We start from the raw sequence: 1,153,433 nt of genomic DNA, 5'->3' as shown, positions 1-1,153,433 counted from the left end.
AAAAAAAGTGATGAACAGAGTCAAATGCTGCAGAGATGAGTTGAATGAGGACCAGAAAGAGGCATTGCTCTGGATTTGTTGGTTAGGAGGTCACAAACGACATCTGATAAAGCCATTTTTTTTTCAGTGTGCTTATGGGAGCCAAAGCTGAATCCTAGCTGAGAAGTTGTGAAAAGGAAATATAGAAATTAAATATAAACTCCACACTTTCCCCTAATTGTTTTTTTCCTTTCTTATTCCTAGCTTCCTGATTCTTTCTTTGTCTCACAGATTCTGCATCACTCCACCCAAATCCCATGGATGTTTTGGAGCAGTAGTGACACAATGCCAGTAAATATATTCAGTGTACACTATTTCCAAGGTTTAACAACAGATCTCCTTAACTTCATATCCCATCCTCTCATAAGAAAGTTACTCAGTGCCTTTGGATCTTGACACTACAATGACAAAGACTGAGCTTAAGCCAAAAAATTCTTTTTCATATCATATCAATCAATGATATAATTTATAACTCATCTTTATCCCCAAACACCAAAACACTTATGTAGTACTTTTTAAAACTAACTATATTTCATTTATCAAATATGTATATACAAATATACATACTTTACAAAAGTGAATCCAATTTTGTTTCCCTTTTCTACTGTTGTAAATACTGTAAATGTAGCTATTGTAGATATTTTTCAGACTGTTAGGAAAATGAATAAACTACTAAGAATTTTATTCTATATTATTGGTATGCATAATACAATTTGAAGGTATCTGGGGTTAATTTTTCATATGTTTAGTATGTAAGAGGTACAATGCTTATGTATATCTGATTATGTAATTGGATTATGAGCTGGAGTTCTCAATGATGACCAAAGTTTAATCAGGCAGTTTAACAATTATTATTAAGAGAGGTTAGTTCACTGCAATCCAGATGTCCTGGCTGATGATATTTATTTCAAGTATAACTTTCAAAACGTTATCCAGGTAACTTAACATGGTTTCATATTTAATTAATATTGCAGAAGAAAAACAGTGAACTTGGATTGTCTGAGCAAAAACATGAAATTCCTAGTATGTAGGAAAAGGTCCTAAGTACAAGGTAAAGCACTAACAGTGGAATATTTTTAATTAATTCTGATCCTGTGTTTCCCAAGGTTCAAAGAGTGTATTGAAAAGTGAAGAAAATTAGTCAAACTGATTATTTGATATCTAACATCTCTTTCTACCATTGAAGCCAAATTGGCTTTTAAACTTATTTCAATTATTTTTTTACTTGAAAAATTTAATCAAGCCTCTTTACTTCTTACTTGCTTTATTATCAGCACATAGGCACACTTTTCTATAATTGTTATTGATTTTATTTTTGAATATTGTTGATGTGTTCAAAAATAACTAATAATGATTTAGAAAGTCTTTATTCTCAGAAGTGACAGAATTTCATCAATAGTTTATTGATTTGTTCTCTGATAATATTTCTATTTTGTGGACATGGCATATATAACATTTCAGATTTCATTTAACTCAGATGAAATGACACATATTTGCATATGTTGGACAGAGCAAACTTTCACAAGGGTGTTTTTTACGGTAACACACTTTTATTGAGAAACTGAAAAAGGTGTCGAAAAGTATGTTTTTTGTAGCATAAAATGTCCCAGGGGCGCAATTGCAGGTGAGGGCAGTTAGATTTTAGAGTCCTGTAAACAGGACAGCTCTAACTCAAAATGACTTTTCAGATTAGTTATTGATAGATGACTTTGGGAACCCTGAGAACTGATGACAAATTGCCAATCTACTTAGAATAAAATTTAACTGAAATATTAAACACATATAATATAAACAAGATTTCCAAAAGCAATCACCTGCTTTTTCTATCACTGTAAAAAAGGTATTGAAAGCTAAATTCAAATTAAATAATATTTGCCAAAAACATAGAGGTCATTTGGGTTTCTTCTTTTCTCTCTGTACACTAGCCTCCTGTTCCTTTACTCACTCCATAACCAGTAATGGTAAAAAAAAAAAAAAAAAAGAAAAAGAAAAACACAAAAACACCATCTATTCAACAGACTTGAAACTAAAATTTTAAATAAGCAGGTTAATGTTAATATAAGACAAAATAAAATTAATTGGATACATTTTATTTGAACATATAATGATTAGTGCGCTTCACAGTAATCAGGCATAAAAGATAAGCACTTTTTGTAAATGTTTACTTACTATTATTATTTTTCTTATTATAGGGCTATGTTTTGCTGTGGTCAGACTTTTTTGCTCATATATCCTCCACACAGTTTTTTTTAAACTGTGTATTCCTCATTATATGATATATAAAATGATTTTTTCACACCTTATAATAAAAAACTAGAAACTATTAAACATGTCATGAGATGAAATGTAAAGGACTATAATTATAATCAATATATTTTTTTTTTTTTTGCGCTACACGGGCCTCTCACTGTTGTGGCTTCTCCCGCTGCGGAGCACAGGCTCCGGACGTGCAGGCTCAGCGGCCATGGCTCACGGACCCAGCCGCTCCGCGGCATGTGGGATCTTCCCGGACCGGGGCACGAACCCGCATCCCCTGCATCGGCAGGCGGACTCTCAACCACTGCGCCACCAGGGAAGCCCTATAATCAATATTTTATAACATGATTTGATAAAAATAGGTTTACTGAATAAGGCACAGCAAGTCTGAAAAAATATCCTGTAAAATCTTAATCTATGGATTTTGTCTAATGCATCTCAAAATCTTGTAATCCCTCAAAGCATTTTATTTCCATTTAAAAAAAAATAATTTAAAAAATAAATTATACAACTCTATTTCTTTGACTGTTATGAATTCGAAAAATTCTGACATGGACCAAGATACCCTTGTCTCTCCTGAGGACCAAACAATGTTATTAGTCAATGTGGGAACTACAAACTCCAATGCCTTCAGAGGCCAAGCAGGTTATTTATATATGTGAAGCTCCTGGTGAAAGATGACCTGAACAGTAGAATCTAATAGATCTGGAGAATTTAAGCACCAGCTAAATACATTCCATATAAAAATTGAAAAAGCTGGAGGTGGGCCAAGGAAAATCCCCGTGCAACTGGCTGAGCGCAAAGTTGCCATTTCGTGATAAACACTATGTCTCAGTCTAGCCCCAAGTAACACCTTTATTTCTATACAAACTTTGATGAAAGATTTATTTGCTCTACCAAGGAAAATCTCCAAGTAGACAGGGGCATAGATTTCAGAATACTCCCATGATTAGGATGGGTGTTTGCTTGTCTAAACAAATTAAATTCTAACTAGCTTGGAACGTCCAAAATCTGAGAAGAAAAATCAGTAAGCAGCCGGTATTGCTATGGTAGTAATAATTAGCCTTGTCTGACCATCTGTGGTTTATTTCTGAGGACTTTAAAGTGGTAGTTTGAGAACAAAGTGACAAAGCAGGCAGTGAGGTTGGGAGGGTTTCTTCCTTCCTTCTCTAGAGGTAGAGGATGGCTGGGAAGAAGAGATCTGGAAATCCTTCCCTGGGATATAGAATATGAGACATTGCAGGAGGCCAATTGGACACAAATCTGGCCCAGTTTGTTCTACTGCTGCCCCAATTGCTCCGCCTCCCCCTGTCAGACCACCCCCATCCTTTATAAGAGAAGTGATAAAAAGTTTCTTATCCAGAGTATAATTTTAGCTTGGTTTTAGGAAATTGATGGCACCCGTAAGCAGGGACCCATAGTTCGTTTTAGGACTATGTAAGAGCAATATGATGTATGCTGAATTCTGTAACTGCTGATAGGAGCTGAATTACTATTACTATTCACAATATTTATGAATTTAATTAAATCTTTATTTTTATCAGTACATTAACTTCTCAAGTTTTCTTCTCAGCACACATTTTTATTATTATATCCCGTGGATCCTAATCTGAAATAGAGCCTTTAATTAAGAGATTTGCTCTCTCACACTACTCACTATATATAATAATCTCTGAAATTTGCTTCTTACGATCATATTTTTCCTGTGATCATGCATATACTAATTTCTATTAATATAATTAAGGTTGGATATAATAAATAGGGCATCTTATGTGAGCTAAAAATGTGGAAGCTACATATTTTATGATTTTTATATGCATTCAGTATTTGTCACTTGTTTGCATTTGTACAAAACATCTTGCACAGTTTTAAGAAAAATATATACGCCTAAAGAAATGGTTTATAAAGACCTTCATAAAACTTGCATGCAAGTTAGTTTTAATTCATGTCTTCATTTGAGTATTCTATCTATGCATTTAGCTTTCATACATTTCATAAATTTCTGTATTTTTAATAATTTTTTATTTAGGAAAGAGCACATGATTCCTATAGTAGTTTTTTAAAAAATAGCAGCTTCTTTCAGGCGCGTTTCTACACTAGTTTTGCCACAAAAGGTCAAATAATTTGGCCTATGTCATCTCATGAGTTTATGGAGAATGAGGGATCAAATAGCTTCTATATGGCTGCCAGAAATGTCACCTATATTTAATATACTCTGTAAGAGTCAGTCAGCAAGTGTCAAAGCAGAGCTCTAAACCCAAAGCTCTCAAGCTCCATTCACTATGTTTTCTACCCCTCGGGCAAATCTGCATCCTTAATTCATATTGATATATTATATACTGTAAGGGGTACGTAGGGGTGACTAGTCCTGTCTTACTCACCATTGTGTAACTGGAGCCTTCTACAGTGTCACAATGAATTAATAAAAGTATTTCACTATAAGGAGGATATGTGTTTATAGTATTTAGAAAAATGGTTGTTTTACACTTCTATTTATAAATTAATTTTATTCTTCAATTCTTGTATTCGGTCGGTAGAGATGATTTTGTTGTTACTCTGCTGTCGTTAAAAATTGGCCATTTTATTTTATATGGTTGACTTGTAAACCCTGAAATTGAATGATTTGTTTTAGATAAACTAATTTTTTTTTTTTTTAATCTACTGTTCGGCTGTATTCTAGCTATTCTTGGCTCTTTTCTATGGGAAAGTCACAGGAAATATAATACATCTTTTTTTTTTTTTTTTGCTGTACACGGGCCTCTCCCTGTTGTGGCCTCTCCCGTTGCGGAGCACAAGCTCCGGACGCGCAGGCTCAGCGGCCATGGCTCACTGGCCCAGCCACTCTGCGCATGTGGGATCTTCCCGGACCGGGGCACGAACCCGTGTCCCCTGCATTGGCAGGCAGACTCTCAACCACTGCGCCACCAGGGAAGCCCTATAATACATCTTTCTTGTCCTCAGTTTATACACTTGTTGGAGAAATTAGGCACCGATAAATAAAAACTTAAGAAATGCTGTAAGGCATTAAACAACCAGTTGACATACCTTTTTAAAATAGGTAAATCAGGAATAATAAATGGGAAACCTCTGATTGAGGAGCTTTAGATATAAGATTTCTCCATTACAACGGTATCCTGAAGAATAAGTAGACGATGTTTTAGGCATATATTTATTTAGGGCATTTTTCCCCCCTCATGCCATCCAGGACATCTAATAGCAGGTGCTTATGGGTACTCAGAGAACAATGTTTACCTTCTCCCACTGTGGAATATAAAATTTAAACTGAAACTCACCTCTTATTTGATATTGAAGCATTAGCCAAAATGCCTGCTGATTTGAAAAGCTCTTCACTTCACTTAAATGTGTTTTAACATTTACATTGTCATTTGAACAGCATGCCTCACACAATACCTCTCAGGAAATCTACTTGTGATTTCGAAGCATAAATCTGAAAATTCTAGGCATTTATTCTCATAAATTGCTATCTTGTAATTTTAAAATTACTCTGTCCTTGAAAATTTATTTCAACAAAGAAAAGCAATTGAGGCTCCATAAACTCAGTAAGCAAATGAATCTGATCTATGCGGGTGTGGGCTTCCCAGCATCCTCCTCCATTTACTCAGTTCCAGCTTCCTGTCAGTGTCTATGGGTCTTTTCTAAGGGATGGTTCACGTCTAATCTCCTGTCTCAGGGCTTCAAGATTGGATGTAAGCCCTTGAAAGCTACCTAGAAAAAAATATTACGATACTGTAATCTCTCAGTTAATCCCATAGTTCATCTCACCCCTCTGTGGCCATATTTTGCATCTGCCACCCCTCTGATGAAGTTTCGTCGGAGAATGAACTGCAAATCGTCTACGATACTGACAGAGAGTAAGGTTGGGTACCTGAGGTTCTAATCGCTTTTTTAAAAATATATTTGCAAATCATCTATTTTTATCTTTATTCAATCTTTGGTGCTTACAATTCTTGAGAATATCTAAGATCTGCTGGGCTTGCCAGCTTGCTTCTCAGCAATATTTCTTCTTCTCAAGACCCTGAGATTCCACCTTCCTCCTTTTTGTGAAGTCATTTATCATTCTTCTCAGTCTTTTATCTCCATATATTTTTGTTCATAAAAGCTGAAGACTACTGCTCCGTGTTCTTGGGTTTTTTTGTTTCTTGGAGTGGTTTTCAAAAGGGAAAGAGAGAAATAAATGTCTTTATTTTTATAATCCTACAAGATGAAGAGCCGTATAACCTTAAATGTTTATCATTTAAGAATACATGATGTGCTTCAGACAATACATGATGTGCTTCAGACAATACTAATTAGATGGTCTATTTAACTTTTCAGTTTTTCATAGAGCTATGCTATAGTAAATATTCTAAGATCCCTGCTTCCTGAGATACTTCTTTGTCATTGTTCTTGTTAATTGATTTTTCAGTTTTGTTTTTTCTTGAATTTTGTATATTTGTTTTGTTTTGCTTTTTTGTCATTTCATGAAACCTGTTAAAAAAGTGAAAGAACATGTGTATTCTTGCTTGAAACCCTTGAGCCTTCTTAAGATTACAAATGAAATTGCTTAGCGATACAGCACTGAGATGTGGAAGAGGAAATTCTAAAGTAAAGCTAGAAAGCATACAAGATTAATAAGAATCTGATATTTATAAAACATAAGTGTGTAAATATTTCATTTAGAAATAGGTATTTGGGAAAATATTTTTAAAAACAGTAATTAATACATGACATTTTGTGTAAGTATTGAAAGACATATTCACAGATATTAGTATTTTAAAAAATAATTTTCAGTGAACTATGAAAACCAAATAGAACAAAATTTTGTATAATTCAAACTTCCTAAAAATTTTAAACTTTAATTTAGATTTTGATATAAAAATCTAGAAGTAGCTAGTAAAGATAGTGCTTCAAAATGACTTTTAATTTGGGGTTGCAGATGGATCCCAATTTCAAATTGATAGCAGTCACTCAAGTCCTTGTAAAGGAAATGTCAAACGTTTACAAAGATAAAAAGTGAGAAAACTCTGGTAGAGACTGACTATGCCTCCTAACCATATTCTTCCTCCCCAGAATACACACACACACACACACACACACACACACACACACAGAGCTGTGGAAAATGCAAATTAAATAGCATAAATAGTGCTTCTCAAATTTTAATGTGCATACAAATTACCTAAGGATCTTGTTAAAAATACTGAGTCTGACTTGGTAGGACTGGGGTGGGACCTGAGATTCTGCATTTCCAAGGACACCAAGGACTGCTCCAGGCTGTGGAAACACACTCTATCTAAGTAGCATGGCCTTGACACATGAGCTCAGTTTTTGAGGAAGTCTGGCTATTTCTTTTAAATCAAAATTCGTTGAAATTTAAATTTCTGGTGTAGAGGTTGCGTGAAAAAAGCAGCCGACTTTTTATTGTCTAAAGGAAGGTTTGATAGCTCCTTTTGAGAGTGCTATAAAATATGTATTGTGTTTATTCCTTGAGAATAAATGTGGAAAAGGGCTAAAAGTGGCCTAAAGTCACAGACTGTTTTTCAAAATATAAAGGCACATCACCGGCCATCTTTAGTCAAAATCTCTAGATTTGTTCTGGGTTCATTTTACATGCCTCTGCAAAGGCTCCTGAGCTTCCTCTGGTGGACAAGTTTCCTGAAGAATATGAAAGATTAACAAAACCTTTCCCACCTGATTTTCCAAGGATTAGCCTGGGAAGCAGAGACTCAAGGATGAGTTATGTCCTCGCCATAATTCTCAAGTAGAAATCAGAGCGCAATTTACATACTGTAGAACACAGCTTCTTACATTTTTCTAAGGTTATGGCTCCCTTTGAGAGAAATGATTTTCTTACTAGAAAAACTCACATGTACAAACACAGAGAGTTTTGTATTTAACTGCACGTAGTTCATGGATATTCTGAAGTCCACATCATACAGGGACCCCCAAATTAACCCTAGTTTAGAGCCTTCTATACTCGAAGTCTACCTAGACTGGGGCTTAGCTTTGAGAAACTTGGACAGATCTCAGTTTTATAGTGTGCCCTACAGGAGTTTGGATCAACTTCAGGGTTTATTCAGACCATACTTTACAGAAATGCTGAGGACAAAGGTTTGTAGAAGATACAATCTAGCTTCAAGTAAAAAGAGACCCTCTTTCTCTTCTAAGTCTCAGAATTTAAACGCCTCAAGAGAATTTGTTTTCTTAGTATTCCAAAAGTACGAAAATCTTGGGGAGACGTAAATTCATGCTTGTTTCTACACTTACTGGAGGCAGTTTTCCACAATGCTCATTGAAGGAGTCGTAAGGCCATCAACTTATGGCTTGAAAGTATGGTGAGGTTTGTTTTTAGTTGTTTCAAAATTAGTTATTTAAAAGGTACCTTTGCCATTAAATGAATGTAGTAAATTCATTTACACATTAACGTGTTTACAGCATGTACTATATTGTTAAGTTTTGAAAAGGGAAATTTAGAAAGCAAAACCATAGACTGTAATTATATCTTCGGATTAAAAAAATATGTGAACAAAGTCTATCCTGGCAGGTAGAATTGCAGGTATTTTTTTTTTTCTTTTGGCTTTGTGTGTGTGTGTGTGTGTGTGTGTGTGTGTGTGTGTGTGTGTGTGTTTCTAAGCTGAACTAAAGCATCTAGATATGCTCACGCTCTCCAGATTTCAACCTTGGTCATTACTCTTCCCTTTAACACCCAAGTAGCAACATCCTGACTTATCTCATGCTTCAAGTGTTCTGCTTAACCTATATTTTGAAAACCTCTGAAGACTGCTGACATATTACATTTTGGTGGTGTTTTTTCACCTCAGCCAACCTCTGGCTCAAGGCCACTTCCAGCTTCTTCTGGGTCACTTTTCTTATCATCTGGGCTTTCCTCTTTGGGTTTATGCCAATCACCCATACCAAGATAGGTACCAAGATATCTACCTCGGACTAGATAGAGAAGGTGCTTCCTGACTTCGTCACACCACAGATTAATTTTACTATATTATTTAACAAAATGTTAATGCCCTGAAATAGCAGAAAGAAATTATAATATTGACAAGAAAATTTAAAACTGATGCTGTATGCAGCTATTCCTAGGGTTATTAGACTTTTTCCCCCTCAGAGTTTGTTTTCTTAGTGTTTACAGGATATAGCTTAACATTCATTAATGGTAGTGTCCTTGACCATGCACCATGATAGTGTACCCAGGGGAAATCCAGACCCCCTAATTTTCTCCTGTTTTTAGAAAAAGTGACTCAGTTTTCATTTCTGTAAAATGGGAATAATAAGTGAGATTAAATGGGGTAATGTATATGAGTTTTTTTATGGGATAATTCATGAAAGCCTTTAAAATAGTATCTGACATGGAGTAAGCCCTGATTATTTGCTATTTACTTTTCTTACAAGAATGATTACTGTTGTCCTCATAATCAGGCTAGCTGTAGTCACATACTGTGGAATGTACTGCAGCAGCTCTACCTATTAAGTATAATTAACTCCGTTTGACAGATGGGACTAAGATGGCCAGTGGTCACCAGGATCATAAATGGTGATTCAAAACTTTAACAGAAGTCTTTTTTTTTTTTTTTTGTGGTACGGGGGCCTCTCACTGTTGTGGCCTCTCCCGTTGCGGAGCACAGGCTCCGGACGCGCAGGCTCAGCGGCCACGGCTCACGGGCCCAGCCACTCTGCGGCACGTGGGATCCTCCCGGACCGGGGCACGAACCCATGTCCCCTTTATTGGCAGGCGGACTCTCAACCACTGCGCCACCAGGGAAGCACAACAGAAGGCTTTTTGACTCCAAAACCTTTTCCTGTACATGATACTTTCAGCTTTATTCTTTATTTTCTTAAATAGTACTGTCATTTCTAAATCATTGAATCTTTCCATTTTGCTTTTAGAAAATGTTATTGGTTGACTAAATTATCTGTTAAGAAATAAAGAAAAGCTCAAATTACCTCTGTCAAATAAAACCTTTTTAAAATTTCCGAAGGTATTTATATTTTATCTTATTTTATAACATCTTATGCATATATTAATTTTTGTACCTCATTTATAATCAACTCTCCTTTTTTAAATATCTAGCCTGAGTTACACTGAACTACTTTATATACTAAAATCATAAGCTGTAGAGAAAGTTGGATGTATGTTTCTGAATAGTTCCGTAGATCTAAAACTGCATATAAAATACTTTATGCTGCTTGCTTTACAATTCAGTGCTAAAATCTATAAACCTAAATTTGGAAGGAAACAGCTATTTTACTATGGAATCTTATTCTGCTTCCTTAGCCTGCGATTTGAATATTTTATTTTAAAAGCTGTTAACAAAAATAACACATTAGTCCACTTGGTGGGGTAGGAGGCATTGAAATCCAGTTAGAGATTTTGCTGCTTTAGATACAGTATAATTACGTGGTGAAACTCTTTTTGTCCTTTTATTTTATCCTAACTTGTGCCTTGCAAAATTAGCAATTCCACATAAGAAAGTTGTGGTAATTATTTTCTTAAAATTGTCAGAATGTGTGCTAATCTGGGGATAGTTATCTTTATTCCTTCTTTGGCTTATTACAGGTTTAAATTAAGCTGAGGTTTCTTTAGTGTTATTTTTCCAGAGCCACTGGGATTAGAGATGATGGATTTTGTGGTGCTCTGAGTATAGTTAAGCTCTTGTCAACATAAGTATAAAATTATTGCTGTGTGCAGTTGGTATGTTTTCGAAGGTAATTAAAGCTAAACATTGTGCAGAGAAAGATGATTAGACATCTTCAATTCACAAAGAAATCCAGCTTTGCTTTGCCACCTAAAACCTCACATTCTTTATATTTAAAAAATCTTCTTACACTAAAGAACTCATAGAAAATTCTTGGTGATAATTTCAAAATCGACTCAAATACTGAAAATTATTTTCTATAAAATGTATGTTTCTTACCTCTGACAGCCCAAGCACTATCTGGATATTTTAGAAACTTATTTGCTCTTTTTGTATTTTCACTTTAGTTATAGAATGATCTTATATACTTTTTAATAGGGATATATTTAAAAAACAAACGGGAAATGACATCAGACTTAATTACCTATTATCTTTTTTCTTTTTTTCTAAAACTGTCAATTTAAAGTTTACCTTTTTTTCTTTCTGCTGACATTGCTGACATCACCTTTTTATTAGGGATATGGATGTTGATAAAATGCAGGAGAAAGTAGGTTAATGCCAAAAGCTAACATACATGGCATAAACAGGTAATTTGGGTTGCTACTGGCTTCTCCTTTTCATCTTCCCATATAAAATATTCTCATTCTCGTGTGATATAGTTTTTTTGTTTGTTTGTTTGTATTTTCTTAGTACCGTTGCTTTTAAAATCCTAAGAAGAAGGTTAGAAATATGACTGTCGATATCATGAACTTAAAAATATACATAAAGTAAGTACCTCATCACCATTTAATACAATAGATTTTATATTTTAAATAAACTGGATTATTATTATCTAAAACTCTCCAAGTGATAACAATGATATTAGAAAAGATAATCTAAAATCAAATTTTAACAGAAGATGTTTTGGTGTTGGGAGGGAAAATTAGAGAACCCAACTATAAACCCACCACTGTTGGTTGAGTGCATTAGAGGAAAAAAAAAAAAAAAAGTGGATATGTTGATGAAAGATAAATAAAGAGAAAAAGAGGCAAGATAATAATACAATGTCTGAGTGCTTACCGTACAACAGCTATTAAATATTAAGCACTTTTCACATATAAACTGCTTATATCCTCTCAACAACCTTATGAAGTACATAGTTATTATTCTACTCATCTCACAGATAAGGAAATTGAGGCTCAGTGATGTGTTTGAGCTTGCCCAAAGTTACTTAGCAAGTGGTTGAGTTTGGCTTAATAACCCTGTTTGGGGTCAGGTGATCAACGGAGGCTTTTCTCCAGAGTGAACATTTAAACTGAGATATAAAGGACAAGAGGGGGACTTCCTTGGTGGCACAGTGGTTAAGAATCCACCTGCCAATGAGGGGGACATGGGTTCAAGCCCTAGTCCGGGAAGATCCCACATGCTGTGGAGCAACTAAACCCGTGCGCCACAGCTAGTGAGCCTGCACTCTAGAGCCCGTGAGCCACAATTACTGAAGCCTGTGTGCTCTAGGGCCCATGTGCCACAACTACTGAGCCTGAATGCCACAACTACAGAGCCCATGTGCCTAGAGCCAGTGCTCTGCAACAAGAGAAGCCACCGCAATGAGAAACCCCCGCACCACAACAAAGAGTAGCCCCTTCTCGCCACAACAGCAATGAAGGGAAAGCCCGCACAGCAACTAAGACCCAATGCAGCCAAATAATAGTAATAATAAATTTTTTAAATAAAAATTAAAGATAAAGGACAAGAGGGAACCAGCCACATGAAAGGCATGGGGAATGGAAGAGCATCCAGGAGAGGAATAACTTGTGCAAAGACACTGGAGCAAGCGACAGTGTGGAGGTTTGAGTAATAGGAAGAGGGTGCCTATGGCTGGAAGGGCGTGACTTCGGGAGTGAGTGGTACAAGAAGAGGTTAGAGATGTATGCAAAGGCTAGATTATTTAGAACCTGTAGTCTGTACAGAGAATGGGTAGTGTTTGAAGTACAATCAAAAGCCATGCAGCCGGGCTTCCCTGGTGGCGCAGTGTTTGAGGGTCCGCCTGCCGATGCAGGGGACGCGGATTCGTGCCCCGGTCCGGGAGGGTCCCGCATGCCGGGGAGCGGCTGGGCCCGTGGGCCGTGGCCTCTGGGCCTGCGCGTCCGGAGCCTGTTCTCCGCGATGGGAAGGCAACTTAGGAGGTTACTGTTTTATTTCACATGTGAGATAAGAGGTAGTAGCAGTGATAAAGGACAAATTCAGGAAATATTCTGTAGGTGGAATCCATATAAGTCATAGATGAATTTGAACAAGAGATGAAGGTGGAGATAAAAAGGAGAAATCAAGAATGACAGTTATACATTTGTCAAAACCCACAGAATGTAGAACACATAGAGTGAACCCTAATGTAAACTCTTGATTTGGGGTGATAATGATGTTTCATTGTAGGTTCACCAGTTGTTAGGAAAGTACCACTCTGGTGAGGGATGTTGATAATGGGGAGGCTGTCCCTGTGTGAGAGCAATAGGAACTCTGTTCCTTCCACTCAGTTTTGCTGTGAACCTAAAACTCCTCTAAAAAATAAAGCCTGTTAAAATTTTTAAAAATAAGAAAGAATGAGAAAAAGTTTTGGCTTGAGTAACTCAGTTGCAAGTGATGCCATTAGCTGAGATGTGGAAGACTGGAGAGGCTAAGAGTTGTAACAGAAAAAAAATTAAGTGTTCCATTATTAGCATGTTAAGTTGAAGATATCTGCTGGACATTCGAGAGAACATGTCAAGTAAGCAATTGTATAGGTGGACAGGAGCTCAGAAGAAAGGTCTGGACTGAGGATCTAAATTTGGGACTTATTATCATAAAGAAGGGATTTAAATGATTCTATATGAGATTAGTGAGGCAGATAAATCAGATAGAGAACAGAGGAAGGCCCAAATCTGAGCTTTGAAGAACCATCTACATCATTAGATAAATGATCTAAACAAATATTTCAAAAAAATTAGGTTAAGTCTTATGTATTTTACAAGGAAAATGAGCAACAGAAAGATTGTGGTATTCTGAGGAATATTTAAGAATCTTAAACAAGCAAACCTGATTACCAATGGCAGTTAAATTAGGTAAAATAATATTTCTATAATTTAATTAGTTTAAAAATAATCTAAGACACATATTGAGCAATTGGAACCAACCCATACTTGATCAAAAAACATTTCATTTTAATTTTACAAATAACTCCTTGGTTTTTATAGCTTCCTGATTTCTTTATAGAAGGTAAGCTGTTTAAAATTCCAGTTGCTTCAGTATAATACAATTCTGTTTAATAAAGATTTGGATGATAAAATTATTTTTAAAAGTTACCCCCAAAAAACTGGAAGGAACACATGCATATGTCATCTGGTGTCTATCAAGCATTAGGTTACAATTATTTCTCCAAATTCATTTCTTTGTGGTTCTCCAGTTGATTACAAATGCTTCATTTATGTACATATTCTATAATTTCATATGACTGACTTTTCTGAGACATATTTTTGAAATAGTTTTTAAGTCCTTATACATTTGTTTGGACTTGAAATAAACCAGGAAAAAAGATTAAATGTGGGCTAAATTCTCTAGTGGTTGTGAGAGCCTCTTTTCTCGAATCTCCCAGGATTTTATCTATTTCTTTGGGTACTTCCATTAAACAGTGAAATTATATAGCACTCTAAATAAAGAATTAGGCAATACAGGAATAAAATTTAGTCCCCATTTGGAAAAAAATTTAATTTTTAAGTGTTTTTTTCATTACGAAATAAATCATATTGAATTCTACTTGTTTCAAGAATTTATATTCTGAAAGTCTGAGAAAATCATAATTCTTTTTCAAGAGGCTGTTTAGAATTTACATGCTTTCTCAAAGTGATTGAGAAGGAATGTATTTTAGGACATCACTAGATCTGTCTCTAGAAAGAGAATAGTTATAATTAGGAGAAGGAAAAATGAGTCTCTTGATTAAACAACAAACAAACATTATATTGTGGAGTTTCTTGCTACAAAAGTACTCAGCCCATTTTCTGCCTTCCTTCTCCCTATTTTTTTGTTTCTCTGCTACCTCTAGTTTAGAAGTTATATGACCTTGTCAGAGATTCAAGAAGAGCTATTAGATGAAGAAAGTGTAAAGGCTTTTGACAAGAAAATATCTCGAGTATTCAAAATTGTGAGTAATCTACAGCAGTCTTATTCAGCTAGATGTATAGAGTTCATTAATTCTACTCAAAGCCCACATGGGAGTAGGGGAAGTTGAAAGAAGAAAGAGGGCAATAAAAACTGTTTTGTAATTGGTAAGTATTAGTGGGAGAAAAAAAAGTTGTCTATTACTTAGGTCCTTTCTTTGAATTCTGCTTTAATCCCATATTAATTTTACATTACAGCAAAGGTTTGCATAAACAATATATAAAGGTTCTGTCATGAAGCAAAGAACAGAAGAACTCATTCTAGCTCCAGGAATATCCTTGACTAACTACATATTCCATTATACTACTCTCCAAAAATAGATAAAAATGTTTTCTTAAAGCTGTGCTCTCATACTGCTAAAACTGATGGCATCAATTTAAAAAGTTTTTTGTCCTTTTAAAATTCTGTCACTTTTAATCAGTGTTACACACATTTATCTTTCTTTATTCTTTACCATGTTTTCAGGTAAAGGAAATTACTTTATGTGTATTTATTTTAGTACCACTTGATTAAAAGAGAATTAAAAACCTCAGGCCAGGGCTTCCCTGGTGGCGCAGTGGTTGAGAGTCTGCCTGCCGATGCAGGGGATACGGGTTCGTGCCCCGGTCCAGGAAGATCCCACATGCCGCGGAGCGGCTGGGCCCGTGAGCCATGGCCACTGAGCCTGCGCGTCCGGAGCCTGTGCTCCACAACGGGAGAGGCCACAACAGTGAGAGTCCCACATACCGCAAAAAACAAACAAACAAAAAAACCCTCAGGCCAAAGTTTGTTATAGTATTTTAAATAAATTGTAACATTTGCACATTTGCACAAATGCAGGCTCCCCACCCACACATGGAAAGGAAAAAAGTTCCCACACTCCCAGAAGGAAAAGTCTCCACATAGGACATTTGTCCAATAAAATTTGTATAGAACAGTCAAAAGAGTTAATTGGTAAAACCATAACTAATTTTTGAAATCATAGACCACCAGCCATGAAACTGTTCATGGGTTTTTGTTTTTGCCAGTAATTTTAGTTTAATGAGTACCAAAAAGTATCTGTGACAAAGGAAGACATGTCCCAGAGAGGTTCTGAAGCACAGTGGGTACTCGAAAAAGGAAATGCTAGTATATAGCCTGTTCCTTAATTTTGACATTGTGTTTCAGATTATCATAAGTTCAAATTTTAAGGTACAAATATTTTTAGTAAAACACAAAAGTTTAGAATTATTGGAAATTTTCTCTCCGATAAAATAGGAGAAACAGTCAAAACTTTGAAAAGTAAGAAAAAAAACATGGTAGTGAATCAGATTTCTGATTTTTAAAAGTGCAGACACATCATCGACTTTTGATGACTTAGTTATTTTTTTATTGAAGTATAGTTGATTTACAATGTTGCACCAATCTCTGCTGTACAGCAAATTGACTCACTTTTACACATACAGATATATATATATATATATATATATATATACATACACATTCTTTTTTTTAATATTCTTTTCCATTATGGTTTATCCCAGGAGATGGGATATTGTTCCCTGTGCTATGCAGTAGGACCTCCTTGCTGTTTATCCATTCTGAATGTAATAGTTTGCGTCTACCAACAACAAATTCCCAGTCTGTCCTTCTCCCTCTCCCCACACCCACCCTTGGCAACCACAAGTCTGAACTGTATGTCTGTGAGTCTGTTTCTATTCTGTAGATAGGTTCATTTGTGCCATATTTTAGATTCCACATGTAAGTGATGTCATGTGGTATATGTCTTTCTCTTTCGGACTTCACTTAGTATGATAAACTCTAGTTGCATCCATGTTGCTGCAAATGTCATTATTTTGTTCTTTTTAATGGCTGAGTAATATTCCATTGTCTATATGTACTGCATGTTCTTTATCCATTCATCTGTCGATGGACATTTAGGTTGTTTCTATGTTTTGGGTATTGTGAATAGTGCTGCTATGAATATAGGGGTGCATGTATCTTTTTGAATTATAGTTTTGTCCAGGTATATGCCCAGGAGAAGGATTGCTGGATCATATGGTAATTCTATTTTTAGTTTTCTGAGGAACCTCTGTACTGTTTTCCATAGTGGCTATACCAACTTACATTCCCACCAACAGTGTAGGAGGTGATGACTTAGTTATATTTTCCTATTTTGTAGTTTTATTTGATGGATTTTATCTTCTTCTCTGTTCTTTAAAAACTTTTAAATTAATATTTGGGCATCCATTTGGCAACAAAACTTGGGTAAGTAAAACTAGTGTTTTTTTATAAAACAAAAAGGTCACTCAAGTTTATCTTAAAAAATAGAAGGTTCATACTAAGTTTGAACTTGTAACTGGAGCCTGAATATTTCTTTTACAATAAGTCCTTGGACAAGGTAAATGAATACTGATGTAAATTAATAATAAATCATGAAGGAAGTATTATTTATTGAAGTGGCTTAGATAGACATGATTTATAACTTAACATTTATCTTTCCTGGTTCGCAAGTTTTAACAGGGAATACCCATCCTTTTGTGGCCTTTCTTAACTTTGAACACAAGGTAGATAAATGGCCTTGAAAGAGTAAGCAGAGGGTTAATGAAAAACTAGAGCTACAATGAACCTTCCCCACTCCTCCCAGAAGAAGTCTGGGTGTTCATTTCCTTATCTCTAAAATCATGTGATAGTGATCCAGTTGGGGGGAAAAGACCATCTTCAGTTAAATGAGAAGATATAGTCATATCCTATTTGATACAATCAAAGGTTTCCTATTAGTTTTCTGGTTGAATCAGTCAACTTAGAGGGAAAAAGGAGTTAACAAAACAGTGAAGTGCTTACTGTGACTTTAAAGCCCACTGATATTCCAACATACTTTCCCAATAAAATAATCTTTGACTGTATGTTGGGCTTTAGAAAACCCAAGGTTTGGTGTTAGTCTATTCTATTCATAAAGAAAAGCAATAAGCTTGCTTACCAGATAAACTTCATCAGATAATATTTTACTTAAAATCAATCCATGAAAAAGTAAAATGCAACAGTATCTAAAACTCCCAGGACTGATGGTACTAATAGTTTCCTGGCCTCAGATCCTGCTCTGAGAGTCTCACTTAGCCATGTATCCTCTCCTTCAAAAAAGCAAGTATACTAAAAATTTGCTTACATTTTCAAGGTCTTCATAAATTCCATAAAGTCTACAAGGAAACTTCCAAAATCCCATTTGTTCTAGAGATCATATTGGTATTTGAATACTAATTGTTTTAAAAAGAAAGAAATCTCCATATCAAAAATTATTTTACAGTAAACACTGTAATATAAAAGCTACAGCTTTGTCTTACCAACAAGGAATTTTTAAGAATCAGATAAACTCCCCCAAATGATTGTCTAGCAGAACAGTAAAATTAATAAGTAAATGAAAATGTATACCTTGACGTAGTACATTTTTCCTTCATTTTGGACTCAACTTCGTGCTTTCATCAAAGTAGCCCTAAGAATCCATGGTTTAACATAACTGTCCTGTTCCCAAAATTTAAATCACAGGGGTTAGCCTAAAAGCATTCTAACTATTCAGATTAATCTGAAGTACTTTTAAAACATTTGCTTCAATTTTAATTTCCAGCTCTTTGTAGATATAACCAAAGAGTAACTGATATATAAGAAGTATATAAAACTTATAATTATTCATAAATTTTAGTTGAATATTGTACTTCTTAAAAGATAAACATCTTGAGAAGAGTATATAAAATGGTTACTTTATACGAAGATAGAGAAAAATATTTCACTTTATGATCCAAAATGTTCACAGTAGTTATTTCTGGAATCTGATATATCCCCTTGCTCCATGTTCTATGGTTCCCCATATTTTCCCTTTTCCAACACTAATGGCATTTTAGTGGAACCCATTTCTGTTTTGCCCGTTACACTATTAGTTCCTTGACAGTAGGGACAAAGTCTGTATTGCTCCCACTTTAAAGCTTCCTGATATACACTCAGTGCTCTATAAATTTGTGTTAAACTAATGCATATTAGTTCTAATTGTCTTCTTTTTTATGTTTCCTTCGACTTCTAAAATTTTAATATGACAGTATTTTTTATACACATTCATAATATAGTCTAAATTTTTCAATACACATTTGCCTAGGCATCATAGCACAAGGATTAAAACCACAGTCACTAACTGGGGTCAAATTCCTACTAGTCATGTGATATTGGGCAAATATTTTAACTTCTCTGTGCCCCCATTTCCTCATATGCAAAATAGATATAACCTCGTGTGAGGAGTAAATGAGTTAATTCATACAGAGAGCTTAGAAAAACATCTCATATATAGTTTACATTCAATACATATGTATTATTGTTACCTCAGCATCAGTAGAAAATAAGTGTAAACATTCCCTAGGCCTTAAAAATGACAGTCATGCATCAAAAGAAAAGACGTAAGATTTACTGAAACAGACATTTAAAAAACTCAAGAAACAGACAGGAAAATAGACCTAAAGGACTCAAAAACTTCTGCAGGTATCATTACTTAACATAAAAGGACAATAAAATATTCATAATAAGAACATGTTGAATTTTATTCCTCATGATCACTTTTTAAAAAGCCGGAAATTATAACAAGATACTTTTTGGCCATATTACTGGAAATTTATTCAAATTAGTAATTTTTTAAAAAGCTTTAGTTTTCTGAAAGAAATCACCATGAAATGTCAAAAATCAATTTCAGCTAGATGAAGGGTCTTTGCATTCTTATCACCAATATTTAGGGCAAAGGAGAGTCATGTGTTCTTTACAAAAGAGTATTCTAAATTTCTTAAACACTACAGTTTTTAAAAGGATATTTTTAATTGTGGGCTTGTATATATTGAATTTATGCCATCTTCCATGATGATATTTAATCGCTACTAAATAATTGCTAAAATGTTAAGATTATAGTTCTTTCTCTCCTTAGTAGCTTTTAAACACTTCATGAAGAAGGTTACAGGAGAACCATATCAATGGCTCTGAAAATCAAATAGTCCCCACAGAAAAGTATTAATCATATGAAGGAAATATCTTGCGTAACAGTTTATGGTGTATCCACGTTTTCACATTCGTTATGTTGGCTTGGCAAATAAGAGTCTGCCACAGCATCCATTAAGGAAATGCAGGGTAAGCTCCAAAAAATGGCAGAAAGTTCAGTGTGACAGAATTATTGGGGAGAATTCATTATAAATACACTATGGCTGAGATGGTTCTTAGATAGGATAGTGATAAGTCACACAAGCAGCGCAAAGGATATCAAACCTGAATGGGGAAATTGTAAGGAGTTAAGAGACTAATTAAGCAAGGAAACATGGTGTCATATTTGGTGTTTAGGAAGGTTCTGGACTCTTTTGTCTGCAGGAACATCTAGTTAATTATTGAAGATATTTAGTAATCAACATTAAAATTTGAAATATATATTAGTAGGCTTAGAAGGGAAAAAAGAAAAGTGCAATAGCCAGTGGCAGTGTACTGGCCAATTAATCATGATGCCTGCTTCCATGGAGCTTAAAATTGATCAGGGAAAACAGTGAAACAAACAATTATAATACACTGCACAAATAATTAAAATATAGCTCAAATTCCTCCAGCCTGCCTTTGCATGCAAACCTCCCCTTCTCCTGTCCCCACCAAAAGAAAATGTAAGAAACACAATTCAACAGCCAGGAGCCTTTAAGCATAACATAAATCTTTTTTTTTTTTTTTTTTGCGGTACGCGGGCCTCTCACTGCTGTGGCCTCTCCTGTTGTGGAGCACAGGCTCTGGACGCGCAGGCTCAGCGGCCATGGCTCATGAGACCAGCCGCTCCACGTCATGTGGGATCTTCCCGGACCGGGGCACGAACCCGCGTCCCCTGCATCGGCAGGCGGACTCCCAACCACTGCGCCACCAGGGAAGCCCATAGTATATGTCTCTTTTTGAATTATGGTTTTCTCAGGGTATATGCCCAGTAGTGGGATTGCTGGATCATATGGTAGTTCTATTTTTAGTTTTTTAAGGAACCTCCGTACTGTTCTCCGTAGTGGCTGTGCAAGAGGGTTCCCTTTTCTCCACACCCTCTCTAGCATTTATTGTTTGTAGATTTTTTGATGGTGGCCATTCTGACTGGTGTGAGGTGATACCTCATTGTGGTTTTGATTTGCATTTCTCTAATGATTAGTGATGTTGAGCATCGGGAGAAAATATTTGCAAACAAAGCAACTGACAAAGGATTAATCTTCAAAATATACAAGCAGCTCATGCAGCTCAATATTAAAAAAACAAACAACCCAATCCAAAAATGGGCAGAAGATCTAAACAGACATTTCTGCAAAGATATACAGAGGCCGTGTTTTGGCACAACACACTTTACAACATTTACAGACCTTCTGAGCTGATCGGTTTACTAACTTTTGGTTATAAATGCATCTTTCAGGCAGATTAGACATCTGAGTAAGCTTGACAAAGGCCATCTCTTCCTTTGGTTAGGTATTTGGGAATCCATGTTTTCAAAAGGAGGCAGGTCAGATCAGTGATTCAACTTTTGTTGATAAATGTGGAATTTTCTGGAATCTATGATTTGGGTCATTGAGGGGTATATTCATATACATTCTCTCTGATAGATGAAGATTATGAAGGTTTTTAACTTGCCTACAATTTCTGTATGTTAATGCAGTTTGTCTGTGTATAAAATTTTCCAAATTGTTTATCCGAAGAGAAAGGTTTGTTGCCTGGATAATAGCACATTTTCCTAATGCCTCACTTTTATAGATCATGCATTGCTGTCCTTTTGTGCTTGCTCACCACTAAATATTACCATGATGAATTAAATGGGCATTTTTCTTTATTCTAAATCAGTGCCAGAGATCAAAAAGCTGCTAAAAGTTCTTTCCACAAGAATGCCTTCCAGAAAAGGATGAGTTATATTCTCGCCAAGAGATGCCTCCTGTTGTACTCTATCACTTGCTACGATCCAATAGCTTGCAATTGTGCCAAGCTAATTATCTAGTTCAGTGACTGTTATATTGAGTCCAAATAAGCCAAAAGAGGTCATCCTTTTCATACTCAAGTGCAGCTTTATTACTTTTCTTACCAATCAGAAAGTGGTACAAAGTCTCCCAACAACTAAACCCAATATATTATCTTCATGTAGACACATTACGGTGTTTTTCTGTTTTTTTTGTTTGTTTGTTTTTTGGCGGTATGCGGGCCTCTCACTGTTGTGGCCTCTCCCGTTGCGGAGCACAGGCTCCGGACACTCAGGCTCAGCAGCCATGGCTCACGGGCCCAGCCGCTCCGCGGCATGTGGGATCTTCCCGGACCGGGGCACGAACCTGTGTCCCCTGCATCGGCAGGCGGACTCTCAACCACTGCGCCACCAGGGAAGCCCTACAGTGTTTTTTTAAAAAACTTTTGTCATTTGTTTTAATCAGGAACATCATAAGTATTCCTAACCTGTAAAAACAAAAGACATAGGTTAGCTATTTCATTTTAAAATTTGCTTTTATCAACTTAGTAAATGTAAGTAAGGTTCTAATCTGTGTAAGGCACACAATGCTAGGGGAAATAGCCCTTTAATGAAGCAGAATAATTTATTATTTTCTCCTGTCTTATTAGGAACATTGCCAGGGTTGGCCTTTTACAGTTAGTATGAGATTTCTTTGATTTTATGTTTCCTTAATAATTATTTTAAAAATATGGGCCAGTCAAACACATATCAAAACCGTAGGCCCTGAGGTTTTGTTCTGGCACGTTATAAACCACCAAACCTCTGCAGTGATGAATTGTTCATCTCTTTGGAGAACCCAGTGTTCTGGTGTCAGTGCGGAAATAGTGTATAGAGGAGGTAATGATGCTCAGAGACTCAGAGACCCAGCCCTGTTTTTAATGCTTGTCTGGCATCTCTATGAGGTAAATAGATGGAAGTTTTGTTATTGTCTGCTTGTTTATTTGTTTAGTAGGCCATTTTCAAATATATCTGTATTTACTTTTAAAATTCTGACTCATTTCTTTTTAATTTGAAAAAATATTGTGAACTTCCTCTGGAAAATGGTTGTACTATGAGCATCTGCTGATAAAGAAGAGGCATACTGAGAAAAGGCTACTATAAATATAATAATTCTTTAGAATTAGTTTGTATCTTATGATCAGTTTGTATTGTTACTATTAGTTTGTATGGTGTTGTATTTTACAATTGCTAATTGTCCTGTAAGTATACTAAGAGCAGACCCTTTTGGAGTATTTTCTGTGTAACAAGTGCTATCCCCAAACCTTTAGATGTTGTAACTCATTTAGATCTCTTAACAATTCCGGGGGAGTTACTCTTCATTCCCTTATTTGTATAGGAGAGGGAAATGAGATTCAGAGAACTTCATGTAACTTGTGCAAGTCATATGGAGAGGAAGTGGGATTTGAACTCAGGTTGTCTGGCTTCAGTCCAAGTGCCTAATCACTGTGCTACCCAGCCTCTATGTGTGAGATGCATACTGACAACTCCCTACCTCCTAGGTGCTCCATGGTCCAGAGTTTGGGAAGTATAGTTATGTAATTCACTAATAGATACATTTGAGCTTTTCAGTTTCTTTTCCCTTAAAATGTCTTCTCAAATTGCTTTCCAATGGTTTCTCACATCTTTAATTCTGATCCAGTGCCTTGACTTTGCTCTATGACCCAGTTATTAATGGCTTTGATAGAGAAATAGTAGCCTGTCTAGCTTTCCCAAAATTGTAGTGGAGACTTTTTTTTTCCTAGACATTTCTATTGTGTAGATTTTAAACTAGTAAGCAATGAAGAGGCAATATTTGTTGATTCCTGCTTCACCTTTTGTTCATCCTAGTTCCTCCAGGACATTTTTTTTTTTTTTTTTTTTTTTTTTTTTTTTGCCAAACTAAGCACAATTTTAAATGGACCTGTGTCTTTAACAAGCCTTTAGAAATCATTAACACCTGTCCTTAAGTGTGTCAGTGCACATAGCCACCTTCCTGGAGTTCTTAGATAAAGTGAGGCATTATATTCTATTTGTTTTGGTTGAACTTGTTGCCCTGACCTGTATCTCTACTATGATATGAAGTGACAGAATAAAATGACTTGTTTGTGTATCTCAAAGCTAAAATCAGAGCAATGATAGGGATCTTCCAATTAAAGTCAACATGGCCTGTTGCAATTTACACCTATTGATATGGTAACAGCTAACTCAAGAGCATTGCCTGTCAGTTTCCACTTTAGGCCACAGTTTCAATTGTCATAAGCAAGAAAGCACAATTCTTAATTGCCTTTCTTCTGTCCACAGGGCTGCTACATATTTTATATTTAGATGTGTGAAGTAATTTTCCCTGTTTGCTTCTAGGTATCTTGTTCTGCTTTTTCTTTACCTTGATAAAGCAAATGTAGCTGGAAAAAGTAGGTTGGTATTATTGATAGTAAAAAGCAAACTATCCAATTATATGTAACGTTTTGCTAATTTGTAGGTCAGTAGTGCTAGACTGGGATATTGGGATAAAGTATCTATTGATGGTATTCCAAGAATATGAATGAAATTCTGTTATTAAAACTTTTCATAACCGTTTTAATGTAGATGCTGAGCTATAGCTAGAAAGTCATGGAATCTATAAAGGGCTACATGTTTATTCGACAGAATAAGTAGACTGTAAATTCACACTTATCCATATTAATATCATGGACAGATTGTATTGTTAGCCTTGTCCTAGCCAAACATATCAAGTATGTTCAAATGCATAAGACTGCAAAGTGTTGGCCGTCTTGACACTGAGTCGGTTCTATGAACAGTGAGAATGGAGAAGGAAGTCCTGAGGCACTATTAGGCTATGGGCTGAAAAGGAAAATCAACATTGACCATTGACAAGGTGTCTTATTGACAAGTTCCCTGGCAATGTGTTAATGAGTTACTGTGGCACTGTTCAGATAGATGATAAAAAGCAGAGTGAGTAGAGTGACAGTGGTGTGTTGGTAACTGTTTAATACAGGTGGGAGATGCCCTGATTTGTAGCTTTTGCCTATTTCAAAGGTCAATTTTCAGCTACTAACCTGGTGGCACAAGACATAGAGCTAGGAAAAATGTGCACATTCTCACAGCTCCAGCAGGCTTGAAGTGGTGGCTATTTTTCCTCAAAATAAAGTAACCATTATGAACCCTGGTTGAGAGCAGTCTGTTGAAGTGCACGGATGTCATTAAATCTGTCCTATAAGCCCTGTCAGATTTATGATGTTTCCAAGATCTATCTGGAGTACTGGTGTGGAGACGACTCCAAAATTATTTTTAACCGTGGTGGAAAACCATTTATTTACCTCTCCGTTCGCTACAGGTTTTATGCCACTTTCCTGCTCCTCCTGAAATAAAAACAAAACAAGCAAAAAACACTCTCTTTTTTTTGGTTATCAATGGATGCATTTTAAAAGAAATTGTTTATATTTTGTATTTATAATAAAATACACTTTATTCCATATTTTCATAACTTTTATGTCGAGTGTTAGCTCCATTCTAGAAAGTAATTGTTAACTTTTCAAAAAGTGTACAGATTGTATCTCTTCAGTGAAAATTAAATAAGGTCCTCGGGACATCTTTCTGAGTTCTTATAAGACACAGAAGACATGTACAGAAGTTTAAACACAAATACAATTGTAATTTAAATTCACTAAACATTTGTTTGCTAGACTGTCAATTTGAGCCACACTGAAAAGAAATATAAAGACTTAACAGTTGCTGTTATCATCTTAATTATTGTATTAAGATCTTTTCAAAACTCTTAGCAGCAGCAACCATAGTACTTCGTTTATCTAGCTACTAATCAGATCTGCTGTTTATCCAGGTTTTGCTGAATCAACAAAATTTGCACGACACGATTTCTCCATCTGGGAAAAGTTCTTTATATGTCAGTTATCTTTTGCTAAGGGATGAGTTTATGAGAAGGGAAGTCTCATAAACTCAGACTTCTCCAGGCCTTCACCAAGACTTTTTCTCTTTTATTTGGACTTTCTGATATCCAGATTCCTTTTAGTCCCCATCAAAGCGGATGTGTGTATGTCTGTACTAAAGATCTGATACTGATATTAAATCTCCTTCTAGCCCTTGCCTTTGTTTTAGATCAATGTCCAGACCAAGGCAATGTAAGCTGAATAACGTATTGAATAGTTTTCTTGTTTTTGTCCCATCTGCTCCATCTGCAAATGTTTAAATGTGCTCCCAGGTTCCTTTTAAAAACACATATCCATTAACACAATGCACATCATTTTATAGCCCGGAAACACTGATGCCTTTTAAAGGCAAGACTTTGCAAGGTGGTATTGATCACTAACTAATGCCAGGGCTCATTTTCTATACGTACCTTCCTCCCTCTGTTTCCACTTTGTTTTATATCTAACCCTGTGCTTGAAGATGTGCTGAGCTCTGCCATGGATTTCTCCACACCAAAGCCTGTTGGGCTATAGGACAGCCAATACTATGGGTATTGCTCCCAAGTTAATCCTTCTTATTGAGGGACATAGCTTGGTAAATGTCACTTCTGGTCTCCTGTTCCTTTTGGGTGAATCATATTTTGGGAGAATAAGAGGAGAAAAAACAAAAAGGACATGCACCTCAGGCACTGCCTTGTTCTAATGCTAGGTCTATAAATGCTTTCAACAAAGAAGCTATTCTTGAGAAAAGGATGCAGCAATGCCCACTCCCTTTTCCAATATCACTATTCTATTATTTTCCCAAAACTTTCCTCCCCCCCCCATTCTTTTTGTCATTTTACTTTTGTCCATTACAAATTCTTTCCCTGTTCTTATCTTCATTAATATTGTTTCCCAGGCTTAATTTATACTCTTGACTCTATTTGACAGTATTGTCACTGTATAATCTCATTTTATATTATTGAAGTGAAGAAAACTGTCTTCTCTAAGATTTGTTAACTCACCACTTTCTCCTCTTCCTTCATCTTTACTCTTTAACCACAGACTTCCTTTCTTCTATCTAAACTTTATGCAATCGCCAACTGAAAAACCGTCCAGAGAGCTATAAATATATCAGTTGGGAAAGAAAAAGTTTAACTGTGTACTTACCTGCTTTTTCTCCTAACCTCAGGAAAACTCTCTGAAGGCAGCCTGGGCTCCAGCACTCTTGATGAGCACATTGTGACAATGTAAAGATATACAGTGTAGCATCCACTAAGACTCCCATCTCACCCTAGAATCCACATTGGAAACTGCTTCCTTCAAGGGTATTCTTGACCAGCTTTTTCTTTTTTTTTAAATTGGGGCAGAGTTGCTTTACAATGTTGTGTTAGTTTCTGCTGTACAACGAAGTGAATCAGCTATATGTATACATATATCCCCATATCCCCTCCCTCTTGAATCTCCCTCCCCCGCATTGCACCCATCTAGGTCACCACAGAGCACCGAGCTGAGCTCCCTGCGCTATACAGCAGGTTCCCACTAGCTGTTTTACATATGGTAGTGTATATATGTCAATCCCAGTCTCCCAATACATCCCACCCCCCCACCCGTGTCCACATGTCTGTTCTCTATGTCTGCGTGTCTTCCTACCCTGCAAATAGGATCATCTGTACCATTTTTCTAGATTCTACATATATGCATTAATATACGATATTTGTTTTTCTCTTTCTGGCTTACTTCACTCTGTATGATGGACTCTAGGTCCATCCATGTCTCTACAAATGACCCAGTTTCATTCCATTTTATGGCTGAGTAATATTCCATTGTATATATGTACCACATCTACTTTATCCATTCATCTGTCGATGGACATTTAGGTTGCTTCCATGACCTGGCTATTGTAAATAGAGCTGCAGTGAACATCGGGGTGCATGTGCCTTTTTGAATTATAGTTTTCTCAGGGTATATGCCCAGTAGTGGGATTGCTGGGTCGTATGGTAGTTCTAATTTTAGTTTTTAAAGGAACATCCCTGTTGTTCTCCATAGTTGTTGTATCAATTTATATTCCCACCAACAGTGTAAGAGGGTTCCCTTTTCTCCACACACTCTCCAGCGTTTATTGTTTGTAGATTTTCTGATGATGCCCATTCTAACTGGTGTGAGGTGATACCTCATTGTAGTTTTGATTTACATTTCTCTAATAATTAGTGATGTTGAGCAGCTTTTCATGTGCCTCTTGGCCATCTGTGTGTCTTCTTTGGAGAAATGTCTATTTAGGTCTTCTGCCCATTTTTGTATTGGGTTGTTTGTTTTTTAATATTGAGCTGCATGAGCTGTTTATATATTTTGGAGATTAATCCTTTGTCCATAGATTCATTTGAAAATATTTTCTCCCATTCTGAGGGTTGTCTTTTCATCTTGTTTATAGTTTCCTTTGCTGTGCAAAAGCTTTTAAGTTTCATTAGGTCCCATTTGTTTATTTTTCTTTTATTTCCATTTCTCTAGGAGGTGGGTCAAAAAGGATCTTGCTGTGATTTATGTCATAGAGTGTTCTGCCTCTGTTTTCCTCTAAGCATTTTATAGTGTCTGGCCTTACATTTAGGTCTTTAATCCATTTTGAGTTTATTTTTGTGTATGGTGATAGGAAGTGTTCTAATTTCATTCTTTTACATGTAGCTGTTCAGTTTTCCCAGCACCACTTATTGAAGAGACTGTCTTTTCTCCATTGTACATCCTTGCCTCCTTTGTCATAGATTAGTTGACCATAGGTGCGTGGGTTTTTCTCTGGGCTTTCTATCCTGTTCCATTGATCTATATTTCTGTTTTTGTGCCAGTACCATATTGTCTTGATTGCTGTAGCTTTGTAGTATAGTCTGAAGTCAGGGAGTCTGATTCCTCCAGCTCTGGTATTTTCCCTCAAGATTGCTTTGGCTATTCAGGGTCTTTTGTGTCTCCACACAAATTTTAAGATTTTTTGTTATAGTTCTGTAAAACATGCCATTGGTAATTTGATAGGGATTACATTGAATCTGTAGATTGCTTTGGGTAGTATAGTCATTTTCACAATATTGATTCTTCCAATCCAAGAACATGGTATATCTCTCCATCTGTTTGTGTCATCCTTGATTTCTTTCGTCAGTGTCTTATAGTTTTCTGAGTACAGTTCTTTTACCTCCTTAGGTGGGTATATTCCTAGGTAGTTTATTCTTTTTGTTGCAATGGTGAATGGGAGTTTTCCCTTAATTTCCCTTTCTGAACTTTCGTTGTTAATGTATAGGAATGCAAGGGGTTTCTGTGCATTAATTTTGTATCCTGCAACTTTCCCAGGTTCATTGATTAGCTCTAATGGTTTTCTGGTGGCACCTTTAGGATTATCTATGTATAGTATCATGTCGAATGTAAACAGTGGCAGTTTTACTTCTTCTTGTCAAAGATACTACAAAAAAAGAAAATAACAGACCAATGTCACTGATGAACATAGACGCAAAAATCCTCAACAAAATACTAGGAAACAGAATCCAACAACATATTTAAAGGATCATACACCATGATCAAGTGGGATTTATCCCAGGGATGCAAGGATTCTTCAATATATGCAAATCAATCAATGTGATACACCATGTTAACACATTAAAGAATAAAAATCATATCATCTCAATATATGCAGAAAAAGCTTTTGACAAAATTCAACACCGATTTATGATAAAAACTCTAAGGTGGGCATAGAGGGAACCTACCTCAGCATAATAAAGGCCATATATGACAAACCCACTGCAAACATCATTTTCGGTGGTAAAAAACTGAAAGCATTTCCTCTAAGATCAGGGACAAGACAAGGATGTCTGCTCTCGCCACTATTATTAAACATAGTTTTGGAAGTCCTAGCCTCAGGGAAGAAAAATAAAAGGAATACAAATTGAAAAGAAGTAAAACTGTCACTGTTTGCAGATGACATGAAAGTATACATAGAAAATCCTAAAGATGCCACCAGGAAACTATTAGAGCTAATCAATGAATTTGGTAAAGTTGCAGGATACAAAATTAATGCATAGAAATCTCTTATATTCCTATACACTAACAACAGAAGATTAGAAAGAGAAATTAAGGAAACTCCCATTTACCGTTGCAACAAAAAGCATAAAATACCTAGAAATAAACCTACTTAAGGAGGTAAAAGACCTGTACTCAGAAAACTATAAGACATTGACCATCTTTTTGAATGAAATGTTGCCTTTGGTAATGTGATGTGATGAAGCGTCAGATGTATGTTTATAGCTTCTGTAACACTCCTAAAGAAAAAATTCTCCCCTTAAGAAGGATTTTAAGTATAACTTTATTTTTTCTTAAAAGCCAATCTCATCTCTACCAAAACACTCTCACAGTTTTAGACTGTGCTATATCCATAACATTATCTTTTCATAGTAATTCATGCACTCAATAAATAGCACTGTAGTGAACACTTACATTTGAAAGAATATTGTGTCATTTCTCTCATTTATTATGCACAGGAAATTATTATACAGTATAAGAAGAGCTATGTTATAAATTGCCAAGGAAACCCATAAGAAAGATACCTAGAGCCAGGTGACAAGGTGTATGATCTGATTGAATGAATGTTATATTTAGGTCTTCCATACTAGCAAAGAGTGAAAAACGGCTGCTTTTTGCAAAAGAAATGCCACAGAAAGGGATAAACCATACTAATATGCTGATGCTTGCAAAGTTCCTTAGGTTTGACATATTTGTTGAATGGATGAATGCAACCTATTATTTTAATTATTCCATTGAGTTTAAGAGCATAATGAAAAGTAGTTTTGTCCTCTGCCTCATCCTGAGAATGCAATGAGCATTTAATTCTAGTATATGTCGGTATGTTATTGGCTTTTCAGAGTTGAGTATATAAAATGTCACAGTCAGATGTGTGTTTTGACTCCCGTAGAAGGAGTCAAAAGCAATCTAATTCGATTATTAACTTTGTGCTTTAGGTGATTGGATGCCACTTGATCAGAAGAGAGGAATTAAATTGATTTGACAGCTCTCCAATTTTGCTTTTACTGTTATTGATTCATTGGATCCAGGCTTTTCTATTCAAGTCTTGCTCTTGAAAAAGGCAGTGATGGGCATATGTAGCCTAATCACATATCATTGTCCGTTTTCTGTGGGTAATGATAAATTTTGCTACCCAGATCAATTCTGGTCCAATTTCCTCTAATAGAATACAACCTAAGGAAGGCCATCAGATTAAAAGCAGTTTCTTTTACAAGATGTAATAAAAGGGGAAAATGAACTAAAGGCACTTTGCTTTATAATTTTGGTTTAGATTTTATTTGAGCTATACTATCAAAATAATCAGTACTTAGGGTAGTATGTGGGAGTCTAGGGGGAAAAAAAGATTATTTTTAGGATTAATTAAAGAACTTGTTCAGAAAACCATATATATTTAGAAATTGGCAATATTTTAGCTACCAATAAAGTTAGTCTCTTCGTTTCTCAGACAAGGGGTCAAAGTCATATAGATCAGAGTATGAAATACACATTTTTCTGGGCCAATTTCTACATATCTTGTCAGTTTCTCATGCAGAGTGCCCCAACTTAATACTGTACTAGCAAATGAATGGTATATATTTTTCTGAATATATGACTTCATATTACAATATTTTATATATTTAACTGGGAACTTACAGTTAGCTTTTCAGTGTTTATATTTGTTCATGTCTTTATCCTTCCAATTAACACATTAGAAACATAATTGCTTGCCAAAATGCACAGTGAACTGTTTAGAGGGTTAATACTTTGCACGTTCCCAGAAGCCAATTACGTTTGTAGGATTTGGTGATTGTGATGAACTGGACCCAGATTGATGCATGCAATTAAAATCTTTCTAACCTGTGTGTCAAGAGAATTGTTTAAGTATTGAAGAGTTAATGCTGGGAAATGAGTTTCATTTAATGCATATAACTCCAGTGCCATGGAAACACAGGGGGGGAAATCGACTGAGGGTCATATACAAGGAAAAACCCTTTTTCTAAGATGTTATTTATTGTGTTGATTTGTGTGTGAGAGAGAGAGAGAGGAGAATTAGGAATTATTGTCTATTCTGAGCAATATGCTGTATGATATAATATGATGATAGATATTGAATCAAAGTCAAACGTTTGTCAAAAAACACGATACATGTTAAATAAAAACAACAATAATAAAGATGTGGATCTATTCCAGGACTGGTTAGGTGGAAAAGAGTCACAGGAAGGAATGAGGGGAGAAAGAGGAGGAAAAAATGAGAAACGTGAGACTCAAAAAGTGCTAGAGTAGAGAAGATGAGATAGAGGGTCAGATATTAGGATTTTAGGTGTTCAAACCCTAAACCAGGATGTTACTGCTATTGAAATGATAATTAGTTTACTCAATCCCTAGAGCTCTTCAACTGCTCTTTGACTTTTAAACCTTACTATGCCTCTAAAAGGGATAGTCTCTTACGCACTGAACAGAGCACAAAGTTTAAGTTCATATGAAAATCAGACTCTAGTCTAGTCAACTCTAGTCAGAGGTCCTCCTCAATACTTTCTACCTCCCAAATGGTTTATAATGGCATTCTACTATTGTATGTGTTGAAACTTCTTATAGGATATATTCAGTAAAATTTACTGAAATTAATACAGGCAGTCCTCACTTTGCCAGATGGTAAAGAACTGTAAAAATAACCATGCAAACTGAAATTGTGCAGAAATCTTAGTAATCAATGGGAAAAATTATGATTGTTCCATGACCTTTAAATTTTGGAGTCAAAACATGAAAAATCCTCTTACTGTCTGTTATAAATGAATAGGGAAATTTTTTAAATAGTAAAATGTATTTATTTAGTATGCTGTGATTTAAAACATCAAAAACACTGAGAATTAATGTGTTTTAGTTATTTATGAAAACTCATCAAGAACAGGCCTTGCCCTCTTATTACATGAGTTATGCTATGAAACAGGCATCTTTTTGATGCCTTTTAAAGTGTCATACTCCTTTCTAAGTTTGGATTGACTTCCAACAATCTGTTTTTTGTGCTTTCAGTGTAATGAAATATCTGTGAGAGTTCCTTTAATGTGAAATATTTTGCCAGCATCACTTCCTCTGGGACATCTTCATCATTTTCTTCATAACCACTTTTCTCATTTATGTCAGCAAGTTTGCTTTCACTAAGTACCTTTGGCTGCATGTTGCAAAGGGTGGAAATGTTGACAGTCACACAGATAGCTTTTCCTTCTAAAATTCCATTTATGTTCAATTTGAGTTTCACTTCCAGCATCATCACTTTCCAATTCTTTACTACTCATTTTTTCATTTAATTTTATTTTATTGTGGTAAAAACACAACATAAGATCTCTTCTCTTAAATTTTTAGTGTACCTTATTGTACAGTGTTGTAGAGAAGAGCTCTAGAATGTATTCATCTCGCATAGCTGAAACTTTATACACATCGAACAGCAATTCCCCATTTTCCCCTCTCCCTATCCCTTGGCAACCACCGTTCTGTTCTCTGCCTTTATGACTTTGACTACTTTAGATACATCATATAAGTGGAATCATATAAGTGGAATCATGCAGTATTTGTGTTTCTGTGACTGCCTTATTACACTCAGTATAATGTCCTCAAGATTCATCCGTGTTGTTGCATATTGCAGACTTTCCTTCATTTTTAAGAGTTGAATAGCATTGCACATTATGTCTATATGCCAATTTTCCTTATCCATTCATCTGTCAAAGAATCTTTAGGTTGTTTTTACCTTTGGCTATTGTGAATAATGCACCTGTGAACATAGGAGTGTTAATATCTCTTTGAGATCCTGATTTCAATTCTTTTGGATAAATATTTAGAGGTGAGGTTGCTGGATCATATAGTAGTTTTACTTTTAATTTTTTGAGGAACCTTTATACTCTTTTCCATAGCAGTCATTTTTCCATAGCAGTCACACCATTTTGTATTCCCACCAATAGTGTCCAAGGGTCCAACTTCTCCATATCCTTGTCAATATTTGTTGTCTTCTGTTTTTTTGATAGTAAACACCCTGACAGTTGTGAGGTGATTTTTGTTGACTAAATTCCTCTCTTAATTATCCATTTTTGTAAAATGGCACCTGGATTTATCACTGGGAGACAGAGGGTCAGCACAACAAGCTAGCTATCTATATATGAATTTAATAACAAATGCACGGTGACCAATCACAGACTTTGAAAGAAGTTACATAAATTGTTATTTATCGTGATGCACATCTTTCGTTTATGTAGTGACTTGTGCTCAGAAGAGCTAGCAGTGAAGTTTGCACTTTATGGTTTACTCTTGGTTGATATACCATGGAAACTGAAATTTGAGCCCTGTTGTTGGGACACTGGAGTTATTTAACTAAACTGTGATAAATCTCTGCATTTCAGAAATATGCATAACAAGGACTGCCTGTACATAAAATGCCAGTTGAAATGTTAGATAGAAAATCCTAGTAAAACTCTTTATCATTTCATCAAATTAGAGGCACAAAATATTGGAGTTTTAGATGTTGATGACTTGAGCTACTGTGAGAAAATTGACTAAGGTATGGTAACTTATTTCTCTTTTGTTGATGATGTCAATTGAAAAACTGTATAACAAGCTTCAGAAAACAGTAAATCTTCAGGTCAGATCATTATTGAGAGTCTTCTATCAATTATGAGATTTTATAGCTTGAAAGGACCTTTGAAATAATCTCATTTCATTTAACTGCTGACTAAGCCTCTTTCTTGAGGGGTTCTGAGTATTGTTCATGGTTATAAGGTAGGTAGATATACAGTGGGAACACATTTGACTTCTCTAACCTATTTTTCACAAGATGGAATGTCAATTATTAAAGAAAAATTTTGAAATATATTTTCAGGAATAAGAGAATGTAGTCTCATAGGGTGAAGTGAATTATTGAATTGTATTATTTTTAAAATGTTGTTTCTGCCAGACTTCTATAGATACAGGAGATTGTGTTTTTAATATTAAGTCTAAAACATCTCAATTAATATACCTCAATTTTTTAAAATTATATGTTTTTTAAAAAATATATTGTGATTTTATATATATATGAACACAAACCTAGACATTCAGCACAAAATCAAGCCCTCTGAAAATCTCTAATGGGGTTTTACTTATATACCATAGAAATTCCACTGAAAAAAATATTTTGTTGGATAACAACAATTGAACTAACACATATCTGGATAATCTGATGACAGATATTGAATCAAAGTGAAAGTTTCTCCATGAATGTTGTTATAGGCTAAACATTTATGTCCCCCCAGATTTCGTATGTTGAAATACCAGCCCGCAGTGTGATGGTATATAGAGGTGGTACCTTTGGGAGGTAATTAGGCTTAGATTCGGTCATGAAGGTATGGCCCTCATGATGGGATAAGTGCCCTTTTAAGAAGAGGAACACAGAGTGATCTAGCTCTCTCCCACTCACTCATGTGAGTAAGGAAAGGTCATGTGAGGACATAGCAAGAAGGTAGTTGTCTACAAGCTTGAAAGGGGGCCCTCACCAAGAACCTAATCTGTTGACACTTTGATCTTGCACTTTCTGACCTCCAGAACTGTTGTTTAAATGACCCGGTCTATGGTACTTTGTTATAGTAGCTTGAGCTAAGACCAGTGTGAAAATACTAAACTTTTATTTGGGTTAATTTTTTTTTCATATCCTTATGTATAAAGTGGACCATGTAAGAGCCTGCTCTGATTCTTCAGTCTCCTTTGTGTCAGTCCAAGTTCATTTATGTCAAATATCTTTTGGTTATAAGGGAGACAAGCCCACCTAGGCTAGCTGAAATAATGGTTAGGTGGAAGGATTGGTTATTGTAAGAATGTTGGAGGTATGATAGAATCCTGGAAGAAATTAAGTACAACAAAGCTTGCAGAAACTTCACTACGGCAAGGTTTCTAGCACCCTTTTTGCTTGGAATAAAGTAGATCAGTTTTACTCACAACATAGAGATTCTCAAACAGACTAATTTATTGGGATGCAATAGTTATAAGAGAAGGCACCATACATCACTGTTCCTTCCTTTTCTTCCTCTCAACACTGGGCTTCCAAGGATAAGGCACCTTCCCCAGATAAGGCTCTGCATGCTTGTGTGTACTCTGGAAGCCAGAACAGTGGATGAGATGGTATGAGGTCTTCTAGAATCTTTGTAGATAACTAATTATTCAGGGTTCTCACATTTATTCTTGAGGGAAGGTGCCAGAAAGGAAAGTCATACCTTAACAGGCATCTCTAGAAGAATCTTGTGCCTACAACTAGTTCCACACCATCCTCTCATATTGGCATGAAGCTTTATAATAACGATGCCTTTTCTTTGCATCAAATGTTGGTTAGTTCCTTCTCAGGTCATTTAATTAATCCTCTAACCCAGGGGCCTGTGAACGTTTTCTGCGTGAAGGTAAATAGTAATATTTGAGACTTTGCATGAAATTTGGTCTTTATGGCAATTGCTCAGTTTTGCCCTTGTAGCAACAAAGCAGCCACGGACAGTGTGTAAGTGAATGAGTGTGGCCATGTTCAAATAAAACTTTGGTTTACTAAAAAAGGCAGTAGACTGGATTTGGCCCGTAGGTGTAGTTTGCCTGCCCTGAGCTAACTCATTACCTCTGTAGTTTCCCATTTAATTCTGTGATAAATCCTCTATGATTGCTCATATTTGAAAAGGAGACATCCCAAATGCCTGAATACTACAATAGCTAATTAACTCTTCATGAATTCCACCTAGTCTATGCTTACATTTATCGCCAAAAGGATTCCAAAAGGACAAAAATAATACACCCAGTGAGGCATTTCTAGAGGGGTACACGTCTTGAATTCATTTTATTCTGTAACATAGAGTATACATTCAAGAAAGAAGATGTGAGTGGTGTCAAATAGTGCAACAGTATCAAAGAAGATCAGTTAAAGAAAGGCCATTGGATTTGGCAATTGGGAGGTTATAGGTGACCTTTAAGAAAGCAATTTCCATAGAATTGTTGAGGCAGAAACTAAAATGCAAAATATTTAGGCCTTATACTAATGAGCTGTTGGAGATCTTCTCACATTTAACACAGGTTAATTTAAAATGCACACAACCCAAATATTATCTTCACTTAAACACATTTCCAGAATAATTTTAAGCCTGTTTAAAGAAGTGTATTACTAAAATAGGTTTGCTTGCATCATATTGTCTTCCATGTGCATACATACATTGATTAAATTCCCTATGCCACACTTGAATTTAAAGCTGTGACCTGTGATCTCAAATTGACTTCCTGACAATAGTGATTAGGCTGGTGGGTGAGCAGCACAAATTTACGGATAATCTCTGTAGGAGTCAATGTCTCTTTTTCCCAAAGAGAGAATCCAGTTATTTAAAAAAAAAAGAAAAAGAAAGAAAAGGTTCTCATTGACATACAATACTTTCTTAATCCACTTCATTTCCTAGTCATGGATGTAAACATATGTTAAATTTTTGTAATAATCCATAAAAGAAAGTAATAATAATATTTATATCTAATTACGTTTGCATGACAGTTGGCATTTGATTTTGAGTATCACAAAAGCCACCTCAAGGTAGAATAAAAAGAAAATGATTCTACCCTGATTTCTACTTTGCATGAAAATAAAAGAGACTTTTTAACTTGAATACGGGAATATAAACAATTATAAAGAAAGAAATGTTTGTAATCTTTTTATATTGTTTACAATTCTTTTGTTCCAGTGATTATTTCAGTATTTGATATTACTGAAGATAATTTTACTACCTTGTCTAGAAGGTACCGTCTTTCTATTTCTGCCACCCTAAATTCAAAAGTGAAAATGTTTTCCTACTTTTACTTTTTTTTTTTTTTTTTCGGTATGCGGGCCTCTCACTGTTGTGGCCTCTCCCGTTGCGGAGCACAGGCTCCGGATGCGCAGGCTCAGCGGCCATGGCTCACGGGCCCAGCCGCTCCGCGGTACGTGGGATCTTCCTGGACCGGGGCACAAACCTGTGTCCCCTGCATCGGCAGGCGGACTCTCAACCACTGCGCCACCAGGGAAGCCCCCCTACTTTTACTTTTGAGGTGGAGTAGGAAGTATTATTTCTTTGCCTCTTCTTGTTCATCTTGATCACTCCCTCACCTAATCCTCCATTTTAGCTCAGAATCATAGAATGTCACATGGTTGATGGATTCTTGTTTTCTGAGTTTTATAAAGAAATGAATATAAATTCAATATGTTTCAGTTATAAATAAATTTAATAAAAATTTAATAGAAACTTTGGTTTTCTATGGGAAAAAATGATGGGCTGTAAAGGTATATGATGCCAATTTTATTTTTATTTGGAGGCACTGTAGAATATTTCCAAGGAATTAAATTACACCTGAATATTTGTTTCCTTTTGTTGTGTCAGTAGGAAACACACAAGTAACTTGTGACTCAAAGATTAATAGATGACAGCTTCTATTATCTTGTAACTCACATTTAAAGGGCAACAAATAAATCAGTGTGATAAGTTTTTGTTAGAGGTATGAATAAGTACCTATGGGAGAATAGAGGAGGAAGCATTAATTTGCTCAATTTAATAAATTTCTAATATCTATATTTATCTATACTATCCTGAAAGCAAAATGACGTTTCTGGATCAAACACAGACTATTTCTCTAAACCCCAGTACTCAACCCGAAGCAAACAGATGAGAGCCAGTTGGTTATGCCTGTGTGTACAAAGGGAAGGGATTTATACCAGAGGAGAGGAACTCCAAAATTATGAATCATGAAGTTTAAATGGGAACCGCTGTACAGCTGCCACCCTCCTCTCTTGAGAGAGGGCAAGAAACCTATCCCTCCAAAGTTTTACAATTTGTAAATGTAATGTAAACTTGACTTTGAAATGTAAGTGAATGGCTCTTGGGTTTCATTTCTCTTTGAAATAGAAGCACATAGCCCTAGGGAGATAAATTTCTACATATCTCTAAATATGTCCATCCTTTAACTTTCAAAGGCATATACTTTAACCCAGGCTCCAGTTTATTTGCTCAGAATACCCTAAGCATAGAGAAACATAGAAGTATTTTCTCTACAATTCCACACAACCGAGGAAATGTCCTTTTGTAGAGATGTCATTAGAGCCTAGACTGTTGGGTTTGTGAGTTCACTATACTAAAGGGGAAAGCCGGGCTTCCCTGGTGGCACAGTAGGTGGTTAAGAATCTGCCTGCCAGTGCAGGGGACATGGGTTTGAGCCCTGGTCCAAGAAGATCCCACATGCCGCAGAGCAACTAAGCCCGTGCGCCACAACTACTGGAGCCTGTGCTCTAGAGCCCGTGAGCCACAACTACTGAGTCCCCATGCCACAACTACTGAGCCTGTGCCCCTAGAGCCCATGCTCCACAACAAGAGAAGCCACCGCATGAGAAGCCCACACACTGCAACGATTAGCCCCCGTTTGCCGCAACTAGAGAGAAAGCCCACGCGCAGTAACGAAGACCCAATGCAGCCAAAAATCAATCAATTAATTAATTAATTCATTCATTTAAAAAAAGGGGGGGGAAGCCATTCCTGGCAGAGGGAACAGAAGAACAGTAATCAGGAGGTAAGACAAAACATGGTAGAATTCACATCCAGTGTTTGATAGCTGTTATTTCTAAGAAATAGAAGGTGAAGAGGAATTCAGTTTTTAAGGGTATCTTACCAAGCTTACTCTATTTAGTTGAATTATTCATATGAAAACTACCTTCATATATTATATGTATAATAAACTTCAAGTAAGAAAAGACAGCAAAATGTCATCTAGAAGACCTGTCATTTGATCAGGTGTTAGGTGAAGCTATAGCAGAACAAAAAGCCAATCACAGATCACAAGAATTTGCATGCCATACGTAGCAATTTGAACTTCATTCTGTAGGTACAGAGGTCCCCTTAAAGTTTTCAAGAAGGGGATGATGGGATTTTATCCAAGTTTTAGAAAGATCACTATGATATAATAGGTTTTAATAGATGAAGATGAGGAGATTTGAAACAAAGGGACAAATTTGAAGTTTCAGAGATGAGCCAGAAGATTCAAATGATAGCAGAAGGAATAGAGATAGATTAGGTAGATACAATCATCAGGCCTTTGTGAGTAATAGGTTATGTGAATTACAGGGACAGTGGGAGTCAGGATGACTTCTGGGTTTCTCATTTAGGCAGTTGTGTAGATGATGCTGCCATTAGCTCCAAAAGGAAATATAGACATTTTGGTTTTGATTTTGAGAGGTGAGGATAATGGATTTATTTTTATACCCTGAATTTGAAATTTCTATGAAATATCTTTATAAAAATGTTTAATAATACCTTGAAAAGATGGGCATAAAAGAGTCATTTAAAATTAGATACGCATCTTCCTAGGGAGAATCGAGAGATAGAAAATGAATTTACCTAAGAATACAACTGTGTGTTACAAAAACCTTAAGCACTTTTAGGTCATTTATTGTGTCATTTATCAATAGTCTCACACTCTTTGTTTTCCGCTACTGGGCTTTCAAAATTATAGAAATTAAAAAGATATTTTAGGTTTGGGTTTTAAACTTGTTGAATGGTCCACAGGAAACTGAATATTTACATCATTATTATCATTGCTTCTTCAAGTTTGATTACTTTCTCTGTAATTCAGATTATCTGTTGCTTAAAATACCTGCATTTAGGCAGATAGACATAGAGAAAGGTGATTAGGATCACCAGCTGGAAATATAAATTTTAAAACAATGAGGGACCATTTCTTACACATCAAGGTTGAGCACCGACTTTGCAGCAGGCAGTGTGCAAGACAGGTGAAGGTAAGGAGAGCAGGAAGCCTGGCAGGTCAAACATCCGCAGCAGTGTACGCTAAGCAGATCACAGGTGCTGGTCAAGAGTCAGATTGCATCTAACATCATGCTTTTTCTTGCCCATCTTGAAACCACTTTTCTCCCTCTGGAGTCTTTCTCTGTCTCACTGTTGGACACTTTGGAAACTCCTAATGATTATTACTAGATTTTATGTAGATGTCACTTCTTCCAGGTTTCAGTTCTCCAAGCAATACCCAGGGCTTCTTCCTCTTTCTGGCATAGTATCTTGTTCCCATTTCCATCACTGTAGTAATTACATTGTTCTGATTATTTCTTGACTTCTGTGTTTCCTCCAAGTAACGGACACTTCTAGAGAATGGGAATTTTGCTCCATTAACTTTTATACTTACAGAGCTTAGCACACTTCTTAGAATAAAATAGACTCTAGCTAATACTTGCTGATTAACTATATGAATGAACAAAAACCACTTCTACTTTTGCCTCTCATAGCCCTATCATTCTAATAAATTTTGGGTTGCTGCATGATAATGATTTATAGAAAGGATAGTAAACGTGGGTCCAAATTAAAGGTTTTGTCCCCATAACATTAGGTAAAAACTTTTAAATCCAGTATGCATTACAATGGCATCTTACCGTTTTATTATTTTTTCTTAATTTTGCTAAGAACTTCTACTAGGATGAAGGTAAAAATTAAAATAATATATCGTCCTATTAGTCTGGAACATGATTACCATTGAAGGAGAATTGTGAGGTTCAAGAAGAGACAGGAGAGAAGAAAATGTAAAGGGAATTAGAAAAGACAGGAGAGGTAAGTGACAGCCATCATGAATAAAGGAGCCCAAGTGCTGTTCTGATCATGGCTTTACTTCCTTTCAGATTTAAGTTCTTAGAAGACCCTAACAAAAAGCAAATCAACAGACAGACAGGAACTAGAATGAGTGGTTCACTGTGACTTCTGGGTGCCCTCCTTACCAGGGTTTTTGTTTTGTTTTGTTTTTTTGAGCTATGCGGGCTTTTCTCACCCTTGTGGCCTCTCCCGTTGCGGAGCACAGGCTCTGGACGCACAGGCTCAGCGGCTGTGGCTCACGGGCCCAGCCGCTCCGCGGCATGTGGGATCTTCCCGGACCGGGCACGAACCCATGTCCCCTGAATCGGCAGGTGGACTCTCAACCACTGCACCACCAGGGAAGCCCTACCAGGCTTATTTTAGTTAAGAAAATTGACAATGTCTTTATCTTCTACAGTGCTATGACCCAGAACCTGTATTTAAATAATGGCATTCACTCTATTTTTAAAGGAGAGTAAAAATTCATGGAAATAGCTGTAAAATAGTTTACTCACCACAGAACTCTTTTTCTTTCTTCCTTCCTTCCTTTCTTTCTTTCCCTAACTTTCTTTCTTATATTAGAATGAAGTTATTTTAGTTAAGATTTCCAGTTTTTAAGGTAACTCTTCCACATTAAACATCTGTCATGGTAACTTGTTATTAAAGAAGTCATCTTTGGGATCCTGTCCACAAGACGTTCCTAACACTGCTACTTTTTCTCAGATTCATAAGGAATATAAGCATATTAAAAGTTTTGACAGCCCTAGAATAATAAAACTCAATAAACTCTTCAACAAAAAAATGTAATAAGTAGAGTCTTTTAAAAACTAAGATTTTCCAAATTAATTGGCTCGGAGCTACTTTCTAGCATCACATCTGTAAATATCTTATGTAATGAGTGATCCATCTAACAAGCCTTGGGAAAGTATTCTTTTACAATGCATGGAGAAAATCTTTCCAGCAATTTTGAGCTCCTAATGAAGAGCTTCAAATCTTTATGCCATTTTAAACTTGTTTATTTTAAGGTTGCTTCTGATAATCAGATGATTTACTTATGCTTCTTTGAATTAAATACTTTCCTTCTAGTTTTAATCAGTGATTCTCATACCATAAGCCCTCTGTGCATCTTTTAAAGATTTCCCTAGTTTATCTGAGATTTCATCTTGATATTTAGTTATGTCTCCCCCCACTGACAGAGCTTCCATGTCTATATTAATAAGATATTCCCGACAAACTGTTTGGATGTGGTTTAACATTCAAATGAATGCAAAGTGTGATTTGGTCAGAAATGAATAATTCATTAAACAAAACAAAACAGAAGACACTTGCTTTTGACCAATTAGTTCTCCGGGGATTAGTGCAATAACTATTAAATGTCAATATTTCTTAAGAAAAGCTGGTAAGTTTTCATTGTGTTACCTGTTTGAAAAAGAAAATTGCCTCTTTTTCTCTTATGATTTCTACTTCCAACCAATTGGTAGGCTTTAGTTAGCCATCTTTATTCAAAACTACGCACATGTTTAAAAATGCCCTCCAGGGCTTCCCTGGTGGCACAGTGGTTGAGAGTCCGCCTGCCGATGCAGGGGACATGGGTTAGTCCCCCGGTCCGGGAAGATCCCACATGCCACGGAGCGGCTGGGCCCGTGAGCCATGGCCGCTGAACCTGCGCGTCCGGAGCCTGTGGTCCGCGGCGGGAGAGGCCACGGCAGTGAGAGCCCCGCGTACCGCAAAAAACAAACAAACAAAAAAACCACAATCTTAAATATAGAGACTGATGGTTCTACCAAAGATTCTATTAACTGTATTCAAGCCTTTAGCCTGTTCTTTTCAGTGCCTAATGAGTGTGTTGGGGAAAAAAAAAAAAAAAAAAAAAGGGAGAGGTTAGCTCCTCATCTTATAGACCTTAATTTGCAGTAGGTGACCCCAAGCTCATAAACACTATGTCTTTCTTTCTGATACCAGTGTAGAAATATTTTAAGCTTTTGATTTATTTTATTTTATTTTTAAAATATTTATTTATTTATTTTTGGCTGCATTGGGTCTTCGTTGCTGCGCATGGGCTTTCTCTAGTTGTGGCGAGCAGGCTCTTCATTATGTTGCCAGGCTGCTCATTGCGGTGGCTTCTCTTGTTGTGGAGCATGGGCTCTAGGCGCACAGGCTTCAGTAGTTGTGGTTCACAGGCTCTAGAGTGCAGGCTCAGTAGTTGTGGCACACAGGTTTACTTGCTCCGTGGCATGTGGGATCTTCCTGGACCAGGGCTCGAACCCATGTCCTCTGCATTGGCAGGCGGATTCCCAACCACTGCACCACCAGGGAATTCCCTGATGTGCTTATTTTAAATGATGGAATGCAATGTAATTTTATACTTGTACAATTATTAACGATAAAATAGATTTTCCAATGTATACTTAGGCATAGAGAAAGAGAGGTTCTTTTCTATTGCCATCTAATAAATGGTTAGAAACCCAGGCCCAGATTAATAAGTATTCTCATAGAATCTTATTTGAATCCCTGCAAACAACTTTGCTGAAATTCTAAGAAAAAAAGTTACTAATCTTCCAGGCAGCTTATGCTATGCTTTTGTTAAAAACACCACCACCACCAAAAACAACAAAAACCCTTGTAAGCCGATCATAAAATACACATTCAGTAAAGGTGGACTCAGTAGAATTGTAAGAGATGAGAAATGGAAGTCTCAAAGGCTGACCTCTTTCTGGTACAGTCTAGCTCAGTAGCATGGACAGTGTGGTATTTGACAGCTGTCACATTTCCTGTGGTTCCTATTGCATCGCTTAAACCTAACTGCATTTGAACCATCATCTTGGCCCCTGGTCTGTAATGTGAGGATGTTAAATGTGTGTTGTATGGAAAGTACCCGATGCTGTGTTGTACATTGTAATAAGCTATTAAAGATTAGAGCCATGAGAACCAAAGAAACCAAAACCTATAATTACTGGCATTTGTGGGAATTGTTCCAAGAACATTTAGCCATTTTAATCCAGTTTTCTTTCTTTATGGTCCTTAATGAAAAAAGAATATACAGAGAAGGGCTTTAATCCACAGCCCCCTTTTTCTTTTTTTTTTTTTTTTTTGCGGTATGCGGGCCTCTCACTGTTGTGGCCTCTCCCGTTGCGGAGCACAGGCTCCAGACACTCAGGCTCAGCGGCCATGGCTTACGGGCCCAGCCGTTCCGCGGTACGTGGGATCTTCCCAGACCGGGGCATAAACCCGTGTCCCCTGCATCGGCAGGCGGACTCTCAACCACTACGCCACCAGGGAAGCCCCACAGCCCCCTTTTATTCTCTCTTATAGGAGAGTATAAACCAGATCTATGGCTTACCTCATATATAAATCTTATTCAACATACAGCAAAGGAGACATTTTTAAAGGAGGTTTAAGCTTGGCTTTGTCTGCAAAACAATTGTATTGTTCACTCTTGGATAGAAGCTTTGTTTTAAAAGATTTTATCTGAATTATGTTCTCATAAAGGGCTAGTTTGTAAACAATACTTTAATGACAGGATTAGTCATACTTAAATTATGCATCTTTGGGCATTACTTTATTCTGGTTTTATCACAGTTTAGCATATGAAATATTACCATAAGGAAATGCAGTTTATTTATTTTATTGTCAAATTAGATACATTGATGATACATTCATTCGGGCGATCCTGCTTTAGATACTGTTGTGGCATCTCTTTCTTTGAAATTGTATTTAAAGCTAGTTTAATAACTGCAAGAAAGCTGGCATTATTGCCTTAGTGAATATTTGATCTTTACCCAAAAAAGAAGAAAACAAATATATATCTTGGGTTATTTGTCCATCTGTTTGTTTACTTATTAGTTTTTAGGTTTTTTTACAGATAGATATGGTTCCAAACACCATTTGGTTTACTAAAAAAACCAAAAAACAGAAAAAAACAGGCTCTGTCATAGAAATTGGAGATATTCCACACTGAGGTTATTCAAAAGTATCTTGCTACAGATTTTGAAGAAAACTGCAGTTTAAATGAGTCTAGATAAAAGTTGCTTAAGTCAGAGAACAAATACAACCTAAAGTGCTAAAGCAAGAAACAAAATTAACAAATGAATAAATGATCCCTTGTTTACAAGTCAAACAACAAACAAATTGGTTGTTTACCTATCAGGTTGAGCCTTGTTTACAGGCCACTAATGACCATTAAAAATGAGACAGTTGGGCTTCCCTGGTGGCGCAGTGGTTGAGAGTCCACCTGCCGATGCAGGGGACACGGGTTCATGCCCCGGTCCGGGAAGATCCCACGTGCCGCGGAGCGGCTAGGCCCTTGAGGCATGGTCGCTGAGCCTGCACGTCCGGAGCCTGTGCTCCACAACGGGAGAGGCCACAACAGTGAGAGGCCCGCGTACAGCAAAAAAAAAAAAAAAAAAAAAAAAAAAAATGAGACAGTTGAGCCATCATGTGGAATCTGTTTTCATTTCTGACGTCCATGACTGAGCTCAGATGTTGCATGTGCGTACATTTGCCTGTAGAGAATCTTTAAATTGCTTAGTGGAATATCCAATGGCAAGCTCCACCTTAACTGTCCCACATTAACTGACATAGCAAATCCTTGTGAGTAACAAACATCCTCCAGTTGTAAGTCATGTCTACCCTCATGAAAATGTACTAACATCACACTGTAGTTTATTTCAAGGATGTTATACATGGAAATAACTGCCACATTTGGCATCACATCCGTCCATTTTCTATATGCATTTTTGCTTAAAATGTGGGTGTAAAGCCATTCAACCTTGTTGACATGAAGGTGATGTCTGACATAAGTTGTATAGCCACAGAGCAGACTGGCAAGCATGATATACTGTATATTTATTTTGTTTTCATTACTATATAAATCTTTCACAAAGACCCCATCCACCATTTCTTCATGAAACATAGCTTGACTAAAACCCCCATAATCGATCTAGCAAGAGTTGTAGATAGTGTAAACATGACTATTATACATTTCATCATGGAGCATCAGCTGAATTTGGTTCATTACGTAGGTGATTAAACTAGGTACACCAATTTTATTTTAAGAAAGGAAATGTAATCAAAAGGTAAGAGCTTTGATATTCTTCTGTAACCCATGAACTAACTTCATAGCAAGTTTTCAAAAAGAATCTCTACAATTGGCAGAGGAATCAAAAGCAAAACGTTCTTCTGATGTAAAGAGCTTTACTGGCTCTGTAAGTTTTATTTGGGCACAATTAACAGTCTTTGAAGGTAACTCAGAGGATTACAAAACCATTTTTAATCTCCCAAATGATTTTAAAATGGAAGCATCTTAGATACTAACTGGTAATAAAAGACATTTTACAATTCCTATATATATTTCTGACCACCAATATTTAAATGTCAACTGATGTAAGCATAAAATCCATTAGTAGAATGGTTGTAATCTTGGCCTATTTGTTTTACTACCATTACATAACCTACCCAAACTGATTGGTAGTTCACCATTCCCTAAAGAAAAGAGTGAATTAATGATGTTTGTATTGGGATGGCCAAAAAATTTCATTCGGGATAGGATTCTATAACAATTTTATATGGAAACAGTAACTGACAACAGATCTCTGCTAAAGAATTTTTATGACATCCATCTAATTTTCACAGAAGAGCAGATACAAGTTTAAGCCTAAGAGTTATATAAGAACAGCTATCCCTACCATCAGTTTAACATTAGAAACTACATGGCAGGTTATATAATGCTAGTACAGTTAATAGGCTAGAATTTACTACCATCCTACTTGATAAATTTTATGCATACACCAGCTTAAACTTAAATTTTAGTGGTCAGGGTAGGAAAAGCTTCATCAAATTCTGTTCCTTTTGCCAATGTTATTTTGATATATTCCCAAAATAACTGTAATCACCCTTCCTTAGTTGAGAGGCACAGTTGTTTTCTGAATTTTCATCTTGGAACAATTTACTAAGGGAAAACTTACCATGAATGGGCTTAAAGATCTTAGCAACTTAAGCCTAAAAGTCATTAAATTAAGAAAGCCTCTCTGTGATTATAAATAGTCATGGGGCATTAAAGATATATGTCTGAAGAGCTCTCATCATTTCAGGAAGTATCACAAGAATATTCCCTTTGAGACTTTGATTTGTGAGCAATGCTATTTTACAGTTAGAGGTACTGAGCCTTTACATTTACTGTTATATAAATGTAGATTGAAAGAATGTACTTGCAGTAAAAAGGTCACATAATAAGGACGTTATTCACCTGAAAATTCAAAACCATTGCCTAGAATATTTTAGTCACTTTTATTACAAAACATTTTATTGGCTGTTTCCATGGACATGTGTCCTTTCAAATGGCACAAAATACAATACTCAATACAGGCACATTCAACAAAGCATGAACAAATTTTCCAGGCTTTGGGTCTTTTTGCTTCATTACATTATCCATCACTCCTTTGGCTTTTAAAAAAAATCATTTATGCATTCTCCACATGCAGCACAGAGGAAATTTTAGTGTGGTCATACTTTTTAAATTTTAGGGATATAATATTAAAGTAGATTTATTTTTTAAAAGGTTGCTAAGGTTTTGTTTAGCATACATTCGGTGTACTTACAATGGAACCTATACTTTAAACTTAATGGAAAAAGTGAATTCATTGATAACATAGATAACTGGACATAGAAGGAATGATTTATTTAAACATACGGACTTGGCTATTTTTTCAGTTATCCAGACAGCAAAACAATATTTACACTGCCTCAGATGAGACTTTTTAAATATTAGTTAAATGGAGTGTTTGATTGTATCTATTTTAATTTTAACTAATTTATTAAAATTTTATCTGACTTTATTGTAATTGTCATCTCCCATTTGAAAGATTATTTTTTATTTTCTGTGGATTAATATCTGTATATTTTAAAGTAAAAACATCTACATGAAATACTTTTAATGAATTCATCCTGAATGGTGTCATTTAACAAAATTTTCTTGATAAAAATCTGCCAATAAAAATGTAAAAGTTCTGCTAGAGAAAATGATTTCTTAAAAACTTCAATTTACCTCTTTAACTGAGAGCTTATCAAATAGGTCTCTACATAAGATAATGGGGCACTCAACTGATAACTTTGTTTGCCAGAGTTATTAGAGAGAAATGTTTGCCTTCCTTTGTTTATTCATGTAGAAAAAGTCTGAGAGGCTTATGCATCGGCCTGAAGTTTCAGAGACATCTGTTTTCCTGAAGGAAAGCAATGATAAAAAGAAGAGATGGAAGAAATCTTACTTGTTACAGATCTTTTATACTTTACAAGTTTGTCATAGGCAGGACCAAAGAAAAGCAATATGCTTATGTTCAGTATTTTACTTTTTTTCTGGTGGGGGGGGAAGAGGCTATAGACTTGGGTAACATAAAAATAACATCCATTTTTAGAGTCAAAATTAGTCGCTTAGCTGAAAGAATATGGTGAGAATAATTCAGCTTCATAAAATCCTGATTTAGGAGACCAGTGATTTGCAGCTCTCTCTTGCAAAGTCTGCCACTAAAGGATAATGTTAAAAATACTGAAATTTATAATTCTCTTCATTGAGGGAATTTGTTTAGCAACTATATTTTCTTAGCACAATAATCAAATTCTGGTAGTATGGAAGTTGGTTACTAATTTCCTTTCATCCACTATGTCACAAAAATATTCCAAGTTGTGTATCAAAATGCTTTTTAAAAAAAAAATATATATATATAATTTGACAAAACCCAGGATTTTCAAAACTCTGGCATAAATCATAGAACAGTTTGGATCCTTCAACATGAGTCAAGATGCATATTTGCAATTAACCAGGAGAGCTCACAACTTCCATTTAGTACAAATTATCACCTTTCAAAAACATAATCAACCCAGATTCTCAAGTTTACTTGATATCCCAAATCAAAAATCTCTATATTTCAAAAGTAAAGTTAAAAATATCAGTTTTTTTACAAAGTTTCCCAACTTCTACATAAAACCTTTTCCTTCACTTTTGAAGTATTCATATTTTATACTTCACCTAGCTTTCTGTGATAAGAGAAATAAACAAATTATTATTTGCCCTTCATCTATTGTTTCTCATTAATTATAAAGTAGCATATTTCTTATGAGTCTTTTGACTCTTCAGTTTTATTACCTTCATAATATAATGCAAGGAACTGTCATTATGATATATTTTCCCTCAGAAACGGTTTTCAGTTTATTAAGTACTTTATACCATGTTTCTCTGAATCTGATTACTTCCTGCATTATTTACTCATTTTTTTCATCTTCTTTTGACCAACCTTATTCTGTTGTGCTGCTTTTTGCCTTTCATCTTCAAAGCCCCATTTCTGTCTAAAGTTAGTTGCTGGTATAAACTTCAAATTTAAGTTTAAAAAAAATTCCAGCTGAAGTTTATCATTCCTGAAAATGTACAGCTGTTTCTACCACATTTATTCTTTTTATTGTCACGATCATAAGACTGAAGGCTAGATGCAGGCTGTTTTCATTTCAAGTATGCTAACAATCCAGGGAAATCAGACTTTGATCTTTGGGAAGAAGATTTGGGACAAAGATTTGGGACACCACCCAGTGTGTTACAGTTGGCTTTGGAGGTTTATTTTACAAGAAACTTGCGATTGTGTTCCAGAATGTGTTTTATATTCATTAGCATGGGAAAAAGAAGGGGTAGGAAGTCATGCTGCTGTCAGCTATGAAAAAATCAAGTTTAAGTGATTTGAAAACTGAAGACTTATGATTAGTGATGTTATGCATAGCACAGGGAGGTCAGCTTTGTGACCACCTAGAGGGGTGGGATAGGGAGGGTGGGAGGGAGATGCAAGAGGGAGGAGATATGGGGATATATGTATATGTATAGCTGATTCACTTAGTTATACAGCAGAAACTAACACAACGTTGTAAAGCAATTATACTCCAATAAAGATGTTAAAAAAATACAAAAAAAAAACTACACAAAAAAAAAAAAAAGAAAAAGACTTAAGTGGGACTCATGTTACTTTGAATGGAGTAGGTCTCTGTGTTAGTAGCAATGCCTCTGGCAGTGTTCTATAGAAACTAAAGGCAGGGAAGTGTGAACTGACTTGAAGTAGCACAACAGAGGGAATGAGATACGAGGAAATATTGTTGGAGACCTTTTCATACAATGGACCACAGGTTAACCTAGAGGGAGAATTTAGACAGAAAGCTTTTTATTTTTTAAACAGTTTTATTGAGAAACACTTTGCATAGCACAAAACCTACCATTTTAAAGTGTGAAATTCAGTGGTTTTTAACACAGTTACGGAATTGTGCAACCATTATCATAAGCTAATATTAGGATATCAACCAAATAGAAACTTTGTATCCTTTAGCATTCACTACCCATTCCCTCTTGCTACACCCTGAACCTGGCAACTGGCAACCACCAATCTACTTTCTTTCTTTCTAGATTTGTCTGTGCTGGATATTTGAAATAAATGGAGTTATATAATATGTGATCTTTTGTGAGCAGTTTCTTTCATTTAGCATGATTTTTCAGTTTATCCATATTGTGGCATATTATCAGTACTTCATTCCTTTTAATTGCTGAATGGCATTCCATTGTATGAATTTTAGTTATCCATTCAATGGTAGTTAATGGACATTTGGATTGCTTCTACATTTTGTCTATTAATAATGTTGTCATGAACATTAAACAAATTTTTTTCAACTTAAATTTTTCCTTGTATATTTTTGTTGCTGCCTTACGACTGAAATGTGGACATTCTGTTAGAGAAATACATCGTGTTGACATATCTCAATAAAATGGGAAAATAAGAAATACATTGCTTTTAATTACATACACTAAAATTAGAATACAATTACTGTTAAAAGTGAGAAAATGTATAAATATTTGTGTATGTCAGTATATCATTTTTGTATTATAAATTATTGCTGTTTGAATAGAAAAACATAATGTTTCAATTATCAGAATTATTCCTTTGAAGTATCTATTACAATAATGTACATTAATATCATAACATTGTGTTTTGAAAAGAAATATGCTATTAAGATAAGTATCTATAGACAGTTTTCTGGCCAAATTGGTATATAAAGAAAAAAATAAATACTATTTTAAAATTATAATTGAGTTTCTTTTACATGCAAAGAGAACGTGGTAAATAAAATGTGAGTAATATACTATCTATGAGGGATAAATCCATATACACAAGTGACGAGATTATTCCTTTAGTTTACTTGAACCTTGGCTCTTTCTTGAAGACAAAGGGTAAGCTGGGACGAAGTGAGAGAGTAGCATAGACTTATATATACTACCAAATGTCAAATAGATAGCTAGGGGGAAGCAGCCGCATAGCACAAGGAGATCAGCTCCATGCTTTGTGACCACCTAGAGGGGTGGGATAGGGACGGTGGGAGGGAGACGTAAGAAGGAGGGGATATGGGGATATATGTAAATGCATAGTTGATTCACTATGTTATAAAGCAGAAACTAACACATCATTGTAAAGCAATTATACTCCAATAAAGATGTTTAAAAAACTTCTTTTGAATGGCCCTTATGTAGAGACAACACACTTTCTTACCCTTATCCCGCCCAGGGATGGAGATGGCATTCTCCTTGCCCTTTATTGTAAATCTCAACCTATTCCACTCTTATGCTCATGCAAAAACCTTTTTATCCATTTTTGTCCATCTCATCCAATGCTTTTTATCCCCAGTACTATTTATTCTAGTGTTATTGACTTCTTTATCACTCACCTGTATTGATGACTGGTTTGACACACCTTTCTCTCTCATCCAAAATCTTGCTTCCATACTACTTCAGCAATATTTATATAAGCTATAATTCTAACATCCTATGGCAGTTTCTCAAAGTGTGATATGTCTGCTACCTTTATCCAAATTGTCTTCATTACAGATACAAGTGCATGGACCCCACACCAGACCTATTGAATCAGAATCCTCAAAAGTAGAATCAGGGTCTTCCCTGGTGGCGTGGTGGTTAAGAATCCGCCTGCCAATGCAGGGGACATGGGTTTGAGACCTGGTCTGGGAAGATCCCACACGCCGTGAAGCAACTAAACCTGTGTGCCACAACTACTGAGACTGTGCTCTAGAGCCCACGAGCCACAACTAGTGACCCTGAGAGCCACAACTACTGAAGCCCATGCACCTAGAGTCTGTGCTCCAGAACAAGAGAAGCTGCCGCAATGAGAAGCCCGTGCACCACAAGGAAGAGTAGCCCCCTCTCGCCGCAACTAGAGAAAGCCTGCAAGCAACGATGAAGACCCAACACAGCCAAAAAAAAAAAAAAAATTAATAAAACTGCCTTAAGAAAAAAAAATCAGGTCTCCAGACAATGTTTAGACACATTAAAATTTGAGAATGACAGTCCTTGCCCTCTCACTTCCTATTCTATTCAACAATAATATTCAACATTCACACTATCAAGTCACCCATTACCATGTAGACACTGCTATCTGTTATTCTCCCTTTGAACATAAACTTTAATCTTTTACTTCCTATTAATCATGTTTCAAATTTTTTTCCTCAAGTATTTCAGCATTCTCCTGAGTTTACTTGCTTTTTCATCTGGCCTAAGTCCCATCATCCAACACTTTAACAAATTTAAACAGTACTTCTGACCCCAACTTCTCACTTATCTTTTTCAACTGCATATGGTCAGCAAGCTCGAGCCTCTGATTAATCCAACTACTTGTCATCTTGTGTCCTACATCCAGCCATCTGAAGGTGACTGGGAAACATTTCTCCAACTCATCAGATTATTGCCACTGCCATATTTGCGGCTATCTGTCTTTCTACTCCATCCAAAACACTGCTTAGCTGATTAAAGACATTGAAGATGACACAAACAGATGGAAAGATATACCGTGTTCTTTGGATTGGAAGAATCAATACTGTGAAAATGACTATACTACTCAAAGCAATCCACAGATTCAGTGCAATCCCTACCAAATTACCAATGGCATTTTTCACAAAGCTAGAACAAAAAATTATTAAATTTGTGTGGAAACACAAAAGACCCCAAATAGCCAAAGAAATCTTGAGAAAGAAAAACAGAGCTAGAGGAATCTGGCTCCCTGACTTCAGACTATCCTAGAAAGCTACAGTAATCAAGACAGTATGGTACTGCCACCAAAACAGACATATAGATTAACAGAACAGGACAGAAAGCCCAGAAATTAACCCATGCACCTATGGTCAATTAATTTACTAAAAAGGAGGCAAGGATATAGAATAGAGAAAAGACAGTCTCTTGAATAAGTGGTGCTGGGAAAATCAGACAGCTACATGTAAAAAAAAACACCATACACAACACCATATACAAAAATGAACTCAAAATGGATTAGAGATGGACACTATAAAATTCCTAGAGGAAAACATAGGCAGAGCACTCTTTGACATAAATTGCAGCAGTATCTTTTTGGATCTGTTTCCTAGAGTAACTAAAATAAAAACAAAAATAAACAAATGGTACCTAATTAAACTTAAAACCTTCTTCACAGCAAAGGAAACCATAAACAAAATGAAAACCTACAGAATGGAAGAAAATATTTGCAAATGATGTGACTGACAAGGGATTAATCTCCAAAATACACAAACAACTTATACAGCTCAATATCAAAAAAACACAAATAACCCAATCAAAAAATGGGCAGAGGATCTAAATAGATACTTCTCCAAAGAAGACATATAGATAGCAAAAAAGCACATGAAAAGATGCTCAACATCGCTAATTATTAGAGAAATGCAAATCAAAACTACAGTGAGGTATCACCTCATTCTGGTCAGAATGACCATTGTCAAAAAGTCTACAAATAAATACTGGAGAGGATGTGAAGAAAAGGAACCCTCCTACACTAAAATTGGTGCAGCCACTATGGAAAAAAAAATATTGAGGTTCCTTAAAAAACTAAAAATAGAGCTACTGAATGATTCTGCTATTCCACTCCTGGGCATATATCCAGAGAAAACCATAATTGGAAAAAGATACATGCACCCCAATGTTCATAGCAGCACTATTTACAGTAGCCAAGACATGGAAGCAACCTAAATGTCCATCGACAGATAAATGGATAAAGAAGATGCAGTGTGTGTGTGTGTGTGTGTGTGTGTGTGTGTGTATGTATAATGAATATTACTCAGCCATAAAAAAGAATGAAATAATGCTATTTGCATCAACATAGATGGACCTAGAGCTTATCATACTAAATGAAGTAAGCCAGACAAAGACAAATGCCGTATGATATCATTTATATGTGGAATCTAAAACAAAAGGTTACAAATGAACTTACATACAAAACAGAAATAAACCGACAGTCACAGAAAACAGACTTATAGTTACCAAAGGGAAAGGTGGGGAGGGATAAATTAGGAGTTTGGGATTAACATATACATACTATTATATGCACAAAAGATAACCAACAGGGACCTACTGTATAGCACAGGGAACTAAGCATTTTGTAATAACCTATAAGGGAAAAGAATCTGAAAAAGAATAGGAAAAAACCAAAAAAAACCCCACTGTTTAGTAACTAGTCAGCTGTCTGCTACATTCTCCCGAACAGCTACATCAGAAATTGATGATGCCAAGAATCCAGTGTCACTGGCACTATCTTCTCTTAGCAAATGATTCTGCTTCCTATTTCATACCTCCAGTCCCTGATTCCTGCAGCCACTTAAAATTAAATGTCTGTAGTAGGCTGAACAGTAGCCCCAAGGATATCAGATCCTAATCCCTGCAACGTGTAAATGTAACTTTATGTGGAAAAATGGTCTTTAGAGATGTGGTGAAGTCAGGAATCGTGAGATGGGGTGTCAGTCTGTTTTTCCTGAATTAATTGAAGTACATTACCTCACGGAAAATGTCAAGACCCAATTTTCTGCTTTTTATGTCTCCCCTTCATATCATTCTCCACACAGTTTCCAAGCTGATCTTTCACTCAGGCACCTGTTACTCATCACTGAGGTCTCTTAAGACCTCCTGGGCAGGTGTTGATTTCTGTCTGCCTATCCAGGGGCTCTTTTTACTCAACATATCAATCGTATTTCAGAAATACTTAATTAGTAGTAGTTCTCAACATTTTAGAAAGAAAACTATAACTTTTCTTGGCATATGACTGCCTCTTCGCCCTCTCCAACTTGCTCCCTGCTTTTCCTCATTCTTCAGATATGTATTAAAGAGATAGATCCTCTGGGGAGCCGCCATATTTTTCTGGGTACCTTAAGTTCCCCTTTCCCCTGTCTTCACTTTTCTGAGTTTATAACGTCATCTTCTGACTTTGTTAGCATTTGTTAAGTGGAGCACAGGGTGCCAGATGGTGAATCTATTCAACAAAAGACCAAAAGAGAAATTGAAATAGAGGTTTATTACTCACAGGTCCCAGAGGTGGTATTCAGCACACCTCAAGGGGCTATTTGGAGAGGTCAAGGCAGGGTGCAGGCAGAGAGAGTGACAGGACCTGGTGCACTTGCTTTATTAGCATCTGTAGCTAGAGTGCTTTGGGGTTCCTGGGCTAGGGTTGGATTGGTCAATTCAAAACAAAAGAGTGGGGTTTTCCTAAGTCCCTTGAGGTTCTTATCCAAGGGCCGTGAAAGGCATACAGGTGCTGGGAGGCAAGAGAGAATGTTGATCTCAAGGGATGTTGGGGAAGTCAAATCAGGGACTTAACATTTGCTTGTGACTCTGTAGCTGTTATATAAGCAATACTCTTGCATGAAGGGTCTAGTGTCAGTTTAAAGACTCTACAGGCCACTTGGACACACAAAATGGATGCCCAGGCACCAGTACCATGGAGTAGCTTAGCTAAACTATCTACACCTTATATTTTTTGCTGAATACTGCATTGTAGATATTTATAAGTCCATGCCACTCCCAAGTCTGTAAGCTTCCTGAGAGTGGTTTCCAAATCTGTTTCAAATGCAGAAGACTTGTTCTTATTGGCTATTAATAAATCTCTGACAAATTTTAAAATAAAGAGGGAATGAATGAATATAAATGAATGAATTCCAGAGCCAAAAAAAATTCTTTGTTAGTTCATAGGCAAAAGTGTCTCTTGCAGCTGCAGAAAAGACACTTATGTAATTTTTAGGCCCTTTGATTTTGAGGGTAGTAAAAGATATTCAGATGTGGGTTATTATAAAGTGAATTATTTATGATTGGCATGTGTAAACTGGAACAGATATTCCCAATGACTGAGTCATCGCGTTCTCTGATCATGTCTCTGGTCTATGTTAAATTTAAAAGCTGAAATGTCAGAGTTAGATTTTTTAATATTGTATATGCATATATTCATAGTCCCAAAGAATATAAAATGACAGTATTTTTAATGTTGAAAAAGCTACGCTATATATTTCTACATATGTATGCCTTATATATTTCTACATTTATGATATTTTAGCTGCTAGGCTCTAAGAATAAAGTTACTGAAATCAGAAGATCTGGGTTCTGATCTGGGTAGTCCTGAGACCACCACTTAATATTAAAATGACCTTGAGTAAGAAGATATAAGGGACACAAAAAGAGGGGGGAAAAAAAAACAAGGAAAGACAAAAGTATCAAAATGGAAATATTTGAAAAGTACTGATTTCTGATCTGTTGCTGTAAATTCCTATTATTCATCTTTATTTGGCTAATTTCTTTTAAGCGGTACACTTTCATTCATTTTCATTCATTCAGCAAATACTTATTTATCCCTCACGTGTATCAGACTGTGATGTGGGAAGAATAAAAACGAAGAGCACCTTATAGTACAGGGAACTCTGCTCAATGTTATGTGGCAGCCTGGATGGGAGGGGAGTCTGGAGGAGAATGGATACATGTATACGTATGGCTGAGTCCTTTTGCTGTGCACCTGAAACTATCACAACATTGTTAATCAGCTATACTCCAATATAAAATGAAAAGGTAAAAAAATAGGAAGAGCACATGGCCTACTGCTGGAGACAGATAAACAAATCTGCCTAATTGTACACATGTGCTGTTACTACCCAAGATATACAACATAATCAGTTTTATGCATAATACAAAAATACATAATATAAAACAGTATATACATTGTATATAGTTACCTTTCTTTTCCCCTACTAGCAGAGTAATTGTGTTCTATTATTGCACCAAAATTAGTATTCCCAAGGATTGTTACATTTCATGTTTTAGAAAATAAGCAAGACTTTGGTTTATTGTTAATTTTAAAACTGAGTAATAAGTGTATTAAATTTCCTGAACATTGGCCTATATATTTTCCCAAAGTTAATTCTTATAATACTGGATGTGACTGCAAATTCTATTTTGTAGAGCCTTGTTTATTTATTAGTTTTAAAATCATAAAATTGAGGTCTTCTTTTGCTGCATCTTTTTTATTTAGTCCTGTCAGTCCCATAAAGCACAGTAGTCACTGGAAACCATGATGCTAGAAATTCATATATTTCTATTATGTCTCCCTACAGGCCAGTAATTATTGGAAAAACAATTAACTGGCTTTATGGTCAACCTTTGTCTAGAAGTTCATCCCTATGACCTACAATCCTTTCTCCCTATCTTTAAAATGTGAATGCAAAGTAGAAATTGTAACTGAAAAAGTAAAATATGCTCATGCAAAATTCATTATTTACTTGTAGAAAGTGTGCCAGAAGGCATTTTGCTAAAAATATTTCCCCTTGAGTTAAAAAAAATGATGATTTTTGCTTATAGGGTAACATTGTTAAAAGTATTCCATTCACTACAATATTTCCTTTTTTCTCTTTATTTTTTTCTTCTTTCTCTATTTTCCTTTCTATCTTTCATACTCAGAGCATTTTCTTATCACTCTTAGTAAATGTTGACTTTCCTAGTAATTCAGTGATGATTTCTGTGTTGCTCATCAGTTTTGACCCTGCTCGAATAAAATCATTACATTCCCTCTCAGAGATTTGTTTATTACTTTGTTCATTATCCAGAGGTGTTTTCAGTTCCCAATAAACAGATTGAACTCTATAAATGGATTCTGCCTATTATACCAGAGTAACTGTCTTTTTCATCTGAAATAAGCAAAACAATTACCAAAGTTTCCTGACTGTTTTCAAATGAAGCCAAATTCTAGGATGTAGCATTAAAAATTATCCTCGAAATTGACTCTGAAAGCAAAGTGGGGGTACTCTCTCCCCTTTTGTGGTAACACACTGGTCTAATAGTTATAGTTTATTAAAACAAAATCATTCTGTAAACCTATGACAGCTGAGGTTTAATATATGTATTTTTATGACTATAATAAGATTACACCATGAAACGATGCAATATTGAAAAGAACAAGAATGGTGTATACTGAGGTTTATTTTCAGTGTTCAGATTTATGTTTAAATGTTCTAAATGTACTGTCTTTTTCTGTTGAGTACACATGTATTTCTAAGACGTTTCCATTAGTATATTCTTGACAGGTATATAGCCTGGTATCTGACTTATTTCCATAGTCTGGGTATATAAAATAAATATTTGAAAAGCATCAAAGTTTGTCTTCAGTAAAAATAAAAATGAATAAACGTGAAAAAATTGAAATATTTGTCATGTCGGTTTAAATATTCATATATATGATTTAATGAAAACACCTAGATTTCGTTTGCTACTTCAATAAAAGTTAGGGGATCCCTGAGAAAAACAAAGTGGGATGAGTTTCTTGGGCATGGAAAAGTGGGCAGGAGGAGAGAATGAAATGGAAGGTGGGATACTGAAGAGTGAAAACCACGAGCGATGTTGAAAAGGGAATGATCTGGGCAGGTAGACAAATCAGTACCTGCCCTGGAGGCCATGAGTCCTCAACAATGAGTAACAGGCGTTCTGATGCCATAGTCCAGTTTATTGGAAGATTTCCTTAATTCATGAAGACCAAGGAAAGTCATTGAGTACCAGGGAACTCCTTTTCACTGTTGCATGATTATAAGAATCCTTGAAAGTCATGTTTTTTCAGGAGAAAATATGCTTTTTCTCCTAAAAATCATGATCAGTATATCATTGTGACCTTACCCTGCTTTTCTACTTCAAACCCTCAGTTCTAGGCCACAACACAAATTTTTTTCAAGCCCTTTCTCAAAGGTAACTCATAGTAATACAGTATTAATACAGCTGTTCACTGTTGCCTAGCGTTGAATGATCAGGTGCACAAAAGACACCTTGTCAGTAAAACCAACTCATGGGGAGTTGTGCGGCTTTGTCACTCTTCACCACTTCCAGATACTTCATTAAGTAAAATTGTCATCTTTTGGGGACTAGGATTTGGCTGTCCAGAGAAGACACCATTACATGGCCTTATAAAGAGCCACATAAACAAAGATCAGCTCCCAAATACCATGAAGGTGTAAGAATAAGGTTTAAAATAAACCTTTGATATAATTAATTTACTTTATCCCTCTTCATAAATTAGATGAATCTCAAGAAGCCAAAGCAATTGTGTAGCTGGTGCTTTTTGACATAAGTAACAACACAAATAAAAACTTTTCTGCAATCCCATCAGTAGACACTGAACTTCAGGTGGGTAGAATTTAGTGTTGTTCTATTTTGTGTGGTGTTAGGCATTTTCACATTGCAAATGCTCAGTGCATTCATGGTTAAAGGAGGCTGTTAAATGTTGTTAAGTACTCCCTACATAAAGGCAGTTTTTATACACAAAATTGGTTATATAGCAGAAAAAAATTCCCCTTTTCACCAATAAATGTTTTGTCTGGAACATTGGCTTCGGTGGATAGAGGAATACAGAACTCTAAGATCAATGAAAGAAAGTCTGCAGTAATTAATAACTCATAAGTAGAAGTGCAGACTCAAATGAAACCTGCCCATCTTTTATGTAAACTGGGCTTTGAAAAATCACTTGAAAACAGTCATGTAGGCTTATTACCTAATGGTATGATTTTAGCTATTTTATTTTGAACTTGAAGAATATAATTTGCATATTGAATCCATGAAAATTTTTTTGTAAACTCTAAGGTAAAATCATTACTGTATACTACTGGTTCTCAGTAAGAATTTACAGCTTTCTGTTTAAAGAAAGTACCTTTCTATATCGTCGACAGTAAATGGTAATCTGAAATATGTAAGGCAGAAAGGAATGGTAGTATTTCATTGTTATAGCGTACTCCATCCTGCTTTTATGTGCATTCCCAAGATGTGCATACACAAACTCTTTCTAAGGAGCAGGCTCTGAATGGTTATTGAGAATGACAAAGAATGAAGCTTACAGGTTTAAATATTTGATGTTAAGAATGAAATGTTTTGGGCTTCCCTGGTGGCGCAGTGGTTGGAGTCCGCCTGCCGATGCAGGGGACGCAGGTTCGTGCCCCGGTCCGGGAAGATCCCACATGCCGCGGAGCGGCTAGGCCCGTGGGCCATGGCCGCTGAGCCTGCGCATCTGGAGCCTGTGCTCCGCAACGGGAGAGGCCACAACAGTGAGAGGCCCGTGTACCGCAAAAAAAAAAAAAAAAAAGAATTAAATGTTTTTACATGCAATAATTGTAACCATATTTTGCATATTAGAAAGTAATATAGTGGCTTTTTTTCCTCTTTGAAATATAATTAATTCACTTCTAGATGAAATTTATGTATGAATAGTTTATCAGGTATTATTTATATCTGTGTTATTTTCTAGTGAGAGGGAAGTTCACATTATTTTTATCATCTAGAACAATTTTCAATGTTGACCTTTTCATTATTCACTGATTTCTTTTTCTGGTAATCCCTGTTGTGGTTTCTGCTGTAGATATTTCTCAATGTTCAAAAGACTGATTTTCTCAAATCCATTTGCAAGTTATTTTCTGAGACTTGAATCCATTTCTTCATATGAAACAATTAAGCAAACAATTCAAAATGTTAAATGGTGATTGAGATTCTTGACCAGTTCAAAAAGGACTATTTAGCCTAAAATGCTCTATAATAACCTAAATACTCATCAATGGTAACAGACTTGGATCCAAGCTACCTTGAACTCTATTTCTTCTTAGCTGTAAGTCTATAAGTTTTCTCATCTCATCTCCCAGCATACAGGTAGAAGGAAGGGTGGGAAGCAGCAAGAACTTCATCTTGAACCGCTCTGGGGAAGTTGTACTGTGGAGTTAGGTAAACAGTTCTGCAAGGGTGAAACCAATCTGTTTTACCATTAGTCCAAGATTTAAACAGATTGCTAAATAAAGCAATAATCACGTAAGAGAAGTTTGCTGATGAAATGTAGAAATTGCCTGCCTAATATGAGGCAAGTCACTTTTCTACACACAATGAAAACAATAAAAAATAAAGGCTTATGTTCTTAGTGAGAGACACAGACAAGTGTTTAGAGCTGCGGGATGTTGTTGAAAGGTTGAGATGTTTAGGGTTTCTCAACCTCAACAGTATTGACCTTTGGGACTAGATAATGTTTTGTGGTAGGGGGGCTGTTCCATGCACCGTAGGATGTTTAGCAGCATCCCTGATCTCTGTCCACCAGATGCCAGTAGTAGCACACACACCCAGTTTTGACAACCAAAAATGCCTCCAGACATTGCCAGCTGTCCCCTGGCGGAAGGAGAGGTAGGCAAAATTGTCCCCAATAAGAGCCACCATGCTAGATGAGGAGAGAAAATTGGTCTTTGTATATAGTAAGATAGAGGTCATTAATGATCTTGATAAACACCCTTTGAATAGGAGGGCTGAAAATGAATTTTAGAATGGTGTGGATGAGTGAATGAGAAGAAAGAAATGGAGACAACTCTGGAGAGAAGTATTTTCTGTGAAGAGGAGGAAATAAGAGGTACAAAAGCTAGCGGTGGATGTGGCATCAAGTTAGGCTGTTTCTGTTATTTTTATTTCTTGATTGTTTTCTCTCTTTAAAAAATGAGAGATGCTCCTACATATTTGTAAGTGTTTAGGTGAGATTCACTAGGGTGGGAAAAGTTGGGACAGAAGAGGGTAACAGTCCCTGAAAAGGAGGTTGGGTGAGGATTCAGCCCAAAAGTAGAGGAGTTGACTTGATAAGTTACTTTTTACATTATAGCAGAGCATAGAGATTTAGCAAAAGTACAGCACTGGTGATACATTTGCTTACTGAAGTGGAGAGCAAGGTCATCTACTGAAAAAAAGATAAGAGTAGGTTGTGGAAGTAATAAAAGCAGAGTTCAACTTTATATGCATCAAAAATGGGTAAGGTCCAGAAATTCTCTGTCAAACTCTCTGACACTGATCTTGAAATAATACCTGAAATAAAACATTCTCCTAATTCTAAGTTTTATTGCTAGAAAAAATATACTTTATGTAAAATTAATCACAATTCCCGTTAAAAACTTTTTCTACTAAAACAATTTTATTAGCCTTGTTCTTGTAGTAAATAAAAACATATTATTTAAGTCTTCGACTTCAAAATTAAGAGCAAATACATTTTTGTAGATCATTTTGCCTGTACAACACTGCATTCCAAACAATAGCAATGGTATAAGGAAAATTATAGTTAAGGAACAACTTTATCATTAAATCAGTATGGTCTCTGACTTGAAGTCAGTTGGCTTAGAGTTTTATATGGGTTTATTGATTTGAGTCATAAAAGATACAAAAGAGGATACATTTGTACAAGTTCAATAACATAAAAAGAAAGTGTCCCCCATGAGAAAAACTCAAACTCATTGTGTTGATGAGTGCACAAATTTGGGAACAAAGTAAATTATTTCCTACTTTGTCACAAACTTGGAAGAAATCTGCAGTCAGTCTGGTACCTTAGCCTCTCTTCTGACCTAGATAATTCTACATAGGATATATACCAGTGGCTCATTCTTTAGAAAGTAGTAACTCACCCCAGAGAACTGAACATAAATTGAGGAAATGTTCACTTTGACCTTTATTTTAAAAGCTTGACCAATGCTTTAATTTCATCTTTAGTTGAAATTTTCTGACCTGGAAGAGTGAAACATATTTATATTATGAAACATATTTACATTTATAAAAAGCTCTGACTTTCATGACTAATGGATGTTAATCGCTATGACAGTGACCTTTTGTATCTTACCCGCATTTCTGTGTTACCTTTTATGGGAAAATCTTTGAGAACTAAATTACCAGGGCTTTTAGAAAAACTAAAATATACTGCTTTGTAAAAATACCAAATTATTGCTAACATAAAGCTTCATATAAATCACATGAGATTCTAAGACTTTTTATAAATTTCTTTGAAATATATTTTACTTTAATAAATTTGGCTTTTTAAAAAAGGGTAAGTAAGTAGCTACATGTACAAAAAGGGTTATTCTGTTTTGGGTGTTTGTAGAATCGTTATTTTACCAGTATTCTTGCCTTATTCTGGTCATTCTAAAGAAGTATAACCCTTTGAACTAGCAAACAGTATTGAAAAACCAGTGGCTTCCTTCTGATAGTATTTTATAAATGCTGTGGTGTTTTATTATAATCCTTTCTAGCCGGTTCTGCTTAGCCTGTTCTTCTCTGTAGGGCATTCCTAATCTCATTACTTTGGTGGGGACTCAGTTTATAGGCTAAGACATTTAAGGAAGTATCTGAAATGCACTTCGGTCTCTACCAGAAATACCTTGTCTATCTACTGTTGCCAAATGTGTTTAGCTCAAATCCAGGGAGAAATTTTCAATTTTGAAAATTATAAAGAGAAGTAAAATAAATAAAGGCTGTTCAACTTGATGATTAAGTAATAATTAATGAAAAGCAGCTAAATGGGACTTCCAAACTTTTTAATTTTGTGTACCCAGATTTTAAATGTCAATCTGCCCAATCTTCGCTTTATTAGGGTGGCCAGATAAACTCCACACGTCTTTGACAATAAGTAAAGATTTCCTTGCCAGTAAATAGGCCTAATATTTTCTACAACAGAACTAAGCAAGAATCATATTTTATTTATTTATGAGTATAAACTTTTCTGTATAGTTTTAAAAAACTTAATTCATAGCATGACTGCCAAGTATCAAGATTAAAAACTTTATACTGATTTCTAGAACACGAGGTTGGGAATTTAAGAATTACAGGTAAGAATGACATTGTGTTTCTTATTCTTTTCTTTTGAATGTCCAGGTTTCATTCTTCAGGGCACTGCGAGGTGAATAGCATTCTTTTTATCCATCAGTATAGTAGGGTAAGGCCTATATAGGAGTTATAAATATAGTTATCTGTGAATGGTGGATGATGTATCACAATTCGATGTCACCTCTCATAAGTGATGTAATTTATTTTTGGTAAAATATTTATTTTTATTAGCTTATTCTTGAATCAGGCACCAGATAGTAAGTGAGTAACTAATGTCATTACATATGGAAAGTTAATGCTTTCACGACAGTAGATACAGGTCTATCTCTTTAGATTCCTGACAGTGATCAAATTCTTCAGAGATGCTGTGTACAAAGATATAGATGTTCTGCATATTTTAGCTAAGAAAGGCACTCCCTAGAACTCCCTCATACCCTTAATTTTTGTGTATTTCTAAAAGATGAAAGGCTAGCTGATGATCAGATCTCAGTCAGAATTAAAATTTGAATTCTTACAGTTTAGGCAAGTGAATGTTTCGCAGGTAAAAGCTGTCTTTGTTCTACCTGAATAAAATAGAGTCATTTTTAAAAATCTACTCTACCTGAAAATACAGGGCAAAGAAATTTGTAAGCACACGCACAATGGAAACATAAAGGCTGAAAGGATGATGTAAAGAAAGGTTCTCAGGATCTCTATGAACTAATATTCCATTTAGTTCACAGAAGAGATGAGACCATATTCCTCTTACCTCACCCCAAATAAAGATTAAAAAGACGTGTGAAAATGTATGTGCTGGGGTGATTAATTACAACTGTTAAGACTGATTTTCATGTAAGCCTTTGGAAGCCGGTTAGCTTTTTATAAGCATTTCACACCACATTAGAGTTATTTGGTTTTACTGTTATTCTATTTTTGAGGCTGAATAAGACTTACCTTCAGCAATTTTTATTTGTTAAAAAAGGATTTGTTTTGGAACACAACACTTACACTCAAAATCAATGTCCTCATTCATTGCATAATGAAATTATTTTAACTCCTTAATTAACCTTGTGATGAAATCCAAGGGATGGGGATATATACAATTAAATACAATCAGCTCTCTGGCCAATAATATTATGCTGAGATCTTAGCAAATTATTATGCACTTTTTATTAGCACACTCTTTTAGAGAAATCCTGTGTCAGGTAAGTATTTTCTGACTCTCTTTGGCATCACAGGATGGCTGCCAGGAGCAACTGGGACAATATAATCTAGGTCATGAACAAGGGCAAACAATTTTTCCCTCAAACTTAGAACACAAGTCCTGCACTCCTCTCTGATTGGATGACCTTAAATCAAGTGCCAGTCTCCCAACCAATCACTTTGGCTAAAACGAAGAATTTCTCAAATTGGTTTAGGCCCAAATCAATAATGAAATAAAACTTTAATGAAATAAAAACTGAGTAGTTACTCATAAATGAGAGAATGGATCAGGTCAACTAAGAGTGTCATGCAAATTTTGCTGGTGATATCTGAACAACTGTGGATAGTATTTGAAAATTAAAAAGTTTTACTCTGAGCAAAGAACTTATATTCTACTTTCTGAGAATCATGTGAACATAAAACAATTTAATGGAACAAAAGAATGAGGTAGAGGACAGAGAAGAATTAGATTAGATTTTTTTTAAGAAATATTGTCATTTTTGAGACTTTTATTCTCTTTCATGATCCATTTTTTTCCTCCTATGCTATGTAAGTCTAGTATCTATATTGCTTGAAACATCATAGAAACTCAATAAATTCTGAATTATTAAATATAAATTAATGATGGAAAATCTGTGTAGTAACAAGTTGAGTTTTAATGTAGCCTTTAAAAAATTCAATTAAAAATTTAAACTCAAGTAAATATTTTAAAAGAGAATGGTTGGTTGTCCTACTTTTTTTCTCAAGGAAGTATGACTTTTTAGCTTGAATAAAATTTGTGCTATGAAAAAATGCATATGTTCATTCTGGCCTATTCAAAGAGTGCCACTTTTTCTCTTCCCTGAAAAACAACTTTATACATGATTTTTTCAGCTTTATACATGCTTTATTGTCTACTTACTTTTAGCTTTCCCTGCAAAAGACAAGGGACTCAGATTAATGACCTTTTCTCATTCTACGAATGTTCTATAAAATGATCCCTTGCCTTTCAAATTACATTGGAAATCAAAAGTACATAAAACTTTGAAAAGACTTACCTTTCCTTAATTTATCTGAGGATTTATCTTTTTGCTGTTAATCTTATTTGGATTCTAAAAAGTTAATGTTGATGTTGAGCTGCTGTATTTTGAGGAGAAATAAGTATCTACCATTCCAATCTCTCTCTCTCTCTCTGGATATAGATTCTGCTTTATGAATATATTGATGGATCCCTCAATGGATAGATATAGATAGATATTATATAAGTTAATCACAGAAAATAGAAGTTTATTATCTCTGTCTCTGTCTTTATCTCCTCAGGTTTCCAGTGACTAATTTTATCTCAGGTTCTTTGATATCAACAGTTAGCATGTTTTTCAGTAGTACACCTCTTCATCTATTATATATGAGCCGTAAAAGACACATTGTAATAAGATACAAGTCCAGATTTTTATTCTAGATCATCCTGGAATTACATTGTTTTGGATTATGCCATGTTTTTCCTTCCTAGGGGGAAAGAGAAGGAACAAATGTGTGTATGTATATTTTCTTAGAGCTGGTAAAAAAAAAAAAAATGGCGATAAAAATCAAAGTGGCCCATTTCCATTTAGAATCTTTCTTACCTCTATTCCTGAGGGTAACTTTCTTTGTGTCCTGGGGCAACTAGGTCAAGTGTATCACATTACAGCTCCATGGCAGTTCTTTTGTATGTGTGAGGATAGCTATTACATTTTCTTCGAGCCTTCTCTGCATTTCCTGCAAACTCCCTCTTCATCCCTGAGGAACTCTCCACTAGACACACTCAAATCTATGTCAGGTCCTTATTAAAACATGTGATTGGTTTTTTATCTAGGAATATATGTAAACACAAACACCACCTGTTCAGTTTATTTGGCCAATGAAATGATTTGCAAAACAGTGTAAGAGATAATTTCATATGGTAGCCGTAAGTGACTCTGAAGGAATTTATGGCAATTTTCTTGTTCAGTCTATTTTTCATAATGGCATTGTTTGAGTATGTGTAATTTTTAAAAACTGACATCTCTATCATTCATAGATGTTTTAAGTTTTTAACTGTAATGTATTAAGACTCAGGTTTGACCGAAGAAAATGGAAGGAATTTGTGTTAATATTATGACTTAGAGAAATCTACTTTTATACCTTGTCATGAATAGGTGAATACAACTGCATTTGAATGGTGGTTGATTACAATCAAAAATTAAAATACAGTTAATTTTAAATAAAGGGATCAGATTTTATTGCTTTGAACACTTCTCTTTATAATTTTACTATCAAGTAGCTTTTCTTAAACATGACTAAAAGCTAACACATTTCTAAGTACTATAGAAAAAAAATTTCAGCCCTTGTCAATATCCTGTGTAAAAAGATTGTCAATAAGCATTTTTATAATAGTTGATTTCACACAAGTAGAATGCTCAAACATCTTTGTATCTAGTTTAAATAATTTAAACACGTATTTTCCCTCTGAAATTAGCTTGTGGGTTTAATTTAACGCAGGTGTCAATTTAATATTTGATTTTTGGAGGGAAGGACAAAAAACATTTTTATAGATTTAGGGCTCTTTTTTGGAAACTCTGTCCCCTGTGATAACAGGAGAGAATTGATGGCTATAAGATGTCCTAAACTCTATATAAACAAGTTGCTATGGGGCCATCAAATAGATCTCCTATTTATCACATTCTTAAAATTCCTGAAACCTGGTGATACCTTTCAATGCATATAAATTTAATGTGGCAGCATATTTACCCTAAATATTTGTTAGTAAATTAACAGAAGATCCTAAAATTAAAGGTCAGGATATTGGATTGTTGTCTCCTCCCCACCATAGTGGCTTGACTGATAAATAATATGCATTAAAATATTATTTGTATAAAAAAAAAAGCTGAAAATAATAGAAGAAAATATAAATGATGATTAATATTACGTTATATTGATAGTTATTTCTAAGCCTAAAATTAAAGATAAAAGTCACAAAGAAAAATATTAATTAATGAGCCTTCTGCATTAGAAAACATCTTAAAAATTTTTAAAACCTGTATATTTATTTGTAATACGTATAACATGCTTGATTATAAAGTTTTAAAGATCAATTAAAATATGAATGAAATGCTAAAAATAAGAACAAAATACTATATATAAATATAGTTGTTAATATGGAAATAATTCAATCTCACTAAAAATAAAAGACCATTAGAACACGTATATATATTTTCACCTATTTTTAGATTTATTAATGATATTTACTTGTGACATTTATTTGTTCTTTTATTTTTAAGTACAATACCCAGGGTTAATAAGCTATGGGAAATCATATAGTAGGGCTATAAATTGTTAACAATTTTAAAGGATAATTTTAAAAGTACACCTGAGAAGTGTTTAAAATTTGCATAACTTTTGATCCAGTAATTCTAATTTTAGGCATTTGTTTTAAGGAGGGTAATCACAGATATACCTATATAAATCTTTTAGGATGTTCATCACTTTGTGATTTGTAGCCCTGAAAAGAAAACTAAAAGTATCTAAAATTCAACTGCATAATTCTGATTAAATACATTTTGACTTATCTTTCTCACAATAAAATATTTATGCTTCTTTTAAAGTATTGTAATTATTATTTTACAAATACTGTATGATATCACATGTATGTGGAATCTAAAAAATAAAACAAAGTAGTGAATATAACAAAAACTAATTATAATAAAGTTATAGTAGAATATTTAATGAGGTATATTGTACTGTATTATTAAATAAAAACAGTATACAAAATGTATAGTATGATACATTTTTATAAAAGTCTGTACATATGGAGAGATTCAAAGACTGAAAAAATACAGACTATGTTAATAGATGTAATTTTTAGACGTTTAGATTGTGTATGATTATGTTTTTATTTCTTAAATATTCAAAAATAGTCATGTATTATTTGAAACAACAACTAAAAATAAACAGTGAAGGTATTCTGTATGATACTTTAATGGTGGATACGTGTCAGCATAAATTTGTCTAAACTCATAGTATGGACACCACCAGCATGAACCCTAAGGTAAACTATGGACTCTGGATGATTATGATGTATTAATGGGGGTACAACAATTCTTAGAAATGTACCCCTCTGGTGGGGGATGTTGATCATGAGGGAGGCTGTGCATATGTCAGGGCACACAGCTACATGAGTAATCTGCTCAACTTTTCTGTGCCTCTAAATCTGCTTTTGAAGATAATCTATCTCAAAAGAAAGAAATAGAAATGTTTATTTTCTTTTCCAATTGTAAACATACAGCTACTATACAATCATACCTTAGAGTCAGCCCAACTTACATTTAAATAGATGAAACTCGATGTAATTATTCGTTTTTTTAATTGAAGTATAGTTGATTTATAATATTGTGTTAGTTTCTGGTTTACAGCAAAGTGATTCAGTTTTATATATATATATATTCTTTTTCATATTCTTTTCCATTATGGTTCAGTTCAGGACATTAAATATAGTTCCCTATACTATACAATAGGATTTCGTTGTTTATCCGTTCTCTATATAATTGCATCTGCTAGTCCCAAACTCCCAATCCGACCCTCCGCTGCCCCTCTCCCCTAAAAAATCAATGGGATTATTCTTAAAACCAAATTGAATAGACTCAGAGAATAAATTTAAAAATATCAGAGTACTTTTCTTGCTGTTCCTGTCCTCAGTTGCTCACAGTTTATTGGGTAAGATAAACATATCATCACAAATTCTAGCTTGAGTAGAATTTATCAGGAAAGGATGTAAGATATGGATATTCTAGGCCGAAGGACCAGCATGAGCAAAGTCATGAAGGTTGAAATAAAACAAAAAAATACATACCATTAGGTGTTCAAGTTTTGTTGGCAGGGCATAGGCCAAACTATGTGCCTTGGAAAGATGACTGAACTTTCTTCTATAGACAATAGTGGGATATCAAAAATGTGGTATTGAGGCTGTGGGTGATTGGTGGTCACTAGATAAGGGCTTGGTGGGGCAGAGTCAAGAAAGTACAGCCCTGGGGATGTGGCCACAACAGTCATCTGTGATACAGTCTTTTTCCTCTGGATCAGTCTTGAATGTCCTGAAGTGCCTAAGGATGAGGAGGTTTTAGGAATTAAAGTACACTTAGTGGTCCGCCTCAAAGAATTAGAATTGTGTTACACAGAGTGTTCCTCAGAAAGATAAGTTCCACCATATCTTGCTAGGTTTGCTATGAAAATGAGTTCCATGTCACCGAAAAGTCTGATGAATCCTGAATTAGAAGTTAAATATGTTTCTCTACTAAAGGATATAGCAAAGAGTTTAATACACTAATTTACATTCTGAATCTTTAAGAGAACATAGTATGTAGAATTTTTTAAACCTCTAAGGCTATAGAGACTTTTTTTCTTATGTGTTTTGTGTATTTATTTATTTTTTGGCTCTGTTGGGTCTTCGTTGCTGCGTGCAGGCTTTTCTCTGCTTGGGTCGAGTGGGGGCTACTCTTCGTTGTGGTGCGCAGGCTCTAGGCGTGTGGACTTCAGTAGTTGTGGTGCATTGGCTCAGTAGTTGTGGCTCACAGGCTCTAGAGCGCAGGCTCAGTAGTTGCGGCGCACGGGCTTAGTTGCTCCGTGGCATGTGGGATCTTCCTGGACTAGGGATCGAACCCATGTCCACTGCATTGGGAGGCTCGCTCATAACCACTGCGCCACCAGGGAAGTCCCTATTTATTTGTTTTTAAGTAACATCTTATAGAACTATGATTCCACAAAACACACTTTGCAAAACACTTAGAATGCAAAGAGAAGGAAAATTTGAAAATCCAGTGTTAGTGAAGAATTTATAATGGCATCAAATTAAACAAATATACTAATGTTTATGGTTTGGTTATTAATTCAAAAGAGTTAAGCAAACATCTATGATTTTTTTTTAAAGGTAGATGTAACATGTATTTACAGACAAATCATCTCAGATTTTTATTGGAATATAAGCCAAAGACTTAGGTGGACAGAGAACTACTGTTCTGGAAATAGGTGGAACATATTTGAGAGGACAAATCAAGGGAAGACAGGAAAAATATAAAGCACAAAATTATTTCAGTTTGTTTTAACTCTTTTTGTTATTATTTTCCCTATTTACTCCCCTGCAAGAAGGAGTATAGTTTTTAAATATTTTAAACCAACTTTTGTTTGTCTTGTTTCATTTATAGAGCCATAATTAGAAGCTTATATTTTATTCTGTTATTTTAATATGACTGTATTATGCACTTTAAAAATAATGATCTAATGAAGTGTGAATCTAGTAAAGTCATACTTTTAGTTCAAACTACAAATATGTACCCACAATAACGCTTCCTTAGTTTTCCTCTTATAATCGGTGAGTTTTGGGGAGTCAAGGGGTGCTGATTTGGGTAAACTATTAAGTGAGTGGTTGTTTGAGCTATTTTTTTAAAAAGATTGCTTCAAAGGAAAAGAAACTTTCAGATTTAGATATTTGATAATTTATATGTGATTTGTGGCAGACATTGCAGGTCACATACTGAAAAAGTGTCAAAGGAGAGATCATGTGTTATCGAAAAATGAAGAACTCTCCAGTATCTTCTGTTCTTACTTCAACTTCTTTTATGAAAATTTCCCATGACTCAATTATATGACAGTAACCAGCAGGGGCTGCTCTTAGCATTACAGGCAAACTAATTTTCTCTGTAATCGAATTATTTTCAGTCCTTGTTCTGAATGTAACTGAAACAAACTTAGCTTGTTGAGCATTTTACGGTAAAACTTCTGGGCTTTTATTTTCCAGTCAATTTTTTTGTTTGTTTGTTTCTTTACCTTTATGCTTTGTCTTCAATCTTCCTCTATATGAGGCCCACATAAATTAATGAAAATAATACCACTTCTTAACAAATCTTTGTAAATTTTATGGGTACATATATAATTAATGAAAGACAAATTAGGGAATATATGTTCAAAAAAATAAACAATGCATTTTTAATAGAGATAGCAGGAAGGAGAACAAAAATATACTTTCATTGATAGTTGTGATTTCAAATAAAAGCTGGCTTAGGGCAGTTCACAGTAATACACAAAGCTTTTTCTTTTTCTTAAGTGAGTTTCTTTTCCCTAGGTCATTGGAGAAATTAGAATTTAAGATGGTTCTGAGAAATGGCTTTTGAACGTGTACTTGGAAAGATACAGAAATAATCTGTGTATTAGTATCTGGACAGAAGTGGTGTTATTTGTCAAAGGTTAACTGCACCATGTTCATTAAAACTTCTACACTGCAGGTGGGGGGAGTATAACCCTTTCACAATTCATAAATTGTATTGTCTTGCTACTCTTCTGTATTTGATTTATGTCCCATCTTTTCTGGAAAAGCTCCAAATAGTTGAATAAATCACCTGTCTTATGATGTTTAAGTATCATAACTAAGAAAATCTGATTACTTGTGATAATGCTGCTGCTTTTATTACTTCCAATTAAGAAACAAACTGCTGATCAGATGCTATTAAGACTTTCTAAGTGCCCGAATCATATTTTTGGATAAGACCTCCCTTTTTTTTTTTTTTTTTATGCGTTACGCGGGCCTCTCACTGTTGTGGCCTCTCCCGTTGCGGAGGACAGGCTCCGGACGCGCAGGCTCAGCGGCCATGGCTCACGGGCCCAGCCGCTCCGCGGCATGTGGGATCTTCCCAGACCGGGGCACGAACCCGTGTCCCCTGCATCGGCAGGCGGACTCTCAACCACTGCGCCACCAGGGAAGCCCAAGACCTCCCTTTTAATAACTCACTCATAGAGCCCTCAAGGTTATTGCTAATAACATGTTTGAGATTGTTAAATTTGAGACAGCACTAATTAGGGAACTTGGTGCTTTGTCATTACACGTATGCATTTGGGTATCAGCTTGTGACACTGTTGTGTGATAGGTGGGGAGCGATGGGGAGGAATTACAAAGGAAGTTCAGGGGTTTTAAAATCTAATGGAGAAAATATTGAGCACGGATGTATCCAGTCTGAATTCTACACAAGTAAGCACCTTTAAATGAAAAACCAACAAATGCTATTCAAGTATTCATATTACGTAAAATTCATCTGTAGTAGCTCTGTACATTATAAACTTTTTCTATAGTCAAATTTCATGAGGAAATTAAACAAATTTTATGATTAATTTTGTTTCTTGGAAATTGACAATTCGTCTTTTTATATTCAGATGATTGATTTCATGAATCGTTCAATAAAATAAATTCTAAGAAATATCAAAATCTGTTTATTTTGGTGCCTAGTGTTTATTCATTTATTCACTGAATACTTACTAAACAGTTTCCATGGGACAGGCACTTTTTAGGTTCTAGAAGAGTACTCATTCAAAAAAGACTCATTCTTTACCTTTGAGGAATTTTCAGTTCTTGTGTTATTCTGGAATCAATAAGTGTTGTAATAGAAGTGTCCAGAGAGTGTTATGAGAGCCTAGCTAAGAGACAACTACCCTAGAGTAAAAGTTAGTAACCATAGGTACTTGGGGATTTATGTCATAAGCTCATTTTCAAGTTTTATCCTGAGAAAAAGGCATGTATGAAGATTTGTGCTAACAATATTCAGATTAATAGAAACACAGAGATACTAGAAGCATCAATCAATTGGTGTTAGAAAATTAGCTAGACTTCAAGACATAGCCCTACCTCCACACTTGTACCTGCCCTGATTCCTCTCTCCTCTCATCTTTTCTAGGGTCAAATATTTGCTTTCTCATGCCCCTACCACCCAGCAAACTGTAACTTCTTTGTTGTAACGGATTATATCTCTCTTCAACTCTAAATGAAACATCTAGAATAATGACTTGTACATAATTGTCCTCAAAGAGTGAATAAATCAATGACTTTGATTCCATTTTGCCCATCTGGGTTACTATTTCTGTTTATCTCTACTTTATTTGTGGGAAAATCAGTTTTTCCTCTTTGAATTTGCTTGGATTAGATCAGAAGATCTCAAAACTTGTTAATATAAAAACTCCCTAATCCAACCATTGTATCCCGTTTTCTGGACACATGATCAGCAAAAGGGGAGACTACCCTACTTACCCAGTGATAGTGAAAGTAAGAAATCTGTGTTAAAATTGAGAATTTCTTTAATTTTTAATAGCCTATATATAGTATAGGTTATTAATTAGCTGTGAATATATGAAATTTGAATCCAATAATAACAGTATTTATCTAAGAGTCTTAGGCCTTATGCTATGAAAATATAAGCTGGATCTTCACTGTCTATTGGCCAGGCTTAGGAAGAAACTCTTGAATCAATCAAATACGTTACTGGGTTATTTTTACTCTTTGCAAATGTTTCTGGCTATAAAATATAAAAGCTTTTAATTATCAATATGAGAAATAAATGAAATCATGGAAATTAATCATAAAATAATAATCCACAATAGAATATCTATAAAACATTTGTACAGGAGGACGTATGAAGCTACGGATTGTTTTTACATTTTGCTCCATTCCTAAATTTGGGAAATTTTTAAAATAAGCTAGAATAAAGTATATCTGTAGTCAAAACTCTGAACATTCTATTGCAGTAAGCTTAGAATGATTTGGGGGGTGAAAAAATAATACATTGTTTCAAATGGCCAATGGAAATGTAGTTTATTATTCCATAGTCATAAGAGTATATTATTTCAAGATGTTTGGGGACTCAAAAGGAATAAAATGCAGTGGATATAGTTACCACAATTTCCATGATAATTTCACTAAACCAGATGATCCATTAGGGTTAACATAGTTCTTCACTTTTAATTATCTACTTTTCTTAGTCTGTTTTCCTAACTGGATAAGTGGTCCACATTATGCTCCAAGAATGCTCCACCTATGATCAAAGGAGATACCAAGTTGTTCCCAGCAAGCTTTATAATCTGTTTACATCCTAAGTAGCCCTGTCCACAGGCAGATATGGTCCTGCCTTCCGAGGCCATGTAGTCTTATTGAAGGAGGTGGAGTGGGTTTTTATGAAGTTCTCTGAATTAAAACAGCAGCATGTCAGTTATATACACCGAATACACCCAAGAGGAAAGGAAGAATGAGGGAATTATTAGTGATGAATAGGTAAGAGAGCTCAGTACATAAAGCCGTTTGGGCCTGATCACGTTGATGTCCAGAGACCTTTGAGATTATGATCGCTACACCCTCAAGTAATTGCAATTATTTATATTTTTGTGGTGCTTTGGATTTTGCAGGACATTTAAGAGCATGTTTTTTTGTTGTTGTTGTTTTTCTTTCTGTGCTATGCACACAACAGCCCAGTGAGGAAAATAAGGTGATTGTCCTTATTTTGCAGATAAGAAAATGGAATAAAGAGACATTAAATTTAATTAAAGTTCACAAAGAAGATATTAGGTCTTACAGTTCTAATCCTATATACATGGGCTCACAGTTTGTAAAAGGTAATTTCATGAGACCCAGAGGCATAGAACTCTTAGGTTGTTCACCAGAAATAAGGGTAGGAACAATTTAAGTGGAAGGGAAAGAAGGTTGTACGTACCTTCAGATCCTTAATCATATTAGTCCTCTTCCATGTTTGAGTTATGTGGAATCTGTGTGGTCATCAAGGAAAAGAAAGAGAGGGTTGGGTTGATATTTCTGCTGCTTAGAGGTAGGGCTGGCGGCCCTGGACTGACTTGAACTTCTGGGAGATGTCACAATGTAATGAGAATCGTCAGTTTGACCTTATAACTACAGCACCTCTAGTAGGTGAAGAGTTGATCACTTACAGAAAAATAGTCTATGTTATTTAAAACCATGCTTCTTTGTTGATAAGATAAATCATGCTTTTATTTTTTCTGAAACACATAATAAAATGAGTGATTCAATTATTGGGAGAAGGAAGAAGAAAATAAACATACTAAATGATATGCACTTACACAAATGAGTTTTTAATTCTCATCCAAAGAGAGATGATCAAACCTTCTAAGCCAAAGAGAGATTTCACTCAACAGGACAGGGTAGGAAGGGTTGGAACTAGACGTGATTAACCAGTATCTCTAGGGAAGTTGTCAGTCCTTTCCATAGTAAGGTTACAGGAACAAACTTTTCTCCTAAAGACACAATATGTTAAAAAACAAAAACAAAAACAAAACTGCTTCTAAGGGAGAACCAGAATTATAAAAGCAGGAAGAATTAGAGAAGGGTGGTCTCTCCTAAACTAACACTAACACTTCCATTCTCTTTGCCCATTTATCGCCTTCCTCCATCTACTTTTCCTGACAAATTTGCCTAACTCCTCAGTTCTCCAGCATTATCTTATCCCATTCACTAGAAACACTCATCTAACACTGCTACCCATGGCTGCCCCAATTAAGCTATTTCTGTCAAACTTAATTGTCTTCTATTTACTTCCCTGTTTGTCTCTTGTAAGTTTTCTGGAGGGCGTTGTGTCTTTAGTATTTGGTATACTGCCTGACCCAGATTAATTGTTCAATAGATAATTGTTAAAGTCATAAAGATATAGTACTCTAGTATTTTACTAAAGGCAGACTAGAAACAGAGCCTTAAAAGTTAACTTGTTACAAAAGCAAATAAATGGATTTTTAAATTAACCGTTGTCAAGGTGCATAAAATTAATATTGACAAAGAAAAGTACATAGATAATTTTGTTCAATGGGAAAAAAAGTAATACCCATTCCTGCAACACTCTTACCATTTAATGCCTTCTACTACTTGAAAGTAATTATCAGGAATGTCTCCTGTTGAGCAAAGATGTTGGGAGGAGACCTTCAGGACTAGATGAAGAAGACTTGCCCTGTGCTGAAACAGAGGAATTTTCCTCTGTTAAGGAAAACTGACAATTAAGGGGGAGGCTCTTGGTTGCACTTAGTTTCATGGACATGGTGTGAGGTCTGCAAAAGTATATGCTCAGGTTTTCCTCTTGACCACCATATCGTTCATTCACCTTTGCAATTCTCTTTGAGGAAGTGCCTTTACAATCTCTAGTGCTTTGAAAGATGGAGCAATGTCCTTGATCCTCCAGAAATTCCCTAAGGAGCTGAAAATATCCTACCTGGTTCTTAAGGATTGCACCAACCCGTCACTTTCTCATTAGTTGCACCTCTCCGTTGGGAAAACGAACCCCCCCCCCCGGTCAAAGCTGATATACAGACATTTGATTGATATAGGCCTTAACACAAATTATACCGTCATGTCTGTTGGCAGTTCACTTTATTGTCCACTGATGTCTATTTTCAATTAAAAGAATGAAGATCACATGCTAAGGAATTATACTGGGAAAGGCTTTGAATATAAGAATACATGTTCTGGGCTTCCCTGGTGGCGCAGTGCTTGGGAGTCCGCCTGCTGATGCAGGGAACGCGGGTTCATGCCCCGGTCCGGGAGGATCCCACATGCCGCGGAGCGGCTGGGCCCGTGAGCCATGGCCGCTGAGCCTGCGCGTCCGGAGCCTGTGCTCCTCAGCGGGAGGGGCCACAAAGATGAGAGGCCCGCGTAACGCAAAAAAAAAGAATACATGTTCTTTGTTTCTATTAAACTACACTATTGAAAGGGAGTAGTGTGTGTGACTTTAAAGAGGTATATTATCTGCCCCCTACATACACACACACACACACACACACAAAGGACTTCTGTCGCTGCATTTCGCTGTGTATATTATGGACAGATAGAAAGGGAGAAGAAAATGTGAAAATGGAGGCATGTATCAGAGTGATATGGCCACAAGCCAAGTAATGCCAGTAGCGATAGGAAACTAATAAATATTCAAGAACCCCCCTCCCCGCAAAAAAGGACGGAGCACACATATTGCTCTAAAACGGATGTCAGAGTAGTTTGGTATCTCTTGAGCTATCCTTTGTGTAAGGAAACTGTCAACTACACAAATTATATTTACTCTTTTAGGTCTCAATCATGTTAGACCTACAAGAAATCTTAGATAATGAATCAAATTTTCTCATCTTGCTAATAAAGAAATTGAAGCATAGGTAGGCCAAGCGGTTTGCCAGACTCAAAGCTAATAAATAGAAAAGTTAAAACTAGGAGTCATCTAAGTGTTTGGTCCGATGTTTTTTCTAATAATGCTTTTTTTCCCTCTAATCTGACCTAGTCCCTAAAGTCTGATCAAGAGTATAGCTCTTATATTCAGTGACATAATTTGATCAAATATCAAAATTTAAAGAATAAAGAACTCAAATCTTGTTTTACAACAATTTTAGTGCTTTGTCCCTTATACCACTGTTTCTCTTTAATCATGAGTCACGACTATGACGTGGAGTTTTTTGGAGTGTGCCTATAAAACTTAAGAGTGCTAAACTTAAGCATATTTTAATACATATTTGAGGTTGGCAATTTAATAGACAATAGAAGTGGTAGATGCAGTTGTGGATTTGTCTATAAAAACATTTAAGTATGATATGCTACCTAGCACATAGTTGAAGCTCTGTAACAGTCTGTTAAATAAATGTATTCACTAAGTAGGTGCAGAAACATGAAAAGCAACCATGTATTCGACCAAACCATGAACAGTAAACGGAGTTTCTGAAATGTCTCTTTCCTGGGACGAAGGATTTCTACAGGATATTTTTTGTGTTTGGGTTTGTGTATGTGAGACATAGCATGGAGTACTGGAAAGTGAGTAGCTAGCTTGGGAGCTAGAAACTTGGATTTCTAAGTCTGTTTTTGTTGTAAACCTGGAGAGGTTGCCTCTCTTGGGCCATACATAACTTTGTAAAATATAAAATAAAGAATTTGGAATCAGTGCGATCAATCTTGTGAAAAGAAATTCTTTTCTCAGCAATGGTTGCATAATTCTCATTACCTAGTCCTTTGTATTAGTTTGTTATAAGGTGGCCAGAACAAAGTACCACACCCTAGTTTCAGCTTTTCCACCTTCAAGCGGTGTGATCTTGATTATGTCACTTCCTCTCTTTAGGCCTCAGAATTCTACTCCATAACATGGCCAAGTTGAACCAGATTGCCTTTTAAATCCAATCCAACTCTGACATGTGGAAGAAAGAAAATAAATTAATACAGATTCCAAGGAAGTAGTAGCTAAAGCAAAAGGGTGGAGAGGCCATATGGAATAAAACTAACCTGTGGTACTCAAACCGAGATATCAGGTTCCTTCAATGATTTGATCTGGAGAGTATGATTCTAACAGTAAAATATTATTGAAACTGTAAGTTGCAAGTGACTCTTTTAAAACTTTTTAAATGCTTATGAGTATACTAAAATAGACTCTTTCCAAATTACTGAAAATATTATCCTCTCTTTCCCCTTATAAAATAGTTTCCTATTACCTACAGACGAATTTAGCCTCTGAATTTTTTAATAGGCACACCATGGCTAAAAATAAATATCTGGCTTTAAAAGAAATGTGGTTTTTAAAAGAAAGAACAACAAAATGCCAAGGACACTTCTATAGCCAACTTCATGCTTTGCCTGCTTCAGGAAAAGACTAGTAAAAAACAGGTGTCGCTAATCACCGTGCAATCTGGGATCTCCAGTTGGAGGTGGAAAGAACCTCAACCAGCTGCTTTCCCCTCTGATTAAAAATTCCTTCATATTAAACTCTTAACCTTTTGCTCTTATACTCTCATGCGTTCTGTACTTTTTTTTTTTTTATGGGCTTGGGGAAATGAACGGATTAGCGGCATCTTACCTCTGAGTCAGTAAGTTAATTAAAGAGTGTGTATATAAAATGAAATAATGAATTATTTAGCTGATAACAAACATCATATAAAATTCCATTTATTGGATAGTCAATTCGATTTTATTAGTTTTAGAATTACATGAATTATTTTTAACACAATGCGAAAACATTTAGTATTGATTTATTTTTCATGTGGTATGTTTGTTGTTTTACAACCATATTTTTTTGTACTTTATGGACTGTTTTAAATATCTGGTTGAAGAAGGGTGTAGTTTGATTAAGAAGGAAACGATACAGCTACTGAATCAGGAAGACATAAAAGGCTGAATGATTCTGGCATTTTTCCTTCCCTTTTTTCTCTAACCTGGAACAGTTGCTGACCCTTTTAAGAGTATCCTTTTCAAAGTTAATTCATTATATCAGATCACTCTAACTAGGAAACAATTTGTTAAACACAAATAGCATTGGACAAATTTTCCTAACCCTCATTTGGCATGCCTCTTGCAGAAGACAGAAAATTCTATGAGGTATATACAGTTACTTAATTCAAGCCTTAAGGAATAAGGCACTCCCGATTAAGAGTTCAGGTTAGTCTCAGTTCTGTTTCTCTCCTTCACCAATTCAACTTTATCAGCATTTATCACTCCTCTGTGTACAGGATGACCATACATTCAGATTTTCCCAGGACAGTCCCTATTTAAACCTGCTGCTCTGCCATCTGTCTGGAGATTATTCCCTTTCACTCTCAAAAGTGTCCTGGTTTGGAAAGTTATACGGTCCCTTTACTACCATACATATACTCTATAGGCCTTCCACAAAGTTATCCCTAGCTGACTTTAAAATGAGGATATTCTCTACCATTGCCTTCAAATTTGAATATTTCAGAACATGCTGTCTTTTCCCCTCTGAACTAGACCTTATGATGTTATTGTGTAATTGTGTAATTATTGAGTAATAAGGTATAGTAATATTGTGTTATCACTTCTCCTTACCTACAGGAGTATTCTTAGGAGATTTACAGAAATGCAAAGCCCAGTGACCTTCTGGAAATGCAAACACTATCTTGTTAAAGTTGTGACTTTGTATAATGCAATAAGCTAAGCAGAGCATGGTAGGAAGAACACAGTGGCTAGAATATAGTCTGGCTGAGTTGTGATCTTGGGCAAATTTAACTTCTTTAAGCCTCCATTTCCTCTTCTGTAATTTGAGGATAATGACATTTTTTTGAATGATGGTTGTAAGAGTTGAGGCATTATATATTAAGTGTTCAGAACTGTGCCTGATGTACAACCAGTGTAGAAAACATGGAAGCAACTATAATTATCATTTTTTGTTGGATAAGATCACTGGACATTTATGGCTATCGATGGAGTAAAAGAGTTTCTTTTCCATCTTCAAGAGAAAATTCTCTAAACTATGTAGTTTGGTAGAGTTCAATCCAAGTTGAACTTCGTAATGTGGTTGACTCTGATTCCAGAGATAAGTATTCAGTTCAAATGTTTAAAAAGTATGGATTTTAAGCACTTAACCAATTAGAACTAATGATGGAACAAAAAACCTGAATTATCCTTTAAAGAGATTATCCTTTATGTAATTACTTTGCTTATGATGAATTTGAGCAAATTTAAAATGAACAATACATTGGAAGAATCAGCTTGTAAAATAATTAAAAAAAAAAAGATCTTTGATTTGTCAAGTAACAAACTTCTGTCCTCAACAACAGAAAAAATTTTCAATATCTTAAGAAAGACTTGCTCATTTAATAAAATGTATAATTCAATATACCTTTATATAAGTCAAATATTTATCTCATAAAATAAAGCCTCATATGTTCTTTAATTACTTTTGTTCTTTCTCTACAACAAGAATTCCAACTTTTATTTGTTCCCTTAACATAAGCAAGCTGTTTTGAGAGGCAAGTTATGTTGAAAATATGTTCCAGATTTACGCTGATGTTCAGTATGAACTGCAAACAACCATCTTTTGGTCAGATCACACAAATTACACCATGTGTTCCAAGTTTGGAATTGAAAATGAGGGTCATTATGGAGGAACATTTTTTCAAGTTTTAATCAGAAAGTGTGACTTCAAATCCTAGTCTCACCTGTGATTTTGAAAATTTGTTACTTGTCTGCATTTCAGCATTCTCAAGATCCTGTTTTTTATGCCTCATGTTAAAGCACATTTCTTTTTGGAGGTTGTACAGGCTTAATGCCCAAATGTTCTACACTGAGGAAAAAAAGATGCAAAATGTGTTCCCAGAGTCACCTACAGCATCATGCTCTTTTCATTTGTATTTCAGTAATGACAAAGTGTGGTGTGTTCCCAGCCTAGCTCCCTCCCTGATATATTTTTAAATTGCATTGTTCATGATGCCTGTTTTAAATCCTTGATGTAACAATGTAAGATAATTTGGTAAATTAATTAAACTGAGTGAATTCCCTATTCAAAGTTAGTTAGCATTTACATAGCAGTTAACTATCCTAGGCTTTCTTAAACAAAGGCAGTAACATGTAAAAATTATCCTCCTTCAAAGACAATTGAAAATGCTGTCTTTAATGCATGAATATTCTTAACATCAATTATACACTAAAAGGTTTTGTCATACCTGTTGATTTTAAGTTATTACAAAGCAGACAAGTTGAAAGCATTTGTCTAATGATACCAACTATTCATTCTGTCTACTTTACAGAGATGTTGTGAGACTCAAAGTGAAATAATGTGTGCAAAATTACTTTGTATGATAAAGTGATATATGTAAAGCTTATTCACTCCATATTAATATTGAATGTCTAACATGTGCCAGCCACTGTCGTAGGCACTTAATAGTAGTCTACAACTACTACTTACTGTCCATTATTTAATTCAAATTCAACTGTATAGATATAGATATGGATATAGGTAGCAATTATATGTATGAGTTGCTACTCCTTCTTCATTACTTATTCAGTCCCTACCATTTGAAATTTTTCTCACCTTTATTCCTTTATATGTTTTCCTCCTGTTCAAGATTTGATTCATGCTCTTTAAACCAACTAATGAAAACAAATGCAAAGGTCTATACTACAGTTTTCAAGGCTTATCCTAAGCCTACAGTGTCCTGTCCCCAAAATCTGTGCTTCCCAGATTTTAATGTCCATAGGAATCACCTGAGAATCTTGTGGCTTCTGATTCAGTGGGATGTGAAATTCTCCATTTCTAACAAGCTGCCACCTGATGCCCATGCTTCTGCTCTAAAGAGCACACTTTGGGGAGCAAGCCTCCATTGTATTGAGACTGAGGATTGGTGCCCCACTTGGCCTGTAAAATTATTTTCCTGCATCCCATTTATTTTCAACAGACATTCTTATTATAAATAATTAAATCTTTGAGCTGCAAACAACATCCTGCATACTTATCCTACTTTAACACATGCCATGTGCAAATAATTTTAACCACAAAGGATCTTTGTTTCATACCTGATCTAGGAAACTCACACTCACTTTAATTAGCTAGTTCACATGCAGTAAAAGCACAGGAGCCAGGTGAATTGAACTCCATGTGTTTTGTCCCTGGAGAATTAACATGTAGAATCCATTCTCCTTGCTGCTTGCCCTGCCTTGATTACTCTATGTAATGCAAATACTGGATGATTCCAACATACCCCAACACATGCCATGGCAAAGTTAAATTAAGTCAACACCGGATTTCAGTCTAGTTCCGTTTATGTTGCCCTTTGTATTAAGCATCCATGGTTTGTTTCAATATGCTTCCTCTCTGCTCAAAATTCTATTTGTAACTTTATGTAGTTTTGACTACTTTTAAATATTTTAATTGCACTGTTTCCATTGTTTAAAAGTATCACCAAAGAAATGTTAGAATAACAACTTCCGCTTTTCAATTATTTCAGTTACATCATTAATATAATATTAAATGACCAGATAAATATTTTTATATACAAAATATAAATATTTTTATATACAAACTCCTGATCATGATAGAAAAGGCTTCAAATTCTGGCTCTTATTTAATTTTCCACACTCATCTTCTTTAACCACATATGTATCTTACACCTTAGCCTTATAAATTTAACTCGATTTTTTAATTTAAACTTTTCTCTAATGTATGTGTTGGAATGCCGTGTGTTTGGTCAGGGAGAGGTCTGGCCATCTTGTTAGTCAAAGATCCCTCCAGATGCTTCTCTAACCTCAATTCTCTGCAGCCATTTCTTTAACCCCATTCTTTAACCTTCAGTAAAGCCCTTCCATAGCCAACCCTGTGCATAATTCAGTTATAACAACTTAGCAACATTTTTTCCAACTCTGTTATTACTTTTTGCCTTTCTTAATAGACTTGAGGGCAGTCTTTTTCTTTAATAGTTGTACTTCCAGTACTTAGGTTTGGGACTCTCACGTAGCAGTACTCAGTTATATTTTGTTTATTTTTTAATGAATGATATGTACCTAAATTTTAAGTATTAAATATATGACACTTTTCTTATTTCCAAGTCCAGTGTAGTTCTAGCATGAAAGCTATATACCTGGCTGTCCAGGAAAACATAGGGAAATGATAACTTTTCATAAAGTTTCAGAAGGAGTGACAGGATATAATAGGGTATACCAGAGCCAGACTGAACCCAGATTATGGTGTTTATTTTAAATGGTTATAAATTCTTTGACACTCCTACCATTGAGATACGGTGTGTACGTCACCTCCGTTTGAAATCTGGGCAAGATTGTGAATACTTCAACCAATAAAATATGGTGGTAGTGATGCTGGATGATTTCCAAGGCTAGTTCATTAAAGGACGTTTAGCTTCCACCTGTTTTTTTGGCACTCTCACTCTGGGGGAAGCCATACAGCACGTAAGAAATCCAGATACCCTGAGACTTTCATGTTGGAGAGGCCATGTGTAGGTGCTCCAGTCGAAAGCCCCCAGGTGAACTCCTAGCCAAGAACCAGCATTACCTGTCAGCCAAGTTATGGGACACTTCGGAAGCCCAGTTAGGTAAAATTCATTTGACTGCAGCCAACCACAACTGACATCAGATTACAACTGCATGAGAGACTCCAAGAGCAAACGACCCAGCCAAGCTCTTCTCCAATTCCTGCCCCACAAAATAGGGAGCAAATTAAACTGTTTTAAGCCACCCAATTTAGGGGTAATTTGTTACACAGCAATAGTATATAGAACCATTCAGAGTCACAACCAGGACCCTGGGCCCTACTCTATCTGTATGCCTCCAGGAAAGTCACTCTTCCTCTTTAAGTCTTAATTAATCTTGGTAGCTATCAACAATAATGACTTGTATTTTCAAAAACTATTATCAGCATTATCATATTTCTAAATTGAGAGATAAAATAGCTATCATTATTATCTCTCCAACTGTGGCCTGACATTTCCGGGGTAGGCTTTTGCCACATGAGAACTTGAACATAAACCTTACTCCAGGTTCTCTTTAGCCAAAGGAAATTCTGACCTAGACATTTGCATACACCTTGCCTCTAACTCACTTCACCTGTAAGTGAGAATTACCAGTTCAATGGATGATCTCCAAAGTCTGATCTAGCTCTATGATTCCAAGATTCTATAATCTTCTAATAATAATATCTTTCTACTTGAATCTATGAACTTAGAGTAGGAAGTAACAATGTGAGCGTGGAGGCTAGCAGTTTTTCAAAATGGAATATTGCTATAAAGTATGGGGAAGAAAGTCACAGAAGGGAAATGTGAGTGATGGCTTCCTTGAGAAATGAAAAGACAAGCAATAATTCATTGAAAATAGGTGAGCGAGACAAGGTGGTGGCATTTTTTCCCAGTCGTTATTTTTATAATGGGAAACATGACGCACATTTCCCTACTTTGGACAATGTGCTTGCCAAAACTCCTGAACTGTCGTGATTTTACTGATATCCTCAATGGATATTTTCCTTAAAAACAAAGTGGGGGTGAAGGTGCAGTAATTTCTAAATAGGCTAAGTTCTCGTTGGGATAAATGGATAATGGGACAATAGCTAACGATTTACCATAAATCATTTATTAATATTTGCCATTGCTCTCTGGTGGGTAATTGAATACTCTGAGGACACATATAGGACTAGGGAACTATAGACAATGTATCTTGGCTCTAATATCGACTCATTGAATGACAATAGGAGAGCAACTGAGCCTAATAGCTTGAAAAATGGAAGAATTTCTATAAGGTGAAATATCATTCCCATTTCACATTGTTTATACAGAGATTAATGAATTAATACTTAGAGAAAAGATAAGTTACCTATATGATAAATATAGGAAAATTAACCGTATTAACTGAAACTCAAAACAAAGGTGATTAAAGACACCTAAAATAATTGACATCATTTGAATTCTGCTTTCAGCTTATTTTCTTTGTATTAACTCATCAATCAACAAGTATGACAAAAACCTTTTAGTTAAGTGATTGAAGTTCAGAATATTTATGCATTAAGAATGATGTTTTCAATTATCTTCTAAGAATGGATGAGTTTTATATTTTATTGCCTTTGTTATATTAAAAAACCCTGAAATATGTAACTCCTATGTAAATACTTATTAAAGTATCTAGATTAGCGGGATTATCCAGTCAAGATCCATAAAGTAATTAGTAAGCAATTAATTATCTAATCATACATCTTCTTCCAACAATGATTTAAAGTAGGCATCATGAACATTGTTATTTACAACATATGGATGACATAGATTCATAACATATTAAACATTATAATTAAGTAAATAGAAATGGAAATAAAATTTTGTTTTAAATGACAGAAAGAATAAACATATCCTATATTTCTTTTTCTTCCATATACTACTTTGGACCAATTTAGTCCAGAGCAACCTCCATAAAGAAAAGTGCATACAAAGTTGATTTTTATAAAATACTTTTCAGGGTGTAATGCTGGTTTTTGTTTGTTTATTTCTGTTTTTCTCTGTTGGTTTTTCTTTCTGAATTAAACTTGTCATTGTTCTAGTTTTGAAGTAATATATCATATTGGCATGTATGTATGATGATATAAGAGAAGTGCATCTCATAGATATTTTAGCCTCCACTTCAGTATGTCCATTCATAGATACAGAATGTCATTGAAGTGCCCACATTATCAAATAATGGTAATCAAATACTAATTTTCAGTTGCTATTTTGAGCACATTAGCTTTTGATGAACGTGGAATCTACTTTTTTGGATTTTTTTTACTGAAGATAGGCAAAAGGGACAATATTTTTGGTAGCAAAGAAGTATCTATTTAAATTGGTACACTAATATATTATAATAGTAAAATTTGCTTTTATCCCATTGGAACTGATACAATAGGTATTGATAACTTCTTATAGCAATCCCAAAAGTGTTCTATAATCAGTATATTTATCAGTATATCAGTATTTTACAATAAAATCTAAAGGAACACAATGGAATAAGTTTGAAAAATGCAGATAAAAAATAGTTATGTGTATGTTTCTTTTTAATTGGAGACCTCATAAATGTGATATACTAATCTTCACTGAACTTCCTCAGAGTGCCCCAAACGTATTTTGTTCAGTGCACACTTTTTCTCACACCTTTGTGAGGTCAGAGTTCTGCAAAACACAATTTGGAATAATCTTCTCTATGCAGCATTTTCTAATGCAAACAATCTCATTTTCCCATTCTGTCACAAACAGATGGATCTCACTATCATTTTTCAGTGTTTCTAGAGTTTCACTGTCTTGTTTTCCTTTCTTGATTTAAATCAAGTTGAAGTTGACTTTTAATCTTTTCTTTGTTCTAGAAGTATTTATTAGATAAAAAGTTACCTGAAACTTTAGCATGTTTCATTGGTAAATGACAGAGAAATACATTAGAAAACTATAGACTATGTAGTATGAAGTAAAAAATTACTTTATATTTGAGATGAAAAGTTTTCTAAATAAGTGACTTGTCAAGATTTAATAGAATCAAAATTTAGTTGAAATTAATAATCATGTTAAACTACAGGCTAGTTCAGTTAACTAAATTGTATCTTATAAATCTAGGTAGTCATTTTAAATATAATTTATTTTCCTTTTTTTGAAGCATCTGTGAAATGATGTTTTATTTCAGTGTTTAGCAACACAGACACACAAACAGACACACATATCCATAGATAAAGTCATTTTTTTTGCATGGCTAAACATATCTATATGTCTAGATAAGATTAAGGAAGTTTCCTATATAGTAACTTTATATATTTGAAGATTGTTAAATAAAAATTAAATTTGTTAATCTAAATCTTCAGTTTATTACTTGTTCAAAATTTTATAGATTAAGTAGAAAAATATTAGCAAAAACATCTAAGTTAAAAGCGCATCATAGACATTGTTTTTCCTCTAAATGTGACTTTCCACCATGGCCATAGAGACTCAGCAAAACTTATGGCAACGCTCTACAACCAAAAACCAAAGTCTTGTTGACTGGCCCATTGTTCATCTTCGTTTGGTACATGTAATGGTCAAAGTATAGCTATATCTAGCTATACTCAAAGAAATGGAAGTGAAAACCAATATATGTAGCAGTTCTTCTCATTTAATATACATTCAAATCACTTGGGAATCTTGTCAAAATTAAGATCCTAATTCAGTAGATCTGGAGTAGGGCCTGGGAGTCTTCCTTTCTAACACCCAAATGATGATGGTGATGTTGATGGTGATGATTTAGTTGGTCCGCTGTCCAGCTCAGGGCTCTATCAGTGATCTACATTGACCAATTCTGTACATACGATTTATCATTTATTGTTTATAATCAGTTATTGTTCACCTGTAAATCATAATTCAGAACAAAAGCCAAAATAAAACCACAGTGAGAGGCAAAAAGACAATGGTCGTTTCTTATTAACTAGCAATCATTTATTGTTATGATTGAAATCTGTATTTAACATTTGCTTCATACTCTTCAAAATGTAGTCTTCACGGTGAGTTCCCCATCTGTAATTTCTTTGTTGTCTCTTACCAAGTAGTTCAGACCCTGCTAAAGTTCATCCCTGATGTTTCAGTGTACATCCAGGTAGGTAAATTATTCTCCCATGCTGTCCATTGCAGGGACATATTCTTTTCTTTAAAATTAATTTTTATGGAAGTATAGTTGCTTTTCAATGTTGTGTTAGTTTCTACTATACCGCAAAGCGAATCAGCTATACGAATACATATATCCCCTCTTTTTTGGATTTCCTTACCGTTTAGGTCACCACAGAGCGTTGAGTAGAGTTCCCTGTGCTATACAGTAGGTTCTCATTAGTTATCTGTTTTATACATAGTATCAATAGTGTATGTATGTCTGAATTGGGAGGTTGGGACATATTCTTTTATTTAAAGTAATCTAGCTTTAGAAAAAGATCTGCTCGATAACTTAGTCATGTTTGCTCATCTCTTCCATGGTTAGTTTAGTGTCTAGATACCTATCATTGTTCTCTCCATCCTACCATCTCTCTTAAGTGTCCACTTTCTATTTTTGAATAAATACTGGAAGCTTCCAAGGAAGACAATTGCCATTTAAAAATACATATTTTCACTTATTGTCAACTTCCTATTTTATTCAAAACTAATTTTAATAAATTATTATCTAAGTATAGCAGTTTTTTTAAAATGATGATCATACCATGTTTTACCTCATTCCTTTGACTGAATATTATTCCAAAAATAACTAAATCGGGTATAATTGTAGAATAAAATATTCACAGATTTTGTCAATTCACAGGGTTTTACTAAGTGGATGGAAAATTCAAACAGCTTGGGAGTATAAACTATGATTAAATTATAAATCCACTTGCCTAACTTTCTGCTCATATTTTCTCTCTTCCTTGCTCCCTCTTTTTCTCTTCATTGTTTCTCATTTGAAATATTCTATTTATTTAATGTACAGATGGAAAATACAGCCTCTCATCATGGCGTTGTCCTTTTTTTCTAGATGATGATGATGATTAATCAATTAAGAATTTATGAAAAAGAAACACCTGGCACACTTCCATAAACAAACAGGTTTCCTGTGGTTTTCACAGCAGCTGAGGGTATTTCAAAGGGTCAGGAGCCTCTGTGAGTAACACTCTCTTCACAGTGTGACTTCCCCACATGGCTTGTTCTCATAAATATGCACCCTTACACCCAACATACAAGTATGTATGTATGTATGTATGTATGTATGTATGTATTTATTTATTTATTTGGCAGGCACATGTTGCAAAGGCTACAGAGGAACAAAGAATGTAAGGGAGAGAGGGGAAGGATTAAGTTTAAAACACATGGGTATTGACAAAGTTGTTTTTCTAAAACTGTACTTTTTTCGAATAACCATAAGTGTGAACCAGAGAAAATAGAAATAGATGCTATATGGTAAGAAACATACAGCACAGTGCCTGTACCTCAGGTGATTTTGTCTTACAAGTTAATGGCAGCGATCTGTGTTGGATACAGGGCACCAATAAAAGAAGTATACTACCATGCCTCCTTCAGCTGTTCTTCCAGACCTACTTTCTTGCCCTAGACTACACTTCTGTGGAAATTTCTGTTGGTATGTTTTCACATCCAAGGGGGTTAATATCATAAATATTAAATTTATGGTACTGTGATATTTTCTTCCTTTTGATACCTTCTATATATATTTTACCTTTCTTGCCTTAAATGCCAATTTCTTTTAAAAGGTAGGGTCCAAGAGCATTGCCACCCAGTCCTTTAAGGCTTTGTGTTTAGTAGAGCAGCTAGTAATCACATGTCCAAATTGAGATGTGTTGTTAGTATAAAACATAACCAGGTTTTAATGACTTAGAACACATGAAAGAATGGGAAATATGTTATTAATATTTTTTAGAATGATTTTATGTTGAAATGATATCATCTTGGGTATATTGGGTTAAGATATATTGTTAACATTAGTTTCACCTGTTCCATTTTAATGTTTTAATATGGTTACTAGAAACTTTAAAACTACATTTGTGGCTCACATGATATTTCGTTTGGACAGTACTGATATAAGGTTGTATGTTTTTTAAATTCTGCAGTGCACAATATTGTTTTCTTATTTGGATAATGTCATTCCCAATCAATCTGAATCCTAAAAAAACCTCCTCAAACATGGTAAAAACCTCACAATAAAGATCATTTCCCCGAACCGTGTATTTAAGTCAAACTCAAAGTCAGCATCTGTTTTCTAAAGCACTTAAGTATCATAAAGTATTCAAATTTAGAAAAGTGATTTTTCATTCTTAGCCTTAAACAGTAATCAACATTGTGCAAAATGACTATATGCCTTTTATAAATTAAAAATAATTGTTTGAAAATAAGTTTAAAATCGAGGGGGAAAGTATAATAGAAAAATTTTAAAATACTAAATTCTCTATTTTTAAACTTACGGCATTTTCTAATTAATTTATAGCTAAGTATTCTCTCATTTCTTGTAAAATGCTTAGTATAACACTAATTTTTACTCTCTTACTTTGAAAAAATATATTAATCCTGATTTTAAAATTACAATAGAAATGTTGAAGATACTCACAAACATGTATTGCCACTAGCATATTAATACATGCCTTAATCATAGTAGGGTAAAGAGGTATTTCAACATTATTTAGTAAACAACAGAAATCAGCATAAGACAAATCTGCTCTGGGCCCTCTCCTCTCCAGGCATGTAGAGTGAGACAGCCTCATATAATGTGGACTTTGTTTATAAGCCAGCCTTATTCCATACATTTTTTTTACGAGATCTTTATATTTAACTTAAAGTGTTGTTCTCCAGAATCCGTAATAGTCATATCTAAAGAGATACTTTGACAAAGGCAGAGTGCTTTCTCAAGATTATTTTGTTGTTAGTCACCAAATAATCATGAAGAGTAATAAAAACATATGTATGTATATATATACATATATACATACACACACGCAGGCACGCAGGTGCACACACACGTATATTTTTAAAAACACCTATTTGGTAAATTTTTCCATGGTTAGTGTAGTACAACCCCCAGCACAACATCATACCTCATAATTTTTAAGTTATCTTTCAGGATCCACATTAAGGAAATAGATCTTGATTTTTCTATACACTCTGATTTTTGTTAAGAGTTACCTTACATTTACTTTGTTCTTAGTGGACTATTGAGTTAGCAGAGAAGTGAAGTGAGCACAGAGTGGTCAGTGCATTACAATTTACTACCTTAAGGGGTGCTATAATCATCGTCTCATGGTGATTTGCCAGAGTGGTCTATTGCTGAATCATGTTAATGATTTTTGTACCAGCTCCAGAGGATTCACCTGGTTTCCATTTTCATTAGTGAGAATCTATGTCCTTAACAGTCAATGATTTATACTTAAGTCAACAACTGACACAAAGAAATTTGAATTAATGCAGTAATGGGATGAGGCTAAAATTTCTTCGTGTGCACAAAGTCTTTAGAATAGACTGAAATTCTGAAGGACTGTGATGATGAGAGCCTGCAATTCTGATAAAAATCATAATAATTACTATAATCATTGGAAATTAAGGCAAAAAAATTTAGATACAAAATAAATGTGAGAAGCCACACATATACTTGATAAATGTGCATTGTTTTCATGTAATGAGAAATGGAATCTGATGAATGAAATGTCATGGTCAAACCCTTTTAATCAGTAATAAAATGCAACATTGTTCATACCATGATTTTATCTGTCTTGAAGGTTTCTTTTATTGTGAAGCAAACTTCTTTTCTTTTAAAACTAAGTTTTATTATATTATTGAACTGTTACATTTATTCTTTTTTCTTTTAGAAATGAACTTGTGATTTCATAAATGACCTTTTTCTTGGAAACTTCCAAGACTAGGTTAATTAACCATATTAGACAGATGGACAGATGTATTTTATTCTTTCTTCACATACAGTAGCTTTTATCTGAACTTGATGAGACTTCCATATGCATATGCCTAGCTTTCTGCTTTGATCTTTACTACTTCTTCATTAACATATGCTATTCTTGAGTCATTTTTTGGATCTTATTATCTATGAAGGGCTTCATATTTGAGGGTTTTTTTAAGATTATTTTTCTTAAAATTCTGTAACACAATAAACTTTAATCTTTAATATAAACATTGCCAAATAAATACACATACCTATATATCCATATCTGTCTAGCTATCTATAGAGAGAGTCATGTTCTTATATATAGTCTTAGTTGGATATTTTGAGAGTACTGAGATCAGATTTTGACCTTCGGATTAAATAAAGATATCTTAAGAGCCATCAGTAAAGAATGCGGGGAAAAAAGCTTGCAAAATAATCCTAGGCAGAATACAAAGAAACTGGATTTATTCTGTCTTAAACCAAGTCAAAGATCGGGATTGTAATAACATGACTAATGAATTACCAATTGAGGCATTGAAGCTGTGAAGTTTTTCCATTGGACATTTTTAATGGAAAATATGAACAAATACTGATTGCTTTTTTCTCAGCTCATACAAATGTGCTCCTTTTTAGAGACACATGGCTGATGTAGCTTTTTTTTTTTTTTTTTTTTTTTGGTACGCGGGCCTCTCACTGCTGTGGCCTCTCCCGTTGCGGAGCACAGGCTCCGGACGCGCAGGCTCAGCGGCCATGGCTCATGGGCCCAGCCGCTCCGCGGCATGTGGGATCTTCCCGGACCAGGGCACGAACACCGCATCCCCTGCATCGGCAGGCAGACTCTCAACCACTGCGCCACCAGGGAAGCCCCTGTAGTTGTTCTTTTGATGGGACTTTGAGGCACTGAATAATTGAGAAAGCTGTAAGTATGTTCAGATGCTAAAACAGAAACACAATTCAGATTATTATATTCTCTTTGAAATGAATGAGCCTTCATCCGATGGATATATTGTGTAGCTTATACTGTAATTCTCGAATTCTTGAGTCATTGTTTTATCTCCAATGCATTTGTGAATAATCAATCAAAAATATTAAATTAACGCTAATGCTCTAAATTGCAAGAAATGATTCCTTGGTCCTGGCATAATACCTAAATGATTGTTTCTTCTTTTAAATATAAAAATGATTTTATAGTCATGGAATATCAGAGTTGGGAGAAAGATTCCATCTGGTAACCTCCTTCTTATTTGTTTGAAAGAAAGGTTGTTCTATACAGAAATACTTTTTTATCTTGGTTTAATTTACAGTATATCTTAGTTTAAATCTTTCTATTTTTAGGTAAATCACATTTTTAAGAGAGAAGACCTGATATAAATCATGATTTTTATTAATTCCTTTAAATTGGTGCTTGTTAAAGCCCCTTTAACAGGCAGGCTATAAAAGTGCCAGATACCTTCAGTTAGTAGGAATAAGGAAAGGGAGAGGGATGGTCAAGCTCAATGACAAATAGAAAGTAGGCTTTGTTTTTAGTTTTGAATTGAAAGAAATCTTGCATAGTTTCAAAAACAGTATTTTCAGTGGCTGCTTAAACTTCATATTTTTTGCATTCAATGAGAAATTAAGAAAGCTTGGAAATTAGAATATCCTTTTTTTCTGAGAAGTAATAATTGTAAAAATAAATATTTCTTTTATTATGAATCGAAAACTTTATGAAATAATTGAAAGAGATTTTGATGCAAAGCTGGCACGAAGACTCAAAATACAAGAAAGGATGTAATTCATCCAAAGGAGTTTTGGAACAAATTGGATTTACTTTGGTCTTGCTTCATAATCAAGGTCAAATTCATGGAAAAATAGAATTGATATAAAATATCTAAAATAAAACTATAAAAAGATCCAAAGTTTTCTAAAAACATCTTTCTCTAAAATGAGAAACTAATCTAAATCTTAATATGGTTATTAGGGAAGAAATTCCCCCCGTCTATATGTAACTATGTAATTCTGTTTAATACCTACTACTTAACCTTGCATACATGAAAATAGAATAGGCTTTATTGTTTTATCCTGGTTTATTACTGTTCTGCATCTGAAACCTATAAATAATTATCTGTTCATAAAGACTGCAAAAAAGAAATATTATTTATTTTTAAACTCTTCAAAAGAATTTCCCCCCGATTTGCAGAATATGACATGTAAATTATAAATAAGCCTGTGGCTTCAATTTTTGAAGTAGCTATTAGATATTAAATTTATTTTATAAGGGATTTAAGTAATTGACAAAATGTTGGTAGACAGAAGAAATGTAAAGTGAAATCTAAAATTAATTTTTTATGTACTTCAGTCTTTTTACTGTTGGTGACTTATTGTACTTAGCAGTGGATAAGTTGGTTTTAAAACAACTGCACAGAAAATACTAAATATAGAACTTATTCATATCCTAGGTTTTTTCTTTAGAATCAGTTGAACTTAATTCCATCCATAAAATTAACATCTTTACGGAAGGAAGTGTTGATGAAAATATTGGTCTTTTGACAAAATCCATTTCATGGAGTAATATTGATGCTATTGTTCAGTCATATTAACTAGGTTTTCAAATTATTTTGTGTAGCTTAAGAATTTAGCCTAAGTGAAATATAAAATTGAAATAGGATTTTTTATTTATAGTGATAACTAAATAAATTAAAAATGTATTTATCTCCTAAACACCTAGGAAACAGGGGTATGGTATATATTATCTATTTATGCGGTTAAAATTGTCTTACAATGTAGCTCTTCTCTACTATCCCAACCCATAGTATCACTGACTTTTTGAACGTTTGCCCTCGGTCTTTGTTTAATTCATGTAATTCAATTTAATACTTAGTGTAAGCTCTTTGTATATCCATCTATCTAGAATATTTCCCACCCTTAACAGAACATTGATTTCAAGAATATGACTAAAGCTGTGGATTGTCTCCTCCAAAGAAAAGCATGGATGGACACTAACACAAATGTTCAAAATTTTGGGGTCTCTACAGTTATAAACTACCTTGAAGAGACTTCTCTTGATTGAAGCCACACTAATTGTATGCTAGTGTTAGTCTCACTAAATTTGGCTACACTGCTGATTCTAACATTACCAATAACACTTGTGAAACTTTCATTTTCAATGGCAGATTATAATATTATCATAAAGTAACCCATAGGGAAAACTCTTAAACTGCCTTTTACCAGCTGCCTTTCCCTGTGGATTTAAGTTTTCTGTTGCTGCATTGCATGGTAACTGTTTTGCAGTTAACTTTTGTCTGAACATCCTGTTAAAAGTAACTTATTCAATGCTAGAAAACCACACTGGCATTCCTTTAGTTCTGCAGTATAATCCTTCATTTGAAATGAAGTTTGATTGTTTTAACTACACAACATAAAGGAGCCTGCACTACATCAAGACCTTTAATGGAAACTAATGGAATTTTTGGCATAAAATAGTAGAATTAATTAGATCCAGCAATGCACACTGTTTAACTGCTAGCCTGCCATTTTACACTGATTTGAAGTCATACGTACGTAACAAAAGACACTGGGTTGATTGCACAAAGAACTTGAACACTCTTTTCACATTCATTGTGTAAGTTATTATCCACTGGGAAAATATTATTGACATTTTTTAAGGAGATATTATGGAGAGAAATGATTGTTACCAGGATGACTGGTACAATTATGTATGAGATAAGTAATAACTCTTAATTTCTCATCTTCTGAAAAAATGACTTTACTTTTAAAATACTGGTTAGTGCATATGCGATTTCTTCTGAAATGAGCAGAAATATCAAAGCTGGGTTTGAAATGTAGCGGACACTGAAAGTGAAGTGGACACTGAAAGTGAAGTATAAAACAAAACCTTTTATGTATACCTTTGCATGTTTGATGGCTACACATCTCAGATTGTTAGTGTTGTTTCCTGTATTTTATCTCATCTTGAAGGTTGATCTGAAAAAAATTACATGTATGTGTCTTATCCTGGACTTATACTAATAGAGTGTAGAAAATGCCCATGCCCCTGATTCTTATATAAAGGTCGATCATACTTATTGATAGTTGATGGCAGTTTAGTTATCTGAAGAAAAGGATAAATTATATCCATGTAAACATAAATAAAGAGTCTAAGGGTTCTTGTGTATTCTCCCTATAGTGTTTCTTTCCCATTATTGTGATTTTCTGTAACAGTGTTCCTCAACCATGCATGATCACTATAAATACTTGAAAAACTTGTTATAAGATACAGATGCACATCATGATTAGTGACCAATCAATTACTTCTTTGAAAACCTGTCAGTGATTGGCCACCACATACCTGGTATTCAGTATGCTCACAGACAGCAACAGCGACACATGTATTTGTGTTGACTCCTCATCTCCCAGTGATATCCTGTAGCACTTGAAAAAATGGATAGTTGAAAGAGGGAATTGACTGACAAAGATGAAACTGCAGCAGAAGAATGAAAGGTGATAACACTGGAAGTGAAAAAATTAAATGGAAATGAAGTTATAGAAGAAATAGTTCACCCTGGGAATGGTGACACTGTCACCATTCAAGAAATCCCAGATATTCAGCTAGAGGAACTGAGAAGGTGAACTTATCAACATAAATTAGGAAAATGGTTGTGATGAAAAAGCTAAAGATATCCCAGAGGAAGTGCTCTGACAAAATACTTGACATTAAAGGAATTCTCAGAGATATTTCATGACATTGAAAGTGTGAAAGATAAAATGTTTGAAGCTGATCCAAACTTAGTAAGGAGTATGACAGTTCACCAAGACACAGCAAAGATACTCCATATCGCGTTATATGATGAGAAGGAGGCAACTGTTCAAACGACTCTTGATAAGTGTTTTTTTACAAACAAATAATATACTTCAATTCTTGATTTTTCCAAAATTTTAAATTAGTATTTTAAATGAAAATTACTCTTATTTTTATTTCCCTATACATTTTTAACTGAGAGTAAGAGAGGTTTTAATATTTTGTCCAAAATTTTGTAGTTACAGAATATCTTAATTTTCCCATTAATATTAAAATTGCTTTTCATGGTTTCAGCTTGCACAGTCCTGCACTACCATGCAAAGTGAAGATTGCCTGTATCTGATTAGGAGTAGTTCATTAACTAGGTAGATGAATGAATGGTAAAATATCTGGGAGAGAATGTTAATGGTAGCATCTTTAAGTATGTCTTAAATCATCCTGTAGTCAACCATCTACTCCACATTCAGGCTAGCATTCTATAAAAAATAAACATAGCTCCTATTTTCCTCTTCCATCTTGTAATATTTCTCTGCCCTAGACATAACATCCTCCTTTCGTTTCCTCACAGTCAACATGTCTCTCTTCACGCATGCTCTCGCCTACGCTTTTGTTTTTCTGCGTCTCTCCATGTGGTTACTCCTGTTCCCTTTCAGATATCAGCTGAAGTCTCTTCATCAGTGCAGCCTTCTCAGGTGTCTGTATCAACCCCTTCTATTTTACCACCTCACATAGAATTTGTATTTATACTTTCACTTACAACAGTTACTGCAGTACAGTTTTACGTTTAACAAAATAATCATTTCACCAATGCCTGTCTTAGCCACTCTGTTGTGTTTCTTCATGGCAATTTTCATGTCTAATATGCAAGGTAGGTGCTACGTAAATTTTATTGATTTTAAAAAATGAATATGAGGCAATCTTGTCTTCTCTCCAAAATATTTTTACATTTTTTATCCTGGGTGACTAATAATTCTAAGAGTCAGGAACTTTTAGCTGGGAAAGGGACATTGTGAGTTACACTTCTCAGATGTTCACATTATTTAGGAATTATTTATACCCAGCTAATGGTTATTATTCCTTTGGTCAGGGTTAATGAGTGCTTGACTATTCAAGATTTTTCTCTTTAGCTCTTATAGTGGCTAGGTTTTAGTAATTAAACGTAGGGACATTTGGGGGTGTAAAAAATGGAAATATTAGCAAGTAAGGGAAGAGAGGGGACTGAAAAATGCCAAGAACACACACACACACACACACACACACACACACACACACACACAAAGATTGCACACAGAAAAGGCAATACATTAGTATTTGTCATTTTTCCTAATTTCAAGAACTGCATTTGAAACTTCACGTTATTTTTTTTAACATTTATCCTGTTGTGTAGGTATTTTTCCCAATTTACTTTTGTAGAAAATAAGATTTAGAGAGTTTAATTTGTACAAGGTTATAGGGCTAATAGGTGCTTTATAAAGGATTAGGATCCAACTCTGTTTGGCTCCATAATCCATGCCCTTTCTATCATTCCAAGGTGAGTCCTAAAGGAAAGAGACCCCAGTGTTAGTTTGTGGCACCATGCAGAAGTTTTCTTCATTGGCATATCTTCTTTTTTTTATCCTCTTTATTTTTGGCTAATTTTAGTTCCAGTCCCTTTTAAAGCTCCCAGGTCTTCCTTCTGTCTTTTATTACTATTTTAATCTCAACAGGAAATTAAAACTGAGCTTCAGATTTGGCATGGCATTGTATAATAAGTAGCCTATATTTTTATTGTTTATATGCTGGGAAATCTCAGGATCTGAAAACCAATCAACCTGAGGCTTCACTGAACTAGGACTGTCTTGTTAAACTGTTAAGAAAACTTGGCCCAAGTTCATCAGTGAGCATGTCCTCCTAAAGCATGGTATTATGCTAATAGCTCATCTAATAGTACACATACCAAGGGTATATCTATTTTATTTATTAAGTCATACATGTCTGGGGTTCTTGTTGTAGTTGACATGGCAATGGACAGTTTGATGGTACTTTTTTTAAAAAAGAAATACTAATAAAATTAGCATGAAATCAATACTCATTTCATATTACATATTGTTCTAGAAATTAAAATAACCTAAACTCAGAGCCAACCGTTTGAGAGAGAAAGAAGAATTATATTTTGGCAGTCTATCTGCACACAACATTATACCTTCTCTCATAAACTCCATCCCCTCTCACCACCAAAAATGTCCTATAGTGACAAGTAAGCCAATCCTACTTGCCTACTGATTAAGAGCAGAGTAGAATGTCTCATCAAGACGCCCTCTCTCTCTCACACACACACACACACAAATTCCTGGACTTCAGATCCTGTTCTGAGATCAACAAAATCTGTAACTGTTCCTTAGCTCCTCTTTCTGTAGCAATAATACTGTTTGTACCTACTTCATAGGATTGTTGCAAGGATTAATGGACATGATGTATATAAAGAGCTTAGCACAGAGTCTAGGACTAGAGAAGTGCTCCGGAAGCATTAGCAATCGTTATTTACTAAGATGTTGCTATCTCTCTTCTCCTAGGTATTTCTTCTGATTTACGGGACACTTCTAGCTCATTGTTTCCAGATGTTTTCTATTAGTCTGAACAATTGGCTTTAATGGAAACAGATGGCCAAAATGGCTGCTACAAAGTGGATATTTCAAGATGATGAAACCTGGGCATTTGATGAGTGTCAGAACATAATGTTAATTGGGCAGAATCTTTTGATGATGTACAATTATGCATTTTAAGTGACCACCAATAGACTGGTGCTACATATCGATGAAAGCTATCTGTGGAGACATTATGCCTTATCTTAAAAGGTTGTTGGTCTTTATGTCTAAATTATTATGGATCTGTTACAAGCAGTTTCATAAATGCTTAATTGTTTCTCTAAATTTTTACTTTCATTAGAGTCAGGTTTAGAGAGCGTGTGGAGAACGAGGAAGCCACCCAGTTGAATTTCAGTCAGTGAGCCCTAATCAAGATCAAGTTCCTGCTCTAACATTTACCCTTTTAACCACATATATGTGTATATATGTGTGTGTGTGTGTGTGTGTTTGTGTGTAAATCAATCTGTATCAAGAGTTGGAAAACCCATATGTCTTATTGGTACAATTCAACTCTGTCCATCTGTTTTTCATAATTTTCCAGGACACAAATCTTTCAAGATTTTAGTCTCCAATCTAATGTACATTTTTCCAGCTTGTCTCTCTGATCAATGTATACTTAATGACTGAGATATATTCTACCCTATTTGATCTAGGAGAGTACTAAATTGTCTCAAAATGTTAATGATTCCTTAGGCCAAGAGTAGACAAACTTTTTCTGTAAAGGGCCAGATTGTAATTATTTAGGTTTTGTGGGCCATATGGTCTCTGTCACAATTACTAGACTCTACCATTATAGCATGAAAGAAGTCACAGACAACATGTAAATAAGTGGATGTAGCAATGTCCTAGTAAAATTCTACTTATGGATGCCAAAATTTGAATTTTGTATAATTTTCACGTCACAAAATAGCATTCTTGTTTGAATTTTTTCAACCATTTTAAATTTAAAATAAGCTTTTTAGCTTGTAGGCCACACAAAAACAGACAGCTGCCTGGGTTTGGCCCATGGGCCATAGTTGGCCGAACCCTACTGTAGCATTATTGGTTATTTTCTCTAGAGTGTAAGGTTTAAATTTGTTTCATCAGCCACCAAAACCTCACGCAGAAAGAGATACCACACAACCCTCAAATGATAAAGTGCATGCAACTTTCTGCAATATGATTGCAATTTTATCTTTTGATATCCACAAATGCTTTAAATGCATATATAGAGTTGACCCTTGAACAACATGGGTTTGAACTGTGTGCATCCACTTATACACAGATTTTTTTGAATAGTAAATACTATAGTACTACATGATCTGCTGTTGGTTGAATCCTCAGATGCAGAACCAGAGATGTGGAGGAACTGCATATACAGAGGGCCAAGAGTAAGTTATACCCTGATTTTTGTCATCACGTCTAATCCCAACGTTGTTCAAGGGTCACCTGTATCTTCAGAAATGGTAAATGGGATACACGTTTTCATTCTGTCTCAGAAGTGATAAATCTAATGACTCACATACCAGCCAACAGGCAAAATATTTTAAAAGTCCAAAAATGTCCCCAAATCCCAAAGTATTTAGGTCTATGACAAGTGTCACATAACAAGAGCAACTGGCATATATTTGGATGTTTACATTGTTAGCAAAGTATTTTCACAAACCATATGCCATTTGCTTTCTATAACAACCCATCATGATATTAATATTGCAATATATACAGCAGAAATGTAACTAAGCACCCAGATAGCAAGTCTCAGGTGCTATAAAAATAAATCTAATGTTGACAACAACTTAGAACAAACTTGAAAAAGTGGTTATCCAGCTTCTGTTTTAAACCGGTCCAAATAGAGGACAGAGTTAAAGGAATAGGATTTTCTTTTATCTCACCAACCCTCCCTCCTTATTTGCGGAAGATTCTCATTCCATTATCAATAAAACAAAAGGGAAGGAATAAAAAAGGGAAATGTGGGTTAAAAACAAAAAAGGAACTATCTATTGAGTGCCTAGATTCTGCCAAGCAAGTAAAAATATTAGTAATAAAAATAGACTTAGGGCAAACTATTTGGGAGAAAAGGAAAGGATATTTTCAGCAGTCTACCTCCACTTGATACGACACATACTCAAAAACACCACCCCTCCCTGCTTCTACCTGAAATGGTGTAGAGTGCTAGCTGAGCCTACCCTACTTAGCGCTTACTATAACAGGTGTATTGTTTAAAGTTCTTTTAATTGCTCTTAACAAACCTATTATAACTGTTTACCAGTGGGGAAACTGAGGATCAGAGAAGTTAACTTGTCCAAGTTCACATATTTAATAGAGCCAGAGACAGGACTTGGACTAGAACAGACTCCACTGTCTTCTAATGCCAATTTAGTATTAATTTTATAACAAGAAATTAGACTATGAAATTATTGCAGCTTGGCATGAAAGTTATTTCTTTATATTATATCCACTTTGTATGATTTTATAATGACAAGAGAAATGATATAGCATATCTGTATAGTGAAATTTTTTTAGTAATCTTTATCTGAGCTTCTTAAGGAGAAAATCATCTATTATTGGGGACACAAAAGCCTCCACTAATATTTCAATAGTAGGAGCTTTGATATAGCACAGTTCAGTAAGTTTTTTTCCTTTAGCAAGCTAGGGGACCTAAGAGAAAGTTTAACCATGATAATCAAAAGAACCTGAGTGTTGAACACTGATCCTATTATAGCAAATGATTAGGACAGGTGGACCTTTCTCCATGTTCAATGACTGTTGGTAATGCTTAAATAATCAGGCAGCTGCTAGATAGCAAGAAAATGTCAAGTCGAGCACCTGGGTGTTAAACATTTATACATGCTTGTAGGCCACTTTTGATCTATCTCCCAACATGCCAAATGTCAGTGGCTTCACATAGGTTAGGAGGAAAGCACCTCATTAGAGCATGGCTAGAGTTTGCTTGGCATCAAAAGGCACAAAGAATCCTGGACCCTTAGATGCAGGGTGTTTATTTCTCTGTGCACTCAGCTTGCCGGTGTTTTGAGTAGCCCAGGTCCTCTATTGTCTATATGTCTATAGATTACTCTTTCCCCATTTCTCTTTAAAGAGAACATTGCAATGGCTTCGTTTTTCCAAGCAGAACAATATAAATTACTATTTAATGACCTAGGGTGCCATTATATGAAGGAGCAGCCTGCACTGGCGACTCCAAATTGCACTTGGAGTTCTTCAAGGAGTTCATGGCCGGTGGCTACACGCTGTATACAGGGGTAATCAGCAAAAGATAAGGCAGCATCCTGGCTCGCAGGATGCTGTGCAGACAGAGCATGCTGTCTGATTGCCTTCCCTAACCTTCTGCTAGGCTCTGTTCCCCTTGCTATTGTACTGCAGATGTAGTAATTAGTTTCCAGAGGGCTTGGGGAGAAAACAGGCTCACAAGTGAACTCATTTTCTTTTTTTTCAAAGAAGCTGTCCAAGTTCATAAGCTGTGGTGAGTGCCTTACTAAAATCAATGTAGAGTTTATAAGTGAAAAAGGATAAAGAGCATAACACAAAATGAAACTTGATTTTTCCATCCAATTTAGAGGACGGCAAATGTGATTTAAGAAACAGAATGTCAGAAAAAGGAATGTCATGTATTAAGTCAAGGGCCCAGACGCAAAAAAAATAGCAAGTCCATGGAGAGCCTTTTGATTCTACCATAGCTCCCCTGTTATACAACTCTCCTAGCTACATAAATTGAAAAGCTAATTTAGAGCACAGTCTAAATAACTCATTTAGCCACTTATAAACTATTGATATTCTTATATTTTCTATGATTATATAAAAATGTTAAAACTAAATCTTTATCTTAGCAACTGGTTATAAACTATGGCTTAAAAAAAATATTGGTATACACATTCAACTAGAATTCGGAATTGGCCTCAAACTGTTGAATCAAAATATCCACCCACTTTGAAAGTTAATATAGCTTGTTGTATCAAAGATGTAGATGGCTCCTTAAGAGATAGTGACCCCTAAACCTCATCAGTATCCTGCAGCTGTCCTCGGTAACGAGGATTTCCAAGTAATATGGGAAATTGTAGCCAGTCTTGAGCTTTAGGGCTATTACAGGAATCTGCTGCTAAGCCACAGAAATTGATGATGGAGTTGCAGCGTACATTTTTAGGTCTTAATAATGTGCAGTGCAGTCCCAAGCACTACTGCTATGGCATTGCCTTTCTAGTGATGCTAATTTGGCTACATTTATTTCTAATATTTGAGTGAAGTGTCTCAAAAGCAGTCAAAAAATCAATTATCAACAAATTCCTCCTCATTTACCTCTTCCTACTCTGTATCCCTTGGCCCTCACTACACTTGGGATTACAAATTCTGACGGCATCAGTCTCGACCAGAACATAGTTAAGAGAGCTAGGGCCTTGGTAAACTGACTTGTATATATTGTGTATTTAGAAAGAGCTCCTTATTCAACCTTTTCTCTAGTCAATCTGGTTATCTCCTATATGTAAACTAACATCTCATCATCGATGGTGAGTTTCTAAGTGGAAGTCATGGTGATATTTGTATATATGTAGATGTTGTCACAGACTGTGATTAGTTAACTAGCAGAAATGAAAGGTGATCTTCATTAACTGTGCTAAAACAAATCTGTACTTGCAGGATAAGATATGGTTTATTATGAACTTTCTACTCTGTGACATAGACACCAGAAAAATATTAAAGAGATAAATATTAAAATGTAGGAACGTATTTTTCATAGTATTATTTTGTTAAAAGTGAGGAAATACAATAAGGAATAAATTGAGTGAATGGTAATATTCTACATAAGAACAGATAAATAAATGCACTCATTTAAAATATATGTCAAATTTAAGTTAAATCAAATTTGCAAATGTCCTGTTTTGCCTTTCTTTAAAATGTCCTTTGTTCATAAGGCTGTAACATAAGTGCCATTAAGCCTTTTCAAGCTAAAACTATTATATGCATTATATTTTAAGCTGAAAACATAATATATATAATATATATTCCCAAATTAAATATATCACTATTTAAAAAATAATAATATTGTAAATAAATACTTAGGTAGTAAAATCAAAACCAAAAAAGTTCATTACTGAATTCAAGCTATTTCTTAACTATAGCTTTAAATAATATAGTAAAATATTATAACATACAAAAAGAGTATGTGATCTCATGACAAATAGGACTGGGTTCTTTCCAGTCCTAACAGTTACTACCTGAGTAACCTTGGACAAGTCATGTTTCTTTAGTTCCTTTTTTAGTTAAATAGGAATAATAATAGCTCCTACCTCACAGAGTTGTTGTAGGATTACTTGAGCTAAACCATAAAAATGCACAGAAAAGGCTCATCAAATGTTAGGTTCTATTACTAGCATTATAATCTCCAATAATCATCATTATTATTTGATGAGTAAAGGGCAAAAGCCCATTTTTTTCCCCAGTGTGATGAAAAAAAGTCCCAGAAATGTACCTTGCAGAGTAGTGTACATGATGTAAGACGTGGATTGCACAAAAGAATAAGTACAAGTAGAGCAGAACCTGGAAAGGCTTGGTGAAAGTAAAAAATAAATAAGTGGATAAGTAAAATATCTTGGTATTACATGTGGTAGCCAGCCTCCAAGATGGCCCCCAATTATCCCTGTTCCCTGATATTCACAGCCTTTTGTGTAATCCTCTCCCACATGGTACCAAAGTTAGTCTGTGTGACCGATGGAATGTGGCAGAAGTCATGGGATATCACTTCTGAAATTGTTTTTAAAAACATTGCTGATTCCGTTTCTCTCTCCATTGCTCTGAAAGTATTTAGCTGCTTACCTTGTAAGAAAATCTGTGAAGAGACCCCCATGGTGATCAATTAAAGCCTCCTGGTAATAGCCACATGAATGAGCCAATCAGACATTTACAGGCTGTAACCATGATCTACAGCTTGATTACAATCTCATGAGTCTTTTAGCCAGAACTACTCAGCTAAACTACTCCCAGATTCATCACCCTCAAAAACTATATGAGATATTTGTTTTAAGCCCCTAAGTTTGGGGTAATTTGTTTTGTCACAGTAAATAACTAATACTCTATAACCTGTTATCTAAATGTAAAAATAGATCATTATAATTTATTTTCCATTATAGCCTCTATTATTACATCCTGAGGTTCCCTTTATTTATTATTGAAAGCAATTTTTCTTCTTCAATAATGGAAAATATTTTTAGCCAATATTACATTAAAATTTGAAAATGTTTCACCTAGATGGAAGCTATCATGTAACTGTTTATGATTAAAATATAATTAAAGCATTTGGAACCAAGGGACTGTATTGTTCTCCTTAAAGGAAAAAACAGTGCCTGGTAAAAAATAAGTTTTTCAAACAAAATGTTCAAACAAACGTTGTAGGACATGAGTAGCTGCAGTAGAGCTAGTTTCTAAAATAAGACTCAATAATAAAAGTAATGTTAATGTTCAGAGCTCTGATGTGTCACGAAGTCTTTTAAAATGTTAAGAGGGTATAACATTTTAAAATGTTTACCTATTTAAAATTTCTTAAATTCCATTCTTTTGAATATTTTCATTTTCATATAAAAATTACAAAAATTTTAAATGTATAAAGGCAACATAATACTAAATAAATATAAAAATAGAGACAAAAACATAATCCCATTTTCCTACCTCTCAAATTTCTGATGTTTGTCGAATTCTGTCCAAAATATGCCCATATGTAAAAATTTACATTTCTATAAGCATATATTTATATTTACTCTGATTTCTTTTACTTTTTAAATTATCAGTAGCACATAGAAGGTAATTAAAAATAAAATCTCTAGAAATACTAACTCAACAGTAACCATTATTAATATTTTGTTATCTATCCTCCCATCCTCTTTATCATTTCATCCTATCATCTGTGTGTGGTAATAGGAATACCCAATCCCAAGATCCACATTTCCAGTAGGGAGAACATGAATGGTATTAGCTTGGGTCACATGCTCCCCTTTAGGTATGGGGTTTGGAGGGGAAGAGATAGAAAGTAGATGAGAACACCTTAACAAAATTCTTACAATGCCTAAGGGAGCCTGGAAGAAACTGCTCCCAAATGAAAGTGTTCCAGGAAGTCGAAAACATAGTAGCTGTCAAATCATGTAAAATCATGATAGTAAATTCTCAACAATGCCTCCATTCTACTAATTCCTCAGCTTCCACAAGATCACTCTCCCATGTGTTTACCACCAAATCTTGCCTCCATTTTTTACCTCTTTCTCTCCCTAATCTACCTTTCTTTTTTAAGGAGCCATAGAAACAGCTCAAGGAATACATAATGCCCACACTCTGTCCAATGATGTTGTAATAATATAATATTTTGGTTATCAAATCCTTAGTCTACCTGGTCTCTTCACAGAATTTGATATCATTGTCTACCTATTCTTATCTTCCTTCTTTAAAGTGTTCTTTTCTTTTATTTAAAAATTTATCTCCTTTTTAAAAATTTGTTCAATATGCTTTCTTTTCTTAAAAATTATTTATTTTTGGCTGTGTTGGGTCTTTGTTTCTGTGCGAGGGCTTTCTCTAGTTGCGGCGAGCAGGGACCACTCTTCATCGCAGTGCACGGGCCTCTCACTGTCACGGCCTTTCTTTGTTGTGGAGCACAGGCTCCAGACGCGCAGGCTCAGTAGTTGTGGCACGTGGGCTCAGTAGTTGTGGCTAACGGGCTCTAGAGCGCAGGCTCAGTAGTCGTGGCACATGGGCCTAGTTGCTCTGTGGCATGTGGAATCTTCCCAGACCAGGGCTCGAACCCATGTCCCTTGCATTGGCAGGCGGATTCTCAACCACTGCGCCACCAGGGAAGCCCTAAAGTATTCTTCTTATTTGCTTCAGAAGTGCTCCTCTTTTCTGGTTCTGCCTCTCCCTGGATTAGGTCTCTTTTTTGGCTCTAATAACTTGAATGACCTTGAAATATTGTAATGATGTTTAAACAGAGTAAGGGTTTAAAAAGAACACATTTTTATTAAAATACATTATAGAGAAATGTGCACAAGTCATCCCTGTACAGTTTGATAAGTTTTTATGAAACATACCTATATAATTAGCACACAGATAAAGAAATAGAGTATTACCGGTATCCCTGAAGCACTAATCATGGCCCATTCCTGTCATTGCATACCCCTAAAGGTTCACACTATCATGACTTCTAAACTATAGATTAGTTTTGCATTCTTTTGTATTTCATATTTAAAAAATCATGCAGTATGTAGTCTAATATTTAGCTTCTTTTGCTCAATGTAGTATATGTGAGATTCATTCGTGTTGTTGCATATTGCAGTTCACTTATTCTCATTGCTGTATAAATTTCCATTGTATGAATAAACCACAGTTTTTATCAAAGTATAGTTGATTTACAGTATTGTGTTAGTTTCAGTGTATAGCATAGTGATTCAGTATTTTTGAAGATTATATTCCATTATAGGTTACTACAAGGATATAATTCCCTGTGCTATATAGTATATCCTTGTTGCCTATCTATTTTATATATAATAGTTTGTATCTGTTAATTCCATACGCCTCACTTGTCTCTCCTCCCTTCCCTCTCTCCTTTGGTAACAAGTTTGTTTTCTATATCTGAGTCTGTTTCTGTTTTGTGAATACATTCATTTGTATTATTTTTTAGATTCCGCATATAAAGTGATATACAGTATTTGTCTTTAACTTATTTCACTAAGCATAATATCTTCTAGGTCAATCCATGTTGCTGCAAATGGCATTATTTCATTTATTTTTATGGCTGAGTAGTTTTCCATTTATGTATCGATATATATACCACATTTTCTTTATCTATTCTTCTGTCAGTGGGCATTTGGGTTGCTTCCATGTCTTTGCTATTGTAAATAGTGCTGCTATGAACATTAAAAGTGCACATATCTTTTCGAATTAATGTTTTTGGTTTTTTCCATATATATACCCAGGAGTGGAATTGCTGGGTCATAGAGTAGTTCTATTTTCTCATTTTTTAAGAAACCTCCATACTGTTTATCATAGTGGCTGAACCAATTTGCATTCCCACAAACAGTGCAAGAGAGTTCCCTTTTCTCTACACCCTCCCCAACATTTGTTATTTGTAGACCTTTTTAAAAATTGATTTATTTTTGGCTGCATTGGGTCTTCATTACTGCATGTGGGCTTTCTCTAGTTGTGGCGAGCAGGGACTACTCTTGTGGTGCACTGGCTTCTCATTGTGGTGGCTTCTTTTTGTTGCAGAGCACGGGCCCTAGGTGCATGGGCATCAGTAGTTGTGGCACGTGGGCTCAGGAGTTGTAGCTCGCAGGCTCAGGAGTTGTAGCGCACGGGCTTAGTTGCTCCCCAGCATGTGGGATCTTCCCAGAACAGGGATCAAACCCGTGTCCCCTACATTGGCAGGCGGATTCATAACCACTGCTCCACCAGGGAAGTCCCTTGTAGAATTTTTGATGATAGCAATTCTGACAGGTGTGGGGTGATACCTCACTGTGGTTTTGATTTGCATTTCTCTAATAATTAGCGATGCTGAGCATCTTCTCATTTGCCTATTAGCCATCTGTATGTCTTCTTTGGAAAAAAAAAATCTATTCAAATCTTTGCCCATTTTTTTTCCATTTACTTTTTACTTATTTTTTTTAACTTTTTTTGGCTGTGTTGGGTCTGCGTTGTGTGTGGGCTTTCTCTAGTTGTGGCGAGTGTGCAATACTCTTCATTGTGGTGTGCAGCCTTCTTATTGTGGTGGCTTCTCTTGTTGTGGAGCATGGGCCATAGGTGCATGGGCTTCAGTAGTTGCAGCACATGAGCTCAGTAGTTGTGGCTCGCAGGCTCTAGAGCACAGACTCAGTAGTTGTGGTGGATGGAGGGCTTAGTTGCTCCGTGGCATGTGGGGTCTTCCCAAACCAGGGGTCGAACCTGTGTCCCCTGCATTAGCAGGCTGATTCTCAACCACTGCGCCACCAGGGAAGTCCCGTTCTGCCCATTTTTTGATTGGATTGTTTTGTTTTGTTTTGATATTCAGTTGTATGAGCCATTTGTGTATTTTGGATATTAAGCTCTTGTCAGTCACATCATTTGCAAATATTTTCTCCCATTCCATAGGTTGTCTTTTCATTTTGTCAATGGTTTTCTTTGCTGTGCAAACGTTTTTAACTTTAATTAGGTTCCATTTATTTATTTATGCTTTTATTTCTTTTGCCTTGGGAAACTGATCCAAGAAAATGTTGCTACAATTTATGTCAGAGTGTTCTGCCTATGTTATCTTCCCAGAGTTTTATATTTTCAGTTCTTACATTTAGGTCTTTATCCCGTTTTGAGTTTATTTTTGTATATGGTGTGAGGAAATGTTCTAATCTTATTGTTTTGATGTGTCTGTTCAGTTTTCCAAGCACTACTGTTGAAGAGATTGTCTTATTTCCATTGTGTGATATACTATATTTTACTTTTCCAGTTTTCTTCTGTTGGTGGACATCTGTATTGTTTCCTGTGCTTCACTGTTGTAAATTATGCTGCTGTGAGATATTTATTAATTAAAATTGTACATAAAATTTTTTAAACAGTCCTTTAGCAGTCAACTTTTATTCTTTGCCAATCTGTGTTCCCTTACAATAGGCACAAGTAGCAAAATATTGAACAGTTGTTGAACTTTTGTGGGAACATATTTTACTTTATATAAATTCTAGAAACTTTCACCTTCAAATTGAACAGTAATAGATTTGATTCTAAACAAACTAGTCAGAGTAGACTTTAAAGTCATATTTTTAAACTTAAAGTTTATGTTAAATTTAGAAACAATTGCATTTTGTACTTTTGTAATAATGGCTCTTTGGTTTGTTTTGTAAGTGAGAGTAATAAAAGCTATTGAACTTTCATAGGGTTTCTAACTTTAAGGAAAATTCCTATAAATATACTATATGTGAAGGTAATATATCGAGTACTTTGAAATTTGGGATAAAGCTGTAAATGGGTTATTATCATTAAAATGGTTTTCTATATCTGAAAAATCTATATTATTCATTTCTATATATCATGTTCTGATTGTGTTTTAAGCCATTTTTTGACCCTATAGCAAATGGGTTTCATTAAAATTTATTATAGCTTTATTAAATAAGGGTAGCAATATATCCAGACTAAGTCACTTGCGGCAATTCCTGTGCCAGTCTACTTAAAATAAAACGAATGCCCTTATGCTAACTTACTAGACCTTCTAGTGAAAGTATTGTCACTAGCGTTTCTATTCTGGCTAACTAATCAGTTTTGGTAAAGCGAATAATTTTTCCAAGACACAATTTCCTTATTGGCAAAATAGAAAAAACAACTAACTCTCAGGATTATTTGTAAGCGTTTTTCCAACAGTCCAAAACAAATATTTTATAGGAAAAATTATTCTGAGTATACACTACTTCAATTGTCTTGCAAATCTACTTAGTAAATCTGCCATTCTTAATACCTGACCTTTCAGCACATTGGGGCTCATAGTGGGGTGATTAAAACCACAATAAGATACTACTTTCAGAATTGTTTCATTTGACCTAAAAAAAAGGTTTTCTTAGGATGATGAGTGCTGATGGTAAAGCAAATGCCCTTCATAGTGATTTGGACACTATTTGCGTTAGCTTAGTAAATATTTAGCTATATGTCACATGGGTGAAGGACAAGGACAAATGTGTCTAAGGCCAGTAGAGAAGCAGAACACGGATGTGTGTGATTTATGTAAAGTTATCTGGGTAGCTGTTTTCTTTACTGCTTGCAGAGAATAAACTTCAATACCATGGATAAATACTCAAATTTAGAGATTCTTAAAATCTCATTTCATAGATGGAACAGAAATAAGGGCATAGAGTATTCTACTAAAGACAATTTTATGAGGTCTTGAAAGATACAGCTAACACAGTAATAAATATTAGTAATATTTGTATAATTTGTCACCTACTTGATAAAAGAGATACTGTAGTAACAGTTGGGGACTTCACTTTTCTGCTTATTTTGAAGGAATTCAGAGGAGACTATCAGCTTTCATCTGATTAAGTTGAGCACACTTTCTGGAACAAGGAGACTCTCTCCCAGACAGTAAAATATCTCTTCTTCTTTTTCTTTCTACGTAACCAAAAAGAAGAAGGAGAAGGAGAAAAGGAGGGCCTGCTGGAGGGAGGGAGGAGAAGACACACACAAAACAAACAAAAACCCTTATCGTTCTCCACTTTTCTTAAATTATTGTAGCAGTTTTGCTTAGTATTCTAGGTTAACTTAATTGTTAAATTTTGTGTGTGCACTCCCAAATATTAAATACATATTTGTGTAGTACCATATTTTGTACATTTTTATAGGTTTGTCTCTAACCTGGACACCTAAAACAAATGTATAAGTGTTTTTAACAACTTTCAGAACAAGTTAATGTCTAGAAGGACTGTGGTAAGCAGAGAAGGTAGAGTCATTTTGGCTAAGTTGTATAAGAGTGTCATCCTTAATATTGACAAAGGACATATTTAAGGGAGTTAAGATATGAAGCTATAGAAAAATTATGTATTCACTCGAAGTGAGGAGTTTTTATTCCAACTTAGCTTCTATTCAAATTTAGGTGGGCAAGCAGAGTGATGAATTAACATTTATGGGACACATTCTAGGAATAAGGAAATGTCCTAGTCACTTTATGCATTCAGAAGGTATTTACTAAGCTCCAATCTTGCGTGGATTCTGAGGTGAACAAGAGTGGTGGTGACATATTCTTGGGGAGATATTAAAAATAAACAAATGAGAGAGTGATGAATGGTCAGAGTTGTGTGGCTCTTGTGAGGGGCTGCACAGGAGGCGGGCTCGTGTGGCATTAGAGAAGGTGCTCAGGGGAAGGTTCTCAGAGGGGACAATTTGAATTTAGACCTAAATCTCAGGACAAACTCACCCATGTGAAGATCAAAATGGAAAAAAGAAGCATTTTCGGCAGCAGGAACTGTAAGCACAAAGGCCTTTAAGGAGACTCGAACATGGTATGTTTACAATACAGAAAGAAGGCCAGTAATTGATAGCAGGCTGTTGTCTAACAATGATAGGTACCCAAACTGAGAAATGATGTCATCAATAACTTGGCAGGATTTTTATATTAATAGTAGTAGCTAATATTTGATGAGGACTTTACTTTGTGCCTCGAGGTCAAACTTTTTGTATAGATTACATTGAAAAACAACTATAGTATGATGTTAAAGTTCACATTTTGAGGGCAGACAGACCTTGGGTTTGAGTCCTGGCTCTGCCAGTTATGAACTTTGCGATTGCTATGAAATTTCTTAATCTCTCTTTATCTTTTCTATCCTTTCTTTAGAATGGGGATAATAACGGTGCCTACCTCCTATGGTTGTTCTGAGAATTAAAAAACAAAATGATAACTGACATTTTCTGAATACTTACTATGAGTCCACCCTTTAATCAGAATTCATTTAACTCTGCCAGGAATAATCCTCGTCAGTCTACTGTCAGAGCATATGCTCTTTTTAATAAGCAGACTAAAGCATTTATATTAATTCTTTATATGTGTTCACTAGCAAAGTACTACAGGGGAAAGACATTAAAATAGTATAAGACCTAATTCCCTCCAATGAAGATCAATGATGATAAATATTGCATCGTAGTTATCATTTTGAGAGTTTGGAATTGTGGTCTATTCATTTTCAAAGCTCCATATTATAGTATCCGACAAACAGTACGTTCATAATAAATGGCTGTTGAATGAGCAAATAAGCTTTAGAATTTCTGTGGGTAGAATCTTTATTTTTAGCTGACTACCTTCTTCTTTTCTTCTCTTAACTCCGTCAATATAAACGACCTTCCTTCACACTTTCATTTTTGTTATTTCTGCTCCACTTCACCTTTGATTCTTTTTTTCCAACTACGTGTTCCACTGAACACTTCTACAGCTGGGAATATCTGCTTTTCTCTTTAAAGCCTCTGGTTTTACTTCTTCCCTTGAATGCTTTCTTTATATCATTTTAAATATATCCTGCCACCGAGATGTCTTGAAAAGAGAGCTAAGCATCTTTTCTTTCAACCATTGCTTTTACTTTGATTTCTTTTTGTTCAAAAAAAAATATATGTATATCCTATATATGTGTATAAATGTCATAGCTTTTGAGATAGTAATTTTTAGCTATTATTGTAGCATGATCAAAAACAATATTATATAAATCTCTATTGTTTCTTGCTCATGAAGTTTCTTAGTTCTACTGACTTATTCTCGTGTGTGTGTGTGTGTGTGTGTGTGTGTGTGTGTGAACTGTATTCCAAATTGTTGGCAGTTATATCTAAATAAGCATCTTTCAAGTCCTACAAACTGAATCTAAATATTTGGCCTGTGGGGTCATTTTCTGTTCTCTGTAATCCTGTCTTTGTTTCCTAAGACACAGTGGAAAGTCTCTGTGTTCTAAAAGACACATCATGCTGGAATGTGTAAGAACATTAAATCATTTTTCTCCTTCATATTTCTTTAGAGATGGTGGAATGTTACACATCCAAAAGTCTAATATTTTCTCAATTCGTTTCGTGGTCATACATCTTCAAACTTGTGTCTTGTACATCTCCAAACTTAGCCACTGTTGTTCTAAGCTGAAGTCCCTCTCTGTATATCTTTTCCATTTACAGACCAAAGAAAGAGCCCCAGTCCCTCCCTTGATGTGAAATCAATTTCCATCTTTATATTGAGGCTTGTTTCTCTTGTACTAAGATTACATCTAGTCTTCTTCCTCTAGCTGTCTGTGTTCTTAATGCATTACATGGTTCTGCTTGAAGGTCTGCTTTCTCTGTATCTGGGTGATTTTAATTAGTCTTTGAAGTTTCTTTTGAAATCCTTCTTCTCTTTCCCTTTTGATTATTTACTGTCTATAATTTCCCTTATCTCCATCTCTGTGTTAAATTCTTCTATGTTATTATTTCCTCTGGAATTTTAATTCCAGTTATCAGGGTATTGGTCTGCTTATTTTCTTTGTGCCCACATGTGCATGCACTTGTGTGTGTGTGCACGCATGTGTAGGTACACACACACACAAATATACTTTTCCCCTATTCAGATTCTTCTCTACCTTCCTCTTGAATACCAGGTGGAACAGAAATGAGCCTCTATTCTTGCACTAGGATTCAAGATATCTAGATGAGTAAACCAGTGTTCTCTAAATAATGAGGTAAATTCTGTGACACAGAAATCCATAAAAGAAGTATATTTTAGCCAACTCTTTCAAGTTTTTGAAAATAAAATTCCTTGGATTTTGCTTTGAAAACTGAAAAGGAGTGTGCCAGAAAACATGGATAAAAAATGAAACACTTTAGTAAAAAGTAGCTGCATCTTCTGAAAGAAAGCACCTCAGCTTCTCAGAGATGCCAGCCATAATGGTTGGCATATTCACCATTTAAAAGTACACAGTAGGAAAAAGTAAATAAATGAAACTACACAGTAGATTTCCTAGCAGCATTTAGTGCTTCATTAGAAGAGCTTTGTAGCACAGGGAACTATACTCAGTACTCTGTAATAATCTATATGGGAAAAGAATATGAAAAGGGATAGGTATATGAATATGTATAACTAAAACATTTGGCTGTATACGTGAAACTAAAACAGCATTGTAAATCAACTATACTCCAATATAAAATTTAAAAAAAATTTAAATGCACATTACAAAAAAAGAGGAGCTTTAGTCTACAACAAAGAAAGTTATGGTTAAGGTGTCACATTTGGAACCCTAAAGATAAAATTTTAGTACTCAAATGATAGATTTTTGTTTAATATATATATCTAATATTATTTCTGTAAAATCTTATGGAAAAACCCGAAAAAACTTTTGGGCCAACCCTACATATATATATATATATATATATATATATATATATATATATATATATATATACACACACACATATATATATATACACACACACATTCACATATGTACCTATACATATGTGTATATATATACACACATATATATGTAAACTTTTATATATGTAAATTTATATATATAATATTTGCTGTACCTATTATATTTACTATATATTTTATGTACTTATATATTAATATATAATTTATATACTATACATATATATATTTATAATATGCCCTACCTATTTCACGTAATAAATTTGTGACTTGTGCATATGATGAGAAAACGTATTATTAGCTCTCTTGTCTCAGTAACACACTTTGGACTCAAATTGTGAGCTGTACAATCACGCTTAGAATTGAGTAGTTACTGACTTATGATTTGTGGCTGAGCTTTTATGATGAATTTATGAGAAATTTGAATCAATACAACGAAGCTGCGTTTCTCTACATTAAAATTGTGGAAGAAGTCTTTTAAACTTCTGGTTACAAAGGAATTACACTACTTAATTATTGCAATTTAAAATGTTAGTCTTATATATGTTGTATGTGAAATGGTTGTATATGCTGTCATTCAGATGTATTATAGAATGATACATCTGAGTTCTTTGCAAGTGGTTATTTATTATTTTTCCCTCTCCAGATGCCAGGAATAGAATCCTTTATATCAAACTGAACTTGCAGATTTTTGCTTATAATAGAAGCTGTAATTGTGGTTCTTGCAAGAAATTAGTTCTCAGCTTCAGTATTTTTATTTCCTACTGTGTTCATCCCTGAAAATAACCTATATAAACACACTTTTAAAAATGCCTATTTTCCATTTAGTGAAAATTTTCAGCTCCTTCATTTATTGACAGACCATGATGTGGAAGACTCCCTACAGATATGTTCATTGATAAGAACCTACTAATGTATTTTCTTTGCCACCTACTTCAAAATTTATTAACTAATTAAAAATTGAAAATTCCTTCATTATCCTTTGGGTTCTAACTATTTATTTAGCTCCTGGTGGTGATATTTTAGAGAAGTAGAGTGAGTTCTGTGTGTGTTTATCCTCCTTTAAATAACATCACAATGAAGAATGTTAGTAACAGATTGGTAGTATATTTTCAGTCCTGTAAAGAAGTGTGCATGATTTTGTTTTTTAATCTCTGACATGAGTGCACCAATTATATGTATTCCGAAGAGGTGTTGCCTGTTTTAAAACAACTGAATATATGAAAAATATCTAAATATCTGGGCAGATAAGTTATGATGAGTTTCTGATCACTAAAAACACATTTATTACAAAATTATTCACTCACACAAATTTAGGACAATTAATGCCTAAAGGATTTAATTATTATTTTGCAGATCATTTAATTACCTGACCAAAAATAAAAACTAGGTGGTTAAGCTGCCAAAGTCAAAATGTTAAAAGCTGTTGTCCATAGAAGATGAATAAATTGCAAGGAATTAACATTCACAATTATCATCTGAATCATTAAAACTATAATTTATTTGAATAAAACTTTGAAGGATATGCTGAATATATAACACTACTTACAGTTATAATACAAAGATACAATGTCCAACTTTTTCTTTTCTATTCAGTCCAAGGATTTTTGTTGCATTACTTAGGCTACACTGGCCTTATTCTGGGGATGCACTGCAATGAGCACTGGTTCCTGGTCCTCAATCCAGATGAGGACATAATATGCATACCCACAAATTAAATGATAATAAGCTAACATATGAGATTAGTTATGGCTTTATAAATTCAACACTAAATAAGTGATACGGACAATAAGTGTTACGAATTTATTCAGCAAATATTTTTTGAGCACCTCCTCTGTGCCAGGCACTATTCTAAGTGCTAAGGATACACTAGTTAACTAAAGTAAACATCCCTCTCTTTATGAGCCTGACAAGGAGAAGAAAGGTCTCTAAGAAAAAGAGAAAAAGTAGAAAAAGGTCACTAAGCTTTAAACTAATCCAAAGAATTATCAGAATTTCAAAGAATGAAGAGAATAATTTGAATGAGAATGATTAAGAATGTCTAAGGGGGACAGAGGGAGGTGGCTCGCATATGGGTATTAGACTAGTATGTGCAGAGGACAGTAAATAGTTGACAACGATGGGAGACATTTGTGTTAGAAAGGAATGAGTAATGAGGCTGGCTATAGAAGTTAGAGCCAAAGGGGCCATGTATGGTCTTTATATTGTCAGTGATTAGGGAATGAACAGATTAGTGAGAGTGTGTTGGGAAGACATTAGTATGGAAGGGATGGTATAGGGGGGCGGCTATGTTTTGGAAAAAGAGCCCTGATCTCAGTCATACTACCCAGGTGGGCTTCTGGTTCTCCCAATGATCACCTTGCAAGAATAGACACTCTAACCCCTCTAAAGGACAATTTGCTTACAGAAAGTAAAACATTTGTTCTAATGAGTTAATGAATGAATGGAATGCTTTACTAGTTTTCCGTGTTGCTTATTAAATGACCACATACTTAGTAGCTTAAAGCAACATCCATTGATTATCTCAAACCTCATTTCTGACCACTTTTTATGACTCCACTTTTGATGATGATTATTTCTGCTTTTTTAAAATTTGGAGAGGAGGTGTTCTTTTTTTTTTTTAACATCTTTATTGGAGTATAATTGCTTTACAATGGTGTGTTAGTTTCTGCTTTATAACAAAGTGAATCAGCTATACATATACATATATCCCCATATCTCCTCCCTCTTATGTCTCCCTCCCACCCTCCGTATCCCACTGCTCTAGGTGGTCACAAAGCACTGAGCTGATCTCCCTGTGCTACGAGGCTGCTTCCTACTAGCTATCTATTTTACATTTGGTAGTATATATAAGTCCATGCCACTCTCTCACTTCGTCCCAGCTTACGCTTCCCCCTCCGCGTGTCCTCAAGTCCATTCTCTACATCTGCGTCTTTATTCAGAACCTTTTTTTTTTTTTTTAGATTATCACCTTATTCCTTGTTCCTTTGGAATAAAATAAGGATGAAGGGAAGAAAATTAAGAAAAATAGAAGAAAACAATTCAATGAAACAAAGGAGAGGGAAGGAATGGGAGAATAAAAATTAGAGACTAGTGAACAGTTAGGATGATTTTTGATATTATGTCAGAGGGGGAGTAATATCTAGATCATGGACAATACAATGAAAATAAGAAGGGACAGATGTATCTGAGGAATATTATTGTGTAAGAATCAAAAAATAAAGTGTGAGTTGCCAATACATTTTGAATGGCAGGATTTAGAGTTCAAAATATCAGGACATTTTTAAGATGATTCCAAACACCTGGGTGAATGGAAGAATGAGGATATAAATCATAGAAATTGAAGATTCGTGAAGAACCAAAAGGGCGGGAGAAAAGATGATTAGTTTTAATCATCAAATGACATTACATTGGAGAGTAGAGGAATAAACAACATTCTATCGTAATATCATTCTTTTAGAGATAAGGAAGGTATTAAGTGACCCTAAGGAAGGTCACACAAACAATCAGGGCACATTCAGGACCCCAACCCAATTTTTTAAATTATATGTAGTCTGTAATGAGCTTTTACTGGACCAGAGTTACAGTCCAATATTGAATTTTGGGCTAAAGAACAATATCAAATAGACATAACAAATAATGAAAATATAGACATAACAAATAATGAAAATATAGAGATAACAAATAATGAAAATATAGATATAACAAGACATTTGGGAAAGTAGCTGCACTAGAGGAAAGGATTTGGGTGTTATTGGGTGGAGATAAAGCATTTATCAAGTGAATTCTCCAAGAGAAAAAAGAAAACGATAACCAGCTTACAATGAACCATAGGCAACATTTGTATTTCAGAGGTAGAAGGAGGAAGAATAAATAACAATCAAAGACACAATTTAAAGGGACTAAAGACTATTGCATATTACCTGACTATTTAGCATGGAGGTTTTAAGTACAATGTTTTATGAAACTTTCCCCAAGAATGGTGAAAATTTTGCCTGAGGACAAAAAAAAAATCTAATTAAAATTTTATTTTGTAAGTGTACTAAGAGACTAGCATTTTGAAATTAAGAAAGATATTAAGAAATAAAGAATTACTATTTGGAGGATTTAGAGAAATTCCTTTTAAGACTAAACTAATGACAGTTTGTGAGATGAAGATAATTTTGTTGTTTATTTATAAGATGCAAGTTACTTCCCTAATGAACCATTTTAATCAGTGATCTATCAGTTAATCAGTGTTAATCAGCGTTTCATTACTAAATAAGGACTTCATGATGAGGTGGACAAACTCATAGTGTTGCATGACTAATAAGTAGACATCATTTTTGAAAAAGATTTTTCATTATCTTGAATTCTATAATATTCAAAGTTTGGGGAAAAGACTACCTTTAGGCTAACATAATCCGGCAGTTTCAAGAGAGGAGTCCACCATTTGTGATCAGATGTTTCTGAGATGTACGTAGTCATTGGTAAGCGTGCAGCTTCTCCAAGTATAAGAGCCTGGAAAAAATGGTGGTATTGTTTATTTTAAGTAAAAAGAATAGTCACAGAGAAATTTTTCTTTTGTGTTAGTTCTTGCTCCATTTTCTTACCAATAACGTAATACTGCTTGTGTAAGATCTTAAAACTGATGAGATTCTGGAATGTTGAGATAAAATCAAAACTCTAGGAAGGTAATCCTTCGACCATTTTCTTGTCAAAACATGCCTGGAACATTGGATATGGATTTGACCATCATATTGTAAATGTTGGTTAGGTTATATCTCACCTAGGGTCCTTGTGACCAAATTGCCTTTATTGAAAGTTTTGGTGAATTGTCACCCTATAGACAGTTTCAGCTCCAGGGCCCAGACTTTTCAGACCTGGAATACCAAATACCAATCTTTGTCACATCAAGAAAGGATTGAGGGGCTTCCCTGGTGGCACAGTGGTTGAGAGTCCGCCTGTTGATGCAGGGGACACGGGTTCGTGCCCCGGTCCGGGAAGATCCCACATGCCGCGGAGTGGCTGCGCCCATGAGCCATGGCCACTGACCTGCGCGTCCGGAGCCTGGGCTCCGCAACGGGAGAGGCCACAAAAGTGAGAGGCCTGCGTACCACAAAAACAACAACAACAACAAAAAAAAAAAAAAAAAGAGAAAGGATTGAGAAGAAGATTGTGCTGTAATTTCAAAACTTTGTCCGTATTTCTGTTCTCCAGACTGCTTTCCTGGCTTTTTGTATAGTTTCTTGTGCTTCATTTTTTTCTTGGCTCAGGGGACAAGATATTATTCAAAGGCTTTTTTTTTTCTAAACTGTCTAATTTATTTTGTGTTAAGTAATTTACAGCATATTTTATTGTAGATTTTATCTATACATTTTTTAATTGTAAAATTGACATATAACATATTAGTTACAGGTGTACACATAATAATTTGATGTTTGTATATATTGTGAAATAATCACCACAATAAGTCTAGTTAACATCTATCACCATACATAGTTAGAAAATTTTTGTTTTGTTGTGATGAGAACTTTTTTTCTTCTTTTTTTTCTTTTTTGCAGTACACGGGCCTCTCCCTGCTGTGGCCTCTCCCGTTGTGGAGCACAGGCTCCGGACGTGCAGGCTCAGCAGCCATGGCTCACGGGCCCAGCCGCTCCGCGGCATGTGGAATCTTCCCGGACCAGGGCACGAACCTGTGTCCCCTGCATCGGCAGGCAGACTCCCAACCACTGTGCCACCAGGGAAGCCCTCAATAAATCATTTTTAAATGATCACATAATAGCAATATGGGCAAAATATAAGAAGGTCATTCCCAAAAGAAACACAAATGCTTGGTAAACAAAATAATATTCACTCTCATTAGTAATCGGAAAATTACATAAAAATATATTACAAACTAGATTGGCAAATTAAAAACAGACTCTGTCTAGTTAGTATACGAGAAAAAGAGCATTCTCAAGCAATGCTGATAAAAATATAAATTCATTTAAGTAAAAAGTTTCTCTCTGCTCCAACCCTGAGCAAGGCACACATTAATACAAAGGCTAGATGACTGTGGCGATGGAGTAAATTATGAATTCTGTTTGTATTCAGAGATGATGCAGAGAAAATGAGATAGAAGTGAGTAGAAGAGAAGGCGTGAAGGAAACTAGGAGTTTGAAGGATGTATCCCTTCCCACCTCTCCACTTCTTATTTATCTCTACCAACAAAAAGAACAAAATCCTTCACAGCTGTCATCATGAAGACTAAATACGGTACATGTCAGTCTGTCCATTGTATTGGAAACATCCATTTCCGTGATGAGTTAAGATGAACCTCTTTGGTTAATAGGAAGCAGCTAAACTTGGTTTGGGCAAAATAAATATATTCTTTTAATTAAATTAGTTGGAGCAGTAAAATATATAAAAAAGGTAACAGTTCTTTCCCATCAACCAATTAAATATTTATTGTGAAAAACATGCACTTAGGATGTCTTCGTATATTTTAGAATAAAGTTCCCACTAAGAGATGAGTCTGAAAACCATGTAATACAAAAAATAAAGAAGGCACTTTAGATATTTCACCTGGTATGTGCCCTCACAATTTCACATTGTGCCAAAAGGGATAATGGATAAAAATAACATGGAAAAAAATTTTCTGGAAAATATAAGAACTTGGTAATAAAGGAGTTTATTACTATTTTCTGAACCAGACCACTAAGCAACAAAGAAAAACGAAAAGCCTCATCTGCTGAGGATTTGCTAGTGTTGAGGATTCAGAGAGGAAAACACACAACGCCAATGCTTGAGGAGTTTATATTCATGTTTTCTCTTCAGTTATGATTTTCAAGCATGAATTGTTAGTCCAGTGGATCTGAAATAAGGAACAGGTAAATAGGCTACTTATTAGATTCTTGTCACTTGATAGGGTAGCCAAGCTACTGATCCTATTGTCTGACAATAATATTTATGCTGAAGGATTTTTTTCTAAAAAGTTCAGTATCTAATTTTTCATAAAGGATCCACCAGGATGTTTTTTAACATCAAATGTATTAATAGTCAGCAAAGAATTTGATAGCAAATATCACCTCTTCTCTAGTAGATACTTTGAAAGTCATCAATCCTTATCTCTGTGCAATTAATGTAAGTTATGGTAAAGATTCATTGAGCTCTTTAAGAACTATTTTAAATTTAAATTTGCACAAATATTTGTGTTTGCAACCTCTCCGCAGTCAATAGCAATAAACAATGACCAGAAAAATAAAAAGTGTCAAAATCAATAATGAGAAACTTACAAATTCTATTAAAAGTACTAGAGGTGGGCTTCCCTGGTGAAGCAGTGGTTGAGGGTCTGCCTGCCGATGCAGGGGACACGGGTTCGTGCCCCGGTCCGGGACGATCCCACATACCGCGGAGCGGCTGGGCCCGTGAGCCATGGACGCTGAGCCTGCGCGTCCGGAGCCTGTGCTCCGCAACGGGAGAGGCCACAGCAGTGAGAGGCCCGTGTACCGCAAAAAATAGTAATAATAATAAAGTACTAGAGGTGATTCAAGATTGTCCCAAATGATAAATATTGTCTGTAAGTTGCTAAAACTGTAGTCACACAATACTTTTTTCTTCTTCTTCTTTTACTTTTTTCTTTCTTCTTCTTCTTTTGTTCTTTTTCTGTTTTAAACAGAAGTGTTCTGTAAGGGCTAGAGATGGCCTGTCTTCTCAGAAGTTAAATTACATGTCAAACATTTCAGAGTTTAGAAGGCAGCTAATAAGGGTGTAATATTAAAAGGTTAAACGTGCACATACCATCTTCTTCCTCTTCGTGACTCTGAAACTCTCTGGTAACAACTATAATGATTTGTTTAGGCTTCGGCCCATTGTTCCCTTTCGTCACTTATATTTAGTAGTTACTTTCTCCTCAAGTCTGCACTTTTCTTGAGGAAAGTAAATTTCCAAAGTGGTGTTCAGTTGTGAATTAAATTCTGCTTGTATGACAGCAAAGACACATTAGGGGAGTGAATTCACCAGCCTGTAGTTTCCGATTTATTTCCATCTTTACAAAGTCCCTTACAAAATATTTAAGCATGTTTTTCTGTGTTGGGGAGGACTTTTCCTTCGAAAGCTATCTGACTAACTGCCTCTGGATAACATCAGTGAGGATTTTAGGCTGCCTAATATGTGTTACACTCTGTTACTCAAACAGGGAGTGAGAAGAGAGAAGGAAAAGATTTGTGCAAGTGCTGAGTAATTGAAAACAAAGTCTCTAATGCAGAGACAGGACACTGGTGTTTGAAGACCAAATGTAGATTGGGAATTTTGTTATCAGTGACACTCTAAAGAAGAATGTAATATGATGCAATATGTTTGTTAAAACACATTCCTTCCGATTCTAGTTAATGTTGAAAGTGAATTTACATGACCGATTTTAGTGTCTTGCAGTATTCAATTGAATGAGTACAGAATCCTCATCAGGAAATGCTCCATGAATAAGTGTAATCATTGAGTGAGCTAAAGTATGTGATTCTGAATTTAACAGTAACCATAATTGCTTTGCTATTGTTTTTAAGTGCAAGGTCAGTCTAATATGTGAGATAGCTACGATACTAGCAACACTTTTGATATGATGTTTATCATGCTCAAGTGTACATGGTTTGTTCTAATGTCAACCATTAGCTTATTAAAAATAATTCTAAGCTATTGGCAACACCTGGAGTCTCCAAGTACATAAGCAAGGAATGAGTCGAAGACTCAGATGGCTGCTATATGGTCCATTCATTAAGCTAGTAAAAATTATTTGTAGCATTGTAGCATGTGTACTATAAAGTTAAGGATGTTTGTGTTTCTCAAGGCATCGAGTTAATTGTATTCCTTATGCTAAAATAAGCTGAGAGCTGTGACTCCAAACCAGAGGAAGAAATTATTGAGAAGTGATAGAGGAAGATGGTCCAGTATTGACTTATCAAACTCAAACTGCCTATCTTAAATTTTCTCCCTAGAAGCCCAAGATAAAACATAACTGCTTTCACTGATCTCAGTTATTTATTCATTCTTTTAACAAAAAAATTTGGGTACCTGTTATAGGTAAGGAACTAGAAATTTAGATAAAAATTAGATAAACACAGCCAAACAGATAAATAAGTAACAGTGAATTATACAAGGGAGAAGTGGAGAGTAGTGTGAGTGTATAATAAGGTACTTTAACCTAGTTAGGGGGTCAGGGAGGACATCTTTGTCCAAATGATATTTAACTAGAGATCTGAAGCATGAGTAAGGGTTAGCAAAGGGAAGAAAGAAGTAGGGGTTAGGTAGATTAGGCCATGAAGGAATCTGTTATCCCCTTGAATACATTCATCTAGACAAATATTGTCTCCCTGATCCCTTGCTGAGCTGAATCTTCCTTTATGCTACTGGGCTTTCTCTGGATGTTGTACTTCTTGATCCCAGTGATGTCCTGAAAGGTGTCAGACACTCTGGAAAACTCTTTCCTCATCCCCAGCCGCTGAAACATCACTAAAAATGTGTAATCTCAGGAAGGGAATGGAGAGTATCATCATGATCTCTAGAAAACTAACAAGAGAGAAAACATGGCAGTCTTTTGTTGAGAGCCTTTTATGTTGGGGTTTGGGGGAGTCTGTTTAAACCTCTAGGCTAGTAGATCAAGTTCTCTAGTAGAGAAAAAGTTAATATATATTAATTAATTGATCTTTTTTATGAATAAGATCTAGTATACCAAAAAACTGCAAAGGGAAATAATCCAATTTGTGTTGTTTTGTTTTAGCGGTTTAAAGTACATTCAGAGCAATAACCTGCACTCTCCTATTATACTGCAACTTCAACTATGACCTGTGTTGTATGAGCCTACATTGGGAGAATGAGGATAAATACTGGCTTTGGTTCAATAGAAGTTTTTAAGCAACTCAAGCTCTATTCTGTCTGTCTGATGACTCTATTTTTCTGTATGTTCTAGTCAAAGACATTACTCACTTTCACTCAAACAAAATGCTCCACCAGGTAAATCATGACTGACAGCCTGACTTGAGTTTAGTCCTGGTTCAGTATTGCCCTGCTCACATGTCAGTTATTAGAGAGGGCCTGTTGATCGATTTGTTTCATGTACACATTATTTTGATTCACAGTGATTTTAAGCATCAGAATTTCAAGTACAGTTATACTCCGTCTAAATCAACACCTCTAGCATTCTCAAGCACCCACTCTTTCTTTCATTTCCACACATATGAACATGCATGTTTCTTATCGTGAGACAGGAATTTACCTATAAAACTTTTTCTGGCATGGTACTAGTTTCAATATGAAAAATGTCCTCTTACGTACACAAAAATCCATTCCATATTCAGTGGTGAAAGCCTATTTATTTTCTCTTATAATTTGAATTCAATAATTAAAATATATAATCTTATATTCCTATGATTATATGTAATTTATGCCATTACCGTAGTCCATAATAAAGAGGAAGGAAAATGTTACATATTCAGTTTTCCTTTAAAAATCTACGAATGAAAAACTTTAGCTATGGCCAAATGAATTACACAAAATAATAATAATTGCTTGGTCCGAACTAGTTTATATCAGGAAATTCCAATGGGAAGTAGACAAAATTCCCCGCACTAATGTACTTTGAAAGTAGAGTTACTTGAGGTGGATTGAAATATGGGAGTCTAAAAATATGCAGCTATTGTTACAATATGTAGTGTAGTATGGATTATTATGTATCTGTTTCATTATGAATCATTACCTCCAATCAGCTTCATTGGGAGTTATGTCGTAAGATTTTCTACCAAGAGAAAATGTTTTTTATTAAAATCGTAATTAAAATTATAACAGAATATACTGATAGGAATATGTAAAGCATAAATGACGTTGGACTTACAAGAATGAACACTTGGAAGCTGGTGAAAATTTTAAGTTCTTAGGCTCACAGAAATCATTCAATTATTTATTTGAAAGTTTTCTAGTCTTTAAAATTCAGGAAATAGTCCTCTGTGTATTGTCAAAACAATCCCAATAACAAACACTACTATATAGTTAAGTGTCATATGTTTTCCATGTATTAGTATTATTTTGTTCTATTCCTACACTTGGGACAGAACTTAGACCCAGAATAAAAGTGACTGTTTCTTTTTAGTTATTTCATTCAACAAATGTATTTTATCATTTCATCAGCCCTATGGATTTTATAGTTCCTTTATATATCTCAACAATGCAAATATTGGGTTTGTAGATAAGAATTCAATTTGCATTTCAAAGAGGTTAAATTAATTCCCTCTCAGACAGTAGCTGTTATTTCAGTCTACAAGGTAAAACTCAATTCTATAGTACAAAACAATTGTAAAATCTTACCAATATCTTTACTCATAGAAAAGCAGTAGTGACTCTTTTTAAGTGAAGTTTTTGAACTAAAATACTTAAGCTATTTTTAAAATATTTTGATCTTCATTAAAAGGTAGTTATGAGGGATCTTGAAGTTAATATATGTGAAGTACTTCAGACTACACCTGGTGTATAATAAATGATCTACAAATATAAGAATAGATAATAAAATACCCAAATTCAAATGAATCATTATTGTTTATAGTATTATTGCTTACATGATTCCAACATTATTGCAGGAAATCCGTGGCATAGCAAGGGGTACCGATAGCAGAGAACGTTCTGCCCCAGGTGCCTTCAATATTGGGCACTCTGTAGATGGGATAGGATATAGATTTAAAACGGTAATAAAACTGACTAAAAGTTGGTCAGCCTTTGAACTGTAACTATGCACAGGCAATTCTAAACAATATCGGTGATAAAATATTCCCCTCTGCCGGGGTCAACCACTCGCACAGCCCTATCCTGTTTGGTATGCAGCTGCAGAAACTGATAATAAAAGGGCAAATGTTGTTTGACTTCTTAAGTGATAAAACTATAGTTTTAAGTCATAAACTTTCATTCTCTAATGTAATACTGAGAGAACTTCCCAGTTCTATTTTTTAGTTCATGTGCTACTGACATGTGGAATGCAAAGTAGGAATTAGTAACAAGAACAATAATAATATTTAACATTTTTTTGAGTATTTACTATTTCTAGGCAGTGTTCCGTGCACTTTGTATGTCTAGACTTATTTAATCTTCATACCTGTCATCCCCAATTAATAGAAAATAAATCCTTTTTATGAATAATCATTTTCATTGATGAAAAATTATAAATAGTATAAGAATAGAACAGGGCTTCCCTGGTGGTGCAGTGGTTGGTGCAGTGGTTGAGAGTCCGCCTGCCAATGCAGGGGACAGGGGTTCGTGCCCCGGTCTGGGAAGATCCCACATGCCGCGCAGCGGCTGGGCCCGTGAGCCATGGCCGCTGAGCCTGCGCGTCTGGAGCCTGTGCCAACAGGAGAGGCCACAACAGTGAGAAGCCCACGTACTGCAAAAAAAAAAAAAAAAAGAATAGAACAACATGTTCTGCAAAGATAAACAGTGTGGCAGAATATGGGTTAAAGAAAAAATAAATGAGTTTGGATTGAAAGGTCAAATGAAGGAACCTCTACAAATATTCATGGACCCCTAAAGATTAAGAAGATAGGATGTAGATTAAGAAGATAGGATGTAACTTCATTTCTTCTTCACTTTTTTTTTTTTTTGGCTGCATTGGGTTTTCATTGCTGTGCACAGGCTTTCTCTAGTTGCAGCGAGTGAGCGGGGGCCATGCTTCCTTGAGGTGCATGGGCTTCTCGTTGCAGATCACGGGCTCCAGGCGTGTGGGCTTCAGTAGTTGTGGCACACGGGCTCAGTAGCTGTGGCTCTAGAACTCAGGCTCAGTAGTTGTGGTGCATGGGCTTAGTTGCTCGGCGGCATGTGGGATCTTCCCAGACCAGGGATCGAACCCGTATCGCCTGCATTAGCAAGCAGATTCTTAACCAATGCACCACCAGGGAAGTCCCTACTTCTTTTATTTCTAAATTTCTTTGTCTTTTCTTTATTCTCCTTCCGCCCCCAAAGTAGCAGTGATATTCTTAGAATAATTAGAGCCAGAAAAATGTATTTCTTCTTATAGCTCTGCACTGAGCCTATAAAATTATGGAGAACGGTGGTTAAATAAGAACTTACAACCTGCAGGAACTTGGATGAGTTACCTACTTTTTCTGTGCCTGTCTTAAATATCTTTATCTGTACACTAGGGAGAAAAATAAACATGTGTGCCTCTATTCATTGCAAATTTTTATGCATATTGAGGCTTAAATTGTCTTATTTTTGATAAGTGGGGACCTCTTAAGATTGGTTTCTTTTGACATATTGCTAGTAATACTTGATGGCTTTCTAGCTTTCTGGTATGTCAGCAAGTTCCAGGCTTATCTTTTATATTTATTGACCCACACGATGAATCCATTACTCCACAGAATGCTGGTTCCTATTAGTTCAGAATAAAAGTTAAAACAGTAAGCTTTTTAATATTTCCTTTGTATAGAACACTGGGTTAGACTTAATGAAAGTTAGAAAGATGCTTTATTTTCAGAGAATTTATAATCTGTTTGATGAGATTAAAATTAAATACAAGAAGGATCCTATTATAAAAATAAATGCATATCTTAAGTGTTCTAGACAGGAGACATTTCATTTCGGAATTGATACTTAGCCTTGTGACTTGTTCAGAAAATAATTGCATTCATAGTTAGAAAAAGTAGAATTAATCTGGTCAAAAAAGTGTTATGGGTGAGATGAGATAATTTTTGAAAGGTGGGAGGTATTAGAAATTGAAGCGATAGAAAGAGTAAAAACATTCCAGGCTTATAGAATGACAGAGAAGACCAAGATGATGTTCTAGAGATTGGAAATAATTTTTTTGGATTGAAAAGACATTTGGATATGGAAATAGGGGAATTATAGTTTAATATTTCTGAAAAAGTATAATTAGATAATGACATCTAGGCTGGAAAGAGACATGAGACACAGAAACAGTAGTGATTTCCCTGATTGGCCGTTCTGTTAGGGTAAAACCCAGCTGCTATAACAAACAGACCCTAAATTACAGTAGCTTAAAATTATTTTATTCTGTGAATCAGATTTGAGGTGAGTGGTCCAGTTTTGTAGGGGCATCTCTGCTTTTCACAGTCACAGGAACCAGGTTCCTTCTAAATTGTTGTCCTACCGTGCTTTAGATCAACGTTGTCATCTGCATGGTAAAAGCTGAGTCACTTTACATCTGGGTTGTCACCAGAAAGCAGGAAAAGAATGTAGTAGAGACATTCATGATCTCTCGAGTCCCAGAGAAGGATGTGACGTGTTACTTCCACTCATACTCTATTGGTGAGAACTTGGTCAGATGGCCATACATAACTGCAAGGCAGCAGGTAAATGTAGACCAGCTGGGCAGTCATGTGTCTGGCTGTAATTCTGTGACTATCAAAAAGGAAGATGGCAGATTTTAGCAAAGAGCTAATAGTTTCTGCCATACTGGTCTCCTTTTTCTTTGTAACTTTCAGCTGCTTCATTTGTTTCTTTAATTAATATGTCTCTTTATCCTCCTTCCTGAGTATTTTAACTAACTGAATGTATCACTCAGGGTCCAATTAGGAGACAGAATCCACACCAGTAGTTTGAACACGGGAATTTTAATATTATTATTAACTAGTATCAGGATATTAACCACTAAGGCGTAAAGAGAACTCCAAAGAATTCAGAATTAGCAAATATAGAGTCAGCTACTATCCCTAGGGTGGACAGAAAAGACCCAAGGAAAAGACAGACTTGGAAGAGCCCCCTGCTACCTACTTCCCACCCTCCTCCCCAAAGCTGAGATTCAGACTTTGTTGGAGAGGGTGTGGGAGTAACCCCTGGATGGTAGAGTTTGTTGAGGTGATGCAGACCAGCAGTAGCTAGCATGAAACCATCTGCCCGGCTCCTACTGAGACTGTCTGGGGAAGCTGCCAAATCAAGGACCCGCAAAACTCACTAGGCAACTTCCCTCGTGGGTGCTGGTGAAACTTGCTGGAATATGAGTACCACTGGATATCCTTCTCTCCACTGGTGATCGTGCACTAGGAGAAAGAATAATAAATTGCACCTGAAGTAAGAGGAAGGCCTCCCTCCGCCCCCTCCACCAGCTTCTTCCTCAGTAAGGGTCCTCTTCATACCTTCTACCACAAAGCCTGACCATGCTCCCGGCTGGCAAAGGAGATGTGTTTACAGGATCCAGCTCCACTATTATAAAACAAGGCAGAGAAAGGTGAAAAACAAACTGATAACTGACACAGTAGCCAAGACATAAAATTGTTGTATTATTTCCTTATTGTTTTATCACAATAAAGTTCCTTAGTTTAGAACTGAATGAGATGGAAAATGTCATAGTACATCAACAGTGCACCAGGGTTCCCTTTTCTCCACATCATCTCCAACATTTGCTATTTCTTCTCTTTTCTATTAATAGCCATTCTAACAGGTGTGAGGTGATTTCTCATTGTGGTTATGATTTTCATTTCCCTAACAATTAGGGATGTTGAGCATCTCTTCATTTGCCTGTTGGCCACCTGTTTGTCTTGTTTGCAAAAGTGTCTATTCAGATCCTTTGCCCCCGCTTTTTAATTAGGTTGTTTGTTTTTTTGTTGTTGCGTTATATGAATTCTTTATGCATTTTGGATGTTAACCCCTCATTGGATATATGATTTGCAAATATTTTTTCCCATTCAGTAGGTTGCCTTTTCACTTTGATAATGGTTCCCTTGCTGTGCAGAAGCAATATGAACAACAAAAACTCTCATAAAAAGGAAGGTTGTTTTTAATTCATGGATAATCTTCAATCTGCAAACTTCCCCTCCTATTTCCCCCAGTGCTGTAATGGCCCTCAACAAGTTCCTCACCACTATGTACAGGAATCATGAAGGAAAATTTTGTCAATTGGCTAAACAATGATGGAAGTCCAATTTTGTATAGTCTCAGCTAAAAAAATCTTAGGGTTCATTTTTTTCCTATTTTCACACAAGGCAGTGTCTGTTTCATAGGATTGCTGTGCCCATCTCCTCAATGACCCTGTCATTATCAGTGTGAGTAGTGAGAAAATGAAAACCAAAGCTGCAGATGTGTTCCTAGAGCCATCTGGCTCCTTTTGAAGGTAATTTGCTACCTAAAAATAATCACATGCATTCGGACTCCCCCCATCTGCCCCCCCCACCCTTACCCTAACATATTCCTAAAACAGTTAACATTGTTGAGTTTACAAAAAAGCATTTCTCCCGTGCATACTGTTCTTTTGTTAATATTCACATGTGGTATCTGAGGAAAAGAAGCAACTCACACATCCTAGGAAGCAGGAAAAAATCTGTTGATGAGTTTTTTTTTTTTTTTTTAAATCAAAAGCGTTCTTTTAGGCACATTCAATCAGCGAGTTTGTGTTTTTTCTTTTAAGTAGCTGTAATAGTGTCATATTTTGAAGTAGCAATTTAGAGTTTGATTCCAAACTCATTTCTTCATATGCAGAGTTCTGAAAGGTGCGTTTCCAATAGGCTATGATCATCTTTGAAAATTTCAGGCCGTGTGTAGCCCAGCCAAGCACTGGAAATTGGAATTCCTTGAGCATGACATTACAATCCCCCATGGAGATAGAATAGCGGAAGGCATACCCTAGGCCCTCGTACATCATCCTTTTGTTCGGCTGAATAACAATGAAGACAGTTTATGTTTGTGGGTGCAGTGCTGTCCACGGCTACAGTGATACGACTGTGGTAGCCATACCAGATTTCCTTCTGGTAATCAGAGGAGAAGGTAATTTATTATCATGTCATAACTTTTTTTTTTTTTTTTTTTTTTTTTTTTTTGCGGTACGCGGGCCTCTCACTGTTGTGGCCTCTCCCGTTGCGGAGCACAGGCTCCGGACGCGCAGGCTCAGCGGCCATGGCTCACGGGCCCAGCTGCTCCGCGGCATGTGGGATCTTCCCGGACCAGGGCACGAACCCGTGTCCCCTACATCGGCAGGCAGACTCTAAACCACTGCGCCACTAAGGAAGCCCCATAACATTTTTATACTGTGAAATGCTGATAGTGATTGTTGAGGTAATTCCCATGCACATCAGCTGAGCCGTCTTCAGCTTGAGTGGTGTGACCCATAATGCTGTGGGCATGCTTCGTAGGGCTAATTATATGGAGGACCACCCATGGTGGTGGGTTCTGCTCTTGTATAGGCTCAGTTTTGAATCTCTTAAGATTGAAGCTATAACACATTAAACACCAAGCATATTGCCTGTATTCCAAAATATAAGCTAGTTGTCTGTTAGTAAAATTGGCTTAAAAAGGAAACTATTGATTTTATGCTAGTCTCCATAATTTTACCTGACTTGCTTATACCCTAAATTATAAAGATGATGCTCTTTTACAACTTTAACTTGTCAAAAGTGTTTTCAAATAGCATAGAAGTAAGAACAAAGTGGAGAAACAGCTGTCCCTTGTTATTTTGTTTCCTGAATACAAATAGTCTTAAATTGCTGTAAATGGAGAGGCTGGAATGAATTCAAACACTGCTTGTTTAAATACACTCAGCCTGATGTTTGTGTGTTGGAACCTTTGGAGAGGGCAGCGCTAGAAAACGCTCCACATTAACTTGTCACACACGACAATATACGGTTATAGCTTCTCTTTTTGTTTGTTAGGTAGGGTTGCTTTGGTATCATTCAGAAATTTTTGTGACAGTAAATCACAAGAGATTTGAGCTAAGATATCTGAACAGCAGCATTAACTCCTGAGACATTTGGTGTGATTTTAAGTTTAACTCCTCTTAGGAAAACAAAAGCCCTTTTGAACTTAACTAAGTTCAGGTGGGTATTTTGGATTTTTATAGTATGTCAGGAATGAATGGATACAGCTAGTCTTTGCTTTTCCCTTCTGGCTTCTGATGGCTTGCCACTTGAGAAGTTAGTCTATACGTAAAAGGCCAAAAGAAAGTGATTTGTTTTTTCTCCCTCCATAACCCGTTACTTTAAGGAAAGCCCTACTCCTAAGATGTTCTTAAATAGAGCTCGATCCAACAGCTTTATTGACTAGGTGGGGTCTGAAAGATTGTTTAATGAATTCTTTCTTCAATATTTGAGGAAACAGCAGCACTGAACATTTAAGGAACTTGACAAGGTCACATTTACTGGCGCAGTCATAACTTCTTGGTGTTCAGACTCATGGTCCAGTAGGTTTATCACAAAACCATTTTCACAATTCACTTTAAGGATTCTTTCTGGCGAGGGTGCATACTTTGCAGAGTATCCTCCAAATTCATTATTACACTGTTGCATAATATTGCAGATTTTTCTTCTGTTGGTCTCACCCACAAACTCACTGCCTAACTCAGGATGTGGGAGCTTAGGGGAAAAGTTGTTATGGTTGGCCTTTTGTAATTAAAACTGCCATGATTTGAGGACCTCACAGACTTCTGAAAGATGATAAAGTGACAGTACCAACCAAGCAGAAAATAAATAAAAGATTGAGGACCATTAAGAAATTAGATTTGTAGCAGAAACTGACACACCATTGTAAAGCAATTATACTCCAATAAAGACGTTAAAAAGAATTAGATTTGTTTTTTGGAGAAAATAATAATAAGTGGTGAGTCAAAGGGCTTTACATCAAGAGTTGCAGGCAGAAGATAAGGATCAACTGTTTTCTACCCCTAGCACAGATCAAGAAATAAAATTATGTCACTAGACATGGTCACAGACTATTTAAAGCAACACCCTGCATGCAGTATTGTGAGACCTGAGTTCATGTCTTGGCCTTGCTGTGTGCCTTTGGATAAATTGGTGAACCTCTGTGAGTCTCAGTTTCTACTTCACTGTGTGACTGGGAGGGTTAAATGAAATAATGTGAAAAGACCCTACCTAGCACAAGGCTGGCACATGGTAGGTGGCCAATAAAAGATTTCTGTTTTTATTTTATTTATATATTATTATTTATATTATATAATTATGACATGTGGTATATAAATATTGAATTACTACATCATTTAAGTAATTTAATTATAGGAGAATGATATATTAATTAATATATATTTAATTAATTTAATTATATTTAATTCATATTACCCTCCCACCTAGACCTAGACACTATATAAAATTATATATAGAGGGCCTCCCTGGTGGCGCAGTGGTTGAGAGTCCGCCTGCCGATGCAGAGGATACAGGTTCGTGCCCCGGTCCGGGAGGATCCCACATGCCGTGGAGTGGCTGGGCCCGTGAGCCATGGCCGCTGAGCCTGTGCGTCCGGAGCCTGTGCTCCGCAACGGGAGAGGCCACAACAGTGAGAGGCCCGCGTACCGCAAAAAAAATTTATATATATATATATAGTTCTTTTTTATTTACACTTAGCACAGACAATGCTCATTTTACGGTATAGAAAGAGAACAAACACTCAGTAAAACTTATCAGTGAGCAAAAATGAATAGAGCAAAAGGTGTGTGTTAGTGAAAGGCAAGAGACTTGTTTGAAAATTCATTCATAAATTAGGTCCTTAGAAGCACTCTCCCATTATTAGGTAATAATTTCCTAGGCTCTTTTAAACATCATAAAATATTCACTTTCACAATAAAAATTCACATTATGGGAATATCTATTTCTATGTAACTGACATAAAATACATCTAAGTATATCCAATCACATTGATATTCTTAGCATCCCTTGTAATCGATAGCTTCCCAATAAAGCTCACATTGCCATCCCTGTCAAAATTACAGAACACTTTTTACCTCTTCTCGCAGAGAAAAAAGTCATTGTTCCCCTTTTACAATCCACGACTCTTGAATCCCTTTCTTTTTTTTCTGATCTACATTCAATCTTATAATTTTTTTTTTTTTTTTTTAAGTTTTATTTATTTATTTATGGCTGTGTTGGGTCTTCGTTTCTGCGCGAGGGCTCTCTCTAGTTGCAGCAGGCGGGGGCCACTCCTCATTGCGGTGCGCGGGCCTCCCATTATTGCGGCCTCTCTTGTTGCGGAGCACAGGCTCCAGATGTGCAGGCTCAGTAGTTGTGGCTCACGGGCCTAGCCGCTCCGCGGCATGTGGGATCCTCCCAGACCAGGGCTCGAACCCGTGTCCCCTGCAATGGCAGGCAGATTCTCAACCACTGCGCCACCAAGGGAAGCCCCAATCTTATAATTTTTTTCCCTAAATGCATTTTACAGTTCAGCATCCTCTCTGTTTCCTCTTAGACTGAAAAACAGCCTGATTCCCTTCCATCCCAATAAAGACCCTCCTCTCTTTTTTTTTTTTTTTTAACATCTTTATTGGGGTATAATTGCTTTACAATGGTGTGTTAGTTTCTGCTTTATAACAAAATGAATCAGTTATACATATACATATGTTCCCATATGTCTTCCCTCTTGTGTCTCCCTCCCTCCCACTCTCCCTATCCCACCCCTCCAGGCTGTCACAAAGCACCGAGCTAATAGCCCTGTGCCATGCGGCTGCTTCCCACTAGCTATCTACCTTACTACGTTTGTTAGTGTGTGTATGTCCATGACTCTCTCTCGCCCTGTCAAAGCTCACCCTTCCCCCTCCCCATATCCTCAAGTCCGTTCTCCAGTAGGTCTGCGTCTTTATTCCTGTCTTACCCCTAGGTTCTTCATGACATTTTTTTTTTCTTAAATTCCATATATATGTGTTAGCATACGGTATTTGTCTTTTTCTTTCTGACTTACTTCACTCTGTATGACAGACTCTAGGTCTATCCATCTCATTACAAATAGCTCAATTTCGTTTCTTTTTAAGGCTGAGTAATATTCCATTGTATATATGTGCCACATCTTCTTTATCCATTCATCCGATGATGGACACTTAGGTTGTTTCCATCTCTGGGCTATTGTAAATAGAGCTGCAATGAACATTTTGGTACATGACTCTTTTTGAATTTTGGTTTTCTCAGGGTATATGCCCAGTAGTGGGATTGCTGGGTCATATGGTAATTCTATTTGTATTTTTTTAAGGAACCTCCATACTGTTCTCCATAGTGGCTGAACCAATTCACATTCCCACCAGCAGTGCAAGAGTGTTCCCTTTTCTCCACTCCCTCTCCAGCATTTATTGTTTCTAGATTTTTTGATGATGGCCATTCTGACTGGTATGAGATGATATCACATTGTAGTTTTGATTTGCATTTCTCTAATGATTAATGATGTTGAGCATTCTTTCATGTGTTTGTTGGCATTCTGTATATCTTCTTTGGAGGAATGTCTATTTAGGTCTTCTGCCCATTTTTGGATTGGGTTGTTTGTTTTTTTGTTATTGAGCTGCATGAGACCCTCTCTTAATCCTACCTTCTCTAAATTACCCTCCCTTTCGTTTTCTTCCTCTAACCTTTGGAATTCATGTAGTCTCTATATGCAGTTTCTTCTTCCTCACCTTTTAATAGGCCGCCAGCTCTCATCGTTTCTCTTAAAAATGACGCTCAAAAATGTGCTCAAAAGTACTCAAAAATGCTACTAATTGCTAAACCCAGTTGTGTCTTTTCAGACTTCATCTTGGTTAATCTTCCTGCAGCATTTAACGGCATCTCTTTCTTCCTTCTACAAAATCCTTCTTCACATGACCCTCCCTATACTTTTTCCTCATTCTCCTCTTACATGGAATTCCCATGTTGGTTCCTTCTCAGATTCTTTACCCTCCACCACCCCTTAGATACTATGTTTTCTAAGGAACTATCCTCAGTCATTCTTGTTTTCAAGTATAATGAAGAACTTTAACAGACATTATTTCTCCAGTCCTGGACTCTCTTGTCTGAAGTCTCAGCCTAGATTTTTCAGTGGTTCCCAGAACACAGTTTCCAGAACACCTACAACTCTGTTCCCTTGTGCGTGTTCTTCCTTCACTGCAGCCATCCCTGGGCATCCATGAGTGATTGGTTCTAGACCCCCACAGATACCAAAATCCTCTTCTCTTTTGTAAAATAACATAGTATTTGCATATAACTACAAATCTCTTTTGTAAAGTAACATAGTATTTGCATATAACCTATACACATCCTCCTGTACACTTTGTCATCTCTAGATTACTTGTGATACCTAATACAATGTAAATGTTATGTAAGTAGTTGTAAATACAATATAAATGCTATGCAAATTGTTGCTGGTGCATGGCAACTTCAGGTTTTGCTTTTTGGAACTTTCTAAAATATTTTCAATCAGCAGTTGGTTGACTCCAAGGATGCAGAACCTGAGGATAAACAGAGGGTCAACTGTATTCACTTTCTTGATTATTGCAAGAAATATCTGCGTATTTGTGTACCTTGGTCACTGTAACATTCATTTTTCCCTCATCCTCACAACTGACTAGCATCTATCAGTTCTGTCAATATTAGCTCAGAAATATCTGTTACACATGTTCCACGACTCAGTTTTTGCTGATAGTCTTCAAATCCTATGTGGAAGATTCTCTCTTATCTAGTTTTTTTTTTTTTCTTTTCTAATCTAGCTTTCATAACTCCAACAGGATATCCTCTTCAAAGAAAAAATCTAATATTATCTCCTAGTCAAAAAAACATTTGTTTGCTCCATACTGCTTACATAAGAAAATGAAATATTTTTAGCATTTTCCACAATCTGAATTTTGCCATATCCCAGTTCTAAAGGCAGTTCAAGAATTTTCTCCCCTTCGTGGCTTTGTTCATGGCATTTCCATTTTCCACCTATTTATTCTACTCATACTTCAAAACCACTGGTCAGAATCACACCATGGCATGCCCTAATTAGAATTACTTACATTATCTTATAGTCTTTCTTTCAGCACTCACCACAATGCACTTGGATCTTCTTCACTAGATATTAAGCCCAGTTACTACATGGTATGACAAACTAACACCTAGAGATATGGTGTACACCCAGAAGTGTCCTATCCTGGGTCAAAAATATCCTGGAAAGTAAGAATTAGGGTGGGGGTTGTTTTATTTTATCTTTAAATCGTGAGTGTTCTCTCCATGCTATTTAGGGATATAATAAAATTAATATTTTCAAATAAAAAATACGAAATTTTATAAGTCCAACTACCTATTTAAAGAAAGTCAAAAACACTTGCTGATTTTAACAAATCTACAAGGCAGGCTTAGCACATAAACAATATGGATTATTGTGAAAAATCTACTAGAATATCTAAAAGTGAAAATTTATATAGGGTTATATTTTTAGGCATAGTATTACCTGAAGTGTTAAGTATTCCTTAAAGTGAAAAAATGAGACTGGTTTTTAAGCTTCTTTAAAATTACATGTAATATTAAAGGCATTCATTTTGCCCCAAGACTCAACTTATTATAGGAAACCATTGCAACCATTTGCACTTGTTTCACATTTATAAATTTGTGTTACCTATTTTCAATCATTTGTTTCCCTTTTTAGCACATATTTCCATATGAGATAAAACATATTAATGTCTTCTCAAATTATTCTCTTAAAGCATCACAAACAAGAACTGTTAGGATGCTTTGAGTTATATTTAGTGGAAATTCCAACATAAATTACCTTAAACTTTTTAGAAGACCTTTTGGACCATGTACCTAAAAAGGAAAGGATTTGTGTTGGCCAAATTAGCTAATCTTTGTGCTGAATGGGTCAACTCGGAACCAGTTTTGTGGCCAGGGGAATACCGTGTGCTGACTGTTTTAGGACAGAATTACTGGAATTTACCAGAATAGAAAAGAATACTTATTTGTTTAAACCAGTCAAAGCAATCCATGAAATAGAGAGAGAAAGGAGAAATCAGTCCCTTCCAAATTACAGGATTGCTGTACATGGGGAAACGGTGAAATTGATAAAATGAATGTTGGGAAGACAAGTACAGTGATCACCAATATGATTAATTAATAACTTTGACTTCATTTAATGCCTTCACTTTGCAATGTTCTACATAAGACTGTGAAGAAATTTAACACAAATCAGTGAATTAATTAAAATCCTTCCATGATATATCCAAAGAAAGTAAAGACTTATTGAACTAATTTTCAATTAATGTGTCTCTAAATAAGCATAGAATTTGAGGACTGTTCTATATTATTCCAGACTGTTTCCTGCTCTCTGTTACGAAGTTATAGCACACTTATTAATGACAAGGATTACAGAATTTATATAAGCTTTGGTCTTTGCCCTCAAGAAATTAACAACTTTGGTTGTGAAGGCAACACCTAAACACGTAAAACAATTGACGAGTGACACCATTTAATGCATCCTAAGGTGCGATAGAGAATAGAATCATGATATAAGATAAACGCTCCCTCAAGGAGAGGAGGTGTCTTCATTGACCAGAAGTTATGGAGTAGACTTCTAGAAACAGTTGGGAATTAAGATGACTCTGGAAGGATGGTATAATTTGGATAAGTAGAAAAAGGCAGAAAAATCCATTCAAAATAAAGAAAACAAGATAAGTAAGTGCAAATGGTTTTGGAAGACGTTCACAAGATGTCAGTGTGTGCGGGAGTGGGGGAACTTGAGACAGGTAGGCAGCGAAGAACAGGAAAGATTGTCTGCCCTGAGAAACAGGTCCTTGTTTAAAATAACAGTAGAGGGCATTTTATAGTTCTGGTGAGGATAGATTATACCTAAAATTCTAGCGTAAGGACAGGTTTCAGAAAAATTGGTTAGTCTTTATCTGAGGGAGAACATGGTCAAAGCAGTAGTCTAAAAATTCATCTGTCTTAGACATACAAATTCAGACACAGCGAGAACAAAGAGATAGGCTAAGTTTCAATCTTGGGGAGAAAGCACATATACTTAAATCCAACGTGACAGGAAAGGGTAAATAAAAGTACTTTAGCCAAAATCAGTTTCAGATCAAGAAGTGCAGAAATGAGATTAGGACCTTTTAACTCTTGCAAGGTATGGAACCTTGAACAAGTACCTCTTGACATTTCAGTTCCCTCGTTTATAAAATGAAGGGGGGTGGATTTCAAATCTTTATTAGGTCTGAATATATAGTTGGCAGATAGCAAATATGTCAACAAAATAATTTCCTTTATTCTCCTCTGTTGCTCCCTGTGAAACAGGTGGCAAAGGTTGTTGGGATCCCACATGTATCCAAAAAATAAAAAAATTAGTATGTAGTAATGTGTGATTACCACCAGGTGTCAGATATTTCAGCAAAAGTGAAACACTTAGAGAGAAATTAAAGTTTGTCAGATAGAGTGTTTTGTCTAAGAATTATGAAGAAATAAACTATTTAAAAGGTGTAATATTATGTGGGAACGCGCGTGGAAGAGAAATCTATAGTTTTCATTTAGACTTTGATTGGTGTTGTATGGATATATTTAATAGAGATGTCAACGATACGTTGACATGGTAGTGGGAAATACCAAAATTGAGCTTATAAAGAAATTTATCTGTATTCCACAACTGCACATAAGCACTTATGCACAAATACTCATTTACTGTCTCCTTCCTAGCTCTTATCCAGTTCTTCCCTTCCCCCCATCTTCCCCCATCTTCCCTCCCCTCCCTCCCTCCCTCCCTCTCTCCCTCTTTGTCTCTCTCTCTCTCATAATTGCCAGTGCACACACAGACACATACACTCTCAGGGAAACATAAGTTTCAAATCTACTTCTTTCAGTTATTGAAATTAATTGAAAGTGCCTACTGTGTTCTTGGGCTGGCTAGATTTAGATCTCCAATGATAATGGCATTGTTCCTATTGTCTTCTTGATAGTAGAGATACCCAAACACCCACTGGTTATTTTTTTATGGAATTTATCTAGACTCTGAATTTAGTCTACAGTGTTTAATATATCACCCTCCTTAATGAGAAAGCATGCATATATACGTAAATACATGTAATCCCTTCATTGACCAAAACATTACATTCTTCAAATTCTTGAGGCAATCCAAATTATTAAATACATATAAAAGTTTGTTTAGATGTGTTTTGGCTTTTACAGAATTCTTGTAAACCAAAAACTTGAAAATTTTACAATTTTACAAAAGAAATTATATCTCATAAACGATAAGAAACCATTTTACAATGATTGTCAATGTACAATGCAAACTTCTTGGCATAAATGAATGCTCAATAAGCAAATGATTGAGTTGAGCACAAAAACAAGGTACAAGTTACATTTCCTTGATAGTAAAGAGTCCTTTTAACTTATCTCTTCTAAATGTTTACAACTGACAACAATGAAAATTGAGAATTTGTATGATGAGAAATCTAAAAATAATCTTGAAAAGTTGTTTCTTTTAATATGGCAGTATTGGCAATACTTAAATCGAATTTTTTTTTCCTATTACATTCTATATGATGCAGTGAGTCATTTTTTAAGAATAAGGATAAACTTCTATTAATGTATATAGACATAATATACATATATATTTCTACAAACACAATAATATATAATACATTAATTATAAGCAAACACTAATAGATATACACACAGAGTCACACACAGAAATATATACTCAGTTTTTGGTTTTTTTTGCAAAACGATCACTGATATATATGTTTTATTTGATATGCACCACAGTGACTCTTAGTTATATTTTTCCCAGGACAACATAATTTGCATTCAACATGTTAATTTGTTTTCATTTGTCCTGAACTATATTCAATACAGGTATTATTGATACTTATTCAGTGTGTTGATAAACTTTTCAATGTAGCTCTCTTTGCAGTCTCTACTTTTGTCCACTTAAACTGTTTTCTAAAAATTCATGTTTCCTAATATAAAGAATAAATTATGTTTTCCCTGGAATTGACATTCCCAAATCAAACCCTATAGGTATAAAACACACATAAGTTTTGTAACTTATGGGAATTTCATTTGAAGCAACATGAGTAGACACTTTGGATTCTTGAATTTCATACCAATGAGACTAAGCAACTCAGAACCAGTTTTGGTACCAGCTCTGCCCCACCTGATAGATGGGTTGTAAGAACAAGCTCTGTTAATACCCTATATGTAGTAATGAGAATACCATTTGAGGATTTTTTTTTTGTACTTGGTTAATATTTATTTGAGCAGGGACTGAGTCATTCAGAATATATTTGTTATGTGAGTGAAATAATGAGTTTGACGATTTCATTAATACATCATATATATAAATATCAATGAGGGATTCTCTATATGATCTTCTACTGACTTCAGTTCTACATGGTCTACTGCTTATTTACTACTACTTCCTTTATTCTAATATGTTCCTAATAGTTAAACAAATATTTTATGAGATTCTCCCAAATGTCAAGTTATTGAATTTATGTATTCCCAGTGCCATATTTAATTAAGAACTAGTCCTCTCCCACTACCATATTTGCTCCTACACATTCTTGATTTTGGCCCTTTTCTGAGTGAACTGCTATCCTGTTAACTGAATATTTTGTTCATTCCTTTGAAACTGTGTGTTAATTTGTTAATTTGTTTACAGTCCTTAAAAAAATAAAACTTTGGATGGAGAAAGTATAGATTTTTTTAGTAGCTTCATTTGTTAATCTCTTCACTTCTACATTGTGTTTTCATTTTTATTGAGTCCACATACTTTTTAATTTCCCTTAGACAGTCCAAAGCCTTTATAATTTCTCCTTTGGTTTTCATTTGACCCATTGGTTGTTTAGAAGTGTATTACTTAATTTCCTAATATTTGGGGATTTTCCAGATATCTTTCTTTTATTGATTTCTAATTTAATTTCATTGTGGTCAGAAAATTATTTTGTAAGACTTTAATCCTTTTCAATTTATTTATACGTGCTTTATGAACTAGGATATGATTTATTTCAATACATGCTCCTTGCACACTTGCATGAATGTTTTTTCTTCTGCTTTTGGGTTGAATAGTCTATAAATATTAATTCAATCAACTTGGTCAATAGTGTTACTCAAATCTTATGTATCTTTAAAGATTTTCTCTCAATATGCCCTATCAGTTGTTAAGAGCAGAGTTATAATTGTGGAATGTGCTATCACTGCAGAATGAAATATAATATAATATGATATAATATAACATGACAAAGTATGACAAAATACCTTTCCCATGTCAAGATGTTACCAAGTTCACGTTACTGACTACATGTATTGTTCTGGATAGTGTGTTTTTATTACAATGTTGTCCTGTAGCTTGCCATGCTGCATTCAAGCAACTTCATACAATCAAGGAAAATTGAGTTGAAGACGTTGAATCTTACTTTATACCAAATTTTGCAGGTGATATATATTTCAAATGCTTTAGATATATAGAATATTTAAGACATTACATACTGCATATCCTAAAAACCATTCACTAATATGCTAAGTTATTTTAAAAATCACCATTAAAGAATGTATAAGAGAATACTTCAGTAAGAACCAACTACCTATATAGGTATTTGATTCATATAAATGTAAGTATTTATAGTAAAGAACTTGAGCTTTTTTAGAATACCTCTTATACCCAAAAGAGTAAAACCGATTTAGAAAGCGTACTTACCATTTTATATGGTTATTTTTTTTACTTTTAACGTTTCTTAATGTCCCAAACGTTAAAAACACAGAAACATTTGCAGTAGTGCCATAAGCTTACATACAACTTTCACCTGGATTCACAAATTAATATTTTACCATGATTGATTTAACGTCCTCTATTTATGTATATTATTAATATTATTATTATTGTTTGCTCATTTGGTAGAAAATTGCAGACAGAATATCTTCTTACTCTAAATAATTCAATCTTTACCTCCTGAGAACAAGTACAATCTGTTTCTTTGTAGTTATCAAATTCAGAATATTTAACTTTTATGCCATACTGTCAAATATACAGTCCATATTCAAGTTTTGCCAATAATATATCTTATGGGTTTTTTTTCCACCTTGTCTCCTTTTGTTCTTTAATTTGGAGCACATCCCCAAAATATATATGCAGTGTTCTTAGAGTTAAAGTGGGAATATTCTTTCACTTAATGAAACATTTCATTATTCTATACAACATTTAAGAAATATCTTAGCTGAAGTCCACTTTTTGAGATTTGGCATAAAGATGCCACATACTTTGCGGAGTAGAAAAAATCTAGCATTTAAGTAGTTAGAATACGTTCTGAAAAGGAAGAGTTCTAGTGGGAACCTTTTAGAGCATTTGACCATGGACCTGCCCTGGTGTTTCATGAGCAATCAGTCCTTTAAGGTCTTCTCAAAATCAGCTTGTATAGGTGACCACATAACCTAAGTTATTCTGTAATCATTAGGAGCAGCTTTACATTACTGTGTATATTTTCTAAAGTTTCCTTTGCTGATCTGTATCCAGAAATTGCCACAATGCCATTAGAGCATTGTTGTTCAGTGTTAGAGTTCTGAAGGCAGAATCCTTTTTAACTCTTACTTTACTTAATACACATGGTTACAGAGCACAGGGAAGTAGTCACTCAAATGATTACTTTCTTTTCTTTTTTTTTTTTTTTTTTTGCGGTACGCGGGCCTCTCACTGTTGTGGCCTCTCCCGTTGCGGTGCTCCGGACGCGCAGGCTCAGCGGCCATGGCTCATGGGCCCAGCCGCTCCGCGGCATGTGGGATCTTCCCGGACCGGGGCACGAACCCATGTCCCCTGCATCGGCAGATGGACTCTCAACCACTGCGCCACCAGGGAAGCCCAAATTATTACTTTCTAAAGTAGAAAAAGGAAAACATATGACAGTAAGAATTTTCCAAAAGCAAAGAGGAATTCAATGTTGAGAACTAAAATGCTAACTAAATAAAAAATTATTTCATGAGACAATATGCTGAACACTGTAGGAAATCAGTGAAATTTATCTTGGACCCATCCACGATAACTGGTGAAATAAAGCATGCAGGAAAATATAATAATAATCTGAGTTAATAGAGTACTCAGGAACCTTATTGAATGTTAGCGCTACACAGTAATAATCCTTATAAAATCTGAACAGAGATCCCATCGTGGGTTTAGTGCTGAACAAAGGCCCTATAAAGGACTCGCAGAATTGATTTGGGCTTTGAAGATAAGATTCAAATAAGAGGGGAAAAGCAGAAGTTAGGAAGGGATGAGTACCGGGTATTCCATTCAAGGAAGTGAAGATAAATACACACTCTCACACACAAGCACACATAAATAAATTAGTCCACCTCAAGTAAAGCATTTGTTTGGGTAAAACTGGCAATGTTGGAGAGTAGAACTGAGCCAGATGCAAGGTAATTGATATCTCATTCTTTAGACTGAAAAGTTTTAAAGTAAGAAAATATAATCATGCACAGTTCCTGAGTTGCAAGCATCCAGAGATCTTTGAGTAAAGTCTTGCAAAAATAAGCAAAAGAAAATACTGTAATTGTAGTCAGAGCTCAAGTATTCCAAGGGAATTTAGGAGACAAAGTGACAGAATTTGGGTTGCCCCAGGTAAAGGACCGGTAGGGATTGTAGGAGATTACTTATAATAAGTATGTTTATTGAGACCTTCCTTTTGTTTGGGGCTTTTCTAATTAAGAAAACAGACTTCCAACTATTTCTTTTAATTTTATGGCACTCCCTCAAGATTCTAAGTCCCTGAAGGGAACATCTGAGGGACCAAATAAATTCTCACATCTACTCCCTGGCTATATCTGAGTAGTGAGTAGAAGACTCTGATCCTTCCTGTTACAGTAGTAAAAGGAAAACGCCTGCATTTCCACAGTACCAAGACTACACACAGTAAGGCAGAGCTGATTCTCCAAACAGAAATAGGAGTGCTGTTAGGAACAAAGGAGAGGTGATGTTCACCAGATGTCCAAAAGAAAGGAAAGAAGATGTCTACAACATAACGAAAACAACATTTTAGGGAACTAAAGTCTCGTGGCACTGTGCAAGAGCCATTGGATCAGGAAGAATGAGAAAGAAACAATTACAGACTTGTACTGTCCCAGATATGTGGTAATGATGCTGTGGATTCAAGGACACATGTGGCTCCAGATGACTGACAGAGCTTCTACTTTCAATACACAAATTTCTAGCACTCCCCTGTGCACCTGAACAGGGTTCCTCTGTATTTTTTCAGTGTCCTTAAATTGTGGTCTTTCTAATTTATATAAGCTAATAACACAAATATAAAAAAAGAAGCAAGATATATAATATATGGAATGCATATTTTTAGAAAAAACTGTGCACTAAACTGACCAGCGTTCATGGAATTTGTTTGGGTGAGGGTTGGTAAATTTCTTTTTTTTTTTTTTGAGAGAGAGACAGAGAACATTAACAATTCTGACATCCTTCTTCTCTTTTTACTCTACGTGTAATAAATCCAACTTCGTCAGCCTGAAGAGTGCTAATAAAAGATAAATTGTAGCTTTGTAAAAGGCACCACTATTAAGAACATAGAAAGGGCCATTGGTGTTTCTTTTCATGCCACCTATTTCAGCACATATGAGAAAAGGGAGGATTTATTAGACATTTCTAAATACTCAAGAAGGAAGGACATCTTTTGTACATAAATCTAGAGATATTTTCTTAAGGAGAATTAAAAGTACAGTTTAATAGAAATCTGTGTCCGGCAGCTATAGCTGAAGCAGAAATTGTCTATTTGCTGCAGCTGATGCCTATCAGAGTCCACAGCGCAGTATGTACCAGCTGAAGTCTGTCAACAGGGAGACCAGCATAAGGGCAACATGATAGTCAAAACAGGATGAAACCACAGTCCAAACAAGATGACATGAGCGTTTGTGCAATTAACAGCATCAGCAAAAGGAAAGTTGTGTTTGGATAGCATTCTGCCAGGAATCAAAAAAAAAAAAGGCAGAATGCTTATTTTGCCGCAACAGTGCTATGTTATATCTGGCTAAATAGAATCGATGGCTTGATGGAAAACACTGCGTAGACAGGAGTAAAGGATACAATAGAAGCTGGTAACAGAGTTGTAAGATGGAAAACCTTACCGTGCTGTTGCTACAGTAAGCAAAGCCCATCTCAAAACTAATGTTCACTTGATTACAACTCCGGAGCGATGAGTATTACCTGCAGTGATGGCTGTGGACAGGGACTGTGTATTTGTTGCTAGCTTTGTGCCAGGCCTTATGTGGGTTTTTCAATACTCATTATTTGGTTCAATTTTTAAAGTGTGTGTGGTCTACATCATTAATCCCATTTAACCGATGACAACACCCCAGGGGACAGTTTTATACATCACTGTAGTGGAAAGACCAGTAATTGTGAAGTTAGAAGCTCTAAGCTGAAATACCAGTTCTGCTGTTAATAAACTCTAGGGACTTTAGGCAAACCACTTAATTTTTCTGGACTTGATATTCTTAAATAATATATAAACTTCAGATATGTACCAGGATTGAATGAGATTATTTACTGCTTTTCACACAATACTTGACATGAAATAGGTATTCAATAAATGGTGGAATCAATATTATTATTGTTGTTATTAGGAGTGGTACGGTGAAAGGTGTTTTGTGAATATTTTCTCATTTATATGATGTTCGCAGAAACTCAGATTATTAAGAGTACTAATATTTTAAGCTAGTAATTGTAGGTTGCCAACTGTGGGCAGACACAGTGCTGAGGATCTTCCATGCATTATCTCATTCCTTTGTCCCAGCTCTATATGTATGCGTTATTAGCCTCAAGGAGCAGAGGTTCCTGGAAGTTTAGATTACACAGGTAATGATTTTACTTCAGAGCTTCTCATTCTCCAACCCAATGCTCATTCTACTATTTCATCCTTTCCATGGATTTAAAGGTAACAAAAATAAATAGCATTGTTTTCTACTAATCTAACAAGCAGAAGGTGAGTCAGTCTTTATGGCATTTCCACTTGAGCCATATAAAAGTATGTTATAATTAGTTATTTTGCTTTGTAAATGCCATCAATCACAGCCTTACCTCACAATTTTGTCCTTAAAGATGATTCATTAACTGTCATGTTTTAAATATATATATTATTTATTAATATCACGTGCTATTCAAAATCTACTTCCAAGTTAAGATTTGAGAGGTACCATGTGACTCAAAATAGTGCATCTATAGTGCATTACGTTGTTGGTATAGTAAATATTTTATGAGTATTAATGAGGAACTTAAAGCATTACTACCTCTTGACAGGAATATAGGGACACTGACCTCTGTGGTTGGTGCCGTTTTCCTTAGCTCAGTTTCCTTAGCTACTTCTTGGGGACCACAGTCATAATTCCCACCACATTATATTTGTGTTATTATTGAGCTATTCATGGTTGCAGGATTTAAGAAAAAACTTTTGCTATCGTTTGAAGATTTGGTGAAATATTCCTTCTCTGTGTGTTTCAGGACCTTGCTGCTACTTGAGAGCAGAATGGACATCATCTGGTGGTTTATTAGAAATGCAGAATCTGGGCCCTCATGCCAGACCTGCTGAATTAAAATCTGCATTTTTATAAGATCCCCAGGTGGTTTGTCTATACATTAAGGTTTTTAGAAGCATTGTTCTAGAAACCACAAGCAGTAAAAAGCTATGATTTTGCTGGACGTATCTTTCATACATTTTGAGTAGAAGAGTTAGGTTACCTTGATCTTATATAAAGAGGAGTCGAATTGCAGGAGAAAAAAGAAAAAAAAAAGAGCTGGCATCCTTTCAAGTGAAAAAAATAAGGTGGAATTACTGAATTGCATCATCATTAAATATAACGGTTCTAAATTTTACTGGGTTTAAGTTATTTTAGAGGTTAAGCGATGTTAATCTTTTTAGAACCATTCAAGTTCTTTGTTGCTAAGGGACTTTGGCATCAGACATTTTGTTTCTCCAACACTTACATATTTGAATAAACAGTATGTTTATTTGGGGTTAAAATGCTTCATGCAACATTGTTTGCAATTGGGTAAATATGAGCTTGTTTTGATGTAACTGTTATAAATGCTAGTATAATCTATTGGGAATATAATATGGTTTTCCAGTCTTCCTGAACAGATTTCACATTACCAAGCAATCTTAATGTAATTTTTTCTGAATTGGTGAGAGTTTCACACCAATAAATTAGAATATATAGAAAGATCTGTGTATATAGTAAGCCACATATGCAAATTAAACTACTTAATCAGGGGAAATGGTTTCTTACATCAGTTGTGAGTTTCAGATCAAGGAACAGTAGTAAGTGAAAACTATGAATTTTTTTTTTTAAGAAAAATCCTTCAATTATCTGTTTTAACATTATAACATAGTTAAGCCCCTACCTTTTCCTTAGTGGTTTTCCTCTGAGCCTCATTTTTGCCTGGACCCCACCAAAACTTAGTCCCACAGGTGTTATGGAAAGAGATATTTGGGATTCATTTGCATATACTTTATAATAAATTGTCATCTATTTGTGTAGAATTCTATATTCCTGTCTTAGCACTCAAACCAGAGGTTTGTCTTTCCCACTATCATCTCCTTCTGCCTAAGACCAAAGGAGAAATAAAAAACTAAGTCTCTATACACTAGCAAAATAAAGATGTATTTACTGCATTAGAAAAATCAATGGAGTAGTGACTTCAGGCTAGTAAAAACAATGAATTGGGGATACCAAATTTAAAAAAAGAAGGAAAGAAAAGATGTACTACTAAACCAGGAAGGCCTTTTGAAAGATCTTTTAAACAGTATACAAACTGTTTTTAGCCAGGACTTTATCTAGTTTTAGATTGATGAAAATGTAGTCATCTCATTTTTTTTTCTTTTGAAATGTACAAAATCAACCGTTTCATAGCCTGCCAGAATCTAATAACCTTGGCTTAAAATTAAAGTTAAATCTTCACTACTATAGTTAACAGAAAACAACTTCTGGGTTAATTAGCAATTTAGAAATCCTTACTTCCCATTTGTGTTCTAGAAACGTTGGAATTATTACAGTTTGGTTAAAACAATAAAAAATTCAAATGCAATTTTACATCTTCTAATAGAAAATGTTATCTAAGTCCTTTAAGTTTTTCAGCCCTCCAAAAATCCTATAAAATGTGGATAAAACATCTGTAATTTGAATGTTGTTGCCTTTACAAAAATTATTTCCAAAAACCAACATTAGTATAATGATTTAAAATTCGCTATGTATTTTTACACAGATTATCCCAATTATTTTTATTGAGCTCAAGACTAGTATCACCTCCATCTTTCAAATGAGATTCAGAGATATAGTATGGCTCAACCCAAGATCTCAGAGTTAGTAAGTGTGGAGCTTGGAGTCAGTCTCATGTCTTCTGTCCCAAATCTTTCGTCCACAGTGCCATGCTCTTATTACTTCATTCAAGTAACTGAGTCTCTTTCTCCCTTTAAAACTTGAAGTACATTGTGTACCCATATTTGACTTTTTAATCACTTTCTCTGTGGTGCTTCAGACTTTCTTCAAATATGTTTATGCATAGACAGCATTTCCTCACTCATATTTCCTTAATTTTTTTCAATCAACATGATAACCTTTATTTGTGCCTCTTGAATTTCATTATAATTAATTCTGAAAACTTGTGGAATTTCCTAAAGTTATTTTATATTCTCATTCTTTTCCTCTGAAGTGCTCAAGATGTCACTCTCTGCAACTTATCTGCAAAATTAATGATCGTGATTCAATCATCAAAGTCCCTGATTAAAATGCTCAACAATAAGCCTGGGACCAACCACTGTGAAACATTACTTATGTCACCTGAACTTGGCAATGGCCCATCAAATACAACTCATTGACTATAATCCTATAGCTCTTTGCTGTAACTTAATGGTGGTTGAAACGAGACAATATATCTCAATTTATTGATGACTTCTGACATGTGGTACAGAACCAAAACCTTTATGAAATAAAACTGTATTGGATCTGCTGCTTTCCCTCAATTGGTCATGTCTATCATTCTGTCAGGGATGAATTTGATCATAAAGGATATATATGCCTTACTGGGAATTAACAAAGTAATTATTCTTCCACACTGGTAGTTAACAGAATAGTTATTCTTTGCACATATACTTGTCCTGAAAGAAATATTTTACATAGATTTTCATAGCTTATTGCAATGAATATCATATTCTGCCCAAATTTCACTATGCAGACATTTATACCTTCTGAATTATGTTCATAATGTACATATAGTAAATGTCTTCACATTTTTAGAAATCTGAAAACGTGAAAGATGAATGAATGTCCTGTGTTTCTACTTCGGTATTTCTAAATGATGGTTTGAAGAGTCAGTACTTCTATTTACTATCAATGCTGGTACCTTGTTATTCTCAATACTCACTACTGTTGTCTGGGCTGGAAGTGGTTTTGGAAAAACTTTCCTCTATATTTGTACCTGTTTACTGTGTCTTCTGAGATCACATAAGCTAAAGTACCTTATATGCTTACATTCACTAAACTCTTCATGGTCCCTTAGTCTATTTTTAAGTCATTTTAATTCAAAGGTTCAAAATTAGTTTCCACATTTTCACTTGTAAGTATACTAGCTGACAAAGAGAGTCAATCTATATCACACCCTCAGTGATCGTTGCAGTCTGCCTTTTGACCAGTACTTCTCTGTTTCTATAATTCAGTTCAGATGCTGGCTGACCTTGTGATTCACATCTTTCCTGGAACTTAATTAAATAACTGAACAACAATCAACTTACTCACTCTCAGTAGCCCCTCAAGCTGAAAATGTCAATAATAATTCTCCTTTACAAAAACAAATTCGTGGTTAATTTACAGCTATTGGTTGGTTTTGCTTTGTTAAATATGCCAAACACATACTTGACTGTACCTCCTTGCTTGATTTGTTATTGTACATGAGTTTAGTTTTTTCTCAGGTATCAATCTTTTGATTGGAAAAAGAGGTGACATAAAATACACTATTCCTGTTACATATTCAGAGGTAGAAAAATAACATTTAAATACATTGGCAGTTAACTTTGTAGAAATAATTACATACGGAACAATGATATCTGATCTCACTTAAAAGTAAGTGAACATTTTTCAAATAAGTTGAAATTACACTTACCGTAGTTTGAAGGACATGGGGTAGTGTTGATGCCAGGGTGTCCTGATCAGCTATCACAACAGCAGTTGATCAGGCCAGGCTTGAACCTACTCACCTTGTCTCTAGTTAGGGTCCTCCTTTTGCTCATTATAAAACTACATGTGATACCCAGGATGATCAAGTTCAGTGAAACGTATTAGAGACTAACAGATGATTCGGAGTAAGAGATTATAGAGCTTATTAATTTTTCTGAAAGACAGCTCGTAAGGAGACCACATAGTTGTGGTCACATTTTCTCTGTAGAAAAGTTAACACTGAAAAAACTTTTCTTATGAGAAATCTACTTAAGTGAGTATAGATAAGGAAGCCAGGAATTTAGATAATCTGATAACTCCTCAGCTAAGAGATCCATGGGCACTCTATGATTTTTGTATTACTGGGTACTCTGTCTGGCAACCTCAACCCTCTCAACATTGTTCAAAGCTGGATATAATCATTTTTCAGGATATTGTTCCTACTATCTATTGTGCTCGTATTCCAGAGTTCCTGTTCAGCTTGTGACAAAGCTTTTACTGATACGTAGTAAGATGGTGGTGAAAGAATGGAAATTTTTCTTTCCTAGGAAGAATTATAATTTATTCTGAGATTATATCTTTTTAATTGTTTTTTTACTTTTTTAGTATTAAATGTTCTTTCAGCTGTGAAATTAAGATGAGAAGAGATGGCAATATATTTTTTATGATTTCATTAACAAAATGAAAATTGGAAACCTTGTGATGGTCTCAGAATTAAAGGAAAAATTTTAATTGCAATAAAAATCTAAATATGAAAGCTACCAGTCTAGACCATTAGTTTCTCATGCTCTAGAGCCAGTCATTATATAAAGCAACACCTCAGCTCTAGACTCATGATTTTTTTGTTCCAGAAACAATTTGGTCACCTAAGTATGATGTATCACACAGGTGAGGTGCTTCTACAAATAAATTTTATGTTGAGTTAAATTAGTTATGAGTTCCGAGGCACCTCATAGGCTTTGCTCTACAGTGGCAAACTGGTAAATGATGGTGCTAAATGTTTACCAGGATCGGGGGGCAGAACGACTTGATTTGTAACATGTACAATTTCAGTGGTGTAAATACTCCCATGAAAACCATGATGGATTTCAAGCTCCCAAGGTGAAGTCTCTTCACTGAATTTGGAATTGAGAAGAGATGCTGCACATCCCGGCACACGATCAGCTAAGTAAGCTAGTTGGTACAGGCTTTTCAGTAAACCACTGCCCCTGCCCCTATATATCTCACTATTGTAGTTTTATCAGAAGCATATCAACATTCTCCATTTGGTAACACGCATTGATACTGGACTTAAAAGAATGGAAAGAATCCAATGTAAACAAACTGAAGTAAAATCATAGAAAGTATTTTAATTGTTCCACTAAACAACATTTTTACCCAAGTTTCAACCAATCTGTTTCTTAAGTGACTCTATTTCTGCGGCAGTAGAATTCTAACAGATATTTACCATCTTACTACTTTCTGGTTAGTAAAACTGTACATATAGACATATAGACATGTACATATAGACATCAGATATGCTCTGCAGATGTTAATTTCTTAGTAGACAAATAACTTAGAAACCTGTTCTAAAGTCAGGGAAATGGTTTGTCCTAGGTAATCACATTGAATACACCTAGTGAGTGCTCAGTGTTTATTGTTGGGGTGTTATAGCAAGTATCTTGGAATCTCTTATTTGGAAAAAGAAATTTAGGGGAGAAGTAGTATATGTTCCTTTCCAGACCCATATGCTCCCCTAAACTCTGGTTTTCTTTCATGGCCATGTCTGCATTGCATGCTTCAGAATACCACTAGTTTTGCAGCTACATTTAAATACAGAGATGCATAAGAAGAACCAGAGTCCTTAGGCTTCCATCTCCAGATTTCAAAACCAAAGAGATTCCAAAATAATAGATCTCCCAAATTAGAAATAATAATAATGCATTAAATTATAAATGGAAAATTTGAATATCATAGTTTATGTATCGTTTAAAATATGCACAAAAAATCCTACTTATGCTTTGTTGTGGTATTTTACGGTGAGAAATAGTACATACAGCTTAGAATTAAGGTGAGGAATAATGAGTTAATATATACAAAAATTATTTAGAAGCAGATAGTTGATACAATTAGTATTTACTGTTAAGAATAGTAGGAGGAGTAGAGTATTAAAATATTATGTTGTTCTTTTGTGTATTATGTTGACAAGATTAAGTTATGGCAATCATTCGAAAACCATTTATTTTGTGCTAATCACTGTGCTAGCTCCTGGGATACAAAGATTAGTATCTCTGTCTGTCTTTAAAAACTCTTAGTCCATTAAGATTTTATGGCTAGAAAAAGCTATTTTGCACCTTATCTCTTTATGGTACATAACATCCTTCTCATTATATGTATTCAATAAAACAAATATTAATTTAGCAACTACTATAGCCTAAGCCTGTGCTAAGTACGAAGTGGTCAGAAGCTGGAAAATCCTCATCATTGGGATCTGCTGACTTCCACATGTCCAGGAACTAATGGGAGCTGATAAATAAATATTCTACCTCTCTCACTTGGTACCACCCCACCCTCCCAAATGGAAATAACTCTGAAGTATGCATGTTTAAATTGTATCCCAGAATTTTCTTCATGAAACTAAGCTCTGAGGCCCACATTTTCTGGCTTGATATTGCTCTTTCTTGCTACCTAGCCTTCCCTGCCGGTGTTCTCCACACCTCCCAAATTAACAACCTGTATTTTAATCCTGGCTTTACAGTCTACTTTCGGGTAACCCCAAAACAAAACACTAAAATAGGTTTACAATTTTACAGATAATGGAAAAACAAAATGTCTAATGACCCCGAAAATTTCAGAATATTATGGCAAAAATACTACCCTGAGAAACTGACAACTGAGCTCTAGCCCTTGCCTCTTTACAAACTTGTTGAAACAAAGACTCTTGTATTCCCTGGACTCAGTTGTCTCTTATTTGTCAAATGAAGGTTTGGATTGTTAAATGATCAAGAGTCTCTCCCTAGGCTAACTTTATGATTCTAAGATTATTTATCCCTAGAATTTCTGCCTTCATAAATGATTTGTAATACTTTCCAAACTAAAAGTTTGGGTTCAGATAGGTATTTCCTAAGAACCTGAGAACTTTTATGTATGCATTCATTCATTCAACAAAATTTATTAAGTATCTGCTCTACATTTATCACTGTAGGTCTACATTGTCTAATAGGCAGCCACTAGCCACATGAGACTAAATTTAAATTTGAATTACTTAAAATTAAAGTAAAATTTCAATTGTTCTGTCCCTCTAGGCACATTTCAGGTCCTCAATAAACATATGTGTCTAGTGGCTACTATATTGGACCACACAATTATGGAATATGCCTGTCTCTGCAGAAATTATATTAGAGCTGCTTTTAATGACAAAAAATTAAACCAGACAACAAGTCTTCAAGAAATAATAGCTAAAAATTCAGTAAAATGTTAAGATGTGATTGGCTATAGTTGATACCAAGTGAGCATTTCAACCACATACTTTAAATCATTTAGATGCACATTTTCAGGGAAGACTTCATGGTAGATAGAGAATCTGAAGGTTAATCAGAAAAGTAGATTGTTACAGGCATTATACACATTTGAATAGAAACAGGTCAGAGAAATTGTTTGGTGACACTGATTAGACTTAAATTAATAGGAAAAGAAAAATTGCATAGAGTATAATCATAAAATAGTCAAATAACGCTTCTTTAAATATATCCTTACGACCATTTTATTTAAAGCTCTTTTAAATATAGTGGTTGTAAGAATACATAGATGAGAATTACAGAAACAATAGAAAGTTTTTTGTCTCATATTTTAATTTGCTTACTTGATGTAATTGGAAACTAGTTAGAATAGTAAAATGTTTTCTAAAAAAACTTACCTTTGTATTGTTTCTTCAGCTTCATTTTGTTTGGCATTCATATCTTTCTTAGTTGCATCTACCACCATGCCTAACAGTAATAAATATCTGTTGGATGAGTCCATGGATAATCATCACCCTCTCTTCCTGTGACCTTTCTTTTGAAAAAAATATAAGGTGATTTAAAACATCTCTTTAATGTTCAGTGTAGTTTAGTAGTGTTTAAATGTGAAAATTTCCTTGGTTTTGATTCAAATTCCCCACCCAGCTCCGTGACCTTGAGCAAGATAAGTAAACGCCTCTTCACCTCAAATTCCTCATCTGTAAATGAGTTAATAATACTGCCTATGTCGTAAGGTGGCTGTAAAGGAGTAAACAAACTAGAGAGTCTGAAAACACTTAGAACAGTGCTTGGCACATAGTAAGTGTTTATGGTAAGTGTCATTGTTTTTATTGTTGTTTTCAGATACTCATTAGGGTATCTGGGCTCCATTAAATATAAAACCTGGGTTAAGATTTCCAGCTATATAATCAGAAGAGCCAGTAAAACTATTATTGATAATGAGAGAGCAAATCCCTTTGTCCCCCAGTGGGACACTTATTAGGAAGCTCTTCACTTTGCCTGTCAGCTGCATTATTTCCTTTTAAAAACTAGAAAAAAGTATTTTGGTGAAGGCGTTGATATCCAAAATAGATATTATAGAATATTCTTTCCCACCATACCCTATGGATATGAATTTCATTGCCTCATGTTCCTTCATTTATTAATTAAAGGGAAAGCATATTTTTACCCAGATATTAAAGTGCTGAATCTAGGACCCTAAGCCATTTAAACCTATATTCTGACCCCTTAATAGCAGAGGCTCTGCTGCTACCTTTGAGAAGGATCTCTGTAAGTTCTAGTTGTGTGGTAATTATGTTGATTAGCTGAAAGGAGTGTTATTGAGATCATGATGTCATCTCAAGGGTAATGGATGCTTGAGGGTTGTTGAATATTTAATTTGTCAGAAGAGGTCAAAGGAAAGAGATGTTATGCTACTTTTCAAATATTTTAAGAGAGAGAAAATGAGACGCTCAAACAAATCCATGAAAACAACTAATGAAACTCTCCAAATACAAAACCCAATCTGAATGAACAGTGATATTATGTTAAGAACATATCTATGGGGTGATAAAATACCTTTCATTAGTGTTTAGTAATTACAAAATTTACATTAACGAATCTTCCATGTATTCTGCCTATGTGCTTAGCAGTTAGACTTGTATTCACTATTATTTTACAATAGTGTCATGATTATTGTAAATACTAAAAAAAAATCTGTATACATATGCATAAAAACATTGTCATAGTTACATAAACAACTGACAGTAATTGTTGTGGAATTTTATGTATTCAGAGAGGTAGTATCTTAGTGACTACTCTTTTAGGCAATACTGCTTATTTTTGAATTGATATTGAGATTTATATCTTAAAATAACATTAGGCCTCATCACACCCTTGAAACTAGTTTCAAATAAATATTTTAATGGCAAAAACACCCACATTGTTATTATTTAGCTCTTGAAATATAAGAGCTCTTGAAAAATTTCTTAATATTTGCTTACTATTTTTCCCTTAGGCAAATATTTTAAAAAATATTTCAATAGTGATGAAAATGCTGCCAAGATACAAAATAACTAAAAAGGGGGTTGGTGAGATGGCCACTTGGGACTATATATATTGCTTTTCAAGGCTTAGATTATAATCACAAATTTCAATCTAACACATGTATTTATTTTTAAGGTCTTGTTCAAAGTGATTACTAGAGTCTTTCTCTGTGTATGATTTGAGAATGAACAATATGTATTGTTCATTCCACATTTATATCATTATTAAAATAAGGAGTTGTTATCCCAATATTCATAGAATATTAAAGATCCATGGACGATGGTCTTGGGGTGCACGTAATAAATATTGATCAGTCCCCTGGGCTTATTGCACATTTGTGGGTGTGGGCATGTTTGCAGTTTGGGGAGGAGAGGGCCTGTAACCTTAACCAAACTGAAAAGTGTAGCATTGACTGTAACATTTTAAGATATAAAATGTAGCTGATTGGATAGAAACTCAAATAATCAAAGTCCACTCTAAGAATATTCCCTAACTGTACCTAGTATCCAACACTTGAACCTTTAGGATATGATCATTTATTCTATGTATACACTAAATCATACTTTTCGTAATGTGGTATAGTTTTAGAAATGAATTATTTGCAATTAAAATTTTATTTCTTAAACCTATTTACTTGATACCTTCACATGATAAATATCTTTTAAAATGCAAAGAGATTTAGAGTGAAGAGTGTGTATTCCCACCCTAGTCACCTATAGAGAGAGAATGACTGTTTTGAGTCTCTTATATATCCTTCTGAATAGATAAATAGATTAAATGAATAAACAGAAAAATATATTCTCTCTTTTCTCTCTCATGTTAAAACTATAGCATAGGGCTTCCCTGGTGGCACAGTGGTTGAGAGTCCGCCTGCTGATGCAGGGGACCCGGGTTCGTGCCCCGGTCCGGGAAGATCCCGCATGCCGCGGAGCGGCTGGGCCGGTGAGCCATGGCCGCTGAGCCTGCGTGTCCGGCGCCTGTGCTCTGCAATGGGAGAGGCCACAACAGTGAGAGGCCCGCGTACTGCAAAAAAACCGCAAAAAAACGATAGCATATTATATACAGAATTTTGTGCCTTGTTTTTTTTAAATTTAAAAATACACTTTAAAGATTAGTCCACATCAGTACTTATAGAATTACGCCATTCTTTTAACATCTACAAGTCATCCACTGTATGGGTGAACCACGGTTTATTTAACCTGTCCTCCACTAATAGACATTTAGATTGCTGTCAGTCATTTGCTACTACAACTCTGATGCAGTTAATACTTATGTGGTAAACTTTTATAGGTTCAATGCCTGGAAGTGGAATTACTGGCCTAAATGGTGCATACATATTTAATTTTCATATGTTAGGTGAATTATCCTCCGTAAAAATGTTAACAAATTATCGTCCATAGACAGCACTAATCTACACTTCCACCAACAATTAGTGAGTGTGATAATGCAAACTTTTGAGAACTCAGCACCATTTACTTTTGTTTTGTCAACCAAGCCCAGTAGACTGGGGATACAGTCTTCTTGTTTAACTTCTTGGCGTAGTTGAGGAACAGTAACTGGGGGCTTCTTGTTTCAGATCTCTGCAGGTCTCTTCAAATGCCTCTTCTTGTAGAAAAATGCAATGATTATTTTGCCAAATAATTCACTTGAAATCTTATGATTATTGGGTAAAATACAACCCAAATTCTTCTTGGCCTCATAGTTCCATTACTATTTTATTCAGTTAATTAACGTAGAAATGTCCATTAGTATTAGCTATGTCTTTATTTAAGCTATAAACTAAAAAAGAAAAACCTATACCTATTTAAAAGATTGTATCAAACATACCTAAAAGGTAAGCCAAAAATATTTGAACCAAGTAAGAACTGAATTGTGTATGTGAGAATAATCATATGTTCAAAGGATAGTTTTTATTGCTTCTCTGCATCCTTTCCTTGCCTATAAATGAAAATGCTGAACTGCTTCAGGAAATCTTATGTTTTTGTAGCATTTCAACCCTGGTAGTAATCAGGAAGCACTAAAAATGCTCATGAAAACTGTATTCCACAAATTAACTGAAATTCACACATGGCTTAATAAGTAACTTAACACACCTAAGCAAACATTTTATATGGTTTCCCATTACTCAACCTTCCAAACAAATCCATAGTCATAGTTTGTTATCATCCATTTAAATTATACCCTCAAATTTAATCAGAATCTTTTCTTTAGGGCAAAATAGTCCAATGTGTTTGGATACTGATGTAAATGGTGCTGAAGGAATGGGGCAGATGTTTATAAAGTACAACTCAGACTGTTAATGAGTATCTTTACACACAGCTATCCCATGACAAGTTGATAGATGTTTTGTTTCACTGTCCTTCATAAATCACAAGAGAGGGTGCTATAGTAGATACTGAGTTCAAATCTCAGACCTTTGCAATCTGCATGTACAAAACAAATGTTTTCACAAAATAAAAGAAATAGGTCTTTTTTTGATAAGATTGCATAATTCCAAGATCAGCATCCATCTGTGTATATATATTTTTTTCCCTTAGCTTATGTTAATGGCTTTATTTGGCAACTTAATGTTTTCCTTTTCCTCCTAACAGCAGGTGAAAGAATTCATAAATCTGCCATGAACAGTTGCCAATGAATATTCATATCTGGGTTGTCTGATTGCAGCAGTTTGACATTTTTATTCGATTTCCATCAAGAAAAAGAACTACTTCGTTTCTTAATTCAAAATGCATTCTAACAGGGTTCAGCACATTATACCACTGGTTATTGTAATTGTCAGTACCAAACAACTAACTTATAAAATAAGAATATTTGATATGATCCAGAAAAACAAAGTGACTAAGAAATATCTCACAAACTCACCAAAAACAGTACACCTTTTTTATAGGAAATTTATTTAAAAAAATTATCCATACTGAGCACCTTCATTTTCTGTCCTAATATAGTCTAAAAAATTATCCACACTGAGCACCTTCATTTTCGGTCCCCACCCTTTCTTGCACCAGGGACCATGGAAGACAATTTTTTCACGGACGGGGTGGGGAGTTGGGGGGTGGGGTCGGGGGAAGATGGTTCAGGCGGCAATGCGAGCGCAGATGAAGCTTCGCTCAGCAGCCAACCACTCACCTCCTGCTGTGTGGCCTGGTTCCTAACAGGCCGTGGACCGGTAACAGTCTGTGACCCAGGGGTTGGGCTATATACTGGTATTCCTTGCTGGTTGAGTCAATCAGGTCTTGGTGATGTAGGAGTCCCATGAACAGACAACATGAGCTTAATGGGGTATATTTTCTATAGGTCATTATTATATGAACAAGAAGACATAATTGGTTCAATGGGAGGCAACACAGGCTTGGTACAATTTTAGTGGATATTTGTGTTTATCTGCCAAAAGTGAAGACATTTGTAGCAGCAAAATTAATTTTTTAATTAACTAAACTCTGCCTTTAGATTGACCGTTTACTACAATCCTTCTTAAATTAAGATATATAAGAATAATTTGGAAAGCTTACCAAAATACAGTAATTTTCTGGACCATAGCACAGGTTATTCTTAATCAGCATATCTGTGGTATGCCCCAATAATTGTTTTTTCTAACAAGTTCCTAAGTAGTGATGATGCTATCCTACCACACTATCTATAAATATTTTATAGTATTGGCTATCTATTGGTCTTCCGCAAAATATGCACAAATCTTCCAGAAAAAACAGAGCAGCAAATCATTAAGAAGCCTGTAATGGCAGACAAGTTGCAGAAATTATGGGGAGAGGACAGTTCAGAACAGCATACACATTCAATAATCCAACACAGCAAGTGTTTTCTCTAATCCTGGTTTTGTATATTACGCTTGCGTATGGTATATATTATATGCAAGGAGTTAAAAACTAAGCAAGTATTTAGTTTTTTAATCCTCTCACGATGTGGAATCTGAATTCCCCACCTTTTTATTGGAAAGTGAAGTATAATGTGACAGTATATTAATGCATCCCTAATCTTAATTATCTGTAAATAAAATACTGGAGAAAAATATCTAAAAGATTAGAAAGCCATGGGAATTAGAGGATATTTCCTTAATCTGCTATTGAACTCAGTGGGTTTATTTTTACTTGCAATTTATGAAACACTGATCTCTGTGTTTTGCAAAGTAGGCACATGTTTTCTTGAAATGTTTTTTATTTTAATACATCTTCATTATCAAAAACAGTTTTGTTGGCCTCTAGGGTTTCAGCACTGATGGTGAAGAAAAGTGTGTGGTGGTGGTTTTTAAGCAGCAACTGTTTTCTCAAGACTTTATGAGAGGCCCAAACTTTCTAACTTTTTTCTATTTCACTCATTCCCTTCCAAGCATTTTCTACTTTGCTGCCAGGCATCTTTCTGAAACACAAATATGATCATGTGACTCATTAACTTAATTAAAATCTTTTGACAGCTTCCCATTGCTTTCAGCATGAAATAAAGATTTCTTACCCTTACTTACAAGGCCCTTCATAAACTGACACCAGCCTTCCTCTTTAGTTTTATAGCTAAATCTTTTAATCCTGCCATCAAAAACAACTTAGGAGTCCTTAAATATACAATGTGTTCTCAAGCTACTTATCCCCATGCCTAAAATATCTTCATTCCTTATCTTTTCCACTTCATTCTATTTGTCTTTTGACCCACCTCATTTATCCGCTTCTTCTGGGAATTTTCCTCTGTGGTCCCTATTCTCAAAATCCCCATTTAATACCCCTGAGATACTTCAAACATACAACTGGGGACACTAGGCATTGGCCTTACTTAAGCCTTAAGCTCTTGGAAAACAGGAACTGTGCCATCTATATTTATGTTTATCACAGAGTCAACATGTAACAGCAAATAAGTAAAGAGCTTTAAAAAAAATAATTTACTAACCATATCATGAGTAATGAGAAGTCAGATTTGATATCTAAAGCAAAATTGTGGAGGACCTACTAATCCAGGCAGAGAAGTTTGATTTTTAGCATGCTAATTAGTAGAGAACTATTATCAAATTTTGAATTGGAAAGTAACACAATGCAAACATTGATTTAGGAAAACTAACAGAAAGTCTTTAAGCTTTTACAGTAGTTCAGATGTGGGAGGAGTATAATACACATTTGTATGGTGTTAATGTTGGTGAAGCAGTGAGAGATATGTTTTATGCAAGGCTTGATAACCCCAAGATTTCTGTCCTAGAGGATAAAAAGTGTGATGGTAGTACTTTGGAAATAGGGTGATAATAAGGAAAGCCATATATTTCATGGAGGATGATGGGATTTTGGAAACATCACGTTTAGGTAAAGGTCAATGGGAAAGCAGAAAAATCTGTAAGCAATTAAAAGTAAGAGTCCATGGTGTGAATGAGGTCCTGAGGCCCAAATTCTGAAAATGGGCATTAGCTGCATAAGTCGGGGGATTGATTCTATGAGTGTTGAACGTTCACTTTGTCAGAGAGAGAGAGTAAAAAGAGAAGTCGGAAGGTGAGGAAATGTGGCAGAATAGAGAGAAAAGAGATACTGACCAAAAAGCGTGTGATTTCAAGAGAGGACATTTCAATATTATCATCACAGATATTCCAGTCCAAGCAGAGTATGTGCAACTGCCCCTTCTGATGATTCATGCCTCTCTATAGCTCTACTCCCGCCCTTCCATTTCAATCTCTTCCTCTTGCTTGACACCTCTTGGCTTATCTCTCTCTACCCTCTGTCTGCTTTCCTGCCCTGCCTATTCCTTTATTTCTCTCCAGAGAACCCCACCATGGAGGTCCACGAGGATGTGGTGAGACCACATGGGGAAAGCAGAAAAATTTCCCATAACTGAACAGAAATTTCCTCAGCCACAACCTCTGGCAGCATCTCTTTCCCACCCCTCTGGGGGTGGCCACACATCTCTCTATTCTGCTGGGTAGCATATGGCAGCTAACCATTCACTGTCCAGCAGAGTCATGGTCCCCTGGACCACTTCCCTTGTTCCCAGTGCTGCCTTGCTGTTTAAAATTACGTGTGACTCATTGGAACACAAAAGAAACCAGATGTGACTTCTGTGGCGTCTACCTCTAACCTCCACTGAGCTATCTGGGCATGAATGCCGTTCATCGTCTCTTAATGCTATTATTATCTTCGGTTACAGATGCTCTGTGATGATTCTCAAAAGAAGTGCTTTGTGTGGTGATTTGTATTATAGTGTTTTCATATAAATTAGTTCGATCCTTGATCAGGTCTTTGATCTAAGGGCAATTATCCTTATTTTACAAAGGAAGTGACCAAGATTCAGAGTGCCTGCGAGATTTGCTCAGAGACACTGTAGATGTGGCAGAGCTGACCCATGGCTGGGACTATTCCCATTACAACAAATGGTGACTTTCAGTTTCTTCATGTTTCTCCTGATAGTGGTAAATTCATGAAACATATTCTTACCTCAAAGCCTTTTTATTTCAATTTTTCATAAAAAGTATACTGTTTCAACAGAACTGTTTTTCAAGTAAGAAAATTAAGATATCATACTTCTAAAGAAGACGCGTTCTGCCAATGAATTTGTGACAGAGCTCATACTAGGAGCCAAGCTTTTTAATAATGATCCCCATACTGTTTTATGATGGATGCTGTCGTCTGGGTCCTTTTTGGTTTTGTTTCTCTTCTTTGTTCTCAGATGATAATTAAGAGTGCATTACTTTCAGGTTTTCTTTATTTTCTACTAACTTCTACTGAACCATGAGGACATTTACATCCATGTGCTCCAGGCTAATCCTGCCACATGACCTACTGATGGCATTGTCTTCCACAGTTTCTTGCAACTTGGCCAATTAGTTTTCCATCTTCCTTCTGTATTTTTGAACAGTACACCTACTGAGCTCTTCACTACATAGGATAAATCACACGTGTCTCTTCTAACAAGGAACAAACCAAAAAATCCCATTGTCCTTAGTTTCTTCTCATAGACTCTCACCTTTAATGCACATATGAATGGTATGCCCTTTCTCTCCATTTTCCCACCTGCCCTTCACTTCTTAAAAACTGCACTTATAGTGTGTGTGTGTGTGTGTGTGTGTGTGTGTGTGTGTGTGTGTTAAAAGGAAGGTGTGAACTTACTCTTCAGTCCATTGCATCCGTGTCAAACTTTGACCATTCCACTAAGGGGGTCTCAGCTAAGTCACTGGTGACATCCAATATTTCTAGTCTGGTCAGCTCTACCTGGCCCTCTTCCCCTAACATCTCTGAACATTAGTAATAGCCAACAACGTCGTCATTTTGAAATTCTCAACCCTTCTCTGCCGTGATTCCATTCTGAGTTTCTTCCTAACCCTTTGAACTTCTCCATCTACTTTGAGGAAGTAGGGTAGAATAGTAAAGAGTAAGAGCAGTGGAACCAGCCTCCTGGACACCACAGATAATCGTGTAATAGTGTGTCAACTTACCTCTTTGTGTCTGTTTCCTTTAATATGGGGATAGTAGGGCTTCCTTGGTGGCGCAGTGGTTGAGAATCCGCTTGCCGATGCAGGGGACACGGGTTAGTGCCCCGGTCCGGGAAGATCCCACATGCCGCGGAGCAGCTGGGCCCGTGACCCATGGCCACTGAGCCTGCGCGTCCGGAGCCTGTGCTCCGCAACGAGAGAGGCCACAACGGTGAGAGGCCCGCGTACAGCAAAAAAAAAAAAAAAGGGGGGGGGGATAATAACGGTACCTACCTTATGAGTTAGATAATACCTTAGAGGATTGTTTTGAGGATTGAGTGTTAATACATGTAAAACTCCTATGACAATGGCTGGCATATAATAGTTGCTTAGTAAATTATTGTTTTACTGTTAACAGCTACTGTCGACCATTACCAGCACCACTCCTATTAATCCTCTAACTCTTGCTCCCCCTATTTTCTTTCACCCACAGTCTAGGTATTGATGCTCCCTACAGTTCTTTTCTCAGCTCTCTTACCTCTGTGTGCTCTCGAAGGGCCATTGTATACATTTATCAAGTCTTCACATCACCACATATATTTTTATGCCTCTCAAGTCTTTATATCCAACCGCTCACCTGAATTCCAGGCCAATATACTTAACTACCTGCTGGACAAAATTTTTTTTTTTTTTTTTTGCTGTACGCGGGTCTCTCACTGCTGTGGCCTCTCCCGTTGCAGAGCACAGGCTCCGGACGTGCTGGCTCAGCGGCCATGGCTCACGGGCCCAGCTGCTCCGCGGCATGTGGGATCTTCCCAGACCGGGACACGAACCCGTGTCCCCTGCATCGGCAGGCAGACTCTCAACCACTGCGCCACCAGGGAAGCCCTGGACAACATTTTTTGATGTCACTCTGGTATTTTAAGGTCCAAATTTCTAAATATGTCAGTATCTTCTCTCAATACATGCTTTTTAATTGCCTTCTTATTAAAATCAATAATCTTCCAAGCCAGAAGTTTCAACCTACTTTTTCCCTTCCCTCAAATTCTGATTCCTGTATCATTAGAACAAGACTTTACTACATGTAACAGAGACCTCAGGTAGGAATGGCTTAAATATGATCATTTATTTTGTTTTATTTATATCCCCAGATACTAAGGCTCTTGTAGTTCACTGCTCTTCCTTCCTAAAATGGAGACCTCAAGAGAGCAGATAGAATTCCAGCAATCATGCCCATAGTTTTGGCAGCAGTTAAAAGGAAGATTTTTTTTTTTAAAGGCGCATACCCTCCATCTTATAGGGAATTGTTCCCTAAAGCTGCTACACAATATAATTTTTCTTACATCCCATAACCCAGGACTTAGTTTTACATGGTTACGGGTAACCACAAAGAGGCTAGGAAATGATGTCTTTATTCTGGATGCCCTTGTTCTCATCTAAAATTCAATACAGAAGAAGTTTTTTTTTTTTAATTTAAGCTTTATTAGGAAGTATAATTGACATGTAAGATGATAAGAAATTGAAAGTATACATCATAGTAATATGTATATACTGTGAAAGGATTCCTCCCATCTAGTTGATTAACAAATCCATCACATCACCTTTTTTTGGTGATTTAATGAGTGGTCTCTAATATCTATTGTTTAATAAATTATAATTCAACAATTTACCATCTTTTGCCTCTTCTCTGTTGCCATTGCCACTGCCCTAGTTTAATGTTATCATTCCAGAAAAGCAAATGCTATGAATGTTAGTCTCCACATTGCTGATAGAGTCAACTTTCTAGAACACAAACCTGATCATTTAACCTCTCACCTCAAAACTTTTCCTTAACAGTCCCAAACTATAACATCTGCAAGTTTTTGTTAAAAAGGGCAAAAACTGCACTCTGTACAGCAAATCAACCTAATTATATAACGTTTCCTCCCAACAGTCTTTCTACCTTATCTTCCAGCCACATCAAATTATTTGCAATCTCTTGTATTTGCTGCTCATTTGTTTGTCTTTGTAGGTTTATATATGCTGTTTCTTTTGCATGAAATATTTTCCCTCTCCTTTCAATCTTGTGAATATATGTCCTTCAAGGTCCAACTCAGATATTACTCTCTTATTAAGTTTTTAATCAGATTGAGTTTTCTACTAGCACCTTCATACTCCTATAGATCTGTATCTTGTATACATTATATATTCTAGTATAGAACTTATTCTTTGTCTTATAAGAAGAATTTTATATATCTGTCTTCCCTCATAGACGGTGAATGTCATGGGACATAAGCTTATCTGTTTATCTGCAATACTGATAGAAAAGCATAGGTACTCAATAAAGCTTTCATGAATTGCTAAATATATGAAATTAAAAATGTTAGTATATATAATAATTATTTTAAGAATGTATGTTGGGACTGTAATGACGATAACCATCTCCACCAATCAACATCTCAAGCAATAAAAACACTAAACTTTATAGGCTATCAAAATCTATATTTGAAAACTGTGAATTAAATGACATTTTGCTAAATAATTGTCTTTTGTTGATGTTTAACAAGATGTTTGTTCCTTAAATAAAAATAATCCTGACAAGACTTAAGGAATTCCACTGTTGTGAAATGTAAATTTTTCTAGTACAGAAGAGTGCAGTATTTCCAGGTGAGTGAGCATTTCCCAGGAACCAGTGTGTTCTCTGGTGCAGTAATTCACTGCATGTCATTCTATTGAGTTGAACGAACTCCTCTTCCAGAATGGGCTCTTATTTAATAGGAACTGGGCCATAGATTTAAAAAATTATAAATACTTAAGATACATCTGGGAACTCTGTCATTCACAATATATTTTATTTGATGTCTATAAATCTGTGTTTTTTTCAGTTTACAAATCTGAATGTTGTTTTATAATATTGGGAATATATTCCTTGATTTATATTCCCATTAAAATATTCCTCTCTATATGAAAGAAAATAGATTGAATAATTTTTCACTTCAGTCGTTTCGTCCCAGAATATCAGTTAAGGCATCAAACTTCCGTCACCTTACCTTGATGAATAGGAAAATTATTCCACAGACATCACAGAACTAATCACGAGAATTCCTTAGTCTCTGCATTTCATATCTCATGTTCAGTTTTTTCTCATCCATTATATCTCTAAGGTAGAACTGTCAGAAACTCAAGTTGACATCATAACATTTCTTACTCCCAGGACATGCCTTTATTTTGGCATTCATCAAAAACTTTGTCACTGTACATCTGTAAGTACATGCAGGTCTTTAGGCATGAGCATCAGTTTGCCATAAAGAGAAGCAGTTTATCTACACCTTGATAGCAATTTGTGTTTAAGTTTAACAGCTGCAGACAAAAAATAATGTTTTGTTGCCTAATAATTAGTCGAACAGGTTATCAAATTATGTATATATGGGAATATAAACAATGAAAATCAGTCTTTATAATGATCTAAATTCAGAAAAAGTACTTTCCATCTGAATTGTTAAAATGACCTAAGAATAGACTTGTACTAAAATAACTAAGAATGGCAAGTGATACAACATGGAACTAGTCTGCACTTTTTCGAAGGTCAAGATAAATTTAAATAATGTACAATATAATAGTTGTCTAACAAATTTAGCGTAGAAAGCACTGTTAGAATGGCAGAAAGTCAGAATTTAAATTATTGAGCAATGGAGCTGTCATTTAAAATGTCAAGTGTGACATTTATTTTCCCTAAGGATATTTCACAGAATATTCTATTTCCACCCTGTGCTTTTTCTTTTTTTTTTTAATATATCCAAAAACGTAGACAAGCATATCACCTACTTCTTTGTGTGCAATTTTGTTTTCTTTTGCATTATGTTTTGATTCAAAATTTTCATATAATAAAAATGAATTGCTAGAAAAATAAAAAGACAAAGTCATACAATTTAAAACCACCAATTCTTAAAATGATTATTAGACTCAATAGTACCAAATAGCTGTCAAATTGCTATCAAAGCTTACTCTTAAGTTCTGTACTTGACACGCCGTGGACTGGTAACAAGCACTTTGTGGACCAGCACTGGTCCAGGGACCACCCTTTGAGTAGCACCGCTTTACGCTATCACAATGTACCAAATTGAGTCGGTCTTCTATGTTCTACCATAGTCTAGGTTACTTAAAAGTGTAGATTGTATTTCCAAGGTCATAACCAGATTTGTTACACTAACTTCACGATGTTAGTCCAGATTACCAAATTAAGGTCACTGATACTTTTGTCACTAATATTAATCAACCTGGCCCATGGTAGGTAAATAAAATTGTGTTTAATTGCAAGTATTGAATGAAATTTTAAAAGCTATAAAGGAATATCTTGCTATACCCACAAAGAATATCTTAAACAGGACTGATCTAATTCATTCCCGTTCAAATGCCATGTTACATTTTGAATTAAGAGGCATTTTATTCCTGCAGGTAGAATTTTAGGATCAATTATAGCTGCCTTGTATTTTAGTAGGTACTTCAACATGATTATATTAATTTAAACATAAAAATCAGGCTACTTATGCAGGAGTTGAAGTATGAAAGAGCTTCTCAAAAGGCTCCTTATTTTAAGTCTTACCAGCCAAATTACAGTGTAATTGCTTTTATTTGATCTTTTCCTATCTAAAACCTGCCTTGGGGGGTGCATGTTTCACTCCATTTACTTTGATCAAAGAAAGAGAAGTCCATGAGTTTTTCAAAGAACTTCCAGATTTGAAGTGGTAAAGAATATTCTATATAGTTTTACTACTCCATATGGACAAGTAATTTATACTGCTTTTAAAAAAAGAAAGGAAGGAAAAAAATAAAGGATGTACATAGTGTTTAGCTTTGCCATAAAGTTATTTAATTTTATATTTTTAATATAAAACATCATATTTGGAAGAACACTGTTTATATTTGCTATGATTCTGTTATTATCAATTACATAAAGTGTGTGCCTTAACCTCAGTTTACTTAATTTTTTACTCCGAGATGATATTAATGATAATAGTTACGATGATAATGGTGATTTTTAAATATTATGGCTGCCAGACCTGAATTATATGCCAAAAAGTTGGTTTTATTAATTTACATTAAAACAAAATTAATCCATTTGGGGAATAAGATTGATAAATTTAATGCTATTCAAGACTCCAAGTTTAGAGAAATATTTGTGATTGTCTTTGTTAGTTAACCATTCAAGTTTCTATTCTATATCTCTTCTTTCCATTTAATTCTCAAATAATATTTTGTTTTTAAACCTTAAACCAGTACTTATGCTATAAATTTTTTCTGCTATAAATCTGGCAGTTATTTTATTTAATTTTAGTGTTTTATTTTATTTTTGGCAAATAAGAAACAAATGAAAAATGAGGATGATTGTTTATACATAATCAGGTTGAATAACAGAAAAGTAAGATGATTTTCACAATCCACACTAGTTCTAATTAGATGCACCTGCACATCTCAACTGCTACTTCCTAGTGTGCTGGGATTTTCTCAAGGGCCTGATCTTCCTCATGTAATGAACTATATGTTAATTGTTCAGCCATTTCTAGTGACTTACCAGGGTAAAGTCATTAAGTGACTTGGAATATATAATGTACTGTGTCACAATCAGATAGTAGCTACATTTTAACCGAAAAGTGTGACCACCACTTATTTTTAAGCAAGGAGAGAGAGAGAGCGTTGGTTCAGTTCAACAGACATTTATTAAGTGTTTATATGTTGGAGAGTATTAACCCAGCCTAGATTACTGTTATTTTGTAAAAGAGGACGAAATGGCATATAATGGACTATCAGCTTGACCTCTGTTCTCCAGAGAAGTCTTGTTCAGTGAAAAACTTGTCATTTGGGCTCTCATAAGGCATCTGTTACTTATTTTAGTAAAGAACATAGGTTAATCGGGCATTTATACATTATACAGACAGCATTCTTATTCCAGTGCTACTGACACATGCATGATCAGGGATCATCTTCAAGAAGAGAGTATTTTATGGGAGGTTTATGTACATTTTAGGATGTTGTGCATTCATTTTGCTTTGTTTGTTGGGTTTTGTTTTAGCTTAGATTTAAGAAAAATTTAGCCCACAGAAATTGACTTTTAAAGCCCACTATTACTGAAGCTCAATGTTGAGGGCATTTTTATTCAGTGCTGCTCAACAAGATAGGAAGACAACCAAGAAGAACTTGAGTATCCAGTTTCTTTCTTTTTAAAAGAAAGTATCAGCATCAATTTCCAGTGGAATGCATTAGCAGTTTCATTCTTCTATTTAAACTGTTTCAACTTAGAAAGGAATTCTAAAAATAAAAGAAGTGTTTATTCAAGAAAAAAACACATGCTCATTCTATCCTGGAAAATGCTTACATTTTATTCGGAAAATTTAACTCATTGCATGAGAAAGGGAAAGGTAAAGTGCTTCCGAGAAGCCAGAACATTGTTTTCTCCATAGAGTTTTAGATACCACAACAAGGCTGCCAATAATACTTGAAGCAAATGATCAAAATATCAGGTATGTACTTCACGCCAGGGACTCTGTTGACACACTCTGCCCCTGTCACCACCCAAAGGTTTATACTTTCTCATGGTATTAGATGCTTGGCAATGTCATCCCATCCCCTGACACACAAACTAATCTTCTTCATTGTAAATTATCATATGATATACATTCAGTTCCATTTTAGGACCATCCTACACAGATACTACTATAGGTTTTTATAGGAGGTGGGTATAAATGTAGAAACAGCAAATATTCAGACATGGTAAAACAAATGCATACATATATCAATTTTATAAGTTACAATTATGTTTTTTATTCAACATGGATTCTTTTTGGCAACCTCCCTAATTTCTGAATCTTTGTTTCTCCTGAATCTTTGCTTCTTCTAAATATCTATAGTTCTTCTTGAGTTTCAGATTATAAATTTATTATCTGTCGACCCAATGACTATGCTCTTCCATATACTTTTTTCTCATCCTCTCATCTTCCACTTTGTTCTTTTTTTTAGCATGTTTGTCTTAATTCACTGCCCCTTAATGAACAAGAGCTGACCACCAATTCTCTTTGGAGATGGAGCTTTCCCTCTCATGTACATACTTGTTACATTCATTAATACATTAATACTTAAGAGTTATCTCAAGACAATAAGTAATAACTTTCAATTTTTAAAGTAGGACAAATTACTCTGGTTTTATTCTAAGTTTCTGATAGAATCTTATGAAAGTATATCCAGACAGTTATCAGATAACACTCGAAGTTGCCTCTGTTGTTTAAATCACTAAATAAATTGAATATAAAAATCCCAGCTAAAAATCTCGATAATAACTCATTGGAACCAGATTCTGTCTTACAGAAATAAACGGATTAACAATGATGACAATACAGAAATAAACGGAAAGTATCCAAATAGCCTTTAAATGTCATATCATGTTTATGAAACATCTAAAATCACTCCTTGCTTTCGCAACATAGATTAGTAGGAACTAAAAAAGCACTTCAGAAGAATAGCATGTATTGTGCTAATGTGTGTTTTCTCTCTTAGATGTATCACTAAATAATATTAGGAATAATTATCTCTATCGGTAATATTATGCCTGTGTGAAAACTTTCCATTCTAACCAGAGTATTTTAGTTCAGTATAGATAGATAGATAGATAGGTAGGTAGGTAGATAGATAGATATGCCAAAGAAAGGAGTCAGAGAAAAGATATCATAATATTTAATAATCTCTTATTCTGTGCAAGTTTTTTTTTTTCCTTCCTCAGTGCTTTGCATTTCTTAACTCATTTAATCCTCTCCAAGCCCTTGGAAATAGAAATCATAATTCTGTTTTTATAGATGAAGAAACTGAGGCACAGAGAGCTCACGTACTTTGTTGAGAGTGACGTAAGGGATAGAATTAGGAGTCGAAACCAGCTATTCAACCATTGTGTGCCCTGTCTCTCTGTTAATGAAGACATAGATCTGAACAGTTGCAATGCTATTAACTTTTTTTTCAACAAGGAATGTTTATAGCATTTGGAGAATATTTTGTGCGACTAGTAGATATTGACCTTTTTTTAATATCACGAATTTTATCACTGAAACTGAGAATATCAGAGTTGGAAGAAACCATACAAATAATCTGCGTCATTGCTTTCATTCATATTGAAAAATAAAGTCACTTCTCAGTCAAATTTGTCACTTTCTATTTATAGCTACTGACCATATACTGGGAGCAAAGAAGGGCAATGAAATTTTAGTGGATTGGTTTCAATTTCATTGGTTCTAATTTAGAGGTGTCCCTTAACAATTGTTATTCTGTTCCTTCCACGCAGTCTTCATGCTCAATGCCAAATAATTATGACACACTTAAGCTTTCCTCCTGATTTATTAAACTCTCAAAGGCATTTTAAAAATCCCTCAAATATCACATAACCCAACCAATCTCTTAGGACCTGTTGAATTAGGGCAAACCTGAAAAGAACTTCAACCTCCTCCTTGGATTAGGATATTGTTCTCCTGATCCCCTGGCTGGAGCAATGTGGTCTGATAGCCCCCACGTCCCCAAGCAGTATGGGTTTCTACTAAAATCTGCAAGTTCCAGCAGCTTTGGCAATGCTGTGAGTTGAACAAATATTTGGCTTCTTGTAACATTACCGGAAACAAACTGAGAGGTAAGTTTAGCCTTCTAGTACAGAGAGATTAGGAGCAAAATGGTCTTAAAATGTACCTGTAAGCTGTTATGTAAAAAAAAAAATCTACTTGTTTAAAACTATTTAGAGACTCATGTGTTGAAAAACATTAATATACATACACAAAGGTATATTTAGCAAGATAAATGGTTTTAAGTGTATTACTGATGGTTGTGACAGGTACTAAGGCATATAATTGTGGAGAAAAAAGATATTAATTTTTCATGGACACAAAATGGTAAGTTAAAAGATTTTTTTTTAACTGAAATTCTTTGGAACTGAGCAAATGCCCGGAGTTTGTGCAAGCTAAGCGGTGAGCGGTATTTGAAATAGATAATGTCACTGAGCTAATGGCAAACACTACTTTCCCATTCTAATTTAGATAGAAACTTGTCTCTAGGTATAAAAAATGATAGGAAAGAAGAGATAAAACTCTCTGTATACCCAGCAAGACACAGTAGAGAAACAAAAAGACTAAACATACTCCTTAAATATCATATCATTTTATATTATTATGAAAAATCTAAAATCATGCATTGACTTTGCAACACAGAGTAGCAGGAATTCCAAAAGCCTTTTCCAGAGAAATAACTTGTATTGTGCTCATGTGAAGTTTTTTTTCCCCTTTGGTGCATCACTGAATAATATTACTTTCCATATCGGTAATACTACAACTGTGTAACAACAGCAATAATGTGCAAATGACTGACCTCTTAGGATATATCCCCCCTGCAAGAGTAGATTTTTAACCTTACAGTTATTCACAAACTTGGCTTTCATCAGAATCACCTGGGAGTACATTTTCAATTATAAATTCACACCCCATCTCCAGAGTCTGATGCAATCTCCATTTTTATAAGTTCTTCCAAATGATTCTCCTGTTGAATAGCCAAGCAATAGACTGTATATTTAGAAACATGTATTCAGATGATCTTCCAGTTTCCTAGGAAGCCCAGGTTTCCATGAGGTATATCAGCTTACCTTTGAAAATTATCTCTGGTGGACATTCAAGTGAGTTCTCTGCACTAGGTTACAGTTTCTCACTAGACTCTGAACTCCTAGAGAGCATGTCTCATTCATCCCTGTCACCCAGGGTCTAGGAGAGTGTCTGGCATTCAGTAAATATTAATTTAATAAATTAAATATACCAACAAATCAACATAACTTCTCACATTAATTAAAAAGAAATGCATAAGTAAAACATTTTATGTAACAGAAAATGAATCTTGTTAACTGTCAGTTGTCTCAAGGATAAGGCAAAATGATACAAGATACACCAGATCTTAAATGTCCATATGCTGAGTCAAAATCGTTAGCCAGAAATCAAAAAAGAAGAAAAAAATCATGAGCCTTATAGTACATTTAAGGATATGAAAAACTATAGAAAGTGAAGAGAGACAAAAATCAGGTTTTTGTTAGAAGAAAAATCAGATATTAGATGGATGAGGAAAGTTAACATCTAAAAAGGTCAGTAATATGCTAGGCAGGAGAGAGCTGGACTTGGAGCTGTCAATATTCATCTATAATACAGTATTTAAAGTGAAAGTAGTTGTGTGTGTTAATCATTAAAACTAATACCCAGTATATAAATTTCATAAATAGACAGACATATATCAGTTGTGTATGCAGTAAAGTGACTGAATTTGTTACCTTTTTTTCCCCACCAACTGACCTTAATAAATCTAAAGTTTATTATTAAGCAATTTTTAAATTGAAGTATAATTGATTTACAAGGTTGTGTTAGTTTCAGATGTACAGCAAAGTGATACATATGTGTGTGTGTGTGTGTGTATACTTCTTCAGATTGTCTTCTCTTACAGGTTATTAAAAAATTTTGAGTAGAGTTCCATGAGCTATACAGTAGGTCCTTGTTGGTTATCTATTTTATATACAGCAGTGTGTATATGTTAATCCCAACCTCCTAATTTATCCCTCCCCCCACCCCCCCTTTCCCCTTTGATAACCATAGTTTGTTTTCTATGTCTGTGAGTCTCTTTATGTTTTGGAAATAAGTTCATTTGTATCTTTTTTTCTATTTTAAAGACACAATATAAAAGGTACGTTTCTTTGGGCATTTAAATGAAAAAAAAAACATTAAAGGAACTCTGCCAGTTGCTCCCTCACCCACCATACCTAGAAATAAAATTGGGTTATAAAATATATTTAGTTTTCACTTTATTAAGTATAGGAATTATAACTAGGGGAATGTTTGTAGACTGGAACAGAATATATGGACATTTCTAAATAACGGATTTACATCATCAGGCTATGTGAACTTAATCCATAGAGACAAACAACAATGATGAAGGCATTAAGCTTATTCAATAGTTTTTGGGTTTGAAATGACATATGACTTGGTGACTGTTTTTGTTTTGTGACATGTGGCGATCTGCTCTTCTCAGGAATTGGGAATGTTTTCTCTAATATCTTTGGTCATCAGCCACTATTTTGAATTCTCCAAATACCTATCTTTTTTAGTTTAGTTTCTTCTTTAATTACTCTGTACTCTGTGGAGTTTTATCTAACTTAATCCAAGATTTAGTCTTTGAAAAATATCTATTTAGCTAAAAATTCAAGCAATCACTAACTCACTTCAGGAGATGATTAGTAGAATCTAGGAAGATAAAACACATTTTTCAGGGAAATGAAGGAAATTGGTTGGGAGCTGAGAAACATGCCTGTGATCATCACCTGTTATCTGGAGATTTGTGATTGTGAATGGCAGCCAACTTGTTTCATGGAAAGTCTGTGTCTGGCTAACTGTGACAACAGTAGATCCGAAAGGGACTAGCTTTTGGTTACATCAAAATTGAGCTGACCATGGATATAATTAGCACTGAAGGTCTGTGGCTACAGATGACCGTAGGGATGTAAACCTGGCAGAAATAATGACAGGGCTGCAACTCAGCAGTAAGTCTTCCCAGTTTTTTAAAATTTTTCTTTCATTCTTTTTTAAATGAAAGCTCTAAACTTGGAAAATTGTAACACCTGGAGATTTGTCATAAATGTCACTGAAATATTAATCGAGGCACTAATAGAAAATAACAACTTTTGATTTTCTTGTATTCTGCAAAGATCTTCTATCTTAAATTTTAGGAACATAATCCAAAAAATAGTATTTTTAAATTGAGCAGTAAACTCTGCTCAACTAAAATATTCCTGTAATTTTTTTTTTTTTTTTATCTTGCAGACCAGAAGCCAGTATGTTCTTACTGGAAACACTTAAAATATGACTAAAATAGAATGTTTGTATAGTAACCTAAAAAATCTAGTACAGAAGCAAATCAGACGTATAGAGAACTATAAAAATATAGAAAATACAATGAAATTACAAATTATTCATAATCCTAACACTCAGAAAAAAAAAACTTTTTTGTTTCTTGAAGTTATATTTATGGATTAAAAATATTTTATTTTCATTTTAATCTTTATAAGTTAAGAAACTCCACATGTTAGCAAGAGATATGTAAACTGCTCAAGATCATCACTTTTTAAATTGCTTATTTATGAACAAATTTAAATATTTTCAAATAATTTATTACATTCTAGGAAGAGATTTTAATAGTCAACATCTTTCTGAGTTTATGAAATTTAAAACCAATAAGGTCACAATCTGTGTAAGCTTTGGTGAGAAATAAATTCTATGGCATCAGGAAATTTTTCATATGCTTGCTACAACTTTTAAATTAGAATTAAGTGAACTTTTAACACCAAGATTTTTGTGTTAAAAATATTCATACTTGTAGATCTAAGGTTTGGAATTACATGCATCTCTGCTTTTATAAAATAAATAATTTACCATTAGGACTTCCTATATGTTTTTTTATGTTGCTTTTCTTTATACCTGTCAAGTATTTTATATTTATGTGACCAGAATCATCAATGTGCCTGGCTAACAAAAAAAAAAAAAAAAAAAATCACATTCATTATATCAAAGTGAACAACAGCAACATGAAAGTCCTAAATATCTTAGATGCTGACAATTTCAAGAATGTATAATATAAAATTGGTGTTCTGCTCTGTCCATTCAAAGCATTCATATGAATTTTGATACTTTAAATATCTTTTACAGGAAAAACAAGTCTTGTATTTTTAACTCTTACTTAACTAAAAGATAGCCAAAAACTTCTTACTCTTCAGAAACATGTTAAACCAAGATTACTTTTAGTGCACATTAAATGTTACAAAGATTAATAAATGTCACATTACAATGGATCAGTCAATACTTAAGCCTCTTCTAAGGCAAAGTTCACATGCTCTAGGCCAGGGGAAAAGCTTCATAAATATTTTAATTATTTCAGATCTGGAAGAAGGGTATATTGAATGACTTGTAAACCATGGAAATTATTTTATTTTTTATGTAGTGTCTGGAATCACTATAGACTCCTGAGGACATTCAGCATTTTAGAAACAGCAAATCCCCTTCTATAATCAGCAAGCAAAACTTTTTGTTTGAATTTCCAATTTCTTTTATAAAATGTTCTTCGAATTGGGAGATGAACTGAATCATTTGCTTTCTGGACACTTGTGGCACTTCTCACTTCCAAGGATCGCCTTGTACTGCCAGTTGCAGAAATGGAAAGAATTGAAACAACAGAAGCAGCAACACACATTTTGAATGTAAGCTTTGCCCTGAAAGCTTTCTGGCAAGATTTGTTCATTTGGCAGAAGAGCTGCCAATGCTAGGAAAGAGTTTCTCTTTCCATTCTTCTTTCCAATTACCAGAGGCAGACTGGGTAAAGTTTACCACCCAGAAAGAAAAGGCTTTGGTTGCCTCCTAATTTGATTATTGACCCTGGTGACCTTGAAATAGAGAATGGCACTAGCTAAGATAAATAGAATGGAGAAAGAACCAAACAGAAGCATAACAGAAGTAAGCCAAAGAATGACTGTTTCCCTGAGACCCCCAAGTTAGAGAGGAGAGCAGGATAGTGGGCCACCCCAGTTGATTGACTGAGGAGATAAGTCACCCTGGGAATCTGACAAAAGGAATTTAAGTGCCATTAGGTTAAACAAAGGCTTTAAGTTAAAGACTCTATGTAAAAGTCAGTTGTTTGTTTTCAGACCAATAAAAGAAAAAGTACCTTTGACTTCTAAGAACCATTAACTCTGTTTCTGTCAGACCATACTTCATCTCACCCATTAAGAATCTTCCAAAGCCAAATTAGGGACAAGTTATTTTGTCCTCAAGCTACCATCAAGTTTCTTGAATCTTTTTTTCCTTTCAATTAATTATTTATTATTGCCCAGAAATCTTACTAAGAAATCCTGAGGGTGCTCCTGATTTCTTTTTAAGCTACATAAAAGTTCCGGGAGTTGGGTTGGCATGGTTTTATTTTAAATCAGATGGTCAAAGCCAAGAGGGTCTTTGTACTCTGATTCCCAAACCAGTGGAGAGCCCACGCTGTCCCCACTTTCTCCATAGCCCGTCACAGAAGTTCATATCCAAGGCTCAGGGGTGGGGAAGAAATGATAATTATTTGGAAAGCATTTTTAACGTGCCTATTTTCCCATAATCCAAGCAACCAAAATTAAAGTTTAATAAAATTTAAATAGACAGGGAAAACCTTAAAAGGGACATGGGATTAGTAAAGAAAATTTGGGAGATGATGATCCTTCTTAATTCCTTCACAGTCAATACAAGAAGAAGGAATATGGTCCAGACAGGTGAAGTGACTTCCTGGTAACCCAGTTAGTCAATGACAGAGCTAAAACAAAAACACAAATCATCTGACCCAGTGGGAACACTTGATTGAGATGCTACATGTGTAACAGAATTCATTCTTTCTGTGATTTAATTGCTTAATGATTTAACATGAGCATCCTTTCCTTGCTATGCATAGTGTATTAATTTCCTATTGCTGGTATAATAAATTATTCAATGTAATAAGACCCTAAACAGAAAAATTACATGCAGGAAGTAAAATTCACGGAATTCTTTCTATTTCACTGTATCTAGAAATTGCTAGCACTTTCTCCCAGAATGATAAATTTAGCATAATCAAAGCATAAATAGTTGCTGTTTCATATCCTAAAATGTCAAGAAATAGATTTCTACCAGATACTGCTATTTTATAAAACATTCAGACTCAGAAAAAAAAATTATTCAAAATCCTAAGAGCATGTTTTATATTTTTATAAAAGTAAAAAAAAAATCATGTTTTCCAAGACATTCAAATTACACAAATATTTTATACATGAACATGTAACATAAAATAGTATTATTTTATTAGTATTTGAAAGTCAGAGCTTCTAATAGCAGTGTCATAGAATAGGAAATGTAATAACGAAGTTCCTCTGCACAGACTAGCTTGATGTTAGCTTAAAGGTTGCTCTTAGAAATATTCTGGTTCTGGTCAAAGGATAGTAATCTGAATTACGTGCAAACAATGCACACCTAATTTCTTTTTTTTTTTTCAGGATAATATGTTGTTAGGCCAGAAACCAAGCCTAATTCATTTTGTATTCTGTTTTCCAAAGCTATGTAGAAGTTCTGGAATACTGAGCAGTCAAGACGGAAAGAAAACAAATGTTTTAGAACTATAAGGCTGTGGGAGGAAAGGAGATAAATAGAAAACTGGTAGCTGATGTGCAAACCTAGGGCCTTGTTACTCCTAGTATGAAGTAACTTATGAGACAGGTTTGTTTGTTTGTTTTGCTTTTAAGCACTATTTTCTACTTTGTATGTTCAAAAGTTCTGTAACATACAATAGATATTCTAGAAATATCTGGTGTCTTAGCTCCAGCTGCCATAAAATCCCATAGATGAGGTGGCTTAAACAACAAAAATTTATTTTATCATAGTTCTGGAGACTGGAAATCTGAGATCAGAGGCCAGCATGGTCAGGTTCTGGCGAGAGCTCTCTTCTGGCTTCTAGACTGCCATCTTTCCCTTTGTGCTCGCGTGGCCTTTCCTTGGTGTGTACACAGGAGGAGAGAGCGTGATCTCTGTCTTCCTCTTCTTAAATGGCCACTAATCCTATTGGATTAAGATCTTACCCTTATGACCTCATTTCACTTTAACTACCTCTTAAAAGCCCTATCTCCAAATACAGTCACATTGAGGGCTAGGGCTTCAACTTGTGGATTTTAGCTGAGAATTCAGTCCATAGTATTCCACCCCTGGCCCCCCAAATTCGTGTCCTTCTCACATACAAAACACATTGACTCTAACCTAACAGTCCCACAAATCTTAACTCATTCCCCCATCAACTCTAAAATCTAAAGTCTAAAGTCTCATCTAAATATCTAAGTCAGTTACAAGTGAGACTAGTGGTATGATTCATTATGAGACAAAATTTCTCCCCAACTGTGAACCTGTGAAATCAGACAAGTGATTACCTCCCAAATACAATGATGGGACGGGCGTAGATTTGACATTCACAGTCTGAAAGGGTGAAATCAGAAGGAAGAAAGAAACAGCAAGTCCCAAGCAAGTCCAAAAACTAGTAAGGCAAATTCCATTAGATCTTAAAGCTCAAGGATAATCTTCTTTGGTTTGATACTCTGCCCTCCAGGCCCACTGTGACTGCAGCATTACCCCCCAGATTCTAGGCAGCGGTCTCACTCCTGCAGCTCTTCTAGCCTAGGGTCCGTACTCCAAGGCAGAAGCTATCTGGCCTACTGAAACCAAGAAGGTAGCCTTGATGATCTCTGAATCACCTTCAGGGTCATGTTCCCCTCTTATTTAAGAATAGAGCACATTCACCTCCAAATAGGTCTATTGTTTTTTCCCATCAAATCTTCCAACAGTCTTCCTTCATTTTGTCCTATCTCTAACCCCTTCAGTTCAAACTGGCTCTTTATCAAGTTAAATCTTGTAAGCTCTTTATCAAGTGCTAGTCCAGCCATATCCTTGTTGTTTTCTTCACAACATGCTTTCTCATTTTTTTGGACCAATATGGGTCAACTAAGAATTTTCCAAATCTTCAAGTTCCAGTTCCTTTTAATAATTCCTTCTCAATTTCACTTCTCTCCTTTCACATTTTACTGTAAGCAGCCATCAGGAACCAAGCTGCTACTTCAACATTTTGCTTAGAAATCTCCTCAGCTAAATATTCAGCTTCATAGCTTGCAGTTCTATCTTCCACAGTAATACAACACAGTTCAGCAAAGTTCTTTGTCATTTTATAACGAGGATCACCTTTCCTCCAGTTTCCAATAACATTTTTCCAGATCTCATTTCTGTCTGATATCTTACCAGAATTACCCTTAACGTCTATACTTCTAGTATGAACCTCAGAATTCATCCAGCCTGTGCCCATTACCCAGTTCTAAAGCTGCTTCCACATTTTAAACTTTTGTTACAGCAGCACCTCACTTCTCAGTACTGAAACCTGTCTTAGTCTGTTCAGACTGCTGTAAGGGAGAAAAACATTTTCTCTACCCTTTTAGGTCTTTTTCTTTTTCTTTCTTTTTTTTTCTTTTGCTGGTCTAATAATTAAACTGACATAAAACAGATCAACAGGAGAAAACTGTCAAATTTAATTCTGCACCTACTGGAACCCCAAAGATATGAGGTTCAAAGAAGTGACCAAAGCAGGCAGCTCTTATACCTTTTAGACAGTTATTTTTGAAGATTTGACAAAACAAAGGATTTTTTGCTTGGGGTAGCAAAGTAATAAAGTTTGTTTATACAGCCTTGAATTCCCTATCTCTGGCAATAAAATGCCTCCTATCCTCCTGGTATAGGGAGGATAGCTTCAGATGAGAAATTTATTTCCTGCTTTCAGGAGGACAAAGAAGGGTCAGAGTGTTCTTCTTGAACTGGCCATTTCTCAAGTAACTTTAATTCAAAATAATCAATATGTCAAAATGGTATATTTTGGGGTGGCCTGCCCTGAACCCTATCACTGACATATCAAAATACCATAAACTGGGTATCTTAAACAACAAAAATTAATTTTCTTGCACTTCTGGAGGCTGAAAGTCCAAGATCAGGGTATCAGCATGGTTGGATTCTAGTGAGAGCTCCCTTCCTGGCTTGCAAACATCCGCCTTTCTAATGTGCTCACATAAACTTTCCTCACAGTGTGTGAGTGAAAAGAGAGAGGTCTTTATCTTCCTCTTTTTAGAAGGCCACCAATCTTTCAGATTAGGATCCCACCGTCATGACCTTACTTACCTTAATTACCTCCTAAAAGCTCAATCTCCAAATACAGTCACACTGGTGGTGAGAGTTTCAATATATAAATTTTGAGGGGATATGATTCAGTCCAGAGCATTCCATCCCCATGATTCATGGAACACTTTATACATTCCCTTATTTAGGGAGCCTTCAAGAAAATTTATAAGAGATGGATACAGAATTAAAGGAAAGAAGCTTTTTAACTCTGGATGACAATAATTTTACTAAATCAGTTTTAACAATTGGGGAGACTTCCCTGGTGGCGCAGTGGATAAGAATCCACCTGCCAATGCAGGGGACATGGGTTCGAACCCTGATCCAGGAAGATCCCACATGCTGCGTAGTAACTAAGCCTGTGTGCCACAACTACTGAAGCCCGCGCGCCTGCAACCCATGCTCCGCAACAAGAGAAGCCACTGCAATGAGAAGCCTGTGTGCCGCAACGAAGAGTAGCCCCTGCTTGCCACAACTAGGGAAAGCCCACGTGCAGCAACAAAGACCCAACCAAAAAATAAATTAAAAAAAAAAAAAAAAGCGGTGTTTGTGGAAAGTCCCTTAAGCAGCTACTCTTAGATAAAATAAAGTAAAAATTGAGACAAAGGAGATTTATTCGTTATTGCCTATCAATGGCTGTTCGAAAGAAGAGGAAAAGCAAAGAAAAAGCAAAATGTCATTAAAATTTATTCATTTAACTCTAATGGTATGTTACTGGCTTACAATGGAAAGGATTTAGGCTCTTTTTAAATATTTCCTATGGAAATAAGTATAAAATAAAAGAAATATGATCTGATCTTTGTTTTATATTCAATAACATTTAAAGCATTGCTAGAATGTAACACCAAATAACAAAATCTGAGCTAAGACCAATATTAAAAATTGTAAACCAAGATTGCCAAGTAAAATTTTGCCAACCACCTCTATTTTCTTTTATCACTTATTCATCGGGGAGAAGAAACCTCTTGTAATTGGGGAAGGAGTCTAGGACTTCATCCTGTACATAAGCATCCTGTGCTTATCCAGATACCCACAGACACTATGAAAATAGAAATAAAGTTGAAAAAGGAATGTGGTTATGGTTTCAAACATTTTTTGAAAGAATTAAAATATTAAGCTGGAATAATAAAACTGTGAGGGGGAATAATTTAATAATATTCTTAAATATAAAGCTAATTCATTTAAAATGTAAATTTCAATTGAACCAAGCCACAAGATTTATTCAGCAAAAGATCCATCAGGTGATTCCTCTAGCTCTACTTGTATGTAAACTTCCATTGCTTTATTGAATTTCAATGCCATTTCTACTTGACCCTTTTATACTGAAAGTTCAGTCAAAGGAAATGTGCAGGAGAGAGGGGACAAATCATGTCTTCGTTTTCAAACCAGTACAGGCACACCTTGTTTTACTGTGCTTCCCAGATGTTGTTTTTTATAAATTGAAGGTTTGTGGCAGGGCTATGTCCAGCAAGTCTATTAGCACCATTTTCCCAACAGCATTTGCACTTTGTGTCTCTCTGTCACATTTCAGCAATTCTCACAATATTTCAAACTTTTTCATTGTTATTATATTTGCTGTGTTAATCTGTGATCAGTAGTCTTTAATGTTACTATTGTAATTGTTTTAGGGCACCACAAATCGTGCCTGTATAAGATGGTGAACTTAATCAATAAATGTGTGTGTTCTGAGTGCTTGGCCTACCAGCTGTTCCCCTGTCTCTACAGCTCTCCTCAGGCCTCCCTATTTCCTGAGACATAATATTGAAATTAGGCCAATTCATAATCCTACAGTGACCTCTGAGTGTTCAAGTGAAAGGAAGAGTCACAATCTCTCACTTTAAATGAAAAGCTAGAAATGATTAAGCTTAGCATTGAAAATCAGGATAGGCTGAAAGCTTGGCCTCTTGTGCCAAACAGTTAACCAAGTTGTGAATGCAAAGGAAAAATTCTTGAAGAAGATTGAAATTACTACTCCACTGAATACATGGATAATAAGAAAACAAAACAGACGTATTGATGGTTAGGAGAAAATTTTACTGGTCTGGATAAAAGATCAAACCAGCCACAACCTTCCCTTAAGCCAAAGCCTAATCCAGAATAAGGCCCTAACTCTTTTCAATTCTGCAAAGGCTGAGAGAGGTGAAAAGCTGCAGAAGAAAAGTTTGAAGCTAGCAGAGGTTGGCTCACAAGGTTTAAGGAAAGAAACCATGAACATAACATAAACCTGCAAGGTGAAGCAGCAAGTGTTGATGTAGAAGCTGTAGCAAGTTATCCAGAAGATCTAGCTAAGATAATGAATGAAAATGGCTGCTCTAAACCATAGATTTTCAATGTTGGTGGAACAGCCTTATATTGGAAGAAGATGCCATCTAGGACTTTCATAGCTAGAGAGGAGAAGTCAATGCCTGGCTTCCAAGCTTCAAAGGACAGGCTGACTCTCCTGTTAGGGCCTAATGCACATGGTGACTTGAAGTTGAAGTCGGTGCTCATTTACCATTCCAAAAATTCTAGGTCTCTTAAGAATTATGCTAAATCTATTCTGCCAGTGCTCTAAAAATGGAACAACAGAGACTGGATGACAGCACATCTATTTACAACACGGTTTACTGAATATTTGAAGCCCACTGTTGGGACATATTGCTCAGAAAAAAAGATTCTTTTGAAAATATGAGTGCTCATTGACAGGGCACCTGATCACACAAGAGTTCTGATGGAAATGTACACAAGATTAATGTTGTTTTCATGCCTGCTAACACAACATCCATTCTGCAGCCCGTGGATCAAGGAGTAATTTTGATTTTCCAAGTCTTATTATTTAAGAAGTACATTTCATAAGACTACAGCTACAGTAGATATTGATGCCTCTGTTGGATCTGTGCAAAGTAAATTGAAAACCTTCTGGAAAGGATTCACCATTCTAAACACCATGGAAAACATTCATGAAACATGGGAAATGGTCCAAACGACAACATTAACAGGAGTTTGGAAGAAGTTGATTCCAACCCTCACAGATGGCTTTGAGGGGTCAAGACTTTAGTAGAGGAAGTCACTGCAGATGTGGTGGAAATAGCAAGAGAACTGGAATTAGAAGCGGAGTCCGAAGATGTGACAATTGCTACAATCTCATGATAAAACTTTAATGAATGAGTTGCTTCTTATGGATGAGCAAAGAAAGTGGTTTCTTGAGATGGAATCTACTCCTGGTAAAGATGCTGTAAAGACTGTTGAAATGACAACAAAGGATTTAGAACATTACATAAACTCAGTTGATAAAGCAGCAACAGAGTTTGAGAGCATGGACTCCAGTTTTGAAAGAAGCCCTACTGGGGGTAAAATGCTATCAAACAGCATTGCATGCCCCAGGGAAATTTTTCACGAAAGGAAGAGTCATTCCATGCAGGAGACTTCATTATTGTCTTACTTTAAGAAATTATCACAGCCACCTCAATCTTCAGCAACCTCTACCTGATCAGTCAACAGCCATCAGCATCAAGACAAGACCCTCCACCAGCAAAAAGATTATGACTCACTGAAGGCTCAGATGATTGTTAGCATATTTTAGCAATATTTTTTAATTAAGGTGTATACTTATTCAGACACGATGCTGTTGCACATTATAGACAACAGTGTAGCGTAAACATAACTTTTACATGCACTGGGACACAAAAAATTTTGTATGACTTGATTTATTGTGATATTTGCTTTATTGCTGTGGTCTGGAACCAAACCCACAATATCTCCGAGGTGTGTGCTTGTGTCTATGTGGTGCCTTCTACAATGCTTCTAAAACTTTAATGTGGGTTTGGATCACCTAGAATCTTGTTAAAGTGAAACTTCTGATTAAGTAGGTCTGGGGTAGAGATCTAAGGATCTGCATTTTAACCAGCTCCCAGGTGAGTCCTGTAGAACATCACTTTGAGTATGAAAGTGCTAGAGAACGATGACAGTGGGGAAAATCTAAACAATTCCGGTAATTGTAACATCTTCCTTGGAAAAAATAAGAAGAGAAAAAAAAATCAAATTTAAGCAACAATAAAAAAGATGTAGCATTAGAATAAACCCAGCGAACAGAACGCATCTTTAAAGGTCTCTGACCTTATTTCAAATCTAGAAGATTAAGACTAATGAATGCATTTGAGAAGCCAGAGCTGTGGTAATAGAACAAACCTTATATGGACTGTATCTGAGGGGTATCTAAACAGTTGTTTAATAATAATGATTCTGTGATACCAATAGTAAAGCTAATATTTTATAGCATCTGTACTGTCTACATTGTTTATTCATAGTTGACTTGGATTATAATTAACAGAAATCTGAACCATTGTGTTCTAAACTGTTCAACATCTGCCTCATGAACAAAAGATAATACTAGTAAAAAGATGAAATCAAAAACAAATTGAAAATGGGATATGATACCCTTCATATTTGACCAAGTAAATTTTGCTGTAGGATATAAATGTATTGGGATTCTGATGCAAATTATTCTTTCTTTATAAGACAAAGAAAAATAATGGAAGTAGTTCTCAAAGTAATGATTTAAGGCTTGAATTTTACATGTTTTCCAAGGGCCTTTATGACTATACATAATTCATGAATCTGTATTTCTGTAATGTTTGAGAGTTTTTTCCCCTGGAAGTGTTTTTTAATGATTAGGTCACATGGCCAGAACAGTCCTTTAATGTCCTTTAATGTCTCTTTTTTTCCTGGTTTATCATTTTTCCATTTTGCTTAGGAATACATTAGCCTTTGCTACATACCCTCAAAACATCTACTTTTGCAATCAGCTTGGAACAGAAAATGAACAGTGGGACCTAATTGAACATTATGTGTTTAACATGGCTAAAATGAACAAAATTTTGAAATATAAAATGCATATACATACACACAATAAAGAGCAAAATGTGATCAGCACTAAATAGAGGAATGTATGCCAGCCAAACATATTTTGGTGTGTACCAAAAATACTTATTAAATGTAAAAGATCTTGCTGTGCTGAAATGATCTAATGTTCCTATGTAAGATGGAAGCAGTTTCACACTTTAAAATTTTGAACATTTTCACTTACAGATAGTTTACTTGACATGTTAGTATGGTTTTAATTTGAAAAAAATAGGTTTTTGGAGGCTTTCATTTTAAAAATTCTAGAAATTTAGATATAAATTCAATGTTGGTGGTCTTTGTTTTGCCTAGCAAATCATTACTACTGGTTATCATACCTGATACTGAAGACTTTCTAATTGTTTGATACTCACTTGGTAAATGGAGAAAAACAATCATTTCTGATTACATTGAATGAAAACATCTATGCGTACAGTGAATTTAAAAGCTATGCTACAGAACAAACTAAATATAAGTACTTTAATGCATTCTTAAAAGTTTGGTCTTGGTGACACTTTATTAACACAGGCTTTTTAAAATGGGAATTTGAAAAGAACTTTATTTTGTTTACTGCTCAGCCTTTTTTCCTGGGAGAGTTTCCCTATATTAATTGCTTCTGTGCTCAGATGCTTCTAATTATTAACCTGCAGGTGTCTCTAATCACTGTGTCTTCCAGCAGAGTTTTGTTTGAGGGCCATTAGCTGTGATGCTTAATTACAACACACTGTACCTAGTTTTGTGTACTGTTTGATCTTTCCGATGGCTTCCCAGACCTCAGAAAATAGTCATTGGCAATCATTTTCTACAATTAACCACAGTGCTCTGTATCTCTCTCTCTGTTATTAAATTGGATTGGAGCGTATAGAATTATCCAAGAGCTAATTCTTAAAACTTGAGACTAAGCTCTAAGACATGCCTAATGATCCTTAGTCTCTAGGATATTCAAACCAAAGAATATAAATTTATTCCTACGTTTTAAAATCTGAAATCTGAGGTATGTATAAAAACATGTAGAGTCACTGAATCTTTAAGTGTTCAGGGTTCTTAGAAATACTCTAGTTCTTGCATTTTATTTATTTATTTATTTTAATATCTTTATTGGAGTATAATTGTTTTACACTGGTGTGTTAGTTTCTGCTGTATAACAAAGTGAATCAGCTATATGCATACGTATATCCCCATATCCCCTCCCTCTTGCGTCTCCCTCCCACCCTCCCTATCCCACCCCTCTAGGGAGACACAAAGCACCGAGCTGATCTCCCTGTGCCATGCAGCTGCTTCCCACTAGCTGTCTATTTTACATTTGGTAGTGTATATATGTCAGTGCTACTCTCTCACTTCATCCCAGCTTAGTTCTTGCATTTTAAAATGAGAAAAGCATAGTTGCAATAGACTTCTGCCTAAAAGAGACTTTTCTGTTTCTGAGCCTCATCTGCTACATGTTTGACCACTTACTTCCCATGCGCCACTTTCAAAAATTTCAGGAATATGTCAAGTTGGAATAATGTCAATATTAGAAATATCCTGCTGCAAAATTATTCTAGAACTACAGACTATGTATCTACCATTTCAAATCAGAATAAATTACATGTTGAATAAAAATCAACATGCAAATAAAGATGTTCATAGGTCAATAGTTTGCTCCTACTCAGAGTGCTTATTTGGATCTCTGAATATGTCTTTTGACCCAGACGTAGCATCTAAATGGGGCACTATGATTATGGCCCTGAATACGGCAGAAAGCATGGAGGCAAGGGCTGATGTGTGATCAAACATAACTCTGTCTGCTGGTTTTCATGCCCACCCTTGTAATTACTATTTGGTTTGACTTAGCAGGATTACCAGGGCATTTGTTGTGTGGCAGGTTGGTTTTCTTCGTGGGCAATATTTATTTTGTTTTGTTTTTGATTTGTTGGTTGTAGGTTTGGGTTTTGTTATTGCTGTTGCTGTTAGTTAGAAACGCTTCTAAAAATAAGCAGACTAAGTCACAAAGAGAAAGACAAATACCATATGATATCATTTATAGGTGGAATCTAAAATACAACACAAGTGAACCTATCTATGAAACAGAAACAGACTCACAGATATAGAGAATAGACTTGTGGTTGCCAAGGGGGAAGGAGAGTGGGGAGGGAAAGACTGGAAGCTTGGGATTAGCAGATGCGAACTAGTATATATAGGATGTATATAAACAACAAGGTCCTACTGTATAGCACAGGGAACTACATTCAGTATCCTGTGATAAACCATAATGGAAAAGAATATGAAAAAGAATATACATATATATGTATAACTAAGTCACTTTGCTGTACAACAGTAACTAACACAACATTGTAAATCAACTATACGTCGATAAAATTTAAAAAATAATCTTGGAATTAACAATACAAATTCTTGTAGAGGTGAAATACATGTGCTGGTAGTCTATCACATTCAAAATCAGAATTATCATAACCTATGAGGTTACATAGCTTCATTTTTCTGCCTGGATTTTACCTCCAGATACAAAGTTAATCTTCAGTACATTTGAAAATACAATATCATCACTCCTCCCTCACAAATAACTCACTTTTCCCTCCACAACACCGCCCTCACCTTTGCTGCTGCCAGCCACCCTATATTTCAAACAGAGTATCAAAATAGCTTTTAAAAACATTTTGCATTTGTTTTCCTTGAAAAAGGGTAGCATTCATATTTTTAGCACTTTCAGCATCTGTTACCTATAACATGCTAAGCAAAAAATACCTTCAAGTAACAAAAATTAAAATTAGGAAAAATAATTCTGATATAAATTTTAAAATAAGGTATGATTATATGATTTTCAAAACTTATTAAGACCTTTCTGGTAAAATAAGTTACTTGTATTAATTTATTCACAATTATTTACTGCATTTATTAATTGTTAAATTTTTCTGCCATCTATGAATTTGAAAGAAATTTATTCATTCTATGCTAGGAAACTAAACTTGTATTACACTGGAAACTCAACTCTTGCATAGAAGCTCTAGGCTACTCTGCCAATGAAGGAGAATTTTGATGATGAATGACTCTTAAACATGATACTTCAAACAGGGTTGGCTTCACAGTCTTAATTGGTTTCCAATATCAATTTGTTTTGTCCGTGTTAGGGAAACTCATATCTGTAAAAGGATATTAACCTGGAGTTCTGCCTACAGGAAGGAGAATGGCCTCTTTTGTTTACATAATCCCAATCAAAAATATTATCATCACCCATTAGATTACTTATTTTTAGGGTTGCTCTAAATTTTATAAAGCCTTTATCAGCCATATTATAATGAGTTCAAAGGAAACAATTCAGTCTTCCTGAAATAATTGCCTAGAATCATGAAAGATCACATGTGTAATTTATCATATGTATAATTTACTCCATAATACATATAAATATAAATGGCTGAATTAAAATCATCATTGAAAATTTCTTGTATATTGTTTTTAAATTTATTGTGTAAGTCTACAACGCCAAATTCATTACTTCATTGGCTTGCAAGAGGAAAACTATTATAAGTATGGAAGAAATCTTAAAATATTATTGAAACATATTTCTAATCACTTTACACCACTATCATGTTCACATTTTGTGGTTTATATAAATGATCCTAAACTTTGTAGTCATTAGCAAAGCCCTCTAATATGCTAGGAAAACAATCTACAGACCTGTTATCTCAGTTCTTTATTCTAATCTTCCTGAATAATGAGGTGACTTCAGTATATTAATAGTATCATTTTCTGGTTTTTATCCTGAACAGAGGCATATGATAGAAACCATTTATCTCAAACCAATTTAGTATCACACTGTAGATGACAGTAAATGGAAGAAGTCTTTTATTATGATTTATTTCATGCCATATGATCTAAGGTTGCTAACTATCCATTTACTTTATCTGGTGTCTAACACTAGATTGCCTAATTAAATTCTGGTGTCCGAAGAGTAGCTATTATCAAACCAATGGTTTCCTAAGATTGTTAAAAATATTCAGTGTAGAGTTTGTGATGGAACTTGTTGTTCAACAATGTTCTCTTTCAAGATTGCATTAGAGAGTTCTGCTTAAGAGAGTCTTGGATTTAATTATTCAAGCTGAAGCTATATTCAGGCTATGGAGCAATGCAATGAGAAGAATTCAGCTTTAGAGCTAGACACCAGCTGATTTTAAATGATCCAGTATATATTGTCTTTTGTTAACTTTAGCACATCCATAATAATTAATAAACATTTATCAACCCTCTGTATGAGCACAGTAGGGGATTTAATGATCTCTTCTTGCTTAGTATGGCCATAAACAACATTATGAATCATCTAAGTGGCACATATTTTTTAATGATAGATAAAACCTTCTGATTAGGAATTAAGTTTCAATTCATCATTATTCTGTCTTAAAATATAACAATTACAAATACGGAGTAAGTACAAATTGTCTCCACTGTCAGTTAATGAAATTTAATCTAATATAATATATTTTAAGAGAATTGTAAGAATTGATAAGATTTTATGTGGAAACATGCAAAATTAAAAGTTATTTTTTGTTATTGTGTCTTCAAACATTTTTGAGAACCTATTACCCACTAAACTGTGTTGGACATCAGGGATACAAAGATAAGAGAATCCCTGTTTTCATGGAACTCACTTTCTAGTAGGGTGGATGGCTCTGGGGAGAACCAACCACAATGCTGTTACGGCTGTAGAGAACTGTAGCAGAGAAGCCTTTCCAGAAGGACAGCTGGTATGTCAAATCAGGATGTACTAAACAGGCCTCCCTTAAGACCATGACCTCTGTTAGCTTCGGTTCTCAGCTTTGTGATCCAGGAACAAGTTGTCTACAACTAAAAGATCAAATCAAAGGAATGGATTTTTACTTAGCAAATCACTAGAAACGTAGAGCTGTTGCAGTTTTTTCATGTTATTATTCATAATACTTTCCTATTATATTCTATTTTAATCTTTCCTAGTTTTAATTCTAATATCATTGCCTATCTAGGAAGACAAAAACATTATATCCAAATGGGAGATGGCTGTAGGGAATGCCTCACATCTCCCCAAATAGAAATGATAAATATGATAAACTTCCTGCCAATGGCATAAAGAGGGTGAAATAAAAGCACAGAGAAGAGATAACATCTTTTTGAGAAGGTCTGGGTCAATGGAGTTGAGTCAAACACCTAATTTAATTCTATTAAATAAACAATTGATATAAGTAAACCTGAAACTCAAGAGCAAAAATGATAGAAGAAATGTGTGACTGATTTTAAGGCTTTCTTGAGACTTGGAGCTACACAGAAAATACTGACTAGCCAACACCTAGTGGATTCCATTTGGTTTGTATAAACAGACTATATACATAGATATATGTATGTATTTGTATATATTTAATACTGTTCCTAGTGGGTGATTTTAATAATTTTTATGGGTAATTTTGACTGTATTCATTTTTTTCCTTAAATAGGTACTTTAAGAACTTAAGCTTTAGTAAGCTTCAATATACAATATCATCTTTAGAGAAAAGGTGACTTTTGAATTGAGTCTGGGGCATTCATGAAATTTTGCTAGCTCAAAAAGGCAAAAGGCCACGTCAGGTTGATGAAGTACATTTTTTATCAAACAAATATAAAAAAGATTTGTCTAGAGACTATAGAATTTCAGCGGTCAAACTATACAGAAATAAAGCGGGTATGAAAATCACCATAATTTATCAATATCAGAGTTAATAAGCAAGTCAGACCACCATTCCTACTCAAACTATCCCAGGATGTGTATTATCTAAAAATATCAGTGTTCACACACTTGTACATTCACTGTCTATAATTACCCCATCACAAAAATAGAACTCAAATTAGAGGCTGTATGCAAACCACCCTTGAGTGCAAAGGCCAGAGAAGACAGAATAAAGTGGCTGGTACTTGTGAACTATATCAGATACCTCTTAGTGCCATCTTAAAACCTCTTAGCAGGATCTCTCTGAGACCACTGGACACTATATCACTCCAGATACTGTAACTACCTACTTTGCATTGGCCAACATGACTGCATCTTGCTTCATGCCCACATGGTACATTTAGCCTTCCTCCCTGATGCTTTCTTATTGCTTCTGAGACATGAGATAGCATGGGACACATTAGAGATGTTTGCATGCAACCTAGCAGTGTGTGTGTTTGGGTCCGGGGAGGGTGTGTTAATAGCCATGAAGCAAACCTGTGACAATTGAAATGCGAAATGACAGATGCATTTTTCTCCTTTCTTTACCCCAAGGTAGACTGAGATGTAGTAGTTCATGCTGCCTCTTAAAAAGGGCAAAATTGTGCTTGATGCAAAGTGTAAGGAGTTGGCAAAGCGCTTCCATGTTTTTGCTCTCCCCCGCTTCCTTTTTCCCTCATTGTGACTTCCTTGGAGGAGCACTTCCTAATATAGGAATACTATAGTATTAGTATTATAGTATTAGTATAGGAATACTAATACCTAATATAGTATTAGCACACAAGTTTTTGTGTGTCTATGCCCTAAGGGCTAAGAGAATAACCTATTACAAAAAAATTCTTATATAGACCCTGTAGATTATGGATCCTTTTTATTTAAGCACCCAAGGTTTTGTAAAACCAATGACAAATACTCTTCAAAATTATTTATATTAAGTTTGAAGGGGTAAACTTTTAGCAGACCTCAGCCTTCCATCTCTTTAAAAAAATAAAGATAAAAAAACAAAATTCCTGGTCCCAAACACAATAAAGAATAGTAAGCCCTGTCTCTGAATTTATTGTCTTATATCTGGAGCACAGTCCTCTGGCCACTTGAGAAGTATGGAATGTCAATATTTCTTCTTTGCACTTTTATACACGGCATAAGAATGACAGCTGTCTCAAAGAACATCCCCTAAGACTTTTTCTATCCAAATTTCATTTTTTTCATGTCTTTCCAATTCAGTTTCTCTTGGGAAGTCTATACTTTTAACTATGCCCCCTCTCCTTAAAACTCTTACCTTTTAATTTTTGTATACTTCTGAATAGTCTACTGGCATTCCCACTTCCTTTTGTCTCTTAACTTGGATGTATTTAAATACTTATTCAGTTTTATCTTCCAACACTGATTTCCATCAAAAGCCCAACCAATCATATGGCTCTAATATCTACAACTTTCAGCCTGATTGTCCCAATACAGTCTCAATAGTCACGTATTATCAATTGCTTGTGCAACTTAGACATTTCACACTTTGATATTCCTCAGAATTTACTAGCCCATCATCATTCTTATCGTGCATCACCCAAAGTTTTATTTAGCTCCCAAATGTAATATCTTTGTTTGTTATTGCTATTCTCTGTATTTCTTACAAAAGGCACATTGAATTGTTTCTGGTTACTCAGTTTCCTTCCATTTCTATTCAACCGAATTCTCAACATGTCTTTTAGATACACACCTTCTTTTCCATGATCACTTAAATGACTCTAGTCCAGACCATCATGACATCAGTGCTGACTATTGAAATGGATTTCTAAACACTATTCCATCTAATCAGTTCATCACACTACTGTTGGACTTAAATGTGGAGTTTGTCATTATTCTGCTTGAGAGATGACAATAGTTCTCCACGTTGCATCCATTTTTTTCTGCCTAACTTTCAGAAGTATACTTAAAACATTTAAGCAGACATTTCAATATTCATTTATTCATTCCTATATTAATTTGTTCAAAATACATGTGGCAAGTCATGTGCTTGTGGCTAACACAGTTTTTTTCCATAGAGACTCTTAAAATCTCATAGGTGGAAAGGGATAGTAAAAATATAATTGCCCTAATGTAGGTTAAATGCTCTCTACCTTAGGTGGATGCTGTAAATATGGGGTTAAGGGAGAAGAGGGTTAGAGAATTAAGACAGCTTCTTAAGGAAAGCTTCATTTCATCAAATACAAAAGGTGAATAGAAGTTAGCAAGTAAAAGGGAAGTGAGGAATTAGGGAGTGGTACTAACAAAACGTTTAGAAGTCAGGAGAGAGCAGGTGAGTTCATAAAACTGAAATGTAATATGGACAAGCCATAAAGTGGTAGGTGAGGGTGTGGTGAAAGGTGAGACTAGAGGGGAAGGAAAGTACTAGGCCTGGGCTGTCTGACATGGTGGCCCCCAGCCACATGTGGCTACTTAAATGTAAACTAATTAAAATTAAGTATTTCATTCCTCAGTCACACGTAAGAAGCACATTTGAAATGCTTCATAACCACACGTGGCTTGTAGCGACCATGTTGGACAGAGCAGAAATATCATAGGACGTTTTATTGGGCAGTACTCGTCTAGGTCTTGGAAGGTGTACTAAGGTTTTCTTAAGGAGCAACCATCTGTAATGGCTGATGGGTTTTAAGTAGTAGTGTTTCCTTCAAAATTATCTCTTTAAAAAGAAAGGTATGACATTTTATTTGTTAATGTGCACTCTTTGAATACTAGTGAGGTTGCTCTGCCTTTGCTTCAGGAAGCATTTTGTTAAGGATTGATGTAGTAAGAAAAGCACTGGACTAGATTTCAGTCTAAAAATTAGCCATGTGATCCCAGGGAATCACCTGGCTTCGAGGCTTCTCTGCTTTTTTCAGTTTGCAGTAAGTTAGAGAAACAAGTATCATATGATATCACATATCTGTGGAATCTAACAAAATGGTACAAATGACCCTATTTACAAAACAGAGATACAGTCACAGATGTAGAAAACAAACTTATGGTAACCAAGGGGGAAACAGGGGGCGGGAGGGATAAATTGGGAGATTGGATTGACATATACACACTGCTATATATAAAATAGATAACTAATAAGAACCTACTGCATAGCACAGGGAACTCTACTCAATACTCTGTAATGGCCTATATGGGAATAGAATCTAAACAAGAGTAGATATATGTATATGTATAACTGATTCCCTTTGCTATACAGCACAAACTACCACAACACTGTAAATCAACTTTACTCCAATAAAAATTAATTTAAATAATAAATAAGGGCATTAAGCTGCCACACCCACTTGTTCTTACCACTTGGCAATAATTTAAAATAAAATAAATGAAATTAAAAATGAATTTTTAAAGGGGTTAGAACCTTTTCTCAAAGTAGCCTCAACTGAGCCCAAAGGTGTAATGGAGGTGTCAGAGACAACACAGTGGCACATGGTGTTGGAATGGTGATGGGATGGTCTTAACCCTCTGCTTTCTCCACCCATCTCCACACTTCAGTGAAAGAAGCTTGGGTTATTACATTGAGATTGCTAGTATTGCTGCATTAAGAACTATTCTGCTACTAAAACCAATAAACCCAGTTCTCTCCAAAATCTTTTCTGAGATACTCTGATTCAAGGAAACCTGGATTCCAGCACCAATATTCCCCTGCAGTCAAATTATGGGTAAACTCAAGTGCATGCTTTCTATCTGGTGCATTTATTTGTCAAACCTCAGGAAGCCGTATTAGGCATATAATCTCAGGCTGAGAGTCTTGTAATACTCCCACTCCGATTACTAACTGTATAAGATGGAACTAGTGAGTAATTTGAGGGATAAAGTATTATTTACCTAAGGGTTAGATCAAATCCTGAGTGTTGGAAGTTCTAACAATCAATTATATCTAAAAGCCTATAACTATAGATTTATATTCCTCTGACACTAGGGAATTCAAAATATTTTGTTGACTTTACCTACATTCAAATCAAAATAGTATGGTTACCGGATAGTAAGATCCCAAACAAAAGCTTGTAGGTGAATCTAGTTAAGTACTATGATGGTGAACATCAGTAGAACCAGAGTTAACACTGATTTTCTAACATCCTAATCAGAAAATGGGTATGAGAATCTAATTAGGGCTTCCCTGGTGGCGCAGTGGTCGGGAGTCCGCCTGCCGATGCAGGGGGCGCGAGTTCGTGCCACGGTCCGGGAGGATCCTGCGTGCCGCGTAGCGGCTGGGCCCGTGGGCCATGGCCGCTGGGCCTGCGCGTCCGGAGCCTGTGGTCCGCAGCGGGAGAGGCCACAGCAGTGAGAGGCCCGCGTACCACAAAAAAAAAAAAAAAAATCTAATTAAAATAATTATGAATATGAATTAGATAAAATTTTATAACTTCAACCAAACTAATACATGTACTCCATCAGGATTATAACTGAAGCAATATATGGGAAGAATTGTGTTATCTAGGTTTTGTTTACCAAATAACATGGCAATCTTTCCGGTTTATAAATCACCATCTACACATCACTCTAAAAAAATGCCTTTGATTATCTCACACCACTGGAGGACTTTGGCTCTAGTTTTTAATCAGTTCCAGTAAGAGTTAAGGAAGCTGATTTATTGGCTCATTTCTGGTGTGAATGTTCACATGTGTATAATGTTTAAAATCCTCTAATCTCTGTGGAGCCTCTTTAGTTCAGACTTCCTCCAGAAAATATTATCTGTTGACTAATAACCTTTAACATAAAAGCCAGTTTTTCCTGGATCTCGTAATCCCCTCAAAAGTTGACAGATTGTTTGGTCAGAATTTTGAGAAAGTTCTTCATCATTTTTATTCATTCTTCACACTGTTTATACACTTCAGTGGCTCCTCTGTTGGAGCCAGGCCTACACAACTTCCTATGAGCTTCTCCAAATCCTAGCTGTGCCCCCAAGGTTTGACGGATGCTAGGTGTTGAGAACCTGATTCGTATTTACAGTGATAGAGAGAAGCCTTTACTGAGCCAAATTGCTGACTGAGATTGGACTGGCTCACTTGTTCAGTGTAGGCATTGTGGCAGGTTTTTTCAGTCTTGGAATTTGATCTCAAAGTAACTCATGGGAAAGATATTTGAAATGAGGCATTTTTAAAAAAGATTTGTAGCTTGTTATAGTACAGGATCCTAAATAAATGGATATCAAGAGATGTTCGGGAGAGACCTATGTGGGATATTAAAAAAATCATAGACCAGGATAATCAAGGACCACTACAATTAGAAGGTAGCTTTCCTGTAGTAGGAACTACAGGGAGCAAAATGAAAAAGAATCACTCTAAAATACGCTGATGAAATACAATAAAAACTTTTATTTTTTATTTATTTATTTATTTTGTGGTACGCGGGTCTCTCACTGTTGTGGCCTCTCCCGTTGCGGAGCACAGGCTCCAGACGTGCAGTCTCAGCGGCCATGGCTCACGGGCCCAGCCGCTCCGCAGCATGTGGGATCTTCTCGGACTGGGGCATGAACCTGTGTCCCCTGCATCGGCAGGCGGACTCTCAACCACTGCGCCACCAGGGAAGCCCAAACTTTTAATATTTTACAGTCAGCATATTAACACATGGAAATAAAATCAGTAACTCCATTTAATAGTGTTATTGTTATAATAATAGCAATTATAATCATGCAACAAATATTTATTGAGTATATATTGTGTGCCAGGCATTGTTCTAGGTACTGGGGAAAAAGAAAATAGATGAAAATCCCTGCCCCCGTGCAGATTACACTGTACTAGGGAAGACAACAAAAGACACTTTTGTAAACTATAATGTAAACTATAACGCTACATAGTGGTAATGGAAAAATAATTTTAAAAGGAAAAGGGAAAAGGGAGTGATCAGAGTGAGGGTTTTGGGTTTTGTTTTTCAATTTTAGATAGGATGGTCAGGGAGTCTGTCTACCAAAGGATGACATTTGAGAAATAAGACGAAGGAGCCGAGGAAGCAAACTTAGGGCAGAGTGCTCCAAGCAGAGGGAACGACAGATTCCAGTTCCCTGAGAAGGAAGTGGGAGTGGAGTAGGAGAAGAGAGGGAACAAGGGACTGAATAAAAAAAGGGCCATCTAGGCCACTGTAAGGGCTTTGCTTTTACTCTGCCTACAATAGGAAGTCATTTAAGGATGCTGACCCAAAGATTATCATCATCTGAATTACTATTTGACAGGATCACTCTGCGTTGGGAACCGAAGGAGCCGAAGGAAGCAACAGAGAGACCAGTCAGGAAGATATTGTAAGAATCCATGAGAAATATGATGGTGGGTTACTGAACTATTAACACATGCTAGACATTGCACCAAGAAAGTTATACACATCTCAATTCTAACTACAGTCTAATAAAGATAGATATTATTGCCATCCTTTTGTTTAAGCATATTGAGGCTCAGAAGAATGAAATCAACAAACATGCTTAGTACATTGTACAGTCAGGATCTGAAGCCAGTGTTTTCTGTTTCCAGAGTCTACAGGATTCACCACTACATTTTATTACCTAACATCAGGTGAAAACCACTATTACACTAAATCGTTTTAAAGTGGGACTGTCGTGGGTGTTTTGCCCCCATCATGAGTAAGTATTCTTAAGAGTTGGTCCTTCCTTTGTTCTAGACTAGCCTTTCCCAAGGTTTTGATATAGGGCTTGGAAATATGTTAGGATGATTTCTAGTTATTTCATATTTACTTTGGTTGCTATAGTGAACTAAATATTTTCTATCATATTTGTATGATCATTTATAATATTACTTTTTCTATACTGTCCTTATCACTCTGCCACTTACTGGACACTCCAACCAGTTTCAGTAAAATATTTTTTGCATTAATTATTTTGTGTTATCTAAGCAGAAACTATCATTAAACAATGACAGTGCTGTGTGTTTCTTTTTACAACTTGCCTGTCTTATTTATTCCTTGCATTGGTAAGTCAGTGACAGAAGCATCCTTATCTCATTGCTCACCTTAGTGGTAATTATGTCTAATACTTTCCTATTAAGTATGATGTCTGCTGAAGGTTTCTGATGGATACTCTTTATCAGATCAAGGCAACCCTTTCTTTTCCAAGTTTGCTAAGCAATTTTGAAAGCCTGGAATGGGTTTTGAATGTTACCAGATGCTTTTTTTGACATCAGTCAAAGTCTCATGGTTTATTTTTTCACTTTTTACTCATTAATATGACTGATGAAATGTATATAACTCCTAATATTTAGCCACCTTTATATACCTCATGGTATATTTTTTTAACATCTCTGGATTTTATTTGGTAGCACTTCATTTAGAATTTTATACTTATCTTCTTAATTCACATGAGTAATCTTCATAATATTGAACAATAGATTTCCTTTGTGCTAATATTCGTTATTAAGAATATACTATTTTGTAGACTAAGTTGGAGAGATCTCTATATTTTTCTATGCTCTGGTCCAGTTTAAATAACTTAGGAACCATCAGTTTTGATTTTTAATAAAAATCAAAGTAAAACCATTAGAACTTAACATCTTTTAGGATTGGATAACTGACTCCTTTTTGATGTTTTCTGTGATTGTAGGCCTGTTGGTTCTTTCACCTCTTCTTGAGTTGATATGGATATTAAAACACGAGAATTATGACAGGAGTGGTGTTGGAGGGAGGGAGAGTGTTTGAGTAGGCTCCAGTTGATAGTATTTTAAGACACTAAGAGAATGACAGAAAGGTCCCAGGATGACCAAAACAACTGCTGGTGGATGGTTAGATTTAATGGTATAAGCGTCATAAAACTAAAAGAAATTGGGGAGGAAGAGGAGAAATAATGGTCCAGATCTCGCTGGGGATGCCATCTAAAGCACCTTGAGCTCAAGAAAGAAGTTTGTGGGAGGTGAAATTTCCTCCACTTAGCAGGGTATCAGCAGAAGCAATATTCTCACCAGAAATAGCTATTTTAGTTCTGTAACATTCAGAGAAGAAGGTGATGACCCCGAAGGATTTGGGTGATGGTTGGGGGGCGCATGAGTTCCAGAGAGTGCAATAGAAGGGACTGGGGGTCAGGAGAGGTAAAAGAGTTGGTGAGTTTAAAGTATGTGCATATAAGGATGAAAGTCTCTGTGTTGGAAGATGACCTGGGAGCTGAGCTTCTGGTGACATGGATGGGATCATACCTGATAGATTTTTAGGAAGAGTGTGACAATGAAGCTATAAATATTGGCATTTTTAAAAGGGATACAGAGGTGGGAAATGTTTTGTAGGACATGGAGAACTCTGCTTCAGTCTCTGGTTTAGTCCCCCAGTCCCTGGGTGGAGACCACAAAAGGGAGGAGGACCAACCATACACAAAGATCTGTGCTCCTAGGCAACTTCACCAAGATCATTTATGGCTGTCTTGAATCTCTGCAATATGACTTTCTACAAGCACGATACATCCTCCACTGTAGCATTCTGGTTTCTTGGACTCACTTCAGTTATTCTGACCTCTTGTCCTCTCTGCCTATAGTCATCACCATAATCTCAAGTCAAGCATTCTACTCTTAACTGTCATTTTCTATCTGTCCTGTACACTCCATCTACAGCCCAGATGAAAGCAAAAATTCCAGTTCTTTCAGGTTTTCAATTCGTTGTCTGACACTCCAAACTGCCTTCAATTCTCTCCTTACTTGACTGAAATTTCCTTCTCTAACATAGTAATCAGTCCCTCAAATACATCCTCTCCTGGTTTACCAAGTTTTCTTTCATCTGCCCTACTCTTCTGGCAAAAACACAACTCTTGCTAAATTCTTCACTTAGTCTTCACCTGCATAGTTGGAGAGAAACACACAATCAGACTGGTTTGACACATTTTAGATTCATGACCATTTACCTCCAGTGGAGCCAAAAACTCCTCCTCCATTTCTTGAGCCAATTCATTTTCTCTCTTTACAAGATGAATATTTCAAACCTTTCCCACTCTCCTCAAACCTATATGAGCTCCTCTTCCCTCCTTCTCGAAGCTGGTTATTTTGCTTGTTAATTCATTGAAGAAATATAAGCAGTTAGAGAATTGCCACATGCCCCAACAGCTCTTCAACCTACCTTCCTCTTTACCTGTATACTATGACCAACCTCCTACCTCGAAAGGTAACTATTCTGGTTTCTGTCTAAGATCATCTCCTCTAATTAAAACACTGGACTCTGTCCCATCCCTAGGTAGATCTGACAGTTTTGTTAATTAAATTTTAAAATTTGGCTGCCTTTTTGAAAATATATAATAAACATTATCCTTTGATTTATTATTGCAGTGCTTTCACAGTTTGACCAGACACTTGCATGCATGAATTCATTTCTATATCATTTGAGAGGAGAAGGATAATCAAGGTAACCTTAAAGATAGGAAAGAAAAAATCACTCAAAATCATAATAATGTCTCACTGAACATACTGATTCATTCCTCATGAACTCTTTCAACTAGCTCATTTTTATAAGCAAAAATTAAGTAATTATCCCAGTATATGAACCTACAAGTAGATAAAGGGTTCTGTCTAACTTATATGAAAAAAGTTAAATTTTTCAACATTAGGGATTAGTAAATACTTCCCTTGAACAGTGGTTTTTCTTTTAGAGGTCTTGGTCTATACTTTGTTATTTAGGGAATAGTGCGTCCATTATGTCTCAGGAGAAAAATCCCTTTCTCCTCTTGCACTAAACTTATTACCATACTTGCATGACAACTTGCTAATTCAATGCATTTCAGATTCCATTAGGCTTTTCGTATACAAATATGTTTTTGGCATGTTTGATATTTCGAAATTTCATCTCTGTGGATCAGAAATGTGATAATTGAATTACCTAGCAAATTGATATTTCTGTAGATCCGTTGTCTTCTTAAACTAATAAATGCCTGTTTAAATCATAGATGCCTGTGATTTAGTATATCTTACTATCTTGGATTGGTATGTCAAAATAAGGAATATTATTGTTTTGATGTATTTTTGTAGGTAATGTAATCTCCAATTATTATTATATAATTTTCTTCCAATTAAAGAATGATGCATGGTGTCTTAAAAAACAGATCTATTTATACTACTATGTTTGGCCTGCCATTAGCAGTGTTGTCTTATGAAAGAGATCTCTGCGAATGAAATATTTTATGATTTGTGCTGAAGTAGTCATAGTAAATTATCATAGCTAGTTTGCATTTGAATAGTTTAGCCTTCTGAGTTGCTTACTAACTAAAAGTGCTTCTCGTCAATTTTAGTCTTGTTCATAGATATGAAAACTTTTCTCAGTACATCAGAGTCAGAGTTTCTGGAGAAAACATGCTCATCCAACTCTAGTCACTTAATTTTTTTCTGAATCATTTGACAGGGTGGACTTAATCCAACTGAATTAACTCAGAGAAACCCAGTTTTTTCAACCAAAACAAATGGAATTGCAATTGTATGGAAGAATTGGGATAGTTTTCTTTTACTTAACTTAGTTTTGTTTTTTGTCCTTTTAGAATTATATTTAAAAATATTATGTTAATTCTTTTCATAATGAGGTCGCTAGTAAAAATTAAAACTCTGAAAGTGAAAAAATAAACTTTTAGCTCCAAATTGCAGTATCCCTGCCATAGAAAAATATTTTTTATTCTTCGTTCATTTTTTCCATTTCCTACACGTCATCGTCATTTTTATCTTCCTCCTCTTTTAGTTATTCTCTTCTTTTTTACATAAATTTATTTTTATTTTTGACTGCATTGGGTCTTCGTTGCTGTGAGCAGGCTTTCTCTAGTTGTGGCAAGCGGGGGCTACTCTTCGTTGCGGTGCGCAGGCTTCTCATTGCAGTGGCTTCTCTTGTTGCGGAGCATGGGCTGTAGGCGCATGGGCTTCAGTAGTTGTGGTGTGCAGGCTCAGTAGTTGTGGCACATGGACTTAGTTGCTCTGTGACACGTGGGATCTTCCTGGACTAGGGCTCTAACTCATGTCCCCTGCATTGGCAGGTGGAGTCTTAACCACTGTGCCACCAGGGAAGTCCCCATCTCTTCTCTTCTTGAAATATCTCGGTGACCAATTAAATTTTCTAATGTGTTGGCCCTGATACTATTTAGCTTTAAAAAGTAAAAGTAAAAAATACATTTACTAAACAAATCTCTCAAGTAAAATAAATATGTGCTCTTGGTAGTATGAAAAATATCCACTTGATATTTTTCCCTAACCAAAAGGCATTGTACCCAAATAAATTTTCAACGAATTTGAAATTTGTGAGAGTTCAAACAGGGGTTAGAGCATTGTATTTTTGGTGCCAAAAACATATATTTCTATTGTATTTATAATTATTAAAATTAACTTATAATATATTCATTATCCATTAACCTTTATCAGAGCATATATTTTTTATATAGCCCAGTGCTATATAATTCCTTTTTTTTTTTTTTTTTTTTTTTTTTTTTTGCGTTACGCAAGCCTCTCACTGTTGTGGCCTCTCCCATTGCGGAGCACAGGCTCCGGACGCACAGGCCCAGCGGCCATGGCTCACGGGCCTAGCTGCTCCGCGGCATGTGGGATCTTCCCGGACCGGGGCACGAACCCGTGTCCCCTGCATCGGCAGGTGGACTCTCAACCACTGCGCCACCAGGGAAGCCCTATGTAATTTCTTTAGTGATTATTGGGTGAATCTATTTATTAGGGCCAACTACATGTTTATATAATAATAGTGTTTTAAAAACAGCTTTGAGAATTAGTAGGAGTCTTCAGAAAAGGAAAAATCACTTTCTTTGGGTTCTTAAAAACTCAAGTTCTTGGGAGTCTGCAATATCATGCTCAGAATAGCTAAAATAATTTCAAAAGATGATTACATCATAGAGCACTTAAGAATAGGTGTTATGTTCCTGTTTGAGCATAGTTTTCATTTATTCGAGTTTGTTTGCTTTTTGGGTATTTTATTTTCTGATTTGGAATAAAATGTTATTAAGTAGCTTGAATTCTCCCCAGACTGCTGTATGGATTCCTCAGTTTGGCCAAACTGCATCTCTTGCTCCCTTGAACTTTTGTACTTAGGAACAAGAAGAATCTTTCCTTTTGCTCCTGGGACAGCTTGACTTGCCTTCTAATCCATCATAACCACATAGGGGAGGCCTCATCTCTGGTTGGAATCCTGTACCTGATCTGCCCCCGGGAGTTCAGTGCTTTAGTTGCAATGTCGCTGCCAATTTGGTATATTTAGAGAGAGGACTGTCTCCTCTATCTCTAGAAGGTCCATTCCTAACCTTTCACCTACATCAAAACTATTGTTCCCTACTATAAGCATTATGTATACTGTCAATTTCTGAGGGTAAGACATCAATATTTCTACCTGGAGAATACTGTTATGTCATTTAATGTTGTCTGTCTTTAAATACGAGGAACTAAACTGCTGTATCTACCAGCAAAACTGAACAAAAAGATCTTTCCAGTCAAAATAGTAAAAGCAGCTTCAACCTTAATTTTTTCTAGGACTTGAACCTAATGATTTTGATGATAAATACTTGAGAATATTCAGGAAAAAATTTTAAACTTTTAGGGAATTTCTGGGTACATTTAAAATATTATTTCTTAAGCTTTAAATTTTGAAATATGCAGAAGTCAAATCTTGACCTCTTTCTGTAAGTCACTATATCATTGATGAGTGAGGCAGGGGTGCTAAATTATACTTAGTCCACAGTGTGGACAGCTGTCACCACTACATGTGAAAACTAAGCATTCTACTCCTAGAGTCCTTTCAGGTCTTTTAGCTATAGATGGGTCTAAAAATATGATGGACAAAGTGTTCGAAATCTGAGAACCTAGTTTGCATATATACATAAACCATATGCAAAGCAATTTTCATTTTCACTTCATATTTATGATGGATCTATCAGTAATTGGAATAAGATTGAAATTTAGATACACATTACAAATGCTAATTATATTCTTGTGTAACTGCATAACAACATCAGGAAACAGCTGCCTTCACAAAAATGCTGGCTTTAACTTACATTAAAGAGAGTTTCAGCAATTTTGTAAAACTTCGGAACATCCCAACGCATTTTTTGATGATTTGTATGAGGCCTGGAAAGTTTATCCATGAAAATGTCTAAGGCATAGGAGGCTCATCTTCTTAAAAGAGCAAAACAGAGGGTATGATACTGACATCAGTACTAAGCACACTGAAAAATCATTCCCTGCTACAGTTTTAAAAATGATTTAAAAAATTCATCTAAAATAAGTATTAGGGCTTCCCTGGTGGCGCAGTGGTTTAGAGTCCGCCTGCCGATGCAGGGGACATGGGTTCGTGTCCCGGTCCGGGAAGATCCCACATGTCGCGGAGCGGCTAGGCCCGTGAGCCATGGCCGCTGAGCCTGCGCGTCCGGAGCCTGTACTCCGCAATGGGAGAGGCCGCAACAGTGAGAGGCCCACATAACGCTAAAAAAAAATAAAATAAAATAAAATAAGTATTAAATTATAACTGTAAAGCACCTTACTTAAGAAGGTGCATAAAATTTATAGGTAATACTTAGTAGAAATTTAATACACATAAAATCAAATTCATTATATATATGTCAATTGCTATGTTCTCAACATTGTGAAATAATGGGCTAAGATCTTATATTTGGTACTCATACTCTTGTTTTGCCATTTTTACTAATGAACATTAACAATTCCCAACTTAAGTTTAGACAAAATATATATATATATATATATATATATATATATATATATATATATATACACACATATATATATATGTCAACAGACACTCTCCCCCCACCCAAAATTCAGTTTTAGGAGAAATTTACTTAGTCTTAATCAATTCAGTTATTCTCTCTAAATTTGTTTGAGAACAGCAAATTTTCCTCCAGCAGTATGTAAGTGGTGGGAAGAATCATTATTACATTAACCTAAATTTCTCTGTATATTTAGGGTCATCTCAAGGTCTTTAGTAATATATATATTTCTTAGAAGTACATGCTCTACCATATACAGTATAGAAAGGAAAAATACAGTATTTCTAGCTGGTGTTAATTACATTCTAATTATTCCAAGCCAGGACAGTGGACATTCACGTACAGAGCCCTGTCTTCCATGTGTTTGTCAGGAGAGAAGAACGGATCGTGTGATAACCCCAGAAAGTGGAAGAAGGGTAATTGGACACCAGTTCCATGTGTTTCCAAGATCACCAGTGCCAGATGCAGGATGTACTCAACCATTCCTCTGCTTTCCTCAAAAGAAAAATCTCTTTTTTATAGCCAATCTAGTGTAGCACTATAAATAAAACCAGATTTTTTTCAAAGCGGGGGGAGAAGTTTTGATAGAGCTCTTGATCTGGCATTTAAATGTCTGTTCACAATTTTTTTCTCAATTGTTATCTTTAAAAAAGTTAGAGTACTTAGAAAAGCAAAGATCTAACCCAGTTCCTGTGTCAAAAGTATGCAAGTTCAAATATTTGGAGATGTATACTAAGTAAGTGAAGAAAATACCACAGTTTTAATAACTAATGTAAAAAATGTATTTGGATTTAAATGCCTCCTACGTAAAATCTGAAAATCAAATTCTCTTAGACTTATGTTTTATTTCATAAACATTTGATGAAGATTTTGCTATGTAGCGCTGACATTTTAAAGTTATGCTTTTTAAATGAGTCAGTTTATTTGATAGCCATTTTCTTTCCATAGAAAGGATGAACCTTTAATTTGCAAGGGTATGACCTTGACATCTACATAGATTTTTTTGACATGGACAGGTACCATTTCTTCATTTATTAATCAAACATCTGTTGAACACCTGTTGAGTGTGAGACACCGTTCAAGGTGAATTTCTTAAACAAAACCCCTGCTCTCATCACACTTGCATTCTCTTCTCTTCTTGTCTTTGGGGTGTGGATAATTTCACATCTTGTTACTGAATAGTCACATACTTAAAATTATTTAGAATTATATGAATATTAATGATTATAATTATACTCATTAGTATGTATGTATGTATTTATTTATTTATTTATGGCTGTGTTGGGTCTTCGTTTCTGTGCGAGGGCTTTCTCCAGTTGCGGTGAGCGGGGGCTACTCTTCATCGCGGGCCTCTCACTGTCACGGCCTCTCCCGCTGCGGAGTACAGGCTCCAGACGCGCAGGCTCAGTAGTTGTGGCTCACGGGTCCAGTTGCTCTGTGGCATGCGGGATTCCCCCCAGACCAGGGCTCGAACCCATGTCCCCTGCATTGGCAGGCAGATTCTCAACCACTGCGCCACCAGGGGAGCCCTCATTAGTATATATTTTATACCCATTAGTAACTATTTTTGAAGTGTCAGCGAAAATAATCAATAAACAATCAATAATAAGAAAAGAGTTTTATTTGAGCCAAACTGAGGACTAGCCCAGAAGCCCACTTCCCAGATTACTCTGGGAAACTGCTCTGGAGAAGCAGGGTTTTCAGCACAGTTTTATATCTTGTCAGAACAAAGAACATTTAACAAGTCAGGGTTACATGTCTTCAAGGTTTAAAGACAAAACAAAACAAAAAACAGTCCAGCATGTGCACAGCAAGTCAGCATGGCCTTGGCACCCAGGAAGGGTGTCTTATCATCAAAGGAGGACCAACATTTGCATCCTAGGAAGAGATATTTTATTTTTATTGGGGTATAGTTTTTTTTTAATGGTGTGTTAGTTTCTACTGTACAGCGAAGTGGAGTTCCCTGTGCTATACAGCAGGTTCTCATTAGTTATCTATTTTATACATATTAGTTTATATATGTCAATCCCAATCTCCGAATTCATCCCACCCCTCCCTTTCCCCCCTTGGTGTCCATATGTTTTTTCTCTACATATGTGTCTCTATTTCTGCCTTGCAGACCAGTTCATCTGTACCATTTTTCTAGATTCCACATCTATGTGTTAATATATGATACTTGTTTTTCTCTTTCTAACTTACTTCACTCTGTATGACAGTCTCTAGGTCCAGTAGCAAGAGGCATTTAATCTTTATTTTTAACATGGACATTCTTTACTTTTGGCCAATGTGTCCTTTTCTCTAATAGTTAAGCAGATATACAGTGTATGTTTGATAGGTCACAAACAGGCTATTTTAGTTAGCATAAAATTCAAGTTAACTCATGTACAAGCCAAAATGACTTTCCTATGTCTCAATATATGAAAATGTCTTTTGTCAGAAGGTTAAGGGAAAGTTTATACCTCTGGAGCAATGTTAATGGCAGATTTCATGACCATCTATCATGGAATGGAAGTGGACCCTTTTCCCAAAGTTTGCCTGCCTAATTTAAAATTTGACTCCAAGCTTAGACTGGTTGGAGACCTTTCTCTCACAATTCATTAGAAGGTATGTCACTTAAGGTGGTGTCATAATGTGACAATATGCATAATAAGGACGTTGGGTCAAATCATTAAAAGCATTATCAATATAAATAGATCCTGGATTGTCATATTTTCTCAAGACTCTGGAAGATTTTTTTTTTTTCCATAGCCCTTGACAAGAGTTACAAACAATTAGCTTAATATGGTGATTTTAAAACTCCCATAGGGAAGGTAGCCCACCAGCTAAGGCTAAAATTTGGGACCAATGCTGCTAGCCTATACGTAAAAACAAAACAAAAAAAATACATTACAAGAGAAGCTGTTGATTATTAAAAAAGAAACATTCCTGTGGTTCATTTGAAGGCAAATCTGTAGTAGTCAGCAGAGGATACATGTGACCACATCTGAGGCCTGGAATTTTCAAGGTCCCGTGTGCAATGAGAAACTGAGTGCCACGGCAATGCAGATGAAGAAAAGATGGTATCGAACTGTTTCCTTTCCATCTGGAGTTTTACAGCAGCTATGCTTACAGTTACTCTTAAAGGAAAATAGACTAAAGGAAAAAAATTCATTCACAGTCTTGTGTTGTTTAGAATGAATGGTCTAAACCAAATGATTGCTTAGGAATAAATTAAATACTGGATAAAACAGAGTCCAAACATAAATAATATACACTCAAGGGAAACGTCTCACAACAACGAGAGCCTGAGCTAATCTGACTTACCTGGGAGGAAGAAGCTAATAGTACCTGTCCCAAGAATGAGGGTTAACATGTATTTTGCCATTTTCACATTGTATTCAATTGCAACACTCTCAGTATTCTCTATCACTGTCCCTAATTAATTTTTATCTATGGAATGTATTCCCAAATAGCATATTATATATTTAACTTTATTTTTGTTTATGTTATTTCTCTGGCACTGGAATATAAGCTTCACAAGGGCAAGGACTTTGAAATATTTCATTCCATTTTAAATCCCTGGCTCATAGTAGGCACTCAACACATATCTTTTAAAGAAATAATGAATTAATCTTTTAAATTTAAATATGATACAAGGGATATGATCGCTTATGCAACAAATATTTATTCCAGATGCATTCTAAATAACGAAAACAAGTTTGAGTCCTAAGAAGAGGTTTGTTAATTAATTATTCTTTTACCCAGATGCTTGAGAAATATAACTATTTTAAGATATTTTAATATAATTAAAAATCTTAAGAAATATGTTCACGTAGGTAATTTATATATATGCATACATTTGATCACATGTAAGTTTTTAGTACATTTTTTTTCTTTTTTCTACATAGTTTGACTCAACACTAAACTTTTTCTTACTCTTCCCTCCTCGCTCCCACCACAGGCACCTAAGAATACCCATGAAATTCATCTTTCTCCCCAAAACACAGGATAATTTCTATGGAGAAGAATCATGTACCTATTGTTATATTTCAAGTTTTTTTTAAGGATTGACGTTTAAATGAATTTGCTGAAAGAACTGTACTATATTCTTAAAGACATATGCATATTTATGCTAGGGTAAACTCATGACTCAGTAATGGAATGATTGATAGGAATTAAAGGAATTATTCATCATATGGAGACTACAAGGGGCTGTAGGTTATGTGGGTTATGGAAAAAGCAATTCTTCACATTTGTTTCAATGCGTTTTCTCATAGTAATATTGCTAAATATAGCAATTACATTTATAGGGAAGCTGACAAAACCTATCGAACCAAGAAATAATTGAGATATTTTACTCTCCTAATGAGATTTTAGACTTAAAGTCTATCAAAAGGAATGATTCTGTAAAAGATTGTTTCATGGTTGTTTTTTCCCAGTTGGGGAACCAACTTTGTACATCTCGAGTCATAGATCTGGACAATTCCACACCTTTCTCGCTGCCTCCACCTGCTGGCAAGTGAGCTTGACAGTTCTCCATCCCTTAGCCCTTACTTAGTCCGGTCGTCCTTTTAGTCTAAGGATACATCTTAGTTTGGTCCTGAATCTTTGATATGCCTGTTCTTCTCCCTGCATTTACCCCTCTGCCTTCAAGGGCAGAGAAAATCTCATGCTTCATATCCTCAAGAACATTATCTTAGCCCAGTGTGAGTTTGTGACTGAATTTCTTCTGCCACCAGCTGTTATTTCTGCCTTGTGTTTCTTTTACCCATGACTAAGTCTGGTAGAAGTATCCTTTATACCTCTTTACCCTTTCTTCCAAGTGCATTCTTTGAGAGTTTTGAAATATTGCTTATGTAAGTAACGAAAAGTATTTTTTTAGAAATATGTAAGCTACCTCCAAATCTTTTTTTTTTTTTTTAACATAAATACCACCAAAAGAAAGGCTGAATTCCAGGGTTTCACTTAATTCTAGGTTATCCTAGACAATACTTGCAAGAATTTGGGTGAGATAAATGAAATGGGAACATATTGAGGAGACCAATGTTACACCCCAGCTGCTGTGTAGGACAACAGAGATAGGAGTCACAATTTTCCTCTGTGCTCTTTAGTTGCTCCATCACAAGCCCTACATGCTGGAAGAGGAAGGCATTATAGCTGGGATAAACTGAGAGTAATGAGAAGAGAAAGGGCAAGACAGGCGTGTATTGGTGACACGTGAAAGATAAGGAGTAGAAGAATGCCAGGTGAGACTAGTGTAGAGTTAGAGAGAGTTTCATAATCTGACACTTGAATATATAATATGCATTTTTAACATTTACATTTTCAAGTCTCAGATTATCTTGAGAATAGTAGTCAATTTTCACTAGTCCAAAAAGTAAAATCCTACTTTATTCCAAAAGCACGGACGGGCCACAGTCAACCTAGAAGAGGAGCTGTGACCCAAACCCCTATTTCCAGATTCCTATTTCGGTGCCTTTTCACTGCTTTTTCAATGTCGCAGTTTGTAACCAATAGCAGATCTATTTATCCAAGTTAATGAGGGTAAGAGATGCAGTCTTATATCATGGATAAATAATAGGGATAAAATAAAAATTATTGACTTTTCAAAGATTCATTTAATAATTTAATAATATTCTGAGTGCCTACTATGTGCCAAGGATTCTATTGGATACTTAATCTAGAGCCAGGGGCAAAAATTTGCAGTCTAATGGGGAATATAGTCATTAATTAAATGGCTAAAACGAAATGGCCCTCGCAGATGTTGGGACATGGCCTTTCTGTTTTAATACTGTTTCAAATTAGTCAAAAGTCATAGATAAATTGTCAACCCTGAAAGTTTATATATATATATAAATTTATATATACATATATAATATGTATATACATATATATACACATATTTGTGTGTGTTTCTTTGTAAGATTAATTCCTTTGGATAAAGTTGAATATTCGTGTGAAAAATCAGCATTGAAACGTTAATATGTAGCTCCAACTTGCCAGTCCAGACATTCCAGTATTGTTCCAATTTTAATTCTTTACTAAAATGAGGTTCACCTACAAAGAAACATTCTCAGTGTAGACCCAGATATATTAGTCGTTGGTCTGACACCATTTTTTAGGAAAAAAGTAGGTGATTGGTTTGACTAAACATCAGAGTAGAATGGTTCTCACACCCACAGCCATGTCAGATTTGTTAACAGGCCTCATCCTGTCTTCTGTGGTACTTACATCCAATACTGTGCATTAAACAATTAGATGATCCTTTTATGAGCTGCTGCTATTCAAGAGGCACTGAGATGTCACTAGTAGAGGTGAAAGGTTAATTTGGGGAAAAGAACACTAGATAAATGACAAACACAAGTGAAAAATATAATTAAAAAATACTATCAAGATAATTGATTTAGTCCTTCAGTTTGATAACGCTAAAATTATGTGCAAACTTACTCGTCTTCAACATTTATTTCTAGTTTGATTTTATAAATTTTGAATTTGGAACAATAACGGACTACTTTACCCCTGTGTAGTCTTATCTAAACAGATATTGACCCTGTGTAGTCTTATCTAAACATATGGAAATGAATCCAACAAGATTTTCATTTATTAAATCACATGCAGAGTGACAATAATATCTTGGGACAATGAAACTGAAAGTATAAAGATCAATGGGATCTGACTTCAGCTAAATTTCATCTCATTGCAACAACCTTCTCTATTCAGTGATTCTTCGTGGATTCTTTTTTAAATTGACACTTTCACCTAGCATCTTTTGGAATCCTTTCAATACTTGAGTTTTCTTATTCAAAATTACAGTTTTACAATTCTAGATTATTTAATAAACTCAAAATTTAAGGTAAATTTCACCTCACATAAAACTCTCATTTGGTCTTTCCAAGACAGCAGAAGTAAAGATTAAAGGAAGGGGGAAAAAATCTGTTTTTCACATTTTCCTCTCCTTGTCATACAGTTTACTTGGGAGGCAGAATGCTGTGAGGAAAGGAGCCCTGGATTTGAAATCGGGAGTTCCCGGTGTTCCCCTCAAGGGCTGTGCAAAGTTAAGCAAGTTTCTTAACTTTCCAAGCTTTCTTTTCTTCCTGCTATTTTTGTGAAGCCCTAAAATCAGTATGAAATCATATTTCTTGAACGCTGGTACAAAATATATATATTTTACTACTAAAATATATAAGGGTAAGTCAGTGTTGTTGTTCTCAACTTTCCTCATCTTATACAGTCATCAGTCTTCTCAGAGAAAAGTTATTTCAGTGCCCTATTCAAGGTGTTTGAATCATCTAGTCGGGACACTGTTCTAAAAATCTGTGGCATTTATTAAATCGTTAGCGTCTACAAAAACTATTAAGTGTAAAGGAAGTGTTACAATCTCAACAACTTGTAGATGAGTCCTTTGAATTTTGATAAACATGAAGCTATTTACATTTTTTTTTTCTTTGTACACTTATGAAATGATGAGAAAGCAGGGAAAATTTGGTGTGAATGGGCTATGAAAATGGAAGCTTCTAGAAATCATACACATTGTCACTATACCCATTATTTAATGTTTATAATAAATGAATATATATCATAGAACATTGAGCCTTAAAACATTTTTCATGGTATTAATATTTCATCTTGAGAAGTGACAAGTATCATATATTTAATTCACAAAGCGATCCTTAGAGAACAGTGCTTTTTTCATTGTTTCATGATGCTTTAAGTAGTCTACTTAAAATACTCTCCACAAAATTGTCCCCTAAATGATTTTGAGAAAAATACATGATTTTAATAATATGTGTGTTGGCGGTCATTTGGAAAGTTTCTATAATGTATCTCTGCCCTTCTGAGATACACAAGTGAGAGAGATTAGTTTAGAAACTAAGCAGAAACTTATTTTAATAAATGGGAAACTGTAGTGCTTGCTGGTGATTTCATTTTCAAGATCAAAAACACAGTTGTGGCACACAACAAGGTCCTTTCTGAGAAAATGGAAATGACTGTCAACAAGTGGTGTAATGTTTGTTCCTAACACAAGTCTTATTGATCTGATGTAACCCTTTCTTTCTATCTTACAATGACGTATTTGAGTCTCTGTAAAACTCATTGCCACTTTGTATTTGCAAGGCAACTGGAAAACTTTTCCTGAATACCTATTTTACTCTCTTAAAATTATGAGAAAAGCATGGCAGTGGATTTCAAATTTAAACCAAAAAAACACAAGGAAATTGAGTTGAATCTATTCAAGGAACAAGAAATTGGTTAGAACTGAGGCAGGGGAACCTAATGATGATTAAGGGAGGGGAAAAAAAAATCAAGGTTACAAGAATAGGCTAGATGAGGAAAGCTTTGTTTAATATAAAGGTTACTTAAAAAATTCAGTTTGCAAAGTAAAACTAAAATTAAAACTCAGTGAAGTTTGTCAGCAGTGCCTATAACTACAAATGTTCTTTAGTTAAAAAATCGCAGTTCTCCCAGATCCTCAAAATATGTGCTATTACTCTTTCCAAATTTGAAGGTTTTATATCATTCTCCAAAGTCATTAATGAATTATTTAAATAGAAAATATTCTAACCAACAATGTATACAATGCATATTATGAGAATGTCCTATAAATTTTCAAAAAAAAAGGTAAAAAAGAACCTAACACTCTTCCAATTAATCTCTAAGAAGATTTTTCAAGCACAGTTAAAATTTGTCATGAAATTTTCAGATTATAAAACCAAAAACCAATCCTATAAGCATAGCAGATAAGATATTGAACACTAGACATAAGACAAGTTTCTTATGTTGACTGAATCATGAGTTTTGTGACTTGAGCAGATTACTTCTCTGCATTTGCCTTCTTCTCTGTGAGAAGAAATAACTGAGTTAGATGCTTCCCAAATTTCTTAAATTACTACAGCATTCATGTTACAACAGCTCCTATCCACAAATCACAATTGAAAAGTTTTTAGTTCTAGTGATACAATAAGGTTTATCTTCAGAAATAAGAAACAAAAAATAAGAAAATTTTATTTCTTTTCTGAAGTAATGATTCTCTTTCTCATAATTTTTTGAAATAATGAAAATCACAGGAATAACGTAAATTGTCCAAGAACATCTAGCAAGGATTATAAGTTATTTAGAAGGCTAAAATTCCATTTGGTAGATAAAATAATTTACAAACCTGTCCACTTTATCAACACACAATAATCAGTAGCCAATTAACTTGCTAGATGTTCTTATAATTCTCAATCGATAACAGCTAATTGCTCTATTTTCTAATTAATGACTCTCCAATTAATGACCCAAATACAACTTCAAAAAGAAGTGAAATTTATCACATCAGAAGCAACCCCATAATCGTTTCATAAGAGGATAATTTATAGATAAAACTTCTGTTTGACGGAACTAAAGCTAATTAGGCAGTATATATTCAACCTCAGGCAATGAATCCTTTTAACCAAAAAGTGGGTTTTTTTTTTTTTTCTGATTTGGGAAGAGGGGATTATTATGATGAATTACTACTTTCACTCTTTAGTCTGACATTTCTCAGTTGAAATAGAGAAATACTATGACATAATCCAGAACCCAGGAAGCTAAGATTACATTCTTTGTACAGAGGGAGTTTAAAAAAATAGGTCCTACATGTCCAAAGGGCACACAGATAACTTCTGAGTAACTTAAACATAAACAGGAAAGAAATTTGATAGAAAGTCTTGGTGGTAGTCCAGAGCAGGTCTAATTAGTGCCACTCCTTGTGAAAAATTTTGAATTAATAGGATGGGAAGACAAAGGAAAAGGCAAAGCATCATGAACCTTCCGACTGTATAATCTGAAACCTTGACCCTCTTTCAAAATGGGCCTGTCCCCATGAAACTGCCTGAGTTGATGTATGAATGAATATTTTATGTGGTGAGAGAGGTCTTAAAGAGACATTTCTCTGGTCATTTTACTGTGTGGAAGATCATCATTCTGGAGGGAGTCAGGCTCTCCCTACTCATGAAAGCATGCAAGGCATTCTAAGGGCATAGCTATCAATTACTCACTGGTGTTAATTTAAGTAAGAAATTATTTGGGTCTGTTATTTAGCATCAATTAGGGCCATGTTTCCACCGGCAGTATGTATGTATATTTTACGTATGAATACTTCTTTAAACATTATTTCTATGTATTATCAGTACTACAATAAAGTCAAGAAATCTGTGAATGAACATCTTAAGGGCATTTTTTTATTACAAAGATGGTTAAAAATCTTTAATATGATTTTTTAAGACAGATGAAATCTGGTGAATAAATAGATCAGTACACTGTATATGTTTAACAGATTTAGTTTATTCTGCCCAGAAATACTGTGGCAGTTACTTCAGTTCAGCCACTCATTTCTTGGGCTGCTGCTGGGCCATTCTAACGTTTCTCATTGGTGAATAGTTCTCCTTAAGATTAGTAAGTGCAAAGTGGATTAAAATCCAGTTGGATTCCTGATGGAATTTTGTGAATTAAAATAATGGTTTAGAAGGGAAAACTTTTACCAAAGCATTTTTGTGTTGGGAGTATGTGTATCCATGGGAACTTCTTAAGTACGTATACTTATGGGAATTGCTAAAACGTGTCCTCAATTGCATGGAGAATGCCACATAGGTTAATGCCCCACCCCCAACTCCAAGATTATCAGCATTACACAGAGTTCTCTGCTAAGTGCCTCGTGAATTTACCACCAAGAGTAAAATCTTTCCATGTTGACTAGCCTTTTAGAATTAAAATGCACAGATGGACCATAAACTCAGAATTCTCCTACTCAAATATACATAAGAGAGAATAGCAGAGAAAAAGAAAAACTTAGTCTCTGTTTAGTATATTAGCATTCATTAACACATTATCTTATTTTTTTTAACATCATGAATAACTGTGACCTATTCTACTATGACATCATGAGTACTCACTTTTCTGAAGAACCACAAGAGAAATAATTCTTTTAAAAATATTTACTTATTTATTTATTTATTTGGTTGCACCAGGTCTTAGTTGCAGCAGGCGGGCTCCTTAGTTGCAGCTTGTGGGCTCCTTAATTGCATCATGTGGGCTCCTTAGTTGTGGCATGCGAACTCTTAGTTGCAGCATGTATATGAGATCTAGTTCCCTGACCAGGGATCGAACCTGCGCCCCCTGCATTGGGAGCATGGAGTCTTATCCACTGTGCCACCAGGGAAGTCCCCAAGAGAAATAATTCTTGGTTCTTGGTGCCAAGAAATCTGTATCACTTCTTAGTAGGTAGTATATTTTTTACTTAATTTTTGGTCAATTTTGTATCTTTCTCTTTCAGAGTTGGTTGGATGCAGATGATTGAAACAAATTTACACAATTGTACAGGACCTTTTGGTATACATTTCAGCATACTGCTATTACACTGACTATATCAAGATGCAGAAGAAAAAGATAATATTGCACTCTTATTTTAGTCAGTTTTCTCAGTTTGATTATAGAGCAAAGTGACAGGTGCACATGCTGGAAGAAGAGAAAGCAAAGAGTAGGAATTTCAACAGATGAGAAATCAGGGCAGTTGTCTTCTAAGAAAAGAAAGAGGCAAGAACAGCCTCACATTCTCAGTGAGAAGAAGGCTTTTTTGTACCCAGTGGGGTTGACCACTGCCAAACTGAGATAACTATACATGGGAACAGAAACTAGTCTCTCTAAACTTCAGTATAACTTTTTTAGAAAAACATCCCTCCCCTTTTTTAAGATACCTATTTGTAATTCTGTTAATATGGCACTTTATTCTTTCATAGTATTCATCATGGTTTGTAACCTTATTTTTATTTCTTTATTGTTGGTCTCACCCACCAGATTGTGGGTGTCAGAACAGCAGGGATGATGCCTGTTTTATTCACCACTTTATTTCCAGTGCTTAGCCATGTCTAGCAAATAATTTGAAATATATGTTTTAAATACACGAATGATGTGTCTTCTGTGTACTGAGGAATCCATTATGAAAGCTTAAGAACAGAATATTAAATGATTCCAGCCTTAGTACTGTTATGGGTAAGGACTTAAAGAATGAAGAGAATGACTTTAGTGAGACAGGTCGTGACTTCCTTGTCCTTTCCTGTTTATAGTAAGTCTTTTCCTGCTTATACAGTCTGGGCTCCTATAATAAAAACACCATAGATGGAGTGGCTTAAACAACAAGCATTTATTCTCACAGTTCTGGAGGCTAGATGCCCGACATCAAGACACCAGCCAATCCATTGTCTGATGAGGACCCTCTTCCTAGTTTGCAGACAGCCGTCTTCTCCATTGTATCCTCAAATGGTGGGGAACAGAGAGAGGAAGCAGGCTCTGTCATCTGTCTCTTCTTATAATGGCACTAATCTCATTCATGAGTGCTCTACCCTCATGACCTAATTACCTGCCAATATCTCCTGATATCTTCATATTGAGGGTTAGGATTTCAACATATGAGTTTTAGGGGGACACAAACATTCACTCCAAAACAAGTTTAGAATAAGTTGTGGAATGTTACAGTTTCCGGTAGTTCTTTTGAATAAAGACAGGGTAGCTTTAATATGCTCATCTTTCACTTGACTTTTTTTTTTTTTAACATCTTTATTGGGGTATAATTGCTTTACAATGGTGTGTTAGTTTCTGCTTTATAACAAAGTGAATCAGTTATACATATACATATGTTCCCATATCTCTTCCCTCTTGCATCTCCCTCCCTCCCAACCTCCCTATCCCACCCCTCCAGGTGGTCACAAAGCACCGAGCTGATCTCCCTGTGCTATGTGGCTGCTTCCCACTAGCTATCTACCTTACGTTTGGTAGTGTATATATGTCCATGCCGCTCTCTCGCTTTGTCACAGCTCACCCTTCCCCATCCCCATATCCTCAAGTCTGTTCTCTAGTAGGTCTGTGTCTTTATTCCTGTCTTACCCCTAGGTTCTTCATGACATTTTTTTTTCTTAAATTCCATATATATGTGTTAGCATATGGTATTTGTCTTTCTCTTTCTGACTTACTTCACTCTGTATGACAGACTCTAGGTCCATCCACCTCATTACAAATAGCTCAATTTCGTTTCTTTTTATGGCTGAGTAATATTCCATTGTATATATGTGCCACATCTTCTTTATCCATTCATCCGATGATGGGCACTTAAGATGTTTCCATCTCTGGGCTATTGTAAATAGAGATGCAATGAACATTTTGGTACATGACTCTTTTTGAATTTTGGTTTTCTCAGGGTATATGCCCAGTAGTGGGATTGCTGGGTCATATGGTAGTTCTATTTGTAGTTTTTTAAGGAACCTCCATACTATTCTCCATAGTGGCTGTACCAATTCACATTCCCACCAGCAGTGCAAGAGTGTTCCCTTTTCTCCACACCTCTCCAGCATTTATTGTTTCTAGATTTTTTGATGATGGCCATTCTGACTGGTGTGAGATGATATCTCATTGTAGTTTTGATTTGCATTTCTCTAATGATTAATGATGTTGAGCATTCTTTCATGTGTTTGTTGGCAGTCTGTATATCTTCTTTGGAGAAATGTCTATTTAGTTCTTCTGCCCATTTTTGGATTGGGTTGTTTGTTTTTTTGTTATTGAGCTGCATGAGCTGCTTTTAAATTTTGGAAATTAATCCTTTGTCAGTTGCTTCATTTGCAAATATTTTCTCCCATTCTGAGGGTTGTCTTTTGGTCTTGTTTATGGTTTCCTTTGCTGTGCAAAAGCTTTGAAGTTTCATTAGGTCCCATTTGTTTATTTTTGTTTTTATTTCCATTTCTCTAGGAGGTGGGTCAAAAAGGATCTTGCTGTGATTTATGTCATAGAGTGTTCTGCCTATGTTTTCCTCTAAGAGTTTGATAGTTTCTGGCCTTACATTTAGGTCTTTAATCCATTTTGAGCTTATTTTTGTGTATGGTGTTAGGGAGTTTCACTTGACTTTTTGATGTGAATTAAACAGATATATGCACTTGAATGAGACATGTTTTTGCAGCAATCTTAACTGTGGTTAATAAAGCCTGATAAAAGAAAATAAAATTGTTAGAAAATGGAAATAAAGGAGATTTTATAGACAGATGTATTTTTGTACGTTAAATACAATTTTTGTGAGCCTCACATGTAGTTTAAAAACACATGTTAGGTAGTAGCCAGAGTGATTTTTATCTGGACATTTGAAATTAAATAAAAAAGAACATATAATCTAACACCATAACATTTCTTTCTAAAGGTTGTTCAAAAAGAACATGAAATTTTAAAATCCAAAGGAATTCTTTGAGTTCACCCAGGAGGGAACAACAGATCTTTCCTCCCACACAGTTATTGTGAGTCACTATATACTTTTTTTTTCAATTAGTAGTAGAGGTTTACAATAATGAAAATACTGATCCATTTGAGGAACAGATAGATTCTGGCTTAATTTTCTAGTTATTTGTTGGGTCATCCTCTCCTGAAGACACCGTACTGACTAGAAAAGCAGATGTGTCTTAGCTTGACAAGGGACCTTTAAATTTTAGTGTCTCTTTAAGGCACTCATTGATAATGACTGACTAAGGGAGGCTGAGATCCATGGACAGGCTGGTATCCATACCCAGAGGGAAGAACGCTGCAGCTTGGCATTAGTGCTGTAATGTTTCTGCTTCATCTTTATGTTCTATATATGGTAATCAAGAGTCCCATTAAAGAATGAATTCTGGTAGTCTGTTGCTTATTATGCACTGGCGTCATTGCTATTTGCTTTTTCAGTCATGGTGATTTCTTTTCTGTCGAGAATTATAGACTTTTCCAAGGATATTCTTACCTTGAGAGGATTCAGAAATTGCAGTACCTTCAGGCAACACTTAACGTGGGCACACACACAAAAATGAGGTTCTTACTGACAAGAAAAATGATTGATAAGTATATGGTGAGGAAATCGTGAAAACATTAGGAAACCCAAGAAAACTATTCAGTGGAATCAGCTCCCTGCAAATGAATACCAACATTTGCATATTTCTTTTTCCTGCTTCATACATTAAGAGGCCACAGGTGGTGCTGAAACAAGAGTGCAGTTTGTTTGGGGATTCTGTAACAATTTGTGTCTTTTGCTCATTCACCAGCTGTGTCAAATATGGTGAATGATGGCTGGCAGGACCTTCCCATTGAAGAAAAAAATGTTCTTTTTAAAATCTGTTTCCTGACAGTCATTTGAGTGGAAAATATCTGATGAGCTAGAAAACCATGGCTTAAATCTTAAACCCAGGCTTTTACTCTAAGAAAAAATATGGTGCCTTATTGCTTTAGAAAATATAAGCAGGTACAAAGAAAGTTATGTAATCAATGAGAACCAAAGCACTGGAAAGGGAGAGAAAAAAAAGATCACAGTAAGAAAATATTACTATGTTATCTTTCCTAAATATTAAGATAAACAGAAATGAAAACTTCCCACTTAACTGTTTATTTTAATTAAGAAAATTGGACATAGAAAACTGTGATCAAGGATTGTTACATAATGTGTAGAACCCATTGCAAAATGAGAATGAGGAGACCCTTGTTCAAAAAGCAGGGGAAAAAAATACAGTTAAAGGTACTAAGATATGAAGCTATTTCTTTTAAAATATTTTATTATAAATTCTATCCTCTGCTTCTATGAGTTTGACTTTTAGATACCTCCATTTAACGGCAATCATGCAATATTCATCCTTCTGTGACTGACTTATTTCACTTAGCATAATGTCCTCTAGTTTCATCCATGTTGTCACAAATGGAAGAAATTTCTTCTGTTTTAAGGCTATAATACCTATATCTATACACCACATTTTCTTCATCCGTTCATCTGTTGATGGACATTTGGATAGTTTCCATATCTTAGCTGTAAAACATGGTACCTATATCTAACAATATGGTAATGTGCACTTTAAAATATATAAAGAATCTGGATCTCATGTTGTGTCCTTACCACAAAATACACATACACACACAAACACACACACACATGCCAAAGAACACAAGGAAATTTGGGGGGATGGGTATGTTTAGTATCTTGATTGTAATGATGGTACCACAGGTACATGTATATGTCCAGACTCCTCAAAATGTACACATTATGTGTGTGTGATGTTTTGCATTTCAGTTATACTTCAACAAAGCTTAAAAAGAAAGAAATAATAACATGTTTATTAGAAAGTGACACTTAAAGGCATCAAAACTCACTTTTTTTTAGCTTATTCAAAAGACATTCTCTCGAGACAGTTTAGAATATATTATTAATAAATATGCTGTCATCATTTATATCAAATGTCATCTAGGAAGAAAATTTTGGGTTAACTTTTTGATATTTTTGACCAATATAAATAACTAGTTTCTCTTGTGTACAGAATTGGAGTTTAAAGTTCACCTTTTTCTGGTCAGTTTAAAATTTTACTGTTTGGTCTCTTCTATAAACCAGTTATCCTTAAATTCATAACATATAGTAACCTACAAAATTGTTCATTTGGTGCTGTAGCTACTGCACTAAGCTAAAACTTGAAGTTTGGATCAGTGTCTGAAATACTTAGTCTTTCAAAGCTGTATCTTACTTAAAAACATTACATATGAAAGCAACATGCTCTTTACACTAATGTGAATTCTGTTTGAAAAGTTTACATATTGTATATGTTCAAAATCAGTATCAATTAATTGAAACTACTAGGTTCACTGAAAAGAAGATACAAAGTGATACAAAATATATTTCCAAACCAGTACTCAAGTTAACCTTTAATTATGAGTTAGACAAATTTAAATAAAAATGCAGTACATAAAATGAAAGTTAAAACAGCAATATTTTAATAGAGCCTCATTAGAAACTGTGATTCTTGGCAAGCATATCCATTACTATGTTAAACTATAAAATCTATATGTTCAGAGGGCAAACAGTATTCTCTTTGTTAAGCCAGAGAATGGGAAAAAAAAAAACGATTTCAAGCTACACTAATAAATTTTTAGTGAGTCCTTTCAAGTATCTTGCCAAAACATTAGACAGGTTTAGGGGAAAGCTTGGCTGCAAATTGATCCAGAATAAATTGATTGATGTCATCACTTGAATATATGCCTTCCATGGTCTGTGATTTAGAATGTACTACAGTGGATATGTGTTTGACCCATCAAGAATTCCTCCTGTGAATTGTTTAATTATAAAAAGTAAATGGAAAAAAAGACGTAAATGAGAAATACCCATTATAAGAGTACCCAATTTTTGCTAGGTACAAACCTCAAATTTTTGTTATGATAATTTTAATAGCACTGAATGTTTTTAATATGCCAAGCACTATTCTTGGCACTTGAGATACTCTAGTAAACAAAACTGGACCCCAAACCAATCACGAGATTGTCACATTGCTGCTGTAGTTCTGAAAGAAGATAGAATCATATCTGACTTTCTGGAATTATGTGAGCTGGGGTAATGATCCAAAATTTTTGCCTTAAAATTTGTGGAAATATTGAGTATGTATATACTAGAAGAATCAGAAAATATCATGGTTTTCTACAAAACAGAATGAAATAAATTCCAAAATACTTTTCTATGAATAAGTAGAAATACAAATAGAATGGAATCAGAACAAATTATTTAACTACTACAGAAAGCATAAGGTACAACGTACTATGATGGCAAGTAGAATGAGACACAGTCCTGAACTCAGGTAGTTCAGAATCCACTCTTCCACTAAGCCAATGCTTCAAGAACACAAGGAGTAAATACTAATTGTAGCTTTAGGCACCATCTTGGCAAAATAAATAAAGCTGAGGCCAAGTTCAAAGCATTCAAACAGAAAGAACCTCCCACCTTTGTTCTGGAAGCTTGAGAAGAGCGAGCGAGGAGGTGTGATTTTGAGACGGGGATTGCCGTATTTCAGGTGGGAAAATAGTGGGCCAGGAAGACCTCCCTTAGAACAAAAAGTGAAGACCTATTTTACCCACCCCACCTATTTGGAACAGGAGGTACTGTTTGTCTCAACATCTCACAGACTTTGGGAGGCAGAAGCTGGAGCTCATTCTTCATTACTTCTCCCACCCCGCAGGTCTCAATGGACAAGCTTTTGAGCCAGGAGCCTTCCAGAGATCCAGGACTCATTGCAAGGGCCTCACGCTACACAGAGCTTTTGTACAGTGCTATACATTGAGCTGCTACTGTTTCATTTAGTCACTGAGTCTAGGCTTTCCAACTTTCCTAACAGAGTACAAAAGTACCATGTTCTCAATCTTCTCATGATCAGGAATTCATTTTTATCCCCTGGCAAGATAACTCAATAAAATAAAGCTTTGTTTCCTGAAGAACACAGTAACAGTGAGGATGTTTACATTCATTTCTGTTTCTGGCTGTTGCACAGTTGCTTCTGGCATAAAGATCAGAGTATATGGGCTCCATTCCTTCTGGTGCCCCCAGGATTTATATCTTCATCCAGGTATAAAGAGGCTACTAAGACAGAGACAAAGCTTAACTCACTCAGAGCTATCAAAAATATGAATCATTGCTGGAGACTCAGAGGGAATGGCTCCCTGCCATTTAGCTTCTGAACACCATTATCGTCCTTTCTAAAAATAGATGATAATGTTCCCTCATAATGGTCTACTTTGGAAAGTCAATCTCTGTGATTTAAATTTTACTGTGATTTGCTTTGGAAGGGTACACATGTATGTAAACAGACACATAGTATAACTACAAGTATAGCTAAATTTGTATACGGGTACATATGTGAATAATATATACATTATAATAAACAATAATATATAGTCCTTATTTCATCAAATAGGATCCATCCAAACTCAGTGACCTGGAGGAAATGACCATACTGAGAAGAGGAAAATGCTAATAGCTCTAGCTCCTTTTTTGGTTTTCAATCAGTGTTCTTCTGGCTCATTGGCCCAGCTCATTGGCCAGGAATGAGTGAAAAGAGCAAGTAACTAGTGGTAATCATTCTGTTCTGCAAAGTATCATTGGTACATCAGAAAGATTAATTGCAGAAACATTGTGTCCTGTCTACTACTGTGCCAACAGCCTGAAACTAAGCAGTTGCTTCTGAATCACACTGAAAGGATTCTTGCAGCCTGACCCTTCCCCCTGTGCTTCTCCAACTTCAAATGTAAAAGATGAATAAGGAAATGTGACCCCATGAAAAACTTAAAACTGTAAACATGAAGTTGTATAACCTGGAAGTAGTCCATTTCTTCTTAACATATTGTTCAGCAACAAAAATGAGGTAAATTGGAAACAATATTATAGGTCATGATTGTATTTGACTTTGGAAAACCATTTACTGCTGTCACTTAGGTTCAATCTTCTTTTTCCATGTCTCAATGGATAGAACAGTTAAGAATTTGAACAAAGGTATGTAGACCTTCAAGTTATAATTTCACCTAAACAAGATTTTATCATATAAACTATAACAGATTTCGTTAAAGTTTTTTTGATGTGGACCAATTTTTTTTAAGTCTTTATTGAACTTGTTACAATATTGCTTCTATTTTATATTTTGATTTTTTGGCCACGAGGCATGTGGGATCTTGGCTCCCCAACCAGGGATCAAACCTGCATCTCCTGCACTGGAAGGTGAAGTCTTAGGCACTGGACCACCAAGGAAGTCCCTAAACTATAATACACATATATCTATTTCTGTTCCTTAACATTCTATTATGTATTATAGTTGTTTATGTACCTACACTTTCATTTTTACAAACTAAAAGCTACCAAATCCAGAATCCACATTCAATGTATTTTAGTATTCCCCCAGTGCATATGGACCTGCCCATTGCACAAACTCAGTGAATCACTGAGGCATCATTGTACTTTTACTCAGGAACTTTAGATTAAAAATGCCATAAATTGAGATCCCAACTCAGCCATCTGACAGTTGTGTCCCCTGTGACACTTACATTCTTAGAGCTCCATTCCTTCCCCTGCAAAATGGGAATAGTTCATACCTAGAGGTATTAAAATGATGGAATGAATTTATGTGTGTGAAATACAAAATACAGTGGCTCACAATTTAAAAAAAAAAGTCTAGTTCACTTCTCCTTTTCCAAACCACAGTAAATACTTTTTGGATAAATAAATAAATAAATAAATGACTGTGAAGATCTGATAGGTTTTGTTTTGTTCTTGGGTTACCTTATATATATTTGCCCAATAATAGCCTATCATGGATGTGGAAGCTTTGGAAAAGATTTCTCAAAATTTTACATTTGAATTTGAGTAAAACTAAATATTCCTTAAAGTCAGTTCTGCTAAAACGTCAAGATATTAAATGTCTTCAATATCATAATGTTAACATACCAAAATATTAAAATTAACTCACATATATTTGGGGGAAGGATACTTAACAAAGCAGAAGTATCTATAATTCAATACGAAGAGTAGAATACTGTTTTCATATTCACAATGTGCTCCTCATATTCATATGTGCTCTTAAGTGCATGATGGAGGAGAGGGAAGAAAAATGAGAAGGGGATGCTGGGAGTGCTGCATGAACCAGAGCAAATCAAATTCCATAAAGAAGAGCCACCTACAAAAGAGAACTAACTGAAATTTCAAAGACCTTATGACTGAAATATGTATCACCAGATCATAGTAGCAATCTTCTTCGATTTATGATGGGGTTTCACCCAATAACCCATTGTACATTGAAAATATCATAAGTGGAAAATGGCTTTAAAACACCTAACCTACCAAGCATTGTAGCTTAGCCTAGCCTACCTTAAACATGCTCAGAGTACTTACATTAGCCTAAATTGGGCAAAATAATCTAACACACAACCTATTTTATAATAAAGTGTTGAATATCTCATGAATTTATTGAATACTGTACTGAAAGTGAAAAACAGAATGGATGTATGGGTACACAATGGTTGTAAGTGTGTGAATTGTTTAACCTCATGATCAAGGGTAAAATGGGAATTGAGGCTCACTGCCACTGCCCAGCATCACGAGAGAATCATACTGCAAATCACCAGCCAGGGAAAAGATCAAAATTCAAAGTACAGTTTCTACTGACTGCATATCACTTTTGCACCATGGTAAAGTCAAAACATTGTAAGTCGAACGATCACAAGTTGAGGACCATCTGTAGATTCATTCATTTATTCAAAAAAATATTGCATGAGTGCCAGCCATGTACAATAGACTCATAGGGATAAAGCCAGATCATAAAAAGTCTATATTCCGGGGGCTGGAAGAAGTTGCTGCTGTAGGCAGCCAGGCTTTAGGAAGACCAGATGTCGTCTTGTGCCACTGACCATTGATATGTTCAAGAGACCCTGAGGCCCAGCAGAGTTAGCCGTGTGGCTGACAGGGTCTTGGTGCTCCGGCTGGTGTCAGGCCTGAGCCTCTGAGGTGTGAGAGCTGAGTTCAGGACTTTGGACCATCAGAGACCTTCCAGTGCCACATAATATCAATAGGCAAGAGCTCTCCCGGAGATCTCTGTCTCAACACTAAGGCCCAGCTCCACTCAACCACCAGCAAGCTCCAGTGCTGGACACCCCATGCCAAACAACTAGCAAGACAGGACTACAACCCCACCCATTAGCAGAGAGCCTGCCTAAAATCATACTAAGTTCACAGATACCCCAAAACACAGCACCAGACACAGTCCTACCCACCAGAAACACAAGATCCAGCCTCATCCACCAGAACACAGGCACCAGTACCCACCACCAGGAAGCCTACACAACCCACTGAACCAACCTTACCCACTAGAAGAAGACACCAAAACCAACAGGAACTACGAACCTGCAGCCTGCGAAAAGGAGACCCCCAAACACAGTAAGTTAAACAAAATGAGAAGACAGAGAAATACGCAGCAGAAGAAGGAGCAAGGTAAAAACCCACCAGACCAAACAAATGAAGAAGAAATAGGCAGTCTACTTGAAAAAGAATTCAGAGTAATGATAGGAAAGATATCCAAAATCTTGGAAATAGAATGGCAAAAACACAAGAAACGTTTAACAAGGATCAAGAAGAATAACAGAGCAAACAAACTGATGAACAGCACAATAAATGAAATTAAAAATTCTCTAGAAGGAATCAGTAGCAGAATAACTGAGGCAGAAGGACGGATAAGTGACCTGGAAGATAAAATAGTGGAAATACCTACCACAGAACAGAATAAAGAAAAAAGAATGAAAAGAATTGAGGACAGTCCCAGAAACCTCTGGGACAACATTATATGCACCAACATTTGAACTATAGCAGTCCCAGAACAAGAAGAGAAAAAGAAATGGATTGAGAAAATATTTGAACAGATTATAGTTGAAAACTTCCCTAATATGGGAAAGGAATCAATCAAGTCCAGGAAGTGCAGAGACTCCTATACAGGATAAATATAAGAAGAAACACAACAAGGATAAATATAAGAAGAAACACAACAAGGATAAATATAAGAAGAAACACGACAAGACGCATATTAATCAAGCCATCAAAAATTAAATACAAAGAAAAACTATTCAAAGCAGCAAGGGAAAAGCAACAAATAATATACAAGGGAGTCTCCATAAGGTTAACAGCTGATCTTTCAGCAGAAACTCTGCAAGCCAGAAGGGACTGGCAGGACATATTTAAAGTGATGAAAGGGAAAAACCTACAATCAAGATTACTGTGCCCAGCAAGGATCTCATTAAGATTTGACAGAGAAATTAAAACCTTTACAGACAAGCAAAAGTTAAGAGAATTCAGCACCACCAAATCAGCTCTACAACAAATAAGGAACTTCTCTAAGTGGGAAACACAAGAGAAGAAAAAGACCTACACAAACAAATGCAAAACAATTAAGTAAATGGTAATAGGAACATATGTATCAATAATTACCTCAAACGTGAATGGATTAAATGCTCCAACTAAAAGACACAGGCTTGCTGAATGGGTACAAAAACAAGACCCATATATATGCTGTCTACAAGAGACCCACTTCAGACCTAGGGACACATACAGACTGAAAGTGAGGGGATGGAAAAAGATATTCCATGCAAATGGAAATCAAAAGAAAGCTGGAGTAGCAATTCTCATATTAGACAAAATAGACTTTAAAGACTATTACAAGAGACAAAGAAGGACACTACATAATGTTCAAGGAATTGATCCAAGAAGAAGATATAACAATTGTAAATATTTATGTACCCAACATAGGAACACCTCAATACATAAAGCGAATGCTAACAGCCATAAAAGGGAAAATCGACAGTAACACAATCATAGTTGGGGACTTTAACACCCCACTTTCAACAAGGGGTCAACCAAAATGAAAATAAATAAGGAAACACAAGCTTTAAATGACATGTTAAACAAGATGGACTTAACTGATATTTATAGGACATTCCATCCAAAAACAACAGAATACACTTTCTTCTCAAGTGCTCATGGAACATTCTCCAGAATAGATATCTTGGGTCACAAATCAAGCCTTGGTAAATTTCAGAAAATTGAAATCTTATCAAGTATCTTTTCCAACCGCAACTCTATGAGACTAGATATCAATTACAGGAAAGAAAAAAAACTGTAAAAAATACAAACACATGGAGGCTAAACAATACACTACTAAATAACAAAGGGATCACTGAAGAAATCAAAGAGGATGAACAAAGAAAACCCGAAGTTAGAAGAAGGAAATAAATCATAAAGATCAGATCAGAAATAAATGAAAACGAAATGAAGGAAACAATAACAAAGATCAGTAAAACGAAAAGCTGGTTCTTTGAGAAGATAAACAAAATAGATAAACCATTAGCCAGACTCACCAAGAAAAAAAGGGAGAAGACTCAAATCAACAGAGTTAGGAATCAAAAAGAAGTAACAACTGACATTGCAGTAATACAAAGGATCATGAAGATTACTACAAGCAACTATATGCTAATAAAATGGACTACCTGGAAGAAACGGACTAATTCTTAGAAAAGTACAACCTTCTGAGACTGAACCAGGAAGAAATAGAAAATAGAAACAGACCAATTCCAAGCAGTGAAATTGAAACTGTGATTAAAATCTTCCAACAAACAAAAGCCCAGGACCAGTTGCCTTCTCAAACGCTTCCAAAATATAACAAAGGGAGGGACACACCCACACTCATTCTATGAGGCCACCATCACCCTGATAGCAAAAACAGACAAAGATGTCACAAAAAAAGAAAACTACAGGCCAATATCACGGATGAATATAGATGCAAAAATCCTAAACAAAATACTAGCAAACAGAATCCAACAGCACATTAAACGGATCATACACCATGATCAAGTGGGGTTTATCCCAGGAACGCAAGGATTCTTCAATATACACAAATCAGTCAATATGATACACCATATTAACAAACTGAAGGATAAAAACAATATGATAATCTCAATAGATGCAGTAAAAGCTTTCAACAAAATTCAACACCATTTATGATAAAAACTCTCCAAAAAGGAGGCATAGAGAGAACTGACCTCAACATAATAAAGGCCATATATGACAAACCCACAGCCAACATCTTTCTCAATGGTGAAAAAAATGAAAGCATTTCCACTAAGATCAGGAACAACACAAGGTTGCCCACTCTCACCACTATAATTCAACATAGTTTTGGAAGTTTTAGCCACAGCAATCAGAGAAGAAAAAGAAATAAAAAGAATCCAAATAGAAAAAGAAGAAGAAAAGCTGTCACTGTTTGCAGATGACATGATACTATAAATAGAGGATCCTAAAGATGCTACCAGAAAACTCCTAGAGCTAATCAGTGAATTTGGTAAAGTTGCAGGATACAAAATTAATGCACAGAAATCTCTTGCATTCCTATACACTAATGATGAAAAATCTGAAAGAGAAATTAAGGAAAAGCTCCCATTTACCACTGCAACAAAAAGAATGAAGTACCTAGGAATAAACCTACCTAAGGAGACAAAAGACCTGTATGCAGAAAACTATAAGACACTGATGAAAGAAATTGAAGATGATACAAACAGATGGAGAGATATACCATGTTTTTGGATTGGAAGAATCAACCTTGTGAAAAGGACTATACTACCTAAAGCAATCTACACATTCAATACAATCCCTATCAAATTACTAATGGCATTTTTCACAGAACTAGAACAAAAATTTTCACAATTTGTATCAAAACACAAAACACTCGAATAGCCAAAGCAATCTTGAGAAAGAAAAACAGAGCTGGATAGTCAGGCACCCTGACTTCAGACTCTACTACAAAGCTACAGTAATCAAGACAGTATGGTACTGTCACAAAAACAGAAATATAGAGCAATGGAACAGCATAGAAAGCCCAGAGATAAACCCACACACATATGGTCACTTTATTTTTGATAAAGGAGGCAAGAGTATACAATGAAGAAAAGAGACAGCCTCTTCAATAAGTGGTGCTGGGGAGACTGGACAGCCACATGTAAAAGAATGAAATTAGAACACTCCCTAACACCATACACAGAAATAAGCTCAAAATGGATTAAAGACCTAAATGTAAGGCCAGACACTATCAAACTCTTAGAAGAAAACATTGGCAGAACACTCTATTACATAAATCACAGCAAGATCCTTTTTGACCCACCTCCTAGAGAAATGGAAATAAAAACAAAAATAAACAAATGGGACGTAATGAAACTTCAAAGCTTTTGCACAGCAAAGGAAACCATAAACAAGACCAAAAGACAACCCTCAGAATGGGAGAAAATATTTGCAAATGAAGCAACTGACAAAGGGTTATTCTCCAAAATATGCAAGCACCTCATGCAGCTCAATATCAAAAAAGCTAAAAACTCAATCCAAAAATGGGCAGAAGAACTAAATAGACATTTCTCCAAAGAAGATATACAGGTTGGCAACAAACACGTGAAAGAATGCTCAACATCACTAATCATTAGAGAAATGCAAATCAAAACTACAGTGAGGTATCACCTCACACCAGTCAGAGTGGCCTTCATCAAAATATCTAGAAACAATAAATGCTGGAGAGGGTGTGGAGAAAAGGGAATGCTCTTGCACTGTTGGTGGGAATGTAAATTGATACAGCCACTATGGAAAACAGTATGGAGGTTCCGTAAAAAACTAAAAATAGAACTACCATATGATCCAGCAATCCCACTACTGGGCCTATACCCTGAGAAAACGATAATTCAAAAAGAGTGATATACCAGAATATTCATTCCAGCACTATATACAATAGCCAGCACATGGAAGCAACCTAAGTGTCCATCAACAGATAAATGGATAAAGAAGATGTGGCATGTGTATACAATGGAATATTACTCAGCCATAAAAAGAAAGAAAACTGAGTTATTTGTAGTGAGATGGATGGACGTAGAGTCTGTCATACAGAGTGAAGTAAGTCAGAAAGAGAAAAACAATTACTGAATGCTAGCACAAACATATGGAATCTTAAAAAAAAAAAAAAGTGTTCTGAAGAACCTAGGGGCAGGACAAGAATAAAGACACAGACATAGAGAATGGACTTGAAGACACGGGGAGGGGGAAGGATAAGCTGGTATGAAGTGACAGAGTGACATGGACATATATATACTACTAAATGTAAATTAGATAGTTAGTGGGAAGCAGCCGCATAGCACAGGGAGACCAGTTCCGTGCTTTGTGACCACCTAGAGGGGTGGGATAAGGAGGGTGGGAGGCAGACGCAAGAGGGAGGGGATATGGGGATATATGTATCTGTAGAGCTGATTCACTTTGTTATACAGCAGAAACTAACACAGTAATGTAAAGCAATTACACTCCAATACAGATGCTAAAAACAAAGATGTCTATATTCCTCTGGAAAAAGAAAAAGTCAAACTTTCCTTCAGAGATGGGGTCAGTGGAATGGTGACAGGGACAGGTCTGGCTTAAATGGCTATCCATTCCTCTTCTGTGGTGATTGTATTAAAAACTACCATGCTATAAATTGGTTGTGGGACAGTATCTTTTGATTTCCATCACAATTAAATCTGGTGCCTTTAATTTTAACTCATATCTGAGAATTTCATGTTTTTCCAGTTTGAGTCTAATTATTTTCCCCTTTCCAGAGTCCTAAAATTGCTGTCTCAGAGAAGTATGGCTATGTCTAAATGATGTGAAATTCACAGTCAAATGTGGCTGAATTTCTTGGAGTCCTGTTTTGAATTTCCTCTAGTTATATTAAAATTTCAGCTTCTTGTTGAGCATGGAGATGCCTTAAGCAAAGACATTAACATAAAAAGATAACAGCATTTTGGCAGTATATGAAGAATCAGAGATAACTGATTCTAGGAGCTAATTATGGAAATGTCTTCTTAGAAACTTTCAACTGGAAACGAGGCACCATAGTCATCTATGAATCTCTGTGGGTCTTTTTGGAGTTTTGTAAATTTGCCTTGATTTTCCTTCAGAAAAGTCATCAGGATAATGCATTTGAAGTATTTATGGAAGTATATTGTCAATAATAGCTTCACTATTCATTTTATAAAGCTCCCTTTCTCCTGTTTATTTCGTATCCATAAGTAATTCACTTCACTGAAGTGGATATGTACATATGGGTCTTAATGAGGGAATGTCAACACGTGGTAGTAGGTAACAAGAGAATCTGAGTAGTCTCTTTCAGAGATAGGACTAAATCTTGTAATTCAAAACATAGGAAATTTGATTAGGTTGAAATTGTCAACAGTGTGAACTGTGCTAAAGATCCACAGAGGGCCATTGGATAACTCATCAGTAATAACTACCTCAAGTAATTTTTGAGGACAACCCAGCTCAAAGAAACACTGTTGCAACCTCTTCCCTAACTCTTTTCATTTAAAAACTGAAGGAGATGAATCATTTTCAAATATTTGAGGCTCAGCAGCACATAAAGGAAAAAGTAATTATTTTTATACTAAAAAAAATTTACTGTAATAAAATTTGTTACCCAGCCTCCCATTAGATTAAATATTTGCTGAACTTAAGAAATTGCTGAGAATGCAGCAGTATTGATGGGAGCATTTCCGGACTCTGGGTTGGTATTCCTAATTTTTAAAAAAGTTTCTTTCACATCATACAGAACAGCACTCAATAGATGGTCAAGTAATTGTCATTTGCTTCAAGTGAATAGAACTTTAATATAACCACAGAAATAGCATTATCAAATATATCTCCATAATGTTGAAAAATTACCCCCTCTCCCCCAAAAAAAACCTTAACCCAAAAAAGTTTTCCCAGTAATTTCTTCCAAATTTCTAAGTACATTTTATGATAATCCCTGTACAATACAAATTATGGTAAACTATACATAGTTTTCTTCCAATTTTCCTAACAACCTAACAATGGACACAGCTGTACATACATCATTGACATCTCTGATTATTTTCTAATGGTAATTCCTAGAATAAGAATTACTAAAGAAAGTCTTAAATATTTTGTAAGGTTCTTGCTACATATTGCCAAGTTGCTGTGTCAGAAGGAAATACTATTTTATATAAACAATGCATAAGAATGCTTTTTTTTTTTGTCAAAGAGTCTTTAACTTTGTCAATAAATAAAGAATGTAGCTTATTTTTTTAAATAAACATTTCTTCAACAACATAGAGAAATATGGAAACAAATATATTAAAAATTACAATGATCATCTCTGGGTTATGAATTGCATAAACTATTATTTTCTCTCTAGTTTTGAATCTTCTAAGGAAACAAACTTATTATATACTTTAACCTCTCCCTCCACAACCACTTCATCTCTCCCCACCACCACCCCCAAACAGTTCCCCCCTTAGTTTTGCTATTTATGTTATGGAATGACCATGCACTCACTGCCTTCAGGTCATTTGTGTGTTATCATTGAATTTTGTCTTATATAATTTGTATATCCATTATCATCAAATTCTCTTTTTTTCACTTCACACTATCTAGTTTCCTTTCACAGTTCCTCTCCCATCTAAGCCTTGAATTCCATTTCTAAGCACAGTGATTCTCTTTAAATTATTGTAATTTTGAATGATAAAAATAAAATCTTAACTAGTCTTTATGACTCTGATCTTTTCCTTGCATAATCTATTTTATTTACCATGTTGGACTAATCTTCCAAACAATGCTTTGATCACCTCATTTACTCTTAAGAACCTATAATAAGTCACTATTACTGAATTCCCACTCAGGCTTAAACTGACTTTTTATCTAGGCATATATAAAAAAAAAAAAAAAAACTTGCTCTTTTTTTCAGTTATTTTTCCTAACAGAACACTACATTGTGGTCTTATGAAATCACATGTGCATTTTATTAATGTATTACTATTCAATATTTGCCTGCTTATTTAAGATTTTTGTATATCTATGCTCTATCCACCCATATGATGTAAAATGCTAAAGAGCATCATCTTTATATTACCATAGAATCTAGCACTTTACATGAAATATAACAAGTGTTTAGTAAATATTCATTTTATTTGAAGGCAGAGAATTTTGTCGCAGAAGTTAGAAATGTTGAGATTTTTTTTCAGTTTTATTGAGATATAATTGACGCATGACATTAGTCCAAGGTGTACAACCTAATAATTCATATATGTATATATTAGGAAATGATTACCACAATAAGTTAACAGCAATCACCTCACATAGATACATTTTTTTTCTTGTGACGAGAACTTTTAAGATATACTCATAAGAGACTTTGTATTGTGTTACACTTCCAGAGATTGGAAGTACAAGACAATTGTTAAGAATATGAGAAATTGTCAGTGCCATACAAAGGAACCCATCTACTGATACTGTAAGAAGCCCAACTCTAAAAGTTAGATTCCACATCTTTGTCTCTGTACATCTGTTCTTATTGATTTTGACCCAAGAATGACATAGGTATTTTGTCTCTCATATTTATCTCATTGGATTTTGTTGACCTCTGACAAGAATTTCCTAATAACAATTCCTAACCATGTTTGCTAACTTTACTTCTGCCTCACAACCAGTACCTCGCTCTAGTTCTATCATTTCCTTTAAGGCAATCTGCTGGCTTTGGGCTCTTTCCTTACTTCCTCAACACATAACAAAAACTGAACAGTTGCACCATGTGTCGCAACTTCCACATCATCTACATTCCTAAAGGCAAACTTTTGTGCATTATCCATTTACAACCTAAACTTCTTTTCACATGTCAAATTTAGAATTTTAAACTTCATCTGTTGTATGCACCTCACAATTCTATTTCAAGAGTATAGACACAATTGGTCAAGTTAAAATGTGTAGTTCTGTCTGTTTAAAAAAATTTTATATGAAATGCACTGGTTTGTTTACTTAGCAGAAAGTACTGGGCTTAGTGGAGAAATAAACATGCTGATACTAATAAGAAGGAAAAAGATAATTTCTTATTCAATAGCAAGACATATTGTCTGTGTAGTAGGCAGAATAACTACCTGTGGAAAATGTCCACGTCCTAATCCCCAGAACTTGTGAAAATGTTAGTTTACGTAGCGAAGGAAAATTAAGGTTGCAGAAGGACCTGAGGTTGGTAATCAGCAGACCTTACAATAGGAAGATTATATTGATTAAGCAGTGGGTCCAATGTAATCCCAAGGGTATTTAAAAGAGGAAGAGGAAAGCAGAAGAGAGAGCGGGAGATGTGACAAGCAAAGAATGTTCAGAGAGATGCAATGTTGCTGGTTTTGAAGATAGACAAAGGGGCCCTTAACCCTAACTCTAACCCTCACCCTAACCAAGAATGTGAGTGACCTCTGGACACTACAAAAGGCAAGAGAACACATCCTCCTCCAGAGCCTCCAGAAAGAATTGCAGCCCTGATAACATCTTGACCTTAGCCCAGTAAGACTTGTGTCAGACTTCTGACCAGTAGAACTATAAGATAATATATTTCTGCTGTTTTAAGCTGCTGTTTGCGATAATTTTTATAGCAGCACCAAAAAAAGTTATACATAACAGCCTTCCAGTTCCTGCCCAAAGAATTTTGGCATATTAGACAGGCTTTTTCAAGGTCCTCAGCAAAGGTCTAAAGGCACCTTCTCTGCCCCCAATTACTCAGTTCCTCCTGTTGTCTGAATGCATCCTTTTAATTTTCTCAGAGGTCTACCAACAATTCTACCAGCTCAGACTTTCTTCACTAGACTTCCAAGACACCTCTGCTGGTTTTCTTCCTCTCTATCAGCTGTTCCTTCTCAGTCTTTTTTGCTAGTCTCTCTTCAACTCCTACAGTGTCTCAGGGGAGTCCTTGGACCTCCTGTCCTTCCATCTAATCTCACCTCCTTGGGGAAGTTATCTGGTCTATTGGCTTTAAATCTCTTCAATATTCTGATGATTTACACATCTTTAGGCCATATTTCTTCCTAAATCACACCCCTCAATGGTTAACCCCCAGCTCAGTACCTCAAATGGATGTGCCGTGGACATCTCAAACATAAAACATCCAAAACTGAGCTATTTATTGACTTCTGCCAGGTCTCCATCTCAGTAAGGAGGGACTCCATTCTTCCCAGTGCTTAGGCCAGAAACCTTGGAGTCATTCTCTGTTCCTCTTATGAACAATACCTGTTCTGTCAGCAAATGCTTTTGACACTCCCTTCAAAATATATCCAGAACGCAACCACTTCTCATAACCTCCACCACTATCAATCTGGCCTAAGCCACAATCATCTCTCTCCTGGGTCCTTATGGTAGCTTCCCAACTACTTTCCCTGTTTCCATTATTCCCCACCCCCACCCCAGCCTCCTTCAAAATAACCAAGATAACCCCTTAAAAATGTAACTCAGGATATGAAGCACTGCTCTGAACACTACAGTGGGTTCAGATTTCACTCAGAGTAAAAGATAAAACCCTCAATAATAAATGTTGTCCCTTCCATTCTCCTTGGCTTTCTGACGTCATCTCTTATTCATCTTCCTCTCACTCTCTCTACATTGACCTATTTGCTGTTCTTTAAATGTGTCAGACACACTCCCATCTCAGGGAAGATTCTGCATGAAATACTCCTCACTTTTCTTTGTGCATGGTTCTCCCTCTCTTCCGCAGACCTTTTCTCAAATGTAGCTTCTGAAGTCTTAACTGACCACCATATGCAAAATCACAGCCATTGCTCCCAAACACTTCCTATCCACCTTTCCTCTTACATTTTTTTAAATTTTATCATAGTCTAACACCTTATATTCTGCTTAATTATCAAGCTTATGGACTCCCCCTCCTTCACTAGAACGTAAGCTCTAAGAGTGTTGAGAATTTTGTCTATCTTTTCACTGCTCTATTCCCAATACTGAGAACAGAACCTGGCAAAAAGGTAGGAGCTTCATGAATGAATGAATAAAAGCAAGAGCAAGGACTGTATAAAGGAACGGAGAGGGGGAAAGCTTTCTGTTACTATCTTACAGAGCTCAGGGATTTCTGGTTTTGCTGCCACTTTATTTTTTGGTTAAAGTTCAAATGTTATTTAAAATTAAAATTTACTGATTTAGTTATAGTTCAAAGGTTTTGTTTTTTAAAAAAACTTTGATTTTAAACCATTATGGTAAAGCTTTAGAATAGCGAAATGAACTAAAATCAATTTGCATTTTTATATTTAAAAATCTATGTCACGCTCTCAATTTAATTTGCATTTTATATTACTTAGAAAGTAAAATAGTGAAAGCTACCAGTTTTCATTTGATTTCAGTTCAACCCACAGTTACTGCAGGTCAAGCATGCCCTTTTCCCACCCAAGAAAATATATAAAACTTTTGATTCTTTTATTAACTTATACAATTTACTTAAATATTTGCATTACATTTTAAAATATTATACCACCATATATGTATATGCTTTATAAAACACACATGTGCACACACATGTGCATATATTAGAGCATTTAGTCTTAAACTGATTATATTGTCAGTGTCATCAGCAATATTTTAAAATATTTTTTATTAGCCTAATACTCTATTTACAAGGATATTAAACACATATTTTAAGCTACATATAAATGCCCAGATCTCCACTGAGAATCATCATGGAAAGGTTTTAAAGTAGTTTATATGGTTGTAATGACTCGCAACACCAACTTGTTTTTCAACTTTTATCCGGATTTCTAAACATAGAATACAAATAAAAAATTTAAAGCATCTAAAATATATGAAGTCTAGTTGCAATCTTGCTTTGGAATCAGTATTCTACTAGAAGACATGAAAAGGAATATAAAATTTTTACCATAAAGGAAAAATAAAAGACTGAAAAATATTTTATACATTTGTTTAATATGTTTGATAAATAGCTCAGCATCTTCCTAGTGATTTAAAATGAACATTTAGTCTATACCGTGAGAAATTGCCCAAGATAAATAGAAAAAACATTGTATTACCACAAAAAGGGAAAGAGCCTATCTCCTGTGTTTCTACAGATATATTTAGAAACATGCCACACACACACATCCCTGAAAACATAAAGTCTATGTTGTAACCGTAATCCCCAGTGTACTATGTAATACCTCCGCTCTTCCTATGCTATAGCTATTTTTTTCTCTTCACTTGAACTACAAAGAATCTTCTGGCCAAAAGAAGAGCAGCTTATTTCTGATCATTGTTCTAAGATTTCTTGTTTAAGAGAACTACCTAAACAAAAATTACTAAATTTTCAATAAAGTCAGTACTCAGATGGTGTACTTCGAAGAAGACATGGAAAAATTAACCTTTCACATTTCACTTTCAACATAAAATTGAAACCTAGGCATATTCCTAAAACAATCTTCCGAGTCCCTCGAGTTGTGAATTTCATCTACTCTCAGATGTTCACAGAAAGAGGATAAAAATAATGAATCCACCTCCCTGAAAAATCTATTGCCCTTACTATTCAAGGCTGAATCGAGAATGATCGTGGGCAAACATATTTTGTAATTGTTTCAGGGTACAAGTATTTTGTTAGAATAAAGATATTCTTTTTAAGCCTATACAACTGAAACCAGGTTTGGGAAAGTAGATAGGAAGTGAAATGTAAAATAATAGTTATTAAAATAGAAAATATTAAGTAGTCAAGAATGTTATAGTATTAACATAATCACAAAATATGTTATAATTCTTCCCCATTCTTATTGATTTCTTCATATTCTGTATACTGTATAGCCCCCCCAAAGCATTAATCTAAAATGGAAAATAGTTCCACTTAACTTACCATTTGTGATTTTCTATCACAGCAAATTTACTACTCACCCTGTCATCCCAGATAAGTTGTGTTCCTTAAATGAACTAGTTCCAATAACTTCAGCACTTTTTAGGGTTTGATTGTCTTCCGGAAAAGCAATGCCCTACAGAAAATTTCTTTAACTTCATAGGGTTATGTATACATATATATAATTTGCTGATGTCAATAGTTTTAATAATGAATATTGGAGTCAAAATTATGAATGAAACACCTTGGATCAAAACAAAATATATGAAGAACACTAGAATTGATTGATAGTAATTAGTGATCATGACTTGACTGATTAAATTACAGAAGTCATCTTTGTAGCAATATTTCACACTTGGCTAAAACGCCTTTCCCCCTCTAAGTTTGGACTGTTGAACTCATACATTATGTATTTACTTTAATGACCCACGTAGCCAAGAGATGGCACTTTAAATTGATGAGTGTTATATATTCATATGTAGAACAAATTAGTTTAGGGACAAATGAAGAATAGATGTACAGTTGAGCTAGCATGAACTGTTACAATTATAGTGATTATTATAACCACAGTCTAATACCTTCCAGACATCAGCTATCATTATATGTGTCTCTATCATAAAAACACAATCCTATCTCTCCTAAAAAATACTTTATTACAGAAATATTATCTGTATAAAAATAGTTTGGATGTTGCCAGTATTTCCACATCAATTGTTATTTTCAGGAGTTTAATATTCAGTAGGATAAAACTTGCTTTAATGCATATCTAGGATTACAATTCATCCATTTAAAAGCTTTTGCTGTATTGTATTCTAGAAACTTTGTTTTGAAAAAGTTTATTGAACATAATGACAAGTTAATTCATAGTCAACATAAATTGCTACCTCATAGCCATATTGTCATACTCCTCGCAACTGACCTGCATATGCCATGAGATAAAGAGTGGGAAAAAATCCACACATTACACCACCTTTAAAACAAGTTATGGAACAACAACTTTATAGATTTTAAAGGTCCCAAATCAGAAAATATTTCTTTGAAAATGTGGTGATTGTATTTTACTGTTTATATATATTTTTGAAGATCAGATTTTTGTGACATTTGTGATTTGCTTGATTAAAAAAATAGATGCATGAATAAAATGTTAAATAGTGTCCTAATGACATGGAGAAAATACTTTGACTTCAATTTGGAAGTTCAGAAGGATTACAAAGTATTATTTCACTAGTGAAATTTTCTGCAATGCCAAGATTGTCTGCAGGAATTATCAGAATAGTCTTAGTTTTCACAAACATAAAATGAGAATCTCGGCCTCTTGGGCTCAGAATATGGAATTTATTTTTTACTTTATTTTAAAATAATTTTATACTTAAAAAATTTGGGCAAAGTATAGTACCCATTGTTCTTTTATTCCCCCCATCTACTGTCTTCTGTTTACCTAATTACCTACAATTAACAATAATACAATACTATTAACAAACCTAGAGATCTAATTTAAATCTTGCCAATTCTCCAGCTAATGTTCATTTTCTGGCCCAGGATCCAACCTAGGACATTGCATTGCATTTAGGTCTCATGTCTTCTTAGTCTCCACCAATCTCGGACAGTCTTTCTTTTTTAATTTTTTTCAGCCTTTCTTTATCTTGCATAACCTGGTCATTTTTGAGAGTACTGGCCCATTATTTTTTTGAATATTCTTCAACTATCCAAGTCTGGGTTTGTCTGAAATTTTCTCATGATTAGATTGAGGTACTGCATTTTAGCATGAACACCACAAAAGTGATTTTATGTCCCTCTCATCACATGATATTACAGGGCATATAATGTCCATCTGGAAAAGAAGGGAGACAAAGATAGAAACTATAGATACAAAGCACACAGGTGACTTTATGCCCTCATTAAAAAAGTAGATATATTTTTCAGACCAGAAATCTAAGCTCAGTAAATCATAGATATGTCATAACTTTCCAAAATAATGTGAAAATCTATGTCATAGAAGGGTACTTTGTATATGTCCCCCTCTGACCAGGATTTGTGTATTTATTGTTATATAGAAAATATCCATGTAGCCTCTAATGGCATGCAGATTTTGAAGTTAAATATAAATTACATTTGAAATTGAAAATCATTTTAAATGTCTAAGGATTTCATGTGTCACAACTTTGAAGCAGAAAATGAAAATATTATTGGGGATGGCGTTGCCCCTCCAAGTCAGAGAAGGTGTGGCCTGAAGTATTTAGGAGGTATTAGAAGTTAACTTTTTGCTGGAACCAACACATGACAACTAGCACCAACATGTTGACATTAGTAAGTTTTCTTTATAAATGCACATGCCTATTAAATATAAATGACACCAGTTATGAAATTAGAATCATTCTTATAACACTGGATGAGAAAATAGTTTTAAAGAATTCATTTTAATCACAACAGCTGTGGTATTTTTAGACTATATAGCAATTACATTTTGGTGTTTAACTCAATTTTATTTTCTTACTTTCTGCCTTTAGCCTTAGTCCTTTTCCTCTTAATGTAGCAACTTGTTTATATATATATACATACATATATATACCCATCCCTCCTTATCCTCAACCCATCTACATTGATTGATCCTCCATTTTGCTCTTATGCTTAGTAAATCCTAAAGTGAAAAGCTACTCTTACTTCACCAGTTGATCTTTATAACACAATATGAGTTTGTGGCAGTTAAAATAGACAGTGTCCATGTAAGAGCTAGATAATTTTTCCATTACATAATTATATCTATCTGATTCAAATGTCTACCATACCCATGCCAGAAAAAACAAACAAACTAGCTCAAGTAAAATGTCAGGGCGGTGCTGTGTACTGTAGGTCAGCATGGAAATACATAAGCCATAGGAGGGAAGTACAGACAGACCTCATAAAACAGGCATCGGGAAGTTAGTCAGCAATCAAGGAAGGCATCGAGGCAACTTCTCTTTCCTTGAGGCCACACATTCTTTCTCATCTCAGTATCTCTCTACTCTTTTATTGATCTACTTCCCTCCTCACCTGATTTCCTCTGGTTCCTCTCTTAGATAGAGCCCTACAAGGACCACCAGCCTGCACTCCGCTCCTGTCAGCCGATCTTCTCATCTTTGAATTTTTATAGTTCTAGCAATTAGTAGATAGTCAGTTCACATAAGTGACACCACATAGGTGGCTGGCCAGCTAATCCTCCACTCTTTTTCCAACAACTGTTGGCCACATGTAGCTCAATCAATAGTCACCTCTGTACACACACACACTAAAAGCCCAGCCTTTTACTCTTTCTCTGAGTAGAAGGCAATGTACAGAACAGTTTAAGCCAGAAGGGGAGGTAGGAAATTGAAAGATGATATGTTATTGATTCAGTATAGTGAGTTAAAGGTGCATGGTTCTGTTTTAGATATTTTATGATAATAAAAATGAAGAACAAAGGAAAGAATTTCCCTATACTTACTGTACTAATTAGGTTTCAAAATATGTTTATTTTTCCATTAACTTTTCTTGAGGTTATTTAGATATTTCTTGATAAATCTTCATAGTAACATATGTGAAAGCAAACATGTTTTATCTGCGCTTTGGTGGAATGAATTGTCAGAATCCTGGTTTTTAGCATTGGTAAAACTTGTAATGGGTAAAAAATTCTAATAAAAGAGTGAATACCAGTGATGATCCATAGGATTTTTTTCTTATGAAATTATCTTTTTCCCTCCAAAATCTAAAGACTGGTGAACACAGAGCAGAGCATTCAATATCCCCATTCTCTGACCATTGTACATAACAAGTTGCACCCCAACCAGTTCTGCAGTTGACTGAATCTGTTATTGGGACTAATTTTAACACTGGGTAAGTTTCTAGACTGGTTTGTATATCAGCATTTAATTTGTTGGGGGCCTGGCAGATGAGGGATGGGGCAATAAGAAATTCTGAAACTGCCAAACACTAGAACTACAGACTTTAAAAGGCTTTCTATTTAGCAAAATGGAGAATAAATGGATTTTACCATGTTAATCTAATGGTTATTCTCAAACATTTTCTCAATACAGGACCAACAATGATTTGGTCAAGTTAGACCAGCTATTATATTTCTCAGTGAAACAAAAACTCCATTCATCTGCTTGATTCACTGAAATGTTGGATGTATTTTACCAAAAGATTTTTTCTTTGATTGTATTCAATTTAGTAGGATAACTTTGTCTTTGTCATTCACACTGACTCTAATTCATCCCAAGGTTACTACAATGCCCATCAATCTGCAGAGTTCTAGTTACTCAGATTTGAAAATATATTGAACACCTTCAATAACATTCACACAAAATAGGCATCAGTTTTATATACAGCTGATCTCACTAGGTTCTTACTTCCTTTTTTACTCTTTCCCCAGGTGATGTCCACCATTCCAATGGCTTTAAATCCATTTATAGTTTGATGATGCACAAATTTGCAGTTTTCATCTAAACTCCTTTTATGAGTTTCTGATTGTATATCCAACCGCCAGCTTGTCTTTTGCACTTGGGTTTTTCAAAGATACCTTCAATTTAACATATCCAAACTGAACCCTTGATTTTTCTCCAAATATTTTCATCCTTAACTCTTTTATTTCTCAGCAAATGATACCAGTCGACAAAAATTCAATTAACTAGCAAGTTAAGAAGAAAAAAAGGGAATTTTATTTGAGCCAAACTGAGGATTATAACACGCGAAGCAGAGTCTCAGAAAGTTCTGAGAACTGTTCTGCCTGTTACAAGTCAAAGGAATAGTCATATACCTTTTTGAGACAAAGGATCATACATCAAAATGACATATTGATATTTTATATAAAGTTCACCAAGGATATATAGTTCAGGTAAGCACATCCAAACTGAGCAGGAAGTCACCATGACCCCCTACAGAGGTGGGAAAGAACACTATATTTTTTAGAAGGTTCACTGCTAGAGTCAGAAGAAAGGAAAAAAAAATTGGTCTTTATGGTTGAGCCGCCACTCCCGTCTTTAAGGAGCTCTGGTTTATGTACAATGCATATGCACACTGCACATTAGGGAGGGATGGAGGAGGCCCAAACAAACACAGAGAGAGAGTTTTATGTTTAATTTTTTCTAGTCCTGCCTTAAAATATAAATCTGATTTCATCATACCTTCAACCATGCTTTTCCCAAAGTCTAAAGCTTAGGAGTCATCTTCAAAATGTTTCTTACCCCCATCGCTAAATGCTGTCAATTCATCCTCCAAACTGTGTTTCAACTGAGTGCATTCTTCTTGATCTATTTTGCCACTAGCTTTCTTCAAGTCAATATTACAGTATAGTTTATTTGGCCTCCTTGCTTCCATTCTTGTTCTCTTTTAATACTTTCTCTTCAGAACCAAAAAAGGTAGAATTTTTCAAGTAACTTATTAGGTCATTCCAGTGTTTTAGGTCATTTAAATTGTTTTATGTTACTAGTTTATATTAAATGTTTAGAATGTACTCTGCTATAATATATATTCTTCAACCAGATTCACAAGGTCCTTCATGATCTGACTTCTTTCTTCTTCTCCAGAACAGTATTATGCCACTTTCTCCCTAACTCTCAAAGTTTCAGCTCCACTGGCCTTATTTTAGAGCCTTAATTAAGCCAAGTTCTTTTAAAGCTGAGTTGTCACACATGCTTCTCCCTGTACTTGAAAGGCTCATTCTCCTTTACCTCGCTAACTCTTGAAATTTCTTGTAATCTGTAGTGATAGAAATAATAATCTCTTAGACTAGTAATCTTTTGTAACCATACTGGTCTCCTGGACCCATGCCAGGGTTCTAGCCCAGGCCCAGACCCCTTGTCTCGGCCGAGGAGGTTCGCTTTCTGCTCAAGGCACAGCCAATAGCGAAACCAATGCTGACAATAGAACAGCACAAGCTTTATTCAGTGGCCAAAGAATGGATAAGTGCGCGATCAATCAGCCTGACTGTAGCTGAGACACCATCTATATATGCGGATTGAGGTAAAAGGGAGGGAATTGAGTAAAGAGAGAGAGGAATATTCATAACTTATCCAAGAATAGTGGTGTGGTTTGGACCCAGAACTGAGGAAACACTCCTTTTCAGTCCTTGTATGGGCTCTTCTGATGGGTGTCATGGCAATGGTCTATGGTAGTGGTGATGGTGGGTGTGTCATTTAACATGCTAGTGCATTACATTGGGCACATAATGAGGCTCAAGGTCTACTAGAGGCCATGTCTTCAGCCATCTTGGGCCTAGCTGGTTCTAACCAGTCCTAGTTTCTCTCCTTGCAGCTTCCTCCTTTTGTAGTTGGGCCTGAAACTCAGATAAGGTCTGTTAGTTTCCATTCGAAGGGGCAACAGGAGTATGATTCTGGGGCAACAGTGTGGTAACACTTTCCCTACATAGCACTTATCTCTTTCTGATTATTATGTCTCTCTACTTCTCTGTAATTTTTGGGAAGGCATTGCTGTAGCACCAGAACTTGATCTCTGCTGTATTACTGGAGCATAACCCTGTGCCTGTTACATAATAATTGCCTAATAAACATTTTTTGACCAACCAACAAAATTTTTAAATACATGATATTTCAAAATTAGAGAATAGGATCTCTTCCACTTTAGAAAAGGGACTATCTCTCTTAAGATATAATCTGTATGTGATTAGTGAGAAAATATTAAGTGAATGATATTATTACTAAAAGTTAAAAGAAAACATATTTACTTGAATTATTTATAATAAAATTATAGATCAATTTCATAGAAAGATGTTGCTACATATTTTATTTCTGAAAGTTATACCAAGTCATTTTAATATGAAAGAAATTCATGCATACAAAAACTATTTGGATTATTATATGGAAAATTATAATTATTTAGAAATTGGAAATTTAAACTTTTTAGTAGTTTCTATTTTAAACATTTCTTGTTTCTTGTTGAAACTCATTGATTTGTTTTTCTTTTCATCTTTCAACCCAGCAGGTCTAAGTTTGACATTTTTATCACCCCAATGGAATGCCTGGTTTTCATTTGCAAGCACACCTCATTATTCCAAATAAAACAACATTTCACTTTTACTAGTGAAACACCATGGGCTGAGCAGCACATACAAACCTAATGACCAGCTCAGCTTTATTGTTTTGACTCCCCTTTCCCACAGACTGGGGATACTCATAACATAAAAGTGTTACATAAGTGGAATTGATTTCAATTTAGAAGGGGAAGACTGTCCGCTGAGTTTGCTTCTGATTCTTTGGGAGGGAAGAACCTCTGATGTTTAAAGAGTGTTGACCTCACATATCAACATGTCCATGACAGCTGCTTGTGGAAGTGCAGAAGTTCATGTGTGCCTCGGGACATTTTTCTACACGCAGTTCCATTGGCTACACATACCCATGTCCTCAACTCAAGGAGACAAAATAGATACACATCAGTCTGGCTCAGAGAACGCACTGGTCTCCGGGAGTCCAGAAGTCTAGTTTCAGTGCTGGTTCCAACTCCAGTTCCCTCTGACACTGAACGGTTCTCTTTTTGTTTTTAATTTTTTAATTAATTTAATTTTTTATACAGCAGTTTCCTATTAGTTACCCATTTTTTACATATTAGTCTGTATATGTCAATCCCAATCTCTCAATTCATTACACACACCCCGCCCTGCCGCTTTCCACCCTTGGGGTCCATATATTTGTTCTCTACCTCTATGTCTTCAATTTCTGCCCTGCAAACCAGTTCATCTGTACCATTTTTCTGGGTTCCACATATATGCATTAATATACAATATTTGTTTTTCTCTTTCTGACTTACTTCTCTCTGTATGACAGTCTCTAGATTCATCCATGTCTCTAAAAATGACCCAACTTCGTTCCTTTTTATGGCTGAGTAATATTCCATTGTATACATGTGCCACATCTTCTTTATCCATTTATCTGTTGATGGACACTTAGTTTGGTTCCATGTCCTGGCTATTGTAAATAGTGCGGCAATGAACACTGGGGTGCATGTATGTTTTCGAATTATGGTTTTCTCAGGGTATATGCCCAGTAGTGGATTGCTGGATAATATGGTAGTTCTATTTTTAGTTTTTTAAAGAACCTCCATACTGTTCTCCATAGTGGCTATATCAATTTACATTCCCACCAACAGTACAAGAGGGTTCCCTTTTCTCCACACCCTCTCCAGCATTTGTTGTTTGTAGATTTTCTGATGATGCCCATTCTAACCGGTGTGAAGTGATACCTCATTGTAGTTTTGATTTACATTTCTCTAATAATTAGTGATGTTGAGCAGCTTTTCATGTGCTTCTTGGCCATCTGTATGTCTTCTTTGCAGAAATGTCTATTTAGGTCTTCAGCCCATTTTTTGATTGGGTTGTTTGTTTTTTTAATGTTTAGCTGCATGAGCTGTTTATATATTTTGGAGATTAATCCTTTGTCCATTGATTCATTTGCAAATAATTTCTCCCATTCTGAGGGTTGTCTTTTCGTCTTGTTTATGGTTTCATTTGCTGTGCAAAAGGATTTAAGTTTCATTAGGTCCCATTTGTTTATTTTTGTTTTTATTTCCATTACTATAGGTGGTAAATCAGAAAAGATCTTGCTGTGATTTATGTCAGAGTGTTCTTCCTGTTTTCCTCTAAGAGTTTTATAGTGTCCGGTCTTACATTTAGTTCTCTAATCCATTTTGAGTTTATTTTTGTGTCTGGTGTTAGGGAGTGTTCTAATTTCATTCTTCTTCATGTACCTGTCCAGTATTCCCAACACAACTTATTGAAGAGACTGTCTTTTCTCCATTGTATGTCCTTGCCTCCTTTGTCATTGATTAGTTGACCGTAGGTGCATGGGTTTTTCTCTGGGCTTTCTATCCTGTTCCATTGATCTATATTTCTGGTTTTATGCCAGTACCATATTGCCTTGATTACTGTAGCTTTGTAGTATAGTCTGAAGTCAGGGAGACTGATTCCTCCAGCTCCGTTTTTTTCCCTCAAGACTGCTTTGGCTATTCGGGGTCTTTTGTGTTTCCCTACAAATTTTAAGATTTTTTGTTCTAGTTCTGTAAAAAATGCCATTGGTAATTTGATAGGGGTTGCATTGAATCTGTAGATTGCTTTGGGTAGTAGAGTCATTTTCACAATGTTGATTCTTCCAATCCAAGAACATGGCATATCTCTCCATCTGTTTGTATCATCTTTAATTTCTTTCATCAGTGTCTTATAGTTTTCTTCATACAGGTCTTTTGTCTCCTTAGGTAGGTTTATTCCTATGTATTTTATTCTTTTTGTTGCAGTGGTATATGGGAGTGTTTCCTTAATTTCTCTTTCAGATTTTTCATCGTTAGTGTATAGGAATGCTAGAGATTTCTGTGCATTAATTTTGTATCCTGCAACTTTACCAAATTCATTGATTAGCTCTAGTAGTTTACTGGTGGCATCTTTAGGATTCTCTATATAGTATCATGTCATCTGCAGTGACAGCTTTCCTTCTTCTTTTTCTATTTGGATTCCTTTTATTTCTTTTCCTTCTCTGATTGCCATGGCTAAGACTTCCAAAACTATGTTGAATAATAGTGGTGAGAGTGAACATCCTTGTCTTGTCCCTGATCTTAGAGGAAATGCTTTCAATTTTTCACCATTGAGAATGATGTTTGCTGTGGGTTTGTCATATATGGCCTTTATTATGTTGAGATAGGTTCCCACTATGCCCACTTTCTGGAGAGTTTTTATCATAAATGGGTGTTGAATTTTGTCAAAAACTTTTTCTGCATCTATTGAGATGATCATATGGTTTTTCTTCTTCAGTTTGTACATACGGTGTATCACATTGATTGATTTGTGTATACTTAGAATCCTTGCATCCCTGGGATAAATCCCACTTGATCATGATGTATGATCCATTTAATGTGTTGTTGGATTCTGTTTGCTAGTATTTTGTTGAGGATTTTTGCATCTATATTCATCAGTGATGTTGGTCTGTAATTTTCTTTTTTTGTAATATCTTTGTCTGGTTTTGGTATCAGGGTGATGGTGGCCTCATAAAATGAGCTTGGGAGTGTTCCTTCCTCTGAAATTTTCTGGAAGACTTTGAGAAGGGTGAGTGTTAGCTGTTCTCTAAATGTTTGATAGAATTCACCTGTGAAGCCATCTGGTCCTGGACTTTTGTTTGTTGGAAGATTTTTAATCACAGTTTCAATTTCATTACTTGTGATAGGTCTGTTCATGTTTTCTATTTTTTCCTGGTTCAGTTGTCCATTTTATTGGCATAGAGTTGCTTGTAGTAGTCTCTTAGGATGTTTTGTATTTCTACATTGTCTGTTATAACTTCTCCTTTTTCATTTCTAATTTTATTGATTTGAGTCCTCTCCCTCTTTTTCTTGATGAGTTTGGCTAATGGTTTATCAATTTTGTTTATCTTCTCAAACAACTAGCTTTTAGTTTTATTGATCTTTGCTATTGTTTTCTTTGTTTCTATTTCATGTATATCTGCTCTGATCGTTATGATTTCTTTCCTTCTGCTAACTTTGGGTTTTGTTTGTTCTTCTTTCTCTAGTTCCTTTAGGTGTAAGGTTAGATTGTTTATTTGAGGTTTTTTTTGTTTCTTGAGGTAGGCTTGTATTGCTATAAACTTCCCTTTTAGAACTGCTTTGCTGCATCCCATAGGTGTTGGATCATCATGTTTTCATTGTTATTTGTCTCTAGGTATTTTTCGATTTCCTCTTTGATTTCTTCAGTGATCTTTTGGTTATTTACTAATGTATTGTTTAGCCTCCTTGTGTTTGTGTTTTTTTTTTTTTTCCCCTGTAATTGATTTCTAATCTCATAGCGTTGTGGTCAGAAAAGATGCTTGATATGCTTTCAATTTTCCTAAATTTACTGTGGCTTGATTTGTGACCCAAGATGTGATCTATCCTGGAGAATGTTCCATGTGCACTTGAGAAGAAAGTGTAATCTGCTAGTTTTGGATGGAATGTCCTATAATATCAATTAAGTCTATCTGGTCTATTGTGTCATTTAAAGCTTGTGTTTCCTTATTTATTTTGTTTGGATGATCTGCCCATTGGTGTAAGTGAGGTGTGAAAGTACCCTAGTATTATTGTGTCATTGTCAATTTCCTCTTTTATAGCTGTTAGCAGTTGCCTTATGTATTGAGGTGTTCCTATTTGGGGATATATATGCATATATTTATAATTGTTATATCTTCTTCTTGGATTGATCCCTTGATCATTATGTAATGTCCTTCCTTGTCTCTTGTAACATTCTTTATTTTAAAGTCTATTTTATCTGATATGAGTATTGCTACTCCAGCTTTCTTTTGATTTCCATTTGCATGGAATATCTTTTTCCATCCCCTCACTTTCTGTCTGTATGTGTTCCTAGGTCTGAAGTGGGTCTCTTGTAGACAGCATATATATGGGTCTCGTTTTTTTATCCATTCAGTGAGCCTGTGTCTTTTGGTTGGAGCATTTAATCCATTCACGTTTAAGGTAATTATCGATATGTATGTTCCTATTACCATTTTCTTAATTGTTTTGGGTTTGTTTTTGTAGGTCCTTTCTTCTCTTGTATTTCCCACTTAGAGAAGTTCCTTATTTGTTGTAGAGCTGGTTTGGTGGTGCTGAATTCTCTTAGCTTTTGCTTGTCTGTAAAGCTTTTGATTTCTCCATCGAATCTGAATGAGATCCTTTCCAGGTAGGGTAATCTTGGTTGTAGGTTTTTCCCTTTCATTACTTTAAATATGTCATGCCACTCCCTTCTGGCTTATAAAGTTTCTGCTGAGAAATCAGCTGTTAACCTTATGGGAGTTCCCTTGTATGTTATTTGTCATTTTTCCCTTGCTGCTTTCAATCATTTTTCTTTGTCTTTAATTTTTGCCAACATGATTACTATGTGTCTTGGCATGTTTCTCCTTGGGTTTATCCTGTATGGGACTCTCTGTGCTTCCTGGACTTGGGTGGCTATTTCCTTTCCCATGTCAGGGAAGTTTTCGATTATAATCTCTTCACATATTTTCTTGGGTCCTTTCTCTCTTCTCCTTCTGGGACCCCTATAATGTGAACGTTGTTGTGTTTAATGTTGTCCCAGTGGTCTCTTAGGCTGTCTTCATAACTCTTCATTCTTTTTTCTTTATTCTGTTCCACAGCAGTGAATTCCACCATTCTGTTTTCCAGGTCACTTATCCATTTTTCTGCCTCAGTTATTCTGCTATTGATTCCTTCTAGTGTATTTTTCATTTCAGTTATTGTATTGTTCATCTCCATTTGTTTGTTCTTTAATTCTTCTAGGTCTTTGTTAAACATTTCTTGCATCTTCTCAATCTTTGTCTCCATTCTTTTTCTGAGGTCCTGAATCATCTTCATTATCATTATTCTGAATTCTTTTTCTGGAAGGTTGCCTATCTCTACTTTATTTAGTTGTTTTTTCTTGGGTTTTATCTTGTTCCTTCATCTGGTACATAGCCCTCTGCCTTTTCATTTGTCTATCTTTCTGTGAATGTGGTTTTTGTTCCACAGGCTACAGGATTTTAGTTCTTCTTGCCTCTGTTGTCTGCCCTCTGGTGGGTGAGGCTATCTAAGTGGCTTGTGCAATTTCCTGATGGGAGGGACTGGTGGTGGGTAGAGCTGGCTGTTGCTCTGGTGGGCAGAACTCAGTCCTGAATGGTTCTCTTAATTCTCAATTTCAATCACCTCATCTATAAAATATGGAGTTTATTGGATGGACTCTAAGTCTGTCAACTCTCACTCTCTGTTACTCTAGTGTTTCATCTTTTAACTGAAAAAAAATAACAGTATTGAAAGACTATATTTTATTTTATTAACCAAACTGTGGCTAGAAGGTGGTACTCCTTTTCATTTACACTCCTAAGATATATACATTTATAATCATACATATTTTTGTGACTTTATTTTATTCTTACCTATCAAAAATATTTTGTAGACATATAGACTTCAATGCATTGCTCCCCTTCAATGTTTGCCTAACTTCATGTGAATTCTTCAGTTGTGCATAGAAAGGTAGGGTATATATATATATATATATATTTTTTTTTAACATCTTTATTGAGGTATAATTGCTTTACAATGGTGTGTGGGTATATATTTTAATATGCTAGCAATAAAATGTGCTTTCAAATTTATTTTGGCATTTTTTTTCAGTAGATTGACTTTGACTTGGTCATTTCTAGGAAATCTGTATCATGGCCTATTGAAAGAGCTACTCAGAGGACTGGTATTTTATTTTGTAAATTCCCTTCCGTGGTCCTCCAACATTTATCTTGAGGTTTGCATACCACTCATTGCTATCTATGTTAGTATCTGTTTCCGCAGACGTGACAAAAGCATTTTAAAACCTTTCTTGCTTATTATTAAGGCTGTCATTTGACTATAATGCTCTTCTTGTATTTTCAACCTGGTCTTAGTGATCCCAAACCTCCCAGAGATTGAAATGTTGAACTAGATCTTTAAGGAAGTCAGAAAAATACATATGAAGTCTGTAAAACCTATGGGAAAGTACCACTTAAAATTACTGCTTCTTTATAGTTGAAGTCAATTACCAAACTAGAAAATCGTGACCATATTTTAAATCTGGGTTTTGCACAGTACGTTTTGATAACTAAAGAGCACATTCACAGTTAAATTATGGAGCTATTCTAAGAAGCAAAAAAGAGACAAGCCACCTTTTATGTCAGTACTTTTTTCTACCTGGTTCCTTAAGAAGTTAGAAAATTTTACTAAGGTTTAGGTTAGTTTTTTGTTTTGTTTTCTTTCATCCTTACAATACACTTTTTGCTACAGTGTGCTGAATGCTGTTGGCTGATATTAAGCTGTGTTATTAGTTCCTCAAAAGTACATGTAGGACAGGTAGTATAGCTACTACTTTACAAAAGAGGAGTAAAGTGAAGCTATGGTAACATAGCTAATAAATTGGGAGACAAGAATTCAGGCTGGGCTTAGTTATCTAATTCAAAGATTTTTATTTTTTGTTTAAAGAGTAATATAGACTAATTGGAGAAACACTTTGGTGAACGTATAGAAAGTCAAAATTATTATTTTTAAACTATAGTTTAAAATTTAAAAATATATGTAATTAGAATTAACCTAGCAATTAAAGACATTTTCCAGTTAAAATGTCTTTTATGTTAAACTCTCAGTTGTCTTATTATAAATAGTTACTTTTACAGTTAGTAAGAGTCATTTATAAAATAATGATTTTCTAAACACCTTGTATATATACTGTGGAGTCCTATTATACTTCTACTTTTTTAGGTAGTGAAAAGACAAATTCTAGCCTTACCCTGAATGAATTATCACAAATTTAAAAAGTACAAATGAGCAAGGTTAACTCACTCAAAACAAAATAAAATACATTGTTTTGTTTTTGTTTTTGTTTTTTGCCGTACGCGGGCCTCTCACTGTTGTGGCCTCTCCCATTGCAGAGCACAGGGTCCGGATGCACAGGCTCAGCAGCCATGGCTCACGGGCCTAGCCGCTCCACGGCATGTGGGATCTTCCTGGACCGGGGCACGAACCTGTGTCCCCTGAATCGGCAGGTGGACTCTCAACCACTGCACCACCAGGGAAGCCCTAAAATACATTGTATTTACTTAACTAACAAAGAGAAATATCTGGTATATTCAGATAATAAATTTTTCTCAACACTCATCTCACACTCCCACAGAACAAATCATACACAATTTTCATGGTTTTACAGAAACAAGAATTTGACATTTTATAAATCCATAGATATTATAGTACTAAATTAAATCTTGAAAGATGTTAGCCATTAATTTAAAGCATGTTATGTTTTAGGAAGCTGAAAAAGGAAAAGGAAAATATAAATTTCAGTTATGTTGGTTTTATTGTCCCTTTTATTATATTGTTTTTAAAATACAGTGAATAGGATATTCTCAACGCAACATAAAATAAGACAATTGCTTTACAGTGTTGTGTTAGTTTCTGTTGTATAACAAAGTGAATCAGCTATATGCATACGTATATCACCATATCCCCTCCCTCTTGTGTCTCCCTCCCACCCTCCATATCCCACCCCTCTAGGTGGTTGCAAAGCACTGAGTTGATCTCCCTGTGCAGCTGCTTCCCACTAGCTATCTATTTTACATTTGTTAGTGTATATATGTCCATGCCACTCTCTCACTTTGTCCCAGCTTACCCTTCTCCCTCCCTGTGTCCTCCAGTCCATTCTCTATGTCTGTGTCTTTATTCCTGTTCTGCCCCTAGTTTCAGCAGAACTTTTTTTTTTTTTTTAGATTCCATATATATGTGTTAGCATACGGTATTTGTTTTTCTCTTTCTGACTGAATGTTGGACATTTCTACATAAGAAGAGGAATTATTTTCTGGTGGTTGACTATGTCTACCAAATTCCTGAATATCCTAATACCAAATTCCTCCCATATCCTAGTAGCTGATATGAATATTGCAATGTAGTGTGAACTTATGGAAAGATTAAATATGGCTACATATCTTTAACACTTCTTCCATCAGGAGATGAAAGTCAGTGTCTCCCCTTGAATCTGGGTATGTGCTGTGATGATTTTTAACAATAGAATATGGTAGAAGTGGTGATGTGCCAGTTTAGGAGCTAAGGTCTTAAGAAATCAGAACTATTTACATATAATAAGCATTAAATGAATTTTAATTATTAATTTTATTATTAATGCTGTTATCACTATACATAACAACAAAACAACTGAAGACTGAGCTTATTATCCTTCTAATGTTTCTTATGAAATCTGAATTGGAACCTGGAGTATCCTATTACAAATTAGGGCATTTTTTAGGCTGTGAACATATGTTTGAAGTTCATTAAGCTACTTGGATCTATGAAACTATAGTTTTCATCCAATTTGGAAAAAATTTGCCCATTTATTCCTTTAAACATCTATTCTGCTCCAGCTCAAACACACCTCCTCTTTTGGATAAACTACAGTTACATGTATAGTATCAGGCCATTTGAAGTTGTTCCACAGGTTGCTGGTTGTCTTTTTGTTGTTTTTTAGTCTTTTTTCCCCCTCTATGTTTTACTTTGAGTACTTTTATTGTTATGTCTTCAAGGTCATTAATCTTTTCTTCTGCAATGTCTTATTGGCTATTAGTCTTATCTCACACATTGTAGTTTCACCTCTACAAGTTCAAATTGATATACTTGTTTTATAGCTTTCATGTCTACATTTAACATGTTCAGTCTTTCGTCTGGCTTTTGTATATATGGGATACAGTTCTTATAACTTCTTTAATGTCTTCAACTACTAAGTCTACCATCTTTGGCATTTCCAGGTTGATTTTGACGGTTTCCTTTTTGTTTGTTGGTTTGTTTTATACATTATGGTTTGTATTTTCCTGCTTCTTCCTGTGGCTACTAATGTTTTATTGGATGCTAGACATTAAGAATTTTAGTTTTTTAGGTGCTAGGTATGTTTATACTCCTAAAAATATCCTTGGACTATGCTCTGAGATGTGGTTAAGTCACTTGAAAATAACTCAATCCTTTCTGGGCTTGCTTTTAAGCTTTGTTAAGTAGGACTAGAGCAGTATTTGGTCTAGGGCTAATTATTGCCCTAGTGAAGCAAAACTCTTTTTAGTTCTCTAACAAATGCCCCTTGAAATATGAGGTTTTCCACTCATGCTGGCCAGATCAGTAACTATTCCTAGCCCTTCGTGAGCCTCAAGGAGTTTTTCCTTGAATTCTTTTGGCTGGTTCTTTGCCCAGTGATGGATATTTGCTCACACATGTGCACTACTCAGCTGAATACTTGAAAAGAACCCTCTGCAGATCTCCCAAATTCTCTCTGTGTGCAGCTCTTTTCTTTCTGGAACTCTGTAGTGTGAACTTTAGCCACTAGCCTTCCTAAATTCTCAGTTCCATCACCTCAATTTAAGGAGACTGCTTGGTTCCACCTGTGTCCCCCTCCCTGCATAAAGTCTGCAAACCCTCTCCAGGTGTAAGCTGGGGATAAATATAGGGATCATTTTATGTTTTCCCTCATCTCTCAGGAACTAATGTCTTTCTTTGCCAATGTCTTGAAAATCATTGTTTCATATATTCAGTATGGTGTTTTAATTGTTTCAGGTAGGAGAGTATATCCAGCTCCTGTTACTCCATCTTATATTGAGGCAGAGTTTGTAGGCTATTATTCTTATCATTCAAAAATCACCATATGATAAAAGAATTTCCGTATCTTTTGTAGGCTCATTAGTGTATTTAACTCCTTTTTCACAAATCAAGAAAAAAATATTTATATTAGGATCTTAGTCCAAGAATAATATCTGTTCAGAAGACATATTACAATGTATTTAATCCATCTGTTTAGTACTTGAATTCCTTCTACAAGAACCTATATAAGCAGCCTTATGTGTCATACCTCTAGAGACTAGAAAATTATTCATTTCTGAGGAAGTTCATTTTTTTTTTTAGAATAGCCTTGACAAAACAAAAGATTTTCTCTATATTTCAGTGAAATCTGTACTTCATTGTTCCTTGATCTACTACCTAGTAAGATTCAGAATAAAACATAAATGTTCCAGTATGTGACAACATTTATAATTATTTAAGGTAGGCTTTATTTTCCCAAAGTTGTATCTTCTCGTAGCTAACAGTTTGAGCAGTTTCAGATTCCCCTGATCAATTTCACATGATGTCGTTTTGTGCTCTGTCACCATTCTCATCTGAAAGCATTACTTTTTACTTCAAATCTTGTCATTGTTTTGTTGTTGTTCTGCTGGAGTTTTTAACCTCAAAAGTTAAAAATTTTACAGTAAATGTTAGTTTTTATTTTCCCACATGTTTTTCAATATCTGTACTCATCATTATTTACTGCATCTCAGAACTTCCTTATAGGATAATTTCCCTTTATTTTTGAGGAACATTTCTAGGATTTTTTTCCCTGACAGTCTAGTGGTTGTCAACTCTCAGCTCTTACTCATATTGGTTTGTGTTTCTTCTTGTGTTTTGAAACTTTGGATTAAGTGTGCTGTATTTTATCAGAATCCTTTAAGGTCTATGTTGAAGGTGTGTTTTTTCCAGAGAATTCAATTTTTTTTTTTTTCCCCAGCTCTACATCATCCCCAAACCAGTGCTAACAATGAGGACAACTTTCAATTAATTTGTTGACCTGAAATTTTCTGGATGAAGCAGGAAGAGTAAATTTGGACTCCAAACTAGATGGAAGGCAGGAATGTAATTATGAATTCTCAGAGAGCCTTATTTTTAAGGTCAGGCTGAGTCTGACAGTCTTCCCACCTGTTTCCAATTGTTAGTGGCTGGAATTTTCTTCTAAAGTACTTTTTCACTGAAGATATAGTCCTTCAAGGGTCCTGACTTTAATGGAATCAACTTGTTTACCTTGTGGGGCCCAGCACTTTGCCTCTGGTCCGCAAGATGGTTGTTAAAACATGACACTTTAGGATTCAGAGGTTGTTAAACATTCACAGGGCAGCTGTAACTCCCAGGAAGAGATTTGTAGTCACCTCTCTTGCTGCTACTTTGCTTTTTGTCTTCGAAGACTTCCTTTTCTATCTTATAAGCGTTTGGAAATCATGATTATATTAGTAGATATTTCCAAGGTTTTGTAATGAGAAAGTTTGTGAAGTTTACTAGGTCCAAAATACTGCCCTATCTTCCATAACTTCTTCCAAGTAATTTGGAAACACACTCACTGTGACAAAGATAAAGATGAAGTACCATATGGTATTTAATTGAAAACTCTGTGTTGTTGAATCATAATTACAGAGCTCAATTAGCCATTCTACCAATTTCCCAGTCACTTAATTGTCTTTATGATCAGCCCATATTTCTTCATCTTGTCCCCAGGTATAAACAGATAGACAGGTTTGATGTTCAGATAGACTGGGTGTAAAGTCAGGATTTCAGTTTTAATGATAGAATCCCAAGTCAAACCATCTTAAGCCAGAAATAAGACTTTTTTGGATGATGTACATGAAGAGTCCAGTAGTTAAAATAGCTAATTTCAGGTGCCCTAATGATGTCATCAAAATTCTCTTCATGTCTCAGATCTGCTTTCCACATATGGTTTCACTTTTTTCATCAAATTTGGTAGAATGACAACCAGCTTACTCTCACAAATTTGCTGCAGTAGAAGTAGATCTTTTCTAATAATTCCAGGAAAAAAGAAAAATCCCATGTATCACTGTCTTTTGTTTGGGTAAAATGTGAATCCCTGAATCCAGAGTGCAGGGTTATCCCTATCAAAATGATATGAATAAAAGAGGAGGCTGGGAAGGCTCCCAAAAGAAGAGTTGAGTCTGTTACTACAATAAGGAATACTGTGCTAGCAAAATCAACAGATCTCGCTGCACTGTGTGCCCTCTGTTTTTATTCTCCAACTGTCTAGAAACACTGCAAAGAAAGAAAAAAGATGATTCTAAAACCACTTCTTCTTAGTGAATCATATTGGGAACAGTAATCATTACCTTCTCAATGCGTTCACAAACCATGTCAGTATGATTAGCTGAACTTATTTTCTTCCTATAAAATTTGAATGACCCATACATTTTTGATATCCTTCTTTTTGTCGTGAATTCTCCAAAATCCATCAAATTGGTTTGGTGATTATCTTTTCAGTTCCCTAGGATGCAATTCACAGAGGCTAGTGACTTTATTGAATTTACAGTCATGGGGGCCTTCTTTACAATTTCCTAACTTTGGGGGGATTAAAATCCCTTCTATCAATATTTTTCTATAGTGTTAAATTTGAAGATTATAATCTTTGACAGAGTTAAGAAACAGTTGAGGAATTCTGCAACCGCATCAGCTCCTACTCAAAGAGAAAGCCAAAGTTTTCCTTGGTTTTCTTCTTCCTCTACCAGAATCAAATCAGTCTTTATGTTGCTTAGTCTTTTGTAAGCCTTGATTCCCATTTGAGTAACATAATTATACATGAAATCTTCATTTTCTAAGACAGTGATTCTCATTCTAAAGCTATCTGTGATGGAAAAATTTCAAAAGTTTTATTATTATTATTTATTTCCAATCCATCATGGATTTTGTAAAATACATTAAAAGTGAATTATTATAAAAATGATTACATACTAGGAGGTCACAGCCATTTCGATTGCCATGAAGATTTCTAAACATTTGCTTTCAACTCCTATACACATCCCATTATGGCAGTGGGTTATAGACCACACTTTGAACAACAGCAATCTGGGGTATGCATTTGACCATACCCAGCTGATGCTCCCATGTTATAATCAACTCTGAGATATGCTTTATTTCTTTGTCACTTTCTTAAGGATATGAGTTGAACATAGATTCACTTAATCACAATATTATTATCATCAAGATAATGAAAGTCAAGAAGTTATCAGCTTTTATAGGTTTCTAGAAAGTTAAAACCACCATCAATACTATACTTGGCCTCCGTTCTCTATTGTGATCTAAATCTGAATTCCATAACCCATTCCTTCTTCAATTTTAAGGACTAAACAACTTGTATTCGTACAACTTGTATTCTCTTTCTAATGCATTTCAACTCTCTTTTTTGGGACCTAACACTCTGGTTATATCATCTGTCCACATGACAGATTTTTATTTCTTTTAAAGTGGTATAAACTTCAATCATACCATTCCAGTCATTCAGCATATCTAGGTGATATATTTGAAATTATATTTACCTTTCTTCAATATATATGTCACCTTGCAGTAAAGATAATATAGGAAAAATGAACTTGAAATTCTTTGTATGTGTGTATTTAAGTATGCATTTATATGAAGATAGGAAAAAGAGAAATAGAGGCAAAAACACTGTTTTTAATTACTTTCTTGACTTTTTAAAGTGACACATTATTTTTATTTCCATATCATTATGCTTGCTACTCCCCATAGAACAGAAATTGTGTACTATATATGAATGTCTTTTCTTTGTTTTTTCTTAGTTAATTAAAATTAATTAAAATTTTATTTCTTTTAAGAATCATATTCTTCTACTTCTCCATGAGATTTGAGCCGTTTCTAAACTAATATAAACCATGTTCCAAAAAACGTCCCCATTTTCATTTTTCCCATGGCCAACCGCTATACCCTTGGATCTTTTTTCTCATTTCCAAAGGCCCAGATAGTACATATAAGTAGCCATTTTTACCTTGAAACTCTTAAGTTCTTCAATTACCTCACCAAGTTTTCACTGGCAGCTTTTTACCAGCTTTGCTCTGCAAGATATAAAATATATTTTTTAGTACACATGATCTATGATTATATAACTTTAGTAAGTTATATCTGGTAGTTTATTTTGTCAAGTAGTGTATCCCTCTGAATCAGCGTAAGTCAGTAACATGTGAGATTGATGAATTTCAGCAGGTCTCCCATCAGACAGTAAATATATTGTATGAAAACAGCCTACATTACGATTGACCATGTCTACTAATATTTTTAAGTCATCTTGTACAATAGTTGATTACCAATGGACATAAATAATTTCTGCCTCAGGGCATGACAAAACGTCTCTCCTATTATAAGCTACTTTTATATCTAACCTGTGAAATAAATTTTTGTAGAGTCAATTATCATTATCACATATGGCATAATTTTCTTATCCAGACATTTAATATGCATGCATGTGTGTTTATGTAGATACTTATGTATTAAATATTCAGTTGTTACATTTGTAATAATAAATAATACAATTTATAAACTACATTTGCTTCCCTCCTAGCTTGTTCAGCAGGGAGAATTTAATTAAACTAAAATTTCAGATTCTATTTTCATTTGTACAGATGTCAGTTTTTTTATTTATTGACTAAAATTTGCACACATTACGTAAACCTCTGCCAAATGGTAGTTGTAATTCTAGCATTTTAATGCAATCAAACGCCAGGGAATTTTGACAGTATTCATCACAAAACCTGTAGAAAATTTTGCCATTCTCTACCATCTTGAAAAAATCATGACAATGTACTAATGCTGAAATTTTTAACAATTTCTGGAGAGAAAAATCAAATAGGAATGTTATCCAGCCTTTTAAAAATTGCTTCTGAATTAGCATCTCTTCATCCTTGAAAAAATACATTTTACTATAATAGACAAGTTAGTGGAAGATTGACGCTGCTAACTTCAGCTGTCTGCTGCTTGTAAATGCCACCCAGCTGGAAAGTCACAAAAAAACTTTCGGTAAGTGTGCATTTTAGTTTGAAACAAACAGATATGAGTATTGCCATCAAGGAAACTGCATATAGTCATTTAGATGTAACAGCTTAATCAAGGGATGAGTGTTTAAAACGGCAAGAAAAGGGCAGAAGACGCCATTACTACTGTATCGTAGTGTATGTACCTCGGCTACTTTATGGAGCAAACAGGACTTGAGGATATTTAACTGAAACTTAATTTTATCCTGAATGACAAGGATCAGACTTAAAAAGCTGCATATCTACTCTATATACTCAAGGGCACCAATGTCCTGCTGGTATTCTTATAATTCAATATAGTACTTCCAATGCAACAAGCACTCTCCCCTGATAGAGTATTGAATTTCACTTTGGAGATGAACTTTTACAGCAAAATGGTCCTTTCAATCTGTATTTCTGGTTGAGAAAGTACACTATATATCAAACATCATTCTGTATTATGTTTGGTAGGGAGTATGTTTAGCCATGAGGGCATACTGTCTGAGAAGCACACACAATGACACACACAGGCATATACATACGCATGCACACCCTTCCCTCCCTCACATATTAATCTCAATAGGTCAACATAAAAGACCATATGCTCCTTTCTTAATTTGTGTGTGTGTATGTGTGCCACCACTTTACATTTAAAGGGTGGCAATTTCTGTTTCACCAGGGTAAGTCTTTACTCAAGTGCTTCTGTGCTAGAAGGAATTTTTAAAAGCCATATAGCTATAGTCTTAACCTTGACTGTCTTTCATTCTCCAGTATCTATTCAGTTATATGTGCTGAGTGACTTACAATGAAGTGAGAGAAAATTCAGTGACTATTTACAGGTCCCAACTGACTCGTTTATTTATTCAACAGAGTAAATATTTAGTCAGTAGAATTAAATTGGAAAATGTTTATCAAGTCTGAAACCACCTTTCCTTCAATATATAAAACATAAACCCAGGGGCCCAGGCCTAGGGAAATTTGCCTACAAATGTGCCCTACAGAGAAGGGCACATTTAAATGTCCCAATAGGTCTTCATTGGCCACAAGTTTGTTTTGAAACCGTCTGTTGTATTTTAGGACAGTGCTATTGAAATAGCACCTAATAAACCATGATTTACATGTAAATACACTTTATTAATCATTTTGTGTAATCTTACAGTGCAAGAAGTCCTCTGAATGTATTTTCTATTTCAGTCTGAAGGCCTAATATCTGTGTTAGTTGCCACACCTGAAGAGTATATATTTCTCTCATCGTGTGTAACACCATAGCTGTGTCTACACACTAGGGAAGAGATTAGCTAAAAAATGCTTATGGGGGCTTCCCTGGTGGCATAGTGGTTAAGAATCTGCCTACCAATGTAGGGGACACGGGTTCAAGCCCTGGTCCAGGAAGATCCCACATGCCACGAAGCAGCTAAGCCTGTGCGCCACAACTACTGAGCCTGCATGCCACAACTACTGAAGCCCATGTGCCTAGAGCCTGTGCTCCGCAACAAGAGAAGCCACCGCAATGAGAAGCCCGCGCAACGAAGAGTAGCCCCCTGCTCGCCGCAACCAGAGAAAGCCCGCGCACAGCAATGAGCAATGAAGACCCAAGGCAGCCAAGAAAACAAAACGCTTATGACCGTAACCAGAAGACAGAATCTTAAAAAACATGTCTCGGCGCAATATCATGATGAAAATAAAGGCTTTAGGTCTCTGCTTATAACAATGTTATATGGATAAGCTAACCAAAGAATATTGTCCAACGTTTCCAACGGTTCTCAGAATGATTTGACTGTCATTAAAGCAATAAAAGCAATAACATTATGCAAATGACCTTTAATATCTGAGAATATAGTTATATAACATTTTCATGATGGACAAAATAATTACAAGCCTAGCTTTTCCATTGAAATCAGAAAGCACATCACTGCAATTTCCATGGATATATTCAAGGAAAATAATTATATATGTATAACAAAACTTACCATGTTAATCTTTTTTTTTTTTTTTTTTTTGTGGTATGCAGGCCTCTCACTGTTGTGGCCTCTCCCATTGCGGAGCACAGGCTCCGGACGCGCAGGCTCAGCGGCCGTGGCTCACGGGCCCAGCCGCTCCGCGGCATGTGGGATCTTCCCGGACCGGGGCACGAACCCGCGTCCCCTGCATCGGCAGGCGGACTCCCAACCACTGCGCCACCAGGGAAGCCCTTTTAATCATTTTTATGTGTACAATTCAGTGGCATTAATTACACTCACAATGGTGTGCAACCATCATCACTGTTTCCAAAAGTTTTCTTCATCCCAAACAAAACCCTACACCTTTTAAGCAATAGCTCCTTATTCTTCAACCCTCGAACCACTGAATTAAAATCTCCAGGGGAACACAAAAGAATTTGCATTCTTAACACAACCGAAGAGTCTTATGATTAAGCAAGTTTTGGAAATAGCGGAGGGCTGTGAGGTGCTGGTCTAAGCTAACCTTAACAACTAGAGTTATATTATTCCCAAGTCACAGATTTAAAAATCGAGGCTTCAAAAGATAACTATTGCTTCCTAAAAATAAAATCTAGGCCTTTGTTTCCACTCCTGTGTTTACACATATATGTTTAGTATCTGAATTTTAACATATCATCTCCTTGCAAAATGTTGATATTTTTGTGATGAAACTATTGAAGTGTTTTAGTCTGTTACTGTTTTTTGGTTTCTGGTACTAGAAATAAAAATATATTTCTACCAGATAAATGGTAGAATAGTATATCTGTATTGTAATTTTTTATCTGCTTATTATGTCCATTTTGCTTTCAATATTCTCTTGTTCATAAAAGAAAACTCAATTTGGTTTCCTTACATATAATTTTCCTAAGACTCTAATGCCCTGCTTTGCCAGTTTTATAAACATCATGTTTCCAATATTAAAGATAATTAGGGCTTCCCTGGTGGCGCAGTGGTTGAGAGTCCAACTGCTGATGCAGGGGACGCGGGTTCGTGCCCCGGTCCGGGAAGATCCCACATGCCGCGGAGCGGCTGGGCCCGTGAGCCATGGCTGCTGAGCCTGCGCGTCCGGAGCCTGTGCTCCGCAACGGGAGAGGCCACAGCAGTGAGAGGCCCGCGTACCACAAAAAAAAAAAAAAAAAAGATAATTAAACATTAGAACACCTCTTAGGTCTTTTACTAGGACATAGAATATTTCTGTAATATTTGGATAACAACGTTATCTGTGAGCTTTTCCAACTAATTCGTAAAGAATCAATAGTAGACAATTAGACAGGTATCCACTGCCTTTGATAGAATCAATCATTTTGGTTAAGAAAGTACTAAAATTTAACTCTGGATGAACTGAAATGAGCCTAAAGACATTGTGTTCACGACCACAGGGTAGAAGAAAGAGTGGAGTTTATCTACGTGGAAGTCCTCTGAGGGGCTTTGAGACTCAAGTGAAGGAGCTCTCTCTCCTTTTCATTTCTCCTCCCACTCTTCTTTTCTTATTTCTTCCTGAGAGCTTTCCTTCAAAAGTGGAATTATAGGGGGGGAATGTTGCCCTTTAGAATACAAAAGAAAACCCAAAATAATAAATATTAATTTCATTATTACAGTGAATTAAATATTTCAAACTAAAAGCTTTGTCCCAGTGCTGCCACTGTTGTGTGCTAAGGTCTTGAGACAGTCATCTCAATTTGTCTTCTTATCCACTGAATGAACAGAGGTGGCCTGAGCTTCCTAATTACAATCTGTTTTCTAAGTATTTACATCCCACCTCCTATTAAAACAAATAATCTCTCTTCGGAATATAGCTTGTGATTTTTCTCTGTCTGTTCTTCCTCCCTCAGCTTAGGCTTAGGAATTCAATTGCACTGAGTACACACATTTAAAATCCCAATCCAAATGATGCATCTCTGCTGTAGCAATTCAATCTGGAGTGCTAAATTATACCAACTTCATATCACCAGTTTCTAGACTTGTTTTGCTTGTGGAATCACAACTGTCTCAGAGTTTTGAGAAGGGCATATTTTAACACAACTCTCTGAAGTTGTATTTTATCACAGCCCTACCACGAACCCTGCAGCAGTTGTCAAACTATAGCTTATGCATTTGGAAAGCTTTTTAAGGGTACGTGTTCAGTTTAGTGCCAGTTCACATTATAATTGAGTGGTCAAGTTTTATCCACATGGTCATGTGATGAAGCTAACTACAAGGACAGTGCAAGAGGCTGCAACCTTCTTTTTGTGCATCATATATTCACATTTGTTTTCTGGAAGTAATTGTGGATGAAAGGTTTACCTTTTCACTACCTTTTCAATTACTGGCATAATTGATATTCTCCTTTCTTTTAATACAGTTCCCTCCCCACTTCTTCTCTTAGGTCAGACATTTAGTTATCTCCATAGCAACATTTCCAACTAATAGAAAGATACATCTTCTGAATGGCTAGCAATGCAACATTAACTGTTAGAACGTAACATTTTTCATATTGAAAACAACTGGAATTCACAGCCAGTCAGGATGTATAAAAATGTCTTTGGCTCCTTAGCAGTCACCCAAGGCTGAGCTTGTTGCTTTATTAGAATTCATTTACAAACAACTCTTCTTAACAAGCAATGTTGCGGAATAAAACTAAGCTTTATTTCAACATCAAAAAAAGGTAAGTGAAGTTGCTTATAAAGACTCAAATCACCCTTTGTGAAAAAGAGCTTATGGCAGATTTGGGCTGTATTACCAACCTATTACTAGTGCACTAATACCTCTATTTATGGGCTGATTATGTCCTCTGGCAAAATTTGGAACTGTCTACTACTCTGGTGCAAACTAATCAGTTTTCAAAATTAGTTATTGATCTCAGACCCGTTGTGGTGGACCACTTTAGTGGCTGGTTCATTGAGTACTGAAGGGACACCATTTGTGTAAGTAGCAGAGAAGTCACAGCAAATATAGTGTTTAAAGACAGTGCTCAAAGGTAGTTTTCTATTGCAGAGAACTGACAAACACGAGTATTCAAGGATGCTACATTTCTCTCATTAGAGATTAATGGTAGATGCATCCCAGCCAGTTCCATGAATTTATGCTTTTCATATACACATTTGTCATTCATATCCTGAATTTAAATAAGTAATGGATGATAAAGATTAAAATCACCACTAAGTAAAAAATTTCCTGCTGATTCTTCAAACTTAAGTTTTATTTGAATTTATGTAAAGTTGACTAAAGGAAGTGTTTATTTTACAAGTTTAATGTGATTCTTTGCTGATAAGCTTATGACGAAAAATGCTAGAAAAAGTAAACCAGAAATAATGAGTTTGAAATACTTCAGTGCCTAAATTACACTTCATGTTACTCATAATTTATCAATTCTTTTTGTTTCACTGACTGTTGTATGTATTTCTTTAAAAAATTTCTTAATGATTTGCTTTCTATACTTTGTTTCAGTCAATGTTAGAGAGAACTGAGATGTGACAGTTTTCTGAGTATCTCACAGAAACAAAAGTATGGATTATATAACTTGGCTGCCTACATAGATGAAAACTTTTCAAATATTGTCCTTAAGTTTTCTCATCAATTTGACATTCCTGAAGAGAGGTTAATCTTTGAGATTAGGATGCAAAATTTACACACAAAACCCCAAATAAGATTCACTTATCTTTAGCTATAATTGTTTTTCAATATACAGTCTATATAGGCAATACAAGAATTCACACCCACACAGTGACCATACTTAATATTGAGAAGAACTAGAAGTGGCTACAGTAGAAATATTTTTTTATATTTCTTGTTGATGTGGGTTTTTAATCATTTTCTAAACACCTTAATTTTCAACAGTATACTGATTTTTTTTCTCTTCTCTGAATCTCCTTATAAACGTGTATGTTTGTATACATAGCATGTAAATTTAGACTATAATCTTCAATAATTGTTTTAATTTAAATATATTTAAAATTTACACATTATGTTCCATTTTTGAAGTCTTTAGTTTCAAGAGTTGCAATTATTTTAAGTGAGAAAAAGAAAAAAAAATGTTTAAATATATACGTGGAGGTGAAACCTCACACCTATCTGAAATCAACCTTAAATAAATTTGCTGTGAATTACAAAGGTGTAAACAGCTCCCTAAGGTGTAAATGTGATACCAACTCTGGTTTACATATTGCCACAGAATTCTATAATTTAAGAAATCCACTTACAGTCCTTTCCTTATAATGACCTTTAAAAACCTAAAAAACTGTAGCAGTATTTACACTGCAAAAATATAAAATAACATAATACTGGAGGCAAGAGAAAGTAACTAAGAAAACAAAGTGGTAAACTTTTTCAGACCTTCATATTAAAATCTAAACTTCTACAGGGTAAAATGTATATCACATGTCAAATAATCAGCAGGTTCTCTAAGATAGCAATTTGAGCATCCAATGGCATATTGCATATGAACACTTTTATATGTCTTTAGCACTGGGCACGGTTAACAGATCTAAGAACATTCAGTGAAATTTTAACTTGGTCTAATGTTGGGACCCATTTTAGGCAGATAATTTCTTTAGGACTCTGTCCCTTCAGAGTAAAAAGAATGAACAAGAAAATATGGTTTAGCCTTCAGCTTGAAGGGTGAATACCAGATTAGAGAATTTCTCCCATAAAGGAACAAGTTAAACAGTGAAGTGTGACATTGTGGAAAGTTGTCAATATTCTTTGGAAATTTTGAGAATCCAGGATTGCTTCTCATATGTGTGGTCATTAAGGAAAAAATGGATAGCACTGAGGTTGGCATCACATTGTTTTTAATTCACATGAAGGTTTAAATGATAGGTCAAAGGATGACCTTTTGAATTTCGTCCACCTCTTAATATACTCCAACTATACCGTTCTCATCACCTTAGTTGTCATCTAAGTGAAATAAGATTTGATTAGATGACTGATATAGGTCGTTTTTTCTCTCAGATTCTGTTATTTCCCCTGCAATGATAGTATTTTTTCTACACTGTATCATAGCACAAGTTCTAGTATTTCCAGGGTTTTTTGTGTGTTTGGTTTTTTTTTGGTGGGGGGGGAGTTTGATTGTTTTTCTGGTGCTCCAGGAAGTGACACAGTGGATACGACCTAAACTTACGGGCGGCAAGTCGTTCAGACTTATTATTGTTGATGATTTCTAAGTTTTAGTAACCTAGAAATCAGCTAGTTAGTTGCTAGCTTACCTCTGTAATGACTGGAAAATATTTCCATGGGCCACTTTGTAATTAATTATTATTAAGATATCACATCTGGATGTCTTTGATTCCCCAAATGGACCTTAAGCTCCTTTCTTTTGGTATTCCCAAAAGAGCTCCTGCTGCTATGCATAGCACAAGTTCACATGAGCGAGTGGATGCAAGAGTAAGAAGTAAACACAGTCACTGGGTCAGCAGAAGACGTGAATTTGGATGAGGACGGTGGACCAGGAAAAGAAAGGTGAATCAACTGCTTATTAGGCTGCAGCCACCCGTCCTCTGAGTTACGGTGGAGGTATCCCTCAGACCCTCTGCCAGGCAAATCCAGATAACTTGAATATCACTGCCATGGGCAGAGGTGACCCATGCTCTAGCAAGCTGACTTCCGGTATACAAATAGGGCAAGGTGTGCCTCTAAGCTACACTTTGGAGATCAGTTGCCTCAGCCTTCCTGACTGCCCTTGCCTTCGTAGTTGCGTTGGTTCCACAGGCATCTGCAGATATTCCAGCTCTTATTCCTCAGTCATTGCATAGCTATACCACAGAGCGAACTCCCTACAAAGGGGAAATTCCTATAACTTGTATGGGGAGAAAAGTTGGAGCAGCTTCAGAAACCAAGTCCTTGCTTTGACACAATAGCTGTATAACCTTAGGCAAGAAGCTAAATTCTCATTTGCTCTTTCACATCTATAAAAGATGAAAAATAATACTTTGTTGTTATAAGAATTAGAGATGTCTGTACAGAAACTTTCACAATGTCATTATGCAAAAGGTAGTTGCTATACCATTATTATTTTAATATTAATTATTCTTTTGTGGGCACTATACATATCTATAAATTTTTCCTTTTCTACTTGCCCTTTTCTTATATTTATTTACCAGGCAAATCTTTATTTGACTCATGAAGATGACTTAAAATGTAGACACTCATGATTTATTCACAAAAAGTAATAAATGCTACATAAATAATATTTATTGAGCCTCTAACATGTTCCAGGCACTGTGCTTAGAGGTTTACCTGTGTTATTTCATTTTTTCCCATTTACAGTGAGAAACTGAGTCATAGTGTAGTTAAGTACCATTTTCCAAGGTTGTTAGCTAGAAAATGGCAGAGCCAGAGCTTGAGACCAAGTGTGCTTTAAATCTTTCTACTATAATGCCTCTTTCTGTGTCTGATGTTGGAGTTTTAAGAATAAGAATAAGGATGCAGAGAAGAGAGAATATGAGCAAATGCATAACTGATGAGTGGAAGCATAAGAAATGAAAAAAGGTTATGGTTTAATAGGCAAGAGCTTAATCACTGCTATTAGACTGGGTTCAAATCCCAGATTTTCACTTGCCATCTATATGATTTCAAGCTAGTTCTTTCACCTCCCCTCAATCTGTGCCTCCATCTTGGGACTCTTGTGAGGATTAAATGAGATAAAATATCTTGTACACAGTAAACATTCAAACAATATTGAGTATATTTACCATAAGTCCAAAAATAGGAGGTTTAACGTGTAGAGGAAAATTACAATGTGTTCTTGTTCTACTAGCTTCTAGTGAAGGTTAAATCTTGAATGTTTCAAGTTTTCAAATTGAGCATAGTATACTATTATACGCAAATTTTCATCAGGTTTGTATTGTTTGCCAGAAAACCATCATAAATATTATAATTTCATCAATGATTGGTGGATACTGCCAGCTAACGGTGTGACATTCTCTGTTGCTATGTAGGTTTTATTCTTTTTACAACAAGGTTTATATTTTAGAATGTTGTTTCAGTGGCTTACATTTTTCAAGAGTTGATATTCCCCATTTAATCCTTTTTAAAAGTTAATTTAGTGACAGCTGCGTAACTGTGTAATCAGTCAGTTTTATTCTACTCAGCACGGATAGCTTTTCATTAATTTATGTTTTAATCTAGGTAATGCATGTCTTGATACTACAGCACTTGGAGACTTACACATTTATTAAATAAAGACTTGAAGTGAATGAAAGTCATTTCTGTTAACTGTAAGGTGGGACTATCAACTGGTTCAATGAGCTTTGAAAATAAGTGAAAATAGCAGAATTCAGTAAGGTGGCTGGGAAATTTGACTTTACCTATTGCAGATTTTAGAATCAATACATAAACATGTTAATATAGAAAAAATGTAAAAGTATTCCTTATGGAAAATAATGAAGCTTTAATATTTAATGACTAATTGAAATACAAGGCCCCTTTTGTGTGACTGTGGCTTCTCTCATTATCCTAGACCAGAAATTGAACTGGACTGCAAGGCACATAGAGGGTCTTTGAGAGACTGATCTTCCTTGCAAGAGACTCTCTAAGCTCCAGTAAATCGTTCCAATAACCTAATTTTATTATTTTAGAGAATCTGATGTACTCTGTCTCTAAGTACCAAAGAGCCACAAAACGCAAGACAGTACGTTTGCTGAATCATACAATCAAACTGAGAGGAGATTTGTTAAAAATAATTCTTTTGAAGAATATATTCAGCCTCAATTGTATATCCTCAGCTGGCCACATGCTGGGTTTCTCTCTTGATTTCTACCCTTTCAGCTTTCCCTTTATGTCTTCTTCCTAGATAGAAAGAGAGCATTTCAGACTCTGATAATGACTTGCAAGCTTTATTATAAATTATTGGGGGCTTTGGAGATATGTAACAAAGAGGACTGTTATTTCTTAAGCTGTGATAGGACAAATCATATCAGAAAGGCTTTGTGTGTCTCTGTGTGTCTGTGTGTATGTGTCTGTGTGTGTTTGCTAGTTTTAGAATTTTTTGAAGCAGACAGTATTGCTTTGATAATCACTGTATCATTAATTTTTAAGAATATAATTATAGCAAGTGTTATAAGAGTACCTTGCAAATCTCTCCAAAGGGACAAGATAAAGCCAACATAGTTCAAAAGTTCAGGATTCAAAGCTTCAAAGTGTAAGCCTGGAAGAAAGGAAATTCCTCTGAGACCACTATCATTTCTTACATTCCCACCAATGCTTTGCTGGTTTGTTCTGAAGAACCATTCTCCACAGACCCCTCATTACGATTTCTGCTGTGACTGGCCACAGTCACTTGAAACTTGCGTTAAAAGACAAGGTATTTATCCACGTTGTCATTTTGCTTCTCTGTGGTCAGGGGATTAATCGCTTTCTCAAGGGCCTAACTCTACCATTTCCTTTACTTTCGGGAAAGGAGATTTTTAACAAAATGCCACTGTATGACCGCATCTTATTCTTTAGAAAGAAATGTAATATATCATTTAAAGAAAGAAAATTACCAGGAGATAATTTTAGCCAGAGCTCAGTTACTTAATTCATATTTGAGAGATGACCTCACTTCATCGTCAAATCAGAACTAGAAGTACCCTTCTAAATATGATGAAAAACTAATGTCTTCATGCGAGTGAGCCCTGGGGCCTGGCTGGGTGACAAGCATTTGGTCGGCTTCCATTTTCACCAGCGTAAATCTACAAGCTGGAAAAGGGCTAAGTGGAAAGTGACAGAAGAGTCTTTCCAGGAAACAAAACTGGTTAGAATGCATAAGGACTGGTGCCTGGCTCAGGCCATGAATCTGTGTAGTGAATTTAGTACTTGTGTTTTAAATGACTCAGTTAGAAGGTTTAATAAACCAATAGGAATTCACTAAAATACACAAATGTCAAAGAGTGAGTATTTAGGACTAGATAATTTCTAAAGAAGAAATTCATCTAAAGAATATTAACACCTCATATGTTTAGTTTCTTTAGATTTAATTAATTATTTTTATTGAATCCCTTCCATTAACCACATAATGTCACATAAATCATATTGTTACTCTTCCTAGAAAGTGTTTGAAATATATGTTATTGCTATTTCCATTTTATGAACAAGAAAAACTGAGTTGGAAAAGAATTAAGAAACTTTGGCTGACATTACATATTTAATTTGTGACCCAGGATTCAAGTTCTCATCTGTCTTATTCTCAGTCTACACTTTTCCCATTACTCTATGAAATTCTGCCTTTGACATTAATATAAATTAATGTATATTCACTTATTTGTATGTAGTTACTTATAGTAATAAACTACTCCAGAGAAATTTCATTTGAGGAAAATATTTTCTATGCATTTAAAATAATGACAAAAGCCCTTTTTTATTTCAAATTTAATCTTTTATGATTAATTGCCCATCATTTTCTCATGAATATTCCCACCTCTCAAACTATAACTGTCATGGATGTGTTGCTTCCACTAATATGGAGATGACTGTAATAGGATTAAAAATCCTTCTATAAAAGAAAAATATGCTAAATATTCCAGAATTTTTTAATCTAAATATATTAAATTTGTCAAAGATTCAATTGCCTAACATCTATACAAATTGAACATATATACCCAGGCCTATTATCAATTTAGGCACAATTGAATTAACATCAGTTAGATTTTATATGTGGGTGATGCATTAAAATGTGAAGGGTAAACATGTATATCTGGCAGGAATAAATAGAGAACATAAACGAAAACCATTATATTTATATTTTTGCATGTGGTTTATAGTTCAAAGCGCATATGTCTTTGGAGACAAATGATTGAGCAAAACTAAGAGATACCAGATTCTGTTAAGAACTTATTATCTTGTTTCAACTCAACAAATTGTTGTGCACTAGACCCTCAGCAATAAAGGGAAGCCACGTGGCAGATGGTACAGACATGAGCAGGATCTAACCTGGCAATTCAATCATGAGGCTGATTAACCGGTTCTAATAACGTATTTACTGAACTTTTTTTGGATCACATCTAAATGCAAGCTCTTACAATTTCCCTGTTGAGCATCTGATGCTTAACTTCCCCAAACAACCTTACTAGAGACTATATTTCTATCCTTTTCATCTTTTGCTCAAGAGCCCCACAAGAATCGTGGCTAACACATTAACAAATGCTTTAAAGGAAATTGTTGGAGGAACTGTATTTCTTACTCAATGAGCTGTAAAACAAAAACTTGATAAGGTTCCGGAGTCTCCACAGAAATCTCGCTTGCTTGGTTGGGCCCCATTTCTACAAAGTCTTTTGTGTTTGAAAATGAACTACATTTCACTACCTGCCATTCAAGAAAAATCTTTATCTGGGTTGATTTCCTTTGTGGAAATTGGTTGTTGAGAAAAACATTTCTTTAAAGATCTCCTCAATAACCTGAAAAGTACACTGTTTTGTTAGTTCTTGCTGATTTTTTTCTAAGTTTCTTTTGAGTATATAGAAAACTCTTAATTATATTTTATTTTTTGCAAGGAGCATGACTCTTGTACACATTCATGAACATATGTGTATACATTCATATATATTATGGGCATAAATATAATTGATGTTTTCTTACCATAATGATGACTAACAGCAAAAAAAAAAATATATCAACTGCTAAGGAAACATCATTCTTCGTTTTTTTTTGCTTTTTTCTTATCCTTAAAGTTTTATTAAGAGCTATTTAGTTGTTTAATATAGAAGCTGTGTTTGTATTAAGTTACAGAACAAATACTCAACTAACATAACCTTGGCCTGTGGACCTGAGAGGTCTCTATAAAGAGAGGGTATTTGTCTCATCTTCAGAAAGATAAGCTAAGACCCAAGTTCATCTGTGTTGAAGCCTAAAGTTTGTACCTCTCAAGCTTGGGCTTCCTTCCCTCCTTTATTTTTCCAGTTATACCTAAACCCTGGCTAGTCCTAGTGGAAAAATCTTAGGCCAAGTCCTAGCAACTCAATGGATAACATGCATCAGTACTCCACTGAAAATTACTACTTAGTCTGTTACTTGCTTCAGGTGATTATCTATGAATTTTTTGCCTATCCGCTCACCCTGAGAAAAGAAAAGCATTAAAAATACTTTGAAAAAAGAAGTCGTTAAAATTCAAGTCAGTATATGTAACATTCTATTAATAAGAATACCACAAAGTTAATAATTATAAAATTCAGTTTATTATTCAATTAATGATTAATGTACAGTCCAAAACCATAACCTCTACTGTAAAGGAAAAGAAATCATCATATCTTATACCTTATCAATAATATTGCCTTCATGTATGATGGACACCATATTTCAACATGCCACAAATAATCAACATCCTTATCTAACTATAGGTACAACTACAGGCATGGCATGACTCTTTCTGAACTTTAGACTTCAAATTTCAATGTAATAATGAACACTTACTAAGTTTTAACTATGAATGAGATCTTGTGCTAGGAATAAAAAGAGTAAGATAATAAGAGATAAATTAGACACTGTCCCCAACTCAACCCCATCTCAGACGTTCCCAGTCTAGCTCAAAATGCAATAGACAATATCATTTTGTAAAGGAGTTTCACTGCATTTGATTAGCTGCAGATCTGAGTAGACTGCAGGAAGGAGGGTATGATAAACTCAGGGAGAAAGAGTGTGCCAAAATTATCCTATGAATTTAGGATGAGTTATGGCAATACAAGAAATTTTAAGGCTCTCTTGATCAGATAACAGACAAATAACATTCCATAACACTTTTCTCTTTTTAATTTTGAGGATTCTGTTAACAAATTGCACAATTTTCAATTCTAGAAGAGTCCTTCTTGCATAGAGTAGCCTTTTAACATTCATATAGCAAAAGGAAATTTTTATCTAATCGTAATTATATGAAAGATAATAATCCAGTGATATTGAAAAGAAAAAACTGTAAGAAACTTTCTCCTTTAACATACATTAAAACTAGAGGTAAAGATTTTTGAACTATTTTTTAAGCCTTTCAAACCCGTTCTTTTCTTTTTTTTTTCCTTTTGGTATTCTATTATTTGGTAAAGGAAAAGGGGTTGGTGGACAGCTGGCCAGAAACTGTCAAAAACATGTAAAGTCCCGTGAATTAACAAATTTGATCTTCACAGAATAGGTAATATATTTAACCTGGGCTTACAGATGAGGAAAGTAACTTGCCCAAGGTTGATTATCTAGTAAGTGGAGGAGTCGGAAGGTATGTAATGCCAGTGATCTGGTTACTGAGCTCCTGTTTCTCAAAGGCTTTGTAATTTATTTTAGCTTATTTATTCTTCTCTGACAGGTCCTCTTGTAGTGTCCCAGGAACCGCCCTGATACTGCATTTGTCTTTTATGCCTTCATTGTAAATTTTAGCTTTTAAATCCCTATAAAATCTGTTGATTGAAATGTGCTTATTTTACTTAGTCTCTGGAACCATCTATTCTTAGAAATGTTTTTGGCATCTCTTCCTCAGCTACTGGTAGCTCTTCAAGGGTTTTGTGGGATGGTAATAGTTTGTTACAGTTGGCTGAATAATACCATTCAAAAAAGCAAAAATAGTGCATAGCTTAAAGGCAGCTAAGATATGTCTTAATTTTCCCATCTTCCATAATGGTCCATCCTCACCCTATAGGAGGATTCTCTTTTAATTTATTATAGTAATACTACTTTATGGGAAATAACAAGATACTTGGAAGGCAGACATGCTTGTTTTTTAAGTTTATTTATTTATTTATTTTGGGGCTATACCATAGTGCAGCTTGTGGAACCTCAGTTCTCTGACCAGGAATTGAACGTGGGCCCCAGAAATGAAAGCTCGGAGTCCTAACCATTGGACTACCAGGGAATTCCCCAGACATGCTTTAATATGAATTGATGTCTTATTATGTAACATACAGATGAAAAACAGTAACATATACATGGAAAATCCATCATTCTTTGGTTGACAGTCAGTGCTTGCTGTGCACGTGTGTTCTTGGGTCTATGCAACAATTTTCAGCACTCTTCCTGTACTTCAAACCGCATGTTGGGAATGACTGATACAGACCACTGTTATACTCCATCTCTTTTTATCATATTGTCTTGGTTTGACGTTCCATGTAACAGCGACGACAATGTTAAAATTGTTTCCTCTATTTTCCCCAAGCTTTCTTTCCTAATTTACTCTTGGAGAAAATTGTTACCTTTCCTCACAAAAGTGTCTTCTGATTTATCTTAAAATTTTGTCCTTTAAATTTAACCACAGTCATTTTATCACCGTCATTATCGAAACATCAATAGTTTTTGAAATTCAAGCATATTTTAAATTAAATCCATTCTCTTAACATTTAAAGAATTAGTTTTCCAGACTGTATGCCTCCAAAACTCTTTTTACAGACATGCTTTAAACTATATACATATATTGATTATGCAAATGAAAGCACAATTTAACTGTGATATAAATGTAACTAGAAGTCAAATATGATAGATTAATGTCTATGGAATAGACATTCTTAAATTGAACAAGTAAGAAGTGGGTGTAGAGAGTCTTGTCTGCCGCTGAATTTAAGCTCTTACACCTTTATCAGGGTCGAAATACAGTATTTTTTCATGGTGTTTTGATTAGAAATTCACACAGAATTTAGGCAAGCAATGTGTCTTAAATATCTAAACTAAAGAATCACTTCATAGAAGCTGAAGGAGCAGAGCAGAAGTTTTAAAATGGAGTTAGTCAGTGTGACAGCTAACATGCAGAACAGACATTATTCAGATAGATGAAACAAGAAACTATTACTATATTGAGCTAAGGACTTTCTATGTGGTATTTTAGAGGTTATATCCCAATGTCCCATAATGTTGGATCATTATTTTACAATAATATAAAAGCCTTTTACAGTTTAAATAACATTTTCACATAAGCTCATAGATGTACACTCCATTAACATAATTTTTGTTTGTTAGTTTGCTTGTTTTAATCATATAATGGGAAGCATGGAACTTTCTCTAAATCATATGGAAATGACATAGCAGGGACTGGTGTTTTCCATTTAATCTTTAGATTAAGTTTTTATTATGTTCACTGAAAATATTACACAGAATGGCTGGTAAGCAAGTTGGCATGTGACATAAATGGTGACATTTTATAACAGTTGTATAACCTTGTCTATACAACAGAACACCCCTGTCTCCCCGCCCCTGCCTGGAGCAGGACCCATATTGGTTCCCTATGTTAACTTCTGTTGAGTCACATGTGCTGTCCCACCTTGCAAGCTGTTTGAATGAAATATTCATCTGAGAATATGAGGGAATGTTTAGAAAAGTTAATACATGAAGGCAAACCAAAATATTTTTTGTTTTATAAATCCCATTGCTAAGAGGAATTTCATACCAGGCCAAGCAAAATATGTGACCACCATGTGGAACCTGAGTAAAAAGTGATTAGTGACTTCACCTTATGGTATTGCTGAAAACCAAATTATACCAAATAATTCAGTCAGAATATAAATTCAGTGTTCACTTTAGTAATATATGGTTCACCTTTGCTACTAAGCAACACACTTGCTTTTCCAGATAGCTTTATTTGCTATTCATGTTGGAAATGACATCCCTAGGTAAATGTTTCCATGCAAATTTGAAAGTGAAGCCAAATACCAGAAAGGAGAGTAAGCAGTGCAGGAATTAATAAGGGTTAAACTATCCTAGTTAATGTCATACAAAGAAGTCCTGTGCAATGCAAGAATTTGGTCAGCTCACCATAGAGATATTTAGTTTCCCCAACAGTTTCAAGTTCACTGTCCCTTATGGATTGCATTACAACAAACATTTTAAATGAAAACTTTACGGGGAGGAAAGTGATTCAATGAGGAGTCACAGTGAACATTTGTTACGATTTCTGAAAATTCTAATTGATCTTGTGGGAGGGTAGATGGTCAATTTTTTATAATGCCGAAAAACATTATCAATAAATTGTGGAAAATGAGGGTATTTTCCAATATATGTTGATGTAAATAAAACGATTTTATGGAAAGCTGTACTAAACTTGGCAGTAATGCAAAGAAAAATTTTGTAATGGATTGTTAGGTATTGTTTGCAAGTATTTAGAAATAAAGATAGTACTCACTGGGAGCAAGTTTTGATTTACTTAAAAGTCAAGGCAACTAACTTCATATTTTTTAAAATTCATTATTAAATTTCTAATAAGGGGAAAACTATAATATGACTAGATTTTAGCCAAGCGTTTGAAGAACTCTTCAATTGCTGAATACTGCAGTTAAATTGATTCATATCTCGCATGCTTGTTTGGTGTAAAGCATTTGACAGTCACTTAGAACTAGGATCAAATTTAGTATCTTTCTAAAGAAAGTACATTGTAAAGATTGGAAAATAATCTGTAAATTTCAGATTATAATAATATATCCTCATCAGAGAATAAATATATATGCAATAATGAACATGTTTAACAAAGACCAGATTATATTTCAGAGTTACCCTAGCAAATTCTTTGGTGATATTCTCAAATGTATGAATTTCTGTGCATCCATTCAAACCCCGAGATTCCAAATCCTACCATTCTTCCATTTGAGTATGAACTTGCAAGTCTGAATTATATATGGCCCTGAAAATACTCTTGGTGATTCCTATGGTTAATTTTCAAACTCTGTTAAAAATTAATTACATTGGTAAAGTGATTAAAATTCCAAACCTAAATAAAACAGTTCTTCTAGCTCTGGATACTGATAGCACACATTCAAGACCCTGAGTCAGGTTTCGATTTTACGTTATAAGCCTATTTGGTGGGGGTGGGGTGGGGGGTGGGGGGTTGATGAGTAATTGAAATGTAATAAAGGTTACTTTAGGCATCAGATTTATGGTCAGTCTCAGAATGAAAATACTCATTTTACATGAAACAAAGCACTGTTTTCTATATTTTCCTGACAAAATACATATTGACATCTTTTTTATTTGGAAGAAAGAATATCAAGAGTGCTCTTAATGACCTGACGTCTGTAGGAATGTATTTGAGTGTCTTTTAAAAATGAATAAATGCTACAAATTCTTCTAAATTGCTCAATTTAGCTCTCTGTTGCCAGGTGGAAACTATATTGCTCGCAAAATCAAAATGAATAACTAGAGAAATCAATACTTCTCAGACTTAAAACATGAAAGCAACATTATAGAGAATATTTTCAAGGTTCTGAAAAAAGGGAGCTGTCTGTGCCTCAGAAAAATAAATAGGTGACCAGATGCTTGGCTAATTTTAAAAAGAGGAACTGCCGCCTTATAATCAATAGTGGAAATAAAGAATGTTTTCACCCTACTGAGGTCACCCACACAAATACACTAAATGTGCACTCATGATTGTTAAAGGGAATTGCCCAAGTAAAGGCTTAGAACGGTATTTCAGCATTCTGAGGGCTCTTTTAGGTTTCTGTTTTATTTTGATTTCTTTCACTATACTGGAAAAGTGAACAACTTCATCCAATTACTTTTCTTACATAAGCAAACACACACACACACACACACACACACACATTTTAAGGTCTTCACTTTCCCATGTATTGTGTTATCTACCTAATGTGCTCTTTTATTGAGTAAAAACTCACTGCTTTCCAGTCCGAGGAGATTCCTGAAAACAAGGCTTGGAAACTTTCATAAGATCAAGGACTAAATAGGAATCAGTTATAGTCACGGACAAATAAAGGACCTCCTACTCCGAAACGTGACATGGAGACAGAGTAGAAAATTTGTCTCTGCTGAATTGTTCCCTAAGGTTATGAAGGAAGTAAACTGCGATATTTAGAGATGATGCTTGGCAGACAGACATCTGGTCCCACACTTCAAGAAATAACTTTGTTTCATGAGAAGGGGTGAAGCTCAAGAAACATCACACATAAAACTCTGCAAATGGAAGGATTTTTTTTTTTTTATCCGTTGCTAGCTCTTGGCTGACTTTTGGTTTTCAAAGTTGTTCTATGTGACATATCCTGAGCTTGATCTCAAGGGCGTTCTTTCTCCATGGGTCTCTAAACCACATTAGCCTATGTAATCAAAGGGTAGAAATAGCACTGCCTATCACCCTTTAGCCTACTGAATCCATGCTGGCTTTCTAAGTCTATAAAAAAACAGTTCAAGAATGTAGCTTAGAAAGCATCAGCTACTTTATGAAGGAAAGTGTGTGCTGAATAGAAGGAAGTTGGAAAATGAACTTTTTTATCCTCCCCCTTTATGCTAGGAGATTCAAAGCAGAATACTACAGTTCATGTTAATGTGATGCATAAATAACAAAACATTTTTGTTCAATAAAAGTGGAAAATGGAATAAATGCCTGTTCTCCCAACAGCCATACTGGAAAACAGTATGGAGTTTGCTCAGAAAGCTAAAAATAGAACTACCATATGATCCAGCAATTCCACTCCTGGTTATATATCCAAAAACAACAACAACAACAAAAAAAAACTGATTTGAAAAGATACACTCACCAAAATGTTCATAGCAGCATTATTTACAATGGCCAAGATATCGAAGCAACTTCAGTGTCAATCAACAATTGAATGGGTAAAGAAGACATGGTATATATATACAATGGAATACTACTCAGCCATAAAAAATATTTTTTATTGTTGTTGCTTTTGGTTTGGGATCATATCTAAGAAACTACCAAACCCAAGTTCACCGAAATTTACCCCTTTGTTTTCTCTCTATGTTTTAGCTTTTATGTTTAGGTCTTTGATCCATTTCAAGTTAGTTTTGTATATGGTATGAAGTAGATATCCAATTTTGTTCTTTTGTGTATTGATTATAAAATGTTCTAGCATCAGTTGTTAAAAAATGATTCTTTTCCAATTAAGCATTATTACACCATTATTGAAAATCAATTTCCTGCATATATGAAGGTTTCTGTGTCCTCTCAGATATTTTCCATTTATCTATATGTTTATTCTAATGCCAGTAATTACATTCTTTTTTGGCTATTATTTCCATCATTATTTTTTCCAGCTTTATTGAGATATAATTAACTGCTAACATTGCATAAGTTTAAGGTATACAACATGACGATTTGATCCACCTATGTATTACTAAATGATTACAACGATAAGATTAATTAACACATTCATCACCTCACATAATTACACTTCTGTGTGTGTGGTGAGAACACAGAAAAAAAGTTGTGGTACTCTCTTAGCAACTTTCACGTATATAATAAAATATTTAACTATAATCACCATGCTGTACGTTAGATTCCCAGAACTGATTCATCTCATAGCTGGAAGTTTGTACCCTTTAACCAACATCTCCCCATTTCCTCTACTCCTAGCCCCTGGTAACCACCATTCCACTGTCTGTTTTTATGAGTTTGACTCTTTTAGATTCCCCATATACATGATAAGATAGTATAGACAGTATTTGTCTTTCTCTGACTTATTTCACTTAGCATAATGGCCTCAAGGCCCATTCATGTTTTTGCAAGTGGCAGGATTTGCACCAACTTACATTCCCATCAACAGTGTACAAGGGTTCCCTTTTCTCTACGTCCTCACCAGCACTTGTTATCTCTTATCTTTTTGATAATAGCCATTTTAACCTGTATGAAGTAAGGATCATACAGGTTAAAATGGATCATTGTGGTTTTAATTTGCATTTCCCTGATGATTAGTGATGTCGAGTACCTTTTCATGTACCTGGCTATTTGCATATCTTCTTTGGGAAAATGTCTATTGTCCTCTGTGGTGCAGAAGTACACTCTCTTGATTAGTGTAACTTTGTACTAAGTTTTGTAATTGGCAAGTGTGTCCTACAACTTTTTCTTTTTCAAGCATGTTTTGGCTATCCTGGGTCCCTTGATTCTCCATATGAATTTTAAGATAAGCTAGTCAATTTTTACTAAAGTACATTTTTATGAATGTATATTATGAAGACATATTATGAAATAAAACAAAATGAATCAAACCGTGAGGAAGGGGTTACATCCTGTTAATTTATACCTATTTATTTTGTGATTGCACATAAATAATCTCAAATATAATTTTTAGATATGACTTTTCTTTTTTTTAAATTTCTTTATTTTTGACTGCATTGGGTCTGCGTTGCTGCACGCGGGCTTTCTCTAGTTGCGGCGAGCGGGGGCTACTCTTCGTTGCGGTGCACAGGCTTCTCATCGTGGTGGCTGCTCTTGTTGAGGAGCACGGGCTCTAGGCGCACGGGCTTCAGTAGTTGTGGCACACAGGCTCAGTAGTTGTGGCTCACGGGTTCCAGAGCGCAGGCTCAGCAGTTGTGGCACACGGGCTTAGTTGCTCCGCAGCATGTGGGATCTTCCTGGACCAGGGCTCGAACCCATGTACCCTGCATTGACAGGCGGATTCTTCCACTGCGCCACCAAGGAAGCCCTAGATACGAATTTTCTATGCACTGCTAAAATATAATAGAAATTTGTATTGAAAATGGTGTTTTACATTAGGAACACCAACAAATGAATCTATATTTTGGTCCATTTCATAACACTGCATTAGGAGGTTTCTCTAAAAATCAATGCTCCTTAGAATTCTTTTTATTCACTTGACTTAAAAAATCATACCCAAGCAACAAAATATTCAGGTTTAATAATTTTTAAGTAATTAAAGGAAACAGCATTGCTGTTTATCTCAATTTGGTATTTATGAAATGTATGTATTTAATATTTATAAGAGTGAATAAGAATCAGGAAGTCAACAATTTACAAATTTTCTCAAGGATTTGAAAGGTATATGCTACATTTTTTAGACAACAAATGATTTAGTACATACATTTATCTAAACAAAATATAAACTCAAAGGATAAATTATACCTATTAATAAAATGCCTCCATGAATTCTATTGGTAATGCCCATATTGATTTCTTTGATGCCTTTCTTTCACCAAATATTAGAGTCTGGTCTTATGTTAGAAGAAATACCCAAAGTAACTACTTTGACAAGAATACTGATTGGTTAAGTAGATTTGACTGGATTTTATTTAAAGATTTTTAAAATATTTATTGAGTACGTATTATGTAGTAGACAATAGGGAAAGTGACTTCACATTCATGATCATATTTAATTCACCTTATCCAGATAATATATAATATGTTCTCCATATATATATTTTTTTAATGTGGAAAGTGAGTTCCTATAAGTTTAAGTGACTTGGCCAAGATTAGCCACTGGTGGAGTAGGGATTCATACTCAGGTTATTAGACTCCAAATCTGGGTTTCTTTACATTTATCATCTTGTCTCTTTTCTAATTCCTTTCTCTTAACTTGAACTACTAAACATACACCAGCTATTTTGACTCCCTACTTATTGGAGCTCAGCCTTCTTCAAAGACCAATGTAACAGGAGATCAAACCATGTAGAAACAGAGAGTTTAAGACAGGTTAGAAAAAACACAAAAGAAGCAAAGTCAGATCCATTACCTGCACCAAGCTTACAGTTCTTCAAGAGTCCAACCACAAGAATATCCATATTCTGTCAGACTCATAAGTGTGGTTTGGCTCCAGAGAAGACAGATGCTTTTACCATAATCCAGAGACAGTTTGGACCCTTTTGCTTTCAGTTAACTATTCCACTAAAAAAATGTTTGAAAAATGCATGGAAAGGTTGTGGGAAGGGAAAGATGTAAAAGCAAAAATTATATTCATAAAATATAAAAAGAAGATACAATTCTGACATCAAATGACTATATTGGGATCAAGATGGTACAAGAAGAATAAAAAAAGAAAATTGATGGGAGGAGTAATGGAGTAGTAGAATGAAGGGACAAAAAATGAGCAATAAATAATTTTATACTACTATAATTTAAAGTGAAATTTATTTAACACAAAGAGATACATTCTTTCTAATTTTTTCAACTTCACACAAAAATACATATGTATATTTTGGAACTAGTTTACTGTAATAATATATATATAGTATAATTTAACTCCAAAATAAAATAAGAAATTCCAAATTATTAATCAGTATAGAATTAGAGTTAAACAATAATATTATAATTATTAATCAATATAGAATTATGTGAATAATTTTAGTTTATATTGAAACATACCTTTCTACTGCTTTGATTTCTTTGTTCTTTTGTTCAACTTCATAAAGTTGCAGAAAGCCTAATACACTGAATTCATTGGGCTCAGCATTTTCCATTTTAAGCTTCTAATTAACAGTTGTAATTAATCAGAATTTTATTAAACATTGAAAATCATCTAAAGTATATATGGGTTATACTGAATGACTTTAAAATATCTGTTTGAGGAAAATGTTGGCTAGGAAAACTGTAAAATGAAGATAATTTATATTTGTGTAGAAATTAGAGCAGTTCATTTCTCTCTAGGGGGACATAATCAATTTGATAATTATTGCTAGTAATAGCTAATGTCCTTCAGGACTTTTTCCACTGCATATTCAACTTGAACTCAACAGGTGGGGTATAACTCAAGCAGCAATGAAGGAACAAAGTAGAACTCTTGGCTATATATAGTTTCAACAATAATATATATGATGCCAGTATTTCCTGAGGATTAATGATCAACTGGAAGAGCCTGTGGTCCTAGGGCCATTAACTCCGTGTAGTCATTAATTTTGTCTGAAATATCTTACAACAAGGACATTTGTAACAATTACTTCCCTTATCTTAACACAATTTTTGGGCAGAACTTTTTAAATCTTTTCATTTTTTGAAGATGCACCTTTGTTACACACTGACCATGAAAAAGTATCAGTGACTTTATGATAAGCATTTGAAGCAGGTTCTGTTTATGGTAGTTCATGTGCATGTGTATTTTGGCATTGTTTTCTTTTTTTAATACCAGAATGGCAAAGATGTATTGCATCCTCATGAATCAAATGGCTCCAAGTAATTAAAGCCAAAGCATCTATTTAAATGGTTTGCTGTACAGTATGCATTGGCCAATGATGAAATTCACAAAAGTCCAAGTTACAAAATGAAGAGTATTTATCTTCAGAGCTGTTTCCTATAGATTAAACTTCTGAGGAGTTGCCAGTGCTTTAAAATTTTATGTTATTCCTTTCAAGACTCAGGTCAAATTCATGGTAGGGTTCTGGTACCTAGCCTTATTTGGGTTTTGTAAGGCATGATTTCGACCAAAAATATTTTTTCAGTTATTTAATAACAGAAAACAGTGCCTAATTTCCTGTGACTTATTACCATAATGCCCATGAAAATACTAATGTTCTAGTATAAATTAAATTTCTTTATTCTCAGAGATAAGAAAATTATTTTTAGTTATTATTAAAATAACATAGGAATATGAACAATTCTTTAAAAAATAGAACCTATTTAAATAATATCATAAATTTAATGTGCATTTGTATGAAAATACTAATATCATTAATAGAATAATATTAAAAAATGTATAATTGCACTTGGTTATGCTATTTGCATTATAGTATGGAACTCAGTATATTAGCAATTTTTATATTACACATGTATAGATAACTAACTTCCATCTTTAATTGTTATATATTATTAAAACCATCAGGAAATATAATAAGTAAACCCCTAGCTGAGACAAGATGCAAAAGCAACTGTAAAGACCATGCCAAATTAAGGCAGAATGAATCCCACACTGCCTAAAATGAACATGATGTTATCAACAACTGATGTCACATCTTATTGACAATAAAAGTGCCAAAAGCATACATGTTAGATTAGAGCTAACCTAATTGGAGGATGTGGGATGTTTGAAGTACAGTAATAGAAACAGGCACTAATCTCTGTCATGATACGCTATGTCACCACTACTTGAAATTCCATTGGGCAATATTAATTCAAGCAGAGGTCTGAGCTACTAATAAATGAGGCAAATTGAGTCAATTACTAATTTCATGCTTTTATGATTTGGAGTTTAGCTAGATAATATCTGCAATTTAATACACTGGCCTCTAGAGATCTTGACCATTTACAAAGAACATGCTTTTACAGACCTGTTTGCTCTATTCGTTTTGTTTAAGCTCCACACTGCTGGGGTGATGGGGGATGGGCAGAGAAGGGGGCTGTTAGGCCACAAGGATATTTTCCTTCGCAGGGATATAGTCTATGTGTGACTTCCCTTTGATTGAAATCTTCATCAGGGTTCATAGCTGAATTCCTTGCCTTCTATCAGTATTTACTTGGCCTTATTTCTCTTTGGGGAAAAGTAGTCACAAAAGATGAGACAAAACCTATATATTAATATGTTGTACTGGGATACTGCAAGGGATTTTATGCCATAAAGAATTCATGCACTTTTAAAAAACTGGCTTGATCTTCTAGTTTCTCAAAAAGCCAGTTTTATTTTGCGCTCAAACCAGTAATTCTAAATTCCTCTCTTCTACACCCCATCCCTAAAATGATATACCAGTTCTCACATATTCTTTGTATCACTGCTGATCCCCTAGTTAATTTGTGCATAAATAGGTATCTCCCTGAGAATAGTTTACATTGAAGTTCTCCCACATGTGCATTTCATTTAGTGTACAATAATTTCCCCCCCCATGGCAAACATCTGATGAAGTAAGTGTGTTTATTAATATTTAAAAGTTTTAACTCTGCTACAAATAGACAATGAGAATCAAAAACATAACAGTATTAATCTATAAAGATCATTTGTCAGCATATATGCTTTTAGTTTTAAAAATCATACATTTCTTACTTTAAAAATGTATGTGTATAGGCTATACTTTACTTGGCTGAAAGGTAATTACAAGACAAACTAAAATTTGATGCAACCTATTTATTGATATGATCATTATAGCATTGCTCATCGTAATTCCTGTTAGAAAAGCAGACTTTTGAAATCATCTTATGAAGCGCTCATTTGTACCAAATCCAAAGGTAGGGCTATTAAGCCTGTTTTTTTCCAGTTTCACCAAGGACCAAATAAAAATACAGTTTATATCAACCCTTTCCATCTGTGGTTAACCTGCTTAGGAAGAGGTCAGTAGGGGAATGGATGGTTGCCAAAAATCCTCTTTGCCCACATCCTCACCACCAGAGTGAAGTACTAAATTGAGAATTGAGTTAATTATGTGAATAAGTCAGGCTAAAAAGCACTTTCCAAAGAACTCTATCAATAATTTACCTCAATTGTGTTGTGGGAGTTTGGGCCATGATGAAGGTCAGAAACCTAGAAAAGAATAGAATATTCGTTTTTTTTTTTCTTTTCTTTTTTTTTTGGCCTCTCCATGCAGCAGTTCCCTGACCTTCCCTGACCAGGGATTGAACCCAGGCCTTCGGCAGTGAGAGCCCAGAGTCCTAACCACTGGACTGCCAGGGAAGTCAAGAATAGAATATTCTTATTCTCTTTCCCCTCCCTCCCTTCCTCCCTCCCTCCTTCCCTTCCTTCCTTCCTTCCTTCCTTCATTTCTTCCTCTCTTTCTTCCTTCCTTCTTTTCTTCTAAGTTATTTTGATAAATGTCTTATTTTCCACTTCATTCTGCTGGTGTGGGCCTTACTTCCAATACCCTGTTATTCCCAGTGGAGTAATTTTCTTTGTTTCAGTAGGACTGAGGCATGCATGCTTCTAATTCTTTGTTCTAACTGACAACAAAGCCTAAAACAACTTTCTTTCTGAACTGCAGTTTGTGTTCTGTGATCAAGAAGTGAATAGATAGTAGCAAAAATGAACCTCGCACTGCATTTGAATAGATTTAGTCTAGAAAAGAAATGGTTATCCCCAGTCCTATCACGATGCTGCTCATTTAGAGATCCACTCCAATGAGAAACTTGAAATTTCCCCACTGTGCTATTTAGAAAATTAATGTACCTAGCTTAAAATATTATGCCATAATTCAGGATTCCTAGAAGAGATATTAGTCCTGTCTCTTCATATTTATTAGCTCCCTAAGGTCCTTATTAACATGATAATTACACACTCACTGAATACCAATACTTTTCCATACTAATTTTCACTGACCACAAAAAAAATTGATAGTTTTAACAACAAAAAATCATTTAATGTGAAACTGCTAAAATATTAATAAAATAAGTCACATAGAGTGGATAATAATAGGTAGTTTTTTTTAGGACCTATATAAATTTGTCATATTCTAAGCACTTTACATGAGATATTATGTTCATTTCATGGATTAGGAAACTCAGGTACAGAAAAGCTACCTAAACTGGCCAATGAAACAAAGTAGCTTTTGAATCTGTGCAGGCTGAAACCACTCTTAACCACTCTTTTGTAATCTGGTGAATAAAAGCAACATATAATATGGTAAGACTAAAAACGCCAATTTTTATTTCCCATTAATAAGTAGATTGGGAGTGATTTTGTTTTAAAGTTGGTCCATATTTTAAGCAACATTTGAACTGAAATGTTTGCTATTAACATGCCATTATTTTTTAGAATAACATTTGAAAAAAATTTTAAAAATTGAGTGTTATCCTATAAAACAAAATTTAATTTAATTCTTTAATTTAAATGTTTAAATTATTCCTTGTTGGGAGAATGTTTCCTCTTATGCCCTCTGATTTTCCACCTTACTACCATCCCAATATTTTAATAAGACTTGTCATTTGGTACTGGAACACTGATATAAGTAAGATGGTGGAGAGAAATCTGGCAGTATATTTGGGACAAAACATTTCAGGGAGCTCTAATGGTAGATGAAATAAAATTTTCTTACATAGTGTATGTGTGTGTTTGTGGACACATGCACATAGGCACGGGGGCATACATGAACAAGGACACCCTTGTGTTTCTTTTACACCTAACAGACATTATTTATCTTTCTTCCACCAGAATCCTATTATTAGCATTAAACCTAAGGATTTAAATTAACGAATGGTTTGAATTTAAACCCTTTTATCTTTTGAGATCTAATAGATCTCAGAATGGCAACACTATTTTTTTCCTTCCCAGCCCCAGTAACTTACTTTATTACTTTATTCAGTAAGTCTCATATTACTTTCTGAGACTTACTGAATAAAGAACTTTGTTTTAATTTCCCCTTTTATCCCCCTACTTAGTTAAGAAGTAAAATAAGATGTAAAAATGTAATAGGGAAGCTTAGGGTACCTATTACCAACTCTATGGGATTCATCTTGATTTAGTTTCTTCTTCATCTCTCTTAAAATTACCATTCTGAAAGTCCTAGCCAGAGGTTTTCTTTCTTCAACATAATCAGGTAGCTCTCTTGCCTATATATTTCCAGTTAGGACATATGCACACAAGAATGCATACTGCATCTGCAAAATCATTAATAAGAGAAACGGAGAACTTTTGAAATAACGAAGCTATCTATATTTAAAGTTTGTCATGAATATAAAAAATTTAGGAAATCAACATATTAAGGTTAATAAATACTAGCTCCACCCAACGTTGACAATTTTTTTTAAAACATGATACTTAGCATATAACTCAATACTATTAACATTGTCAAATAACAGCCATGGAAACTTATGGTTATTTATTCCTATGGGAGATGATGGCTACCAGTTAATTCAAACCATTGTGTAATATGCAGTATTGCAACATTCTAAATCATATAAGTAATTAATCTAAATGCAATATCATCCCACAGTCTGCATTGTTTTCTAGTTTTCGCTTTCTGTGTGTAGTTTGAAGTCATCGATACCCATTACAATGAAATGTAGCTCATATTTTTATAACCACCATGAGCTAGAATCTCTGTGTTTGTTCAAGGGAGCTGTATAAATCATGGTTCCACAACGCTGTTTTGTTTTGTTTTATCACGGGATTTATTATTTTGAGGATTTTTGAAGAGATAATAAATTCACAATCCAAAGAAAAATAATCCTCTTTACCATAGAAAATATAGATAAAGGTCTAATATTAGATTAACATGCAATGCCTTTAGTGTATTAATATGCAGAGCATGCATATCCTGACATTTATTGATTTGCAATAAGAAGCCAAGTGAATAGATCGTTAGTGGGAGTAGAAAGGCTTTAACTATCAGAGAAAATAGAGTATGGCAGAGTTCAAAAAGCTCTGAATTCGTGTTTTTCATTCCAGTAAGGCTAATGACCCCAGTGTGGTGGACATATATCCTCAAAAGCACGGTTGTTTGAAAGCTTTTAATCAGATATTCACTCTGCTGTACGTATGGAAAACTATATAAATTTAAAGGGGTTGCTCCTTCTAAATTTCCATGACCAAACAGGGCTTCCAGGTCTTCGATGCTGATGCTTGGTTTTTTTTATGAGTGTGAAATGTATGCCACCCAGAGAATAGACCTTCCTGTCCCAAGAAAAAGTACTTAGTATCCAACAGTGTAAGCAAAATACATTGTTAGAAATAGATCTACCCTCCCACAGAATTATACATTCTCTGCCAAAAGTAAGTCAGACGAGGGACATATAAGACAGAGAAGGCATGGAACCAGTGACATTAATATATTTTCACTCTTAAGATCATTGTCTCCAATACTCTTGCATATCCTATCAACCTTTCTAAAGGAGCCATCTATATCCACATATTGGTAAATATATATTTTAACTTTAATTTTAAAAGCTATGAATGAATTTAAAGCTCTGTTCTCCTAAATAACAGATTATACATCACCATTGCTAAGACACATCAATGAAGAAGACTTAACACCACCCTGGTAAAAATAGCAGTTTTAAATATCAAAATGGGTTATTTTGATATATTTAATAACCCAAAAATGGGTTATTAAATATCACGCATTCTGAGACACATGGTGAGAAATACAATGTGCCTGGACCAATTTTTCATGAGAGAGAATTGTATGAAATCTTGGTATAACATCAAATTTTTCCTAAAATATGAGAAACAGTTTTTTTCATACACAGGGCTTGATATCCCTGTCGCTGAATAGATCTGAAACACAAGAAATGATATAGTGTACAGGTCTGGTCTTCAATTTTTAAAGAGAGCCATTTTCTACTGTGATTATTCTGAAAAGTAAGAACTCAAAGGTTATTTTGGCTAGAAAATTTTTTGAGAAAAATCAAAGTATTTCTTGATTTCAAAACTTCTGATTTACAGTCAATCTCCTGTTCATCAATTTTTGTTCTACCTACCTTCTAAAAAGAGCTACGAATATCATTTCAATGTGCAGTATTATTTTTTTTAATAATACAATTAGATAAAATTAACAACTTGGACTCTTCACAACTCTGTCGTGAAAAATGAAGGAATAAAGATTTGTGAAATTCAAAGATATCTTCGAGGAAATGATCCTAAAAAATCACATACAAATCATTAAAAATAAACTTTTTTTTATCTTAGTTAACTGCCCCAAAATGTCTTCACTTACTTTATCTATTTCTTTTTTTAGCATTATTTTGAAATAGTGCTTGAAATTCTTTCAACTAATGTTTACTTTGGTTAATGACCTGTTTAAAAAAAAAAACAAAAAATGCAAATCTCTCTCTTCAATTTTGTTAAAAGGCTTTCAGTCATTTACACCTCAGTGTGAATTGGTTTAATTAGCATGTTTCCACCCTAATTGCTCTCTTTAAACAGGAAGAGGAAAGAAAGGTAAGTTACATGCCACACTTTGATGGGTAGGGCTCCTGAGACTTCTTGGGGCCTTAAAGTAAGAGAAAACTTAAAAAAAAAAAAAAAAGCTGATAAATGAGACCCAAATACAATCTGTGTACATCTTGAAATGTTAACATTGGACAACCCTGTATAAGAAAAGGAACTTGGAACTTAGACTTGTTACATTAGTAATATAATTTAGGTATGTTAATGATCAAATAGGAATTTGTGTTCTGGCCTGGGAACCTAATTATTTCTAATGTTGTTCCTATGGAAAAAGCACATCTGGAGTTCCCAAACACAAACTCTAAAATTTGAATGCGTGGTGTGAGCTGGAAACTACTTTCATTTGTCATAGTTTTCTTTCATAATTCTAAGTGATTGACACTAAAACGATTGCAAAGAGCAAAGATGATAACAACAGTGCAATAATAATAAAAAAAAACTTGTCATATAACTTTCCCTGAAATTCTAATATGAAGCCTAATTAGTGACAGAGTCAAAATAGCCAGTAAGAAATTGTTTATTATATCTTTTAGCAAATCCTTATCAAGGGCACATTATGTTCCAGGTAGTATGCAAGGCTCTATAAGATACATACTAAGAAATAGGTAACTTGATACCTGCCTTAGAGATACACTCTTATGAAATTATATCCTCAGTATTCCAGAGAAACCTATGTTAATACTTTGTCCTCATCCTCCAACAAACCACAGAAATGTGCTAGAAATTTCCACATTTCATCAGCTAAGTGAATTATTACAGTGAACAGTGCAATAAAAACATACCTAAGTCCATAAAACCTTATGTTAATCAATGAGTCCCATTTTTTAAAAAATTTGAAAATGTTACTGGAAAATCTATCCCAGATGTTAATATTGGTAAAGTTTTAATTAATTTAGAATTAGGAATAATTTGAGCATAAGCTTGAAGTTTACTGTTACACTAGATATAAATAAATGAGCAAAATTAGGAATCAAAATGATAATTATGTACAACAGTCTTTGAAGGAGACACCATAAGATATATTTGAACACATTCTGAATTTCTGTATGTACTTGAAAATAATCTCTTTGAAAATAATTTGTAATCAGCCATTGTTAATTCAGATTGACAGTAGATTTTTATTGAGTATTTTCATATAGAACTTTGGTGGATCATGAAAGAGAGTTTAAAAAAGTAATCCAGACCTTCCTTACTTTATTTCTTTTTCTTTGCGGTATGCGGGCCTCTCACTGTTGTGGCCTCTCCCGTTGCGGAGCACAGGCTCCGGACGCGCAGGCTCAGCGGCCATGGCTCACGGGCCTAGCTGCTCCGCGGCATGTGGGATCTTACCGGACCGGGGCACGAACCCGCGTCCCCTGCATCGGCAGGCGGACTCTCAACCACTGTGCCACCAGTGAAGCCCCAGACCTTCCTTATTTTATTCTACTAGTCATGCATTAGTATTCACTTTTGGTGGCGTCTTGGCTTGATGTTACTGTATGATTGAAAAAAGCAACACCAGCAGTCTCTACCATCATTATTGTCAGATACACGGTCTAATATGTGACTGCCAGTGTGTCTGCCCCAGTATTACAGATCTTCTTATTGTCTTTTTTTTTTAAATTAAGATTGTATTTTTTAAAGCAGTTTTAGGTTCATGGCAACATTAAGGGGAAGGTACAGAGATTTCCTATATACCCCCTGCCCCCATACAAGCATATCCTCCCCCATCCTTATTGTCTTTTTGTGAATAAGTCAATAAGATGAGTATAAACAAATATGAAGATATAACATGTATGTACAAGTTATTTAGTTTTTATACAATCGTCATTCTGCTTATTTAGACATAAGATATTTCAGCCTTTTAAAATTCCATACTTATATCTATTCCATGTTTTTATAGAAATTTTTGTTTGGTAGCATAAAATTTTAAAAAAATAGTACTGTTTTTAAGTATGTACGAAAAACACATCTGTCATATATATCTTTCAATTTAAAATGTGAAGACTTATAATATACATGAATGAATATGTTAAAGCACCTGAAACATTTGATCTGATAGTAGAATCGATAATTTTATACTTTATTATGAATTTTTATTTCTCTTATTATTGTATTTTCCTGCTAAAGAATAGTGCTTCTTGAATACTGTCTGTCCCTCTGTGGTTTCTCATCATCCAGGAAGCTAGTCAGGGCTTATTCACATTTTGGTGCACGATTCCAAGAGGGTGCACAGAAGAATGTAAGGTCTCTTGAATCCTGGGCTTGGAAGGGATTCTACATCACTTCCACTACATTCATTGGTCAAAACAATCATGGAAGTCTAATGATCCTTAATATGTTTATCAATGACTTTGCTCACTAATTGAGAATGTGCTCACTCTAGTTATCCCTAAATCTAAGGGTTTTCTAATATCTGAGAGCACATGAAGACAGTTCCAATGATCCTCAAAGATTAGAAAAGTGTTTTCTGATAACAATATCATTATAATGGGACAAGTGAAAATAAATACTGATAGTATGAAAAATAAAAGAAAAATACCAGAGCAAGAATGACATGAGAGAGATTTTATGATTTGGGCTCTTGATGTCTCAGTTCTGTATAACCTGTCATCAGTAGGGGTATCAGTTCATTTTTGCTGCATAACTATTGGTAAATAAATTTAGTGGCTCAAAACAATAACCATTTAATTTTGTTCATGATTCTGTGGATAAGCAATTTGGATTGCTGGGCGGTTTCTCTGAGGTGGGCAGGGCTTACTCATGCACTGGTGGCAGCTGCATTGTAGGCTGGGAAATAGCATAAAATGGATGCAACTGGGAGGGCTTATCTCTTTATCCAGGAGGCTAATCAGGGCTTATATACACTTCCGTGCAGGTTTCCAAGGGGAGCACAAAGTAACGTAAGGCCTCTTGAGTCCTAAGCTCAGAATGGTTTCAGCGTCAATTCCACTACATTCTGTTGGTCAAAGCAAGTCACAGGACCAGTTCAGATGCAAGGGGTGAAGAGATTCCATCTTTTTATGGGAGATTCTACAAAGAATTGTAGTCAGTTTTACAATCTGGCACAGTAAACATGTATATACTGGCCTACATATTAAGGACTGTTGAGAGTTGCTTATTTTAGGAGGACAAGTTGATTAATACGTGCAATCATGTGTTATAAATAATGAAGATAAAGACATAGGGGAAGAAAAAGAAAGAAAAGATAGAAGGAAGGAGGAGAAGGAGAACTGGAGGGAGGGAGGAAGGGAAGGGAGAAAGGAGACAGAGTGAGTCAGGTAGATTGTATAAAAATTAACCCAAGATGAAAGGAAGAGCAAGAGAAATTGAGGATACTTCTCAAAAAATCTTTACTGAAAATTTGAAGACAAAGGTCATAGTCTCAGCTAATATTAACAACGCTTATTCAATACATACAGTACTTTTTAGAGTTTTAAAAGAAACTTCCACATATATTTAATCCTCATATGACAAAAATAATATACATGTACTCCTCATAATAATCAGTGGGACAAATATTACAATTTACAGGTAGGGAAACAGAGGCTCTTAACATACTGTGCACAGTAGTCATTTTGAATGTAGTGGTATTTACTTTTTTTTTTAATAAATTTATTTATTTGTTTATATTTGGCTGCGTTGGGTCTTCGTTGCTGCGCACGGGCTTTCTCTAGTTGCAGTGAGCGGAGGCTACTCTTCGTTGCGGTGTGTGGGCTTCTCACTGCGGTGACTTCTCTTGTTGTGGGGCACAGGCTCTAGGCGCTTAGGCTTCAGTAGTTGTGACACGCGGGCTCAGTAGCGGTGGTTCGCGGGCTCTAGAGCGCAGGCTCAGTAGTTGTGGTGCACGGGCTTAGCTGCTCCGCGGCATGTGGGATCTTCCCGGACCAGGGCTCGAACCGGTAGTGGTATTTACTTTTCAGGAAAAAGTTATACAGGTAATTGAGTATAAAAACGCTTCACATCTTGGTACTCTCAAGTGAGTGCACAACTAGCCTATCACTAATTTTCCTGCCCAGGGGAATTAGGTGATTAATGAAGCCAACAAGCTGGCAGTTCTCTGGAAGGGTTGAATTAAGTGCACCTTCTCACACACGCTGCAGAATGATTTGCCAGGTATGCTGAGGGTGTAAGTCTGACTGTAGGAAACATTTTTATTTGCTTCATAAAACAGTTTTTAAAGGAACTTAATAAACTTATCTATTTATTGAAGTAATCCCAGCAAGATTTCAACTTATAAGTATTAAATTAGCTCTTAGTTCAAATTAATATTTATATTCAAAATCAATAAAATTATATTAAAGTTCATATTAGCCTTCCTCCAAATTAGTCCAAATCCACAAGGTTTTCTGTGTTTAGGCTTACTGCGGACTAATGATGTTGCATCTAGAGTACATTTTTAATCATCTACTGATGGAAAGGCCAAGATAGTTTTACATAACCTAGATTATGATCCCAAATGCCTATTTGTTGTGAAATGTACTCTTGTTTTCTCCACTTAGTCTCAGAATTAGTACTGTCACCTATAGCCTGGGCGGCTCTCAGTCTGAGCTTGTGTGAGCAGGAGAGTATACTCCACATCATCACGAATAATGGCAATAACCCTTTTGTAGATAACTGGGGGTACCTTTAAGACCCTTACCCCAGATAACAGTGCCCTTTAACTTAAAGTGAAAAATGTCCAATGTGTCCACTGTTACTTACGTGTTTTTTTTTAACCTGCGTCTTTACAGCTCAGCAGAGCCAAATGCTTTTGTCGAAGGACTCTGTGTTACAATAACATTAGGTCGTTTAGAAATGTCATTCTTCCTTTACCCCCTGGAGAAACCGTATTTTAGTTAATGGTATTCCCTCTAGTAATAATTACAGGAATTCCAATTCTTGACTAAAACCAGAAAAGACCCACATTTGAGAAAGAAATGTGTGTCAAGACTGATAACATACATGAGAAGCCCCTGGGATTTGTATAAAATACATTTTTTAAGAGTTTTACACTTTCTGCCAGTGTGAAGGCTCCTAATGCAGGCCTTATTCCACAGTCCTGAGCTGCAGCATTTTAAGTAGGTGCTTTCCAATTTACTGTGGAAACATATATAGCTGTGTGTTCTCTATTTCATGTGTTTTCTTTTTGACTTGGTAAGCTTGATAATACAGATGCATTTCACCTCTTTTGTATCCTCCACTGCAACTAGCACAATACATGGTACATGGTAGGCGCTCAGCATAAACTTCCTGGTGAGTTTCTGGCAACCTGTACTCTGTAACTCCCCACATTTTCAGACTTATTTTATTCCTCCTTTATATTACTCTTCTACCTGGGACAAGATGGCCTAATTAATGTCCACTGAGAGCTGAGAGAGAGGGAAAGAGAGAGAGAGAGAGAGAGAGAGAGAGAATCAATACTTGCTTTGGGCTAAAACTATTATCCCAGAACTTTAAGAACCCTCGCATTAGAAAGAGACCACGGAGGAAGGGTGATTTCACACATGAACTATGGTTAGATGTAGATGGACTCTCTCAAAGTCAGTGGGAGTTGATGACTCACTCCCATCTATACTGGGCATGACATGATTCAAATGTGTTCTTGGTAGGTCACTGAAGGTCTTTGCATCCTACAAAATTATATAAAACATCAAATATTAAATGTCAAGGTCCAACCAAAAACACACCTACTTCCAGAATTTCCCTTTGCCAGTCTCTCAGTTTGAACAGCTTTTCCTCTATTTCTCTGCTCAGTCAAGATCCTGCCCCTCCAGTTAAGTTCCATGTAAGCTAAGCCTTTGCCGGTCATTTCAGGCCACAGTGGTCATTCTGTCTTCTGAATCCTTTCAATATTAATGTTTGCAAACACTCAATGGAAATGTATTGGGTAGCTGATATTTTGGGGCTACTTTTTCTTTAGGCATGACCTCATCAAATGTCTGAAAACTCCCTGAACCAGATGTTTGGGGGAAAGGGGAGATAAATCGGCTGAGCACAAAGGATTTTTAGGACAGTTTAAATATTCTATATGGTACTATAATGGAGAATACATGTCGTGATACATTTGGCAAATATACAATACATAGAAGATAAAACACCAAGAGTGAACCCTAATATAAACTATGCACTTGGATGAAAAGGAAAAAAAAATAAAACACTCCTTAAGGACAGGGATAATATCTTATGTTTTAAAGAGGAATCTTCCCGGACTGGGGCACGAACACACGTCCCCTGCATTGACAGGCGGACTCTCAACCACTGCACCACCAGGGAAGCCCCTTACGTGTTTTTATATGCACAGTTCTTAAACCAGAACTTTGAATATAGCAGGTAATTGATAAACATTTGTTAATGACAATACTGATCTATTGGGGAAAAGTATCTTGAATGTAAGGAAGTAGAATGGGAGATGGAAACTACATATACAAAATAATATGAAAATAAAGTAAAAAAACTTTCATATCTAAAATGCTTCTTAGTTTAAACAAATATTCCCAGGTACTATCTCATTTGTTACAACGTTAGTAATATCTGAATAATGAATTGCTTTCCACACAGAGGTACCTCCTAAAACCTGCCATGCCATGCCATGGGTGTTAATATATCCAAGTTAGCACCATCTATTTAAAAGGCAGTTTTGACAAGCTTACTCAATGGACAGTGTGCCTACTAACTTTCTAGAAATAAGCACAAAGTCTAAAACAGAGAATGCTGGCTTTACCTAAGAACAAGGAAGCGACCAACAGTGCAGCCTCACTTCTTTTTCCTCCTAAAATGATGTTCCATAAATGAAATCTGATACTACTTTCAGCAAAAGTAGGGCAAGAACAGAGTTATTACTTTAGAACAGACTGATTTTCAAGCAGGAATCCAAATTGGAATGTCGGCTAATGCCAGTAGTAGCAGGGTTTTGGCTACAAAAAAATCAGTTTACAGACTTATTAACAGTTCATAAAATGTATGGCATTCTTCTGGTTCTTGTCACTGGTGAACATGTGCTCTGAATTTGCAACAGACTGAAGCACCATCCCATAAATATTAAAAATAGTTGTAAGCATCACAATGGAATATCTCAAACAACAGTAGAAACATGATCCTTATTCAAAGAGCAGCAGATCTTTTCAGATATGATCAATGATGGATAACACTGCCAACACATGGGGAGGGGTTTTGAATGGGGATTTTCGAGGTTTTCTAAAGAGCAAAAATTATAATGTCTCCATCTCATAGGGATATGTTAAACACCATCCTGTGTCAAATCTATGATTGTTCTATGGTGGTGGGATGAATTGGGAGATTGGGATTGACATATATACACTGATATGTATAAAATAGATAACTAATAAGAACCTGCTGTATAAAAAATAAATAAAATAAAATTCAAGAAAAAATAAATAAGATGAAATGCAAACTTCTAAAAAAAAAATCTATGATTGCTCTAGACCAGAATTCTGAATTGGCTAGTGGTACCAAGATTCCTGTGGGTGGGCAAAGTAGTCCTCTTAAAAGCAAACTCAAGCAATAACTATGAACATCTTTCTAATCCTAAATGAGCTAACAGTTTTACAACTGCATAAAGTTACTCTTGCCTTTTTGCTCCAAAAAATAGTTGTACTTAATATATTTTGTTGCACACATGTGGGTGACCGTCTTCCTGTTTAGAACATGAGCTACCCGGTGTTAGGGATCCTGTCTTCTTTGTGTATCCTCTCCACCTACTTAATTGATCCTCACAAAACATCTAACACAATGTCTAGCCCCAAACTGAACATCAATAAGTATTGTTGAAATGAATGAAAGCATTTTCAAATCTATTATATCATTGGAGAGAGTATGGTAAATATATCTGTAGAAATAAACATCCTATTTTACTGATTATCATACATGAATGTATCTTTTAAAATGAATTTTACCTTTCAACCACACTAAAGTATGGTTTCTAAATTTCTTAGTATTTAAGTTAATGTTTTATTTTATTTGTCCCTAGGTTACCACTTTCAAACTCTTGGAAAGGCCATTATATTCCATATTGGGACTTGATGAATTAATTCTAAGTTTATTAATGTAATTATTATTTACATTAGTTTACACATCAAATAAAATGTTTTTTTCTCTCAACATTTTATCTTACAACTCCATATCTTCAAAATATAAATTTTAATGGCTCTGACTCTTATTAAAGACATAAATTATATTGATAATATATTATTCTGTATTAAAATGATTGCCATATTCTAGCATCTATTTTATAGTTGAAGATAATTATTTGAAATTCTAAAACTGGTGGTTTATTAAAGTATCTCAGAAGATTCAAAAGTCCAATTAATACTAGAAAAAATACTAGAATAATAAGATAGTTGTGATTCTTCCAGTAACACAGTAGTAACATTTTTATTTACTAAGAAGACCTAACAGACAAATATAAGAATTCATTTCAGCTTTGAAGTTTCTAGTCTTGTTTAAACATTGGCAAAGGATTTCAATTTGGATTTTAGTTTTCAATGATCTCTTTTTTGTCTCGGTCTCTAAATCCAAGCCATAGATAATTATTAATTTAGTTGCGGTTTGTGTTACCTTTTTATGTTTTTCTTTTTGATCTGGCACACCCACGAAAGCCAGAGAAATAGTACAATAATATTTACTTAGTACAGGTCCAGAATACATATTAAAGGAGGAGGGAAATACCTACTCAAACATTCATGTATAATGACAAGATCAAAGCATTTTGACGACAGACCATATGTCCAGACATACACTGTAATTAAGGTAGAAGAACAGAAATATCCCCTATGACTCTTTTGTTGTATAACCACAAGGAAAAATAAAAGGAAAAAGCAAGCTATCTTTTGAGCATATTTACTGTATTATTCTCTACTTTTTATCTCCCTTCAGAGAGTATCTAATATTTTTCTCAACAAATCTGTGAATATGGTAGGTGCTTCATAAATGTTGTTACATAGCATCTTTATAGCTCCTTAACTTGCTTGGAATTAATAACCTCTATGAAATAAGAATTAGCACATCACTTCTATTGTTCCAGAAGCACATCAATGCCATGATACTTACTGTTGCTACAGCTGGAGAAAAGATAGGACCAAGAGATGTCCATATTCAGGAGTAATTCAGAGGGGGCAATAAAAATAAGACATTTCTTTCAGGGGAACACTGTAATGATATCACATAAGTCATAGTGCTGTGAGGATAAATGAGACAATACATGTTAAAGAGTTAGAAAACAGTACGTTGTACATACTACTCAACAAAAAGAACAATTATTATCACCATCAGTCTTTGTTCCTTTTCAAGCTATTCTCTACCCAGTTAGACTGAATACAGAGCAGGCTTTATAGAGATGGAGATTTTTTAATCAGATCTAGTGGAGCTTTCCTGGAAACGTTGTGAAATGCATCTTCTCTCAGCCTAGAATTTATCTAGTTGGCTGGTCCACTAGCTATTCATTGTGAACTTGGCAGCCTCAGAATATATAGCCAAACCTAAAAATGTGTTCTTACATAGAAATTCATGTTCACTTCTTTAATTGTGTTTCAGTTGATAAATCAGCTTTAAAAAAAAAAGCTTTGAAATATTTAAATTCTTATCTGTGTCAAAGATAGTTAATTTTGAGATGTTTATAGTAAGGTCCTCTATAATAAACTCTGGACACTTAAAAAATGTACATCAATACCAAGTGTTCATTGCAGCACTATTTACAATAGCCAGGTCATGGAAATAACCTAAATGTCCATCAACAGATGAATGGATAAAGAAGATGTGATACACATATATAATGGACCATTACTCAGCCATAAAAAGGAATGAAACTGGGTCATTTGTAGAGATGTGGATGGACTTAGAGTCTGTCATATAGAGTGAAGTAAGTCAGAGAAAAACAAATATCATATATTAACACATACATGTGGAATCTAGAAAAATGGTACAGATGAACCTATTTGCAGGTCAGGAAAAGAGACAGACATAGAGAATGGATGTGTGGACACATAGGGGGAAGGAAAGGGTGGGATGAATTGGGAGATTAGGTTTGACATAAATACACTATCATGTGTAAAACAGATAGCTAGTGGGAACCTGCAGTATAGCACAGGAAGCTCAGCTTGGTGCTCTGTGATTACCTAGGTGGGTGGGATGGGGGGGGGCGGGTAGGTCCAAGAGGGAGGGGATGTATGTATACATATAGCTGATTCACTTCATTGTACAGCAGAAACTAACACAACATGGTAAAGCAATTATACTCTAATAAAAATAAATAAATAAAAATAAAAGTGTGCTTCGATAACAGAATTATTTTGTTGTCATGTTAAACTTTTTAGAAACCTCAGGATTTAATGGCTATTGACATTAATAAAATCTTCATAGTTCTTTTGGTTGGCTTCTCAAATATAGGAACAAGCTTTGTGGCTTGTAATTCTGCCAATGGTATTTAAAAAAAAAAGAAAAAGATATAAAGAAAATCCATAGGCAACAATGCTTTCAGTTTTTTATTTCTTTGTTCCTTGCCGGCAACTGGTTGTGTAATAGTTCAGAACTGAAAGTAGAAGGAGAGATTGTAATTGAAGCTATGCCTACCCTCACATTTTACTCCCTCAGAAAATAGGAACCCCTGTTAGGTCAATCACTTGCCAAGAGCAATACAGCATTCATGGTATTTCTAATTTATGCAGGGAAGCAATCTAAACCAAATGTCTGAATTCAGTTGAAAGTTGCTTATCAAGAAAGTTCTCATTCATGCTTTTGGGACCAGACTGATTATTGAGAGAACTATGGCAGAGTCAGAAGAAAATGCCATTTATAGGCTTTTTGCCTTCAGTAAAATGTTTTGGTACTGGTATTTGTTTCTTCAGATATTTTGCAACTGATTATCTAAAGTAATATGATGACATAAACTTTTCTTTTTATAGAATCCATCTATCTCAGCAGCTGTACCATGCAATCCCCATCTTGTACATTTCAGAGGCAATATTCCCCCGAAATACCATGTCTTTTGCATAGACTTTTCCCACTGACTACAACTTCTTCCCGCTGCCCAGATGTTGGCACACCTCTCTCCATACAAATGACACCACCAGTGGGAAGCATTTCCTAACTCCCATGGCCCCTTGCCCTTCTTTGTTGCCTGGTCCTGCATTTTACGTACCTGGTAACATAGTATCCTTCCAACCTCTTCAGGAGCTTCCTGAGGGCAGAGACCATGTCTTTACATTTGTAGTGACAGCACCAAGCACAGTTTCTAGAACAGATTTGATACTCCCTATTATCCTAAGTGACAGTAGTATATTATTTGTTTGGCATGACAGTAATGTATTATTTGTTTGGCATACAATTCCTTATATTTGTTATTCAATATATTTTATAAGTAAAATGGGCTTATGCTGAAAAGGCAAGTATCATTCGATACTGATGAAATAATTTCATTTCTGGTTCAAAATGGCCTTTATATTTTGATAATGTTAATGAGCCAGGTGAAAAGGAAAGGAGTTTATTGAAGGTGTTGGTACACATATATATGCTCTGTGAGGACTAATAAACATGTACTTTATAGAGTAAAGGAGAATAAATAAGAATGACAAATGACAGCAGAAGGCTAAAAGGAGACAAGGCTAGCAACTAAGTTATTGTCAGGCTGACTTTGTTGATTCTATCAGGACATTGAATTATTTACGGTTTGTGTATATGACTCTTAGGAAACTTGACCAAGAATGTGAATTTGGTTTCTGTAGCTGTCCTACCCTCATATTCTTAAAGAAGATTATGCCATAAAAAAGGACACAGTCATTTTTCTTCTACTTGGAAATTGCTGGCACCAGAACTTGACACTCTCCACAAATACTCTGTTTCTTTGTCTGTCAAAGAATTCATTGGTTTTCTGAATTTTTTTAATAAGTTGATTATTAGACTAAGCGCTTTCTTAGAGAACTTAATTTAGTGATAACCTTTGTCAACTAAAAAAAATGCACAGTTGTGAGTTATGTTTTATTTGGGGCAAAAGGAGGACTATAGCCTGGGAGACAGCATCTCAGATAGCTCTGGGAAACTGCTCTGAAAAGTTAAGGGGGAAGGTCAGTATACATGTGATTTTAGTGAAGGGGGTACGCGCGGTCCAGCACACATTTTGGCAGAAGGTTGCTGCCGGTCACAAGGAGCAAATGTCTCCGTTAATGATTTTGGTGCTTTTTTAGATGTGAGGAGATGCAAGAACAGGGCTCATAAAATCTTCTCCTGAAAACATCTAACTCTCTAAAGGCCTGTTCTGCCAGTTTTCCCCAAAGCACAGAGTGCCTCATTCCTGATCTCCACCCTGATCTCCTTTCAGGGGGTGTTGAAGATCAGCAGCTGTAGTGACTAGTGACCTAATCCTTGTAGAGGCAGATGACAAGTGCCAATTTTTAGCTGGCACCTTCTACTATACCTTATGTAAGAAAAGCAGAATAGTTTCCCTTGGGCTGTAAATATATTTACTTGCAAACTTTTCTCAGGTTCTTTTGACTATCAGTTAATCTTTACCACACAAAGTGTGAAGATAGTCACTCTCTAGTCACCCAGACTTGAGCGGTCTGAGCAAGTTGTTAACCGTTATTATCAAAGATCAGCCCACAACATTTCTAGGCACTGAAGTATAGTAATTAATAAAACACATAAAATCTGCACCCATAATCTCTAAGAATATAAACTGTAGGAAAGCCTTTTCTGGAAAATAATGACAACAGAATAGCTGAAACAACATAAACCATAGAAAGCTGCTCATGGTTTTAGAAAAACACTTGTTGCTTTTAATTTTTCAGTCTGTCAGATCTAGGCTAGAGATATAGAATTGGAAAACATCTGTTGAGATAGTTATAAATATTAGAGTCTTGTATCAGATTTATGTGAAATCATCCAGAAGGGAAACATAGAATAAAAACTAATCAGAAAATTTTAAGGACCTGAAATAGGGAAGAGTCACAAAAGTTGAAATTTTTTTTTTTTCTGGTTTTGTTCACTACTTTATCCCTAGCACCTGGAATTATGTATACCACAATGTAGAAATCCAATAACTATTTTCTAAGTAGATGTGTAAACTATTGTTCATTTACTTGTATCCTTTTCTTTGGATGTTAACCCATTAAAAAGTGATGATAAATACATAAAATTAGCAGTAGGGACACTGAAGCGTATTTCTGTGTGGTCAATTCTCTCATTCCAATGAGAATAAATTAACAATTACTTCAAAAGTAGGATTAAACCGGATAATCTGTCTAAAGGACCTTGCCTAGAAACTGATTCTATTATGAATATTCTATTAAGCACCGTAATGGTAGCTATTTTTATTATTATTAATGTTAAACTGTGGACTGAGAATTCAGAGGTCTTGAGTAGCAATAATTTTACTCAAATACTGAGAAAATTCTTTGAGGGTTTGAACTGAGTTTTCCCTTTGAGTAAATCACTGTTAACCAAACTAACTTATTTAAAATTTAGGATACTTTTTTTTAAACAAGAAATCAAACCCAATTTTTAAACAATTAAAAATAAAAACTCTAATCCAATGTATTTATATTCTTGATAATTTTCATTACTTCTCTGCATAAGAATTGTATTTAAAATACCAAGCTATTTCAGAAGCAATATTTAAATACAATACTACGGTAATGACACTTGGTCTCATCTGGTCTTGACAATTTAGTTTTGTTTCGCTAACAAACCCAAAGGATAAAACCATTTTAAGAAAAGATTTAGGGCTTCGCTGATGGCGCAGTGGTTGAGAGTCCGCCTGCCGATGCAGGGGACGCGAGTTCGTGCCCCGGTTCGGGAAGATCCCACATGCCGCGGAGCGGCTGGGCCCGTGAGCCATGGCCGCTGAGCCTGCGCATCCGGAGCCTGTGCTCCGCAACGGGAGAGGCCACAACAGTGAGAGGCCCGCGTATCGCAAAAAAAGAAAAAAAAAAAAAAAAAAAAGATTTACTCTAAAGTACACACCTTTAACAAACAACTACTCATGAAAAAACAGACTTATAACAAAATTAGATCTTGGTTTATAGATATATTCAGCTTTCAATTGGCATAAATTCAGAATCTGATTAATTTGATTGCCATAAACTGTTTATGCAAGAAGAATCAGAAAGCTTACTGAAAGATCAGTTTTTAGATTTGATCCTATGTTATTTTCACTCAACTTGGTTGATTTCAGAAACCGGAAGTGAGGGAGTTTGATCATTCAAAATTCTTATTAGTAGTTCAATTTCAATAAAATTGAAATACACATGGAGGAATAAGCTACAACCCACATGCAGAATCTGTTCTCACTATCCCCACCTACCACCAGTACGCACTACTATGATCTTTAGCCTAGACTACCGCAATAGTTTTATAACCCGATTCCTGCTTGCCTACACAAAGGAAGATTAAACAGAGCAATATTTTTAAAAGCTCAAGTTAAAGCACAACTCTCCTTCTTAAAACTTCCAAAGACGTCTCTACATTATAGTGAAAGAAACACTCTTCATAATAAACCATAATTCCTTGCACGAGCAGACCACGTGTTGCCACTCCCACCTCAACTCTCATCAGACTCCCCTATCTTACTGACTTCCTCTTGGCCCTTTGTTTTCTTCCTTGAATACACCAAGTGTGTTCCAGTCTCAGGATCTTCGCACTTGCTGTTTCTTCTTTGTAAGATGTTCTTCTTCAGATTATCCTGTGACTGGCTTCTCTCAGTTCTTGTGTGTTTCACAAAAATCTTCCTTGAACTCTTAACTAAAATACCACCACGGATACCCATGCCCCAGTCACTCTTTATCCTTCAAACTGCACTGCTTTCTTTACAAAACTTATACCACCTAAAATTCTTTCTTTCTCTCTTTACCTGTTTATATACAGAATGAAAGCCCTATGAATATAAGGATATTATGTGTTTCGTTCACTATTATATCTTTCATGCCTCTCGCAGAGCCTCACACATAGTAGGTACTCAATAAATATTTGTCAAATGAATCAATGACTATTTTTACATGCAAATCCAAATAGGTATACATGTTAGTAGCTTCAAAAGGATTTGTTCCCTATGGTGGGTATCTTTATGCTTATTCTTCAAGATCCACCACCACCCTTCACCCTGCTCTGTGCCCGGGGAGACTGACCATTTGGACAATATCAACAGCCTGACTTCTCCTTGAGCTTGGCCAATGGGGACAGTTGCAAGTGATTGTAAAGCAGGGAGAGGTGAACTTGGGAATTTTTTACCAGACTCTCTTCCCACTATATTGAACTGAGTTGGCTCCATCCCTTCAGCCCTCTACAAAAGGCCACAGTCGTATCAGATGGACATCTTCATAGAGCTACTTTTTTCAGGCCTAGGGGTGGTAATAACTCCTCCTCGTGACTAGACCTAGGGTAATTTTCTTTAAACTTTGCATTAACTTTTGTAAATAGTTCCTTTATTAGACTTAAAATATCAGAGTGTGCCATCTGTTTCCTGCTAAAAACCTTCTCTTGAAATTTCAATCAAAAGGTTTTTCACCCAGATTTCAAAAATAATGAATGAATTCATCATTTGGTGGCATGGTATAAAAACAAGAGCTATGAGCACCCAACGTAAAGCAACTTAATCTAGGCTTGACATTTTTTGAAATATATTCTTCTTCCTCTCTAATCTAAGAATGAATATATATGTATTTATACATATATGTTCATTATATATTCTTTTTCTTAACATCTTTATTGGAGTATAATTGCTTTACAATTGTGTGTTCGTTTCTGCTGTATAACAAAGTGAATCAGCTATACATATACATATATCCCCATATCTCCTCCCTCTTGTGTCTCCCTCCCATCCTCCCTATCCCACCCCTCTAGGTGGACACAAAGCACCGATTATATAAGAATATTCTTATCCACATGACCATGTGAAGGCTATATGAAATATTTTACTTTATGAGATATTGGGGTTTATTATAATATAAATAAATAAATAATAAATAAGATATAAATAAACTTGATACTTCAGGAATATGCACAGTTTACACTGTGGTTTTCTGTACCTCAGTGTCTACTACTGCATATCTTATAATCACTCATGGTCCATTTTGAAATATATGAGTTCAGAGCATAGAAATAACCCAAAAATGGAAATTTGCAAGTTTGTTTTGGGGATGTTACCTCTTTTGTTGACTTTCTATTTTAAGGCTTCATGAAGTTGCCTGCATGAAAATTGGCTCCCCTGATATCAAGTTCATGTTAACAAACAACAAATGTTGTTGTTAACAAACAACAAATGTTAAATGATTCTAAGACACTATCAAACAAACTTGAATAACATATATGAATTTAGTCCCCTGGAAATTGTATATCTGCTTTGTTGTAACTTGAAGAGTCGAGTCATGTCATAATAGGAATTTCAGTTATGTGGGTGGATAGAAAGATAACAATTGGGTGAGAAGCTTTTATTGTCAAAATTGACTCTATGGAAGCTTAGAAATCAATGATTACCAAATTTTGCTGATTATCAGAATTACCTGATAAACTTTTTAAAATATAGGTTCTCAGCGTGAGCCCAGAAATACTGAATTCAAAGGCCCAGGAGTTGGCCTGGTAATCTTTATTTCAATCAACCCAGGTTCTTCGGATGATCAGCTACTGTGGGTTATTTTTTGTGGCATCTTCCTAAATCCAGTTCAGCTCTATTTCCCTTTGCATGGGCAGATTTCTATTAACTCCACTTTTGCATTTGCAGATTTCTGTTACTACCTGTTTCAATTTCTTTAATAGCACCACCTTTTTTTAGAAGTGTTTCTAGTTTAATTTCAGGTGTTAAAGTAAGAATTAGAAAATGCAGTTGACTAAAGCTATATTCATTTAAGAAAAAGAAATAAAAATTTCTTTAAAAATCCTTTTATCTTTAAGCATTAACCAACATTAGTGTCTTAACACAATTTGCAATCACTAGGCTTCACATCACTAATCTAATAAGAATTGAAATATTTTTAAAGGAAAGTAGAAAAATAATGATAAAATAAATTAGGTTATAGGTACACCTTAATTTATAAGATAGATGTGTTTCTGAAAGATTGGCTGTTGAGGTAATTTCTATTAACTAAATTATATTTTCTCATTGATTTGGGCTTATAATTGCAAAGGCATGATTCTTAAGAGTGGAGTGCAAAGGAGAATGTGGTCTTGTGGCTAAAAGAGAAAGAAAACATAATTTTAATGTAAAGTTATTTTTGAAATCATATATTTAAACATAAATTATAGCTGTTGATAAAATAATAATACTTGAAGAGGTCAAGAAATAGTATACCTCAACCCCATGCATTTAAGGCTGTAGACATAAGGGAAGAATATGAAACCTATAAGGAGAAGCAGATTAGATAAAGCACATTGTTGCTTCCTTCCTGTTGAGGTAATATATTATCTTTGTATCCCTAGTAAGTATGGACTTTTTAAAGATCCTAAACTTAGAACAAATTTTAATTAACACTGATGCCTTAATTGTGTATTGGACTGTAATATACAAGACTATGGGGATTGAGGGGGTGTACTTAGGAACAGTGTTTCTAAAAGCTGAATTTTTTAATGCATTTCCTGTAACCTAGAACATTTTGTAATATAAGTTACTGAGGTTTAGTATTTTGATAAACATTAGTTTCTCTCTGGTTAATTTCCTTTCAGTGAGGTCCGCCCAAACACTTGCAGGGTAATTATAGTTGTGTGAAATCTCATTTTCTTTATTTTTGAGCCTCAATTTTAGTCGGTATAAACATTTGGTCTGACAGACTCTAAACTTTTAATGCATTAAACTTTTATAATGGCTGCTAAATTAGCCCTGTCTCTCATTCAACATTCCCCACACAGCCACCTAATGGATTACTTTTTCATTTGACGTTCTTTCCTCCCAAGCAACTTAGGTGATTTGTCCAGGCGAAGGAAGACCTTGGTAAATCTCTCATTCAGCTCACAGTAACAAACAATGGAATTCAGTCCTTCTCCAGCGAGAGCTGTGCTTGAATAGGGAGCTGACTGAGATACTCTCAAGGTGAACTGCATATGAGGGCTAGGCTCCAAATGGGGCTACAACCCTGTGATACTGATCCCAGCAGTTTTCACACTCACTTTCTAAGATGTGAAACCCCTGAGAACAGGACAGTGGGTAGGAAGTTTTCAACATCATTCTCCTCCAGCTCTATTTAAACCGTGGAGTAGCCAGTTCAATTGAAATGTGAGGTGCTATATCAGGCAAGACCTGGTTTTGTTAAGGGAGTGAACAATCAGGAGCTGCCGGAGACTGGGGGTGGTCAAATGACCACCTAAGTTTTATTCTACTGTCACAGAGAAGCAAAGGAATTGTGGGTTGATGGTGGCCATTTGAAAGATGAGGGGGGCCGGGGAAGCCCAAAGGAACAAGCAGAGCCTTATTCAACATTTGCGTGCCTTTTTTCTTAGACTTTTGCTGAATAACGAATCTTTCAACCTATTCCTTACGTTTCTATTATTAAATGTGTCCTGTTCGTATTATTAAAAAATTATAGATTATAATCATAAACATCTAGTGAATTCTAATAAACTTATCTTTAAAGATAGATAGTTGCTTCTCAATTGTATCATTCCTACATATTAAAAGTTCACCTTTAAAAAAAGTCTCTTAAAGAAGAAAGTATTCTTTTAAGAAAAAAAGGAAATATATTTCTAGTCAGTATTTCAGGAGAAATCTTGTCATTTCCTTCCAGTGCAGCTCATCATAAAAGCTCTAAGGAAATAGTGTTTAAAATCAATTAACCAAGAAGACCAAAATCAATTTAACAAGAGTTAGCTAATGTTTTACTAAAGCAAACTCTCTTTTATTTAAACATGATTAATATCATTTAGGGGTTGTTATTAGTGGTGTCACTTCTAAAAAGTGTGACCAATTTGTAATGAAAGAGCCTTTGTGTACACGTATGGGATTTATGACAAGCACAGAAATTTAATGCGGTATTAGTGATTACGTCTTTTCCTTGCCTTTGATATTTTAAGAGAACACTCCATTTTTACTCTGTCTCCTTGGAATGTCTCCCCAAAGGTCACTGAAGGATCAAGAAATACTTAACCTATAACCATCCAGGATTAAAACAACTCTATGCAAATTATACTCTAGGATGACATTTAACAATGTTGATATTAAGTAGAATCATAAAAATCAATGGCTTGTAGAGTAAGAAGGGGCTAAACAATACAGGCCAGTAATTTTCAAACAATTTATACCAGCGTACTTCTTGTAAGAGCCCCAATACGTACAAATGCTTAAAAATGCACCTTGCTATGACTGAAGGGATGGGTTACCTAAACTGAGCCTACTGCGTTTCTGCAGAATCACAACTCCTCACCCCCAGCCCAGAGACCGTAGGCTGAAAACCATACAATGATCTCTTACCTCAGCATACTAAGAAACTGAACCTGAATGTGTTAAATGCCTTGTCTGTGTCAGCACTGTGCATTCACACATTTGAAACGTAGCCTGATCCATACCTGGTATTAATACTACAATTTATTTATTTATTTATGTTGCCTTTCACTATCCATGTTTTAATATGTTGTTTTTACTTACAGAGTTTTACACTTTATATTAATTTGCTTTCTCAGATTATGGTGCTACTGCAAATTGGACCCACACATAAATTTATGTCTCTTCTTTAAAAAAAACAAAAGTATAAAACAAACCGAAAATGTTTTACTGTTGGTTGTCAATAGCACACTTTTCACCATCTTTATATACATATAAGACTCCCCGCCACCAGAAACTACATCATGCTTATGTTTGCAAGTCCAGGTCCTGGTAATAGCAATGCTAATGCCAATAGTCATCAAGGGACTGGAGATCGTATCTTCATATACATTAGGTTGAATCATATAAAATCGCTAATATTTGAACGTTTTAATCTACAAAAACATGTTCATGTGACTTAACCTACTACAACCAGTACTACTTCCAATAGCCCTGTAATGTGACTGTTATCTCCATTCTCTAGGTGAGGAACCTGAGGTTCACAGATGGGATCCTGGCCCAGGGTGACACTGCCAGGAATATTAGAGCGGGGATTGGGCATACACATCTCTCCAAATCTCATGCCTTTTTCTCTTGTACCAAGCTGCTCTACATGCTCAGACCATATGGATGTATAAAGAGAGCAAATTTGTTCAAAGCATAGCTTAGTTCCATGGGTTCCTGAAAAAGGGAAACAATTTTCAAGTGGAATATATTTCTTTATGAACTAAGCTAAGCTTCATATATTATAATAATATTTACTAGAACTGTGATCAGCTATCAGTAGTACAGATTATCTTTTCGGCTACCTCTTAAGCCCACCACTACATCAATCAGCTGTTAATCTTATTTAGTTTACTCTAGTTCTTATGCACGATAATACTTCCTCATCTTATTATCTGACCAGGAAATCTTTATTTTGTCTAGAATGCTGAACTAAAATATAAACATATTAGACCAAAAAACAAGAAAGCAAGGCTATTAAAATGTGAGAATGTTGCCTTGGAATTTGTATCTAATTTCAGAAACTGTTAGGTGGAAAAATAATCAGACTTTGTGTCTATGAACTTTCATCTTTTAAATTCAAAGGAAATGAGTTAAAAACAAAAAACCACGACAGAAAACCTTCTACTGTAAAAGGAAGATAAAGTAAATAGATGAGGGAAGTAATGCTGATGTATGAAAAGATTATTTGACTCCGTCAGGGATAACATCAAATGGCTGTTGAGACTGACCCAAGAAATTAAAGTGTATATGAAGTAGATTGGCCATGGTTTTCTTTCACAATCATTCCAGAGTATTAGTCCAATAAAAGTACACAAGTGTTGCTTAAGCTGAAAACAATTTGAGAATTTTTTTAACATTTATAACATTTAGTTCTATCCTTAGAAAAAGCCACTTAGACCTCTTATATAAATTATATACTTAAAAAGGAAAGGCAAAATTAAAAATGAGACACATCAGGAAAAAACATAAACCTTGGAAGATTCTCATAGTATTTGTTATATTGTTTGCATACTTTTATTTATTTTATCACTTTTTGTGGACATATATCTGAAGAGCCCAATATTATTTTTAAATAGATGCTGTGATTCACTCTATTTTTTTTTTTTTTTTTTTTTTTTTGCGGTACACGGGCCTCTCACTGTTGTGGCCTCTCCCGTTGCGGAGCACAGGCTCCGGACGCGCAGGCTCAGTGGCCTTGGCTCACGGGCCCAGCCGCTCTGCGGCATGTGGGATCTTCCCGGACCGGGGCACGAGCCCGTGTCCCCTGCATCGGCAGGCGGACTCTCAAACACTGCGCCACCAGGGAAGCCCACCACTCAATTTTTTAAAAATAATTTTTTCAATTTCTTCTTGACTTACACTCTAATTGATAATAAAAAATACTATGGGTATAAGACTACATTTCTAACAGTTTGTTTTTGTTTTAATTGATAGCCTAGCCCAAAACCTTTATATTACCTTCCGATAGAAAAGGTCATGAACCTGATGTATATGGTAAGGGAAAGATCTTCTCAGTTTAGAACAATATTTTAAATATATTCTACTACTGACATGTATAAACTCAACAGAGATTTTTTAAAAAATCAATAGGATGTAAGGGATGTAAGGGTAATCTGGCTGCACCTCCTGTCATGAAACAGTTGTCACAGTTGATTCTGCCGCTCTGGATTACCAAGAAAAAACAGCCCAACCTGTCTCTGATCCAGGGGCATCCTTTCCCATGTGGGTAGTGGGCCAAAAGGGCATTCTTCCAAAATAGAACATCTTTCTTCTATCAGTGATCTGACATAGCAATAGTCCTTTGTTTGGACCTCAAAGAGCTTAGGATAAACTTCAGATGAGAGCTCCCCAAAATAAGTATTAAAAAGGGGAAAGAGTTGTCTCTGGCTGAAGAACTCAGGAAATTCTTCATGAAAAAATGTGCCTGTGGAAGGGAATGAAAGGGAGAAGGTAAATAGAAAAGGAAGGGAATTCCAGAAAAGGAAATGTCACATGGAGTAAAATAGAGTCAAGAATACCCAAATGGACCTTGCTCTTTCAGGAGTTTATCTCTTTCACTTTAAGGGATTTTTGAGTGACCCTTTCATCTGCAAGTATTTGTAACTTTGCTAAGAAGTCCTTTGCTTCAACATTCTGTGGAAAACTGAAAAACAAGGCTAAAGAGACTGGTTGGTTTCTTCAAAATGATGATTCTACGTGGCCTCTTGATGTTTAAGACTTAGGGTCTTATATTCAGACAGATTTGTATCTGAACCACAACTCTGCCACTTCTAGCTAGTTAATTTGGTAAAGAGGATTTAGGGTAATGTGAGGACCAAGTGGGGACTTAGTAATGGGAATCCAAAGGATCATCACCAAGTTCATGTCTATAAAATGTTCAGCAGAGCAAACATAAAGCACAGTCATTGATTCTGGTCAGTATCATTTTCACTATATTGCTAGAACTATTGAAAGGGAACTTGCTGCTTTTAAATAGTAAGAACAGGAAAAATTATAAATAAATGAAAATTGAATAGGTTTTGGGAAAAATAATTTAGATATTCACCTCACCGTATACTAAAATAGAAAATACATCTTGATTTTTATAGTTAAATGTAAAAATAAACCCACAAACAAAGCAGTAAAAACTGAGAACTGAATAATTTATCAAATATCTGGTTGGGGGGAACTCTCTATAAAAGCATTAGTGAGATAGACACTCTTATTCATGGCTGGTATAATGTAAATGTTTTTTTCTGTTTTTCTCAGAAATATTTTTACAATGCATATTAAAAACCTGAAAAATGTTCATGTCCTTTGAGTCAGCAAGTCAATCTATTTAAGCAAACACTTATATTGTAATAAATAAAAAAGGTACACAATGGCTTATAGAAAAATATGTTCAAGACAGTGTTGTTCATAAAGGGAAACAGAATATTATGGAATATGTCCAAAATAATTCTGGAAATAAACTAAATGTCCTATAATAAGAGAATATATTAAATAAATGTGGCATATCCAAACTATATAATATCACAAACCATAAAAATTATGTTTATAAGTTTAATGATACAGGAACATTTTATTTTTCAACACTAAGCTGAAGAAAAGCAGGATACAGAATCATAAATATTAAGCTTGCAACTATAAAGCAGTATATGGAGAAAAATGGAAACACATGAAAAAAGTGTTTATTTCTCGAATGGTAACGTCATGACTTGTTGAATTTTTTCTTTATACATTTTAGTATTTGAACATTTTCTATAATAAACAGTGCATGAGCTACTTTAAAAAGACAACATGCAAATTAATATTTTTAATCATTAAAATATAAAATATACCATAAAATTAAATCTTTTCGACGACATAAAATTTACCATTTTAACCATTTAAAAATATACTCTTCAGTGTATTAAGGTAATTCACATTACTGTACAATCATCATCAATCACCACCCATCTCCAGAACTTTTTTCACTTCCCAAACTGAAATACTGTACCCATTAAGTAATAACTCCCCAATCTCTCCTTCCCTCAGGCCCTGGCAACCACCATCCTACTTTCTGTTTGATGATTCTGACTACTCTAGGAACCTTGTATAGTAGAATCTTACAGTGTTTGTCATTTTGTGACTAGCCTGAGGATTAATATTTTTGAAAACCCTTTTTTTCTCTCTCCAGGAAAGTACTAGAAAGCAAATCAAAGAGTGGATAAGGAAATAAAATCATAAAAGGCCAAACAGGCTCCAAAAACTTGTCAAATTGTTGAGCTATATTATGATTGGAGTGATGTATAATAATTTTAATAACCATTTGTATGTCAAAAGTTTTAGTATTTTTAGAGTTCAAGGAATTTAGACACTGTTGAAAGGATACAGCCTCTTAGGGGCAGGCATGAAAAGAAACCTAATTATCCTCTTATCAACACAGAATTATGTTATAATATTTCTTTCAAACATAAACTAGAGAGAAAAAAAATCAGCCTATGCTAGTGAAATTCTTATGCCAAAGTACTGGCTTCTTATTTTGATGGGTCTACAGCCTATAATTTCTACAGCCGAAGTAGTTTTTAGTAACATTCTGATTATACTTAAATTATAAAATATATATAAAATGACGCAGTAATTACTAAGTTTCATATCTATACTTTTGAAAATTAAGAATATCTACAGTATGTTTTATAGTTACAGTTAGCCACCTTAATATAACAGCTTGAAGTACAAAAACGTGGTATTTGATTTGACGTTTTCTTCAGGTCTGATAATTGAGATTCTCTGTATATCAGGTACACTTACGACCAAATACACACACGTCGGTTCTGCAGAGAGGGAGCACACAGACTGACATGGATTCACTTAGTTGTCATACGTTCTCCACATTGCTCCAAAGTACAACTTCATTGATAAGTTTAGTGTGTCTCTACCCAGTTAAACTTCTGAATTTAGGTGAGACATCATATTGTGTGACTATTTCAGCATAGATGGAATTAGTACCTCAGAAATCTTTAACAGGGGATTAGATGGAAAAGGAAACTGGATGGGCAAGTTTGAGTCCCAAGAACATCCCTGTATGTTTTTTTGTTCTGAATATTAGTTTCAGTGCAGAACCTGATCTGGCACTGAGAGAAGCTGTGTGGGAAGTGAGACAGTAAAACGGGCAGCTTGAGGGTCTGATGGAGAGGAAGAGGGATCAGTAAAACAGAGAGTGATATCAGCTACAAAAGGCAATTGTGTATACCATTAACACAAACATTTATGATACTCTGATCTAGTGTTTAGGGACAGTGGTATACTTAGAGTAAAAGCTGGAGTTGAATCTGTAGACTCTACTGAGAGGAATAACTAAGAGATGGAAATGCTGAATTCTGCACCGAGAGAAATAACTGAAGGTTGGAGATACCAAGGCTCTGTACATACCAGTTGTTATGGATTTTGTTTTGAATAATAATAAAGCAAAAGAGGAGGGAAAAGAAATTTGAAATTTGCTTTTATAACATGAATCTTGGCATCACCATTTTGAAGCATTTTCTTATGTTGACTATTGTTTCAAACATGCATATCTTTCTTTTGAATTTGTGACTTAATACCGTACTGGAAGAGGAAAATACATGATTTGAAATATATGAATAGCATGAAGACATTGAAGCATTAGTGAACTGACCACTAGTTTGACCTTTTCTTGTTTTATTTTGTCTTTTTTTCTTTTGGACTTTTTCGAAAAGACAGAAGGTCTGTCCTTTGGCAATAAATTAATTTAGTGTGCCTCCTTTAAAAAGCAGGGGACTGGGTGGCTAGCTCCTCCCTTTAGAATGGATGATGGTCATGTGGAAATGAAGTGGTAATAAACCCCTAACACAAAATACTTAACTGTAATCAAAAAATATTTCTTTCAACTTTTGCTATTAGGTATTTTAGGTCAATTAAATGTCATTTTCATTCCAAGTCTTAGTTATTATTTTGGACTTTACAAATGACTGTTTAAACCTGCCGTCAGCTCATAAGCCTCCTCCAAAATTGTTTTCCTTTTCTTTAGGATTCTGTTACGACGTTGTGCCTTGAAAACAAAATATAATCAAACATGTACAAGTGACTTCAATAATTAAATTTGTGGAAGCTTTCCAGCTTGCTTGGTATAACAAATTCAAGCATAAATTTATTGCTGAGGGCAAAATCAAAGTAATGTCCTGCAGTGACTTGGAAATTTAGTTAACATGATAACTAACAAAAGTTTCTGAAAGAATAGACAAATTGCTCCCAACTGAACATAAAAGGGGATGACATAAGGTTAGACAAAAGATTCATGATTTAAGTGCGTTTCTTTTGAAATGCAAAAATCTTTACAGCTCTCCTTGGAAAAAATCTTCTGGGTGGTATCATTTGTGTTGAGGGGATCCTAGAATGGGCTGGTAGGGTGCTAATGGAAAGTACTACAGTCTTGGTGTTTGGAGATTAACATGTGGAAATCCCTGCAGCAGTTGCTGAAGGTGCCCACGTAAATCTCTGCCTTACTGCTTGAGAGGCATTTTACTTGTTGCTGCTCGTAGCTTGATGTTTTACGCAGTTTTATTGTTTAAGAGGTATCTAACAAAGAAAGAGCCTCCACACTATCTACTGGCAGACACAGTTCTACTATGAGCACCTCGACGTTTCCATTTATTTATTTTAAAAATGCCTTCGCCAGGATCGCTGCAACCACCATCAGATCAACAGTCAAAACTAAATGGTCATCATAAGAGGATATCCAAGCGACTTGTAAAAAGTCTGTATGCTCATATGCTTGGTTTTAAACCTCTGAGGGTTTTTTTAGATTATTTTTTATGTGGACCGTTTTTAAGGTCTGTATTGAATTTGTTACAATATTGATACTCTTTTTCATGTTTTGGTTTTTTGTCAGTGAGGCATGTGGGATCTTAGCTCCCCGACCGGGGATGGAACCCCCCTGGCATAGGAAGGCAAAGTCTTAACCACTGGACCACCAGGGAAGTCCCTGTCTTTTGTTTTAATGTTGAGAACCTACTGTAGTCTCCTTCAGTCCTGTAGGTTTCTAATAATAAAACTTCATGGAATCTCTCCAGACCACTTAACATCCAGGGTTAAACTTTGACCTTTATGATAGCCATATCTGTATCATTATAAGCTGTGCTATATCAGGGATGCTAGTATCCTTTTTTATTTTAATAGAGGGTTGTGATATTAGAATAAAGCAGGTACTTTATACATAATGTAATGTCACAGAGATGAGCCAGCTACCAGGAATGTCCATAACTTTTCAGTCTACACTTGGCCCTGAAGAACAACTGCTAACATTCTAACAGCTTCCCATAAATACAAGCATGATGGATTAGACCAGATGTGCCAATGGAAGACTATCAAAATAAACACCACTTCATATCATAGCTTTCAAAGTAACTTTGTGTTACAGAACCTGAAACTTGAGGCAGTGATTCTTTATCTTTTGCAAAGGGCTCAGGCCCGATTATTGCTACAAGAGCTGAAATCCCTGCTTTCTACATGAGCAAAATAAGTAATAGAACGTCTGCTCTTAAGGAGACTAGTCTGAGACAGACATTTCTGTTATAGGATGGCATGTAACAGCACTCAATAAAAATTTGTTGAGTGGTTTGAACAAACGAATCCTTTTCCCCCCAATCTTTTTTATTTTAATTAGTGCACCTCATCATATCTAGGTGACCTATCCAGAAATATGTGCGAGCATTTTGACTAACATGATATATTTTGGGGTTTGTCTTTGATGTAAAAGCTAGTGTTATAAAGCAACAGCTTTTTAAGGGTGAGGTTAATGGATTTGTAACTAGAAGAATAGAGTCAAACTGCTACTTATCAAGCATTCAGATAAAAAAGCAAATTACATCAGCCATAAAAAGTCATGTAGCTCAAGCATCAATTCTAATTTATAAGCGTTTCTGGAGACAGGGCAATATATAATTGTATTTCTCAGTTGAAGCTATACTATTTCAAGGAAAATTAATATAGAAGTCTGAAAAACAATAATGTTAACAAATCCCTCTATATGTCTTTCTGATGACAATAGTGATGACAACATCATATTACAAAAAAAAAAAAAAAAAATCTCAGTCTGAGGGAAACAGGTAGAAGAATCCCACTGAAGCCCCTAATGCAGTTAGGCCTCTTGTCAGGCTCATGGATCAAACGCTCAGAAAGTGACATCTCCAGGAGTCTGGCATTGTGTACGTTAGAGGGGCTGATACTAAATCGCTCAACCACTGCTTCCAAAGCTCATGCAAAGCATACACAGACATTTCTAGGTGGACACCCCAGAGAGCATATATAGCAGCAAAAGTCAATTGGACAATAAATGCAAAACCAAATTGTGAGTAGGAAATTGCTACATGCACTGGCTAAATTGCTTTAACTCTTCCAAGATCATATAAAAGGAACTGTTAACAACCATCTTTGACAGTGTGGTACTTTATTAAACTACAGCAGTTAGCATAGTCCTCTAAGCACTGAGAGCTAGCTTAAGGACCAAACAGGGTCAAACTCAGAACTCTAGTAAGGGTATTAGTCAAGCACTACTCTCTAACCCACTTTGCATATTTAATTAAGTGGAGGGGGAAACATGACGGCTAAGCTGGCTCAAAAGTTCTGTGGTGTGCACAAATGAGGCTACATCTCAGTTTTCTTACAAGACAAAAGTCAAGTGGGTAGAAAGAAATCAGAAAGAATACTTAATAAGAGCTGCAAAGCAAAATTAGAAGCCCAAAAAATATCAAATCACATGGCTTTCTCTAGGTATTTTTTTTTTTTTAGTGAAACCAAGCTTATCAAACACTCCTCTCTCCTTCCTTACCCTCCTGTTTTTCTGTCCTCTCACCTTTGTTTTCCTTTTCTTCTATTTCATTTCATTACTCCTTTTCATAACTGATTGAGGCAAACAAACAAGGAACTCCTCCTGAAATCCCCTAGTTCACTAATTGCCAACGCTTCTCTCAAGTTAAAAATGTTCAGCACACCCTCTCTATAGCCAGAAAGCAATGATTAACATTAAATTAGTTAACACAGTTTAGTGGAAATGAAATAGATTCTGATGTCAGTCAGGTCTCAGCGCTCATTTACTTTTGTACTCTTTTGTCAAAGTTACTTAATTTCTCAGAGCCTCAATTTTTTGTTGTTCATAGCGAACAGTCTTTTCTTTGTCTCTCATCTAAGTCCTCCGAGAACTTTACAAGACCATCTGACATCTCTTGTCTACTTTTATCTTGATTCTATGCACCTGAGGCTTCTCACTTACCTCCACCTCTGGCTCCATGCTACCATAAATGGGATTCAATATATGTGGAATATTTTCTTCCTTTTCAAAATCTTCTAACATCTGACTTCCCTGTTTCATTACTTTGGTGTCTATAAGACATCCGATAATTTCTCTCTCCTTTCTAGCGCCTCTCTTTCACCCTGAGGTTTCAGTGCAACACATAGCACTGAGTGTAGTGCAAAATTTCATTGATTTATAGCATGTCTATTTATGAATTTAGTTCAGAAGTTGGTCTTGATTTCATATATGTTTCTCTGTATGAATATAGCTTGTGATATGTTTCAATCTTTGTTATGGATGTTGCTTTAGATTGAAAGTTAATAGACCGATGAGACTGTATTCCTTCAACTTGATGTAAGAGGCCCAGCATGTGAGTGTGTGTGTGTTACTGCTTGTTAGTAATTTTGGTGACTGGCTGGCTTCTGTTGGGGCTAATGTACATATGAAAAAGTTGCCAAAAATCATGTTTCATAATTTGGGGAGCTTCTAAGTTTAGAGAGTATTTTCTTTTTTGAATTAAAAAAAAATTGAATATAGAAGAAAACTGGTGTGGGAAGTGGACTAGTGACATAGAAATTGAGATTTGGCTAATTCTTTTCTTTATTTTAAAACAGAAAAGCTGTACAAAGATGAGAATTAAGCCTTCCCTCTAAGACGATATTAAATAATCAACAGAGGAAATGACTTAAGTCTTCTATTTATTGCCATAGGCAGTTGTGTAAATCTGGTTCTGGGATAATCTTTACTACATTTTGCAATAGGCATTCTGTAATAAACATTAATAAGACCAGGATCGAATATTTTTATTTAGTATTTTCGCATAGAGACTATAGTTATTTAGTATTTCTTCTAACATTTTTATGGTATAGAGTTATTTTTAAATTTTGATATATTTTAATTATACAAAGATTTTTAAATGGACTAATATGTATAAATTAAATTTTAATCAGGAAATCACTGGCAGTTGTAATAACAATTAACAAAAGACAATATCTAAACTCAAAAATTCTAAGTTAAATTAATATGATTTTTTAAAAACTAATTTATGAATAAGATAAGGTATCTATTATTAATTTAAATTGGCCTCCCATCCTTGAGATATATAATGAGATTATAATAGATGATCTTAAGGCTATCATTCAATTCTGAAATTCTAAAATGGATCATTTAAAGTAAAGTTTTTAAATTTTAATTTTTCTCTCTCTTTAGTCTTCTTTGTGTTAGACATACATGTGTCTGTTTGACTATATATATGATAAACTTTTTTTTTTTTTTTGCTGTACGTGGGCCTCTCACTGTTGTGGCCTCTCCCGTTGCGGAGCACAGGCTCCGGACGCGCAGGCTCAGTGGCCATGGCTCACAGGCCCAGCCGCTCCGCGGCATGTGGGATCTTCCCGGACCGGGGCACGAACCCGTGTCTCCTGGATCGGCAGGCGGACTCTCAACCACTGCGCCACCAGGGAAGCCCTATGATAAACTTTTGATTTCAATAGGCTTAGAATGCATATTACCATTGTTTCCCAAGATTTCTACTAATCTATCATTCATCTACTTGGCTTTTAATAAACAAAAAGTTATTTTCCCAGTTTGAATTTATTAGAACTTGTAATGGTTATATTAATTTCTTAGGGCTACAATAACAAGTACCACAGACTTGTTGGCTTAAACAACAGAAATTTATTCTCTCACAGTTCCAGAGGCTAGAAAATCAGGACCATGTTCTGAAGGCTCTAGGGAAGAATCCCTTCTGACTTCTTTCAGAGTCTGGTGGCTCCAAGCATTCCTTGGTGTAGAGCGACATAACTCCAATCTCTGCCATTGCCTTCACATAGCTATCTTCTCCCTTTGACTTCCGTGTCTGTGTCAAAATTTCCCTCTTGTCTTAAGGACCCTAGTCATTGGATTAGGGCCCATCCTAATCTAGCATAAATTCATTTTAACTTGATTAAATTTGCAAAGACCCTATTTCCAAACAAGGACACATTCTGAGGTTTTGGGCGGACACTACTCAACCCAGTACCAAAACATATAGTAATAAATTAGAGTTTCTCTTTAGCCTGCAATAACCTATACTGCCATAATGAATTTAAATAATTCCTTCCAAAAGCAAGGAAGTCTGCAGGGGGTGGATATGTGGGATGGTAAATAGAGCTGATCAACGAATATTTCCAGCTTCTTCGCATCCATAAAGGGGGAGTGGGGTGGATATTTTTTCTTGTTTGGGCAACAAAATAGAAATAGTGTAATTCGTCCCCAACCAAGGAATTTAACAGCCATATTCTGCTTTTCCATTTGTTCAGAAAGTGAGCGCTCCAGCAACCTAGATCCTGGAACGAGGATGATGTAGAACAGAGTCTCCAATAGACTCACAATATAGCAAGAAATAAACCTTATTGCTTAAGACTTTGGAATTGTTTGTATTTGTAGAATATGCACCCTCAATGGCAATGATGTAAAATTGGTTTTGGGGGGCAAACAAAATCTTATGTATAAAGTACATACATACATGCAGCGCATAAACATATGTACTGTATCTGTGGTATTAAATTCCATGGGGAGCTGATTAGGACAAAAATACCTAAAGATGCATCTTAGAGTAACCGTGAGAAAAAGGTTGAGAAACTCTGCCATAGAAAAACCTAGTCTATCCTGCGTGATACCATAGGTTTGTTGACACTGAATATGAGTTAGTTTCAAATTATTACACTTTCAAAGTTTTTTCAATTTGAGCTTTCATTAACTACTCTGAACTGTGGGACTAAAAATAACATTACCCTCATATGCTTTGTGATGTTAAATAAGACAATCAATATAAAAGACTTATTGAAGTGCTTGCCACATAGTTTTTAAAAGTTAGGTATTTTTCTAATATTAATCATGGTTCAATGTCCTGTGAAGAAATAAATACCACATTTCCATTTAAACTTTAGGCAATATTCAAAGTAGCTTATTATATTTGTCAGAATAGGCTAAGTGCTAAAACAAAGAATACAAAAACTTCAATAATTTATTAAGTATAATACTAATTATAAGTTATTTTTTTTGTCCAACTCAATGAAAAACATTCAGGAGAGAGTGTGATCATTCACTCTACATACTTATTCTGGGACTCATTTATTCCATCTGGTGGTTTGGTGTTTTCTACAGGGTTTGGCCATCCAATGAATGATAGAATAAAGTGTCTGGGGTGCTATGGGAGGTATCTTAGAGGCCAGTCCCAGAAGTGCCTGCATTGGCCACATCTCAGTCACATAATATCTACCTGCAAGGGAGCTGGGATATTTAACCAAGCTCTTAGTAGAAGAAGGAAAGAAAATAATTCAAGGTTGCCATACAGCATTGTCTCTGCCACCATGATGGAGATTCATTAATACACTCCAACACCCAAAGTGTTGGAAACCAGTTAAGATGTTCACTGTGCAAGTTCTTTAAAACCATCATTCATACACCCATCTGAGTAGGCACTATCTTAATCTTTTTTTTTTTAATGGTTGAGACAATTGTAAGATCACACTGTAACACAAAGTTAGATCTGCTTGTTCCAGAGCTCCAGCTCTTAGCCAGCATGCTCTATAATTTCCCCAGTTAGGCATTCATTCATCATTCCGTCTCCTCCCAGGGATAATGAAGTAGAAATGCTACTTCACAGTTAGATTGGAGAAGAATAAAATTTTCCCAATGACGAGTGAATGGTTTACTTAAGAATATTGTGAAATCCCTGGAAGTCTTAAAATAAAATGTTTTCATCTCTTTTTTGATAATTTAAGCATGATTCAGAAAAAAGGCTGGAAAATAGACTACCAATACACCTATAACGTGTTGCCCCACCTTTGTGACATAATGTCTTTTTAATGTGTGTGCTTGGTGGGAAGTAGAGAAGGGAGGAACAAAATAATAGGTAAGTAATAACCTGAACTTAAGCCAGATGTAGAGACAAGCTAAAGAAAGAAAAATCCCACAGTGCTCATCATGCTATATCATTTTCATTGACCCTGTCTATACCAATCAGTGCTTCAAACACTCATGATTGCTAGATTACCGAAGGAAAGGATCATAGATTAGTAGTCTTTGAAAAATGAAAAATTAAAGAATAGAAATTTGGTGAAACATTTCTCTCATTGCTAAAAATTGTAAGTCAATTTTTAGATGCTCAATAGAGCTTACATTAGATACAATATAAACATATTTAAATTGTATACTCCTACTAAATATAAAGAGCTAGTCATTGAAAATAAAGTATATTAAAAATTAAAACAAGCCAATTTGATAGGAGGACCATACCGTTTGTATGAAATTGTCAAAAACTACACTAGCATTTTTCAATTTTAATGATTTGATTTTTCGATCTTTTTACATTAGTATTAGTATATAATGGAAAAGCCAAAATTACTCAGAAAACAAAAGTCACTTATACCTATACTGCTTTTTAGTAAATGATGAATCACTAGAAACTGCTTAAGAGAGACTTTTTATCCAAATTGAAATATTTTGATCTGAAGTACTTTATATGTCATATTATTCCTTCATTTGTAGTTTTGTTTCTAAACTTGTACCATGACAACTTTTCCAGATATTTCACTTTTTTAAAAAAATTTGTTTTTGCTGTGGACCATTTTAAGTCTTTATTGAGTTTGTTAAAATATTGCTCCTCTTTTTTATTTTTTGGCCACGAGGCATGTGGGATCTTAGCTGCCCCACCAGGGACTGAACGCACACTGCCTTCACTGGAAGGTGAAGTCTTAACCATTGGACCACCAGGGAAGTCCCCAGATGTTTCACTTTATCACTTTAGTAAGAGAATGTGTATTTACATCTCTCACTTTTTAAAGCAAAATTATATTACTTAGCCTCCCTGCTGGTATCTAACAACTGAAAACGTAGTACTCGTTGTAGAAGGACTTCAAGAACTCTGCAGGCAGCCAGAAGTTATTTTATCAGGCAGAAATAAGATAATTTGGATATTGGAAGAAAATCAGAATTTGCTCCCGAGCAGATTAGTTCTTCTGTATGACAGAACCATAGGCAGTTCAATTGGATTACATGTGCCCTTGGATTAATTCCATGATATTATTGTTAAGAGAGAGTAAGCAACTTCTTTTGAATTTGAAGAATCCATTGTTAAATAGTCTAAAAGACAACTCAGTGAGCAGAAAACTAAAAATTTTGGCCTATAGGTATGATGAATCTTTTTCTAAATCTTTGACAATCCCTTCTTCTTAAGAACAACAAAAATTCTGTTTTGGATTTTTAGAGAAACCTTCTTATTAGGATTACAGTTGTGTTGCTAAAATTCAATTATACAAAGCCCAGGTTGGAGCAGATGGACTTGGAATAGTTTGGCAAAAAATCAAAGGGATTTTCTTGGGTTCATTATGTTGTGATATAAAAATAGCAGAAAGTGTATTATTTAACATCATTGAAATTAGGCTGTATACTAAAATTAGAACTCGAGAGCTTTAAATAGAGATGATAAAATAACCAGCAGTAAAAGACTATGCAGGGATAGGAAGCCTAGCCTGTTATGGTCAGAGGCCTCATAGATGGAGGTGCACCTGTAAATAATTTCTATCTTGGCAAGACTGACAATTCTGCTTATTTCTAAGAACGCTTTCCTAATCTAGATGAAAGGTTATCTTCCCCACCAAAGAGCTACTTTTTAATTTATGGCCGAGGTTGCGGTTTCATAGATCACTTAAACGGAGGGAAGGGGGTAACGGACAACCTCAGAATGAGGAGTACTGACCTTAAGGAGATAAAATCTCATTGATGAACTCTGAAATAGCTTTATGTGTTTTAAAAAATTCTAAATTTTAAGGTATACACACTTAGAGAAATTATGCCTCAATATTATTTATTATTAATACTTAATGTAATATTTTATTTAATCAAAAGCTATGTTAAGTTTGGAAGTATCACTGAAGTTTTCAGTCAAGATAGAAAATAATTTTCCAAACTGATTTTAATTCTAAAAAAAAAAGAAAAATTCTTCTTGACCACAAATGACGGTATTTGGTAGAAAATACTTTGTTTTTGTGATATATTGCTACATTTCAGTCAACTTAAATCTCAGATCTCTAAGAATGGAATATTTTAATAACTCCATGTAATGTACCAAAAGTACTAATCATAGATAGATACATAGATAGGCAGACTGATTACAAACAGAGTATTAGTGAATATCGAAAATGAATTGACTGAAATCAGATACTTAGAACATATTTCAGAAGAACAAAATGCAATTTATCTTGGCTTCCTCAAATCGTTTTGCAACAAGTTGGAGTGTAATAAAAAGAAGAATAACCTAAGAGTACATGAGTCATTCTTCTCTGATCTGGATTTTTAATGCTTCGCTTATTTTAATTGTCCTGTGTTCTTTTGTAGATAGTAACCCATACGTTTCATGTAAATGTGTTGTTTCTGCATAGTATGGTAAGACAATCTTATATAGAAAAATTCAAACTGAACTGATAACAAATGGTCTTCTGGCTGTAAAAAGATTCTTCAATTTTGGTAACAAAAACCGATTATGTATTTCTATATGTTTTGATGTACCAGCTCTTAAATTAATCAATCAAAGCAATTTATGAAAGTGTTACAGTGTTTCTACAATGTGAAAGATATTTAAAAACCCTTAGGAGCATAGATTTTGTAGAGAGATCTGGATTCAAAGGCAGATTGCACTTTTTATTAATTTGGGTTAGATATCTAAACTTCAGTTTTCTCATCTGTACAATGGGAATAATATCAACCACATAAGGCTCTCATAGGATTTAAATGATTTAATGAATTTTTAAAAACTAGAACAATTCCTGACATATAGCAAGTGGTCACCACTTCATAGTAGATATTAAAATTATTATCAGGGATCAGTTAATTTGCCTATGTATACCACCTTGCAACTATAATGAGGGCATGATGGAAAGAGTAAAAAATAAATAGATTGGGGTTTTTCAAATTATACCACATCCTTTGGGAATCTGGTATGGAAAAGAAATATTTACTATTTTATATCTTATATTGTGCAGATTGGCTTCAGATGAGTATTTTATGTTTCTCCAGGAATGCCAACTCAGAAGTGCAATCACAAAGAGGATCATTTGATCACCTTACCCCAATTAGGGTTAATTATAGTCTCCTACACATAGATGTCTTTAGATATCTTAAAATACATATTTATCTGGTAGGCACATTTTGAGCACATAATAATACCATTCCAGGTTTTACATAGATTTCCATGTACATTTTCTACTTAGCAGCTTGTTTAGAGAAGAAAAAAGAAAGAAACAGTTGATATTTGGGAAGATATTATAGCTAAGTGCCCATTTAATTGTGTGTATCTTAAACCTTCTAATCTGGCGATGCGGGTGCTTCATTGTTCTAAGCTATTTCTGGCTTTGTCTTAATGAAAACCTAAAAAAAATTTTTTTTTTAGCTAAAGCACTACTAAAATTGAATTTCCAACTTCTACTAGAATGTTCAGGTTTTAAAGATTATCCTTTTAGAAAAACCAAGTGAGAAATCCATTTCTTCTATAGACACTGCTCACTAAAAGTGTGTTAAATTTAATAGAAATGTAAACTTTTCTCTAATACAGATCTATCAAACCTCCCAGAAGGTAGTGTCTTTGTTCCCCTTGGACTTATTGTTGTCCATATTACATTTCTGTCTGTAGACTCTTACAGTAACTGTTACTGTTGAGAGTTTTGGTCATAATCTTGAACCATCACTTGGTATGAGAGTCTTATATGTAAAGTTATCAGTTTTCCTTGATCACATTTTATGTCAAATGAGAGACTGACAGAGTATTCTTTTTAAACATCATTTATGAACTTACCTTCAAGAAAAATCACAAAACATAGACCCCTAAATTCCTTTGTTACAGACATTATTAAATACTGTAGGTAATGTATTGCAAAAAGATGGCACCAGACTGAAATCAATGTTGTGTTTCGTCACTTTTAGTAAGTAAAGTATGAATACAAAATGATGATGCTTGGTCCAAAATGCCAAATAAATATAACCAAAGGAATGTCTCTTAAATAAATCTTTTCTCTGTGTGGGGTCATTTGTCATACTCTATACAAGGACAACTTTCTGTGAGATGTGAGGTAACATTTTTCTGCCCTAGGGAACAACAGCAATTGCTAGGTCATTCTCCTTCAAACTACCCTCCTCCAACTTCCCACGTACACCCTTTCTGCCTCTGAGTGACTTTATAGATCACCTAAGGAAAGGCATTTGTAGATGGTTGAGTGTAACATATATGAAGTCAAATCTACCTTTTTCCCTCCAGATGAATAGCCATGACAAAACTCTTCAAGATGAAATGTCCCAATATCTTCCTTTCTGAGATCCATCTGAAAATTAAAGAGCTTTAAGTCTATATGATTTGTTAATTTCTGCATTATTATTAGGGAGACTTTACTTTCAGAATATTTTCTGTTGTACCCATGTAGGGAAATTTGAAATAGAGATTGGGGGGTGGTGGTGGTGGTGCATTAGAGGAATAAAATAGGCTTTGTAATCCCTGATTTTAAATCTGATCAGAATGTTTAAAATGAAAAATTTAAAGAAATATAAATTATTTGGCAACATTAAAGATAGATAAGAGAGAGATTAATCCAATGAATTTTGTCATTTTCCATGACCACCATATCATCTAAGTTAGACTTGGCCCTTTGGGTTAAAAAAAAAAAAAAAAAGCATGTGAACTTGTCTCGCCCTCCCCTCCCCACTTCTTTTCTTAGAGTGGTAAAAGAATAATACATTTAGAAATCATTACTGTGAGAATTCAAGTGATTTAACTTCAGCACACTAATGCACTTTTTAAAAACAACTAAATAATGTATATAAAAATTGTGCTGAAATTACTCTTAATGCTTCACAAGAAGAGTGGCTTGTTTTATTCTTCTGCAAGACTATTTCATTACCATAATTTTCAAGCATGCAGAGGTGCCGTAAAAACTCTCCTAATTACTTGTGTGTCACTGACCATTTTTTTTTTTTGAAACACACAATATCACATCCATAATAGGCAAGGGAGCGCTAAATTGAGTGGCAACACCAAAATGTACCACCAGACAAAGGCTCTTCTTCAAACTGCTTCACAAGGCCACGAACAGAAAGAATCTTTTCTAATATTTTCCAGTAGGGGGAACTAAAGACTCACCATCCAGCTTTTAGCTCGGCTCGGGAACCTGCGTGAGTTCTTATAACCCGCCTTGTAATCATCCGAACTAGCATCAAACAACTACCAGCGAGCCTGTGATCACACGTGGGCCGGGCTCCACCGGCCACACCAGTGGCACCCCAGACACTAGCATCCCTTTGATCTAATGTGGGCTGCCTTAATCTTCCCGGTCCTGAATGGCATTCACTTGGTGGGTTCTGCCTTAATTTTCAGGATTTTGTCATCTTTGGGCTGCAGTTCAGCTGTTTTTGAGCTTCGTTAGCTCAGTTGGGTTTTCAGGTTTTCCGAACTTCCTTTCAGAGGTGATAGTCTCTGGAGGGTAATAACTTCGGGTACCGGTCCCCCGCACCCAAGCTCCCTGATCTCCTTTCTCCATCCTAAGCGTTTTCTGAACTCCCTGGCATCCCTCAGCCCCGCGTCAAATTCATCTTTGAGGGGGTCATAAGGCAACTGAGTAACAGAAGAGGGGATGCCACCCCTTCCCCTCCCCCCCCGGGATTCCTCAGGGGGCCATAGATCTTGGCTAAAACAAGCCAGCGGAGACTACAGATTTCTGTACATCTCCCTCCCCCCTTTTTTGTGCCTTTTTGACGACGGAGAAAGCACCCCGACACAACCTTTCCGCTCCAAGAGGTGGTTATATTGTTTCCTTTCCTTTTCTCCCTCCCGCTCAGCTTCTCATTTTGCTAAAAGGTGAAGAGTGAATGTTTGTGTGATTTTAACGGGTAATGAGGCTGCACCCGGGGTCCTGGACGGATGATCTTTTTCCGGAAAGCGTGTGCATCTCCGGCAGACGGAGGGATGAATAATTAGGAAGGGCTTCCATGAAATCGCTCACCGAGAAAATTACCTGCCCATTAAACGGGACGCGGCGAAGGGCAGGAGGCTAGAGCCTACCTATCCCCTCCCGAGGCGGGAAGCAGGGGGGGACGACGAGGCGCAGAGAAGGGGAAGGAGTTGACCGGTAGCCTCGGCTCCGAATTTGTTAATTTCTGTCCCACTAGGACTCTAGGCTTTCCAGCTCCCCCTTCCTCCACTGCCCAGCGGGCTGGCGCCCCCTGTGCGGGCGGGTGGCGGAGCGTGGAAGTGGAGGCTCCGTGCACCCCCTCATCACCCCCCGCCCCCCTCCCCGGGGCAGACTCCAAGCAGCTTTCATTCCTCCCCTCCCCTCCCGCCTCCTCGCCTTCCCTCTAAGTCCTTCCACACGCGGCAGCTGCAGGAGGAGGCGGACGCTCTGCTGCGAGGCCGCGGGAGCAGCGGCAGCGGCGGCGGCGGCCGTACCAGGTGGACTGGCGGCTAGACCCGGGCGGGTGGCTGGACCGCGCGCTCCCCTGCTCTCCCGCTCCTGGGCCCCTGGGCTCACCCGCCCCGCTCCGCACCCGCCCGCCGCCTGCCGCCGCCCGGGTTCACAGCCGCTCGGAGGCGGCACCGCGGGGGGGTGGCAGCAGCCTCAGCCCTGCCCCTCTATCCCTCCCGCCTTCCCTCCCTCCCTGCAGCCCCACCACGTAGGAGTTCGGATTCTCCACCCGCCTCGTCCCTATTTCCCTTTGCCTCTCTTTCGGGAACGAGAGAGGTGGAGGGAGGCAACGAGGTTGCAAAGGAGAGGGCCGCCAAATTGGCCCGCCAGCAAAGTGTTGCTTTGACACATCCTTATTATGGAAGTTTAGTGAAAAAACTCTGGACGTGGAGCTGCTACCCAGACGGAGACCGGGGGAAAGGAAACCAGTGGGCAGGCCAATGTTTTTTTTCGGCAGCGCGCTGGCAAGTTTGTGGAACACTTTCTAGGAATTAGGTCTTTTTCCTCTCCCGTCATCTTCTTGACTTCTGAAGAACGAACTTGGCTTTGGATTGCCATGGAGCCTGAGGAGAGGGGGTTAGACACACTTGAATAATCCCTCCGGCTGGGCTGAATTCGTGGGAATTTAGGAAGCCACAGTGAGGAAATACAGCAGCCTTGGGAGTGCTCTCTGTTAATTTGGATGGATCTAAATGTGCCCCATTCAAGACCTCTCCACTAACCCCTTCTGATCTTGCCATTTGCTCTTCTTGACTTTAATTAGCAGCTAGAAAAGTCTAAACTTTGGACCTACCTCTTTTTTTGATACTTATTTTTGTACTTTTGCTCTCTGGGATTGGTTTCTTAAACAATCTGGATCCTTTTTAATATGTCAAAATGAGTCGGCTGATGTTTACACAACTACTGCTCTGTGGATTTTTATATGTTCGGGTTGATGGTAAGTTAAAATGTTTCTATCCTGTCCCTCCCCCCCCAAAAAAAACCCCAACATTTCTTTCTGAGTCGGATGTGGGCTATAAATAAAATGACATTATATCCTTTGGTCCCTTTTGGCCAGGCATGGGGGCTTTGGGGGAAGCAGAGGTTTTAAGTCTTTTGTTTCTAAACTGCTGCAAATGGAACGTGTTAGGAGTCACCTATTGTTGTAATTTACTTAATTAATTGAGGAGTTGGGTAATAAATGATGGGCTCTCAGTTTTGTTAGAAAAAGAAATATGAAAGTAAATCTCTTGAACGAGTCTAATACTCTTGTTCTCCATTTGGGGTTTGTTCTTGTATCTGAACTTTGGCTTAGAAATTCAAGTGAAGTGAGTAATAGATACCCCAGTGAAGGTGCAGTAGATTAGGAATTTGAGTCAGGGATCTCAGGGATCAATGTGTATCACCTGCGTGCTGGTAAGTGCTCTCCTAGCGTGATATCAGAATGAAGATTTAGATCATAGGGAGAAAACTGTCAAAAGTAAGACAGGGCGAGGCTCCAGGAAGGGGGAAGCAGAAGCTGTGGGCTGGCTGTGGGTACGAAACGCTCAGCTCAGTCCTTAGTGGCAAACACAATGGGGATCTGAAACAGGTGCTGTAGGTGTCTCCCTCTAGGTTGAGTCAGTCTGTCAAGCAGACAGTATTCTGCCTCTGATTCTCCTGTCTTTTGTTCACATTTGGTTTCCTGGGGTATTTTCATAGGATGTCAGTTTCCTGTGGGAGGATTGCAAAATCCTTTTTTGTAGCTCTTTTGAATGATGAGTGGAAGGAATCATTAACATGCTTGTTTGTTTGTTTGTTCCAAAGAAGAAAGTCAAAAGAACAATTTGATATTAACCTAGAGACTTTAATTTTCACATCAATGGAAATAATTGGTCTAAAGAGAAGATTAGAGCATGATATTTTTGCCTGCATGTGTGGATTGTAGTACTTTAGATTTTTAATTACTGTACTTATAAACATTCTGAGGTGTATTGGTCCAGATACTTGAGCCATTATAGTAGCTTGTTGCTACATAAACTTTCCTCCAATATTTGCATTGTGGACGAAGTCATTATTTGGGACACTGCCTATTTTTGCCTGCCTGTAGGAGCTAACTTTGTTCCTGGCAGCTGCTGTTGCCCAGAGCCCCATGTATCAGACTCAAAAAGGAAGCCCTTCTATAAACATGAGGCAATAAGGATGAGTTTACCTTCAGTCAAGTGGCTGTTTTCAATCCTGGACTACATAAGTACCCATGCCCCCCAGCGATAGTAGGCGAGCGTTCATGTGGGCACACTGCTTTTTTCTTTTTTCCCTTCTAAGTAGTAGATGTATAGGAGTAAATCACTGTGAATTCTACTGTGGCAATATCTCTAATCATATCTAATCATTCACCAGACATTTTCTTCTTCAATACATTTACCTTTGTAATACATTTAGATTACAATCACAAAAAGGTTTTGTCCCAAGTGTTTTGATTGTCACAATAATACTTTAATATAACTTTTTGGATATGTCCTCACAAGCCATGAATTTGTATACTGCAATGCCAGAAATGCATTATAAACTATATATTAGATTACAGAACTATCACCAAGTTGTTGTTTTTTTTTCCAGTCGTTGTGTAGCTAGCTGGAATACAATAAAATTGCTCAGTGGAAGTGACAGAGGGAATCAGAAAAGCTTGGTGTTACAGAATGTAATTAATGCACCAGGGTGTTTGGAGATATATGAAACAAATGCAATTAACCACCTTGCTGGAACAGCAGTAACAAGACATCATTTCTCCCCTTCCCTCCCTCCTTCGCATCCTAGCTCCCTCCCTTCTTTCCCTCTCTCCACTCACCTTGCCCTTCCTGTCCCACAGATACACCTAGGACCTTTGTTCTGTTTTAACATTATAGGATAAGGGGGTAGTTTGTGTCTGAGCCATAACTGTGCAGCAACGTTCATAGTAATGTAGTGAAAAATGCCCAAGATTGAGGAGTTGAAAAGGTAGTATTAAATTCTTGTGTGTGTGAAACTAGTTTTTGTATTTAGCATCTACTATGTCCAAAGCAATGGAAACTGTGGACACTTACTGAATTAGTATGTAAGTCATACGTTTGACATTGGATTGCCCTTGGTTTACCCCCTAATAATGACAGCCCCTCCATGGGGCTTGTTAAAAATTTGGGATGTAGACAACACTGCCCTCTAGGCTATTTCAACACACTGGGATTGTGTGTTTACGTATATAATGAGGGGGTTGTTTGTAGGATCTCTAAGCCTTCTTACTTTTCCAGGGTTCTATGATTTCTAGTTACTTATTATCCTTCTTAGAAGTGTGTGCTTATTCTCCCCATGAATTTCAAATTTCGAGAAGCTTGTACCATTTCAAAGATATACTGACTCTCCTTGTGCTAGACACAGAGATTAATTTTATTCAGTGACAAATGATACATAGATTTGCATTGAAATTTGCTTGGTGGGTTATTTATATGTGCATTTTTATAGTGTATGAAAAATGTTAGAGTTTTGCATCCTCATGAAAGTTATGTGCCATTATTATTTATGATTTTTCTGTATCTTGTGTCTGTAGGAATCTGTAGAGAATAAATATTAAGTTAGTTGAGAACTACAGGCAAACTTTTCTATTTGGGATGTAAATAAAGATTATCTCATTCGATACAGATTAATTAACCAAATGCAGATTTTTCCTTACTATTAGGTATGAGAATATGTATTGAATTTAGCCTTTGTTCTCCAGATTTTCTTTATTTTTAAATAAGAATATGGTTTTGTAATCATTTACAGGGAACTAATATGAACTGTCACAAGACTGTTGGATTACATCTATATTTCATACATTGTGTCAGTTCGATAATTTTACAATACTGGTGAAAAGATGTTTTGCCTCTCACTGCTGTGGCCTCTCCCGTTGCGGAGCACGGGCTCCGGACGCGCAGGCTCAGCGGCCATGGCTCACGGGCCCAGCCACTCCGTGGCATGTGGGATCTTCCCGGACCGGGGCATGAACCCGTGTCCCCTGCATCGGCAGGTGGACTCTCAATCACTGCACCACCAGGGAAGCCCGAAAAGATGTTTTTAAGATGAAAATATTTCTTGTCTTTAATCCTTAACTGTTCTAAAATGAAAATGGCACTTGCGATATTTGGAGAGATAAAGATGATACGTGTGCATGGTGCAGATATATAATCTCATATAGGTTTATAGGTTTTGCTAAAGTGCTTCTTTCAGTAATGGACTCATTATTGTAGCTGTATGTAGTCCATTTCAGAAGTTAAATTGCATATAAGTAACCTGAAATTTCTTGCAACTATACACTAATATCACGTTTGAATTGGCTTTGTTTGAATAACCTTTGATTCTAGGCAACATGTGGACCATAAACCAAAAGGATTTCTTAATACATAGAGAAAAGAGTATCTTAAAGAAAAAAAAAGGTCATGATTATACCAAAAAAAAAAAATTCTAGTTATTGCATCCTTGAGCAACCTGTATAAAATAGCATCTTTGCTAATAAAAGTATGGATATGTAAGAACATTGCCTACATTTGGATACATATATAGTAATGAAGGGAGCTTATGTATGTAGGATGTGTGTGTTCAGTAATATCTGCTTCAGTAGCTCCTGCAGTCCATAGGAGTTATTTATTTATTTACTTCCTATGTGCAATTTGATTTTTGAAGAGTTAGAAAAATCAGATTTTCCTTTTTTTTTTTTTTTTTTTGCGGTACTCGGGCCCCTCACTGTTGTGGCCTCTCCCGTTGTGGAGCACAGGCTCCGGATGCGCAGGCTCAGCGGCTATGGCCCACGGGCCCAGCCGCTCCGTGGCATGTGGGATCCTCCCGGACAGGGGCACGAACCCGCGTCCCCTGCATCGGCAGGCGGACTCTCAACCACTGCGCCACCAGGGAAGCCCAGATTTTCCTTTTACTTATTTCTATTCCTAGCTCTCCTCTTCTCCTACTCCTCCTGTACCACCACTTCCTCTTCCACCTTCATTTCTTCCTTCCCCTCCTTCTTTTTTGGACCCAGTGGAAGGAATTAAAGAAATATTTGAAGAATGAAGAAAATAGGTGAGAGGTTTCTTGGATAACAATTTAGAAAATCTGCATTTAAAGGAGATATGTTAATAATATTTTTGGATATACCCAGTTGGGGTCTTGACTCATCATTTTTCTTTTACAATCCTGTAGAGCTTGATGCAAGCTTATATAGTTCTTTTTCCAGTTTAGGCAGACAGAAGTCTACAGACCTGAGTTCTAGCAGAAAGTTATAGAGTGCTGTATTAGAGATTTATTTTCAAAGAGAAGTATTGTTATGTTTCTTATAGTGTTTCCAGGTATAGCCCTGTCAACCTAAATCAATACATTGATGTTGTTAATGATTTTCTTCTTTTTTAAATTATTGAGTGAAGCATGAATGAATGATGACATAAAGTCTTTTAAGGGGAAATTTCCATAAACTCTGGCAATGTTTCAGCATAGCAGAAATCTAATATAGCATCTAAAGTGTAGCATATTCACCCAAAAAACCTGTCTCTCGCAAAACAACATTGGAGTGATCTAGGCCTCAATCCTTAGTGTTTTTTCCTCCATTTGCACCTAATCCTTAATGTCTTTCATCTGGTCGCATGGGTTTTAAATACTTCTTTATTCTGATACTTCTCAAATTGCCCTAATCACTTGTGGAAGAATGTAAATTCCATGAGATTACAACTTGGCTCTTCTATTTACCATTGTATCTCCAGTGCCCGTACATTACTTAACATATCCAGCTGACTACATGACATCTTTGCTTGATATCTAATAAGAATATATCAGACTTGGATAGTAACTAGATTTGTTGTGGTGATCATTTCCCAATGTATACAAATAGCGAGTCATTGTGTTCTACACCTGAAACTAATATAATGTCGTATGTCAATTATACCTCAATAAAATAATTTAAAAAATGAATATATCAAACTCAAGCCAGGGATAGAATTTGCTTCTCTTTCCAGTCATCTCCAGCTCAGTGAATGGCATCACTATTCACAGTTTTATCATGACCCAAAACTAGGAATCATTTTTGACTTGTTCTCACAGCCCATATCTGACTTGTTAGTAAATCCTTTGAAATATACCCTGATACCTAAAATTTTATGCATGTGTTTGTGAGTGTTTCCCCAACATTTTAATATAAGCATTTTCAAACATGCAACATAGCTGAATTTTACAGTGAACACTCATATTCCCATGTAGATTCTACCATTATTTTACTATACTTGATTACCACATATCTATCCGTTTACCCATTCCTCTAGGCAGCCATTAATTCATCTTCTTGTTTTGATGCATTTTCAAATAGATTCCAAATGTTTCTTACTAATTCAACCACTACCATCCTGGTCAAAACCTAGACTATTGGAGTAATCTGATAAATGATCATCCTGCTTCCCTTTCTGTTCTTCCTGTCCCCACACCTTACCTCCAACCAGTTAGTTCTCCACCCAGTAGCCACCTTTCAAAAGCATGTAAATAAGATAATGGCAGCACCTTGCTCAGAAGCTTCTAATGGCTTCCACTGATAACTCTTCGCAATAGTTTACAGGACTCTTCAAATTCAGGTCCCTCACTGCCTCTCTGACCTCATCTGTTCACACTCCCTACTGGAACCTAGGTTTAGACCTTGCTTTTGGATGTTTTGTTCCTGACTCAGGGCTTTTGCATTTGTTCTTTCTTTCACCTGAAATGTGCTTCCCCTGATCATTGCATGGGTTTTTTTCAGTTGGTTTAATGAGTCCCTATCCAATATCATCTCTTCAGATATATGGACCACCTAATGTAAAAATGCTCCCCTTAAAACACTATTGGACTACCCCCTTTACCTATCTTAATTATTTTCTGAGCTCTTATCACCTTCTTAAAGTTTATGTGGGTATGTGCGCACGTGTCCACACGCACATGCACGTGTTTGTATAAACAACCTTGAAGGGACCCACATTGTACCCTACTTGCGAGCTAAGAAGTTAGACTGCTACAACTTCATGAATGCTGGCAAAGGACATGAAACTCCTGGGTCACAGGTGGTAGATTTCATTAATTATGTCACAGCAAGCAGCATGACTTCATGGTTGTATAGATTTACCTTTCCCCTGAAGACCCTTAGGGGCAATGCAGTGGGGGCCAGGTAGATGGTGCACACATAATGGGTTAGCCTCACAGCTGACGAGCCCCGAGCTTGGGAACCAGGATATTTTATAATGGACGATAAGGAAATCTGCCTAACCTTTGGCCTGGAGGGAAACATTGTCTTGACTATATTAGACACTAAGCAAATCTGCCTTCTGTTCTGAAGGGAGACCGTCTAGAGTTTACAAGACTGTTTGCTGTATGCGTATGTTAGTATGATTATTGTCTGCCTCTTCCACTGAGTTCCTAGGGCATGGACTTTCTTTGTCTATTTGTTTACCTGTATTCCTCCAGCGCCTAGAACACAGGATGACACATAGTAGAATCAAGTATTTGTTGAATAAATGAAAATGTGCTTATGGAGTGCTTTTGAGATGTTTATTTTCATGCCCTAGCCCAACATGTGAAACATTTACCTTTTGAACTAGGTTTATTTATTTATTTATTTGGGGGTGTGTATTTGTGTGTGTCTCTCATTCTCTCCCTCTCTCTTTAGAGAGAGAGAGTTATCAAACATGCATATTTTGACATAAATGACATCGTGATTTCTGATGATTTAGTATTCCACCTTTCACCTGGCAGGAGATATAGAATTGACTATTTGCTTTGATATGTCTCTTTTCTAACCAAGAGTATTTTCAACAATGGTGTGACTTACATGGTCACTCCCAATCTCCATACTAACACTGTTGGATGTTTTAGCACACTGTTGAGTGGTGTATATATTTTGACAAGGCACTCCTTCAAATGATTCTAATGTACCTTAATAGGACCACATACACTCTTATCTGACTAAGGAATTTTGACTTATACAATGATATCTAGTCCAAAAAGTGAGACTTTTCTTCACCTTTAGGGCAACTTTTCATTTAAGCATTAGCAACAGATAAAAATGATTCCTTTAGTTCAGGCATAGAATTAAAAAGAATACTTTTAAAATTGGTCTCCAATTATATAGCTCACTAATAATTGAAAAAGAAGAGGAAGATTAAAATACCTGCAGCAACTGGAATTACCCTACGCTATCTACTGTTATAATCATCATGTCTAGGTCCCTATTTACCATCACTGATACTAAACTGAGATACACCCAGGAATTTGGCAGGTAGGACCCTCTTTATAGACCTACTTTTGATTTTAAGAAAATAACTCAAAGGAGTCTTACTGGAAAATTTATTTTTTAAAACTGAGATAAAGCATAGACATTCTCTAAATTTTGCTACTTAAATATTTGCCCCCAACAACTTCACTGAAATGATTGAAATATAATTCACATTATATTTCACAAACAAGTTACTCATGTAAAGTGTACAATTCAGTGGTTTTTAGTGTATTCAGAGAATTGTGCAACCATAACTACAATCCAATTTTAGAACGTTTTTGTCATCCAAAAAAAGAAGCCAAGTGTTCTGCTCCTTATCTGCCATCCCTTCCCCAGCCCTAGGAAGCCACTAGTCAACTTTCTGTCTCTGTAGATTTGTCTATTTTGGACATTTCATATAAATAGAATCTTACAATATATGGTCTTTTGTGACTGGCTTTTTCCCTCCATCTAATGTTTTCAAGGGTCATCCATGTTATAGTGCATATCAGTACTTCATTCTTTTTTATTGCTGAATAGTATTCCACATCGTTTATTCCTTGAATTATCAGTTCATGGACATTTAGGTTGTTTCCACTTTGGGGCTATTATAAAGATCGTTGCTATGAACATTTGTGTATTAATCTTTGTGCGCACATATGTTTTCATTTCTCTTGGGTGTATAACTGGAGTGGACTTGCTGGGTCATATGGTAATTCTGTGTTTAACCTTTTGAGGAACTGCAAGACTATTTTCCAAAGCAACTATACCATTTTACATTCCCACTGGCAATGTATGAGGTAAATATATTCTTTTAATTCACCATGGAAAGAAAATGTTGAACGGCCTTTACAAGTTGGCTATATGTTTGTAGTGAGACAATTTTATATGATAATAATATGCTTTAAGTTTCCAGTAGTCCTAATTTCCTTTTTCTTAAAAATTATTTATTTATTTTTAATTTTGGCTGGTTGGGTCTTCCTTGCTGCACGCGAGCTTTCTCTATTTGGAGTGAGTGGGGGCTACTCTTGGTTGCGGTGCGCGGGCTTCTCATTGTGGTGGCTTCTCTTGTTGAGCACAGCCACTAGGTGTGAAGGCTTCAGTAGTTGTGGCACACAGGCTCAGTAGTTGTGGCTCACGGGCTCTAGAGTGCAGGCTTGGTAGTTGTGGCGCACGGGCTTAGTTGCTCTGCGGCATGTGGGATCTTCCCGGACCAGGGCTTGAACCCGTGTCCCCTGCATTGGCAGGCGGATTCTCAACTACCGCGCCACCAGGGAAGTCCAGTCCTAATTTCTAATCCCTTCAGTGATTGTCTTCTCAATGTTCTTCATTTGTCCTGTAAAGTTTTACAAATGAAATTAACCCAAGTTGAAATTGTCACTTTTAGCAGAGACTTCAACAATACTAAATGTAAATCACAGAATGATAACATCTCAGAGCTAGAAGAAGTTTTTGCAGTTTTGTGGTACAATTCTCTCGTTGGTTGGACAGATGGAGAATGAAGCTCAGAGGTTTTTTTTTCATTAATTTTTTTAGAGTAGTTGCTTTACAATGATGTGTTAGTTTCTACTGTACAGAAAGTGAATCAGCTATATGTATACATATATCCCCTCTTTTTTGGATTTCCTTCCCACTTAGGTCACCACAAAGCATTAGTAGAGTTCCCTGAGCTATACAGTATGTTCTCATTAGTTACCTATTTTATACATAGTATCAATAGTGTATCTATGTCAATCCCAATCCCCCAATTAATCCCACCCTCCCCTTCCCCCCTTGGTGACCATACGTTTGTTCTCTACGTCTGTGTCTCTATTTCTGCTTTGCAAATAAGATCATCTATACCATTTTTCTAGATTCCACGTGTATGCATTAACGTACGATATTTGTTTTTCTCTTTCTGACTTACTTCACCCTGTATGACAGTCAATAGGTCCATCCACATCTCTAAAAATGACCCAGTTTCATTCCTTTTTATGACTGAGTAATATTCCATTGTATATATGTACCACATCTTCTTTATCCATTCCTCTGTTGATGGACATTTAGGTTGCTTCCATGTCCTGGTTATTGTAAATAGAGCTGCAGTGAACATTGGGGTGCATGTGTGAAGCTCAGAGTTTTTATGTGCCTTGTCACGTACCCTATTGCTGCTTAGTAGTAGAGCTGAAACTAGAGTCCAGGGATGCTTTTTATCTCTATACCACGCTTCTCTCAAAAGACTATTTCCAGCTTCTCAACCCTGGAACTCCTTAACAAGAGTTCCAGGCTCTTGTGACTAACTGAAAATGGCCAGCTGTTTTCCAAATATGTCAACAAGGGAATTAGCTTGAGATGCCATGGCCAGCTGTTTTCCGAACATGTCAACAAGGGAATTAGCTTGAGGTTATTCATTTGATTCAGCACATGCTTATTGAGCACCTATTTATAAACAAAGCACCTTGCTGAGGGCTCTGTGAGGGACATAATGAAGTTAAGTGGTTCCCACCTTCAAGGAGATGATTCTTTAGTAGAGAAGATAACAAATATTCAAGTCACTAAAATAATAGTATCCGGTAAATGCAGGGAGCGGGGTGTGGGGTTGAAGGAACACACAGCATAGTCTGGGAACTCAGAGAAAGAATAGATGATTTCCAGCTAGTGCAATCTGGGAAGAGTCAACACCAAATGGGTCACTTAATGTGGGCCTTAGAAGAAGAGTGAACTTTTTTTTTTTTTTTTTTTGCTGTACGCGGGCCTCTCACTGTTTTGGCCTCTCCCGTTGCGGAGCACAGGCTCCGGACGCGCAGGCTCAGCGGCCATGGCTCACGGGCCCAGCCGCTCCGTGGCATGTGGGATCTTCCTGGACCGGGGCACGAACCCGTGTCCCCTGCATCGGCAGGCGGACTCTCAACCACTGCGCCACCAGGGAAGCCCAAAGAGTGAACTTTTAATAGACAGAAAGATTGGAAATTGCATTCCAGCAAAAGGAATAGCAGGAGGAATGGCATGGAGATGACAAAGGTGTGCTAGAGGAAAGGCAAGGAGTCTAGTTTAATTGTAACGAAGTTGTATGGAGGGGCAGTGTGAGATAATTACTGAAAGGCAGTCAACAAACACTACTGAGTGAGTAAGAGCAAATAATTTAACCATTCTGAGTGTCCTTATCTTTAAAATTGGCATTATAATAGTGTCTTCTCAAATAGCTGATATGAGGAATAGATGAATATATATTAATCACACACACACATATATATATATACACCCATGTCTGTATATATATGTATATGGAACATATGTGCATATATATTGATATGTTATCATATATGGAATTAGATGTGTGTATATATGTAATATATATCTGTATGTTACATATATATGTTATATATGTAGAAATTATATTAAAATGCTTTGAACAGTGCCTGGAACTTAATAAACCCCAATTAAGTGTTATTTATTATTATTTTTTAGTAGTAGTAGTGTTTTTATTCTATTGGTATTCCTTTCCTAGTATGGAGTAGAAGTAAATTTAAGAGGACTTTTTCCATCAGGCTAATCATGAACTACACTTGAGATGCGTTTCACGAAGGTTTTCATATAACCTTTCAAGCATGAGTCTTCAGGTGACTAAATAAGAACTTTTGTTGACTCTTAAGGGGACTCATCTGTGTCCACACCTATGCAACCGTGACAAACGTGCTATGACATGTATGTTTCCATTGCATCCTGTGCTGATTACAGAGCAAATGGGATTCCCAAGTGAGTGGTATTATGAATGAAAGGAATAAACAAGAGAGGCATACTACAAATAGAAATTTGTTAACAAACAGAACATGCTAGTAAAACCCTGCGTTTTGGTTCACATTTACTGATTTACAGTTTTTACTTGGTGCTTTTGATATAAAGTATCATGAAGATAAATCTTTTAAGAGACAAAGCTTACTGAATTCCAAGTAAACACTTCTAGTACAGAAAATATTTAAAAATTAACATTGTCTCCACTCAACATTTTTTCCTGAATAGCCCACTTATCTTTCTTACATCTAGTATAGACATCATTGATTCTAATACTTTTTACAATTATCCATTAACCAGATCTGCATATTGAGTGGTTGTGTATATAACAAGGATAACCCGACTAAAGCAAAATCATTGCTATTGTGGAAGGGATACACCATGGGTGTCCAGAAGCTGTGGACTCCAGTTTAAGCTTTACCACTAATTAATTGTATGACTTTAGATTCTTATATAAAAAAATAGATATTTGACCGTGTAGTCTTCAATGTCTCAGGCTTAAGTTCTCTTACTGTAAGTCATTTTGTTAAATGTCCTATCATTTGCATTATGTTTGAGTACAATTAAAGGGGAAAATTTATCCTGGAAAAAAATTATCCCAAACCATAAATATCCATCTTTTAAAATAATGAGTTATTGTGCAGTCTGCATGGGGGCTATATTTTGATGTGGGCTTAATGATTTGATTATGGATGATAGTCAAAATCCACTAGCCTAATGATTCACATCCACTTTCATTCATTAATGACCAATGGTACTTATTGTTTCTTTATGAATAAATGGGATTCAAAAATGTAATACTAAAAAAACAATAGTCTTAAGTCAATGTACTTACTAGTTTATGGCCAGTGTGACTAGAACTGTATGTGATATGGCAGTTTTAGCTCAGGAGAGGGGTTAACAGCCACTTTTTTTTTTTTTTTTGTGGTATGCGGGCCTCTCACTGTTGTGGCTTCTCCCGTTGTGGAGCACAGGCTCCGGACGTGCAGGCTCAGCGGCCATGGCACACGGGCCCAGCTGCTCCGTGGCATGTGGGATCTTCCTGGACCGGGGCACGAACCCGTGTCCCCTGCATTGGCAGGCGGACTCTCAACCACTGCGCCACCTGGGAAGCCCAACAGCCACTTTTTAATTTCTGTTGTAAGGATTGATGTGGGATCTCTTCCCCTAGTTTTTGGTCCCAAACCTTTTTAGAAATGAACTGGAGAACATGGAAAATAACTCAGCTCTTTCATTACACTGCTTTTCAAGCTTAAGCAAAGAACAAGGAAACAATTTGGAATTTAAAGGATTTGTCCAAAACCTGTGCAACGGTTATAACCAATTTAAATGTTCATAAGTAAGAACAAAAAAGGGAGAACTTTTGACTTTCAAAAAAATTAAGTCAAGAGGTTTTCTTTATAAAGAAAAGGTTATAAACTTTATAAATCAACGTTATAGCCATACTTTAAAGTTTAACAATATATACTTACAAATACTAGCAAATGCTCGAATACAGTACACTAATTTGTTAAGGTACATCTGATAATTATAAAACGTAGTTTTCAGGGTTACAGTAAATTAAGGGAAATTCAGGATGAACCTAGCAATAGGCATTCTAAGTTGAGTTTTGTATCTCTTTATTTTAAAGTGAACTTTAATGTGTGATCAAATAATAGAGTAGTTATTGAAAACTGAGTTAATTGTTGATCTATTAAAACTAGAGCAGGCATCTCAGCTTCCCCACCTAAATATGCAACAGCTTGTTCATTCTAAAACACCTTTGCGTGTCAACAACTACAAGATGCCTTCACCCAAATGCAAATTATGCGAACCCCTCCCTAACTGCATCTGCATCATTGATTAGAGGAGATACAGAGTAAGAAGAATGTTACCTTTCAAAAAGAAAGTGCCCAGTAACTTAACATTCCTCAGCATTTTTTTCATTCAAAATGGGCTGTGAGGATACTTTTCTTCGAAGCAGTGATAATCTCAAGGGTTAAAAACTAACAATGAAAATGTATTTCCATGGTACCTGAGCCCTGTACTCACAAATCTTCAAGCTGTTATTCAGTTGAGGTTTGCAGCCCCCTTTTCTTCTCACAAATGCTGTTGAATAACTTCATCAGAAAAGAAAGTGCTAACAGAGTTCACTGGGGAGCTCCTCACTGGCTATCCTGAAAACTTGTAGGTGATTCTGCAGCTAAGTACAAAAGTTTTCAAGTGTTTCAATTCGCCTTTGTGATTTGAAAGCCTGGATAATGCGAACTTGTAATACAAAATGAAAGAATAAAGAATGGGAAAAATATGTACACCTTTGGGTACAGATTTTGGGCAGAGATACCTCTTATCCCCCCCTGCCCCATACACACATGACTGTAAGATATGAATAAACTTCTGAGTTGTTTGATACCTGCCCTCTACTCACAATCCATCAGACAACTGTTATTTTATGAAGAACATTTCCTGGGCTATGAATTATTATTGTACTTTTCTGTTAAACTGTAACACCTGTGATGTTCACCAGTTGGATCTTATGAAACTCCCCAGATTTTTGAGCTGCTCAGTAAAAGTGTCTCATCATGTTAAATTTAAATTCCAAGTTCGTTTAACTTTTCTTTTCAGAAAGTGGTTTTTATCTTTCTAAGCAGCAACTAAGCATGGCATGCAAATAAGACAACTAGGTAATTGCTTTTATAGTCTATCTTTCTCAGGGTGCAATTCAAAGCTTTCTGAACTTGGGGTGTTATATAGGAGTTTATGTGTGATCTTTGCATTTGAAATAGTCCAGGAAGTGCAAGGATATACCTGGGAGAGGCAGTCTCTATGAACAATGAGGAGTGAGGGGGTGTTGGAAAAGTGAAAAACGGAACATTTGAACGAAATGAATTGGACCAGCATTTGAAACTCTGCTATATAGCAAGCGGACAAGCTGATATTTAGTTCTATAGATTGTTAACATTCACATAAAACAGAATTATTTAGCATTTACTGAATCCTTTTTGATAATCAATTTGGGATCAGATGCAAAAGAACATGTGTCTGGCTTTGTATGACCCCAAATTCTTCCGTTTTCCCTTTGAGCAGATGACATGGCTTCTTTGCTGTCTGATATTGGTTGCTAGGAGAAGTGCACTGGTCTGATCCCCTCTTATCCAGCAGTAAAACTAAAGAGTGTATTGAATAAGAAAAAGAGAGGCGGAACACAGTACAGGCCATGAATCATGACTTGTCTCCAATATGTCCACTTTGCTCCCATTTTTTTCCCCTTTAAACACTTTTGTTTTTACCAATGATGCTTTCTTTCAGCTGCTATCTATAATCCTTTTGGAGCCTGAGGGGAAGAGGGTTGCTAAAGGGAGACTGTGCTGCTAAGAAGTCCACTCAGCCCTAATAAAAGCCTTGAGAGTTATTCATGGGGCCACATTAGTGAGAATGCCCTACTCAGTGAATAGCGTCAGTCAGCTGCCTTTGAAATCCAGTGATTAATACCTTCTGTTTTTAAGGGCGGGGGAAGGCAGACAGGAAAGGTCTTCATACTACTTTGGCTCTTTTGCAAATTAGATCTTATATATTGTCAATGCTTTTGAAAAAGAAGTTGCTAAATTTTCAATACCTCCAGTAGTCGTTAAAAAAAAATAGTGTTTCATGAACTGTTAATTGTGGCTATTGTCAGATACAACTGAAATGGTAAAAATGTCCCAAATGAACGCTTATAGGAAAATCAGTTAGCCATTCTTATATTTTGGCAATGTTTTATGATGACCATCAAACTAAAAGCATGATGTTAAGTGATTATATTCAAAATGTTGTCTACACCGATCTATTTCACAGCATCCAAATCACGTTTTTGTTTGTTTGATAAAGAAACTAATTACAATACACTTGAGATTTTAGAGAAACATCTAATGAGAAAATGTTAAGGGTGGCAGGTGTTTGTTTCCCGTGAGCACTTGGATATAAGGGGCAGTCAGTGATTTACAAAGAAGTTCTTATATATTGATACGTATATATATATATATATATATATATATATATATATATATATATATGTATATGTATATATATATACATATATATGTTTATATCTATAGGCTAGTTTAGCATAAGGGATTTGGGATGTTATCATTATAATCCATCCCTATGACCTCTCTTTATATATTTTGATTGCATTGAGTACATGGCACAGTTCAAATAAAGTTGTGTAAGGTTTAGAAAGCTTGCCTATCATCTGAGGTGCATAAATAGAAAAGCTTCTGGTTTTGGTGCCCTGTGTAGGCAACTAGAAAATGCAAGCTGGTGCTTCTTCATACTGTTTTTCAGCATGATTCTAATGTCATCCAGGCTGTTATTATTTACATGGTAATTTAAGCCAAGCCTCAGTGTTCTTTTAAAATTATTCTAATTCTTCTGTTCATTTTACATTTATTTTTGATGTAGCAGCTTAGTCTGGCTCTTCAGTATGTACTCATGTTCATTAAAAAGGCTTCACTGTAGTCTGAATATGAGAACAAACAGCATTTAAAGAACTCGGCATGACGCTTCCTGTAACCTGTTTGTGACTCTGTGGAAGTGAAGTATCTTGTTAAGGGGTGGTAATACCCAAGGGCAATCAGAGATAAAAATGTAACGACTTGGTGGGTGATGTCTAGAGATCAGCTTTGAGTGAGGTCTGATTTAACATCTTTATTAGTGACATAAAGGAGAGGACAAAATGATAAAGAAATTGACATATTTCAACATTAGAAAGCTATTGGGAACTTCTTCCCCCACCACCTACCCATACCCGCTAATGAACATAGAAATGATTTAGAAAACTTTAGGCAGCAAAAATTGTTAGCAGATTATGAACTAATGCCTTATTCCATATATAAATGTAAAGTAATTCTTCAGGGAAATAATCAGAAACCTAGATATCTAACTAGAGAGAGAAGCCAGCAAAGCAATAAAACTGAAAGGGCCCAGGGGATAAATATGGGAGTGGAGACCAGGAGAAAATGCGATTCAGATTAGGAGTGTTATGTCCCAGTTTTAAAGGTCAGGGGATTATAGTGCCCATTTAGGGAGTATTGCATCACTGACTGTGGAGATTCTCTTTCAGTGAGCATGGCTTAAGTGCAGTTGAAATACTTCTTTCATTTTGCACTTCATTGCCAGAACATGAGTGTGGGAGAGAGATATTGGCAGAATAGAAGCAGGAGTGAGTAACAAAGACAGATTCTTTTGGAAGATGTCTGTCCACTTAAAACTAGAGAAGGATGTACTTATTGCCTCTGTATATCCTGACCTATATAGATGAGAAACAGTATTGAGTTGGATCCCATTAAACTTTTTCAAATATTGAGGGGAAAGATTGGCAAAATGTAACCATGTTTAAAGTATTTCACCAACCACTTTTCATAACTAAATCAGAAAAACTTGGAAGCAATGAGTTATGCTCAGGGGGAAAATACTCATATTTTAACATTTTTGTTGATTTAAATGATAGGAGATGCTTAATACGAAATTGCATCGTATTTCAAAGGAAGGATAATAAACAATGAGTCCAGTATGTAAATAGACAAGAATTGTAATCAGACTCATTGGCTGAACAGGATCCAGAACATAATCCACTTTCAAATTAGTGAGGTCTTATTAGACATGCACCCTTTGGGGCTATACAGTTTAAGAGAAATGTGAAATAGTTGATAGTCTCTGTTCTGTAGAGAACTGCAAGATGATAGCAGGAATGGAAAATGCTGTGTAAGATTGGCTTCATGGGTTGGCATTCTTTTTTTGTGTTTTTCCTCTGGTCTCAATATTTTGAATAAATTATTTTGAGGGGGCAGAACAATATCCTGTCATTGGTTTTAAAAATCACCTTTCTTGGTTTCAAACATTTTCAGTTGTTTGATAGGCATCATATACAAGCTAGTACCTGAGCTTGGTGATTATTTTATATCATTAATGATAAGCCCAAGAGAACAGAAAGAATGCAGAGTTGACTGCCAATGCTGATCAACGCCATCCTGATCTAACAGTCTTCTGGTACCCGTGTTAGGAAAGGGAGCATGATGCTGTGAACTGGGCTGCCTTAGAACTTCAAGAGCCAGGTAGTGACTATTTCTGGCTTTGCTGGCCATAAGGCATCCTTTGTCACAACTGCTCAACTCTGCCTTTTGAATGGAGAAGGTGGCCGTAGACAATATGCAAATGAATGGCAGGGTTTTGTTCCAGTGAAACTTTATTCACAGACACAGAATTTTTAATTTTTTAAATAATTTCTTCATCTCACAAAATAACATTTTTCTTTTGACTATGGTTTTTTTTCCCCTATGGTTTTTTCCCTATGGTTTAGAAATGAAAAAAAAAAAAAAAATTCTTACCCACAGGTCATAGAAAAACAAGGGGTGGGCCAGCTTTGGCCTAAGGGTTATAGTTTGCTGTAGAATATAAATCATTGCTTTTTCTTTAGAGGAGTAGAAGAAAGAATGTGGTGGGATGGGGCAAGACGCAGATGGAGCCAGAAAATGAACACCCCCCCCCCCACACTGCCCATATTATTTCTCCCACTTCATCACTCTTCATCCATCCTTTCGGCACATGTTCAGAGTGCACCTACTATGCGCAGTGGATTGAGCTCTTTAGATCCCAAGCCCCGGCTTAAATATTGTCACTGCCCTCAAGTCCTGCTGCAGTTGAGGTATTTGTACATTGTGCTGAGAAGCCCATGCAAGGCTGCCTAGAGAAAGAGAAAGCTTCCTTACTGATTCTCCCAAATCGGTCCCCAGCAAGGGTCCTCCTGCCTGGTGTTGCTCATGCCAGTAGTTCAGAAGCAAAGTAAAGCTTTATTCTTTGATCAGAGACTGGAGAGGTGGGCTCTCGCTCTAGAGTACACAGCTCTACTGACAGGCCGTGGGCGGGGCTGCTTTATAGGGATTCCACCTGCCGGCTTGAGGCGGGGCCTGGGTTCTCTCAGGGAAGTCGCAGCTGCTCTGCTCAGCCTCCAGATGGCGCAGCGTCTCTGCGCACGGCCCGCCGCCGCCATCTTGGATTGAGTGTTGTGCGTGGATTCTGCGCACGGTCCCCGAGCTGAGGTGTCAGCGCAGCAGTTTCTCAGGAGGAACTCTGGTCTGGAGGCCTTGAGGCAAGACATCTGCACGGGGCACCCTGTGAGCAAGTGAGACCAGGCTACGTATCAAGGAAGAGGTTAGACCTTGTCTTATCGCCTAGATTCTATCTTATTTCCCCCCGGGACCCTAATGGGCTTTGCAGGTGACAGCTTCACACCTGTCAGGTAACTTGAGCAGAGTCTTAGACAGAAAAGGAGTGTTGCGACTGCCATTTGGACAAGCGTTTGTAGAGCTCGGGGATAGGGCGGAACGTATTTAAGGCATGAGATTACTTGATATGGTGTTTCTGGTTGAAGTATAGGTGCAGAGAGGAGATTCCTCACTGGGAAATGGTGTTGGAGGGTTTCTTGAGAAAGGCTCAGTCATGGAAGGAAGGCAATGAAAAACTCACCTAGAGGTTTTAAAGTTTGTTAATGTTGTTCAAAAATGCAATATGTGACCTCTATGAGGGTGGTGTTAAAGGTGCAAAGACCGAAGGCAGAGAAAGCCCTTTAAGGCTAAAATGGTGAAGGCATAAACAAATTGTCAGGAGATATGAAACAAACTATATTGTCAGTGTATGTGAAATGGATTAAAAAACTATTGAGGTAGATTTGACAGAATTGGACTGGCGGTGGGAGAGCAAAGGAAAGAAAGAAAGTTCAGGAGAAAGTATTTTTAGAAGTTTAAGTTCAAATTGGGAATTTGAGAAGGTGAGTCAGAATTAAGACACCTCCAATTCTATTTGTTTTAATTGTCTTTCAGATTAAACAAGAAATATTTTTCTTCATATCCTTTTTTGCTGCTCCTCTAAAGTTGAAAAGTTGGTAGTTCTTTTGCTAGGTGTGATTTCTTCACGCTCTACTGTTTTGGGCTGGTGTAAATTTGAATTCAGCTTTAGATTTGCAAGTAATTTAGAGGTATGACATCAACTCCTATGTACATGCTTTCAATTAAAAATTTGTAGTTCCATTTATATAGAGAATATAGCATCTTCAAAATCAAGAAGAGATTCACGAAGCTTTCCAAGAAATCTCTACTGACTGTCAGTATATAGCAAGGCCCATGTTTACATGTCCATTTTATATCTGCTAAATTGTACAAAGTAGGGCTCAATGTTAGATGAATTAAATTTGTCCTTTATAGACAGCATGTTATGCAGAAGCCAATAGAGGTTATATGGTGGTTTATGTGGTTCATATAGGTGGTTTACGCCACCTGACCCCAAATATGTTCAAGAATAAAACTTCCTGTTGGAAGTCAAGGATCTAGCTTTCTTCCAGTAAAAGAGGAAAGTATTGCAGGGAGTGTAGCAAGTCTGGACAATGGCTCTTCAAACTAAGTATATTCCCTGTACCAATGTGGTAGTTAATTAACTACTTGGCCTGACGATAAAGGGCTGGGAGGTTGTATAAGTGAGATTCTATGCTTGCTGTACAGTTATGTGCTGGCTCCTTTCCCCCAGTCCATAGAATTCTCTGTATTTGTCTTTCCTGATGTAAGAGTGTGATAGATAGAAATAGGATGGATCCAGTATCTCAGTAATTTAAAAGTAAAAAAGAAGATGGACAGTGAGGTGATGAGGGCCAATTCCTAGAGTTACAAATTGGCTTTATCTTTTTCAATTTTATGTTACTGTCATGCTGTGGGGCCATATCATAGCTAACATTTGAAAGCATATGGGCATTGTGCCATAACATCTGCAACCAGTGATGGAAAGAGGCTAACTCTATACAATTTCATCAATATGTATGTGTTTTATGTCTATATCTATCTATCTATATTTGCCAAAAGTGTAAATATATCAATAATGAGATAAGAGTCCCAATAATTAAGTGCCTACATGTTAAATTTGGAGGTATGGTACAGGATAGAGAGGCAGTCAATATTTAGAAATAACAGATACAAAAATGTATTCACCTAGAACTCACCCTTGTATGATTGTATGCTACTTTTATAGTTTGATTTTTTTTTAGATTTTCCTCTGTTATCCAACTTCCTCGGCCTCTTCCCAATGACATCAAACACTTTTGTAGTAGTATGATGTAGTATTCATCATTCTGTAACGCAGAGCATATAATATTGAAAAAGATGCTCTTGGTGTTAGGGGTCTCTGCATAAAATTCATTCTCCTGGTGGTGTTATTAGGCCAGTAAACTGCATATTGTATTGATGAAGGGACTTTCATTCTCATAATAGTCTGTGAACTCAGGAGGGACTAGTTTGCTGACAGGGTGTATATAAATGACTAGAACTATAGAAAGTCTCATAGTGAATCTAGAATAGAAATATAGATGCTGTAAAAGAAAATACAGTAGACTCATTTGGGGCATACATAAATGACTAGAACTATAGAAAGTCTCATAATAAATCTGGAATAGAAATATAGATGCTGCAAAAGAAAATACACTAGTCTCATTCTATTTTTTTTTCTCTTCATTGTGATCTCCTAACATGTTATCCTATCACGATATTTCTCAGTACCTTCAATTTCCATTCCATGTAATGCTTATAAAGAATTCTCCAAATATATATATATGGAGGGCTCATTTAAGTACAATATATTCACATAAAACCTAATATAAATCGGTTTAGACTATAACTTGTGTAATACAAATATAACTAAACTACATTTTTGTACCTCGAGGAACTAATCAAAACCAGTAGGGTAACTTTATTATACCCAATGCCAATCAATTTATTTCTGTAAATTTATATAACTGCCAGATCATTTTTTACTTTTTCCCCTCTAATTTCAAGTTTTAAAAGTAGGGTCAAGTTAACCAAAAGAAGGTTTGTGAGGTGAACTTGGTTTGGCAAAATGGTGATTGTTATAACACAGCCATTTTAAGTAGCGTGAATGCATTAAATAAAAAAAAGTAAATAGAGTGGTTGAACTGTCCTTATAAATGAGTGCACAGTACTAATAATATCTTTTGGGAGAGGATTTAGGACATATTTTGTAGGTATTTATCTCACAATAAGAGGAAAGTTTCCTTCAGAGAGAAAACATTAGATCACAGGAAGGCCTGAAATATTTGAGTAACAACTTTGTGAAGCCACACTCAGTCTAAACAAGTTCTGGCAAGATTAAGTACTCAGAATAAGACAGAGAATGGCCACAAAGACCTACTACTGTTTCCCAGCTCTTTTCTGTAATGTAGCTAAGACTCTCTTTGATGAAGTCATCCTTTCTCTATTCATTTGTGTAAAAACACATTCTCCCCCTTCCTTTTTTCAAAGGAGGTGGTATTTAGTAAATTTGGTAGAGCTTATGAAGACCTAATTTTGTTTGATGAGATTCACTCGGATTAACCAATAAAAATAAAGGTGTATATTTGTAAATGAAAGATCCTCTAGCTTATTATTAATATCTTAATTCAAGATGTGCTTTTATTCACCAGAACACTTGGGAACTGTGTAAAATTTTATTTTGGATTGTGAGAAACTAGCAATCTTTCATTTCTTGAAATTATATGGGCAGTTTGAAAAATTAAAGACTGAAATACTGGGAACTGAGCATATAGAAAAAAATATATAGTATATTTAGTGTAATTTTCACAGCTCTAAATATATAGGTAACTCAAAGCTTAGATACAAGATATACATTTTTTTGGCAATTACATTAAGGATTGTAGATACAATAACATAAAAATAACTTTTTTTCAAAAATCTTGCTTAATATTTCTAACATAAAATGGTTGAATTGAAGCCATAATCATAATCTATAACACACACGATGTGTTTTGTAGATTAAGGAATATACATGTACAAGTATATATGTAATATATGTGTATATAGACATGCATATATGTGCACACATATACACACAAATGCATGCATGCACACATATACAGATATACTTACAATGTAGTTAAAATTTTATACAACCAATTTGAAAGGCTTTGGCACTTCTATCCTTTTGTCTTAACATACATGTGAATTAGTTACTGGCATGCAAGCCATCCTTTCTTGCTTTGAATTTTATAGTGTTTCTGTTTAATATGAACTTGGATTGGGATTATGATTGAATTTTGTCATTACGTGTGTGTGTGTGTGTGTGTGTGTGTGTGTGTGTTGTTTTTACCATCAGAAAAAGGAATAATTACATTTCTTACTAATTTGCTATTAAGAAAACTCTGTTAAAATATTGGGGTAAGAAATGTCTTTAATGTCTTTTGTTAAGTTTTCGAATATCATGTGAATAGAATATGTGAATAAAAACCTTTGGGCGTAGATGCTTTTATAGATGCTTTTAGCTTAATAGCGAACTAGGTTTATTCAGTTGCCTTGAGACAAAATTCATGAAAATTAAAACTACAATACTCTAATATTTAGTTACCTGAAAGTTCCAACCAAATGTAAATAATATCCACAGTAACCTTGTTACTGTAATTTAAAAAGACAAATTGTGTGCTATCTGGTACATCCTGCCCTCTGTTCCATAACATCCTTAAGAATGAATCTGTAACTCCTCTTAGGGCTAGTGAAGACCTCAAGTGATATTGTTAATACTCTTGAAAAAATAAAGGAAAACAATGGGTCTGTGGGATATGGCACTTAGGGATAAATTGTTATTTTAAAAAAATTTCCTCCTGCTTAGCTGTTTCCAAGTTTATGACTATTATTACTAGTTTAGATGTAGTGCAGACGCACATTTTTTCATTAGTTCTCTCAGAAAATATTTACTGAGCAATTGCATTGTGCTGGGTGCTTGGAATTGGGTGCTGAGCTTTCAGTTTAAGCTACAAAAAATCTACAAAATTTAGTTTGTTGGGCCTGGAGGCTTTTGGGGAAGTTACATTTATGCTGAGGACTGTGGGATTAAAGATAGTCACGTGAGGGGTGGGATCTGGGAAGAGCATTTCAGACTGAGAGAAGGTCCTGAAGAGGGTGGGAGGGGGAAACCTGTTACCTTTGAAAACCTAGAAGAAAAGTAGAGGGGGAAATTGCAAGCCAAGGAAAAGTAGAAGAAGGCTGGGTTTAATGGTGCAGATTATATGGATGAGGGTTCTAAACTTTATCCTAAGACAATGGGAAGACACTGAGAAGACACTGGAGCGTAGTTCTGCTCCTACGGGCATTTCCAGGCTGGTAGAAGAGGTCCAGTGGTAAATCGGAATACTATAGAGTGCAGTTAGCTGTTAGCTGTGGTTAGTTGTTAGCTGGAGGTGGCCTCAGGAGGCTATGAAAGCATAATGAACCAAACCATTCTTGGGGGGAGGGTTGAGCTAAGGATTCTGAGGGGGATACCTTGGGCTGAGTCCAGACTAAGAGTTAGCTAGAAGATCGCCAAGCCCTCACCCCAGACCAGTTACATTAAAAAGGCTGGGACAGGAGCCTGGGTGTCAGTTTTCTAAAAGCTCTCTTCATGATTCTTCACACTCATCCAGTATGGACAGTGAGAAGGTGGTAAGGAATAACACAGGAAGAGGTTGCTGAGGAACTGGAAGTCAGTCGGTGAGACTGGAGCAAAATGGACGATGAGAGGATGAGTTAGAGAGATACCTAGGAGTTTGGCCAAAATAACTAAAGAAATATGTAAATAAAATAAGTTTCAATTATGCTGCAATGAGGGATGCAAATAATGATTGACAGGATCTCCTGTCCCATCAACTCCCATGACTCTTCATCTCCCTGGATTGCATCTTATTTTACTTGAGTTGTAATAATTTATGTATAAGCTTTATGAATCACACTTATGTTAGGCTACTTCATGTCAGGAGCTGTTTCCACCTTACTTGCTATCGCTTGTTGTGGGTAGCAGAGAACTGTACATTTATAAAGTGTTCAGTTGGATTAAATTAAAATGGTCCACTTCATTTAAGTCTTCTTTGTCCTTACTTGTTCTAGACTAAGCAAAAGCTACTCTTTTCCCTTGGTTTTGCTGAATTCATCAATGGTGTGTGCAAATTAAAAATGATCTATTCATCACAATATTTTCCTGAATATACACAACTTATGTATTCTGAATTTGGGCTATCTCCTATCTATATCTGTGTGATTAAATCCAATTTATCATTTAAGAATATTCATAATGTATACTTTGTATTGTAATTGTTAGTTTACTTACCTGGATGGAAGGAAAATCTGTTTTCTTCATGTTAATTTAAAAGTCTGCAGAAAAATTAATGTGCTTATATCACTGTTGTTAAGCTTTCTGTTATGTAATGTCATGAAATTTCCTCTCATGAAATTTTCATGTTTTATGTTTCATTTTTTTTCATTAATTTTCATAGTTCTTGTTGTAAAGAGTTGACTTTACTTAAAAAATTACCTTAAGGGAATCCTCTGGCAGTCCAGTGGTTAGGACTCCGTGCTTTCACTGCCAACAGCCGGTTTCAATCCCTGGTTGGGAAACTAAGATCCCACAAGCCGTGTGGCGTCAACCAAAAGAAAAAAAATTACCTTAAAAAGCAAATATATTAAATTATGTCAGTTTATTCCTTTCAAAGAAAGAAGATTAAAGTACAATATAAAGATTAGTTTATAAGAGTTTGTAAAGCAAAGTCCAAGCATATGAAAAATTTGTAGTAAAAATATATTTATGTAAGTTGCAATTTTATATTATACATATTTTAATAAAATAAATAGTTGAATACTAATGATATTTCAAAATATAATAAAAACACATATTATTCTAGAGGAAAAAGTGCAGAAGTTTGTAACAGTTTAAAAATTTGTGATGTTTAACTACTTGAATCAGAAATATCACAATTTATGTAATAATAATTTGTGCTTTTTCATTCAAATATTTTTCTTTTGTTTCCTGAGGATAAATGGAGGGTGAATTATTTTCTATGATAAAATATTTTCAATAATGATTCCTTGATCTCATTTCCCATTTTTCTGTTAGTTTGATGACCACCAGGGGGATATGGAAGTCTTGATAGCATTAATGCTTCAGGCAAGAAATAGTTTTCTGGAAAGTGACCAGAATTATGTATCTCCCAGATTTGGGAGGCAGGGGTGCTCACAGAGTATTTTTATTCAATGATTTAAATGCAGGGTGGGTCTAGCTTAATCAAGGCCACTACATTAATTTAGGAAAAAAATATTTGCAAGAACTGCATATAAAATAATAATAATAACAATAGTGTTTAATAATATCATCACAGTCTTTCCCTAAGGAGCTTCAAGTGCTTGGCTATTGTCTCACTAATTCTCAGAAGCTCCCTGGGAAGGAGTAGGGCAATAAATCACATGTTGAAGAGAAGATGATTTTAATCGGCTATTAGAAATAGTTGCATTCTTAGTATGTATAGTTTGGTCAACAAAAGTTGCAACTCATTTTTATGGAAATACACCTACTCTCTTTCATTATAAGAAATGAATGACCAAACCAAAACTTTCTTCAAAATTAATTGTGAAATATAGCTCATTGTTTCCCTTTGTATTTTCATTTAATCCCAATTACCTGTCATTCCTATGACCTATTTTCAAAATTCCATTAAAGTCAGTGATTAACAAGATTCTTAGCAATCTTTAGCCAGGTGTCATTTGACCATCGGTGATCAAGATTGAGAGCACCTTAAATGAGGAGTTTCAATCAATGGCCATCATCCATAGTATTGATTAAACACTTTGTTACCTTAGTAGTGATCCAAATTTTAGACATTTAGAATTGATTAATTTTAAGATACAATTAAAATAATAAGATAATGTCACTGCATAATTAATTGAAAAATTAATGGAATGTGAAGGTAAATATATATGTTTCTCTTTGAAAATAGTGCCTTGTGCACTATTGGATATACAGATGACCTTTCCACTCTGAGGTCAGAGTTCAAATTAAGCCTTGGGTCCTAAGTAAATTGAGATGAATGGTTTGGCCTCTGTCCCTCGTGTGAAACTAGTCCATATCACAGAATCACCATACATCTGTTTTTGCAAAATTGGCGTAATTGGCATTCTCCTAAGATTTTGTTGGCAATGAAGCTAAAGCTATTTCTTATTACAAAGGAAGATTCTTGTATAATCATGGCTTTTTAAAAAATGTCTGTAAAAATGGCCTAGAATAGGTCTGTTCCTTTTTGAGAAGGGAGGATTATGTCTCATCATCATTAATTTGGTAATTGATAATAGCACAATAACACTTTTACTAAGTGTACATTTACTAAGATAGGAACACCTATGGGAAATGACATAATAAAAAAATTGAAATAATTTTGAAGAGGCCAACTTCTTGATCTTACTAGTAGTTTTATAACTATCTTCATTCATATTGAGAAAAATAAAGATTGTTTTTGTATTCTAATTACTTGAAAGTTATTCATATTTATCATAAACTTTAAATGCATAGCTATGATATTAGATGTCAAAAGACATTTGGCAATAATAATTCTGACAATATTAACTGCAGGTGGAAAAAATGTTTTCAAAATCAGCTCTTTGTTCCATAGGTTCCTCTGTTAATAATAAATAATCTACATAATTTCTCAAAAACTTATCATGTATATTAATAACATGTCAATTTAAAAAATAACCTTAGCCATTCACCCTATGGCTTTTTTTTTGTATACACATAAACGATGTGTATACAATAAGCTAAAGGACTAAGAGTGGGGAAAATAAGTTAATGTATACATATATAATATACTCTATATAATAAGGTCTGTGTATACATTAACTTATTTTAATGTATACATAGTCCTTATTATATAGTGATGTATACGCTAATGTTAAAGATGTCCATATTTCAATTACATAATTTATCTACATTTTGGGGGGATGATTGTTTTTATTTTTTTAATAGTTTTTCAAACAAGCAACCTAAAGAATTTATAAGGAATGTTTACTTAGTGCTGAGTATTGGAAGATTGTATTAAAACATAGAACAGTTATCCCCATTATCCACATGTTTACTCAAAATAAAACACACAAATCTTTAGTAGACTTGCAGTAAGTTTTAAAATGAACACTCATGTTCAGGTTAGCAAATTTTAGACTCTTCATTTGCTTTTGGATTAAATATCATTTTAAGAAAAAGACCCTCTTCCCTCCTCCCCCACTCCTACAACATACATGCATACCCCAAAACAAAATTACAAAACAGTTTGTAGTTGCTGGTAGACCTTAGCAAGTTTTCCAAAGATTTCAAGAATTGTCTCTAGTTCATTTTTCGTGACCACCAAAGTTGTAGTAATGGGTTAACCAAAGCCATCATTCCCTTTGCGAATCATACTGACTGAAGCCAGAGTCCCTTCAAACATACACAGCTCATGGGGTCATTCCCAGTGTGGTGGGCGTTAGTGCTCCCATCAGTTGAATGGTATACTCAGTAAGTCTCAGTTCTGCTCTCTCAAACTTTTTTTTTTTTGCTATTTGTACTCAGTATTTTCATTATCATCTTTATTTGTCAAAAGTTAAGCCAGAGGAAAACTGTGAGTACAAAAAGGCAGGAATTTTATTCATATATACCAAACTGAAAAGAATGAGTATATATGTATCTACCATAAACAGCTTTTGAGTTGGATATGGGTAACAGACAAAAGATTGGGGAAGATGTCATGGGATCTTTATGCGAATGTTAACTGAGATGACACATGAAAACCAACTAGCGCCATGCTTGGCACAGAGCCAGTGCTGATTTGAGTATTTGTTCCTTCTTTTCATAAAGTGTTTGAGGAAGGGCATCTATTCTTTACTGACATATTATCATTAGCCTCAGAGGATACATACCTTTAGTAGGAAGTACGTGAGAAAATCAAGACTGCTGTTAGTATGAAATTCCTGGGAATTAATCCTACATGTCATGTTTCCATTCACAGTTACCAGAGTAGCTCAGTTTTTAAAGAGGATGTAGATGATGCTTCAAAACACTTTTTTTCTTTTTCATTTTATTGACGACAACTTCATATATTGATTTTTAAAATCATCAACACTAATTCTTACACAGTAGACCACTTTAAGATCCATTCTTCAACTCTAAACAATCATGTCTAAAACTGCTCTATTTGTTTCTCTTTGTGCTTTTTTTCTTTTTCTTTTTTTTGTTCTTGGCACCTTTTTAGTTGTTCTCAAAATAATTACGTGTATATTTGCAAAAATTTCCAAAGAGACACCATTAGCCTTTGTTGTTGTTTTAAAGTCATAATTAGAGGGAACGGGCTGTCTTATTTTTGAAGTTCCACTTCCCTCTCACCACTGAGAATGCACAGGCTTCTTGGTTGATATTTATGCTAAGGGTGTGAACCTTAATTTGATATGAGAAAACATATTTTTGTGGTGAGAGAAAGCTGTCAGTCTTATGTGTTGGAAACAAAGAATAAAATTAAGACAGCGTTTGCAAAGATGTTTCCTTCTGCTGTGCCCTCATTTCCCAAGGGAAGCAATAGAAGCCATTCTGTTTTGACTTTTTAAAATGAGAATAAACAAATCACCCTATTGAGAATAATCTTTGTTTAAACAAACATTGTATGCATTAAAGCATAATCATTTTTTTTCCATTGGTAATATCCAAAACCTCCTACCAACCAGTCACTTAACAGCCCCATTTAATATTCACTCTAAAGAAAAACATATCTTGAAAATATAATTCAAGCACATTATTCATTTGTAGGAGAGGATGAATGGCATCGAAACAGCATGAGAGAAGGTGGAATTGGAAGTAGACCATGTGCATTAAGACTTCAGTGATTTTGTGAACATTAAATTCGATGTAGTTGCACAGTACTGGCAGCCCACTCCCACATGCTACTGTTTTCCTAGGCTTCATTGCAGAACACATGATCTGAAATAGACGTGGGCTCCCTGCAGCCTGTGGGCCAAATTCAGTCTGCCACCTGTTTTTGTGTGACCCACAAACTATTATATTTCTTTTTTTTTTACATTTTGAAATAGTTGACTAAAAATCAAGAGCAGAATAGTATTTCATGATAGGTGAACATTTTATTCAATCTGATTTTCTTGTCCACAAATAGTTTCACTGGAACCTGGCCGTGCTCCTTTATCCACACACAGTCCATGGCTACTTTCCTACTACAAAGGCAGAGTTAAGTTGCTGTGACAGACAGGGTATGACTCACAAACCTGAAAATATTAACTGTCCTGCTCTTTAAAAAAAGTTTGTTTATCTTTGACTTAAAATAAAAGGGGTGATCCTTGTACTCTAGCGTGTGTTCTTAGACCACATACGAAAGTGCTAAATTTTAAGACAGAAATAGACAAATTGGAATTCATGTAAGGAGATCACGTAGGAGAGAGGAGGAGGGTTGAGGTGGGTTTTAAAACATGATATGAGAAACGGTTGAAAGAATGATGATGCTTTGCCAGAAAAAGCAGTTGATTGGGATCACAGTTATCTTTAAATATCTGTTATCACATGGGAAAATGACTAGTCTCATTGTATTTAACACAAAGGGGTAAAGTTGGAGTTAGGAGCAGTAGGTGGAAATTTTCCTGAGAGGTATGTTGATTCAATGTGGGGAAAAAAATAATATACTAATAGAATTATACTGTTAAAATGGAATATTTTTTTCTTGTGTGTCATTGACTTCTAGTACTTTGATTATCCAGCCATAGGCTATTTAAACCCTTGGTCAAAATGTCTGTAAGAGGTTGGATTGAATGACCTTCTTATTTTCTCATTAATTAATTCAGCAAATAGGCATTGAAACCTCTTTCAGGCACTGAGATTATAGTGGTAAGCGGCATAGACCAAGGCCTGCTCTTCTAGAGCTGACAGGCTGGAGTCCTTGAGGTGGAGAGAGTCAAGGTGCAAGGAGTCAAACCAGTTGCTAGATAATTTTAAAAGACAAATTGATGTTGTGAGGATACAGTTTAGTGTTATGACTGTGCCAGGCGGGCCAGGCATTCTTAGGTAGAGTCATCAGGAGAAGTCTTCTTAGGAGGAAATGTTTGAGCTAAGACCAGGATAAGGGCCAGCCTTACAAAGATCTGCAGGCAAAGCATTCCAGGAGAGAGAAGGGCCCATGCAAACCCCTAAAGTGGAAAAGAACTTGCTGTGTTAAAGAACCAGAGAGGAAACTGGTGTGTTCGCTTCCTAGGGCTGATATGACAAATAACCACAAACTTCCTGGCTTACAGATAATAGAAATCTTGGCCTTTGATAGTAGCATCGGAAAAATGTCTGGAGAACGAACAAGCGAACAAACAAAACTCATCGTCTCATAGTTCTGGAGGCCGGAAGTCTAAAATCAAAGCGTAGGATATGGATCCTTCTGATATGGATTGAATCGTGACCTCCAAAAAGATTTGTCAAAATTCTAAGTCTCAGTACCTCAGAATGTGATCTGTTTTGGATATAGGGTCTTTACAGAGATAGTTAAATTAAAATGAGGTCATTAAGGTGGCCCGTATCCAATAGGACCAATGTCCTTAATAAAAGGGGAAATTTGGACACAGAGATACAAGGAGAATCCATATGAAGATGAAGGCTGAGATTGGGGTAATTTACAAGCCAAGGAATGCCAAAGATTGCCAGCAAACCGCCAGAAGCTAGGAGAGGGGGCAGGAACAGATTCTTTTTTTATAGCCCTCAGAAGGAATCAATCCTACGGACATCTTGGATTTGGACTTTTAGCCTCCAGAACTATGAGATAATATATGTTTCTGTTATTTACGCCACCCCACTTGTGATACTTTAATATGACTGCCCTAGGAAACTAATACATGTTCCTTACCTCTGCCAGCTCCTGGTGGCTCCACATATTTCTTGGTTTATAGCAGCATAACTCCAGCCTCTGCCTCCATCTTTACATGGACTTGTCCCTTACATCTCTGTGTGTCTTTTTCTATCTCTTATAAGGATATTCTTATTGGATTTAGAGACCATTGTAATCCAGTATGACCATATGTTCATTCTTACCTTAATTACTTCCGCAATGACCCTATTCCCAATAAGGTCACATCTTGGGGCTATGGGTGGCCGTGAATTTTGGGGGACGCTAGTCAACCCACTACAGCTGATATACCTAGAGAGTTGTCAGCAAAGGGGACAAGGTGGTACAAAAAGAAGGTAGAGAAGACGATGGATGGGTTACGTAGGTTATTGTAGATCCTGGTGAGGAGTCTAGATTTTATTTTAAATATAAAGAAAATCCCTTGGATGGTTTTAAGCACACAAGTAGAATAATTTATCTGTATTTTAGAGAGGCATCTTTGGCTGTGGTGTAGAGGATGGACTCTGATGGGGAAAAATGTGGAAACAAGGAGAATCATGTTTGGCCCTCGTGGAGAGGTGTACCAGGGGCTCAGCAGAAATGGAAAGAAGCGTGGCCAGGTTTGAAAGATGTGCTGGTGGAATGGATGTAAACCAAAATGTTTATGAGTGATGTGATACAGAGTGGAGAGAAATCCTGGATGGTTTTCATACTGTTTGTTTGCTTGTTTATTTTTAATAGTAATAGCAGACTGTAAATCTTTCGAAAGCTCCAGGAAGTTATACTGTGAAAAGAAAGTCTCCCACCTGGTCCTGTCTCCCAGTCTCTGCTCTAGGAGCAAACGCCAGATTTATCTGTATTCTTCTGAGAAAATAATCTATGTAGAATCTTCTCTTTCTAAGGTGACATATATCTCTTTCTAAGCTATTCTTTTTCTGTAAAATACAGTTAATGAGCAAGTTTCCAGGCTAGAAAACTTACTTTTTAGAAACAGCTGTTCATTCAGTTAAAAAAAAAATCAGTAAATTCTAAAATAGGATGAAATTAAAATAAAACCAGTAGTTTTAGTATAAATGTCCCTTATGATATTTGTATAATGAATACTTGTGAAGTTACCTAAGACTTCATAGCCTAGGCTTTTTGCCTAGAAATAAGAAAAGCACCTCTCCCCCAGTTGCAAAAATCATAAATGAAAAATGAAGTGGTTTCTCTCTTCCACTGTCTCTCCTCTCACTCCTTGGAAATGAGTGATGATGTTTTAGAGAGCATGGTCATTAAGCAGCTTGCCCAAGGGGCATGGGGAGTCTCTGGAAGAGTCAGTCCATTTGAGGTGAAGCCTGGGGTTGGTGGTATGTCTAGATGTTCCCTCCTGTGAGGTACTGCTGCCTTTCTGCTTGTTTCAGGGTGTTTCTAGGCCATTTAAAAAGTGATTAGGAAATCATCAGCTTCCTGTGATAAAAGCATTGAACATAAGAAAGTTTCCTTGCTACGATGAAGCCGAGCTATGTTCTGCTGATTTTGTCTCCTATATAAATAACAAATCTGCTTACTTCTCCCCATACTCACAAGTCACCATCATTTCTTATCTGGGTTGTTCCAAGAGCTTCCTGGACTCTTAGAGAAGGCAGGGCGGTTTTTGAAAATGTGAACCAGATGATGTTAGCTTCCTGAGATGTTTAAAATATCTCTATGCTTTCTGTTGCACTTATGATAGGATTGTAATCATTGATATGGCCTTATAAGTTCCTACATAATCTTGGTCTCACTACCTACTTTTTAAACTTTATTCCACTGTTCTTTCCCTTACCATATATTCCAGCTACATTGGTGTTATTTCAGTTTCTAGAACATACCAAGGTCATTCATTCCCATTTAAGAGACTGCTTATGTTGGATACTCTGCCAGGAATGTTCTTTTCCAGTTCTTACTTTAGCTAACTCCATTTATCTTTCAAGTCTCTGCTTAAGAGTCACTTACTTAGAGAAGACTTTCTTGCCCAATAATCCAAATTGGTTCTTTTTACTACATCCTTCTTTATAGCATTTTCCACAATTAAAAAAAAATTTATATGCTATGTACTTATATACAACCAGATAGCAATCTCTGTGTGTCTCTGCTTTGTTCATTCGTGTGTACCCAGTGTCAGCTGGTAATAAGTACTCAGCATATATATTTGTGAATGAACGTATTTTATGTTTAATATGTAGTAGAGATTATAAACATTTGTCGTCCCTGAAGTTTGTGTGCTTTGAGTCTGTGTCCCACATTAATCTGTTTTTACTTAAATTCAGGATTGCATTTATATTTATTTGCTATAAATATAACAGTGAAGCTCATTTTTTCATGGAAGGACTGTAAGGCCATTATGATTTAATTCAATGCAATGATTACTAGAAGTCAAAAGGGAAATCATTTAAAACACATGAATAGGAAATGAATCAGCTAAGCCTTTATTATGTTTGTAATATTGCCGCTTTTGAATGGTTTTGTAGGTAGGTTTTGAGGAAAATGCTTAATAGATATGAAAACAATTGCCCTTTAAATATTACAGCAAATGAGTATTTAATCCAAAGGGGGTTAATAAATTGCTCAAGGGAAAAGGGTTATAATTATATTTAATCACTGTCATTAAAAATAGTCTGTAACAGGTTGAATGCTTTCAACTCAGCATTTTGAATACCAGGTAAACATTGACTATTATTTTTTTAATGTTTACTTTGTCATAAAAAGTGAGCAGAGTGTGAGAGGGACACATTTTTATTTGCTAAGAGAAAAAAAGGAAAAAGCATGCTGTTTCTGAAATCACCTGTAGGGTGAAGTAAATACGAGAGGGACTATTCCTTATAATTGTTTAAAATTCACTGAAAAGATTGCTTTTCTATACGAAAAAGGAGAAAAGGTTGTGAGAAGCACATTACAGAAAACAAAGATCAATGGGACAATATGATTAATTTGAAGTAAAAGTAAGGAAGGTCTCTCATTTGTCACCCAGTGCCAATTTGCAGTAAACCTTAGCATTTCATCAAAGGGTTGCTGTGAACTACTTTAAAGCAATCAACTTTCCTGGAACTGGAACCTAGGGCCGTCTTGATTCCTCTCTGAGAGCACAAAGTCCCCATGATTAATCTTCTCTTCTGTCAACATGAATATTAAGTGATTTCCTCCCTGGTGCATTATTAAGTTGTCTTATTTAATGCTACTTTCTGGGGACTACACAGCTTGACCCTCACACTCAGGGTGAACAGATAGAATTGTCCTATGGGTGTGGTGTTCTCCTTAAATGTGAAATTATGCAGATTCATGTGGCTTTAGGCCTAGTTGGAGATTGTGCCCTGAAAATATACACAAAGGGAGTAAATGAAGTTCGTTAACTAGATCATACATTTTATCTTAAAAAGTGGTTTTTTGATAACCATTTTTGATATATATCGCTAAATACGAAAGTGTATGACATTTACATTACAAATTAAAATCCTGTGTCGTACAAATGAATGCATACAAATGCATTCGTACAAAATGTCGTATAAACGCATGAAACAGGTAATGTTAATATTTCTTTTTTATCACTAGCACTATGAACATTGATGAATTACAAATGCAGATTCAAATTTTGATGTGGCATAAATATTCACTTATGCTCTGTTATTTTACTAACATTAATATGTGATGTAATTGTATTTTCTGTTCTCCACACCTGTGAAGGCTATCTCTAAAATGTCAAAATGTCATTCTAACTTACTTTCATCTTTCTTTTCTGTAAGGTTCAGTTTTAAAATATGTCCCCTTCCACCTGTATGATAATTCCAGGACATAAAAGAAGTAGTTAGAAACAGACGATGTTTTATGTGTCTTGTTTACTTGCAGATGTTTACTAAGGCAATTAGTTACATGCCTGAGAGGGTCTTTGTATTTATTATATTTTGAACAAATCAAGTCATACTCTTAAAACACATTAGGGTGTTTATTAGTTCAGCTGGTTCGCTGACAGATGTTTCCTTTAGGATTGAAGAAGAACTAATACAGCTAGTTCAATTAAAAAAAAAAAAAGTCACGCCTTTGGTGAGTTCATAACTTTGTATTTCTGTCCAATTTTTAGAGCAACTCTTCCTGGAGAAAGCATCTCCTTTATTGTTTTTTGTTCCTGCTGTGAAGTGTATTAGTCACTGGAACATTACCTATAAATAAACAAATAAATGATGAATGGGTGAATGAATTCAATCCTTTGAAGAAATAATGTTATTTCAGCACAGCATAAATGTCCCTAAGGGCAGGGTGAGATGACAGTGTAGCAATCTTTTGCACCAAGGGAAGTATTCTTTTATGAATATTTAAAGCACTATATTTTTCCTTACCCAATCTTGAGAGGAAAGACTTAAGAATGTCCAACTTTGTATTTTCACTGTTCCCAAGTAAAGGTTTCTGTTGTTATGCTCCTGTCACATCACTTAAATTTTCATAAATGGAAAGTTGAGTACATTAATACCTGACTTATGGAAAATGGGTCATAAGTAGAAAGGGAGAAGTCACTTTGCTTGTGGTCAGTATGAATACACACAAATAAATACACATAAAGTGAATCTCTTTACATGTGAGCATTATAATTTATATGTTAGCATTCTTTATTAGCATTATAATGCTGTAGAGTGACCAACCAGGTTTATTAGCAGCCATATCTTTCTTTTCTAATTTCAGTTGAGAATTTTGGGGGGTCATATCTGTATAGGAAGGTACCGTATGTAGAATGCCATGCAGTTGTCCCTCAGTATCTGTGGGAGTTTGGTTCCAGGACCCTCATGAATACTAAAATCCGGGATGCTCAAGCCCCTTATATAAAATGGCGTAGTGCAGTCGACCATCCATATCCAGGGGTCCTGCATTCACAGATTCATTCAATCAACCACGGACTGACCCACAGTTGGGAGCACTTATGTAGACATAGCAATACCTCAGATGAACATACTGATGAATTTTACTAATAAAAGAAATTGAGAACACCAGTAAGATTTTAATGTTAAGAGTAATGTTTTCCCTCTCTCACCGAGGCTGGGCAGGCTTTTGAGATGGTTTGGGATTCCTGTCCTTGTATTTGTTAAAGACTTGGAGGTGAGTAGGGGAGGGGTACCCTAAAGTAGTCGCTGTGTCAGGGATGGGCCTGTCTCTGTTTCCTTTAATCAGTAAACTCCTGATGAGAGTAACTAACAGAAAAAGTAACTTTGTTTTGCATTTTTATGTTAATATATACACCAAAATATTGTCGACATATTTCCTGTAGGAGGGGTGCTTTCATTATTTACTATTATTTCTTCTGGCACACTAATGGGACTTAAAATTACTGTTCTTTGCTGAGGTCAGGAAATAGTAATAGCTTGAAAACAGTTTGAAAAGTTCAAGCATATTTTGCTGTCTTGCAGTTTTATTTAGAAGGACATTTTCCCCATAATTTTCCTCTTGATTGTATCATAAGATCTAATATATAAATTCTACGTTTTTTTCTCCTACACCGTGGTACTGATTTTATTGTGCTTTCTTGTGCTTCCTGGTTTGTCTTATTAACACATTTTAACTTTTTAGGGATTAAATTAGACTGGTTCTTAAAAACACACCTAATTTAAGTGTTTAGAACTTATTTGGCAGAAGGGATATGATTTTTTTAATAAATTTATTTATTTATTTTTGGCTGTGTTGGGTCTTCGATGCTGTGTACAAGCTTTCTTTAGTTGTGGTGAGTGGGGGCTACTCTTCGTTGCGGTGCACGGGCTTCTTATTGTCGTGGCTTCTCGTTGTGGAGCACGGGCTCTAGGCGCGCAGGCTTCAGTAGTTGTGGTGCGTGGGCTCAGTAGTTGTGGCTTGCGGGCTCTAGAGCTCAGGCTCAGTAGTTGTGGCACCTGGGCTTATTTGCTCCGCGGCATGTGGGATCTTCCCAGACCAGGGCTCGAACCCATGTCCCTTGCGTTGGCAGGCAGATTCTTAACCACTGTGCCACCAGGGAAGCCCAGAAGGGATATGTTTTAACATATATGGTACAAAAATGTCTGACAACAATTTGTGTTTCTGGATTTTTTTGCTTAAAGTTTGCTTTTTTAAGTGATAGAGATTTTGAAAGGTAAAGAGAACAAGTAAAACTGGAGAGAAGACAAGGTGGTCTTTCTTCTCTTAATTAAACTATATTTCACCAACCACCTATAAATTATTTCAAGATGAAACTGTATGAAATCTTTATGAAGAGTTGCCTTAAAATTAATAAAACTTTTAAAATAAATATTAGTTATATTTTCTAATGTAAATAATGTAGCACTTTGCATCGTATACAACTCAGTATCATGTACAGAAAATCTATATGAAGCATTAATAATTTGCCTCAATTAAAACTATAGGTTTGGCATTTATGGAAAATTTTGAGTTTTGAATGTGTTTATTCTACAAAAAAGAACTCAACATTATGAGCTTTCAGTTTTGCCTTAAAGATTTCAGCAAACTAAAACTGATGAGTGCAAATTTTGTAATGGACTCTAAAGGGGTGGACAAATATCTTTTCCTTCTACCCTTCTAATTTCTTGACTGGGGTTTCCATAATAAAACACAGATTAACCAGAGAAAAGCTACACATGTATTTAAGTTTTACATGGCACAGGAGACTTCATAAGGAAATGAAAACCCAAAAAGTGGTTAAACCTAAGTGTCTTTATACTAGGTTTGATGAAGAAGGGAAAGTCTTGGGAAAATGTGATAGGACAAAGGGTATGAGGTAAGTTTAGTAAACAGGGGGAAACGTAGCAAGGCCTGTTCCTTCACATCTATATTTCTCCTTATTCCTTTCAGTGTCCCTTAGTCTTTGGAGGTAAGGATGCTCCTTTCTTCCAGTTATAAGGAGGTCACCTGTCACATGAGCGTCTTATGACCTGTTTCAGGGGAAGGTCACAAAGTCGTTCTTACACCTACCATTCCTCAAATTCCTTTAGCTTAAAAAATTCAATATACAGAGGTGCCCTATTTGGGAGAAGCATGTTCTGAACCCCGTTAACTATTTAAAACTGATGATGCTAATGTTTTTAAGGAAAGGATTTGATGATGGGGAGCTTCAAAGATGGTGCTGAAACAGCTCACTTAAACAAACCAGGACTCTTTCCTGATAAATGTACTGGCTCCTAAATCTTGGGCAAACACTGCACAATAACACAGCATGTTTAAAATATATCTTCTTGCCTTTTGAAAAATAGGACACAAAATTTCTATTATGTTTTGATAATCTTGAGTTCTGTGGATATGAATCTATACAAGCTATTTAAATTCTTGGATTTCTCACCTATAAAACAAGGATAATTATACAAAGGTTGTACTGAGAATGAAATAAAAGAGTCTTTGTTGCCAAAAGTTTGACAAAGTGTAGCTATATTGATAATGTTTTGTTATTGAATATTAGAATTATTGAAAATGAGTGAATGTTTGTTACCTATGTGATATACTAGGGTACTGGGCTAGGCAGCAAAAATACTAATTTAAAACTTGCCGCAGAAATAAGATTTATATACATAACTAAAATGATAGAATAACAATTGAGAAAATACTTCTGGTACACTTGTGTGCACATTGCTGGCAAGCCTGGTCAATTATGGATTCCGTTTGGGTGAATGATTGCTGGGGAGGGGCTTGACACTGAGAGGTCATTGGTAAAAGGTTAGACGAGAAATGATTGGAATCAGCTAGGACTGTGGTTAACACAGAGGAAGCTGGAGCTGTGTTCCTTCATCAACTGGACCTTCCAATTTTCTCGAGATTTTCAAGACTTTTTTCTTCAGAGTAACATCTGGCCCCCTAGGTTATTCTTCTATAATACATACGTGTGTGTGTGTATGTATGTGCATATATATATATATATATATATATATATATATAGAGAGAGAGAGAGAGAGAGAGAGAGAGAGAGAGAGAGAGAGAAGGAGTACATATACATATATATCAAGCATATATATATGTGTGTGTGTATATATATATATATATATATATATATACACACACACACTAATACTTACGTTTACATACATATTATTATCCATCAAAGGCCATTCTTTGCCTTACCAGAGGTGGGGCACAGGTAGTCTTTGAGTGTGTGGGTGGCTCATCCAAGTATAGAATCATTCCCGTGTGTTCTAGAATTCGTACCCATTTATATTTCTACTTTAGTTTTGAGGCCAGGATTATGGAAGTGGGCTTTTAACTAATACTTTTACAATTCTGAGTCTGTTTTGTGAACATCGGCATTCAAGGAAGCACGTGACACGTCTGCTTCAGATATTCTACTGCCAAGAGTGGGAAAAGGGTTTAATCAAAGTGCCAGGGCAGAAGCCTCTGAATTCCTTGAGAGTGGGACTCCCTCCCTCTAGCACAATGCCTGGCACATGGTATACAGTAAGTGTTTATTACTGATTACTGATCCATTACTGATACCATTGAGGTCACTGTTTACATATGAAAGCCAATCAAAAGTACAATATAAACCATATTTTTCTTTCCACTCTATAGATAGACCTCATTGCAGCACTTGAAACAGTCATAGCCTTACAAGTTAGTTCCCCTCTATTATTGGAAAGAAGAATGCAATTGAGAAAATAGACACTACCTTCAGGTGCTGAACTGTTACTGCACCTCTAGATTAACTTGAGAACTTGCCATACAAAGACAAATTTCTTAGCTTTTATCCTTTACCTGACATTTATGTTTTCATGAGATACTTTGTTCTAGCTACTCATCTAGACATATTACATTCGTTAATTCTTTTTTTTTTCTTGTAACATGAGATAGGAGCTATTATTATCACTATTTTACATTGAAGTACTGGGAAGTTAGTAATTTATCTGAAGTTAACCGAACTCTAAGTCTGGATCTCAAATTTGAGTCCAGAGTCCATGTTTTTAAATGGCCTTGCTCTGGAGTCTTACATTTATTTATATAGTGCCTTAGAATTCAGAATTGGTACTTTACATGAATGATCTCAGTTCATCCTTAATACAGTGGATAAAAGCAGACATAATTTTCAGTCCACTTTGCAGGTGAAACAACTGAGGCTTAGAGCATCAAATCTGTGACTGAGCTAGGTCCAGAAGTGCTTGGTTTTATTCACTGAGTGGTTGCATGTCACCTACTATCTTCGTGCTGAGATCGAAAGATGGACCAATGTCTCTCACCAGTTCCCCAGTCCTGCCATTTTCCCAGAAGATCCAATGCTGTTGCCCTCTGATTCCTCCACCTGGGTTTCTCTGGTTATTTTGGACACCCAGTGACCCAGCCACAAGAGGCCTTACCTTTTATATCTTGCTCTAGTCAAAATTATAGAAATAGATTCTACATTCAATTGTTTAATCCAACTGTTTATGCTTTATGTTATGCTTTATGAAGGCATTTTGACATTTTTCTGTTTCATAATGTTAATGAGGCTGACTTATCAAGAATTCTTCACTCTAAGATTATGTTATAGATTTAATGATTTTCTACGCTAATATTTCAAGTTTTTCTAATAGTGAAAGGCTTCCTGAGGCTAAATCCTTATGTGGGCACATGGAACACTTTAGTATTTCTATTTATGATACCTTGAAATTTGAAAAAAATATTTCAAAATATTATCGAGATACACTGTGTGTGTAAGTATGACTGTAAATTCATGAAACCAAGTCTCCTATGAAAAACGGTTCCACTTCAAAGTAGTTCAGTATATAGTGTTTGTCTTTATATGTCTTGGGTCCTTTTATTTATTTACATTTTTGTTAATTACTGTGTCTCCAGAATGATGTTTATTCCACAGGTAGTGCTGCCAGCTTTCTCATAGGGGATGTTTAATTTGTGGTGTTAATTATGGATCACAGTGGAACTTCCGTGGGAGTGGAAGTCAGTGCTAGCCAGGGGCTTTACTGTTTATATGACATATGCTCCAGTGAATAAATTGGTGCATAGCTCCAAAATTCAGAAGCATATTTTAAGAATATGTTTGTTAACCAAAAGTAGGTCTCAGTATGACTTTGTGATGACTAGACAAAACTCCTCTAATACCATATTCTGCAGAGGGTAGGTAGCTTTTTAGACCATGCAATAGTAAATAGTATTCTCACCCCATGTTTGTTAACTTAAAGAGAAGACAGATTGAACTGTAAAGCTCATTTGAGAAATGAGCACATTTTGCTTTCTTCCTGTAGTTTTCTTCTCTTGGCTTTTGTGTCCGGTGCTTCTTCCCAAGCAGTGTTATGCAAATGAACCAATTAATGACATATTAAATGGTCTTCCTACCTCACAGATTTTGTAACTGGAAGGGCAACACCGCAAGTCACGTACCTATTCAGCGGGTTCTATAGGCCACTGCGAGGGTCTGATTAGCTTGACTGTGGAAGACAATCGCAGAGGCATCTGCTCGGTTAATTTTGAGAGAAAATTTACCAGATGGAGGCTGAAGATTTAAGTGATTAGAAGGTAGTAGATTGGAATACAAATTGGATTAAAAGAAATTAGATTGATATAAATCGAATTGAGTCACAACAGTTTGTGTTGTTTGTACCAAGGGGCAGTGGATTATGGGAGAAGCAGATGCTCCAATGAGATAGGAATTAATGTGGCTTTGACCATCCATCTGCGAAGGTCTGAATATCGAGTACATCCCTAATCTCTCTCTCCATTTATCAATGCCATAATGTTAATTAGTACTTCATTCATTAAGTTACTTACAGAAGAAAAAATCTCACCCCTATCCCCTCTCTGCTTGAGAATCTGTTATTCTGCCAAGAATCGGAAAGGTCTCTTCAGCTGAGCTAGCTACAGTTGACTCTGGGGGTAGACCCGTGTCCTTTGCCTCATGCGTACAACTAACTGCCTTTGGCAGGAGTGCAGTAAGCTTGAAAATCTTTGCTCATATATTTCTGTTCATAAATACATAGTTATTTGAAGTTTTACGTTAATGACTAGACACGGTTCCACTAAAAATGAGTGGCTATATTAATTTGATTATAAAATTATATATATTCTACATTCTGTTTTTTATAAGATATCCATTGGAGTTATATGTTTTGCTTAATGACTCAAATATTTGACATTAATGTTGAGTGGCAGATTCCTCCTTGAAGGGAAGAATGAGAAAAAATTTGTTCCCATAATTCTGCGACTGTGTTTATACCTGTGTGTGTGTGTGTGTGTGTGTGTGTGTGTGTGTGATGTCTCTATGCTAGTTTATGGGAAATTTCAAGTTATTGACAGTGTTATGCATTTTGGTGTATAGTATTGGACCTGATCCTGAAAGAAAAAAGTTGAATGACATGAAATTAAAAGAAACACATCATTTTAAATGCCTGTGCTTATATTGGAAATACGACCCTTGAAAGTCCAAGGTGTATTGAAATGGGAACCTCATTATTACACCACTGGCCACAGCAGTGAAATTCAGCATAAGGCAGCTCTGTCTTGGATCCCGTCCAAGGGAACAGAGCCAGTGGAGATCCAAAGGTGATCTTACTTCTGAGGCAGCCCAAGTGTGTGGGCTCTAAGGACAGCCATGCAGAAATGCCCCTGTGTATTAATAATAATCAGGCAAATGCAGCTTCTGGAGACTAAAGCGATGAGATGGACAAAAGTGGAACATCGAATCCTGTGATGCAGGAAGCATATCATTAAAGGTTGTGCCACATCATTCAGAAATAATCCTAGTACAGGCAAATGTGGGATGCCGGCTGGTGTACAAACAGAAAGACTTTCTTTTTTTATGTGGGGGAAGGCAGTGGCTTGTGCAAAAGTGTGTTAAGTGTTTGAAAATTTTTGGTTTTTTGAAGAAAATTCTGTGGGCAATGATCTCTTCAGGCAATATTCTTGATGTGGGAATAAGATATATATATGGATATATATGTGTGTGTGTATGTGTGTATATATATGGATATGATATATATTTCCTATGTGTCTCCTATTTATATGATATATTTACAAAAATGGCCACTCCTCCCCCAGGCTGACCTGGGGCTTCTCCTCAATCCTTACTGGATGGACCCCGGGACTAAAATAGCTTTAGTCACCCTAAATATTGGCTAAATAATGTGACACTCGTATCTTCTACTTAAGAAATAACCTGCCCTCTAGGAGCCAGAACTAAACCTGAGGCCTGTCTAAATCCAGAACCTATGCACTATCTGCTTAGATCCTATGTTTAAATATTGTTTGTGGCCCATCTTTCTAATTGTATGTTCATTGATACAAGTTAATCATAATGAAATAGTGTATCAAGCTAGATTCCAGCAAAATTTAGAAGCGTGAAAAAAAAGCTAACATGTAAACCTGCAAAATGTAAAGCAGAATTCCTCATTGTAGTAAAGAGCAACCCCTAAAATCTGTCTTTTGCTGTTGTGAGACTGTTTAAATGCCACCTAAAAATAATTTAGTATTCAGGGGTCAGTCCCTTGTTCCTGTTTTGACACTTTAGTTTTCAAGCTAATTGTCAGTTGTCTAATTGGTGGCGGTTGTCTTCATTAAGAACCATCAGTACATCAAGGTGGTGCTCATTGAGCCTGGCAAAGTCAGACATTGTGCTCTTATTCATGCCTTTGTTTCCGTGACTGATCATTGGGTGTTTAATACCTTGTTGAGCCCATTGAGGATAATTAAAGAAATCACTTGGTTGTAAACTAATGACAACAGATATACAACCTCCTCCATTTCCTGATTGTTGATAGACTTTAGACAGTGGGTGTATTTTCACTGTGAATTGTTTTTGTACGTTTGAGTTCAAACTTCACGTAGTAGACATATAAATACTGAGGTTGGTGAATGCGTGTTAACTACATTGAAGCTATTACAGTCTTTTTTTTTTCTTATTTTTTTGCTAATTATCTCACAGGGAATGTTTAGAAATTAAATTAAGGTGCTTATTTACTAGGTGGTATTTCTTTATTTTATATTTAAAGGTACTCATAAGTAAAACAGAAAAAAAATCAGCCTGATTTTATCAATGCCTGCACCATCATTTCAGGATTCACGTGACGAAGCTGTTCCGTAGGCCCGATTTCAGTGCGGGCAGTTTAGATACATTTATCAGGTATAAGCTACCTCAATAAGTAAGGGTTCTGCATCTCATTTTTTCCCCTGCAGTCAACATATTTTTTTCAAATGTGCAGTGAACTCAGAAAATGGAGAAACACAGCCAAGCTTTAATACAGTAAATGATGTTCTGGCACCTTTGACTATAAATCAGTGTTGCAAAGACATCGTGGCAGCATGAGTAAATGCTGTCCAAATAAATGCCGAGCCTTGGCATGATGGTGCAGAGTTTGGTGCTTCATCGTAAAACTCACAAGGCAATTTGCTTAATCCTGGCTGCATAAACTGGACTTAGAAGAGTGCAATTTGTAACTCAGCTGGCTGAATAGATGGAGTTTTACTGGCCAAGGGAGTTAAAAGAATTTAGAGCACTCTGCAAGTTTGAAAAGATTTAGCTGGCTAACCTACTTCTTCTTTGTTTGCGTAAAGGAAAGTTACACCTAGCTCTCTAAAATCCGAATATATTTTTCTAGGTATAGAATGATGAGGGAAAGGAATAAGAATGTACTTGGAACTGAGACACTCTGAGGCTTTTGGAATAATGATATTGTGAAATTGAGCCTAGAGAGGGATGGAAGTGAGCAGTAGACATAAAGGGAGAGAAAGAAGGAAGAATCCACAGGAATCTATGCCTAAGTGGATATGAAAGAGATTGAGGGGTTAAACCCTACAACTAAGACTTTTAGTATTAGGGACCTGAAGAAAGATGGAAGTATGTCGGGAAGAAGAGAAGGATGAGGTATGGGACAGGAGAGAGGTGAAGGATCCATTTTGAGAGACACAGAATTTGAGGTTATGAATGAGCATTCCGCAGGCACCTGAAACAAGCCTAGAGCTTTCCTTAACTGGAGATACTAAACTAGAGATTTGGCTCTTGTTGTCATAGAAGCAACACCTGACACAGTGAGAGGGAATGAGTCCCCATACACTGAAGAGAAGAGCTGAGGTCTTAGGACGCCTTAACTGTTGAGTCAGAAATTATTTGACTTAATTCAAACTTCTAGTTCAGTATTTTACATGTAACTCAAAGATTTTTTCTCCCTAGTGATAGAAATTGGTAACAAAAGTACCCAGTAACAGTGTTCTTTGTTTTTTAAATGTCAACAACAGTTTGTATATCTCATACAAAAAAACCCCAATACAGTTATTATTGCCTCTTTTGAAAGTAGTATACCTACCTGGAATATTAAGCAAACATCATTATACTCTTTTAAAATTCATACACCTTTCATTTTCTTCCAGATTTTCAGTTGCTGCTTTTTTATAAAATCCAACTTGTCAGAGTTTGATGTATTGAGTACTTGACTGTAAAAGCAACTTCCTACATTTAAAAAAATAACCACCCTATTCTAAGCTATTGTTATTCTTGTCTTTCACAATTACTATAACTCTATACTTTTTTATTCCTCTGCCTGTCTTTCCTTCCCTTCAACATAATCCAGAATGATTCTTTGTGTTCCACTTCTTTTGCTTTGTGACAAGAAAGCATTGCATTTTGAGAGTGGCTGGATGGAGGTTAATTCCGTGTCCTTATGGTAATAACCTGGGAAAACCTGGGGATGATCGGTTTCATTTGATCCCTCATCTGATAAGGCTTCAAAGTAAATGAAATGAGTGGAAAATAACACTTTTCATAAGTTCTCTAGAAACTGCAGCCGTTTTTTGAGAGACCCAAGGAATTGAGTCTCTGATGTATTTTAGTGAAACATAATTCAAGCAGAAAAAGATCATTTAAAAATATTTATAGCACTCCCATTTGCTGCTTTTCTCCATCCAGCAGAAAAACAAGCTCGTTTTTCTCTATGCAGACAAGCTCTTTTAACTGAAAACTACACTCAGTATTCCTGTTGCAGCAATGATGTTATCTGGTGGTCATTTCACTCTGAAACAGAAGACATCCCTTGAAAGGAAATTTAAAGTTTTATTAAATCACTCATTTTTTAAAGGCATCAACAGATAGCATAAATAAACAAAAATGAAGCGAAAGTAGATCCCCAAGTGAAAAGTATCCTGATAATTAAGGTAACTCATATTCTTTATCTGCTAGACTAAAGCTACTCTGATTTTCAGTCTAAATGTAACTAACCATTTGTACGCCTTACGACAGAAGTCATATCAGAATCATTGTGATTTACTAAGTCAATCTTTTTAGAGACTAATTTAGATTTACATTTATTTATTTATTATTTTAATGCAATGCATAAAGTGAAGGACAAAATGGCAACTTTGAAATTTTTTGACAGCATGCTGAAGATTTGAAAACGTTCAATTCCAAGCCTAAGAACTTTTGCAACTGATTAAACATGGCTTCTTTTTCAGCCTCTTCTGGATCAAAATCTTGTTCAAGGTGTTTGTAGTGGAATAAACGCTTCAACAGTGAATTTAGGTGCCTATATTGCAAATACCTCCACAGAAATATGATGCTGTCACTTGCATTCGGTTTGGTCAACTGTGAAAGCTCATTCACTCTGAGCTTGATCGTCAAAGACAAAGCAATAAGTATCAGTTGTATTCAGATACCTTTATAAACCTCCTTTACTCTCCAAGGTATAGGCTTCAGAAAAAGAATTACAACATTGTACAACATCAGTCCATTGTACAACATTAAGAAAAACTAAATACAATATGGCTGTTCCTACTATGCAAGAGAAAATCTTTTCATCTTTGGGATGGCTGTACCCACCTTTGACTTGTCTTTTTATTTTATTTTTTAATCGCAAGAGATCTTAGCCTTATTTTAAGGATATATAATTTCACAGAACTGTAATCTAGAGACTTCAAGGAAGAAATATGTTACTTTAAAAGTGAGAAAATGGTTTTATCACCACCGTTTTAAACTACTGGTAAGGGTTAATTTCAGACAGTGTTCTGATAATACTCCCATTCCTGTTTTTCATTTAACTTCAGTCATGTTATTGTGCCCTCGAAAAGATTCTTTTGATAGTCCTTAATTCTCGTTACATTTATAATGGAAAAGTCACCAAAAAATAGATCCTTCCCATGTATTAATCACGCAGTGGTTTCAAGATTTACATAAAGAAAAATCATCAGTATTGGTATAACCTATTTCAATAAAATATTTAAGGACACACAAAGAGTTATTAAACATTGATACTTGATTAAATTCCAATGAATATAATTTGCAGGTAATTTCTTCAGCATGCCTAGACAGTAATGCCTGGTACTAAAGTCTCACACATCCAATTTGTCATGAACTACAGTAGAAGTATTCTTTAGTTGCTATAGCTCCACGGAAAGAATAACAAAAGTGATATATTTATTCATGCATTTATATATAATATTGATTGAGCACCTAATATTTTCATCTTTAGAACTTGATAGTGTATGTGACAAACCTAAGGTGCAGAGTTGTTGAAAACATGGAGGCTTTAGGGAAATGTAGGTAAGGTATATTATTCAGAATGACCTTTGATTTGGTAGGTAAGAACAGGCAGTAGTAGAAAATCACAATGGAGAGATAGGCAGAAACTGTATATATATTTTTTTTGCGGTACGCGGGCCTACTCACTGTTGTGGCCTCTCCCGTTGCGGGGCACAGGCTCAGCGGCCATGGCTCACGGGCCCAGCCGCTCCGCGGCAGGTGGGATCTTCCCAGACCAGGGCATGAACCCACATCCCCTGCAACGGCAGGCGGACTCTCAACCACTGCGCCACCAGGGAAGCCCCGACTATATTTTATAGATGGTAGTCTTTAGCTTTATGGGATCACAAATTCCTTTGAGTATAGTGATAGAGGTTATACTAATAAAAGAATTATACATTATAGTAACACTAATAGTAGTGAACATTCACTGAGTGCTTACTGTGTGCTCAGCACATGGAAAAATCTCATGTAGTCTTCACAACAATATTAGGTTGGTACTGCTATGTTTTATAGATATGGAAACCAAAGTGTGGAGAGGGTAGGAAACTTGCCTGATTTCATACTCCTATCTCACACTTGGACAAGAGCAATTGCAAGTCAGAGTCTTCTTAAAGACAGAAAATCTATATCAGCTGTCAAAGATCTGCTTTGTTATTTCTTAAAAACGTGCATGCAAACAAAATTTTACCCCCAATATCTGAGGTGTTATCCTCTATTCCATGTTTTACCTCTATTCCACATAAGGTAATCCCTGGTTTAAGAACCATATTTAAAGAGGTAATGGTGTAATGCAATGCGATTTCATATGTTAGGCCAAATTGCAGTTGGATGTCAGTTGGAAATGAACAAGTCTAAAACCAGTCACTGTGTGTATGACTTGGAGACGATGCAGCTAATACATTTGGCTTATGACAGCTATAATTTTGGGGGTAATGACTTAGCCATTATTCTTTAAAGAAAGTTTCTGGATTGTATTAACATTCTCAGTTCTGTTTAAAAAAGCCTTAGTTACTATATAGTAAATGACGTTTGCAATTTTAACTAGGGTTATTGAATCTCAATTTAAATTTATAATAAAACATTTCAGATTAGAGGAAAATATGTCGAGTTTTAGGCAAATTTATCAGAAACTAAATATTTAACAGAGCTTATTAGCACAGGTGTAAAGTATCAGTGCTAGTAGGAATGGTGTTTTCTGACACTGACCCTGGGACCTTTGACTCTGCAGTTACTAAGATTAATGCTACTGCCACAGCATTTTCAGAATATATTGCTTAGGAAGTAGAATAGAAAGCCAAAATGTTATCAGTCCGTTAGGAGTTTATGTAAGGAGAATGCCCTTTTCTGGAAACCCATTCATAGTCTCCACCAAATAAATATTGATAGTTTTTAGAAAATTAAACATTATTAAACAATTGAATGAGGTTGGAGATTGTTTCATTGCATCATCTTTTGCAAAGCCAAATGCAATTTTAAAACCACATCAAAATATTATAAATACGACAGTAAGAAGCTAAATTTCAAAGATATCTTCCTGGAATACAGATTGTTTTTGTCACCATAAGGCAAATCTGCATAACCCATGAAAACCTCTGATTTGGTGGCAAATCACTCTTTAAAGAATGACTTCAACCATGGTAAGATGAAGCAAATTGATTTGAAATAGTTTTGGATGAGTGTCCAGGTTAATACGTTGGCTCCGCACTGAATTGTTGGAAAATGAATTTATAAAGTAGGAAATTAAGTTTTTATTTCTCAGGAGTAAATCACTACTAAAAACTTACTGGAAACTTAGAGACTGGTGGTTTCAAAATTTCTCTTCAGTTTTATATAGATATTCTCATGTGTTTAACCCCTGTTTTTGATTGCTTTCTGCGATTGGTTTTAACTTGCCCAAACCAGTCCTGCCTTCCGTCTGGATGTGTTCCGTCTGGTGTTCTGTGACCTAGGCCCACCTGCTCACAAGAGGTCAGTGGCTCACTGCATTGGATATAGGGACCCAGAAAATGAATTACTATGTTAAACAATTAAAAACTTATATAACAAGGGCACTGAATAACATGAGGTCGTGGGGAAACAAAGAGGGAAAATGTGTTCCACTTTCAATTTTTTCAGTAATTTCTGCTAAGGATACACTGATAAAGACCTGAAATACAGTTGTGAAATTCAGAGAAAAGTTTTATGAAAGCTGCCTTAGTTACCTTATCCTGAAATAGCAGCTACTCACCCTGAATAAGGAAGGAAATTTTAAATATTTTTGACTGAGATTATATTATAAATAATTGATTGCTTATGTTTTAAATAAACAATTTACTTTTAAGATAAGTATCTATGTTTTACCGGTTGGTGTTTGGTTTAAATGATTTGTAGCACCATGTATTTATTGGCAATGTAAGTAAATTTAACAATAAATTTAAGAATAAATTCTAAGTTACACGAGCTGCTTTTTAAACAGAAGCTTTTAAATCATTGTTCACCTTTGGAGGGTGCTCTAAGAAGGTATTTTGGCAACCATTGCTTTTTGATAGTAGACATAAGACCTATCAAGGGCAAACCTTTCTAATCTCTACTTATATTAAAAGTATGGACATTAATCTATAGTGTATATCTTTAAAAATTTGCTCTGTGGTAATAAATTTAACTTGCTCCCTATTATCTTTTCCTATGGCTATGTCCATTATGATGTGACAGCCATAAAAAGTGTATCATGTTATAAAACAATGAACCTGTAGCAACTTACTCTTCTAGTTGCCTCAGTTTTGGGATGAAGAAATGGTACCTTGAGGAAGTTTAGGTAACTTGCTTAGGGTCACATACCTAACAAACAATGCCCAAGGAAAAAAGAAGCCAAACCAAAACAAACAAAAAAACCCAATAACTGAAATCTAGTACTTGGGACTTTCTATTTTAGACTTACCCAAAATATGGGTAAGAAGGAGGAGAGACAGAGAAGAAAAAGTTATCCTGGAAATGGACTCCCAGCTAAGGCAAAGTGTTCTAGTCTCAGCTTTGGGGAAAGAAACTTCAATTATTTGCTTCTCTTTTTCTTTTTCCTTCTCAACTCTAAAATGGGGTTTAGGACAAGAGGGTCTCTTGTAGCTCAATGTTTTGCCTGTTGGACCTGGAAGACTGTATACATAGGGACGATACTAGATGCCATATTGTACAACTGAAACTTACAGAATTAAGGCTGCCAAGTTTGACAAGAAATGTCTTTAATCTTCGTCATTTTCCTTTCACACCCTTTAGTTTTATGACATTAAAAAGCCAGTTAGCACCAAAATAAGGATTAATCTCCAAAATATACAAATAGCTCATGCAGCTCAATATCAAAAAAAAAAAAAAAATCAAAAATGGGCAGAAGATCCAAATAGATGTTTCTCCAAAGAAGCCATACAGATGGCCAAAAAGCACATGAAAGATGCTCAACATCACTAATTATTATAGAAATGCAAATCAAAACTGCAGTGAGATATCACCTCACACCAGTCAGAATGGCCATCATCAAAAAATCTACAAACAATAAATTCTGGAGATGGTGTGGAGAAAAGGGAACCCTCCTACACTCTTGGTGGGAATGTAAATTGGTATAGCCACTATGGAGAACAGTATGGACGTTCCTTAAAAAACAAAAAAATAGAACTACCGTATAACCCAGCGGTCCTACTCCTGGCATAACCCAGAGTAAACCATAATTCAAAAAGATACATGCACCCCAATGTTCATTGCAACACTACAATAGCCAAGACATAGAGGCAACCTAAATGTTCATCAACAGACAAATAGATAAAGAAGATGCGGTACGTAGATATAATGGAATATTACTAAGTCATAAAAAGAAATGAAATTGGGTCATTTGTAGAGATGTGGATAGACCTAGAGATTATCATACTGAGTGAAGTAAGTCAGACACAGAAATACAAATGTCATATGATATTGCTTATATGTGGAATCTAAAAATAGGGTACAGATGAATTTATTTACAAAGCAGAAGTAGAGTCACGGATGTAGAAAACAATCTTATGGTCACTAAGGGATGGGGAGTAGATAAATTGGGAGATTGCGACTGACATGTATACACTACTATGTATAAAATAGATAACTAATAAGAGCCTGCTGTATAGCACAGTGAACTCTACTCAGTACTCATTAATGGCCTACATGGGAAAATAATCTAAAAAAAAAAAGCCATTTAGAATTTTTGTAATAAATAAGTAGTATTTCAGGCCTCAATTTAATTTTGATGTCCTCTCTAATTTAAACTTATTTTTAACACTGCTGTGCTTCCAAAAGAAATGAGAATCTTATAAATGTATTTAGTTCATTGCTAAATTAGATCATTTCCTGAGAGAATTTCAGTAAGGTTCAAATGGATAAAACATTCTTTGTGTTTTCCAAACATTAGCTTTCTCACCACATCTTATCACATCATAGGACTCCTAGGAAAAAGAAGTTTCTTGTATCCCTCTTCTATTTCCCTCTCTGATGAGGGAAGTACACTGGAACTTAATCATTATGAAGAATTCAAGGATGGAACAGTTCTAAGGATAGACTTGATGGAGTTATTAATTAACTCCATTGCATTACAAATTACATTAGCTCACTAATAAATGTGGGCAGCATTAGTAGTGGCACTGAGTTATGTTTCTTTCTATGGAGAAATTTTGAATAGGATTTATTCTGGTAAAATAGAAAGCAGTAACGGCTTTAATCCTTTTGAAATCTAGTGTAAAGCGATCAGTGTGGTCTAGCTAAAATTTACCATGCAGAAAAAATTAATACAAGAATGACCTCAAAAAGGAGAAACTTGTCAGTGTGATTCGTTTTAAGGGGCAAATTTTGGAAAGAATATATATATATATATATTTTTTTTTTTTTTTTTTGCGGTACGCGGGCCTCTCACTGTTGTGGCCTCTCCCGTTGTGGAGCACAGGCTCCGGACGTGCAGGCTCAGCGGCCATGGCTCACGGGCCCAGCCGCTCCGCGGCATGTGGGATCTTCCTGGACAGGGGCACGAACCCACATCCCCTGCATCGGCAGGTGGACTCTCAACCACTGCGCCACCAGGGAAGCCCTGGAAAGAATATTTGTAATAGATTGTAGACAGGAAATATCAGGTACACTGGATGCTTACCACATGTCCTGGTGATCTATATATATGATTTCTTTTAATCATCTAAACCAACTCTTGAGATATTGGTGTTCTGATTTGTACCTGGTAAAAGTGAGGCATAAATATTTGCTGGTCAGTAACCCATTCCTTTATTCCTACCACACCACCTCTTTTTTGTGATGGGTCATCCAGCCTTCACTTTTTCATGTTGCACTAGGTACCTCTCAAACTGGGGGAGGGATAACTTCAGGAGGAATCTCTGGTCACACTCAGATCTGGAGTAATCATAGAATATCTCGCTGGCTTTATTTTACTAAATTTTTTGGAAAATATTTTGTTAAAACAAACATACTTATTATGAACTAGGACACAATGTATATTACGTACGTTTTTAAGAAAAACGGACACTGCATAGAAATTTTGCTGGAGGGAAAATTCAGAGAAGTTTGAAATGTGTTGCTTAGCTAGATATGCTATCTAGTATGTGAATGAAAAATAAAGCTTAGTCCAAGGAAATATTATATTCCAACTGAATAAGGAGACAGAAGAAGTTTACTTTCAAATATGTGAAATGAAATCAACAGGTGTTCTCAGTGCTTTATCCTCCTTTATTATATTATGTAATTGAAATCACTTCTGAAAACAACAGTTCTGTAGCACTCACTGCAAATGAGTGGTTATTGACTAAATAAAACTAAATTTAAATATATTCAGAAATTATGATTTTATACTTCACCTCCAATTCTTTAAAGTTTCAAGCCCTAATAAACCATTCAATTTGTTTTTTATTAAATATTTTACTAAAATCATTACAAAATCATTGTTTGAGAGTCTCTGAGAAGCAGAAATAATCCATTATGTAAATTTGGGTGCTTAGAACATTATTCAAAGATGCATCTTCATTCAGCTCACTAATTTGGTATTTCTGTGGCATGCTTACATCTAGCCAGATATAAGTGCATGCCCTTCTCCTGGTAGGCATGCTATAACTGCAGCTTCTTAGATCCTTCCACTTGTAACTTCTGATGCATTCTGTTCAATGTGGAACCAAGAATCTTCATTAAAAAAAATATCCCAGGTGATTTTGATGCCGGTACTCTAAGAATCACACTTGGAAAAAACAAGGAAGATGTTTTCTGATTTTATTACGACTAGAGGCATTAAATTGACTTATTTTATTGAAATCAATTTTAGAAGGGGTTTTGTAATTAGTCTCATTGTAGTGTGCATTCTTTACTTAAGCTTCCAGCATTTTCAGAAGCCTAGTACATTTTGGATGAAAGGCCTTGAGTTCTAATTCTGCCTCTACTAGCTGTTCAATTATAGACAAATCACTTGACTATTTTATAGCTTACTTTCTTGGACAGTAAAAATAAACATTTGGATATTCACCTATAGTACCCTATGACTAATTTACATTGTTTCTTTATAATAGCTAAAGACAGTTGAATAAAATGTTTTAGATTAAACTTGACTATTTTATTGCACAATTCATAATTGAGATATAAAATGATGTCCAAACTTGCTACTAGCTGCAAGCAAAGTTAGAATTGCAGATGGTAATTCTGACACAGTGCTTAGCGCGTCTGACCAAATAGAGATCCTGAATATTTCCCATTACATGAGCAAAATATTATTTTCCTGCTGTTGACATATTTTTTCATCTGAAATCTGGAAAAAAAGTTCTATGGTCCTATATAAAAAAATAAATAAAGTTATTAATGGAAATTGATAAACAGGTGCTCTAAAGCAGGATTGGCAGACTTTTTCTGCAGAGGATCAGATTACAGTATTTCAAGCTTTGTGGACAATATACAGTCTCATTCTTCCATCACCTTCTGCTTCTTTTATTCTTCTTCCTCCTCTTTTTTTAACAACATGCTAAAAATGTTAAACCATCCTTAGCTCAAGGTTATACTAAAACTGTTTAAACCAGTGCTTCTCAAACTTTAATGCACATATGCGTTGCCAGGGAATCTTGTTAAGATGTGGATTCTGATTCTGTAGGTCTGGGGTTGGGCTGGGGACCCTGTATTTCTTATTTGCCCTTGGATATCAAAGCTTTTGAAGCTAAACTGTTTCATGTCTTTTCATGTGATGAACAGCCCCCTCTACTGTTGGGTTTGGATCCCCAGTGACTTTGGCTGACAACTCAGCTATCTTTTTTGTTTTTGTTTTTTAACCAAATAATGGGGTTGTTTTGATCCTAGTACTTTAGTGGCCCTTCATAATTTTAAAGCCTCAGACCTCTTTGGAAATTCGATGAAATCTGTAGCCCCTCTTGCTACTACTCCCTCCTGTCCACACAAGAATACCCAATTTTATACACAATTTCAAAGAATTCACAAACCTGTCTAAGGCTTACCCATCTTAAGGGTCACTGCTGTAGTTGTGTAATGTCTGAATTTAAGGGAGTTCAAAATTAATTCCCTCACTTTTAATAACATCTTAAAATTTAGATTGCAGCTATGTTTTTGTGTATCTCCATATCATTCTATCTATCTACCTACCTATATGACTATTAATCATCTATCTGACTGGTACAACCTTTTAACTTTACTTTATGCCCTATTGGCCATTGCTGGCCTGATGATTACATTTAAACTTAAAACTATGAATGAGGAAAATAACCTAACTATTGGTCAGAATGAACATGAATTGTTACAATGCCTTGTATTAAATTTGTTCACAGTGCCTTTACTTATGACTTTTAAAAAACTACTTTATTGACATTAATTCATACATACTTTACTCATTTAAAGTGTACAATATAATAGTTTTTATTATTTTCATGGAGTTGTACAACCATCACCATAAATAATTTTAGAATATTTTTACCACCCCCAAAAGATTCTCCAGTCCCCCTTCACCTCTCACCCCCATTACCTACCCTAGACAACTGAAAATCTATTTTTTTGTCTATGAATTTAACTATTCTGGACATTTCTATGTAAGTGGAATCATTTTGTGACTAGCTTCTTTCACTTAGCATAATATTTTCAGTGTTCACTTATGTTATAGTGTGTATCGGTGCTTCATTTTTATTGCTGAATAATATTCCATTATGTGGATATATAACATTCATTTATGCATTAATCAGTTAATGGACATTTGGGTTCTTTCCATTTAAAAAATTATTATGAATAATGCTGCTATCAATGTTACAGTTTTTGTGGGGACATGAGATTTCATTCCTCTTGGGTATATACCAGGCAGTGGAATCGCTGGGTCATATGTTAATTCCAAAACTTTTTGAGGAACTCCAGATAGTTTTCCAAAGTGGCTGTACCATTTTACATTCCCACCAGCAATATATGAGGCTCTCAATCTTTCAACGTCCCAGATAATACTTGTTATTTTACACTTTTTGGATTATTACCATCCTAGTGGATGTGAAGTATATCTCGTGGTCTTGATTTGCATTGTCCTGATAGCTAATGATGTTGAGAATCTTTTCATGTGCTTACTGACCTTTTGTCTAACTTTTTTGGATAAATGTCTATTTAAATCCTTGGCCCATTTTTAAATTCAGTTATTTGTACTTTTATTTAGTTGTAAGCGTTCTTTATATGTTCTAGATATAAATCCTCTATCAGATATATGATTTGCAACTTTTTTCTGATTCTGTGGGTTGTTTTTCCTTTTGTAATGTTTTTTTCAAGAACAAATATATTTGTTGCATGTGATTTTGGTGTCATATTCATGAAGGTTTTGACTAACTCAAGATCATAAAAATATGCTCCTGTAATTTCTTTTAATTGTTTGATAATTTTACCTCTTACATTTAGATTGTAGATATTCTTTTGAATTTTTTATAACAGCGGAGTAAAGCTACTACAAGAATATCCAAATGCAACAGCACTAGGATAGTTTACATATGTTATAGTGATAAATGAGTAAAATTCTCTGAGTGCTATTGGACATGTTAGATTCTAAATCTTATTGCTAAATAGTTTAGATGTTTTGCATCTAATTCTCTTATTAGTCTATTATTTTATATTTTATTTAATAAGTGTTAGTGTATTTCAGGTCCTGTTCAGGCCTTATTCAGGCCAAACTGCCTAATAAGGCAGAGAACTTTTTGATGTAGAAAATAGCACTCTAAAAACATGGACAGTTAACTTGCTTAGTTTTAATAATAGAACAACTTTGGCATTAGGGGGAATGTAGATGATTGCGTATGGAAGATTAGAGAAGAGCAAGGAAGGTATCCAAACAAGAGGATTGTGGCTACTGTATGTCTGTTACATGAAAAGTGACATATAACTCTTGGTGCATTTTGGTATCAGTTTCTATGGCTATGTGTCCAGACCTTTACATTTGGGAATATGCTACTGATTTGCAAGCTATGATTAGTTATTCATATTTAAGTACTTGGGATCTTATTTATTACTTTTTAAAGTAATTCTTACTTTTTATATTCTATAAATTCCTCATTTGTGTTAGGGCCTCAGTACTTACAGTATATAACCTTCTTTATTACTGTGATGCAGGTTGTGGTTTTCTGTCCATATTTAAATGCTTTGGGTCTCTTTAGTTCTTTTCTTAAAATTTTGACCTATGTAGTGTAAATTACTCTTGCTTTAGGTACCTAGCACTTGTATAAGTTCCTTCTTGCATCTGATGAGCTAACAAATGGTAATCAGCAACCTTTAAAAGTTAATCCTCTTCAGAAAAGATTCATTCACTACCAAATTAAATTCCCTTTATTAAATTCAAATAGAAATTTTAAATTAATATTGAAAGTTAACTGGAATAACATTGATGAGTAAATATTACTTCTGTTTATTGAACAGAAATGTGCCAATATTGGGTGATTGGTTGGAAAATTGTAAGAGCTTTTAAAAGCTCGTATGTAGATTATCATTATGTCTCCAGACAGAGTTCTCTCAGCCGTCTCCTTTAGAATTATTTGCAGCAGCTGGTAGGACCTTTCCACAAATAATGGCTTCTGACACTTCATAAATTAAAATATTCAAAACAGTACATTATGCAAAATTTTCATCTTAAAATACCAAACAGGTCCTTCTCTTCCTATTTCTTCTAACTTTTAATGGCCCCATTTTCATTGTAGCCACAGGAAAGTTATTGGTACCTGTCACTCTTCCTTACTGTATGGAATACCAAATTCTGTCAAGTGTTTATTTTACTGTATAACTTATATCTTCCTTCTTTTTTCTACCTTAAGTGTTTCAAGGTCAGGTTCTTTTTATTGTTCTCTGGAATATAGAAGTAACTCTCACCTGTCTTTTTTGCCTCCATCGCTATCTATCTTCTACTGTACAGACCAAAAGAACCTTTCTAATACACAGATGGTCATATCACTGCTCCCTCAAAATCAGTTAGCCATATGGAATAAAAGTCACACTCCTTAGCGTGGTATTTTAAGCCCTTTTGTCTCCGGCTATAAGACTGCTTTTTACCCTCACTTGCCACGTTAACTTCCTCCCTGATTATGAAATGTTTTATACATATATTGTCATTTCTCTGACCTTTTGCTCATGCTATTTCCTCATTCTGAATGTCTTTCTCCTTCTGTTGACATATTATTTTCATTCTTTACAACTCAATTTAAATGCTACCTTTTTTGGGGAAGCCTCTCACTGTGCTCTAGTTAGAGATGACATTACTTTTCCCGATCTTTTCCTGTAATACATTTCTTGGACCTCCGTGCAACACTTATTTCAACATAGTGATTTAACCTGAGTTCCTCAGTCAGACATACCTGGATTCAAATCCTGGCTCTACTGCTTACTTCTTCCACAGTCCTGGACAATATATGTCATTAAACTTCTTCCTCATCTGTTAAATTGAGTTACTATTTGTACATAATGTGCAGGTCTTTTTTTGTGTTGACTCTGATAGCACAATGCCAGCATGATAAACGTTTTCTATGTGTGTATTTTAGGCACTTGGCTTTCTCCCCTAGTACACTTGTAAGCACTTGGCTTTCTCCCCTAGTACATAGTAAGCACTTTGAAGACAGGAAATTAACCTTACTCATCTTAGTACCCATTGCAACTTACTGGTTCCAAAAGAAAATTTCATGCTTATTTTTATTTGTCCTGACTCATGGAACATGTTAAAACTAACTCATTAGAATTAACGTATTAATTTACTGCTATATTGTCTTGTTCCAAAAGGGACTTGGAATGACTTACGAGATGCATAAAGAACAAAAGACTGAAATATAAATAAAATAGTAGTAAGTGCAGTTTGAATGATTGAATAGTTTAATTTTACCAGTGTGAACCTAAGTGAAACAAAAGCTATAGATAAGGAATGTTAAAGCTTGTCTTCATTCTGTCACATTTTGTAGGATCTCGTCTTCGCCAGGAAGACTTTCCCCCGCGGATTGTGGAGCACCCTTCCGATGTCATTGTCTCTAAGGGAGAGCCCACCACGTTGAACTGCAAGGCCGAGGGCCGGCCAACGCCCACCATTGAGTGGTACAAGGATGGCGAGCGGGTGGAGACTGACAAGGATGATCCCCGGTCCCACAGGATGCTTCTGCCCAGCGGTTCTTTATTCTTCTTGCGCATCGTGCACGGGCGCAGAAGTAAACCTGATGAAGGAAGCTACGTGTGTGTTGCAAGGAACTATCTTGGTGAAGCAGTGAGTCGAAATGCATCTCTGGAAGTGGCATGTAAGTAAACGTAATGAATCTCATAAATGGCATGCGCTTTTACTTTGATTTTTTTTTAATAAGCTTTGATTTGTTCTCATAGATGCTTAATACCTATAGAATACAACAATCAATACTCTCTGCATAATTTTACTTTGCCTTCTCCAAAGAAGGCTTGTCAAAATAATGTATAGCCAAGGTGTTGCAGTAAATTTATTTATATTGAAGCAATGTGGGTATTATGATATTATATTAAAGCAAGGCGGCGATGATGCTGGTCGTATTTAAAATTTGAATTATTAATGAGAGATATAATAAAATATTAAGGTTAGCAATGTTAAAATAAAAAGTTTATGTGTAACATGGGATCAAATATAAGGTATAAATTCATTATTGTACCTATTCCTGTTACCTATTTATATATAACTAATATATTATATATACATGTATATATATTTTAAATCTAACTTTTATTGGGCAACTTTAAAAAGAATATACTCTTTAGGTTATATTAACTCTTTTACTTCCAGGCTAAATTCAGGGATCATTACCCTAGGCATGCAGGGGAAAATATACCAACAACAGCAACTATATTTTTTTATCAAAAAAATTCATCAGAGAAGAGAACTGATTTCTGTTTAGGGACAAAATGTGCATATAGAGGAAGGTCTTACTCAGTTTTGGTAATCAGCAGTACGTAAGGATTTGTCCTGCCCTTGCCACTTAAAAATATATTTATTTATTAATCAGGTAGCCCAAATAGCACTAGTAAATCAAGGCATCAAGGCTTTGCATCTGTTTGATCATTGAGTCCATAACTTTGTTTTTCTGGATGGTTTTCCAGAACAAATTTCAAAATATGTTAGATTTGTTTTCTGGTTTATAAGTGAGGATTTGGTGTCATAATTATTTTGGTATTCTCTATTTTGAAGGAATACTTTATCAAGAATTATTTGTGAATAAGATGGCAATAACTGAGCTTAAAAAAAGTTTGTGCTCTTCAGCTTTCTGCTTGTACCAGTAGGTGTTCATAGGTAAGAGAATTGAAATATTTCAGGATGCATGAGTCTTTTTTTTATAGCTGGGATGAGAGGGCCGGATAATAGTTCATGGTCTCATGTCTGCAATTAACTTTGATACTTATACTCACATGCTATATGGTATCACACTAAATTATAAAACTTGTGTATATGTGTATTGAAATTCTCACAATGTATCATTACCTTTATACATGAAAACATCTTCTAGTAAACAAAATCATACAATTTCTTATTCAGCTATCACAATGAAAGCTTTTGCTTTTACGCATCCAGTCTTTTGATTTATGCTTTTGTACCAAGAAATCTGGAACCCAGTCCATGCTTGAAATGTGTAAGTCCAATAGGAAAAGACTACAGGAATCCTAAAACCCAAATTTTTAAATCAATGAGCTTTGAGAAATTTATTATGTGAAGTACTTTGAGATATAAGCATTAGAACTTTTGCTAGTAATACCATTTTGCGCCAGTTGCTAGGTAATTTCATTTTTATAACTTACTTCAAAAAGCAGTTAGATTAAATGCAGTTTAGTGAGATTTGAAATATATACACAGAACCTCAAGAATGCAAATATTGCTAACTGTCCATTTTTATTTTGAAATATCTTATTTCTGGAACATTTCAAACATACTGAAATACTGCAATGTCAATTCTATTGATTGTTTTCCCCACCATATCCCTTTACAGTAAATATAACATGCATTATTCTTTCTTTTTATAGATAAAATGAAACCCATGATGGTTAGGTGACCAAGACTAAGGCAATAAATTAATGGGGAATTCAAGATCAGACCATGATTGTTCTAATTTTTAGTTTGAGAGAATTGTACCATATTTCGAAAAACGCTCAAATGAAACCAGGCTCATCTTATATAAATAAAAATAAAGAACTTTTAATTAAAAGTTTTTCTTTTATCCACTCAGCAGCAAATAACTTTTTTTAATTTTTAAATTGAGGTATAGTTGTTGTATAATATTATATCCGTTTCAAGTACACAACCTGGTGATTGACAATTTTGAAAGGTTAAGTTCCATTTATAGTTATTATAAAATATTGGCTAAATTCCCTGTGTTGTACTATATATATCTTTGTAGCTTATTTATTTTAAGCAAATAACTATTTTTAATCCTTCACTAACTTTCTTCTCAATATTAAAGTTTATCTAAATTGGCCAGTCCTTTTATTGTTAGACAGCTATAAACTTATCTTTATTCTGATCTGATCCTTAGCATTGTTAAAATTGCTCCCAACACACATGTATCTTGTACTTTTATTTAACATAAAGGATTTCTCTCTTTCTTAATTGCATCATTAATAATTAATCAAACTGTTTTAGAGGGAAAATTTTAAACCACGATTTTTTTTCAATGTACTATGACAGTTACATTTTTCTTTATTTTTAAATCAGTGAGCTTTGAGAAATGCTAAAAAATACTTCTGACCTAGAGAGGAACACAAGAAGAGTTCTAAATTGGATTTAGCTAGTGAATAAAATTCTTTCTTCTAATGCCCTGTCAACAGTTCATGCCATTTGAGGCAATAAAAGATCAAATAATATCCATTTATATGTTGCTCATCCCTTTCGCATTAGCTCATCAGTCTTCTCCATTTCCTTATGTGTTTCATAAAATGTGTTAATATGGAAATTTAGGTCAAAGCATTGTGATTTGTCAATCCTATTGGTAACCAAGGTGTATTTTTATAAAATGATAGGAACCGCTGTGGGTCATATAAATGTCTGGCCTTCATATTTTAGGACACTCAAAATAATTGCTCAATTATGGCATATCCATTTCTTCATTTGTTAAAGGAAAGAATGGAAACCTAAAAACACTATGTATTTGCAGAGCTGCAGGTAGCTTGATATGAGGTTGGTGGGCAGCGTAAGTTAGAAAGATAGGTATGTGCTGAATCATAAAATCTAGACTTTTTGTTATGTAAAAGGAGATTCTTTCCTTTCAATTTTGAAAGAAAATTGAAGATAGGGTTAAAGGGATGATGACTGAAGTTGAGCGGAGTTAAGAAGCTGTCAAATCATTCAGAAAAGAGTATATGTTAGATTTTAAACTGAACAAAGCAGTGAGGATTAAAAGAAGGAAATAGTTTGAACTGTATTTAGAAATTATAAATTATATCACTTTATGGTTGGTTTGGGGAATAGAGGGTGATTCCCAGATGTTTTTGGGGGAGTAACTGTGTACATTATGATACCTATCATCCAAAGGGATGGCAGATACAGGAGAAATAACTCTAGTGAGAACAGGAAAGTGAAGTCAGCTTGGTTGTATTGTTTGACATGCCAATGAAATATCAAGGTAAAAATATGCCATATTCCATTAAGAAAAGAGCTTCTAGAATTGAGAAGTCTTTCCCAGATGGAGGTTGAAGCCAGGGGAGTAGATAGACATAGATGTGATTGTCCAGGCAAGCTGTGTGTAGGGCTGCGATCACTCCCATTGTTTGGAAAGAATATTTAATGTTGGGCAAAGGAAAGTCTAGTTCAGGAGGCTCAGAGGAGGTATTGGAGTGATAGAACATGGGACGTGGAGTGACAAGAAAAATAAGGAAATAATTTTAAGAAAGAAAAAGTGGTTGGCAATGCAAATGCCACGTGGTAGTCTAAATAAAAAGTGTCTGTGGTCTCTAGGGGTGGAAAGAAAGCACAGCAGCTGAAGAATGAGTTGGTAGTGGAGTTGGAGTGGCAAGTGCTGCCTGTTCTTTCAAGAACTCAGGGGCGGTCAAAATCGGTTGCGAATTGATTTAGGTGTATATAGGAATATCTAGGTGGTATGGATAAGTAGCAAACAACCTTGTTATAACTTTTATTGTGAAATAATTATTGATAAAAAATCTGGAATTTTTGACTCTGCTTCGTCTTGATTTTCATTTTTAATTTCAACAATCTTGCTTTCTGCTGTCATATGATATGAGCAGTTTTATTGATAACCGTCTGTCTTGACGGATTGTATAGAAGTTAGCCTGTTTTTATCATACTCTATTCATTCCCTTTTTGTTTTATTAAACACAGAGTTCACTTTTATGTAACGGAACAACATGATTGAGGAAAAAACTATTCAGGGCCAATCCTTGCAGTGGAGATTTGAATCACTTACCACATATTTGCTTTTTTCCCCTCTTGGTTTGGAAAAAAAAAAGCAATCCAGAATGTACTTTTTAGATCACTTTAACTCAAGGAAGGTATTTAGGCAAAAAAGTGATTTTTACATATTTAGAAAACAGAATTGCAGGTTCTACAAGTAAGGCACTTGGCACTGAAGAATTTAATACATAGTTTTCCAGTGGGACCACCAAGAGAGCTGAGACGTAGCTGGTGCAGATAGGATTTCAGTTTGAACTCCAGGGCTCCCTGTGTTTGGAGCAGAAGGAGCACAGGGGTCCTCACGCAGATTGTGGCTGCCTGTGATGCAGCCTGAGTCAGTGGCAGTGCCTAGAGATGGCAGCTGTAGCCCCAGGTGGTAAATATATGACAGCAGCTTGATCTATCGACCAGGGTAAGAGGGGGTTGTGGCCTAAATGAAAATTCATGAAAAATTGATGAAGTCCCCAGATTATTTTTTCCGTTTCCTTTTCTCTGTACTACGCCAGTGCAGAGAGGGGAGATTAAATGAAGTGATGAACGCTTTAGTGGCAAGGAGGTTGTGGTTCAAAGGTCAAGGGTCACTTAGAAACCAGTCTTTTTTTTCCCCTTTCCTTACTTATAAATCAAAACTAAAACACAAGAACTTTTCAGATTACCTATGATTTAGCTTTGCTTTGATAAAAATAAAATAAAATGGCTAAATGTTTGAAAGTTGGCTTTTGATGCAACTACAAAAGAGACTAGATGTGGTTCATAATTCAGTTGGGGAACTAGAAATAGATTGAATTCCATGACTGCAGGGTGATTTCTTTTCTTTTCTTCTTCCTTTTTTTCCTTTTTGTTTCCACGTATGAAGACCCATGCCTCAAGAAAGTCATTTAGAGAAGGAAAAGGTGTTGCATTATTTATGTCACAGATTGCTAGAACAGCAAAGCTATGGAACACTCTACAGACATAATGATCCTGCTTTAAATCCAAAACTAAATTGATGTTTTATCTGTACAAGGGAGAGAGGTTATAGAAGTAGACTGACTTTAGTAACAGAGGTCACAGGTGGCATTAAAAATGAACACAAGGTGAAGTGTTTCATTGATATTTCCAAGTTAATAAATATGTAATTTTTTTCTTTTTCTTTTTTTACTTTCGGCTGTAAATGAATGTTATCCAGGCAAAATACCTTTATGCTCCAAAAACACAGAGATAAATTAAATTGCAGAAAAGCCTGAGCCATGGAGAACTTTTTAAAAAAAATCACTTTACTGAGATATGGTTCACATATAATTTACCCAGTTAAAGTGTATAATTTAATGTTTTTTAGTGTATTCACAGGGTTGTGCAACCAACACCACAATCTAATTTGAACATTTTTGTCACTTATAAAGAAAACTGTATACCCATTAGCAGCCAATTCCCATTCTCCTGGAACCCTTCTGCTACATCCCTAAGCAAACACTAATCTAACTATCTTGTCTCTATATATTTGCCTATTCTAGACATGTCATGTAAATAGAATCATACAATACATGGTCTTTTTTGACTAGCTTCTTTTCCTGAGTATAATGTTTTCAGGGGTAATCTTTGCTGTAGCATGTATCAGTATTTCATTTCTTTACACTGCTGAATAATATTCTATGGTGTGGATGTACCACATTTTATCCGTTCACTTATATGCTGATGGAAATTTGGGTTGTTTCCACTTTTTGTCTTTTACGAATAATGCTGCTATGAATATTCTTGTACAAGTTTTTGTGTGACATATGGTTTCATTTGGGTATTCTCTTGGGTACATATCTAAGAGTAGAGTGCTTAGTTATATGGTAACTCAACTTTTTAAGGGACTTATAGGTAACTTTTAAGTGTAGATAAAAATATTTATTAGTGTTATTGAATTAACCGTATCCAACTCCCCTCTTAGTACAAGGCACAGCTAGAAACATTGCCAGTATTTGATAAATGTTATTGACTGACTGGCATGTTATACTTCCTTGTGTTATATGTCCATATTTTAAGATAAGATTTAATTAATTAAAAATATAAAATAATTAACTCTGTAAAGCCACTGAATGGTCATGAAGTTTCTATTTTTTTCTTTGACCTAGTTATTTAATTCAAGTAGGTATGAATTGATGAAATAAATTCTGAAATCACTTCCCCTTATAAAACTTCTTACCAAACCGTGTTGACTTTGGCCCCAATTAAGTTGGATAGTCTTGCTATTTGAACCTTACTTCACTTTCTGCCACATTTTTATTTGTCCTGAAAGAGGACAGTATTCTGGCTTCTCAGGAGATGACATTATCTTTTCTGAGAATAATAGGTTCTGACATAACCTTTCCTGTTCCCAGATTATTTTTCCTTTCAAAGATCTTAACGTTTGTTTGTTTGTTTGTTTTTCTTTCATTTACTAGGAAGGTTTAGAATAAGAAATTAATGGTGATTATAATAGAAGTTGATTAAGTAATTCCAGGAATAGGGAAACAAAGAACTGCTATCACAACTCAACTTTCCTAAAACAGACAAATGTATCTATTTAAATGCGTAAGAGGCAACTAGTCAATTGGAACTGCTATTCATAGATTTTGACTAAGAAGAATATAAGAGCTACTGGCTTTTTCATGATTCCTCTGTTCGTATTTCTACAAATTTCAAGAGAGAATGCAGAGAATTTTGGGGGAGGGTATACAGACAACCACTCATACCTTAATGTACTTGGGCCATGTTATGCACTAACTTGTATCCCCCCTGAATTCATATATTGAAGCTCTAATCCCTAGTACCTCAGAATCTGACTGTGTTGGTAGATTGGGTCTTTAAAGGAGTAAATTAAAATACAGTTGTTAGGGTGGGTCCTAATCTATTCTAACTGGTGGCCTTATAAGAAGAGGGCGTTTGGACACATAGACACCAGGGAGGCACATGCACAGAGGAAAGACCATATGGGGACACAGTGAGAACGTGGCCATCTGCAAGCAAGGGGAGAAACCTCAGAAGAAATTAAAACTGCCAACACCTTAATCATGGACTTTTAGCTTCCAGAGCTGTGAGAAAATAAATTTCTGCTATTTAAGCACACAGACTATGGTATTTTGTGATGGCAGCCCTAGCAAATTAATACAGGCCATTTGTCTTACAGCAAGAGTAACCACTGGTAAGAGACCATAAAAAAAAAAATAGTGATTTGAATCAAATATTGTTTGTGCTCTGTGGATTTGTACTGCCCTGCATCCACAATGTTGGCCCGAGGCTGTTTTGAAAGAAATCTGTAAACTCAATTGAAAGTATTATAAACCGTGAATGTATGGGCATAGAGGAATCAATCTAAAACATCTTTAACTAGAAAGAAAAGACAGTAGCACATGTTTTGGTATTTTTTTGGTATTAGAGAACAGTGTTAGAAGGTACATGAGTGTGCACACGCACACATCTGTGTTACTTGGGCTGTTTTGTCTGTGTACCTTTTAATTGTGTAATACTCCATCAGATTCTTTCATATACAGGTCTCTCCTTTAATCTTCACAAATGAAGGTGTGAAATTACTATGCATGGAGTACATGTTTGAGCTTATGAACTATTTAAATATGTGTAATGCTGTATTTTGATATCAGGTTTCTGTTAACTGTATTTACTGTATTCAACCCCTCTCCCTTTACAAGTCTCAAGTTGCCGTTCACTAAAATTAGCCTGAATTAACTCTGATTCCAAGGAAAGCACGTAAATAAGAGAAAGAGGAATCTTGATGTTCTCTTCTTTTCCAAAGACTATTTCCCAAAACAGTTTAATCCTGAACTCTGCCAACATGTAAATCCTATCCATGGAGTGATAGCCCAACATATTCATAGTGATACTAAGGTGTATTAAGACAAAACTTGTTGAGTTCAGCTCTTGTTTTCAATCTCAGAATTTTTTTTTTAGATAAAAGTAAGAAAAGACTATTTATGGTTTGGAGGGTTTCCCACCTATAAACCTTCAATTTATTCGATTTCAGCTGGTTTGTAAATATAAATTGATTCTATTGAAAATGTATATAGGTTGACACTGTAGTTAGGAAATGTAATTTTGTGCAGCAACATGTATGCTTTTCTCTCAAGATATGTGTTTCATCAGAAAGACAGGTCTCCAATTTTCCTTCGTTAGGTTGAATTTGTTTCTGATAATTATAATACACATTGTTTAATTCTGAAGCAGCTCCCACAAGGTTTCTATAATTACATAAAGGGGGTTGCACTTTTTTCATGCATGAGTCAGTATATGTGTTAAGCTCTTTAGAGGAGTACAGAAGTAAAAACGGCAGGTGAAATTTTGTTCAACTCTGGAAATTTCTTCTTCTGTAGAAGTCTGTAACAGCCTGTGACTTAACTGCTAAAGGATGAGAGGTTCAATTGAGGAATCAACATATTCTTTACACTCTGAATCATTGGAATTGGTTTTCCTCTTAGGAGATTCTCAAATGCAAACAACATTTTCAACCACCTCTTTCTTAATTAGGAGATATTCATACATTTTTGTCAATAGGGTATGCGTTTTACAAGAAGTAATCTAGGAAAACAATATTGGGCCCCTGTTTAGGATTTCTGTAAACTTTCTGAAGTTCCCTAGCACTGCCCTTCTGGGGCTGCTCAGACATCAGTAGTGTCTCTGACCCTTGGAGAGAAGTCAGGCAAGGATTGTAAGAGAGGCAGGTGCTTTGAGGATGTGACAGACAGATATATAGGCCCAGAATCTGGTGAATTCCAATAAGTTTTTGTATGTTTATTTTGTTTTGCTTTTTTGTTTTTGCAGAAATTCTACCACCCCAAATAGCCCATGGTCACTTACTCACTGGTTAGCCTAAGCCTGTTAAAAAGTTGATCCTCACAAAGCCTGCAAGCAAGGGTGTCAGCCTGGGTTACAGGCAGCAAGAAAAGTCCGATTGGCCTACGCCGTTGGCCCTTTAAGTAGCATCACAAGTAGGGCCTAGAAACTGAGTGTAAAGTAACATCTAAGAAGAAAAGGGCTCTTTTTATCACATATACCTTTTTCTGATAATCAGGCCATTTTCCAGTTATACAAGTACTTATTATTTATAAAGACAATCATTAAGTTTTTTATGTGGTTATCTAACATCTAAGTCTGTACAAAGACTTTGGCACAAACTTTACAGTTTTTATATATAAACTGTAAAATTATGGAAAGGTAACATGACTATTTTACTTTCATAATGTCGTATTCAATATAGACTGTTATGTATACATATATATATCAACCTGCTTCACTCTCCTCCTACTTGCTTTTTCTGCTTATTCACATTGAATGAGGATGTTCAGTGTTTTTCCTTAAATCTATTCAAAGGTCTTTACTGGCTTTCTTAGGCATTAGGAGTAAAAAGCAGCTTAAGAGATCCATGCCTTCAATGGTGCTTGTGTTATAAGTGAGAAGCCTGGGAAACCTCATCAAGTAGCAGCTCACCTTCCACTGTGGTGTGGGGTAAAGGCCCTCAGACAGGACATGCCACAGGCATTAGAAGAAGTGACATCAAATGCTTCTGGATGAATATGAATGGAAAGTGGCCTTAGAAAACTGGAGAGAAGTGTAAAAGCAAAGACCTGAGGCTGTGTGTGATTAGCCAGTGTGGGGAGTACTTACTGTATTGTTGAATTGGAGAACGTATGTAGGAGAGTAGAGGGAGATAATTTAAATAGGGAAGTAGAGATTGGTCATAATTAAATGAACTAAGGAGCTTGCACGTTATCCTAGAAGACCTGAGGGAGCCTTCAATGTTTTTTGATTTGGGAATGTTACTTGTAAGGTATGAAAGGGGATATGTTAAAGGCAGTATAAGGTGGATTAGAACATGGAAGAGTGTGAAGGTAGGAGATCTATTACAAATTAAGATATGGTAAGAAGAAGGTTGAATTACTTTGATGAATTAAATTGATATTTGAAAGATGGGAGATGGCATTTCAAAGGAGAATTGATGCACATTTAAGAAATGAGTTTGTGGTCCAAGGGATGATATAAATTTAGTTTGCTACATTTTTGGACAGTACTTTCTAATTGCTAGGTACTCAGCTAGGTGCTCAGGATACTGATATTTAAAACAAGAGTTGTTTAATAAGTATAGAGTTTCAGTTTTGCAAGATGAAAACGTCCTGGATATCTCTTGCACAGCAATGTGAATATACTTAACACTACTGAACTGTATGCTTAAAAATGATTGAGATGGTATATTTTATGTTACCTGTGGTTTGTTTACCTCAGAAACAAAAAACAAAAAACAGAACAAGAGATGACTCATTCCATCAAAGAGTGTTCAACAAGATGGTATAAAATGTAAGTCCTAGAGTAAGGAACACCTGAACATGTGGGAATTCAGAGGAAGAAAATACTGATTTTGCCAAGAGAAATATGGACCAGGTTAAATGATTTCTATAAGTGGAAAGTCAGTAAAAATAATCACTAAATGCCAGGATTTTTCCTAACTGTTTTATATTTACAATTTGTTTTGAGTATAATTCTCAAAACAACTTATTATTTTCTCTCTATTATATCTGAGGCCAAATCTTTGTTAACTTAGCAATTTTTGCACAGTAAGAAGAGTCAGGATATGAAACCAGACAGGCTTTGCCTAGAGTTTGCTTTCTTAACTACCATGCTAAGTGGTCTCATTGATTCATTTAAGCAAACAAAATCATTTGACACTTAGAAGAAATCATTAGCATTTGTTTTAGGTATTCTATCCAGAAATGGTTATCCAGTTGTATACATACAATGAGAATACTGGACTACATAAAGTCTAAAGCTTCATTTTGGTGCTAAAATTCTGTGATTCATGGGGTACTAAAGGAAACAAACAACAGAAAGAGTAAGCTTTCTTTTTTTAAATTTAGTTATATATTGACATTTAAGAGCTCATTAGTTTATTCAAGTAATTTGATTTTCTCTGTACAGTTCCTAGTTGTCAAATATCAGTATGAGGAAGATCCATCACTTTCAGGTCTTATTGACATGTTTGCAGGCCAAAGCAGCTTGGAGCTTAAGAATCAAATTTATAAGAAGAGTTATCTATCATTTAATATCTAAAGATAACTTGATTAAGTTTTATAAAGAAAAAAAGGGAGTATGATAATAGCAATGATACCCTTACAGTATTTTCTCGAGTTCTTTAGAAGTTATTAACATATTAACATGCATTATCTCATGGCCATATTTGTAGAAATTTGCTAACTTTGATAGTTTCTTTCTAAGTTCAGTACTTAATGTTAACAATGGTCAATTTGGCTTTCAAATAACTCTAGTTTTAATTTAAAAATTGATTAAAGGAGGAATTGTTTTTTCAATAAATGATAACTTAGAGCAATTGGATATTCAAAGGCAATAAAAGAAGCTCAAGTTACAGTTCAAACATTATACAAAAATGAATTAAAAATGGTTTAAATATTTAAATGCAAATCATAAAATTTATAAAACTTTTAGGAAATAGGACAAAAATCTTTGATACCTTGGGCTTGGTAAAGAGTTCTTAGACATGATACCAAAGCACAAACCAAAAAGATAAAATAAATAAATTTGACATCAAGATGAGAAATTTTTATTCTCTGAAAGATCTTGTCAAGAGGATAAAAAGACAAGTTAAATACGAGGAGAACATACTTGCGAACAACATATATCTGACCAAAGATTCATATCTAAAATGTATAAAGATCTCTCAAAGCTCAACATTAAATAAAACGAATAATCCAGTTAGCAAAAAGGGCATAAGACATAAAGAGACATTTCACCAAGAGGATGTATGGCAGGGAAATAAGCACTTGAAGAGATGTTAAAAATCACTAGCCTTAGGGGAATGCACATTAAAATAGACTATGATGAACAATCACTACCTACCATTTAGAACAGCCAAAATACAAAATCGTGATCTCTCTTTCATTACTGGTAGGAGTGTAAAATTGTACAGTCACTCCGCAAGATAGTTTGACAATTTCTTAAAACACTGAACGTACATTTACCATACATTTGCACTCCTGGGCACTTAGCTAAGAGAAATGATAACTTACATCTGCACAAAAGCCTGTACACAACTTTAAAGCAGTTTTATTTGTAAAAGCAAAAAAAATGGAAACAATTAAAATGTCTCTCAATAGGTGAATGGTTAAACAAACCATGTTATATATATATACCACGGAACACTACTCAACAATAAACAGGAATGAATTATTGATATGCACAATGACTTAGAGAGATCTCGAGGGCATTATGCTGAGTGAAGAAAGCCATTTCAAAAGGCTACATACTGTATGGTTCCATCTATATAGCCTCCTCATAATGACAAATTTATAGTGATGGAAAAGAGATTACTGGTTGCCAAGGGTTAGGGATGGTGGGGAGAGAGCCATGGGTGTGTTTATGAGGGGAGAGCAAGAGGGTGATCTTTGTAATGATGAAACAGTTGCGTATCTTGGTTGTGATAATGGTTACGCAAATATACATATGATAAAATGACATAGAAGCACATGCATTGTATCAATGTCAAATTCCTGGTTTTGGTATTGTACTATCATTATGTAAGATGTAACCACTGAGGGGAAACTAGGTAAAGGGTACAGGGGACATGTCTGTACTATCTTTACAATTTCCTATGAATCTATAATTATTTCAAAATAAAAGTTTAAAACAAATAAGCTAACTACCTTAAGTAAACATAAGTATATAAAAATGTCTTAGTAAAAACTAATTATTTTATGACTTTTAAATGTTAAGTGTTTTGCTTAAACTTTGATGAATTCAGATTTTCCCAAATTTCTTTAAAATTCACTTATTCAGATTCACTGTTTGAAATTAATTAAATACAACTTGTGGTATGTTCTACATACAGTTCTGTGAATTTCTTTTTCTATTTTTGATTTTTGCTCCATCATGGTTTTTGAGTTTAATTATAGGCTTTTTTTTATTGGGGGGAAAGAAGTGGGGGTGTTAAAGTAAGAGGGGAGTGGTTGTTCCTAAGAATAAAGAGTCCCCAGTACTTGACCTAATGAACAGGGTCTCTTATTGCATTAAGCTGCCAAAAAAGTCTCTTACTCTAAACTGCATTAATAGTTCAGATTAAGAAATGTGATCCAGCTTGATTTTTTTTCTGCTAAAACTATGGGTGGAATATTGTTAATAGTTCTGAGTACCAGTTTAAATTCACCATTAAAACTGGAATACCACTAGAAGAGAAAGAGTAAGGATTTAAGACTGTCACAAGTAGAAAAAGCAGAAGGAATTGGGATTATTATTGAGGAACAACGAAGACATGGGTAGGGCCGGTAGTTCTCACCAAGCACATCAAGAACTGTCATCCCAAAGAGAGAATATATTTGTTCCATGTGACCCTTGAGGAAAGAAAAGGACCAGTGTGTGGAAGCTGCAGGTTTTGCCTCAGCATGCCAGACAATAATTATGGCGTACATGTTCTTTCTTGGGATTTTTAGGGAATTATAGACAAACCAAGGCCAATATGATGATGTGGTCAGAAGAGAACCTAAAAAATTACATACAACTATATATTTTCTTATAGCTTTACCTTATGTTTTACCTCAAAGGAAAAATCAGTCTTCATGATAATGAAACAAGATAACAAAACTTAAGTACTGGTGACTTATTTAGTCTCATCACTTTATTATTCACAAGGAATTCCATAAAGTAGAAATGATTTCCTTAAATTTAGTATTATCATGTTTCATGAAAAGTCCTTGGAAAAATCTCACTTATGCATATGTCTTACACATCTTATCTTGAAATCCTTTGAGATTATAAGCAATTAAATTAATTGCATTTTGTAGTCCAACCCCTCATTTATAACATATAATTCCCCAGGACCCACATGTACAGATTCAAGAGTAGCTTGATAGAAAGACTGATTTATTTTTGTTTTCTTCCTGGATCTGCTTTGAATATTCTTAAAAGAAGGAGGAATATGCTGTTTAATATTCATATAAGATTTTCTTTTAAAAGCAGCTTCTCTCAAAAGCCTATTGTTAAACAGGACTACCTAGAAAGGGGTCAACTTGCAAAATCCTTCCTAACTACTTGTTTGGTTCTTTTATTGATGGATAAGCTGATAGAATCTAATCTTCATATGTGTCTGTCATTAACAGAGATGTAAGAATTTACATCTCTCAATTTACTTTGTCTTTCTTTTTTCTGTCACATCATAAGGAAAAGCTTTACTAACGAAGTACCCAATGGTAATAACCCATTATATGCTAGGATCTCTCTTTATATCAGATGACATGCAAATGAACTGTTCTATTTCTATGGAGAAAGAAAGACAAGGAGTGGTGTAGTTAATCATGCTTGAGGGCTGCCATAGTGTCTTCTGGGAAATATTATCATTATTCATTCTTATTTAAGGGTCCTTATCCTGTGCATAAGAAAATCTCCCATTCATTCCATTTGGGTTTGATGTTAATTACAGGGGCATTAATGGAAGCTTTCTCATAAGAAATGGATGTAGGACTAAATCAGAAAAAAAAAAAAAAAGCAACCTTTGGGTGAATCGGGTCATCAAAAAACCGTGCATGAAGAAGCTGGCAGGTTGGAGGAACCTTAGAGATCATCAGTCCCCTTATTGTTCAGATGTAGAAACTGAGGCCTTGAGACATGAACTGACTTAACCAAAGCCCCCAGTTGATGAGAGGCAGGCCTGAGATGACAAATGAGGGAGCCAATTTCATCAGACAGCAATGGAGAGGAAAGATAATTTGAGGAATTTCTTTTCCCAGAAAGGACCAGGTTCTGGCCCTGTTCTCCTATTAACTAGTTCTATAATTTTGGCAAAGGTTTTAACCTCTCTGGATCTCTTTTCTTGAATTTAAGGTGAGGGGATTAGACTAGATCATTCGTCCTCCAGAAAAGTGGAAATCTAACTGAGCTACTATAGACGGTTTGCATGCGACTACTGGACAAAGTTCATTGAAAAAAGATATTTCCAACAGATCATGTATGTTTGGATTCCAGAAACTGACAGGAGCCAACCTTGGGTATCAAGTAATTGAGCAGTAGTCTTTTTTTTATTTATTTATTTATTTTTGGCTGTGTTGGGTCTTCGTTTCTGTGCGAGGGCTCTCTCTAGTTGCGGCAACCGGGGGCCACTCTTCATCACGGTGCGCAGGCCTCTCACTATCACAGCCTCTCTTGTTGCGGAGCACAGGCTCCCGACGCACAGGCTCAGTAGTTGTGGCTCACGAGCCCAGTTGCTCCGCGGCATGTGGGATCTTCCCAGACCAGGGCTCAAACCCGTGACCCCTGCATCGGCAGGCAGATTCTCAACCTCTGTGCCACCAGGGAAGCCCGAGCAGTAGTCTTTTTAACTGGCCATTCCCCCAGTCTGTGAAAAAAACCTTATTTCTTATCTCAGATAATATTATTTTTTTCTTTCTTTTTCACCATTTCTTCAAGCAAATTCTGGTCGACAACAAATAATTGATAATATTGCTGATAAAATGAAGATTTTCCTTAATCTTCTAGTCTTTTGAGGATTTAACTGATCATGGATCCACATCTATGCAGTCTCTAGTCACCTTGTCACCACGTAATTAAGTAATTTTTCTTTTAGGCATTCAGGTCTAAGGTAAATTTTTTTTGCAAAAGTATGTGTATTCTGGATCAGTGTTTCTAGTCTCTTGAAGTTTAATGTAAACAAATATAAATTTCTAGTATATAAATTGGATTTTGTTTTGTTTCTCTAAAAGAAGTATTGAAGCAAAGCAGCTAATTTTTGAGATGTATTTGACTTACACATAGTGTATAAAATATTTTATTAGTTAAAATGCATGTTTGTCTTTTACTGAAATATTTTCATAATTATATGAAATTAATTTCATAATTATACACATAAGCAGGCATATATTAGACCAACATAACATTGCTCTTCTTTCTGGACCCATGTTATCTAAATTACTAAAAAAAACCCTTTCTACTGTGTATGTCTTTTTGTTTGTTTCTTTGTTTTATTTTTCCTTATTTTGTCTTTTATTTTTCTACCTTTTTTTCTGATTATAAATACGTTCTTTTTTTTTATTCGAGTATAGTTGCTTTACAATATTGTGTTAGTTTATAATGTACAACAAAGTGAATCAGCTATGCATATACATATATCCCGTCTTTTTCGGATTTCCTTCTCATTTAGGTCACCACAGAGAACTGAGTAGAGTTCCCTGTGCTGTACAGTAGGTTCTCATTAGTTATCTATTTTATACATAGTATCAATAGTGTATATATGTCAATCCCAATCTCCAAATTCATCCCACCCCACTTTCCCCCTTGGTATCCATACGTTTGTTCTCTACATCCGTGTCTCTATTTCTGCTTTGTAAATAAGATCGTCTATACCAATTCTTTTAGATTCCACATAAATGCGTTAATATACCGTATTTGTTTTTCTCTTTCTTACTTACTTCACTGTGTATGACAGACTCTAGGTCCATCTACATCTCTACAAATGGCCTAATTACATTTCTTTTTATGGCTGAGTAATATTCCACTGTATATATGTACCACATCTTCTTTATCCATTCATTCTTTGTCCATCTGTTGATGGACATTTAGGTTGCTTCCATGTCCTGGCTATTGTAAATAGTGCTGCAGTGAACATTGGGGTGCATGTATCTTTTTGAATTATGGTTTTCTCAGGGTATATGCCCAGTAGTGGGATTGCTGGGTCATATGGTAGTTCTATTTTTAGTTTTTTAAGGAATCTCCATACTGTTCTCCATAGTGGCTGTATCAATTTACATTCCCACCAACAGTGCTAAAGGGTTCCCTTTTCTCCACGCCCTCTCCAACATTTATTATTTGCAGATTTTTTGATGATGACCATTCTGACCGATGTGAGGTGATACTTCATTGTAATTTTGATTTGCATTTCTCTAATAATTAGTGATGTTGAGCATCTTTTCATGTGCCTCTTGGCCATCTGTATGTCTTCTTTGGTGAAATGTCTATTTAGGTCTTTTGCCCATTTTTTAATTGGGTTGTTTGTTTTCTTGATATTGAGCTCCATGAGTTTTTTGTATATTTTGGAGATTAATCCTTTGTCCATTGCTTCATTTGCAAATATTTTCTCCCATTCTGAGGGTTGTCTTTTCATCTTAGAAATGTTGGAAACTACAGAAAAGTAAAGAAAAAAATTACCACCAGAAATAAACATCATTATTTCCACTGTGGTTTTTTTTTCTTTATCAACACTATCACTTTAATAATAGACAATCTGTGAAGTAGATTCAGTTTTAATACGTCAGTAAAATAAAAGATGAAAATACTATACATGTAAATAAATATATCTATAATTTGGTCAAATTGGATAAGCTGTAACATAATTTGTCTATATTTCTTCAAAGAACATTTAGAAATCTTATAATAATGGTTTGCACATGCACTAAGGAAATAGGAATAATCTAAATTGCAAACATGTTTAATAAGTCGTTACAAATTCTAACATTGTGGTTTTTTGGAAGAGTTTTCATATCATAGTCTTACTGCCAAATACTTTATATCATCTCTGTAAAATAAGTTATAATCATTTATTTTTCTGTCACAAAAATAGTTGTCTTTCAGCTTTCTAACTGTGGTGATACCTTTGTGAATACTAGTCCTTCTTCCACCTTTTTTAAACTAATTACCATATATAACAGGCCAAATTTTACTTGGTAAAGATCAACAAAATAATTTTCAGTGCAGGGACTAACTATACTTTTATGGGCCCTTTAAAAGTATTTATGTATTTTTTGCTTGGGATTTTAGAGGTAGTTTATTCTTCATTTCTTAAAACTATTTATTTTAATAAATAGATATATTTGGGACTAGAAAGCAAATTGAGAATAGTTTTGTTTTCGTATGTGATGTCAGTTCTAAGAAAAATTTGTTTATTTCATCCACCTAGTTTTCTTTTACTTATATCCTAGTCCTCAGTTGGAGTGACAGTTGGAGTGACATTTGGAGTGACTGGTGTCTTGAGTGATGTAGTTAATGAGTTCTAGCGACATCATGACCCTGACCCCTCTGTGGCCCTGGCTCCTCTCATCCATCTTCTTAACCCCACAGGCTGAATCAGTGTGTAGAATCAGGATTAAACAAGTGTGCATAAACAAGTTCAAGAGTTTTCTGTTATGGCTGCCAGCGCATGGAATTGGCAAAGTAAGACGTAGAGAACTTAATGCTGAGAATGCTCTTTGTGCACCTCCACAAATCCTGTTGGAGAAATCCCTAGTGTTTGTGGTCACTGCAGTGCACCTAATCTCAGTTTGCTCCATTCCCGGACAGTGGTGGTGGTTGGCCCTTATAATCACAGAGCTGTTGGCACATTCAATGAAAGGATGGCTGATCTATCACTTACCTAGTGTCACATGTTACTAAAGCTTTTATCTCATTAACTATGATTAATGTTTGTGTGGAATGGGCTTGTCATGTAACTGTTCACATTCAGCAATTTTCAATCCCTTAGCTTACTTTAACAGATGAGAGCTTTATCTTAGGCACTGGGCACCCTTATTTGCAATTGCTATTGTAACGTGGCATGGTAACTGCGTGATGTAGCTCTTCCTTGACTCTTGCCCATTATCAGTGTTCAGTGTGTTACTTGTCATTGAACTTGGGATGTCTTCAATATAACTGTAGTCAGACTGAAACCTATGAACAGTTTGGCTTACGTAGAAAAGAATAGAAGAAATGCAGTAGAACTGTAATGAAATATTTTTCTGTTATTTCTTAGTCTAAAAGTTGTTTTCCTAATATGATTTCCACTTAAGTCTATTTTCTCAAAGTGAGATGGAAACGGGTAGAGATTAAGGATGCCCGTTATTTTCTTGCCTTTGGCTGTGGTTCTTGCTTTATCTGTTCCACATTTGACAAGTCTTTCCCCTTAGCTCAGGGCACCATTTGATAAGTTGACCAGTCAGTGATTAAACATATTTATTTAGTTCAATGGGTCAGAGCTATTGCGACAGATAGAAAATTACTGATGGATTATCAATTTCAGCACCTCTGACATCTGGCCTCAATGTAGTCCATCATTTGAGGACTCATAACACATTTGCTTGGACAATAACATGCTCAGCTACCTGTGTGATCACAGAGCTGGATATTGGAAATATTTTGTGCAGAATTAATAACACAGAAATCACAGAAACTAGACGAGCTCTGCACCTACACTTGAAAAGTAAAAACACCCAAGAGTTTACACTGTTTAAGGCTGGAATGAAAGCTGACTTGTAGTTTAGATATGCTTTGCTGATTTGGGTAATGTTTTTATAATTTCTTTAACAAGGACATTTTGGAATTGCTGAAATAGATGTTTGGAAATACTTTGGAAACTATAATACATGTAAAAAACTACTTGGGTCAAAATGTTGTATTTAAAAATCGTAATGAAATAAAAAATGGGCTTAAGTTTTGATCTACTGAAGTTATGGAATTTCCAAAATAAAACCCCAAGTCAAATACTTACCATTGTAATTCTTTTTAATTATAAACAAGATTTCAAATAGGATTTGTAAAAACATTTCTTCTTTTTATTGTTACTGTTGAGTGATCCTTTTATCCTAAGTGAATTCTAATAATAAAGAATGAGTCTTGTGGCAAATGCTAATCTAACATGGAAATAATTCTACTCCTCTGTCCATTTGACTAAAATTTATTCCAATACAATCTTCTTCACATCCTTATTTCAAATTTTCATATAAAATTTAAAAATAATCTTGTGATTAGTTTTTTCAAACAAATATGATTCAGGCTAGCAGTTTGTTTTAAGGTATGTTCGTATCTTTTAAAAACTGGTCACACTTGTTAAGAAGTTAATAGATCATGACAGATAATAAGCTCTAAGTTTTATTTCAGCTTTATTCTCATTTGTAAATATTTCATGTGATTATCCCTATATCCTTATATCCAATGTCTCTAATGCCCTACTTTTCAGTGATTCTACATTTAATATTTATGTGTTTTGTCATAAAAGTATTTGTGAAGCTGAAAATGATTCTTAATCTTCAAAGGGCTCATTTTCACACATTCTCTTGAATCTACAAACTGGTAAGAGCTTAGAAATGTTACCTTTGTTCACAAAATAAAGATTGAACTCATTGACATTATAATTTACATTTATTCACTAAATCCACATCAGAGCTATTTGCCATAAAATTGATAGGCCCTTTGGAATGTCCAGCACAATGTGTAATAACTTGGCAATATTACAGGTCATAATAGGTCATTATTTATTGCTACAGACTTCCTGATTTGTCTTGAAATTAAATGAGGTTTCCTCTATAATTTTGTGAAAACGTTTAGTAGTTGACTATAGCATTTAATCAACTCATCTCTCCTTAGATGCCTCTGAGTTGGTTTGGAAAATTCTTAGATGAATTCTAGTTGTAGGATCCTCTCTGGAATCAAGGTGTGTGGTCAGTTAGACTGTCATGGATGTTTAGATCAGACACAATTAAAAAATGAGGGTGGTCAGATTAGGATATCTGGATTTGAAGGGTTGTTTTGAGCAGTCACAGGGAATCCATTGCAACATCTTCCTGAAAGACCAACCCTTCTAAATATCAGAACATTTCACATCTGTCATTTGCTTTAAGTCCTTAAATATGATGCCTAGTGCTTAATGCTTCTTAAGATTTGTGCTTTTAAAATTAGCAGTGCTCACTATGTTCTCCATATTTTGACTCACTTTTACCTGCCTAAGTTTGCCTTTGACTTTTATTCTACACCACCTACTTCTCTCCAAAATAACATTTTTTTTTCATTTGCAATTTCTGGCATATGAACTGTATTTAAGTTACTAGGAGCAGGTCAACAGATATTTGCATGTACAACAAGCAAACAGCAATGGAAAAATGATACACATTATTTTGGAACAAAGATCCATTACATGGAAATGTGATTTAATCAAAATGAAGCAACTTAATTCATTAACATAAATTATGTGTCAAAGTTTCTTTGCATAAAGGACACTCATATGTTAGATTGCCAGGTGCTCTCATATAGAAAATGATGCTATTATCTGATGCTAATATCTCCCTATTACCACACAGGGAGACTGAGAAATTAAGCAAAGAAATGCATGTGAAAGTACCTTATAAACTATAAAGAGCTCTAATGTGAAGTATGTTATTTTAATGTTGTGTGCGTTTCTTGGAACAGAGATGGTAAGGGAGAAAACACATAACTATCCATTCTTAGAGGCTTCCGTGCTGACAGTCTAAGACTTATGGTTTTACAGAATTCATATTGATATATAATTATTTTTCATTCAAGGACGTTAACATTGGCCAATTTCATGTACTAAAATGCTCAGAACCACCGTTTCAAAATGTTGCCCTGTTAAGCATTTGTATCGGTAATTTGGAATGACTTTCATCCTCGACTATTTTTTTTTCATAAACCCTATTAAGTAAGCATCAAAGATTTTTTCACTCTTTTTATATTATGGGATTACTGCTTTGCATCATCTACAACGTTGATTTCAGCATTTACGCTCCATTTTTTAATGTGATGAACAATTACGGTAACAAGTAAATGAAAGTATGATTATTTTAACTTGTAACATGCACTGACATGTATTCCAATGTGTCCAGCATATACGTTTCTTCTAAAAATGTACAGGACATTTGGGGAAGATATGGAAAAGAACTAAGTCAATGATGTTGATATAACAACCTAATAACTTTACTTTGATGACCTAAAAGGTTGTAGGCACTGGGGTAATTTGGCAAATTATAAAACTTCTAAAATGTATGCTGAAGGGATTCAAACTAAATCATATTATACCCCTGAGCTGGATTGATTCACACTGTAATTACCTCTCAAAAAACTGATGATATGTTAATATTCAATTGATAGTTGTAAGTTGACAGTAAAATTTTAAATATGGAGTACCTACACAAAATATGAAAGGAAAGTTTGCCTTTATTCTTTGAATTTGTGATTAGCCTGGCATAATTATGATTTCTAACAGTTACAAACATAGAATTCAATGGCATAGCTGGAATTACAGTGATAGCTTTGGCCTTGAAAAACTTCCAACTTTGCCAGCTAAGTATATTACACTCCTCTGTCTTCAGAATATTGTGCATTTCAGCTAAGTCTGAGTAAAGACTTAAAAAATAATTAAGAAAAAGCACTTGAGAGATTTTTTTATACTGAGTTGAAGAGACAATTTAAAAATTGGAAATTGTACCTGACCAGTCTTGTTTGACAGAATTCTTACACTTAGGAATCCCCAAATTTCTTATAAATCAATGTTTGGGCAAATTAATGGGAGGCACAATGCAGATGTTTAGTATTATTATGCCAACATTGAGTATATATTCAGGTTTTGATATTCTTTTTAAATTATTTTAAAGTTTCTGATATTCTGTTAGCAGAATAATTTGACTAGTTTCATTGTCTATCCATGTAAGTCCTTCATTGCTTGAAATTGAGTGAGAAATGGGACATTCTGGTTTAAATATTTTCCAGTTAACTCAGTTAAATCAGATTCCCTTGGTTTGTTTTGTATAAGCAACGATGCTCTGTTGGAAATTGTTACTAAAATTTTTATTTTATATTATGCATTAGTTGAAATTTCTTGGGTGATTAAGGTCTCATCAGGATAGTTACCGTAAGCATTAGTTTTCTTTATATTATGAAACTTGAATGTGCTATGGTATTGCACAGTGAAAAATTCAGCCTTTCCTTTACATAAGTTGAACACTAATTATATTCTGGAAACTTTTCATACTCCATTCGATCTTCACTTCAAGCCACTGATGTTTAGGATATTAGTTTCTTTTTTTCATTGTGAAGAAATTGAATGGCAAGTTGGACAAAAACTTTGCCCAAAGCCATACAGCTTGTCAGAGGGGAGTTTTGAATCCCTGTGTGTCAGTTCACTGATCTGAATTTCTTTCCACTTAAACAGTTTCTAGAGTATTTGACCTAAGGGAGACTTCTTAGGATTGATCTCTGTGAGTATGAAGTGCAACAAGGAATTCTGATTTTTGTGAGAGCTCAGGATCTTGGTTTATTGAGGTGTAACTCATTCTCTGCAGATGAAGTAGATAACTGTTCACAGTACTGGAGTGTGTGTGTTTATATGTGGGAAGAGAGAGCAACAAGGTATTAAATACTAATGTGCTCTCCCCAACAATAGAAAGGTGGACTGTTTGCTTTGTGGCCACAAACATAGGCACTTTTTGTATGATTTTACAGTTCAGACTGGTGCCCCTTGCCACCTAAAGCTGCAGTTGTAAATCTGTTGGTGGTCCATACAGGTGTATGAATTAGTAAGCATTTCTTAGACAAAAAGTTGGGGTTATAATTTAGTTCTCACTACCCCTCTCCTTTTGTGTGGACTAAAATAGTTAACATATAAATTCTTCATTAGCGTTCATAGTCAAAGAATATGTAGAAATCCAAAAAGTTAGCTGATTTAAACAGATTATCACTACACCAGTGCTAAACTCATAGAGAATGGCCATTCAAAAGGCTGAAGTCCAGTCAAATATCTTTTTTACGGTGATGACATCGTAAAAAATGAACCTATGATGCTTCCTCAAAGCTTCCTTCTCGGATCTATTCCACACGTGGTGTTGTAGTAATATCGCGAGCAGTGAAGTATTAAAGCAGTTTTGTCTTGTGTTCTTTCATTCTGACAGGCCAATGACATAATGCCGACAAGCCATGTCTGATAGATTCAAAATTAAAAGTGAATGCCCTCCCTTTTTTTCCTAGCTTGTGCCTAATGGCCTTTGAGCCAATGTGCAATTTCACTACTTCTGACATAGTAAGTCTTCCATAGTAAGTCTGGGAACAGCTGGTGAGGGTCTTTTCTCAGGCTGCAAAGGATGGTTTTATCAAAACCATATTACTTTGTTGTTAAAGGAAAAGAATGGAGAGGAATCAGCAATAAATACAAAGGCTAGTTCAGGATCTGAACTCAAAAGCAGTGTGCTGATAAAGGTATTAGCCATATATATACAATTTAATACTTTTGCAATAAAGTTAACCAGTTGATTTTCATAAACATGCAGGGAGCAACAGCACTGAGAAAAATAAAGGTAGAAATTTAAAGTGCTCTGTGAATTGATTCTTAGTTATACACTATATTATACAGTTCTAGTAGGGAAGGTGATCAGCAATGTATGGGACCAAGACTTTAAATATATTCTAGGCACATTTTATCTGCTGCAGCTTTTCCACTGGATCAAAAGTTTTTCTTCTCTGGCTATATAATTCAAGGTGATTTATTTGGCTCTTGCTTTTACAAAGACATATGAAAATATCTTGGAGAATTTAGAAAATAATTGAGGTTGATTATTAGAAAAGTCTGCAAATATTTTGTTCATTTATTTATTCAATCAGTGAAGTACTTACTAGAATTTATTATGAACTTAGCCTGTTTCAGTGTGTTTGAAGGTGTGGGCTTTGCTTTTTGACTGTTTATATACTAATTGGAAGAAATAAGACATACACATATGAAAGTGTTGTCAATTCTAGGTAGAGGGGAAGAAAGTAATAAACATAAGTAATACTATAGGACAACAGTTTTAATATGTACACCTGCATGTGTGTGTGTGCATGTGTGTATGTGTGTAAAACATTTGAAAAGATACTTTCTTAAAATCTTGTTGGAAACCCCAGTGTCCAGAGTCCAGGTCAGATAAAAGCAGAGGTTGTTAATTCCTTCCATTTTTGAATCTTCAGAGTCCAAATGGTTAAAAACCATTTTCATAGGATACCAGAGAGGCCTGAGCTGAATGTAGGCTATGGGATAGAGAAGTTGCAGCCTTCCTTGTTAGAGAAATGTTTTTGAATTCAATAATATTCGAAAAATTGGAAGAGAGGAAAGTGGGTCATATTAGAAGGGAAGAACATAGTAAAGGTAGAAACTTGAAGCTAGAAAGGAGCCGTGTTATCTGAAGGTCTGGCCAACCTGGCAGGAGTGGAGTTTATAATATTGATTTAAGAGGGGCCTAGGTCAGGTGCAGCCAAGTTAACATGAACCACAAATTCCAGGCAGAAAATTTTTGGAGTATCCAGGAGGCAGAATGAATATGTTCAGGAAGCTTTGAAAATGGACAGGACACAATGAAATCAGTGTTTATATACTGTAACGTTTGGTGGGGTTGTGGATATGAGTTATTGAGCAAAATAAAATCAAAGTAGGAGCAGAGATTGGAGACGTTTTCTGGATTCTTGAGTTCACTTTGGTAAAATAAATACTGAATTTGAAGTAGTAGTGCAGTTACCTTTAGTTTTGTACCATGTATTAGTCATAAAAAATGTACATCCCAGTATACATCTTGTTTAAACAACCATTTTTAATTCCAATTAAAGTAGCAAATTGATTTATTCATTATAATTGCTTACAGCTTTCAAGGACTTGTCTTTCCCCCTTTCCTCCCTCTCTTCATCTTTTCTCTTTTCTTATTTTCTATCTCTATCTTCTCTCTATTTTTTTGCTTCATTTCTTCTTTCTATATCTCTTTCTGCCATAAAGAATACTGATATTTTAATTATTATAATATTAAATTCTAATATAGTATTATATCTTCATGATACAGCAATATCAGGGTTGAAAGTGGAGAATCCAGGCACTTTTCAAATATTTAGTTTGAATGATGAGAGCTCCCTGTTTTTACTAATTTTCCAGGTAGTATTTAGCTGAAACCTCTATTTGCTATGAAACCTGCGACTATAATAAAATGTAGGCCAGATATCCACATATAGTGGAAAAACCATATTAACTATAAGAGCTGTGGTCTGTCTGCACAATCTCACAGTCATGGTGGATTTCTACCTCTCAGAGTGCCGTTTAGGTAGATCCAGGTGGTTTTGTTGAAGGAAGAGTTTTTGCCTTTGAAGCATAAATCACTACAGCTTTCAACCTTCCCAGGGACTTGGATAGTCGACTGGTGTTGGTTTCGTTAATTCCTTTGAGTTTCATTCAGATGTGTTGCTACTGTTTTAATAGATTAATATTAATTCTGCTCAATTTAAGACTCTAGGTCTCTATCACTTGCTTTACTACTCTTTCTTCTTCTTAACAAAGAAAAGATTGAGAAGTGAAAGAAAACAGATACTCTCCAGACTGCTCATGGGTTCTTGTGTTCTTTGATGCTTGATTGAAGGTGTATTGTGAGTGAATCTAAGCTTTTCATTACAAGGAAATGTGAAAAAAATGTTTTGGATATAGTTTCCTTCACCATAATTATAAACTTTAAAAAAATTATAACCTTTAAAAATTATTAAAAAATAATATTTTAATGAAATTTTCCTGATGTGTAAATTTGAGTAACAGCTGTTTTAGAATGCAGTTGTTAGGAATTGACATCATAGAATAACATGTGCAGAATTGTCATAAAAATCTGCCTACGTTTAGCTCATTTCTACTTCTGAAGTACTGCTAGTTGTTGTAGCTTACATAATTAAAGAAAAACATGTTAACAAAGGCTACAGCCCACAAATTCAAAGCAGGTTATTATTATTTATTCAGCTCCCAGCGATTGCACACATTTGACCCTAAATGACAAAGTAAATGAAAGCCCTTTTTCAAAGTAATACAATCAGTTCAAAAAATATTGTGCTAATCAAGTTATATATTCTAATTGAAAGATTGATGGCAATCCATTTAGTTGTTACTAGGTTATTTGTGACAGACAGATGCAGAGTAACCTCATTACAGTCAGAATTGTGATGACTTGTAGCTGAAGAGAGGAATAAAGCTTTAAACCATTGTCACAGTCCATTTCCAAAATGTATTCAGAAGATGATTTAAAAGAAAATATACGACCATTAAATATAAGTTTGAATTGGTTACCTAGCGGTGTTATTATGGAAGCAATGAAGTAATCATCTGTTTGATCCATAATTGGCCTACTTAAAATTCACAGATCGGATTTACAGATTCCAATTTATGGAAGAGAAATGCAGGAGCAAACACTGGATTAAAAACATTATCCCTTGTGGTTTGGTATTTCCAGCTCATATTTTTAGTTGTTTTCTTCTTGATCGTTGTCTTTATCAGTTTATTTTAGACATTTCTGTCCACAATCACCAATTCGTGATAAATTATTCAGCACTTTTCATTTGTATGTTCTCTAGTAGTTTAATGTCAGGCTTTCAGCACAAGTACTCAGGGGAATTTGATCAACATTTTAAAGTTATGTGGTTGAGAGAAAGAAAGAATATAAATGTACAATAATTATTTGTTTCCTTGTGAAAGATGTTGAAATCTTTGTGGGATATACTTTCTATATATTTGATCTTGAAACTTATCTTTCACGATTAATAATAATGTAGAAATTTTAACCTAAGAAAAGCTCTGTCTTCCCACAGTCTTCTTACTACAATATCTGAATGTTTCTCTAGAATTTCTTATATTCAGAAGTATCCTCATAGATATCCTTTTTGTTTCAAGTGCAATAATAGAGTGGAACGTCTCACATATAAAACCCATTTCATTTTATCACTTCTCATTTCTGGTCCAGTCTTATGCACAGTTGTCCTTGCTTCTCGCATTTGCACTTTCTCTTATTCTTCTGCATCCTGAACTTCTTCTTGGGCTCCTTACAATCACTGCCATGCCTTTCATTACAGCTTATCTTTCATCATGAATTCTAAAATTCTTTTATATTGACAGGGATACTCTTTACAAGAAGATTCTTGCAAAGTTGATTTAAGGTTGGCCCTAATTTTTTGAGAAAAGTGCATTTAGGAAAAGAAGATGTTCGTTGTTTGGATAGGTCAGTTATGTATTGGATATCTCCTAACTGCTAATAACTTCAACATAGTGTTCTTTCTAAGACAGTGACTCTACATAAGGTTGACATTTTATCTGTCCTAAGGAATGAATTAAGAGGAAGTTTAGGATGGTGCTTCTTCTTGCCTTGTGTCATCAGTTAAGGCTAAAGTTTTGAGTTGTCCAGGCAAGTGAATTAAAAAATGGTGTTCTGCTGGTTAGTAAGATCCTAACCAGCAGAATACCATTCATTTGAGGTTGTATCATTGAGGTGAGGGGCCAAGGTCGAAGTGGGAACAAAGGACCTTTCTTCTAATCCTAGCTATAGATCACTTCCTTCCCATAAATTACCTGTTAGCTTTGTGACCTTGGGCAAATTATTTAACTTCTGCATCTTAGTTTTTTTTTTTTTACTTATAAAACTGGATGAGGATTCTAATCTTACAAAGTTGTTTTGATACTTACAGATATACTTTTATAGTTATACAAGATTGATTCATTTGTGAGTTATAATAGAGTTTGGAAATGTTTCAAAAAGTAAACATACTTTTTTATTCATTTAAGCATATGATATAGTGCATCTACTATGTGCCAGGTTCAGTTCTAGGTGTTAGGGATATGTCAGTGAATAAACTAGAAAAAAGTTATGGCTTCATGGAACTTATATTCTCAGTGCTTGCATATTCAGTGCAGAAACGTGAAAGATATATAAATGTAAATATACTAAAATAAAATCACTCAGAAGTCTGCTGTTAATGATTTGTGGATGACTATATTTTCGCATGCTTTTATGTGTATCTGTGTTCTGCATTTTTTTCAGATTATCATTGTAGCTTGTGTCATCTTGCTTCTTTGCATTTCATAAATATTTTCTCATATCATATTCTTCCTCACTATAGTGTTTAATGGTACAACTTTTCATCCTGTGTTGTGTGCTGATTTCCTTATTCTTTATCATTGTATATTTAAGTTGTTTCCAGGTTTTCAGGATGTATATGAATATATAAACTATGAAGAACATACTATGATGAAAATTCGTGTGCATATTCCAGATTATTTCTTTCCAATAAATTCAATTACATAGAATAGCTGAATCAATGATTATAGATATTTTTAAGAGTTTTGTAGGTTCTTCTGTAAGGCTGTTCCAATTTAAATTCCCATCAATAATGCTTGAGGGTCCAGGTTTACTCATAGCCTTCCTTTTGGACATTTTCCTTTGCCAATATGATAGATAAAATTGTTATCTCCTAATAATTTTACATTTTATTTCTAGTGAGGCTAAAGCTTTTGTTATGTGAGTGTTGGCTTATTTTTCCTCCCTTAGTGAATTTCTTGTTCATGATGTTTAAGTGTTTTTTCCTTTTGGAATGCTGTTTTTATTGGTACTTGAGAGCTTGTTATATATGAAGAATATTGTCCTCTTTTCATGTCCCTTTGTGTCTACGTACATAAAGGTTTTCCATTTTTATATAGCAAAACTATCACAGTAACCTCCATGATTTCCTACTGATTACTTCAAAATTGAAACAGATGAATTCCCATCATTCTTTACTAATCTGTTATACTGACAATACTAATATAAGATTGCTTATGTGTAAACTTATATTAACTAGTTGCAGAAGTAGATTTTTTTTTCCTATTAGAGTACTAGAGTTCTTATTGGTTTCCCCTTTGATATATATTATTGGAGAAGCTTTAGACACTGCTAGCAAAAGGTGAAAATGACATTAAAGGGACTGAGGTGCAGTGTACTCTTTATGTGGGTGTCATTTCTACCTCCCCAATTCTATTGGCTTGGTGGAACCTAGGTCTACACTGAGTCTTTGGGTGAAAGATATCTCCCTAGTACCCACTGAGAGATAGGCTGGAGGTATTCTGCCTTATTTTTTTTATTTTAATACAGGCAGCTGAAAGGCTAAATACAGACATGCTCAGCCCTCCTAGTGTTTTGCTATTATGTTCCAATTGCACTTATGCTTTTAGGTAAGTCTCATTCTCTCCAGATATCCACGTGTCCTACAAACCAAATTTACCCATACCTTGAATGATGTACTCATATACATTACTTTGCTAGACCCAGTTGGAATGTAAGTTTAAGACAACTGCATTAGTGGCTGAAGACTGATGATAAAAAATGTCAGTTGTCAAGAGATTTATAATTCTGATGCTTTAAGAACTATTAAAGATTTCAGTAACATAAGGGGAAATATATCTTAGAGATCTGTATATATGAAAATAAGTGATAAACTCTAAGCTCAATGGGGCAGAACTGTATGTTTCATTAATTTTTTAAATCTGTGGCACGTATAATTTGTTGAAATAATATAGTTTCCACACTCTTCATTACAATTTACCTGTGAGACTAGGGAATTTAGAAACAAATCTTTAGTTCCTATAAGATTTGACCATTTAGTAAAGGAAATATAAAATTAATTGGAAAAGGGTTCCTACCACTTTCTTGTATTTATGTGTATTTTTTTGTATGTGGCTATGTTTTCAAAAAGAATAATATTCTAAAACTTGGACATTAAAGATCAGGAAAGCACATTACTAAATTATTGGGTGAATCTCTTTGAAATCCATCATTTAAAATGTATTTAAAATGGATTAATTTGAATGTATATTTTCCTTTAGAATAGGACATAATATATTCCTGTGACTCATAAAATTATAAGAATAAAGATAAGTATATTTTAATCTTTACCTCCAAAATACTTATGATTTATTACAGGACTGTGATTTTTATCCAATGTCCTAGTGTTGAATGATGGTGTTTAATAATACTGTATGTCAGAAGATTTATTGTAGTTTTAATTTCTCTGAGCCAGGAGAAAGAGTACTTGAATGCGTTTGGTGATTATTGACTGATAAGTAATAAAATGATCCTACATAGAGCTCAGTGGCAAATGTTTCTCCAACTCCCTCTGATTAATATGGTCTTTTTGGTGTAATGTATCAATTTTATCAGATTCAAATTTATCATCAAACTAGCTGTGATAGTTTCAGCTCTTGGAAAGGGCTTTTTGACTGAGTTATCATTATATTCACAAACAAGATTATTTATACCACAGGGAGAGAGTCCTTATGAAAAGTTACTCTTGGTTACTACTTGATCAGCCAAAAATACCTTTATAAACATTAGATGAAAAAAATGAACTATGTATCCACAGATTTAAAAATTTTTAATTATTCCTAATAAACTAATGGAAGTTTTCATTCAGTTGCTAAATCTCCTTTGACTACTGACTTTTTAAGCACAACTGTCTTTATTCTCTTGAGTGTGAAAATGTCTCCAATAATTGGAAGAGATGGAAAAATGAGGACCATTAGCAGAAATGAAAATTCCAAAGAAAGAAAGTAGTCCATGTAAACCATGTTTGATATGTGTCTTGTAGAGTTGAGTTTAATTCAGCAAATATCTTTTGAACATTTTTCTATGTTAGGCTGTGTGCTAGGTTGCAGGGTTACAAAAATGAATATATGCTAAGAGAGAGATGAATGGACAGGAGATGTCTATTCATCCTTTCTAGACTATGACATATGAGATAACCAAGAATGGAGGCATATAAGTAACTTTTAACTTTCTACTTCCTTTAATCTTGCAATGTACCTCTGTACTTATGTAGTTGTATGGTAAAATGCATAATTGGGACATTATGTGGCAAAAAAGGTTTGTAAGTGCAATTTCAGATATTTTTGGTTATTGAGACCAAAAAGCCATTTATTTAAATGAGAGTTGAAAGGTGAAGGAAGATTATAAAATAAAAATTTTCCATTATGTGTCAGGCAAGTTTTTGAAGGGACAGTATGAGGCCACTGGAGAGAGAATTGAGAATACATGTGTGAGTTTCAAGGTAACAAAAGATTGTGGAACCCAGACTGTCTTATTTCTAAGAATTGCATCATTCCTTTGTTAGAATCACGGTACTAACAATGAAATTTTACTCACAGGGAGATCAGATAACAACTCTATTAAGAACTATGAAACCATCAAAAGAAATTGGCATTGTATTTATCAAATATTTTAAATCTAATATGTGTAAAGCACAAATGCATGATTATTAAAGGAATCATGTACATCTAATGGATTATGTGTTTTGAGAAAGATGAAGAAAAAGCAATTTTGTGCTCTGCTCAACTACAAAGCATTCTGTCTTGGGATTCCTTTAGTTTCTATGCTTGCTCCTACAAAAAATTCACCCAATAATTTTATTTGGTATCTTAAATACTATTATTAAGAAAAATTGTACATATTTGGTTGTACATATGGACAGTATCTATAATAGAACTATTTACAAAGGATAGTAATTTTTACTAACCTGCCATTTTTGGCTTTTATATATGTTGAAAGAGATGAGACATCTCATAATTTTATTATTTTTTATTCAGAGGGAAATTAATCTGGTGCCCATATGTTTGCAAAATTCCAACTAAAACTGTTCAGAAAAACAACTGATTTATTCTATTTCCTTTCCCCAATATTGTATCAGAGACATAGGAAGGTGAAGAAAAGTGGTTCTTGTGACAAAATGTTTTAAAGTTATTTTCACAGAATCTTTTCCACTTTTTTTCATGATTTGTGAGCTTTTAAAAACATGGAGAGTTAAAGAAAATTAGCACACATTTAACTTTTTTATTTTTCTACTACTGATTATGGTCAAAGCATCTTTAAAGATTAAAAACATGTACATGACTTTTAACCTACTGACCTATTCCTCTCAGCATAACAAGGGACCTTGCTTTCCAGGTGTCTGAGATTATGGTATCAAAAAGAGGAAGGAGAAACTGAAGGACAAAGGTTAACTTACCATGGTTCTTTCAAGAAGGTTCCAGCGTTAGCACAGGCTTATGCTACATATACGCCCTTTCAATTATAAACCAATAGCTCTGCAGTGAAGATATTTTGAATGTTCACATCTCTACCTGTCAACACTTCTGAAACCTTTTCAACACCCTATTTCTCAGTCTCTTCTTGATCAAAGCATGACCTGCTCACTAAGGCTTTCATAAGATAATAATTTAATAACAAACTCCGAGCCAGAAGACAAAGGAAAAGACTGTGTAGGAGGCCACCGCTAATTTCCCTCCCAACATAATCAAATCAGCACAGCTATCCAGCCAGGACTCATAACCCTTAATAAGTCACTCTACTCGATTAAGAGAAATTGATTTTCCTCTACCATGGATCATAGTGATTATGATAAATCTGGTATCTGCTGCTCGCTGAACTTCCCCTTACTGCCAGTGTCCATTTGTTTGCAGGGCGGCAGGTAAACGAGCTAGAGGATGACGCTGTGTCATTAACTGCAGTTGGTATCAGTGCTTTGACAGCTGTGGAATTGAGTGGTTCCGTAGATCAGCTTCGAAGCCAGCTATAAAAGCCTTGCGCAGCAGTTACACATCCCTGACAACACTACTGGCAGCTTTCAGCATGCAAAACTCCTGGCTCAAGATTTTCAATTGGAAATATGGGAACAAAACAGAATTGGTGGGAATGAGGGAGTTTAAACTCTAGATTTATAATATGAAAAGTTATGTAGAGCCAAACAGCAACATAGTACTGTGCCAAGGTTTCAACATGATCCTCAGGTTATTTGAAGTCTATCGTGGTGTATGTTAGTTATATGACTACAAACACATCTAGATTTCCAGATAAAGGAGTATCTTCAAATAATAATGTTGGTTGCAGAAACTGGGCTTATCTAGTCTTCTGCCCTTTCTTGTCACTCACATGGAGAATCTTGAAGTGACTGGTTTTATTTTGAATCATTCTCTATCTCTTTACTTCACTTGATAACTCTTGGTACTTTACTTGGTACTTTTTTTTTTTTTTTTTTTTTTTCTTTTGCAGTACGCGGGCCTCTCACTGTTGCGGCCTCTCCCATTGCGGAGCACAGGCTCCAGACGTGCAGGCTCAGCGGCCATGGCTCACGGGCCTATCCGCTCCGTGGCATGTGGGATCTTCCCGGATCGGGGCACGAACCCGTGTCCCCTGCATCGGCAGGCGGACTCTCAACCACTGCGCCACCAGGGAAGCCCTACTTGGTACTTTAACATCAGTGGGGAGAGAAAGGAAAGGAACCTATTCTATCAGAGCAGACTTATTATAATTGCTGAGAATTTTCATATAAACTTTCTATGTAACATGTCAATCGAATGTCTGTTTCTACAGTTAAAAATACATTAAGTTCTTAACTTCATGACTGAAAGGTATTTCATATAGCACGGTACACGGTGACAGTAGTAGTGATAAAGATGTGTTTTTTACTACTTTTACTTTACTTGTAGAATAATTCAGGTTAGGTATTTTGTGTTCACTGTTAGCACCCAGCAGATACCTCTTATTTCTGTGCTCTACACAGAATGTGATATTACAGAGTAAGGAATTACAGACAGATGTGAAATGTTATTCTTAACTATGGAGGCACTAATAATTACAAGAGACACTGAAAATAGAGCTCAGGGCTTCCCTAGTGGCGCAGTGGTTGAGAGTCCACCTGCTGATGCAGGGGACATGGGTTTGTGCACTGGTCCGGGAAGATCCCACATGCCGCGGAGCGGCTGGGCCCGTGAGCCATGGACGCTGAGCCTGCACGTCCGGAGCCTGTGCTCTGCAACGGGAGAGGCCACAACAGTGAGAGGCCCGCGTACTGGGAAAAAAAAAAAAAAAAATAGAGCTCAGAGCTATCATAAAATAATAGATGAATTTCTTTTGATTAAAATTTTATCTTGGCTGAGTCAGACTTAGGATTTTTAAAAACTAGCTCCATAATTAAATACCAGTGTGCAATTTTCTGTTAGGCTACACTAAATTCTTCTTCTCAATTGTCGTTTCATTGGATAATAATATATTCTAGTTGTATTAAGGAAAATTAATCTGTTTAATTCATATCTTGATACCTTTCACCTTTTCATATGACTAAGAAAGGACAAGAAAATATACCTTTCTCTAGTTTTAAAAACTAGAGGTTCTGGTGAGGTTCACTTTATTCTTGATACCATTACTAAAGAGTCTACTTTTCTTTAACTTTACTACTATGTTATTTCTTAGCATTTCCCAGGAAAAGAAGGCCATCACAGTGAGATTTAATGATAGGGTATATATTCAATATAATATCTGCAGAAATTTAATTTGGCTTTTATTTGCATTTAACTTTTTGTGACTTGAGAAATAAGAAACTAAATGATGATAAAAGTTATTAAAATTCTGGCTCAGCTCCCACCCGTTTTGAGGGAAATTCTCCTCGTTATCTAGGGGATTCTAATTGTACAGTCTAGTGAACACAAACAAGTCTGTGCTTGAGAGAAAGTCTCCAAATGGCTGCCTGACCATAAGCGTCAATTATCCAGTGAGGAAACGTGGAGAAGTGCTTCGCTCCGTCCTATCTGCCTAAGTAGGACATTTAATGCGTACAGCTCAGTATGTTCAGAATGATCTCCCTTAAAGCTGGACAGTCCCTCTCTCTACAGTGACCTTGAAAGAGAAGAGTTCTGTGCAGCACTTCCAAGCAAAAGCAATTAAATTTAATAAAAATTGTTCAGAATTCAAAATATTTCAGACACCATGGAAAACTTGGAACACAAAGATGGCTCCAACACCTTGAATCTGACCGTCATGAACTTTCCTTATCATCCAAAAAATTTCCCCTGCAGTGTACAGTTTCTTAACTTTTAAAATAATGATAGATTATTTGAAGATATTGTCCAATTCTCCAGACCAATAATACAAGAAATTATAGTTTTCCCACTGGTTTTAATTTGCTCCTTACTGTTTGCACTAAAACATATGTAATCTATTGAAGTACAATAATCCTTTTTCATTCTGATTCTATTTTAAGGAAATACAGTTAATTACTCATACTATCAATGACAGTACAGTGTATCCTGGTGTCTACTACATACTCTTAATTCACCAAACTGCTTAAATCTTGTTTAAGGAATTTCCTCTCCATAATAGTTTAGATAACGTGATACTTCCAAGATGAGAGAATTGCAAGTTCAGAAGTTCTTTTTGATTGATAAATGCAACTGTCACAGGATCTCTTGTGTTTCTAGCTCAGAATATTCAAAAACATATTTTCATATTAAAGATAGAGCACGGACTATGATTAGCAGAAAAGAGAGAGACTAATCATTATATGAAGTAATAAATAGATAAAAGAACTAATGTGATGTTTAAGATCTTTTAAATTTACTATGTGGAGTGTGTTTTGTATGTGTGTTTACCCCTTGGTTGAAGTTCTATTTTAGTTCTAAGTCTAGAGTATAACTAATAACAGAGGTGAAAAGACTTGGAATGATGATTTCTGTGTTCTGTTTTATGCCAGAACGTAGCCACAAGCAAGCAAGTAGAATGTGGCATAACAGGAACAAACTCAGAGCTTATGCAGGCTTAGGCCAATTTTAGCTTCCACACTTAGTTAGGAGAAGACACATGCATGAACACAAGACTGGAAGTGCCTGGCTGTGAAAAAAGAAACATAAATGTCTGGCTCTGTGTTAAAAGCACAAGAGTTTCTATACTAGATCATGAGTTCACAACTGAACTGTGTTTAAAAGTATTTGTGATACAAGAATTTATTATAAAATTACACTCTATTAAAGGGAAAATGGTCAGGCAGTCTAAGCAGTTCTAATCTCTGAGCCTACAGGAAAATAGGTAACAGAGAATAGACAAAAAGAGCAATAGAGGAAAATGTTAAAACTCTACATTTAAAATGCTACTGGGAGTTAATCGGATCATTCTCAAGAGTATGGAGCAGAGACAAGCCTCTTCCCACTGCCTCAATATACACAGAAAATTTTCAGTAAAAGTTGGATAATTTCCTGACGTTGAAAACCTGGTATTAGACACGATATTCGGAATATTTTTATCCAAGAAAAAATCTCCCTCCATGTACTTTATTCCGTTAATACACTCTATTGACATTTGCAAATTATTGAATTTTATTTTTTTATTTTTTTAACATCTTTTTTGGAGTATAATTGCTTTACAATGGTGTGCTAGTTTCTGCTTTATAACAAAGTGAATCAGTTATACATAAACATATGTCCCCAGGTCTCTTCCCTCTTGCGTCTCCCTCCCACTCTCCCTATCCCACCCCTCTAGATGGTCACAGAGCAGTGAGCTGATCACTGTGCTATGCGGCTGCTTCCCACTAGCTATCTATTTTACGTTTGGTAGTGTATATATGTCCACTCTCTCACTTTGTCCCAGCTTACCCTTCCCCCTCCCCATATCCTCAAGTCCATTCTCTAGTAGATCTGTATCTTTATTCCCGTCTTGACCCTAGGTTCTTCATGACCTTTTTTTTTTTTTTTTTAGATTCCATATATATGTGTTAGCATATGGTATTTGATTTTCTCTTTCTGACTGACTTCACTTTGTGTGACAGACTCTAGGTCCGTCCACCTCACTACAAATAACTCAATTTCGTTTCTTTTTATGACTGAGTAATATTCCATTGTATATATGTGCCACATTTTCTTTATCCATTCATCTGTTGATGGACACTTAGGTTGCTTCCATGTCCTGGCTATTGTAAATAGAGCTGCAGTGAACATTTTGGTACATGACTCTTTTTGAATTATGGTTTTCTCAGGGTATATGCCCAGTAGTGGGATTGCTGGGTTGTATGGTAGTTCTATTTTTAGTTTTTTAAGGAACATCCATACTGTTCTCCATAGTGGCTGTATCAATTCACATTCCCACCAACAGTGCAAGAGGGTTCCCTTTTCTCCACACCCTCTTCAGCATTTATTGTTTCTAGATTTTTTGATGATGGCCATTCTGACCGGTGTGAGATGATATCTCATTGTAGTTTTGATTTGCATTTCTCTAATGATTAATGATGTTGAGCATTCTTTCATGTGTTTGTTGGCAATCTGTATATCTTCTTTGGAGAAATGTCTATTTAGATTTTCTGCCCATTTTTGGATTGGGTTGTTTGTTTTTTTGATATTGAGCTGCATGAGCTGCTTGAAAATTTTGGAGATTAATCCTTTGTCAGTTGCTTCATTTGCAAATATTTTCTCCCATTCTGAGGGTTGTCTTTTGCTCTTGTTTATGGTTTCCTTTGCTGTGCAAAAGCTTTGAAGTTTCATTAGGTCCCATTTGTTTATTTTTGTTTTTATTTCCATTTCTCTAGGAGGTGGGTCAAAAAGGATCTTGCTGTGATGTATGTCATAGAGTGTTCTGCCTATATTTTCCTCTAAGAGTTTGATAGTGTCTGGCCTTATATATAGGTCTTTAATCCATTTTGAGTTTATTTTTGTGTATGGTTTTAGGGAGTGTTCTAATTTCATTCTTTACATGCACCTGTCCAGTTTTCCCAGCACCACTTATTGAAGAGGCTGTCTTTTCTCCACTGTATATTCTTGCCTCCTTTATCAAAGATAAGGTGACCATATGTGCGTGGGTTAATCTCTGGGCTTTCTATCCTGTTCCATTGATCTATATTTCTGTTTTTGTGCCAGTACCATACTGTCTTGATTACTGTAGCTTTGTACTGTAGTCTGAAGTCAGGGAGCCTGATTCCTCCAGCTCCGTTTTTCTTTCTCAAGATTGCTTTGGCTATTCGGGGTCTTTTGTGTTTCCATACAAATTGTGAAATTTTTTGTTCTAGTTCTGTGAAAAATGCCAGTGGTAGTTTGATAGGGATTGCATTGAATCTGTAGATTGCTTTGGGTAGTAGAGTCATTTTCACAATGTTGATTCTTCCAGTCCAAGAACATGGTATATCTCTCCATCTATTTGTATCATCTTTAATTTCTTTCATCAGTGTCTTATAATTTTTTGCATACAGGTCTTTTGTCTCCTTAGGTAGGTTTATTCTGAGATATTTTATTCTTTTTGTTGCAGTGGTAAATGGGAGTGTTTTCTTAATTTCACTTTCAGATTTCTCATCATTAGTGTATAGGAATGCAAGAGATTTCTGTGCATTAATTTTGTATCCTGCTACTTTACCAAATTCATTGATTAGCTCTAGTAGTCTTCTGGTAGCATCTTTAGGATTCTCTATGTATACTATCACGTCATCTGCAAACAATGACAGCTTTCCTTCTTGTTTTCCTATTTGGATTCCTTTTATTTCTTTTTCTTCTCTGATTGCTCTGTCCTAACCTTACAAAACTATGTTGAAAAATAGTGGTGAGAGTGGGCAACCTTGTCTTGTTCCTGATCTTAGTGGAGATGGTTTCAGTTTTTCACCATTGAGGATGATGTTAGCTGTGGGTTTGTCATATATGGCCTTTATTATGTTGAGGAAAGTTCCCTCTATGCCTACTTTCTGCAGGGTTTTTATCATAAATGGGTGTTGAATTTTGTCAAAAGCTTTGTCTGCATCTATTGAGATGATCATATGTTTTTTCTCTTTCAATTTGTTACTGTGGTGTTTCACATTGATTGATTTGTGTATATTGAAGAATCCTTGCATTCCTGGGATAAACCCCACTTGATCGTGGTGTATGATACTTTTAATGTGCTGTTGGACTCTGTTTGCTAGTATTTTGTTGAGGATTTTTGCATCTGTGTTCAGCAGTGATATTGGCCTGTAGTTTTCTATCTTTGTGACATCTTTGTCTGGTTTTGGTACCAGGGTGATGGTGGCCTCGTAGAATGAGTTTGGGAGTGTTCTTCCTTGTGGTATATTTCAGAAGAGTTTGAGAAGGATAGGTGTTAGCTCTTCTATAAATTTTTTAATGGAATTAGCCTGTGAAGCCATCTGGTCCTGGGCTTTCATTTGTTGGAAGATTTTTAATCACAGTTTCCTTTTCAGTGCTTGTGATTGGTCTGTTCATATTTTCTATTTCTTCCTGGTTCAGTCTCGGAAGATTGTGCTTTTCTAAGAATTTGTCCATTTCTTCCAGTTTGTCCATTTTATTGGCATATAGTTGCTTGTAGTAATCTCTCATGATCCTTTTTTTTTCTGCAGTGTCAGTTCTCCATTTTCATTTCTAATTCTATTGATCTGAGTCTTCTCCCTTTTTTTCTTGATGAGTCTGGCTAATGGTATATCAATTTTGTTTATCTTCTCAAAGAACCAGCTTTTAGTTTTATTGATCTTTGCTATTGTTTCCTTTATTTCTTTTTCATTTATTTCTGATCTGGTCTTTATGATTTCTTTCCTTCTGCTAACATGGAGGGTTTTTTGTTCTTTCTGTAATTGGTTTAGGTGTATGGTTAGGTTGTTTTTTTGAGATGTTTCTTTTTTTTTTGAGGTAGAATTGTATTGCTAAAATCTTCCCTCTTAGAACTGCTTTTGCTGCATCCCATAGGTTTTGGGTTGTCGTGTTTTCATTGTCATTTGTTTCCAGCTATTTTGTGATTTCCTCTTTGATTTCTTCAGTGATCTCTTGGTTGTTAAGTAGTGTATTGTTTAGCCTTCATGTGTTTGTATTTTTTACAGATTATTTCCTGTAATTGATATCTAGTCTCATAGCGATGTGGTCGGAAAAGATACTTGATACGCTTTCAATTTTCTTAAATTTACCAAGGCTTGATTTGTGGCCCAAGGTATGATCTATCCTGGAGAATGTTCCATGAGCACTTCAGAAGAATGTGTGTTGTGTTGTTTTTGGATGGAATATCCTATAAATATCGATTAAGTCCGTCTTGTTTAATGTAACATTTAAAGCTTGTGTTTCCTTATTTATTTTCATTTTGGATGATCTGTCCGTTGGTGAAAGTGGGATGTTAAAGTCCCCTACTATGATTGTGTTAGTGTCGATTTCCCCTTTTATGGCTGTTAGTATTTGCCTTATGTATTGAGTTGCTCCTCTGTTGGGTGCATAAATATTTACGATTGTTATATCTTCTTGGATCGATCCCTTGATCATTATGTAGCGTCCTTCTCTGTCTCTTGTAATAGTCTTTGTTTTAAAGTCGATTTTGTCTGATATGAGAATTGCTACTCCAGCTTTCTTTTCATTTCCATTTGCATGGAATATCTTTTTCCATCCCCTCACTTTCAGTCTCTATGTGTCCCTAGGTCTGAAGTGGGTCTCTTGTAGACAGCATATGCATGGGTCTTGTTTTTATATCCATTCAGCCACTCTATGTCTTTTGGTTGGAACATTTAATCCATTTACATTTAAGGTAAATATCCATGTGTATGTTCTTATTACCATTTTCTTAATTGTTTTGGGCTTGTTATTGTAGGTCTTTTCGTTCTCTTGTGTTTCCTCCCTGGAGAAGTTCCTTTAGCATTTGTTGTAAGGCTGGTTTGGTGGTGCTGAATTCTGTTACCTTTTGTTTGTCTGTAAAGGTTTTAATTACTCCATCAAATCTGAATGAGATCCTTGCTGGGTAGAGTAATCTTGGTTGTAGGTTTTTCTCCTTCATCACTTTAAACATGTCCTGCCACTCCCTCTGGCTTGCAGAGTTTCTGCTGAGAAATCAGCTGTTAACCTTATGGGGATTCCCTTGTATATTATTTGTTACTTTTCCCTTGCTGCTTTTAATATTTGTTCTTTGTATTTAATTTTTGATAGTTTGATTAATATGTGTCTTGGCGTGTTTCTCCTTGGATTTCTCCTGTATGGGACTCTCTGTGATTCCTGGACTTAACTATTTCCTTCCCCTTTTAGGGAAGTTTTCAACTATTATCCCTTCAAATATTTTCTCAGTCCCTTTCTTTTTCTCTTCTTCTTCTGGGACCCCTATAATTCAAATGTTGGTGCATTTGATGTTGTCCAAGAGGTTTCTGAGACTGTCCTCAGTTCTTTTCATTCTTTTTTCTTTATTCTGCTCTGCAGTAGTTATTTCCACGATTTTATCTTCCAGGTCACTTATCCGTTCTTCTGCCTCAGTTATTCTGCTACTGATCCTTTCTAGAGAATTTTTAATTTCATTTATTGTGTTGTTCATCACTGTTTATTTGCTCTTTAATTCTTGTAGGTCCTTGTTAAACGTTTCTTGTATTTTCCCCATTCTATTTCCAAGATTTTGGATCATCTTTACTATCATTATTCTGAATTATTTTTCTGGTAGACTGCCTATTTACTCTTCATTTGTTAGGTCTGGTGGGATTTTGCCTTGCTCTTTCATCTGCTGTGTGTTTCTCTGTCTTCTCATTTTGTTTATCTTACCGTGTTTGGGGTCTGCTTTTCGCAGGCTGCAGGTTCGTAGTTCCCATTGTTTTTGTTGTCTGTCCTCAGTGGCTAAGGTTGGTTCAGTGGGTTGTGTAGGCTTCCTGGTGGAGGGGACTAGTGCCTGTGTTCTGATGGGTGAGGCTGGATCTTGTCTTTCTGGTGGGCAGGTCCACGTCTGGTGGTTTGTTTTGGGGTGTCTGTGGCCTTATTATGATTTTAGGAAGCCTCTCTGCTAATGGATGGGGTTGTGTTCCTGTCTTGCTAGTTGTTTGGCATAGGGTGTCCAGCACTGTAGCTTGCTGGTCGTTGAATGGAGCTGGGTCTTGGCGTTGAGATGGAGATCTCTGGGAGATTTTCGCTGTTTGATCTTACATGGTGCTGGGAGGTCTTTGTGGACGAGTGTCCTGAACTTGGCTTTCCCACCTCAGAGGCACAGGCCTGATGCCTGGCTGGCTGGAACACCAAGAGCCTATCATTCACACAGCTCAGAATAAAAGGGAGAAAAAAAGAAAGAAGAAGATAAAATAAAATAATGTAAAATGAAATAAAATAAAGTTATTAAAATAAGAAATAAAAAATAGTTAATATAAACATTTTTTAAAGTAATAAAGAAAAAAAGAAAGAAAGAAGAGAGCAACCAAACCGAAAAACAAATCCATTAGTGATAATAAGTGCTAAAAAGTATACTAAAACAAACAAAAAAAAAGGACCGACAGAACCCTAGGACCAATGTAAAAGCAAAGCTATACAGACAAAATCACATGCAGAAGCATACACATGTACACTCACAAAAAGGGAAAAAGGGAAAAAAAAAAAAAAATATATATATATATATACCTTTGCTCCCAAAGTCTACCTCCTCAATTTGGGATGATTCGTTGTCTATTCAGGTATTCTACAGATGCAGGGTACATCAAGTTGATTGTGGAGCTTTAATCCGCTGCTCCTGAGGCTGCTGGGAGAAATTTCCCTTTCTCTTCGTTGTTTGCACAGCTCTTGGGGTTCAGCTTTGTATTTGGTCCCACCTCTGTCTGTAGGTCGCCAGAGGGCATCTGTTTTTCGCTCAGACAGCACAGGGTTAAAGGAGCCACTGATTCGGGGGCTCTGGCTCACTCAGGCCGGGGGGAGGGAGGGGTACGGATGCGGGGCGACCCCAAGGCTGCAGAGGCCGACGTGACATTGCACCAGCCTGAGGCACGCCGTGCGTTCTCCCTGAGAAGTTGTCCCTGGATCATGGGACCCTGGTAGAGGTGAGCCGCACAGGCTCCCGGGATGGGAGGTGTGGATAGTGACCTGTGCTCGCACACAGGCTTCTTGGTGGTGGCGGCAGCAGCAACCTTAGCGTCTCGTGCCCGTCTCTGGAGCTCCTTTAAGCAGCGCTCTTAATCCCCTCTCCTCGTGCACCAGGAAACAAAGAGGAAAGCAAAAGTCTCTTGCCTCTTCGGCAGGTCCAGACTTTTCCCGGACTCCCTCCCAGCTAGCTGTGGTGCACTAACCCTTTCAGGCTGTGTTCACGCTGCCAACCCCAGTCCTCTCCCTGCGCTCTGACCGAAGCCCGAGCCTCAGTTCCCAGCCCCGCCTGACCCGGCGGGTGAGCAGACAAGCCTCTCCGGCTGGTGAGTGCTGGTCGGCACCGATCCTCTGTGCAGGAATCTCTTAGCTTTGCCCTCTGCACCCCTGTGGCTGCGCTCTCCTCTGCGGCTCCGAAGCTCCCCCCCTCTGCCACCCGCAGTCTCCTCCCGCAAAGGGGCTTCCTAGTGTGTGGAAACCTTTCCTCCTTCACAGCTCCCTCCCACTAGTGCAGGTCCCATACCTGCTCTTTTGTCTCTCTTTATTCTTTTGCCCTACCCAGGTACGTGGGGGAGTTTCCTACCTTTTGGGAGGTCTGAGGTCTTCTGCCAGCATTCAGTAGGTGTCTGTAGGAGCTGTTCCACATGTAGATGTATTTCTGATGTGTCTCTGGGGAGGAGGGTGATCTCCACGTCTTACTCTTCCACCGTCTTGAAGCTCCTCCCAAATTATTGAATTTTAAATCCAGTGATGGCTTGTACTTGGAATGGTACTTCAAATCAAAACTTACCTAGGGTATATTAATACTACAAAGCCTTGCAACCATGCGTTCCAGCATTGTAAGATCTTCACAATGAAATTATGGCTTAATGCCTAAAGTTTGTGTTTGAATCGTACATCACTTGAGTGATTTGGAAGTGTGGTATGTAATGCATATGTGAAACCAGTTCAGTAACTTTTAAAGAATGTATTGGCTGCGTCGGGTGTTCTTTGAGGCACGTGGGATCTTCGTTGTGGCATGCAGAATCTTTCGTTGTGACATGCGGGTTTTTCATTGTGGTATGTGGGCTTTTCTCTAGTTGTGGTGTGTGGGTTTTCTCTCTCTAGTTGAGGCGTGTGGGCTCAGTAGTTGTGGTGCGCAGGCTTAGTTAACCCGTGACATGTGGGATCTTAGTTCCCCAACCAGGGATTGAACCCCTGCCCCCTGCAATTGGAAGGCAGATTCTTTACCACTGGACCACCAGGGAAGTCCTACCAGTTCAATAACTTAACAGTTCCTAGCTATAAAGATCAACACATCCTCACAACAGAACACTCCTTCAGAGTACATCAGTATTAGTGCCAATTTGCCCTTTACAATAAAGCTTTGTGTTCCTGTAGGCTGTGTCTTCTGCACTCAGATTTTAAAAAGACCTCTCATCCTCTCTTTCTCTGAAGTTGGACAGCAGCCGAAGTAGCAGCTGCCTCACTAGTCACTTTTCTTCCCCTTGTTTGGATAATTATGAGCAAAGGTCAATCACTTTCCCATCAAGGCAAATCCTGACAACCCCACTTGTCAGAGCCTAAGTTATAGATGACATGCTTGTCAACATCAGAAAACGTGAATGTGTCTTTACTTCCTCGTGACCAGCTGAACGTCAAAACCCCACGGAAAACTGGAGGCAGGAGGGGATGATGGAAGGGTGAGTGTATGTCCTGCGTTTATCAACTGCAGATATATAGTTCTGGGGAGATCTTTGTAATTTTAAGCTTCACAAATGGACAATTTCATTCCACTTGTTACACATGCACTGTGAGTACCCTGATGGAGTGGAAATACTTCCGTTAACAGTGTGACCTGTAGTGCCTCAGACAGAGGGATTTTACTTTTTTGTGTACGTGTGTGGTACGCGGGCCTCTCACTGTTGTGTCCTCTCCCGCTGCGGAGCACAGGCTCCGGACGCGCAGGCTCAACGGCCATGGCTCACGGGCCCAGCCGCTCCGCGGCATGTGGGATCTTCCCGGACCGAGGCACAAACCCGTGTCCCCTGCATCGGCAGGCGGACTCTCAACCACTGCGCCACCAGGGAAGCCCGAGAGGTTTTACTTTTATTGTGGTAATTTTTTTTCTGAAGCCAGCTTAATGTTTAGATGAAGATGAAATGTTTTAAAGCTGAGAGGGGACCAAATAATGCTCTTTTTATAACCAGATTCTGAGTGAACTAAAAGTTCAGCTAGGACCATTCTAGGGATAAAGACACACTGCACCCTGAAGGAGCAAGGAGATATACGTATTCTTTACGCTATGAAATTTGATATTAAGCTTGTACTGCTCAGATTATGTCAGAGATCCATTTACATTTAATTATACAGTACCTCCCAGTCTCCCTGAAATCAACATTCATAGATATATGCATGATTGAGTCTGCTGGTAACTGACCCTGAAAACATAAACAGAGCAAATTATACTCCTATCAACATGTTAACTTCATACACTTTCAATAATCCCAGCACTTTGATTTAAGAGAATATAGTGCGAGGTTAAAATTCAGCCCAGGGTTCCAATTTAGTACCTACGCGTGGTATACCTTCCTTTATACAATAAAACATTTTCCTGAAATTCTGTGGGCCATTTTATTCTAAATACTTGAAGGGCTTTCTGTTTAAAGGGGACCTGTAGAAATTCCTCTATAACTTCTTCTTGGAAAGTAAGAAATCCTTCTGTATTGTAAATCATTACCGTCAAGTCTTTATGTTGTACACCTTAAAGTTATAGTGCCATATGCCATATTATATCTCAGTAAAACTGAAAAAAATATTACCTCCTCACTTCTCCCTTGTTTAAACCAAAATTTTTATCTGCTGCATTCTATGAATGTTATGTAGTAAGTTACCTATGGTGTGTTGTGATAAATTGTTAATGAGACTTTCACTCTCAGGGTGAAAGAAACCATTAATTTCCAAGAAAGTTATGACCCAATGTGATAATTTAGGATTAGAAAGAAAGTGTGCTAAGTATTTTCTGAAATGAACAAATCTAACCTAACCTTACAGCAAGTAATATTTATCCAAGATTAATAAGAATTTAAGCCTGTGTAGAAATACAGTAAGTTGTGGATATATAATTCCATCTAGCCAAGCAGCACTTGCTTTTTCCTTTATATCCTAAGGTGCAATACATAATCTCTCATAACAGGTGTACTTTTTTTATCCTTGGTCATTCTCATTATGTCTTTAGGCAGAATGATATGCTCTAGGTGACAGTCTTGAAGCCCATTGCTTTGATTTCCTCCCTTTCTTCTCCATCATCCTGTTGCCTACCTTACAGTTGTTCACCTTTCATGACCCCTCCCAAGAATCGAGTCAAAGACTGGCAAATATACAGGTGTTTTGTCACTTCTTTTTTGTCCCCTCCTCAGTTATTCATTATGGTAATGGCACTTTGTGATGTGCAGTTTCTGGATTTATGACCCATTCTCGATAAGCGTGAATCTGGACTGCGTGTGCATCTTTGATAAGGTTCTAATTGGATAGCGGTGACCTTTCTGAATGTAATTCAGGGAGGAAGATTAAAAAGCAGTCCAGGAAGTGACAGGTTTGGGACAATAACGTATGAATTCAGCTCTGCTGGCAGGCAAGAGTTGTAAGCTGTGATAAATTAGAGGCAAGCCAAACAGGCTTATACTGAATGAATGATTTTTCATTTCTTTTACATCCTTGGGTAAAATTCTATTGCAGGAATTGTGCTAACACCACTGTATCTTCCTACTCCTGTGTTATACTACTCTTTTACTGATTGTAGAAGCTAGAAAATTATTCAGTTAATGTAGTTTTAAAGTGACTGAAGACCACATACTTAAAAGTACAGGCTCCATTTAGCACACTTGTGAATTCTTATAAATTGAACAGTTAGTATTTGGAAGAGAGCTACCAAAACTCAGAAAAATCTCTTTGTCTCACTGTCTCCTACTTTCCCTCCCTTTGTCACATGTGTATGGAAAGCCTATTAGAAATATCCAAGTGTCTATACACACTCAGATCTTGAGAACACCTTTATCCAACTTTAAAGCTTTAAATTTAAATTTTAAAAGATTGATTCTAGGGCTTCCCTGGTGGTGCAGTGGTTGAGAGTCTGCCTGCCGATGCAGGGGACACGGGTTCGTGCCCCGGTCCGGGAAGATCCCACATGCCACGGAGCGGCTGGGCCCGTGAGCCGTGGCCGCTGAGCCTGTGCGTCCGGAGCCTGTGCTCCGCAACGGGAGAGGCCACAACAGTGAGAGGCCCGCGTACCGCAAAAAAACAGACAAACAAGCAAAAAAACAAAAAACACCACTATATGGGGAAAGAATCTAAAAAAAGAGAGGATATATGTATATGGATAACTGATTCACTTTGCTGTACACCTGAAACTAACACAACATTGTAAATCAACTATACTCCAATAAAAATTAAAAACAAACCCCCCCAAAAAAAAGATTGATTCTAAAGGAGAATCAATCTAATCAGGAAACACCTAATTAATATTCCTATATATTTGATAAAATCATAAACTCTTAACATATCTTCAACTTTTAATATGTAGTGGAAATACACTTGCATAGAAAAGTATATTTAATTATATGTTTAAAGGTTAAGAACACATACCCTCACTTGCAAATAGATATGTCTTCAAAAGTAGGCTGAGATTTTTCCTCCAAAGTGACACTTTTCCTTAGTGTCAATATATGATAACCAAATCCTAAATATATTACTATAATAAAAATATTAATCAGGGCTTCCCTGGTGGCGCAGTGGTTGAGAGTCCGCCTGCCGATGCAGGGGACGTGGGTTCGTGCCCCGGTCTGGGAAGATCCCACATGCCGCGGAGCGGCTGGGCCCGTGAGCCATGGCCGCTGAGCCTGCGCGTCCAGAGCCTGTGCTCCGCAATGGGAGAGGCCACAACAGTGAGAGGCCTGCGTACCACGAAAAACGAAAAAAAAAAAAAATCAAATGGAAATAACTTTAAAAAGGAGACATTGTAAAAGCTAAAATGTAACTATCAGATGATTTTGTAAAATCGGCCTTTTTTTGCTGTTGGAGCCTATTGCTTATACACATGGAATACAAAATAAGTTGTACAAGTAGCAGGAACTTATTGGTTGGGCCTCCCTACCAGCATTAATGGAGGGATGAGTTCTTTCCTTTAACTTCCTCCCCACACTCGTCACACGTGAGCTCCTTCAAGGAGCACAGGGTGCGCCAATTTAGAATTTCCTTTAAAGGGAGCCCTCTGGAGCTTGCTATAGGAGGAAGGGAAGGCAGATACCTTTTCTGAGGGCCTGAGTTGGGTCAGATGCCGTGCTCCCCGTGTACGTGTAGAATTGCATTCTGGTCTTATCATAACTCAAGGAGATGTTGTTATTAGCCCTGTTTTTACGGGTGAGAGGTGTTTCCCCCAAATTCAGCACAGGGCTTGGTCCCCAGCCATCATTATGCAAGTGGAAAACAAAATGAGTAAGGCCAGGTATACTCAACTAAGGTTACAGTAATTGAAACCGGGCAAAACCAGATTTGAATCTGGGCTTTGTGTATCTTAACATAAGCAAGCGCGCAAAGAAAAGAAAACTTCTAGTTGTATTGCTTTATGACAATTTTGCCAAACATCTCCCAGACACCATTTTTTATTTTTTTAAATTATTTATTTATGTATTTATTTATTTTGCAGTATGCAGGCCTCTCACTATTGTGGCCTCTCCCATTGCAGAGCACAGGCTCCGGACACGCAGGCTCAGCGGTCATGGCTCACGGGCCCAGCCTCTCTGCGGCATGTGGGATCTTTCCGGACCGGGGCACGAACCCGTGTCCGCTGCATCAGCAGGTGGACTCTCAACCACTGCGCCACCAGGGAAGCCCCCAGACACCATATTTTAAACAAGGGCTTTTAAAGATATTCTTCACATACTATACAATTCATCCGTTTAAAGTGTCAGACATCATTTTATATTTTATAGCTGCTATAAAATCAGTATGATATAATGTGTCTTCTTCATCTCTGTTTAATACTTGTGGACTGAACACCTATTTTTTTGATCTAGATATAGAAAATAAGAAATAAAAAGTATTTTCCCCACTGCAGTGTTGCATATTTCTGCTAAATTCTCGGTTACCTAAATATTGATATTCTTTCAGAATTTCTCTGACATTCATTATTTCCTGTTCATTTTTTCATATTCACTCTTCTGGTGTCCCCCTATGACAGTTGCTCGGACTATTCCTAGGAGCACTTGTTCATATGCTTTCTAGACTTCTTGCTACTCCATCCTACCCTGTAAGCTTACTGACAATTGAATTATTCTAAAGCATTTACTTTCTGCATGGCACTTTGCTTTTCTTAAAGCACATTGTCTGTCAGATTAAGTTAAAAAGAAAGACCACCATTCACTGATTTACTCTCAATTCCCTACATGCTCTGATTCTCCCTTATTTATGCAACCCTTACATTTCATAATTCCTCTCAGGAAATGCCTCCTCTACGTAGACAAAACCCTCAATCTCTCACTTATGTTAATGTTTATTTCTGACTCAGTGGCTTTTCTTACTTGTTTAACCAACTTACTCTCCATTTTCTTTTCCTCTTAAATGTACTGTAAGATGAAAATTAAATCGTAGTTCCTTTATCAAACCTTACTCGCATACAAGTCCAGATTCTATTGGCCTTTTCCTCATTTGAAATCCCATTGAATTTACAGGAGTTTATTTACATAATTTAACTCTGGGTAATCATTGGTCCCATATTTTTTCATGTGAATGTTTCATATGGGGAAATTTTGACTCTTTAAAAATTTTAAACCTCTTAAGAACATACTCTATGTATGATTTTTTCCATGGCAGTATTCTCCCAGCATGTTCTGCTTAAAACAATATATTTTTGTCTACATTATATATAAATACACAGGTACATATACACATCACCTTGTTCAAAAAGAAAATATTATAAGGCAATTTATTTACACTTTGTAAACTTTGAATGAAATATTGTTTTTGTTTTTTTGGGGTTTTTTTTTGCCGTACGTGGGCCTCTCACTGCTGTGGCCTCTCCCTCTGCGGAGCACAGGCTCCGGACGCGCAGGCCCAGCAGCCACGGCCCACGGGCCCAGCTGCTCCGCAGCATGTGGGATCTTCCCAGACCGGGGCACGAACCCGCGTCCCTTGCATGAGCAGGCGGACCCCCAACCACTGCGCCACCAGGGAAGCCCTGAATGAAATATTGAATCAAAGATAGTAATTTTTTGTGGTACGCAGGCCTCTCACTGTTGTGGCCTCTCCCATTGGGGAGCATAGGCTCCGGATGCGCAGGCTCAGCGGCCATGGCTCACGGGCCCAGCCGCTCCGTGGCATGTGGGATCTTCCCGGACCGGGGCACGAACCCGTGTACCCTGCATCGGCAGGCAGACTCTCAACCACTGCGCCACCAGGGAAGCCCAGTAATTCATTTTTGAGTGGATTCTACAGATGAAAAATAGACAAGACATATGGCACTAAGGTTTTAATATGAAGTTGTATCACTCATTTTTAACTGGGGAAATGAGGTAGAATTGGTGGAAGCAAGTAGAATTTTCATTAATTCCAATATGCATGCTTTGTGATAAACGTAGGTGTAATTTGGGTCTCAGTCAGGGTCAGGCCTCAAATATCAGTGATAGTGTGAGCCCTGAAGTAATTATTTATTAATGCCTTGCTCAGTGGAGCACAGTGATGAAAATGGGCAGTAGATACATCTCTGAGCATTTGTTTTATCTTATTTTAATCTCCCTAAATATAAAAATACGGATCATGAAAGGAAGCTGTCAGTGGCCCTGGTACATTTATCTTTTTCCACTTTCTTTTAAATATTAATATCATATATAATGAAGGTACTTTGATTCAAACTGAAAACGAATATGAGAAGTTCATTGGCTTTAATAGTTTAGAGTCCTGAGTCTCCACAATAGTTATCTGAAGAGTGGCTAGTGTAGTTTAGCTGGGTGAACATGAGCTATGTAGATAATATAGAGAATTCATTTCTCCAGGAGCTAAGAAATCAAAAAAGAAATTCTAAGTAAAAGAAGTTCATGATCTTTTAACTTCTTAAAAACTATTACGATAAAATAATATGAATACTGATTCATGGGAGACGTTGAAAATTCAACATTTGGGTTATAACAATTATGGTTATGAAAAATGTATGTTCAGATTTGCAAGTATATTACTGTGATTCTTGCAGCTAATTTTCTAAAGGAGAAGTAATGTGATTTAGTACACATGCTTTTATGTGGCATTGAGGTTAAAAGCTCTACATTGCTTTAAAAAGTTAAGAGAGACACTAATTTAAAATGTTAGTAAAGCATTGCTTAAACTTTTATGTGTTTCAGAATATCCCCACATGTTCTAAAAGTAGGCAAGCTATAAAACCTTGATGGATCTTTTAACATGAAATATGATAAGGTGATACTTTTCCTGATTTAAGGATATCATTTTTCTGCCTCCACCCCCCCTCAACTGAATGAGATTAGTGTTGGGGTGACCTCAAATAAATATGGCATAAATCTGTATTGGTTTAAGTGTTGATAGAAAAGATGGCTTCTACATGTACAATAAACAACCTGACAGCATTCTTCTTTTCTAATTAATACTCTTCCACATACTTTCTTTCAAACTCTGGCAGCATGCTTATCCATTTGTGTGTGCTGTCTGACATTATTGCTGTTTGTTTCTTGACAATTCTGAGGGAGAAGAGGCAGTGGTTTGGGACTTCTGGTATCTTAAGTTTCTGGGTAGCCATCTCATGCACTTAACTGCTGGACGTAGCGATTAGAAAGTGCAGAAAGCTGCTGTTCAGGTCATCTAAAAATTTCATTCCTGCCACTTAAATGTCATAAGGTAGTGAACATAAGGTCTTCTACAAGCTGCAGACTCCCAGGCTGCTGCCATGTCAGGAAGCCAAAGAAATCAAAGAGCCACCTACTGACCCTCCCTATTGTCTGGGCTTGTCGTCTTCTATCAGTAGCATGCCACCATCAGTGAGATACACGTGTACCTCCTGCCTGCTCCGGGTTTGGCAGCCCCCTGATCTCTGCACCTGTTTGCTTATACATGAGCTGTGCATGTTTGAATTTAAATAGATGCAGTGGGTGGAGCAAGGGGGGGGAAGGGCAATGGCTCTGTCAGAAGTGGTTCATTGCTGTGTGCAGAAAAGCCAAAACCAGCTTGTAGGGAGATGGAGAGGCATGATTGGACAGTTTTGGTTGATAAACGAGTTTTCTCTGTGGAAATAATCATTTTTTCTTCCAAGAGTTGAATAGGGGAGGATTTTAGTAAAAACAAAGTTAATACTCATTTTGACTATCTTCTCTATCAATAAACGGTATCTTCAGTTACACAGAGAATTGTAAATACAATGATGAATTGTGTTACCTGGGACCTTTTCTAAAGTTACTGTCCCTAAAAACTTCAAATGATGCCATTTTAAAAAGCTAATTGATTAGTCTAACATGTTAAAGAAAGAATATGAAATTCAGGCATGCATATAGGTGAAATTTTTAGTAAATTTGTATATCTATGCTATATGCAATACACACCTGTTTATGTTAGGAAGTTATCTACCTAACAAGCAGCAATACTACTGGCTTTCTTTTTTAGCTTGTTTGCTAAACTGCAGTTTATTTAGATATAGTTCCATTCTGGTTTACTGGCTCTAGCATCATGTGTTCTGTCTTCTGGTCTTTGAATCAGAAGACCTGAGAGTGATTGCTGCCTTTGGTATTTCTTAGTTCTGTGATCCTTGGGTGGTTTATTTAATCTTCCTGAGGCTCAGTATTTTCATCTGTAAAAAGGGAGAACTGGTGCCCACTTGAGAGGGCTCCGAAGGGTGAAAATCTAATAACACCATAATAGTGGTTTTTTCAAGCTATAATGTGTTAAATAAATTGTTACATTAGGTAGTGTTACTTTTAATATTGATGTTATGTAAAGTTAGCCACCATCTTCATAAGATAAAATACTTGGTTTACTAAATAAACTTTCTTTATAAGGACAAAGTATTTTCAAAAACGAATTTGTGACCACAGTGATAAAAGTTCCATAGAAATATTTCCTGTGTAAAAGCACAGTTTTGTATGTTAAAATGTTTTCATGATGTACTTTTCTATTATATGTAGGTTACAAAATAATTCTAGAGACTCCAAATGGAATCTTTAATATAATATCATTGCTAATATCACACGTCACTCTTATTGTGCCAAGAATTAGTGTAAAAGTTATACAGACTGATGTATCCTTTCTTCTCTGGATTTTTAACATTTAATCTAACAAGAAAAGATGAAATACCTTGGGGAGAGAATCTGACATTTATAAATATACACTTCTTCCCTCTCACACACTTAGATCCCTAAAAGCTGTAAAAGATCTGTTGAATTTGGGGGATACCTTGAAAGACTTAAAGCTGTCAGCATTGCACTACCCCATGTGGTTTGAGCAAATGAACAGCCTTGAACTTTACACACAGTTCCAGGGCCTGGGCAGGAGGCAGTGCATCTGCAGGTCCTCCTTGCATGACTGATTTCCTGTTGGCAAGTGATTTTATTATCATTTAAATAAGAATTTATAATAATAGCAATAAACTTGCCAGATGGCTAAATTAGTAAATTTTAAAGGATACAGGTTTAAAACACTTCTGTGCTTCCTCCTTTAATGTTCCCCCCCGCCCCACCCCATTGCAATCAACTGTTTTGGTTACCACTTCTGATTTAGCCACTTTCATCATTCCTATTGATTAAAAGGGTTTTAATGACACAATACTGCGTTGCCTGTTTTAGCACAGGATGTACTGTGATTCATTGCTAGTTGGGGAAACCCAAGTATGAGTAGGCATTTCCTTGTGCGTTCCCTATGCCTGATAATCTCTGCATGAAAACTGTTTCTACCTTTACTCGCCCAACATTTAACAAAAGAAATACTACCGGAACTCATTTCTTATGCCTTGTACAAAGGTAAAATAATACACAAAAGAATTACTTTGTATTCATTTCTCACGTTCTCTGTCCTTAGTAAAAACATTTTTTTTTTTTTTTTTTTTTTTTGTGGTACGCGGGCCTCTCACTGTTGCGGCCTCTCCCGTTGCGGGGCACAGTCTCCGGACACGCAGGCTCAGCGGCCATGGCTCACGGGCCCAGCCACTCCGCGGCATGTGGGATCTTCCCGGACCGGGGCACGAACCCGTGTCCCCTGCATCGGCAGGCGGACTCTCAACCAGTGCGCCACCAGGGAAGCCCCCATAGTAAAAACATTTTTAAGGCAGCATTATGTGAAGATAATCTCAAGGAGAAGAGATGACTGATGTTGCAGCTTTCACAATTTTTCTTAGAGAGTACAGACACAAAAATAATTCCTATCAGATGAGATCTTACAAATATTAAATCCCATTATGTCAAACAAATGCCATTAAATATGAAACAAAATATTGACTCTATTTCATAAAATAGTTTATGATTCACAAATACATTTAATATAGCATTTTAGACTACCAATTTAGCTTAATTAAAAGGTACAATTTCCTTAATCCTGATTAATAAGTAAAAGCAAAAGCATGTACTGCATACTCTCCCTCAGATTTTTTAATGGAATGCCTGAAAAAGTTGGGCGTTGGGGTTACAGTTACCCAACAGAGATTCTGCTGATTCCTTTCAATTTAAGGTATTAAAATCACTACTGACCAAAGTACATTAATTAAAAGCTTGGAGATTCTGCGAATTCTAATGGTATTTTGCAAACATATGTACGTAGATAGTATTTAATGTAGACTAGAGGTCCTGGCTGGGGGAGTTAGTATGTATGCATATGCCCTTACTAAGCCTTCCTAGTAGCTATCTCCATGCTTGGAAAACTCAACTTGCAACCTGTAAGATTATGTATTTGTTCTGAGTTCAGTAGTTGTCACAGGAGGTTTGTATTCCCGCAGGTCAGCAGTGGCTTATAGGAGACTTAGATACTTTTGTTGACATTAGTCAGCTTCAAAGAGCCCTGCCCTCTCATCCAACTCACAGCTTGAACTTCTTCACCCACCAATATCTGTGTTGGCTGCCTGCAAAGCAAACTGTTGAAGAACGTCTTTAAGGAGAATAGATTATTGATTTGGGTGCATTCAGTCTTGTCCCAGATGTGCTCTATATTAAATATTTTGGTCTTTAAGTCCTTATTCCTATTTTGCTTTTTTTTCCCCCTCCTTTTGTGATTCTACTGCCAGTTAGTGCTGGGGTTCTCATTTTCTTTTCTCTCAATTCTGCATATTTACTTCTTAATTGTGTACTATTTATGCAGGGTTATAGCTAATTTGTGAAATAACAGGAAAATTGGTAGAGAAAACAAAGCAAAAGAAAATGGCTTCCTCAGGAATATGTCACTCTTGGATGATTATTTTAGTTTATTTTTTGTTCCTGGTTTTTCCCTTTTCAATGGATATATAATTATATCATTGTTACAGTAATGTGAAACAAAAATTAGACGTGGAGGAAAACTCTAAATAGGGACCGATAATATTCTTTTAAAATGAAGAATTTAACTAAACCACTCTAAACTCCCCTGCTGGGCTCAGGCAAGCTGAAATTAATTCAAGACGGCAGATAAAATTTTTAACCAGGCCGAGTGGAGATGACGGATGTGACAGCTCTCAGTTAAAATGTCTTTTAGTGGCAAATGCATGCGTATTAGTCAAGAGATGTGACATAACTGTCCCGGGTGAGAGAAATGAACCAATGACCATTTGCATTGAGAACAAAAGAAAAATTCTTTATAGTAAAATGTGGAGAAGGACAGATGAGTAACTCGTTCACTTTTTGAAATCTTTTTACCTTAAAAAAGCCTCTGAAAGTTAAGAGGAACATTTTATCTCAAACTGTGGTTCTTTTCTTTCTTGTTTATATATCAGAAAAGAAAGGATTGTTGAATAAAATATTTATGGCCAGGAAAGATGGGTTATCTTTTTTTCCCCCTTTTCTGCAGAGAACAACAGGAAAGTGTCTGTAGATAATCATACTTCAAAGCCAGGCTAGAAAAGCCTTATAAATTATAAAATGCAGATTTGGCTACATCAATGAAATCCTGAAATGAAAAGTTTTTTTTTTTTTTTTTTTTCCCATAAGGACACTGGCTCCTCATTCTTCCACTTTTCAAGGATAGTTTATTACAGAGCAGTGCCAACAAAACAAAAGTGGATGTGATTCTATGGCAAAGTGTTACAGGGAATTAAAATTATTTGGAAACTATGGTTGGCAGGATTTGAATGTCAAGTTTAATTAACTTTAAGAACAGATGCTTTCAAGACATAGTAGTTACAAGTTAGAACTGCAAGTATAATTGAGTTTTTAACAGTATACAGTTTATTTCCCAATTAAAATACATTTTCATTATCATAATTTTGTTATTAGAAAATGTGACATTTCATGCTTTAAAATGGACACTTAAGTATGAACCGAGAACTTACCACCTTTCTATCAAAAGAATTAAGCTAGATGTATTTTAAGTATAAAGACAAAAAAAAATACATATTTCCAGTTTAGAAGTTAGTTGCTATTTCCTTTAATAATGTATTATCCTCAAAAGTTTATATAAGAACATAAAAAATTTATTACAATAGTATATGAGCCAAAGTAGAATTATGTATACAAATGTACAGTGAAGCTGAGTGGGTTAAGAACATGCCACAGAAATAAAGTAGTAATTTATCTGGGCCTTCAGGGATAAATAGGAATTTCCCATCAGAGAAGATTATTTTTATTCCAGGTAAGGTAAACAGAGAAATAGTTTTTTGTTTGGTTCGGTTTGGTTTTTTTCTTTTTCTTTTTTTTTAACATCTCTGGTCTTTCCTTCTTCTCCTTTGCAGGAATGTTCTTCTATACAAGGTTATTAAAATGTTGAATCCCTTAATCCTCAGTTCTGAGTCCTTCTTACAACCTGTACATGCTTCCTAAACTATTGCATCTGTACACATGGCTTTAATTATAACCTGTCTGCAAATTACTACCAAATTTATGTCTCTGAGGTAGGCCATTCTGCTAAGCTACAGGCCCATGTTTTCAACTGTGTATTTGACAATTATTCTTAAATGCTTCAGGTGCACTTCAAACTCAAAATGTCTAAAATGTTACTAACGATGTCTCTCAACATCCAAAAGGACCCTCTTCAGGTACTCTAGCCCAAAAAATGGCCTTCATTTACTTATGCTCTTTGACTCCCTCTCTTAGCCCCCAAATCTAATCCAGAACCAAGTCCTATTGATTTTACCTTTAAAAAATCTCTCTTATGATCTCACTTCTCTCATTTCCATCAAACAACCATCATATCTCACCTGGCTACTGTAGTTACTTATTATTTATTTATTTTTTTGCGGTATGCGGGCCTCTCACTGTTGTGGCCTCTCCCGTTGCGGAGCACAGGCTCCGGACGCACAGGCTCAGCGGCCATGGCTCACGGGCCCAGCCGCTCCGCAGCATGTGGGATCTTCCCGGACCAGGGCACGAACCTGTGTCCCCTGCATCAGCAGGCGGACTCTTAACCACTGCGCCACCAGGGAAGCCCGCTACTGTAATTTCTAATTCATTTTTCTCTTTATTACATTCTCAATGATTTATCAAAATGAAATACGGATTAAATACCTTTCATTGGCTTCTTATTGTTTAAAAGGACTTACATTGGATGATTCTCACCTATTTTCTCCTAATTATACTTTCTCTCTATGGTTCAGCCTCATATTTTAAGTTCTATAAATTCATCTAGCTTCCTCCTGCCCCAGAGCCTTTGCACATGCGGTCTTTGGCTTGTAATGTTTTTTTAATTCCATAGACACATATGTAACTTCTACTTATCTTTCATGTCAGCTCAAAGTCACACCAGGGGTGCCTGCATTGACTATCCTCCTCTTTCCCCCCAGGCTACATTAAGTTCCATATTATGCCCACTCAATGCAGCATACATCTTCCTCTCTATCAGTTCTCAGAGTGAGAAATTTTTATATATTACTGGCATTAATTGCTTAATATGCCTTGCATATTAGGTTACCTTTTCCAAGTGTATCAGGATAGTATTATATACCTGCAATTTTAGGGGTCATTTATTTTTTGTAGTAAAATTGATTAGTGAGTATACCTCATACATGTGTAATCATTGAGTTTGGGTTGCACATAAACTTAAAATTATTACTTTGTTTTGCATTGAAAGTTAATTTTGGCGCTGACTTTATGTGTTTAGGTACAATATTACTTAGTTCACTGAGTGCCTTTCAAAATGGTCTGAAGTCTTAAAGCAAAGGAAAAAAAAATTTTAATGGAAGGTGAATTAATATTCTTTTTCTCTTTGCCTGGTTTTCTACCTTTACTCTGGACCATTTTGACCGTAAGAAGACTGCAATCAGCTACAACCTCAAGGTTTCATTCATCCAATTTGCCAGAATGAATGCTTTGTGAATCTTCTCTTTCGGATCTCTAGCATAATTTTATGTGGACAGCTATCTGTCAGCATACACTATTTTGACAGACCACACTTTGATTTGCTGTTCAGGTTGTCTTTGACTAAGTTTGTGATAATGCTCAAGTATTTCTATTTTATGCTTATTTACTGATATAAGTACCCAATGCACCTTAAATAGGTGAAAAATATATTTTTTTAATTTTCCATGCTCAGCTCAGCGCAAAATAATGGCATTTTCTTTTATGTCTTACTTTAAAATTTGCATTGCAATTGGCATATTTAGGTGAGGTTGAAGAAATTAAGCAATACCAGTTGGGCCTTTCCATGGTACATATACATAAAATTTATCATTGACCATGAATATATTCTTGATTTTCACAAAATCTCTCCCATTTAAGTTCTGTTCTTTAGATTTTGTTTTTGTCCATTGACTTTGCTATGCTATGGTATATGTACTTTCTAGTACTGTAGCATCAGCACAGTCCTCAGTCATATCACATTATTTGAAGATGTGCATTTCAAATAATCTTCTCCTACTCTTCTGCTTTTGGTAGCACTTCTTAGAATCACTGTACAATAGTATTTTGGGTATATTCCTGTTGTCTATCCTTTGTATTCATTCAGCAGAGTACATTTGTGCTACAACTATGGCCTGCCTGTTTACAGATGATGACAATTAACAACCTTCTTGATACCGATAACTCTTGGCCTTTAAAGTTCAGCAACACAGTTGATGATACTGAGAAAATACCCTAGGATAGCTCTGAGAAATATAATGTAAACCACGTAAGTAATTTAAAGTTTTCTAGGAGCCATATTAGAAAGGTAAAAATAAACAGGTGAAATTAATTTAGTAATATTTAACACAATATCCAAAATTTTGTATCAGTATATAATCAGTGTAAGTTATTAATGAGATACTTTAAATTCTTTTTTTCCATGCTAAGTCTTTTCAGTCCAGGGCTATGTTACACTTGCAACACATATTAATTCAAACTAGCCCCCTTTCAATGCTCAATAACCATATATGGCCGGTGGCTGCCATATTGGACAGTGCCTTTCTAGGAGCTTGCTATTCAAAGTGTGCCCCTAGAACAAGCAGCATCCGCATCACCCATGAGCATGTTACAACTGCAGAATATTAGATCCCACCCCAGACCTACTAGATCAGAATCTTACCTCACACCAGTCAGAATGGCCATCAACAAAATATCTACAAACAATAAATGTTGGAGAGGGTGTGGAGAAAAGGGAACCCTCCTACACTGTTGGTGGGAATGTAAACTGGTACAGCCACTATGGAGAACAGTATGGAGGTTCCTTAAAAAACTAAAATTAGAACTACTATATGACTCAGCAATCCCACTCCTAGGCATATACCTGGAGAAAACCATAATTCAAAAAGATACATGCACCCCAATGTTCACTGGAGCGCTATTTACAATAGCCGAGACATGAAAGCAATCTAAACGTCCATCAACAGATGAATGGATGAAGAAGATGTGGTACATATATACAATGGAATATTACTCAGCCATAAAAAGAACAAAATAATGCCATTTACAGCAACGTGGATGGACCTAGAGACTGTCATACTGAGTGAAGTAAGTCAGACCCAGAAAGGCAAATATCATATGATGCCACTAATATGTGGAATCTAAAAAAAGGATACAAATGAACTTACTTACAAAACAGAAGTAGAGTCACAGATGTAGAAAACAAACTTATGGTTACCAGGGGATAAGGTGGGGGATGGATAAATTGGGAGATTGGGATTGACATATACGCCCCACTCTATATAAAATAGATTACTAATAAGAACCTACTGTATATCAAAAGGAACTGTACTCAGTAGTCTGTAATGGCCTATGTGGGAAAAGAATCTTAAAAAAAAATAGTGGATATATGTATAACTGATTCACTTTGCTATATACCTGAAACTAACGCAACATTATAAATCAACTATACTCCAATAAAAATTTAAAAAAATTAAAAGATCCTCAGGTGATTGGAGGCACATTAAAGACTGAAAAGCATTGCTCTAGAATTGATGTGACACTTCTAATTTATTAAATGTGTAGAAAATAGGTATTAGTATTACTCTTTATTCCATGAATTATTTTTTATAACAAGTTTACTGAGATATAATTCACATACCATAACATTCACCCTTTTAAAGTACAATTCAGTGATTTTTAATATATTCACAGTTGTGCAACCATTACTACTGTCTAGTTTTAGAATATTGTCCCCATCTCGGAAAGGAAGTACTGATTAGCTATCACAGCCCATTCACTTCTGGCCCCAGTCTCTGGCAACCACTAATCTATTTCCTGTATGTATGAATTTTCCAATTCTAGACATTTCAGGTAAGTGGAAGTACAATATATCATATATACTGGCTTTTTTGGTCTGGCTTCTTTCACTTAGCTTGACCCTTTTTGTCTAGCTTCTGTCACTTGGTAAAAAGTTTTTGAGGTTCATCCATGCTGTAGCGTGTGTTAGTATTATATATTTTTATGGCTAGATAATATCCCATTGCATGGATATACTACTTTTTGTTTTTCCATTCATCAGTTGGTAAAATTTTGAGTTGTTGTACCTTTTGACTATTATAAATAACACTTTATTAATGTGTAGGTTTTTGTTTGGACATTTATTTCCACTTCTGTTCAGTAAATATCTAGGAGTTGAATTACTGGATCATATATAAACTCTATTATTAATTTTTGAGGGAACTGCCAGACTGTTTTACAAAGTAGATGCACCATTTTCCAAAACCACTAACAATGTATGAGGATTCCAGTTTTTCCACATCCTTGCCAACACTTGTCATTATCCATCATTTTGATTCCAGCTATCCTAGTAGGTATAAGTGATATTGATTTGGTTTTCATCTGTATTCCCTAATTGCTAATGATGTTGAATATTTTTTTCATGTGTTTATTGACAATTTGTACATCTTCTTTGGAGAAACATCTCTTTAAATCTTTTGCCAAGTTTTTAATTGAATTTTGTGTCTTTTTATTGTTGAGTTGTAAGACTTCTTTATATACTCTGGATTAAAGTTCATTATAACATATTTGATTTGCAAATATTTTCTCCCATTCTATTCATTGTTTTTTAACTTTTATTGGCGGAATTGTTTGAGGCACAAAAGTTTTAAATTTGAATCTTCTCTATCTGTCTGTCTACCTATCTATCTAAGGCAGCAAAGCATTTCCTTCTCAGTAGATTTGTAACATAAATATAATGGATCAAACTTCAAAAAAATTCTGAGAACATAATCTACACTTTAAATTCCTAATGAATTTTCTCTTGAAACAATACACATAATTTAAAGTATCTCCTATCATTTTCTAACCATGTGTTTTTCTTTCTTGACCTTGTTTCAGTGGGACATAAAAGAAATAATCAAGAAACAGTAAATATGTACAGCGAAAGAGCAGCTAATGACATATATTTCTGTAAGTTAAAATAGAAAAGAGATTTACCTAGCAAAGTGTCTCCTCAAAGTGTGTATTTTAAAATGACTTGTTTTGGGGAAAATGAAGGAGATTATTGGACATATGGTCAGTGCTCAATAAATGTTAAATGACTTTGATATGGAAGGTGGAATAATGGCCATCAGATGTGACCATGTCCTAATCCCCTGAAATTGTGACTATGTTAGATTACATGGCAAATGGGGAATTAAGTTTGAAGATAGAATTAAGGTTGCTGATTAAGCTAATCTTAAAATAGGGAGATTATCTTGAGTTATCCAAGTGGGTTCAGTGTAATCACAGGGTCCTTAAAGGTGGAAGAGGGAGGCAGAAGAAGGAATTATAGTCATTTAATGTGAGCCCTTGACTCACTGTTGCTAGCTTTGAAGACAGAGGAAAGTGGCCTGTAGCCACAGAATACAGGTGGCCTTTCAAAGCTAGAAAAGGCAAGGGAAGAGATTCTCCCAAAAGATCCTCCAGAAACTTTGCTAGCACCTTCATTTTAGCTCAGTGAGACGCCTGTCAAACTCCCATCCTAAAGATGTCTAAGATAATAAACTCTGTTAGGTCAGTAAATTTGTGGTAATTTGTTTCGGTAGCAATAGGAAGCTAACACACATGGTAGTTTTTTTAGTGGAAACTAACACACTGTGATCTGGATACAGGTCTGATTACTAAAACTGTTCTTGTGCAAATCATCAGTTACCTCCATGCTGTTAACCCTCTGCATATTTTTCAGTCTTCACTTTATTTCACTTCTCAGAAGCATTTGACATTGTTAACTGTTCTCCTTTTACCTTCGTAAAACACTTGTCTTCTCTGCCTTCCATGACCTAGCACTTCCTTGTGTTTTTGTTTGTTTATTTGTTTGTTTGTTTTACCTCTTTGACCTCTCCTTCATGGTCTATTTACAGCTCATTTCAATCCATCTCAGTTTATTTAGAGCCCTCTACTTTTCTTACTCTAGGAGCTCCCACCTGCTGGTTAACTGCTTTTATTGCCACTCTTTCTAGATGGTGTGCAAATTTCCACCTTCAGTCTAGACCTTCCTTCTGAGCTCTATCCATATAGCCCATTGCTTACTTGACTTTCCTTTCTGTGTCTCAAAGACTTTTCAGCTCAGCATCTCCGAAACTTAACTTATAACTTTCCTGTACGCATGACACCATTCTCTTCCTCCTTTTATATCCAAGAATTACTACAGCATGCTATTACTTTTTGGATCTATCTTTAGTTGATCCTGTTTATTCCTGCCCCACCTGTAACATCCTAGTCTAGCTATTATTATTTCTCACCTGAACTACTAAATGACCCACCTGCATCCACTCTGTACTGTGTTCATTCTATTTTCCATATTTTAGCCAGAGTCATTTTAAAGTGTCAGTCTCACCCTGTCACCTCTATCTAATAGTTTCTATGCCTTTAAAATCAAGGCAGAATGCCTACAAGTGCCAGTTTGCTAAAATATTTCAGTAACCCTAGAAGCAAGTGAAGCATCACCTCCTCAATATCATTTTAGCACAATTGTCATCTTAACCACCGTTTTTTATCAGAGACCATAAATAATTGGGATCATGACCTTGAAAGCATAAAGAATAAATAATATGGAATGAAGATCTCCTAGTTTCTTCCTAGTTTTCTCCTCCAGTATTGTCATAAATTGTGTGTCCTTCTGGATTGATTGAGAAGGTAAAGGTAGGCTCTACTTTGGAAGGAGTTGGGAGATGGTTGATGTAGGCTAGAAGATATGTTGAAAATACAGTCACATCTGATGTTGAGATCATGTTAAATGTAAGATTGTATCTTCATGCATATAAATAATTTTGCATATTTCCAAAGTTAAATTGATGTCAATTTAATTGATGGCAATTGTTATCAATTGCCAATTTAGTTGCACCCCAAATGTCAACTGGTTTTGCATTCACTGCCTGGTTGAGTTATAAATGTACTGATGTATGTACCTATGACATTGGGAAATCATTGTTAGTTAAATCAATTGTCACACATATCAAATCATTAGAAATTCACTGAAAAAACATTTTCCTATATATTGCAGGTTGATGTAAGAAATTATAACAGATTTTTTCAAAGTTTTCAGTAGTGTTTATGCAATACAGTCTTAAAATTATTAAGCTCCTGTAATATTTCAGGTTTTTTATTTTATAACACCTCAATTTAATTCTCACAACTTTGTGCTGGTGTTTAGTATTCCTTTTTATTGATTCATTAGAACTTACAAGAATTAAGCTAACTAGTGAGTAAAAACCCTGGATTTGAATAGAGTGCTTCTGTCTCTAAATTAGTCTGTACTCTTTCTTTAATATCAATGGTTCCTTAAGTGTGGTTGCCATACCAGCAGCATTAACCTCACTTGGACCCCACCTCAGACCTACCTAACCAGAAACTCTGGGATGGAGCCCTGCAATAGATGTTTTAATAAGCCCTCCAGAAGATTTTGATGCACAATGAATACTAAAAACGATGTTGTTATAACTCTTGTAGTCCAAAGATATAACAAGCACCTAATGTCTTTCTTATTCTGCTTTGACTCACTTATTTCTGGCCACTAAAGTAGGATAAGTAAATAATTCAATGCTTTATTCTAACTTACTAAGCAAGGGATAACAGACGTAGCAATTAGCATCCCCAACGAAATTTGACTGTCTAAAAATTGATTGAATGTTCTTACTGTGAAGTAAGTTTAATTTCAGTGTCCTTTGCTAAAAGTTTTATTTTATTTCATTATGGAAGCTCAATGATTCTCCAATTCCCAGATAGGATTGCCAAAGAAAGAAACATAAGTTTATAATTGGAAGAGAATTCTCTTGCTTTCTGCGTGCTTGCAAAGCAGTTCTTATTAGACTTCTGCTCTACTCCCATTGAAAAGGATATGGTAACCCTGAAGGCTGTTGGAGTCCAAGAAGTGGGGACTTGTTAGCGATTAGTAACAGGTGAAGACGCTGTGCGCTTGGTTTTTGGCATGTTGGTCATGAGTTGATTTGAACAGCCTTGCTTCGCTATACTATAAAACTAGTGCTTATGAGGAATTGCATTCTGTGTTCTAAAACCAATTCTGAATGAGCTTTTGGGACACAGTTTGTTTCTATATTAGAGATTAACTGTATTTGATTCTGGGAAATAAACATTGCTACTTAGATATTAAATTTCAGTGAGTAGATATTTACTAAAATTCTTATGGGAGTTGTGGGAGAGAGGCAATAAAAGTACACAGAGGAAATCCTGAAATGTAGCCATGATTGGCCTTGCCTTTAGCCAAGCCTTCATAATTCAGTTGTTTAATATGTAAAAAAGATAAGGGAAACATATGAAATACAACTCAAAGTTCTAGTATAAAAATAATCTCATTCAAATTGCCTAGCCTGTAAATACAGTCACTGAAATTATACTTATGTATTGTTTTCCTGCAGACTGACCCAGGGGTGAAAATGGTTAACAGTGAAAACTTTGAAAAAGATTTAAATTGGCAACATGCAGTGTATGAATTGGACACATGCCAGGACCCCTAGTAACCCCATTTCAACATTGGGTAGAGCTTGGTGATAACCAAAGTGGTTATTGGAAACTTTCTCTATGGTCTATCCAACCTACATGGGAATGTCCTCTGCTGTTGATGTTTGAAGACTATTACTTGGTCTTAAATAGCTATGATTTAGAGAGCTACCACTCAGGCACTAATGCAGCTTACCATGTGAAAAGCAGACGGATCACCATATGAGATAAGTTAACTTATGTAATTGGGGATACTGCAAGTTGAATTCTTTGGAGGAAAAGTGGTTTACAAATTGAATACATTAATAATGAATATCTTTACTAGTTTACTCATGACATAAAGAATAGGGCCAAGGGATAAAATGCATCTCTAGCCTTTGCAACTCAAAAGATGTTTTCATATTTCAACAATAAATAATTGTAGCAGGTAGTAGCTTGTAACTAAAAGTATGTGCTCAGAGACTCCCCTAGAGGCGTTTGTCTTCCGACATGCTGAATTGCCCTGGTGTTGGTGGCAGCTTAATAAAATATGTGAGTGTTCAGTATGGAGCTGTTAAGTTATTTATTCCTCTTCTGATACTGTATGCATGAACTGCCACTGTTTGATGAATCACTAAAGAGAATGGGAACTGACAAACAACTCTTCCTTTAGCGGCTGGTCACACTGACAGCATCAATAGAAAAACACATCATGGACTCTAAAATGCCACATTTTCACCATTTACCCTGAATAAGACATGAAGCTCTTTAAGGAAAGCAGTAGTACGTTATCATTAAGGGCCAGCTGACAGAGAGGTGAGTGTGCTTTGAACTCTCTCAAGTCATCATTCTTAATTTCTTCTCTCCTCAGATGGAAGGCCCACCCACACGGGTTCTTAGCAAGGCAGGGACTATTGCACCTTTTAAAATCTCATTGATAGATTGGTTTCATCCACACCCATCCTGGCTCCTACCCATCGGGGCGAGGCTCCTGTTCTCATTAGGTCCTGTAATATCTGTGGCTAACATTGTTCTCATGCAAATAGAATGACACAGAAGATAAGTGCGCTGAAAATTCAATTTCCCCGGACCATCATTACCCTTTTTCTTTTAGTTATTCCCACTTCAATCTGCAGGAGGTAATGTGTGCAAAATGCTGGTACTTTTGCAAGATGATTACTACATTTTAGTAATGAATTTCCCAGCTATTGCACTAGGGGGTGTTGTAGCAGGTTCCCTCATTTTCCTAATGCAGACTTGGCAGCAATCCTTGCGCAGTTCTTCCCCAGCGGATTTTCACTATGACAAATGCCTGGTTAATAGAACTTATATCCAGCACTATCCCTTCTTTAGTCATCAATGGCACCTGTAAAGTAGAGTAGTAATTTGTTTAATATTGTCTGGAAAATGAAAATAAAATGTGTCTACCTGTCCAAATCAAAGGATAAAAACCTCCTGTCAAAGGAGGCATCATAATATGTCTCCATAGTCTGTAACCGAAGTTGGATAATTTAATAAGAATGTAAAATTCAGGGTAGCTCATATAAATATGTGAAATTATAAAAGTGTGTAAGTTAAATAAATCATGTTTTCTTCGTTAGTCTGGGAGTTAGCTGTAAGAAAAAAAGAAGAGAGAGAGAGAAATGTAGATTTACCAGAGATAGCAGATTTGTGTGTGTGTTCACCTCAGACAGAACATGAATTATACTTTCTCTGATGCTTATTATCTTAATAGTATTGATAATTGTGGAAGGCAAACACACAAGACATGCTTTTCAATGTCGTTTTTAGAAAACTTATTTCCTAAATAGAGAGGAGCTTTCCCAGTGATTAGGAAAAGCCCGTTACATGTGGTAGCATTTCATGTGTGAGGGAGACAAAAAGTTTCAAAAACTTTAACACATTTGAAAAAACTGATAGTTACTGTCTATAAAGCTTGTCTTGGAAAAGATTTTTCCTACAAACTATTTTTGTAGAGTAACTGCATTAATGCTATTCTATTTACATCATCTTGAGATATTTTTATTGGAGTAATGTATTGGATGCATTAGGCATTTCTTTCATTACTGAAATATACGCATTTGATAATGTATCTCCAAAAGGTGATGTTGATACAATGAAAAAAAAAGAGAGGGGCTTCCCTGGTGGTGCAGTGGTTGGGGGTCCACCTGCCAATGCAGGGGACACAGGTTCGTGCCCCGGTCCGGGAGGATCCCACATGCGGCGGAGCGGCTGGGCCCGTGAGCCATGGCCTCTGAGCCTGCGCATCTGGAGCCTGTGCTCCGCGACGGGAGAGAGAGAGAGAGAGAAGTCACGTGTTTTCTTTACCTGAATTATTTCATTTGATAAACTGGTATATGTAATATAGTTCAGTAATTAGGATGAAACTGTTCAGAATATCTGTGGAACATACCATGCACTTTAGATGTGAACGGTTGCCAATAAGAGGTATAGAAAATTACATTTGAACTACAGTTTTATTACTGCTACTTCAAGTTAGACACTGAGCTTATAATTACTGCATTCTTGGCATGTAATTACTCAGGAGTTACAGATTGACCTAGAGAAATTCTGATACTGCAATTTTAAACTAATAAGAACTTGAATGTGAAATTGTATGTTGATTTTGAACGGATCGTATTGTGAGTTTGGGCTGCTGAAGAGTAATTTATTGCTATGATAACTTACCCAATTTTCTATGGAATTAGAATATGTAAAGTGTTATTAAAGCATCCTTTATGACTGAATGGTTAACTGGTTCCACAGATAGGTAAAAGGAGTACTCCAATGGGTTGGAAGATGCTGCTAATTACAACCCTCCCTCCCTGTAAGCTTCATGGCCTGCACTTCTCAGAAAGAGGGAGTCAATGGAGCATGATTGCCTAGGGCATTTCAATCCCAGGGGGTTTTAGTTGTTTAGTTGTTAGGTGTTGAGAAAACACATTATGACCATAATAATAATTATGTATTTGGAATTGGATTTTTGCATCTACAATACAAAGTTCTATCTTCCATAAAATGCAACCTCAGCATCATTTTTATGATGCTTCATTTGCATATGGAGCCAAGACAGTTCAAATATAGGCTTCATTTGATGCTGGTGCTTTATTTGACTATTTTAAATTTATTATTGTATTATATGTGCTTGATGACTGCTCTTCAAGCAACATTTCAACTCTTTATTAAGGACAAATATGTATACACAATCTTTAGTTGTTATTAAAAGTAAGGTAAAAGATTATAAATTATTTTCCATGTCAGAGTAATATATCACCTTCTTATAATTTTTCATTAACATGACAAAAGTAAACTGGTTTGAAGTTGGTTTATTTAGAGAATGATTCCATAGCAATTTATTTTTATTTTCTGAAAAATAGCCCAAAGATATTCTATTTTCGGTTCCTCTTAAGAAATCAGATTTAGAAATAAAAAATTCAATTTGAAAATTACTAAGTTAGCTTTCGTTCACTTCCATCTATTTTCTGAAAATATATATTCTTCTTTGTCTCTCTTACCATTGTTTCCCTTATTCTATTCTACCTCCTTTCTCTTCTTTCTTGCCCCATTCTCTGCTGTCATGTTTCCTTATTGAAGCATGTAGCTTCCTTTCTAAACAAGAATATTCCATATTCCATATCATTGTCAAATTAGTAGCTTTGTCCAAGTTACATACAAAGTCATGGTCTGAATATAATGTAGAATTAGAACTTCTCTATTGCAAATTCAGTAATACCAACAATACATTTACAAATAATCTCTTTCTAAGGAAGATATAGATACAATTCATCTCAAATTCAGTGTGTAAAAACTTGAGAGTTAAACTCATCAAGTTTTAACTTGGAGCATTAGCAAACTTTCCTAAGTCAAAACTCTCCAATGTTAAAAAATAGGGCATATAACAGAAAGCATACTCTGTGAAATATAATAGCTAAAAAAGAAAGAATAAAACAGCTTAAGAATAAATATTATGGCCATGATAGTAATAATAACACAAAATATATTTGTACTATATATTTTTCACAGTTTAAATTTCAAAATTGTTGGATGCTTTAAATATGTAATTCTGATTGGAAGATGGATATTAAAATAATGCATGGCTTAACAAATATTGACCTTACACAGTTTGATATCCACTATACAATGAATGAGGATAAAAGTACTGTGTTGGGAAAAAAAGCTACCATTGTCTTCTGCATTTAATTAAAATAACTTTCAAAGAGATAAGCAACAGTATTTCCATTGTCAGGATCCAAGAAGTAGCATCTTATATGACAAGTTTAGTGTCTTAATGAATTCTAGAAACCTTGCTAATGCAAACAGTATACACCTACCTGTGTATAACTCGCTCCCTGATCAAAAGCTATAAGGCATGGAACATTAAAATAACCTCCCCCTGGGCTTTCCTGGTGGCACAGTGGTTGAGAGTCCGCCTGCCCATGCAGGGGACGCGGGTTCGTGCCCCGGTCCAGGAGGATCCCGCGTGCCGTGGAGCGGCTGGGCCTGTGGGCCATGGCCGCTGAGCCTGCGCGTCCGGGGCCTGTGCTCTGCAGCAGGAGAGGCCACAGCAGTGCGAGGCCCGCATACCGCAAAAAAAACACAAAACTTTAAAATAACCTCCCTTTTATATGAATTAAATAACTTACCCTTTATAGAAGGTATGCATTTCTCTTTTTGTCTAATAAGCCTGCAAAGGATTTAAAGCATTTTTGGCCAGGAGAAGTGGGGATGTGGGAATGGGAGGGGTGACGAGGTTTGGCACTAGAGGTGGGAGACACTGAAAAATCTCTGCTTTAGGACCTAAGAGTATTACTTTGAAAATTTCAGTAAAGTTGGTGTTACAAATTTTGCTTCTTTTGAATCTATACAAAATTTTTACATTTTCTGATGTCAGTGATGTCCACTAACTCTGAAAATGTATATATAACCAAGACATTCTTCTTGCTGTCTAGACATGCTATAGGAATAAATAACCCATACGTAGATAATACAAATGTTATTTTACATTATATAAATCGTCCCCAAATATCTTTGAGTGAGAGTTAATCTTGCTATAAGGCAGAGGTCTAGATGATTCTGACAGTAGTCTTGCTAATCATTAAACTGTTAACCTACAGAGGTTCCAATAATCCAACGACACACACTGTGTTCTAGGCCATTTATTTCATAGTGCTTTATATTTCAAAATTCCTTAATCATAGAGGCCATCTATACTTGCTGGCATCTTTTTAGGGTCCTCCTGCTATTTTCTTTTATAACACCCTGTCATTTCACATTATAGTATTTATTATAACTTGAAATCATATCTGCATGTTCATTTGTTTAATGTCTGTTTTCTCAAGTTGGCTGACAACTTTCTTTTGTTAAACAACTTACACCTTATACTTAGACATGATCTGGGGCACAAACTAATAGCTTGAGAAAATTATGTTGAATTTACGTGGCATGTAATAGTTTAAATATCTTACTGTTACTTTAAAAAAAATTCATCTATGTTTTAAATTTATTTCTGGCATAGTCAAAAATGGTTTCTCTAGAAGGATGGATGGATAACTAGACAGACATACCATAGACCAATACAGACACATTCATATACACACAGAGCTCTTTTCTTAAGATGAATATATTTGAGTCAACCAGATCAATTCTCCACTGCATAGAGGTAGTCTGATAAAGAAAATCCATTCTAATACATAACCATATATAGGTAAAATAGTATGTGGATGTCAATATCCTGCTTGTGATATTATACTATAGTTTTGCATTTTAAACATTTTTTAAAAATATCATATATTAGTCCTTGAATCTTCTCACCTCATAAATTTCTCACATTTTTTTATGGGAGGTCCTGTGCCACTTCCATCAGAATTATTGGAATATGGAACTCTATATTCTAACTCTATACTCTATTCTAATTGTCTCCCAAGAGAGGAGACGTGATGTTTCTCTGCTGCATTAACTTTATTGTTCCTTGTAGAACATTAACATGGCAAAACTCTGAGCCTGTAAATGAGATCTTGTCTTTACCTGGATCAGAGAAATGAAATTTGTAATTCAAATGAGAAAAGGAAATGAACTTAATGCTTAGCTGGAAAATGTGTTGTAATGTGCCAATTTGGTTCTCATAAGGTTGATTCCAAACATCCCCATTAAGGTATTGATTGTGTCCATTTAGTAAGGTTGAGGGTGCAGTAACTCCCCAATGGCTTGGCATTTCATCATTATACTTGGACCTCCACAATAATAAACATTGCACACAGTTTGCTTAACATACCTCCTGCCCCTAAATACAAGATTAAGTCAATGGCAGAATGGCTGTGTAACCAGTATGGTTCTTACAGTTGCTGTTAGTCTTGGTCTTATGAAATTTGATTATGAAGGAAAACATCATGACTTTGTATAGTTGAAAGGAATTTCACTGTGTAAATCTTTCTATTTACGGAGTTATCTCACATTCATGGGGAGCATTTGTCCTCTCAATTACATGTGTGAAATTATAGCTTTAAAAACTAGCAAGAAGCATAGGAAATATCCAGTCTGATTAAAATTTTGATCTTCCTTTCCATTTCCTTCACCTTAGAGACCCAGACCATGGAAGTACTGGACATGGTTTCTTTCCTCACACTAACTCTCATAGCAATGTGTTTATTTCACATTATAATTAATTTTACTTGCTTGCCCTTTCATTAGAATATCTCTTTATATAAGATACTATCCAATTGTAATTTTTTGTCCTAGCACCTAGTAAGTACATAAGCCATAGTATGGAATTTAAAACAAAAAGTCTGCTCAATCAGGGAATGTTTTAATGATTGAATGAACAAATTGTTCAATTTCACCCTCACCAAGGGCTCCCTTTGCTTCTTGCCACGTGGAGTCCTGCTCATGTCACCTTGAAAAAGTGCAGTGTCCATCTCAGGGAAGGACAAAAATTGGTGCTGGAGTATGGAGACTTGCCTTCTCTCATCTATGTGAATAATTTCTCTCAGGTTTAGGTAACTGTGTTTTTGTCCAATAGTTGTCTTGTCTTTAAGTGCCAACGGGAAGTGTGGAGTGATTCTATTTCCAGTGTTCAAAGAAGACTAAATGAGCACAGAATAAGAATTTGTACTTCCTGCATTTGTATAATGTCCTGATTGTGTCTACATGTATACAAATGGAAAGCATTCAAATTCCAGCTTCTAAAACTGTGAATATATAAAATATATGTCTGTGTTCTTTGAGCTTGTGAACAAGTCATTAGGCTTGTTATATAGGTGAAATGTTTATTTAACATTTTGTTCATTTAAAACCTTCACTTGGATACTTGGAGGTTTTTTTTAATATTCCTACTGGGATGTTGTAGCTATCTACGACTACAATAAACCCTCTGTTTCATCTTTAGTCTCCAAATTTGTCGAGCTTTAGTAGTCCTTTATCTTTATTTACTAGACAGAAGCTCTAAATGAAAATAAAATAAAAAGAAACCATAAGACCTCCTGACTTGCTATGTTGTTTGTAAATCGCTTTTAATATGTACCAACATTGGATTTAAACTCCTCAAAAGAAATTTCATTAATATTAATAAAAATGTCATGTTAAATGGAATTCAAGCATACATATAGTAGGAATTTTGTGAATATTGCTTCTGAAAATTATAGTCTACTTGTAAATCAAACTTACTTATCCACATGTTTCAGTGAAAACTTCTCTGTATCTATGACTGAGTGCTTAAACTACAAACCTGTTTTAGTAATAACTACCTTGATGTTTGCCTTTTTTTTCCTTCTTTTTTTTATTCTAAAGATAAAGGTCACTCTAAGAAGGTAGTTCATGAGTTAAAAGTATTCCAAAAGGTTGGAGATTACAATGGAAACAGACACAGTTCCCCACAAAGGGGATGGGAGGTGAGCAGGAACCTCCCCACTTTGGTCCTCCTAGAGGCTCTTGGGGGTGAGATGGCATCTGACGGTGATGGGCTTCCCTTGACTGGTTCCTTCCTTTGTACCTAACTCTGGTCCAGAAATAGAGCAGCACATCATCCTCCCAGACTGACACATGGGAAGCTTCATAAATCAGCAAGTGAGTGTTCCGGCATGATCCTTTAGCCACTCACTGCCTTCCCCCCAGAGCTGACACTCGTCACCTTTTAAGAGTATGCATTTTCTGTCACTGTAGCTGAATCCTATTTTTTTTTTATCCACTTCCATATTCTGCCTAGGTGGTATTTTCTGGGTGGCTGCCCATGTATTATAAAATCACTGTCATTATAGACAAGGCAGTTTTTAAATTTATGCCCTAAAAACTTGGAATTTCCATGTAGTCATTGGGTATACAACTAAACACAACCCAACATGCATTTTTTTTTTGTAAAAAAGTAAGCATGTAAATGTATGAACATGTATTTATAATTACGGATAACATATTGCATTTAATGGTCTTATAACTAATATTTCAGAGCATTGTACATGATAAGAGGCTTTAAAAATCTGTGAGTTGGGAAAAAGGACATCATCAGACTTTAATGATTGCCATTAAGTCAATAACCATTGGTTATTTGTTTCTATTAAAAAATATGTATCTTCTCTGTGATACACATTTCACTTTACTAGAAAGCCACATGTGTATCAACTGTACTGTTATCTGGTTTTATTTTGTCCTAATTTGGTTTATATGTAAATGGCAGTAATAGAATTACTTAGCCTTTAGAAAGAGTTAATGGAAAATGTTTGTAAAACTTTGGCAAGTCTCAAATCTAAAGGAGCAGAAGTTTATATCTCTCCAATATTTGCATCTTAATCATATTAAAAATAAATTATCCATTACATATGAGGATTTCTCTACCCCCTCCCAAATGAATGTTTCAAATCTTACTGTGAATTCCAGTGATGCAAACAAGGACCACAGGATGTTTGTAATTGGGGGGTATTAAGTGCAAAATACAAGTAGAAGGTGCTTAAAAGGGACAGAAAAAGTCAGTTTCCTATTGATTGGACTGTGGTGGGATAAATGTGTGGCTTCTGTCCTTAATGGAAGCTGATTGTTCGGGGATGTGCCAGCGGGACTGGTCGATTCTTGAGCTGTTGTTTACTGGGAAGGACAATATCAATTTTCCAGAGGGATGAGTGGTGGGATGTCAAGGCTGTCACCCTTTTCTCCTCGTCACTGACAGGGAGCCCAGTGACAATTACCGGTGATGGGGCGTTGCCTGCATTGGCGTATACACTAGAGGATATAACTGCCAAACACAAAAGAGGAAAGCAGTCCTGTAAAAAAGATATAATCAGCAGTTGTCAAGACTCGTTACATATATGATGTCTGAATAACAGGACCCCAGCAGATTGCCTGTACTTGCTGAAGAAACATGGAGCCGACTTCATCCCACTTAGAAAAGTAATCATGGGTTAGTTTTTAGGGGGATAACATTAATTGTTGGCATTATTTCTCTTTGAGAGTTAATATCAGAACAAAGATGTTTCCTCTTTTTTTTATAATTAAAATAGACTTTGGAGAATTCAAATGGGCTTGAAAGCATTTACAAAAATGGTTATTACATTGTCTTATGTTTCTTTGTGAGTTAAGATAACTTTTCTAACTTTTCCTCTTGTGCTCATGTTATTAGCCAAAGTCCAAATGCACAGCTAATGAATTTCACTCAGTAAGTATCAGGACGAGACCCTCAGCTCCATCATTTTAGCAGAAAGGCATCATTTAAAATGTGGAATATATTCTAGGCAGGGTGGGTGGTACATGTGCATATCTGTCAGACTTTTAAAAAAGGTTTGTCTGTCAGTCTCACGTTTTCCATTTATTTCTGTTTTATTGTTTAATAATTTCAAATAAATTTGAAGAAAAAGAACACTATTTCCATTGCCTACCTTCAGTTGTAGAGAAACTAACACCTAAATTAGTCAGACCACCTCGAGCATTAGAATTGTCGGTTAGCTGTATTTCTTTCTCAGCAAGAGACTTTTCTTTGTGTTAGTTCATAAATGCTATTTATTTAATTACACCCAGACTAATAATTTCATAGCTCTATTATATTCTGCCTGGAATTTTACTGTTTGGAAAAATTCACAGTATAGTTTTACATAGTCAAACTTACAAGTATTTGTTTTGTAGGAGTTAGATATGTTCCCCTACTCCAGATTTTCTTAGCATCAGTGTGAAAATATCTGTGCGTACATAGACAAACAGATTTTTGTTTGCTTCCCAACAAGCAGAATAGACTAGGAATACTTCCGTGGCTTATACCCAGTTGTCTCATGAGGTTGCTTTCCACAGAATTGGTCACTGCAGAGATAAAAAATAATTGTATATACAATGTTGGCTTTATACCATCGATGTGGCATTCATAACTTACATTGGATATATTTTCTGTGAGAAATATTTTCTTATATACCATTTATATAATTTTAAAGGAATATGTTTTTATTACACAATTTAACAAACATTATCAAGTGCAAATAATAAAATAAAAATCACCTACCATTTAGTGGAAAACATTGTTAACATTTTCATATTTGTCCATTTTGGCTTTTGTTTTAAGATTTTAAATGTTTACATATGTGGGTATGTTTTTAAGTGTTTTCGGTGATGCTGTCTTAGAGCTTGGTAAATATATAGTTAAGTCTATGATTCTGGTGGTGTACTTTTATTTTAAATAAGTAGGTTACAATATTGCCAAGTGATTACATATGCAGGTTATTTGTGATTAGGTTTGTAAGATGCCATACAAAAGTTATCATTAATTTCCTTCTGTAATCCACTAGCTAATTGATTTTCCATTGTACTCATTAAAAATAGATACTTAGATTTTCAGAAGATTGTCTCAGAAAATCAAGGCAGGGCCAGGGTCCTCTGGGATGCCATCAACTGACCATTCCATCAGGCCAAGAATAGTGGCCCTCCTACTTGTCAGAACTGAAGTATTTATCCCATTTCCCAGCAGATAAACATTTGCAAGGCAAATAATAAATTAGCCATTAATCAGAAGGATGTTTGCATTCAATGAACTCTGAATGGAGTGGAGATGTCACATAGATAGACAAGGTAAAACAACAAGGCAGAATCAATACCTAGGAAGAACCATCTATTTAGAAAGGGTTGGCTCATACCTTTGAAGACTTTGGGAAGTTAGAAACAGTTTGTAAAGAAACACTATTTAGAAGAAGGTGTAGGTAGATTTTAAGAATAGATAACATATTAACGATTTTTATATATTTAAGCCTACGAGGTAATGGTATATCATTTGAAAAATGACTTATCAAATTTGTATTTCTAAAAGCTTTGTGTATTCTAATTTTTTTTCAACCCCAGAGAGCACTCATATTTCACAAAAAGTTTCCATGCTTTTATTATTTTTCCAAATTAACAATTTGGCAAGTATATTGTTTTAAAAACAAGAAGTGACCTTGATAATTTAGGGTTCTTTTTTTTTCTAATTGTGTTTGCCCCTTCACATGTATGATACAAAGACTCAGATTCAGAGTCTAAGAGGTTTTGCTTACCTACACAATAATTATATAATCTTGAGTAAGTTGCTTAATCTTTTATGACCCTCAGTTTCTTCATTTGTAAAATAGCGATGATAATGCCCATCCCAAAGAGTTTTCATAAACAATGAAATCATGAAATATATATATATATCATCTAACACAGGCCTGCCACTGTTATTTTAAATAGAAGACGTGTATATTATATAAATTTTCCTAAAGCATTATTTATGTTTAATCATTTCAAAAAAATTGTAATTAATTAGGAATTCATATTGTATTTCTGAAGGTATTATATCTAAAGGGATTTAAAAGATCCAGTGGTTATAAAGAAGTAATATTATCTCCCCTAATTCTCTCTAGATTTGAAACTACCACCTTTGTTTTCTTAGCATTGACCATAACGGAAATTGCTCTTGATTCCAAACACCTACCATCTCGCATACTCTATCTTCTCATTGTGATATACAATGCCTTAGGCATCCTAAAAGTTAAGTGAGTGATGTATCCTGGACTTTCCACATGTTTGTTATTCATTTATTTACTCAAAAGAAGAAAGAGGAATGAAAATAAATGGAATAACTATAACCCTCAGGACTGCTTTCCTAACTTTTCATTTCTTGTCACTCACTTTTTTCTTATGAGTAGAATTCTATCCCCAAGCTAGATTTCCTAGACTAGGTAGTTTATAAAGTAATGACACCTTTCAGCTAAGACATTAACTGGGTCATGAGTGTCCCATCCCTGTAGCTTTGCTTGACTCTGAAAATCCTAATCATGAATTTTAAATAAAGATTTTTTTCAGTGTTGATTAGCATTGCCTCAAGCTTAGAGAACAATTAAAATATTTTGAATTTTTTAAATATATAAATTACTCTTACAAAGGAAAGAGTGTTTTTTTTATACAATCCAGAAAATGTTATATTAACCTGTATTAATAGATTTAAATTGAAAAACATCCAAACCAACACATTTCAATTTTGCCTTCAATACTACTTGCTGGTTGTTTTTTTTTTCTTTCTTTAAATTCATTTCTCCAGTGCCATTGGCACGGATGTCTCCTCCCATATCACCTTTCATTGTTAGAGGATAACGTTAATCTGTCATGTAACAACACCAAGTTATTATATGTGAATTATTTATGTTTCCCTCTTCTTTATCTTAAGATTTCTCCCAAACTTCACATATCCTTTTCTATTTGGTTTAGCTCTGTTAAAGCTAATTTATATGTGTAAGGCCAACCTATTTAGTTATGTTTATGGTTTTCATTTCTCCCATTCTGTACCTGACAAATAACCATTCTGTTTTACTCTTTACTGACTCTCCCTTAAAATAGAAACATACCGGACACTCCTCCATGCCAAACAGAGAACAATATACAAACAGAAAAATTCTATAGAATTTCATTAAAAAAAGACTACATTTAGTTTTGGAAAATAAGAAGGCTTCATAAAGTGATGGTATTTAAAGACATCCCTAAATACTAAGCCTGTCATAACATAAATACTACTAATTGTCACCAATAATTAAAAAAAAAATAGAACTCACTTTTAATAAATAGCTAAAGCATACAACGAATCACATAATCTTCTTCATGGTTTGAATTTACAACCCATACATTTTCACCACAACCCTGTAAGATATTACTATTCCCAATACTATTCTATTACTGTTCCCATTCTACAGATGTAGAAAGTGAGTCAAAAAGATTAAATAACTTGCCTGAAGTCATACATCTAAATAGTAGTAACTGTTAGAGTCAAAGTGTGTACTTAGTTGGCTCTAGAGTGTTTCCCTGACCACTGTACTTACTGCCTCTCCACACAGTACTTGCATATATTATTAATTACAAAGCTGTTAGCTCTATAAGCTTTCCAAATCTATTTTCAAAACTAGTTGTTTCTTTTGGAGCATCTAAAGAAAAGTAGCATGAGGTAGGAACAGAAATGTAAATCGGAACTATATTGGAGAGGTTCTTGAATTCTAGACTGAAGAATTCTGACTTAATAATTAATAAATATGCAATAATTAGTCATCAAAATTTTGAACATGAAGTGATGGTGTTAGAGCTACATGTTAACAAGTGTAGGATAAATTGACACAGGAAACATTGATAAAATGGGTAATCATTTGGAAACTATTGCAGCAGTGTGGATGAGAAATCATGACACCTAAAGCAGGAAGGTGATAGTGCAATGAAATGGATATAAATTGGTCAGACTGGTTTAGGTAGAATTTCCAGGATTTGTAAGCTGGAATAGTCAGGGACCTTAGGATCAAAGGCAAGGGTGGAGAGAGATGACTCAGTGACTGAGAAGAAAGAAGCATCATTAATGGAAACTGGAAAATCAAGAGGAAAATTGGATTTTGGTGCTATCTGAATTGTTACATACTGAGTTTGATATATTAATGGAAAAACCAGAGAAAAGTTTGGAAATGTCATTCTAGAAGCAGGGAGAAAAGTCAGAGGCAGAAATAGAACCTATGGAATCATCTAGTTTAAGGAAGTTGAAACCGAACTTAGAACAGAATAGAACATCTATTAGAAGAGATGGAATCATTAAGAATGAAGCACAGGAAAAATAAGAAGGAGAGAGAGAGAGAGAGAAGGCTGAGGAATTAGCTTACAGTGACACGCCTACAGTGACACTCACATTTAGGTAGCAAGTAGCAGGATCCGGAGCGGGAATTAGGAAAGGACAATTCCAAAAGTGCAGATGAATCTGGGGAGTCATAAACAGTGAAAGGGAAGAGACTCCCAAGAAGCAGGAAGTGGTCAAATTTCATATACCTCAGAGCTAACTGAGAAAAGGGTGTTTACTTCAACCAAGGTCTATAAAGAAAGCCTTATGTTGGTGATCACTACTGAGGACCTCCAGCAATGGTAGACATAGATTGGTTAAATATGAATGAGGCAGTGAAAATGCCCAATAAAACAAATATATATATATATATATATATATATATATATATATAAAGCTTATGTGAACAGATTATTCATTTGGGTACTTTCAGAGATTGTGTGGAAATAATGTCTTTAGACTATTTGTTCATAAACACACAATCTCTAAAGTAAAATTTAGGGTGCATAATTAATTTTTCCATTGTGTTCAAACATCTTTAAAATTATAGTGGAAGTCAGTAGGTAAATATGAACTGGTAGATAGTATTTACCTTATACACAGCTATATGCTTCAAGAAACATATAGCACCTTGGAATAAGACCAAAATGCACTTTGTCTTTTCTTCACTTTATGAATTTATTCATCTTTATCTCTGCTGCCAAAAACTTGTGGATCTAACTAGATCCACACATGCTTAAACTAAAAAAAAAAAAAAAAAAAAAGAATTGAGATTAATGCAAATAAGTTGTTTTATTTCTTTCTAGGAATAAACTACATTATGTTAAAACTAGATTACTCTGGGCTGCTCCATATAGATCAGAATGAATTTTAGTCTAGAAGTATGTGACATCTTATTTTGGTCAACTGTTGTTTAATTTTATCATCTAAAACTTTCAAGTTCAGGACTGAGAATCTGACCAAAGTCAGGAAGCAAAAATACAAACTTAGTACTCTCTACGTGTAGAACAAAAAAAAGCATATCTTTAAATAATTTATAGATAATTTTTTGTGAATTCAATAATTTTTGGCTAAAAAATTATGGAAAATATACAAATGTAGTCCAAACAGCTGTTGAAAGGGCTCTCAGTTGTACCCACTGGTTATTTGTTTACCTCCGTTTCACTGTCTGTTAATACTTCGGATATATCTCATTAATTAGAGTTGAAAAATGTTCAAATGCAGCCAAAATATTTTCAGTTGTGCATTTAACAAAATTTCAACTCCAAAACTTCTGAAGATTTTTTTTCATCTAGATAAACAAGTACTAACCATGCTCTTTCCCTGTCCTTTGGTTCTAAGAACCCATCTACTTTAAGTATCAAACAATATTTTCATATTTCTTCCTATATTTTTATAACTTTTCATATAATAATATGAACTATTTCATATTATACTATCCTTAGTGGTAGTTTTGAGTCTAAATTTCCCTTTTTCTCATTAATCATATATATTGAAAATTATATTTTTAACCAATAGGAAAGAAGAAGGAAATTCCACATACCCTACTGAGACTGTGGGTGAATTGATAGGTTAATTTTTTTCCTTCATGTTTTCTAGTGAATCAACACGAATCACCCTTCTGTTCATAGATGTGTATGTATATGTACAAAAGAAATGATTCGATTACCATTCTATTCTTCCGCACCTCCTTCAGTGTTTTCCTAATTTACATATTTAGCTAATATATATTGAACATCTACAATGTACCTAGTGGTGTTATAGGCTCAGGGACAGAGCAGTAGATAGTAGAGGTAAAGATTTGGCCTTGTAGAGCTTCCATGTAAAAGGGGAAGAGAGAAGATAAACCTATAGACAACATAAAATTTAACATCAGGTAGATAAAAGAAGATAAGGGGATAGAAAGTGCTCTGGGCGTGGGGCCACTATGTAAGGTAGATCTGGAGACAGCAATGGATGGTAGAAGGCAAGCTTTGCAGATATCTGTTGCATACTCTTTCAATAATGTATAATCCATATTTATCTTTTCCCTCCATTGATCATTTTGTCTTGTAGAACTGGAGTTCCCAACACACAGATTAGGATGTGACTTCAGAATACCTTAAAGCACCCCCAGGTAGAACTATATGTTGATGCCTAGATTATTGGTTTTGACTTTTTAAAGGAAGAGGTACTCTTTCGGTGTGTTTGCCATGAACTCATGCTCAACAGTTTTGATCCCAGATCTCCAAAACCTGCTCTACACAAAATGCACACTTACAAACTGATTTCGGTGCTTCAGATTAATGAAAAGGCATCCCACTTTATTAAACAGTTGAAGATGCATGCTCGAGAGAACCAGCAAAGAGAAAATTTTAAATATCTAAGAAACAAATGCACTAAAAATGAGTATCATTTTAGTTTTTTGAAGTAATTTTATAACCTCCTCAGTATATATACAATTATTTGTTGCCATGTATATATAAAAACCCCCCAATTTACAAGGATTATTTTGGCTCATGGCTGTATTTAAATATTTTCTTAGCAACATTTTCTAAGATTTAGCTATTTTGTTTTCTTTAGTACTCTGCAGAAATATCTTGAAAATAGGAAGGCTACTCATAGAGGAAACTTCATCTTTTTTCAGTGTCAAGTTTGAGGTTGAGTTGGAACAGAAATACTTACCTTGTTCTATTGCTACTGTTGTTTAGACACCATGCTGATGCTAAGTGTGCTTGAATACTGGTATAAATTTGGATGACTTGGGTATCTGCCAATAGTTCCAAAATAATTCATTTTGATGGACTTAGTGTATTTTAGGTATGTATTAACATATCATAATGTGTGGCTACTTACTATAGGTATTCCTTTTATTTCTAAATTAGTTATTTTCATTATTAAAAGGTACAGAATATTCCTTAGAAATAATGAAAATGAAAGACTTTTTTCTTAAACTGCCTTTTGCATAATGAAAATTCAGAGAGTTTTAATATTTAGTAACTGCCTTTAGGTGTAGATTGTCAGTGTCCTTTCCATCCTTAACAATAGGCTTCAAAATTCCTGGTCACTTGCTAATAACTCTTCAGTTCTCAGGAGATTGGATTGCTATAGGCAAGTTTACTTAATAAATGTGCAAAAAAAAAAAAAGTTAAATTAAGCAAAAGACGCCGTACATATCTCCTTTTTAATTATATTTTCCTACAACGCATTGCAAATATATTTTATTCTTTCACATAATGTATGAAAGTATACAAATACATACCTACGTATTTAACAAGATTTATGTTTTGAGGAAAACATATATTAAAAAATTGTAAATATTTTATGTGAAAATAGTAGGACCAGGGAAGATCTAATCAAAAGTAGGAGGCAGGAAAAAGTTACACTTTAAATTTGTGCAGCATCAAGATAATAACAATTAATAGCATTAAAAAGAATGCCTTGACACTTCTGTTGCTATCAATATCCAGTGTTTTTTATTTTGTACATAAATATGTAATCTTAAATCTCCCATAAACTTACTTTCCATAAAAACACAATCAAATATAGACAAAAGAGAAAAACTGCCGTTATTAAGGAAATATATCAACAAAAGAGAAAAAATGCTGTTATTAAGGAAATACATGTGAATATAAGAAGATCTTAAACAACTGCTAAAGTTAGTTAAATTGTCTCTTAACAAGGTACAGTCCTGGGTGTACTCTATTACGAGATACTTTCATGAACAGGAGCCCATTTGTAATTAGATAAGGAAAACTGACAGCAACAGTGAGTTAGTGGCTCCCATGGAATGACAAGTATTGACTGAATACTGGGCTGTGTTTGAGATGGTGAGGGAGTCGATAAAAGCATCAGGGCTTGTTTGAAGTACCACTGCCAGCAGTGCTTTAATTTGCCGCCTGGAAAAGAGCCACAGACATTCTTCCCCCATGTTTAGCGTTGATGAGATCTAATACTTACATTTAATCTTCTGTTTACCACTAAAAACCCTTGTAAGTGGTGTAAAGCTCCACAAAGAGGAAGTAGAACAGGGAGCGTATTTTGTATGAACTACATGGTGCAGCCAAGGTCTAGAAAAATAAACTTTACTTGAATGATCGAACCAAGTGTGAAAGGACCAGTTTAACAAATAAAAAAATCAATCAAGAACAAAAGGGTCGAATGATTTGGGGAGGTGATAAAGAGTAGAAAATATTTCTAAACTATCTATAGGAATCCTTTATATGTTTTTCTCTATACCATGTCAATTGAATGAAAGACATTGAAAATAAAAGGAAATGCTATGAAGTTCATAAGCACATTAGGGGTGTATTACCTCTGTAGAACTGAAGATCTCATTTCATACTTCTGTTTAAAAGCAAATTTTTCTTAAATACTTCCCAAGTATTTTTGAAACTTGTTACCTAGAAAGGTGTATGCATGTGTGTGTATATGTATATACACATACAGTATAGTATAGGAAGAGAGAGAAATTCTGTGATAAAATATTAATGTATACTTTTATGTGTGGTATTTGTTTTGGCCCATGATATCCACTCATAAAAATCCACAAAAGCACCTAGATTTTAATATTGACCTTTAGAACTCTCAAGTAAAATGATTATTGGAAAGTGGTGCTTCTGGTCCAGATTCTACTGAGTTGCACTTACCTCGCTGCCAGAACTCCATAGACACCATTATAAAACTTGCACATACTTATTACGGCAAATTCAAATAATCCCCTACATGTGACCTTAGGGTCTAATTAAGTAAGGGTAGCATTTAAAAATACAGTACTACATTTTTAAATCTCACTTGGTTGCCAGTTTTTAATGTTGTCCACCTGTTGTAATAGATGAACTGCCAGAGATAAACTGGAATGCCTTTTGCTTATGCTAGGAACAGCTTAGGATTTTGTAGTGAATCCACACTACACTCCTGTTAGACTTGATTAGATGACGTACCAAGATTATCTGACATGCTGTGGAGCTAATGACCGTATAGTAAAGGGGATGAGATATGGCCCATGTTTCCAGGAGAAGCTCATAGAAGGGGATATTTCCTAATTTCTGTATACATTTCAGAGTGGTGTATGTGTCTTTCTGGATGAAGGATTCACCTGTCATTGAGAATGTAGGTCTGAATTTATTAAGATAGGGTTGTTCTGCCGTATTAAGCATTTTATTTCAGTATATAATTTTAAACATGGGAAATGAAAAAAAAATGAGACATTAGTGTAATATTTAGCTAATATTTTCTCACACATGCCTGGGTCCCCTAAGGTGTGTAGAGTATATCTCTCTTTCTAAAGTCTTTGCAGAAATTAAACAGGAAAAGGAATAAAACTTAACAAGTCATTTAGAATGTAAAATATTCAGATTGAAAATGCATTACTGAGTACTGTAACTAATAAAAAGAATGATTTACAGATATGCTGGCTTTTTATGTTTCAGATTGTCTTAATAATATTTGTTCTTATTCTAGTATATATAACTTGTCAAACATTTAATTATAATGAAAATATTTTAAAATGCAAAGTCACATGTAAGTTGATTAACATAGTTTTGTGGTAAGTGCAATAAAGTTGATTAGATTAATCATTTCTTAAGTAAGGAGAACTATTAACACTTCTCTTATTGGTGCAATGATTGATTTTAGTTAAAATAGCCTAAAGTCCTTTATGAGCCACAAACATCAGTATAGTTTTAGCTGTATGTATCCTGCTGTTATAAAAATTGTCAGTAACCTTCTGATTCCTAGTAAATGGTTATCTCATGCAAAGGGTTTTATTTTATTCCTTTGGAAAGACTTAATTTATATTTGGCAACTTTTGTAACCATCCTCAACAAGGCTAATTGAGACTAAAGCACTCCTTATCAAGAAATTTCCAACAGCTGAGACTGAATATGTGGGTAATTCATATTGGTATCATATACAGTAATAACAGTGTACATTTATGGTGGTGGGAAGAGCCAGCTAACTCATTCATTCATTCATCCATTTAACAAACTGGTTGAGGACTGACAGAGAGTACAGGCCTTGTGCTTGGTGTTGGGACAAAAAAGATATACACAGTCCTCATCATAAAGGAGTCCCTAGTCCAGGAGGAGAGAAAGACATGCAAATAAATTATTGTAATACAGTAAAGTACAATGTGATCAGCACAGTAACAGAGGTATGTACAAGCTAGAACAGTAATTCTGAAGGAGGGAGTGATTAATTCTGTCTGAGGTGGGGTAGGGGAGGAATTGAATTCAAACACATTATTTTGAATAATTCATGAGAGAGCAACAGTCCATCCTCCTAATTTGAGTTGTTTAGCCAAAGAGAAGTGCCAACCTCGATCAGCTGATGAGAAGACAGACCTTAGATTGAGCAGACCTCAATGAATAGTGAGCTGACAGAAGCAGGGCTTGATGCCATTTGTAGCTTTATCCCTGAAACTACAGTGAGTTGGTGTACTGCTCAATCCCTCCCAAGAGAGGCAGCTCCACAGTGAAAGGAACTTTTAAAAAAGAGCTGTTAGTAAAGAATGTCTAAAGCTGCATGTAACCAGGCTGTAAATTACATTATCTGAGACCTCCTGAATATAAGCACTTTTCATAAAATATGAGTCATCAAATCTATCTTTAAATGAAAATGTTGCTTTATCCCCTAAGTGGTTATCAGATGATAACCTAATCAGATTCCAGATAGTCTGTAAATCCGTATCTCACGAATGCCAACACATGTTTTATTGTTACTAAGTGTTCTCAAAAACAAAACCAAACAACAAACAAAAAAAAAACCTTTTTTGTTCTAACTGCCAAAGCTGCATGCTCTTCCCTTTATTTGCTCCTCTATAATCTTTAAGAATTCTGGGACACTAAGTGTTCCCTCTTCTCCAGTGTTGCCACAGGGATTACTTCCTTAACTGGACACATGACTAGGTAGTAATAGTTGTTATGGGATGAATGGGTGTCCCCAAATTCATATGCTAAAGTCTTAACTCCCAATACCTCTGAATGTAACTGTATTTGGAGATAGAGTATTTACAGAGGTGATTAAACCAAAATGAGGTCATTAGAGTGGCCCTAATCCAGCATGAGGACTGTCCTTCTAAAGAGGAGATTAGGACACAGATATGTACAGAGGGAAGATCATATGAGGAAACAGGGAAAAGACAGCCATCTGCAGGCTAAGGAGAGAGACCTGAGAAGGAACCAACTCTGTTGACACCTTGATCTCGGACTTTTAGCCTCCAGAATTGTGAGACAATACATTTCTGTTTAAACTCCCCCAAATGTGGCATTTTGTCATTGGCATCCCTACAGACTAATGCAATAGTGATGAAAGGTATTGTTTGTGTATTTTGTCTGTTCAATTGCCTTGATATCTCACGTGGACTAGAACCTCTTGATCATGTCTAGAACATGATGCCGATCACTAGTCACATAATAAACACTCAATAAATCCCTGTTGAACTGATTAACTTTCTTATTTTCAAGTGATATGCCGAGATTTATAAAAGTCTTTGCTATCATTGTTGATTTGCCCTATGCTGTTTATCACATTAGCACACAATGTCAGTTTTTCTGCTGTCTTTAATCATCATCATATCTTTCACATTCAGTTGCATCTGAGGTTTACTCTCTATTCCTTTATGGCCCTGGACATCATTAGATCCCATTAAACACCAAGCAAACCTTCAGGATAAAAATATTTATAGATATGTTCACTGAATGATTAGAAGCATGTTTGCAAGGTTGGTAAAATGAACGAAGGCTCAGGAGATTTCCTTACTGCTGGACAACACAACCTGAATCTCCAGATCTGATCTTGACTAATTATAAAGTATATGTGTTTTACCCTTATAAATCTTGCATCAGCTTCAATTTTAAATTCTGAGATTCATAAAGTATTTGATCTTTTGAGCAGAAATTCAAAACTAGAAATGCAGCCATTTGATTGACAAAATTATGAAGCATCCTCTATGTATAAGGCACCATGGGAGATGGGGAGATGAATTAGATGTAGATTTTGCTACTAATGATCTTATATTCTAAAAAGGAGATGTTATGTGAAGATAAGGAACTACAATAGAGTAGAGAATATGCAATCAAGAAGTGATACAGATAAAATATTAAGAGTTCAAAGGATCACTTCTATCTGTGGGAACCAAGCAGTGAGTAATGGAACGTTGGCAATTGTAGCATGTATAAAAAAGATGGTGAGGGCTTCCCTGGTGGTGCAGTGGTTGAGAGTCCGCCTGCCGATGCAGGGGACACAGGTTCGTGCCCCGGTCTGGGAAGATCCCACATGCCGCGGAGCGGCTGGGCCCGTGAGCCATGGCCGCTGAGCCTGTGCGTCCGGAGCCTGTGCCCCACAACGGGAGATGCCACAACAGTGAGAGGCCCGCGTACCGCTAAAAAAAAAAAAAAAGAAAAAAAAAAAAAAAGATGGTGAGATTTGGGTTTGCACGTCAAACATTTGGAAGGGAAAGGACATTTCAAGCTGGTGGGATAATGTGAGTGAAAACACAGGTAAGAAAATGCATGTATTTTCTTAACTACATGTTAAATACATTTATTGAGAATGAAAGAAACTATTGAAGTAAGTTTGCTTCACATTAGGTAATCCTTCAATGTCAGTTTAAAGATATTATATTATTGTATAGGAAGTAGAAATATATGTACTATTTTTGAGTATGAGTTTCACATGAAAATATTCTGCTTCTTTTTTATGTACAATGACTTGGGGGAAAAAGTTTTAGAAGATATTTCAGGCTCTTCAGTTGGGCAGATAAGACTGAGATAATACAGTTCTCATTTTTACATTCTCAGATTGTATCATAATGCCTGACACTTAGTAGCTTATAGAATGTGTTGATGAATTAATTATAATCACAGCCAGAAATAGCAGAGCAGCCATAGAAATAGAACATAATAGATGAAGGAGATATTTGAAAACAGAACCTGCAAAACTTGACAAGTGTTTGTGTGGGTTCAAGGCTGCCATAAAGATAGGTCCCACCAAAAAGAGTGAGGACAGGGGTAAGTTTATGTGGAATAGAATGTGTTCATTTGGGGACCTAGCATTGGAAATACTATATTATGGCCATCTTAGATTTAGATGTAGACAAAGTGGAAGAGTTATCTGTTTAGAATGGTAAAGTCAGATTACTAACCTGGAAATTATAGGCAGACATAGATAATGCTGAAAAACACGTTTTCAAGGAGTGGATATTTTTGGGAAAGAAAAGAAATGGAATGACAGAAGGAAACAAGTGAGTGGTGTGAGAAGTAGAAGGGATACCAAAATGTCAGCATTGCAGAGAATAAGGAGATTAGAAGTGAACAGTAATATTTAATACCATGGGGAAATTGAAATGAAGTCAAGGAGGAAAAGCCCCAAAGTTTTGAAGATCAGAAAGTTCACAGATGGTCTTATAAAGAGAAGATTCCATAGGTTATTAACTTTTGAATCAAACTGGCAAGGGGGTAAAAAATAAATGAGTGATTATTAGTAGAGTGGGTGGGAGGTAATAGTTTGAAGGACCAGCAGGATGAGAGGAAGGGTCCTTTAAGATGGAGAGAGAAGACCAAGGCAAGAGACAAATCTAAATTCTAATAGAAAGCAACTGGTGAAAGCTGGACCTCAGTCAAATGCAAATAAGTTTATCCAGAGTACAGAGGGCTGTATAGGACTTTTACAAAAAGACAGAGTTTTTGTTTTGTTTTGTTTTGTTTTTCCTGTAATGAGGTTTCCTGGTTATCTTTTAAACCTGACAACAATTCTTGAAGGTAGATAATACTGATCCCATTTTGCAGATTTTGAAACTGTGGTTCCATGAGGTTAAATGATGTAACTCAAATCATACAACAGTTTGTGCCAAGTTAGAATTCTAGCCCAGATCCATGTGGCTTCTAACTTGCAGCCTATTATTACTACTTTACTTTTGACTGTTTTTTTTTATGCTGATGAGCTGATTAAAATACTACTTTAGCTTTCTTTGGATTAGGTAATATTATTTATAGAGTGAACTGGTCTGCTGAATTACATATATGTAATGTAATATACACCATGTCAACATCGGGTGATTGAAAACTTGTATTTTTAGTGTTCAAGAGGCAGAAAGTAAAAGCTATAAATTTCTGTAATAATTATCACAAATGTAATCAAGCTATTGTTTCTCCTATAAAATTCTCACTGAAATAATTGAAAATGAAAACTATAAGACTGATCCTTCAATAAAAGAGCAACTAGGATTAAATAAGTCATATATATTAAACTATTTCTTCTATAGATCGGCGAGGTTGGAAGAAGAATCTAAAATTAACATTTGCTCTAGTTAAGTGAACTTGTCTATTTAGAGTAACTTGAAATGTTGGCCCTTTAGGGAAGTGCAGACTAATTCTTTCATTTTATTTTATTATTTTTCTTCCAGTTTTATTGAGAAATAATTGACATACAGCACTGTATAAGGTATATAACATAATGATTTGATTCATATACATGATAAGGTGATCATCACAATAAATTTAGTGAAAATTCGTGGTCTCATACAGATACAAAATTAAAGAAATAGAAAAAAAAATTATCATGAGAACTCTTAGGACTGCTCTCCTGACAACTTTCATATATAACATACAGCAGTGTTCATTATATTTATATGTTGCCCATTACATCCCTAGTACTTATTTATCTTATATCCAGAAGTTTGTACATTTTGCTTGCCTTCATCCAATTCCCTCTCCTCCTGTCCCCACGTCTGGTAACCGCAACTCTGATCTCTTTTTCTGTGAGTTTGTTTGTTTGTTTGGCTTTGAAGTATAATTGACCTATAAAACTATGTTAGTTCCTGTTATACAACATAGAAATTCAATGTTTCTGTACATTTCAAACTGATCACCATGGTAAGTCTAGTTACAATATATCAGCATACAAAGATATCAGATAGTTATTGACTACCTAATTCTTTCATTTTAAATAAAAAGTAATACGCATAAGGCTTGGTTTTGCCATTCTTGGGAATCTGAAACTTCTGATTCGTGCCTAAAGGGCCCAGTTATTCAACACCCAAACTGCACTGAAAGTAATTGAATACCAGTTTAAAACAAATATACTTGAAATTACCCAAATGAATTTTTAAATTTGTATTCAAAATCTTTATATTTATGGTGAATATATTTGACTTTACAGTTGCCTTTGGTCTTGTTTTGACAGGTAGATGCATATAGTGACTTGTTGCACTTAAAAAATACTTTAGTCCCACTGCAGAATCCGTAGATTTTCACATTCACTGTTTCCTGAATAATTCAAAATATCAGTACCTTTTTTCTTTTTAAAAATCCTAGACAGTTTCTCCAGTTCTATTTATTTCTGCATTTAGAGTCTCTCTTTATAGTGGATTATAGGAAAAGCAATTCTGCAGTTCTTTTAAGTTCCAAATCTCAACCGTTTCAAGAATAAAAAATAAAGTGCACTATGTTTTAAATTAACTTATGCACTTATAATTGGTATGTGTGTATTTTCTTTCATCAAAATTCATTGAAATAAGTACCAGAGAATAACTTGACTTCTTCTTTTTAGAACTGAGTAAGGGATAAATTCAGTAAATTATAAAAAATGTTAACTGTAATTGCTCAGAGCCAACTACAAGAATATTGACTGTGTCACATATATGCTATGAACAAAATGACTTCCAACCTCGAATATGATAAAATATTGGAGTAATATTTTCAAATTGGGTAAATGAGTAAGAGCATACATTTTATAACGTTAAGCATGAGAAGTTTCAGGGCTGTTGTGCTTTGCTTACATATTATTTCTCTTCAGTGTTATGTGGATTCTTACTTTGCATTATCAGTGTTACAAAAAAAGGACAAAAAAAAAGGACATAGGATAGATTGAAATAAAATAGGCTTATAGGCTTATTCACTTATATATGATTTACTCTGAAGGGTAAAAGCCAACTGAGTGGATTTACAAACATCCGGGGAAATTAATGTATATGATATTTTTTTCCAACTGAAGGATTAAATAATTTGAAGGGAAGCACTAATATTTGTCAAAACAGAGCTACCATTACCCTAGAGGGTTATTAAAGTCTAGATATATTTTATATGCAAAATGACCTGTCAGGATTATGGAAAAAATTCTGACCCTACCTCCTAATCAATGCCCTAGAAACAAAGGTGAAGAAATGAGTTTCTGGGCATGTGATTGCATTGCTTACTGGATTTATTTGAGAATGCTTATGCTTTTACATGGCATTTTCATACTTACCTATGTGTCCTTGATTAGTTGAAGGCAGAAAAACGACCATTAAAAGTGTAATGTGTAGTGCTAAACCAAAATGTACTCTTTTCAGGATAAAACTGGCAATAACGTTCTATTATGCTGTAAGAGAACATTTTTATTTTGTATCTTTATAGTCTAGCATCTGTCTAGTCACATTTTATACTTATCAAAATTTTTAAAAATCAGTTCTGAAATTACAAAAGTCTACCAAAGGGATATTTGTGTAACATAGTTTTAGATCTATGGTCTCGACAGAGCCAAAAAGCAGTCTAGAAGAAAAGAATTTTCTTGATATATTTTTAAGCAATGCATGATGAGAAAAGATAACATTTCTAGTGCAAGAACAAATATTTAAAACTTAAAGCCAGATTACTTATGTAATCTGTGTGTGTGTGTGTGTCTGTGTGTGAAAGAGAGAGGAGAAAGAGAAAGTGAGGGAGAGAGAGAGAAAGAGGCAGTTGACTTTCTGGTTCAAAATACAGAAATTTTCCCTCTATATAACACATTTTTTTAAAGTCAAAATATTGTATCAGATACTTTCTAAAATTTAACTCATATTATTCTAGCTTAGACTCTTCTCATTTGATCTCTTAATGAAATTTCTGAGAATTTTATGTTCCTGATGTGGCACGTTTTGTAAATGCTTATTGTGCTAATGTGTCTTGGTTTGAGATTGTGAACTCTTGTAAGTAGATATGATAAGGTTAAAATGTGGAACATGCTGAAGATTATGTGGAAACTGAAGGAGTTACATGATTGCTGACACAAAAACACTGAAGATAAGATTTGTAAGAAACCCTCTTAGAAGTGACCATGGAAAGATGATAAATGATATTTACCTCATATGTCATGCATGATAACTGTTTTTTAAAGAAGATACCTGTGCCCTCTTTTATCGGGGGTACAGGAAAATGTATTGCTTACAAGCACTCAATCACGATGACACAAAGAAGTAGCAAACCTTGAACATGTCAAAACAGTGCCTGTTCAATCTACTTCTTTTCTTGAAGGCTGAGTTTATTCTCAATGTTATATCCCCCAAATAAGTAGTCTTTAAAATATGATGGTTATTTTATGGTAAGATTTCATAAGACATATAAGAAGGGACGTGAACATATACAGTATATAACAATTTACTATAAAAATAAATTTCAGAGTAAAACAAATATTTGAATAGGACAGCAATATCTGTAGTTGTATCTTAAGTAGAATATGATGGCATTAGCTTAAAACAAGTTAGTTGAGTATTGTGATGCTGAAATCAAGTTACTTATGTTAGCACTCTTGTCCTTATTCCTTATAGCTTCATGAAAAAAAAAGAGGCAATATTTTAGACTAACTTAGCACTGCGGTTGAAACCATATATCTGTTCTTCTGTGTCATGAAATATTATTCGGTGGAAAATTTGACCCTTTTTCCTAAAGAATGCATGAAATTATTGCAGAGAAGATCCATATCTGCATTAAACACCAATTTTATTCCAAGTGTTCATGAAGGACTAGAATAAAATTAAAACTGGACAGTTAGCTTAAACTTATTGGAAAATTCTAAGTGTGCTAGAAAGTAATCTTTTTCTTTAGTCATTTGCAACTTTTTGAGGGTGGCATTCTCTATGTGAAAATGAGTAAAACATGAATTCTGATCCCTACTGTTAACTGCTCTGCCACATGTTTCTCAAAATAAAAGATATTGTCTCTGAGAGCTCTGTAAGCAAATCCTGACCTGAATGCCTCCTTTAACATTCCTCCCAATTTATCAGATAAAAGGAATTCTATTTTCTTTTCAAATAAAAACTGTATAATTTATTTTTACAGAAAACAGTGAAATGCAGCATTATAATCTGTGAAACACACCGGATCTTGGCAGGCAGCATCTAGCAAGGAAGCATTATATTTTGGCTGAACATACTTTGTACTTTTATCTTGGCTAAAGCCTTTTTAAAAAACATGCTTTAAAAGAATTTGTTTCTGCTGTTCAATCCTAGATTTTGAAAAGAAGAGTTTTATTAGTTTTATTCAATGGTTAGACTCTTGGACTATAAGGAATGTGAAGTGTATACACAAAATTATTACACTGATGTAAACTGAAGGAACTTCTGAGATGGTAATGTCTGTGTTCTTTATATAATTTACAGTGATGTACAAAAATGCTAAGGTAGCCCATATCAAAGGTGAATGGCCCTGCTGGCCAGAAACATCCATGTGAAGGTCAGTAAAAGTGTTTGCATTTTGGAAGTACATTTCATAGAGATGCTCCTGGAAATATATCAGACGTTATAAGCGAAAAAAAAAAAAAAATTGGAAGAAAGACACTTCCTGAATTTTTATTCAGGAAGATAAAAATAAATGATCAACCTTACCTTTCGAATAAGACTTTTATTAGATGCTAAATAAATACATTATACACGTCTGGAATATCTGTCTAAGTTCTTATGGTCAGTTTTAGTAATAGAAAGTAAAAAAAAAAGTAATAGAAAGTACTATAATATGAGCAACCATATATTAATATGACTTACTGGGTGACAGATATTGTACTTTAAGTGTGTTATTTCATTTAGTCCTGAAATAACCCTAATAGACAATGTAAGTTTACTGAGAGAACAAATTAGTGTGAGCACCTTTAGTTTTGACCTGTTGTGCCACCAGCTTGTCCAGTAGAGAGCCATAAATTGAGCAGAGAATCTTAATTGTTCAGGGACTCAGTGATAGGGCTAAATACTCATGAGGGACTTCTCTAGATCATTCAACTCTTCAAAAGTGCGGCGTAAGACAGGTAGGAACCGTGATCTCTAAGGATAAGAGGCTAATGCATTAAACTTGTACACTATCTTGCTTTTGGTATTCACCATTTTGCCCTTGCTTTTTTCTTTTTACCTAATAAAATTCAAGGCAGTAGGAATTTTTTTTTAAACACACGCAATGCTGAAAGCTTAATTCAATTGGGCAAAGCCTACAATTTATGATTTGGTTGTTAATTAGACTTAAAGAACAGAGCTAATGCTGTTCCATTTACTGAGAAAGGCCTCTGAGGACGAGAGAACTGACCAATATTGGTTCTCCTACTGGGAAAACACTATGCATAAACAAGTCCCCAGGGCTTCATTACTGAGCCTTTTAGACAAACACAAAATGCATCTTAGTTTATTTGAAAATCCTTACAATGAAGCTTTATTGTATATCTATAAATTTTTCACATTGACATGTCAAAGACTTGTAAAAGTATACTGGCAAGCATGATAAACATTATAAATAGCACTTTTCCTTTAAATGACAGATGATTGTAGATAGTACACAGCATGGTCATAAAATGAATGTGATTCTGTTTGGGGAAGAAATTGTGTAATATATATGGAATCTAAAAAAAAAAAAAAACGTCTGAAGAGCCTAGGGGCAGGACCGGAATAAAGACACAACGGTAGAGAATGGACTTGAGGACACGGGGAGGGGGAAGGGTAAGCTGGGTCTAAGTGAGAGAGTGGCATTGACATATATACACTACCAAATGTAAAATAGATAGCTAGTGGGAAGCAGCCACATAGCACAGGGAGATCAGCTCGGTGCTCTGTGACCACCTAGAGAGGTGGGATAGGGAGGGTGGGAGGGAGACGCAGGAGGGAGGGGATATGGGGATATATGTACATGTATAGCTGATTCACTTTGTTATAAAGCAGAAACTAATACTACATTGTAAAGCAATTATTCTCCAATAAAAATGTTAAAAATTAAAAATAAAAGAAATTGTGTGAATCTAAACAGAGTGGTAAACTATGCATTGAAAAAAGTAAGTAATTTAATATTATTTAGAAAAGTTGGGTATGCAGTTTTTGATGCATATCAAAAATATGTCATTTGGGGGGCTTCCCTGGTGGCGCAGTGGTTGAGAGTCCGCCTGCTGATGCAGGGGACACGAGTTCATGCCCCGGTCCAGGAAGATCCCACATGCCAAGGAGCGGCTGGGCCCGTGAGCCATGGCCGTTAAGGCTGCGCGTCCGGAGGCTGTGCTCCGAAACGGGAGAGGCCACAACAGTGAGAGGCCCGCGTACCGCAGAAAAAAAAAAAAAAAAAATGTCATTTGGGTGTGTCATTTTATTTCTTATATTTAACAAGATAGTTTGAAAGTAAAATTTAAATGCCAATACATCCTCAATGCAGTTATTTTATCTTCATAAATATCCTGTCTTCATAAGTTTATAAAAAATCTGATCTGCTTTGTAAGTATTTTTTAATATACTGGCCATGCTTAAAAAAATAGAAAGTATTTTCTTAAGAATTTAAAATGGAAATCCTCCAATTCATAAAGTTAATGAGTGGGTTTGGACTACCACACATTTCTCTGCTTTGCTAGGTTATCCTTATACATTTATTGGAACTAATTCTTACAGAATAAAGATACCTTTAAATATTGACTGCAACTATTCAGTTTTGGTCATAATTTTAATGTTAGCAATAGAAGTTATCTGCCAAATAATTTGAACTACTGGGTAACTATTCTTAGCTAATGAGAATGTTTTGCTATAACAAATAAGGTGCTGTAAACTAAGTTGTTTCTCATTAAGTTTGAGAGTTCTTTTTCTTCTTGATAACAGAACATATTTCCTTTTTGACACTTACTCTGCTTTACAAATATTAGAATACATTTCCATAATATGTTCGCAGCCTTGCCTGGTCTGTAAGTGGCATGCCAACACTAAAAGGTCAATGTTGTTTCAATATAGTTTGATTTTCAGTCTGGTAGGATAATCAATGCTAGAAGGAGTAAAAATGCTCGCAGAACAAAATTTGTAATGGTACAGTTACCTTGGATTCAGAGAAGATATCAATTTCCAGGGCAGAGTCATACCTAATTCTATGAGAAAATTGTACAGAAAGGATTCTTCTTGGCATGAGGCCTTACTAAGATGATGGGGGAGGAGTTTTTGATGGATATGTGGACCATTGGAATGTTCATGTATTTAAGTCAACAAAATAATTTTATGGACAAATTTCCTTGTTTACTAATAGGGCCATGACCTTGGAGTAGCAGAAGGTGAAGACAGGTCATGACCTAAAAAGCAAGGCTAAACAAAACTATATCATCACTCTGGTAGGGAATTCTTTGAAAAAGTTCTTGGTTTAAATGATGCAAAACCTCACATATCTTTTCAAATTTGTGAAAATACCTAAAAGTGGAAAAATTCAAGAATAAAAGTGAAGCACTCCCTTTTTTGAAGTTCTCGTTATCGAGTTATAGCTAGATATTATTTATTGGACCCACGTGTATGCATCTGTTTTTTAATGTAGACATTGGGAACCTACATTTTCAGGTATAGATTAGTTTTTTATTATATTTTGTTGTCCTCAAACAGCTGTCAAAGCCTAAAGCGAATAAAGCAAAGACTAACTTATGTTAGGTGAGATGATAGCTGATGTCAAACACCAATGGCTGTGGAATACTGATTTAAAGTTTTTATTCTTTCAAATCTAATCTAGAAAAATTTCCTAAATGTTATAGCTAGTTCTAGTTGATAGTAAGATCAGTGGCAGCTTAATTCAATATATCAGTTTACAGCCCCCCTCCAAATTCTCTGGGGGACTCTCCATTTAAGCTGTCTTCTTGTCACTGGCCCCATTCACTCCTAACACCTTACTGTCCTGTGTCCTTGTACCAGCTACTCTTCATGTAAGTTCGCTTGTGCCAAACTTAACATGGTTATTACTTTTAATGACTCCTTTCTCAGGATGTTGCTTAATTTCTCTTACATATCCTCTGGTCATTCCAGACTCCAGACCCTTCATTTAGTAATATTTTCTGATTGAATGCAATAGGTTTATGTTTAAGATTTCCTAACAGCAGAAAATTGGGTTAATTCATTCAACTCAGTATGTGTTTCCTGAGAACTTGGTAATTGCCAAGATTAAATGTTCATAGGGTAAATTATGTTTACAGATCTCTTTTACTAATCTGGAAAAAGTATTCCCCAATTTTCTGGAATCAACACTGAGTTAACTGCTATTATTAACTTATAGTATCTTGGACTTGCTGTGTCATTTAATGGGAAGTTACAAAGTGAATGGGAAGTTATGAACTTCCCATTAAATGACAAATTTATGTCCTTCAGACCAAAATTGAAAGTCAGCATGCATTACTTGGTTGTTAGAAACATGGCTATGGATGGAGGAGTAACTATAGTGTAAAGCTTAATTTGTAATGTTTGATTTATATCAGAAAATCATTTTTCATATAATCATTATAATTTATCAGAAATTGAACATCAGGTGACTTTTGTAAGAAAGAATTTCAGAATGAAGGGGCAATGCTATTAGGATTTTCCATGTTAACAATGACATTGAAATCTGTCACCGTCTCCCCCTCCCCAATCTTAACCCATGACATGTGTGTTGTTTCCTTTCAGTGACTAATATTTTTTTAATATTTGTTTCAACTTTCTTAAATTCAGATAAGCAGGAGACAATACAAATTACACTTGGCATTTAATTTTTCCTTGCTAATTTTGCCAAATATATTTTATTTGACTTGTTTATAAAACCTAGAACAATTTCTTATATTAATTTCCACATGTCCATTACTTTGGTGAGCTGGAGAAGGACAGGAAGTTGCTCAATGAAATGTTAAGTAAACATTTATGAATGCAGGATGAATGTAACCTTTTTTAAAAGGAGAACTTATTTAAGTGGCTTCCTTACAGTTTTTTCTGTCTTTTAAATGAAAGTATATTCACTGATGATCAAGGTCAAGAAAAAAGTCCTAGGCTGAGAGTAACAATATAAATGAACTCAAGGAAAAAGGAGTGAATAAAATGAAATAATTTTAAAGATGATATTCACTTCATTTTGAGAATTAATCAGGCATTTAAGGTTTCTGGAAATATTATAGTTAACCACAAACATTTTAAATCTATCATATCCATATTAATAACATTTTCTAGGTTTACTTTATAAGAAAAATATTTTAAAATGAAACATCAGCAACTATAGACTTCCAGATACAGCTTTTAATAATTGCATATACTTCCCTTGCAAATTTCAAAAGGAAGCACACTTGTTAGAGAAGTACTGAAACATATAGAACCTAAATCTGTCAAGTTAACTGTCAAGTTAACTGTCTCACCATATCCCTTTCCCCACCTCCCAGGCCTCATTAAATTAATCTGAAAAGAACACTATCTCTTTAAGGCTGGGAAAGTATTGTGCTGTTGAGCCAGGGGCAGCCCACCAATTGGCAGACCCGTTGGGTGATGAATGTCCAAGGACCTCTAGGCTGACGACACATTTTTCATCATTAATCCAGCCCATTGTAACCAGGGCCACTCACATTGATTCGAACTAGAGGGCATCATCTGCTGTTAAGAGGGTGATGACTTGCTAAAAATGAAAGCCTGAAACTAATCAAATATATTTAGAGCCTTCCCTGGCACCTTGCTGGAGAGCAGCAGTAGCGAGCGAATAGGGAGCAACAGACAGGTAGTGCAAGGCTCTGCTTGCTTCGTATGGGAATGTGAGAAATCCATTTGAAAGCCTGTTATATAATTTTAGCTACTGTGTATCGTAGTACAAATGTGTGTGTGGATTAATCCAATACTATACTTACCTGAGTGTTTCATTAAACGTGTAACTTTGAAACGTGCTTCTTTCTGGAAAATCTAGGAACTCCATTATAAAGAATCAGAATTCTCAAACCCAAGTCTTTTGGGGATTGCTAATTAGTCTTGTGTTTTTGTAAGTTTGTAACATCATTTGAGAAGGATGGTAATATTTATTTTACTGAATTAGCAAAATTTGATGATGAGGAGAGCATCTCATTTTCCCCTTGCAGAATTCAACAATTTGGCCCTTTTATATTTTTGTCTAATAAATTGATTTAGTATGTATTTTATCAGAATACTTAAATATACTGTGGTAGTTCAAAGGTATATGTACATATACATATTATACATTTTATTATTAATATATTCATATATATTTATTTTACCTTAATATTTTATTATTTTAATTTATATTGATAGATTGGTATTGATATATTGATAAATTGATCTCTCATAACTAGAGGGCAGCCACATAGCATAGGGAGATCAACTCGGTGCTTTGTGACCACCCAGAGGGGTGGGGTAGGGAGGGTGGGAGGGAGGGAGACGCAAGAGGGAGGAGATATGGGGATATATGTATATGTATAGCTGATTCACTTTGTTATAAAGCAGAAACTAACACACCATTGTAAAGCAATTATACTCCAATAAAGATGTTAAAAAAAAATGGTAATGGTTAAGCAACCTTGTGTTGCCTCAGGCAAACACAGACAAATACGTTCTTTATTCCCTGCTTGTACCTGATTAAGCAAATTCAGGAGCAAGCAGTAAATAAATTTAAATGACTAGATTTATTCATTGGAAAATTTAACTTATATACTGAACCAAATAACTGTATACAATAGAGTCAAAAAAGGAGGGGCAAAAGTTGGTAAAAATTTGGCTTAATTAAAAAGAAAAAAGAGACCTAATGAAATTCCTTGTTACATTATAAAGAAAAAAGCAGAGAGGTGGAAAGAGAGGGAAAATACGAAGTAAATTGAATAAAGCAAAACTTCCAACAGTTCAAATAGTTCCAGTGTTCTCATACATGAAACCATTGGCTATCTCCTAAAATGTTTTATGGTATCATGAAATAATATTTCTCCTGGACAGAAATGCTTCCATGTGATTTCTCTGGAGGAAGATCATCAATCCCATTTCAAAATCTTATTTCCTCCAAGTATCCAAGCTGAAATTTCACACCTTTCACTTTTGCAAGTTGTAATGAGGGCAATATATGTAGTGATCAACTGCTTCCAGTGTTGGCTGAACTTATGTGGAAAGCTTCATTACTGAACAACAGATGACTTAACTTTATCTACCTTGTGATGACTATTCAGTCTTACGTTCATCTTCACTGGGTCTGTATGATACAGTGCTAAAAATCATCTGGTTATTAAGCATCACATATGAGCAAAAAAGAGACTGGTTAAATTATTATGTTCTTTAAAAAACAGGGTTCATTGTGGAGTCTGTTGGTTCCAGTGAAGACAAGTGGAGGCTAGTCAGAAAATGGTTGGAAAAATGGGGAATTGATCTGAACACTGCTGACTTCTATGTTTCTGCCATCAGCAATGGAGTGAGAATAAATCAAACAGCCAAACATCCAACTGCAAAGGAAGATGAAAAATAATTCATTTAGCTTCCTTTAGCTTGGTAGGCAAAATAATGGATTGCCAAAGATGTCCACATCTTAATCCCCAGAACGTGTGACTACATTACCTTACGAGACAAAAGGGATTTTAAAATGTAATTAAGTTAGAACCTTGAGATGGGGAGAGTATCTTGCATTATCCAGGTGGAGCTAATATAACTGCAAGAATCTTTTAGAGCTGAGAACCTTTCTCTACTGAACCCAGAGGGAGATGTGACTATGGAAGGTGGGTCAGAGAGATGCAACATTGCAAGCTTCGAAGATGGAGAAAGTGGCCGCCAGCCAAGTCTCTCTATTTGTTTATCTTCTGGCTCCCTAGCTAGAATGCAAGTTTCACAGGGGCCGGAAGTTGGTCCTGTTCACGGTTGTATCTCTGGCACCCAGAGCAATGCCTGAACCATAGCAAGTGCTCAACAACTATTTGATTGAATGAATAAACTAGTGAACAAATGAATCAGTGCTACAGAACATAGTTTTTCAAATTTTGATAACCCATAAAGAGATATCTCATGATCTCCTAGTTAATTATTTGGAAATAATGTATATTCATGGTATGTTAGCAATGGGGCAAAAACCCTTTATTTTCAGCCTACCTAAGCTTTCCCCAAGCAGTCAAGAATTCCCTCTTGACTGCAATCTGCAAGCATCCACAGATCTTGTGGTATTCAGAAGTCCAGCTGAGAGAGAAAAAAGAAATGCAGTAAAGAAGGTATAAACTGTGCATCTGGAGAGTTGATATTTTACCCTTAGATTGAGTTAAGGCCTCAAAATTGGATGTGCCTCATATGATACTTGTTACTCATGTCTATTCCCTTGTGGAGTATACATTCTACTGGGGGAAGACACTGAATAAGAAGAATCTATTTTCAAAATGGAGGTTAGGATAAGTCCCGGGAAGAAATTAACAGCATGCTAAAATAGTGAATAGCAGGGAGCCCCTGTCAGGGTGGTCAGCACTGAGGAGGGAATATTTGAACTGAAACTTGAGGATGAGGAGGAATCAGTAGAGCTAGGGGAAGAGAATTTCAAGGATAGGGAACCACTTGCCTAAAGTTCCTAAGCTGAAAAAGCAGTTTGCTGGTTTAAGAGCTGAAAGAACACCCAGTGGCTGGAGAGGAGTGAACAGGGAGCAAGAGTTATCAAATGGAAGGGTGGAAAGGCCACAGTAGCCTGACTATGTGGACTTTTCAGGACCAAGGGAAAGAGTTCAGATTGCACATGACTTCTTTGGTCAGGCCCCCAAACGTTTCTTAGAAAGGCATTTCATTTCAACAAGTAGTTCATAAAAATATACTCTGTATTCAAGTGCTTGGTCTTCATTGATAAACTTTAAGTAATCCCTGCTCTCAAAGAACCCAGACTCTGGAGAGACAGATGTATAAACAGATAATTACCATACAGTGTGATACATATAAATGACACAGTAATCAATAGTAATGATTCCCAGAAGGGTACTATTTGGTGGTTGATAAAGTGAAGTGTTAGCCCCTTTGGTGAAAATACTTTATAATCTCTTGCAAGATTCCATCCTGGGTTTTCATCTCCTTGTGGTACCACTCACTCCTTGACACTTTCTTTAATGCAATTGTTTTCTCCCTTATTTTGTTATGCATTAGGGTTTTTATCTAGGTGGCTTGAATTATAAGTGTTTTGCCTTTCTCCCTTGGAAACTGAGGTAGAGAACCTAGCTGATCCCTAGTTGGGGAGCCAGAGACATCGAATGACGTCAAGTGAAATGAGTCATTGTTCTCTAAGTGGTGGTGTCCAGGTGAAGTCCAGAGAGCAGAGACAAGGTATTCAGGAAAAAAAAAAAATCATAAAGGCTAATTCAGCTGTTTTCATTATGGGTTAAAAGTCAGTGATTCCTGGGATTCCCTGGTGGCGCAGTGGTTGAGAGTCCGCCTGCCGATGCAGGTTTCGTGCCGATGCAGGGTTTGTGCCCCTGTCCGGGAGGATCCCACATGCCGTGGAGCGGCTGGTCCCGTGAGCCATGGCCGCAGAGCCTGCGTGTCCGGAGCTTGCGCTCCGCAACGGGAGAGGCCACAGCAGTGACAGGCCCGCCTACCGCAAAAAAAAAAAAAAAAAAAAGTCAGTGATTCCTTAGTCAGAATGGTCAACCTCTTGTCCCTCAGCTAATTCATCTCTTCACAGTGGGCAGTCAGTAATGCAGGCTATTGTTATTCTCACAGTCGCTCTTTACATCACATATAAATAGTGTACTTGTAGAGATTTATGAACTGGCATGGAAATATCCGTTACATAGTGTTGAATGTAAAGAGTAAGTGGAAAAAGAGCATGACTTCATTTATATAAAAAATCTTTAATTTCTATACTTTTACATGTATATGTATGTGTAAGAAATGGTATGAAAACACACCCACAAACCTGTTTACTCTTGGAAAGGGAATGGCATTTTAGAAGGTGTTATGGATCACTTTCATTTTAATAATATTATTTCAACTCTTTACAAGGAGATAGTAGTAATGAAATATATACCAGTAATGTGTGTGTGTGGAACCTATGTAATCTATTATATATAATCTAATTACTGTAGGCTAAGGGCATAAAATGGAAAACATTTAAAAGATTACAGATATTGTTATTTTGGGTAGCTGTCCATGGTATTAAATCAATTTCAGAGCCACAAAGAGCAGCATAGTAAATGCAACTTAGAAAAGAAAAAGTACATCGGTATTACTTTCTCATTAGTCCTATAAAATTTTTCAGAAAGGTGTTTATATTGTGCTGTGGGTTGTTTTAGGTTACAAGTGGTCTGTTTGTCTCTAGTGAAGAGGATGCTCCGAATCTGCAAGCAGACCAGATGGTAAGATAAGGTATTGTCAGAAGAACTATAGTTCGGCTTTTCCTTAGTCACTACCAGACTGAGGATTAAGAAAAAGAGTGTTCTTAAAATCAAAAGTCCCTGAAAGCCACATAATTTTCTTAAAGAGTATATGGTATGTTTGATATGTAGGGGAGGAAACATCTTTTCCCTAACTACTTTAGGGTCTTGTCTGGAGCTCCATAACAAAAGACAGATAAAGAAGAGAAAAACATACAAATTTATTTAATATAAGTTTTACATGACATGGGGGCCCTCATATGGAAACGAAGAGCCAAAGAAGTGGCAAAACCTAAGTGCTTATACATTAGGTTGAACAAAGAGAGACAATTAAACATATGGGGCTTTAAAGATGAAAGTTACTTTAAAGATGAAAGTTACTTTAACAAGGTCTTTTCCTACAGAATTCTGTCTACCTCTACTCCCTTTCTCTGGTGACAAGAATTTTTCTTTCCTCTGGTATAAGGAAGGCATCTTTCGCATAAACTTTATCTCCTAATTTCAGGAAGAAAAGGGAAGGTCAGAGTGCCTTTCTTGTACCTGCTATTTTTCAAGTGCCTTTAGCTTAAAATTATCCTTATGCTAAAGTGGTGTATTTTGGAGTGCCATATTTTGCCACCCTTCAGATACCAGTGACTGGAGAGCACATAGGATTTAAACACATTGTCTCTAAACAACAAGCCAACTGGCACACAGGGACTGTCCCAGACACTACAGGCCAAGCGTTCCCTTTCCTCACCAAGGCCCCAGTCAGATTCCAGGCAATCTGTAATTGCATATTTGCAAGTATTTCTTTGATATAAAGAATACGTATAATTTGAGTGCAATTATTGTACCTGCTGCCTTTGTCATTGCTGCTGTTCTAGTTATAATATCTCAAGCACCTACTAGGTGCTGGTCATTATAAGTGCTATATCACTTACCTAATTTTTATTACAACCTTGAAGGGTAAGATAGTATTATCCTCATTATGCAAAACGTGGAAAACAAAGCTGTAGAGATTTTAAGTAACTTGCTCAAGGTCATACCTCTCATAATATGGAACAACCTAGAGTTGAAGTCAGGTGTTTCTGGATTCTGTGCTCTTCTACATCGTCACATTCCCTTCCTTTGTTTGGTGAGGCAGCACCTCACCGATTCATTGTTTAAGGAGGTTTACAGAATAATGTAAGGGCAAAATCCTCCCCCAAAGTAGCAAACCCCATTGCAGCCATCTGTGCTTAACTTAGAATCTGAGCATATAATAACAATTACAGTTTAATTTTTCTTATTTTTTAAGTTATACGTATTGTGTTGCTCTGAAATTAATTTAATAACAAGACCTCTGAACTTTGAATATATCAAGGAAACTCATACTTTCTGTAGCTGAAAATATAATCCCAATTTTCCATCTTTAGATTCTGCATTAAAGTAGATTGGTTTGCCGTATTTCGCCTGGACATGTTATCAGAACAGAGTATTTATTTCTGCATGCCTTAGCATGTTCATCTTGAACTGAGCTCATGGACATTTACTGCATTTGTTACCTAAAAATTTCTTTCTGGATCCTATGTATGACTGTACCCATAACTGGACTGGTAAGTTTAGGGCAGAAATACCCAAACTTTAGAGTATAAGAATCACTGAGGAATTTGTTAAAAATCCAGATTCATGGAACCACCCCCAGAGATTTCGATTTAGTGAGTATGGGGCAGAGACTAGGAACTTCCATTTCTAAAAAGCGTCAGTGGTAACGGGGGGACTCATGATCAGACTTTGAGGGGAAAATGATTGGGTTAAAAGAACTTTCCAGTTCTGAATGTAATAAAACTACAATACAGGTACACACCACAGGGTCATAGTTGCAGGCTGTGAAAAGAAAAAGAAAAAAAAAAAGCAAACTAAACCATCTAAGGACAAATAGACACAGAAAGTAATCGTGAAATCATGAATGGGGATAAGGTATAAGGAAAATAAATATTTTTCTCCTGGATTTTCATTGAAGGGTTCTGCTAAACTTCTATTTTTATAACAAATAATAAAATATAGTAACATTTTTATATTATCTGGATGTTGGTTTTGAAGTCACTGGCATAATTTCCATGAAAAAAAAAAGACCTATATTCTGAAATCTACGTTAAAATATAATGTGTAACTGCCAACAGCCAATTTCCTGAATATTGTTTACCTTAAGATTGTACCTTGAAAAAAGAAAAAAAAAAGATTGTACCTTGAGGGACTTCCCTGGTGGCACAGTGGTTAAGAATCTGCCTGCCAATGCAGGGTTCGATCCCTGGTCCAGGAAAATCCCACATGCTGCAGAGCCTGTGCGCCACAGCTACTGAGCCTGCACTCTGGAGCCCATGAACCACAACTACTGAGGCCACGTGCCACAACTACTGAAGCCTGCGCATCTAGAGCCCATGCTGTGCAACAAGAGAAGCCACCACAATGAGAAGCCCGCGCACCGCAAAGAAGAATAATAGCCCTTGCTCGCCGCAGCTAGAGAAAGCCCGTACGCAGCAATGAATACCCAACGCAGCCAAAAATTTAAAATAAATAAATAAATAAATATTAAAAATAAATTAATTTAAAAAATTAAGATTGTACTTTGATCTTCAAGGACAAACAAATTATGGATGGCCTAATGAGTTTTACTAACTTAAAAATTATACATCTAGATTGCTCACAAATTCCTAGGTTTTAAACAAATTACATATGCAAGCTACTTAGAGGTAACAAGGGTATAGGTGTGATTCCTATTTAATCTACATTTTGATTAAAGTAGTAACTTTAATTTTGACTTGCCCAGATAGGTATGCACTTACTCAGAAGTCAAAGAAAGAGTCAAGAATAATAGCAAAGATTAGAGAGAAGCTGGCCAACTGTGAAATTACTAGTTGCAGGGCTTTTTCTCTGAATGTTGACCATGTTTCAAACTGCTATAGACAACATTTTCTGCAGTGTAGAGCACTGCTATCTTACGGTACTTTATTCTAATTTGCTCCATCTGATTACACGTCTGTCTTCTAGAGTAATAGAAAAATGCTGAATGACTTGAAGAAAAACAAATTGGTGATATTTCAGGAGGGATGACATAGTAACGACTAATGTTTTTAATGTATGCCTATCCTATCATCCTTCTCCTTAAAACTTGTAGAAATGACCAGGGCGGGGCTTGTTCTGAAATTGTTATTCCTTCCTGTCCTTCTAACTTCATTACTGTTTTAAAAATTATTCTTCATAGGCAATTTGATTTTCCTTGGCAGCACGAGTAATGGAAGCATTACGTAAGAAAGCCCTCAACTTAAATTACTTGACTTCCTCCCTTCCTTCCTTCCTTCCGTCCTTCCTTCCTCCTTCCTTCCTTCCTTCTGTCCTTCCCTCCCTCCCCACTTCCTTCCTTCCCTCCCTCCTTCCTTCCTTCCTTCCTTCCTTCCCCCTCTCCCTCTCCATCTCCTCTACCCCACTCCATCACCTCCTCCCACTACCTCACCCTCTCTTTTGGTTTATATCTCTCTCTCTTTCTTTCTTGCATTCATCAAATATTTTTTTTAGTGTCTATCAAATGACTCCTTGGGTGATTGTAGCAGCCCCATGAAATGAAATATACTCAGAATAACATGACTGATCTTAACTGAAAGGTCTTAGGGTAGGAGATCCTCAGCAAGGCTGGTTTCTAGCGGACTCTCTCTCGTTGAGAGCTTCCCCAACAGAGCTGCTTTCCTGCACTGTGTCTTTTAGCATGCAGCAAAATATAATCTCAGCCACTCATAGGAATACAGCTGGATGGGTTGGCAGCAGTCATGACATAAAGTCATTTGGGATTAGGAGGAAGACCTCTCTCTTTTTCTTGGCATTGCAGTGTAGCATTGTGTCTTACTGTGCCTAAAGAATCAAATAACTAAGTAATATGTTTCTCCAATTCCACTTGATGCTAAAAGACAAAGCATTGCATGTAAAGCTACTACTCAAGGTGTGTAAAGGGTTTATGCAATTTGTAGAATATTTTTTGCCAGAAGGTCAGCTCACCTACTTTTCTTATTGTGTTGATTAAGAAGATTAAGCAATACTTAGTGCAAATATATCATGGGAATGACTGATCATACTCTGTTCTTGGGGGTGAGGTACAAACTGTTTATGGCATTTTGAGAGTTTGCAAGTAATCTTAGGTTAAGAATCTATTTTTTCCCGAAAACACTTATCAAAATAAATTAGGTTTCCCATTTTCTTGGGAGGGAAAACTAGTTAAAGTAAGATTGATGTGTAACTAAGGCATTAGAAGCCGTTGATGATGCTGACATTTAAAATGTCAGCTTCAAAGTGTTTGAATACGCTCACCGTGTAAAAGTTACTGAATCAAACTTGTCTATCTTTTTCAAGAAACCAAATGCCAGTTAATTATCTACATATATTTAATTTTTTCCTTTTTTACTGTTTCATGTTTTTATTGAAAGAGACTTCATGGCTTCTCTGCAGTATAGTTTGGTGATGATTGTGTTGATAGTGGTGGCTGAAACTGACACTGTTGGAGTTGATTTACTTGTATTTTCTCATTCAGTCCTTAACTGCAACTCTGTGAGATGGAAACTAGACTCGTCCCTATTCTGTAGATGAGCAAACTAAAGTACAAATGAATTAGTAATACCTTCAAGGCTACACAGCTGGTAGGTGAAGGAGCAAGGTTCTAAGACCTGTGCTCTTAACCACAATTCAAAACTGCTTCTCCATGAAAAAAGCAACTTAAATAAGTGTAAGATCACTCTCTTTTGGATACTTTCCCTCCTAGGACAAAATATGATGCATAATTTGGTGTGGCCTTAATCTCAACCAAAAATGTAAATAGGAGGTGAACCTGTTTTAGAGTAGAAGGTAAATAAGAATGATTCACTGCCTATATTATTTAAAATATATTAGGGAAACCATTTTGAGTCAGACCTCCCAGCCAACCTGGCTTAATTTTGCAGGATTCCAGTGGAACAGCTAGAGATGAAGGACTAGCGACAGAGCTCAGTGGTTACCCAATGGTTACCCATCGTTTACTCTGTACTCTACCTCTGCACTTGCTTCACAACCATTAAATAATACTGGATGGCATTTTCCTAAAGCCACACTAATCTTAACTTTCAATTCAGTGGGTGCAATTTAAAAACATCGCGTTTTTTGTTAGCAAAATACTTCTTTACATTATTCAAACTTTAAGATTCTTTCACTTCAAATAAAAGATATTTGGTGGTAAACTGCAAGATAACTTAGAATTAAGAACAATTTTTTCCCAACAAATAACATGAAATAAGTTTTAGAAGGCATTTATGACAATAGCTTTATACTTTAAGTGCCATGATTTTTGTTATGGAATTCATAATTTTAAAAGATCAATATGTTTAAATCTGTCTTTTGAAACTTTTTAGACTGCTGTACTTCCCTTCAATTTTAAAAAGTAGAAAAAAGGTTCAGATTTTTCCTAGAATATGCAATTTTCTTTTCCTTTTTTGAAGTCTATTTGACTATCCAATGGTTTACCTGATAGTACTTTTTATAATTTAGTATTTTCTCCCTGTAAATGTGTGAACAAGAAAACAAAATGAACTCCAAGTTAGATAATCCATATTTTTCTTCCTCAAGAAAATGTCTAATGTTGGCCAGTCTAATTAACCAGATCTTAGGTAGGGAGGTAGGAATGTGTGGAGATTCATACCAATAGCTCAATTACATGTAGTCTTAAACTAGTTTAATTTGTTGTGCCATTGGAGGAATTATACTTCTTTAATGTATAAGCAAAAAAAAAAAAATTACTACTGATTTTATTGCAAATATGGGCCTTAAAGAATAACCTAGCTTTGACTGATGAGAAGGAAAATATTGAAATAAATTATGTAGATCAGGGTTATGCGGAACAAGAGTCGGTTCCTAGGGCTACCTTAACAAATTACTGTATTACAAACTGGGTGGCTTAAAACAACAGAAATGTATTCACTTTACCTCACAGCTTTGGAAAGAAATTTGAAATCAAGTTCCATGCTCTCTCCAAATCCTCTAAGAAAGGATCCATCCTTTTGGGGGCCACAATTTAGCCCATAATAATGAGGGTATAGATTTAAATTTTTTAAAATATTATTTCCCTTTTGGAATAAGATTAATTGTAGTGCTGCCCCTTCTTTGCATGAAAACGATTGCCCTAGCTATGCTCTCTTGTAAGAAAATATTTCTGTGGTCTTTTTAATCTTTTTCAATTTTTTCGTGGACATTTTAAATGCATTGTAATATTCTTGAATTGCTACATGATTGTGCACTGTTCATTGACTGGTCACACATAAAGCATAGCACTTGGTTGGGCTATTGTTTATTTTTTTCTCCTTTCATCAATGGACTGGTGATTTGAGGTACTCTATCCTCTATATAGTAGACACTTGGTTCCTGTAAACAACAAACACAGAATATAGTTTAAATAATTTTATTTAAATATGGGCATTATATCAATTTAATTGATTTATTTGGCAACACAAGCTGCAGTTATAGAGAATATAAGGAATATCATTATATGTGTATGATTTTTCTCTCCTATTGAGTCCTACTTCTCCCATCAGAAGTCTAAGATTTATTTTTTTTAATTTTATTATTAGTTTTTTAATGTATTTATTTTTGGCTACGTTGGGTCTTCATTGCTACACGCAGGCTTTCTATAGTTGCGGTGAGCGGGGGCAACTCTTCTTTGCGGTGCGTGGGCTTCTCATTGTGGTGGCTTCTCTTGTTGCGGAGGACGGGCTCTAGGTGCATGGACTTCAGTAGTTGTGGCACACGGGTTTCAGTAGTTGTGACTCGCAGGCTCTAGATCGCAGGCTCAGTAGTTGTGGCGCACGGGCTTAGTTGCTCCGCGGCATGTGGAGATCTTCCTGGACCAGGGCTCGAACCCGTGTCCCCTGCATTGGCAGGCATATTCTTAACCACTGTGCCACCAGGGAAGTCCCTAAGATTTATTGATAGAAGGACTTTGAGGTATGAGAGGATTTAATGGGAGAGTTATTACTGTATGTCTATTTTAGTTAGTAAGGATCATTCTAAAATATAAACTTTATATGATATTAAAAAATCCATTCTGGCAGTCATACTATTCATATTAAGGATCGTGTTTCATCCCAGTTTTATATTAAATGAGTCAGAATTATTTTTGATCTGCATTTTACATTTAGATATTTAAGTAGAACACCCATTTATTAATTTATGGTTTTACTAGTGTTTCTACCTTTTATTCACTTTAGCCATCATTTTATTTTTAGAACATACTTATACATATGCACTAGCAGAATTTGATCTCAACATCACTTTTAGATAAAGGGAAGGTTAAAAACGAGTGTGTAATACCCAACACAGCCATAAATAAATAAATAAATAAAATTTAAAAAAGAGCGTGTAATTCATATTGACACTCTTTGTATGTTGTGCCCATATGAAATACAAAATTATTTTCACTGTCCAGTGAGGAGCATGTGTAGCTCCCAAAGTGGGATTAGAGGTAAGTTCCAGCGATCACAGAAGGACAGTCGTAGGCTTTTAGTGTGTAGCAGTTTTAAGAGTATCCATGGTTCAGGTAAGATAATTGCAGATTCATTGGCTCTGTGTTTGAACCTCTAAATACTTTCACTGGAGTTTATTCATGATATGCCTTTCATGCAGCTGACATTTTAAGATCCTTGCTGCTTTTCAGAATGTGTGGGCACTAAAGATGTCTTCTTACTCCTGAGAATTGATTTCATACTCAACAGGAGCTTGTGGTGGATTCTCTCCCACAGTGGGAATTATCCGTGAATATCTGAGGGCAACAATTGGCTCAGATAAAGAATCTATCATGAGCTCTCTCCTTAAAGACTAAGATTTGTGCATTAAAACTAAGCAATGCTAAGTTTAATTCCTAGTCTTTTTCTGTGATTTCTGTGATTCTAAACCATTTGACAAACCATCTGTTTATCTAAACCATTTGATAAACCATTTGACAAAGATCTACCTAGTGTGAACAGAATGATTAGGAAACGTATTCATCTCATGACCTTGCCCATTCATTTGTATTTCTTAAAAAAGTATCTCACCTGGAACTCAAAGCTCCCTAAGAATTCTGAAGTTGTGACTATATTACTCTCTCAGTCTATAGAACTACATTTTGCTTTGGGTGAAATGTAGTATTGGGGGAGAATTTTGATTGACTAAGCTGTATATTGTATCAGTTGATTTTATCATAAATTCACATTTTCTTTTGCTTTAAAGAACGTGGAGATTGAATTGAAACCAGTTAATACAGTTTCACAAGTTGGCATGACAGACAGCATGCTGATTGATGGCTGATAATGAACACTGTTAGAATTATCAATGTGTTTTCATTGACTTCTGACCTGTTAAAACTTAGCTCCTGAGGACCTATTAGGCTGGACAAAGTTAATACTAATGGACAGACACTATTTTTACAGCCATGAATGAGAAATCAGTCTCATATTTGTTTGAAGATGGACAATAACTTATGGCCACATGTTTTATGACACAATGCCTCACTGAGTTATCTTTGTAATCTAAAATTGGGGTTTTGTTTAAGAAAGCCATATTTTCATATCTCACATGATATAGAGATATATTGAATTTTTCACAATCCCAAATTAAATTAGCAAATTTCTTTTACATAATGAAAAAATATTTAAAGATGAAATGTTGGCTACAATATTTTATTTGATCTCTAGTCCTGTACAAACTCATTCATTCGTTCTTCCCAACACCTACTTATGGAAGACTACCTGTGAACAAGAGAGACATAGCCTCTCTCTTGGTTATTATATTTTGGTGGTCAAAGTAAATAAACAAGTAAGCAAATAAATATACAAACAAGCAAATCAGAAGAAGCATTAGCTAATCACAACTGTTGTAGAGAATTAAAATCTGCTGCAGTAGATGTTTACTGGTAACTATTTTAGACATGCCTGTCAGAGAAGTTCTCTCTGAAAAGGAGGCATTTGCCTGAGAAAATCACACAGCTCTCTGGAGCTAGAGCATGGTACTCCAGGTACCATGCTAGTTTCAGGATCCAAGTGTATAGAAGAAGACAAAGAAGGCCAATATGACTGGTCATAATAGATGAGAAAAACAGCAGAAGATAAGTTCAAAGAGAAAGTAGTCATGTTCAGATGGCACTGGGCTATGTAAGCTACAATTAGGCATTTGGATTCTTCTTTAATGCAAAAAGAAGCCATTGGACTGTGTTAAATAATGGTGTGATATTATATTGTATATTTTGAGAGATCCTTATGGTTGATGTATTATGAACGATTCTACTACATTTTTGGTGAAGCTTTGAAAGATTCTAAGAAAGAGATCTCTCATCTGATTCTTTGAAAAATAGGCATGGTCTTGTAAAGTTAATAAGGCTATTCATGAAGGTATTAATCTATCATTTATTAACAACTTTATTCCGGAAGTAATTTGCTAATGTTAGTTCTATGCAGCAAATATGAATAGTAATGAAGAATAGAACTCAATATTTTTGTTTCATGGTCTATATAAATCTAAGACCAGATAGTTTATAGAAAAAGTAATTAAATATTTATTTGCCTTGGACAAAAACATTACTTTTTGCTGATTGATTGTTATTTTAGTGGATTGATGTCACATAAAGACGTCTTAACTGAAGGTAAGATTGTCTAAGAATATTTTACTTTGATAGTTTCATCTAATTTTCAATAAGTTCAAGGTTAAAAAAGCAATAAGATCAAAGATAGCAATAAACAGTGTTCAAAAGACATGCATTCCACTTTGTGAGATAATGCAATGAATATTATTAAATAATCCATTTCTTTCCTGATTGGTCTTCTAATGGTAGATCCAGTGGGCTGATTATCCCGTGAATCCATATTGACAGCAACAGAAGCAAATTAATATAGCAAAAAGAACACTGATTTGAGATTTAGAGGTCTCTATCTGCCTGTTTAACTAGAGAGTTTGGTAAACAACAAAATGTGTGTGGAGCCAGTTTCCTAATCTACAAAATGAGAGGATTGGAGTAGGCAGTTAGATCCAAAATGCTGGTCCAAGGGCAAATGTCAGGTTGGCCACATCAGGATCGTTTAGGAAACTTTTAATACCACTATCCCCAGTTTCTGCACTCAGAAATAATTATTTATTAAGTCCAGACGGGTGCTCACAAACAGGTATTTACACAAAGCAACACAGGTGATTCTGATATTTCAGGACAGTTGGAACACATGACTCCTAAAAGTTCGTCCTTTTTTTTTTTTTTGCGGTACGCGGGCCTCTCACTGCTGTGAACCCTCCCGTTGCAGAGCACAGGCTCCGGATGCGCAGACTCAGCGGCCATGGCTCACGGGCCCAAGCGGCTGGGATCTTCCCGGACCGGGGCACGAACCTGCGTCCTCTGAGCAGGCAGGCAGACCCTCAACCACTAGCGCCACCAGGGAAGCCCCCTTCCTTTTAAAGGAAAAAATAAATAAATTATATGTTTTTCTAAGCTGTTTCCAAGAATATTTACCGTATAAGGTAGAACACATTTATGGATCTGGTGATCAGGTTCTTAGGACTTTTGCTTTGGAAGTAAGCTCGTATTCCTGTAGTTTAGCGGCATCCTGTGCAGATATTTTTGTAAGTATCTCAAAACCTCACCCTGCCCCCTTCCATTTGGAAAATGGCCTTAAAATATCTATTGCATGTGCTTTAGCCTAACAGTTTTCTTCTAGGAATTGATCTTAAATTGTGTTCAAAGATTTATGGATAAGGATATTCTTTGCAGCATATTTTGTCATAAAAATTAATTTAAAATATCACAAAACCAAAAAATTGGTTACAAGAGTTTTGGTATAATCATACAATATTATACTCTGCTGAGATTAAAAAGTCTGTATTAGAACTATATTTACTTTACTGACACGGAAAATAGTCACTATATATTATTTAGTAAAAGAAGCAAATTACCAAATGGTATTATTCTATGTTCGTAAACAAACAGACCAAAATAAAATCTCCCATGTGCAAGGAAAAAAAAGCCTCTAATGTCAAATACCCCAATATTGAGATAGTCTTTCTATCTCTAAAGAGATAGAATTATGAAAGGTTATTTTGTGTTTTGTTTAGACGGACATGTTTTTCGTCAAAATATATGTTACTTTGTATTATTTTAAAAATCCCCATGGCAAGTGTGTAAGGCGGTGTATGGAGACCAGTGGCACGAAGGCACTTTTTAACCTAAAAATCTGAAGAACTATCTTAAGATCCTATGTCACTGATGTCAGAGCTTCAAAATATAGGAGATCATTTGCTGAGGGAAAATTATAAGTAGTAAACTCACAACCAGAAATTCAAAGGTGTGTAGGCCTCCTCATTTTTCTACTGTTGACTTGAAGATAAACATACTTAATAGTCAGTTTGGACCCAATTAAGCCATGCATCACTGCATGGTGAAGCTTTTTCATTTCTGGTCATCTTTTGTCAATAATTCTTTATTTTGCCCCAGTTTCATGATGTGACTTTAATGGAATTATACTTGAAGAGCTCAAAATTAAATGCTTAATTATGTTCAGCTTCAGTTACAGTTATTAATTGATCCAAGCTTATTAACATGACACCTGAAGGGAAACAGTTCCATAAAAATTGTAGGAGGTAGTATGTGGGTATTATACTCATGTGAACTAGCAATCTAGATCAATTTTCTTTTATTAATTTGATTAAGCTTCACGGCTTTTGGATTCATGCTGGAAACCCAAGGTCTAGGCTTAACCCTTATTTCATAAAGAAGAACAATAGAACACAGAAAAATAAATTAATATAACAGGCTAGAGTAGTTTTCTATGTAAATGAGCTAATATCTCATTATTTTGAAATTAGTTATCTTTTGTCCACTTGGGATACATTTGGCACAATTATCCATGCCAAAGACAGCTCTGAATTTCCAAAAAGACATTTTGAAGTAAATAGATATATACTTCCCAGATTCCAAGAAAATTATAACCAAGATTTAAGAGTATGGAAATCTCTGTTTAAATTGATGATTTGTAGGGTCCAGTCATCGTGTATGAATGTATTAAATCCCCTTGTCCACTATGCTTTCCTAATGGAGTGGGCATTAAAAAGCAAGTTCTTTAAATAAGACCCTTCATGATCTAGTCCTTACCTATGCCATCTTCCCCTCACCCTGCTCTTTTAATATGCCAAGCTCCTTCTCACACTAAAGTTTTACACGATTTCCTTTCTGCCTGGATTTCTCCACTTGTCTAATTCTTACTTATCTTTCAGAGTTAACTGAAATTCTTCTTTACAGAAGTTCTCTCAGTATCATATCACCCTATTCGTTTCCTTCATATTTTCCTGCAGTTTGTAGTAATACATTTATTTGTGTTTGATTAATATCTGAACTTCCCTCTAGATTATAAACTCTATGACATTAAAAACTGTAAATTTTTATGTAATACTATACACTTAGAATCTAGCACAAAACATGGCACATTGAAAGTGTCTTTTTGTAATTTTTTTTTTTTTTACTTTTAAAACTTTTTGAAAGTGTTTAAATGTACATGAGTGAATGACCTTCTCATCTTTCCAATATCTTTAGCATTATGTTTTATCAACTTCTTTGGAGATACAGTGCCCATTATTGCTCCTTTTCATTTATCTTAAAACTTCTCTCTCTCCTCACACCACATTTTGTTAAATGATTATAACCAAACTCACTAGTCTTTATTTTATAAGTAAAATTTTTGAGAGAACCATTTTTTTTTTTTTTTTTTTGCGGTACGCGGGCCTGTCACTGTTGTGGCCTCTCCCGTTGCGGAGCGCAGACTCAGCGGCCATGGCTCATGGGCCCAGGCGCTCCGCGGCATGTGGGATCTTCCCGGACCGGGGCACGAGCCCGCATCCCCTGCATGGGCAGGCGGACTCTCAACCACTGCGCCACCAGGGAAGCGCCGAGAGAACCATATTGACTACCTAAGTATATATATCATGTTGGGTATTTTCCTTTGGGGGTGATAGATTTAGGTAAGAAACTGAAGATTTGAATTGTGATGCTTAAGGAAGTCATTTAGCTTCTGTGAGCATTAGTTTGCTGATTTATAAAATGGCTAAACTTGCCCTCACGAAATCACAGTTGTAAGTTAGATGTAACAATCAGAACGTTTTATGTGTCAAAGATTTTTACTAATTTCACATCATCAAATTAAAAGTCCAAATTGTGTAGGAAGTTTTTAGATGTCTGACACTAACTCTAAAAATATGTTTAATATAGAAAAGAGGTGTAAATTTCAATTACTTTAAGTAAAAATCCTTTAGTAATATAGGAGCAGTAGCATATCCAATCAGAAGTACAGATGACAATAGAAAATATTCAGAACATGGCTTTAGAAAACATGCTTGCATTTCTTCACAAACTGGAAACTTCACATACAAAAAAGTTACATTCAGGCCTCAACTGAAAATATGGATATGCTTCTCCTAGAAATTTTACTATAAAAGCGTGTGCCATTATTTAAATGAAATTACTCATTTTAAGTCAATGCTTTATATATATATTAAAACGTGTTCATTTATATTATCATTTCCCCATAAATCTAAAATATTAGACTACTGTCTCTACTATTTTAATTCAGTTCAACTCGATTCCTTATAGAAATTATAAATGATTCTTAAAATTAATAAAGGCATGAATCTGTCAAGATGATTAAATGGACATTTTTTTCTAATGTTCTGATTGAATCATGGAATCTTCCAGTGTATACTTAAAATTATGTAAGTTCTGAATACACTTTCATAGAAGGTGTAACTAACTTCACCTAACTAATGAAGAGAGATTAGTATCTCTTTTATCATTTAGACATTAATGAACTTTCAGTCTTACATAGCAGAGTTACCCATTCATCTTTTGGAAAAAGATTAATTATTGTTTAACTTTTGCATCCTAAGTATTATGATGTTGTATAATAGGAGAAATCACATATTTTCTATTACAAAAAAAGGGGTGAAGGAGATTCATAGAAAATATAATCCAAATGAAGGAGTCAAAGTTAGTATTTAGCATAAGTACAATTTTTAGTGACTTATGTATCTGATGATAAAGCTTTCCTATGCATCTTAGGTTTTACACGTTCTGAACATTTTTGACAAGGAAAACGTGAATTACATGAACACTGCAGATGTAAACATGAGAGGTGCACAGCTTTGTCTTCCCATGGTTTTAATGGTTCATATATCTGGGTGCACTCTGTCTTGACCTGGCTCCCCCTGCCCATGTGGAAATGCTCCCTGGTGCTCTGCAGTACAGCACTTCATGGCTCTATAAGCTGAAATCCCATTACTCAGACCAGTTTCATGGTAGATAGAAGGTGTTTACCCTTTGAAAGTGAGTTTATAGGGTTACAATGTATTATCTGGTAGCCTTTAGTTAAATGTAACAGAAATACAATTTCAATCAATTTGAGTTAAAAAGGGTTTTTGTTATAAAGCTGGTAGCGTGTGTCACTGATCCAAGACACAGGGAGGAAGCTGAGCCTGACACCAGGATTCAGACCTTCTCCAACCTTTTTTGTCTCTCTCATACCTTCCTCCCAGGGTCTGTCTGTCTGTCTGTCTCTTCTCCTAACTAACCTTCTTATGCAACCTTTTATAGTTCATACTACAGAACATCCCTTAAATAAAAAGCGCTCACTGTCCAGTTTAGATCAAGTGCCCATCTATGCACCAATCTATTGGGACATATAAAAATGTGGCCACTGGACGGGAATTATAGAATAGGAGTTCCTGAAAGAAAGGGAGTCCTGTAATGAGAGACAATACTTGTCCAACAAGTGAACGATAGATATTTGTTTTTAAAAAATGGATGGATGGGGCTTCCCTGGTGGCGCAGTTGTTGAGAATCCACCTGCCGATGCAGGGGACATGGGTTCACGCCCCGGTCCGGGAGTATTCCACATGCCGCGGAGCGGCTGGGCCGTGAGCCATGGCCGCTGAGCCTGTGCGTCCGGAGCCTGTGCTCCGCAACGGGAGAGGCCACAACAGTGAGAGGCCCGCGTACCGCAAAAAAAAAAAAAAAAAAAAAGGATGGATAGCCCATTAGACTATTAATATGCTATCTTATTTTACCTTCCTGTCCCAAAACCCTAAGTGGAAAAGAGAAGTTATATTGATTGAATATATAAATCCTAGCCAAAAACTGGTACAGAAATTTTGTCAATGTGAAGAATTAAGTATAGGGAATAGTACCTGCTCTAGATCCTTTTATTTTACCAATTTGGTGTATGCATTTCCCAGTGGGTTATATGTATATGTATGTACCTCTGGTATATCACAGAGGATTTTCTGAGTAATAAAGAGATGAGAGATTTTCCTAGAAGGTTTTCAAAAAATTGCAACATTTTTCAGTATGAAGGAATGTAAGTATGAATTACTTTGCAAAGTAGATTCTGTTTTTCCCTTCGGGTTACCTTTATTGGTCATTCTCCTCAAAATTTCTTTAGGTCATTGGAAACAACTGCTGTTCAAAACTTTATCTTTATATGTATATACATATAAGCATTTATAAATGAAACTTTTTTAAAAGCATTTTCTTCCCACTTAAATTCTTTCTGTATTTTAAGCTGATGATGAGACAGCATGGTGATATGTCCACGTGCTCCATGTGATATGCACATTTGTTCAATGGGAAAATGTGGCCTACTCCTAATTTCATTTTCATTTCCTAAATAAAGAAGACCCATTAAAAAGCAGACATCTGGTATAGAAAAGCACTTAAAGCTGTAGTTCCCAAGGAGTACTTTCCTTCCTCTTTAAATATGTATGAACTGTTGTTTTGGTAATCCACTTCACCCTGTCAAAATAGAATCAAATAGAATGTATGTGTGACCTCTTCCTCTTCTACCCTGGGAAAATGATTTCCAAGATCATTGAGGTGTACAGTATACAGGAGCCTTCGCTTTCTGTTTTCCTTACAGTCAAAGCTCTTACCCTTACACAAGCTGAAAGTCTAGGTGAATTACTTTATTAGTTAGCTATACTGTTTTACTTATAAGGATGGCTCTGTGGGCTTTTAATAGTTCAACTGTAAAAAAGGAATTTTTACACTTTAAAAAAATAGGCCTTGAAAAGAATATATCTTCATTTTGATATGCATTTGGAAAGGGCTTCACATTTAAAAAAAAACAGTTACCTCAACAATTCTAGGTACAACATAGTCATACTTGACGGATACTGAGACTAAATATTGATAACTTGATTTCCCAAGAGAAGGGAACACCTAAACAAGGCATTTGAGCCATTTTTTTTCAGGGGGTGCAAATTTGATGTCAACTTGTTTATTTGAGGTTTCGATGCACATTCCACAAAATTGTGTCCTGCAGAATACTAATTATTTATACTTGCCTACTCTCTTCTCTGTTCCATGACAAAAGGGTTGCACAGTAAAATACTACCTACTCTGCCTACTCCTGTAGATTCATAATTGACATTTGCATATTACACTCTGCAAAACTTGTAGTAAAGTTATCTGTGCTCTGTTGGTTCAACTGAGTTGCCTAAGCATAGTTAATCCTTGAACAATAAAAAAAATCATTTTGAGAAACTGACATAGACTATGTTTATATGCGGATTATATTAGGAGTCATTACAATACTTCATTAAGGCCAGAGAAGAGAAAAACCTCTTTTTGTTTTCCTTTTAGTTTTGTTTATGTGTTTACTTCAATGTGATTATATCAAGGTGATTTGATTAGCTTAGAATATTATTTTGTCATATGGTTGGGTTTCCCATAACTGTCCATGTATATCATATTCATATGTGGCATCTTCATTGTTGTTCAAATATTTTAAAGGAGGTTAGTGTATACTTTTGCTATTGGAATTGATTTACAAGTTATGTCCTTCTAAATTTGTATAAATGAGCCTTTGCCACTTCTGTGTTTTAAGATGGTCTGTTGTAGTTAGAGTACTTCAGGCCTATGATCTTAGAACCAGCATTACTGCTTTTGACTACTAGTTGTAAACCATATTCTCTAACACTGTTCATGAATGTGCTTTCAACCAATATGATGCCTGTGAGAAGACAGCCCCTTCACCAGAAGAAAGTAAAAGGAGTTTTGAACCCTGACACAAATTTCTGATTTTACTTACTATATAGTCCAAATCCAAAGACAGTGTACATGGTTCTTCATAAACCACAAAGGTTTGAATATTAGAGCTGAAAGATTGCCTAATTAAGTAAACTAAAGTACTTATAAGAGGCTTGGGGAAAAGATATCTGGCTAATTTAAGATTATGTAAAATGGCATTCTTGGCTTACACTTTCTCAAAGAAATCCTTACTGCCTTAAAAAAATGCATTAATAAAATACAGAGAACAACATTTAATATTCTTTGGACTTAAGAGTTTTATAATGCTTCATTGGTAACACTGTGGATATTAACGTTCATTGGACCTACTGTATTGGTGAATTAAATCTATGTTAATTCTACAGTTTATCCTAAAATTTGTTTTATTGTTTGACTGAATTTGGGGGGTGGGGTGGGTTTTTTTTAATTAAACTTCTCCTGAGTTCATTAGTTACAGATACTTTTCTCCTAAAATCAGAGAAAGAGTCATGATCCAAGAAAAGTTAGGAGAATCCATTTGAAATTCTTGACTATATAGATTCTAGATAAGATACACTTTATATTATTAGACACTTATTTCTCCCTAGGAAAGATTCCTGAAAATTTTCAAACATATACAGAATTATAGAACACAGTATAATGATCTGACATGTAACCATGTTGATATTTTGCTACAATGTTTATTCCTTCTTTTCTTCGCTCTGAAGTATATTAAAGCTTCCCATTTTACTACTAGATATTTCAGTAAGTATCTCACACAGTATATATAGACTTTTCCTTGCAAAATTAGTGAAATTTACTCTAGGTATTTTATTTTTTAATAGAAGATATAGAGTAACTGGGGTTACTATGCTCATATTATTTCATTCTATTGAAAACAGTGACTGAATTTTTTTCAAGGGTGTTTCCCCCAATTTTGCTCTCATTAATGGATTCTAGTTTAGTAAATTTTGCATAATATGTAATGATGAAAAAGCACCTTTATATTCTTTCTGAGGGCTTTTGGATTGTGTTGCTCAGAGGAAACTCATCTTCAACAATATGCTCGGGCTGTGTGAAGCCCTGTTTTAGTTTTTTCCTTTTGTTCTTCAAAGTGCATTTCTTTAATATACTTTCAGCCATGGATTCATTACCAGGCAACCTTTTTTTAAAAAATAAATCCTGTAATAAGTTAAATAAAGCTCTGTGTGGGTCATTTTTGATTAACATGATTTTAAGAGCATGATTAACTAAAGAGATAGGGGAAAATAGGATGAGCAGCTAAATCAGTTTATGAGTATATCTACCATCAAGAGATTGTGTGTAATAGTGTATTAAAATACACTTAATAGTTAAAAAAAAATGACTCATTCATTGAAACTGAATTAACACTTGTGTGCTTATAATAGTATTGGAAAGGCTGTAAATATTTAAGCAAAATCCTTCACTTTCAGCCAGAAATATAATTTCTATATGTGGTTTCATGCTATGCAAATTTCATTACAGGAAAATGTTCGTGATGTTTACTTTAAGACCGTATTTCTTATAAAGTTCAATTTTTAGGGAGAAACATTTTAATGAGAATGGAGTAATGTATCATGAGATTCAGTTAAACATATGATATCACTATCCTTATCACGGGATCACTATCCACGTCACTTGTTCTTATCATCTGGAAAATTTCTGTAATGAAAATTTGGAGACACAGTTCTACTCCATTATTTGCAAGAAATAATATAACATGAATCTTTTATTTTAGGAATGTTATATTCATCAAAAAGTTGAGATATGTTTAAACTGAGTAAACAACAAACAAATTCAATTAAGGCTGTTTTGACTAGAAAAACACAATTTATTTTTTGTTAAAAAACAAAAAAACAGGGCTTCCCTGGTGGCACAGTGGTTGAGAGTCCGCCTGCCGATGCAGGGGACACGGGTTCGTGCCCCGGTCCGGGAAGATCCCACATGCCGCGGAGAGGCTGGGCCCCTGAGCCATGGCCGCTGGACCTGCGCGTCCTGAGCCTGTGCTCCGCAACGGGAGAGGCCACAACAGTGAGAGGCCCTGCGTACCGCAAAATAAACAAACAAAAAATAGATAAATAAATATCAAGAAATTACTATCCTAGTAAAACAAGATGACCCTATTAGGACTGTTCTAAACGAGCATTTTCTTTCTTACTTCTTCTTCCTCTTCTTCCTCCCCAACCCCTTTCCCTCCTCCTTCCCTTTCCTTCTTCTCCCTTCTACTCTTTACGTGCTCTTTCCCACACTTACATGGCTCAGAGCTGCTTGTAGAGTCTGGTGCCTACACTGAAATGTCCATAAGAAGAACAACGTAAGGATAAGCTGGGGTCAATCTGCCTCCACACGTGCTATTTTGACTCCTTATATTGTCTTGATTGATCAAGACAAGATTACTCAGTTAATGAGTGGTGCTGACCAAGGTGATTTTTCTTAAAAGCTTGAATTGTGAGGCCAAAGTAAAATGCAATTTTATTCAAAAATTCTTGACCTTTTTATACAATGGAAAAATGTTTCACCTTAAAAGCATTTTGTTTTTTATTAAATGGCTTTTAGGCTCATAATTTCCTGTTTATAGTAGTGGAACACACAGGTTCTGGATTTCCCTCTTGTAGAGCGAAATGAATAAAGTATTTTAACAGCCCCAAAATATGAGTAAAAAAATAAAATTCAGAAACTTTGACTAAAAATGACATTTAAGGAGGTCATAAACCTCAGTTTAAAGAACAACAAATATGGCTTTTAAAATATTCATGCAAGATTCAGACATACAACTTTGTCAATTTGCTTTATTTCTCTGTTTGCATTAAGAACAGTCAAGAAAAATATTCTCAGATAGATTATTTTTCTGTCTTAAATGGGTTTGAAGAAGATTTTTCAAATGGTGATTATTGAAAAAACTTTACTATGATACATTTTGACTACTAAAATAGGATTTTGGTAAAGTAATTAGCAATTTGACTCCTTTCCAAAGTGCTGCTGGACAGACACTCCAGGACAACCCAGTTCTAAGGAAAGAACAAGTTAAGGATAATATATAACAGAGTTGAATTTTTGTGAAGACAGTTCTCTCCTCTTTTAGAATGGCATCAGTTACGCTGCCCAAGCTAATGTTTACGTGTACAAACCGGTTTGTATATGATGGGTTTGACTGATAGGTTGGATTAGGATAAGGTGGAGTATTGGGTGGATGAGGGAGAGGAAACAGGTTATACTGTCCTTTCAAGTCAATCAGATAATCTGATTGTTCTTTCAGCTGCCTTGCCCTGTCATTGACTGTCAAGTCCGTTAAAACAGTGAAACTAGTTTCTGCATGTGTGCAGAAGTTTATCTTATGACTCCATTACCTTGCTGTTGCAAACACAGACATAACAGTTATTTCAGTCCACGTGTTGGAAACTCTACACAAGTGTTAATGGGTGTGCATGTGTATTAGGAGAGAAACCAGACTAAAGTCAAATCCAACAGTGTATTTTCCTAATATTTGACTTATTATTTGGCAGACTCAAATAATTGGTAAAGCCTACAACTAAAATATTTCTTTATAAAAACATTTAGCAATATTTTCTCTGTATTGCTGGATTCAAATTAGCAGTAATTCTGGGATTTTATTGAGGGTTTTCATTGAATAGCTAGGAGAGCAGATGCTGTGATTCACACACACACATATATATTTTAATTTTAAAATATTAGTTGCAAGATTAAAAATAAAATCTTAATAAAATCCAGAGAGAAACACGGAACCGTGCCAGTAAAAGACCTAAATATTTCTGATCTCTTGAAGTTGGTCCTCTGTTGATATGCTTAAGTCCAGATTAAGCTTTATCAAGCCAACAAACTAGGTGATGGGACACAAACTTTAAAACAGTTGGACTACTCATTTTTAGTTCTTATGCACTTTATGTGGCTCAACATATATTCAGTCTGCTAGGTTCATTTGGCATGCTTTGTTGATAAGCTATCTGCTAAACCAATGAAATTAATCTCTAAGAAACTGTTTTCACATTCAAGAACTCATTTTAATTTCTAAGCCTTCACCTCAGTATCTGTAACATATTTCTCTCAAATAACACATAATGAAAAGGATGCACCTTTTGGTTAGTGTGTGTGTGTGTGTGTGTGTGTGTGTGTGTGTGTGTGTGTGAGATTTAGTACTAATCTAAATTATGTAGCTGTGTATAGTTTGAGATTGTTTTATGTACATTATCTAATTTGCTTTTCAGAAACATCCTCAGGAAGAAGCATCGTGAGTATTATTAAAGCTATTGATCAGATACACAAATTGGGGCTTGGGAAAGTTAAAAGAATGGGCCAAGTTGAAATAGCTCGTAAGAAATAGAATAGGCAGTGGTGTCCAGTGCTTGCTGCCATGCTTCCCTAGTGCTATCTTTGTTTCTTTTAGGAGATTTCGACCCATTGCAATCAGGAGGTTATTAGTTTCCCTAATGATTTGTATTCAGAATTCCCTCTGTGATAAGAGTTAGATCAATTGTTTACTTCAGAGCTATTGTACAATAATACTACACATTGTTTAACTGGGTTGTCTTAGGTTAAATGGTGAATGCATATAATAGTTTATATGAAAGTAAAAGTATTGCTTTTTCTGGTGAATAAAAGCTTGAACTTTATTAAGTGACTTCCATCTGGTGCTGGGAAATACATCTTTTCTTTGTCAGAGAACTCTGGAGTTATTCCTTGAATCGGCCATGTTAAACTACTTTTAAAATATAACAACAACAACAGTAATATAAACATAAGTTACTCTATAAGTATAATGTTAACCTAGATTTCTTTGAGGGCAAAAGTGAATGCCGTAGGGTCTGACAAAGGCAATAGGAAAAGAAAATTAAACAGATATTAATAATGGAATTGGATATATATGGCTATATCAATTGAAGTCCTGTTTATTAGAGTACATTAATTTTGTATTAGTTTACTTTTCTATTAGAATCCTTCAAGCAAATCTCTAAGTACTTATCTGAAAGCTTGTTTCTTTTTCAAATTTTCTTAATGAAAAAACTAGGAGATTGGCTGCCACATAAAATATAGTGAAGCTACAGTTTCTCTAAAGCATAGGCCATTTGTAAAGAATATTTCAAACAGCAATTCTGGTTTTCCTTAAAATTAGACATTTTTGAATGCAAAATTATTCATTTATTATCTTTTTCATGAAAATCATTGACTTAGTCATATTTAGGTTCTCTAGATTTTGAAGTACTGTTTTATTTTGTTTGTTTCTAAAATATTTACTCGATATGCAGTTTAATTTTCAGTTAATAAGAGAAAATAATTCGTGTGATTAAACATGCGCTTGGCAGGTTTGGTAAAAAATATGGCTTTACTTAAAATTGTGAGTTGCTTTCTCGCTAGTTAGGAATCATCCCGTTCAGTAGGATCATATAATTTTTTGGTGATAAGGGCCTTAGTATAAAGGAAAAGTCTTTTATTAAAAAGGGGGAAGAAAAGAAATGCTAGGGATCCTCATCAGCTTCTTTTTCTTTATTGGATGTTCTATGCTATGCCCTACTCTGTTGTTTGAGTTCTTAAACTCTCACCCGTTAGTTTACAAAGAAAATAGAGTTGGCTGTGCTAGAATCTTTTATCTGTTTTTACCTATAAATTCTTAATATGTTACCTTAATTTTCTTGTCTTTCCTTACAGTTTCAAGGACGGACTTGCTTCCACTCTTTCCCAGTCTGAAACCCTATACTGGTGTTTTATTTCTAATCCTGTCACCCTTCTCTGGGGTGATATTTTGTCCCCTATGGCTCTCTTTCATAGCTCTATTAGTTTTCTCTCCACTGATTCTTTGTCCTCACTATCTCTTCTACACACTTTGTGGAAATAGACTATCCCAGTCCTCTTCTTCTTAGACTCTAGTCTCTATCCTTGTAGCCCTACTGAAACTATTATCTCCAAAGTCTTTCAATGCTTTACCCAGCTCTTGTTCTCTGTAGCTTTCAAATAATTGACCATTTGCTCCTCCTTGAATATTTGTCTTTCTTTGAATCCACTAGTATTGTACACCCTTGGTTCTCCTCCTATCTTCAACCTTGCTGTGTTCTCCCTTGTTTCCAAAATCCACTGATTTTTCTTTCAATTTATTGCATGTCTCCATGAGTCGAGGAATGTTAGGGCAACTGTGTTTACAGAAGTGACTAAGAAAGAAAATATCCCAGCTATCATGGAGCTGTGTGCTGTGGAAAGAGAGAGAAAATGAACTGGGAAACATGCAAATAATATAATTTTAAATGGTAGTTAAATCTTACGGAAAAAAAAAATAAATAAAGCAATGATGTATAGAGTAACTGGATCAGGGAGAGCTATTTACCTAGTGTGGTCAGGAATGTTCTCTCTTAAAGAGAGGCTGTCCTACAAAGACCACAGTAAGAGGAATCCTGGAAGAAGAAAGAACAAGTGGAAAGTCCAGACACAAGAATGATGAATCTGGTAATAGTTTCCAAATTGTGTTGGCTAGCTGATTTGGCCCATGATCCCCTTTCCCATCATCTAGTTCAGTGCTCAAAGATATCTGTTAATTTCAACTGCCTCAAGATTTTCAAAGTACTTCTGTGCTTATGCTACAATAATATATAATTTTCAGTTGTATATTATTTCCTTTAATTTAAAGAATAACTTTTTATTTACCAGCATGGGTTGCATCTGACACATATTTTCCACCTTCTGAAACCAAGTCATTGTGTTTGAGGTTAGTGCTTGTAATATAATAAACCAACAAATATAAAGAAGTATATTACTTATGTGGAAAAATTAAACGGGAAAAAAAAGTCTACAACAGGTCATTACAATCGCTTTTACCTATCTTCATGGTCAATTTTTATCTCTGCATAGCTAATCTGATTGCTGCCTCATCAATTAGGATGTCTGAAAATTCGAAGTTAATAATACTGTGAACAGTTCAGTAATATCAATGAGGTGAAGCCTCTTTGTATTATATTTGGAATGTGATTTAAATAATGTGAAAAAACAATCCTTGCTTTTTTTGTCTTTAGCAGTTCTCTGGGTTATAGGTAATGAATCTGAAGCAGTTATGCATTGGTAAAGGCAGTATGATTTAAAATAGTACACTGGGCTTCCCTGGTGGCGCAGTGGTTGAGAGTCCACCTGCCGATGCAGGGGATGCGGGTTCGTGCCCCAGTCCGGGAAGATCCCACATGCCGCGGAGCGGCTGGGCCCGTGAGCCATGGCCGCTGAGCCTGCGCGTCCGGAGCCTGTGCTCCGCAACGGGAGAGGCCACAACAGTGAGAGGCCCGCGTACTGCAAAAAAAAAAAAAAGAGTACACTATTAGGCCCTGGTGCCAAAGAAAAAAAATGACATCTGCTTCGTAGGTTTTCTGTGGTACAGAAGGAGAGAAACCCTGCCCATCATTATATGCAAAAGAACATTATCCAGTGTGTGTAATGCCCATATGAGTGTTTAGAAGTTAATGGGGATTTAACTGTATTTCAAATTTTAGTACAGTACTTGTATAATACTTTTGGAACACTATCCCATGTTAAGTATATATACATGTCACTGTTTTAAATAATTTTTAAGAATTATAACCAAATCTTAAACAAGTGTTTATATAGATTTTTATACGTTTTAAGTTAATATTATATATAATCAGATGTTTATATTAATTTTAGAAAAGAAAATGTGAGCATTTCATTCTTATTATTTAACTTTGTTTTTTTTCTCAAAAAGAGCAATATTTAAATGAAACTAAAATTCATTTGCTTTTAACGCCTATATACAAGACAGGATATGTGTTAGTGAATCCTCTTAGTATATAAATATACGTGTATTAATATTTGCAGAATTTTAAAATATGCATACTTTGTGTTTCTGTTTAAAAAGTAATGAAAACAACCTGGGGATTTATAAATATTTCTGAAGAAAATCCCTGTATTTTACAGCCAAATTAGTGCTGAGTTTGGTAATTGCTCCTGATAGCCTAACTAGGGAGAGGACCGTTAGCTTTCACGGAGATTTGGAACCTTGGGGTTTTGCCTTTGGAAATTAAATATTTAATATTGCTTTGTCTAGGCTGGCTTTGAACAGACTCCTTCCTTCCTTCCAAGGCAATGTCAAAATTCACAGAAGAGCAACAACTCACACTGTCTACTGAAATCGAACCTGACTCCTCGCCCCTCCCTTCACCGACTTTTGCCCTTGGGATTGTGACATCATTACCATCTCAGAACCCCTGGGGTTGTTGTTCATGTTAAAATGAAGTGAGATTAGGGTTCTAAGAGAGAGCAGTCAAATATTTGAGTACTAATCATGCCTGGGTGTCTGTTATTACTTTTGAGGCAGTGAAATTCTTTTGGCTTCAAGAATTACACTGCAAACATTTAATGTGAATGTGGACAGAAAAGAATACAATTAGGTGAGTCACAGAGACATTCTGCTTTTTAGAGCATTCTTTGAAATGAAAGATGCATCTATTTAAAGGTTATCTGGCATATGAAAGGGACATTTATCCCCCAAGGAGAGAGGGGAACTACTTAAAGGGAATAAGAGGTTTATTAATATTTTTCAATCAAATGTTGCAGTCTCTTTATCCTTTTTCCTTTTGTAATTTTCATGTTGGCCTATGTAAGTGCTTTGTCCATGTAATACTTACCCTTTCTAGGAAAGTCATCAGATGGGATGAGTTTATTGAAAAAGAAACAGGATTAAAAATTCAATGACAATTGTTCCAATAGTGTCTGTTTAGGGCTTATCTTCTCAATGTCAGGGCTTTCTGGTTATTGGTTGGGGACTTTTGGGTTTGGTTCCTTGATGCTCAGGTGGATGAAGTCCACATCATGAAGTGGCCTTACTTTAATTCTGGGGGTTTCTGGTGGTTGCTTGTATTTAAGCATTGCGGATATTTTTTTCACTGTAACATTCAAAAAATGATGCATTTCTGTGATTGAAGTATTTAAATTAGAAAAGGCAGAACAGCTGAATCAGACAAAATGAAGAGGTTGTTATTGTGTCTTCTCCCAAAAGATGACCAATGGAAAAACAATGACTTTGTATTGTATTTTGGTAGATTTTATAATCTATTACAGTAAACAATATTTAAATAAGCTTAATTACAATATACCATATATTTGGGAGAAAAAAATCACACATAAGATGATGACTAAATATGAAATCAGAATAGCTTAAATACTAATTTTTTCATCTCTAAAGTTAAAGAAATGTTATATGACCTGAAAGTCCTTTTCCAGCTTTACAACCTTATACGTTCAATAATATGAGAGAAAAAAGACGTTAATGATGTGAGTGGAATTTACCTAAATATAAAATATGAACTTGAACCAATGACACATATATGCTTTTTTAATGCAATATCAAAAATTGTGATGTTCTGTCAGCAGAAGAATCAATTCACTTATATATTAGACAGAAAATTTCAGAGATTTAATGAAATTTATTTTAACATATTTCTATCATGCTTTCTGCCAAAAGTACAATGTGATTCAAAAGCATTCATTTGGATAATTAAAATTCTTTCTGCTAGAGTAATCTGGTATTAACGTTTGATGCCTTTTTGATCCCACTTGCCCCTAAAAATAAAGTACATATCACAATTACTACTTCCTATTTTGCCAATTTTATTAAGAATACTTATGGCTTAAAATTTTTTAAATAGTTCCTTTTAAAATTAAAATGAAGTTTAATGAAAAAAATTGTGTTGAAGAACATTTACTGTATTTCTAAATATTTGCTTCTAATTATAGCTTCAGCCATATTTACTATTCGATTTTCTTTTATAGAGACATATTTCATTTAGCAGACTAAAACTACTTTTCTTTTGCTCATTATGATTATATTTTTCACTTCTTTCTAAAGAAAATTTGTTTATCGCTGGGCCTTTTTAGGCAAACAGGCTACCTTGTTTGTCAACAAGTATTTTCTGCCACTGTGTGTTCAGTCACCACTATGTAGAATGCAGAACTATCCTAGTGGCATGGACCTTTACTCAGGAATACTCCTGTTTTCTTTCTACCTGCAGATAGAGGAGGTAGCTGATATCCTGAAAAGTTCATAATTTTCCTAGTGTCCCCCCAGGTATATAGTTTTTGATGACATTTTTACATATCTCTAATAACTTTAGGAAATGTTGATATTTCTAATGAAAATGGGCTACTAATCCATACCCAGCTAGAACAGGGAAAATGAGAGCTGAATGGCTGTGCTGAGGGAAACTGTATAACATAACTTTACATAGCAGCCCAGGCTTCACGTGAAATTGTAAACAAACAAACCAAAAATGAACACCAGGCTATAGTAATTTTAAATTTAAGCTACAGCCTTATTTCAAATTTTCTTTGATTTTTCTTTTTGTCTGATGATTAGCTGAGAAGTCAGAGATGATTGGCAGGTGTAACAATTCAAATGAAACTGTTTCAGAAACTCCACATAAGCATCTCTTGATAAAACTCATCTGTTTTGATGAGTGAGTACATAAAATGCTTCTATTTTTATACAGAAATCTCTGTACTTTGTACATATTTGATCACTGGTGCATCAACTGGCATTTTGTAAACAGATCTATTCACCAAACTTTTTACTGGTTGTCAAAGATAGTAATAGTAAAATATCAAAGGATGGATGAGGTGAAGTATTTTAAAAGTTCTAAGTACTTATAAGTCAAATTTTAACTATGTAACACCCTCTAAGTCTGGTGAAATAGAAGCACTTGTGAAAATTACACTTTTTTGGGGGATGGTACTAACAGAATAATGACCTCATATTTCTGTTTCTAGTTTTGACTCAAACCATAAAGTGCACAAATCAAAACTGAAATAATTATAGTAAGGAAATAGACAAATGTTATCTTTTATTTTCTTGTTTCCTTTAAATTCAGTTTGTGCTACTTAATGATAGCACTATTTCCAATGCAACTTTACATTTTAAATGAATTTCTATAGTTCATTTATCTGACAAGAATAGTACGAATAAATAAAAGCAATAATCACTATCCATTTGTTCATTAAAATAGAGGTAAGTTATTACGGATCCCAAATGACAGAGGAGAAAATTGGGGTACAGACAAGTTAAGTCAGGTGGCAGGCTTACACAGGAAATAAATAGTGGCTAAGCTAGTATAAAAACATCAATCTTCTGACCTCTAATTCAGGGCTTTCCACAACTGCAGTATGATTAATCAATACCAGGAAGCAAACTAAGTATCAAGAAAGGATCATCCATTTGTATCAGTCTTTCCTTTATGTGGTTGGAATCTAAAATACGAAGTGCGTAAGGAATCAAAAGTCAGAAGCTTTGACTATTTTAGTGACTTTTGAACAGTTTTTTTTTATTATCAGGAGATTTGATAATAAACACAAACATTTAGCAAGCCCAAATACGTGAAGCACTTTGTAGATATTTTGCTAACATGTGGAAAATAAGCTCTTTTAACAACTTACTTTGATTTACTTTTATTTTTATACTAAGAGAGGACCCAGATATGTGCTGAAATACGTATTGCCTTATGGATTGCAGTTGGCAGGGGTTGTTAGTGTTAAAGATTCACACATTTCAAGTAAGATTGGATACATTCATATTTATGTCAGGAGAAGAAATAATATATTCTAAGAATTTAAAGTGTTACCAAAAGGCAAAACATGGCATTTGGCTAAAGAGATAGCAATATTCTTCCCTGTTGAGGTTCTTTTCTCTAAGGCTTAGTTTTCTAACCAATGTTTTGGCAAGCAAGCATTCTTATTTTGCATCATATAGTCTTCTTTCACATCTCTGAATGAAAAGAAAAGATAATTGTATGGCTAAAGCAATTTAAATCTAAGGTGTGGGAAGGTATTTAGCAGAAAAGCTGACACTCCTTCCACGCTATTGTTATCCAGAATATACTCTCCTTTGAAGTTTACTGAAATACTTTCTCCAGTGTGTTGAAATTTCCTTTGCATCCAGCTCTGCTATAGATACAACATCATGACAACAGTGACATGACTTGTTTACAAGAGGGTGGTATAAACAGCAAATGTTCTTCCGTAAGACAGCTTTCTTGTTGAACTTCAACAGAAAAGGGAGAATAAATGTGGGAGAGAGAACAGAAGGGGGTAGTCTTGAGCATGTAGAGTCACATCAAAGGCAGAGGAGAGAGTGGCTGATAGTGTCTTTTGACTTCTTTTTATATGTAAGGAAGGACCTTCAAATTGTATATGGTCCTCAATGCGGAAGGTTATATATGGCCTATTATAGTGTGCCTTAATATTGCAAGATATTACCTGGTTTGAAATTAATTAAATGAAAGATATCAAACAAGGGAAAACAGAGGAAGATAGAGAGAGAAAGAGATAGAGATGATAGAGAGAAAGATAGAGATACAGGGAGAGAATTAGAACCCTAATACCTGCTCCAACCTGCCTTAGTCAGCTTTCTGACCTAGGATGTTACAACAGAAACTCTCTGAAGGAATTTTAGTTATAGGACAGCCTTTCCCATCTTTATGATCTTGTGTTAACCTTATTTTTTTTCCTAGAAACAATGATGGTTTGCATAACGCATTTCAGATTAAACCTGATCATATTGAAAAATATTAATTTGCTTCTTGCATGAGAAATAGAATTAAATAAAAATAAGCTAAATTTTAGCACTTTGAACCATCTTTTGGATCATGATTGCTAACTGCACCCTGGTACTGATTAAAGACCTACATGATGTTGATGATTATTCCTAGGACCAGGGAAGCCTTAGAAGTATCTGTGGGAACACAATGGTCTGGAGGGAGGGGGCTCTGCCAGAGCTCCCTGGAGCTGGGAATGGAAGGTGGGTCACTTCCTTAGATATTAGGAAAAATCATCTGGGTAAAACTGAGTGAATATTCTGGGTACAGTGTCATGGATTTGCTAGTCCAGTCAGTCTCCTCAGGTTCCTTGGGACATACATTTGTGCTTTGTGAAATTGTGGAATTATTGAAGGTGCGTAGTACACGGTTTTTTGGCATTAACATACACGACCTTGAACCCCAGTACTGTCACTTCTTGGCAGGCAGGTGGCCTTGCACAAGTGATTTAAAGTCTCTGAATCTCTGATTTCTGATATATAACACTGGGCTAGTATTGCCTCCTTTATGAGAATGTTTTAACATTAAATGATGCGTTAGAAGTACTTTAGTTACTGTTAATCCCAACACAAATGCTGGTTATCATTGTTACAAGGAATGAGTCATAGACGTGTCCCGAGAATTGTCCTCAAAGCCTGGTCCCTACACTCTAGCTTAAAGCGTCTTGAAGATAAAGACCAGATTCAGACACTCTGTTGTGTTTTTTATAGTACAGAATATACACGTATTGGGACTTCAAGATTGTGTTGCTTCTTGGGATCAATTATCCAAATTTCTTGGAGTCATGGTAGTAAGACAAGGAAGAAACAATAGTGATTGTATCATTATGATGTGTGCAATTGGTCATGTTTTTTTCTTTTTTAACATTTATTGAATCCCTGATATGTATAATGCCGCAGGCTAGATGCCGTAGGTTATGTAAGGATGCCTAGAAGCTCCTTGGAGAAGAAATACCTTTCTAGTGGAGGAAATAAATTAACACTTGAGGCAGAATAAATAAATGAATTAAGTGCTAAATAGATGAACAAGGCACATATTGTGGTTACTTATAATGGTATGAGGGAAGAGGGTGTATGTCAGGTAAAGATGGTGAAAATCAAAGTAGGATTGTAGTAGTTTGAGAGACAGAAATACAGATAGGAAAATGTACAGCATGCACAAAGGCAGGGATCCATAAATATCACTGGGTTTGTCTAAGGAAATGTTAGTAGATGTGTGGGCTATGCTAAAATATAGAGTGAGAAATCTTCTGTAAATCTTTTTTGCCTATTTCCGGATATTGATGGAGATATTTTGGGGAAATTCCAGCTTAAGTCCATGTGAACAAATGAATGGCTAATTTTTATAAAAAAATAACAGATCTTTGTACTAATTTTACTCAGATTATGGTAACAAATATTATATTTCCATTTTGATTTCAAATGATGAGGATGATGGCTAAAAATAAAATGAACCAAGTTTTATGCATGTTGCATTTTAACAAGTTGGATGTCTCATTGGAATGCACTGCCTCTTGCTCCACATTTATTTTTGGAATTTAATAAGGCGCCTGTCATATCTGCCTCAAGGCTAAAAAACATCATGGGGGAGAAATCCAAAGTACTGTCACGTTTGAGTGACATGGAGCCAATTTTATTTTATTTCCTTTTCATGGTGGGGGGGTGGTGGTGGCTGAAATTAGCCAGCCTGACTTCTGAAAAGGCATCGCTCTACCATCTGTTCTAAAGGCCTTGTGCTGGTTAACTGGTGATGACATTGCCCAGTGACATTTGTCAGGTGGATTTGACTCAGAAAACCAGTAGAGGATTTTCATTAAAAAACTAATTCTATGCATTTTACTGCAAAGCTCATTCTCATGATAGATTCTGGTAGAGCACCACGTATCTCCAGAAGTGGGTCTCATTGCCTGAGAAACTTGGGAAGGTAATAACTTCTTTATTTCTTCTTTGTGCTCCCAGAGCACATAATTAACATACTGACTCATTTAGCTCAACTCTCCATAGGATGAGACTGTGTGAATACAATGGAGACTTCAGAGAAACTTTGGCAAACTAGGGTGGTTTCTGATTCTCATCCAGGGTGAGGGGAAAACTCTGCCATTTGCGGCTTCTTTCTTTCAAGCTGATGTTTAGTACAATGTGACTTTTAAAAATAGAATCATTTTTTTTTTCAAACATCTAAAACTTTGTTGCTAGAACAGCAAACTTCATAAAGACACCTTTTGAAAGTACATAGAAAATGACAAGCAAAATAAAAAGAAAACTGAGACCAAAGAAAAGCTAAGATTGCTAGGATTTAAACGGAACCATAATATTTTAAAGAATTTTAAGACCAGATATCACAGAATGATCTTGCTATTGCTGAATTATTTATAAAACTGGAAATTGTAGTTAGCTGAAGGATCTGTCTGAGGCATAAAAATAAATTCTGTCCCTTTATATAGGTATGCGGTTATAATAACTGGAATAAGCACTCACTGCTAATGTTTTGCCAATTTAGTCTGAGTTAAGGTCTGTTTTTTTAATAGTTGCCACGGGGAACTAAGTTAGTTAAATAATGTGAACTTAAAACAGGTAAACATAGTACTATGTCAATTAATATGTACTATGAACAAAGTCAAGAATTTGTATCTGGTCAGCTCTTCTTACCTTATTATTTGGAATTTCCTGACTCTTAGGTAAAAGGAAAAGAAATAGTCTAAACCACTTTTTAATGAGTTTGTGCCTTCTTGGGCACAAAGAGAGATCCATGAGCTCTTCCCTGAATCCCAGCAGACCCCTGAGCTAGGATCAAGAATTGAGTTTGGCTTTAAAGTATCTAGTATATATATAGGTGTGTGTTGGGTGGGTACGTAAGGGAGGAGGGGACCATTGTAGACAAGTTTAACCCTGAGATTGTGTGGCTACACTCACTCTAATTCCAACTATATAGGTTGGATCCATCCTCAGCTGAATGGAAGATAATTTAGTGGTAAGGCCAGATCTAAACCATTAGATATTGAGCCACCATGTAAAAAAATAAATGTGAAATACAAGATAGCAAAATGAACTCAGCCCCATGTGGAAGATGCTGCACACCTTAGCATCCTCAAGGAAACACGAATCACGAGACGTCAACTATCTTTTGACGTGTTGGCACTCAACATTTTATTTTTCTTTCTGGTGGAACTCCGAGGCAATATTGCACAGATTCCCTAAAATATTCTGAAAGCCATCAAGAAAGCACTTTAGCACTTTTTTGGTAAACAGTGAATTTAATTTAAATAAATTCATTCCTTGGAGAGAATCTGCCTCTTGATTATAGCTGGACTTCTTCTTATTTTACACAACCTGTCTCTGAGGCATAATTTTTCAGTCAGAGAAACAGGAAGATTTATTGGCTGTTTGATTTGAATGTCTAGCTGGTTCCCAAACATTGCTTAACTGATCACTGATAACTGGTGCTGAAAGCTGAATGGGGGTGGGGTGAACTATGTATATTCAACTTAATGAAAGATTTAAGGTAAATATTAATGAAGAAAAAACAAGGGGGCGCTTTTTAAAGTATTTCACTCTTAATAAACAGTTGCATTTATTATTTTAGTGGTGATCTGCTGAGAGAGGAATCATTCTGGATAGCTTGAAGCCTTTAGTCCATGTCTCTACTTATAGATTCCAAGCTTAGAACTGCTTTATTTAACGTAAATGGATCACTAATGATATTTGCTGTGGGACTGTGTAATGCTTCTCCCATAAGCAGCTAGGAATAGCTCCCAAGCTTTGAGTCTAGTCTTTATTCCTGGAGCTGGCAAAAGTAGGTTGTCATGGAGCTAAGGGAGAAATCAGTAGACTCTTATTTATGTTTTAGATGAGAGGATACTGCCTTTCTTCTGTAAAATTTTAGAATTAGGCTGTACTGCAGGGCCATTAGTCTGAGTGCTCAAGAGTACTCTGCACTTGGGGGCTCAGTTGGGTTTGTTGATAGTGATGAGAGTAACTCCGTATTCACATGCCAAATACGAGGCCCATTGTCACCCTTCAGTTATCCTCTCACAAATACATGGGCTTCTCTTCTCTTCAGTAAGAATAATGGTGCTACTTATAGGGTATTTCCCCTACAACCCCAAATTCTGAGTGGTAGAATCATTTTCCTTGACAGAAAGGCACAATGTTTCTGACTTCGCGAATGTATGTGCGCTCTCTTTTTTCTTTGAATTTTAATATTTTTCACTATTCTCTTAGCATTTCAAGGCATCCAACTGATCTGGATTTGAATCCCAGATCTGCTTCTTCCCAACTGTTTGATGTTAAGCAAGTAAAATTATGTTGTTAAATTAGTAATAACACTTCCTTAAATTTTTGTCAGAGAAAAATGACTCAATAAAATGAGTTCAGGAGATCATTTGATATAAGCATTCTGGAACTTGAGTCCACCAATTTTATTCCCATAAGTGTAAGGATTCTTTATCAAAAGTTTTTTAATTTGAATTTTTTATTTCATTGATAACTGATAAAAAGAAAACTAAAATGCTTTTTCTGGGTTACCTGGAAACCACCTATGACAAAACATTCCTGCTGTGCCTTCTGTGTCTAAGTTTTTACAATTGCTTTTGTTCCAGATGATGGTTCTTTAATGTGTGTGATATAGAGGGAAATAATCAAAGTTTTACAGATCTGTGAGGCATTAGGGAAAAACAAAGACTGTAAGACAGCATAGTAAGAACAAAGTGTTTGCAGGTGTTTGAATAGAAAATGATAAGTGGTATTCACGTGGTCCCTGACAGTCAGCCTCAAATTAATATTCCCAGTGACATTTAGTTTCAGCTGCGTAATATCATCTATCAGTTTAAAATTAGGTTGTTCATCTAAATTTTAGAAGTTGCATAGGTTTATACTTAAACATTTTACAGTTGCCCAAGGACATAAACTTATGAAACTTAAACCTAATTTTATATTTGTGAATTCATATGGATATTTAAGTAATATAAAACAAATAATTATTATTATTAGAAGTCAAAGAGAATGTTTCTTTTAAAAAATATTAGTATAATCAAAATTGATTATACTAATCAAATTTGAGGATAGCTACTGTATGTGATGGTGATGGTGATGATGATGATGATAGCTATAGGACCTAGATCCATAACCACAGAAAACTAAGAGCTGGCTATAAAGTTCCAAAGTTTTAGAGTTGTTGGTTTTTCCTGATTTTCCATCTGTAAGTTTTACCTGAGGAACCACTCTTCTAAGGAAGCATTCTGAAGAAAATTTTTTATATATAAACACAGAAAAACTTCATTATATCATAACATATTAATATTCTACATGTAAGAGATCAGATCATAGCCCCAAAATATTGCTATTATATAAAAAAATTATAAGTAAAATGACTAGCCTACTTCAAAACCACTGTAATTCAGAGTAGCATATTAATTTTAGGTCTTGAAAAGACTAGAACTGAATTCTGTCTTAGCTTTTGACTGATTTACTTTGTAATCTTGATCAGGTTATTTAGCTTGGGTCATTTTAAGTCTCCTCATCTATAAAATGCAGGCCCTCAGTCTACCTTGGAAGATTACTTTGAGTCTGGTAATTGTCAAAAATGCCTGGACTGGGCTGTCTCCCACTGGGCTTTCAACAAATGTTCAGCCTTACGCCATTCTATCATTCTACAGGTGGAAATGCCTCCTCTCTTTCCCCTTCAATATCTGTTCTCCCTGACACCTAGTGCTGGAAGCAAGATGGAACTGGGTGCTTTATACCTAAATGCAGTGTATCTCAGAGAGAAATCTACCCTAACCTTAGTAGATGGTTGGTTTTACTTTTTAGGTTTAAACATTATTTTAATCCTTTTTTTAAAAGTAAATTAGTCAAACTAGTCAAAAGTACCTACAGTCTTTGTGGGCTATGACTGAGCCGTGCAAATAAAACAGCAGCTGAGGCAGACACAGGTCTTTTCCTTCAGAATCAAACATGAAGGTTTGGAAGAGGCACTCTCTTTGATGTTGTCCACTTTGCCGTCCTTTTGCTTACTTTGTGATACACCTGGATTGTGTATTAATGACCACCAACCAAGTGGTGATGCCTTTCAGTGTTTGCTTTTTTGCAGCTGTGATTCATAAATGAGGAGAGGCCACTCTTTCTTTAAAAACAAAACAAAACCAAACCTGGTGCTTAATACATTGACTCAGAGTGACAAATGTGTGCACGGCTTATTCATAAATCACTTCACTCATTTTAAATGGCACCTGATTTTTTTCCAGACAGTTTGCATCTTATTCTTAAATTAGGGATAAACTAAAAGTTTTGGTAAATGAATTGTAACTGGGCACCTGTTTAGAAAATGTGAATTACTCTATTTGACAAAACAGCATTAAATTAATTTATATAGCTAGTTGTATTAACCTTCAATTTATGTTGCTTTGAAAAATGTATGGGTACACTGAAGTTGACATTACAGATGTGTGTGGAGCATTTTAAGACCCAAGCTAAAGAGAACTCGGAAGCATTGCAAACAAATTTTTGAGAAGTAAGCACAGTATAGGAGTCCTCAGCTGGCATGTCTCTGTGTTTCTCCAGATGGCCAGCAGATGTTTATATTTGATTCTGTAAAAAGGGGACTGCCTCTGAAGTACACAATTTCAGCACTAAAATTTTGACTTTAATGAGAATGTTAGAAATATGATTATTGTTCCTAGGAGACTTTTTTAAAAGTTGAATTTAGAAATTAAAAGTTCATATAAGCCAAGGAATTAGTTCTACAAATTGAGTCAAGTATTTAAATATAATTGCGTGGAAGAGGTATTTAAAATTAAATCAAGTGGAGAAAAATAATTTCTCTGGAAGTAATTTACATAAAGAGCTTTGTGCTGTAAACTGCAAAATTAAGTTTAATATTCATTGCATAGCTGTATTCCAGAAGAAAACTTCTTAAATTTTGTCTTTTTAAAGATTAAATCTAGTATTACCAAAGTATAATGAAATGTCTGTCTTGACGTGAAACAAACTTTTCTCCAGGGTAGAAAAAAAATTAAAATCTATTTGGACAATAAAAATTATACAACGTGATCAAAAGGCCTGAATGAGTTTAAAATGATGGAAGATCAGATTTTTTTTTTCTTCTTTGCCACTGAGAAATGGCAACATATGTCAGCACCGTGGCAATGGCGTATTCTTCATCTAAATATTTGGGTTATTTCCGTAAGAAGATTGTTGCTTTCTTAGACACAGATGTGGTTTCTAAGCTCTAGATACAGTAAACTAGAAATAATGGTAACGAAATAACCTAGAACCATGAATATAAAAATTGACATTAAACAAAAATCCTCATCTATTGTATTTGAAATATATGGTGTTCAAAATAATTAAAAAGACACATACTTGACATAATTTTTCTTTTCATATTCTGTTTTTATACTTTGCTTAATTACTATGTTTAAGGAGAATTTAGCTAAGTAGTTACTTTTGATTTTGTTTGAGAAGATAATGAATCTGTTGCCTTGTTTTTCCTTTAAAGACATCATTTTTAGCTATTCTAGTGAATACTGACTGCTATATCAAGTCAACATATTCATATTTTAATTGAACCAGTACAAAACAATTTGTCTAATGTGGTTGCTATATTCCAGGAAGTAGAAAGAGGCTTAAACCTTAGAAGTAGCTTTACAATGTAGTAAGGAATTAAAACACTTCTTTGTTGGGCTTTTTGAGAGAATGATGATTTTGTCTCCTTTTTCTAAGCTGAGAACTTAAAAGCTGAAAACAAAACTATCAAATATTCTTACTTATAGCCTTATGTGATGTTAAGGTAGAACACCTTTCAGAACCGCTAGAACAGAGGAAAGAATTGTTCCACATTTTAAAGTTTGGTTTTATTACAGGTTGTTTTTATTCTTAATCTCTTTTTTGGTTGCCAAATTACAGTGAGAAATTAAAGCACTTCTAGTATAAAATTTGTTAAAGACCTACTCTGTTTTAGGCACTTATTTCAGTTACATTTATTTAACCCTTATTTCCATATTGAACCAGCATTTCCATTTGACAGAAGAGGAAACCGAGGGTCAAGGGGTTAAGTGTCTTGCTCAAAGTCACCCAGCAGAAAAGTGGCAGAATAGAAAAGAGGTCCCAGTTCTTCTGACCCAAGGTTAATGACCTTTTCATTAAACTTCAGTAGCCAGTTCTGTGCATCATAGAGGCGGACCACTATATCTTTTCTTAGAGACAAAAATATATTGAAATGCAAAGTTTAAACTGTACTTTTGGGGGGAAAACTAGAGAAGGTGAGACTCTTTATTAAGATCCCAAATAACCTAGGGAGATAGGATTCAGATTAGCACTGGGGATACTGGATTTTTTTTTTTTGATACAAGAAACACAGAAATGTGTTATTACCCAGGGAAATAAGAATTTATGGGAACCAAGACCTTTTTGGAGGTTTTCAAATCAAATTCAGTTAAATGAGTGTGAAAGTAGAGAAAGCCTTTCTTAAAGGCACCTGTAAGTTTAAAGAAAAGTGTTGGCAAAGTGTAAATTTGTAAGAATTAATAAAACAAGCCGGGTGTAAAGTGTTCCATGTATAAAAACAATTCAACTACTGAGCAGATGTAGTATACACAATAAATATATTTAAGCACCAATCTTTGAAGTTAGACCATGTGACCACAAATCTCTTCTGCCACCTTGTGGTTGCAAGTCTATTTCAGAGACAGGCTCCCTGAGTGTGAGAAAAATTAATCTCTGAAGTGCTAAAATAAATAATAGTACACTACATGATTTGGGTGGTTCTGAACTCAAGAAACACACAGTCTGGGGGGACACGGTTACTACCCAAACTCTTACTGTAGCAATTCAGAAACCCCTTAGATTTGGAGAGCAAAGCTATTTTATAGACATCACAAGATAAAACGCGTGAACAAGCACAGGAACTAAATTGCATTTCAGATTCTTTTGTGTTCATGGTGGAAGAAAGCGTTCTGTTTTTAAGCAGATCCCAAACATCAACCCAATTTTCTTCTGGAAAAATACATTTTAATTTATTCTGTAGAAAGCACTGAGAAGACAGTCTTGCCAATGGGAATCTACGGGTGTATGAGAGTGGAAGTCATCCGGTTTCTTCTCACATTTAACTGTAGTTATAAAACTGACCAATGGTGTTTCTGTCTGGAGGTTGAGCATCTCCTGCAGGTTGTAAGCCAGCTTTGCTGTCAGCCTGGAGCATGTGTTTCAATTATCACATCAAAAAATATCTTTGATTCCAAAACGATCAATTACTAAAGGTCTGTATGTGATAGCTAATGGTGTCTATAAATTCATTAACCCAATGAATTTGCCTCATTGTCAACAGTTGATCAAATTTTGGTTTTTCTTTACATAATTTCTCTTTAGGTTCCAGTGATCCTCTTGTTTTAATTTCACTAGCAGAAATGGGATGAACAGAGCAAAAAGCACAGATGACAACAAAAGACAAATCTAAGATACCTTCTGCTTTATTATCCTAGAAATATTTTTAAAAGTCAGTACTTACGTGCTATCACTGTTTTTATATTTTATAACATTTAAGAATGTTAGTAATGCATCTTTGCCCTAAAAACAAGTCTGTACCAATTACAGGGTATGTAATTTTGGAAAATCATTTATTCTGTTTCCTTAATGTGCATGATGGGGATAACATCAAGATCATAAAGTATAAACAGAGGTCATAGAAGTAAACTCCTTAATGTGCTTTTCAATGTGTGTGTATGTGTGTGTGTGAAAACAATAAACAAAAAAATCTCTTATTCAGCATAAACATCTTGACATCTCATATTTTATTTAGCTTAAAGATGGTGGGAGGTTTAAGCATTAGTCCAAAAATTTAGTAGAGAAAGCTTCAATCATTGATCAATTGGTATTGTAAAGTACTTTATTTGTGGAGAATATTGATGGAGAAGGGAGTAAAGAAGAATAAGCTGGTCCCAAGACAGCCTTTTGCTAAGAGTAGAGGGTGAAACCAAGGTTTATAAGGAACACCAAAACAAACAAACCCTGGCACTGTCGGAGTAAACTAGCCTGCTTACCCCAGTAATTTATATTGTGTACCAGTGATCTTCCAGGGAATTTTTAGATCCTTTTTGAAAATCGTCTCTGAATTATGCACTAATACAGCACTGCTAATGAAAGCCCTCCTAGCATACAACCTCATTAGCTCTCACTTTTTGCTAACCCACAAATCCTGTCCTTCTTGGTGGACACCTGGTGGTCTCCCTCCCCTCCCCATATCTCAACAGATATATAATTGCCAAGGAGTGGAGCCAGGTTTCATATTACCTAGATGTGTGGCTTATGCAGACGCTTCCATGAGTCTGTCTGTTGTCAGTAATTAAGAGCTATCAAAACACTTGGCTAATTTACACTTGATAATCTGCAGTGAGGGTCCCTGGGATCACCAGCTTCTGTTTTATTATTTAAATACACATAGTGCACAAAGCAGACTGGGCCCTCAGCAAACCGTATCAGGGAAAAGATTGGCTTTTCAGTAAACAGAATGTAGCCCAAAGGTTATGACCAGGCGGATCAAACAATCCTCTGAATTATCTTTATTGCTGAGGAGCTTCACAGAGCAGGTGGGACTTTAGAAGCTCTTTTAAATGCTGAAATGACAGGACCTGGCAAGACTTAATTGGCAAGCTGCTGTGGTCAGATGCAGACACCATGAAAATGGGCATGCATTTTGGACCTGTGTAGGGCACTAGAACAGTATTTCAAAAGGAATGATTGCTATAAATAATAGGAAATCATTATGTACTGATTGAAAGAAATAAAAAGTGTTACTCTTTAGAAAGTGCAAACTCTCAGTAAAAATAAAGAAGGACAAAGTAGCCTGTATGTGAACAGTGAAAAACCTTTGGTAAAAAAAGGTCAGACTTGTGTTTTCAGCAACATTATCTTAACATAGGATTGCCTACCTAACTAATCTGATTAGTTGGATGGAATTCAGGGCTTTTATGATTTTCTGTTTCCAGCTTAAGAGGTGAGAGATCAGTGGTGTAACTGAAGATGTTATTACCAGTATTTTCATATTACATTATGGATTAAGACACAATTGGGGAAAAATAATGTGTAATAAGAAACAATGCCATAAAGATATTTTGATAATAATATGTCAGGATATGTTATCTGAATCTATCTCATAGATAAGAAAGATGCTTCGTTATAATGTCATTTAAATATTTCTTCAGCTAATGTCTTGAGTGGAATCTGGAGCAAGATAACATGTGTTCAGGTCTACTAGCTAGGGAGTATATGATAAAAGATGTTGGTTTTATAACCTATTGATGAGCCGACATTCTGTGAGTTTAAAATAAGTACCAGCATGTCAGAGGGAGGCCAGTGTGCCATGGAAAGTATGTATAGGAGACTACAAAGGTAGATTCAAATCCACTTGTACAAATTTCAAGTGAAAGGATAGCTGGAAATTTTAGGTCAACCCTAAAGGTAGAAGCAGGATCAATGCTGGTTTATGTAATAACCAAATTAATTAAACTAAGTAACTTGGTGAGTGGGGGGAACATGGCTGCTATAGAAGTTCAAGTTTGTGTTATTTTTTATCTAATCCTATATTCTTCCTGAGTTTTCTTAACTTTAGAAGTTGAGAAATTATACTCATTTTCCTCAGAGGAGCAGACTGTTTTAAAAGTCCACCTAAGAGTTTCAAGTATTTCATACTCATCTTTGCCAGATTATCCATGATCCTCTTCTATGGAATCCTACTTCTGCTTCAAAGTTCAGCATAAATGCCTCCTCAGTGACCTTCTGCTGTAAATAAGTGTGATCTCTTTTCTCAACTTGCAAAGTATCTTTCTTTGGGAATGTATCCTTTTTACCTATATATAGGTATTTATGTACCTATAAATCTCCCAAATTAGGTGGCCTTCAGGAATAAAATTTTTTTTTTTTCTGTTCATGGATGTTTGCAAAAGCCCTTCATGACTGGCCACTGCTGCTCACTCTACCTTTATTTCTTTCCATATTTTCCTCCCATTTTACAATTTTACATTCCAGTTCCGCTAAACAATTGGCTGAGCTCTGCACATTCAAATCTTTTTCTTTTCTTTCCTTTTTTTTTTTTTCCCGCCTCTGGCTGTTCCCTTGGTGAATTCCTTCTAAGCCTTCAGTTCTTAGCGGAGGTCTCTCTTCCTTTGCAAAGCCCTTCCTGATACTCTCCTTATATTCATATCCAATTGAATGACCCTTCTCTGTGTTCTCAGGAAATTATCGTCTGCTGTTGTAGTTAGCATTTCACAGGCTTGTTATTACCTGTTTTCTTGTCTGTTTCCTTGGACAGAATTTCCTCTGTCTTTGAGATGAGAACCGTATGGCATATGGTCAGTGCCCAATAAATATTAAGAAGCATATACATGAATTTGCATTAGTAGAATGCAAGCATCGTGAGAGTTGGGACTTTGTTTTGTATATTCCTTTATCTCTCATGCTTGGAACAGTGCCTGGCCCATGGGAAATCTGCAGTAAAATAGCTGTTGCATGAATAAACAAATAAATGAATAAAAATATTGTACATTTTAAAGAGAAGACACTTGGTTACTAAAAGGTTATGTCATAAATGATCGATGTGGCTGAACGGAAGTACTAAGAATTCAAATGATGACAAAAAAGATAGATAAGAGTAAGCAGAGCTTAATATTTGGAATTGGCAAAATAAAGAACAGTAATAAATAAAGGATGTTTATTTGCTAGCTGCTGTTCTTTGACAAATAAACCCTTATTTGCCGAAAGTTTACCTTAGCATTTCAGCAGCTGACAATACATGCCATTTCACAATCACTTGCGTGCTTTGTCTGTTCCATTGTGATGGCTCAGATGATTCCATTTGTCCCTAACCTCTAGCTGTTCCAGTCTCAGAACCAGTATTTATTGCCACACATGGGCTATGCATGGCAGCTGCGAAATCCAGATGCCAAGCTTTGGAATGTATTTTTACGGCAGCACCATCTGGGGCTCTGGCCAGCCTTCTTTATTGTCTCTTGGATGTGTACACTAATAGCTTTGCTGGGCCGTGGCACTACCTGTGGGACCTGCTGAGGGTCAGGCCGTTTAGGAGATCCTCTTGTCATTCTGGTTAGAATTTCACTTTAAACTGCTCTCACATGCTATCAACTTATTCCTCTTAATGTAGCTGCAGCGTCCTACAGAAGTAATAAAACAGGTGGTCCTTGAGTCTAAGAAAGAAGAGGGCTATTCTCACAGCACTGGGTTAAGATGTCTTTCATGGATGCACAGCAGCTTGTTTGTGGATTTAGGGGAAAATATGAATACCCTTTTGATCTATTGACTATATTGTTTAAGACAGTTATCATTGAGATGGAAGACACACTTTGTTATAAGCTCTTTATCCAACTTATTGAAATAGGCATATTCATCACTAAATGAGGTGATAATACTCCACAGCACAGCTAAACTATGTCTCAGCAACCAATGGACTGAGTCGTTTGAAGATTCACTGGCCACTCAGGATGGATAAAATGACTATTCACGATCCTTAGAAATGTGCTTTAAGAAGTTTCTTGACAGTGAAGCAAGTTGATTCACTGTTTTGAATTGCAGTAAACCCATCATTTGAAATGAAGCGATACAGCATAAAGAAGATTCAGCTCAAACAGTAATTTGGTGTGTTATATCTGGCAAGAGGAATTGGCTCTGGGAGTTTAAACGACTTACCCAAGGTCACACAGGCCATAGATTCAGAGTGGAGGTGAAAATGCAGTTTGTGCAATTATTAGATGACAGTAGGACTGACAGGAGAGTCAGTCATGATAATTGAGTCCCTGAAATGATTAAGTGAGCTAATAATTGTGCACCATCCCCTTCACTTTCACTACTCTGACACCTGTGCTGCCCCAGTGGGTAATCCACCTTTGGCGGTGGCTTTGCAGTAGAGGATGTAGAGCAAGGCTGCAGCAAGGCAGGGACATGAAGGAAACTGCATTGGTTTGATTCCTGGCGTCTGGGCTTCATGGGAATTTCACTGAGAGGCTGCCAACCCAGAATTAGTGCTGAAATGAGGCACTCCCAGGCTCTTGGTTTCCAATTGACCTGTCACATATCTGAGGAGCTATCTCTGGACAGAGAGAGAGTGTGGGAAATGAAATTATCTGGAGATCTGCCTCGGCTCTCTTTGTCTGCAATAGAAACAAAGTACTTCATTTTAAATAAAGCCAGGTAGGGAGACAGAGATGGGACCCTCATCCTTGCCTCTACCCAAATGGCAAATGCATTCCTGGGGAATGCCAAGAGGGTCACAGAAACAGCCTTACAAGTTCTGTAGCCACTTAAGAATTCTTAACAGTGACAGATTCAAGGGAAGGATGATATTCTCTCCAAAGACACTTTGAATAGGAATGAGCTGTTAAAACTTTTCTGTAGATGGAGAATAGATCTTTTAAAAATGATGTTTAGTCTCGGAAAGAAGAAGGCATATTGCTATACTGTGTTGTCAGTTCTCTAAGGAAATGGCATAAAAGGGAGCTTTTATTGTGGCCTAATCCTTTGTTCTGGAGAATCTCTGCTTTTTTTATACAAGGATATATTTTAATCAGAAATCATGACACTATTGCTACTCATATACCAGCAGTGAAATGCTAAGATACACTGGCACTATATGCTCCCATATGCATATTTGTGTGCGTGTTTTTTTTTTTAAACTTGGCTTATTGCCTTAGTTGGACGAAAGGCAGTACAACTACTGCAAAACCTCTGGTTGCTCTGTTATAGAAGGAATGCATTTCAGGGCTTCCCCGGTGGCGCAGTGGTTGAGAGTCCGCCTGCCGATGCAGGGTGCAGGGGACACGGGCTCGTGCCCTGGTTCCGGGAAGATCCCACATGCCGCGGAGCAGCTGGGCTCGTGAGCCATGGCTGCTGAGCCCGCGCGTCCGGAACCTGTGCTCCGCAACGGGAGAGGCCACAACAGTGAGAGGCCCGCGTACCGCAAAAAAAAAAAGGTGGGGGGGGAGGAATGCATTTCAGATTTTATCTTTTATACGAATGAGAGGAGAAAAGTTTATGGTATTTTGAAATATCCTTACACTGATTGACACATTCTCAGGCCTTCTGAAAAATAGTAGTTTAAAGCTGCCCACCTAGTAATTTTCTCCACTTCAATTTTATACATTATTTTGCCTGTTAGAAAATAAATATTTCACAAAACTATTATGGTTGGGAACAAATGTATCACCTGCTCCATTTCATACGGTAGCTAGAGGATATCTTTGAGATGAAGCACAAACAGATGTTCTCAAGTGAACCAGTAAATTATATGTTATAGATAATGTCCAGTGATTGAAAAACACATCAGAGGATTCTATTGTTTTGCTTTTGTTTTGATACCTATGTTTCGCATATTGAAAAAGTGGCCAAATTGCGGTGCTTACATTGCTGAAGATGTGTAAGAGGTGAAAAAAGTAGTGAGTTCGTGATCAGTTGGAGCCACATTTTTATTACACAAAGCAAAAGGGCATTTGTGCTGATAGGTGTTCCAGGAGTTGCGCCCTCACAGTGAGAGAGCATTCCGTTCGTACAAGTCTTTGGATGGACCTTGGTTATAAATCTTTGTGAGTAACGGATTACTACTGAAAAAAGCCTTGGGTGTTCTTCTGAAGGGGGCTCAGCTTCAAGTTGAACCTGGAAGTGGGGAGCAAGCCTTGATGGTGGCTGTGGGGGGGTGTAGGGTGCGGAGCGAGGCTGCAGCCAGGCAGGAACATGCACACACACAAAGAATCCAAAATGTATATCAAAAAACTCCCCAGAAAAAGCATATAAAAAATTCTTAAAAGCTACTTGGGAAGTCACTCATATTTTAACCATTGTCTTTTTGCATCATAAATCAAAGTTGAAATATCATAAAATAGGCAAATATTACATTAAATCTTTGAGAGAGCAGATGACCTTGATGATGAATGTGATGACTGTGATGATGAAGTTGATGATAGCTAACCTTGCTGTGAACTAAGTGCTATTATAAATACTTTGGTAATTAATTCATTTAATGCTCACAGCGCTTCCACACTGTTCCCATTTTACATCTAAAACACTGAGACACAGTGCTTAAATAGATTCTTCAAGATTCTATTTTCTGTGTTGTAGTGGATCTCTCTGGAACAAGTTGCAGAATGATTTGTAGGGTCATCTGATCAGGTATGGAAATTTAAAACCCTGAATTACTATAGAGGTAGAAAAGGCTCCCATGCCAAACAGGTGTGCCTTGAAAGGAGTAAAGCTAGGTTTTAAGCCATTTACCTGCCATTTAAAAAATTAGAATTTCTGAAGTTTCAAATTCACTGCATATAACCAATGGAGAGTATAGCCATGATATAAGTAGTTATAAAAACAGAGAATATTTGTTTGTTTGTTTATAGATCTTGGTCTAAGTCTAAACTGAAAGTTAAAGATCCAGGGACAAATTTCAGGTTTCAACTTTATTAGTGAGTCTCTAACGTGGACTTTTTTTTTTTTTTTTTTTCCGGTACGCGGGCCTCTCACTGTCGTGGCCTCTCCCGTTGCGGAGCACAGGCTCCGGACGTGCAGGCTCAGCGGCCATGGCTCACGGGCCCAGCCGCTCTGCGACATGTGGGATCTTCCTGGACCGGGGCACGAACCCGTGTCCCCTGCATCAGCAGGCGGACTCTCAACCACTGCGCCACCAGGGAAGCCCTAACGTGGACTTTTTGATTGGTTGTTGCTGGTCATATCCATCCTCAGCTTCTTTTCACACCAAACTGGTTTTGTAGTAACTGCCATTTCACATGAGCTTCTAGATTTTTTTTTCCTTTTTACTTGCGTACATTTGGAGAAAGGTGGTAATTTCCGTTGATATTTATTCTGCTTTACTCAGATTTATTCTCTGCCATCAGAGGAATTTTATTTTTTTTAAAAAATTTTTTAACATCTTTATTGTTAAAGATGTTAATCATGAATCAGCCATACATATACATATATCCCCATATCTCATACATATACATATATCCCCATATCTCCTCCATCTTGCATCTCCCTCCCACCCTCCCTTTCCCCGCTCTAGGTGGTCACAAAGCACGGAGCTGATCTCCCTGTGCTATGTGGTGCTTCCCACTAGTTATCTATTTTACACTTGGTAGTATATATAAGTCCATGCCACGCTCTCACTTCGTCCCAGCTTACCCTTCCCCCTCCCCATGTCCTCAAGTCGATTCTCTACATCTGCGTCTTTATTCCTGTCCTGCCCCTAGGTTCCTCAGAACCTTTTTTTTTTTTTTTTTTTTAGATTCCATATGTATGTGTTAGCATACTGTATTAGTGTTTCTCCTTCTGACTTACTTCACTCTGTACAACAGACTCTAGGTCCATCCACCTCACTACAAATAACTCAGTTTCGTTTCTTTTTATGGCTGATATAGTGCATATGTCAAAACCACAATGAGGTATCACCTCACACCAGTCAGAACGGCCATCATCAAAAATCTACATACAGTAAGTGCTGGAGACGGTGTGGAGAAAAGGGACCCTCTTGCACTGCTGGTGGGAATGTAACTTGATACAGCCACTGTGTAGAACAGTGTGGAAGTTCCTTAAAAAACTAAAAATAGAACTACCATACGACCCAGCAATCCCGCTACTGGGCATATACCCTGAGAAAACCATAATTCAAAAAGAGTCATTTACCACAGTGTTCATTGCAGCTCTATTTACAGTAGCAAGGACATGGAAGCAACCTAAGTGTCCATTGGCACAGAGGAATTTTAAATTTACATTTTTTAACATCTTTATTGGAGTATAATTGCTTTACAATGGTGTGTTAGTTTCTGCTTTATAACAAAGTGAATCAGTTATACATATATCCCCATGTCTCTTCCCTCTTGCGTCTCCCTCCCTCCCACCTTCCCTATCCCACCCCTCTAGGTGGTCACAAACCACCTAGCTGATCTCCCTGTGCTATGCAGCTGCTTCCCACTAGCTATCTATTTTATGTTTGGTAGTGCATATATGTCCATGCCACTCTCTCACTTTGTCCCAGCTTACCCTTCCCCCTCCCTATATCCTCAAGTCCATGCTCTAGTAGGTCTGTGTTTTATTCCTGTCTTACCCCTAGGTTCTTCATGACCTTTTTTTTTTCTTTGATTCCATATATATGTGTTAGCATACAGTATTTGTTTTTCTCTTTCTGACTTACTTCACTCTGTATGACAGACTTGATGTTCATCCACCTCACTACAAATAACTCATTTTCGTTTCCTTTTATGGCTGAGTATTATTCCATGGTATATATGGGCCAGATCTTCTTTATCCATTCATCTGCTGATGGACACTTAGGTTGCTTCCGTGTCCTGGCTATTGTAAATAGAGCTGCAGTGAACATATTGGTACATGACTCTTTTTGAATTATGGTGTTCTCAGGGTATAGTCGTGGGATTGCTGGGTCGTATGGTAGTTCTATTGGTAGTTTTTTAAGGAACCTCCATACTGTTCTCCATAGTGGCTGTATCAATTTACATTCCCACCAACAGTGCAAGAGTGTTCCTTTTTTCCACACCCTCTCCAGCATTTATTGTTTCTAGATTTTTTGATGAGGGCCATTCTGACCAGTGTGAGAAGATATCTCATTGTAGTTTTGATTTGTGTTTCTCTAATGATTAATGATGTTGAGCATTCTTTCATGCGTTTGTTGGCAATCTGTACATCTTCTTTGGAGAAATGTCTATGTAGGTCTTCTGCCCATTTTTGGATTGGGTTGTTTGTTTTTTTGTTATTGAGCTTCATGAGCTGCTTGAAAATTTTGGAGATTAATCCTTTGTCAGTTGCTTCATTTGCAAATATTTTCTCCCATTCTGAGGGTTGTCTTCTGGTGTTGCTTATGGTTTCCTTTGCTGTGCAAAAGCTTTTAAGTGTCATTAGGTCCCATTTGTTTATTTTTGTTTTTATTTCCATTTCTCTAGGAGGTGGGTCAAAAAGGATCTTGCTGTGATTTATGTCATAGAGTGTTCTTCCTATGTTTTCCTCTAAGAGTTTGATAGTGTCTGGCCTTACATTTAGCTCTTTAATCCATTTTGAGTTTATTTTTGTATATGGTGTTAGGGAGTGTTCGAATTTCATACTTTTACATGTACCTGTCCAGTTTTCCCAGCACCACTTATTGAAGACTCTGTCTTTTCTCTATTGTATATTCTTGCCTCCTTTATCAAAGATAAGGTGACCGTATGTGCATAGGTTTATCTCTGGGCTTTCTATCCTGTTCCATTGATCTATATTTCTGGTTTTGTGCCAGTACCATACTATCTTGATTACAGTTGCTTTGTACTGTAGTCTGAAGTCAGGGAGACTGATTCCTCCAGCTCCATTTTTCGTTCTCAAGATTGCTTTGGCTATTCAGGGTCTTTTGTGTTTCCATACAAATTGTGAAATTTTTTGTTCTAGTTCTGTGAAAAATGCCAGTGGTAGTTTGATAGGGATTTCATTGAATCTGTAGATTGCTTTGGGTACTGGAGTCATTTTCACAATGTTGATTCTTCCAATCCAAGAACATGGTATATGTCTCCATCTATTTGTATCGTCTTTAATTATTTTCATCAGTGTCTTATAATTTTTTGCATACAGGTCTTTTGTCTCCTTAGGTAGGCTTATCCCTAGATATTTTATTCTTTTTGTTGCAATGGTAAATGGGAGTGTTTTCTTAATTTCACTTTCAGATTTTTCATCATTAGTGTCTAAGAATGCCACACATTTCTGTGCATTAATTTTGTATCCTTCAACTTTACCAAATTCATTGATTAGCTCTAGTAGTTTTCTGGTAGCATCTTTAGGATTCTCTCTGTATAGTATCATGTCGTCTGCAAAAAGTGACAGCTTTACTTCTTCTTTTCTGATTTGGATTCCTTTTATATATTTTTCTTCTCTGATTGCTGTGGCTAAAACTTCCAGAACTGTGTTGAATAAGAGTGGTGAGTGTGGGCATCCTTGTCTCTTTCCTGATCTTAGTGGAAATGGTTTCAGTTTTTCACCATTGAGGACGATGTTGGCTGTGGGTTTGTCATACATGGCCTTTATTATGTTGAGGAAAGTTCCCTCTATGCCTACTTTCTGCAGGGTTTTTATCATAAATGGGTGTTAAATTTTGTCGAAAGCTTTGTCTGCATCTATTGAGATGATCATATGGTTTTTCTCTTTCAATTTGTTAATATGGTGTATCACGTTGATTGATTTGCGTATATTGAAGAATCCTTGCATTCCTGGGATAAACCCCACTTGATCATGGTGTATGATCCTTTTAATGTGCTGTTGGATTCTGTTTGCTAGTATTTTGTTGAGGATTATTGTATCTGTGTTCATCAGTGATATTGGCCTGTAGTTTTCTATCTTTGTGACATCTTTGTCTGGTGTTGGTATCAGGGTGATGGTGGCCTCATAGAATGAGTTTGGGAGTGTTCCTCCCTCTGCTATATTTTGGAATAGTTTGAGAAGGATAGGTGTTAGCTCTTCTCTAAATGTTTGATAGAATTCGCCTGTGAAGCCATCTGGTCCTGGGCTTTTGTTTGTTGGAAGACTTTTAATCACAGTTTCAATTTCAGTGCTTGTGATTGGTCTGTTCATATTTTCTATTTCTTCCTGGGTCAGTCTTGGCAGGTTGTGCATTTCTAAGAATTTGTCCATCTCTTCCAGGTTGTCCATTTTATTGGCATAGAGTTGCTTGTAGTAATCTCTCATGATCTTTTGTATTTCTGCAGTGTCAGTTGTTACTTCTCCTTTTTCATTTCTAATTCTATTAATTTGAGTCTTCCCCCTTTTTTTCTTGATGCGTCTGGCTAATGGTTTATCAATTTTGTTTATCTTCTCAAAGAACCAGCTTTTAGTTTTATTGATCTTTGCTATCGTTTCCTTCATTTCTTTTTCATTTATTTCTGATCTGATCTTTATGATTTCTTTCCTTCAGCTAACTTTGGGGTTTTTTTGTTCTTCTTTCTCTGATTGCTTTAGGTGCAAGGTTAGGTTGTTTATTTGAGATGTTTCCTGTTTCTTAAGGTAGGATTGTATTGCTATAAACCTCCCTCTTAGAACTGCTTTTGCTGCATCCCATAGGTTTTGGGTCATCGTGTCTCCACTGTAATTTTTTCTAGGTATTTTTTGATTTCCTCTTTGATTTCTTCAGTGATCACTTGGTTGTTAAGTAGTGTATTGTTTAGCCTCCATGTGTTTGTATTTTTTACAGATCTTTTCCTGTAATTGATATCTAGTCTCATAGCATTGTGGTTGGAAAAGATACTTGATACAATTACAATTTTCTTAAATTTACCAAGGCTAGATTTGTGACCCAAGATATGATCTATCCTGGAGACTGTTCCATAAGCACTTGAGAAAAATGTGTATTCTGTTGTTTTTGGATGGAATGTCCTATAAATATCGATTAAGTCCACCTTGTTTAATGTATCATTTAAAGCTTGTGTTTCCTTATTAATTTTCATTTTGGATGATCTGTCCATTGGTGAAAGTGGGGTGTTAAAGTTGCCTACTATGATTGTGTTAGTGTTGATTTCCCCTTTTATGGCTGTTAATATTTGATTTATGTATTGAGGTGCTCCTCTGTTGGGTGCATAAATATTTATGATTGTTATATCTTCTTCTTGGATCGATCCCTTGATCATTATGTAGTGTCCTTCTTTGTCTCCTGTAATAGTCTTTGTTTTAAAGTCGATTTTGTCTGATATGAGAATTGCTACTCCAACTTTCTCTGGTTTCCATTTGAATAGAATATCTTTTTCCATCCCCTCACTTTCAGTCTGTATGTGTCCCTATGTCTGAAGTGGGTCTCTTGTAGACAGCATATACACAGGTCTTGTTTTTATATCCATTCAGCCACTCTATGTCTTTTGGTTGGAGCATTTAATCCATTTACATTTAAGGTAATTATCCATATGTATGTTCTTATTACCATTTTCCTAATTGTTTTGGGCTTTTTATTGTAGGTCTTTTCGTTCTCTTGTGATTCCTCCCTAGAGAAGTTCCTTTAGCATTTGTTGTAAAGCTGGTTTTGTGGTGCTGAATTCTGTTACCTTTTGCTTGTCTGTAAAGGTTTTAATTTCTCTGTCAAATCTGAATGAGATCCTTGCTGGGTAGAGTAATGTTGGTTGTAGGTTTTTCTCCTTCATCACTTTAAACATGTCCTGCCACTCCCTCTGGCTTGCAGAGTTTCTGCTGAAAGATCAGCTGTTAACCTTATGGGGATTCCCTTTTGTGTTATTTGTTGTTTTTCCCTTGCTGCTTTTAATATTTTTTCTTTGTATTTAATTTTTGATAGTTTGATTAATATGTATCTTGGTGTGTTTCTCCTTGGATTTATCCTGTATGGGACTCTCTGTGCTTCCTGGACTTAACTATTTCCTTTCCCATATTAGGGAAGTTTTCAACTATTATCCCTTCAAATATTTTCTCAGTCCCTTTCTTTTTCTCTTCTCCTTCTGGGACCCCTATAATTCGAATGTTGGTGAGTTTAATGTTGTCCCAGAGGTCTCTGAGACTGTTCTCAATTCTTTTCATTCTTTTTTCTTCATTCTTCTCTGCAGTAGTTATTTCCACTATTTTATCTTCCAGGTCACTTATCCGTTCTTCTGCCTCAGGTATTCTGCTATTGATCCCTTCTAGAGTATTTTAAATTTCATTTATTGTGTTTTTCATCATTGCTTGTTTCCTCTTTAGTTCTTCTAGGTCCCTGTTAAATCTTTCTTGCATTTTCTCTATTCTATTTCCAAGATTTTGGATCATCTTTACTATCATTATTCTGAATTCTTTTTCAGGTAAACTGCCTATTTCCTCTTCATTTGTTAGGTCTGGTGAGTTTTTACCTTGCTCCTTCATCTGCTGTATGTTTTTCTGTCTTTTCATTTTGCTTATCTTACTGTGTTTGGGGTCTCCTTTTCGCAGGCTGCAGGTTCATAGTTCCCGTTGTTTTTGGTGTCTGTCTCCAGTGGCTAAGGTTGGTTCAGTGGGTTGTGTAGGCTTCCTGGTGGAGGGGACTAGTGCCTGTGTTCTGGTGGATGAGGCTGGATCTTGTCTTTCTGGTGGGCAGGTCCACGTGTGGTGGTGTGTTTTGGGGTGTCTGTGGCCTTATTATGATTTTAGGAAGCCTCTCTGGTAGTGGATGGGGTTGTGTTCCTGTCTTGCTAGTTGTTTGGCATAGGGTGTCCAGCACTGTAGCTTGCTGGTCGTTGAGTGAAGCTGGGTCTTGGTGTTGAGATTGGAGATCTCTGGGAGATTTTCGCTGTTTGATATTACGTGGAGCTGGGAGGTCTCTTGTGGTCCAGTGTCCTGAAGTTGGCTCTCCCACCTCAGAGGCATAGCCCTGATGCCTGGCTGGAGCACCAAGAGCCTTTCGTCCACACGGCTCAGAATAAAAGGGAGAAAAAATAGAAAGAAAGAAATAAAGAGGATAAAATAAAATAAAGTAAGATAAAATAAAATAAAGTTATTAAAATTAAAAATAATTATTAAGAAAAAAAAATTTTTAAGTAAAAAAAGCGGACGGACAGAACCCTACGACAAATGGTGAAATCAAAGCTATACAGACAAAATCTCACACAGAAGCATACACATATACACTCACAAAAAGAGGAAAAGGGAAAAAATAATATATCTTGCTCCCAAAGTCCATCTCCTCAATTTGGGATGATTGGTTGTCTATTCAGGTATTCCACAGATGCAGGGTACACATCAGGTTGATTGTGGAGCTTTAATCCGCTGCTCCTGAGGCTGCTGGGAGAGATTTCCCTTTCTCTTCTTTGTTGCACAGCTCCCGGGGCTCAGCTTTGGATTTGGCCCCGCCTCTGCGTGTAGGTCGCCAGAGGGCATCTGTTCTTCGCTCAGACAGGACGGGGTTAAAGGAGCAGCTGATTCGGGGCTGTGGCTCACTCAGGCCAGGGGGAAGGGAGGGACACGGAGTGCGGGGCGAGTCTGCAGTGGCAGAGGCCAGCGGGACGTTGCACCAGCCTGAGGCGCGCCGTGCGTTCTCCCGGGGAAGTTGTCCCTGGATCCCGGGACCCTGGCAGTGGCGGGCTGCACAGGCTCCCGGGAGGGGAGGTGTGGAGAGTGACCTGTGCTCGCACACAGGCTTCTTGGTGGCGGCAGTAGCAGCCTTAGCGTCTCAAGACCGTCTCTGGGGTCTGCGCTGATAGCCGCAGCTTGCGCCCGTCTCTGGAGCTCCTTTAAGCCGCGCTCTTAATCCCCTCTCCTTGTGCACCATGAAACGAAGAAGCAAGAAAAAGTCTCCTGCCTCTTCGGCAGCTCCAGGCTTTTTCCCGGACTCCCTCCCGGCTAGCTGTGGCGCACTCTCCCCTTCAGGCTGTGTTCACGCCGCCAACCCCAGTCCTCTCCCAGCGCTCTGACCGAAGCCCGAGCCTCAGCTCCCAGCCCCCACCCGCCCTGGCGGGTGAGCAGACAAGCCTCTCAGGCTGGTAAGTGATGGTCGGCTGTGCGGGAGTCGGCTGTGCGGGAATCCGCTGTGCGGGAACCTCTCCGCTTTGACCTCCGCACCCCTGTGGCTGCGCTCTCCTCCACGGCTCCGAAGCTTGTCCTCCGCAGCGCCGAAGCTTCCCCTCCGCCACCCGCAGTCTCCCTCCACGAAGGGGCTTGTAGTGTGTGGCAACCTTTCCTCCTTCCCGGCTCCCTCCCGCTGGTGCAGGTCCCGTCCCTATTCTTTTGTCTCTGTTTTTTCTTTTTTCTTTTGCCCTACCCAGGTACGTGGGGAGTTTCTTGCCTTTTGGGAGGTCTGAGGTCTTCTGCCAGCATTCAGTAGGTGTTCTGTAGGAGTTGTTCCACGTGTAGATGTATTTCTGATGTATCTGTGGGGAGGAAGGTGATCTCCACGTCTTACTCCTCCACCATCTTCTCAAATCTCTGCTCTAAATTTACATTTTTATGATTTTCCCCGTTTTGAAAAAGGCCTGTGTCTGCTGGGAGAAGTATCCTTCAGTTTTTCAACTTGATCCTTCCAGAGGATTCAATGCTATTTTGTTTTCCCATGATCTTCCATTACCATTCACAGTCTTCTAGAATCACAGCTTTACAGTATGGTTACTTCTAGTGTATAGATGACCATATAGTAAGAGAAATATTTTTCTCTCTTTTTCCCTTTATCATTCTGTTTCTTTGATATTTTTATTAGTCATTATATTACTTCTGACAAGTCTGAATGGAGAGCTGCCTTCCCATTTAACTGTTAGGAAAATGGAGAGTGTAGTTCAGATATTGTATTTTAACATTTTAAAAATTAAAATGGCATATAAGACAGATTACTACTTCAAGTATGTCACTGCATAAAATATCTAATTCCTGTTCCTTCAGAAATACCTTGGACAATTAGAAAATTGTGTAGATTGATGATTGTCCATTTTATTACATGAATACTGAATTTGGTCAGTAGTTATTATTCTGATGTAATAACAATAAGAAATCATTAAATGATTATCGTAACTCAAAAACCAGTTTCTTCTAATGTGCTCCGAAAGCTTCATTTATATTATCTGATTCATTCTTGCATCTTATGACTTAAAAGGGCGGGCATATGTTATCCTTGTTTTCCAGTTGAAGAATCTGAGAGAGGGAAATAGAGCCACTTGCCCACCGTTTCACAGGATGTCAGACTCAGGAGTCGCAGAAGATGCTATGTTTGCTCACTGTCAATCCTCCCTTTTTTCCATTAGTCCCTATCCTCCTTATTCCTTAAGGTGTAGGCCATTAAGGAATTGATCTTGCAGGGGGAGAATCATCTGTTTTAAAATTGGATGCCTTTTACAAGTTTGTGTGCTTTGATATAATTTTAATAAGTGTATCATTGCTTGTTTTTCTATGAGAGATAATATAAAAGTGAAAAAATACACTTGTAGAAATGAAATGAAAATAATAAATAAAGCCCTCTTCCATTTCCATTATTCTAAGCCATGCTCCTTGAGACTTCAATCTCAATATGATGTTAATAGAACCATTAAATATGATTCATACCATACATAAGACACTTCTATTGACAATTCCATCTTGACCAGGGGTCAATGGATCCATTACAATGCAAATCTTACTGTATACTTTCCATCTAAATCAAAAGAATTTGGTCTTGTGTCCACTCTAATATGTTTCGTGAACTAGAGTCCAATCTCAGATGTGAAGTACACATCTGTGTTTCTCATACTAAATCATGCCTGTGTCTATTTGCTCTCAGTCTAAAAGGTAATTAATTAAGTTTTGTATTGATAGACTCTTTAAGGAAATACATAAGGTTTATGGGAATCCAAGTTTGCCCTTTTAATACATACCAAACCAAAAGAAAAAATCTTTCATGGATATATATCTCAATATTTTTGTACATTTAAAGGTAGTCTGTATTTTCTGGAAAATATGCAGAATCAAAAACTTTCCAAAAGGATACCCAGGCCCAGCCTTATAGAGTATAGGAAACAAACTGAGGTTTCAACCAGTTTTTCAGATAAGATGAAGAATATCTCATTAAGTATAGGCATCTCTCTAAACTCTCTCTTTTTCCTTGTGCTATTTATTTCTAAGCTGTTCTGTCTTTGTCTCTTTTCCCATTGATCTTGGGCATCCCTCAGAATCCTGCTCTACTCAGTGTTTCAGAAAATGTGTAAGTTGAAATCTATCCTCGATATGCACAATTACTGAGCTTATTCCTGGCAACATTTAAGCTTCAGAGCTGTGCTGATCTACAGTTATCCATTCTCTTTTCTTTAAAAAAATATTTATTTTTTAATTGAGGTATAATTTAACATGTAAGATTATATTAGTTTCAGGCATACAACATAATGATTTTATAGTTGTATATATTGTAAAATGATCACCACAATAAGTCCAGTTAACTTTTGTTACCATAGATAGTAGAATTTTTTTTTTTCCCCTTGGGGTGAGAGGTTTTAAGATCTGCTCTATTAACAACTTTCACATATACAGTATGGTATTATTAACTGTAGTCTCAATGGTACATTACATCTCCATAACTTATTTATTGTATAACTGGGAGTTTGTACCTTTTGACCTGCCTTCACCCATTTCTCCCCCACCCCCTGCCTCTGGCAACCACCGATCTGTTGTCTGTATCTATGAGTTTGTTTGATTTTAGTTCCACGTATAAGGGAGATCACATGGTGTTTGTCTTTCTCTGTCTGACTTATTTCACTTAGCATAATGTCCTCAAGTTCTGTCCATGTTGTCATGTTGTAGCAAATGGCAAGATTTCCCTCATTTTTATGGCTGAATAATATTCCATTGTATAAATATAAACCACGTTTTCTTTATCCATTCACCTGTTGATGGACACTTAGGTTGTTTCCGTGTCTTGGCTACTGTAAATAATGCAGCAATGAATATAGGGGTGCATATATATTTTTGAGTTAGTATTTTTGTTTTCTTCAAATAAATACCCAGTATGGAATTGCTGGATCACATGGTAGTTCCATTTTTAATTTTTTGAGGAACCTTTATACTGTTTTCCATAGTTGCTGCACCAATTTACATTCCCACTAACAATGCATATCTTTTCTTACCTGTATTACTTTTTTCTTGAACTGAATTGCTGCTTCTCCCCCTTTCTGTTTCCTGTGAGTGCTTCTTGTTTAAAGTCACAGAAAAGTGGTTGAGCAAGGTCATATGTAAGGGCCTTCCCTCCCCTAGAATCCCATGACTTCTCAGCCCCACTGTGGATCTCACAGCTTCCTCCGCCTTTCTTGGAAAGTTGGATGGCAGTGAACTTTGGACCAGGAAGAGCTGTCTATAAATCCCTGTTCTACCTCTTCTCACTGTGTGATCTTGGGCAAATCCCTTAATCTTGTCCTTCTCTCTCTCTTTTTGTTTAAATCTATATAATAGTGATAATAATTACTGATATCAGAGGATTGTTGCAAGAATTAAATGAAGTGGTACTTATTCCTCTTCACTCTCCCATTTTTCACCCCAAATACCCTGCTTCTGTGAAAAAGGTTGACTTTTTAAATGTACCACCAGTCAATCACATGGCTACAAACTGATGAACTTCTCCAGTATTTATTCGTTTTCAAAAGTGTTTGCTTCTTTTTGGGTGCCAAGCACTATATATATTTTTTTCTTTCAGATATGAAAGACACTCTCAGACTCACAAAGCTTTAATTTTTTTGTGCAAAAGCACCAAACCATAAAAGTTCCGAGATTATTCAGTTAAAATAACAACTGAATTTACACAAAAAACATCTTAGTTGAGCTCTATTTTGCATGCTGTTTCAAATGTGCCCCAGAATTACCAGTTTCAAAGGTTCTCTCCACATATACATGGTAGTGAAATAACTGGTTGCTTTTTTTATTTTTTGCGGTTCACGGGCCTCTCACTGTTGTGGCCTCTCCCGTTGCAGAGCACAGGCTCCAGACGCGCAGGCTCAGCGGCCATGGCTCACGGGCCCAGCTGCTCTGTGGCATGTGGGATCTTCCCGGACCGGGACACGAACCCGTGTCCCCTGCATCGGCAGGCGGACTCTCAACCACTGCGCCACCAGGGAAGCCCGACATTCTTAATTTGTAAATTGACAATGTCAAAAATGCAAAGTACAATATTCCAGGAAGTTTTCTCTAGCAAACCAGTCTTTGGGCATCAAAGGGAAACTCAGCAGAAAGAAATAAGATAATGTGTTGAAGTTTCATCTTCCCAGGTTATAAATGACCTGCTTCACCTGCACCTTAGTTACTCTATAAGATATGTTCCATCACTCTGGAAAAGACAAATATATATTTTTAAAACTTAGTGTACTGATTAGTGGATTGGCCTGACTATGGGGGAAGGTCTCGTGTGGAAATAATGGGTCACAGTATTGTGCCAAAATGAACGAAAATAAATAAAACAGTTTATTTTTAAGTGAGGCTGATCCCTCTTGCTCATGCATTAGTGTCTGGCTACAGGAGAGTAGTAATTTATTGATGCAGATGGCTATGTAAAGTGCATGCAATTTGTGAGGGGGCTTGACCCTTGACTGATGGGCCATATGTTGTAAAGCCCTAGGGATGTCATTTGCCTCAGCTCTCTTCCTCTCTCTGTCTCTGCACCTATGGTCCTTGTTCAATCACCACATATTGAACTATAGACTGACTAACTCCCCCAATAAATCTCCACCTAATGGCTCACAAAAGCCATAACTTAACCCTTTCTGCACAACAGAGCACATTATTTGGCATCATGATCACACTCAGTGAAATAAAAGATAAATATTATATGACCTGCATAGACTATGAGAGCAAGTTGTTGTGAAATGCCATTCCCTGCTGGGTATTCACTGTATCTGGATGTAGTAGAATTGCTTTGAGCTTGCTGAATTATATCATTATTCTGCCATGTTATAATTACAGCTTACTGTTATAACATAATTCTTAAATACTGTTAATGCACCACACTAAAGAAACATTTAGTGTTTTTTAATTAGCTTCTTTTGTCTGGGTCTTCTTTTTTCCTAATAAAATATGGAACCTATGCTCAATGAAAAATGCATATATTTTAATTCCCACAAAGAAGCAAGTTTTTAAAAAATATTAGGGCATTTGCATGGAATAATGGGAAAAAATACGGAGTATGTTTTAAATACTTAGTGTACTCCAGTTTTTCAACAGAGTCAATTCCAGCAGAAAGACTTCACACCATGAAAGTATTAATTCTCAGCCTCAGCGCTGGGATCTTCTCATAATGTAGGCTTTCTGAGGCCCATATGCTACTTGGGGGAGCCGGGGGCGGACACAATGACACTAAGACTAGAAAAAGTTCCTGCTTATATATTGTGTTAGTGTAATTTTTACCCATCAAACAGAGTAAAACTGAAGAAATACTATTCAATGACACCCTTGTTAGCACAGTTTGCCTAATTTTAGGAAACCTAGTAAGTTGAAGCAGGTTCATGCCCATCACTTGGAGAAGGGAGGAAAAAGGGTCCTTCCCTAGAATTCTGAGAAAACATCATTGCAGGCAACAAGCATACATTCTTTGCTAATCCAGAGTCTAAAGTGGCATTTTCATATTCACTTTATTTGTCCTCTTTTGGGCACAGCTCTTGACAGATTTGACAACACTGAAAAGACGCCAGAGACGTGTAGGAAGAATCAAAGGAGCTATGTATCTTTGGCTGGATGCCTAGGTTTCCCCAGGGCATTGCCCATCTTTAGAAATAGTAGTAAGAGATGGGTATACCTGCTTATATTTTGTGCTTATAATAATAGGCTTCTCATGAAACAATTCCTCTTCTAGATAGCTTGCTACTATACTGTTCATGGTGTATGCACGATATGTTTAAATAATACTTCTATCATATATTAGATAAGTATATAATGTTTTCATTTTATCAGATTCAGTTTCATTTCCCTCATTGGTATGAAAAGAAGGTTTTCATATTTTTAATTCTTCTAACTAATGAATAGTTTTCTCACACTACAGTGAAAATCCAGATCTCTGAGCCAATTAAAAGACAGACGAGAGAAAAGTTGACTTACACCAACACTACATGAACATTTTTCATTTTTGAGTCACTGGTCTTATCAATATGGACAAGTGATGTAGAAAAAATATTAAAATATACAGAAAAGAAGTCGTTGTCTTCTGTCCTAAACCCAGTGGACTTAGGGCATACAATGCAGCTAGAAAGCAAATCAGCATAAATAAACCATGCATCCACAATTGAATTTCAATAATTTAAACATAAATCCTTTAGGCTTTGATACATCTTTTTTCCACATGGGCTTTTCTTTTGGATTTTGGCACTCCTAGCATTCATTTAAAATTCATTTGCAAGTCACAGATATATAGGGTGCCTAGAAACCTCTAATAAACAATCCCCTTTGAGATTATTGTTCCATAATTTAAGGAATTCTAATGAAAACACTGTTGGCAAGGGGTTTTCTGAGATAGAGGGTAAATATATCTGCCTATAAAAGGGACCAACATTTTGAAGCACAAATCGTCAACTCTTCTACACATACCAATGCATAAGGGATGATCATCTATAATATGTATTTCTGAGATTAATAACAGGCAAAGGTGAATCACTGATATTCTGGTTCCTATGTTTTAGAAGAAGTCTTGAGAATTTTCAAAAAGTGTGTTGGCAGGAGAGCTTTTCTCTGGCCTGGTGTGATTTCTCCTTGATTATAATTTGGCAGCTAGAATTCATTGTGTGCTTTAAAAATAAATGAAAACTATATTGCAAATTATATTAATTTTAGTTTTTATAAGTACTCTAATTAAAATTTAAGCATAGCAACAAATGGCACATGAAACATTTCAAAATACAGAATTAGGCTTTAAGTTGAATGTCAAGCTTTAGAAAGTTGAATGTGCCAGTTAGATTTGGTGTAAATGAAGATTAAGAACATAGTTCTTGCATGTTTCCTATCATGTCTTTTCCCAGCTCTTTACTTAGTTAAATAATGTAGCTGAAATCAGTTTGTACATCCTTGGAAACAACCAACAGACTAATCTTTTCTTTAAAAACATTCTAGAATGCTCAAATAAATACCACTTTCTAAATTAAACTTTCTTGGCTCAGATTAAAAAAAACTGTGGATGTTTGTTGACCTATTTTTATGCTGGCTCACAAAGTGCCAAGTAATCTTGCTATCGCCAGAGTGACATCCTGCCACATTTTGATAGCATCATATTTGATAAGAACACTGAGTCAATTCTTCCCTGTGTATATGCATTTAAATATATTTGTTTCTTAGAACTGTATGGATATCTGATATTACATTAAGTTATAGCATTGACCATATTGGCAAAGAGCCTCAATATTGAACTCAATGGTTCAAAATATTATGATAATGCAAATAAGAATCCCTAATCATTGATGTTTGAAGATTGCTGCTGTATACTTACCAGTAGGACAAAAATTACATAAAAGATATAAGAATAGTTACTTACGATCGAAAAAGATGCAAGATATTTAATGAAAATGTAGAGTTTGCTTTCTTTTTTTAAAATAGAGCTTCTATATCATGGTTGAAATTGATGAAGATATTTATTTTGTACTTTTTATGTAAAAAATATCATTTTATCACCGTACGTGTACGTTTTCAGTCTTCAGAAATTCCTCATTCTCTGTGTAAACATTATGCATTAAGGCAATTATTTTATATCTTCTATTTAATATATACAGTAAACCAACAAATATTTACTCAGCGCTAAGTGTTAGAAAGGTAACATTGAACAAGATTACCTCTTCTGCCTGTAAAAACTTGCAGTATAAACCTACAATGATATCTACATGAATATTTCAGTTTCTCTAATAATTCCTAAAAATAATTCTGTAGCTGGAGGCTTTCCAGAAGCAGTGGGGAAAGTTACTGGTAAATTATAATAGAAAGATATAATGCATTTTGCAGGATGACATATTTACTTTATTGTATTTATTTTATGTTATATTTTTTAAAACACGGCACCATCCGCTGACAGAAGTGAATGTGTCAAACATTAACCTAAAGAGTATTTAGAAGTAACAGCTGAAGGATTAAGGAACATCAGGATTGAGTGAGGAAATAAGTATACACTGTGATTAGATCCTCTGCAGTGCACTATTCTTAGCCAGTCTCTTGCTACAAAATCACATCGGTAATTTTTTAGTGACATTTTTTATTGTCCTTGTACAAAAGAGAATAAAGTAGAAGAAAATAGAATCACAAGTGAAAAAATCTAAGTACTACTCAGATGTACCCTGTTGTTCTTTGCCTATTGGTTTTGGGTTCCCTAAATTACATATTAACAGAAAACTACCTTGTAGCAACATTAGATGCCCTCATGGGCCCTGCCTGACTTTACCTTTTTCATGTGGTTTCATTATTGCAAGAATTTTTCCTTATGGTTAACCAACAGCTTTTTCATCTTCTGAACAAGTTCTTAGAGCAGGAAGGTTTGAGTGCTATTTTTAGCATGCCTCTGTAAGCCGTGGAGAGTGGCTTCTTTCCTGCTGTAAGACACTCTTCTCTGAGGAGCGTAGAAGGAAGTACTTAATTTTGAGCTTTTTATTTGGTTTAGTAATATTGCAAACATAGGGCAGGTGGCTATAATTTTACACCATGTGAGAGAAATAGCTCTTTTTCTTTCTCTCTCAACCTGATTGTTTTGCCACCCTAAACCCTAATATGAGGAATTAGAGCAATTGATATGTTAAATTGATGAACTAGCATAAAAGACTCTTTGAAAAGGAATCTAAGCTTTCTATAATCAAAATACAAAATTCTTAAGGACGAGGAAAGATTTATAAATGTAGGGTTCAAGTTAATATAAAAATGGCAGCATCATCCAGTAGTTACTCTGTTACAACTATATCTTTATCATAATTAATCACAGTTTTATTACCATAATTGTGCCTTATCTTTGTGAAAACCTTTCACAGTTATCAGTGAAATAAAGTCTTGCCACTCGGCAACTTTTAAATCAGAGTCCTTTCTTGTAGGGTAGAAGGTGTCTGTAAATGGCTTTGTCAGGCCAACTCAGGCATGAATAGTCTTGTTGAAGTACCAAAATTGTGACTGGATAATTTCAACTATCCCTGAAGAATATTCATGAATCTGAGTCCTAGATACAGAAAAATAAAAGAAATCTAGCAACTTTACAAAGCTGTAACCAAAGTATAGATAATGTATTATGTGTAATTGTAGCAAGTAATAAAATTTTCTCTTGGCTAGTTGACCAGTATCTTCTTTTTTACAGTTTCTATTCTTGTCAAGACTTTTCTCTTAGTTTCTAGTCTGCCCTAATGCTGTTTTTAATCTACTTTTATTTAAGTCTTGCTTCAAATGTTCAAAGCTTTTCATGCCTTAATTTCTGCTGTTATTTGATGTGACAGTTCTTTTTTAATCTGCAACTCGGCCATAAAATGTACTTTTTATAGGCATGGTGTTTAATTTTTCTTCCTAAATGTATAGGAGCACACAATGGAAAATTTTATATCATATTTGATAAGAAGCAAAATAAATGACATTTTTGTAAAAAGTATAGTAACAACAAATCATGAGATATACTTCTTAAGTATTAAGGAAGAATAATAATTCTTTATAAAAATACTGTTAGGAAGCAAAACCAGTAAATAAAATGATCTAATTATTGAATGTACGCAAGGTATCAATATCTTGGTGCTATATAAAAATTAATTTCACCAGCTATGATGGGGTAATGTTTAGGATTTATCCTCCCATACTAAACAACTAGAAAACCAGATAAAATAAAGAAACAGTGGTTTTTCAAGTATTGAATAGCAGGCAGTTCAAGGCAGTGATGTCTGAGAAAAGGGAAACAAAAAAGATGAGCCTTTCAGTTGTTCTAGCTTTCTTTCTGGAGGCACTTTCTAGGTTACAAAGTAAGGAGGGGGAGCCCAAACAGGGCCTGGTCATCTCACTGAGATGTAAAACAGAGAGATCCCACACACTTTGGAGAGTAGGTATATATAGAATTTGTAGGGTAAAGCACTGGAGAAGAAGCTCTGACAGAGAGAGAGAGAGAGAGAGAGAGAGGAAGAAAGAGAAGCTGCAGAGAAGCCCCCTCAAATCTTTGGCTGAGTTTTGATCAGTTCATAAATGGAAGGAAACTACCCAATGGCAGAAATCTTGGCACTCACACAGAGCTGGGAAGTGTTTATGTTCCCACCAATGGATAGAATTCTCCGACAAGTATCACCCTAGTAGGGGGTATGAATTAACTTTACATTAAAACTTCTCTGAAGTCATCCTAACAGAGGTTAGAAGCAAATCTCAAAAAGATTCAACTGATTCCCTCTAACTTAAATGCACACTACAACAAAATCTAACATTATTTAAAGGAATACAACAAAAATTTAGCAAGAAGTAATATAAAGTTCATAATGTTTATCATTCAATCAAAAATTACACAACATGAAAAAAGAGCAGGGAAATATTATCCACATCCAGAATAAGTATCAACCATTAGAAACAGTCCTAGACATAGCAGAGGTAATATAACTAGCAGACAGTGAAGTAGAAACAGTTATTATAAATAGGTTCCATATGTTCTGGAAAGTAAAGAAAGCATGGTGAAGAGAGACATGGAAGATACAAAAAGATACATCTTTTAGAGATAAAAAAATTATGATGTCTAAAATAAAAAATATTGTCTCCATAGTTTTTCCTCTTCCAGATGTCATATAGTTGGAATCATACAGTGTGTAGCCTTTTCAAACGGGCTTCTTTCACTTAGTGATGTGCATTTAAGATTCATCAATGTCTTTTTACTCCTTGATAGCTCACTTCTTTTTAGAGCAGAATAATATTCCACTGCCTGGCTGTTTATCCTTTCACCTATTGAAGAACGTCTTGGTTGCTTCAAGTTTTGGCAATTATGAATAAAGCTGCTGTAAACATTCATGTGCAGGTTTTTGTGTGAACCTAAGTTTCCAATTCCTTTGGGTATATACTAAGGATTGCGATTGCTAAATTTATATGGTAAGAGTAAGTTAGTTTTATAAAACATTGCCAACCTGTCCTCCAAAGTACCTGTACCATTTTGTGTTCCCACCAGCAATGAATGAGAATTCCTGTTGCTCCACCTCTTTGCCAGCATTTGATGTTGTCAGTGTTCCAGATATTAGCAATTCTAATAGATGTGTAGTGTTTAAACTTATTTTTTAATGTCTAATTGTCCCAACATGATTTGAAATGCCACCAGTGAGAAATGCCACCTTTTAAATTATTTATCTATCTATTTATTTATTTATTTATACTGAAGTATGGTTGATTTACAATCTTATAATTAGTTTCAGGTGTACAGCATAGTGATTTCAGTATTTTTACAAATTATACTTCATTAAAAATTATTATAAGATAATGACTATAATTTCCTGTGCTATACAATATATCTTTGTTGCTTATCTATTTTATACATGGTAGTTTGAATCTCTTAATCCCATACTCCTAATTTGCCCTTCCCCCTTTTCTTCTTCCCATATGCTGTTCTGGAAAAGGTAAAACTATAGAGGCAATTAAAAGACCAGTGGCTTCCAGAGGTTAGGAGAGAGCAAGGGATGAATAGGTGGAGCACAGAGGATTTTTAAGGCAGTGAAAATACTCTGCAGGATACCATAACCATGGATACATCTCATTATACATTTGTTAAAATCCATAGAACATACAATGAGAGTGAACCACAATGCAAACTGTGGACTTTGGTGATGATGATTTGTCAGTGTAAGTTCATCAGTTTTAACAAATGTCCCACTGTGGGGGGGTATGTTGAATGTGAGAGGCTGTGCATGCATGGGAGTAGGGGGTGTATCAGAAATCTCTGTACCTTACTCTCAACTTTCCTGAGAACCTAAAATTGCTCTGAAAAATAGTCTTAAAAAATAAGTTGAAAAAAAAAAAAATAAAATAAGTTGAAAAACTCACACGACAAAAAATAAAATGAAAAATGTACTGAATGAGATTGACAGCAAATTAGAAAAAAAGCAGAAGGAAAGATCAGCAAACTTGAAGACCTATAAAACGACACTATGTTAGCAGGGTGATACCAAGAAATTTAGTATATATGTACTTAGAGTACTAGAAGTAGAGGAGAAAATAAAAGATGGAACAAATGTTTGAAAAAATAATAGCTGGACATTTTTCTAATTTAATGGAAACTGAACTGACAGATTGAAGGGATCTCAGCAAACCTAAAGCAGAATAGAACTAAAGAAAAGCATGCTGAGGCACATCATAATCAAATTGTTGAAAACCAATGATAAAGAAAAAATCTTGAAGGAAGTTAGAAGAAATAAATACCCAATATTTTAAAAGGAACAAAGATAATAATGAGAGTAAATTCTATCTGGAAACTATGCAAGCTGTGTAACAGTGGAATGACTTCTTTAAATTACTGAAAGGAAAAAACAAAAAACTAAGGCTTCTTTACCCAGTCAGTTTTGGAAAAGAGCAAAGATGGAGGACTCACATATCTCATTTCCAGTCTTATTGTAAAGCTACAGTAACCAAGACTGTGTGATATTGACTTGATAGACATGAAGAAAAATGGAATAGAATAGAGTCCAGACATAACTCCGCATATATACGGGAAGTTGATTTTTTATAAATATGAGAAGGTAATTCGATGTAGGAAAGGATAATCTTTCAACAAATAGTGCTGCAATATGAAAATAAAAATTAATTAATTAAAAGTATCCAAAGAAACTTTATCATTACCAGGTGCCTCATATAAGTATTAACTCAATATGGATCCTAGCTTAAATGAAAGAGCTTAACACTGTAACATGTATTCTAAAAATACATAGGAGAAAATCAAGTGACCTTGAAGTAAACAAAGATTTCTTATAAGCCATCAAAAAAAAAGGTTAGAATTCATCAAAATTAAAAACCTTTGCTCTTCAAAAGACTATTTTTAAAACATATCTCTAAAAAGGGACTTACCTACAGAATATGTAAAGAACACTTACATCTTAATGGGAAGAAAACATGCAACTCAAAAAAATATTTTTAATTTGAACAGGCACTTCACCAATGAATAAATATTCATGGCAAATAAGCACACGAAAAAGTGCTCATTGTTATTTGTTATTATAGGATGTGCTAACTAAACCACAATAAGTTATGCTACAAACAAACTAGATTAGCTAAAATTAAAAAGACTGACAATATCAAATGTTGTTGAGAATTTGGAGCAACTGGAACTCTCATACATTGTTGGAAAGGCAAATGGCACAGTTTGGAAATTTGGCAATTTCTCATAAAGGTAAGTACACAATTACCATATGATTCAACATTTCAATTCCTAGATACTTACCCATGAGAAATGATGATATATCTCTACACAAATACTTATTTGTGAATGTTGTAATAGCACCTTTAGTAATCATAGTAAACATCTGGAAATAACCCAAATATCTATAAATTGGTGAATAAATTAGCAAATTGTGTTATATCCATAAAATGGAATACTACATAGTAATAAAAAGAATGAACTACTAGTACAGAACAATAACATGAAGAACTCTTAAAAACAAACTAAATAAAAGAAGTGGATTCAAACAATTATATGCTTCATGGTTTGATTTATATAAACTTTTTGAAGAGGTAAAAGACTGTATTGATGGAAAGGTGAACAATAATTTCAGAGCTGGGTTTGGGGGAAGAGAATAACTGCAAAGATCAGAGGGAATTTTTGGTGTTATGGAAATGTTCTTTATCACAATTGCAGCATGAGTGTGGTAGTAATTACATGACTATGTACATATTTCAAGACCCATCCAATTCTTTATTAGACTTGGTCACATGAAATTATATCCAAAAGTTTTAAAAATATTATTTCACTTTGATATAAACATCATCTAAATAATTTGACATTAAATTTTTTTTTTCCATAAATTAAAGCTATACTGAGTTTACTGATAAAGTTATTATTGTAATCATTTATAGCCCTAATATAATTCTGGCTTCGTGTGAATTGACTTTACCTCTAGTTTCTCTGTAAGCATTTGAGTAGAATAAACTGAAGCATAAATTTTTAACCAAAATTAAACACCTTTTTTTCCCAAGAAACATTTATCACACAAATGCATATAAAATACATTCATTTTACATCCAAATTTGCATATAAAGTGTTGTGGGAAAATTAGGAAGCATATGGTCTTTTTTTTCTTTTTTATTATCTAAGAAGCACTAAAGCCAAATAACTTGGCAGGATTCTTCTGTTTTAGTCTTTCAAATGGCTTTATTTTCTGGCAGATGGGGAGTGTTAGCTACCTATTAAAATTATACTTACATATATTGTTAGAATGTTTTATATTTCATGAAAATAAAATTTTTAGAATTGTCATTTAAAACTAGCAAAACCTATCTGTCATAAGGTTGAGAAACAACTGTACCTGTCACTTCCCAGCCACTTTGAAATATGTTGCAACATGGTTGGCTACCTAATGAATATTCTGCGATTGAGTTTCATTTTAATGATATTTTCATAAATTCTCCATCTTTAAAAATAAAAGAATATCATAGGCTAGGGATTGAAATAGATGATGAGAATGAATTTCTAGATGTAGCATCTCTTCCAAACTGTTTTGGGAAAATAGATGTGGTAAAGCATTATCATATACTTTTTAGTAAGTAATTTTCCCCCTCCATGAACAATTTAAAAATCAGTACTTATAATGGATAGTCTTCAAGCATTGTTTTGTGGGTTAATAAACTGATTCACAGAGATGAATTTAAAGTCACTGTGACACAGTCTATGAACAGTAGACAGTCGAAATATTCTTCTGTTTTAGATTAGAATGAAAAGAAAGATCGATTTAAAAATAAAAATCAGATATCTGTATTTGTTCATCAGGATTTGGTACTAAGAATTTGAAGAAGTGAAGAATTCTTTTATATATTTAAAAAACCATATTGTATTGACATGGATTTTTAAGATTAGCTATCTGAATTACTGATACTTCCGTTAGATTTACATTGCAATTAGAGAAGTTACTGAAGCATTTGTTAAGGAACATTTTTAAATTGTAAAATTTCCTATTTGAAATGTGAAAATATATCACATAATTCAATAGACATACACATGCATGCATATATAATTGACCTGGAACACTTGATTTGTCTTGAGGACAAATCTTTCAGACACAGTTTTGAGGAGACATCCTGTGTGGTGAGACAATTTGTATAAACTTGAAGTCAAACTAAATAGTCTGTCATTCAAAACTATCATATGGGGCTTCCCTGGTGGCGCAGTGGTTGAGAGTCTGCCTGCCGATGCGGGGGACTAGGGTTCGTGCCCCGGTCCGGGAAGATCCCACACGCAGCAGAGCGGCTAGGCCCGCGAGCCGTGGCCGCTGAGCCTGTGCGTCCGGAGCCTGTGCTCCTCAACGAGAGAGGCCACAACAGTGAGAGGCCCGCGTACCGCAAAAAAAAAAAAAAAAATCCAAAAAACCCCCCCAAACCATCATATGTCAAAACCTTTTTAGATAAAACTTTAGATGGAATATCAGCATTTCATGTCTGATCACTGAGGAACTTGAGTGTATGCAAAGAACTTACTGAAATAAAATGAGCACGTTGTCTGAAAAATCACTACTTCTGGCTAAAGATATTTCTCTTCTATTTCTCTCTCCAGTACAGTTGCTCCGCACCTATAGTTTATTCTTTTTTTAAACTTTTTTAATTTTTGGCTGCGTTGGGTCTGTGTTGTGTTCGAGCTTTCTCTAGTTGCGGCGAGTGGGGGCTACTCTTCGTTACAGTGTGCGGGCTTCTCATTGTGGTGGCTTCTCTTGTTGAGGAGCACGGGCTCTAGGCACACGGGCTTCAGTAGTTGTGGCATGCGGGATCAGTAGTTGTGGCTCGTGGGCTCTAAAGCGCAGGCTCAGTAGTTGTGGCGCATAGGCTTACTTGCTCTGCGGCATGTGGGGATCTTCCCAGAACAGGGTTTGAACCCATGTCCCCTGCATTGGCAGGCAGATTCTTAACCACTGAGCCACCAGGGAAGTCCAGTTTATTCTTATAATATGTACAACTAGTGAAGAAATATAAAGTTTGGAAAAAAATACCTGGTATATAAATGCAAATATCTTCAAGTTTTTTTCATGCATCTCTTCTTTATCCTATTTTATTATTCTTTCAGTAAATAATGGGTTTTTCTCTTCACATTGCAGTACTGAAATTATGGTGTTAAGCCGTATATCAAAATAATAGATAAAGTTTTATAGTATCAATTGCAAAAATTATTGGTTCAAGAGTGCCAGGACCACAGTGTGGTGTACAATATGATAAAAGATTATATATCCTAAAAATTATTTTTCTTAATTCGTCTCTCGATGAAACACAAGAAGTGAGTGGTATTTGGAAAGGATATTTTAAGTTACCCTTGTTTTTAGGGGTTTTTGACTTTGTCTACATGAAGCTCTTAAAGCAAACTGAAATATGCATTTTCTACATGATGGCATCTAATTGTTTTCCCCTTATATGAGGTGCTATCAAAATACTCTATGAGTTGAGCAAACATACTTGTGTGCTAGTGATGCAATATGTAATTTAGATTGATTTTACAATCTATGGAGAGGTTGTAAAAATTCCTAAACACACTATAAAAAGTTGTGCATATTCCTCTCCAGTCTTTCTACACATTTTAACTGTATTCATGATTTTCTAGGTATGTCCTTCCATGTTAATAGTTAATAGATTGTATTTTAAAACCTCTCTGATATCAGTAGCATAGTGTTTCTCACCTTTTTTCATTATTGCCCCTTATAGGAGCTTTTTCAACATTTTTTCCTAATTGCTATCCCCATGAAATTTTAATACTACCGATGAAGTCTATATTTGTTTATGTACTGTATGCATGTCTGTGCTTTTATATATAAAAAGCACATTTGCACCCAATCCTGCAATGAGAATCTATTTGTCCCCTTGGGGCTGACATTGCTCCAATGACCCCGTTCAGAATGCATGCTCTGTCAGTATAAGATCACCTATAGTTAAGACACATTCTCATGCATAAGGATTATTTTGCTATTCTTTATTATCTCTCCTGATCTTCACCTGGAAAAGCTTCAATAATTGTACCATTCAGAGGAATGCAATTTTCTTTGCCCATTTCAGAGAGAACAGGGAGGATGGGAAGAGATGAGAATAAAATTTTCCCTTTAAACAAAGAGTTTAGATTTTGATTCTCATAACTGACCTATTTAGAGTTAATATTTGTTCCATGAGTGAAAGGCCATGTAAACCTATGGAAAAAGCCCTGCTGACAGATTGAGGTTGTCTGTCATGAACAACTCCATTAGCTCCTGTAGAATCCCATGATGTTAAATGATGGTATGAGTATCCTACATCCAACTCTAGCCTTCCTGATAGCACTTCAACTGATGTCACTCCAAAATCCTATAAATAATTGTGTGTTCAGGGTTTATATCCTGAGCTGAAGGATAGTTTTACTAGGAAATAAATATAATGTAAAAACATATATACTAATTTTACAAATTAGAATAATTTATACAAGTGGATACATGAATGATTGGAATTTATGAATTATTATTACATATATTAAGTGCATACTGGAAGCCAGGTACAGTGCTATAAACTTTATATACATTTTCTAATTCTATCTTCACAATAAGCTTATAGAGTAGACACTTTGTATTATCCCTTGTTTCTCGAAAAGTGAAATAATATCCAAACTGTATTTTTAAAGCTGGTTTTAATAGCTAATTTGATTGATGGTTATAATTAAGAATTATACAAATAAGAGTTGACTAATTTGTGTTTTACCCTTTTTTTTTTGGTGTCATTCTACCTTCCCTGTTGTGGAGATGTTAGCAATAAGTATAAAAGCCAAATAGCCACTAGGAGTAAAAAAAGACAAGAAACATGACATAATCTCAGAACTTATGAATTGGCAGTTTTGAAACTACAATTGTCATTATCATAATCATGAAAACAGCTGGCATTAGTTAACTATTAACTAAATCATCATCACACTGATAGCAGCATTTTATCTTACTGAGAAGATGAAAGTTTAGAGACCCTAATCATATTCCTTAGACTCCAGACACCAGTATTTTATTAGTGATGCTCCTGATTATTTGTTGGTGTGAGAAGTGTGGATGATAATTAAACAGTGCTCTATGAAAATTGAAAACGTCTTATAAGTTACCACAATATAAAATGAATGGAGTGCTCCATTTCTTTTTTAAATGCTTAAATTTTCAGAACCTTGTGTATTTTCTGAGTATAATTGTCCTCAATAAAAAACTTAATTCTTTTGGGTTTAATAAAATGTACTTTTCGTATGAAAATTTTCAGTAACTTAATGATGGCATTGCTTATATAGGAAACATTATGCAAATGATTGCAATGAAGTCTATGAGTTTAGTTAAGCTGGAGAAAAAGTTTGTAATTAACAAATTAGCATTTGAAAAAGACGTTTTGAATATGCACAGTAGAAAATTCTACTTAACTTGTGGGGTGTGTTCATAATGATTATTTCAGAATTCATGCATATGCATTTTTTAACGTGCAAAAACAGTTGAAACCTTAGCAGACCAATCCAGACCTGACTAATTTTTTCTTTTTTTCAGTTAAATGACTAACATTATAAGTAAGGCAAAATGAATACACATGTTAACATTTGGAGTCTTCTTTCCTTCTCTTTTTGATGTAGTATTTTCTTAAATATTAAGAACACAGAATTAAATACTTTCTACTTATTATGGCTTCAGTGTGGATGAAAATAACAACATTAAGAAAAAACAGTCTTGGTATCTGCCTTTTCCTATGAAGTATATGCCATGCTATGCATTAGAATGTTGTGGTTAGGGCTTAATTTGTTTTGTATGTTAAATTGTGCTTTTGGGGGTTGTTCAGATTTTGGTGTCACACTCACAGAGACATTCAATTATTAATGGAGAGTGAAAGGCTATCATGTGATTACTTTAAAAAATGCTATATATTTGCTTCAAATAGTGTAAATATATTTGCTTCGATATAGTGTAAAGTATGTTTTCTTAGGTATTAATATAAGTAGGTTATGACCTTCTATTTAAGAGACTATTAATTCTTGATTAACTATTAGATATGATCTCAAATCTTTAAGCATTGAAGGTTGCTCTTCAGTACAAAGTATCTCTCTTGCTCACTACTCCTGAGATGTTCCATTCTCATCTGGTTTCTATACTGTTTCTTATGTTTCCCATAAATGCATGATCGTTAAACATTTCTCTGCTACCACCCACATATTTGGGGAAACAAATTTTCTGTCATAAAACCTTATGCAACTTGCTTAGGCCACAGTGATATTTTCTATTGCTGAATTCATACAATATTTATGGTTGGTTTATTACATTCCCTACAAATCAGTTATATAACTATTTATAGCTGATTTAAATCTATAGTTGATAAATATGTGAATGCTTTGTCTTTCCAGTTAGAGAAGAGAAATCATGTCTTCTATTGGTTTGGTTAACCCCATAAAATCTAGTAAGCAGCTAAAGACAGGACAGATTTGGCATGACTTGGCTTACGGAAAAGATGGGTACTTCTTTCCAATGAACTATAAGTTCATTATCATAATCAAAAGGAATGATGAGACTTACAGAACTATAAAATGAGTGAAATGTTTTTTCCCACACCAGTTTGATTATAACCCAACAATAGAAAATAAGATAATTTTAAGCAATCTCATGAAATCCCTGACAACAATATGATTCCATGTATTATAGGTTCTTTCATTTTCTTTGTTTGTTGTGACTCTTTTTTTTTCAGTACATTGATCGTCTGTCTAGTGCCAGGCACTCTTCTGTGCACTGATCACATAAAACCAATCAAAATCTAGGTTGGAAAAACTAAGTAACTAAGAGTCAAAACAAAGTCATGCCTAACATTAGCTTCAGGGACTAAGCAAGTGACACTGAAGTAGAACAGTAACATAGGGATGAGAAGTATTCCAGTTATAGAGAACAGAATATGCAATGGCATGAGAGAATAAATTTTTCTGGGGAAATCAAGTGGAATGTAAAGCTATCTGTATTATCGGGTGTTGGGTTAGCAGGGTGTTAAGGGCCATGCTTATACTTCCGCATGTAACCTACTCAAAAAAGCAGCCATTCAATGGTTGAATATTCATCCCTAGCTGAAGACGCTTGCACTTGTTCATTTTCCTTATAAGCATGACTTCAGTTGACAGTGAATGAGTCCCAAACCTGTACTCTGTGTCTTGAATTGCCCAGACTATATTTGGCCTTTAGGATGGTTTCCTGAGAAAACTTCAATCTTTCTTTCTTCTCTTAAATTCTAGACTTTAACTTAAAAGAAAATTGTATTTTCCAAAAACAAAAGAGCAAAAGTTTTTCTTATAGACAGTTTTAGTACAAAATTTTTCTGACTTCAATTTAACAAGTCTCCAGCTAGACAATAACTCTTCTAAGCCTCTATATTAAGATTTTACTTTGCATTAAATAGAATTAAAGATAAAGAAAAAAAGTACTAGAAATATCCTTAGAAGTGCATATATTTTGCAAGCTTTTAGAGTCAACTATTGGAGTTCTTTATATTTCTACTGGTTTTTTCCTCCCCCTTTTTATGACTGATTTTTAAAATAACTGATTTAAAACATGAAAATATAATTTTTAATATAATTTATAGGGATGTATAGACTATAATATGGTTGTTGAATGATAACTAACTGGCATTATAGATGAAATTTTACTGTGTTCAGAATGACAAGACTTATTCCATGGGCTGCTTCCTTTAGAGATTCTATCCTTCAATCTTTAATATTTACCGTGCTTCCACAATTATTACTATAGATAGAAAATAGATCTTAATTATTCTACCTGTAAACTAGAAACACAACCTTTGTATTAAAGGAAAAAGGAAATAAATGTGGTATTCACAAAGCTATCTACAACCATTCATACCTTATAAAATGTAAGGTTATTGTCAGATAAATTCTCAATGTACTTAGCAAAACACTATCTCTATACAGATAAGGACATAAACTCTCACACATTTTATTATAAGTATAATTTGATCTGAGTCATTGTTAGGCTCAGAGCATAATATTATAATCAGAAAAATTGGGGGTCTAATTAAATAATTTATAAATTAGCTATTAAGTTATTTAATTAGAGTGAATGATTTACTAGCATATGAAGAAAAGTCTTTATATATTAAATGAAACGTGATAAATATCTAAAGTTTTGAACTTTTCATTAAACAACTGATGTTGGCATAAAAAGCTTTCTGCTTTTTTTTTAGTTGCTTTTGTAAACTTGAGAATCTAAATGACAGTGCTGGCAGACTGAAATATTTTCTTTAAACTTTTAAAAAGCATTATTAATATAATCTCTACTAGATATTAAAATTTTCATCCATCCTGCAAATCATTGGTGAGTTCATTTAGTCTGTATCTAGAACAACCAAAATAACATGTATAATATATGTATCGAAAAGGGAAATGAAAATGCATGAAGATATCTAATTGTATATACTGTGAAGCTGGAGAATTAAAGATGATAACCCCTTTTTACCATTCAGCCAAGCGTGAAAGAGCAAAAGAGATTCAAAACTTCATTAATTGCTCTCACACAATATTACAGGCCACCTGCACTTGAAAGAATTTACATTGGAGCAGATGGATTGCTGAATGCAGTATCAAAGATTTTCAGAATGTTTGTTTTAAAAATAAACTGGATTCTAAGACAAGGACAAGCAAAGCATACAATTTACAAAGATGACAGAGCTTTTATTATTGGGACTCTTTAAAAAATATGAGTAAGGGCACATTTTTATCTCTAAATTAAAAATACACATACCAACCACTCTTAAAAATGGTAAAAGTTAAATATTTAAATTTACGAATGACAATATGTTCATGCATTTTAATTTTGCTGTATTCATTTGGGGCTATTGAACCTACCTGACTGGTTTCCTTTACTAACTCCTAGATCCATGAAGCCCAGGCTTTGCCTACATTACATAATGTAATATTTTTACAGCTCTGATTATTCAAGCCTCTGAATAAAGTTTGTTCCATATGTAAAGTAAGAGAGGAAAAGTTAAGGTTAACTTTTTGTTGAGGAAACTCATTTTCACTTGTCATTTGATTCTGCCTTTAGCTCTGCATTTGCACTAACTAGCTTACTTATGTTTCTGGGTTCTGCTGTATTATGCTTTTGCAACATACTTTAACTTTTATATCTTGTAAGTGTTTCTACAGCTTCACCCATGAATTAAGTTTTACCTGGAATTTGCATTATGGTATTTTCAAGCATTCTGTGAACACTGATTCTAAGAAGTCAGCAAACTACAGCTAGTGGGCTGAATCTGACCAAGTGCCTGTTTTTGGAAATAAGGTCCGATTGTAACACAGCCATGCCCATTAATTTACTTACTGTCTATGGCTGCTTTTGTGCTGTGACAGTAAAGCAGTGTAGTCATAACAGAGACCATATTGCCCATAAAGTCTAAAATATAATATTTACTATCTAGCTCTTTATGGGAGAAGTTTACCAACTCAGATATACTAGTACACTGTGTGACCTCAGGCAAGTTTTCTTACCTCTCTGGGCTTTAGTTTCCTCATCTGTAAAATAAGAATAATGATGGTACCTACTTCACATGGTTTTTATGATGATTAAATGGAATAATACAAGCTTTCAGGAAAAGACCTGACCCATAGTGTCAGCATCAGCGTCATATTTTCTAAGGAATAATGCTAGGTCATGAAAGTGGAGAAATAGACTTTAAACTATATTATTGTAGTTTTTTTTCCCATTTTCTCTATTTAAATAATAATGGAGATAATGTGGTCTTGTATTATGATCATGGACTTTGAACGTGGAAGCGCTGACTGTGAATAACAATTAACTCCTTACTTGCTGTTTAAAGAAGACCTTCAGTAAGTTATTGCAAACTCTCTAATCTGCACTTCCTTATCTATAAAATAATAATAATAGTAATAGTATAATAATCACATCTTCTAATAGGTTATTAGTTTATTGTAAAGGGCAAATGAAATAAGAAATATGAAGCAGTGTAAATTGTAACGTGCAATACAATTCATAGGTTTTAATGCCTAATTAACCTTACCTTGCTTCCATGCTTTGTACTTTGGGGTAGTGAGTATGTGTAATTATTTAGCCGAAGAGCTCAAGGTTAACCTTTTTGCGTCAAGGGTTGCCACATGCATCAACACGGATGAACCTTATAGACATAATGAGGGAAAAAAGCCAGATCCAGAAAAACACACGTGATATGATCCTCTCTAGTTAAACTTCCACAACTAGCAAAACTAATCTTTGGTGATGGAAAAGAATATTGGTTACCTTTTGGGGGTGTGAATGCGGGGGAAAGATCTTTTGGGAGGCTAGTGATATTATAGATGTTCATTTATGTATAGGTATAGGTTACGTGGATATATTCACTTTGTATATCTTTATTCACATGAGTAATTTTGACTCGTGCACTTAACTGTAGGTGTATTAATACCTGAGATTTAAAATAACTATAAGAAAAATAAAAGAAAAAGAAAGGAGAGAAACCAAATAAGTACAACCACTTGTCCTGCTTTCAGAATCATAAAAAAAAAGGTCTTCTGCCATCTGATACATTCACCTCATTCCAGCACTTACACACTCACACCCACATTTCTCTCCACAGCCACATAGAGTCCGTCAACACACGTGCATGCACACACACGCACACACAAATCTCTGTAATCAAGTGGGACTCTGCTTTGGCCAACCTTGTCTTCATATGGTGCTTCAAATATGTGATTTTTGACAGAATTGCCCTTTTATTTTTCTCTCTCTATAAATCCTACAATGTCCAGTTTTACCTGAAGTCTTTTCTTAACTGTTTAAGGCTTTATGACCTTCATGGGGCTCCTAGACCACTTTCACTCCGTATCATACACACATTATGCTACTTTCCAAACTTTTGTTTGAATTTTATTTTTTTATGTACACATCACTTATTTTCCCAAAATATATGTTCCATGAATATAAGACAAAAAAGGTCTTAAATCAAGAGCTGGGTTCATAGTGGAAATCAAATGTGACTTTAATATATAGATTTTATTTATTTTTAAAGCAAAACGCTCTATTAGTACAAAACCAAAAAGTAAAAAAGCTATTAAAGGAAATCAAGTCTCTTTCTCACCCTAACCCTGAAGCATCCCGTTCCTTTCTCAGAAGTAACAAATGTTGCTGCTTTTCTTTTATAAACTTCCATTAATATATGTGAATAATCTCTGCATATTCATATATAGCTTTGTGCTTTACAAAAATGGTAGCATGTTGTAGATATTATACTATGTTTCATTCAGTGAATCATGTATCTTGAAGATATTCCATTTTGATAAATAATGTGAATTAAAAATACCCAAAGAAGTTATGGAAGCATAGAAATATGAAATTATGGGGCAATGCCATTTTTTAACTGAATAACTTTGGAAATACTCTGAAATTGTCCTCTTGACATCATGAGTATAGACTATTCTGATAATTATTTTTGTAACTTTGAGAGGAACTTTTAAAAATGATGTTTATGTCTTGAACTATGCTAAAAATTGTTTTTCCACTTTGTCTATGTGGTTTTCCCTTATCCTTCACATAAGTGTATTGAGTAAATATTTAGTCTATTGTTCTTGAAGTCTACTCTGAAAAGTATGTGAGGCATTCCCAATTTTTTCTTATTTATTTGTTGCATTCTAGCCAGGAGTTTGTTTAAATTATAGTTCAGAACTTTGGATCAGACCAGATGTTGAGTAATATGCCACTAAGATATAAGTGCAAATGGTTTCACTCTTGATTCCTTTGTACAAGTGAACGACAACTTGGAATTCTAAACAGATTAAAAATAGATCTTGCTGTTCATTTGGGTTCTCTTAGAAAGGAAGGCTGTTTTTGACAAATTCCGCTGCTTATTAGACAAAGTGCAAAAGCATTACATCTGGAGTTCATAAGCCATTGTTTTATGGAATTGATTCATCATACAATCCCTTCTACTCTTGAAATAAACCCAGGAGGATTTGTTAAGATGCTCTATGCACACTAGCACACATTCTCCCATCCACACGAACACCCACAAACTCCTCTATGCATACATGCTCTCTTTAGAGATGTGTGCCCTCACAAAACATCTTATAAAGTGGAACTGCAGCATGCTTTTCAAATTGGCAGACATTGTTTTAACATTATCTTTTAATAGATTTCTGGATCTAGCTGCAGGAATTATTCTTATTCCTTAAAACCAATAATCCCTTATTTCTTTAATTTAAAACACTTCTGTGATACATTTTCTTTTAGTTGAAAAAATAAAGCTGAAATTATTTTTGAAACCCACCATCCCCAGATACTTCCCAATTTATTTTCCTTCCTCAAATATTGAAGCAATGTTATGTCTTTCCCATGTTTAAGGCTATCATAATCCAAATTGTTCATTCTGTGAGAATAAAATTTAAGGAAACATTCAGCAATTGACTGTATGTGTAAGAGATGGATTTTTCGAGGATTTTTAGATATTTGAGAGGAGCCACTCATAGATTCTGCTTTCAAAATTTCTTAGGATGCCATCTTAAAAGATGACTGAAATTCAGATCAGTGAAGTGCTTTGGTGTCTTGTTTTTTTCTTTTGCAGATTGTAATCCACATGTTCAGAAGGCCTCTCCCTAGAGTGTAATTTAACTTAATTGGCAGTCATTGTTCCTTGAAAACTTTGAATTAAATTAACATAAGCATGAATGAAACAGGTCAAATAACCACATACAGTCTTTATTATTATTTTTTCCTTTAGGATTAGTGACAATATTATGTATAAAATTGACATTTGGCTATTAGATCCTCATTGAATCGTTCCAAATTTGATTAAAACTGGATATCTTGGTGTACAGTAATTTAGCTTCATGAGAAACTGTTAGGTTTCCCATTTAATTCTTGGGTTTATTGAAGAACAGGGTATTTTATGTGTGTAGTGATGAATTTTGTTCTTTCTCTTTTTCACACTAAGATCAAATACAGACTGCAAAACTGACTGAGCGTGAAATTGTTTCTAGAAATTGTGGAGCTAGTTTAGATGGCAAGAATCAGATGAACAGTTGTTAGTAAAAATGTGTGTACGGAAAGGATGATGGTAATGGATAGGGAAGTTTAAAAGTAGAGAAATATTAGCATAAAGCAAAAATATTCAAGTGGCAAACATTTCAGTAGAGCATTTACATGCCAGCATCCTTAAAAGCATATAAGTTTTTGGAAAACATTTTTTTTTTTATTTTTCTGTCTTGTTTTTCACAGGAAGAAGACTGGTATGGGTTTTGGGTCTTCCAGTAACTGCCACTGCAAAAGCAATTAGACTTCATTATGGCTGTGCTTATGCAATACTAATTAACATGCCTGATGTTCTGTTTTCCTTATTTGACCATGTGACAGCCCACAGGTCTGACACCCTCCGTGAACCAACAGCTGAGGAAATTTCAATGTGGCAGATTTTTTACAAAATACACCCCCCAAAAAATGTAATCACACTTTTCCTGAACAACTGCATTAACAGAATGTGTTACAGCAGATCTACAGTTAGTAGATTTCATACATTTGTACTGGAGAAAAAAATAAAGGAGACTAGAGATGATTTAAGCCAATGCATGCCAATGATTGTACCTTGTGTCCAGAATTGAAAAGTGTAATAACACTGTATTATATTATCACAGAGAATATCATTTTACCAGTAAAATCAGATCTAGCAAAAGTATCACTAAAGATTAGAAGCAAAGTTGTCAATATATTGATAGCGCCATTATGGACCTCTATGATGTCCAGCTGATTTATTGAATCTATACATGTGATGAATTTAAGAGTCTAGACATAGGCAAATTCTGTTTTAGTTTGTTTGTTTCTGTTGTTGTTGTGGGACTGGGGATAGTCTTGTTGACAAACTTAGATACCGTATAGTTACTGACTACATAGATTGTAAAGTCTAGTTTGGAGTTTGGGACAGAGACTGTAGCCTCAACCAATAAATAGAAAATTAACACTGCAATACGAAGGAAGGTGCTTGATGCTGTAAAATTGTAAATAGAGGTATTTGGCCAGATTGTGAATTGTGGAAGTTTTTCTTAGGAAGTGAAAATTTGTGGAGACCTGAAGTCAAATTGGAGGTTAAGCAGATGCGCTGAGGAAATTAGAACACTGGGTCACACACTTTGCTGCATGTCATAAGCACTTGAGGATTTTTTTTTTAATTACTGATGGCTGGCTCCCATCTCTAGAAAATCTAATTTGATTGTTCAGAGTAGGACGTGGGTATTGAGAGCTTTAGAATGCTCCCAGGTGATTTTAATGCTCAGCAAAGCTTGAGAACCATTGGAGAGACATTCTAGGCAGATGGAGAAGGCCAGTGGTAAGATGAAGCTCAGCAGAACCTTAATAAAGCTGAAAGTTCGGGTACTGCTGAGAGCGGGGAGCTGGGGAGTCATGTGCGACAGGAGACTGGAGAGCTGGGAAAGAAGAAGCAGTCTATGCCGGGCTTTGTTACCGATTTAGGTTTTTGCTGAATGGTGATGGGCAGCCGTTCACGTCTTTCCCTAGAAATGTCCCCAACATACACATTTTTCTCCCAGAAAAGCATGAAGCTTGAACAGGGTCGACTGCTCTTTTTTTTTTTTTTTTTGCATATTTTGACCTGTCTGTACCTTTAAATGAACAGGAATAATTTTTGAGATCAAGGGACATTACAGAAGCTGAAAGCTTTTCTTTTTTTCCAGGCTTAAGTTACCACAAAACTGGAAAATGTATAAAAATATCAAAATGGTTCTTAAACAATCATTAGATAAACCTCCCACCCTCCTGGTCTCCCAGCCACCAAAGGCAGATCTGAGCTGACTATACTGCAGTGAGTTTTCGAATATATATATAAAATATTATATTATATATATTTTATATATATATGAATTTAATTTTTAGAGCAGTTTTAGTTTCACAGTAAAATTAAGAGGAAGGTACAGAGATTTTCCATACACCCCCTGTCCCCCACACATGCAGAGCTTCCCCATAATCAGCATCCTCCACCAGAGAGGTACCTTTGTTACAATTGATGAATCTACACTGACAGTCATTGTCATTCAGAATCCACAGTTTACATTACGATTTACTCTTGTTATACATTCTGTGTGTTTGGACAAATGTATAATGACATGTACCCACAGTTACGGTATCATACAGAGTGTTTTCACTGCCCTAAAAATTGTCTGTGCTCCACTTGTTTATCTCCACTACCAACCACTGATCCTTTGACCATCTTCATAGTTTTGCCTTTTCCAGAATGTCATATAGGTGGAATCATACAATATGTAACCTTTCAGATTGGCTTCTTTCACTTAGTAGCAGGCAATTAAGCTAATTCCATGACTTTTCATGGTCTGGTAGCTCATTTCTTTTTTGACGCTGAATAATACTCCATTATCTAGATGTACCACACTTCATTTATCCATTCATGGACTGAGGAAGATCTTGGTTGCTTCCAGGTTTTGGCAGTTATGAATAAAGCTGCTATAAACATCTGTGTGTAGGTTTTTATTTGGATGTAAATTTTCAACTCCTTTGGGTGAGTACCAAGGAGCTTGATTGCTGGTGGGAAATTCTTACTAATACTGATGTCCGGGCTTAAATCAGTCAATTTAGGGGTGATAGGTAGGCACAATTTTTGAGGTCCCACAGGTGATTCCTATGTTTAACCAGAGTTGATAACCACTGATCTACTGGATAAATCTCTTCAAATTTAATGGAACTTTGGACATATCTTCAGGCTGAACTAGAATCGCTGGTGTTTCGGAACTGAGGGGACATTAAAATGATATATTTGTCTAAGTATACTCTCTTCACAGAATAGAGATAAGTTCTTTCAAGGCAGATCCAATGAAAGGAAACAGCTTCCAGAATGCTTGGTGATAAGATGACAGAATCCCTGCCCCCTCTGGAAGTTTGCCATAGACGGTATCACATTTACCATACTGCAATTTCAAGTCTGTCATCCAGGATCTAATGTTAAACGTTTGTACCTCCATTTCTTCGTTCTGATTATTTTCCCACATTTATGTCAAGCCCACCCAATTTTATCAAAGCCTCTGATTTTCTAGACTTCCGTTAACACTCAGAGTCTATACATCAAGAGAAGACAAAGAAATCGGCAAACAAAAGAAGTAAAGAAAGTTTGTACGGAATAGGAAGGGAAGGAAGAAGACCTTGAATGTGGGTAGAAAGGAGAAAAACAGACCATGGGATAGAAGGCACATTGACATGAAGAGGCATAGTTATGAAGGTCAGAAAGAGCCAGAAGAATCACTGGACACATGCCAAGAAGGTGGAGAAACCAGGCAGCAGACGCAGGAGCTTGTCAGGGGACAGCTACCCAAGGAGGCAGGGCATTAAGCTTGCGCGGGCTGTTCAGCAAAGCCTAGCCTCCTCAACCAAATAACAAATGGCATTAGAACCCTCAGAGGATTCAGTGATAGGGAAATGGACCCTTTTGGGTGAGGAATTCCAGGGAAATTCTGAAGGCTGTGACACAGATGTAGGGAAATTCTCAGCATGAATTGAACAATATTGAAACAAAGTTTGAAAGTTAGAGATCAGAATGAGTGTTAGAACCATACCATCCAGCACCAGGGGAAACAGAGGATCATTTAATAATAATCCATAGGAACTCAAGCACGTAAAATTATTTTCTAAGGGTCAAAGTTGGTAGATTATACCTTTCACCTCCAATAAACTTCGGAGCTGGAAAGGAACTCCTGAATCATCCAGCCCAAACCCCTCATCTAACAAATGAGAAAATGAAGGCTATAAGTGATTTGCCAAGCTAAGGAATTTTGGAGAGGTAGGCCTAAGAATCCAGACTGCTTCACTCACAGGCCCTTTGCCTTCTAACTGCTGCCCGCAGATCAGGGCAACATATAAGGAGACTGAATTGCTGTGGGAAAGGTTTACGTCAGTCATGGAAAATGGTAATGAAGATTATTTAACCCTGTGCAAGTATAATGTTTGAAGTAGGTGCATCCTAACAGTCACAGCTGATAAAATAGCGAGTTACCATCAGCAAAGCAGTGAACAGAATAGCTTGGTGGGGTTCAGGAGACTTGAGTTCAATTTTTTTTTTTCTGTTATGGATAAAGTCATCATTCTTTCATACGTGTGTTCATCTATATGCGTGCAGTGTGCTTGGCACTGTAGATTAGATAGTGTAAGAGACTATGCCCTTAAAGTGCTACAGTTAGTGTGGAAGATTAGAGATATATATACATAATTACAGTAGAACACTGACTATAAAAATTGTGCTCTAATGTCTAGTTCAGTGGTAGTAGATTAGCAGCCAGGGAATCTGAGAAGGTGGAAGTGTTGAACTACGGAGTCAAGGAACTTTCATGGAAAAAAAGAAAAAGAATTTGAACTAAATACTGAATGCTAAGTAGGATGTGTATGGCAGAGAATAGGGAGAAAGCATTTTAGAAAGAGGGAAAAGAGAGGCACGCATGAATAAAAGTAATGCTCTTTCGCTGAATGTGAAACATTATTGAAAATAAGGTTGGGAAAGTGAGTTGGAATTAGATCCAGGCAAACCTAAAATGTTGGACTAAGTATGTTTATATTGCCTTTGAAATCAAGGAGAGGAGGCACTGAAATAGATGGAGATGGCAGGGTTAGTATCGGGATGTGTTTTAGGAAAAACAACTTAGGAGAGAGTCGAGGGTAATTTGGAGAGAGCGAATAAAGAGCAAAAGTCTGGAAAAGTGTTAGGGCATGATTGCAAAATTAGTTCAGGCTAATAGCAGGTGGAACTTAGAAAGGCAGCTGTAGGAATGAAGATCATGACATAGAAGGCATTGCAGATGAATAGCAGGCAAGGTCTGCCAACTAGATGGGAGTAAAAAAAGGAAGATGGAGACTCCAACTTACTTCAAAGATTCTGAGTCTGGGTGACACCAAAGAAGGCAGATTCATGAAATAAATATGGAATGCGAATATTTCTATAATACTCATCATATTCTCATACTGTAAAAAATTTCCTCATTCTTTCTTTTCATAAACATATAAATCTGCCATCCATATTATATATTCTATATACACAACATGGACACCAATGCATATGCTGTATCTTTATTCACTTTTGCAGATTAGCGTAGATTCAGAGCCAAAGAGAAATTGACACAATTAAATATACTATGCAGTGGTGAAATCACTTTTATTATTGCTTTTGTTCAAGCTATTGACACTGCCTAGCGTTTTATCATTTGCAAAGCTTCCTTATATATTCCAAAATATATTCTTAAAAAAAGTTACTTAGTGAGTTAATTTAATCTATAGAGCAGCCACTCAGGATTGAAGATAATCTATAGTAGTTTACAATTCAAGCTCTAACTAGATATTTAGGCAGGGACCCAAAGAGATGGTTATTCCTTCTAATTCAATTTAGTACAATGTAGGGGGCATGAATGTAGGAGCCCAACCCATCTGTTCTTTTGTTTTTTTCTTCTAATTTTATAAAGAGGTTATTTCTACATCAGTCTTTGGAATTTTTAGTTCTGTCTTTGCTGTGCTACAAAAAATACTGATGTCAAAAGGCTGAAAGAAAACCAATTGTTTTTAAGAGGAAGAAGAAATTGTGATACATTAAACCTAGTCATTTTCCCATTTAGGTGGTAGTCCTTACTTTTTAAATAAACCACACGTGATCTTTTACTTCCTCTCTCTCTACTTCAGTCATTTTCATTAAAACCTTGACATTTTACATAATGAGTATTTCCAGAACTTCTTCATAAGAGAGTTTTAGGGACTACAATCTAGTTGAAATAGAGAGGTTGGGGGACTTGTCTTAAACCTACATCGGAACAATAGATGCATTTAAAAATTTAGATATGTTACTGATTTAAAATGATAACAAAGTTCTCTAAAGATGCATTTATTAATACTTTCCATAATACTTTTAAAGACTCCAATTTCCCAGTGAATTTTATTATTATTACTATCATTATTGTCAGGATAGTTATTAACAGTGATTGGGAGAGGTGCAAAGCAAATTCCCACCACTGCTGATAATATAATCAATTGCATTAGCAAAGTGCAGTTATTTCTATGTAACTTCCATTCACTCTTCCATGTTTGCATGTTCATGCATTGCTCCAAAATGGCAAAGTTATATAAATATATTTTATACAGAGATCCATGTATTTATTCACTTATCAATCCATCTACTCCGCAAATATTTGAGTTTCTATCATACATATAGTTGTAGATATCTAAATTCACATGTGAAGAAAAACAAAAATAAGTTTTTTATACCATTCATTTGCAAAATAGGCATAGAGAGTCAAGTGAAAAGTTCCCTTTTCTAGCCCTTGTACCTAGTACAAGTACTCTTAATAATAGTTAAAATAATAGTTAAAATCCTTTTAGTTTACAAGCCAGTCTTCAAATATTGTAACTTCAGATATTACTAGAGACACAGTTGGTGGTTAAACACATGACAAACTAAACTGTCCAATTTTGTCACATAGTAGTTGTGTGTCCTCAAGCAAGTTACTTGACTTCAGTCTTCTCATTTAGAAAATGAGGATAATAACAGCATTTACATCACAGGATGGTTGTAAAGATTGATTGAACTAATATATATATATATATATATATATATATATATAAATTAGATCAGTGCCTCGTTCATAGTGATGGCTTAATTTAACTATGATCGTTCGGACTAAAGCTGTATTTCTCTTCACTTAAGCCTACATAAGTATTAGGCTTAACTTTCCCATCTTCCACAATCACCCCTAAATTATTGTGAGTTGTATTAGGTAAGAAAGTAAAACCAATGAATGATCACACCTTTTTTTTTAATATTTAACGTATATTCTTGGGCTAGAGATTCTTACAACTTATAGTGGCGTGGACACCAAATCTAGGGGATAATGCCAGATTTCCAAATCTTCTCTACCGTGTTGCAGCTCACTGTATTATTCTGAAAGATTTAAAATCAACTGTAATTTCAGGCACTTAATGGAAAATACACTAAATATTCTCTAAATGATAAAAAGATAAAATAATGCATTAATATAGCTGAAATATATACTTGGAAGGAAGCCATAGCAGCTGGCTATGACCTTTTTATTGAGAAAGTGATCCAGAAAATGGACAAGGAGATTTCATCATTTATTTCCCACTTCTAAACCAAAGTCTTAGATGCCTTTAAATCCCCATTGGATAAGGTTGGCTTTTGGTTGTTTACGAAATACCAATTAAGCCAGGGAATACTGTATCTTTCCTGTTCAGATTTTTTTCATCAGCATCTAATAGAAAGCAGCACTTATATTTCTTTCCTTAAAATGAACAGTAGCCTTTATTTTTAATCCCTCCATAGCTGGAATTCATGGGATTTACTATGCTACCAACTTTGAAGGTAGATCTTGCTAATTCCCTCAGAATACACATTTGATTCTGGGCTAACCCACAGTAGTACCTCCATGCCATGTTCCTTCTATATTTCTACAAAGTATGATAAATTAAATTGCATGTACAGAGTACCATGTTGAATTGAAAATATTCCTAGAATATTTTTCATGTTTGAATATGGATTGTTCAGAGTGGATACTCAGTGCATGAGTTGTTTAATGAGTAACAAAGAACAAGATAAATGAAGCTCTTTGATCAACTGTGGAAGGCAAAAATTACCAATTCATATGTTTGTTTTTATGATAAGGTAAAAAGATTGTTTTGTCATCATTTTTATTCCTATGGAAAATGTAAATATTCCATGTTTACAACAGAGTGAAAATGTATCCATTTACTCATGGAACTATTAGAAAGCATCTACTGTGTAGACTTATGAAATAATCTGCGTGTCTTGCCTTCACAGTGCTTACAATTGAGTAGGGAAGAAAGGTATATAAGAAGACAAAATATAGAGGCAAGAGCTAAGGATAAGTCGAGGTTACCCTGGGGACACTGAAGCTGCCACTTTAAGATCATTAAATATTTTGAGAAGAATTAAATCTCAGTTTCACCATTGTAAGGAGGTGTAGTGCTGGGCTTCCTTTACAAATGAAATGCGGAGTGATAGAAAATGGACTGATATAGTTCGCTGTAATGGAATAGCTCTCCTTCTCAACATCAAGTAACATGTCTTATAGGTGTCCTTAAAGTTTAATCCTATAAATATTCTACTTCATTAAGCATAAGGACCAGCCATGGACATATGCCACTAGTGTCCACTTTCCTTCAGAGATTTAGGGTGATGAGAAGATAAAGGGTCTGCTTACCAGATGGAGCTTGTCAGATTAGCAATTGGAGCAGAGTAAATATCGCTGTCATATTGTTTTTTGAAGCACAAAGAACCCCCTTTGTATAACGCATGTGCATATTTAATAGTTTAAAACAAAACAACTCAGCAGAAGGTTGGCTGGTGGTGTACCTCTAGCCGAGTGGCCATTGCCTGAAGGCACGTTTCTGCTTTCCTCATAATAGGGAACATTAGCAACCAGTGGCTTGAGAAATGCAGAGCCAGATAAGTCTCTTGGGGCCCAGTCGGCCACATGAAGTTAGAGCCGTTAGACACAGCAATGAGATTACTGCTCCAGAAAGGGTTTACCACATATATTACCACATAGACCTTGCAGGGCTGCCAGCTCACTCGACTTACAAATGTCAAACATGATTTAAAAGGTTATTATGCTATCACGAGGGAAGGAGTATGATTTTCCATCACTGAAATTTCTATTTCATTCTGTTACACATACTGCGTCTCACAAAGTCCACTATTGCTAAATAACCTGCTTTTATCCTTAATAAGTGTTTTGTGGACCTTAACCTGGAAGAACCATTTTCACTTTATTTGTATTAGGAAATTTTATCTTTTTCTGGTCAAACAGCAGTGTGATAAATTTGGTATGCGCATCTATGTGTTGTGCTTAGAAGATTGTTCTTGCGAGGGGAGTAAATGTATTTGTAATATGTCAGTTGGGGAGAGGATACCTAACTAAGCTGTAGTTTTTGGCAAATGCATTTATAAGCCTGCAGTATTTTGCACTAAAATGATCAGACGAAGTTTTCTATATTGCATTATTTATTTGTCTTTGGGTTTTGTTACAACTGGTCTTTAAATAGTCTGCTTTCCCAGTTCTTTCACCCCTTGGGGAATATTTATTTGCTCGTAAGTACTCTACCAGTCGTCCTCCATCATGAGTTAATTTGAGCAGAGTTATATTTGAAAAGTTGCTCAATAAAAGTAGATGGCCGTTTTACTTTGATTTTAAGGAGATTTTGACCCGTGGCTTGCAACATTTGAAAAATAAATAATCTTTGAGTATAGCTGTTAAAATATGCAATAAACATCAGATAGTCGATGTGAAATTTTTAAACACTGCATTCATAAAAGAGGTTAGACAAGGGGTTTCAACTGCCATTGTAGAAGCATTCTTCACTAGATTTCCTAGCAAATCATTGTGATTGCCTTTTCTGAGTGTTAGACTATAAAACTGAAGGTTGCCTACATATCCAAGTCCCAGAATGTGCCATGCACAGCAATATGTTAGCACTGTAGGCTGACACATTTGGGGATGGTGTTCTCAGGTAGGATGTAAAAAGGGCAGAAGAGTACAGTCTATGGTATTGAGATATTGTCAGTTTTTCCCTTTATCTCCAAGTCTAAAATGTTAAATTGAAATCTGCAAATTCACTCATGTTCACATGGCATTATCAAAATTAAATTAAAGCCCATGGTAGAAAGCATTCTCAGCCTGAAGGATAACATCTTTGCTCCAAGTTCAGTATCTATTTTAAAATTATCATTTGTCATAAGTGCAAAAAAAGTCACAAAAGAAGAAAACTAAAACTACTTTGAATTTTAAAAAACTATTAGACTTCATGTGAAAATATTAAAAAACTAATTTTTTCAAAGGTTTCCAGAGTATGAAATTAGCTTTCTAATATTTAAATGAGAGTGAACCCGAATATCAACCTAAGAATTTACCTGTGTTTGTGTGTGTGTATCTTTTATTCTTCTTCAGAAAAAAAAAACTGAATATATTTATTTCAGGTAACTCCTTTATTGTTCTAAAAATATATTCATAAGACATGGGAGTATTTTAGGTTTAGAAAATAACGAGAACATCCTATTTCCTCTTTCCTTCCACATAGTAACAATAAAAGTAGAAGAATCATTTTAAATAGTAAATGAAAATAAATATTTTAGTTTTGAAGTTTGCTCAAATAGTGAATTTACTACAATGATGTATGTATACAGTAACCAATACTATATTTATGTATTGGATTTTAAAAGAACCTTCTTTAAATACTTCAAAATATTATTGTATTCTAATTGTATAGAAACTCCCTTTCACAAATCTCTCATTTTTTTTTGAGAGCTCTATTAGTATGTATGGTATACAATTTGATTAATAAAATATAAGTACATGTTTACACCTTTTTAAAGTATTCAATTATTTGGGCAAAGCAAAGTATATGTATAACCTCAAAGTTATAAAGTGTGATCATTAATATGATGAAATATATCTCACATTAAATTATACAATACAATAAAAGTGTTTCTTCAGTCTTAGCTTCTGTTAAAATAAACATATATTTAAAAAATGCAATGTGACTATTTTAAGAGGTAAGTTCACTAATATACCAATAAACTATTTTCTGAAAGCTAAATTGAGTTTTGAAAATAAATATTGTTTAAAAAAGATGGAGATATAAACCATATAACATAAAACTTGTTTTTGTCAGTCTGTATGTGGGGTAAATTTATCTTCCCATGGTTCTATAATAACAAAATAATTAACTGACATCTCTTAGCTTAGTTCAAGAGTTAGAGGAATGTATTATCCTAGAAACTTTGTTTTCAAAGGTCATTAGAACATTTATTTAGAAACCTTAGCCTGAAAATCAAATGTCATGCTTATATTGTTTTGCTCCTATCAGGAACAAAGGCATTGTGTGTGAAGGACATTATCTCGGCATTTGACAATATAGAGTATCACTTTTCATTCTAGTTATCCTTGAAAAATGTTCAATAAATGCATCCTTGCCACCTTGGACCCTGCCTCAAAATGGATACCTTATCACCTTAAACATCTTATTTTACAAAACAGTCGCAGCTTTAAACATGCATAACATAGCTGTCTGGAAAATACAGTACATTGAGTGTTTCTGACAACTAAACTTCATTGGATGAGAAATCAAGTTACTCTTGCAGCCTTGTCTCAGCTTACAGATTTAGTTCATATATGTTTGGGTGGTATGAAAGTGATGATGGGGAGACACCAGGTTGGTATTTTTCTGTGTTCAAATAGAATTGTTCTGTTGGAACCAAGTAACCTGACACTAATATTATTTCTTAATATCAGAAAATTATAGATTAGGATATATTCTGTGGAATTTAAGTCAACTATTTGAAAACAGAGTTTATCATTTTGGCCAAGGGTTGCAAACTAAAAAGCATCAGGGGCCAAGTGAGTGAAATTAATGTGGGTGGACTGCAGTGAAATGGACAGTCAATGCCCTGAATAAAGACAGGCACATTTTCTTTAAACACTCGGTGTGAACCTTACCCAGGGCTCTCACTTCTGGCATCTTGACGAGGTTCTAATCAGTCGACTAATTATGACTAATCAGGATTTTCAGTAAAGGGGGGGGGGGAGTAGGGATATTTTTGTCAAATTTGAGAAACATATGAAATTTCTCTTGGGAACAACATGAGTTAAATTAAAAATATTAACTATAAGTAAGTTGGGTAGAAGAGATTTTAACTTGATTAAAGGAGAACATTTCATTTTTTTTCCTACTAAACTGCATTCATACAAAGAGTACATATTCGGGCTTCCCTGGTGGCGCAGTGGTTGAGAGTCCGCCTGCCGATGCAGGGCACACGGGTTCATGTCCCGGTCCGGGAAGATCCCACATGCCGCGGAGCAGCTGGGCCCGTGAGCCATGGCCGCTGAGCCTGCGCGTCCGGAGCCTGTGCTCCGCAACGGTAGAGGCCACAACAGTGAGAGGCCCGCGTACAGCAAAAAAAAAAAAAAAAAAAAAAAAAAAAAATACATATTCAATGTGTACAAAAGGAAAGCTAAATGTAAGCATTAATTTGAAAATTTTCAGAAAATGTGGTATTCATTCTTTTCATGCTAGAAGTAACAAGTTTAAGCCAAATATTAAGTCATATTCTATGTAGGCAGGAAGATCTTATTTAATTCCCTGGACTTTGGGGGATTTTGATTCACACTACCATTATCAGTTTTCTAGTGATATATGAATAAAATTGAATTAAAAGATAAGCACCAGGACATAGTTAGATGTTCATGGGAGAACATCTAGTGGAAGAAAGAACCTCTAAGTAGCCTAGGACTCTAAAAGTTGTGCCAGTGACTTTGGATACATCCTAAGAGACTGGAATGAAGAGGACCTGGAAAGAGAAACAGAGATATCTGGATGCAAGATACTAGATGTAGATACTAGAGTATCCGCTGAAGAATTTAAATAGGGCTATTTCTGACCATTCTTGTGTTATCATAACTTTATGGAGCTAGGACAGACTAGTAAAGATGATCAATGCCTGTCAACTTCAATGAAATGAATGTGACCAAGAAATTCTGTAATTTCAGTAATATTTAAAATTCCTATATCTGTATACAAAGGCATTATTTCATCCACCCTCTTCAAAATGTGTAGGTAATTTGGGAATACTGCATTTTTCTCAGATTAAGAAACTCAATACCTAGAGAAGTTAAAACAGCTGACCACATGGTCATGCGTACAGTAAATAGCTGACTTGGGATTACATCCAAGGTGTTTAATATTATTTCCACCATAAATCAGGAGGATAAGTGAATACTGGGTCCTATTCTGACTCTACTAAAGCGGCCCATAGGCATATATTTCTAAACTTGGCTGGTATTATTGTCTGCAATAGTAGCTCTTAACCTTGACAGCACATTAGAATTACCTGGGGACCTTAATTAAAAATACCAATTGCTTCTTCCCATCTAAGACCTCCCCACCCAAGACCAATTCAATCAGGATCTCTGTGGTTGGGATCAAGTCATCAGTTTGGGGAGGTTTTTAAATCCCAATTAATTCCTGTTTATAGCCGGGATTGAGAAACATTGGTTTAATATCTAAAAAACCAAAATTTATTTTCCTTGTATTTTATTTTCGTATGCATTCTAATGTATATTGGTAGCTATTAAAACATATGTTATGTACTCACAACATATAAATATATACATACATCCTTCACAGAAATACAGTTTCTGTGCTTAATTATTCTTCCCAAATACAAATTTAGGGGATTCCGGAGAAATGCAAAATATGAAGTCAATTAGAAGGAAAAGAGGGAAAGATGCTTCTTTTGCAGGGTGGCAGAGGGGCGGGAGGAGAGGAGAGGGGGGTCTTTTTTTAAAAAATTTTGTTGAAGTATAGCTGACTTACAATGTTGTATTTAATTCCTGCTGTACAGCAAAGTGACTCACTTATAGATATATAGATTTAGATATACTTTTTCATATTCTTTTCCATTATGGTTTATCACAGGATATTGAATACAATTTCCTGTGCCATACAGTAGGACCTTGTTGTTTATCCATCCTATATATAATAGTTTGCATCTCTAATCCCAAACTCCCAATCCTTCCCTCCCCCAACCCCCTCCCTCTTGACAACCACAAGTCTGTTCTCTATATCTGTGAGTCTGTTTTTGTTTCATAGATATGTTCATTTGTGTTGTATTTTAGATTCCACATATAAATGATATCATATGGGATTTGGCTTTCTCTTTCTGACTTAACTTCACTTAGTATGATAATCTCTAGGTCTATCCATGTTTCTGCAAATGGCATTATCATGGTGTGTGTGTGTATATATAAATATACACATCTTCTTTATGCATTCATGTGTCAATGGACATTTAAGTTGTCTCCATATCTTGGCTATTGTAAATAGTGCTGCTATGAATATAGGGGTGCATGTATCTTTTTGAATTATAATTTTGTCTGGGTATATGCCCAGGAGTAGGATTGCTGGATTATATGACAACTCTGTTTTTAGAGTTTTGAAGAACCTCCATACTGTTTTCCATAGTGACTGCACCAGTTTACCTTCCCATCAACAGTGTAGGAGGGTTCTGTTTTCTCCACACCCTCTCCTGCATTTATTATTTGTAGACTATTTAATGATGGCCATTCTGATGGGTGTGAGGTGGTACCTCACTGTAGTTTTGATTTGCATTTCTCTAATAATTAGCGATGATGAGCGTCTTTTCATGTGCCTCTTGTCTATCTGTATGTCTTATTTGGAGAAATGTCTATTTAGGTCTTCTGCTCATTTTTTTTTTTTGCGGTATGTGGGCCTCTCACTGTTGTGGCCTCTCCCGTTGCGGAGCACAGGCTCCGGACGCACAGGCTCAGCGGCCATGGCTCACAGGCCCAGCCGCTCTGCGGCAGGTGGGATCCTCCCGGACCGGGACACGAACCCATGTCCCCTGCATCAGCAGGCGGACTCTCAACCACTGCGCCACCAGGAAGCCCTTCTGCTCATTTTTTTGATTGGGTTATTTGGTTTTTTGTTATTGAATTGTAGGAGCTGTTCGTATATTTTGGAAATCAAGCCCTTGTCAGTTGCATCATTTGCAAATATTTTTTCGCATTCTGTGGGTTGTCTTTTCATTTTGTTTATGGTTTCCTTTGCTATGCAAAAGCTTATAAGTTTGACTAGATTCCGTTTGTTTATTTTTGCTTTTATTTATTGCCTTGGGATACTGACCTAAGTAAACATTGGTATGATTTATGTCAGAGAATGTTTTGCCTATATTCTCTTCTAGGAGTTTTATGATGTCTTGTCTTATATTTAAGTCTTTAAGATATTTTGAGTTTATTTTTGTGTATGGTGTGAGGGTATATTCTAGCTTCATTGATTTACATGTGGCTGTCCAGTGGGAAAGGTGCTTCTTTTGTGTGTGTGTTTGCATTTTGTTTGTTTGTTTGTTTTGCTAGATTCTGGTGTTTGAATCTAGAGGGAGTGAAAAAGCTTCTGTTGATTGTCTACAGTGTGCTTAGTGTTTCATAACTTACAGAGAGATTCCTTCTTCCACACTGCCCTGGAAGAAGCCACTGGATAATGATGTAAGGCTCATAATTAGAATCACCAGATTTAACAAAATAAAGATATTTGTACTGAATTTGATCATCTGGCAACCCTATTCCTAAGAGCTTGGTTCTCAAGTTAATCTCTGAACCAGTGTTTTTAGCTTCCTACCCAGGTAAGTAAAGGCAACTATCCTGCCTGCAAAAGACAAAATGTCATCCTTCCCATCTCTAGAGATAGTAACCTAGCTGCAACCTCAGGAAGAATCAACCCCAGGAAGAATCAAACATTTATATCAGCAAGAACCACATTTGTGTATGTAGTTCTGTGGAAGGGCCCACAGGGAGATGACTGTGATATTTAAAGCAGTGATACTTGAAAAACAGCAAGAGTAAGGCCTCGATGTCAGTGTTAGAAGTGATTTCCTTCATTCCTTAATATAAATTCTTCCTCTAGACAATTCATAGTAAATGAAAGTGGGGAAGTGGTATCAGACCTTAGCTCTTCCTTCCATTAAAAAAGTTTAAAGACTTCAAGTTCAATTTCTATGTACTATCTAGGATGGACATCCAGAGATTCTTTATTCAGAGTAAGATGACTTCTCCTATGATTCCAGTGACTGAGAGAAGAAATTTTCCCCTTATTTTAAATTTCTTTCAGTGGATCACATATCAAATTTTAAGTACACATAAACTCAAATCTAGAACACATTTATGGAAAAAATTAACTGTCTTTTTAGGAATCTAAATATAAACATATAATAAAATTGAGTCCCTATTTATAGCCTGAAAAGAAGTTTTAGATTGAAAAGAAGTTTTAGATTAAGTTATATTCTCTACATCTCTAAACAGAGAGTTGCAGGTGGTTGAAAACCTATGAGAAATTAAAGTGAGAAAGATATTTTTGGAGACCCTTTTAGGAGAAATGAATTTCTTTTTTGCATCCTAAGAATGCCAAAGCAGACAAGAAAGCAAGACAATGGCTCCAATTCTGTTTGGAGCATAAAATCTCCGCAATTGAGGATATATGCATAGAAAAGATTTTGTCTCTGTCTACTCATTTGTTGTTCAGTTCAAATTTGGTTCTAAAAAGAAAAAGAAAATCATATTAACTTCCAGAGAGAGCAACTGTATCTTTCAGAAAAACTGTGAATTTCTTTCCACTTGAGATGTCTTAAAATTAAATGGTATTGCAAAAACTTATATGATCTTGTTTCACTTAAGACTCAAGGTCTGTTATCAGAACAATTACTTATTCAGTATCCTGATAGATAAAAAAATAATTTAGAACAGCATTTTATTCTATGACCATGATTTACCAGTTCAATATCTTACCATTTAAATATATAATTCAGTGTGCATAGTAGTGATGAGCTTCAAATGAAAAAAAAAAAACAAAACAAAACACCATAATGGATTAAGTCTGATATAGCCTTTTTGTCATGAGTAAAGAGGCTAATGTAATATAAGCACTCATAAGTAATCAGATGTCTTCCGATGAGTAAATTGAAATGTCATAGCAGAAGTAATCCACCACACATTTTATTATGAATTTCTGTGGGTAGGTTTAAATTCATTTTCTGACTCATTTAATTTATTAAATCAAAGCAAAATCTAGATGCATGAAAAAAGCAATTTTGGTAATAAGAGGTTTACCTCAATGTGTGTATTAGTTTCTAATTTTTTCTTTTCCTCATCAGCTGACTGGACTGTGATTTGTGCAACCATTCTTTGCAGCTTTGTTTCTGGCTTTTGCCAAAGACGCCACAATTACATACGACAAGCACTTCCAATAATATTGTAGGATTCTATGTACACTAGAAATAACCTAGTGTCTTCAATAGCTCTGATCAAATTTATCTTTGACGTGATTTCTCAGTTTCCATAGATGAGCCATATTTTTGCACAACTGGATTTTACAAGACACAGTCACTTAGGGATATATGAGGCTATTTAATTGACTTCTACTGTTTTCCTCTTATCATCTTTGGTAAGAATGTAACCGCTGAAAATATTTTGAAGCCACTGGGTCAATGATTAAAAACAAAAAGGAGTTAGTATGTAATAAAAGTCCTCATACAGCATACATTGTGGCCATCATTATCCCCCATAGAACACTGGAATTCAACTGAATTCACTTCAATAAAACAAAGCTACCTCTTTTGTTGTTGTTGTTGCTTTTTTTTTAAAATTAATTAATTAACTTTTAGTTGATGTATAATATTGTATAATTACATGTGTACAATATAGTGAATCACAATTTTAAAGATTATACTCCATCTATAGTTATTATAAAATATTTGCTATATTCCCTGTGTTGTATAATATATCCTTGTAGCTTATTTTATACCTAATAGTTTATACCTCTTAATCCTCTACCCCCATATTGTCCCTCCCCCTTCCCTCTCCCCACTGGTAACCACTAGTTCTCTATATCTGTCAGTGCTATCATACAGTATTTGTCTTTTTCTGTCTGACTTATTTCACTTAGCGTAATGCCCTCCAAATCCATCCATATTGCTGCAAATGACAGGATTTCATTCTTTTTTATGGCTAAGTAGTATTCCATTGTGTGTGTGTGTGTGTGTGTGTGTGTGTGTGTGTGTGTATATATATATATATATATATATATATATATATACCATATCTTCTTTATCAAGTCATCTGTTAATGGACATTTAGGTTGCTTCCATATCTTGACAATTGTAAATAATGCTGCTATGAACATTGGGATGCGTGTATCTTTTCAAATTAGTGTTTTAATTTATTTTTTCTTGGATATATACCCAGGAGTGGAATTGCTGGGTCATATGGTAGTTCTATTTTTAGTTTTCTGAGAAACCTCCATACTGTTTTCCACAGTGGCTGCACCAATTTACATTCCCACCAACAGTGTATGAGTGTTCCCTTTTCTCCACATCCTCTCCAGCATATGTTATTTATGTTCTTTTGGATGATAACCATTCTGACAGGTGTGAGGTGATATCTCATTGTGGTTTTTATTTTCATTTCCCTGATGGTTAGTGATGTTGAGCATCTTTTCATGCGCCGGTTGGCCATCTGCATTTCCTCTTTGGAAAAATGCGTGTTGAGTTCTTCTGCTCATCTTTTAATCAGGGTGTTTGGTTTTTTTGATGTTGAGTTGTATGAGCTGTTTATATATGTTGGATATTAACCCCTATCAGTCATATCATTTGTGAACATTTTCTCCCATTCAGTTGGTTGTCTTTTCGTTTTGTCAGTGGATTTCTTTGCAGTGCAAAAGCTTTTAAGTTTTATTAGGTCCTATTTGTTTATTTTTGCTTCTATTTCCTTTGTTTTAGGAGATATATCCAAAAGAGTATTGCTACAATTTATGTCAGAGTGTTCTGCCTATGTTTTCCTATAGGAGATTTATGGTATCCAGTCTTACATTTAGGTCTTTAATCCATTTTGTGTTTGTTTTGTATGTGGTGTTAGAGAATATTCCTAGTTTCATCCTTTTACATGTAGCTGTCCAGTTTTCCCAGCACCATTTATTGAAGAGACTGTCTTTTCTCCATTGTATATTCTTGCCTCCTTTGTCATAGATTAATTGACCATAAGTGGGTTTAACCACTTCTTAACTTCTAAAGGTTCTTGCTGTATATTAGATAGTATGATATGGTTTAGTATAGATCCCTAATTCTTTTCACAATTAATTGTTCTCTGTTTCAAGCAACTATCTCACTTTCTCATCCTCATCTCTCAAAACAAATGATTCAGAAAACTTTTATACTTCTTAACATTCTTACCTGCCTTTAGCAGCAGTTATTCATGTATATAAAATTCCGTTGAATTCCAGCTATTTTTCAGGTTATTTCTGTAACGTTTGACACTATATAAATAAAAGCAGGTACAGAAATGTTTTATTTATTTTTGTTTTTACATGCCTAGACTATTTTTAACTTTTCATTTTATTTTTTATTAAGGAATAATTGACATATAATATTATATTACTTTCAGGTGTACAGGATAATGATTTGGTATTTGTATACACTGGGAAATGATCACCGTAATGAGACTGGTTAACATCGGTCACCATACCTAGTTACAATTTTTTTTCTTTTTTCTTCTTGCAGTGAGGACTTTTAATATCTACTTTCTTAGCAATGTTCAAACATGCAATACTGTATTATTAACTAGTCACCATGCAGTATGTTATTATTTATTTCACAGCTGGAAGTTTGTACTTTTTGACCCCCTTCACCCATTTTGCACCCTCTCAATACCTAGGCTACTTTTAAAACAACTTGTTAGTGACTTCAGGTATGTTTTGATCTCTATCATTTATCATATCATTCATGCATTATTTGCAAATGATGACCTTCATCTGTATTATCTAGAAGACTTTTATGAAGCCAGATTTGTGAATGCCCTTAGAGAAATAGAAAAACTCACATTCCTGTATCTAACAGGAGAGAAAACAAATGAGTTCTTTTCATCTTACCTTTCAGTTCACACATAAACCATGATGGAAGTGGTAAGATAGTAAAATATAAACCCATGTCTCTTTTAAGATTTTTGAGTGAATGTCTAGACAAGTCTGATAGTTCATCGTTTTTGTTCCCCAGCTATAAAGTATAAGACAGATTCCTCTCACAAGCTAAAGAGTTTAACGACTATATGTTTTCTTATGTTAAACCTTAAATGTCTTAAATGAAAAGCACACAAAGTTTGTATTATTAGTGTGTGAAAATGTCTAACTTGACCCAAAAGAGGAAACGGTCCTTACTCCATCACTAGAGTGAAATAGAAAACTGCACTTCAGAATTCACTGTGTCAGTTACTCATGGAAATGACTGCACACACATTTCTAAAATTCAGAAATCTTAATTATCACCAAATCTATAAATCTACAACTTTTATTCTTCTTGCCTGATGGCTTTTAGAGTCATGCTTAATTTCACAGCTGACAGTAGGAAGCTTATCTTCATTTTTTAAAATATCTAATTGGAACTTAGCAGCTGTTTTCAATAAAAAGAAAGGCCTCTTATATGAATGTGGTGTAGCCTGCTCCACCCTCCGTCAAGGAAAAGATCTAAAGAATAAGATAACACATGCCTACATTCAACACTTTGGGCACCAAATCTTATTATGTTAGTTGGGATGGGTTAGAAATTCTGTGGTAACAAAAGTTCAAAATTTTCAAGAGTTTTAAAAGCAAAACAAAATTTATCACTCTTTATATGCCTATTACAGGTTGGCTGGGGCCTTGCTCTGGTATAGGCATTACCTTTCTTTTATCAGCCAGGGTGAAGGAATATTGAACTCTAGTGACAGTGGCAGAAGGAAAGGACAGTTCCAGAGGTTGTTGCATCAGGATGTTTCATCCTATAGTAACACATGCCATATTCTCTCACAATTCATAGGCTTCAGGAAGTCACGTGGCCATATAAACCCACAAAGAAGTCAGAAGGCAACCTAGTCATGTGTCTGGAAGGAGGGGACAGCCAGAAACATTTGGCCAACAGTGATAATGATTATACAGATAGTAACTACAAATCTCCAATCTCAGGATAGCCCCATTGCTACCAACCTTATTTAGTCTGGATGCTGATTAACTACATATATGATGTCTTGACTTTTTAAAAACTGCATCTTGCATTAGCTTCTTCTTCTTTCAGTAGAGTTCTTTTCCATGTATTATTTATGTTTTTTCTTGTCTTAGGTCAAAACAAACATTAGTGAATATGTTATTAGTAACTAAACCCTTAGTGATTATGATATTGATTCAACAGGATTAAATTCTATACATGAAATTCTGCTATCAAAGAGCTCAAGGATATTTCTGACCATTTTACAAGTATTAGCGTGGACTGTGTATCATAGAGTCCTATCATCAGAGGGCTGATAGGGAATTGTTAAAATATATCATTTATTCCTTATATTTCGGCAAGATTGTACACAAAGCATTTATATCAGGCCACTTAGGGTGGGAAGGAAGACAGAGAAATTGTTATCTTGAAGTTGTTTTATTCAGTTCATTGGAGAGCAAGGCTATCACATAACCTGCTATGGGGCATGTACCTGCAGGCTGTTTTATTAAAATTAAGCTCATCGTTTGGTCTTTTGGCTAGACTTCAGTAACATATTTACTCTTTTACAACAATTTGAAATCAAATTTCAAATTTTACATGTATCTGCTTAGCTAAATCATTACCATTATTTTGTAAGCTCATGGATATTTTGAGTAATAGTAATAATAAAGCGAATGTGGTACAAGGAGAAGAGTGCTGGACCACATTACTGTGACTTATGAAGTTTACTTAATGTCTGCAAAGCCTCAGTTTCCTCTTCTGTAAAATGGAGAGAACAAAACTGACCTTTTTCAAACTAATAATATGAACTTGAAACTACACCAGGGGCTTATTTGCAGAACAGTCTTAGCATAGCTACGTAAATAGAAGCTTCGTGTGACGGTATATAAAGGAGCCCACAATTTTAAATGGAAATTAAATTTCATTATTCAGGCCACACTGATCAAACTACTCTCACGTATTTGAGTTACAAGGTCTGAGGGTGAACGGCATTCTGTGATGAATTCCAACAAGTCTGGGCTTTATTTAATCGAATTTTACAGTGTTGGAACAAACAGCGAATGCTTGTGAAGCTGACTTGTTCTTTTCTTCTTATCTTTGGGATTCTTACTCTAATAAAGTCATAAAAGTTACGAACTAGAAGTGACTTTGAGGTTATATCCTTCAATCCCTTTGCTTACATTTAAGAAAACTGGGCTATTATCAGTTAGGGATTTTATTCAGCTGGTAGTAAAAGAGTTCAGAAAGTTAATGTCATATGTAAATTTTCAATTTATGCACCTAAGGTGTTTGCAGATTTCTTGGTCTCCCTCTCATAATTGCCTACATGTTTTGCAAGAAAGTCTGCACAACGTCTTATTTATAGAATAATGAGAATGACAAAAGACTAGAGGCTAGTGAGTCTGTCCGCTTTTTAAGAAGTGCCAGTGTGTTTTGCTTACAACTCTATGCCCAGCATTTTCTCACAGGGTCCCACATTGCAGTAAGGCTGGGCAGTGTGGTTTTATCGTTAATCACATTATGCCCCTCCTCCCCACCCCGAAACTAGGGTTCTATTAATTAAAAAAAAAAAAAGGAGAATAAAGATATTGCATCAGGGAACTTCCCTGGTGGCACAGTGGTTAAGAATCCACCTGCCAATGCAGGGGACACGGGTTCGAGCCCTGGTCCGGGAAGGTCCCGCATGCTGCAGAGCAGCTAAGCCCGTGCGCCACAACTACTGAGCCTGCGCCCTAGAGCCTGTTAGCCACAACTACTGAGCCCATGTGCCACAACTACTGAAGCCCGCACACCTAGAGCACGTGCTTCGCAACAAAGAGAAGCCACCACAATAAGAAGCCTGTGCACCGCAACGAAGAGTAGCTTCCCACTGGCCGCAACTAGAGAGAAAGCCTATGTGCAGCAACAAAGACCCAACGCAGACAAAAATAAATAAATAAATTTACAGGGAAAAAAAGAAAGATATTGCATCAGAAACTGGTGGTTTCTGCCATAGAGACCTGTTTTCCTATTATAGATAAGTGTTACAGCATTTGTCTTACTTATATTTGCTAGTATGTCTGGGCTGGAATCTCAGCAAACCAGAGTGATAATTAACAAGAGACAGTGTAAATTAAAATTATAGGTTCTAAAAGTGAAACTGACTTAGATTCAAACCAGGGCCACACCATTTGCACAAATTACTTAACATCTTCAAACCTCAGTTTTCTGTAAGATAAGATGGCACCTCCTTTGCAGGTTCAAGTTCTAAATTAGGTAATACCTGTAAAGTACAATATCTAAAGACAGTGCCTAAAATATAATAATCACTCTGTACGTAGTTGGTGCTGCCACCAACCACCCAGTGTTCTTTTATACATTTTATGATTGAGAAATTAAAGCTGATTTACATTTTATTGAAATCAACGTCAAGGTAATAAAGTTCATCAAATTATTGTACTTTAGGTCATCAGATTTGCTTTAGTGCCTTTGAGGTTCTTCTTTAAGATGACAGTCGTTATTATTCATCTTTTATAAATCTCTCTATTTTTCCATTTAAATCGTTGGATTCATCTTCTATAGATATGCCCAAGTCAATGATTTTGATTAGCCTGTGCTCTTTATCCAATATTATAATACCTGGAAAGTAATTATGTTTCTGTTTTTCATTTTAATCTGGTCTTATCACATCGACTATATGGGCTTCGGTCAAGTCCATTATGAGCTAATTGCTCATGTGCTGGATGTTCAGAAGTTTACCCTTCAAATCTAAAAAAAGGAAAAGATGAAGCCACAGAACTCTGATACATTTTATACATGCATTAGTCTAATTATGGGTAGAGAAATAACTATTCTTTCTATTCTATATTTTGAACTTCTCCTCTCCCTGGAAATACAGATTTTTTGATTACAATGACTTTAGTCATTGATCAGGTCCAACTGCAGAAGTCCCTTAATTTAAGAGGAAGGAATTGTCTTTGGACCTGCCTGGAATTGCCACAAACTAATAACCTAATTGCTCATGCCAACTGACAGAACGAGCATTGACTCTGTCAGTAGTCTAGGCCTTTGTTTTTTTCATTGGGATTTGAGGTTTGTCCATTGACTGGGAAGTTTATACTACAACTGACTATGCTATGAGTAAGACAGCTTTAATTGAAACGTCTAAAGAGTAAAGGAAAACAGGAAAAAAAAAAAAAAAAAAAGACACTGTCTTTTTCCTCTATCAATAATGCCTGGGCCTGTCAGTGGTGCTGAATGGCAATATTGAGCATGCCTTTTCTCTCACGTAAAATTTTAGTATGAAATTATTCAAATTATACTCTGGCTATGTCATAACGTCTGTGTTCTCTAGTTATATATGAAATGGATTTAAATGAAAGTTAAGTGGCTTTCATTCACACATTCGTATTTTTAAAAGCACTTACGGAATCTGTTGATGTTTCTTATCCTCCCTGCCCTGTTGCTGTTCGGTCTGCCCCCAAGTGGTGGAGAGCCTAAGAACCGGAAAAGGTAACAATGTGGTCACTCGATCGCTGCTGCAATTGTGTGCCTGATTGATTTTTGTTGGTACGTAACAGCTGAACAATTTGAAATTTATTAAATGTAATATGAAGGCACCTGTTCAAATCATAGCAGTCTAATAATTCTTGAAACTGTGGCTGTACATTTTAATTCAATACACTAGTAAATAAACTTTAAAACATACAGCCACCCTTCATGAAACGTATTTCTAAAGCTTTTATCGTGTGCTCATCCTCTTCCTTCTTCTCCACTTGTTTTAAAAAACTACTCCCTGCTTTGGGCTTATACTGGAAGACATTTTTCCTCTTGATTTCTAGCAGTTGCTAGCTGCTATTGTTGAGTTTTAATATTCAGTGTGATGCAGAACTCTTACTTTTTTTCAAGTTCTTGGGCTCTCTCTCTTGTCTCACTTTTAAAAATGGCCTTTGGGGAATGACAGTGATTGTGACAGATGGTAAAGGAATAAGATTGCACTTTGACGCTGCCTCTGTCTTTGCCTTATGATCTCTTTCCACTTTCTCAAGGCAAATTATAGGTTTCCTTTTGCCTCTAGAGGGACACAGATAGCGGTTAGCAATTATGGTTCTTTGTTTCTAGCTCTTAGAAAAAGGGTCTTTTATTTGATTACACATTGTCATTAAATGTATTGTTAATGAAGGATTCTGATTAGTACATTGACCAAATACCTGACTAAACCAGGGAGGGGACTTGTTAAGTGAGGAAGAAAACAAAAAACAAAAAAACAAAAAAAACTTCTTTGATGAGTTTGAAGGCAGCTTCCCTCTAGTGGCCAAAAATGGTATTTCACTCAGAGGCTACCATACAAACATTTTTTGGAGAACTTTATTTCATTGTTTCCTTTTAAAAACATGATATCATTGAATGTGTCTTGCGACTAAACTTCAACTCTTTAAAAACATTAGAAGTCTTTTCAATTATTAGACTCAAAATTGTAGGGGTGAAAGAGTAGACAAAGGTACTTTACTATGCACCCACACAAGCACAGCACGCAATTCCAGAGGAAAGGATTTTAACTGACTAAAAGATAGTAGAATGGGTCTGTATTTTTTTTTTAGAAATTATGTGTCTGGAGGAATTTAAAAAGTATAAGTATAAAGTTGGGTGGTGAGCATATTCACTATGTTTATGAACTTGAAATATTTCATAATGAGAAAAATTTTAGAGAGAGGTGATAGAACCATAGTTAAAGTTTAAGTATGAGAATTTAAATGGCACTAGAGGTCAGTTGAGAGTTGTAGTTATAATCTGAGTTTATTTGTTCACATTTATTTATCTACTTGGAAAGTATTTAAGCAATACCAAGAATGTGCTACATTCCAGACAACATGGAAGAAATACAAAGACAAACAAGACGTGTGAAAGGCTAGTGAACAGATGACTGAGCAGTGAGACAGTGCTGGTAGAAATACAGTAAGTTCCCTGCATACAAACGAGTGCCTTTGTATGTTAAGTCCAATTTGTTTGAAAGTCCAACACAGTTAGCCTAGGTACCCAACTAACACAGTAGACTACATAGTACTGTACTGTAATAGGTTTATAATACTTTTCACAAATAATACATAAAAAATGAACAAACACGAAACATAAAGAAATCATTTTTAGTCTCACAGCACAGTACCTTGAAAAGTACGGTAGTCCAGTACAACAGCTGTCATCCAGGGGCTGGCATCGAGTGAACAGGCCAGAAGAGTGACTGACTGGAGGAGGCAGAGGGGGTGGGAGATGGTGGAGCTGAAGGATCGTCAGCAATGGGAGACCGAGGGCAAGCTGCAATTTCACTCACGTCTGATAGTGATGGCACAGGTTCTGGTTCCTTGCTGGAACCAGATGCATGTTCGCATATTTGAAAGTTCACAGCTTGAAGGTTCCTGTGGAACCAAGGGAGCACGCCCACAGTGCATAGTGCTGGGGAACACAGTTAAGCACAGAAGGGTGGTTGAGACAATCAAGAGATTGGGCACAGTGCTGGGGTGTTACCTACGCAGAAAGCACCGCAGTATTTGTGGTTCTGAGTGATCGGTAGAGAAGGGGCTTCGAGTATGGAGGAGTTATCTGGGCAGACCTGAGGGGACCACATCACTTAATTTTCCTGAGCAAACCTTAAGCAGGCACTATGTTTTATACCGTGACAAATTATCAAATGAGAGAAGATTAAGTTTTGATCCCTAGGTCATACACATCAATATTACGAGTTAATCTTACAAAAATTATAGATAGATTCAAATAACACCAGGTAGTCCAGAAACTTGTGATAAAACAATGTTTTCATGCTTAAGTTTGATTTCTTAACATAGTGTTTCTTGGAAGGAATTAGTTTGTCACTCTGCTGTATGATTTGAAGGAGACGTATAATGACGAGGTGCTCAACTTTGAAAGTATTACTGAGAAAATTGCCCCAACAGACATCATGGTGATCAGAGAGTTAAGCGTGCTCAAATGTTTTGCTTCCCTTCTGAAGTAAATGGGAAGTTACCAGTTCTAATCGGAAGTGTTGTTTGCCTAACGTAATGCTTAAGGGAGTTTTTGGTGGCAGAGGTTCACAATGATTTGAAGGAGCATGAAACTCTGAAGACGAGATCAGCAGCAAATTTACCAGATTGATGACCAAGAGTGAGGCAACCATAAGTAAGGAAATGGGGAAGTCATGAGACAGATAAACAGTTATTTAGATAATATCCTTAACTGGTTAGGTTGGCTATATTTTATGCATTTTCTACGGCTATTTTCAAGCTTGAGTATTATAGAGTCTCTGAGTTACTTAAGATACTGGTGTTATTGCAGGTATAAAGTGTATGTTATATATAATATGTATATATACTCACATAATGTATATAAGGTATACGAAGCATATATCTTATATATAAACACTATATATATAATTATAGGTATAAAGACAGGTATGATTCGATGCATCAAATAAAGTTTCACCCCCATGTCCATAAACACAGTCTCTATGCTGGAAATCACCCATGCTATGCCACCTTCACACACTGAAGGTTCTCCAACTGCCCAGGACTATGGCCTTCACGCCCCCAAGCAATCAACCCTTCCTTGGCAGTGCCCTCATGCTCTTGACTTTTCTTATCTGCTCTCCTGAGTTGAGACTTCATTGTTTCTTACAACAGTTATCTCAAGCCCCAGACATCAAGTATGTGAGGAGATCAAGTGTGTGATGTGTGTGCTACTCCATGCTAATAGAGTAACACGTTTGCATTGTAACCTGTGTTTCTCCCCAAATTAACTGAAACAAATAGCTTTTCTGCAGAAAACATGCCTTTTGATTGAGAAAATAAGTGTCAAGTACCTTTGACATCACCTAATCACAGCAAGTACATACCTTAGGACTCTTCTTTTGTGTAGAGCTGAACCTGTACCTGATAGGTATTTGCAATACTGATAACAAATTTCCTAAACAGTTCTGCAATGTTATTCATTAGCCTGTTTTTATAGGATGAAACTCCTGAAAATGGTTACAAAGCTCATTGTTTCATCTCTCTCTCTCTCTCTCTCTCTCTCTCTCTCTCTCACACACACACACACACACACACACACACACACTTTCACGCTTTGAAAGGCTGATGTATTAGACAAAGGATGCTGTGAGTAGGCTTGGAAATCACTTGGCATTTCTGAGATTTGCCAAACAGCTTGAGATATTTTAAAATACTTTTGTTCGATCAAATCCCAAACATGTTTTTCCAAGTACTTTTTTTTAGGTCAATTTTTATAACCATGTGTAATTTCATGGAAATTTAACCCATATGTTTGTTTCTGTTACCATATATTCAAATTGATTTATAGCACAGATGTAAGTATTTTCTTTGACACTGGCGTATGAAGAGGGTGAGAGAGACTTGCAATTTGAGGCACAGGAAAGTCCACAGTGAGACTTTAGATTAATGACCACAGACTATAACCCAGTTCTAACCCCAACACACTCTTCATGATAAAAGTCACAGGGGACTGTCTATAAGTGTCAGCAAAGGATGAGATCCAGGTCCTGCAGTATGTTGATGAATGTACGTTTCTAGCGTGGACTCAAAAATGGAACTCTGATTGGTGCTTGTATAGCACTCTGGGATTGAAGCCCTTAAATGTTACTAAAGGTCTTTGCCAACTGTAATGAAAAACTGGATCAATGAGCACTGATATTTATTGGCAAAATAGGACTGAGAATAGCCAGCACATTCTATTATTTTTTGTGACATAGAGACTAGAAATGGGCTTGTTGATGGGAAAGTTGAAACACAAACAAAATGCCACCATACTTTACAGGAACAGCAAGAAAATGAACCTTTTAAACCAGTATATGTATTACCTAGAAGCTATTCTTTGTTGGTTTGTTTAACATCTTTATTGGAGTATAATTGCTTTACAATGGTGTGTTAGTTTCTGCTGTAGAACAAAGTGAATCCGCTATACATATACATACATCCCCATATCTCCTCCCTCTTGCGTCTCCCTCCCACCCTCCCTATCCCACCCCTCTAGGTGGTCCCAAAGCACCGAGCCGATCTCCCTGTGCTATGCGGCTGCTTCCCACTAGCTATCTGTTTTACGTTTGGTAGTGTATATATGTCCATGCCACTCTCTCACTTCATCCCAGCTTACCCTTCCCCCTCCCCATGCTGGAAGCTACTCTTAAAATTAAATGGAAATAGAAAATCTCTAATAAGACCCTTGGATTCAACCAACGTGCCACGTCAAGAAGTAAGTGATACCTGCCGTGGCAAAGATGCTGTGGGTGAGAATGGTTAATAGCAGGGTATCAGAATCAGTGCCAGTCGAAGGAAATTAAAATCCAGTTATGATATAAGGGGGCAGACATAAGTAATTTTAAAAACCAATGCATTTAAGGAGTTAATAAGAAATGGTTCATAAGCATTGCCTGTGAATGCAAACTGAAAGTCATCACATGTATACTGATGTCTGGCTTTATACAAATCTTATAACATTCACAGGGAGAAAATATGATCTCTGATCCTAAAGACTGTGCCTACAAACAGAGAGAAAATAAACCTGTCTCCTGGAGGGAGGAATTCCTGTGATTGAAGAAGTCAAACAACTTCTTGAACTCTGAGAGCCACCTTGGCTGTTCTGCTTCAGGGTTTTTGGCAACATAACATCATCTTTATGAATGTTACCTTACAGAATGTTAGTTATACCAGGGCAGACACAACCAGGGATTTGACAACTCCCCCATGCTTTGACTGGACTGACATTTCCTTAGCAGTAACAAGCTGCCACTGTCTGGTGCCATGGAAGCCCTTGGGCTTGATTTAGGAGTGTGACATTGACTGCTTGTTACTTCTTATCTTAGAGCTGTCAGGGGCAACCGATGTCAGCATACAATTATTTGATAGCTCTACATCTTGTGCAAAATGTGAACCTATCGATGTCTATAAAAGTGTGTGGAGAATTGAGAATTAAGACTCATCTGGCTTATTGTTATGTAATACTTTGTTTTAAGTTTGGTCCACAAAAATATGAAATGTAACTATCTATTGGGCACATAATGGTTGCACACATTAAGCAACCTGCTCGTGTAATCTTCACAGCAATCTTACAAGATAAATAGTATTATTTTGACCTCATGTGACAGGGCAGATTATACTCCTAGAAAGTGGTAGAATGGAGATTCAAATACAGGCAAACTAGTTCCAGGGTCCATGCTTTCACCTTGAATTATTCTGGATTGCTGAAATTCTTTCATTGGGCCACAGTTTTTCTTTTCTTTAGTTTTAATGCAAGAAAATAATTCTTCCTTTCATCTCAGAAAATATCAGTTAACAACTTGTATTGTGTGAGAAATACTGAAATAAAGCATTTTTTTATCATCCTTGTAGTTTTTCCGGAGTAAGCATGTGTCTAATGGGATGATTCTAGACACAAATGGAGTTAGTCAATGACCAGTTTTCTCCTCATACTATGTAGACTAATGTGCTCTTTGAGAACACTCAAAATTTTTAGTGTAGTAAATAAATGTGTGGGAATTTTTTTGGTTGATATCAAATCTCAGCAATGAGCAAAATAAGCAATTAATAATCACCTAACTTGCAAATTGTAGCTCAGTTTGTCATTCTGTTTTTCATTTCACTTATTTTTAACCATAGTAATCTTCTTCAAATGTAGCCATTTTCTAAAGAATGTATTTTCCTGCTTCTGAAAAATCACCTCTAATCTCCAAAGCATTTTCATGTATAATATTTTATGTATGCATTGATCTGGTTTTGTGCTGTTTAAAAATATAACCCTTTTATTTTTCATAATTAACCTGAACAATGGCAGATGACAATTTAATTTCTAGAATGTGTGTGTATGTGTGTGTGAGTGTGTGTATTTCTTTCTTTCAACCAAATGACAGAGATCTAGGGGAATTCTGATTCTCTAATTCTAGCTCAGTATCTAACAATTGAAAGCATTTAGTTGTGATTAAAACAGATTGCAGGAGATAATCCCTTTGAGAAAGCAGCTTCAAGTGGCTTAGCAGTGATTCTTCAGGGATAGGAACTAACACAACACCAGCTAATTCCTGCAAAGTCGCCCTCGTGGTGCTGGAGATGTATCCTTCATTTGCTGTTTTCCTCCTTACTGGGTTCTATTCAGATTCTTCCTCAACATGAATTCTGCTTTGAAGACAGTTTTATTCATTCTGTTTTCCAAGAACCAAGAATTAGCCAGTTTTGCTTTAACTCAAACAGTGAAATACACTGTGTCATAAATGAACAGAGTGCAGACCGTTCTCAATTCACAACTGAATCATATTCTAAAAGACCATGGATAAGTCATAGACAGTTTGGAACTTGGGATGCCATTTACCATAGAAACATTGCTCCATAAGATTAAGTTTCTTGGTCAGCCCTCCAAAGCCTACTTAACCCATAATGTAGCTTAATATACTTATAACTAGCACTACAAACATCTAGCCTCTATGTATAACAACAGTTCTATGAAAATAGTTTTAAGCCATGTTGTAGATTCAGTAGTGGCGGGGAAAGCACCTTCTTTGTTTGGGAATGCCTTCAGATTAATTTTATTCACAGTGTGCCATTCCTAGGATCAGAGAGACAGGCAGGTTTGTACCTTCTGAGATAGGAGAAAGAGAGAGAACTAGGTTGGGGATAATTTATGGGTTAAGGGTTTCTTTATTTCCTTACCCCTTCCATCACTGTATCTCCATTTTGCAGTTTAAGCCTGTACCCTTGAGACCAGGAACCATGCCTAGGGAAGGGAATAATAAAGTCACGAGGGGATCCCAAGTGTCAAAGGCTAGGAATATGCTCCTGGGTCTTGGCTGCATGTGGAGCAATATTTCTGAAACTATGCTGAGTGGCTACCCTTACATGTTGCATTACAAAGTAAAACACTGGAAATCTTCCTGTTGTACCCACCTTCTGCTCCTTCCTCCCTCCCTCCCTATGCAGCTACCACTCCTATACCTCCCCTCCCCGCCAAAATTGCTAGGAGCCTTTTCCTCTCTGGTGCATCCATAATGCCTTGTGGATGAGACACATAGCAAGCTAATATAAGGGCTCCTTGAACTGAGCAATTAACCACATGCCACCGTTGAGTTTAATAGTAAAGTTTAGGCCACATTTTGAAAGGCATTATTGTTTTAAGGCATGGAATACAGTTGACTGTGTAAATGTTTACAAGCTGCAACAACAGTGTACCAATTCATATTCTATAGGGCCATGCTATTAAGCCAGAATTCATTGATTGACAGTATCTAACCAAATCTAAAGTTGTAAACTAGCTATGCTTATATGAATCACCTGCCAGCATTTCATCATTTTTTCTATATACCCTTTGCTATGCTGTGATGTGGCAATTGATCTGCTGTCTAATGTACAGTAAAGATGATGAGCTGGCATTAATAATCATGGCATATATTAAAAATGTAACAGGGCACCATAATGCAATAAGAGATGTATAGTTGAAAACCTTTTGACATTGCATTGCCCCCGCTAATGTTTCACAACACTTTACACTTTGAAAAAAAAGTGGCATTAAAATAGCATGTAAAGTGTTATTCCCACATGCTGTTCTTGGTCTTTGGCATGCCTGTTTTCTCCACATTCTCCAAAAATGACAAGAATGTATCCCATCTGATACATCCTGTGAAAAATTTAAGAACATATTTGAAAACACAAAATACTGTTTTCATAAACTGCTGAAATCTGTGATAGTTTGGCAATAATTGCAGGAACAATGCTGGAACTAGGCTCTTTATTTTTTCTTTCCCTTGCATTCTTTCGTCAAACCCACTGAATTTCTTTGTCCTCCATTGCTTTCTGATGTGTTGATCTGAGTCTCCCTAAAACACAAGTTAGTGCCTAAACAGAGTCTGACAGTTAGGTTTTCTCCATTAATCAATGATCTAATGTTGATATTGATGTAGTCTTTTAAGGACAAAAATAAATAATCTGAAGCTAATTTAGCACTGGGTAAATTAGAAAGAAAGCTTTTAAGACAAGGAGGAATGATGAAATAGGTGATACTAGATGTAAGACTTTCTAGAAGGATACATGTGAGTAAAATTCTATTGGGGCTTAAACAGTTAGAACTCTGTTTTCTGTTTCTATTTTTATTCTCCTTCTAGTACTTGGGGTTTTAAGATTCACTCCTTACTTGCATGGCAAATCATAACAAATGCCACTCTGGTTCTCATGTTTAGACTACTGGAATACCACTGTAACTCTTGTTTATATAGGATCCCTTTATATTAAGAGGATCCCATATCATTTATGAAACACGAATATCCTACCTGGCTGCTTTTTTGACAATAAGTAGAGTAAAAACAATTTCAAAAGAAAGAGTTCTCTATGGTGATAGTGATATTATAGTGAGTTCTTTAGCCATTTTATTCAGGGTATTTAACCTTAATTCTCATTCCCTACTTCCGTATGCCTTTCACGGGGTCTACTCTCGTGCAATGCTTAAGAGATGTGCATTCATTTAATTTTTGTAGCCAAGCTAAGGAGTCAAACTGTTGATATACGCTGATTATGTTAACCAGATTATAACCTATCTCTACTTTTAGTGTCATGGGAGGGGAAGCACAATGACATAAGCAATGGTAACTAATACTTACGTAACGTTTACTGCGCTTGCCATATATTAATGCTCACAACTCTGAAGTTTAGGGTTATGAAGGAAGAATTCATAGACGTGTTGGATGTTCGGTTAGGCTAAAGTGCATGAACTTTAGCATTAGACAAATTCAAACGGAATCCCTTCTCCACCACTTCTTTGATTATTTTCTTTACCTCTCAGTATAATTTAAACCATTGGTCCCTCTACTTCACCCCAAATTCCAAGCGTAAGGCATATTACTAGGTGCCACTCACTTTTTGGTGATTTGGTGTCTATGCTGTGTCAGAGAATGACCTCGAACCGGGCATGATTTATGTCTGATAATTGCTATGTTGTTAAGATCATATTTAGATTTGAATGGAAGTCAGTTAGGACTGAGCTCGGGGTCTGTGGTAAGGAAGCCCATCTGGATAAATGAATAGACGATGAATAGAGGTGGGCATTTATGGAGTGTGTTTAGGGGGTTATTAGAAGATCAGTTGGAAGTGTAGGGCTTAGGCATGAAAGTAAAGAATGAACAATTTGGTGGGAGCTCATACAAAGCTTTGAAAGGCAACCAAAGAATTTTGGGCCTTGGTCTGATGACATGTTGTAAACTTTGCTTGCTTTCTATTGAGGTATACTTACTGAATACCATCTTGGCCCTCTTTGTTTTCTGGGGGGTTGTTTTTGTCTTTTTTTATAAATTTATTTATTTAATTTTGGCTGCGTTGGGTCTTTGTTGCTGCACGTGGGCTTTCTCTAGTTGCGGCGAGCAGGGGCTACTCTTCCTTGTGGTGCACGTGCTTCTTATTGCGCTGGCTTCTCTTGTTGTAGAACAAGGGCTCTAGGTGCATGGGCTTCAGTTGTCGTGGCACGTAGGCTCAGTGGTTGTGGCTCGCAGGCTCTAGAGCGCAGGCTCAGTAGTTGTGGCACACGGGCTTAGTTGCTCCGCGGCATGTGGGATCTTCCCAGACCAGGGATCGAACCTGTGTCCCTAGCATTGGTGTATTCTTAACCACTGTGCCACCAGGGAAGTCCCGGATACTAGTCTTTTATTTTTTTACTATCATAAAATACACACAAATCTATTATAAAAAGTTAAAATGTATCAAAACTTATACACACAGAGATCATACATGGCGCCATTCTCATTGAGTGAAATGTAAATGTAAGTAAAGATGCAGTAATCTCATAAAATTAACTGTAGTACACACTGTACTACTGTATTAATTTTGTAGCCACCTACCATTGCTATGGTAGTGAGCTCAAGTGTTTTGAGTATCTGCTTAAGATGCCATGTGAGCAGTTCATCTCTCCTCCAGTAAATTTCATAGAGCAGTAACAAGTGATCTCTTGTGGTTCTCACATATTTTTCATCATGTTTGGTGCAATACTGTAAACCTTAAATAACACTATGGGACATATACGAAGTGCCACTAGTGATGCTGGAAGTCCTCCCAAGAAGCAGAGAAAAGTCATGACATTACAAGAAAAAGTTGAGTTGCTTGGTACGTACCATTGACCATAGACTAAGGTCTGCAGCTGCAGTTGACTGCCGTTTCAAGATAAATGAATCCAGCTTAAGGACCCTTGTAAAAGCAGAAAAGGAAATTAGTGAAACATGCTACACCAGCAGGCGTGAAAACCTCCCACGTTTTGCAAAATACCTTTTTATCTCGTATTGAAAAATGCAGCTTTTATGTGGATGCGAGATTATTATAAGAAAGGCATACCTATAGACTGTAATATGATTTGAGGAAAAAGTAAAGTTATTATATGACAACTCAAAGCAAAATGGAGAATCTAAAGTTGGAGAATTTAATGCCAGCAAAGTATAGTTTGGTAATTTTTAGAAAGAAGTTTGGCTTTAAAAATGTCGAGATAACAGGAGAAGCAGCTCCTCCCAACCAAGAGGTAGCAGACAAGTTCCCAGATGCCATTAAGAAAATCATTGAGGAGAAGGACTATCTGCCTGAAGAGGTCTTTCATGCAGACAAAAACTCCCTATTCTAGAAAAAAAAAAAAAAAAAATTGCCACAAAGGACAGTTATTAGTAAGGAGGAAAAAGGAGCACCAGAATTGAAGACAAGAAGGAATAGGTTACTGTTTTGTGCAAATGCAGTTGGGTTTATGTTCCAGACTGCCCTTGTCTATAAAGCTGCTAACCCGCAAGCCTTGAAGGGAAAATATAGATACCAGCTTTGGCCCTCTTTGGTGATGTTCTTTATTTGCTGTGTGTGTGTGTGCGCGCGCGCGTGTGTGTGTGTGTTTAAAACAAAGTGTTAGAAATTCTAAATTCCAACATGAAATAAGTTACCAGTTGAAATTTTTTCTCAATATTCAACTGACTTGATTCATCCATTTTTTAAAGAAAAGGTAATCATATAGTATTCTATATGAAATAGACTTTGTCATTTTAGTGTGAAAAAGTTAGCTGTCACTTGAGGGTGTGCTGTGGAATCCGACAAGAAAAAACCCCCAGGGCATTAGGAATACATATTCTCCAATCTAGATTTCAAATTGTGCAGTAGATGTTTGGGGTATGTCAGAAAAATATTAAGCCCATTCATATGGTAATTATGTAGAGTGTTTCTTTGCTTCTGTGTACCTTGCACTGATTGCTACATAAACAGCATTCAGTAAATAAATTTTTGCGTTTAGTGGAAGTGCCAGTGTCTGTGTCTGAATTCATAAATGCTGTGTTAGGAACCAGGCAATTTCTGTTTACAGCCCAAGGCTTTAGGGAGACTGTTTAATGAGGAGATGTGAAGCCTTTTGCAGTTTATCGCTGATGACATTTTGAGGACACTTGCAGTTGCAGTTGGGTAGACTGGAAAACAGGAGAGCTGGGTATTTTCTTGGATGTGGTTTATGTGCCCCAGAATGTTGTATCAGATTTTATCCATAATCAAATTTCTACTGGTAAAACAAAACAAAAAACAAAAACCTTTCAGCAACTAAATTTTGAATATTTAAGGCAAAGAAAAAAACAGCACTATTGCAAACCTGATACCTGGATTTTCTGAGGTTCAAAGAATCCCAATTATACTACTTATATAGTTGAATCAAAGGTTATTCTCACTGTTTTTACAAGCTTGAAATGGCTGCTTTTCTGGTTAGATATGGTATTTGTACACTGGTTGAAATTCTTTGTTCCCTGTATTTAAAAACTCTGAAATTGCTTGGAACATTCCCACAATAGAAATTAAATTGGCACTGCTCTTCGGATATCTGCTCTGGTGTTGAATGTCTCATTTTTGTATTCATAGACATAAAGTATATTCACATCTATCACCTGAAACTTTTAAAATGAAAAAGAAGTCAGGTGCTATATTTGTTCTTGCCTTTGTTTCTATTTGAAATGTTTGTGACCAATTTGAGTTGGTTAAAGTTATAGGACCATGACACAGAGATATGGTAGCAGATGAGCCAGTGAATCTGTCCAGGTGGGAGCCTGGTGCCGCGGCTTCTTCATCTCGTCTGGTCCTCAGCTTTGCGGGTTGCTTTTCCAGAGATTGTGTTCTAGAGTGAGTAGTTAAAAGCTCTGGAACTGAACTTTGTGGCCTTGAATATTGATCCTATCGATTTCTTACTGTGTATCCTTGACCTAGTTATGTATTTCATTAGGCCTAACTCCAAAATGAGCAGTACCTATTTGTACTTCTTGGATTATTATAATGATAAAAAGAAACACATGGTCGAATCAAACAAATCTATGTATGGCACAAAATGAAGAATCAGTATTAGGCATTATTAATATTAGTGTTAGTACCGTTTCATATCAGAAAGGCGCTTGTTGAATACTAGATCAAAGTAGTCAAAAAAGAGGGAGAGAGTCTTAATGCAGGTTTCACACAGGCTGTGGAAAACTTCCTTGCTTTAATCAGAAAATGTGTCTGATGATTTCTAGTTGGTGTTGACTGAAGTCTACTGAATTCTTACTCTGGACTCCTCTTTTCTGTACTCTGTACAGACTCCTCTCCTTCCACCCCGCCCCCCAAAAAAAAGAATTATTTCACAGGATACAATGCATGTGATTACGGTTCTGCTAGCTTAAGGCAGTTTATTATAATGGATTCAGTTAAGGCTTGGTTATATTTCAGCCTCAGCCATTTTATTAACTGTGAAGAGGCTATAGCTTTAGATTTGTTGATTCAACCATGCAGTCTTAAGATGGTGTCCCAGACACCTTAATTAAACCTGCTTGTTCCTAAATTTCACCAGCTACTTCTACCGCTGTATTTCTCATTTTACGGTTAGAAGGGAAGCTTTCTGCTTTTTTGCAATTGACAAGGTAAAGAATCCTAGATTTTAGTTTTATTAGATTGATTATTATGAACAGAATTCAAATACGGAAGCTTATAAGTGAAAAAATCTACATCAACAAAAATCTATACTTAACATTTTTGTTATAAACTGGTGACTTGAATTTTAGGGCATCTGTTGATAAAGAGAAGTATATTTGTTATTATGATAAACAAACAGTGACAAACCATTGCCCACATGACTCTTGATAAGAAACCTGGCAGTGAGTTTTATCTCATGTGTTCAGGATCCACCATCACATATGCCTAATTTTTTATACATGTGTGTCCTCTAGGTTGTTATAACCGTCTGCAATCAAATATGTTATGCAAAGCAAAGACCAGTTTGTCTATTTCCTCACTTCAATAATGAAAATCATCACAGTGTGTTTTTTAGAGTAATTACCCATAGTTTGGGATGAGGTAGACACTTTTTAGAAGTGTGTACTCTGGAGCCAATTTTAAAAATATATATATACAGAAAGGGTATTAATCCAGCCTAGGCAAGAGGAGCCAGCAAGCCTCTGGAATGTCTGTCCCAAACTCTCTACAGAAAAATTCATTCAGATTTAGTAAGCTTTTTTCTCCATTTTTTTAAAAGACAGAATCTAACATCCGCTGTCCTGTCCACACCTATATTTTAGGGTGAATGATCTCGATAAAGATTATAGGTACTTTGCTTCTAATGCCTTGATGAACTCAGCTACCCCAGAAGCATGGAAATTTTGACTGGTAGGTAGGAAGTGATAATTTCAGAACTTTCAAATTGTGCTCAGTTTCTACAGACAGCCAAAGAGGAAAATAAGAATGTTGGGAGTAAGGAGTGAAAGAAGTATGATTAAAAATCTTGGGAGGACAGAGGCAGAGCAGAAACTGAGAGGCGGCCAAAGAAACACTTTGTTGTGTAATTCTGCCATGGGCACTGCTGACCCATATGAAGCCAAACGTCACCTCCAGTGAAATCTTTGGTGGACCTCTCCCGCATTGCCTGTGCTTAGCTTTGGGCACTAATTTTCTTTACTCATACAATCCAATCCATTAGATGTCTACTATAGGTTTTCAGGCCTGAAGAGGGATTTTTTTTTTTTTCTTTTTTGATCCAGGCTCAGGATAAGTTGAAGCATTCACTGCTTCATTCATTCATCCATCACAAATTTGCTTCTCTCACACCTTCCCTTCCTCATTCCCTTACATACATAGGCACGTCTACAGCTCTGGGATATTCCTTATGACCTAATGGACTTTGTGGCAGAAGAAGAGGTAATAACTCTTTGGTAGTGCTCAGAGGAGTGACAGATACTTTTAAGCCTGGTGGGAAGAAAATTGACAGAAGTTACTTTTCAGGAATTTTCTTGATGGTGTATGCCCTACTGAGACACAAACCAGCAGCAAAGGTGGCAGTTATTAAGCCCTGTAACTCAAGTTTACTTGTCCTCCTGAAAAGTCTTCACAGCCCGCAGGAGAATTCCCTGTAAGAGCAAGACACATATCTCTTTTGTAAGGTTATCTCTTTCATTGCATTTGACATTTTCAAGTCTATGGCAGTAGGTGAGAATGCTGGACCTTCACAAAGATACTATCACACAAGCAAAAAGGAGTTAAAAGTTGAAGAGACAATGCAGTCTTTACTTCAAATTTGTTTCAGTACACATATGATTAATATTAACGTACTTTATGCTTTTGAATACAGCAGATAGCTGATCATACTTTAAGCCTGGAAAAATCCTAAATATTGAGGGCAAAAATAATCCATCCTTTCATTTCTCTCTCTGTCTCTGTCATCTCTAACAATGTCTATATCTGTGCTCTTTAACTTAATTACAGAACAAAAATGATGCTATTTAGTATTATGCTGGGTTATAAATATTTTTGTACCTCTATTCACCTACATTACCTTCTTTGCTACACACCCCAAGCCCACTTAGAACTCATCTGCCTCTAATTGGGTCTACCTATGAACATTAGTGACCATACTTGAAGGAAGAAGCAAAGAAAATAATTCACAGTCATTTCTTGAATGATAAGGCAACCTTGGCTTCAAAGTGTTGATATTACAATGGGTGAGAGACACATACACCAAAGATACACAGTGCACCATTCTAAGTGCTGACTAAGATGCGGTTAATGAGCCCTCATGCTTTGATAGGAAAAACAACCTCATAAACTAAAAATGCGGAACTTGTGATAGCTGAGCTCTGCGCAGGGAACTGTGGAATCACAAAATTGAAGCTCCATTAATAGCCCATTACGATTAGTATGGAGTATAAAGTACGGGGGTTCCAGTGACTGGGAAAGACAAGAATGGCCTCATAGTAATGACATTTGAGATGGATTAATGAATGAGCAGGAATATGCCTGATGAAGAAAAAGAAAAGGGAAGACAGAGAATCCTGCTTGCACACATGGAGAGTTTTCTGAAGAGTTCCAGTGGGCTCTGTAGGTGAACAGAGAGCCTGTCTGTCAAGAGCATAGTGTGCTAGCGGCATTATGGGAAGTGAGATTGAATGGTTAGACAGAGAACAGAGGACAAAGGATAACTTATTTGATTAAGGGAAAAAAAGGTTTTATTTTGTGAGGAACAGGAAATCAGAGGGATTTTCTTCTCTGTCTCCCTCTTTCATCTTCTCTTCTAACCTTCCTTATGTCCTTCCTTCTTTCTTTCTTCCTTTTTTTCCCCCCTTCTCCTCCTCTTCCTTTTCCTCCTTTTCTCCCCCTTTTGCTGTTAATTTAAGGATAATCCTTCTTACTAGAAGTATGACAGATGGACTAGGGCTGGGGGAGACTGTTGGTATGTGAAACAATGAGAAAATCTAGCAGCGGCCCACTAGGAAACGAATGAGCGTCTTCCATAAGAAAGTAGCTGGTATAAAAACTGGGGCATTTTCTATACAAACTTGGAGAGCAAAGACTGGGAAAGGTTTCGTTTTCCCTCTCTAAGCCTAGTGTATCACACCATTGCCTGACACCATATAGGCAGTCTGCAAAGGTTTATTGCTGGCAAAAAGTAATAGTGAATAAAAGGATACTTTCTCTTTTGTGTTACTGAATGAGTTGGTGATGCTTTTTTACCAAGGTCAGAAACGAAGGGTGTGGAAAATATTTGTGAGGTGAAAAGAGAGAAACAAGTTCCATTTTTGTTTTGCTAAGTTTAGCATGTCTCCAGGATGAGGTGATATCTTTGTCCAACAAATACTTGGAAATACAAGTTCTATAAAGAGAGAAAGGAGGAGAGATGGTCCCCAAGAGATGAAGTTTCATATTAAGTTTGTATGGGACAAATAATTTAAAGGGTTGATTTTTATGACTGGAAGAAATCGTTTACTTTCTGAATGAATATCAGCAATTTCTAGCCATTAGAACGTCAGCTACTATTTCTTAAGAGGCGCTAACGCAAAGACAAATCGGGGAGCCTTAAAATGTCTTTTTTTTTTCTTTCAAAGGTGAACAGTTTACCTTTTCCATCCATAGGGCAGGCACAATTATCAGAAGGTACATTGCTTTTTTCTTAGAAGGAAAAACTTTGCTCTAAGAATAATGACATTTCTTCTCCAAGATTAGTCTCCTAAAATATTAAGCTGGGAATGAGACAGCAAATTCTGTTCATCCTTATGACCAAGAAGAAACTTAGGGAGTTTTTATTACAAAGGCTATTCATGTTCAAAAGTTAGTGAGCTTTTACCACAAATTATGTTCATGTTGAAATATATTATGTTAACTGAACTTGAGTTGAGTTCACTGTTCTTTTAAAAAGTACTTAAAATGTAATAACAACAAAATACCTTATTTGAGATGAATTATGTTAATTATGTTTCCCGTATTTGTTACTTTATTTTATTTGAACCTAGCAATTAACTTGCAAGTTGCATAGCCTGTCCAAAATAGCTATTCCTTAGGTCCACACAAAACATTAAGTAACAACATCACAAAGCAAATTGATTCTGGGATCACATAAGCATTTACTAATCTTGGTGCTGAATTCATTTCTTTTAAGAACATGTTGCAAAAATTAGAGGAAAATAATCTTTGCATTACTTTCCAGTATGAAATGGTAGAGTCTTTTAAATGTATACATAATCAGTAAAATGTGTTTATCCAAAATGACTTTATTAGTCAATTTCTGCTTTTTTGCCAGAAAACCCTCAGACTTGACTCCACAAACCAATGTAATCAAAATTGTTTTACTAAATAATAAATCATTAAGTATTGGTTGAAGTTTAATCCCAGCATCCTTGAAACATTCCACTGAACCTTTAGATTTCCAATAAACAACTATGGTCAGTAATAGTATACTTGGGTAAAACAAAGAAAATGTGGTTATTTCCAATTCTAAAGCTAAGTTTTAGAAAACAGGCATCAGGAAGGGGGACCACAGACCTATTTTTAATGTTCAAACAAGCTAGAGCTCATATCTTATTCTGATCTGGGGGATTAGGAAAAATCTTTGTTTGGAGGAAGTATTTAACTTCAGAGTTTCCACATTGGGTTTCTTCCAGTTCTCATTGTTTGGGATATTTTTATGGAAGTGCACTTTGTCTTTAGATGCCATCTGCTCCTCCCTTGCTTTGGTCAGACCCCACATCTGGTTGTTCTGGACTTGTTCATGAGATCTCAGACATGATCATCGTGACCTCACTAGAGAGGGGTTGAAAAAGGAACAGATGAACATCAAGAAGACTAAAGCTCATGCATTTCAGATAAATGACTCCAAAGATAAAATGCAGAAAGCAAAACACACGAACATCGTTGATACAGAGCAATGAGGCAATGTTGTGGTGATTATTTTTAAATAATTTATTTTACCTTGTAAAAGGAAAAGAGGAAAAAAAAGCAGACAGAGATCTTTAAGGAACCACAGAACACAACTACTGAATGAAGATATCGTTTTCAATATGCTTAGTTATTAAGTATCTGCAGTGCCAAGTATTCAGTGTTTTTAAAAATACTAATATATTTAGTCACAGATCAAGAAAATGGATTAGGATTAGGTGTTTGATACTAAAAGAACAATGCCATTTTTTCTAAACTGTTGCATTTCTCTTGAGTAAATTATTTAAATAATTGTTTGATTCCATATTTCACTGATAAATGAGGCCAGAATAATAAAGCTAATGTATTGAAAGAATTGATTTGTTTTGGAATTGCATGTCTAATAATAGAAACGGTGCTAGAGGTGAGTCCCTAGTACCATCCCAAAATGCTCATTTAATTTTCCATATTAGAGGAGTATCCCGGTAGAACAAATACCAGGTTACTTAATCATTTATAATGTATTTATTTAATCCTTTGTGAGATACTTAATCATTTATAATGTATTTACTTTTTCCTGGTGGGAAGATGGGGACATAGAGACAGCTTTTCTTTCCTTTATTATTTTGGCAAATAATAAGAAATAATACCTTTTTAAAATCATACTTTTTTAAAACATGGGTGTGGCCCATATTGTTAAAGTAGGTGCATCCAGGATTAGGTCAGGGTTAGAAGATAATCTGCAGTTAACCTACTAAATGTTGACCGTGATTAAATGAGCAAAGAGAATTTGAGCACGAGTTTATGACTGAGATAATTTGGCTATACAGCTAATTTTAACCAAGAAGATGTTGAAATGTTCAGATAATGAAGAAAAGTGTGGTGAGCTTGAAAGTTTCAGATGTGTTTCACTGTCTTCTTTATGTGGAAATAAAGTACTGAGTACTTGAATCTCAGCCTTTACCAAGAAATCTTTGGAGCAGTGTTGATGCTCTGAATGGGAAATCTTAGTGAAACCTACATGTGTGGACAACATCTGATCACCTCAAAATGCAAGAGATGATCCTGGTCAGTATAGCATTAAAGTAATCCATTGAATGAAAGAAAAGACACTTTTCAGTTTTTTTTGTATCTTTAGGTAGTCTTTTAAAATTTATGTCATTTTTTAGGTCTGCAAGAAGAAACCGTTATTATCATGGCCTTTACATGGAACGAAAATATATGTTTTAGGGAATAATGACCTACTCATGAATTGCTGGCTTTAGGCATCATCATGTATATTAAAGACAGAGTTGGAGAGGCAAGCATACATACAAACATTCTATAGGCTTATTTTTTTTTTTCTTTCCTCTTCAGTGCATTTGTTTGAAAACTGCTTACTTGCCTGAATTTGCTCTGCTGGGAAAATTTTTATACCAGACAGCTACTTTTTATTGTTGCTGCATATCATGAATAACAGCTTTATTTGATGGCAAATGAGATGCCCCAAGTTGCAAGCTTTCCATAAACATATCTGAATTGTTCAATTTCCTTCTTATTGTATAATTTCCACCCTGGCCCTTTCCCTGCTGATATTCAGATAAAGATGTCATTCAAGTGATTTTCAAAACTGTCCTATGTTACTTGCTATCATAAGTGGTAAGACTGCTCAGTTCATATTAGCTATACAAGTGCTGTACGGGTTTTTATCAGATATTTCTAAAATCATTTCTTTGTAATGAGCGGTAAAGAGAACAATAAAAGAATGCTTCCAGTTGGTTTTCCAAACAGCGGTGGTTTATTAGCAATAGAATTAGTAATATGACTGTGTAGAAGTCGCTTTCTGAAGAAAATATCTTAATGAAATATTCTCTTTCTTTTTCTTTCATGTCTTCTAACACGGATTTGGAAACAATGATTGCTGATTGATTTCAAATGACTTTGCTCTTTGTTTTCCAATTAGGTAAGTGATTTTGATTCTTTGATTCTTGTAGGAGTCCATGGTTGTATTTTTAAATCATTGCTCATTGCCGGTTTGCACTGTTGAGTTCTCTGGTAGAATGAGGTAAAAATTGGACATAAAAAGACAAATCACCTTTTTCAGACATGTATTTAAGGTCTATTTCATTAGCTAGCGTAGGACACAAACTATTAAGAAGACCCAGTTCAGGTCGTTCCTTTTCACAGGCACCATATGTTTAAATTCATTTAAGTCCATTTTGTTGGCTAGCTTTTGTTTATAAACGAGCGGTCAGATCTTGCCTAGGAAGTTCCAGGTCATACCAGACAGGTTACTAAATGTAATACTAGTGACCTATCTGTAAGAATACATTCCATATGGTAGCTAGTGACAGTTTGACAATCAGTAGCTAACCCTTTTGATGATCCCAAAGATAGCTAGGCTAATAAATAAAAAATAAAAATTCAGCTTTAGATTCTGAGGTGTTGTCACTTATTCAGTGCTAAAGCTGGGATTATTAGTAGACTACAGTCTGTGGACCAAACCTGGCCAACCATGAGTTAGATATGCTCCTTGTATTTTTAAATGGTGGACAAAAAATCAAAAGGATAATACTATGTAACATAGGAAAATTACATGAAATTTAAATTTTGGTACCCAAAATAAATGTACTTTGCATATTGTTTACGGCTGCTTTGTGCTACAACTGTGTGGCCCCCAAATCCTGAAATATTAATATTTACTGATTCTTAACAGAAAAAGTTTGCCGACCCTATTGGGTGAGCATCAGAATACAAGGGGTTAACTCTCAAAGCCTCCCACTTTGGGGATACTGATAAGAACAAAATATCAGCATGTATCTGGCCTTTTCTTCAATCACAGGGGAATCTACCATACCTAGAATGACCAGATCAGACCAAATGGAAGAGGAGATCTTCATTGTAGATTTAAATTTTCCTGAAACAGCTTTTTACATAGTTATAGTTCTTGTAATTTTAAGCCCTAAAACATTCAACACATTAAGTCTTAAGTTATTTTTACTGCCATTGGGTCTTTGGGCTTGCCCACAGACATTCAAAGTCCAGTGGCCGACGGGACTGGGGAAGTGGTATTTTGTGTCTGGTGGAGCAGCATCACATCATATAATGAAAACGAATTTTCTCAAACTTTTAAATATTTTTCAAGGATTTGTTTTACCTAAGAGGATACTAACATTCTATAGATACTGAATTACATGCGAAAGTGTAATATTGATCATTGCAATCTAGCATCACACCTAAAACGATACTAGTAAGCGTGGTTGTGCTTTGTCAATAGACTTTGCAGAATTTCTCAGAGTCAACGTGGAACATGAGTGGTTATATTCTTATTGTGATTAAGGCAATCTTAAAATAATTATAAACATATTTCTAGTTCTTTTTATCTGCATTTATCAGAAACAGATGCATTTGTAGTTTGAGACAGAAGAAATAAAACAAAGAAAGCATATTCTTGGAATATTGTAAGAGAGAGCAATGTAGAAAGAGGTGGATATTAAGAATATGCATTATCTTGTAGGTTTAAGCCACTGGGAAATAAAGCTTCTGTGCATGTATTTGATATATGAAGACAGGGACAAAGCAAATGGCAAATGTACTATGGATATTCCGGCATGGTACAATTATACAGTATGTTTTCTAGCCCTTTTCATGAAAATTTGACATTACTATACCTCAGCTAGAAGCAGCAGAAATCACCAGGGAAAGAACAGCTGGATACTTTATTAGGTTTTGTGTTGTACATAAGGAGACCATGTTTTCCATTGTCAGTGTGTAAAAGAAAATGAAAGCTCTGGGCATCATTAAAGTCTAGGAAGCATAGGATGTGTCAGTTCTGTTCTCTCAACACCTGGATTGAAAGCACTGTGTGAGGTTACTGTAAAACAAAAACAGACCTTCTGCTCTAGTTGAAATTTCCAGAGTTGATTTAAAAAAATAAAATATTCCTAATTGTTGTAGAGAGAAGTATTCCTTTGTAACTAAACAGTTACATACATGTATGAGTATAAACTTAAGTATCTGAACATGTTTTCTATATTGTTGCACCTGAATATCTTTTTGCTGTACCCTGAGGGACACCAGGAGGCTCCTTGGAGTCCAAGAAGTCCACTCCCCATTTACTGGTCCATATGGTGTCACACCCTTGCTGAGCCTTTCTCCCTGACTCTCCATTTGGCCCCTTTTGTTAAATCATTTTGGGGGAACACACGTGATTCTTATTGGTGTAGTCACTGTGTCCCTCCTTGTAAATGCCTTTATGTTGGAGACCATATATCTGTTCCACAAAGCCCATCACTGTGTTCCTCATACAGTGTTTGCCTTTAATTTACTGTATTAGTCAGCTCCAGCTGCCATGGCAAAATATCATAGATTGGGTTGGCTTAAACAACAGAAATTTATTTTCTCACAGTTTTGGACACTGAAAGTCCGTGATCAGTTTGCCAATGTGGTCAGATTCTGATGAGAGATCTCTTCCTAGCTTACAGATGGGGCCTTCTCGCTGTGTCCTCACACAGTTCTGTTGGAAGAGTACCTTGCCCATATGACCTTATTTAACTGTAATTAATTCCTAAAAAACAAATCTTCAGATTCAGTCACATTTGCGGTTAGGGTTTCAACATACGAATTATGTGGGAGCAGATGTAGATCAGTCCTTAACAAGACCTTTGACACAATCTGAGTTGTGTAAGCAAGAGAGAGCATTTTTTTTTCTCTTCACATGAAGCTATAAGAGATATTTGTAGAGTTAGACTACCTGTATCTTCAACCATGAGTTGAAGTATTCTCTTAATCTTCATCATATGCTCATATTAATTCTAGTAAACTACAAAATGCATTTTAAATATTCAAGGATGTTACATGTTCTAGCTGTGATCTCCTCTTTTATTATCTCAAAAGAGTACAATAGCTTGAACACTGATTTCATTCATCATTCATGAATCCATATATTTGTATATTTCCCATTGATGAAGTGCCCAACTACCTGCATACGGAGTACAGACCAAGAAGTATAGGATGTGGGGAATAACCTGACAACATTCTGCCCTTTAGCATCTCAGAGTGGGCAGGAAAGAGAGTTTCAGAGCAATGTGTTAAGCGCTTAACGTAATTTGCTATTGAAATAAATATCCTTTGTATATTAGTGACTTTTCAATGGTGATAACATCTGATCATGAATGTGAGATTGCAGTTGAAGAAAGGAAGGGAGTAAACAGCAGGCAAAGGGAATGGCAAGTGCAAAGCAAATACATGGATGAAAAAGAGAGTATCACCAGTGTGCTGAATGAGATGAAGACGAAGAAATGTTCTGAAGTTACTTTTTAATTGAGCTTCTCAGGTTCCAGGTTATATGGCTCGGTGTTGAGTAGTAGACAGGAATAAAATCCTTGTTCTCAAGATGACTTTTTAGGGGGAGGGGACAATAAATGATTAAGTAAGTGGTCAAGAGTTGTAAATGCAAAGAATACAAAAAATGCCCTTTACATAGGGATATAGTGCTCCTCCTATGGTGGTCTGAGATGTTTTCCTAGAAGATGATGAAGAAGTGATGTTCGACTTAAAATTGGAATAACAGGAGAGTCAGCCATGTAAAGATCCAGGCAAATGGAAAAATTTCCTTAATACGTGAAAATATTCTTTCTTAAAATACGATAGTATACGTGAACCTTGCTTTAAAATACAGAAGAAAAATGTGGGGCAATAAAAAAAAACAAGAGCAAGAAGTGAGATGGGCAGAGGGGTACTAGATCCGTAAGAGATCTGATGGATGTTAAACATGGTAGTAGGTACTTGGGAGTCTGTTATAAGATTCTTTCTAATGTCATGTACATTACATTATACTTTATACTCTAACGTTCTGTTTTGTTTCGTTGTATTATTCCTAACCCATTAAACTATCTTGAAGAGCCCTGTGATCATCCGTCTTTGAGTGCAAATGTATCTGTTGCCTGTTGAGGCATGACAAATTACCCCAAAGCTTAGAGGCTTCAAACAGCAATAAGCATTCATTCTTCTTCACAGTGTATATGGGTCAAGAATTTGGGGTTCTGGTTTGGGAACCCTCTCCCCAAATAAGCATAAAAACTGCTATGAGGTGTTAGTCAAGATGTCAGTAAGGGCTGGTTTCATCTAAACTGGCTTGACTGAATGGAGGATCCATGTATCCAACGTGGTTTACTCACGTGACTTCTGAGTTGATCATGGTCGTTTGCAGGAGACGTCAGTTTCTCCCTCGGAGGCAGCCCCATGGGGCTGCGTGTGTGTCCTCACAGCATGGCACCTGGCTTCTCCTGGAGCGATCCAAGATCAGGTAGAAATAGCAATGTCATTTATGACTTACGTTTGGCAGTCACAGGCCCTCACGTTTACGTTATGGTACTGTTCACACAGGTCAGCCCTATTCAGTGGGAGGGGACTATCTAAGGACATAAATACTAGCAGATGAAGATAATTGGTGGCCATCTTGGAAGCTGGCACCACAGGGAGAAATAGTATTCTTAGTATTTAAACAAATAATCTTGATATTATGCTCATGGAATTGATGCCAAAAAAAAAAAAAAAAAAATCCCTAGTTAATTTGTAGTTTTCACCCAGTAACTGACATAATTATCTTTGAACCTTAATATCCATATCTGGTTTCTAAAGTAAACACTTACAAAATGGTGTCTTTCTTCTGACCAGGTACTTAAATTAGCTTTACTTAACAGAATAATGATATTAAATAAGTTTGTAAATCAAAAGGTGAAAATATATACAGAGAATAAATTATGAAGATTTTGTCCAGCATAATTGATGGTAATTATTTTCCAGTATTCTCTTCATTACTGTAATAATCTTTTTAACCAATTAACAGTTCATTTGGTCTGTGTTAAAATGTTAGACACATTATTTGCCAGTTAATGTCGGTTAAATGTTAATTATGCTGTTCTATAGTGGCTGACATGGTACATCCTACAATTGCACTTATTATTGGTTGGTTCTTTGGCTGTCGTATATTAATGTGCCTCATTATTATTGTGCTAATTTTGGTACAAGCACATCATATCCTGCGTCATTTAAAACCAAATCACCAGTCTTACCTTACTTTCAATCAAACATTAGATACTTTTGTGTTTAGGAGTAGTTTACATGATTAAATATGTGATGACCTTTAAGTCTTAGCTTGTATTTGATATATTTAGGCCGCATTGTTCAATATAATTTAAATATTTGTAGGTCAAAGTGTAATCTCCTCTACAACAAATGCAAGTCATAATTTTAAGATAAATGTACATTTAAGCTTTATGAGGGCTACAGTTATAAGTACGATTATGATTATTCCTTCAACTGTACTGCTAATGGAATGGAATATCAACTTACTACCTGGGTCTAGTTTTATTACCCCTCATTCCACTCTTACAACATCAGCTATTTTTTTAGCACCGGTGAGCAGCATTTGGAAATAGGGTTTTATTAATGTCCTATTGCTACATAACAATTTACCACAAATTCAGTGGATTAGAACATCTATTTATTATTGCACAGTTCCGTAGTTCAGAAGACCAGGCTCAGCTGGTCCTCTGCTCTGGATTTCACATGACCAAAATCAAGGTGCTGGCAAGTGTGCATTTCTTTCTGGAAGTGCTAGGGATGAATCTGTGTTTTAGATCATTCAGTTTCATGGCAGAATTCAATTTCTTGCAGTTGCATGATTGAGCTTCCCATTTCCTTGGTTGCTGTTGACAATGGGAGTGGAGGGGTGTGTGTGTGTGTGTTGTGGGGAAGGGGTGGTTCTTACCATCTAGAAGTGTCAGCATTCCTTGTCCTGTGGCCCATCTCCTCCATTTTCAAAGCCAGCAACAGGGGGTTGGGTCCTTTCAAACTTAGAATCTCTCTGAATCTCCTTCTACCTAGCCTTCTCTGCCTTAAAGCCCATGTGATTATCCTGGGCCCAACTAGATAATCCAGGGTAATTCCCCTATTTTTTTTTCCACATCTCTACTGCAGTATAAATGCTTTACAATGTTGTGTTAGTTTCTACTGTACAATACAACAAAGTGAATCAGCTATATGTATACATATATCCACATATCCCCTCCCTCATAATCTTCCCTCCCACCATCCCTGCCCCATCCCTCTAGGTCGTTACAAAGCATCAAGTTGAACTCCTTGTGCTATGAAGCAGCTTTCCGCTAGCCATCCATTTTACATTTGGTAGTGTATATATGTCAATGCTACCCTCACTTCATCCCAGCTTCCCTTTCCCCACTGTGCCCTCAAGTCTGTTCTCTATGTCTTCGTCTTTATGCCTTCCCTGCCACTAGGTTCATCAGTACCGCTTTTTAAAATTCTGTATATATATGCATTAGCATATGGTATTTGTTTTTCTCTTTCTGACTTGCTTCAGTCTGTATGACAGATTCTAGGTCCCTCCACCTCACTACAAATAATTCAGTTTCTTTCCTTTTCATGGCTGAGTAATATTCCATTGTATATATGTGCCACATCTTCTTTATCCATTCATCTGTTGATGGACATTTAAGTTATGTCCGTGTCCTGGCTATTGTAAATAGTGCTGCAGTGAATATTGTGGTACATGACTCTTTTTGAATTATGGTTTTCTCAGGGTATATGCCCAGGGTATATGTGGGATTGCTGGGTCATATGGTTGTTCTATTTTTAGGTTTTTAAAGAACCTCCGTACTGTTCTCCATAGTGGCTATATCAATTTACATTCCCACCAACAGTGCAATAGGGTTCCCTTTTCTCCACACCCTCTCCAGCATTTATTGTTTGTAGATATTTTGATGATGGCCATTCTGACCAGTGTGAGGTGATACCTCATTGTAGTTTCGATTTGCATTTCTCTAATGATTAGTGACGTTGAACATCCTTTCATGTGTTTGTTGGCAATCTGTATATCTTCTTTGGAGAAATGTCTCTTTAGGTCTTCTGCCCATTTTTGGATTGGGTTGTTTTTTTGATATTGAGCTGCATGAGCTGCTTATATATTTTGGAGATTAATCCTCTGTCAGTTGCTTTGTTTGCAAATATTTTCTCCCATTCTGAGGCTTGTCTTTTGGTCTTGTTTATGGTTTCCTTTGCTGTGCAAGAGCTTTTAAGTTTCATTAGGTCCCATTTGTTTATTTTTGGGTTTATTTCAATTTCTCTAGGAGGTGGGTCAAAAAAGACCTTGCTGTGATTTATGTCATAGAGTGTTCTGCCTATGTTTTCCTCTAAGAGTTTGATAGTGTCTGGCCTTACATTTAGGTGTTTAATCCCTTTTGAGTATATTTTCGTGTATGGTCTTAGGGTGTGTTCTAATTTCATTCTTACATGTATCTGTCCAGTTTTCCCAGCACCACTTATTGAAGAGGCTATCTTTTCTCCATTGTGTATTCTTGCCTCTTTAGTCAAAGCTAAGGTGACCATATGTGTGTGGGTTTATCTCTGGGCTTTCTATCCTGTTCCATTGATCTATATTTCTGTTTTTGTGACAGTACCATACTGTCTTGATTACTGTAGCTTTGTAGTATAGTCTGAAGTCAAGGAGACTGATTCCTCCAGCTCCTTTTTACTTTCTTAAGATTGCTTTGGCTATTTAGGGTCTTTTGTGTTTCCATACAAATTATAAAATTTCTTGTTCTAGTTCTGTGAAAAATGCCATTGGTAATTTGATAGGGATTGCATTGAACTTATAGATTGCTTTGGGTGGTATGGTCATTTTCACAATACTGATTCTTCCAGTCCAAGAACATGGTATATCTCTCCATCTGTTTATGTTATCTTTGATTTCTTTCATTAGTGTTTTATAGTTTTCTGAGTACAGGTCTTTTGCCTCCTTAGGTAGATTTATTCCTAGGTATTTTATTCTTTTTGTTGTGATGGTAAATGGGATCATTTCATTAATTTCTCTTTCTCATCTTTTGTTGTTAGTGTATAGGAATGCAAGAGATTTCTGTGCATTAATTTTGTATCTTGCAACCTTACCAAACTTATTGATTAGTTCTAGTAGTTTTCTGGCAGCATCTTTAGGATTCTCTATGTATAGTGTCATGTTATCTGCAAACAGTGACAGCTTTACTTCTTCTTTTCTGATTTGGATTCCTTTTATTTCTTTTTCTTCTCTGATTTCTGTGGATAAAGCTTCCAAAACTGTGTTGAAAAATAGTCATGAGAGTGGGCAACCTTGACTTGTTCCTGATATTAGTGGGAATGTTTTCATCATCATCGTTGAGGATGATGTTGGCTGTGGGTTTATCATATATGACCTTTATAATGTTGAGAAAGTTCCCTCTATGCCTATGTTCTGGAGGGCTTTTATCATAAATGGATGTTGAATTTAGTCAAAAGCTTTTGCTGCATCTATTGAGATGATCATAAGGTTTTTCTCCTTCAGTTTGTTAATATAGTGTATCACATTGATTGATTTGCATATATTGAAGAACCCTTGCATTCCTGGGATAAACCCCACTTGATCATGGTATATGATCCTTTTAATGTGCTGCTGGATTCTGTTTGCTAGTATTTTGTTGAGGATTTTTGCATGTATGTTCATCAGTGATATTGGCCTGTAGTTTTCTTTCTTTGTGACATCTTTGTCTGGTTTTGGTATCAGGGTTATGGTGGCCTCGTAGAATGAGTTTGGGAGTGATTCTCCCTCTGCTATATTTTGGAAGAGTTTGAGAAGGATAGGTGTTAACTCTTCTCTAAATGTTTGATAGAATTCGCCTGTGAAGCCATCCTGTCCTGGACTTTTGTTTGTTGGAATATTTTAAATTACAGCTTCAATTTAATTACCTGTGATTGGTCTGTTTATATTTTCTAATTCTTCCTGGTTCAGTCTTGGAAAGTTGTACCTGTCGAAGAATTTGTCTGCTTCTTCCAGGTTGTCCATTTTATTGGCATGTAGTTGCTTTTAGTAGTTTCTTATGATGTTTTGTATTTCTGCAGTGTCAGTTGTTATTTCTCCTTTTTCATTTCTAATTTTATTAATTTGAGTCCTCTCCCTTTATTTCTTGATGAGTCTGCCTAAAGGTTTATCAATTTTGTTTAGCTTCTTAGAGAACCAGCTTTTAGTTTTATTGATCTTTGCTGTTGTTCCCTTCAATTTCATTTATTTCTGCTCTGATCGTTATGATTTCTTTCCTTCTTCTAAATTTCGGTTTTCTTTGTTCTTCTTTTTCTAGTTGCTTTAGGTGTAAGGTTAGATTGTTTTTTGAGATTTTTCTTGTTTCTTGAGGTGAGCTTGAATTGCTATGAACTTCCCTCTTAGAACTGCTTTTGCTGTGTCTGATAGGTTTTGGATCCTCGTATTTTAGTTGTCATTTGTTTCTAGGTATTTTTAAATTTCTTCTTTGATTTCTTCAGTGATCTCTTGGTTATTTATCAATGCACTGTTTAGCCTCCTTGTGTTTGTGTTTTTTACAGTTTTTTTCCTGTAATTGATTTCTAATCTCATAGCGTTGTAGTTGGAAAAGATGCTTGATATGATCTCAATTTTCTTAAATTTTCCAAGGCTTGATTTGTGACCCAAGAAGTGATCATTCTGGAGAACGTTCCATGTGCACTTGAGAAGAAAGTGTATTCTTCCACTTTCAGGTGGAATGTCCTAAAAATATCAATTAAGTCTACCTGGTCTATTGTGTCATTTAAACTTGTGTTTCCTTATTTATCTTCTGTCTGGATTATCTATTGGTGTAAGTGAGATGTTAAAGTCTCCCACTGTTATTGTGTTACTGTCAATTTCTCCTTTTATGGCTGTTATTGTTTGCCTTATGTATTGAGGTGTGCCCATGTTGGGTGCATAAATATTTGTAATTGTTTTGCTTCCTTCTTGGATTGATTCATTGATCATTATGTAGTGTTCTTCCTTATCTCTTGAAACAGTCTTTATTTTATCTGATATGAGTATTGCTACTCCAGGTTTCTTGTGGTTTACACTTGCAATGAATACCTTTTCCATCCCCTCAGTTTCAGTCTGTATGTGTCCCTGGGTCTGAAGTGGGTCTCTTGCAGACAGCATACGTAAAGGTCTTTTTTTGTATCCATTCAGCCAGTCTATTTCTTTTGGTTGGAGCTTTTAATCCATTTACATTGAAGGTGATTATCAATATGTCTGTTCCTATTACCATTTTATTAAGTGATTTGGGTTTGTTTTTTGTGGGTCTTTTTCTTCTCTTGTGTTTCACACTTAGGGGAATTCCTTTAGCATTTGTTGTAAAGCTGGTTTGGTGGTGCTGAATTCTCATAGCCTTTGCTTGTCTGTAAAGCTTTTGATTTCTCCACTGAATCTTAATGAGATCCTTGCCGGGTAGAGTAATCTTGGTTGTAGGTTTCCCCTTTCAACACTTAAAATATGTCCTGCCATTCCCTTCTGGCTTGCAGAGTTTCTGCTGAAAGATCAGCTGTTAACCTTATGGGGATTCCCTTGTATGTTATTTGTCACTTTTCCCTTGCTGCTTTTAATATTTTTTCTGTGTAATTAGTTTTTGATAGTTTCATTAATATGTGTCTCGGCATGTTCCTCTTTGGGTTTATCCTATATGGGACTCTCTGCACTTCCTGGACTTGACTGAGTATTTCCCATGTTAAGGAAGTTTTCCACTATAATCTCTTCAAATATTTTCTCAGACCTTTTCTTTTCCTCTTCTTCTTCTGGGACCCCTATAATTCGAATATTGGTGCATTTACTGTTGTCCCAGAGGTGTCTGAGACTGTCCTCAGTTCTTTCCATTCCTTTTTCTTATTTTTCTCCCTAGTGGTTATTTCCACCATTTTATCTTCCAGCTCACTTATCCATTCTTCTGTCTCAGTTATTCTGCTCTTGATTCCTTCTAGAGTATTTTTAATTTCAGTTATTGTGTTGTTCATCACTGTTTGTTTTCTCTTTAGTTCTTCTAGATCCTTGTTAAACATTTCTTGTATTTTCTCCATTCTGTTTCCAAGATTTTGGATCATCTTTACTATCATTACTCTGAATTCTTTTCCATTTCCTCTCATTTATTTGGTCCTGTAGGTTTTTTACCTTACTCCTTTGCCTGTAACATACATTTTTGTCGTTTCTTTTTTTTTTTTTGATGGGTGGGGCTGTATTCCTGTCTTACTGGTTGTTTGGCGTGAGGCTTCCAGCACTGGAGTTTACAGGCAGTTGGATAGAACCAGGTCTTGGTGCCGAGATGAGGATCTCTGGGAGGCCTCACTCTGATTAATATTCCCTGGAGTCTGAGGTTCTCTGTTGGTCCATCTGTTTGGGCTCAGAGCTCCCACCACAGGAGCTTGGAGTCAACCTCTGGCCTGGGAACCATGATCCCAGAAGCCTCATGGCACAGCAAAAAAAAAAAAAAAAAAAGAAAAGAAAAGAAGAAAAGGAGCAGTATAATAACAGAAAATAAAAAGTAAAATAAAATTAGAAAGATAATAAATATATAAGAAAAATAAGAATATAATTGAAACAACTGCAACAAGGTAAAACAAAACCACAATAGAAAAATGAAAAAATTAAAAAAAAAAGGTGAACTAGCCAAAAGGAGAGGAACCATAACAAAGTACAAAGAATAAAATAAAATTAGAAAAAAATAAAAGATTTATTAGAAAAAATAAAAATATAAGTGAATCGACAACAACAAGGTAAAACCGAATCCCAACCTAAAAGAAGAAAAAAAAAAAGGCCTTGGCTATGGGGGGCGGAGTTTAGGCAGGGGGTGGAACTTAGGTAGGGGCAGGGTTTAGGGTGGGACAGGGCCTAGGCAGGGGGGTGACATTTAAGCATGGGGTGGGGACTCTGCTTAGGACCTGTGCAGAAGGGGAGAGGCAGCACGTTCAAAGGGGGACCTCCAGAGTGTGGAGTTCCAGAGTTTGGAGATAAGGCCCTGGGTGAGGTTGCGTGGGTGGCGTTTAGGCCTAGTGCAGTTGCAGGGGGTTTCGGAGGGGGTCTCCGAGTGTAGAGGTGGGGCCCTGGCTGGGGGTTAGTGGCAGGGCTTGGGCTCTGCAGCAGGAGGGAGGCTCCGAGGGCAGAGGATTAGGCCTGGGAGCTCAACAGGCTCCACAGTGCCTAGGTGGACAGGGAAAGCACTGGCCGCATTCCCTTCTGTTCCTCTGCACACACACACACCCCCCGCAGGGTCTCCCCCATCGCTGCCTGACCCTTAACTGTGGGTGGGTCCTGCTGGGTGTAGGAACTCTTCCTCTCCCCAAACCACCCCTCAGGGGTGCTGGTCCCTTAGGTCCAGCCTTTACTTTTGCTCTCCCTTCCCTCCCTCCCACTCCCTCAGGACCCACACGGCTGGAAGGGGCCTCGGTGGGCCGAGGATGAGGCCTGGCATCTCAGCAGCTTCCTGGGGGCCCAAGTGGGCAGGGGCAATGCTGGCCACACTCCCTTTTGATCCTCTGCCCTCCCAATGGTCCTCTTCTTTCCCCCTCTGGGCGTGGGATCCCTACCCCTCCTCCAGCCAGCCCTCAGGGGTGCCAGTCCCGTCCCGCCTCCACTTCTCCTCCCCCCTCACTCCCCCCACACCCCATGTCCTACCCAGTTGCTGGGGGCTCCTCCCGTCCCCTTAGGTGTCCGTGGTCCCCCACCGCTGCCTGGTAGGTGCCCTAGTTGTGTGGAGACATGAATTTTGCGTCCTCCCCCCCCTATTTTAAAGTCAGTTCATAACCTTAATTCCACCTGCAAAGTCCCTCCATAGCAATACCCGATTGATTAACCAGCAGAAGGAACTATTTCAGGGATTTCTTTAGAATTCTCCCTACTATAAGGTTGTTGGTTGGTCAGAAGCTTAGAGTGATGTAACTTGATTGAGTCCTTTCAGGAAAAGTTACATTTCAGTGGAGTCTAGGAAACTATGGAGAGAAAACTCATGAAAAGGCTGCTTTAATTCCAAGGACACCACACAACCTTAAGTTTCATATTTGACTCATCTTATGGCCTGTCAAGAAAAACAGACACCATCACAAACCAAAACAACTGTAATATAAATATCTTATATTCCATACCTTAACTTATTTCTGATTATACATTAATAAATAAACATCATAATTTGCCCTTCTTTGTTCTGAAAACATTGCTGCAGCAATGTTTCTCTCTTTCCCTCTTATCTAGATGGTTCCCATCAATACATGATTATGTTTATTTTTCCCATTACACACACACACACACACACACACACACACACATACACACACAAAGAATTTTTATTTTATCAATTCTCTCCTTATCTCTGCTTCTTATTTGTATTTTTTGTCTGCAATTTCGTTCTGATTTTTTTCCTGAGTCTACTCTAAAATGCAGCATTTTTTCCCCCAGCCTTTTACCCCAACTGCCTTTATCATGAAGCATGGTGACCTCCAAGTTACTAAATCTGATGGCCATGTCTGAGTATTCGTCTTAATAGACCCATAATCAGCATTTGATCCAGATGATATACTTTGATGCACTTTCTTCCTTGATATGCATCAGTGCCTAACACATCTCTGACTTCTCTCCTAATACACCTGCCAAGTCCTCATTTACTTTCTTGCTTTTTCATGCAGGTGATCCTGGCTTTTACCCCATAGTCTATGCATTAGCTATTGGTTCTGCCTCATTAACTTTTCCAATGTGTACCCATATGGCCAATTCTTACTTTCTTCAATTCTTTTCTCAGAAAGCTTCTTCTAAGGGAGATCTTCCCTTGTCACTCCTCTTAAATGGCAGTGCTCTCATTCCCACTTGACATTTCCTATTCCCCCTTCCTGTTTTATTTTCTTCTTATAACTTACCTATCATCCACATAGACTATAGACTCCATGTGGTCTGATACATTTGTCTGCATTTTCCTAACTATCTCAGTGCTTAGAGCAAAGCATGGAATATAGTAAGTGGTCAGTAAATATTTCATGGTGGGGGAAAAAGATAAGTGAAGTATATTGACATAGAGTATACTTAGCTACAACCCTATAAGGTAAATAGAGCAGGTATTATTTTATTTTCCAAATGAAGGCAATTATTATGTCTTGCCCAAGGTCACAAAACTAGTTAAGTGTGAGAGATTAAACCAAAACTCAACTCTCCTGACTCCTAACCTGGTTTTCTTCCTACTGCAATAGGTGCTAAAAATATAGCGTTATCTGTTCTGGGGAGCTATAGTGCAATGTCCCCCAAGAACCTGGAAATAAAGAAATAAGATTGCCTTCTGAGAGTTACTTTATGAAATCAACATATAATTAATCAGTTACTTTAAAGAACTAGAATTGCTTTTAAACCAAAGGGACCCTTACCTATTAAATGGCTTAACATTTCTAAGGAAAGAATGTTTTAATAAGAAAAGGCAGACTTTCTAGAGGCAATTTAAAAGGATACTCAAAAGCAAAAGTTAGTAAAATGTGTCCAAAGGGAGGGAGCCTCATTCAGTCAGTGAACTATGAGAATTCCAGAGCCTTTGTGTCCATGGGTGAGTCAGATTCTCTTAGGCCATGCCAATGAACATATGATTCAGCTCCCTAACTCATTTTTTTTTTCTGATATAATCACCAAACAATATTATGATTAATAGTTGATTTTCCACGCAGTTCTTGTCTCCCTGCAGAAGTAAAATTCCTGGCAAAATGTTCTCCTGCAATCTTGTCCTGATGTTAACTATTTCTTAGTGAAAGTTAATAAATTGACCTTATAATTATGATTTGGCTTCTGTGAAAAGACATGTACTGACACACATATTCTGATTCATTTGACAGTTATAGTCTAAGGATTTTTTAAAAATCAGTTTATGATTTAATATATCAGTTTCCTGAACTTGGTTAACTGAATGTGAATTTCTGCACCTTCTCCCACTTCTGCTAAATATGAAGATGCTCTTAACCTTTCAGCTGTGGAAGAAAATCAACCACAGCCTCCTTCGTGTCAGCTGCTATTTGAAATGCTGGGCAAGAGAAGACTCTGAAGGAGAGTTCTGGCTTAGCGGGGAGGACCTTTCTTTTTTTAATAGAACATTAGCAAGATACATTAGCTGAAGTTCAGCTACTTTAGGGAATAATGAGTTGGTTAAAGACTGCTCTGGTCCTCAAAAGAGGGAGGAATTGTTCTTGTAGATTAGAAGCAATTATTTTGGCAATTTGGATTTTTATCAAGAGTGGTAGGGAAGGACAGTTGGGGCTAAGGTCACCTGCGAGAGAGAGTGGGGAGAAACAGCTGCAGGGAACAGGACACAAGTGAGGCGCAGTGGAAAATTCTGTCTTTAGGGATGTCTCACACACGAAAACCAGGTTTCTAAGTCTGCCAGGCTTAGAGCCAAACACACACTCACTGACATCCTGATTTACCAAGTACATTTGGTCACAAATAGTTTTTAATTCTTGCATTTCTACATTTGTGTATGTTTCAATAAGCTGTGTTTTGATGGTTGCTCCATTTTAAAGTGTTGAATAATAGCTAACAAAACATCTAGGGAAACTATTTTATTTCCTGAAAGAAAGCTCCAGTCCTCTTATTTGTTTGTTTTACTCCTTACTTGCCTTTCTAATTTATTTCATCATGAAAGATAAATATTCAGGAGGTTTACTGTGACAACTTCAAGTTTCTATTGTACTGTAGTCAGATCTTGAATAAATAATTAATTTGATGGAACAAAGAGCAACATAAACATATCAAAACATACTGGCATTGTGTTTAAATAACACCTGAATTTTAGTTCTAGTGCTTACATTTTCTTTTTAAAATCAAGGTACGTTTAGTTACCACAGAAGTAAAAAATGACTAGTGGAAGGTGAGTTAGAAAAAGGTGTCATGATTTTTATGGGAGGGCATGAAATGACTTATGATGGCAGGTGAAGGGATTGATGAGGAGTAGACAGGTTACCCCCCGCTCAGGAACCAGGACTGGCAGGAATGGGGGATGGGGGTGAAATGGGATAAAGAGTTCTGTGGTTGAGAATGTTAAGGTACCTCACTAGTCATCATGAATATTTTCCCTTAACATGGTGGCTAAATCATTGATGATGAAATACAAGGAGGTGGGATACTTCAGGCATCAGGAAGGCTGCATTTATCTCCAAGTAAAAGGGAGGATAACTCTAATAATTAATCATGTTTTCTCATTAGCCTAAAGTTGTTAAGAGTGAATCAGGAAGGACATGTTATGTCAACAATATAAGTAGAGGGACTTCCCTGGTGGTGTAGTGGTTAAGAATCCACCTGCCAATGCAGGGGACATGGGTTCGATCCCTAGTCTGGGAAGATCCCACATGCCGCGGAGCAACTGAACCCATGCACCACAACTATTGAGCCTGCACTCTAGAGCCTGCATGCCACAACTACTGAAGCCCAAGTGCCTAGAGCCTGTGCTTTGCAACAAGAGAAGCCACCGCAATGAGAAGCCCACGCACTGCAACAAAGAGTAGCCCCTGCTCGCCACAACTAGAGAAAGCCCACGCACAGCAACGAAGACCCAAAGCAGCCAAAAATAAATAAATAAATAAATTTATTTTTAAAAAAAAAAACGGGGCTTCCCTGGTGGCGCAGTGGTTGAGAATCTGCCTGCTAATGCAGGGAACACGGGTTCGAGCCCTGGTCTGGGAAGATCCCACATGCCGCAGAGCAGCTAGGCCCGTGAGCCACAACTACTGATCCTGCGCGTATGGAGCCTGTGCTCCGCAACAAGAGAGGCCACAACAGTGAGAGGCCCGCGCACCGCGATGAAGAGTGGCCCCCGCTTGCCACAACTAGAGGAAGCCCTAGCACAGAAACAAAGACCCAACACAGCCAAAAATAAAAATAAATAAATTAAAGAAGGCTCAACATTAAAAAAAAACAGCAACAGTATAAGTAGAAGGAGCACCATATAATCTGGAGTCTCCAACAGCAAGAACTGCAGGTATCAGCATTTCACACTAGCTTTCTAGAAGAGCTTGTTCTAAACTCAGGCCAAAGCACTACAGAGCTGCATAATGAAAAATCTAGACTTTTTAAGGTATCAAAGAAGGCCTGGGATTTGAACACATGGACAGGCATGACTAGAGATGTATTGTCAAACTTCTTGATTCGGGGGTGATGACAAGGGCTTCATTATAATTTGTGCCTCATTCTATATTATAGAAGATATTCTCAAATGGTCTGCCTGACATTATGTGTCTATGCATAGCATCATCACCAAAAGGACACACATCAATTACAGGAAGCCGTGCTATGTTTTTCCCCAGTGTTTTGAGTCAATGACATCCTGATGGTAGAAGTTGCAAGGTCATAATGTGCTTTCTTTATTCATTTGATAACCCATGAAGAAATTAAGACATGGGGTTTTTTAACTGAAGAAAAGTATAATACAGATTGAATAATACAGAAAATTTCAAAACTCTTACTTTTTTTAAAAAAAACTGACAATTCATTGAATTTTACCCTGATCTTACTTTTCGTGGGTTCAACATCAGGAGCACTGATGTGGCAACCAAGAGGTTATCAGTGCAAATTTGTCTTTTTGTTGAGTTGATCTTACGTTAATTTGCTCTGGACATTGGATATTGGAAGGTATCTCTTTCTGTGACGAGATGGCTAGATTAGGAGGTCAGGAAAATAAGGATGCAGTGTATTTCTGGATTTAAACAGCTCATTTCGTATGGTCCATCAAAAAATCATTGTAACTAAAATAACTTGCATTTGTCTCAACAGATCTATTAATCTTCTGGGTCATATATTGTCTGTGTTCGATTGAATCTCTTTGTTTACAGGTTATCAACAGACTTCTTTTCAGAACTGCTCCTTTAAATTTCATAATGAAGGAAGAATTCTTACTGGCTCAGGCCATTATTATTTTTTTTTAAGACTTATCATTTATTTATTTATTTATTTATAGCTCCATCGGGTTTTAGTTGAGGCACCTGGGATCTTCGTTGAGGCATGCAAGATCTTTCGTTGCAGCACCCGGGCTCTTCGTTGTGGTGCATGGGCTTCTCTTTAGTTGGGGCATGCGGGTTTTCTGTCTCTAGTTGTGGCACGTGGGCTCCAGGGAGCGTGGGCTCTGTAGTTTGCGGCACGCGGGCTCTCTAGTTGAGGCGCACGAGTTCAGTAATTGTGGCGCACAGGCTTAGTTGCCCTGCGGCCTGTGGGATCCTAGTTCCCCAACCAGGGATCAAACCCATGCCCCCTGCACTGGAAGGTGGATTCTTTACCACTGGACCACCAGGAAAGTCCCTCAGGCCATTATTAATGTTAATTTTTGTTTTTAAAAAAGGTGATCTTTTTAAGCCCCCTTTATGAACTCTGGGTTCAAGTTCATATAATAATGTTTCTGTCTATTCTCTGAGAAATTCCTGTAGCCAAATGGTACAGTTCGGCACTGTGGGACACACAAATTTAGGGGGTTCTGTTAGTGACAGGAAAGACCGCTGCTTCTGAGACGAAGGCTTTATTACAAGTCCACATTTTAGGTAAAGCATGATGGGAGGAGAGCACATTTCTAGACATAGTTAAGAGCCAGGAAGAGTATGGTACACTTCTGTGTCTGTTCTTTTTATTTGAATTGAGATTGGCAATGCTGAAACAAAAATGTTCGAAGGAGAATGTTTGGCATCAATCTCTTCAGTATACTTCAAAATAGTTCTTTCATGCATAGGGTAACTTACCATGGAGACTTGTTTTTTTAAACTCAATACCTATTAACACTGCTCAGAACATACACTGGAAAATATTGCTCTAGGTAATCTGAAATCTCTTCTTGGATTAAACTATAAGTATAAAAAAATGTGAAAATGAATTACATCAATCAAGTACCACCACCCATTTCTGCAGCTCCAAGCCTGAATTGTTTTTACAGAATTGTATTTTGGAACTATGCCCTTGGGCCACATTGAAGATCATTAGAAGAAACAGCCCTGAGAAACTCATTACGTTGTTTACTGCAAGAATTTTGTTGAGGATGTTGTTCTCTGCATTACCCTGCGGACACCTCACGAGAACCCCCTGGAGAAATATATCTCCAGAGTCAGTACCAAGAATAGTCTTCTCTTTCCTGAGCAAGTAATTGTTGGTCTCATGGACACTGAGAGTTACAAATATGATTGTTTTCCAGTTTATACTAGGGACTAGAAAACACAGAGCAATTTAGGGCACATCTCTATGATTGGTACAGAATATCACAGCTCTTTTGTGTTGGTCTCACTGCATATTTTAAAAAGTTTTCCTATTTTATTTTCTTTCACCTTGATACATTCACTACTTAGTTTAATGTGCTTTTGTAGTATGTATTTTGTAAGCAATCTAAAATCTTTGGTAAAAGCAGAGTATAAATAAGCAAACTAGCTTTATGATATGAGTGAGACCAAGATATCTTTGAAAAGCCAATGGCCTAATCTTAGATGAAGAACTTGATTGTCATTTGAAATAGCCATATCTCCATGAAGTCTCCTAGTGCGGAAGTATGTTGAATGAGGGTGTTGTTTGAATCAGAATTTCTGAGGCCAATGCTTAAGCACAGGTATTTTTTAGAAGCTAGTAATTCTAACATGTATAATCACAAAGAAAGGCATTTCTGGCCTAGAAAATAGCAAGTGCAGTGCCTTGAGAAGGGAACAAGCTTGGCATTGCTCCAAGAGAATAAAAAGCCCTGCCTTCTTGGCTCAGAAGGTGTTGAAAGGAAAGGTGTGGGAGATAAAGTTGAGAAGTAGACAGGCTTGATTTCAAGCAGAGCCTTATAAACTATGATAAGAAGTTACATTGCATTTCAAAAATAATAGAGGGCCACAAGAGGGTTATTTGTTAAGTCAAGTTTATTAAGGTATAATTGACATATGGCAAAATTCACTCTTTTTAGTATATAGTTCTATGAATTTCGATAAACACATAGAGTCAGGTAAACATCTTTGGCCATCAAAACAGAAAAAATTTTATCGCTCCAGAAAGTTCCGTAATGTCTCTTTGGAAGTCAGGCCCTCCTCCCACCCCGAATTCCTGGCAACCATGGCTCTGCTCTCTGTTGCTATAGTTTTGCTTCTTAAAGAATATCTTATAAATTAGATCATAGCATGTGTAGCCTTTTGAGTCTGGCTTCTTTCACTTAGCAAAATGCACTTGCCATTCATTCTTACTGTTGCATGTATACAGAGGGCTTCGAGAAGGGGGATAATACAAACTGCTTTATATTTTGTGAGAATAGCTCAGTTACTATGATGAGAATCATGGCATCATGGTTGTTAAGAGGTGATTATAGCAGCTTAGGCAAAGGGAGATGTTGATGGTTTCCACGGTGGCAGCAGTGGAAGTTCTGAGAAATGGTTGATGTGGGAAATATTTTGAAGTTTGAACTGACAGGCATTCTAGTGATTTAGGTATGAATGAGAATCGTCCACCTGGGAAAAAAATAATATTAAATTAATAATTTAAATATAAAACAATGAAAATATTAACAATTCTTAGGAGACTTATTTAGTATAATCTTAGAATGAAAAATAGTTTCTCAAGCAAGACAAAAACATAATAGAACTTAGGAAAAACTTGCAATATAAAAAATTAAAATTTGTATAAGGTGAAAGACACCACAATTTAAGTTGTAAAACAAGCGCCAGCCAGGGAGAAACTTTAATAGCGTATATAATCTAGTATTGATATACACGCTATATAAGGAGCAAAGAAACAACCCAAAAGAAAACTGGGCAAAGCAGAAAAAAAAAATTTACTGAAAAAACAGTGTCCAATATACATATAAAAAGATGTTTATTCTCATTACTATTTGATTCAGCAATTTCACATCTGGAACTACATTCTATGGTAATACTTATGTATGTGGGCATAGATTGTTTTGCATCAATAAGGAAATAAATATGTAAATTTTGGTTCATGGGCACAATAAAATATTATGCAGCCATTAAAAAGAATGAACTAGATCTGTAGGGTGTCGTGGAAAGTTCTGTGTTAAATGAAAAAGTTGCAAAACAGTTTATTCATCATGATTCCTTTGATAGCTAATTAAAAGAAACTTTTGTGATTGTGTATATGAAAAAGAGAGAGTAAATACAAAGAAAAACAACTGGATTCACACCAGATGGTTAAAAGATTAACAGCAGCATTTCTGCAGAGGGTGTGGGATTGGGTATGATTATAAAGAAAATATTTCACATTTTTCTTCATTTTTTGTAAGTCTTGACTATTTTTAAGATTTAAAATTATGCTCTTGCAAACATTGTTGCAATTATTATTCATTTACTCTTGCAAATATGCATCAATAATTTCTCTGATATTTACCTAAAAGTGAAACAGTTGCATTATAGATATATGTTTTTTTTATTTATTGGTTAGTGACAGTGAAGAAATATATAGACAGTTGGAATGATCATACAATGGGATACTTTACAGCATTAACATAAATAATCTAGAGACACCTGTATCAGTGTGTCAATGTAGAAAAAATTATTTGAAGTCTCATAGTATACCTTTTATGAACATTTTTAAGAAAACTGATTTTATATATTATTTTGGGGAAATACATATTAGTAAATGGTTGAAATATGCAAGGAACAATACCACACTGCCACAAGAGAGTGGTTAATTTTGGAGGAGATGGTATGAGTTGGGCCTTTGTCTTTATATTTGACTCCTTAAAACATGTAAAGCATATATGACATGTAAACTTGTTTGCTAACAAGCATGTTTGCTAAATCTGGATGAATTAATTATGGGGACCTGTTACATTATTTTCTATTATTTTTCATTACTGGAAACAAAGAGAGTATTTTGCTTAGATGAAGACTAAAGAAAAAACAACTACTTTGAGGAAATATGATAAATATTGCTTAAAATTGGGGATGGGGAGAGAAGTGTTTAGTCTGGAATGAGATGATACTATTGAGATTTCTCTTGAATTATAATACATATAATCAGTCATATTTATTAAAACATTAATGTATGCTAAGCACTTTGCGAATGCCTTTTGTGTATTTTATCATTGAATTCTTAGAACAGTTTTATGAATCACACATATGGAAAATGACCTTAGATGGGTTTAGAACCTTATCCATGGTCACTCAGTAATCAAGGGATAGAACCAAGATGAACCTAAGCTTTCTGATCCTTTTCGAAGTCCCAACTCTTAACCTACATGTTCTGTCACCAAATACTATTTTTCTATTGTGAGAAGAAACATAGAAGGGCCTGGTGCTAGTCCTAAATTAGATGAGTTATTAGGAGATGAGGCAAGGAAATGAAAGCAAGATTTGAGGAAAAGTAGAAAAGTAGTACAGACTAAACTTTACCTTTCCCTCTGAACAGAAAATCACTAGCTTATTAAATCTTTAAAAGATTTAATAGGAATGGGTGTGAAGTACTTGTATTTTCAATTTTTTTTCAGTTGCTCAAGCACAGGCAAGATTTTTAAAATTAATTTTTATTGAAATATACTCATTGAACAATATTGTGTTAGTTTCAGGTATATAACAGTGATTGGACATTTAAATAGATTAGTAAATAATCACCATGTTAGGTCTTGTAACCATCTATTCCCGTACAAAGTTTTTACAGTTCTATTGACTATATTTCTTATGCTGTATGAATACGTCCCTGCGACTTATTTATTTTATAGCTGAAAATTTGTACCTCTTAATTTCCTTCACCTATTTCACCCATTCCCCCCACCCACTTCCCCTCTGGCAACCACCCTTTTGTTCTCTTTATGTGTGAGTCTGTTTTCCTTTTGTGTTGTTTTGTCTCTTTTGCTTTTTAGATTCCACATATATGTGAGATCATATGGTATTTGTCTTTCTCTGTCTGACTTATTTCACTTAGCATAATACCCTCTAGAGCCATCAAGGTTATTTCAAATGGCAAGATTTTATTCTTTTCTATGTCTGAGTAATATGCCACAGTGTGTGTGTGTGTATACATACATATATATATATATATATATATATATATATATATGTATGTATACACACACACATATGTATATACACACATATATATATCTCAACTTCTTTATCCATTCATCCATCTCTGCACACTTAGATGGCTTCCATATCTTGGCTATTGTAAATAATCCTGCAATGAACATAGGGATATATATATATATATATATATATATATATATATATATATATATCCTTTTGAATTAGTACTCTTTTCTTTAGGCAATACCCAGAAGTGAACTTGCTTGATCATATGTTAGTTCTTTTTTTAATTATTGGAGGAACCTCCATACTGTTTTCCATAGTGGCTGCACCAATTTACAATCCCACCAAGAATGTATAAGGATTCCCTTTTCCACACATCCTTGCCAACACTTGTTATTTATTGTCTTTTTATGATAGCCATTCTGATAGGTGTGAGGTGATATCTCATTGCAGTTTTGATTTGCATTTCCCTGGAAATTAGTGATGTTGAGCATCTTTTCATGTGCCTGTTAGCCATGTGTATGTCTTCCTTGGAAAAATGTCTACTCAAGTCCTCTGCCCATTTATTAAATTTTTGTTTTGAATTATATGAGTTCTCTATATATTTTGAATATTAACTCCTTATCAGATACGTTGTTTGCAGTTATCTTCTCTTATTCAGTATAATTTCTTATTATTCCTGGGTAGAATTCCCCTGTGAAACAGTCTGTTCCTGGACCTTTGTTTGTTGGGAGTTTTTTTGATTAGTGATCAATTTCATTACTAGTGCTCTATCTACAGATTTTCTGTTTCTTCCTGATTCAGTCTTGTAAGATTATATGTTTCTAGAAATTGACCCATTTTTCTTTCTGTGTTGTCTAATTTGTTGGCATATAATGGTTTATAGTAATCTCTCATGATATTTTGTAGTTTTGTGATGTTGGTTATAACATCTCCTTTTACAATTCTGATTTTATTTATTTGGGCCCTCTCTTTTGTTCTTTATTAGTCTGGTTTATAAATTTTGTTTATCTTTTTGAAGAACAAGCTCTTAGTTTTTTTAATCTTTTTTTTTCAGTCTGTATTTCATTTATTTCTACTCTAATATTTATTATTTCCTCCCTTTTGCTAACTTTGGGGTTTTTTGGGGGGGTTCGTAAGGTAGGCCTGTGTCACTACAAACTTCCCTCTTAGAACTGTTTTTGTTGTGTCCCATAAGTTTCAGAGTGTTGTGTTTCCATTTTCATTTGTCTCCAGGTATTTTTTTTTTCCTCTTTTATTTATGCTATGGCTCATTGATTGATTAGGAGCAAATATTTATTACTACTGTAAGTAGTTATAATTTGGGTGTGCCCTTGGGAGGAGGTGAGTTCAAGGTCTTCCTACTCCCACCATCTTGATCCCTTCTCCATCTGTAGTTCCACTTTTGAACTGCTAGTTCAAGCATAAAAGAGAAACAATGTATTCTCAAGAAGAACCTATTTCAGATATTATCCCCACTGGAAATCTTGAAGGGTAAATAGGTGTGTTAGTTTTCAAGGGTTTTCATAACAAAGTAAAATAAGCTTGTTGTCTTAAAAGAGAAATGTATTCTCTCATAATTCTTCAGTCTAGAAATCTGAAGTTAAGGTGTTAGCAGAGCCATGTTCCCTCTGAGACTCTGAGTAGAATGCATTCTTCCTCTTCCTGGCTTCTGGTGGGCAGCGCTCAATTCTTGGTGCTTTTGGCTTGTAGCTATATAACTACAATTCCTGCCTCCATCTTCAAATGGCAGTCTTTTCTTGTATTTTCACGTCTTTTTAAAAGTATACTGATCATATTGGATTAAGAATTCACCATACTCCGGTATTCCCTCATCTTACCTAATTATCTCTGCTATAAACCTATTTCCAGTAAGGTCACATTCTAAATTACTAGTGGTTAAGACTTCAACATATATTGTTGTGGGAAACAGATCATCCCGTAACAACCAGGAAAACAAATTTATAATTTTCAGGGTTTATTCTTGACCTTGGTAAATCTTCAGCATTAATAAAAAATTAAAATTACATTAAAATATAAATAATAGATATAGATATCCAGTGCATCTATATATATGCTATGCTTTAGTTCTGAGTAACACACATAATTTAAATCATTAGCATTTATTATTATGTACTGAGATTTTTGTATCTAAATAATAATCTCTTTAGAAAAATAAACTTTTAAAGTATCACTACAATAAAGAAACCAGTGGCGGGCTTCCCTGGTGGCGCAGTGGTTTGAGAGTCCGCCTGCCGATGGAGGGGACACGGGTTCGTGCCCCGGTCTGGGAAGATCCCACATGCCGTGGAGCGGCTGGGCCCGTGAGCCATGGCCACTGAGCCTGCACGTCCAGAACCTGTGCTCTGCAACGGGAGAGGCCACAACAGTGAGAGGCCCGCGTACCGCAAAAAGAAACCAGTGGCATAAAACTGTATTACCTTTTCTCAGATTCCTTATTCAGGATAGCTTATAGTATTCATATCAAACAATCATTGCATAAGTAACCTTTTGGTGAGGTAAATTTTTATAGTAGGCCTGCAAGACATGCAGAATCTTCGTAGGAAAAGCTGTTGATGAGTATGTTTTGTGTTCCTTTTTATTTAGTTGTTCCATTTTGTTTTATTTTCTTCCCTGGCAGAAAGCCTTAGTGGAAACAAAATTGTTTTTCTCATGCTTAATGATTAGTGCTCTTTCTCACCCTGACTTCCTGCCCCATCTTGAATAGAAAGCAGCACATGAGTATCTAAATAGGAATCAAATGTTCTTGGAAAAAGATGCAAAAGAAACAAGAAAACAACTGGATTTTATTTGCTTCTCAGGGACGCGTTCATTGAACTGCAAAAGCTGAAGCACCTGGGAAAATCTGTCTAGGCAGGCAGGGATGTGAACAATAATGGAAAATACATTTCTATGTCAGCTTAGAGGGCTGGGAACTATTATACACTGTGGTTGGAGTGTGATCAAGTGCAATTCAAAAGGGAGATTATTTCAGAACCTTATAGCATAACAATAAAATGTAGAAAACAGATGAATGTGTGTGTATGTCCTTTCAGGCAGAAAGTATCTGTTTTGGAAAAAACAAAGTTTACCTATGCTGATTTAGAGAACTCAAACATGTTTCTCTTGAGTATTCTGCAATTATTTCCATCCAGTGAGCCTTCAGAAATCAAAGATCACTGTAACAGTGTGAATGTGTGTTGGGTTGAGTTGCCTACCAGAACAGACAGTGTGGAGAAGATAACTATAGACAACTCAGGAAAAGAAAGCATTTTAAATACAGCTTTCTTAATTCAGTTCTTCAATCAAAGAAAAAGGAGGGTACATAGGTGCTAAATGTAGAAATTGAAGTGCTAAATTTCTCCTATGCTTCCAGCATTGCTAGGGATGGAATCCCCCAGATTCCACTTGAGCACTCAAGGTAATACTAGCATCCACTGGCTTGACCAGCCCTTCATTAACCATGAAATGCAGGGAAGTGGGTGTTGGGGTGGGTGAGGGAGGGAGCTGCTTAGATATTCTAGTTGCAAAGGTACTAATCTGCAAGAATTAGAACAAAATTAAACTCCATCAAGATTTGGAAGCCCTGGAAGGATTTACTTTACCCACAAATAGCCATGAATTTGACACCTGTAGAAAATTAGATTATGTAAAAGAAAACTTCATTGATTACACTTTTTTTTTTTGAGATGCAGATGGAGAGGGAGGGTGGTGAGGAGGTAAAAATAAATTTGTCTAGGTAATTAAAATAAGTGAACTATGTCAGCATGTGTTATTATTAAATGCTCTAAATATTACCTTGAGCTTATATAGTTAATGACAAATATCTGTATTTTATCAGCAAATTCCTTTGTGATAGTTTAGTGCAAGCCTTATATAGGCATTGAGCATGCTAGGTGTCTTTTTTTCATAGTGAATTTTATTTTTTTTTAAGTTAAAGACAAAACTGTGACACATGACCTGCTATTAGCTTGAATTTCAAGTTAAACATGTATTCTAAGAAGCAAATTGACTTGTGTTCACAAAACTTTAGGATCCCGTCCACGTCCCTCCTTTCCAAACATATCGCTGAACCTGTACCTCGCCCCCACCTTCTATCAACTTAATTCTTTGCACTTTTATCTCAATACATTTTATATTTTCAGGAGAACCTGAAGGTTTTCATAGAGACTCAGAGCTAGTTGCTAAATCTTTTTTATCTGCATATTGCTTGGTGCCAACTAAAAATTGTCACCTGCCATCTACCTCTATAAGGATTAGGTCACTAGTCACGGCAGTCGCTGACCTTCAACACACCCTGAAAGGAGTTCAGGGCAGAGATCAGGAGTGCGGCAGTCTGTGCTCTGGAAAAAACTAGCAGAACAGACCTTTCCATAGATATTTTCAGGAGAAGATTTTATGAGCACAATTTCTGGCATCTTCCCCTATCTAAAAGAGCACTAAAAGCATTAAAGGAGACATCTGCTAGCAGCCACCTTCTTGCGACTAGTAGCAACCTTCTGTCAAAATGTGTGCTTGATTGCATGTATCCTCTTTCACCAAAATCACATAAATACTGACCCCCTTACCACTTCGGAGCAGTTCCACAGCACTATCTGAGAAGTGGTCTCCAAGGCTATAGCCATCATTTTGTCACCACTCTGACGTTGTGCATTTCTTTTTCAGTTGACATTGGCCTTGTGTTTTGTTTTTCTGGTTAGATTAGTTTGTTGGTGGTTTGTTTCTCTTTAATTCTGGTGATTTTCTTATTTCCAAGATTATGACCTTTTCGATTTCATAGACAAGCATTATTATTACATTAAAATGCCACATCCCTTCATTTCTATCAGTCACCTTCTTCGATGGTAATTTTATCGTCTGTTTATGCTAATGCCTAGTTAGAACCTCAATAACCAAGTCAAATTTACTTCTCCTTAGAGACCTCTTTAAAGTAAACAACAAATTGTTTTTTTCTTAGTATTGGGACAAATTTTTTGCGTGGAACTTGCCTATAGTACAAAAGGTATTTGTTGTTCATTTTAAATCCAAATTTCAGAGGTTATTCTGTTTTACTTATTTGTATATTTATCTTATTTTCATCTGGCAGCAGTACTTTAAAGGAGAGAAAGATCTAAAAACATTATTAGTTTTAAAATGTTGTACATCAAATCATCTTTAAATATGTGTATAACTGACCCAGTTACCCTTTAATGGTTTGGTGGGGAGGGGTAAACATAAATTTAGGATCTTGTTAATGTTTATTCATTTCACAAATGTTCACTGAGTACCTAAAATGCCAGGCAAAAGGGATCAGCAAAATAAGCATAATCCTTGCCTTTGCAGAATTTATAACAATGGAGAAGAGTATTAATTAAATAATCTTACAAATATATAGGAAATTGTAATAAGTCCAGTAAAGGAGAATGATACCCTTCATAGGACAGGGAGCCCAACTAATGTGTTGGAGAGGAAAGGTGTGGTAAGATTTGCCTGAAGAAGTGAAAGTTGAGCTAAAACCAAAGCCTAAATGGGACTAACTTGGGCAAAGAGAAGGTAAGAAAAGAAAGTGGATTTCCATGTAAATGGGAGCATCCTTAGTAAAGGAATTGAAAGCAGGCATCTGTGGTTGAATTCCAGTGGACGGGTTAAGTGTAACTAAAGAGCTGCCAAGGAAGTCTGTAACCAGATAAAGTGGTACCCAGCAGGCCATTTTAATCTTCATTGTGAAAAAACAATGGAAAGACTTTGCAAAGCTTTAAGAGAGTGATAAGATTTGCATTTGAAAAGATAAATCTAGCTGCTTGAAGGAAAGATTAGAGTTGATGGGAAGATTTATAAACCATTTCCTGGGTGGTCAGTATAGCCCTTCAGCCAAAAGAGCAAAGATAGTCTACAAGAGAAATTGGTACATTTTTCTGTAAAGGGCCATATAGTAAATGTTTTAGGAGTTGCTGGCCTCACAGTCTCTGTTGCAACTACTCAGGTTTTCCATTGTAGTGCCAAAGCAATCATGGATGATATGTAAATGAGGAAGCATGGCTGCATTCCAATAAAACATTTTTTATTGATACTAAAATTTGAATTTCTTATAATTTTCATGTGTCATGATATAGTAGTCTCTTGATTTTTTTTTTTTTTTTTAACCATTTCAAGATGTAAAAAGCATTCTTTTCTTGTGAGCTATACAAAAACAGCACTCTTCCATATTCTAGTGTTTGGAAGTGTATTTAAGGGAGAGTTAGATGGTTTGGAGGGCTATTCTGGAGGGAAAATGAAAAGAAATGGTAACAGCTTAAGTATCGAAGTTGAGGAAGATGTGTCCAAAGATCTCTCAAGTTTCTGATCCGTGTAGTTGGCCAGATGGATGGTAGTACCATATCCTGAAACAGGCAAAGAAGTCTGAAGGGAGAAATCATGGATTAGGAGATGCTGAGTTTTGTCATGTCTCTGAACCGTCCATATGGAGATATTGAATAGCATCAGAAAATATTTCAGCTAGAAATAAAAAATGGATACTCACAGTTACCAGGCAGTTGAAGCCTGCAGAGGCTGACTTATTTTCTATAATACTTAATTTCTGAAGCCTTTCTAGCACCTCCCCATTCTGGGCAGGTCCTGTATTTTATTCACTTTTTTGATATTTTCCGATATTATTTGTAGATCTTCTCGTGGTTCTCAGTATAGCTGTCCATCACCACTAATTGAACCAGCTGCTCTATAATGCTTGATATCCTCTAGTCTGGTGCTTCCCAGCCACTGTGGCTGATATCACAGATGGGCTGCCTGTTAGCCATGGGGCACTGGAGAAGAGGTTTGGTAGGGCTGTGTGTAAGCTGCCACAGTCATCACATATATCAATAGCTACAAGTGGCCCCTTTCGTCTCCTTTGGTGTGGGCAGTACCAGTGCATTATCATTTTCTATATGTGCATTGACTGGGAAAAGTTTGGGGAGCCCTGATAAACTATAAAGGAGAGAGTCAATAGGAATCATATCAGAGTCTCTTTGCATAAGGAAATAAATATTGGAAAGAGGATCATTTTGGGGTCAGAATACTGGCTGTACCACATATCAGCTGATACATTCTTGGTCACACAGTATCTCTAAGCTTCAGTTTTCTGATCTGTAAACAGGGAATACTGATATTGAGAAACAATGTATTCATTTCTATTTAGATTATTTAATGAGATAATGCTTTTAATTCCTAGCATGGCTTTGGGAGGAAAACTTCCTCTAGTAACTCCAAGTGGTCAGGGACCTGCAAATTAAGTGACAACGGATTAACAGGAGAAAAATTTTAATTGACGTGTATGGGGGAGTACTCAGTAGTGAGAAAGTTGCTGAATAGCAAAGGGCAAGGGCTTATATACCAGCTTAGCAAAAATGAGGAATTTGGGGCTTCAGTGGGAAAGTGTGGAGGTTTCCATTAGACATGTTCATCCTTAAGCCCGTAGACAGTCTCCCTCCTGGCCAGAAGCTCCTCCAGAGGGGGTTTATGGTAACTGAATTTATACTTCTTAGTGCTAAGGGTCAGTCTTCTTTCAAGCAGGAGACTCCCTTGGAAGCATTTAATGGCAGCTGTATGTTAAGGAGGCTCTGCTTAAGTTTAGATAAAGTTTGTTTCTGCAGCTGTGGTTTGTTCAGGTGGTTTCAGTTTATTCTTTGTACCATTTTGATTGGTTGCTGGTCCCTTCAATGACTACAGTAGACCTCTGTCTAAGTAGTTGCCCCATCCCTACAATTGACATGTAAAGGATGATCCTATCTTCTTAGAATGATTCATCGCTTTGCGTAACATTCACTTTGTGTAACACGTATGAGATTCAGCAGACAAGTTAGGTGTCGAAAGGAATTCCAGATTTCTTGGCTACATGTAAACCATTACATAGATAGTAACAAAATTCGTAGTGAATTCTGAATCACTTTCACATTTTTGTGCCAATATTAGGATGCTCTCACAGTATACCCCAGACTCAATTTGAATGCCTTTGGTGAACTATTGTAGCCAACCCAAGGACATGGAGATGTGAATAGAAGCTCTAAACCAATTATTGGACAATGCATTTCAATTAGGGAGGAGAGAAAAGTATTGACTAGCAAAATTTAAAATATCTCAAATGAAAGGCAGTTGTAAGGACTAGAAAAACACTTAGAGGAAATTTTTTCTTTTTTTCTCTCCACCTCTTTTTAAAGAACAGTTCAACGTAAAACAGATACCAGAGCAGTCTGAATGATTACATTCTGCTTTTGTTATGGTAACCAAAGTGAGAGTACAACCAAGGTGATTTTTTTCTGTCAAGTTTGCGAAAAGAAGTATTTATTATAATAAATTCACTCATCCACTTATGGACCTTTAGAAAGAAACATTTTGAAGAACTTGCATGCCTTCTAGAAAATGCAGTTCATCTGGTGTGGGGATTTCTGCTCAGGGGCCTTCCTCACCTTGAAACCCTAGCACTGTCTTGATTATAATCTCATTGCCCACTGTTCATTCTGTGGAGACACTGCACTTTGGAGTTCAAATAGTACTAGGGTACTACTGTATGATTGTGTTCTTGTGTGCATATATGCATTAAAAGCTACAAGCAAGAAATCTGTGCACAATTCTTATTGAACTGGTGATTAACCAAAGTGAAAAAATGATCAGGTACAAGTGTCCATTTTCTAAGGAGACGACTAGTGTGTCCCTTAATATCTGTATCCTCGTGAGTATCTTTGGAGTGTAGCTTCCCTTCCCCGGCCCCTTCCTCCACCTCCCATTCAATAATGGTTAGTTAGTTTCTAATACATACTCTGAGAGTCATCCCCACTTTGGAAATAATAATAACTCAGTAAGGTTAATAGCTGAGCTCTTGAAAGTTTTCTTAGCTGAGTAATAAAAACACACAAAAAAAAACATTCAACGTGAAAAACCGAAGGTATTGTGAAGATGCCAAGAGACATTTTCTTCATTTTACCATGGCATTATCAGAAGGAGATGGAGTCTCAACCTTTGAGATCAGCAGTAGTGATTTTCTGTGATTCCGTGGGACATGCTACGCTTAGCAATGGAACTGTGTGTAATAAACTCTGTGGTTGAAATATTACCTCCAGCTTCCAGAACTTTATTCTGTTTATCCTCTCAAAGGGATTCTGCTTTCATGTTAACAGTTAGAGTGCTAAGATTTACCAATGCCTGACACTTCAGTACCTCACTTGTGCTGCTTTATGTGAATATTTGACTAATGAGCCTCAGAATTTAATAAAAGTCTTTAGTGGATATGGCAAATGAGCTTTTAGTTGGTAATATAGTTTTATGGGAACTTAATTTTTCTTCCATCTAATAATATTAGCCTATGAAATTATTAGAGAAATGTTATGAATAAGTTCGTGTTTTCAGTGTCCTATACCTTTTCTGGTATTTCTCTTCGCATAACCATTTTCTTAGTGTATTCATTATACATCTATCAAGTGTTTGTCTATTAAACAGATTCCGGTTGTAAGTCTTTAAGAGGCATAGCTTATAATACTCAAATACCTTGATTCTCTATTTATATTTTATCCTTACTAAATTTCTATGATTCTTTTTTTTTTCTTATTGCAACCCTTTGCAGGGTCAAATACATTTTGTTCTTTGTCATTTTTAAAAAGAAGAACAAAATTAATCATCCAAGAGCACATTTAACTTCTTTTTTTGCTGTACGTATTTTATATTTTTCATTTTCTTTAACATCTTTATTGGAGTATAATTGCTTTACAATGGTGTGTTAGTTGCTGCTGTATAACAAAGTGAATCAGCTATACATATACATACATCCCCATATCTCCTCCCTCTTGCAGCTCCCTCCCTCCCACCCTCCCTATCCCACCCCTCTAGGTGTTCACAAAGCAGCGAGCTGATCTCCCTGTGCTATGCAGCTACTTGCCACTAGCTATCTATTTTACATTTGGTAGTGTATATATGTCCATGCCACTCTCTCACTTCATCCTATCTTACCCTGCCCCCTCCCCGTGTCCTCAAGTCCATTCTCTATGTCTGCATCTTTATTCCTGTCCTGCTCCTAGGTTCTTCAGAACCTTTTTTTTTTTATTCCATATATATGTGTTAGCATATGGTATTTGATTTTCTCTTTCTGACTTACTTCACTCTGTATGACAGACTCTAGGTCCATCCACCTCACTACAAATAACTCAATTTCGTTTCTTTTTATGGCTGAGTAATATTCCATTGCATATATGTGCCACATCTTTATCCATTCATCTGTTGATGGACACTTAGGTTGCTTCCATCTCCTGGCTATTATAAATAGAGCTGCAATGAACATTGTGGTACATAAATCTTTATGAATTATAGTTTTCTCAGGGTATATGCCCAGTAGTAGAATTGCTGGGTTGTATGGTAGTTCTATTTTTAGTTTTTTAAGGAACCTCCATACTGTTCTCCATAGTGGCTGTATCAATCTACATTCCCACCAGCAGTGCAGGAGGGTTCCCTTTTCTCCACACCCTCTCCAGCATTTATTGTTTGTAGATTTTTGATGATGGCCATTCTGACTGGTGTGAGATGATATCTCATTGTAGTTTTGATTTGCATTTCTCTAATGATTAGTGATGTTGAGCATTCTTTCATGTGTTTGTTGGCAATCTGTATATCTTCTCTGGAGAAATGTCTATTTAGGTCTTCTGCCCATTTTTGGACTGGGTTGTTTGTTTTTTTGATATGGAGCTGCATGAGCTGCTTGTAAATTTTGGAGATTCATCCTTTGTCAGTTGCTTCATTTGCAAATATTTTCTCCCATTCTGAGGGTTGTCTTTTTGTCTTGTTTATGGTTTCCTTTGCTGTGCAAAAGCTTTTAAGTTTCATTCTCAGGTAGGGCCATCTTTGTCTCTGAAGATTCTAAGGCTATTTGGCATTCATTTTCAGGGATTTAGGCACAGTTTAGGAGATATTTTCTTGGGAATATTTCATTATAGCTGATGGGAGCAGACCCTGTTATAGGTACTACTGTAGAATGCAGATCAGCATCACAATTGGGATTAACTTTTGTAAAGTTTGTGTGCACAAACTGCAAGTCTTCCTGATTTTGCATTAAGGTTAAAATAGCACAAGCTGTGGAAGTTTCATGAAAAAGTCTAGGTGTGCGTTTCCTGAAGACCATTTCAGATTCATTTTCCTTGAAAGCCTTTCCTTTTCTTTCTAGGCCAGTTGCATATGCTTTCTACGTATATTCAGAATGTCCATTGCTTAACTTGCCTTAATCTTGCTGAATTTAATTACCTGTATATTTTCTGCAACTCCTACTGTCCTCCCTGCATTAGACAGTAAGTCCCTTGAGAGCACAAACTCAGTACTAGCATAGTGCTGGGCTATGCTATAAACGTATTGACTTTGGCTATCATCATAGTATCCAGGGATCATTCACTTCTCAATTCTACCATTTCTACCATTCAGTTAGTATGAAACTGTTTGGCAAGATCAAATGTGTTTGCTTCTTGAAATAAGCTTACTAGATTAATGAGAAAATGTCACGCCAAATTATTCCCTCATTCTCATTATGTAGGAATAATTAAGCCAGGTTTATTCGCTTGTAAATCTAATGTACTTAGGATAAAAGTTCTTTTTTACTAAAATCATAATTTTATATAGTGATTTATGAACTTGACCAGAAGCTAATTTTCTTATCTTATTTTAGAAAATTTAATTGTACCTTAAATTTAGATTGTTTTTATTTTTGAAGATACAGTAAATTTGCATGATTCAAAATTCAAAAGTAGAAAAGGATAAACAGTAAAAATTATCTTGTGAGCCCACCCAGTTGTTCTTTCCAGAGTTCTTGGTTAGACCTCCTAAAATGGTTTTGGAGCATGCAAATACATATATAAAAGGTACATTATTTCTTCCCCTTTTTATACAGTAGTCAATTTACTATATATAATTTTATGAATCCTTGAGATTTCCCCTTAATATATTATGGTGATCTTCTACATTTGAACCAGAAAACATCCTCATTCATTTCTATGGTTCAATAGGTGTTGCATTATATGTCATGTACAAGCTGAGTTTTGTTTGTTGCATTTCATTTTTGGATTACAAATTCAGTAGGCATTTACACAGAAGTCAATTATGTCCTCAAGACCATAGGAAAGATATGAGATCATGATCCATAGCAAGGGTGTCTAGCCGTTGTACCACGTTGTTAAAGTGACTGAGGTTATTGACTTACTGTAATTGGAGTCAGATATCTGATTTAGTTGGGTATATCCATTTCAAAAGGAAAACCCAGGATTTTTGATGTTTAATCCTTTGTGTACTTTACTTTAACCCTTTGCCATTAGGTTGGACACAAACAATACTTAATATCAGTGACTAATGGCAGTGATTCCTCAGCCTGGTGTCAAAACAAAGCAGTTCAAAATGAATCAGAAAGATACAATCAGGTATTTCCAGAGGTGAAGGATACTTTTTTATTTTCTTCGCTCTGACTCTCTGGAGTTTTCTCTTTGCAGTAATTTAGGTCATGTCTACATTTACTGGAAGAAAGCTTTATCTGTTGCATTTTTTAAGTGGTGGTGCCCACTAAATCTAGTTCTTAGCAATAGGACTTTACAAAGATGAATAAATCTCAGACTTTTTTTTTTAGAAAGTATACATAAGACTTGTTTTTCCTTACTTGATGTTAGAAGGGAAGTAACATTTTTGAAAATTATCATAATCTTATTACAAATCAATTGATAAGTGTTATTCTCCCCAGTTTGAAGATACAGCTAATATATTTTGTGGACTTTGTTTTTACCAGGTACAGTTTGTGAGCCCTACAAGTATTAACTCTTTGAACCTCTATGAAGTAGGAATGTTATTATCCCCACTTTACATAACAAGGGAACTGGGAAGCAGAGAACTGAAAAATTTCCTCAACAAAACAGCAGAACTAGGGTACAATAGAGAGAGAATTTAAACAAACAAACAAACCCAGTAAATTTAGTTCCGATGCCATTACTTTTTTTACCACTGAATTTATGTAGCCTCTCAAATGAGGAAATTAGTTCAAAAAGCTCATAGCCATGTATCTATTAAGTGGCAAAGCCAGGGTTTGAACCCAAGTCTGAGACCAAAATCTATATAGTCTTATTCACTATATATAGATAGATATGGATAAATACAGGTACAAATATAAATACAGATAGAGGTAAAGATATCTGAAATAGGTTGTGTGTTATTGAGGTGAGTGAATCTTCTCTTTGCATTCATTGGACCAATCATAGATTCTTTGAACTGTTTTATAATTCCACATCATGGTCATCAACTATGCAGTCTCTTCTGCATAGATGCCTGTAAAACCTCTACTGAAGATCTGTTCAATTTTTGTTTCTTCTATGAAGTTTTTCTGTGGTCATTCATCCCCAGACCGAGCATGCAGAACAGGTGAAGTTTATCGATGTCTCCTTGGTGTCACTTCTGTATTCTTTTACAGAGCTTAGTTAAGGTATTTACTAACCCTTTATCATATGTATTTGTTTACACGTGTGCATCTTTAGTTAATCTGTGATACCATTAAATTAAGGATGCTGATTTGGTTTTTGTGTCCAAAGTATATAGCATGTTGTTGGCTTCTGGTAGGCACTCAATAAAAACATTGAAAAATTGATGGTTCTTATACTGTCCTAGATTTATCTAACTTAATATTTGCTTAACTGTAATGAATTCAAGCTACATAACTTGAAGACATGTGATACTGTTAAAGCAAAATATGTATTAATGTCTTTGTACATTCTTGGTTTGGATAAAAATTTTTAAATAATAGCTTAAATGATTTTTAGTCTTTATCACCACATGTGAATCAATCCTCTTATGCCTCTAAACTCTGATACAGGCATACCTTGGAGGTATTCCAGTTGGTTCCAGACCATCAGAATAAAGTGAATATCTCAATAAAGCAAGTCACAGAAATTTCCCAGTGCATAAAAAAGTTATGTTTATACTATAGAGTATATTGTATTCTATTACGTGTATAATAACTTTATGTCTAAAAACAATGTACATTTCTTAATTTAAAAAATATTCAGTCCCTTAAAAAATGCTAATCATCATCTGAGTCTTCAAGGAATTGTAATCTTTTTGCGCTAGTAACATCAAAGATCACACGGTGACCGCAGATCACCGTAAGAAATAAAATAATAATGAAAAAGTTTGAAATATTGGGAGAATTACCAAAATAAGACACCGAAAGTCCAATTGAGCAAATACTGTTGGAAAAATGGCACCAATAGGCTTGCTCAACACAGGGTTGCCACAAACCTTCAAGTTAAATAAAAAACAACAAAGTAAAACCCACAATATCTGTGAAGCACAATAAAGCAAACACAATAAAATGAGGTATGGCTTGCTCTAAATGTCCTAGTCTTGACCTTCTACCTCTTTTCAGGACACTCCTTCACTCCCATGGAGCCTGTTCTTTGCTTTCTCAGCATCTCTCCCTGTTCTATCCATCAGTCCCCTCCTAGCCTTGCTGCTCGCAGCTCTTCCCCTAGATGACAGTCAGCTGCATGCAGGCTCCCATTCACCTTTCTCAGTCCTGGGACAGGTTCTAGATCCTGTGTCGACTCAGTTGTTAGCTTTCACCCTCCATCTCTCGGCCAGGCACATATCTGTCTTCTTATCCCCAGGGAGAAGCACAGTTATTTGAACTATCCTAAGACACTCAGAAGGACTTAATGGATAGTCACTTCTAAAGCATCTTTTCTGTTCTAATATGCTCACTCTGAGCCTCTGTGCAGTTAAAGTGGAGGCTACTGATATTATGTATGAAACAAGGAACATTATCAAAATAAAGGCCATCAGTGAACAATATGAATTTGAATTTTTTCCTTGTAATAGGCAGCAAGCCAAAAAATCCTACTTTTTTGTAAGGAATCAAAATAATGCAATTTTTACTTCGAAGCTGGAACACACTAGCACAGTGGGCTGTTTAAACTTCTTAATTATCTTCAGATGGTGTAGACCTTCATGGAATGCTGGTCTATTGTTTTTCCTCTCCTTCTGTCATAGGGAAGGACAATGGAGAGGTTGAGGAAAACGTGATGAGACCGAGGACCAAAATGTAATATCATGTTAAAGCATTTCAAAATTATGCGAAGACAAATTAACACGAAAGGAAAAAAATGAAAATAAAAGAGTAATACTAATGATAAATCACAGCTGGGAATTTTTTAGAATTCAAGCACTAATAGAATTGATAGTGCTTTATTTTCTTACACATTTTCTTACGTTCTTAGGCTAAAGTGTCCCCTCTTTCTTTCTTTATTTGTCAGAGCAGTGGGTGTTACAGAGATTATTTCAGTGGTGAATCTGTGTGAAGATGAATGTTTCTCTCATTCTTGCCACTGATTAGCACCATCCCAAATGGCAAGTGTGATAAACCCTGATCTTTTGATGCCATTCCTGCATCCCCACCCCAGCCCCAAACTCAAAGTGAGCAAAAAGATCAGAGAGGTTTTTTTTTCCCTTTTTTCCCTTGAAAAAGACACTGGCATTTCTCCCCATTTCTTCCTAAAGCAGACATTTAGAATAATCAAGACAATGTTCTTACATTTCCTGTTTCCATGGAATCTATAGAAGGTTGAAAGTATCCAGGATGCCCTGTTATCTTAGCCCATAAAACCATTATCAGATTTCCAGTCTCTTCAGCTTAACTTAGATCTTCAGAAATATAATGCAGGGCTGTTTTCAACAGAGAAACTCTGCATGAAGGGCCTTTTAAATGATAGCTTCTAAACTTTCAGTATCCCTTTGATGATTTCACACTCTATGACTATTTTTGCATCTTCCTGACATTTGCAGTTCCCTTGAGGCATATATTACAGTACACACACTACCCATGGTTAGATAATCACAAGTTTAGATATTTGTGAATGTTTAGGTTCTGAAGAAGAAAAATGACTTCAGGCAAGGATACTTGTCAACATAATCATAGAAAAACTCAGAAAATTCCATTTGCATGTATTCACATATGGTGAGTAGTTACATTTGTTTCCCTCTCATATGATTCTCCTTTTATATTTTTGCTATTGCTATTCTGTTTTTCTTGGATTATATCTTTCTGTAAATTTATTTTTAAAGCAGAGTAAATTCATCATGGAAATTTTCTGATTTGTTGAGGAAAGGGTATGTGAAATGTGATACCATCTTGACATGAAATCTATTTTTTCTGGAGAGAACTTTAAGGTGTTTGGGAAGTTTTATTTTTTAACTTTTTTTCCCTTCGGATAACATCCATTAACTGCTAAATTTGTCCTTGATGCTTTGCAAAGAACTCATAATTCCTGGTTGAATCACATATTTCAGGCACACACCAACAAGCAGCCACATATTAAAATAAAGATTCTTTAGTTCTTGACTTTTTTTCCTAAGTGGAGGAGTAAACAACAGCAAGGCTGCTGATTGAACAAAAAGTTGTGCACAAGACTGAACCTGGAAATATATGAAAAATAGTACATAACATGAAAATTAGTTAAAGACATGAAAAAATAATTAAAATTTTAGATAAAATTTTGTGATTAAGAATTCAGAAAACTTGATAGGCCCTTTAAAATTAAAGGGCTACTAAAATTAAAACATTCTAAATTACAACATTAAAATAATAGCAAACATGTTCTTCTTTTAAAAAAACGATGAAGTACTTATAATATTTCATCTTTATTTGTTGCTAATATATCAACAAAATAACTTTTTTTGTGCCTGAGGATTTTAAATTGCTGTCAGATTTTTGTTTTTCTTTTGTTCCTTTTTACAGATTTATTTAATCTGCAAGTTCCTAGCTGTTGGGAAGGATAAAATAGGCAACCACTGCATATACATTTAATATTATAACTTTTAAAATTATATTTTATTAATTTTCATGCAATCTCCAGCTACTTAAGTAAAAATATTTTTGTTACCACACTGTATAGCTGATAAGAAAAGAGATTCTGGAATCTCCTATTAACCATGTCTCCTTGGACACGTTGTTTAACTTCAGTTTTATCATTTGTGAAATGGAGATAATAATAGTACCTAACTCAAAGGGCTAAACTGAAGATTAAATGGACGCATATGGTAAAAGTGCTTGGAACTCAGTAGTGAAATAGCTATTGCTATTACTTTGCTATCAGGAAAGCTACACAGGGAATTAAGCAACTTATTCAATTCAGGAAACTAATCTTCCATATTTTCTTTTTATTAAACTTAAAACTATTTTTCTTTTATTACTAATGTATATATTTTATTATTTCATGCTTATTACACGAATGGAGTGAAGACTCAGGTTTGCAATAAATAGAGCCAGCTTTCAGCATTATGCTGGTCTGTACTCACTAGTCTGTTTTTATTAAATAAAGTAATAGCTCAGTGTGTGTCAACATCCAGTTGCTTCAAAGTCACGTTCCAGTCTTCTTTCTCTCCCATCACACTAACCAATTGTCAAATCATATTGATTCTTCTCCACTTCTCTCAAGTTTTTCTGCTTCTCGTCACTATTCAACCACGACTTTAGTTCAGGCTTTCCTTACCTCTTTCTAGTCTTACAAACTTTACTCCCAACTTCCTGACCAGTCTTTTCGTGGCTCCAAGACATTTTTAATATTGTATTTCTAAGAAACAAACTGACAATGTGCTTAAGATCCTACAATGGTGGCCAAAACTCTTCATTCAGTCTGTGCTCTTCATATTATGAACATGGTCTACTTATTGGCCTTATCCCACACCAGTTATTCCTTCTAAAACTTAACCCTTCAGTTGTACGAAACCTTTCACTTCTGCCATCTTGAGCCTCTGCTTCTTCTTCATCTCGGTGCTAGTACCAGGCAGACTTCTCTGACTGGAATCCAGTTCCTCTCTTTGGAGTCTTATGATTTTATAACTTCGCCCATGAAGCTTTTTCTTAGCCAACCAAAAGCTCTGCAGTTCACACTCAGGATTGGTGGAATCCAGAATCTGAGCTCATCCAACTCACACTCTTCCCCCAGTACAATGATTCTCAAAGTGTGGTCCTTAGACCAGCAGTATCAGCACCATCTGAGAACTCATTAGATGTTTTATTACCAACCCAGAGACCAAATCAGGAGCTTATAATACAATCCTTATAATAAATTGTTGTAATAAAATGTATATATCAATATTTCTGGCCTTCTCCTTTTACATTCTGTTGTAAATCTAAGATTTTTTGTATTAATCATCACTTTTAAAGTCTTCTTTACTTAAACCTACTTTCAACTGTATTGAATTTCAAGGCCTCGTATTAGGACAACTCAAAGTTGGGATGAAAGTTAACTACTTTTTTGTTTAGGTTCTTAAAGTTAGATATATTGATTTTGATCTAAAAGCTAATGATTCAGGAACTCTCTTCTACATTTTGCCGTGGAAGAAAAGGAGATTGGGAAGATATCACCTATGGGAAGTTTAACATTTGGGTTATTTTCACTCCCTTTGCTTCACCCGTGCTTCTTTTCAACAAAAGAGATCTTTCATCCATTATATAACCTTTACTGTTTCAGAGATGTTTATTATTTCAATTCTAGTAAACTTGCATAGATGAGCTCAAATAAAATCACTAAAAATCCAGGGCTTTATTTGTGTGTGTTTGGGGAGGGAAGAGGTTATATTTAGAATACTTACCTGAAAAAGTTCTATGAGGGAGTTCCCTGGTGGCCTACTGGTTAGGATTCCAGGCTTTCACTGCCAGGGCTGGGTTCAATCCCTGGTTAGGGAACTGAGATCCTGCAAGCCGTGCAGTACAGCCAAAAAAAAAAAAAAAATCTGTGAAAAATTTGAGAGGTATTCCAGAAAGAATTGGCCAATTGCCAAACAAAATACATTTTATGGAGTGTTTTTACATGTAAAATGTTGCAAAATGTTTGCAAAAACATGAATCAGGATCAGTTCTACTTTTTTCACATACCCTTTTTACACATATAGTCATCATAAATCTATGTGATAATTGGCTGGAGATTGGTGATAATTATTTTTCATAGTGCTAAAATCTAAATATATGTCAACTGAAACTCTTCAGATAGGGTTTTTTATGCCAAACTGCAATATATTAATTAATCTTTCCCAGATACTCTGATAATACTTAGTCCTCAGTGACTGTGTAATGGCTTGCACATTACAAGCTTGCTCTAAGGTTATTAACCCAAGTAAATGCTTGCTCTAAAGTTATTAACCCAAGTTCTTTCCAGCAAATCCATCTCTTTTCTGCTGTTGCACTCTGTGGTGCTTACACTACTTATTTTATACAAAGTTGTCTTCTAAAAAAAGATTCCAAGTACCACTGAGACCCATTTTCCAGATGGATAAACTGGTCTTCTTTTTAAACAGGAAGATAAATTCCTCGCTTCAAACTTATAGAAATAATTGGATGATAGCCTTGTAGTCACTAGTTATTCAGAAGATTGCATGCTGCTTGAAAGCAAATGTCGTGCCTTATTCGTCTGTATGGCATTCTACCGAGTACTTTACCTGAAACAAGTGATACTCAATAAATCTCATTTTAATTCATTAAATAATAAATGAATAAATATAAACCTTTAAAACGTTCCGCAAAATATTTTGCATGCTCCTTATAGAGTCCTGAACCATAAATAAAACACAATTAAAATTTGAGTTACGAGAATTTGAAATATTAAGATGTAGAATATAACTATAGATTTCATTTATGGATAAAACTTTAAATAGTGAGAATCTTCCTCTCTCTACCCCTACTTCTTCAAAATTTCCCACAATTTTAAAGCTGTTGGGCTTATTCAATTGATAACTATAAGAGACAGTTTACATTCTCTGGTAATTAAGACACCTGCTATGTTTTGTTAGAATCCAGGCCCTGTGGTTTCAAATATGAAGTTTGTTTCTTTGTTTTAATTTATTAGTGCATCTGTGAGTGGTTTTAGTAGCATTGTGCTATTATTTTAACATTCATAATTAATATTATTTTAGATCTTTTCACATTTTAACATTCATAATTATTACTATTTATTACTTTTCAATATCCATTGCAATGTCATTGATGTGACCTTTTAGTGATAGTGCATGGATCTAGAAAATATGTCTGGAGATAAATTACTTTGGAACAGAGTTTAGCAACGGTAAAAAGCTAGGAAGAAAACTAAACACCCACCTTGGTGTATCTGAGGAAGCCCCTCCTCCAGACTCATTTTATACCTATTCCATGGGAAAATTGAGTTATGCAGGTTTTCTATTCTGTGAGATCTTTGGAATGAACTCTCAAATGAGATAGGACATCTCAATTCACAATCCTATTTTACATGAAGTTCTTGCTACATAGGAGGAGTTTGCTATGTTCTCCTATCTCATGGAACACTGCGGACACCTTGCTGCAGAGTTAAATGATTTACCCAAAACCCTCAAAAAAGTGAGTGACATAGCATAGAACAGAGGAATCCTAACACTCAGTCCAGGGATTTTCTATCATATCATTTCTAATTTTTAATTAAAAATGTTATTGAAGTATAGTTGATTTACAATGTGTTAATTTCTGCTGTACAGCAAAGTGACTCAGTTATAGATATATATATTCTTTTTCATACGCTTTTCCATTAGGTTCATCACAGAATATTGAATATAGTTCCCTGTGCTATACAGTAGAACATTGTTTTTTATCCATCCTCTATGTACTAGTTTGCATCTGCTAATCCCAAAATCCCAATCCTTCCCTCCCTCCCCACCCCCTTGGCAACCACAAATCTGTTCTCTATGTCTTTGAGTGTGTTTCTGTTTCATAGATATGTTCATTTGTGTCATATTTTAGAGTCCACGTATAAGTGATATAATATGGAATTTGTCTTTCTGATTTACTTCGCTTAGTATGATAATCTCTAGGTCCATCCATGTTGCTGCAAATGGCATCATTTCATTCTGTTTTATGGCTGAGTAATATTCCATTGCATATATGTACCACATCTTCTTTATGCATTCATCTGTCGATGGACATTTAGGTTGTTTCCATGTCTTGGCTATTGTAAATAGTGCTCTTATGAACATAGGGGTGCATGTATCTTTTCAAATTATAGTTTTGTCTGAGTATATGCCCAGGAGTGGGATTGCTGGTTCATACAGCAACTTTGTTTTTAGTTTTTTGAGGAACCTCTATACTGTTTTCCATAAGGGCTGTACCAATTTAAATACCCACCAACAGTGTAAGAGGGTTCCCTTTTCTCCACACCCTCTCCCATATTTATTATTTGTAGACTTCTGAGTGATAGCCATTCTGAATGGTGTATCACATCATTTCTAAACCTAGATCTAAAAGTAAAATCTAGCAGCAGCAGCAACAGCAACAATACAAGGACACAAAAATATGAAATACTGTACTATAAATTCATAATGACAGTTATATTTTACTGGTGACATTTTTTCAGTACTTTCTAATGGCAAACACTGTGTGCCATGCTAAACATTTTACTTTCATTTTATTATTTTAACTTTACAAGAACTGCTCAAATGTGGGTATTAACTTCTTCCTCACTTTGTAGGTGATGAAAATAGGACTTAGAAGAGTTAAATAACTTTCCTTAGGTTGCACAGCCAGTAGAAATTGATTCAAATTCTGACCTCAGAGCTCGTTCTCATAACTGAAACACAAGTGTTTACCAAAATGTTTACTAATGTTTACCAAAGAGCTGTCTCCTACTTTTAAAAAGAGAGATACTGTGGAAAGCTTAATGTTCTAAAACACACAGAGATTTCTTGGATATATTTAATTACAATTCGGACTACAAAAATTCTAGAACAGAATCACTGTAGCAGCGTTTCATTTAGTGTAAGGTGCATTTGTAGCAGCACTTGAGGTTCAAGTTGATGATGTTTTATTAAAACCTGGTGCCTTAACAGTTAATACTCAAGATTAAGTTTTCAACTAGATTATTATCTTTTGTATGGTAGTCTTGCTTGTGCAAATGGGAAAAATTTGAAGGTCAGATTTTGAAGTATTTTTGCCTTATTTATGAACATGAATATAGCCTGTCCCACTGCTTACAGCTGCCAAGTGGTCAGAAGTTTATAGCAAATTTAGTTATATTCTTTGAATATCTAAAAGCAGCCCAAACTCTGTTCTCGGTCATTCATACACACCCACACACAGACACACACATCACGTGCCCACACGCATTTTCCTGTAAAGGCATCATTTTTTACTCAAATGTAAAGGATGTTGGTTCTCTTCTCAATTTGTATTGAATAAATGAAAATGTCTTGGGGTTCCCTTCCCTCCCACTCCCCCTTTCTTCCCCCTTTATCCCTTCCCTTCTCTCACAACTAATGCCAGGTTCTAGTCTGTGCCGGCAAAGAGTGATGTGTCTTAAGTACTTTATCACACTCTTCAATTTGTGGCCTTTTACCTCCATAGTAAATTGACTGTAAATCAAGAAGGAACTTCAATACACCAATAAAATCTATAAAAAGCTGTCTTAAAGAGCAATGTTCTCTAAAAGCAATTTTTAAATGGAAACAGGATTTAGCATTTTTAATTATAAAATGTACAGCAAACTCAGGATTTGCTGTGGAGGTTTTTCTTTTTTAATTTAATTTCTTATTTAAAATTTTTTTCCTCCTCCCAAGATGTATGCTACCATTTCTTAGCCACCTGATGCATGTGCCTTTTTACATTTAAATTATTAACAGTTAAATAAAATAACAATTTCAGTTCTTCATTTGCACTGACCACATTTTAACTGCTCAAGAGCCACCTGTGGCTGTTGGCTACTCTGTAAGACAGCCCAGGTGTAGAACATTTCCATCATCACAGATGATGTTCTGTTGACAGCACTGCCCAAGAGAGTTGGATATTGAACTAATCAAGAAAATCAGAAAGTATATGTGTGTATATATATATATATATGTATATGCACATTAATTATATATATATATACAGTAATTATATATGTAATATATATATTATATATGTATATTCTCCTTTCTTCCTTTTCAATTTCTCTCTTTGAATAATTTAAATTTTGACCTAAGGCATTAAGTTGTTTTTTTTTTTTGACATTTCAGCAAGATCACATTTGCTATCACTTTGTATCCACATGGGTGTGTGTTTGTGGTATCATTTGCAGCTAGCATGGATCCCAAGGCAGAGATGTGCTCCTCCAGGCTATGGCAGGACTGGGTTGTACTGTTGCCTTACACTTCATAATGTTGACACATTTACTAGAAGAGAATAAAAAGAAGATTATAACATTGTGATTTTACCTGAGAGTGTATACTAAATGCAATGACCCATATCCAGAAGAGAGAACGTGGGTTTTCCCAAATATCAGTCTTGGGGCTGGGTCACCTATAGTGGAGTGAGGATCAAAGGGATGATGGTCGGAAGAGCCAGGTCCTCAGGCCAGTCTCTGAGCCCCTCCTTGCACATCAACCATGTAGCTTTGAGTGCATCCCAGTTTACCTATTTTACCTTACCTATAGGTGATCTGTAAATTGATTAATCTCCTCCTGGAAAATCTATCATGTATGAAAATATTCCAGTCAAGTGCTTTTTGGTTTTCTCTCTGGTCTATGACATCTCTAATCAAAATGTGATACAAAAGAGTTAATGCTATATTTTTAAATAACACTTAAACCATTTACATTAAAAAAATTTTTTTATAACATCTTTATTGGAATATAATTGCTTTACAATGGTATGTTAGTTTCTGCTGTATAACAAAGTGAAACCATTTACATTTTAAAGACATATGGCAATCCAGATTTTCCATTATTCTTGCAAGCATCACATTCAATGTACATAGTGACCGAAGTTCTCATTGGGGCGATTGCCCTGCTGAGTCCCCAGCATCACAACAATCCTGGTCATCTCTCCAGTCTTCACCTCTCATTAGAACCAAGTCCAGCTTACAGATAAGTGAACACACTTTTCCCTTCCTTCTAAATACTATCTGGATGTGTTCCAGTCCCTTTGGATTCCAAGTCTACCTTCACTTTAGACACCCTCCTGAGTTCTGGGTCTCATAGTTTTGAGTCTGCTGTGTCCTCCCTAAAGGATTTAATTCCACCTTTCAGAATGTTTCGCTCTCTTGAAGCCCAGGAGTCTGTGCATTTATAGGAGAACATTATTTTCTCTATATTCTGTGGATTAATTTATTCTCAGTGTCCGGTATTATACTAGCAGTTGAGGAAGAAGGAGGCATAAGACAAAACACCTTCCTAGCAAATAACCTGAAGTATTTGTTCAAAGCTGTTTCCATTAGAATCCCCTGGATTTGTATTACAATATGATATGTAAATATGAAAACAGAAAGCATTCTGTTTTGTAAGGTGAGGAGTACATATACCTTAGAGAGTTTGGACAATTTTTTTTTTTTTTTTTGCTTCCTAAGATCTATTGTCCATATCCTTTCTTTTCCTTTGAGACTCATTACTTCAAAAACTTAATTTTAGCCAGACCATGCATAACAGATTTTATCTATGGAAGAAATGACAGTGAGAAATAAGAACTGTCAAAAGCAGTGATATTTAAGGAAGGTTTGATGTCAAATTGAAGGTTGGCATTTTAGTTTAGAAGTGTATTCATCTATTCTTTGACTTCATAAATCATATTTAGGCTATTAGTAGCTACAGTAATGAAGTTACTGTGGATTCTAGAAATGAGGGATTGCTAGTGTGGTCTAACCTGTATCTTTAATAAACTCTGGTTTTGAATTGCTAAAATTCAACCTATTTGACTGTGTCAGAAGAGCTTTAATGTCCTTCATTGTGCAAACTTTGTTTCTGTCACCATTGACAAATCCTAATAGGGATTAATTTAGTTATGGGTGACAGAATAAGCTGCAACGGTAACCCAGCATTCTGTCATAGATCCAAGCTAGTTACGAGCTTTGCTTTTCCTGCTGCAGGCAGAAACTTTGCTCCATCTACAATCGACACAGAAATCCTTGCCTCTTCTTTCTATCTGTCATTTGTTCTTATTTACCATAACCACTTTCTTTCTTGTGAGGCCCAATTTAAAATTATATATTATGGAGGTATTTGAAACTGCAGTAATAAATATGTGTTCTACACATTTTTAATCACTTGCCAGTCTGCATTAGCTTTTTAATTATTAATAAAGTGAAATCCATTGATTTCCTCCAGTTGTTTGAACATGAGTCGGACCTAATCCTGCCTCAGGCTTGAGGGGCTCTGAGATGAACAGCAAATCCTTGAGCTAAACATTAATTTTGTGGGATTTAAACATAGTACTATTTTTTTATTCCTAAAGGAAGCTACTCCTTTGTCTTTTTCTTTCTGAATTTGCAGAAGTATTATGAACTTTGGTCTGTTCATTTTATACATACAAAGTAAATCTTGGACAAAACAAGTTTGTGATAGCACTAAAATTTGACCTTTCTCATTATTTTGTGCTGATATTAGAAATTTTACCATGAATGTTCATAAAATAATAGGTTCAGAAGACTTTCATACCATTTTTAATTTAGATTGAAGCACATTTATGAGTAGAGCATTTTTGTTTTTTCTGTGTTAGGAAGAGCTCTTTTTTCTAGTTATATTTCAAACCATGTTAAAGTAACACATTTGGATTTATTTCATATTTTCTTAATGACATCTCATTTTCTATATCTCTTTGCTCACTGACATAATATCAGTTAACATATTTTTATTTCTTTTACCTATAGAAGTTGAATGATATATCAAGTTCCCTTCTCAATCTCCTGATAATTGCAAAGATGTGTTAAGCAGGATGGCAAGATTGCTTTTGAATGGAAATTTATGTTTGGTTTTGTTTGCCTATTTTTTTGAAAAATACAATTTAAAGCTTTAGAAGCTGGTGAATAGCATGAGCTAAAACTTCTAGAAGACAGAGAATAAGCATAAATAACTTACCTCATTCCTTTGGCTCAAATTTTGTTTCTCAAGAACAAAAGAAAAATTGCCTATGACTACAGTGTCACACACTGACTAGCATGTAGTCAGTTACTTAAAAATATATGAATGAATTTGTGAATGAATTGGCAATCTTATGTTCTATGATAAACTTCTCAAACAATGCTGTTTGATGATGATAGCTCTTTAGCTAGGACCATTTCAGATAGTCCAGAATATTCATATTTGGAGAAAGTTGATTACAGGCTTTACTGATCTAAATGTCATAATATTATTATTCAATCGTCATTGATTTACTTTTCACATATGAGCTGCTGAGTATTTGACTTGATCAATTTGGTTGTTCCTTGCAACCAAATTTGGAATTCCTCACTTAATATACTATGCTTATGGAATATAATTATACTTTTTTTCTGCTAATTTATTAAAATCTACAGTAGACTTTATCAAACTCAGAGTTAATGTAAATATTTCTATAACTGGGAGCTGAGAAATGGAAGGTTACAAGTGTTTATTTGACCAAACAGTGGCAAAAAAAAAAATGTTATTTTTATGTGTGTAGTCTTTCCCTGTATGGCAAGCCCTCATAACTGCTTCTGATCCCAAATCTCAGGGAATTTGTTTCTAACACCATAATAATCTTTCAAAAGCAACCGTGATTATAGTAACTTCAAAGCAGCAAGCATCTGTACTTTAAGATGGGCCAATGGAAGCTAGCGTTCGTCTTTCATAAAAAAGCAATCGTGCTTTTCTGTGCCGCCACTTAGAAGGGCTTCCTTGGGGACCTTGTTAGATGCTTTCATGTGAAGACCATTTGACCCACTTCTGATTAGTGTGCAAGTTTTCATGGCAGTGGCTTCTGGGAGGGAGATGCCGTTGGCCTGTCGCCTCCCTATTCTTGAAGTGAAAGAAAACTCTCAGTGGAATATATTAAGGATAATAAAGGGAAGAAGAAACACCAGTTAAAAGAAGGATGAAATATTGAACTACTATTAAAAAAATTCAATGAACACATATTTCTGTACTGATTATTAAGAGGATAACACAGTAAGTAATACGGTTTCCTATTTTGTGTTCAGAAGAGTTTAACTTCTCCATTTCTTTTTCTTACAACATTTCAGAAATATGTGTTTTGAGAATGCAAAAAGTAAGTGAATTTGTAGCTCATTTTACTTTGGGTCAGTCAGTTTTCCTTTAGATGAATACTCATTTCTATGTTAGAATAACACTAAAAAATATGAAAAGTGTCCTTAAAAGTATCAATAAATATACCAAGAATCTCTGGATTTTGATGTTTCTAATAATTTTCATTATAGCTTTTATAGCCTTAGGTAAAATCCTTCCTCACCAAATTGTCTGTTGGCACGAATATCAGGAACAGTGTTGATATCAAGGTATCAAAAAGCTTCTAACCATTTACACCACCTTTAAAATGCAATGCCAGGAGAAGATGGCGGAAGAGTAAGACGCGGAGATCACCTTCCTCCCCACAGATACATCAGAAATACATCTACACGTGGAATTGCTCCTACAGAACACCTACTGAATGCTGACAGAAGACCTCAGACCTCCCAAAAGGCAAGAAACTCCCCACGTACCTGGGTAGGGCAAAAGAAAAAGGAAAAAACAGAGAAAATTCAATGCCAATTCTTCAGTAATAACTTATTCAAATTGGAATTTATTTAAGTTCCAACTTGCATAAATAGGCCCAATATTTCTCCTTTTCTTGTACTAACAGGATGCTTACACTCACAAAATCAAACTACATAGAAAATAATTTACTTAGTGGTTTCTCCTGCTGTTTTAATTTACTTATACATATGGCAATAGGTTACCACGTAGTCCAACATTTGCTCTCTTTTTGCTCCCTCCTCCCATTTAGGAGTACCACAGTGTAATTTTCCATTAGGATACGTTAATTTTAATGTAGTTTATTACATATCACAGTGGATTCCACACACAGTGTTCAAGTACTCTTATTTTTAATTTCTTTTGCTTTATCCCTTTAAAAACCACAGCTGTTACTAGGATAACAAAAATGATGTTGAATAGCTGCTTACTTTTCCACTTTCCCAGAGGGGTGGGGGAACAGCAGGTAGCATAGCCTCATCCCCAAACCAGATGTTACTTTATTAAAAATTGAACGTTTTGGAAGGAATAGAAGGAGATTTATGCTTTAGGAGAGCAGCAAAATTAGAAGGAATAAGACTATACGATGGTCCGATTCAGTTTTAAATTCAAGCTTTGTTTATAGTTTATTATCTGCATTTTATTTAAATTGTATTTTAGATATTTGTGGATAATAAAAGCCCAAGTTCTAACCTGATACTAATTAATTGTTATCATTGTTAGTCCATCCAACAAGTTTTTCTGGAGTTTTACCATACACTGACATCAGGATAAGTTCTGTAAAGGACCTAATTGTAATAGAGTATAATACAATATAATTCCTCCCTTATAAGAGTTTAATTATTAATCACAATTTACTAAATTATTTTATTAGAAGCAGAATTTTTAAAGGAATTTAGTATGTATCGTGTGATACATTAATCTACCATTTAAATTTATTTTTGTTGGATTATATTTTGCATGGATTATTTTATACTTCTTTAAGGTATGAACAAGTCACAGCTTTGAAAGTGTTGTAATTTTGCCAGTATTCAGGACTCTTTTTTTTTCTTCTTCTTCTCCAATTCATTTTGGAAGCATGTTGAAAATTTCAACTACTAGGAGATCATTCTGCAATAACTTAATCATTTGGAACCTCCAAATAATCAAGAAAATTGTGTATTTTCAAATCTAGCCATAAGGTTTAAAAATTACGTCTGATAAAATTTGAAAGAAAATGTTTTCCATTCTCAATTGCATCCATCCATACATCCCCAAGTTGAAATTCTTATTTTTGTCTTATCTACTTTCTAGGTTATTATTTTTATTTCTACATCCTAAATGATAAGATAGGTAGTGCCTTTTCCCATATCATTCAGAGAGAGAAGATTCATAATTTGTAAGAAAATTATAGAAGAGTCAAATTTTAAGGTTAGACAGTCTGTTATTCACTCTAAATAAATTTCTTTCTTGCTGTGTTTCTGTGTTATTTCATTTTCGAAATAATCAAATTAAGAAGAGCATCCTCATCATCTTCCAATGACATTGTAGTGACAAAACAGTAACTACATGAAACACTTTGATCTTTAAAATTATTATGTGTTATTGTATTACTGTTATAGTTATTATGGCCACTAGGGACTGATTGAGCACAATTATGCAGAATCATTGATATTTAATCTATTGTACTTAAACACTTGTATCTGTTTGCAGGTGTTGATATCTACTAAGCTTCCCCCCTCTACCCCAGAGTGCTAAATATCTCTGGACACAACCATTCTATTAGACTCTGCCATGCTTAGATTGCTGCTGTTGAGTGTCTCAGTTGTATGCCTGTCAACTGCCAGTTGAGGATGGATGGTTTAAGTCTTGCAATGAGTCAGTCAGCAAAAGCACATCTTGTCGTTTGTTTTAATCTTATTAATTTCATTTTATTTTACTAGGTAAACAAAGAAATAGACCACAATTATCTTGTCAAGTTATTTCATAATACTGTGAACTCATGAGTAGAACAGTTTTTAGCTTTTCTTTGTAGAGGGAATGAAGATTTCATCTCTGAGGTCTATAGCAAAAGTGAATGCATTGAGAAAACAGTGGCAAGTTTAGATTATATATAAATATATGTTAAAATTTCCTGGTTACAAATACTTAAGGAATATTTAAAGCTATGACATATCTGAATTTTAGAAAAGATCTAGCTGTGTGAGTAGTACACATATCATTATAGTATCTGTTTTTTCAAAGAAAACATTCACAGTGTTTCTGTAGAAATAAATCATGTTTCTGAAAAATTATTTATCCCTTCATCCAAAAGGGAATTCATGCATAATGAGTAACTTGTAAGTGACCAAAAAGCTTAGTCAGTGAGATTGATCATGGTCTGTTTGTCTTTTGCACCCTATTGATCATGGTCTGTCTTTTGCACCCTACTAACCTAGATATTCTGTGAATTCAAAGTACATAAAAATCTACATGGTAGAATCCCTCTCCATGAAGATGCATTTAAACCAGTCTTATCTGAGAGTAATAATCAGAGGCATTAGTTTCTATAGAGGGGTGGGGATGCATCCTCTAGAATAATCCATCTTTAGGCAGTCCATCATCACATCTCTTACCTAGAAGGCTCTGCCTACCTCTGGCTGACAGCCCAGGTTGGTGAGGGAGCTTTATAGGTGAGAATACAGTCAGTTACTTTGACTAAAAAATCCTAAATAAGAAATCTCTCTATGTTCCCCTGTGTATTTAGTAGCCACATCGTTTGGCAAAGATGTATGTCTTTCTTTAGTCAATGTATATATGTATGATATTTATTTATAAATAAATGTCTATGAGTGCTTATGTCATTCATAAAATAATTTTTTGGCAAAAAATTGGGATTTTTAAATTGCATTTATTTTTTAAAGAATTTTTTAACCTAATGGAATTTATAAAATTTTAGTGCTCTAAGCTGTCTTGAAGTGGAAGAAACTGTTAAGTGTTTTTCTAGTTTTGTTCTGGATTTACCTACAAAGCCCTTTAATTACTTTATTTTAGGAATATATGCTATTTTTAGAAAAATTAAGCAGTAAGAACAAACAAAAAGAAGAGAGACAGAGAAAGAGAGAGAGAGAAAATTTTAAACACTTTTAAATTTTAGTACCAGAAGGATGTTTTTAAGATTCAGGTGTTTAGTCTTTATATTTTCTAAGCAGGAGGAACTATACAGTACATAAGTATTTTATTATGTATGTAATATATTTTATGTGTAAATTATATACACTAATAGTCACTTCAATAATGGAATAATAAGATTCATTTTTAAGCCAATTATATGACCTTTCCTTATGTACTTATTTGGACTTTAGACATCTAAGCCATTTACAATCTCTTCTGATTCAGGGAAACCAAAATAGAGGATTTTCAGGGAAGGTGCAGAAGTTAGTGTGGAATGCTGGATTGGGAGAAGTGAGTGTTCAGACTAAAAAATAAGAGGGTGGTCTTGGTACCCAGCTGAGAGTTTATTCTTAATTTCATTAACTTTGCCAGTGATTTTGTTCTATTCTTGAAATCTGAAGAGAGAGAAACTTAGTCTATATAATATCTACATGAAAAGAAAATTATTTACTTTAGTAAAGAAAGTTTTCTTAGTCACATTTGTAAACAACATAGTTTTTTTTTACTAGACCTCTTTTTAATGACTTTATTAAAGGCAAGTCTTGTAAAAAGCCTGGAGTTAACAGAGGATTTTTCCCCTCTTTCTAAAAGTGATATGACTCAAGATCCTGTGTCAGAAACTATCAAAGATCAGACATTACTTCTTAGTAGTTGGTTTTTAACAGGTGCCTTTGAAAGTGTCTTTGAAAAGACAAGTTAAATTGCCAAGTTTGTTTTGTTGTGCTTTGTTTTTTCATATTTCCCTCCTTTCCACTCTCATTAGATATAGACTTTAGTTCTGTTCATACTTGAACTGCATACGTTCAAGTATGCAGTTCATACTTAAATGAACTGCAATGAACAATTTTAGAGAAGTACTCAAAACTGTTAACTATGAGAATAACTTAGTTAAAAACCTTGAATGAGTGATAAAGAGAGTTAAGTTTATTTTGGCACATTACTTCTCTTGATAGCTAAAATTTCCCCCAGAAGTTCTGCAGACAGGGTGCCCTAATGAAAACGTTCTTTGGTGACAAGAGATATTTTAATTCTGGCTTTGTAGTCAGGACATGTTTTATGGAAGTCTCTTAGTGCTTTCTTTACAATGTGTGGCTTGACACACCAATATTTTGTTTTGTTTTGTTTTTTAGTTTTAAACCACAATTCAATACACTTTAAGCTGCTGAACTGGGGATCTGAAATCTATGTTCTTTGGAACAAATTTCAAATTGTACCTTTTAAAGCCAAACTCCAAGCAAGTCCTAAATCCCTAAGTTTCTAAATTCCTTGAAGATAACACCATACCTTAAAGAGAATTAGGCCATTGTTATGGAGAGCGTGTTTGTATCTCCTCCACAGTTCATACATTTAAACCCTAATCCCCAGTGGGATGATAGTAGGAGGTGAGACCTGCAGGAGGTAATTAGGTGATAGGAGTGGAGCCCTTGTGATGGGATTAGCGCCCTAAAAGAAGAGAAAGGAGAAAGCTTGCTTCCTCTCTCTTTTTCCTCCACCATGTGAGGTCACAGCAAGAAGAGAGCCATTTGCAAACCAGGAAGCAGGCCCTCACCAGACAGTGGATCTGCTGGCAACATGATCTTGGACTTCCCCGCTTTCAGAACTGTGAGAAGTGAATGTTTGTTGTTTAAGCCACCCAGTCAATGGTAATTTGTTTAGCAGCCCAAACTGACTGAGACAGGAATATGCTCAGGAGTAAATTGACTTAAGTGGTCATGATAATGACTGGCACATATATGGTACTTAACAGCACTGAATATAGTGTTACCTTTTAAGGGTAAGAATACCTGTGGTGGTGGGTGTGTGTGCATCCATATTGATCTATCTATCCTTTAACTTTTTTTTTTTTTTATTTATCAAAAGTAGAAAAAAAAAAAAACCACACTTGTATTATCCCCCAGAAAACTGAGGTCACAGAAACTCTAAGTAACCTGCCAGAATCACATAGCTCTAAGAGTCATGGTGCTGAAACTGAAATCCAAGCAGCCTGGCTCTAGGTTGTAGGTTGAAATCGCTGCAGTACACTGCCTTGGGCTGGGCTTTTCTAGGTTAGGAGATACTTTGCTGTGTGGGTATCAGGTGGGAAAAGAGAGGTGAAGAGGGGAGTGTGTGGAGAAACAAGACAAGGAAGATGGATAAGCAGGTAGAGGAAAGCAAACAAAAGCATTAGGAATAAAAGCAGTGAAATTGATTTTTAAATTGTACTTCTTAAAACTGTCATTTTGTAATTACTCTAACCATGTAGCTTGGCTTTTGTTTAAAAAGATTCCTTACTTCTGGCCCAGGATGTGTCATTACCCATTCAGAAAATTCAGGCCTTAAGAACAATAGATTTAGCTCAAAGAGGAATGTATGGGTGACACGAGTAATCTGACTGTTGGTAAATTATAATCAGAACTATTAAAATGTTTCAATATCTTTAAGGACATCTTGTATAATTACTGGTAGTTGATAGTTCCGAACTGCACTTACTTTCCTGTAGCTTTTTGCAGGGATTGATAATGTGAAATCCACCATGGATTTTTCTAGAGTCATTTTGGGGGCCTTGTGAAGTAAACCAGACATCTGGGAGCATAGCTCTAAAAAGCCAGTAAACTCACTTTAAATATTAAAAATTATCCAGTGCATTTTGTTCTTCTAAACGTATCACTTTACAAGTAATTGATTTAAAATATTTAATTTGCATATGTTATAAGTGAGAAAGCATGATCAGCTTTTCTTCTGAGGAACATTCCCTTATTAAACTGTGCTTTTTGTGATTTGGTTCAAGAACACTTTTATACTGGCTAGTAGAAGGCGTGTTATGCATTTGAGAGTGAGCTAAATGCAGGTTTATTTAGTCTCACAGCAGCCCTGTATTTCCATTTCAAAGAAGAGGTAAAATGAGGTAGAGCCTAGTTAGGTGAATTTTCAAAATTCTACACCTAGTGAGTGGTAAATTTCTAATTACAAGTCAAGTTTTTTCTCATTACAAAATTTCTGTTGTTAATCTCTGTGTCTTATTCTGTTTGAAGTAAGATTTAATTTATGATCTTTCCTACCTTCTCTAGGAGGGTCTCTTGTAATAATAAAAATACAGGACAGTGTGAGTTTTTCACATTGTTCTTTGGAGTCTTGGTTATTTCCTGACACAAGTCACAGATACAGGGAATACAAAAACATTGTAGAAGGAATTAAATATGTCCAGAAATTTCTTGCCTTTGGTTAGATTGGTTCTTCGTCAGCCCCTACATTTTACTGAAAATCCAGCTCTTGTCGGATGGTTTATGAGTTTATACTTCATGTCATTTACACTGGTCATGTGCTACTGCAGAACCCTAGGAAGGGGATTCCAATCCTTAAATGCAAAATGACTTCGTTTATATTTCTAGAATTCAGCACCTATTATTCATCCAGTGTTACGGACTTTTTCATGAATCCTAGTCTCCTCTTCACATAGAGACAGCGTATTTTATATTGCTTTGTATATATGCTGGATAGAACTCAGGATTTTTTTTTTTTTTTTTGGCTGCATCGGGTCTTCGTTGCTGCGCGCGGGCTTTCTTTCTAGTTCCGGCGAGCGGGGGCTACTCTTCGTTGCGGTACACAGGCTTCTCATTGCGGTGGCTTCTCTTGTTGCGGAGCGTGGGCCCTAGGCACGCGGGCTTCAGTAGTTGCAGCACGCGGGCTCAGTAGTTGTGGCACGCGAGCTCTAGAGCACTCGGGCTTCAGTAGTTGCGGCATGTGGGCTCAGTATTTGTGGTGCGCGAGCTTAGCTGCTCCTCGGCATGTTGGATCTTCCCGGACCAGGGATCGAACCCGTGTCCCCTGCATTGGCAGGCGGATTCTTAACTACTGCACCACCAGGGAAGTTCCAGGATTTTTCTCAAATGCTTCTTTGAATTAGATTTTGCAGTGTAATTCATTTTGAAGACTATCCTGTTTCTTTACGAGGCAGAGTTAAACCTGTTGGACCTATAAAAGGAGTATGCACTTGAAAACTCGGTGGGTTGGTGTCCTTCAGAGAGCATTGAGATATTGGAAGGAAAGCTCTATGGGACATATTCTATGGAATTAGTAAGCAGGGACAGACCAAACATTTCAATGGAGTAGCAAATCCAAATGAGAATAGTGGAGTTTGAACTACACCGTGGTAACAAGGTTTTACAATTGGCACTTGGTCCTCAGGCCTCGGTTGCCTGGAGTAGATCAGTGTTCCAGTTTGGCTTTATGCTTACAAATGATTGGCTTTTCACTTGGCATTTGCTGTAATAAAACAACACTGGCAAATGGGTGCCTCCAATTAAAGGTACCCAAGGACCACAGTTCCTTGACAACTATGGAGGAATTGGGGGATGACTCCTCGGTATATTGAGACTGCAAAAATTTTATGTGACAGTTTCTATATAGAATATCATTACTCATGGGTGCTTTGTTTTAAAATAAACATTAGGCATGGGGAAATCATTAAAAGAGGGTAAAGCCTTGTGAAATATAATAGTTTATGTGTAAGTTTATGTACATAGCCCCTCTGTATAAACATTAAGTGCATGCGTATGTGTAAGATGTAAGGAGGCAAAACCGACTTTTAGTTGTGTTTATATAAAACAGATAATTTCATGATTACATTTCTTATTCTGTGTGTCAGTTACAGTATTTCTTCTCACAGTTGTTGGACAACAAGCTTTGACATTTTAAGAGCCTACAGATGTCATAATTAAACTTAGTAATCAGTATAGAAATAAACACATAAATAACAAGGGATCCTAAAGGTCAGCAATATGGCACAGCATAAACATGGAATTCCAGTGCTTGTTTCTAACATGAAAAAATGTATTCTGCAGTTCAAAGCATGTCATTCTTTGCATATGTTCAAATGAAATACGAAAGAAGAAAAACTCTCTCCAGATGATTAATGTAACATTTTACAAGGACATATGGATGTTCTTAGAATTTAATGGGGGCAGGGGAACTTACCTGGAATCAATTATGGGAAATTCAGCAAAATGGAAGTGAAATACACATTTGCTATTCTTGTTATAATTACTTGACATGTATTATAAGGATTTTTAAAAATCCAAAAGAATAAGACGAGAGTTATTCCAGTCAACGGGAATTAATTCTGTTGAAATAATAGCATGACAAAAATGGCATCCTCAAGTTTTGGAACTGATTTTGAAGGATAGATTTCCATGTGTGAGGAATAAAGCTTTAGTACTGGCATTTTTTCTGCCCTGAAATTTTCTTAAACCCTCCCCAAGTGATGTTGTTTCTCCCAGCTCTTGTGCTCCTTCAACTCATATACTTGCATGTACTTCTCTGAGAGCAAAATTCACAGAATTGTTTGTTTACTCATCTGTGTCACCAGACTAGGAGTTTCTTGAAACCAGGGACCTCTCTTACAATACGTCTTTGCATTTCCAGTTATTTTTGACTCATCAGGTACTTCTTATTTCATATACTGCTAGGTCAGGGCTGAGAGTTCCCAGGAAGTGATGAATAAAAATTATTTGCAAAGAAAAAAAAATGAATACATGTATATGTTAGTGCATAAATGTACAGATATTTACTGATTGTGATTTAAGAATTTCCATTTTAATCACTAGAGAAGGTAGAAAGCGTACTTTTTCATAGGAATAAAATAATATCAAACCTTTTTTGTAAAAGATATTTAAATTTGTTTCAATACCACAGTTGTATTTAATTAACAAAAAATTTAAGGTTACCTTAATATCTTTCATAGCTTCATATTATCCTTACAGTTAAGCCTTGAATAACTGTTAAGCCTTTAAAGTGAGTGTGTGGCAGGCAGTATTCTGCCCTAAATATATGTTAACATTGCAGGAAACATTAGGCAATGATGGGAAATGTGCAGAAGTCAGAATTGCAATTACTAAGTTTAGGATAAATATTAGTTATAAAAAGTACAAGCTTCTGCCAAATACCAATTCTTCCAAGTCTAGTAAAGGACTGGAGATTTTTAGGAGTTTAGGAGTTTAAGGGGAAAGAAGGACGAGAACACAAATGTCCTTGGAATGTAAGAAATACAATTTAATGGTGCAAAGGTTAGCAAAAAGTCCCCTTGGGCCAAATCCAGCTCGACCCAAAGCTGAAAATATTTGCTGTCTGGCCTTTCACAAAGATGTTTGCTGAATGGCGAAAATTAGAGGCCTCCATACTTGTTATTCTATGTACTAATTTTTATTTTGCAAACAAAAATTAAAGTTAAAATGACTAAGTCAGAAATTAATGAAGCGGTTATTTTTCTTGGTTCCTATAGGAGAGGTTTGAGGCAATAACTTAAAATTTGTTTTCAACATGGCCTTATATCTTTTTTACATGCTTGATAACGCTAACTAGATAACAGTTATGGATAGTAATAATAATCCTATGCTAGGTCTTATATTATTTATTTTCCAGGATTTTAGAATATATTTATGTGTAAGTTAAAAAGTAATAGTATGGGGCTTCCCTGGTGGCGCAGTGGTTGGGAGTCCGCCTGCCGATGCAGGGGACACGGGTTTGTGCCCCGGTCCGGGAAGATCCCACATGCCGCGGAGCGGCTGGGCCCGTGAGCCATGGCCGCTGAGCCTGCGCGTCTGGAGCCTGTGCTCCGCAACGGGAGAGGCCGCAAGGGTGAGAGGCCCGCGTACCTCAAAAAAAAAAAAAAAAAGTAATAGTATGACTGTAAGCGGTTCACTTGTTTTTTACACATTTTTTAATTCGAGGCTTCAAATGTCACTCTTTGTCCCCCTCCATGCTTTCCCATTTCTAAAATCATTTGTAATTATTTTTGTTATTTGGATTATTCATGCTTCTTTTCAGCATCTTGGGATTGCTGATGAAAACGCACAGTGCATGACTTTCTCAAAGTTTACATTTTTGCACGTGGGATCTTCCCAGACCGGCGCACGAACCCGTGTCCCCTGCATCGGCAGGCGGACTCTCAACCACTGCACCACCAGGGAAGTCTCAAAGTTTACATTTTAAACTTAGCAAATATTTGAACTTTATTTAAAGTTTAGGTTGCAATGTGATAACTACTCAGTAATGAGGCTCTTTTATGAGGAGGAAGAGGAAAAAAGGCTTTATTGGTTTTAATAGCTGTCACTCCTTTTATGTTTGTAGGTATTCACCGCTCCTAAGCGATGAGGGAGCAGGGAGCATTCATATTGCCTTCTGCTCTCAGGAAGATATGGTACAGGGGCATCTGGAAAATTGTTTTTTTGGTGGATTAAGGAAAAAGTTATTAATCGGTTGGTCAAATATTTCCTGAAATAATTACTACATCAACCACAGACTAATTTGTCCTGGACCTTCTAGAAGAGCTCTTTTTTTAAACTATTTATTATGGCTTTATTAAACAAATATAATAAAAGTCCTATGACAGTTCACTGATGTATCGCCTTGTTGAAAATGTGGTTTCCATGCCAAGAACAAATATGAAAAAGAGCATTCTATTTCCGTAGCACAGCTAATCACACTGTAATGTGTGTCCATCAATTGATCTTTTGGAGGAATTAAGGGAAATTCAAAGGAAAGATTATCTTGTGCAAACAATGAGAGTTTAGATATCTTGCTTTCTGGCCTAGGGTCCTTCTATCCTTCCTGCAGCGTTTACTTTTTGTATCAGGAGTTAATTAAGGTGAAACATGAGGTAATTAGAGTTAATCCTACTGGCCTCCTGCTGGCCTGTTGCCTCCTAGGCCATGGCCTGAACCAAGGTCTTTGCACAGAAAAAGTGTAAAAATGATCATGTTCTTCTAAAGTTTTGATTAAAAAAAACTATTCTATTAATACATACCTAGTCACTGACAGGATTATGGCGTTACATTCAGCCACATTACATGTTACTATAAGTTAAATTTATAGTAATATAAATCTTTAGTTTTGATTATGCTGGAAAGTTATGCCTTTGTTCCCAAATTTATCTTCCTTTAACAGATTTGTCAATGAATTATGAATTTATAAATGTATCTTAGCAATTGAATGGGGGAGGGGAGGGGATGAAAAAAAACCCCAAACCTTCCCTGAAGTTCCTTGAGGAACATTCCAGTCCTTATAATGCAGTAAACAGATCTGTTAGGTAGTAACTGACTTCTCCTTAGAATAAATACACCTCTGTGTTTCGAGCATGTTCATTCTAAAATGAGTTTTGTGTGTGTGTGTGTGTGTGTGTGTGTGTGTGTGTGTGTTGATTGTATTTTTGCGTTTTCAATGAAGGAAATAATAAAAAGATTTAATATCCTTGTGAAGCTTCTCTAAGTTGAAAGGAAAGCACATGCCCCTTTATAGAAACCCTAGTCTTCTAATTTAACAACCATAATAGAATCTATACTCTTGCCAAAAGGCATTTTATTAGGTTGTTAAGATTTTTGAATTGACAGACCCTCTGTATTAATTAAACAGCAAATTGCTAGTAAGCAGGTCATGGCGTTTATAAAGGAGGACACTTAGAGAAGGAGTAAAATCTCTTCTGTTATAGTTTAGAATATCCTATCAGGTCCTGGGCTAAAAAAAATCTATTATCATGAATTTATTTTTGTTTGTTTGTTTTCCCAAGTGCTATCAGGGTTTTAACTTCTATTTAGGCTACATTGATTTCTCCTTTTCTGTCCCTTTAGATGTACTTTAGAAGAATTGTTTGTGCAAGCATCTTGAATTTATATAAATTTTTAAGTCCTTTACTGAGATTAAAATCACTTTTGTGGAGTAAACTGTTAAAGATTACAGAGCAGCTATACTGCAACAAGTTGCTAATTCATATCTTCTGTTTGCGACTCTGAAGCTGTTAATATTTATGTGGCCAAATCATAAACTCTTATTTATTATGGTAGTCAATTACAAATCTTCGAAGTGTCTGAGTCTTACTTTTATTTTTTATGAGAGAAAAAGCGTTATTTTTTTTCTACAAGCTTAGGCTTTAAGTCTAAAGGAAATGCAGGATAAGACTGTCTTTTTAGTGATTTGGTGTCAGTTCCTTAAAGTGGAAGTGGAACCTTTTCTCTGCAAAATTGCGAAGAGAGCATTTGTACTCTGGCATTTAAGGATATAGCAGATGAGATTTTCTATTGATCCCAGTGGCAGGGATGAATGCCCTGCGAGAATAAATGAGCTGCCTTTATGAGGCTCCCTGTCATCAAGGATTTAGCTGTTTCATTTGGAGATTCCTGTAAATGTTCACCAGATTCACGACCAGTAATTTTCACTGGAGAAGGACTGCACCATGGGTAAGCAAATGACTCTTTGTCATTAACGGTTTCAAATAGCATTCAAAATGTTCTGGCAGCTCTGTTGATTCTGATGAAGCTATAGAGCCAAACTGCAGTGTGTCTCTAGCTAATATTTCCAATTATCAGGCCAAGGAAAGGACCAAAGTGAATAATATGTAACATATATGTACCCCCCTTGCTGCCCACATACACATACGCTAATTCTGCTCACATAGTTTTTCAATATGAAGATTTGAATTGAAGTCCAGAGATGTTCATATTTAGAATAGCAGAATAAAAATACATGTTAACCAGAAACTACTCCTTACGTAGTTAAATTTATACATGCTAACCTTTGTGTCCTTAATTGGGTTATCTTCTAAGGGATCAGTAAATTGATGCAATAACTAATTTACATGCTCTGCTAGAAAGGTAACTGCCTGAAGATGTTAGACATGAGGTCCCACTAGTCTACCAAAGTTGGTTTTGAATTAACATTGAATGCAGCAGTCTTCAAAAATTCTTGAAACATGACAGATAAATGGATTAATACATCTGTCTGTGGGATCTGTTTCTATATACCCAAGTTTTTAGTGTATGTATTAATATTTAAATTACCCACCCTTAATATAAGGCTTCCATTTCTAAAATTCTTATTCTAATTATTAGTCTTTAAATTTCATTTAGAAGTGTATTAGAAAAATCTATAGCTCATTTTCTTGGTCTGTACTAGTTCTGGCAGGGGCCGACTGAGAGATGACTGTGTTACATACAGTATAATAAAATGTTAAGTAATTTGTAGTTTCTCATAACCACAGAGCAAAAATAAAACTAGTTTAGCACCACTTTTAGGGTTCTCCTAACTCCTGATGCCCATTCATCCCTGTCTCCACAGGAAAAAAGTACCCACAGGCTACTTGCATGTTTATCCAAAGTCATCCCAGAGGCCCTCTCATGCATGGCTAGTGCAATGGTGTGATTACAAATTAATAAAACCTTTATTAAGGACAAGTTAACAATATGAATTAAAGTAGTTTTAGATCCGGCATTTACTTTTGTAAATGTATATTTCAGATAAATATATGTATGTGTGTAAAATAGCACTATCTGTGTAAATTTATATATTATGGCAAAAGGTAGGCATCACTAAAAAAGGTAGGGTATATCTTACTTTGAGCCATAAAAAGAATGAAGAAGGCCTTTATGCATTGATACAGCAAGGCTTACAAGATACTTTATAAGGAGGAAAAAAGAAAAAAGATACTGACTTGCACATCCTTTAATGTTTTCATGGCTGATATATCAAGTTTGAATGTTCAAATTACATTTACCCTCCTCACTTTAGTATTGTCGATTTTGGCTGGCTATTAGAAAAAAACCCTAAATTTATATTCATATGTGGTTGACCAATAGCTTCATACCTTCCAGTGATGTTTCTGATTCAGAAGAGGAGAGTTATTAACTCACATGGAATCCTCACTGGTTAAGTTTCAGGAAGCTCTGAAAGGATTTTGCAAGCAGTATGTGTGTGATCATTTGACTAAAGGGAGCCCAGCAAGCCAAAGACAGTTATAGGCCCTTTAATCCACATCCCTGAAAAAAGGAAGAAATGGCCACACCAGTCACAGCAAGCTTCTACCTGAGATTGACACCTAAGAGGGCTTCCTGGGAACTGCCTTCGGAAAACCAAGAGAGGACAAGTTCAAGTACAGAAGGAACTGAGCTGCTGTGTAGCTTAAATTGTGGTTATGACACATGTGTTATAAAGACACACAACACATGACATTTGCTTTATGCAGGGCTGTTTGCTAAAAGTGAAGACTCCAGAGACCCCTCCATCCCCAAGATCTACTGAATCAGGCTGTAGAGAAGAACCCTTGTTTGAGCACTGCAGCTTCACGACTTAATCTCTCAGTTTTCCTCCTCCCAGTAACTGGTGAGAATGGAATCGCAAACCAGAAGTATTTGTTCCTGGAATACCCAAGCCCTGAGTGGTGTTTGAGCAGCCAAGTTCAGGATTCTCTAAGTAAAAGATCTGAAAGTCTTTGAAAAGGGCTTGAAAGTCGCATCCTGCCTGGACCGTATCCCAGAAATGCTTTCCTAATCCATTTCCTAGGGGCTCTTAGCTCAGTCCTGGCCTAGCCCCACACTTTGTTTTATACTTAGCATCAGCCTCTGCCCTGGGACACTGCGCTAGTGAAGTGTGTTCCTCTCCCACTGTAACTAATGCCCCTTGGCCTTCTGGGGATGAGTAACTGCAGTGGATTCTTGGAACTCTATTCAGTCATTAAAAAAAAAAAAAAAAAATTATGAAGCACAACTTTTGAGCCCAACACTTTTCTAGGCCCTGGGGATCCAGAAAGGAACAAAAGAGACCAAAATGGAGCTTTCTTTCTACAAGTGGATATAAACAACAAACAAGAAAATAAAATATATTATTTGGGTAATCAAGTTGCATAACAAAGAGAAAAAGCATGAACCGGAAAAAATGTGTGTGTTTGGGTTGGGTGGGGGCATCTGAGAGGTTCCAATCTTAGATAAAGTGGCCTGGGAAGGTTTGCCTGAGAAGGTGAATTTTGAATGAAGCCCTAACGGAAATTAAAAACAAAAATAAACATGAAAACAAACTAGTTTGTGGAAATGAGGGGTGGGGGTAGAATATGTTCTAGGAAGAGGGTCCCAAGCCAGAAAGTGCCAGAAGGTTACTGTGAATGGAGTTGAGCACGAATAAGGTAGGGTGAGCAGGGTGAGTTGAGTTAAGAGAGGTGAGCAGAGGCCAGGTCATAGAGTCCCTTGAGGACTTTGGCTTCTATGTTAAGTGAGTCCATTGAAAGTTTTGAAGAAAGAAGAGACATGGTCTATTTTATGTTTTAAAAAAGATCACTCTTGGCATTTAGTTGAGAATTTTACAAATCAGGACTGAAACAGGGAGATAAGTTACTATGACCCAGGTGAGAGCTAACCAGGTGGAGGCAGTGGAGGTGCTGCAAGGTGATTAGAGTCTGGTACGTTTTGAAATTAAAACCATCAGGATTAGATCATTTTATGTGAGGTTATGAGAAAAGGGCAAGAGCCAAGGAAGAATCAACTATTATCAGCTTAACTGGTAGAAGGGTATTGCCATTTAATAAGATGGGAAGACTGTGAGAAGGGAAGACTGTGAGAAATGAAGACTTTATGAGCGAGTCAAATTTGGCTTGTCTATTTGACATCTAAAAATGTAGACGTCAAGTAGGCAGTTGGAGGAGTGAGTCCAAGGAAGAAGTCTGGCTTGGGCATATAAATTTGGATAGGGGCATACATGTAGTAAAGTCATCAGATTTGATAGGACTATACATAAGAGTCCATGGAGGTGGAAGAAATCCTAAGACTAGGCTTTGGGTCACTTTAGTTTTAAAGGTTGAGAAGATGAAGAGGACCTAGCAAAGAAGACTGAGAAAAAACCTGTTAGATAGTAGGCAGAAAGTGGAATGAATATGTTATGGCATAGGTGAAGTGAAATAAATGTTTAAAGTTGGAGATAACATTCAACTGTGTCAGACGTTACTGAAGCATGAAAGGAGATGAGCCACAGGAACTGACCAACATGGAGGTCATTGGTAACCATTATAAGAGTAATTTTGCTGGAATAGTGGGGGTGATGTCTTTACTGCAAGAGGTTCAAGAGAGAATGGGAGAAGAGAAATCAAGAGACATAAGGAGGTTACACCACAGTTCTTCAGTCCAGGCAACAGAGAGGTGGAGAGTATCAGGAGAGGAAAGTGGGGACCATAGAGAGGGGTTTTTTTGTTTGTTTTTAAGGTGGGATAAATAAATGCATGTCTGTGTGTTATGGAAATCATCTAGTAAAGAGGGAAAAATTGCTGATACATGAAGGAGAGAGGGAAATTGCTGAGTAGGCAAAAGGAGATGGGTGCTAGGCAAAAGTGGAGAAGTTGCTCTAATCTGGACACACAGACAGATCATCTGTTGTCTTGAGAGAAGGTAGATAATGGGCCCAGATAAGGTAGATAATGGGCAGTCATATGGGTGGGTAAAGGAGGTAGATAATCACATATATGATTTTCGTAGGGTACAGTTCAAGATGCAAGATCATTTTTTCACATTAATGTTTGAAGATAAAATGGGAACACTGGCTTACATCGTTCTGTAGAGGAACAATGAATTGTGTTGAAAGAGAACAGATTTCCAGACAGTGTTGAGATCGCACGTAATCTGTTAAATATGGCTCCTTTCATAGTCAACTTGTATAAATAGAGAATTCCTTTTCCAATTTAGTTTAATTAAACAATGAACCTTTGAATGTTCATGATTACTAAGACCCCACCCCTGCCTGCAGGGAGCTGCCTGTCTGGTGGGACAGCCCCAAAGTGTGGTGACCATATTTTCTAAATAAAAATAAAGACTGATGACCCCACCCGTGGGCTGAAAACAGAAGAGAATATTTAACATGAGGGCCATCCAGTGATATTCAGGGCATATGTTTGCCCTTATTGTAATTAGTATCAGATGTTTTATGTGCTGAACTAGAGAAACACAGAGTGTTATGGAAGAACAGAAGAGCAGATGCTCAACTTTGCCAGAGAGATGTGGGAAAGCAAAGTTATGGCTTTGAAAATTACTGAAACAAAGGGAGAGGCAGGAGTTAAGCCTGGGCAGGTAGTCATACTGAATGAGTTTTATTCTAAGGAGTGTGTGTGGATACTATTCTCTAGCCATCAATGGTGACATAATCATGTCTGTACTGTAGAAAGATAAATCTGGTAGCTATGTGGAGCAGAGAATGGCCAAAACTGGAGGTAGTAAACTGTTAAGAGTCCTCCAAAATAGCCCAGGCAGAATATAATAAGGAAATGGCAAGAGTGATTGAGAGGAGAAGGTAGATCCTAATGTGTTTTTGTAGGGGGAGAAAAACAGGACTTTAAGACATATTTGGAAAGCAAGAGAACATATAACAATGACTACAAGGTTCTATTTGGGGTAAAAGTTACACTTTGATGTCATTTGTCAAGACATAGAGTACAGAGGATGGGCAGTTTTGGTCAGGAGGTGAGCAAACATAATAAGTTCATTATGTGCATGTTGAGTGTAAGATAATTTCAAGCAGCTGGAAAGTCTGGGTTCTGTTTTTCTGACATCTTCCCTTTCTTTCACTGGGCATTGGATTTATCACTGGAACTCAACAGAAGAAGAAAAAAATAGCAATATTTAGGTGCAATTAAAATGATGTGAAGGATATTCAATGCTAAAGGACAAATTCATTACATACCAAGCAAAATCAAAGCTTCCCAATATTTTTAGTGCAGGGTAACCACATTTTCTTGATTTATTTTTTGTAAGTTATAAGATTTGCCGAAAACATTTTACTTTCTTCTTTGTTATTATATATTCATGTTGAATCAATCGATTGATTAACAAAAAAAGCTAGAGAGATCATAAGAAAGGAAATGATAAAATAATACACCATAAAGAGAAGGAGTAATCTGCTTAGAGATACCCTTTTCTTCCTAGGTTATGTGCCCAGTGGAAAATGCTGTGGGGTATAGTTTTAAGATTTCTAAGAACTTCAAGAAAGCATACATAATAAATGCATCAAGCTCCCTATTGCATTGCCCAAGTCATTAATTATACACCAAGACCATTTAATGACAGAATAGAATGCTTATTTGACCAATCCTCAAAGACCTCATTAACTCGTGCCTTTCTAGTTTATGGATTCAGTATATTGTAAACCTTCAAATATTAGTAAATTCGTTAACAAGCTAAAGAATGCCATAATATGCCATGATATTTCCTTCTGTTTTTGAATTACACTATCATAACATTTTCATACTCAGAAATGGTACCAACAACAGGTAGATTATCACATGAATTTACTAGCATTATGTTTTATTGAGAGATAATATATATTCAATGCATTTTTTCCCCTGGAAACTTGGTTAAATTTAATGCATAATCATGACAAATACATTAGTTGCCTTTATTGTTAATATATTTATAATTTTCTCATTTAATATGTTTAAAACTTTTTTTTTAGTTTTAATATTTTTATTAAGTAGATGACTTTATTATTTGCCTGAAGTGTTTTGGGGGCAGCAGAAAAGATAAAAGAAAGAATAAATAAATGTACAAACCGAACTAACAAACCCTTTTACTACCTCAAGTTTTTTTTTTAAATCTTACCTTGAACAATGTTAGTAACCCACTAAAACTAACATTATTATATGATTTTCTTACTTGTGGAGAAGTATATGAAAAAGTCCCAGCAGCCTTTTTGGGACTTATAGTGTCTCTGAAGAGATGCCAGCTTGGTCTAGCGTGGAACGGGTATAGTACTTAAGCAGTACTTTATCATTGGAACTCAACAGAAGAAGGAAAAAAATAGCAATATTTAGGTGCAATTAAAATGATGTGAAGGACATTCAATGCTAAAGGACAAATTCATTACATACCGAGCAAAATCAAAGCTTCCAATGTTTTTACGGCAGGGTAAGCACATTTTCAATACTATATACTTTTTATAGTACAATAACTATCCAACTTATCAGCTACATCCATATCCCAAAACAAGTGTACATTTTTATTTCAGATATAAATAGTAACATTTTGAATTATAAGGTAATTTTTTATTAATCATAGCTCAGCTTACCAAAGATACTTTAGAATTGACTTAATTCTTCAAAATTTTACAACTTACTCATTTCTTGGAGAGTCACAATTCGGAATATTGTTTGACGTGAAATCTCTTTAAGAGCCATGAAGAAAAGTATTCTGATTCATACATTCATATGACTGATACATTTATGGAAATTATTGTTTTACTAGGTGTTATGAGATTTGGAAGGGAAAGGCCCAACCTACATTTTCCAAGAGCTAGTAAATAATAAATGTTGTTTTCATTTAATTATTTATTTGTTTATTTTTTAACATCTTTATGAGTATAATAATTGCTTTACAATGTTGTGTTAGTTTCTGCTGTATAACAAAGTGAATCAGCTATATGCATACATATATCCCCATATCCCCTCCCTCTTGTGACTCCCTCCCACTCACCCTATCCCACCCCTCTAGGTGGTCACAAAGAGCTGATCTCCCTGTGCTATGAGGCTGCTTCCCACTAGCTATCTACTTTACATTTGGTATTGTGCAATGCCACTCTCTCACTTCGTCCCAGCTTACCCTTCCCCCTCCCTGTGTCCTCAAGTCCATTCTCTACGTCTGTGTCTTTATTCCTGTCCTGCCCCTAGGTTCATCAGAACCATTTTTTTTAGATTCCATATATATGTGTTAGCATACGGTATTTGATTTTCTCTGACTTACTTCACTCTAGGTCCATCCACCTCACTACAAATAACTCAATTTCGTTTCTTTTTATGGCTGAGTAATATTCCATTGTATATATGTGCCACATCTTCTTTATCCATTCATCTGCTGATGTACACTTAGGTTGCTTCCATGTCCTGGCTATTGTAAATAGTGCTGCAGTGAACATTGTGGTACATGACTCTTTGAATTATGGTTTTCTCAGGGTATATGCCCAGTAGTAGGATTGCTGGGTCATGTGGTAGTTCTATTTTTAGTTTTTTAAGGAACCTCCATACTGTTCTCCATAGTGGCTATATCAATTTACATTCCCACCAGCAGGGCAGGAGGGTTCCCTTTTCTCCACAGCCTCTCCAGCATTTATTGTTTGTAGATTTTTGATGAATGGCCATTCTGACTAGTGTGAGGTGATACCTCATTGTAGTTTTGATTTGCATTTCTCTAACGATTAGTGATATTGAGCATTCTTTCATGTGTTTGTTGGCAATCTGTATATCTTCTTTGGAGAAATGTCTATTTAGGTCTTCTGCCCATTTTTGGATTGGGTTGTTTGTTTTTTTGATATGGAGCTGCATGAGCTGCTTGTGTATTTTGGAGATTAATCCTTTGTCAGTTGCTTCATTTGTAAATATTTTCTCCCATTCTGAGGGTTGTCTTTTCATCTTTTTTATGGTTTCCTTTGCTGTGCAAAAGCTTTTAAGTTTCATTAGGTCACATTTGTTTATTTTTGCTTTTATTTCTATTTCTCTAGGAGGTGGGTCAAAAAGGATCTTGCTGTGATTTATGTCATAGAGTGTTCTGCCTAAGTTTTCCTCTAAGAGTTTTATAGTGTCTGGCCTTACATTTAGGTCTTTAATCGATTTTCAGTTTATTTTTGTGTATGGTGTTAGGAAGTGTTCTAATTTCATTCTCTTACATGTAGCTCTCCAGTTTTCCCAGCACCACTTATTGAAGAGGCTGTCTTTTCTCCATTGTATATTCTTGCCTCCTTTATTAAAGATAAGGTGACCATATGTGCGTGGGTTTACCTCTGGGCTTTCTATCCCGTTCCATTGATCTGTAATTCTGTTTTTGTGCCAGTACCATATAGACAGATACTGTAAAGGTCTTCTAAGTTAACATAAACATAAATGTGTGGTTTCAGTAATGCCCTATCATAGAAAAGCTTAAATCATACTTTGTCAGCTTACAGAGCTATATTGACCTTCTAACATACTAATAATAAATATTATTAACAATAGCTATCAAGTATTGAACACAGATATGTGTTTCACATATACTATCTCATTTAATCCTCACCTTAATGGTAATACTAGCATGTTCTTGGTAGACATAAGAAAACGGAAGAATAAAAAAGTTAGTTAGCAGTGATATCTGTAAACACGTCATAAGTAGAGTAATAATAAAATGAATTGAGCATGAGATCATTTATTACTATGAAAAATTTTTAAAAAGGAAACAAATACTACATGGGCACTAACAATAGTGTGGTATGTGACAGATAAATGGAACTCCATGTATTATAAGCAACTTACTTCTAGCACTTTCTGCTTCTGCCTTCTGCCACAAAACTCATCTCACAATATAAAAAATATTAGGTGGTCATTTACTATGACAATAAAAATAAAAGCTACAGTGCACATAGCTTTGAAACCCTGCTGTTTGGAATTGAAAACTTTATCTGTTTAATAGAGTTTAATATGAAATATCATTATAAATAAATTGATATTTGTTAAAAAGGAAATAAAACCAAGAACTCCTCTAAAATGACTATATTTCTATGCTAGGACTGGAGTTTTTGAGTTGCCTTCTCAGGCTGGTATTTCTCAAGTATGCTCTCCATATGGTCTTCCTGAAAATGGGGTTGGAGAAATGATTAAAAATTAAGAGTACTGTGCCCAAATCCACACCTTCAGAATCTAAGTCTCAAGGAACAGGATGAATCGGCAATATGCATTTTAAGCAAGTATCCAGGATAATTTTTTAATACTAAATACCTAAGAACTATTGATCTCTGTTAAATATTCAAAATATCCCTGCCCCGATTTCTTTAAAAAAACCCATTTCCTTAATTTTTAATTTGATCTTATATAAGAGTCTGATGTTGGTGAGAAGGAAGAAAGGCCACAACATGAAGCATGCTCTCAGCTTCCATACATTTCCAGTTCAAAGAAGCTGTATTAAGTAAATATTTAAGGTAAATATTTTACAGGCTTCTTTTTGTTAGTCAAGTCAGTATGTTTGAAAAGCCATTAAAAAAATACATTTAAATAAGTCTGAATATATGTATGTATATGATATTATGTATGGTGTGTCTCTCAAAATGAAATAAAATTAAAAGGTGTATTTTGGTCTGTGTCTAGCTATTCAGAAAGAAGCCTTCACATTTCATGGGATTGGCTCTACCAAGGGCCAGATTTCCTGGGCACACATCCTTCTGGGAGTGGCTGCTTTCTTTACTTCCCATTTAGCAGCTGTACAGCTGGGAAATTTCCAACAGAATAAAAGCCACCTGCTCCAGTAATGATTTCAGCCAAACAGGCAGTTTGAAGCTTCACCAAATGTGTTGTCTGTCACTCTGATTCAGTTTTTAAAAGGAAATTAAACTGGTCAGATATTCATATAGAAAATATGTCCTGTTTGTTAACTCCAGTTGTGCTTGAGGTTTCTTTCAGTCTACCAGATTCCATTGATTTGGAGATGCCCTAAAATGAAGAGTGGGGATTGTTTGGAGAGATAGGTTTGGAAAATGAGACATTCTAGAATGTGTCCCTTATTGCATGCTACATTGTTGTACTCTGAGACTGCATTATTGCCTTAGTCTAATCTCAGTAGATTTAGGTACAATTTTTCCCCATTGACAATTTACCTTTAATATGTGGTTATGTCCCTAGTCCTGCAAACTAAATGTCAAACTCCCATTCGAATTTTCAATTCACCTTTCTTCCCACCTCGGTCTCTATAATTATTTAAATTAGTCTAAAGAGGAGACAATATAACATAGAAAGTAAAAAAAAAAAAAAAAAAAAATCACAGACTTTTTCAATCCCATGGATGCAAGATGAAAGCTGGCCTCCGCTGTAATTTGCTCCATGGGCATGCTCTTTTACCCCTCTGAGCCTTAGTTTTGTAATCTGTTAAATAGGATTATTTTGTGGATTAGGTGTCTCTAGAAATATCACAGGGCATTCGTTTTATGTAAATATTTAGTATTATCTGTTTTTAAAAATTTTGTATTTTGATAGATTTATGTTTTATATAATTATCCATCCCATTGATATCTACATCATGGCAAACATCCAGAGAAGTTTCAAGTTTTATCTCATTTTACCAATCTGACCATGTATAGCACCTTTTATTTCTGTTGCCATATTCAGCATTATGCAAAGGATGATGCAACTTCACTATGAATTTGTTTGTAAGAGTATTTCATAATGATAAAGGCTTAATGTAAAGATTAGCTCATATAATCAAGATTTTGTTTAATGATTTCAGGAAAATGTTCTATGCATGTACGTTTTAAATGGGCCTCTGGTTTTAATAACCAAAAGCATTGAACTAGTGAGCATCATAACACTGTTAAAAACTATAAAAACAAGTTAATTGAAGTGGATATAAAAGATGAAAAAGACAAGAAGGATTGGAAAAATAAAAGTGGATCAATAGGGTTTAAAAATAATCCATTGATTCTCCTATTTTCAGTAAAACTTTTATTATAATGAACAAATAAATTATAGAAAACTTAAATAACTTAAAGTTTAAAAAAAAGAATATTTGCTGTTAAAGATATTATCTCCCTTTGTACATTAATCCCATTAATTTAGACTCTAATTTGCAGTTCATCAAAATTCATTTGAATGAATTAGAAATAATATCATGAGAAATTAGATTCATGTGCTGATTTATATTCTTGCATTTAATGGGCACTTTGTTTTATACTCTTCTGGTAATTTTAAATGCTGAGGCAGCACCGTAGAATATTCCAACATTGGCAGACTAGTCACAAAAGTTAAGAAGCCATTTACCTAATGCAGTAGTAGTTTAACTGCCCAATAGCCTATATACAATTTTATGGTACTGGTATCTGAAAGCAAAATCGAGTTGGTGTAGAATAAGATAAGGAACTGGCAGGTTCTTATATGTGATATTTTACAACTTTTACTTCCCTACTATACCCATTATATCTTTTTTTTTTTTTTTTTTTTTTTTTGCGGTACATGGGCCTCTCACTGTTGTGGTCTCTCCCGTTGTGGAGCATAGGCTCCGGACGCGCAGGCTCAGCGGCCATGGCTCACGGGCCCAGCCGCTCCGCGGCATGTGGGATCCTCCCGGACCAGGGCACGAACCTATGTCCCCTGCATCGGCAGGCGGACTCTCAACCACTGCACCACCAGGGAAGCCCCCCATTATATCTTTAAATGTCAAGACAGTCTTCCCCAGAAATAGACATGAGGCTAAGAAGGCATTTATAGCTAATATGTATCTCTCTTATGTCTTAGTCACCTTTGCATTTTAAACTGTTCCTGGCACAAATTTTGTATATGGTGGGCATTTAGCACGCATTTTTAAAAATGTCTTTGACATGCCTTCCTAAGATAGAAGGATGACTCTGGAATCAATCTGTTCCCAAACTGCTGTGTCAAAAATTACAGTCAGTTCAATAATATTGAACCACAGAATTATTTAAATGCATTTCAAGCATGAATTTTAAAGTGATTATCTTAATATTTTCCTGCAAAACATAGCTAATGTGTTTCTTTGCATTTTCCTGACCTCCCCTCATTGAATTTCTCCATCTTTATTGCTGAAGGGCATGGCACTGATTGGACACTCACAGTGATTTGCACCTATTTTTCATGAACGTGTCAGCCTATCATTATATAATTATACGACTTTCTATAAAAGCGTAGAAGGCTTAGAAAATAATGTGCCCTCATTTTATGAATACTCAAGTACTCTTTGAATATAACACTTTGCTCACTTTTAGAGATATGATGTGCCACTGGAAGGCTATCATTGGGTCTTTTATGTAAATTACTATTTTTCATTATTTACCAGTTCCCAGTTGCCCCATACATAGTGTAAGTATATTCTCTGTGGCAGTCAGAATTGTACAATCTAGAAGTTAAATGATTAAAAAAGCAGATTTCCTGGGATAAATGCAGTGTAATGCTATGCTGTGCATTGTAATGCAAGTAACTACTTTTTCTATTATTTAGTTACTAGGCAAAAATCATCAAAATATATGGTAGTTAAGTAAATGAGGATGCTCTATTTTTAAGCAAGATTTATTTAACCTTACTATTTAGTCTCTATGATGTCATTCAGATAAATTATTTTTTAAAGTCTAAATGAATTATCATGTCATATCAATTACATATTTATTGAGAAGCTACTATGTCCAATTAAATGACTTTCTTATGTAAGAAATGGACCTTTCATGCCGCAAGCTTTCAAAATAGTTACAGGATTAAGACGTACATGCAACACAGAACAGCAAATACCAAAAGTTTAAAATAAATAACTGATAAGATTATATTAGGTTGAAATATATGATATTGTCCATTTTCAACTGTGATTGACCTAATATAACTCCAAATTTATCACAGTTTTACCTAATACCTCTACTCTGTGCCTCTGTCCTTACTGGTCCCTCTACTTGGAAGGTCCTTCTCTACTTTGTCTGAAGGGAACACCTGCTTTTCATCTGTACAGTCTCAGCTAGAGCACTATATTCTCTGAGAATCTTTCCTGAAATTCACAGGATGAGTTAGACACTGCATTATTGATTACACACCTCTTACTTTTAAAATGCTTCAATGTGTGGATATATCCTATAGTACATAATTTCATATACCCCTACCTCACTGTGGTCCTTCCTGAAAAGTAGTTCCTCCACGGTAGTGTCATAACATATTTGTGTCTATAGAGCTGATTAACCTGATTGGCATGTAACAAGCGTTAAGTAAGTGCTGAAAGAATGAATGTGTGAATGTATTAATAATTCAGTAACAACATATTTTTAACTGGGGGAGATCTTGTAGATCTTGTACTTCTGCCCCTCATTTTACATGTGAGAAAGACTGAGGCTCATAAAATAAGAGTTTTTCATGGTTCTTTAAGAGTTGAGTTAGAGCTGGGATAGCACAAGCAAGATATGAAAATCATCTATAATGTATTTATTTATTTGAATATCTGTGCCCGCTAACTTCCAATCTTATTCTACACCAGGCTGGTGTCGCCTAAGGGTACCAGTATCTCTAATACTTGGGAGATAATTAGCACAGATATTCAAGCAAAGAAATAGTAACTCTGGAATAACTCCAGACAATGACGATCAGTGGAGATATTGTAGAAGAACTGGGATTTACATCAAATCTTGAAAGATGGGCAGAACTTTACTGGAGGAAATGGGAGAGTGTGAGTGGAATGGTATGAGCAAAACGTTGAGGTAGGAAGACCTAAAATGTTCAGAGAAGATCTAGTGAAGAGAATATTAGATTAGTCAATGGTTGTTCTTATGTCCTTAGAAAGTGTGTGGTTTTAGTCATGGGATAAGTTCTTGCTGGCTTTATAAGGTAATGCATGTGAAAGTTTAGAGAGTGTCCCATCTAAGGTGAAAAACAAATATCAATTTGCAAAAGTATTCTACATTAAAAATTAGAACAATGTTGAAAATTAATTATAATCTCATACTTTAAAGCTTGGTTTACACATAAATGTATTTTTACATTACTAAAACAGCTGACCTTCCACACTGGTAATATAAAGGGTTTATTTTTTTTCTTCTTTTGCTTCTTATTTATCACCATCAAATTATTTCTGTCAACTTTAGAAAATGCTGAGGAGGTTTCTTAGATAGAGAGCTTAGTTTTCTTTTGTATATTTCCTGGAGATAAATATGAACACTCTGTGTGTGTGTACGTTTGTGTGTGTGAAGTCATAAGGATGGGGTTTGGGGGGAGTCGGTGGAAAGAAACACTCCCTTGATAATGTAGCTCACGGTTTGTCAGCTCTGCCCATGTACCCACCTTTCCACAGCATGACATCACAGCTAACAGAATTTCTTCCTACGTTTGGCCTTGGCTCTAACGTTCTCCTAAGAAACGTCACCACAGGTAGACAAAAGGTTCCAATCCCAGAAGAAAGAAAAACTAGCTATTGCCTGGAGTGGACAGCCTGCTGACTCCCACTGGCAATAAGGGAAAGATAAGGAAATGACAGCAAGTTGTTAATTTATAAGCCATAATTTTCCCAACTGCAAGGTTTGCAGCTTCTGCACCTGGTCCATTGCTGACTCATCTCACCTGAATCATTTAGTCAGCTTCATTGTGTTTGCAAGGACTGCTAATTACCTCACTGGAATAATTTAAGCTATCAGTAAAGAATGCAATAAATCATTAAAGATAATGGTTAATAAGGAGAAATAATTTTGACTATTCAGCTTGCATTGATCGTTGATATAAAAAGATTAATTTTATATTCTATTTTTAACCTTACAGGCAACTATTAGCCATTTTTTTGGCTGAGTTGAGCTGAGCTGGTTTTTCATTAAAAACTTGGCATTTATTTTATCATTGAAACCTTTACTGTGATATCTCATTCCAAGGAAAAAGAAAATATTGTGAGTTACCAAGAAAGCACAACAAGACAAATGTTATCTTTTTAATAAAAATCATTGCAGCATAGCTTTAAAGCACATACAGTTTTAGTGCTGTAACTGAAATGTTCATCCTTTTCAATCTACACCAGTACACACACTTCTTAGTCCTGTTAATTCAGAAGATCGATCTTTTTTCCTCTTAGAACTATAGCAAATATGTGATTTTATTTGTGACTGAAATTTAAAGGAGATACAGTATCAAAATTATCTGACCTGTAAGACCTGACAATTGAAATATTTTATATTTCAGGCATTCACATCAAAGCTTAAGTGATATTTTAGTGTTAATTTCCATTTGAATGTTTTCAGAGCAGTGCTTTTTTTCCCATAGCTTTTAATTTATTTTTATGTTTTTGCTGTGGCTGGACAAAGTTGAACAACAAGAAATACTTATACTTTGTAGTCATGTTGGACCATTGCATAATGCATATATGCATGACATCAAGAAATTTTAATGCAAAGATTTTCATTTTAACAGTATAATAAGAACAATGCATTTTGTGTCAAAACACATATCTGTGGAAGAGAAAGTCAGAACCGTACTATAGAATTTTGACTTATTTTTAGATTGGAACCAAGGAAATAATTAATGCTAATCTAAAATTATGCAACAAGACATTTTTTAATCTATGAAAATGGTTTCTTTTGCCCAATCTGAAAACATTAGAAACGTATATGACAACAGAGCAATTTTTTTAATCTTATTGTATCATGAAGCAAATTGGCCATTTAAACCCAAAGTATGAACTTGAAAGTATCCTCAACTACTCTCGCATGTGGGAGAATGAAAGGTCACAAATGCAGTCTCTCTTCTGTGTTTTATTTCTCCATTCACTGATTCTGGGAACAGGCCAGAGCTACATTTTATTACAATCTTATAAATGTACCTGACTTGTTTTTACTAGGCTTTCCCACATATTTTTTAAGCCATCATGGTGACCCCAACTTGTACCCAACTGGTCAGAAAGCATATAATAGAAATGAACAGTAGTGAACTAGTGTTCCCCCCCTAACCCCTATGCAATTAACCAAATAAAATTCTACTCTGCTAGTATCTGAGGGGAATCCAATGAATTATAGAGAACCAAGGACATTACTGTTTGTTCTGTTCATGCATCTTTTGGTTAAAGTAATAAAAGACAACTAAAAATTGCTCATGTAAAAAGCTGGTTTATTGGCAAAGATGCTCTCATTATTTCATGAAATTCAAGGACAAAAAGTGAAGTTGAAAGTAGTGAAGTTGAAAAACAAGGTTGTAGTCTTCTGTAAGAAACACAGCGTTCTCTCTGTGCCCTGTTTCTTTCTGCCTGTTGGTGCCTCTGCTCTCTCTGTTTATACATTTCACCTGTAGTTTGAAATGACCCCATCCAAGTTGCAAAATTATGGCCTCTTAGTTCCAGTGACCGCTACCAACAGTTTGGAGAGAGAGAGAGAGAGAGAGAGAGAAGATGGATTAGCATGGCAGAGCTTACAAGTGAGAGCCTATCCTGGTCCACTCTGCTGTTACCATGACCATGGGGATAGATCAAGTGAGTCTATTAGTAGAACAGAGAACGATAAGCGTGTTTTATATAATCCAACCCCTATGCCTGGAAACATGGCATAGACACTGATTGATGGCTAGAAATCCAACCCAGTGTTGATTAGCAGTTCTGAATAAATTCTGGGGAGAAGGGAGGACTTGAACAGATTGTTGAAAGATGAGTAGAAATTGACTGGTGGGAGGAAGACAGGTCAGTTCAGTCTGGGAGAGTGGTGGGAACAAAGATGAAAGATTGGAACCTGTAAGAGAGCTCTGCTGAATGGTAACTAGAAGAGTGAGGACAGGAGCTGAAGGTCTACATGAAAAAACTGTGAAAGTTTGGAAAGGAAGGCTATATGGAAAGCCTTGGATGATAAACTATGAAGTTTTTACCATCTGGGAGGGTATCTTTGAAGTTTTATTGTTGTTAGTGCATTTGTATGTATGTCTGTAGGGAGTGGCTGCTAATCAGAGGTGTGCTGGAAAATGTTTAATAGACAACTTCCAAAATAAAATTGTGTGTGCATGTAAGCATTTATTTATTATAAATTTTACTGATGTGAAGGATGTGGAACACCAATTTACAAATAATAAAATATATAATACCTTTTATTGTGAATCTCATATTTCAGAGTGCTTTCACGGATTTTTGCAAAACTCTTGGATCTGTAGTCAGTCTATGGTTGCAGTTCAATCATGATTTAATAAATGGAGTTGAATCCCAGTATGCTAATTCTTTTCCCAATACATTTATTGTCGTCATCTCTAATGTGTGATCTACTGTTAAACTATTTCTCATCTAAATTATATTCTTCAAACTGAAAACTGTTTCAGCTTCAGTACCAATTGTAAATGTATATATTCTATCAACAGACTCACAAAATACCTGAAAATTTAGCAATTGGCTTTTGTGGCCCTGTATGAGCTGCCTCTAGCAAGTAACTGCTTAGTATATGAAAGGTGATGATGATCTTAACGTCAATGGAAAATAAAGTTGCATGTGGGAAAATCTGCAAAATAATCAGTGGGATTTGATTGGACATGGGAGCAAGGTGGAATTAAAGAAGATTTCAAAAATTTATACTTAGGTGAAGGGGATAGGATGATACCATAAGAGAAAAGGGATATAAAAATCCATGCATTCAACAGACATCTATGGAAGAGCAAATACTAATGAGGAGAAGCTAAACATCCTACATGCTGTTGAGGATAATTTTCTAATTAATTGTTGAAGTCACCTACAGTTCAAAAATAGATGTAATTATTGATTTCTATGAAATTAAGCTTCTCTTTTCAGCTTTTAGTGATAACCTTATTTGCACGTTCTTCCTGAAATGGCACCCTCACTGGACTTTGAGCCTTCCCAAAGCAGAACCTGTCTTACTTTCAACCTGTGTTCCCAGTATCTAGCTCAGATTTGACTCATAATATTCAATAAATGTGGGTTGGGTTAAGAAATAAAGAATCTATAATTGGCTCCATAAAAGACGAAGGCTAGTCAATGATGAAGAGGGGCAGACTAGTTGACATCAATCCTTAGCCAGGCTGAAAGAAGATGTTGATGCTAAGGCTAGAAAGGCTTGGTTTTGTTCCTGTCAAATCCAAGGAAAGACTATCAGTCTATAAGGAAGTCTATAGGGAAGAATCAATAACAAAAGTATGTGGTTTGACGCTGATGTTTCACTGTCTCCAGAGTGAAGACTCTAGCAGTCATTGGATATAGAGACACCCTTGAACTCTAAACCCTGGAACTAAGGATAAGGATTAAGAGACTTGTATTGGATATTGTCATAGCTATAAATATTTAGAAAAACTAGGCAGAACAATTCCCTCTGCAGCATACAATCTATGTAAAATATGCTTCCTACTTCTTTAGCAATTTGGAATCAAATCTTTGAGATTTGTTTTAACTCTTCTGTTTTTATTAATATATATAGTCAGAATAAGGCCAAAGAGGGGATTATAAAACAAAAAACTATTTGTATATTCAAGCTAGAGCAGTGCCTCTACAGAATTTTATAGGAAGTGTAAGGAATGGCATTTTATATACAGGGATTTTTTTTTAACCATGTATATATAATTAAAGAGAATTATGTATGAGGAATGCAGAATGGCCTCTGTGAATTCATTGTGTTCCTAAAATTCATTTGTAAATAATCATTTGCAATATAGTAGACAGTTTTGCATAGAAACAATCCTGGTTTTTAGTTATCCCCACACCAGTCTATGACACCTGATTTAGCTCAGTGCCTGAAGTCTATGAAGGCATTGATGATATTACAGGCCAGGGATTGGCAAACTATGGTTTGTGGGCCAAATCCAGTCAACCTCCTAATTTTGTAAATATAATCTTATTAGAACACAGCCATGCTCACTCACTAACATATTGTCTATGGATAGTTTAGGGCAAAAGTGGCAAAACTAAGTAGTTGCAACAGAGACCTTTTGGCCTGAAAGCCAAACAATTCAGAGAAAACATTTGCTAACCCTTGGAGAGTCTTTAATTAATTCTTTTTTTCTTTCTAGTTTTATTGAGATATAATTGACATATGGCACTATATAAGTTTAAGGTGTACGGCCTAATGACTTAACTTACTTACATCATGAAATGATTACCACAATAAGTTTAGTGAACATCCATCATGTTCACTTCCTAATTAGTCTTTAACACCACAAGGAAGAGTGAATTGTGGGGAATTTCATTCTGAGTTTTGACTCTCAAGATCAGGAATGGACTATCCTCTACCAGAGCAGTAAGCAGACTTTTTGTGCCTTGTAGCTTTCCTCTTGTATTTTCCTGTCCCACCAGTCAGTGACTAGCAGGAATTGATCCACCGAATCTGAGGGGGAGACTCCAGCAGGATATAGGCTAGAGACATAAGAGAGTAGGCCTGGGTTATTTCTTCTGTTGTTTCGAGTCCTTTGGAGGAGTGAGGACGTGTGGCTTGATTGGAGGACACTGCCTTCTCTTGGGGGCTTGTGATGAAGGAATCTTTTGCGGGGTTGAATCTCCTCTGCTTTCTTCCTTCCCTCTCTCTACCACTGTTCCCACCTGGCCTCTCTGCATCTCAGATCCTCCTCAGGATAGGTCTTAGGGTGAGGTACCATGTAGACATGAGTTGAAAGTTAAAAGATTTTATCCTGGGCAGGAGCCAACAGAGCAAGAATGGGAGAGATAAAGAGGATATTAAAAGCAGCTGTGAGAAGGAAAAGGGGGCTCCTGGGCCACTTGGGTATCTCGGTTTATTAGCTAGGAAAGATGAACATAAAGTAGGTATTGCCTATCCTGTATTATACTTTCCTAGGCTGTTCTGTATTAGGCTGTATTATTCTTTGTCATACTGGCAGTGTTTCTGGTAGATGACACTTACGTAATGTTGCCATGGGCCAGGCAGGGTGCTTGGCGTGCTCTGCTCTCAGAGGATTTTCCTTCTCTCTCTCTAGCAACTGCTCTTCCTTTTTCTTAGATGTAATCCTTGTCATCTAATCTTTAAATAATTGAGTTCCCCTAGACATAGTTGTGTGTGCTCTTAAACCTCTCATTCTGTACATCTCCCCGGGCAATCACCTTTACTTCATGGCTTCAACTGCCCTCTATAAACTGATAACTCAAGTGTGTAGCTCTCGCCTGGACCTATCTTCTAGATATCCAACCACCTACTTGGAAGCATTTCCTTTGGGCTAGCTCTTGGTTTTCAGTTTTGTTTGTTTTTTTATCCTACTCTTCTATCATAGCCTATCTTAGTGAATGTCTCCATCTTTATGAAATTTCTCAGTGCAAGAATTCCTGTGTCTATCTTGCCCCTTTCCTTTTCCTTATTCCCTGTACTTAGTTACCAGGTCCAGTGGATTTCCTCTCCTAAATTACATTGCAAATCCATCTACTTCTTTCTATTGATAATGCCACCATCCTAGTCAAGCAGCGGCATTTCTCTACAGGAATATGAAACAGCTTGTTACCTGGTCTGCCTGAGGCCACTCTTAGCCCTAATCATGTTGCTCATCTACTTGAAACTGTTCAGTGATCTCCTTTTGCTTTTGAGAAAAAGTCCAGTATCGTCAGTGTTACCTACAAGGTCATGCATGATCCTTACAGCCCTTTTCACTTCCTCCTACATGCCATCCTTCTTCCAGTCTCTGATTATGTTATTCCCTCTGCTGAAAAGGCCACTACGTCTCTATCTTTCACCAAACAATCCCTGGATATCTTTCTCAGCAGAACTTAAGTCAGAGCCTCAATGTGAATTGTTCACGAATGATCAGACTAAGCGAAGTACCCGAAATTTCCCATATGCAGCTATAATCACAATTGTAAATTAGTACATAATTATGCAAAATCTGTCAGCTTCACTAAAATCTAATCTCTTGGGGGATAAGGGTTATATAGCCCTGTTTAGAGTTATGTTTCCACCTCCTAATACACCAACTCTATAAATATTGAAAGAAATGAACCTACTGACAGGTTGAATGAATGAGCTCTTTAACACATGCAATCTTGTAAGATATTAATTATTACCACCATTCGTAGTAAGTAAGTAAAACTAAGTTTCAGATCTAGGCTGAGACCCTCAAATCGTGCACTGCGATATGCTGCAAAGAAGGCTTAGGATGTATTTGTTCTCATCTGTGTTCCCCATTGCCACGTATAATGAAAAGTTGTTGAGGTCCAGCTACTTACTGGATCCTAGGTAAAGGAAGAGCAAATCAATATGTAACACTGTTTTTGGTGTTAAGGGTCAAATTTAATAAATTGTGTACCTTATTACTCTTACATAGATAATGGCTTCACTGAATATCACTCTTATATTTTAAGGCCACTTATAGTCTATTATTATTTTTGATGCAGTCACATATAAAATTTAAAAAATGGCCTAATAATGAATACTTGATCCCCAAATCATGAAATCAATCTTAATATGCTTGGAAGATTTAACATTTTCTTAGTGCAGTGAGACTGATGAAGTCCCATTAATGAATATATTGATGAGATGGAAGAAAATGGGCTCAACTCTCTTTTGTCACCAGTGAAATGAATCTTCAATGCAAACTAAGAACTAGGTAAAGAAGAGGCATTAAAGCAACTGTGTAAGTGTAAAAAAGTTAACTCTTAACATTCCTTTTAAAAAATGTCTTAACTGTGCATTTTTATATAGATAATAAAATAAAGCTAAATCAGAAAATTTATTTAAGATTAATACATTTATTTTTAAGTTTCTTCAATGAATATGCTATGAATCTAATTATTTTCTTTCTAGACCAGGACTATATAGACTCAAAAAGAACTCCTTTTCCTGATCCATGAATGGAAAATATTTCAAATCATATTTTATTAAAAAGTATCTAATAAGAAAATGTCTTTTTAAATCAAGTAAATACTAGGAAATGTGAAAAATAATTTTTTAAAGAAATTAAACATTTCTTTTTGAAACATTTATATTTTAGAGGCAATTTTGATATGACTTAAAAATTTCAAAAGAATTTTTTTCCATCAAAACTCTACCAGTCAAGCAGTATTCCCATGTTAACTAGCTTGAAGACAGATACTAATTGTACCCCCAATTTGTAATGCATCAGTTTAACACTATTGATCTGCTAAAAAAAAATGAAAGTAAACTATGCAAGAGCCAGTCTCAATACCAAAGGAATGATCTATTGATTCCATCTGACAATGCTTTGTCTTCATATCAATGTGTATGTGCAACAGAGACCAGTTAAGAATGGAACAGGGCGGACAAAGGTCACAAAAGAAATAGGGTCTCCAAGATTATTGGAGACCATGCAATGAACATATCGTAAAGTTCATCTGATAGGTGTTTATAAAGGAATTCGGTAGGTTTACTGCATAAAAAATTCACAACATAAATATTTAATGACCAAAAATGCCACACCAGGATCATAGGAGCCACTTTGAAGAAATTAAGACTCAGTTCTTAAGAATGACTTGGTAGTGAATTTGTGAGATAAAGACAGGCTTGCTCAGTCCTGCCCTCATTTCACCATATGTGTGTTTTTTTCTTTTTTCTTTTAAAAACCTGTTTCCCATTCCCTGTACCAAACACTTGTAATATTCAAATGCCTTTAAGTCATGAATTCCCAGACACCTCCCTCTAGGCCTTAATTCAGATCTGAATGGTTGATCTATATAATCCTCTGGGAAACAAATGCTCGTTTACCTTTTGGTCTTCTTCGGGTTTTTTATTAGAATAGGCATACAGTCTTTCAACATGACAACAAAATTTAATGGCATATTATTCAATACATCTGTTGTGTCTCATGGCAGTTTGGTCCCCTCAGGTCAACCACTTCCCAAGCAGAAGCATTTGTTTAGTTCATAGTCTGATTAGCTCTTTATTGATCTATAACTTTTGAATCTTGATTTATTTCTTTAAATTATCTTTTCTTTATTACTTTGAGCATAGGCATGTATTGTGACTTTGGATCTAATTCTTCAAATAATGTTGCTCCTATAGCTATGCTTGGTCTTAGCTAGCTGGCTGTGATTTGTAATACAGTTGCTTCTTAGGTTCTCCAACCCATGTTTTATATCATCTTCAGATATTTCTTAAGTTTCAGATTTTAAAAAATCAGATATATCCTGCTGGGCTGATAAAAGGTTGAGAGATGGAAGAAATATTTTCTGGAATAATCATGAAGTAATCATTTATGAGATAGCCAGCTTTCCCCCTGTACAATAAAATTGAATATGTCCTAATGAAATACATGCATAGGCAAAAAATTATCTTTGCATGATCCGAACCACTATATTATAGAACCAGAGAAGGCTAATCGCAATATTAAAACTATGGAAAAAATAGCCTACCACTAACTTTCTAACCCACCTCCCCACCCCGATTGTCACAGTTTTTCTGGGACTTGTTACATTTTAAGAGCAAAACTAGCTGTCAGCCTGTATCAACATTGTTACTTTAAGAATAAAAATACTCTATTTTATGAATTATTCAAGTTAACATGTCTCTGGGGATTTTTGAGGAGTCTAATATGGTCAGATGTGACCTTCTGAGATGATACAAGAGGAATAGGGAAACTAATTTATATGTAGAAAAACTGGACTTCAGAAGAAAATAATATGTAAAATAATCAGAACATTATCTGCACAAAAAAATATATGTGCAGTTAGGAGTTTACTTATGTAGATGTTATCTTTGTTTTTAAAGCCGATTTAAATGTCTATTTTGATTTAAAACCTAGAGGAGTAAAGAAAAAAGAAGTACGATAACTTATGTCCAAAAGAAATATCTGTCAATTCTAAAAATTCAGTACTATGCAATAACACATAATGCATGTTCACCCTCTTTGTTTATGCAACTTATTTCATTAGTAAGAAGTGTGAGAAAAAAGAAGAAAAAAAAAAAAAGAAAAAAAAAAAAAAAGAAGTGTGAGTCTTCTATACTATCAATCCTTGGACGATTTTATATATATGTATGATTTTCTGCTTTTATGTACCTTCTGACTCAGGTCTAACGAAATATTAATACATTGCAATTGTAATTCATGCAAGGAAACATGTGCTTGAATACCTTATACAATCCAAATCTTCTGTCATTCCCTGCTCACAAACAGTGTAGATTTTTTTTCTTAAACCGTGGTTATGTCATGCGGCAGTTCACCATTAACTTGGCCTGTCAGTATTAAAATACTGTGAATAATTGACAAATTATTATTTTTTTTAATTTGTGGTTTCTAAAATTTTGTTCATAATGTGAGAATTTTTTTAATGCGATATTGTTGCTGAGTCCAAGCTCATACTGCCTGCCCCAAAAGAGGACAATAAATTGAGAGATGAGGTGTTTGGGCAAGGAATATCAACCTTATACGGAAAGCCAAAAGAACCATCTTACCCAAATTACAATCAACTTCGGTTATACTAAAAGGGGAGGAGTGTGGTTGGGTGTAGCAAACTTCTTGGTACTAGAATCTTTTGTTCTTGCAGCTGTCCATGTAGGTCTGGTCACAATGTTCCTGTAAACCTCCAACAAGACAAATGTTAAGCTCTGTTCTGCAGCTTTTTATGAATGAAAAGTGTTATACTTTTAAAGGTCAAGCCTGGGAGGCAGAGCCTTGAGAATAGACTATCATGTATATTTCAGGCTATAGGCAACATTCTTTTACAAGTGTTCAGAGCCAGCAATGACTAAGCACAGGCAGCAGGGCACGAAGGTTAGAGCTAAAGGAATAGACCCAATATGGAGTCAGGGTTGTTTTGCTCTGTTACAGTACTGTTTCAATTAAGCACAAAATGTTACTGCATCATATTTCCTTTCATATTATAAAACTTGTACTCAGGAACTGAAATTATAATGTGACTGGGGTCATATATTTATGATTTTAAATAGTAATCAAAGGAATAAGCCATTGGATTTAAATAAAGTCGTGATTATTACTACTTTATAACAAAACTACATAATAGTAATTAATAGTGTACTTTTTATGTTAGCAAAAAAATACATAGTTTTAAGTACCTTCTATTAAAGCATCTAATTTTAGTTTGTTTCTTTGTTTCTTATACTGTTTCTTTGTTTCTTATACAATATTTGTATAGAACTGAAACATGTCTAAGTTTTCTAAATGAAATGGAGCTAGAAAAATTCCTTTATTAATTGTATCGTCCATCACAACCTTACAGATAAGTGAGGGAATTTGACATTGTTTTCACAGTCGGGCATAGAAAGTGGCAAAGTTTTCTGATTTGGTGATGGCCTACTCAAAATTCCTCCTGGAAAATCAAAGAAAATCTCCTTTGAAAATGTCTACAGTAAAATATGGCAGCTTTTTTTGAACACACTCTGCCTTCCGGCCAGTCTATTCTTAATCTTAGTATTTGGATGCCAGAACTTTTATCAAAGCCCAGACACTACACTATGCAAAGTTAGGATAATAAATAAAATGTACTGTGTGGAAATGAAAATCTATGCCTTATAGCAAGTTAAAACATGGTCATTATTTGGATTACCTTATATATGATGTCTGGGATATTTGCACTGTCTTGCCATACTCCCTCCTCTTGATAAACACTCAGTTTCAGATACACACTTTTCAACCTACATAGCCTTGATTGGTCTGGAAAAGGCAAGTGTGCTTACTCTCTTGCTCTCTGTGTGTATATATATCAGTGCTGGCCTCTGAGGGGGCAGAGCAAAAACGGCAACAGAGACAAAAAAATGGTCAAGCAGGATTCACAGTTGTCCAAATCACTGCCCACCTAGACTGATTTCCTAGTATGTCAGACCTGACTCTGAGTCTTACCAGGTGTTAAAACTGTATATATTATATATTTGGAGAGAGTACGCAAACATAGTTTGTGAGAGAGCAGCCTTACTTACTAGAACACTTGAAGCTATTTAAGCTAAAGAGTGTGTATTTGAAACCGAGTTTCCAAAGGAGAGAAGACACACATGCATACATGCATACGTGATATTATGTAGATTATATATAATATATTACATTAGCATTAATACATATGTCTATTATATATAAATCAAGGGTATTATGTATGGACTTAACTACTTAAATTGTAACCATTAAAAAATGTAAATTTTTTGTGTATAAAATAAACAAGCAACAAGGATATATTGTACAGCACAGAGAAATATGGCCATTATTTTGTAATAACTTTAAATGGAGCACAGTCTAAAGATATGGAATCATTATGTTGTACACCTGAAACTAATATAATATTTTAAGTTAACTATACTTCAATAAAAAAATTAACTAAAAAAAAATGTAAATACCGTTTTTACCTTATTAACCTTAAAAAAAAAAAATGGGTAACAGACCAATTTGATCCATGGGTTGTTTATTTGCAGACCTCTGTGCTAGACTATACTTTTTATCAGTACATACGAAATGAGAGATATTTCTTTTGTGGAGGATGTGTTACTGTGTAACTATCATAGTTTTTTAACCATGCTTTTTAAACCTGAATAAATTATATTGACTTTATTAAAAAATGAAATCGTTTCTTGAAGTAGTATTACATATAGAAACGTTCAAATGGTAGTGTTCTGTATTTCCAAGGTCATTTAAAATAAAAGCAACCTCTCTACTTCAAGGAAAAGATAAAATCATAACCATTATAACTGAAGAAGATAAAAATTACCAAAGAACATTATTATATATTAAATTATTACAGTTACCATCAGGTTTGGCAGCTAATTTTCTGAATGGTAACGAAATACAATAGAACCTTCTATTTACTATTATCCATTAGCCATTAAATTAATAGCAAAAAAAAATGAATGATATCTTGCAGTTAACATCTTAAAATTTCCAGAATCTGGACTCATCACTTTATTGAAACAGCACTCTATCTGCTTTGCTCGGGACTTAGACATGATGATCAAGGAAATATGTTAAGATGTGAGGAATATGGCATATTTAAAAGGAAATGTTTTTTTCCATTGTATTAAGTCTGTATTTTATCAAGCTGCATAGTTTTGTGGCCTCTTATCATATGAATTAGTAATTTTTATATCCAAGTTAGCCCTGGAAAAGATAGACTATGTTTTCTCTTCCCCTGTCCTCTGGCATATGCGGAAATAAATCCTTATGGTGTTCAGATTAGAATAGAACATGATCCTCAGAGGGAAAAAATGTTTTCTTTAAGCACGTGGAGTTCCTTGCATCAATGCAATTTTAACGAAGACAGTGTCTTCACCATCGCCATTCAGGAATGCAGGGCAACTCTCTAAGGTGATGATGTCTATCAATTTTGAAAATTCTATTTCCTTCAACATTTTCTGCTACTTTCTTTCATCTCCTATTTTTCTCTCATTTTCTTTCCTCTCTTCCTTCTCTTCTCTTCTTTCCTAAACAAACATTATTTAACAGAGCATTTCACTTTCTAACATGCTTTAGGTCTATTCTAGACACCCTCATATGTGTCATACCTTGTTCTCTAAATGGCTTTTTTTTCTTTTAGATTTACTGAGGTATGATTGACAGAGTTGTAAGATATTTAAAGTGTATGTGATTCGATATACTGTAAATGGCTTTTAACCAAGTTAAATACACTTCGGTCTGGTACTGGTCCAGCAGGCAGCCGGGTAGTGTTTACTGAATAAATGATGTAGCAAAAGGATGTGCAAAAGGAAATGAAATTTTTACTTAATCTACAGTTTCAAAATCATAAGATACTTATACATTGATTCAACGTGAGAAACAAAGAATACAAATGTATCTAAAACACACAAGTTGTTTCCATTTATGTTATCCTATTATCTGTTTGCTGTAACAATGAGATAGTTGAATAAAATGACCATTGCTAATACCATTTCCTTTCTCAGGATGCTTTTTAACCCTGTCCTTACATCTGATACATTCTTATATCATTTGGTCAATAAAAAGCCTAATTTTTCATATCGATGGGTATGATGAACCTATTGAATCTAGAACTTTGCCCCTGTAATTACTTCCATATGCCATTTTGCAATTTTTTTTTTTGTATTGAATAGCAGAGTTCATTGTTGACTTGGGAGTCTTTTGATATAAATAAAAGTTAAATTGCAGCAATGCCTATTGACTATTTTTCAAATAACTGTAACAATTTTGCATATACAGGAATAGAGGTTTCTTTTTATAATGAGGCGTGCATATGGCTTTAGTAGTTATAATGTGCACAGATTAAATGTCTCAACCAATATATATGGGTCATGACAGACATGATAAATGGAAGTGTCTATTTTTATTCTATAAGAAGCAAAATGAACCATAAAAGGATAAATTCATTGTGTTTATAGTAAAGTAAACATTTATAGTTAGTTTCCTGTGGTTTGGCTTTGGATAAAATGTCTTAAAATTTCCCTAAATCTTAATACCTCCGTGAAAGACCAATTTTATTTTTCTCTATTGATTCTTATGTGGGAAGAAGGAAAGTCTCCGCCTAGTGTGTGCAATCTTGATCACTTTTTGCTAGGTCCCTTTTCCATTTACACCATTGTGAACTGACCTGTTTCTGGAAACTGCCTCTCCAGAAATATTTGAGGGTGGGTGGAAGGAGTGTCAGGAGAGACTCTCTCACTAAGCACCCAGATCCAGGAAGAGGCTTCAGTCCACCCTCTTTTGTTGCTTGCCTCTCTATTTGTCCCTTTCTTGCCCTAAGTCTCTTTAGATTTTCCAAAATCGGTACAATTCTTCCCGGCAAAGATTTCATACTGAGTCAGGAAAGCCAATATCCAGTGGAGAACGTACAAGTGAGAAGTGCCTCGTGTGGGGTGTTGTGCATCTCAGCCTCTCCTTGTGAACATTTCCTCTTTCATTTTGGGGCTCGACCCCATCTAACTGTCATTGTCCAACAGGTTTTACAATAGAGCAGCTCTTTTCCATTTCTCTTGCATTTGAACATTGTATCCTTTCATTTAATCCAAGAAATATGTTTTGAAGTATGTTATGCAAAACGTGCAATGTTTTCAAAAAAGTGACAGGAATGTGTGTATGTATGTGCATATTGCATATGTATGTACACATGTATATTGTATAAGGTAATATAGAGTAAAAATAGATAACAATTGCTAAGTTAACGTTATTTAACGTTGTTGTAAAACAGTACTTCAAAAGACTTTTGGAACGATTAAAAATAATAGATACTAAGAAAATGTGTATCTTCATGTCTGAATTTAAATAAGGAAAGGATTGCTTTATAAAATGAGTTGCACTGCATAAGAAATCAGTATTCCAGAGGACATCTGTATAAGCGAGGCATTTGGGATCAATCTGAAGAAAAATGATCACCCAGAGTAAAAGTTACAAGATAAAATGTCTTTGGTCGAGGTCTTCAAAGTGACTTTTTGCCTTCTGTAGAAAACAGGCTGCTAGTGTCTAAACCTTAAAAATCAATTTTGGTGAATAAGCATGAAGAAACTGGAAGAGTGCTACTTTAAGCTATTCTTCTGTTCAGTAATTCAAAGAAAACACAAATTTAGAATGATCTATTTTGCTGATGCTTATCAATATTTTGTTTATGGGGTAAGGAATGCTTTAAAGCATTTTAATTTGAGTCTTTTTTTTATAGGTTTAAACACAGAACATTTTAGAATTGATTTCTAAGTTAAAATATCAGAATAATATAAAATTTACAGTCATGAATCCTTCCATGCTGCTATTTCTAGTTCAAAATAGGTTATGGCCATTATGCAAGATCATCTTATTATGTAAGAAAAAACAGTGCAATTTTCAAACCTCTTTTTTTCAACCAATGGAAAGCTTTTCGAAAGCAGAACTCTAACATATAAAATATAATTAAACAGTATTTAAAGAGATATCACAATTATGAATGTCTGATAAGCATCCAAAAGTGATGAATAGCAAAATAATCTAGAGTACAATTTCACGTTGCTGTGATGTGTTATATCATTCGGTATCGGTCAAATGGCTCTAACACTGTGATGTGTCCTTATCCAACACAGCAGATGCCCCTCAGTGTCAGCGAGCCCTGCCGGAGTTCATGTGTGTAGTATTCTCATTTGTACCATTTCACAAGTGAAGAAGTTTCACTTTTTTTTTTTCAAGTGAACAAACTTTAAGTTAAAAAAAAGGAAAAAATCATAAAGTCTATGATTCTGACCAGACTTCTGATCCAAGATTTATGGCAATGTAATGTGTGTGGGTGTCCTAGGTTTTTAAAACTTTACAATGCTATATAACCATGAGTAATAATAAGAAGTTTAATTTTATATTCATTGCTCAGGATGAGTTTGAGTCTAAGCTCTGAATCAAGTCAGTTATATTGGCAGTACGTATGTTGGTTGCTGAATGGTAGGTTAGGAATACACTATCTTTTAGTGCATATTATTTTTTATTGTATTTAAAGATAGTTTAAAAACAAATTTAAAATGAAATTCAAATCTAATATTGTTGGAATCCTTAGACACTTCTAAGGAATACTAGAATTTGATTGGCTGCAATCTGAAGAAAAATCAGTGTAAATGCCAAGGTATTAATTTCGCTTATAATAAGATTTGTATAGCTCTGAATAGTTTATAGAACCATTTCTCACATATTATGTTCAATAATCATTAAAACAATCTTGTCAGATATATAGGACAGAGTGGTTAAAATTATCACTTCTTTTCCTGAAAAGGAAAAAGACTCAAAAGAAAAATAAATTCAGCTTGATATGAATTTTTCCTCCTTTGAAATCTTAGATTTCCGAGATCTCTCTAAGATCTCAGGTGACTGTTGCAACATCATTTACGTATGTTGGCAAATAGTCTAGGTCTCACTCACTTTTACTGTCAACTAAAGGCAGTGCAGTTCTACTCAATTTTATAACTATTAAGCTATTATCAATAACATGAAACATCTCAGAATGATATTGGAGGATAAATTTATGTGCTTTTGGAGTTCCTGTTTTAGAGACAGGACATTCCTACTAAAATTGAATTTTACAAAATAATGGAGCCATTTCAGAAAAAAAAAATACCTTAATTCTCTTCATTTTTCCTTCGAAGCATTTTTACTCTGTCCCTATAAGACACCATTATAAGTAATTTACAGTTTAGTATATTAATCACTTCTCATATTAATAAAAATAATTTAGATCCCCTGGTTTTATTTGGAGTATTCTTCTCTCTTTTCCTGATGCAAGTTGTACCCTGCAGGCAAACATGTCACTGAGGTGGCCATCCTGGACTAAAGAAGGGATAAAAGTAGTGCCTTGAGTTATCTAATCAGAGCCTCTCTCTCATGCCAAACCTTTTTTTTTTTTTTCTTGATACCAATATCAATGTTTCCTACCTCACAGCCTTCTAAAATGATCTATATGTAACGTCTCAGGCTATATACTTTACAAATTAAGCAGATAATGTCCCTAATGATCCTCACCTCTTTTCTTCCTCTGATTACTTCTGTATTTGTTTCTCATTTATTATTGTTCATGCCTTCATCTTTCACTTCAGATCTTGTCTTCTATTTATTCAACAGTTCCCTTTAAAGTTCACATAAATAAATTTAAGGATACTCCTTAGCAGAATTCTAATATTCATATCACCCCTTCCTACACATGTATTTGCATAAATTAATTTCGGTTCATGTCTTTTTATATTTTATTAGAGAGACTAACCTAAATACTACAGAGGATGAGGTTTTAAGACAATATAAACTTTTTATGGTACTTGGTACATTTGAGCATGTCATTAGGCAGGTAGATTTGATTAGGTAGATATGTATGTATAAGACTTTTATATTTTAATGAAAATTCTGTGTACATTAACTTATGTCTCCATCTAAACATCTTCAATAACTCTGTTGAATGTCCTTTTACACCAGTTTCTTCCTGTTGGGACTTATTAGTCTGCCCTTTGACAGGGAAGTTATACTTTGCTATGTTCAGGTAATTGAAACTAACATCCTGCTAGCCTGAGAACTTTTAAAGAGGAAAAAAGAAGTTCAGAAAACTTCGTGGGAATTCTGGTTTTAGCAGCATTGACTTTTCCACAAAGAAGACTTGCTGCCTGAACTGTGAAGCCTCTGAGTGAATCAGATATAAAATCCTAAAAGGGAAAAGGGTAGCAATTACTGAAAAGAACATGTCTGTTTATCTCAAGCTTTGGGAATTAGGAAAGACCTTTATTTCAGTTATGTAATGTATAGAGGAAAGGCCTGGATTTCATATCTGATTAGTTAGTATCTCCAGTTAGGTGTTGTCAGCAGAATTGTCACCTGTGTTTGCAGTGTCAGGAGTCATCCTTCCTAATTACTGTGACTGAATCAGGATGGGCCACATGTCTGCAGTTCATTGCTTCTCAGTTCCAAATCCTGAGCTGGTTTGGTATGGTGTTCTCATTCTTTAAATGGCATATTGTCCTTTTTTGGCGAATAAAAATCAGTAAGTGATTGATGTGCCACACCGGTTTGGTGACATCTCCTGCTGTATTGCTGTCATATTTTGCTTCTTCCTTAGAAACAGCCTTTTCAAGGACTGAAATAATTCAGTATCTTAGGAGGGTGACTGGCATGAAAGCAGAAAGACGGGCACCTGGCCACCAGCATCATTAGCCACTGTGCTAATAGTGAAAAGATACATTGTAAAAATTGTAATCATTTTTTATTTAAGAAAAACTGTGTTATTAAAATTAAGACTATTTCAAGATTGCTAACAACCAGTTGAACAAATATAACATTCAATAGTTGTTATATATCTGTAAGTCAATCTAATATAAGTTAAAATAAACAAACCAAAAGCTGACTGGGTATAATATGAACATGTTAAGTACCCGCAGAATATTCCCTTCTCCCCCAAAATTATATATACGTTTTAGTACATATACAAAATGGTCATATATGCTGCCTAAAAGTGATTTTTGATCAAAACTCATAAAAGGAAAAGAAAAGATGACTCTTACAGTAAATAATTTTTTAAAACAAGGTTAGAGATTTTGTTTGTCCACAACATCTTTCAATAAAATTAGTGCACAGTTTAAATACAGACTTAAACTTAACTTGGTAACTGTGGAAGATAGAATTTCCATGATAGTTTCTTAGAAAAAAGAAAGATATATAAAGTTGTCTTTTTGTTTAATTAATTGTACTAGAATAAAAAGGTAGCAGTTGCTTTTCAACAATTTAAAAGTGTGGCTTTGCAAATATAAAAATAGAAAGACTAGCTTTTCTTTGAAATATAAACTATAGGAATGCTTGAAACTATGTCTAATATACTGCATAAGTGGAATAATTACTGAGGATGACATTTAGTAATTGGGTTTGTAACTCCAATTATCCTGAGGCATTGACTCATTTAGAATTATGCCTTTATTCATTAGGTTAGTGAGATAAGCTTTTCTGTAGAAACAAATCCAGAGTATCTTCCCTTGAATTCAAGGATTCCACAACCCTCCTCTCTAGAGAACTAGCAAGAAGTCATTGAATTATTTGCTAATTGTGAGCAAAATTTGTATTGATTTTTTTCTGTCTTTCTAGCTGATGTTAATAGCATCATACTTCAGGTCACTAAATACTTTTCAGCACCATCTAATTGTCAAAGAATCACTTACGGAGACAAAATTGGAGACATCAAAGCCACACATACACACACATGTGCATGCAAACACAAAGAAAATGATGACACAGGCAGTTAATATTTTCTTTCTTCTCCACCTCATCTGGTAATATTTTGCAATGCATATGACATAGTTTAAAACCAATAATAATTTTAAGCATTGTCAAAACTACTATATCACTAAGTTCTAGCCATGCCTGATTTAACTGCTAGACAAGTATTAATTTCTCACTGCATCCCAATGCCACCACCACAAAAAAGTACAACGAAGAATAAACATATGTCCACATTTGTTCATTACGTTGTCACATCCTTTGAAATATGATATAAGGAGCATAACTTTTGCTTTTCTTTTAAAATCACTTTATGGATGTAAAAATAGATGTATATTTTTTTCTCACAGTGCTCAAATGCTGTGTTGTGGTTTCTAGCAAAACAAAACTATTTCCATGTATTATAATTTCTATAATATATTAGCAGTTTTAAAGATGCATGTCAGTTCTCTGCAGCAATACACAAAACTTGCTCAATAAATTTGACTGAATTTAGTGAAATATAGCTGTGGAGAAAAATAGAAAACACTCCTTTGGATGCTCACTATAGACTTTTACATGGGAAGAGCTATTCCTCTTTTGGCCCCTAAATAGTTGTTAAAACCAGTGTACCTCATCTTCGACATCTGTTTGAGCAGAATGAATCCATTTTAAATCCCCAAATCACTTTCACTGTGACAGAATGCAGTAAAGGAAGCAAAATGGTTTGGGGAAATGAGAAAGTGTAAACAAGCCGATCAGATGCCATTTAATTTCCTGGAGAGTCAGAAATTTTCTCAAAGAAAAGCGAGATCAGACTTTGATAAAGGAAAACCTGCTTATAACTCATTGCTATTTGAGGGAGGTTTCCCTCAAATATATTAAGATTTAAATTGATTCTATGCCCAGAAATGTTTCATAACAACAGCCAAGACTAATAAGTTACTTAGCAGTATTGCTTGATAGTTTATGAATACCTAACTCTTCTTGTGTATACAGGAAGAAGACACCATTAACATTTGCGATGAAGCATGTGGTACTAAGAAACATGGTATCCTGATTGCCATGTGCTGGAACATTCAACACTTGTGCTTTTTTTCCCTGCCCATTAATAATGAGATTCTTTTTCAGTATTGTTGTTGGATTGTTAACATCTGTTAAATTCTAAGAACATCAAATAAAAACAAACTGTTAACAATTAAAACTTTTATACAGTAAACCGAAGTTTAACAGAGTGAGCTTCAGTCAGTCGTACTCTGCCATATAAACCCGTGGAGTCTGCTTGTGGGACGTCTCTGGAGAGACAACTAGGTCGCAAGATGGATCATGTAAATTATAGAAAAACCTTGGCATCACACTTGGCCTGGGATGGAGTTCGTGCTTTATATCCATGCAGTTCCATCAGGAACATCATGGGTAGAATCCTTTTGAACTAACAAGCATTTTTCTTTAAATTAAGAGTAAAATTGAGGTCTCATCTGCTGGTTCCAAAATTAAAGTTCCATTATCGAGAAGTTCTAGTGCACAACACAATAAAGAAAGAGAGACCCCATGTTTGTTATACCTTTATGTTTTCGTTGTCATCTTTCATTACTTTTTAGATTTTTCCTTGAGAGATTATAAGAGGTGGAGAAAAGTGCTGCAGTGTTGAGCTATTTAAATGTGTATGTGTGAGAGATATTCTGTTGAATATAAACTCTTGTTCATTGTATGTAAAGCTTATAAAGTGTCACATTAATTTTTTTAAACTATAGTAAACTGCAAAGATGAGTACACTAATTTCTTCCATCACTGTATCTATACTCTTTACAATGTCACTTCTATCGAGAGAAGAGGTCCATTTCTCTACTCCTTGTGTATGGCTGGCTTTGTCACTTGCTTTGACCAATAGAATACAGTAGAATTGATATGCTGAGCCTACATCTCATGAGGACCTTGCTGATTTCCCATTGCCTTCTTGGAACATTGATGCCACCATGTGAAGTAGCATGACCTAGACCCTTTGAGACTGAGAGACCAAATATGGAGAATGGCCTAACTATACAGCCATACAGCTGTCCCAGTATTCTGGGACAACTACCTGGAGATGTTGATGAGACCTAACTTTGACCATCCAGCCCCAGTAGAGCCCCAGACGACTATAGATGGATGAGTGGCCCCAAGCAAGGTCAGAAAACCTACTCAACAAAAACCAGCCTTAATTGCTGACCCACCCAAGTGTGAGCCAATGGAATAGTGGTTGTAAGCCATTAAGTTGATTTTTTTTTTTTTAATTTTAATTGGAGTAAAGTTGCTTTACAATGTTGTGTTAGTTTTGGCTGTACAGCAAAGTGAATCAGTTATACATATACATATATCCCCTCTTTTTTAGATTTCCTTCCCATTTAGGTCACCACAGAGCCCTGAGTAATACAGTAAGTTCTCATTAGCTACCTATTTTATACATAGTAGTGTGTATATGTCAAACCCAGTCTCCCAGTTCATCCCACTCCTCCTTCCCTCCTTGGTATTCATAAGTTCTCTATATCTGTGTGTCTATTTCTGCTTTGCAGATAAGTTCATCTGTACCATTTTTCTAGATTCCATATATAAGCGATATTATACGATATTTGTTTCTCTCTTTCTGACTTACTTCACTCTGTATGACAGTCTTTAGGTCTATCCGCGTCTGTGCAAATGGCACTATTTCATTCCTTTTTACGGCTGAATAATATTCCATTGTATATATGTACCACATCTTCTTTATCCATTCCTTTGTTGATGGACATTTAGGTTACTTCCATGTCTTGGCTATTGTAAATAGTGCTGCAATGAACATTGGGGTGCATGTATCTTTTTGAATTGTGGTTTTCTCCGGGTATATGCCCAAGAATGGGACTGCTGGGTCATATGGTAGTTCAATTTTTAGGAACTACCATGCTGGTTTTTTTTTGTTTGTTTGTTTTTTTGAGGAACCACCATACTCTTCTCCATAGTGGCTGTACCAATGTACATTCCCACCAACAGTGCAGGAGGGTTCCCTTTTCTCCACATCCTCTCCAGCATTTATTGTTTGTAGATTTTTTGATGATGGCCATTCTGACTGGTGTGAGTTGATAACATCATTGTAGTTTTGATTTGCATTTCTCTAATAATTAGTGATGTTGAGTATCTTTTCATGTGTTTGTTGGCCATCTGTATGTCTTCTTTGGAGAAATGTCTATTTAGTTCATCCGCCTATTACCAAGTTTTGAGGTTGCGGTGAGGCAGCAGTAGTTAGCTGATGCATATACCTCTTAAGGGAAAAGGCATGTATTAGTGATTTTATGTGCTTTACACTGCCTGGAATATAGTAGATAGTAAGGAAAAATTATTCAATCAAATGAAATGAAACTTTGCTTTAAGAGAGTAACAACTTCACTAGGGAATTAGGCAACAGAAACTTTATCATTTACTTAACTAGTGCCTATGAGAATCACCTCCATCCTCTTACTGCGTTCTGGGCTTGGGACTAACATTAAGCTTTTTCATCATAAAATCACTTATAAGAGCCAGGGTAAAAATGTTTATATGCAAAGCTATGTGAAAAGAAATTATCTGAGGAAATGTGAATAAAAATCAGCAAAAATCTATTTCATTCTAGATATGTATAGATAGCTATAAATTGTTTATAAATATCTTAACTCTCTAAGGTAATTTTTCTGTAGTTTTACTGGTCACCAAGTGAAAGGTATTTCTAAGAGTACTGGACATTTAATCGGACATTTGACTTAATGCAAAGGTGTAATAAAAATCATAGTACAATTAGCTTGATTGTTCTTTGGAATTAACATTTATGAAATATTCTATAATTCAATATTAAGTTTTACAGAAGAAAACTTGAGCTTGAAGTTCATAGCATGAAATAAGCACTCTTAGTGATAGAAGCACATGGTTATTAAGATTATAGAAACAAAATAGTAATAAGAAGAAAGAAAGGGTATATATTTTCAATTTTTATCTTTGAATTTAAAAAAAACACATATGGAGGTAAGTGAAATTTTAGGTTCTTAGATACAGAGTTAGGTTGGCAAATATATTTTTAGAGAAATGAAAGGATAATATATGTGCTGTAAAGTCTGTAAGTTCTTAAAATACATTATAAACGGCTTTTTCTCTATTTACCCAAAAATGTGTTCCTTTTAATCACAGAGAGGACAGTTTGGTTGAGTTTCATTGAAAGTAAGAAAGAAAGAAATCTGCATCTTTCATTAAAATCTCCATAAGCCATGTTTCCATTAGAGTTCACTGAAAAAATAACTCATAAAACCAACAATTTTCTGCATCAGGTGACAGGTTTTGACAGAAACAGCACTGCAGTTTTTGCTATATGCTACATTTTGAATGCTTAAGCTATGTGATTAGGTGTGCTTTATATGACTTCCACGTGCTTAGCTAGCAAAATCTGAGTTTATTTATACAAAATTATTCAAGTGAAAAAAATGGTGTCTCTCAAGTGAGTAAAGTCAGACCTCGAAAAACACCAGAGGGGATTGATTGGCTAGCATTTTATTATCAAGTGAGCCATTGTAGCTCTGCTAAGATTAAGGCACAAACCTTCTTGGTAAACACAATGAGATTTTTTATTTTTAATGATGCAAAAATAAAAAATAAGGAATCCCACCATTTAATAAAGCAACTTTCTGTTTCAGCTTCTAATAGCTCTAGTTAAAAAAAAAAAAAAAAATCTACAAGTATCCTGTAAACAGAAAAAAATAAAACGTCCTAAATTTGTAATGTGTGCCATAAGCTTTTGCTTTTCCATTTGAGAAATATCTGGTTGCTAATCTTTAGATACTCTCTAGACACGTTTCTCTGGGCATATTTTAGAATAATTGCATTGTAGAGTCAGCTGGTTTTTATTTAGAATTGAGAATCCAGTTGTTAAAGTGTTCAAATCTACTTTTTCCACTTTGTTGGTGAATGAGACGTTTCACTTCTTATTGTTAGCATGGAATGCTAATAGTGTAACTTTAACTAACATGAGCCATTTTCTTGTAAGGGAAGTGAAAGGAATTCACGCTTTAGAGAAAAAGAACCCTGGGTTTCTAACTCTAAGCCATATGACATTTAGAAAGTCAATTTCTGAAATGCAGAAACATATATCTTTGAACTGGAGACACTCTCTTGAAAAGTGTTGCATGGTTTAGGGGTTATATATCCAATATGGTACCTGCTGGGTAATAGATATCCCAAGAATGATGAAGATAATTAGAACAGGTATATTTAGCACATTTTTATTTTTATTCCTTTTATCCCAGCAGTTAACATGAAAAACATTTAAATATTATTCATGGATATGTATATATATATATGATTTTTGTTTTTTTAATATCAAAGATGGTAGAATCAGTAGAACAAGGCTAAAGCCTTTATCTTTTAGAGATACTAGAGATTTCTTTGTGATATTTGTAAGTCTAGGCAAGGTAAAGATGAATTTAATGGAAGAAAAATGCCTTTGTTTTATGTTATATATTTTGGAATCATGTTTTGAGATAATAGATGGCATTCAAGCTAAGTAGAGAATTAATTTTGATTCATTAATTATACTGCAGAATATAGTGAAACATATTAATTGTGAATGCACATTTAAAATTCTATAAAGTTAAAAAGCTTCTTTCAAATGCATAATTTTACAAAAATCCAAATGCATTTGAGAACAGTTGTGATTTTCAAAGGAAATCATAACAGATGCATTATAAGTGGATTTCTATATGTTCTTAATTCCTAGTTACATCAAAATTTTCTTCAGTAGCTTGAAATTCAGTGTAAAAATGTTTCACTAAGAAACATTTTTAATTTCCAATTCTCTCCATGTAATTCTTATGAATTTTGAAGTTTTAGAATTGTCCATGTCTATAAAATCAAAATTTTCAATTGATATGTTAAAAGTATTCTCCAAACTTAAAACAAACAAACAAAACTATCTCCTCCTACATCTTTCCTAAATTATTATGATCTCACAGAGCTTTTCTCTGAACTCCTATATTTTTCACTATCTAGATCACACACTCTTGGCTTAATGTCCTCATGACAAGAGGGTATAGCTATTTCAGTGAAAGCCTATAGGGTTCAGGTGTGTTTTGGCTCATTATTGCATCCCCTGATGCTACTGCAGTGCTTGCCCAAGTTGGTTTTATTTAATATTCATTAAATGAATAAATGAGAAAAATATTGAAAGATCTCACTCTGAAATTTCAGTGTTCCACCATTGTCAGTCAAGATGCACTATTTGATTTCTTCCTCATTCCTTCTTTGCATCTTTCCTGCCTTTCTCCGTTTCTCTTTTTTCCCTTCTTTCTTTTCCCTACTTTCCATCTTTTCCCCCAGAAAAACAATAAACATCTCATTGAATTACATTTTAAATTGGAATTTATTTTAACGGTTAGTTAATAGCAAAATAATGAAAAAATGATCTTTCAAAATTCATTGAATCATCCATAAATTATCACACTCATTCATTGCAATCAGAATAGTGAGATGTTCTCATTACATGTGGAAAGGGAGACTGTGAGAGGACAGATTTCTAAATCCTATTTCATAGGAATAGTATTGGGAAGTGACTGAATTGTGGAAATAGAGTCTCCCTCTCCTTCTGAGTATGTATAGTTAAACTCAGATAAATTAATCGTGCTTACGTTTCAGTCTTATATAGTGGATACAAGGAACATGCTTCCGGGTAAAACAAACACTGTCTCCAATCTCCCAGTTACCCTTTACTATCATGGGAACAGTGGGCAATATATATTGTATATATTTGTATGGCTAGATATTCTAGCACACATACAAACCAATGTGAATCAAATTGCAGTATTCTCTACAGTTTCCATTTCTTCAGCTTGCTCTGTAAACTTGTATTTCTCATAGTTCTCCTCCAGGATTCCTACCACATCCTTGAGTGATGCATTTTAATTTTACGTCTTCAGTTATTACATGAGTGCTGACATTTCCTCAGTGAATAGCTACCGCCTAGCTCTCACAGATCTTCATGTTCAAACCAACTCAATATTGTAACTTGGATGTCTCACAGATATTTTATTCTATTTTCTCATTTGTCCAAAACTAAAAGTACCATCTTACCTATTAAGCTGCTCCAAATTGGGGAAAAATACTTATAAAAAATAAAACTATTATATCTGTTCCATAAATGGTCTTCCATGTCATCTTTTTAATTCGTTAAGCATTTATGGAACAACTTCCTGATCATTGTATTCGACTTTGGGAGTGCGGAGTTTAATAAGGAGGGTTTCTCCCTAACACTCATCTACATGGATTGATTTTTTATAAGTTACAAATTTAAAGGCTGGCTTTTTTTTTCTTTTACTTTAATCTAAATTTCTAATCATATCCACTAACTGGACCTTATAATTTCACATTCACTGGCCATACTGGTTTCCATTACTCTTTTGCTTATATTATAGGTTGTAAGGGCTAAAAGGAATTGGAGATAATCTAAATCTCTCAATTTACAGATGCTAATTAGTCTAATAATTTGATATTTTTTTCCAAACAGCTATAATAATGAGGTATGTAAAGTTTAGTTAATATTCCTGATTATTTCTGAAAATTACTAAATATTTTCTCTTTTTTAACCATAGTTCCCACTACAGTCCTAGGTCATTAATGACAGAAATGGTATTTTATTAACTGATATCTTACAGGTCTTACTTGAGTGCATAGCATGGAGTTATAATTAAATGATTATTTGATTAATTTACATGAATTAACTACCCAACTCAAAGGCAAGTAAAAAAAAAATAAAGGCAAGTAACAATATGACCCTTTTATAATGTGAGTTTCTAGAAAGGAAAGTGAAGGAATCACTAGGAGACTGGAAGATTTCTCATGTGTTTTAGGTGTCTTCAAATACATGCCCTTCCTGTCGCTCCTTCAGAACATTTCTCCTCAATCTTTATTTCTCAACAACAGTTACAACTGGATTGATCAGGGACCTTCATTGGAATTTTAAAAAAAAAGAACGCGTGTGTACGCTTATTTGAGATTGGCATCCCCTTCAAAAATCTTCTTACTCTGGGCCTTTCTTTTATACCATCCCCTTGAACTATTTGTTCATTTTTGGCACAAATACCTGCTAGTATGTTAATTTTTTAAAAACGTGTCCAGGAAATTGATATTTATTTTGATAGTTACTCTGTTGTTTATCATATGAACATGATTTTGTTTCAAAAAAAGATAAGCATTCAATTTTGTTTCACTGTTTTTGTATTTTCTATTGTTCTGCCTTGTTAAATGCAGCACAGTCTCTAGTTATCAATTTCTGTATATTTCCACTGTCATCACATTGGTCATGCACTATGCCAAACCCCAGACTCCTTTACAATCAAAACTTTCCTGAATGCCTACCAGTTTTTATATTCAGGAACCTTTTCATTTAGTCCTTACTTATACTAATACATCTTGAGGCAGAAAGATGGAAATTTTATAGTAATCTTCTACACAGCAACAATGTATGCTATGATATCAGATATCATTTTAACTCTGTACTGGCATCATCTGTGCAGAACATTATTATTAATCCATAGTGTAGCTGACCTATAACATTTCACAGCTTGACATGTTGAAAGGTTGTCCTCTGAATATTTCTTTGACATTCTTCTAAATTCATAAGAAGCCACCATATACTCTGGAAATTTCCCAGGATTATTATTGTTTTTCATTATAGTTAATCTTATTTAATTGTCTATCCTATTTTTCTCCCTTTCTAATGACTTATTTATATTATTTTGTTTATATCTGTTAGTGATAGAAGTTGACATTCTGCTAACTCAGTTTGTTGGGATACCATATGAATCATCATGGTTTGGACAAGTTAGTTTTGCAGCCATTCCTACACCCAGGCTGTACCTGTAATTTAGGCTACTATCTCCCAGGTGTGTGAAAGTGGCTTAACACCAAGAAATGGCAAGAGAAATTGCTTGAATAAGTTTACTGTTGATGTAGAGTAGATTTTTTATTCTATGGCTAATGTAAAGTAGATTTTTAATTCTATGGCTTGTAATTTGAAAAGGTGAAATTATCATGATATAACAAATAGAAGAATGAAGCAGTAATGCTGAACCCAAAACAACCAACTTAACTACCTTTCAAATGAATAGAATTACTACTGTAGTTAGCAAAGCTTGCATATCATTTGATTAATGGAAGAATCTTTTTCACATCTTTAAGAAGACAATAAATTAAACTTGAAAAAATGTTTGAGCAGCTACAATCATTAATGAAAAAATTATTTTTGTAAATTACAAGAACTAGGGGAAAGACTGTATAGAAACATTCAAAAAGTATGACACTAAAAAAAAATTCCTATAGTAGCTGACATTGTGAATATAGTTAATTAGGACAAAACAGGTGAATCTGAATGTAAGCAAGAGTAAAAATCTTTCTTTTCTTCCTTCAAAAAAATTTGTGGTGATAATAGCCAATGTTCCTTTTTATTCATTTATTAATAAATATCAAATACCATCATAACATACATGATCTCATTTGCAAAGAGATTTTCTTATAATATTTCACTTTATAGTAAACTCCTTGAGGTAAATGGTAACTAAAGAACTTTGTCAATAAAGTGTCCTTAAATGTGGAAGGAATTTGCAAAGTCAATGCCAATTTTTATTTATTTTTCTCTTATAAAATGGTTATTATCAAGGCTGTTCATGTCTTCTTGTAGTAAAGTGATGGAGAAATTATTCAGTAAATATTATTAGTGTTCCGATATGACCTTGAATTCTGAGCACACTATTTAGTACCATGGTGTAAAAATATACCATAATATCATAGCACATTCTACATAGAACTACATTCTACGTAGAAGTACAAATAAGTAGACTGCAACTGGATGTCAACTAGAAAGTGAAATAATATCGAAAGCCATTTAGTATTTTCGCTTGTACAGTGAAAATTTTCATAGCTAGATGCAGTGAGCCAATGAAAATAGTCATTAAAGATATCAAATTGAGAGTGAACAGGAGTTGCTCTTTTAGATATGAAACATAATTACTTTTGTTTTGTTGGTAAATGAAGGAACCTCAAGGCTTGGCCCTGCTTCAAAGGAAAGAATCTTAGCTTGGTAGAGAGGAAGTAGGGGACAGTCTTGGAAATGATGGGCAAACATTCATGTGAAAATATGAGAGTTTAATGAAAGCTAAAAGATATACAACATGCTGCTTTTTGTGTGCAATGCTTTCTTTCATTCTTTTTCAATTAAATGTCTAGTTCTAATACACAGAAGTGAGAAATTCAGTGGCAAAAGGAAAATGAAAAGAGGACAAACAAACAAACTTCTTTTCATCCCAGTATGCCTAGGCAGCAGTCCAAGAAGTAGATCTTAGGCACCATATGTGCTGTCCTCCCAATAGGGATGACATTTTACATGGAACTGAAAATGCCTGGGCTTGTCTGAATTCTGCCAGATCCTTTTTGCTTTTTCTCAATATAAGATACCTCTCTAGGTACAATATGCTCTCAAAAGACTCAACATTAATTGTCAAAAGGAAGGCTCAGCATGGCCAGTGTCTTTTTCTGTCATTTAGTTCCCAACATCTAACACAACTCAGGGTCACAATCTAAATACCGTGATGCGAAGCATCTTCAAAATGTCTGCATGTAGGCACCAATTTCACCAGCTCCCAATCACACATCTTCCTTCTATCTCAAGAGTGCTGAAGGATTATTTGTTGCTTTTCAGATAACCCTTGGTTCTTGTTCCCACATGAAGTAGAGATTATGCTCTCCCTGCAGCCCTTTTAAAGTCCAACACACCCACTTTTGCCATGTGTGAGCAATCTTCAGGCACTATTAGCCCCGCTTGAGTAGCTCTTGATAACACTCTCTAGGAAGTCAATTAAAGATGTCAGGGGGTGGGCCGGACTGCTTTTCTTTTACTAACAGGCATTTGGAGAGTGGAAGATGGAACTGTCAGGAACAGGTGATTTTTGATTCTTGAGGAACTGAACCTGATTTGTTTTTTCCTCTCACCATTTCAACTATTTTCTTTTTGTGTTCTCGAGAAGATTTATTTTAATCTTTAGGCATCACCAGCTATATAATACTGAGGATCAAATACCCAAGCTAGTAAATGATGAAAATATTTGTTCAGCAATTAAAGATATAAAGAGAGATATCTGACAAATTTGAGCATAGTGAAAATTTGTAATAAGAAGGAGCTAATTTTTTGGTTAAAATATTTACATTTAAACTAAAATTAAATGATTGCTCACTAAAAATTAGGCATAAAAATCTCCTGGCATTAGAGTAGTGTCATTCTTTGCACTTGCTTGCTACTATTGTGATTCTTTCTTTTGCTAAAAATCTTGACCCAATTGTTCTATGTGTTTTTAATAAGAAAGACTACCCTAAAAGTAAATGATTGATTTTTTTCTTGAATAATATAAAACAAAATTAAAGTGCCACAACTTTTAATCTAATCTAATTAATGTAAATGTTTAAACCAATTATTTAGTCCCAGTAAACATTATTTTGCTTATGCAAAATATTATTTGATGTTACTTTATATTCCACTATTAAATTAGTGCAATAACAGAAATTTCCATGATATTGTATTTAATCTACAACTTTGTTATATATTTATGTACTTAACCGGGAGAATTATCACTGTGGGGAGATGCATACTTTATAAGGGAGAATATATAACTTTGAACATCACTGTCTATTTGATTATGCAAAACCATGAAAATTAATGAATGCTTCCTCTTTGCTAATCATGTGCTAAATGCCAAAAAGTGCTTTCACTTAATCCTCATTGTCACCCTAGATGATAGGCAACATTATCCCCATTTTACAGATGAAGAAGCAGAAGCTTACAGAGGATAAATACCTTGCCCCAAGTCCCATGCTAATAATCAGCAGTGCCAGGACTCAAACCGAAGGCTTTCATTCACCAAAACCTGTGGGCTTCACATGCAGAGGGCCAGGAACTGCTGAAGATGTAATGTTCTGTCTGTACCTATATTTGCAAGAGATATGATCTCACAATGATTATATCACTCTGAGAAATGAACTGTCTCCAAGATGGTTTACATGTATTTTCTAATGTTCCGTTGAAAATAAATGAAAACACAAAAAAGATTGAATCTGACTAAAAGTTTAGCTTTGCTGAAAAAAGAGATTGACATATATTTTTTAAAAAAATGAAGACTGCAATCCTCAGGGCTTGAGCTACCATTAGAAAAGCTGCAATAGTTTATTATACAGAAAGATAGCAGTATAATGCTGATCAGCAATCCACCCACCATCAGCTTTTGATCTCCAGTTTCTATGGAAAAGCAATTGTACAGAATCAAGCTCATATTAGGGATTCATACAAAGAAGCAAGTTCCATCATGAACTTTAAATTAAAAATAGATTTAGCCTAATGTTTGAAGTCACCATCTCACAGCATGATGTAATAACTGATTATAATGACGATCTTAGTTTCCAAGTTAAATTATTTTTAGTATACTTTAATTATTGGGTTAAGGAATTATAAAGTATGTGTGTTACGCTTAGGTTTCTTTCAAAATAATAGAAAATGAAAAAAAAAAAGGTCTATTTTCAAATCCTGGTCCCTCCTGTTGTTAATTGGATGAAGTTAGTATCTTCAAACATTTGTCTTTTCATTCATAAGCCTACCTACCTCACAGGGTTATTGTGGGGTTTCCATTATAGGTGAGAAATCTTGATCATTATTAGACACTGATTTATCCCATCCAACTAGACAACTGAGATATTTTTTTTAAAATGCAGAACATAATCTTGAAAACATTATGAATGTTTTAAGCAGTGATATAAATTTCTGACATTTTTCTGACCATTTGAATACTGTGAAATTTGTGTTAGTTTTTAACTTTGAAAATGAGAAACTACTAGCATTCCACTACTGGAATTCCACAATAATGCCCCTCAAAGCATACTATATTTTTTACTAAAGCAGATGACAAGCAACTTCCCATACATTTATTGAGTAAAATCATTAAATTAGTGTAGGGAACTTTCTACTAAAGATGCATATGTAATAATCAACTGTATCCAGTTTAGTCTTATCTTGATGACAAGAATTGAAATTCCTCACTCATCTATTCATTCAGTAAATATTTACTTTGCACTTGCTATGTGCCAAGAATACCACTGTAGACACTGGGGATACCACAGTAAACAATGAATGAGGTCCTTCCTTTCACGGAGCTGGCTTACATTCTACTGAAGGCAGATAGATAATGAACAAGCTAGCAGACAAACTAATTCCACATATGTGATATAAAGGGGGCAAATACCAAAAGGGTGTGATATGTGTGATCTTGTTGCTTCTTTAGATTGGGTAGTCATAAAAGGGAAACTCAAAGAATTGTCATATAAACTGAGATTTGATGGACGAGAAGAAGAGAGCTAAAAGGAAGTTTTAGGGGAAGAACATATCACAGTGAATAGTGTAGCAAAAGGACCTAAAGAAGTCTTTGCCTAGCTAGAAGAAGAGAAGGGCCAGTGTGGCTGGGGGAGAGGGAACAAGAGGAATGGGTATCATGAGATGAGGGTCCAGATCTCAAGATGCCTTGTAAGCCAGAGTAAGGATTTGGATGTTTCTGTAGATGTGATGAGTCTTTTGGAGAATTTTAAGCAGAAGGATGACAAGATTTGTTTTACAATTTTAATGAGGTTACTCTGTTGGCTATGTGAGGAGTTGACTGTAAGAAGAGTAAAAGTAAGATTATTAAGAGTCAGCTGTAGTATTCCCTGAGAGATGACAGTGACTCAGACCAAGTGATGGGGTGGGAGTAAAGGAAAATAGGCAGATTCTGGATAAGTCTCTTGGTAATTGGGGCTTACCAATGGACAAGATGACGATGCTGTGTGCGTGTGATGGGGATGTTCGTGGGTGACAGAAATGGAGGAAAAATAATTTGTTGATAATTTATACCCGATTGTACCACAGACAAAGACACAAAAGTTTTGCGGGGTGGGGGAGGGGGAAGATTTGTGTGACAAAAATCAAGAATTCAATTTTGGTCACGTTAAATTCAGGATACTCTTAGACATTCAAGGGGTGATGTCAAGCAGGCAGTCTGGAATTCCAAGGAGCTCAAGACTGGAGGCATTCATTTTAGAACCATCAACATGGAGGCAGGACTGACAGAGGTTAACTATGAAGAATTTGTGTCTGGGAGCTCTCCATTTTTGAGTAATATTGACTATGTGAAGGCAATTAAATGTAATACTTGATTAATATATCTATTGTATGGAAAGCCTCTTCTACCTAAACATTAAAAATATTCAGAAAGAAAGAAAGACTATGTTAGTGCATTTTAGTATTATCTCAAATGATTTTGTCTCTAATAACCACCTTTATCTAATGGACAAAGAACAGAAAAACAGCAACCGGGACTCTGCAGGAACAAAATTATTTTTAGAAAAGAACATTTTTTAGTTATTGGGCTGCTTAATTTTTGAAGACTATTGAAAATATACAGTGAACGTTTTATTATACAAATATATTCAGTTTTGAAAACAATTCAATGATAATAAAGCATTTTCTTTTTCTTTACATCATATTACAGTAACGAAGCTGTTACCTCTCCAAATGCATTTAATGAGTTTTAACTAACATTTTAAGGAGCTGACATTATCATAAACCTAAGAATTAGACAAAATTGAATTTACTGGTATAGAGAAAGATTCCTTGAGCTAAATGTATTGTTTAAGATGGACCATAATTCATTTTATGATATACCACCATCTTTCTATAAGAAAAACTATATTAATGGATCATTATACTTAATCTTTTTTTATCCTTTTATTCCAAGTTTTAAAATAAAAAACTCATGATGTTTTTATACACTCAAATCATATGAGTATAAAAGGCACAGACATATCAAGGAAAATAAACCAAAATTTTTATAAAGTTTTTCGCATTTTCTCTAAATAAAACTCCATAAAGAAACTTCAAATGGAGGTAAGTTTTTACTTTTAAAGGAGAAATCATTTATAATTTTCTTGATTCACATATTTAAAGTGTGTTTATAGAATCACAACTTATAGTTTGGGAGAAATGAGGAAATTTTTAAAGTAAGTGATGTTTTGCCTTTTATGGGTCATGTGTTGACAGTGAATATATGTGATGGCTTTAAGCCTCTCTCATCTAGAGCAGTCACCACTGCTTGCTCCTTCCCCTATAACTTCCTCATTTTGTATTCAGTCCTCTGTTGAGGCACTTAAGAGGCCTAGGTCTAGATCAAAAGGTTGTCATCTTACTCACCTTTATATCTCTTGTACCTAGCTCAGAGTTGGCCTTCAATTCATCTTAAATGAAGAGACCTTCTTAACATTAAATTTTTCTGAATATTTATTCTACCTTAGAAAATAACTAATTAATCGAGTTATACATTTTGATCTCAAAGGTCAGACTTATTACCATTCTACAGGTATTTTTTTGGCATTTATAGTTGAAAGCACCAATTTTCTGTAAACTAGCAGTTTGTGTCACTGAGTGACTCTTGTGAGAAACCAGGTTTCCTTACCTTCTTCCCAACTCTTTGTGTTGAATCCAGCTGGAGCAGATGGTATACTTTCAAAACACTCTTAGTCAAAATTATTTTTCTTTATACATTGTAAAATATACATATTAGTAAGTAATTAATACACTTACAGGGTTCAAAAATCAAAATGTATGAAGTGCATATAGTGAAGTCTTCCCCTCTCATCCCTCACTTCCCACTTTTGTTTTTCTCTGCAAAGGCTTTGTTATTATTAGTTTCTTGTATGTCCTTCCAGAGGTTGTTTTTTGTACAGGCAAGCACATTCCAGCATGTTTCTTTTTGTAATTAATTAAAGCATACTGTGCATGTTTCAAACCCAGCTCTGAAGCTGGCCCTGATGAAATGACTTTCTTGTTGAAAACAGTTTCCCTCCATTGTATCCTAATACATTTTCAATGTGGTTCTATGATGCTGCATGCTATTTTTTCTTTCAGATTGTGATTTTTGACTTATATTTTGATAACTCCTAAGTCTTTTCAGCACCCTAAGGGCAAGATCTCTGCTTGAAATATCTTGTACTTCTAAGTGTGATAGATACATAGCACCTGTCACCATCAAAATATTCGGTACTTACTTTTTAAATAAAAAAGAAACCAATGATTAAAAAAACTCTTCTGTTATCTCAAATTAGTAGTTACAACTAGAACTAATTGAAAAGTGAAAATATCTAATTTACTTGGTATCAATTAAACAAAGCAAAATTAAATATCATATTAAAATCACCTTTTAGAAATGAGCTGGGTAAAACTTATTGAGCAAAGTTAAACTTTTTGATTTGGAGGAACCAATGATATTTTATTGCCCAGATAATACTTTACAACATAAATAATGATACCTAAATACATTTGACTTTAGAGTTATACTGTTATATATAAATCCTATGTCTGATAGTACTCACTCATAGTAATTGTCACCATCCAGTAGCAATTGCATAGTATTTGACTGTCTGACCCTCAAGACCTTAAAAGAGGAATTATTTTATACACAAGATAGGGTTCTTGAAGATAGGGTTCAGGGTCCCCCTTTTTTTTTACTAGCATTCTTAATTTCTAACAACAATAATAATTCTTATTTCTGAAGTGTTTCCTTTGCTTCACAATGTGCTTTACAAAGATCACTTTCTTTATTCTTCATAACTATCCAAAGACATAAACTTTAATATCCCCATTTTACAGATGAAGAAGGTGAGCCTTAACGTGGCTGAGACTTAAGACCATCAAGTTAATAAAGTAGCAGAGCCGAGCCTCAAACCCAGGCCTCTGACTAAGCCCATTATTTTAACCACAATGCCATATTGCCTCCCCATCAAAAAGCAACAGTTCCATAAACATTTATTAAATGGAAGCTCTAGGTATCGTGAAAGGAACTGGGCAAACAGTGGAGAGGAACTAGAATGCACCTAGAAATAGAAACTAGTGTGAAGGTCCTAAGATGGAAAAGAGCTTGCTATGTTCCAGGACCTGAGGAAAGGCCAGTGTGGGTATGAATTATGATTGAGAGGGCAAAGATGAGGCAGTAGAGATTTTTAGAGAATAAACCACACAGAAGAAAAGAGGAGGGTAGTTAACATTCTGCCTCGATTTCTTGGAACTATCCTGGCATAATCATGAAGAATGCGTCCATTAACTTTAGTATGGAAGTATGTTTAGTATGGAAGATAAAATAATAATAGGCAAGGTTAAAGATTTTAGATTTCAGAAGGAATGAATAAATTTTTCCCCAGCTACTTGTGATATTAGCATGGAAATGAGAAGTCTTAGAGTCCAAACTCCATACCCAGCACTTTCATCAACTGACAACATTCCCAGTGATGAACTGAAGCCATATCTCCTAGAAGCTCACTGAAGCAAAGGTCTTCCTTTTAAGTGAATGTGGAAAAAACCATTTCAAGGGCTGTATTAGCCATGTGCTTTAGACATCACTGGATAAATATATGTAACATCTGATTATTTAGGATCCACTAATTCATTTTGAAAATTAACCCATTTGCCAACCTCTGATTTTCTTATTTGGCCCACATTTAATACATGTATTTTGCCTTACATTCAGAACAGTTATAATTTGATTGTTCATTGAGAGTATCAAGAAAAAAGTTTCTAATTTTACCATGTGTAGAAAGTTTGGGGAAGAGTGAGGTGAAGTGGCTGATATGTGGTGCACGAAAATGGCCCAAATTAGGAATTATAATAATTTGTGAATTATAATAATTTGTGAATTTTAATAATCTGGCATCACAAATAGCTTTGATTAGAACTAAGCAATAAAGGTTTGGCAGACTTTCTGATAAATCTTACTTATTAAGTTTTGGTACCCTCCCAGGCAGAGAAGCTAAAACAATCACATGCAACTAGGTGGTTATCTCCATATAGGGAGTTGGCACCTCACCAAGCAGGAAGGAAGTGGCTCTGTTTATTTTTTATCCATGACTATTTTGAGAGTAAAACTGTACTGAGTCTTAGTCCTAGGAATAACCATGGAGCCCAGAAAATAAAAATATAACAAAAAACTCTGAGGGCAATTTGATTTATTCCCTTATTGCTGAGCATATACTCTGTGGCTGACCAAGGCTACAGGGTATGAGGAAGAGGGAGATTTTTCTCTAAATCTCCATGCTTAATATGACTTCTTTCTAGTTTCATGTAAGAGAGGAAGGTTTGATTAGAGTTTACATGAATTTTAAAATATTTAAACACTTTTGGGGAAAACATACTTATAATACATTTTCATCATGAGAACTCAGTATCACACCTTAAAAAGATATCCATTATTTGTTCTTTGGTGTCAGTTTGTTTTCACAGAGTATATGGCAAGGTTGGATGGGGGCCTGTGGAGTTAGCCTCAGGAAAAAAAGAAATCGTGCTACTCATAGGTTCAAGCACATTGTTTGCTGGTTGTTGTCAATGATACAATATGAATTTTCTGAAATAATTTAAATGTGGTCTCTAGCACATTTGCATTCATAAAAAGTGCTTGGATATGCTTCTTGCTTCCTCTTCTCCTGCTTAGCTGTCAAAATATGGTGATGATTTTGAAGATTTATGGTAGATGGGTAATGAGATTGCTGAATATTAACTGCAGCATTGAGAATTCATTTGGTAGCAAAAGAAAAGAAGGTTACTGGGTCTTTGGGATAGAGCAGAGAGATGATAGAGCTTTTTTTTAATCAGCCAATTAAAAAGTAAATATGCTATGTTCTGGATTAGGAAACATTTCAAAGTTCTTGTCATGTAGTAATCAAAGAGAACATTTCCCAAAGGTCAAATTACATCCATTTCAGCAAAATTCCTGAAGCTTACAGTAATGCCCATATTTTGCAGTGTGGACGTATGCAAATCTTAATATTAGATAGGAAAGACTAAAGAGCCCACAGGCATGTGGAACATGATTTTTTATTATGTAAATTTCAGGTGTACAGCATTATAGTTCAACAGCTGTATATACTACAGAGTGATCACCGCCACAAATTTATAAAAACTACTTTCATTGTTGCATTTGAATTCAAGTAAGTCTCACGCAGTTATGCTTTGGTCTATGTTCCTGTGTAAAACAGGGAAGTAAACAGCATACTCTCCCAGTGGTCATTTTTAAGTTCATGAATTATGGTGAGATTCACTGTTACACTCTAAATCAGACCACTGGTGATTCTGGTTATGAAATGTGTTGTTAAAATAGGTGAAATGCTGGAAATCATGAAATCAGCAGAATCACGTTGAAAGCCCATTATAACATATAGCTCAGTTATTCAGAAATGTGTCGAGTTTCAGGTAGACGGGAAAAAAGATAGAGCAATAGTAGTTTCAAAGTAACTGGCATTCTTGACAAGGAAGGTTGACCTTGACCTTCTTCTCCTTCCAACCCTCATTTCATCAGCAGGGGTGAGATTACTTTGAGACCTTGCCAATAGGTAATAAATAACACATAAATTCCAGGACACCCTTGCACTGTAGGGTGCCCTAATGTGTAATAATCCTTAGACTATTGAGTTTGTAACTCATGACATCTGGCAGTTACTTGGCATCGTAATTCATGCTGATCAGGCACGTCAGAATACACCATGGGAGAGAAATATCAGAGCACTAACCCACTGATACTAGGAAAGGGTGAAATGACGGAGGTACACAGCTGCGCAGACTGTGTACCTCTGTGAACTGTGCAATGTTTGAATGCTGTAAAAGCTAATGCCTTCAGATAAGGACTAACAAGGCGGGAGGAGAGTAGGAATCTATTGGGATCCAGAATAAAGCAGCACATTAATATTTACTTGATAGCACTTTCTTTCTTTATTCAAATTGACAGATGTAGCCTTAAGGCAGTAATGAATCTTGAAGTTTGAATTTAAATAAATACTTATGTATATTTTATTTTATTTTTATTTTTATTTTTATTTTTTTGCGGTACGCGGGCCTCTCACTGTTGTGGCCTCTCCCGTTGCGGAGCACAGGCTCCGGACGCGCAGGCTCAGCCGCCATGGCTCATGGGCCCAGCCGCTCTGCGGCATGTGGGATCTTCCCGGACTGGGGCACAAACCCGTGTCCCCTGCATCGGCAGGCGGACTCTCAACCACTGAGCCACCAGGGAAGTCCACTTATGTATATTTTAAATTTAAATGTGCACTTAAATAAATATATAAGTATATTGAATTAAAATTTTTTACAGATATATATATATACAAATTTTATATATATAAAATATAAAAAATATTTGTCCCTTTCAATTTTTTGTTTTCTTTGGTCTTACAGTGAGAGCTAAATGAGGCAAAAAAGAGAGTGTGGGAAAAAAATGAGAAATAGTGGGCCAAAAAAAAAAAAACATTCCACAAAGCGCCTGTAACAAGCCTTCCTGATACCTAAAAGCCTAACTTCTTTAGCTGAAAACTTGAGGCTCATGGGACATGAACCAGGTTGAAGAGCTAGAAGCAGACAGATGGTTATTTGTGATCGTCCTGTAAATGTAAATGCTATAAAGATGTTGTGATTACTTATTTATTTACTAATGCCCCAACCCAGATTTAGAGAAAGTAGGAGGCAGTATTTAAGCTTGAAATAATCTGGTGTTTCCCTTTGTTACCATCTTGAGAAACATCGCTTAATGCTTTTTTTAGGATTAATCTGTGTAGTTCTGAATTTTAAATTCAATGTATTATTTCTTCCAATATCCAGAGGTATAGCTATCTCTGTGACTGAGATTGAAATTAGCAAAAGGGCAGGTGCTGGAAGGAGGTTGGGTAGCAGAGTAGAACATTTTGGGGATGTGGAGAGTTTTTGTTTTACAGTAGAGGAAGGCCGCCTTGAACACAGTTAGGCCAGTACCCTCAATTCTACACACCGTTCTCCTCCTGACTTACTATTATATTTGGACACACCCTCTAAGTTCCCCTCATGCCTTTGAGTTTTCTGTGATTCCGGAAACATCGATCCCACATGACCAATTTTGTGGACAATGGCACTTTAAGAAAAAAGAGGAACTGATTAAACATTAATTAGCCTCAGTCCACAACTTCCTCACAAGCTAATGGATAGGGTATGCAGATCCCTGTCAAATATCAGATGCTAGGCTTTGCCAAAAATAGGACTTCCAAGTGTTGAAGGAGTGCCAACTGCTGGCTCCTTAACTCAAACCAAAGGAAATGATTACCAGAGACAGGCCTCGAGTCTGCCGTGGTCAGATGTCACCAGTTTGCAGTGCCACATGTGATCCAAGAGTTTATGAATGATCTCAACTCTTGGTCCCCAAGGAGAACATATGCATTACAGAGGTTACGGATACAAATTACAGAGAGCATGATGTTTCCATGCAATTTCTAAGAATCCTTCAGCAAGTTTTAAACATTAATGGAAAACATTAAGGAAGGCTTGTCACTCTTAGGGGGACTTCAAATTATATTGCGGATGAGGACAGAACAGGGCTAAAAAAAGGATTCGAGAATAAAGACTTGGCTAAGGAATTTGGAGCTGGCCATTCCTCTTGGATGAGTTGTGTGTTTGTGTGTTTTATTCCCTGCAGAATTCGAGGCTTCACAAAATGCTATGACTTGAAAATGAGCAAGTCGCCGGGTATCCCTGTTCATTTATCATGCTCCAATTCATACCACTGGTTTATCTGGATCATTTGCTAAGTGAATTTGCTTGCACAGGGATTCTTAGTGGGATGAGGGGTGAGACCTTCTCATTTTGGAATTGGCAGCGTGTTGCAGAGGTGCCAGAGTGTCAGCTTGCACAGCGGTAGCAGGATGTCTCCTCACTGAGTTCTTTCTTTCCCATTCCCCTTCTGTGCAGAATAAACCACTTATGACTTGTTCCCTAAATATCAGATCTTGTTGTCTGTTTAGCTGGTGGCTGGCCTGTCCATTCTGACCATATCTTGTTTGATTGTACCAAATATAATAAAGTAGTTTGTTGTGAATGATGGTTCCTCTTTAGCTTTATTAGGTCTTTCGGTCTTTGCAACTTTAGAAAAATACAGAATTATTGTAACTTATCCGTGTAGAGCTTTCAGTTGAAGGGGAAAACTCAGTTTCAACTGGCCTAAAAATGAAAGAAAACTTCTTTAGATCCCATACGTAGAAAGTCCAGATTTAACACAGTCTTCAGAATTGGTTTGTTCAGTTACGGCATCAAGAACCCAGATATTTTTTCTAGTTCTCAGAGCCTCAGTTTCATTCTGAGGCTGGAGCTCCCCCTGGGGTCAGAGCATGGCTGTCAGCAACAGCCATTTACTGCAGCAGGACAAGACAGTGCACTTTCCTGGGAAGTAGAGTAGAGGACCTGAACTTCAGGCTGGCTGCGGTTACACCCGATCATTCCCCGTGGTGAGAGGTGCTGCTGGTGATGAGGATAGGAAAATAATGTGTACCAGTGGTAGAAATGGCTATCACTGTTTTTCCTAACCCACTGTAATATTTACTATGATGTACTATAATTTGTGCTAGCAGTTTTATTGGTTGCACATAAATAAGTTGTTCCTTTGAGTGATTGATTTCTGACCTTTTTGAACTGCCAGGCTTTTATTTTAGAGATATACGAGCTTGTAGGTAGGCAAGTCGAGTGCACTGTCTCTTAAATCCTACCAACTTAAATAGTTCTTCAGAAATGACATTTTGAAATCAAATTAAAACACTGTAGTGTATTTTATTCAATAAGAAAAAGACTGCAACACACCCTTTGAAGAGGAGTTCATCAATTCAATCAACCTGTCAAGTATACTTAATGAACTCGTCTGATGCCCTTCAAGATGGGAGCCCTGGGCTTCCCTGATGGCTCAGTGGTTGAGAATCTGCCTGCCAATGCAGGGGACATGGGTTCGAGCCCTGGTCTGGGAAGATCCCACATGCCGCTGAGCAACTAGGCCCGTGAGCCACAACTACTGAGCCTGCGCGTCTGGAGCCTGTGCTCCGCAACAAGAGAGGCCGCGATAGTGAGAGGCCCGCGCACCGCGATGAAGAGTGGCCCCCGCTCGCCGCAACTAGAGAAAGCCCTCGCACAGAAATGAAGACCCAACACAGCCAAAAATAAATATAAAAAAAAAAATTAATTAATTAAAAAAAAAAAAGATGGGAGTCCTGTGGTGGGTAACCTAGTCCTGTGTAAGTGTAAAAGAAAAAACTTTTCAGATGAGTGAATCTGAAGCTGACACTGAAGGAACAGTATGGGTTTGAAGAAAGAAATAGGAAAAAGTAAGGGAACAAAGAGGTATCTGGGGAAGATTTTCAAGCAGAAAGACCATATATGCTAACGTGCACTGATAATTAGATGTTCCTCTGTGTGTCTACGGCAAGAGGGTTGCAGAAATGTATGTGATGAGTGTGGAAATATAAACACAGAGACCTGATTCTATACATTTGATATCACATTAAGAAGAGAAGTTTTTCTTAAAAGCCATTTAAAAAGTTGTGAAAAAGGAATTGATGCCATCATATGTGCACTTTAGCAAACTCATAATAGCTACAATAGAGAGATTAAAAGAGAAATCAGAGAAAAAGTTTAAATAGGATACCCTGGAAGTAATTAAGGAAGAGATAAGGACATCCTGAACTAGGGCAGTGGGGACAAAATAAATAGATACAGGTGATATTACAGATCATTGTAGCATAATGACTGTGCGTAGGGTCTAGAGTCAGACCTGCAGGGTTCAGACTCTGTACTTGTCCACTACAATAGGTCATTCCAAATGACCTATGACATATCCATGATGCCAGGTTTTGCACATAGTGTGTACTCATTAAATATTAGCTGTTATTGTAGGGCAATTACTTTTAAAATAGGGAGATCAAAGTGTTACTGTGTGTGCTGCTGATTCAAAAAAGCAAGTTTAAAAAAAATTTCTTGTTATTTCATATATTATGCATGACTAAAGGCTTCTGACGGTCCTTTTAAGTATCAAGATTTACTCAAATTTTGTATTCTTAAACTAAAATATGCACTGGATGGGCATCTCTTAGAACTAGTCGTCAGTCTTCTACTGAGAAGTCTCTTGCTGCACAGCTCTGACAGCTCAGGTGCACATACAGAGAGAAATCCTGCTGGCATGGAAGCCTTGTGATCAGCGTTGCTTTGAGTTGCCAGAAGTTTCAACTGCTGCTAACCATGCTTTTAATTACATATCTCTTTTTAAATTACCTTTCCCGTGATCAGTTTAATTTGTTGTGGATGGTCTTCTTTATCTGATGGTGTGTATGAATACTTTCATCCATAATGTTTTAGGCTCTACATTTTTAATAACTGCTTGGAAGCATGTAAGGTTGTAAGTCAGAAATGTGTCTTTCAGAAGTCTGCTAATTATGCAGTCTCATTTGATTATTATTGCTAATTTATTTTAAAATGATGAAATGTCAGAGTAATGATTTGCCTTGTCTCTGTTGACTGAGGCAAAAAAGAATTTTGAGAACTATTGAATTAGGACAGAAGGGAGAGGACTTGGTGAGCTAAAGAATGTGGGATAGTAAGAAGCAAGAGTCCAAGAGGTCTGCTCTAAAGGGATACCTAGATGTGAAGCTGTTTTAGGGCACTGTATTAGTCACCTATTGCTGTATCACAAATTACCACAAAACTTAGTAGCTTAAAACAACACACATTTATTTTCCTACTGTTAGTGGGTCAGGAACCCAGACATGAGTTAACTTAGTCTCCTCCTAAGGCTCTCTCACAACGCTGCAATGCAGATGTTGGTCAGGGCCATGATCTCATGTAAAGGCTCAACTGCAGACGTTCCTGTTCCCAAATTTCAGTAGTTGCTGGCAGGATTTGAGCTCTCAAGGGATGTGGACTGAAGCCTCAGTTCCTTGCTTACCGTTGGCTAAAAGCTGCCTTCGGGTCATTGCCAAATGGGCCTCTACATCGAGCAGTGTGGCATATCTTGCATGATCAGAGTAAGCACATGAGGCGAGAGGGAGAGAGACAGACAGAAAGACAGACAGAACCAAAAAGATGAAACTTACAACCTTTTGTAACCTAAGTTTTGAAATGACATTCCATCACTTCATTAAAGGCATGTCACCAGGTCCAGCCCACAGTTAAGGGGAGGGGATGAGACAAAGAAATAAACACCAAGAGGGAGAGGTTATTGTGGAGCGTTAGAGAACAAGCCTACCACAGGCACCGTCATGTCATTTCTGTTTTATACAGTATCCCTTAACCACTTTATAAGACACCGCCAAGCACATTGTAGTATTCGGTGTCTTCTTGTAGAATTGAATTAATTTGTTACAAATCTTTATGTCATGAATATGAACTCTATCATATCAAACACAGTAGTAATTCAGAATTTATTGATCTTCCAGAATAACTTTCTAAGTCACCGTGCATGTCAATGTAAAGAGAATTCAAGTCTAACCCAGGTTATGGCTAGCTTAGTGAAGTCTCATTTGTGTTTTCAGCTCATATAGAGAAATGAATATTTGGGTTCTAGCCAACTAGATTTCTCTTTTTCCCCCATGGAGATTTGAACCCTTGTATTCTAAACTTAGATCTGCAAGCAAGTACTATATCAAAAGTGTGCCTATTATATCTTTTTTTCTTTAAAGTACAACTTGCCTCTACCCTGCCCCCAGCTTTTGTCTTTTTAACCAGATTCTTTTCAGTTCGTCATGTTTATTTCTCTTCACCCTATTTAAAGACTTGTTTGGAGCTTTAGGTAAACACATATTGCTGCATGTTCTTGTTTTGGCTTCGTTGTCAAGCCTCATTGAAAATATGGCTTCCAGTTCTTTTTAGAACAGGAGCTTAATGAGAAAAAGAATATCGACTCAATTTGGACTTGCTTTGCTTTTTTACATTTACAGGACTGTTTTAGTTCCCGTTATCTAACATACATAAATCCTTTACTGTAGAGAACACCTTCTATTTTTTATCACTTGCCATAAAGCCGAGGGCAAAATCCAAGACAGAAATGAATAATTAGCAAAAATTTGGAAACAATAAATATTTCATTTTATTTTGTTTACATTTGTGAATGGGTATACAAACGTCAGAAACACAGAAGCAGGTATCAGAACATTTATACAATTTGAGATGAGTAAAAATGACTTTCTATTTCCTAAGACAGATTCTATATTTGTTTGCTGTGCTAGAACCTGCTGAAAGGGTTGTTTTTCTCTTGAATGTTTTATTTGAGAGAGAGAGAGAGAGAGAGAGAAGAAACACATTTTATTATCCCCAAAGATGTAAAAGAAATGGTATCACTAAGCAAAAATGAATTACTCTATAAACCCCAGAGAGCATTTTACAAGTTGAAGAGGGTGCAGTACCAATTATACTATTATCTCACTCTACTCTCTGGGTGAATAGTCGGAAAGCCTAAAATTACAGTTGATGTTAGATTTCTTGGCTTCATTTGCAAATTGGAGTCATTTTCTTTTTTTGTCAACGCCATAAACACACGTTATATTGTTTAAGAGCAGCAGCCCCTAGTTTGTTATGATATTTTCCTCCTTTTTATCCCCCATATCAAAGGACCTTTTTTTTTTTTTCTCTTAATTTGGCTTGTTGCAGATTGATGTAATACTGTGTTTCTGAATCATTTGCGGTGGTCCTAAGTACCGTTTGAGCAGAGGCTTTTTGGCTTACTTGTCAGGAGACCAGTTCTGGAGAAGGTTCTCCGACTGTCCAGATGTGTCATTTTGGACTAGATTGAGAGCCTGCCAAAACACAACTTGCTGCCAGTACCGGATATTGTAGGGGTGCTCACCACCCTGTTACCATAGTTTTGCGGGTCTCAACATTGCATAAATAGGCAGCTGTTCTGTATTCAGGATAAAAATGAGTCACCAGCTTGCTCTACCTTGAGGATTTACCTGCAATAGGGAAGCACAGTGTTAACTAACCCCTTCTTACCCTCCTGCATGAACATCACATTTAAATGCACACTTCCCTCAGCGCATTCAGAAGCAAACCCCTATGCATATAAATCACATCCTTCTTGCCAGTTAGACAAGAGAACCGAAAAATGTGTAGTTCATTGTGCTAAAATGGAACACATTTCCTCAGCAGCTAAAGCAGTAAATTAATCAGCTTATAAACTAAGAGTGAGCAATTTGTGCTGAATTCTTTCTTACTGCTCCTTCCGTAGGAGACAAGGTTCTCTAATCTCATAAAAGGTCATGACTTCATTAAGATGGAAAACCATGTTGCAAGAGACAAGAAAAGAAAAGCCTTAAAAGTCACTCAGTTGTCTCTCTGGACCTATTTTCAGGACAGGGGATTTTTATTTATTTGGAGAATGACAATTAACCTGGAGACTTGGCCCAACAAAGAACCAGAGTGCTGAAGTGGGTCTCATTACAGGACATGAAAGGCAGTTGGTTTGACCTAATCCACATTTGCAGCAGATGATTTACATAACAAGTTAGCACAAGCTGCCCGATTTTGATTTTAAATAGCTGACCAATTTCAAATAGCTTGACCAATTTGTATATAGAAAATGTATGTGTGTGTTCATATGTATATATGTATGCAGGTGTGTATATATATGTACATGTGTATAACACACATACATATACATATACACACATATATTTGTGTTGGGGGGTTATTTTTTTACCCCAAGGTACATTGGGAAAAAACCTTGTCTGTGTTAGAATATCAAAGAATAGGAAAAGTGAAGGCAGTTACAAAAAGCAGAGGCAGTTGTGTTATATGGTGTATTAGCTGGTCTCAACTACATTTTTTATTGAAGTATTGTTGACTTACAATATTATATTAGTTTCAGGTGTACAAGTAGTGATTAAATATCTTCACAGATTACACATCATACAAGGTTATTATAAAATATTGACTATATTCCCTGTGCTGTATATTACTTCCTTGTAACTTATTTATTTTATAAATGGTAGCTTGTACCCTTTAATCTCCTTCACCTGTTTTCTCAACTGCTTTTTCTAATGTTTACCCTAAAATAGATATAGTCCTTATTTGCTAAATAAAACCAGCATTCTGCAGTCTGATAGGACCGAGTCATTTCTCCAGGCTTTTCATTTTGCCAGGGGAAGAAAAGTGCACAGATAGACAGGTGACATTTGGAGAGCCAGGCATGCCAGATTTTCGGAGGTTACAACGGAGGTCCAACCTGCTGTTCTCCTAATGAAAGGAGGGGAAATTCAGACTGGCAAAACCGCTATAAGGGATATCTCTGCTCCGAATGTCACGCTGCCCAGATGTCGCTCGGCAGGTGGAGATGCAGACGGAATGAAAATGTAGCCCTGTGTATGTGGGTGCTAGTGCATTGCAAGGGTGAACAATGAGTCTATCTTCAGAAGTGTAATGAAAACAGTGTGGATCTTGTCCATATTCATGTCACGAGAAAGGGCTTTCTCAAGGAGTTCTCACCCCACTTCCCCTCCCAGACTGAACAGGCATACATGCTCCCAGACCACGTGCACATGACTTGTTTCAGGGCTTTCAGTATAACAAGTATAACAACTTATTTTAATGCATTTATACACGTGTATGTATACGTATATGCTTTTTAAATAGAAAATGGGATCATACTACATAAACAGTTTTGTACTTTGAGTTTGTATTAAATGTCAAAACTATATCATGAATGTGTCTCATCTTATTTTCTTTAGGCTTATCTCATTTTAAACACAGATTTTATAGCAAAGGTTCATAGTCATAGAGTTAACCATTTCCCTGTTGATGAAGCGCTTAGATTGGCTCTAACATATTTTAAGATGGACGTGGTTCTGTTCTCAGTAAATACCAGTAAATTTTATTAGAACAAAGTAAGTTAAGACTTGAAGTTACCTTTTGCAAGAGAAAGCTAAAGTTACTGTCATTGAGTTTTCTTTTACTACAATTGTTTTTCTTCAGTGTTACGAGATGACTTCCGGCAAAATCCCACAGATGTTGTAGTGGCAGCCGGAGAGCCTGCAATCCTGGAGTGCCAACCTCCCCGGGGACACCCAGAACCCACCATCTACTGGAAAAAAGATAAAATTCGAATTGATGACAAGGAAGAAAGAATAAGTGTGAGTTAAACTAAAATGGACCCCTAGAGAGATTGACTATCAAGGCTTAAAATGGATGTATTTCATTATTTTACTTATATTATTTATAATATTTTATTTATATTATTTATTATTTCTTGGTAATAAAGTTGTAGAACTGTATTTGAGTGCTAATTACTATTTACGCTGTATTGAAAGGACTGAAAAAAGATAACCAAAAATAAAAACTTTGGAATGAGGCTTCAAATAGTATATGATATATTAATAACTGGACCAATCTGAATATGTAAATATATCTTTGCAGTAGAATACTAATGTCGAAGCTCTTTTTAAGATCTCCAAATGCATCTATTGATCATGCAATACATGTGTCAAAGTGTAAATGATGGCCATAAACTGTATTAACTAGAACATTTCTTTTCATACTACTTTCAAAATTATAAGAGGAAATAATTTGAGGTGATAAATATTTCAAGCTCTTTTCCAGTTTTTCCAATGTAATATTTTTAACTAAAATATTGTATGAGAACTCATTTCAAAGTTTAAGAGCTAGAAAGTAAAAACCAATGTAAAAATAACTGCCCGGTTTTGTAGTTTAACCCTTGTAGAAAAATAGTCTGTTTTCAAGGGAAATGGATGATCAGGTTAATCAGTCAATTATTATTCAAAATGGAACACCCAGAAAATGGTAAAAAGGTAGAGAAATGGCATATAGTTATTTTATTTTTTCAGAGGATCCATTCAACATGTGTATGTGAAGTTTGTTAGAGCAGTCCACTGAAATAGTAGATAATGCCTCAACCTTCTGACATGGTTCTTAGTATAATTTTTATACTCAGTACAATAACTGAGAATTAATATATTTTATTTAAAATAATGTCTCAATGAAACAAATGTACCATTTCTATCAAAAAGTCCACATTTTCTGGGTGTCTATTCTCTTTAAAAATATCTTGTAAGTGAGGTTTTATTCTTATGTGTACATTGTGATTACATCAGAACACAGGACGAGAGAGTCCATGCAAAAGATCACAACATATTCCATATGATTCTGGCTTGAACTGTTGACACTGTGACGATCTACAGTGAAAGATAATTTGGTTCCCAATGGTCTGTGCTCGGGTACCAAACTTATGAAAATGTGCTCCTGTTCAAGATCTTTTTCATGTTTGTAATCATTTAGCTTTTGCTTTGTAACAAATCACCCCCAAATACTGTGATATATAATAACCATTGCATTTACACTATGATTCTGGGGGTAAGCTGACAGTTCTTTGCTCTGGGCTAGCTTGGTTCATCTTTGCTAGGCTTTCTCATGCTTCTGTGGCTTGTTTAAACGTGTGCTGACAGCTGGGATGATCTAGGATAACTTTACTCACATGGCTGGCCATTGACTGTCTCTCAGCTGGTCATCTTGGTTCTTCTCCTCACGGCCTCTCATTTTCCAGCAGGCTAGCTCGTGCTGGTTCTCATAGTGGTCTCAGGGTTCCAGCTACAGCAAGAGAAGGCAAGTCCCTATATGCGAGTGCCTTTCTTCTGGTGAAATGTTGCTTTAGTTCCACTGGTCAAATCAAATCAAATCAAATCATATTGTCACACTCAGCTTTGGGGGAAGGAGAAATGGCCTCCGTGGTTTAAACCTATCATTTATTATGCTCTACTGTATACAGTTGAGAATAGGTTGACTGTGTTTTCTTCCTAAGTAAAAAAAAAAAAAAAAAATGTTGAAAATCCCTTTCTATGACATGGCTAGTTTTAGAGCCTGAATAAGTCTGATGAAAACGTACCTACTTGAGTTTTGTCTGCCTGTGAAATTAAAATTAAAGGAGGAAACCAGCATATTCTTATCTCATATCTCTTTAAGAACACTCAGTCATTGTAAAGTTAAGATTGTTGAACTAGATAAATAATAAAAAAAAAATTTTATTGGAAAAGAAGCTATAAGTTGATGATTCACTTACTGAAAACTTTATTCTGCTTTAATGTACCCTTTAACTAACAGGCATTTTAACATTATTACATTTGTTTATTCAAACAAAAATGCTTCTCATTTAAGAAACATTTAGGGACCACATATTAGAAGCCAATGGTTTGTACCAAGTCATACTCATCATTCAAAAACAAATTTTGTTTTTATTCAACCTGACCTCCTCTTCAAAAACTATCTAATAAATACAGTTAAGATGAGGCAAAGATAATTTTAATGCTAACAATTGAAATGTAAACTCCATGAAAGCAGAGATTTTTACTATTTGGTTGACTATTGAATCTCAAAGGCCTAGAACACCACCCAGCCCATAGAGGTACTCAACAAATACTCATTGAATTCTTCTGAGTCAATTAGATTTCGTTATATTATCCAAAGCAGATATCTAGTACTTCATTCTGATGACAAATGTCAATAGAAATTCATTCAACAGAATCTCAGAGTGAAGACCAACCACTGTGGTTTAATGGGGGCAGTCACAAGATTCAAAATAGGACCAGGCGAGAGAGAGGAAGACTGCCTTAAAGAAGCATTCTCTAGAAAGGGAATATGGGGGCTTATACTGAAGGTGAATTTGAGAGAAGAAAGTACACATGCAGATGCCAAAATAGTGGGAGAGTTTTGTGTCTTAGACACTCAGCTATTTCTTTTAGAGAAAAAAAACGTGCTTAAATATTTAAAATTATTTATTAGTGACCTTTCTTTCTCTGTTTCTTTTCCTTTCCATTTTCTTTTTTTTCAATTTTAACAGATCCGTGGTGGAAAACTAATGATCTCCAATACCAGGAAAAGTGATGCAGGGATGTATACCTGTGTTGGCACCAATATGGTGGGAGAAAGAGACAGTGATCCAGCGGAGCTGACTGTCTTTGGTAAAACTCTCTTTTAAATTATAAATTGCTATTTACTACCTACTTTTCCTTTTCCTTTAAATATTTTTGCTAATACCAAACACCAGGCCATACAGGGACAGTTACTTATGACTTGTGGTGAGCTCAATAGACTAGAATTGTCTTGTTTTCTGGTTCTGTCTTTCAGATGAAATCTTTGATGTGAAGAGAATTAAACTTTTGAAACATTAATTTACCTACTTTATTCATATATATTTATAGGATTTTGCCTTTCATCAGGATGTAAAAAACTGTCCTTTCTCAAAATCTATTTGAGAGATTATATACCTTTAAAGTTTATCACTCATTCCGTTGTGATACATTTATGAAGTATTTATTATGTGCATGACACAGGGTAAGGTTTTTAAAAATTAGAGAGTGCAGTGTATAGCCATTTCACTTGTTTTCTAATTTAAAAAATTTCAGATTGAGCTATTTTCAGTTTTACCTCATGATGAAAAGACTAGCTTGCTAGTTATACACATGCAATCAAAATTAGAAAAAAATTGATCAACTACTTTGCTATAATATTCATGTTTCTTCAACTTAAAAACCAAAGGACTCTTTAGCTGGAGTAATTCAATTAGTTAGTGAAAACGTGATTAGATCTGTATCACAGAAATAGTGGAGAAAGCATTAGGAAGGAGAAAATTGGAGGTAGTAAAGATGGCCAATTAAACAAAAGTAAGGAAAATGCTACAGGGCAGCTGTGGAAAATTGAAAGAGAAATACAATGACAGAAAATTGGGGAAAATGGGGATCCTAAAGATGCTGGAAAATGAAACATTCCTTTAGATGACATTGAAGTCCCATTCAAGTATCTGTATGGAAATATATATGTATACTCACAAACACACTCACAAACACATACACATATGTATATACACACACATATATAGATGCATGTGTATATCTATCTCTCTCTATATATATTTGAATAAAAGAGTCACTATTGCAGATATTATGATTTCTTTTTTAAATGCAAGAGATAATTGTGAATTTCAAATTACTTTTTTGTGTGTGCCAGTAAAATAATCTTCTGAATCTGTGCATGGTATGATAAGATCCTATGTCATTACTCCAGAACACACTGAGGTAGCATCAGAATCTGGCATACATCCCTAAAGAAACTTCTTTTGCAGTTTGGGATGTGCCACCCATGGTATAATGGGATCCCGTGCTGCGATGCAAAAGAGAGCCATATTATGGTTTCCATTACATTTAGAGTGTTAGGTGTGGTTTATGAATATGTACTAGAGTGCAGGCCTCTCTTTTCAATTGCTCTGAGTAGCAGGTAATCTCTGGTAATACTCCTTGTGGATACTAAGCAGCTTGAAGTCCCAAATGACAAAACCAGGATCCCATAATTCATTAAAGGAATTGAACAGTAAAAATAAAACTGTTCAAAGTATGCATGTAAATTTCTGTCCTACAGAGAGCTCAGACAATATCAGTTTGCCCTTACATTTCATGCAGTTATCTATCTATAAGAGTCTCAAAATGTGCTTCACTCCGTAATGAATAAAATACAGTTTTGCCTGCTAAGATATGAAATTAGCGGTCACTGAACATTAGCATTGAAAACCCACAAGTACAGCTATTCTATTTAAAGAAACACTCATCTCTATTCTTCTGTAGCTACCACCAGCTTTGGAACAGAAAAATGTTTCATTACAGCAGTATATATTGCCTTCAGAAGAAAATTGAAAGGGTTTAGTGTTATTACCCAAACAATTAGACTTACCAAATGTGACTTGTGTTATGAAATATTCACCCTACTTTCTCTAAAAATATGATGAGAACTGAAGGATATCCCTAAATATGTCAGGAGTTATGGGGGGACTTCTAAATTATTTTGAAAGTAGCTATAAACCAAAAAGATTGAATTTGTCTACAGGCAGTTCTTCTGGAACAATTTGTTTAGGAAGCTGAGAAACGTTTATCTCATGGTGTAAACTAGTCAGAACTGACCTAAGTACAATATTAAGTTGAGGGAAAAACTAAAATTCCATAATTGATAAGAAAACAACATCCAAACCTAGAAATAAAACATAAAAAGAGTAGTGATGGTCTAAATCAAGATTGTGACAAGTATTGCATGGGAAAGACCCCCTCCTGTACCTTGATTCCCCAATTCTTAGAGAAAATAAGATAACTAGTATGCTATGTATAATGAGGCCTTCTTTAGTTTATTTTGATGCTCTATATCCAGAAAATGTTTTCTAGTAAACCTATCTGTATTTAATCGTTGTTAGATATTCTATCTCTGGTGGGAGGTTTATAAATGTAAAGCTGGTTAGTGACAGTTTACCTCTCCTCTCTCAATTCTATTTTCATGTAGCAACACTTCTGCCTTTAAAACTCTGGCTACTATGACAACTCTGTATTCTTCCAGCTTTTAAATGGAAGTTTTTAGATGTCCTTTGCAACTCCATCTTTAAGATATATAATACAGAAAAAGTAACTGATGATATTTAATTGTTCAAAAATATAATTCACTTATAATGGCAAGGAAACCAATGAAAAGGTTAAAGGGTCTTTACCAATACAATAGCCATCTGCAAGTATTTTGACTCTTTAATAAGTGGGATTGGACTTAGAAGTTTTTTAGTTTGAAAATTGCAAATTATGCTTTAAAAATCTGCGCTTTAGGAAAAGTCTTAATCAGTGTGACTTAATTTTCAAAATGTTACTCTGCCATACTCTCTGAGTCATTTATGCTGTTTGTTCTTCTTTAATATTTGCTGACCATAAAGTAGCATCCTAGTTAAGTGGCAGTACCAAATCTAAAAATTAGAAGTAGGCACCACACTGCAGGACACTAAAATCTATGGCACAGTCTAGATGTCTTCATAAAGAATACTTTGTAGCAATTTACATATGTTAATTAAATTCTAGAGATCCTGAAGACAGAGAAACTAGAGTTGAAGTACATAATTAAATTTCCAGTTATGGGTAGGTTTGGGATATCTGTTATCTAGAATTTAACTATCATTAAAAAGCAACTAAAAATAAGAATTGTTTCCTAATGATTTTTAAATGTTTGTAAAAGTAATACATGAAAAAAAATTTTCTGTGTTACATTTCTAATAGACATTAGAAGTATTGCAAAACTTATGATGAAATACAGAAAGAGCTTGCAACCTCCCCTCCTCCCAACACACATACATACACACACACACACACACATTTCTCATCTTTGAACATTCCTGTAAGCCTGTTTTATCTTTTTCTCCTGGGACTTATTTCCATATTTCTATGTGCTTATTTTGCAATTTTATACATTTTAACTTCTTATTTTGGAAGATGATGATTTGGCCCACTTATACTCCCTTCTCCAACTTCTCACCTGTACTTTCCCTTCTTTTTGTCTTTTCCCTTCTTTGTCTTTTCAGTATATTGACTTTAGAAACATTGACTGTATTAATATTTAGAATTTAAGTTATTATAACCTTGTAAATATTGACTGTGAGCTAAGTGTTATGCTATTATAATGGCATTACTTTTCTGGCACTATATTTGGTCTTCTTTGAATTAATAATAAATCCATTTTTCCTTTTACTTATGTTTATCTATGCCTGTCATGAATTCTTCTTGAAATCTTCAACAGAAGGTTTAAAATTCTCTAAATTCTATTTAGCTATTAAGTCTACTCTTGCTACAGCCATCCTGGAGGCGTCAGACTTCTGCCCTGTCCAACCAGGCTGGATTCTATTTAGATCTACCCCAGAAACTTCATTCTGATATTCATCTTCCCTTTCCTTTGATGCTGGATTCCCTGCTTCCTATATCCTGTATTTTTTTTTTTTTCTTGTTTAACTCCTATATTCAGAACAGTGTTTCTCTCCTGATTTCTCCTTGACTAGAGCCTAGAGCACATTCCAGACCAAACTATCTTTATTCAATCCAAAACTTAATGGATACTTCGGCTGGTTATAGAATTCAAGTTTAAAAAAATATTTTTGCTCGAAATATTAAGGTCGCCACTTCAATATCATTTTGCTTCCATCGTTACTGTTGAGGAGTCTACTGTACTTTTGATCCCTATGCGATCATTTTCCTTTTTTTTTTCTCTTTCCAAACTTTACTTAGTACCTTCTCTTTATCCCATGGTTCTGAAATGTTTCAATACCATGCCTCATTTTGGCACTTATTTTCCTTTTACTGGTTGGACCCTTACTGAGCAATCTCAATCTAAAAACGCTCTATTCATACAAGTCAATGAAATATACTGTCCATTTTTTCTATTTCATTTCTCTGTCGAGCATAAATTCATTAATGAGATGTTAAACCTCCCAGATCTTTCTTTTCTTGAAATATTCCTTATTTATAGCACCTTGTTCTTATTTCATGGATGTTTTAACTTATCTTGCATCTCAGGATTTTAACAATATTCTTTTTTTTTAAATAAAATTTTCTCATGATGCGTTCCTCCTTTTCTTCTAAGTTCCTTTCCCTGACCTCTCGCCTGCATTGTTCTGTCTTTTACACTGGAGGCTTTCTTCAAATGACTATTTTCTTCGGGATGAAGATAGAGGTTGGGTCTGGTTATATTGATATCAGTTATTGAGTGAGAGGTAATAGTTGATGGCCTGAGTGTAGTTGAGATACCGTGGGACAAAGCTATGAGGGAAGAAATCTCAGAACCAAACCTTAGGAAATATCTGTGTGTTACTGATAACTTGTAACCTTCATTTAAGAATTTAAAACATAAGGTGTTATTAAAATCAAGGTGATTGTTAAGAGCGATTTAGTTCTTTTAAATAATATTAACTTGCAAACTTTAAAACAGCAAAATATTTCTCATTTGTTCACTTATTTAATAAATATCTTTTGAACACCTACTATGTGCCAGGCTCTGAGTGTTTAAATAGAGCTAGGGAAATGAATAGGCAGGTCCCCTGCTTTCAGTGTGACTCTCATATCATATCATATCAGCAATAACACGAAACTTTGCCTCTAAAGCATGGTGAGAAAGGCATTCTTTTCCCTCTGAGAATATTTGCCTATGTTTGCTTTTGCTTCACAGGATGGTTTCTTTCAGACAAAGAAAATTCTTGGCAAGAAGAGAAATTAGTGCAGCAAGGATTTATTTAATCCCAGTCAGGCAGACTGATCATTATCATCCAGTCTATATTGGAAGGGCACAGTAATTCACATTCAATGGCTATCATAACCCCCTGCCCCTCACACATACCCATTTAGAAAAGGAGACATACTACGACTAGCCATCTCACTTTCCAGTTTAATAGACACTACTGGGTAGTGGATCCTTCTGGGTCACTGAAGTTAAGATAAGATTTACAAGCAGTGGTTAGGTCTCGTGCTTTTACTGCATAGCTTTGGTCTTAGAGGACCTAAAGGACTCTACCTATATAATTATTGCCATAATGCTACTTTTATAATGTCAAGCAAAGTTTATTTTTAAATTGTTACGGTTGTCCTAGTAATAGCTGTCACAGCATAGCCTTTGCCAATTTTACAGCCATAGTCAATGACTGAATACAGTTGAAAGAAATTTGTTCTCTGGACACTTAATTTCCTTCACTGTAGCATGTAAGTATGAAAGTTAAGAGATATTATGCAACCACATTTCAGATTTATGGTTTTGGGGTTGAAGTGAATATTTTGATTTCTGAATATTATTGACATAACCACAAGGAGACTTGGCATTTGATTTTATTACAGTTGCATACAAAGCTGTATTTTCCACAATGCCAATTTGGAACTAAATTAACCTGGCTACTTGAGACCTGTACTTTACATAGTACCACGCTGCCAAAGAACACTGCTATCTCAAGAGAGATTAACCTTATAAGCAAACTATGCAGGCGATTCAAATCCAGTTAATCTCACAATACAAAAAATGTTAATTGCATTGGCAAAGACATTGCCTCTGATCACGCAATGGCTATGTAATTAAGGAACGGGCCATTCAGAGGGACTCTAATCTCATTGATAAACCTTCAGCAAATAGCCCTTGAGATGTCTACCCGTGTTTCAATGTGTGATCAGCCATAAGGTAACAACATAGAAAAATCAGTGACCTTATTTTGACATGCCTTAAAATGTGGTTTGCTTGTTAGTCAGTAGTTCAAGATGTTTCATGTATATTTATTGTAGTTGTCCAGAGCTTCATGGAGTACAAACTTCACGGGGCATTAATGGGTATTGAATGTGGTCAGTTATCGACTTGCTGGATGCTTCTCTTGTCATCTTACTTTCTAATCCTTCTAACTACATTATTTGCAGATGATTTTGACACAAAACAATAAACCCCAAGATAATTCCTTGTAATTTTTGTAATTTGCGTCTGAAAGGGGTGTGGTCTTGTGTTTGGCTATGGTAGCAGTAACCCCTGCAAAGGCAAAGCGTTTAAAAATACATTTCTGCCTGTGTAACTTATTTAGTCTTTAATACTCATATTTTTGATTCTCAGATTTTCTGGAAATAAAGTCTAGTTAAGTAAACTGAAAATAATTCCTACCAAAAACTGTCTCTCCATCTAAATAAACGTTAAGCAAACCTACAGTTTTTAACATACTGTTTTTTTGTGGGCTGTTAAAATTACAAAGTAGAAGATGAGCTTAATATAATTAGCAGAAAACAACTGAAATAACGAATAACACAATTTAGAGATAATTGCTGCAACAGGCGCTATGGTAATTCTCAGAACAATTTTTTAAAAGTTGTGACCAAATTCCAACAAATTGGTAAATTTCAATGTTACTTTGTTGGAAGGCACAACCTCAGGTACATTCAGGTATAAAACCCTTTCTGATGTGCCATGTATATGCAAATGACTTTCTTCTGGGTTATTCTTTGCATTGTCCATTTTTTTTAATCAATTGAATTGCATTTTCCACCATAAACCAATGTTAGGCTTCCAAAAATTCTATACCACATAGTCTCCTGTGGTTATCTAGTTGCTTGGCAACTAAACTCTGCTTGAGGGCAGAAGAGAATAGACAAAGTTCCTTGCAAAGTTCTCCACCCCTACTGAGTTCATCAGAACAACCGCAGGGAACCCCATAACTTTCTTCCTTCTTGAAATTGTAAATCAGGTGCTTCCACGTGTCTCCATACAAAATAGTGGGACTTAGAACAGGTATGATAACCAAAAAAATCCTCAAGGACCCTAATGGTGTCCTCTGAACGAAGAGACAATTTTAGTTTTGTGGCAACTCTTTCAAAGTTTGCTCTTTGAATTAATTATACTCATATGTTGCAATTTTGTGACTGGTGGCATGTTAAAGGAAACATACAATAACTTTGCCTGAAGATATTCATGTGTATTTTAGTGGAACTAATCTATATACTCATGCAATTTACTTTGTAGTCAGCATCATGCCATGAAAAATTTCCATGTTAGAGAGATAGACACAGAGATAGCATTAACATCCCAACGTATGATTTTGCCACAATTTATCCTAAAATCCCCGATTTTCCAATACTGCCAGCATTGCTGCCATGATCCTATGTTGTTCTTATCTTTTGTTGTAGTTATCAATGATCGAAGTTACTGTTCTGTATTATTTGTATTGTGGAGTGTCTGCAAGTAATGACTATTTTGGTTCTTCTCCAATACTCACACTTTCCTTCTTTTTCTTACTGATTATTAATGTCAGCATGTCCATTTTGTTCCTGATTGTATTAGGCATGCCTTTAGTATATTACTTTTAAAGAATAATTTTTGCATTTAGTTTCTGATAAAATATCTTCATTATAGTTAAGAAGTTTCTTGTGATTCCTTCTTATTTAGAATTTTTTTAATCCAACAGGTTCTCTATGTCTATAGACGTAATCATATTTATTTTCTCCTCTCTATAAGTAGCCTCCTTTACCATATTAATTATGAATGCATTTGACTTCAAGTAACAGAAGGCTAACAATGGCTTAAGTGTAAGGGGTCCATTTTTTTCATATCTACCATATCTGCAATGAAAGGATTGACACAGTCACACACCATATCCATACTTTACCTGCCACTTTGTTCCGGTTTGCCAAATGGAAATTTTAGAATCTTTGTAGACTTTCCTTCCACATCTGATTGATCACCCAGTTCTGGTATCTCTTCATTCTGTTCCCTCTTCCATATCCCTAGAACCACTGTCAGTTCTAAGCTGAAATAATTTCTTACAATAACTGTTTGACCTAATTCACTGCTTCATATTCTCTTCTAATTCATTTTTCACAGATCTGCCAACACGATCATTTTCATATGCTTATTAAAAATGCTGCTGCCTTAATTAAAATCTTTCAACATCTCTCTATCACCTTTAGGGCAGAGCTCACATTCCTTGGCATGGTATAGAAGGCCCATCATTGTCTCACCATTTACCAACTAACTAGTTTCATCTCTCACCACTTTTCTGATGAAACCAAGCTGCTGGCTCTTCACCAGCTACCAAGCTCGAAACCTGGCATAGGAGAAGCTGCATTAACATGTGCTGAATGAATGAGTGGATGAGGGAGAGACTTCTCTTAGCTTACTCATCCGTATGCCAAGTTTTAGGACAATTTCCCTTTTAAAATCGGAGGGAACAGGAGGGATAGCCTGACACACGATTTCTCATTCATTAGTGATATCAGCAGTGGTTTGGATCTCTTTTAATATTGGGTTACTGCAGCTTTTGGATGAGCTGGATGAATATCCCTAAGTGATAGCAAAGAAGAAATCAATCCTGCTTTCTATGCTAATGACTCATCTTTTTCTGTTAATATTCCAAACACTCGTAAGAAGATACTGATCCTATTGCCTATATACTGCCAAAAACAGTAGCTCAGTATGAACTATGCAGGCACTAAGATAGTTTGGAGCACACAGTGTCCAGTGGTCAAAGGAGAACACTAAGTAATTCTATCCAACTTGCAGATTTGTTCTGTGGTCAAAGGGGCACACTTAGCTGCTAATTGTCTCTGACCACCTAAAATCTTTTGAAGCAAACTTTTCCCTCAAGTCTATATGGATTATTTCTAGATCCTGCATTAGAAAACCTCTCCATGATAAAGTCCATGAGCCTTGTTTTACGGCTTGGGGTTTGGGGGCCCCAGTGTACAGATACTTGAGCATGTGCAGGTCTGTCTGTGTTTAAAGAAAATTTTGATCCCTACTGTCAGCTGCCCTGTGGACAGATGCAGTTGTCTTCCTTCTGAATACCAATGATGGTTGACTTTATTGCAGTAAAATATGCTTTTGTAGCTTACACATTTGTTTCATAAATATGGGTCTTTATTTAGTCAGTAAAATCATATACTTCCAGTCTATACTCAGCATATGTTATTTGATGTGATTTATTTTCCTTAAAGATTTCTTGCTAAATATGTTTCAGTTTTTGTGCCACTGTATTCATTCTTAAATTGGGTTTGAAACTAAAGTCCTAAGTGACTAAATATGGCCATATGGCCATAAATTGTGTCAACTCCCTATGGATTTCATTTTTCTTTTCCTTGACTTCTCTTCCTACTTCAATAAGTAGCAATATTGGACTTGCCTATGATTGCGAGACATGGGCTAAGAAAAATTTAAATGGTGACTTTTTCCTGTATCAGAATCAGATCATTATAAAAAAGAGGGGAAACTAGACAAGAGATTGAAGTGTTTACAGATATGTAAAACTACATTTTGTTTTATACCTCTCTTCAATAGTAAGATTCTTACGGACAGGAATTTATTTTTTCCAGGCTTTATTTAGAAGAGTGTTAGAATGCAGATTAACAGGGCTAGGTACAGATTAACAACAAAAGACTAAAGGACGGAAACACTAAAACAGAATACTAGAGAAATAAACAAACAGAAAAGTTAAGTAAATAAAAATGGGCAAGTATCTGGAACACTTAGGAGAAGATAATTAGAAGTAGCCTTAGAAAAGTATGTAGCAGTAAATAGTTTACAATAATTAATAATGATAGTGTTTTTTATTTAAGAAAAATTAGATTGACAGATTTTTAAAAAATTTAAGACACACAAAAAAATCATATATGAAGTGAAAATATTCATGGAAGTATTGGGTCCTTATCAAATGGATAGCCTTAGTGAGAAAATTTAGATAATACTCATCTTGAGAGCACAACGTTTTTAGTTTTCTCTAGCGTTCTTGATGGAATATTAATATTTGTTTCCTTTTTGATATTTTCCATTAGTTTCAACTTTCAGTTTTCCCACTCTGAGTCATTTTAATGGATTAAGATAATCATCTCTTTCCTTGTTTCTTTGGAATTCATTGTTCAGGGTTTTTTTATGACAAGTTCCACATGATTTAGTTCAGAAATTCACAGAAGAGTCAATTTAATATTTTCCAACAGATTGTATGGATTTATATGCAAACCATAGTTATTTATGTGTTCCAAAGATATTTTATCTTATACAATTACATTGGATCTGTAGGGCCTTATCAAGACATAGTTGAGCTATAAAATTAGGTACCTATGTACCAAAAATGAACCACATATTTTCTATGCTTTTTTTCTTAATGCGCTTGAAGTATGCACAACATTCATTTTATTTTACTTTTTTTTTTTTTTTCCTAAGAACGACCCGCATTTCTCAGGAGGCCAATTAACCAGGTGGTGCTGGAGGAAGAAGCTGTAGAGTTTCGCTGTCAGGTCCAAGGAGATCCTCAACCAACTGTGCGGTGGAAAAAGGATGACGCAGATTTGCCAAGAGGAAGGTAAGAGCATCATATGGATGGAAAATTGTTAGATAACCATTGAATAATTATAAAGGAAAAAGACAGCCTCCATTGTACCACCAAACACTCATATCCTGGTATGTTATTTTCACACATGATTTTTATATATGAAAGCCAGATATCTGCTGTTTTATATACTGAAGTCCTCCAGGCTTTTGATGTCACTCTTTCATTGAATTTTCACATAAATGCCTGACCCTCCACTCCATCTATTATGCCCCAATATCAAGGATTCCTAAGGCACTCTCTTCTCCTGGCCCCATCTAGGCCTGCCATTCTGTTCCTGCTGAATTTCTAATGACCCACCCATCCCCAATGCCCCCTTCAACTACTGCTCTGTTGCCATGGGTACTGGGTGTAGCAGACTGTAGGGTCTGCAATAAACAATGGATCTCATTCAATACAATAAGGAAAAGGCACATGGCTATCCACATAGGGAATTTTTCACTTAAGGACTTCCTGTCACTTTCTCACTTGCCATCTCTTCATGGAGATCTTCTCTTCCAACTCTTTTCTATTCTTATCACCTAACCCAAAACCCAATCTCTCAGCTCTCTAGGGTAAGTCCAGAAATGCTTGTCATTTTTTATAAAAATAAAACTTTTTTGTAGTCTAAATTCTCCCAGGACCTTGCCTTTTATGATCAAATAAATCATTCAAGTATTTTTTTTTTTCTATGTAACAAGCGTATTTAACTATAAGATTTCTTTTGACTTCATCCTAGTCCTACCTTCTGAAACTACAGCCATCACACCTACTACAATCAGGGTCTGCAAAAAATTTCACATCCTGCTTTTTTGCCAATTTTCTTTCCTAAAAAAGAAATTAGGTTTCATTCAACTAACTGAAAGTAAACATGCTTTCACAGAAATCAAATTGAGTTTCTTTGTGCTTTCACTGGCACTGCTATCGATTCTTTGCTGAATTTATACATTCATTTCAGAATCTCATTTTTACATATCCCTAGGTCTCTGATACTATACTTTCTAAAGTCACATCATCAACAGCACTGGCTTCAAATGGACCAAACCTTTTTAATAGTGACAGGTTCTTTGCAATCTATAGGAAAGAGACAAGTGAAAATTTTACTTTGCTTAGCTTTTTGGCATAAATTGTAGGGAAAGTTGACTATGTTTCTTTTCTCACTTTGCTGTCAGACACCTAGTTTTAAAGCATGTTATTAGGAGAGGTTAGTGAATGTGAGCCTCCTCAAACTTTCTCAGTGAAGAAGCAGGTTGAAAAGCAAGTAGAGGTGATGGAATTGAGGTATTGGAGTCCATCTTCTGTGTATACTCAATAACTTTCCACAAATTTGAGGGCACTTCGTGTATAATTTTAAAATGTTGATGTAAGACTAAGAGATTAATTATACTGTAAAATTAGTGCAGACGAAGATTAATTTTCAATTAGTAGAAATAAAAAGCCTGGCCATAAAAAAATCTTGCATTTTGGAATAATTTCATATTTACAGAAAGTTTCAGAGATAGTACAGAGAATTCCCATATACCCTATACCTGGTTTCCCCTATTGTTAACATCTTACACAAATATGAAAGATTTGTAACTCATAATAGACAAATGCTGATACATGGTAATTAAAGTTTATATGTTATTTTGATTTCACCAGCCTTCCTTTTTCTCCAGGATCCTACCTGGGGTATTTTAGTTGGATATTATAGGATATTGCATCAAGTTGTCATGTTTTCCCAGTCTCCTCTGTTCTATGACAGGTTCTCAGTCTTTCCTTGTTTTTATGACCTTGACAAGTCTTAAGTATCCTAAGACTGTTCTGGACAGGTATCCTAAGAATGCTCCCCAAACTTGGGATTGTCTAGTGTTTTCTCATGATTCGACTGGCTTTCTGGGACTTCAGGAAGAAAGTCATGGAAAGTGCCCTTTTTGTCCCATGATTATCAGGGGTTACACGATATTCACATTACCTCCCTGGTGATCCTGATATTTTCAATCATTAAATAGGATCCTATTGACAAAAGCTGAGAAAATAGAAAGTGGTAAGGGTGTATTACATTTTGATGCGTCTATGTCTTTGAATTAAGGTAAAATACAACTTAAGCCCAGTTTGATTTGTTCCCAGATTTCTCTAGGTGTTAGGTCGTTAAACCTGACAGCTTTGTTTGCCACAGTATTCTCCAAATCTTGCCGTATTCATTTGCTTCTGAGCTCAAATAATACATACAAATCAAACAACAGCCTTAAAACTGCCTATTTAGAATGGCTGATATAAAGGCCTCTAAAGACGAAGTTGAAATTTTTCGAAATCATAACTCTACCAGCTTTCCTTAAAACATATCGTAAGTTTGTCCTCTTTATTCTTCTGTTACTGGCATGATATGACTACAGTGCTTTGTGTGACCAGCTAAATATTTTTAAAGTCTCAGGCAAATGGAAATGCTGTGTAAGCTTTAAATTGTATGTTAGAAAGGCTTAAAGCAAGGATCAGTGCAATGTAGAAATTGAGGTCAGTACTTTTATCATGATAGAAGCCATGCACTTTTTCTTGAAATCTCAATCTTTAAATGGTATTTCAAAGAAGCTTATTCACTCTTAGATTTGTATGCATTAGCATAAGCTTCACATATGCATAATGAGGGGGAAGGAGACCTTTTTGCTTGGTGAGGAATAACAGTAATGACTTAACCAACCATAGCCTAAATCAACAGCATTGATTCTATTACATTATTTAGGTCTCAGACTAGGGAGATGGCCATTGTTCTTGTGTAAGCAATTGTGTGGAGTGGTGTGGAGGATGACATTTCTTTGGCTTAACATTTAATGCAATTTGAATAAGGTTTGTGTAGTGGTTCATGCTTAACACATTTATAGTAAAACTTTGTAGGGCAGCTGCATAGCCTGTAATTACTACGTAAGTAATATGTGACTGTTTTTCTTTTGGAGACAAGAAAAGCTTTTCAATTCAAGTTTAAATTTATGAAATGCTGTGATAGCTATTTAAACTTTCAACACAGAAGAAGATATCTGTGCCAACCTTTCAGTACCCAGAGATGAATTAAAGGAGTATTTTTTTCTTCACTGTGAAAACAGTTTTTAAGTAGTACCCGTATACCTCTTTCTTTGATTTAGCCCTAAATTTCTGATCTTTCTCAGTAGCTATCGTTAATGAAATTACAACTTACCGTTGGTGAGTTTTCTTAAAGACATTTTTTGATTAGATAAATATTTCGGTGAGGCTGGTAAATAGCAATCCCCAAGTCTAACAATAACCCAGATGCCCAACCAGGGAAAAGTTATTTATTTAGACATTTTCCATATAAAAAAGGGACAAAATAGGAAGGAGCCTTCATTTTATATATGCTGCTGTTAAAATGTTAATTGCTTGTGTGGCCCAACACACAGCAAGGCCAAACAAACCTAAGTGTCGCAGTTTGGAGCAGAGAAAGGTTTACTGCAGGGCCATGCAAGGAGAGGAGTGGATCATGCTCTAAAAGACCCCCAAGGTACCCTGATGGGTTTTGGCAAAGCATTTTTAAAAGCCAGGTGAGGGAGGGGGTCGCAGGGTATGTGATCAGCTCATGCACAATTCTCTGAATGGCTGATGGTGAGGTAACAGGTCGATGTCACAGGGATTAACAATATCAGTCTTCGGCTCCTGGAGGCCTGGGCCTACGTGCTCATGGCCATCAAGTAGTTAACATCTTTCAGTTGGTGGGGGGGCTTTCACATCTCTGAAACAGCTCAGGAAATGTGCATCAGGTACTGTTATCTAGGTACTTCAGAGAGGAGCTAAAGCAGAGGATATGGGGGAGAGCTTGTCATGGGAAGGCTGCATAGGATCCTGCTTGGTTACATTTGCAGAAACATCTTACAATACTACTATTTCACAATTGACGATTTCAGGAAGAGAAAGGTCACTTGCCTTTTTTGTGATCGTGCCAGGTATCAATATCTTTTTCTCCAGAGAGTCTCAATACGTATGTGCTCAAATAAATGCACAACGACTCATTTATTAGGGATAAGAATTTTACACACCACTGTGAAAATAAAGTGGGTAGGGGGAACGAAATGATGAGATAAGGGAAAGACATTTTGTAGATCATAATGATTATGTGTTTTAATAAAACTGTTTTTTCAAGTCATAATTGAAATTGTAGAAAAAACACTTTAAGGTTTACCTGTGTTTATTAAGTGCCTATTGTATTTATTAAGTGCCATTGATAGTCTGTGAAAAAGAAGTCACTTTAAGCAAGGTAAGTATGCTGTTATTATTTTTTATTTTATGTTGATCAAATTGAGTGATGTAGGAAAGTATTCACATACTGAATACATTAATGAAAGTTAAAACTGAAGTAATTCTAGTGTCTTGCTTGGGTGCTACATGTTTTTTTCTCAGGCAAACCTAGAGCTTTTTGCTAATTAGTACTTATCACAAAGTGTTTCATGTGATAGAAATTGCCAGTATTTATAATAACTGAGGCAATGTTCCATCATAGCATATTGTATATTTTGTCATGAAAAAAGTATATATATGCTGAAGCTTTATGAAAAATAGCATGTGCTAATACAAAAGAAACAGAATACTAATCATTTACAACCAAAGACATAACAATAAAATTGAAATTTACCAATGCTACAATATTCTGTTCAATTTAATATTTGTGAGGAGAATAAAAATATCTCTTCTCAGAATCTGGGTAAGAAGTAGTATGATTAATTCAACTATGTGTTCTTATCTGGGTTTGTCTGTACAGTTTGTATTTCAGATAATTATTAGCAATCTTTTAAAGGACTCTAAACAGGAAATTTAACATCTTGCATCAATCATATATCAGTATACCACCACTAGTGAGTTCCAAGATATTTTTTATTTCATTTTTATTTATTTTCTAAACTAACTCTAAAGTGGCACTAACTTTCTCAATAAGGATCTAGAGTAGAGAAATGAATGTTCATAATAGCTTGTCACAGAAAAAAAGAAATAAAATATGTCATTTACATTCTTACGTATGCCTGCGAATTCTAAATGCAGTTGATGGCTTTCACATAGTGGATATAATTCATGAATATTTCATAAAAATAGACAAGGGACTAGAGTAAAAGAGTTTCAAGATATATAGTGCAAAATTCTATCAATTTTCCTGAACCAACTGACAAATTCCTTTTTCTAAAGGGCAAATCTATTTTAAGAGAGACTTTTTAGAGTTCTTAGTTCCATGAAATGTGAGATTCACATAAATACATGATTCCTTAAGAAAAGGAATGAATAGGACCACTTACAAGTCCCCTTTTTGTGGCGTTTTTACACTAAGTGGCTCTTTTCGCTTAGCCCTGGAAAATGTTCTTATATTAATTGTTTGGGAGCTCCATTGTTTAGAGCATGTGCTTCTGGGATGCAGAGACACTGAACAGGTGCTAAGCTACCCTGCTGAGGAGATCAGCCTTCTTCACATACAGTGTGTGTTTCAAGGACATGTGGTAATTTGGGCTCATGATAAATAACCATGTTGATAAGGTTGGCTGGTCAAGATTGGTCAATTAAAGTGGTTTTCAAAAAAGAAGGAATAAAACCTGAGAGCATGAGAAAAGCAATGTATATAAATATTGTATGTGGCATTTGAAACAATAGACTGGTCCCTAAGATTTAGAAATATAAGGAGAAGCGTAAATGAAAATTCTACGATTTTTCAGCTATACAGATGTCTTAGCCATTTCTGCTTGAAAAAATAATTAGAACTGCCTGGACCATTATTGTGGGATCTTTTAATAGAGCAACCAATAACAAAGAATATTTAGGTCATTGTCAGGGATGTTGGATTTTAGCCTTGTTCTGACACTGTTTGATCATTTATCCCTTTAGTTATACTCGCATGTTCTGGAAATGATGTTCAACAGATTTCTCTACCACTAACTAGGAGTGTGACCTTGAAGAAGCTATTTAAACTCTTTGTGTTTTACATCCTGAAGATATGGACCAGCAATGCATTGGGACTAATGATTAACTTATACTTTGACTCATTTGTACAGGGTGAATAATTATGCCATCCATTCTAATTCAAAGGGTTATTAAAATGATATAACTTATTCAGAGTACTGTAAACACTGTACAGTGGGTGTACATAACAGGTGCCTCAGTTTTATAAATCCTACTGATTGGTGGTATTTATTAGTTATATAGATAACTACAAAGAAAACATAGTTAATGCTAAAAAATACAGAGTATATGATTTTCATGAAATAATCACAATTCTCCTCTCTCTGGCCAATTGATTTCCAAAGAAACACATAAAATATTATTGATTGAAGAGTTATCACTTTTTCTTTTAAATCATATAGGTTTATTTATAAATTTTTCCAGCCCGTTTGCCAAGCCTAAAAGTTGTCACCCTCTTCTCTACCTCTGGGAGATTGAACATGGTCCAGATATTATATTCTAACCCCAGTGCAATCAGTTATCTGGGTTGGGAACTTCAAATTTCACACATTACCTGTATCCTTTGTCCACTGGTAATAAGAAAACCACCATCTTTCATAATCTTTGTAAGAAGATTATGTAATGATTAAAGCAAGTATTATTGGAGGACTTACTATTTGCCATGCATTCTTCTAAATGATTTTTGCATATATTAATTTCATTATTTTAAAGCTTAGTGTTCCAGAAAAATATTACTCCCATTTGAAGTATGTGGAAATAGCTTAAAGAAGTTGTTTCCAAAGACACACATTAATATGTGTTAGGGCCAGGACCTGACTTAGTATCTGTCCAACATGAAACCTGTATTTTAAACTAATGGGCTCTGTAATTATGTGATTATAAATTGTTTATGGAATTGAGCCCCTTACAAATTTTACATTTTAGATAAAATTTTAAATAATTGGTTAGAAACACTATATTATGAGCAACTTTATAGGAATACTGTATAGCATTACTATTGAGGGTAGCTTTTAGACCAATTGCATAAACCTCACATAAAATGTCCCAGTGTTTTGAGAATCTAAACTTGGACCAGGTCAAGCTTCCCTCCTTGGAAGCTGAAAATATAGATTTTTGTTTATAAACAGAATTAATTAGCAATTTTCAGAGGGATGCCAAAATGGTATTTTTTCTGTGTTTTCATCAAATAGGTGCTAATAGTTGCTGTTAACACAAAACTAATTGCTACCTAGGGTGGGGGGTGCAAGTTGCCTCGTCCTGTGACCACACTGGCCCATCTGTTGAGAATCTCTGCTAAGGAACAATACAGGAACTGGCATGCAATTTGGGTTCTGGCCAGTGGTCAACTAACAAGCTGGGACCACTTGGACTAAGAAATGCCTTGAAGTCAGAGATGCTCTGCTGTCCATAAACTGGCAGCTCTTGTGTTGTGTGAGGGCAGAGCCAAGACCAGGTGCCAGTTTGCAAAGCAAAGGATCTGTCTGAGTGCCGCCTGTCACTGGCATGTGAGTGTTGTCCCACCAGGAGCCACAGCAGGTGTGCTTTGTCCATCAAAGTGTGGCATATTAGAGCATTCAGCTAGGCTAAGTTCGGGACCAGGGCAACATTTTACCTTAGCCCAAACAGGAGGACAGACCAAAGGCTTACCAGGACATGAGATAGTTGTCACATCACACCGTATCCCAACGGTGGATATACTGGATGTTTATCATCAGAGACGCTCTTTCTCATACCTGGGTTCTTGCCTTAACTAAATAAAGGGAAGAGTTATGTAATTGACTGTATCAACACAAATCCTTGCCTTTATAAGACAATTTGTGGTTACAATCACTTAGATGAATTAATTACTCCACAGGCTTTTCAAATTAAGATACAGTTCTGATTGTTTGTTTATATTTTTCTGTTGTTATTCTTAATAAATTGAATCGTAATGTGGAGCTGCAAGGTTAACTAGAATTTAGGAGATCAACATTCTTATCCCAGCCCGTCATGACGCATCATGTTATTTTAAACAATTTATGTTACATGTCTGAGTACCACAGTCCACATCCGCAAAATGTGTAAGTTGCCTTGGATGGTTTCTGCAGTACCTTTAAATTCCAAAATGGTATGAATCTATGAATGGCAACAATGCAAAACGATTTATAAAGTATAATACATTTTTAGAGGAAAAAATCCCTAAGATTTGAAATGAATGAGCCTAAATAGGAATATTAAAATTACTCATATAACCATTGCCAATGGTATCTACTTTTTACGTTTTGCATATATCTTCTCAGCTTTCTATGTGTAAATGGGCTTTTTTTAAATTCAAAATTGTTTTTGACCCTGAATGCTTATCTAAAATGTCTATTTAAAAATTTTACTTAAAAAGTTTATTAGACTTTATTTAAAAAGTCTAGTACTGAATCAAAAGAGTTGTTTTTAATTGCATTTTCCTTTCCCATAAATATAATATTAATACATTATATTTACATAGTGCTTACTCTATATCAGACCTACTTTAGGCATTTTACATTAATACACGTCCTTAGGACTTGATGTAAATACTATAATTATTCCAATATTACAAATGGGAAAAATGAGGTATAATGAGGTTAAGTGTGACCAAGTCACTTAGTAAGGGGTCTAGGATTTCTGGCTCCAAAGTCCACACTCTTGACCACTACTTTGAGGTACTGGATGGGAACAACTTTTTTCCATTTTCCATTTGGGATTGAAGATTAGGAAAATACAGCTTAGTAAACGCCTGGAGCATTTAGAAGTGTCACTTTCATCAGAAAGTCACAAAATATATCTGTGTGGTAAAGTACGTAATAAAGATTTTATAATCTTCATTATAATGGTACTTATAAGCAATAAATAAATCCATTATATCATATCAAATAAATTTTCATCTTTAAAAAAAATTATTTTACACTGCCCATTGAAATAGAATTTATAGCTATCTTTATTCTCACAGAACATTTTAGCTTAATATATCTGTGTTCGTCACAACAGTGTATCTGGAAAAGAAAAAAAGTCACAAGAAACACATTAGAACCTAAAGAAATGTTTGCCAAGTGAATTAAATAGCATGAGTAAAGGATAAATACTAGAACTATGAACTCCTCCAGGGCATGATACTTTAACTCATCTTTTCATTCTCAGGGCGCTTTTGAATTTACTAAAAGAGTATTTTTTAAATATTTTCATGATAATATTTTATTATCAACAGTTCCATGGATGGGTATAAACTGGAAGGCAGGACTGTGTTCCAGACTTTATATTTTCTAACAAACATATATATATTTTTTATTTCTTATAATAGTCCCTTTGGGAAAGTTGCTGCTTGACCCACATATTCACATCAACTGGTATGAATAGAAAGACAAAGGGAAAAAAAAAACAAATAATAACTTGAGACCCAGTATTACAATGACAATGTGAATGAGGATTATATCTTTGTTAGTGCGTGAAAAAGATACAATTGCCATAGATAAAAGATAAGAGAATGCTTCCAAAGCACACTAAGAATATACTCCACTACAATAGAAACAATTCTTAGTGAAATCTATTTTAGTTGGTACACAGTATTAACTCATTGGAGCTTCATTCTATAAGACCATATTTAGACAGGGAGATTTGTGATTGGGGCACAGTGAACCTTTGCCAATAAATACAAGTACTAGAAGTTTCTTCTGAGAAGGTGATTGATCAATCATGTAGCTCTGTGGAATAGCCTTAAGGAGTTCCCTGGTTGCCTAGTGGTTAGGGTTCAGCTCTGTCAGTGCCGTGGCCCAGGTTCGATCCCTGGTCGGGAACTGAGATCCTGTAAGCAGCGCAGTGTGTCCAAAATATAAAATTTTATAAAAATTAAAAACCAAAGATCTATGTAATAACCTTGTGACAAAATCTCAGTGCAGAAATTTTGTTAGCTATTCTTATGAGCATAACTGTCACAATTGCAAAGGTTATTATAATATCTTTCAACTCATTTCATCGACTATATAGGCATTTGGCACTTTTATAAAGAATACCTGGTTGAATATTCTGTGTCATTGCAATTCATACAACATATGGCACTTGTTATAAAAAAATGTTCAGTGAAAACTATAAATGACCATAGTCCATTCATTGACTCACATTTTCTAATAGTTTTGTCCAAATATTTACAGCACATAGAGCAGAAACAAAAAAGTCAATCAAGACTTTTACCTTTATTTGAGATTTCATAAAGAGACTGAAAGAAAATATTTTGAACATAATTTATAGTAAGATATCATTATCTCAAAGTAATAATGAAAATCTTCAATGTAGACTAATAAAATATTATTTATATTTCATGAATTATTTCAAAAGTAACCACAGACATCAATCAAACATTTCTATGTGTTGATATCCCAGCATATTAAAAAAAAATGAGTTTGCTCTCAAGAGTTTGAGAAGGAAAGTAAGACTTTTAGAAGAAAGTATGAGATATAAAAACATTAATTATTAAATAAGGAAAATTATATACAGACTGTGATGTACAAGACTCTTTAGGGTTTCAGAAAATAAAAGCTTCTCTATTCCCATGTGACACTAGAAACGGGTCTGAAAGGAAGAATAGAATTTCTATAAGTGGAAAGAAGACTATTCTAAGAGATGGAAGCAGGATGAAAAAGCTCTGGTGGTGGAAAGTGTAGGCCAACAATTTGTGGTTCAGTTTCCCTGGAGCGTAGTGGAGTGGCACTTAAGGCCAGCAAGGTTAGTTGAGGCTTTATTATGAAAGCCTCTAATCCCAAGTGAAGTGTTTATACTGAACACACTGTGAAATGGGGAATTCACTAAACACATTGAATAGAAATATATTCTTGTTTCTACGTTTAGAAAATTGATTTTACATTTATATGTAGTGTAGCTTGGAGCAGAGAAAGTTTGGAGGTAGGCATACCTGGTAGGAAGTTGTTTAAAAACTAGTTAGTGGATTACATTGGAGTATTTCCTGTGAATATACCAACACGGATATTAATGCAAGTGGCAATACAAAGAAAAATGTGTTGTTTTTTTTAAATTAGTCATTGATTCTGTGTCAGGGTTCATGGGAAAAGAGGGATTAAAAGTAATACTGAAGTTTGTTCTGAGGTTGGGTGCCTGGATGAATGATATTGTCCTTAATAAATAGAGAAGTCAAAAGATTTGTTTAACCTAAATCATTTTTAATCATATAATAATACCATATGTAACTGAATTCAAGTTAGAATTATTTGTGAGATACAAGATATTTTTTTCTCTGAGTTAAGCGGAAAAAAGATTGCCAAATCAACTATGATATGCCATCTCTGATAGATGATTTCTAATTTCAGAGATTTAAAATATGAAAAATGTGTATCTTAAAATTGATTAACTATGGGAGTAAAAGCTAATGTTTACAGATGTTTTACATGCAAGTAGCTCATTTAATCAATCGTCACAATTGCCTCATGAAGTAAGTATTTTTATACTATCTTTATTTTACAGTTGAAGGATCTGAGAAGCAAATTTCACTGGCAGACAGAGATTTAAATCGAAGCACTTTAGCCCTAAAGTATCCTCTCTTAACTACTACACTAAAATAATTTGTTTCAAAGAAAATTATATTAAGATAATAACAAAAACTATAATTTTTTGAGGGCCCACGGGCTTCACGTTAGGCTGTTTCACATTTTATAATTAATCTTTCCAACAGCCTTGAAGTATGAATCCCCTCTTTTAACAAAGGAAGAAACTGAGGCTTAGAGCAAATGAACTACGCGCTCAAGATCACAGGACCTGTGGGTGGCAGAGCTGGAGTCCACACCCAGGTCTCTCTGACATCATTATTGTAATTGTTTCTTTTTCTCCCAGACTCCCCAACTCCGTTTGCCGTATTTATCTTGATCTCAAATATCCAGTCCTACGTCTAACATGTGGGGCTCACCAAATACACATTCAGTACGGTATAGTAGCTCTCAATTGGGGCCAATTATGCTTCTCCCTTTCCTAGAGGGACATTTGGCAATGTCTGAAGGCATTTTTGATTGCTACACTTGGGGGATTAGGTGCTACTGTCGTCTAGTACGGAGAGGCTAAGAATGCCACTAAACATCCTGTTAACTGTGCACAGGACAACTCCCACGGCAAAGAATAATCTGCCCGAAACGTCAATAGTGCTGAGGTTGAGAAACCCGATTTAGTGGAAACAATGAATCTGGGCTTTGCTCACCCGAATGCTATTTTATTTGATTTTTATTTTTGTTTTTAATGTTAGGACAAAAATAATAGAATATAGTTCAAAGAAATAGATTTCAAAGATAATAGTCTTTTCTTATTGCCTTAACTATGAAGGTTATACCAGTGAGATGGACAAATAATACCATGAATGGACTTGACATAAACACGTCATCATTTAACACAAGAAGAAGACCCTTTGGTTCACTAGTGACTTGAAGTGAATGTATATTTTTGCATATTTTCTAGAATATATGAGGCAGGGAATTTTTCTTTTCATTTCTTGTTCATGAAATTGTTGCTGAATTGATCAAACTAGTTGAGTAGCTTAATTAGAGGTCTGAGCCTTCATTTTCAAATAGACCTACCAACCCACAAGTTCTGTGACACATTTAATAAGTGCTCCTATGTCATGTTGAATTTCTAAATTACTCCATAAGCATATTTCACAAGGAAGTTTCTATGGGCAGAAGGCAAGAAAAGAAAGCCTTTTGAACCTTCCATAGAACCGCCTAGAATGAACATCTCTCTGAGGACACAGAAGCCTACCCTGCCCCTAGCGCTCACTTTGAACACCTATGAAGGGGAATTCCTGGAGTTTGTCCATCAAATACTGCAAAGCCACTAAGTATGTGGCAAATTTAAAAATCCATTTTATCCCAAACTTGCAGTCTCTTATTGCACAGATTTCATTCCCAACTCAGAAGAGTGCAAGAAGAATGGGAGCTGCTAATCAAAAAGTCTGGTCTGAGCTGTGAGTTCTGTGGACTCTTGTGAATTTAATCTCTAAAGTCCTTTTCTAAAAGAACTTAAAGTTAAGATTAATTTCTAACCAAACACAAAACTGTGAGATATATCCACTTTTCCAAATCTGATATTGCAATTTCTAGTCCTATTGTAAAACCAAATTGTCTTAAATGCACTTATGCCAATAAAATAATTATTTCTAAATTGGAGGATAATTTAACCTGCTTCAGCACTTAATTTGTTCCAACATTATCTCCTTAATTGTGATATATTTGCACTTCTTACCCTAAATTTTTCTGTTCTAATTAGTTAAAATAATAACTGCAATATTTTAAAAAGTATTTAAAAGTAATACATTTAAGGAGTTGCAGATATTATTTGAATAATCTGCTAAAAGTTAGTGAAAACATTACCACAAAATGGTTGCATATTAAGGACAGTTGTGGAAATAATTAAACATTCCTTTCTGTTATTATGAGCCAAAGGAAAATCCCAATATCTCTAGGATGGTTTGAACTTGATTTCATATGAGTGTGGAAGGAAGAGTACATGATTTTATAAGATATATATATATTATATATACATACACACACAATTATGTCAATACATAATTGAGGTTTTCCTAGGCAAATGCAACAGAAAGGCACTGGGACAAGAAAAGTGAGGATACTGGCAGGTATCTTATGGGCCATGGAATCTAAGCGGGGTAGACAAATAAGTGTTGATGCAAAGGAGTGATAGAAATGGAAGAAGAGGTTCAGTTTGTAAACTGATTAAAAGAGTAGGAACCATGCAAAGTTATGGCAGGATCAGATATTTGAACTTCAGATTTCAAAGATATTTGAACTTCAGATTTCAAAGATGAAGAGGTTCAGTTTGTAAACTAATTAAGAGAGTAGGAACCATCCAAGGTTGTGGCAGGATCAGATATTTGAACTTCAGATTTCAAAGTTGGATCCATTCCAGTTGAAGAAAAGTTCCAGGATCTTGCTATGAGACAACGGCAAAGGGAGATGGAGACAATATCTCTGAAGGAGGAGATGTTAGAGTAGTGAGAGGCAGCTACGGAAAATCTCACATAACATCTATTGGGCATTTACCATATGCTAGGTTCAGGTCTCAACACTCTAAATGTATTAACTCATTTAATCCTTACAACATCCCTGTGAAGTAGGTCCTTATTAAATACCATCTTGGTCAAATGGAAAGAAATTCTAAAGCTTCCATTTGAAAACTGGATAGCATAATTACTATTCAATGGGATAGGACTTTTTGGTTTTGCTTCTAAAACTTTGCTTGGTTTGTTTTGAGGCTATGTAATTCTTTCCAAAAATATTTATTGAGTAACTGCTCCATGTCAGGCTCTGGGTATTATTTGGAATATCTGGGAAGGTGTTCTCACTTTCACTCTTTCTCCACCCTTACACAAACCCACAGGGAAGAGCCAGATTTCTATTAATGCATGGAGGTGAAGGTGAAAATCTGAGAGAGATAGAGGATCAAGAAGTTTTACAAATCAGTGAACAGGTAGTTCAGATGGCACAGTGAAAAATTTTGTGAAGATGACGACAAAAAAATTGTCCGAGGTTATATCAGAGGAGATAAAACTCACTGCAGAGGTGGTGAAAATGAGAGAATAAGATAACAGGAGAAGACGGAAACTTGGATGGTGACCAAGGGTACCAGGCTATAAACTTCACAGTTGTCCACAGATTTGCCAAGGGAGTTAACTCTTGGAGTCTCCGCTGTCTGTCATAGGTGTAGAAGATGGGAGAGACAGGGGGTACTCAAAAGACAGCCATAGCCTCAGTGATTAAAACTTGGAGGTACTTTTAGTTGGGATGAGCAGGGTGCTTTGGCCTTTCTGGAGGGACTCGGCTGTAGTTCGGTTTAATTGCCCAGTCTCCAGAGAGGGACTCTGTTTTCACGATGGTCGATGTCTGGGATTCCCTGGCAGTCATTTTGAGGCCTTGTCTTTTGGGCCTATTATCCTGTGATTTGAAATATGCCCTGTGTTAATTAACTATTGTTATATTCTTGTGGGTATTTTAGTTATCTTTTTTGTTTGCTTGCTTTCTCTTAGCTTTTTAGTTGGAAAACTCCTTGCTCTCTCAGCTGTGCTAAAGAGAGACTAGAAGAGGGGTTTTCCATTGATGGGTCAAGCTTACAAGGGTAGAGCCACCTGTGATTAGGATGAAGATAACGAGGATAGCATTTACGGGAAGCCAAAAAAGGATAAAATATTGTTTGGTTAATTAAGACAGAGTCAAGAATGCCATCATATTTCAAGTTTCATTTTGGCTTTCCGTATAAGCTTCCAGAATAGAACAGCAAGTTCCCTTTGGGGACCACTTTTCTCTTACTATTTCCCTATAAGTCTAATCTCCCAAGATTTTTGTTCCCAATGAATGTTATGTTAATTTTAATTTTTAAATGATATCTGTTCTTCATACTGCTCTTAAGTGCCCTGCAGGTTTTAGTTGATTGGTGTGTCTCTAATTATCAGTGAATGATTCCATGAGATTAATAAGTGATTTTTTTAATCTTAAAAATTCTTCTGTTGAAAACAAAGCAATACTTTGTAACATTTTCATGTAAAAGCTCCATCGTTGAATTTTCACTGAATCTGGAACTACGGAATGCCTATTATTGCAGACATTCCTTAATTTTCTGAAAGAATCTAAAAGGTGTAAGGTGATCTTCAGTTATTTTGATTGAGTGCAAGTATTTTGAAAACTGAAAACAAACTTTTCAAGTCTCCCTAAAAGGAAAGAAACATTTACTTGTGTAGATATTAAATATTTCCTGGTCCAATTCATAGTTTTTACGATTGGCCAGCTTAATGATTAATAAAGCAGATACATAATAAAATTTTAGGTGCTAATTCAAAACACTCATTCTAGAATTGGAGCCAGACATCCTATAATAAGAAGTAGTAGGTAATTTCAAAACTAAAAACGCTGAGAAGATAAATTTCCTTCCACAAAAAACAAAGGTGCTTTTGAGATGAGAACGGTCTTTCAGGAAGTTTTATTAGTGTAGAGACGTCACACAAGTCAAACAAGGCAATGAGATGCAGGGACTTAAACTGAACATGGTAAAATTCCAATTTGTAATAGAAAATGTAGAGTATTTTCTTTTGTCTTTTCTCCTCTCAACTTCTATAATTTGGGAGATTTGGACGGGGTGGTCCCTAAGTTATCTTAGTTATATTCATAAAAGCCAGAAAATCATGAGAAGTTCCTACCCTAGAAGCTTAAGGTACATTGGGGATTGCAAAGTATGAGAAATGTATAAAATGTGGTTATGTTATAAAACTTGGCCAGTTTTCAAAAATCTTGTTTGGTATTTTCAAAGTGAACTTAGATTTATAGGAACTCTTCCCCCTAGCTGTGAGAGGTTTCTTTAGCAGGAAGAAATAAAATAGATTATCTCACTTAAATTTGGAAGTGATTTTAGCATATAGTATTCTGTTTCTTAAAATATCAGTAATATTTTCTCTTTTGACACACTTTTAAGATTATTTAAGATCACATACAAACAGAACCTTGCATACAAACTGTTGTTTTAAGTATTAAAAGAAATGTATTTTGTTTTGTTTATTATTTAGCTGAACAGATGGTAACGGTTTAACACAATTTAGTTCCCTTTTTCTCTCTCTCTTTTTTTTCTTTTTTCCTTTGGGAAAAAAACAACACAAAAACCAGAGCTTCTTTTCCCACTTTGTCACAGCTGGTTACCAATCAATCTCAATTCACGGTACAGTGATGATAGCACATGTTGTCCAGGGGCCAAATCTGATTGGGTTGCATTTTTCAGCAGTGTTTCATATCAGAAAAAAAAAAAAAAAAAAAAAGGTATCTTTACAGTGGGGACTGTCAGCACATGATTGTACAACTGTCATTAATCAAACCTGGCAACAATGACTGCATTTATACAAGTCTGAGACTGGCAGATTTCACAATCAAAATCACCCAATTTCTGTTAGGATTTCTTCACCAGTAATGTTTTTTCATCTGTTTCTTTTTTTTTCTTATTTTTAATTAAAGTCAGACAATACCTCCTACATGTTGATCACATATAATATCATACCATGTTGGAAAACTAGTTGTTTTATACCAAAGTGTGCTCTAGTTACTAAAAATTTAGTCTGCACTATGTAAAGAATGCTAAGAGCAAATCAGGGAAAATTTTAGGTACATTAGATTGTTTAATAAAACAATAATTTTAAAGTATATATATATATATATATATATATATATATATATATATATATATATATATTAGGAAACGCATTTATGACCCTCCTAGGATTACAGCTGGTTTTAGAGTAATACTGAGAAAAATATTGATAAAAGTTAGTTTCTGGAGTTTTTGAGACTCTGAACATAGAGTCTGATGCAGAAATACACACCTGCTCAAAGCACGTGCACACAGAGCAATAAACACACATATCAAAAGGAAAAGGTGTGTTGTTCTGTGTTAGAAAAATAAATGGACACCGCTGCACAGGACATCGACTTCAGTCTCTCTATAACTCGAGACAGCAATATCAGGATCTTCTTCTATAAAATGGTGTTTGGAAATAGGCATTTTCTCTAATTTATTGTTGTGAAATTTATATGAATCTCAGTTGTAAACTGTAAAGATCTCTTTAAATATAAGGAACTATTATTTATAATTATTTATATTACTCAGTCAATATTTGCTTTCTAGGGAAAAATGAATGTTTCCCCAGTTATCCAATCTAGTAGTGTAAAGCATCAATGAGATGACTATTAAGCATGTACGAATTTATCCAGAAAGGAATACAAGAAATAAGGCCACAATTATTGGACCTGTGGAAATATTTGACATTTAATTTCTTGTGAAATATGTACTTTTAGGAAGCAAGTTATTGTCTCAGAGACATCATGGCCTGTAGAGAAAGCAGAGACTGGTAGTAAATACTCATGACAATTTTTCTCCTGACTATAATTGTCTCAATGTGTGTGGCCTTGGGAAAGGAACGTTGTCATATTTTGCCTCAGCTTGCCTAAACGTGAAACTAGCAATGAGCCAAATATCTAATTCTTTCTGGGTTTTGAAGTTATTTAGACGTAATTTCTTTAAAACCAACCCTCAAATATCTTAAGTTTTTGCAGGTAAGAGCTAATTTGATCATAATTATAGGTTTATCATTTCTCTGATCTGAGTTGTATCTTATTGTGAAAATCGACAAAGGTACCATGACATGCTTCAGTCTCTTGGGTTGTGGGTACTGTCAGGGTTCAGGCTAGAGACTGGCACAGTGGTTCAGTCATGCTGGAAGGGACCGCAGTGTCTCCAGTTGTACAGTTCTATTAGACCCATGTAGGCAGTGTGATGAAGGAGAAAAATGTGTGTACTTTGGAGGAAGACAGACCTTGATTTGAAAATCCAAATTTCTATGTGAAAGTGTCAAAATTTTAAATATCAGTTATTCCAATAATTTTAAAACATTAGTGAGCCAAAACACAACACGCACATGGATACACACACACCACTTGCTCTCATGCAGACTTCAGTCCACAAATGAGCAAACTGCAATTATGATTTTATAGTATCTGGTGTAAATTTCTGTAGTCATACTGCAAGGCCTGAATTCTCATAACAACTCTGCCACTAAAAGCTTAATTGGCATGTTGACCATTTATTCATTGAATCCATTAAGGAAAAATTTTTGAGAGTAGTTGCCATTTTGGTAGTATATCCCCTGTTTACTTTAATTTCTCTTTATAGATTCATACATCATGATTTTTAAAAATTGAAACTTTATGCTTTCTTTTGGTAGAAAGTTGTAACCTCTGTAATATAATTGATGGAGAATGTGCCAGGAGAGCTAGTTTTTAATATGGTCTAAACTTTTGCTACCAATGAATTCCCAGACTCTGAATAGCAAAGTATTATTTTTCTAATCTTAAAATTAGAACATTAGACTAGACTCAATATTTTTTCATTTTTTCCCTATGTCTCAGAATTTATAATCTGTTGGTTTCATGGAATAACCAATTTCCATGTATTTTCTTATAATTGCATAATTAAATAGCCTTTTTCCCCCTCTTATCCTAAAGGTATTTTATTTAGACTTCAAGTATTCTCCTTTAATATTGATATTTGGGGATTTTCTGAGTATTTCCATGTTCACTGATTCATATTCTTCATAGTCTTCTAGACTTAAATTATATTTTTTGAAGTTATTGTTTTTATACGTGAAGAGTTCAAGTTCATGTATGTCACCTTTTCAATTTTTATGTCTCTAATTCCTTTCTTGATAAATAGGGGGTAAAATTGAACATAATATTCCACTATACCATATTTTATAAAAGGGTAAAAATAAACTATAGAGTATCAGGTTGAAGTTTATATGCCTAAAATTTCTAATTTTTAAAATAGGAGACATAATAACTTTACTCCTTACCTACCAGAATTGTTATGAGAATACATTAAAAAGTATATTTAAGAACACTATGCAAATGCATTTTTTGTCATTATTTTATTTTAATAACACATGTGATTAGAAACCACCCTAATTGCCAGAATAATGAGTTGATATTCTCAAAAGCATTGAACAAAGCACAAAGCTTTACTTTGTTCTGCTGTAGTCTTCACATTGTTTTAGATATTCTTCTAGAGTTATTTCATTTACTTTTGTGCAGAGAGAGAGGATTTTTTTCATGTTACTAACTTACAGAGGGAAATTTACAGTGATAATATGTAAATCAAAAGTCTAGATTGCTAGTCAGGATTTGCTAACTTCTTTATTTTAGCTCTATCTCCATAGTGGCATTTATGTATTAAATATTGTGAGTCTTATGTATTAAATATTGTGAGTCTTAACATTTGTTTGATTTAACCTACATTTCAGAATTAACTGCTGATATATAAAGCTAATAACACTACTTTGTTTCTTGATATAATAGAGTTCTATATTTCATATTAGTGTACCTTTCAGTTCTGCATACAATTGTTTTACTAATAACGATGCTATGAAAGAACTATAGAAGAATTTTAAGAATTTGTTGGATGGTTCACCACTCATTCCGTAAGCATTCATTGAGCACATCCAAGATCTCAGGTGCTGTTTGGTAGGGTTCAGAGTATATAGTTTGGAACAAGAGAGAATCAATTATTGTTCTCATGGAGCATACGTGCTCTTGGAAACTAGGAAGACAATAAACAAGCAAACAAAAATTTGATAGAGGTGTGTGCTGTGAAAAAGATAAAAAGTACTAAAACTAACAAAAAATATAAAAACAAAGAATAAAAACAAGTAAAAGTAATTTTAAAATGTAACTGGTGGGGCTTCCCTGGTGGCGCGGTGGTTGAGAGTCCGCCTGCCGGTGCGGGGGACACGGGTTCGTGCCCTAGTCGGGGAGGATCCCACATGCTGCGGAGCGGCTGGGCGGGGGCGTGAGCCATGGCTGCTGAGCCTGCGCGTTCAGAGCCTGTGCTCCGCAACGGGAGAGGCCACAACAGTGAGAGGCCCGCGTACCGCAAAAAAAAAAAAAAAAAAAAATGTAACTGGTGGGTAAAGGGCTACTTTACATTGTTTGGGCAAGAAGATATCTTTGAGGGAGTATTTGGGTTATCTTGAAAGTCAAGAATGATCAGCAACAGCAATGAAAACTGTAGGGGAAGGGCATCCCCTGAAGTTACAAAAGAAGTACAAAGACACAGTGGTAATTAGGTTGTTATGTTGAGCAAGGGAAAAAGGGCCATGTTGTTAGGAGAAAGTGAACAAGAAGTTGGAGAGATTATTTAAAAATGTCAAAGACCAGAGTCTGTGCTCTTAACCACTTGGTTATGCTACTGGATGTTAAAAGCTCTGTGTTGGGGTTTTGGATATAGCAGTGAGTGAAACAGACAGTATCTCTGCCTTTATCAAAATAGACAAATCAAAATGTGAGCAAGTGCAGATTGATTGGTGTAGCAATAAGTTTTTTTGTTTGCTTTGGGGGGTCGGTTTTGGTTTTTTGTTTGTTTGTTTTGTTTTGTTTTGTTTTGTTCTGAGGAGAGAAGAATCATAGTTTTCTAGTGTGGTAATGGATGGCTTCAAACAAGATTTGTGGAAGATAAGGCTTCCCTCATGACTTAGGACATTGTAAATCAGCAGAAGTTTAACCCAAAACATGCAGACAGAAAAGTAGCCTCCATAACTGGAGGATGGAGGAGCAAGGATAGTTGAGTTTAGTTGGCATGCTTGGTTCATAGACACTTGATTTCTGTCTTGCAGAGTTCTGTAAAACAGAACTTTTATTAGGTCCATGTCTCAGCTCGTAATAATGTTAAGCTGTGTTATTCTTTTATAACTAGCTAGAAGTAGAAGAAATCTGATTATAATAATCTTCAGTGCAAGCCTAAAAGCAATAGGAAGTCCCAGCTAGTTGTAAGCAGACAGAACCAATTAAAGTAATATTTTGGAAATATAGCTTTAAATGTGTGGTATGTATGAGAAGGACAGTCAGTGTGATCAACCAGAAGCCGTTGCAAAAATGTGTGTGTGAAATAACAAAGACCATCAGTGAAAATCAAGAAGAAAAATCAGATATGGAAACAATGTAAAGATAACTTCTTCATCAATTTGTATAATTTCTTAGAATCTAATAAGAGCATATTCTTATGCAAGCTCTTAAAAAATTCATGTTAAAATTTTAGAATTTTTTTCTGAACTAGTACGGTAGTGTACTTGTTACAAAATAGAAGTGTGACAATAAATGTTTGAGAAAGAGCCGAGGATGTGCATTTCCAGAAATCACTCCAAGGCATGTTGATGTTTTAAAAGTTAATATTGCTAATTTAAAAAAAGGATTACCCCTTCTTAATTCTTTTAGCCAGTGTCTGTTTTGTCAATTTGCCAACAAATAAGAGAATTTTCTCCTTTAATATATTTCAGCTCTATTATATTCAAGGTACCTAAAAAATAAATCATATATTTGAATGCAGTGTAACTTACAAAGTATAACTCACCAAGAAACTGAACTATACACTCTTTTCTTACTATCTAAGAGCTACCAAAAAAAGTCAAAGTGTTAATAATATCTTTGATAGTTTTGATGCAGCCAGAGTTGTATACATATCTAAATTATCGGTAATTGATAATCAAGCAGCTAGAGATAAGATACGAAATTAATGATCTTATTAGCAGTAGCTTTAATCTAAGCAATTGCACTTTATGGCGGAACGGTGTGTGTGTGTGTGTGTGTGTGTGTGTGTGTGTGTGTGTGTGTGTTATTTTAGGTAAAATACAGTATAAAAGAGAAAAATGAATACTTAGTGTTATCTAAATATAATCAATGTTATTTAATAAAACCAATTCATATTCTACACAGGTATGACATCAAAGACGATTACACACTGAGAATTAAAAAGGCCATGAGTACAGATGAAGGCACATATATGTGTATTGCTGAGAATCGGGTTGGAAAAGTGGAAGCTTCTGCTACCCTCACAGTCCGAGGTAAGAGACTTAAGATGTGAAATACAATTGAACCAGCAGACTAATATTTGGTTAAATTGGTAAGTGAACTCACAGTCAAAATAATAGCTTATGCTGTTTTATTATCACATTAAAATGCCTAGATTCTGTGTCCTCTCTATTTTTTAGTTGAAATAAAATTACTTTCAAATTTGGGTTTGAAGCGATGATCATTTGAAATGATTAATTTTTATTTAATAAATAATAGCTAATGTAGTTTAAAAGTAAATCTTAAAAATAGGAAAGGTTTACACTAATCTTTTATGTTTCCATTGTTTTGAACTATTTACTGCTTTTAAATGTCACTAATTTCAAAGATACTTGGTTTTCTGTTTACTAGATTGTCACTTTATACTAGTAGACTTTTTTTGAAATTCTTTTTTATTTCAGCATTCAAAAAGCAATCTGAAAAAGCTAACACTGCTTCCAAAGGTGAAAAATGGACACAAAGGAGCTCCCGTGTTGAGAAAATCTGATTTAGAAAGTGATTTGTGAAGTTCATTCACCTTAAAAAATTGAAATAGTCAGTGCTGCTCCTGTAATAACTTTCACTTTCTGGGTATCATGCACTTTCTCAGTCATGGAATAATTTTCATTTATAGACTCCCTGCAATTGCTTATAAGTGAAAGAAAGCATTACTTAACCCTACAGTGAGCTAGAATGAATTAACTGCCTTCCTGGTGGTGCATGTTGATCCACATGAGTAAATTATATAGCCCAAGGTACCAAGTAGTACCAAGTACACAGCTACACTTACTCTCGCCAAATAGATATTACCCATGGCATTGTTTACACTCACAGAACTTCAGAGATAGGCAAGTACATCCATTGCCCTATCTTTCAGCCTTTCTTCCAGTACCTTAACTAATGTCTCTTCCTCCCATCCCTCATGATAAGGAAGTTGGCTGCATGTTTATATCCACGTCTCACTTGCATCTCACCCTGTTTAGTCAGACCTCTTAGCCTTGTGCAGCTTTGCTCGCAGAAGTTTTCATAAGATTAGGAGAAAGGCTTGGAGGAATTTGGATTGGCAAGAAGTGTGTCAGGGATTCTCAGACTGGTCCTCTAGCTGGTAAGGAAAATGATTTTTGCCAGATGTATGATTTGAGCATCATATCATTAAAAAAAAAACCTTCCTCCAGGTAAATATTAGGAGACATTTACTCTGGATACCTAGAAAAAAAACTGGTGAGTTCCAGACTTCTCAATCACTTCATTCCTATTCCGCTTAATCCATTTTTCCCCCATCCAGATATTCTAGTGTGGACTTAGATATAAAATAAACTTAGACAAAATGAGCAAACTAGTTGCTTAAAAAGTTTTTCATTCCTCATTAGTTAACAGATCACAGAAACCTATGATGATACACCAATTGAATATATATACTGATAATATATGATCAAAATCTGATTTGTAAGCCACTTTAGTATAGTTAACCTACCTTTTCTGGTAGGTGGTTATATATTTATGTATATTTGTTTGCTTTTATCTAGTCAGTCCTTTGCAAAAGCAATTCACTTGACCATAATTCGCCCAAAGGTTGTTTGTTTGTTTTTTCTAAAGTAAGTGGAAAAAGAAAATAAACAACTAACCAAGAAATGTTCCCGTCAAAAAAATATTTGCTGACTAAACAAATGGTGAGAAAATGTGAGGAGTTGTTTGTTTGTAGAAGCAGCAGGGTTCCTTTTATACTTGAATGCTTGGATGAATGAGATTTGAAGTGGTCTGTTTGCTTTAAGATCTTTCCTAGCTAATTGTTTTCATAATTTGTTGAAAGTTTCAGGTTTACCATTTCATTTAACAAAGTATGCTACTCCTGGATGGATGTTTGAAGCTAATTTACAAAACTAATAGAAAGAGTTGTTTGTTTTCAATAGGATTCTTTTTTTTTAAATCAGCAAACCTTAATGGTCTCTCGCCTAATCTGTGTCCTGTAAATGGATTAGAGTGTTTAATCTATGTAGTATGCATTTCATCTAAGACTGAAACCTCAAAAACAGGGTTAAAGAATTAAAATCTCCATAATATAATAGAATGTGGAGTAAAAATTGTTTAAAAATACTTTTTTACCATTAGGAAAAACGGTTGGGATTTCTCATACTAAGAGGTTAACGGAAAAAAAAATATTATCTACGGCTTATTTTTTTTACACTCATTTTTCTATGCACATAAATGAAATGTTCAGCCCTTCTCTGGATTGTTTTATTAGAACAGGGTCAACTGACCCAAGAGGCCACATCCATTTTCATCCATTTAATGCAGGGACACAGTTTAGTTTAATTTGCTGATTTTGAAACCATCCACCTGCTGGGTTTTTTTTCAGGATGAAATGTTGCTATGTTACAACGACAAGTTTTATTGTGATGTTTCTGCTAAAATTTTATCATGATCTTCACTTTAGCCAGTTTGAGAAAAGAAAACGAAGTTTTATAATCACAATCTGAAACAGACTTACTCAGTTGTTTTCCACTTCAGAAATATGGTGAAAATAGACTATAAAATTAAACTTACTGGCAAGTAGCTCCCTTTGCTGACTTGAGAAACATAAAATTAGAAAGAAATATTGCTAGACAATAATAAGCCTCCTGGCATTTATATTCTAATCAAATATTTCGTGATCTAATAGAACTTTTTTAAAGTGGCTCCAAAATGAGTGAACACAAACTGCATATTCATAAACATATTTTTTCCCATTTTTCAGTTGCTTAAATTGGCTTTGCATAAATCAAAGCTTCATTGGGAAAACTATCTTGGTTCTAGAGCAATAAATCTTTAATTTTTTTGGAATTTTCCTAGACTAAGAAATATATTTTATTTCTTTAAAACATGATTTCTCACCATGTGTTTTTCTTTTTCTCTCTTTACAATCATAGACTCAAAATGCCTTTTTGTTTCTAAAGGAAACATTATGTTTCAGATTCAGCTGGAGGTGGCACCTGAAAAATGCAAATTCAAAAATGAAATACAAAGTACTTTTACTACTAGACATTGGCAAAATCAAGAGAAATCTCATCAGTCAGAATAAGGCACAACTTCATTACGTTAGTCTGTTGTTTTGTTCTTAGTTGTTATTTTTGTGCCCTCCTAGAAAAAGAAAGAAATTATTGTGCATAGTTCAACTTACTTTCTCCCTCTTGCTATAGTAAACACACTATAGACTGTAGGACAGACTAGAGTTTCACTAAGCCAGAATTTTCATTCAGCTGCTATGATTCCTTTAGTCTTCTTTGAGTTGTATTACCCCCCCTCCCCGCTTAATTGTGAATAATATTCTAAGACCATGAATCTCATAGAGAAGAAACTCCAATATAGTTTCAAAGATTGCACAGAACTAGAATTGTGATGTATTTGTTGAGTGAATGAAGGTCTATAAATATGGTTTCAATGGCTATATCTATCTCACCATGCCAACAAGTCATCAAGACAAAACTACTCATAAGTTCAAGAGTTACATTGCGTTCACACTGGAGCTTTACCCACTGGGGTATGGATGAAACACTTGTTTGCTGAATAAATTTATATTTTGAAATGTAAGATTTAATAAAAGTTCAAGCGCTACTAAATCTATTTCTTCTTCATTTGAAAATGGGACCATATGTTTTATATTTGTCCATTGCTTTTATATAAAGTGGTTTACTATCTAAATTGATTTGGCATTATTCTTTTTAAAGAAAGTATTATTAAGCCCATGTGTGTCTCTTACAGTTTCTGTGCATTAAAAAAGGGGCAGTCTATGACAACTGATTTTAGTGATTGGAAGTTATAGAATAATAAAAAATAATAATAATTTGTTGAAGCAGCAGTCTGAAAGCCATTCTCAGTATGGACAAGAATCTATTTGTCAGTCATTGTTTCCTGCCCTCTGCCAAAAAAAGAAAAGAGCTTAACAGTAGTTAGAGAGCTACTCAGTTGAAATCTCTAAGGATGTTCCAACCTATTTGTTATATTTTCATCTACCCTGTCCACGGATGAAAAGTGATGTGATCTTAACTTATTACTGGCTGAAACGCAGCGTCAGGGGCTTTTCTGTAGTCCTTGTAATGGTTCTGACTAACCATGCTTAAAATCCAATTGCTATTTAAATCAGACAGCAAGGCCTTCTTTTATTGACATGACATTTGCTAGCCTGTGACTTGAATAGTTATATTCATCAGGTTCTTAACTTTGGGGTAACACAAGGCTGTTTAACTCTAAAAGGATATTTGAAATAATAACTATAGTAAATGATGATGACAATAAGACCTTATGTAAAGTATCTCTCAAATTGCTTAGAGTTAATCTCGGTGTGCAAAGTAATTATTTTCTTAGAGTTCTATTTATAATTACGTTCAGTTTTTATCAAGCTAGGACATCCTGTTCATACTTGAATAATGAGACTAGAAATCACCCTGCTGTCCATACTTAAATGTAACATTACACATCATGCATTCTGATAATTTTCTTTTCTTTCTTTTTTTTTAATTTCTTTTTTATGTTCTCACCACACCATTGTAATGTCTACAGCTCGCCCTGTTGGTAAGTAGCCATCCTTCTATCCATTTCGCATGGCTTTGTACAATGCTTCATAGCTCATGCCTAGTAGGATATGACTGAATGAAATACATTTGTTCACCCCTGTTAAAATATTACTTGAGGGACTGTCTGCTGTAAAAGTTGCTCCTAACTTTTTCATCACTTTACTAAACCATTTTGTAGTGGCTTTTTGTTACTTAGCAATTAATAGGTAACAATTTTCTTGTAAAAGAATATATGAATGATGAATATTATAAACTTCTAACTTTTCTTGAGAAAAATACAATACTTCCTTTTTCTTGTGTGTATAAAATATTCAATTATTAGTTATGTTTGATATTCGTTAATATAAAAGCTTATGAACTAAATTAAGAAGTTCTATTATTTTATGCACTTTTATTTTAAGCTGCCTAGAGTCTGCGCTCTGTAAGGGTATTTTTTACTGCTGCATACTTATTATCTGCATGCCTACTTAAAATTTAGTAGAATGCTTCGAGTTACTGTAAGTTGATGCTTACCCTAAGAGGAAAAGGGGAGGGATGAGCCGTGTTCTTTGGCATGAAAAGTTTGAATATATCTTTTTCTTCATTTGGCTTTGCAAAACTGAAGTTAACAGCTTGCGCTTGCAGTAATTTAAGTGGTAATTATTTGTAAACAAAAATAAAATATTTTCAAATGTATTGATACACTTTCTGCATCTCTTTTAAAGTTTTGCTTAACCTACCAAGAAATGTGTTTGAATAAAAGAAATCTTGGTAATGGTGTTATAAGTAAATAAATAGATATATGCATAAATGGATGGGTGGGTGAATGAATAAATTAATTTAGTACATTGTTTCTTTAATATACCAAGAGATACTTTAATAAGTTATTCAATTTGACACAGCTTTATAAATGGTCCGCCTAACTTCAAAAGCTTTCGTATTATACTGGCTTGACATTGTTGACATTTGATGGATAGCCATCCAGACTCATAACATTTTTCCCCCGTTGGTTGAAACATTCACAAACATTATTGTTATGTAATGTACTCTTATATGGATAGCAAATACAATCAATAGAACTTTGGCTTCCCAATCTGAATTTCTGCTCTGCCATTTCTGAGCAGTACTTCCTTTGTCAGTTATTCAACGTCCCTAATCCCCAATCACGTCCTCTATAAAATAGAGAGAAAAGCTCTGGCATGTCAAAACTGCTATAGGAATGAATTGAGTTCAAAATTGATCATATATGTGAAAAAGTTTTGTATGCCAACATTTGTTAACACATTCCTAGTTTCTGAGACATACATTATTTCACATTTCAATATTTTTGAAGTATGCTTATGGCTTATGATTAATTTGAACATAAACTGCAGGCATTTTTTCTTAAAACAATTATTAAATTGATTGTGTGTTTTACAATTGATGCTGTTAGAAAATTAAAGAATATACTGTAAATTTTTTTTGCATTTGTAAGAATTCATATTAATAATAACTTTACATATCTATGGTATGACATCTAAAATTAAGAAGTAAATGGGAAAGAATAAGATAATAACTTTGTAAATTAGCAGGAAAAGTCACATTTAAATTGTAGATCTTTATACATAGAAGCCTTATGCCGATAAACCATGACCACTTGATTTGTATTATTTCACAAGCTCCTGGAATATAGAACAATATGTTAATAATTTCCAATATATTAAAACTCATGAATAAAAAAAATACCTTGTTTAGAAAATGTGATATGCACAGAGTATTGAGATATATTTGTCGCCTACAAGGCATTTCAAAAGTTATTTCTGTTTTTTATTCTTTTTTGAAATGATTGCTTAAATTCCCATTGGACTGGAACTAAAGAATAGCTTCTTGACACATTGTACTTTATTCTGGGAAAGTCTGTCATTTCATAAATCTTTCTTAAAATGGCTTATGACAGTGCTCAGAAATATGAAGAACTATACTTTAAACTTGACAACTACTATTAATTTGGGAAACTGAATGTTTGAGAAATTAGCCTGCTTTTTCTTTGCATCAACTTTTTACATCAATTTTAATTCAGGAAGTATAGATATGCCAACTTTTATTGTAAGGTGAGAAGCTACAAATTAAGTAAAATCATGAATTAAATATTCAAATAATAGAAAACTATATTAATATTTGTTACTAGACTAAAAGTTTTTTAACTTTGAAGCTCTTAGCAGTAACATAATCAGTATTCTACAAAGTAGAAACCACAGAAGGGGGAGAAAATCCATCTTTTGATTCTAGTATAAATTATGTGAAGAACTATGTACCAACTATGTAAACTTTAGAGAAAGTTCAAGGGGTAGTTCCTGTCTAAAGCTTTTAAAAGAAAATTAGAAATATATGCACATTCTGGAATACTAACAGATTCAGAAACCAATCACTACATTACCTACCAGATGAAACTTGATTGTCTGTGTGGAAAGCCAATTTAGAAATCATTTTAAACCTCCAAACTGGATGACTCTTATAAGCTGCATTTGAGTCAAAGAATTAGAAACTCTTTGCAATTTACAGTTGGAATAAACACCTTCTTGCCTGTACTTTTGAGAGTATAAGAAAACTCTTGATTTTGAGGATCATCAATGTGGGAAGCCCTACTGAAAGCAAACAATCACATACTTGCCAATGGAGCAAAGTAGTCTCTACATTTCACCTCCTCATCTGCAATGTCATCAACACCTCAGAAAGAGTCCTGGAATGTAACTTCCCTAGTTGCTTTTTACCACAAAATCTAGACAAATGCCACTTTGATCGTTAAAAATCCACCAACCCTTCTTGTGGTTTTGACTTTTTACTGTTCCAAAGGCATTCTTTATATGAGAGCAAAAGTACATCCTAGGACAGAGTTAAGTCTGAATGCTGAAATGCTTCATTTGTTTGTTTGGAAAACTCTGTTGATGAGGGAACTGACAGAAGAAAAGGGTCTAAGTAGAGATAAATATCTTGCTTCCTATACCCATCTGTCTTATTTTCTATTGGAAGTCTTTCCCAAGCTTAAAAATAAAAAAGAACATCTATTTTGGAGATGGGCAACACATTTTTTCCTAACAGCAACTCAAAACATAATGAATAATTTGGAAAAGGACTGTCAAACCTACCAGCTGCCTTGCTTGTGAAGCTGAGGCCTGCTCCATTTTGTGTCGTGTATACCATATGCTAGATGGTGATTGCCTCCAGTATGGAAACTAAAAACAGTATATCAGGTGAAACTCATTTAAAATATCAAAAACAAACTGACAATATACAACTTTATGGAAACTTCCAATTATTTCCTAATTTAGTAAATCAAAAGTATGTTTCTTTTTATAGAATATAATTGGCCACAAGAGTGTATAAGTATTGAGAAATATATATGTTTTTGGCAAAATTCCCATTTTTTATTATTATTATTATTTTAAAGAAGCAGCCACTATTCTAAACAGAAATCTATAGGGACATATTTTTTCAATCTTTTAACTGTTTAAACACAAAAAATTAACATGTCTTCATTTTAGAAAGTTCTCTTTTGAGTTGAAGTGGAGTTTGTTTTATAACATGCTCTAAAGCATTTTATTGAGGCCACCAAAAGATCCAATAAAAAGTGAGTGACTGAAAAAATTCATTCAGGAAAAAATAGAAATCATATAATGCTTTAAAAATAATGCAGCTGGTATTTTCAACACCCCTACCCCCCACCCCACCTTGAAATTTGGAAAGTTTAATGTGCTGGATATAATTCAACTTAATATTGGAAATATTACAGTTTTTTAAAAATCAGAAACTAGGTGGATATTATGTACGAATCCTTTCATGTCGAGATCCACTTTTGTGCAAAAGGCATCCTGAGTGTATCTTGGTAGGAAACCTCTTGGAAGGAAACCTATACTTTTATTCTCTTCAGCCTTTCTTCTTTGGGCAAGGTGTTACCCCATGACCTGAGATGATCATCTCTCTCCTAGCAGCCCTTGATGTTTCCTACATCTGGCGCTGATTAGCTACTTTATGCAGTGTCCCATTTAATTTTTATTAAGCATCACGTTTTTCATTGCTCCATATGTTTTGATTAAATTGTAGGTTAAAAAATGCATTGTATTTTGTCTTGTATATTCTAACAGAGTTCCCATAATGCGAAACATTTAAAATATCTTTAGCTCATACTAATTTTTCAAGTGAAAAACAGGTAGTGGTTACTTCTCATGCTTGGCTGGTTTTAGTCACTGACTTATTTCTTTTGGAAGCACCTTGTGTGTTTGACAATGTCTGTTCAATGCCTCTAATTTGAAGGGTAGGTATAAAATTATTGAGTCATACTTTCTTTTCTCAGACTTTGGTGAAAATGTTTTATTGTTTTTGTATTGAATGGTACTATAGGGAAGTACAAGGCTTACAGAATATTTTTAGCCTCAGCTGGGATACCCTTTTATGAATACAAATATGAATACCAATGTATTCCCTTCTTCCATAACTTTGCTGGGTTATACCTTGGGCCTGATCACCCTGTGTCTAGTGTTCCTAGGACAGCACGACCCCTAGAATCTGCAGATTCATCATTTAATTTACTCTATTTCAAAATGGTTTCTTCTGTTTTATCTCTGAATACTTTTTCTGTCTCACTTGTTTTTCTCAAATACATCAGTTATATTGGCTTTCCTTTGTCTCAGTTCCATATCTGTTAACTTCTCTGTAATAATTTTGAAGTCATCATTCTTTCACATTGTATTATTTCTTAATGCATATTTATCACCTTCCTAACTTTTTCAATTGCAGTTATCATTTTTTCTTATTTCTAAAATATATTTCTTAAACTTAATTTAACTTTTAGTTCATTTCTTGAACTAAAGAATTTCAAGAAGAAAAAGTATTCTTCTTCACTTGTGTTTTAATGCCTTTACCCCTTTTTGAGATTTTTTTGTTTGTTTCTTTTTAAAAGAGAGGCCCTGTTGTACATAATTCTATTTAGACTATGGACAACTATTTATTCTAAAGTATTTCTGTGTTCCCTTGAGTTATTTTTGGATGATATAAATGCTTTATCTCCCTTTGATTAATTGATTATGTTCTTTTCTGTCATTAATTAGTAAGTAATTAGTTAATATATAGTTTGCTTTATTTTATTTTATGTAGATCCTGTTTTAGTCCCTATTTGATTATTAGTCATCTAGTTAACTGCTGAAAGCTAGGGTTTACATGTTTGGAGAAGAGAAAGTGAAAAGTATCAGGGTCAACCTATACTTGAACTCTTATCTGGAATATTTTTTCAAAAAACATGTCATTTTCTCCTTGGTAAGCTAGTGATTCTAGTAATACACAGCAAAACACTTTATGTTACAAACTGTCTGTATTCCATAGGAAACACTCTTCATCTTCCTTCATACTCCCTGCTTTGTAATGAAGATGGTTTTTACTAGTTTTACTAGTTTTCTACTGCTGCATAACAAGTTACCACAAATTGAATGACTTAAACAGCAGCCGTTTTTTAGGCCACAGTTCTGTAGATCAGAAGTCCAACCAGACTCAACTCGGTCCTCTTTTTAGCATCTCACAGGCTAAATCAAGATGTTGATCAGGCTGGACGCTTCTCTGGAGACTCTCCAGAAGAATCTACTTCAGAATTCATGCAGGTTGTTGGCAGTACTGAGTTCTTTGAGGTTGTATGATTGAAGTCCCCATTTTCTTGTTGGATACCAGCCAGAAGTTGCTCACAATTCACTTGCTAACCTTAAGCATGGCTGCCACAGCCTTCAAAGTCTGCAGTGATCCCTTGAATCTTTCAGGTGCTTTGCTCTATATCTCTCTCACTTCCCAGTCTGCTATCAGCTAGAGAAAATTCCCTGATTGAAAGGTCTTATGTGGTTGGGTTAGGCCCCTAAACTAATCTTAAGGTCCCTAAGACCTATCTTAAGGTCAACTGATTAGTTACCTTAATTACATCTGCAGAATCCCTTTTGTCACATAATATAACATAACCATGGGAGTAACTCCATGAAGGGAAGGTCATGGGGGCCCCCTTAAATTTTCGCCATCCATAGTAGGCTTGGCTTTTTCTTTCCTTCAATACTTTCTCTCCAGACTTCTTAATTTTAGTTGGTTATCTGCAAAGTCATGTCTCATATTTCCCAAGTCTCCTTCTTGACTCTAGATCTCCTTTCTTTCTATAAAAGGATCATGGATTGGGCTCTCACAGTATTGACAGAAAATTTTTGTGAAATTGGCATTGATAGAGGATTGTGGGTGGGGCTAGCTGTTGCTCACCTTGCATCCTCATTTTCCTCCAGATTTGACCTTGTTTGGCAGGGGTACTTCACAATTTGTGGTTTGAGGCAATGGTAGTTTTTCCATCTTATTCATTTATTTTGTTATGCTCAATAGAGGAAGGTGGAGCAATAAGCCTTTACTCCATTACTCATTAATTTTGGGATCTATCCAAATGAAAATAAAATAAATTGTTAATTTAGTAGTTAAAAATACTATAAATATCAAATATCACAATAATGTAAATATTCTGGCTAGAAACAGTATTATGAGATTAGTATTAAGAGATTTCACTGGCTATTGCCAGAAAGAAATAGCATCAATATTTTAGTCACACCTTCTTAGAAAGTAAAAATTTTCATTTTTATAAGTTATAATAATTTGTTGACAGAAAGATATCATCATATCTATTTACATATGTATATACTGTATAATATATATCATGATGTGCATTACACCTAAATATTATATGCATGACATTTGAATTACTGCACTACTTATTTAAACAAATTAAATGTCACTCAAGGGAATAGTACATAATTAGATTAATTAAAATATATAAACTACCAAATTGAATTAAACTTTGGGTTAAAATACGTCTGAAAGATTTTTTACATCTCTTATGGCAAACATGGCTTCCCAGATTCACTGAGGCTATTATTTTCATCTCCCCTCAAAACTATTAGCTCTTTGTCAGTAAATACATTGTTGTATTTATCTTTCTGCTGCCTCTAGGTCTAGCATAACATTTACATGTGGGAGGGGCACGCCAAACGTTGGTGCAGTTAATTGATACACACATATGCATACATAGGTACTACTTGCCTCGAAAATGTTTATGCAAGCAGTTTTAAACAGTGCTATAAAAAGATTAAGCAACATTAATGGTAACAGGCCAATCATATAGTCCCCATTCTGCTAGTAGGAGATAAAATACAACAAAAAAGAAGGCACTAATGAGTTAGGATGGTGCCTTACTAAGCGTGTAATTAATGTTATTAAGAAACATTGCAGTTGCATATTAAAATTCCGTTAACTAAGCAGCCCTTCAGCTTCAGTACATTTGTTCCTTGCTTGCAAGTTTCCCCCCCACCCTTTTTTTTTCTGATTGGCATCTTCATGCAGTCTTTTTCTAAAAAAATGAGATAATGGGATGTGATCAACCTTTGTGGTTTATCTAGAGTGCTGACATGACAGTTCTGGCAAGTTGACAGGTTAAGTGAGTGAAAATGGTTGTCTTGTCTCACCATTTACATGAAGAGCCATTTTTAAGCTATAGTTTTCCCTCCTCACCTCCACACATACAACCTCTTCTACCCACAGTACTGAGAACTCTAGCTTTCCCAGTTAGTATCTGGAGAGGATTTTTTTCACCACTACTTGAACTACTTTTCTTCTGCTGGTGAAAATGAGATCTTTTTCAAAAATAATGTAAATATTGCCTCATTCAATGATTCATTAGTTTTTAAATTAATAGTATTTTCCTTGAAAATTAGCAGTCCCTTAAAGAAAACAAAATTTTATTATTTTATTTTCTACTCAGTATTTTAGTTCAGAAAGCAAAGTAGAGAAGCAAAGCTAGGTTGGTGAAGGACAATATAATATGGGAAAATGTGATTTACAATTCAGAATTTGTTTAAATTTAATTTTTCTCTTAATTTGTAACTTGTAGAATTCAAAAGTTTATGAAATTTGCGTGTTAGATTTCAGAATGATTTCCTATAGTTACATGATTTTCTGTACTTGCCTATAATTTAAGTGCAAGTCTGAAATATAATAAAATCTAAAATGACCTGTAAACATATCCAACTTAGTTACTTTATGAGTTAGCTATTTCATTTATTACAATATAGAAATATTTAATACAATTAGAGGATTAAGTTGGACTTGCTAAAGCCAGTAAAGACCATTTACACAGAAAAATACATGGTTCCACCAATATAATCCTTCAGTTTAACAAACAGACTTACCTGCTTTTCTAAAGGTGTCAGTGAAGCCAGGTGATGGTAATGGTGCATTGGTGCAGTCTGGAAAACTTCTATCTCTAACATAATGCATGTATTTTTCCCTCTGTGAGGAACAACCTCACACCCTTCCTTTCTTACCTACTTAATCTCAAAAGAACAAATCTCTCTCTCGCTCTCTCTTTTTCTCTTTCAATGCTTTCCCCAACTGTTGGAGACAGACTGAGTCAAGTTACTCTCGTAATGGTGGGACATCCTGTATTACAGCAATTACCATGTTCATCATGTTGTGTCATGCTTGATTGTTTGCATGTGAGTTTCCTCTGGTAGGCGGTAAGTTCCAGAGAACAGAGATTTTAGTACCCTCAGACCCTGACACCATATAAAACCAGTAAATGTTTGCTTAAAATAATTAAACACTATTATGAGTGAAAGTGCCAACAAACATCTGAATTCATTTCTAGTACAAATTTATAATAATAAATTATTATTTTTATATTTATTTAATAATTTATTAATAATAATAAATTTTATTTATTATTTTTTCCAATAATATGTTGCCTTAAAAAAATTAAGGTCAAATATGGCTATGTGATGAATTGGGAGATTGGGATTGACATGTATACACTAATATGTATAAAATAGATAACTAATAAGAACCTGCTGTATAAAAAATAAATAAAATAAAATTCAAAACTTAAAGAAAAATTGTCTATGTGGTGGAGCTGTTTATTATAACACTGTTTTTATATGCATGCAGTGAGATCTTAATGTGCAGGGTATTCTGAACCAAATGAGTTTATCCTTTTCAAAGGTATTCTATTTATTCTAGATAATTGTAGAATTATTTCATTTTTATTTACATTGCTCATTTTCAAGGAGAAGCATATTATCTGTGACTGTACATTAAAGAACATGGTTTTAATCACTGTCACAAAACATACACATACTTTTTTGTGTGTATGTCACATTATCACCAAAACTCAGTACCTTTGACCCTCTTTGGAATTGCTTTCCCAGTTATTGTAAATGTCAGTTTAGAAGGCCACTTACATTATTTTATAGTTATACTATATAACACATTTGACTAGCTTCATGGCCTACTTTAGTCATCAGATTTTGAACAACCATGCGTAACTTTTAGTTCTCACTATTATATGAACCTTCAAAAATTAGTCTTCTCACAATCAATAAATTCCACAACAGTGGTTAAAAAATATAAAGAGTATAGCTGCAAAATTGGAACACGTCTTTACTCATACAAGGATTGAATGCAGTTTGTACATGCGAGGGCTCTCATAGGTGGAGAGTAGAATATGAAATCTAAATAGATGAAGAATCTAAAGATTTTGATTCATTTCAGTCATTTTATTTTTTTGACCACTATACTTTCCATATTTATGAAAACAGCAGACTATTTAGTAGTTTTACTTTATCATTTTGACATTAGGAAAGCATATATATATATAAATATATATAACATATATATTGAGAGATAGATTATTAGATTATTGTTGAAAAGAGGTATAGATATTGGTTTTTGTTATGGAATAAGAATTTTTAATATTAGTTAGAAGTAAGGTAATGGCTGAGAAAGAAATCACAGCACTCATCCAGAAGAGTTATTGCCATGGACTCAGTAAGAAAATGATTAATTGGAAAGGTAGGTAATTTAGCAATTTGATCGTTTATATTCCTGAAAAATAGTGACATATGAACAAAATGTGATTAAATGGGGTCTATAAAAATTTTCATTTTAAATCCTATATCCCTAAGTTATATTTTTCATTATAAATTCATTACTTCCTCTGGTATGGATTATGTGTTAATAAGTTTCAAATCAAATATTTTTATGACATTATGCATTTTCAGTATTATTAACAGAAATTCTTTTGAAATCAAGTGAAGTGTTAAATGGTAAAAATTAAATAGAATTAAATAAGTTGAAGAAACAATCATTTATCAATTAGAAGCCAGCCTGTTCTGATTACTGAGTAAACATTCATCTCTTACTCCTGCTCTACATTTCATGTTAATGAAATGAATTTTTGCTATTTCTTGTTGCTGAGGCTAAGCCTATTAACTAATTTCTTTTGCAGGAACTTTTAGAATTGGTAAACATTTTTTATGCTGTTTTTGTCACTTTGGGGTGGTGGCTACTCATTTATAGTCTTTAAGTTATAGATTTTCATTTGGTATATTGGGCATTCTTTACAGAGGGGCATATAAGAATCAGTTAGGAAAATTTTTCAAACATATATTCTTTGACTTCTCCCCACCCAAATTACTATAATAGTGAGTTACTGTCACTGGTAAAAATGCATCATATTCCTTAGTACGATGAGATGGAAAAAAGCGAGAGTATTTGCTTTAAATCAAGAATTTTATTTAGTGTTCACTATTTGGAGATTTTCCAGGCCAAATAAAGACACCATTTCATTGCAAAATAGTAGACAGCACACCATACCTCTAAGAGTTTACAAAGGAACAGAAGAATCAAGGCACACAGGCAGGGGGAACAAATAGAGAAACAAGACAATACAAGCAAGGGCAAGTACCTTAAGTGGGAAGAACACAAGAAAAGTACAAGATTAGGGTGTGTTCAGGTTAATCGTTGTCGACAAGGTGGATCAAAGGATAATAGATATCAAGATGGATTAACCACTAGAGCAAGCAAATACGCATGCAAGTGATTGAAAGTAGACTGGTCTGCTGAAATGTTGGAGCTAGTTTGGGGACAGGTGAGCATCAGGATGGTAAAACCCTGGGCCAGCTGATGGAAGACAACATGCTACACAGGAGAATGATGTGCAAGCATTGCAATGGCAAGCAATAGAAAAAGCACTGTAGGTTTTTGAATAAAGAATCACTTGAAATAAGTATACTTAAGAAAGGTTGTACTTACAGGTGGCGCAGAAAGAGCAAGATTATAGGTTTTATGTACTTTAACAATAAAAGCAATTATTTAGGAAAAAATGTTATGATTTTAACAGCATTATACCATATTGGAAATTATAGCATATAATTCTTACCCTTCAGTTTGGTAATAGACATGACAGATTCTCAGTTAGTCATATGGCTTGAAGTGAACCATATGTGTTTAAGAGGTCCAACTATATCAGACGGATCAGAAGTCAAGTCCTTCCTCCTATCTATTGATTTAATCTTTAAAAGCCTTCATGAGATTCAATTTTCTGGTCTTTACATCATAATGATAGAAGTTAAGACATAGGGCTCTTTGAATATTAAATGAGATAATGCCTGTGGATGGTTTAACACACCTCCTGGTACTTAATAAGCACTCAATTAATTTTAATTATTGTTGTATTAAGTAGTTTTCAACTTGCAGATCTTTAAAACAAGCAAATGATGGAAGAATGTGTGTTTCAAATATGCTTATAGAATATATTATAATTTAACAACCAAAAAATATTAAATAGCAAAAAAATTTTATACTTGACTTTAGAATACAAAGTTCATAATCTTTATTGTTACAGAAGAAGAAGCTTATTCACTCAGGTGCAAAATTGTACCCAAAGGAAGAGCTGCTGAGTGTGCCTAGAGCCACCGTATCACATATTAATGTATTCAACTTCTTCATGACTGTCTCCATGTTCATGTCTTCCAGAGAAAGTCACTGGTAAAACTGTAAAAACAACTCTGAACATGATGTGATCACCTTTAGGGTCCCCCCATCCCACAACTCCAAGCACACTTCATGCAAGGCCTATGCTTCCTACTCGTGTTCAGCCATCTGATTTCCATATCACCCATTCACAGCAGCGGGCATTAGCGTAACAGAGCTGTAGTGTGACTTTGATTGAAGCCAGCTTGGGCTGAATGCAGTATCAAAGCATAACCTAGCAGAAATCAAATCTAATTTACTGTGCATTGTATTTAAATTATCAAAAACACAGTTTTGGGTGAACAGTACCAGACCTCTAATCTTTTTTTTTTTTTTCCTGTGTCTTCTTCTAAGACTTTTTATTTTATTAGGTCTTATATTTAGTTTCTTGATAAAATTTCCTTAATTTTTTGAAACATCTTTATTGGGGTATAATTGCTTTACAATATTGTGTTAGCTGCTGCCGTATAACAAATTGAATCAGCTATATGTATACATATATCCCCATATCCCCTCCCTCTTGTGTCTCCCTCCCACCCTCCTTATCCCACCCCTCTAGGTGGTCACAAAGCACTGAGCTGATCTCCCTGTGCTGTGCAGCTGCTTCCCATCAGCTATCCATTTTACATTTGGTAGTGTATATATGTCCATGCCACTCTCTCACTTCGTCCCAGCTTACCATTCCCCCTCCCTGTGTCCTCAAGTCCATTCTCTACGCCTGTGTCTTTATTCCTGTCCTGCCCCTAGGTTCATCAGAACCTTTTTTTTTTTTTTTTTAGATTCCATATATATCTGTTAGCATACAGTATTTGTTTTATTCTTTCTGACTTACTTCACTCTGCACGACAGACTCTAGGTCCATCTACCTCACTACAAATAACTCAGTTTTGTTTCTTTTTTATGGCTGAGCAATATTCCATTGCATATATGTCCCACATCTTTATCCATTCATCTGCTGATGTACACTTAGGTTGCTTCCATGTCCTGGCTATTGTAAATCGTGCTGCAATGAACATTGTGGTACATGACTCTTTTTGAATTACGGTTTTCTCAGTGTATATGCCCAATAGTGGGATTGCTGGGTCGTATGGTAGTTCTATTTGTAGTTTTTTTAAGGAACATCCATACTGTTCTCCATAGTGGCTGTATCAAATCACATTCCCACCAACAGTGCAAGAGGGTTCCCTTTTCTCCACACACTCTCCAGCATTTATTGTTTGTAGATTTTTTGATGATGGCCATTCTGACTGGTATGAGGTGATACCTCATTGTAGCTTTGATTTGCATTTCTCTAATTATTAGTGATGTTGAGCATCCTTTCATGTGTTTATTGGCAATCTGTATATCTTCTTTGGAGAAATGTCTATCTAGGTCTTCTGCTCATTTTTGGATTGCGGTGTTTGTTTTTTTGATATGGAGCTGCATGAGCTGCTTGTATATTTTGGAGATTAATCCTTTGTCAGTTGCTTCATGTGCAAGTATTTTCTTCCATTCTGAGGGCTGTCTTTTTGTCTTGTTTATGGTTTCCTTTGCTGTGCAAAAGCCTTTTAAGTTTCATTAGGTCCCATTTGTTTATTTTTGCTTTTATTTCCATTTCTTTAGGAGGTGGGTCAAAAAGGATCTTGCTGTGATTTATGTCATAGAGTGTTCTGCCTATGTTTTTCTCTAAGAGTTTTATAGTGTCTGGCCTTACATTTAGATCTTTAATCCATTTTGAGTTTTTTTATATGTATGGTGTTAGGAAGTGTTCTAATTTCATTCTTTTACATGTACCTGTCCAGTTTTCCCAGCACCACTTATTGAAGAGGCTGTCTTTTCTCCATTGTATACTCTTGCCTCCTTTATCAAAGATAAGGTGACCATGTGTGCGTGGGTTTATCTCTGGGCTTTCTATCCTGTTCCATTGATCTATCTTTCTGTTTTTGTGCCAGTGCCATACTGATTACTGTAGCTTTGTAGTTTAGTCTGAAGTCAGGGAGCCTGATTCCTGCAGCTCTGTTTTTCTTTCTCAAGATTGCTTTGGCTATTCGGGGTCTTTTGTGTTTCCATACAAATTGTGCAATATTTTGTTCTAGTTCTGTGAAAAATGCCATTGGTAGTTTGAGAGGGATTGCACTGAATCCTATAGTATAGTCATTTGCACAATGTTGATTCTTCCAATCCAAGAACATGGTATATCTCTCCATCTGTTTGTATCATCTTTAATTTCTTTCACCAGTGTCTTATAGTTTTCTGCATACAGGTCTTTTGTCTCCTTAGGTAGGTTTATTCCTAGGTATTTTATTCTTTTTGTTCCAACGGTAAATGGGAGTGTTTCCTTAATTTCTCTTTCAGGCTTTTCATCATTAGTGTATAAGAATGCAAGAGATTTCTGTGCATTAATTTTGTATCCTGCTACTCTACCAAATTCATTGATTAGCTCTTTGATTAGCTCTAGTAGTTTTCTGGTAGCATCTTTAGGATTCTTTCTGTATAGTATCATGCCATCTTCAAACAGTGACAGTTTTACTTCTTCTTTTCCCATTTGGATTCCTTTTATTTCTTTTTCTTCTCTGATTGCTGTGGCTAAAACTTCCAAAACTATGTTGAATAATAGTGGTAAGAGTGGGCAATCTTGTCTTGTTCCTGATCTTAGAGGAAATGGTTTCAGTTTTTCACCATTGAGACAGACCTCTAATCTTAATTGACCTTTTTATATCTGGGTCTACTCTGGAAAGCACACAATGTACTTTTCTTAAGGAGTTGTTGTTTTTAACTAGTACATGTGTAATTGAACATTGAATTGTGCCACTCTGTTTTCTTCATTTCATTTCTTGTTATAGCTGAAGCAATAAAGTATCATCATTTAATAGGTTAAGCAAGTCGGTCGTTACATCATAGTTACAAAAGATTTGTCTAATGCTTCAGGTTTTAGAGAAGACATAAAAAATATGTATTTTATAGTCTTCTGTCTTCGAAATATATGAGAATTGCCATTTCTATAACTAGCATATTCTTCTGGAGTTTATAACTCAAACTCTTTAATTCACATTGGGTTTAAATATGTATTTTGGATTGTCGTCCTGAGGACCTAGTTGTGTTTTTTCATATTTAATGAGAGCCATCATAGAAAATCCATTTTGTGTATAGCACACTTTGTGCTATCGTGCTGTGCTGATAAAATGCCACCTCTCTGCCTACTCCCTCCCATTGGTGCCATCGGCCAACTACTGTTTTTTCAAACCATTTTCACTGCCACCTGGCAGAAATACTGAAACTGTGAAGTGTTATCAGAAGAATTATTGATGCAGTTTTTCATTTTAAAACCTCAAAAATAAATTCCTTCAGCTGATATCCCTTCACAGAAGATTACAGTATAGGTCTTGGGCAGAGAAGGAGAGTCTACAGAAGTAAAAGTGATTGGTGCAGTTGGTTTTGGTGGCTCAACTTCACATGACATTAAGAAAAGATGCACATTTTCAGAGACTTGAATACTTCTAAAATCTTTTGCTTTGTTAAATACTTTAATATCTTTATTTTTTAATTTTAAAAATGAAAAGGTGATTCTAGTTTCAGCAAGATCAGTGTGATTTAATTTCGGGTGACAAGAAGCAATTTGGTACATTATAAATGCAGTGTATTTATAATAACTTGGAATAAAAGTACATTATATATAAACATCACATGAAAGGATATTTCATAGCATGAGTAACACAGATGCTGATAGCATTTTGTTACTAGTCTTTAAAAATTCATTACTGAGTAAAAACTCAAGAAACTTTGATTTCCTGGTCTTTTAGATTATATCATCAGTGGTAAATATTGTACTGTGATATTGCAGAATTTCTTTTTCCTTTAAGAATTCTTATGAAATATTATATTTAGGTGCTACTATGAATATAGCAATTCTCAACTGGATTTGCTGTCCCAACTTGCTAAGATTTTTCAGCCTCATATTTGCCTTTTCTCTTTTAGGAAGAGCATTCTTTCTAGAACACAACCTTATTATATCTTTCTTGCATAAGCATCTGTGAAAAGATCTCCATACTTTCTAGGGCAAAATTTAAGCTCCTTTAGCATAAATTATCTCACCCTACCTATGTCACTTCTGCATCTCTGATTTTATTTTTAAAATCATTTATATCCTCCCAACACATCTGCTTCCACAGGTCTCTGCCTGTGTGTGCCTCTCTCTGTCCCAGGTGACCTGAGTCCTCTCCATCTCATGAACTCTTACTTGTGCTTCAAGGCACAATTCAAACATAGCCATCTCCTGGCATCTTTCCTCTTTTTTCCTCAGCAGTTACTTGATCTAGTTTGTGCACTTCCACACTTTTTCCCCTGATGCCCCCTGCATGTTTCTATTATTATGCAAATCATATTCTGCCGTATTTGTTTTTATTTATTTATTTAATAGCAAGTCTCTGCCATAGGCTATGAACAACATTTTATTCTGTTTTCTATCTCCTGTACCAAGCAGAATGTATCATAGTTTGTAACCAGTCAATACATTTTTGAACGAGTAAATAGATGAATCATATCTTTTTCAAAAAGTGGATCGATAGATGTGGTTATTCGCCAGTCCTTATTTTGGGGGTTATGTTTTAGCAGCTGTGTTAAAATTGTAGGATCTGGATTCCAAAAGCATTTTACAAAATCGCTCATCTATCCAAAGGTTTTTAAAAGCTTGAAAAATCAAATTTAAGAAGTCTGTAGTTTAATATTTAAAGTACAAGTGGTAATTTTACTGAGATAGATGATAGATAAACAGAGTAAGCATAATATGCTTAAAACTATAAAATATGTTTTCATTGCTTGCATTTGATGTTTCGTCTGATGATTTTAATCATGTGTATTCTCATTTATTACATTTTAAAAATTATATAAAGAAGGATTTTATAGTTCATATGGGGCTCTAAATTTTTACTAACTAGTTTTACTAGCTAGTTTTGAGAACCAATTCAAATTCTTTCTGGTCCAAAGCAATACAGATGAACTAATAAACTATGTATGTGATTTTCATCACAGACTGTTAACTGATTTTTACTATATTGACTTTTATTTTAGTTTTTATTTTTGATAATGAGGTACAAGCTAAGTTACTCAGTACTTCTTAGTGTCTATGTTGGCAGTAAACTTTTTTTCATAGAATTACTAAGAAGGAAAGAAATATACATTGATCTTTAAATTTTTTAAGTATATAATTTTTCTTAGATATTACAGATGATAGAGACCAATCTTAAGTATCTTTGAGGATAACTATCGGTGGTTTCACATCTCTATTGAAAAATGGACACTGCAGTGTTTTAAGAGTCGTACCTAAAGTAATTTTGTAATGTTGATTTAAACTATCATTCGTATTAGAAAAAATGGAACAAAAATCAATGCATCTGCTGATTCAGTGGAATTGTGTGGAAATAACAAGAAGATCATAAGAAGCAAGTAATCTCCTAAAAATACAGGGCAACATAAACCACGTCCTGTTCAAATAGATCCATAAATCTGGGTTCTTCATCCTTTTAAACTGAGTCTTCTATTATCTATAGCTGTAGAAGAAAATTTCACTGAGTAGATTTATTCCTTCTGTCTCTGAGGTGTGTGTTGAATGTGTTGAATTAGGAGGCAGTATAATAGGACACCAAAAAATAAGCCACTACAGATCTCTTGAGATTTTTGAAAAAATCCTGCTGCTGTTTGTATGTACACTGTACACTGTAAATCCTGCATGTTTGAGGATACCCTACATTTACTCCATTCTTGGACCTGCAGTTATGTACTCCTAAAGGACTGAAAGAATTCTGGGTAAAGGACTTTACCGAATGGTGCTTGCTGTTAAAATTCTTCAGCGTTCAAATTTTAGGACTGTGGCCATGTACACTGGGTTCTAAAACTTCGAGTTCATTTTAAAGTTTTTTTCTTGGTCATAAGTTTTCTAGTATAAGCCAGGAGTTACACTGGAAACAGATGATTAGAAAAGTCATAGAATAAACATGCTGTTTTCTCTTCAACAGGAGTGGATTTTAGTATGAAGAAGATGTCCTTGTGAAAATGTCCAGTTACACAGTCTACTGTTTTTCACTTTCTTCTTTCTCTTTATAATTAGCCCCAAATTTAAATCTGAACTTCCTTAGCATTTTTACCCCATCCCTTTATTTTCTACTGGAGTTCCTTGTACCTAGGTCTCATTATTTTTGCCTACACCATTTTACTGGCCTTCCCGTCAGACTCCCTACTTTATTCACTGATCTGTGTCGCTCACAATCTATATACTACATTCATTAGAGGGTTAAAGCTTCCAAAATTTTTGCTTTACATTTATCACTCCTCAGCTTAGAAAGAGTCGGAATAAAAACCTCAGTTTGTCTTCTCAGGCCATTCTTAGGATACAAATCTATCTTTTGTAGCCAATGCTGTTTATACAATGGGGACTTGCCATTCCTTTGGGATTACACACTGTATGCTAGATGCGTTCTTGCTTCTTACACTTTGCTCAGTTAGCTCCTTGCTTGGAATATGTTCATTTCTCCACTTCTCTAAATGCCACCCCTTCCTCCAAGTCTCCATAATGTCCACCTCCTGCATAAAGCATTTCACAGCTACCTTAACACAAAGGGATCCCTCTCTCCTGAAGTCCTATCACACTTATGATGTGTACTATAATTTAAGTGCTTCTCCTCTGTGCTCTGAGAGCACCTCTATCATTGAACTTACCACAGCCTTAGAGAATTGTTGTTTTAATTTTGCTGTTGCTGTTGTCATCATGATCATGTTCTGTATTTTCTCTTAGACTATGAGTACCTTCATGGCTGCAGGGTAGATGATTTTATCTGTGTATCTTTAGTGCCCAGTAGGGGAACATAGTAATTGCCGAATGCTTATTGATGTAAATGAAATGAATTAAATAGAATCAACCACTTTCATATGTTTCTTTATATTGTTAGTTATCTTTGTATGTAATTCCCATCTCTTCGATTCTTTGATATTTTCAACACTTCAATTCCTCAGGTCTAGAATATCAGCACTTTGAGAATGGGTATCATATTTTATTCCTTCTGGTATCCCTGTGCCCAGTACAATGTCTTGCAAATATTACAAGAACAATGAATGTTTGTTAGTAGATTGATTTCACAGGAAGGAGGGAGATATTTGAGTAATGCAATGCCTCTTTTTCTCTCTTCATTCAAAACACAAAACCATATTGGGAAACCATGTTTTTTTCTTAAAAACTTTAGAATATCATTAAAAATCTATTTTCCTATGCGAGTATAGGGGCTGCAGGATTTACAGTGTACATTTAAAATGTGTCTATGAATACATTTACTTCTTTCCTCACATTTGATAGAGTGTTCGTTTTTCTTTCCCCATTGTGTTTTGAGAAATACTTAAAACTAAATCAAAAACTGTAGCCTCTGTCTGGCACTGAGCAATCCACCTAGTATCAGATTTTCTCTTTGATATATTTTTCTTTGTCAACAGTTTATATTGACACACTTTCTTTCCTTTTAAATTATAGCTCCTCCACAGTTTGTGGTTAGGCCAAGAGATCAGATTGTTGCTCAAGGTCGTACAGTGACATTTCCCTGTGAAACTAAAGGAAACCCACAGCCAGCAGTTTTTTGGCAAAAAGAAGGCAGCCAGGTGAGTGTAAGCCTTGACTGCTTTTCTGAAATCTCTGAACTCCCCGTCTCTAGTGACCCTCAAAGTTTGTCTTTCCTTTCTTGTTAACAATGTTGAATTTATTTTATTTCTGAAAAAGAGACCAATTAATTCTAAAATTAGTGGGAGTCAGATGCTTTAATATAACATTCTTTTTTCTAGTGTTAATTCTCTAATATTTTTATCTTACGTCAAATAGATACAATGCAGTGTAACCAAATTATCTGAAAAAGTCTAACCTGTAGCTGTTTAAAACCTCTTAACAGAAAGGTAAGTTTGCTTTCTTGCATTGAGCTACATTGGGATAAGTAAGTGAGTTAGTATATATAAAACACTTAGGACATCCTGGGAAAATGTAAAACAGTCAAAAATATTTCCATTATTAATCAGCCTAGAAACTAGTTTCAACCCCCTTTCATAGTTATATAGTATAAATACCTTTTCTTTACCGTTAATTTAAGCACACTTCCATTTGAGTAGGAGAAATATTTTCTTCCATCATCCCTTCTGGATTCCCTCATAGTGGGGTTAGACAGGAAATAATACATTAAATACCAGAAAAAAACCCAACACTTGTCTGGTCTTTGCTGTGCCCTGGTTTGTCCTCTCCGGGCAGCATGATCTCTCAAGACTCTGCTAAAAGCGAATTGAATACACCCATTTTCTCATTTAGAACTTGGTCCAAACTTGGACAAGCACAAGCCTCTAGGTTCTGAGGCAATGAGTGGAACTTCCAGCCTAAACCAGATCAGAAATTGAGTTCTTTGTCTACAGACTTATCTGTGCATTCCTGAGGGACCTAGAGATATTTTTATTCTAGTCTCTCCGGAAGCATACCGAAGGAGGCATATAGTTCGCAGGAAGAGACCTACTGGTGTTCCTCGTCAGCACCCTCTGGTGTTAGACCAAGTTCTGGAAGAATTTCCTGGGCAAACATGGAAACCATGATTTAAAGTCTCAGGCAATCTAAAAACTTTGCCAGAGACGGAAAATGCTTTTGACTAAGTTAAGAGAACCTGTTGATCAAAACTCGTGTATGATTATCTGGGTAGAGAGACATCAGGAAGTTTCCCTCAGCCGTCATTTTGCATTGTTGTGAATTCCTATACAGTTCTGTACCACCCCGAGCTAGCAGTTTTAACATCTCAGTATGGACGGGCAAATTATCTTTCTTCCTTTCCTCATTGCTCTTTGTTGGATTCACTTCCCCCATGATTTGTGGGATGTAAATATAGTGATGAGAAGGATAAGGTAAAGTTCTGGCCACTGTCTTATCCCACATCAGGATTGTTCCAGGACTTAATTGCCATCTTTTTTATCAGTTAGTAACAATACAATAGATTTCTACTCATAGACTTCCTTGATTCTTCACTTAAAAATTGCTTTCAGATTAAAACATCCCAAACTCTAAAGTGAGTGTAAAGCAACATGATATAGTTATAACACACTTGAACACACACACACACACACACACACACACGTACCCTGAAAACGGAAAGAATTCTAAAGCCATTTTCCCTCCGTATAATTTTTACAATCTTTGTAGCACTGTTTAAATTTACTGAAGCTCATTTTCTTAATCTAAAATTTGAGGATAATATATTTTACTTCACATAAGTTATGAAGATTATGTGATTAAATTAGTTTATATGTAAAAATACTTTACACATTTTGAAGGTTAGAAATGGGGAAAATGCAGAATGCATCTGCCTTCCCTTGTTCCTGGCTGAAGTGGCAAGTTCATGCTTCTGCTAAGGCCAGGCTGCTAGGGCCAGAGGTATCCCTCTGCCCACACACAGAAGCTCAGCACCACTCTGGTCACCTCTGTCCCCAGACCCACATCGTGCCTGAAAAGGCAGGAGGGGATGAGCCTGGAGAGCCCTGGTAGCCTGTCAAGATTCTCACTCCTGCCTGTAGCTCCTTCCCTCCACCCATTCGGGGAGGTATGGGGTCCATAGAAGTTACTTTCTCAAGCCACTGATAGTAAATATATTTATGTGAATTTATTATTTATTTATAAGTGATACAAATATAATGATATAAAGCAATTTGATTGTTGCAGATTTACACTTTAAATCCATGTAGTGAGTTAAATCTCATTATAACTTGTTATCATGTAGATACAGCTGTATCATGTGTAAATCACATGCCCTAAAATAGCTTCAGGTTTATACATGCTATTGCATGAAATGTGTATTGGTCTTGTGGCCCAATGAGCATGATATTTAAATATGCTACATTGTGTTTTAATGTTTTTTAAACAAGTAATGATCAAATAGCATTAAAGTATTTCTTTTTCTGTTATTTGACAAAGTGGCATGTAATTCCAGAGATATTAATCTCTGGGAAAAATTTTCGAGTTAGGCGATTGATTTGATTATAATCTTAGGCCTCCTTTTCTTTATTTCAGCTATCTCCCTCACATTAGACAGAGGGGTCGGGGGAGAGAGGAAAGGGGAGAGAGAGAAAGGAGATTGTGAATGAGAACAAAAGAGAAATGCTTGAGCAAATTGTAAATTTTCAAATCATGAATTGGGACATTAGGAAAAATAAATTAGTCTTACTGTCTGCAGTATCCAATTTTTACAGTGATCTATGACTATCCATCAGTATAGAGAGTTAAGAGCCTGGACTTAATGGTCCATATTCCTCAATATGTGCTGATAATGCCAATTAGCACTAATAGGATACCCAGGCACTTCAAGGCGAGAAGAGCTCTGTAGAATTCCTGGGTTTTGCTTGTCATCCATTTTCTTTTGCCTATGTCATACAAACAGGGAATAAAGATGATGGGTTAACCTCAATCATATGCCATTTTCCATGTCATCGAATCATTTAGAAGGTGGACTGATAACACATTGTAGAGGAAGAGATCCCAGAGAGAATTAAGCCCATCTGATGTATTAGTGCTATGTAAATTAGTATTCTAATGGCTAATTGTAGGAAAGTGCACACTTTGAGTTATTGTATCATTTCCAAGTGCCTTTAAAATTTAGACCCTTCTCTTTCAGATGGTTTATTTCAGTAATATATTTGGATTCCACAGGAGAATTAGCTTGCTCTCAAATTATGCTTCATATGTATGAAAAAGTCTAGCCTTCTATAGTAATACAAATTTTATAGGAAGGCAATAGCATTTTGAAATTATATTCCTGGCATGCTAGCAAACATCACCTCTTTTAGAAAAGGTTTAATAACATAGTATGTTTATGTAAAGTGGGCTTACAGTGTCACACTCGAATCTAATAAAGTGGACATCCATCATGTTGCAATAAAGAGAAGAGCTTCTAATTAAAGTAGGACCTTATTCGCAGGATTAAAGTCATTTAGGGTAATTGAAAAGTGTTAATACCCTATTTTATCCTCTTTCATTGGTATTACTTCAAGGGTAGAAACATTTTAAGGGGAAAATGTGTCTTATGCCTTTAATTGAATGTTATTACCTCCTGATTGTAACATATTGAAACTGTTTAATTACAAACCTGGGAAATTAATTACTATGTCGAGAAACAGATCCCAGAGGGTTATAATGTTCTTTTTTTTGTAAGTAAATACAACATAAAAATTGATATGTCCTTATTTATAATCCAACTTGGAAGCATATCTCAATATAATTTATTGTATCCAAATTTTTTTTTAATTGAACAACAGTAAAGCAACATAGGTCATCCAGGTTAACACTACTGCTCTCCTATAAGAACGTTCACAATTTTGTGATTTGGCTGCTTGTATTAACATGAGTTGTATACAAAAATGAAACTGTAACCAAAATTTTAAAATAAAGTTTTTTTAAAAATATGAGTTATATAGGAAACTAAAGAACCTTTGATTTTTTTGATAGGGTAATATCATGAAATTCTTTACCATCACACGCATCCTTCAGAAACATCCCGCATCTTCTTTTTATTTTCAATGATTTGGTTAAACTTGCTCAGATGGTAGCCTTTATACCTAGCTCCTTTCAAAGCTGTTACAACCTGCAGAAATCTTCTAGCAGAAGGAGATTCAGCTGTCTCTCTGTGTCAGTCTCAGTCACACACTTTTGAATACCTTTAGGAGAAATTGAGTTACTTATGTCAAATATTCAAAAGGGTCAGCAGAAAATATTTTTGCGTTCTCTAGTGATCTGCAGTTTATAAAACACATACACAATTGATGTTACAGTCTAGATTCTCACGATGTTTTATGAGTTGAGTCAGATGAGTATTATTATGTCCATTTTACAGATGAGGAAACTGCCTTTCAAAACTGTTCAGTAACTCACAGAAAGTCACGCAGAGAGTAAAAGCTCACGATCCAGACTTAGATGATTGTTCCTTCAGCCAGAGCATGCTCGCTTCTTAGAGCACATCATTTTCCCATGATGGGAAAAAAGTTTCCCAGTGAGACTCACTGTGTGGCCTTTAACCCTTTCAGTACCGTATTTTAAAATCTTTGTGTTTTCTTTTTCCAGCCACATTTCTCTAACTGCGGTAGCTGTTGTTAATATAATTTTCCTTCTGAGTGAGAAGAGAATATTAGTAACATTGTGTTTGTTTCCACAGAACCTGCTTTTCCCAAATCAACCCCAACAGGCCAACAGCAGATGTTCTGTGTCGCCAGCCGGGGACCTTACAATTACCGACACTCAGCGCTCGGACGCGGGTTACTACATCTGCCAGGCCCTAACCGTGGCAGGAAGCATTTTAGCAAAAGCTCAGCTGGAAGTTACTGATGGTGTGATATTATTAGAATTTGTTTTCTGAAAATAATGATTTTTATCAAAGCTATGAAATTCTCTGACCTTTTAGTTAAATCCTTAAAATTAATGCTTATCTTCTAAGTTTGAATCTGGGTAAAATAACATTCTTAATAGTTTCTAATTCTCCCTGATTTAATACCATTTACTTTCCCAAAGAAGAACATCAAACACAATCTATTTTATTCTTAAAAATATAGTGATGCATTATTTTAGTGAAATAGAAATAGGAATGTTAGCTGTATATTTTTATTCAGTCTTGTGCTGATATGATTGCTTCTAATGGATAGTAATAATCTTATTTTACTAGAGGAGAGAGAGAGATATAATCTTTATTATCAGTGGAAACAGAGATGACTTTTCACTTAGCCAATCACATTGTGACATCCTATGATGTGGTAATTATACATTCACTAAGTTAAATTAATTAAATACCTTCCAAACTACAAATGGATGCTAAAACTAATTTTTTATTTGTATGTATGCACTACAAATCTTAACTGAAGCACCTGATTCAGGTGAAAGTTGAAGACCATGCAGCACTCTTCATGTCTGATTTTTTTTTCCCAAGAGCTTTTCTGTCACAATTGACACGTAGGGAGTTTTAGATATTTGTGAACCTCTGAGCATTAATTTAAGCCATATTCTTTGATATCTTAAATTTAAAAAATCTCTCTTGCCCTCTTAGATTTGTGGGGTTTCTGATTCTCCCCACACCCGCACCCTCCCACTCTGGGTTCTGCGATAAAAGAGCTTTGGGCTGTGACCTCTCTGATTCTCTTCTTTCTCTGCTGAGCTTTCATGCAATTCAAATTTACATGTAGATTAAAAGGTCATTTAAAATTAATAGAAAGGCAGTATTTTTTAATGTCTGCCCATGGTATTGCCTGATTCAGCGCCATGTCAGGAATGGGAATAAATAGAACAGACAAACATTAGCTGAGGGGATATTGAGTCGTTAATGGCCATACCTGCTGATGCAGCAGAGATTTACTGCTATGGAACTGAAAGAAGTCAGGTTCAAGGGTAATGGTGCCAAGAAATTCTTCCTTTACATGGACAAGATCGTCGATCCTTCAAACCTCCATATTTCTTTAAAAGAAATAAAATATAATTATTAATCTTTTTTAAGTTCCTATGTTTTCTTCTACTAGGAAAAAATGTCTAGAAACATATACTTGGAAAATAAGGTATTCTGGCCAAAACCTAAGTTTTATTCTATACTACTATGAAAGATTCCAAATATAATGCTTAAGAACTCCACTATAGCTGCTTATGGTATTTTATAAAAGACAGACTTTTAAATGTTTCTAAATGAAGAAAGCGTTATGAAGAAGGCAAACCATATTTGTAGAAAACAAAGTTGATGATTTAGAAGAACCAGTTGATATGACTGATGTGGTTCATGAAACAGGTGGATATTCAAAACTGTGCCTGATATAATGAAAAGGAAAACTTGTTTTGAGAAATTATGTTTGTTTTTGACATAATCTCTCAGACCAGTAGTAATTCTAGCTCTGGTTCTGTGGTCAAACTGAAAAGAGTGATAAGGAAATTTAAATCTGATGACTGAGATGTCTCTGGACATTTGGTTACAAGTGGCTTGAATATTAATTGCTACATTGATTTTTACTTTCATAAGCATTCACAAAGTCAAGATCCTTTTGCAGGAATATTGAATGGAGGTTATAGAGTTATTGATTTTGACAGTAAAGAAATCTAACTTCAAGACCTAAACACACACACACACATACACACATACACTTTATTATAAATAACGGTCTCCAAATATTAACTTGCCACATTGGCCGATGACTTCAGCTTTTATTCATAGTTTAAAATTTTTCTGACTGGTTAACAGTTTAATAATATGCAAGTCATCCCCTTTTGAACGTGTTGCTTGGTATGATCCAGGGCAGTTTAGAGCCAAATGAAATTCCAATGTAGAATGAAAACATATGTTGTGTTCGGAAAAACAAGCAAAACATCTATAGTGATGTTTCTGTTGTTACATTTTTGTACTTAGAGTCCTTTCTTGGAAATATTTTTAACTCAAGTGTTCACATGAGATGAGGTTGTTAATGGTGATGAAAGGTGCTGTTGAGTGATAATCTTACTTATTACAGGTAGAGCTAAGATCTTTAATACACTTGAATTTCAAAGCATCCTTCTTATTATTTCATTAACACTGTTCTTCATTTCTTTTCTTCTGTTAGAAAATTAGAAAATTGTAATGAGAATTCTGAGTAGAGCCAATAGAATCTAAAAGGACTGGAGAGAAGAAATGTACAATAGATGTCACATCATGATCTTATATGAATGGTTTATTGAGGATACACAATGCATAGTTAGAGAAAACCATGGAATTGTTCACAGATCACTGGAAACCCTAAATGTTCATTTAACCTCTGACCTTAGTGTCATGGAAGCTTGTGGTCATCTTTCACCCATAACATCCTTGAAACTGAAAGTTCTTTCTGGCCAGGAGATTTTCAGTTACTTTTTTGATCAAATTCATTTAAAAGACAATGAGCTACTCATTTGGGCAGTTAAAAAGAAAAAAGAAACTAATTGTATGTCCTTTGCCCATATATAATGATTTCAAGGATATGACAGTAAGAGCAGGTTATAAGTTACCAGAATCCTATATAGATATTTAATTTGAAACAAAGAAGTAACACTATATAAAATTTAATAAATAGTTTCTTCTCTGGTAATGCAGACCCATTTTTCTTACTGAATTTTAAAATTATTCATAATGTTTTGTGAATTGGCCTTCCATTTTTGACTCAGAGAGAAAATAAATTCCACAAAGCATTCAACTTGAATATCTATTTGCACAATTATTGCCAGATATGTCAGAATTAGTATAATATTGTGCTTTCACATTCTCTGAAGATTATTTAATTTACTTCTAAAATGAAGAATTTGATCAAGAAAAGCAGTGAACTAAATGGATCTAATTTTTATTTGCAAAGAATACACAGAGAATGTTGTTTTCGTTAGGTTTTTATAAGGTTTTCTACATATACACACATTTTAATACATATTTTGATATAACAGGTTTAGGTTGATTGGAAGTCCATTCTATCTTGACATGCAGGAGACCTCTATTTTAAATCAAGATCAGTTGGCTTTCTCACGGTAGCCTCTAAAAGGGCTGTTTGATTTAATGTCTTTCGCCAAAACTGTGAACTCTACAAATAAAAATACATATAGATTGAGAAATATATAAACATATAAACGGGTATTTGTAAAAGTTTGTAGACAAAGGAAATTAGAGCATTAATAAGCAAAATGAGTTTTTTTTGATTATGTACATAATAATCCAAGATGACCTTCTTGAGAAAAAGCACTCTTCACAGTTGCTTAGCAATAATTCAGATTCACCATCTTTTTCGTTTTGTGGAACTTATATATATATATATTTAAATATTATATTTGTTATTATTATACATAATAAAGAGCATATTTGGATAATTAACCAAAACCTATGTGAAGTTTATAAAACTTTCTCTTACGAAATCCTTTCTTGGGCTTGGGTATATCAGTTTCATTGTGAGATGGTCTTCTAATGAATTGTAGATGAAAGCCTGCCTCCAATTGATTCCATATTTTCATTACCCATTTAAATATTACTATACATTCTGATATACTTCCTAAATCATTATATAATACTTCTAAAGGCACTGATGATACTGCTACAAATCAATATTCAATTTAAAAACAGTGAACTATGTTTATGAAATTATGGAAAATTTACTCAAATGATCACAAAAATGAATATATATGTAAACACAAATTTTCATGAAAATGCTATTTTTGTCATGTCATAAATATGGTCTTTAGATTTTTTTGCTTAAAAATATAGACAAATTATATCATCCACATTATATTACTATAATCTAAAGCCCAATATCACAATTTTAGAAATAAATTATTTATAGTCTAATATTTTAACATCGTCAAAATATTATAGTCTATATAAATAAAGCCGGCAACTGGTGCTATGAAGGTAAAATTATGTATTACTCATATATTTATAATGAAAGCAAAAGTGAAAATTAATTGTACTCATGTGATATTCCACAGGCTTTCTTAAACATGCATATGAGAGAGAAAATGGCCATTTTGCAAATGATTACCATAAGCTCTCAACATTTTAATTTTAATATGATTTAACCTTTCTAAGATGTCAGAATTTATCTTATCATCATCTTACTTATAGGTAACTCAGAGTAAGTTATAAATATAGTATGGCTTCAGTAAAATATGTACAGGTGTATGTATAGTAATTATAAATGATAGATTTATAATGGATATAGAATATTACAGAAAAAATTATAAGTAATATGTATGACTTTGGGGCTTTAATCTTACTTTTGATATAAGACTACTGATGATATAAAGACTACCAAATTTCATAAAATTAAAATATCCTGAAAAATATCTTTGTCCTTTAGTTTTGACAGATAGACCTCCACCTATAATTCTACAAGGCCCAGCCAACCAAACGCTAGCAGTAGATGGTACAGCATTACTGAAATGTAAAGCTACTGGTGACCCTCTTCCTGTAATTAGCTGGCTAAAGGAGGGATTTACTTTTCTGGGTAGAGATCCAAGAGCAACTATACAAGAACAAGGAACCTTGCAGATTAAGAATTTACGTGTAAGTAATGTTGGAATTCGTATTTGGATCTTCATCTCAACAGAAGTATGTACTTCCCTAGGGAAAAACTGTGTTGTGAAATTAAAATCTTACATCCCTGCATAATTGCTATACATTTTATTATAGACCCTGTTATTTATTTTACAAATGACAAATTGAAATTAGAGGGAAGTTCATTGTCCTTAAGTTCAATATAAGCTCATAACAGGCCTAGAAACTTTTTATTCCTTCATTCTATCCTATATGTATGTAATCAATGAAACGAAAAAGGTTAAACACATAAAGTTAATGATAGTAATAGTACATTTAAAATAACTGAAAATGAGAAATGCTTCTGATTTACTCTCATGAACAAGGGAAGTTCGTAATGAAATGTGGATAAATTGGCTCAGCCCAACAGTTATGTGGAAAGTAATAAAGAGATGAGACTGATGACTGCATAGAAGCAGGTTTGGCTAGTTGGTAAAAATATCTTACATTTTAGGTAAGGTTGCTATGCAGTTTACGTTTGAATCTGTGCACAAGAACAAGCCATTGCTAGTCTTTTAACAGAAGATGACATGATAGAAAATGACCATATCTGCCAACTTACCAAGTTAGACTTCAGGAGCAGCTCAAAATAAATGTTTACTTCTGAATACTATATTAGCTATCTATAGCTGTGTAACAGTATTAGAAAACACTTCACAACACTTGTGTTGTTAGGCTCAAAACAACACATGTTTATTATCTCATACCTTCTGTGGGAGTCTGGGCATGACTTAGCTGGGTCTTCTGCCCTAGGGTCTCACAAAGCTACAGTCAGGGTTGTAGTCTCATCTGAAAATGGACTGGGGATCAGTTTGCTTCCAAACAACATAGTTGTTAGCGGCATTCAGTTCTTAATGGCTGTCAGACTGGTGACCTCAGCTTCTTGCTTGCTGTTGACTGAAGGCTGCCGGTGGTTCCTTGCCATGTGGATATTCCCAATATGATTGCTTGCTTCCTCAAAGTCAACAAGGAAGAGAGTTTTTTAGCAAGACAGGCTTACAATCCTATATAACGTAATCACAAATGTGACATCTTGTCACCTCCATGCCATATTCTATTGGCCAGAAGTAAGTCAACAGGTCCTCCACACACTCAAGGTGAGGGATTACACCAGGTGTGAATACCAGAAGGATGTTATCATGGGGGCCACCTGCCCTCCACAAGTATATTCAGTTCATTCAACCAAATATAGAAAGCCTCCCCTCCATGTAGCAAGCACTATGCTAAAGCTCAAGAGTATGTCAGAATAGTCACAAGATTGGGAATGAGGGCCAGAATTAGGGTGGTTGATATAATAGTACATGAAGAAAAATTGACTGAAAATGATTCAGTGGAAGAACAATTAGTAGCATCTGGTATCTAGGTATAAATTGGGAACCAAGGTGATTAAAAAACAAACGAAAACGTGTTGCATTTTCCCATTCAGAAGCCTGAGGAGGAAGATAAATTATTTTTATTATGTGTATTTTCAAATGATCACAACGGGGAATGTTTTTTTCTTACAATGTAAATTATTTACAATCACATGTTTATCAGATGTGTAAATACGGACACATAACAAGAAGGAAGAATGACTTTTTCGTAGTGTGCACATGCATACACAAACACAAATCTTTAATCTGTTAATATAATGAATGTATATATTGTTTTATTTTAATTTTGAGATAGGCATTAATTATTGCTCTAAGTAGACAAAATGCTATCAAATTCAATTTAAAGAAAAATAAATTAATACAGGTTTTTAGCCTGTCTTTTTATTTATTGTAAATTAATTGTAAACCTTCTTTGGACAAAATGGGAGTTATTAAAAAATTAATGCCAGGTCTCCTTGAGTAAACAATTTAACCGCTCTCTCTGAGCTAAAAGCAGACTTCTTGGGCCATGGAGGTTAATGCATTTCCACTGTACTGCTGAATTAAAGGGTGTGCTTGAACAGTCAAGACCCCCAATAGTGTTTAAAAGAAGCAATTAAAGGTGGGTGCTTGATGATGTCAAACAAAGTTTGAGCCCCTCTCTCAGGCTTCTGAGTAGTCTTTCTGAGATGCATACTCCTGGGAGCTTGTCTGCAGCCAGCTACACAAGGAGAAAAGTAGGTGAGAGAGTGTGCCAGCACATTAGTCTTTTTCAAAGCACTGATTAAGGACGAAAAGAGAAGGATGGAAAAGATATGAAGCACTCATGACCAGAGAAGACATTATTTAAAGTTAAAGGAATGAAAATGAATATGGTGATGATGATGGTGATACAAGAGTGAGCTTTAGCAATGGTGTTTAGGGTTTTCATATCACTTTTGATAAACTCCACGATGAAAACATTGTTATTTTTTCTGTAAGATGACTGTCTTTAACAGAAATAAAATGTTTTATACTACTTCACTGATACAGTCAAGAGAGGGTTTCTGTAGATCATATTCCTTTATATCTTACTTTCTTTTCCAGTACTTAATGCAAGGGGGGAAAAATAGTGTGATGAACACTGTGTTCTCATGGTCCAGGAATTGGTAGCTGAATCCGTTTCTTCTGAGGAGAATATTCCAATGATCATTAAAACCTACCGACCACAGCTAATGTCAGACTTGTATCTCCATACAATGACAAGGAGATGCAGTTAAGAAGCATTACCTAGTATTCTTCTTTTAGCATTTGCACATAATAACAAGTGCTACGTTTTAGTTCAACTGCTATAATAAAATGCAAATTTTTTACTCTTTCACAGACCATATTCAAATGAACATCCCATTAAAATCCAGCCTCGGCTCATTATATTTAGTTTGTGAGTGATGCTTCTTAAAAGCAAAGATTTCTAATGACTATAATGCATGCACAGCCACATTTGAAAAAATGGCTCTTTCTACAATGGCTGTCCCCCATCTTGCCTCAGTATAATAGAAGACAATTGTACAGAGATAACATAATATGGCAAAGAATGACGTGACAGAGTAATTTGAAACTTAGGTTAAAATACATAATGCCATTTAAAATCAATTAAAATTGTGGAACCGCAGTAACATCCAGGCACTAATGATTTACCCGAGAATCAGTTGTGGAAGACTGAGTCATCAATACACTTACATTTTGAACCCAACAGATATTATATTCCATGAACTCCCATATTTTATCAACAATTAGACTCACGCTCGTCGTGGAATTTTAATTCTACATCTTCTGCTTTGTCTTATTCTGTTTGGTCATCAGTTTCTCTTCCCAGTCTAGCTTTTCCTTCACCCCTAAACTAACCTGAATGAATGTTGTTTGCAATTTAAACCCGTGGGACTCAACCACAGGGAGGATTTTTGATTTACATATTACCGAACTTGAAGTTTTTGTCAAGGTATAATCACGGAATCTTCTGCCTTTTAACATTTACAAAAGGGAACTCTTGATTATATTGTCAACTATTCCTCAAATTCTTTTGCCGCTCTTCAATGAATAACAAAAACATTTTATGTAATCAGTGAAAGACAGTTTTTATTATGCTTTAAAAAGTGTTATGGATTAGATGATTTCTATGACCATTTCAGCTCTCTATTGCAATGATTCCATGGGTATCGTCTGCTTGTTTTTAATGACACAACTTTATTTCATTCACTGTTACACTGCTACAATTTTAATAAAAGTGAGTACTGCACTCTTTAAAAGGAAAGATTTAGTTTTCCTTTTTTTAAAAAAAAAAAATTCTTCTTCACTTTTCTCCATGTCTTTAAAAAAAAAGAAGGTCTGCCCCCCATTATGTCAGTGCTTATTTACTCCTGGGTATATTTTATTCTGTGAAATACAGTTTGTTGACGACAAAGAGGACAGCTTTGCATTACTGATCTCTGAATGTTTATAGGATGCTGAAAACTTCTGTCCTGAGTTATCCATATCTAACTCTGACACAGTGAAGTACCAACATAAGCTGGAATTAAAAGATAAGGGGATTGCTGTGGAGGCAAATAGAAAGACAACTAAAGTTTACAGACAAATAGCATTTAGTTGTAGAAATATAATAAGAATCTTTGAATCACCATTATGAATAAAATACATGATATGAGCTTATTTTAATATTTTATGTGTGCATATGATTGACTCTAATGTACAATTTGGACCGCCAAATGATATATCACATTTTCACAGTCAAATATTGCCTTGTTGAGATTGAGTAATTATTCTACAAATCAATTAAAACAATTTTATTCTCTCCCTTCTATGCACACTAGATTTCTGATACTGGCACTTATACTTGTGTGGCTACAAGTTCAAGTGGGGAGACTTCCTGGAGTGCTGTGCTGGATGTGACAGGTGGGTTCTTTGTGAACTATTTTAACAGAAGAAATCTTGAGCCAGTTTCAGTGATTAGCTCATTATCAACTAACAAGTTAAAGAGAGATCAATATTTTAAATTTATTGAATGTAAGAACTAAGCTTTACGCCACTTTTTCGTACCTCTTGGTACATAGCATTGCACATATGAAATGTGATACATTTGTCCTTAATAATCTTGTTATTTTATTTTCTCTGTCTAAAGAACAAGCAATTCTAGTGATCATGTGTGAAAGTAAATATTTACTAATATGTAGGAAAAATCAAATATTCACATATACTTTTGATTCATGAAGATGAATTGCTCACTGTCTATTCAAATTCTTTAATAGACTGTTTTCCTTTTAAGCATCTTTGTCAGCTTATGTAATCAGAAATGAAGCTTTTTCTATTTGTCCTCTCTAGAGTCTGGAGCAACAATCAGTAAAAATTATGATTTTAATGACCTGCCTGGACCACCATCCAAACCACAGGTCACTGATGTTACTAAGAGCAGTGTCACCTTGTCCTGGCAACCAGGTACCCCTGGAACCCTACCAGCAAGTGCATATATCATTGAGGCTTTCAGGTATGAGACAGTTCCTTTTTTCTCCATTGGGTTTTTGCTTTAGCTCCTATATCCTAAAATCTCAAGTGAGCTATCCTGCTGTTTTATTCTAAGGACATGCTTAATCAGTGCATTTTAAGAATTTATCTTTTATATCTGACTTTATTCAAGAATAGACTTTAGTTTTATTTTTCATTCATACCTTAATTATAAGATTAAATATGCATTATCTATGCCTACGTCTGTAGGGATCTAGTTATGACATAATCACTTAGCTCTTGACCATTGTAGGGATTTATCAGATGTGAATTTTGGCTTTAGAACTAAGCAGAAAATAATTTAATTAGGCACAGACACTTTTTAAGTTATGCAACTGTTATTGAGGCATGGAAGCTTGGAATTTTACTTCCTAATAATTAGAGCAGAATTTAAAATAATTCCAGTGTTTTATGCTATATATTTGAATACGTGTATTGGCTATGCCTAAGAGAATATTAAAAGCTACAATTAAGAGATTGAGTACATGCACTTCTGATTGCTGAAAGGAAAAGATATGTCCAGTTGTTATTTGAAATAATTGCAGTCAATTCAAGGACATAGACTCTAATTTAGCAAATACTAGTATAAAATTGTTTTATGAGAATTTGAAAAAATAGTTGTACTAATGGGAAAATGTGGCTTCATATTTAGTTTCAATGTGCTTCTGTTTGCCACTATAAATATAGTGATAGCCTCTCTCCTTTTTAAGCATTAGGACAAATCATCACTTTCATTTTAGGCTTCCCTAATCTATTAAAGTTAAGGATCGATATATAGTTTTCAAATTTCAAAACAGTGTTTTTCTATAAGTTTCATGCTTTGGTGTAAAAAGACTTCTGAAAAATAAACAGACAGCCCTGAAAATCACATTTCCTCCTCATTCTAAACAAAAGCAGCGTTTGACCTTAGACAAAGTGCTATAAAAGGGCATCCCATCTGCAGATGACTGTTAAAGGGTCCACACATGCAGATTCAGAGATATTTCACCATCCCGAAGTGATAAATCACAATACTGTGTAATGTACAATTTTATTAAAAATGTGACCAAGGGAAAATATTCATTACATGCTTCCTTTCTTCTTTTACAGATATGTAGTTTTAGAAGGCTCTATTATAATATTGCATGTGGAATTGATGCAAAAGAAAACACACCTTGTAACAGGAAAATGTATTGGCATAATTTACTCTGTAGTCCATTTATTCTTTCTACAGGTTAATTCTTTTCAAGGTATATATATATACATTTACGAGGACCATATTTATTGTATAAACTTGATGTTGTGATCTTGGCCTCTGTTCCTTTTACAGGTATTCATTTAGTGGCTGCTGTGCTTTAACAAAGGGCTATCACATCTCCTGGGCTGAGTTTAATTTTGTTGTGCATGGCACTTCCGTTAGGTGGGCTCGGCTTTGTTGTTGAATAAACTGAAATCATCCAAATGTTTCATTTATTGGGCTGAACACTTCAAGCGTTGTGTGTGTGCGTGTTTAATTTTCAGCCATTAACCTTTGTCATTGATACCCAACTCCATTTCCAAGACCCTTATGACTGCTGTTTAAATGAAATTTCTGTTCATGTTTCAGCCAATCAGTGAGCAATAGCTGGCAGACAGTGGCAAACCACGTAAAGACCACCCTCTATACAGTGAGAGGACTGCGGCCCAATACAATCTATTTATTCATGGTGAGAGCAATCAACCCCCAAGGTCTCAGTGACCCAAGTGCTATGTCAGATCCTGTGCGCACACAAGGTAATTTCAATAGCTGCAAACATGACTTTTTCTAGAAGGAGGCCTTAAACAGATCTTTAAGGACAAATGGGTTGCAGGACCAAAGATAAGTGTGTCTGCATTGCTTATTATAATGTTTCACTAGACCTGATCCAGTGAAAGAGAAGAAAACTTGTTGTTCACCTTGGTGAGTGTGTCCTCTTTCTGGATTTTCAGGGTCTATTTGGTAAAAAAGAAACAAAATAATTTGGTACAATTACATAGTAAGTTAAATTGGGGCTTAACTGTAGGGCTTTACTATATTTCAAAAGAAGGAAAAATGTTCCTCCTTCTTTGAAATTAATTGTACAATAGCAAAAAGTGATCTTTAATGGATAAAATGCCCTGTTAGGGATATCAAAATTACTTCCTCTAGTTGAGGAATTGTGTTTTGATAGTGCAGTGGGTCTCAAGGTGTGGTTCCCACAGAAGCAGCATCTGCATCACCTGGGGCCACAGTATAAATGCAGATTCTCAGGCCCCGACTCAGAAGCTCTGGGGATGGCGCCTGGCAGCCTGTTAAAGTGCCCTCCAGGAATGTTAATACTTAAGTTTGACAAGCATCATTACAGTGTATTTTATTAAACCACATGTTTAAAGGAACAATTTGTTTCAGGAAGCAGTAAACCAAGCTTTCTTCCCGAGGTATGCAATGCTTTTGACTAATAAAAAACAAAACAAAACAAAAACACCCACCCAGAATATTATAAGATCAAAATGGAAGATTTCTCATCTCATCTTTCATAGCCTGCCGCTTCAAACTGAGAAGTTGCTGCAGTCTAGGGGTTAATATGGGATGTTGAATTATAATTTTCCTTCTTACTAGTAGGTGAAGGGAATTAATAAAATAGAAATGGTGGCTTTATTATTTGTTACAGCTTACTTCCCACACGGTTCTTGAGAAAGGGTTAATTATTTCTTATTTGTAAAAGGCTTTGATCAAGATATTTATAATTCAAAGTAGTATTTTTATGCTATGAAAAGCACCATACAGCCATAAAATATTATTATAATTACAATGTAGTTCAGTGATAGTAACTAGCATGCTATTATAACAGAGAAGGGCACCTTAAAGGAATCAAGTCAAATAAAGTTACCACGTGATTTTGCAACGTTGCTGACATGATGACAGTCAAGGGAGGAGGGGATGCCACTTTGCTGTTGTTCTCTAAGCAGTAATGTGATTAATTTCCCATAATGATAAAGGACTGTAGGTAAAGAACCTGTCTCAAGAGAAGGAAAAAGTACAAGAAGGAATTTGACGACCTGAAACTGTTTCTATTTTACCTTGCTAGGATCCAGTTGCTTTTAGTGTGTCTGAATTTAATGAGTACATTAAACTATTGAACTAGAAAATGAAGAGGTGTATGGTTTTGAGTCAAGAAACTGTAGTACCCAGATCATTTTTTTTTTTTTTTTTTTTTGCGATATGCGGGCCTCTCACTGTTGTGGCCTCTCCCGTTGTGGAGCACAGGCTCCGGACGCGCAGGTTCAGCGGCCATGGCTCACGGGCCCAGCCGCTCCACGGCTTGTGGGATCTTCCTGGACCGGGGGAAGAACCCGCGTTCCCTGCATCGGCAGGCAGACTCTCAACCACTGCGCCACCAGGGAAGCCCGGGATCATTTTTGACACCACACTTTCAGCAGCTTTGCATTCTGCAAAGCACTTCTTTGCAAAGAACACTTGGCTGTGTGAGCTCTTATTTTTCAAAGATATTAAATACTGTAGAATTTAGCAATTTCTTATTTCAGCAAGGCAGCAAGTACTTGTATCATCAATATCACAGTAGATCATAGATATATCAGCAAAGATTAATAGTATTCACATGATATTAATAATACACACACACACACACACACACACACACACACACATATATATATATATATATATATGATTTCTAAATCAAGTAAAACTCACTGTGTTGTTTATGTTAAGGATGAAAAAAAGTAGAACTGGAAAAAAATTACCAAAATGTAGTCCCTAATTATTTATGTTCCAACTTAAGTTAGTGCACCCAATTTAAGTTATGGCTGAGATATGCACTTAAAAATATTTTTGCAAGAGTGTCGCATTGTGGCCTGAGAAAATAGGAGAAAACAAGATTAAGAAAGTAAATCCTTTTAAATTGGACTTCATTCCTTAAATAAGATGATTGAAGAAAAAAATCCAACGTAACATTGCAGTGCACCAGTTAAAGAAGCCGATTTGAGTATGTGTGAAATTCAGTGTTTGATAGCAATTTGATGGACTTGGACGTCTATAGTTTATCTTTTTTCTTAATGGACACATAGGATGTAAACCATTGTATGGGAAGTAGAGTAGTATTTAGCCGAATGGTGACTAAGGGGTCAGAACAGTTTATGGCTGAGAGTATATCATTTTAAACATTGTAATTCTTTCTCCCTCCTACCCCCCCCATCACTTCGAAAAAATATCATGATTTTTTGTCAGATATTGTCAGATATTGGAGTACTGTTCAGTATTGATTTTTTGTCAGATATTGTCAGATATTGGAGTACTGTTCAGAATTTATTACATAGAACATTTTATCAGCATTTTAAATTGGTCAAAATTATTTTTGTGATAAAAGCTTGGTTTCTTGGTTTTTGTGAATTTGGGAGGGTTCTTCCCCTTCTTTCCCTCATTTTGTTTACTTTAGTAACGTAATTCACTCCCCCTGATTACTTTCTCTTCCACACTCCCAGACTGAAATAGGTCAAGGAATAGGAACACACAACCTACTAACTGGGGAAAGGGATTGAACAAATTCCTCAACAGCAATTTTCAGACCTGGCCCCATTAACTACTTGGAAAAGTCCTTCAACATGGCAACATCTGTGTAAAACTGATGTTTCTAAAGAAATCTTGCAGCACATACTTCATCCTTTAATAAGAAAATAATAGATCTTTCACAGCAGTGTACTGAGTGGGGATAAGGGGTTGCATACACTTTTATTAATATTATTTTAGTGAAGATATCAGTTCTCAAATTATGTTCTAAAATGGTGGTACATATATAAATATGCTTTAACGTTGTTTGTCCCAAAGAGTTCTTAATTTTTCCCCTGGAATTATTTCTAATGGCATAATATTGGCTTATATAATGTATATTAGAATTCCACTATTAATTTTTAAAAATTGGGAATGGTTATCCCTGTAGATATCAGCCCACCAGCACAGGGAGTGGACCACAGACAAGTCCAGAAAGAACTCGGCGACGTCCTTGTCCATCTTCATACTCCGGTTGTATTGACTCCCACCACAGTTCAAGTCACATGGACGGTAAGTTTTTAAAGACTATCCTAATGGTAGTCTCTTTTACTCCTTTAAGAAAACAAACCAAAACAGAAAAAAGCAAACAAACAAACCAAAAAAAAAAACAAAAGTAGCAAAAACACTCACCATTTAAAGTCAAGGTGTAATCAAAGGCAAAGAAGAAAAAAATTCCATAGATAAAAGTGTGATTAGAGTAAAAATAGGTCGCAATATAAACAATACGATCTGTCTCCTGAATTTTTAAATGGCCTTACTGAGATATAATTAACATACCAGAGTTAAAGTGTACAACTCAGTATTGTCTGGTATCTTTGCAGAGTTGTGCAGTCATCAGCAGAATCTGATTTTAGTACATTTCATCATCCCAAAGTGAAACCCTCCGCCCATTAGCAGTCACTCCTCCGTTCCCCTGACTTTAGCCCTTTGCAACCACTAATCTGTTCTCTGTCCATATAAATTTGCCTATTTCTTCCATGTGAATGAAATTATACAATATACGATCTTTTGTGTCGGGCTTCTTTCACTCAGCGTGATGTTATTGAGGTTCATCCATGTTGTAGCATGTATTATTCGTACTTTGTTCCTTTTTATTATAGAGTAGAATTCCATTGTATAGATGTATCTCATACATCTGTTTATCCATTTATCAGCTGATTCATCTTTGAGTTGTTTCCACTTTTGACCATTAAGAATGATGGTGCAGTGAACACTTGTGTACACATCGATGTATATTTTCATTTTTCTTGTGTATACTTAGGAATTGTTGAATTAAACTCTCTACTTAACGTTTGGATGAACTGCCAAAATGTTTTCCAAAGTGGTTACACAATTTTATGCTCCCACAAGCAATATTTGAAGGTTCTAGTTTCTTTCACATCCTTGCCAGTTTCTCTTGCATCTTATCCTGTCCTTTTGATTATAGCTGTTCTAGTGGGTATGGGTGGTATATCACTGCGATTTTAATTTACATTTCTTTAATGACTAGTGTTTTATGTGCTTATTGAGCATTTGTATATCTTCTTTGGAGAAATGTCTGTTCAAATTCTTTGCGCATTTTTAAATTGAGTTGTTTGTCTTCTTAGTATAGCTCTATAATGTTCTTTACATATTGGATACAAATCCTCTATCAGATATATGATTTGTAAATATTTTCTCCCAGTCTGTGGGATGTTTTTTTACTTTCTCAATGATGTCATTTGAAGCACAAAAAATTTTATTTGAAGTTCTCTTCTAAATATAAATCAATCATCTTCACATTCTTTTAGCTGAATCTCATCCAGCAGTACCAAGAAAAGTATATAATTTTAATAATTTGACATATGTAGTAACAAAAATTAATGGGTTTTAAGAAGTAGATTGATATTTTAATATATGCTAAGAACATCCAAATTCCGTGCATTACTAAATGTCAACCTGCCCACTGTTATTTCAAAATACAAATGTTTTCATCGCATGATAGTCACTGAAATGAAAACAAGAAATAGCATAAAAATAGCCATATTACTCATATTAGAAGATATTAACCCTTGTATATGTGTTTGTTTGTGTCTATGTGTGTCTGTTTTGTGAAGAGCCAGATAATGTTCTTCCCTGTGCCTAATACAGTTTTTGCCAACTTCTCATTTATGCCTGAGATCTCTTGCCGCTAAAAATCCATAAGGATGATAAAAGAGCAGTTTTTTAAACCCCCCCGTATTTGTGCTAGATCTTGTATGTTGTGTAAGTAATGGTCATTTGAGTTATGGATATCTAGAAAATTTTCACTTTAATTATAATATTAGAATTATATCCATCATAATTAATTAGAAAGAATTATATTAATTAGAAAGTATTTATAATTATGACTATTAGTTTTGTTGTTGTTATTGTTTTTGTGGTAGTAGAAGAATGACTGTAAGTTAAAAAAAAAATGGATTTTTCCCCCTTAGAATCCAAGTTTCTTTAGGGAACTAACTATTTCACCCATTTCCATCAATTCCCTTAACAAAAGAAGTTGAAAAAGGAAAACCAGTTATTTTTCGTCAGTTCTTAATTAATTATGTTTGAAATATGAAACACAATGAAGAGAATTATTCCAGTGTCCTCTTATTAATAAAACCATTGAGCAAACATAGTTCAACAAGCATTTTTTGAGGACCGGTTTTGTACTAGATGTGGGGAAACACTGTATAAAGAGACACAAATCTGCTTGAGAAAAACGTGGGAATTCTTAATGACGGTACACAGGGATAAGGGCCATAACCGTATGTACACATTTTATAAACACAGGTTTCAATCAAAGAGGAAGTGATTAACTCTATCCTCAGGCATCAGAAACAACATTATCACTTATCTACATCTATACGGGGAAATATAGAGGCATTATTTATTTGAACAGAGGAAACTAAATTAACATTTAAGGCTGTTTTGTCCAGTTCTATAGACTTGTAAAAGGAAACCAACGCAGACAGGTTGAACAGTGTTCCCAGTAGCCTACATCTATTTACAGGTAAAGATAGGATTAGAATTTCCTTACTTTAAACCTGCTTTTTGTGTTTTTCACTTTAAACTGTAGACAAATATTTAGTTGAAAGAAATACCTTTTAACTGTGGAATTTCAACATATGATCCTGGATGGGGCACTTTACTTCTTAAACCACACTAGTCAAATGTTTAGTGAGTACCAAACTGGGTAATGCTTTAACAAAAAATAAAACTAAATTCATGTTTTAAGAGTAATTATGATTATTTAAGATTACATTGTTTCCAATTTTATTTTTGATTTAATTTCACATAGACTTATTCTGTTTTCTGCATATAATGGTTTCTATTCTTCTGCTCCCGTGAAGGGAGTATAATGACCTCATCATTTTTCCAATGGCACAGGAAGGGTATTATTTGCCATGGCTCTTCCATCTTTCTGTAGCTTTGGCTAGATACCAAACAAATAAAGCCAAGGAAAGGGTTATATTTTTAACAACAGATTTTTCCTCATTCTAAATTGAAAAAGTCTTTTCTGCTTTGTTGTGAGTTTTGAAGGGGTTTCTTTTTTAAGCTGCTCCTAAATATGGAAATTATTTGGGTAAGAATCAAAGTCATTATGTTTATGAAGTTAATCACTGTAAAAGTCACTGAATTTAAAAGAATAAATCAAATTAGATAAAAATTTCAGATCAATAGTCTGGAAGTTCTTCCAGGAGAGGGACCTTGTCATATTCATCTCTATATCCCAAGAAACTTGTCATTTCTAGTTTGCATATCTCTATCCCTCATGAGCTTGTGTTCTGAGAGTCCAAAGTTCATGTTTTCATTTCTGTTTTTTCAGAACAAAGCACTCATTATGAAATACTTTTTCAGTAACTGTCTGTTGAATGATCAAATCAGTTGTTTTCATACATTTTAACTTTTTACTTTAAAAAAGAAACCATTCAATTATATCACAAATTCCCCACGAATTTGTAGTTACACATGAGATAAGTATGTATTTCAGAGGTAAATTTTAGTGAAATAAACTTAGTCAGATCAGTTGCCACAGAAATTGTAACCAACTATTTCATTTTCATGTCATATTTTCAACTTGCTAAATGTGTATGTTCTTTGAGTTATAACACTGTTAGTATTTGAGTTATAGACATGTTGATGTTTGAGGGAAGAAATATATTCCCCAGCCCATGTATTTCGATTAGGGGTCAGCTGATATGGTTTATCAATAGTTGGCAGGATTCTATTACCAAACACATAGGATGTTTGAACTGGAAAGACCATCTGCCTGCCCCACAAGTCTAATCTTAAAGCAACAATACTTAACAAAGGCTACTTTCTAAAAGTGACTCCTGTTATAATGAGGGTAGGTAAAAATGATGAAAATGGCTGTTTTACAAAGAAAATAGCAATAAATCCCTTATTTTAAAATCATTATTCTAGTTTTTTTGTGTGTGAGTGTTTTGTTTTTATTCAAGGACAAAAAGGATTACAGGCCCCTTGCCCCTTAAACATCACAGCTACTGGAGTTGAAAGAGTGTTTTGGCGAACTTGAATTTCAGAACTCAATTAAACCCAGATCAGTTACTTAGAAGGCTAAGCCCACCAAAGGAAATTCAACTTGAATTTTCAGTATAGATGGAATTTTTAAAATTGAAATGATAGATATTGAGCATCTCGCTTTAAACCTTTTAATGAAAGTGATGATTTGAGGGCCACATATGGGCCCCCATTTTTAGTATATCCCTTACATAACAATGCGTTATCATTGTACAGCTCTAAAACTTGCAGAGTGCTTTAAACTGTATTAGTCATTTAATTGTTTCTGTGCCCTTGTAATATGCGTATTATTTGAGCAAACTAAGTAAACTGAGGCTCAGAAAGTTTAAAAGGCTAAGCCGTCACTTAATAGAGACCTTGTGACCTGAAGACTGAAACTCTCTTCACTTCACATGTTCCTTAAGACAATTCATTTGTATTCAGATACCAGAAAATACCAATTTTTTAAATTCTATAAGCCCATGCATGGATTTGTGGCTGGACTCTGATTATAATCAACTCTAAAAGAAAATCCTCCTTCTTATAACTAGAATGTTAATAAAACTAGTGACAAGATAAGGTTTAACTCAAAAGTGACCACTTGTCAAAAGGTGCTCCAAAAGTCAATGCTGTAGAGCACATATCCACTAAAAGTCCCACCTATTTTTTTAATAGGTAATATGCAGCATTTTCATTTTTGCTTTCACCTGTAACAACAAATTTCCTTCTGAAAAGAATGTATAGCAACCGCGCAAAATCAAGTTAAACTATTTAGTTATTAAGTAGGCCATTAGAATACACTGGTTGAAGGCAGTGTACACTGAAGTGAGCAAAGCAATGTTGTGTAGTAAACATTAGCTTCATAAAGTCCTAAAACACTTAATTAATGAAAACCAAACATGGATAAAACCAATTTACCCTGATTTACAGACTCCCTTCATCTGGAAACAGCTGCTTAATGTCCTTCTTAAAAACACAGCTTGCTTCTTTCAGTATTAACAAGCTATTATTGTGAGTTATGTCTTTCTTTCAGTATATAAATTCACTTAAAGTGAATGCAGAGAAGTTTATAAACTGCAAGCTTAATGTTGTTTTAACATATGCTGCAGGGATTTTTTTGAACATTGACAGTTTTGATGAAAGGCATTTCTCCTGGCTCTCATAAATTTACCTTTTTGCTTTTTACTTGCCTTGTTTTATAATGTCAGAACAACTTCTGCTTTTCAAAAAATATGTATTTTGGTATGAACACAAACTGCTAGCATGCATTAGGATTCAAAGATCATGAGCTTTGGTATCAGAACCGAGCTTACTTTTCCTTGACCTAACCTCATACAAGTGTAGCACTAATTCCACAAATCTTTGAGGGTTAGAAAACTGTCAGGTGGGTGAAGGAATTCTTACTTGTTAAGACTCATCTGTGAAACTGGAATTAGCTATACTTAGAAACACACATGCTCATGTTTACCAACTTTATGGATTTTTCTAGCTTGGACATTCTAAATACCAAAAAAATGTCCCTTTGTTTCACTGTATTTTGATTGAGGTTCTGTATTTTTTAATTTTCTGTCTTCACTTAAAAAAATATTTTAAAATGCTGCAACTAATGAAGAAATGCCAGAAGTTAATACATGAAAGAATACCTTCTGTTTATTATGTGTTAACAGTTGGATAAAGACATTTTTAAAAAGCTGAAGTAACCGTTTCCATCATCACCTTATTTCCGCTCTCTCCTCAACCTTCCTAAAATGAGGTTATTCCATCTCTTCTCCATTGAATTTTACACAATATTTGACAGTGAAATATGTCAGGTTAAAGACTTCTTAAAATATGGCTACTAAACTACAGCATATGGAATATTAATTGAAGAAGGTGCTGTGATAGTTATATTTGTCAAGCATTTCTAAAAAATGGCAAGACATTAAAAAAGTTTAAAAAGCTAAAAGTCCCTTTATCCCTGAAATGAAACAATGGTAACTCCAATAAAGACTCTTCAATAAATGTAAAACAAGAACTTGTTTTTTGATATTTTTTGATATTTTGATATTGGTTTTCAGGTTCCAAATCTCAGATTTTTATTAAAAACAGCTGCTTATCCTCTGTACCTCAAATGAATGAAAGGATCAAGAAAGTTGTCAGGTTGTGCCAATAGTGGGATATTGGAGGAGCCAGAAGTTGGTAACTTAATAAATGTCTTTCATTTAATATTTGTTAATGGGTATAAGCTTTTCATATGCATTTAAAACAGACGCTCTGGCGCCACAACTCTTGAGTCTCTTTCATATGCTTCCTTCAGCTACAGGAATTTTATACATTCTGTTCCTACTCTTCTTCCCCTAAATAAGTCTTACTTTCCATGCAGACCTCAGCACTTGTTCTTCTTCCAGGAAACTGTCTCCCCTTCTTGACCACTCAACTTCCTCTCCACTCTATGCTTTCTTAGCTCCTAGTACAACTCATTCATAATATCTGTGTATGCTTATTTGTTATGAATGTAACCTGCCCATTGTTTGAGTGATCATTAAATAATGCCCACCTTCTACCTGAATTCTATGCACCATGAGGCCTGGGACTGACTCTACTTTCATTCTCCATTTTTACCCTCAGAGTTAACAGAATAACTGGCACCTCTTAGTAGGAACTCAGAAAATGTTTGAGTGAGTGAAGGCATTAGTGAATGAACAAGGGATGAGAATGGAGATTCCGGACAAATAGCACACTACATATAAAACCACAAAAATGAGAATTGTTGACTACAAAAAAAGAACGAACAGATGAGCAACAAAGCTAGAAACATTGGCATGTCTAGGCCTTGACAGGCTTTTGTGCTAATCCAAAGAATTTGAATTAATTGAGTATCTTAGCTGCTATGAAGTATTTTTAACAGGAGAGAATGTTGTTCCACTCTTCATTTTGGAAATAACAACTTAGGGGCAACGTGAACTCAGAACTGGAAAAGGATATTAGAAGCAGGGAGATGAATTAGAAAGCCATGGCATCACTCAGACACTTCCATTTGGTTTCAAAAGTCTTTTGCTTTGTTTTTCAGGTTGATCGCCAACCCCAGTTTATTCAAGGCTACCGAGTGCTGTACCGTCAGACTTCAGGCCTGCAGGCTACATCAACATGGCAGAATTTAGATGCTAAAGTCCCGACTGAGCGAAGTGCTGTCTTAGTCAATCTGAAAAAGGGGGTGACTTATGAAATTAAAGTTCGACCATATTTTAATGAGTTCCAAGGAATGGATAGTGAGTCTAAAACAGTTCGTACTACTGAAGAAGGTCAGTATTCAGATTTCTAACATAAACCAAACTTAAACCATAATGAAATCAATTTCTGTTGAAGTTCTAGTTTATCATCTTCCTTAGAAGGGTAGCAAAAGAGGTTCTAAAAGTCAATCCAGGAAGTATCATTTTGTCCTTTTATTGTGAGAATTTCATAGAATCTAACAACTCAAAAAGATGACATTCAAGTAGTTTGAATTTTCCTTAAGGAAACATTCACTTCAAATCTTGTTTTTCAGTGCACTGGAATTTGATTATAATGTTTTCCTATTTTTTTTTTTACACATGGATTTAGCTCATTTGGCTTCATGAAAGGACAGGCTAATGGAAACCCAAGTACACAGGCTGTTCTTTGTCTCTCTTTGTTTGGGTAGAGTAAAGCATGACATTTCCTTTCATAAGCCTCCTTCCCTATGGGCTCTGCCAGTCTGATTCATAACTTCTAATCCGGAAGGCCCCTTGCATGTTTGCAGCAGCATTCTTCTTAGTGATGTTCCCTCTCCCTCTTCCTTTTGTAACTTTTCTTACCTGCAGATACTTTTAAAGTCAGTCTGTGATAGACATGAAATTAATGTTGGTCTCAACCAGTCCATTTTCTAGCGTCTCCTTCCCTAAACTAGAGGTTTATAATGAATGTTATCATCAAAGTACAAAAAATCCGGGCTTCCCTGGTGGCGCAGTGGTTGAGAGTCCACCTGCCGATGCAGGGGACGCGGGTTCGTGCCCCGGTCCCGGAAGATCCCACATGCCATGGAGCGGCTGGGCCCGTGAGCCATGGCCGCTGAGCCTGCGCGTCCGGAGCCTGTGCTCCGCAACGGGAGAGGCCACAGCAGTGAGAGGCCCGCGTACCGCAAAAAAAAAAAAAAAAAAAAAAAAAAAAAAGAACAAAAAATCAGATACCAACTATAATAAATTCCCCCCTTTTCTGCTTTTGTACTAATTTTATGTACAAAAACATATGCGGTACGCGGGCCTCTCACTGTTGTGGCCTCTCCCGTTGCGGAGCACAGGCTCCGGACGCGCAGGCTCAGCGGCCATGGCTCACGGGCCCAGCCGCTCCATGGCATGTGGGATCTTCCCGGACCAGGGCACGAACCCGCGTTCCCTGCCTCGGCAGGCGGACTCTTAACCACTGCGCCACCAGGGAAGCCTACAAAAACATATTTTATATAAATCAATATAAGAGCAACCTTAAGAAAATGTGTGTAGGTTGTTCATGGTAACATAGATGTACATGTTTGACCAAAGAACTTTTAAATTATACATATCTTATAATAAGCAACACAGAGAAATGTTATCTTCATATTGGTTTACAGTGTGATATACTGACATGAGCTGAAGTGCATATTTTTAAAGGCATCATTAGTCTACCTTTAAGATTTGTAAAGAAAATAAATTAATAATAGGATCTTTATCCCCCATTAAATTTTACTTTATGTGGATAATGTGTAGAACTAATGAGTGGGGTGGGTAAATTTAATACAGAATGCTACATTTGAAGCATATTTCCAAAAATCAATTTCACTGCAGTTAGACTTTTCCTCTAGACTAGACATTTGTCACCATTCGGTATACGTTCATTTCCGCTTTCTGTGGCCTTCTGAAGGGAACAAATTGGAACTCAGCTGGGCTTGTCTGGGAGCAATGAGCGGGTTCTTTCACATCTGTGTAATAATTGACAGGTCAGGAAATAGGCACGGTGTTCTTGCCAAGCTGGCGGTAAGGCAGATGAGAAACCAGTTCTCCAAAATGTTACTTTTCAATGAAGTCTACTTAATAACTACAAAACTGGTAGGCAAATGGTTGGATTGATGTCATTGTACCACATTTTGGAGCAACCTTATCACACAGAGGAGTGATAAAGAGCAGTATGGTGGTAACGTGTCTGTGTGTGTCTTACACTCAATGCAAAGATGACTATACCTTAGTGAAATATGCTGTGACAGATTTATCAAACGTGGGAAACTTTATTGATAGGCTTTTTTTTTGGACGGGGGGCTGCGTTGGGTCTTTGTTACTGCACGCAAGCTTTTCTCTGGTTGTGGCGAACAGGGTCTACTCTTCGTTGTGGCGTGCAGGCTTCTCATTGCGGTGGCTTCTCTTTGTTTTGGAGCACGGGCTCCAGGCACGTGGGCTTCAGCAGTTGTGGCACTTGGCCTCAGTAATTGTGGCTTGAGGGCTCCAGAGCGCAGGCTCAGCAGTTGTGGCACACGGGCTTAGTTGCTCCGTGGCACGTGGGATCCTCCTGGACCAGGGCTCGAACCCGGCTGCCCTGCCTTGGCAGGTGGACTCTTAACCACTGCACCACCAGGGAAGCCCCTGTCGATAGTCTTTTAAAATATGTTTTATGTTTGAAGTGTACACGTTTTCAAAGAACTAAGTGTGTAGTTGTGAAAGCATTGATCTTATATGTAAAAATTCTTTTGTACCACAAAATTATCTGAATTTTGCTTTAACTGTTAGTAATTTGATTTGTTTTTCCCATAAAGGAAGAGAACTGTAGGAAATTAAAATCTGTCCATTTCACATTTGATCCAACATGAACTGTTTTCATTTATATCATCAGAGTTCCTTGCTCATCAATATAAAATAAGTTTTAAATCTTAAATTATGGGTCAATTTATAACAGTCAATTATTTTTCTCAATACGAAAACAGAAGTGTCTTTTTCCTGCATTGGTGAAATTTATAGCTGTGTTTCTGTTTTTATGTATTAAACGCAAACCAGAACAAAACAAAAAGATTGTCAGTAATGCTAAAACTCAGAGATAATAACATAAAATTTTGGAATGCATACTCTCAGAACATTTTTGATAGCAGTGGTTTTTTTTGTTGTTGTTTTTTTGTTTGTTTGTTTTTTAAAAAGGGAGCCTATTAGAGTCAAAAGAACCAAAGTTCTAGTATCAATCAGACATACCTGGGTTCAAATTCTCCCTCATTATTTGACTTAGCTAAGTCTTCAGTTTCCTTATCTGTAAAACTGAGATAAGAGTTGTTTTTATTTCCTGAGGTTATTATGAGAATTAAATCTTACTCTTACCTCAGTTCTGGGCACATAGGAAACATTCATTTGAATGTTAGCTGTTAAATTTATTGTTGAGGACATATTACCATAGCTGTTGTATTTGCTTTAATCTATCCATTATATATAAAGGATTATTTTTATTTTTTTTTTTTTTAAATGGTGTTTTCTTTTTTTTTTTTTTTTTTTTAATTAATTCATTTATTTATTTATTTTTTTTGGCTGTGTAGGGTCTTCGTTTCTGTGCGAGGGCTTTCTCTAGTTGCGGCGAGCGGGGGCCACTCTTCATCGCCGTGCACGGGCCTCTCACTGTCGTGGCCTCTCTTGTTGCGGAGCACAGGCTCCAGACACACAGGCTCAGTAGTTGTGGCTCACGGGCCCAGTCGCTCCGTGGCATGTGGGATCTTCCCAGACCAGGGCTCGAACCCGTGTCCCCTGCATTGGCAGGCAGATTCTCAACCACTGCGCCACCAGGGAAGCCCAAGGATTATTTTTTTAACTGTCACTGTTAATTCAGAACTACTGGAAACCAGACCTTCTTGCATTTTGTCTTTATATTCATATTCTGTAAGCAGTCTTAATGTACACCAAGACTTACAGTTTGTGTTTATTCTAATCACTTCCCCTGCAGCCCCAAGTGCCCCACCACAGTCTGTCACTGTGCTGACTGTTGGAAGCCACAATAGCACAAGTATTAGTGTTTCCTGGGATCCTCCTCCCCCTGACCATCAGAATGGAATTATCCAAGAATACAAGGTAAGGCCCGGATGAAGAAGGAAAGTTCACAGGTAAAAGTGCCCAGAGAAGTCTCAGGGTCACATGGAGGGGGAACATTTCGAGTGGCCCTCTTATTGAGTTTGAGTGTAAAGTAATATTTTATATCTTTGTGTGACAGGTAAAGAAGCAAATGCATAGGATGCATAGAACCTAATTCCAAGGTCACAGATAACACAAACTCAGTTGGACAAGCAAACCATAAGAATGCAGCGTTGTTGTTGTTTTCTTTGTTTGTTTTAATAATGTGATTGCAGAACCTCAGGGATTTAGAGAGACAGGGTAGAGAGTAGATAGTGAAGCCCTATCCTAGGGAGTGCCTTTATCTTTGTTATTAGATTTCTGTGTAATGGGACTTAGAACAGATGTTTTTAAACTGTATTCTCATAAAAAAGATGCTTCAGGAGTTTAAAGAGTTGAGATGGAGATAAGAGGGTGGGCAGTACCGCCTCCCACTGTAAATTCTGCTTTTACCAAGTTATTGGTAAAAGGTTCTGTAAAATATTTCACTTGAAAAAAGGGAGCCATTGAAAAAACAAATTGTGAAAAACTCTTATTTTTCAACTGATGAGTTTGTTGCTATTTGGAAACAGTATATATTCGTTGTTTCTTCACCATCATTTGAGCGACATCACTTAAGAATCACAAGTTGTCTAACTTTGAGAAATAAGGTTCTAATTAATTGTGATGTGATTAGACCACATGGGAGAGTAAAACACCTCATTAAATCTTGTAAAAATTCAAAACTATGCTTTTTTGCTATTAATAAATTTTTATAGAAATCTGATAATAACATACTAAGTAGATCTATTAGAAAAGAAAACTAGACACCCCACCTCACCCTGGAAATTCATAGTTGGCATGTGAAATTAAGCTGAATAGTTTTACTCAAAACATTGTTACTTCTAGGAAAAAATGTGAAAGTTAAAGTAGAATTTTCCTAAGTTAATGGTTAAGTTACTGAAGCAAATGGACTAAATTTGCATAAGAATTTATTTTAAAATTATTCTCATCACATTATAAAGAAATGTGAATAAGAAAATAAGAGTAAGTGCTTTTACAGTAGCATAATTATATAAAATCAGAAATTTTATAAGTGTTAGGACACATTGTTTTAAAAGCAAAACATTATCTACCCTGGAGTGTGTGTGTTTTTTAATGAGTTTAGGATTTTACTTTTATATCATCTAGGACTAAATATCTTCAACTTCTATTTATTTAAATATTGACTTTTTTCACAACATGATAATTTTTCATAAGCTGTAAATTTTCTCACTCATATGAGATTGTCCTATTTTGGTAAAAATGTGTATATTTTGGTAAGGGCTAAATAACCCTTCACTAGTAACTTAGGTTTCATAGACTAAATAAAAGACATTTGCAATTCAAAGGCATTCTTTTAAAGAAAAAGTTTTAGGAACTTACCTCTTTCAGAAACAAGCAATGTACGTGTCCCCATGTAGATTATAAATACTGTATAATAGAAATACAAATAAGTACACACAGTAGAATTTTTTATAACACATTTTACAGTAACAGATTTCCATATCCCAAAAGAATGTATGACTTAAAATTTGATTCTTATTGGAAGTACAAGCCTAGCATCTCTCACATCAGTGTTTAAAGACTTCCCACCACTCTGTTCTCATGCATGTGTATGTATGTATAGATATGTTTTGATCAATATTAAGATTTATTACTGTCAGTGTAAATATTGGCTTTAATTTTATCTCAGTCAATACCTATAACTTTAGTCAATTAATCTTGTTAACCACTTCTGTGTAAGTTAATATTTTCTTAAATGAAATATAAATTACTTCGATGTGCACCTATATACTTTGGATACTACAACTCATAATCACCATATTTTTAATAATTCTTTGCATAATAAATCTTGATAAATAAATTAAGCAGAGGAATTTGTGTGTTTTAATCCATACCTAAACACCATTTGCAATCAAGGACCACTTTCCAGACCTTGCAGAGGTGCTGAGGGAATCATTGTACTATGAGCATTCAGTGTTGATTGTAAAATATAAAGGAATGCTGCATAGTTTTAGCTTCTTTTGTTGTTCTTTAATACACACACACACACATATATATATATATACATACGTACGTATATATATAAACAGCAGAAATTAGGCTTTAGAAAATGTCATTTACAAATACTTCTATAAGACTAGAAAATAGATTGGTCTCTACTAAAAGATTTAATCAATTATAATGAACTAATTACCAGAAAAAAATAATTTGATATTCACTTTACATTTCTATAGATCTGGTGTCTGGGGAATGAAACACGATTCCACATCAACAAAACTGTGGATGCAGCCATTCGATCTGTAATAATTGGTGGATTATTCCCAGGTATTCAATACCGGGTAGAGGTTGCAGCTAGTACCAGTGCAGGAGTTGGAGTAAAAAGTGAGCCACAGCCAATAATAATTGGTGAGTACCAATCCATATGATATGTGTTTTAGAATCAGTCAACCGGTAACAAGGTAGATTATTTTCTTGAATCTACATCCGAACTGTGGAAATACAGTAAATAATGAGTAATAAGATGCACACATCATGTAGGCAAATAAACTGACTAGAGCTTCTAACAAAATGTTTAGCAATTGCCTATGCTCTTAGGATTTCCACAGACTTCTTAAAATCATAATCATTAAGAGTTTACATGCTGAAAGTTGGTTTGAAAATTATTTGTAATCTATAGTTTCATTTGTAATTTTGATGCCTTTGAAATACAATAGGAAATGAGGCAGTTACTGAAGAAGGCGTATTATGTTTCAAATCTGTGTACCTCCTCTAAGCCAGAAAAATGTCAAAAATTAACCAGAAACAGGCCAAAAGAAACTAGTAATCCAAATAAACTATCCCAAAGAAGAAATCCCTATTCAATCTACTATCATCATTACAGAAAATTGCTTCCTATCACCATGGATTATGTTTGACTTTTCTTGAAATATATATAAATGGAATCATACAGAATATAATATTTTGTGTCTGGCTTCTTTCACTGAACATAATGTTTTTGAGATTCTCCCATACATGTATTATGCAATTCATATGTTTTATTTCTGAGCAGTATTCAATCATGTGAATGTATCATATTTTGTTTCTCTGCTTTTCTCTTGAGAGAATGTGTAAGAAGATTTTTTGAGGACATATGTTTTTATTTCTTTTGGAGAATTACCTAGAAGTGGAATTTCTGGCTAACAGCACTGATGTAGTTTGACTTTATAAGGAACTCTAAATATTTTTTCAAATTGTATAATTTTATACTCTCACTGGGAAGGAATATGACTTCCAGTTTTTCTACATCCTCACTGACATTTAATGTTGCCATCTGTCATTTTAGCCATTTCAGTGAGTGTAAGAGTCCCTCATTGTCATTTTAACTTCAATTTTCTTCGATGACTAATGATGTTGAGCAACTTCACGTGTGCTTATTGGCCATTCACATATTTTCTTTTGTAAAATTTCCAAGTCTTTGCCTTTTCTAAAATGGTGTCATTTGTCTCTTGTTACTAAGAGGAGTTATTTGTACATTTTCAATGTAAATTATCTGTCATAGGTTGTATCACAAATATTTTCTCCCAATTTATGGCTTTCTTAGTCCTTTTCTTGATAGTGTCTTTTGATGAGCAAAAGTTTTCAATTTACATAATCTATAATTTACCAAAATTTTCTTTCATGTTTAGTACTTTCTAAGAAACTATGTCCTAATCTAGATAGCAAAGGTATTTTCTTCCAGAAGCTTTATAGTTTTAGCTTTTATGCATAGCTTTTATAATTCATCTTAAAGTAATTGCATGTGATTTGAGGGTTGAGGCTTATTTATTTCCTTATGTAAAATCAAAATGCATAGGTATCTTTCACTGAAAAAACTTTCCTTTCTCCAGTTAACTATATATGTGTGGATCCATTCCTGGATTCCCTGTATGATTCCATTTGTTTATATGTCCATCCATATGCCAAACCACAGTGTCTTGATTACTAATAGCTCATAGAAAGTCCTGAAATCAGGTAATGTGAATACTGCATCATTTTCTTCTCCAAAATTTTTTTGACTGTTCCAGACCTTTTGCTTTTCCATATACTTTTCAAATCAGCATGCCAGTTTCTACAAAATTATGTTGGAAGAAAAATTTGGAAAATTTTTTTCTACAAAATTATGTTGGAAAAATTATATTTATGTTTAAAAATACAGTGGATCTATACATCAAATTGGAAAGATTAAACATTTTTATAGTCAGTCTTTCTCTGTGGGAATTTGATGTACTCTCCATTATTTGTCTTTATTTTTCTCAACAATATTTTGTAGTTTTCAGCATATGGCCTTAACATATGTTTTGTTAAACTTTTTCTTGTTTAATGTTTTTTACACTATTACAAGTGAATTTATAAAATTCCCTTTTTCAACTACTTTATGTTATATATAAATTTATCTTTATGTATTTCCCTTTTATCTTATGGCCTTACTAACTTCACTCACTTATTTTAATAGTTGCAAAATACTTTTTCTGAGTGTATTCAGATAATCATCTATTTTCTTTCTCCTTATTTGTGTTAATATGATAAATTCTATGGTTTCAAAGGTAAATAAACCTGGCATTCTTGGGATAAATCCCACTTGGTCAGGATATATTATGCTTTTTACAGATACTACTGGATCTGATTTGCTAACATTTAGTAAAGAATTTTGCATCTATGTTCATGAGGGATATTGATAGGTAGTGTTCTTTTAATGTGTTCATCAGGTTTTGGGATCAGGGAGGCTAGCTTTAATGGGTTGGGAAGTATTCCTTCCTCTTTTACATTCTGTAAGAGTCTTGGTAGGCCTGGTCCTATTTCTTCCTTAAATCTTCTAGAATTCAATGATGTTATCTGTGCCTAGAGTTTTCTTTGTGCATTATTTTTATTGTTATGAATTTACATTTATTCAGATTTTTTTTCTTCTCTGTTGGTTGTGGTAAATGGATTTTTGGTGTTTGCCCACCAATGAATTTGTCTAATCCATCTAAATTGTTGAATTTATTATCACATGTTTATTTGCAGTATCTCCTTATTTGTAATCCCTTTAATTGTAATGCTTGCAGGATGAGTAGTAATGCCATCTCTTTTACTCATAAGTACTGTGGATTGATGCTCTCTCTCTCTTCTCCTTTTTCGTTGCCCCCTACCCTCTCTCTCTCTTCCCTCTCTCCAACTTTAATCTTGATAAGGTTTTATCAATTTTATTAATTCTTTCAGTGTACAAATTTTGGCTTTGTTAGTTTTATTTATTTGTTTTCTAATTAAGTGATTTCTGATATTTTTTTCTTCTGTTTACTTTTATGTTGCTTCTTAAGATAGAAACTTATATCAATGATTTGGACCTCTCTTCTTTTCTAATACAAATATTTAAAGTTATAAATTTCCCTCTAAGCACTTCTTCAGCTGAATCTTACAAATTTGATGTGTTCTGTTTCCATTTATCATAAAGTTGAAAACACTTTTCACTTTCCCTAAAAATTTTTGGGTTTTGCAGAAGTTATTTGGAAATGTGCTATTAAATTTCCAAATGTTTTGGTATTTTCCATATAGCTTTTTGTTGCTGATTTCTAATTTAATTCCACTGAGGTCAGAGAGTGTATTTTACATGAATTTAGCTTTTTAAATATGGAGACTTAGTTTATGGCCCAGAATTTCGTTTTAGCGAGTGTGCCTTGTGCATTTAAAAACTATGTTCATTTTTCTTTTTCTATATTGAAATGGAACGTTCAATAAATGTCAGGTCAAATCAGTTGGTAGTATTGTTAAAGTCCTGACTTATTTTCTGTTAATGCATTCTTTTAATTAATAAGAAAAGAGCCTGACAATTTATTATAATTATAGATTTGTATATTTCTCCTTTTTGTTTATAAGTTTTTGTTTCATGTATTTTGCTACTCTGTTTTAACTGAGTATATTTTAAGATTGTTATAGCTTCTTAATGAACTTATGCTTTTTTATTATGAAATGCCTCACGTTATTTCCTCGTAAGATTCTTTGTCTTGGAACTTACTCTGTCTGATGTTAGTACACCTGTGTGTTTGCGTTTTGTGATTTTTTTCCATCCTTTTATTTTAACTCCTATGTCTTTGTATTTAATGCACATTTATATTATTTAAATTGCATATTTTGAGGCCTTATTTTTTATCCAATATGATAATCTTTGCCTTTTAATTGGAATGTTTATTATCTTTAATGTGATCATTGATGTTTTGGAGCTTAGAATTACCCTTTTGCTATTTTTTTTTATCGGACTTTGTTCCTATTTTCCTAATTTACTGATTACTTTTGGATGAATAAAATGACTTCCTGTATAATATTTTATGTTCACTATTGAATTGTTAAGTATACTTATTTTTGTAATGATTACTCTAGGATTAGCCTATGCTGTATGGATCTTAGAAAATATAATTCCATTTTCCTCCCTTTCAAGCTTTTTGCTATTGTTCTACATTTTACTCCTGCACATGTAATAAAAACCAATACACAAACTAAAGTATTATTATTGATTTTGCTCTAAACAATCAACTATCTTTCAAATAAATTAAAACTAAGAAAAAATATTTTATATTACCCACCTTTATCTGATATTCTGTTCCTTAAATTCAATCCCTGAGTCTGCCTGAGTTTTACTGTCTCTTTAACTCAGGAATGCTATTCAGCCATTTTTGGACTCCCCTTCATTGCATCACATTTTAGAAATTGTCTCCAGATAGAAAGATATGAATATCATACAATTCCCCTTGTTTATTTCCTTTTTTCTCATAGTTCTGTCCTTTTGTTTCACGTATTTTGCCTAGGCTTTCCTTGTTTATGGTGGGATAGCATGTCTCATTCCTGTTATCCTTTCATGGGCAGAAGTGGAAGTATCCAGTGAATTATTCAGTTTATATAATACAAATTCCATTTGTTCTCTTTTACATTTTTCATTGCCCTCTGAAATTCCCCATGTGTTCATTTCATTAGGACTCTATTATTTTAAATTAATGAACATATTGTAATAGTTGCTTGAAAGTCCTTTCCTCCTAATTTCAACATCCATGTCATCTCATGGTCTGTTTCTATTGATTACTATTCCTCTTGATCTTGGGTTATCTTTTCCTCATTTTTGCTATTGTGGTTGTTATTATTGCTTTGCTTGTTTTTGCATGCCTGGTAATTTTTTACTATATACTGGACATTGTAGAAAACATACTATACAATTTTGTGATCTTCTGAAGAATGTTGTTTTTCTTTTCCTGAGAGGCAGTTATGTTACTGGCTGATCATCTCGATCTTGTGGTGGCTTGGTTTTTACATATTGTTAGTATGGACTATTTATGCTTTGACAATATTCTTCAGGCAAAACCTCAGTTTAATTTTTACTTCTAAGGTATAGTGCTCCTGGACTTTCAGTGAAAAGCCTAATATATTTATCTGGTCTGCCTAACTTGATGGAATTTAAACTTCAAGCACAATCTTCTCTGCAGTGAGAGAGTCTGCTCAGTCTTTGCAGCCTTTTACCTTTTGAATTTCACCAAATCCTTGAAATCGTCCTTCTGCCTGCACAATTCAGGGTTCACACTAGTACTGAGGGAGAATTTATACACAGATTTGAGAACATCACTCTCCTGTCTCTCCCTCTTTCACATGGTTTCTCCCTTAATTTTTTGTCACACTGGCAGCTGCAAAGGTTATCTTCTGACACCTCCTAGAAGTAAGACTGAGATTTTCAGCTTGAGTTCTATCTCCCTAGTGCTGCATGGACTGAGCTCTCTAAGGGGGTAGAAAGCCTCATAAATGCAGATTTTTTTTTTCTTGAGTGATTTTATTCTTTCAAAAGGCAAATCCCTTCAGTTTACCCTGATTTTATTTGTTTGTCGGTGTCTTTATCTTTTTAAATGTTCTTCCTAGAGTTTATATATTTTAAAAATACTTGTCCAGAGTTTCATACAAGCCAATGTGCCATTTGCATTCTTTTCTGTTTATTTTCTAAAATATGCACACAGAACATACTACCAAATTCTGGGAAGTTGTTTTTTTTTACAATGTATTTATTATATAATGAAGTGATTTAATATTCAGTTGTCATGTTAAATTTTTTTAGATTCTCCAAGTATCCTTCCTTTTATATATTAAAAACATTTAAAAAGTTATAGTATTAACTTTTCTTTAAATTGCCTTCCCTTTCTTAATTAGTCATACAAACTGAATTAATTTCTTAACCTGAGGGAAACCTATAATCTTGCCCTTCTGAGATTTTCTAAAATAAATTGGAATAAGAAAAATACAGGTACACCCAATAGGATTTAACAGATATAGATGAACTTATTCTTATTTCTACATATTTTCTAAATAATATTTAGAATATTTGTTATTTAGAAATAAGGCAGTAATTTTTCACTTAAAAAATATGAAACAGGGCTTCCCTGGTGGTGCAGTGGTTGAGAGTCTGCCTGCCGATGCAGGGGACACAGGTTTGTGCCCCGGCCTGGAAGATCCCACATGCTGCGGAGCGGCTGGGCCCATGAGCCATGGCTGCTGAGCCTATGCGTCTGGAGCCTGTGCTCCACATCAGGAGAGGCTGCAACAGTGAGAGGCCCGCACACACACACACACACACACACACACACAAATATATATATATATATATATATATATATATATATATATATATGAAACATGTTTGAAAGGTATAGCTTTCTATGAGAGCTCCTAGATAGGCAAACAAAGCTTTTGTTTTGTTTTGTTTGTTTTTTTTCGGTATGCGGGCCTTTCACTGTTGTGGCCTCTCCCATTGCGGGCACAGCCTCCGGATGCGCAGGCTCAGCAGCCATGGCTCATGGGCCCAGCTGCTCCATGGCATGTGGGCTCTTCCCGGACCGGGGCACGAACTCATGTCCCCTGCATCAGCAGGCGGACTCTCAACCACTGCGCCACCAGGGAAGCCCGCTTTTTTTTTTTTCACTGCCCTTCTAGCATATATATGAAAAAGATTGACTGAATGTAATTTTTCTAAATCAAAGACCAGTAGGATTACCAAATATCTATATTTTCCTTTCACGTTTTCTTTTTGTTTTCTGTCATCTTTGGTAATAAATATAATTCTCAAGCATGGAAAAGTTGGTTTGTTTTGATTTTGGTTTGTAGTAGCTACCTATTTGCTTCACAATATTTGGGGGATTTATTGTATTTGGAGGCAAGTAAAAATTGCAGTAACACCATTTCCCCAAGTTCATGTCATGACAGTTAAGAATAAACAATTGTATGGTAACTTAAAATAATAATGTTAACTAAGATTATTTTAAATCAAATGGAAAGTTTTGCTTAACTCGTACTATTTTAAAAAGACTGAGTGATCAAGTGGATAATGAGTACCTTTTAATTTGTTTATATATCATACTTTTCAAATTTTTCTATGAAATAAAAAATAATCTAATAAGTAATATTTCTATCTCCTTTTCATGTAGTTAGAATACACAATATCCAAGACATAATTATAAAAAATAGAATTGTACTACTTGAAATAAACACACACACACACATGCACACACGTGCACACACACACACACAAGCACAATTCAACCTGGAAAAGGCTATTTGTCCTCGAGAGATTTATTTCTTTTTAGTATCTACTGTTGTACTGAAGAAGCCTTTAATTGTTTCTTTAATTACCCTTGCATATCTACCTCAACATCTTGTCTGATCACCGTATCTACACAACTGTTATTCCTTATTTGAAAAGTGATTTAGTGATGGCTAATCTCCATTTCTCTTTCAATTTACACTTTTCCTATTGTCTATTCAGTACTGGAAACAGCACTTGAAGTGACTCAAGCTCTTCCTCACTTCCCCTTTGCTTTAATTAAACCATGTATTGGCATTTGATGTAATTTATGGCTGATAATTTTAGATTTGTCTTATGCCAGACAATGTACTGTTTCATCTATTCCTTCTCAGCTTAGTTTTTATTCCAAAAAGTTACATTAAGGGACCTTTAATTAAAATTTGTATAAATATAATAAATAGCCTTACACAGACTTAAAAGTAGTATTGTTCTTTTATTTGCTGTCTCCACTGATAAGGTGACTTTTACATCAAAATATCCATAATTTTATGTTTGCAATTACACACAGACAAATACAACCAAATACATTTATATATATAAGCATCAAACAGCATGTCATATAACCAAATTACATTGACTTAAAATTCTCAGTAATCTTGCTTAGTAATATACCTATTGTTTCCTTAATCATTTGCCTATTTCATGCTTACCTTCCATAGTTGGTAATATGTGGAACAACTGCAAACTTTCACAGTAATAGGTACAATCGAATCTGATGTGTCTAATTAATTTTTAGTCCAACAAATTAATTTTGTTCTTCATTACTGTCCAGTGGGAGGAAGACATTATATTTCATTATATTTTTTTGTCTGAGAGAACAATGGAGTGTTACAGGTCACACACATCCCATGTCTGTGCTCTAATTAGTCCAACTGACAACATTGTTTTAAAAATACTAGCAGCACAAGAAATACTCATACACTTTGGGTAACATAAATAAATATTTCACTATATTCAATAAGACATTTTATGGATCTTTTACACAAATGAAGGATGAATTTTCTTTTCTGTTTGTGCTATAAGGTGTTTTCTTTTTAGTAACTACTAGTGTTTAACACAATCACCAGATATATGTATTGATGTGTCTCAAGTTGAAAATATGAGCTCATTTTAAATACACGTTTGATTATGTTTATATGTATAGTAACTAAGAGCAGATAGATTAGGAAAATGAACCAGCTTCACTACATAAGTGAAGTTAGTTTTTAAATCTGGAAATTAACACAAAAGACGTTTCAAGAATGGCATATTAGACCGTAAGAAATGCTAGCAGCTATAACAAACAAGTGGGCATACAGATTGGCTTAACAAAATAAAAGTTTCTTTCTTATTCATAGCCCAGTCTAATATGAGTTAGCAGAATGGAGGATGGGGTTTTTACCCCATAAAATTTTTCACGGAACTTGGCTCCTTCCATCAATGGCTCTACGTCTCTTAGAGCAGGGGTTCCCATCCCCGGGGCTGCGGACTGGTAAGCACCAGGCCGCAGAGCAGGAAGTGAGACGCAGGCTGGCAAGCTTCATCTGCCCGTCACTCACATTACCGCCTGAACCTTCTCCCCTCCACGCCCGCGCGTGGAAAAATTGTCTTCCACGAAACCGGTCCCTGGTGCCCAAAAGGTTGGGGACCACTGTCTTAGATGGTCAGCATCCTGCCGCAGATCCCTTGTTTCTATCCAACATGCTAGGAAAGAGTGTGACGTATTGTCACAGTGGTTTATGGGTCAGATCTGGAGGTAGTATGCATCTGCCTGTGTACAACTGGCTAATATTCAGTCACTTTGTTGTACTCAGCTACAAGGGAGGCTGGGGAATATAGGCTAATTTTCTGCCCTGGAAGAAAGGTGAAACCTTGGTAAACAAGTCACCTATTGTTTGCAGGACTCTCACATCTAGATAATTTACAACTTCTATTCCTACCTGAGTGGCCCTTAAAGTAACTCTTAGCCTTACATGGGCTATAATTACTGTGTTCCTATTAACCTCTTTACATACATCGTCTCAATTAATCCTCCCAAATAAATGAAATAGTACTGTTGCCAACTAACAGAAACAGGGATTCCAAAAGATTAAGTGCCCTACCTAAGCTCACTGCTTACTTAGCTAGTAAGTGGCAGAGATGATACTCAAATGTGGAACTTCAAAGACCTTGCACTTTCTAATATATTATAGTGCTATGATAACTGAAACAATGAGAATTACACATCCTGTGATGTGATATGCTGAAATTTGCCATTTATATTTTGCTTACAATTTATTTTTTAAGTCTGGGATTAGTTACTAATGAGATATGATATTAACATAAGAAATCACTGAATTTCCAGTACCTGAATTCATTCATCTCTTAAACACATAAATCTTTGCTCTTCAGTGATATTATGATTCCATGAGTTTTAAACCTGTTTAAAAATGTGGATTGAGATTTTCTTTATTACCTCTGAGAGGGCTAAATTGTCAGAAACATGACTACTAGAATCATCTTAGTCCAGATTTAAATGTATGTTTTTGTTACATAGACCTTAGAATTAATTTTCAAGTTGTTTTGTATCCAGCTTTTAAGTGGATTTTCAAATTAGTTTCAACTACTTTAAGGACATTTAGGAATTTTATCTTTTCATAATGTTTTAACTGTAGATACTAATCTCTATGAAAAGATGTTTACATAATTGTCATTGTTTAATATAGTAATTTTAATACCTTCCAGAAAATTAAAGTATGTTTGATCAAAATAAGACCTTTGGTAGAATACTAAGGGCAATATTTTGAACATTTGTATTTAGGCAGTGCTGTAGGGGGAAGGTAATTTTCAAATACCTGGCGTTAAATGTTGTAGTTGCTTTTTTTAAAAAAAAAATGAGAATTATATTACAAAATGCTTTGCCTAACTGAAGAAAGGTTACTATTATTTCAGCTCACAGGACTTGTTTTAGTACTTATTTATGAGGCAATAAATCAAGAAGTGGTTCTGAATCTGTCCACAGCAAAACAAAACACAAGGGAGCAATGTTCTTAATCACATCTCAAACTTATGATTTGATTCTTTTTCTGAAACTTACAAAATATGCTTACCAATAAATTGTGATAGGCTCAGGACACAACAAATATTACCTGCTTCAAAGAATGTTCTAATCTTCTGTGCCTTTGGCATACCATATATGTATTTTTGTGGGTTTATTTGTCTTAATATTAACTAATACTAACACTGTTGTTTCTTCCATAGGGGGAAGGAATGAAGTTGTCATTACTGAAAACAATAACAGCATAACTGAGCAAATCACTGATGTTGTGAAGCAACCAGCTTTTATAGCTGGTATTGGTGGTGCCTGCTGGGTAATTCTGATGGGTTTTAGCATCTGGTTGTATTGGCGAAGAAAGAAGAGAAAGGGACTCAGTAATTATGCTGGTAAGAGGCTATTTCCAGCTAAAAAAATGTCTTATCTTTAGAAATATGACAAAATTCAAGGGAAGGAACGGAATGGAATAACTGAGTGAATGAATGGATGTTTTGGGCTTGATTTAAACAATTACAGACAACATGCTTTAATGCACTGCTCTTCACCATATCACATTATGACCATAAGGCAATCTTTTTGCTTGTATCTCCAAGGAAGCATAAGAAGAATGCACACCGATAAAGTGCTTAGACATTTTTCTCAACTAGTTCAACACACACACACACACACACACACACACACACATGCACACACCTTGCATGCTATGACACCGTTGTTTGAAAAGGGAATTTAAGCAAGAGCATTCCTAAAATGCTCAGGAAAAAAGAGAAAAGATTTGAAATGTAGTTCTTTGTATTTCATGGTACAGATTACAATATAAACTGTGTCTCAGATGGAAAATACAAATGAAGCAAAAAAAATCTCACCAGGATTGATGAGACTGATGAGGCATGAATTAAGTCATTTACTAGTCACTTAAATAGGATGTCTATTTCAAAGGGACCAATAGGCATTTTAGAAGGAAGAAAAAGGAGAAGCAGCAGAAGAAAAAGAAGACCATTGGTGTTCTACTTGTTCGCAAAAATGTTTTCTTCTTAGAATCAAGAACAGGAATTTTAAGGATGTCCAAAATTATGGCCTTCAAAATACTTCCAAGGAAGAGAGAGAGAGAGAGAAAATTATCAAGTCAGTGATTGACAAATGAACTCAATACTGAAGCTATATTCAATTACAGTTTAAATTGCAATGCCTTTTAAGTACTTTCTCTAACAATGATCATCAAAAGAAATTGTCTCACAATATTTCACACTTTGTAGAATTTACAAGGGAACAATTTTAATTTGCCATCGTCCTTCAAATATTTAAAAATTTTTGAGATATTGTATTCATCTTCTATTTCTAATTTTTACTTTAGTAAGAAGCATAAATGTGTTAGGTGACTTTGACAGAGGCTTCAATTCTTATTAAGTTTATCCACTGCTGTAGCTTGGAGGTGTCTGAGCTTCTGAGTATAGTTCAAAATAAAAGGAATAGCACCCACTTGGTTGTCTTTCTTGTTATTCGATAGCATTTAAATACGATCATTTGACGATCACACTGTGGCTCATGTCTATATTTTGTGAAAATAAAGTTTATTAGTTACTGGTTAGAACAAATTCCCAGAACTAGAGAAGGTAGTATAATGTATCCATTGAAAAGGGCCTTTCATGCTTTGTGACTTGCTATTGCTCTGCCATTCTCATTTCTCATTGGTTGCTGATGCCTGCATCCTTATGCTTTGTCATCTGAGTGCTTTATCATCCTACCAGTGAGTGATTCTTCCTGGAAAGGTATGCTGGGCAATAACTGCTGAGTGTCAGAGTCATGAACATTAATGATACTTTCATAACTTCTTGTTTTGCAGTCCAGTCCTCTGCTTTCATTCCCTGAAGGTATTGTCCATCAACCTGTCTGTTTAGTCAATCACCACATTCCATTTCATCTCTGTGACACGCTCATATAAATCACATGAGAAATAAGGAAGAATGATTTAATTCAAGGACTATTTTTATGTTTTATCTCATTGCTTGGCTTTAGTGAAAATAATAAAAGATTGACTATGCTAGTCACTTCAGTACAAAGTTCTAAGATGCCACGTTTGGAGTGTTGCATTTTTACCCTCCATACATCTTTATTCACTCACTCCTTCAAAATAGCATAGGTCTCATAATTAGTAGTTTATGTTTTTAGTAAAATTATGTCAGATAGCCTTTTTTCTTCTTTTTTATAAAACAGTAGTTCTTTGCAAAACCTATGCATTTAATTTAAAAATATCTGTTGGTCTTTGAGCTTGACAAGAGTAGTACATTTCCTATTATCAGTTCTCATTGTGATTGCTATCCATCTGCTTGTAGAAGAACTGCTAACTCGGAAGGTGCTATGCACTTCAAATATTTTGGAATTAGACCAAGCCACAGAGCAGCCTTTCTGAACTTTTGTACTTAATTGATAGATGGCTGACTCTCAGAATGGATTCACCTTCAGCTGGTAATTTACCTTCCAACAACTGCTGTTCTTTTCTAGGTGAGAAGCAAATGAAAATCCAAACCACAGGTACTTAGCATTACATATTTGACCTGGCGATATTCTCTACACATTTCCCTCCAGAAATATCCTATCGTCCACCTCCTGGAATTTTTATATTCTTGAGAATATGAGGATTTTAAATAGGAATGATTAGTGTAGTATGTATTTATCATATGTTTAAATTTCTGATACTTCATGCATGAGCTAATGATCCATTTTAAGAGCACAGGGATTTCGTACAGGGATATTTTTCTCTGAAGTGTTTTATAAAAATTATAGAGAAAATAGTCTATGTGTACTAGTTCTGTTTATTTTTGGTTTTCATAAAAATTTCTCTGGAAATCTTATAATTTAACAAGCATGAAAACTAAACCCAGTAACATTAAAGCAATGTAATTTTACTCACAAAATGAAAAGTCTAATGTTTCCACTTTTTACTACATGGTAATATCTATATAGTTTCAAAATTTTCTTATTGATTTACGATAGCAATAACTTTTTTTTCAAATAAATGAAAGTTTACTTTGGGATCGGTATTTAATTTATAAAAAAAAAGTCTTCATTTATTTCAAACCCCAAATTTGATCTTGGATTATACTTAAACTCGGCTGCAATTGATGTAAATTAAGAAACATGCATTTTAATAAGCTAGACTGATCCTAAGTAGAATTGAAAAGCAGGTAAAATTTGATTTCAGCACTTGCTTTTGCCTACTTCATTCCAAGTCTTCTTAACCATCACAGGTAGATTTTATTTTTATTTTTATTTTTTTGCGGTACGCGGGCCTCTCACTGTTGTGGCCTCTCCTGTTGCGGAGCACAGGCTCCAGACGCGCAGGCTCAGCGGCCATGGCTCACGGGCCCAGCCGCTCCGCGGCATGTGGGATCCTCCCAGACCGGGGCACGAACCCGTGTCCCCCGCATCGGCAGGCGGACTCTCAACCACCAGGGAAGCCCCACAGGTAGATTTTAACCACCAGAGGGAAGATTTTAACTAGTGGGGAGAAGAAATAACTTGCAGAGTGGAGAATCTAACTCTCGGCAGGATACTTTCCATTCACTCTGTACAGGCAGAAACTCACCCGCTGATTTTATTGTGGCTAATCTTTGATTCTCCATCTCCATGTGGAAAATTATATTTGAATGCTTAAAAGGAAGGTAAAAAAAAATGGCATGCTACTCAGTGTTGATATTTTTCTTATGTTTCAGAGGATTTAACATATTGATCATAGAACTCTAGTGGATTAGCACCTTAGATTGTAAAAGCAACTATCAAGAATCAAATGTAAACTTATACATTTAAATGATCTGAGAGTAGAATTTGGCCTGAACATGTTTTGCTCCTTTACATAGAAGAACTTGGAGATTTCCCCAGGGTGAAATTACACACTAACTTCCTATTCAATTTTTTCCTATTTATTCTTTATTTAAATTCTTTAGACACAAACACGCACAACAGTTTTGCTCGTGGCTCAAAGAAGGGCAGCTGGAATGAGAAAGGTATCCTCATATCTCATATTCTACGTGAAATCATTTTATATTTTTCTAGAGTAACATGCAGTGTTATTTATGTTAATCTTCATTGAACACTTGTCAGTTTGCTTGTCACTGCATGTGAGGTTCCTGACTGCCAGAAGAATTCACTACCTGAACTACCGGGTGAAATAAAATTGTAAACATGTTTAGGCAGAAAATACTAGGTGATTTTGAATCTAGAGTAAATGTTTGATTATATGTATTAATGGTATTTGTGAATAGAAAAGTGAATGACATAAGTTTAAATAAAAGCCATGCAGCCTTCATGAAGATTCTATGTATTGTATTATAATCTTCATGAAGGCTACACAATTCTTTTCAAACTTACATTGTTCATATTCACAATTTTTAAGTCACCAACTTTTTAATGAAAATAAACATTTTCACTTTTAAAGGGGTGAGTTCTATTTTATGAATATTACCTTTGAGGAGAACAGATTTTATTAAACTCAGTAAATATATATAATTTAATAAGTGAGCAAATTATGAAATACCACACACTTCATGCATAGGTTTTAAACCCTTGGTGAAATTATTTGACAAAATGACCCTAAGACAGCTAAAAGATTTGATGGAATTTTTATACTCTGATTATCTGGGCTTGAGTTAATGCTTATTAAAAGAGGATTAATCTACATTCATAGTTGAGAAATAGCTTATCAGGAAAGAGAGTGAGGCTTGGCTGGCAACATTAAAGTTTCCATTTGGAGTAGGAAAATGTGGCCTACTAGAGATAGGCACTCTGAAAGCTTCCTTACCTCAAAATGTCAATTTACCACGTAGCTCTGTTTCCCTTCCCCCTCAATTCTAGAAAGTGAGAGATTAGGATTAATCCTGTCAGATAATAGTAGAGGTACTTTGTGTATGATATGAACTTGCAAAATCTCTTTACCTTATATCTTTTATAAATATTGCAATAAATTCAGAATATTTAATGCAATTCTAAAACATTTAAGATTGTGGTGTCTATAGAGCTTTTTGGAAACCTTAGCACTAGTCAGTCAGTTTTAGCAATAAAAACTTCTCTATGTTGCTCCCTTGAAAATTCTTAATTTTAGATGCTAGCAGAAACTCCTGGTAAAGATTCACACTTATTTCAAATTTAATTCTGATAAGCACAAAGTTACCACACTGTGATTATCAAAATAGTGACTAGAGCAAGATTGTCCAACCACCTACCCTCCCCACCCTCTTGCTTTCAGCTTTAAGGTAGTTCAACATCTCTGAAATGACAGCTACCTCAAAACAGCTTTCACTTTGTTGTGGCATTTATTTTTATGCTTTTCTCTCTCTGTACACGCAAAAAATGCTGATCAAAACACCAAATATGACTTCCATTTTAGGAGTTCTGATTGTTCATCCTTAGCGCAGGCTGAGCAGCCATGGCTCATAGGCCCAGCCGCTCCGCGGCATGTGGGATCTTCCCGGACCGAGGCATGAACCCGTGACCCCTGCATCAGCAGGCAGACTCAACCACTGTGCCACCAGGGAAGCCCTCTAGTCTGCTTTTGATCTCATGGTCTAATAGAACTCAGTTATTTTTGGTCTACTTTTCAAAATGGAACAGATCTAAAAGTTTTGGAGCATGGGAAGAAAAGGATGCTCGAAAAAGTGTTCTCTCTCTTTCCCTTGCTTTAAAAAGACAACTAATCAACCTTATTATGTAAAGGTATTGTTTTTTGTTGTTCTTTTTCTCTCCTGATAGAAACATACAAAATTGAAGATTCTCATGTATATCAAATTGTATCCATGAGCCATTTTAAGTCAATTATGTATTTACACAATGACTGTGTATTTTTGCCTTTGTGCAGTTGGTATGCAGAGGTACAAAGATAAATGTCTTTATGAAATATTTTGACAGTCTTTTAGCGGTCTAGAACCATTTGAAAACAGTTTAATGATTTGGAATACAAATAGGAAATCAATATGTCTTGAAAGTTTTGAAATTTAAAATTCTTTTATTCACAACATTTAATTCTCATTTGGTAAATATGGACCATACCATAGAGTCCATACTCTAACACAGCTGTAAATTAACTTGATAATTTTTTTTTTCAATTTTTTATTGTGGTAAAATGAACATTACATAAAACTTACTATCTTGACCATTTTAAAGTGTACAATTCAGTGGCATTAAATACATTCATGATGTGCAACCATCACCACCATCCATATCCATAAATCTTTTCATCTTCTAAAACTGAAAATCTATATCCAGTAAACAATAACTCCCTATTACCCCCTCCCCCCAGCCCCTCACAACCGTCATTCTTCTTTCTGTCTCTATGATTTTGACTACTCTAAGTACCTCATAGAAGTGGACTCATACAGTATTTATCTTTTTGTGACTGGCTTATTTCACTTAGCATAATGTCCTCAAGATACATCAAAGTTTTAGCATATTTCAGAAATTCCTTCCTTTTCAAGGCTGAATAATGTTCCATTGTGTCTATATGTACACTTTGCTGATCCATTCATCCATCACTGGATGCTTGGTTTGCTTCCACATTTTAGCTACTATGAATAATGTTACAATGAACATGGATGTACAAATATCTCTTTGAGACCCTGATTTCAATTCCTTTGGAAACGGAATTGATGGATCTTACAGTAATTCTATTTTTAATTTTTTGAGGAACCAACATACTGTTTTCAACTATGGCTGCACCATTTTACCTTCCACAAACAGTGCACAAGGGTTTCAATTCCTCCACATTCTTGTTAATGCTTATTTTATGTTTCTTGCATAGCAGCCAACCTAATAGGTGTGAAGTAACAGCTCCTTGTATTGGGTTGGCCAGAAATTTCATTCTGGTTTTTCCGTAAGATCTGAATGAAATTTTGGCCAACCCAATAGTTTTTTTTCTGCGCTATGCGGGCCTCTCACTGTTGTGGCCTCTCCCGTTGCGGAGCACAGGCTCCGGACGCATAGGCTCAGCGGCCATGGCTCACAGGCCCAGCCGCTCTGCGGCATGGGGGATCTTCCCGGACCGGGGCACGAACCCGTGTCCCCTGCCTCGGCAGGCATACTCTCAACCACTGTGCCAATAGTTTTGATTTTCACTTTCCTAATGATTACTGATGTTGAGCATCTTGTCAGGTGCTTATTAGCCATTTGAATGATATCTTTTGGATAAGATTTTCAGTGCTGCATCATAATACTTTAAAATTTACAGTTTATGAAAAATTTACCATTAGTAAGTACATGAAGTTAAATACAACTTAATTTCTGTGCTTCTGCTTCAGTTCTCCTCTTTTTCTCTAATATCATTTATTGCTCTGACAGTAACAGAAAATTTGGGTGAGGAAAAAGAGCATCTAAGTTAGAGAGAAGGGCTCAGCTTCTCCCCATGTATCTCCTAAGCAGCACATTTGGAGATGTAGCCCATCAGTACCTGCTGATTTGCATATTCACAATGATATTCACAGCATTATCTTAGCTCTCTTTTACCAGAGTAAAACAATCACTTGATAATCCATTAAAAATCCACATAACTAGGAAGTCACATCAGATAGAAAGCTAATTAGCTGTACTGTTTTCACATTTTGTGTTTTTTCCTCCTAATCAGGCCTGTATTTAATACCACCAGTGCTCAGTTCTTTTCAATAATTGTTTCAGATCAATTTTTTATTGTTGTTCTTAAAAGCAGTTATTAAAGGGACCCAGTGTGGTGTGGATACACTGCTGATTGTTGATTCCCAACACCTGAATCCATCAGGAAGCAGATTAGTGATCAGTATTCTTTTATTTTCTCCAAGGAGCTGTCCATAGCCAGTCGTGGGCAGGTACAAAGGTTATGTAAGGATTGTTTTATAATTCACTTGACAAGTTACCTAAAAACTTGATAAGGCAATGTACTTTTAGGTGCCAAGATGTTTCTGAAAGAACTGCTTCATGAATTCCTGAAAGAACCTTAGCCATCTTATTGCCTAATTATGATGCCATGAGAGATATATCCTGAGATGACCTTAGGGAAGGGATTGGGGAACTACATTTAGAAAGTTATAAGATCTAAAGAGTGATCATATTTATTAGCTCAAACTTGAGAAAGAGGTGAATGATGGAGAGATTATCCAAATGAGAAAGTATTTACTATGTGTGCACTTTAAGTAGCAATACGACCTTAGTTTATTAAAAATATGAATCAATTCATAAAATTTTATTTTTACTTTTGCTCACCAAATAATCACAGGAAATTTAATCAGTATCTTCCAAAGATAGGATATGTTGGATTCACATCTGTGAAATGGTATTTTTGCCTTCATCCCCAGGGATTGGTTTAGCTGATCCATACTAATTTTGGTCAAAATTGCAATTTTGCAATCCATAAATTCTAATCACCAATTTTTTTTTCCCAATGATTTTCTAGTTAAGTAATTTTGTGGCAAAATTTGGTCGAAAATAATATGAAGTTATTTATAGACTTTTTTCCACTAATCATGAATATTCACATCTCATTGCAAAAACAATAATTTTAAATACATTTGCTGCCTTGGACCCTCTCTGCAGTATGCATCATATTACCTATCTCAGATCTGAAGCATTTTGAATTCCAAATAAATTTAGCTGCAAAGGTTTTGGATACGGGATGATGGACCCAAACTGATATTTACCTTCTTTGGCCAATCCTTGAAGCCCACTTTCATGTTGTTAGCTTTGTAGAATGGAATCTAGTGACCAGAGGGAGTGGATTCTTCAGCTGTGACCCTCTTGGATACTTCTTGATATTGCTAATAAGTTCCACAGTTTTAAAAAGGACTTAAGTTTTGTAATCATTATATACAATTGGAATATATTCAGTATCAATTATTTGAAAGTTTCATTTTTGTAAGAGTTGGCTAATGAAACAAAGCACCCAATACATTATGTATTCTCCATTCATTACAGTTCATGTCTTTGTAATTATAGTATTTCAGCTCATAGTGCTTCTTAATGTCCCTAAAAGGATCTGTGATGGGGAGGAATGTGTTGTCAATCAGTACTTTCACTTGTTTCATTAAAAGGGTATTATCTGTTTGGACTATCCTGTTTCAGTTTCAACTATGTGCATTTTGCATTATGCCCTCTGATTAGGACACCAATATGTTAACATTAAAAGTCATGATTTGATAATTCCTCGCTATTGCATGTCGATCTTCCAATACCATGTATATACCAATTGACACCCAAATAAAAATTGCCCCTTTGACTTAACCATATGTTTGGCTTGAGGAATATTTCAATGTCTTATTAAAGATGGAGCAAATGATAGCTTTGCTTTAGGCCAAACCACTGCTTCTTATTCTCTGTACAATTATGTTAATTATATTTTGTTAAAATTCCCAGAGGTTTCAGCTCTAAACTAAGGGCCAATAGGTAGTTGTTATTAATCATAATTAATATTGACTACTTGTGTATGTTTCTTTTTTTTTTTTTTTACAGTTACATTTCAAAGAGGAGATGGAGGACTAATGAGCAATGGAAGGTATACTGAGGAGATTTTTTAAATTATTATTTTTAATCAGGACTGAGGAAACTCTATAGTAAGAGGCTATTATTGTAATAAACAATCACTTATAAGTGAGAATTCTAGGAGGAATTAAATGGCTTACCACAAGGTTTAATGGCCTATCTGTTGTGCACTTTAGAGGAATCAAGTCCAGATGTTTCATATCTCCCAGAGGCCCCTGAAGAAATTAGTAGTAAATATCACAAGGAATGTGTTCATTTGTTAGCAGGATGTTTATTGCATTAATTAGACATTAGCAAATGAAGTTGCTGTTGTTTAAGACTCCTTATTGGTTCTCACTAAATTGCTGTGAGTGAACAATTACACATAATCGATCACAAAGTAAATGATTCATGGATGATGAATAGGCTGTAGATTGATCAGACTGGATTCCACAACTTTGGATACTCAATTGAAATTGATTAAAGTTGATAACAAACCCATATATCCTCATCTATTTTCCCTTTGCCGATATAGAGATTGTAATTAGGCTCTGGTAATAACTTCCAATCTCCCATTTAATCAATATTTTAGCAAAAAGAGATTAGGTCTAATGAGAGCTAGTGGATGTAGCAAGAAAGCAGTTGGATCTCCTTACTGCAGTTTCCATAGAAACACATGTTTCTCTTAGGGATTGTATCACAAAGGGTCTATCAGAAAAAAAAGTACAATGACTATAGATGTTGCTGTATCTTTGTAAATATGCTAATAATCTGGAAAGTGACCAGAATCCCATCTTTTATTTTAAAGATGGGAATTCTTTATTAAATAGGATATGAAGGAAGTTTTCTGTGTAGATTATATACACATGCTGGATCAGACCACAGTGGATCTTTAAAAAAACCTTTAATATTCTCCTAATATTTTAAATTTAGAGAACCTGAAAATGTGCTATTGATGGAACAGTATAAATACTGTTCATTAATTTCCCTTAAGTTCCTTGCCTCTAATCAAGCATGAGGGCCCATATCAGGGGTTATAGCCTATAGGAGACAGATAAATATGGGAGCTGCAGGAATTAAGGAAGCAATAGTTCAAAGTCCTGGAAATGGCTGATACTGAGCAATTGTTCCCTTGAGGTGCCAGTTTATCATCAGACCTTGTTTTGGGATGCTGCTACGTTACCAGTTTCCCACCAGTTTCAGGGAAGACGACTGAATTCATTTGGGTATCAGCAGAATCCCAGGCAGCACTCTTCGGCTTCCACTGACAGGGTTGATCTATATATAGCCTAGTGAACTGCTAAAGTTCCTTAATTCTTGAGAGCCTACAGATTTTAATTTGAAAGTGAATTAAAATCTTAAATTCTTTAATCCATTTTAGTTCATGAGACTGATGTCCAAATCTCTCATTGAGTTCCATGGATTGATTTCCTTTTAATTCCTGTTTTAGCCGCCCAGGTCTTCTAAATGCTGGTGATCCCAGTTATCCATGGCTTGCTGATTCATGGCCAGCCACGAGCTTGCCGGTAAACAACAGCAATAGTGGCCCAAATGAGATTGCGAATTTTGGGCGTGGAGGTAAGTTATGTTTTTCAAAATTTTTTCATTTATTTGTTTTCTTGGCTTTCCTAGATGTTTTGAAAAAGGCATACTAAAAAGTATTTTCTTCCATAATTAAATTTAGTGATGCACATGTACATATAATGCTGTACATTTGCTAAATATTTTATTATAAAACTGTTGTATCTATTATCTTGAGTAAAACTAAGCTTTTAAGGACGTCATCACTAACGAAGAAGATAAATATTCATAATACATTTGGTTTTGGAACTATTAGTACAAGATTACTAAAATCAGGAACGATGTTGCCAAACAGGGCTTATGATTTCGAACCAGTCTTTTCACTTCTCTGATTCGCATTCAATATATATTTATTGAGCATGTCCTGTGTATCTGGCACTATAGCAGACGGTAAAAATATAATATCATATAAGGAGTAGACACTTAAGTAAGTATAACAACATGTTGACAGAGAGCTTTTCTGTAGCTCTACAACTGATAGTACCCTAAATAAAAGACAAAAAATGCTAAGTGGCTGACATGCTAAGGTCTTCAAAATTTGGTACCAGGGTCCTCCCCATAGTTCTTTATAAGGAGACATAATTGGACCTACTATAAATAATCACCACCTTCCCCTCTCCATCTTTTCATCCAGTCACTAGGAGAGCAATGGGTTTAGAGAAAGATGGGACTAGAGAAGTCTCAGGCCCCATTGTTCAGTTCAGCCGATACATGAGTTTTTCCTTGGCAGGGGATTGTACAGACAGTAAATGGACTGGAACCGCCTTGCCAGTACCCCAGATGAAAGAGCTGACCCCGGGAGTAGGAAAGTTCTATGAATGGAGTATTATTTAAGCTGATATATGAAGGAAAGGTGGGCAGTCAAGAGTGTAGAAAGTGTGTAGAGAAGAAACCTACTGTGTTTTAAGGCCCAGAAAGTAAGAGAAACGTTGACCTATTTAAGAAGCGAATTAATTTCCTAATGACTTGAGTATAGATTGCAAGGCAGAAAAAGTGGTAAGAAATATAGAAGGACAGGTAACAGAGGGCCTTCTGAGCCACACAAAGACTTTAAACTTTGGCCAAAGGATGTTCAGAAGCCACTGATGGACTTTTAGAGGAGAATGCTAGAATGCGAGTACTGTTTTAAATCATCCATCCCGCTGCTGGGTGGAGAATGGAGATAGTGTGGAAAATTTGGGTGATTAATTAGGAGAATAGTGCTGTAATCTAAGAAAGTTCATGTGAATCCACTGGAGGATTTCTACACTTCTAGGTAGAATTAATGTAGGAGACCCAGGGTTGAGCTAAACTATTCTGAGTCCATTATAAACCTCAGTGATGGATTTCACGTGTATGAGTGTGTAAACATATTGACTTAGAAGAATAGTCATGGATATTGGCATTTTCTCTTTACAAATGTAATATCAATCCAAGTTTGAATATAATTAAAATAGTGTTTCAAATAATAAAGTTACTAATTATTGCACAACTCTGCATTGTGTCAATACAAACTGAAAAAGAGGGATCTCCCTCCCATTCTCCAAATAAGATGCAGAAAATGACCAGCCCTACCTTATAGGTGTGTAATGAGAATTAAATGGATGGCTAAATATACGGGTTTAGCACAAAGCTTGACATACAATCAGTGGCCAACAGGCATGACTGGGGAGTAAATGATAGAACAGAAAGTAAATTGTATGACTCCTCAAGAGTCTTGCTTACCCTCTGTAATCCAGTACTCCCCATTTAGATTCTCACTTGCCCAGACCCTCTGATAGTGGTGGCTGCCTCCCCTAGGTGTCCAAACTCTGAGCCCTGCAATTATAGGCTACTACTTTACATTGGGTAGTTCTATGCCCAAGCATCTCCTCACCAAGGAGATGCCCTGCCCTACCCACTGACTTTGAAATTCTGGTCCCAAAGCTTTTATCAATCAAGGAATAGCTACCTGTCTTTCTTGTATTCGTATTGGAATAACACGCCATTCTATCTACATATCAAGAATTAAATGCGCGAAGATGGAGAAAGTGTTTTGGTTTTGTTTTTTTCAGTTTCTGGCAGACTACATCAACATCTAAAATGTCTCAGTCTAATTTAGCCAAAGGGTACATTTGAAGATTTTCAAGGTTTCCTTCCATTTCCACTTCATTTTCATGACATGAAAATATTTCACAGGTAGCTATCAAGGCCAAGACAAAGTTTTTGCAGGGTTTACTGTATCTCTTTTCAGTGTGATAAGTATTTTAAACATTTACTATGTACCAAAGATAGGATTTTTTGCAAATTTTATTTCCTTTGCACAATAAATGTAAGACATAGATAATTATATTTCCATCTTAGAGGTCAAGAAATTAAGGTTTATCAAGATGAAAAACTTGAGATCTATGTGTAAAATCTAGATCTAACAGATTTTAAAGCCTAGGTTCTTTTATTTACACTGGTCTGCAGTTAAGGTGGGATTCACATGTATGATTGTATTACCATGTTCACTTAGAAGAATAATCACAGATACTGACATTTTTTCCTTCGAGAAAATATACTGGGACTTCCCTGGTGGTCCAGTGGCTAAGACTCTGTGCTTCCAATGCAGGGGGCCCGGGTTTGATCCCTGGTCAGGGAACTAGATCCCATATGCCACAACTAAGAGTTCTCATGCCGCAACTAAAGAAAAAGATCTTGCGTGCTGCAACAAAGGCCCCGCGTGCCGCAACTAAGACCTGGCACGGCCAAATAAATAAATAAACATTAAAACTCTGTTTTCTGACACCAAATATGTCAACTTTAATAACAATAAAAAAAGAATGTTATACCAATACATGTTTAAATGTAATGAAAATCGTATTTTGAATAATAAAGTTACTAATTATCACATGTCTGCATTTTGACAATACAAACTATAAAAATTCATTTAACTGTTCAGTAAGTGCTTACTCTTTGCACAATGCTAGGTGAGGAATTATGGAATTAGAGACATAAATCCCAGGTACTCTTGTCCTCAACTAATTTAAGATACAGTGAAGGGGACAGTCATTCATACAAGTAACTATTCCAGGCAAAAAGAAATAAATGCATGTGTAACCAAGGTGCTGAAAGACTGCAGAATGAAATCATGAGTAAATCCAACTGGAGGGAAATGTTTCTATAATTCATAAGCAGAGAGAGATTCTATTTCTAGAACCGTCGCTTTGTTCAGTGCAGAGTAACATTATGAAGGATTAGATTCTCGGACTATTTTTTTTCCATTTTTAAATATTTAAACACACAACAGTTCAAAAACTTGCAGTGGCTCACAATATAAATCTAAAGCTTTGGAGAACATCATAATCAAGGTGTTGGGAAGCTGGGGTCAATGCTGGAGAAACATCTATCCAGTTAATATTCATCAGTGAAAGACATGGTGGAGGAAGTAGAAACAAAACCCTAAAAACTTCCCTAGAGTGAAGGATCTACCTTCACAATCTTGATATATTATTAAGTATCAAAAGTTTTTGATAATAAAATGATACTGAACTAATGCTTTAGAATGAAATACGTTTCTTTGTCATCAAATTTTCTAATTAGTTTATAGCTAAAAACAAGAAGGGCGAGAAAGTAGTTACAAAATTCTGAATCCAAGAACAATTTACTTGCTTATACAACTTGGTGAAATATTACAAATGTGAACATGTTTAACAATCTCACTGATATGTATTTAAAATAGTCATTTAATAAAGTACGTATATACTTAATTATAAAACAGTTTGGAATTCCAGACATCAAAACCCTCAGAGAGACCTAAATTATATAGTGCATAAAATATATTATAAATGTCTTGTTACTGTTGCTAAAGAAGATCATTTTTAGCTTTTGTAAAATATAAAAGCAAATTAATATTTTACAAGAATCCTTATTTCGAGTACTGTTGGGTATCATCTCATCTAAAAGTTTTAGGATATTTTGACTATTTCAGCATTCTACTTGCGATCATAAGCTGGTTTTGGTACTGAGACAACCTGGTTCATTATTACAGTACTATAACTCGTTGAAAATTTCCCATAATGAAGAGATCAAGTGGGTTGATGACCTCATGTCCTATGAAATGTGACTTTCAGAACATACATTATTAAGGAGCATAATATAATTATATTCACTTTAACTCTGCATGATTAAAAATAGTATTTGTGTGTGTGTGTGTGTGTGTGTGTGTGTGTTTGTTTGTTTTTTCTTTTTTTAGATACTAGTATCTTTCTTCTGGGAAGGAAACTAAGTGCTCAGGAGAGAGGTGGCAGTTCTGAAATAAAAAGCATCATGTAAAGATAATTTAGTGCACCAAAGTGATAAATGGACTGATTGATATTCAGTGTTGTTCCTAAATTTTAATTTTATACTTGCTGTGTTACAACTTGAAACTATAATTCTCCACTTCTAAGATTTGGTAGCATAAACTAAACTCGCTAATCACTCATTGCTTTTTCTATAGTTACATCCTGCTGTATTGTGAAAATGACTTATTCATGAAAATGTTCCTTTGTTATCCAATAAAAAAAAAAATTGTTACCATTAGTTACACTCCATTTCTGGAGCTGTGAAATCAACCCAGATAAACAGCAAGTTGAAACTTCAGAAGAAAGTGCCTCATAGTTTGGAGAGTATAATTTTGGACATGTTTGCATCTATTTAGCAGTTATATTCCATGTCTCTTGGGATAAAGTGGAAAAAGATGCTTTAATCCATGATTTGTAGATTCACTTTTGTTATTGCTTCAGTAAAGAGCTAACAATTTCATAGATTCTAAAACAGAATGAGCATCTGAAAGCATTTTTTAATAGTGAAATATACCAAACTTCTCATTCACGGTTGAAGAAAATGGGGGAAGGGATGTGTTAACCAGTGAGACATGAAGGACGAGCTGTAGGCCTGCCTGTCACAAGGCTGATAGCTTGGTGATGGTTGTATATCATCTACCCTTCATTGGCTCATGAAGCCCATCTCAGCTGAACTGCAAACGTGTGGCATGATACGTTTATTTTTCATCTTCAGTCCTGATAGTTTTGGGCTTCCTGTGCATCATTAAATTGTTTCATTTCCCTATGTTCACCACAGATGTGCTGCCACCAGTTCCAGGCCAAGGGGATAAAACGGCAACGATGCTCTCAGATGGAGCCATTTATAGCAGCATTGACTTCACGACCAAAACCACTTACAACAGTTCCAGCCAAATAACACAGGCTACTCCATATGCCACTACACAGATACTGCATTCCAATAGCATACATGAATTGGCTGTTGATCTGCCTGATCCACAGTGGAAAAGCTCAATTCAGCAAAAAACAGATCTGATGGGATTTGGTTATTCTCTACCTGATCAGAACAAAGGTAACAATGGTATGTCAAGTCCTTACTTCCTGAAGAGTTATTTTCATATCATTTTTGCATGAGATAGAAATTAGTATTTGTTGTTCAGTTTAGTGATTCATCACCAGGTTCACTACCTAAACTAAAAAATATACCGGCATGTATTCAGTACCTTCCACAATCCCCACCACCACCACCGTCGTCACTATCACCACACACCAACACCAATCAGTTTCATCCTTTTAGCTCTTTTTTCAATAGTGATCAATAGTCCATCTCGACTTCCATTAGGCAGGATAGACAAAACATGCCTCCACTGTCCTATGACATCTGCTTCTGAGTTGCTAACTGCATGTTCTGCATGGGCTTGTGCTGTGAACTAATCACATGATGCCACTATGACCTCTGCCCTTTAACCCTTAGCCTTACTTTACATCCCTGACTACCGATTGGCTGAGGGATTGTCTAATAGAATGCCACACAACCAGTCACAGGATTTCAGCACCACCAGCTCTCACAACAGCTCAGAGAGGAGTGGCAGTCTCTCAGGTTGGTCTCGTCACAGTAAGGAGAAATATTTGTTTGTCACCAGCATATGACCTGTGTTCCTAACAACCATGAAGAAGTACCTGGATCACAACTCACTGTCAGACATTTATCTTTCAAATAACAATAACAGTTTATCCTAATGAAATCATGATTTGGGGGAGGGGGTAAAATTCACCATCACCCTTTATGTACTAATTGTACAAGGATGTATTCAGGGAAAAATAGTACCATTTTACTAAATACGAATTATTAAGGATCAGATGAGTTTGATCTGCCTTGAGCCCTACTTAAGAGTCCAGAGAACTTTACAATAAAAAGATCTTATAGGAAAGTCAACCCCATGGTGTGCACAGCAAAAGATGAATTCAACAAAAATGCAAATGATTTTGGCAATTGTTCATAATATTAGGAGTCTGGTGATGTGACTTCCTATCTTTGGATGATTTTTCTGAAATATTATGTAATAGTATTCTATTGAATGATATTATTTAGAGTAAGGTCCTGATACCATGCTAAACAAGAATGTTAATATGGGACATTATTCTTTACATTTAATTGCCAAAAAACCCCTAATCTTTCCTATTGATAATTCTTTTGTGCTGTAAATTTTCATATATATTCAAGATACAACAGCTGAACTAACAGTCTGTACTGCAGGTATTGTATAGCACATGTGGGGAAAAACACATTTTACTGGAAAGAAATATATACCTATCATAATGAATATCAGTGATTTTCTCTAGGCCCAAGGATCCTCATCTCTAAAATGAGGAGGTCCTAGTAGACATTCTAACTTTCAAACATAACATCTATGTGGTGTATGACTGACGACTTTATCTGCACATTTCTAGTTGATGCCATGACCTTATTTGCTTATTTTTTCATACTTATGATATACTATTTATTTCTATGAAGTTTTTTTTTAACCTCAGTTCCTTAATAAAAGATTATGGTATATTATGATATGTCACAGGCTACGAGGCATCAAAGCCATAAAGAGTTAATTCTTTTACGTCATTAGGTTAACATTTACTAAATGACTTTTCCTCAGAGATAAAACACTTTCAGTCTGAAAATGTTAATGTTCTCTCTCCCCTCCAAAATGAGCCATTTGCTCTTCTTACCTATTGGTAGAATTAGATACATTGTAGAATGCAGAAAATTTTAAACATCTGTTATGAATTTAAACTGGCTTAATTATATAGGGGAATTTTTTTGAATAACCTTATATGTCATTTGTACCGTCATTTATTTATGAGGAATCCCACAATTGTACTGAATAATTAAAAAATTAATTTTATCCTAGGCTTATTTCATTCAAGATATGCAAAGTCTCTCTCTCTCTCTCTCTCTCTCTCTCTCTCTCTCTATATATATATATATATATATATATTTATATATTGTAAGCCATGGATTGTTTAAGACCTTCTGTGAATTCCTTATTAAATATTCTGTATATCTTGATTACCACTGAGTTTTTAAAGTTATCTTTTGAGTAATTGTAAGCAGAACATGATTCACAATAGTGCTTACTGCTTTTCTGAATCCATTAATCTCCTGAGTGACATTTATATATATATATATATATGTATATGAATTATATTAACTACTTCATCTACATTTGAATACAAAATTACTTAAATTGGTGATAGAAAGCATTCTTTAGGAGGTAAGAGTGACGTTATGATTCTCTTCTTAGTTTAGTCAAATTGAGTTTAATATTAGTTTGTTTTGTGCTTATAATCAGAGGTATGTTTCCTAAAGCTTAGATTTAAGATCAAACTTCCCTATGGATATTGGATCATATCATATTGATATTATAAGATTTTCTTAATTTGTGCACGGTGATGAAACAAATTTAAAATAATCACAGTAATAAAGAAAATTGGACATTCCTGAGTTATATGAATGAATTTCTCACCCTTTTTGAAACACTCTTATGATTTATTAAATACATAAGTTCTTAGCACTTCTCTTAAAAAGGCCAACTATTAAAAAATATAAAACACAGATTTTTTCAAAATAGTATCTGCAATCATAATTTTATATATATACATGCATATACAACACAGTGCCAGTAGTAATAACTAAATCTTTTTATATGCCAGTATTATTTTAAATAGACTATAAGTTTAATTTTAAAATGAGCTATTTTCATAATTTTTTTTACATAGAAATCATTTGTTTAGCATAAGTAAATATAAATCCAAATATTTACATTTTCAGTTGAAGAGGGACGGGTCAAATATGTTTGCAAGTCATCAAAATATGTTCCCCTAAAATATAATGCAGGCAGTTCTCACCTTAAAATGCTTTATGATCATTGGTTGCAAGTAAACAGCAACACAGTGGGTTCACTTAGATCAAGATATAGATCTCAGATAGTTTAATTTTCTTAGCTCATATCATATGCCACTATTATGCTAAGAGCCCACCTCTTTAACTCATTCTAGAGAAGACAAAGCATGTTGATTGATACTTACCAAAAGTACCCACAATGAGATGCAGAAATTTCCCCCAAAGAGGGGAAAGTAGACATTGTATGGAAAACCCTCACAAATTCCCCCTATGAATCACCTCTGCTTCCACGGCACATTTTTAAGTAAGTTGTTTGGAAGAGTTGATAATGGCTTTCCTGACCTTGGACAAGGATTTCAACAGAGCTGGGTTCAGAGCTGCTGAAATTGTAATTTCCAGTAAAGCTGCTGCATTCTAAATTGCTTGTTCTTTTACTGTGTGAATATGGACCACAAACTCAGAAAGAACCTCTATTTTCTCATCTATAAAATGGAGATGTAAAAACTTCCCTCTTTGTGTCACTCAGTTCTGGTGGTGATCATATAACATTTCTAAAAGTGCTATAAAAAGTGAAAAAAGCATAGGACACATATAAATATACAAGGGATAAAAGAGGTACAACTAGGGAAAAGCTATGAAAAACACACGCCCAACCCATTCTTCTTTTAAGTATTGAGACATAGTTCTGATACTACCGAGAAAGATACAATCTTTTTATGATTGTTCTGATCAAGAAACAAAGAATTAAGGCTCACCTACTTTAAACACAAAAATTACAAATTCAATCAGGTTTATTATTTTTATTCTAAGAATCGGGTTATTTCTGGGATCCTCATTGGGGTAGGAGTTGAGTGTGGAGTGGCTTTGGAAACAGGTAGAATTGAGTTTGCTTTGAGATAGAGGAGATGGGAGAGTGTGATAATGACTGGCATTTATTGAACATTCTATACATTCTGAGCCCTTTATATGCCTTATCTCTTGTAATACTCAAAATAACCTCCCAAAATAGTAACTTTATATTTTTTTACATGTATGGAAATTGAGGTGATATCTATGAATAACTTGTCAAGTAGGTGAGAAACTAGTTTTCAAAACCAGAGATCCAGCTCTTATCCTCAAAGCAGAAGATACCTGTTCTCCTTTCTCTTAATACTTCTTCTGCCAAAGATAAGAAGTGAAAGGAAAGGTGAAAGCACTCAGTTTTCAGGGATGCTCTTTTAAATATGTGTGTATATGTGCACACTACCTATTAAACAGACATAATTCCATAATTGGCAATAGTGTATATGTCCAGTTCAGTAGTTTCATCACTTTCTGGCACTCAGACTTGTTATAATTTTCTGAATTGGCTGATGCAGGTTAGTAATTGGTAGAAGAAAAGAAATGAGGTAAACTTCAGTGATATCTCTATTGTTAGATAGCTCTGCTACAATTTGATGCTCATAACTTTTAGTTCCAGAAAGATGTAGTCCAAGGGGTCAATACCATTTTTTTTTTGGAGATACAGCTATTGACTCTAGTGGGAGTGACAGAAGTTACTTAGGTTCCCCTGAAACATTTTTTGTCATTCTGCTCAAGAAGTACACATTTCTGCATCCAACTGTGGTCCACTTAGGAAGAAACTTGATGTACTTAATTTTGGCGGAGTAAAAAGTACTGCATTGAACAAATGATAAAACTATATTTTTATATGTTTTAAACTCTATTTCATTAAGCTCTGGTAATTCCAGATATGGTTTATATGCTGCCAACCTACTTTCTGCTCATGTTTTGTACATGAATTCATTTGTATTATGAGAATACTGAAACTGATTACTATATTTCCATTAATTTTCCCCATATTTGGAATTTTAAGAAATGTTATGCTTAGACATCTGAGAACTACTCTCACTATAGGCAAAAATAATTGTGCCATTCATTAGTCAGAAATTCTATAAAACATATCATTGTGAAAGATTTATAAGTATCCTCCAGATTGTAGTTGATTGATTTTTATAAGTTACTTTTGAGAGAAAACTGTTACTCGCCCGGATTAATTAAATTGAGTAAATTCTAATGGAAAAGTTTAGCCTGTATCCTTAGATACTGCATTTTCCACTGAGACAGATTATGCAAAGGAGCATTATAAACGCACTAAAATCTGACATTTGAAAGAATTTGTTATGGCCCATTATTTCATCTAACAATGAAAATGTGGAGGCAGCAAACGTGAATAAATCAATAAATTAGCTTTTGCTACCGCAGCCATGTTTTTGGTTTATTCAACTCTGCAGTTAATGCATTGTGAAAGAAACAATATCATTTTGAGTGATTTATAAAAATGTTTTTCTTATTATATCATTTCATTGTTTATAGCTTTTAACAGCTGTAACATACTGATTCTGGTGTTTTGAAAACATAAATACATCTTCCTGCCTGATATACTCTGTTTCTTATGATATTCACTATGTCTGAATAAATGTATTATTATTTTCAGGTGGGAAAGGTGGAAAAAAGAAGAAAAATAAAAACTCTTCTAAAGCACAGAAAAACAATGGATCAACCTGGGCCAATGTTCCGCTACCTCCTCCCCCAGTCCAGCCCCTTCCTGGTACAGAGCTGGAACACTATGCAGTGGAACTGCAAGAAAATGGGTAAAAATATCTCATATACCAGCAAAATGCCCAGGGCTATCCTCCTTTCTCTGTTATGCATTTTTGTCTTGATACTGTGTCGTCTTCCTGTTTTCCCTGCTGCCTTCCCAACCTGTTCATTGCTCCCCCACCCCTTTTATTGTTTGCCCCATCTATATATTTTTAGCTGATAAATACAACACAGCACATATTGAGGACGTAGAATCCTTGGCCATCAAGTGCCTTAGATTGTCTGCAATCATGATAATGCAGCCTCCATTTATAATATTGCTTGTTAGTTTGAAAGCAAGTAACCCAGAGCTCTGTGAACTAAAGAGGCACTCCTGAGAAGGGCTGAAAAGGAAATTAAAATAACCTTCTTCATCATCCCTCGCATTTCTCTAATGACTTGATGTCTGGCCATAGCAGGTCGCCCACTGTTGAGCTCCATCACAATGGGATAATTGTAGGGATCTGGCCAGTGGGTAGGACTTTAATCATCAGCTTTGATGGGAATTTAGGGGTCCGAACAATAAAGGAGGTTCAAGCCAATGCACACTCTGTAACAAAACCTTTTAAGTTAGAAAATTTCCTTTAAGAGTTTTAAGTTAAGTGACCAGCTTCCTTATTCTTTCCCAAACATCTCACAAGAATTAGTTTGCTTTCCTCTGTTAGTTTAAGTGTTAATTGATTTTGAAGTAGAAAGACATTGATACTGTTTATTTTTTAATCCAAAAAAAATAGCTAGTCAGAAGAAACATAGTCTCTTTTTCTATTTTAATAATTCTAAGTGCTCTGTCTTCCTCACAATTTGCTTTTGACTGAAACTGAAAAATGCAGAATAGAGGCAGTTTTTTATTCCAAGTTCTCCTTTATTTAGAAGTATTTAGGTATTAAAATATCTCAGTTTATTTAAATAATGGTTTTATTTCCTATCTTGTTTTACATAAAGATCACATGCACATGCTTATAATTTTTCTCCATCTCCTTTTTTCTTACATAACTGCTGTCTTTGAGGTCTCCAGATTAATTTTCCTAACTAGAACTTTCTTTATCACATTTGCTTCCGAAGAAAGATTCCATTTGCTTTTTCTTACAGTTACCTAATATATATACACATATACTCTATATATTCATTATATACACAGATAGATAGATAGATGGGCATGCATATATATAAATAAGCATACCTCCATATTTTTTCTCTATATCTTTCTTTCCCTCCAAAGGGCCTCATTTGCTTTTGTGAGATTGTAGTTCCCATATATATGCATGTCATTTTTATTGTACTTTTGTTAAAACGTTCACACCTGAAATGGGAAGTTAAAAGTATACCTTCTTTCTCTGACTTTTTTAAAAACAAAATTTTGCCCATGATCTTATGTAATACATATCAATAATAAAATATGTTAGTGTCACACAATTCCTAGGCAGGGAAGCAGGGAACAGCGGTGTGTATTTCACAAGAAAATATTATTACAGGGCTTAGAAAAATGCATTTTAAAGGCTGTAATTAGAAAATAAGAAAATAGAACTTGTAAACTGGGGAGAGAAAAGTAGTGTTGTTAAACATTTATAAACATAAAGTCTTGAACTCAGTGTAAATATTGTAGGTAATTTGGAATCTTGATTAGTAGATTTGAGATGACGATGAGTTTGTCCATCTCTTGTTCTTATTAATATTTTTGTATTTTCTAATGTGAAAACCTTATAATACTGAAAAAAGATTTTTAAATATTTTCTATATACTCTGCTCTTCATGATATTAACTTTGAGCTTTTTTTTTTTTTTTTTTTTTTTTTTTTGCGGTATGCGGGCCTCTCACTGTTGTGGCCTCTCCCGTTGCGGAGCACAGGGTCCGGACGCGCAGGCTCAGCGGTCATAGCTCACGGGCCCAGCTGCTCCGTGACATGTGGGATCTTCCCGGACCGGGGCGCGAACCCGCGTCCCCTGCATCGGCAGGCGGACTCTCAACCACTGCGCCACCAACGAAGCCCTAACTTTGAGCTTTTATAGAATAGTTTATATGCCTTGATTTGAAACTTATGCAAATTTAAAGTTTTCTTGAAATAGAAACAACAAAAAAACTTTAGAAGTCACCTGTTTTTAATAATTTTTATTTCTAACAAACAAGGATTCAGCAATTGTACTTCTTATGGTGATATGTAGATTTTGCTTTTGTTGTTTTAGTATATCATAATAGAGACCTTATTCAACATACATTATTTTTTTTTAAGTACATAAGAACTGTTAAGCCCAGTGCCAGAAAGGAAAGCAAAAGAGATGAAAGAAACAAAAACACAATTAATAAGTAGGATGTGATCCCTGATTTAGGAAACTCACAGAATTCAGAGGTAGAGACCAGAAACCACACACACACACACACACACACACACACACACACACACACACACACTATTTTGTATGGCGAGCCCTAGCTAAGCAATGTGTACAAAATAATAACTTGCATACAGAAAGGGATAACCATGTATGCCAGATAAGGCTGGGGCAAGCCTATAGAAGTTGAGTTTTGACGTGAATCTTGAATCACTTATTCACAAATAATAGTACCCAGTGTTGGGTGTCTATTGGGTGCCAGGCTCTGAGCCAGAAGCAAAAAGGACAAAGATAATGAGAAGTAGTCCCTAACATAAAGTAATCTCCACATCAGAATAGATTTCTTACCAATGAGTACAACAAAATATTACTAATGTCACTATTTGCCGTGCAGATGGAGAGAAATTTTCTTAGCCAAAGGCATAAAATAGAAATAAAATGAAAGATGAGGAAAAAAAGGAATAGTTCCATTAGTTTTCCTTTAGTACTTCCTACTCTTCCTTTGAAACCCCACCCTATTCTAGTTAAGGTTACTTACCTTTCCTTTATTTGTCATTATTCCTTAAACTTACTTCTCTATTGTAATACTCATCACATTGCATTCTAGTTGCTTGTCTATGTCTTTCTGCCATATGAGGTTTGTTGAGCTTGAAACATGCACAGGATAGAAGATAATTTGAGAAGGTGTCGTGAGGCCAGTTGTGAAGTCTTGTATGTCTTAGAGGAATTCTGATCTTTGGGTATAGAAGATGGATTGGAGGACATGAGGCTAGGGCAGGTAGATAATGTATGGGATTTTGCAGCAGAATGGCCAATACCATGAAAATGATAAGAGAATAAAATAAGGCAATGGCAGCGGGATGGAGAGAGAGGGATAGATTTTAGAAATGTATCTAGCCCAGAATAATCACAATCTTGAAAAGATTGTCTTTTGCTTTTTATTACAATGTTTAATATTGTTTCTAAGAGCTTAGATATCATCAATTTTCTTTCTTGGCCTTTCTTGAGCTATTTTTCCCCCACAATACTAAATATCAAAAGTTATCAAATCATTGTCCTAATAGACAATGATTTGTTAATTCAGTACTATATCAACAATGGTAAATGTTCTCTCTCATCAATATGCCTCTCTCAGCTAGACAAAAATGTATCAAAATGTTTGTTCTTAGCTATAAATATAATGTATTTTAATGTAATCATATGATGCTAGGAAGAATTCAGTAGTAATTCAATAGAAAACTAATGCTTTGTTTTGCTATTGCAATTAGAAATTGGCAGGCTTTTGTGGTTGTTGAACTTTATTGTATTTTTATTAGTAGTTTGGTGTTTGTATCTGGCCTTTTACAAGTTAGTTCACATGCAACATTGATTTGCTGCCATTCTGCTTATTATTCACCAGGCAAGACAGATAATATGATGCCTCATATTTCACTGACAGGAAGTCAAAGAACAAAAGCTTCTCTAGGAAACGTTGGCCAAAAGACCTTTGGATTGGCATTAGAATCATTTTCACAGTCTTTTTTAGGTTACTACAAGAAAAAGTTGAATTTTCATCGCTCAAATAAGATATACATCTGTAAATATGAAGGAAACTCTAAAACCAGAACTATGCTTTATATAACATTCATAGAGTCATCTATTACTTTCTTGCCCTTCTTCAGAAACTGCACAAAACCTAAGTATCTGTTGTTCTGGAATGAATTAAGACATGAATACCTCAGAGGTGATGCACAGTTCTCGCCATCATATGATTTGCACCGTACCCCAAATTTCTTTGACCTGTTCTCTCATGTTCTTCACCTAGACTTTCTTTTATCCCCCTCTCTCTATTTTCCACTTCTTGCACAAACGACTGAGATGAATCCATGGATTTTTCTTAGTTCTGCTTCTGTTCCACAGGGGGACAGAGTTTGCTCACTACTGTTCTAGATTGTAGAAAAGACTTGGCAGAATTGATGATAAACACCCATTCTAGTAAAATGGAATAGCAATTAGAATATTTTTTAGTCATTTTGTACATTATGCAATGTAATTGTATAATGTTAAAACTCATATTTTATGGTAGACTCTCCTTTGCCTGATGGTATTTGAATAATAAATAAATGAGTTGAGTAAAACTAATTACAATTTTTTATGTTACCTTAACACATTATATATGTACCATTACTTACTCCTTTTCTTATGTTCTGTATGTATTTTCATTCCATATGTGTATTCCCTTTGAATTATTTGAAGTAAGAATAGTTTACTACTTATAAGGTAGGGAAATTTTAGGAGATAATTGCCTACTTCCATTTGAAAGATTGAATATATAAATGTTCTTTCTTTGTTCAAAGGTAGGACATCCCTGACAATAGTCTATGTAAGCAAGGAAAGTACATGTACTAGTTTATAGAATAAAATTGTGCTATTTTGTAACAAGTTTATGAAATAAATTTAATTATAACTATTGATGAAGTATAACAGGATGCATATTCCATATTGAAAATGGGCAGTTTTTTAAAAAAATTAGGCTACTTATACATATTTTTGTTTGACTTAATAATATAGCATTTAAAGTTAAGTAAGTTAAGGAAAGAAACCTAAGCATTCTTAATAATAAGCAGTTTGTGAGTTTTCATTTCAAATCAATAAATATGCTTATCATATACTATTTTTAAGGTATTATGTCAGATGTGGCCAAACAGGAATAGTTCAATGTCATTATGTTAATGTACCTTAAATCCACTTGAGGAAAAAATACTATTAACATGTGAAAGGTTAAATACTAAAATAAATTGGACAACGGTTACAGAAATCAACATTGGAAATAGCAGAAGACAGTGTATAATCAATTTTCAAGTAAATGTGCAAAAATATTATCAGTGCAAGTTCAGAAGAGTTATATATCAGTGCTATTTGGCCTCATCAGGGAAATCTTTATAAAAGATATGGGATTTAGCCTGTAGCTTGAAGGATTTGTAAGAGTAAGCTAGGTGAAATTGGAGGAGTCTAGCTTATTTGAAATAAGTTGAATTCTTTAAACTAATGCACCAGGATGGAAAAGTACAAAGAAAGGAGGAAACAAACCAATTTCTTTTGAGCAGGAGATTCTTGTTGAGAAACTGAAGAAAACATCTGAAAAGGTAGGTTGAGGCTTTGACACATTTAATGGACAGAACAGAGTAAAGTGAAGTGAATGTTTTATTCCAAGAGTTCTGATGTTTTCATAGACAGAAAGTGTAAGTGATGTGCAAGATTGATTAGAAGATGGGGAAAATTAAAAGCAATGAATCCAACTGGGATAGTCGTTATGAACCTTTTACACCACAGACTCTTATCTTCGAATGAAGTCTAACTGTGATCTCCAACATAAAAAACATTAAAAATGCCATCGTTTTAGAGCAATATATTTTCTCGGGTCACACTGGTACTTATATAGCCAAGAAATGGGAATACAAGTTTAACTGTTGATATTTTCTAATATATAAAAGTGGTTATTTGTAACACAATAAAGTGTGCCTGATACTAAAATGTAAAAGACATTTCAGGAGAGATATTATCAGATTATACAGGGCTTCTGAAACAAAGTATTCAGTTTGCAACTCATCGAGGTAGAAGATTATTCAGGTACCCTCAATAAGAGATGAAAATTTAACAGCCAAAGATGTCATCACACTCTGTATGAAACCTCTCAGTGACTATCCATCACCCACAGGCAAAATTCCAAACTCTTCCTTGGGGCTGATGAAGCCCTTCATGATCTAGCACATACTCACCTCTCCTGCCTCATCTATAACCAACCTTCTCTATTTGCCAGCTGTTACCAGTTAGAAAGCTGAGTTCTTCAAATACTTTAAATTTTCTCTTCCTCTGGGCCCTCTCATGTGTTACCTAGAATATCCCCTTTTTCAGTGGTCGGCAGAGCCTCACCCAAGCCCCAAACTAATTTCAGCCTCCCTGCTTTATTCTTATAATACTTGGTATCTTTGATTATTTGCTACATATCAGTCTGCCCCACCGGATTTTATGCTCTATAAAAAGATCCAGTTACCTGACACATGTTGGTCAAATCAAAGGATGATAACTTGAGGCGTTTTAAATAGACTTTATTTTTTTAGGTCTGTTGTAGGTTAACAGCAAAACTGAGCAAAAAAATACATAATTTCCCAATTTCCCATGCCTCCACACATGCATAGCCTCTGCCACTATCAACAGCTCCCACCAAAGTGGTACATTTGTTAAACTGATGAAACTACATTGCCACATAATTCTCACCCAACATTCATGGTTTACTTTACGGTTCACTCGTGGTGTCGTACATTCTGTGTGCCGATGTACAAAGAAAAACTGGATGAGTGTATAATGACATGTATCCACCATTATAGTATCATCCAGAGTAGTTTCACTGTTGTAAAAATCCTCTGTGCTCAGTCTGTTCATCCCTCCCTCCCCTTAACCTCTGGCAACCACTGATCTTTTTACTGTCTTCATAGTTTTGCCTTTTCTAAAATGTCATATAGTTGGAATCATACAGTATGTAGCCTTTTCAGGTTGGCTTCTTTCACTTGGGTAATATGCATTTAAGATTCCTCCATGTCTTATCATGGCTTGATCGTGCATTTTTTTTTAGCACTGAATAATATTCCATTATCTGGATACGCCACGAGTTATTTACTCATTCACCTACTGAAAGACATCTTTGTTGCTTCAAAGTTTCACTAATTATAAACAAAGCTGCTATAAACATCCATGTATAGGCTTTTTGACAAATTCATTTTTAAACAGGATAATTGGAAAGACACGCCAGTGAAACTATTCAAGAATCATCTGGACATTTACAAATTAGTGTTTTGTAAGGGACATCAAGACTAGATATATATATTTGTAATATTCATTCTATTTTCAGTTTCTGTAATAGAAACCTATATGCTAGATACTGTAATAGGTGCTGGAAATGCAAAGTGGAGAATTACAGAGTTCTCGAGTTAAGGATCTCATAGAATAGTGGGGAAAAAGAGACGTGAGACAAATAATTCCAGTATAACATGGGGAGTGCACAGTATAAGTATTATGGAGTTGTAATCAGTTCCATATGGTGGGAGCAGAGAAGGCTCACAAAACTGAGGACATTTGACTTGAACCTTGAAGGAGAAGCAGGAGCTCAGAGTCACATGATTTGAGAGTAGTCATATACAGACCCAGAGATTAAAAAAACATAGAGTAGGCTGGTGTTGGGGAAATAATGGGAAATTAAGCTAGAATAATAGGCTGATGAGATGGGGAAGTATCTTTTTTTAGTCCTTGCTAATGGGTTTGAACTTTTTCTTACATTAGCAATATCACTAATAATTTAAGCATAGGTGTGATGTGAAAGAAGATTTTAGAAATATAATCCGATTGCCTGTATGGAAGATATAGAAGGGATGATGATGACATTCCAAGAGACTAGGAAAGCTAATGCGCTGGTTCATCCCAGAAGGAGATTGATCTGTGATCGTGGGAGTAGAGGTGAAGTGTAGAATAAAGACTTGGGGGATATTTAAGAGGTTGACTTTATAGGACAATTACATCTAATAAAATTGCTTATCTTATCCTTAAGTCTTTTAAAAGTGCATTGGGATCTATTTGATTTAAGAAAATAATAGCATGACAGAGAATGTGTAAATAAAAATGCTACTGATTTTGTGTCACAATTAAAGCATTTTGGATTAATTTTCTATGTTCCCTAACCAGAATCCCTAAAACATGCTGTTTTTAAAATTGTTGTTTTTCTTTTTAATATATATTTTATAGGATTAGGTTTTAAACTTCTGTTTCTATAGGTTTGAGATGTTGAGATACAAGGAGACATCAGTTTCTAATGAAAATATTAAGAAAATTAAGACAGTTGAAAGGCTATTGAATACATTTTGTGGCACGAAGTCTTAATGATTGACATGTCATATGGATTGAAAGGTTGGCATAGATCTAGAATAAGAGTAAATAAAATTATCAAACACTTCTTAAATGAATATTGGCATATTCTTTTGGTGCACAAGAATGAACAAGAGAAGAAAGTAGTTAAATCTACAAGCACTAAATTCATTAATTGTCTTTAATTGGAAATTTGGTTTTTCTACGTCAGTAACTTTGTTGGGAAGTTATTGCCTTTTGTGACTGTCGGGGTAACAATTAGCTAAAAAGATCTTTTAAGAATAAATTGAGATCTTGAGATAACCGAGGTACTTATGATTAGAAATTAGATAACAGCCAGGTGATTTACTATAGTAGTGCCAACAACCAGAAATCAGGAGGAAATAAACTGGGAGAACATCTTAGATGCTACTGTGGTTGCCATTCATTGCCAGTGTAATTGTGTGTGTGTGTGTGTGTGTGTGTGCCTAAGTGTTAATGTGCTTTTTTTCCTCATTTAATTTCAGCTATGACAGTGATAGCTGGTGCCCACCATTACCAGTACAAACTTATTTACACCAGGGTATGGAAGATGAACTGGAAGAAGATGATGATCGTGTCCCAACACCTCCTGTCCGAGGCGTGGCTTCTTCCCCTGCCATTTCCTTTGGACAGCAGTCCACTGCAACTCTAACTCCCTCCCCACGGGAAGAGATGCAGCCCATGCTGCAGGCTCACCTGGATGAGTTGACAAGGGCCTATCAGTTTGATATAGCAAAGCAAACATGGTAAATATCTTCATGAGGTCAGGGGACCCATGCTTTCAACACACGGATAGAGGAAACATTCTTTCACATTAAATTCACAAGAGAGTCTCACTGAACTTTACAGCTGGGGTTAGAAATGCTTTTGTACAACTCCTTCATCATCCAGATAAGGAAATTGACTGAAGAAATGTTAAATAATTTGACCAAAGTAACACAGCTAATTAGAGTGAATTGGAGCAAGAATTCAGATCTGCTGAATTTCAGGCTCAAGTACTTTTGGCTACACCAGAATCTTTTCTAATTTACAGTTTAGCTTCAATTAGCTTATCCTTGAACTCACTTCCAACACCATAATGAAGGACTCTTTAGATTCTTCAAAGTGCCTGTGATTAATTCTGTATGTGGTTGTGAATATGTAAATGTAAGCTTCTGCAAATCACATATGGTCCGTGTCAGTTGTTAAAAGACCTTCTTTGGGCTGAACTAAATGAGACAGAAAAGAACAACAATGTTAGTAACAGTAAACGCACACACACACAAAAGAGCCCCTAGAATAAATTACAAATCCCAAATTCCTTTTTTCTCATTGATTCATAAACTTTCATAAGGTATAGATGGCAGTCTGCTGATGTATCCTGTGAAAAATATGACAGGAATACAAGTGGAACCAACTCTCACAGTTCTGTGCAGTTATTTTTTTCTTATTTTCTCCCCCTTCTCCCAAACAGTAACATATAAGTTTGACTCCTAAAAATGAAATCTCAGTAACATACCTCTGATTATCTTATGTTGATTTACGTCCTATGCTTGAAGTTAAAGTTTTATGAAAGAACCTTAGCTTCTTTTTTGGTAGTTTTACCTACTGGGATAAGCTGATAATGAGATGTCTTATTCTCAGTGTTAATGAACTATGTGTTTTAAAAATACAACTAAATATACAAAGAGATACTCAAACCAGGAATATCATTTAAAGCTTATCACAAACATAGGTTCTTTTTTTAGAACCAGAGGTTCTTGAACATTTTCTCAATCATCAGATGTTTTTCCAAAGGTCAAAGACATTTTACTGGTAAACAGTATTATTTTGCATCAGTCTGCTTTATAGAATACAACTATTGAAGTTGCAGCCAGCTGCTTTGAGAGCCAGAGGATTTCTTTCAAGTTACTTAAATGAAGCCCTGCATATTAGTCCTTTAAAGCACAGATTCTAGCTTGGAGGTTCTCAACGCTGCCTGTGTTTTGGAATCATCTGGATAGCCTGGATGCATAGGCCCAACCCCAGATATTCTGATTGCTTGGTCTGGGATTTGACTAGGGTCAGCCAAGGCTGGACCACTGCCACTGCCACTCCTTACTAACTGTATGACAATGGGCAATTCGCTTAACACTTCTGTGATTCAGTCCCCCATTTGTAAAATGATGATGGTAGTAGGAATTGACTCATCTACAAAGTGAGAGGGCAGTCCCCCAAGACCACCCTCACTTCTGACACTATGTACAAGTTTGGAGAGTCCCCAAGACTACCCCCAGGTTCAAGAATCGCTAGAAGGAGCCACAGAACTCACTGAAAGCTATTATACTTGAAGTTATAGCTTATTATAGTGAAAAGATACAGATTCAAATCAGCCAAGAGAAGAAATGCGTGGGAGAAAGGCTAGGAAATTCCGAAGACGGATCTTCCATTTGTCCTCTCCCAGTGGAGTAGTGAAAAGCACAATTTCTCAGCAATGCAGTGTGACGATATGGGTCAACCAGGGAAACTCACATGAGCCTTGAGTTTCGGAGTCTTTACTGGGGGGTCTGTCACATAGATGTGGTTGACTATCTGCATGGCTGACCAGGGTCTATGGCCCCTCCAGAAGGTGAGCTGATATCCTGTGACTCGAAGTTCCCTCCATAAATCATATAGTTAAGACTTTCTGGAGGAGCCTCTGGCCTCCAAGCAAAGACATTTTATCAGACAGGATGTTCTAGAGCTTAGAGATTAGCTCTCAGGAGTACAAGGCAAAAGTCTAACTTCTCTTTGGGCAAGGTCAAATTCTTTATTTCACACCATTGTTTTTGGGAGAATTAAATGAGTTTACACTTGTATAGTACTTAGTAAATTATCTAGCCACGTTATAGCTGTTATTATTCAGGGGCTTGGGTTTTCACCTGAGTTGTTTATTGCTGTCTTTCCACTCTTAGAGCCCCACTTAGTGAGTGCTCTATAGACACTTGCTGAATGAGTGAACAAACTAGTTCTCGTCCACCTTCCCCAAGTACCCACAGAGCACACCCTGCTTCTCTCTCTGAGTATGCTTCTGTTAATCCAACAGTCCTCCAGAATGCCATGTTGATGGCCCGTGTAGGAGGTATGAGTCTTCATGTGCTCGCACAGGACCTTGCCCTACTAGGATGGCAGTGCCAGCCCATCTGGGCCGCACATCGACATCACAGGAGGAGTATTTAAAAATGATAATTCCAGGCTTCACCTCCAGGGATTCTGTTCCTATTGACACATGAAGTGCAGAACACAGTGCCTGTTACTAGAAGATACTTAAAAATGTTACGTACCCTTTTCCTGTTCATCTCCTAATTCTCCTGAATTCAAGGAATACACTTTCACCACTCAGTGTGTCTTGGTTCCATCAAGAGGTGTCAGCAGTGCTGTAGGACTAGAGTGTTGGTCTGTTCGATCCTTCTCAGGACCAAAGTGAAAATTATTAGACAAGAATGGCTCATGTATATAAATATCACTTTATATTCTCATACTCATGACTTGACTCACTCCATCCCTGCTTCACAAACAGAATTTGAGGTTACACTTAGAGCAAGATGTTGCCATCAACACTCAAGATTTTCTGTGAAAGCATTAGTTAGGAAATGACTTCCTGACTTTCCAATGGATGAGCTGTGATGAATGCCAGATAATAAATGGGACCTCAAATGCCTTATCTATTAAATTTAAAATGTGGGCCTGATGATATTGAGGTAGCTTCCAGAACTAATATCTTAGGTTTTTTTTAACATTAAAAGGTCTAGAATCTTGTTAATATTGGAGTTGGTTACAGGTCCAAGAATGCAGTTGGGAGAAGAATATTAAACAAATTCTGGAAAAATGAAATATTTTCCCCATAAATGCAAATATTAAAGAAAATCTTGTATCTTTAATTCAAAAACTAACCATAAAAATGCATAAATCGCCCTTAAATCCAGTGGTCTTTTAAGTATTTTATATCAAGGCAAAAAAAAAAAAAAAGACAAATGTGTCCAAACATGCTATATTCCCTCTATAATGACAGTAACAAATAACAGACTTACTTTCCTTCAGCATTTTATGGTTTAGAAAAAACTCCTAAGTAGTCACGAAACGAGCTGACTGGACTCTAGTGTCCAGCTCTGCATTTTACTAGCCATGTTATTTGAAACTTAAGTCACTTAAATTTGAACCTCCCTTTAAAAAATTCTGAAAGAGAGGTGATAATACCAGTTCTGTCTACTTCCCAAGGTTGCAATTAGAGTTATTCATTCATTGCATCTGGTTTATTTGGCACACCTACTGTTCTAAACACAGAGTGCTGAGATGAATCTTTTCTGCCTTTGAGGTGTTTAAGACTTTGGTGGCTAAGACAGATGCAAAAATATTAGCTAGAGCAAAAAGTAGCCATTCCTCCCCAGTTTAACCTAAACTCGTTAAAGTGGAAACAATCACCCAGCCTGAATCCTGGGGGATCGTGCAGGAGGAAAGCCTCGTAAGGCAGCGAATGGGCCATGGTTGGAGGGAGAAGGTGTTGGTATTAGATTTTCATGTGACATCTTTTCTTCATAAGGGCCAGCAGGTGACGTGGGTTACACAGGCTGAGTAGAACTTTGACACAAAACTGGGAATGTAATTGTATTCTTTTTGGACCCCAAAAAAATCAGCTTTAAATAGATATGTGTGATGAATATTCCTATTCTCCTTCGGGTGATTTATTTGCTCAAAAATGCTGGGTCTGTACTCTTTTTCCTCTGTGTATCGTCCCGTAAATACCCATAGAAGAGTGTAATAGTCTATACTGTTGTTACTGTTTTGGCAAGTCATGTATACGTAGACCATTGTCTCTGCTGAAATGTAAGAAAGCATAGTAAGCTCCAGAATTAGTTAAAGGAAAGCAAGAAAACAAAATTAGTTACCACAGCAGCCTGTTTCATTCTAATTACAATTTTGTGGAACGCTAACCAGTACTTTTTTTTTTCCTTCCCTTGTGAATCCTAGGCATGTTCAAAGCAATAATCAACCTCCGCAGCCCCCGGTTCCACCATTAGGTTATATGTCCGGAGCTTTGATTTCCGATTTGGAAACAGATGTTCCAGATGAAGATGCTGATGATGAAGAGGAAGCTTTAGAAATCCCCAGGCCCCTGAGAGCACTGGAACAGACGCCCGGATCCAGTACGGACAATCTAGACAGCTCTGTGACAGGTAATGGAACTGATTTAATAGGAATAAGTGACCCATTTGTAATATTAAAATGCATCGAAAGTCAAATACTTTCTTATGTAAGATTTATTCCACTCCATCTATTTCTTTAACATTTTTAATATGTTAATATTAAACACAAAATTCAAAAAGGATTTGGAAATACTTTTGCTTTGCTGCAAAAATGATAAGAAAAATTCATGAATTTTAAAAAGCTTTAAAGACATGAAAGAAAACTCAGTTATATCCAGGGCTTTCATGAAAAGTTCACTCTACTGGGGAAACAAGTCTATTACATAAAAAACCTTGACTTTTAAAAATGATATATTTTGTATATCAGGAGCAACATACAAAGTGAATGCAATCTTAAAATGCTTCTTGATATTTCACTCCGTAAAATCATTCACTGGTGAAAATAAGCAACTCTTCAGAATAAGGCTTTCTAAGGTTGCACAAGGTATTATTTTTAGAGTGGAGAAAATGTATAGCGAGATAAACTATACATTTATGCATTTCATATTGTTGATCCAATAACTGCTTCTCTCCCAAGAAATAGTTATTTTTGCTGTTTACCCCTTTGACTTCCTCTGGCCTCCTTCACCAAGTGAAAGGCTGCAACTGGTATCTCCTAGGATGATCCCAGGATTGCCACCTATTTCCAAGGATTTAAATTTAGCAAATTGTATTTAAAAAAACTTAAATCCTAATGTGTACACAGTGACTGTGGAGAAAAGTAAAAATTCAGTCTTTCTATTCAAGTAGGTATCCGTTCTTTGATACACGCACGCAAATGCCTCTTACGTGACTATAAAGATATAAGTGCTACAAATGTGTTGCCCATGCATGTCCTATCCTTGAGTCTTCTCTGTATACCACCCATTTCTATATTACTTTCATGACACTCTTCATTCTAGGAGTGCATTTTACCACAGTCCCATTTAATTCATTTTTCCTCCAATGGCTTCTTAATTTGCACACATTTCACACTGTGTGTTATAGTTCAAAAACACTGATGGAAATTCCTTTATGAAAGTGATGGAGAAGCATGAGTACCTACATGTTTCCTCTGCACGACTTCCTGAATTACACAATGTCATGCACAAGCCTACACTTTTCAGGTTTTCTTTTTACCTGGGGGCTGTCTGCATGCTGAGCTAATTAAGATTTAAGAAGTGCAGATAAACTGCTGTGATTTGAAATCCAGATCCGACTGAAGGTGACAGAGCACAAGTTTAAATCTTTGAATGCAGAGAGCTAACTTATTACTGCACTATTATGTTAAGCCCCTTTGCCTGAATTTCTAGCATAATCTCCTTCAGGGTAAAATCTGCATAGTTTTGCATGTCTCACTGTTGATACTGAGCTCTTTTCTATTAGGAATGCAGTAAAAATTGCAATGATAAAAGTCAGCCACAGCCTATGTAGTTCTTTTCTTAAATATTATAGTGTCAAAGATGATAAATATACCAATAAATCAGGAGAAGGCCATTTTGAACTTTTACATGCTCACCTGTTAATAACATGTTTCACTGTTAATATGACTGCAGTTAAAGACAATCTGAATTTCCCCTTGTAGCTGGTATAATGTTCATTCCAAATGAAGCTTTTATTGGTAAGAAAAAGTCTGTTTTCCTACTTAAATTCTGTGCTTAATTACTGCCATATATAAAAACCTCAAGGTGTTTAGGTATGCATTCCACAATGAATTTATCCTATGAATAATATCTCTCCTTAGTTAGTAAAAGAAGTTGCACTCTATACCAAAGTAGCCAAGCAGGAAACTTTTTTCTTTTTTTTGCTTTTTTGGGGGATTTACAATAACTTTGTGGGGAAGGTATGATCAAAGATTTAATTTGCTTTCTAGGGTGTAAGTGTAATTTAAAGTAAATAAAAGTTAAAAGTAAATATAGTTTTTCAGAAAAAAGGATGTGTGTGTAGGGAGTGTGTGTACAGAAGAGTGTGCGTGTCTGAAAGTATAGCCTGGGTTTGTGATTATGTGTAAAGTGTGAGTGTACGTAGGAGTATGTATATGAGCATACATAGGATGTTGAGTGTAGTAGAGCATGTGTGCATGTGTGTATGTGTACCTGGGGGTGGCCCTGAGATGCATGTGTGTACGGATCAAATACTACAGAAACCAACATGCTAATGAATATTGCTCTAACGTGTTTATGTTTTCTTCAGACACTCAAGGCTAGTTTAATGGTGCTAAATGAGGTGGGCAATAAAACAGAGGCTATTTCCATTGGCTTTGTATGTTTTTAAGATGGTAAGTGCCCACGGAGAGGATTCTGATTTTTCCTCAAATTACCTTGAATTCTAAATTTGTGTATGGTGTGAGTAAATTAGTCATCACTTTCATCTGAATTCTCTATTTTCATTTTCATGAAACTAATGACCATTTTTTTTATGAAATAGAACAGTTACGTACCAGTCCTTGAAACTCTAAAGCCAACCAGAACGAAAGCCCAGCGATAGCACAAAGATGGGCTAATAAGACTGTATATAAAATTATTTAGAATTTTACTTCTGAAATATGTTGCATTCCAACAGCTGCCACATTAAGGAATATCAGCAGTTAACAAGGTACAGAGACTATTTTTGTAAAGGAATAAATATATTATTTTCAAATGTCTTCGGAAAAACTAAGTAATTTATGAGGGCCTTTAAATTTTTTGAAATAATGCTTCGTGAATGGAAAAGGACAAGAAGAGAGGAAAATATCAGTAATTCTATAACCCATAATCTCAGTGTCTTAGTCTGGTTGGTTAGTTATAACAAAATATCATAGACTAGGTGGCTTAAACAACAAACAGTGGAAAGCTGACAAGTCCACGATCAAGGTGTGGGCAGATTGGGTTTCTGGTGAGAGCCCTCTTCTTGGCTTACAGGAAGCCATCTTCTCACTGTGTCTTCACATGGCAGAGAAGGAGGCAAGCTCTCTGATCTCTTTTTATAAGGTCCCTAATCCCACTTTCATGACCTCACCCTCATGACCTCATCTAAATCTAATTACTTCCCAAAAGCTCCACCTCAAAATACCATAACATTACGGGTTAGAGCTTCAGCATATGAATTTTAGGGGGACGTCCATAACATTCAGGCATGGAAAATGTATTTGAAAATCTGTTATTTATTGATTTCCACAACAAATATTTATTCAAAGTCTATTCCTTCCAGCCACTTGGCTAGGAATTTAGATTTGGTAATAATAGTAATAATAATAACAACAACTTGCACATATATAGCCCTTAGTACACCCAAGGCACTCTTCTAAACAGTTGCCTGTTTTTTTGTATGAGTGGCTTAGTGAGCTAAGAATGCTTCTTACATTTTTAAAGGGTTGTAAGAAAACAAGAAACCAACAAAAAGAAAAAATAAATGACAGACAGCAAAGCCTAAAATATTTTAGTATATGCCACTTTGCAGGAGAAGTTTGCTGATCCCTGTTCTAAGGTTTTAACATGTATTAACTCATTTAATTGTCACAACCCTATTTTTATTCTCATTTTATAGATAAGGAAATTGAGGCACAGAGGGGTTTAAAGACTTTCTTTAAGATCACCCACCTGATAAGTGGCAGAAGAATGTTCAAAATCAATCAGCCTTACTCCAAAGACCAGTTATCATGATCCCTGCTCTGGAAATGCTCAACTGTTTTCTCATCTTTGGATTTAGCATATTTAAGAGGAAAATGATTTCCTGGTCTGTTCTTCTCTCTCCCTTTCTGTGCGTGTGCATGTATACATATATGAATAAATATATATTTATACAAATACAACACATTATTTTATCTCTGGAAACATTCATTTTTACCCCTTATACACTTAATCAAGATCAAAAATATTAAATTTTTAGATGTAACTTTTATTATTTGTATTTCTCATATTTCATTCTATATTCAGTTATAATGACTCATGCCAACAAAATTCAACTCTCATCGGGAGTCACATTTTTATAATTTTATTTTAATTTATACTTACAGTTTAAACCTACTTGGTTGTAATAAAGTACAAAAAATGTTCTGATTACAGCACATCACACTCTTAGAAAGTAAATATACAGGATTGTTTCAGCCTTCAGGAATATGCTTGTAATATTTCTTTCTAAATGCCAAACCCACCACTTTTGGGTAACAGGTTGGGGGAAACCTTTAATACTTTTTTCTTTGACTTCCATGGTGGGAGTCAAGGGTGAGTGTTTCCTGTATTTAATGACTCCAGCACAGGAAAGAAAAAAAAAAACAGAAGGCAATAGGAGAGAGGGCAGGAGAAAAATGTCCTGAACATGGAGTCAAGGTTCTAACTGCCTCAGTGATCACAAAAAGTAACACTGAGAGTGAGTGCTGTTAAATGAAACAAAAGTTTCCTTGACTGCTGAACCCTATGTAAATACCCTGGTTGAAAGGAAATAGGGGCTCTATATTTTCTGTATTTTATGTCTTTGGAGAGTTTTGCTGGAAGTCCCAAAGCAGATTATTTTGAAAACAGTAAAACCTGGCAGCCTCACCACCTTACTTGACCACACAGCTTTTAAAGAATTGGCCACTTAAAAGCATGACCTGATTTCTTGCTTTTGTTGCAAAAATTTAAGAAAAATGTTTTTGTAATAAGGAAATTTCAGAGGTAATGCTAAAAATCACTAAATAATTTTCTTAGACATTCTCCACAGCTCTGAATTATTTAAAAAGAAATTAAATACACACTTCAAAATTTAACAGATAAACGTGGAATATCATATATTCAGTTTTTATCTGAGTAGAACAAATTAGCAGGTGTCATAGGTCGCAAGGAAGAGATTTTTTAATTTCTTATTTTGCTTTCCCTTTTATATTACACATTCCTTTCTCTCTGAGGAATGTAGGTGAATTGTTGTGCATTCAATATGTTTGAGTGAAAGAACTTCTAAATATTAGAAATGTTTTTCTACATCTAGGCAGAGGTCAGTATTTGGATTGATTTGTCCAAAGACACTTAGAGCTGAAGATTTTATTTAACAGATAGTTAGACAGATTGCACTTAATAGGAAGAGCTCCTGGACTAAATATTGGCTGAAAAAATGGGGGACAGCCAGGTTTTGTATCTCATAAAAATGGTAATGCAACAATTAGCAGGGTCATATTATAAAGCATACACTTTACTCTAGCTTAATGGGTCTAAGGATGAGCATCTATCAGCAAGGAAGGATTTAGCATAAAACAACATGTAAATAAATTGATGACTGATCATAAATTAATTTTAGTGCTGAAGACATAATGGAGATACAGCAAGATGCCACTTTATCATGGTATTTTACTGCTCAGTACCATTTTGCAACAGCTTAATGTCCTATCTGCAGTTCTTCCTTAACAGCTTGAATACATTTGAGATTTTTTTGGCCTTTCAGCAATTTTTAAACCTGAGAAATTTGGAAAGATGGAAGATGCAAACACGAATAAATCTGGCTATGTTACACAAATTCATTTTTCATTAAATGTTTAAATATGTATTGATTATGTTTGTGTCTATAACATGTCAAATTGGCATGGATTGCTTGTAATTTGTGAAGAATCTCTACCTTCGCAGTTTTACCTAGTTTTGGTTTCAACTTTCATGGTTATGTTTACATTTATGAAAGAAAGCCAGTTATCACAAAAATGGCTTACTTTCTAATTGATAAATCACTGTTTTTCTTTTCTTATAATCATTGTCTTTTTTTGGTAATAGTTTACATAAATCTTCAGATAATCTTTGATGTTTAAATATAAAGTAAAAGAAAGAATGGTAGCCACAGAGAGGTGAAATCAGTAATCATTAAATAAATTTTAACAATTTTACACTATGGAAGAAATTTAATATATGTTATATACTTTTTTACTCACGGTGTATTGCCAATTTTCCTTAAAAATATTTCCCGCAAATGTAGCCATTCCATGTATCATAAGTACTCCGTATCTCAAATAGAGAGAATGGGTTGTCAAACATAAAGACAGAAAAGCAAAGAGGGAAAGAAAATTTTTTTCCTTCTGTTTGTTTCCTTCTTGCCTTCCATTTTGAAGGCAAACTCAACTATATTAAGCTGAGGGCACTTGCCCCTCTTTAGTTTGTGGTGATGAGGTTTCCTATTGCCCATTATGGGCAAATCACTATGGCACACATCTCTTCAACTCTGAAGTCATCTATCTAGTTTCTTTGCTCTTACAGAGAGTGGTGAAAAAAGAACATCTTTCTATATTGACCAACACCCACTTGAAGCCATGTCATTCATCCATGCTACCCTCTCTTCCCAGGGAAGGGAAAAAAGCATGAGAGAAAACTTTGTGAATAACTGGAATTTCTGAGTAATAGTAAGGAGCATTAATGATTGAGATAAAGTCAGAGCAAAGACCCAAAGGCCGGAAAATAGTTGATTTGTTTAGGAATTGGCACATCCGTATGTGGAAATCCTCATATGAAGGACTAGTTACATCACTGCTTTCCCCATTGTCCAAGTAATCAACAAGAGTTGACTGACCTTATATTCCTTATTTAATAAATGTTCTGGGAGTTATTTTGAGTATGTTCTTTCTGTAACTAAAGTAAGGCCATTGCTAGGAAATTACACATGGAATAGAATCCCATGCAGAATTTATACTGAATAATGAAAATATCGAAGGCATTTAATTCATTATGCCAATGTTCATTGAATTTTTACTGGGAAATGTCCCTGTACATGAGGTATTAAAATGAATAATAAATAGTTCCTAATCTCCAGAATTCCACTGTCTGGAAGAGAAAACATATATGCAACAAACACTAGTTTGTAGAGATATGATATGCTACCGTATGCATACTATTTGAAAAACACAAGAGGTAGAGAAATTGATTCTCTCTAAGACAGGGTTGAAGACGAAGTGGAGTCAGGGTGATAAAAGAGATGATATTGATTTGGACTTTGAAGTTAGGCACTGGGCAATACAGTTAGTAACAATCTAGAGGTGTGTCAAAGGAATGAGAGGCAATGGGACTGAACTGGCTATTAGAGGGAATGGGACTGGAAAGGTAGGCTGGGCTAGATATTGAAGAATCTCAAATACCTCAGTCAGTGTTTAAATGTATTGGCAAACTAGGTAAGGCTTTGAATGGAAAGACAGAATTATGTGATAAATATCCCAGAAAAAGTGATTCGTATGACAAGGAGGAAGATAGAAGGAACCAGAAGGAAATCAGTTAGGAGGAGCTTAGGAACGAAACTGGAGATGTAGAAAAGGAGATGCTTGTTTGGAGAGTGAGTTTCAAATAGCCGGCACAGATTTATTTGTAGATTTCAGCAGACATGTAGAAATACAGAAAACAGGACATAGAAGGGACCAAAACTGAGCTTTCCCATGTTTCCAAAGTATCCTCAGTTCTAGGGTTTCATATTCTTTTGTGATCACTGGCTGAATCACTTTGATTTTTTCTTATCTACTGTAGCATTATATTGCAAAGCTGATTGCATCATTTCTCCTTTCATTTTGGGCTGCTGGTCCTCGACTTGTGATTATTAACTCAGAAATGGTTCTCTCAGAGGAGGCTCAGTTGCTGGTGTTATCTTGGCTTCCTTGCAGTGGCCTGTGTCAAGGGAATTTGTTTGGAAAGTAAAAAGTGTATCTCCATGCTTTTGGCAAATAGAATCAAAACTCTCTTTTTCTGCTACACTTAACACCCTTTTAACTTCTCTGATCCTTCTAACCCCTCCAGTGTCTGTTTTCTCTGTCTTGAAAGTGCATAAACCCGTGTTATTGAATCCTGGCACCTGAACTAAAAGTACAAACACTTTATCATGGCAACACTTCTAACTCTACTGCTGTCTCTTAAATATTGAAGTAAAGGGGGAAGAAAATCTATGGCACTTAACTTTAGTCTCTTTGATGTGAATATGTGTTTGTTTTATTTTGGAATATTAAATTAGCTTCCTATAAATTTTGTGCCTCTCTTTTTAAAAATTTGGGATAAGCAACACTTGGTATTTTTATTGTGTAATACCCTAATGGTACAACAACCTAAATAAATACTATAATGTTAATTGTTTTAAGTAATAGATCGTCTCAGTGTGCTTTGGTCTAAGAAAAAAAGGATAAAAGTGTAAATGACTTGCTAAAAATTAAGAATAAGCATTTTTTCTCAATAGCATCATATTTTGCAGCTCTTTACACATAAAGCTGTGATTCTTTTCCTCTATTGCCATGTTGCACTTTGCAGAAAAATCCATGTTAATGTCAGTGGTATTCTTTATAATGATTAATTTTCTAAAATAAAGATTAGTATTAAAGAGAAAACTGGTGATCTTAAAGTAATTGAAAAACAAAGAAATCATACTAAGCTTTGAAAAAATAGAACTTTTCAAAAATAAATATTTTGTTATATTCTATTTGCTCTGGTATTATTTATACATTTTTGATTATTAGTGTTTGTTATTTCCTGAGTAATTACATTTTTATTTTAAATTCTTGAAATAATTCTAGCCCTTCTTCAGTATGTGAGTGTAGATTTCATGACAATTATCACTAGTCTGCATTAAATTCAAAATATATTCACACTATTTGTTCAACTGAGTTCTTGATAAGTTGACTTTAAACACACTATAATTTATTTCAGTAAAAATGTTTTTCTCTGAAGTCTAGGCCTTAAAATATACATAGCAATTCTCTTTTAGAAAATAATAGTGTAACAATTTAAACAAGGTAAGAACGGAATTATACAGAGCATGTTTTGTTCATGTGCTGAAAACAGATACATGTCTTAAATGAGCTTAATTCTTCTGCACTAGAAATGTTTAAAACATAGATGATGCTTGCACATGGCTAAAGAAGTCTTGATGAAACCCGATTTACCTCAAGGAAGAGTGAGGAGTGAAGGCTTTTGTTCATTAGTATAGTTATGTACAAGCGGACGAGCTATCCAATATATACAACTCACTAGACGACTACATTTGTTTTTAGGTTCAATGGTAAATGGATGGGGCTCTGCATCTGATGAGGACCGTAACTTTTCTAGTCATAGATCTAGTGTAGGTAGCTCCTCAGATGGCTCCATCTTTGCCAGCGGCAGTTTTGCACAAGCACTGGTGGCAGCAGCAGATAAAGCTGGTTTTAGGCTGGATGGAACCAGCCTTACAAGAACAGGTTGGTAGACTGAGTCAACACTCTTTGCATGAGAGAATCTTGTCCTTGGACACTGAGCTATTTATCTTCTCTTCTTTCTCCTCAGTGAGTCTGACTGCAGGGTTTTCTTTAATATGCATGAACACAGTTTGGATGCTCAGTTATCAGACAGAGCTCTCTTCTGATGCCCCCTTTGCAGAGCCAAGAATAGGCTCCTACTCACCACCTTCCATCCTTTGTTCCCCTTTCCCTTCATGGTTCCGCTGATTAATTGGAATATGCTTCCTTCTTATACTACAGCAAAGCTGCAACTCAGATTGCCATTAAATTTTCAATAACTCACACTTTGCAAAATTCTCACACAATCAATAATGTACCCAGTGATTAAAATTATTCAGCTTTTATCTCCATTACTTTCCTTTGCCCCATTTCTTTCTGCAAATGCATTTTCTGGGAAGGTTTTCTCAGCATGGGGTGAATGGGTCTGAAGCTGTCAGTCTAACAATTCAAATGGCTGATGGTCTTATTAGTTGTTTGGCTGCTAAGATTTTAATCCAATAATTTATTATTTGTTTTAAAGGATGCTAATTAAAAATACACCCACTGCATTTGCAAGTTAGATAAAATGATGACTACTTGTATGTTGCTCTTTATCACAATCTAATTTTGGTTTCTGAAATTAATAAATAATAATAATATAAAAGACCAAATATGTAATTTTTCACATTTCTGATCATTAACTCAAAAATAAATGTGGGATTCACTCTATTAATAGATCAGTAATTTTGTAATCATTTGTTTTACTGAACAAAATAACTTCGGCATGATCCTGTTACATGACTATGTGTACTTCTTAAATGCACATAGAAGAAACTTCTGATATATGAATTAAACTGAGTTGCCTTACAAAACAAACTAATGAAACTCTAAATGCATTTTTGAAATCTTAATAGTATTCAAATAGTAGAAAATAAATGACTTTGACCCTTCACTAAACTCTCAAGTTATAAAAATGAGTCTTGGAAGCTTTCTTTGAATTATACCATCATATAATGTTATACTATTTCTTTTGAGTACGCACTAGGTATCTTCAAAGTAAAGAAGATTTTCCAAGCATTGCAGAGGTTTATTTTTCATATAGCATCTGAACTAAAATATGTTGTAATATAATGGTTATTTGAATTTTCTTGCTTTCTAAGGCATAAGTCAGAAACTTTATGTTGCCTGAGTGCTTTTTGTGGCATAGCTATAAGCAGAACAGTGAGAAAGTGCAAGGAAACTAATAAATTAGAAGGCACAAGTACATTTCTCGCATGTATGCTAATAGCTAATAAAGCAATATCATGTCACATTGACTTAAAATGTAACTATATACAGTAATTTTGAATGAAATGAAAACATGCAATAGAGAATAAATACATGTACATAAACCAGCCCTTTCTTACCATAATAAACATGTTATTAAAATTGTAAGATGTTGAAAATTTATTAGCTTACCTTTTGCCAGAATATATTTCCCTGTATATGTACACTAAACTACAAGAAAAGGACATTTCATTTTTCAATGAGAATTTGGAGTCTGCTCAGATACAGTACTATTCATCAGAAAACACCTATTGCACTTTGGATATACAAGGTGATTTTAACCTGCTCTCTATCCTATACTATACACTAATGTTATTGAGTTTCTGCTAAGAGAGGTAGAATTCATCATGCATGTGTATGGGTGGTAGGGTCAATTAAATATATGTATCTGAGCAGACCTTTCATGTAAAATTTCAAATGTAATTACTACAGGACATTTTTCTGTGCTCAGAGAGTTTGTAAGATTCCAAGGGTGAAATTTGATTAAACAGATAAGACAGTACATAATTCACTTTAGAAATAGCTTCTTTAATTTTAAGGAGCAAAAGCTGCATGAATTTGCCTATATCTATGAAAATATTACTAAGATTGTCAAGGTTAAATAAAAATATAATCAAGGAATATTGAGTTTTTGATTAGTGGTTTTGTTTCATATTCACTTGTTTAAATTTTTTCAGTGGGTAGTATGTTGTTTATACAAATCGGACAAACTAAATGCAGCAGGGCATATTTTTTTTCTATGGAGATGCACCAGTATTTTGTATCTTCAAATGTCATCTCCAGGCAGATTTAGAGGCTAGTCTTAGAGCAGAAATACAAGACAGAATCAAGGTCTTATAATAACATTCTCTATACCTCATTCCCTTTGTTTACTTTTTAGGCAAAGCCTTTACCTCCTCTCAAAGACCTCGACCAACCAGCCCATTTTCTACTGACAGTAACACCAGTGCAGCCATGAGTCAAAGTCAGAGGCCTCGGCCCACTAAAAAACACAAGGGAGGGCGAGTGGACCCACAACCAGCATTGCCTCACCGAAGGGAAGGAATGACAGATGGTAGGTTTGTTTCCTTCTCTCGTCTTCTAACTGAAAAAACATGCTCTGTGCAATCATTAACTTAGATTAAAGAAGCTGTGGTAGATTAGGCATTGCCTTGTTATATAACCAGGTTGAACACCTGCCAATGTGGTCTTGTTTCAATAAAACACCCTCTTTTTTTTTTAACAATCTGGAATTATTTCTACATTATCCAGCCCCAAGAAATACAGGCCATACTGCTTTGCAATGTTGATTTTTCTGCTGTTCTGGCATTTTTCCATTAGTGCTTTTTAGTGAACATTCCTTTTTAAGATTAAGGAAGAAAACATAAGTAGCATTGCAGTTGCCATGTTGTTGGATCATTTTTGAAATTGAATTAAGATATCTTCGATGGTATTTCACTTTAAAAAAAGACCGTGTAGTGATTTCCAATTTAGTAATTTTTTAGTTTCATTAATTCCAGGGCTAAAAATATGCTATAGATCATCTGGTTGATGGATCAGTAAACTTTTTCTGAAAAGTCCAGATAGTAAATATCTTTGGCTTTAGCGAGCCAAACAGTGTCTGTCAAGACTACTCAACACCACTCAATTGTCATGTCTGTGAAGCTATAGAAAAAATGTACATGAATGGGTGTGACTGATTTCTCATAAAACGTTATTGACAAAACAGGCAATGGCTTAATTTGGCCCATGGGCCATAGCTTGCTGATTTATTTCAATTCCTTTATTTATGTATAGCATCCAGTCTTTGAGTATTTGCTTAAATACTGCTAGCTTCAGGAAACAAAATATTACTGGACGATATCCTTGTTCAATAATGAATAGTTCATCAGCTCTATATTCAACTTAATTCTCATATGTTTAAATATAGGAATAAAAGTATTTATCCCGAAGTTTTATCCTCGGGAATATGTAAGATAATATACGTAAAAAGCCCAATATAATGTCAGACCCAAAGGTAAATTTCTTCCCCCTTCTCTGTACTGTCTCCTGAAAGCACACACACTTTTTCCTGAGATAGTACTACGAAACATCAAAAAGATGAACCTAGCCAAGCTGCACATTAGAACCATCTGGGAACTCTTAAAGTATACCCTGGAGATTCTAATTTAATTGTTCTGGGGTGAAAACCAGTCACGAGTATTTTAAAGCTCCATGGGAGAATCTAACGTGCAGTCAGCTTTGAGAAGCTATAACTGAGTTCTGCACACTCATCTCGGTCTCTTAGACTTATCATTACAGGACAGAATGAGGCTTAGTTGGAAAAGAAGTATTTGTTCTTTATTGGTTTGGGGGTAGGTCCTTAGCTGGCAGCCACCGTTGTGCTTTCTCTTGTCATTTTATAATGCTAAGAAGATTTTAAAAGCCAAAATAACTTGGTCTAAAAGCCTTCAGGTTTACTTATCTTCCCTGCTTACTTTGTCCCCATTGGAAAGTGTTTCTATGGAATGCAAGGGTAAGGGTACAATCAAGATTTTGATTCTCTATAAGTGGATATCCTGTGGTGAGCAAAAATGCTTATTACCTCCTTTCTGCCCCAGATGATCTAAAGATCAGTTGAGCACTTGAAGTGTTCATCTTGTTCCCTCTAAATAAAAAGGACTACTCTCACTGATATTCTAGTTACAAATCTCAGCATTAATAATTTTGTGTAATTTTCCTGATATGAATGTCATGGAGAGAGGAAAAAATCCAGGGACAATATGGGTTTTCTGTGGCTTTTCCAAAATGTTTGAAGATCGTGTCCAGAATATGTGGAAGATATAAAATATAAATCAGCAAAATAGAGAGCTCTTTTCTTCCTTCCTAAAACACTTTCCTTGCAAGCTTTCCTCAGAATGTCTAGTTAAAACAAGCTACCTCCTAGTTTAAAGCATGATCAATATGTTGCTTATATTTCTAAAAAGCAAATAGGTTCCTAACATTTCAAATTTACTGGCATTCCAAAAAAGGTTATGGATTAGGTGCTATTAGTAGATACATTTTGGAAGTGGTGATATTGCAAAGCAAATTTTGGCTCACATATCTTTCCAAGTGTTTGATCCAAAGACATTTTAGTTATGATACAGGGACATTTATTTCGGATAGCACTCTACAGATTATCCTTAAGGATTTTGTTATTTTACCACAGATGTATATGTCGTAGCTTTTGTATGGTACGAATCCATGCCTCAGTAATAAATTTATAATATTTGTGTATAAAATCAAACTGTTCTTTTGAGGAAGGTTGCTATTTAGTAGCACTTAATGTATAGACATTTTACCGTAAAATTTTTGCATTATAGATTTTAGAACAGTGTTTTATGAGTACATTAATCAGAGTAATTATTGCTAGCTGCTATACCACACAGCTTCTATCCCCTCAGTGCCTTAGCACATTAAGCGTTTATTTCTCATGGACACAGTGATTTATAAAAGTCAGGTGACTCTCCTCTAAGTTGTAGTGTAAGGGTGCATGCTTCTTAAATTTTGAGACACCATTATTTCCAAGATGGGACCTTGATGGTTTCTGAGTGAGGGGAAGACAGAACGTAGGTGATTATTTGAGAGGTTCTATGGCTAGTCCTGAAAGTGGTACATGCCTCCTTCATTGGCAAGAACTCTGTCACATGGCATCAAACTAACTACTGGAGTGGGAAAGTAATCTTCCCTTGTGGCCAATAGAGGAATTGGGAGTGGTAAGCAACCTCAGTCTCTGTCTCAAAGACTATGCAAAAACTCACATACATGTTAAGGAATGTTCTTCTCCCTTGGATAAAGTCTCACCTAAACAGACATTGTTCAGTTCAAATCATCTATTGCATTTGCATAAGCCAAAGAATATCCTTTAAAGCAAATACATTGACCAATGCTAAACAAAGGAGGCAGAGAGGTAGTTCTCTATCTGTCAGCCTTTTTTCCCATCTCCTTCCAGCCTGTCCTCCCCTCACCCTACTGTCTATTCAGAGAAGGAGCTCTTTTCCAGCTCTACCATGGACTAGCTTTGACCATTGAGCAAATTTATTTATTCATTAATCTATTCATTCAAATATTTATTAAGCTCATACCAAATGACAGGCACAATGGGAACCATACAGACAAAATTCCCTGCCCTCCTGTAGCTTACATTCTAGTGAGAGAAGATAGATAAAGACCAACGTAAATATATAAGTGAAAAATAAAAGCATACAAGACGGTTGTAAGTGTCATGGAGAAAAAAAAAAACAACATAGGAAGGAAGTTGAGAAATATAGAAGTGGGGGAAGTTTTAAACTAGATTGCTCAGGGAAGGACTTACCAAGATGACGACATTTGAGAAAAGACTGGAAGATTACAAGGGAAAGAGCAATGATGATATCTGAGGAAAAGTCATTCCAGGAAATGAGAACAGCAAGTGGAATCCTGAAATATTTGATAAAAAGGAAGAGGAGCAGTGTGACTGAAGCAGAGAGAGCAACAAAATAGACTGTGAAGTCAGACAAGTAAGTGAGGACCAGCGTTCTGTAGGACCTTTAAGTCTCTATAAGGACATTGGCTCTTTACTTTGAGTGGGAAACCACTGATGGTATGTACATGTGTGTGTGTGTGTGTATGTGTGTGTGTGCATGTGTGTGTGTTTAAGGCAGAGGAGTAACAGGATTTTCCTTATATTTTTATTAAAAAACAAGTCATTCTAGATGTTAGGTTGAGATAGACTGAACGTGCTTCTATGTGGAATCACAGAAACCACATGGGAAATTGTGGAAGTAATGTAGGGAATAGATGCTAAAGGTTCATGTCAAGCTAGAATCAGTGGAAGCAATGAGAAATGTTGAATTCTGAGTCTAGTTTGGAGGCAGAGCCCACAGGGTTTGTTGATGAAATTAATAAAGGCTGTAAAGCAGGGAAGCCAAAAATTACTCCAAAGTTATGGCCAACTTGTAGTAATTGAGATGAGGAACACTAGAGAGGAAGTATAGTTTGTGGAGGAAGATCTAGAGCTCGGACTTCATGTGTGAAATTTGAGATACTTTCTAAACATCAAAGCTGAACTCTCCAGTATGGATTTAGTTAGATGAGTCTGGAGTTCATGGAAGGAGAGACCCAGGCTGGAGATACTTAATTCCTTTATGCCTTTTTTTCTTACCTAAAAAAAGAGTATAATAATGGCACATATATCATTGAACTGTTGTATGCCTGACAATAGCAAATCCTCAGTAGGCCAGCCAGAGACTCTTTAGTGAATTGATTTAGTTGAAATGAATCAACAGAGAAATGAATAATAAATTTAATTTAAGTAAACATATTTGATTACATACTTTTATTTTTTCCACAGCCATTCTTAATCTCATCTTTTTTCCAATTTGTTTATTTCAATGTGCTTTCAATGTTCTTTCTTCTTAGACTATACAAACTCCAAGGATATTACTTAATTACGTAGCCATATAATTTCAGGTTAAATTAAATAGTAACCAGAATTTTAGCTAGCATAAGCAGATGCCATTTTGGCCATTTGAAAAATTAAGCTGCTCTGATGGAGAATAAAAATCAGTGACAAGATATGTTATTTTAGAAGCAAATATAATAATTTCCCCCCAACTGGCAGTCTTAAGTCCAATTACCCAAATGAAATAATTAATTTACATTTATAATAATATGAACTGAAGGGAGTCAGTGTTGAATATAAAGAAAATACCAAACTCATTGGTGGATTATTCAACAAACAATTTTCTCAGTATTGGATTAGCTCTTCATTTTGGAAGAAATGTTCCAATTGCAACTTTATTCTCCCAGATAGAAAACCTGTTCCCTTCAATAATTAGTGATTCATAATCTAACGAGAGGACATACATAAGAACTGGGAATGTTGCTCCAATGTGGGAACTCCCGAAGCAGATACGGAGGAGATTTTCATTGTTGGTTCAATGGAGGGCAGTATTATTTTGTTCATAAAAGAGAGTATGAAGCTTCTTAATAAAGTCTTTAAAAGGAGCAACTTAGCCTTCCTTAAAGAAATTATGTTTTGTACACAAGAAATTTATACTTTCCCCTTTTAAATTTCATGAACAATATTATTAAAAACAAGTGCATCATTACTAAAATGGCCTGGGAAATAATTACCTATGTTATATACAGGAGCCTCTATTAATGATATAAGTATGTATATTGTCCACGATATTTGATCTTTGTGAACAAATAACATAATTACTGATACTTTAAGGATGAACAAAGCAGTTTGCAACAGCATTCCAGAAAAATGAGAAGAAAATAATCCAAAAGAATGTTAGAATGTTTAGAAGATTTCCAAATCTTCCATAAAGTAATTTCAGGACAAGTATAATAGTATAAATTAGACAAAAGAACTATAATACTTAAAGAAATATGAAAGAAGGGACTATGATTTCACAACTAAAGACATTCAAAATATAAAAGTGTCATGGAGTGAAAAGCTAGTAAAAGAAAAATGAAAAATTAGCTGAGTATTTGAACTTTTAATTTTTTCATATCTGATATTTAATGTAAAGAGCTTTTATGAAAAATTATCTATTCCATTGCATCTCAAATTTTCATGATGCATTGTCTACTCTAGCACCATGAAGCATATTCTATCTAAATTCTGAACATTGGTTATTACTTATTAAAATTAATACATTGGAAGATTATAATATATTAGTTGTAACTCATTAGCTAACTCATGAAACGAACAGCCAGAATTGGTTGTCAGGCAGAATGTTAATTGCATTTAATAAATGTTAGCTTAACCCTTTGACTGTTGCTAAATGTGCCACGCACACGGATAAGAGCAGTCATATGCTGTATATGATACGGCATACAGCTCTTAATTTCCCAAGGGCAACATTTCCTATGGAGATTGGCAGGGCAGCTTTTATTATTCCCAGGGCCTTTTATTAACACAGCTGCTAGGATTTCTATTCATTTTGTGTCTTGGTATTTCTACTTTGGGGAGGTGGCAGTGGACAATGGATTAAAGATGGAGAAACCATAAACTGCTCTTTACACCTTGAACATCAGCCTCAATGTACAATTGAAAACACTCTCTATGTACAATAGTTGGATAAAGCCAGTTGATTTTATTTCAAAGACACTGTGATCAAAAGATAGCAAAGAGATCAATAATGTGCATTCTAGATATAAATAACTGACCTTTTCCTCCCCCAAATTCATTTCGCATAGGTGATACCTGTAGGAGGGCAAGGGTTTTTTCTTCATCTTGAATTAAAACCTGTACTTTTCATTACATTTTAGTCCATTCTAAACATTATTCAAAATTTTTAGATCTTCCACCACCACCAGATCCCCCTCCCGGTCAGGGTTTAAGGCAGCAAATAGGCCTGAGCCAGCATGCTGGTAACGTGGAAAACTCAACAGAGAGAAAAGGAAGCTCTCTGGAGAGACAGCAAGCATCCAACTTAGAAGACACAAAGAGCTCTTTGGATTGTCCAGCTAAAACATCCCTAGAGTGGCAGCGACAAACCCAGGAATGGATAAACTCCACAGAACGCCAAGAAGACATACGGAAAGCCCTCCACAAACAAGGTGTTGGACCAGGTGTGTTCTGCACAGTCCCAAGAAAGTGTGGACTTTTACATTTTTTTTTTTTCTACCAGGTATCTTGGAAATGCCAGTTGTTTAAGGGCATCTGAAATGCGTTTGCTTTGAATCACTAATTGAAGTTGGAATTCCGCAGCAGAGATGTAAGGTGTAAAGAGCACATCCCTTAAGCCTGAGTCAGTTCAGTGAGGGTTGTTCCTCAAGTTTACCTCTGCATAGGGTCTTTGAGCTCAAGAGACCTCCAGGCTTCATCTGCAGAGCTCAAGAGACCATTTGATTTTTTTTGTTTCCTTTGCCTTTTAATGTTTGTATTGAGTACTTTTAGACCACTAAATTTCATCTTTAGTGTCAGTTGAATCTCTGTCTTCAACTGTTTGTTCATTTTGACTGAAGTAGCTAGTCATTTTGAGAGAACTTGCTTCAGTCAAATAGGTAAATTAATGGAAATAACAAAGTTGCAAATAAATAGGCAATTACAGAATTCTCATATTAGAAAAGGTTAAACTGGAGCCTGCACTTGCTCCAACGGATTAAATTTAGTTGATAACACTTCAATGTGAAATGTTTTTGTTTTATAACTCAAACTTCCTGGAAATGTCACAAAATAAGTTTCATGGTTTGTGGTTGGATTTTTTTTGGCAGGGGGATGTTGACCCACTTATAGAAATGGATTTTCTAGAACATCTCTTCTTATGTCAGGATTCATTGAGTATTAAAACATACACACACACACACACACACACACACACACACACACAAACACACATGCACACACACAATTGAAAGGGTTTCCTTACACATTCTTTTATTCATTCGGACTTTTCTGGATATGTCCTCTACTCATGCATTTTCAATAATTATATTTTGTCACAACTTGGTGCTTAAGGTTTAAGAAGATACAGTTATAAAAAAGCCAAAAGATGATAATATTAGTATCTAGATTTAGTGGAACATTTAGGATGCTTACAGTTGTGAGAGAAAAATCATGTGACCCTTGTCATTAAAGACTATCTAAAAAGAGAAATACTAAATTCAGTCAGTATTTTTTGCAGTCATCTAATCGCAGTAATAATAATCCATACCTAGAAAGAAAGAAAAAACAGAGAGGTGGAGAGAAAGGGGGAGGGGGGAAAGAAAGAAGAAAGAAAGCAAAGAAAGAGAGAAAGAAAAAGGTTATTTCAGTGTTAAGTATTTAGTAATGCACATCATGAATTATTTTTAGAGAGATGGTACATAAAAAGAATATGGACATTATTAAAATGAATGAGTTTCTCTTTTTCTTTTAAGGAAATACACAGCTTTTCAAATAATGTATTTCTATCCAAAGAAGCAATAGAAATTTTAAAAGCTGAGTTTATTACACTGATATATACTTCTTTATCTAAGTTGAGAAAATGTTGCCATAATTTAAACTAAAACACAAACCATGTTCCTTCCTTCTTAATGAAAAAAGTAAATTGCAGCCTCTTTGAATCCAGAAATTATTCTCAGAAATGCTTTAGTTAAACAATATGGTTGTTGTATGCAAATATCTTTTAAACTGAGTTTAAATTTTGCAAATAATATATAACATTAGATACTTATTCCAAGATCTCTTTTAATTTAATCCTGCCTCAGTTCCTATTGTAGGAAATGTTGCTTGCACATAGAAATTCCTTTACTATTTGGGCCTTATTAAACTCTTATTTTTAATTTTACTGAAGAATGGGATCATAAAATAGCCTAGCTTGAGCTTAGTATTTAAAGTTGTTTGTTTTGCCTCCCCATTGTTGTTCAACTCAACCTTTTGTTTCTTTTTTCAGAGGAGACCTTGGTGCCCTACAGCAAGCCCAGTTTCCCATCTCCAGGGGGTCACAGCTCATCAGGAACGGCTTCTTCTAAGGGATCCACTGGACCTAGGAAAGCCGAGGCATTGAGGGGAAGCCACCAGCGCAATGCCAGCGACCTTCTTGACATAGGATATATGGGCTCAAATAGTCAAGGACAGTTTACAGGTGAATTATGTAAGTGCTTTAGGATGTTTAAAAGGCTATGGTGATTCAGAAAGACGACTGGGTTAATAACGTAAGGCAGAAAAGTTTTCCTTGACCCTCTTAGGATCTCTGACTGGGTCTGAAAACCAAACTGATGAGATAGATTAAAAAAAAGCATACAAATTTTATTGAATTTTTACATGAACATGGAGCCTTCACAAGAGAATGAAGACTCAAAGTGACCAGAGCAGGAAGCTTTTCAGTCCTTTAGACAAGGAAACAATAAATGCGTTTAAATTTGGTAAGACAGAGAGGTTTGGGCTAGGGGTAGTAAATGGTGAAGAGGCAACTGAGAAGATAAGGATTAGTTTAACAAGGTTTGTTTGTACAGATTTCTCAGCCCCCAATTCCCCATCTCTGGTGACAAGACTATCTTCCTCTTGGTACTACAGGGTGGGTACCTGTCACATAGGAGTTTTTATGATCCTTCAGGGACAGATGAGGTGGGAGAGGTCACAGTGACCTCTCTGTTTCTGCTGTTTTTTTTTTCCAAACTCCCTCACCTTAAGGTATTCAATATGCCAAGGTACCATATTTTGGCGTAGCACGTCCTGAACCCCTACAATGACATTGCCACAATAAACAAATTTCAAAATTATAGAAAGCTTGCTTTACTATGAGAAAAACAATCATGATTTTGAGTAGGTTTGGTTATAATAAAGACCATTGCTATTTACATCAGTCAAATAAACATTTTTCTCTTTCGTTTGAATTATTCTGTGCAAAAATTGCATAATTTAGGCAATTAATTTTAATACTTAGAAATTAATTAAATATAGTTCTTGTAGTTTTCTTTGCCTTTTCTTTCTTATTTAATAAGGAAATGTTGGCTCTTTGGTAGTTTTAAAGAACCTCCTTGGGAATTCCTCATTCCTTAGTTGCTCTTCATTTATTTATTTTTTTTATATTTAGGCAGTCAACCTTGAAAGGTTGATCTTTGATTTTAGTTAATTTTAATACTTGAATTATAATAACATATAAATAAATTTCTCTTTTGATAAAGAGCTGTCATTGGTAGTTAATATAACTAAACTACTTTCCAAGTATAAAATACTAGAGAAAAGTAGGATGTCACAGTATGTCACACACAGTAAAAAACATTGAATTCTGTGTTAATTTCATCATGAAAGTGACCAATTTCACTATCCAATGTCAGAATTATACTTGCTGAATATTTTCAACTGCTTCCGTGAATTCAGTTTATCTGAAGGAATAGCCCTGAATTCCAATCTTGTCAACTTTTACTGGTTATATGAGAAGAGAAAGTAAACTACCTTCTTAATTTCTCTACTTCCTTATCTAAAATATGGTATTACTCTTATGCTCACATCACAGACTGGGGGATGCCATGAGATAATGAAAGTGAAAGTACTTTCAAAACTGTAAATTTCTTTATTAATGGAAGTTATCTTTACTGTTGTCTATTAATAATCTGATTAAGATACGCTTATAATTTTTCATTTGATTCAGGACTACTTGGATTTTTCTTTATTATATTGGAGTAATTATACACTCATAAGAAGTGCAGAAATGATCTACTCAGATTTTGTCTCCAAATTTTACAGTGTTTTTTTTCTTTCACTTTCCATAAGTATAATTTTTTAAATTCACAACCTCACAAAATCCAAGATGTTATCTTCATCTTTTATCTGTTTGCTTTGCTTTTTGTTACGCTGTCAAGATAAAGAATACTTTAAATGTAAACTTATTTCTGATTTTTTTTAATCTCTTTATAGAGTAACTGAGAGGAGACATGCAAAGCTGCTCTGAAGGACCATCAGGTCTGAACTCATGGAAGTGATGACACTAAACAGTGCAATGAACAATTTCTATTTATGTACTATTAAAAGAACTGTAAATGCAATGTAAAGACACACAGCCACACATATCCCACAGATACTTTACTTGTGTTCTTCTCTTAAGTACACCACCCACCTTAACTCTTTCTTGTCAGGAGTATATAAAAAAAGAAAGAAAACAAAGCTCGCCCTCCAGGAAGAAAAGGATTTTCCTCTGTATATAATTTCTTTCGTGCATTGCTATGCAAGCTCACTCTTTTTAGCTCTGTTCATATTATTGTCTGTTCTTATTGGTCTGTTGTACTATATGTGAATTAATAGGCTGTGGTGCCATATATTAACTTTTAATTGTGTAACTTTTATGTTTAAATTTTGCACTGCAATTTTATTTGGTGATAAGCACAAATCTCTACTCCTCGTGACATGAAGAAAAAGACTGAATGTGAAGGGAGTTTCTGTACTGTAAGCTAGGTTGGATAATGCTGGTTGTAACCAATCACGTTAGGGGGTTTTCAGTTGGGGTGTAGAAATAGGAAAGATGCAAAGGAACAGTGGTGTTGGCGAAGTCTTCTTGGAAGATCAGCGACTGAGTCAATAAAAGAAAAGCAGAAAGGTGGCTTTTACTATTGACAAAAGCAGGGGTCAAAAGAAGGAAGTTGAAGTCTTAAGACTGAATAGGCATTAAAAAATACAGGTAGCAATGATGTACTAAACTTGCTTAAAAAAAAAGAAATTAAAGTTATATTTAGAATCAGCTTTACCTATCATTGTAACTGACCCATCTGAGAACTACAAGAAGCAAGAGGAAATTAAGGTGTTTCACAACAGCTGTATTTATATTACAGTTTTTTTAAAAAAGCGTTTTCTGAATTACCATAACTAACCTCTCCAACTCATTAAGTCGGAATATAATATGAAGTTCCCCAAGGAAACAAACAAAATGAACTCTAGAGTATCTAGCAAATAGTTAAAGAAGCAATTTATTATTAGGACATACTCGAGCTGCTTCCAAATACGAAAACTCTATTGCAATATCTTGTTTCATCTTTTTAATACATGTACAGTACACACTAGAGGATAGAGCTGCATCACTTAAATTCATGATTTTTTTAAAAATAATGCAGTCTATATACAATTTTGTGTTTTATTTGATTAAGAAGTGAAGTTATGCCACCAAATATATAGCCAAATTGTAAGTGCTTAAAAAGCAGTGCTCAGAGTATGTTCAGTTCACAGTAAGTAGAGTTATTGGAATAAATATTTTATGGTACATTCTCAAAAATTGGCTACCAACTAAAATATGTTTGACCCATTTTGAATGAGTAAATCGAAAAGAAAAATTCTAAAGAAGAAAAATGCATGTTTATACACTTTTTAAATAAACCAAACCTCGTAAGTGGACATTAATAACAGTGTCCTGCCTCATTTGTTTACACGACTTTGAGAACAAGAAGTTCCTGAACATCAGTCAGGTATCGTCCAAATGAATATGACTTTGAAATATATGTTAGCTACTGTACATGTATAGTCAATCAGTCAAGTAGAAGAGAACTTTCCTGAATTTCCCAAACTTTCCTGAAATTCCCACTTGTGACATTTTTCCATGTGCCACCTACACAATTGTAAATTCTATCTCTAGTTATATTTTCTCATGTTTTTCCTATGATGTGTTCAGTAGTTGGTACTATGAAAAACATTCAATGTAATGATTAGAATCAGTTCTAAAATATGGGGCCAGTTTGAATGACAGTTCATACTCCGTGCATTATTGGCTCAGTCACCAATTGTGTGTCATATTGTTATAGCAAAGGAAGGACATAGTTAAATGTTTCCATCTTTTTTATTCCCCAAGACTGCATCAACACAGGCAAGAGTAGAGGAACATAATGTTCTTTATGGGACCAACATCTTCTTGGTCCCATGTAGTTCATTTCTTCATAGAAGAGAAAAAAAACTCTGAGACCCACTTACTCATCCCTTTATCAACTTTCCACCATCAGTGCCTGAATCTTAATGCAGTTTGATTTCTCTGGGACAGAGAGACTGGGGAGGATGAGAAGTTTCTGTGAAGAATGAATACATACTTATTCATAGCTCTAAGATGTGAGGAATTTAATTCTTTATTTATGCAGTTCCCTACTTCACCTCTTTCTATTTAAAAACAAAGTTTTGTTTTTCTTTCCTCTTTATGCTCCTCTATAACCCAGTTTAGCCTAAAACTTTAATTCATTATACATATTACACATAAACTTTTACCCCTGGTAATTGGCAGGTGTATGTGACTAATAAACTAAGACTTCAAAAACAGAGTATGTGTATGCAGGTGGCTTCTGGAGTAATGCAGGGCGGAGCGTCGTACCTTTTTGATTGTCTTCAGTGCATAAAAATTAACTGTTTTGGTTAGATTATATCAGGCCTTATGGTTACTTGGGATGTTCTTTTACAATAGTTCACATCCTCTGTTAAGTCTGGTTTTAAATTAATTGATTTCGGTCTAATATTGCACCCAAAATATCCTCCTCCGTAGATATAAAGCAAGAAAAAATATCGTAGCGATTCACACGAATTCGGGAACACTACTAAAAGTCAAAAGGCTTTGTCAACTTGCTCTATGTAAAAAACGTCCGATAAGGATAAGTCAGAGTATCATGAGAGCTACCATGAATTTTTTTCATTTTTGAAGCCAGTTAAATGAATGTGGAAATTCACAGAGCTCACTCTTGAGCAGGTCTAAACAGAAGCCTGCATAAGCTGTCAGAAGGAAGCCTGGGTGGGAAAGAATATAATCTTACCTTGCACTCAATGGCAGCGCTGCTATGCAGTCACGCCCAACACAAGCACAGCTCCATTCTTAACATGCAAGGTCTGCAACTGGGGCCATGGCCGAATCAGTGCCCCAACTCAGGTGTGCCTGAGTGTATGCAGGCAGAGGCCCCCTACCCCTTGTCCAGATCTTCCCCATGCTGAATTTAAAGTAAGGTGGGATAGTACGGGGGCATGAAAACAATTGATTTCTTCACAGGATTTGAATCCAGTTCGAAGGAGAATATAGGAAAATCCAGACCAACATTTAAGATATCCGGTAACCAAAGGGAAGTAAAAGCATTGCAAGTTGACTTTCTCTGTAACAAAACATTAAATGGTGTTCTACGTCACAGTCTAATGCTCTGGCTACTTAAATATACCTTCAATGGGATTTGAGTTGAAAGTTTGTATGAGTTTAATAGAACACCTCCAAATTTCTATTCAACAAAGTTATGTAATTGTCCATTGACAACATAATTATAATACCAATGAGCTCTTAACTGTGGTTTCTCCACTGGAAAGTGATTGTGTGTCAGTATTAAAGATCTGCAGGATTGTAACATTCACTGATTTGTCCATCTGCTTCTGTATACTGTATTTATAGAATTACAAGACAAGAATTGGTGTAAAGCAACATGTCTTTCCACATTATCTTAGAGGTGAAGTTACTTTTATTTTGCTTCTCTGCGATATGTACTTCAAATGAAACACCATAATTTTTACTAATGAAGTTAAATTTTTTCTTATCTCATAATTTTCAAAAGCATTTATTGTGACTTTAAAGTGTTGCAAGATAAGGGATTTTGTGGCCGTGGGTAGACTTTTTATACTTTGTTTTATAGATGTACTTTTTTTTTAACTGTAGTTTGTTTAAGTCGCCAAACAGTGTCCAAAATCTTAATGTGTTTCATTTGATGTTGTTAGATCGGAAAAGAAATTGGCATAAAATTGATTAATAGTATTGTCAAAGAATTGTGTATTGTGTACTCACTGGGAAAAAAATAAAATATATTCACATTTCAAATCTGTAAAAAAGCCATTTATGTAAAACAGACTTGCTTGTAGACAAATCAAAAACAGACCATTTTGTCACTTTCAGAACTCTACATTAATATTTTGTGGCCAAACGCATAATCTCATTTTCTCATTTGGTTATGGGTTGGTGGTGATTAATAGAAATTGATTAATAGAAATTATAGTAGTGACTAAAAGTCACTGATGAAATGTTAAAAGCGTTTGAAATTATAGATCCCACTCCATCAGCACTACTTTACAGATCTGATCATCCCAATCCCACAAAGGCCTTCAGATAGATAGAATACAAACTTCTTGGCTCATTCGTTTTCACTAAGTACAATTACAGGATCAGATGCTCTGTAAAAATAAAAAGAATTTTTGAGTTCTTTAAATTAATAATCGTAGTAACAGGAAAATGAAAAAAAGAAAACTTTAAATATTCTTAAAAATACATGGTAAGTGGACAATACATTTCAGAGTTTAATTTAGATTAATAATAAGAAAATAAAATAGTATTAAAATAATTACAAAGAATGCTGTCTTAATATTATACATGTGGTTAAAGAAAAATATATCAGTTACCAGTATGATAAATGGTAGAGGAATTACAAAACAATCATTGCTCTATTGAGTCTGAGTGTACCATGGAATCTCCTGCAAATGGCGGAAGTGCAAAGTTACCAGAAAAGTTTATTAAAGATACACTATGCTCTATTTTCTTTTCACTATTCTCTCTTAATTATTGTACATGAGCTAGAGAAAAGATATATCAATGTTACAAGAAAGCATTTAAACAACAAATAATATTTAAAGTCCTCAACTTGTGAAAATGTATTTTATCTCTTTCAAAGAAGCGATCAGGAGAGTTCATGCTAAATTTCACTTTATAACAGAGATGTGAAATAAAACTGCAGTAACAGAAGACTGTCACAAGAATTCAAAAGAAAAGGCAAGTGGAAAGAGTTGCTAAGGGTGGGACAGGGAGGGGGCTGGGATTTGTGGCATAGGTGGGGAGGTTATATGCCATCTCCAAAAGCTCTCAAGGACTCTTTCACCTCGATGAATTTAGCATTTTGTTTTGGTCTTCACCCTCAGAAGGAATTTTCTCGGGACCAGGGAAGGAATCTGGTACACAAGAGTTGCAAAGTTGTCAAGAATCCAAGTGACAGACGCAAGACACTTGTATGATTGTGCATTTAATTTAGTAAGAACTACAAAGGTGACTTCCTTTGCATCTTCTAGTCAACACATTTTCTCCTTCCAGCTGTCAAGCTACAAGAAATATATATATATATATATATTCAATTGTCTTTGTAATTAATAAAGGAAAGATGCTTTTGTTTTATAATTCAAATACAATGACCTTGGGCTCAGGTCAACCTCCAATTTGCAGGCCCTTGTAACTGCCCTTAGGTCACAGCACCATATCACCCTTTGTCTATAAAATGCCTTGGTGGATACAGCTTCTGGGTAGCAGACAACATTTTTTGGTCCATTTTTAGACAATGTTTTTCTAGAGAACATCTATGAATAATTTGTTTCTGACAAACTAGTTTTTTTTTATCGTTGTTTGCTTATGCATTCCTTTTGCAAGCAAGCATTGAGATATTATGCTAAGAATTAAAGATTCAGAGTAATTAAAACAGAAATGGATTTTGCCTTCATAAATGGATTAGTATCTTCTGTGAAGTCTGGCCCTGATCTCTAGAAAAGTATCTTTTTGATTAATGTTTTTGAACTAAGGGAAAAGAGACCTGAAGCAAGACTTTCCAAAAAATTCACAAGCAATAAAATCTGCACTAGTTTCATTAATTTCCCTTCACCACATCACATTATCCAATATTCTAGTTTTTCTCAAAACAGTCTATGGAATTTTAATAGGTATATTTAAAATAAAGAAGAAGATAAAGGGGTGAAAATTCTATGGTTGAATACGTAGAGATTTCTTTACTACTTGACTTATTTTCAAATCTGTTCAAATCTTACCTGACATAAAACCCTCAGTCCTGGAGCATCTTATAAGACTAGTACTATGTGAACCCACTTTGAGAAATACTCTTCTAGAAGCTGACATACCTCATTCTGTCCCTAGGCTCTACATTAGTGGCCCCCAAAGGCATGAATGCCATGCCTTGTTGTGGTTTTTTAAAGTCATTATTAAGTCATGAGAAAAACGCATGTGAATCCCAGGTATTCTGTGGAGATAACAGAGAAAAAATATGTAATGAGAAATTGCATGTATCCTCCCGTTTTTGATAGAGTTTCAAGTACTTAATTGATATCAGTGTTGAGCACTTGATCAACAAGGTAAGGTTGCAATATGTTCTTTAGCTTTTCCGTATTTCATTTGTGTATTGTTAAATCTCCAAATCATTAGGCTAAAACGAAAGCACGAAAATACACTCATTATCTTCCCTCTCCCCTAACTCCCAACTCTTTCAAAAGGATAGTTTATTCATTTTTTAAGAGCACTGTCTGATTATTACTAGGTTCTACTTCAAATGGAACATTGCTAAAAATAATAGTGGATCACACAAAATTTACAAGGACAGAACTTATAATGTGTCAATAAGACAATAGAGAACTAAGTTGCAGTGGGATGTGGAAAACATCTAATTAGTAATGATGAACTTCAGTGTACTCAGAAATGGATAAATATAAAAGAGAAATTGAGGATTACCGTTATATGAACTTTTGCTGGCATTAAGTGTAAAAGAAGATGATATGTTATAAGGGAAATTAAAGTGAAATGGGGGGAGTAGGGACTTAAATGTACTTGATTAATTTTGAATAATGGTAGATGAATGCAATCAATAGATTAAAATGCTTCAACATAGATGATTTGAGAGTAGTTGCTTACGGGCAATGGTTAGCTTAATAAAAAAGATTAAACAGGTAAATGGAAGCAGCCTGGAAAAAAAGACACAAGATGAAAGTGGCAGTCAGCTTTAGAAAAGGGATTAAAACATTTTCAATAAATGTGCAAGCATCTTTGTGCAAGTAATTATACTCCAAAGATTAAATCCCTGTCTTCATTAATGTTGATGATGCTAATTTTTCTTAGCATTTCCCTGGCATTTAAAGTATACTTCAACTATACCTAAAATGCATAAAATACACACTCATGAACATATGGCAATAAAGCATAATTTTAAAGAAATATGTGTTAAATATCCAATATCATCCAATTCCTATTAAAATCATTTAACTAGTTATTATCATAAAAGTTAAAATTTATAATGATGGTCAGAGCTGCTTTTATCATTGACTCTCAAGAGCAAAGATATTTTGTATCTGTTTAATAATATTAAAAATAAAATGAATTTTAACACTTAAAATGTATTTTGTAGCCAATAAATGCAGTAGGAGATACACACATATGTATACACACACACATATACATATATAAATGATGTTCAATTCAGTAGAATCTAAGATATGATGAATACACTCATGGAGTATGGGAAAGGGCACCTAACAAAGACTATAGGCATCAAGACAAGTATCCCAGACTGAATAATGCTTTAGATAATCTCTGTTTCTCCTGGACAAAGTATAGAAGCATTTATACTTATACGTATGTATATATACACTCATGTGCATATATGTTTTTATATATATGCATTTTTATTTGTGTGTAGTACACATACACTCATTTTTATATATACATTTATATTTATACATATGTGTACATACACTCATGTACACATAAACTTATATATATCATATATATCATAATATATACATATATGTGAAGGAATGGGTATTTTGTTGTTTGAATAACCAAATGTTTTAGAATGAATAAACAAATGTATACATAGTATTGTGCTTGGCACAATGTCGTGGGAGGCTGGCAATGATAATTAATACAATCTCATTATAAACTAGTCGAAAGCAATAGAAGGCATGAACGTTATATTAGAAGTAGAAAGTGAAGCAAACAGTATAAGACAGAATGTCGCAGAAATCCATTTCAGGAGTTAACAGGTAGGAGAGAACACTGAGGGCTGGTATGGTCAGTGAGACTTCGGTGATAAAACAGATTGAGTTTGGCCTTAAATGGGAAGAATTGATAGAACATAACCTGGTGGAGAGGAAGCAGACACAATGCAGTCTCCAGCCTATAGGAAACTGCAGTCTCACGAGAGGACCAGCGAATTGAACCGTTTCCAACCAACATCATATGATGGAATCCAAGATATGATAAATATGTGCAGTGTTATAGTGAGATATGGAAGGTGGGCACCTAACTCAGACTCTAGGGGTCAAGCCAGGCCTTCCAGACCAAATAATGCCCCAGAGAGTCTCTATTCCTCCTAAACAAAGGAGTTAAATGAGGGCTTCACTTTCCCTCTGCAGAAGCACATCCTTCTTTTTCCATTCTGGGGAGGTAAGGACATCTCACCCTCAAAGGGGATTTGTGCTTTTGGAAATGGGAAAATTCAGTTCTACCTTTAAATTCTATGTATCCAAATTTGCCACTCGTGTGATTAGTTTCCAAATAAAGAATGCTATATATGCCTAAATCTGCAAACTAAATAAGTATCATAAACATAACACAGTGCGAAGTATTCCTACTTAGAAAGTATGCAGTTTCGTGTAAACAACAACAGGAGATACCAGGCAGAAGCAGAACGAGACCAGTTACAAGGAACACCAAATGGGGCAGAGCAGCTTTCCACACGTGCAATTGAATGCAGCAGAGCCAAACCAGACCCCAGGGCTCAAATAGGAACTTCATTAGGGAAAATTAAGAACAATACACAATGCTGATAAACCTGATATAATAATCTGCCTGAGGACCAACCACAAAAGGAGCACAAACAAATCAAACTATATCCTGGCAAGAACAGATGAACTGAAACAAAGACAATGATGTGCCGTAAAACTTGGTAGGGAAAAGTGGGTCTTGGTCCTTCTGTCTTACCTCCCTCCCATTCTGCCTTCCCCCAGGATCCTAATGAGTTGTTGATTATCTTTTATTAAAGACCAACAACAGAAAAACTCAAAAACATGAAAAATAATTAGAGCATAAGACTAAGTATGGATAATTATGAAGTGGCAAAATATAATTAATCATCCTTTCCCTGCAAATCTCTTCTAAAGTGGCTCCATAATTTTAAAATGCACAAGAACTTTAATTTTGTAAAACCCACGCACACTCTCGAACACACGCATACAAATGGCAAACAAAGCTATTTGCTGACAAAATAAAGTTGCTATGAGATTTGGGGGCAATATTCAACATACTCTTGAATGTGAGTTGGCTAGATTAGCTTTCCAGGCATAAAGTATACCTGCTCAACACTTTATTTGATATCTTTCTCTAGTTATAGCTTGTCCTCAGGGATTTCAAGTTTTCCATGTTTAAATTTAGTGCTATTAGAAATGATTTTTTTTCCCTTGAAAATGTGGATATTTATTTTCCCAACCATTTGAGATTTGAGAGAGGGTTTCTTAAAAAAGATTGTGAATTATTTAAACACGTGCAACACTGAAACATCATGTCTTAGGCCCCATTTGTAACTTCCACTTTCTGACGCAACACTAAATTGAAAGGCTGCTAAATTGACTTGACTATACTGGCACCCACTGAATTATTTTACCACATTAAGTAAAATAGTATTGTGACTTTTCATGTAAAATCATTCATTCTATTTGACTAAATACCCTATCTAAGAGCTTAAAGTCTGAACATATTAAAAGGTAAGCTAATTAGTAGTGGAAACAGAATAGAGGGCAGCAAAAATGTGTTTAGAAACCACTAGGCACATGTCTGTTGAACAGTTAAGTTTGGGGCTTAAACCCGCTTAAGAGAAGCAAAACATAGCACATCATTTTACCTCTTTATGTCAAAGTAAATAACATGAAATTCCTCTAAAGAGACAACCATATTTATTCTACTAAAACCTCAGGCAAGCAAAAATTTACTAGGAGATTTTTTTGTATAAATTGTGGGTAAGCCAGTAGAACTATTTTCAACTGCAGCTTTGCAAAAGTCAGAGAACTGTTTTTCAAATAGATCATTTTTTAATATAAACCCTTTATAAAAGCTGAGGATTGAAGTCATAGTAAATATTACCTTATCCAGGCAATTTTATTGGTGGTGTTAAAGTGTAGGCAGTTGACCAATATTTTGTACCTGGAGAGGTCAATCCACTTAATCAACATATACTTAGGGAGCAAATAGAGTCAATATTTTCCTGTGAGAAGATCCTTGCACCATCTCAAGCATTTAGCAATGCTTGCGTTATGTGGAAGAAATTGAATGCTGCGTTATGTGGAAGAAATTGTCCTTGAGCATAAAACGATTCCTGCATGTGCTCTCGTAAGAGAAACTAAAGAAACTCAGCTATGCTGTGGAACGTCTGTTGAGCACACCAGAAGTCACCCAATACACTCATGAAACAAGCAACTCATCAATTAAACCAGTGAATCTTAGATTTTCCGTATAGATGTTGATGACTGTGATATACACACTGGTTTTGTTTAGTACTGTCGACAGAAAAAAATAATGCACAACCTAAAAGTTGAGAGTTGTGTTTTATTCTGCATTCTTGGGACTTCAAGCCTGCTAGGCAGCATCTCAAGTAACCCTAAGAAAACTGCTCCGAAGGGAAAGGGTGGGAAGAAGCCAGATATATAGGAGTTTCTGCAACAACACCAGGTAGTGAGAACAAAGGATTACTGATAATAAAAGAAAACCAGAACCTCAAGTTAAGGAATTTAGCATTTTTCTAAGTATGGGATGATGCAAGAGTCCGGGTTCACCGAAGTGATTCCTTTGACATGCACCTCAGCTATCTGGGGCCAGTATCTTACTGTACTTTTGAGACAGGCTAGGACCTGGAACATGGGACCTGGGACCCTTTGCTTGCACCTGGACAAACGTCTCCTTGAGCAACAAAATAAAAAGAAACTATGAGGGACTAAAAATAACTGTGTACATGAACAGTTGGGGCAAATTTTGGATAACAAGATACAAAAAGACCAAAAACCCAACTGCCACTTCTAAAGAGCTGTGAGCAAAAGCAGGGTGTTAGGAGCAAAAGCAGAGCACTGTGCATGTCCCCTGCACTCAACACTACCAGAGGGGCGGGCAAAACACCTAAGCCTCCCCTCTGGCCCGACCCCTGGACACAGCCCTACCCTCACTCCATATAAGGCATCAGCTCACACCCCCAGGGAGTGAGCAAGGGAAACTATTACTTGTTTTTGTTCCCCGCTGCTGCAGCAGGAGCCCCAGTAAAGCCCTGCCTGAATCTTGTCTGACCTTTTATCAATTTCTATTGATTAAGGAAGGCCAAGAACCCTGGTCGGTAACACTTTCTCAGCCTGAGTCTCCTCAGGGTGCACCGTTGGGGGTGGGATTGCGGGAATTGACTGATGGATGGTGGGTATTCTTTGTTTCCTTCCTGAGTTTCCTCAGGGCTCACCGTCGGGGCAGCTGCAATGTGATGGCTGATGACTGTGACATTCTTTGTTTACTGATATGACAGGCAATATTTGATTTCTCAGTACAATGACTGCTCAGTGGAAGTTACCAGAACAGATTAGGCAACAGGTTTTAATCTTATTAATATTGCAATTCTCATTTTCTTGTTTACAATAATAATGATATGCATTTATTTTTTCCTAATTGTTGATCCAAATTGTGAAGGTTCATATGAAAAACAAGGGGTAAATTAAAAAATATATATGTAATTTTATTTAAAAATTTTCAGTGGAATACCCCCTGTGTATTAGTCAATGCTTCTGGGTTCAAGAAACAGGACATTCCCCAAAGGAAGTAGTTTAAAAATACAGACTTAATGTAACTTAACAAGCTGCCAGTGGGTAAGTAGTTCCAGAGTAGTTGCAGTGAATGAGTTGGCAACAAAATAAATGTAATTAGTTTTGGAATAATCTTGCCCAAATCCTACCCACTCTTTCTAATTAAATTTGTTCAAGAGAAAAATTGTATGGAGTTTCAGAGCTTTGTTCAAAATTATTTTTTTTCACTTCAGGACGTGGACAAACAAAGGAGACTTATCTGTGATGTTAATTATTTTGTAAGAAATCATGCTTTATACAGATTCTGAAAAAGTCCAGTGGAAATAGATATATTTCAGATTTATGTGAATCATCAGACATTTTAGAAAAGATGGAGTTAGTAGCTCCCAGATGGGACAGGCAAGGAATAATAATAATAAAATTAAGTATGTAATATGGACAATCTACTGGTTCTCAAAGTATCTTTCCAGTACCCTGGGTGTCCTCAAGACAATTTCAGAGACATTGTGAAGTCAACACTATTTTCATAATAATAGCAAGATGTCACTTGTCTTTTTCACGGGGTTGTTATCTGCAGTGATATCGCAAAAGTACAGATGGATGAAACTGCTACTCCTTCAGCACAAATCAAGTTACTAGCACCAAAATGTACTAGTAGGGCTTCCCGGGTGGCGCACTGGTTGAGAGTCCGCCTGCCGATGCAGGGGACACGGGCTCATGCCCCAGTCCGAGGAGATCCCACATGCCGTGGAGAGGCTGGGCCCGTGAGCCATGGCCGCTGAGCCTGCGCGTCCGGAGCCTGTGCTCCGCAACGGGAGAGGCCACAACAGGGAGAGGCCCGCGTACAGAAAAAAAAAAAATGTACTAGTAGTCATTGTGCTTTTTACTGTATCCATTGTATTGGTTTCCGAGGGCTACCTTAACAAAGTACCACAGACTAAGTGGCTTAAAAAACAGAAATTTATTTCCTCACAGCTCTGGAGACTAAACAACCAAGAGGCCTTGGCTTGTAGACAGCTAACTTCTTGTGTCTTTACGTGGTCTTTCCTCTGTGTCTCAATATCCTTTTCTTATAAGGACATGAGTCACATTGAATTAGGGCCCATCCTAATGTGCTCATTTTAACTTAATTACTTCTTTAAAAACCCAGTCTCCAATACAGTCACATTCTGAGATACTAAAGGTTAGAAATTCAACATATGAATTTGAGGGGGACAGAATTCAGCCCATCACATTCACCATCACACATAACTTAAAAAGATAAGAATATCTTGATGAAGCAGTAAAAAGTATTAATTTTATTAAAGCTCAACCCCTGAGTAAATGTATTTTTAATATTCTGTGTAATGAATGGATGGGAAATACTCAAAAATACTTCTGCTCCACACCAACGTATGAATGGGAGTCCCAGATAAAACACGTGTGAGATTGAACTAGCCACTTTTTAAAAACAGAACATATTTAATTAAAATAAAGACTAACATACATGTGTTAATATATGATATTTGTTTTTCTCTTTCTGGCATAAATCACTCTGTATGACAGACTCTAGGTCCATCCATGTCTCTACAAATGACCCAATTTCATTCCTTTTTATGGCTGAGTAATATTCCATTGTATATACATATGTGGAATCTAGAAAAATAGTACAGATTAACCTATTTGCAGGGCAGGAGTAGAGACTCAGATGTAGGGAATGGCTGTGTGGACATGGGGGTGGTGGGGAGATGAACTGACAGATTGGAATTGACGTATGTGCACAGCCATGTGTAAAACAGGTAGCTAGTGGGAAAATGCTGTATAGTGCAGGGATCTCAGGTCGGTGCTCTGTGGTGACCTAGATGGATGGGATGGGAGGGTGGGAGAGAGGTCTAAGAGGGAGGGGATATATGTAAGCATATAGCTGATTCACTTTGTTGTACAGCAGAAACTAACACAACATTGTAAACCAACTATACCCCAATTAAAAAAAAAGTTTTAAAATTTAAAATAAATAAATACTAACAGACAAATAATAGCTATTCAGATGTGAGTATTTGACAGATTTAAAACAAAAACAAAGGAAGTAAGCCTGACATCTCAAGCAAAAATACATGAGAGTATTATTAATGACAAAATTTGAGCTCTCAAACAAAAATTAGAATTAGAAAACATACATGTGCCACCACGAACTTGACAACTTTCTAATACTTAAAGGCTTTTCTGGTAAGACTGGTAATAATATTGGCATATATGATTTTTTGATATTATATAACAAAGTAAGCCAACAATTGAAAGATCTGCATAACTCAATGGGTCAATGTCTTCCAATTGGCCAATGCATGGTATTTAAAATCTTGCATAGACAAAAGATCTATTCAAGGTGTCTGATAGGCTAATGGATTTTAATGTAACAGAGTTTTAAAAGTTCACTGATACGGTTTCAAATTTCGCATTGTGACTTAATTTCAGAAAATTCCACTTGTCAAGTTTTATATAGTATAAAAAGAGGAATAGCCATCATTATTTGAAAAGGCTGTTAAAATACTCCTCCTTTTCCAACTACTTATGTGTGTAAGGCAGGATGTAGTTCAACCAAAACGACATATCTCAGTAGATTAAACATAGACGTGTATGTGAAAATCTGTCTTTTTATCAAGCTAAACAAATATATGTTATGTAAATTGTTTACTACTGTTATTTCAAAATATATTAACATATATTTTATTAATTAATTAAATTTCGAATACAGTAAGTCTCTGTAGTTATAACCCACATAAACAAAATTTTTTGAGTTATCTAATCTTTTGAGTGTAAAGCAGCTATTTCCAATAAGACCTTCTGCAGTAATGAAAATGTTCTATATTGGTTGTGTCCAATGAGTTGTGCCCAATATATTCACATGTAGCTATTGAGCTCTTGAATTGTGTTTGTGTGATTGAGAGACTGAAATTTTTAATTTTATTTAGTTTCAATATAAATAGTGGATGTGGCTTGTGACCATCTAATGGATAGTATAGGGAAAAAGCATCCTGAGACCAGCGACAAGGAGAGCCACTGGAATAAACCATTGTGGGAGTTTCTAATTCATTCATTAATTCAATTATATTTGTTGTGTAACTGTGATGGTTAATTTGTCAACTTGACTGCAATAAGGGATGCCCAGATAGCTAGTAAAACACCATTTTTGGGTGTATCTCTGAGGGTGTTTCTGGATGAGGTTAGCATTTGAATCAGTAGACTGAGTAACAAAGATTGTCCTCACCGCTCTGAGTGGATATTGTCAACTACAAATTGGCACTTGTCATTGGCACTTGCCGTCTACCTCTACAGGGATTAAATCATGAGCTGCTGCATCTGCTGACTTTCAACACCCCCCGAAAGGAGTTCAGGATGGAGAGCAGAAATGAGGCATTCTGCGCTCTGGGGAAAACTGGCAGAACATGTCTTCAGATAGTAAGATATTTTCAGGAGCTGATTTTATGAGCCCAATTCTTGTACCTCTTCGTATCTAGAAAAGCACTAAAATCCTTCATGGTGACGTCTGCTTCTTGTGACTAGGAGTAACCATGAGACTAACAGAAATCTTCTGCAAAAAATATGTGCTTGTTTGCATGTACTCCCTCTTCACCAAAATCACATATATTTGACCTTCCCCCCTACCTCTTTGGAGCAGTTTCACAGAGCTATCTTAGATGCTGCCTCCCAGGCCATAGTCCTCCTTTTGCCCCCCAGAAAACGTAACTCACAACTCCCATGTTGTGCATTTATTTTTAAGTCAACAGTATCATCCAATCTACTGAGGGCCTGAATAGAATCAAAAGGGGGAGAATTCGTTTTCTCTGCTTGAGGTGAGGCATAATTTTCTCCTTTCCTTGTTTATTTGTGCTTCTGGTTCTCAGACTTCCAACTTAAACTGGAACTACACCACTGACCTCTAGATTCCCAGGCATTCTGACTCATATTGAATTTTACCACCAGCATTCCTGTTTCTCCAGCTTGCAGATAGCAGATTATGGCACCTCTTGGCTTCCATAACTGGGTGAGCCTATTTCTGTAATAAATCTCTTATACCTCTATCCATATATCTATATCGATATCATCTATTATATATCCTATTGTTTCTTTTTCTCTGGAGAACCCTGACTAATACAGCAATATAAGGTGCCAGGCCCTGACTAAGGTGCTCAAGGCAAAAATAGATCCTGTACTTGCAATTTACATATTGGTAAAATACCAGCTTCAAACCAATGATGCAGGAAAGGCATATGATACTACGGGACTTTCTAATTGGGGAATTTGATGTAATCATGGGTTGTGGTAGAGCTGCCTCAGTTTCCTAGCTGCCTTACAGTTAAACTGGGTTATATGACAAATTCCAGTGAGTAGGAAATGATATTTATCACTTCCGAGCCAATGTAGAGAAGAGCACATGTGCCTGACTTGGAGGATTCTTCTCCTGCCACGGCAGTGGAGGAAGCATGTATTTCTGGGGGCTCAGTTACAAGATTCTGGATTTCCCATAGGCCTGGATTTCTCCATGAGTGGATGGAGTATGTTCCCATGATGGGCATCTGCTGTTAGCAGAGCCTTATACCAGACATTGGTCCTCCTGCGCGTGAGGACCTGTGTGACTGCATATGTTGCGTGACCATGAAGCTGACCTTGTTAAGTAGGAAATAAACCTTTGTTGTATTAAGCCATTGGGGTTGTGGTGTTATTTATTATCACAGCATAACCTGACATATCCCGACTAATAAAGAACTGAAGAAAGGTTAACTAAAGAAGTGACTTTCTAAGCTAATATCCAAAGTATAAATAGGAATTAGCAAAGTGAATAGAAGAATTACTCAAGAAGGAATGACATATGCTAATATCATTTCTCAGGAGAGATCATGACAAACACAGTATAGCGATACCCTATTTGTTGGATATGTCTATTTATCCCTCCAAAATACTCTTTACCATTTAGCTTGCTGCCCCAGGAGCTGACCTGAATAGTTTATAACAATGGAGTCCCTTATCTCTGGCTTGTAGTTTTTTAGTTTTTGGTCAGGGGGAGACCTAACCCAAAAAATAAAAGAAAAAACAACTGAAGGGAGCATAAAGAAATCAAGATAGCCATTCCTCTGGCTCCCTCCTTGTGGGGTTGCCTCAGGCGATGCCTTTCACTACAGGTCATAGTTTCTTTCAAGTCTTTTCCAAAAGGATCTATCTTCCCAGTTTTCATAAGCACTCCTATCTCACAATCCCTTTGGTCCTAAGGATAGTAGCACTTTTAGGGTGTGGTTTCAATCTGTCTTACTCACATATTTGTAAATAGTTCATTTATTGAGCTCTTATTGAACTATCTTGTTTTAAAAGTTGTCATATCGTTCCCATTTGGCTATAGTATAATGATGCTAGTATCAGAGAACACAAGGCTGAGTATGGTTTGAGATGTGGTTAGAGGGCAATGTAGAGGCCAGACAATGCAAGTCCATGTGGTTATTTTAAGAAGTTTTGTCTATCATTTTTTAAGTGAAGCTACTGAAGTACGTGCTGGAGGCATGTTATAAATGTAGGTACACTTGGTAGAAGAAAACTGCTACTACATATTACATTCGAAGCAAAATATAACATAGACTCTGGCTCAGTGAATGTACTCACCCTTGGACTCTACATGGTTAAATCAATTTTTTTTTTACAAAGTCAATCACAAAACTGTTGTCATTACTCTGTAGATATTAATCATAGTACACATGAGTAAGAGAATAATGTAACCATCTGTTGCCTTGTCTATAGGAGAAAAAAAAGTATATAATTAGTCTAAAAGGACAGCCCTAGAGGTAAGAAAGCACAGGATTTTAGGTTTTAATCAGCTCTAAACTGTAGGTAATTAGCCATAATTTCAGAGTAAATCTCAACTGCATTACCAGGTTTATAATTTTCTCACTCCTACAAAGAAATTCACATATTTACTTTATAGCTAGAAAAAGAATTATTAAAGCTACCAGTTGAATGAGGTTTGTACCTCATTGTGGCTAATAATGGTATCTAGTTAGAATTTTCTGAATAGCTATTTAATCATACTATTTATGTCCATTCATATCAATTTACTAAGCCCAAGAAATATTTGTTTCCTTTTCGTCAAGTTTGTGTTTTAGAAAAAGCCACAGTAACAATTACGTAAAAATGTGGAGATGCCTTCGGAACTGAGAAATGGGTAGAATCTGGAAGAGTTTTGAGGTGCAGGCTAGAAAAATCCAAGATTGGGGTGAAGGGGGTGTTGATAGAAATATGAACGTTAAAGGTCATTCCGATGAGATCTCAGAAAGAGAAAAGAACTGGAGAGAAAGCTTCCATCTCCTTAGACAATAAATAAATAATCATGAGTAGAATGTTGGTGGAAATATGGATATTCAAGACCATTCTTGTGAGATCTTAGATGGAAAGGGGGAAGAGGTTATCAGAAACTTGAGGAAAGGCAATCCTTGTTACAAAATGGCAAAGAAATTGGCTGAACTGTGTGCAAGTTCAAATGTTTTGTGGAAAGTAGAGCTTGCAAGCAATGGATTAGATATATAGCTGAGGAGATTTCTAAGCAAAGTGTTGAAGGAGCAGCCTAGTTCATCCTGACTGGTTATAGTAAAATGTGAAAGGGGAGAGATGAATTAAAGAAGAAATTGTTAAGCAACAAGGAGCCAGAACTTGAAGATTTGGAAAATTCTCAGCCTATCCATTATTACCAAAAATGAGAAAGCATGTTCTGAAGAGAACGCTGAGGGTGTATCTGAACAATCATTTGGTAAAGAGGTTAGTATGAGTGCAAAGCATGATTTTAATCAGCCACCTCAGTAGAGGGCAGAACAGAGATGCGACACTGGACCAAAGGAAACAGAGAAAATAGGGCGGAACAAAGGAAGGCTGTGAACATGTGTTAATCTTCAAGAAAAGGGAAGGGGGCTTCCCTGGTGGCGCAGTGGTTGAGAATCTGCCTGCTAATGCAGGGGACACGGGTTCGAGCCCTGGTCTGGGAGGATCCCACATGCCGCGGAGCAACTAGGCCCGTGAGCCACAACTACTGAGCCTGCGCGTCTGGAGCTGTGCTCCGCAACAAGAGAGGCCACGATAGAGAAGCCCGTGCACCGCGATGAAGAGTGGCCCCCACTTGACACAACTAGAGAAAGCCCTCGCACAGAAACGAAGACCCAACACAGCAAAAATAAATAAATTGATTAAAAAAAAGAAAAGGGAAGAATGACCCCCAAAGTCAATTCAGAGATCGTGAGGGCTGCCACTCCCACCATAGACCCAGGGGGAAGGCTGTTTTCTCCTTTCAGTGGACCAGAGGCCACCACAGATAACTGTATGAGGGGGACCCTCACAGATAGCTGCATGAGGTGGGGAGGTTACCCCACAAATCCAAAGAGACGACTGCCCTGCAGAGCCATGGGGTGATGTTGCCACCCCAGTGGGCCTGGAGGGGAGAGCATCAGAGCAAAGAGGACTGGTTTTAGCCTTAAGATCTAAAGGGATTTGCTCTGCTAAATATTGGACTAGATTGAGGCCTGTTGCCCTTTCTTCTTTCCCATTTCTCCCCTTTGGAATGAGAATTTCCCTCTTACCCCGTCCCAATATTATACTTCAGAAGCACATAACTTGGCTAGTTTCACAGGTTCACAGCTGGAGGGAATGTTGCCTCAATGAAACACACCTTGAGTCTCACCCATACCTGATTTTGATGATATTTAGATGAGACATTGGACATTAGACTATCTGCACTGAGTTAAGACTTTGGGGGATGTTGGCGTGTAATGAGTGCATTTTACATTTGAAAAGGACATGAATTTTAAGCTAGAGACTGAATTCTCACCCCAAATTGCCATGGTGAAGTCTTAGCCCCCATGTGACTGTATTTGGAGATAGGACATTTGAGGAGGTAACTGAGGTTAAAAAAGGTCATTTAGGGCTTCCCTGGTGGCGCAGTGGTTGAGAGTCTGCCTGCCGATGAAGGGAACACGGGTTCGTGTCCCGGTCTGGGAAGATCCCACATGCCGCGGAGCGGCTAGGCCCGTGAGCCATGGCCGCTGAGCCTGTGCGTCCGGAGCCTGCGCTCCACAACGGGAGAGGCCACAACAGTGAGAGGCCCGCGTACCACAAAAAAAAAAAAAAAAAAAAAAAGGTCATTTGGGTGGGGGTTTCATCTGTTATGGTTGCTGGCTTTATAATAAGAGGAAGAGCTCTCTTTCCACATGCCACAGAGGAAAGGCCACGTGAGGATGCATCAAGAAGGTGGCTGTCTGCAAGCCAGGAAAAGAGCTCTCCCGAGGGACCAAATCTGCCAGCACCTTTACCAGGGACTTCCAGCCTCCAGAACTGTGAGAAAATAAATTTCTGTCATTTAATTCATACTGGTCTGTGGTATTTTGTTATGGCATCCTGAGCCGGCTGATACAAGTCTCATTTTAAAATTATAGATAATAGAGAAAGAAAAAAATTCCTGTCTCCCCTACCTTAATACACCCTATGTAACTTTGGTCTTAAAAGAAGACTGAATCCGTATCAGTTTGAGTGAGAAGCCTGGATTTGGGGGATAGAGTGAAGCATGCATAGAATAATGTAATGCCCTGGCAATACTCCGCTCTACTATTTTTAAAGCCAGATGGCTAACGGTGCTACCGCAGGTCTCTCATGAAGACTGTTGCTATCATATGAATCGCTTGGCAGTAGCTTTTCTACCCCTTCATCATTTGCCAGGGCAACTCGAGTATTGATTGCTGTCTTTTTGCTTCTATGAGTTCCCTTTGCTGTATTTTATGAGTTTGCTGAGATATGTTTATATGAAGCAATATATGTGTGTATGGGGGGGGGTGTTGCTTGTATACATATGGGAGATTGTTTTTCACATGCACTAATCTGACACATGTTTGTTTATTTGTTTTTTCCCCCCGTACAACTAGTGGGCCACTGACCATCTTTGGACCTTGTAAATTCTCAAATAGGAGCAGAGCTGACCTCCACTGTGCTTTCTAGGGTTACCCAGGGCTTTCAAAGCACATGGCCTGCTAGGACTCTGAGGCAGGCCACAAATCATCTATAGGAAATGATAATTTCCATTTTGTCTGACAAACTATAAGTTCTAGATTTAATGTCAGGCAAGAGATATGTTTTTTTCTTGAAGAAAACCCCCCACTGCTAACAGTGTTATTAGTTCTATTTTCTGCATGCTCCAAGCTCTCATTAAGATCATCCAAAAGAATGAGTAAGCACAGGATTAGAAATCAAAGAAATTTCCTCTAGTTCTGGCTCTGCCACCGTCTAGCTGGACAGGTTTGGACATTGTCATTTAGCATTTTTTTGCCTCATTAACTCATTAAACATTATTCAAGGACCCACTGTATGTCAGATGTTGTGCAGGGATAAAGAAAGAAAAATAAACAAAAACAAACAAACAGATAAAGAAACCTAAAAGCTCCAAGTCCCAGAAGAACTGAAAACCTTGTAGAAAAAAAAAGCATAGGTAACAGCAGGGTGTCAGCTGACATCAGCCTGGGAGCCTGCCTGTGTGTAAAATGTGTGGTCCATGACCGCTGTTCCAGGTAGCCAAAATGTATGTATTCTTTAGAAGTAGTAAAGGAAGAGGAGGAGAGATTTGCGCTGCAGTCACAGGGAAAAAGAGACGAGAGAGGAGGGCCATGGAGGAGAAACTGGGCTGTATTGGCATCTGGCCTCCTGCAGGACCACGGGATTGGATCTGAGCTGCAGCCTAGAGAAACGTGAGACACTAAAGTTGATCCTGCCGTTTTCAGTTGGAAGCATCACGCGATTCTGACACATTGGTCGTTTTGCAGCTTTGGGCTGCCCTGGACTTTTGGACTTTTGGACTCAGAGCAGGACCTCATTCTCCCAGGAGGAGGGAGAATTTGTGGCAGGTAGAACAGGAGCTAAGAAACTCATCAGATCCAACAAATGCCCAGCAGATAGAAAAGGTCAGCCGTAGAGGCCTGAGTCTGGGACAGCTCCACCTAGAGGCAGGTACTCATCCTTTCATACATGTGGCTTCCACAATATTTGAGAAATGGGTGAGTTGTCTTTGCAGGAATTTCCTGTCTCTGCAGGAACATGAATATGAAGGGGACCGAGGTAACAAATGATTATTAATATTATCTCAGAGTCTATGGAAACTGAATGGGAACATACAGGTTATATGCAGAGTTATCACTAACATGTAAAAAATATCTAGTGACTGCAGGTACAGATAGCTATGAGGACACCTAAAGGTGTGGAATTAATAACTCCAGGAGGATTTGAGGGAGAGATCAACAGTAAAGGCTATAGTTAATTATTTTCTTAAAGGTAGAATAACACATTTCACACAAGGAGAGAGGAGACATTCATTTCAAAATGGCCAGTATTAAAAAAAAAAAACATGGACAAATAACAATGGCACCTTGAGGGAGTGCATTAGTTTAGAATGCTCTCCACTGCAAGAAACAGAAAACCTAACAGTATTTTAAACAAAAAAGTTGGCTTTTCTGGCATAACAAGAATGCTCACAATAGGTAGTTGCTGTACATGGTTCAGGGAATCAATTATGCCTTTCCTTCATGGTTGCAAGGCGGCTGCTGAAGCTCCAGCTATCACACACATTCTTTAGTCAAGATGAAGGAAAAAGACAAAATGTCCATACCAGCCATCGTCTTTTACCTGGAAGGATAGAGCTTTGCTAGGACCCTTCCTCCCTTCTCCTATGACTTAAGCTAGATCTCAGCCTGGATGTACCATGTTTGTTCCCTTTCAACCCTTCTCCCCTCTCTTCATGCCTGTCAGCAAGGATGCAATCTGGGAAAGCAAATATTTAGCTGAGAACATTGTCGTATTGAAAATAACAACAACAAAGAATTCGTTAGGAAGAATAAAAGAGGAACAAACAGGGAATAGGGAGAAATGATGTATGACTGGAAACACAGTCTTTGAGATGGAAGGTGGGTGGGGGGCAGGGAGCTTCAAAATGAAACCTAAAAGTAAAGATATGGTCTGATTTTAAAGCCCTCTTTCGGCTATGTTTATAAGGCTTGTTCTTTTGTTCCTTGAAACATGAAATAGATCCCTTGTCAATAATCCCTAATATTTAAGATCTTTATTCGAACGTCAGAAATTTTCTGTTGATCACACGCTTACTGCTTGCCCTACTTTCCCTAAAGCTCAACAAATGTAGAACAATGAACCCTTCCTTCTCCTCTTCCTCTCTCATCACCATCAGTGCTAAGGACTTTAGCCACATAAAGAAGAACTTAATTGAAAGTAGCCTGTTTTTAACAGAATGGCATCTGTGTTGTATCCAGCAGCTTGAAGGAGCAATGGGTTGAGTAAAGGATGCAGAAGCAGGAAATCCTGGTCAGGTCCCGTCACAGATGAGCTGTGATGCTTTGTGCAACTCTCAGTCTCTGGGCTGGTGTCATAGAGAAAAATCTAAAATAATAGACTGAAACAAGTAAAATTCTGGAGTCCCTTCTAGTTCTATGGTTATTTGTTGACTCATTTCCTTCAGTTCCTCCAAGCATGCACATACCATGGCTGTATTTTATAAGGACTGATCTAATGACATTTAATAGGGAAAAAAAATTCTTTATTATGAGATGTATGGATCTCTAACTTAGCTAGATTTGTAATCTTGTGCAGTTAATGATTTTGCTGTAAAGGAACATATTAAACAATACCCCCTTAATTTGGGGGTCCTACATTTTTATGAATTCAGTGCCTCTTATTGCACTGTCAGAAGTTTTGAAGTCTTGTGTTTTCAGATAATTCTCATTTCCTTCAGAGTGCATTTCTGCCTGTGAAGCTTGGAGCTGCAGCCTTCATGTTCCTAGACAGTCACCAACATCTTTAAATGTCTGTCAGGCATGACTGTGCTTATAAGAATGAGGAGGTTTTGCAATTGAGTTCAGGGAAATAATGACCTCTCTGTCATTTACCATCAATAAGCTGTTGAAAATAGTACATGAAGGCGCTCTGTTAGACAAAGATGCCAAGCTAGGCTGTTCAACTAGCACCCTAGCAGCTCTGTTGTTTATTGCTCCTCTTGGATTACTTCCTTTATTTAATTTTGGCAAGTTACCAAAGTTAAAGAAGATATTTGCTGCTGTTGTGGCTCAGATCAGCCCACTTGTCAAACAAGCGGATTGTGAGATGTGGGAGGAAACTTCTCAGTGCCAGAGACCAAAGACAACAATGTTCACTGATGGAGGAAATATTTATTACTGTGAGGTGGAGCATGCTGTTTTTACAGGACGTTTTTCTAACTGGATTGCATCCGCTCTTTTAAAAGACAGACAACTGGAGTATCATTGGAGATAATAGGATCTGGGGCTGGAAAACCTTCATATTTTATTAGGGCTGCATTCATTCCATTTCTTTAAGTAACTGGAGTGTTATTTCATGTTCTAGTGTCTGCATAACTGTGTTGCCTTTGATTCTCAGTTCCATTTAAAATTCCTCGGCATATCAAGGCTAGTGAATGTCAGCGAAGACAACTATCAACATGTAATAACTTCCAAATATGGGAACGTGTAGCTGGAAAACACTTAAATGAGCAGGTCTTTCTATAATAAGTGGGAGCCAGGGGAGGACAAAGTAACTCCAACCACCCTGCATGTATGTCAGATTCCATTTAGGTTTTGACTGTGCATAGACATAGGCATTTATCACAGACGATCAAGGAACTGGAGTAGGTCCCAATGAAGAATAAGGTTACATAGACCAAATGAGAGACCCATAGGGTACATGACAGAAAATATTTATATCAACCAGCTTCAAAAACCTGTAGGAACTGGGGAAAGGATATAGCCCAATTGGAACAGTAAGGAAATTCTCAATAAATACTCAGTTTAGTAACTTGCTTAGAACTCCATCCAGGTTGTCTATTGTTGCATAAATAACCATGACAAACAGTGGTTTGAAGCAACAACTTACTATCACCTTTATTGGTTCTATAAGTTTCCCAAGAGGCTGCAGTCAGATGTTGGCAGGGTCTGGACTCTTTTGAGGGCTCAACTGGAAATGCAAGATATCTTCTTCAATCCCAAATGTATTGTCTGCCTGAGATGGGACAACTTAGGGCCACCTAGGCATCTTTCTCTCCATGCTACCTCCTTGCATGGCTAGATGGGTAGCTACAGAACATGGCACTCTCAGGAAGCTAGCCTTCCCTGGAGCAAGTGTTCCGAGAGACTGAGACAGAAACTATGAGATTTCTTACGATCTAGCATCAGAAATCAGACAGTATTCTTTCTGTCACATATTATTTATTACAAGTGAATCACAAGAGTCAGCCCAGATTCAAGGGAAGGAAACTAAACAAGGGCATGAGTATTAGGATGCTGGGTGCTTTGGGATCCATCTTTAGAGACTACTTACCAGAATCTTATTGGTTCATTAGCTAAGTGAACTGTTATAGCTTACTATTTGCCAAGGAATATACTAAGTTCTCTTAAAGAAATTTCTTGGTAGGACCTTCAAGATGGCAGAGGAGTAAGACGTGGAGATCACCTTCCTCCCCAAAAATACATCTATATGTGGAACAACTCCTACAGAACACCTACTGAATGCTGGCAGAAGACCTCAGACTTCCCAAAAGGGTCTTAGTGCTCTGGCTGGCTGTCAGACCTGAGCCTCTGAGGTGGGAGAGCCAAGTACAGGACACTGGACTACCAGAGACACCACAGCCCCACGTAATATCAATTGGTGAGAGCTGTGCCAGAGATCTCTGTCTCAATGATAAGACCGACCTCCACTCAACGAACAGCAAACTCCAGTGCTGCATGCCCCATACCGAACAACTAGCAAGACAGGAACAGAACCCAACCCATTAGCAGAGAGGCTGCCTAAAATCATAATAAGTTCACAGACACCTCAAAACACACCACCAGACACGGTTCTGCCCACCAGAAAGTTAAGATACAGGCACATCCACCGGAACACAGGTGCCAGTCCCCTCCACCAGGAAGCCTACACAAGACACTGAACCAACCTTACCCACTGGGGGCAGACACCAAAAAAAAAAAAAAAAAAACAGAAACTATGAACCTGCAGTCTGTGAAAAGGAGAACCCAAACACAGTAAGATAAGCAAAATGAGAAGATAGAGAAATACACAGCAGATGAAGGAGCAAGGTAAAAACCCACTAGACCAAACAAATGAAGAGGAAATAGGCAGTCTACCTGAATAAAGATTCAGAGTAATGATAGTAAAGATGATCCAAAACCTTGGAATTAGAATGGAGAAAATACAAGAAACATTTAACAAGGACCTAGTAGAATTAAAGAGGAAACAAACAATGATGAATAACATAATAATTGAAATTAAAAATTCTCTAGGAGGAATCAAGAGCAGAATAACTGAGGCAGAAGAATGGATGAGTGACCTGGAAGATAAAATAGTGGAAATAGCTACCTCAGAGAAGAATCAAGAAAAAAGAATGAAAAGCATTGAAGACAGTCTCAGAGAACTCTAGGACAACATTAAACACACCAATATTCGAATTATAGGGGTCCCAGAAGAAGAAGAGAAAAAGAAAGGGACTGAGAAAATATTTGAAGAGATTATAGTTGAAAACTTCCCTAATATGGGAAAGCAATAGTCAATCAACTCAAGGAAGCTCAGAGAGTCCCATACAGGATAAATCCAAGGAGAAACATGCCAAGACACATATTAATCAAACTATCAAAAATTAAATACAAAGGAAAAATATTAAAAGGAGCAAGGGGAAAGCAACAAAAAACATACAAGGGATCCCCATAAGTTTAGGAGCTGATCTTTCAGCAGAAACTCTGAAAGTCAGAAGGGTGTGGCAGGACATATTTAAAGTGATGAAAGGGAAAAACCTACAACCAAGATTACTGTACCCAGCAAGAATCTCATTCAGATTTGACAGAGAAATTAAAACCTTTACAGAGAAGCAAAAGCTAAAAGAATTCAGCATCAGCAAACCAGCATTATAACAAATGCTAAAGGAACATTTTTAGGCAGGAAACACAAGAGAAGGAAAAGACCTAAAATAACAAACCCAAAACAATTAAGAAAATGGTAATAGGAACATACACATCAATAATTACCTAAAATGTAAATGGATTAAATGCTGCAACCAAAAGACATAGACTGGCTGAATGGATACAAAAACAAGACCCATATATATGCTGTCTACAAGAGACCAACTTCAGACCTAGGGACACATACAGACTGAAAGTCAGGGGATGGAAAAAGTTATTCCATGCAAATGAAAATCAGAACAAAGCTGGAGTAGCAATTGTCATATCAGACAAAATAGACTTTAAAATAAAACTATTACAAGAGAAAAAGAAGGACACTCCATAACGATCAAGGGATCAATCCAAGAAGAAGATATAACAATTGTAAATATTTATGCACCCAACATAGGAGCACCTCAATACACAAGGCAAATGCTAACGGCCATAAAAGGGGAAATCGACAGTAACAGCAATCAGAGAAAAAGAAGGCAATAAAAGGAATCCAAATCGGAAAAGAAGAAGTAAAGTGGTCACTGTTTGCAATTGACATAATACTATATATAGAGAATCCTAAAGATGTTACCAGAAAATTACTAGAGCTAATCAATGAATTTGGTAAAGTAGCAGGATACAAAATTAATGCACAGAAATCTCTTGCATTCCTAAACACTAATGATGAAAAGCCTGAAAGAGAAATTAAGGAAACGCTCCCATTTACCATTGCAACAAAAAGAATAAAATACCTAGGAATAAACCTACCTAAGGAGACAAAAGACCTGTATGCAGAAAACTATAAGATACTGAGGAAAGAAATTAAAGATGATACAAACATTTGGAAAGATATACCATGTTCTTGGATTGGAAGAATCAACATTGTGAAAATGACTATACTACCCAAAGCAATCTACAGATTCAATGCAATCCCTTTCAAACTACCAATGGCATTTTTCACAGAACTAAAACAAAAAAATCACAATTTGTATGGAAACACAAAAGACCCCGAATAGCCAAAGCAATCTTGAGAAAGCAAAACAGAGCTGGGGGAATCAGGCTCCCTGACTTCAGACTATACTACAAAGCTACAGTAATCAGGACAGTATGGTACTGTCACAAAAACTGAAATATAGATCAATGGAACAGGATAGAAAGCCCAGAAATAAACCCATGCACATATGGTCACCTTATTTTTGATATAAAGTTCAGACTATACTACAAAGCTACAGTAATCAAGACAGTATGGTACTGGCACAAAAACAGAAATATAGATCAATGGAACAGGATAGAAACCCCAGAGATAAACTTACCCACCTATGGTTACCTTATCTTTGATAAAGGAGGCAAGAATATACAAAGGAGAAAAGACAGCCTCTTCAATAAGTGGTGCTGGGAAAACTGGACAGCTACATGTAAAGGAATGAAATTAGAACACACCCTAAGTCCATACACAAAAATAAACTCAAAACGGATTAAAGACCTAAGTGTAAGGCCAAACACTATAAAACTCTCAGGAAAACTTAGGCAGAATACTCTATGACATACATCACAGCAAGATCCTTTTTGACCCACTTACTAGAGAAATGGATTTAAAAACAAAAATAAACAAATGGGACCTAATGAAACTTAAAAGCTTTTGCACAGCAAAGGAAACCATAAAGAAGACGACCCTCAGAATGAGGGAGAATATTTGCAAACAAAGCTACTGACAAAGGATTAACCTCCAAAATGTACAAGCAGCTCATGCAACTCAATATCAAAAAAAACAAACAACCCACTCCAAAAATGGGCAGAAGACCTAAACAGACATTTCTCCAAAGAAGATATACAGATTGCCAAGAAACACATGAAAGGATGCTCAACATCACTAATCATTAGAGAAATGCAAACCAAAACTACAATGAGGTATCACCTCACACCAGTCAGAATGAACATCATCAAAAAATCTACGAACAATAAACTCTGGAGAGGATGTGGAGAAAAGGGGACACTCTTGCACTGTTGGTGGGAATGTAAATTGATAACAGCCACTATGGAGAACTGTATGGAGTTCCTTAAAAAACTAAAAATAAAACTAACCTACGACCCAGCAATCCCTCTACTGGGCATATACCCTGAGAAAACCATAATTCAAAAAGAGTCATGTACCACAATGTTCATTGCAGCAGTATTTACAGTAGCCAGGACATGGAAGCAACCTAAGTGTCCATCAACAAATGAATTGGTAAAGAAGATGTGGCACATATATACAATGGAATATTACTCAGCCATGAAAAGAAACGAAATTTAGTTATTTGTAGTAAGGTAGATGGATCTAGAGTCTGTCATACAGAGTGAAGTAAGTCAGAAAAAGAAAAACAAATACCGTATGCTAACACATATATCTAAAAAAAAAAAAATTGGTTCTGATGAACCTAGGGGCAGGAGGAATAAAGATGCAGACATAGAGAATGGACTTGAGAACACTGGTGGGGGAAGGGTAAGCTGGGTCTAAGTGAGAGAGTGGCATTGACATATATACACTACCAAATGTAAAATAGATAGCTAGTGGGAAGCAGCCACATAGCGTGCATAGCACAGGGAGATCAGCTTGGTGCTTTGTGGCCACCTACGGGGTGGGATAGGGAGGGTGGGAGGGAGACTCAAGAGGGAGGGGATATGGAGATATATGTATAGGTATAGCTGATTCACTTTGTTATACAACAGAAACTTACACACCATTGTAAAGCAATTATACTCCAATAAAGATGTTAATAATTAATTAATTTCTCTTTTGATGATACTATTTTCTTAATTTTATAAAGTAATTGATTCAAATATTTTTTGATGGAAACTCTGTAGCAGACTGTAGTAGACAGAATTCTGAGATGGCATTTGTAATCTCTGCTCTATAGTGTTACTCTTGTGACTATGTTGTCTTACTTAGCAAAGGGTCTTCTTATATTTCATTAAGGTTCCTAACCAGTTGACCTTTTTATAAGAGGATATTAACTCCAACTACTCTGTGTGCATGTCAGATTTAATTTGAGTTTTGACAGTTCATGGATATAGGCATTCATCTCTGATGGTCAAGGATCTGGAATGTGTTCTAATGCATAGTCAGGCTCCATAAACCAAATGGGAGACGAATACCCTACATCACTGAGAGCCTTTGTATCAAGCAGCCTCAAAATCCCATAGGAACTAGGTTCTTATATAATAGATGAGCCTTATCTAACCACACCGGTAGCAGAAGGGAAAGTCAGAGATAAAAAGCCCATGAAATATTCCAAGGGTCATTGCTGACCTTGAAGATAGAGGAAGCCATGTGCGAAGACTGTAGAGTAGACTTCAGGAGCTGTGATTGACCCTGATCCTGATCAACAGCCAACAAGGAAACATGGATTCCAGTTCTACCCTTGCAAGGAACTATATTCTGCTAAGTACCTGTATGAACTTTGAAGCTGGTTCTTCCCAAGAGTCTCCAGATGAGAGTTCAGCCTGGATGATGCTTTGATTTTGGCCTTATGATCCATTAAGCAGAGAACCTAGCTGGCCCTCCCTGGGTTTCTGACCTACAGAACTTGAGCTTATAAGTGGTCATCATTTTAAGCCACCAAGCTGTAATTTGCCATGTAGCAATAGAAAACTAATTTGGTACCTGTGGGAATTTCTTTGATACCAACACTTGCGTGATGTCCATTCTTTCCAAGTCTTATCTACCCACTTCGGCACCAATTTTTTTCAGTGAATTCTTTCTAGTAACTCTGTTTCACACAAACGTTGTCTCTGAATATGATTTTGGGGAATTCAATATAACATAGTTGTTAACAGAGGTGGTTTAGAAAATAGATGGCCAGAATGGAATTCTGGAGTGGGGTCATTTACCAGCCAGATAGCAATTAAACTTGGATAGATGGTAACTCCTGACACAACACTGCCTTACAATTGCTTAGACATTCCTTTTGGTAAATTGGGATGGGAAGAAGGTGGAAGAGGATGTATTGGCTTATACAATATCTCTAACATTTAAGTAATGTAGGGGAAATAGTTACTTTTAGAATTGTGGAATTGATTGCTTTTTTGCTAAGTGTCAATTATGACGTAAAGAAAGAAAATGACAAACTCAGGTCAGTCAGTGACCAACTCGGTGCATGATGTGAAAGTGAAAAACCTTCCATGGCATCACTAATAGAGACTCTCATCACCTATAGCCAGAGAGTAGACCATGCTGAGGACCAGGCCCAGAATTCAAGAGTGAGTATAGCAGAGCTACAAAGAATGATGAATTCACAGCCTTGGCAAGGTCTAAAGTCGGGAAGGGAGTGAGATCCTATGACCTGCTATGGAGATATCTGGGTGAATGTGCTTGAATACATTGAATCTAAGATTACCTTGTACCATCCGTGTCTACAGAAATGACTACTTACTATTGCTTGAGGATAGCAACGTATCCTTTCCTAAAGATCACGTAGAGACATCTCTGCCTGTGATCATGCTAAAATCTCCCCTAAGGAGTACCCCTCCTGGCTAGGACACCAATAACTAAAGTCAAGTATTAGGATGGTCCAACTGGGAAGTACTGACTCTACTAAGGGAGGATTGGCATTATTCACCAAAGGAACAATAAAGTCTAGACAGTATGGAGCAGCTAGAATCAAGGAAACTTAAATAAGACTTGAAGGTACTGGACAAAGAGAGTTGTATATAACGCTAGATTGGGAGGATTGGATATATGGTGGGCTCTTTCCGACGATTTAGATTCAACACCCAAGCAAGGGCTTGGTTTTGATACATTGTTGGGTTGGCTCTTGGAAAGCTGGACATAATGATGCTTCACATTAAAATACTTGGAGATGACAGGACTCTTCTTGGAAGAATGTTGAGAAAGGATCAAAAATACTCAGAGAGGTAGATATGCAAGAATGTATCTATTATGTGAGCCCCAAACCTAGCAAATAGCTACGTTTCCTAGGAGGGCCCAGAGGACACTCCTTTTCCTAAGGAAAGCACTCAGTGAGAAAACAAGGTGACTCTGACCCACAGGGATCTATGGTGATGGCTAATACACCAGAACATTCTCAAGAGTCAGATAAATGGAGGAACCAATGTGGTATAACTTAATATATATAATCAAAAAAAGATTGAATGCAGATGAACTGGTATTAACCACCCCAGTGGAAAAATCATTATTCTTCATCCAGTTTCCAGACCTGAGCTTGATTGAAAAAGATGCAGGTGCATTTGAGGAGGAAACCTGCAATGCATCAGCAATTCACCCAATCCTTCCCCAAAGAGATCTATGACCATTGGAATGGGGGGATATCCAGAATTTTTGAAGGTTGTTAGTTACAAGCTAACATGATACCAAGGATCCCAAATCCCCTTGTAGCCACGCATTATAGTGCAATGCCATGTGGCAAACGAGGTCCTTGTCCAATTCTAGAGGACACATAGTCTCATCTTGTGTTCATTTTCCAGTCCCTGAGTTTTTAATTGGGATAAATATACTTATATCGAGGGCAGACAGTAACTAATATACAGTCCGGTCTTGATCAGTGCAATTTTAACTCTCCTACTTTATGATATGGTCCAAGGGGATCTTGATGGTCTGGACATTCTTGCTGTACCCCAGTCCTGTGCATAATGGGTCCTGAAAGACAGTGGCAAAGAAAAATCCTCCCAACAGACAGACCTTGTGTAGCATCTGGTCTTCTATATCACGTGGAGAAAGAAGTGGCCTGTGGTAGGGACAGACTCAAATCCCTGACTGGTGGGAACGCTGGTTGATCAGTGGCTTGGAAAGAGCAAGATTGAAAGAGAAAGTCTAGATTAAGGGCATATGGTTAGACTCATGAGAGTCATCAGAATGTGTGCAGATTTTTGTAGAACACATTAATGCAAACCAGAGTAAATGAATTAATTGGAGGTACTAAACAAGCGGGGGGGCAGTGACTCATTCAGTATAGGACAGATACCCTCTGTACTCATTGATGACAGTGTTCGTATAATAAACCCATAAATGAACTAGCCATGACAAAAGAGATGATGGCTATACATGAATCTAATAGCATGGACTTATTCTAACAAATTTGATATAACTACTGTCATTGCACGGGTTCAATCCCTGGCTGCGGAACTAAGATCCCACATGATGCGCGGCGTGGCCAAAACATTAAAAAAAAAAAAACTCACTTGTCAACAAACTGTGATGCTGGGCTCTTGATATGTTATCAGTTCTCAAGACCCATCAGCCACTTGGTGGCAAGTTGATTACACCAGACCCCATCCACTCTGGAATGGGCAGTAATTGACAGATATGCTGGTATGTGTTTTCCGTTCCTGTCCTTAATGTTTTGGTCAGTTTTATAGGCTTACAGCATATCTGATTTACTGACATTTTATCTTATATAATATTTCTTCAGACCAAAGCGTACATTTTGCAGAAAAGTGATTTTAATATTGAGCCTGGCTCAAAGGATCACTGGCTCTACTATTGTCTGTAGCACCCAGAGCCTGCCAGTCTGATATAATGCTGCAATGGCCACTCAAAGGCATAGCTAAAGTTCCAACTTGCAAATAACACCTTGCTAGTTTGGAGGATTGCTTTCAGAAATGGTATATACCTTTAGCCAGCAGCCATTTTGTCCTGAGTCCCTGTTACTTATAAGTCCAGAAATGATAGGGTGAAAGTAGAAGGGACACCGCCCCACCCCCCATTGCCATCACTCCCAGTGACCCGTTTAGAGGATTTGTGCTTTTTGTTCTTCCAATTTTTAATTTGGCTGGTCTAGAGTTCTAAAACTGTGACTTCTACCTGGCCATTTTGGTCCTCAATCCAGTAGACCAGCAGACAAGAAAGTTACCATATTGGCAGTGGTAACTGACTCTGATCGTTATGAAGAGGTAGAATTGCTTCTCTACAAAGCTACAGAAAGTAGTCTGAACCTCTGGAGATACTGTGGCAACCTTGGCGATCTCAAGACTGTTCTAACCATGAACAGATCACAGCCAAACAAAGACACAGTACCAAGGGCTCTGTCACTTGCAGTATAAAGATCTAGATTACCCCAGCATTTAATTAATCCAGAGCAGCAGAAGTGTTGGCCAAGAGGGGAGTGAAAGTAGGCAGAGGATGAATATCACCTCTGCCTCAAGACCAACCACAGCAGTGGAGGCTGTAGCTTAATCTGCTAATCTTTCTTTAAGTATTATTTTTAGAAAGGTTACCAGGCACCATCCTGAAGAATCAGTACAGTGAATTTAATGCGAGGGTTGAATGGATCTCACCTTGAAATGGGTGGATTGTAACAGACACTGTGCTTCACACACATTCCCTGGGATAGCTTTACAAATTCATTTTCACTCTGACTACAACAGCCAGAACCTGCATCTCTTGACCATAGGACTGTTCTTGGGATGTTGAGCGTATTCTACTCACACAAAGAGGGTGGGAATTGGCTTGGAACTTATGTCCCTCTAGGCGGAGCCCTAAAACAATAATTATGGTATGAAGGTATGAATTTTCAACTCTCTTACACCTTGATCTAGACAACTCTACGGTGTGATGTACTCTGTCTATAGATTAGCATTTTGAGATTGAGGTAGGACTTTGCCTACCATAGCTGTACTTGGCCCCCTGCATTCCCACGATACCTTCCTGGAGCTCTAGACATCTATTTATTCCTGCCCAAGTTCTGTAGAAGCAATTCTCCCGTCTCATGATGTTCAGGGTCATATAGCTCAGCCAGTGTGATTCTGTCGAAACCCAACTATGGTAAGTACTTAGGACTTTATTCTGAGTGAGACAGAACACCATTGCCAAATTTTAAGCAGAGAAATGACATGATTTTACTTTACTGGATATTTTGTGAAGTCAAGTCTCTACAGGACAAGAACGGAATGGAGGAGACTAACAAAAAAACTATTGCAGGTAAGAGATAGTGACAGTTTGGGGGAGGGTGATACCATTGAAGGTTGACTAATAGTGGTCAGACTCTGAATGTATTTTTAAAGTAGAGCTCATACTTGTTGATTAATTGAATGTGCACCTAAAGGGAAGAAAGGTGTCAAAAATAACTCAAGATACTGGCCTGGATAATTGGAAGAAAGGAATTTCCAGTTAGTGAGAAGTTGTGTTGTTTTTTTTTTTTTAATTCATAAAAATGTAACTGGAAACAAGCTAAAAGCAGGTCAATCTTAGCAGTGTGAAAGGATCAAAATGTTTCTTGGCTCATTTTCCTCTCTCATTTAGAGCAAAATCAGAGCTAGAACATCCAGCTTCTAGGCTTCCCCACATCTTTGCAGCCCATTCCTATTCCTGTTCAAATCAAACTTCAACAGCAGTTTTGTGAAGCCTTTTTAGAAAAGATACCGTCTCCACACCCAGTCCTCCTTGAGCTGTATCAGATTTAGAGTTGCAGACTCTAGAGTTAGACTGAATTCAAACTTTGGTACAACCACTAACTGCCTTGAGTAAGTCACAAAAACTTTAAAACAACGCATCTGTAAAAAGAGATAATTATAATACCCGCGTCTTGGGATTAAATAAGACACAAGAAAATAAGATGACAGGTTTAAATGATTTAGGCTGTGTTATTCTGGTAAGTGTTAAAAACAAAAACAAACAACAAAACAGATCGCCAGGTTAAAAGAAGGACCTGATTTGTAGCATCGTGATGTCACTGAAAGTTGAGTTAAATGGATACACACCGGATTGGATTTTGTGTGCAGGTAAGAGTCAGCTCCAGCACACCTATACATTTGGCACAGTGAGTCACATGTAATATATGTTCATAAACATTACCTATTAGTGTTACTATTCGTACACATATAACGCTTAGGACCCTGCATTATATTGTATGTTCATGTGTCAGTCTTTCCTCCTATATTATGTACTTCTTGAGGGCAGAGATTATGATTATAGTTTGGAAAACCTAACAAGATACTCTGACCTCTTTCCTTTGATTCTTCTCATCCCATTTTGGGAATAAAGACCCATGTCCTTATTATTATGTTTAGATATGAGCACCCCATTGACCTCCATCTCTCTCAGGGCTGAACTGGCTAAGTCATCTCTGCTACCTCTTTGCCTCATTTCTTGTCTTTAACATAAGCCTCCTTTTTCCTGCTTCTTTTTGCAAAATATTAACTGAATAAATGAATTGTTGAACAAATGAACTAAAATGGGGGAATATTGAAATAATAGCAATCCTGAAAACTGGTGCAAATACCAGATCATTAGTTTGGGTGAGACATAGGCACCCATCATTTGGTCCTGGAAGATAATAATTAATAATAGTAATGATAGGAAAAAAGACAAATAATAAGTATAGATATCACTAACAAATATAATAACTATAGATATGCAAATGAGAGTCATTTGCCTAAGCATTTTCTCTCCATTTTAAAAATTAATCATCACAGTGACTCCATGGGACATACACATTATTTCTACTTTACAGAAATTAGCAGCAAGGGACACTTGAGAGAGAGTAATGCCTGGAACCTTAATGATAAGTATAGGAATATAACAGTTCAAAGTCCCATCTGATTAGGTTGGAATTAAGGAGAGGGTGTTATGGATGCTATGGAAATATATTCTGGTTCAACTGGGATTAATTCAGAAAAGTTGGGGATGCTGAATCTGCATATGGGAAATCAGTGGATCTATAGAGAGTTGAAGAAGATAGAAAAGAGAAAGCAAAGGACAAGAGTGCATATAAGGATTCCAAATCAACACAAATATGAAGAATGGAAATGGGATGGAGAAAGACTTCACCCACACCCAGCATACAATGAGCACCTTCTCTTTCCAAGAAGATGCTTTCTTGAATGTGAATTCCTTTTATATTCACCAAATAACCCTGATAGATGGGTATTCTTCTCTCACCTCTCTCTGTCTGTGCTGGTTGGATTTCACTATTACCTGCTTCCATTATACTCTGAGTTCCATCTTCAGTTCTTGCTACATGGTAGCTGCAAATGATTCTAAACAACAACAACAGCAAAAGGCAGGGAAAAATATCACAGAACTTGCTTTGCAGAAGAGATAAGCAACTCGAATCTCTCCATTTTTAATTTGCATTTATATTTTTACTTAGTGGTCAGCCAATTAAGTTTATACTAACTTGTATATAGAAAAATCTATGACGATTTTGGTGAGCTAAAATAAAGAGTAATGATTTAGTATCTTCTACCTGATGTAATCACATTATAAAAGGAATAAAATTGTCCATGCTAATTTGTGTCACACTAAACTATTAAAATCTCTTCAGCATTATTTAACCTCTGAAATATAGTTTATATAAACAATTTTATTAAGAAAAAAATGGGGTCTTTTCTAGACACAAATCTGGCACCGTAATGTTTTTTATATACACCATAGTTAATATGTAACACTCCTTCTCTCCAGGATACCTGAAAATCATTGACCTTGGAAAATATATCAGGACTCCTAGCTGCAGATTACAAAATCCCAAATTGAATTAATTAGGCAAAACATGGAATGTTTCAGCTCAAGGAACAGAAGGTATAGATGAACGTCCAATGTATGAGAAAGTTGGGGGTGTAGCTGAGGCTTAAGAACTCCTAGAAACAGGGTTTAAAAGACCAAGGTATTAACTGAGCTGCCATTTGTCTATTTATATCATTTTCCTCAATACATAAAAGCTATAATGGCTTCCTTTATATGGCAGAACACATGGCTTTTTATAGCTTCTGTGTTTTTCATCTTAAGTTTTCAAATCTCAGAGAGACAGACTTACCCTGGTTAGTCTGGTAGGATACAGTTCCCAAGCCTGGACTAGTGACTTCAATATCAGGGAATTCTATTTTTACCAGCTTTGGACAAGTTCTCGCCCTTGGACCAATGATGGTGCTTAAGAGATAGAGTCATGAAAACATGGCTTCTACTGAGAGAACCATTAATAAACAGCAAGAATTCTGGAAGAAGGACAGAATCAGGCAGAGCAAACAATAGATATTCAGTGCAGGAATATAAAGAGAGAGTTTCCAGTTCTTACATTAACTGTTACGGGGGGACCCAGTAACCTCTTTAATATGGCTCGAAATGGTCCTTGGGTACCAACTCTCAGATTTCAGCAGGCCCTTACCATATATCAGATCTACCAGGCATAGTTCCCTTCCTGTCATTTGTTATTCCTTCCCACAAAAGGAGTACTGTTAGTATTCACAACGACACTTAATAAAATGAAATCATCTATTTACTCAATACCAAAGGCAGTGTTGGCTATTAATTAACCCTCATTGTTGCTATAGAAAAAAAATAACAACAGTTCTTTATTCTTTTATTACTAAGATTGTAATTTAGCAGGAGTTCCATTCCTGTCTTTTTCTTTAATAGGCACTGACCTGTAACAAATTTCTACAAATAACATTAATATTTTCCTTCTCCATCCTTGCCCTCTCCACCCTTTGTCTCCACTCTGTCTTTCAAATCACTGTGGGTCATACAGAGGACACATGTTTGATGTTTGGATTCCAGAATTACAAGCTTCACAGCCAATTTGTATTTGCATAAAAGCAGACTCCTTTTTCAGACATTAGACACACATTGCAGCATTCAGCCTGCCAACTTTATTACTGTTCATTTCACCATCCTACAGTAGCTCTTGCTGAAAAGAGTACCATAAATTTCAGCAATATAAAGATAGTATACCATAATCACTCATCAAAGAAAGAAGATATTATTTTACTCTATGATACACATCAATGATACGGTATTTGTCAAACAATTTATGATTTGGAAACAAAGGCGATAAAATCTAATTGAATATTTGAACCAGATACCTTGAAGGATAAAAGTAGAACTCAAGGAAAAATTATATCTATCTTTTATTTTGGCTGGGAGTGCTATGCCAGCCGTGCTATCCAAATACCTGGGTACAAATGTGGCAGTGTAATAAAAATGCATCCCTAGGAAGAGACCATCCTATATATTTTAAAACAGACAGACCCAAACACACACTCCCTGTACCATGTGTTCACATTATAAAGCCCATTCTGTGACTTGCTGAACCAGCTAGTGCGTTACTGTATATTTGAAGAATTTACACCAAGCCTTTTCTTTCCAGTTTTCCTTTTACTGCAGGAGTTACTGATGCTGATAGAACTCAGTGGCTCAATAAACAACTTTGCTATCTCAAAAAATACACCCACTTTGCCAGCAAGATGTTTGGAGTCATTCCAAGAGAAAGAAAAAAATAAATAAATCTGATCGACAGAGAGAAGGGACCACATTGAAACATACGCACTCCTGCTTTTTCTCTGGTCACAAATCATTATCCACTCTGGCATTGATTAATTGGTCTTCCTCAAATCCTCCAGGATTCTTATGAAAACCCAGGATAAAGGACGATTACAATATTAGCAACAGATAGAAAGGGATACATTTTCAAAATGTTGTCTGGAGATAACAGTGCATAGACAAAAAATGTGCCACATGGGAGGTAGGTTTTGGTTATTTACATTTTTTAAGTGATTTAGTTCTTTTTGTCAAAGTCTTCATTCACTCCCCTTCTTATCTCAGGTCCACAACCAAGTCTGAGAAATGCGGGGGTGACATGCTCTACATACTCCACCTGTCAGGTGACACCATGGCATCCGGGACCCATTGACAATTTCTGTGTTATTATGTCAAATTCTTCAGGGTATATTGTTAATGATCAAGTTTCGCATTGTTAATTTCAGGTACTACGTTAAATGGATGATAAATGGGCTAAAACAGCTGTCTGAACGTCACATACGGTCAGTCTCGTGGAGAGTTGCCTTGTAATTCTAACAATAGTTTCACTTTGATAGTTAATAAGCTTTTCATTTGAGTACTAGTGTTCATCCACATTCTTCTTTACTTACCCACTCTTCAGTGACTGGATTTTTTCCACTTTTGTTTCTCTGTTTTAAAATAAGCTTCTCATTACACTCTATAGTTTGTAATTACCATCCTAAGTGATACATATTGCTCAGTAAAGAATGGCTATTACTATATGTGTATAAAGGTTAAAAGTGTGGTAAGACACAGGAAAAGAAAAAGAAATAGACCAATGGATTACATTCAAGAGTCCAGATACAGACCTGTGGACATATGAGCACTTTGTGTATGATAAAGATGCCGACACTTCTGTATATGGATGGCTTATTATACGGCATTGTGAAAATTGGCTAATTATATGGAAAATAATCAATCTAGATGCCTATTTTACATGACACAAAATGTTTAAATTTAGATGGATTAAAAAGGAGCGAAAGGTAATACTGTAAATCTTGTGAAAATGTATGAACCCATCCCCACTCCACCCGTAGAGTGATGAAAGTCTTCACAAAATCTCCAAAGCAGAGAACCTAAGGTAAAAATTAAAATTAAGTAGACAGTTTAGATTAAGTTTAAATAGTTCTACAGTGATAGTAAACCATCCCAGTTCCAAAATTTTAGAGGATTTAAAAATAGATAGAAAAATAAATTGGCAGATTACTGTTATGCCTAAATTAAGTCTAGCCATTTATTCATCAATTTTCAAAGAAAATGTCAGATAAATAAATCTACAAAATTGAGCTTTGTAATGAATCGCTAGAAAGAGGAACACAAAGTATTACTAAATGTCCACATTTTAATTAACAAATGGTATACAGCACAAACCATGTGGCAAAGCATTGTTCTAAATATTGTTACAAATCTTAGCTCTTTCCCTATTGCAACAATCACATGAAATTGGTACTATAATGATCATCCCCATTTTACAAATGAAGAAAGAGGTTTGTGACTCACCGTAGGTAAGACAGTGAAGAAATGCACAGACTGAGATAGGAACCTAGGCAGTTTGGTTACAGATCTGTCCTGTCAACCACTACCCTGTATTGCTTTCCTCAAAATTTTGTATGGAAATAGCAATTAACATTAGACTTCTGGAAAATATTTGCCTTTTGCTTTGATTTTTTTTAAACATCTCATTTACAATCATAGGAAAAGAAAGCAAATATTCCACGTAGTGACAATTAAAATATTCCCAGCTCACCAATGTAGACTTGTAATAAAAATCCTACATCTTTCTATGATATTCCCATTTCTAATGTTTTCTACTAATCCATAATTTAATAAAAAATAACAGAATAATTCTTACCTTTCTCATACATGTAAAAATTAGCACTAAGAAAAATGGAATAAGGATAAAAATTGAATCAGATGAAAATTTACTTGGAAGAATTTGGGTCGGATGAGATGAAATTAAGTAGCATTAGTTCCTTAAATGTATAAAACATGAACCAGTGAGGACATAAGTGCATGCTGTAGCTCTCAGTCTCTTTGAGGGATAATTAACTAAAATACTGCAGCATTTAAAATTATAAATACATATATGAATTACTAGTCTGGGAGACAGAGAACCCCAGAAACATGTAAGTGGTGTGCTACTGAAAAGACTGTTACTTCTCAGAGGTCAGACACGTGTCCTTTTTAAATCATAGAATCGTAACATCTTGGTGTTGGAGAGATGCTTCTATATTATCTGCTCAAAAGACCCATCCTACCTTGTACTCCCTTACACCATACTCCTGACAAGTAGGAAGTCAAGCTCTGTGAAGAGCTCTGGAGGTAGGGAAGCCAAGACTTCCCAAGAGGAGTAGTGGAAAACGAAATTGATTGATTCAGACTTCCTTGGTTCTAGTTCTGGCTGAGCCAGTAAGGAGCAGAGAAGCAAACCATTTGACCTTGTTATGTCTACATTTCCTCACATGGAAAATAAAAAAAAAAAAGAACATTAAATATGCTCATTCTATGATTGTATTTTGTAAATAGATTTTCATTATAAAAGTCTTTATATAGTCAACCAAAATTGGTCTCCATGCACTTGTTGCAAAAATTTAGAGCTAACCCTTCAAGAGATAATTGCTCTTTGTTCTGGATATTTCTTGCTTCCTAACGAACCATCACAAATCTTAGTGGCTACAAACAATGACATACATTTTGATCATGGGTTTGCGAGTTGATCAGAGCACGGCAGTCATCAGCTTGTCTCTGCTCTACTCAGCTTTAGCTGGGTGGTCCTAAGGCTGGTGGCTGAAGTATTGTTCACTGAGATGTCTGGTGGTTGATGCTAGCTCTTGACTTGGACCTTGGCTTGTGCCAGTGGCCAAAATACTTACACATGGCCTCTCCATGTGATGTGACCTGAGCTTTCTTCCTAAAAAGATGGTGGCTAGGTCCTGAGGATGACTGTCCAGCAAGACAATCAGGTAAGTTCTATCATCTTGTATGACTTATGACTTAGATGTGGAAGGTCATTCAGTGTCACTTCTTTTTTTTTTTTTTGCGGTACGCCGGCCTCTCACTGTTGTGGCCTCTCCCATCATGGAGCACAGGCTCCGGACGCACAGGCTCAGCGGCCACAGCTCACGGGCCCAGCAGCTCCACGGCATGTGGGATCTTCCCGGACCGGGGCACAAACCCGTGTCCCCTGCATCGGCAGGTGGACTCTCAACCACTGCGCCACCAGGGAAGCCCCAGTGTCACTTCTTCATCAATCTATTCATGAGAAGCAAGTCACTAAGCTTCCACTTTAAGGGGGAAGGACTCAAACTCCACCTTTGCATGAGAGATGTCAGTCTTCTATGTTAAGCCTTTAAAATATTTGAATATTAATATCCTGTTCCCTTATATTTTCTCATTTCTTGGCTAAATGTATTATTCAGTTTCTTTAAACTTTTCTATCAGGCTATGTTTTAGGTAGTAAAATGACTTGACTTTAAATAAAACATCCTTTTCATTGGTCACACTGAATGAGACTGCTCTTCTTAAAATTGTGAAGCAGGAGTTCTCAAAATATGATTCTGAGATTACCTGGGAGTTTCTATGATTGTTGGGGGCTCTGCAAAGTTAAAATTACTTACTTTACCAAAGTTAAAAATATTAAGAAATATTATTACTTCTTAATAATACTAAGGCATTATTTTTCTTTATAGTTCATTTTTCTCAAGAATATACAGTGGAGTTTTCCAATCCTACACAAGTGATTTCACTGTTGAAAGCTACTTTAAAAAAAAAAAAAAGGTAAAATTATGACTCTCCTTTGGATATAAAATGATCATGCAATTAAGCTTTATTCTACTCATTAACTGAGAGAACCAGGCATATGAGGGAACCAGTTTAAAGAAAAAGTCAAAAAGACCCAAATTTATAGGAATAAAAGAATGTTGCAATGAATTGCTGATAGAGGCAAACCTCTTTTTCACAGAGTTCAAGGGAAGATGTTTAAACCTCTACCAAAAAAGAGAGCATTTGTATATCTTTCAGCTACCTACAGAATGGTAACTAGTTCTCACAGAATTAGAATCTGAGAAGGTGGACAGGTGTGTTATAGAAAATGCATTTTTTCTTCTATGTCACAACAGATTGGGGCTCTTTAAAGAAAAATGGAACTGCATTTTTTCATCTCCAGTCTTTTGGCACCTCTCTCATTTTCTGCTTCTTTTATCAATTTACCACTAGTGGTCCAATTATCTTCCCTGATTTCAGTGAATTTCTACATTTTTTAAAAACATAGTTTTCTCTATTGTCAAAGATTATCCTCAAGTACTTAAAGATTTGGTGTATAATTTGGTATACTTTAGGCATGACACTTCAATCTTGTCTGTACTCTCTATGGCTTACTGAGGTTTCCATCCCCATCTTCCAGATGCTTTTAGATATGGACCATTACATTCTCTATCATCTCCTGCCTCTCATTTTGTAAGGTCTGTGGAATATTCCTTGAACCCCTAGAGTGGTGTTCTTTGAAGTATGCTTCAACTATCACCCATACCAGAATCTTTTGCTGGCTAAACAAATACACATTTCTAGACAACAACACATTTTTACTATATCAGAATTCCTGGTTTGAGTTGAATTTCTGTCATTTGTAACCAAAAGATTTTTCACTGGCATTCTTATAATATTAAACCTTTTAGGAGTTTTAGCTATCTTACTCATTTGGCCTTCATAAAAACTTATTAGCCTTATTTTATGCTCGAGGACACTGAAGGACTAGCTCAAGGTCACACAGCTAGTAATTGTCAGAGCTGGGAATCAAATCAGAGCCTTGTTTATTTGTTTTTCTCCCTCCTAATGTCTCATAGGCTGAGTAAACACCTGAAGGGTCCTGGGAAGGGCTTGGTGACCAAAACTAATTCTCATTAGCCCTGCCTCAGAGTCTGAAATCCTCAGCGTTCTCCAGTTCTTTCAGTTCCAAGGCAGCTGTTTAATTGCAAATTACATCCGGAAGGGTGTCACATTAATAGCTACTACCAGCTATTAACTCCTAAACACAAATCAGTGTCCTTGTTCTCTAGACTAGACGGGACTCTTAAAGAACGTAATGTTTGTAGGAAATTTTTGAACTGAGAGTGAAGGGAATAGGAAAGGTTGGGGGCAGAAGGATGCTTTCACAGCGGAGGCTCTGGACAAATGACAGATCTCAAGTGCCGGGGGGTGGGCAGCCCATGACAAGTGAGGGGAGGACTGGGCTGGGGACACAGGCTCAAAGGATTTTAGAAGGGGCGATAAAAGCAAAGATTACCTGCTTTCCCTTTTTGCATAGAACCATTTCAAATTCTGGCATCCATTTTGATCCTGCTTCAGTCTTTATGATAAAACACAGGAAATTACCCCCTGAATGTGCAGTGTGTGTTAAATATGAAGAATTAATCCAAGACTGCCAAACCTAATTCACATAAGGTCCCAGCATGAGCTCACATTCAATAATCATTAACATCTTTAACCTATTCTTCAATTTCTTTAATGAATACATGTATCTTATTTCCTTAGAATGTAGGATGATTGGACTGTTCTTCAGTGTCGTATATACATGCAACGTAAAATATGACATTAAAGTGATTAAATCATGTAATAAACATTATCACGTTGCTTTGTTGTCAGAATCATAACTAATGGAATGAGGTCGGAAAGGTACTGCAGAAACAGCTGCAGATTTATAATTTTTCCCATGAATTACTCATAGAAGATTTCACAAACCAATAAAGTAATTCCGAAGCTGCACAAATTACTAAATTACTTGTTAAGTTAAAAAAGAAGTGACAGAGCTATTTGTGTCATCGTGGCTAGTGTCAGTGACCAACAAATTTGTTATAAAATGTTCCAGGATTTAAAAAAAATGGTCATCATTTAGGCTTAGATTAACAGTAAAAAGCAGGAGCTTTTCCTAAAGCTCTAGGTGAACAATGGCACTTGAAAATGAAACACTGGCAAATTGCCCATCTCCTGTGGGAAAAGGAGGAAGGAGGCGGCAGCATCTTTGTCAGGAATCACACTAGAGAAGGCAGCCTTCTTCCTGGGGCATTAACAACATCTCAACAGGACTCAGAGATTTTTGTCAAGAGCCACAATTTACACAATAATTACACTCATTGGTGCAAATACTGATCCCAAATTGCCTCCTACTTCTCGTCCTCTCCCCAAATGGAATGTTTTGTCTATGTACCCGAGTTGTTTTAGAGGATTAGTTTACTCATGTATTCATTTAACAAATACTGGCTTTTGTATGTCTGTTTTATTTTTCCAAGCAATCAACTCATAGAGCAAACACCCTTTTCCTTTCTATTAATGTACTAAAAGAAAAAAAAAAAAGGAGTATGCTTTGGAAACTCCTGGCATACCTAAGCCATGACTCTCTTACAAGCTTAAGGAAAACAGATATGTTTAAAAGTGTGTCTAGGCATGCTAATCATAATTTATTAAGAAACACAAAACCAAAGGTAATGAAAGACAACCTGGATTTATGTGGAAACGACAAAGATTATATTGTGCATTTTACAAGACAAAGGTAGTTTCTCCAGACTATTAGTTGCTGGTTTTTCAAGGACAAATGCAAAGCTATCATTTTTCCAGATGAATAGCATGAGGAAGAGAGGTGCATTTGCCGTGGCCTTTGCTCATATGCTTACTATTGTTCAGGAAACATCCACCTATGTCTGTTTGTCTTGACAACGTGGGAATTCACTGAACCGATGATCAGACTCTGCCTTCATGGTGCCATGAAAGAGAAGGGTAATTTTAGTCCACCACAGCTGAAACTATTGATGTCCAAGCTCATTATGCATTATTAACTTCTTTATGGTGTTGGGACACCAAAGAGACATCCTGTTAGGAAGCAGAGAGTGCAAAACAGGATCAGTGGGATATTGTAATCAGGTTGGAGGAACAACCAAAGTGCCTGGGAAAAGACCTCCAGATGGTGATGAAAAAAAGATGACCTCCAGTGGCGATGCTACACAAACTCCTGGAGGGGAGCCTCGTGACCACACGCTGGGAAGGGAGCTTGAAGAAGAAGAAAGAGCAGCCAGTTCTTCCTTCTACGCAGAGATCACGGCAAAAGCCTCCTTGGGGATAAAGCACAAACCCTTCGAGCAAAAGAAGTTTGTTGATTATCTGTGGATTCCCATCACTCGTACACCACCCCCCAACTCCCGACCAGCAAGAATTAGGTGCTGCACATACACATGAAAATATCCTTGCCTATCAAGTCTAGGAGTGTTGGTGCCTCTATCTGATACAGCCCAGCTCTGCTGTTTCTTCAAAGCTCTAAAGAAGCAGACCTAATTCATGTTCCAGGAATTCTCATTTGGAGGAAAACTGAATGCTTTGATATGAGAGGTCTTTTCACTTCTGCTGGTGGGAAAAACACCAATGATTTATCTATTAACATTTTTTAAATCCACTCTTAAGTTTCTCTTCTCATAGAGTTGTGAGAATCAAATAATATTTGTTTTAATATTTTCAAAATCCTGTACAAATGTGAAGTATTCGTGTTATCCTCCTGTTGACATTGAAATTCACGCATTAGGTAATTGATTAAAAATCTACTACTAAACGATGAGGCAACTGCTTAATACTGGATCCTCACCACTACCCTCCAGATTTCCCTCCTTGTTGACAATAGTTCCCCAGAACTATGAAATGAGATTATCATTTTTAGAGTGACATTGTAATGGTCAAAATTATTTGCATTGCCTCAACTTGAAAGAAATAGTAAATAGTGACTTAGGTGACCTATGGCCATGATTTCAGTATCCTATTTGAAGCTATGTATGAATATTTTTTACTAACTGAAGCTCTAATGTAACCGATCCTATTCAATCACAAACATACACTCATATGCAAATGTATAAATAAAAACAAACTCAGAAAGAAATACATACATTTCAACAGGAGACAAGTTTCAAATGACAAAAATAGAACAATTTAGCAACACCTTAGATGTCCTGTATTCAAAGTAAAACAATCCATGCACTGGGGGAGTAGAGTGCTTTACAAGCAGTGAAACACTGTTCCCAAGGGATTTAGTGCAAGAGTTTTATAGAGCATTAGAAGCGCCAATACTCAAAAAAGGCATGATTGGCAAGGGGGCCAGGGATTTCTGTATAAGGTGAGCAGGTCCTATCTTCTAGGATAAGGTAAGCTAGCCAAAGCTGAGTTGGAGGATTGTAATTGATGTACGTTAGGTTTCCTTGTCAGTGTGGTATTTCCCCTGAAGGCCGGCTGGTTTGGGTTTTGATTTGTGACATAAGCTGGGCCACTGGGGCAGCCTCCATTTTGTGGGTCCCACCTGATGGAAGAAATACCGAGGCATGTCATTTAGAAGCCAGGAGCTTAGATAGTAAGAACTTGTCTCTGCAATATGCACAATGACACAAAAAGACAGTCCGTTGATCTGGTAAACCTAACCAACCATATAACTTGAGTTGGGCTTGAATGATCTCATCACTTACTCAAAAAAAGCCAGAATGAATCCGGAGGTCAAAAAATGATCCAGGGGCTTCCCTGGTGGCGCAGTGTTTGAGAGTCCGCCTGCCGATGCAGGGGACACGGGTTCGTGTCCCGGTCCGGGAAGATCCTACATGCCGCGGAGTGGCTGGGCCCGTGAGCCATGGCCGCTGAGCCTGCGTGTCCGGAGCCTGTGCTCCGCGACGGGAGAGGCCACAACAGTGAGAGGCCCGCATACCACAAAAAAAAAAAAAAAAAGATCCAAATTTCTGCAAACTAGACTAGTCTATGTCGTCCTCACAAAGTACACATCGTGATCACACAAAGAAGAGACCGAGAGAGTGTATGCGCGGGGTGTGTGTTTGTGTTTCTAGAAGCAGGGAAACGGTGGAGGGGAATGTTTGATAGGAGTCACTTTGTCCATTAGATTATCTAATGTTTTCTGGAAAAATAAAACCCTGAAGGGAGGAGAGGTGTGAAACGCCACAGTATGTTGGGAGAGTAGGACCACTCTGATTGGGCCAGACCCTTAGCTGTGAGGTATTGTAACAACACGAGAGAGGAAGAAAGAATAATCCCTTGCCCGGCTGGAGAGGTTTGGTGGGGTGGGGTGGGGGGCGGCGTTTCATCACCCTGCAAGCAAATCTTACCTTTCCATCCTCACAAAATCTCCATTAATATCTACCTTACGTTACTGATGCACAAGTATGACTATTTAGTTGTTCATTTATTGAGGGCAGACATTTTCTTACTTATCTCCAAACCTCTATCCTTAGCAGTGTACCTGGAAGAACCTGGCACTCAGGAAATACGGGAAGTAAGAGGGATGAGAGAAAGGAAAGAATCGCAGACTCTGAGAACAGCATTTGACCTGCCAAGGGAGTCTGACTCCCTCTACCAGGATCCCTGAGATTCTTCTCCATCTCCACCATCAGGGCGGTGGCTCTGTGGCCAAAGTGGGAGGCATCTGAAGAGCAATCATAGGAGTGGATAGAGAATTAGCTGATCTCATGTGTGGCTGTTGGACTTTAACTCACAGAGAATACTGCATCTGAAAACGAAGGTGAGGGCACGTTTACTAACTCAGTGGTCCTATGTCTCTAACCTCCTGCCATCTCTAACGTTCCACAACTACGTCCAGCTGTATTGGTCAGAGGCAGACAGCATTATTGATACCTAATGATTTCATTAACAACAGAACTCTCATTAGAGCAAAGTGCTAAAAATGAAATGCACTATTCCTTAATAACCAGTAAAAGAATCTGAAACGAGCTCCATTTAATTTTGCTCTAACGAATTGTAGGGCTATACAGCAAGCTGTGAATAATCTGCCTCAGATCACTGCAGAAAGTGCTGTGTATTCAAGGAGAGGAGAGAGAACATCTCAGTCTTTTCAGTGGCTATAGATTCGTGTGGTCATTAGCACAACTTTATAAATCCACCAGCTTAGAATTAGAGACGGTGAGAAGGTCACAGGCTGAAATTTCTCGGAGCACAGCCATCAGAGACATTTCAGAAACAGTTTTATAATTTCTCCTTGAATTCTTGTGCTTTCTGCATTAGACTATTTACATTTTGACACACACATCATGTCAGTCAAGTAAGAGAAGATAGACATCAAGTGCTCCAGGGCCCTAACATACCATTTAGGAGGGAGCCACCAGCTGTGGCATGGAAAATGTGAGGGAAGAATACAATCTTTTTAAAGAACCCTTTGAAACATAAAAGAAAAATTACAGTGTGCTTTGCTGCTTGATTGTCTCCGGTACAAAGGCAACTGACACTGACTAGAATCTGTGGCCTTGCAGCCCACGTGCCTTCCAGATGAGCTAAATTACTCGGGCTTGAAATGAGAAAACTTGAAGCCGCGCCTTGTATGTAGACACAGGCAGGCATTTGGTTGTTTTCAATCAAACGTTGATATGAAGTATCCCTCCGTCTCCTCTCCCCCTACTCTCTTCAAACAAAACCAAAATCAAAACCTGACGTGAAAAACGTTGCCTTGATTCCTGTCAAACGTCGTCAGTAGAAAACTGTATCATAATCTCCATAAATAAATAGGTACTAGTCTGTTCCCGATAATCATAATAACATTATATTGAACCCTGATAGTGTCATTTCTGAGCTAGTCAATGGAACTTACCATCGTTTTCCAGAAATTCACCAATTCTGAATTGGAGGCTCGATGTAATTAAGTGCTACCAGCTGAAGATTCCTTGAGGCTCTGACCATTCCCTCGAGAGAAATACATCCACTCCATTCTGTTAAATGCTGGTTGCCAGCATCTCCGAATAAATAAGATGCGACAGTTGATTTTGACTTAGTGCATGACGTTTATAGGATGAGAGCTAATTTGTGTTTTCAGATCCTATATTCCATTTATTGCTTCACTGACTAAATAGATTAACCCAGGTAAGTCTTACAAGTTATTTATTTATTTTTTTTCTGTCAGAGGCTCAGTATCAATATACGAATTAGAGATACCGTGGACTCGTTCACAGAAATGTATGGGGACCAGGTGACCAGCATTGATAGAGTGTCTGCACAGTGATCCAAGGCATCACCCTGTTGACAGTGTTCTCAGATTTCACTGTGCATTAGGTCCCCTGGGTGGTTGTTTGTTAAAAATGCAGATGCTAACGCCTTATTTCACATCTGCAGAATCAATCTCAGGATGTGTGTCTGAAGCTATATCGTGAAAAGCATCATAGATAATGTAGGTGAACCTGGGGTCTATATTTTGAAGAACACTGGTTTATAATGTATTAGGTAGAGTCCGCTAGAATGGAATAGTGAAAAAGGTACTGGATTTAGAAGCAAATAACCTTGATTCCATTCTTAGTTTCTTGGTTTTCTAACTGTGTTCTTAGAGAACACAGTTCTCAGCCTTAATTGTTTAATCAATAAAAACAAGGAGGGGCTCAAATAGTATGTTCTTATCCTTCCATCTAGCATAGCCCAACTCACTGTTTTGCTTTGTTTGTTTCTGTTTGTTTGTTTCAGCCAGGCCACCTGGCATGCCGGGGGGTGGATGTTAGTTCCCTGACCAGGGATGGAACCTGTGCCCCCTGCATTGGGACCGTGAAGTCTTAACCACTGGACCACCAGGGAAGTCCCCCTACTCATTGTTAATGTTGTGTTTTAAAGGAATTTTAGTTAGTTTATTTATTTACCGGCTTTAGAAAAAAGAGATTTAAGCCAGGTTAGTATTGAAAAAATTTTCATTGAAATAATAATGTTCACCCTACAATACTTTTTGAAAAACTGCAATTCTAAAGTAGAGATACATGAAAGTAGTTCCATTTTTATTTACATGGATTTGTAGTACATCAACATTAGCGATTCGGTGCATAGCCAAGAACGGGTCCTGGTACCAGTGAAAAAAATGAATAAACAAACAAAAGAAAACAAACCATCTTGGGCCTCGGAAAGTATGGCATGGCCAAAGAAACAAAACAAAACTGAGGGCTTGGTAACCACATACAACACATTTGGGGTGCAGGTCCTGTTCCACAACTCAGATCTTGGTAATTTATACCATGTACCCCCAACCTCTAAGTTAAATGTCAAAAGAGAAAGAAATTTCCAAAAACGTGCCCTTCCTTTCCAAAATTACACTCTTTATTCCAAAATAATATTAGCTCTGGAGTTACTAGCTTATTTTATTTCCTTACTGTGAAGATATTATTATGTATTTAGCCATTACAGGTGTTACCAGGGTGATTGCCATGTATACCACATTTCAAGGAGGAACTAAGCTTCTTGAAAGCTCCCCATTTGCAGACACTCTTCACTTCCCCTTCCCCATCACTTAAACAAAAAGAACATTCTGGAAAAAACATTTGTGTACTATATCTACTCCTGTCTATAGCAGAAGATTTAATCATATGGACAGAATTTTATACCAATCTTGCAAAGGTGGCTTTATGTATGCAACTTGGCAAGGGTGGAACTAGGAATGCGGGGAAGACCTCAGAATAATTTATGATTTTCCAAGAGCTTATTGATTTAAAAAAAAATCCTTTGTTTCTATAATATTGTTCTCGTCTTTATTTCTAATTAGATCTTATCAAAAGTTAGTACAAACCAGACCGGTGACATTGTCTTCAGAATCGGAGGAGTACAAAAGGAGGCATTTGGCAACTCACCTGTGAATCCTTTTTGCACCTGCATAATTCCTTTCTGAGTTATGTACTTGGAGGCCTAATGCCATGCCTCAAGGGTAGATCAAGGTGTGCCCTGGCAGCAACAGTCTAAGTAAATTTCCCAACACCTGCCAATATTGTTAGTCGAATTTGACAGCTGAGGTAGGCAAACCCTTTTTTCCTTCTTTTTTTCCATGTGGTTCCAATCACAATTACGGGTAACTACATGATGTTTGACATTAATAAGTGCAAATTTACTTCTAGGTCAGGTTAGTTTCTACAATACTGAAGAGGGGGAATGGTATTCTCTTTAACTAGTGATTAAAATTAAAATTTATTGTAATTTCCAAAGAGAAAAAAATTACTACATTAAACATACTAACGATACAGTGTATAAAAAAGAATTAAATACTAAAATGCATATATAAATCTCTAACACAGCTAAGACTTCCAAGTTGGGGATGAGACTGAGGTGAGGCGGCCAGAAGCAGATTCTGCAGGAAAGGGAAGACTGGAAACATGGCACTTGTTTCCCTAACACGGTAAGGATGAGCCCTGAGTAAAAATGCAGTTTTACAGGAGGTTGGATGAAAATAAACCACTATAAGGGAGAGGGCACAATTTTCTAAGGCTACACACCAAGCCATCAGACGACACCACTAGAACACTCTTGTCTTGCCACTTCAACTTCAGAAATCTTAAAAGAATAAATTTTGAAGATATAGTGCTACAAAATAGAGCGTGGCTACTTTGTAGAAACTTCTTCCCATTGTGTACATGCATGATGCGTATTTTCTATTTGCCCCTCCAGACCCACTTCTCTTCTCCCCCAACTCCTGCCTCCGCTTGTTCCCTGTGAAGCTGGTCCCAGTCTATAAACACTCTGGCCCTCTGTACCGAGACAAGTTTATATGTCCCCAGATCTGCGCCATTATCCTGCTTGCCCTATGACTGATGCAGCCTTAGCGGAGCTAACATTGTTTTAAAGATCGTGGAGCTAGGTCTTTCCAGCCACTTCCAGCTGAGAGTGACTCTGCTTTGGTGGTTCCTTCAGATGGTTCACAGGTGTGACCCCACAGAACGCTGGCTCAGGCTTCACGGTTTTTAACTTGCACCCTGCAGCTTCTTCATTGTTGTTTAGTGGGAAACACCTCAGTGCCCCTGCATGACACAATCCAGAAGATGAGAGGAGTTGACACTTCATAGGGCCACTAATAGCCAATGGGACCCCTCAAACCCTTGACAGACATCACAGCTTCATACCACTTTTTCTGGAGATGTTTTGTGAAACCAAGACATCTGCCTGTTGTGAAGATGGGCCAGCTCAGTAAAGCACTTTTTATATTTGCTCTCCTTTTGCTTCTTCACTACCCCTTCCCTCAGTTCTGCTTCCCCAGGACTGTACTCCCAAGGAATATGTTAGCTTAGGCTCTGTTTAAAATACACTGGCTTCTGCTTTGGGACAATGGGAGGTACGGTATGATATAGGTAGTTCAGAAGAAAGTGAGTTCAGCGTTTTTGTTTTCCCGTCTTCATTCTTGCCAATTGTACTCCAGCCCTCTCCTCCAACCATTCTCTTGGGGTTCCAGCATCTGTTCCCTTTCCTGGCTCCTTCAGGCCCACGGGAGACAGTGAGTTCAAGGTACTGCACCATCTCTTATTGCTTTCTCTTAACCCTGCCCACACCTTTGTAATTAGCCCATTTATAACATATCTTCAGTTATACTGCTGCTTTGTTCAACATCTTCCTTGAAAAGTTTGCAACAGATCCAGAGAACGAGCCTCACAAGTAAGTTGGAAACTGACACGTTGATAATCTTCGAATAGAAACAATGGAGTCTACGGCCATACCACATTGAACGTGCCAGATCTTGTCTGATCTCGGAAGCTAAGCAGGGTCGGGCCTGGTTAGTACTTGGATGGGAACAATGGAGAAGGTCTGCCAAGTTTATAGAAGGTATAAATGAAAAAAGGATTTGGCAAACTTGTCAAACATGTTACAGATCTAACATTCCGTGACCCTTGCTCAATGAGCAACTCAATTCTTAATGTTAAGCGTGTCTAATGAATGAAATAATAAAGGGGAAAGTTTTAGTAGTTTTTCCTATTGTATGTCGGTAAATGATACAAAGCAAGCGGGAAATGTGCTCTGATATACTAAAATGTAAAACAAAAACCACTCAGCTTAAAACCAGAATAGATGAGATAGAGTCACCATTGAGATACTTATTAACTATATGACACCAAACAAGTCATTTCCCTGCCCTGAGTCTTAGTGCCCTAATATGTAAAATGGGGATTAAAATGCCATGTTATGTGGGTCACACGATTGTTATAAAGATTAAAAAGATGAAGCATGTGAAAGTACATTATTTTGCTAGAGCATTAGTGATATTATAAATATATATGTGAATATTTGTCCTCCATGGAAATAGCCTAATATGCACAAAGGATTGCAACCTAAAATTATGAAATGGAAAACACTGGAAAACATTGGACATGCCTATTTCTCTGGGAAGAGAATAAGTTCTGTGCTTGTCCACGGTGAAATTCACATTTTGATAGCAATTTATAAATCTTTGGCTAAATAGTGCATACTTATATACAATGCATAATATAACTTTTTAAAAGCCTATTTTATATCATTTCTAACAAAAAAATTCATTTTTCTGGCCATAAAGTTACAAAAGATGTTTCTCTAATCAATATGCCTGAATGTTGTTTTCTGTCATTCTCTACCATTTCTGCAGCATAGTAGAAAAAAAAAAAGTCACCTTTCCAAAACAAACAAAACATTTGCCCTCTAGGAAGACAGCCATAGGCATAGACCAAGCCCCAAGCAAACCCTGGTCTGAAGATAAGACTTAGATCCAGCTCCTCTGGCTCCACAGGCTTTGCCTCATTCTGTGGCGAAAACTCAGCTGCTCTGAATCTTGGTTTCTTTGCACAGACTCTGCCTGAAACTGCGGCATATGTTACCACAGGCATTTGATTTGCTCGTATTTCTGAGACTGATTCAGAAAGAACATTTATCAACTGTTCCTGCTTTCTTTGGTTCACGTGTTGAAGTTTCGCTGACATCCACTGTAGAATTGAAATCAGATTCAATATCCCATCAATTTTCAGCATAGAAAATCAAGCACATTTCAGCTGTGTCACTGCATCAGCAGTAAACATATTTAATAATATCAATTACTGACTTCAACACTTTCATGATCTGGAAAAGCATACAGCTTCTTGGGGATAGAGTCTTTTGCAACTAAGAGAAAAATGCATTTATTATAGAGTATGGTGCAAACATTTTCAGTGGGTACTAACTATGTAGCTACAGGAATAGCATAATCTTTTGTGATTATTTTGGGAATAGAAATCTAGGCTGAGATGCTAAATAAATCATCTAATTCCTTCAGATATGGTTCTTCAAGAAATCATTGGATTCCCTTAAAGGAGCTATATTTAAATATTCCAGAGAGGCAAATTAAGTTGATTTTTTTAACTTGTAGGAAATTCCACACTGACTCTTGGAAATTACAGGTAGTTGAATTCAACACAGAGATGAATAGGTGGATTTTTGTTATGATCACCATACTCTTGTTAGTTGCTCTATATGTTTTCTCATTTTATTATATCAAAAGTCATATCAAGTAGATATTAGCATACCTGTTTCATAGAAGAGAAAGCAAATACTCAGAGATGGTAAATAATTCAGACAAGAAGCTAGTAAGTGGGAGAGACAGATTTTAATCCATGTTCTACTAATTTAAGATTAAGTTCTCTCAAAGGTGTTCTGCTGTTATTTTTGTTCAAGAAGTCATTAGAGATCGATTTCTTTAAAATCTTGGTTTCTAAGATTATAAGCAGTATTCTTTTCTAGAAGTAAAATTTCTCCACTGCTCTCCTTGTGGCCTTGCATATAGTGTGCTACTCTATAGAAGACACTCACGTTGTGATAGTTTCCTATAGATTGTAAGTAAAAAAAAAAAAAAAAAAATTGGCTAGCCACAGTTTTTTGTAGGATCTAATGTGCTTAGCTAAGGGCTACATTGTAAATGTTTCACCTTATGGGGGCAATAATCAAGTGAGAACTCCAAAACTTACAAAAGATTTAAAAAATAGGAGTTTCCAAAAGAATGAAGATGGGGTCCTAATTTTGGACCCAGCCAAAGGAGGAATGAAAGACAACCTAGTTCTGTCTTCCCTACCACCTCTTTCTTACTAGGTATATAGAAATGTGCTCCCATTAACTGGATAAACTCATTGGCACTGCACTAGCAGTGATGGCGTCTATGATTCTCACAGCCAAGAATGTGATGGGTCAGTTAAATAATCCTGGATGAGGAAACCACATACGTGGGACTACTCCTTGGGCTCTACAGAACTGAAATAGAAGCTGGTTGATTCAGCTTCAGCTGGCAAAGGGGTCAAGCAAAAGCTCCATTTACTAGTGTCAGAGAGACATGAAAAGCAACTAGGAATTCTAGCACAATGCAGAGATGAGCAGTCAGAAGCCAGACTCCTGGGCCCTTGGAATCTGTCAAGCTCCATCATGGGAAAAGGACCTACCCACCTGGTGAGGAAAAGGGGGCTGGAGGGAGAAGGTGAGCCAGTTCTTCACCTTGACATGACCAGAGAAGGCTGCATCAACCTGCAAGGGCAAACTCTGTGTGGATGGCCACAGGAATGGCAGTCCTGGGGGACACCTCTCAGAGACCATAAGAGCAAGAGTTTCTCCCAGACAAAAGGGGATGTGGAAGCAATGGCACCAGGACAGAGGCTTAGCACAAAGCCAGTGTGCCTGACTCCCCTGGGTTTGCAGAGTTGCTGACTCACCTTTCTATGGCAGGATGAGGTTTGCCGTTCTTGTCACACTTTTTGCTTTTCATTTTGTCCTTGCTCTTTACATATATTATCAATTAATTTAATCCTCAACCAATGATATGAGGAAAGACATTAAATAATTTCAGAGTAGTGTTTCAAACCCAGGCAGTCTGGCTCCAGAATCCATGAGCTTGATCACGTTTCCAGACTTTACGCATTAATACTGGAACAACTTTATATAAAGAAACTTCATGGGATAGTATGGGAAATCTTGGTGCAGAAGTACACTAAAAAAGAAAGACTTATGCTGTAGCTTCTTCATTTGGAGAATCCTAAGGACTATAGCTTCCTTGTATGAAGACCAATAAGGATCTATTGCTATCTTTCCAGTCCGGCACCAGTACCCTGTAGAAAGATCAAGAAAGGTTTGAAAAGACCCTGAAAAATGCAGGCAGAAAGAAGAGGGGAAGAGAAGAGCTAGGGGGAGATGAAACACCTGATGGCCATCTGAAAAGGACTCTAAAGAGAATGAAATTTTTCTGCTTAGAAGAAGAAAACAAAGATTTGGTATCATATCCTTGACTTTGTTTTTGTTCACATTATTAATAATAAGGTTGATATCTTTCTATTAATGGATAATCATTCCAGCTCTTCTAGGCAATTCAGCCACAACTAAGGAGGTGCATTTATTAATTACTGTAATTATTGTAAGGTATTTGCTTCTGTAATCCATCTCCCTCAATGGACCATGGGTTCCCCCAAGGCCATTCCATGTTCATTTCATCCCCATTCCCTGCACTTAGCTCACAGCGCTGTTCAAGAAAAAAGGAAACCATAAACAAAACGAAAAGACAGCCTATGGAATGGAAAAAACTATTTGCAAATGATGCGAATGAAGAGGGCTTAATTTCAAAATAGACAAACAACTCATACAGCTCAAAAAACAATCAAAAAATGGGCAGAAGACCTAAATAGACATTTCTCCATAGAAGAACTACAGATGGCCAACAGACACATGAAAAGATGCTCAACATCACTAATTATTAGAGAAATGCAAATCAAAACTACAATGAGGTACCACCTCACACTGGTCAGAATGGCCATCATCAAAAAGTCTATAAATAATAAATGCAGGAGAGGGTGCAGAGAAAAGGGAACCCTCCTATATTGTTGGTGGGAATGTAAATTGGTGCAGCACTATGGAGAACAGTATGGAGGTTCCTCAAAAAATGAAAAATTGAGTTCCTATATGATTCAGCAATCCTACTCTGGGCATACATCTAGAAAAGATAAAACTCTAATTTGAAAAGGTACATGCATCCCAGTGTTCACTGAAGCATCATTTACAATAGCCAAGACATGGAAGCAACATAAATGTCCACTGACAGATGAATGGATAAAGAAGATGTGGTAAATATATGCAATGGACTATTACTCAGCCATAAAAAAGAATGAAATAATGCCATTTGCAGCAATGTGGATGGACCTAGAGATTATCATACTAAGGGAAGTAAGTCAGACAGAGAAAGACAGATATCATATAATATACTTATATTTGGAATTTAAAAAATGATACAAATTAACTTATTTACAAAACAGAAAAAGACTCACAGATATGGAAAACAAAACTATGGTTACTAAAGGGGAAGCAAGGGAGGATAAATTAGGAGCTTGGGATGAACAGATATACACTACTATATATAAAATGGATAAACAATAAGGAACTACTGTATAGCACAGGGAACTATATTCAATGTCTTGTAATAACCTATAATGGAAAAGTATCTGAAAAAGAATATACATATATAAATATATTTTTAAATATACATATAACTGAACCACTTTGCTATACACCCTGAAACTAACGCAATATTATAAATCACCTATACTTCAATTTAAAAAAAATTAGAGAACAAATGTTATATTTGTGCCCAGCTATTTGACTTGTATCTCTAAGCTGTGGAACTCTTTTATTAATAAACAATTCTACCTGGCAATTCTTTGGCTATGGGAATGATCTCACATCTTAGAAGTTACCCATGACCATGTTCTCCACTAGGACTTGGAAAAATAGAGTCTGGGAACTTCTCTGTGAACTGCAACTTTTAGGACATAATCCAGTCACTATCAGTCTTATGGGGAGATTTAGACCTTCCACAGAAACAAAGTCAGGCCCAATTTCACTTCAAAGTGAATGTGAACATTGGGGAATGTCGGCAGAGGCAAGGAAAGTCACAAAGTTCAGAGATAAATGTTACGTGGTTCCTGCAACTAATGAATGTGCTCAGGGCTACTAAGCAGTTGGCACATGTAGAAGTCAAATAATTAGTATGTATTTTTTTTTTATTTTTTAAAACAAACCTTATCACTTGAATTTTAAACACACTGTGATTCCCCAAAATATAAACTGCTCTAGTTTCTCATATTTTATTTTTAGAATGACGTGAAAACATCGAGGTGAGAAAATGCATTCTGTGTATTTATTTAAAATTCAGACCTGTTAATGGCTTGTGTGCCTATCAAACACTCTGAAGGTAAAAAGAAAGTTAGTCACTTTAACAATTGTCAGGCAAATAACCAACTAGAAAAATGTTAAATTTTAAAAAGCTAAAATTATTAAATGTCAGAAGCAGATTAATCTATTATTTGGTCCAAGAAGGGGAAAGAGAATGAGAGGCCATTTCATGTAATTATTGGCATAATGTCTTGTTATATTTTTTCCAATTGATCAAATAGTGAACATGACAATATGACACTTTGTTTAATAGCTTTAATTTTATTTTGCATATGTGCCCGTGTATATGGGGTTGGGCTGAGAATGTCAAAAGAACTGGGTGAAATAGACTCTCCTTCCCCCATCATGAAGGCACTTCTATTGCACAGGTTGTATTTAGAGAGCGAAAGCACTTGTCTAGTTTAATAGCTTTCACTCCAAATTAATTATTTAATTAACTGGGGTGACGTGGCCATTATTTTATTTAGAACCACGAGATATCTCTGCCTAAATGCAAGCCCATTTCATGAGTTTTTTCTTCCTTCCTCTGTCCACCCTATGTATTTTCTTCTGTTATCTTCCTTTAGATCTTGCAATTGTGCCATTTGGGACCTCTTGTCCCACTGACAATAAACTGTCTTATAACTCAATGTCTCCACGTGATTTCCTTCTCTGCATTGCCTTGAATCTGAGTCTCCTACTGGTGTCGCTACTTTCCTCTCCTCCTTTGTGTGGGCTTCTTATTCCCCCCTGCCTTACGTGTCAATGGGACACGAGGTTGGGATGGCATCATCCTATCTCCCAATCACAAGTGCAGTCATTACATGCCAGCATCTGAGGTTTCCACCCCAACTCCTACCACCATCTTGGAGAATGTCAACATTCACGCACATGATTCTCTAACAGCCTAGCTCCTTATCCAGTTATGAAGACATTCAGTTGGTTGCAATCTTGAAAGTATTCACTCCTGGGAAATTAAATATCAGTACTTCGGAATGTCATATTCTATACTTCTAATACTTTCATTTTATTATTTCCACTAAATTGCTTTGCTGATTTCCTATCAAATGCCTTGAATTCTCTTTGTTCTCCAAATATATTAGTCCATTATTTTAATGAATATAAGTGAATTTCTAGCTGGGTGTCCTGCGTATTAAAAGTATTTAGGAAAAACTACTTTATTGTTAGCAGTATTGTTTTTATCATTATTACCATATTATATGTAATTATATATTATGTTATAATTATTATTATATTATTACTATCCAGATGGAGCCCATGGTTTATCTGTTCAGCCATTTTCTTATTAGTTCCTTTAGTTCTCTAACCTTATTCTTCCTTCACACACCCCACATGGCAAATTCCAACACTGTTTAAACCAACCCACTGCTTTTCCATTTTGCTCACACTATCCCACTTAGCAAATTGCTCCTTACCTTTATTCCCCTAATGTGGTTCCCCTAACAAACACATATCCTGATCTTAACCTTGTTTCTAATGCACTTTTGGAAAAAAGACACAGATGAATGACAGTGAAATAATACTTAGCAATTAGAAACAATTGACTAGCTGTTCACTCTTCAGCACAGATACATCGTAAAAACGCATAGCTGGTGAAAGAAAAGTAAGAAAGAGAAGGAGACATATAGTACAATCATAACATTTGTCCTAATTAAAAATACATGAACACAGGATAACACTAAGCATTTTATAAGAAGCTAATCCTCGTCTATCATATCTACACTGGTTTATTGTACCACTCTACTGACAGGTCTCCCTTAGTCCTTGAGCCATTACAGTTAATTTGCTAAAATTCTTCCAAGGTTTCTCACAACACAAAGCAAAAGGTAAAATCCTATTGGGGGACAACAAAATGCAGCACCATCGGCCTACTGCCCTACTTTCCTCTCTGTGGTCATCTCTTCCAGCTACAGTGGCCTCTTTACTGTTTTGTTGAACAGGCCAGGGACACCCTTCCTCTGGTCCACACCCTGCGGACATCCCCCATATGCCTTCTAAATATCCCATGGTTTGTTCTCTCTGTTCCTGTATTTCTCAAATATTTATTCAAAGACTAATATTCTAGGTACTTCAGGGACGGAGTGGGTGGTCGGTGAACGTATCCGTGGCTAAAACTGAAAAGACTTCTTCCTCCCCCGCCTCCCCAGGAGCTACCTTTTAGTGTGTGTGCCAGTGGGAGGGTGGGGAGGGGAGTTGAGGGGAGACAGATAATAAACAAAATGAGCAATTCCTATAGCATGTTAGAAAGTGATACACGGTCTGGAGTTAGATGAGACAGGGAAGAGCTGTAGAGACTGTAGATGTGGGATACAGAATATGCTAACATATTTACTTTCTTATTTATTATCTTTTGGATGCTCTGTTGGCTTTATTAACCCCCTCTTTCAGGGGTGGCAGGACTTCGTAGCTGGAGAGCAAGAAAGGAAGCCAGGAAGCTGTCGTCTCAGTATGGGTCATTGAAGGGGTACGGAAGGTACCCTGCATCTCTTGGAAATCTATTCCCATCCAAAATAAGCATGGACACAATGTATCATCGCTTTTGGTTCAGGGCATGTTACCGCTTTCTTTTAATTGCACACTCAGGGAAGGCCTTGTTGGGAGAGTGACAGTTAAGCAAAGAACAGAAAGAGGTAAGTAGTGGGGGGGCGCTGTTTGGATATTTGGAGGAATTCGATTCTAGCTGAAGGAGGAGCAAATGCAGAGCATGGGAGGTGCTGGCATTGGCAGCAGCACAGAGTCCATTATTTCTGGGCCTTGGGGGAGAGGGGATGTGGGAGATGAGTTTACAGTGGTGAAGGATGCACAGGTGTGTAGGGCTTTGTAGGCCTTTCCTAAGGATCCTTGGTTTTGCTCTGGGTGATGTGGGAAGCTCTTTAAAGGTTCTGGGCAGAGAAGAGACAAGATGTGACATCAAGTGTTTATTCAAATGTCACTTCCTCTGTGAGACTCTCACTGCCTTAATCAGAACCCCAAACCTCTCCCTTCCTGGGCACTTCCTATTCTTATTCTCTGATTTCTTTTTTCTTGTTAAGACTTATGAGCATCTAAGCTATATGTTTACCTAGAAAATAAACATTTTCTTTTTTCTTTCTCCCTGCTTCCTCCCCGAATATTAGAATAAAAAATCCACAAGGGCAGGACAATGATTTTCTTCTACTTTGTTCACTGACATATTCCTCAACCCCATCTAAACATGTGCTAAGAGTAATGCACTGGGAGATAGATAAATATCACTGGTAAAAGACATTTGAATAAGTGCCTATAGGGGCAGAGTAGATGAGTGAAAATGGAAATAGGGATAAAATTGTTGAATAAATAATACAAAAGAAGAAACTTACATGGGTCAGTTTTGATAGTGTGCCATGAAATGTTAAGTCAGATTTACTCTAGGCAAACAAAATAAAAATACATATATACATGTCTAAATAGAGAGAAGCTCTCGGATACAAATTTCTTTAAATTACTGATTCTCTGTGATAAACTTTACTGCCTCTGTGTCCATTTTCACATCTGCTCCACCCTTAGTTTAGAGACAGAAGCCTCTCTCTTTTGTAAAGTGAATCCTTTTATGTTTGGTCAAGAGAGTTTCCTCAAAGAGGAGAAGTCCTCAAAGAGACTTTCCCTTCACTACATTGGTATGTTTATGTGTTTCCCATCTTGATAAACAAAAATGAAAGCAAGTAAATAAGGTAACTTCTGATCCTGTGTACCTTTCCAAAAGCTGCTCTGTTTCTTTCAGAGCAAAGCTGTGAGAAGAGGCCTAAACATTCTGTTTCGACTCAACTTCGGGTTCCCGGAATCATTTCTCAAACTGGTTCCTGACCATATTCCATACCTAAAACTCTTTAGTTAAGAGCATCATTAATTTGTTATTTTTTGGCTCATTTAAAAGATTCTTAGACATATGTAATATGTGTCATCACTCTGCTAGACATTGGGGATGCAACATGGCAGGAGAGAGTATTTTCTTTACCAATCTATCACTACCACCTTCTTGGGCATAAAATGTAGCCTCTCCTTTTGGGTATTAATCAAGTTAAAAAAAAAAAAGATGCAGCCTTTAAAATACAACTTAGAGAAAGAAAGGAAAAAGAAATCTCTCTCTCTGTATAAAACACCGTAGTTATGCTAAGACAAGATTGCTCAGGACGATGTAAATGACTGATTGTCTTTTTGATATTTGATCCTGAGGCTGAAACAGTCATTCTTTCCTTCAATATTTTCTCTATTTCTCAGAGATCCAAAAATTCTCAATTCATTTTAATAAAAATTAGACCAAAGGGGAAGCTTGTAAACCAAGGATAAAATCTGAGAAAAAGAAGCAAGATGCTAGGGCAGGAATAAGAGAGAAAAATTCCTTAAGGGACTCTGGAATGAATGGGAAAGGGGTGAATAAAAAAGGAATTTACAGTAAGGAGAGACTCCTAAGTGTACTTGGGAAGTGAGAATAAGAAAGAATGAAGTTCTGTCAAATTCAGAAAGTTACTGGTAGGTTTGCTGAGTAGCGATTATAAGCCTCTTCTTACCCCCCACTCACTATGCAGTCCTGTGTGGAGAAGACTTGGACCAGAAGTAAAGAATTTCTTGGTATATCGCTCTGACTCTGGGTGCTTAATTCATGGGATAACAGAGACAGGGGACTTGATTCTGTAAGGAACTGTACTCGTGTCTCCTTCCTGTGTTAATGACATATAAGAAATAAGACACTACCTAATCCCTCAAGGAACTATAGCCTACTGAAGAGGGACACTTCAAGTAAACAGTTGTAACTAAATAAGACAATTGCTTTAATGATGTGTGTGCCAAGTGCACTAGAAGGAGAAGAACCTAAATCAGCCTAGGGGTGTCAAGTTCAATGTCACAGAGAATACAGCATTTGAGCTGAGAGTTTTAAGATATAAAAAGTTGATTAGACTCCCAAGAGAAGAGGATACCAGGCAGAGGGAACAGTGCATACAAAGGTATACAGGAGAAAGGCTTATTCTGAAATCTACGGGCAATTCAATATTGTGGGATTATAAGTAGGAGATAATGTAAACAAGCAGGACCCTAGGGGGCCTTTTCTAGGACAGACTCCGCATGTCATCCGCCTGCCTCTTGTTTGTAGAAAAACTTTAGCCTCTAGCCCTTCCCCGTGTTCCAAATAATAAATTTAATCAGAGAAGTGAGAAAATGCAGAAACAAAGGAACACAGTTAAGCAAGACAAAATAGTAACAGTTTAGCCATTAAACGAAGTCAAGGACACTTAGCTCCTCCTCCAGGGCTACAGAGAATATTCTGAGCTGTTTGGCAGATACTGAAACCCCCACCCGGTGGAAAAAGTTAACTGTATGCTACCCACAAGCACATAGACCTCAGACCAGTTGGAACCAGAAGGCTGATGATGTTGACTCCCAGTTACCTCATCACCAGCCAATCGGAAGAATGTCTATGAGCTGATCACATACCCCACAACCCCATTCCCTCACCCTGTCTTTAAAAACTTTTCCCTTTTTCCCTACAAACCATCAGGGAGTTGGGGTCTGATGAGAACTAGCTGCCTGGACTCCTTGCTTGGCACCTTGCCATAAGCACTGCACTTTCCTTCACCAAAACCCGGTGTCAGTAGATGGGCTTTACTACACATGGGCAATTGGACCCAAGCTTGGTTGGGTAATAATAATAGCTAGGGAAAGGTTGCAAAGAGCTAAGTGGTTGGATCAGGAGCCAGAAGTTAGTTAAATGTTGAAAGACTATTTTATGTCTTGCCAAGGAGTGTAGACTTTTATTTTGTAGGCCAATGGAAAAACGCTGAAAACTTTTGAGATGCGGAGGACCATGGTAAGATTTGAATATTGGCAAGATTACTCTGACTTTTTTGTGGTAGGCAGACTGGAGAAACCTGAAACGTTTCTCAAAGAGTCTTCCATGGAACAGGACTTATGTATGATTTTCCTCAGAGTAAGTATAATGTAGTCAAATACATTTAAGAAAAACACTGCATACTTTATATTCTTCGTGGTTCATAATGCACATTTAAGTATCCTAAAGTTGTCTTTAGTAAAAAAAAAAAAAAAAAAAAAATGCATAATAAAATTAGCCCTGAGCTTTCCAAGTTTATTTGACGTGTTTTTGGTCAGTATTCTTTTTTCTTTTTTTAAAGATTTATTTACTTATTTTATTTATTTTTGGCTGCATTGGGTCTTAGTTGCGGCACACAGGATCTTCGATGAGGCATGTGGGATATTTCATTGCGGCTCATGGGCTCTTCATTGTGGTGCATGGGCTTTTCTCTAGTTGTGGCATGTGGGTTTTCTCTTCTCTAGTTGTGGCGCACAGACTACAGGGTGTGTGGGCTCAGTAGTTGTGATGCACAGGCTCAGCCGCACTGCGGCATGTAGGATCTGAGTTCCCTGACCAGGGACTGAACCCTCATCCCCTGCATTGTAAGGAGGATTCTTTAGCACTGGATCACCAGGGAAGCCCCTTGGTCAGCATTCCTTTTTTTTTTTTTGCGGTACGCGGGCCTCTCACTGTTGTGACCTCTCCCGTTGCGGAGCACAGGCTCCGGACGCGCAGGCTCAGCAGCCATGGCTCACAGGCCTAGCTGCTCCGCGGCATGTGGGATCCTCCCGGACTGGGGCACGAACCCGTGTTCCCTGCATCGGCAGGCGGACTCTCAACAACTGCACCATCAGGGAAGCCCGGTCAGTGTTCTTAATCAAAATCTTAATCTTAATCTCTTAAGCCAAAAAGAGAAGCCACTTCAGGAAGACTGGGGGAATGCAGTGTGCTTTGTTTGGGTAGGAGAGCCTGGAAGACACACTCCTTTCCTCGTCTTTTCCCCACCAGTTGTCCTTGGATGTCAGTGTGTAACGAATATAACCTACCAGGCTCTTGTGGACCTGAGAGAGAAGAGCCAGAGGCTGAAGTCTCTCAGCCAAGTGATGGGCTTTAAGACCTCCTTCCTGATGCTGACAGAAGCGAAAAAGAGAGAGGCTGAGGATCCTCTGAAAGCTAAGGAAATGGACATGATCCTTGCCAAAACCACTGTACCAGCAGAAATCAGTGGCATCAGATCAAGTCATATTTAGAACTCAGACACCTGTCTTCCACTCATCAGGCAACAATGGACTTCACTAGCACCAGGGACCACATGCCGGTGGGGGAAGGTACAGGTAACAGGAGTCAGCTGTGGAAATCCGCCCCCCCCACCAATACACATACACCCTATGTCCACCATGCATATCTTCCTTCCAAGACACAGACCCCATCTCAGAAAGGACAAAGAATCTTGAATGTGATGAAAATGTCATCCAAAGGAAATTCAGTTTCCTTTCATTGTAAGCTTAAGATTTTGCATCAGTCACTGAAAGTTGAGGTTAAGGTTAGCTGTGGAGGAGGTACGTTGCCTACTTAAATTTCAAATATCACATAAACAAGGGAGTACTAAAGCCAAACAAAACTTTTTTCTAGATACATTTCATTACGTCAAAAAATATCTGTTATATATTATTAAATTAAAAACGGCAAGTTGTAAAATAATACATATAATTGGGTATCTTTTATTTCTAAAATTAAAAAAATATATTAAAGGGTGCATAAAAAGGCTGGAAAGGCATACTGCAAAAAGCTAGCATGGTTATCTCTGGGTGATGCCCATGTGGTTGAATTTTATTTTCCATTTTCAGGTTATCTGAATTCTCTAGATTTTCTACATGAACAACTTCTACGTTGGTAATAAGAAACAAAATAAACGGAAAATCTTTGCCCTCTTGCACACACCTGGGTGCAATTAATACATTGACAATGAACTTTAATATTTAGTCCCTTGTGAATTTGTTAGGTATAAACATTGTCTTTGAATCTAATCACTGCTTGTGAATTGATAAAGTCAATTCTCTAGATGTGATCAACTATTTTCTGAAACGTCTACTGGTGATGAATAAACTGAACCACCTACAACTCATAGAGGAAAATGTCAACCAGAAGAAGCATTCTTCAAATTCTATCTCTAAGGCTCAGTTGCACATATCTTGGCAACCATATACATACTCACCAAGTGCCATAAGGCTTTGCCTGGGACGAAGCTGAGTTTGAAGACTGCTGAACTGTAATTTTTTTGAAAGCCTCTTTGTTGTATTTAAAATTGCTTCCTATTTTTTAGCAGCACTATTTTTAAGATAGTTAAATCTTCGATTTAGTATATCCTCTTGCAAGTTTTATTTTCATAGCTGTTTCCTGTATTAATGGCGATTGCATTTTTTTTCCATTTTATCTTAAGCTCTTGTTAAGGATGGAGATGTATGATCTATCGTTCCTAGGAATGACTTCAAATTTTCTCATTACTGCAAGACGTTAAGTTGCCAAGATATGATTTACTTTAGTAAGTGCCTTTTATGTCATCTATGTTGGAGAGTTTTTGTGACTGTTTTTAAATTTCATTTCCCTGGCACTCTGTCTCGCAGTTAAAAAACAAAGGACAGACTAGATGTTGAACTCCACTAAAATACCTAAAACCTTAGATAACGGCCACCGCCTCGTTAGGCAGACATCACCACCACAGACCACATACCACATGAAACCGGAGCAGCCCTCTGGAAAAAGCAGAGGAGAGGGTTGCTCCTTGGCGCTGCCTTTCCAAATGTGTTCCTATCAACTGCACACATTTCTGAATATGTTGAAGCAAAGAGAAGACCATAGAAGTGGAAAATTGGAAGGCAGAAAAAAAAAATCCCTTCAGGCAAAGATTTAAAGTTAATTTTCAAGAATGTTTGGGTGGAGGATGCTTGCTGGGGTTCGATAAAAGTAAGGAACACAACAGAAGGCTTCTGTTCGGAGGCTGAGGGACTGTGTTGAATTGGCTGATAAGAAAATGAAACTATGTAAACAAATTTCATGAAGGGGTTCAATCATGCCGAGGACTTGCTAAGCAGAGCTCAGAAAACTGTCACCATATACATCTGAGAAAGTGATGTTTTTCATGTTTGTACTCAGTGCGATATTTGGAGGAAAAAAACTAAGGTTGATAGGGATGGTCTAATTTAAATCACCCCTCCATTGGATGGCAAAATATTATAATATTTTTATTGACTGCATTAAGCAAGAGAGAATAATTTGAAATATTGGGTTAAAGCAAGTGTTTAATAAAGAATGCAAAATAATAACACATATTTAAATATTACTCTGTCACTCAGATAATTTAGTAGTCATATTTTATTTGCTGATAATATCTAAAGCCATTATTATTATTCCTTTGATTTATAATGTGTACTTACTTTTAAGGCCTCCCAGCACATGTAAATTACAAAAACCTAAATGATTTAAACAATGGCATAACTAACAATGGCACTTAAGAATTGAATTAGCACAGCAACACTCCTATTACTCACATCAGCAGACCTTAGGTATATCATCTCAGAAATGACGTTATTGAATTATTCCCATTCCTTTCATAGGTATTCCTGTCCAATGACATTAACCTAAAATTTTTTTTAAACGTTAAGAATAAAATTTTAAATCATATTTTCTAGAAAGATTCCTAACATCAATTATTATTTTTCTTCCAATGCCACCATCTTCACATAATTGCCTCTTAAAAATAATAATAAAAATAGCAAGATATTACGTGCCATATATGCACTTTACATACCAACAATTTTATGAGGTAAGACCATTACTGCATCTGTTTTTACAAAGGAAGGAACTCGAGGCACAAAGAGGTCTAATCATTTTTTGCAGTATCACATTGCTACTAGCTTAGCGAGGCTCAAACCCAAGCGTCTTGGCTCAGTTTTGAAACAAAGAAGAAACACTTCCCCTTTCATCACTGAATATTTTAGGTTAATTTAATGTGTTTTGTTCTTTTTTTTTAAAAAGCAAATACTAATAACTATAAAATATTAATTGGTGTTACCCAGGGTGTGAATTGTCAATTGCCAAACACCTAAATAATTTGGAAACATTTGTATTTTGGACCAAGTTTTAAAACTTTTTGTTTCTGTCTTTATTCTTTCTGCTGGACTCCAGTTGGGGGTTGGGCAAGAGAGACTGAACAGAACAAAAATGATGAGGCAGAAAATCAGGGAAAGTTCCTGAAGAAGGCAATGGAGGAAGTTTACACAACTGAGATATCCTGCCATTAAACAGGCGATGACCTGGCAGGTGACACAGTTTGGCAGCAGAGTCCTATAAAGCAATTAGCACTAGGAAGATAAATTCAAAACTATTGTGATCCCAGCCAAATGGTATTCAGAGCCATGTGCCTGGTCTTGGGAAATGAAACAGAAGAAAGATGCAATCGAATAGAAAACCAAAACAGGTAGGATAGTGGGATCCAGTGAATAAAATAAGAACCTGAAATTTGTAGCATGGACTTTTTTGCGAGCAGAACAAGATGTGAAAGTAGAAGTCAGTCCTGACTGTGCTGTTCCTCGAGGAACATCAACCATTTTCCAACGAATTAGGGACAATGCTAACAAAGAACAGTATTTCTACAGAATCATGCCCAGGGCCACACCACAGCTGCAAAAGTACTGAGGACCAGCTCTTCAGAGGGATTGCTACTTTCTTACCAATGACATTCCCCGCCACATTTCATTTCTCCCACTTCTTGAACAAAGATTACTGCAAAAACTAATTGCAGAACTGTTTCACTTCTTTAACGCATCCATCTCAAAAATGGCACCTACTTCCATGTCCCTACTTAGAATCAACCAGTACAAGCCAAAACCCTAAAGAGACCCTCTTCTTGCACACCCGTCCTTCCGTGTGCTCCCCACCCATCCCCCCGGCCAATAGCTCTGCTAAGTGTTTTCTTTTGCTTCCAGAAACTAATAGTTCTCACCTTGTTTCACACATGTGTGTTCCTGATCGTCTTTTGTCAGTGGGCTGCAGCAAATAAAACGGGCCAGTTTTTAGAACGAACATGACTGGACAAATAAGATTTGCTGTTTCCATGGAATGGGTATATGGTAAACCAGACTAGATTCAGACTTCAGTCCAGAACCTTAAGAGGAGCTAATTCATGAAGTTAAGTAGCCCTAGCTACAAAGTTCAGAAAGACTGAGGGCCAGGAAGTCAAGAACATAACTATAGCCAAAGATTAATTATATCATAGTTCCCTAATTTATTTATTTTTTACCCTAGAATTATAGAGATTCGAGATTAAGGTGGTATTTTAGGTAATCCAGTAAGGGAGTCAGACACTTGCTCATTTATCTGAATGTTCAGTCTTAATGGCAATTTTGTGATAAATATATTTTAAAAGATCTAAGATATATTAATGGGTTTTGTAATTTGTCTGTTTTTGTCTATAAAAGAAAATTCAGAGCTTGTAATCATTATCTGAAAGATACTACCCTTGACACAGGGACATTTATGTTTGGTATAAATTTCGTTAGCAAGCCTTTCATGGACAGTTTAGGGTTGCTTTGAAGGCAGTATGAAAAGAAGATATGCATTGCTTTACCCCCAGAAAATTTCACTATGAAACATAAATATTCTACAACATTTTAAACACAGAATGTAATCTACTACAACGTATAGTCTTGAAGATGTTTCCAAGCCTCCCTGTTTATTTACCAAAAAAAAAAAAAAAAGGGAAAAGAAAAGTAAAACAGTACCTAAACCTCATTATAAATTCCTGACTGCAGAAAAGGTGCAGCTGCTAGCTTCACATCACCTAAACTTTGCTTTGTTTCTATTGACAGATCATTTTAATAACCCCAGTTCTCCAGCTGATGTAAAGTATTCCACATTTCCATGCTTGAGCAATTTATTATCTACCTGCCTAAAATAGGAAATTTTATTTCTGCACTTCTCCTTGGTACTTCTTCCCAGTACATTTGTTTCTCTTTAAAAGGGCATCTGAATAACAATGTTTGCCTCTTCAAAAAAAAATTTTGGTCTGACAGTTTAGCCAGACTTGAGAGATAAATGTAAAGCTATTTAAATAGAAGGAGTTCAGTGTCACGTGACCTACCGTACTTCAGAACTGGTCTACACTACAACTGATCTCTTCTGTCTGAATTTATAGAATTTGAGTTAAGTAATTTTTTTTTTAAAAAAAGAGTGGAAAAATTAACACACAAAAATCAGGGATGACGTTCAGTGTTGTATAGAATAGATAGAAAGACTGACATGTGTCCACTGCCTAACATCCTCTGGATTCTCAGCCACACTCCCAAGCCTTCCATCCCTTCTGCTTAATGAAAGGTGGGAAACAATGCTAATTCTTTCCATCGTGGTTAGTCTAGGAATCAATACTGCAATGACGTTATTTTGAACAGTAAAGCATTTCTCCCATATTGTACTCTAAGTTAACGATGTGACAAGATCCTGGAGAATATACACTCCAGTTTTGTTTATGACAACAAAATGAGCCTTGGGTTGTCCACGTATTCACTTAATGTATTGAACTATGAAACTGAAAAATACCCATGAAATAAGAAACCACAGTGTTCTGCAGGGATGAACTTCAGCACGTCTTTTTCATGCTATTAACTAGCTGAGTGCAAGCCGATTTGAGAACCACCTGATCAAGTTTATAGTTTTAGTCTCAGGGAAATGTAAACGATAGCTCAAAAGACTATTTTCATTGCCCTTGATAATTTTGTTCTTCATGGCATTTCCTTATTTCTTGCTGAAGCAATTTTGCTGAAGGCTACAATATACTGAGAACTAGAGCTGGTGGAGTGGAAGTAAGTTAGTTTTGAAGCTAAAAGTGGCCAGACTGCCTCCCTCGGCAAAAATATCTCCTTATGATATGGCAGAATTCCTTTACAATAGCCTTGGTGAACTTCTAAGATATTACCTAAGTGTCAGGTCCAGTTTAGAATGTACTTAGGATGTCATTTTGAAGGAAGAAAATACCACGTTTGTCCAAGTAAGCCTTACAAATAACACACAAGCTTTACTTTTCTTTCCCTCCTGCAGGCAAGGCCAGGGAAAGGGTTCATGACCATACATTGTTGCAATTTAAAAAAGAGTTTGGAGAAAGGAGCCCAAATAACCAATATGTCTGGCTTCACCAACTTCAGGTTCAATGTAAGGTTGTATGACTTTTATAGTCATATCACTATGGCTTTGAGACTGCATGCTATGAATACTGAGGAAATCTTATCTTTTCCTCAGTTTCTCTTCCTGAGATCTCCAAAGCCCACTAGCTTTAGTTTTGAGCAAGGGTAAGTAAATCCTGGTTACCATCACTGGAAAGTATTGCTAGCATGAGGGAGAGACCATTGCCACATTAGCTTGTTGTCAAGACCCAGCAAACTCCGTAGTTTGGATCAATGATTACTGACCACGTCGCTGCACCCCATCGTAGTTCCTCAGGATGCAAGGTCACGAGGAATTTAAAATCTTCTACATACTTTGCTGGTAAATTTGCTATTTTTTCAATGTGTAGTGTGGGTTCCAGCCTTTCACAGAAAAAATTCAACCAATGAACAAGATAAACCAATAGTGCACAGCAAAATTTCCCCCAGATCTCTGTTATTTCTTTCAAGTGACCTATTGTAGAGGCCACCAACATTCCAATTAACTTATTCATTTATTTCGAGAAAAAAATTTAATCATTTATAAGATTATCTGGCTATAGAGAAATCCAGTTTATATAACCATGTGGGATCCATTAATATCTCCATTCCAATTAAGAAGACTTTTTTACTCCTAAATCATAGGTGGGTACTTGTCTTATATATATGCAACTGAAAGGCCTTTTCTGAAGTCTTTCCTGAAGTAGAGGAAGGTTAGCTTCAAACATAATTATACCTTCTAGAAATGCATGTTGTCAAGCAAGCCAAAGGTAGCCTCTATATTAAAAATCAAAACAATAATGTACATTCAAACAAACCACATTTCTAAATAATTTTAATTGTACCTACCTGTATATTTAGCTTAGTGCTTTATATATGGCATCTGGGTTATTATAATGAGATTCTACAGAAGAATTTCAATTACTGATATAATCTGGATCTGGAATTTTTGAGCCATTTGATTAATATATTCTGCTCATGAAAGATCTTCCTTGTTTTTTTTAGCATTTCAGTTGGAAAAAATAGCTCCTTGATTATAAAAGTTTTTCAGCAAAGTGTCAAATGTTAATTAAATAATCCTAGCTGTTTAAGATGCTATGTGACGAATGTTTCAAGCCCATATTTTCAATTTGTTTGATTCTAACTGAACTTCACAGTTGTAATTAAATTTTCTCTCTCTAGACAGACATTCAAATTGGAACCAGGGTCCTATTTTAACATCAGGATGTACTGAGTATAACTAGTGGAGCAACGATTTTAGTTTTACTGTGGGCCTAGGTTAGGAAACACTCATGTTTTGCATAACATGTTTAGCATAATTTAACATATGTTTAGCATAATTTAACAGAGTTTTATTAAATCTTTTTAAGTTTTGGTCCCCTGAGGTATAAGAAGTTGACCTTGACTTTTTTATTATTACCCATGGAATCACTTCTCCGTGGTTAACAACTCTCAACAATTCTCTCTTGCTCAGAATGCAGATGAAGTAGGAAATTCATAAACTGAGAAAAAAGAAATTTCTGTGTCATTCATTTGGGAAGATTTTCTAAATTTAGAAATATACCATAGCTATACAAGTGGTCCGCCAGCTGACACAGGTATGTTTGGCTTTGGCTGTTTAGTTGAAAAGAAAGAACTGGCAGCTGCTGTATATGTAAATGCTCACCCTTCATCTGTTTTGAAGGACTTTGGTGGAGGATGAAACATGATTCCTAAAACTGCTGGACCAGCTTGGGGAGCCAGGTATAAAAGATGCCTGTATGGCAAGAGACATTAATTAACGTCTCATAACAACAATGCTAGTTATTATAGCAAATACCCCCAACACACACATTCACATCATAGTTGGATGCAACTGAGTGTTTGCCTGGGCAAGGTTTTCCTCCAAGGTTGTGACTAAGGGATTCTGGCTCTTTTGATCTCATAACTCTGTCACTTTTGAGTCTTTTGCATTCTTCCTCAGGGCAAAGGGGAGAGAACACTCTAGACGAATCTGGGAAATTTTATCTGGGAGAATCTGGAAGATAGGAAGAAGCAAATATCACTCTCATTCACATTTCATTGGCTAAAACAAATCACATGGGTTTCTAAGTTAACTTGGAGAGAGGATATGAAATATTCTTCTGACATGCTCAATAGGAGAAAATGGGAAGATTGAGTATCTACCCAGGGTCTGCTACAATGCTCTTGGTAACAGCCAGACACGGCTGCATTTTTCTGAAGTCTCTTAAGCTCACTATAGCCAACTAGGGGTGGGCAGAAAGTCTGCTGTGATCAATGCCCTCATCACAAATCCTGTGCAACTCATTTTAGAGACCTAAGGAAGTTGTGGGGTTTCAGCAAATATTATAGGCTATATATTGAAACTACACGTGGTTTGTCAAACTTCTCACTGATTTGACCTGGTCCTGGAGCTGCTGGGTATCTATCCAGTAAGGAGACTGAAGTGGCAAAATTTTGTGTGAGGGGACTTGGCTGACTCTGGTTTGGGACTCTGTTCTCTTTCATGAACAATCAGAGGACTTGTGAATATTCTCCACCACTAAAAAGGAATTCCTTGAGAGTGTGTTTTCTATGACATGTTTAACCCCATCACTTCAGAAATAAAATGAGGCTGCAATACTCACTTTTTTGTAACTCTGGATCTCTTCGGTTTTCATCTCTTTCACCTAAATTAACTCCATTTTTAGTGAGAACTAAAGGGAAATTTCAGATGAATCTTAGGCCCTGAGGTAGACTATCAGCTTCTGGATATACTGAGCTCCTTTCAAAAATTGCCTAAGCAATGCCTAAGCCCATGCTGCTCTTGTCTACAATCAGTCTGATAAAATATATAAGAAGCATGTCAACCATTATTTCCTGGGTGGTTAAGGAATTGTAATTTTCCTCCTTTATCCTTGCTTTTCTCCAAAAAATGCTCACTTAGAGTCCAGTGACGTATGGTACACTGAGGGCGACGTGTTCAAGGATTTTAAGCATTATAGAACCCAAGGACTGGGCCTTTCCTGTTCTAATATCCCTTGTTCTTTCCTGAATTTCTGATAAAAGTCAAATGCAAAACCCCTTAACTTTTAGTACATGGTTATATCCAAAATAGACTGCCCTTCCTGGCCTAATACTTGTCCCAAACCATTGGTCTAGGAGCTCAAAGTAGCCACCAGTGAATTGATGTCTGCTTGGGTTTTCCTATGAATTCTCTCTTTGGATCAGCTTTCTCTCTCTCAAAGTCACATTACGTTCTTCCAAAACTCTGGTAAAGATTTGGTCTTACATGCTCCTTTACAGAATCTGTGTCATTCTGGCATTTTCCAGGTCTCTCTTGGGAACTACCATTGGTAAATTCGCGTAAGACATAGTGCTATCCTTACAGTAGTGTTCTCATTCAGAGACAGTTCCTTTTCTGTCTCTTTTCCTCTGAGAGGGAATTCTGACCAATAGGCGGCACTCTATAAATACTTATTAGATAAATGCATGGCAAATACTAGGTATGTTTCTTGTACCTTACATTAACACTTTAATTATCATACTAGTGTCTTGCCAGGGTTAGTTCTATGGAGTAATTTGGTTAAGGCACAGCCAAATACTGTGTCAGAGTATAATATTATAAGACAGCACCACCCTCAAATTATAACACCTCAAATTATAGATAATGAAGCCTATAACAAATATTTTTATTAGAAGCAAAAAACTATAGAAAAATTATCACTTTTGTTCAGTATAAGCACTAAATATTCCAACCCAAATAGCAAGTTTCACAATGTGCTGGACATAGCCTGTTCTATTCATCCCTGCCTGAGTCCACTGATGTGGAGGCCTCACGTCTAGGTTTTCAGAAGAGACTGTGTGGACACATCCATGCTCAAGAGAGAGCACAACTTTCAAACCTTATTCTTTGTCCATTTCCAACACAGTTTCTTAAACCTTTTGTCCCTTTTATTCGTACTCCTCACCAAGTTTATACCTGCCCTAGTGCTGGCCTCTGGCTTGGATTACCAGGGATTTTGTTTATCAGTGGAGGTAAAGGAAAGAGAAGAGTGGAGAAAGATGCTTATGGATATTGGGAGAATCTAATAGAAAAGCAGTCAATTTGTGCTTCAAAGATTAAGCTCCTTCTGGCATATAGTAGATACATTTTTAGACCAAGAGTGTCTGTCTCTTCCCCAACTTTGAGATATATTATAGAAGCTCCCTTTCTATTACTTTAGACTCTGAAGACAGCTAAGAGGAAAGCAAGCTGGGAAAAAGATGATAAATCTGTCATGACTTTGTTATCCATGCCTATTTTAATCGGCTCCTAATTAATTCGAAGTGATGGGCTCCATATACAGATAAGTGTGTCTTATCAATGGGGCAAGAGAAAGAGCGTAAACTTAGAGAAAGGAAAAAGTTAATTGAGGTATCTTGGAAGGTTAAGAGATTTTCTTTGGTTCCCAAAGTTATCTTTGACTAGGATTATTGAACTTAAAATCTCAACTTCCAGGGGACAATCAATAAATATAGATCTATTTCATTAAATAAGGCAAAGACAAGCTAAGCACTGAGATTCATTATCAAATTTATGTAATAAAAAAAGATATTTTTCTTGATTACACATTTTGTAGCTACTGATATCTCTTGGGAATGACGTCTAAGCAACACTAAAAAGAACAGTTTTTCAAAAATTATCATAAAAAAAATTTTTATAGTGATCTTGCCTGAATCACATGAACTGTTTTGATTTCCCTCTAGGGTGGTGACATTACTAATGTGATTCTTCATTTATTTTGGCAAATATTTTATTTTGGTTGAATTATTTTCCAGTTATTTTGATGTTTATTAATGTCCTCACCATTGGGTAGGGAGATGTGGGGATGAGAGAGAACTACAGTAAAAAGGAGAGGCTTAGCGTGAATGAATCAAATTTGCATCTTATTATGAGCAAACATAAGTGTGTCGGTTTTTTTTTTTTAAAGTTGTAGTAGGCCAGGGATTTAAAAATAGTTTAAAAAATTTGTGATTTGCATGTTTTCCTTCAATTTTTATATATACTAGAGTTTGTATTAAATTTATGAGCATCTTGAAGTATACTACATCCTGACCTACCATTTATGATTATAGAATATTCCTAATAATGTAAAATTTATGGAAATTCTGCTTAGGATTGTTTTATTTAGCTGACCGTCTCCATACATATTTACAACTTTTGATACAATTACTTTAAATGCTTTAATGCTATGATAAGTGAAAGCCAATATTTCATATACTTACTATTGAAGGCACCATGCTATGAGTCACTAACATTTGTGTACCAGTAATTAACATTACACAAAGAGTAAGCACAAAATAAGTAGCAATCATATGAAGACATGTTTTACTGGTACTTCGAATACAGCATTTCCAGAAGGGATCTTATTATTGTTCCTCAAATTCTCACTTTTGATATTGAAACACTACCATGTGTCTCATCCTCTGGCTCCCAATATTGTTCTCCAGGAGTAGAATCAATGTTCTGCTCAGGCTACTATCTCAAGAGTCACAAACCACCTACTCTCCTCTTTCACTCTTTTTGGCACCTTTGCAATCAGCAAGTCATATCAATTTACTAATTATATCTCCACATTCATATTGTGTTTTCTTTCTTTTCCTCCCCTGTTCTAGTTCAAGCTCATCATTTATTATGTCCTATCAGATCAACCATAAGACATTTCTTCTTACCATGTCTAGTCCTACCCCTTTTCATCCACACTACAGACTGATCAGAGTGAACATCTTAATGCAGAAATATGATGGCATCACTCCCCTTATAGAAAAACCTTAGATAGGGACCTATTGTATTAGTCAGGGTTTGTGACTGCAGGCTCAGAAAACAATTCCAGTTTTCTAACAATGAAAATGGAATACAATGACAGAATTAATGGGAGGTTGGAGAACAAAATTTGAAAAATGTGTGTTGGGAAAAGCCAGTTGGGAGGGCTTTCCTGGAAATACAATAATTGTATTTTAGCAGGAAATGTCTGGCCAGGATGCTGCTGTTTCTGCTACAGGCACTGTCACCAGGAAACGAGAGGAGTCTTTGGCTTCCTCAGTATGAGAAGAGGTACTGCATCACATGGACACTACACGCAGTGGGGATGCCCCAAATCGGGAAGGAATTAAGATGCTGGGCAGTCACTCCAAACAAGACCCACTTGCACAACAAACAAACAAACAATAAACTATAAGTGTCAATTAATTACACGAATAAGGACTAACCTTGTTAGCATTGCACTTAAACTTCCCAAGCTGAGTTTCAACTACATTTAAAAAATAATTGCTTGCTGATATGTCCCCTTCTATTATGAACTGAATACTTGTGTCTCCCCAAAATTAATGTGTTGAATCCTTAATCACCAATGTGTTGGTACTAAGAGATGGGGCCTTTGGAGGATAATTAGGTTTAGGTGAGGCCTTCAGGGTGGAGAACCCCTAATGGGATTAGTGTCCTCATAAGAAGAGCAAGAGAGACCAAAGATCTCTCTCTCTATGCACACAGAGAAGAGGTCAAGTGAGCTCACATGAGCTCACTGTGAGATGGCAGCTAATTGCCAGCCAGAAAGTGGGTTCTCACCAAGAACTAAATCTGCCGGCAACTTGATGTTGGACTTCCCAGCTTCCGGAACTGTGAGAAATAAATGTCTGTTACTTAAACCACACAGTCTATGGTATATTTTTATAGCAGCCCAAGCTGACCAACACATCTTCCAAAATGTCAGCTATACATTAGTCATCCCAGACAGTTAATTATTCTTTCAAATTGTTGCACACCTTTCACATTCAAGTTTGTATACGTTCTGTTCCCTCAATTCTGGATTTCTCAACTGTGACACTCTTGATATTATGAGCTAGATAATTCTCTTTAGAGGGGTATGTCTTTTGCATTATAGGAAGTTTAATAGCATCCCTGGCCTCTACCCACCGGATACCATAGCAACTCTCCAGTTATTAAAAACTAAAAGTGTCTCCAGAAATTGCCCAGGTGAAGAAGAAAGCTAAGGCGAAATGATTAAATTTCTGGATCCTAGAAAAAGAAATCTGTGGAAAAACTTTGTGAAATTCAAATAAGGTCTTTGGTTAATAGTACAGTATCAATTTAATTTCTTGGTTCTTATCATTATAGCATGTCCATGTAAGATGTTGCTTTAGGAAATGAGTGGGAATTTCGAGTTTCTGGTTCTCCATGTAAGAAGCTTGGAAGTTGCCACTCTGCCTTAACAACAAGTAAAAAACTCAACAGAGGGCAAAAAAACTCAACAAAGGGCGATGATGAATGGATAAAGAAGATACGGCACATATATACACTGGAATATTACTCAGCCATAAAAAGAAATGAAATTGAGTTATTTGTAGTGAGGTGGATAGACCTAGAGTCTGTAATACAGAGTGAAGTAAATCAGAAAGAGAAAAACAAATACCGTATGCTAACACATATATATGGAATCTAAATTTTAAAAAATGGTACTGATGAACCTAGTTGCAGGGTAGGAATAAAGATGTAAACATAGAGAATGGACTTGAGGACACAAGGTGGGAGGGGGAAGCTGAGGCAAAGTGAGAGTAGCATTGACATATATATACTATAGAATGTAAAATAGTCAGCTAGTGAGAAGCAGCAGCATAGCACTGGGAGATCAGCTCAGTGCTTTACGATGACCTAGAGGGGTGGGATAGGGAAGATGGGAAAGAGGCTCAAGAGTGAGGGGATATGGGGATATTGGTATGCATATGGCTGATTCACTTTGTTGTACAACAGAAACTAACACAGTATTGTGAAGCAATTATACTCCAGTAAAGATCTATTTTAAAAAAACAACCACAAAGCTAAAAAAAAAAACCCAAAACCTCAACAGATTGAAAAATCAACAGCTCTTCTTGATTCAAAACAGAGGGGAAGATGCAAGGCAAACCACTACCACCCCAAATTAGAGAGAAAGATAGGCAACCACAGGGAGTTAAATCTCACCACAGCAGAGACTCACTAGCAGAAACTCCATGGCAAACAGTGCTGGGGTAGGAAAATTTGAGCTCTAAATGACTAATTCCTGTAGGTTCACTGTGGACAAGTCTGAGTTCAAAACTCCAGGTGGGGCTCAGTCATAGGGAGCCCCTGGAGTTAGGTGTAACCCTAGGAATTTGACCAGGTTGCCACAGTAAATATCAGAGAAAAATTCCCTCTCACTTCCAATAGGGAGAGGGGGAAAGGGACCATTTTGAAATATACCAGAGCATTTTCTTCTTAACAAGGACTGCCCTCAAGAGAAACTAGTTAACTAGAGTCTAACTGCTGGGGTATTTGCAGAATCTAACTGACCTGGGAAAAGGGAAATATCCAGCTTCAGTTAGCTCTAGCCTTTTATGTGGGAGAAGAGAAATACCTACCTCCAGCCTACTCTAGGTATCCTGTCCCACCTAAGGAAAAAGCTGAGAAACACATGGAAGGTCACAGGCCAGAGGCAGGCATAGGTACCCTAAAAGACTGAAACCTAATCATAGGACTATAGAACCCTTCTATTCCCCCACCACATTCACCACCACAGTACTCTAGGCCTATTTACAGCAGTTCCTTTCACTCATTGCAGCATGACCAGCTGTCAAGAAAAAATTACAAGGCATACTAAAAGGCAAAAAATACAATTTGAAGAGACAGAGCAAGGATCAGAAACAGACATGGCAGGGATATTTGAATTAGCAGACTGGGTGTTTAAAACAATTACAATTAACGTGGTTAAAGCTCTAACGGATAAAGTAGATAGCATGCAAGAACAGATAGACAAGGTGAGCAGAGAGTGGCAATCTTAAGAAAGACCAAGAAGAAATGCTAGAATTAAAAAAACACTATGATAAAAATGAAGAATGCCTTTGATGAGCTTACTAGTAGACTGGACATGGCTGGGGAAAGAATCTCTGAACTTGAGGATATGTGAATAGAAACTTCAAAAACTGAAAAGTGAAGAGAATAAAGACTGAGAAAAACAATATCCAAGGACTGTGGGACAACTACCAAAAGGTATAACATATGCATAAGGGGAAGACCAGAAGGAGAAGAGAGGAAGAAACAGAAAAAATATTTGAAAAAATAATGACTGAGAATTTCCCCAAATTAATGTCAGACAGCAAACCACAGTTCCAAGAAACTCAGAGAACAATAAGCAGGATAAATGCCAAAAAACCTATACCAAGGTATATTATTTTCAAACTACAGAAAATCAAAAACAAAGAGAGAAAGAAGGAAGTCAAAGAAAACATTGAGATATGCAAACACTTTCTGTATTATCTTTACATTTTTTAAGTCTGAAATTTGTTCAAAATTGAAATTAAAAAAAAAAATTCTCCAGGCTCTTCTCACTAATTCCTCTAGTCCAGTGATTCTCAAAGTTTTGGGGTTCTTGGTTGTTTGTTTGTTTTCTCCCTATCACTGTACATCCCTCAACCATCCAAGAGCCGTTGGAAACATTTTTTCCTAATTGTCCTCCCTGTGAATTTGTAACACCACAGATGGACTGCATATGTTTATGTACTATATTTCTGTTTTATATACAAATGAGTACGTTTTCTTGCTTTCCACCCCCAGAACCAACATCTATCATATAGTTATCAAGTACTGCTTTGCATTTTAGTAAAAGAAAATTTACATATGTGTGTGTCTTTCCTACCAGATCCATTAGCTTCTTAAGATCACTGGCTCTATATCATTCACCTTATATTCCTCCCACAGTGGCTGACACACAAGGCACTCAAAAACTGAATTGCTTTAAAGCAGAGATTAAATTCAACTGAGATGACTTGTGTATTTAATAAATGTAGTAGATGGGCTTCCCTGGTGTTGCAGTGGTTGGGAGTCCACCTGCCGATGCAGGGGACACGGGTTCGTGCCCCGGTCTGGGAAGATCCCACATGCCGCGGAGCGTCTGGGCCCGTGAGCCATGGCCGCTGAGCGTGCGCATCCAGAGCCTGTGCTCTGCAACGGGAGAGGCCACAGCAGTGACAGGCCCACATACCACACACACACACACACACACACACACACACACACACACACACAAACATAAATAAATATAAATAAATAAATGTGGTAGAATTAAAATAAGAAAATACAGAGGTCAAATTTAAGTAAAGACAAGAAAGTAAAAAAAAAAAGCAAGTTTGTAAAGGATGATCTTTATTATTTGACTAGAAATTTATTTGTGGGAATATAGGCAGAAATATATGTGTGTGAATTTGCAGTAAATTCACTTACAGTGTGATTTATTGAAAAGAACACAAGATTTGTAAAATAAAAATTTTAAAAACACGGTTACTGGCTGTGTGACTATGGACAGAATTTTAACGTGACCTGGATTAGAGATATTGTGTGAGTAACCCAGTTCGTAAAATGAGCTGGTCTCAGTAAGATAACAGAAGGCAACTGCAATCTCATTCCGTTGTTTATTGTTTCCTTCTCCTCCATAAAAGTCATTCAAGGCCAAACTTTTTCTAGAGAGTTTCAGGTAAATAGATAGTCCTTTTTTCCTAGTATTCAAAATCAACTCCAGAATCATCTTAAAACTCTAAACTTCAACAATTAATATTTCTTCTCTTAACTTGCTGGGCCTACGTTGGGCTGAGAAACTTGCTGTGGGAAAAGTCAGAAACTCTTCTTTAAATTTTTCCTTAATGAATCAGAGACCAACCCTTTGTCTATCAAAATCCAGACAACGTATACTATGCTCTCCAGCAGTCCCCAGGAAGCCATTCTCACTTAGCTTGAGAGCAGGGGACTCTTTCCTGTGGCTGCACCATGGGAAGGGGATGGTTCAGAACATACTGACCACTCTCTCCAGATGAGTTCTCACTACCATTGTCCGCAATTCCCTGATACCCTTGCCTCCCATGTGTAGAGGCTGAAGATAGGTGATGGGTTAATGCTGGCAGAAACAAGCATTATGCAAATCCTGCATAGATGCTACAGGAATCAATTTAAAACTGGATGGGTACTGGCACATATTATAATTTTTCTGGCCTCAGAGACGTTGGTTATGAACTCTCAGATTATAGGAAACTTCATCTCATCTGGTTATATTTTAAAGCATGAGTACCGTATCCGGTACATGATAGGTACCCAGAAGACGTTTATCTCCTTTATTTCCTATTTCTTTCTCTCTCTCTCTCCCTCTCTCTTTTTTTATCCTTCTCTGAACTAAATTCCTTTCCAGTCCACAATTTTAATTCTATAAATGTCCTCTTGTATAAATACATCAGATTGCAAACTTCTGTACATTTTTATCAATCCATCTGCTTCCCATATCATGCAAAAGAAAAGAGAATCGGATTAATAAGTAAACACCATTAAAGAATGTTAAAATATTAAATATATGAAAACTTAAAAATTATACCCTGCGAGCATAGCAACAGGATACATTATTTTGTTCTCATAGCAAATTGAGAACAAAATAACATAACTATACTAAATATTGCCAGAGGTCTCTTTTTGTCCCTCAGTTTCCTTAACCACCATGAAAGTTTAGAACTAGACAACGTTATTAATTTATAACTGAGAATGAAAAGATATCACACTGGGTGGAAATATGTTCCATCTCCTCAGTGCTCTGTTTCTGCCCACTTAGGGGTGTTTTATGAGAGGTCCTCCAACATATTAACAAGAAATATTTGTCTCCTTTCCTCCTTTAAATATCCACATGGATTTTAATAATTTTATGGATTTACAGATTCCCATGGATTTAATGATACATCCAACCTTCTTAAACCTACTTATAATTCTAGAGTCTACCATTTACAGGATAGGTTTACTGTTATATAGAGAAATACTTCCTGTTTTTTTGAATGAAGTCCAAGGACTGTCCTCTATCTAAGAGCCTTAAATCACCCCACAGAAAGAGCTGAGGTGGCCTGAGGAATGGCGGGAGCTGATATGCTGGGGTTTCTGAGCAGCTGTCAGCCAGAGATCAGATAAGCCAAAGATATCAAAAGAACATCCATACCTGTGAGCAGAGGAGTAAGGAGTGTGAAGTCCAGCTAAATAATCTGAAACTACTGGCAGGCAGCAAAAATAACTGAAGAGAGCTCCCTCTGGAAGGAAAGGCGGCTGGGTATGGGGAGCGAAGCAAAGAATTCTGACACGGAGCCAGCCCACCGTCTTGGCCTCCACTGTCTTTATATTCCTTGCACTTGGTTGAGATTCCATCCTGACTGAAGCTGGCTTGGAAGTAAACTGTTAATAACTACAAACAGGCTGCCTGGCTGTCTGAGTAGCAGATACTTCATCTACATTTGCTGGGGTAGAGGACAGACGTATTTCTCCAGCATTGACCGTTCCCTGACACCAGTATCAGTGAACATGCTCTCTGGGCCTCTCTGACTTTACAAACTTTGATCACAGTTGCTTCATCTTTTATGTTTGCAGTCTGAACGAGCCTTTAGACCTTCCACACGTGGTAGCCCCTTTTCCCCTTCAAATTTATCATTCTCCAGACTTTCTTCAACTCCATTATCTCTTGAGGTGGCTCAAGGAGATTTTTCAGATGTGGATTCTCCATTCATTTGAACAAGGATAAGACAATAACTTCAGTTTTATCCCTAAGCATTTTTCCCCGTATCCCAACATGCTTTGGGCTCCAAATGCTCTTTGAACAGTTGTATTCGTGGGATAATATGGTACTTTAAAAACATTTTTTAAAAATGTTATATTGGAGTACAGTTGACTTACAGTGTTTTGTTAGTTTCTGCACTTCTCAATATTAACGTGCATGGGCACCACCTGGGGTCTTCTTAAAATACAGATGCCAATGAAGTAGGTCTAAGTTGGGGTCTGAAATTCTGCATTTTTAGAAAGTTCCCAGGTGATACTGCTAGCGAGCAGACCACCCACTGAGTAGTGAGGGATTAGTACAATAACTATCAGAAGTTTTCTGTGTGGCAGAAGAAAGAGTTTTCAGTAGAATGCGGATTATTCTCTCCATTACGCCTCCCATGCCCCAAACCATGGCTTTCTATTTTTTCCAAAATGGCATACAATGATTGATTTTCCTATGAAAACAAATACATAGGATCTCACTACAATTTATTTACATAAATTTAACGTTATAAAATTTGGAAGAGTTTAAAGTTTGCCAAATACATTTCAATTTAATTATGCACTTCTTGTGACACCATGGAGCTTGTCATCAGGGCACGGACATACATAGAGTAGAGCAGATGGCAAAGAACTGGGATGTCCCCCAACAGGGAGTGACACAAGCTAAAAACACGGCTTTCTGACACTACAGTTTATCCAAAATGACATAAATGGTAACCAAGGAATTTGACTATCTCTAGGCATGGCTCCAGTAAAAGTTGGTATCGGGAGCCCAAACTCTGTGCCATCCCATTATATGGATAAAAAGATGAAGAATTTGCTTTACAATTAAAAATCCAGTGCTGGGCTTCCCTGGTGGTACAGTGGTTGAGAGTCCGCCTGCCGATGCAGGGGACACAGGTTCGTGCCCCGGTCCGGGAAGATCCCACGTGCTGCGGAGCGGCTGGGCCCGTGAGCCATGGCCGCTGAGCCTGCGCGTCCGGAGCCTGTGCTCCGCAACGGGAGAGGCCACAACAGTGAGAGGCCTGCGTACCGCAAAAAAAAAAAAAAAAAAAATCCAGTGCCAGTGGGTGGGGTGACTGGGTAGAAGACTCATTACTATATTAGAAATTCAAAACTAGGGACTAAGGTAAATAAAACTCTCTTTCCCACGGGTAGAAGGGAGGACCACAGCCCACATAAAGCTAGCTCTAGTTGGGAGATAATACTAAGCCTCATTTAAGTTGTTTTAACAAGCTACACACTTCCTTCCTTATATCAGTTTAAGAGTGTACAGGAAAAAACAGGTATACCTCACCTTTAGAGATTATTTTTTAAAATAGGCCAATGGGGACTGCAGGTTTAGCATAAATACAGGAATGCCACTATGTCTCATTTGAATGAAATAATTATTTATTTGGATAGTAGGACTCATATTTTCTTTAACATTAATTTTTTGCATCTCCTTTTGTGGAAAATATTGACACTTCATGAATTTTTGAAAGCCTTTTTGAAAATCTAACTAGTATTCACTTATATTTCTTGTTTATATGATTATTTAACATCTACTTTTAGGGAGAAGAAACATTTCTTCCCCACTCCTGATAGTTTCTCCTCTGTAGGGGGAGCTCTGCTGGTTCACACTCCTGCCTCTCTACCCCGTCACTCACCTAAATGTCAGTATTGGAATAAACTGGGCCTGGGAAACTTGGCCTCTTCTTCTTTCCTTGTGGGTTCTGCTTGCCTTCGGAAGTCATGTACTCTTGGTTATGGAGTCACTTTACAAGCTAAGGCTCTGCCCCATGGAAATGCTTGTGGTGGTCCAGGGCTGTGGATAACCGGGAGGTTATATCTTTCTGATTTTCTGGGACCAGTAGTTGGAAGTCCATTATTGCCATTTGTCCAAGCCACATCCTCCAATTCTGAGTTTAGTATAATTTTGGTCCATACCTGTATAATCTTTTGTCTTACTTCTCAGTTGTTTCAGACTTTGGCAGAGAGGAGAGATGATACGTACTTGGCATACCTTTGTACCCAAACATTCATTATCATCATTCCTTCAGAGAACTCCAGAAGGCTTGTTGTAACAGGAAATGTGTTGTTTCCTCCTTATGCTTAGTGTATGCGGATTCTAATACTTATGAATGACCATCTCATATCAAGACTTTGAGAGTTTGGCATGAGAAAATTTGAATTCAAGTTCCAACTCCCACTTTACAATTGACTAAACTTTGGAACTTAATCTCTTTGAATCTCAGCTATCTAATCGGTAAAACGGGGATCAAAAAGTCTGCTGTCTACCTAAAAGTGTGTCTGTAAGGTTAAAATTGATACATGTGAAAATGTATTGGCAAGCATAAAGCACAGAACAAGCATGTGTTATTATTATAAGAATTCTCTATATGTGTATATAGGCAAACATACATTGAAAAAATATATGACATTGCTTTGGATTGTATTCAACTTGCTTCTCTTTATAGAAAGCTGGCATTTAAACCATTTTTTTCCTCTATATACACTATTTACCTTATTCAATGGGTCTGAGTCTTATTGCATACCATAATATCCACTTCTTTCTAGAGTTACTTTTTGCTATGTATATTAAAAATGTATCATTTTTAAATCTAAACACTGTGATTGGCAGAAAGTATTTCCTCATCTCATAGAGACCTTTAAAAGTGAATTATGTTTACAGCACTTACACAGTTTTCTTAAATGATGTAAATATCACCTTGCCTTGTTGCACATTTTTAGATTTATTACTTTTAGTTATACTAGGTGTCAAATAATATTTGTTAGCCTTATTTCAGTACAGGCTCCTTTAAAATGTCAACCAAACAGATGTTCTACTATAAACATGAATAAAAATGAGAGTATAGTGAGACTAAATATAGGATATGTTAATATTATAATTAATATTACTTAAGATTCAGTAGTGATGAAATTATATGTAATTAATGAAGATGACAAGAAAAACTCTCACATTTATAATTCTTTAAAACAATGTTGTGCTTTTAGTAATTTTTCAAGGTTAAGAAGTGATTTAATAATAATTTTTAAAAAGCAAGATTATGGGAATAAAGTTAGATATGATTTCTAGTGTTATTTTATTTCTGATTTCTGATACTGATTTTATTCCTGATTCTCATTTTAATAGTGCTAAATTGCAGTACTATTTCAAGTTCAATATCCAAGTGGATGTTCTACGTTAATAATACATGCATATTACCTCATAAAAAGGTGTGAAGGAGAAAGACTCATGCTATCAAAGAAGAGAAAACATAAATGCCAATTTTTTTTTGCAGTTTTGTATGCATCATAGACAAACAATTTGAATTTTTTTTAAAAAATTGTAACTAGTTACAAAAATAAACCAAATATGTTCAATTAAATTTTCACGTAAAACAATTACTACTTTGTCCCTTTAAACATTTAACTCTTTCTGTAGCTGAATTAAAAACTCTTATAATGTATGTTTGCATAGACTGAGTCTTTCATCCATATGAAAATGTGCATGTAACACTCTGGCCCTTTCTAAATTGATAACATTAATACTGATATAATAATATAATATAGTTATAATATTACTACAGCTGCTTCTACTTTCTGAATGCCTGTTGTGTATCAGGGATTTTGGTAGGTAACTTATATGTGTTATCCTATTTAATGCATTTGTTTTTAATTGAAATCAAACTGATAGCAAATCATTTTACCTTAAAATTCATTTTTCCTAATTCACTATAGGAAATACTTTAAAAGAGTTCTTAAATTTTGAATCTTATATGTAAAGAAATTTCAGAAGTATAAAACAAACAACTCTAAGTTTATTAATAATAGGCATTCTTGTGAATATTCATGATGAGCTGAAAGTAGCCCTTGTGTGCATTGTGAGACTCTGTTCTAAATTTAAAGGAAATGTATATACATGGAAAGAAAATCACTTTTGTTCTGGAGGATGTTCCATAATCTCAGCCAAGCTATTTAAAAATATTACACTGTAGTGCTTCCCTGGTGGCGCAGTGGTTGAGAGTCCGTCTGCCGATGCAGGGGACACGGGTTCATGCCCCGGTTTGGGAAGATCCCACATACCACGGAGCGGCTAGGCCTGTGAGCCATGGCCACTGAGCCTGTGCGTTCGGAGCCTATGCTCCACAAGGGGAGAGGCCACAACAGTGAGAGGCCCGCGTACCGCAAAAAAAAAAAAAAAAAAAAAAAAAAAATTACACTGTGGATATTTTATATTTACATGTGTAATCCTTTTCTGTTGGTGGCTATTCAAAGAACCCCTAGGTGATCCCTTTTAAATAAATAATAGCTCTGTAAAATGTTCCATAAGTCTGTTTTTGTGAACTAGATTTCTTAAAATAATACCTGAAATCCATCCTTAATTGTTCTTAGTTCATACACAAAACACAATTATGCTTTTAAAATATTTGATTTGTTATAATTAGAAGCTACTTTAAGTGATTCAAAAATAATTTAGCTTTATAATTCATAACTCCAGACATTTAAAAAATAAATCCCTAAGTAAAATAAAATATCTTTTTTTCCTTCCTTGGTCAACAGGGATTTAAACAAATATTTTAAAAATGATATAATAATGAAGTAAGGTGAAAATTGTAAAAGATTAACATTGCAGCTAGTTTAGAATTTACAAAGGAGCTCATCTGATCCCCATGGCTAGTTGTCTCATAAACTTGGTATTATTACTTTCCTTCCTTTATACATTAGCAATCTGAGACTCAGAGAAGTTAAGTTACTTGCCAAAGGCTGCTGACCTAAGGGAAAATAGTGAGGTTAGAGTTATAACCTATAAATAATCTTAATTCTCATTCAAACAAGGATGAAAATATATCATGTAAATCAGAATGTATTTATTGACTTTCTACTGACTCATAATTTTTTCTACTTTGTTGTCAGAAAAAAAAAATTTGCTAGGAAATGTTGAAAACTTTTCTGACAGAGTTCCATTGAAACCAAGGTCTTCTACTTTTAGTTATTATTGTTTGGAGAGGTTACCAAACACAAACACCAATTTTTTTTTTAAAGTTTGAAGGATTGTTTATTAGTTTCTTATTGCTGCCGAAACAAGTTAATACAAATTAGTGGCTTAAAACAAGACATAGTCTCTTACAGTTCTGATTGTCATAAGTCCAAAATGGTCCCCACAAGTCAACAGATGGAGAGGATTTTTGCCCCAGAATGGATTGTATCTAGACCCACACTCATCCCTAATTTAGATGATTTAGATGATGAGATCCGGGAATTTTCAGCTGATGAGACTTCTTTGAGATTTTGGACTTGAATTGATTCTGTAATTGTTTGAGAATTTTGAAGACTTTGGATGGGGTAAATGTATTTTGCATGTGGAATGACATGGATCTCTGAAGGCTAGAGTGTGGCTTCTGCTGAGATAGCTGAGGAGGTCTGAGTCATGCATCTAATCTCGTCAAGGGCCCTCCATATAAATGAATAATTTACCTTTTGATACTTCAGAGGCACTAGCAAAAGGTTGTCACCCACACACTTGGTTTTCTCTAGAGCTTGCTTCCTGACAGTGACCCTCCAATGTAGTCTTTTTTTGAAATTGAATGGACTAAGACTTCTCCCAATCATCCACTACTAGTTCTTTTTGGCTTAACAGTTATTACCTCAATATATCTCTTTTCACTTGCATTCCACCAATGCAAGAATAAAGCATGCTGCACCGCTAACACATTCTTTGGAAATTTTCTCAGCTAAATTTCCTAGTTCATCACTTACAAGTTCTGTTTTCTACAAAAGTGTAGCACATAATTCTACAGTAAAACTGTGGAACACAATTCTGCAGTTTTCTGCCACTCTATAATGATATCTTTTCCTCTGATTCTCAATAATACGTTCTTTTCCTTATGAGATCTCATGAACAGCATCTTTACCCCCCATATTTCTATCAGCTGTCTGTTTATGACCATTTAGGTATTATCTAAGATGATATAGGCTTTAACACACTCCTCACTTCCTTCTGAGTTCTTACTATCCAGAGTCATTAAAATCCACACTACTTCTAACAGTTTTTTCCAGGCAATTTACATTTTTAAAATTTTCATTTTGAAATAAAAAAAAAAATGTACTTATTCAGTCTATTTCACATATGTCTTGAGAACCAAGTAATTGCAAAGCACTGTTTGTTTGAGGTACAGGGGACACAATAGCCATCAATACAGAGAGGAATTTTGTTCTCAAGGAGCTTGCACTGTATTTAGAGGAATGAAAACTAAAGTTTACCAAAAAAAAAATCAGGTAGCTATCATTAGCTTGACTTGAATTGAAAATGTTTCCTTTATATGTACATATGTTCCTGTTATACTGCTAATAATTTTTCCAGCTTTTCCCCATTACCCAACTCTAAAGCCGCCTTTCCACGTTTGGATATTTGTTGCGGCAGTGCCCCACTTGCAGGTATCAAAACTGATATTAGTTTCCTATTGCTGCTCTAGTAAATTACCACAAACGTAGTGTCTTAAAACAACACAAATTCATTTAACTATAATTCTGAAGGTCAGAAGTCCCAAATGAGTCTTTCCTGGCTCAAGTCAAGGAGGCGGCGGGGTTGGTTCCTTCCTGAGTCTCCTGGAGAGATCTGTTCCTTGCCTCTTCCGACTTCTTGAGGCTGCTGGAACCACCTCCCCACCATCCCTGCCTTTGTTGTCACATTACCTCTTTCTCTTCAGTCAAGTCTATCTCTGCCTCCCACTTATAAGGACACCTGTAATTGCACTGGGCACACTTGGATAATCCAGAGTAATCCCCCTATCTTAAAAGCCCTTACTTAATCCCATCTGTAAAGTCTCTTTTACCATATAAAATAACATATTTACAAGTTCCCCTTTGGGGGCAATTATTCAGCCTGCCACAGCTTGATGTTATCCTTCATTGATTTTTTTGTCTTCTGGTTTTAGTCAACTCTGAAAGGTAACTGTATTTTAGTTACCCAGAAACTTAAATTAGAGGTTTATTACTGGTAATTTATCCTAAATTTCTGTTATTCTTTAGTAATATAATGATGCCTATAATAAGGTATTGTTCAACACAGATGATTTGGAGTTTAAAAGAAGTGATTTTAAAATTATGCAGAGGACTTCCCTGGTGGCACAGTGGTTAAGAATCCACCTGCCAATGCAGGGGACACAGTTCAAGCCCTGGTCCGGGAAGATCCCACATGCCACGGAGCAACTAAGCCCTTGCACCACAACTACTGAGCCTGTGCTCTAGAGCCTGTGAGCCACAACTACTGAGCTCGCGTGCCACAACTACTGAAGCCTGCGTGCCTAGGGCCCGTGCTCTGCAACAAGAGAAGACACCATAATGAGAAGCCTGCGCACTGCAACAAAGTGTAGCCCCCGCTCGCCGCAACTAGAGAAAGCCCGCGCGCAGTAACGAACACCAAACACAGCCAAAAATAAATAAATAAAATTAGTTAAAAATAATCAGTAATAACATATTTTAAAAACTATGCATTAAAAAAATAAAATAATGCAGAAAATGTTTCTGTGATAGTCAAGATGTGAAATCGTCATATTAAAGATGATTTGTTATGTTACTTTTCCAAGTGCAACCTGGCAGAATACACCATATTTTGTTAGATAAGGGAGAAGAAAGATGTGGCCAAGGATCTTTTGTTGAAGATGAATTATTTGCTTCATTGTTTATCATTAACCTTAACCAAGAAAGATAAGACCATTGTGTATGCAAGTTCACTTTTTATAAATTTAAGTATTATATTCTGTATATAAGCCTATGTTGAAAGGAAATAAACATTACCCATCTACAAAGGAGAAGTTGAGGACATGTGATTTTTTTTTCAGATTATAGAAAATCTAAAGTAAGTTTCAATAAATAAATGAAGTGTACAGTTGGCACTACCCTCAAAGCAAACCAGTTTTCCCACATATGCAGTACAACCACAAAGTTATGAGTCTGGTTACACAAACTACAAAAGAATATCACTGTTTTTTCTTCCTAGACATGTGGTACCAGAGCTAGTTTAAAGTTAATGCTTTAGTTACATTGGTGACTGAACGGTAACATGATACAGCCAGCTTTTAACCCAGCATCTCCAGTCAAACTCTGATTCCCTCCTATCTTATTCAGTTGACTACCAGTATCTGCCCCGTCCATATCCACTGCCACTAAGCTAATTCTGTTCCATGAAACTACTCCTGGGATCTATTCAACAGCATCCCAAGTAGCCTTCTTTCTCACAGACCTGCTCAGCTCCAATCCATATTCTCTATAGTGACCCCGATGAGATTTTCCTAAAATACTAATTGGATCATGTCACTTCCCTCCTCAAAATCTTGTGCAATAACTTCAGGTTTAAGTCCAAACAGTTCAGGGATTTCAGGATCTGGCTCCTTCATATCTTTATGAGTCACCTTCTCTTAGATCCTCCTCTTCTGAACATCCTCTAGGAGAATTAAGTGCTTTTCTCTTGGCTTCACTTCGGGATACTTACCACAGTTGACCAGTGCTTTAGGAGAAATTATAATTATTCTCTATTATAATGAGAATAACCAAAAGAAGTAAATAGTAATTAATAGTTGAGCCATACATTGTCTAGCTAGTTATACCTTTGTTGAGTGCCTGGAGAGGATTTAGAAAGACCTTCGTGCTGTGGGTTACAATTTATTACGTGTAAAAGAAAGGATTCTTTTGATCCTGCATGCTTGAAAGAATTCCCAGGTACGGTAGAGACCCATTGTTTCTCTCTAATAACTTGGCTAGAATTAGGTGTAAACAATTAATCATGTAGTTACCTATCATATACGTTGTGTCCTATTCTACTGGTAAGGACCTCTGTCCAGAAGGAATTTGAGAGTAGAAAAATGGGAGGGGCTCATTCTCTTTATGCTGCATGTAAGTGGGCTTGTAATGAGAGTAACCGTAAAGGCCAATACTTATTACCACCCAGAAAATTAGGAACCACATAGAGAGGGTAATAGTTCTAAACCAGGGAGCCAACAAAGGCTTATTACAAATTAAGATCAGTTTGTCATTGTTTAAAATAATCCTGGTTTACTTTCTATGCCTAATTTAGATCCATGTCTCACAGCCAGCAACCGTCCAAATGGTGGTAGTTCTTTGGGACTTGACATTATTTTAAAAGGTCACCATAGGCAAATTATAACTGGCACCTCACTCTTATCAGAGACCAAACTTGCTCCAGTTTTAAAATCTGTCACATGGGGCTTCCCTGGTGGCGCAGTGGTTGAGAGTCTGCCTGCCGATGCAGGGGACACGGGTTCATGCCCTGGTCCGGGAAGATCCCACATGCCATGGAGCGGCAATCTGTCACATGTATTATATACACAGACCCATAATGTTCCTAAAATTTTGTCACTTAAATTTGAGTCAAAAGATATTAGGTTTTTCATGTAGAGGCATGACATAGATTCCCTTACAGTAGCATTAATGTTTAAGAAATGTCCCCTAAGATGTATTTTCTTCCCTGATGTGTCACTACATCGCAGAAAACTTACAACCTTTACTCTGGTGCTTCAAAAGTATTGTATAAATAAATAAAGTGTGTATACATGTAATATATATGTTATTATACATATTATAATGCTTAAAATATGTTTTAAAAGTTCCTGTCTCCTTTCAATATTAGACAGTAAAAATGTATGAGTCAGTTGTACATTCTCTCATATTATGAGTCAATTGTACATTCTCTCATATTATGAGTCAGTTGTACATTCTCTCATATTATCCCCATGTACTCTCATCCACAGATATACAGAGCTCTGGGCTATCTGTTATACGTAGGCATATGTATATGTATGTATACATGTATATGTATGGGAAGAGGCAGTTCGGGAAATGGAAATGTACCTTTTATTTCACCATTTTGATATATTTATTATTACTTTGCCAAGCCAGTAAGAATTGATAATTATACTGAAGATTCAGAGGTCTTTAATTCTGAATGGAAACTTAAATTATGCTCAGTGTAGTTTTTTAATTTAGTGAATTTAATTCTTTTTTTGCATCCTTCCATACACCTACTTGAACAATTATAAAAACCTCTGTTCAGTAGTAAGTTCTTGTTCTGAATCCTAACCCTATACCTAAAGTCTAGCTTCTTTGCCTGGTTTGTGCTAATAAATTCACCCACCATTTCTGAAGAGACGCCGTGACTTTAGACTCTTGCCCTGTAAACATATTCCTTTACTATAAGAAACTCATCCATTTGACTTTTGAGTGTAACTCATGTAGTGAAGATTATTTGCTGTACCTCTTTGATCATTATCATTGTAGTTTGTTTTATATTAAAGTTACCAACCCAAGAGGCCACCCAACACCTGTCTATGGCAAATATTGCAGTTTTAGAAATCACCTGGATGTGCTGTGAAAAATATATAGATTATGGAGTGGGGCTTGAGACTCATTTTTATTTATAGAGTCTAAAGTATAGTCTCACTTAACAGTCACTAACTATTCCTAGAATATAACTCCCTAAAGTTTCACACATACGTATTACCCCTTGGTAGAAATCAATGATCTTCCACTTCCCCATTCATAACTCCAGTCAAGGACATAAATAGGACATAGTGATAGGTTATAGTGTTTTCAGATGAAGAAATTAGGAGGCCTTCCACATCAAGTAGCCATTTTTCTGTTTGGAATACTTTAGCATCCTTCTCTCTTGGAAGTCTTGGAAATGTAGATGGGATTATCTCCCATTTTTGGAGGAGATCTTCAAACCACAATTAATTCAGGTTATTGGAGGAAGAATGTTGGTCTCTTTCTGGGCTCCAGTCTAGGCTCACAAATAGTTAAGTAGAGTTTGTTAGAGTAGGAGATCACAAAGAGAGTCCAGGCCAAACCCTGGTCAATAATCAAGTGTTCCCTAAAGTGCTATCCACATAGTGATATCCATTGGGAACTACCTGCATCTTTACAGTTGCATGATGATTTCAAGAATGTGGAATTTAACCATCTTTGTCTCTCTTAATTAGATATTCAGCTCATTTTTAACATACTGTCTTATACTTATGCCTATGCTTTAATAAAGAATTTTTGAATGAATGAAAAGATAGTTTTCTTTATTGACTTCTTATGTAAAATGTTTTCTAATGCTTTAAAAAAATGACTTTATTCATTGAAAAAGTTTGAAATCATTATTTCCTCCCTGATTGGGCTCATCCTATCTGTAATTTGCAGACAGGTAAGTTTCTGCATATGGATTATGATAGCTATGCATACATTAAATCTCTTTTAGTGTTTGGATCTCTCCAAATAGATTTCCAAATTTGATTGAAAAAAACATGGCTAGATAGCTAGATAGCTACATATAGAGTCTAACTTCCTTAGCCTGGTCATAGAATTAATAAAAAAAGATATCTGAGAATATTCTGACAGAGTTCAGACTCTTGATTAAAAACAGACATATTTTGTATTTATGCATTAGCAATTTTGTAGGAAAGAAATGACTCACCATTATGTGTAATTGGTAAACAGATGCAGAGGAATGTTTTGTACTTCTTTTCTTTGTTTTTTTTTAAAGAAGAACAAGTTCATTTTCTTGTCCAACTTAAAGTGGTTGAGAGCAATATAACAGATGTGGCTAACTTCATCTTTTGAAATGGCACTTTTTGGAATGGAAAGGGATAGAGGAAAAACATTTAGACATATTCTCATTCTATGTAGATCCTGGCTAGAATTTAAAATAAAATATATTTTAAAAACATCCAAGAGAAGAATTTGAATATTTAGAATCTTGATCTCATCAGTTTGTAAAAAATGAGTAAATCAGAGTTTCACAATGTACGTTTTCTGGAAATGTCATTTTTAAATGTATCAACTGGTATTATTCAAGACAGAAGATCTGTGGTCAAATAAATTTGGAAAAACCTGGTTTAAACAAGTCAGACAAATGTCTTTATTGCACTTCTCATAACCTTTAAACTGTTAATTTGTACTATATATATATGAATCTTTATATATTTCCTTATTTATACATCCATACTCTATATACAATATATGGACCAGTTTTCAAATGCATCTTTTTCCCTTAGAGCATCTTGGAGTAAGTTTCTGTAGTCTATACTGAAGAAAACTGAAATAAGTGTTCCTCAATTCATCCATTAAGTCTTCAAGATTACCACTGTGTATTGGTATTCACTACTGAGTAGACTAACTGGTATTTAACTGGTCTGAAAATGTTAATCTCAGATAAGTGAATCATGTACTGGTTTCTATCTAAATTCTGGTTCACCTCTCCCTTTTATCTAACCTGTGAAAGAAGGTCATGATTAAAATGTACTTTATTTATTATTATTATTTTTTAATTCTTTTTGCAGTACGCAGGCCTCTCATTGTTGTGGCCTCTCCCGTTGCGGAGCACAGGCTCCGGACGCGCAGGCTCAGCGGCCATGGCTCACGGGCCCAGCCGCTCTGCGGCATGTGGGATCTTCCCGGACCGGGGCATGAACCCGTGTCCCCTGCATTGCAGGTGGACTCTCAACCACTGCGCCACCAGGGAAGCCCAATGTGCTTTAATTTTAACCTAAAAATCTTTGTCTGTCAGCAGGAGGAAAGAAAAAGAGCCCTATTTTTACTTGAAATTATACCAAACTTTAACTCTGGTTAGTAAAATACTTAGATCCTTGATGAAAGAAATCATCGTAATAACAATATTCATCATCTTTATTAGTTCTTCAGAAAGAGAATTAGCTTCTGGGTATTCTTAGAGTAATCCCATCTGCCACCACAAAATTTGGACTTGGAAGCAAATGCATTGGATATTTCCTGGATCACAATCCCAGATAATGAAGAGCTTCATTAAATATAGAAAGCTTGCTATAGCCTCTGCCTCCCACTGGTTTAATATATAAAACCTTGCACTAGATACAGAAATTATATTTGCATTATCAAATCCACAAAGTTGCATAGCATATTGTATGAGAGAGACTTGAGGCCAGTCTCTATGCAATTGCTGACAAGGACTAGTGTTTGGATTTGCCTCCCTTTTTGCTTGATTTCAATTAAAAAGAAACAGTAATAATGATAATGACACAAAACATTTCAAATCCAGTTTTCAAGTAATAATAGCTTGCATTTCTGCAAAAAAGTAAAGGTTTTCCAACTGAAAGCCATGCTGACATCAGCTCTGGTGATCTTTTGTATCCATGCAAGGCAGACAAAAACACCTAAGGGGGCATATGCTGAAAAATAAACTGGAAATCTGGATAAATTTGCTGTGGGAAATTACTGGACACATAACAGTAGTAATATATAAATAGGATTTAAGTGAGAAAGTCAGGCCAGGCAAAATGCTGTTCTGACTGTCTGAAAGTCTAGTCTTAGTTCCAAGCTTTGGGACCTAAGACCAAGAAGAGATGTAGCAGGACTTCCCTGGTGGCACACTGGTTAAGAATCTGCCTGCCAAGGCCGGGGACATGGATTCAAGCCCTGGTCCAGGAAGATCCCACATGCCATGGAGCAACTATATCCGTGTGCCGCAACTACTGAGCCTGCAACTCTAGAGCCCGTGAACCACAACTACTGAGCCCACGTGCCACAACTACTGAAGCCCACAGGTCTAGAGCCATGCTCCACAGCAAGAGAGACACCACAATAAGAAGCCCACACACCACAACAAAGAGCAGCCTCTGCTTGCCACAGCTAGAGAAAGCCCGCCTGCAGCAATGAAGACCAAATGCAACCAAAAATAAATAAACAAACAAGCAAGCAAACAAATAAATAAATGTATTAAAAAGAGAAAAGATGTAGCTTCCTTATCGAGACATCTTGCCTGACAATGGTGAATATTTTGCTGTGTATCTTTTAATGGTAACTTTAAAATTGCTTTTTATAAATTCTCTAACAAATAAAACAGTAAAAATCTAGTGTGGGAATCCAAATGATCTGAATGAGAAATTTTCATAAGCTATGTAAAGACTGTAAACCTTGACAAGATTCCATCAAGGAATCTGAATAACTGGGTACAGAGTACATATGCGAAATCATGTGAAATTACCAATATTCTACTGGCTGGACCACAAAATGTCAGTTTTATATTGTGTAAGATAATAAAATGGAAACTAAATATTAGAGTGGATAACTACTACAAACTGAAATTTCATTTTTTCTTTTCAACTCTTTTTTCATCTCTTATTTTCTGTACCTTATTACATGCAATTAAAAGAAGCCAATTTACATTATCAACACTAAACCTAGAAATCTCCTTACTGATCAAATCAGCACATAGTCTAGTTATCTTTTAATAATGAGACAGAAAGAGTTTTCTCTTAACACAACAAAAGCATACCCTTAATGAACACATTTTGGTATATTTTACTACATTAAATTAAAATCATCTCTATATCAAGACAATTGTAAACAATGTTAAAAGTCAAGTGACACATATGGTCACCTTATATTCGATAAAGGAGGCAAGAATATACAATGGAGAAACAACAGCTTCTTCAATAAGTGGTGCTCGGAAAACTGGACAGCTACGTGAAAAGAATGAAATTAGAACACTCCCTAACACCATATACAAAAATAAACTCAAAATGGATTAAAGACCTAAATGTAAGGCCACACACTATAAAACTCTTAGAGGAAAACATAGGCATAACACTCTATGACATATATCACAGCAAGATCCTTTTTGATCCACCTCCTAGAGAAATGGAAATAAAAACAAAAATAAATAAATGGGACTTAATGAAACTTAATAGCTTTTGCACAGCAAAGGAAACCATAAACAAGATGAAAAGACAACACTCAGAATGGGAGAAAATATTTGCAAAAGATGCAACTGACAAAGGATTAACCTCCAAGATTTACAAGCAGCTCATGCAACTCAGTATCAAAAACACAAATAATCCAATCAAAAAATGGGCAGAAGACCTAAATAGACATTTCTCCAAAGAAGATATACAGATTGTCAACAAACACATAAAAGAATGCTCAACATCACTAATCATTAGAGAAATGCAAATCAAAACTACAGTGAGGTATTACCTCACACCAGTCGGAATGGCCATCATCAAAAAATCTACAAACAATAAACCCTGGAGTGGGTGTGGAGAAAAGGGAAACCTCTTGCACTGTTGGTGGGAATGTAAATTGATACAGCCACTATGGAGAACAGTATGGAGGTTCCTTAAAAAACTACAAATAGAACTACCATACGACCCAGCAATCCCACTACTGGACATATACTCTGAGAAAACCATAATTCAAAAAGAGTCATGTACCACAATATTCACTGCAGCTCTATTTACAATAGCCAGGACATGGAAGCAACCTAAGTGTCCACTGACAGATGAATGGATAGAGAAGATGTGGCACATATATACAATGGAATATTACTTAGCCATAAAATGAAACGAATTGACTTATTTGTAGTGAGTTGGATGGACCTAGAATCTGTCATATAGAGTGAAGTAAGTCAGAAAGAGAAAAACAAATACCGTATGCTAACACATATATATGGAATCTGAAAAAATAAAAGGTTCTGAAGGACCTAGGGACAGGACAGGAATAAAGATGCAGATGTAGAGAATGGACTTGAGGACACGGGGAGGGGGAAAGCTAAGCTGGGACGAAGTGAGAGATTGGCATGGACTTATATATACTACCAAATGTAAAACAGATAGCTAGTGGGAAGCAGCTGCATAGCACAGGGAGATCCGTTCGGTGCTTTGTGACCCCCTAGAGGCGTGGGAAAGGGAGGGTGGGAGGGAGACACAAGAGGGAGGAGATATGGGGATATATGTATATGTATAGCTGACTCACTTTGTTATAAAGCAGAAACTAACACACCATTGTAAAGCAATTATACTTCAATAAAGATGTTAAGGAACAAATTCCAATTGCTAGTGGCAAAAAAAAAGTCAAGTGACAGATCTAGAGAAGATTTTTGCAACTTATATAATAGAAGCTATAACAAAGGATTATTAAAGTGTACAAAGAAGTACAAATTAATAAAGCATACCCAGCAACCTGATAGAAAAATGAGCCAATGATAAGAATAGGTAAGTCACGAAAGAGTAAAATACTAACATCCAATTTTACAGTTGTCATAACAAGTTACTACAAACTCAGAAGCTTAAACAACACAAATTATAGTTTTTGAGGTCACAAGTCTGACATAGTTCTCAATGCACTAAAATCAAGTCAGCAGGCTGTTTCTTTTCTAGAGGCTCTGGGAAAATGTTTCCTACACATTCAGGTGGCTGGCAGAATTCAGTTCCTTGAGGTTGCAGTACCGAGGTCCTTGTTACCATGCAAACTATAAACTGAGAATCGTTCCCAGATTCAGAGGTTACTTCCTTCCTTGACTTATGGTCCCCTTCCTCCATTTTTAAAGCCAACAATGGTAGATGGACTCCTTCTCACATTGAATTTCTTTGACTCTTCTTTCATTTGTATGCTTTTAAGAGCTCATGTGATTGGGTTGGGAGAACCCAGATATTCCAGGATGATCTATGAATCTCAAAGTCTTTAGCCTTAACCTGCAAAGTCCCTTTTTCCATATAAGTTTCTGGGTGCATAGATTCTGAGATTGGGGAGTGGATATTAAAGGGGCATTATATGGCTTTCCACAGCCAATAAACATATGATAATTATTTTAAATTAATTTGCAATCAGAAAATGTAGATTAAAACAATGATATGTGGTTGAATTGACTCCATCAAATTGACAAGGATTAAAACTTAAACTTTATTTCCTTCATTGAATTGGCAAAAATGAAAAACATGATGTTATCAAGTGTCTTCTAGGATGTGGGGAATCAAGCTACATTTATATACTACTGGTAGGAGAATACATTTGTATAGATTAAAAAAAGGCAAATGGCCATGTCCATACATATAAATAAAATCCATTATATTGTTTATGGTTATATTCTGAATAGGTTTATAGTAATATAAATATGCATTTTAAATACTTTTAAAATCCAAAAATACATCCATCAAAATCATCACAATGATTGCCTCAAGAAGAGAGACTGTAAAGAGTATGTGACTTCAGGTAGTAATAAAATGGACTTTATTTTACCTGCAATTTATACTCCTCTTTTTTTATTTTAAGCCTGGAAGCATAATATGTAAAAAAATAAAACAATAACAAGTTTTTACTGTGGGAAGTGGGATACAGGGCTGGTTTTAAACTACATATGTATCTATCATCTATCTATGTTCTATGTATATATTTGGATTGCTTTTTACTTGTAAGATAAGTATATGCTAAAACAAGAAGTAAGAGATTTATTTAGACTATATAAACATACTCATCAAAGTATCTTCTAGTAATTGTTCAAACCAGGAGTCGGCAAACTTGAGCTTTCTGGCCAAATCTTGGTTGATGCCTGCTTATTTAAATAATGTATATTAGAAAACAGAGATTATTAGCATATTGTCTATGGCTCCTTTCCTGATATAATGGCAGAGTTGGGTCGTTGCAACAGAGATGACGTGGCCCAAATATTTACTATTTGGTTTTTTAAAAATCCTTTTTGCCTAGAAGAGATGCCTCATTAAAGCTGGCTAGGGACTGTGTGACTAGAATCCATTGCTTAAATGTGGGTAGATGGGTTGCAGAATTATATAGCATCAAGTATATCATGTAGTTCCTTAAAAACAGAGATGATACAGGGTCTGGTTAAGAATAAGTGCTAATGGAATTATTAAATGTATAGATCACATCTTTCTACTCATCCACAGACTGTTCTACTTGAAGGTATGCACCGAAAGGCAGAATCTTGTTTGGTTCCTGATTGGGGACAGCTAGTCAATCAAATAATTATTTCTCACTATGTTTTTTTTTTTTTTTTAAACATCTTTATTGGAGTATAATTGCTTTACAATGGTGTGTTAGTTTCTGCTTTATAACAAAGTGAATCAGTTATACATATACATATATCCCCATATCTCTTCCCCCTTGCATCTCCCTCCCTCCCACCCTCCCTATCCCACCCCTCCCATTATGTTTTTATAGAACTTTCTATCCAAATAGTATCTCATTTAACCCTTTTAGTCTATATTCCAATGATAGGATTGGTATCCTTATTTTACAGCAGAAAAAATTAGGTTCTGTGAAATTATTTGCTTAGTACATGACATAGAGGACTAGATCTTTGCTTCTTGTTAGTGTGCATTTATGTAAATATACATATATATTATATAATTTTTTTTTTCTCTCTTGAATGGGGCCATAAGAAAGATGACTATTTGATGGATGTGGACTGCTGAGTGTAGACTGCTGTCTTTTTGAAAGACAAAGAGTTCTATTTAAGGATATGGCTTTGTTCCAAAAATAAAGAAATGGGAAATCATGTACATACTCTTTGTAAACCAAATTTCTCCAGCACTCCCTAACCCATGGGTGCAATTTAGGTCATCTTTGCATTACTACTGCAGTCTCACTAGCTTTGAGCTCCTAATTCTTCACACAGAAGTTCTAATCCCGGTCACAATTCACCACTAGGGTTGCTGATATTCTCCACAGTGACTGTGAACCAGTCTAAACTTCTATTCACCATGGCCTTCTAGACAGAAAATCTCTGCCTGGTCCTTTGGGCACCAGTGCAGGCTTTCCTTGCTCTCCTGTCCTCCTCTATTCGGAGTCCTGCCAATGCTGCCAGCTTCCACTTTCCCCTTCCAATTCCAACACTTCATGGCAGTCTCTTGAGAAGAGGAAATGCTATATCTGGCCTTTTTTTTTTTTTTTTTTGATGTTCTTGCAGTAGGGTTTCTAGGGCACCAAAATGAAAGCTCTTTCTATTCACTCACTCAGTCACTCAGTTATTTTTCTCCTCACATGCACATGCCATCAGATTGCAAAAGATTACTGTGCCTGCACTCTACTGTATGTGAACAAACCAGTCTCTTCGAAAAGCCTGGACCTTGTAGGTAAGGTAGTTGAAGAACTGCAGAAAGCTTGACTCAAAGGGACAGAGAGTAGAAAATGAAAGCTTTTGGATTTCCAAACTTCTGTAAGCAGGAAGCAGCTAGAGACATACATTTCCTTTTGTGAAAAGAATGATAACAGTGCAGAACCAAGATACCAGAGTGTGGAGGCCAGAACCATGGTAAGTCATTTGCAAGCAGGAGTTGAACTGAGTCCTAATCAAGGAACGTTCAACATGTGTCTGGATGGATTTCAGAACTGCTGTGGGTCAGTATGTGTACCTCCTGTCTTCCCTTTTGGAATAAAAGTTTCTGTAGCAGTTCTCCTGTGCCTGTCCCAACAGTGATGTATGTTGGCTTTTGTTGGGGGAAGGGGGCAGATCACCTGTCTCTTTAGTTAACAGGACACCAGATTGAGAGGATCTGGACTCAAGGAGCTTTCCTTAAGGAAATACACATAAATAGACTCCCCTGCATATGGACCTGATTAGACAAGATTCTGTATATCACACTGAAGGTGGAATGAGGTGAGACTTTGGGGTCCTTGGGAGTGGGAGAGAGTATTTTTCATATAGGACAGACATGAATTATTCGTGGAAGGGGCAGACTGCCTCCAGAATAGCCCCCATGTCCTGGAATGCAAACTCTACTGCAACCCCTTCCCATATTGTAACAGAGTTAGGCTCTGTGACTAATTTATGAGAAGTAATGGTATTTCATGTGTAACATAGATTACAAAAGATACTATGCCTTTCATCTTGATGCTCCTCTCCCTCACTTTCCATCCTTCCCTCAGATCACTTGTTCTGGGGAAAGTCAGCTGTCATGTCATGAGCAGCATAATAGAGAGACCCATGTGTTAAGGAACTAAGGCCAGTAAGATCAACCACCAGTAAGAAACTGAGGGCTACTATCAATAGCTACATGAATGAACTTGGAAATGTGTCCTCCAGTCTCACTCAAACTTGCTGCAGACTTCAGCCTAAATCTCAACTATAACATCCCAAGAGAACCTGAATCAGAATCATCCAGTTAAAAAACTCCCTGATTCCTGACCCTCAGGAACTGTGTGATAAAATAAATAATTCTTGTTTTAAGCTACCAAGTTTGGGGGTAAATTGTTACACGGCAACAAATAACTCATACAATCATCCAAGTGCTTATTGATATCTTATTAGATCTCCTACTTTGTATGAGGAGCCGTCAGAGATAATAATGAAAAATAATATCTATATCAGTCAGGACTCAATGCTGAACATAGAAATCACTGTAGGAATTATTGCCTGGAAGAGTTTTAATAGAGGGAAATAGATGCTTACAAAAATATTGGAAAACTTCAACTGCATGGTCAAGTAAGGGCCTTTAGGAATGTTGACCAAAAACATATAGATTGCCAGTTATTTCTCTAGCAAAAATGGGCTTATTCAGGATCAGCAAAGAACTGCAATTCAGCATCTGCAACCATGGTGAGCTACGTGCAAGACCCCACACAGGGAGGAGAGGAGAAATATTTTAAAGAGGGGAAAAGGAGAGTTAAAGTAAACAGAGTTCACTGGAAGAACTAAAAGTTCAAAGTATAGTGGCTTTCCATTGGCTGAATTGTGACAGTATCTCATGAGCTGAACTCTTGTCAGGCAAGAAGAGGAGTCTTTCTTCTCCCGTTGGGCTCAGCCATCATATTAGGGCATGAGAGCTTCCCCCATTTGCCTCCTGACTGTATTTTTTTTAGAAACATCTTTATTGGAGTATAATTGTTTTACAATTATGTGTTAGTTGCTGCTTTATAAAAAGTGAATCACCAATACATATACATATATCCCCATATCTCCTCCCTCTTGCGTCTCCCTCACACACTCCCTATCCCACCCCTCTAGGTGGTCACAAAGCACCAAGCTGATCTCCCTGTGCTATGTGGCTGCTTCCCACTAGCAATCTATTTTACATTTGGTAGTGTATATAAGTCCATGCCACTCTCTCACTTCATTGCAGTTTACCTTTCCCCCTCCCTGTGCCCTCAAATCCATTCTCTATGTCTGCGTCTTTATTCCTGTCCTGCCCCTAGGTTCTTCAGAACCACTTTTTGTTTTTGATTCCATATATATGTGTTAGCATACGGTATTTGTTTTTCTCTTTCTGACTTACTTCACTCTGTTTGACACTCTAGGTCCATCCACCTCACTACAAATAACTCAATTTCATTTCTTTTTATGGCTGAGTAATATTCCATTTTATATATGTGCCACATCTTTTTTAGCCATTCATCTGTTGATGGATACTTAGGTTTTCCCATGTCATGGCTATTGTAAACAGAGCTGCAATGAACATTGTGGTACATGACACTTTTTGAATTATGGTTTTTTAGGGTATATGCCTAGTAGTGGCATTGCTGGGTTGTATGGTAGTTCTATTTTTCATTTTTTAAGGAACCTCCATACTGTTTTTCATAGTAGCTGTATCAATTTACATTCTCATCAACAGTGCAAGAGGGTTCCCTTTTCTCCACACCCTCTCCAGCATTTATTGCTTGTAGAATTTTTGATGATGGCCATTCTGACTGGTTTGAGGTGATACCTCATTGTAGTTTTGTTTTTCATTTCTCCAATGATTAGTGATGTTGAGCATTCTTTCATGTGTTTGTTAGCAATCTGTATATCTTCTTTGGAGAAATGTCTATTTAGGTCTTCTGCCCATTTTTGGACTGGGTTGTATGCTTTTTTGATATTGAGCTGCATGAGCTGCTTGTAAATTTTAGAGATTAATCCTTTGTCAGTTGCTTCATTTGCAAATATTTTCTACCATTCTGAGGGTTGTCTTTTTGTCTTGTTTATGGTTTACTTTGCTGTGCAAAAGCTTTTAAGTTTCATTAGGTCCCATTTGTTTATTTTTGTTTTTATTTCCATTTCTCTAGGAGATGGGTCAAAAAGGATCTTGCTGTGATTTATTTCATAGTGTTCTGCCTATGTTTTCCTCTAAGAGTTTTATAGTGTGTGGCCTTACATTTAGGTCTTTAATCCACCTTGAGTTTATTTTTGTGTATGGTGTTAGGGAGTGTTCTGATTTCATTCTTTTACATGTAGCTGTCCAGTTTTCCCAGCACCACTTATTGAAGAGGCTATCTTTTCTCCTTTTTATATTCTTGCATCTTTTATCAAAAATAAGGTGACCATATGTGTGTGGGTTTATCTCTGGGATATTTATCCTGTTCCATTGATCTATATTTCTGTTTTTGTGCCAGTACTATACTGTCTTGATTACTGTAGATTTGTAGTATAATCTGAAGTCCAGGAGCCAGATTCCTCCAGCTCCATTTGTCTTTCTCAAGATTGCTTTGGCTATTCAGGGTCTTTTGTGTTTCCATACAAATTGTGAAATTTTGTGTTCTAGTTCTGTGAAAAATTATGTTGGTAGTTTGATAGAGATTGCATTGAATCTGTAGATTGCTTTGTGTAGTATAGTCATTTTCACAATGTTGATTCTTCCAATCCAAGAACATGGTATATCTCTCCAAATGTTTGTATCATATTTAATTACTTTCAGCAGTGTCTTATAGTTTTCTGCATACATATCTTTTGTCTCCTTAGGTAGGTTTATTCCTAGGTATTTTATTCTTTTTGTTGCAATGGTGAATGGGAGTGTTTTCTTAACTTCTCTTTCACATTTTTCATCATTAGTGTATAGGAATGCAAGAGATTCCTGTGCATTAATTTTGTAACCTGCTACATTACCAAATTTATTGATTAGCTGTAGTAGTTTTCTGGTAGCATCTTTCTCTTTGTATAGTATCATGTCATCTGAAAACAGTGACAGCTTTACTTCTTCATTTCCGATTTGGGTTGCTTTTATTTCTTTTTCTTCTCTGATTGCTGTGGCTAAAACTTCCAAAACTATGTTGAATAATAGCAATGGAAGTGGACAACCTTGTATTGTTCCTGATCTTAGTGGAAATGGTTTCAGGTTTTCACCATTGAGGACAATGTTGGCTGTGGGTTTGTCATATATGGCCTTTATTATGTTGAGGTAAGTTCCCTCTATGCCTACTTTCTGGAGGGTTTTTATCATAAATTGGTGTTGAATTTTTTCAAAAGCTTTTTCTACATCTATTGAGATGATCATATGGTTTTTCCCCCTCAATTTGTTAATATGGTTTATCACATTGATTGATTTGCATATACTGAAGAATCCTTGCATTCTTGGGATAAAACCTCACTTAATCATGGTGTATGATCCTTTTAATGTGCTCTTGGATTCTGTTTGCTGAATCAGCTTTTGTTGAGGAATTTTGCAGCTATGTTCATCAGCAATATTGGCCTGTAGTTTCCTTTTTTTGTGACATCTTTGTCTGGTTTTAGTATCTGAGGGATGGTGGTCTCATCGAATCAGATTGGGAGTGTTCCTCCCTCTGCTATATTTTGGAAGAGTTTGAGAAGAATAGGTGTTAACTCTTCTCTAAATGTTTGATAGAATTTGCCTGTGAAGCCATCTGGTCCTGGGCTTTTGTTTGTTGGAAGATTTTTAATCACAGTCTCAATTTCAGTGCTTGTGATTGGTCTGTTTATATTTTTTATTTCTTCCTGGTTCAGTCTTGGAAGGTTGTGCTTTTCTAAGAATTTGTCCATTTCTTCCAGGTTGTCCATTTTATTGGCATATAGTTGCTTGTAGTAATCTCTCATGATCCTTTGTATTTCATTCAGATTCGATGGAGAAATTAAAAACTTTGCAGTTAAGCAAAAGCTAAGAGAATTCAGCACCACTAAATCAGCTTTACAACAAATGCTAAAGGAACTTCTCTAGGCAGGAAACACAAGAGAAGAAAAAGAGCTACAATAACAAACCCCAAACAATTAAGAAAATCTTAATAGAAACATACATATCAATAACTACCTTAAGTGTAAATGGATTAATTGCTCTAACCAATAGACATAGACTGGTTGAATGGATACAATAACAATACCCGTATATATGCTGTCTACAAGAGACCCACTTCAGACCTAGGGACACATACAGACTGAAAATGAGGGGATGGAAAAAGATATCCCATGCAAATGGAAATCAAAAGAAAGCTGGAGTAGCAATTCTCATATCAGACAAAATAGACTTTAAAATAAAGACTATTACAAGGGATAAAGAAGGACACTACATAATGATCAAGGGATCAATCCAAGAAGATATAACAATTGTAAATATTTATGCACCCAATGTAGGAACACCACAATACATAAAGTGAATGCTGACAGCCATAAAAGGGAAAGCCAACAGTAACACAATCATAGTAGGGGACTTTAATACCCCACTTTCATCAATGGACAGAACATCCAAAATGAAAATAAGTAAGGAAACACAAGCTTTAAATGACACATTAAACAAAGTGGACTTAATTGATATTTATAGGACAATCCATCCAAAAACAATAGAATACACTGTCTTCTCAAATACTGATGGAACATTCTCCAGGATAGATCAAATCTTGGGTCACAAATAAAGTCTTGGTAAATTTAAGAAAATTGAAATCGTATAAAGTATCTTTTCCGACCACAATGCTATGAGATTAGATATCAATTACAGGAAAAAGTCTGAAAAAAGTACAAACACATGGAGGCTAAACAATACACTACTAAATAACCAAGAGATCACTGTAGAAATCAAAGAGGAATTCAAAAAATACCTAGAAACAAATGACAATGAAAACATGATGACCCAAAACCTATGGGATACAGCAAAAGCAGTTCTAAGAGGGAAGTTTATAGCAATACAGTCCTACCTCAAGAAACAAGAAACATCTCAAATAAACAGCCTAACCTTACACCTAAAGCAATTAGAGAAAGAAGAACAATAAAAACCCCAAAGTTAGCAGAAGGAAAGAAATCATAAATATCAGATTAGAAATAAATGAAAAAGAAATGAAGGAAACAATAGCAAAGATCAATAAAACTAAAAGCTGATTCTTTGTGAAGATAAACAAAATTGAAAAACCATTATCCAGACTCATCAAGAAAAAAAGGGAAAACACTCAAATCAATAGAATTAGAAATGAAAAAGAAGTAACAATGACATTCCTGACTGTATTTTAATTGAAGTGTCTGTTGATTTATTTTTACTGGAGCTACTGATGTAGAGATCATCACTATTGCCAGGATTTCAAAAACACACCGCTATAGCTGAATGAGGCAGAAGAGGTGAAAAAGCCACCACCACATTAGCTGCTGCTACTGATGCAAGTGTTTGGTAAGGTGGAGAATGGACACAAGAATGTTACTGCAGAAAAACAGCACATGTCTATAACATTTCTCATTAGTATAACCAAAGATGTGCAAGAGAATGGTTTCTGCCTCACTTCCTACCCTCCAGTTCTTCTCAAAGTAAATCTAATTGGTGGAACCCAATTCTCTTCTGGAATCTTAGTGGCCAGGAAGTCTAGGAATGTTTTTAGCTTTCTAATTTCTTCAACTTGAAGGGAGATAGAATGGCAGTTGAGAGAACCAGTTCTCAGCCTTCCTCATAGTCTGTGCTCACTGGGGTTTACAAGCGTAATAGAATGACAAGATTAACATAATGTGACAAGATTAGAGATGGGGCATGTGCTAAATGGAGTGTTACAGCTTAAGTGCAATAGAAGATCAGAGAACAAGGGGATTAGAGTGTAATGGAGAATTCAGAGAATGAAACTTAATGGAAGAACTCAGCTTTCAGCTGGGGCTTTAAAAGATGGTAGGAATTAAACAAACAGAAAAAAAAAGGTATTTAATGCAGGTGGACAACAAGAGTAAAGGCCTGGATTAAGGTAGATGACAGCAGATAGCTAGTCTGATTCTTGCAAACAATAAATAATAAAGGGTGGTGATAACAGGACTTTGAAATATAAAGGGCTTTGAAAATTGAAGTAAAAGTTTAAATACATTGCATGTGGGTACACATGTACTGAATGTCCATAACACACATTTTTATAATTATGTAAAATAATGGATGTTATTGTCATTCAGCAAATTTGTTTCTTTGCCAGATGATGATGGACTTAGACTGAACTACAGAGATCTCAACATTTCCTTCTCCCCCACCAACCTCGGTCATATTTGTGCAGCCACTGTGACAGCCTTCAGCCTTGTATTAATTCCCTTATTGTAAAAAGAAGCTTTCCCTGAATTCCCTACATCTTGTTGCTTCCTTCCCTATTGAGGGTCTGTACTAGTCCTCATATCTTCCCAGCTACTGCCTGTGGTCTTGTTTCTCAATGGACAATTTGGGCAGTGTCTTGTGAACCTGTCTGACTTTGAGTAGTGCATATACTAGAAACTGCCTGCTACTCTGCCTCCTCATTTAGATCACTTCTTCATCCATTTTGATATATTAATAACAATTATTATTATCACTTATTGAGCATGTGTTATTTTTCAGGAAAAGCATTAGATACTTTCCAAATATCGTTTCAAATCCAAATACATTTTTCTTCCCACTTCATAGATGAAGGAACCAATGAGATTTGTTTATTTAACCCCAGAGCCTGTAGTCTTTCCACTGTATCACAAATATCAGAACAAAAAGTAATTCCTTTGTATTATAGTATCTCAGATCTCACAGCTTACAAAGTATTGCTGTTGTTCATTATCTCATATGATCCTCAGAATAAGCCTGCAAATGAGAAAAGTGGAGAATTACCCTTCCTTTTTTTATAGATTGGAGAAGCAACTAACTTCTAAGTCACCTGCCTTAGCAAGTTGAATGTTTGATAACCGTTATTACATTTTGATAAAGTCTTGGATAAAGAAAAATTTTATTCCATATACATTAGATAGATGGATACATTGATAAATTGATGGGTAAATAAATAGGTTCATTTAAGGATTTGAAGTTTAGAGAATTTAAAGTTTGGAAACTTTCTCATATCACAGGGAATAATTTTTTCTGTTACAGCAAACTGATAAAATTTAGTTATGATAAAACTTTTTCTTATATAATTGATTCACCTTGATGGCAGTTACTCATGATCCCCACTTGCACATGAATGTCATATCTCACATTTTAGACAAGGGAAACAAATCAGACATCAGTCACCGTTCTGGGTCTTTAGCCAGTCTCTGAAGTCTTCTGTTAATGAATGCATTATTTTCAATAGTATAAGAGTCAAATGAACCTTGTTGGTTTCTTTTTTATCCCCAGTTGGCCCTTTACTGCTAAAGACTCCAGAAGGGTATTCTTCAGCCAACTTATACATATATGTTTATATTGGAATATGAGTTTTATATTGAAGTTCACTATAAATGTAGATAGTTGTTTTTGAAAGTGCTAATGCAAAAGGTAACTTCAGAAAATAAAGCTTAACCTCAAGTTTAAAAAAATGGAGTTTTAGTTATTTGTCAAGATATGGGAAAGAAATATAACTTCATAATGACCTCCAGTTCTCAAATTTCATCTTTCAGCAATTAGACTCCACAGCCAGCCTGCCCTTTTCCAATCAAGAAACAAAAATTTATGCCTATGTAGTATCAAAAATTCCTTGGTTATAATCAAGAGGAACATAAAGGTGAACATTTTCATTAGTGCATGTCATGAGCATTGTAGAAAAAAGAATTATAACCTACCCCAGTCCAATCCATCTTTCCCGAGAAGCCATTTAAGGAAAAAAAAAAAAAAAAAAGAAAGAAAGAAAAATCTTTAATCTTTAGTTTTTCAGTTACTCCAACTCCTTGAAATAAGTTTTAAAGTTACACAGGAAAGTTCTCAAGAAATAGCACAGGCTTGATCTCAGCTGGAGCCATGTAAAAACCTCTAAGTTAGAGACTAATGACTTTACATTAGGAATAATGTGTTCAATTCTAAAACGAGTGCTATTGATTGAAATCCAAGAGATAGATGTGGGTCTTAAGACTACATTTTTCCATATATTTAATTAATCATGGTCATTACAGGATAAAGAATTAAAGATAATGCATCGATAGTGTATGACTTTTGAAGACTTTATAACTACATGAAACATATGAAAAGTCAAATATTTTGCTTTCAAATCACATGGAAAGAATTTTGTAGCTTAACCCTAAATTAAAAGTTGTCAAGAAAGAAGCAGTTTTTGGCTGAATAATATATTATTACTTCTATAAAAACCACAGAATCATCTTTTAGACTAATAGATTTATTAATAGATATCCAAGTTGTTATTGATACTGTATCTTTCTCAAAGGAGTAAATTTTCAAGTCGTCAACTCCAAAACTAAGCATGTTGAAGAAAACTAGATTTTCTTAACTTTCTGTGGATTAAACTAATATAAATTTGATGTTACATAGTGCATGGCATTCCAGATTATCACAGTTAACCCTTGAATAATGAGGGAGTTAGGGACACCAACCCATGCAGTCAAAAATCCTTGGATAACTTATAGTAGGCTCTCCATATGCATTTCCTCCATATCACAGTTCTGCATTCATGGATTCAACCCCTAGTGGATTGCATAGTACTGTAGTATTTACTATTGAAAACAATCCACATGTAAGTGGACCTGCACAGTTCAAACCTATGTTGTTCAAGGATAAATTATATTTGCTTATGCATTTCGATATCTTTAATTTTCACTATACTGTTGACCCTTCACATTACATTATCTCATTTATTTCTCACAATCACACAAATGATCTTCTTTGTTAAGCATAACCTTCCCTGCTTTTACAGTTGAAAAAACTGAGCTCAACATCACATAGCTGGAATTTGGCTGGGCTGTTAGTTACACCCAACTTTGCCTAGTTCCTAGTCTTTGGTAGATTGCATATTTGACTTAACATCTTCATATCTCCCTAAATCCATCCTTTTTATGGTGTCTCCTACTATTGTTTGGTGAACTGAATTTATCCATGGGACTTGATTTGACCAATGGAATTTCAGCAGGCATGATACAAGCAAAGGCTTGAATTGAGTTTACACAATGGGACTTGATCTTTTGTGCCTCTATCCTTGTCATGAGAAGAATATTCTCAGTCAATCTCCTGGTTCCAGGAAGGAGATGAAAGACATGAAGAGCAGAGCCTCTCTAGTTAAGCTACCCAAGGTAAGCAGTAAAGAGAAGAACTCTCCTAGACTAGCAAATTGCACATGGATAAATCCAGTCAACCCAGCTAAGTTTAGCCTAGACCAACTGCGTCTGAGGTGTTTACAGATGTGTGAGCTGAAAGGATAAACAATTTTTGTTTGCAGTGGAGGGGTGGTTTGTTATGCTGCAATAGATAACATATACAAAATTGTATGCCCTTTCCGTAGCATATTGCAGATAATGAAATGAAACACAATGCCTGATAGAAACTTATAGAAGTGTTGAAGTATCTTTACTATCCTTGGGTAAGGAAAGTTTAACACTAAGGTTAAGAAGCAGGAGGAAAGGGACCAAGATAGTGACCTAGGAGTCTCCTGAACTTTCCTTTTCTGTGGACACACTGTGTGTACACATGGAAGTTTCCTCTGGAAGAAATCCACAAGCTAGCTGAGTGGCTCCTACACATCAGGGGAATGAGAAAATACCCACTCTGAAATGAATACAAAAGGCTGAGACATACTCTCACCATAAACCCCACTCCTGGCACAGTGCCATACAATCAGGAGGGAATGTCCAACACCCAGATTCCCCCTGAAAAGTAAAGGGTTTGGACTGTGTGTCTAGCACATCACATTTTTAGACTTTCACCCAAGAGATGGGCCCTGAAAACACCTAGCTCTAGAAGCTGAAGAGAGTTGTGTCCACAAGACTCACAGGACTATAGTAAACTAAGAGGCAGTTCTGATAAGTCCCCAGCAGATATTTCAGAAGCTGAAATGAAAGGCTGGTAATTAGTAACATGAAAACACGTAAAAGTATAAAACTCACTGGTAAAGGTAAACATGTAGTTATATTCAAAATACCCTAAAAAAAAGCATCCCACTACAGAAAATTATCAAATCACAAAGGAAAAGAGCAAGAGAAGAAGAAAGAGGCAGGGACTTACAAAACAGTTAGAAAGCAATTAACAAAATGGCAATAGTAAATCCAAACCTATCAACAATTATTTTAAATGTAAATGGAAAACAATTCTTCAGTTAAAAGACACAGAGTGGCTGAAAGGATTAAAAAAAAAAAACACCACCCAACTATAGGTGTATGGTCCTAAAGACCATATATAACATACCTACTGCTCATACCATACTTAATAGTGAAAAGCTAAGTGCTCTTACTCTAATATCAGGAACAAGACAAGCATACTCACTCTTGCCATTTCTATTCAACATAGTACTGAAAGTCCTAGCCAGAGCAATCAGGAAAGAAAAAGAAACAAAAGACATCCAAATCAGAGTGGAAGAAGTAAAAACAAACAAACAAAAAACCCAGAAAACAAAACAAACAAAAAGAAACCCTGTATTTGCAGATAACATTATATATAGACAACCCTAAAGACTCCATCAAAAAACTGTTAGAACCAGTAAGTAAATTCAGTAAAATTATAGGATACAAAATCAGTTGCATTACTATGTATTAATAATGAACAAACAGAAAGAGAAATTAAGAGAACAACCCCATGTACAATGACATCAAAAAGAATAAAATACCTAGGAATAAATTTAACCAAGGAGGTGAAAGATTTATACATTGAAGTCTATAAGACATTGATGAAAGAAATTGAAAAAGACATAAATAAATGTAAAGATATTCCATGTTAATGGAATGGAAAAATTAATATTGTTAAAATGTCCATACAACCCTAAGTGATCTGAAGATTTTAATGCAATCCCTAAAAAAATTCCAATGATATTTTTTACAGAAATAGACAAAAATATCCTAAAATTTGTATGGAACCACAAAAGACCCCCAAATAGCCAAAGCAATCTTGAAAAAGAGAAAGCTGGAAGCATCACAATTTCTGATTTCAAACTATATTACAAGCTATAGCAATCCAAATAGTATGGTATGGTATTGATAAAACAACAGACACATAGATTGATGGAACAGAAAAGAGAGTCTAGAAATAAACCCATGCATATATGGTCAATTAATTTATGACAAAGTCAAGAATATACAATGGGGAAAGGTTAGTCTCTTCAATAAGTGGTGTTGGGAAACTGGATAGCCACATGTAAAAGAATGAAACTGGATCCCTCTTAAACTATACACAGAAATCAACTCAAAATTAAAGACTTGGAATGTAAGACCTGAAACCATAGAACTCATAGAAGAAAACATAGGAGTAAGCTCTTTGACATTAGTCTTGGTAATTATTTTTTGCATTTGACATCAAAAGCAAAGAAAACAAAAGCAATCAATAAGCAAGCTGGATTACATCAAACTAAAAGTTTCTGTACAGCAAAGGAAACCTTCATCAAAACGAAAAAGCAACCTATGGAATGGGAGAAAATATTTTCAAACCACATATCTGATAAGCAGTTAATATACAAAATATACAAGGAACTCATACAACTCAACAGCAAAAAACAAATAACCAATTGAAAAATGGGCCCGACTAGACACTTTTTCAAAAAAGACATACTAGTGGCCAACATGTACATGAAAAGTTGCTCAACATCCCCAATAACTAGGGAAACAAATATCAAAACCAAAATGAGATATCAGCTCATGCCTGTTAGGATGGTTATTATCCAAAAGACAAGAGATAACAAATGCTAGCAAGTATGTGGAGACAGGGAACCTTTGTACACTGTTGATGGGAATGTAAAGTGGTGCAGCCACCATGGAAAACAGTATGCAGATTCTTCAAGAAATTAAAAATACAACTACCCATATGATCCAGCAATTCCACTTCTGGCTATATTTCCCAAAAAAATCCACAAAATCACTAACTTGAAAAAAATATCTGCAGCCCCATGTTCATAGCAGCATTATTTACAATAGCCAAGACATTGAAACAACCTAAGTGTCCATTGATGGATGAATTAATAAAGAAGTTATTGAACCTTACAAAAGAAGCAAAACCTGACATTTGCAACACATGGATGAACCTGGAGGACATTATGCCAAATGAAATAAGCCAGACACAAAAAGAAAAATACTGCATGGTATCACTTATATGTGGAATACAAAAAGAAAGAAAAGTTGAACTCATGTAAGCAGAGAGTTGAATAGTGGTTGCCATGGGGCTTGCGGGTAGGGAAAATAAGGAAAGGCTGGTAAAAAGGTACATACTTTCAGTTATAAGATGAATAAATTCTGAGTACCTAATGTACAACATGGTGACTATCGTTGATAATACTGCATTGTATAGTAGAAATTTGCTAAGAGAATAGAACTTAAGTGTTCTCACCACCACCATCAACAAAAAAGGTAAATATGTGAGGTGAGGCATATGTTAATTAAGTTGGTGGGAATCCTTTCACAATGTATACTTATAACAAATCATCATAGTGCACACTTTAAATATCTTACAATTTTATTTGTCAATTATACCTGAATAAAGATTAAAAAAAAAAAAGAGGCAGGAAGGACTGGGTTTAGGGGACACGTTAATTTTTCCATCTGAAACAGTTTGGTTTGGTGACCGCTTTTACTCTAGGGCAAAAGATGAGAACAAAAAGGAAGGAAAGTTACTATCCAAAATATAATGTAGTGACTTTGCAGTACACTCCTGAGTGGACACGTATCAAGAGGAGGTATTCCTGACCGGCTCTTTTGCTCTCTTTGTAAGCAGTGCTCAGAGAGGTATCATTATTGGCCAAACTCACATCTGTACTTCAGGGAAGCATGGGGAGTTGGGATGTTCCATCAGGGATTGGCAAATTATAGTCCATGGTCTAAACTAGCTCACTGCTTGATTTTATAAGTAAAGTTTTATTAGAACATGGACCTTCATTCATTATATACTTTCTGTTGTTGCTTTTGCTCTACAATGGCAGAGCTGAGTAGTTGAGACAGACATTAGAGCCTGCAAACATGAAAATATTTATGATCTCACCTGATTCAGGAAAAGTTTGCTTACTCTTGCTCTAAAATGCTACAGGAGGTCATGGCTGGAAGATATAGGATCAGAGTAGAAAAGTACAGTTGAGATTGTCTAGAAAGGGCAGTTTGTAGGTGTGGCAGTTTGTAGTTTGTAGGTGAGGTTGTAGTCATTGTAGTTAACAAAATGGGAAAGGAGATGTGATTTCAGGGAATTCTCACTGGCATCCACTGTGAGATTTGAGGCCAATTCTGTGTCATTTGCTTGTTGCAGAAAATTATTTACTGGTTTATCTGCTTTAAAAGAAATCTTTCTTTGATGCAGCATATTTACAATATTGGTGCCATCTGAAAAATTTTATTTGTTTTCTAGGTGGAAATTTGAGCCAAGAGCTAGGTGACACTCTTAAAAGCTAGTGAGGTCCAGATATATTTTCTTTAAAATATCTTGTGTGTGTGTGTGTGAGTGTATATATTTTAAAGCTATTTCTCAGACACTGTCCCAATAACATACACATTTCCATTTGGATATAGGTTAAAGTGTATACATTATTACAAGGTATATGCTGTCTGACCATATTTGGGGGCACACTGAATTATTTACGTATTATGTGCATCCTTTAGCCCTGACAAATCCTGAAGGACAAAATACTGCCCTTTTGTGTACTTCGAAGTTCCTCTGAGCTCTTTCAAATTACAGTGGTGGCTAAATTTCCCCTTTCCATTTGCCTGTCCTTTGTCTGTTTTCACAGTCCTCCTGGCTGCGTAATCACTCATTCCCTCATTTATCACAGCCTTTCCTGGTCCTGACTACACTATCTCCCCATTTTTGTCATGGTGCTCTGGTACATTACAAATACAATTAAACCTCTTACAATACTGTGGCTTTTGGCCAAGACATCCCAGCTTCAAGGTTGAAAGATTTCTGATATTACCTTCGATATCACTTTTTTCCCGTTTATCGGCAGTGTCCGGACTAATGCAGTAGTGTTGCATTAATTAAAGGAAGCACCTAGTAATACTACTGTTTTTGCCAGTTTGACACTGAATCGGGTGCCTGATGCCTGCTCATGTTTTAAGAACCATTTATCACCCATGTCATCCAAAGCAGCCAGCTGCCTGAGCCAAGCCTCATTTGCATTTCATCAACCACAGATTCTCTTTCCCCATCCCACTCTCAAGTCTTTGTATAGCAGCTCTAATTTTTTTTAAGTACATTTTTCAAAGAAGGAGCTTAGCTAAAATTAGTATGCTACGTAGAAAGATGATTTGAATACCAGACACAAGTCTCTATACTGATTGTGGCCAAAATAAGTAACAGAGACTGTGCATTGAATTTGCTTTCTCTTGGTGATGGGGAGAGTTGTAACCATTACTCTACTCCCCAATGTTACTATATGAACTTCATCGATATTTGTACTCAATAATAAGCATAAAGATTCAATTTCAATTCTGATTATGAAAACAATTTTGATGGTAATAAATTAAATGTATTTGATTCAATTTCATCCTTAATTTTGCACTTGGATTAGTGTTCTACCCACTTTCTCCAATCCCACATTATATAACCTTGTTCTCTACTCACCAAAGCTTTGAAAGACAGAACTTGATTCGAAATTTCCTAAACCAGAGGAAAATCAACTTATGAACTTGTGCAATTTGAAATTATTTTGTAGTAAGTTTTGCACTTGTCTTCATAATTTTAAAACCTGTGTAATTAATACATGCACAATTTTTCTTTTTTCATATGTAAGTCTTTAATATATCATCTTTTTCTATGGATCCAAATCTTAATTCCCCTTGAGAAAATTTAGTCTTTTCCTTTCCAAATCATAGAGGTAATTCCCATTTTTCCTTTCCAAATCATAGGGGTAATTCCCCATTTCCCTGAAGCATCTTCTCAATAAATACCTTTTGATGAAGCTTATGCAGAGTGTGTGTGTTGTCCGGGGGTGGGGGGAGAGAGGGAGAGAGAGAGAGAGAGAGAGGGATTATGTTAAGTCATTGTGCATGAATTTGTCTACCGTCAATGTTTTGCCTAAACCAAATCTCTGGAGATCATTTTTAGGGGCAATCATATCCTTTTATGTTCTTGCTTCTTAATCCAGATGGTCAACAACAGTAGACAACTGTCTCTCACCGAGACCATATGATAAAGGTCATTTGACAGCGTTTCCTGATAATGCCTTTTAGTCCCTGTGGGTTTGGTTTCAGATTCCATGCAGTGACCTAGAAATTTGAAAGCTCTGTATCCATAGCTGACTCCTTGGGATTTCTAGTCCTCAATAGGTAATTATTTCAACAAGTTTCTCTCTGAAAAGAAAGTGGTCTTTTGGAATTTCTATTAAATTAAATAGGAAAATAAGAACTTTGTAGGCATTAGATTTAGTTTACATCTAAAGCATATTTTAAGATTAATATGATTTAAATTTTAGTTGGCCACAAACCATTTAAGCAAATAAACAAAATACTTTTAAATAAACTCTGCAAAAAATAGGTTTTAATTTGATTTTAGGATAAGTGTTTTTGATTTATTAGTATGTATTTTATAATCTTCCTAATCTGTTCTCAAAACACCTTGCAGTTTTAAAGCAGCAAGATGTGTTTCATAGGGAAAGGTATGTTCTAGAATCCCTTTTAATTCAACCAGGATACTATAAATTATTGCATAAATAACATGAGTTTATTTTCTATTGACGTGAAAATTCCATGTTGATACTTCCGAACTCACATTCATCCTTCAAACAGTAAACTGGTTTTCTGTAGCTTGTGTGTCACCATATACTCACAGAGATTCATGAAAGAGACAATTTATTTTTTTTACATTTTTTCATATCTTCTTCTAATGCCTTTATTTTCTACCTATTTCCCTTCAGATTTATGAACTAAGACCTTAATGCTGGAAGTTGAAACTTTTTCCCTCAGCTTTTGTATATGTAAATCTCTTTTTACATTACAACTCTTCCTGCCATATCCAAGATTATTAAAATATGTTCACATCTGTGTAGAAGGATTGTTTCATTAATAACATTTTTGTAAACAATTTTCCTTTGACTACTGTAATTTGCTTTCATATTTATCCATGATCCATGCAATATCATGGATTTTGAGAGAAGGATAAGGGCTTCTGACATTAAGAAGAATGGATTTAATGAAACCAGCTTTCTTTTTTTGGTTTGTTTCTGGAGAGATTATTATTATTATTATGTCCCTCTTTAAACAAGAACATAATAAAATTGTAATGGGAAATGACTGTTGGTAGTAGGATGGATTGTTTTAAACACTGATTGGGTATGCATATGAAGTCACTGTATCTGATACATTTTAATTATTTTTTAAAATTTTATTTATTTTTGGCTGCCCTGGGTCTCCATTGCTGCGTGTGGGTTTTCTCTAGTTGCGGCGAGTAGGGGCTCCTCTTCGTTGCCGTGCACAGGCTTCTCATTGTGGTGGCTTCTCTCCTGTGGAGCACGGGCTTCAGTAGTTGTGGCACGTGGGCTCAGTAGCTGTGGCACACGGGCTTAGTCCCCTGCATTGGCAGGCAGACTCTTAACCACTGCACCACCTGGGAAGCCCCTCTGATACGTTTTTATTTTAGAATTGTTTTAGATTTACAGAAAAGTTGTGAGTATGACACAGAGAATTCCAATACACCCCACACCCAGTTTCCTCTCCTGTTAACTTCTGACATTCATAGTGTACCTTTGTCACAGCAAAGGAACCAATATTGATAGACTGACTAAAGTTCAAACTTCATTCAAACAGATTTTCTTAGTTTTTACTGAATGTCATGAAACCATTCTGATACCAAAAAAATTTGTGTTATAATCTCCAGGATGACAACCTGCAAATAAAAAATAGGTGGTGGTGTGTGTGGTGGGCAAGGGGTCTTGCGGGGAAGGAAGGACCCTTCTGTCTCAGCTGTAACTTTGAAATTCACAGTTTTAGACCATCATGTTTTCCTAAATGCATTAGCTATGTGAACATACTCAAGTTACTTTGCCTCTCCAAGTCTTAGTCCCTTTACATAAATGTGAGCATAACAATAACACCTCCCAGAGAGTGGTGGTGAGCATTCAATTAATTGTTGCAGATAAAGTTTTTAATACAACATCTGGAACATAGGAAGTTCTCAACAAATGTACTCAATAAATGTTGGCTATTTTTCACTATTATTACTAAATTTGAAGGCTGGGGAGGAAGTAGCCTAAGCATGTTCAGAATGACAGAATGTTACTGTTGCTTCAGGCTGATGGGTATGTTCACACAACCAATAATTACCTCATTTTCAGGTATAGTTCTCCAGTGCAGATACCTGATCTACCAAACAGCACATCAGGTATCCAGCAGTGAAAACTAAATAGAAAGAGAAAATCCTATTCTATCTGGTTTGCCTATAATTGTGGCTGAATTCAGGTGTAGTAAAATAATAGTGATGTTTTGATTTTCGAAGTATTACCATTTCCAAAACATCTGGGGATTGTTGTGGAATAAAACTTAAAATTCTGATAAAATATAGAAAGAATTCTTTTTTTTCCCATTAAACAGTTTGTGTTGGTGACTACTTTGCATTGTGCATGGATGAAAATGTGTTCCAGGCATTCCCAAAATTTAACATAAATTAAAGCCTTTAAAGTTCCTACTGTCCCATACTTGCATCATAAAGACTCAGACAAAAGATTTGCTATTTTGAAAAACTATAATTCTTTGAGGAAATGTAAGAAGAAAAAGGAAATAAAAAGAAACCACAACAAGAGTTTTGGAGGGTAGACTTTGGACAATGGTATCAGACTGAAGGATGCAAATGTGGATTAGTTTCAGTCAAAAATTAAGGAACAGCTACAGTTGTAACAATGAACCAAAGAATTGGTGTGCACGTTGGGGAGAAGGAATCAGACAGGGATATGATAGCCATTCAGACATTTTTCCAACAGCAAAACTTTACAAATTGTGCATTGGAAATAAAGATTTATAAATTAAGAAACCCAATATGCAGTCCACCCTAGGATAACTGCAGCTCTGTGCGTGTAGATGACTGTTTGAGCATGGCTTGTGCTTTGTCAATCATAACAATGGGTGATAGAAACAATAAGTGTGCATGAAACACTGTGCTAATGATAATGTTACTGGGGTAAAAGCAAAAGGAAGGCCATTGCTTTTAAGCAATATCTAATGTAATGTTAATCAAACATTGCAGGGGCTTATTCATATTTAGATTTTACAACTATACATTTATGGTTATAAAAGAAAAGTCTATATTATTAAAATTTCTGTAGTTAAAAAAATCATTTGTAATTGCAAATCTGAATTTTTCTAACCTGTTAAATTGACTTCATATAAGTTAATTTTTTTGATAAAGTAGATTTTTTTTTGTAAACAGGAATGAGGGTGCTCAAATTAAATTATAGTATGGAACCCATCCTTTCTTTATATGTATGTCTTTTTCTGTCCTTCCTCAGAATACTGTCTTTCACATATTAGCACAAATCTCTTCCACCAACTTCTCGGAATACTGCATATTCAATCAATGTCCACAAACCTTGGATACAGAATGTTGAATTACTACTATTATTGAAAACCAGTATGAGTTATTATTCAATGTTAGAAGGAAATTCAGGAGCAGTGAGCACCACATGGACCAAATTATTATATGTAAAGGTACTAAAAATTGTCAGAATTTTATTTAATTTGTGAATTCATGAATATTTTGTTAATGGATATGACCAACTTTGATTTATACATCCTTGGGAAAACAAAAGATTAAATGATATAATAGTAATACGCTCACAAGCACTTTTCATTCATGTTGTATAATTTTCAGAGTGCTTATCTGTTCATTATTTCAGGTGAGTATGTGGTTAGTTAGGTGGTCAGGACTTCAGATGTCACATAGAAAGAAGACTTCTTTCTACGCTGCATTCCACTCTTAACTTCTCATTTTCCCTTCCCCTTCCCTCACTCCTTAAAAATATCAATCCTGGGTTCTAAATCACACATAGTTTTATTCATGTGTAGTTGTACCTGAAAAAGAATTATACTACATAAATCCAGCTATTAAAGGTGTGGAGGGATAGACACAGAACCATTCACGTTGATTACCTTAGTGTAGGTGGGATTGGAGGAGGAAGAAGATGAGGAAAAAGAGATTATTTTTCTCTTTATATAATTTTGCATTATTTGTGCTGATACAAGGCTCATGTATTACTTGTAATTAAACATCAAAAAGTACATGTGTTTCATGTACTGTAAAGGAAGTATAAAATCACAAATGGAAAAATTGACTTTATCCCTCAGATTATTGATCCTGAAAAAAATCAAACCATTCTGAACTTTCATGGAGGTATTGAAACAAAATACTATAGAGAAAGGGAAAATAATGAATGCATTTTTCTTTATTACTTAATCATCATTGGTAGATTGAAAGCATCTAATTTATAGGTCCTGAATTAAATCTGATCTTTTCTGGGAGAGTAGTGAGGAGTGCTGAGAGTGGACAGACAGCAAAGTGTGTTTTGAAAGATATAAAATTTAGAGAAACTTAATTTAAAAGCTTCTTGTGTGTCAAATAGCTATTAAACATAATTTTCATGATTTTAATATAAATGAATCTGAACTAGCATATGGACTAAATTTCTTTTAAGTTACACATGGATTTAAAATGTAGGGGAAAAAGATCACTTGGCAAACATGTTTTTGGTTTTGAAAAACTTCCAAATGTTTAAAAAGTAGTTTTCAAATCAACCATATCCATATGCATCCAGGTTTTCTCATCCTCACAATTGAAGGATGAAAAGAACTAGAATGGGGACAGAATGGTTGGAGATGTGATACATATGCCGTCAAACTAAAAATGATTTGATACTCCAAGGAACTGGTTAAAAAATAAATTTGGTCCTTATGGCAACTTTACCAAAAGAATCTAACACTTTTATTCTTAGAGATTTAGGATCATAGATGATATTAATCTGTCATAAAATTATCCTATGACCATTTCCAGAAATGGAAAAATGCAGAAATAGAAAATGTGTATAATATTGCTATTTTATTTTTTTCCAGGTCCTGTTACTATCTGTGGAAAGCAGTGTTCCAAGGGAAGGAACACTTAGATGAATTATGACATGAACTATCATTTGTGATGACTTATGCAGAGATAAATTGATAATAATTGAACATTTTTCGCATATGGCTTCCAGATACGGTAAAGGTTCCCTCATAACATCTAAAAACTAAATATATGTGTATGCACACTTTTTAAAGAAATAAAAAGACATTGTTTCTTCAAACAGTTATTTTGAAATGATTTTAAACATTAAACGTTACATTCTTAATTACAAATTTTAAAATAAGAAGCTGAATTTAGGCAAATAGTTACCAATTGTTTTTCCAAACATCGGGCAAAATATGTTTTGCTTTTATTTTTGTTCTAGATGAATTTGAATATATAGATGCAAAACAAATCAAACAGTGCTACAAACAGAATATGAGTAGTGTCAATAATTCCCAAACATTGAATAATACACAATGAACTTCTACACATGCAGTTGGTGGTCCACTATTAGATTAAGAAATAAATACACAATTTTCTTATCTTTTTAGTCTTTGTTAGTTTCTTTCATTTTTCACTATGTAGACTAAGTAACTAGATAAGTATGACCGAATACATTTGCTTTGTTCCCAGTTCTTTTCAGCAAATTTCTTCTTTTGTCATTTTAATTATGTAAAATTTTTAGAGGCTAGTGAATATAGATCCTATAGCAATACTCATTTGTATATTTGGGAAATAAAAAATTATTGTCATTTACTCATCAAACAACAAATATACTGTCAGGTAAGTTTGATGAGGAAGGCAATATTTTAGCCTACGAATGAGAAGTCTATAAGAAAATATGGTATTTTATAATATCAGGTATGTAGCCCTTCTATACAATCATATATTGGTTATTGTTATATCTCTTTTGCCCTTTCCTCTGGGGAGAGTGTGAATAAAGGATTCTTCTTTACATTTACATTTACATTTACATTTATCATATCTTCTCCTACATAACCACCTACAAATAAATTTCCTGGAATATATTAAGGAAACAAAAACAAAGAAACACACAAAAACAAAATGCAGGAGGCTGGAAGGTGAGAAATTAAATGTAGTACAGGTTAAACTTTATACTGTACAAGTAACCCAAAGTAGTGTTTTAGATAATTTCATTTTGGATAGAGACATGGTCAAGTGATGTATTTCCTTTATCCTTGTTTAAACCAATTCATGGATCTGTATCTTTGGAAGAGAGGCATAGAGTGCAGTAGACTGACTACCTTAGGTTTCTGTTGGGCTGTGGTGAAGATGAATTGAGCCAAATGGAAGTATAACTTTCCTAAAAGATATCTAGGCTTCTGTCACATTGATTTATTCTTTAAAAAGTTATTTATTCTGCAAATAGATATTGAATACCCATTATGTACCAGATAGTGTTCTAAGAAATTGGATATATGAATTAACAGAACAGATCAAATCTGCTCCATGGAGATGTGACAGTATCACTCAAATCTAATTTTTCTTTTGCATCCTCTTGGCTCTGGCTTAAGATACAATTATGTTTTTCTCGGATTCTTGGGTCTCCTAAATAGTGAATCTACTTTCAGTGTTGCCTTCTCCAGTTGAACTGAAATACTAACAACACTTTCACTGTTCTAAAGCATAACTGCCCACTTAATAAAATTTCAATAGTTTACATTCACATCTAGACATTTTTATAAATACTTGTACTAGGGGCCCCTGCATTCTCAATATAAGCACTAATAAACTTACTTTTCTCAACTCATGTTCTACAACATCCCAGTATTTTCCATACCTACACCCCATTTCCAGCTGCACTGCATGATGCCTGTAAACTTCATGAACACAAGACTTAAATTTGCCAGTTTCTTCCCTACCTACAGTGAGCCTGGTGCAATCTTGGTATGTAGGTAGTTGTTCTGTTATCTATTGATCTTGCAACATATTACCCCAAATCTCAGTGGCTTAAACAACAATAATATACTATTTTACTAATGAATCTGCTTTATGAGCATATTAGGAATTGGTGGGATTGGGCACCTCTGATGAAGCTGGTTCAGTTTGACTGGGGCTGGAGAATACATGTCAAAGATGGCTCACTCATATGTCTTATAAGTGGGTGCTGGCCATCAGCTTGGAGCTCAGCTGGAGTTGTTGTGCCTTGACTCCTTTCCACATGGATTACTTCACATTACTGCTTGGGCTTCCTTACAGCATGGGAGCTAGGTTCCAAGAGCAAGTATTCCAAGAGACAGAAGTAGAGGCTGCCAGTCTCTTAAGGCTTAGGTCCAGAAACTAGCACAATATAAATTCTGCTATATTATACTATATAAAATATAATATTAAAGAAGAACCCTCCTAGATTCAAGGGAAGGAGTGGCAAAGATTTTGTACCCATCTTTATGCTGTGACAGAGGTGCTTGAAAATAATTAAGTGAATGGTTATTTAATGTCTCCAAATACTTCTTACATTTCCGTATTGTGGTGCCTCCGCTCCTCTATTCATTGTTCAAAGGATGACTTTATATCTCTCTTAATTCTTCTAGAAATGCCTTTCTAACAACTCTACATGCCAATGTCTTATGTATTACCCCTATGAAATCGGTCATGTTCCCTTTCCCTTATTTTCTTATTGTTTTTTCATGTTTAATTACCTTATAATCACAATCTGCTTTGCTAAATTATTGAGAATGTGCCTGCCTCTCCCATTAGATTTTGGGCTTCTTGTGGTTAATAACTGTGTTTATTCTGCAGGTATGCTTAAACCAATGGAAAGATGGGGTTCCTCCAAACATAATATAGAGCAACAGGTTGAGTCTGTACACAACATGTTTGGACTTCTACTATCTATTTAAAAGAGGTAAGCTGGCCAGGCAAATTCGGAAGACTCTTCTATCCTTTGTGACTAAAAAATGAATTGCCAGTAAGTTTATGAAATGTGAGATAAGAATAAGCTTTTTAAAAGATTATTAAATGGTCTTGAATACTTTCAACCAAAATCTTAATGTTTTCTAATTCTCATGGAATAGAGCTAAGTAGGAAGACTTTGAAGAATATCTCATGCTTTCCTTTTCTCCATTGCTTTAATGTTTAAAAAATTATCTCTGGAAATGGACTATCCCAATTCATGTACTCACATGTTTTCCTAGAACAGTTGATCAAATCCCATTTTTCTCAGGTGAAGGAAGATACATCACATAGTAAATAGCCAAGGTGACTCTTTAACCTGTAAGACAGCAATTTTCAAGCATTATGTGGCACAATCAGCCATTTATAGACAGTCATTCCCTCATTTTTATTATACAAGTTACTGGAATAGGAGAATCTAAATCTTGTAACTGAAAGGGTTTGGGGTACCAGGTGGAGATTAGGTTAGATCTTGCTGAGCACAGGGATGGGAACCAAAGAAAAACACAGAAACAATTATTCTCTTCCTATCTTAAATTTGAATTAAGGTGTTTTAGTTATAGATTGAGGTGGGATTCTCACAGAAAATGAAATATCTTAGTTACAGGTGAAATGCATCAAGAAAAAAATATTGAAAGTTAGCAGCCGTCACCTTCAGTCACATCTATCTATCATGTACCTATCTCTCTACCTATCCATCAATCATCTATCTATGTGTATATTTACCTTAAAAATAGAAAAGACAAAGAAACTAAGAGCACTGTTATTCATTTCTTAAAATCTGCTGATTTAGTGGAGATACTGCAACGAATGGTCTATGAAATGATAGCCCTTGCACAAGCCAGTGAGCTTTATAGACTGTGACGTTGATAGTCTATCCTGCAGTTATGCACTTTACTATGTGAGGATTCTTTGTTTCACAATAAGAAGAAAAATCTAACTGTGTTACTTCTAATTTTTTAGCCCCTATTTTAGAGAAAGTGTGTGCTGCCTCAAGTGCGTTAATCTAAGATTTGAAAAACTGTCCCCGACTTTCCTCTGGATGTTTTGGATGCAGTACAAATAATGTTTTGAAATACATGGACTCACACATAGCAAATGAAACCATGAGGTAATTGGTTAATTGCAGGTGAAATTGGCCACTCACCTCTTTTATTGAAAGATCAAGTGACTAATTGCATTTGTGAATGCTCTAGGAGAACAAATTGTTACCTAATTATGGAGTAATGTGGGTTTGGTGGGCATGAAGAGGCTCATGTGGGAAATAAGCCATGATATACAAACAGGTATTCCCTAGGTCTTTCCACTGAGAGGACCTGGAAATAGTAATAATCCAAAAGAAATGATGGAAGTGTGGAAATGATACCAGGGCAAGGAAGGGAAAGTATAAAATAAACCTGAAATGTGCTATTATGCCAGAAAGCAATAACATACTCAAAAATGATGGAAACATCAAAGTAACACAAAAGCCAACTTGAAGGGCTCCCACTGGACAAATAAAGAACACATTGAGTATCAAAATAAACAATGTCAGTAATAGATTATGCCAAATGAATACATTAGAAAGCCATAAATCCACATTAATAGATTAAATGAATGAACTGAAACTTTGATGAGAAATCTGATTAAGGTATTTTACAGTTTCAGAGTACCTACCCTACTCCTGTCCCAAATTCTTACCAGTAAGAAAGGGAAGATGTGTAATTTTACAGTGGAGAAGCTGGCAAATACCCCCTTAAACAAGTGATCAAATTTATCAACAATAGGACAAATCAAAATCATGTAACACTTGTTGGAATGCAGTGAGAAGAAAATAGCATCACTTCTATGCTATTCCTGCTGAAGATGTATAACCTGATTTTAATCACGAAGAAACATTTGACAAACTCAAAAGAGAGACATGCTATGAAATAACTGGTTTGTATACTTCAAAGGTATCAAGATCAAGAAACCAATGAAAAATGGAGGAGTTGTTCCAAATTGAAGAAACTAGGCATGGTAAGTAAATTAAATTCCTGATGCTAAAATGGATCTTCTTGCTATAAAGATATTTTAGGGCCATGGATTAAAAAAAATATTGTTCATTCTACTGTACTTTCAATTCTTCTATAAATTTGAGCTTATATAATTTTCTCTTCTCACCTGATAGTTGTCATTTCTTTCACTACTTCTTGGCATCTAAAATGGGTCAGTTGATTTTAGGTATTATAACATAAACACATTAAATATTTTAAGATATAGTAAAACAACTAAATAGTTTCTACTTTGTCTTATTTTATTAGAGAAAATGAAAATATAATTTCAGAAGATGCAGTATTCTTTTGGGAAAAATCCTCACAATGTAGGTTTTCAGTTTTGGAAATGACTTTAAGATTTAAAAATTACTCGTTTCAATTTTGGTCAAGTAATTAAGTTTGTGGTTTCACTACAACTTTGTCTATGTGTCTCAAAGCCCAAAATTCATTCTTTTATTCATTCAAGAAATATTGATTGACTCCTTATTTTGTTCTAGGCTCTGGGGATAGAGCAGTAAACAAAGTTGATATGAATCTCTGACCTCATGAAGCTCACATTCTAGTGGGGCAGATAACAAACAAAGAAGTAAATTATGTTATATGTTTCAGATATTTGCACAGTGAAGGAATTAAGAAAGGGAGGAAGAGAAGGAATTGTGAGGGTCTGTGCCACTGTGAATGAAGCAGTCAGGGAGGACACTGCTGAAAGGGAAACACTGAAGTGAAGAGCTGAAGAAGGGGAAGAACTATGCCACACATGTGCTTGGGGCATAAGTGCAAGTGTAAGGAATGTTCTGTTTTAGTTAACATCGTGTGGTTTAACATGTTTCTGGTTTGGGTGAATTTTGAAATGTTGACAAGAGACTGCTGATTGAATTTCTCCATATGTATAACAAGCAAACAAATCTCTGCTTATGGGAATGAATGCCATTTTGAACAAAACAAAACAAAACAAAACACTTGGACAAAGTCTTGATTTGAGCATAATATATATAAAGAACCATGCATAGGACATAAACACATGTAAAATCAAAGGAAAAGCTGAGGGGCTTGGTACCATAAAAAATGAAATGTGTGAGAGGAACAAAAGGAATAAATGAAGAAAGAAAGAAAAAAGTGACAGAGAGAGAAATAGGGCAGGGAGAGGGAAAGTAAAGATAAAAAAGGTAGGAAAGGGAAGGACAATAGATAATTAATCAAAGGGAAGAAAAAACCTAGGGTAGGGGTAGAAAGGTTTTTTCTCTAAAGAGCCAGATGGTAAATATTTCAGGCTTTATGAGCCAAAAGGGAGCTCTGTCACAACTACTCAACGCTGCCTTTACAGTGAGAAAGCAGCCTCGGGAAATGCATAAAAGAAAGAGTGTGGCTATGCTCCAATAAAACTTTATTTATAAACATTAATGTTTAAATTTTGTATGTTTCAAGACATGTCACAAAACGTTTTTCCTCTTGTTTCTTTTCAACTTTTTAAAAATGAAGAGAAACATTCTCATTATGAACTCTACAAAAACAGAGGGCAGGGCTTGGTCCCCAGGCCATGGTTTGTTGACTCCTGACTTAGAGTCACAGTACTAGTCATGTGAGTCAATATGGTGCATTGGGCAGTGGAGAGGAATTGGATCAAATTCCTGGGTTCTTATCCAGGCTTGACAATTTGTTAGCTCTTTGACTCTGAACAAGATTCTGCCTCTCAATGCTTTACTGTTTTAACCAATGAAATGAGAGTGCTGAAATAAATGAAAATCAAATTCTCTTCTTGCGATAAATTCTATTTTATTACCTATCAGAACTAAGAATAGATATCCACAAAGGAAAGAGCATTTGATTTCAGTTAAAGCTTATTTTTTCAGTTCCATTCTTTGCAAAAATCTCTTCTTAAGACAACAATGTGTTTCATCCCTTGGGTATAGAATTTAGTCCTTAAGGTCCTTTAGAAAATTGGTGTCACCATGATTTCAATGATACCTTACTAGAAAATACCTGAAGTGACCACTCTCAAATGCTCAAGGCCACAATATGGCCTTACAAGATGTTAGTAGTTTGTTTCTAAATAAAAGCCATTCTTAAGTGGGGTGAAAATTCTCACCCATAACAATTTACATCATTCTTTCCGGTCTAGATTTCTTTGAGAGGCCAGGTGCATTGAGGTTTGGTTTCATAACGGTGAACACGTGCTTCTTGTTGAAACAGCTCTCGTCACACTGCTTCAGGGCAAAGAGGGCACAGCTTCTGATTTCCTGTTTAACTATTTTTCATAATGATTTCAAATTTATATATGTACTGAGCAATTATTTCAAGATCTATCTCCTCTCTCTTTTGGAGACAAGCTGCTCACCTCCTGCTGTGCAGCCCGGTTCCTAACAGGCCACAGACCGGTACTGGTTCACGGCCCGGGGGTTGGGGACCCCTGCTATAAAATATACGGTCTTCTTGAATATCAAAACAAAATATATTCAACTGATTTAGATTGTGTTTCTAAAAAGGGCGACAGTAGTAGCTCCCATTCTACTCCCACGTCAAACTTTAGAATCTATTTTCCCCTCCTCTTGAGTCTAGATGACTAGCGAACTTGTTTTGATCAATGGAATTTGGTGGAAATGACACTGTAACCTGTGAGGCCAAGCCTGATATTAAACTTCCTATTCCTCTCTTGGAGCCCTTGGCTGCCAGGCAAAAATGTCCAGCTACTGGAAAGATGACATGGAGAGAGAAAGAGATATACACCCAGGCAGCCCCCAGCTCTTCCAGCCATTCAAACTGAGACACCACACAGGTGAATGAATCCACCTTGGGCATTCCAGCTCTCACTAGCCCCCAATGAACCCAATTTCTAGCTAATAACCCAGCTGAATGCAGGCAAATGAGTAATCCCAGGAAATGGCATAAAAAAGAGAGAGAAAATAAAGCCCAGTCAAGCACACCCACCTCCTGAATTCCTGACCCACAGAATCTTGAGCAAATAAAAATGGTACTGATGGTAAGCTACTAAATATTAGGGTAGTTTGTTGAACAACAGAAGATAACAAAAACACACTTTACTTCAATTAAATTTCAAAATGATCAATTATACTGCCACCTACACTTTAGGGGACTATACACGGCTTATCATCTACTAGCTGCTCTGTGGTAAATCATGCTGAAATCTGTAATATTCAGGCTATATGTCTCCTTTATTGTAAACAGTCATTATTCTTTAGGCAATGTTAGCATCATTAGTTAAAAATGAAATACAACTAATAATGAAGTAGAATATATAAAATTTAAAATTATCTGCAATAAAGTTAACATGAATTAATTCTGATTTATCCTTATTAGAATTAGCCATTTGATCACAATACCAATAAAAATGCAATTACATTGCTCTGTGGAATGTCGTGTTCATTCTCCAAATAAATATATTTTTTAAATAACTGTTAAATCAGGGAAAGATGGAGATTTATTCAATTCATATGTTATTGAAATCAAAATAATTTTTCTTAACGTGGGGGTAAAGTTGCACTATATAAAACTACTTATTAAAATGGCATTATACATCTGATTTTCATTTTAATCACAGCTTATTTGAGGTTGGTCTAATGTTTTCTTGATGCTCCCTCTTCATGACAAAAAAAATGAGACTACTTAAATGGTGACACAAATTGATGTTAATAAATTAGTACATTCATACAAGGACTCCTAATTTTACTGCTAAAAGCACACCATTATATGAAGCATTATGTAGTTTAAAAGGCACACTGATAAGTGCCTGTATTCAAATCCATTTCTGTGCCCTTTGTGTTCTTATCTTCCCTGGGCCAGCAGACAATCCCGCTTTTCACTAACCTTTGGCACTCCACCATCAGCAATAAACTGTGTGCTCCTTCCGAGTCCCTGGGCTTCCTTAATTAGCATCACCTGTGGTAGGTTCTATTCCGAGCAGCCCCATGAGCGGCACACACCTGCTTTGGTGCCTGCAGGTAGAACAAGGCTCAGTGTCTCAGGGCTCTGGGGAGTCCATCTGCCGTGCCCTAAAGCAATAACTAAATATCATCTTCTGAAAGCTTAGTGTAGCCTCTAATCCTCCTAATTGTGCCTCAATGAGGTAGAAGTAAAATGATAAACAAGAACCTGAACAGATCCACACATCCACACTATAGCGCTCTAACAAATTCAGTAAAACATTTGTCCTCTGTTTAAAAAGTGAAAAATATGTGTTTTTACCCAAGAAATTAAAATATTTTCTACCCTGTACATTTTTATTTTGTCATAATATGTTTTAAAGCACAAATTTTGAAGTACAGCTTCAAAAACATTCAAGGTCATGTTTTCCCTTAAAATATTTGAATGGCATAAAGCATTTCACATGTATGTTAGAAGGGTAAAATTGACACACTTAAAACATTTAAAATAAAAATAAAATCTATCAAAGAATCTAAAAAATGTAATGAATGTGTTTTACTGAACAATGGATGAAACATAGGTTGTTAAACCAAAGGAATTTTAAAAGGCTTAATTTGTGTTCTTCTCATGAATCTACAGTTTTCTTTTTTCATACCTTTTTTCTTTGCAAAGAAGAATTGGCTGTGACACCTAATGGGTATATTTCGTTGAAGCTAAGTTCTTTTAATGTCAGGCTATTATATCTTCTACATACAGAAGAGGAATGATGCCAAGATTTCTAACAAGTAGGTGCACATTTTTCTTGAAACAGAAAGGCACTAAAAAAGCTTTGAGTTGATAGATCAACAAGTTGAAAGATATGCAATTCAATTCTGAGTCTATTAGACTAAAAACTGTTTTTGAGAAAAGAGCCTATAGATAAATACTCATGCTAATAAGTCTCTGATCTTACCCAATTTATAATAAACAACACATATTTTTATCTATAATAATTTGACTACAAAACTAGGGCAGGAAAGTTGCCTTAATTGTACAAGGTTTTACTAAACTGAGTATGAGTCTATTTCTGTTTATATATTTTAAGTAAAAGTTAAAAAAAGAAATACATTTTTAGTCTTCAATGACTTCCAGTTGCAATGGCTCATATGTGTAAGAAAGAATGAGCCATTGTAATTTAATTACTTATGAAGTTTTGATTTCCCATTCCATGTTCAGAATGAAAGATTCAAATATATGAATCATATACTCTTCATCTTACATATGAGAAACTGAGATCCTGAAAGTGACTTGCCCAGGATTATACTGTTATTAGTGATTAAACTCTGGTCTCTTGATTCTCAGTTTAGTGCTGTTTCCACTACAATATGCCACCTTCCTCCACTGACTTTGCATCTCTGAATATCAAATGAAAAGGAAGAGGTGAATTTTAATAACTATCAGTTTACATTAAAGCTCAAAGCTGCATATACTTTTACAATTTGTAATGGGCTGCATCTCTCTTAGAAAGTGGGCAGGAAATGACCCAGAATTCTAGATTACAAAGCATAGTCCTCACAGTCATAGTTATGAGTCAGTTCCTTCAAGGTATGTCACTTTAGTCACCAATGGTCATCAACCTGTCTAGAAGTTTTTCAGAAAAAGAAACAGACTGCATAGACCAGGTTCTAGCTCTGTAAAATAGCAGAATGAAAAGAAAATGTAACACACAAATGGAGAGTTTGCACATCGTAGCATTGCATTGTATCAGAATGCGGACAGTAATGGTTAAAATACAAGATCAAAGATCATTGGTTGTACTTATGAATGCAACATTAAAGTAGCATTTTTCAAAATATGCTTTGCATAATGTAAGTTTCTCAGGATATTAGTAGGCTTTAAGTGAAAACAAAAGTTTTCAAATTCATGTATACTTGAGAAAAACTGCATACAATATCCCTTTATTGATATTTTCAATGCGTATGAACAGCTCTACAAAGGTGGACAGTAAAGATATATATTTAGCTTTGTTTTATCAAGTGTTTCCCAAACTTATTTGATCTCAAGACCTTTATTTTTTTTTTTTTTACAAATAATAGCATTTTCTAGTACATGATAGGAAATGCTGTATAATTTATGCTCTGAGAAGCTGAAGCAAAGAGTTCTATTATCCATTCTCAAGTGAAAGTGTTGTTTCAAATCTCTTTCCTGAGAATAAAAGATATACAAAATATCATTTTATGATTAACGTTTCTCCTTTAGTTTCATTTTTTTTCTGAGCAAAAAAAAAGTTAAAGACCCACAAAAGTTTAAAAGCAAAACATCAAATGTGGCTATCTCTAGAAGTAAAAGATGAAATCCACATCCTGGTTTCATTTGCTTATAAAGGTCACTGCATCTGTCACGAGGGCCAATCACTTTACGTAAGATTATGGATTATCTCCCATCCCTAACACATACTCACACACACACACACACACACACACACACACACACACACATGAGTCTGTTTTATGGCTTATGAATTAAATGTGGCAGCACTGCATGGAGCTGAGTGCCTGAAATTCTGCTAGGCTACGTCTTATGAGTTTCCCGCTAGTATGGAAGTAGAAGAGCAGGTTACTTTGCATAAAAGTTAAAAACAAACAGACAAACCCCCAAACAGAGCCTCCTGTAGAACAGAGGTTTTCAAATGAAAAAGATAAAGAAGAACTTGGCAAAAGCGATCTGCAAATTGTTTATAAGAGCTGGCCAAGAAGTTTTTCTCGCTAGTTGCTAGTAACTTGGAGAGATTGCTAACAACCCTTGCTGATAAGAGCTCTTAGCTCTTAAAGTCTTACCAGGATATAAACATTTAGACTTATTCTGTACAGAGTAGATTTCTATTAGATTATGTGAGAATGTGTAAAGTATGGTTAGTTAGAATTTTTCTTTCATGTGCAAGCTGCACAGACAAGGATGGAAGTGAACACGTCTGCCTGTATGGTACGGAGATTCAAGGCTCCTTTTGTTAATTTGCTAGGTATTGTTTCACATCCTAACTAGTTAAAATTTAGTATTGACTTATACAGAGAAACACAAATATCACATATATGTGAAATCTAAAAAATGATACAAATGAACTTATTTATACAGTAGACTCATGGTTACCAAAGGGTAAAGGGTGAGTGTGTGGAGGATAAATTAGGAGTTTGGGATTAGCAGATACAAACTACTATATACAAAATAGATAAACAACAAGGTTCTACCGTATAGCACAGGGAACTATATTCAATATCTTGTAACAAACGATAATGGAAAAAAATCTGAAAAATTATATATATATATATCTATATATATGAATCACTTTGTTGTACACCAGAAACTAACAGAACAAACACAACATTGTAAATCAACTATACTTCAATAAAAAAAAATTAGCATTGAATTATACAGAGATAGGGGAATGATTCTAAAAATGTGATTTTATCAGGTATTACCAAGCAGTTTAGCATTACTTTAGCACTGAATTATAAGCTTCAGAGTAAACCAAATATCAATGATAAAACCCTAAGCTGTTTCCCCGTCCTCAAATATATATATTTACATTCTTAACAACTCATTGAGCATAGAGCTGGAGCTTTGTTTAATGCAAAATCTGGCCGTGTGAAAAACACAGGCACTGAAGTGGAAAATATTTTTGCATTTTTTCATGTCAGTGTTGCCCTTTTCTGTCAAGTTGCACATGCACGTGTCCACAATGGGAGCAATATTTACAAGCTGTATTTTACATAATTCCAGGGAATGACTATCTACTCTTCCACTGAAGAGAATTCCCTTGGCACCTCTGCTTGCCATTCTATCCTGCTGGTTCGTTTGTTCTATTGTACAGCCTGCGGAGTGATACATTGTAGCATCCTTGCCGGTTGTAGCTGAAGTGGAGTCATCCATCATTCCAGTCACTGGAACTGAGGACCTTATGGACTGGGAGTATATTATGAAGCTATGAGGAAGGTGATCATTTTTGCAGAAACAGCTATTTTATGTTCCTGTTCTCTATACCGTCCTTCCTTTCTTGTTTGGGATAATGAAAGAGGAAAAGTCACAGGACCAGTTTTTGTCCTTTGTATTCATGCTGAAGGAAGTTAATACAATCAATAAAAATGCACTTAATAAGCCTAAGATTGACTGGTCTTTTTCTTGTTTATTTTGAATTTCAGATGTGATTTTCAGTTGAACTGCTGTTAATGCCATGTAGCTGTGGATTTCCCAGATCTAAGTGTGCAATAAATGGATAAACTTCACCATGTGGGATGATTTAAACGAACTGATTTGAGAACCAGTCTCGGCACTACAAAAAGAAAGTTGTCAATTATCTTAGCGAATTTCAGTCATGTAGAGTCAAACTAGTTAATTTATTCCTCTCCTACCCTCTCATCCCTCCTCTTCTGCAAGTGTAAGCATCAATTAATGGCTGAACACTTGCCATTTTGCTTCATGTAATTTACATAAGTTTGTATCTTATCCTAGTGAATTTAGAATCAGTTTAACATTCAAAATCTGGGAAAAATATGCCTAGGTAATTTCAAGAAAAGATGACTTGTTTCCCAAATATTATTAAGGAAAATTGAAACTGAAGATTATTAAACTTTAAAATGGAAATATATAGTTCTAATACATGACCAATTTGACTAAATATTTGTTCTTCCTCCTTATTCTATAGCTATACAGTGTGACCTTGTAAAACTTACTAGCACTGATCTGCTTTAGTTTATCTTTATTGATTTATCTTTATTATATACATATTGACTATTTTGCAATAGAGGAGTGCTATATAATAGAAGAGTGCTATCATGGACACTTACTAATTCTTTAGACAACTTTTAAATCTAAGAAGTGATTATTTTGTTTATTAGAGACAGCTAAATGGCCTCATTTTGAAGACATTTTTGTTTCTTGTAAACAATGTGATGACACTTCAATATAGTTGCTTTGAAATGGCTTAATAGTAAAACTTTTGTATATAAATCTACAATCCAGTAAATGTAATCTAAATTAATATTTTAAATTTGGAAGGTGTATTATCTTTTATGCACAATAGGACATCGAAGAAAGCATTCTAATTAAAAATTAAATGCTGGCTAGAAACTAACCCTGGGTTACATTTGGTTGCTGTACATGGGAGATAGATATTTTAACACAAATTAAACTACAATTTTTGAAACAAATATTCACTTTTTATATAGGATGACCACACACGTATGTTTTTGTATTACAGCTACTGAATGTTTATGCAAAATACCAACAGACACAGTAGTAATAAAGTCTAATGGAAATAAAAGTCGGAAAAGACATTAAACTTGTTTTGTACAGGGAAAAAGTGTTTTTTATCTGAAACATACGAAAGGGAGCTAATCTTACCACGTTTAAATGCAAATTTTATTGAGATAAATCAAAGGCAGTGAAAGGTAGGCCTAGTAGTTTCATTCTATTTAAACTACTTTTTTGGCCTCAGCTGCTGTCTTTGAATGATATCAGTTTCTCATACTCTGTTGACAGTAGCCTATGCCCAATCTTCCACCCCAGAAGAGAAGGTTCACCAAGACCTGAAGAACCTTTCCATCACCTTTTCTCGCCATGTGAGCAAAATAATGAAAGAGACACATTATGTAAAAACATATATATGTAGTTGTATATTTTTAGTTTAAACATTGGAAACTCTGAGTGTTTTACAGGAATTACAGGAGCACTAACTAAACGTAGACTGTTCTGGAAGCACTCTTAAATGCTGCACCCATAATTTTCAGTTGGTGGACGAGGCTGTTCATCCAAGGGTAGTTTGGAAGGGGTGCTTTTAAAAGTTCCACAGTGAGCCAACCTCAGGCTCCAGAGGGACACGGTTCTAGAATTTCACTTGTCTTTGTAATAAAATATTGAAACTCTTATTTCAAACATAGATTTATAGCTTGTATGTAACTAGGTTGCTCACATTTCACATGAATATCCAAAACCAGATTCAATTCATATGGTTTTCTGTATGGGATGAAAACCAGCTTTGGTTGTACTACCTTCTTGTGTCTGCTTTTACTAAAAGCTAAATCACATAATCCATAGTTAGTGGTCTCTGATGCTTAGGAAGTGTCTTTACAGCATTTTGTAGACCATTTCCAGTCTATTGTATAATTTAAAAGAATTTATGTCATTGACAGAGCAAGAGATTCCCATGTCATATCTTAGACAATCATTTGGCTGATAAGTACTCTAACATGACTAAACTCTTCCAGTGGTGCATTAATTCACCACATAAATAATTAATAAAAGCCATTGTTGAACTAGGTGGAGCAAGGGAGGTAAGTTAGCCTAATCGCTGGCATGCATAAATTTCAAATATATATGCGATTACAAAGTACTGCACCTCAATCAGATAATGTAACGTATTAAATATTACTAGTTTTGAGCCCTATCATTCACTTAAAAAGTAATTTCCACATGTAAACTAAAATAGCTAATTTGAAATATGCTAATATTTATAGAAATATAGACAGAAAATATATGTCATGCTCATATCAGAAGCAAACAAAACTCTGCTATTGCTCAGCATTGTCTGACTTATCATTTTACTTTCTATTTACTATCAAAATTCAGAAGTTTCACTTAGTAGGTTTCTGTGCTCAATATCTTTATACTGTAACACAATTATTTTGATATAAATCACAGAAGCATACATGTATCTTCCTTCATCAACCCATTTGAAAATGTCTTCACAAGAGTAGCCTTTAAATGTTACAAAACTTGATTTTCTATTCCCAAGAGGAGCCCCATTTTCCATCAGAGGAACATCAGGATTATTATTTCATAGGAAGGCAATCATGATGGTGCCTTTAGCACCTGTGACTGATTTCCTCTGTTTACATGTTCCTACATATTGTTAATCCTTCCCTTGTGTACTGAAAAGGCATGTGGCATTAGTCAGTAGTGAACTAAAGATCTTCTGTTTGCTTCAAAGATAACTTTAAGGCCCTATATTCATGATGTAGAAAATGCATGATTATTCATTTTTAAAGCCCATTGCGTATTTTCCTTGGGTATCTTTCAAAATTAAAACATTAAAATACATAAAACATAAGCTAGGAAATAAAATTAACTCATATAGCTGCACAGTAACAAAAGATTTCTACCATCGATTCACACATTTTATTAGACACACACTTTATCCAGCCCATTTTTGCCTTGATATAATCACCAAAAAACAGAACTAAGTATGGCATTTGCACTGGGATCCCAGACAACAATATTGTAGGAAAACAATGTCAGAAGCCTAGGAATAGCTTTAGGACATCTATGGATGATGAAAAGTTTTCCAAATACCCTATGTCCAACAGCATAGAAAAGAGTCCACGGTAACCCACAGTGCTTAGAATTCCAAGCTAAAATTTCCTCTGGACGTGTCTTGATCTTTTCATGTGGTCTTCTACCTCTAGTACTTTTTATCTGCACCAACTCTGATGAGACATAGAGTAAATCTCCCTCATGTATGAGGAAAATGGCTACTCAGCACTTCTTTGGTTTTCATTTCTGTGCAGTAATTTTTGTTTTTTGTTTGTTTGTTTGATTTTTGCTGTACACGGGCCTCTCACTGCTGCGGCCTCTCCCGCCGCGGAGCACAGGCTCCGGACGCACAGGCTCAGCGGCCATGGCTCACGGGCCCAGCCGCTCCGCGGCATGTGGGATCTTCCCGGACCGGGGCACAAACCCTTGTCCCCTGCATCGGCAGGCGGACTCTCAACCACTGCGCCACCAGGGAAGCCCTGTGCAGTAATTTTTGCAACTCATGGAGCTGCAGCCAATCAAGATTTGTTCAGCTGTTCTCATTTGTCTGTAGCAGAGAAGGTTAGAAGGCATAGTGAGGATAGCCAAAGAATACACTAAATTTAAGAGTTCTGGTAAGAAAATCAAATCAGCAACCGTGAAGAAATCAAGAGCCCAGAAATCTTGTTATGAGTCTAGATATTGGTGGAGCAATTCTATGAATGCAGGGGTTTTTGTCTGTTTTTGTCACTGCTGTAACCAGAGTAGAACATATTAGGAACCCAATGGACATCTGCTTAATGAATGGATGAATCAATATGTACAACACAAGAGCAAACAAAAGACAGAGCAGATAGCAATATAGAGGATGAGGTAAAAGAAGAAAGGCAGAAACTACAAAGCAATCTAATCAGTGAAATATAAATCAAGTAGGCAGACAGACAGGAATAAGAAAATCCCAAGATATGAGAGCAAGGAATGCAATAATGAACTTTATAATAAAGCTGACTTTTTTTTTTTTTTTTTTTGCGGTACGTGGGCCTCTCACTGTTGCGGCCTCTCCTGTTGAGGAGCACAGGCTCTGGATGTGCAGGCTCAGCGGCCATGGCTCACAGGCCTAGCTGCTCCGCAGCATGTGGGATCTTCCCGGACCGGGGCACGAACCCATGTCCCCTGCATCAGCAGGCGGACTCTCAACCACTGCGCCACCAGGGAAGCCCTGACTTTTTGTTTTTGAGCATTTACTATGTTCCAGGTATTGTTCTAAGTGTTTCACATATATTACCTTCCTTTGCCTTTCACATTATCCTATTATCATCATGTTACAGACAGGAAAATAAGTCACAAGAGGTTTTCGTCTCGTTCAAGGTCTTGATTTCACACCAGAATCCGGAATTTCTGCTCTTCAACACTTTGCTCTATTGCCTCCCTTTGGGTCCCCCGCAGATAATAAGAAATGGGGCCTGGCAAATCAAGCAAAACAATGGATGTACAAAACTAGGAAGAGAACTTGATTTGGAGCCAAACATTTAGACCAGCCAGGAAAATTAATGTCAGATTGATGTTTGAGCAGACACCAACCCTGAAGCTTAGCTGACCCAGGAAGTCATGTTAGAGTGACATGTTGGAAGCACATGGCAAGATATGGGCAGATTAGGAAAGCAAGTTGTTTTTGCCTTTTATGTCATGCCTCATCCATTTTAATTTTCCTAGTCGAATAATCCAATGTAGTTTTTTGTTTGTTTGTTTGTTTTCCCTTGCGGTACGCAGGCCTCTCACTGCCGTGGCCTCTCCCCCTGCAGAGCACAGGCTCTGGACGCATAGGCTCAGTGGCCATGGCTCACGGGCCCAGCCGCTCCACGGCATGTGGGATCTTCCCAGACCGGGGCACGAACCCGTGTCCCCTGCATCGGCAGGCGGACGCCCAACCACTGGGCCACCAGGGAAGCCCCCAATGTAGTTTTTAACATTAAATCATTTTAAGGATTATCAATGATTAGAATTTATATTTTAGTACCTGATCTAGTGATTGGTGAAGTAAATGAATAAATTAATAAATATATAAACATTCCTAAAAGTAGAGTAATATTTCCTATGCACTTGCATTTTAAACTTTATAAGAGATTATCTGCTTTATAAGAGAGCATCTGCATAACTTAAAAATGGAAAGCCATCCATTTAAGACATATTCTTTACGTAATTAATAGACATGTTCTTGTGAATTTGGATTACTGAACTTTTGGATGAAATCTGATGGCCACAGAAATTTAATCTAACGAGTAGATTGTAAGCTACATTAGGGTCACTATTATTTATTAAGTTTTTATTTGTTATTTCCTTGTATTAATTAGAGCAGTTATTCTCAGCTGATATTTTTGTTATGGGGGATGGCATTGTAGGATGTTTAGCAGCATCCCTGGCCTCTATTTACTAGATGCCAGTAGCAACCCCCTTTAAGAGTGAGGTTCGTAGGGTACAGAATGTAATGCCGTCTCAGGTCATTTGTCACCTTACTCTGGTCCCAGCTCTGGCAGATATTGTCAAATGCCCCCCTGGGGGGGCACGATAGTGGAAAAATTTTACTCAGTGAAACACTGAGAGGAATACTAACAGTTTTAACAAGTACATTACAAAACGTATAAATGGGCTCAATAATCTAGAAGTTTATTTCTCATTCAAATAATAACTCAAATATATATCACTTGCCCTGAGAGTACTACGTGACCATTCGGGGACTGTTGTTGGAGGTCATTGAGAGGACATGACTGCCAGTTAATCCAAGAGCAATCAAAGAGGCTTCCCACCCCTCCTCTGTCCTTGGAATGTATATTCTACCCACCATTCCCACACTAGGAGCCATTTCAAGGATACAGACTTGAGAGAGTAATGTGTTGTTGAGACCATCTGGACTGATACATGACTGAACCCCATCAGGGCCTCTATGTAAACTTTTAAGATTCTGGCAAGGGGTGGAGTGTGGTAGGGAGACCTGCTCATCTTGCATCTGCCCAGGACAAGCCTCCTATGTCAGTTTTCTTGATAATTAAACCTGCCATCTACCAATCTGGAGTGGTCTGCCTCTTTCTTTGGTCTCTCCTTGCCCTTTGTGTACAGGGGCCAGTTTCAAATTTCACCCCTGGAACTCCTGAGGTTGTGACACAGTAGGAACCCAAGTTCTTTCCCTATTGAGCATCCTCATCTTCTAAAGCCTCTTATTTTCTGTGACCAGTTGGTGGAAGGGGACATGGAAAGAGAAAACACTCTTCTTGAAAGCTGAATCCTAGGTATAAAATACATTGTCTCACATTCCACTGACCAGAACATACCTGTGTCAAGGAAAGCTGAGAAATGTAGTCTAGCTGTGTACCCAATTTAAAGAGGAAACATAGACTTAATGAACAGTTTGTACATAGACCCTAGAGAATACAGCAGTAATGTCTGTGAGTATAAAAAAGAGAAAGACACACCCCTCTAAAACTTGAAAAAATTCAAAATCACTTTGACAAAAAATAAATAAAGTGGGGTATATTCATACAATTAGACACAATGCAGCAGTAAAAAGAAATGAACTACAGTAAACATGACAACAGGAATACATCTCTGGAAATATAACAGGGCAAGATAGTACATCTTGGAAGATGACTTACATTATTATATATAACTATAGAACTTAAACAAAGCCCAACAATGCATTCACATGACAAAAGTAGAAAATCTAGGAAGTAGTGAATACAACATGTAGAATAGTGGTTATATCGAAGGAATGTGTGATTGGAGAATGGCACAAAGGTAGATGGAAGTTATAGGAAATGGTCCAGTTTGGAGGGTTGAGTGGTGAGTTCAATGTAATTCTTCATATTATCATTCTTTATACCTTACAGATATCATTTATGTATTAAATAATATATTACAATGTAAAAGATTAAATGAAAAGATCAAAATAGAACAAGCACATTACTATTTGTTTATTATTGAAAATTATATATTCGCTAAGCACTGGTTTGTGGTAAATTTAACCAGATTGTTAAAGCTTTAGGACTTGTGCTGCTACTTATTTTAGAAAACTTCTTAAGGCAGGACAAAGCAGCTAATTATACTGTTATGAATTTCTGATATTATATTTCACTTTTGCTTTAATTACGGTTATTTTGTGATTTATTTTGATTACAACACATTAGTTTTAATATTGAGATTTGTTAGTACACTATTTTGAATAACTTGGAGGAAATTGTTTTCCACTCTATTATGCATTTGAAAATGTAATTTTATTATTTCAAGGAAGAGTTATTTTTTTCAATATTTTAAATTTTTAATGTGATCCAAGAGCAAGTAAGATGAAAATACAGAAATATGTTTTATATTAAACTCTATTAGTATAATATATTTCATTAGATAAGGAATGTTAAAAGGGAAATAAAAAACCTCTTCGGAGTATGTTGTTAAAAATAGCCTATCTGTGTACCGGAGAGTCAATTCATTTGGAATTAAAAACTTAGAAATAATCTTATGGGGAGACCTTCAAGATGGGGGAAGAGTAAGACATGGAGATCACCTTTTTTCCCACGAATATGTCAGAAATACATCTACACGTGGAACAACTCCTACAGAACACCTACTGAACGCTGGCAGAAGACCTCAGACCTCCCAAAAGGCAGGAAACTCCCAAAGTACCTGGGTAGGGCAAAAGAAAACAGAAACAAAAGAACAGGGACGGGTCCTGTACCAGTGGGAGGGAGCTGTGAAGGAGAAAAGGTTTCCACACACTAGAAGCCCCTTCATGGGCGGAGACTGCGGGTGGCAGAGGGGGAAGCTTCGGAGCCATGGAGAGCACAGCAACAGGGGTGCAGAGCGCAAAGCGGAGAGATTCCGGCATGGAGGATCGGTGCCGACCGGCACTCACCAGCCCGAGAGGCTTGTCTGCTCACCCGCCGGGGCAAGCGGGGCTGGGAGCTGAGGCTCGGGCTTCGGAGGTCGGATCCCAGAGAAGGACCGGGGTTGGCTGCATGAACACAGCCTGAAGGGGGCTAGTGTTCCACAGCTAGCTGGGAGGGAGTCCGGGAAAAACTCTGGACCTGCCTAAGAGACCACTGTTTCAGGGTGCTCGAGGAGAGGAGATATAGAGCACCATGTAAACAAGCTTCAGAGGTGGACATGAGCCTTGGCTATCAGCGTGGACAACAGAGACAGGCATGAGATGCTACGGCTGCTGCTGCCGCCACCACGAAGCCTGTGTGCAAGCAGAGGTCAATCCCCACACCTACCATCCCAGGAGCCTGTGCAGCCTGCCACTGCCAGGGTCCCTGATCCAGGGACAACTTCACCGGGAGAACACACAGCGCACTTCAGGCTGGTGCAACGTTCTGTTGGCCTTTGCTGCTGCAGGCTCGCCCCACACTCTGTACCCCTCCCTTCCCCCGACCTGAGTGAGCCAGAGCCCCCAAATCAGCTGCTCCTTTAATCCCGTCCTGTTTGAGCGAAGAACAGACACCCTCCGGCGACCTACACGCAGAGACGAGGCCAAATCCAGAGCTGAACCCCAGGAGCTGTGCGAACAAAGAAGAAAGGGAAATATCTCCCAGCAGCCTCAGGAACAGAGGATTAAATCTCCAAAATCAAATTGATGTACCCTGCATCTGTGGAATACCTGAATAGACAACGACTCATTCCAAAATTGAGGCAGTGGACTTTGGGAACAATATATATATTTTTATCCTTTTTTCTCTTTTTGTGAGTGTGTATGTGTAGGCTTCTTTGTGTGATTTTGTCTGTACAGCTTTGCTTTGACCATTTGTCCTAGGGTTCTCTCAGTCCTTTTTTTATTTCTTTAGTATAGTTTTTAGCGCTTGTTATCATTGGTGGATTTGTTTTTTGGTTTGGTGGCTCTCTTCTTTCTTTTCTTAAATTACTTTTTAAGTTTTTTAAATTAAAAAAATTTATTTATTTTTTTGCGGTACGCAGGCCTCTCATTGTTGTGGCCTCTCCAGTTGCGGAGCACAGGCTCCAGCCGCACAGGCTCAGCAGCCATGGCTCACGGGCCTAGCCACTCCACAGCATGTGGGATCCTCCCGGACCGGGGCACGAACCCATGTCGCCTGCATCGGCAGGCGGACTCTCAACCACTGCGCCACCAGGGAAACCCCAGGGTTTTTTTTTTTCCTAATAATTATTTTTTATTTTAATAACATTATTTTATTTTATTTTTTTCTTTCTTTCTTTCTTTTATTCTCCCTTTTCTTCTGAGCCATGTGGCTGACAGGGTCTTTGTGCTCCTGCTCAGTGCCAGGCCTGTGCCTCTGAGGTGGGAGAACTGAGTTCAGCACATTGGTCCACCAGAGACCTCCTGGCTCCATGTAATATCAAATGGTGAAAGCTTTCCCAGGACCTCCACCTCAGTGCTAAGACCCAGCTCCACTCAATGACCAGCAAGCTACAGTGCTGGACACCCTATGCCAAACAACTAGCAGGACAGGAACACAACCCCACCCACTGACAGAGAGGATGCCTCAAATCATAATAAGGTCATAGACACCCCAAAACACAGCACCAGACATGGTCCTGCCCATGAGAAAGACAAGATCCAGCCTCATCCACCAGAAAACAGGCACTAGTCCCCTACACCAGGAAGCCTACACAACACACTAAACCAACCGTAGCCACTGTGGGCAGACACCAAAAACAATGGGAACTACAAGCATGCAGCCTGTGAAAAGGAGATCCCAAACCCAGTAAGCTAAAGTGAGACCAGAGAAATATGCAGCAGATGAAGAAGCAAGGTAAAAACCCACCAGACCAAACAAATGAAGAGGAAATAGGGAGTCTACCTGAACAAGAATTCAGAGTAATGACAGTAAAGATGATCCAAAATCTTGGAAATAGAATGCAGAAAATACAAGAAACGTTTAACAAGAACCTAGAAGAACTAAAGAGCAAACAAACAATGATGAACAACACAATAAATGAAATGAAAAATTCTCTAGAAGGAATCAATAGCAGAATAACTGAGACAGAAGAACGGATAAGTGACCTGGAAGATAAAATAGGGGAAATAACTACCACAGAGCAGAATAAAGAAAAAAGAATGAAAAGAATTGAAGACAGTCTCAGAGAACACTGGGACAACATTAAATATACCGACATTTGAATTATAGGGGTCCCAGAAAAAGAAAGGCAGTGAGAAAATATTTGAAGAGATTATAGTTGAAGACTTCCCTAATATGGGAAAGGAAATAGTTAATCAAGTACAGGAAGCGCAGAGAGTCCCATACAGGTTAAATCCAAGGAGAAACATTCCAAGACACATATTAATCAAACTATCAAAAATTAAATACAAAGAAAACATATTAAAAGCAGCAAGGGAAAAGCAACAAAAACATACAAGGGAATCACCATAAGGTTAACAGCTGATCTTTCAGCAGAAACTCTGCCAGCCAGAGGAAGTGGCAGGACATATTTAAAGTGATGAAAGGAAAAATCTACAACCAAGATTACTCTACCCATCAAGGATTTCATTCAAATTCGATGGAGAAATTAAAACCTTTACAGACAAGCAAAAGTTAAGAGAATTCAGCACCACCAAACCAGCTTTACAACAAATGCTAAAGGAACTTCTCTAGGCAAGAAACACAACAGAAGGAAAAAATCTACAATAACAAACCCAAAACAATTAAGAAAATGGTAATAGGAACATGCATATTGATAATTACCTTAAATGTAAACGGATTAAATGCTCCAACCAAAAGACATAGACTGGTTGAATGGATACAATAATATCCATATATATGGTGCCTACAAGAGACCCACTTTAGACCTAGGAACACATACAGACTGAAAGTGAGGGGATGGAAAAAGATACTCCTTACAAATGGAAATCAAAAGAAAGCTGGAGTAGCAATTCTCATATCAGACAAAATAGACTTTAAAATAAAGACTATTACAAGAGACAAAGAAGGACACTACATAATGATCAAGGGATCAATCCAAGAAGAAGATATAACAATTATAAATATTTATGCACCCAATGTAGGAACACCTAAACCCATAAGGCAAATGCTAACAGCCATAAAAGGGGAAATCGACAGTAACACAATCATAGTAGGGGACATTAACAGCCCACTTTCACCAATGGACAGATCATCCAAAATGAAAATAAATAAGGAAACACAAGCTTTAAATGATACATTAAACAAGAGGGACTTAATTGATATTTATAGGACACTCCATACAAAACCAACAGTATACACTTGCTTCTCAAGTGCTCATAGAATATTCTCCAGGGTAGATCATATCTTGGGTCACAATTCAAGCTTTGGTAAATTTAAGAAAATTGAAATCATTTCAAGTATGTTTTCTGGCCACAATGCTATGAGACTAGATATAAATTACAAGGAAAAATCTGTGAAAAGTACGAACACCTGGAGGCTAACAATACACTACTTAACAACCAAGAGATCACTGAATAATTCAAAGAGGAAATCAAAAAATACCTAGAAACAATTGACAATGAATACACGACAACCCAAAACCTATGGCATGCAGCAAAAACAGTTCTAAGAGGGAAGTTTATAACAATACTATCCTACCTCAAGAAACAAGAAACATCTCAAATAAACAACCTAACCTTACACCTAAAGCAATTAGAGAAAGAAGAACCAAAAAGCCCCAAAGTTAGCAGAAGGAAAGAAATCATAAAGATTAGATCAGAAATAAATGAGAAAGAAATGAAGGAAACGATAGCAAAGATCACTAAAAGTAAAAGCTGGTTCTTTGAGAAGATAAACAAAATTGATAAACCATTAGCCAGACTCATCAAGAAAAAAAGAGAGAAGAGTCAAATCAACAGAATTAGAAATGAAAAAGGAGAAGCAACAACTGACACTGCAGAAATACAAAGGATCATGAGAGATTACTACAAGCAACTATATGCCAATGAAATGGACAACCTGGAAGAAATGGACAAATTCTTAGAAAAGCACAACCTTGCGAGACTGAACCAGTAAGACATAGAAAATATAAACAGACCAATCACAAGCACTGAAATTGAGACTGTGATTAAAAATCTTAACAAACCAAAGCCCAGGACCAGATGGCTTCACAGGCGAATTCCATCAAACATTTAGAGAAGAGCTAACACCTACCCTTCTCAAGCTCTTCCAAAATATAGCAGAGGGAAGAACACTCCCAAACTCATTCCCTGAGGTCACCCTCACCCTGATACCAAAACAGTCAAAAATATCAGAAAAAAGGAAAACTATAGGCCAATATCACTGATGAACATAGATGCAAAAATCCTCAACAAAATACTAGGAAACAGAATCCAACAGCACATTAAAAGGATGATCCACCAGGATCAAGTGGAGTTTATCCCACGAATGCAAGGATTCTTCAATATACGCAAATCAATCAATGTGATACATCATATTAACAAATTGAAGCAGAAAAACAATATTATCATCTCAGTAGATGCAGAAAAAGCTTTTGACAAAATTCAACACCTATTTATGATAAAAGCCCTCCAGAAAGTAGGCACAGAGGGAACTTAGCTCAACATAATAAAGACCATATATGACAAACTCACAGCCAACATCCTTCTAATGATGAAAAATCTGTATGCAGAAAACTATAAGTCAGTGAGGAAAGAAATTAAAGATGATAAAAAACACTTGGAGAGATATACCATGTTCTTAGATTAGAAGAATCAACATTGTGAAAATGACTATACTACCCAAAGCAATCTACAGATTCAATACAATCCCTCTCAAATTATGATTGGCATTTTTCACAGAACTAGAACAAAAAATTCACAATTTGTATGGAAACACAAAAGACCCCCAATAGCCAAAGCAATCTTGTGAAAGCAAAACGGAGCTAGGGGAATCAGGCTCCCTGACTTCAGACTATACTACAAAGCTACAGTAATCAAGACAGTATGGTACTGGCACAAAAATGAAATATAGATTAATGGAACAGGATAGAAACCCCAGAGATAAACCCACACACATATGGTCACCTTATTTTTGATAAAAGAGGCAAGAATATACAATAGAGAAAAGAGAGCCTCTTCAATAAGTGGTGCTGGGAAAACTGGACAGCTACATGTAAAAGAATGAAATTAGAACACTCCCTAACATCATACACAAAAATAAACTCAAAATGCATTCAAGATCTAAATGTAAGACCAGACACTATAAAACTCTTAGAGGAAAACATGGACAGAACACTATATGACATAAATCACAGCAAGATCCTTTTTGACCCACCTCCTAGAGAAATGGAAATAAAAACAAAAATCAAAAAATGGGACCTAATGAAACTTAAAAGCTTTTGCAAAGCAAAGGAAACCATAAACAAGAAAAGAAGACAACCCTCAGAATGGGAAAAAATATTTGCAAATGAAGCAACTGACAAAGGATTAATCTCCAAAATTTATAAGCAGCTCATGCAGCTGAATGTCAAAAAAACAAACAACCCAGTCCAAAAATGGGCAGAAGAACTAAATAGACATTTCTCCAAAGAAGATATACAGATTGCCAACAAACAGAGAAAAGGATGCTCAACATCACTAATCATTAGAGAAATACAAATCAAAACTAAAATGAGGTATCACCTCACACCAGTCAGAATGGCCATCCTCAAAAAATCTACAAGCAACAAATGCTGGAGACGGTGTGGAGAAAAGGGAACCCTCTTGCACTGTTGGTGGGAATGTAAATTGATACAGCCACTATGGAGAGCAGTATAGAAGTTTCTTAAAAAACTAAAAACAGAACTACCATAAGACCCAGCAATCTCACTACTGGGCATATACCCTGAGAAAACCATAATTCAAAAAGAGTCATGTACCACAATGTTCACTGCAGTTCTATTTACAATAGCTAGGACATGGAAGCAACCTAAGTGTCCATTGACAGATGAGTGGATGAAGAAGATGTGTCACATATATACAGTGGAATATTACTCAGCCACAAAAAGAAACGAAATTGAGTTATTTGTAGTGAAGTGGATGGACCTAGAGTCTGTCATACAGAATGAAGTAAGTCAGAAAGAGAAAAACAAATACTGTATGCTAACAAATATATATGGAAATTAAAAAAAAAACTGTTCTGAAGAACCTAGGAGCCGGATAGGAATAAAGATGCAGATGTAGAGAATGGACTTGAGGACACGGGGAGTGAGAAGAGTAAGCTGGGCCGAAGGGAGAGAGTGGCATGGTCTTATATATACTACCAAATGTATAATAGCTAGCTAGTGGGAAGCTGCTTCATAGCACAGGGAGATCAGCTCAGTGCTTTGTGACCACCTGGAGGGGTGGGATAGGAAGGGTGGGAGGGAGACGCAAGAGAAAGGAGATATGGGGATATATGTATATGTATAGCTGATTCACTTTGTTGTAAAGCAGAAACTAACACACCATTGTAAAGAAATTATACTCCAATAAAGATGCTAAAAAAAAAAAAGAAATAATTTTTGGAGCACAGATATGGAGAAATAGAAACAATTTACCAAAAATAATGTTGCCTGGTCTGTGGGCCAATTCGTTGACAGATCTTTATTATATTCAAATATTGTCATGTGTCCTCAACTCAGAGTCAGAAAATTAGAAGGTAGACTTGGAAGATGTCTAAATTTAGGACTCCTGTTAGCACCTCAGATCACTGCACTATGTATTTTTTAACCTTCAATCTGGGACTATCTAGATGCTAATCATGACACTGATACAATGCTGGGTCCTGGCAAGAAGGAAGGAAAGATGTAAGAAATTCACTCAATCTGTCTTTTCCCTTTTCTCTTTTAATATCATAGGAGTGCTTCTAGGTATCCATTTAAAGTACAGAATCAGAGAACTATCTCATAATCTTATTAGCAATGGGTGATTGATGAAAACATATTAAGGAATTAATGCCTGTGAAAAGCATTGTTTAAAAGATTTGACATAAAGCCAAAAATGCTCACTTATATTTCCTTTTATATTTAGTTGTCATGTGGGTTTGAGTATTCATAGATCTGCATATTTAAATATGGTGGTTTAAATATCTTATTTTGGCAGAGGTACGTACAAAATCTGAAGCAAATATATTTGCCTAGGGATGGTTGTGATATTTTGACAAGTTTAGGATGGATAAATATAAAACTGATGAAGAAACTGTGATGCTTGACAGACTTTGGTGTTTGCTTCATTATTGTCATGGAAATTTTGAATAAAAATAAATTTGACAAGCTTTGTTATGTTTGGTGCAATTGAAAAAGTTGTTTGTGTAATTCCTTTGATGATTAACTGACTGGAGTTTTAATGATGCCATTGAAGAGAAAAACAATGAAGCATCATTCCTAGCAACTGGTACCCAGCAGCATAGAAAATGATTCACATTTGGCAAATTTACCTTGAATACAGCTGTTGGATGAACATAAAATTTGAATAGTTGGAAGAAACATGAGATATGGAGCCTGGCATTTAAAATGAATTATCAAATGTGAGTAATTGTACTCAACTGAACCAAAACATTGAACTTTTGGAAGCTGACTCATCACTTTCATAATTTCCTTTTAAAACTTATTTTATGCCTAATAAATCCACATAACATCAGAGAGCTATAAAAACATAGCCAGTGCTATTTCTTTCATTACATGAAGAAGGAGGGAGCTTTAAAGTAAAAGTTTTTCTCCTGAAAAAAATCTATTTCTCGATGATATAATGATTACCAACTCTTGATTCTGTCTGTCTGGGTTCTTGATCTGGCTAGATTTGCTACTCTGGGTAGAAACTGTGTAACAATAATGTAGTTATTTGAGCAAAATTTGGTTTCTGGAACCAAGAAATTTGCCAAAGAGAAAGAGCATGAGAACATCTGCAAGATGAGGGGTGGACAGAATAGGAAACGCTTTTTTTTTTACCTTTGCTAATATGCTGGTTACTTAGGGCCAGTTATCCAGAGCCCATGATCTCTGAACTTAAACCTAATTGGCATAGATCTCTCCATCAAGAATAATCATGGTAATATCTAGAAGGGAAAAGATTCCCCAATACTTACAATCATCTCAGAGAATTAATGGCATTTGCAAAATTACTGCCTTTTTCCAGAATTTACAACAAGACAAAGGAGCCTTGTTTAATGGGACTTCTTAATTTTTATTTCCCCCTTGTGCCTAGTGTTTATTGGAACAACTATGTTCCATTAAGTGGGAAGAGGGATTTTTACTTATTGCACAATAAATAAAAATACAGTACCCTTTTACCTTTTTTTTTGGGCTGGGACCATTAAGAAATAGATAAGATCTGGCATTTAGGAACACAAATAACATATAGAAATTGCAACTGCATTAGGTGAACTTAAGATTAAGGCATCAGTAAACCAGACTGAGAGGCATATTGACTTTTTAGGGTCACATTAGGAATTTGTGGCTGGTGTTAGGAGACAGACTATTCACTGGTAGGCAAAGATCCAAGAAAATACAAGTCTTTTGAAACTTGTAAAATCTGTTTATCATTCTCCTGTGCTTTTAAAGTTTTACTGTTTCTATACTTAATATTTTGTTTGCTTTTGCATGTTTTTAATGTATATTTTGCATGTTTTATAAAGTATATTTATCATACTATAAATATTCTTCAGAAGCACATTCTTTAAATTAACTGTTCCTAAGATTTAGCCATGTTGTTCCTTTTAACTGTTATCCACCAATTCTCTCTGCTGTACGCTATTCCATTACCTGGATATACCACTATTTACTTACCATTCTTCTGATTATAGACATTTGAATGTATCTGATTATTTTTCTAATGGGAACAGTGCTATTTGAACATTCTTATACCTGTCTCCTGGGTATATACAGGAGTTTTTCTAGGACAGTGACTTTTGATATGTTTGGCCATGACCCAGAATAAGAACTTTGTTTTTCATGGTGATCAAGTAAACAAAAGTTTCTCAAAACAATAAAATCATTCTCATTTGAGGCAGTCTCATGTTTTCTACACTTTTGTATTAGATTCATCATCTATCCTATGTTATCTTAGTTAGTAAACCTTATGGTCACCTTCTAAGGGCTACACCCAGGAGGTCATGAAAATTAAAGCTCAAGTTCATCCAATTTGGCAAATGAACTCAGCTGAAGGCTGGTTTACTATTACCCTAATTGAGTTTCCTCTTTTACTGAGTGTTGGGTCTTAGGGGACTATCAAATTTGTCCATATCATAGTTGGTATCACAAAATCTCTCTTCCCTGCCCTGCCACCTTTAAGCAGAGTGAATTCTTCTCTCTTTCCTCTCCCAATGTGATAAGTATCCTGAGATCTACCCTCCTCTACAGTGAGTGGAGAGATGGGGAAGAGGCTGCTGCTCTGAAACTGTAACTAGGTAGGCAAATTCAAATAAGAGTGGAAACTCCTGCTGTAAACTCCAATCTAGTTTTACCAGTAATGCACACTTAGATTCTCATTTGGCTTTTCGTGTTTGCTTTCAGTTGAGTGGATTTAACAGGACTGAAAATTTCTTGACAATCCTTCCATTGAGAGGTGGGGTCATTATCTCCTCCCCTAGAAACTGAGTGGGAGTCAGTGCTAATTTGACTTCCAGGACTAGGTCATAGAAATGCCATGTGGCTTCTACTTTGTTCTCTTTGAACACTCACTCTCCAGATACTTCTTTTTGAGTATCTCAGAACCTAGTAGCCAGTTGCCGTGCCCAGAAAAGTTCAAACCATCTAGTGAGGCCATGTGAGAGTATCCAGTTGACAGTCCAGCTGAGCCCAGGGTTATGCCCTCCTACCCCAGACACCAGATATGTGAGTGAAGGAGGCTCCATGATAGTCTAGCCCCAATGTATTTGAGTCATCTCCATCCATTTGCTCCAGAATCCTGGAGCAGAAGTCAGCTTTTTTTTTTTTTTTTGGATTCTATCTGAATTCCTGACCCACAGATTAATGAACAGAGAAGATGGTGGTGGTTTTAGGCCACGAAGTTATTAGTGGTGGTTTGTTATGCAGCAGTAATGGTTGGAATAACTGGGGAAAAGAAAGTGTGGATGAGGGGAAACCAGAAAGCTTTCCCCTAACCTCCAAAATATGTCCAGGCAACAGATGAGTCATACAAAGGAAAAAAGGTAATTCTTGGGAAAAACATAATTCTTGGGAAATAGAACCCTCAGAAATGTGTATCATTCTTAGGAGTTCTTCAAGTCTTATCTGGATCTAACCAGCTAGTATAGATTCCTCCTAAGTAAGCCCCTAGTATTCAAAACCAGTTATTACAGGAAGTCAGAAATGGCATTAGGATTATGAGTTGGGGATGATTGAGGCCTGATGGTAATAATTAGACACAAATATCACCTACCTGGCCAGCTCTGTGTTCTGGAATGCAAATATATATATATATATATATATATATATAAGACTATAATTATAAAAAAATTATATATATGTATATATTTAACTTCCTTAGAGAAAAAGGCAAATGACAAGACAATAGATTTATATCAGGGTTTAGGTTTAGTAACACATATTCATCTTCAGATATTTAAACATATATCCTGGATTTGGTGCAAACCTTGTACCATCTCTTATATTGTCTGCGTTTATATCTACATTTCTAAACAATGAGAATTAGTATTTATGTGACTTGAAGATCCTGAGAAAATTAAATATTTATTTTCTTGACTATACATCAGCAAGTAAGTATATTAAGACCTAAAAAGTTCAATAAACAAGGATGAAACAAAAAATCATGAGCTGAGTGGCTGAGGTCATAAGAACCATATTATTCCTGGAATGTAATAATCAAAGGTTTCCCCCCTCTCTTAGGACTGAAAAATGGTTGCAAAATTTATTTTGGAATTTATAAATATAATCTATGCCATTTTAGTGCCTGATTTACATCCTTGGGAGGAAAATTTTCTCTTTGTACTGGTTATTAAAATTCTTAGTTTCAAAAACAGATACTCGTAGGTGCTAGCTTAACAATGTGGGGTTTAATGATTTAAAACTATCTCGTAGAAGTGAAATAGTAGGTATAAAAATTTCCTTCTTAGGAAACATCTGGGGATAGCAAGGGGAAGGTATTATGCCTCTCTTTGTGTCTGCTTCAGTTTTCTCCCTCTCAGAGATAAGCTTACTCTTGGTTTCCTGACCATATAATATAGAAAAACAGACAAAAAACCCAACCAACAGCAAATGCAACAAAGCAAAACAAAGCATCAGCATGACTGCTGATGGATCCTCAGCTGACATGTTGCACTCCACAGTGGACCTTTCTTTCTCAGTCCCAATTTTAAATTCTGAGGGACTGAGCCAGGAGTAGCTTGGGCTAAGTGATCATCTTTGGGGGATGGAATCTGATGGTCCTGCCTGGCCTAGTAAGAAGCAAGGTATGTTGTTCAAAGTAGCTGCCCAGACTAACCCCTGCCATCCTGCTATAAAAGAGGGAAAGCAGTCCCCATGTAAGTGTGGCATGGAGAGACAGGGCCAAGTGACTTCCCCTGAGGAATTCATTATGAATATAAATAGTGTATTTTGACACTCCAAAATGATTTACTTAGAGAAGCCAGTGAATTAAAAAAGAGCCTTTCTGTGCCCCTAACACGCATTCAGCGCTGGAATGATGCTCAATGCATCTACCATTTACACTGATTCCTTCAAGAAGCCTCAGAATAACAGCCACCTCTGTATTGATCTTGTCATGTTCTGTTCCCTTTCTGTTGGCTACATGGTTGATGAACAAAAGGATCACTGCCGAGCAGTCTCTGTGGTGACCAAGGGGAGAGCCCCCTGTATGAGAGACACACTACCCTGGATTGTGGTGACCAATTCATCAAGGTGTTTCTTTCTCAGTGAGTTTGAATTGAAATCACTGACCCTGACTTTAGAGTCAGTTCAGGTGTAGCGGGCTCAGCAGAAGCAGCTGGGTATTGAAGAGGCAGAAGTATTTCCCCAGAGCCCAGGTAATACCTGTTTCTGCAGAAATGACCAGTAGAGATGCTTCCAAATCAGTACAGCTATTGCCAGTCCAACAGAGCCACGGGTTACGAAGAACAGTAAGAAATGGTATTTTAGGTCTGGAGTGGCTTCTAAGATCACTTCCTATTTTCCCAAACTTTTCTATATATTGTAAAAATAAGCCTAGATCATCTGAGGATAACTGAGTGTGATTCTGTGCCATGGAAATTAAAAGAACCCAGCTGACACACTTCTCAAGATACAGAGGTACTGACAGTAAGTGACAATGCGGAGATTAACAGTAAATAATTTTGAAGGGGGGTAGTAGCGATAATGAAAAAAAAGTGGTAGTAATAACAAAGACAATAATACTAGCTACTTTTCATTGAGTGCTATGTTCCCATGGAAAGCACTTCACAGATATTATCTTAATTTAAACAACACAATAGTCCTATGAGGTAGGTTTAACTGTTATCCTTCTCTTTACAAATGATGAATCTGTGGCTCAGAGAGGTTAAGTTTCCCAAGATCCCATTGCCAGAAAATGATAAAGCAAAATATGTGACTACAGAATCTGGGCTCTTAACCGCTTGGCTGAACTGCCTCTCCTATGGGATTTAAAATGTATATATAGTATTGAGAACAGATTGTAATTTCATTTTGAGAAACCAAGTAAAGTGCAACATAAAGACACATGGAGGACTCCCAGTAGCAAATATGTGGTTACCTTTCCACATAGTTTTTGAAATATTTGTCCTTAGATACTAATCCCAAAGTATTTCAACATCTGGTTCAAATTATGCATTTTGCTTTATCTATAAAACTGCAAAACGTTATGTCATTAGCACCAAGCAAACATGTGTTCTTCATTATGTTTTATTCTATTCATATTGAAATAGTTATTAAAATAACATAACACAGTTTCTCTATTCTCTTTACTTGTACTATTTTAGGAGCAAATAAAATGTTTTATTGTTAGCATGAAGAGGCATATTGGAAATTGGAGGAATCTTATTCTCTTATTTTGTTATTGTAAATTATCAACTGTGATAAAATGTTAAAATGCTGTAACCCAGAGTTTATTAAAAATATCCCCTACTCTAATGAAACAGTACTTCCAAGTGCAATCAGTTATTGTTTAAGAGAAGTTGGAAATTGGAAATTGGAGGAATCTTATTCTCTTATTTTGTTTTTGCAAATTATCAACTGTGATAAAATATTAAAATGTTGTAACCCAGAGTTTATTAAAAATATCTCCTACTCTAATGAAACTGTACTTCCAAGTGCAATCAGTTATTGTTTAAGAGAAGTTGGAAAGCTTTTTAAAAATTAGCTTGTCTCTATTCACCATTTTAGGAACCTTAACCCCATGGATCGCCTCCTATTTTCTAAATAAAAATTTCCTTTTTTGACATAGTTGATGCTTTATTCTGGTCTGTCCACCACTCAGACTGCTCCTCTAGGTCACTGTACCTTAACACAGTTGTCTTTCAAAGCACAGTGTGTTTTACTAGATTTTTTGATATTTTATATTCATCCAGGAAAACAAGTGTTGCTAACTGTGGTTTCAAAAACTGCATGTAGTTCCAAGGAGCATGTGTCCTGGACTCTCACTTCCAGTATTCACATCTCTCTCCAGTTACTATACCATGACTTTGAGTGGGAAATCGAGTATCTTCCTACTTCAGTTTCTTTGTCTGTAAAATTTGGAAAATCATAATACCTTCCCATAGGGATATAGAGAGGATTAAAATGAGATAATATGAGATAACAAATACATGGCACATCGTAAGTGCTTAATCAACATGGGCTGTTTATTTCAGCCTTGACCTCTCAACCATACTCCAGTTCCGTATTCCTCCCACTCTCCAGACACAATATTTTGTAGTTAAGAATAAAGACCCAGGGGCTTCCCTAGTGGCGCAGTGGTTGAGAATCTGCCTGCCAATGCAGGGGACACGGGTTCGAGCCCTGGTCTGGGAAGATCCCACCTGCTGCGGAGCAGCTAGGCCCGTGAGCCACAACTACTGAGCCTGCGTGTCTGGAGCCTGTGCTCCGCAACAAGAGAGGCCGCGACAGTGAAAGACTCGCACACCGCGATGAAGAGTGGCTCCCGCTCACTGCAACTAGAGAAAGCCCTTGCACAGAAACGAAGACCCAACACAGCCAAAAATAAATAAATAAATTTATTAAAAAAAAAAAAGAATAAAGACCCAGTGATTAGGAGTAAATATATTTTAAGAAGATAGCGAAATGACAAGAAATTTAGGGTCTGGAGGCAAGACTGCCTGATAGATGGCTGCTGTAACTATTCAGGCATGGAATGGTGGAGGGTCTGCTCTAAGAAATGGTAGTAGGTATGGCTAGAATGATCTTTTGGAAATGGAGCATACATGACTTTAAGACTGACTGCAAGAAAAAGAAAGGGGAGGATAAATAAGAATAAATAAGAGGGATTATTTCCACTGATTGAAATACTGAATAAATTGTTTGACAATCCCTCGATACTGAGAATAGAGAATATTGAGAGTGGCAATGAGGGTGACAGTGAAAGGGGGTGTTAAGTTCAGTTTTAGACATTCTAAAGGTGACCTTTCTGTTAGACATTCAGTTAAAGCTGCTCAGGGTATGTGTGTGTGTATGTGTGTATGGCTAGTGTATACGTATATATGTATATATAGTATATATATGTACATATGTATGCATGTATATATGTACACACACACACACACAGACACATCAGTTTAAAACTCCTTCAATTATGAGGAATAGTATACATTTATTGGTTATCAGCTCATGAATATGCATAAGATCACTTAAGGAGAACTTTAAGACTGAGAAGAAAATTGAATCAAGAAAAAAAATGCAATGCAACTATAAATAATATGTGAAAGAAAAAGAGCCCAGAAATGTAATTGAGAAAGACTGTCCAGAAATACAGAAGAAAAATCTTGAGATACACTTTCATGAGACACTAGTTCATAGAAGCTGGAGATGAATGCATTTAAGAGTTGGAATGTGAAGCAATCTAACAGCACTATATGCTGTCAAGAAGAGAAGATCCCAACTTGAAAGTATGCCTGAGATTTGGCAACTTGGGGACACTTGAAATTTTCTGAGAATATTTTCCACTTGACTAGTTGAATTGGGAGCCATACGTACGTCAGTGAGTCAAAAAACAAATGGGAATAGGAATGTGAAATACGAAGAGGAAAATCCTGTGTTTAGAATCTTGGCTGTGAAGGAAAAAGATTTTGTAGCCATAGTACATTACAGGTATCTAAAGGTAAGGTAAAAATGGTCTGTGTGTTTGATGATGGAAAGGTGGAAATGTTTACTTTTTGAGAGGAAAGAAATAATAGAGTGAGAAATTTGGAGTCACAGATGAGCTAGAGGATAACCCATGAGGCAAGAGCCATGGTAATAGAGGAGATGGGAAAAGATCTCACCAAAAAAGCCAAGCATTAGATTCTGAGAAGGATGTGACATACCTGCAAGTGAAAGAGGGTAGAAGGTAATGATTAATGAAAACACAGATAAGTGTATAGACTGAGACAGTAGGAGATGGAAGACTTTTCTTCTGCTATACCACCAACACATCCACCACCAGCATTACTACCACTACTACACTACCACTACCACACCACTACCACCACTACCACTACTCCACTACCCCCACCAACACCACTACGAGTACCCCCACCACCACTACTACACCACCACCATCACTACCACTACCACCACCACCACCACTACTTCTATCAATACCACTACCAGCACCACTACTACACTACCACTACCACTACCACTACTGATACACTACCATGACCACCACTACTTCTATCACTACCAATACACTACCACTACCACCACCATTACCACTACCACCACCACCACTACTACTTCTATCACTACCAATACCACTACCACTACCACCACCATTACCATATCACCACCACTACCACTACCACCGCCACCACTACTACACTGCCACCACCACCACCACTACCATTACCCCTACCACTACCACTGCCACTACCACTACCACTACACTACCACCACCACCACCATCACTATACTACCACCACTACTACCACTACCACTACCACTACCACCACCACCACTACTACACTACTACCACCAACACCACTACCGTTACCCCTACCACTACCACTACCACCACCATTACCACTACCACTACCAATACACTACCACCACCTCCACCACTACACTACCACCATCACTACCACTACCACTACCACCACCACCACCACCACTACTACACTACCACCAACACCACTATCATTACCCCTATCACTACCACTACCACCACCAACACCACTACCATTACCCCTACCACTACCACCGCCACTACCACTACCAATACACTACTACCACCTCCACCACTATACTACCACCAACACCACTATCATTACCCCTATCACTACCACTACCACCACCACCACCACTATACTACCACCACCACCACCACCACCACTACTACACTACCACCACCAACACCACTACCATTACCCCATCACTACCACTACCACCACCGCTACCACTACCACCACTACTACTAACACCACCACTACCACCACCACTACCATCACCACCAACACTACTACACTACCACCACCAACACCACTACCATTACCCTTATCACTACCACTACCACCACCGCTACCACTACCACCACTACTACCACCACCACTACCACTACCACTCTCCTCCTGTCCTTTTTCCTTCATGTTCCTGCAATTGTTCTTCTTGTTCTCCCCTTCCCTTTCTTCCTATTCTTTTCCCTCTTCTTCTCCTCTTTCCTTTTCTTCTTCTTTTCTTCTTGTTGATTAAAAGGAGAATCGATGGAGTGAAAAAGCTTGAGAGCCATTAGTGTAAATATAACTATGTTTCTCATATTGTGACAGTGGGGGAAAAAAAGAGGCATGGGGAGAGGGAGAGACAGAGAGAGAGAACAAGAGATATAGGTGTATACATATAAAGACAGATAGATAGATAGGTAGATAGATGATAGATATAAAATACTTGGAATCCAAAGACAAATAACACATTTCTGGAAACACAAAGATATCATTGTATTTTGTATTTCCAGATTGAAAAATAAAATAATGTTATGGTTGTTGAGATGTCAACAGAGAAAATATAATGCATTAAAGACTGGAGTGAAAACACTTTTGGCAGAAAGAAACAGCAAGTGTATATTTTCTTGGTTCTCTAATATTTTCTTCGATTATGTTAAAGTAAACAAACAAAACCTATTAACTCAATATGGCCACAGAAGGCATACACCCCAGTGAAATTTTCTATAATGAAAAAGCTGGTGAGCTAAAAATAAATGAATAATATATATATATAGAAAAATAATTAGAGATAAACCTATTCACATGTGGTTACCTTATTTTTGACAAAGGAAGCAAGAATATACAATGGAGAAAAGACAGCCTCTTCAATAAGTGGTGCTGGGAAAACTGGACAGTTACATTTAAAAGAATGAAATTAGAACACTCCCTAACACCATACACAAAAATAAACTCAAAATGGATTCAAGACCTAAATGTAAGACCAGACACTATAAAACTCTTAGAGGAAAACATAGGCAGAACATACTATGATATAAATCACAGCAAGATCCTTTTTGACCCACCTCCTAGAGAAATGGAAATAAAAACAAAAATCAAAAAATGGGACCTAATGAAACTTAAAAGCTTTTGCACAGCAAAGGAAACCATACACAAGACGAAAAGACAACCCTCAGAATGGTAGAAAATATTTGCAAATGAAGCAACTGACAAAGGATTAATCTCCAAAATTTACAAGCAGCTCATGCAGCTCAATGTCAAAAAACAAACAACCCAGTCCAAAAATGGGCAGAAGACCTAAATAGACATTTCTCCAAAGAAGCTATACAGATTGCCAACAAATACATGAAAGGATGCTCAACATCACTAATCATTAGAGAAATGCAAATCAAAACTACAATGAGGCATCACCTCACAACAGTCAGAATGGCCATCATCAAAAAATCTCCAAACAATAAATGCTGGAGAGGGTGTGGAGAAAAGGGAACCCTCTTGCACTGTTGGTGGGAATGTAAATTGATACAGCCACTATGGAGAACAGTATGGGGATTCCTGAAAAAACTAAAAACAGAACTACCATACGACCCAGCAATCCCACTACTGGGCATATACCCTGAGAAAACCATAATTCCAAAAGATTCATGTACCACAATGTTCACTGCAGCTCTATTAACAATAGTCAGGACATGGTAGCAACCTAAGTGTCTATCAACAGATGAATGGTTGAAGAAGATGTGGCATATATATACAGTGGAATATTACTCAGCCATAAAAAGAAACGAAATTGAGTTATTTGTAGTGAAGTGGATGGACCTAGAGTCTGTCATACAGAGTGAAGTAAGTCAGAAAGAGAAAAACAAATACCATATGCTAAGACATATATATGGAATCTAAAGAAGAAAAAAAAAATGGTTCTAAAGAACCTAGGGGCAGGACAGGAATAAAGATGCAGACGTAGAGAATGGACTTGAGGACACGGGGAGGGGGAAGGGTAAGCTGGATGAAGGGAGAGAGTGGCATGGACTTATATACACTCCCAAATGTAAAACAGATAGCTAGCGGGAAGCAGCCTCATAGCACAGGGAGATCAGTTCAGTGCTTTGTGACCACCTGGAGGGGTGGGATAGGGAGGGTGGGAGGGAGACGCAAAAGGGAGGAGATATGGGGATATATGTATATGTGTAGCTGATTCACTTTGTTATAAAGCAGAAACTAATGCACCAGTGTAAAGCAATTATACTCCAATAAAGATGTTAAAAAAAAAGAATATTTTCAGATCTCTTTTCAGATGGGTTTCTATACAGCTATGGTTCTACTAAGTAGGTACAACCACATGAACTCAGAATGAGGAAGAGAGCAATGAGCTGAAGCAAGTATACTTGTTTGCAACATGAAAGCATATTGGGCAGTGGCTTAAGGGGTTGATGCCTTGTGTTCAGCCCTAGTGGAAATCCTTGTACACGGTTCCTAGTACCCTAAGTGCCTAGTGCTATAATGAGTAGTGGTGGTGCTTTCATTAGAGACCTAGAGACTGTCAAGCAGAGTGAAGTTAAGTCTGAATGAGAAAAACAAACATCGTATAATATCACTTATATGTGGAATCTAGAAAATGGTAAAAATGAACTTATATAGAGTCACAGATACAGAGAAAAAAACTTATGGTTACCAAGGGGGGACGTGAGTGGGGGGATGAACTGGGAGATTGGAATTGACATATATACACTACTATGTATAAAACAGATAAGAACCTACTGTATAGCACAGGGAACTCTACTCAATGTTCTGTGGTGACCTATATGGGAAGGAAATCTAAAAAAGAGTGGATATATGTATGCATATGACTGATTCACTTCCTGAACAGCAAGAAACTAACACAACATTGTAAAACAGCTCTACTCCAATAAAAATTAATAAGAAAAGAAGAAACTTAAATATGATAGCTTTTCCTAACTTCTATTGTTGCTAGACTTCTTGGAGATTCTTCCAGCTTGCTAATAAATCTCTTTCTACTTAAACTAGCTAGAGGAAGGTAAGAAAAACACAGATGCCAATAAAGAAAAAGGAACATATTTGGTTAAAAACTACACTTGAGTAAAAGAAGTACTCCAAATTGCTCCCTCGGACCACGGGGATGGAGCAGAGGAAGGCCAAAGTCTAGAAAAAAGAGAAAGAAGAGGTGGAAGAAGAGAAAGAAAAGGCTGGGGGAAGTGATGGAGAATGCATGCATTTTAACAGCCTCAGAAATATCAATGAAAAATTTCCAGGTACTTAACATTAACTAATGCTGGTGATAAAAGTAGGCTCGCTTTAAATTCAGGGTCACACGTTATTTGACTTTACTTATAGCATCCAGATACCAACCAGATCACTTCTATTCTGCATTACCTCCTGTGGTGTCATATGTCTAGGCACCTTATCCAGCTCACCTCTCTTTTGCCTCAGTGTCCCAGGACTCCCCAAGGATGCTTACTCTTGTTTGAACAGCAGTTCAAGTGTAGCCAAATCTCCATCTGAAATACTGTATTCCTTAAATTTTACCCATTTCATATTTATTCTGTAAACACAGACATCTTTGAGACTAATCTATAGGTCCATATCTCATCATGCTTTCTTTTTCCTTGGGGAAATACTCTGCTTTCATTATGTATGCCATCCTATACTAGTGTCATTCTGTCTCTTTAGCAGGACTTTCCCCCTTCCCTCCAGCAATTTTAAATATCTTTCCTTCACAGGACTACCTCTTCAAATCCTCCAGGAAGCCTTTCAGGATTACTCCAGTGGGAATTTCCATATTAATATTAATTGAACTGTACTGTAGCACCTACTCTCTGATCCACTATTTTCTAAAATTTATAAAGATAGGTTGCTTTTTCTTTTTTTTACTGCTTAATTTCTTGATGTATCATCTCATCAATTAGATCCTAAGTTCCTGAAGAGCAGGGAAAAGCTTTTAGCTTTTTACCATTGAGTATGATTTTTAGCTGTGGGCTTGTCATATATGGCCTTACTATGTTGAGGTATGCTCCCTCTCCCCTTCTTTATTACATACCTCAAGTTCTTAGGTTCTGCTTTATGCAGGGAAGTTTGATGACTACAGTGATGATTTGCCTGCATCACTTTCTCATTAATATCATTGGGCTTTAAGGCAACTATAAAATACAGGCTCCAATGAACCATCCATATCCTGCTCCTTGTTCCTTAGACTCTGCTCTGTAAGTAGGATCATTTTGAATATGAGCTCAAACGGCATCAGAAATAGAGAAACAAAAGATTTATGGATTAAAAACTTCCTTGGCGAACTATCTTGATAGGGTCCACTCAGAGGTTGTGAGCTACTTTAAACAATTTTTTAAAAGGAGGTTTAGGGCTTCCCTGGTGGCGCAGTGGTTGAGAGTCTGCCTGCCGATGCAGGGGACACGTGTTCGTGTCCCGGCCCGGGAAGATCCCACATGCCGCGGAGCGGTTGGGCCCGTGAGCCAATGGCCGCTGAGCCTGCATGTCTGGAGCCTCTAGCTCCGCAATGGGAGAGGCCACAACAGGGAGAGGCCTGCGTGCCGCAAAAAAAAAAAAAAAAAAGTAAGTTTATAAGTAAACATATTAAATAGATACAATAAAATGGGTTGTCATAGCCAATAACAGCAATTCATAATATGCATCAATATAAATGTATTAACTTCCCTTAAATATATATTTTGAATGTTTATGGAGTTTTTCTTTCTGAAACACTCTTCTGATTTTGATCATCTTGTCTAATTTTCTTTAGCTCATATGTGTTTTACTGAGCATAATTAAGTTTGATTTTAAAGAAGGGATAATTAAATTTCAAGAAAATGATGGAAAAGTGAAAATGGCAGCCTTATATTATCTATTAGTGGAATATTATCCATAAATTACTCATTTTATCAATTATCTTCTATTTTAAAGCTCTACTGTGATGCAATAGAAAGATTATTGTCTCTAAATCTCAGAAATATTTCATTATTGCACCTAAAATCTAAAACAACAACAAAAATTTCCTGTCTAAAAGTAAATCCCAAAGATATAAACTAACAATAATGTTTTAAAAAGCAAATAAGCAGAAGCTAGCAAATAAAAGGTGCTCAATGAATAGTTTTAAATGAATGGAAAACCAGGTGGTTGAGACACTGTACTTCCCGAACTGTGTTATTGGCAAGTACTTCCAAGCTAGTTATTAATTCAGGGTGAATATGGGCAACCAGAATATAGTTTATTGAACTTCAAAAATGCATACTTAGTTTTTCACATTGCTCCACAGACTGTGGACATTGAATCTCTGAAAAAAAATTATGTAAAATCATGTCACTGCCTCTCTGAACTGGTAACAAGTAACTGTTTTACCTTCCAAGTGTCTTTGTAAATTTTTATTCAACTCAAAATACAATTTTCATCTTTTCACTCATTCTTTCTTCTAAATAAATGTGCTTAGTTTAATCATGCTCTAAAAAATGACTTAGCCATGCTTCAAAACTATAAAACCTGTATTTGAACTACCTGTGTTCGGTCATAACATTCAAAGAAAGTTTTGTGCAGAATGCATGCTTCACTTTGTGGAGAGTTCAATAGAAGTTGAAAACGAATGGGATAAAATGAACTGCAAAATATGGCTTTTAGTACTGAAATGGCCTGGTTCCTCAGAAGATGTAAAGGTCAAATTGTAATGTCATGCCAATATGTTTTGTAAAGTATACTAAGGGCACTGCATTTAGAGAAGCAAATTTGCGTGAAAAAACTTGTAAGAAAAACAAAGGTTGGCACAAAAATCAATATATTCCTGCGACAGGCACTGCAATAAATAATAAAAATGAAGACCTGGTTGAATTTAGCTCAGTTTTATTATAAAGTCAAACTAATATCCTATTTTATTGTCTGAGAACAGTATGCCCAGGAAAATGCAGAAAATTATGAGCTGCGCTTTACATTATTTTAGTGCTCAATCAGTCTCAAAAATAAAATTGAAAAATGTTTCTGACCTTCACTTTTATACTTGAAGCACAATACCTACATGTATCTGTAAATTGGCTAGTTTTTACATAACATGAGCATAATCGGGCCATAATGTTCATAATGAGGATTCACTCAGCATGTACATCACACTTCATCATGTAAACCCAACAACAGCTCTTCCCTCTGGGACCAGATTTATTTTCATACTACATTTCACAAATAAGGAAACTGAGGCATAAAACGATTAACCTATCTGGCATAGGTCATAAGGAAAATCTGTGCCAGATATCAAATGATGATTCTTAGCTGCTGGAAGCAGGATTCAAGGCCACTGAGTCTTTAATCTCCTGAACTTTTATTTCTTGGGTCATGTCACCATGGATATAATTACTGATATACATAGGCTAAGGGATTCTCTGTCAGGATGATTTTCCCATTTACTCAAAGAATTGCAGCTACAAAAAACTAGCTTCTGTTCCGAGAATAGCATCTCGAGGGCCTGGGGACATATGGGGATGTACACAAGTATATGCATGTGCATTTTTAAAGCTAAAGGAAGTTAAGTGTGTGAAAGAGAAAGCTCACATATAAATCTAGAGTAGTAAATTTCTTTGTGTGGATATGCAGTCATTATGACCTTGTTCATGGCCATCCTTGAAACTGGAACATCTAATTAGCCATAGATATAACCACTGTATGTTTTGAATTGTTTAGAAAAATCTTAATTTACTATAGTTATATTCTTTAAAAAATATTGTTTATTACATATATAAATATGTGATTTATTAAAATTTAAATGCTTTTTTGAGATTTTTCATTTGCATAAATCCATAAATATTAAAAATGTCTTTGACAGTCATTATGTCTAAATTTTAAGTTTATTATCAGTGGCGAGGACTGAAGTCAGAGAAATTATATATTGCATTTTTCAAACTCCCAAATATATTTTAATTGCTTTGTGTAAAATCAAGACAGCTTCAGAGAGAAAATAGAGACACATGAAAGGCAACTTAAAGGGGATATGGTCGTAGTGAGAAATAATTGCCTTGGTGATTCTTTCACAAGATATTGTGTGATAATTTTATTTAGCAGCTGCTGTCTCTTAAAATATGATATGTTGTCAGAAATAATGGGCCCCATATATTGCAAGAACAGGACATTCACTGAAATATGTTACCAAAGATAGCTTTGTCCTGAGTTTGAAAACCAGTTTAGGGACATCGTCTTCCATATTACTGATAATGAATTGAAATTCGAGAAAAAAATTCATGTTTATAAAATTTATATATGTATATGATTTTTCCAAGAATTATGTATACATAGATGATTATGGATAAATATGATTAACAATATAGACATTTCATATACATTTGAATATATATATTCAATATATATATATATACATACACAGAGAATCTTATTTTAGTTGTCATTTAGTGAACAGTAATTATACTTTAAGTTTTTATTCTATCATTAGGGACATTCAACAAAATAACAATGATCCTGCCGCTGCTGATAAATGCTACTTGAGCTGATTTAAACATATGAAGAGAGAAGGAAAGAAGATCCTTGGCAAGAATTGCTCTCTGTTTTCTAACAATGACTTGCTTTGTTTAATTCCTAACAAATTCACCATCTAATCTTCAGTAAATTTGAAGTCTTAAGTCTTTTAAGAATCAGGAACAGATATAGTGTGCTAACCACAAATTTGCTTACATTGTGACTTACCAGTCTAAGGTTGAATTACTTATTTTTCTATCTACTCAGAATTTAATTAAATAAAGCCCTTTATTTTTTACTTGATCAATTACAACTCTTTACTCCTCTGTGCCTATGAGGCAGTGTTTACTATGCTATGAGATAATCTCGATGGGGTTCTGTGAAAAGCAATTTCAACACCAGCAAGGGACCTAGTTAGACCCATCGTTCAAACCCAACAAAGGTGTCTCCCTGTTTCACTCAGTTTTATTAATTTAAAAAAAATGTCAAAACTGATGAAAAATAAAGCTGGTCAGAGGTCCATTGCTTATCCCCTCCCATTCTCTGTCTTCTTCTTTTCTCTTGTTTCTTCTCCATCTCCTTTTCTCCTTCCCTTTAGTGATTCCCTGAGGCCCACAAAAAGTCCAAGAGCCATGTTAACAAGTGACAAGGCAGCCAGGGCAGAAATATGCCAGGTACTCACACAGGGCTCAGAATTCAAGAGAGTCTGCTGCTCCTAGGGACATCCGCTTCCTGCCACTATTCCACAATCTTGAGTGGGCAGCACCTCTTCTGTAGCATCATTTCCTCTTCAGAGGTCATGATATTCCTTTCAACAAAATTTCACCTTTGTAGCACACAAAATTTTATATTTCCTGGAGATTTTGCCCTAAGTAAAAATTTACTTCCCTCCCACCACCTCTCTTTCTCTCTCTCTTTTTCTCTATCTCTCAATCTCTGTCATCTTTCACTATTTCAGATTTGGAGGCAACCATCCCCACTAACCAAGCTGAATCAACTGATCATCCTATGACTTCTGAAATCCATAAATACTGGGCCTGTATAAAATTGTATTACTTTGTACTAGCTAATACTTTTTACTGTTTTACTTTGTTAGATAAAAACATTAAAATGTGTTAAAAAGTAGTGTACGATTATGCAGTGTTTAGAAAACATTGGATAGTTTTTTAATCCTGTGTCCTTTAGAAAAATGAATATGAAAAATCGTGATCAAGAAAACATTTGAATCTTATTACATAATTGTGCTTCATATTCTCACATGTGAAGATTTTGATACAGATTATATCCTTAAGTCAGGAATCAAGAAAACTAGGTTGCAATTCTGCCAAACATTTAGAGAAGAGTTAATGCCTATCCTTCTGAAACTATTCCAAAAACTTACAGAGGAAGGAACACTTCTGAACTTATTCTATGAGGCCACCATCACCCTGATACCAAAACCAGACAAAGATATCACAAAAAAAGAAAATTTCAGGCCAATATCACTGATGAACATAGATGCAAAAATCCTCAACAAAATACAAGCAAACAAATCCAGTAATACATGAAAAGGATCATACACCATGATCAAGTGGGATTTATCCCAGAGATGCAAGGATTTTTCAATATCTGCAAATAAATCAATGTGATACATCATATTAACAAATTGAAGAAGAAAAACGATATGATCATCTCAATAGATGCAGAAAAAGTTTTTGATAAATTTCAACATCCATTTATGTAAAAACTCTCCAGAAAGCAGGCACAGAGGGAACATACCTTAACTTAATAAAGGCCATGTATGACAAACCCACAGGTAACATCATACTCAATGCTGAAAAGCTGAAAGCATTTCCTCTAAGATCAGGAATAAGACAAGAATGCCCTGTCTTGCCACTCTTATTCAACATAGTTTTGGAAGTCCTAGCCACAGCAATCAGAGAGGAAAAAGAAATAAAATGAATCCAAATTGGAAAGGAAGAAGTAAAACTGTCACTGTTTGCAGATGGCATGATACTATACATAGAAAACCCTGAAGATGCTACCAGAAAACTCAAAGAATTTGGTAAAGTTGCAACATACAAAATTAATGTATAGAGATCTGTTGTATTTCTACACACTAACAATGAACTATCAGAAAGAGAAATTAAGGAAATAATCCCATTTATCATCACATCAGAAAGAATAAAATACCTAGGAATAAACCTACCTGAGGAGGCAAAAGACCTATACTCGAAAAACTATAAGATGCTGATGAAAGAAACTGAAGATGACACAAATAAATGGAAAGATATACAGTGTTCTTGGATTGGAAGAATCAATATTGTTAAAATGATCATACTACCCCTGGCAATCTACAGATCTAACACAATCTCTATAAATTACTAATGGCATTTTTCACAGAATTAGAACAAAAAATTTAAAAACTTGTATGGAAACACAAAAGACCCCAAATAGCCAAAACAGTCTTGAGAATGAAGAATGGATCTGGAGGAATCATGCTCTCTGACTTCAAACTATACTACAAAGTAATGAAAACAGTACAAAACAGCAGCACAAAAACAGACAATAAATCAATGGAATAGGATAGAGAGCCCAGAAATAAACCCATGCACTTATGGTCGATTAATCTACAACAAAGGAGGTGAGAATATGCAATGGAGAAAAGACAGTCTCTTCAGTAAGTGGTGCTGGGAAAACTGGACAGCTACATGTAAAAGAATGAAATTAGAACACTTATCATCATCATATACAAAAATAAACTCAGAATGGATTAAAGACCTAAATGTAAGACTGAATACCACAAAACTCCTAGAGGAAAACATAGGAAGAACATTCTTTGACATAAATCACAACAATATTTTTTGGATCTGTCTCCTAGAGTAATGGAAACAAAAGCAAAAATAAACAAATGGGAACTAATTAAACTTGAAAGTTTTGCACAGCAAGAGAAACCATAATCAAAACAAAAAACAGCCTAAGGAATGGGAGAAGATATTTGTGAATAATGCAACCAACAAGGGCTTAATTTCCAAAATATAGAAACAGCTTATACAGCTCAATATCAAAAAAACAAACAGCCTAATCAAAGAATGGTCAGAAGACCTAAATAGACGTTTCTCCAAAGAAGACATATAGATGGCCAACAGGCATATAAAAAGATGCTCAACATTGCTAATTATTAGAGAAATGCAAATCAAAACTATCATGAAGTACTACCTCACACCAGTCAGAATGGTCATTATCAAAAATTCTACAAATATTAAATGCTGGAGAGGTATGGAGAAAAGGGAACCCTCCTACACAGTTGGTGGGAATATAAACTGGTACAGCCACTATGGAAAGGAGTATGGAGGTTACTCAAAAAACTAAAAATAGAGTTGTCATATGATCTTGCAACCACACTGCTGGCAATATATCTGGAAAAGACAAAAACTCAAATTTGAAAACATACATGCACACCAATGTTCCTAGCAGCACTATTTACAATAGCCAAGACATGGAAGCAACCTAAATGTCCATCTGCAGATGAATGGATAAAGAAGATATATATATATATATATATATATATATATATATATATATATATATATATATATATTTATATATACACACACAATGCAATATTACTTAGCTCTAAAAAAGAATAAAATAATGCTATTTGCAGCAACATGGATGGACCTAGAGATTATTATGCTAAGTGAGGTAAGTCAGAGAAAGACAAATATCATATGATGTCACTTATAGGTGGAATCTAAAAAAATGATACAAATGAACTTATTTACAAAACAGTAATAGACTCACAGACATAGAAAACAAACTTATGGTTACCAAAGGGGAAGAGGAGAAGGAATTTGGGATTAACAGGTACACACTACTATATATAAAATAAACAACAAGGCTCTACTGTATAGCACAGGGAACTATATTCAATATCTTGTAATAGCCTATAATGGAAAAAAATATGGAAAAAATATATATGTATAACTGTATAACTAAATCACTTTGCTGTACACCTGGAATATTATAAATAAACTATACTTCAAAAAAATTAAAAAACAAAAGAAATCTGGGTTGCCATTTTGTGGTCACTAAATATTTCAAGCTTTCCCACTTTCTGACACATAGTTGCACTGTACTTTTTTTGTTTTTTGACATTAGTTTTGGTCATGGGACTTGCTTCCAAATGTGATAAACAGTGACATGTGAAGGGTGAAAAACCAGAACTCAAGCCGTCAAGTTACCTGAAAACTTCTTTCAGCCTGGCTTTTCTTTCTTTCTTTTTTTTAACATCTTTATTGGAGTATAATTGCTTTACAATATTTTGTTAGTTTCTCCTGTATAACAAAGTGAATCAGCTATATGTATACATATATCTCCATACCCCCTCCCTCTTGCGTCTCCCTCACACCCTCCCTATCCCACCACTCTAGGTGGTCACAAAGCACAGAGCTGATCTCCCCATGCAATGCAGCTCTTTCCACTAGCTATCTATTTTCCATTTGGTAGTGTATACATGTCAATGCTACTCTCTCACTTCGTCCCAGCCTGGCTTTTCTTATAAACACAGTGAGTAAAGTGCCCTAATAACCTGCATTGGTCATGTGAGAGAGAAATGACCTTTTGTAGGGTTAAAATACTGATAATTTTTGAGGATCAAAATAAGTATACTAGGTGTAAATACTTAGTACATGCCAGACTGAAATAAGTGCTCAATAAATGTGTTTTCTTATTCATAATCCAAGTAATATACTTCATTGCAAAGCAAGAGGAGACTTTAAATATCAATTTAAGACCTACATCCTTTTTTCTAAATAAATGGCAAAGATAGATTTTGTTTGTTTGTTTTAGATTTAGGGTATAATTGATATTCTTTCATCAATCTCTTTTAGTTTTCAATGTACAGGTCTTTCACCTCCTTGGTTAAGTCTATTTCTAAATATTTTATTGTTTTGATTCTATTATAAATGGGATTCATTTCCTAATTTCTCTTTCAGTTAGTTTATTGTTAGCATATAGAGATGCAACTGATTTTTGTATGTTAATTTTGTATCTTGCAACTTTACTGAATTCATTTATTAATTCTAACCTTTTTGGTGAAATCTTTAGGGATCTCTATATATAAGATCATATCACCTGCAAAACTTCTTCCTTTCTGATTTGGATACCTTTTATTTCTTTTTCTTACCTAATTGCCTTGGCTAGGACTTCCAGTACTATATTGAATAGAAATGGACATCCTTGTCTTGTTCTTGATCTTAGCGGAATAGCTTTTAGCCTTTTACCATTGAGTATGATTTTTAGCTGTGGGCTTGTCATATATGGCCTTACTACGTTGAGGTATGCTCCTTCTATACACAGTTTGTTGAGAGTTTTTAAACATGAAAGGAAGTTGAATTTTGTCAAATGCTTTTTGATGTGTCTCTTGAGATAATCATATGAATTTTATCCTTCATTTTGTTAATGTGGTGCATAACATTGACTGATTTCAGTATGTTGAACATCCTTGCATACAGGGATAAAAATGACTTGATTATGGTATACAATCCTTTTAATGTGCTGCTTAATATTATTTGCTAGTATTTTGTTGAGAATTTTTGCATCCTTATTCATCAGGGATATTGGCCTGTAATTTTCTTTTCTAGTTGTGCCCTTGTCTGGTTTTGGTATAAGGTAATCTCGGCTTCATAACATGAGTTTGGAAGTATTCCTTCCTTTTTAATTTTCTGGAAAAGTTTGAGGACTACTGGCATTAATTTTTCTGTAAATGTCTGGCAGAACTTACTAATGTAGCCATATGGTCCTGTGCTTTTCTTTGTTGGGAGATTTTTGATTACTGATTCAATCTCCTTACTAGTTATAGTTCTATTCATATTCTCTATTTTTTCATGATTCAGTCTTAGTAGGTGTAAGTTTCTAGACATTTATTTATTTATTTTAGTTCTTTTCGTCCTTCAATGGTAAAGATGAGAAAACCTGTACGCATATGGATGTAGTTAATTTGAGAACTATTTTTTAAACACCTGTAAGTCTTTCAAAACCAAGAATATATTTACCAAATGATCATTTTCCCCTACATTTTAAACCCAGTCATTTAAGTTAAAAGAAACTCAGTCCGTATGCTAGTTCAGATTCACTTATATTAAAATCATAAAAATGATGTTTAATATCTACTTGATACACAAGGAGCTTTTTTTTTTTTTTTGCAGTACGCAGGCCTCTCACTGCTGTGGCCTCTCCCACTGCGGAGCAACAGGCTCCAGATGTGCAGGCTCAGCGGCCATGGCCCATGGGTGCTGCCACTCTGCGGCATGTGGGATCCTCCCGGACCGGGGCATGAACCCACGTCCCCTGCACCGGCAGGCGGACTCCCAACCACTGCGCCACCAGGGAAGCCCACAAGGAGCTTTTAAATTAAGCTTTTCTAAATTTTATATCTTTCAAACTCTACATGTTCTCTATTCACCTCACCACTCTTCACTACTCTTTAAGATCAGATCAGATTTACTTCAAATATATTTAGTTCAAAAACACATCCTCTTGGTTAATTGACCCCATGGTATCTGTGGGGGATTAGTTCCAAGACCCCCTTTGGATACCAAAATTCATGGGTGCTCAAGTCCCTTATGTAAAATGGCTTAATGTTTGTAAATAACCCATGCACACCCTCTTATATACTTTATATAATCTTTAGATTACTTATAATAGCTAATACAACGTAAATGCTGTGTAAATAGTTGTAAATACAATGTAAATGCTATGTAAATAGTTGCCAATGTGCAGCAAATTTGAGTTTTGCTTTTTGGAACTTTCTGGAATTTTTTCTTCCAAATGTTTTTGCTCTGTAGTTGGCTGAATCTGCAGATGCAAAGCTTTTGGATAGGAAGGGCCAACTGTATATACTGACCTCCTTGTCTCTTGTTACAGTGCTTGAATTAAAGTCTATTTTCCCTGGTATAAGTATAGATAATCCTGCTCTCACTTGGTTTCCATTTGCATAGAATATCTTTTCCACCTCTTAACTTTCTGCCTATATGTGTCTTTGATGCTAAAGTAAGTCTCTTGTAGGCAGCATATAGTTGGATCCTTTTTTTAATCCACTTGGCCACTTTATGTCTTTTGATTGGAGAATCTAGTCCATTTACATTTAAAGTAATTATTATGTAAAGGTATATTATTCCCATCTTGTTAGTGGTTTTCTGGCTGTTTTCTACTTCCTTTTTTCCTTTCTTTCATTCTTCCTATCTTGCTTTGTGATCTGATGATTTTCTGTAGTGGTATGCTTTGATTCCTTGATATTTTGCTTTGTGGTTACTATGAAGCTTATATAAAACGTCTTATAGTTATAACAGTCTATTTTAAGCTGATAACAACATAACTTTGATTACATATAAAAACTTTACCCTTTTATTCCCCCTCCCACATTTTATGTTTTTGATGGCTCATTTTACATCTTTTTATATTGTGAATTCATTAAAAAATTGTGGTAGCTTGAGTTACTTTTAATACTTTTGTCTTTTAACTTTTATACTAGAGTTAAGTTACTTACATACCACCATTAGAGTATCCTGGATTTGACTATATGTACTTTCCTTACCAGTGGAGTTTTACACCTTCATGTTTTCATATTCCTGAACTTAGTGTCTTTTCATTTCAGATTGAAGAACTTTCTTTAGCATTTTTTGTAAAGCAGATCTAGTGATCATGAACTCCCTCAGTTTCTGTTTGTCTGGGAAAGTATCACTCCTTCATTTCTGAAGGATAGCATTGTTGGGTAAAGAATTTTTGATTGGCAGGATTTTTTTCTTTCAGCATTTTGAATATATCATCAGACTCTCTCCTGGCCTGCAAGATTTCTGTTGAGAGATATGCTGAGAGCCTTATGGGTCCACTTTGTTTTTTGGATTTTTTGCAGTATGCGAGCCTCTCACTGTTGTGGCCTCTCCCGTTGTGGAGCACAGGCTCTGCACGCGCAGGCTCAGCAGCCATGGCTCATGGGCCCAGCCGCTCTGTGGCATGTGAGATCTTCCCAGAGCAGGGCACGAACCCATGTCCCCTGCATCGGCAGGCGGACTCTCAACCACTGCGCCACCAGGGAAGCCCACACTTTGTTTTGTGTTTTTTTCCCTTACTGCTTTCAAAATTCTTTTTGGTCTTTGATTTTTGACAGTGTTAGTACCATGTGTCTCAGTGAAATTTTCTTTGGGTTGAATCTGTATGGGATCTATGAATTTCATGTACTTGGATGTCCATATCTCTTCTCAGATTTAGGAAATATTCAGCCATATTTCATTAAATAAGTTTTCTGTCCCTTTCTCTCTCACTTCTTCTGTGACTTGCAAAATGTGAATATTGTTTCATCTGATGATGTACCATAATTTACATAGACTTTCTTTACTGTTTTTCAATTTTTTTCTCTTTTTTCTCTGCTGACTGCCTAATTTCATCTTTGAGTTCTCAGATTCTTTCTTCTGCTTAATCAAGTCTTCTTCTAATGCTCTCTATTGTGTTTTTTATTTTATTCAGTGTATTCTTCAGCTGCAGAATTTGTTTAGTTCTCTTTTAATAACATATCTCTCTTTTAAACTTCTCATTTTGTTCATATTTTTTTTCTGACTTTGTTGAGTTGTCTCTGTTCTTTTATAGATCACAGCTTCCTTAAAATGATTATTTTGCAGTCTCTGTCCAGCAATGTTTATATCTCCATTTCCTTAGATTTGACCACTGGAAACTTATTGAGTTCCTCTGGTGGTGTCATGTTTTCTTTATTTTTCATGTTTCCTGTAGCCTTGTGTTGATGTCTATGCATTTGATGAAGAAGTCACGTCTTCCAGATTTTATGGACTAGTTTTTGTGGGGAAAGAGTTCACCTGTGGGTTGAGGTGAGGGTGCTATCTCGGTGTGTGCTAGTTCCAGCTCCTGGGAAGGTCCAACAGCACAGTCTTATTTAGCTTCATCAGCTGAGGTCAGTGTTGATGAAGATTTCAGAGGCCCTCAATGACCAATGCTGAGGCTATCTGTAGCAGTGGTGAGGGTTTTCGGAGACCACCTGATCTCTTTTTTTCCCATGAAGGACGTGGCTGAGAAGTTCCCTGCTGGTGTCAGAACCAGCTTGTGGGCACCCTTGTGGTGGTGGTGGCACTAGTATCTGATGTGCAGATTCCTGTGGAGCAGCCATGAAGCTAGGATTTGAAACCCAAGTGCTCACAGAGTGATAGTGGCTCTAGGGTCTGGGGCATTGGCTAGCCCACAGCAGCACTGATGTGTGAGACACAGGTACACACTAAGCTGTCACAAACCCAAAGTCTGGAGCACAGGCATGCATGGAGTGACAACAGCTCTGGGGCCCAGGATGCTGGTGATTCCACAGTGATGTTGGTTCTGGTGCTTGAGGTGTACATGGAGCAGCTACGGTCCTGAGTCTAGACTGTGGGTGTGTGCAGAGCAGCCTCAGAGCTAAGATCCTGGAGCACATGTGCACACGGAGTGGACTTGAAGCTGGGGCTGAAGTGTGGGCCCACATGGAGCAGCTGCAGCTCTGGGGCCTGGGGCATGTGCAGGATTAGGGGGTGCAGTATCCCTGGTCCTTGGGCAACACAACAGCAGCTTTTTCTGGGGGAGCAGTACAGCAGCATCTCCCTCTCTGGTGAGTCTATAACAGCTATGGCTGTTGGCTACTTAGGTGCAATGGCTGCCAGTGTCTTCTGTAGAGCAGGCCTCTGGGGTCCATGATGACAAATATTATGGGGTCCTCTGCTATGAAAGTTGTAGGGAATCCACAGCTGTCATAAGGGCTGTAGAGGCTCTCAGAGGCAAAGGCTGCTGGGTCTGCCACAAAGTAGGCCATTGGGGACCATAATGGCACCCACCATGTGGCTGATATTGTTAGTCTTGCCTTTCTTCTTTGTTTCTAGCTATCTCCAGACATTTCCACTGAGCTGCTTTCCCTAGTGATCCTTTATGTGTGGATATTCTCCATTTTTCACTATAGGTTCTTAATTGGACTCTTGAGCCCTCTTGGGGCTATATTTGTTTGTAGAGAGCTGTCTAATTACTGTCATTTATGGGGAGAAAAAAGGCTGGTATCTCTTATTTTGCCATTTGTTGACACCCCAAAGATAGACTGGGGAGTGGGAAAGGGGAAGGGGCAATATAGGGATGGGGAGAAAAAGGATTATTATAGGATTATATGAAATCCTGTGTGTGAAACTTTTGAAAATTGTAAAGCAGTATAGAATTTAAAGAATCTTTCATTCAATAAAAAGGATAGATTTTTTTAAATTCCATTTTTAATGACTTCTAGGAACAAATAACAATATTGTGTGAATACTCCTTTCCAATGTTAAAACACTGACAGAAATTCTTATGCTCAAGTTAAATTCCACTTGATTTTATTTAAGTCATCTTGTCTCTAGTGTCGTCTTTTCTAAAGAGAGAGAAGGGATTGTCTGTAAATTTCCTACACAATCTGTCATGTAAAATCTGTCATATGTCTTTTCCAATTCTGTTTCCTCTGCCAGAAAGAAAAATTCCTCTTCCTGCCCACTCCCCAATGCATACACACATACACACACACACTCATTCATACAAACATACACATATACAGCTAAGAATAACTTATCCTTGAAACTTCATTGTTGGACATTAATTATTCAAATTTTACCTTAGCCAGATCACTATCCCTGCCTCAGTTTAGATAGCTTCTTATTCTCTGTTGTCCTATAATGCCCTGACATGCGTCTCTTATAGCAATGGTCCTCAACCTTTTTGGCACCAGGGACCAGTTTCGTGGAAGACAATTTTTCCACAGACGGGGTTATTGGGGACCCTTGTCTTATAGTATTTGCCACATATCATTGTACTTATTGATTTTTTTTTTAACTGGGCTGTTTGCTCCTTCTGAGCAGGCTCAATGACACACATTACTGTATTCCCAGTGCTTAACACATATCTGGAAAATAGTAAAAGAACAATGTGTCATTTAAATGAATAGAAATGAGTGAATTTTGCTTCAATCATAATCTTTTGTCTCAAGTTTCTTTCTTCAAGTCATTCATTCATTTAACCAATATTGCTTGAATCCTTACTATTTTCAAAGGGGATAGGAAGAATTTATTTAGAATAAAAAATATCTGACATATTAATTATCATATGCCATCAATTAACGTTTGTTGGATATCTCTTTTTATGGAACTCTTTTTTATTTTTTAATTTTTATTTATTTATTTATTTAGTTAGTTAGTTATTTTGGCTGCATTGGGTCTTAGTTGTGGCATGTGGGATCTTTGTTGAGGCATGCGGGATCTTTGTTGTTGTAGCACGTGGCTCTTCATTGCGGCCCGCAGGCTTCTGTCTAGTTACAGTGCACGGGCTTCTCTCTAGTTGTGACATGCAGGCTCCAGAGCACGTGGGCTCTCTAGTTGAGGCACACGGGCTCAGTAGTTCTGGCATGCGGGCTTAGTTGTCTCGCAGCATGTTGTATCTTAGTTCCCTGACCAGAGATCGAACCCGTGTCCCCTGCATTAGAAGACAGATTCTTTACCACCAGACCACCAGGGAAGTCCCCTGTGGAACTCTTTTTTAAAACATTAAAAAATAAAGAGAAAAGCAATTCTCCAACTAGGACATAGCAGGCATTGTGGATACTCTTAACAAACTGGACTTCTGTTGTAATTCATAGCGGTCAATAAAGGAGTTCTCTTGTCTTTAGTTATTGCCTCTTGGGGCTATGCTAGTATGTTAATGCTTATATGCAAGTGGCTACTGTTCATTCCCTAAATATAGAGGGTGTATCCTATGGTTTAATTCACACTTTTGATGGACCAGTTAACCAGGGACATTTGAATTCCATTTTTGTGCCTTGTAGTGTTGGCAGTCTTCCACGATGGGAACAGATAGTGTGCTCATTAAGCTGAGTGTGAGGCTATCTTCCAAATCATTAATAAAATGTATGAAAAATACTGGGCATTAGAACTGACCACAGTGGGACGGCTCTCAATATGTGATCCTAGGTTGTCACATAACCATTGATCATCACCTATGGGTATGAGCTTTCCTGAAGTTATACATTGACTTTACAAAATATTCCAAATTTCTTGGTGAAAAATGGCATACGAGTCTGTAACAGAGGCCTTACTAAAACCCATATATATTAACTGTCTTGCTCTTTCTTAGGCATCACTGTCATGGGGAAATTAAGTTGTTCTAGGGTGATTAACTTTCATAAAATCATATTAAGTTACGGTAGAATACCTGAGCTTTTCTAGGTATTTGCTAGTTAATAATCTTATGATTATACCTAGTAGATATAAACATCAAAATTAGTCTGACTAATCTCTATTAGGATACGTTTTTCTTATATTTCTTCAATTCTACACTTTCATTCTCTGTTGCAACATGTCCATCCCATCTCATTATACTTTCCAAACAACTCGTTTTATCTTCCTGCTTTAGATGATCCCCCTTCCCCAATATTGTCTTCCTACTTGATCACAGCTAGCACAGTCTTAGTCTCATTGAACTCACTGGATTTGTATCTGTTCCTTTATTTGTCTCTAACTGTTCCTTTCGGAATGCTTATTATTTTGAGAATGGAAGCCTCCTACATCCCCAGTGCCTGAAAAAGGGACTGGCAGAGTATTGACACTTCATCAATAGACACATGCTCAAGAAATTTATTCTCAGGCTTTTCCTTCCATTTCTTTGCCTTTCCCCCAGAACAGATTGCAGCTGGATGTTTAATGTGCTCCCCAGACATCCATATTGACAGAACAATGCATTTGTACATTCCTTGCTCCCTGCAAGTGGTCAGAATGCAGTCATTCCACCCTCTTCTTCTTTTCTCCAGTTCATATTGACAAGGTTCCTTGTTGTCCTTTAATACAGTCATTTACTGAGCTACCCAGATCTTCTTCTACTTTCCTCAGTAATTTTAGCATCACGTCTACATTTTCATTCTCTGCCTTGTTTCTTGCAAACTTTATGGTTATAAGATATAATTCAAACACTTTCCAGTTCCACAACCTCCTCAACACTAGTAATTTAACGTCTACCAGCCACAAACACAACCATATAGCCCTACGAGTTCATGAACAATGACATTTATAGTTTCTCATATAACACATGTTCTTACTCTGCATCGAAGCACGCAGATCTAAACATTCAGAAAGTGAGTTTGGAGATCCCATTAACATGAGGAGTGTTCCAAGAGGGCTTGAGTTGTCCATGTAATCAGGAGGGCTGCAGTGGGTAGGAGATTTGACAAGAAGGAACTTAGCAGTTGGAGCTAGTGAGGCCTTCAAAACTTTCTTCAGATAATTGCTTCTGAGTCCTTTCTCAACTCCCACTCTAACCCTCACACGTAAAGAATGAAAAATTATTTCCCTGAGATGTAATTCAATTCTACACATCTTTGTTGAGTGTCTTTTACTTATGAGATACAGTTCTAGGAACCTGGCATACATCAGTAAGCAAAACAGGTAAAGCTGCCTGCCATTTTGGCATTAATATCCCTGGCTTGAACACTCTTGTAGAATGTATTTTGTCTTGTACTATATATATTGTTTAGAATTCTGTAAGTTACTATTCAACAGAATCTTGGAACCAGACAAATCCTTCCATTTCCTAGCTTAAGTAATATCTCTAAGTTTTAGTTTCCTCTTCCATGATAGGAATGGGTAAACTCATAGGCTTGTGGACAGGTTAAACAAGATAATGTTTAGAGTGTCTTGGATGGTGCCTAGCACAGAGTAAACATTCTGAAATATTTTTACTACTATTGATATTATAGTAGTAGTATATTTATTAGTATTGATTCGTATTAATATTTTAGGGGTAGTAATAGTACTGTACTTATGTGGGAAATAAATTGTAGCTATTTATATTATCAATATTTTTTACATGACACCTCCCTACTGAACAGTAAGCTCTCTAAAGCCAAAGATTCTCTCTTTCTACCCCCCCCCACCCCTTTATGAACTTCTGTGTGGATGGCACATTGCATTCAAAACTTTTTTACTGTATTGAATTTAATTAAAAATTATAATTTCATCTTAATAACTTCCAGGTTTTTATTTGTTCTCTAATTTTTCCAAAATAGCCTGTTTTTAACACCTAGCATTTCCTTAAACTAAACCTGGAGAGCAAATCATAAGATACCACAGATCTAAATATTACTAAGTTTAGAAAGGAATTTCAAATTTCACTCTCCTATTAAGAAAGTTGTAATTGATTTTCTGATCATAATTTAGATTTACCCAATATAGAGACAACTTATGATACATATGAAAGTTTCAGCATTGCTCATTGAAGTGGGATATGAGACATCTTATTGTCTAGATCTAGAGGGTCATTTATGGGGAAGCAATCTGAGACATGTACATTTTTCAAAAAAGATACAAATCACCCAGTTTGAGGACAGTAAAATCTAGCCTCCAACCTTTCCAAAGCCTGGATATTCCATATTTGATATGCTAATGACTAATCAAATCACCATCAATATGCCTTTTAAACCACAATGCAAATACAAAACTTCATTTGGTGATGTAAATACACAATAATAATTATGGAAATTTCCTTGGGTGAAGGGCAGCAAATATTAGTACAACTAATAGGTACTTATTAGGTCCTATCTCAATCTGCCAAATGCTGTTAAGGAAGCTGCCCCCTACTGTCTTGGTTTTTCATTCTCATTGCTGAAAAACTAGAAAGGAACAACATCCTTTGCAAGTAAGCCAACCTACTCTGACACATGTCCTCCATAGTTTAGCTGTGCTTTTCCAGATAACTTTATGATAATCAGATAATTTTATGGCCCAGGCTGTCTTGCTTCAGTACTTTAGATCATCAATATGAATATGTGGAAGTGTCTTACATATGGAGGATAATGAATTTGAATAAACAAAGAAAGAATCAGATGGCCATTTTTGCATGGGAATAGTCAGCAATATAATAATATGCAGGAGCTTTTTTTGGATTATTGGAGCTTTTCTTTTTGAAGTTTGAGATTTATTTTGTTCTACTGACTGATGAAGATAGCCTGCTCTGAAGGAGTTAAACCTGGCTGAAAAAGAAGGCAGTGTCTTATCTCTGTAAGAGCCATTTACTGCACTGTCTACCACCTGGAATTAGAGGTGGGCAAGATAATCTTATCAATAGTTCAAAGCAAATCCACCTTCAGATTTCACATTATGAGATAGCACTATGCATTGCGGAGTGATCTTCCTTGCTTTATCTCAAATTATTTCCACAATTCTATAAAGTAGATTAACTGAGTGATATAGAGTTAAATTACTTTGGTTATTTGCCTTAATGGACAAGCTTTCAAATTATTGTTAGTTACAAAATGATATTTTCTCTTACAGAAGATATTAATATATACTGAAATATACAAAGTAATACAAAGTCTAAACATTAGAAAGATATGTAATATAGAAGAGAAAGTCCTCTGTAATCCACCTCCCCATGCCAAGAACTGTTTTCAGTTCACATTCTTCTAATATTTGTTACATATATTTTTCCATTTTTTCACTATTAACAAAAAAGCAACAATAAATTGATTCTATCCTCAGCATGTTATGAAAAAAACTTGTTTCTTCCCCTTTCCAATAATACTTATACTTTTTTTCTCTATGTCTGTATGTGTGTGTGTAGTTGGATTGTTTTCGATTTTTCACTAATAACAAAAACACTACAATAAGAATTCGTGTGCATATTATTCACTCTCCGGTACATACATTTCTGTTTAATTTAAAAAACATGAGTCTATATCAATGAGTAATATTATATATGTTGAATAATTTTATATATATACATACACACACACAGGTGGCCTTTAAGGAAAAGGCATTGAATATCACTAAATATATATCATTATACTCTTTTTTTGAATTTTTGAATTTTATTTATTTTTTTATACAGCAGATTCTTAGTTCATTACACTCTTTATACGTCATTTAATTCCTGACAATACACAGTAATTATTACCTGAATCTTGGGAGTTGATTTGAAAAATTAAAATCACATTTTCTAAATTATTTTACAAAAATACCTTTATAATCTATTTGAAGTAAATTGGCCAATTCATGTGTATTTAACTGACTATTAAATGAAATAAAAACATTTACTGTGCATTCACAATGGAAAACTTGTAGGTTACACACTCCAGAAAAAGGGAAGAAAAGGGGAAATAAGGCTTATATAATCTCTATTATGATATAATCACTGCGTTGGATATTTTTTCTGCCATTTAAAAATCTACAGACAATGCTGCATATTATGCCTTATTAATGATTTTTATAGATAAAGAATCTGATGATTTAATTGGTTAAATAAACAAACAGATAAACAAAATGCCAAGATTGCAAACTTTGTGGTAAATTTGAGATTTGAATCAAAATCTCTGATGCTAAGTTTAATACCATCCTCATTACACTATACTGTACAAGAGGTAATGCAAAGACATTAAGTATTTTCTGAGTATACAGTCTATTATCTGCTTGTTTGCTTATAAATGGCATATTTATAGAGATAGATATGGATATGATACATGGTTTCTTATAACACAACGGGGTCTCATGAATTTAATAATACATTTTTCCTGTAAAGAGGAACATAATTCAGCTGATTGTTTCCAAGGGGTAGATTAGATAAAGGTGTTAATGTTGCACACTTAGAGAGATCTTCTTAGAATCCAAATATTAAATTTCTGTAAAAAGCTAAAAGTGGAGACGTAATCTTTTTTAATAAGTCTTGGTTGCTACTAGCAATGTGGAGAATGTTAAACGGGACATTAATAAAACACTTTACAGAGCAAAAAAGTCAAGAAGGATTTGCCAGGAGTTAGAGCAACATGATGAAACACAACACAGACAAAAATTACTGGAGTTTTGAGCTTCCCTGGTGGCGCAGTGGTTGGGAGTCCACCTGCTGATGCAGGGGACACAGGTTCGTGCCCCGGTCTGGGAAGATCCCACATGCTGCAGAGCGGCTAGGCCTGTGAGCCATGGCCGCTGAGCCTGCGCGTCCGGAGCCTGTGCTCCACAACGGGAGAGGCCCGCGTACCGCAAAAAAAAATTTTTTTAAATTACTGGAGTTTATTTATTACAAAGCGTACAGAGTGGTTAATGAGGACTCCTATCATGTTCTGATGAATTTTAAATCATAAGTTCAGCTCCCACATATTCTGTCTAATTCTAAGTGCATCTACCCTTACAAGTACAGTTGCTGGCTTTTCTCCCATATTTTGAAATGGCTAACAATATGGAGAATTTATATCTGCCAAAAAATATCTTCTATGAAACACTGTATATATTTATTTCATTTTGGGAATGGTATAACTCTTAGGGATGGTTTGGTTATATGGTGCCTAAACTCCTCCATGACAATAAACTGCATGCCCATATTACATGAATTTACATATCCCAGATGCCACAAACCCACTGAGTGAAGTTTTCTGTTCAAGCACGCTTCATTGAAAAGACGGGCATAGCTCATTCCCCAGGAAGTATTTACTTACCACCACATCAGGAGTTTTATTGTACCACCTGCACATTTATTAGAGTAAAACCCTGTATTTAAAGGAAATGTACCCAAACAACATAAGGTAGAAGAAGCAGTTAAACACAGGTGGCCTTTTTAAAAAAAAAAATGTCATTGAATATCACTAAACTAAGGCAGAGTCACCTGCATCTGATTATAACTAAATTGTTGAACTTTTGATAATCCTTCCCTTCCAAAGTTTTTGGAAAATGCCACTATACATTTAAAGCAAAGGGATCAATGCCTTGGTAAAGTTTGCTTGGATTTTTGTTTCTTGCCTTTAGCTTCTTCTAACTGTATGAAATATTTGGCCAGTTTGTATTCCTTTTAGAAATGAGTTTACCCTGCTTGCCTGTGAGTATCTTGTGTGTATTGGCAACATCACTGGATTTCAGTAGAAACTCTTTTCACCCCATCTTCTGGGCTCTGGAAGACCTGAGTGTGATAGAGATTTAGGGAACTTCCAACATGGACCAACACTCTCGAATAGGGCAGAGTTCACTCTAGTGTGTTCCTTTTCAATGGAGGAACTGGATACTATTTGCATGGAAATAATCTCATTTGCCTTTCTTTTGTTTGCATATTTCTACTTGAAAAAAAATACCAACCACGATGACTGCAGCTTAGGTAACAGTGGAAGACAGTAGGCAGGGGAAGAGAAGAGATTTTATAGTAAAAGACCTGGTTCTGCCTCTGACTAGCTGTATGATCTTGGACAAATCCTTAACCTCTGGAAGTGCAGTTCATCACCACTGGGGATTAAACAAGGCAATGAAAAGCATCTAGCTCACAGTGGACTAGTTCAGGTAGATACTTAATTTTAAAAAGTTACAAAAATGTTCCAATAAACCAATTTCATATTACACTGTAGTAGAGGATGCCTAGGGTATGTATGATCTTAGTGTACTACTAAAATATGTGCTGGATAGGATCTTTCACCATTTGCCCCTGGTGAAAAAAAAAAAGCCATTATAATGCTTTCTAGGAGGTCATTTTGTTAGGCCTGGGGACTGCAAAACAAGTTGCTTGAAATCATGAAGTAAACTCTATGTCACAAGAATATAATATTTAAGTGTTATTAAATGAATTGATTACAAGAGAGTGTTTCTGTGAACTGATGCAATAACTCTGTTAGGTTTGCTGTGTGGAAAGAACAGCAGCCAGAAGGATTTTGAATACACAAAGTAGATTGAAATAATTGCTAAAGATGGATTAAAATTAAGGGATAGTGACCAGATGGCTCTGTATCCTTTGATCTGGTATCAGGCTCTGAGGATGTCCAGTTAACGCCCACATGTCCATCATAAGGTGCTTAGGCTCTAAGGAAACCCAACAGGCACTTTGATGGATCTTCTGCATTAAGGTCTTGGGTCTGTTCCTGGTATTATTTCTCTCTCAGTCTATAATGACGACCCAATCAGTGCCTGAGATCTCAAGAGTCCAGAAAAATTTCTCCAATTTTTACTGCCCGTTGAATTGACATCCAGAGGTAAATGTATGCGGGGATTTGCACTATGACGAAAAGCTTGGTTTCTTTCTTGAGGGTTTGGGAGTTGCAAATGGCTGGTTTCTGACAATAAAGAAGGTGTATGTGCTTGAAAATAGGCATGGCTCATTGTAGACAGCACCTTATAAGTGCCTGGCACATAAGAGCAGAGATAGCACTTAACACAGAGGAAGAGCCTGTGTCCACTCATCCCTTGGAAGATTCCCCAAATAGCGGGGTAACAACAATATATGGTCAGAAACATGAGGTCTGGGCTGAAGCAGAACACTTGGAGGAGACAGTATTGAGAAGTGACCATTCTGAGACAGGGAAGATTTTGAAGCAAAATGTAATATTATGGTTTTTGGTTACCAGTGGATGCAAGAAACATATATCTGACCTTTCCTGTGGCTAACTCTGGTAAAGAAAGACAGTCCATTTCTATTCATTTATTTCTTTAAAATATAGTTATTTAAGAAATCACATATGCATTACTTTGACAATCAGAAAAATAAAATAATGAAATCATTATTTTAAATTAATTAGATCTGGGTTTGTCTCTAAGGACATTTCACCCATATCCTCAGGTTATGATTAAAAAAGAGTTTGGTAACAACAGTTCAGGGATAAAATGGACTCAGCCAAGAAGTGAGGATGTCTATTTTAGATATTGCTTGGTAACTAAAAGTTTGTTTCCTTGCTTGCTTATTTTCCATCCATCCATCCATTTAGTGAGTGAGTAGGACGGTGATGGGGCCTTTGTTAAAATGTAGCACATCAAAGCACATACATCACACTTCTCTATTAAAATGGCTGACAGGCCAGAAGTTGAGTCCATTGGGCATGGCTTTGGTCCAACATTTGAGCCTACTGAAAAGTATTTATATAAGAGCTAAAGAGTCTCCCTTCCTTCCTTCCTTTCTTCCTTTCTCTCTCTTTCTTCCTCCCTCCCTCCTTCCTTCCTTTCTTCCTTCTTTCCCTTTCCTTTCCGTTCTTTCTACTTGTTATTTTCCTGTAATTTTAGAATTAAAGAAATGAGCATTCACATATACCTTTTCTCTAATATTAAAAATTTACAGAACCTTCATACAGTTATCAAAACAAGGAAATTAATATCAGTATAATACTATAAAATAAACTACAGGTCATGTTCTAATTTCACCAGTTTTTTCACGCCTCTTGTCTTATGTTCCAGGAAACAATCTAGGATCTCACATTGCATCTAATTGTGACTCCTTAGCTTCCTCCAACCTGAGGCGGTTCTTTAGTCTTTCCTTGTTTTTCATAACCTTGGTGTTTGGATAAGGACTGGCTAGTTATTTTGCAGCATGTCTCTCAATCTGGGCTTGTCTGATATTGGCCCGTGATTAGATTGAGGTTATACACTTTGGCAAGAATACCACAGAAGATTATTGTGTCTTTCTTGGTGCATCTATACTGGGGGTACATTGTGTTGGTATATCTCATCGTTGATCTCTTGGTTACAGTGGTGTCTGCAATGTTTCTCTACATAAAATTATTATTTTTCACTTTGTAATTGATAAGGCAGATACTTCAGAGAAATACTTTGAGACTATGCAAATATCTGTTTTTTTCTCAAACTTTTGCTCCCCTGATTTAAATATATATTAGTGGCATTTTTTTCTGCAACAATTGTTACTATAATGCTTGCCTATGGTCACTTTCTATTTCTTTATTCCTTCTATAATACAATTAGTAAAATTTGAATTTATCTCTAGTGAAGAGCTGTCTGTTCTCCCCAATTTATTTAATTATGTACATTGGTATGGACTTATCGATATTATGGGAGGCTGGAAAATGGCCCCCCAAAAGATATTCATGTCCTAATTCATGGGACCTATGAATGTGACATTATACAGGCAAAAATATGATTACATTATGGGTTTGAGATGAAGAGAGTATCCTGGAAGAAGGAGGCAGAGAGAGAATTTTCTTCCTTCCACCCCTTTCTTAGCCACCCCTTAGAGGTAACAAATTTCCCGAGCTTCTGTTTTTGTCCTTTCTGCAGTTATTTTGCATAAATAAGAAGATAAATGCATTTTCTTACATCCCCTTCTTTCTTGTAAGAAGGGTAAGGTGTTCTTCTGCAATTTGCTTTTTTCACTTTACAGTATATCATGGAAATCACCTCCATATCATTTCACAAAGAACATTTGTATAGTACTCCATTGTATGGCTGTAACATTATTTATTCAACCATGTTCCTATATGTGAGTATTTAGACTGTTTCCAATATTTTGCAATTATAAACATCTCTGGAATGAATAACCATGCATATATATGCATTTTCATGTTGTTTGAGGCTTACCTTTAGGGTGGATTCTTAGAAGTGGGGTTGCTGGGTAAAAGGGTAATTGCATCATATGTAGTTTTTTTAGGTATTGACAAAATTTCTTTCAGGCAGTCAGACCCCCGAGCATAGCTCAAAACCATAAACTACATTATATAGTGGCTAAGAGTTTGACTTTCTGAAATACAAAATATTATTTATCTGGAAACATAAGAAATGTTCACACAGCACAGTTGTGCAAAAGACATTTTTAAATGTCTATTCACTTTTTTCAATCGGATCATTGTAATAGCCTAATAATGACTTGCTACATTGTTCAGTGTGTGGTGATGGTTTAGTCTGCCAGCCTGTGAAAGTTTCTTGAGTGAATACTTTGTGGACTAATCTATATAATGCAGACAAGTGTGTGGATCATAAAGAATGATAACAGTGAGTTATCTTGCTGGTATGATGAGTTTTAGTGATCTTTGTTTACTTAAATATTTAGGAAGCTAAAATCTCTTTCAAAGAATTGAATTGCAATTATGTTAATATAAATAATATATTCAATTTCTTTGTCATTATAATGTAAGACAATAACAAACCCAAGAAAATGCACTCAGAAGATGTCTGGTGCAAGACCAAGTCTTTTCAATATTTATTTCCTTTGTAGTATAAATGTCTAAGTTTGGGAATGACTGATTAATCAGACCAGGAGAGGGCCTGTATAATATAGATACATTATTTGTCACTGCAGCAAATGATTGGATCATAATCAGGAATAAAGCCCTCAAGTCCCTCTAATCATGTTTTTATTGCAGCACATGGAATGCATGGGGAAGGCAATGTAGAAGGAGAAGACAGCATCCATCTCAGGTGACCAGAGATGGCACAGGAGCAACCTGGGATTAAAAGAAACACAAATCCAGTAAGAAGCCTGGTGTGAAGGAAATGTAGCATGACACTGGGAAGACAGTACACTGTGCTCAGCGGTATGAAACATTCTACTTGGTGCTTTCGGAACTTATCATGAAAAATGAAAGTGATCTGAGGGTACTTTTAGTGTGGATAGTAGTCTCTAGAAAAATGTTTATTATTGCGACTGCTATAGAAGAAATATAAATGATACAGCCAGGGAAAAAAGGGGCAATAATATTTTACTTGAATGGTTAAACAATGATTATTGAATGAAGGAGAGTTCTGAACATATAACCAATTATTAACTGCTAAAAACTAAGACTCAGGTACTGTAATAACATGTACCTTAAGATAATTTCAAAGTTTTCCTGAAATACTTAAATTTCCTGGAATACCTAAAAGAAATAAAAATATGTCATTTGAGTCCCTACATCTAATAAACAGAATATGATTAGTAAAATATTAATTTGATTTTTGATTTCCATTAAAATCAATCTGTAAAAATAGTCTATTGACTCTCCTTTACTGCTGGTGATCTTGTAAATGTGTATAATCACTTTGGTTATTTTTAGAAATACTGAAAATGAACATAAGCTGTATCAGCAATTTCACTTTCAAATATACTTTTAAAGTATCCCAAGTATGGCATAAGAAGGTCCTCACAAGAATGTTCATTTTAAGCATTTTCTATAGTAGTGAACAATTGGAATCACTTAAATGTCCAGCAACAGGAGAATGGATGAATACATTGTGGTATATTCATATAATTGGAATAGTATATAGCAGTTAAATTAAGAAACCAAAGCTATATAAATCACAGATAAATATTTAAGGAAAAAAGCAAGTTGTAGAATTGTAAATATAGTACACCATTTATAGGAAATTTAAAATGTAACCCAAAGAATACATACATGTTTATGGATACTTGCATATGATATCCAGTATTAAAAATTATGCATGGAAATGATAAATAGTCAATTAAGGGAATATTTATCTCTTGGGAGGGAGAGAGGAAAGGGAATGGAGTTCATTAGGGGTACATAAAAGACTTTAGTTTATCTCCAGAATTTCATTCATTAAAAAAATTAATATGAGTATTAAAATTTGAAAAAAATGGAAAGAATTAGTAGGTGGTATTTATTATAATAACAGTAATGCTTAAAACTTTCTCTAGTTTAAAATATTTCAAAATAAAAAATATCATTTAAAAATTCCCTTCACCCAAGAATTTTAGTCTGTTCCCATATACATCCGGTTCATTTGCCCATAAACTTACAGGCACTAGGTAAAATACAGATACACTTATGTAAGGAATTTTAGGTTTCAGAGAACTTGATTATTTCACCAGCTAAATTTCTCTTATTAAGATCTATATAAAAACCATTGTTTGTGGCTGAAATGAAAAGGTGTGATCATCTATTTTTTTGCACATCAGATTCTCTTTGTTGATGGTAGATAGTAAATAACCCACAACAACAGATAAGTTTTGTAACAATAAGTATATTCAGTAAAATTTTGGTGGGATTTAATAGGCTGAAATTAAAATAGTGATCTATATCCATCTATACGTTTATGTGCATTGTCAACCAATGTTGTGTGTTGTGTAAAGTAACTTGGAAATCAGTTTTAGGGTGGTAAGAAATCAACTTCTATCATTTAAAAATGTTATAGATAGTACACAAAGATGATAATTAAGGGGATATTGCAACAATATATAAAGAAGATGAAAGGAATGACAAATCAGTAGACTTTTATAACATTTAGAAAAGTATTCATTAAGAACCTTTGTTAAAATTAAGAAAAATATAATAATGTTTAAGGCAGAAATTTGAAAAAAACTCTTTACAGAATAAATTCACTAGCTCAGTAAAAAAGGAACATTATAAAATATAGAAACCATACTGACATGTTTAAGTGAACTTTGACTTATCCAATTACAGTGATGTAAAACATTTTAAGCCATAAATTATATGTGATTATATTACTCCTTTCAATAAAATTTTACCACAAGAGTTTTAAATGTAAATTCTACTAAATTGTTAACATAACTGAGACTAGTCTGTATATCTGAATATCATATGTGAAAAGAAATTAATTTTTAACATTTAAGTATATACTTAATCATTTAGTTTTTCATTTGGAATTGGCTGCCAGCAAGTTTTAGTCATCACCTTATCATGCAATGTTGGAGGTATGTGTCATTTTATTTAAGAAATGCTATGCTTCCTTTGCTTGTACTTCATGGATGGAGGAGCTGAGATTTTCATCCATAGTGTGGCTCATATTTTGAATTATGTAGATAGATATGTATTTTAGTCCCTAGAGGTTTTTACAAATGCATCTTGATGATAAATGCTATTTCTACACAGGCAACACTCATTTCACTTGGAATCATAAAACCAAATGCAAATGGTTATTCAATGTGTAAAGCGATATTACCAATAAATAAGAAAGATATTATGTCTTGTAGTCATTAACATGAAGGTGACAATATGTATAGACTAAATGCCATGTACAGTACAAATCAGAGGATAAAAATGTATAGAAGAAAATCGACCATGAGGAAATAATAGTACCTTACATGTCACAAACAATGTAAACAAACAGAAAACTGGGGAAAACTTATAAAACAGCTCTTTTCAGACACAAAAAGCAGCATAAAACTGTGCTCATTAAAAAAAAGAACACTTTAAATTCAAACACACAAGTTAGCAGTAAAAGGATGGAAAAAACAAAACCATGCAAACACTACACATAAGAGAGCTGAACTGACTGTGAAGATCAGACAAAATCAAATTTAGGTAAAGGAACATAATCAGGGATAAAGAGAGATATTCTTCAGTGGGTGGTGCTGGGAAGAATGGATGGATACGTGTGAAAGAATGAGATTGGAACACACCCTGACACAATACACAAAGGTGGACTCAAGATGGATTGGAGATCTAGTTGTAAGGCCGGATGCTGTGAGGCTCTCGGAGAAGGACATGGGCAGAACACTCTATGACATAAATCACAGCAAGATCCTTTTTGACTCACCTCCTGGAATGAGGGAGGTAGGAGCAAAGGTGAACAAATGGGACCTAATGGAGCTTGGGAGCTTTTACACAGCATTGGAGACCAGGGACAGGACGAAGGGACAGCCATCAGAATGGGAGAAAATATTTGCAAACGAAACAGCTGACAGAGGATTGATCTCCAGAATATTCAGGCAGCTTGTGCAGCTCAATATCACAAAAACAAACAACACAATCCAGGGATGGGTGGGGGATCTGAGTGGACATTTCCCCATGGGGGACATGCAGATAGCTGGCAGGTTCATGGAGGGATGCTCGGCATCGCTGGTCATTGGAGAGGTGTTTATCAGGACCACGGTGGGTTACTGCCTCACACCGGTCAGAGTGGCCATCACCAAAAAATCTAGAAACAATAAATGCTAGGGGGGTGGTGTGGGGAAAGGGGAACCCTCCTGCACTGTTGGTGGGAATGTGGATTGATACAGCCACTGTGGAGACAGTGTGGAGGTTCCTTAAAGGGCTAGAAGTGGAGCTGCCATATGACCCAGTGGTCCCACTACTGGGCATATACCCAGGGAAAACCATAGTTCTGGGAGATGCATGTACCACAATGTTCATTGCAGCACTATTTACAATAGCCAGGATGTGGAAGCAACCTAAGTGTCCCTTGGTGGATGAATGGATAAAGAAGATGTGGTATGTGTGTACAGTGGAATATTAGCCATAAAGAGGAACGAAATTGAGTTATTTGTAGTGAGGTGGATGGACCTAGAATCTGTCATACAGAGCGGAGTAGGTTGGGAGGAGAAAAATACTGTATGCTAATGTATATATATATGAAATTTAAAAAGCGGTACTGATGAACCTAGTGGCAGGGCAGGAATAAAGACACAGGCATAGAGAAAGGACTTGAGGGCACGGGGGAGGGAAGGGGAAGCTGGGATGAAGTGAGAGAGTAGCATTGACATATATACACTACCAAATGTAAAATGGATGGCTAGTGGGAAGCTGCTGCATAGCAGCAGGAGATCAACTCAATACTTTGTGATGACCTAGAGGGATGGGATAGGGAGGGTGGGAGGGAGGCTTAAGATGGAGGGGATATGGGGATATATGTATACATATAGCTGTTTCACTTTGTTGTACAGCAGAAACTAACACAACATTGTAAAGCATTTATACTCCAATAAAGAGAAAACAACAAAACAAAACAAACAAACAAATAAATAAGATGAATTTATCAAGAAGACATGACAATCCTAAAGACTATGCATAGAAAAACAGCTTCAAAATACTTGAAGCAAAACTTGATAGATCTGAAAGGAGAAACAGACATATTCACAATTAGAACTGGAGACTACAGCACTCTTATTTCTGTAATTGACAGAACAAGTGGGAAAAAAAAATCAGAAATAATCTAGAAGATGTGACCAACATTATTACCTAACATGACATAATTGACATTTAGAGAAAATCCCATCCAACAATGACAAAATGCATGTCCTTTTCAAGTGTGCATGGAATATTCACCACAATAGATATATATGAGGCCATAGAACACATCACATTTAAAGGGGTAAAAAATTTTAAAGTGTGGAAATTATACTGAATGTGTTCTATGACACTTACCTAAGAGGGATACAAATTGGAAAGGATGAAGTAAACTGTCTTTATTTGCAGAAAACATAATATGAACAGAGAAAATATTAAGAAATCTAGAAAAAAAAGGGTACTAGAACAAATACTTGAGTTTAGCAAAATCACTGGAGAAAAGGTCAATATATAAAATTCAATTGGATTTTTATATACTAGTAATGAAAAACTGGAAAATAAAATTTTAAATAATACTGTTTATAATAACATCAAAATATTAAATTAGATATCAATAATACAAAAGATACATAAAAATTCCCCAAATATTTGGAAATTTAACATTGCAGTTCTATAAAATTCATGGGTAAGAAGATAGCATAAGTGAAATTATAATATATTTTACACTGGATAATATTGAAAGTATAGCATATCAAAATCTGTGGGATATAGCTAAAGTAATGCTTAGGATAAATGTATAAATGCTTTATTAGAAAGGGGAAAATGCTAAATATCAATGCTGTAAGGTCCCACCTCAAGAATGAAAAAAGAAAAGCAAATTAACCTCTGTGTAAATAAAAAGATGGAACTTAAAATGATAATGAAAAAAATGAACTCAAAATTAGGTAAATAATAGGGGAAATTGATGAAACCTAAAGCTAGCGCCACACCAAACACTGACTGAGTTTTACTGTATGTAAATTTTTTGAATGAATAAAAATTTTGAATGCTTGAAGTGATACTATGACAATGTGCTTTATAGTAATATATTTCATGAACGATCACACAAATCCCATGTTGAACTTTCCACTTCTATCTTTCCACATGGCCCCATCATGGCACCTACATCCTGTCATGACATGTTTGTAGATGGACTCAGCCCAGCTTGATCATCCCTACTGCCTGCCCAGTTGGATTCAGGCACAGGCTTGGCAGAAAATGACAGCCAGGGATTCTGTTACCTTTTAAGGTTTGAGTCATAAAAGTTAGCACTTTATGTATTAACAAAACATTTGTAAAGAATGTGTTAGATTACTGATGACAAAGTACTTTTGTACATGCTTGTATTGGATTTCCACTATATCTCAGAACAGGGTAAGGCAAGTAGTATTATTCCCACTTTATGGAGAATAAAGTGAAACAAAAAATTAAGTGACTTATCCAAAATCAGTAAGATAATAATAACTAGAGGAAACTCAGTATTAGTCTTTAATGCCAAGCCTTGTTCTCTTTCCACTTCATTCAGTGATAAAGAATCCTGACTATCCCAGCCAGGTCAGTAAATCTTTATTGAGAATAGCCTTATGCTCAGGACTATGTAGATATTTTAAGTATTAGAAAATACTCTCTACCCTCCAGAGTTTTAGAATGTAATTGGATACTTGTAAAAATAGGTGAGAAGATGGTGGCAAAGAACAGCCTATAAGAAGACAGGAAACTCAGGGGCTATATTTTATTCATTTGCTTATTTTTTTAACTTGGGCAACTTAACCACTACTATTTTTTTAACTTGGGCAACTTAACCACTACTATTCATAATAACATGAATGAATCTCACAAATATGTTTAGCCAAAGAAGCCAGGCATATAAAAGTGCATTTTGTATGATTCCATTTATATGAGATTCCAAACCAGGCAAAACTAATTAAAAGTGATAGAAGTTGTAAGAGTGGTTAACTTTGGGAAAATATTGGCTAGAAGATGATGAGGAAGCTTCCTTTTGCTGGTAATATTGTATATCTGAACCAGTGTGGTGGTTATTTGAGTGCATTCATTCATAAAAATTTCGTAAGGACTATGTTTAAGATTTGTGAACTTTAATATATGTACATTTTATATTAATTTAAATAACGTTTATAAAAACCTGTTTTTTAAAATCAGTAGATCTGATAAACCTCTAGGTAGACTGATTAAGAAAAAAAAATAACATATACAGGTCCTCAGTATTAGGAATAAAAGAGCAGACATCACATAGTTCTAAAAGTCATTAAAGATAGTAAAGGAATGAAAAAAATTTAATAAATTAGATAAAATGGGCAAGTTCCTAGAAAGAAAAGAAATAAATTAATAAATTACCATAACTGACACAAGAAAAGATAGAAAACCTTGATTGCCCCAAATCTATTAAAGAAATTGAATTCATAACTAAAATATCCCTCTCATAAAGATAATTTCATGTTCAAATGGCCTCAGTGATAAAGCTCCGTTCAACATTTAAGGAATAAATAATGTCAGTGTACACAGCTATTTCAACAAATAAGAGGAAGTGCTTTCCAAATCATTCTATGTGGTCAGCATTATCCTGATAAGCAAACCAAAGAAAGGTATCACATGAAAGAAAAAAAATTCCCTTATAAACACAGAATCAAAACTCTTCACAAAATATTAGCAAAGCAAATCCAGCAAAACACAAAGTTGTTAACACATTATGACCAAGTAGGATTTACCTTGGGAAAGCAAGATTGACTCAACAGTCAAAAAGTGTAAAAAATATTACATGATATTAATAAAATGAGAAAAATCATATAATTTTACTGAATACATATAAGCAAAATCATTTGACAAAATTCAAAATCCACTTATAATATACAAAATAGCTTCTTAGCATATCCCCAACTTGATTACAGGCATCTATGAAAAATCTACAGCTAACGTCAAACTTACTGATGAAAGATGGAATAGTTTTCCTCCACCCTACCCACGAGGATTGGGAAGAAGGTAAAAAAAATTTCTGTTTTTACCACTTTTCTTCAACATTGTGTGTGACTGTTTAGTAAGTAAAAAGAAAGAAAGAAAGAAAAAAGGCATACTAGAAAGAAAAAAATATAATTACCTTTATTTACAGAAGACATCATTGTGTACATGAAAAATTCTACAATATCTACAAAATAGCTACTATACTGCAGAAACAAATATTTGAGATTAGCAAAGTTGCATGATATATACAAAGTTAATTGTGTTTCTATATAATAACAATGAAAAATTGGAAAATAAATTTGTAAATTCAATACTATTTACAATAGCATATAAAATCATGAAATAATTATGTATAAACTAAGTAACATGTATGTTAGTATTGTACACTGAAAACTATAAAACACTGCTGAGAGAAATTAAAGAAAATCTAAATAAAATATATATAAAGTACCATGTTCATGGACAGGAATGTTTAATGTAATTAAGATGTCAGTTTTCTCCAAATTGATGTATAGATGTATTGCAATACTAATCAAACTAAAGACATGATTATAGGGGGGGTTTTTTTTGTAAAAATGAACAAATTGCTTCTAAAATCCATATGGAAATCTGAAGAATTCAAAACTCCAAAACAATTTTGAAAGAGAATAAAATTGGAGGATTTATACTCCTTGATATTAAGACTTACTATGAAATTACAGTAATCAAAACAAGGGAGGTATTGGTATAAGTAAACTGTATCAATAGTATAGAATAGAAAGTCTAGAAATTGACCGACATATATATGTCAATTGATTTTTTAACAAGTGTAAATCAATGGGGAAAAGAATAATCTTCCATCAAATCATGTTGGAACAATCAGATACCCATTGTCAAAATATGATACTTAATTCTTACCTCACTTCAAATTCAAAATAGCTAGACATTACTCACACACTTAAAATTAAATGCTAAAACTAAGAACACCTAAAAGAAAATATGGGAGAAAATATTTGTAACATTGAGTTAGGTAAAGATTTTTTTGGAGAGGATGTAAAAAGCACTAACTACAAAAGTAAAATAAATAACAAATAGGACATTATATTAAAATTAATAACTTCTACTCTCTAAAGGCATTATTAAGAAATAAAAGGTAAATAACAGACTAGGAGAAAATATTTTCAGTACAACATCTGACAAAGGATGTATATTCATAAAATATAAAACACTTCTACAAATCAATGGTAAAAAGACAAAATCTTAATTTAAAAATGGGCAAAACATTTGAATAAACATTCCACAAAGGAAGACGTACAGATGATTGATTAATTCATGGAAATACTGTCTGCTTAACATTAGTCAAAAGGGGAGTGAAAATTTAAAGAAAAGTTATGTACCATTAAGTATTAACTTGAATGCCTAAAAAAAGTAGAAGTGTTGGTAACAATATGGAGCAAACTGAACTATTAAACTTTGCTCTCGGGAATTTTAATTGTTTCCACCATTCTGGAAAATACTTTTACATTTTCTTATAAAGTTAAACGTATAATAAGACCCAATAATTTCACTGCTATAATAATTACTAAGAAAAATAAAAATCTATGATTATACAGAAACTTGTACTAAATATCCATAGTAGTTTTATGCCTAATAGCAAACAGTATAAACAGCATAAATTCCTATCAACAGATGGATAAACACATTGTATTTTATTAGTACTCGGAATATCATGCAGCAATGAAGAGGAATGAACTCATGATAACAACAATGTGAGTGAATCTCAAAAACATTATTCCGAGCGAAAGAAGCCAGACACAAAAGAGTATGGATAATTCCTCTAGAAAAAAGAAATCTAATCTATAGTGACCTAAGTAGATCAGTTAATGGCTGAGGCTGAAAATAGGTCAGGAACTGACTAAAATGGAGCATGAGGGAAATTTTTAGAAAGAGAGAAATATTCTAGTTTGTGTTGGTGATTACCCAGCTGTACACATTTGTCAACACTCATAGAACTATACTCTTAAAATGGGTACATTTTATTATAGGTAAATTATACCTTAATAAAATTGATTTGAAATTATAAGGAGAAAATTAAACAAAGATATTTTCATTTGAATAGAAATACAATTATATGGATTTTAATATGCAAGACAAATGAAGTATTCATTCCTCAACTTACTATATTTTATTATTATCAGTTATGTTCTATTATATCTCAAAAGATTGTTGACTGTTTGCAATTTGTAATTTTATTAAGGGCATCCATAAACAATTTACCTTTGATTTGTGTTTTAATCACACTGATGAACATAAAGCTATGGCCAGTAATTTTCAGAATGCTCTTCTTTGGTAACCTTCTGCAGATTTCTAGGATATGAATTTGGCATATAAATAGGAATTAAGAGATCACTATCTTATGAAAAATATATCCCAGCACCTGAAAACTGAACCCAGCAATGGTAGGGTTGAAGTTGCCCTTGCTAAAACACGTAAGAAATGTGTTAAACCTAAGTCCGTCATGGTTTTGGCTTTGTTTGCAATCTGCAAGGAATTGAGCAACCTTGTGAAATCACAGTAATTTCCTGGAAATGAAAGTAGACCTGTCACAAAATATAACTCTGTTCACACACAATATAGCTTTGTTCTGAAGCACAGTTAACTTTAGAATAGTGCAAGAAGGGTATGGCTTTTAAAATATCTTTGAATTTGGGAGCAAATCAATGTGGCCAAAAGATAATTGGTTGTGCCATGTTAGAGAAGTGATTGGTTTAAGAAATTAAGTAGTGAAACCAAACATACTATCTTTCCAGTTAAAGATAAACTTAATAGTGGGCATAGAAATAGAAGGATTAATTTGAATTCTGAGCTTTTTACTTATGACAACTATGTCTGCATTAAACACAAGTTGGTCATTTTGCTTGCAAAAAAGATGGAAACCTTTGCTTCTGTATAACAAATCTCACCAAATACAAGAGAGTTCTTATAAATAATAGAAAAAAATAATAGAAAGAAAACCAAACACTATAAGAATCAAAGTTTAGAGGAATGAAGAGATAATATAGGAGATATATAGATGAAAAACAAGAACCACCTCCATTACACTGGAGACCCCTGAGGAGAACAAACATTGCTTTAAAGTACAGACTATGTGCCAGTCACTTGCATGTTTTGTGTAATTTAACAATCATCACAAGCACCCTGTGTGATAGGAACTCTCATTTCCATTGCACAGGAAACATGAGTAACTTGCCCAAGGTCATATAACCTGTAAGTTGTGAAAGTAGGATGCAAATCCAAATAGTACAGCTCCAAAGCTCATATGATGACTGCTAGGTATTTTTTTTCTTACATCTTCTACTCTTACCTTCCTGCACAATGAGTAAGGGGTCCTTTCAAAGCTCTCCTAGACCAGTAGCACACTCTGAATAACCAGAATCTAGCTGAGACCACGGACAGAGTCAACATCAGAGATGAGAGGATGGGAGAGGAAACTCTGCTCCAGTGGAGGGACCTGCAAGGCTCTTCTGACAAGTGATGGGCATAACTCTTCTGGGCACCAGGGTACAGTTGGGAAGTGTAAGTCAACCTGTTACTACAGCCAGCAGAAAAAATACACATCATAATTCATAATAATTTGCTATGAGGGCTTTATAGAGGGTTATAGTTCTAAACTAACATGATTAAGCAGGAGGGCACAGTCTATGGAGAACACATATCTAAAATGGAAAGCAAGCATATTTACTTAGACTCCTTTCATCCTCTAGTAACTATTTATACTGACTTGTAATGGAGAGAAGCACAAAGGTAGAAGAGGTAAAGAACACATCTGTAAGACCTCTGGGACAACATTCGAATTATAGGGGTCCCAGAAGAAGAAGAGGAAAAGAAATGGACTGAGAAAATATTTGAAGAGATTATAGTTGAAAACTTCCCTAATATGGGAAAGGAAAGAGTCAATCAGGTCCAGAGAGTCCCATACAGGATAAATCCAAGGAGAAACACGCCAAGACACATATTAATCAAATTATCAAAAATTAAATACAAAGAAAAAATATTAAAAGGAGCAAGGGAAAAGCAACAAATAATATACAAGGGAATCCCCATAAGGTTAACAGCTGATCTTTCAGCAGAAACTCTCCAAGCAAGAAGGACATATTTAAAGGGAAAAACCTACAACCAAGATTACTCTACCCAGCAAGGACCACATTCAGATTTGGCGGAGAAATTAAAAGCTTTACAGACAAGCAAAAGCTAAGAGAATTCAGCACCACCAAACCAGCTTTATTAACAAATGCTAAAGGAACTTCTATAGACAGGAAACACAAGAGAAGGAAAAGACCTACAAAAACAAACCCCAAATAATTAAGAAAATGGTAATAGGAACATACATATTGATAATTACCTTAAATGTAAATGGATTAAATGCTCCAACCAAAAGATACAGACTGGCTAAATGGATACAAAAACAAGACCCATATATTTGCTGTCTACAAGAGAACAACTTTAGACCTAAAGAAACATACAGAACGATAGTGAGGGGATGGAAAAAGATATTCCATACAAATGGAAATCAAAAGAAAGCTGCAGTAGCAATTCTCATATCAGACAAAATAGACTTTACAATAAAGACTATTACAAGAGACAAAGAAGGCCACTACATAATGATCAAGGGATCAATTCAAGAAGATATAACAATTGCAAATATTTATGCACCCAGTGTAGAAACACCTCAATACATAAGGCAAATGCTAACAGCCATAAAAGAGGAAATCGACAGTCATACAATCATATTAGGGGACTTTTACACCCCAATTTCACCAATGGACAGATCATCCAAAATGCAAATAAATAAGGAAACAGAATCTTTAAATGATACATTAAACAAGATGGACTTAATTGACATTTATAGGACATTCCATCCAAAAACAACAGAATACACTTTCTTCTCAAGTACTCATGGAACATTCTCCAGGATAGATCATATCTTGAGTCACAAATGAAGGCTCAGTAAATTTAAGAAAAGTGAAATAATATCAAATATCTCTTCGGACTACAACACTACGAGATTAGATATCAATTACAGGTAAAATATCTGTGAAAAATACAAATACTTGGAGGCTAAACCATACACTGAGAAAGAGTATTTAATATTCTTTCTCAGTATTTCATAACCAAGAAATCACAGAAGAAATCAAAGAGGAAATCAAAAAAATACCTGGAAATAAATGACAATGAAAACACAATGACCCAAAACCTATGGGATGCAGCAAAAGCAGTTTTAAGAGGAAAGTTTATAGCAATACAATCCTACCTCAAGCAACAAGAAGCATCTCAAGTAAACAACCTAGCCTTACACCTAAAGCAACTAGAGAAAGAAAAAAAAAAAAAAGTTAGCAGAAGGAAAGAAATCATAAAGATCAGATCAGAAATCAATGAAAAAGAAATTAAGGAAACAATAGTAAAGATCAATAAAACTAAAAGCTGGTTCTTTGAGAAGATAAACAAAATTGATAAACCATTAGCCAGACTAATCAAGAAAAAAAAAAAGAAGACTCAAATCAATAGAATCAGAAATGAAAAAGGAGAAATAACAACTGACACTGCAGAAATACAAAGGATCATGAAAGATTACTACAAGCACCTATATGCCAATGAAATGGACAATCTGGAAGAAATGGACAAAATCTTAGAAATTCACAACCTTCTGAGACTGAACCAGGAAGAAATAGAAAATATAAACAGACCAATCACAAGCACTGAAATTGAGAACGTGATTAAAAATCTTCCAACAAACCAAAGCCCAGAACCAGATGGCTTCACAGGCGGATTCTGTCAAACATTTAGAGAAGAGCTAACATTTATGCTTCTTAAACTCTTCCAAAATATAGCAGAGGGAGGAACACTCCCAAACTCATTCTATGATGCCAACATCACCCTAATACCAGAACCAGACAAAGATGTCACAGAGAAAGAAAACTACAGGCCAATATCACTGATGAACACAGATGCAAAAATCCTCAACAAAAATCCTCAACAATATCTGATTCAGCAAACAGAATCCAAGAGCACATTAGAAGGATCATACACCATGATTAAGTGAGGTTTTATCCCAAGAATGCAAGGATTCTTCAATATATATAAATCAATCAATGTGATAAACCGTATTAACAAATTGAGGGAGAAAAACCATATGATCATTGCAATAGATGCAGAAAAAGCTTTTGAAAAAATTCAACACCAATTTATGATAAAAAACCCTCCAGAAAGTAGGCATAGAGGGAACTTACCTCAACATAATAAAGGCCATATATGACAAACCCACAGCCAACATCATTCTCAATGGTGAAAACTGAAACCATTTCCTCTAAGATCAGGAACAAGACAAGGTTGTCCACTCTCACCACTATTATTCAACACAGTTTTGGATGTTTTAGCCACAGCAATCAGAGAAGAAAAAGAAATAAAAGGAATCCAAATTGCAAAAGAAGAAATAAAGCTGTCACTGTTTGTAGGTGACATGATACTATACATAGAGAATCCTAAAGATGCTACCAGAAAACTACTACAGCTAATCAATGAATTTGGTAAAGTATCAGGATACAAAATTAATGCACAGAAATCTCTTACATTCCTATACACTAATGATGAAAAATCTGAAAGAGAAATTAAGAAAACACTCCCATTGACCATTGCAACAAAAAGAATAAAATACCTAGGAATAAACCTACCTAAGGAGACAAAAGACCTGTATACAGAAAACTATAAGACACTGAGAAAAGAAATTAAAGATGATACAAAACACTTGGAGAAATGTACCATGTTCTTAGACTGGAAGAATCAACATTGTGAAAATGACTATACTACCCAAAGCAATCTACAGATTCAATGCAATCCCTATCAAACTGCCATTGGCATTTTTAACAGAACTAGAACAAAAAAATTCACAATTTGTATGGAAACACAAAAGACCCAGAATAGCCAAAGCAGTCGTGAAAAGGCAAAATGGAGCTGGAGGAATCAAGCTCCCTGACTTCAGACTATACTACAAAGCTACAGTAATCAAGACAGTATGGTACTGGCACAGAAACAGAAATATAGATCAATGGAACAGGATAGAAAGCCCAGATATAAACTCACACACATATGGTTACCTTATTTTTGATAAAAGAGGCAAGAATATACAATGGAGAAAAGACAGCCTCTTCAATAAGTGGTGCTGGGAAAACTGGACAGCTACATGTAAAAGAAAGAAATTAGAACACTCCTTAACACCATACACAAAAATAAACTCAAAATGGATTAAAGACCTAAATGTAAGGCCAGACACTATAAAACTCTTAGAGGAAAACATAGGCAGAACACTCCATGGCATAAATCACAGCAAGACCCTTTTTGACCCACCTCCAAGAGAAATGGAAATAAAAACAAAAATAAACAAATGGGACCAAATGAAACTTAAAAGCTTTTGCACAACAAAGGAAACCATAAACAAGATGAAAAGACAACTCTCAGAATGGGTGAAAATATTTGCAAATGAAGTAAACTGACAAAGGATCAATCTCCAATATTTACAAGCAGCTCATGCAGCTCAATATTAAAAGAGCAAACAATCCAATCCAAAAATGAGCCGAAGACCTAAATAGACATTTCTCCAAAGAAGATATACAGGTTAGCCAGAAACACATGAAAGGATGTTCAACATCATTAATCATTAGAGAAATGCAAATCAAAACTACAATGAGGTATCACCTCACACCAGTCAGAATGGCCATCCTCAAAAAATCTACAAGCAACAAATGCTGGAGATGGTGTGGAGAAAAGGGAACCCTCTTGCACTGTTGGTGGGAATGTAAATTGATACAGGCACTATGGAGAACAGTATGGAGGTTCCTTAAAAAATGAAAAATAGTACTACCACACGACCCAGCAATGCCACTATTGGGCATATACCCTGAGAAAACCATAATTCAAAAAGAATCATGTACCACAATGTTCATTGCAACTCTATTTACAATAGCCAGGACATGGAAACAACCTAAGTGTCCATCAACAGATGAATGGATAGAGAAGATGTGGCACATATATACAATGGAATATTACTCAGCCATAAAAAAGAAACTAAATTGAGTTATTTGTAGTAAGGTGGATGGACCTAGAGTCTGTCATACAGAGTGAAGTCAGAAAGAGAAAAACAAATACTGTAGCTAACACATATATATGGAATCTAAATAATAATAATAAATAAAGGTTATGAAGAACCTAGGGGCAGGACAGGAATAAAGACACGGACGTAGAGAATGGACTTGAGGATATGGGGAGGGGGAAGGGTAAGCTGGGACGAAGTGAGAGAGTGGCATGGACTTATATATACTACCAAATATAAAATAGATAGCTAATGGGAAGCAGCCGCATAGCACAAGTTTATTCAGCTGGGTGCTTTGTGACCACCTAGAGGGTTGGGATAGTGCAGGTGGGAGGGAGACGCAAGAGTGAGGGCTTATGGGGATATATGTATATGTATAGGTGATTCACTTTGTTATAAAGCAGAAACTAACACACCATTGTAAACAATTATATTCCAATGAAGATGTTAAAAGAAGAATGCATCCATAGGGATTTTGAAGATGAACAATAAAATAAAGCCCTTGAAATCTAGAAGGAATTTCTAATGTTATTAAACCTGACTTTTGTGTAATGTTATAAAAACTGATTTGTGTGTAATGGTTTATAGAAACTGATTTCTGTGTAATGTGTAAAGGTCTACCAGGAGAGAAAGTATACCTCCTTAGACCTATTGAAGAACATTTTCTCTTCGATATTAGCTTACTCCATTTAGACTATAATAGCTAGAATATATTGACTTAAACAAATATGCTCTTTACAAAAGTTTTTATATAGCCTATAGGAGGCCAGGAGTTATAATAGAGGAGATGGAAATAATCTTATATCTTTTGTAAGATTTAAAGTGTAAGAGAAAATACAGGTGAAGTTAAAGTGAGATGATGCAGGGAATAAATGGAATATTTATTCCTGAAAATAATAAGAAAATAGCATCAGCTGGATACTGTCTGAGCCGTGAATTTTTCTAAATAATTTACAAATATTATCTCCTTATTACTTTTTCCAGTTATCTATTGATGAATAACAAACCACTTCAAATTTAGACAGAACAAAACAAAACCATTTTTTGTTTTTATGTTCATGCATTTTGCCAGTCCAAAATTTGGACAGGGCCCAGTGAGATTGGCTTACCTCTGCTGCAATATGTCTGGGGCCTCAGCTTGAGGGACACAGATGACTGTGGACTGCAGCCCACTGAAGGCATTTTCACTCACATGGGAGGGCTCCATGGCTGGGCACAGTTAGAACTGCCAACTGCAGTGACTACACAAGCCCTTCCTTCACAGCATGAAAGCTTCAAGGTTGTCAGACTTCATTCATTGTGGTTCAGGGGTCAAACAGAGGGTGTTCAAGCAAATAAAATCATGATCTTCTACTCAATTCAATTAAATCCCAAACAGTGAATGCTTAATAATGTTAAAAGTTTTCTACAATATACCCATCTCCTCTGATCTCAATTCTTGTGTTCTAGAGATATCCCAGAACTGGTAGTAAGTATGGGGAAGGTTTCCATGCCAGAAGTTATGGCAGTAAAATCTTCTTCTTCAACTTTATGATGATGTTAATTGTAAATGGAGAGATATCATGTTGAAAAGGAAAATATCTTTAGAAATTTAACTTCTAACATTGTTCCTAAACATTGTATCTTGTCTGTGTTAGGTCCTCATTAAATGTTAAATTTTATTAGGTTTATTATTAAGTTGTATTACTTTTAATGTCACCTGGCAAAATCTTATCCTTCATGAAGGCACAATTAAAATGTCACTTATTTTGTGACATTCACCACCCCTTCCCAGCAGACATAGCTTCACCTATATGGCTCTGTCTTTTGTGCAAGCTCATTAAAAACATTAAAGTGGTCTTACTCATCTTTTATTCCCAGGATCAAGTATAATGCATAGGACATATTCAAATATATCTAGCTTATAAACTCACAGAAACAGAGAGTAGGATGACGATTGCCTTGGGCTGGGGGTGTGAGGGAAACTGGAAGATGTTGGTCAAAGGGTACAAACTTCCAGTTATAAGATGAATAAATTCTGGGGACCTAATGTACAGCATAGTGATTATAGTTAACAGTACTGTATTATATACTTGAAAGTTGCTGAGAGTAGATCTTAAATATTCTCACTACACACACACACACACACACACACGTAAACATACACACACACAAAGTGGTAATCATTTATACACATGTATCGTCATCATGTTGTATACCTTTAACTTATACTAAGTTATATTTCAATTATATTTCAATAAAGCTAGGAAAAAATAGGAAAAAAACCCAAATATATCTGGCTTAAAATGATTAACACAGCAAGAGATGGAAAAATAAAATAGTTGACGAACCGAAGCCAGAAATTCTTGAAAAGCATATTGAAAACAACGACAAAAACAAAACCCCCTCTTTTAAAAAGGGCAGAGGCCAGTCATATTTCTTTCATGTTAAATATAACAAATATTTGATAAATATTTGGGTTGCAAACCATACTATGTTATGAACTCTGTCAGCAAAATTGAGTACGTCTTGCAATACTATCAGAACTGTGGAAAGAGCTGGAAAAAAACAAAATACATGAAGGACATTTAACAGAAAGAGAAGTAGAGAAATCCATGGAGAAGTGGATTGCCTGGACTAAGTGTTGCTGCTGGCAGACCTGCTATAACCTCCCCTGAGAACTTGTCAGAAGTGCAGAATCCCAGGCACCACCTTAGAACTACTGACTCAGAATCTGTAATTCAGCAAGACCCCGGCGTGATTCATGTTCATTTACTTTTGATAAGCACTGAGCTAAGGACATCAAGTCCATTTCAAAGGATCCTGTAGGAATCCCAGAGCTATCTCATAGTTCCCAATGGGGAAGCAAACGTACAAACTTACTGGTTTTTCTTACTCAATCACATTAATCCAGAGAGAAGAAAGACAAAATTTCCAAATCTAATTCACCCAGAGTTATTGGTTTAACGGTTAATGAGAAATTCAAATAAATTTGAGGACCTTTTTTTTTGTTTTCAATTTCTCAGTAATAGTTTTCCCAAATGGGAGTAGTTGTCTTAGACTAAAGAGTTTCTCAGACTACAAAGATTCGATTGCTGGATTTTGATCAATTTCTGCGTTAGCATTGTTCAGTTTAGGCATCTGGTGAAGCAATCTAAAAGACCTTTTTTTATCACAACATCCTGCCGCAAAAAAAAGCTGTGGAGAGGTTTAAAGGTGTTATTTGCAGTGGGCATAGAATAAGAATTATGGCTGTTGTTTTTTGCCTGAAGACAGAAGTTGCTTGGAGGGAAACTTCCCAGCTGTAATTGAATGCCTCCATGATACTCTTTAAGCAATTTCAAAATTTGTGACAACCCTTATTTCTTGTTTTCAGTTATATTTGTAAATTACCTCAATGTTAATGAACACTATTTTGAATATTAAAAAGATGCTCTCTATTGTCTTGGAGAAAAACTAAAATTTAAGTATCTCATTCTGCTTAGAAGAATGACTGACTTTCACTTTATCCTTTTTAATATGTCATAAATACATAAATCAGGTAGATTTATTTTCTCCCTGAGGCTTGCTTAAGTTAAGGTCAAAAAGAGAGAAAGGAAAAAGCTTTATTCCTCTTCTCTTTTAGATCTGATGAAAAGCCCCAAAATGAAATTAATATTGATTTCCTCTAAGAAAGGACAGATGTTTTAGGTGGGTGTATATGTTTATAATAGGTCTATTATTGATGGATGGTAAATACAAGGGCACCACTAGAAAGTGGAATTATGATTCAGTCATGAAAAGAAGAAAGCAGGATTTCAATTCTCTAAGACTTCAGGTCATAACTATACCAAAATTTTTTTCTCAGGAATAATCCAGACAACATAAACAATCAGTATGAGTACTGAAATCACATATCTGACTTTGTATTTGTACAATCTAGCCATTGCTTATATCTGTAGCCATCTGTGGTAGACAGAATAATGGCCCTGGAGATGTCCATGTCCCAATCCTTGGGCGCTGTGAATATTTTAGGCTACATAGCAAAGGGCAATGAAAGTTGCAGTTGGAATGAAAATTGCTAATAAACTGATCTGAAGTAGGGAGATTATCCTGGATTATCTGGGTGGGCACAATATAATCACAAGGATCCTTAGAAGTTGGAGTGGGAGGTAGAAGTAAGAACCAAAGGGTAGCAGCATGAAAAGAACTCTGCTGACATTGCTGTCTTTGAGGATCTAGGAAGAGGGTTGTGAGCCCAGGAATATGGGCAACCCCTAGAAACTGGAAAAGGCAAGAAGATGGATCCTCCCCTAGAGCCTCCAGAAAACAATACACCCTGCCAATACTTTGATCGTGGCCCTGTGAGACCTGCGTTGAACTTCTGATATTCAGAATTAGAAGATAAATAACTTGTGTTGTTTAAGCTACTAAGGTTGTTGTATTGTCACAGCAACAATATGAAACGAATACACCCCATTACCATGATTTCTACTTCCACACTGCAACTACAAAATAATAACACTGCAACCACAAAATGATCATGGCTTCTGTGTATATTATACATTGAGCACCTGTTACGTGCTAGGAACTTAACATTTATTATTTTTAGTTCTCGTAAATCTCTGCAAAAAAAATCCTAAATTTAACACTGAGGAAATTAAGCATTATATAAAATAACTTGTTATCAAGTAATGGTTGAACAAGGATTTGAATATAGATATTTCTAATTATTTCAAAGTCTGAACACTTTCTAATATATCCATTATCTCTAAGATAGTAAGTGTAATCTTGCTTTAGTTGAGTTACTCTAATAACTGAATCATTACTGGATAAGAACTAAACTCAAGAACTGTGTAGCTATCTGTTATTATCCAGAAACAATCCATAAATTTCAGTAATTAAATAAGTTTGTTGTTATAGGATACAGTGACAAAAATCTGTGTAGATAGAAATTGAATAAATGTGTACTTGTCCTTTGAAGGATACATTTGAAGAATATACTTAAACTTTGAACACATGTATTATTATTTGTGCTGACCCCAAAACAATTATTTCATGTTTGTAAGAAATAACTGGAAAGGCCAAATTTATGGCTCAAATACTATTTTGCATTATTATATGTACTCCTTTCACAAGAAAGAGAAATATTCTTTCCTAACTAATAGAGAATGAATACATCTCCTTGTGTGAGATCTACTACTATGTTTATATGAGAATACTCATAAGCCACTGTTACCTTCTGTATCAGCAGAGGATCCCCTCAAGCATTGTTTTGTCTGCAATAGTACAAAAGTGTTTCCTGGCCCTCTTCTCTCTTCTGGTGGCCTTATTACCTGGTCAACCTGCAAACCTTGCTTTACAACCTGTGATGATGCTCTGTATTTTCCCTTATAACTTTTTGCCCATTTGCTGGGGATGGGGTGGAGGATTGGCTAAGGGAGTGATTCCACTGCATTTTTTACTTCTGCTGAAAGCAGTACAGAAAGCGATGATTACAAGTCAAGCACTCATGTTTCCAACGACATCACTATTTTCTGACAGCTGACTCAATCGCTCAGCAAGCACTTTTAGTGTCATCTAGCCAGGTGTGTGATTTTCAGTGGATATGTAATTTGGATCTTGGCCTCTCACTTCTTTAATTGTCAGAACATGGGCCTCCTAGAACAGCAGATTGCTCAGATCCTAGAGGGAAAGGGCTGACTCTCATTCATCAACAGACCATTAAATGAAGAGTCCCATCTGGTGAACTCCATAACTTTCTGTGTTCCTGTATAAAGCAGGATGGGAGGACATAGGGTGGTGGCAAAATTAATGAGAATGTAGTGAAGAGAACAAGTCTTTCATGATAATTCAGAACTAACTAGAAATATTTTCTTCTGCTTCAGAAATAAAATTTTTTAAATGAATTAAAATTTAAATTAAAATAAAATTCTTATTCTTGAATATGTAGGCTTGAAGAATATGTTTGTGGCATCTAAATTTTTTCTACTTCTCTTTAGGCCAAAAGAAACATGTTTCATAAATTATTTTCTCAATATCTTTGATCCAAAGATTCCCTTTTTACTTGAAGCTACAAGGCTAAATTTTATTATTCAAATGCAAATGTTTCATGATTGGGATATATTTTAAAATATAAACAAATTTTTAAAAATCTCTCTGTGAGACTCAGGGAAAGGCTGACATTTTTGCGTTAATACAGAATCCAAGAAATTAGACCAGCTCTCTGTGCCCTGTAAAGCCAAAAGTAATTTTTATGTCCCATGATGTTTATATAGATACGATAATACCCAAATCCTTCTTTTCACGAGATGTTAGTTAAATTTGAAAAATATCAAGATATTTTGGAAGACATACACATTCATCCAGTCAAATATAGTTCAAATATGGTTTTACAAATGAATAGCAAACATCTATGAGGTTACAGAATATTTATATATCTTAAATTTACCAAGAGTAATTTGTTAGCAACACTTAAATCATATTTTAACATTGACTTTACCCATAGTACATGAATGTACTTTCCAATTGATTTGCCGAATCAGAATTCAATCTCTCAAAGCATAGGTCTCACCCTGATATTTTCCTATTGAAATGGTTTCTTTGCTTAAGGAATCACAAAGAAAACCAGAACTAAAACAATGTCCGTTCTTCTGCTTTCCCATAGATACTTCTAAATCTCCCAAGCCCAAATACTTTTGAATCGGGTAACAAAGCCCCAGACCTGTGTGCCAGTTTTTCCACATTCTGTTTGGAAATCACCTCTTAATTACCACTGTCTGTTTGGAAATTCTTCATCATTAAGTCCTCTTGTTGTTTTCAAACCAGGAGCCATCATTTTGCCTAGCCTGATTTGGGCTGTTGATTTGAAATCTGATTGTGTGCCTCCTTCCAATATAGTATCTTTTGGCCTGTTGCACTGCCATTTGGCTCTCCGAGTTTCACGCTGCTAAACTCCAGGTTTGAATGTCTTGTGCACTGCCCAAACCCCTGAGGGCACTCATATATCCAGACCCCTCAAGTCTGGTGAGAAGAAACCGTGTACTGAAAACTCGTGTCGATGTTTTCATTTGCCTTAATGACTTTGCAAGTGAGTGAATTGGATAATAATGTTTAAAGCACCATTGCTAGGAGGATGTTTAATGGCGTAACACAGAAAACATATCAAGAGAGATTCTATGTTCAGGTTAGGCCCCAAAGTGTAAGTGGCTCTTTCTGCCAGAGACATCAGAACAAAACATCATTATTCCTAGGGGCAAAGAAAAAGTAGATTGTTCTCAGGACACATATGCACAAAGAAGGCTCAGATTTGAAAAGGAGAAAGCCATTCCTGCAATAACAAGGCAGGCAGACAGCAATATTTTTGCTCACCCAAAAGGAGGACATAATTAGTGAGATTTAAAGTCTCGAAATGCAGACTAAGAGCTAGTAATGAGAGCATTAAAACAAATAATTGCCGTGGAAGGTTTGAGGCAACAAAGAAGAATATACAGTTCCCAGAAGAAGGAAAAATTGGGTGCAGATTCTTTCATCCACGTTAGTTCAAGTTTGCCATTATTTTTCTAATAAAATATCACCACAGTTTTATACCAGACTTTCACAGCACATCCCTTATGCGCTTTGTGTATAATTATGCTCAAATTCTCTGTATAGCAAAATACAGAATTCACACTCTAGATTGTTGGATTCAGTCATCTTCCACTAATCCTTTTCTTGTCACCATGGTGTTGTAGTTTGAAAATATTCTTGTGATATTAGGGAGTGGTGTCTGTCTCAGCTGTCGCTCCCGGGGGTTGACAGAGCAGATTCCAGGGCTCACTATTGGAAAAGGGGGAGAACAGCACAAACGAGCAGACAAGTGACCTTCCTCAGGGTAAGCTGCCTTTAAAAAGCTTTGTTTCCTTTGTGTCTAGAATACATTGAGGAGGGAATGATCCTGCTTTTCTGCCCTCAACAAAAAGTCATCTTTACACAACAGTAACCAAGCAAGCCCAAGAAGGTGGAAACACTAGATGGTAGCTTTGTATACACTTTGTGGTAGCATTACGTGGTTAGTGAGAGTTTGGGCTTTGGAGTGAGACTGCCTGGATTGGAATCCTGGCGTGGCTCTCTCTCATGTTTTTCATTAGTGAGGATAACTTACATCTAGTTTGGTGGTAGATGTTGTCCGTCTGTATATTTTTACAGGGATATGGGAGAGGTTCAAAAAGGACCTCTCCACAGCTACCATCTTTTTCAGAATCCCCTTTGTTTATTTTTGAAGAAGAGGAATTATCTTTATTATATATGTTCTTTCTTACCTAAAAGAACATATCATGTTGATTATTTTAAGCAAATTTGGGGGGGTGGTTAAGTAATTTCAGTAAGCAGATTGGGCCACATAATACCTAGTCTCGGGTTTAAGCACACGTATCGTGGAACGTTCTTTCCTAATTTTGAGGCAAGAAGGTATGTCATAAACTTTTGAATTCATTTATTCTCTTTCACCTTGGAAGGAATTTACAATATTTGAATACAAAAAAGTTGTGTTGAGCCACCCTTTTACAGATTATTCTAAGTTTAGACTTCTGTTTACAAGTATATTATAATGAATATATTACAACAGATCTACCATAATCTGTAAACATGCATTATTAGGATGAAAATGTCCCTGACATAGTCTCTTGTCTTTGGAATGAAAGCAGCCAAATAGAGGCGGCAACAACAACAAAAAGTTTCACTTACAAGGAAATAAGAATGAGTATAAATTCGTAATAACGGAGAAAATCCAAGACTGATACTGCTATCGGAAAAGCTTATAAAATAGTTACCAAGTAGCATAAATCTCCCCTAAATAATCATGAATTATCAACGATGTGGAGATTTAGATTAGTCCTTTCTTAGTTTTGTTTGTTCTTAAAGTAGTAACAGAGGTAATTTTCTATCGAATTAAAATAAGCTATCGGCACTTCTTCACAGATCATAGTACACTTTAATAATAAGGCCTATTATTGTTAACGGGGGAGAGTGATTCTACCAGATGACAAACCTGATGCATCTCTTGGTGCTCATTTATAGTGGTTAAATGGGATTTAGTGAATTGTTAACAAACTGATATATATTGTATAAATGCATTTTATTGCCACTTTTGAGATAAAAATATTTCTATAAATTGAATTTCGAATCTCCACTGATTCAAATATTAGTATTTTGTCAGTAATTAACTTAAGAACAAATGGGCAAGGTTGAAATGAGGTAGCTTTTGATGTATAGTAGGGAAGAATCTACTAATGATTCAAGCCATACTGAGATGGAATGCTTAATATTTTTAACCCTGGAAAATATAGTGAGGGCTTCCCTGGTGGCGCAGTGGTTGAGCGTCTGCCTGCCAATGCAGGGGACGCAGGTTCGTGCCCCAGTCCGGGAGGATCCCACATGCCGCAGAGCGGCTGGGCCCCTGAGCCATGGCCGCTGAGCCTGTGCGTCTGGAGCCTGTGCCCCGCAATGGGAGAGGCCACAACAGTGAGAGGCCCCCGTACCGCAAAAAAAAAAAAAAAAAAAAAAAAAAAATATAGTGAGCTTCCTTTTATCAGAGGCATTAAAACAGTGCCGAGAAATTTATTTGTAGAAAAGATTCACATATGTATAGAGGCTTGGATAAGTTGCCTTTAATATTACATGTGAATCTGAAATACTGTCCTTTCATGGTCAGTTTTGAATCCATATCAAAACAGTGTGTCTAGGACAGTACAACATACTTTATCAATATTATTATAATTGCAAAGTTGTTACTTTTTTACATACAAGTAGTACATGTAGAGTAAGACATTCACATGGTTAAAAAAAATCAAGTAATAAAGAGAGTATTAAGCAAAAATAAAATGTTGTCCCTTATCTTCATTGCCATCTCCTAGATGTAGTCAGATTTAACCATCACTTTTTAATATTTTTAGTTAACCAAAATCAGAACAATACGCTTATGTCTAACATTTTTCTTTATTAAATTTAGATACTATTGTTTTCCTGCCAATAAAAATAATGAATTCGTCACTATTACCTGTCTCCTGCCCTCAGCTGTCCACGTTTAAGTTATTGCAATTTAGTTCTTTTATTTGCTACCTTCTGTTCTAGTTCTAACCTCTAGTTAGCGTTCCATCAATTTTAAACAGTTTATTCTCCGCTTTTACACTTGAATAAACACCTGAACTTCCCTCTTTTTACCTGTACACCATCAAAGTTTATAGTATTTATATTCTGTTACTGTGATTAATTCTTCTGTGCATTGCCTATAGAGTCTAAAAATTGAAATTCAATAAACTCTGATTTCAATTCTGCGTTTATTTACATATCATACACTGCAACTAAGCAGAGTGATTGGAGCTGAAGAGAAAATTATGCTATCCTATGTACCATTTAAAAGAAAATGTTACAAGTTTCAAGGTCAGATATATTTATTCTATCTTTCCAGTTGCTCAAAAGAATGCCTGATTTGAGAGATTCAAGTTCCCTAACACTCATTACAATTAGCAATATTTTTCTTTCTTGCAGGAAGCAAATTAGATTGGAACTGAAAACCATATCTATTTTTAATATGTCACAGTAAGATCTGTTTGCTCCCCTTCCAGAGAAACATTATGCATTTTATAATGAGGGGCAAGAAGATAAAAATATGTGGAATTTGTGTACAACATCTTATTCTATCCAAACCTTATGTTTGTGTTCTCTTTTAATTTTCTATTAAAGAATAGAGAGGGACCTGCACAGTCTCAAATGAAGTCATAGAGCTGTAACTGGGTATCATCATGGCTCATAATATATGCTCTAGGGATTAAAAAAGTTGGAATAATCTCTCCATTTTAAGAGTTCCCTGTAGATCATACAAAGCTCTGTGACAAGTTGTGTACAAGCTCCTTGGTGTCCCCTTAGACCAAGTAAACCGTGCCATTTTGTAATTTCTCCTTAGATGACAAGGAGTCAGGCAATATAGATGATATCATAACGTTGCTTGACATTTGTGGCTGAAACTATCATGTTCACTTTTATCCATGTGCTACTCTACTTTTGTTGGCCATGGGATTGAGTGGAACGTGGATAGAAGTGATGGACGCCACCTCTAGGACAGGCCCCTAAAATGTCCTGCACATTCTATTTCCCCTGCTAGTCATCTGGAAATCAAGAACTATGAAACCTGAGAACCACACAGTGGAAGGAGCATGGTTCTCTGGGTCACTCTTTGCAGGAAAGTACACAGAAGGGTAACTTGATCAAAACTGATAAACCAAGACATAAAATTTCATTTTGTTAAAAAGTCATGAGACTCTTTTCATTTCAGTGACAAAAGCTGGCCTATTCTGACTTATATATCGTTTTATGATGAAATTATGGTATACTTTATTGGTCTGTTTCTTGGTCTCTTGAAACTTCTGTCATGTTTATTTAAAAAAAAAGCATAGTTCAGAAAGGTTGGTTATACCCAATTTAAAACATTTTTTTTTTAATTTTTAAATTTATTTATTTATTGGTTGTGTTGGGTCTCAGTTGTTGCACACAGGCTTTCTCTAGTTGCAGTGAGTGGGGCTACTCTTCATTGTGGTGTGCAGGCTTCTCATTGTGGTGGCTTCTCTTGTTGCGGAGCACGGGCTCCAGGCACACAGGCTTCAGTAGTTGTGGCACGCGGGATCAGTAGTTGTGGCTCGTGGGCTTTAGAGCACAGGCTCAGTAGTTGTGGCACACGGGCTTAGTTGCTCCATGGCATGTGGGATCTTCCAGGACCAGGGCTCAAATCCATGTCCCTGCGTTGGCGGCAGATTCTTAACCACTGCTCCACCAGGGAAGTCCTATTGCACCCAATTTTAACACCAAGTTCATTTACTTCTTATTTGGACCAAGACTTCTTGTGGGGATGTTTTTCTAGAGTTTGTAAAAGCTTTTCTTTTTGTTGTTGTTGTTGTTTTGCGGTACGCGGGCCTCTCACTGTTGTGGCCTCTCCCGTTGCGGAGCACAGGCTCCGGACGCACAGGCTCAGCGGCCATGGCTCACGGGCCTAGCCGCTCCGCGGCATGTGGGGTCTTCCCGGACCGGGGCACGAACCCGTGTCCCCTGCATCGGCAGGTGGACTCTCAACCACTGCGCCACCAGGGAAGCCCAAAGCTTTTTTTTTTTGTTGACAAAAATATATTATGATTTCTTCATCATGTTGCTAAAATAATCCATCTTAATCACAAAGTTTGTTTAATAAAATTTCTTTTCTGAAGGCATACTTCTCTGAGTCTTTAGTTATAATTTGTGGCATTTTACTCTAAGCCAAATCTTTTTATTTCTTCTATATTTGCTGCATAGCTGTCATTTCAAGTTTTCTTTTCAAGGGTTAGATCCATACCATTCCTTATATACTATGCTTTGTTCTTTTGGTATCCCTTTTTCATTTCTCCAGATAATATCCTTTAATAATTAAAAATATTATTCAAAGGATATAAAAGTTTTGACTCCTGTATTTCTAAAATTATCTTTAATTTCCCTTCACTAATTATGCACTAACATAGGTGCAGAATTCTAGGTTTAAAATAATTTCTCTCAATCTTTGACAGAATTGTTCTACTGACTTCTAGAATCCACTGTTGCTAATCATAGCATGTTGTCTATTATAGTCTAAGTTTCTTCCTTCCTCTGGAGATAAACTCTTTTTGTTCTCTGTAAGCTTTGCAGACTCTCTCTTTAGTATTAGTATTCTATAATTTCACAATGATGTGTCCAGTGTTGGATAATTAAAAGTTTACTCTGCTTGGCACTTGGTCAGTTCTCTTGGTCAAAACTTCTTTTCTTCATCTCTGGAAAATTCTCTTTCATTTTTCTTGGATCATTTCCTTTTCTGCATTTTTTCAGTCCCACTCATAGCCCCACCACCCTCCAGAACACTCCCCAGTTATATGTTTAATATCATGGTTTCATGCTTCATATCTCATTTTCTTTTTCTGTAGATGCATGCTATTAACTAGGGTACAATACAGCCTCCTAATATATATATATATATATATATATATATATATATAAAATAAATATAGACATTGGACTTTCTTGCCTTTCCTATCTCTAAACAATTCAGAATCATTGAGATTTTATGCTATCTTTTAAAATATCCTTTAAAATACATAAAATCACTACCTTTATGGCTATTTAAAATACTTCATAAATAACTTTTATTTTAGATTTTATCCTTTCATCTATTTTAACCACATTTTAATTTTTCCCTTTAATACTCAAACTTCACATTATGGGGAAAAAGCATAAGGGACATTTATGCCTGTGGAGAAGGGTTCTTACATCATTCGATCATAACTCAGAACTTTCTGAAACTACACCAACTCTCTCAATCAGTTGACACTGTTGGATGTATCATATGATGAAGATCTGAAAGAAAATTGATACTTAGATCCTATTTTTCTTCCTCGAGTCTTCCATTGATTCTATATAGATTCTCAATATATGCTCTCAATATTCAGAGATTTCCAAGTGAAAGCTGTTTTCCACCTCCATGATTATGCCTCTGAGACAAGATTATCTTCCAGGTAACATTGTTCAGTCTTGATATATATCTGCATATGTTGTTTTTTGCATTTATGTCTTATAGCTAAATAATGTTTCTATGGGACTGGGAATATATCTTATTACCTTTGAAATTCTGCATTTTCCTATAGAGTCCAGTTTCAAATATGTGTGTGTGTGTATACAATTTTGGGTGACTATGGAAGGAGGAACTCTTTGATGGTCTTCAGTGGTAAGGGAATTCTTGGGTATACTCTATTAAGTGTTGGTTCAGTTTTTAGTTATATAGTGTAGTTTCAGGCTTACTGTGTGCCACCAGGCTTTATAATTTGCAAACAGTTGTTTCTTTTTTATTGATTTCTCTCTGTGCTTTCTTTCCCCCTGCAACATCTCTTTGGCTCTTGAGAGCACCTGTGCCATCAGGTCTTAGTTGAGCCAGTTTCTTGGCTTATTCCCTCTTTAACACTGATGACAGTCTCCAACTTTTTTCTTATCTACATTGCCACCTTTGCATTTCTACAATAGGTTTCATTAAAGCAAAAAGTCCTAAACTTTACATTTACATTTTAACATAAATAACTACAGTTATACAAAATAATCACCCTTATATCCCCATTTTGCAATGTGGATGCTACCTTATAGGAGCAAAAGAGGATTTTCCAAGAATCCTGTTGGTATTGACATTGCACACGGCTATCAAGTAGTAGTCAGTATTGTTGTGTAAGCAAGACACTTACACAGAAACAAAGAAACAGAAAAGCACTGGTACCTTAGACTTGTCCTTTGTGGGGGTGGGGTGGTTGTGTGTGGAGGGCGGGTGCTTGTGCTTTCAAATATCTTCCTTCTCTGATTGGTTGGGGTTTTCATGGTAGGTAGATGGATCTTCAGTAAACATTTGAAACTGATTAGCTGACTAAGAGCATAATTTATGCTATTTCAAGCATAAATGAATTATGCTTCATAAGATAAAATATAGAATCATTAAGTAGAAAATAAAAGATGACATCATTTTTATCAGCTTGTGCTTAACTAGAAATCCTATTCAGGTCAAGTTTCCTAGGTTCACAGACTACAGAAACACCTGTTTACTTAAAATACTGCAAGTGATTTGTGAAATTTAGAACACAGACTGTAAAACACTCATAATTTGAAATATTATTTTTACTAATAGCAGATATTTAATTTTAAAAGTCCATGGTTTTTAAAGCAAGAACTATTTAGCACTTATTAGTTATACAAAATACACACACAACAGAACTAGAAAAAAGAAACCCCAAACACTCTTATATGCATTATAGATGAAAATATAAAACCTGTCTATAAAACAGGTTTTGAATTTTACTGTAATTGTGCTTTTCAAAGTAGGTAATTAAATTGCTATGTCTTTGGGAAAAGGTCAGCTGGGATAGCACAGATTAATCTCTCTAGGGCATTTGCTCTTAATAACCATGAATCGTTGTTTCATAAGCTTGAAGGCTTGGCGAGGTTCCATCCAGCCTAAAATACTTTGAAAATGACAGAAATTCACTAAGAAACACTCTAATAGTTTTATTCAATCACCAGTTAACCTGCATAAGTACCTTTGTGTTCTCATCTACCTGTTAACCTACACTATGATCAGATATTGGGGAAAATGAGAACATGAAGCCTCCTGGGTTTTTGCTGTGCTTGTTGCTCATTCCTGTGTTGGGTATGTTTGTGCCCTGAGCTAGATGTAGAGGGCAAAAGAGATGAGCTCAGGTTAAGACAGAATAAAACCTCTAATTCTATAAATTATTACTGAGTGCCTGTCATCTAATTTTGCATTTCTATTGTAAAGTTCCCATGCTGTACCTTTATACAAATTATTAAGAATAAATTCTGGTACAACTTATAAGAGTCCTAAAAAAACCTTTCTAAGATATAATGGCAAAATCTATGTCTATACAAGCAAAATTAGAGTCCTTTATTGAGACTATGTCAGTCTCAAGTCCTTCTAATGAGAAACAAGAAAAAAAAAAACAGCTAATTCGATCCTGAATTATCTAACATGAATATTCTCATGTTGATGGGATTATCCTGCCTCCCATTCTCATAGCCTAAAAGAAAAAAAAAAAAAACTGATGATAAATTATAAGTGAAAAATGCTATTTTCTAAAGCATAACTATTAGAGACATAATACAGTTCCTGCATCATTTTTAAAGTTGTGAGCCTAAATTTGATAATTCCATCAACATACACTTAAATTACCAGTAGAATATCTAGATCCCATTGGGGAAAAAAACCCTTTTTCATATGGTAATTATTAGTGTATGCTTGATAATTATTTTTCAAAAGCTTGTTTAAAGGAACTGGGATCTCCAGTGTTTAAAACAAGGGCTCTTCTAAAGTGAATACCTGTTTCCAGATTATCCTTCCTGGCCATTCAGCAACTTGTGCTTTCTAGTAACATCCTACTCTGAGTTATTAAAGATTTTCCTTGTCTTGGTATTTGAAGAAAGGAGTTTTCCCTCTTCCTAATGCCTTCAATATGTGTGTTGGCATCAACAATTTGGACTCCTAAGAGAAGTGTTTAATATCCTGTAAGGGCAGCATTTAAGGGGAAGCAGCAAAAATGGAGACTATTCTAGGAGAAAATCACATTTTTTATTAGTCTTAATTAACAAGGTTCATAACAACAACAAAAATATACATGTAATTGCTTTCTTCTCTGGATTAGTAAGGGTTTCCTTCTTGGGACACTTAAATTATACTTTAATCTTAAAAATAATTTTGTTCATTGATTTTGATTTAATCACCTTTCCCTGTGAGCACTGACTGTTGAGCACTTTGTGTTATGAAAGTTCAAAATGACTATTACTGTTGCATGATTACATCAACCTGAAAATTTTTACAATTTAGTAAATTGTTGCCCAGGACAGCTGTCCTGAACCACCAAAATATCTACAGGACAAAGTATATTTTTCTTATCAACAATAGTTCAGTTCATCCCTTTCTAGCATTTACTATATTTTATTATTATTATTAGCAAGCCATTTTTATAATCAATTGCTGACAGAAGGATTTTTTCAAGTTGACATTTATTACTTTTTGAAACCGATTTCTTTGTTGCCAGTGTTTTGAAAAATATACTAAATAAATGTGAGAGCAATTTCAGCATAAATATATGAAGCTAACTGACAGAAGCTGTAGCTGCAAATAAATTGCTGAATCATATATTTTACCTACTTACTGGGATCCTAAACACTGCTGACTAATATTTTCATAGTCTTCTCTTAGTATAAGTGTTTTTCTACAATTAGTAAAAGACATTTATTCTGCATTTCACATTTAGTAACACCTCAAATATTTATTTGTGCATCAGAAGTTTTTCTAAAATAAAATGAACATAATCCCCACTGAGCTTACAAATCACATGTATTACATGTGTATTGTTAAAACATATAAAAGGATTCCAACTGCTGAGAAGATCTTGTACATTCTGTGACTACCTATATAAAATGCATTTGACTTTAATGTTAAAAATAATTTTAAAGAACTCTTACTTTTGTCCACTGTTTATTTAATTAACTGAACAGTTACACTCATTCTAGTCTATAATTTCTAACAATATAGTGAAAAGTTACTACATCTCAAAGCTATTTGGATCTGAAATTAATTTTATTTCTCTGCTAGATCATTTAATACTAATTCTTTTGTATCTCCCCACCTTGTTTCAGATTATGTTTCATTTACTGTTAATAAACTTATTAGCCTAAAAAAGTTATTGTTTAAATTGTGTTTTCATGTGATGATAAAAATCTGCAAAATCGTTTGTTCATTGCCATGCCCCAAATTCAGTCATCAGCATTGAGGCAATCACTCTACCTTTAATTATGCTGCCCACAAAGGCTTACAATAGCTGCAATACTGAACAGAACATTCCTTAAAGCAATTCACCTCAAACTATTAAACTAAGAAATTAATGGCTCTGTCTACTGTGGCTCTTTCTGGCAGATTACTTGAATAAGCTAAAGTTTTGTGTAAAGCACATTCTTTTTCCTTGGTCCTTGGTTGGCAACCTATCATGAAGTTTGATGACTTTCCTCCAATTCATCATTCTAATCAAACTTTCTGACTGGTACCAGCCACTTCCTGTGGTGCACATTTTAGTTGTTGAGTGTGAGTGTGTGTGTGTGTGTGTCTATATGTTTAGGGCAGAGAGGTTGTTACATGAAGAACAGTGTCTTAAGGAGTCATATGACAAAACTAAAGAGTATAAATATTAGTGGAAGAAAAATAAGATGGCTTTTATCCCATGGCTTTTAACTTTGTCTTTCTGACCAAGAACTTACCTAGCTCGCCTTGCCTGATACAACCCATAAGAACTTCCTTTTAGAAAGGAATTTTATGAATTCATTCATACTGAGATGTAAATGATGAAGGGTCGAAATATTTCTAAGGGACAGGGCTTTTATGTTTACAAAGAAATAGCACTATAATTATAAAAATTCATGCTTAGTTAAATAGTAGATTAGTACTATTCTTCAAAAATAATAACAACGATGATCACAATATATAGTTTATATTAAGAAATACATGGGCAAGACACATTCTGTGAGTTTTACAAACATTATCTCTTTTATTTAACAGCAATTCTTTGAGGTGGGTAATATTATCCCTGTTTTGCATACATGCATCCTTAGAAAAGTCTCCCTGAAATCACATTGCTGAGGCAATTAGTAACATTTTAAATCACCTAATCATTGGAAGGGGTGGTGGTGGGGAGTCCTTGCCTTCATAGTTCAAACTAAGTTAAAAATAAAAAATATTACATACAGAATATATGTATAATATTACTAACTTAATATTATACATATTCTGCCCCTGGAGAAAGGCATAGGGCAGGTCTAGCAGGTCTGTAATTGACCTCCCAAAAGGAGAGAAGATAAATAATAGGGGAAAAAAGGAAAATTAAGAATAATGGCAAAAATCTCCCCAAAGTTGGTGAAAATCAAATTGCTGAAAACTAAATATGAGAGAAAAGTTTGAAATTAGCTAGAGAAAAAAAATGACACATTAAGAATAGGGGACTCAAAACACATATTACTGGAGACTCTTCATGAGAAATAATGAAGTCCCTAAGACAGTGGAAAGACACTTAAAAGGGCTGAGACAAAAAGTTGTCAACTCTATACCTGTTGAAAATAGTGTTGAAGAAGGAAAATGAGATACAGACTTTTACAGATAAAGCATAAAGAAAATAATTCATCATCAGAACAACTACACTACAGAAATGCTACAGGAAATTCTTTAGTTTACAGGGAAATGATACTATATTGAAACCCAGGTCTTCAGGAGCAAATGAAATTACTGGAAAAAATAAATATGAGAATAAATATTATGTATACATTTTTCTTTTAATTAAAAAATATATAATTTTGTTATAAAGTATAAACTTGTATCATGTGTTGTATGTAATACACAGGACAACTGTAACAGAAAGGAGGGAGGAGATGAGGTAAGTGGGCCTACATGGCTGTGAGTTTCTTAAATTTTACATGAAGTAGTACAATTTTAACACTGAGTAAACTGTGAAATGTTAAAGATATATTTTGAAATTCCTAGATAAACCACTAAACATATTGCAAAGAGAGTTAGCCAAAATCAAATAGTTAAATAAAAATGGAATTCTAATAAATGCAAATAACACAAATTATGGAAGAAAATTTTAGATGAAATGAACAAATTCTGTGAAGAACATACCAAACTTTTATACATCATTAGTAGAAAACTTTACTATTCCTACATACATTAAAGAAACTAAGTTTATTATCAAAAACTTATTCACAAAGAAAGCTGCTGGTAGATTCACTGGTGAATTCTAGCAAATATTTGAGGGAAACATAATACAAACCTCACACAGACTGTTTCACAAAATTAAGTATGAAACACTTCCAATTTAATATTAATTTCCCTGATAATGAAATTAGACAAAGTCATTTCGGGGAAAAAAAAAACTACAGACAAATATCTTTCATGAAAATAGAAAGATATTCTCTACAAAATATCAGCTAATAAAATTCAGCAATACATGTCAAATTGACATAATGATCAAGAGGATAATAATACCAGGAATGCTAAGTTGTTTTAACATTTTAAAAATTCAATGGAGAACTAGAACCCATTCCTCTCTTACCACCTCCAACTTTCATTTCATGGGTTACCCGTGGGAGAAGATGGTATCTTTAACCCGGGGTTGCACATGCACTCGGCCTGGAATTCAGAAAAGCTGAAGAAGGAGATCCTCTGAGAAGTGGAGAAGCTACAGGCCCCATTGTTTGCCCCACACTCACAAAGTAAACTAGTAGAGTAATAAAAGTCAAGGTAACACCCTATTAACTGAATAAGAGAAAAATCATATAATCATTTGAATAAGTTAAGAAAAAGCCTTTGAGATTATTCAATGTCCGTTCATTATAAAAGCTCTCAGCAAATAAGAATAGAACACCTTCAATTTGATGAAAAGAATAGACAAATTCCTTCAACTAACATGACAAAGGTCAAAGACTAACCACTTTTCCCATAAGATCAGGAATGAGATAAGCCTGTCTGCCTGCAACCACTTATATTCAATATTGTGTTGGAAATCCTTCCCAATGCAATAAGGCAAGACAATGAACTATAAGACAAATAATCATAAAGGAGGTAGTAAAACATTCTTTATTCACAAATGACATAATATTTCTTTTTAAAATGTAAACTATGTTAAGGTATCTATAAAACATACTACAACAAATAAGCGAATTTAGCAGTCACTGGATACAAGGTCAGTATAAATAATAATAGTATTTGTATATAATAGCAATAAACAATCAGAAAATAAAGCTGACAATTAAAAATTGCATTTAGAATTAGAAAAACAAAAACAGAATAGAATCGAAAAACAAAATATTAAGGATAAAATAACAAAGGAAGTACAATGTTTTTACACTGAATACTATAAAATATTGCTGACAAAAATTAAAGGACATCTAAATAAAAGAAGAGATATACAATGTTCATGGATCAGAAGGCTCAATATTTTTAAGGTGTCACTTCTCCCCAAGTTATAGATTCAATGCAATCCCAATCCTGATTATATCAGGCTTTTTTTTTTTTTTTTGGTAGAAATTTGCAAGCTGATTCCAAAACTTAGGTAGAAATAAAAAGACTTAGAATATTCTAAATATTCTTTTAAAAGAAGGGCTAAGTTGGATGACTTACACTAGCTGACTTTAAGATTTTCTATAAACCTACAGTAGTCAATAAAGTGTGGTACTGGTCTAAAGATAAACAAGATCAACTTAGACAGGATAAAGAACTCAGAAATAGACGTATTTAATTAATTTTTATTTAATTCCATCAATTTTTGACAGAGGGGCTAAAACAATCTAATGGGGAAAGAACATCCATAAAGAAATAAAACCAAACAAAAACAATTCAAATTTAAACTCATACCATAGAAATTTAGGATGAATCACAGACTTGATTGTAAAAGTGAAAACTGTAAAACTAAATCCATACAATATAGAGAGAAAATTTTTGTGACTTAAGTGTAGAGTAAGGTGTATTATAGAAGGCACAGAAAGTAATAATCATAAAAGAAAAATGATAAACTTCATCAAGAAGTTCACCAGTTTCACCAAATGTAAAAACTTTGGTCCATTAAAAGATTCTTTTAAGAAAAGGGATAAGACTGTCATACAGAGTGAAGTAAGTCAGAAAGAGAAAAACAAATATTGTATAATATCACTTATATGTGGAATCTAGAAAAATGGTGCAGATGAACTTATTTGCAAAGCAGAAATAGACACACAGATGTAGAGAGCAAACTTATGGATACCAAAGGGGGAAAGAGGGGGTGGGATGAATTGGGAGATTGGGATTGACATATATACACTACTATGCTTAAAATAGATAACTAACGAGAACCTACTGTATAGCACAGGATACTCTACTCAGTGCTCTGTGGTGACCTAAATGGGAAGGAAATCTAGAAAAGAGGGGATATATGTATATGTATAACTGATTCACTTTGCTGTACAGTAGAAACTAACACAACATTGGAAAGCAACTATACTCCAATAAAAGTTAAAATAAAAAAAAAAGAAAAAAGATAAACTACAGACTGGGAAAAAATATTCACAAATATATTATCTGTCAAAGGATCGGTATTGTAGGGGTCCAAAATGAGCCTCCTCAAAATGTCACTTTTGCATGATGATCATTCTGAGCCAAAGATAATCGAGACCCTGTGGATTCAAGAGAAACTATTACCCCTCCATTAACTACCTAGAAGAGTTTAAATTGGGGATTTTTCCCAGAAGAGAGTTATTATTGGAGATAAATCATACCCAAATGGCCCCATCTATGTAACAGGGCAAACATCTGATTATCAAACATCTGCTTTTCTTATCATCCTGTGAATGACCCTCCTGTTCTGTCCCCAGGCCTCTATCCCCATTCCTTACCTCAGGATGGCATATATACCTTATTTTACCTTTCTCTTTTGGAACCATTCACATATGTGAGGTTCCAGTATGCATAAATTTGATTTTCTCCTGTTAATCTGTCTCATGTCAATTTAATTCTTAGGCCAGCCAGAAGAATCTAGAAGGGCAGAGGAACGTTCTCCTCCTTCCTGACAGTATCTAGAATTCATAATGAAATATTACAATTCAATAATGAAATATCAAACAACTCAATATAATTGGGCAAAATATTTGAACAGACATTACATAAAGAAAGGTATATAAATGACCATAAGCACATGAAAAAGTGCTCAACATCAATAGTCATCAGGGAAATGCAAATTAAAACCACAATGGCGGGCTTCCCTGGTGGCACAGTGGTTGAGAGTCCGCCTGCCGATGAAGGGGACACGGGTTCGTGCCCTGGTCCGGGAAGATCCCACATGCCACGGAGCGGCTGGGCCCATGAGCCATGGCCGCTGAGCCTGCGCATCCAGAGCCTGTGCTCTGCAACGGGAGGGGCCACAACAGTGAGAGACCTGCGTACCGCAAAAAAAAAAAGAAAAAAAAAAAACCACAATGGCATATCATTATACAGCCACTGAAATAATTAAAATTCAAAAGAATAAAAACACCAAATTTTGACGGGGCTGATGAGCAACTAGAATTTTAGTACATTATTTGTGGTATTACAAAAATACCACTACCCTTGGTATTATAAAACGATACAACTACCTTTGGCAATTTCTTATAAAACTAAACACACAGTAAAACTCTTATTTTTCATTGCTGCTTTGGACTACTCTTTCATTACTGCTGTTGCTTCCTCTTCTGAAGTCCATTACATCCTCCATATTCCTTCATTTCTAAATCCTGTGGCTAATGTTTACTGTTGCCCAGATGTATCTTGATGATTTTACTGACAAGTTTTCTTCCTTAGATTGTTTGATCCCTTTCTACTTAGTGCTTTTATTGACTGCTTTGATAACCTATATGGCACAACCGTTCTTTGACCTTCTCAACTGTACTGACTTACAATTAAAGAGTTGCCATCTGGCAAATCCCCATCTCAGACTTTTCCTGCAGTTGGAACTTGAATGATTTTTCTTTGACTTATAGCTTTTAATTCTCTCCATTTTCCAGTTTTACATCTGCTCTAAGGCCTTTTGACTCTTGGCTCCCATTGTGACCTCTGATCCTTCACCACCTGCTCATTTTCCTTGTTTTGTTCTTTCTTCACTATTGGGACCTAGCATTGGCCTTGAAACTGGAGACCTTCCATAAATGCTACACTGAATTGAATCCACTCACCTCTCTGCTTTGGCTGCACACTGTGATCTGTCATCTCAATATCCCCTTTAAGGCACCCTAGAATCACTCATCCCCTTGGCCTGTACTGCATTCCTGAACCCTTAATCACTCTTACCTGTGGTTTCCTCTGTTCTCTCTTCCACCTTGTTGAAAGTTGATGTAAGAAGTCTATACAAATGTCTGATTACATATAATAATTACTATAGCTGTTTCAGAGAGACCTAGCTGTACCTCAACAGGCCTTATATTCACCTTGTGTTCTATTCCTATTCTACCCTCTACAGCAGCTAGTCTAATATTTTTAAATTTCTTCAAATATTTTATTCCCAATCTTTTTCCTTTTCTGAGGAAAGTAATGACTCTCCGGTTTTCCAGAAATAATAATTCAATGTTTGATTCCTTTTCATCCTGGTTTCTACAAAAGAGCAAGTTTTATCAATAATTGCCACCCTCCCCTGCCCATTGCATTTTTGATATTGTTTGCATTACCCTCCTTTCCCTCTTTCTGTAAAGTTACTCAGATCTCCTCTCTCAAAAAATAAATACATATTTGCCACTCAAAAATTTTTTCCATGGTATCCCTCCCCCACAACACTATGAACTCAAATAAGTTAAAGACAAGCTTCCACTCATTATTTCTATTTCTTCAATTGTAAATTCTTAGCCCCTGGCCCCTTAACCACTTAAACCCTCCATTTGTGGAAGCTGCTTTCAGGAAGGCCACCTCTGACTTTTTCACCAAAAATCAATGTTTTTTTCTGTTTTCTTCATCTTTGAACTGTCAAGTCATGTGACATTCTTACTCTGTTTCAAAATTTTATCCTTGACTTGGATTCGGTAGTTGAATTCCATTTTACCTTGTATTTTGTTCTTGACTATCTTCTTCACTGATTTATTTCCTTCTCCACTTCCTTCTCAAAGTTCTGTTCACCTTGCCCTTCCTTTTGAAAGGGTTAATGGCTAACAATAGCAATTGGCCTCACCTAGTTCAAATACCTCTTCCTAAAAATAAATGAAGGTCTTCTTTTAATGAAGCTATTTAAAAATGCTAGGAGAGGGCTTCCCTGGTGGCGCAGTGGTTAAGAATCCACCTGCCAATGCAGGGGACACGGGTGCAAGCCCTAGTCCGGGAAGATCCCACATGCCGCTGGGCAACTAAACCCGTGTGCCACAACCACTGAGCCTGCTCTCTAGAGCCCATGTACCACAACTACTGAGTCCGTGTGCTGCAACTACTGAAGCCCATGCGCCTAGAGCCCATGCTCCGCAACAAGAGAAGCCACCGCAATGAGAAGCCTGCGCACCGCAACAGAGTAGCCCCCTCTCACCGCAACTAGAGAAAGCCTGCGTGCAGCAACGAAGACCCAACACAGCCAAAAATAAATAAAATAAATAAATTTTTAAAAAATGCTAGGAGAAATTCATGATTTAAAATAAATTATATTCTGTTTGCTGATGGTTTATACCTCTTTTTCTTTCTCTCTCTCTCCCTCTCCCCCCACCCCCACACACACACAGACACATACACACACACACTCATGTGACAATAGGAACTGAGTAAATTGTACATTATGCTTGGCCATGACAACCAGGTAGTTCAACTGTTAACAATATATTTGTCCCACATTGGTACTGGTAAGGTCCTTCGTAACTAGTATCTGGGTCCCAGTTCTTCTGTATCTCCATCTTCATTTACCCTGTTTCCTATGACAGTTCCACTTTGTCCACTTCTGGGACACATATGGTCTAACTCATTTGGAGCACACTCTCTGATATTTCTAGAAATTCATTCCAAAAAATAAAGAGCCTTTTCTTCTGTTGCCTCATAAAACCCAGCAACTATACTTCTGGTAGTACAACCATTTCTGTTTGTAATTGCTATTGCACAAGTCCAAGGAATGTCTTCACTATGGTTCTCCATCTCTCACTTCCAAATCCTCCCTGGCAGCAGAAGCTAACATTAAAGCTGTCTGCTCTAAGTAAATGCTGGCTCACTTTCTATTTGCCAACAATATAGGGATTACATTCCAATAAAATTACTTTCTGCTCAGTGAATCAAATTTTCTCCCATCAATATACCACACTAACTCTAAATTCTTCATTAAAGCTTTCAAAATCCTTCATAAACTTGACCAAACTTAGGCGTCAATTTTATTTGTATTCCAACACATGGTTCTCCTTTCATCACATAGATTGCAGAGTGCCTGACACAGCATGAAGATGCGTGTCAGCACAGCTTCTTAAATTGGGTTTGCTTCACTTCACCTCGATGTCTCTTCCCTCTTGCTTGTACCATTATTAATTCTACATATTATTCATGGCCAAACTCAAGTCCCATTTCATCAAGGAATCATTCCCCCATTATTATACCTTTCTTGTCTTCCCTTTCTCTGGTAACATTTACTCTGTACCACCACTGAGTATTTGGTCACAAGTATTATTATTTATTTTTAAACTACATTGTGAAAGTCCTGCTGTCAGGTGCTTTATTAAATAAAAATATTTATTGCCAGAAGGAAAGTACACTTATATTTCAATTGTATATTTACAGTGCCTGAATATTATATATTCAGAGAGTTTGCTGGGTGCCAGATGCTACCCTAAATTCATTTAATTCTCACCACCACACTCGGCAGTTGTCATTATTAAAGCTATTAAATAAATGAGAACTGAGGTTCAGAGAGGTTAAATCTCCAAGGTCAGAGAGCTAATCAAAACCAGTTATGTTTGATTGCAAAGCCCATAATCCTTCCATTATACCTGGAAGATTCCAAATACTTGTGAAGTGATTGTTTTAAATGAAAAGACTGTATTGGTTTAATATGATATCCAGTATTTGTTTATAAATATTCTGCCTAACTTTGAGTCTACACTCTGAAAAGAATTCTCCTTCTTCTGCTATTTTGTTGCTGTTCCCGTTGGCAGTGAATGTCCTTCTGGCCTGCCCCAAAATGCCATTTCAACCTGTGAAGTTCCGTATAATAGAAGTCCAGGTTTGTATTATCCAGTAAAAAACCCCTAAAGATCAAATGATTGAGATAAGAAACTGTCAAGAAGTACAGGAAGAAATTTTATCTCATAATGACAAGCAACAGAGTAATAAAACTAGAACATCTTGAAAATCTGATAATATTGTTTAGATGACCTGAATAAATTATGGGTGATTTTTAAAGGGATTTTTAAAGGTCTTTTTAAAGGGAACGTTACAATATTTATCTCATAGAAAATGAGAAAGATAGAAAATGGAAAAATGGTTAAAATAAGTCATACAAAAGCTTCCAATTTTACTTTGTGCAAATAAAATATATTTTCACCCTTAGGGTGGAGGAAAAACAATTGAGCAAACCTCACAACACAAAAAAGTATCATGTAAGTAGAAAAACTGGGTCAGCGAGGTAGTATTTATTTTACTGCATCAGCTATAACTATTTCTGAGAAATATATATGAAAAAAAAACCCACGTAGAATAGAAATAGTTTGACCATGGAGTTATTAGGTTGAAAATCTTCAAAGTTAATCAGATTATGTCAGTATATCTGAATGACATTTTAACTCCAGAATGTTAAAGGAAAGTGCAATGGATCAGCAAAGGAATTTAGAACTTTTTGGAGTCTGTGTTCAACTGAGAAACCCCAGGAATCTGTCGTTTTCTAAGAAAGGTTGATGTCATTATTCAAGACCATCAGAACTGTTAGAGAGAATAAATTCTCTTTCCCTTAACTGCTTATCGCTTGTGTTATTAGTGAGTCAACTTGAATTTTGTTTTCCTAGCCCCGAATAAGGATCTTAAAATTGTTCGTTTGATTTGGAAACATCCCAGATATGAGGGCCTATGAGGTCTTCCAACACCTGGAACATCTGCCTCGAGCTCGTGGCACCAGGGCACATCACCAGATCCCCTACCATGTTTTGTTTCCAATGACTTTCATGGCAATCCATACAGGAGAAGCCGTTTATATCCATCATCCTTTATTATCTACATCATTTTGTTGGCTACAGAAGACATTAAAAAAAAAAAAGAAAGAAAGGAGGGCGTCTCAATTTAGAAAAGTAAAAGAAAAGCAACTTAGCTGCTCTCAAGGGACTTTGAGGCAAATAAAAACTTTTATATGAGAATAAGGAAAGAAATCTGACAGAGATGACAAAAAGACATCTCTTTCTGTGAACGGTCTTAGTTTAGTTCCGCTGAGATCCATTAGCAGCTGTGAAGTGTGAAAATTAGGAGCTAAAGCACAGATGATATTTTAAGGCTGAGAACGCACTAAGCTTTCACATTTCCTTATCACGTCCCCTTTTATTCTATCCAACATATTATTCGTGCTATTTTTTAACGATTTCTCAACAGACTCAAATATTGCCTCAGCACTCTGATGAGGGAACAAGCTGGTTTGGAGTGATAGCATCGGGGGCCTATTTCCCAAGAGAAACTTTCAAGGGCGTGGGGAAGAAAGCAGATGTTTTCCATCAACAACTGATGCTGGAGAGCTACCACAAGCTCTAGGCCGTAATCATGTACTCCTCTCTTCTGCTTTCATAGACACAGCAGCATGTCATAATTCAAACCCTGTCTTGTTGACACAGCTTGCTTCAGCTGTTCACATAGCAGATTGTTTGTTCACTGAAACTGAAGACATGGCAGCTCTTTGTGGAATGACGAAAAGGAGCTGCAGATTTCTGGATGATGTTTGCAGTCAGGTTTGCTGCTGTGTGAGGGTCCAGAAACATCACACAAATATGTTTACACTCTTTCAGTCCCAGCTACATATGGGGCATTTCCATCACTGCTATTCACATAACACACATTAGCTAAAACACACATTAGTACATCGTTTGGTGAGCCTCACACTACTACCACCAAAGCGACTTGATCAAATTTCTCTCTCTACCAAAACTGTAATCTTTATAAATGAGGGAACAAATGTGAAGGGGCAAAGGCGATAGGGATTATTATATGGGAGATAAAATCAATCTCTTATTAGGGCACTGTCAATCATAATATACCACTGGCCTCATCTTTCTATATCATATATGTTTCCTTATTATTAGGGCCAACCTACTGGTAATTTACCACAATGGATTATTTTGTTTAGGGTATTTGTCTCATCAAATGTGGCTGGCATTAGCTCATGGCAGCAAGCCTTAGTGGACAGAGAACTGATGTAGAAGTTCATACGGCTGGGCTTTTCCCAGCTGGACACAAATTATGTAACCAGAACAAATTCACTTTAAGACTCAGTTTCCTTATCTACAAAGTGAGAACTAAGATAACCCAAAAACTCATTTAAGTTTTTAAATGCCATTTTCTCCAAATTAATGCTTAGTTATCAAAGCCTCAAATCAGCACAATTGCAATCTAATCATCTTTCCAAATAATTACAAATACTTTTCAAAGTCAAAGTCCATATGACTAATTTTCTCTGCTCTTCTAAAGGTTATATGATCACAGAGAAAATTTTCCTGTGAAAAATGAGCAATTTTGCATAATCAGATCACTCCTGTTTTTCATTCCACTTTGATTGTTCAAGTCCAAGGCTCTATACATTTTTTTTTTTTTCCAGTACGCGGGCCTCTCACTGTTGTGGCCTCTCCCGTTGCGGAGCACAGGCTCTGGACGCGCAGGCTCAGCGGCCATGGCTCATGGGCCCAGCCGCTCTGCAGCATGTGGGATCTTCCCGGACCGGGGCACGAACCCACGTCCCCTGCATCAGCAGGTGGACTCTCAACCACTGCGCCACCAGGGAAACCCCTCTATACATTTTCTGGTTGGTAGTTTTGGTCTTTAAGTCTACGTGCCCTTGCCCCCTGCCCTCCCTCATCCAACTCCTTTACATCACAGCAAGAATCATCTTTAAAAAATTATTTCATTATTTCCTTCCCCTTTTCCAGGGTATGAAATACTTCTCTGTTACCTGTGAAATCAAGTCCAAATTATTTGGTCTAGCTTTCAAGATCCTCATTTTTTATGATTAAATTTTCTAAATGCCCCAGAATTATCCACCCTTGCCAGGTCAGTTTCCTTACTGACTGAGATACATCACCTTTATTTCTCAGTGATCCCCTCTCCTGTCATTTACATGCCTTGAATCTCTTTTCTCCTATACTTGATTTAACTGGGTTCTGCTCATCCTTCAAACCTAGTATAAACTCCTTTAGGCTGCTTCTTCTCAGGATCTCATAGGGCTCCCCAGTTTCTCTTCTCTTTGCATTAGGTTAAAGTGGCATTTTGGGGAGATACATATTAGTGCTTCTCCTTCCTGAGTTTGAAACCAAATGAGAAAAATGGAGCTTGAAATGTGATCTCTGTGATAAGGAAAGGCTGAATTGGAAGTTGCGACTTACCTAGAGCTAAGGCTGCAGGGAGTATGACATCCATTATTTCAGCCCAAATTTGAACAACCCCACCCTAGGGTCTCGCAGATCACTGCCTGGAGCCTGTGCTGCCTGCCAGCAGGCAAATTGGACAAGACAAGACAAGACAAGTAAGAGGAGGCTAAGCTCCTTCTCCTAAATTCCCCAACCAGATGAGCCTCTCCCCTTCCTCGTGGGTCAGAGAGAAGCCAGAAGCTATAAATATAATCTACATGAAGTTACTCCATGTGGAAACTTGATGCCTCTATTTCTTGATCAAAACAAGAGATCAAACACATATTGACCTTGTTAGTGCTTTACACATATTAAACATGTGTTCCCAGTTAGATTCTAAGCCTTAAGAGGACATGAAACATTACCTGTATTTCTTTCATTCTTCACAGTGCTAATCACACAATATTGGTCAAAAATTAATCATTGCTTGATTGTTTAAGACATTCAGCTCTTCTTTGTTTTTACAATTAAAATGTACCTTTTGAATTTGTGTGCATGTTGAATGTGAACAAAAATAAATATTTGCAGATGACAATAATCTTGAGAACAGATATCATGTGACCTTCTAAGAGAAGTGCATATAGACAGTCATATAGAGAGAATACTTTTTGTTGAAGTAGATGGTTTTATGAAGAGATATAACTACTGAATCTTGTTTTATTTCTGATGGAGTATAAACAAACAGAGCTATTAAGTGCAACAGCAACAAACAGACAAAACCTGCCATCTTTTGTTAGCTCTTCTTGTTAGGGAGGGAAGTCAAAGTGTTTATTATTTTGCCTTAATGGGATGCTGTTAGTCATACATTTTACTGATATTATTGAGGGAAAGGGTCATTTTTGTAACCATAACATGGGAGACCTTCTTGGTGTCACAAACTTGGAATGAACTTGGGGGGAGAATAGAAATGTTTAAAGTATTACACCGAAATTTTAAGAAATAGTAAAATGGGTAAAACCACTGTGACAATAATCACAGTTAATTCATCTTAAAATAGTAAACTAGATGTCTTTGAAGGACTAATTGCTCTTGGCTCTCTTTATAACATTATAGATATTTTTTCTAAAATTTCTATTATAAAATTTTAGTCCCTTTCCACTTGTATTTTGCTGTATTTTTCTGATATTTGTGGAATACCTAGTAAGGGAGAGACAGAGAAGCTATTAAAAATTTATACGTGATATGATTTATATAATATATATTATACATTTAAAATTTACATATTATGATATACATTTTGTATGAATGTTGTATATGCTTATTACATAGTATAATAAAATTTAATATTATATATTACATATTATATATAATTTTTCCTTGGTGACATTCTTTTATCTTGGGAAGAGGTAACATTGTGTTTTGCCTTCAATGCTGTTTTTGTCTATTTCCTCAGGGACATTATAACCAATTAAGTCTGAGCTGCCTGTTGGTAAGACATACAGGAAGTGGCTGGATATTGCATTCCAACAGGCAATTCTCCAGATGAAACTTGGGGGTCTTATGCCCTTAGGCCTTTCTCATACATAATAAAGGGGTCTCTAGTGTGTTGATCTTCTGGCAAGAGTAACTTAGTTTTAGGCTGTCTTAGTGAAGAAGACAATATGAAATTCATGATTTATTAGTAATTGGGCATAAATTGAGTTATATATTATACAGGTTGATGGGGCAATGTGTGCCAGGGGGGTAGAATGCTGGCTATGATAGTCTGATAACTCTCTCCCTTCTTTCCACCCTCCCCCAATGATATTCATATCCTAATCCCAGGAACCAGTCAATATGTTACCTTACATGGCAAAAGGGACTTTGCAGATATAATTAAATTAAGGACATTGAGGTAAGAGATTATCCTGGACTAACTGGGTGGACCCAATGTAATCACAAGGGTCAGTATAAGAGGGAGACAGAATGGTCAGACTTGGGAGGAGATGTGACGATGGAAGAAGAGGGTCAGAGTCAGAGAGTGATTCGAAGTTGCTATGCTGACTTTGAAGATGAAGGAAGAGACCACCAGCCAAAGAATGCACCAAAGAATGCAGGTGGACTCGAGAAGCTAGAAAATGCAAGGGCATACATTCTCTCATAGAGCCTCTGGAGGGAGCACAGCCCTGCTAATACATTGATCTCAGCCCAACAGAACCCATTTCAGACTTCTGATCTCCAACAGTATAAGATAATAAATGTGGATTGTGTTAAGTCACTAAGTTTGTGGTAATCTGTAACAGCAGCAATAAGAAAACAATACACTGACACCTGTTAAGAAATGGGGGAAGACTCAAGTATAAGCTAACTTTACAGTTATTAGAACATTTTGCTATGTTAAAGAAATTTATCAATCTTCACAAAGGTCTTAAGGCCTTGTTGAAACAAAGCATTGTAAAACTTTCCTAGAACTTCTGTTTTTACCTTTTAGAAGGTCCATAAAAACTTTCAAAGCCAACTTGAATATACGATATCCCTGATTTGGATGATCCCTAAAGATTTAGGTCTATGTCAAAAGAAGCCTTGTAACCCTGGGTTGGAATACTTCCTAATACTGATCAATAGAACTTGGAATCACTTGTGATCTCATGGGCACTCAGTTAAATTTAATACTTCACCGATATTTGGTCAAGTGTGTTCCGAAGCATTGTAGACTTTGAAAGGTTTTACTTTTTAGTTTACCTGAAACAAAAGCTACTCTTCAGTTTTGAGAATTGCATATATCTGTGTGTTCACCACCAGAATCAAGATATAGAATGTTTCCAAAAGCCCCCAGATATCCTCATGCTCTCCTTTTGTAGTCAAGCATCCACCCCAGCCCCATTCTTTGGCAACCACCTTTCTGTCTTTTATTCCTACAGTTTTATGTTTTCCATAATGCCATATAAGTGGAATCATACAATAATTTGTATAATCACCTTTTGGATATGAGTTCTTTTACTTAGTAAAATGCAGCTGAGGTTTAAACACATAGTGAAGTATATCAATAGTTCATTCATTTTTATTGAGCAGTTTTCCATGGCATGGATGTACCGCAGTTCATTTATCCATTCATAGTTAAGAGAGGTTAGGGTGGGTTCTAAATTTTTATCACAAATAAAGCTACTATAAATATTTATGTGCAGGTTTTTGATGATCCTGTTTTCATTTCTTTCTACGAGTGGGAATGATAGGTCATACATTTAATTTTAAAATAAACGGCCAAACTGTCTTTTCTAAAGTGGCTGCATCACTTCTGCTTTACTGCGAGCTATGTGTGTCAGTTCCATTTGCTCTATGACTTGCCAGCATTTGCTATTGTATTCTTTTTTATTTGTCTTTTTAAAAAAGTCATTCAAATAGGTATGACAATGTTGGCTTAATTTCAATTTCTCTAAATATTATGTTGAGCATCTTTTCACATTATTTACAACCTATTTATCTTCCATGGTAAAATATCATTTCAAATCTTTTGTCCATTTTAAAAATTGTTTCCCTACTTTTGTGTTATGTGCTCTGGATGTAATTCCTTTCAGATATATCAACTGCAAAAATTTCTCACAGTCTATGGTTGTGTTCTCATTCTTTTAATAGTGTCTTTCACAGAGCAAACTTTTTAATTTTGATAAAGCCCACTTTTTATTAATGGCTTCTTTTATCAATTATGCCTTTTGGGGGTCATATTTAAGAACTCTTTGCCTAACCAAATGCTACAATGATATTTTTATATGTGTTCAGGAAGTTTTCTAGTTTTAGGTTTTATATTTAAGGCTATGATGCATCTTGAATTAATTTTTGCATAAGGTGTGAGATATGGGTTAATTTTTTGTTCTGTTTTGTTTGCATATAAATGTCCACTTGTTCCAGCATCATTGATAAAAAGACTATCCTTTCTCCATTCAATTACCTTTGCAACTTTATCAAAAATCAGTTTACTATATTTGTGTGGGTCTATTCTTGACTCTATTCTACTCAACTGATATGTTTCTTTTTGGTCAATACCACACTTTTTTGTTGTTGTTGTTATAGATTTAAAGCAAAGCTTGAAATCAAGTAATGTGAATTATCCAACTTTGTTTTTCTTTTATAAAATTGTTTCAGCTATCCTAATTCCTTTGCCTTCTATATGAATTTTAGAATACACTTATTAATTTCATGAATGTCATGGTGGGATTTTTATTGAGATGAAAAATCCAAATTTAAGAATAATTAACATCTTAACACTATTGAGTCTTCTAATCCATAATCACTGTATAAATTTCTATTAATTTTGGTTTTCTTTGATTTTTTTATAGTGTTCACTATAATGACTCTGCAAATATCTTGTAATATTTATATCTAAGTATTTCTTTTTCTTTGGTGCTATTGTAAATTGTAGTTTTTCTTTTACATTTTGAATTTCAATTGTTCACTGCTACTATAGAGAAATACAATTGATGTTTTAAAATATATTGATCTTGTATACTGCAACTTTGAATGGGGTTAAATTCACTTAACTTTAGAACTTTTTGTAGAATTTTCATGAATATATATATATACATATATATATATATATATATATATATATATATATATATACAGTTACATTGTCTGTGAATAGAGAATGTTTTGATCATTCTTTTCCAATCTGGATGCCTTTATTTTCTTTTGTTGTTTTATTGCATTGTCTGTGACTTTCAGCATGTTGTTGACTAGGAATTGTGAGAGCAAACATCCCTGCCTTGTTCCCCATGTTGAGAGGGAGAAATAAGTCATAAGTATGACATTAGCTGCAGGTCTTTTGTAGAAGCCCTTTATCAGGTGAGGAGGTTCTTTCTATTCCTATTTGTCTGAGAGTTTTATCATCAATGGAATGTGGAATTTTGTCAATGCTTTTTCTGCATTTTTTGAAATAATCATGGTTTTTCTTATTTAGTCTACTAACATGATAATGTACATGGATTGATACTCAGTTATTATACCAGTCTTGCATTCACATAATAAATCTTGCTTGTTTGTGATGTGTTATGCTTTACTTATATGTTTGTGGAATTGGTTTCATTATAATATTGAAGATTTTGCTATCCATACTTATGAAAGCCATTGGTCTGTAATTTTTGTTTCTTCTAATGTTTCTAGTTTTGATATAAATGTAACTATGGCTTCATAAAATAACTTGAGAAGTTTCCCTCTTCTATTTTCTAAAAAGAATTTGAATTATTTTTTCCTTGAATGTTGGATAGATGTCACCAGTGAAATTATCTGTATCTGGAATTTTCTGTCATTAGAAAATTTATAACTGTTAGTCCAAATTTTTAATCATTGTAGGTACCTTCAGATTGTTTCTTCTTGGGAAAGGTTTGGTAGTTCGTGTGTTTCAAAAAATTGGTCCATGTCAGTGTTTTTCATGCTGTTCCTATGTTAACAGTTTATTGTCCATGAATTCTGTATGATAACTAATATTTCATTCCTAATATTGGTATATTATGACTTTTCTCTTTTTTTTTGGTTAGTCTAGAAGTTTATTAATGTTATTAATTTTTTTAAAGAAGAAGACTTTGGCTCAGTTGACTTTTTCTATTTTGACTCTGCTCTTATCTTTATTAATTTTTTTCCTTCATTTGCTTTAGTTGTAATTTGCTTCTGTTTTATTTTTCCCAGTTTTTTGTGGAGAATGTTTAGCTTGTTGATTCAAGACTCTTATCTGTTCTACTATAAATATTCAATAATATAAATTTCTCTTTACACACTGCTTTAAATGGATTCCTTTTTTTTTTTTTTTTTTTTGCGGTATGCGGGCCTCTCGCTGCTGTGGCCTCTCCCATTGCAGAGCACAGGCTCCGGACACGCAGGCTCAGCAGCCATGGCTCACGGGCCTAGCCGCTCCGCGGCATGTGGGATCTTCCCAGACCGGGGCACGAACCCGTGTCCCCTGCATCGGCAGGCGGACTCCCAACCACTGCGCCACCAGGGAAGCCCGATTCCATTCATTCTGATATGCTGTACTTTTTATTTTCACTTAATTCATAATACTTTTAAAATTCATTTCAATTTTTGAGACATCCTCTTTGACCCACAGAAGTGTGATTTGTTTTGTTTTGTTTTGCGGTACGCGGGCCTCTCACTGTTGTGGCCTCTCCCGTTGCGGAGCACAGGCTCCGAGAGCGCAGGCTCAGCGGCCATGGCTCACAGGCCCAGCCGCTTCACGGCATGTGGGATCTTCCCGAACCAGGGCACGAACCCGTGTCCCCTGAATAGGCAGGCGGACTCTCAACCACTGCACCACCAGGGAAGCCCAGAAGTGTGATTTTTTAAAAATTCCAAAATTTTGAAATTTTCCAGACAGTTTTCTGTTATTGATTACTAGTTTAATATTTCGTGATCAGTTTAGTTCTATTATGGCCTAAAAACATACTTTGTATGATATTTATATTTTTAATATTTATTAGAGTATGCTTTATGGCACATATTTACATAGATTTTGGTAAATATTCCAAGTGCATTAAAAATGTGTATTTTATTTTACCATTGTTGGGTAAAGTATTCTATAAATGTTAAGGTGATGGATATTGCTGTTTGGGTCTCCTATATGCTTGTTGATTTTATGTCTGCTTATTCTATCAATTATTGAAAGAGGAGTATTGACGTCTTCAACTATATTTGTAGATTTGATAAATTTCTCTTTCAGTTCTATCGGTTTTGTTTTCTGTACTTTGAAATTATGTTATCAGGTGAATACACATTTAGGACTGTTATATTTTTAAGAAGATTGGCCACTTTATCATTATGTAATGTCACTCTTCGTACCTTCTTAATTTTCTTATTTCTAAAGTCACCTTGCCTGATATTAATATAGTCACTTTGGCTTGATTTTGAATTGAGTTTGCATGGTATATATTTTTCCATACTTTTACTTTTTTTTTCTTTTTTTGTGGTACGCAGGCCTCTCACTGTCGTGGCCTCTCGCGTTGCGGAGCACAGGCTCTGGACGCGCAGGCTCAGTGGTCATGGCTCACGGGCCTAGCTGCTCCGCGGTATGTGGGATCTTCCCGGACCGGGGCACGAACCCATGTCCCCTGCATTGGCAGGCGGACTCTCAACCACTGCGCCACCAGGGAAGCCCCATACTTTTACTTTTAAGCTATCTATATGTTTATATTTAAAGTGTATTTCCTGTAGATAGCATATGTGTGTGTCTATCTTTTTAATCTAATCTGACAACCTCTTTCCTTTAATTGATGTGTTTCAACCACTTACACTTAATGTAATTATAGCTATAGTTAGAATAAAATCTACCATTTGCTAGCTATTTTCTATTTTTTGATCTGTTCTTTGTTTCACTTTTTCTCTTTTCTGCCTTCCTTGGGAGTAATTTAGCAGTTTTTATGATTCTGTCTCATCTCCATCACTGGCCTATTAGACCTATTATTTATCTCTTTTTCTAAAAATGGAATTTTCCTAGTGTATACAGTACACATAGAGTACACTTTCAAATAATTTTACAATATATTTCTAATTCCCCTCTCTTATTTTTGTGCTACTGCTTTAATACATTTTAATTTTGTATATGATATAAGCAGAATGTATTGCTAAGTATTCCTACTTTTGGACAGCTATCTTTCAGAGCCAATAATGTAAGAAAAATAAATTTTAATTTCGCCTTCATTTATTTTAGTTCCAGTCCCATTTATTTCTTGTGTAGATTCAAGTTACTGTCTGGTATTATATTTCTTCTGCTGAAAAATTACCTTTAACATTTTGTTGTAGTGCAGAATGATTGGCAATGACTTTTCTCAGTTTTGGTTTGCCTCAAAAAGTCTTTATTTCTCCTTCATTTGTGAGAAATATTCTCACTGAGTATAGTTTGTTTTTGCTTCTCAGTTTTTTTCTTTTAGCACTTAAAAGACAAGAGGTCGTCTTTGATTCTCATATTAAATATATGATTTGGTATTATTAACTTTGGAGAATTCTTAGCCATTGTTTCTTTACCTGTTTCTCTGTTCTGTTCTTTCTCTTTGGCCTCTGCAAGTCCAAATACATGTAGGTTAGATCACATGCAATTGCCTCACAACTCTTGGTTGTTCTATTCTGTGGGGTTTTTTCCCCCCTTTTCAGTTTGGTAATTTCTACAAACCTATTTCACTGACCTATTCCTTAGCTGTTTTGAGTCTACTAATGAGCATGTTGAAGGCATTCCTCATCTTTTACTGTATTTTTCATTTCTATTATTTCTACTTGTTTCCCATAGTTTCATCACTCTACTGAAAATATCTACCTGACTTTCCATGTTTTCCATCTTTTCCACTGCAATGTTTAACTATGATAGTAATCACAGTTGATCTCAACTCACTGTCTAATATTTCCAACCTCCATGTCATTTCTGAATTTGGTCCATAGATTTCTGTTTTCCTTAACAGTGGTACATTGTCTTTTTATGCTATTTCATGTTGGTTAATCACTCTGCAAACTCAGCTTTCTGATGGGCTTAGGAAAAGTTGTGAATTTGAAGTTTGTCAGTTTTGTTGTTATTTTAATAGTGGAAGTTTTACTCTTTCCTGCTTTATATATCCCAAGTGGAAACCAAAACCAGTACTGTATACTTTTAATAAATAAGTAAAATCATCTCTGTTTTGAGGCAGCATATAGATCTAGGTGGATATATGTAGCAGGACTGAGGTAGGGGGATCAGAAAGGAACTGATACCCAAAAGCTATAAAATGATTCATTAATTTTATTTAAGACATATTTATCAGTATCTACATTGCCAGATCTAACAAAAGTTTAAGCAAATTAATCAATGTGAAATCAGAGGCTTTTTATAATTATCAGTAGTTTTACATGTTATAATAGCTTATAATACAGGTGTTATTATTTGTGTCAGTATTGACACAAATAATTTCAATAATTTCCCCAATGTCATATATATGGTACTTATTGAAGCCAGGATTCAGACCCCTGTCTTACATGCCAAAACTCATGTACCCATCAAATTTTACATTCACTTGGAGGCTGGTGGCAAAATGAGAAAAAGTCTTATTAAGGATACATTATTTGTGGTAGATTGAGAAATCTTAAGAACAGATAAGGTCTACTGAAATAATTCAGATCAAAGATTAATTAGGGATGTGGCTATGGAATTAAAAGAGACAAATGAATGTTAGAGTTGTCCAGAGATCAAGTCTAGAAAACTTGGATGTGGAGTTGAATAGAACTCGATCAGTGACTAGAAATGGTGATGTCAAAAGATAGATGTTTCGAACAAGGGGAGGATTAATAAAGAGGCAGATGAGGGAGGTGATGAGGTAGGTT

General features: G+C 35.7%; 1 protein-coding gene across 1 annotated transcript; it reads left to right on the top strand.

Moving 5' to 3' along the window:
* Positions 1-393,503: 393,503 nt before the first annotated feature.
* ROBO2 (roundabout guidance receptor 2) lies at positions 393,504-931,112 on the top strand. Its single transcript, XM_065875890.1, has 30 exons — positions 393,504-393,867; positions 747,373-747,530; positions 750,248-750,368; positions 760,918-761,056; positions 783,292-783,419; positions 787,942-787,953; positions 807,274-807,398; positions 811,961-812,132; positions 816,618-816,823; positions 821,052-821,133; positions 821,560-821,722; positions 823,325-823,491; positions 826,674-826,795; positions 833,838-834,069; positions 837,725-837,849; positions 840,147-840,318; positions 850,736-850,918; positions 859,992-860,034; positions 861,451-861,578; positions 866,646-866,927; positions 867,321-867,446; positions 872,221-872,377; positions 881,095-881,355; positions 885,575-885,780; positions 897,126-897,299; positions 903,539-903,811; positions 905,617-905,817; positions 909,060-909,118; positions 929,012-929,237; positions 931,027-931,112. The coding sequence occupies exons 1-30, from the start codon at positions 393,504-393,506 to the stop codon at positions 931,110-931,112; spliced, it is 4,893 nt and encodes a 1,630-aa protein (XP_065731962.1).
* Positions 931,113-1,153,433: the final 222,321 nt, after the last annotated feature.

The sequence above is a fragment of the Phocoena phocoena genome, chromosome 4 (assembly GCF_963924675.1).
Source record: "Phocoena phocoena chromosome 4, mPhoPho1.1, whole genome shotgun sequence".
Lineage (NCBI taxonomy): Eukaryota > Metazoa > Chordata > Mammalia > Artiodactyla > Phocoenidae > Phocoena > Phocoena phocoena.
The sequence above is the reverse complement of the archived record's forward strand: the minus strand, read 5'-3'. Positions and strand labels throughout refer to the sequence as shown.

Coding starts and splice junctions, on each gene's coding strand:
- ROBO2 (XM_065875890.1), top strand. CDS start 393,504: ATGTTAAAGCTTGTCTTCATTCTGTCACATTTTGTAGGATCTCGTCTT. Junction 761,057..783,291: donor GCAGATTTGCCAAGAGGAAG/GTAAGAGCATCA, acceptor TATTCTACACAG/GTATGACATCAAAGACGATT. Junction 821,723..823,324: donor TATATCATTGAGGCTTTCAG/GTATGAGACAGT, acceptor TTCATGTTTCAG/CCAATCAGTGAGCAATAGCT.